The 1,153,433-nt window shown below is 41.2% G+C and overlaps 11 protein-coding genes and 3 non-coding genes across 41 annotated transcripts; 4 read left to right on the forward strand and 10 right to left on the reverse strand.

Annotated features, from left to right (window-relative positions):
• Positions 1-7,714: 7,714 nt before the first annotated feature.
• Positions 7,715-9,292, reverse strand: NUDT16 (nudix hydrolase 16). The gene is made up of 3 exons (XM_055413761.2): positions 9,122-9,292; positions 8,758-9,027; positions 7,715-8,039 (listed from the first exon to the last, which is right to left on the reverse strand). The coding sequence occupies exons 1-3, from the start codon at positions 9,257-9,259 to the stop codon at positions 7,860-7,862; spliced, it is 588 nt and encodes a 195-aa protein (XP_055269736.2). The 5' UTR covers positions 9,260-9,292; the 3' UTR covers positions 7,715-7,859.
• Positions 9,293-21,552: 12,260 nt separating this feature from the next.
• On the reverse strand, positions 21,553-312,555 carry NEK11 (NIMA related kinase 11). Of its 15 annotated transcripts, none has more exons than XM_088840700.1 (17): positions 312,322-312,555; positions 309,234-309,504; positions 253,212-253,377; positions 241,506-241,624; positions 224,556-224,620; positions 223,488-223,614; positions 202,098-202,247; positions 201,926-202,004; positions 198,183-198,268; positions 185,574-185,693; positions 181,995-182,088; positions 177,280-177,439; positions 115,360-115,523; positions 93,908-93,968; positions 73,768-73,864; positions 27,530-27,615; positions 21,553-25,065 (listed from the first exon to the last, which is right to left on the reverse strand). In XM_088840700.1, the coding sequence occupies exons 2-17, from the start codon at positions 309,401-309,403 to the stop codon at positions 24,887-24,889; spliced, it is 1,923 nt and encodes a 640-aa protein (XP_088696826.1). In that variant the 5' UTR covers positions 309,404-309,504; positions 312,322-312,555; the 3' UTR covers positions 21,553-24,886. The 15 variants fall into 15 exon arrangements, with proteins under 15 accessions (XP_088696826.1, XP_088696832.1, XP_088696835.1 ...); XM_088840706.1 differs by lacking the exon at positions 27,530-27,615 and adding an exon at positions 310,974-311,080 and having other exon boundaries at positions 253,212-253,373; XM_088840697.1 differs by lacking the exon at positions 27,530-27,615 and adding an exon at positions 310,974-311,076 and having other exon boundaries at positions 23,186-25,065.
• On the forward strand, positions 45,250-45,356 carry LOC129553554 (U6 spliceosomal RNA). Its single transcript, XR_008685492.2, has one exon. It is a non-coding gene; the product is annotated as a U6 spliceosomal RNA (small nuclear RNA).
• Positions 312,556-312,647: 92 nt separating the features above from the next.
• On the forward strand, positions 312,648-340,187 carry ASTE1 (asteroid structure-specific endonuclease 1). 4 transcript variants are annotated; one of them, XM_088840672.1, is made up of 8 exons: positions 312,648-313,148; positions 313,647-313,818; positions 313,963-315,285; positions 322,672-322,882; positions 324,619-324,808; positions 327,389-327,585; positions 334,395-334,481; positions 334,676-340,187. In XM_088840672.1, the coding sequence occupies exons 3-7, from the start codon at positions 313,981-313,983 to the stop codon at positions 334,406-334,408; spliced, it is 1,917 nt and encodes a 638-aa protein (XP_088696798.1). In that variant the 5' UTR covers positions 312,648-313,148; positions 313,647-313,818; positions 313,963-313,980; the 3' UTR covers positions 334,409-334,481; positions 334,676-340,187. The 4 variants fall into 4 exon arrangements, with proteins under 4 accessions (XP_088696798.1, XP_088696801.1, XP_055269864.2 ...); XM_088840675.1 differs by having other exon boundaries at positions 327,389-327,546; XM_055413889.2 differs by lacking the exon at positions 327,389-327,585.
• Positions 340,188-341,539: 1,352 nt separating this feature from the next.
• On the reverse strand, positions 341,540-498,385 carry ATP2C1 (ATPase secretory pathway Ca2+ transporting 1). Of its 6 annotated transcripts, XM_088840641.1 has the most exons (29): positions 470,000-470,137; positions 469,552-469,730; positions 420,776-420,839; positions 419,485-419,595; positions 417,842-417,958; positions 414,085-414,174; positions 411,856-411,891; positions 408,434-408,495; positions 407,973-408,081; positions 385,309-385,464; positions 384,191-384,259; positions 383,189-383,264; positions 381,734-381,800; positions 376,161-376,285; positions 371,341-371,438; positions 368,519-368,614; positions 368,341-368,430; positions 366,342-366,446; positions 360,698-360,854; positions 357,868-358,038; positions 356,456-356,553; positions 349,828-349,878; positions 348,772-348,938; positions 347,501-347,569; positions 346,740-346,856; positions 345,808-345,955; positions 345,185-345,280; positions 343,834-343,975; positions 341,540-342,328 (listed from the first exon to the last, which is right to left on the reverse strand). In XM_088840641.1, the coding sequence occupies exons 3-29, from the start codon at positions 420,785-420,787 to the stop codon at positions 342,198-342,200; spliced, it is 2,766 nt and encodes a 921-aa protein (XP_088696767.1). In that variant the 5' UTR covers positions 420,788-420,839; positions 469,552-469,730; positions 470,000-470,137; the 3' UTR covers positions 341,540-342,197. The 6 variants fall into 6 exon arrangements, with proteins under 6 accessions (XP_088696767.1, XP_088696773.1, XP_088696771.1 ...); XM_088840647.1 differs by lacking the exons at positions 420,776-420,839; positions 469,552-469,730; positions 470,000-470,137 and adding exons at positions 495,705-495,869; positions 497,953-498,368; XM_088840645.1 differs by lacking the exon at positions 420,776-420,839.
• A 205,579-nt stretch (positions 498,386-703,964) lies between these two features.
• On the reverse strand, positions 703,965-716,302 carry PSMG1 (proteasome assembly chaperone 1). 2 transcript variants are annotated; one of them, XM_055414069.2, is made up of 7 exons: positions 716,068-716,302; positions 714,609-714,715; positions 713,591-713,742; positions 711,337-711,399; positions 708,687-708,885; positions 707,511-707,647; positions 703,965-704,170 (listed from the first exon to the last, which is right to left on the reverse strand). In XM_055414069.2, exons 1-7 carry the CDS (start codon positions 716,295-716,297, stop codon positions 704,096-704,098), a joined length of 963 nt encoding a protein of 320 aa, XP_055270044.1. In that variant the 5' UTR covers positions 716,298-716,302; the 3' UTR covers positions 703,965-704,095. The 2 variants fall into 2 exon arrangements, with proteins under 2 accessions (XP_055270044.1, XP_088696880.1); XM_088840754.1 differs by lacking the exon at positions 716,068-716,302 and adding an exon at positions 715,804-715,954.
• Positions 716,303-716,435: 133 nt separating this feature from the next.
• Positions 716,436-836,313, reverse strand: BRWD1 (bromodomain and WD repeat domain containing 1). 2 transcript variants are annotated; one of them, XM_055414053.2, is made up of 42 exons: positions 836,138-836,313; positions 835,965-836,023; positions 835,800-835,829; positions 835,590-835,649; positions 816,814-816,964; positions 814,680-814,778; positions 814,184-814,344; positions 812,981-813,202; positions 807,844-807,944; positions 801,327-801,397; positions 799,517-799,617; positions 798,661-798,701; positions 797,550-797,648; positions 794,527-794,677; positions 794,168-794,302; positions 790,468-790,596; positions 790,067-790,292; positions 787,744-787,929; positions 781,931-782,114; positions 778,433-778,526; positions 773,875-774,006; positions 769,635-769,729; positions 765,540-765,729; positions 763,778-763,903; positions 763,578-763,685; positions 761,010-761,134; positions 760,277-760,359; positions 758,792-758,903; positions 757,776-757,837; positions 755,295-755,450; positions 754,955-755,075; positions 753,369-753,494; positions 750,890-750,962; positions 749,788-749,829; positions 747,910-748,056; positions 746,495-746,647; positions 740,542-740,708; positions 735,706-735,932; positions 734,175-734,342; positions 731,513-732,391; positions 729,631-730,554; positions 716,436-716,812 (listed from the first exon to the last, which is right to left on the reverse strand). In XM_055414053.2, the coding sequence occupies exons 1-42, from the start codon at positions 836,184-836,186 to the stop codon at positions 716,772-716,774; spliced, it is 6,606 nt and encodes a 2,201-aa protein (XP_055270028.2). In that variant the 5' UTR covers positions 836,187-836,313; the 3' UTR covers positions 716,436-716,771. The 2 variants fall into 2 exon arrangements, with proteins under 2 accessions (XP_055270028.2, XP_055270020.2); XM_055414045.2 differs by lacking the exon at positions 716,436-716,812 and adding an exon at positions 718,013-719,934.
• Positions 836,314-869,617: 33,304 nt separating this feature from the next.
• Positions 869,618-875,437, reverse strand: HMGN1 (high mobility group nucleosome binding domain 1). 2 transcript variants are annotated; one of them, XM_055414080.2, is made up of 6 exons: positions 875,276-875,437; positions 874,911-874,943; positions 874,796-874,825; positions 874,663-874,713; positions 871,547-871,675; positions 869,618-869,812 (listed from the first exon to the last, which is right to left on the reverse strand). In XM_055414080.2, exons 1-6 carry the CDS (start codon positions 875,288-875,290, stop codon positions 869,765-869,767), a joined length of 306 nt encoding a protein of 101 aa, XP_055270055.1. In that variant the 5' UTR covers positions 875,291-875,437; the 3' UTR covers positions 869,618-869,764. The 2 variants fall into 2 exon arrangements, with proteins under 2 accessions (XP_055270055.1, XP_088696888.1); XM_088840762.1 differs by lacking the exon at positions 874,796-874,825.
• Positions 875,438-883,951: 8,514 nt separating this feature from the next.
• On the reverse strand, positions 883,952-899,798 carry LOC129547936 (histone-lysine N-methyltransferase SETMAR-like). The gene is made up of 4 exons (XM_088834585.1): positions 899,762-899,798; positions 896,292-896,716; positions 896,038-896,070; positions 883,952-885,080 (listed from the first exon to the last, which is right to left on the reverse strand). Exons 1-4 carry the CDS (start codon positions 899,796-899,798, stop codon positions 884,064-884,066), a joined length of 1,512 nt encoding a protein of 503 aa, XP_088690711.1. The 3' UTR covers positions 883,952-884,063.
• A 5,996-nt stretch (positions 899,799-905,794) lies between these two features.
• GET1 (guided entry of tail-anchored proteins factor 1) lies at positions 905,795-921,744 on the forward strand. The gene is made up of 5 exons (XM_055414143.2): positions 905,795-905,965; positions 914,540-914,705; positions 915,703-915,770; positions 918,719-918,833; positions 920,843-921,744. The coding sequence occupies exons 1-5, from the start codon at positions 905,864-905,866 to the stop codon at positions 920,914-920,916; spliced, it is 525 nt and encodes a 174-aa protein (XP_055270118.1). The 5' UTR covers positions 905,795-905,863; the 3' UTR covers positions 920,917-921,744.
• Positions 921,745-934,400: 12,656 nt separating this feature from the next.
• LCA5L (lebercilin LCA5 like) lies at positions 934,401-957,746 on the reverse strand. Of its 2 annotated transcripts, XM_088828235.1 has the most exons (8): positions 957,426-957,746; positions 957,081-957,227; positions 949,307-949,821; positions 945,716-945,853; positions 941,971-942,055; positions 939,213-939,319; positions 938,941-939,058; positions 934,401-935,283 (listed from the first exon to the last, which is right to left on the reverse strand). In XM_088828235.1, the coding sequence occupies exons 1-8, from the start codon at positions 957,742-957,744 to the stop codon at positions 934,553-934,555; spliced, it is 2,160 nt and encodes a 719-aa protein (XP_088684361.1). In that variant the 5' UTR covers positions 957,745-957,746; the 3' UTR covers positions 934,401-934,552. The 2 variants fall into 2 exon arrangements, with proteins under 2 accessions (XP_088684361.1, XP_055270082.2); XM_055414107.2 differs by lacking the exon at positions 957,081-957,227.
• LOC129553787 (small nucleolar RNA U2-30) lies at positions 952,476-952,545 on the reverse strand. The gene has a single exon (XR_008685519.1). It is a non-coding gene; the product is annotated as a small nucleolar RNA U2-30 (small nucleolar RNA).
• LOC129553794 (small nucleolar RNA U2-19) lies at positions 952,675-952,754 on the reverse strand. Its single transcript, XR_008685521.2, has one exon. It is a non-coding gene; the product is annotated as a small nucleolar RNA U2-19 (small nucleolar RNA).
• A 34,115-nt stretch (positions 957,747-991,861) lies between the features above and the next one.
• SH3BGR (SH3 domain binding glutamate rich protein) lies at positions 991,862-1,063,117 on the forward strand. 2 transcript variants are annotated; one of them, XM_055414121.2, is made up of 8 exons: positions 991,862-992,046; positions 1,001,453-1,001,638; positions 1,013,011-1,013,091; positions 1,038,196-1,038,270; positions 1,038,880-1,038,972; positions 1,052,210-1,052,239; positions 1,058,924-1,059,073; positions 1,062,683-1,063,117. In XM_055414121.2, the coding sequence occupies exons 1-7, from the start codon at positions 992,002-992,004 to the stop codon at positions 1,059,038-1,059,040; spliced, it is 627 nt and encodes a 208-aa protein (XP_055270096.2). In that variant the 5' UTR covers positions 991,862-992,001; the 3' UTR covers positions 1,059,041-1,059,073; positions 1,062,683-1,063,117. The 2 variants fall into 2 exon arrangements, with proteins under 2 accessions (XP_055270096.2, XP_055270105.2); XM_055414130.2 differs by lacking the exon at positions 1,052,210-1,052,239 and having other exon boundaries at positions 991,866-992,046.
• Positions 1,063,118-1,153,433: the final 90,316 nt, after the last annotated feature.

Below are 1,153,433 nucleotides of genomic sequence, written 5' to 3' on the forward strand. Positions count from 1 at the left end.
CACAAAACGGTACTGTGGTCTGTGGCCTGGGGTTGGGGACCCCTGGCCTAAGCTGTGACTGGTTTTTCCTGGCAGCCTCATTCCTATCATGCCCACCCCAGATGGAGAAGAATGAGCTTCAGAACTGGCACCACAGCAGTTGGTGCCAGAGTTCCCAGAGTTCTGGGATCAAGAACTCTGATCTCAATCCTGTCAACTTCACACCTGGATCCCTCTGAAGAGTTCCTGGAGCTGCATGCTGAATAGGGTAGGCCTACAAGGAGAGTTCTCCCACCCAATATCCTTTTTTCATAATCAACACTTCTAGATGCCAAAGATGGCTGCAAAGCTATCTGCCCCACATGATCTTCTAGAGATTGTTCACTCTTTTACCCAGAGATGGAGTCAGCCTCCCCACCACTCAAATCTATGTGAGTTTTGTCTTATTTGTGACAAGTAGATCATGGCTTTTGAGGCTAATTCAGACAAGGTTGTGTGACTTCCATTTGGCTTGCTAGAGCCCTGATGGCCAGGTAAGCAATCCAACCACCCTGAGGTGACCACAGAGGAGCCCAAGACAGTTGCCATAAAAATGCCTGAGACTATGTGGGCGAAGAGAGGCCTGGCCAGCCCCTGTTGCTCAAATTCAGACTGGAATTGACTCCAGCCATGAAACACAAAGCAACTGCTGTTCCTCTAAGCCACTGCATTTGGGGATGATTTGTTGCATGACTGTAAGAAATGGAGCCACCCTTTGAGAATGGAGTGTCATTGCCACAGGGGAGTGACTGGCCTACAGCCATCAAGGCTTCCACATGATCACCACAGTTGCCAACAAAGGTCTGTCTAGTCAAAGCTATGGTTTTTCCAGTAGTCATGTTTGGATGTGAGAGTTGGACTATAAAGAAAGCTGAGCACCGAAGAATTGATGCCTTTGAACTGTGGTGTTGGATTCTTGAGAGTCCCTTGGACTGCAAGGAGATCAAACCAGTCCATCCTAAAGGAAATCAGTCCTGAATATTCACTGGAAGGACTTATGCTAAAGCTGAAACTCCAATACTTTGGCCACCTGAATCAAAGAACTGACTCTTTGGAAAGACCCTGATTCTGGGAAAGATTAAAGGTGGGTGGACAAGGGGACGACAGAGGATGAGATGGCTGGATGGCATCACTGACTCAATGGACATGAGTTTGAACAAGCTCCAGGAGTTGGTGATGCACAGGGAAGCCTGAGTGCTGCAGTCCATGGGGTCGCAAAAAGTCAGACATGACTGATTGACTGAACTGAGCTGAACTGAACCGATGACCACCAAGAACAATGACATCAGGGAAAGACTTGGAGCTCAGTGACCACTATTTTCAGCTACTTCCTGCTCACAGAGCTTCAGTGACCCTCTCCATTCCTTCTCTTCATCACTCCTAAGTCCCAGGATGGAAAATTTAGATAACTTGTCATCTATTGCATAAAAAGGGAATAATTTGAACTATCGCTAGAAGCTTAAAAATGTCAAACAGATGACAACTCATTCTGCGATTGGGGGTTTCGAGAGGTATGAGGCGGTGACAGGCCCTGCCTGGCCTCCACCACTAAAATAGCAAGAATGTCCAGACAGCAACACAAGGCAGGGCCAGGCCTCTTGGGATCTGAAGTTTATGCAACTTGGGGAATGTTCTTTAGGTAAAAAAAGAAACCATAAATTATAAAAAGGAAACCAAAGGCGATATTGATATAGGATGTAAAAGCACAAGCAATTATAACTTTAAAAAGCTAAAAAATATCACAAACATGACAAAATCCAGGAAAAAATTTATGACTTAATTACCTGACATGCTTTTATTGTATTCTTTCCTATTTATAGGAGGGTGGATATCCCTTTATTCCATTTTATACTATCATTTTCTACACAGGATAAGGTAGATTCACATAGTCCAGAAGAGCAAGACTAGAGACTGCTTCCATTAGGAAGTGACATTAAAAATAAGAAAGGATTGGAAGTACTGAAGCAAAAGGTGCAGGTGGGAGGTGGAGCTGGGGCGGGGTGGTGGGGTGGGAAGGGGCATGGCCCGGGAAAGTGGGTGAGTGTCCCATTGCAAGAAGCCTGAGGTGGAAATGGCTTTCTCATCTGGTGGGTCAGAGGATGAGAAACAAGAGAGGAGGTGATCAAAATGCAGGGCAAATACCTCCATGGAACATTATGCAGCCATTAAAAGGGATTCTGTGGGGTTTATGCAGCAACAAGGAGCAAAGCCTTGGCGGAAAATCGCAGGCATGAATTTCTACTCGAAAGTACAGCCTCGTGAAGAATTATGGAATCTCACCGACAAGGTCCCTAGTGGAACAAAGAGTAAGTTTGAGTCCCTAGTCCTTTTTCCCACCTGTGGGGGACGTGGACTGTTTGTGCTGTGAACCCTCCCCCAGCCACTGCGAAGGCCAAGGAGCCAGGCGGCCGCCAGGGAGGGGCCAGGTGAGCACGTGACTTTCTCATGTGGGGCTGAAGAGCTTCCGTCTTCCTGGGATGGGTCCTGTGCCCGCCCTCAATTGTTTCCTTGTTTCTTTAGATTTATTTGGGCCCCTGGTGGCTCAGATGGTAAAGCGTCTGCCTGCAATGCGGGAGACCCGGGTTCGATCCCTGGGTTGGGAAGATCCCCTGGAGAAGGAAACAGCAACCCACTCCAGTACTCTTGCCTGGAGAATCCCACGGACGGAGGAGCCTGGTAGGCTACAGTCCATGGGGTCGCAAAGAGTCGGACACAACTGAGCGACTTCACTTTCACTTTTCCGTAAGCTCACAAGAGAAAAAGCAGTTTCGCTCTTATTACTTTAACTGGTCACTTTATAAACAAACTACATACACACTGTAGAAGGTTCAGGCAACATGAAAAACCATAAAGAAGAAAGGCTCAGAGGGTTGCTCTCTGTCGTTTACTCCCGCTTTATCACGTTGTGCTCAGAGAACGTGATGTGTACTCGGTCATTTCAGAGGTGGTACAGACTGGAGAGGATTTCCTGAGGTTTTTAAGGCCCAGTCAATGAGTAATTTGGTAAATGTTTAAAGGTAGACTCTCTCCTTCAGTCAACAGAGTTCAGGATTTATCTTTTAGGCAAAGTATATTATTCTGTTGGACTTTGTGCCAAAGTTTTTTATCTGGAATATGGAGATAACATCATAGTGTCTCTGTCTGATGTGGCTGGGCTAAGTTACACATGTTAATACATGGAAAGAGCTGAGAATAGTGTCCACAGCACAGTAAGTGCTTACACAGTAAGCATGCTTCATTGTTGCCATCATCGTCACTATTTTTATATCCTAGATTCTGTACTTAAATGGAATTTTGTCTGCCAAGGATTAAGGAACTGGGTTTGTGGCTTCCCAATTGTTTTCTGTTTTTTTCACCTGGTATTTACCATAGATATGCTGTATACAATCTGAAATTCATGTGATCATAGTGGACAAACTCTTAAAGAATCCTTGTGTAATTTTAAGCTGATAGAAATCTAGCTCCTTAATCCCTTGCCTCCATGCTGCCAGCTGTTTGTGTCTTACCCCATCTTTCCTCTTAGTCCATGTTTTCCTCAAATTTTCTGAGCGAAACCGCTTCTGTGGGTTGCAATCAGTTTTCTAGAGCAGGCTGTTTATCATTTACTGCTGGTGTTCGTGTGCCTTCATGAATAGATGCATGTTATCTCCTGTTTCCTTCGGTGAATTGGAGGTGATTTTTCCACTCATTTGCCCTCAAAAGGCACAGGTTCACTCATCTGCTCTCCCCTCCCTGTTAATCCCAACTCTTGCCTACATCCTTACCTAGAACAAGTCCTGGGCAACTGGAGGTTGTGAACTGATCAGTCTGTCCTTCAGCAGCCAGAAGAGGCGGGGGGTCCAGGGCTGTGGGTAAGTTGCGCTCCCTGGAATTTTTCCAAAGGTTGTTTTTTTTTTTTTACTGAAAACCCCACCAAAGTCATCTGAGTGGAAGAAGAGAAATCCCTGCCACTGTATCTGCTAGGAATGCCTGTGGAGGGTAACAGGACCTGGTGGGGAGTGGGTGAGAACCCCAAAAGACAGCCTCCTTTCTCTGCTTTCAGGCCTCTGCCAGGCTGCCTTTACCTGGAGGGAATCTGAACTTTCCCTTTCCTGCATCCGCCTCCCTCAGAGTCAGATAGAAGTGGGGAAATGGAGGGTGGTGGGGAAGGGACATGGCCATGTGGTTTCTCTTCCTGGGAGATTTCTGTGGCCTTCAGGCCATGGTGGATGTTTCTCTATGCCATATCCTTCCTCCTCAGAAGTGAACATATTTTAGGTATAATCTCCCACCTTCTGCTCTCTGCCCATCTCTAAGGCGGGTCAAAGTCCAGCGTTTATTAATTGGGCTCAAATTCTGTTGCCTTTCACTAATTTCATCAGTTTCTCTAGGTTTTTTTTTTTTTTTTTTTTTTCTCCTGTTCATTCTTCTGTGTGGAGGAAAGCATTTGGGGAAAAAAATTACCCTGTGCAATAAAACTAAAATCACAGGTACCTCTTCCCACATCTGCATGTCTGCCCTGGTCTGGTTTGCTCAGAAGCCTTTGGGCCGAGCAACCAGGAAGGTGGCGGGCACTCTCCTCAAACGTTTCTGAGCAAAGCAGCAGCTCTACCAGAAACTTGATCACACCATGCTTCTACAAATGACTCAAATTTAGGTCTGAACACATCCAAAATGACCTTGATTCCACCCCCTCCAAAAGCTCATGTGATTCCCTTTCTGCTCTGCCGGGCTTTTCCTTCATCCATAATTTGAACCGTACAAAGCTATAGCTTTTCCAGTGTCATGTACAGATGTGAGAGTTGGACCATAAAGAAGTGTGTGTGCTTAGTCATTCAGTCTTGTCTGACTTTTTGCAAACCCATAGACCACCATGCTCCTCTGTCCATGTGGATCCTCCAAGTAATAATACTGGAGTAGGTTGCCATGTCCTCCTCCAGGGGATCTTCCCAACCCAAGGATTGAACCCAGGTCTCCTGAATTGCAGGCGAATTCTTTACCATCTGAGCCATCAGGAAAGCCCAGGAATACTGGAGTGGGTAGCCTATTCCTTCTCCAGGGGATTTTCCCAACTCAGGAATCAAATCGGGTCTCCTGCATTGCAGGTGGATTCTTTGGCTGAGTCCCAAATAATTGATGCTTTGGAACTGTGGTGCTGGATAAGATTGTTGAGAGTCCTTTAGACAGCAAGGTCAAACCAGTCAATCCTAAAAGAAATCAACCTGAATATTCATTGGAAGGACTGATGCTGAAGCTGAAGCTTCAATACTTTGACCACCTGATGTGAAGAGCTGACTCACTGGAAAAGACCCTGATGCTGGGAAAGATTAAGGGCAAGAAGAGACGGTGGTGACAGAGGATAAGATGGTTGAATGGAATCACTGACTCAAAGGACGTGAGTTTGAGCAAACTCAGGAAGACAGTGAAGGACAGGAAAGCCTGACACGCTGTAGTTCATGAGGTCGCAAAGTCAGACACGACTTGGTGACTGAACAATAAGTTGAACAACTTAAGACACCAACTGAAAAGTCACCCCTGAGTCCTCTCTCCATCCTCCAGCCAGCCCATCAAGGGCTTGTCAGTGCTGCTGCCACCTCTCAAGCATCCCCACTCCTCCACCTCTCTGCCATCCAGGCCCAGACCAGCAGCACTTCCCACATCCCTCCTACCCTCTCCAGGCCTCGTTCCACACTCCTCACCCCTAACCATGGCCTGTGGGCCTCTGAACGTCTGGTTCCTGCTTTACTTTCCCTTGCTTACTTTATTTCTTTATTTTTAAAGTATTTATTTGGCTGTGTCAGTTCTTAGTTGCAGCATGTGGGATCTTTCATTGTGGCACTTGGGCTTAGCTTCCACGCAGCATGTGGGATCTTCCTGGACCAGGGATCAAACTTGAGTCCCCTGCATTGACAGGTGATTCCCAACCACTGGACCACCAGGGAGGCCCCTCCCCTTGCTTACTTTAGTCTAATTATACTGGTCCTTTCAATTCCCCAGACCATGCTCCAGTAAAGAAGGCTGCAAATTCTTGGCGTCACCCCCTGCCAACCTCAATTGAGAAGTACAGTCCAAAGGGGTCATGGACTACCTTTGTTTTGGGATAATTTGCCAAGATTCCTCCTCAGGGCCTTAATACCCAGAATCCTCTCCCCACACTCCTCTCTGGCTCCATCCTTCAACCTATATGCTCTTTAGAGGCCCTTCCAGACCACTAAAGACTTTCAACTAAAAGTGAAAATAACAAGGTAGAACCTGCAGCTGTCCTTTCAGTTCAGTTCAGTCGCTCAGTCACGTCATTTCCTTTTTAATGTTATTCAGTTGCTCAGTCATGTCAGACTCTTTGTGACCCCGTGGACTGCAACACGCCAGGCCTCCCTGTCCCTCCCATCTCCCAAAGTTTGCCCAATTTCATGTCTACTGCATCAGTGATGCCATCCAGCCATCTCATCCTCTGATGCCCTCAATCTTTCCCAGCATCAGGGACATTTCCAATGAGACAGCTGTGCCTATCAGATGACCAAAAGACTGGAGCTTCAGCATCAGTCCTTCTGAGTATTCAGGGTTGAGTTCCCTTAAGATTGACTGGTTTGATACAGATATATAGACATAAATAAAACAAGCAAATAAGCATCATAATTTATTGTATCTTCCTCTCTAGAGCAGGGGTTGGCAAACCGTGGCCCACACCTTTTTAAATGGTTTTACTGGAACAGTCACACCCATGTCCATTGCTACTTCTGCATTGGCAGTTATGCAGTTCCTACAAATGCCATGTGTCCCACCCAGCCTCAGATACCTACCATTTGGCTCTTTAAATATCCTGGTTGCACAGAGAGTAAACTCTGTGGCTCTTTCATCCTGAGATCAACAGTACCTAATACAATTAACTGGTTGAAGGGACTGAAGAGCTCTGAAGCCTGGCTATAAGCCCTTCTTCACTAGGGAGCTCTTTGTGTTGCAGCAGGGCACGGCCAGCTCCCTTCAGTCCTCAGAGTCTAAGGGGTCCCAAATGAAAACCCTGGAGGAGATGCACCAGAACCCAGGAGTCTTAAGTCCAAGGTCAGTCCAAGGAGACCAAACACTTTCCTCATCCCTTCTGCTCAGTTTCAGAAGAGGACAGGGGGTAGGTTAGGGCCCTCTACCACCTTTCGGGGGATACTGCTCTGACCAACCCCTTAGGCAAGGATGAGACCATACTTTCAGGGGAAAAACGGGTCCCTCTGCTTCTCTGCTTTCTCTGACAAGTGTGGGCTGGGCTAGACCCTGGGAACAGCCATGTAGGAATGTGGAGACTCTCCCTGGTTCAGAAGTTCCTCCCCGGCAAGGAAGTAGGTATGCTGATATGCCACTTCCTGCTTAAACTGGACATCACAAGGGATGGGGGGAGGCATCAGTTTATGTGTGTGCTTAGTTGCTCAGCTGTGTCCAATGCTTTGTGACCCTATGAACTGTAGCCCGCCAGGCTCCTCTGTCCATGGGGATTCTCCAGCCAAGAATACTAGAGTGGGTTGCCATGCCCTCCTCCAGGGGATCCTACCAACCCAAGGATAGAACCCAGGTATCCTGCATTGCAGGTGGATTTTCTACTGTCTGAGCCACCAGGGAAGCGTGTGCACAAATATAAAGAAAAGAGGCAGGCTCTGAGAATCTGCCAGGTCCCCAGGATAAGCTGCAGATTTTTGCCATTGATGCCATGAGTCACCACGGGGTCCTCTGCTAAGAACACATTACATACTCTTTTAATCTGTTATCATCTGTCAAGCCCAGGCCCAGAAGAGAAAACAGTCCCTTTTTCCTCCCTGCCTCCCCAGTACAAAGGCCCTGATCTCATGCAGGTTTCATGGGTCCATGGAGAGGTGCCTCTAGGGAGGAGTTGAAATCTTAAGGCGTGCAAAAGAGCCAGGTTCCAGCAGTCCCAGGTTCTGGACGGCTTCCAGCAGCTGTTCCCGTGCATTTCCAATAAAGGTATTCTCCAGGAAGGCAGGCAGGCCTCCCACACCATCCCGCAGAGTATACAGGGGCACCCGCACCAAGCCCAGCACCTGGGAAAGGAAGGAGACAGGAGACTCTGGAAATTCAGGGAGCTCATCCCAGCCAGATCTTTTTAGATCAGAGGTCTCACCCCTTATCAGTTCAACAGAAGCAGGCCTGAGCATGCACACCTCTGGGGAAGTAGAGGGCACAGGTCTTTGCTATACAATAACAATAACCCAGGTCATGCTATACATCTCACAAATGCCAACACTTCCCACACCATCTTAGTGGCTCCCACCTTCAAAACGCATGCTACACCAGTAGTTCTCAAAATTTGGTACCCAAAGCAGCCACATTAGCACTATTTAGGAACTTCTGAAAAATTTAAATCCTCATGTCTTTCTCCCCTCCCCAGCTGAGCAATTATGGAAGTGGGGTCAGTAATCACTGTTTTAATAAGCCTCTTAGTTGATAATGATTAGCATACACAATCTATCCCTCTCTCCCCTGGCCTAAGTGCCAAAGTTTTCCAAAAAATATCAAGCAAGAGAATATAGGGCCTAAAGTGCCAAGTCTGCCATTATAAAGTGGTAGCAGAAGAGTGACTTGGGTGGCTGAGTTTTAGAAAGACAATGCAGAGGCCCGTAAAGAGGGGAGAGGGCAAGATCTTTGCAGGAAGGCCAGGTTGGCTGTAACTAATCACCCAGACCCCAACTACACGAGGAAACAGCGGGGACAGGCCTGCGGGGCTGGAGGAGGTGGGGTGGGGTCCTGGGCTGGCCCCACCTCCAGCCCGTGGTCTCGGGCGCGCGGCGCGCCCATCTCCACCGCAGTCAGCTGCTCCAGGGTCAGGAGCTTGGTGTAGAAGTGCGCCACGACGTGCGGCCGGGACCCAGCGTGGGAGCTGCGGTAGTCAGCGCGCTCCACGCGAAAGGCGGCCGCAGCCTCGCCCAGCTCCTCGCCCAACTCGCGATTCAGCCCGTCCTCCAAACTGCCGTCGCGCAAGTCCACGAAACCACCAGGGAAGCCCAGGCGCCCATCAAAGCGCATCTGCATCTGTGGGAGAGGGAAGCTGGGATGGCCGGAGACGCCCATGGCGGCGTGGCCGCAGGGCGGGAGCGGGCGGAGGCCGGGAGCGCCCCCTCCTCACCAGCACGGCGTAGCGTAGCGGAATGCGACCAAAGAGCAGCCCTGGGTCCGGTGCGTAGAGCAGCGCGTGGCACGCGTGCCGCCAGCCCGGCCCCAGATGCAGGGCCTCCCCCAGCTCAAGCCTACGCATGCCAGCCATGGCCTGCCTTCCCCAACTCTGAGGTGCAGAAGGCCCTGGTGGGCAGGCGTGGGCCACCAGAACCAATCCCTGCAGGGCCCGGGGCGGGGCGCGGTGGCACGGACCAATCTCTGCAGGGCCCGGCGGCCAGGGCCAATCCCTGCGGGGCTCGGGCGGGACGCGGCAGCGGCGGCAGCCAATCAGACCGGGACCTGCGGGGAAGGCGAAGGCCCGGGGGGCACCTGCAAAGTGGCCCTGGGCCGGGGCGGGGGCTGAAGGAGTGGCGGGATCCTGGACTCGGAAGGAGTCCCGTGACAGTGCTGCAGGCACAGTCTAGCTTCAGGGTACTTCACCAGTGCTGGGACTGCTGAGTCTTGCGCAGAGGTTTTCTGCCTGAGTAGAGTTTAAGTATCTAATTAGGGACAGGGATGCGTCCTGGGAGCCACACCTGGTTAGTGTAGATGGTTCCCCGGGCCTGCGGTGGGAAGGGAAAAGAGCAGAATTGGCTCAGAGCCTCGACCTCTCCTGTACAGTGGGGACAGAGATGGATTTAAGAGCCTTGGAAGGAAAGTTATGACCAACCTTGATAGTATATTAAAAAGCAGAGACATTACTTTGCCAACAAAGGTCCGCCTAGTCAAGGCTATGGTTTTTCCCGTGGTCATGTATGGATGTGAGAGTTGGACTGTGAAGAAAGCTGATCACCGAAGAATTGATGCTTTTGAACTGTGGTGTTGGAGAAGACTCTTGAGAGTCCCTTGGACTGCAAGGAGATCCAACCAGTCCATTCTAAAGGAGATCGATCCTGGGTGTTCATTGGAAGGACTGATGCTAAAGCTGAAACTGCAATACTTTGGCCACCTCATGCGACGAGTTGACTCACTGGAAAAGACTCTGATGCTGGGAAAGGTTGGGGGCGGGAGGAGAAGGGGACGACAGAGAATGAGATGGCTGGATGGCATCACCGACTCTGTGGACATGAGTTTGAGTGAACTCCGGGAGTTAGTGATGGACAGGGAGGCCTGGCGTGCTGTGATTCAAGGGGTCGCGGAGAGTCGGACACGACTGAGCGACTGAACTGAACTGAACTGAGGGTGGTACTGCAGGGCCTCAGTAGCTGATTGAGTGGATGGGGAGGGATACTTTGCCAGGGCGATGGCAGGGTTTCCAGCCTGGATGGATGGCGCTGTCAATTTATGGGATGGGTGTTATAGGATGGGGTGTGGGGGTGTAGTCTGGTCAGGACTTGGGGGTGGCGCTAAGTGGTGGATAGAACGGACAGGACCCCAAGATTTTCCCGGAAAGGGCTGTGCTTGAAACCCTGTGGGCGCAGGAAGGAGAGAGAGCAAGAGTCATAGGTGGAAGTGTCCAAGGCTTCCTAGGCTCCAACCACTGAAGGAAGGAAGGTGGGGAACAGACCACCCCCAGAACTGGGGGCTCCTCAGGGCCTGAGGCTGAGTGAGGAGCAGGGGTTCAGGATCCCTCATCCTAAGCCTCCGCACCTTTTTTCAGGCCCTGCATTCTGTGTAGGTTCTCTCTTCATCAGCAGTCAGTATTTATTACACAAAGGATAGGAGGAGTCAGCTTCTTGAGAGAGGCTGGGCTTGGAGTCACTGCCTGTAAATGACAGCATGTGGTAAGAAAAAGCCCAGGAACCCTCCCAGACACAGGCTGGCTTTAGCAAGTCAGTCAACTCTCTCTGGTAAGTAGAGCATATACCAACCTATTGCACTTCCTAGATGGCTCAGCGATAAAGAATCTGCCTGCCAATGCAGGGGACGCAGGAGATGCAGGTTTGATCCCTGGGTGGGGAAGAACCCATGGAGGAGGGCATGGTAACCCATGCCAGTATTCTTGCCAGGATAATCCCATGGACAGAGGAGCCTGACACACTGCAGTCCAAGGGGTTGCAAAGGCACAGCAAACATAGCTATCTTTGGAGTTCAGGGTGGGCCAGAGAGCTGTGTAAAGGCCTGCACTTGGAACTTACCAGGCCTCAGCATGGGGTCAGGTGGGGTAGGGGATGGGGGTGGAGTGAGGGATCATCTTTCCTAGGTTCAGGTCAGGTCAGTTCATTTCAGTTGCTCAGTTGTGTCCAACTCTTTGCCACCCCATGAATCACAGCACACCAGGCCTCCCTGTCCATCACCAACTCCCGGAGTTCACTCACATTCATGTCCATCCAGTTGGTGATGCCATCCAGCCATCTCATTCTCTGTCGTCCCCATCTCCTCCTGCCCCCAATCCCTCCCAGCATCAGAGTCTTTTCCAGTGAGTCAACTCTTCGCACGAGGTGGCCAAAGTATTGGAGCTTCAGCTTTAGCATCAGTCCTTCCAATGAATATCCAGGACTGATCTCCTTTAGAATGGACTGGTTGGATCTCCTTGCAGTCCAAGGGACTCTCAAGAGTCTTCTCCAACACCACAGTTCAAAAGCATCAATTCTTCGGCGATCAGCTTTCTTCACAGTCCAACTATCACATCCATTCATGACCACGGGAAAAACCATAGCCTTGACTAGACAGACCTTTGTTGACAAAGTAATGTCTCTGCTTTTTAATATGCTATCTAGGCTGGTCATAACTTTCCTTCCAAGAGTAAGCGTCTTTTAACTTCATGGCTGCAATCAGCATCCGCAGTGATTTTGGAGCCCAAAAAAATAATGTCTGACACTGTTTCCACTGTTTCCCCATCTATTTCCCATGAAGTGATGGGACCAGACACCATGATCTTTGTTTTCTGAATGTTGAGCCTCAAGCCAACCTTTTCACTCTCCTCTTTCACTTTCATCAAGAGGCTTTTGAGTTCCTCTTCACTTTCTGCCATAAGGGTGGTGTCATCTGCATATCTGAGGTTATTGATATTTCTCCCAGCAATCTTGATTCCAGCTTGTGCTTCTTCCAGCCCAGCGTTCCTCATGATATACTCTGCATAGAAGTTAAATAAGCAGGGTGACAATATACAACCTTGACGGACTCCTTTTCCTATTTGGAACCAGTCTGTTGTTCCATGTCCAGTTCTAACTGTTGCTTCCTGACCTGCATACAGGTTTCTCAAGAGGCAGGTCAGGTGGTCTGGTATTCCCATCTCTTTCAGAATTTTCCACAGTTTATTGTGATCCTCACAGTCAAAGGCTTTGGCGTAGTCAAAGAAGTAGAAAAAGATGTTTTTCTGGAACTCTCTTGCTTTTTCCATGATCCAGTGGATGTTGGCAATTTGATCTCTGGTTCCTCTGCCTTTTCTAAAACCAGCTTGAACATCTGGAAGTTCACAGTTCACATATTGCTGAAGCCTGGCTTGGAGAATTTTGAGCATGACTTTACTAGCGTGTGAGATGAGTGCAATTGTGCGGTAGTTTGAGCATTCTTTGGCATTGCCTTTCTTTGGGATTGGAATGAAGACTGACCTTGTTCAGTCCCGTGGCCACTGCTGAGTTTTCCAAATTTGCTGGCATATTGAGTGCAGCACTTTCACAGCATCAGCTTTCAGGATTTGAAATAGCTCAACTGGAATTCCATCACCTCCACTAGCTTTCTTTGTCGTGATGCTTTCTAAGGCCCACTTGACTTCACATTCCAAGATGTCTGGCTCTAGGTCAGTGATCACACCATCATGATTATCTTGGTCGTGAAGATCTCTTTTGTACAGTTCCTCTGTGTATTCTTGCCACCTCTTCTTAATATCTTCTGCTTCTGTTAGGTCCATACCATTTCTGTCCTTTATGGAGCCCATCTTTGCATGAAATATTCCCTTGGTATCTCTAATTTTCTTGAAGAGATCTCTTGTCTTTCCTATTCTGTTGTTTTCCTCTATTTCTTTGCATTGATCGCTGAAGAAGGCTTTTTTTTCTCTCCTTGCTGTTCTTTGGAACTCTGCATTCAGATGTTTATATCTTTCCTTTTCTCCTTTGCTTTTCGCTTCTCTTCCTAGCTTAGTCTTCTTAATAATTGGCAGCGATGGCATCTACTGACAGAGGCAATTGAATCAAAGTGATGAAACTGTATGTGTGATATAAGTCATTCCCCTCCTAAAGTTCTAGAAAATCTAAGAAATTTCCAGGGATCTGGAAATTGCCAAGGTTAAATGATCAAACTGCAAAAAGCTTATAAAAACTGCCAATTCCAGAATGTAAATCGGTGCAGCCACTGAGGAAAACAGTACGATGTTTTCTCAACTGAAAATAGAGCTACCATGTGACCCAACAATTCCATTCCTGGGTATATATCCAAAAACAAGACAAAGATAAACAAAAAAACACTTACTGAAACTGATAAAGATACATGCACTCCAATGTTTGTGGAAGCATTATTTATAATTGCTGAGCAACCAGAATGTCCACTGACGGCCAAATGAATAAGGAAGATGTGGTATAAATACAATGGGATACTGCTCAGCCATAAAAAAGAATGACTTGGAGGGCGTTGTGTTAAGTGAAATGAGTCAGAGACAAATACTGTATGATACCACATATATAGAATCTAAAAAAATACCATCAACTAGTGAATATAACAAAAAAGAGGCAGACTCACCAATTTAGAGAACAAACTGGTGGTTACCAGTGGGGAGAGGGAAAAGGAAGTGGCAATATAGGAGCAGGGGACTATGAGATACAAACATTAGGTATAAAGTAAACTACAAGTATATACTGTACAACATGGAGAACATAGCAAACATTTTATAATAACTAAATGGAGTATAACCTGTAAAACTTAAGAATCACTGTATTGTATACCTGCAATTTATATAATATTACTTGTCAACTACACCCCAACAACAAAAATATAAGAAAAAACCCTGCCAATTCCAAGGTTCCACCCCAGACAAAGGAATTCAGAATCTCTGGAAGCGGCACTGAGGCATAAGTGGGATTTTTTTTTTAACTATTTGTTTCTTTCTGGCTGTGCTGGGTCTTCACTGCTGCACTGGGGCTTTCTTTAGGTGCAGTGAGTGGAGACTGCTCTGGTGGTGGTTTCTCTTGTCACAGTGCATGGGCTCCAGAGCACAGGCTAGGCCTTGTGACACACAGGCTCAGTTGTCCCATGGCATGTAGGATCTTCCTGGACCAGGGACTGAACCACGTCCCCAGCACTGGCAGGCAGACTCTTGACCACTAGACCACCAGGAAAGTCCCATAAGTGGTTTTTATGTGTGTTTGAGGTGACTCTGATAAGGAACCAGGGCTGAGAACTGTGCCCTAAACTTAACCCTTACCCCTAACACTCTAAAGGTGACTTGGTTTCTCTCTAGAAGGGCTTCCTTGGGGATTTAGGGTCGAACATGCCTTTTCCAGAGCTTTGAGAGATTGTATCCTCTAATGGTTGCTTGAAAGAGACTTTTAATTCAGCTATTTCTATGGCAACGTGAACAACTATGAAACCAAGATAATAGCTCTTCAAGAAAATGACTGGAGACCAGAGCTTTTTCAGGATGGATAAATATGGAAGCCATCGAGACCCTCCAGCCAGGCCCGCCTTTCCAAACTGCTCCCTGCTTTGGCTGGGGGAGCCCAGCCTCTGCCCCCACCTCTCCTCTTCCACCTCCTGAGGCGGATTGCTCAGCAGTTGGGGGCTAAAGGTCGAGAGCTGAGCCACAGGCCTCCAGAGATGCTCCCAGTTCAAGAGCAAAAATAGCTCAGTGTTCAGCCTCAGAGACTGCTTAGGGAACTTATTCATGATTTTTAAATAAATGAGAAAAGAGCTCCATCTCAGGCAACCAAATAGTTGATGTTGTTGTTGTTCAGTTGCCCCGTTGTGTCCGACTCTTTGCATGGACTGCAGCATGTCAGGCTTCTCTGTCCTTCACTGTCTCCCAGCGTTTTCTCAGACTCATATCCATTAAGTTGGTGATGGCCATCCAACCATCTCATCTTCTGTAGTCCCCTTCTCCTCCTGCCTTCAATCTTTCCCAGCATCAGGGTCTTTTCTAATGAGTCAGCTCTTCCCATCAGGTGGCCACAGTATTGGAGCTTCAGCTTCAGCATCAGTCCTTCCAATGAATATTCAGGACTGATTTCCTTTAAGATTGAATAACTTGATCTCTTTGCAGTCCAAGGGATTCTCAACAGTCTTCTCCAACACCACAGTTAAAAAGCAATCAATTCTTCAGCGCTTAGCCTTCTTTATGGTCCAACTCTCACATTGGTACATGGCTACTGGAAAAACTAGGTTTTTCTTTCTATAGAGAATTCCAGTTATTCAAAGAAGAAAAATGAAGTCAATCAAAACTTTGCTGTTTTTTAAACTTTAAAGAATAAAGAGATCCTAGGAAATGATCGTCAGTGGCTGCCAACATCATTAAAATGATAGAAAAATGTCCCACCTATGAAATATTCTTGTCCCAAAACTGAATTTGAATCTAGCTACCATATAATAAGAAATTAAAAAAAAATATTTTTCAAATATCAGGAAGAAGCTAGGGTGATCCAGGTAGTAGTGGATTAGAGTTGGAGACATCAGTTAAGAATTTGTTTATTTTAGATATTGAGGGTTATATGCAGAAACATTTTTGGATAAGTGTGTATTCAAGGGACATTTTGTGTACATACAAATGTCCTTGCTCTGTCAGCTGGGAGGGCCTAAATGAAGTGATTCCTAGGGAGCAACAAGCACACCCAGTGCCCAGATCTTGATTTCTGTCACCATATCCCAGTAAAAGGAACCAGGGCTCCTTGGAGAAACGCTGATTCAAGCACTGGGCCAGGAAATATACACAGTGGATAGATAATGAGCTCCACGAAATATACACAGTGGATAGATAATGAGCTCAGAGCATCTTGTGACACCGGAAAGTTAGGAAATACACTGAAAATTCATCAATCAATAATGGAAAAAAAAAACATATTGATGGGAGTTTGTCAAAGTAGCAGGGACACAGGAGCGAACTGAAAGAACTCCCTACAGCCAAAGTTGAAAGAGTCTGGGCAAGAAAATAAAGCTCTATTGGGTTATAACCCAAAGATGAAATAAATCTCCACAGGTCTACACTGATATAAATTATGAAAAAGTACATAAATAGAAAGGAAACAAATCTCTACTCAGTAGTAGTTAAAATAATTTATCTAGAGGCTCTGCCCCGAAGGGGTGAGTAAAACTGTCGCCTCTCCAGTGTGGGCTATGAGAACATAGGGGCCTAACAGAATGGGGTGGGGTGAGGGCTCTAACTGTGGGGAAACCCGACATTGTTACCTCTGCACCTCTGCCAGGTGACCCAGAGCAGCATCCCGTGGGTGCCGTGCACTCATGGTATGATGGTGATTATAGGGGTGACTGCGTGAACAATCTGGGATCTCTGTACTGTCTTCACAATTTTTCTGTAAATCTAATACTTCTAAAAATAAAGTTTTGGGTTTTTTTGTTTTTTTTTTTCAATTCAGTATGATGCAATCTAGACTGAAGGTGTTGTAGCCACGTGTTCCGGGAAACAAATTCAGAAGGACAATGCAGGTGGTGGAGTGCAGTTTATTACACTGGCGGGCCCAAGGCAGAGTCTCCTCTCAGCCAAGGACCCCGACCAACATTTGTGAAAATCTTTTATACCCTATGTGTATGTGTCTGAACCCACCACCCCAAATTCCTTGAGACTTACATAAACCAAGGAAGATACAACCCCAGTAACCCCATCATTCACGTGCTATGCGCTCATGTGCTCAAGCAGTCAAACAGTTAGCCAGTAATCAATAAGCCCGAGGTTACAATCCGATAGATACAGAAAAATTACGGCCTGTCTGGAGGAAGGGGTGATTAGTGTATGTTTTCTCTTAGGTGATGAGTAACCTAGATACGATCTTCAAGGTTCCCCTGTCTGGAGGGGGTCTTATCCTTCTGTTGTTTTCATAGGCACTAAACACAGAGTTCAGAGTCCATTGGAAAGGTGGCCGAGCATTATCAGCATAAACAGGCCTAAGATGGAGTTCAGGCCGTATGAATTCCTTCTTCAAAGGAAACTTTACAAAAGAAATGAGCTGGTTTCTTCAGTAAATTAATTACAAGGGAAGAGGCGGTGGGGGCAGAATCCATACATTAAAAGAGATTGAGGAGACATCTAGGGAAGGGATTATTTAGATCCCAGTCTGAAGAAACAAAGATTGTGGGGAGATGTGAATCCTGAGTGGATATTTGATATATAGGACTTGTTGATCATGTTTTAGGTGTAATTGGATAAGGAAATGGCAACCCACTCCAGTACTCTTGCCTGGAGAATTCCATGGACACAGGAGCCTGGTGGGCTACAGTCCCTGGGGTCACAAAGAGTCAGACACGACTGAGAGACTAATACTTTTAAGTGTAATAATAGCAGTGTGGCATTCTACAAAAAAAAAGAGTCTTTATCTTTTAGAGATACACGCTGAAATATTTATGAATGATAAAAAAAATTCACCAGCGAGGGAGTAATGGTGAGACTATAAATAAAATCAAGATTGGCCACAAACTGATCATTTCTGAAGCTGACGGATAGTCCCCCAACAAAGGCACACTATATTATTCTCTTTACTTTGTATATAGTTTGATGTTTTTCATAGTAAAAAGTTAAAAAGCTCTTTGACTTCTCATGAAGTTAAAGGTTATAATTTACATTTGAATAAAGCTTTGCAATTTCACAAAACCCTTTCACAGAGAGGATCTCCTTTGGTCCAGGAGAGTGGGAGAGAGGGGAGAGTTTGGTTTTACTTTTTAGGCAAAAGAAGACTGCAGGCATCCCCCATTTGTCAGAAAATCTTACACCATCCCATTTAATCCTCATAAAAGTTGCCAGGCATTTCAAATGCAGAACCAAGATTAAAAACCGCTGATTTTGAAGACTATAGGACGGGAGGAGGAGGGAGGGAGAGGAGGTGCCACCTGCAGAGAGCTGCCAGCAGGAGTTTATCCAGCCGTACTTACTGAAAGGGCTAGATGCTGCTGCTGTTATTATTAATTTTTAGGCATTCACATACCTGCAGTTACATCCAAGCCTTCAAGGAGGTGGCATTCTACAGAAGCCAGCTCTCTTCTTGATTATTTGCAGGCACAGCATCAAAAATATCCACTGCTGTGGATACAGATGTGTTGTCTGGGGCTCATCAGGTGGGTCCATTTCAGTTAGAGGACAGAACTTTTCAGATACTTCCAGCTTCATACCTGGACTTCTCCCTGCTGCATACCCCACAAATGCCTCAAATCCAGCCTACCCAGGAATGAGCTACTTCTCCCCCACCTGCGTCTCTTATACCCCGACCTCTGTGAATGCCTATCCAGCCCGCCTTCTGGAAACCTAAGAGCCTCCCTGACATCCTACATCAGCCTAATACTGCTTTATCTCAGATATTTTCAAACCTGCCCTCCACACAGTCTCAAGTTACAGCTCAAAGCCATGTCCTCCTCAGGGAATGGCAACCCACTCCAGTGTTCTTGCCTGGAGAATCCCAGGGACGGGGGGGCCTGGTGCTGCCGTCTGTGGGGTCACATAGAGTCAGACACGACTGAAGTGACTTAGCAGCAGCAGCAGCAAGTAAACTCAACAGCTCACGTGTGGAGTTCTGTGGTGCCTAGTGGTTAGGGTTCTGGCCATTCACTGCTGTGGCCAGGGTTCAGTCCCTCCTTGGAGAGCTGAGATTCCGCAAGATGTGTGACATGCCCAAAAAATAGAGTAATGTTTAGGAACCTACTTCCTTGGTGGAGCAGAGATTAAGATTCTGTGCTTCCAATGAAGGGGGCATGGGTTTGATCAGGTCAGGGAACTAAGATCCCACATGTTGTGCTGTATGGTCAAAAATAAAAATAAATGAACTAAAAAAACAGCTCACATGTGAACTTTGCCTTCTGTATTAGTGATCTGTTGCTGAAATGTACTGTAAAGGTAGTGACTTAACAGTAAACACATCTCACAGTAGCTGATGCTCAGGAATTACAGAATGGCTCCCTAGATGGTTCTGGCTCAGAGTTTCTCATGCTGTTTTAGTCCAGCAATCAGCATGGGCTGCATCAGATGAAGGCTTGACTAGGGCAGAAGAATTTGCTTCCCAGGTGGCTCACTGTTATGACTGGAAGTTACAGCTTGTGGCAGAAGCCTCAGTTTCATGCCACATAGATCTTGCCGTGGGGTTGCTCGAGTGCCCTCATGATGCAATGGCTGGCTTCTTTCAGAGTGCGGCACCCAAGGGAAAGCAACACGGGATCCATATCTTTTATGACTAGTGTCAGAAGTCATACATGACTTCTACAGGATCCTCCTGACCACAAGGCCATCCCTGATGCCACATGATAGGGAGCTGCACAGACAGAGCAGGATACCTACTAGAGGTGAGGGACCACTGGGGGTGTCTTGGAGACCAGCCACCCACCTTCCACTCAAACCTGCCATGGTCACCCTCACACTTGATGAACTAGTAGTACGTAAAGATGGCATGTTCTTCATGCCTGTAAGATCTTTGTCTCCTTGCCTGAATTTTGCCCCAGCTTTCAGTTCAGTTCAATTCAGTCACTCAGTCATGTCCTCAGCTTTATTGAGGGATAATTAACCAAGGAAAATTGTATATGTTTGAGGGGTACAACAAGACGATTTGCTATATTTGCTAGACATATACATTGTGAAATTACCACAATCAGGCTAATTATCACCTCACATAGTTACTATTTTATGTGTGTGTGTGGTGAGAACACTTAAGATTTATTTCTTGGCAAATTGTAAGTCTACAATAATACAGTATTATTAACTACAGTCCTTATGTACATAAAATCTCTAGAAGTTATTTACTGCATATAACTGAAACATCGTGCCCTTTAACCAACTGTCCCTGTAAGTTTCCTGCTCCTGAGTGATAATACAGCCAGAACAATTCTGTGGCCAAACTCAGAGTCTGGGGGTAGGAAAATACCCCCCTCCTATGACAGTGGGAATAACTAAGAAGTGAAAGAGCAGTCAAGGGTCCAGGGAGGGGTGAACTGGAGCCAAAAATTCAATCTTTAAGAGCAGGAAAAAGCGTAATATTTTGGGAGAAAAAATTCTAGCTGCTGAATGATTATCTCCCAACTAAACTTACAAATCTGTTTTGCAAATACTCTATTAGTGTTAAGCTTTGTTTTCTTCGTAAATCTTAATGCTCCAGGAGAATCCCCATGGACAGAGGAGCCTGGTGGGCTGCAGTCCATAGAATCACAAAGAGTTGGACACCACTGAGCAACTAAGCGCAGCACAGCACTCCTAAATGAGTATTTACAGATATATTATTTCATAAGATATATCTGTTGGACTAAATTTCTGAATTTCCTTCTGAAGTTGGGGGAGAGCTGAGTATACTGAGGCCACTGGGGATGCAGCTCATGTTATGGGTTCCTGCATGTGACGTGTGTTGAGGCCTGGGCAGGACATGGAACTGGTCCTTGGCATCACTCAAAGGCCTTCCCAGAGCTACTTTCTTCACAGCCTCTCAGCTCCCAACTGACCGTAAGCAAAGAGCTGGCTGAAAATGGCTTAAAGTGTTGACTTTTGAGGTGTGTTTGGATGTCAGTACTAGAATCTTAACCACCTAAGGAGGCCTTCAGGGATGAATCTCGAATGATGGGAGATCAGGCAGCCTGATAATAAAATTAATAATTCCTCCTCCAAAGTCGAGAGCATCTTAACAGCATTTAAAGCATGTGCACACGAGCCCCATGAGCAATTCCCCAGGATTCAACATGTGACATTATCTTGCTTATTTTTTATGGCAATCTTCAGGCAAAGGCAGGAAACTGAGCTTCCAACGAAATGACTTGTGCTTGATCTCACAGTACATGGTGAGAGTGAGCCCAGAGTCCTAGTCATCTGGGTGGTGGTTGGTGGTTTAGTCGCTTAGTCGTGTCTGACTCTTTGCGACCCCATGGACTGTAGCCTGCCAGGCTCCTCTGCCCCTGGGATTCTTCAGCCAAGAATACTGGAGTGGGTTGCTATTTCCTTCTCCAGGGGATCTTTCCAACCCATGAATTGAACCCAGGTCTCCTGCATTGTAGGCAGATTCTTTACCAGCTGAACTATGAAGGAAATCATCTGGGAGCAAATTCAGTTGTTTTCCTTATGCAAACAAAGATCACTATTTTTTAATGTGGACCATTTTTAAAGTCTATTGAATTTGTTGCAGTACTGTTTCTGTTTCATATTTTAGTGTTTTTGCCACAAAGCATGTGAGATCTTAGCTCCCCAACCAAGGATTGAACTTGCACCCCCTGTATTGGAAGGCAGATTCTGAACCACTAGACTGCCAGGGAAGTCCCAGGAAGATCATTTTAAAATACTCTTTGCTGTGTGGTCACTCCCGTCCCTCTCCCCTCCCCTCTCTGTCTCTGCCTCTGTCTCACCCCTTTCTTCTCTTCCATTTTTCATTTTTCCTCCTTTATCATGTTGGTGGCCTGGCCCCCTTTCCTTCTGACACATAGTTAAGGCACATGAGTTGCCCCACTATCTTGAAAGAGGAGTGGAGTATCTTCCCTCCTTGAGCTGCTGTCTAATTTGCCTGTCTCCTTTATCCTGAGCCCATATAATGGACTGAGAGCTTTGACTTTGGCCCCAGGCCCAAATACATTAAATAATTAATTCCCATCACTCTCCTTTGTGTGCCTTATTTCTATATCACCCAGAATAGCTGGTGGCATTTCCCCTTGCATAAAGAGAAAGCAGAGAGGTCAGTTGGCACTTCTGAAATATATATGTATTTTACAAAGCCACACACTAGCAGGGCTTCTTTATTCCTTCATTCCTGTGACTGATTCATAACAAGCAGCTTCCTAGCTCTCCAATTGCTCAGCCAATTTCCACTCACCATCTTGCAATCTGGTCAGTGATTAATGCCCACACTGAGTATGGCTGAGGGACAAAGCATTTTCCCAATGGTAAAATCCAAAAGGAACTTTCTAGTCATTTTAACTCTGTGCTGCCGCTCCCAGTAAACCAGCTGGAAAGTAACCAAAGTGATCTTCTTTTGTAAGACATGGAGCTCTGATCCAAGATGGTATTTCTTCCTAGCTTTCCTTTCTGTGATGGCTGATACAGTGCACAGCATAATTCCTGGGGGATAACATGTTTTCCTTCTGCACCTGTCTTCTAGACATTGTAGGAGACAAGAATAGGCCACCTCCAAATATGCCACTTTGGCGTAAGGATTATTTTGAGCTGAAAGTAATTAAGAAACAGCAGATGCAGGAAGAGCTCTGTTAAAAGCATCATTTCCCATGAGAAAAGCACCCTTCCTGGACTGGGGAAAGGATAACATTTTTATCATTGGAGATGGGGTACCGATGCCCAGACCGATCTGCACAGACTCCTAACTCACCTCTTATCTGCCACCAGTTCCATGTGTCTCCTTGTCACGGCCCCACAGTTCACCCCCCTTGGAGCTCAAATCTCTTTTCCCTCTGTTTTGTCACATCTCTACTACTGATCCCTGCTCTTTCGTCAAAATAGTGTTTAAGTTGTCAGGACTGTTTCTTTGGCAGCTTCACTTCTTTCTAAAAAGCATCCCCCCACACACACATATGCCATGTAAAAACATTAAATCAAATAAAATGTGTATCCTTTTTCTTCTGCTGTCTATGGTCAGTTTACTTTGAAGACTCCAGCTGCAGAACCTAAGAGGGTAAGTTCAGTTCAGTCCCTCAGTCCTGTCCAACTCTTTGTGACCCCATGGACCGCAGCATACCAGGCCTCCTGTTCATCACCAACTCTTGGAGTTTACTGAAACTCATGTCCATTGAGTCCATGATGCCATCCAATCATCTCACCCTCTGTTGTCCCCTTCTCCCGCCACCCTCAATCTTTCCCAGCATCAGGGTCTTTTCAAATGAGTCAGCTCTTCGCATCATGTGGCCAAAGTATTGGAGTTTCAGTTTCAATATCAGTCCTTCCAATGAACACTCAGGGCTGATTTCCCTTAGGATGGACTGGTTTGATCTCTTTGCAGTCCAAGGGACTCTCAAGAGTCTTCTCCAACACCACAGTTCAAAGGCATCAATTCTTCGGCGCTCAACTTTCTTTATGGTTCTACTCTCACATCCATACGTGACTACTGGAAAAACCATAGCCTTGACTAGACAGACCTTTGTTGGCAAAGTAATGTCTTTGCTTTTAAATATGCTGTCTAGGTTGGTCTTAACTTTCCTTCCAAGGAGTAACTGTCTTTTAATTTCATGGCTTCAGTCACCATCTGCAGTGATTTTAGAGCCTCCAAAAATAAAGTCAGCCACTGTTTCCCCATCATACTGTTCATGGGGTTCTCAAGGCAAGAATACTGAAGTGGTTTGTCATTCCTCCCTCCGGTGGACCACATTCTGTCAGAACTCTCCACCATGACCCATCCATCTTGGGTGGCCCCACATGGCATGGCTTAGTTTCATTGAGTTAGACAAGGCTGTGGTCCATGTGATCAGATTGGCTAGTTTTCTGTGATTGTGGTTTCAGTCTGTCTGCCCTCTGATGCCCTCTCTCTCTCAGTGCCTACTGTCTTACTGGGGTTTCTCTTACCTTAGACATGGGGATATGTCTTCACGGCTGCTCCAGCAAAGTGCAGCCATTGCTCCTGACCTTGGACGTGGGGTATCTCCTGTCAGCCGCTCCAGCACCGTGCAGCCGCCGCTCACCATTCCAGCTGTTAAGAGGGTAAAGGCAGTCTTTCCCCCCTCCAGTATGTTCTTAAATGCAGGGTGATGTTCCCTGGACATGTTTTACTTGTGAAATAGTTGAAAATCTTCCTATTTCCTCTTCTGACCCAAAAACTCACCCAAGGGTCAGGGAGGAGGAAATTTCCCCTCTGCCCCTCTTGAGTTCTTGTGACTGGACTAAAAATTGACACCAGACAGAGTAACAGGGACTTGAACGTAGCCCAAATCCAGTTTAGGACTCCAACCCATGTGGCCAGGACTCTCTCCATCTCTCCTTCTCTCCCTCTCTGGTGAAAAGATCTGATGAAGTAAGATTTTTATAGTAATGAGCACAGCACTGGACAATAATAGGCAACGAGCAAAGTCTTAGCTCCTCTAAGTAGTAATTATCGTTAGATGGATGTGCTACGTTCAACAAGATACTTCTGGATAGGACAAGAAAAAATAGGTGATTTATTTTATAGCCACGAATAAAAGTCTTTAATACTCCTTGGATGAGTTTGGGTAATACATCACAGAAAGGATGCGCTCTGTCCTTACACATGTTCTCTTCTTGCTTGTTAGGCATTCAAGCGTAAAGTGGGCCAAAAGCAGGTGACCTGAGACAGGTACATCTGGCCCCTGAGAAGCAGCTCAGCATGTCAGAGGCTGGGGACCAACCCCCTTCAGGAGCAGGGTGCCCACAGTCCCTGGAGACAAATGTGAAGAGCACATGCCTTCTCCCAGGCCAAGGCCAGGGTGAGCCAACCCTGCTGGAGACACAAAGGCACTAGAGGAGGACTACTCTTCAGGAAGACAACCTGATCCATGTGCCTGTCTCACAGTATAGACCTGACAACACTAAGGCCCACGTTGACTACTCTCTGAAGGAGATTGACAAGGGATTGAAGGTAGAGACCGCTGCTCTGCACCACGTCCCAGAACAGAGGTCAGCGACAGTGCTGATGGATTTTCACAGGCGCCTTGTCCACTGGGACCCGCTTGCTTCTGACAGTTGCTTCGTGATGGTTCTGGGGAAGAGTGACCCCTTCTGCCCTGGTGATCAGCAACTGCTCCTCAAAGTAGAGTAGTTGGTCAACCTCAAAACAGTCGCTGGCTCGAGGCACCACTGTTTCCAGAGCTGCCCAGACCTCTGCCTCGCTGGCTCCCTGCTGCCTTGCTCTCTTGAGGTAACTGTAGACCTCCTCAAACACCTCCGTTCCCAGCTTCTGCACAGCGGATCTGCCAGGCAAGCCAGGAAAGAGCAAGAAAAGTTACACACTGAGAAACCGTACAGTCAGCCCTGTGTGTCCACAGGTGGTTGAATCTAGGGGTGTGGAACCTGTGGATACCAAGGGTGACTGCACTGCCATTTTATACAAGGGACTTGAGCACCCATGGATTTTGGTATCTGCAGAGGGCAGGCGCATTTCCTGGAACCAGTCCTCCATGGATACCATGTTTGTGTTTTTTTGGATATCATTCTTTTTAAAATCATTAATTAGCAACATTCCTGGTGGTCCTGGTGGCTGAGACTCTGTGCTCACAAGGCAGGGGACTCAGGTTTAATCCCTCCACAGGGAACTATATCCCACACACTGTGCTCTCAGTGAAGGAGGACTGGTTGATCCATGGTGAAACAACTAGATCCCATACGATGCAACTAAGACCCGGAGCAGCCAGATAAATATATAAGTATAAAATTTCTTTTTTAATGAAACTTTGTGCAATGAATTAGGTTGATGATTATACAGTCGTCCCTTTGGCAGGGCATTCGTTCAGGACCCCTTGCAAATACCAAAACCATGGATGCTCAAGTCCCTTTTATAAAATGGTATAAAAGGTATTATAAATGGTATAAAGGTATATAACCTATGCACATATCACGGAGAAGGCAATGGCAACCCACTCTAGTACTCTTGCCTGGAAAATCCCATGGGTGGAGGAGCCTGGTAGGCTGCAGCCATGGGGTTGCGAAGAGTCGGACACGACTGAGCGACTTCACTTTCACTTTTCACTTTCACTCTTTGGAGAAGGAAATGGCAACCCACTCCAGTGTTCTTGCCTGGAGAATCCCAGGGATGGGGGAGCCTGGTGGGCTGATGTCTATGGGGTCGCACAGAGTCACACAGGACTGAAGTGACTTAGCAGCAGCAGCATGCACATACCATCTCTAGATTACTTACAATAAATAATACAATGTAAATGATATGTAAATACATGTAAATACAATGTAAATGATATGTAAATTGTTGCTGGCTTGCAGCAAATTCAAGTTTTGCTTTTTGGAACTTTCTAGAATTTCTTTTTCAAATATTTTTGATCCCCAGTTGGTTGAAGACACAGATGCAGAGCCCAAGGATACTAAGGGGCAAGTATAAATGTTTTTATAACTTTAACTGTGAAGAAATGTTTCTTTACTCTTTATTTTAATGAATTTGGTGAAAAGAAAAATCAGAGTTTTTTTTCCCCCAGAATCTTAAATGCATTACTGCTAGACAATAATGATAGTAATGCTAGTAGTAACTGAAGGCATTAATCACAAATGGTTTCATTGATTTTTTTAAGCTTTTATTGTACAGTATTGTACAACCGTACAACCTGGTAATCCCTAGAACACATAGAACTGGGTTAGGTATTATGGCAGATAAAAAGAAGTAACTGATCCTGATCTAGTTTATAGGCTTGTAATTACAATGCAAGATATATGCACCTTAAATTTTAAGTTACATTTTTATATTAAGTCAGAATTTACAAAATGCTTTTACATTTATTCTCTCAAATGACCCTTGTAAAGTAAGCAACACATTGAATGCTCATCTCCATTTTACAGATGACAATAAATATGTTGGCGTTCACAAACTCACACAGCTAGTGGTTGATGGAACTTGAACTCAAACACAAGTCTTGGAACTTCAGGTGCTAGAGAGATTGGCAGCCCTAGGGCCCCACATCCTCCAGCTTGTGTAGGCTTCCCACCTTTGCTGAGAGATGATCAGAACCGAACCCAAGATACTTCACGTCTGTAGTCACCTCAACCACTCCCAGAAATTCATCCTTTCCTTGCTGACATGTACCAAACCACAGTCAGATCCTATCGCTTCACTGTCTCAGACTCCTATAACATTAGGGTCTGGTCCCTTCTCTACTCTCATTTACCAGGCTGTGCAGAATCTGTCTGCTGCCTTCCTCCACCAACCTGCTCTGACTTACCCACAGTCTGCCTTAGCTATTAGGATCCAGTCACGCCTGCCTCCTTTCTGTTCCTTAAAAACAACCCAAGCTTATTCCTACCTCTGGGTCTGTGCACAAGCTGTACCCTCTTCCCTAAAATGCTTCTCCCTTTGATCTTTATATTGCTGCCTCCTTCTTGCCATTCAGATCTCAGCTTAAGTATCACCTTCTTGGAGAAACCATCCTTCGCCACTGAGTCTAAGAGATCCATCCAGTCGTTCCACAGGATCACACCACCTGAACTATTTGCACAGCACATATTACTTTGGGTATTTTTCTCCCACCTTTTTGCGTGTATCTGTTTGCTGTTGGCCTCTCCCTACTTCCCTAATTAGCATACAAGTCCCATAAAGGAACCAGGCATTCAGTAGGTGCTCAGGAAAGACTTGGGGAGAAGGAATGACCTAGACGGCCACTAAGTGCCATCAAATAGTGTCTCATGAAAGTTCATGGTTGGGAAAATCAGGGATACCTTGTGGAAGAGGAGGAGGCACCATCTCACTTGAGCTGTAACCGCTGGCGGACATGTGTGGGAGTGGCGGGAGACCAGTGAGGTGCCTGGCAGGTGTGGAGGATGCGCAAAGAAGTGGGTGAGAACCACATGAACACAACATTAAAGAAACCTTCAGTTCAGTCGCTCAGTCGTGTCCGACTCTTTGCGACCCCATGAATCACAGCACGCCAGGCCTCCCTGTCCATCACCAACTCCCGGAGTTCACTCAAACTCATGTCCATCAAGTCGGTGATGCCATCCAGCCATCTCATTCTCTGTGGTCCCCTTCTTCTCCCACCCCCAATCCTTCCCAGCATCAGAGTCTTTTCCAGGGGGTTTAGAATGTGATTATTATTTTTTTTTAGTGTGATTATTAATATTAACCGTTGATGATGAAGAAGCCCCAAATGTCCCCTGAAACCATACTAACAGTTCTTCACTTTCTCTGTGTGCCAAGCTCCATTCTGAGCATCATCTCAGATCATCCCTTTAAATCTTCATAATAACAGTGTAGATAGACATTATTATAATTCCCATTTTACAGATGAAGAAACTGAGATACTAAATGTATATATATATATATAGGGAGAGGGTATTATGTAACCTGCCCACCAGCACCTAACTTTTAGGTGGTGAAGCTGGAATGTGAGTCCCACTAGTTTCACTCCAGTACTCATTCTTTTCATCACTAGGATACAGACTTTGGATTCAGAGAGATCAGAGCTGGATCCTGGCTCTCCCTTTCACAGGCTGCACGACCTCGTGCCAGTTCCTTAACCTCTCTGAGCTTTGGGCTTTTCATACTTCAGTGGTATTTACACACACACAGGTGGCTCAGTGGTGAAGAATCTGCCTGCCAATTTAGGAAACGGGTGATGGCAGGTTTGATCCCTGGGTTGGGAAGATCCCCTGGAGTAGGAAATGGCAACCCACTCCACTATTCTTGCCTGGAAAAATTCCATGGACAGAGGAGCCTGGCAGGCTACAGTCCTGGGGTCACAAAGAGTTGGACATGAGTGAACGACTGAGCGCGCACACACACACACACACACACACACGCGCACACACACACACACACACACACACACATTTAAGCAGAGTGCCTCTTGCCTACCAGGAACTGACAACCATTGTTTTACTCTCATGGACATTATTGTTGCTTCCCCAGTGGTGAATTACACAGTAATCCTACTTCAGCTCAACTGGGAGCTTCAAGTAATTTTGTTGTTCTGCCGCCAGCTGAGACACTATTTTAAATACTTTTATCTTTTCTAGCTGAATTTGGGGGGAAAAATGACATAAAAAGACTGGTGGCACAGTGGGACTTAAGAAAAAGTAATTTTGTAGAGAGAAAACCGAGTTTAACAGAAAGCATTAAGAAACAGTTTATTCTTTAGACACAATTTAAGGAAACCTTGAAAAATGATTTTAGAGAACATAAGAAATTCCTGCACATTAAATATGTATGAGGCAGCAGAGGAAGAGAAGTGTGCCCTGAGCTCTCCCTTTAATCCCACTGTCTTAATGGTCACTGGTGCTAACAAGTACCAGGAACCTTTATGAAAGGTGGATTTTGTACCACTTCTTTCCATGTCTAGTGTTTCCAATGTCTGCCTCTGAATCTGGTGGGCCGAGACAGGCGACCACTTCCCATGCTTGGGCAACACGTGACACCCCTACATGGGATGTGTGACTTTCAGGCCCTTTCTGAAAATGGTGGTGCAATAGGTTCTTGTTGGGCACCTGGTTACAGCTAACCATTCCTGGAAGGGCTATTTTATTTGTGATCTAAACATCCTCCAGCAAATGTTGATGAATAAACTCACTGTCTAAAAAGAAAAATCCATCTACGTATAATTTATGAAACATACCTAAAATATAAGGGCATTGAAAGGTTGAGAGTAAGCAAACCTAAAAATAAAAGATATGCCAGGCAAATAAAAACCAAAAAAAAAAAAAAATCTGCATTAGTATATATGTTTTATGAGACAAAATAGATTTCAAGGGGAAAAAAAAAGCCTTAAAAGAATAAAGAATGCCACTAGATAATGAAAATAGTTCAATCCACCAGGAAGAAATGAAAATTCTAAATCTGCATGCATCTCATAAAGTAGAATAAAAATACATCAAGTGCAGGACTTCCTAGATGCTCCAGTGGTTAAGAATCTGCCTTGCAATGTAGGGGACTCGGTTCGATCCCTGGTTGAGGAATTAAGATCCCATGTGTCTAGAGAGTCTACACGCTGCAAAACAAACCAAAACCAAAAAAAGAAAAAAAAATCATCAAACACTACAGGGAGAAATTGTTAGATACATTCTCATAATGTAGGATTTCAGTTATTGATATAGGAAAGCATTGGAAAAAATTAGTAACAGAAAATCTGAATATACTTATTAAGGTAGATTTAATAGATATATATAGGACCCTCTCCCATCTGTGATTATAGCTCCCAGACTCTCATGTAACATTTACAAAAAACTGACCATATATTACACAACAATTCAAGTTACTACACTTTTCAAATACTAATTTTTATACGAGATCTTGTTATCTGACCACAGTACAATTGTTAGAAACTTGTAACAAAAATATTCGGTAAACATTTCTGTGTTTGTAAATTTATTTATTCCAAATAAACTGTGGGTCAATAACGAAATCAGGCATGCCATAAACAAGTTCATTTTAAGCCAAAAGAAAAGTGACAGGTGCTTTAAGATTTACATGTTGTAAGATTGCAGCATAAATCTACTCTGACACTCAGAAAACAGGCTGTAATATGCCTGCAATGATGTGTTCTAGTATTTTAAGAATCACGAAACAGAAAATTCTATTTCATGGGTCTTTCCTGCTGTTATCTAAGATTTGAAAAGGGAAGGGAGTGTTTCCTGTGTTGTTTAAGGGAGAAAGGGGGTTAGTTTTATCAAAAGGAGGAACTATGCGTTTAGTTAGGTGGATACCTCAAGTAAAAAGAGCTTACATTCTCAAATGAAAAAAAGTGTATTTTAATTCTTTTTCATCTATTTTGTCCCATGCTTCATATCCTTAATCAATGTTATCCTCTCGTTCAAAGTATTTTAAGTGTTTCAGAGATCCTAAATATCATCTCAGTCCAGATGCTTCGCTTGCAGGCGGGTGCCCTTTGGGTGGATCACCATCCTGCTGAGACAGTGGCAGACTCGGGGAGTTGAAGGAAGCCTCCCATGGTTCTAAAGAAGCTCCAGCTGCCTGGAGAAACTCCCAGTATGTATTTGGCTGATTTTCCAGCAGAAAGACTCCATTAAAGAGCCGGGAAGCACTATACTTAATCTCTCTCCTGTTTCCTCCAAGTCCTGTTTCTCATCCTCCAAACTCCTTCACTAGCCTCTTCTCATGTTTAATTGTTATTTGTAAACAATTTATCACATCTATTTACTTTCCCATCAACTACTGATTGCTCTGTGTGCCCTCTCTCCCAGGGCTATAAAGAAGAGGGTTATGTCAATGTAGTTCTTTAGTGTCAGTCCCTCAGTCATGTCCGACTCTTTGCAACCCCATGGACTATAGCCCACCAGGCTCCACTGTCTATGGGGATTCTCCAGGCAAGAATACTGAAGTGGGTTGCCATTCCTTCTCCAGGGGATCTTCCCAATGCAGGGATCGAACCCTGGTCTCCAGCACTGAAGGCAGATTCTTTAGCAACCACCTGAGCCACCAGAAAATCAGCTCAAGGACGGCACACAAAAATGTGCTCACATTCTAAATATTATTTTAGTTGGAAGCAAGCTCAAACTTACAGAAGAGTTACAGGTATAGTTCAAAGAACCATTTTTTGGACTCTAGCCTTTTTGCTGACCTGATGTTCCTTTCTCCTGTATTTTGTGTGTATTCTTTACAAATAAAGACTGTGAGTGTATTCCTTACAAATAAAGACACTCTCTTACATAATCACAGACCAACCATAAAAATCACGAAATCACCACTGATACATTACTGTCATCTAATTCTCCAGTCCATTTAAGCTTCCCCAGTTGTCCAAGTTCACTTCATTCGGTTGCTCAGTCGTGTCTGTATCCTTTTGACCCCAGGGATTGCAGCATGCCAGCCTTGCCTGTCCATCACCAACTCCCAGAGCTTGCTCAAACTCATGTCCATCAAGTTGGTGATGCCTTATCCTCTGTCATCCACTTCTCCTCCTGCCTTCAATCTTTCCCAGCATCAGGGTCTTTTCCAATGAGTCAGTTCTTCACATCAGGTAGCCAAAGTACTGAAGTTTCAGCTTCAGCATCAGTCCTTCCAATGAATATTCAGGACTTATTCCTTTAGGATGGACTGGTTTGATCTCCTTGCAGTCCAAGAGACTCTCAAGAGTGTTCTCCAACACCACATTTCAAAAGCATCAATTCTTCAGCGCTCAGCTTTCTTTACGATCCAACTCTCACATCCATACATGACTACTGGAAAAACCATAGCCTTGACTAGATGGACCTTTGCCGGCAAAGTCAAGTCTCTGCTTTTTAATATGCTGTCTAGAAAAGCTGATCACAGCTTTTCTTCCAAGGAGTTAGCGTCTTTTAATTTCATGGCTGCAGTTACCATCTGCAATGCTTTTGGAGCCCAAAAAAATTAAGTCTCTCACTGTTTCCATTTTTCCCCATCTATTTGCCATGAAGTGTTGGGACCAGATGCCATGATCTTCACTTTCTGAATGTTGAGTTTTAAGGCAACTTTTTCACTCTCCTCTTTCACTTTCATCAAGAGGCTCTTCAGTTCCTCTTCACTTTCTGCCTTAAGGGTGCTATCATCTGCATATCTGAGATTATTGATATTTTTCCCGGCAATTTTGATTCCAGCTTGTGCTTCATACAACCTGGCATTTCACATGATGTACTTTGCATATAAGTTAAATAAGCAGAAGCAGGGTGACAATATACAGCCTTGACGTACTCCTTTCCCCATTTGGAACTAGTCCATTGTTCCTTGTCCGGGACTAACTATTGCCTCTTGACCTGCATATAGATTTCTCAGGAGGCAGGTAAGGTGGTCTGGTATTCCCATCTCTTTATGAATTTTCCACAGTTTGTTGTGATTTACACAGTCAAAGATTTTAGCATAGTCAATAAAGCAGAAGTAGATGTTTTTCTGGAACTCTATTTTTCGATGATCCATCAGATGTTGGCAATTTGATCTCTGGTGCCTCTGCCTTTTTTAAACCCAACTTGCACATCTGGAAGTTCTCAGTTCACGTACTATTGAAGCCTGACTTGGAGAATTTTGAGCATTATTTGCTAGTGTGTGAGATGAGTGAAATTGTGTGGTAGTTTGAACATCCTTGGCATTGCCTTTCTTTGGGACTGAAATGAAAACTGACCTTTTCCAGTCATATGACCACTGTTGAGTTTTCCAAATTTGCTGGCATATTAAGTGCAACACTTTCACAGCATCATCTTTTAGAACTTAAAATAGCTCAACTGTAATTCCATCACCTCACTAGCTTTGTTTGGAGTGATGCTTCCTAAGGTCCACTTAACTTTGCATTCCAAGATGTCTGGCTCTAGGTGAGTGATCACACGATCGTGGTTATCTGGGTCATGAAGATCGTTTTTGTGTAGTTCTTCTGTGTATTCTTGCCACCTCTTCTTAATATCTTCTGCTTCTGTTAGGTCCATACCATTCCAGTCATTTACTATGCCCATCTTTGCATGAAATGTTTCTTGGTATCTCTAATTTTCTTGAGATCTCCAGTCTTTCCCATTCTATTGTTTTCCTCTATTTCTTTGCATTGATCTCTGAGGAAGGCTTTCTAATCTCTCCTTGTTATTCGTTGGAACTCTGCATTCAAATGGGTATATCTTTCCTTTTCTCCTTAGCCTTTAGATTCTCTTCGTTTCTCAGCTATTTGTAAGGCCTCCTCAGACAACCATTTTGCCTTTTTGCATTTCTTTTTCTTGGGGATGGTCTTGATCACTGCCTCCTGTACAATCATGAACCTCTGTCCATAGTTCTTCAGGCACTCTGTCTATCAGATCTAATCCCTTGAATGTGTTTGTCACTTCCATTGTATAATCGTAAGGGATTTGATGTAGGTCATACCTGAATGGCCTAGTGGTTTTCCCTACTTTCTTCAATTTAAGTCTGAATTTGGCATAAAGAGTAGTTTTGAGTATTTCCTATTTTACTTTCATCCCCATTTCAAGTGGATTGGCTTTATCATCTTTGGGTAAAAATGACCTCATATTTCTTTGAGTGAAAAGGAAGGAACCTTGTTCTTTAAAAAAAACAATTCTATGTGTGAGTGGCTGTGTCTGTTTCATACATTCACACTGGGGCATCTAGAGAGTGCTGAGAGCCAGCCTGCTCCACCAGGAGGCCTTGGTGAAGGATGGAGGGAGTGAGCAGCCGAGGCTGCTCTGCAGCTGTCACTCTCTGCCATGGGAGTGAAATAAGGCAGAGAGCAGCATCCAGGGGATTTTTACCTCTGTTCTGAACAGTATTTTTAGCTTAACAGCAGAAAATATTTGACACCATCCCCTTCCTAGAAAGACCACAGGCAATCTCTCTTCAGGGAGAAGGAATGAGTTCCCACCGGGTCTGCTGCATCATCAGGTTTCCACACTCCCTTAGCCCTGTCCTGTCTCTCAGGTCTAACAGGAAATTCTCCCTCTTGCCTAGCGCTGATTTGGTTTGCAAACTATTTCTGTCCCAGTAGAAATCCCGCAATAATGGCTACCTTCACATTTCCTGTTTCCAGATTAATCAGCCTCTTAAGGAATATGAAACTGAAAGCAAAGGACTTTTGTCTCTTTTCTGGTCTGCTCCCTTTCCTGGCTTGGGGCCCACTGGGGATACAGGGCCTTTCTTAGTCATCTTTGTACCCAGCATTGTCCAGCCACAAAACTGCCCCAATATAACTCATTCAGCACATTTTTAATAAGCAACTGGTGCTTGCCAAGTTCTAAGATGCAGCCATAAGCCCATGACCTCACAGAACTCATACTTTAGTGGGAAAATGACAAATATAAAACAAATAAAGAAATAAGGTAATTTCCGATTTTGGCCTTTTGCTGCAAATGAAATAAACAGGGAAAGAGAAGAGTGAGAGCATGGCTGCCTAGAAGAGGGCTTGAATCCCCCAGCAAGGAGGAGGCAGAAAAGGTGCTTCTAGGGGGGCTGTGACCGCCAGGCCCTGTCAGTTAAACCAGCTCCCGCATCTTCCTGACAGACCTTCAGGTAGAGGAAGCAAGGCCCACCTCTAACATTTGTGGAGATGTAGCAAGAAGACCAATGGATGCCCATACATGTCAAAATATTTATAAGTTGTGAACCAAGCTCACAAAGTGTTAAATAAAATCTGACTGACCTTCTTACCCTGACAAATTAACTTCATAGAGACCTAGAAGGCCAGCTTCAGTACTCTCAGACTTCTGAAGTCTGCACTGGAACACGCAGGGCTGGGTGAGCCAACCCCAACCCTCATCGCTAGATGCACACCCTGCCCCTGCCCCCTCTCCCCCAAGCCTGGCTCCAACTCCTACTCTGAGGGGTCTCTGCACTCATGCTTGACACCTCAGCCCCTATGTCCAAGAGCCGTTGATGCCTTTTGCAGACGGCCAGCCACCCTGCGGCCCCCTCAGCCTTAGGGCAGTGCGAACTGGTAGCACAGACCACCCATGGGAGGCGGGCCTAAGGCAGAGGCCCACAGATTCTAGAAATGAACTTAGGTCATTTGGGCAGAGAATTGCAGGGTCCCAGGTGACCAGGGCACAGTCTAGAAAAGGAGACCCAGGCTCTGAGGATGCCAGTCCCCTTGCCCCAATGGGCTACTGGGAGGATGACCAGAGGGGCACCCTCGACAGACAAGTCCGGTCCTGGCCTTTTTGCCTGAGGCCTAGGGATGAGACTAGGAGGGAGGCTGCCTTTGTCAATGTGATTAAGAAAAGCCTTTCTGGGGGTCGGTGGTAGGAATGGCATTTGAATGGAGACTTGGATGGCCAGGTTCACTGGGGAGCAGGGCATTCCCAACTGAGGGAAGAGGTGGCCAGGCAGGTTAAGCTCTGTGTGGGAGGAAAGCAGACTGGGGTGATGGGGCCTGACTCAGAGCAGCAGAATGACAGGCAGTGAGGGCAGACGCTCAGGCAAGGCAGAGAACTTGGAGGATGAGGAAGGGGTCCTGCCTTGAGCTGTATGCAGTGGGGCCTTTGAAGGGCCTCCAGGATCTGAGCCTGTTATAACCAGATCACTCTGGTCCTGTGTGAAGTGAGTGAATCACAAGGAGCCACTGTCAAGGGCATATCAAGAGATTTGAGCACTACGCAAAAGGCTTCATACCCTTGATGTAAAGATCCCTGTGACTAGTTCTTCCCCAAATTTTAGTACCAAGAAAACTCTCCTACTAAGCTGGTTCTTGTTGACTCAGTGGGTTTCTCCTCTTGTCCAGGCCACCTGGAAGCTCAGAGCTGAGTTGATGCTTATTTGCAGGGTAAACTGTTCAATTTATCATCCGGCATCCAATCTCATTTTTTTTTGCCATTCCATGCCTCATACAGAACTTCCCTGCCCACCTGGGAATGGAACCCATGCCCCCTGCATTGTAATGGAGTCTTAACCACTGAACCACCAGGAAAGTCCTCTAATCTCAATTTTATACATCACTTCCCATATATGTTTTTACAAACTTTTCTCAAAACACGAAAAAGTATATGTAAATAGCAATACTAGTTAGAAATGTAAGAAGCTGGGACTCAAGACACTGGTACCTGACTAGTAAGTAGTTCCTTTGGCAACGTGTACACCTGAAGTTGTTTGTGTGTTTTGTTTTTGATTGTTTGGTGTATTGCAATTGAGGGGCGGGTAGCAAGGAGCTTTTAAATGTCTGTTAACCTTTGATACATGGGAAATAGATGGAAAAACAGTGGAAACAGTGTCAGACTTTGTTTTTTTGGGCTCCAAAATCACTGCAGACGCTGATTGCAGCCATGAAATTAAAAGACGCTTGCTCCTTGGAAGGAAAGTTATGACCAACCTTGATAGTATATTAAAAAGCAGAGACATTACTTTGCCAACCAAGGTCCGTCTAGTCAAGGCAATGGTTTTTCCCGTGGTCATGTATGGATGTGAGAGTTGGACTGTGAAGAAGGCTGATCGCCGAAGAATTGATGCTTTTGAACTGTGGTGTTGGAGAAGACTCTTGAGAGTCCCTTATACTGCAAGGAGATCCAACAAGTCCATTCTAAAGGAGATCAATCCTGGATGTTCATTGGAGGGACTGATGCTAAAGCTGAAACTCCAATACTTTGGCCACCTCATGCGACGAGTTGACTCACTGGAAAAGACTCTGATGCTGGGAAAGGTTGGGGGCGGGAGGAGAAGGGGACGACGGAGAATGAGATGGCTGGATGGCATCACCGACTCTGTGGACATGAGTTTGAGTGTACTCCGGGAGTTGGTGATGGACAGGGAGGCCTGGCGTGCTGTGATTCATGGGGTCGCGGAGAGTCGGACACGACTGAGCGACTGAACTGAACTGAACTGAACTGAACCTTTGATACTAAAAAATTGTAGCAACTTGTTGACATTCAGTTTCTAATCTTTACAAACAAATGAAAGCCATGGCTTTTCATGACCCTCCTAACATTATTACAAGGATGTCATAAAACATTTTAAGATATACAAAAAAGTGTAAAATATAATACAATGAACAAGCATATCCAACTCCCAGTTTATGGATTCAAGCATTAGCAAATGCAGCTGAGGCTCTGAATTCTCTAATTATAAACCATTCCCAATCACCAGAGGTAACCACTATTCTGAATCTGGTGTTTTATCATCAACAAGCATTTAAAGAATACTTTTATTACATATTTAAGTATGTATCCCTCAAAAATAAGTAGCACTGTTTTGTGTGTTTTTACACTTTCAGTAAGTGGTATCATACTTGGGTTTTTTCTTGCCTTTTTTTTGCTAAAATTGTTGATATTTACCCCCTTTGCTGCCGGAGTGTGCTGATTTTCTGTTTGTGCCAGTCCATGACTATTCTGAATTTGTTATCCTGATGAAGTACATTTCAGGTTGTTTCTTCCACCCCCACCCCGTCACTACCACTTTCACTAACAGAGCTGCTAGGAACATTTGTGAAAACCCTTTTTGGATTGTTTCTACTTCAAACTACAATATATATGCATATGTGTGTGTGTGTGGAAAACCAATCCTTTCAGAGACAGTTCCTACATAATGTAATTATTTTCAGAATGACTTACCGTCATTCATATCCTATCTTTTATAATGGATCCAAGATGGATATTTTATAAGAAAATACAATCTAGAGACGGATAGAATTATAGAACTTTGAAAAAGTCCTGCAAAGTAACAAGGAGTCATCTAATCAAATGCCTTCTTTTTACAGATGAGGAAAGTGACTCCAGGATGGGGGAGGGGCCTCCCCAGTGGTGAGCACTGAGCTTCAAGAATGGACTCCACACTGGCCTCTGCGAAGATGGACATACATGTGAGATAAAGATAAAATAAACAAATCTTCAGTAGACAAGGCACCATGAAACATGGACCACTTGGTGAAGTCCTTCCTGGCTGAATTATGACTGTGCTTCTCTTGGTCAATTCAAATCACTTTCTTAATTTTTCAAAAGTCAGTTTCATACTAGCTTTGCTGGAGTCAAAGCAAAGAGCAGGCGATTAAACAGATTTTCTAATCAAACACAAGAATAATTGGATTTGCAAAGGAAAATGAAAAGAAATCACAAAGGAAAACAAATGAGAACATAAATGGGAGAATTCCTCAGAACAGGAGCGAGTTGTTATAGGTGGGAAACTAGAAGAACGAATTTTAAAGGCTGCCTTTCATTTGATTAGATTCCGTAAGAACTCTCTCCTTGACTAAACTTTAGTTCGGCTTCTCTGTGTCCATCTTCTGCTCAAGGAGGCCTCGGGCTTGGCTGCAGTCTCTGTCCCACTGGGCCCAGTTTAGCAAGGATTCCCATGCCCTTCATACCTAAGCAACTCCCCTTAGTAATCGTCTGTCCACTGACTTCCTTCCTGCTCGCTGGCTACACATCCCAGCCGGCACTGTTGTACTCAAGCAGAGGTCAGTCTCTCTCCCTTATCACAGTAGTCTTGAGTAAAGTCTTCCTCGCCTGTTTGATTTCTGTCTGGAGCAATTTTTCTGAGACAGATTCACGTCTGAGTGCCAGAAAGTCACTGGGTCCAGGGCAGAAACTGCCCATAATGAGAAGGGCTGTGTCTTGGTTAACCTGAGACAGTCTCAGTGCCTGCCTGACATAGAAGCACAATCACCAGTGGTGCCCATTCCATTGTCAAAGGGTCCTGGTTTGGATAATAAATTACATGGTCACCCACATGTGATGTGAAATTTACTGGCTAAATTGTCATTGAGGACCTTAATGACAGGAGGACCTACTGGACTTCAAAATGGTGCTACAGCAACTACAGAGGACAAAAGAGAGCAGACTCTTTAGATGAGAACATCTCCTTTTAGTCCTGACTCCCCTTCCCCCCTCCCCCACTCCGAGACATACAGTTACATTTGATTTGTATCATTTTACGTCCCCAATTAAAATGGTTCTCCATGAATAAAACATGATTTTCATCACTTTGTAGCTCAACATGTTCACTCGTCGCCTTTATTGTACCTCTCCCTTGATGACTACAGATTGGTTTATCACAGTACATTTACCATCAACGAGACATGCATTCCAGAGAGGGAAGGAGGGAGGAGACAGCCCGGGAAGGCCAACGAGCTACAGGCCCGAGCAAAAACAGCTGAGATTAGGGCATCACACTTCATTCTCTGCTGAGTGCCAGTAAAGGACTGAAATGAATTTGCAAAACAATAACTGAAGCTGACACCTGCTCTTGACAGGTGGGGGCAGACCAAGATGCCCTGTGCTTTCACCTACTGTGGAAAGAGGGACAGGCGGGAGGGATTCCCCTACAGCCTCCCGCCAGGAAACACTGGGTTTCTTGTCTTCTGCCCTAACCGCAAAGAGGGAGACCCTTCATTAAGGTGAGGTTTGTGAGTAATTTTAAGCAATGGCTTTTATAGTTACTTTCACTGATTTGAAACTATCTGCCAGAGGCCCTTATCCTGCAGAGCGCTCCCAGGTCCGATGGGATTGCTGCAAACTCTGTCAGCAAGATCTCAGGCTCTGGCTTTAAGGTAGAGATGGGCTGGGGGCTGGAGGGAAAAGGTTGAATTAGGATACTCTCCAAATTTCCTCCTACTGGGAAAGTCAAAGATTCTATCCTCAGGTAGGTTTGTTAGTCCCTGTTTTATAGGCAGGAAGATTTGAAAGAAGAGAGAGCAAGGCCACTGAGGGGGACCGGAGCCTCTGGACTTCAGCACTCCGTGTGTGACCCGCAGGAGGAGATGGACAATTTAGAAAGAGGAACCAAGGCTGTCAGAAGGGTACTTTACCCTGGAAGCAGGATCCTGCCTGCAGCATCACCCCTCACTGGAGCTGGTTGGAAATGCAGGCTCTCAGGACCCACCCAGACCTACTGGATCAGATTTTTCTTTTCAGAAGACTCCAGTGATTCATGTGCACTTTAGAGTCTGAGAACACTGGCTGGAGCTGTGGGTTACATTTTGAATAGGAGGACTCCATAGAGCATTTCAAACTATGATGAAGTTTTGAAGAAAATTCTGATGTTTTTATGGGATCAGGCCAGCTTTCCAAGCTCTGAGGCATCATTTCCCTCTACAGAATTACTGAACTTAAATTTCTTACAATATGAGTTTAAATCTGGTAAGAGTAATACTTCCATTGATGGGGGTCTTCATCAATTTCAGGCTGACTCTCTCTTTCTCATATCTTCTTTCTCTCCTTCTCCCTAAATCTCTGATGTGCAGCTTTACACTAGTAATAATCTTGGATTCATAACACTCTCTCAGCATCGTGTTTGTCTTAAGAGGAGGACACCAGCCTTGTCTGGGTTGGAGACTAGAAACTATAGTCTGTTTGGTAGTTTGCTGGGTTTGCTTGCTCATGTTTGCCTAACTCCTAATTCTGCATCGGCTAGAAGCCCAGGTCAGTCTTCATTCCAATCCCAAAGAAAGGCAATGCCAAAGAATGCTCAAACTACCGCACACTGCACTCATCTCACACGCTAGTAAAGTCATGCTCAAAATTCTCCAAGCCAGACTTCAGCAATATGTGAACCGTGAACTCCCAGATGTTCAAGCAGGTTTTAGAAAAGGCAGAGGCACCAGAGATCAAATTGCCAACATCCGCTGGATCATGGAGAAAGCAAGAGAGTTCCAGAAAAATATCTATTTCTGCTTCATTGACTATGCCAAAGCCTTTGACTGTGTCGATCACAATAAACTGTGGAAAATTCTGAAAGAGATGGGAATACCAGACCACCTGGCCTGCCTCTTGAGAAACCTGTACGCAGCTCAGGAAGCAACAGTCAGAACTGTACATGGAACAACAGACTGGTTCCAAATACGAAAAGGAGTACGTCAAGGCTGTATATTGCCACCTTGCTTATTTAACTTATATGCAGAGTACATCATGAGGAACGCTGGGCTGGAAGAAGCACAAGCTGGAATCAAGATTGCTGGGAGAAATATCAATAACCTCAGATATGCAGATGACACTACCCTTATGGCAGAAAGTGAAGAGGAACTCAAAAGCCTCTTGATGAAAGCGAAAGAGGAGAGTGAAAAGGTTGGCTTGAAGCTCAACATTCAGAAAACTAAGATCATGGCATCTGGTCCCATCACTTCATGGGAAATAGATGGAAAAACAGTGGAAATGGTGTCAGACTTTATTTTTTTGGGCTCCAAAATCACTGCAGATGCTGATTGCAGCCATGAAATTAAAAGACGCTTACTCCTTGGAAGGAAAGTTATGACCAACCTTGATAATATATTAAAAAGCAGAGACATTACTTTGCCAACCAAGGTCCGTCTAGTCAAGGTAATGGTTTTTCCCGTGGTCATGTATGGATGTGAGAGTTGGACTGTGAAGAAAGCTGATCGCCGAAGAATTGATGCTTTTGAACTGTGGTGCTGGAGAAGACTCTTGAGAGTCCCTTGGGCTGCAAGGAGATCCAACCAGTCCATTCTAAAGGAGATCAATCCTGGGTGTTCATTGGAAGGACTGATGCTAAAGCTGAAACTGCAATACTTTGGCCACCTCATGCGATGAGTTGACTCACTGGAAAAGACTCTGATGCTGGGAAAGGTTGGGGGCGGGAGGAGAAGGGGACGACTGAGAATGAGATGGCTGGATGGCATCACCGACTCTGTGGACATGAGTTTGAGTGTACTCCGGGAGTTGGTGATGGACAGGGAGGCCTGGCGTGCTGTGATTCATGGGGTCGCGGAGAGTCGGACTCAACTGAGCAACTGAACTGAACTAGAAGCCCCTCTGCTTAAATAAGCAGGAAACCTCTTTCCCTTCAATTTGGGAAATATTGTATTCTAGTTTTATCTTTCTGATGATCTAAGAAGTGACAAACAAGCATAAACCTATATTAATAATTTTCCCACCTTTTCTTTGCATCTGGGACAGATATTGCAGAAATCATTTGGTGTGAAATGAAGTTTCGATTAGTTCTAAAATGTATTAGTTGTGTATAATAAGTAGTCTTGGGAAGAAACAGGAAGAATTATTATTTTTGTGTGTGTGTATCGCTTGCTTTATTTTTTTTTCTAAATTTAATAAATGGTACAAAGCACAATGCCATAAACATTAACAGTTAAAATATCACCAAATGAAAAAAATACTATAAAATACTATAGTATTTTAAAAATTATAGTAAAAAAATACTATAGAATACACAGTTGCAAAAAGCTACATTAAGAAACAGGAAGAATTAAATTGCAAGTTTTAGTTGAACTATATGAAACTGCCAGTTTTACAGGTTAAAAAAGTCAAATATTGGCAATTTCATTTAGTCAACCTAGTTAGGATGTTTCAATTAAGATTTTCTTGATATAAGAAACATTAAGAGGTTTGACGGTGCCTTATTTGTGGAGGCTGAGTTGTCTCTTAAAAAAATTTTTTTTAATTAATTTATTTTTGGCTGTGCTGGGTTTCTTTGCTGCTTGGGCTTTTCTCTAGTTGCAGCAAGTGGGCCCTACTCTCGAGTTGCAATGCTTGGGCTTCTCACTGCAGTGGCCTCCCTTGTTGCAGAGCACGGGTTCTAGGGTGAGTGGACTCAGTAGTTGCAGCTTCTGGGCTCTAGAGCACAGACTCAATAGTTGTGGCACATGGGTTTAGTTGCTCTGAGGCATGTAGGATCTTCTTGGATCAGGGATTGAACTCATGTCTCCTGCTTTGGCTGGTGGATTCTTTACCACTGAGCCACCACAGAAGCCCTGAGTTGTTTCTCTTATTTGGGGATATTTTTTGGAAGTTGGGGCAAATGCTTTGAAGACTAGACCACCACCTTTCTATTCTTAGCAGGCAGGGGAACATGGGCTGTGGGAAGGTGAAGTTTGGTTACAGATCTAGGATGACTGTATGTGTCCTTGAAGGAGGCTTATAACCTGCTGAATCTGTGAAATCCATAAATGGTGACACAGGAATATAGATAGTTGATGCACAAACTAGAGTAAGTTTCTTTCCGACTTTCTTTCTACAGTCAGGTATAGTTAATACTTGAACTCTGATAGGAGTAAGAAAAGAAAACTTTCCCCCTTCCCTACGTCAGCATCACTCTTTAGTCAGAATGAGAAGAGTGAAGTCAAAGTGAAGGGTATGAATCTCTTCCCTTTCTTGGTTAATTGTCACAGTCACACCTTAGGCCTGCTGTATTCCATGGCATGGTGGGCATAATTCTATGATAGGCCAAACTGCATCACGCTCTAATTATGTATTCAAGTGTGCTGGTTCAAGGGTCACACTTTGACTTGAAGGTAGGGAGTGCATGCTAAGTTGCTTCACTGTGTGACTCTTTGTGACCCTATGGACCATAGCCTGTCAGGCTCCTCTGTCTGTAGGCAAAACTGGAGTGGGGTGCCATTTTCTTCTCCAGGGGATCTCCCCAGCCCATGTCTCTTGCATCTCCTGCATTGGCAGGCAGGTTCTTTACCACTAGCGCCACCTGGGAAGCCCTGACTCGAAGGTAGAGACCATGTCTTAATTGTGATGTCGTGCCCAGTGTCTTCAAGGCAGCTTGGCAGACAGTAGGTGTCAGTAACTGCTATATGGCAAAATTTAAAATTTGTAGAACAAATGATGGCTTTTAGTAACTAATCACATTAACAAAAGTTGAAAATATTACATTAAAAATCTTTGTGGATTATGGAAACTAATTTGGCAACAAATATCAAGGGCCACATTCCATGAGCCAATAATTATAACAAAATATACCCTATGAACTGGTAATTATATTTATCTTCAGAAAGGCTTTGAAATTCAAAAACAGCATTTGGTAAAAAAAAAAAAATGTTTATGTCAACATTACGTACAAGTTGGAAAAACTGAAAACAACTTAAAAATCCAAGAGTAGGAAAATATTTTTTTGGAATATTTAATAACATTGGAAAATGCTCAAGGAAGGAAGGGGAGAAAAATCATGACATATGTCCTGTTTTTGTTTTAAACTTAAAAAAAACCTTTAAACTTAGCATCAGGTTACAAAGATGTCCCAAGTATTAAAAATTCTGCCAAAGCAGTGTTTGTAATGGCTATAGAAGTCAATTGGATATAAATACAATAAGTTATTAATTGTGTTTTATAAATGTACAAAAGCTTCCCTGGTGGCTCAGCAGTAAAGACTCTACCTACAATGCAGGAGATGGAGGAGATGCAGGTTTGATCCCTGGGTCAAGAAGATTCCTTAGAGGAGGCATGGCAACCCACTCCAGTATTCTCGCCTGGAGAATCCCATGCACAGAGGAGCCTGGCAGGCTACAGTCCATGGGGTCGCAAAGAGTCAACATGACCGAAGTGCATGCATAAATGTACACATGCACACACACGCTAAAAATCACACATAGATGGGATAATATGCATATTGTCTGGCACCTTCTTTTTCTCAGCTAACAACATTATCTAGAGAGCTCACCACAGAAGCACATGCAAAACTTCCTCAATTCGTTTTTTGTGCCGGGATATTATTCCATTGCAGAGACATGCACTGATTTTTTCAAAACAACTTGTATTGATACTTGCAGCTATTTCTAGCCTTTTGCTATTAAATAGTCCTGTGACAGACACTTCAGACATATATTTCTGTGCATTTATGCAATTATATCTATGGGATAAATTCTGATACTGCTGGATCAAAGAAAATGTTCTTTTTAAGAATTCCAGTAGACATTGGCAAGTTGTGCTCCAAACTGTTACACCGATGAACGCTGTCTTGAACATTGCATAAGGGCACTTCTTCATTTAAAATAGAAATAATGGATGGGATATATTTGCATGGGTGTATTTGAAACAGAGTCCATGAGCTCCAGCAATGCACAGTGCCAGGAAAACTGGGTCTCCCTCCTTTCTCCCCTACATCCTTCCCACTCTGCCTTCCCTTCTTCTTGCTTTTTTTTTCTTTCTTCCTTCCTTCTCCTTCTCTCCTTTCCCTCCATCTTTCTTCCTTTCTTCCCTCCCTCCTGCCCTTCCTTTCTTCCTTCCCACCTTGTTAGGGGAGGAGAGACATGCGGGAAATTAGAGTGAAGGTCATGTTCCAGTTAGAGAATTAGAAGAAAACAGGGAATGGGCTTAGCTGGAGCAGAGTGCTCCCTCTGGCAGGACAGATGCTGAAACTGGACCCATACAGAGGAGGTCAGCATGGCCCCTGCCTGAGGATGATATACAATTTCGTGAAGTATTCCGTATGTTTCAGTAACTGTGCTGTGACGATGTGCTCACTAACCTTACTGTGGTGTGCTGGGATAAGTTGCTTCAGTTGTGTCCGACTCTTTGTGACCGAATGGACGGTAGCCTGCCAGGCTCCTCTGTCCATAGGATTCTCCAGGCAAGGATTGCCATTTCCTGCTCCAGGGATCTTCCTGACCCAGGGATCAAACCCATGTCTCTTGCATCTCCTACACTGACAGGTGGGTTCTTTACCACTTGCGCCACCTGGGAAGCCTAATCTTATTGTGGTAACTGTGTCAAATCACGATGTACAAACATCAGTGTACATGTTAAAAGATGAACTGAGGCATATTAAAAAATTTAAGAGTTTACTGAGCAAAAGTAGATTTGAATGGAGTGGTGGTAAATCACAAGTGGTGAGGCCCCTCCACAGATGGGAGTTCAGGGAGAGACTCTAGAGAAAAGGTGAAAGCAAAGTGAGGAAATGATTGATGATTGGCTTCAGCCTCAAGCCTGATGGGTGGCTTGTGCTCAGCTGTCCTTGAGTTTCAATTTCATAACCTTGAGGCATATACAAATTCAGATTTTGGCTTGCTGATGTCGGCCACAATAGCATTAGAGCCACATTGAACTCATGACCTACCAGTTTAATTAACTTAGTGTACACCTTAACCTTAACAACACCGCATGTCAAATATATCTTGAGAAAGCAGGAATGAAACTTGGAAGCAGACTGTTTATGGGGAATACAGTACATAGAAATAACTCTGCAGTATGGGCAAGCTGGGCGGGACAATTTGGATGTGTCTCATCTTCCTGGGCACAAAAAGGATTCATGGAGGATCCTTTTTAAGATGCAGATTCTGATTCTGCACGTCTAGGGTGAGGCCTGAGGTTCTGCATTTCTAATGGGCTTGCCGGTGACACTTATGCGACTGGTCTGGGATCACACTTGGAGGAACAGCACTTATTTGACAAAGCCTCCTGCCAGAAACCACAGGCAGCAGCAGCAGTCAGTGGGGAGGGGGTGAGCATTAGAGTCAGGAACGCCCCTGCAAATGTTACAAGGCGACGACAGGCTCAGCCTGTCACTGCCACTTCATCCACCAGCTCCAGTCGGGCCCACCGCAGCAAGGGGACCAAACAAATGCTGCTTGAAACCTATGCTTATTTCCCCCATGCCTACAGGAACCCTTACCTTTAAATCAGATCATATTCCATTTGCTTCATCTCCAGAAGTCAGTAATAACTTCTGTCACACAGAGCCCTTCAGTATTTCCTTGATTCAAGGAATACCTGGTGTTGCTGACTCTGTCCAGGGTTTAAGCGACAATCACTTGCCTTTGGTTCAGTCTGCCCACAGCCTGCAGCTGGAGGGACAGAGGCCCTGGCCTGTTACTTTCTTTATGGGATGAGATGAACACAGTAAACTACTGCCCTAAGGCCCAGAATTAACATGTGGCCTTACAGCACTGCAACTTCCCCTGGATTGGGCTACTTGAAAGCTTCTCTGCAACCTCCCCATATTCCACCAGGATATTTTCTGAAGTGTAACATTCGGCAAAGCTAAGGGTGCTAATCTATGTTTAGGAACCAGGATACTGCTATATTTAAGTCTTCCTGTGTGATTGTTTCCTTGCCATCAATCCTTGTAAATCAAGAGGAGTTTAAATGCTAACTTCAAAAATTCACAAGCTGCAGTTGACAGGAACATTTTTCGCCTCCCTGATCCAAGCAGACAATGTGTGATGCTGGCGGGCTAGCTGTTACCTCTCTCAGCTTCTGTGCAAGGATAGGGAGCCCAGATGATACCTGAGAACACACACGCACACACACACTATATATAAACAAGAGCTCTGGTATGAAGCCTTAGGGAAACTAGCTAATGTTTGCTCTCCTTTTCAAAACATAATCAAGAGGACAAGACTCGAACAAGCACAGGTCTTAAGAACTTTGTCACCTCATGAAGCTGTTCAATGTATCCTCTGTGTTTATTTATACTCAGAAAAGTATTTGCATCTAAGAAATAGGTTCTGTGTGAGTGAATGGTATATTCTTCTAAAGCCTGGTGGATATTCAGGGTCAGCTTTCTGAGTAATAGTCACAAATTAAGGATCCATGAGAAAAATTTCTAATATGCTTGTATTCACTTTAAATTTTGCTCTAATTAAGGATCATTAAAATATATGATGGTTAGCAATTAGGTTGTTTTTATGCTTGATTCATGATTTCGTTTGCATTTAAAAGTTTTGAGTAGAAAACCAGAGAGGCATAATGTTTCTTTCCTTTTTCAAGAAATTAGGATGTATAAACTGTATGTTTATAACAACCACAAAACGATTCTCTACCTGGTGTACAAAAGAAAACAGACAACTTTTTGAGAGTTATCTTTACATATAAACACATCAAAAGTCATACAGATCTTTATGCATTTATATGGATGATTTAAAAGAAATATGAAATGGGAACTTGGAGAAAGGCTTGTTTCAGGACCAATGAATGTCAAGACTATTTTCCACCAAGGATGCTGAAGGAACTGCTCAGGTTTCATGGAGGAACAAGAAGTGTATAACCCTGGTCTGCTCCAAGGACACCTTTGTCATGGGTGTGCTGGCAGGCTGCACTGGTTCCAAACCTATTACCTCTGTTTCAAACCCACTCTTGCCCACTTGCATTGGGATGCTGAGCCCATGTCTCTGCTGACCATATTTTCCCTTTGCCAGCAGCTTTCTACTAGGCTCCGCCAGAAGGGGGTGCCAGAGGGAGACAGGTGAACGGGAGAACTTCCCTCCCATCCCTGTGAATGTCAGGCTGACCGGCTCCCCACCAGCAGCCAGTGAATTCACTTCGGGTTTCTCCGACCTATCCAACCTTCCTGTAACCCCTCAGAGACCCCAGCACAAGAGGCTGGCACCCTCTTTTCCTGCAACCTGGGTACCACACTATGGGGCCCCTCTGCAAGCTCAGAGCCATCAGCACAAGTGACCCAGCAGTCCCCTCCTGAATGTCTGAGTCTCTGTGCCCAGGGCCCCTCCTCCAGGCTTCTGAGTTTTCATATCCCAATCTCTTCCTCTTACTCTTTCAACCTTGGTGGCCACCATTTCCTGCACTTGCTCCTCTGAGATATTCTGGTGTCCCTCTGTCTTCTTGGCTCCCTAATACATGGTTAACAGCTCAGTATTACACTCCCTCCACTAGAGCAACTGGCATGTACCTTCTTCCACCAGCCCTGCCTATGAACAAGCTGGTGGAGAGGCTGGGCAGGGGTCCTTCCCAAGATGTGTTCTCTGAACACAGAAGAAGTCCTTATGAGATCTGTTGTGTGATTTGATAAAAAATCAGCTGTAGGTCAAGCTACCTGGCCCTTACCAAGGCATCAGAGATGAGCACAAGAAAAAGTTGTTCTGTGATCTTCCACCTCCATCCACTGCTACCCATATTCTAACAGGAAATGGGAATGAATAGGCTGTGAGATGGTAATTACAGAATTCTACAACAACTTCCTCAGCATACACACACTCACAAGCAGGTTTACACATTCATGAACATACACGCACACACCACATCATACACACGTTTTCACCATTTCTTCAGCGAGAAATTAAAGCAATGAGAGGGATTTCCAGAGAGGAATCTGGAGAGCCACAACCAGAACACCAGGTGTGGTTTGTTGTTTTAGTTGCCAAGTCGTGTCCAACTCTTTATGACCCCAAGAACTGTAGCCAGACAGGCTCCTCTGTTCATGTGGTTAGATGAAGAGAATTCTATGTCGTTAGCAGAATAAATGCCAGCAATGTTGGGGTTGCAGTTGACATTTATTTCCCTATACAGTGGACTTTTAAAAAGTAAACGCATCTTGATTTGAAATACTTTTAAATGAGTGGGAAAATTCCCAGTAATTCATTTACTTTTCGGAAAAGCATAATGCTAAAGTGCTGCCTGTTCAGATGCCAACCCAGGAGGCAACACTCTAACCGGAACAAACACTCCTGTTCTTGCGGGAGGCAGTCGTGTGCTGCGCGAGTCTTGCTCAGGCAAGTTCCCAAGAACCCTTTGTTCGTGCTTCTTTAACACAGCAGGATTGCACACACGGAAACACTGTGTGAAAGATGTCAGGGGTGTTGCTTTGTCTACAACAGTGAGGACTGGAAATAACTCCTGAATCTTGTCTATTTCTCTTGCCTCTCATTTTTTGTCTTCCTATTTGAACCATCCTGGAACAGGCATGCATGAGCACCATAGGGACCCTGAGACTATTGGCTGAATCATCTTTGCCCCTAGTCGAGGTTGGAAGTGATCAACTTGAGTTAGTGGTGCTTGTTACAGATGTAGGAGTTACAGTTATAGGTTGAATTGGCTGAACATTCATTTGAAAAATATTCAGTGTCTTCTAGACAGAGCGTGGCAGGCTATGAGCAGATTCTTCAGAGGAAGGATCCCTGCAGCCCATACCTGCCCGGATCCCACACTACCTGGAAGTTGCCTGGATCAGTCCTCAGGATCCCTGGATTCTCTGTCTGCTCTGTCCACAAGCTGAAGTTTAGAGGACATTCCTGTCATCTTTAGAACGAACTCAAAGCTATACTGCAAGTCTGCTGCTGCTGCTGCTAAGTCACTTCAGTCGTGTCCGACTCTGTGTGACCCCATAGACGGCAGCCCATCAGGCTCCCCCGTCCCTGGGATTCTCCAGGCAAGAAGGGTTGCCATTTCCTTCTCCAATGTGTGAAAGTGAAAAGGGAAAGTGAAGTCGCTCAGTCATGTCTGACTCGTAGCGACCGCATGGACTGCAGCCCACCAGGCTCCTCCGTCCATGGGATTTTCTAGGCAAGAGTACTGGAGTGGCTTGCCGTTGCCTTCTCCGATACTGCAAGTACTCCAGGCTAAAATCAACAGGTTACAGAGATGCTACATCGTCTTGATGGCATGAGAACCATTTCAGTTTTCACAGTCTGGAGATGGCACAAGCCCACACAGTCCATTCTGGTCAACACAGTGGTTGGACACAGGCATCAGTGTGGCAGGCGGTGCTGCTGACGTGGGGTGGGGGAGGAGACCCCGGATGCTGGTCATAGACATGGCTGCAATTAACCTGTGTCCCAGGCCCTGGACCTAATTACCTCAGGTAATAACAGGCGTTGTTATCCACATTCACAGATGATGAGGTTAAATCTCAAAGAGGTAAAGCTTTGGCTCAAGATCATAGAGCTGTTTCAATGCAAAAAGTCAGAGTTTATACCCAGGTCTCCTTCTCAGGGCAATCACAAAGCCCCGTCTGACTCCCTCTCTCCCCACTCAATTTTAGGCTTTAGGAGCCTTTTCTCAGGTGATTACAATGAGTTTTACACTCATAACTCCTTGGGTGACAGTGACCTGGTTATCATATTATGACAGGTTAGTATTTTCCTAATATTAACCAGCCAGTTCTTTAAAATAAAAAGTAAGTTTAAAGTCTCTCCAGTTTTTGAATTGAATTGAATTGGCCAGTGGTTTACAACTGTTGCTACGTCCTCCTCTTCTCCATTACATCTATCCCTGGACCTTACTGATCTGCACGCACCAAACGTTTGCAAGAACTGTACTCGTCATGTTGGCCTCCAGTGTTCCTTCTAAGTGACAATCATCTGCCACCTTAGCACACTCTTTAATACTTCTGTTCTTGCATAATAGTGCATTTTTCTAAACAGGATTTACTCATCACTATTCAGCCAACAACTTGGAGCGCTACGGTGGGCTTCTACGTGCTTGATCGAATTTAGGTCAAAAGTCATAAGAAACAAATGAGCGTAAGCAACATTATCTTTCCCATTTTATGAAGCAGGAAGGGGAGGCTCAGAAAACTCAGCAAGTCACTCAAAACTACAGAGCAGGTAAGTCACAGAGTTGATCTGGAAGTTCCAGCCAAATTTCTAGGGCTGACACAGTTCCCAACACATACAAACAGAGCTTGAGGGATCCCCAGAACCCCACTGTACACAGCAGAATTTGTGGAAGAAGGAAAATAGTTAACAGGGCTAGTGGTATTTCCTTCCCTCCAACTTTGGTATAGGAAGAAGCTCTGTGGTCCTCAGGCTGTGGAGCTAGATGCAACGGCTGGGCTGTCAGTATTTACAGACATTCCATCAGGGGTGCTGACAAAAGCAGCTTAAAGAAATGAAACATCATTCTCAAGCACAGTTTGGAAGATACAAACTGCTTGAGATGCCCCATTATGTTGTTACACAACTCCTGTATTTTCTGCATTCATCATTTTTTTCCTGCACAGATACAGACTGTACTTCCTTCTACTGATGTGCAGAAGCAGCCAAGAAACATCCTGCTGCAGTTGACACTCAAAAGGTGCAAATATGCCAGAGCCTCTGACATTGCTTTTCACTTTAAGTTTGAAAGAATATGTGTCATATACAAAGTAAAAGTTAAAAATTAAAAACAATGAGATGCAAGAGATAAAAAACAATACAATGTGTAGAATGTAATAGCAAGATGTTCATCAGTGAATCTATGAAATTTCTCCACATCTAGTCCCGAGAAGTCATCTTTGAGGCCCCACTGTCTCCTATGAACACCTCACATCAAGCGTCACATGAAAGCCCTGCTCCTTACGGCAGCCCTACATGCTATCCAGAGAAAACAGACCTCTGATTGTCTGAAAACTGTCTTTAGAGCCCATTTTCCTTAAGTCTAATCACAGTCCACCCAAGGGATTGTTATAGATGAGTGAGTGATCTTTCAGAGACCTGGGGACACCAGAGGAAGAAACTCATTTGTTTATGTCCCCATATTTCATTCATTCAACCACTCACTCATCCTTTTGTACTCATTGAATACCTAATCTTTGTGCCAAGGAATCAAAGTATCCTGTTTAAATCATCTCCGTATCTTTTTTCCATGGACAAAGGCAATAAGGAAGTCTTACAAATGTAATAATCATATCTGCCTTTCAAAACACACTGTTTCACCCTCACATTTCTCAACATGAGGGCGTTTCCTTTATAATGCTCTTCAGGCTGTCTGGCAAAGTTAATTTACTCACCACCTTCCACTTAGGCAGAAAATTGTGTCATACAAACACACACATAAATTACAGAGCACTTGTCTTATACCCAAATAACCTAGAATCTTGGTATGATTTGAGGGGTATTGAAACCTCACTGTCTGGAAGCTGTGTTTAATGAGGACTCTTTCCTGGTCTTCCTTTCTTGTTTGATGGGGTCTCATAACAAGCATCATGGTATCCATGCTTCTGATTGTGGGAGATCAATGTTAGCCTGTATCTCAACTAGGAAATGATTCTTTTATGAATTTTTAAAGTGATCCAAGTAGCAATTTCAGAGACTAACTTTGTGTTGCTTTGGTTTCCCCAAAAAATTCAATTAGGAAAGAATGTATACCAGTGAATTTTAAAATGTTTTTCCCAATTCCATGGCAGGTAAAATATTCACAGAGACCAAGGGTCCTAATATTCCAGAAAACTACAGGTCAAGCAAACAGGAAAAGCATTCTGGAGGAATTAAATAGCACCTAGCAAGGAAATGGCAACCTACTCCAGTGTTCTTGCCTGGAGAATCCCAGGGACGGGGGAGCCTGGTGGGCTGCCGTCTATGGGGTCACACAGAGTTGGACATGACTGAAGTGACTTAGTAGCAGCAGTAGCAGCAAGGAAATGGCAACCCACTCCAGTGTTCTTGCCTGGAGAATCCCAGGGACGGGGGAGCCTGGTGGGCTGCCATCTATGGGGTCGCACAGAGTCAGACATGACTGAAGCGACTTAGCAGCAGCAGCAGCAGCATTTTACAAAAGCAGCAGCAGCATTTTACCGAATACATAGAGGAAGTATGAATTACAAAAACTAGCCAATAGTGACTGTACTTAAGCTGAATCTTACCAATCATTAGCAGCTAATATAATTAAGTTTTACAAATTGTTAAAGGGTTCTGATACAAAGAATAGGTCATCTCAGTCCAGAGTAGAGTGGGACATGCAGAAGACTACCAGCAAAATATGTGCCATACAAGGAGGAGAAAAAGCTGGACCAGACTGGACAAGTCATGCTGCAGAAGGGTAGTTGCCATGTCCCAGGGAAGGAGGTGGAAATTTGTCGTGCTCACTCTGTCTTGTCCTCTGCACCCCTGCATTTAGCCATCAGATTTCTTCATTCATACTGTTCACATGCCATAAAGTAAAGTTGATCACACTCCACAAATACTTGAAAGACCTTTAGACAATTCTGTGTTAAGAAACACTCCATGCTTTAATATGTCAAGACTTTCTTAGCTATTACAGATACATAATATAATAAGGCTTATACAGAAAAGGCCTGACCATGGGCAAACCATCCCAGCAGAATCCCTTCCTGAAGTCTGAAGAGGCTCCACGTTGAGCTACTGTTGGGTAGCCTGCTTTTCTTAGAACATCTAAACTAGTGATTGTACTTCAACACTTCTTTATTAGGAGTTGACCATAAAAGTCAAACACAGTTAATTAATGCATGGCAGTAGGGAAGCACACTCATCAAATCAGCCAAGGGCATCCCTGTCATTTATTCCTCAGAGACTTCAAATCAAAATCTGTCTTCAGTTTTGCTCTTAACTCTTCTTCAAGGGTCACGTATTTTTAATTTAAAAAAAATGTAAGAAGGACACATTTAATTCTAATTAAAATCAACAGATTGTAAATTTTCTCTAAGTACTTCTAGTCTTACTTTTAAATAGAGTTAAACCCCCTAGAAGACTATGTGGTCTAGTTCATCATAGACCATCACCATAAGAAGCCACCTCTATGAACTTCTCATCTTCATTTCCTGCAAAAAGATTGTTGAGGATGTGACATCCCTCCATATGTGCTATATGAAACTAAACACAAAATCTATGTCTCCCCTAAGGAACCAGTAACAGTCACATTCTTGCTAACGAGAACTAGTAACTATATCACGTCTCTCTGTTTTGACTTGGTTTCCTAGAAGCTCAGGACCACACTTCACACTCTGCCATAGCAAAAATAGTCACACTTTGACTACCCCTCACTTATCTCTGATCTTCATTTTCTGTATATATTATTTTATTAGGTTTATTGCATATTTCATTTAATGTAAAAATGAATTAAATAAACTTCTCTCAGGAGTTAGAGGTAAGCTCTGATCAGTACAACATGCTATTCATACACGTCAACTGGTAGTCTGATTTTCAGATCCCTTTAACAGAGAGTTAGAGAATAAATTTTTAAGTAAAATTTCAGTCTCTCAAAGACAAAGACTGTGGCTCATTTCTCTCTTCACTCCACCATTCTCTGCAAACATCAGGGGCTACTGAAGGCAATAAGGACTAACACTGCTTATTGAGGGCTGGGTTCATTCTCTTCGAATTTGATGTAAACCAGGACTGGAACCTGGCTCCAAAGTAGGAGTTGAAGGATAGAAGATAAGTAGAGAAGGTTTTAATTTCCATGGTGAGAAGTCCTCTGATCTCATAGAGTTGGGGAGACTTGTGGAAATCTGGTGTATGATTACAAGCTGTCCTGAGGCTCCTGATCAAGGGCCTGGTGGAGTTCCAGAGAGTCTGGCAGCATTGCAGCAGCAGGGGACAACCATGGCCTAATGGAAAATTGTCCAAGACCAATGACTTGAACAAGAGAAAAGGGAAACAGAGCCCTGTGCCCAGGCAGCAACCTAAGCCTCTGTAAGCTGCTTTCTCTCACCTGCCCCGCTCTCCTCAAATCTCAGCTGGTTCTCTGCTTTTCTCTGTGATGTACATCATAATTTCCTGGGATTGGAACACTGCTGTTGAAAGATACATCAGAAAATAATCCTTTCTTCCCTCCTCTTGTGAGATGACATGAAGGCAGAGGCACCCTGCCTTTTCTGAAATCTCTTTTGTCAGTTTCATATCTGCCCTGATTTGATGAGAATGCACAGTTTGACAAGAGTGAGACGGGAATACATGAGCTCAGCTTCCTGCCTGTACTGTCATCCAGGCTGGGTCTGTAACTGAGCAGGGCTCCAAAGCCATGGCAAATCAGAACAGCAAAACAGGCTTAGAAGTCTCTGATGTGCTTGAGAAAATCTATTCCTATGTCCAGCATGATTAGTCTGTGGAGAGACCTGGCTGATGAGCAGAAAATATAACTGTGCTTATAGATCATAAGAATTAATATTAAAATACTCTACCCAAGGCAATTTAGAGATTCGATGCAATTCCTATTGCATTCCAATGGCATTTTTCATATAACTAGAACAAATAATATAGACAATGTGTATGGAAACACAAAAGATCCCAAAAAGGCAAAAAAGACAAAGCTGGAGGTATCATGCTCTCTGATTTCAAACTACACTACAAAGTTGCAGTAATCAAAACAGTATGGTATTGGCATGAAAACAGACACATTGATCAATGAAATAGAATAGAGAGCCCAGAACCTATACTTATGTGGTCAATTAATCTACAACAAACATGGCAAGAATACAGAATGGAGAAAAGACATCCTCTTCAGTAAACGGTGTTGGGGAAACTCAGTAGCTAAATTTAAAAGAATCAAACTGAACTGCATTCTCATACTATATACAAAAATAAACTCCAAATTGACTAAAGACTTAAATGTGAGACATGAAATCATAAAACTTCTAGAAGAAAACATAGGCAGCTTTTCTTTGACATTGATCTTAGCAATTTTTTTTTGGATTTGTGTCCTCAGGCAAGGGAAACAAAAGCAAAATTAGTCAAATGGGATAACCACAAACCAAAAAGCTTTTGCCCAGTGAAGGAAACTACCTACAAAATGAAAAGATACATACTGAATGGAGAAGATATTTGCAAATCACATATACAATAAGGCTGAAAGTGAAAGTGTTAGTTGCTCAGCCATATCCAACTATTTGTGACCCCGTGAACTGAAGGCCACCAGGTTCTTCTGTCGGAATTTTCCAGGCAAGGATGCTTGAGTGGGTAGGTATTCCTTTCTCCAGGAGATCTTCCTGACCCAAGGATTGAACCCAGGTCTCCCATAGTACAGGCAGATTCTTTACCCTGAGCCACCAGGGAAGCCCAAAGTGAAAGTGTTAGTCACTCAGTCTTGTCTAACTCTTTGTGACCCCATGGACTGTAGTCTTTTAGTCTCCTTATGTTCATGGAATTCTCCAGGCAAGAATATTGGAGTATGTAGCCATTCCCTTATCCAGGGGATCTTCTCAGTCCAGGGATCAAACCCAGGTCTCCCTCATTGCAGGCAGAGTCTTTACTATCAGAGCCACCAGGGCCTGGTGGTTAATAATATTATTAAGAGGTTAATATCCAAAATATACAAATAACTCATCCAACTCAATATCAAAAACAAACAACTTGATTAAGATATGGGCAGAGAACCTGAATAGACATTTTTCTAAAGAAGACATACAGCTGGCCAACAGACACATGAAAAAGATGCTCAATATCACTAATCATCAGGGAAAACGCAATTCAAAACCACAATGAGACATCACCTCACACTCAAAATGGCTATTACCAAAAAGATATAACAAGTGTTGGTGAGGATGTGGAGAAAAGGGATCCCTCGTACAGTTTTGGTGGGACTACAACTATGAATAGCAGTATGAGGTTCCTCATAAAACTGAAAATAGAATTACCATATGATCTAGCTATTTTACTACTGGGTATTTACCTGAAGAAAACAAAATACTAATTCTAGAAGATATATGCATCTATGTTTTCTGCACCATTATTTACAAATCAAGATATGAAAGCAACCTAAGGATGAGTGGATAGATGAATGGATAAAGAACATGTTTATACATATATATATATAAACATACATATATTATATGCATTTTCCACATATATATATATATAATGAAACATTACCCAGCCATAGAAAAGAAGGATATCTTATCATTTGCAATAACATGGATAGAATTTCCTTGAGGATATTATGCAAAATGAAATAAATCAGAGGAAGAAAGACAAGTAACATTTTATTTCACTTATATGTGGAATCTAAAAAACAAAACAAGTGAAGAAATGTTACTAAACAGAAACAGACTTATGGATACAGGGAATAAGCAGGTGGCTGCTGGGTGGGAGAGGGTAGGGGGAATGAGTGAAATAGGTGAGGGAGGTTAAGAGGTACAAACTTTCAGTTACAAGAGAAATGAATCACAGGGATAAAATGTACAGCACTGGGAATATAGTCAGTAACTATGTAATAACTTTGGTGACAGATGGTAACTAGACTTATCACTGTGATCACATTGCAATGTATAGAAATATCAAATCACTATGCTGTGCATCTGGAACAGAGTGTTACAGGTCAATTATACTTCAACAAACTCATAGAAAAAGAGCTCAGATTTGTGATTATCCAAGATGGGGGAAGAGGGAACTGGATGAAGGCAGTCAAAAGGTACAAACTACCAGTTATAATATAAATAAGTATGGGGATATAAGGTACAACATGAGAAATATAATTAACACTACTGTATGTTGTTATGAAAGTTGTTAAGAATTCTTATTATAGGGAAATAAAATTTCTTTTTCTTTTTTGTATCTGTTAGAAATGATGGATGCTCACTAAACATATTATAGTCATCATTTCATGATGTATGTAAGTCAAATCTTTATTCTGTACACCTTAAATTTATACAGTGCTGTATGTAGGTCAATTATGGAACTTCCCTGGTGGCTTAGGGGTAAAGAATCTGCCTGCCAATGCAGGAGACACAAGTTTGATCCCTGGGTCGGGAAGATCCCCTGGAGAAGGAAATAGCAACCCACTCTAGTATTTTTGGCTGGAAAATCCCATGGACAGAGGAGCCTGGCAGGCCACAGTCCATGGGGTTGCAAAGAGTAGGACACGACTTAGCGACTAAATAATGACAACAATAATGCAGGTCAATTCCAATTCAATAAAACTGGAAAAAAAAAACACCTTTTATTTAAAAAAGAATTTAATTACATAAATGTACAGAGTTTTGAAGGCATTCAAGAGTCTAAGTAATAACTCACTGTCTATTCAAATGTTTTAAACTGATATATAGCCAATTGAAATTTAAATGGGGTCTTTTGAATGAAAAAAGTGATGAGTATCAAAACTCAACAAGTACAGCAATAAATGTAAGACTTTCTCCTTAACCTGTGGTTTCCGGTGGTACCTAGGATCTTTAGCACTGAACAAACTGTAGATATTTCAAAATAATATACGAACAGCTGTGTTAATTCACTCAATTTTATCACAAACATGCTTAATTGTTTCAAGATAATGCCTATTGCCTCCAGCTAGGAGAAATATATGTTTACTATAATTCAGGCATGGTCTTAATGGGAATCAAAGATATGGAACATATTTGATTTATGGTACAAAGAAGAAAAAAATCTTAGAGTAACCAGGAGACACCAGGAGGACTGTAAAAGCCTCGGCTCATGAACACAAACATTGCCCCTGAAGTCCTTGAATTTGTGCCTCCTGCCCTGCAACCATGGACATATGTTCTGTGGTTGACAATAGCTAAAGGGCCTCTTTAGGATCATTTGCTTGGATGCAAGATTTCAAATCTGTAAAAAAACATTTGTGAAAAACTTAAAAGAACAATTGTTTTCATAGTCAATTAAAAACCAACTCATAAGTCAGGGCAACTGGAATGTCAGGAAAGAGGTGTGAGCAGGGAGGCTCCTAGCCTTTGCTGGGTGTCTACTGAGTACTAAGCAGAGTGCTGTTGATACCCATGCTAATTATGCCCCCATTTCACAGGTGCAGAAACTGAGGCTGGAGGCAAAGGAACTCATCTGAGACCACAGAGTAAGAAGCAGAGCCAAGTTGTGAACTCAGATTATTCAGATTCTAAAAACCACTTTTGGTTCATTTCAGCAGTTTACCTCTGATGTCGCCCACTGTTAGTGAAATAGGACAGGTGGAAACTTTAGTAGGTACACACACACACACACACACACACATCCAAAAAAAACAAGTACAGAAGACTTCTGGGAGTAAGATAAGATCCTGAGGACACAGAAGTGAGAAGAAGCCCAAGAGCCAAAGGAAAGGATACAGCCCTGGCCTGAGAATGTTTTTTGCTCCCAAGAAAGGAAGGAAAGCAACAGATGCCAGAAAATGGGGAGGAATGTGGAACTGGAGATGCCTGGGGGGTGCAGTGGTCACTGGTCTGTACCTCAGGATCCCTTGTCAGGAGTGAAGTCTGGTTCCCCAGCGGTGGGGAGCATCCCTTCCACCCACCAACAACATTGAAGGCAGGGCCACCCCAGCTTGAGCATACTCCATTCCCAGGTAAGGCCTTGATGAGTGGTACCCCATCCTGGTTTATCCCTCTGCCCAGCTTCCTGGCCTCCCCCACATGTGTGGATCCAGGGAGCTGCCACACCCATCCCCCACCAGGAAAGCTTTCTGCAGGAAAATCATCTCAGAGCAGGAAAGTTATCTCACTGCTTTCCAGTGAGTCTACCTGCAACAGGAAGTGAAAGAACATTTTAACAACAGGGATGCCTAATGGATATTTGAAGTTGCATAAGTCCTTGTGACATGAAGCCTTTACCACTAGCCTCCAAATAGTGAGCAAAGGTCCAATGCCTTCATAGATGATTTGGCGAGTAAGGACGTGAAGGAAAAAGAATAAAGAACATAGATTTTCAGTCTAAGCCAACATGGCATAGAATGGAGGCACAGAGAAGAAGATATTCAGGATACCGAAGACTTGTGGTTATCTTGGAAAGAGTGTGAACTACCACACGGGCTGAGGACTTGAGCCAGAACTTCCCAGGCCCTCGCGGGGCAGGACAAACTGGCTGACATGTGGGTTATAGCTATAAGGCTGAACCGTGCCTTCAGAGAGAAGGGAAAGTCATTCCTGGTGCAGGCAACAGATGTAACAGGTCCACCTGAGGGAGGAGGCACCATCTGGGCAGTTCCAGGGCCTCTCCATCCCTGTGGAGGAGATGAGCTGCTCTTCTGAATGTCCTGGTTGTTGGCCCCACTTGGGCAGCACTTGGCGTTTATTCCTGTCTTGTGAGTCACACCCAGGTGTCCAATCTCCCTGGCTAGGGTGTGAGGCTTCTCCCTCACACCTTCCATCTCACAGACTCTCAAGAAAAGCACAATCAATTGATGGCAAACCTCAAGGCAGCTGAGCAGGAAGAAGCCTGGCTAGCTCTTTAAAGAATCTCTTAAACCTACATGTATATTTGGAAAGGCTGCTCTGTAGGGAAGGAGTCCTCGTTTGCCAGTCACTAAGCCTTCCTTACACACAAGCTTTTATTTGTTGTTTTGAAATTGAAATGTTGGTTTCAATCAGCAGTTCCTTCAGAAGTGCTGCCTGATAATGACCTTTTATTAAAGAAACAGAATGTTGGAGGCATAACTAACCCCTCTTCAATGAGATTTGAAAAGTGGAGGAGAAATGAAGCAATGCTTCTTCTATTTCTCCGCTGAAAGGTTATTTCAGTCAGTCAGACAGAATGAGCTTTATTCATAAAGCACTTGGAAAGCCTCAAATAGTAAGCTTTTTGTATTAAATATCTACAATTGACAAGGAGAAGCCTGAGTTCAGGAAATAAGATGCTGTTGAAACACAAATGCCCACCGGCTCAGAAAAGCCTGTGACAGGCAGAGAGTTTGACAGGAGCAGACAAGCCTGGACAGTAGCTGCGGCCTGGGTTACAAACTCTTCATCTTTTGCGGGTTGGCACATATACTAATGTGGAGAAAGAAATGGCAACCCACTCCATTATTCTTGCCTAGAAAATCCCATGGACAGAGGAGCTTGCTGGGCTACAGTCCATGAGGTCACAGAGTCAGACGTGACTGACTGAGCACACGCGCACGTTCATACTGATGACCACCAAATGAGAACAAACAGGTTCCAAAGCATGACGCCAGCTTGTGGTAACTAAGGGTCTCTGATGGGTCCTGGGCTCGGGTTACTCACTCCCACTGTCACCACCTCACCTTGGTAGTGTGTCCCAGCACTGGTTTTAGAATTAATCAGGCATCTATTTGAAATGTGGCTTTGCATTTACTAGCTGTATGACAGTATGAACATTTCTCAACCTCTTTCTTACAAGATGGAGAGTCTTGCCCCCTCTTACAGTTACGTGGTAAGACCTGCACGTAGTGGGGTGTTCACTCCCTGGCACAGAGGAAGCAAGCTTCCCTCCACATAAACATTGCTGTAACTTTGGTACAGTTCAGAACCTGAGCTAAGAATACTACAAACCTCATACCACTCCATCTTGGAAACATTTTTAGCGAGCTTAACGCTCCAACATCACTTTTGCGAGTGATTGGTACTGTGCCATGAACTATATATAAGGTTAATGAGAAGAACAATGAACCTTGTAGGCTTCTCATCTTCAGTTTGACCTTCCTCAGATCAAAGTCAAAGTATGATTGAAAGTGAAAGAAAAATTTTAAGAACTTCTGAGAAGCTGCCCGCGACAGAACCCATTATTTTGTTTGACCTTGGTCTTACTTACAGAATCTCCCTGTGCCTTCTACAGCCGCTTAAGAGTTGACTTCAGCCCTCATCACAGCACTCCATCAGGTCTGTGCTCTGACCTTAATAAGATCTTTCCAAACAGCTGACATGAGCGTTCAGCAATGAAACAGCCAGGAAACTTTTCACAGCCCCAAGGCTCTCAAGGAAGGCTCTGCATCCATAGCAGCTGACACACCAGCTAGTGCCATCTGGCCTGGACAGGCCTCTGTGACACACACAAATACACAAGTTGGTTTTGAGCATTGGAAGGGCATGCACTTTTGGGGGCATGCACAGATAAGCCATGGGAGCAGCCCACACACCAGGGCATGGGACAGGTCCCTGAGGACCACATTTCTTTTCCTATTCCTCAGTAAGGACTGCATGCTAAATGCCTCCTTAGAGGAGAAGCAGTGCCCATGTGAGCGTGACACCACATCACTACACCCCATCTCACAACACCACAGTCAGTGTCCTGCAGAGGTGATTTCTCCTACATGTTAGAGACTTACAGCTCAATTAATCCCTTCACCTCATTAAGATAAATTACACAAAAATCACTTGCTAAATGAAAAAAAAAAAGATGCATCACTTTTTTCTGTGTGTGACCACACTATTTTACTCACAATAAGCAGTGTTCCTGATAAACCAACTTTCTTAGTTGAAACCTGAGGCTAAACATGGCTTCCTCCCTTCTACTCCAAATCTAGACTTTGAGACATTTCGTGTGCTTGACTCTCAAGTGTGTTTGCTGAGAGACATGAAAACTCAGCTTCCTAAATTCCAAGAATACACCAAAAGCAAGTAAAATAGACCCCACAGTGAAAGACTACATTCACAAAAAAAGATAGACAAAGAAAGATAATATAAAATACAAAAGTTTGATAATTATTAAGTGGGGGAAACTGCAGAAAAGGCATTCTCATACATTACTGGTAGGAATGAAAATTACATTTGGAAATGTCTACCAAAATAATATTATGCATCTTTCTTTTGACCAGGTAATACCACTTACAGAAATTTCTCTCAAAGATAAAAAAAAGGAAACAAAACAAAAAAAGCTGAATGCACAGATTATTCATTATATAACTATTTGTAACAACAAAGTTTTGGGAAACTCATTGGGATAGGGTGAGTCCATTCACACCAAGGAAACACTATAAGCTATGACAAGGAATGAAGTATACTGCTATACACTACCACAAAGCAATTGCCAGGATACGCTGTAGTGTGTATAATGTGCTACCAATTTCTTCAGAATATAAATATCTGAATATAATTAAAACATGAAAGAGTGAATGGAAATAAAAACAAAAATAAACAAATGGAACTTAATTAAACTTAAAAGTTTTTGCATAGCAAAGGAAACCATAAATAGGATGAAAAGACAACCCTCAGAATGGGAAAAAAATAGCTGTAAATGAAGCAATGACAAAGGATTAATCTCCAAAATATATACAAGCAGTTCATGCAGCTCAATATCAGAAAAACAAACACAATAAAAAAAAATGGGCAGAAGACCTAAATAGATGTTTCTCCAAAGAAGACATCAGTTCAGTTCAGTTCAGTAGCTCAGTCGTGTCCGACTCTTTGCAACCCCATGAATCACAGCACACCAGGTCTCCCTGTCCATCACCAACTCCCGGAGTTCACTCAAACTCATGTCCATCGAGTTGGTGATGCCATCCAGCCATCTCATTCTCTGTCATCCCCGTCTCCTCCCACCCCCAATCCCTCCCAGCATCAGACTCTTTTTCCAGTGAGTCAACTCGTCGCATGAGGTGGCCAAAGTATTGGAGTTTCAGCTTTAGCATCAGTCCTTCCAATGAACACCCAGGATTGATCTCCTTTAGAATGGACTGGTTGGATCTCCTTGCAGTCCAAGGGACTCTCAAGAGTCTTCTCCAACACCACAGTTCAAAGGCATCAATTCTTTGGCGATCAGCTTTCTTCACAGTCCAACTCTCACATCCATACATGACCACGGGAAAAACCATAGCCTTGATTAGGCGGACCTTGGTTGGCAAAGTAATGTCTCTGCTTTTTAATATGCTACCTAGGTTGGTCATAACTTTCCTTCCAAGGAGTAAGCATCTTTTAATTCATACAGATGACTAAAAAATACATGAAAAACTGTTCAATATCACCTATCATTAGAGAAATGCAAATCAAAATCACAATGAGGTTTTAATCTTACACAGGTCAGAATAGCCATCATCAAAAAATCTACAAACAAAATAAATTCTGGAGAGGATGTGGAGAAAATGGAACCTTTTTGCACAGTTGGTGGCAATTGGTACAACCACTATGGAGAACAGTATGGAGATGTCTCAAAAAACTAGAAATAAAATTACCATATGACCCAACAATCCCATTACTGGGCATATACCCTGAGAAAAACCACAGTTCTAAAAGACACATGTAACCCAACGTTCACTCAGTTCAGTTCAGTTCAGTTCTGACTCTTTGCGACCCCATGGACTGCAGCACACCAGGCTTCCCTGTCCATCACCAACTCCTGGAGCTTACTTAAACTCATGTCCATCGAGTCAGTGATGCCATCCAATCATCTCATCCTCTGTCGTCCCCTTCTCTTCCCACCTTCAATATTTCCCAGCATCAGGGTCTTTTCCAATGAGTCAGTTCTTCACATCAGGTGGCCAAAGGATTGGAGTTTCAGCTTCAACATCAGTCCTTCCAATGAACACCCAGGACTGGTCTCCTTTAAGATGGACTGGTTGGATCTCCTTGCAGTCCCAGAGACTCTCAAGAGTCTCTGACACCACAGTTCAAAAGCATCAATTCCTCGATGCTCAGCTTTCTTTATAGTCCAACTCTCATATCCATACATGACTACTGGAAAAACCATAGCTTTGACTAGATGGACCTTTGTTTGCAAAGTAATATCTCTGCTTTGTAATATGCTGCTGGGTTGGTTATAACTTTTCTTCCAAGGAGTAAGCATCTTTTAAATTCATGGCTGTAGTCACTATCTGCAGTGATTTGGGAGCCCAAAAAAATATAAAGTCTCTCACTGTTTCCATTGTTTCTCCATCTATTTGCCATGAAGTGATGGGACCGGATGCCATGATCTTCATCTTTTGAATGTTGAATTTTAAGCCAACTTTTTCACTCTCCTCTTTCACTTTCATCAAGAGGCTCTCTAGTTCTTCTTCACTTTCTGCCATAAGGGTTGTATCATCTGCATATCTGAAGTTATTGATATTTCTCCTGGCAATCTTGATTCCAGCTTGTGCTTCATCCAGCCTGGCATTTCACATGATGTCCTCTGCATATAAGTTAAATAAGCAGGGTGACAATATACAGCCTTGACATACTCCTTTCCCGATTTGGAACCAGTCTGTTGTTCCATGTCCAGTTCTAACTGTTGCTTCCTGAGCTGCATACATATTTCTCAGGAGGCAGCTCAGGTGGACCCATCTCTTTAAGAATTTTCCACAGTTTGTTGTGATCCACACAGTCAAAAGCTTTGGCATAGTCAATAAAGTAGAAACAGATGTTTTTCTGGAACTCTCTTGCTTTTTTGATGATCTAGCGGATGTTGGCAATTTGATATCTGGTTCCTCTGCCTTTTCTAAATCCAGTTTGAACATCTGGAATTTCACAGTTCATGTATTGTTGAAGCCTGGCTTGGAGAATTTTCAGCATTACTTTGCTAGCGTGTGAGATGAGTTCAGTGTTTACTGCAGCACTATTTACAATAGCTAAGACATGGAAGCAAGCTAGAAGTCCATCAACAGATGAATGGATAAAGAAGTTGTGGTATATATGTGTATATATACAATGGAATATTGGTCAGCCATAAAAGGAAGGAATCTGAGTCAGTACTAGGTGAGGTAGATGAACCTAGAGCATGTCATAAGAATGAAGTGAATCAGAAAAAGAAAAACAAATATCGTATATTAACACATATATACGGAATCTAGAAAAATGGTGCTGATGAACCTATTTGCAGGAGAGCAATGGAAACACAGACATAGAGAACAGACTTGTGGACACAGCGGGGGAAGAAGAGGGCGGGACAAACTGAGAGAGGAACACTGAAGCACATACATTACCATATGTAAAACAGCCAGGAGGAATTTGCTGTATGATGTAGGGAGCTCATCCCAGTGCTCTGTGACAACCTAGGGGGGTGGGATGGGGTGGGAGTTGGGAAGGAGTCACCAGAGGGTGGGGACATATTGCTGATACATGTTGACGTATGGCAGAAACCAATACAACATTGTAAACCAATTATTCTCCAGTTAAATATAAATAAAATTTTTAAAAAAGAAAGAGTAAGCCATAAAAATTTAAAAATGATTCCCTTTTGAGAAAGGAGGCCATTAGGGTAAGGCATCAGGATAGAAATTAGTCTTTGTTAAATATGTCTTTTTGTGAGTTTGATTTTGGACTCATGGAAACACTTTACATAATCAAGAAACAAAAGTTAAAAAAAAGCGGTTTCTAAAAATTTAAAACAAACAAGCCTCTGTATAACCACACAGAAACTAACGATGTGGCTCAGCACAGGAAGTACATGTGCATGAGGGAATTACCGAGGGGAAGGAGAGAACAGGGTGAGTTAGAGAGGACGGTGCTTGGAGCTCACTCAGGACCAGGCCAGGGCATCTTCATACCTGCCAAGCCAACCTGATAATCCACTGGCCCCTGGGTGGAGCACACAGAAGGGTCTTTCCTCAGTCATGGGCAATAATCAGGGATGGTTTAATTGCTGCTCTGGTCTCACATGACAAAACTGAATCAAACTGTTTCTAAGCAGCTTAAGTGAATCCTAAAATAAAGGTTAAGATGTTTAGTGGAACACAGAAACAACCAGGACCCAACAAGGAAAAATTCACAATGCCTGACATTCAGTAAAAGATGACCAGGCAGACTGAGAGGCAGAAAAATGTGATCTATAGTAAGGAGATAAATAAATCCATCAAAACCAACCCAGAAATGATACTAATGTTAAAATTAGTAGACATGGACATTAAAATAGTTATTACAATTCTACTCTACTTCTTCAAATAGAGGGACTATTGAACATGTTAATCAGATACATGGAACATATTTTTCAAAAAGACCCAAATTAAACTTCTAGAGATGAAAACTACAATGTCTGAGATTAAAAAATACACTGGATAGGATTAATAGCAGTTTAATAGCAGTTTAGTCATTGCAGTAAAAAAGATTGAATTGAAGTCAAAGCCATAGAAACTGTGCAAAATGAAACAGATGGCGGGTGGGGGAGGATGCCTAAAAAAAAAAAAAAAATTGACCAGAGCATCCGTGAGCTGTAGGACAACATCAAAAAGCCTGACACCTGTGTCACTGTAGTTCCCACAGTGAGGACAAACATACATGCAGACAGTGGTTTGTTTTCCTGTGGCCTTTGCATGAACTGGCATTGCAGAGGAGATTCAGGGTTGGGGCCACCACAAAAGGATCTTACCCCTCCAGGTCCAGATGTTTCTCAGGGCACCAGCATCCAGTGGGAGAAACAGGCTCAGAAGCTCCCTAGATCTTCAGGTGTTCTCCATGGCTTCTTCTCAGGCTGGGCTTCATGAGGTGGATTCCAGCCCGTAAACTTGGTTTCCCTGAGCACGATGGTGGAGGCCACTCCTATGCACATTGTCCACAGGCACTAAGACAAGCACCTGACAGGTTCCCCATAGCAAAGTTCAGTCTCAGAACTTCCCAGGTAGTGAGTCTCTAACACTAGGCTTCATGGATCCAGAAACCTTAGGACAACTGCTGAGCGGCCTGAAACTTAACCCCAAACCTGGGTCTCTTTGTGACAATTCTGTGGGCATGAAGGGATTCAGAACTACAAAGGTCTAAAACATGACTCTTCAGTGATCTGCATCCGTATCCACAGCTACTACCCAGTTAGGTGTGGGGTCTGTGATGCTAAGTGATGCATCCACTTATGTGATATCCGCAAAAGGCAACACCATGAGCACAGAAAACAGATATGTGGTCCCCAAGGGCAGGTTAACAGGAGAGACACACACAAAGGAAGAACACAAGGAAAGTTTTAGAAGCGAGAAAACCATCTTTCAGTCTTGATGGCGTTGATGTTTATGTAACTCTATGTACTTATCAAAATTGACAGAACTGTATATTGAAAAAGTAGACTTTATTGTATGCAAATAAAAAAGTGATGCACTTGTCAAATCTCATAGAACCATACTCTAAGTAGGGTGAGTTTTACTATTAATAGATATAAATAACCTCTTCCTTAATAAAATAAATAAAAAATGAGTAAACAAAAAAGTCTAAAAATCGAGGCTTTAAAAGCATACATATATAAATATATTTTTATATGATATTTAGCTTTTATTGAACCCAACTCATATTCTGCTAGTAAACTTCTCCCAGGGTGAAACCTCCTGAATAGGTATTTCTCAAATTTTAATATGTACATGAATCTCCAGAGAGCTTGTTAAAATGCAGATTCTGATTCTGCATTTCTCACAAGCTTCCTGGTGATGCCCAGGCTGCCGGTCTGCTGGCCACACTTTAAACAGCAAGGTCAAGGGCACAGTGAGATCACCTGATATATAAAGGCCAAAAGAACCTGTCACTCAGATTGAACAAGGCCTCCTTGCGTGACCCACTGCCTTGGCCTGTGTGAGTTATAGGATCTGTCCCTCAGCAATAGTGTCACTTACTCACTGCTGAAAGGTGACCCACTGTCATTCCATAGTTCCTCCTCTTTGGTCTCCAGTGGAAGCCTGGAGCCAGGTGTGGAACTGAATGCAGGAGATGATTGTGAAGAACGCTTAACAGAAAGCCAGAAACTCCCGTCCTGAAGGCAGAGATTTCAGGAGGTCCATGAAGCCATAAAGGCCCATCCATTCACCCGCCCATCCAGCCAGCCACGCACCCATCCCTCCATCTAACCATCCACCCATCCATCTATCCATCCATCCGTCTGTCTATACATGCATACATCCATCTACGTATGAATAGCAACATCTCTTGAAACGTCAATGGAGATTACTCAGCCAGAAAGGAAGTCCACACTTATTCCTTGTGATTCTCCAGATTCTCAATGACTTTGAGTGGTATCACCTAAGAACTGCTCAAAGTGAGTGCTTCCCAGGACCCAGCAGGGCATTCCATTTGTGGATGGTCTCCCAGCAGGAGTAAGAAGAGGCCTCTACTGGAAGCTAAGTGTTGGAGGATGGTAAATGGCTGGCTTTTATATTCAACAACTTCCTGACATTTCCCCAGTGAATTGACACTTCTTCGTGCATGCGAAAAAAAAATGCTATATAAATGCCTTCACTGACAGCTTCTCTGCCCACAGATGTCCACAGGTATAAAACATCACATAGCAGGCTAACACATGACAACACCTTCAGATATTTGCTTAGGGATTTTCAGAAGGAAGCAACCACATGTATATCCAGAGTCTATTTTAAGTCATTAACTTTTATGGAGCACTTACTATGTGCCATAAAGTACCCTAAGTGCATTTCATATATAGGTAACCCCAACTAACCCTCAGAGCAACCCCACAAGGCGGGAACCATCACATTTTACAGACGTGAATTCTCAGGCACAAGGAGGTTGGGTAACTTGTCCAAGGACACAAGCTAGTGATGAGAAACAGGGACATAAATCCCAGCAGTTGCTGTCCCCAGACTCAGGCCTTCCCTCCTGACTGCTGTGCTAGGGTTACCCTTTGCCTGACACTGCATGTATTAATGCTTACTGAGCCCCGGAGAACCCAGCTGGGGGAACTGAAGGAACACTGCACGATGAACAATCATCACTTGTTCCTCCCCACCTCCCTACAGAGCTTCCCTCTCTCACAGTAGGACAGGATGAGGCCTGGTACCCGAAGTCATATACACAGAAAGGTTCATTTTTACCTAGGTCCTACCTTTCTTACGTGAAGATGGGGAAAGCTACGGAGGAAGCAAACTTGGTTAAGGAAATCAGGGGTTCAGTTTGAACATCCTGAGTTTGAAATGCTTCCAAGGGAAGATGTCAGAGAGTAAGTTAAAAGCCACATGTTCAGTTCAGTTCAGATGTTACTGAAAGTCATATGTTCCTGAAAGATTAAAGATGAAAATATCTGATGGATAGTGCGTACATGCGTGCATGCTAAGTTGCTTCAGTCGTGTCTGACTCTTTGCAATGCTATGGACTATAGCCCACCAGGCTCCTCTGTCCATGGGATTCTCCAGGCAAGAATACTGGAATGGGTTTCCATGTCCTCCTCCAGGGGATCTTCCCGACCAAGGGATCAAAAGGATCAAACCGCATCTCTCACGTCTCTTGCATTGGCAGGTGGGTTCTTTACCACTAATGTGCCACCTGGGAAACCCCTGAAGGATGGTACGTTCTTTACCAGCTGAGCCACAAGGGAAGCCCTGGATGGCACGTTCTTAAAAGCGACACGGAAGAATAGATGGTAGTGGAGACAAAGCAAGGTTTGCCCTGAGCTGTTGATTGCTGAATTGGTTGATGAGTCTGTTGGGATTAATTATACTACTCTGATGACTTTCATATATGTCTACAACTTCCAAAAATTAAGTTTTAAAAAATTCAGAAGGGCATAGAATCACTTATATAGGATACCATAAAAAAATCAGTAACTTGGATCTAACTGCTAGGAAATACCAGACAAATACAAACTGAGGGACATTCTATACAACAACTGGCTGTACTCCTCAAAAATGTCAATATCATGAAAGATGACAAGTAACTGAAGATTTGTTCCACAATAAATAACACCAAAAGGGCGTAACAATCTGTGGTCCTGGTTTGTATCCTGGATAACAACAACACAAAAAAAAATGCTGTAAAAGCCACTATTGGGGCAATTGGTAAAATTTAGATCTGGATTGGTGTATCAAATAGTGTATCAATGTGAAATTTCTTAAATTTAGCCATTTATTGTGATTATATAAAAGACTGTCCTTGTTCTTAGGAGCTGTACTTTTAAATATTTAAAAGTGGAGAATCATGATGAATGAAACTTATTCTCAAATTGCCCTGTAATAATAATACTTTACATGTATAGATAAAGAAGAAATTATGTAATTGTGGCAAAATGATAATTAGTGACTCTAGATGAAGCAGATATAGGGGTTTATTATGCTATTCTTACAACTTTTCTTAGGCTTGACAGTTCTCAAAAAAAAAAGAATACAATCACCTGATGTAATTAGTATCCCTATAATACATTCTTCGTGTTCCCTTCCTTATAGTCCTTGAAATAAAAAGCTATCTTTTTGACCCTTTAGAGATTGGTACCAGATACTTGATTTTTCTTTAAGAACCTCTTTTATGTATCAGTTTTACACGCATTAAGCTACAGACTCATCACAGCAGGCCCTGCATGCACTCCCTAGCTGCTGGGGATGTCCCCGAGGTTCTGCCCTCAGCTGTCAGCCCCTCTTGGGATTGCCTTGACTAAATAACACCTCGTCTTAGTCCCTTTCCAGGGTGGCCACATCCAGTGCTTGGTTAACCTGGGTTGCATGGGCCTAACCCTCTCACCTCTACCCAGTGGAGCCCTGCAGGGCAGGGCCAGCTTCAGAGCTCTCTGCCAAAGCAGTGGAGATCTCCACCAAGACTGTCTGCTTCCTTTGCCCTCCTTCCTACAGGTGTTGGCCTCCAGGACACCCTACACTTACCTCCTGCACAGAAATCCCCATCCCTGAGTCTACTTACCAGGGAATCAGCTATGGCAATAATATGATGACCATTTTGCAGATAAGAAAATTGAGCCTTGGAAAAAAACCGCTTGCCTGAGCTCAGAAAGCCATCTCCTGGTGAAACTAAAACTCAAACGCCAAATCTGCTAGCCTCCAGCTCCCTCCTTCTCTTTACCCTTTAAATCCTGTCTCTGTTAAGGCTGAGGCCAAGTCTTACGTCCCCCAGAGACATCCTCAAATTCCCTTTCTCATCTTGACACTCTCACCATCTGCTCTGTTTGGCATATGGCTATGGTCCCAGTTGGGGACTTTTCTTAACCATCACCTCTGATTACATAACCACTGTGCTGTTATTTAGCTTTTAAGTTTGAAGTCCAGTGCTTTCCCTGCATTATAATCTCCCTGGGGACAAATGTCATTTATTATTCTTTGAGTTCCAACAGTTGCTGTCTGTATGTTGAGGATGAAGCCAGTACATTACCATGTAGGGAAAGAACCCACGATTCCCATTTTTTTCTGGCTGTGGAAACAAACATCCTCAGAAGATCCTTAGCTCTACAGCCTCAATTTCCTCTTGGCCTTTTCTGGAATGGTGTGGGGCTTTGTGATGTGGACTATAAGGGGATAACACATTATTCTGCCAGAGGAGCAGTACCATCCATGGGGGAATAGCTCAAACTGTATCAGTGAGTCAGGAAGCAGTTGGTCAAATTCAATCAAGCATAAAGAAGTGAACAACACACCAGGGATAAAATCACTGGAATGCAGCTTGGTTACTTTTTTGGGCAAAACTACTTTTATTTTAATTATTTAAAGTATTTCATAATGTGCTAGGAAATGAGATAGTGTGTCCTCTGCAAAAGTGATGAAGTCTTTGGTCAAAACTCTGACACTACCACATTATTAAATTGTAAGGGTGAAATAAGTGAGTTGCTTTTCTTGCCTTTGAAGATTATTGACTGGGAGATTAGCAAGCCTTCTCCATAATCTCCTCCCAGAAAGAATGAGTGGAAGGAAGGGCAGATGGGAGAGTTTCATCCAAACTCCCTCACTTCCAGATCCTGGGAATCTTTGGTGCCATGGTAACTGTGTTACTAGGTGACCACTCAGGTACAGGCAAGACCTGAAAACAACATGCATCTAGATATATTATCAGCTCAAGGTTTGGAAACAATTTTCAGTACTTTTTTTCTCTTTTGTTTCCAAATATCAGCCTGGAGGATAATGTGTTGTACTGCAAGAACAACATAAATGAAAATCAACTGAAAATAATTTTTATCAAACTTCCAAACTATTCAACCAGCATGAGAGAAGTTTCTGAGTTGGAACATCTATAGGAGTGGTACACAAACCATACAGCCCACAGGCCAAAGCTAACCTGCTGTTTATTTCTGTATATCTCATGAGTTAAGAATTGTTTGAACATTTAAAAATGGTTGAAAAAATTAAAGGAAGAATAATACCTTGTGATACCTAAAAATTATATCAAATTCAGACTGCAGTTTGAAAACAATATTTTACTAAAGTATAGCCATACTCATTAATTCATATTGTCCATAGCTGCTTTTGTGTTACAAGAGCAGAGTTGTAATGGTAACAGAGATAACTGGCCCATGAAACCTAAAATATTCACCATGTCGCAGCCCTTTCAAAGAGAGTTTCCCACCCTTGATCTGGAGATATAAGTTGCAGAGAAGTTAGATTAGGAGGCTGGGTCCCTTCCCTGCCAAGAAATTTATAACAGGGGTGCTGTCATAGTTTGTTTAGTCTGCTACAACAAAGTAGCACATGCTCAGTGGCTTGTAAACAACAGACTTTTTTCCCTCACAGTTCTGGAGGCTGGGAAGTCCTAGAACAAGGGGCCAATGTGGCTCCCTTTTGGTGGAGGCCCTCTTCTGGGTCACAGCTAGGGCCATGTCACATGGCAGAAGGGGCTGGGGTCAATCTGGAGCCTCTTTTATAGTATGTCACTAATACCACACCTGAGGGCCCCACCCTCATGATTGAAGTACCTCCCCAAACCCCCACCTACTAATACCATCTCCTTTTGGGCTTAGGATTTCAACATATGAGTTTGGGGGAAAACATGTTCAGACCACAGCTAGTGCCTTCCATGCAGATTCAGGCCTCTTCAGCTGAGCTATGTACATTCCATTCACTGCTGCTTCTATAACAGAAAAGCACGGCTGTGATCTCTGCAGCGGCCAAACAGGACAGCATCACATAAGTGATATGTTCTCACACACTGCACTCTCTGAGGGGTCAGGCCATAGGCTACTTACTCCCGCATGTGTTTCATCCTGGTCCTGGCCATTGAATTGTTGAAAATTGTTCGTTCTGAGGGTGTGTCTGGAGCTGAGCTGGTGACAGTCCTTGTGCCTGAAAATCAATGCACAGTCCTTACTGACTCCATCAGCACTTCAGCAACTTTAAGGCAACAGTCAAGGACAATCAGAAAACAAGCTATTTCACCTCTGCCACAAGGTAATGCCACATTAATTAGAGGTAAATTCAATTATGACATGCCTTTTAAAGAATTTATTCCAAATGACAAGATTATTTACAGTTTTAATATGTACAAGGAATTCCGGGACAAAGCCTCTTTCAGGAAGGATTGTTTAAACAAATACCATTATTTTAAAGATGGCCTTTTTATATGGGGGGAAACCAATAGCCTTTGGCCACAGTCTTTCAGTAGCTATGGAAATTGTTTTGATGACTGAGGAATTTTTTCTAATAAGCTTAGTTTTCCCTTTATTTTAACCTCACATCTGAGTATTAGCTTTTTTGCAGTGGAAAGTAAGATGCTGACCAGGGAGTAATCTGCAGCTTTGAACTTCAGCAGGATGGAGCAGAAGGCCAAAGTTGGGTTCAGGAGGTAAAGAGCTGTTAATGAAAGCTGCAGAGTTAGGAAATCTGTTGAGAGCCACAGTTTTTTTTTTTTTTTTTACCAAGATACCTTGGAGGCTCTTACAGAACAGGTGAGAACTGATAGGGAGAAATACTCCACCCACTGAAACAACATTGCTTCCATTAAGAAGCTAAGGCTGCCCCTAAGTGAGGGACTGGGTCATCAAAAGTCAGATCTTCATGTGGCCTGGGAGGGTGGGCAGAGTCCTCTCTGTGTCTTCATCCCTCAGAGTCCCCACAAGGCGCCTCATCTCATCAGGAGAAAACTCTTGAGTCCTAAGATTCATTTAGGAACTATATCCATGCAGTGACTTTGTTAGAGCAGGTACCCATGCTGTGAAACTCCTGCTTTCCCCTCATAACACAATAGACTGTCTGCTTTTTGGACCAAAAATAAAGTGAGGGCCAACTCCCATTTTGTGGGAGCAAAATTAGTACAGCTTTTCCCTCTATTTTTAAATGTAAAAGACCAAATGCAAATTCTATTATTTTTTACCCCCGCCTTCTTTGTATACTCCTTTGGGGGCACACAGCTCCACTTTGAACTTTGTGTTTTTACAGACACCATCAAGATGAATATAATCTTGCTTCACTTTGTCAGAATCTCTGGTCTTTCCTCAGGCTCCATCCCTAGATACCGAGTCACTGGTGAGAACTTTGTAAAGGGCACAGTACAATTAGCTAAGTAAACTGCATGTCCTGCCTGGTACTTCATAGGTAGGTACTAGGGCCTGATGGCTCCCTTCGCTCTCACTCAGGAGGCTACCCTCCAACTCCGAGAGAAACCCATCTCAGTCTCTGTTGCCAGAGATGGCTTCACAGCAGCGTCCTCTCCCAACGGCTGCTTCTTCCCAGAAAAGGCTCTTGTGAGGGGGTGATGGGGGAGGCAGAGCGGTGCACTTCATATTCATGTTGGTTGCTTTTTATAACCATCTTTTCTAGAACCTAAGAAGTTACGAAAACAACAAGCACACCATGCCAAGTAACATGCAAGCTCAAAACCCAGTTCTGCCAAGGTGGAAAGGAAGGCTGTGTTTCCCATCTCACCCGGAGCAAGCTGGCAATTCTTAGGGCTTGTGCAAGGAAAGGTCAGAGCAATTTCCCCAGAGCTGCAGCTTATTTTAATCTGGTTACTGCTCCCTTCAATAAGACCCTCAGCATCACGGGGAAAGATCCTAAGCCTTGAGCCCAAGGGTAGAGGTTGGGGCAAAGAGAATTTCAAGCAACAGTCTTGGCGAAGCTTGTGATCAGAGCAACTCTTCTCTCAGTGTTTCCCATTCACCAGCCTTTTTCCTTCCACTTTCCAACATGAATAGCAGTTGCTTTATGTCTAAGAAAAGGACAACACGTTCAGCAACCACAATAAAGAACAACTGGGCCAAGTCACAGGCTTCCTCTAACAGGTGGTCACTGAGTCTTGGAGTACATTCTAGACCACTGCTTCTCAAACTCAAATGTGATTTGAATCAGCTAGGGATCCTGTTAAAATGCAAATTCTGACTTAGTCTGTGTGGGTAGGGCCTGAGATTCTGCTAGGCCCTCCCCACACGTTTCTAATATGCTCTCGGGTGGTACCAGTACTGCTGGATGTGGGACCACATTTTGAGTAGCAAATGTGACAAGCTAGCTCTTTATTCATGGGGTCCAGTGTTATCTGACAATGCAGGACTCTTTGTTTAAAAAGCAGGAAAAAAGCTGGTTTCTTTTCCTGCATTTATATAGGGACCTGTCCTGGTGTTTTTTACTGGATATTTATTTCATGTCATCTTCCCTTGGGAACTGGGCTAGTTACTCTCAAGAAGAGTGAAAACCTTCACAAAGACCCAAAGGCCCCCCTGATTCCAGCCCTCCAGAAGTCATGTCTGGCCTCTCTTTCCCCCACCCCAGCAGAGGTGGCAGCGGTGGGGGAGAGCAGCGTTGAGGAGGAGGTGTTGTTCAGAGGACTCTCTCCAGGAAGGAGGCCCCAGAGGAGGCTTCAAGACCCTGCCATATGTCCCACTGTCTCAGCAGACTTTATTCATAAAACATAAATTCAAAAATAAGATTATTAGGAATTCACTAAAACCCCTCCTGAGCCTGGAGCCCTGTGTTTGTTGCAAGCTCATAAAGTTCTGGTTCCAAAGGTCTGCTGTCTTGATGTTTTATAAAAAAACAGTGAATCCTCAATCCCTAGGTTGATTTTTAAAATTATTCTTCTTTGTTAATTTCAACAGCATTTTCATGCACTTGCACACAGCATGTCCATGTGAAATGCCCACACCATGTCAGAGGCACCAATGGCAGCACGGATTGGGAACTCTATACTCTCACCTCTCCCAGGGCTCTGGGAGCCACAGCCTGGGGGCTCAGCCTCTACTGAGTTTGTCCCTTTCTGATCTACCTTTGATGGGTCCTCACCTTTGATTCATCTTCAGCTTTTTCTGAAAACAGTAGATCCTGACAAGGAGCATGGCTTAGACATCACTCTTCTCCTTTCAGGGTTTCTAAGACTGAAGAATGGACACCAAACAGAGCTTATACCTATGGTGATTTTTTTCAAAGAGGATATGTGCACAGTGAGGGTAGATTTTAGAGAAAACTCCAACCACTCTATCCTTCCTGTGGGAAGTTCTGAAGGTACTTGGTCCCATGTACTCTGAGAAAAGTCCTGAGGGGTGTGCTACATGGCTGAGACCCAGGAGGTCTCCGAGATTGCAGCCAGGGAGCGGCAGCAGGTCAGTCGGCATCCGTGCCCTGCCTCTTCCACCCACTCCCTGCCTGGGCTGGGTGCCCCGGAGGAGGGACTGAAGAAACTGAAAATGTTAGTCATTCAGTCGCGTCCGACTCTATGTGACCCCATGGACTGTAGCCTGCCAGGCTCTTTTGTCCGTGGGATTTCCTAGGCAAGAATACTGGAGTGGGTTGCCATTCCTCCTCCAGGGGAATCTTCCCGACACGGGGATCAAACCTGCGCCTGCTACATTGCAGGCAGATTCTTTACCACTGGGCCACCTGGGAAGCCCTTCATTCAGTACAACAAAGAGCCAAATGTGCAATGATTTCTTTGGGCCCTTTTACAGAAGGGAGTATTTTCTGGCTGTCCTAAGTAAACCAGAATACTGTCCTGAATTCAGTCTGCTCTTCTCTAAACAGAAAATTCAAATAATTCTATGCAAATTCATTCCAATTCATCATGGACAACAATAGCACCGAAAATAATGACCAAACCTCTTTTGGTGAGTAAGTGCCATGCCCTGGGCATCATCTCATGGGAGGTTCCCAGGAAGTAGGGACATTTTTCAATGAGGAAATCAAGGTTTAAGATATTCAGTTCACACAATGAATACCCTGTGCAGCTGGGGCTTGACACCAGGCCTAGATTCTGGTCACCCACGTTTAAAAGTCCCAGAGGAAATACCCACTTCATGGTGACCACTGTGCTGGGAGTCAGCCAAGGTGCTCCTTGCCATGTTTTACTTTCTAATACTCTTCACTCCTTCTCCATTCCCCTACCCTTTTCAACTAGTTACTAACTCCTTGACCACAGAGATCATATCCTGTTCATCTTTTTTTGAAATTCTTATTCTAAGTGTACAACTCAATTGTGTTAGTACATTCATGATGTGCAACCATTACTACTATCTCCAAAACTTTTTCATCACTCCAAACAGAAACTCTGTAACCATTAAACAATAACTCACTATTCTTCCCCTCCCCAATCCCTTGGTGATATCTAAAGTACTTTCTGTGTCTGTGAATTTTCAGTTCAGTTCAGTTCAGTCACTCAGTCGTGTCTGACTCTTTGCGACCCCATGAATCGCAGCACACCAGGCCTCCCTGTCCATCACCAATTCCCAGAGTTCACCCAAACTCGTGTGCTTAGAGTCGGTGATGCCATCCAGCCATCTCATTCTCTGTCATCCCCTTCTCCTCCTGCCCCTAATCCCTCCAAACATCAGGGTCTTTTCCAATGAGTCAACTCTTCGCATGAAAGTGACTTTGGAGCCCCCCAAAAATAAGTTTTACTGCTCTAAATAACTCATATAAGTGGCACTCAATATGTGTCCTTTTGTGCCTGGCTTATTTCACTGAGCATCATGTTTTCAAGTTCATCCACATTGTAGCCTGTGTCAGGACCTCCTTTTTATGGATGAATGATATTCCATTGTGTGTGTGTATATATATATATATATATATTCCATTGTATATATATATATATATATATACACATAATTTTTGCTTATTCATTCAACGGTTGGATAGTTGGGTTGTTTCCCCAACAAAAGATAAATGGACAAACAAAATGAGCGTTATGACTAATAGTGCTGTAGGTAGCTTTACAGAGGTCCTTTGTCAGGTTTAGGAAATTCCTTTGTATTCCTAGTTTGGTGACTGTTTTTATCAAGAAAGGGTGTTAGATTCTGTCAAATGCTTTTTTGCATCTATTGAGATGGTCATATAATTTTTGTCCTTTAGTCTATGACCTTGGTGTATTACATTAATTGATTTTCTGATGTAGAACTATCCTTGCAGTCCTGAGATAAATCTCACTTGGCCATTCTATATAATCCTTAAAATCATTTTTTTAAAATTGCTGTGTTTGGTTTGCTAGTATTTTGTTGATGATTTTTACATATATAGCCATAATGAATATTGGTCCAGTTGTTATTTTTTCTTATGATGTCTTTGGTTTTAGTATCAAACAACAGCCTCACAGAATGAGTTGGACAATGTTCTATTGTATTCTGTTTTTTGACGAGTTTGTGAAACTGGTATTAATTCTTCTTTGAATGTTTAGTGTAAATTCACCAGTGAAGCAGTATGGGCCTGGTGTTTTCTTTGTTGGAAGTCTTAAAATGACTAATTTGACTTACTTGTTATAGGCCTATTCAGATTTTTTTCTCTTCTTGAGTCAGTTTCAGTAACTTGCATCTTTCTAGAAATTTGTTCTTTCATCTGATTTATCTAATTTTTTGCCCCTTGTAATTTATCCTTGTAATTTCTTTAAAGTTGGTAGCAATGTCTCCTTTTTCATTCCTGATTTCTTAACTGTCTTTCTTAAAGATTGATCGATGTTTTAAACCTTTTCAAAGAAACAATTTTTTGGTCTCTTTGAGGTCTCCTATTGTTTTTCTCTTCTTTATTTCATTTATTTCCACTGCAGCCTTTACTATTTCCTCCCTTCTGCTCGCTTTGGGTTTCATTTGCTCAAGTTTTTAAGTTCCATAAGGCAAAGCATTCATTTCAGAGGTTCAATAGGTAGGAATTAAAATCAAAGAATCAGCCTTCAGGTTTGGGGACCACAGTCATCATTCTGTTTCTAACAGCACAAGCAGCATGGTCCTCCAGTCATCTCCCTGGGCTTCCGTTTCCTCACTGTATATTTGAGTATTTTATTAGACTGAGGGCCTTCTTTCAATTCAAGCATTCTGTGATCTGTAAGACATATCCCCAGACCTCTAGGGTTATAGACTTTCCTTGTGAAGGTAACACACAAACAAAGATGAAGATCAATCAAAGGGACCAAATGTGAAGAGACAGATGGCTGGGACCAACAACGAAAGGTACAGGCATTACTGAGCATCAGGCGCCATCATTCCGGAGTCACTCCCCACCTGGGAAATGTCAGCTGGTGAGGCTTGATACCACCCCATGGGAGTGTTTTGACAATGAGATGAAAACAAAATGATCTGAAGAGACATCAAGCAACTAGAAGCTGTGTTTTTTCAAGAATTCAAAGTGCTGCTCATGATAGTAATATTGTCAGGATCCCTCCTACTTCTATGGTCTCTTTTAAATAGCAAAGCTATTTTCCCTGCAGAAGTGACAGCTTGATGATCCTGACATTTCACCAGCAGAGAGTCTTCTCTCATTTCTTCCAAAGTTTCCCTTTATTCATTCCAGTTGCTGGATGAATGACCTCATTTATAAAACAAAAACCTGCATTTGCACTTCCTGAAGAACACCCTACCACATGGGTGATGAGCTGATGCAGGCACCGCAGGGCTGGATATTTTGGCAAATGAGCTCTCCCTTAAGTTCCTGGGACACTGCTTAGTCAGGAATCCTCACAGATGCTGTCCTTGGTGCTCAGCATGTTTAGAATGCTTCTCACCTCATCTCCTTCAACCCCTCTCTTTCTGTCAGTTGCCCACAGAATACTCAGGGTGTCCTTGACAGACACCCCTCTCTGCCCAGATTATTGCAAAGGTACAGCTTTGTGGTCCACAATTTCTTCCTCCTCCAGGACACTGTGAGAGCAGTTCCACTTACTGAGAAGCTTAGCTGTCCACAAAGATGTGGACACCTTTCCTTGAATATCTCCCATGATGATACTGAACCTCAGACTGTCCATACAATGAGCTAAGAATCTTTGAAGCAGGTTGGTCTCCGCCCTCACCATGTTATCCCAATACCCAGAGGTGGAGTTGTAGCACCCAAATTTCCTTTCAAGGAAAGACATGTTACCCAGCTAGTGGGAGTGGTGGCCACAGACAGACTGCAACCACCATCCCTGCAGAAGCAGCCTCAGTGGCAGAGCCACATTGCCCAAAGTTATGCCCTTCCCCTGTGCCCCTGACATGAAACAAGTCATCATGGTTGAGGTAGAACTGTCTTGCACAGACAACCTGAGTTCTGACCCCCACAAGGGTTCAAGTAAGGCCTGTCTGGCCTGCATCACTCTGCAGCTTCTCCTCCGCCTCATCCTGCTTCCCTTCCTGCCTGTCCACAGAGGCCCATCCTGAATAATGTCCTCCCACCCATCTCCATGTCAGAGGTTTCTTCCCAAAGAACCCATGACATGTGGAGATGGGGGCTGGCAGACAGGGGGCATGCAGGTGGTGTCTTGAAGCCCTCAACACAGTGAGTATTTGATGAGTGATAATAAAAATGACAATGTAACCTCCCACAACCCCACCACCATCCCCAGCTCTCTCAGAGAACTGTTTCTATAGGAACAGGGCAGAAGTCAGCAGCTAAGGAAGTTGTTGCCAACCGTGCAGCAGCAGCTGAATCCCAGCCAAAGCCCATGAGGAGGCTTGAGAAGAAAGCAGACAGGCAGAAGAGAAGAAAATGGCCCAAGAGAGAACCACCTCCAGAGGTTTCCAGTAGGAAAGGAGCCGGGATGCATAAGGATGAGTGCGTGAGCTGCCTTAGGGAACTGCGGTCTGGGTCCTGACTCTGTGATGTTTGATCAGTTACAAAACTTCTGTGACTCAGTTTCCTCACCTGTACCAAAAAAAAAAAAAAAATCTGCATTTTAGGGCTTTAGCAAAGCCGAAATGCAATGATCTATATAAAAGTATGTTGCTGTCAGTACATGTATGCTGTCTCCCTGGCCCCCAGGGTCCTCACCCCACTGCTTTGCACAGGGCAGTTTCTCAATAAATAAATAGCACCTCACCGCCTCTACCAAAATTAATTAGTTGGGAAAAAAGTGGGCCAGCTTGGAGAGGAAACCTGCTACTCACAGGGGAGATGATAAATACTAGAAGAAAGGAAATAAACTTTCTATTTTTATTACATAGTTATTTCACACAACAAATATTCAACAGAATTGCATGGAAGATTAAAAACAACAGGAGTTCAGGGGGTTGCAAATGGTCATTTTCTTTTGATAACATCAGAAGAGGCCTCTAAGAATAGTGCCTTTCAACCTAAAAAAAAAAAAGAGGGAGTGTCTATTTTAGGATTGAGGCAGAGCAATTAAATGTGCCCTAGGAGATCAGTCCTGGGTGTTCATTGGAAGGACTGATGCTAAAACTGAAACTCTAGTACTTTGGCCACCTCATTCGATGAGTTGACTCACTGGAAAAGACTCCGATGCTGGGAGGGATTGGGGGCAGGAGGAGATGGGGACTACAGAGAATGAGATGGATGGATGGCATCACCAACTTGATGGCCATGAGTTTGAGTGAACTCCTGGAGTTGGTGATGGACAGGGAGGCCTGGCGTGCTGTGATTCATGGGGTCGCGAAGAGTCGGACACGACTGAGCAACTGAACTGAACTGAACTGAACTCAGGGTAAGAGACGTGCGGAGGCCAGACCCTAACTTTTCAGCTGTGCTTACCTTGAGGAGACAGTAGCTAGCCTTTGGGAGTTTCATTATTCTGGGGTGCTTATATGGAGAACCAGTTTTAGAAACAAAATCTGTTTTTCTGTAACAGAAGATTGGGCTGGCTTCCAAACTGACTGAAATGTTTAAGGTAAGTACATCGGCACTCCCCTCTTCTTTCAACAGAAAAGAATGGAAGGGGAAAGTCCCTCAGAGAACCATTAGTATCACTGCAGTATTTCTGGTGTGTGCATGTGTGTGTATAAACTAGAGTTTATTTCTTAATAACACTTCTCATACCAATGAATATGTAACTATGTCATCATTTTTAATAAACTGAGAAGAACTTCTTTATTCTAGAAGACATATTAGCCCTTACTGCTAGGCATTTATTTTGATTCTCAATTTTTACTAGTGTAAACCACACTGCCCTGAGAATATTTGTATATATTTCTCTTTACACACAACTCTGATTATTCCTTTAAGATAAATTCCTAGATTCAGACTTGCTGGGTCAAAAAATATTTTAATCTTTCAGGTTAGTCTAACCTAGATGTTGAAAGTCAAACTTATTCTAGGTTGTAATTAACACTGTTTTCAAGGGAGTCACAAAAAAATTAAAGATGCAATGTGAGGCACCTTTAGTAAAAACTTGATTCAATTTATGAAAATATAAAAATCGAATATAAGCATTTTCTTTATAAAGCCTTAGCTGGAAGTGAGAGTCCAGCGGTTCTCAAAGTCTCTGAACCAGCAGCATCAGTATCATGTGGGAACACGTTAGAGATGCAGATTTCTGGGGCCCACACAAACCTATTGAATCAGAATCTCTAGGGGTGGTACCCAGCAATCAGGTTCTCATGCAGAGTTCATCACTTCCTGCCTGGAGTTCTAGTCATCTGGCCTACAGATAATGATAAACCCAGAAGTTCCCTGAAAACATGAAGTGTGTCTGATATTGCTCTGTGAGCCCTATGATGGTTTATGTCGGAAAATACTTGATAGATGTGCCATCATTTGTAATGCAGGCTTACATTTCCAACTTTTCACACAAATAAACCAATAGAACTTTTAAATGAACTGGATAAGAAATATTCTACCCTGAAAAATGGGTGGACAGTCTTCTGTCAGTGACACAGCTTTACTGACCCAACCAGTGTGGCCTCAAAAAGCAACTGGTCTGGTGCATAATCACTGCTGATAGAATAGCTTGACACTGCCCCTTTGAGAATGAGCTGTGTCTAAAGTTCAAATGGCCAGGATGACTTGTCATTCACTGGGCCTCTAACACCCACCTCTCTCTGGAAGGCACTTCAACGGCCATCTGTGCTGCCTGCACACACACCCAGGAGCATCACTGAGCCTCTTCTGGGGCCAAGATGGATGACAGGAGACCGTGTCCCTTTCACCCCTTCTAAGCTGATGGTGTGGAATTCAAGTCTCAGCTGAGACTTAGCTGAGCAGATTCAGGACCAGGTTTTCTGCTTCTGCAGGTAGGCATTTCATGGAGTCTATCACCAGCTGGCACTGCTGTTGGCGTCTCTTCAGGAAAGCACACAGGACAGCTTCTTACCTTTCCATACAGCATCAATCCTGACAATTGCTGCCAAAGCAAACGGCTTCCTCTGCAGTCAGCAGCACAGAAAAGAACTGAAGAATATCCCACCTGCCCCACTTGCTGATCACCTACTCCTGTGAAAGACAAAAGCGGGGCTGTATCCCCGGGACACTGCCCGGGCCATCTCTCCTCCACGTATCTAGGCACTTTTAAGATCTATCCTTATCGTTACTGCAGTACACAGTCATTATTATTCTAGACTTCACATTCCCCCTTCCTGTGTAGGAGAATCCTCTTCTTCATGAGACAGAGTCCAGCACCCACAAAACCAGCTATAGATGCCAGAAGGTCACTTCCAAGCCTCTGTACCATCAGGGAGCAGGCACACGGCCAGCCTCTGAGGTGTTCCCCAGATTTACTATCAGAAGTTGCAGGGAGGAGGAGTGGAGCTTGAGGAGTCCATGCAGCCAGGGGCAGCCTGGCAGCCACGCTCCACGGCCATCATTTGTAGCCTTGAGGATGCTCAAGCTGCCCTAAGGAGCCGCATGTGGAAGGGAGCTGAGGCCCCAGGCAACTTGCAGCGCGAGTGAGTCAGTGAGTTGCCAAGAGGTGTCCTCCAGCTCCGGTCAAGTCTTCCCATGATCACTGTCATAAGGACATCTGACTGCAACCTTGAGGAAGACCCTGAACCAGCACTCCACAGCCAAGTGGCCCCTGGATTCATGACCTACAGAAACCACGAGAGGTACCGAGGACTATTGCTGTTTTCTGCCAGTGTGTTTCTGAGTAGTTGTTAATGCAGCCACAGTTTAAGCACCAAGTTTTTACAGATAGTCAGGATAAGAAACTACTATATGAAGAATGTTTCTGTTTCATGTTTGCTGTAGAACTGTCTTGCTAAGTTTTGGTAAAGACCTTAATAGACATCTACATTCTGTAGATGTCCTTTGGAGATGGATAAAAAAATCTTAAAATTCATGTGAGAAAACGCATGTCAGAGGATAGGAATATTTGAAAAAATATGAAAATTAGAAGATGAATGTATTATCAGGCATTAAAACATTCCATAAAGGCAGTGTAATGAGAACACTCTGGTATTGATAGAGAATTAAGAAGATAGATCAGTAGGCCAAAAACAGAGGTAGAAATAAATAATATCCAGGAGTTGGAATACAAAAAATAATTTAAATGGAAAAAATAGATTTTATTGGTGTAAAATCCTCAAGTGTGTAAAATAAGACAATAGCAATTCTAGAATGAAATTTAGGAGGCTATATAGAAAACACTCTTAAAAAACAGTGGAGGAGGAATGAATTAGGAATTTGAGATTAACACATACACACTACTATATATAAAATAGATAACCAACAAGGACCTACTGAATAGCACAGAGAACTACACTCAATATAGCCTACAAGAAAAGAATTTGAAATCTAAATCCCTGTGCTGTGCACCTGAAATTAACATAATAAACTGTAAATCAACTATACTTCAATAAAAAAGAAGGGAATAAATAAAAATACTGAATCACTATGTTGTACACCTGAAAAAAATTTTATGGTGATAACTTTTAGATTATATTTATATTGTTTTGGTCAATTGTACACTAACAATATTTCAAAAAATTAAGCTGAAAAATTAAAAAAAAAACAGAAAAGCTAGAATATATGAAAGTCAAGTCACATTTGCCTACTTAAAAAAATAAAAAATTCCCCCACCAAAAATCCAAAAGAGACAATAAACAGAATTAATAGATATAAAACAGACTAGGGAAATTTTGCTACACATATGATAAAAAAGGTGGTATTAATATTTTTATGATAATTCAGCTTAATAAGTTGAACACTAAGTCAAGTACAACGGCACTGACTATTTCCACACAAAAGAGCATGGGATATTAAAGATCCTAATAAATACCTTTTACAAAGAAAAGACTTTGTTTAGGAAAAATAATAAAAGTTAGCTACCAAGACAGCTCATGCCATATTCGCCAGTGTGATGATCTGAATTGCTCACCATTCTTAATCAGCCTGTTCCTTCTACCTGTTCCTGTCTCTGTTTCTCCCTGTCCTGTCCTTTCCACCTGCAGGGCCTTCCTCTCCATCTTTCCATGGCCATATCTATCCTCACATCACGGACAATCTCAGATGCTGCCTTCTCCTTGAAACATCCTTGGTGGCTCCATCCCCACTAAAAGCCATCCCCCACTTTCTGAATCCTTATTCTCTTGTTACACAGTTATTTAGGCCCTTGTCTTGGTTCTTCTTTGAAATCTTAAGCCTTAAGTAGCAGGATCCAGGCCTAACACATCATTGCCATCTACTACCATTCCTCTACAAAGTATATGAACTTTGATGAAATCCTAGTGTGCAAGTTATAAAGGAATAAACGACTGCTGAGTTTCTTTCTTAGATAGGTAAACTGGACTCCTGGAACCTTTTTGTAGACAATAGGGAAATATAGAAAGTTCTTTCTAAGAATCAGTTCTAATGAGGTGGATGAAACTGGAGTCTATTATACAGAGTGAAGTAAGCCAGAAAGAAAAATACCAATACAGTATACTAATGCATATATATGGAATTTAGAAAAATGATAACGATAACCCTGTATACGAGACAGCAAAAGAGACACAGATGTATAGAACAGTCTTTTGGACTCTGTGGGAGAGGGCGAGGGTGGGATGATTTGGGAGAATGGCATTGAAACATGTATATTATCATATGTGAAACGAATTGCCAGTCCAGGTCCGATGCATGATACAGGATGCTCGGGGCTGGTGTACTGGGATGAACCAGAGGGATGGATGGGGAGGGAGTTGGGAGCAGGGTTCAAGATGGGGAATACATGTACACCCGGGGCGGATTCATGTCAATGTATGGCAAAACCAATACAATATTGTAAAGTAATTAGCCTCCAATTAAATAAATTAAAAAAAAGAAGACACTAGTAAGAGTACTGTTTTAGGAATTTATTTAAATTACAAAGCCTTTCTCTACCTCCTCCCCATCACCACACACCTGCCAAATGAATGTGCCTGGCATGGTAGCAGACAAAAAGCAGTTTCTCTGTAAATTGCCACTAATTCTGAATCTATTTTAATCTTTCAAGTTTCAAAGAACTTCTAGAAACTGTTAAATTTTTATCAGATATAAATCTATAAAGACAGGAGGGATAGTGGCAAGTTTTGTGCATGCACATCAAAATGATCCAAGTGGTTTTTAATCCAAAAGCAGAGACATTACTTTTCCAACAAAGGTCCATCTAGTCAAGGCTATGGTTTTTCCAGTGGTCATGTATGGATGTGAGAGTTGGACTGTGAAGAAAGCTGATTGCCGAAGAACTGATGCTTTTGAACTGTGGTGTTGGAGAAGACTCTTGAGAGTCCCTTGGACTGCAAGGAGATCCAACCAGTCCATCCTACAGGAGATCAGTCCTGGGTGTTCATTGTAAGGACTGATGCTGAGGCTGAAACTCCAATACTTTGGCCACCTCATGCGAAGACTTGACTCATTGGAAAAGACCCTGATTCTGGGAGGGATTGGTGGCAGGAGGAGAAGGGGATGCCAGAGGATGACATGGCTAGGTGGCATCACCGACTCGATGGGACATGAGTTTGGGTAAACTTCGGGAGTTGGTGATGGACAGGGAAGCCTGGCGTGCTGGGATTCATGGGGTCACAAAGAGTAGGACACGACTGAGTGACTGAACTGAACTCCTCTCCTCCAAATGCAGTAGTTTCAAAGTGTCAGTAACCAAAGATAAAACACTATGTTGAAATCACTCTAATTATTACATGAAATTCTTTTCTGTCAAGGTGAAAAGCACAATAATGCAAGGTTAAATGTTTGTCAGTCATCCCTACATTTAATGGCTTAGAGTCTGAAGAGCTTAAGCAAAGGAAGTTTTGAAGGGATTCCAAAGCTCTGATGTCTTCTCTGGTCTCTATCAGTCATATTGTTTAGTGGAGATTAAACAGTAATTACCAGTGTTCAATGGGAGAACTGAAGGGTAACAAATTTCAAAAAGCCAAACTGATCAGACATGTTAACACACTAAAGAAATCATAATGGGCAGAGAGGTTTGGAAGCATCTCTTGTGTTCTAATGACTTCGGTGACAACATCCTGCTTGGAGATACAAAACAAGCCTTTTTATAAATAGTTCACCCAGCTTGTATCATTCTGCTGATGACTTCTCTACAGAAGTACAGCTAATTTCCCAGTGGTTAAAAGAGCTAAACTTAATTTGTTGCCTTGGTTCCTAATCTGGTTACTAAGAAACACAGAGACAGAATTTTTCTTTTTAAAGGAAAACAGAGGTCATCTTTGGCCTTTACTGGCTAGTGATGGGCCTGAACAGTTACTATAGCAACACCATGTGTTGTCTGTGGAATGAGAGCCCATAATCAGTCCCCCATCTCAAGTCACTTCTTTCAAAACATCTTCCTTATTGTTTGTTAAAGCTGACTTTTTCCTGACCATGCTTAAGAACCAGGGGTACCCTAGTCCACACAATAAAGTTCAAGATCCTTAACCTGGCACCAAGGTTCCCCATGGGCTTGATCCTGTGCATCCAGATTTGCTGATCCCTTCCTCACACCTTACACTGAAGCAGCACCAGCCTTCTTTACAGTTCCATGGATACACCCAATTGTTTCATACTTCTGAGCCCTCTACTGCTTGATCCTTTCTAGAGAACACTTCCTCTTTCTGACCACTTGGCCACTCTACTTACCTTTCCATTCATTCATCTAACGACTATTGAAAATTACTGTGTGCCAGGCTATGTGCCAGACTCTGAAAACACCGGTGTGAATAGGATCTTGTCCTGTCCTCACGGACCCGGGCAATCATAAGCCTTCTCCTCCTCTGTAGGGCTTTGCTCCAGCTGCATATCCACCTCCCTTGTTCCCAGTATGTGTTGTCCTCCTCACAATGCCTGTAATTACCTGCTCCCTGATTAGACTGGGAGCTCATCAAGGGAGGGACCTTGTTTTCTCCATCATTCTGTGATACCTGGCTCATCATATGTGTGTTATAAACATAATAGGGAAGAAAGAAGGGGTGGGGAGATAGGTTGCACATTTCAACCATCGAAGCTTCATGTTTTGAAGCATCTGCCCTCAGTGACATGGCTGTTGCCTGCATCTCTGGCTATCCCCCAGACACCCCAGGCATTTCTGGCCTTTCCTATTCCCTTAAAAAGTGTTTTGTTCTCCTTTCCTCACCTAATTCTACCTAGGATCCCTCAGCATTCTTTTCATGACTGGCCTTGCCTTCTTCTACTCTGTGGAGAACTTTGAGGGGAATTTAGGGCTTCAGAAATGAGGTGCCTCCATTTGGGAGGGTATGTCCTCCATGCATAAAAGAAGCACCAAGTGGGTGACACTGTTACAAAGCTTTGTGTTGGTCTATCCAGGATCACACTTGGTGGCTGGGACCATGTTGCAAATAGGTCTTCTTCACTGTAAGAATCTTCATACAGTGCCTCGAACCCACCTAAATGTCTGACACAGATGCTAAGGATGATGAAAAAATACAATATTGGTTCCAACAAAGCTCAGTAACTCTTGTATACAGTGCCAGATAGCCCAGCAGACACTGACATCACTATAAAAAGAAGAAAATTCCTAGAAGCTGTTTTCATTTTGGCTTATAATGAAGTTCTCTGTAATTTTAAGAAATATATATATATATATATATATTTAGTTTTAGTAGCATTTTGTTTGAATTATAAATCAGGGTGGATGTGCAGGATAAGAATTTCAGGGCTTAAGGGCATTAAATCCATGGCTCTCAAAGTATAGTCTGGATCCAGTATATCAGCATCACCTGGGAACTTGTTAGAAACAAATTCTAAGGCACACAGTGCACCTGCATCTTCCCAAGACCTTTAAGTGATTCGGATGCCTGTTCAAGTGTGAGAACTACCAGTCTAAAGGCTGTAACCTGACCTTGATATATTCAGGAGATTCAGATACTGAACCTGGAATTCAAAAAGCCCACTTCTAATTGGGGATCCCTTGAAGCTCCACAAATGTTTTCTCATCCACCTTCTCTACTCTCCAGGGACACAGGAAGGGGAGGCATCCCTGCCCCTGTTTCACATGGCAGCCAAACAGTCTGGGGTAAACCACTGCCAGCAGTATCTTCAGGGCAACAGTTACAACATACTTGGTCCAAAGAACCAGAAGGATATTTGCGTCTGTTGTTCCTCCTCTCTTGTCCAGGGTTGTCAGAAGCTCTTGAAAATGTTTGTGGAAGATAATGAAGACCTGGCAAGCTCAGTGGGCAACTGGATATTGCCATTGCATAGGCTGATGCTGCCTGTGAGTGAAGTGTGTCAATCATCAGTTCAGGTCAGTCCAGTCGCTCAGTCATGTCCGATTCTTTGTGACCCCATGGAGTGCAGCACACCAGACCTCCCTGTCCATCACCAACTCCCGGGGCTTGCTCAAACTGATGTCCATCCAGTCAGTGATGCCATCCAACCATCTCATCCTTTGTCATCCCCTTCTCCTCCGGCCTTAAATCTTTCCCAGCATCAAGGTATTTTCCAATGAGTTAGTTCTTCGCATCAGGTGGCCAAAGTATTGGAGTTCCAGCTTCAGCATCAGTCCTTCCAATGAACACCCAGGACTGATCTACTTTAGGAAGGACTGGCTGGATCTCCTTGCAGTCCAAGGGACTCTCAAGAGTCTTCTCCAGCACCACAGTTCAAAAGCATCGATTCTTCAGCACTCAGCTTTCATCGTCCTACTCTCACATGCATACCTGACCACTGGAAAAACCATAGCTTTGACTAGACGGACCTTTGTCGGCAAAGTAATGTCTCTGCTTTTTAGTATGCTGTCTAGGTTGGTCATAACTTTTCTTCCAAGGAGCAAGCATCTTTTAATTTCATGGTTGCTGTCACCATCTGCAGTGATTTGGGAGCCCAAGAAAAAGTCTCTCACTGTTTTCATTGTTTTCCCATCTATTTGCAATTAAGTGTCGGGATCAGATGCCATGATCTTCATTTTCTGAATGTTGAGTTTCAAACCAGCTTTTTCACTCTCCTCTTTCACTTTAATCAAGAGGCTCTTCAGTTCCTCTTCACTTTCTGCCATAAAGGATGGTGTCATCTGCACATCTGAGGTTATTGATATTTCTCCCCTAAGTCTTGATCCCAACTTGTGCTTCATCCAGTCTGGTATTTCGCATGATGTACTCTGCATATAAGTTAAATAAGCAGGGTGACAATATACAGCCTTGAAGTACTCCTTTCCCGATTTGGAACCAGTCCATTGTTTCAAGTCTGGTTCTAATTGTTGCTTCTTGACCTGCATACAGATTTCTCAAGAGGCAGGTCAGGTGGTCTGATATTCGCATCTATTGAAGAATTTTCCACAGTTTGCTGTGATCCACACAGTCAAAGACTTTGGCGTAGTCAATAAAGCAGAAGTAGATGTTTTCTGGAACTCTCTTGCTTTCTCTGATCCAATGGATGTTGGCAACTTAATCTCTGGTTCCTCTGACTTTTCTAAATCCAACTTGAACGTCTGGAAGTTCTTAGTTGATGTACTGTTGAAGCCTGGCTCAGAGAACTTTGAGCATTTCTTTGCTAGTGTGTGAAAGTGAAGTGAAAGTGAAAGTGAAGTCGCTCAGTCGTGTCCGACCCTTAGCGACCCCACGGACTGCAGTCTACAAGGCTCCTCCATCCATGGGATTTTCCAGGCAAGAGTACTGGAGTGGCTTGCCATTGCCTTCTCCGAGAAGACAAGAAGTGTGTGAGAAGAGTGCAATTGTGTGGTAGTCTGAAAACTATAGAACAAATTACCGCACAACTGCATTCAGTGTCAGCCATGGAGGGCTCCTGTTTAAGTGACGGGGCTTCCACTATGACACACCGAAGCTTCTATTGTCCCTTGGATCCTGTTAACATTCAGACATATATCAAAACCATCACCGTTAATAAGCTTTAACTGTGACTGTAGTTGACAAATCTCCCAAAGTGCAGTTAGAGCAAAGCAACTACTGTCTACCTGAGCAATCTCATGCCCAATGAGACCACACGAAGGGATGTCTTCACGGCTCCTGTGTAATGGCTCCTGGAATCCAGAAAGCCATCATACTCTCATCTGCAATGACCACCTCCCCAGACAGGTGTTTCTGAGGCTTGCTGCCCATCTTATCTGTGTCTGGCAGGCCATTCCTACCTGTCCGCCTTCCGACACACACTTAGGAGTTTAGCCTTCCCCTTTCTCTGTTCCTAAATCACTTACCACTCACCCATCTGCTTTCTGTCTTCTCTAAGTCACTAACAGCCCTCATCTGCTCCCACCTCTTCTCTGGTTCCCTTTAGTTCTGGAGGTTTATATCAGCTTTATTCCATCGCCGTCATTTCAGTGGCACTCCTGGCAGAGATGAATGTGTATTTTTATTTCAAGTTCTAATGCTCACTTATAAAATCATACAGTCTTGAAGGGAATTTAGATATCATCTATCCAATCCAGCATTTTATTTTTTTGCAGTGAAATCTTTTTTTAAGACACAATCTTATGTTGAAATCTAATTTATAAAACAGATAAGAGTGAAACTATTTTGGTTGAAGCTGGGAAAGGAGCAGAGTCTGCATCTAATTTCTCTTAAAATATTTAAAAATATTTGTTAAGGGCCTCTTCTGTATCAAGGTCTATGTTAGACAGGGCTTCTGTCCCTGTGCTTCTCAGGGTCCCCCTCCCCATTGCTAGCTTCTGCAGATCCCCAAGGAACCCAATTTGAAAATTACTGAGCTAGTCTAACTGAGGTCCAGAGAGACAGAGAGTGCTTCACCAAAGGCCAGCCTTCCTGGTCTGCTAATTTGAAACTTGGGATAAATGCACCTCATAGTGTTACTGATGGACAACTAAACAGGTCACCGGGTGATGACCAGGAGGAAAAACCAGGGATCTGTGTTATGAGTGAGGCTTCTCACATACAGATGTGGAAGAAGCTAGAAAAAGGCTATAAATTGTGCATACACGCCTAACAAAATATTGGTGAATGCTGGCACGCATGAAAACTTCATCTTTATTCCTGTGATTGCCTTTGAAGGGACTGCTTTTGGTCACACAATTTAAAATTTTAAAATAAAAATTCACCATCAAATTTCAAAGAAAAAAGATCTCACCCCTTTCCACTCAGGACCTATAAAAATTATCCCTTGGCATCTCTGAGGGACTGAGACCTTCTGAATACCAAAACCTGGGGCCCCTCAACCCCTGCACACATAGGCCTGGTACGGTGAATACAAGTGGCCCTCAGGGCTGAAGGCACTTCCATCCAGGGCAGGTTCCATCTGGGGAAGCGAAACCTACAGATGACAGACTGTATCCTCTGATATTCTGTCAGGTGACAATTTATCATCAGTGCTGGAAGTGATCCCGGTTGGGTTTGTTGGGTTAAAAGAGGAAGAAAATAAGAAATAGGGTTTTATCTTTGAAGCACAGCAATCCCATTCATCAAGACTAACAACGCTAAAGAAATTTTAGCTCTGTTTTTCAGACCAAATCTCTTCCAATGACTGACTGACCTTCAGAATGATGATACTTTCAGCTTGAATGAACGTAGTGTTTCTACAGGACCGGTGAGGTAGAAAGATTCCTCTCTCAGAAAACCTATAAAACCTATTATCGCATCCTCCTAGACCACCACTGGATCACAGTTGACCACTGAATTTAACGATTTCATCTTTGGACACCCAGGGCCACTGAACAACAAGGATAAACAATTATTCTTTGCATTTCCTGGCCCATGGGCCAGACATTCAACCTCTATGGCCTGTCTCATCTGTCAAATGAGGATGTGAGACTAAAATATCTCAGCTTTCTACTTGTTGGATATTCCAGTAGATTCAGTAGGTATCAATATATTTTGGAATCTGAAGAGACTTACTCACCTAGAGTGGTGCAGCCCAGCACATGCTCCAAACACCTGGCCAGAGCTTCAATATCACTGTCCTGTCAGAACAAGAGAGATTTATTTCTCAGGGTGGTAAATGTGGAAAAATGTTCTTGCTACACATAGGCAAGAGAAAACACATAAAAATCTAGTTGCAAATTTATTGTATGATTGCATTTTTTTGAAGAGAAAGCTCTATATATGTAGCCACATCTTCTGCCTCATGGCAATCATATATTAATGTCTGTTGTCTATCTCTCTGACAGGAAGACGATACACTAAAAATGCTAACAGCAGTGCGACTGTACGGTGCGGTTAAGGGGATGTGTTTATTTTCTCCTTTGTGTGCTTCTGTCTTTTGTAAATTTTTATAATAAATATTATTTATTTAAACTATAAAAATGATAAATACTTTTAGAATGAAGAGAAAAAGGTTTCATTCAATCTATACTTAATACCACAGGAATCAAGTGAACTTTTTTTTCTAGACAGCATCTCTACCATTCTTCTTTGGAAATTCATGGTCTTCAAGGAGTCATAAGTCTAAGAATTGTATTTTTTATTTAACTCTCAATAAGAGTCAAGCACCCCCATGAGGATTTTGAGGGGGCGAATGCCAGTGCTGTACTTGATAACAAATCTTATCTTTAATGCAAAATAAAAATCTAAGGCTGGAAATATCCAAAGCAGCATCATAGTGATCAGGGGAATGTAAGGTCTTAATTATTTTCAGGTTTGTTATATTGACAGAAATTAATAATTTATGGCTCACCTACTCTATTTCAAAACAAGCTACACATTTCATATTGTAGTAATTGTGGATTTTAGAAAAATGCACTGTAGTATAATACATTACCCTAAAACATTATGTAAATGTGTTGGATTTCATTTTATAACATGTGGTGGGGGTTGGGCAGCCACTTTTTATGCATGTGGTAAAACCCTGCATTGCTTTATTTTCCCAAATGAAAGAAGAGGAGTGATGAAGAAGGTATCCCTGGTGAGTGTTGGTCAGCAAGGCCAAAGCACTAATTGAACACCCCAGTGTGCAGCCCAGGAACAGGGAGGCAGGTATCAGGCACAGAAATAGAAGTAAGAAAAATAGGTCCCTCCCTTCTTCTATACTCTTGTGGTCTCCAAACTTAACAGGGGCAGCCTTGAGACAGGAACTTGGCAGAGATATCCTCTGCAGGAAGCAAAGCAAAGCAAACATCTGCACATGCAAGTAATGGTGCCAACCAGACAAGCTGGATCCAAGCCTGGCTGCTCCACTGACTGTGCTGGTCAAGGCCAAGTAGCTTGACTTCCCAGGTTGTAGTTTCTGCATCTGTGATTATTGTTGTTTAGGTGCTAAGTTGTGTCTGAGTCTTTGTGACCCCATTGACTGCAGTATACCAAGCTTCCCTCTACTTCACCATCTCCTGGAATTTGCTCAAACTCATGTCTGTTGAGTCGGTGATATAATCTAACCATCTCATCCTCTGCCTCTCCTTTCTCCGTTTGCCCTCAAACATTCCCAGCATGAAGGTCTTTTCTAATGAGTCAGCTCTTTGCATCAGGTGGCCAAAAGTACTGGAGCTTCAGCTTCAGCATCAGTCCTTCCAATGAATATTCAGGGTTGGTTTCCTTTAGGATTGACTAGTTTGATCTCCGTGCTGTCCCAGGGACTCTCAAGAGTCTTCTCCAGCACCACAATTCAAAAGCATCAATTCTTCAACACTCAGCCTTCTTTATGATCCAACTCTCACATCCATACATGACTACTGGAAAAACTACAGCTTTGACTCTACAGATCTTTGTTGGCAAACTGATGTCTCTGCTTTTTAATACGCTGGCTACATTTGTCATGGCTTTCCTTCCAAGAGCAAGCATCTTTGAATTTCATGGCTGCAGTCAACATCCACAGTGATTTTGGGGCCCAAGAAAATAAAATCTGCCATTGTTTCCACTTTTCCCCCATCTATTTGCCATAAAGTGATGGGACTGGATGCTGTGATCTTAGTTTTTAGAATGTTGAGTTTTAAGCCAGGGTTTTCACTCTCCTCTCTCGCCCTCATCAAGAGGCTCTTTAGTTCCTCTTCACTTTCTGCCATTAGAGTGGCGTGTCTGAGGGTACTGATATTTCTCTGTGGAATCTTGATTCCAGCTTGTGATATTAGAGGCTAAATCAGATGATGGTTAAGGAGCCTTCCAGCTCTCAAACCCTATTTTCCTGTGTGTCTGAGCCATATGCACAGAAAAGCATGGTAGATTGCTTTCAAAGTGGCTGCAGAGAAAACAAAAGATATAAAGAACAGGCAGACGCGAGAGACGCCCGGCTCCGGCGGCGCAGACGCGAGAGACGCCCGGCTCCGGCGCAACCGACCACGTGCAGAATCGTGGCTGAGAGGAGCTGCCCCGCACCCAGGGTTAGGGCGGTGGCCGAGAGGAGCTGTACCACGTCCAGGAGGCGGTGGCTGCTTGGGCACCGGAGGGCCGAGAGGAGCTGATCCACATTCAAAGCAGGAGGGGCGGCCTTGAGGAGATACCCCTCGTCCAAGGTAAGGTACAGTGGCTGCGCCTTGCTGGAGCAGCTGGGAAGAGATACTCCACGACCAAGTGGAATATAAGAATCCAGTGTTCTGGGGAGGAAGGAACAAGATGGCGGAGGGATAAGACAGCGAGACCACTTTCTCCCCCGCAAATTCATCAAAAGAACATTTGAACGCGGAGTAAAGTCCACAAAACAACTTCTGAATACTGGCAGAGGACATCAGGCTCCCAGAAAAGCAGCCCATTGTCTTCTAAAGGAGAGAGAAGAAATCCAGCTCCAAACACCAGAACACCGACACATGCTTCCCTAACCAGGGAACCCGGACAAGTCACCCGTCCAACCCCACACACAGCGAAGAAACTACGTAATAAAGAGAACTCCACAAACTGCAAGAAGAAGGAAAGGCCACCCCAAGCAAAGCAATATAAGCAAGATGAAGAGGCAGAGAAATACCCAGCAAGTAAAGGAACAAGATAATTGCCCACCAACACACACAAAAGAGGAAGATATAGGGAATCTACCTGATAAAGAATTTCAAATTTTGATGGTGAAAATGATTCAAAATCTTGAAAGCAAAATGGAGTTACAGATAAATAACCTGGAGAAAAGGATTGAGAAGATGGAAGAAAGATTTAATAAGGACTTACAAGAAATAAAAAAGAGTCAATATACAATGAATAATGCAATAGATGAGATCAGAAACACTCTGGAGGGAACAAACAGTAGAATAACAGAGGCAGAAGACAGGATAAGCGAACTAGAAGATAGAATTGTAGAAATAAATGAAACAGAGAGGAAAAAAGAAAAACGAATTAAAAGAAATGAGGACAATATTAGAGACCTCTGGGACAATGTTAAACGCTCCAACATTCGAATCATAGGAGTCCCAGAAGAAGAAGACAAAAAGAAAGACCATGAGAGAATACTTGAGGAGATAATAGTTGAAAACTTCCCTAAAATAGGGAAAGAAATAATCACCCAAGTCCAAGAAACCCAGAGAGTCCCCAGCAGGATAAACCCAAGGCGAAATACTCCAAGACACATATTAATCAAATTAACAAAGATCAAACACAAAGAACAAATATTAAAAGCAGCAAGGGAAAAGCAGCAAATAACACATAAGGGGATTCCCATAAGGATAACAGCTGATCTTTCAACAGAAACTCTTCAGGCCAGAAGGGAGTGGCAAGACATACTTAAAGTGATGAAAGAAAATACCCTACAGCCTAGATTACTATACCCAGCAAGGATCTCATTCAAATATGAAGGAGAAATCAAAAGCTTTACAGACAAGCAAAAGCTGAGGGAATTCAGCATCACCAAACCAGCTCTCCAACAAATGCTAAAGGATCTTCTATAGACAGGAAACACAGAAAGAGTGTATAAACTTGAACCCAAAGCAATAAAGACAATGGCTACGGGATCGTACTTATCAATAATTACCTTAAACGTAAATGGGTTGAAATTTTCAAAAAGGCTAGGAAACAATTCTCATAGCCATCAATAGTTCAGTGTTGAGTTCATGAATAGTTTTTAAAGTTTGGGACAAACTGTAGTATTTGCTATCTGAAGTTCTATTTGTAATTGGCATATTACGATGTAACATTGGTCTTCATTTCCAACTTAAAACGCCTAAAAATGCCTAACAGGTTTTTAGATTTGTGAATTTTAGTTGAAATGTATTTTACGATGTTACTAAACCTGCAGAAATATTGAAATATTTCAGAGAACTTATTCACTGTACATTTAATTTATTTTATTTATAAAAGTTATGAACTGTAGAAAGTTTTACTTGTTGGGTCAAATGCTTGTTGCTTCAAATGCTTGTTGCATTTGAAGTGCTAGTTACAAGAAAATCAAATACCTTCAATGTATAAATGCTATTAAGTTTTTAAAGGAAAAAACAAAACAAAGTGGCTGCAACCACCCTCCCATGCCTGTGCTTCTATGCCATTCCTCACATCAAGAGGGGGCGATCTTCTGTCACCCCTGTGGCTGGGCCTGTAGCTTGCTTTTGGGCCACAGAAAGATGAAGAAGTAATGTGTGACTTCTACAACTAGGCTTCATGAGGCATGTAGCTTCTGTTTTGTACTCTTGGCAGCCACCAATCACATAAAGAAGTCCAGGTTCTCTTCCTGGAGAGATCCCCTGGGGAGAGCCCTTGGACCATGAGAAGCCACAGGAGGAAAACAGAGGTCCCCCAGCCAACAGCCAGTACCACCGTTGGCCGTGGGAGTGAGGCCACTGTGGACCCCCAAGACAAGTTCTCAGCTACATGCAGCCTCAGGAGGCACTCAGCATCACGTGGAGCAGAAGAGCTGTCACATGCAGCCCTGGAAACACAGAGTCATTAGAAACAAGAAATCATATTTTAAGCCACTAAGTTTCAGCGCATTTTGTTGTACAGTGAAAGATAACTGAAGTAGGACTTTGAGGTCATTGACCAAGAACTGTATTTTCTACATTTATATCCCAGCACCAGCACAGACCCTGGCATACAACAAACACTAAGTCTCATCTGTTTGGGTCACCTCAACTTCTGTGATTTGCAAGGAAGGAAAATAGAAGAATGGCCTGAACTCTGGGTTCGCCCCTACTCAAAGTACTTCATTCCTGGGGACATGGAGGTTTTCGAAAGCATGCTGCTTCTTAATCCTGTGGCCTGGTCAAGTTAACCCCTCCAAGCCTCAGTTTCCTTAATTAAAGTGATGAGAATTACAGTTTCCATCTCAGGGCTCTTATGAGTCACGTGAAGTAATACAAAGCCTTTACTATAGTATATGGCTCACTGGAAATACACAGTCAAAAAGAGAGTTCAGTAGAAGAGGACAGGATGGACACAGGACAGAGATACACTCACTGTGCTGGCCACACAGCATGAAAAGTCTTAGGAAGCACCTGAGTTGAACCAATGTAACAGAAACAGCAAGAACCAGAGACAGGACTGCAGGAAGCACCCAACTGACTGGACACATCAATCACATCTTCCCAACACAGAAGTTAGGAGCACTGCTCATGGGGGCAGGGAGGGCAGAAAGAAATAACTCTAATACTATAGATGGATGAACGAATACTAACTTTAATTAAGGTATTAATATCTGCCATTGTTATGCCAGTTTAATTAACTAAACTCTAATTAAATTAATTAATTTAAACTCTACCAGGTTTGCTATTTTTCTCCCCATTTAACAGTTGAGAAAACTGAGGCACAAACCTGGTTCCATAATAGCATTAAGTTCATGCAACTCGTTAGATGTGCAACAGGCAGTATTTCCAGGGCCTGACCTCCTAACCACTCCATTACATGTGCACAGAGTAGAAACTGAGGTGCTTAACCCAGAGCAGCTCATGATGTTGTTGGAGAAACTAGGGTATTGACTCAAGAGAAGACCTAAGAACAATTCCTTGGGATATATATATATATATACACACACACATATATAAATAAAATAGGGTGTAGCCTGGAAATGAGATGCAGCTAAAGAGGGGGAGTGGGAGGGGTGGGCTCTCCATTAGCAGCTTCTGACTCCAGGTGGAAAGAGCAGTTTAAGCAGAACAGCAATGCTTATCTAAATATGGCCTCAACACGAGGGGCATGCTGTCTCATAGAAGAGTAAGCAAATCCAGGCATGATCCCTGTGGGCACTTGGGACATTTGCTGACTTCCCTTCCTGCCCCTGGAGACTGCAACGTCAGAGGTCATGGGCAATGACCAAGCTGAACCTTCATTCTCAACAAGGGACACATCATTTTCTATCTCTAGGTTGCAGAACAGGGTATTACAGTTTAAGGTGCCAATACCTACGAAAACTTTGTAAAATTTTGAAATATTTTCAGACTTACAGAAAACTTGCAAAAATAGTGTGAAAACTCCTACTTACCAGTTTCCCTGATGTCACTGCTATACCATATTTATGTTATCACTCCATCTATCCACATACATCAAAGTTTCTCAACCAGGCACTACTCATATTTGAGCTGGACAATTCTGGCTAGTGCACTGAGAGATGTTTAGTTTTAGCAACACCCCTCCCCTTGACCACCAGATGCCAGTAAGACACTCCCATCAGCCCTTCCTTTGATCCTGAAATTGGAAAACCAAAAATGTCCCTGGACATTGCCAAATGCCTAGAAGGTGCACATCTCCCCTGGTTGAGACAAACCAACCCATGTCCATCTCTGTCTCCACATACATATTTTCTCTACTGGTCAAATCTGGAAAAGCCTAAGGATCAACATAAACAATACTAATGGTTATAAATGGCTTCCCTGGAGGCTCATATGGTAAAGAATCTGCCTGCAATGCAGGAGACCTGGGTTCAATTCCTGGGTCAGAAAGAGCCCCTGGTGAAAGGAATGGCAACCCACTCCAATATTCTTGCCTGGAGAATCCCATGGACAGAGGAGCCTGGCAGGCTACAGTCCATGGCAAAGAGTTGGACACGACTGAGCAACTAACACTTACACCTATTAACATTTGAATGCAATTTTGTCTATTTTGACAAAGACAATTTATAACAAAGATCAGGTTCTGCATATTTCACATAGTAGTTTAAGAAAGGCGTTAAAAAGCTTGTTTTACTGTGGTATGACTTAATGTGGCAATCAGCTTGTTCCTAGTGTTCTGGAAATTATCATTTAATGAACACAAATGATCTCAATAGAAATACACTCACCCCATGAGAAAAAGGGGGAAATGGAAATGAACTCCATGTTTCTTGGGTCTGTACCGTGTTTGCGCTCAGCAAGATTTTCAGTCATGAAAAAGACCTTTTGGGACTATATCATGGCTGGTGCAATGCAGGAATTATGCTGCTGATTGGAACTTCTGCAATCTTCTTGCTTCACAGTTTAAATTGATCTCTGCCTGAGCTCAGTGGCCCGTGGAGCACTCATGTCTCCCTAGGAGCCACATCATGGTGTCACCAGCTAAGTGCTAGGAATCTCATTTTCAAATGCTGTTAAAAAAACCTAATTGCTCCTTGCTGACGAATGTCTCCTTAGATATTTTTCAAGTTGCCTTCCCTCCTAACCATCAACTTCTCTAATGAGATCATACCTTAGAGGCTCGAGGAACATCTTTTAAGATTCAGCTCTGAAAAACTGTCCCACAGATTCAAGTTTGGTCAAACACCCAGATTTGTTTCAGAAACAGATGCAGTAATTTGGTTAATAAATTAGAAATTTCTTCTAAGCAGAAGTAAAAGTGTGTTAGTCGTGTCCAACTCTTGTGACCCCATGGACTCTAGCCCACCAGGCTCTTCTGTCCATGGAATTCTCCAGACAAGAATACTGGAGTGGGTAGCCATTCCCTTCTCCAGGGGATCTTCCCAACCAAGGGATCAAACCCAGGTCTCCTGCATTGCAGGCAGATTCTTCACCAGCTGAGCCTCTAGGGAGATACCATCTAAGTGGAAAGGGTAGTTGTTATATTCTCTAATAATTCATATTTATTTTTAATCTGGAAAAACAGAAAATTATTAAAAGAAAATAAACACCCCAAATTCCATAATGTAAACATACACATCACAAAAATATATACACGGTATTTTCTAGGTAGATTTATTAGGTATTTGAGATTATACTATATATGTATGGTATACATAGAATACACCGACACATATATACCTTTGTTTGGATTTTCATCCTATGTTATTAAAAATTCTTCAGAAACATAATTTTAATAGCTACACACTAAAGCCATATGAATTTGTTTCTCTATGCCCTATTATTGTACACCTAGATTGCTTTCATTTTTTTCATAAAATTGCAATGGCTATCTTTGCTCCATGTTTGCTGTTATTGCTTTAGGTTACCATTCAGAAATGAAATTACTGAGTCAAAGAGTGTGAATGTTAGGAAACCCCTCTTTCTCTGCTCTGGCCCTTTTCTTCACATTCCAGCCATTCCAAGCAGTTTATTTTCTCCACAATAAGTTTTAATGTCTTCATACTTTTTTCAACTTCCTTCCTATTAAAATGTCCTTTCCTTCAAGAAAAGATATGATAGATTCATTAAGGCAAAGATGATTCATTAATGCAAAGATGATTGATTAAGGCTTATAAATTATCTCAGGATACTTGTGCTTCAGCAGAGGAATTCATTTCTAATAGCAGGCATACCAGAGGAGGAAATCAGGTGATATTGTCACAGGGCTGGAAAAATCACAATTTCCCATTTAACTATCAGCCAATTCTGTCTGACTAACTAATCCAGAGTATCTCCTCACTTTAGAGCTTTCACTTGAGTTGTGGTAATTTAGTTCACAAACACGTGCATGTATACACTCACACAAAGCCATTTCATTATTCAGCTTTGTTCAATTCAGGTGCTGTGTATTAAATGCCAACTATGTTCTGATGGGTACAAAGTTGAGGGAGACAGATATGGCCTCAACCCCCATTTCAGATAGGTAATCCATTCCACACCCCAGGGGTATTCCTGCCAGTACCTTAGAGACGCATTGCTCTTTCAGCAGTATATTTCCCCATCAAATCCTTTGATCAATGTTCTCCATGCTGGTTGGATTACACAAGCCAGGTTGAGAAACACATTAAAATCAAACAAATAAAAACCCAACAACTACCCGAGCTCAAGCCCACTTCTTGCCTGGACCCTGCAAGGCCTCCTTAATTTTCTCTCTGCCTCCTCTGTAGTGTTGCTTTAATCCATTTCCTTCACAATAGCCACGACTTCTCACTGTGTACAGAATAAAACCCCATCACAGCTGGCCACACCCCACATAACTTAGCTCCTGCTCATTTCTCCAGTATCTTCTCTTTCCACTTCTCTGACAGTGCTCCAGCCATGTACGATCTTTCCCACTTTGAGGCCTTCTCATTGGCTGACAGTGCTCTTGCCTCACATATGACATGATTGTCCTTCTCATCCCTCAGATCTCAACTGTGGGTCACCTGCTCGGAGATCCCCCTATTTGAATTGAGTTTGCTTCTGCCACCACTCCAGTCAACATATCACAGTGCCTGTTTGTTTTGAGGCACTTACCCAAGGACACAATTAAAGCTTTGTTTGTTAGTATTTGCTCCATGAGGGAAGGGACCATGCCTGTTGAGTCATTATTAGCTCAGAGATGGCAACCAATAAACCCTCTGCGAATATGCTGATGAGAGAAAAGCCAACATCAAGGCAATGTAGTCAAATAAAATATTCCTCTGTTTCTACCTCACCAGTAGATTTTACCTAAATTCATAGCTTCTCAACCCTGTCAAAACTTTGGACACATTTCTCCCACTGAATTCTTTCAGAGGTGTTTATTTGCAAAGTTCCATTTCAGGCCAGTGGACTGTGTATCTTCTGCTTCCATCTGCCTTTTCTTCTTGGCTCCCAGCTGTTCTATGAGAAGGCTATTTTCTGTCTGCCTCTGAGGTAACCCCAGAGACAGATATGACCTCACAGGTTCCCTCCCCACAATCTAGAACTTCCTTTGGCAAAATCCCTGTCATGAGCCTTCTGGGAAAATTTCTGTTGCAGCCTCCCAAATGGCTCCAAATGAAGAACATCACCTTTCAGATGATGGCCCCTCTGTAGGTTGAAGCCATTGCTACAAGCTTTTCTTCCCTGTGGCCACCATGGGGTGATATACCCTCAGGCAGTGGGGCAACACAAAGCTTTCAAGAGGTGAAAGCCACATGTGGGATACATGAACGGCAGGCTGCTTTCTCCGCGCAATTCAGGCTTGTGCTTGCTGGTCTCCCAGGCTTTCCTGGCTTCATGGCTCATTCTCTCTGGAGTAGGTTCACTAATCCTCCCAGTTTCACATTCTAGCAGAACCCACGTTATTTTTTTCTACAGATTCTGTGATCCTATAGATTCCTATAGACCCAGGAACTTGACCCCTTATCATCTGAGTAACAGATTTATCCACCTGGGCCACAACTATATATGTATGTACACATACAGTGAGAGGATTCTGCTTCCTGGAAAACAAAAATCTCGTAAAGCAAGCCAGGAAGCTTTCCTCTGAGCAATAGTTTGTTGGAATCTGATACCTGGATAGGCACAATGGACCAGATTCTTAAAAATATTCTCATCTGGATGATCTTAACAGAACATGATAGTAAAAATATAGTTAACAAGGTTTATACTAAACTAGAGTGACACAGCATCTTACATTTTTATCTTTAGTTTTAGAGGCAACCCCAAATACTGTAGTTTGTATAGAGCCACCTCTGCAAAGCTCAAACTGCAAAGAACCACCCCCTCCGCAACCAGCTCCTGAAACATGGGGTGCCTCTGTCACTGCATTGGGGACAGCTGGACATGACTGTCAGGGTGTCCACGTTTCACGTGTTCCCTCCACATCACCAAAGCCTCCTAACTGCACTGCTGCTTGTCAGTGTCAGGTCTGTGGCAACTCAGCATCTGCGGTTGCTTTAGGGTTTCACAGACACTCATGGGAATTCATTACAGGACTACTCTTCAGATATTCTGGGTTACAGTTGGAAATGTAAAGAGTGGAGAGAAGAAAAAAGAAAACAGGACTGACAGAGCGGTGCCACGAAGCCTACCAAGACCATGGGCAGTGGGGTTTTAAGGAGCTGGTTAGGAGGGTGCTCCCTTACTGCCTTGTTTCCAGTTCCAGCAGCTGGAGGAGGGACTGCCCCCACCACTTCCCTCCCTCCCAACAGCTCATGAGCTTTGTCTCTTTACACGTCACAGCCCCGAGTCCATGGGAGAAAGTCCTGCAGTTAGAGGAGGTTTACTGGAGCAGAAAGAGAAAGAATATTCATGTTCCAAAAGGGGCCTCGAGGCACACACTCCCTCATTGCAGCTTCCTGTTTCCGACTCTGGTTCTAGCTTTCTTCCTATATAAACCCCACAGAGGAAGTGGGAACTTGGCCCTGTGTTTTGAGCATAATTTTAAATCATCAGATGCTCCATTTTCACACATCCAAAGCTGGGTCCCCAGCATTTCCTCATCGTCTCCTTTGCCAGCTTCTCCAGTAAGTGCTGTGCTCACCCAGAATGTCTAGTGGACACAGGGTGCTTGCTGGTTTGAATTCCAGCTCTCTAATACACTGAGTGACCTAGGAAACTGGTTATTCTTTTTACTTTAAGTTTCCTCATTTGGCAGATGGGATGAAGGATATAACTCCTAGAACGTTCTGGTGAATACCACAGGGGACAAAGCACATCAAGGACTGAGGGCGGTGCCAGGTAAGCTGAGGTGGCTGTTTATTACTCACTAAGACTTGTCGCTTCCTCTGGTACGACGTGGACCCACGAGCTCCCGGATCAGCAGGTTAATGGAAGGACAGCACCTCCAACAACATCCCAGATGTGCCACACCCATTTCCTCCCAGACTGAACACCCAGATTCTTTCCAGATGTAGAAACTTATTGAGAAAATAAAATCAAATTTCTCTGTGTAATTCAATCACAAAATAGTGGGATGGACCTTTTGTTTGCAAGGGCGGTTTAGGAGGATTTTCATATTCTTTGCAGATTCTCTTATGGTCAGGGCCCCCCAGCTCCGACGGCAGAGAGGGACAGGAATTGGTGTGTGTGCAGGGGTGTGGGGAGTGGGTGGAGAGAAAAGCCCTGAAAGCGCCACTTCAAGTCAGTCAGCTCTGTGCAAGCCAGCATGCAGCTCTAGAGCACTCTCACCCTGGCCTCAGGAACACGCGGCAGCCAGGTACCATGCAGGCCTCTGTGCCCTCACCCCCTACCCGCCTGTGCACCTCAGGGACCATCAACAAGGAGGTGGCAGCGGTCGCCAGCACCCTGGAAGGACCACACAGATCTGCCCTTCTGCCTGGGTGCTCTGTCCTAACCCATCTATCACCTCCCTTTGCCCTCTGTGCTTTAGTGTCAGGGCTAGAAGGGTAGGTATGACCTTGAACACAAAAGTGGATCTAATTAAAAAGATGGAGGGACTACAGCCTTCTGCAAAGCCTGCTGTGCTGTGTCCCGACAAGAGCAAGGTTTTGCTGGCCCCCATCTGACCATCAATGTGTTGTGCTTTACCCAGAAGTGGCAGAGAGGGAAGGGGGAATGACTGCTGATGAGGGCTGGAATGGTGTTGGGGTGGAAACTATAACATCAAAGTCACTGCTTTCAGCAACATGAGCTGGGTCTACAGAGGCTTGTTACCTGGAAGGAATAACACCTAAACTGTGATTTCACTAGCCTTCAGCAAGGCTGGCTGCTATACCACCTGGGCCACAGGCCGGGGGATATTGATGGAGAGATGACTCAGCAGCAGGGCTGGCTGCTTCTCAGAACTGACTCCGACTGACACAATTCAAGACAAAAAGTGACGGCTCCCATGCAGACAGCTTGATTAAGGAGCTCTGACTATGCAAAACAGAAGGCAAATCAGTCTTCCCATTTGGACTCAAGAGTTCTAGCACCTTCTATAAAAAATTAAAAAAGAGTAGGAGGAGAGAAATCTGTATCCTACAACAGATGTGGGAAGCAGGTTCATTTTAGGTTTAATTTTCATAACTCAGCACTTTTCCTCAAACTGGGACAAACTTTGCCTCGTACACACATCACTAATTCTGTTCAGTAAAGCAGCTCTCTGCAGAGGACCCTCTGCAGCAGCCCCTCGGCTATCCTCTCCTCACGGGGAGGAGCAGTAACTGCCATGCAGGAGACTGTCTAAGGAAGGGCTACAGACAGGGGCAGAGAGTCTGCCTCTGCTACTTACTAGCTGTGTGGCCCTGAAGAAGTTCCTTCACCTCATCAGGCCTCAGTTTCCTCTTCTGCAAAGTGAGGAGAGCCCAACAATCTCATCTTCCAAGGGACCTGAGTTTTAAAGACAGTGCTTCATACAATAATCAATTATAGACAAAATACTTCCCAAAGGACCTAAACAGACATAGTACATCAAGTACTAGACATAGAGTAAAGGTTCTGGGAACATTAGCTCTTATTATTATAATAATTATGCCTTGATTAAACAAATGAATCCACTAGCAGACGACACTCTGAGAGGCACCTTCTCCAATAACGACCTGCTCCAGGAATCCTCGGTTCATTCTTGCTTTTCCTAATGTTTCACTGTGCAGAGCATTTCAAAATCAGTGGAGGATTTGGTGGAAAAGTATTGATTCGGAAGTAGCTGAGAAATGGGCCTCTACAGATTTCCATCTTAGCAAGAACAAACATTATGGTCCTAACAGCTTTCCTCAAACAAGTGTCGATGAAAGCCAGCCACTAAACAGCAGGATCTTTCCTGAGGGAGTTCTGTGTCATGTCATCATGGCCCACCTCGTGTCTGCATTACAGGGGGATTCAGGATACCGATTAGTGGTGGAGAGGGAAGCACTGGTCATGCCAGTAAAGGGAAGACAAGAGTCTACAGAAACACCATCAGTCCGCAGCCCTAAAACATGTCCATCAGGGCACATGAAACACTTTTCAGTGACAGGTCCCACAAATAGTGTTGAGAACCTTGTTACGATGACAGCTATAAACTCCATTCTCTTGAGATCTGAGAGGCCGGTTCCAATTCAGTGACCACAGACTTCACAGAGGAGCCATCAACAGCATGATAAGGGCGTGTGATAAAGGGGTTACTGATGCTCTGCTTATTGATGCAGAGAAACAACTGACAAATAGGTGCTTCACAAAATTGCTCTGGAGAAACTGCTGCTGAAAAGATTGTCATGGGTGGCACAGGGGAAACTGCAATCAATCCCAGTGAAGCCTGTGGCTGTCTTTATTTTTTAAAGCACTTCTTCCATCAAAATAGAAACCATGTGACTTCTGTTCCATCTGAAGGAAGAGAATATCAACTCTGACCTGATGACTCAAGTAAAAGACACAGGTAAGATAATCACCTAAGCAGACCCTGGGTGCTCAGGTCAATGGCAAGACTAGGGAGCAGGGGAAGAGGTGGCTGGAAGCAGCATCCAGTTCACAAAGCCAACAGTGACTAGGTCTCAGCCCAGGGTTCTAAAGCTTCAGATTGTGTGCTGCCGATAAAATAACCTAAAAGGAGAAGGGTAAGTACTCACCACAACCCCACGCTCACAACCTTTGGGGAAGGGGAAACTATACTGAAGAACAAATGGGGCTATTATTACCTGTCTCTAATACAAACTACTCAGTTAACACGTCTGCTCCTGCCAAGTCCATTCTGTTCTATTATGACAAGTCCATTCTAGGATGATATACTTTGGGTCCTAGAAAAAACAGCTGGAAAATGTGATGAAACATGGTTCCAACGCTTCTCCAGCTGCATAGCCTTAGAAATTCAGTTTCCTCATCTGGAAAATCGGGGTAAGAATAACTACCCAACAGGGCTTTGTGAGACAAAACACCAACATGTATGTGAGCAGCCTTACAGAAGACAATAATTATTTACAATCAGTCACAATCTATCATACCACATGCTATGGAGGCATAGCCTAGAGAGCAAAATTACTGCCCAGTATTAATCACTGGCCCTAAAGGGCTCAATAAAGGACAGAAATGGTATGGACCTAACAGAAGCAGAAGATATTAAGAAGAGGTGGCAAGAATACACAGAAGAACTGTAAAAAAAGATCTTCACGATCCAGATAATCACGATGGTGTGATCACTCACCTAGAGCCAAACATCCTGGAATGCGAAGTCAAGTGGCCCTTAGGAAGCATCACTACAAACAAAGCTAGTAGAAGGGATGGAATTCCAGCTGAGCTATTTCAAATCCTGAAAGATGATGCTGTGAAAGTGCTGCACTCAATATGCCAGCAAATTTGGAAAACTCAGCAGTGGCCACAGGACTGGAAAAGGTCAGTTTTCATTCCAATCCCAAAGAAAGACAATGCCAAAGAATGCTCAAAGTACCACACAATTGCACTCACCTCACACACTAGCAAAGTAATGCTCAAAATTCTCCAAGCCAGCCTTCAACAATATGTGAACCATGAACTTCCAGATGTTCAAGCTGGTTTGAGAAAAGGCAGAAGAACCAGAGATCAAATTGCCAACATTCATTGTATCATCAAAAAAGCAAAAGAGTTCCAGAAAACCATCTATTTCTGCTTTATTGACTATGCCAAAGTCTTTGACTGTGTGGATCATCACAAACTGTGGAAAATTCTGAAAGAGATGGGAATACCAGACCACCTGACCTTCCTCTTGAGAAATCTGTATGTAGGTCAGTAAGCAACAGTTAGAACTGGACATGGAACAACAGACTGGTTCCAAAATGGGAAAGGAGCATGTCAAGGCCATATATTGTCACCCTGCTTATTTAACTTATATTAAGAAAACATCATGAGAAATGCTGGGCTGGATGAAGCACGAGCTGGAATCAAGAATGCCGGAAAAAATATCAACAACCTCAGATTTCCAGATGACGTCACCCTTATGGCAGAAAGCGAAGAACTAAAGAGCCTCTTGATGAAGATGAAAGAGGAGAGTGAAAAAGTTGACTTAAAACTCAACATTCAGAAAACAAAGATCATGGCATCCAGTCCCATCACTTCATGGCAAATAGATGGAAAAACAGTGGAAACAGTAGCAGACTTTATTTTTGGGCTCCAAAATCACTGCAGATGGTGACTGCAGCCATGAAATTAAAAGACACTTACTCTTTGGAAGAAATGTTATGACCAACCTAGACAGCATTAAAAATCAAAGACATTACTTAGCCAACAAAGGTCCTTCTAGTCAAGGCTATGGTTTTTCCAGTAGTTATGTATGGATCTGAGAGTTGGACTATAAAGAAAACTGAGTGCTGAAGAATTGATACTTTTATCAATTCTGATAAATACAATGATATTAGGTGAGTAATAGTTACATAATCACAATAGTAAAAGATGCTTGTCAATTTTCAAAATAAGTTCAGTTCAGTCCCTCAATCATGTCCGACTCTTTGCAACTCCATGGACGGCAGTTCGCCAAGCTTCTCTGTCCATCACCAACTCCCAGAGCTTGCTCAAACTCATGTCCATCGAGTCAGTGATGCCAACTAATCATCTCATCCTCTGTTGCCCTTTCTCCTCCTGCCTTCAGTCTTTCCCAGCATCAGGGTCTTTTCCAATGGGTCAGTTCTTTGCATCAGGTGGCCAAAGTATTGGGGTTTCAGCTTCAGCATCAGTCCTTCCAATGAATATTCAGGACTGATTTCCTTTAGGATGGACTGTTTGGATATCCTTGCAGTCCAGGGGACTCTCAAGAGTCTTCTCCAACACCACAGTTCAAAAGCATTAATACTTTGGCACTCAGCTTTCTTTATGGTCCAACTCTCACATCCATACATGACTACTGGAAAAGCCATAGCCTTGACTAGATGGTCCTTTGTTGGCAAAGTAATGTCTCTGCGTTTTAATATGCTGTCTAGGTTGGTCATAGCTTTTCTTCCAAGGAGCAAGCATCTTTTAATTTCATGGCTGCAGTCACCATCTGCAGATTTTGGAGCCCAAAAGATAAAGCCTGTCACTGTTTCCATTATTCCCCATCTATTTGCCATGGAGTGACGGGACTGCATGCCATGATCTTTGTTTTCTGAATGTTGAGTTTTAAATCAAGTTTATCACTCTCCTCTTTCACTTCCATCAAGAGTCTCTTTAGTTCTTCTTCACTTTCAGGCATAAGAGTGGTGTCATCTGCATATCTAAGTTTATTGATATTTCTCCTGGCAATCTTGATTCCAGCTTGTGCTTCATCTAGCCCAGCATTTCACACAATGTAATCTGCATATAAGCAGGGTGACAATATACAGCCTTGATGTACTCCTTTCCTGATTTGGAACCAGTCTGTTGTTCCATGTCCGGTTCTACTGTTGCTTCTTGACCTGAATACAGATTTCTCAGGAGGCAGGTAAGGTAGTAGGTATTCCCATCTCTTTGAGAATATTCTACAGTCTGTTGTGATCCAAACAGACTCTGATCCACACAGACTGTGATTTCACAATCAACTGGGAGACAAACAATAAAAAATAATTACAATTGCAAGCCATAATGGGAACATGATTAACCAAACAATATAAAATAATTACATTCGATTTGGGGGTATCAAGCAGAGTGACGTGGTAAGTGGAAGCGAATATATGCACATGTTTTCATCCACCCAGCCAGTCTATGCCTTTTGGTAGGTGCATTTAATCCATTTACATTTAAGGCAATTATCCATATATATGATCCTACTACCATTTTCTTAATTGTTTTGAGTTTATTTTCTGTATGGCTTTCCCTTCTCTTGTGTTTCTTGCCTAGAGAAGTTCGTTTAGCATTTGTTGTACAGCTGATTTGGTGGTGCTGAATTCTCTTAAATTTTGCTTGTCTGGAAAGCTTTTGATGTCTCCATCAGATCTGAAGGAGAGTCTTACTGGGTAGAGTATTCTTGGTTGTAGGTTCTTCCCTTTAATCACTTTAAAGGTATTATGCCATTCCTTTCTGGTTTGCAGAGTTTCTGTTGAGAAATCAGCTGATAGCCTGATGGGAGTTCCCTTGCATGTATTTGTCATTTTTCCCTTGTTGCTTTTAATATTTTATCTCTTTTTTTCAGTTTTATTACTGTGTCTTGGTGTGTTCCTCCTTGGGTTTATCCTGCCTGAGATTCTCTGAGCTTCCTGCACTTGGTTGACTATTTCCTTTCCCATATTCAGGAGTTTTTCAGCTATTATCTCTTCAAATATTTTCTCAGGTCCTTGCTCTCTTCCTTCTCCTTCTGGGACCCCGAAAATGTGAATGTTGGTGTGTTTAATGTTGGCCCAGAGGTCTTTTAGGCTGTCTTCATTTTTTTTCATTCTTTCTTCTACACTCTGTTCTGTGGCAGTGATTTCCACCCTTTTGTCCTCCAGGTTATTTACCCTTTCTTCTGCCTCAGTTATTCTGCTATGGAGTCCTTCTAGTGGATTATTCATCTCTGTTCTTTAGTTCTTCTAGATCTTCTGTAAACATTTCTTGCATGTTCTCAATCTTTGCTTCCATTCTTTCTTTTTTTTTAAGTAATTTATTTTTTATTGGAGGCAAATTATTTTACAATATTATATTGGTTGGTTTGCCATACATTGACATGAATTCGCCCCGGGTTTACATAAGTTCCCCCTCCTGAACCGCCCTCCACCTCCCTCCTCCCTTTATCCTCCCTCTGGGTCATCCCCGCACGCCAGCCCCGAGCATCCTATAACATGCATCAACCCTGGACTAGTGATTCGTTTCACATATGACAACATACGTGTTTCAATGCCATTCTCCCAAATCATCCCACCCTCACCCTCTCCCACAGAGTCCCAAAGACTGTTCTATACATTTCCTGAGATCCTGGATCATCTTCACTATCATTATCTGAATTCTTTTTCTGAAAGGTTGTCTATCTCCACTTCACTTAGTTGTTTTTCTGGGGTTTTATCTTGTTCCTTCATCTGGGACATAACTTTCTGCTTTTTCATCATGATTAACTTTCTGTGATATGGTTTTTGTTTTAACCACTGTGAGACTGTGCTTCTTCTTGCTTCTTCTATCTGCTATCTGATGGATGAGGCTAAGAGGCTGTGTATTTTTCTTGATGGGAGGGGCTGGTGATGGGAAAACTGGGTCTTGCTCTGGTGTGCAGGGCTTTGCTGAGTTAAGCTTTAATCCAAATATCTACTGATGGGTGGGGCTGTACTCCCTCCTTAGTAGTTGTTTGACCTGAGGTGACCCAGCCCTGGGGTCTACAGGCTGTATGATAGGATTAATGGTGAATTCCAAGAGAGTTTATGCCAAGGGGGACCTTCCAGTGCCCCCATCCCTTTGGTGTGCCCCCATCCCTGTGGTGTGCCCCCATCCCTGTGGTGTGCTCCCATCCCTGTGGTGTGCCCATACCAACCCACGTCTCCACAGGAAGCCCTCTAACACTAGCAGGTAGTTTTGGTTCAGTCTCCTGCGGGGTCACTGCTCCTCTTTTCTGGGTCTTGGTGCATGCAAAATTTTGTTTGTGCCTTCCAAGACTGGAGTCTCTGTTTCCCTCAGTCCTCTGGAAGGCCTATAATCAAGTCCCACTGGGATTCAAGGGAATCCCAGATTCCCTAGGGATTCCCAGTCCCTTTGTATTATCCCCAGGCTGGGAAGCCTGACGTGGGGTTCAGAACTTTCACAATAGTGGGAGAACTTCTTTGGTATTATTGTTCTCCAGTTTGTGGGTCACCCAACAAATGGGCACGGGATTTGATTTTATTGTGATAGAGCACTTCCTGCCTTGCTGTCTCGCTGCAGCTTCTTCTTTGTCTTTGAACATGGGGTATCTTTTTTTGTTGGATTCTAGTGTCCTCCTGCTGATGGTTGTTCAACAGCTAGTTGCAATTTTGATGCTCTCTCAGGAAGAGATGAGCGCACGTCCTTCTACTCCACCATCTTTAACTGGACTCTGGAAGGCAACCACTGGACCATGAGGGAAGTACCATAAACTCTCACTTTAGAATTAAGGAGTTTTGGAAGTACCACAAAAAAGCCACAAAATGGCTGTATAACTTTATCTTAATAATTGCTAATATCTCATTATTAGTTACTTCATTAGATTGGGAAACCAAGGCACAGTGGGGTTTAGTGACTCACACAAGGTCACATGATCTGCAAGTGATTCCTCTGGTTTTCTGAAATCGATTTTATTGAAAATATTTTAAAGTAATAATGTGAGTATCTAAACTTTTACCACTTGGTGCTTTGGACAGAAACAGATGTGCTTTTCATGTTGTGTGCTTTGCAACCAGAGGCAAAGAATGCAGTTTCTGTAATAAGGCAACAAAGTTAGTCTCTGCTGTTGAGGACAGAGGAACAGAAATGGAGATTATATTTTCAGTTTGTGGTAGGAGGTGCTTCTGTTTACAAGCCCACTGGAGAAAATAGGGAAATGGTGTAAGGGAAGTGTTTTATTTTGGTATGCTGAATCCTCACTGTCTGGACTCTGTTTTTCTCAATATTTATTTGTCTCTCTCTTCATGTTTTTATCTCTCATCTTCTCTCTCATCCTTTCTCTCTTTCTCATCCCTTTCTCTACTCATCTCTGTACCAGTCCTTCCATCCCCTTCTCCCTGCCTCTTTCTTTTTCTTATGGAGAACTTGAGAACATTTCTTACTGGATTTATTCATTGAGTATTATGCTGAATTGCCTGATCTTCATTCAAGAGGACTGAATGGACTGTGGACAACCTTCAGTTAATCCTCCTGAATTAAGTCTCCATTAACACAGATGCCCTTTGATTGACTGCTATCTTACTAGTTTCATGTTTCCAGTTAGTAAAAACTTCTGTACCTTATGAAAGCTTAGGACTAGGAAGATTATCAGATTATGGCCTAAGAAGAAAATCAAGTATAAATTGAATAAATTGCCCAGAGTTATCTGCTTTTTCTTCACACAGCTCTTTCTTTTCCTCTCTCCTGCAGGCAACCAACAGTGAAATCACATGCAGGGCTGTTTCTTGGTGTATGACCCAGATGAAGCTAGTATTGTTATTGCTACAGAATCTATGGCAAGGTCGTGGACTCACTGTATGTAAGGGGGGAGCTTCAAGGACCGGAGTGTCCAGGAAGACTATCTCCTAAGCCCAAGATCTCTGGACCTCAACCCCAGAACTAATTAATGCACTGGAACATGACTCACAAATCTGATACAAGGCAGAACAGTATAATTTTAAATATCCTCTTCTGTCTTCTAAAGAGACACATGAAATGCTTATTCGGCAGCTATATGTGGGGTGCTCCTCAGTGTATAAACAGTGCAGTGTGTTTCATCCTCTCTCCTGAATCAGTACTGGGTGCTCCAGCCCTTTCCTCATCAACATATCCAGATTCACCCAATCCCATGGGGCACTGTCTGCCCCTTGGCCTTGGAAATTAAGACACATCATGTAGAGCCTGTATAACAAACCTTAGTTCTCCTACTTGATTTCTAAGACTCCTTTGACTCTTCCTGGGAAGGCACAGCCTGGTCAGCACCTTGGACAGCTCCACTGCTTCTGCTGGCAGTAACGTTTACCTGTTGGTTTGTCCTGTAAACAGGCTGGGGTCCTTCATCCTCAACCTCTTCATCCTTGACTGAGAATACTGTTTTTTCTTCCTCCCTCTCCTCACTTTCTTCAGAACAGGAATCAAATACATCAGCATAATACTCTTCAGCTACAAGTGGGTCTTCTGGGATCTCTGAAATAAAGAATAAGCAAAAATCAGGTCCTGTTGGTCATTAAAATTATAATGAGTTTAAGACCCCCATATCCCAGAGATATGTATTCTGTTAACACTAACAAAGCTTGCACGGAGTGCAGAGTGGAATCTTAGCTTCCTGAATGCACCTAGTAGAATGTAATAAATACTCAGCAGTTAAACCAGTGGAGGAAAGGAGGGATGGCTCTATTTGCAACCACTTTTTGAAACTGTAAGAATAAAACCATGAAACAAGAAGAAATGACCTCTTCTAAAGTCTTTATATTCAGAAGCATGAATCATTATTACAAATAAGGGGATTTAGGACGAAAAGCAAAGTAAGATGCATTAGTCACCAGACTCTACTATCCACATAAAGTTTTTGTGGACACAGTGGAGGGGACAAATATAAGCATTCTTCCTGGGAATTTCTTCTTTTAAAGAAAATACTAGTAGGGAGATCAGGCAAGAGGGATAGAATATATAGAAATGGCATTATTGGCAAGCTGAGGGAAATGTTAAAATTCTAAGTCTATGAAGGTTTTTGAGATGTAGATCACACTAAGGTTCTACTTACTCACATGAATATGAGTCATTTCTTAATAAAACAAAACAAACAAACAAAAACCACAAGGAAAGGCCACCCAGTTAAGCTGCTGCCAGGAAGTGCTACCTAAGTTACTTGATGCAATATTATTACCAACTAGAAATACTGTTGTCACTGTTCAGTTGGTAAGTCGTGTTTGACTCTTTGCAACCCAATGGACTGCAGCCCGCCTGGTGCCTCTGTCCATGGGATTTTCCAGGCAAGAAAACTGGAGTGGGTTGCCATTTCCTTCTCCAGGGGATCTTCGTGATCCAAGGATCGAACCTGTGTCTCCTGCATTGGTAGGTGGATTCTTTACCACTGAGCCACCAGGAAAGTCTGGTTGGTGCTTGTAATAGTCTTCAACCAAGAAAGGCTAAGAATGGATCTGTGGGTCCATTCAAAATCCAAGATCCAAAAAAAGCACAGTGATATCAATTCCAATTTGCTAATGGGAACCTAGAAATAAGAAATATCCTTGGGGAAGGGAGAAAGTTAAATAATGGTACTCTCTCTACCTTATTAAAACCATGGGCATTTAAGCTTTTACACATTAGTTGTTGTTGTTCAGTCACTCAGCTGTGTCTGCCTCTTTGTTACCCCTTGGACTGCAGCACACCAGGCTCCTCTGTCCATCACCAACTCCCCGACCTGCCTAAAACTCGTGTCCATCGAGTCGGTGATGCCATTCAACCATCTCATCCTTTGTCATCCCCTTCTTCTCCTGCCCTCAATCTTTCCCAGCATCAGAGTCTTTTCCAGTGGGTCAGTTCTTCACATCAGGTGGCCAAAATATTGGAGTTTCAGCTTCTGCATCAGTCCTTCCAATGAATATTCAGGACTGATTTCCTTTAGGATGGACTGGCTGGATCTCCTTGCAGTCCAGGCGACTCTCAAGAATCTTCTCCAACACCACAGTTCAAAAGCAACAATTCTTTGATGCTCAGCCTTGTTTATGGTCCAACTCTCACATCCATACCTGACTACTGGAAAAACCAAAGCTTTGACTAGACAGACCTTTGTCAGTAAAGTAATGTCTCTGCTATTTAATATGCTGTCTAGACTGGTCATAACTTTTCTTCCAAGGAGCAAGCATCTTTGAATTTCATGACTGCAGTCACCATCTTCAGTGATTCTGGAGCCCAGGAAAATAGACTGTCACTATTTCCATTGTTTCCCCTTCTATTTGCCATGAAGTGGTGGGATCAGATGCCATGATCTTAGGTTTTAGAATGCTGAATTTTAGACCAGCTTTTTCACTCTCCTCTTTCACCTCCATCAAGAGGTTCTTTAGTTCCTCTTCACTTTCTACCATAAGGAGGAGAGTGAAAAAGTTCATTTAAAACTCAACATTCAAAAGATGAAGATCATGGCATCCAGTCCCAGAACTTCATGGCAAATAGATGGGGAAACAATGAAAACAAATACTTTATTTTTGGGGGGGGGGGCTCAAAAATCACTGCAGGTGGTGACTACAGCCATGAAATTAAAAGATGCTTACTCCTTGGAAGAAAAGTTATGACCAACCTAGACAGCATATTAAAAAGCAGAGACATTACTTTGCCGACAAAAGTCCATTTAGTCAAAGCTATGGTTTTTCCAGTAGTCAAGTATGGATATGAGAGTTGGACTATCAGGAAAGCTGAGTGCCAGAGAACTGATGCTTTTAAACTGTGGTGTTGGAAAAGACTCTTGAGAGTCCTTTGGACTGCAAAGAGATCCAACCAGTCCATCCTAAAGGAAATCAGTCCTGAATATTCATTGGAAGGACTGATGCTGAAACTGAAACTCCAATATTTTGGCCAACTGATGCGAAGAACTGACCCATTGGAAAAGACCCTGATGTTGGGAAAGATTGAAGGCAGGAGGAGAAGGGAACAACAGAGGATGAGATGGTTGGATGGCATCACCAACTCGATGGACATGAGTTTTAGCAAGGTCGGGGAGTTGGTGATGGACAGAGAAGCCTGGTGTGCTGCAGTCCATGGGGTTGCAAGAGTCAGACATGACTGTGTGACTGAACTGACTGACTTATAAACAAAATTATCCTTCTAAACTGTAACACCAAGCACTGGTTTTCATCACTTTGTTGCTATTTTATGTCTAGTGCAAGTGTGCTCAGTCATGTCCAACTCTCTGAGACCCCATGGACTGCAGCCTGCCAGTCTCCTCTGTCCATGGAATTTTCCCGGTAAGAATACTGGAGTGCATTGTCATTTCCTACTCCAGGGGATCTTCTCAGCCCAGTGAACGAAACAGCATCTCTCGTGTCTCCTGCATTGGCAGATGAATTCTTTAACACTGGTGCCACCTGAGCCTATTATTTTATGTCTAGTGGGGAAAATATGGAATTTTGGGTTAGAGAATCAAGGTTTGAATCTAGGTCTGCCACCTCTTAAGTGAGAAACTTGAGTGAGAGATTTGAATTTACTGAGGTGTATTTTTTTCTAGTGAAGCAGACAAAAGGTAATCTAACAGGGTAGCTATGAAGATTAAATAATATGATTCTTATGAAAGCATCTGTGTATAGGGAAACTTTATCAAGTGTTCCGTCAATTTCCGCATCTGTAAAAATGAACTTTTCATTAACTGATTCCAGAATCCCTCGAAAGTAAAATACTTAGTGGATGTAGAAAGCCCTGACAATTGAATGCTTTAAAATCTTTGCTATATATGATTTTGCATAGAACACAAGAGGCAGTACCATGGAATTAAAACTGGCCAGCTCAAAAACAAGAATTATTAATACACATATTCAAAAATGTCTTTGCCAATTCTCTAGGAAACTCACACTTTCTCTCAGTAACTCCAACAGTCTGTTTTCCCCTCTGATCACCTATTATCAGTTGAGCAGCAGATGAAACAGAGCATTTGTACATAGGGGCCATTTTTTATAAAAATCTTTATTTGACTCACACTCAGAATGACAAAAGTATCACAGCAAGAGAAGTATATGAAAACCAGAATCTACCAAGTCTCCAGTTCGTCTTCAAGCAGGGGCATGCACTCGCTGAGTGGACTTCCCGCCTCTCTTCCCCACCGTCCTCGGCCTCCCCCTGGGTCTCTGTGTCTCTTCATCAGAGATGTCCATTCTCTGTCATCCCACTTCCTCCATGTCCTCTCCATGAGTCTGTCTCTCTTAGACACTTATTCATTCACTGACTCACTCATATTTTCTTCCTCTGTTTCTCTATCCCCCACACCCCACTTTCAGGAAAGAATATTTGCTTTCAAGATTGACTCTGAAAGAGTAAGACATATCATTTACATTGTTGCCCAGGGTACAGAAATGTGTTTGGATTTGGGTTTATAGAAAAACATCTTTACAATTGAAACAAAAGCTTCATGCATCAAGATTTACCATACCACAAATGACACACTCTGGCATTTTGCATACGATTCAATGATTTCTCTTTTTTTTTTTTCTTTTAATGCTAGCTGCAACTTGCTATCTGCTGGATCATCGAAAAAGCAAGAGACTTCCAGAAAAACATCTATTTCTGCTTTATTGACTATGCCAAAGCCTTTGATTGTGTGGATCACAATAAAATGTGGAAAATTCTAAAAGAGATGGGAATACCAGACCACCTGACCCACCTCTTGAGAAACCTATATGCAGGTCAGGAAGCAACAGTTAGAACTGGACATGGAACAACAGCCTGGTTCCAAATAGGAAAAGGAGTACGTCAAGGCTGGGTATTGTCATCCTGCTTATTTAACTTATATTTAGAGTACATCATGAGAAACACTGGGCTGGAAGAAGCACAAGCTGGAATCAAGACTGCTGGGAGAAACATCAATAACCTCAGATATGCAGATGACACCACCCTTATGGCAGAAAGTGAAGAGGAACTCAAAAGCCTATTGATGAAAGTAAAAGAGGAGAGTGAAAAAGTTGGCTTAAAGCTCAACATTCAGAAAACTAAGATCATGGCATCTGGTCCCATCACTTCATGGCAAATAGATGGGGAAACAGTGGAAACAGTGTCAAACTTTATTTTTTTGGGCTCCAAAATCACTGCACATGCTGATTGCAGCCATGAAATTAAAAGACGCTTACTCCTTGGAAGAAAAGTTATGACCAACCTAGATAGCATATTAAAAAACAGAGACATTACTTTGCCAAAAAAGGTCTGTCTAGTCAAGGCTATGGTTTTTCCATTGGTCATGTATGGATGTGAGAGTTGGACTGTGAAGAAAGCTGATTGCCGAAGAATTGATGCTTTTGAACTGTGGTGTTGGAGAAGACTCTTGAGAGTCCCTTGGACTGCAAGGAGATCCAACCAGTCCATTCTACAGGAGACCAGTCCTGGGTGTTCATTGGAAGGACTAATGCTAAAGCTGAAACTCCAATACTTTGGCCACCTCATGCGACGAGTTGACTCACTGGAAAAGACTCTGATGCTGGGAGAGATTGGGGGCAGGGGAAGAAGGGGACGACAGAGGATGAGATGGCTGGATGGCATCACCGACTCGATGCACATGAGTTTTAGTGAACTCCGGGAGTTGGTGATGGACAGGGAGGCCTGGTGTGCTGCTATTCATGGGGTCGCAAAGAGTTGGACACAACTGAGCTACTGAACTGAACTGAACGGAAACTGATTTCTCAACCCAGAATTTGAAAAACACTGGTTTAGAATGCTGACTTTGGCATCAAAAAGACCCACATTTAAATGGAAGCTCTTCATGCTGGGTGTAAACTTTCTGCCCTTCAGTTTTCTCACCTGTAGAGTGGGGATGGTAGCACTCATCTCACTGAATCTTGGTGAACATTACACAGTATGACAATGCAGCTATGTGCACATGGTGTGTGTCCAGGAAATGCAAGCTGCTAACACTTAACATAAAACTCTGTAGTTTTGTCTGTAATGCTCAACACCAGGAAGGAAATAAATATCAGGCAATCACAAATGGATGCCAAGTTAAAATTTTTAACAATATTTTAAATAGAATCACTTCTCAAAATCCAAAGGCAGTAAGGAGTGGCTCCTCCCACTGCCCTTCTGACTGCTGGACTCCAGAGGGACTCCGGGCATTTTACACCCTCTTTTCCTCCCATCACCTTCCTGTCTCTGGTTCCATCCTGGCTCCTGCAGGCAGCTCAGAGGGAACCTCTATGACAGGGGTGAACAAACTTGCTCTTTTAAGGGCTTGACAGAAAAAGTGTTAGGTTTTGCTGGGTATACAGTCCCTATCACAACTACCCAACTCTTTGCAGTGTGAAAGCAGACATAGACAATACATAAGTGCATGAGCATGGCTGTGTTCCATTGGCTGTGAACTTTATTTAGAAAAGCAGGTGGCAGCTGGATCACACCACAGCTGTACCCCACAGACAAGTGTTTCTCTTACTAAATATTGAGCCCTTCCCATAACATGACTCCCTATGCAGTCAGTCCCTTTCTCTCTCCTTCAACCATTCCCTCCCAGGGAGAAGAGGAGGGAAGAAATGGACAGGTGTGCAAGTCATGAAATAGACCAGGATGAACCCATCGCCAGTGTTTCTTACTCAAATACCACTTACTTGGTGAGGCTCAGAAAAGGGTGTGTTTTCAACTGGAAAAATCAGAAGTCAGCTCATGCTGTTTGTCAAATTGTGTGTTTTTCAGACACTGGTCCAGTGTGAAGCCTTGTTAGGCGAAGGCTCATTTCTGCTGTCACAGAAGGGAAAATGGTCTGAGATAAATAGCTTTCATTTTCTCATACCCTAAAATCAGCCTCGTGTCAGATGCTTGGGAGCAGCATCCTGATCTCCACTACACTGGGCGGTGGTGACAGATATATTTATGCAGGAATCTAACAATGGCTGCCCGAGCTTGGACATAGTTGTTGCATATCCATGCTGGAGAAAAAGAGAGACAGTTACCCTGTCCTGGGAAAAGGTTGCTCTTTGTCAGACCCTTCAACAGAGACCCTAATAAAGCCCTTCCTCTAAGACTTAAGTGAGCAGCAGGATCACCTGCAGGGGTTGTTAAATCATGGATCACTGGGACCCACATAGGGCCCTGATCCAGCAGGTCAGGAGGGAGGCCTAGAAACATGCATTTCTGACACGTTCCCGGGGGATGCTGGTGCTGCTGGCCTGAGGGCCATGATGTGAAAATTTCTGCTCCAGGATGTGACTAGTTCAAACAAAAGTATTAGCATATACTATTATAGAAGCATTATAATAAAATGCATGAGACTTTATAATATCTCCACACCTTACAACATTTACATGTTACAGACAATAAATGAAGAAATAAACTTTACTTTTGTTGTTGCTATTTTTCAACCACTAAGTTGTGTCTGATTCTTTTGCAACACCATGGACTATGGCTCCGCTGTCCATGGGATTTCCCAGGCAAGAATACTGGAGTGGGTTGCCATTTCCTTCTCCGGGGGATCTGAGCTCAAATCGTTGTGGTATTAGTTGTCTCACCACTCACAATCTCTATAGAGTTATAGGGGCCTATTCCCATTTTAGTGATGGGGAATAACAAAACCATGAATTAGCAGGCCAGAGGGCTGCACTTTATAGATTGTTTTTAAATGCACATTCGTATCCATTATTCTACTTTATCACTGCAACAGTGATTCAACTTAGACCAGGACAACCTTTTTATCTCAATTTTTAGATGAAGTGAGAGGCAGGCTAATAACCAGCCACATGTCACGCAGCTGAATACATGGCAGACTGGAATGTAAATTACCTGAATCCTATCTTTATTCCCCTGCATTAGTGCTATTTTATGGTTGCTGTCGTTCACTCAGTCATGCTCGATTGTCTGTGAACCCATGGACTGCAGCATATCAGCCTTCCCAGTCTTTCACTATCTCCAGGAGTTTCCTCAAACTCATGTCCATTGAGTAGATGATGCCATCCAACCATCTCATCCTCTCCCATTCCCTTCTCATGTCCTCAGTCTTTCCCAGCATCAGGGTCTTTTCCAATGAGTCAGCTCTCTGCATCAGGTGGCCAAAGTATTGGAGTTTCAGCTTCAACATCAGTCCTTGCAAAGAACACCCAGGACTGATCTCCTTTAGGATGGACTGGTTGGATCTCCTTGCAGTCCAAGGGACTCTCAAGTCTTCTCCAACACCACAGTTCAAAAGCATCAATTCTCAGCCTTTTTTATGGTCTAACTCTCACATCCAAACATGACTACTGGAAAAACCATAGCTTTGACTAGACGGACGTTTGCCAGCAAAGTGATGTCTCTAGGCTGTTATAGCTTTTCTTCCAAAGACTAAGCGTCTTTTAATTTCATGGCTGCAGTCACCACCCATGGTGATTTTATAGCCCAAGAAAATAAAGTCTGTCACTGTTTCCCTTGTTTCCCCATCTATTTGCCATGAAGTTATGGGACCAGATGCCATGGTATTTGTTTTTTGAATGTTGGGTTTTAAGCCAGCTTGTTCACTTTCTTCTTTCATCTTCATCAAGAAGCTTTTTAGTTCCTCTTAACTTTCTGCCATTAAGGCGGTTTCATCTGCATATCTGAGGTTATCAGTATTTCTCCCAGCAGTCTTGATACCAGTTTGTGATTCATCCAGCTCAGCATTTCACATGATGTACTCTGCATATAAGTTAAATAAGCAGGGTGACAATATACAGCCTTGACGTGCTCCTTTCTCAATTTTGAGCCAGTCCATTGTTCCATATCCAGTTTTAACTGTTGTTTCTCGATCTGCCACAGGTTTCTCAGGAGGCAGGCAAGGTAGTCTGGTATTCCCAACTTTTTAAGAATTTTCCAGTTTGTTGTGATCCACACAATCAAAAGCTTTAGTGTAGTTAATGAAGCAGAAGTAGATGTTTTTCTGGAATTCACTTGCTTTATCTATGAGCCAATGGATGTTGGCAATTTGATCTCTTGTTCCTCTGCCTTTTCTAAATCCAGCTTGTACATCTAGAATTTCTTGGATCTTGTATTGTTGAAGCCTAGCTTGAAGGATTTTGAGCATTACCTTGTTAGCATGTGAAATGAGCACAGTTGTGTGGTAGTTAGAACATTCTTTGGCATTGCCTTTCTTTGGGATTGGAATGAAAACTGACCTTTTCCAGTCCTGTGGCCACTGCTGAGTTTTCCAAATTGCTGTCATATCACATTTAGCACTTTAACAGCATCATCTTCCAGGATCTGAAATAGCTCAGTTTGAATTCCATCACCTCCACTAGCTTTGTTCATGGTAAGGCTTCCTAAGGCCCACTTGATTTCACACTCCAAAATGTCTGGCTCTAGGTGAGTGACACCACCATTATGGTTATCCACTCATTAAGGCCTTTTTGTACAGTTCTTCTGTGTATTCTTGCCACCTCTTCTTAATCTCTTTTGTTTCTGCTAGGTCCTTACCATTTCTGTCCTTTATTGTGCCCACCTTTGCATGAAATATTCCCTTGGTATCTCTAATGTTCTTGAAGAGATCTCTAGTCTTTCCCATTCTATTGTTTTCCTTTATTTCTTTGCATTGAAAAATGAAGAAACCCTATGCAGTAAGCAAAAACAAGACCAGGAGCTGACTGTGGCTCAAATCATGATCTCCTTATTGCAAAATTAAACTTAACTTGAAGAAAGTAGGGAAAACTATGAAGACATTCAGGTATGAACTAAATCAAATCCCTTATTAAACAGTGGAAATGACAAATAGATTCAAGGGCTTAGATCTGATAGACAGCGTGCCTGAAGAACTATGGACGAAGGCTTATAACATCGTACAGGAGGTGTACAAACCAAAATCATCCCAAGAAAAAAGAAATACAAGAAGGCAAATGGTTGTCTGAGGAAGCCTTACAAATAGCTGAGAAAAGAAGAGAAGCAAAAGGCAAAGGAAAAAGGAAAAGATATACCTAATTGAATGCAGAGTTCCAAATAGCAAGGAGAGATAAGAAAGCCTTCTTAAGTGAACAAGACAAAGAAATTTTATTAGCTAGGAATTTTCATCTACTTATGACATTATTTTCATCATTATTTATGAAATTTAAATGTCATAAATAATAATTGTAATTATCTTCCTCATAACTCTGAAAGATGTCATACAACAAGGGACAGACCTTTGACTTAATGAGATAGAAAAACCAAAGCACAGTCATCCTGGTAACTTAGCTGAAGGGAGCTGGGGGCCTTGAACACCAGGGGCCCTCACTCAGTCTGTCCCACAGTTACTCGGTCCAACTCGGTCTCAGATATGCTCAAGGTGGACTGTGGGTCAGGATCACCTGGAGGCCTTTGTAAAACAGGTTCTTGGCCCCAAAGCCCACTGATTCAGACTTAACTGCTCTGAGGTGGGGCCTGAACTCTACACCAAGATGCTGCAACATACTATGAGGACTACTGCTCTATCTTTTGGACCTTCAAGGAGAAAATGACATACAACTGTCTAAAGATAAATTCTCCAATACTTTGTCCCTTATTGCATCAGCACTTTAAATTTCTAAAATGATCAGGAATGTATTAAAGAATTTTGTAACGAGCCAATAAGGTAAGAACTTTGCTTAAAGGCAAAACCAAATTTCCTTTAAAGAAACTTAGTTATGTGGGAGGAATTTCTCAGCCTGTGAGCTCACCACTACCCTAAATGATTCTAGCCATCCAATATATATGCTTTAAGCAAATGCAGGGAGCAAGCTTAGCACAATGGTTCTCAAAAGCATGTCCCAGAAGAGAAATAACAGCAGCATCGCCCAGGATCTTATTAAAAACGCAGATTCTCGGACCTCCCAGACCTACTGGATCAGAAACTGCAGTGAAAGTCCAGCAATTCACACTTTAACAAGTCCTCCAGAGGATCCTGACACACATTTAAATTTAAGAACCACTAATTTAGCACAATGTAGACAGTTCAAGCAGGTTTTAGAAAAGGCAGAGGCACCAGAGATCAAATTGCCAACATCCGCTGGATCATGGAGAAAGCAAGAGAGTTTCAGAAAAACATCTATTTCTGCTTCACTGACTATGCCAAAGCCTTTGACTGTGTCGATCACAATAAACTGTGGAACATTCTGAAAGAGATGGGAATCCCAGACCACCTGACCTGCCTCTTGAGAAACCTGTATGCAGGTCAGGAAGCAACAGTTAGAACTGGACATGCAAAAACAGACTGGTTCCAAATAGGAAAAGGAGTACGTCAAGGTTGTATATTGTCACCTTGCTTATTTAACTTATATGCAGAGTACATCATGAGGAACGCTGGGCTGGAAGAAGCACAAGCTGGAATCAAGATTGCTGGGAGAAATATCAATAACCTCAGATATGCAGATGACACCACCCTTATGGCAGAAAGTGAAGAGGAACTCAAAAGTCTCTTGATGAAAGTGAAAGAGGAGAGTGAAAAGGTTGGCTTGAAGCTCAACATTCAGAAAACTAAGATCATGGCATCTGGTCCCATCACTTCATGGCAAATAGATGGAAAAACAGTGGAAACAGTGTCAGACTTTATTTTTTTGGGCTCCAAAATCACTGCGGATGCTGATTGCAGCCATGAAATTAAAAGACGCTTGCTCCTTGGAAGGAAAGTTATGACCAACCTTGATAGTATATTAAAAAGCAGAGACATTACTTTGCCAACCAAGGTCCGTCTAGTCAAGGCAATGGTTTTTCCCGTGGTCATGTATGGATGTGAGAGTTGGACTGTGAAGAAAGCTGATCGCCGAAGAATCGATGCTTTTGAACTGTGGTGTTGGAGAAGACTCTTGAGAGTCCCTTATACTGCAAGGAGATCCAACCAGTCCATTCTAAAGGAGATCAATCCTGGATGTTCATTGGAGGGACTGATGCTAAAGCTGAAACTCCAATACTTTGGCCACCTCATGCGACGAGTTGACTCACTCGAAAAGACTCTGATGCTGGGAAAGGTTGGGGGCGGGAGGAGAAGGGGACGATGGAGAATGAGATGGCTGGATGGCATCACCGACTCTGTGGACATGAGTTTGAGTGTACTCCGGGAGTTGGTGATGGACAGGGAGGCCTTGCGTGCTGAGATTCATGGGGTCGCGGAGAGTCGGACACGACTGAGCGACTGAACTGAACTGAACTGAACTGAGACAGTAAGCTCACACAGGGCAGGAGTTGTGCTCATCTTCTTCATGGCATCTCAAATCCATGTTTCAAAGCAGACACTCAAACTTCTTGTTGAAGAAGGGAATGCCTACATCTCTAAGAGATGAGAACTTTCAAACTATCACACAGTATCTCCTGCAAAGAATTTTCCGATGTCTATTTTAGGGAGGGTCAGAAGAGAGGAGGAAGACCAGTAAAAGATAAGGAATTTTTTTCCCATAAAGACCTACTCTCTCCCAGTTTCTCACATCTTCTGACCTTATTTATCTCAGATGGAGTCATAACTCCAAACAGTAAACTGGTCTTCCTCATACTACCATCTCCAGCTATATTCCACAGGCCTGCAAGTTTGAGGACTCAGTTTAATACTGCCCAGCCTGTGATGGCACTCACATTAGACAGTGGCTTCTGTCAGGTGTCCCAGACTCTACTCCAGCTGCAAGAACACTCTGACTCTCTCTGCATGTCTAACAATACTGTCGGAATTGATTAATGTCTGAGGACCAAATGGCTTGTGATTTGGGAAATCCAACATTTAAAATGCATTTTTAATTGCACTTTTCTGCCTCTTCTCTAAGGAAGTCAACAATATCCACAAGACACTTTTAAAGATGTTTTTGCTATATCCTGTATACAGGGCATATGTGTGGTGGGGGAAAATCTCTTCTTAAAGAGAGGATTATCTGTATTTTAGCTACAGTGAGGCAAGTTGGAGTCTTGGTAGCAGGCACCTGCCCAGAGATACCCTTCTTTATTTTTTCCTTTCCTCATTTTCTTTTTTTTTTTAAGTTTTAGAATCAGCTTCTCAATTTCTTTTTTTTTTTCCTGTGATATTGCTTTTATTTTATTTTTTTACAGTTCATAACTTCTATAAATAAAATAAATTAAATGTACAGTGAATAAGTTCTCTGAAATATTTCAATATTTCTGCAGGTTTAGTAACATCGTAAAATACATTTCAACTAAAATTCACAAATCTAAAAAACTGTTAGGCATTTTTAGGCGTTTTAAGATGGAAATGAAGACCAATGTTACATCGTAATATGCCAATTACAAATAGTACTTCAAATAGCAAATACTACAGTTTGTCCCAAACTTTAAAAACTATTCATGAACTCAACACTGAACTATTGATGGCTATGAGAATTGTTTCCTAGCCTTTTTGAAAATTTCAACCCATTTACGTTTAAGGTAATTATTGATAAGTACGATCCCGTAGCCATTGTCTTTATTGCTTTGGGTTCAAGTTTATACACTCTTTCTGTGTTTCCTGTCTATAGAAGATCCTTTAGCATTTGTTGGAGAGCTGGTTTGGTGATGCTGAATTCCCTCAGCTTTTGCTTGTCTGTAAAGCTTTTGATTTCTCCTTCATATTTGAATGAGATCCTTGCTGGGTATAGTAATCTGGGCTGTAGGGTATTTTCTTTCATCACTTTAAGTATGTCTTGCCACTCCCTTCTGGCCTGAAGAGTTTCTGTTGAAAGATCAGCTGTTATCCTTATGGGAATCCCCTTATGTGTTATTTGCTGCTTTTCCCTTGCTGCTTTTAATATTTGTTCTTTGTGTTTGATCTTTGTTAATTTGATTAATATGTGTCTTGGAGTATTTCGCCTTGGGTTTATCCTGCTGGGGACTCTCTGGGTTTCTTGGACTTGGGTGATTATTTCTTTCCCCATTTTAGGGAAGTTTTCAACTATTATCTCCTCAAGTATTCTCTCATGGTCTTTCTTTTTGTCTTCTTCTTCTGGGACTCGTATGATTCGAATGTTAGAGCATTTAACATTGTCCCAGAGGTCTCTAATATTGTCCTCCTTTCTTTTAATTCGTTTTTCTTTTTTCCTCTCTGTTTCATTTATTTCTACAATTCTATCTTCTAGTTCGCTTATCCTGTCTTCTGCCTCTGTTATTCTACTGTTTGTTCCCTCCAGAGTGTTTCTGATCTCATCTATTGCATTATTCATCGTATATTGACTCTTTTTTATTTCTTCTAAGTCCTTATTAAATCTTTCTTCCATCTTCTCAATCCTTTTCTCCAGGTTATTTATCTGTAAGTCCATTTTGCTTTCAAGATTTTGAATCATTTTCACCATCAAAATTTGAAATTCTTTATCAGGTAAATTCCCTATATCTTCTTCTTTTGTTTGTGTTGGTGGGCAATTATCTTGTTCCTTTACTTGCTGGGTATTTCTCTGCCTCTTCATCTTGCTTATATTGCTTTGCTTGGGGTGGCCTTTCCCTCTTCTGGCCGTTTGTGGAGTTCTCTTTATTACGTAGTTTCTTCGCTGTGTGTGGGGTTGGACGGGTGACTTGTCCTGGTTCCCTGGTTAGGGAAGCATGTGTCGGTGTTCTGGTGGATGGAGCTGGATTTCTTCTCTCTCCTTTAGAAGACAATGGGCTGCTTTTCTGGGAGCCTGATGTCCTCTGCCAGTATTCAGAAGTTGTTTTGTGGACTTTACTCCGCGTTCAAATGTTCTTTTGATGAATTTGTGGGGGAGAAAGTGGTCTTGCCAGCTTATCCCTCCGCCATCTTGTTCCTTCCTCCCCAGAACACTGGATTCTTATATTCCACTTGGTCGTGGAGTATCTCTTCCCAGCTGCTCCAGCAAGGCGCAGCTGCTGTACCTTACCTTGGACGAGGGGTATCTCCTCAAGGCCGCGCCTCCTGCTTTGAATGTAGATCAGCTCCTCTCAGCCCTCCGGTGCCCAAGCCGCCACCGCCTCCTGAACGTGGTACAGCTCCTCTCAGCCATCGCCCTAACCCTGGGCGCGGGGCAGCTCATCTCAGCCACGATTCTGCACGTGGTCGGTTGTGCCAGAGCTGCGCGTCTGCGCCGCCGGAGCCGGGCGTCTCCCGCGTCTGCGCCTGCGCCGCCAGAGCCGGGCGTCTCCCACGTCTGCGCCTGCGCCGCCGGAGCCGGGCGTCCCTTTCCTCATTTTCTGATGGAGGCGATGGCTTTATTACATTGAGTCAGAAAATACTGAGCCAAGTTATAATAAATACAAACCATGATCTACTGTTAGATCATGATGTGACCTCTCCAAAGACCATGTTCAGTGCCAGTGCTCAGAATGACATCATAATTACACTGACAAGGCAGATCTCAGAATTTCTTATTTCCCTAAAACAGCATGTGTGGATATGAAAAAGATTGCCCTAATTCATTTTTAATAAAAACATTTTAAATAAAGACATCATCTCATATGTAGAGAAAAAGTGAGGCTAATATGCTACAACAGTCTCAAACAACAGGATAAAAGACAATGCTTTTCAGTTCAGTTCAGTCGCTCAGTCGTGTTCGACTCTCTGTGACCCCATGAACCACAGCACGCCAGGCCTCCCTGTCCATCACCAACTCCCGGAGTTCACCCAAACTCATGTCCATAGAGTCGGTGATGCCATCCAGCCATCTCATTCTCTGTCGTCCCCTTCTCCTCCCACCCCTAACCTTTCCCAGCATCAGAGTCTTTTCCAGTGAGTCAACTCGTCGCATGAGGCGGCCAAAGTATTGCAGTTTCAGCTTTAGCATCAGTCCCTCCAATGAACACCCAGGATTGATCTCCTCTAGAATGGACTGGTTGGATCTCCTTGCAGTACAATGCTTTTAGAAGGCACTTAAATACAGACATTGTCTATGCTGAGCTGGCTAGGTTTCCCCAAGGAGCTCCATCTCATGTAAGATGGGCACAAATTAGGGTAAAAAAGACAGAATGGAGCCCAAGTTAATGGGTAATATCTGCTGCTTCTGAGAAAGACTGCAGAATAGTGATTAGGAGGATCAGCTACAGAGACTCAAGTTCACCTCTGTTGTTTATTGACTGTATCACCTTGGGCACCCACTTCACCCCTGTGGCCACGGTTTCCTGATTTGTAAGTGGGTGTGGTGAATGTTATTGATGTTCCACCCAAAGCTCCTTAACAAACACACTCCACCTGCGACAGTTGGCCTGCTCATCCTCCAGATGCTGAGTTATGGTCTGCTAGTTTAAATAACAGAAATGTATTTTCTCATAGTTCTGGAGGCTAGAAGTCCAAGACCAGGGTTCTGGCAACTTTGGTTTCTCCTTGGCTTGCAAGGGTGCTGGCGTCTCTTGTGTCCAAGTCTCCTCTTCCTATAAGGACATTAGTCAGAATGGATTTGGGCCTTGCCCTAACAGTCTCATTTCAACTTCATTGCCTCTTTAAAGGCCCAGTCTCCAAACACATTCACATTTTGAGGTCTGGGGGTTAGGGCTTCAACATCTAAATTTTAGGGAACACAGTTCTGTCCATACCAACCTCTAACAGGGCACAGATGCCTCCTTCTCTAGACAACTGCTCTTAGATCAAAGAATTACCTTATCAAAGGGGTTACATCTCACCTCCATCCAGGAACAGTTCTGGCCAATGGTTGACTAACTCAAGATGGAACCAACTCTGAGGTGTCCTCATGTTTGAGCTACTGTGGGGTCAGGCATGGCTAGTCTGTAGCTGGACCACATTTTTGCTCAGCAACCTCCACTGCCCTGCCCTGACACAACCCTCACCCTATTCTACCCAAGAAGACACACACTACAGAATAACCATCTCAGCCTCTGCTTCTAAGCAACCCAACCAAAGATTTGGGGTATTAAAATAATATTAAGAATACCTTAAATCATAGATACAATGTAAAATTTTATAAAAGCTAGTAATGTAAACACTCCTTAAAGGAAAACAACCAGATGCCAGCAAGATTATATTCTTTTATATTATACATTTAATCCTTAGATTTTCTAGAAAACAATAGAGCCCATATCTATGGATACTGCGAAAGGAAGTCCTTTTCTGGCTATCAATTATATTTCAGACAGCTGTATCTTTTATCTCTTGAGGTCTAGTCTACTTGTCCTGCTTAAGATCTTCTTAAAATGTTCTATACAGCATAATGTCCTGCACCTAGTAGGTACTAATAAATGACCATTATTATTACCGTTTGTTGCTGTTTAGGTGCTAAGTTGTGTCCAACTCTTTGTGACCCCATGGACTACTGCATGCCAGGCTCCTCTGTCCTCCACTATCTCCCAGAGTTTGCTCACATTCCTGTCCATTTACTCAGTGATGTTATCTAAACATCTCATCCTCTGCCTCTATTTCTCCTTTTGCCTTCAGTCTTTCCCAGCATCAGGATCTTTTCCAATGAGTCGGCTCTTCACATCAGGTGGCCAATGTAGTAGAGCTTCAGCTCCAGCATCACTCTTCCAGTGAATATTCAGGGCTGATTTCCTTTAGAATTGACTGGTTTGATGTCCCTGCAGACGAAGAGAATCTCAAGAGTTTTCTCCAGCATCACAGTTTGAAAGCATCAAGTCTTCAGTACCAAGCCTTCTTTATGGTCAGCTCTCACATCCGTACATGACTACTGGAAAAACAATAGCTTTAACAATATGGACCTTTGTCAGCAAAGTGATATCTCTGCTTTATAACATGCTGTCTAGGCTTGTCACAGCTTTCCTTCCACGGAGCAAGCACCTTTGAATTTCATGGCTGTAGTCACCATCCACAGTGATTTTGGAGCCCAAGAAAAGGAAATCTGTCACTGCTTCCACATTTTCCCCTTCTATTTGCCATGAAGTGATGGGACTGGATGCCATGATCTTAGTTTATTTTAATGTTGAGTTTCAAGCCAGCTTTTTCACTCTCCTCTTTCACCCTCATCAAGGGGCTTAAAGGTTCTCTTCACTGTCTGCCACAAGATTGGTATCACCTGTATATCTGAGGTTGTTGATATTTCTAACAGCAATTTTATAAAAGCAGCATTAATACAAAAAGGGCCAACTGCAGAGCTAGTGAAACTACTCCTTGGGCAGAGGCAGCTTAACTCCATCAAGTAAACAAGGATCATTCTAAACCCCAGGCTCCCACCCTCCCAGGAGCTAGTAAAGACACCCATCTCTCACCTCTAGGCACATCTTCCCTGCACTATTAGAAGGAAAGAACTGACCCTGAAATTTTGCTCTTTTGGAAAAGGCATTCTGTTAATTTCTAAACCTCAACTTAAATTGGATTTTATTTTTCCTTTCCAATTTTTAAAAGCTTTCTCCACCCCCACAGTGGACCGGTTTATCAGAATTATGAGGTGAGTCATCAGCTGCGCCTAGAACACAGTTTCCATCAGCAGCTACTAAGACTGGTCATTGGAGATTGTAAGTTACAGGGGAGAAGGGTGTAGCCTAAGACCAGTGATCACTGCTTCCCTGTGGCAAGTCATCCCCTTTTATGGGGACCAGAGGCCCCAGCTGGAGGTCCTGGGGAGGCCATATGCCATACGCCAAGGGGCTGCTGCAGAAGCAGCATTTCATTATGCAGCCCCCTTATGGCCCATGGGAGATAACTGTAATATTCAGTCACAATTTAGTGGGACTGGAGGCTTCCAGCAGCATATTTGCTAAAGAATATTTTGAACCAGTGCTCAGCCCAGGGAAGCATGTAGACAGCCCCTGGTGAAACAAGCACTCTGGAACCTCAGGGAGAAATGAATAATCAGCTCTGTGACCGCCTCGGTCTTATTCAGGCTGCCACAAATGTTACCTAAAACACTCACTACATCACTCTTCCTTACCAAGGATGCCTTCACTGCCAATAAAGTTGAGTACAGAATCTTCAGCTTGGCATCAAGGCCTTTTATAATCTGGTTGCAACCCGGTTTCCTAGACCTACCTTCTCTTGCTGATGGATGTGGTAGCTCTAGGTTAAAGGTGGCACCAAAAGGGATTCCGATTGGGAGGCCCTGGGTGAGGTCTAGGCAGCTTCATTTTTCTGATGCTTCCCAGATGGTTCTCAAATATACCTTTAGATCAGGACCTTGGCTTTTGTACCTGGACTCTACATTTTCCCCTGAACTTCCTCGTGCTTTCCATCTTCTACACTTTTACAAACTCTCCTTCTAGAACTGCCTTGTCCAATATGGTAGCCATTAGAAACGTGTGCCTTTTAAATTAAAATTAAAAGGAAACAAATGACAAATTCAGTCCCCTAGTCACACTGGCCACATCTCGAGAGCTTGAAAGTCTCCTGAGACAAGAATACAGAACATTCTGTCCTCACAAGGCACCTGCTGGATGGCCCACAGTCCCCAGTTGGAATTTGGCCAGATTTCTTGAAAACCTAGGATGTGTGTCCCTTCACCTCTCGGGCCCTCTGTCCCTCCGCTGACAGGGGACAGCTCCACCAGCATGCTCTGTGAAAGGAAGGGTGAAACCACAGGCCCTGTAGTGCCTCCAGCCCTCGCAGTCCTGGCCTCAGCAGAGACAGGCAGTGACCCCATCCAACTCTAGCCTCGGCCTCCTTCACCTGCCCCTGAGACCATGTCAAAGGATCCATCAGACTGAGACTTCTCACCTGTGCAAACCTTCTTTATACAGTTTCTGCAAATAGGACTTTCATAGATGTCCAGCCCCCACCCTTCCACCCTAGAGAAAGGCAGCTCACGGATCCCCAGCTCCCCACAGCAGGCACTGACACAGCAGGGATTAAGTCCACTTTACTAATCACATCACTAACTCTGCTGTGCTGTGCTTAGTCGCTCAGTCGTGTCCGACTCTTTGCAACTTCACAGACTATAGCATACCAGGATCCTCTATCCATGGAGATTCTCCAGGCAAGACTACTACTGGAGTAGTAGTAGTACTACTATGCCATGCCCTCCTCCAGGGTATCTTCCCAATCCAGATATTGAACCCAGATGTCCCACATTGCAGGCAGATTCTTTACTGTTTGAGCCACCAGGGAAGCCCAAGAATACTGGAGTGGGTAGCCTATCCTTTCTCCAGGGGAACTTTCCAAGCCAGGAATCAAATCAGGGTCACCTGCATTGCAAGTGGATTCTTTACCAGCTGAGCTACCCTGTAAGTCCCACTAACTCTAAGCAGAACTAAATCTCAAATACAACAATACATTTATATTCTTGGGAGCAGGAGTGCAGCAGTTGCTTGGTTGTACAGCTTTTTGATGCTTCCTTCTCTCACACAATAAGCTAAAAGTTAGCACCATTACTGTGACCTTTTCTAAAATAAACCCTCAAACTAAGGCTAAAATTAGCTATGTTAATTAGCTTAGCCTGCACCATCACACATGAGGCTGTGAAAAGAAATAATTTTCTTAGGCAAAATGCATATTCATGACCCTTTCTGTATGGAAAGCTAAATTAAGTACAGCACAATGCCATATATATACAGATTTAACAGCAGCTTCTGCTGTTAAGTTTTTCTTAGAGAGACTTATATCTTGCATCTATAAGATCAAGTGCACCACAGGGGCTCCCTGCTACTCACGCACACACATACACACAGAACAGGAAGAAGCTCCATGATCCATTTAGAAGTAGGTCTCCCTTAAGCTCTTAAGTCTCAATGCCTTGATTCTGTGTGTCAGGATTGATTCTCCCTTAGGCAAAATCATAACATTTCTCTGAAACATTTCTTCTGGTTTGAAGAGCAAAAGCCAAAATAAGTAGGTAAAGTCTATCTTTTCTCCAGAAATGAATATAGGCCAAGAAATCTATTCTCTCAAAGGGAAATACGGGCAGACTGAACAGAACCTGAAAAAGCTGGTATGTATGACTGGATACTGTGTTTGTGGCAGAAGACATCATGTTCTGTGACTTTAGGCAACTAGCTTATGCTACCTGGGTTTTAGAAGTCTCATCTGTAACACGCAGATAGTAATAATTTGGCAGCCTAAGAGCAGGAGCTCAAACTAGATGATTCCAGGTTGCTTCCTGCTCTAAGGGTTGCAAAAGTATAATATGGAGTAATGAACCAGACAGGTGTACATATGAATTGTGGGGGTTCTTGATGAAATACTATTTTGATCAGTGGGTCTGTGCATGGGCCAAGAGTCTGTACTGCTGACATGCTCCTCGAACCACACTTTGAAGAGGCCCCAAATATTTGTCAAGAAGTGAGATTACAACTAAGATTTTCATGAAATGGAAGAATTTAAAGTGCTGTCAAAACGAAGCCTCTGCCTTTTCTCTGGTTTTCCTTTCCTCTTTAACAAGAGACTTGAATACATCAGAACGCATTTAGCAATTTGTTTGTTGGCAGAGAGAACACCTTGAGAGCCAAGTAGGATCTCTTCTCTGATGAAATCTTGGAGTGATAATTTCTCTTTTTCCATCTCATTGCTCCTGGCAAATATTTGTTTCCCATTGGCAGCATCCCTCTGTTAACTGTCCAGCTGGAGGCAGTCAGGAAGCTGCCAGAAGCTGCTTGCTTATGCTAAGATGTTCTAAGTTTGCCAGTGTGAACAGGCAAGCTGAATGTGGCAACATGGCCTAATGATCACAAACACAAGGGAAATCTACTGCATTGATAATATGGACATGGATTCATTTAAATGCTTTTAATTAAAGGAAGTGTATATCATACACATCAGTTTAGACAAATGTTCATAATTCTACTCAGGTGCTCGTCCAACCCATGCTGGATTTTCCTGTATGATCAGGGACTTCCTGTTGGATGTGATATGGTCTTGTAGAGCAAGGTTTAAAAGGAACTCTTTCATAACGTTGACATAGATACACTATCATGTGTAAAATAGTGTAAAATGTAAAATATCATGTGTAAAAAGCTAGTGGGAAGCTGCTATATAGCACATGTAGTTCAGCTCAGTGCTCTGTGATGGTCTAGAGGGGTGGGGTATGGGGTGGTGGGAGGGAGGCTCAAGAGAGAGGGGTTAAATGTACACAAATGGCTGATTCATGATGCTGTACAGCGGAAACTAACACAACATTGTAAAGCAATTATAATTCAATTAAAAAAAAAGGAACCCTTTCATGGCCTGTAAAATCTGGCAACGCTTCTATTTACATGTTCCCAAAGTAAGTAATAATTACTTCCCTTTATATGACCCTTCATGATTCACAAACTGATTTCAAACGTATCCCCTCACCTAAGGCTCCCTCACTATGTGGTGTGAGATGGACGGCAATATCCCCTTGAGTCTACACAGGAACACAAAAGTTAGGGTTCCCTCACCTTTTCAATTTAATTTGAAAGTGGCAGACCCCAAACCATGTCTTCAAATTCCAAATCTAGTGCTCATTTGTTTAAAATCATATTGATTACATAATTCTGCTTGGCTGATCTCTGAAGGTTATCACTCGGTTTGGTCACATACTCACAAAGGTAACCACATCTGCAGAAGGTTCAGAATTCATTGCAGGGCTTCCCTGGTGATCCAGTGGTTAAGAATCCACCTGGCAATGCAGGGGACACTGGTTCCATCTCTGGTCCAGGAAGATCCCACAAGCTGTGGGGCAACTGAACGTGTGTGCCACAACTACTGAGCCAGCACTCTAGAGCCTGAGACTCAGAGCTTCTGAAGCCCGCACACCCTAGAGCCTGTGCTCCACAGCAAGATGAGCCACAGTGAGAAGTGCTCACAGCTAGGGAGTAACCTCCACTTGCTGCAACTAAAGAATGCCCTTGTGCGGCAACGAAGACCCAGCACAGCCATAAATAAACATATTTTTTAAAAAGAATTATACTTCAGGGTTTCTCTTGGTTCTTCCTTTTATCTTCCTTGAAGATAAATGCTACAAGATTTATCTGTGTTGTCACAAACAGTTGAAGTCTGCTTATTTCTATTGTTGTACAACATCCTACTGTATAAATACACAACAATTTATTAGTTATACTATTAACAAATATTTGCAGTTTCTAGCTTGGGGGCATTACAGCATTCTTGTGTATGTCCATGCATCTGGCTTTCCATGGAACAGCCCAGGAATGAAATTGCTGAGCCATATAGTGTGCGTATTTTCATCTTTACTAGATGATGCATACTCCCAAGAGTGGAAGTGTCATTTGTCCTTGCAGTTTCACTTCCTCAACACGTGGTACTGTCAAACTTGAAAATTTTTGTCCATCTGAATAGTATTTAGTGGTATCTCAGAGTGGATTTTAGTTTTCATTTTCTGATTTACTCTGTATAGAATTGGAAGTTGGAAGTTATTTTATTTTAGCACATGGAAGATGTCAATGACATGCCTTGCTTTACTGCTGTTGGGCTTCCCTGGTGGCTCAGTTGATGAAGAATCTGCCTACAATGAAGGAGACCTGGGTTCCATTCCTGGGTTGGGAAGATCCCCTGAAGAAGAGAACGGCTACCCACTCCAGTATTCTGGCCTAGAGAATTCCATGGACGGAGGAGCCTGGCAGGCTACAGTCCATGGGGTCGCAAAGAGTCAGACACGACTGAGGCCACTTTCACTTACTGCTATTAACTCTGCACTTAGTTAATTATCACTCCCTTGAAGAAGGATAATTTCTTTGTTTTTCTTGGGACTAAATATCTGCACTTTTGGTTATCTGAGGTTTAATATAGTGCATCAAGCTGCAGATTTCTTTTTGTTTTCCTACTTGGCATTGGTGGATCTCTTGAATCTAATGAATGATTCCCATAATCAATTCTGGAAAATTCTCACTTATTATTCCTTGAAATATGTTTATGTTTCTTTCTGAAGCTCCAGTTAAATGGTTTGAAATCTCACTGTATTATCCATGTCCTTTCCCCTTTCTTCTGTAATTTTCATGTCTTATCTGTCCATGTTGTAATGTCTCCAAATTTCCTTTCTATTCATTAATTTCTACTTTGGTAATTTAGTCACTCAGTCGTGTCTGATTCTTTGTGACCCAATGGACTGTAGCCCACCAAGTTCCTCTGTCCATGAGATTTCCCAGGCAAGAATACTGAAGCAGGTAGCCATTTCCTTCTCTAGAGAATCTTCCCAACCCAGGAATCAAACCTAGGTCTCCTGCATTGCAGGTGGTCTCTTTGCTGACTGAGCTACTAGGAAAGACCACAATTTCTGCTTTAGCTGTGTCTAATCTGAGATTTGGAGAAGGAAATGGCAACCCACTCCAGTATTCTTGCCTGGAGAATCCTGTGGACAGAGGAGCCTGGTGGGCTGCTGTCCATAGGGTCACACAGAGTTGGACACAACTGAAGTGACAGCGTGCATGCATGCAATGGAGAAAGAAATGGCAACCCACGCCAGTATTCTTGCCTGGAGAATACCAGGGGTGGAGGAGCCTGGTGGGCTGCTGTCTATGGGGTTGCACAGAGTCAGACATGATTGAAGCAACGTAGCTGCAGCAGCAGCAGCAGCAATCTAAGATTAAACTCATTCATTGATCTCTTAATGTAATACAATTTTAGTTTATAGCTTTATTATATTATAGTTTTCATTTCTAGAAATTCTCTTTAATTCTTTTTCCAAAAGGCTATATGATTTTTATAGTTTCTTATTTCTAGAAAATATATTCAAGTTTTTGTTTGCTTGCTTGCTTAAACATAGGAAGCAGTATTGCTTTATAGCCTATGTCTGGTAATTCCAATACCTCAAGTCTTTGGATGTATATGGCATATGTATGTCTAGTCTAGTGAACAGTTGTTCACTAGATTAGCAAGCCTGCTTTATCCAAAGCAGAAATTTGATGTGTTTTAAAACTTTTATTTTTATTTTTTAAATTCATTTTCTAACTTCTCTTCTAGAATGTTACATTCTGTAAGTTACGTTTTTTAAATCACTGTATCCTCAACACAGGTTTAGAAAAGGCAGAGGAACCAGAGATCAAATTGCCAACATCCGCTGGATCATCGAAAAAGCGATAGAGTTCCAGAAAAACATCTACTTTTGATTTATTGACTACACCAAAGCCTTTGACTGTGTGGATCACAAAAAACTGTGGAAAATTCTTAAAGAGCTGGGAATACCAAACCACCTGACCTGCCTCTTGAGAAATCTGTATGCAGGTCAGGAAGCAACAGTTAGAACTGGACATGGAACAACAGACTGGTTCCAAATAGGAAAAGGTGTACGTCAAGTATTGTCACCCTGCTTATTTAACTTATATGCAGAGTACATCATGCAAAATGCCAAGCTGGATGAAGTGCAAGCTGGAATCAAGATTGCCAGGAGAAATATCAATAACCTTAGATATGCAGATGACACAACCCTTATGGCAGAAAGTGAAGAACTAAAGAGCCTCTTGATGAAAGTGAAAGAGGAGAGTGGAAAAGCTGGCTTAAAATTCAACATTCAGAAAACTAAGATCACGGCATCCGGTCCCATCACTTCATGGGAAATAGATGGGGAAACAATGGAAACAGTGACAGACTATTTTGGGGGGCTCCAAAATCACTGCAGATGGTGACTGCAGCCATGAAATTAAAAGACGCTTGCTCCTTGGAAGAAAAGTTATGACCAACCTAGACAGTATATTAGAAAGCAGAGACATTACTTTACCAATAAAGGTCCATCTTGTCAAAGCTATAGTTTTTCCAGTAGTCATGTATGGATGTGAAAGTTGGTTGGACTATAAAGAAAGCTGAGCACCCGAAGAATTGATGCTTTTCAACTGTGGTGTTGGAAAAGACTCTTGAGAGTCCCTTGGACTGCAAGGAGATCCAACCAGTCCATTCTAAAGGAAATCAGTCCTGAATATTCATCGAAAGGACTGATGCTGAAGCTGAAACTCCAATACTTTGGCCACCTGATAGGAAGAACTGACTCATTGGAAAAGATCCTGATGCTGGGAAAGATTGAGGGCAGGAGGAGAAGGAGACAACAGAGGATGAGATGGTTGGATGGCATCACTGATGTGATGGACATGAGTTTGAGTAGGCTCTGGGAGTTGATGATGGACAGGGAAGCCTGTCGTGCTGCAGTCCATGGGGTTGCAAGGAGTCAGACTGAGAAATTGATCTGAACTAATCCTCAACATCTAGAATATTAGTTTGCATGGAAATTTTAAATTGTTAAATAAAAATATTAATTATTTAAAAATACTATGTTTCTTCAAAACTATTATACCATGTCACCAACAATGGATTAGAAAATCCTGGCTTTTCCCCACACTTTTGCTAACATTGTATATTCTCAATCTTGTAAATCTTTGCCTGTTTCACAAAAAGTAATATTATTAATTTTTATTTATTTAATAATCAATGAGGTAGAATCCCTCTTATTAACCATTTGTAGCAGGTCTTCATGAAATCAGTTGTTTCTCTTGTTCATTTTTCTTTTTTGACTGAGGTATAGTTGATTTACAAATTTGTGTTTCATATGTGCAACAAAGTGATTCAGTTATACATTTATATATTTTTTCAGATTATTTTTCATTTTAAGTTATTACAAAATACTGAATAGTTTCCTGCATTATAGAGTAAATTCTTGTTTATTTTACATATAGCAGTTTGTATTTGTTAATCCCATACCCCTGGTTTATACCTCCCTTTTCCCCCTTAGGTAACCTTAAGTTTGCTTTCTATGTCTGTAAGTTTGTTTCTGTTTCATATATATTCAATCGTATCGTATTTTAGATTCCACATATAAGTGATATCATATACTCTTTCTCTGTCTAACTTAATTTCTCCAGGGCCATCCATGTTTCTGCAAATGGTAATATTTCATTTTTTTAATGACTGGGTTAATATTACATTCTATATATATATATATATATATATATGTATATATGGTGGTGGTGACCTAGTTAGTAAGACATGTCAGACTCTTGCGACCACATGGACTATAGCCCAGCCAGACTCCTCTGTCCATGGGATTTCCCAGGAAAGATACTGGAGTGGGTTGCCATTTCCCTCCCACATTAAACAAATCATCTGTTGATGGACTTATAGGCTGTTTTCACGTATTCAGTTCAGTTCATTTCAGTCCCTCAGTCGTGTCCGACTCTTTGCGACCCTATGAATCACAGCATGCCAGGCCTCCCTGTCCATCACCAACTCCCGGAGTTCACTCAAACTCATGTCCATCCAGTCGGTGATGCTATCCAGCCATCTCATTCTCTGTCGTCCCCTTCTCCTCCTGCCTCCAATCCCTCCCAGCATCAGAGTCTTTTCAAGTGAGTCAACTCTTCGCATGAGGTGGCCAAAGTAATGGAGTTTCAGCTTTAGCATAAGTCCTTCCAATGAACACTCAGTACTGATCTCCTTTAGAATGGACTGGTTGGATCTCCTCGCAGTCCAAGGGACTCTCAAGAGTCTTCTCCAGCACCACAGTTCAAAAGCATCATTCTCTGGCGATCAGCTTTCTTCACAGTCCAACTCTTACATACATTCATGACCACTGGAAAAACCATAGCCTTGACTAGATGGACCTTGGTTCGCAAAGTAATGTCTCTGCTTTTTAATATGCTATCTAGGTTGGTCATAACTTTCCTTCCAAGGAGCAAGCGTCTTTTAATTTCATGGCTGCAATCAGCATCCACAGTGATTTTGGAGGCCAAAAAATTGTCTGACACTGTTTCCACTGTTTCCCCATCTATTGTCAGAGATCAAATCACCAGCATCCGATGGATCTGGAGAAAGCAAGAGAGCTCCAGAAAAACATCTATTTCTGCTTCATTGACTATGCCAAAGCCTTTGACTGTGTGGATCACAATAAACTGTGGAAAATTCAGAAAGAGATGGGAATACCAGACCACCTGACCTGCCTCTTGAGAAACCTGTATGCAGGTCAGGAAGCAACAGTTAGAACTGGACATGGAACAACAGACTGGTTCCAAACTGGGAAAGGAGTACGTCAAGGTTGTATATTGTCACCCTGCTTATTTAACTTCTATGCAGAGTACATCATGAGGAACGCTGGGCTGGAAGAAGCACAAGCTAGAATCAAGATTGCCGGGAGAAATATCAATAACCTCAGATATGCAGATGACACCACCCTTATGGCAGAAAGTGAAGAGGAACTAAAAAGCCTCTTGATGAAAGTGAAAGAGAAGAGTGAAAAGGTTGGCTTGAAGCTCAACATTCAGAAAACTAAGATCGTGGCATCTGGTCCCATCACTTCATGGGAAATAGATGGGGAAACAGTGGAAACAGCGTCAGATTTTATTTTGGGGGGCTCCAAAATCACTGTGGATGCCGATTGCAGCCATGAAATTAAAAGATGCTTACTCCTTGGAAGGAAAGTTATAACCAACCTAGATAGTATATTAAAAAACAGAGACATTACTTTGCCAACCAAGGTCCAGCTAGTCAAGGCTATGGTTTTTCCAGTGGTCATATATGGATGTGAGAGTTGGACTGTGAAGAAGGCTGATCGCCGAAGAATCGATGCTTTTGAACTGTGGTGCTGGAGAAGACTCTTGAGAGTCCCTTGGACTGCAAGGAGATCCAACCAGTCCATTCTAAAGGAGATCAATCCTGGGTGTTCATTGGAAGGACTGATGCTAAGGCTGAAACTGCAATACTTTGGCCACCTCATGCAACGAGTGACTCACTGGAAAAGACTCTGATGCTGGGAAGGATTGGGGGTGGGAGGAGAAGGGGACGACAGAGAGTGAGATGGCTGGATAGCATCACCGACTGGATGGACATGAGTTTGAGTGAAGTCCAGGAGTTGGTGATGGACAGGGAGGCCTGGTGTGCTGTGATTCATGGGGTTGCAAAGAGTCGGACACAACTGAGCAACTGAACTGAACTGAACTTATTGTCTTAGCCATTGTAAATGGTGCTGTTATGAACATTGGAGTGTGTGTACTGTTTCAAATTAGAGTTTTTGTTTTTACTGGATATTTGCCCAGAAATGGGATTGCTGGATCATGTAGTAGCTCTATGTTTATTTTTTTAAGGAATTCCATACTGTTCTCCAGACAATTCTACAACTGGAGGGTTATGCCTCCAGCTTTGGTCTTCTTGCCCAGAATTGCTTTGATAATTCTGGGTCTTTTGTGGTTCCATAGATATATTAGGATTATTTATTCTCACTCGTAGAAAATTGTCATGGGTAATTTTATAGAGATTACTTTAAATCTGTAGACTGCTTTGAGTACAGCCATTTTAATATTAATTCTTCTGATCCAAAAGCATGGGATATCTTTCCATTTCTTTGTATCATTTTCAGTTTCCTTTATCAACACTTTGTAGTTTTCAGTGTGTAGGTCTTTCATCTCCCTGGTTAGGTTTATTCCTAGTTATTTTTTTTATACCATTTTAAATGGGATTTTTTTCTCTTTTTGATATTTCAGTGTTAGTGTAAAGAAATGCAACAAATTTCTATATAGTAATCTTGCATAGTGTTACCTTGCTGAATTCATTTGATAGCTCTAATATTTTTTGTGTGGAATATTTAGGGCTTTCTATATAGAGTATCAAGTCGCCTGCATGTCACTATTGTGTCATTATAATGACAATTTTACCTCTTCCCTTCTGATTTAGATAACTTTTGTTTTTTCTTGTCGGGTTGTTATAACTAGAACTTTTAATATTATATTGAATAGAAGTAGTTCTCTAGGGCTGATGTCTATGGGGTCGCACAGAGTCGGACACGACTGAAATGACTAAGCAGCAGCAGCAGTCTTATTCATTTTATTTATAATATTGTTGCCTGTACTTCCTATGAGGACAGGACTTTTTTTGGACCTGGAAGAATTCCTGGCATGTAGGCAGTGAATAATTTTTAATTAGGTAGAGCCCAGCAGAGGAAAGTATTATAGGAAGGAAGAATTCAACTCTATTGACTACTGCTGAGAGATCGGTTAAGATGCTATCATTTTACTTGGTAAGATAGTTGCCATTGATGACCTTGATGGAAGTCCTTTCATTGAGAGGTGAAGATAGAAACCTGCTGAAACCTGTTGAAGTTTGCTGAAGAGAAACAGGAGGGGAAGAAAAGGATAATCTGAATTTACACAAAATTTTAAAGTAGTTTTGCTTTTGGTTTCAGCAGAGAATAAGTAGTGGCTAAAGAGGTATGGACCTAACAGAAGCAGAAGATATTAAGAAGAGGTGGCAAGAATACACAAAAGAACTGTACAAAAAAGAGCTTCACGACGAAGATAATCACGATGGCGTGATCACTCACCTGGAACCAGACATCTTGGAATGTGAAGTCAAGTGGGCCTTAGAGAGCATCACTACGAACAAAGCTAGTGGAGGTGATGGAATTCCAATTGAGCTATTTCAAATCCTGAAAGATGATGCTGTGAAAGTGCTACACTCAATATGCCAGCAAATTTGGAAAACTCAGCAATGGCCACAGGACTGGAAAAGGTCAGTCTTCATTCCAATCCCAAAGAAAGGGAACGCCAAAGAATGCTCAAACTACCTCACAATTGCACTCATCTCACACGCTAGTAAAGTCATGCTCAAAATTCTCCAAGCTAGGCTTCAGCAATATGTGAATCGTGAACTCCCAGATGTTCAAGCAGGTTTTAGAGAAGGCAGAGGCACCAGAGATCAAATTGCCAACATCCGCTGGGTCATGGAGAAAACAAGAGAGTTCCAGAAAAACATCTATTTCTGCTTCATTGACTATGCCAAAGCCTTTGACTGTGTGGATCACAATAAACTGTGGAACATTCTGAAAGAGATGGGAATCCCAGACCACCTGACCTGCCTCTTGAGAAACCTGTCCATTCTAAAAGAGATCAATCCTGGGTGTTCATTGGAAGGACTTATGCTAAAGCTGAAACTCCAATACTTTGGCCACCTCATGCAACGAGTTGACTCACTGGAAAAGAGTCTGATGCTAGGAGGGATTGGGGGTAGGAGGAGACGGGGACGGCAGAGAATGAGATGGCTGGATGGCATCACCGACTCGATGGACATGAGTTTGAGTGAACTCTGGGAGTTGGTGATAGACAGGGAGGCCTGGTGTGCTGTGGTTCATGGGGTCGCAAAGAGTCGGACACGACTAAGCGACTGAACTGAACTGAACTGAACTGAGTGAGGGGGGTATCCTTATCTTATTCCAGAATTTAGTGGGAAGGCTTTTAGCTTTTCACCATCGGGTATTATATCGACTGTGAGTCTGTCATAAATGGCTTTTATTATGTTGAGAATTGTTCCCTCTATGCCCAGTTTGGTGATAGTTTTTATCATGAGTGGATGTTGAATTCTATCAAATGTTTTTTTCTGCATATATTGAGATGATTTTGTGGCTTTGGTCTTCTTCTGTTGACGTGGTGTATCACATTGATTTATTTGCATATGTTAAGCTGTCCTTGCAATCCTGAAATAAAGTCAACTTGATCATAATGTGGTTTATGATCCATTTTATGTATTGTTGGGTTTGGTTTGCTAATATTTTGTTGAGGATTTTTGCATTTACATCCATCAAAGATGCGAGTGTGAGTGCATGCATGTTCAGTCGCTCAGTTATGTCCGACTCTTTGTGACCCCATGGACTGTAGCCCACTAGGCTTCTCTGTCCATGGGGTTCTCCAGGCAAGAATACTGGAGTGGGTTTTCATGCCCTCCTCATCTATCAAAGATATTGGGCTGTGATTTTCTATTTTTAAATGTTTTGGTCTGGTTTTGGTATCAGGGTAAGAGTGGCTTCATAGAACGACTTTGGGAGTATTCCCTCTTCAGTCTTTTGCAATAGTTTGATAAGAATAATAAGTTCTTTCTTATAGTTTTAGTAAAATACACCAGAGAATTTATCCAATCCATGACTTTTGCTTGTAGGGAATTTTGTTTTGTTTTGAATTTTGTCAGCCGGTCTGTAGGATGGGATCTCAGTTCCCTGAACAGGGATTGAACCCAGGCCATAGTATTAAAAACCTAGAATCCTAACCACTAAGCCACCAGAGAACTCCCTTTTCAGGGAGTTTTGTTTTGTTTTTTTACAGATTCTATTTTACCTCTAGTGACTGGTCTGTTCAAATTAGCCGTTGCTTCTTGACTCAGTTTTGGTGGGCTGTAGTTTCCTTGAAACTTTTCCATTCCTTTTAGGTTATCCAATTTGTTGGCAAAAACTATTTAAAGTATTTTCTTACAATTTTTAAAATTTCTGCAGTACTGGTTGTCTTCCTCCTTTCATTGCTTACTTTCTTTATTTAGGTCCTCTCTCTCTTCTTCTTGTTGAGCCTGTTTAGAGGTCTGCTGATTTTGTTTATCCTTTCAAAAAGGCAGTTCTTGGTTTTATTGATCTTTTCTATTTTTTATCTCTATTTTATTTACTTCCTCTCTGATCTTTATTATTTCCTTCTTCCTTCTGATTTTGTTCTTTTACTAATTTTTTTAGGTGGTGGGTTAGGTTGTTTGTTGCAGATACCTCTTACTTATGAGGAGGGCCTGTCTTGCTATGAACTTCCCTCTTAGAGGATTGCTTTTGCTGCAACCCTAGTGGCTCAGACGGTAAAGCGTCTGCCCACAATGTGGGAGACCTGGGTTTAATCCCTGGGTCAGGAAAATCCCCTGTAGAAGGAAATGGCAACACAGTCCAATACTCTTGCCTGGAAAATCTCATGGACAGAGGATCCTGATAGGCTACGGTTCATGGGGTCACAGAGAGTCGGACATGACTGAGTGACTTCACTTTCACTTTCATAGATGTAATGAGTTGCATTTTCTTTGTTGTAAAGTATTTTCTGCTTTCCTTTTTTATTTGTTGACGCACTGATTTTTTGAGTGAGTGAAAGTCACTCAGTCTTGTACGACTTTTTGTGACCCCATGGACTAGAGCCAACCAGGCTTCTCTGTCTATGGAGTTCTCCAGGCAAGAATACTGGAGTGGGTTGCTGTCTCCTTCTCCACGGTGTCTTCCTAACTCAGGGATCGAAACTGGTCTCCCACATTGCAAGCAGAGTCTTTATGGACTGAGTCACCAAAGAACCTTGGTTTTTTAGTAGCATGTTATTTAGTCCCTATGTGATTTTTCTCCCCCATTTTACTTTCTGCGGTTGAGTTCTAGTTTCATACCATTATGGTCAGAAAAGATGATTGAAATCAGTGCACTGTGAAAGTCTCCTACTATTATTGTTTTCTGTCAATGTTTCCCTTTATGTCTGTTAGCATTTGTTTTATTTATTTAGGTGCTCATACCTTGCTCATTTTTCTTTTGGGTTATTTTTCTTTTTATTATTGATTTATAAATTGAAACACAGATATCATATATATTATAGATTATAGATTATAAACATTATAAGAATTATAAATACTTTAATTTGTTATTTCTCACTTGCCTTTTAATTTTATTACAGCTTTTGTTACTTAGAATTTTTTTTGTTTGTTTTTATATAGGTAAATCTGTATGTTTTTTATACCTTCTGGGTTTATTTTATAATTATCAGAAATGTCTTACTCCAAGATTATGAACTGATTCTTCAATATTTTTTTTTTGATTAATGTTATGATCAACCTAGACAGCATATTAAAAAGCAGAGAGACATTACTTTGTCAACAAAGGTCTGTCTAGTCAAAGCTATGGTTTTTCCAGTAGTCATGTATGGATGTGAGAGTTGGACTATAAAGAAAACTGAGCGCTGAAGAATTGATGCTTCTGAACTGTGGTATTGGAGAAGACTCTTGAGAGTCCCTTGGACTGCAAGGAGATCCAACCAGTCCATCCTAAGGAAATCAGTCCTGAATATTCATTGGAAGGACTGATGTTGAAGCTGATACTCCAATACTTTGTGAAGTATTGACCACCTGATGTGAAGAACTGACTCATTTGAAAAGACCCTGATGCTGGGAAAGATTGAAAGTGGGAGGAGAAGAGGACAACAGAGGATGAGATGGTTGGATGGCAACACCAACTCAATGGACATAAGTTTTAGTAAACTCCTGGAGTTGATGATGGACAGGGAGGCCTGGCATGCTGCAGTCATGGGGTCACAAAGAGTTGGACACGACTGAGCAACTGAACTGAACTGAATGTTTTATACCTTTAAAATCTGAATCCACCATAACTCATTTTTGTGTTATTATATAATACAGGAATCTAATTTTGTTATCAAACATGCAACTGTTTTAGATCACTTACTGAAATATATTTTTTTCTTCACTAAATAAAGCAATGCCATTTTCGTATATTAAATTCACATCATTTCAACTTACAAAAGGCCTTCAATATATTACTTCACATAATAGTCATTATATGAAATGTGTTCCCATTCATTAAGAAAAGATTTACTAAGCACATTTTACACGTGTAGGGAAACACACCAGTTTATTGTAAAAGGATATGATATATGATAGAGATGAACATCCAGATGGAAGAGATTGTAGGGCAAGGAATATGGGAAGGGACATGGAGCTTCCATGTCCTCTCCAGGTACCCCACTCTCCCAGCACCTCTGTGTGTTCACCAACTAAAAAGCTCTCTGAACCACATACTTATGAGATTTTTGGCAGGGAAGGGATTAACTCTGTATTTCCAGTCTTTTTTCCCTCTCTGGACAATGAGAGGTGGAGTTGAAAGTTCTAAGCTTCTAGTCATGGCTTGGTCTTTCCAGTGACCCATGCAGGACTCCACCAAGATTCACCTCATTAGAGCAAAAGACATTTCTATCTGCCAGGAAATTCCAGGGGATTTAGGAGTTTGGTGGCAGGAACCAGTGTCAAAGAGAAAATATTGGAACAAAAGATATTCCTAGTGTTCTTGTCACTTAGGAAATTGAAAGGGTTTTAGGAGCTCTGTGTCAGAAATCGGAGGCAGAACAATCAATCCATATGTTCTATTCTTTGTGTTTATCTTATAAAGACAAACTTGAGAGGATGCATCCAACTGCATGACTCTAAGTAGGATGAAATTTTCTTAGAGAAACAAAAAGGGAAAGTATATTTTATATTTTATAAATCATCGTGGTCTCTCCTACATAAATATTTAAAACATAAGCAAAATTCACAGTTAAAATGGTGGAATAGTACCAAAATATTTAACTAGAAAAGACAATTTATACAATGTTTCACAATGCAAATAGCATAAGCATTATATTGCTTCACTCAATAAATGAAAATGATTATTTTAAATAAAGGGGAAGGGTAAAATGATCAGTGTTAAAGTGAAAAAACACTATGTATTTCTGATTTAGAATCTGAATAGGGTCCTACTGAAAAGCCCCAAGGAAACTTATAGGATCTAATAAATCTTGACAATGGATGAGGTGCATATATAGAAATGCAAATTTTGAACCCAGCAGAGCCTTTGCTGTGCATCCAACTAGAAAACTAGAATTGTATTTATTCCATCAGTACATTAAGTACCTTTGTCAAACTCTCCTCATTGTATCACAAGCCATTTAACTAAAAATAATTTTATATCTTCCTGAAGGTAAAACAAAATAGAAATGTATTCACTTAAGAATATAGCTAGATAAATTAAAACAGATCACTATACATGTAATTTATCAACAGTGACATAGAAAAATTCATCAAAAGACAAGCTGTAAAAATCCATGCCACCAGGGAAAGAGCATGCTTTACCATCACCATAACTCCCTGTGTCTAAGGTTTTATCTCCATGACGATGAGAGCCAGAAATCAACCTGCTCTAAAGCATTGACTGCATTATGCTGATGCTACAGCTCTCTAAGGACTATTGTTCTGAAAAGTTGAAGAGCAATACAAAATAATTAATCAGATGATTTGCATCATATTTGGAATTCTTCAGTGATGACAAACTGTTTGCATAGAGACTGCAGGAGCCCAGAGTTTGGGTGACTGATTTAGAAATTCCCAGGCTCTTTGGAGGAAATACGTAGTGAGTGAATGTGTTACACAATTAACCCTGCAGGAGGCCCCTCAAACAGCTTCAAGATCTTGCATCCACTTAGTACATAAAATGATGTCAATTAAAGCATAAAAGTGCATCATCTCAGTAAGACTGCAGATTTTTACGACTATTACAATAACACTGGCAGCATTACTTTTGCTTATTAATGATCTCACACCCATGAAATTCAAATAGAGCTTTTACCTTAGAGCACCTTATTCATGAAAAGGGCTCCTGCTGCTTAACTATCTTTTTTTTCTAGCTTATTAAAAATTTATTTAACAGGGCAGTACAACTGGAGAAATTATTCAAGAGATCCAGGAATATATATATATATATATAATTGGAGGCTAATTATTTTACAATATTATATTGGTTGGTTTTGCCATACATTGACATGAATCCGCCCCGGGTGTACATGAGTTCCCCTTCCTGAACCCCCCTCCCACCTCCCTCCTCCCCTTATCCTCCCTCTGGGTCATCCCCGTGCACCAGCCCCGAGCATCCTGTTCAAGAGATCCAGGAATATTTAATGCTGGCTCTATCAGTGTCTCCTCCCATGCCCAAAGGAACAGTTCTCAGAGTGGTCCAGGGACTCTGGGAGTAACTTAGACACTTTCAAGGGATTCCAGAACTAACTTAATAACAATACCAAGATGTGATTTTCCTTCTTCACTCTAATTCATTCAGGTGTACACAGTGGAGTCTTCTAGACACTATGTGACATGTAACATCACAACAGTCTAAATGCAAAACAGATATGAGAATCCAGCAAAGGTTCATATATATAGTCAAAGCTATGGTTTTTCCAGTAGTCATGTATGGATGTGAGAATTGGACCAAAAAAAGACTGAGCACCAAATGGAGGCATTGATTCTTTTGAACTGTGGTGCTGGAGAAGACTCTTGAGAGTCCCTTGGACTGCAAGGAGATAAAACCAGTCAATCCTAAAAGTAATCAACCCTGAATATTCATTGGAAGGACTGATGCTGAAGCATAAAGTCCAATACTTTGGCCACCTGATGCGAAGAGCCAACTCATTAGAAAAGACCCTGATGCTGGGAAAGATTGAAGGCAGGAAGAGAAGGGGATGACAGGGGATGAGATTGTTGGATGGTATCACCAACTCAATGGACATGATGAGTTTAAGCAAGCTCCAGGAGATGGTTAAGGATAGGGAAGGCATGCTGCAGTCCATGGGGTTGCAAAGAATCAGACACGACTGAGCAACTGAACAACAAAAATACTCTAATTCATAAAATCAGAGAATGCAATGGTGGTTGCCAAGGGTTTGGGAGAGAAGGATATGGGAGCTACTCATCTCTGGGCATAGAGTTTTACTCTATGTGTTTTACTCTACTCTATTTACCCATCCAGTAAGATGAGTAAGTTCTAGAGACCTGTTGTATGACACTATCTTTGATCAATATTAGTATACTGTACACTGAAAAAATTCGGTTAATTGTTATTCTCCCAATAAAATAAAATGTAAACAAGTAAGTATTCTTAAAAAATTCAGTATTCCTGCCTGGAGAAACCCATGGACAGAGGAACCTGGGGGGTTACAGTCCAGGGGCTCTAAAAGAGTCTGACATGACTGAGTGACTAACATTTTCAAAGTAGCAAAAACACTGATAAACAAACAAACAAATCAATAAGTAAAAGTAATGAAGGAGTGTTCAGTTCAGTTCAGTTCAGTCGCTCAGTCGTGTCCGACTCTCCGTGACCCCATGAATCACAGCACGCCAGGCCTCCCTGTCTATCACCAACTCCCGGAGTTCACTCAAACTCATGTCCACAGAGTCGGTGATGCCATCCAGCCATCTCATTCTCCGTCGTCCCCTTCTCCTCCCGCCCCCAACCTTTCCCAGCATCAGAGTCTTTTCCAGTGAGTCAACTCGTCGCATAAGGTGGCCAAAGTATTGCAGTTTCAGCTTTAGCATCAGTCCTTCCAATGAACACCCAGGATTGATCTCCTTTAGAATGGACTGGTTGGATCTCCTTGCAGTATAAGAGACTCTCAAGAGTCTTCTCCAACACCACAGTTCAAAAGCATCCATTCTTCGGCGATCAGCTTTCTTTACAGTCCAACTCTCACATCCATACATGACCACGGGAAAAACCATTGCCTTGACTAGACGGACCTTGGTTGGCAAAGTAATGTCTCTGCTTTTTAATATACTATCAAGGTTGGTCATAACTTTCCTTCCAAGGAGCAAGCGTCTTTTAATTTCATGGCTGCAATCAGTATCTGCAGTGATTTTGGAGCCCAAAAAAATAAAGTCTGACACTGTTTCCACTGTTTTTCCATCTATTTGCCATGAAGTGATGGGACCAGATGCCATGATCTTTGTTTTCTGAATGTTGAGCTTCAAGCCAACCTTTTCACTCTCCTCTTTCACTTTCATCAAGAGGCTTTTGAGTTCCTCTTCACTTTCTGCCATAAGGGTGGTGTCATCTGCATATCTGAGGTTATTGATATTTCTCCCAGCAATCTTGATTCCAGCTTGTGCTTCTTCCAGCCCAGCGTTCCTCATGATGTACTCTGCATAGAAGTTAAATAAGCAGGGTGACAATAGACAACCTTGACGTACACCTTTTCCTATTTGGAACCAGTCTGTTGTTCCATGACCGGTTCTAACTGTTGCTTCCTGACCTGCATACAGGTTTCTCAAGAGGCAGGTCAGGTGGTCTGGGATTCCCATCTCTTTCAGAATGTTCCACAGTTTATTGTGATCCACACAGTCAAAGGCTTTGGCATAGTCAATGAAGCAGAAATAGATGTTTTTCTGGAACTCTCTTGCTTTCTCCATGATCCAGCAGATGTTGGCAATTTGATCTCTGGTGCCTCTGCCTTTTCTAAAACCTGCTTGAACATCTGGGAGTTCACGGTTTACATACTGCTGAAGCCTGGCTTGGAGAATTTTGAGCATGACTTTAGTAGCGTGTGAGATGAGTGCAATTGTGCGGTAGTTTGAGCATTCTTTGGCATTGCCTTTCTTTGGGATTGGAATGAAGACTGACCTCTTCCAGTCCTGTGGCCACTGCTGAGTTTTCCAAATCTGCTGGCATATTGAGTGCAGCACTTTCACAGCATCATCTTTCAAGACTTGAAATAGCTCAACTGGAATTCCATCACCTCCACTAGCTTTGTTAGTAGTGATGCTTTCTAAGGCCCACTTGACTTCACATTCCAAGATGTCTGGCTCTAGGTCAGTGATCATGTTATCGTGACTATCTTGGTCGTGAAGATCTTTTTTGTACAGTTCTTCTGTGTATTCTTGCCACCTCTTCTTAATATCTTCTGCTTCTGTTAGGTCCATACCATTTCTGTCCTTTATCAAGCCCATCTTTGCATGAAATGTTCCCTTGGAATCTCTAATTTTCTTGAAGAGGTCTCTTGTTTTTCCTATTCTGTTGTTTTCCTCTATTTCTTTGCATTGATCACTGAGGAAGTCTTTCTTATCTCTCCTTGCTATTCTTTGGAACTCTGCATTCAGATGCTTATATCTTTCCTTTCCTCCTTTGCTTTTCACCTCTCTTCTTTTCACAGCTATTTGTAAGGCCTCCTCAGACAGCCATTTACACTCTGAAGGAGTGTAGGTCCTACCAAATACTTAAACATATTTTGATACTATAATCCAAACAATTTTTTTAGTACGGGAATAAAGCCCAGCATTAATGCAAATACCTATGCAGGGATTTGATGTACAAAACTGATGTATATTTCAATTATATGTGAAGAAAAAAATCACTTATCAAACTGAAATATAATTTCAAGAATATGATATTTCTGTCGACATGTAGGGTTTATTATTGCGATTTTTAAATGGCTATTGTTTAAATTCTCATAGATATAACCACATAAACACTTTGGTGTCCTGAATAATATTTTAAGAATGTAATGTGCCTTGAGATCAAAAAGTCTGAAAACTGTGAGCCAAGGGTAGTCATGTATGGATGTGAGAGTTGGACCATAAAGAAAGCTGAGCACTGAAGAATTGATGCTTTTGAAATGTGGTGGTGGAGAAGACTCTTGAGAGTCCCTTAGACTACAAGGAGATCAAACCAGTCAACTGACAGTCAAACCAATCAATCTGATCAAACCAGATCAAATCAGTCCTGAATATTCATTGGAAGGACTGATGCTGAAGCCGATACTCCAATACTTTGGCCACCTGATGTGAAGAGCCAACTCATTAGAAAAGACCTTGATGCTGGGAAAGATTGAAGGCAGGAAGAGAAGGGGATGACAGAGGATGAGATGGTTGGATAGCATTGCCGACTCAATGGACATGAGTTTGAGTAAGCTCCGGGAGTTAGTGATGGACAGGGAAGCTTGGTGAGCTGGTGAGCTGCAGTCCATGGGGTTGCAAAGAGTTGGAATGAACTGAGCGGAGGGTTTATTAAATAGCTGACTGTGCCTACTCTTTTGTTTATCATCACGGAGAACAAACTCCCAGAACAGGTGATGGGAAGAAAGTGGGTTTCTGCATCAGGCAAAACTAATGTCAAATTCTGGTTTTCTTATTACTGGCTGTGTGATTTCATGTGACTCTTTTAACTTCTCTGAACATTAATCACCTCATCTAAAAGAGAGGTGATATTATCAAACTATTTCCCTCAAGAAATTTGGTAATTACAAAATAAAAATATTGTATATTTACAGGGAGACACCACCTCTGCAAGAAAGGTGGCACCTAATTCAAGTGATCAGGGTGACACATATCACATACTCTCAGTTCTGTTCAGTTGCTCAGTCATGTCCGACTCTGCGACCCCATGGACTGCAGCATGCCATGCTTCCCTGTCCTTCACCATCTGCCAACCTTGCTCAAACTCATGTCCATCAAGTTGGTAACGCCATCCAACCATCTCATCCTCTGTTGTCCCCTTCTCCTCCTGCCTTCAAACTTTCCCAGCATCAGAGTCTTTTCCAGTGAGTCAGTTCTTCACATCAGGCAGCCAAAGGTATTGGAGTTTCAGCTTCAACATCAGTCCTTCCAATGAATATTCAGGACTGATTTCCTTTAGGATGGACTGGTTGGATCTCCTTGCAGTCCAAGGGACTCTCAAGAGTCTTCTCCAACACCACAGTTCAAAAGCACCAATTCTTTGGCACTCAGCTTTCTTTATAGTTCAACTCTCACATCCATACACGACTACTGGAAAAACCATAGCTTTGACTAGATGGACCTTTGTCGGCAAAGTAATATCTCTGCTTTTTAATATGCTGTCTAGGTCGGTCATAGCTTTTCCTCCAAGCAGCAAGCGTCTTTTAATTTCATGGCTGCTGTCACCATCTGCAGTGAAAAATTTTGGAGTCCCCCAAAATAAAGTCTGTCACTGTTTCCATTGTTTCCCCATCTATTTGCCATGAAGTGATGGGACCAGATGCCATGATCTACATTTTCTGAATGTTGAGTTTTAAGCCCACTTTTTCAGTGTCCTTTCAGTTTCATCAAGAGGCTCTTTAGTTCTTTGCTTTCTGCCATAAGGGTGGTATCATTTCTGTATCTGCATCATTGATATTATTATCATATTGATATACTATTTTATTGATATATTATTGATATAATATACATGTTATATATATATATATATATAATTGATATTTCTCCCCGCACTCTCCCATACTCTACTTGACGTGATATAGTGAGGACATATCACTTCTGTGCCAATCTTGACTAGAATGAGTAACCTCTATCTAACTCAGAAGTATCAGACAAACCCACAGTAACAGACATGCTACAAAGTAAGTGAACATTACTTACAAAAGCGCCAAGATCAGGAAAGAGGATGATGAACTCAGGGCTGTCACAGATAGGGGAGCATGAAGGAGACACAACAATAAACACAGTGTGGATGCTGGACCAGACCTTGAAATGGCAAAGGGACCTTTGGGAAGGGGACTGACAAACTAGAATAAGATTTGTATTTAGTTAACAGTGTCATTACTTTTGGGGGCTTTGATTACTGTACTTTGGTTAAGATGTTAACATCTTAAGAAGCTAAGTGAAGGGTAGATAGAAACTCGCTGTACTATTTTTTGAAAGTTTCCTGTATGTCTAAAATTATTTGAAAATAAAAATTTAAAAAGTAAATTAATCAAATGGAGGCAATCATGTCTTCCATTCAGCACTATATGAGGTTTAGAGGTAACCTGTGTAAAATGTTTTCTGCCAAAAATTCAGTTCAGTAAGTTCAGTCGCTCTGTTGTGACCAACTCTTTGCAACCCCATGATTTATAGCACGCCAGGCCTCCCTGTCCAACACCAACTCCCGGACTTCACTCAAACTCATGTCCATCGAGTCGGTGATGCCATCCAGCCATCTCATTCTCTGTTGTCCCCGTCTCCTCAGCCCCCAATCCTTCCCAGCATCAGAGTCTTTTCCAGTGAGTCAACTCATCGCATGAGATGGCCAAAGTATTGGAGTTTCAGCTTTAGCATCAGCCCTTCCAATGAACACCCAGGATCAATTTCCTTTAGAATGGACTGGTTGGATCTCTTTGCAGTCCAAGGGACTCTCAAGAGTCTTCTCCAGCACCACAGTTCAAAAGTATCAATTCTTAGGTGATCAGCTTTCTTCACAGTCCAACTCTCACATCCATACATGACCACTGGAAAAACCATAGCCTTGACTAGATGGACCTTTGTTGGCAAAGTAATGTCTCTGCTTTTTAATATACTATCTAGGTTGGTTATAACTTTCCTTCCAAGGAGTAAGCGTCTTTTAATTTCATGGCTACAATCAGCATCCACAGTGATTTTGGAGCCCCAAAAAATAAAGTCTGATGCTGTTTCCACTGTTTCCCCATCTACTTGCCATGAAGTGATGGGACCAGATGCCATGATCTTAGTTTTCTGAATGTTGAGCTTCAAGCCAACTTTTTCACTCTCCTCTTTCACTTTCATCAGGAGGCTTTTTAGTTCCTCTTCACTTTCTGCCATAAGGGTGGTGTCATCTGCATAGCTGAGGTTACTGATATTTCTCCCGGCAATCTTGATTCCAGCTTGTGCTTCTTCCAGTCCAGCGTTCCTCATGATGTACTCTGCATACTTTGCTTATAAATGCAGGCTTCTGTTTTCATTCTTTTTGTTGTATACGCTTTATTTTTTTCCCCATGACAATTCATCTTTATTTTTTTAGGCTTTTTGCAAGCTGGTCGGGTGGTACTGAATTCACTTAGCTTTTGCTTCTCTGTAAAGCTTTTGATTTGTCCATCAAATGTGAATGAGAGCCTCACTGGGTATCTTGGTTGTAGGTTCTTCACTTTCATCACTTTAAATATATTGTGCCATGCCATTCTGCCTGCAGAGTTTTTGCTGAGAAATCAGCTGATAAACTTATGGGAGTTCCCTTTCATGTTGTTTCTTTTCCCTTGTTGCTTTTAATATTTTTCTTCATCTTTAATTTTTGTCAATTTGATTACCACCTGTCTTGATGTGTTCCTCCTTGGGTTTATCTGCCTGGGACTCTCTTTTGCTTCTTGGACTTGGGTGACTGTTTCCTTCCCCATGTTGGTGAAGTTTTCAGCAATTATCTCTTCTAATATTTTCTCAGGTCCTTTCTCTCTCTTCTCCTTCTCAGTTCAGTTCAGTTCAGTCACTCAGTCGTGTCTGACTCTTTGCGATCCCATGAATCACAGCATGCCAGGCCTCCCTGTCCATCACCAACTCCCGGACTTCACTCAAACTCATGTCCATTGAGTCGGTGATGCCATCCAGCCATCTTTCTCTGTCGTCCCTGTCTCCTCCCACCCCCAATCCCTCCTAGCATCAGACTCTTTTCCAGTGAGTCAACTCATCGCATGAGGTGGCCAAAGTATTGCAGTTTCAGCTTTAGCATCAGTCCTTCCAATGAACACCCAGGATTGATCTCCTTTAGAATGGACTGGTTGGATCTCCTTGCAGTCCAAGGGACTCTCAAGAGTCTTCTCCAACACCACAGTTCAAAAGCATCAATTCTTCGGCACTCAGCTTTCTTCACAGTCCAACTCTCACATCCATACATGACCACGGGAAAAACCATAGCCTTGACTAGACGGACCTTAGTAAGCAAAGTAATGTCTCTGCTTTTTAATATGCTATCTAGGTTGGTCATAACTTTCCTTCCAAGGAGTAAGAATCTTTTAATTTCCTGGCTGCAATCAGCATCTGAAGTGATTTTGGAGCCCCAAAAAATAAAGTCTGACACTGTTTCCCCATCTATTTGCCATGAAGTGATGGGACTAGATGCCATGATCTTCTTTTTCTGAATGTTGAGCTTCAAGCCAACCTTTTCATTCTCCTCTTTTACTTTCATCAAGAGGCTTTTGAGTTCCTCTTCACTTTCTGCCATAAGGGTGGTGTCATCCGCATATCTGAGGTTATTGATATTTCTCCCGGCAATCTTGATTCTAGGAATGCTCTAATGTGAATGTGGGTGCATTTAATGTTGTCCCAGAGGTCCCTTAGACTATCTTCATTTCTTGTCATTCCTTTTTTTTTTTTTTTCTGTTCTGCAGCTGTGATTTCCACCATTCTGTCTTCTAGGTCACTTATCCATTCTTCTCCCTCGGTTATTCTGCTATTGATTCCTTCCAGTGTATTCTTCATTTCAGTTATTCTATTGTTAATCTCTGTTAGTTCTCTAGTTCTAGGTCTCTGTTAAACATTTCTTGTATCTTCTAAATCTGTGCCTCCATTCTTTTCCCAAGATGTTCGATCATCTTCACTATCATTATTCTGAATTCTTTCTTTTATTTTTTTGGTAGGTTGCCTAGTCTCACTTCATTTAGTTGTTTTTTTGGGGTTTTATCTACTTCATTTATTTGGGACATTTTCTTCTGGAATCTCATTTTGTCTAACTTTCTGTGACTATGTTTTCTGTTCCACCGGCTGAAGGATCATAGGTCTTCTTGCTTTTGCTGTCTGCCCTCTAATGGATGAGGCTCTCTAAGAGGCTTGTGCAGGCTTCCTAATGCGAGTGGCTGGTTCCTGCCTGCTGCTGCTGCTGCTGCTATGTCACTTCAGTCCTAGTCATGGGTAAAGATGAGTCTTGTGCCTTTGTAGGTAGGGCTGTGTTCAGGAAGATTTTAAGCAGCCTGTCTGCTGATGGGTGGGGCTGTGTTCCTGCCTTGTTGGTTGCTTGGCCTGAGGCATCCCAGTACTGGAGCCTACAGGCTGTTCAGTTCAGTTCAGTTCAGTCACTCAGTCATGTCCGACTCTTTGTGACCCCATGAATCACAGCACGCCAGGCCTCCCTGTCCATCACCAACTCCCGGAGTTCACTCAAACTCATGTCCATCGAGTCGGTGATGCCATCCAGCCATCTCATTCTCTGTCGTCCCCTTCTCCTCCCGCCCCCAATCCTTCCCAGCATCAGAGTCTTTTCCAGTGAGTCAACTCGTTGCATGAGGTGGCCAAAGTATTGCAGTTTTAGCTTTATAATCAGTCCTTCCAATGAACACCCAGGATTGATCTCCTTTAGAATGCACTGGTTGGTCTCCTTGCAGTCCAAGGGACTCTCAAGAGTCTTCTCCAGCACCACAGTTCAAAAGTATCAATTCTTCAGCGATCAGCTTTCTTCAAAGTCCAACTATCACATCCATACACGACTACTGGAAAAACCATAGACTTGACTAGACGAACCTTTGTTGGCAAAGTAATGTCTGTGCTTTTTAATATGCTATCTAGGTTGGTCATAACTTTCCTTCCAAGGAGTAAGCGTCTTTTAATTTCATGGCTGCAATCAGCATCCACAGTGATTTTGGAGCCCAAAAAAAATAAAGTCTGACACTGTTTCCACTGTTTCCCCATCTATTTCCCATGAAGTGATGGGACCAGATGCCACGATCTTTGTTTTCTGAATGTTGAGCTTCAAGCCAATCTTTTCACTCTCCTCTCACTTTCATCAAGAGGCTTTTGAGTTCCTCTTCACTTTCTGCCATAAGGGTGGTGTCATCTGCATATCTGAGGTTATTGATATTTCTCCCAGCAATCTTGATTCCAGCTTGTGCTTCTTCCAGCCCAGCGTTCCTCATGATGTACTCTGCATAGAAGTTAAATAAGCAGGGTGACAATATACAACCTTGACGTACTCCTTTCCCTATTTGGAACCAGTCTGTTGTTCCATGTCCAGTTCTAACTGTTGCTTCCTGACCTGCATACAGGTTTCTCAAGAGGCAGGTCAGGTGGTCTGGTATTCCCATCTCTTTCAGAATGTTCCACAGTTGATTGTGATCCACACAGTCAAAGGCTTTGGCATAGTCAATGAAGAAGAAATAGATGTTTTTCTGGAACTCTCTTGTTTTCTCCATGATCCAGCGGATGTTGGCAATTTGATCTCTGGTGCCTCTGCCTTTTCTAAAACCTGCTTGAACATCTGGAAGTTCACGGTTCACATATTGCTGAAGTGTTGCCTGGAGAATTTTGAGCATGACTTTACTAGCGTGTGAGATGAGTGCAATTGTGCGGTAGTTTGAGCATTCTTTGGCATTGCCTTTCTTTGGGGTTGGAATGAAGACTGACCTTTTCCAGCCCTGTGGCCACTGTTGAGTTTTCCAAATTTGCTGGCATACTGAGTGCAGCACTTTCACAGCATCATCTTTCAGGATTTGAAATAGCTTAACTGGAATTCCAACACTTCCACTAGCTTTGTTTCCAAGGCAAACCATTAAATATTACTGTAATCCAAGCCTATGCCTCAACCAGTAACACTGAAGAAGCCAAAGTTGAACGGTTCTATGAAGACCTACAAGACCTTTTAGAACTAACACCCAAAAAAGATGTCCTTTTCATTATAGGGGACTGGAATGCAAAAGTAGGAAGTCAAGAAACACCTGGAGGAACAGGCAAATTTGGCCTTGGAGCACGAAATGAAGCAGGGCAAAGGCTAATAGAGTTTTGCCAAGAGAAAGCACTGGTCATAGCAAACACCCTCTTTCCACAACACAAGAGAAGACTCTACACATGGACATCACCAGATGGTCAACACTGAAATTATATTGATTATATTCTTTGCAGCCAAAGATGGAGAAGCTCTATACAGATAGCAAAAACAAGACCAGGAGCTGACTGTGGCTCAGATCATGAACTCCTTATTGCGAAATTCAGACTTAAATTGAAGAAAGTAGGGAAAACCACTAGACCATTTGGATATGACCTAAATCAAATCCCTTATGACTCTACAGTGGAAGTGAGAAATAGATTTAAGGGACTAGATCTGATAGATAGAGTGCCTGATGAACTCTGGACGGAGGTTCGTGACATTGTAGAGAAGACAGGGACCAAGACCATCCCCATGGAAAAGAAATGCAAAAGAGCGAAATGGCTGTCTGAGGAGGCCTTACAAATAGCTGTGAAAAGAAGAGAAGTGAAAAGCAAAGGAGAAAAGGAAAGATATAAGCATCTGAATGCAGAGTTCCAAAGAATAGCAAGGAGAGATAAAAAGCCTTCCTCTGCGATCAATGCAAAGAAATAGAGGGAAACAACAGAATAGGAAAGACAAGAGATTTCTTCAAGAAAATCAGAGATACCAAGGGAACATTTTATGCAAAGATGGGCTCGATAAAGGACAGAAATGGTATGGACCTAACAGAAGCAGAAGATATGAAGAAGAGGTGGCAAGAATACACAGAAGAACTGTACAAAAAAGATCTTTACAACCAAGATAATCATGATGGCGTGATCACTCACCTAGAGCCAGACATCCTGGAATGTGAAGTCAAGTGGACCTTAGAAAGCATCACTACAGGCTGTAGGGTAGAGCTAATGGCAGCCTCTGGGTGGGCTCATGCCAACAAGTACTCCCAGATCTGCTGCTGCTATTGTCTTTGTCCCTGCAGTAAGCCACAGCTGCATCCCCCACCTTGGCAGGAGACCCTCCAATACCAGCAGGTAGGTCTTCCTCAGGCTCTTATGTGGTCACTACTTTTTACCCTGAGTCTTGGCGCACACAAGACCTTGTATGCACCCTCAAAGAGTTGAGTTTCTGCTTTCCCCAGCCCTGTGGAATTCCTGGGCTCAAACTCCACTGTTCTTTAAACCTAGATTCTCTAGGGCTCCTCCACCTATTGCTGGGAAGCCCTATGTGGGGCTCAGAACTTTCACTCCTATGGCAGAACTTCTGTGGTATAATTGTTTTCCAGTTTGTGGGTCACCCATCTGAGTATGGGATTTGTTTTTATCATGACTGTGCCCCTTCTACCATAAAGTGGCTTCTTCTTTGCCTTTGCATGTAGGGTATCTTTTTGGGTAGGTTCCAGAAACTTTTTGTCAATGGTTTTTCAGTGATTTGTTGTGCTTTTTGTGTTTATATAACAAGGGATGAGTTCATACCCTTCTACTCTGCCATCTTAAGCTAATCCCCTTTATTTTTTAAATTTATTTTATATTAGAGTACGGTTAATGTACAGTATTGCATTTATTTTATATTGGAGTATAGTTAATGTTCAGGTATACAGCAAAATGATTTAGTCACACACACATAATACATATAGATTTATATATATCAATTCTTTTTCAGATTATTTTCTTATATAGATTATTACAGACTGTTGAGTAGAGTTCCCTGTGCTATTAAGACCTACTGGTCCTTCTTGATTATCTACTTTATATGTAATAGTGTGTATATGTGAATTCCAACCTCCTAATTTATCTCCCCCAACTCCTTTCCTCTCTGGTAAGATTGTTTTCTAAGCCCGTGAGTCTGTTTCTATTATGTAAATAAATTCATTTGTATCAACTTTTTAGATTCCACATATATATGATATTATAAATATCATGACATTTGTCTTTACTATAATAGTATGCTGCTGCTGCTGCTGCTGCTAAGTCGCTTCAGTGGTGTCCGACTCTGTGCGACCCCATAGACGGCAGTCGACCAGGCACCGCCGTCCCTGGGATTCTCCAGGCAAGAACACTGGAGTGGGTTGCCATTTCCTTAGTATAATAATCTATAATTTACTATAATAGTATAGTAATCTCTAGGTTTATCTATGTTGCTACAAATGGCATTGTTTCTTTTTCATGGCTGAGTAAAGTTCCATTGCATATATATACCACATCTTCTTTATCCATTTATCTGTTCATGAATATTCATGTTGCTTCCATGTCTTGGCTACTGTAAATAGTGCTGCAATAAACATTGGGGTGCACGTATCTGTTCAAAGTATAGTTTTCACAGATATATGCCCAGGAGTAGGGTTGCTATATCATATGGTAACTCTGTTTTTAAAGAGTCGGACACAACTGAGCGACTGAAATGAACTGAAGGAACCTCCATGCTATTCTCCATAGTGGCTGCACCCATTTACATTCCCTCCAACAGGATAGGAGGGTTCCCTTTTCTCTACAGTGCTTACTGCTTATAGATTTTTCAGTGGTGGCCATTCTGACTTGAATGAGTGATACTTCACTATAGTTTTGATCTGCATTTCTCTAATAATTTGAGCATGAGCATCTTTTCATGTGATTTTTTTTGGCCATTTGGATGTCTTCTTTTGAGAACTGTCTGTTTAGATCATCTGCCCTTTTTTGGATTGGGTTGTTTTCTTTTATATTGAGCTGCATGAGCAGCCCATTTGGAAAGTCTGGACTCAGAACACACGTGAGGAAGTGCACCTTGACTTGAGGAGCAAGGTGGCCTCCTCAGCCTCCTGTGCATGAGGTAGCCTGATAGAGATATTAAGACCTGCTCCCTCCTGAGCATGGACAAGCCTCAGTCTCAGCCTCTCAGATGGACGGTCAGAGTCAGCCTGCCTTCCCTTCCCTTCAAGTCGCCATTCCAAACCTCCCACTCTCTGAGATGATAAACAACATCACAGGTGTAGCCAGCTCTAGGGCAGGCCCTAGGTGTAAGCAACCCTGGCCCTCTAATCACAGTTCCTGCTTTACTCTCACACTTAAAAAGAGAATTGTAACTCTTGTAACCCAGTCATTCGTGTGCCTCCTTCATGAGGATTCAGTGCGGCTGTGGTGCTGTTATCCCTCTGATAGGAACTCTAACTCAGTGTAAAGCCCCAAAGATCTGTCACTTATTTTTCTTTTATATTGTACTATATTTTATTTACAGTGTTGTGTTTGTTTCAGGTGTATAGCAAAGTGATACAATCATATATATATATATGAATTAACAAAAGCAGTTCCTGTCTTTTGATGGGGAGCTCGTGGTTTATAATATAAATGGCATTAAAATTTTATTTAAAAAAAGAGAATTATATTATTACTAGGACAATCTAGAATTTTTATTTTAAGAAAATATAAAAATTTCAGAAAGTTTCTGAAGATATTTTTGAATTTATATCTGAATTTAAAATTTCTGAAGATATATTCTGAAAATTTCTGAAGATACAGTTGTTTATGACATACAATAGGCAAAAAATACTGTTTTGAACAAGCTACTATGTCACTTCTAGGACATACACGCCCTTCTTTAAAATAATTATGACTTGCCCATCTCACCAGATTTGTGGTAAGAATCAAACGATTAAACCAAGTGATTTAACCAGCACATAAAGGGCTTCCCTGGTGGTTCAGTCAGTAAAAAATCCTACTGCCATGCAGGAGACTGTCTGAAATGCAAGAGACCTGGGTTCAATCCCTAGGTCAGGAAGATCCCCTGGAGAAGGAAATGGCAACCCACTCCAGTATTTTTGCCTGGGATATCTCACGGACAGAAGAGCCTGGCGAGCTACAGTCCATGGGATTGAGTCGGACACGACCTAGCAACAAAACCACCACCACGACCACCATGAACGTAAAATCATATCAGGAATATTCTGATTCCACTGCAGCCCTAGGAGAGGCAAAATCATACATTCGTTTGAAATAAGCATAGACTTTCCCCTAACTTAGCAATCTATGCTTTGGAAAAGGGGCCTGCTGAAATTCCTTTATATCCTAACTAAAGGAGAAAATAACAGAATTCGGGGCAACTTGTCTACAACCAGGAGGTCACTCATACATACAGCCTCTGAGGTAAAGTACAGAACAAATCCCTGTGATTCAGAAAAGCTCCCTCATTTCATTATAAACCAGAGCAGAAAGTTCTATTAAAATAATTGCAAGCATTACTTGAATATTTCCATTGCAAAAGTCATAGTTATGCCTGCCGAGTTCTTTAATCTACCGAGTTTGGCCTAAACCCCAAATGGGACTACAGTGGAAAAATGAATGCATATTCTTGCCCTTATTGCGCTCCTTAGCACAAAATGTTTTTACATTTATAATGTTTTTAGAGAAAATAGCTGGATATTTTAGCTGCTACTTTACAGGCTGAGGATGGCTGGCAAAGAAGTATGTTTTAAAGCAGTAACTTTGCCCCAGGTTCTGCTTCTGGGTATAATAATGGTACCCCTGACTCAAAAACCGAACATGTATATCTGCAGAGATTCGGCTTTGGTTCTGGGAGCTGGTTCTGGTTCTTGTCGATGGTATTGACAAATAAGGCAATTTTTCTTGGTGCTAAAATAATTGGCCCAGATGAGCATAATTAAGACCATAATTGGACAGGGGGAACTAATGAGCCTAAGTGATTTTACATTTCCCATATGCAAAAACTAGAGCAAAAAAAGTAATATATTCCAAATCATACTTAATTTATAGAGTGAAGGTGCTTATAAAACTATAATCAGAAGGTCTCCTGGGTGGTTAAAAACTATGAGATATAGTTGGTTATCTCATTACCAACTGTAAAGTTTTTATGTGGAAGTTGAGAAAATACTGCAACTTGCTTTGACACTGTATTTTTTCAGTAAGAGATTGTTGTATGTTTTCTGTTTTGTGTACTATGCTAAAAGTTCTTTGTATATCATCTAATTTATTCCTCATTAACCCCAGAAATTTGGGTGTTACTATTACACCCATTACATGGATGAGAAAACCGAGGCTTGGAAATATAAATTTTTTGCCCAGGTTCACACAGCTGGTAAATGGAAGAATTGGACAAAAGATAAATTCTGGCGCCAAACCTCTTTTAACTCATGGCTTCCAGTCTAATAGAGTTTTGCGAAATGTCTGTGGTTATTCCAGAAGTTTCAGTCATTCTTACTTTTAACATACTGGAGATAAGGTTACTTGAAATTAGAGAAAAATATTGAATTACAGACTGTCCCAATCTGCTTTTTTTCATCAAGCAAATGGGTGACTCAGATGAACCATGTGGCATCTACAGAGGGTGCCTTCCAGCTCTCCTCCCACAAACTTCCTGCTGAGCTGCAGGGCATGCAGGGAGCTGCCAGTTTTCAACTGCAGCATCCTACAGACCTGCTGAGCATTGGAGCTAGAGGCGATTGTGGGACAGGGTCTTCAGGGAAGCAGACACTGAGACTGAGAAGTACAAGAGATGTACTGAGGGAAATCAAAGATGTCCCATAGAGGAATCTTTTGTTGGGCAGGAATGCTGTGCCCCACTATGGTCCACAGACCATGCTTTAAATAGCAAGGGACCAGTTTACTGGCTCTCAGCTGTGGGGCTGTGACACACTCCTGTATGCGAATGCCTCTCAGGGATATCATCACATGTGAATCAATGAATACCGTCAATACAGTGGGAAACATATATACTCTCACAAGGATACCTACTAGGTAGAATCTGGAGCAGAAATCAACAAAATGAAAATGGGACTGATCAAGTTAAAAGCAGGAGGTGTGGTATCGAATGATACCAGGATTGCCGCTCCCAGGAGCATAGATGTGGGCCTGTGAACATGCCTGCACACCCAGGGCACTGGCTCCTCAGAAATGACACAAAGCTACATTTTAGGCATTTAAAATTTTCCCCAGATCTGCTTTTTCTTAACCAGAAGTCACCTTCTCGGAAAAGGCAATAGCACCCCACTCCAGTACTCTTGCCTGGAGAATCCCATGGACGGAGGAGCCTGGTGAGCTGCGGTCTATGGGGTCGCTAGGAGTCAGACACGACTGACCGACTTCACTTTTCACTTTCATGCATTGGAGAAGGAAATGGCAACCCACTCCAGTGTTCTTGCCTGGAGAATCCCAGGGATGGGGGAGCCTGGTGGGCTTCCGTCTATGGGGTCGCACAGTCAGACACGACTGAAGCGACTTAACAGCAGCAGCAGCAGCAGTCACCTTCTAGCCCTCTCAAGTACATCACTAAAATCTCTCATTCAGGGGACCAAAAACCCACAAAAGTTAGTTTTGTTCAAAATGTCTAATTCCACAAACAAAGGGAGGCCTCTACAACAAGAGGTCATATGTTCACAAGCAATTGCTTATGCAAACTGTCAAATTACACCTTAAAATGGGGTTGGGGAGGTGGAAGTATAGAGAAAGAGGGGGTTAATTTAATTCTAAGCTGCTTTAAGCCAGGAAAACAGGCCATGTGGAGTTAAGCTGGGGAGAGGAGTTGGGTTTGCTCATTATTCCTAGAGTCAAAAGAAAAAATTAACCTGAGATATAAGAGAGTAAAGTCACTTTGATCTCTACAACCCCAAATGTCCAGGTGCAAAATATATTGAAAGATAACAGGCATCTTACACTCATCTACAACTCTGTACTTAGCCAGCTAATCTTTAATAGTCAAAAGAAATGTCCATTAATAATTTAAAGGAGTGATGCCAGAAAAAGAAACCCAAAATAAGTCCAGAATCAGCAGGAAAGGATGGTCGAGGTCAGCTGTAAAGTGGGGCATGTAGGATCACACTACACCTTCATGATTCGTATGAAATGCATTCTGACATGTGGATGCCAAAGCACAGATTGGCAAGAGGAATTCATGAAGACTCCATCCTGCAGCCTCAGAGACGATCCCAGCTGAGAAGGTGTAAATGCTGACTATAACACAAACATTCTGAAGGCAAACAGAAAAATTGATTTTTTAAAAATAAGTCAAATTCATATTATTGTTTACACATAGACATACTACTCTGAAACAAAACAAACATTTTGGATATTTTTTATAGGTTTCTTATTTTTCTATTTTGAAATTTTTAGAAGCAAGAGGAAAAGAGAAGTCAGTGGAAAATTCTGTTAGTCATGAGTGACAGAAGGAATTACTACTGCAGTTCCTTGACAGAAAGGTTTTGTTATTACTGGGTTGTTTTTTTTTTTTTTTTCTGGGAAATATGTTATTTCCCTTGAAAAAAGTGCAGGTTTGACAAGTAAAGCTAGAGCTGATACTGAGGAGGCTCTCACTGCCACACAACAGGACAGAGTCCCTTTACAAAGCTCAAAGAGGACAAATTTCAATGCCTAATTACAAATATCTAAATTAAAGTCTGGCCTAAACACCAAAGCAGAAGACTTCAACAAAAACATTAGTGAGTCAAAGATGCTCATGAGACTGGAAGTAAGCACTGTCCAATACTGCTAGGTTCGTTTTCTATGGCCTCTTAGCTTCCTTTCATCATCACGATGATGCTCTCCAGGGTATAGGAGTCCTAAGCACAACTGTGAAATTGCGTATAAGAAAAACGATTTCATTTACAAAAGGAAAACCATACCATAGTATGTCCAAAATGCTATCTGAAGCACACATTATACAAGGTTTTAGTCTATAATATTTTGTTTCTATTCTACCTTAAAGCTATGATGTATGCTTAATTTTCTGCTTAATTGATTCATTCCAAACCTGAACCATGCTACAGGAAATGAGGTCACTTAAAGATGCTCTCTGCCTGGGAATTCCCTGGCAGTCCAGTGACTAAGAGGTTGTGCTTCCACTGCAGCGGGGTATGGGTTCAATCTCAGGTCAGTACTAGGATAAAAAAAAAAAAACCTCTTTGCTCTACCAGCAGAGCCCTTAGTTTAATAACTACTGGGCTTCTCTGGTGACTTAGTTAGTAAAGAATCTGCCTGTAATGCAGGAGACCAAGGTTCAACGCTTGGGTCAGGAAGATCCCCCAGAGAAGGAAATGGCTACCCATTTCAGTATTCTTGCCTGGGAAATCCCACTGACAGAGAAGTATGGTGGGCTACAGTCCATCAGATCACAAACAGTCAGACACGAATGAGTGACTAACACACAATTTATGCTTAGCTAGGGGGTTCAGTTCAGTTCAGTTTCTTAGTCGTGGCCGACTCTTTGTGACCCCATGGACTGCAGCACGCCAGGCTCCCCTGTCCATCACCAACTCCCAGAGCTTGCTCAAACACATGTCCATCGAGTTGGTGATGACATCCAATAATCTCATCCTTTGTTGTCCCCTTCTCCTTCCACTTTCAATCTTTCCCAGCATCAGGGTCTTTTCCAAGGAGTAAGTTTTTTGCATCAGGTGGCCAAAGTATTGGAGTATCAGCTTCAACATCAGTTCTTTCAATGAATATTCAGCACTGATTTCCTTTGGGATGGACTGGTTGGATCTCCTTGCAGTCCAAGGGACTCTCAAGAGTTTTCTCCAACACCACAGTTCAAAAGCATCAATTCTTCGGCACTCAGCTTTCTTTATGGTTCAACTCTCACATCCATACGTGACTACTGGAAAAATCATAGCTTTGACTAGATGAACCTTTGTTGGCAAAGTAATGTCTCTGTTTTTTAATATGCTGTCTGCTGCTGCTGCTGCTGCTAAGTGGCTTCAGTCATGTCTCACTCTGTGCGACCCCATAGACGGCAGCCCACCAGGCTCCCCCGTCCCTGGGATTCTCCAGGCAAGAACACTGGAGTGAGTTGCCATTTCCTTCTCCAAATATGCTGTCTAGGTAGGTCATAACTTTTCTTCCAAGGAGCAAGCGTCTTACTTAATTTCATGGCTGCAGTCACCATCTGCCGTGATTTTAGAGCCCAAGAAAATAAAGTCTGACACTGTTTCCATCATTTCCCCATCTTTTCGCCGTGAAGTGATGGGACTGGATGCCATGATCTTCATTTTTTGAATGTTGAGTTTTAAACTAACATTTTCACTCTCCTCTTTCATCGAGACTCTTTAATTCCTCTTCTCTTTCTACCATAAGGGTGGTGTCATCTGCATATCTGAGATTATTGATATTTCCCCCAGCAATCTTGATCCCAGCTTGTGCTTCATTCAGCCCTAAATTTTGTATGATGTACTCTGCATCTAAGTCAAATAAGCAGGGTGACAATATACAGCCTTGACATACTCCTTTCCAGATTTGGAACCAGTCTGTTGTTCCATGTCCATGTTGCTCCTTGACCTGCATACAGATTTCTCAGGAGGCAAGTAAGGTGGTCTGGTATTCCTATCTCTTGAAGAATTTTCCAGTTTGTTGTGATACACACAGTCAAAGACTTTGGTGTAATCAATAAAGCAGAAGTAGATGTTTTTCTGGTATTCTCTTGCTTCTCGATGATCCAATGGATGTTGGCAATTTGATCTCTGGTGCCTCTGCCTTTTCTAAAACGAGCTTGAACATCTGGAAGATCTTGGTTTATGTACTGTTGAAGCCTGGCTTGGAGAATTTTGAGCATTACTTTGCTAGGATGTGAAGTGAGTGCAATTGTGAAGTAGTTTGAGCATTCTTTGGCATTGCCTTTCTTTGGGATTGGAATGAAAACTGACCTTTTCCAGTCCTGTGGCCACTGCTGAGTTTTCCAAATTTGCTGGCATATTGAGTATAGCACTTTTACTGCATCATCTTTTAGGATTTGAAATAGCTCAACTGGAATTCCATCACCTCCACCAGCTTTGTTCGTAGTGATGCTTCCTAAGGCCCACTTGACTTTGCATTCCAGGAGGTCCACTCTGGTTATCTGGGTCATGAAGATTTTTTTTGCGTAGTTCTTCCGTATATTCTTGCCACCTCTTCTTAATCTCTTCTTCTGTTTGGACCATACCATTTCTGTCCTTTATAGTGCCCATCTTTGCATGAAATGTTTCCTTGGTATCCCTAATTTTCTTGAAGATATCACTAGTCTTTCCCATTCTATTGCTTTCCTCTATTTCTTTTAATTGATCACCTCGGAAGGCTTTCTTATATCTCCTTGCTACTCTTTGGAACTCTGCATTCAGATGGGCATATCTTTCCTTTTCTCCCTTGCCTTTAGCATCTCTTCTTTTCTCGGCTATTTGTAAACATTCCTCAGACAGCCATTTTGCCCTTTTGCATTTCTTTTTCTGGGGATGGTCTTGGTCACTGTCTCCTGTACAATGCCACGAACCTCCATTCATAGTTCTTCAGGCAGTCTGTCTATCAGATCTAATCCCTTGAATCTATTTCTCACTTCCACTGAATAATCTTAAGGAATTTTATTAGGTCATACCTGAATGGTCTAGTGGTTTTCCCTACTTTCTTCAATTTAAGTCTGAATTTGGGAATAAAGAGTTCATGATATGATCCACAGTCAACTCTCAGTCTTGTTTTTGCTGACTGTATAGAGCTTCTCCAATTTTGGCTGCAAAGAATATAATCAGTCTGATTTCATCATCACCATCTGATGTCCATGTGTAGAGTTAGTTCTAGAGGGTCTTGTTGATCTTCATAGAACCATTCAACTTCAGCTTCTTCAGTGTTACTGGTTGGGACACAGACTTGGATTACTGTGATACTGAATGGTTTGCCTTGGAAACAAACAGAGATCATTTTATTGTTTTTTAGATTGCACCCAAGTACCGCATTTCAAACTCCTTTGTTGACTATGAGGGCTACTCCATTTCTTCTAAGGTATTCTTGCCCACAGTAGTAAATATAATAGTTATCTGAATTAAATTCACCAATTCTAGCCCATTTTAGTTCACCGATTCCTGAAATGTTGAGGTTCACTCTTGCCATCTCCTATTTGACCACTTCCAATTTACCTTGATTCATGGATCTAACCTTCACGGTTCCTATGCAATATTGTTTGTTATAGCATCAGACTTTACTTCCATCACCAGTTACATCCACAGCTGGGCACTGCTTTTGCTTTGGGTCCATCTCTTCATTGTTTCTGGAGTTATTTCTCTACTCTTCCTCAGTAGTTAAGGGGTAGATCATGGAATCACGTACAGCTTTCTCAGGCAAGGGTATTACTTTGAGAGACCTAAAGGTGCTGATTTTCTTTGTAAATAACTGATGTTCTGGGGCTGCATTTTCCTCTTATCTCTATCATGCCTCCTTTGGACACACCAGTGAAGTAGCTAATGGGGCAAGTGTTATTCTGTATCCACTTCAGTTTTTCAAATTTGTATATAATCTTTCAAATTTCAGCCAGAGGTACCTACCCAGCTCATCATGCAGAAGAAACACTCTGAATTATTAAATATGCCTCAAAGTGGGGAGTCAGTACATCTTCATTTGATATTAGATTCATTCTAATTATCCTCTAGAGCTCAGAAAATTAGGGAGTGACTGCAGGTGCCTATTCCTCAGAGTAAATGTGAGAGTCAGTAGCAAACACAAGTGTAACTCAGCAGAATACACGACAAATATGAAGCAGAAGCACCATCAATTTATATTCATCAATCAAGTCTCTAAGACAGAGCTCTGAAAGTGAGAGGACATCTGGGAATGTGGACATGACCTCCAGCACATGGTCATCTTTTCTGAGGGCTGACAAGGCAGGTTTTTGGATACATTTGAAGTCTGGACTATTACATTTTGTCCTATGATGCTCAGGCTGCTTTTGTAGGTCCCAGTTCCTCTTAGATCTACTGGTATGGGTCCCCAACCTCACAACATGAGCCCTGCAATCAAAAAGACTGAGAGAGGAGCCAAAGGATTCCAGCCCTCATCTTCTTGCCTCCTGACAGAAGACTACAAACTCTATTAACATTCCTCGTGGAAGACAATGTTGCTTGGTTAACATTAGAAGAAAACCCTACAATCATTTTTTTGGACCAAGGACCCTGTGTCCCAAATAACATCCAGAGATCCTCTTGGATGCCTTCTAGCTCCATGATTTCATGCCAGTCTCTCTCAGCTATTCATTAGCTAAAACACAAGCTAAAAGGCATTACTCACGTATTATTTTCTGGATATTTTATCATTTCTAAAAAATGTATCAGTTTTATTGAGGTATAATTTATGGACAATAAAATGCACTCATTTAAATTATAGAGTTCAATGGCAGGGTGGATAGGAGAGGAGTTTCATGGAGAATGGATACATATATATCCATTGGTTGAATCCCTTTTCTGTCCAGCTGAAACTACCACAACATTGTTAATGGGCTATATTCCAATACAAAATTAAAACTTAAAAAAAAATAGAGTTTAATAAGTATTGACAAATATATACATCTGGGTTACCATCACAAGAGGTTCCTTGGGTACTTTTGGAGTCAATTTCTAATACCTTGATCCCCAGGCAACCAGTGGCCTCATTTCTGTCACTGGAGGTAAGAGCTGCTAGTTCTGGACTTCATAGAAATGGAATTATTCAATAGGAATTCTTTCCTCTTTATCTTCTTTTATTCAGCTCAGTGCTTAGATATGCACCCAAACTAGGGTACATTGATAGTTTACTTCTTTTCATTGATGAGTATTACATTGTATGGATTAACTACAAGTTAGTTTATCCATTCATCTGTTGATTGACACTTGCTTCTACTTTTTGGTACTATAAATACAATTGCTAAGAACATCTGTGTTCATCCTTATGGACATGCTTGCATTTCTCTTGGCAACATCTAGAAGTGCAGTTGCAATAAGTAAACATTTTCTTTTTAAAAATAAAAACAAATTAAAAATATCATTGTCAATCACCTTATTTCCAGTTAGACATTTAAAGGGAAGAAATGGCACCATAAATCATAGGTCAACCTGCAACTAAAAAAAGGACATGTAGGCTTCCTCTGGGCAGCAAAGTATGAAACTCTTGAGGTCCAAGCCTTCTCTGAGCACAGGGAAAGAGCTCAGAACTGGCTCAAGGAGTGGCAGGAAATTAAGTGGCAGCTGGTCAGGCTCTAGATAGGCAGCCAAGGTGGACAACTGTGCAGTCTCTGCATCATGAGAGCCATGCTCTGGGTGGGTCTGGGGCCCCTAAGTTCCAGGATATTCCAGCTTTGCAAGAAATTCTACTCTGAAATTCAGCCTTTGGTTGCTAAAAATAAGGCTAGAGTGTAATAATGTTTCTGGCAAGAATTAATGTGCAAGAAATCATCAGTATTACATACAAGGAGTTAAATGAGGATAATTTCTTCAATGCTCCAGTCATGCTTTTTCATTTGATTATAATGGTTACTCATGACTTCAGCTAGATTAAATCCACCGTAGTCAACTAAACACATATCAGAGGTAAATAATGCATCACCCTGTCCTATTTCTCTGCAACAAACTCCTCAATTCCAGAAGGAATTTCCTAATTCAACATCAAAGACTGATTAAACATTTGGTAAAGGAGCTTAAAAAATGACTGTGTGATTTTATTTTACATATACAAACCAGATAAAAATAAATTAAAACTTCCTCTGGGTGCTTAAAGTTTGTAGTCAAATCTTCTAAAAGGCAGAGAATGGGAGAAATAATGAACCACTTTAGAGTTCATGAAAAAATTAAAATCTGTCTCAAAATTTCACAATTAAGCTATGAGGTCACTAATCATCCTGCAGTTACTGACCCATCATCGAACCAAGCGCTACATGTTCATAGTCCTTCACAGTCTCCCTTTTCAATTCAATATTTAAGAAAGAACAGAAATTAGAAAATACAAATTTACAGAGAAGAAAAAATAAGGGAAATTTTATAAGTATTTTCTAAGGCATTTGGCCAAACTAAAACTACTATGTGTTTTTGGCTCTCACAGCTTATAATGGGGACTTAAATAGTGTTTCCTTACAGCATGGACAAGGTGGGCAAAGGAGTGAATTGGCCTATTTTCAGTTTGGTTGGTAACTTAACACGTGGTCTGCCATAGCAGAACCTCCTGACAGAGGACAAAGCGTGAGGTACGGAGGCCGCCAGCCCAGAGTCCTGGCAGCTCTGTGGTCTGAGCTAGCTTAGAAGTAACGTGCACTGGAAGCAGGAACTCTGGAGTCCTTGAGCAAATTAATTACTGTCTTTGGTTTCTCGTTTGTGAAATGAATAACAGGTACCTTTCCTACCTGAAATCCGGAGGCTGGGCCCAGGCCTCTCACTCCTGGACCACCTGCTCAACACACCGTCCTGGGGCTTCCTCTCTCTAGATGGTGATGGCCCTTTAGCAACACACAGGCTGTCAGAATTGGTGCTACTTGGTGGCTGTCTGGTCCTTAGTTTTATAGTCTTGGAAAGAAAGGCCCAGGGGATAGTTCCATGCTTCCAAATTTTACCTTTGGAAAATAACAAATAATGTACTAAAGAAACACCTGCGAAGAACCTAGATGAAAATCCATTTGATACACATATTTGTCTGCCAACAACTCCCATTACCAGGTGGCTTCCAAAACATCCTTTCGAAAGTTGGCAGATAGTACCTGAAGACATTCAGGTCCTGGTCTCCTCACAGCTGAAGGAGGCAGTACCAGCTCTAACAGCTCCAACAGGAAGACATCAGATGCACGCTTGGGCTGAAATACCAGCCAATCCAAGTGCCACTACCTCCATTTTTTTTTTTTTTTTTTGAAAAGAGAATTCAGCTCCTGCCAAAGAGAGTTTCAGCCACAAGGATGCACCTGGAGACCTTCGACCACAAGACGTGTGAGGCTCCCATGCCCCCACCCCCATCCCAGGACCTCTGCAGCAGGCACACTAAGGCCTATGACAGAAGTCTCCTGAAGCACCTCCTGACGTCCCGGCTGCCTTTGCCTGCCTTGCAGACTGGTGCTCACCCAGGAACCTCTCTGCACTTGGACTGAAACTTGAATCATAGTCTGACATTCTCTCAACCTTTCTTGGGTCCTTCCCCAACTCTCCTGATAACATTTTGTACTTTTAACCCCATCTTGGCACCTGCCTCTCAGAGGTCCATACAACATATCATTCATTCACTTGAGGAATGTTAATTGAGTGCCTTCAATGGTCCTGGGCTTCCCAGGTGGCACTAGTGGTAAAACTCACCTGCTAGTGCAGGACACATAGAGACGTGGGTTCAATCCCTGGGTCAAGAAGATCCCCTGGAGGAGAGCAACGCAACCCACTCCAGTATTCTTTCCTGGAGAATTCCATGGACAGAGGAGCCTGGTGGGCTACACAGTCCATGGGATTGCCAAGAGTTGGACATGACTGAAGTGACTATGCACGCACACACAATGTTTCTGGCACTGGTCCATAGCCCTGGGGAGAAGGGCACAGGACTGCAAGGCCACACATTCCTAGCCCTCCCTCTCGGGGTCATGAACTGCTTCTTCTCTTTGGCTTTCACCATGTGCTGAGAGCACATAACAGCCTCAGCTCATTCACTTTACTAATGGATTGCTTCATGGTTAAGAAAACTGTTGCCAGGGGCTTCCCCCACTGCGCCAGTCTTTTTACTCTAAAACTCATGGTTCTTCACCATTAGGCTATGATAACCCAGTTTGGCTGACAGCTCTGAGCACTTTCTTTTTTGACTCATGAAGGCCAGGAAAACCAGTTAGAGAGGGAAACTGTATTTCAGAGAATTCATAGTCCTACACAGGTTAGTGGTGATGCTGTTTAACTCATACAGAAGGGGAGGTCCTTTGTCCAGTGTGGATTTCTAGCTCATCTTCACCATGTCAAGAAGATAGAGAGGATAGACAAAGCCTCAGCTTCCTTCTCTATACCACCTCAGCTCAGCTCTGGCAAACTGATAGGTGGCTGAATACATCCAAAGCTTTCCCCAGAGGCCGCCAGGCCCACTGGACAGTCAGCCACACCAGCCCACCTGTTATCCAAGAGCAGCCTTCTGAACACTGATGCAAATTCATACCATGATCTCCAAGGTCAGCTATGGTGTCCTCCACATTTGACCCAAGTGTGCGGAGATCCAGGGAAGGAATGGGCTGAGACTCAGGAAGGCTGTCTGAAGCGGGGTCATCAAATTCCTTGCAAAAAGTAATGAACAATTCATGAGAAGCTGATCAGAGGAAACAGCATTACCACAAATGAAACAATATTCTTGTTTAGAAAATTATTTGGAAACAAAAGCCTACCTAATCCTCTCCCTTAAACATGATAACATTTCAAATCTTAGGAAGGCAGCTTGGAATGAGAGAAACAGCTTTGAATTAACTTGGTAGGTGACCTTGGGCAAAGCATGTAACCTCCCTTGGCCTGAGTGTCAGGTGAGGGTGAGGCAGGCGGGATGCCCAGGGCGCACACGGAAGGAGGTACTGACTTGCAGCATCGGCTGCTGAGAATGAAGATCTCCTTCCACTGTGCACCCAGGCCTCACGCTCCCCACAGCCTAGTCCAGCCCTGCTCAGCTTCCTCATCTCAAGACTACAGGTGCTGGCTTCAATAATGTTCAAGCTCTCTTTCAGCTTTTACAGCTCTGTGATTTTATGAATTTCAATTCCCTAAAAGAAAAGAGATCTAAGAGGTGACATAAGAGATTATACTTAAAAAAAAATGTTAAGTTAAACTTCTCAAATATATCAACAGGCATTTCAGCTAATCACTGTGTCTATGTGTGTGTGTGTGTGTGTGTGTGTGTGTGTGTGTTTGCCACCCAGACCTAATGCTGAATTGACCTGTTTTCCAGGATAAATGGTTTTCATGGAGAACTAGTCCAAGAGCACCTTATCAAAAGGAGAAAGTTCAAACTAATCCTAAATAAATAAGTAAAACACAGCTGTGCTACACTGTGATGCGGCATCTGTGGAAATACAGTCATAAATATTTTTAAGAAAAATAGTCCATTTTTTATACTGTATAATAATTGTTGCAGGAGGTGAAACTGGGGCTCCAAATTTCAAAGGATCACCAATAATGCGAAAAAACAAAGATTGTGTGAAATGTGCCTTTGCGTCTATTTCAGAAATTTTTTGAAAACAAGTATTTGAATTCTCAATCGACTTCGATTTTCTGAGCTTCTCTTTGAAGAGAACTGTTATAATAGTCTTAGAAGGAGCAGGACATGACCTGCTCTTTGATCCCCAAGACTATTTCACATTTGCAATCCTGACCTGCCACACTCTTCACAAAAACCTTCACACCTGCATATACCCCAGGATAAAAGAAAGACTGGGCTTAGTGTGTGCATCATGGTATCTAGTTGTTTTAAGCTACCATCCTTTAAGAAGAGGTGCCAACATGATTCCACAGTCAACAACACTTCAAGATTTCAAAGCCCAAATCCAGCAGAGCAGAAAATGCCTGCCAGAGAAAAAGGCTCCGTCAGTCAAGATCTGAAAAACAAAGCAAGCCACTCTCCTAAACGCCTCAAAGAAATTTTATAATGTTTAAGGGGTGACACAACCAGCCTGTCTCTCTCTGAACTCTGATTCTATCTCCAGCTGCTGCTTCTGAAATATAATGAGGCTTGCTTCAGCTCGCCAGACAGAAGCAAGAGGACTAGAGAACAGAGCCCAGTGAGAGGGGGAAGAAATTCAACCACAAATGCGCATTTGGGGAAAGAAAAGAGTGTGTGCCTGTTCATTCCTTCTGTCCTTTTTAATGATGTTTTTCTTTAGCTTCTTGCACCTGAATGATCCAACTTATTTCTCACACTATACTTCCTAGCTTTCAGCTCACTGATGCCTCTCCGCAAGATGTCTAGACCCTTCAGTCCATCTGCAAAGTGTTCAGCTCTCTGTCCTTGGTTCTCTGAATATGTTACACCTGCCTCACTCCTGGGCTTCCCTACTGCTTCCGTCAGTAAAAGAATCTGCCTGAAATGCTGGAGACTGTGAATGTGATCAGACTGGTCTCCACTCTGCCTGGCCTCCTCTCTCCATCCTCCTCCAGGGGGAACAAGAACCTTTGCTCAGGCTGCCTCTCCTTTTCTTCCATTCCCATTAAATGTTCTATTTTTCCTAAAGAGATAATAAGAAGGTCTGCTCATCATGGCTTTCCCAGATCCTCCTCCATCTGAAGCTGCTTTCGAGAACCCAATTTCTGTTCATTACTAAATCAATGTGATCCTGGCCCAGCAGTGTCAGAATCACCAGGGCGTTTGTTAGAAATGCAGTATCTCAGGCCCCACTCCAGACCAGGCAAGTCAGAATCTGCATTTCAACAAGACCAACCAGTGATTCAGGTGCATTTTGAAGTTTGAGAAGTGCTGACAAAAGCCATAAGAATTTGGAATAGCGCCAGCTGACTGTGGTGCTGAGTGGTCAAAGATGGTTCTCCTGAAGAGGAGGTGACATTTGAAAGAGGGAGAGTGGGATGGTACCAACGGGCCAGAGAGAAGCAGCTGACTGGCACAAAGGAAGGTGAGAGACCTGGGGTGCTGAGCAACACCATGCGTTGGGCACAGTCAGCGCTTCCTGTCCTCATCAGTATGCAGCTGGGGAAAGCTGCTTCTGAAAAGCTCAGGACCAAAGACCTTGTTGAACTGAATCCTAACAACCAAAGAATGAACCACCACCGTCTCTGACCAAGACAGCCGCAGGCACCTCCCTCCTGCCTCTGCTCCTTGTTGATGGATGGGGATGGAACTGGGAGAAACTAGGCAGACACTGTGCAGGTTATGAGCTGGGACTCCATAAAATCTGAAATCCTCACGTTCCTCATCTGAACTGAGCAGACACTGTGGAGGTTATGAGCTGGGACTCCATAAAATCTGTGAAATCCTCACGTTCCTCATCTGAACTGAGCCAAGATCTGGAATCCTAGGTTCTGTAGGATAATATAGAGTTAATAAAATCTTAAGTGACTTTACAATCCTCCAAGGGCCTGATTTTTATAGGATGAACAGGACCTCATATAGTGCAGTTGCTTCACACTGATAATAATATCAGAAATTAAAAACAACACAAAAATGGTGATTTTGAAGGCCCATGAAGTAAAGAAGAAGTTGTCAGACACTAAAATGTAAGATTATACTTGAAACTATGCTTTTATTTACCATATGCTGACTGACTGAACTTCAATATGGTTAGAATAAAGTTATTTAGGCTTTATAATACAAAATATTGCCACATCTGCACTTCTCAATTTCCAGCCTCTGGGGGAAAATTCCCTTAGAGGCAGGGGACTCTGAGCATTCCAGGAAAAAAAAAAACCCTCCCAACCCCCACATCTCTGTGGCCAGCTTCCCTGAGAACGGTGGTTGGGATGGAGCAGCGCCAGTGCCCTCACGTTGTCTGCTGAGGGTTCAGTTGACAGAGACTCCTAAGGTCAGAGAAGGCTGGGCCCCCATCTGCTCTAGCTTTGGGTTTTCAGAACTCGAGAGGACTCACAAACACTAAGTCATCGAGAAAGGTGACTCCTCAGTCAGAGAGCAGCAGAAAACAATGTTCCCAGGCTCTGCTTTGTCTGCAAGTAAGCTCCACTAGAGGAGAAGGCAATGGCAAGCCACTCAGTACTCTTGCCTAGAAAATCTCATGGATGGAGGAGCCTGGTAGGCTGCAGTCCATGGGGTCGCTAAGGGTCAGACACGACTGAGTGACTTCACTTTCACTTTTCACTTTCACACATTGGAGAAGGAAATGGCAACCCACTCCAGTGTCCCTGGAGAATCCCAGGGAAGGGGGAGCCTGATGGGCTTCCATCTATGGGGTCACACAGAGTCGGACACGACTGAAGTCTTAGCAGCAGCAGCAGCAGCAGCAGCAAGCTCCACTAGGGGCTCCTGCACAGCCCAGATTCAGAGCCCTCTGCTGACCGACTACAGTGGTAGAAAGAGTGTCTGCAGGCCTAGGGATCACCCCCATAACTTCAGGGGGCCTGGCCCTTCCTGCTAAAGGAAAGACTCTCCCTCAGATGCAGGACTCGCCAATGGAAAAATAACCAGAATTTGAAACAGTAAACTTCTCCAAAAAAGTGACTCCTCCCCAAGTTGCTTTTACCAAAAGAGCTGCAAGGTTGGTGTTGATGTCCATTATCCAAATACAACCCTGAAGAAAAACTACATTAAGTATCAAAGCCCACATCAAGGTCAATGAAGATATTTTAAACCATTAGGGAATGGTATTTGCTATTCAGGTGCTTGGGATGCAGAGGACATGCATTTGGGGTGCACTTCACGTGTGTTTCCTACCTTATTTATTATTGGATATCTAGAGTAATTCGCCAAAGGAGTTATTAAACACAATGTATGATGATAAGGATGGGAGACAGAAAATAAAGAGGGAAAGAACGAAAAATAAAGACAAAAAGAACAACGGACTAGAGAGGTAAAGCATGGCTGAAATTCAAAATTAGATAGACACATATCTGTTCTGCAAAGTCATACCTTTAACTCAGCTATTCATTCCATCCTGATGAAGTCACCCTTAAACATCAGGCACTTGGTACAGCTGCTCTGCAATAGTGTTGTCTCTAATTTTTGGCCTACAGTTAGCACTCTAAACAAATCTCAGTACATCCTGGAGTTGGGCAAAGTTGGTCTGGATGTTTGCTTTCCCTACCTGTCCCTTTTGGCCCTATGAATCTGAAGAATCCGAGGCAAGAAAAGGTCTTTTGTAAAATTTAAAACAGAAGCGCACTCACGTGGAGCTCATCCACAGTCTGCTGCTGGAAGTTCCGAGATCTCAGTTCCTGCATTCGTTTGTTGTTTTCTTCATATTTCTCTTCCACAAGCTTTCTGCATAAAGTGAACATAGGCAAAGACCTGAAATTTGCTAAGACAACATCTATGTTTCATAAGTAAATGTGACCCCTGTTTCAAAAGGCAGACCAGGGTGTTGGGCAGCCAGCCTGCGGTCTCTCTCTTAATGGATGAGCGTGGCACAGCCTCAGTGGGTTCTCCTTTAAAGCATGCAGGATGCCAGCTCCTTGTTCCCCCAGGACTCAGCATAGGAGGGCAGTGCCATCCCTGTGTGCTCTGGCCTGTGCTGATAGGGGTATGTCTCAGATGCCCGAGTGAGAGCCCAACACATACCAATAACTAGATAACAAACCCACAGACATGGAAAATAGACCCACATTTCAAAGAATTTATGGATAAGAATATGAGAGCCACTGTGAAGAGGAATTTTTCTTGGACATTTCCAGTTTCCTCTACAACAGGAATTGAATTTACTAGACCTGTTGTTAAACTGGAGGAAAGATTTGACTTCTTGTGATTACTTGTGCCCTAATTTATACTTAGATTTCTTGAAAAATCACTGAACATCCCTGTCATCAAATTTTCTTGTCTTTAAAGTGGGTGGGTACATTATAATCCTCATGACAATGAAGTTATTTTCAAGCTAACACCCATCCTTTCTTGAATCCTAGAAACAAAAATCAAAACAACTAAAATGCAGTTCATTCATAAAATCAAGAACAAACTTTATTTAACAAACTATTGCCTTTAATAACAAAAATATTAAATGTCACGAGGAAGATCAATGACTTTTTTGCGTATTAAAGAAGTTTTAACCTTAGAAACAATTTATAATGTGCAAGTTATTAAATTGTTTTTTTAATCTGCTACTGTCAGAGATTTAATTTTCCTTTCACTCTCAACAATGACACAAACCACGGTACCCTGGAAATATCTGCATTCCTGAGGTGTTAGATTTGGGGCTATGAGTTGATACAACTGTTCAAACAACATTCATGAATACATTTTCTCAACCAAATCCACACTTAGTGGTATACTGGATTGTACATATCTTCCAGCTGAACACTGAATAATATCACATTGGTACCTTGAAAGGGCATTGCTGGAACATTTACATCATAGAATCAGCAAACAAATTATTAAGGCAATGGCAAGCCACTCCAGTACTCTTGCCTAGAAAATCCCATGGATGGAGGAGCCTGGTAGGCTGCAGTCCATGGGGTCGCTAAGGGTCGGACACAACTGAGCGACTTCACTTTCACACATTGGAGAAGGAAATGGCAACCCACTCCAGTGTTCTTGCCTGGAGAATCCCAGGGACGGGGGAGCCTGGTGGGCTGCCGTCAGTGGGGTCACACAGAGTCGGACACGACTGAAGTGACTTAGCAGCAGCAGCAGCTACTGCTCTAGCCACCACAGACACAGAAGCTTCATCAGCACACTACTGCCCATGAAGCACTGTGACAGAAATCTTTTCCCATATTTATTAAAGAAAACATTTGATAAGAGGAAGTCGTCTCTCAAGTTCTTACATGGTTCATCACGATAGACATTTTAAGTACAAGGACACCTTGAATCATTTTTCCAATACAGTGTTGTTGCTGTTGTTCTGTTGGTAAGTCATGTCAGACTCTTTCCAGACTGAAGTATGCCAGGCTCCCTTGTCCTTCACTGTCTCCCAGAGTTTGCTCAAATTCATGTCTACTGAGTCAGTGATGTGATCTAACCATCTCATCCTCTGCAGCTATCTTCTCTTTCTGCCTTCAATCTTTCCCAGCATCAGAGTCAACACTTTGCATCAGGTGGCCAAAATATTGGAGGTTCAGCATAAGTCTTTCCAATGAATATTCAGGCTTGATTTCCTTTCCGTTCCGTTCCGTTCTGTCGCTCAGTCGTGTCTGACTCTTTGCGACCCCGTGGACTGTAGCCTACTAGGCTTCGCCGTCCATGGGATTCTCCAGGCAAGAATACTGGAGTGGGTTACCGTTTCCTTCTCCAGGGGATCTTCCCGACCCAGGGATCGAACCCGGGTCTCCCGCATTGGAGGCAGACGCTTTAACCTCTGAGCCACCAGGGAAGCCCTTAGGATTGACTAATTTGGTCTCCTTGCAGTCAAAGGGACTCTCAAGAGTCTTCTCCAGCACTACAACGCAAAAGCCTCAGTTCTTCAGTGCTCAGCCTTCGTTATGGTCCAACTCTCACATCCATACATGATTACTAGAAAAACCACTGCTTTGACTATATGGACTTTTGGCAACAAACTAAAGTCTCTGCTTTTTAATATTCTGTCTAAATTTGTTATAGCTTTCCTTCCAAGGAACAACCTTCTTTGAATTTCATGGCTGCAGTAACCATCTGCAGTGATTTTGAAAGCCAAGAAAATAAAATTTGTCACAGGTTCCACTTTTTCCCATCTATTTGCCATGAAGTGTTTGGACCAGATGCCATGATATTGTTTCTTTATGTTGAGTTTTAAGTCAGCTCTTTCACTCTCCTCTTTTCCCCTCATTAAGAGGTAAGATACATTAACAAGGTCATAAAATGGACAGATTTTATTTTCAGGCCTTTTTGTCTCTCTGGTTCTTGGTTGGGGCTTTTAAGCTACCAAAAAAAAAAAAAATGACAGAGGAAGAAAGAACAAAAATCAGTCAGTTGGGTCACTTACCAGCTGAAAAATCAGTCATTGAGAAATTGGGAGTCTGGGGTTCTTTGGAAGCACCCTTTCATATGTAAACTCTGAACACTAGTGATCTCATACAAGCAGCACTGACCCCAGGCTGCGGAGGGCTTCACTTCACAGAACAGAGCTGCTTCCAGTCTTCTCTCTCAATTCAGTCGCTCAGTTGTGTCGGACTTTTTGCAACTCCATGGACTGCAGCACGCCATCACCAACTGTCCATCACCAACTCCCGGAGCCTCCTCAAACTCACGTCCATTGAGTTGGTGATGCCATCCAACCATCTCATCCTCTGTCGTGCCCTTCATCCCCTTCTCCTCCTGCATTCAATCTTTCCCAGCATCAGGGTCTTTTCCAATGGGTCAGTTCTTCGCATCAGGTGGTCAAAGTATTGGAGCGTCAGCATCAATCTTCAGTCTTGTCTCTACAGACAACAATTTCCTGCAGGCACATTCTTCTCCCTACAGAGAAGCCAGGACTCCAGGAAGAGGGGGTTTAGCAAACACCTGGGGAGTATGGATAGAATAGTGAGGGTACCTTATCACCCCTCACAGGGCTATGTAAAGAATGTACCAGCAAAAAGGAGGTTTTGTCTGGAGGTTGTCTCTGTATTTTCATTCCTAATAATCTCCCTGATAGTGAACCGTTCTTTTCACATAAGACCGAAAGCCTGATATTAATAGTGTCTGACATCTAATCACCGTATTTTGAGAGAATGAGTGAAAGGAAAAACTGATAAATATATAAGAACGCACATTTTAATTTTCTCTTATGGTTTCTGCTTTTCTTGAGCACATTCTTTTCGAGCCCCGAGAGGAGCCTTCACTCAGGGAAGGTCACTTACCTCAGCTTCCCGGTCTCCTCATCAGCAGCCTGGGTCTTCCTCACCCGCATCCTCTCTCTTGGTGTCATCTTCTGCACCGCAGACAGCGCCCGCAGGGTCTGCAAGTGAATCTTTGTTTGCCTGTAAGAATAGAGATATCCACGTGCAACCCATCCCAAACATGCTCAGAAAAATTAAGCAAGTATTTTACACAAGTATCACTACACTACTGAGAAGGGAAAAAGATCTCAAGGCTTGCCAAGCAAAAACTAATAAACTCTGGGGAGGTAATTAGCCAAGCAGGACTGTGGTTAATTGGAAATATTTTTTAAATTAGATTTCTGTTTAAAAGCAAATCCTGTACTTTGCTAATTTCTGCTCATTTCACTGCCTATGACTGGTTTTCATACCGTAAGATAAATTAGGATCTTGACTGTTAAGGAGTAAAAAACGATGTGGATAGGACACAAATTTAGAATTAGACAGCCAGGGCTGGAATCCCATCTCTCCCATTCATTAGCTCTGCATCCTTGAGCAAGTTACCGAACCTCTCTGAACCTCAGTTTTCCCATCTATAAAGTGAAGTGAAGGTGCTCAGTAGTGTCTGACTCTTTGCAACCCCATGGACTGTAGCCCACCACGCTCCTCCATCCATGGGATTTTCCAGGCAAGAGTACTGGAGTGGGTTGCCATTTCCTTCTCCAGGGGATCTTCCCAACCCAGGGATCGAACCTGGATCTCCCACATTGTAGGCAGATGCTTTACTACCTGAGCCACCAATGGGCTATCATGAGTATTATATGAGATAGTGTATATGTAGTGCCTGACACATAAAAGTATCCCAAAATGATGCTATTATAATGTGCATGCTCAGTTACATTCAACTCTTTGCAACCCCATGGACTGTAGCTTGCCAGGCTCCTCTGTCCATGGGATTCTCCAGGCAAAAATACTGGAGTGGGTTGCCATTTCCTCTTCCAGGAGATCTTCCCAACCCAGGGACTGTACCTGTGTCTCCTGCAGCTTCTGCATTGGCAGGCAGATTCTTTACCACTGAGCCACCTGGGAAGCCTCAGTACTATAATAGCTAAATGTTATTGAATATGCCCTGTCTTCTAGGCTTCACACAGTAGATATTTTTTAATATTTTATTTATTTTTTAATTGGAAGAAAATTGCTTTACAACGTTGTGTTGGTTTCTGCCATTCAGTTCAGTTCAGTTCAGTCGCTCAGTCGAGAGTGACTCTTTGCGGCCCCATGAATCACAGCACGCCAGGCCTCCCTGGCCATCACCAGCTCCCGGAGTTCACTCAAATTCATGTCCATCCATCCATCTCATCCTCTGTCATCCCCTTCTCCTCCTGCCCCCAATCCCTCCCAGCATCAGAGTTTTTTCCAGTGAGTCAACTCTTCCCATGAGGTGGCCAAAGTATTGGAGTTTCAGCTTTAGCATCAGTCCTTCCAATGAACACCCAGGGCTGATCATCAGAATGGACTGGTTGGATCTCCTTGCAGTCTAAGGGACTCTCAAGAGTCTTCTCCAACATCACAGTTCAAAAGCATCGTACAGCAATGCAAATCAGTCATATATATATATACGTATATATATCTCCTCCCTCATAAGCCTCCCTCCCCTCCCCCACCGACCCCTCTAGGTAATCACAGAGTGACAGACTGGGCATCCTATGTTATATAGTGGCAGCTTCCCACTAGATATTTATTTTACACATGATAGTGTTGTATATATGTTAATGTGACCTTCTCAATTCGTCCCACCCTCTCTTTCCCTTGCTGTGTCCACAACTCCATTCTCTCTGTTTGTGTCTCCTCTCCTTCCCTGCAAAAAGGTTCATCAATACAATTTTTCCCAAGTCCATATATATGTGTTAATATACAATATTTGTTTTTCTCTTTCTGACTTACTTCACTCTATATAACAAGTTCTAGGTTCATCCACCTCACTAGAACGGACTCAAATTCCTTCTTTTTTATGGCTGAGTAAAATATATATGTACCACATCTTCTTTATCCATTCATCTGTCAGTAGACATCTAACCTGCTTCCTTGTCCTGGCTATTGTAAATAGTGCTGCAATGAACATTGTGGTACATGTGTCTTTTTGAATTGTGGTTTTCTCAGGGTATATGCTCAATAGTGGGGTTGCTGCGTCATATGGTAGATTTATTACTAGTTTTTTTCTTTTTTTAATTTTAAAGAACCTTCACACTGTTCTCCATAATGGCCGTAGCAGTTTACATTCCTTCCAATAGTGTAGAGGGTTCCCTTTTCTCCACAAACTCCCCAGCATTTGTTGTTTGTAGATTTTTGATGATGGCCATTCTGGTTGGTGTGAGATGATACTTCATTGTGATTTTGATTTGCATTTCTCTAATAATGAGTGATGTTGAGCATCTTTTCATGTGTTTATTGGCCATCTTTATGTCTTCTTTGGAAAAAACCTGTTCAGGTCTTCTACTCATTTTTTTATTGCATTGTTTGTTTTTCTGATTTTGAGCTGTATGAACTACTTATATATTTTGGAAACTAATTCTTTGTCAGTTGTTTCATTTGCAATTACTTTCCCCCCTTCTGAGGGTTGTCTTTTCATCTTGTTTATTGTTTTCTTTTCCATGCAAAAGCTTTTAAGTTTAATTGGGTTCCACTTGCTTATTTTTGTTTTTATTTTCATTACTCAAGATGGTGATTGAGAGATCTTGCTGCAATTTATGTCAGTGTTTTGACACTATGGTTTCTTATAAGAGCCTATGTTTCTTCTCAGAGCCTATGTTTTCTAATACACTATGCTTCTTCTAAGAGCCTATGTTTTCTTCTAAGAGCTTTATAGTTTCTGAGCTTACATTTAAGTCTTTATTCCATTTTGAGTTTATTTTTGTATATGGTGTTAGGAAGTATTCTAATTTATGTATAGCTATCCAGTTTTCACAGCATTTTTTGAAGAGGCTATCTTTTCTCCATTGTATAATCTTGCCTTGTCAAGGATAATGTGTCCGTATGTGTGAGGGTTTATCTCTGCGATTTCTATCTTGTTCCATTGTTTTTTATTTCTGTTTTTGTGCCAGTACCACACTGTACTGATGACTGTGGCTTTGGAGTACAGTCTGAGTCAGGAAGGTTGATTCCTCCAGCTCCACTTTTCTTTCTCAAGAATTGCTTTGGCTATTTGGTGTCTTTTCTGTTCCCATACAAACTATAACATTTTTTCTTCTAGATCTGTGGGAAATGCCCTTGGTAATTTGATAGAAATTGCACTGAATCTGTAAGTTGCTTTGGGTCCTATAGTTATTTTCACAATATTGATTCTTCCAATCCAAGAACATAGTATACCTCTCCATTGTGTCATCATTGATTTTGTTCATCAGTGTCTTACAGTTTTCTGCAAACAGGTCTTTTGTCTCTATAGGTAGGCTTATTCCTAGGCATTTTATTTGAATGCAAGGGATTTCTTTGTATTAATTTTGTACCCTGCAACTCTACTAAATTCATTGGGTAGCTCTAGTAATTTTCTGGTGGCATCTTTAGGATTTTCTATGTATAGCATCATGTCATCTGCAAACAGTGAGAGTTTTATTTCTTCTTTTCCAATATGGATTCCTTTTATTTCTTTTTCTTTTCTAATTGCTGTGGCTAGGACTTTCAAAACTATATTGAATAACAGTGAGGATCATGGGCATCCATGTCTTTTTCCTGATCTAGAGGAAATTCTTTCAATTTTTCACCATTGAGAATAATGTTTGCTGTGGGTTTGATGTATACGGCCCTTATTATGCTGAGGTTAAATTCCTTCTATGCCAATTTTCTGGAGAGATTTTTTTTTTTTTTTGTTATCATTAAGGTGTGTTGGATTTTGTCTAAACGTTTCTCTGCATCTATTGAGATGATCATATGGTTTTTATCTTTCAATTTGTTAGTATGGTGTATCACCTTGATTGATTTATGTGTACTGAAGAATCCTCGCATCTCTGAGATAAACCCCACTTGATCATGGTGTATGAATACTTTTAAAGTGTTGTTGGATTCTGTTTGCCAGAACTTGGTTCAGGATTTTGCATCTATGTTCATCAGAGATTTTGGCCTGTGATTTCTTTTTTTTTGTTGTGACATCTTTGTCTGATTTTGGTACTAGAGTGATGGTGGCACTGTAGAATGAGTTTGGGAATTTTCCCCCCTCTGCAATTTCTTGAAAGAGTTTGAGCAGGATATGTGTTCAGTTCAGTTCAGTCGCTCAGTCGTGTCCGACTCTCCGCGACCCCATGAATCACAGCACACCAGGCCTCCCTGTCCATCACCAACTCCCGGAGTTCACTCAAACTCTTGTGCATTGAGTCAGTGATGCCATCCAGCCATCTCATTCTCTGTCATCCCCATCTCCTCCCGCCCCCAATCCCTCCCAGCATCAGAGTCTTTTCCAGTGAGTCAACTCGTCGCATAAGGTGGCCAAAGTATTGGAGTTTCAGCCTTAGCATCAGTCCTTCCAATGAACACCCAGGACCGATCTCCTTTAGAAAACCGGTTGGATCTCCTGATATGTGTTAGCTCTTCTCTAAACATTTAATAAAATTTGCCTTCAAGCCATCTGGCCCAGGAATTTTGCTTGTTAGATTTTTTTTTTTAATCAGAGTTTTTATTTCAATGCTTATGATTGGTCTGTTCATGTTTTCTATTTCTTCCTGGTTCAGTCTTGGAAGGTTATACTTCTCTCAGAATTTGTCCATTTCTTCCAGGTTGTCCATTTTATTGGCATACAGTTGCTCAGAGTAGGCTCTTAGGATCCTTTGTGTTTCTATGTTTTCTGCTGTAAACTCTTTTTCATTTCTCACTGTATTGATTTGAGTCTTCTCCCTCTTTTACTGGTGAGTCTGGCTAATGGTTTGTCAATTTTGTTTATCTTCGGGATGAACCAGCTTTTAGCTTTACTGACCTTTGCTATTACTTTCTTCATTTCTTTTTCATGTATTTCTGCTCTTCTTGCTGTTGTTCACTCAGTCATGTCTGACTCTTTGTGACCCCATGGACTGCAGCATGCCAGGATTCCTGGCCCTTCACCGTCTCCCAGAGTTTGCTCAAACTCATGTCCATTGAGTCCAAGATGCCCCCTTCTCCTCCTGCCCTCTATCTCTCCCTGCCCTTAATATGTCTGCTCTGATGTTTATTTCTTTCCCTCTACTAAATTTGGGGGGGTTTTAGTTCTTATGTTTCTTGTTGCTTTAGGTGTAAGGCCAGGTTGTTTATTTGATGCTTTTCTTGTTTTCTGATGTAGGTTTGTATTGCTACAAACATCCCTTTTAGCATTGCTTTTACTGTATCCCATAAATTTTGAGTTGTTCTGTTCTTATTGTCGTTTGTTTCTAGGTATTTTTTAAATTTCCTCTTTGATTTCTTCAGTGACCTCTTGGTTATTTAGAAGTGTATTGTTTAGCTTCCATGTGTTTGTGTTTTTTACATTTTCCCCCCTGTAGCTGATATGTAATCTTATAGCACTGTGGTTAGAAAAAATGCCTGATATAGTATTAGTTTTCTTAAATTTACCAAGGCGTGATTTGTGACCCAAGAAATAATTTACCCCAGAGAATGTTCCAGATAAAAAATGTATTCTACTGCTTTTGGATGGAATGTCCTATAAGATACCAGTTAGGTCAACTGTCCAATGTGTCATTTAAGGCTTGTGTTTCCTTATTAATTTTCTGTTTTAATAATCTGTCCATTGGTGTTAGTGGAGTGTTAAAGTCCCCCACTATTACTGTGTTACTGATTACTTCCTTTTTTATAATTGCTACCATTTGCCTTATGTATTGACGTGCTCCTATGTTGGGTGCATATATATTTATAATTGTTATAATGTCTTTTTGGATTGATCTCTTGATCCCTTTATTATTATGTAGTGTCCTTCTTTGTCTCTTCTTTGTTTCTTGCTTTTGATTTCCATTTGCATGGACTATCTTTTTCCAGCCCCTCACTTTCAGTATGTATGTGTCCCTAGGTTTGAAATTGGTCTCTTGTAGACAGGATATACAGGGGTCTTGTTTTTGTATCCATTCAGCTAGTCTATGTCATTTGGTTGGAGCATTTAATCCATTTACAATGTAAATGAATTAATTATTGATATATATGATACTATTACCATTTACTTTATTGTTTTGAGGGTTTTTTTTTCCTTGGTAGGTCTTTTCTTTCTCTTGTGTTTCCCATCAAGAGAATTTCCTTTAGCATTTGTTGTAAAGCTGGTTTGCTGGTGCTGAATTCTCTTAACTTTTGCTTATCTGTAAAGCTTTTGACTTCTGCATCAAATCTAAATGAGACTCTTGCTGTGTAGAGAAATATTGGTTGTAGGTTTTTTCCTTTCATCACTTTAAGTATATCCTGCCACTCCCTTCTGGCCTGTAGAGTTTCTGCTTAAAGATCAGCTGTTACCCTTACATACAAACATACCCTTGTATGTCATTTGTTGCTTTTCCCTTGCTGTTTTTAATATTTCTTTGTGTTTAATTTTTGTTAGTTTGATTAATATGTGTCTTGGCATGTTTCTCTTTGGGCTTATCCTATATGGGACTTTCTGAGCTTCTTGTACTTGGGTGGCTATTTCCTTTCCCATGTTAGGGAAATTTTCAACTGTGATCTCCTCGAATATTTTCTCATACCCTTTCTTTAATCTTCCCCTTCTGGGACCCCTTAATTTGAATGTTGGTACACTTAATGTTTTCCCAGAGGTCTCTGAGATTGTCCTCATTTCTTTTCATTCTTTTTTCTTTATTCTACTCTGCTTCAGTTATTTCCACCATTCTTTCAGTTCAGTTATCCACTCTCTGCCTCAGTTATTCTGCTATTGGTTCCCTCTTGCATATTTTGTATTTCAGTCATTATGGTGTTCATCGTTGATTGTAGGTCACTGCCCACACTTTCCTGGGAGCCTGTGCAGTCTGGCATTGCCAAGGAACCCACGAACTGGGGCCAGTTCCCCTGGAAGAACGCATGACCTGCCTCAGGCTGCGGCAAATCCCCGCAGGCCTCTGCCACTACAGGCACCCCCCACACATCCCAGTTGTGTCTGCCGCACGTCTCCTATTCCCCAGCCGGACTGAGCAAGTGAGCCCTGCGCTTTCTTCCTCCTTTATTTCTTACAGGTCCCTGTGTCTTCTCAGTCTGCGCCTCCATTCTGTTTATCTGTGCCTCCACTTCAGCTCTGGGACCCTGGGTCACCTTTACTGTCGTTACTCTGAGTTCTTTTTCAGGCAGACTGCCTATTTCCTCTCATTTCTTTGGTCTTTTTCATTTTTAGCATCCTCCCTCATCTGCCGCATATTTCTCTTTTAATTTTGCTTAATTTACTGTGTTTGGAGTCTTCTTTCCATGAGCTGCAAGGTTGTAGTTCCCCTTACTTCTGCCACCATTGGGTGGGGACAGATCAGTGCCTTGTGAAGGTTTCCTGTTGGCAGGGGACTGGTGCCTGTGTTCTGGTAGGTGGAGCTGGATCTTGTCTCTCTGAAGGGCAATTCCATGTCCAGTGGTATGTTCTGGGGAGTCTGTGAGCTCAGTATGCCTTTAGGCAGCCTGTCGGTGAACAGGTAGTGTTGTGCTCTTGTTTTGCTAGTTGTTTGTGATCGTCTGGCACTGGAGCTTGCTGGTCTTTGTGTGGGGTCAGGTCTTAGCACTGAGATGGACACCTTTGGGAGAGCTCTTGTTGATTAATATTCCTTGGGGTCAGGAGTTTGTTGTCGTCCAATGTTTCAGACTCAGTCCTCCACCTTGGAAATTCAGGCTCAAACCCTGGCTGGAGCACAAAGACTCCACAAGCCACACAGCACAGAAGAGAAAAAGAAAGAAAGAAATAGAATAAATATCAAGCAAACACACAAACAAACAAAAAGAATGGAAGGACAAAACCCCACGACAAATGGTAAAAGCAACACTAAACATACAGGAAAACACAATGAAACTCACACAAAGAAAAAAGAAGAAAGAATAAAAAGAGGAACCAACAAAGAAGAGGCAATCGAACCAATAAACAAACATATGAATGAAAACAAACACTGAAAAATAGAGTAGCAAAAATACAAAACCAAAAACACGGGGGAAAATACTACATAATGAAAAACTACTGCAGAAAAAGGGAAAAAGACAATAAAATATTTTTTAAAATAAGCATTAAAAAAGGAAAAAGTAAAAACAAAAAATTAAAGAACTAATTAAAAAAGAACAATAGAGTGAAATGAAAAATAAAAAAGAGAGAGTGGTAGTAAGAAGAATATTTTCCTGTGGCCTCACTTGTCCTTGCCACATTGTGAGCTCCAGACAATCTGTCTACTCAGAAAGTCCTCTAATATTTCTAGGAAGGTCTCTGGACCTGCTGGCACTGTGGAGTCAGCTCAGACTTGGATCTGGTCTTACTCCAGCTTGTACTTGCTTCCAAAGTCCACAATTGCCCCCAAAGTCCACAGCCTCAAGCTAATTGTGGGGATTTAACCTGCTGGGAGAAATATCAATAATCTCAGATATGCAGATGACACCACCCTTATGGCAGAAAGTGAAGAGGAACTCAAAAGCCTCTTGATGAAAGTGAAAGAGGAGAGTGAAAAGGTTGGCTTGAAGCTCAACATTCAGAAAACAAAGATCATGGCATCTGGTCCCATCACTTCATGGGAACTAGATGGAAAAACAGTGGAAACAGTGTCAGACTTTATTTTTTTGGGCTCCAAAATCACTGCAGATGCTGATTGCAGCCATGAAATTAAAAGACGCTTACTCCTTGGAAGGAAAGTTATGATCAACCTAGATAGCATATTAAAAAGCAGAGACATTACTTTGCCAACCAAGGTCCGTCTAGTCAAGTCTATGGTTTTTCCCGTGGTCATGTATGGATGTGAGAGTTGGACTGTGAAGAAAGCTGATTGCCGAATTGATGCTTTTGAACTGTGGTGCTGGAGAAGACTCTTGAGAGTCCCTTGGACTGCAAGGAAATCCAACCAGTCCATTCTAAAGGAGATCAATCCTGGGTGTTCATTGGAAGGACTGATGCTAAAGCTGAAACTGCAATACTTTGGCCACCTCATGCGACGAGTTGACTCACTGGAAAAGACTCTGATGCTGGGAAGGATTGCGGGCGGGAGGAGAAGGGGACGACCGAGAATGAGATGGCTGGATGGCATCACTGACTCTGTGGACATGAGCTTGAGTGAACTCCGGGAGTTAGTGATGGACAGGGACACCTGGTGTGCTGTGATTCATGGGGTCGCGGAGAGTCGGACACGACTGAGCGACTGAACTGAACTGAACTGAGCTGAACTTAACTGAACCTGCTGCACCTGCAGTTACAGAAGTGAATTCCCTTCCTCTTCTTCGGTCACACAGCTCCTAGTGTTCAGCATTGGTTTTGGCCCCACCTCTGTTTGTAGGCCGCATTCCCTTGTTTGTTCCCAGCCCAGACAGTGAACATCGCTCAGTCATGTCCGACTCTTTGTGACCCCATAGACTGTACAGTCCATGGAACTCTCAAGGCCAGAATACTGAAGTGGGTAGCCCGTTCCCTTCTCCAGAGGATTTTCCCAACCCAGGGGTCAAACCCATGTCTCTTGCATTGCAGGCAGATTCTTTACCAGCTGAGCCACCAGGGAAGCAAATGCAGCAGCTGCACAGGGCTCACTTGCTCAGTCGGGCCGGGGAGCAGCAGAGGTACAGCAGACTCAATTGGGATGTGTGAGGAGTGTCTGCGGTAGCAGAGGCCTGCAGGGATTTGCTACAGCCTGAGGCAAGTAATATGCTCTCCCAGGGGAATTGGCCCCAGCTTGTGGGTCCCTCGGCAGTGCCAGACTGCACAGGCTCCCAGGAAGGTATGGGCAGTAACCTGCCTGCTCCCAGCTTGGTGGCAGCTGCAGCAGCCTTCACACCCACTCCTGGAGTCACGGACTACAGCAGTGGCCCATCCTGCCTCTGGCATTTATAAAGGTGGTGTCCTGCCATCTGCAAGCATTCAGAGTTAGAAAGTCCCTTGTCTCTCTGGCTGGCCCAGGCTTTCCCCTGGACTCCCTCAACTGTGTTGTAGTAGCCCCCTCAGTCTGTCTTCATGGCAGTTAAACCTGTCCTCTTCCTGGGGCCTGACTCCAAAGACTGAGCCTCAGCATCCAGCCCCTACTCTCCATGGCAGGCATGCAAACAAGCATCTCAGGTTGGGAAGTGCTGGTCGGCACTGATCTCTCTCTGCTTTGCCTTCTGCTCACCTGTTGCTGTGCTCCCCTCTGAGGTTCTGAAGCTGCCCCCATTTCCCTCCATGAGGGGGTTTCCACATGTGTGGAAACTTTTCCTTCTTTATAGGTACGTCCCTGAAGCACAGGTGCTGTCCTGATCTCTCTGGCTCTTTTTTTCTGATTTCTTTTGCTCTACCCTGTTACATGGAGATTAGCTTAGAGGTCTTCTGCCAGTGTTTAGTAGATGTTCTGTAGGAGCTGTTCCACATGCAGACGTATTTTTTAGTTATTTATGGGGAGGAAGATGATCTCCATGTCTCTCTCCTCCGCCATCTTGAAAGTCTGCCCCCACCCAGTAGGCATTTTCACAGCATAGTGATTAGTTGCGTGGTTAAACACATTCACTGGGTTCAAATCCTAGCTCTTAAAGTGAAAGTGAAAGTCACTCAGTCATGTCTGATTCTTTGCAACCCCATGGAATGTACCGTCCATAGAATTCTCCAGGCTAGAATACTGGAGTGGGTAGCCTTTCCCTTCTCCAGAGGATCTTCCCAACCCGGGAATAGAACCCAGGTCTCCCGCATTGCAGGTGGATTCTTTACCATCTGAGCCACCAGGTAAGTCCAAGAATACTGCAGTGGGTAGCCTATCCCTTCTCCAGTGGACCTTCCCAACACAGGAATTGAACCAGGGTTCCTTGTGTTAGGCTACATACTATATGCCTTTAGACAAGTTACTTAACCTCTCTATGATCATTTAAATAATAATAGTACCTATTTCATAGGGTCACTTTGAGGTTAAATGAGCTCATTCAGGCAAAGAGCTTATAACAGAGCAAAGCATATGGTCATTACCCTGAAAATGTTAGCCAATATCACTCAAGAGCCTCTTTCTTCAGTTAAAGCAATGTGCGTATATTGAATGTACTGAAAGGCCTGCAGCCACGTTCTCAATGGCCTTTGGCTTGATTATGGCCCAATAGTGGGATGCCTTTTGCTCTCAACTTCCTCCTGAAGAAACACTGTGAGGAAATTTTAATGATTGCTAGGCAGTTCTCATTCTTCTGGAATATAGTTCCGACCAGAACCTCCAGGGGCCATGCAGTTTTCAGGAATACATATGCCCTTAGTCTTTGTAAGATCAAAAAGAACCCTCAAAACATATATGTTGAAAATAACAGTGACAATTTGAAATCAATATCTCATAATGTGAAAGACCACCCAAAGAACTGGATTCGAGCACACTAAAACTGTAAGCACAGTCAGGCAGACTGTTTCACAATTACAGTACAAATTGATAGCTAAAGTAAGTCCATTATTTTAAAAATAAGGTATTTACTATTCTCACGTATCCTGTTAACAAAATAAAATGAGAAGTTCCAAGCATTCTTGAAAAATTAGGTAGTAACCCAAGAAAACTAGGTTATAGGAGCATGCCTAAAGATCTATCTCTTAAGGTACAGGGTATTTTAACTGGAAATCATGCATTAAAAAATGACTGAATACCTTTGGTGGACCAGTTCCCTCAGTTTGAATGTGGATATGGAAGACAAACAGCACAGTTGAGAAACCACTGGACTGGGAGATAGAGAAGCATATTTGTGTAATTTGGGCTTGAAGATCAAGCTGATAATGGCTAATGTTCTTACTTCACAGCCTTGCACAGCTCTGGGAGAGACTGTCACTCTCATTGGGTCCTCACAAAATTAAATACAGTTCCGTTAGCAAAATGATAGATTTGGTCTTATCAGTGGTGCCCTCTGGAGTTGTGTAGTAACAGCCTGCACAGCTGCACATGGCTAGTCTGACATAAGCTAGTATTCTGGGCTCTTGTAAGTTATGGCATAGGAACTCTGAATCAGGCAGGAGAGAGAAATATGAAACACACATTCTCTAGTTCTTATGTACATCTCAAGAAGGTAAATTTAGGCTTATTTTCAATTGTCCCAAGACTCCACAATGTCGACTTTTCAATAGACACTCTGCCAATTCCTGTTAAACAAACAATATGTGACAGCCATTTATGCTTAATCTGAATGTTCATAAGCAAAAATGTCACTAAATGCTTGAAGATAAATTTCTTTATATACTTACAGTGCAACTGCAGAGCTACCCTGCAGGTCTGTAAGCTTTGTAGCTTTGCAGAGGGTTAAACTTTTATGGTTTGTAGAGGTTTAAACTTTTATGGTTTGTAGAGGTTTGAAGAGGTTTAAACTTTTATGGTTTCAATTTGCTACCACCTGGGGCAAAGGGATTTGAAACATCAAGTTACTGAACCTCCTTAATTTCTTGGCAAGACTTAAGTGAATTCTAGGATACTCCATGCAGTCAGCTTACCACTAATAGATTTTTTTAAGATAAATGCATTTTACATTTATACTCAGTGGGCTTTTTTTAAATAAAGCAATTATTTTTAAATTAGCAATTAAACTTACACAGCATTAATTATATAAGCTGCCTCCTCCTGACTATTCAAATTCTTGTCTTCCAGGGCCATTTCTGAATATCGACACATCAGGTCCTAAAAAAAGAACAGTCATAACATGCCTTAAATAATCCTCTTCAGGGATGAAGAGGCATAAAATGACCAGGGGCCTTTTCTGATGTGTAATACTATTGACCATGTCTGAGGCTTGAAATCAAACCCACCAGTAACATTTTTCCTTCTGTAAAGGGTTTAAAACATTACACAGTAGCTCCTGTGGGGTCAGGCCCCTGCCCACCTCTCTAACCTCATACTGCTCTGCCTGCTCTCTCATTTCCAGTCACCCAAACACATATAGGCCTTTTCTCAGCTCCAAGAGCACACAGCTTTCTCCCACCTCAGGGCTGTTAGTGGACAGTGTGTTCACTCTCAGTGAAATCAAGCAGAAGCCTGTTGGGCTCCTGGGCAAGAAAGTCTTTCTGTGTCACCTGTTTCTTGTTTACAGGGAATAGACTTAGCCTCCATGACCTTCCATGATTCCCAAGGGCAGGTTCAAATAGTTGTTAATCAGGGAAGGTAGGGGATGTAGAGACAAGGGAGGAATAGGCAAAAAACAACAATGCAGCCTTGGGGCAGAGTCCTGGTTCCCCCTCGAAGGATACGAGGGATACGTATAACAGTATCTCTGAGCTCTTCTGCAGAACTAAAACCCTGAATAAATAGAAGATGTTAACAAGGAAGCATTCCTCATTCCACAGGGAAGGTCACAGTTTGATAATCTCAGGGACCACAGAAGCTCATCAGGAGATCACTTGAGACCATACTAAAGGAGTGAAGGCCCTGTACACACCCTGACCCTTATCAGTAACCCCACCCTTGAACCATTGCTATAAAGTGAAAAGTTAAAGTGAAGTTGCTCCATTGTGTCCAACTCTTTGCAACCCCATTGACTGTAGCCTACCAGGCTCCTCCAACCATGGGATTTTCCAGGCAAGAATACTGGAGTGGGTTGCTATTTCCTTCTCCAGATCTTCCCAACCCAGGAATTGAACCCAGGTCTTCCACACTGTAGGCAGACGCTTTACTGTCTGAGCCACCAGGACTCCTGGGTTGGAACACACAGTTTTGAGGGCATGAGCCCACTGTGTCCCCCTTTGTCTGACAAAGCAATAAAGCTATTTTTTTCTACCTCACCCAAAACTCTTATCTCCAACATTTGACTCAGCACTGGTGCACAGAGGCCAAGTTTCAGCATCACCAGGGCCAGGACTAGGGTGAGAGGGCACTTACCTCTCAGGTGCAAATTTAAGGGGCACAAGAAACTCAGTAACAAAGATAAAGAATATTTTAAGACGATAGTATTTTTAAAATTAATGACAAAAAGCCTTGGAGAATACAATATCAAAGCCAGTCCTGAACTTGTACCATTCCAGCTCACTTTCTTTTCAAGCTGACCTTAGGTCTACTTGCCAGCAAAACCAATTGACTGACACCAGATTGTGGTGCAGGAAAGTACAGTGTTTATTGCAGGATGCCAAGAAAAGAGAATGGGCACCTAATATTCAAAAGACCCAAAATCCCTGATAGCTTTCAGGGAAGGGTTTGTTTTTTCTTTCCAAACTTTAAATTTGTGTATTGGCGTATAGCTGACTAACAATGCTGTGGTAGTTTCAGGTGAACAGTGAAGGGACTCAGTCATACACATGCATGTATCCATTCTCCCCCAAACCCTACCCCCATCCACTCTGGCACATAACTTTGAGTAGAGTTCCATGTGATAAACAATAGATCCTTGTTACTTATCCGTTTCGAATATAGCAGTGTGTACATGACATTAGGGAAGGTTTTTTAAAGGCAACATTTGGGGTGAGGGTTGCAGCTCACAGACTTTCTTAGGACTGGTAGGTGGTGAGATGGCAGGTAGGGTGGTGTTTTGGAAATCTTAATCATCAACCAGTCTGAGGTCTACGTACTGGTGGTTATCATATAGTCACCACCTGGGTAGGGGGTCTTAGTTTCTACAGAACAACTCAAAGGTATGCAACAGATCATTATATATATCCCTTGGGGGAAGACCTAGGACTCATGGAACTATTGTTTAGGCTATCCTACTTTTCTTGTTTGACTGCTTTTCTTTTTTTTCTGCGTTCCCTCATTTCTCTAATTAGAAACAGTTTGAGTCTGGATTTTGTAACTCAGGGAAGAACTAGGAGACTAAAAAAGCCTTTTTCTACAGTAGCAGTGGACATGGAGGGACTTTCATCCCTGGGAAAGCTCTGCAGTGTTCTGCTTCGTTTTAGCTTCACCTTAATCCTAGCCTTGTTGGATCCTGTCCTTGAACTTTTGGTCCTTTGCTACTATGGATTTTTTATTAGCATCACTTTGGATTTTTTAAATATTGCATCACAACACAGTTTATCTTGATTATTGAGTTTTTGGCACCCTCTTTAATTTTGCACCAGGGCAAATGCCTCACTTGTCTCACCCTATTCCCAGGGAATTCATTGGAAACCTTGTGAATTATTTGTTTGTTGGCTCACATACCCTTCATTGTGGTTTTGATCACAATAACAAGCCTCTTCTCAGAAGTCTGCCCTCAGACAAGAGGATAGCTATGTTCAGGGAGAGCTACAAGCAGCAGGGAGCTCCTTCCACCTACCCTTCCTGTCATGCTCATCCCACATCTTTAGGGGTTCCTCCTCCAGGGAATATCACCTAAGTCAGAGCTTTGTAGCACCCACTCCATGTGATCCCAACATTCTCATTCAGGCTTCTGTAGGGCTGGCTGCTTCTCACTGTCTCATTGATGTTACAGTGTCAACCTGCTTCTTCTCTGACCAACAAAACCCTCCCTTTACTGTATTTCACAGCATCCTGTTTTCTTTCTTCCTAGTGCTTCTGATAGTTTACAATTATTTTATTTACTTGCTTACTTTTACTCGGTTATTGGATCCTCTTACTAGCAGTCAAGCTTCAAAGGACAGAAGCCATATCTGTACCTGTCATTTAACCAACCTCCCCCCAGCCCTGGAATGTCAGCACAGTGCTGGGTGCTCAACTAAAAACTGCACATCAAGTCAGCATCCCTGCTTCCTGTGGACTGAGAACTGGATACTGATGAAAAAGTGTGCCCATTTGTGAAGGTGAATGACTGCTTTGTGGGTCCACTTAAAATTATTCATAAAATTAAAGGAAATCTGCCTGAGAGATTTGGATTGTAAAGCCTATAAAATCCAAAATAAACAAACAAAAACAAAACCTCCTGCAAGGATATCATTTTCTCTTTTCTTACCATTGAAGGCAGATTCTCTGAATCAGAATGCCTAATCTACAGGAAAACAAAATAAACTCAGCTAAGCAATATAAAATATTATTAGGATACAAAATAAAGGAGTAGAATAATAAAGGCCTAATGAAACCTCAAAGTTTTGCATCATTAGTAGTACACTGTTATACTAGCAGGAATACACTTACGATGTATCAAGGAAAGATTTGTGAGTCAAGAGTTCTAAGGGCGGATGTTCCCCTTAGGGAGAAAATTACAAGTCTAACTTCTCATACCTGGGGCACCAGGAAACTGGAGTTCATACCCCTTCTTTGGCAAAGAGACTGACTACTAACAATTTCCCCCAGCTTTTAAAAAATTTCTTGTTTCTCCTTTCTGACTGATTCTTTAATGCAGCACATCTTCAAGTCCTAGAAGATATATAAATGCTAATATGTACTTCCCAGTATCCCTTTCATTTTAAATACCTTTAGTTGTTCATCAATGTAAGGAAGTTTTAGAATTTCTATTGCAGATGGTCTCAATGAAGGATTCTTGTTCAACATGCTGTAATGTTTAAAAAGAAGATTATTTTTCAAATGAACTAAAATGTAAGTACAATTTAAAATTGTTTATGCAGCAATACATTTCTTTCCGTACCTTTCCATAATGGCATTCAGCTGTCTTGGGTATCTCTCAGGGAGAGAAGGAGTGTCTCCTTCAACAATTTTTAAAACAATGGATAAGAAATTGGAGCCAGTGAATGCATGATTCATGCAGCACATCTCATACAAAATGCATGCCAGGGACCTGAAGACACAGTCAAAGAATCTGAATGAGGAATAAATGTCCTCTTTTAAATTTGATCATCATACAAAATACAAAACGTCAGATAAGCTAGGGCACTGGATGCGAGGCACTAACATACACTTTGTTTTCTACTTAAATACATGTTTATTAAAAAAAAAGGAAAAAATGAAAGAAGAAAGCACAAAATGCAAGTCAGAATGAACACCTTTTGTCAGAGAAAAGCAAACAATCCAACAGGAATATGCCTACACAGAGTAGGGACTCAATAAATATTTGATAAAGGTAGTAAGGAATCTTTGAATTAACCGCTTTGAAGGAAAAATAAAATGCAGATAAATACTGTCTTCCTGAGGCAGTTCAGTTAGTGTTATATATGCAAAATGAAATTTAAATTTATTAGCCTAGCTTTCCCTCTAATGTGTGCCCAAGAATTTTGAAAAGGAAGCTGGCATCTTTATTAGTTTTCTAAATAGAATCCATTTGCAAATAGGGTGGGAGAGTGGTTGCCTGCAGCTCATATTAATGTGCATAAATTCTCCCTTCAGGAGTATGAAACAGAATATTAAGGTTCTAGATCAGTCCAACACTAATTTGTAATAACTATGCAAATCACTCATCTCTAAACCAGTAGAAAAATATTTTGAATAATCTACATCATTAGGAAAACTAAGGGGAAATTTCTGCCTGAACTTAGTGCTACGAAAGAAATTTTCTCCTGAATAATGGGTTAATTTTACCTTCTGGGTATTTTGAATTATATAACTAGCCAGGTCTCCCATTTCTTATTAGTTGTTTGAAAGATCAGAAATAAATTTGCCACTGATCTTGTGTAAGCTGTGTTTCATGTAACTTCAAACATAAAAGACAAAGTATATATCAATATATATATACATGAATACCGTATTTTTAACCATTTTGTGGGTGTTCAACAAAATGTACATTTGTAAGAAAATCCTGGATGCATACATTGAAAATGTTTCTGTTCCAGTAAATAACAACACTAAAAATTTTTAAATGATTGGTACTTTACATATTCAGTTCAGTTCAGTTCAGTTGCTTAGTCGTGTCCGACTCTTTGCGACCCCATGGATCACAGCACGCCTGGCCTCCCTGTCCATTACCAACTCCTGGAGTTCACTCAAACTCATGTCCATCGAGTCGGTGATGCCATCCAGCCATCTCATTCTCTGTCGTCCCCTTCTCCTCCCAACCCCAATCCTTCCCAGCATCAGAGTCTCTTCCAGTGAGTCAACTCGTCGCATGAGGTGGCCAAAGTATTACAAAGCGCTTTCATATAGATCTCAACAGAGAGTCATAATTTCCCAGTGAAATAGAGCCAATAATATATTTTCCCCCTTTTTGACATGATGAAACTGGCTCAGAGAAGTTAAATGACTTGGTTTAAGTTAAACTGACTCTTGAGTTAATTATTTTTCTTTTCAAATCTGAGACTATTCCCATTATAGAATACTAGAAATAAGGGGATGTTAGGAGAAATTACATGATATTGACTAGAACAGCAAGCTCAATGTCAACTTTATAAATTATGAAAATTATTTGAAGCGCAATAAATTTTCATCTATCTGTAAGACTATTAAATGGTATTTGGTATAGATGCACATATTTCAATTTCTATACCCAGAAAAACAATTTCTTTCAAATAAAGGTGAAACAAACACATTTTTAGACAAAGAAAAATTGAGAGAATTCATGGCAACAGGAAAGCACTAAAATCCTAAAAGGGAGTTCTTCCAACAGATGGACAATGATCCCAGACAGAAATAAGAAATGAAAGAAGGAATGAAGAACACTGGAAAAAGTAACTTTTGAATACGTTTAATCAACACGAACTCGATAAAACAATATTAACTATCTTGTGGGATTTAAAATTACATAGAGTAATGCTTTTGAAAAAATAATGCAAAATACAGAAGAGGGTAAATAGAGTTAAAGTATGGAAAGTGGTAAAAGTAGTAATTTTTGTTGTCGTTTAGTCACTAAGTCATGTCTGACTCTTTGTGACCCTATGAATTGTAGCCCGACAGCCTCCTCTGTCCATGGGATTTTCCTGGCAAAAATACTGGAGAAGGTTGCCATTTCCTTCTCCAGGGGATCTTCCCAACTCAGGGATCAAACCCATGTCTCCCATATTAGTAGGCAAATTCTTTACCACTGAACCATCAGGGAAGCCCTGGTAACTTTTACTAGACTATAGTAAATCAAGATTCTCTATCGTCTGAGCCACCAGGAAAGCCAAGTCAAGAATACATATGGTAACTGCTAGAGTTACCACCAGAAGAATGGTAAAACAATGTATAACTGACAAGTGTAAAACTAACCAGTTACTAGAGGGAAAAAAAAATCAAACAATAAAAATTCAAATTAAAACTAAAAAAGCAAGAAAGGACAAAAGAACATAAAACAAGTGAGATGTAAAGATTAAAAAGAAGACAAACTATCATTAAGCATTTCAACATGATTATGTATATCAAAAAGGTCCAAAGACACTACAAACTACTAGAATTAACAATTGAATTTAGCAAGGTTGTTGGATACAAAGGTCATTTCTATAAGCCTGCAACAAATTTTAAAAACAAAATTTTAAATGTCATTTACATTAACATCACAAAATGTCAAATATGTAGGAATAAATTAAACACAACATGTGCAAGACCCTACACTATAGCGTTAATACTCTGCTGAGAGAAATTAAAGAAGATCTTAAAAAAAAAGGGGGGGGGAGAGGTGGGAGGGATAGATTCACACTCTTGGATTGGGACATTCAATATTCTGAAGATATCAATTTTTCCCAGAATGATCTATAGATCTTATGCAATATAAATCCAAATCCTAGCAGACTTTTTGTGTAGCTGACTGTAAAGTTTACATGGATTTACAAAAGGAAAAGGGTAGCCAAGGCAACTGAAGATGAACAAGTTTGGAGGTCCTGTATTACCAAACAGCAAGATTACTATGAAGTTGCATTTCTTATGAAAGTATGATACTGGCGAGGAAGACAAAAATATAGCAGTGGAACTAAATACAGATCAAAAACAGATCTGCACATAGTCAACTAGTTGACTAATGCAAAGATAAACTGCACTGTGGTAGAGGGAAAGATGATCTTTTTAATAAATTATGCTAGGACAACTGAACATCCATATGGAAAATATTACATACAAATGCCACTCTCACATCATATTCAAGCACAAAATCCAATTAAAGATGGGTCTAAATGAAAACAAAGTCATGAAATTTAAAGAGAAAACAGGTAAATATCTGCCTGATCTTGGTGTAAGCAAAGATTTGTTTTAAGTAAAATGCAAAAAGCATGAACAATAAAGTTAAGGACTGATAAATGGACTTCATTAAAATTATAAACATCTATTCACAAAGTCCACTGGAAAAGAGTCTGATGCTACAAAGGATTGGGGGTGGGAGGAGATGGGGACAACAGAGAATGAGATGGCTGGATGGCATCACCGACTCGATGGACATGAGTTTGAGTGAACTCCGGGAGTTGGTGATGAACAGGGAGGCCTGGCGTGCTGTGGTTCATGGGGTCGCAAAGAGTGGGACACAACTGAGCGACTGAACTGAACTGAACTGAATGATTCATCTGATGCAAAGAACTTACTCACTTGAAAAGATCCTGATGCTGGGAAAGATTGAAGGCAGGAGGAGAATGGGACGACAGAGGATGAGACGGTTGGATGGCATCACCAACTCAGTGGACATGAGCTTGAGTACATGAGCATGAGCACATGGAGAAGACCTCATTTATCAGCCCGTAACTTGTGGAAAGGGACCTGCTATGGTCCCAGTGCACCGATCTGGCATGGGAGCCAGTAAATGAAATATAAGACAATATGATTGTAGAAACTTTGATGACATTTGGGGCAAAAGATTTTTTGATTATCCTGTACCAGTTTTACAATATATCTACCATGTATATTTTTTATTCTAATAACTATACATATATGTAGCTATATGTCTATGTTTTAATTTTCTCCAGTTTCCAACCAGGCATATCTACATAGGAATAATTACATTATCTCAAACTTAGCACTTCTATCCTTTTTGAAGACTTTTCTCTTATTTGACTTCCAGGTCTTAAATATGGCAATGCAACAGCAGGGAAGGGTCAGGGGCCAGGAGATGAGTTGAGAAAAACAAGAGATATATTTTACTTAGAAGTTTGCAACTTGCATTCCTTCCCCCACCCCCATCCCCTGCAAAATACAGCCAACTGTGAAGAAGTAAACAAATAAATCCCTGAGGGGGTGAATGTGGCACTGAAAGGGAAGAGTGGGATCAGGTGTATGAAGCAAATTATACCTGAATTCCATAAACTTGCCATCTGTCCAAATCGACCAGAACTGCCCAGAGGATTTCTTAAGCACAGATTGAAAATGAATTGCAAATGTAACTCTGACTTTGTCTTGTCTCGAGATGAATAAATTTTACTCTTTGAAATTTGCCCTGATTCTGCAAAGAGGAGCCTACCCCACAGTGGTGCATGACTTTAGTGATGGAAATTTTATTTATCTTCTAGATAATATGTTTACTTGGTATAAGCAAGGACTACCCTAACATATCCATCTGGAAAAATGTATACATAATTTAAACAGCTGAATAAGTAGAGTAATAGAAATTTAATACAAGCATAGCAGGTTTTGCTTTAATATGTTACCCTAAGGTCTTTAGTGTAGTAATGTTGAAAATCAACATAAACTCAGTCAATATGATGAATGACTCTGGGGCTGCTTGAACAAATTTTAAGAAGTATATGTTAATAACTATTATCTATTAAGGGCCAATCATATCCCAGAATCTGTAGCGGTTCTTCCCAAGCTTTAATATGCATACAAATCTCCCAAGGAATTTGTTAGAATGCTAGTTCTGAGTATTTGGGGGAGAAATGGTGGTTACTTTGGGAGCATAGTTTCTGTATCTTCCTTGAATCCTCATGTAATAACAGAGCAGCTAGATAGCAAAACTAAAAACCAGGGCCAACATTTTCAACAAAGTTAGGTGACAGTTTCTCCTTGAGCCTCAAGGTACAAGTATATGGAGACAAATCACAATTGCCACGACCTGCATAATGTCGGCATCTGTGTGAGAAGAAGCAGTCAGTGGAGTAAGTGACTGAGAGACAAAACAAAAGACCCTCAAAACAGTCAACAGGCACTCACTGGAAAGCACAGGGGGCCAATCTAAGAACAGCAGCTAAAACTCATAGGGGTTCTGCCCAATCCAAAATTACAGTGAATGCAAGAAAACCCCAGGGTAAGGCCTGGCAAGATCACAGGGGCAGAGGGGAAATAAATGGGAAAGATTTTTTGATCTTTAGCTCTTCTTGGGGTCATGGTCATAGACTCCACACAAACCGTAAAGTCTGGGAAATAAACATGGATAGCGTTCAAGGCTGGGTCGAGAGGTGGGCTGGCAACAATGATGAAAGCATCTTTCCAATGCCAACTGTTACTCAGCCCCTCGCTGCACAGAGGCTGCTTGTGGCAGCAGCATGCATTGCTCGGGTGACATAAGAGACTTCACATATTGGAATCTAAAGACGGGTACAAATGAACTTATTTACAAGACAGAAATAAAATTACAGATGTAGAAAACAAACTTACAGTTACCAGCGGGTAAGGGGAGGAGGGATAAATTGGGATTTGGGGATTGACATATACACGCTGCTATATATAAAACAGATAATAATAAGAACCTGCTGTATAACACAGGAAACTCTGCCCAATGCTCTGTAATGACCCATATGGGAAAAGAATCTTAAAAAGAGTACGTATATGTATAACCTAGACAGTGTATTAAAAAGCAGAAACATCCCTTTGCTGACAAAAGTCTATATAGTCAAAGCTATGGTTTTTCCAGTGGTCAAGTATGGATGTGAAAGTTGGACCATAAAGAAAGCTGAGTGCCGAAGAATTGATTCTTTTGAATTGTGGTGCTGGAAAAGACTCTTGAGAGTCCTTTGGACTGCAAGGAGATCAAACCAGTCAACACTAAAGGAAATCAACCCTGAATATTCATTGGAAGGACTGATGCTGAAGCTGAAGTTCTAATACCTTGGTCACCTGATGTGGAAGAGCTGACTCATTGGAAAAGACCCTGATGCTAGGAAAAATTGAAGACAACAGGAGGATGGGGGTGGCAGAGGATGATATAATTAGATAGCATCACTGACTCAATGGACATGAATCTGAGCAATTTCCAGGAGATGGTGAAGGACAGAGGAGCCTGGCATGCTACAGTCCATGGGGTCGCTAAGAATCAGACATGACTTAGCAACTGAACAACAATAACAAAAATAATGATTCACTTTGCTGTACACAAGAAACTAACATAACATTGTAAATCAACCACACTCTAATAAAATTCTTTTTTAAAAAACATACTTTACACTTTGAGTGAATGGTTGTATTCCAATGGCTTTCATCATCTTTGATAGTCTCCGGAGGCTCTTTTAAGATGGCCTTAGCCTTAGGACTTCCTGGAGGTTCAGTGGTTAAGAATCTGCCTTGCAATGCAGGTGGGATGCAGGTTCCATCCTTGGTCAGGGAACTCAAACCCCACATGTCACACAGCAACCAAGTCCTCCTGCCACAACTGAAGAATAATCCACACACAGAAATCAAAGATCTTGCATGTCCCTGCTCTTTCTCTAAGCACGAGACAGGCTCATTTCAGACCAGGACACAGCCTGGGTCCTGGACCTGGGACACTGGAGCAGAAGCAGAGCAGGCTTGCAACCTGGAGCAGAGACTCAGGTCACCTGCAGTTCTCATGTAATGTGAAGAAATACATTTTATAAATACCTCAGAGATTTTTGGAGCTCTTTGTTATTTCAGCAAAACCAACTTGTACACCATCCCCTCATGTAACAGTCTTCGGCAGAATCTCATCCCACAGAAGGTAAAATCCAAGGTCCTCCCTATGGTCATTCACCACATGAACCCTAACTGCCGCCTCAGCCACGTGGATTTATTGCACATCCCCTCACACACACACACACACACACACACTCACACTTTGTCCTCAGCTAGCGGGAGGACACTGAGCAGAGCTTCCCTTTGGAAGGATTATACTTCCATGTCCTTATAGTGTTCCCAGGGGCTTTCAGGAGTCAGAGAAGGCCCAGGTCACTTGCAACTACTTTCTAATTCTCAGTATATTTTGAAAATGAAAAAACACCAAAATGGAGTTTGAAAAATTAGATTTTGAAAATTTTACATCTAATAAATTAACACTGCAGCCTACTTCCATGTACATCCACCCCTCCTCCCACAGTGGACAGTGCTCTCCTTCAGTCGTGGGCACTGGATCTTTCTGCCTAAAAGGCATTTTGTCAGACTTTTCTCTATCCTTCCCATCCTAAGCACCATCATCCACTCTCTGAGACTGCAGCTGATGCTCTGCACCCTCACCCTGGCTCACCCCTTTTACATCAGAGACTTGTGCATATGGCAATTTATGTCTGCCAACCTTTTGAAGACAAAGTCTAGAACTTTCATGTTTATCTTGATCTTTCTTTCTTTCTGTGAACACCTCATGGGCAAGAGAGAGTAAGGCTAAGGGAGCTGGACATCTTTGTAAACTGACTTCTGGACAGACAGGGAAGCCCTAACTTGAAGCATTTATTGGTTTCTGTGAGGTTGAGAAGAGACGTGGATAGTGGAGTCTTGTGAGCTGATCTGAGCTGGCTCCTGCACACCACTGAATTATGGGAGGGATGGCAAGATGGTGCTGGAGTGAGAAGGTGGTCCAAGGCTGGGACGAGCAGGAGAAGAGAGGTCAGGAAGAATGGAGGGACGGTCTGAGGCACACAAAGAAGCTGCCGATCCAATTTCTCAGCTGAGGCCCAGGTTCTTGGGCTCCATCCATCAATGCTCCTGCAAGCAGAGTACCAGACTGCTATGCTGTCACAAGCCACTTCTGTTAAGTCATTTCTTAAACTTCTTAAATAAAGAAAATGAACAGTGTCAGCTTGTTATAATGGAGACCCTGACCAGAAGTTGAGTCTCAACTCTGCTTTACTGTCCTCTTGACAAAGCCTATTCTAGTCACCACTAAAAAAAATAATAAAGCACTTCATAACCAAGTGCCTTCAAATAACAATAGTAATTCTGCTCATGAATCTATTCTCTCAGAAACTGACAAAGACAGTTTGAATCTTCTTTCCACAGCATTTTCTGGGCAAGCTAGTTGAGGTTGGAAGATCCATTTCCAAGTCACATGATTGGCTAATAGGTGTTGGCCCTCATTTAGAAGCTCGGCCAGGGCTAAAGACCAGAGGCCTTCATACCTTACAGTAGACTCCCAGTGTGCTATACACAGGCTTTCTCACAGCACAGCAGCTGAATTCCAAGAGCAAGGATCTCAAGAGAATCAGACAGAAGCAGTGTCATCTTCTGTGACCCAGACTCAGAAGTCACATAATACCAGTTCTTCCATAATCACAGTCAATAAATCCCTTGATTCACTTAGCGAATAAACAAGCAAATGACAAGCCCCAGAGAAGGGGGGAGCGGAGCAGGCAATGGCACCCCACTCCAGTACTCTTGCCTGGAAAATCCCATGAACAGAGGAGCCTGGTGGGCTGCAGTCCATGGGGTCGCTAAGAGTCGGACACCACTGAGCGACTTCACTTTCACTTTTCACTTTTATGCATTGGAGAAGGAAATGGCAACCCACTCCAGTGTTCTTGCCTGGAGAATCCCAGGGACAGGGGAGCCTGGTGGGCTGCCGTCTATGGGGTCACACAGAGTCGGACACGACTGAAGTGATGCAGCAGCAGCAGCAGCAGAGAAGGGGGAGTGAGAAGAGTTGCTACAATATATTATCTAAAACATCCAGTTTTCCTAAAGAATTTCCTGTGTATCCACTTCCATCCCCTTTAAACTCTTGGTGGCAAGATCTGCCATAACACAGCAATGGGCAGAGATGTGTTCAGTGATTCTTATATGCCTTGATGACAGGAGAAACTGTGCTTTGGATAACTATATTTTCCTGTAGCTTCCACTCATGTAGTCCTTGGCCAGCTCAAACAAGCTAAGGTGCATGCTGATGAGTGGATTAAGAAACCACAAGCAAGGGAAACCACTGATGTCTCTGAATATTTTAGGCTAAGAATTTAAAGTTGTCGCTCTAAATGGAAAACTCTGATACTTCACTTGTTTTTACAAATGAATTCCAGTCATTCTGAAGCATTTTTCAGGGTAGGCTATTGGAACCATTCCAACTTGTGTGTCAACAATCTTCTTGAAGTTGAGCTAGAACAGAAGTTTCACATCCATGTTGTAACTCACGTCCTTAAGAGTGACTGGCATGAATCCTTGTATCTCATTGCTTTAATTCACACTTCTTGGTTTACTAGTAAATTGAACTTCTCTTCACCAAATGGAGTTTTACAGTCCTTTTCTGGCAACTTCCCAGCCACATCCTTTGTTGATTTTAAAGTAGGAACTCCTTAGCTTTGCCACGTTGCTGTTGCTGTTGTCTAAGTAGTTCATTGGTAAGAATTTTTGGCTATGCTAGACTTTGACATTGCTTTACAGATATGTCTCAAAAACTTACTGCATGCTTCAAACATATTGGAATATATGTCTGAAAGTTATTTCTTTCACTAGGAGGTGAAGCTTAACTCCCCTCCTGTTATGTGTGGGCTGGACTTAGTGACTCTCTTCTAATAAATAGAGAATAGAAAGTAGAATAGCACTGGAAAAGCAATAACTTTATGGTAGAGAAAACTGGCAGACATCAATTAACCTAGTGACCAAAGCTTATGTAACCAGTATTAAGTCATGCTGACATCATACATCTCCTGATAAATTGTGATGAGACAGACACATCACTTTTATGGTATTCTTACAAAAATTGGTTTGTCCCCCAATTTTCCCCCAAACCCTGTTGAATCAAGAGAAAACACTGGCAAAATCCAAACTGAATAACTTTTTACAAAATACCTGACCAGTATTCTTCAAAACATTCAGGAGTAACAAGGACATGTCTGATAAACTTAAAAATTTGATAAACTTAGGAAATGACTGCAGTGTGGAATCTTTGGACATCAGTGAAAAAACGACTTACATTCAAATGAAGTTTAGTTGATAGTAATACATCAAAGTTAACTTCTTAGTATTGATAAATGCACAATGATTATGTAAGATAACACTGTCTGTATGTGTGTGATCTGTCATGTCTGACTCTTTGCAATCCCATGGATGGTATCCCACGAGGCTCCTCTGTCCATGGATGTTACAGGCAAGAATACTACTGTTGCCATTTCCTTCTTCAGGGGATCTTCCTGACCCAGGGATTGAACCCATGTCTCTTGCATCTCCTGTATCGGCAGGTGGATTCTTTACCACCATACTACCTGGGAAGCCCCAAGATAACACTAGAAAATACAAATTTTAGAATTTTTGTTCTATCTTGTGAAAAATACCATCGAAATTTTGATAGCAATTGCACTGAATCTATAGATTGCTTTGAGTAGGATGGACATTTTAAGAATATTATTTTTTTCCAACCCATAAGCACAAAATATCTATTTCTTTTCAACTTCTTTCATTAACATCATAGTTCTCAGTGTACAGGTCTTTCACTTCTTGGTTAATAAAAGTGTGGGCATCTTTGACTTGTTCCTGATTGTAAAGGAAAATCTTTCAGTTTTCCACGATTGTGTATGGACATGATGTTAGCTGTGGACCTGTCATATAAGCCCTTTATTATGTTGAAGTATGGTCCCTCTATACTCATTGTGTTGAGTGACTTTATCAGAAATGAATGTTGAATTTTGTCAAGTGCATTTTCCTGCATCTATGGAGATGATTATATGATTTCTATCCTTATTTTGGAAATGCAGTGTTTCACATTGACTGATTTGTGGATGTTGAACTATTTTTGCAAACCTAGAATAAATCCCAGTTGACCATGAATAAAAATAAATTTTAAAAATTAAAATGTCCAATTTTCACCAGTTATGAAACATGCAGAGAAATAGGAAAAAATGATTCATACAGGAGGAAAACAGCAGGCCAGATGAACTACCCACAGAGCCCAGATGTCAGACTTAACACACAGGCATTTCCAAGTAGCCATTTCAAATATGGTCAATGAACTAAAGGAAACAGTATATAAAGGAATAAAGTATGATAAAATGTCATATTAAATGAAGATTAACAGTTCAGTTCAGTTGCTCAGTTACGTCCAACTCTTGGCAACCTCATGGACCACAGCACATCAGGCTTCCTTGTCCATCACCAACTCCCGGAGTTTGCTCAAACTCAGGTCCATCAAGTCAGTGATGCCATCCAACCATCTCATCCTCTGTCGTCCCCTTCTCTTCCTGCCTTCAATCTTTCCCAGAATCAGGGACTTTTCTAATAAGTCAGCTCTTTGCATCAGGTGGCCAAAGTATTGGAGCTTCAGCTTCAGCATCAGTCCTTCCAATGAATATTCAGGACTGATTTCGTTTAGGATTGACTGGTTGGATCTCCTTGCAGTCCAAGGGACTCTCAAGAGTCTTCTCCAACACCACAGTTCAAAAGCATCAATTCTTCGGCACTCAACTTTCTTTATGGTCCAACTATCACATGCGTATATGACTACTGGAAAAACCTTAGCTTTGACTAGACGAACCATTGTCGGCAAAGTAATGTCTCTGCTTTTTAATATGCTGTCTAGGTTAGTCACAGGTCTTCTTCCAAGGAGCAAGTGTCTTTTAATTTCATGGTTGCAGTCACCATCTGCCATGATTTTGGAGACCAAAAAAATAAAGTCTCTCACTGTTGCCACTGTTTCCCCAATCTGTTTGCCATGAAATGATGGGACCGGAGGCCATGATCTTCATTTCTGACTGTTGAGTTTTAAGCCAGCTTTTTCACTCCCCTCTTTCATGTTCTTCAAGAAGCTCTTTAGTTCTTCCTTCTTCCATAAAGGTGGTGTCATTTGCATATCTGAGGTTATTGGTATTTCTCCTGGCAATCTTGATGCTAGCTTGTGGTTCATCCAGTCCGGCATTTTGCATAGTCTACTCTGTATAGAAGTTAAATTAAAAAGGTGACAATATACAGCCTTGATGTACTCCTTTCCTGATTTGGAACCAGTCCATTGTTCCATGTCCAGTTCTAACTGTTGCTTCTTGACCTGCATACAGATTTCTCAAGAGGCAGGTAAGGTGGTCTGGTAATCCCATCTCTTTAAGAATTTTCCATAGTTTGTTGTGGTCTATACAATCAAAGGCTTTGGTGTAGTCAATAAAGTAGAAATAGATGATTTTCTAGAACTCTTTTGCTTTTTCAGTGATCCAACAAATGTTGGCAATTTGATCTCTGGTTCCTCTGCCTTTTCTAAATCCAGCTTGAACATCTGGAAGTTCTCAGTTCATGTACTGTTGAAGCCTGGCTTGGAGAATTTTGAGCATTATTTTGCTAGCATGTGAAATAAGTGCAATTGTGTGGTAGTTTGAACATTCTTTGGCATTGCATTTCTTTGGGATTGGAATGAAAACTGACCTTTTCCAGTCCTGTGGCCACTGCTGAGTTTTCCAAAGTTGCTGGCATAATGAGTGCAGCACTTTCACACCATCATCTTTCAGGATTTGAAATAGCTCAACTGGAATTCCATCACCTCCACTACCTTTGTTCGCAATGATGCTTTAAGGCCCACTTGACTTCCTACTCTTGGATGTCTGACGCTAAATAAGTGATCACACCATCGTGGTTATCTGGGTCATGAAGATCTTTTCTGTATAGTTCTTCTGTGTATTCTTGCCACCTCTTAATATCTTCTGCTTCTGTTAGGTCCATACCATTTCTGTCCTTTATTGTTCCCATCTTTGCATGAAATGTTCCCTTGGTATCTCTAATATTCTTGAAGAGACCTCTAGTCTTTCCCATTCTAGTGTTTTCCTCTATTTCTGTTTTTTTTTTTTTTTTGCCTTTTTTTTTTTTTTAATTTTTTATTGGAGACTAAATACTTTACAATAATACATTGGTTGGTTTTGCCATACATTGATATGAATCCGCCCCGGGTGTACATGTGTTCCCCTTCTTGAACCCCCCTGCCACCTCCCTCCTCCCCATATCCTCCATCCAGGTCATCCCAGTGCACCAGTCCTGAGCATCCTGTATCATGCGTCGAACCTGGACTGGTGATTCATTTCACATATGATAATATACAAGTTTCAATGCCATTCTCCCAAATCATCCCATCTTCACCCTCTCCCACAGAGTCCCAAAGACTGTTCTATACACGTATGTCTCTTTTGCTGTCGTCGGACACGACTGAAGTGACTTAGCAGCAGCAGCAGCAGCATACAGGGTTAAGGTTACCATCTTTCTAAATTCCATATATATGCATTAGTATCCTGTATTGATGTTTTTCTTTCTGGCTTACTTCACTCTGTATAATAGGCTCCAGTTTCATCCACCTCATTAGAACTGATTCAAATGCATTCTTTTTGATGGCTGAAAAATACTCTATTGTGTATATGTACCAAAGCTTTCTTATCCATTCATCTGCAGATGGACATCTAAGTTGCTTCCATGTCCTGGCTATTATAAACAGTGCTGTAATGAACATTGGAGTACATGTGTTTCTTTCAATTCTGGTTTCCTTGGTGTGTACGCCCAGGAGTGCGATTGCTGGATCATATGGCAGTTCTATTTCCAGTTTTTTAAGGAATCTCCACACTGTTCTCCATAGTGGCTGTACTAGTTTGCATTCCAACCAACAGTGTAAGAGGGTTCCCTTTTCTCCACACCCTCTCCAGCATTTATTGCATGTAGACTTTTGGATAGCAGCCATTCTGACTGGCGTGAAATGGTATCTCATTGTGGTTTTGATTTGCATTTCTCGGATTATGAGGGATGTTGAGCATTTTTTCATGTGTTAGCCATCTTTATGTCTTCTTTGGAGAAATGTCTGTTTAGTTCTTTGACCCATTTTTTGATTGGGTCATTTATTTTTCTGGAATTGAGCTGCAGGAGCTGCTTGTATATTTTGGAGATTAATTCTTTGTCAGTTGTTTAATTTGTTATTATTTTCTCCCATTCTGAAGGCTGTCTTTTCACCTTGTTTATAGTTTCCTTTGCTGTGCAGAAGCTTTTGATTTTAATTAGGTCCCATTTGTTTATTTTTGCTTTTATTTCCAATATTCTTGGAGGTGAGTCTTGAAGGATCCTGCTGTGATTTATGTCGGAGAATGTTTTGCCTATGTTCTCCTCTAGGAGTTTTATAGTTTCTGGTCTTACATTTAGTTCTCTAATCCATTTTGAGTTTATTTTTGTGTATGGTGTTAGGAAGTGTTCTAGTTTCATTCTTTTACAAGTGGCTGACCAGTTTTCCCAGCACCACTTGTTATCCTCTATTTCTTTGTATTGATCACCGAGGAAGTTTTTCTTATCTCTCCTTGCTATTCCTTGGAAATTTGCATTCAGATGAGCATATCTTTCCTTTCTCCTTTGCCCAGCTATTTATAAGGCCTCCTCAGAAAACCATTTTGCCTTTTTGCATTTCTTTTTCTGGGGATGATCTTGATCACTGCCTCTTATAAAAAGTCACGAGTCTCTGTCCATAATTCTTCAGGCATTCTATCAAATCTAATCCCTTGAATCTATTTGTCACTTCCACTGTATAATCATAAGGGATTTGATGTAGGTCACACCTGAATGGTCTAGTGGTCTTCCCTACTTTCTTCAATTTAAGTCTGAATTTTGCAATAAGGAGTTCATGATCTGAGCCACAGTCAGCTCCTGGTCTTTCTTTTGCTGACTGTATAGAGCTTCTCCATCTTTGGCTGCAAAGAATATAATCAATCTGATTTCATTGTTGACCATGTGGTGACGTCCATGTGTATAGTCATCTCATGTTGTTGGAAGAGGGTATTTTCTATGACTAGTGCATTCTCTTGGCAAAACTCTGTCAATCTTTTCCCTGCTTCATTTTGTACTCTAAGGCCAAACTTGTTACTCCAGGTATCTCTTGACTTCCTACTTTTGCATTCCAGTCCCCTATGATGAAAAGGACATCTTTTTTTGGTGTTAGTTCTAGAAGGTCTTGTCGGTCTTCAGAGAACCATTCAACTTTAGCTTCTTCAGCATTACTGGTTGGGGCATAGACTTGGATTACTGTGATACTGAGTGGTTTGCCTTGGAAACGAACAGAGATCATTCTGTCACTTTTGAGACTGCACCCAAGTACTGCATTTCAGACTCTTGTTGACTACGATGGCTACTCCATTTCTTCTAAGGGAAACTTGCCCACAGTAGTAGATATAATGGTCATCTGAATAAAATTCACCAATTCCATCCATTTTAGTTCACTGATTCCTAAAATGTCAATATTCACTCTTGCCATCTCCTGGTTAACCACTTCCAATTTACCTTGATTCATGGACCTGACATTCCAGGTTCTACCTATACAATACTGTTGTTTACAGCATCAGACTTGACTTCTATCACCAGTCACATTTACAACTGTGCGTTGTTTTCACTTTGGCTCTGTCTCTTCATTCTTCCTGGAGTTATTTCTCCACCCTTCTCCAGTAACATATATAGGGCACATACTGACCTGGGGAGTTCATCTTTCAGTATCATATCATTTTGCCTTTTCATACTGTTCATGGGGTTCTCAAGGCAAGAATACTAAAGTGGTTTGCCATTCCCTTCTCCACTGGACCATGTTTTATCACTAAAGAGAGAGAAATTACTTTAAAAATCAAATAGAAATTCTGGAGTTGAAAAATATAATAACTAAAACAAAAAATTGTCCAGAGGGGCTCAACAGTAGATTTTAAGTCACAAAAGAAAGAATCAAGATAGACTGAAAAATATTATGCAATGTGAAGAATAGAGAGCAAAATGAAGAAAAATTATCGTTGCATCAGAGGAGAAAGGAAACCCAGAAACACACCAGCATACACACAGTGGGAAGAACAGAAAGACAGCTAAGAGGGAAAGGAGGAGAAAAAGTATTCAAAAAAAGAAGAGCCAAAAGCTTCCTTTTCCAAATCTGATGACGTTTGATGAAATATGTTTTTTGTTTGTTTGTTTTATATCCAGTAACAATGTTGTGATATTTTCAGGTGAATAGCAAAGGGACTCATCCATACATATGCATCCATCCATTCTGAAATAAGTTCATTTACATGTCCAAGAATCTCAACTAACCCTAGGTAGGATAAATGCAAAGCCTCACTGAGATTCAGCAGGGTAAAAATGCAGAAAGAAAAAGAAAAAGTCTTCAGAGAAATCATTAAGGCCTTGATTGAAAAAACTATTGTATTCAGGGATAGAATATTATGAAAACATCTAGATGATACATAGATATATTTTGTTGATACAGAGCAACAATTTACTGAGTGAGAAAAAGCAGTTTATAAAATTATACATAGTGTGATTATTTTTTTTGTAGGAACAAATACACTTACATAGGTACTACATGAAGCATTAGGACATTAAATGTCAATCATAGAGAAAGCACTCTACAGAGGGTAGCTATTCCTGGTTCTTTTGTTGCTGTTGTATTAAGCTCTTTAAAAAATCCACCAGGCTAGACTGACATTACATGCAGAGTTTGTATCAGTCATTGCATGCTCATCATTGAAAAAATATTAATACTCAAATTTACTGCCTCTAACTGAAGTGTTCCCCTACTCAGCTTCTGCCAAGTGAACCACATGGTGTACTCACTCCCCAAGAAGGATCATTCCCCAAGAAGGTGAAGCTGTACAGCAACCTGCTCTGAACCCAAACAAGAAGTGACCAGACCATAGCAGGTGAGCGAAATGGGCTCTCTGCCCCAGAGCTTCCTCCCGGAGAGGCAGTTGACGGTGCTGCTGGCTGCCAGTCACTTAGAGGCCCCACATCAGCTACAGAATGTGCTGTCAGTTTTGCCTATTTCTCCCTTTCCTAAATCTTCCCTCCCCACTTCCCCTGTTCACTATAGGAATGCTCTTCTGGGAAGATACTTAGTCTTGGCAGGGCAGACAGGTGTTGGTTCCTCTCTATCATCTTCCATCTGAAGCTAAGTCTTGTCTGACATTTCTGTCCAAGATCACTACCTCCTGACTCTAATGTTGAGTGTGAACTAGACTCCTCCAGTGTCCTCCACCCAGCCAACTATCAGATCAGATCCCCTGAACAAAACTCTAATAGTACCCCATTATGCTCTGATACCCCTACACCCCTACAATCATAACCTCCATTTAAATTACCCAAAGAATGTATGGCTATCTGGTTGACCTCTCACAACATGCCAAATAAGACCAACAATAGATAGTCTGTTTCCTTTCTGCTTAATTATAGTACCCTATTCCAATAGTATGATCATTATCCTTCATGTGTTTCTCCTACTAAAACAACACATTCTAATGGCTTCCCTGGTGACTCAGCAGTAAAGAATTTGCCTGTAATGCAGGAGATGTGGGTTCAATCCTGGGTCAGGAAGATCCCCTGGAAAAGGAAAATCAGCCCATTCTAGTATTCTTGCCTGGAAAATCCCATGGGCAGAGGAGTCTAATGGGCTATATAGTTCATGGGGGCTGCAAGAGTTGGACACAATTTAGTGACTAAACTGCTACCACTATCCATAGTTTAAACAAATTTTAAGAGCTAGTCTTGGAACCCAACTCATATATATTTTTCCTGTAGGGAAAAAATGTTTAGCAATAGCTTATACAAATCAGTCATGTTCAAAGTATTGCCCTCAGTGAACCTAATTATCCTAACTTTCTAAATAACTGTTCATAAACTTTTGTAACCTGACTCACTTTTAAGAAAGAGACTTTTTGTACTTGATGGCTGTAAATAAATGAATCCCAAAAGGTTTAGGCAGATTGCAAAAGAAGGATAATGTTACATATGGGCAAACATTAACAAAAGAAAATAATACCATTATATTAATAACAATTCTTTAAGCATTATAAATAAATATGTACAGTCATTAGCACTGAATCTAAACACCTGTCAATTATTCATAAGTGTTTCCAATCCTAAGAAAATATCCCACAGTAACCAGATGCTACAAACTGAGATTCAGTGGAAAAATTCTCAAACTCATTCAATCTAAATTTTCTAGGAGTGTCTCCCAAAGATTACTCATCACACTTATATATCCTTCACTATAATTTATAATTCTATTATTCTTTCCACTTTGCTGCTGCTGCTTCAGGTTTAGCAATAGACATTTCATTACTAGATAAGCCCATTTGATTCAGATATAACCAAGGTAATTAATAAATTCATAATATGGTGGCTATTTGAGGTCAGGATGATGACGAATCCTTAGCTAGAATTTGATGAGTACTTAGTAATCTTTGTAAGGAGAGCTGACCTTCTCCTACATTTCTATATTTGGGAGGTGTTAGCTTTTTAAAGTTTTGCCTGAGTCAGATATCATCTTTGTAAGCCTAAGATATTATAGCAATACTGTCTGATATTCCTATGATTTTTTATACAACATGAGGAGCAATTTTTTCAAAAAAGTTTAATGCAGACACAACTGAAACAAAACTGGGTTCCATAGATTCGGTTTTCTAGGTGACATCATCTGATCTGGCAACCAAATAGAGATTCTTGTCAAAAGGAGTCAAAAATTACATACAGTTTTCCTGTTATATGTAATTCTAAAGACAAATGGGCTTCCCTGGTGGCTCAGAGGTTAAAGCGTCTGCCTCCAATGCGGGAGACCCGGGTTCGATCCCTGGGTCGGGAAGATCCCCTGGAGAAGGAAACGGTAACCCACTCCAGTATTCTTGCCTGGAGAATCCCATGGACGGAGAAGTCTGGTAGGCTACACTCCACGGGGTCGCATAGAGTGGGACACGACTGAGCGACGGAATGGAACGGAAAGACTTAAATAATGAGCTTCATAAAACAAATCTATTCTTCATTGAAATGGCATGATGTAATATCTTCCTGAGATACCATGTAACTCTAATCATGAAGAAATTTTATATTTGTCTATTTTTAACTGACCATAATAATAATAAATGTGAAGAGAAAATTTAAATATCTATCTTGAACTCATTCCAAAGCTCAAGATTGATTTTTCTCTAACTGGAGAAAATTACACCAAAAAGAGCAAGAAAATTTCTCCTGAGGAGCAGGAATCCTATCATCTTTGATTTTACACCCTAAGGGCTATTACACAGTCATGGGCAAAGAGATGTTCAATAAAGCAAAATTTTTAAAAAATTAATTCATAACATATCTTTGTGGGTTTTGTCTGGTATTGGTTTTTGGAGGGAATCAGGGAAGGAGGTGACTGAGGAAAGGTAATAGGTGAATTGGGAAAGACCACCAGGGCAGAAAACAGTGAACAATGAAAAAAAAAAAAAACCCACTGAAGAACCTAGAAATGTATAATCTCAAGAGTGACTAAAACGGCAGGATGGATGGGAATCTGCCCTAGGTAGATCTAACTGTAACAGTGTTCTCCCCCATTTGGGAGAGATAAGAACAAAAAAGAAGTAATAACCCTGATGAAAATCCCAACACATAATCCCTATTGTGCTTACTTTTCCCTAGCAGAGAAAAGGTAACTTTCTACTTTATCTTCTTTAGAAGAATGAAGCAGGCACAATCTTTTAACACTGCTGATAGCTCTGAACTACTTTAGTTGATTTGCATACAATAATTATTTACTTAATTAACAAGCTCTCAGCTAAATTGTCCTTTCAACCCTTAACAAGTTGAAAATTATATAAGGTTCCTCTTCAAAGGAAAGGAAATTTTCCCAAATAGGATCTATTGCTAACAACAGAACACAATTTTCCACTTGGTTTCTTGTACCGAGATTTAAACTGGTTCCATGATGAGGGAGGAGAAATTCTTTTGCAACAGAGCTCAAAGAAGCTGAGAAATCTCAGATGTAGCGATCACTGAAAACCCAGAATTTTTAAAATGTAAGTATCCTTAAAGCTAATACTTTTAGTAAAAATTCTTAAAGGCAATAAGAAGACAAAAAGTAAAAGAAAGCTATAAATTCCCCACAGAGGTGGAAGCTAACCTTAAAAAAAATAAATAAAGCACAGTGATTAGAATTCCAAATGCTTTATGTAATAGGCTAGCAGAAATGTATCAAAATTTAATGTTTATGATACATCAGGAACTTTCCCTTGTGGTTCAAGAAGAAAAAATCTAAATCAACCACTTAATCTATGAATAAAGAGAATTTTTGAAATCAATTTAATGAATGTATCACATTTCCAACCTAAAAGATCTTCTTTACACTATTCACAGAATAGCTAACATTTAGAAGAATTGATGCTTTTGAACTGTGGTGCTGGAGAAGACTCTTGAGAGTCCCTTGGACTGCGAGGAGATCCAACCAGTCCATTCTAAAGGAGATCAATCCTGGGTGTTCATTGGAAGGACTGATGCTAAAGCTGAAACTCCAATACTTTGGCCACCTCATGCGACGAGTTAACTCACTGGAAAAGACTCTGATGCTAGGAAGGATTGGGGGTGGGAGGAAGCAGGGATGATAGAGAATGAGATGGCTAGATGGCATCACCGACTTGATGGACATGAGTTTGAGTGAACTCCGGGAGTTGGTGATGGACAGGGAGGCCTGGCGTGCTGTGATTCATGGGGTCGCAAAGAGTCAGACACGACTGAGCAACTGAACTGAAAAAGGATAAATGAGTGGATGTAGTAAGTTCAGTTCAGTTCAGTTCAGTCGCTCAGTCGTGTCCGACTCTCCGCGACCCCATGAATCACAGCACGCCAGGCCTCCCTGTCCATCACCAACTCCCGGAGTACACTCAAACTCATGTCCACAGAGTCGGTGATGCCATCAAGCCATCTCATTCTCCGTCGTCCCCTTCTCCTCCCGCCCCCAACCTTTCCCAGCATCAGAGTCTTTTCCAGTGAGTCAACTCGTCTCATTAGGTGGCCAAAGTATTGGAGTTTCAGCTTTAGCATCAGTCCCTCCAATGAACATCCAGGATTGATCTCCTTTAGAATGGACTGGTTGGATCTCCTTGCAGTATAAGGGACTCTCAAGAGTCTTCTCCAACACCACAGTTCAAAAGCATCGATTCTTCGGCGATCAGCTTTCTTCACAGTCCAACTCTCACATCCATACATGACCACGGGAAAAACCATTGCCTTGACTAGATGTAGTAAGTAAATGAGCCTAAAAACAAAATGCACCGTATCTCAAGTTAGCAAAATGAATAAGGTGCTGGACTGGCCCGTGCCCACTCACCAGATATCCGACTTTGTGTCGTAGCCTTGGTGTTTCAGAACCTCCGGGCTCATATAATGAGGAGTTCCAGTTAGAGTGGTGGCTAGATCACAGGATCCCATTAGGAGTCGAGAAACTCCAAAATCCCCTTGAAATAATAATTAACTTCTATGAATACTTAAAACATGAAAACCAGTACTGCACTGGAAATTAACAACAGTGTGTCTAATTTGACAATTTTAATACACAATCATTCATACCATGTTGAAGAAAAAGTTATACATTTTAAATTATATAATATTGGTGACAAGCTTTAAAAATAAAAGCCTTATAGGAGAAAGAAGAGTTTGATGATAGGAAAGTCAATTATGTAAGCTAAAACTGCTTTTTTTTCCTGGTAACAACTTGAAACAAAAAGATAGTTCAAGTCTGAGTAACAACAAACAATGATTCTGGAAGTACTGAATATATGATTTGCAATTTCATCTGAGTGAGGGGGGAATTTGTTCATTTACAATAAAGAAATTTTAAATAAAAAAAACTGAGACTTTTCAAGAACATGATTATAAAAACTTGAATCCACCAGTTTCAGTATAATTGCCTAATTTGTTGATGGTTTTATATCTTCCCCTCGAAGAACATATTACATGAAAATCAAACAGTTTTGTAACTGTTAGGAGTATAGGCAAACTCGCTATATCACCACTTTAATAATCTGTGATAACTTCTAATTGCTTATGATAAAATAAATTCAGGAGTAGGAAACCTATAGTAATCAAATTAGTAAAACAAATCTAATCATTTGTTAATGGTTAGTGCTTGGCATGGAATAGGAACTCAAAAGACATTTGTTGGATTTACTAATAAATAGCAAATGTTTTATACCTCAGTTTCTATCAGATAATCAGAAACAATTGGTCTTTTTGCTGTTGTTGTTGCTGGGCACAACCAATCAAGCTCAAAAATTTAAGAAGTTTGAATAAACCAATGATTATTCTACCACTTTTAGTTACTTTATATTGCAATTTGATATATAATAATAAAATCTAGAATACACTCTTTCACGGAATACATATTTTAAAATCTTACCAATTTTAAGTTTATTATTTTTAAGAAATATATTCTTTGATTTCAAATCTCGATGAAGTATCTTCCTACAGAAGGAATAAAAGGATATTCAAATTAATGCAAATATAAAATTTTAAAATCCAAATATAAGTAACATATATGAATGAATGTGAAGTGATTCACACATAAATATACATTCCCAGAGATATATCTTTCAATGTTTGAAAGCTTCAAAGCCACAACATTGTTTAATCTCACTGAGAAAATCAAAGTTTCAAAACAGATACAGGGAAACATGTAGTTGAAAGAAGTGTGATGTACTTCCAACTATTTCAATAGGCCAGATTTTATCATGCTTTTATACCCAGTTCACAGAGCAGTTATCATAAAGCTTTATAATCTATTATATACTATATATAATGTATTACATGGTATATATATCTTATATATTCCTAATATACTATATATATTAATTATTATAATCCAATTGTTCACATTTTATATACACGTAGGAAAAATGTTGATGATGGTATTTAATAATAGATAACATTTAAGTAAACAAGCAATGTAAATTATGTCAGTGAAAATTTCATTTCTGAAATTATGAAAACTGGGCAACTAGAAAACCTTTGTCTAAAAAAAACACCTAAAAATGCTGAATAAAGTATATGAGTGTCTTCAAATATAAACAGCTGAGTCCACATGAAAATGAGGCAAATCCTTGGGGATTATGCACAAAGAAAACTGAAAATCAGAGTAAGCAATAGGTGCTGATTTCTCAGCAGCCCAAGGAACTCAGAAGCCACAGGAGCCAAGACCTTGAGCCCATGTAATGTGGAGAGTTGGAACTAACAGAAATGTATAAAGTCAGAATCCCATATGTGGTCCATATCTTAAGAGAAAATATAATCCAAGAAACATTCATTCACAAGTAAACAAAATCATAAGCTTATCTGTACAGATCTGAACTTTGAGTGGAGGAAAAAAATATCTCCCTTCATATTTTTTAACCATGGTCTGCTCACTTACATTTCGAATTCAAATATGCTCTATGGCGCTATGGCTTTAAGACATCCCAACCCAAGAAATTAACATAAAAGTTGGTTCTCTGCTGTTAATAATCTCTTGGGGCACCTGGCAAAAGCAAATGCAAACTGAGTCAGCAGATAATATATAATTAAACCCCTGAGAATTTCAGATAACTTAATAGGATACAATCTATTAAATGAATGTATTTCAAATGATTAAAACAATAAAGAATAGAAAACACAAAACAGAAACAGAATACTATCCAAAAAAAGAGATGATACTGATTTGAAAAACAACCAAATAGAATATCTAGGGGGAAAATGTGACATAAAAACTCAAGACTGAGACCTCAGCTTTCAACTGTGATGGGATTTCCTGGTGGCTCAGGCGGCAAAGCGTTTGCCTGCAATGTGGGAGACTGGGGTTCGATCTCTGGGTCAGGAAGATCCCCTGGAGAAGGAAATGGCAACCAACTCCAGTATTCTTGCCTGAAAATCCCATGGATGGAGGAGCCTGGCGGGCTACAGTTCATGAGGTTGCAAAGAGTCGGATATGACTGAGAAACTAACACACACTTTCAACTGTGATGAAGTAAGTTTATACCACACTAAATTACCCACCTTCAACAGTTGTAAAGAGAACACTGCAAAATTTAAGTCTGAGTACGTTTTTAAAAACAACTCGCTGAAGATACCAGAGATCAGCCAAGGTGAACAAAGGTAGGCATCACTTGAGGGGCCAGAACCTAAGAGAAGGGAAATACATGGAGGTGGGCATTTCCCACTGCATTCTCCTCTGGGGCACTGGCAGAAGCAGTGTCGTGGCCAGAGCCTGCAACAGTTTCACTGGGTTTGGAAAGCAAAAACCTAGAGCTACAAAGGAAGCCAGGACTCAAGGGGCAAATTCTCCAGAGAAAAGGGAACAAAAGAAAACTAAGTCTGACAATCTGAATGGGTTTTAACCTGAGGCACTTGCTGAATCCTAAGAAGCTCAGGGGCGACACGCAGGAGAAAGTAGCTGCTAAGAAGCAGAGCTTTCAGCAGATTCACAAAGCTGAGGAGGGGTCTAGGTAAATAACTAAAGTCTTCAGCTGAATACCGTGAACACTGGAAATAAAAGCAAATGAAACAGACCAGTCCTCAGAAACCTGGCCTTAACTATCTCACTCCTAACTGTATTAAGGTGATCTGCAACTACTACCAGCCAGAAAAACAATCATATCCTAGCGAGAGAAACATAATATCATCCAACATGTCTGGACTATTTTACATATATCGATTGTCGAGTATTCCCTAAAAAATGACCAGCTATGCCAAGAGACAAGACCAAATGACCAAAAACAAACAACAACAAAAAGAAACAAATCCATATGTGATCCACCTATTGGAATTATTGGACATGTATTTTAAAGTAACTATGATATGCTTTATGGCAGAAACTGAAGAGGAACTAAAAAGACTCTTAATGAAAGTGAAAGAGGAGAGTGAAAAGGTTGGCTTGAAGCTCAACATTCAAAAAACTAAGATCATGGCATCTGGTCCCATCACTTCATGGGAAATAGATGGAGAAATAGTGGAAACAGTGTCAGACTTTATTTTTTTGGGCTCCAAAATCACTGCAGATGCTGATTGCAGCCATGAAATTAAAAGATGCCTACTCCTTGGAAGTAAGTTTATGACCAGCCTCAGTTCAGTTCAGTTCAGTCGCTCAGTCATGTCCGACTCTTTGTGACCCCATGAATCACAGCACGCCAAGCCTCCCTGTCCATCACCAACTCCAGGAGTTCACTCAAACTCATGTCCATCAAGTCAGTGATGCCATCCAGCCATCTCATTCTCTGTCGTCCCCTTCCCCTCCTGTCCCCAATCCCTCCCAGCATCAGAGTCTTCCAATGAGTCAACCCTTCGCATGAGATGGCCAAAGTATTGTAGTTTCAGCTTTAGCATCAGTCCTTCCAGTGAACACGCACGACTGATCTCGCTTAGAATGGACTGGTTGGATCTCCTTGCAGTCCAAGGGACTCACAAGAGTCTTCTCCAACACCACAGTTCAAAAGCATCAATTCTTCGGCTCTCAGCTTTCTTCACAGTCCAACTCTCACATCCATACATGACCACGGGAAAAACCATTGCCTTGACTAGACGGACCTTGGTTGGCAAAGTAATGTCTCTGCTTTCTAATATGCTGTCTAGGTTGGTCATAACTTTGCTTCCAAGGAGTAAGCGTCTTGTAATTTCATGGCTGCAATCAGCATCTGCAGTGATTTTGGAGCCAAAAAAATAAAGTCTGACACTGTTTCCACTGTTTCCCCATCTATTTTCCATGAAGTGATGGGACCAGATGCCATGATCTTTGTTTTCTGAATGTTGAGTTTCAAGCCAACCTTTTCACTCTCCTCTTTCACTTTCATCAAGAGGCTTTTTAGTTCCTCTTCACTTTCTGCCATAAGGGTGGTGTCATCTGCATATCTGAGGTTATTGATATTTCTCCCAGCAATCTTGATTCCAGCTTGTGCTTCTTCCAGCCCAGCGTTCCTCCTGATGTACTCTGCATATAAGTTAAATAAGCAGGGTGACAATATACAACCTTGACATACTCCTTTTCCTATGTGGAACCAGTCTGCTGTTCCATTTACAGTTCTGACTGTTGCTTCCTGACCAGCCTAGATAGCATATTAAAAAGCAGAGACATTACTTTGCCAACAAAGGTCCGTCTAGTCAAGGCTGTGGGTTTTCCAGTGGTCATGTATGGATGTGAGAGTTGGACTGTGAAGAAAGCTGATCGCCGAAGAATTGATGCTTTTGAACTATGGTGTTGGAGAAGACTCTTGTGAGTCCCTTGGACTGCAAGGAGATCCAACCAGTCCACTCGAAGCGAGATCAGTCCTGAGTGTTCACTGGAAGGACTGATGCTAAAGCTGAAACTACAATACTTTGGCCACCTCATGCGAAGGGTTGACTCACTGGAAGACTCTGATGCTGGGAGGGATTGGGGACAGGAAGGGAAGGGGACGACAGAGAATGAGATGGCTGGATGGCATCACCGACTCGATGGATATGAGTTTGAGTGAACTCCTGGAGTTGGTGATGGACAGGGAGGCCTGGCGTGCTGTGATTCATGGGGTTGCAAAGAGTCATACACGACTGAGCAATTGAACTGAACTGAACTGATGATATGTTCAAGTAAATAAATGACACAATGAGAGAACTAAATTCTATAAAGAGCTGAATGTCAATTAAAAAAAATAAAGCTGAAACAAATATAATTACCAAAATTAAGAATTCAGTACGTATGTTTGAAAACAGATAAGACATAGCAAAAAAGAAGATTTAGAAACTGGAATAATAGTGAAAAATTTAGTTCAAGTATTGAAAAGGTGACCACACAACCACCTCCAAAAGGACTTATGCCAGCATGCCATGCCTTCCCAGGATGGCTGCTGTCAGTGTCCCTGACCCCGCAGCAGGCCACTGTTGACCCACACCTCTGCCAGAGACTCCAAAAACACTCATAGGAGAGGATGAGGGCACATCCTTCTACTACACCATCTTTGGAAAGGTAGAGATTTCTGACAAAATGTGGTCCACTTGGGAAGGAAATGGCAAACCATTTCAGCCTTCTTTCCTTGAGAACCCTATGAACAATATGAAAAGCCAAAAAGATATGAAACTGAAAGATGAACGTCCTAGGTCAGTACATATCCAATATGTTACTGGAGAAGAGCAGAGAAATAGCTACAGAAGGAACAAAGAGGCTGAGCCAAAGAGGAAATGACACCCAGTTGTGGATGTATCTGGTGGTGAATGTAAAATCCAATGCTGTAAAGAACAATATTGCATAGGACTGGAATGTTAGGTCCATGAATCAAGGCAAATTGGAAGTGGTCAACCAGGCCCACTGTCAATCACCCCAAGTGTGAATGTGACATACTAGAAATCAATGAACTAAAATGGATGAAAATATGCAAATTTAATTCACATGACCATTATATCTATCATTAAGATATAAGTAATAAGATCTATTACTAAGATATGTCTAAGGCAAGACTCCCTTAGACAAAACAGAGTAGCGCTCTTGTCAACAAAAGAGTCCAAAAGGTAGTACTTGGGTGCAATCTCAAGAAAAACAGAACGATCTTGGTTCATTTCCAAGGCAAACCATTCAGTGTCACAGTAATCCAAGTCTATGCGCCAACCACTAATGCCGAGAAGATGAAGTTGAACGGTTCTATGAAAACCTACAAGACCTTCTAGAACTAACACCAAAAAAAGAAGCCCTTTTCATCATAGGGGACTGGAATGCAAAAGTAGGAAGTCAAGAAACACCTGGAGTAACAAGTTTGGCCTTGGAGTACAGAATGAAGCAGGGCAAAGGCTAGCAGAGTTTTACCAAGAGCATGCACTGGTTATAGCAAACACCCTCTTCAAGAACACAAGAGAAGACTCTACACATGGACATCATCAGATAATAAATACTGAAATCAGATTGATCATACCCTTTGCAGTCAAAGATGGAGAAGCTCTATACAGGCAGCAAAAACAAGATGGGGAGCTGACTGTGGCTCAGATCATGAACTCCTTATTGCCAAATTCAGACTTAAATTGAAGAAAGTAGGGAAAACCACTAGGCCATTCGGGTATGACCTACATCAAATCCCTTATGATTATACAGTGGAAGTGAGAAATGGATTCAAGGGACTAGATTTATAGACAGAGCGCCTGAAGTACTATGGGTGGAGGTTCATCACATTGAACATGAGGCAGTGATCAAAATCATCCCCTAGAAAAGAAATGCAAAAAGGCAAAATGGTTGTCTGAGGAAGCCTTACAAATAGTTGAAGAAAAGAAGAGAAGTGAAAAGCAAAGGAGAAAAGGAAAGATATACGCAATGAATGCAGAGTTCCAAAGAACAGCAAGAGATAAAAAAGCCTTTCTAAGTGAAAAATGTAAAGAAAAAGAGAAAAACAACAGAATGGGAAAAACTAGAGATATCTTCAAGAAAATTAGAGATAAAAGGGAACATTTCATGCAAAGATGGGCTCGATAAAGGACAGAAATGGTATGGACCTAACAGAAGCAGAAGATATTAAGAAAAGGTGGCAAGAATACACAGAAGAACTGTACAAAAAAGAGCTTCACGACCAAGATAATCATGATGGTGTGATCACTCACCTAGAACCAGACATCTTGGAATGCGAAGTCAAGTGGGCCTTAGGAAGCATCACTACGAACAAAGCTAATGGAGGTGATGGAATTCCAGTTGAGCTATTTCAAATCCTGAAAGCTGATGCTGTGAAAGTGCTGCACTCAATATGCCAGCAAATTTGGAAAACTCAGCAGTGGCCACAGGACTGGAAAAGGTCAGTTTTGATTCCAAAAACAAAGAAAGGCAATGCCAAAGAATGCTCAAACTACCGCACAATTGCACTCATCTGACACGCTAGAAAAGTCATGTTCTAAGTTCTCCAAGCCAGGCTTCGGCAATACGTGAACCATTCAAGCTGGTTTTAGGAAAGGCAGAGGAACCAGAGATCAAATTGCCAACATCCGCTGGATCATAGAGAAAGCAAGAGAGTTCCAGAAAAACATCTATTTCTGCTTCATTGACTATGCCAAAGTGTTTGTGTGGATCACAATCAATTGTGTAAAATTCTGAAAGATATGGGAATACCAGACCACCTGACCTGCCTCTTGAGAAACCTATATGCAGGTCAGGGAGCAACAATCAGAACCGGACATGGAACAACAGACTGGTTCCAAATAGGAAAAGGAGTACGTCAAGGTTGTATATTGTCACCCTGCTTATTTAACTTCTATGCAAGTACATCATGAGGAACACTGGGCTGGAAGAAGCACAAGGTGGAATCAAGATTGCTGGGAGAAATATCAATAACCTCAGATATGCAGATGATACCACCCTTATGGCAGAAAGTGAAGAGGAACTAAAAAGCCTCTTGATGAAAGTGAAAGAGGAGAGTGAAAAAGTTGGCTTGAAGCTCAACACTCAGAAACAAAGATCATGGCATCTGGTCCCATCACTTCATGGGAAATAGATGGGGAAACAGTGGAAACAGTGTCAGACTTTGTTTTTTTTTTTTTTTGGCTCCAAAATCACTGCAGATGCTGACTGCAGCCATGAAATTAAAAGACGCTTACTCCTTGGAAGGAAAGTTATGACCAACCTAGACAGCACCCTGTATAAGACTGCAAAAGAGACATAGGCATTTAGAACAGTCTTTGGGACTCTGTGGGAGAGGGTGAAGGTGGAATGATTGGGGAGAATGGAATTGTAGCATGTATATTATCATAAGTGACCAGTCCAGGTTCGACGCATAATTTTTCCTCTGTTCATTTCTTTGCATTTGTGCTTTTTTAATAAAAATACTTTTAACTGTAAAGAAAAAAAATTATAAAAAATAAATAAATAAATAAATAAATTTTGAGAAAGTCACAAAAAAATAAATAAAATAAAATAAAATAACTAAAAAAAAAAAAAAAGAAAGCAGAGACATTACTTTGCCAACAAGTTTCCATCTAGTCAAGGCTATGGTTTTTCCCGTGGTCATGTATGGATGTGAAAGTTGGACTGTGAAGAAAGCTGATTGCCGAAGAATTGATGCTTTTGAACTGTGGTGTTGGAGAAGACTCTTGAGAGTCCCTTGGACTGCAAGGAGATCCAACCAGTCCATTCTAAAGGAGATCAGTCCTGGGTGTTCATTGGAAGGACTGATGCTAAAGCTGAAACTCCAATACTTTGGCCACCTCATGCGAAGAGTTGACTCACTGGAAAAGACTCTGATGCTGGGAGAGATTGGCGGCAGGAGGAGAAGGGGACGACAGAGAATGAGATGGCTGGATGACATCATCAACTCCATGGAAATGAGTTTGAGTGAACTCCTGGAGTTGGTGATGGACAGGGAGGCCTGGCATGCTGTGATTCATGGGGTCGCAAAGAGTAGGACACGACTGAGTGACTGAACTGAACAGGGTGGCCTGCAGATTCTTCTTGCTAAAGGTGCTGGCACAAGCAATGGCTCTGTGGCGATGCATGGGCCAGGCAACCCCTATTGCTGGTCTCTGCCACATGGCCACTGTCCTAGATACTGAGGCTCATGCCTGGCTTCCTCATCAGTGTCCTGGGCCCCCAGAACCACGATGTGTCTCTGTGCTGTAAGCCAGGGGTGATGTCAGGTCCTTCTCGAATGCAGCTACAAAGCAGGAATTGCTGACACCTGGCAATGGAGTGGGGTTTCCTTGGAAAAAGTGACCTAAGGACATTCTCAAGAAGTTGGAGCCAAGAGAAAGCAGGAATCCTCCACAACGCCACACACACAACTTCTACTTTCCCATCTCTAGACCTGGGAAAGCACGTCTCCATCCCTCGTCACATTTCAGTTCAGTTCAGTTCAGTTCAGTCGCTCAGTCATGTCAGACTCTCCGCGACCCCATGAATCACAGCACACCAGGCCTTCCTGTCCATCACCAACTCCCGGAGTTCACTCAAACTCATGTCCACAGAGTCGGCGATGCCATCCAGCCATCTCATTCTCGGTCGTCCCCTTCTCCTCCCGCCCCCAACCTTTCCCAGCATCAGAGTCTTTTCCACTGAGTCAACTCGTCGCATGAGGTGGCCAAAGTATTGTAGTTTCAGCTTTAGCATCAGTCCTTCCAGTGAACACCCAGGATCGATCTCCCTCAGAATGGACTGGTTGGATCTCCTTGCGGTACAAGGGACTCTCAAGAGTCTTCTCCAACACCACAGTTCAAAAGCATCAATTCTTCGGCAATCAGCTTTCTTCACAGTCCAACTCTCACATACTGACCTGGATTCCCAAGTAGGTCCTTTCCCTAGGAGCCTCACTATTTTAAAAATTAATTCTTCACATGATCTTTTGGGAAACAGCTTCCCAGGTGGAGAATCCACCTGCTAATACAGGGGACATAGGAGACACAGGTTTGATCTCTGGGTCAGGAAGATCCCTTGGAGAAGGGCATGGCAACCCACTCCAGTATTCTTGCCTGGAGAATCCCATGGACAGAGGAGCCTGGCAGGCTACAGTCTGTAGGGTCGCAGAGTTGGACACACTAAAGTGACTTGGCATGCACCAAGTTGGCTGGGGAAAGGTGTGAACTGCTAGGTGAGGAGGCACTCCTCTTAGGGAAAGTGCCCCAAACTTGTTCTCTCCTCCACTGTGAAAGCACAAATGATGTCAGCAAATGAGCTCTCTTCAGAGAGGCTGCTCTGTACTTCATCTTACAAAATCTAGGCTAATTGAACAGAATCACTTCAATAGAAATGAGTTGGGGTGGGGGGAGTTTGTTTTGTTTTGTGGTTTCTGTGTTATCTCTGGGGCAAAAAAGGAGAAGCAAGACATCGTCTCTGTCCCCAAGGAATTCCTTCACGCCCAGTTCTGCTGTGGTGTCCAGACAAGATGACATTTCAAAGACTGGCCATTTAACTGAACCGAACAGAAGAAAGGCTTTCAGTCCCTCATATACTGGTCCAGCTTATGGAGCATTGTGGGAGTTGGTGACAAGCCTCACAGGATACAAATACCTTTAACAAACTTAGCTCTCTCTATGTGCCAGAGGTTCAGGATCAGGGGAGGAAGGACTTTTAGTGTTACATTCTCAAGATAGCTTTCAGTGAACTGTGAATATTTTCAGCTTTTAATATCACTATTTATAACTGTGTATGCCATAGATTCAGAATATTACAAATGTATAAATAAACCAAATTAAATTAAGCATAGGAAAGCTCCAAAATCTTCGTTTCTTCTGTAACCTCATTCTTCCTAGTTTTTCCAAGGTCTTCTTTATATCTTCTGCCCTGTACTGTGTTAGTCAGAGTTCTCCAGAGAAACAGAACCAACAGGAGGTATAGAAATGGATATAGATACAAATGGAGATTTATTACAAGGAACTGACTCATACAAAGATGGAGGCTGAGAAGTCCCACGATTTGCTCTCAACAGGCTGAAGACCCAGGAAGTTGTCCAGTCTCTAAGTCATGTCCAGTTCTTTGCATGGACTGCATCATTCCAGGCTTCCCTGTCCTTCACCATCTCCCAGAGTTTGCTCAAACTCATGTCCGTTGAGTTGGTGATGTCATCCAACCAGCTCATCCTCTGTTGCTCCCTTCTCCTCCTTCCTTCCATCTTTCCCAGGATCAGATGAGTTTGATGAGTCGGCTCTTCATATCAGGTGGCCAAAGTACTGCAGCTTCAGCTTCAGCACCAGTCCTTCCAGTGAATATTCAGGGTTGATTTCCTTAAGATTGACTGGTTTGATCTCCGTGCAGTCCAAGAGACTCTCAAGAGTCTTCTCCAGCACCACAGTTCAAAAGCATCAGTTCTTCAGTCTCAGCCTTCTTTATGGTCCAACTTTCAAATTCGTACACGACTACTGGAAAAACCACAGCTTTGACTATGTGGACATTTGCTGGCAAAATGATGTCTCAGCTTTTTAATATACTGTCTAGGTTTGTCCTAGCTTTTCTTCTAAGGAGCAAGTGTCTTTTAATTTCATGGCTGCAGTCACTGTCCATAGTGACTTTGGAGCCCCAAAAAACAAAATATGTCACTGTTTCCATTTTTTCCCCATCTGTTTGCCAGGAAGTGATGGAACCAGATGCCATGATCTTAGTTTTTCGACTGTTGAGTTTTAAGCTAAGTTTTTCACTCTCCTCTTTCACCTTCATTCAGAGGCTCTTTAGTTCCTCTTCACTTTCTGCCATTAGAGTGGCATCATCTGCATATCTGAGGTTGTTGACACTTCTCCTGGCAATCTTGATTCCAGCTTGTGATTCATTCAGTCGAGCACTTCGCATGATGGTGGATTCCAACATCCCCCTATCAATGGCAGATCCCCCTATCAGCAGATAGTTGTGATTTTGATATTCTCGCAGGAGAAGATGAGTGCGTATTTTTCTACTCCACCATCTTTTTTGCTTGATGAAGACCCAGGAAAGCTGATGGTATAATTCAGTCCTAGTCTGAAGGCCTGAGACCAGATGAGTCAATGGACTAAGTCTCTCAACCCAAGGGCAGAAGACAGGGTGAGACATCCCAGCTCCTCAATGAGGCAGGAAAATGGGGGCAAATTCCTTCTTTCTCTGTCTTTTGTCTGTTTGGACTTTCAAAGGACTGGATATGTCCAACCATACTGGAGAGGACAGATTCCACCAACTCAAATGCTAATCCCATCTTACAGACACACCCAGAAGCAATGTTTAATCTGGGCATCTCACAGCCCTCTCAAACTGACACATAAAATTAACTATCACATGCACTAAAGTATTTCTCAAGGCACTGGCAACATAGAAGCCTAATTCACCTTCTTCTTGTTCCAAAGTAATCTTCCAAACTTATTTGTAAGCAGAATTTTCAAAATACATTTGAATATGTGCTCTAGGCCATAGGAGGAAAAGGCTGGAATAATGCTTGTTGCTGCTACTGCAAAGTCACTTCAGTCGTGTCCGACCCTGTGTGACCCCATTGACGCAAGCCCACCAGGCTCCCCCGTCCCTGAGATTCTCCAGGCAAGAACACTGGAGTGGGTTGCCATTTCCTTCTCCAATGTGTGAAAGTGAAAAGTGAAAGTGAAGTCGCTCAGTCATGTCCGACCCATAGTGACCCCATGGACTGCAGCCTACCAGGCTCCTCCATCCATGGGATTTTCTAGGCAATAGTACTGGAGTGGCTTGCCATTGCCTTCTCCAGTGCTTGTAATAGATCTTTTATTGGCTATAGTTGAAAGATTTAAGTAGAAGGTTGAGGAAACACTGTGATAGGCTGTATTCTTGTTCCCAAATATTTGCATCTCTTGTGCCTGGCAGTGTGTGTCCCCCTTGGAGAAATAGGCACCTCCACTGGACTTGGTCATTTGACTTCCTTGGATCCATGGCATGCAAACAGACCAGGCAAATATTATGTCTGAGCAGAGCCTTAAAGAACCACTGAGTGTTTCCCTTAACTTTCTTGCTTTTTCTCTGCCAACAGAAAGCATGAGCTGCACCTTCAGTGCAGACAGTGAGACGGGAAGACTCAAAGTGGATCTGCAGCTGCCAAGAGGCAACAAAAGCAAGAACTGACTGTCCTAAGTCACTGAGGTTGGGTTTTGTGTTAACACAGCATAAGGAAGGAGTTTCAGGGCTATAGCCTCAAGGTAGCTTTGAGTGAACTGTGAATACTCTTAAGCTTCACACATCATTATTCATAAGTGTCCATGCCATGTGCTAAAAGAATCATTCTTTTGGATTTAAATTCTTTTTTAATATTTTATTTTTGTCTTCAATTTTTGTCAGTTTGATGACTATGTCTCTTGATGTGTTCCTCCTTGAGTTTATCCTGCCTGAGAGTCTCTGTGCTTCCTGGACTTGATTGACTATTTTCTTTCCCAAGTTCGGCAAGTTTTCAGCTATTATCTCTTCAAATAGTTTTCAGGTTCCTTTCTCTCTTTCTTCTCCTTCTGGGACCCCTATAATACAAATGTTGATAGATTTAATGTTGTGGTCTCTTAGGCTGTCTTCACTTTTTTTTTTCTTTCATTCTTTTTCTATATTCTGTTCTGTGGCAATGATTTCCACCATTCTGTCCTCCAGGTCATTTGTCTGTTCTTCTGCCTCAGTTATCCTGCTATTGATTCCTTCTAGCATATTATTCATCTCTGTTTGCTCTTTAGTTCTTCTAGGTCTTTGGCAAACATTGCTTGCATCTTTCCATTGTTCTCCTGAGATCCTAGATCATCTGCACTATCATTATTCTGAATTCTTTAGTTGTTTTTCCGGGGTTTTATGTTATGCCTTCATCTGGGACATAACTTTCTGCTTTTTCATCCTGATTAACTATCTGTAATGTATTTTTTCTAGCTGCTGTGGGATTGTGGTTCTTCTTACTTCTGTCTGCCCTCTGATTTGTCGTTGTTCAGTCACTCAGTTGTGTCCGACTCTTTGCAGCCTTCTCTGTCCTTCACCATCTCCCAAAGCTTGCTCAAACTCATGTCCATTGAGTCGGTGATACCATCCAACCATCTTATCCTCTGTTGCCCCCTTCTCCTCCTGCCTTCCAACTTTCCCAGCATCAGGGTCTTTTCCAATTAGTCAGGTCTTTTCCAATGAGGTGGCTCTTTGCATCAGGTGGCCAAAGTATTGGAGCTTCAGCTTCAGCATCAGTCCTTCCAATGAATATTTAGGGTTGATTTCCTTTACAATTGACTGGTTTGATTTCCTTGCTGTCCAAAGGACTGTCAAGAGTCTTCTCCAGTACCATAGTTTGAAGGTGTCAATTCTTTGTCATTCAGCCTTTTTTATTGTCCAGCTCTCACATCCATACATGACTACTAGAAAAACCATCAGTTCAGTTCAGTTCAGTCGCTCAGTCGTGTCCGACTCTTCGCGACCCCATGAATCACAGCACGCCAGGCCTCCCTGTCCATCATCAACTCCTGGAGTTCACTCAAACTCATGTCCACAGAGTCGGTGATGCCATCCAGCCATCTCATTCTCTGTCGTCCCCTTCTCCTCCCGCCCCCAACCTTTCCCAGCATCAGAGTCTTTTCCAGTGAGTCAACTCGTCACATGAGGTGACCAAAGTATTGCAGCTTCAGCTTTAGCATCAGCCCCTCCAATGGACACCCAGGATTGATCTCCTTTAGAATGCACTGGTTGGATCTCCTTGCGGTATAAGGGACTCTCAAGAGTCTTCTCCAACACTACAGTTCAAAAGCATCGATTCTTCGGTGATCAGCTTTCTTCACAGTCCAACTCTCACATCCATACATGACCACGGGAAAAACCATTGCCTTGACTAGACGGACCTTGGTTGGCAAAGTAATGTCTCTGCTTTTTAATATACTATCAAGGTTGGTCATAACTTTCCTTCCAAGGAGCAAGCGTCTTTTAATTTCATGGCTGCAATCAGCATCTGCAGTGATTTTGGAGCCCAAAAAAACAAAGTCTGACACTGTTTCCACTGTTTTTCCATCTATTTGCCATGAAGTGATGGGACCAGATGCCATGATCTTTGTTTTCTGAATGTTGAGCTTCAAGCCAACCTTTTCACTCTCCTCTTTCACTTTCATCAAGAGGCTTTTGAGTTCCTCTTCACTTTCTGCCATAAGGGTAGTGTCATCTGCATATCTGAGGTTATTGATATTTCTCCCAGCAATCTTGATTCCAGCTTGTGCTTCTTCCAGCCCAGCGTTCCTCATGATGTACTCTGCATATAAGTTAAATAAGCAAGGTGACAATAGACAACCTTAACGTACACCTTTTCCTATTTGGAACCAGTCTGTTGTTCCATGTCCAGTTCTAACTGTTGCTTCCTGACCTGCATACAGGTTTCTCAAGAGGCAGGTCAGGTGGTCTGGGATTCCCATCTCTTTCAGAATGTTCCACAGTTTATTGTGATCAACACAGTCAAAGGCTTTGACTATATGGACCTTTGTAGGAAAAGTCATGTTTCTGCCCTCTGAGGCTAAGAGGCTTGTGTAAGCTTCCTGATGGACTGGTGGTGGGAAAAGCTGGGTCTTGCTCTGGTGGGCAGGGTCTTGTTCAGTAAAGCTTTAATCCAATTTTCTGCTGATGGGTGGGTTTACACTCCCTCCCTGGTAGTTGTCTGGCCTGAGGCGACCCAGCCCTGGGGTCTGCAGGCTCTTTGGTAGAGCTAATGGCTACCTTCACAAGGGCTTACACCAAAGGGGACCTTCAAGGACTGCTTCAGCCAGTGCCCCCATCCCTGTAGTATGTCCGTGCCGACCCACACCTCCACAGGAGACCCTCCAACACTAGTAGGTAGCTTTGGTTCAGTCTCCTGTGGGGTCACTGCTCCTTTCCTCTGGGTCTTGGTGAAGGCAAGATTTTGTTGTGCCCTCCAAGGCTGGAATCTCTGTTTCCCCCAGTCCTGTGGAAGTCCTGTAATCAAATCCTACTGGCCTTCAAGGTCAGTCCCTTTGTTAGATTCCCCAGGCTGTGAAGCCTGATGTGGGATTCAGAACCTTCACAACAGTGGGAGGAGTTCTTTGGCATTATTGGTCTCCAGTTTGTGGGTCATCCACCCAGTAGGTATAGGATTTGATTTTATCATGATCGCACCCTTCCTACCATCTGGCTGTGGCTTCCTGTTTGTCTTTGGAAGTGGGATATCTTTTTTTGCTGGGTTCCAGCATTCTCCTGCAGATGGCTGTTCAACAGCTAGCTGTGATTTTGGTGCTCTTGCAGGAAGAGATGAGTGCATACCCTTCTACTCTGCCATCTTGAACCAGAAGAAGTTAGGCTTTATTTTCTGTTTTACGTTGTTGTTTAGTCACTAAGTCATGTCCAACTGTTTTGCAACCCTGTGGACTGTAGCCCACCAGGCTCCTCTGTCCATGGGATTTCCCAGGCAAGAATGGGTTGTCATTTCCTTCTCCCGGGGATCTTCCCGACTCTTAACACCATTTAATAAGTGAATGAATAAATTTAAGTATAAAATTGAAATTTCTCCATCTGTAGAGAAAAACTTTGCAATAATTGGTTACAATAACATAATGAAAGGTGCATCATTTATTATCTGAATCACAAAGTATGGTATTTCAGATCTACATATCCACAAATACCCAAATATTTAGCCCTATTTAATGACTTTCTTAGAATGCTGAAGGGTTAAAAACAAATTTAAATCCTCTCTTTAAAGGATTATTTTAAACTCATTTATTTTAACTATTACTAAGCCAACCCAAAATACATCAAAAATGTTTGGGTTTCTAAATCAACCAGATTTCACTTTTGTATTTTGTACACTGAAGACCAAAGTTGACATCTTTATAGGTGTTGTTTTCCCTATGTCTAAGTTAACAAATATGCCAAGGAACAGTAGAGAAAATAAAAGGAATACAAATATAACTGTATGTACACAGAAGTCTTATATTCAGCAGTTTATTAAAAGATTGTTTCATATTTTTTTATCATTGTCTCTTAGGATAGTTTGACACCATTCAAAAGATTGTTGTGAACTGTCAGTAAGTCAGTGGCTGTCTCATCAAGCATGTGTTTCAGAAGAGATACAGAATCAGCAGAAGAAGAAGCATCAAATAATCAGATTACTTTTTATGCCATCAGAAAGCACAGATGACACATTTAAACTATTTGACATTCATGGATTGCCCGGCCTTGGTGTACCCTACAAACTTCCACTTCTGTTCAAGAAGAATGTTACCACTCCTAAGTTGAAAGCTAACATGGATCCCTCAAAGCATCTACTTATATTTGTCTATGTATGTTCATCTTTCCAAATGCATTCTTATCATATTATGGGTCTATAAAACATTTAACATCTAAAATATCTTGTTTTTGACATGTAGGAAAAATAGTAAAACATTAAAAAAAATAAAACATTTGAGGCCAATATTGCAAAGGCAAATTATAAATAGTTGAACCCATATAGCATACTTTGACCTTTTTTATCAGATACTTAATGTCAAAACTGACTTTTGGTCTGAACACTTATATCTTCTGCCTTAATTCCTTAACTTGTCTTGGGATGTGAGCATATTTAGATGTGCACTGACACACTTCAAAGTAACCCCACAATCTATCTGCAGCATGCTAGGGTATTCACAGCTCAAGCCTGCTGGAAGATGTAATGAATTCACTGATGCTAAAGGTACCGGAGAAATGCTTATGGCTCACAGGATAGGATCAGATATAGAGAAATATGTTTAATACAAGTTTCTGTTTTGTATTTAAAGTCAGTGCTATTTTTAGAACAACATAAAAGGTAATCAAGTAAATCCTCTAGGTATAATCATTCGACAGTTTCTTCATAAAAAAGCATATCATAGATGTCTAAGTATAGTCATTTACATTTGGATTTGCTTCCTTTTCATTCTACCTCCCAAATTTCATTTTTCATGTTCAGACATGACTGTGAAAAAAACCCTGTGCCTCAGTAATAAATGAACATACCTTTCATGCATGTAGTCAACTCCCAGCAACAGCTGGATAAACCATTCTATTATCTGACTCTCTGGAAAGGTTTTCCCAACTTCTTTATATTCTTGTATTTTACAGTCCAGATCTCGACCCTGAAACAAAACAGTATTTATATATATATGTTTCCTTCAGTTATAATACTATCACAGCAAGACCTCTCAACTTGGCCAAAAGTTGCCAGCCTTTGGAGCCTTCTTCTCAACTAGGCATCCCCTTTGGTCAAAAGAGACTTGAACAAATGCTAACATATTTCTAACAGCTCAAAGTCACATTCCTAGGATGACCCTAGTTCCCCTTAACGTGCCTGTTTGAGAAAACTCAAGGCTGCCAAAAAAAATTGTTCCAGCCACACCTCAAGATGGAGCCCTTGTCCCCTACCCACTGGGGAAGGCAGGAGCCCAAATTCAATAAGTGCTAGCTAGCAAAATCAGATGGTTCAGAGGAACCAACTGCCTTCCCACTTTCTGTCATATTTCAGCTCCCTGACTGCTCAGGCCCCTGCCTGCATTGCCTCCTCTGCCTCCACTCCATTGTTGTTTAGTCGCTACGACATGTCCAACACTTTGTGACCCTATGGACTGCAGCATACCAGACTTCCCTGTCCTTCACTGTCTCCCAGAGTTTGCTCAAATTCATGCCCATTGAGGTGATGCCATCCAACCATCTCATCCTTTGCCACCACCTTCTCCTCCCGCCCTCAATCTTACGGTCAGCACTAGGATCTTTTCCAGTGAGTCGGCTCTTTACATCAGGTGGCCAAAGTACTGGAGCTTCAGCTTCAGCATCAGTCCTTCCAATGAATATTTAGGGTTGACTGGTTTGATCTCCTTGCAGTCCAAGGGACTCTCAAGAGTCTCCTCTAGCACCAGATTGAAAAGCATCAGTTCTTCAGCGCTCAGCCTTCTTTATGGTCCAACTTTCAAATTTGTACATGACTACTATAAAACTACAGCTTTGACTATAGGGACCTTTGTCAGCACTGTGTCCACTTTATGTGGACTTTATCCATTCCGTTACTCTCCCTTTAAATTGCCCAGTCACTTCGTCCACAGCACAGTGGAGCTCAGTTCTTTCTACTCCCATTAGTGTTTACTGAAGAAACTCTGTCTTCAGCACTTCAACTATTGGCTAGCTGTGTTTATCTCATGTAAGAACAAAATTCTTCTAAAGGGTATTAACTTTTATTACATTACCTAAATATTACCTAAAAATTGTCTTTATTATATTACATATTAATATGTACCCACATAAAATTAGGAATGATTTCCCTTATGTTTAGAATTTTACATAACTATAAAACCCTAACATGTATACAAATTAAAAACAGAGACAATAAAAGTTAAATTAGTGATGGCAATTTAATATAAAATGATGCTGTTTTGGTGCTTACACTGTGCATACAGTACTAGTCCTGGAGTATAGATTCTTTTTGGTTTGGTAAGCCCTGACTACCACTTTCCTGAGATGGCTTACCTCTCATCTTCTCTGTTTAACTATAGCAACACTCAGGAATACAGCACCTGCCGACTCCTGAGGGGCCCAAACATATCATTTAAACATTAGTAATCTCTGTTCTACTACTCACTGCTGTTCAGTTAAGAATAACACTTGGTGCCAAAAGCTAATTCAGATCACAAATGACAAACACTTAAAACTGCCTGGTGGTGTTTGATACAAAACTCTTTCTGATTATGCTGATATTAATGTATTTCAACTACTATAGAAATGAAGACACAAGATGTCAAATTCTCTTAGAGAACCCCCATACCTTATCTGTTTTACCTTAAAACACTGAAAATTAGAAAAAATTCAAGAAGCTTTCCTTTGAAGAAAAGGATGGGTTAAATGTGACTGTGGTCTTTGGAGGATGCCAACAATGCAGGCCCACAAAAAGGAGAGGTACTTGCTCCCCTCGCAAGGAGCATCAGAAACAAACATTAAGCCACTCAGACTATTCCTGATAGTTATCATCATTAGATGCAAAGGAAAAGCATTCATCACCAATGAAACAAAGACAAATTGCTTCTAATCAAACAACACAAGGTTGACTAACTAACTCATGTGTGATGCACTTTTATTTTCTTTCAGTGCAATGTGCAAACATTTGCCTAGAATTTTCTGTCCTTCTACACAGGGCATGACAAGTCATAAGTGACATATTAAGCAACTCACATCCTCACTCAAACTCAACATCCTATTGGATTTTCTGGGCCGAGGAGATCAAAGTTTATGATATGAATTGAGTATTTGACTTTTTGTCAAACAAACCTTTGTTTCCTTCTCATCCTCCAAACCTGCCTTTATATATTCTCTTTTTAATCCTTTTTCTCCTCCTTTTTGTGCTCAGTCATGTCTGACTCTTTGTGATCCAACAGACTGTAGCTCACTAAGCTTCTCTGTCCATGTAATTTCCCAGGCAAGAGTACTAGAGTGGGTTGCCACTTCCTTCTCCAGAGGATCTTCCCAACCCAGGGATTGAACTTCTGTCTCCTGTATTGGCAGGTAGATTCTTAACAACTACACCACCTAGGAAGCCCCTCTTTTAATCCTGCTGCTAAGTCACTTCAGTCGTGTCCGACCCTGTGTGACCCCATAGACGGAAGCCCACCAGGCTCCCCCATCCCTGGGATTCTCCAGGCAAGAACACTGGAGTGGGTTGCCATTTCCTTCTCCAATGTGTGAAAGTGAAGTCGCTCAGTCATGTCCGACCCTTAGCGACCCCACGGACTGCAGCCTACCAGGTTCCTCCATCCATGGGATTTTCTAGGCAAGAGTACTGGAGTGGCTTGCCATTGCCTTCTCCGCTTTTAATCCTAGTGCATACCGAAATCCTATTGACCATACTTTCACAGTGTCATAATGTTTCTATAAGTTTCACAAAACATTTTTTGACATTAGATCATTACAGAAAGGTGAATTGAAAAAATATATAATTTTTCCAAACACAGATTTCCTTATTTATCCAAGAGGACTCTAGTAAAGCTTTCTCTCACACAACAAAAAAAAAACTTTATTAAAAAAACAAGATCTCCTTTCAATATCCCATTTAGAGTCTCTAAATATGATAAAACACCCGCTTCCTGAATAGCTTCAGTTAGGAGTGATAGAAGGAAAGTGAAGAAAGCAGAGAGGAGGGAGGAACAAGGAGGAAGGAAGGAAAGAAAGAAGGAAGAAAGGAAGGGAGGAAGGGAAGAAGAGGGAAGGAAGAATGAAGAGGGAGGGAAGAAAGAAATGAAAAGAAAAGCTGGTCTTAAATATCAGTGAAGATAGCTTCAAACCAATATTTCTTACTTTAGGAAAGTCATATAGAAGTACAGTCACCCGTATGAAAAATGGCCTTTGTGTATGTATTTTTGCCTGCCTCAGAAAATACTGAAATTTAGAGAAATATATCTGCATGTTCAAATAACACTTCTTTCAGGAATTTGTCTCCAAACTGCAACACTGTTTTTCATTCCTATGATCATTCTAAAACTATATTAGCTAAAGAAATATAAATTTCTACACATTTGTGTCAGCTTCAGTATTGATCTCCTTGTGAGTCATCTTGGCCATAGAGGAGCACGCTTCCTGGGTGACATTTATTCTTCATCTATTATCTCCTTAGCTCCACCCTCAAGTAGTAAGTGGCTGCTTGTCTGTTTCTTGCACTGATGTTATTAAGTGTGTGCACATTTCCTGTAACTAAAGAAATATATACTTAGACTGTTCTGTTCTGTTCCGTTGCTCAGTCGTGTCCGACTCTTTGTGACCCCGTGGACTGTAGCCTACCAGGCTTCTCCATCCATGGGATTCTCCAGGCAAGAATACTGGAGTGGGTTACCGTTTCCTTCTCCAGGGGATCTTCCCGACCCAGGGATCGAACCCGGGTCTCCCGCATTGGCGGCAGACGCTTTAACCTCTGAAGCCCATACTTAGACTACTGGGGAATAAAAAGATGAGGGTCTTCAATACTAGGCCTCAAAGTGAAATGTCAAAAGAAGGGTGTGTGTACAGAAGCACTCTTCTCAGGTAGAGACATAAGAATAACAAATGTACTAGTTTTTAGCATTAAGCAAAGGACATATTCTACTGACAAGAGATCAGAATGCCAAAAAATTAAATTAATCAGAGAGCTGGGTCTTATTCTCCTTAAGATATTCCCCACCCTGAAGTTTTCATTCTGTATGTTTATCTGTAAGACAAGCTATTTGTCTTGAATTTACTTTGTTCTTTAATAAACACTCTGTAGATTTTCTTAGGATTTAATTAAGGTGGTCAAATCACTCACAAATTAAGACACAATGAATTTCATACAAAAAGAAAGAAACAATTTTTTTGTGAAGTAGTCTGATTTTAATTGAGCAATATGAAAAGCATTTATTTCTTTTGTTAAGCCATCATCAAAGTAAAAATCAAATGTTTTGGATGAAATGTCACAGTTTGGTTTCACAAGTTCTTATCACAGTATCTGTAATAAGTTCTGTTTCCTTGACTTTGTATTTGAGAAATATTTAATGATGACTTTTATTGCTAAAGCAACTCTAATGAGAAGGTTCAAGAAGACTTTAACTTGAGCCAACATTAATGTTGTTCTGACAGAAAATGTTTTCCTTCACTAACATCATCCCCTTGAAAGTTGCAATAAAAGCCCTGATGTTAAATTCTAAGGTTTCAAAAATCTGTAACCCAAAATGTGCCATTTGATGGATTAATGATCTTGCTTCCTTCCACCATCCAAGTTAACCAACATGAGATTGAAATGCCAAAACCTTAAAGAAATGAAGAGCAACCCAAATACAGTGTCTGAACTCCATCTTTGATTGCCATTAAAAAGTTTTAAATCTTAAAAGGACTTCATTTTAAAAATTAATCTGTTTTTTAAGTCATCAATAGAAGCACTTATCTCCAGTTTAAAGGAGGGAGGAGAGCCTTCTCAGAGCCCGAGTACAACGCAACTGCAACGTTCAGAGCACACGCAAAGGGCAAAATAATCTCTGAATTTCAGGGCTAGAAGCAGATTGAAAAACTGTTCTGCCCTACTTCTTCATTCTAAAATGAAAGAGCTGCGCCTGATTAATTCTCTGGGCTGACATCTTAAGATTCAGCTCCCTCACCTCTGCATCTCCTTTAAATGATGTTCTGACACATCCTTCCAGTAGACCTCAAAATTTTGCACATGTCAGACACACCCAAGTAGAGTGTTTAAAATGTATATTCCTGGGCTGTATCAACAGAGGCTCTGATTTGGTAAATTAGAAGAGGACCAAAGAATTCTGTATTTTTAACAAGCATCCTAAGTGACTTTGGGACAGGTTATAGACCACACTTTAAGAAAATGATGTTAGATAATAACACAGATGGGCCAAATATCTCACCTACTAACGGGAACATTTTGTCAAATAGTTTGAAAAATTTCAAAGGCGAAAGATGTATTTGAGAAAGTCAAGGTTGAGTAAGATTTTATAATGACATGTTTCTAACTTTGTAAATGGAGTTCATAAAAAGTGGGGAAAATGTCAAATCATGTTATGTTCTTAAACACAAAATAAGAAGACCCAGTTTCTAAATGGTTACTAAAGAATACCATGTAGTATCGTGCTATTTATGTCTGATAATATAACTGAGCACTCGGGTTTAGTTGCCAATTTTCTTCCAAATCCTTTTAGTGTAAGTTTCTTCCTGCTGAGGTAAATGTACATGAATTAGAATAAAATGGTACAACTTACTTTTTCTTAAGAAGTGACATGAAATAATGCTTTCATCTATAAATGTGATGCTAAAGTCCACATACTTTCTACTTTCAAACCCTATCTAGTCTCCTATTGATAGAAAATACAATAATCAATTAAATCATCATTACATTAAGACATATTTGTGTACTCAAATTGATACACATATATTTCTGTGTCTGTGGATATGCATGTATTATATAAATAGAGGTAGATAAAGACACAAAACAAAAGTGAGAATAAGCCAAGGGAAGGAGCAGCTTTCATGTGCAACATGATGATCTGGTGAGCACGTGCACTGTGAGCTGACTACCAGTCAAGTTGATTGACACATCCAATATCTGACATGGTTCCTGTGTGCATGCATCTGTGTGTGTGTGTGTATGCGCAGGCATGTGTGTTGAGAGCACTTAAGATCTACTCTCTTGACAAATTTCAGGTGTACACTATGGTATTGCTACCCATGGTCATGCTGTACATCAGATTCCCCAGAACTTGTTCATCTTGTAAGTTAAAGTGTTATTTTCATATTTTGCATTATTCACAAAGACAGGCTTGATTAGTGTGGCTGTATTAAAATCTATCTTTAGTTTAGGGCCACATCTGAAACATGTTTGGTTAGCACTGCTGATATGAACAATAAAACAATCCAACTATATTAATTCATGTCCAGGTAGAAAGAGATAATTTCATGTTTGAGAAGATAGGAACCATGAACTATTTGGTTGACTCCATTAAATATTAAAGGAGGAAAGAGTAAGCCAAGTAAGAAAAAAAAGAGCAGTTTTCCCTGTTCCCCTGTGACCCTGGTCCTGCCCTGGATGAAATCCAACATTCCAGACATGAGATTGCCAGAAAATCACTCCACCTCTCCAGAGTTCCATTTCCTCATCTACAAAATATAACTAAGAAATAAGAATCTACTTCTCTTTTAAAAAAATGGGGGCATGGTTAGAGGACACAGGAGCCAATTTGAAGAAGCCCCACCCGCCAAAGCTGTGCCAAATTAAGAAACAAAATAATAATGACAGCATTGGGCAATAACCCATAGAATAAAATAAACATCCATGATTCCATACTGATACAAATAATTGAATAAAGACATCAACGGAGGGGAAGGAAGGATGGCATAGCTCTAACAGAAGAACCCTAATTAGTAAATGTAGAAAGAATGAGGAAAATTCTTAGTCACAATTAGACAAACATAACAGTAAAGCAACTCCAGGCAACTACTACTAAAAAAATGCAAACATCAGGGTATGAAAGTTTGAAAAGAAATAGGACAGAAAGTTGCTCAGGGAACCAGGAGAACAAGACAGGGTAATTTTCATGAATAATAGCACCCAGCTAATGGCCTGAGTAGAAAACCACACCAACCAGCAGGGCCCGCCAGATTCCCCTCCACCAGCTCCCCTCTCCCCCACCCCGCCCTGTTCACAGCTGAGCCTCATCTTTGCTCAGTGCTCCATAAACGCTGACTCAGTTTTCATCTATGACTCTATCTTTCTATTTCTACACTGGCCATCCTCCTTTTTTTTCAGTTCTCTGCCCTGGCAGCCCATTAGATCACCTGGAAAGCTTTCAAAAGTCCTTCTGGGTCATACTCCAGACCAATTAAATCAGACTTTCTGGAGGAGGGCTTTAGCCCTCAGGAGTTTTGAAAGCTTTCCAGATGACTCCAGAGTGCAGCCAAGGTTAAGCACTACCACTATATTGATACAATTTTTATTTAGCCATGTTAATATCATAGTGCGGGAAAAAGACAAGTCCAACCTTCTCTGCTTTCTGGCAAAGTGATTTCAACATATATGACAGATAGAATGATGCAACATTTAATCTTTTACACATCGGCACTTGACAGAAATAAGGTGGGAAGCAGCTGGAAGCAAATGGTAAAGAATTCATCAAAAGGAAAGAAATTTCCTGAGTACTAACTTTTTTGTGGCTCACTACACGGGCTCATGATGCGACACAAAAATGAATCCGAAAAAGATCAGTCCCACACGCTGAGAGTCTGAGATGGATTATACTATGTATAATGTGCTGACTGTCACCTAGCTGAAACGCTATGAGAGTCAGGGATTGAGTGAGGGGTGATTTTCAGCCAGGAGATAACAGGAGTCTTTGTAGAGGGGGCGGCATTTCACAGGGCCTGGGAGGATGGGAAGGATGTTCTGAAAGGGCACAGATGAAGAGGTATGAGACTGTGGAGAGCCGGCAGGGGACAGCTGGTAGTCCCATTTCCCAGGCTGGAAGAGAATAAAGACACCAATATTTGAAATATTCTGTCACTTTTGTAGTTTGGGGACTATTACTCATTGAAGATTTGGTTACATCTTGACAGGAAGTTGTGAGAATCAGGTTATTTGCTTTTTACATTCATAACTGGTCTTCCCTGGTGGTTCCGTGATAAAGAATCTGCCTGCAATGTAGGAGACTCGGGCTCAATCCCTAGGCCAGGAAGATCCCCTAGAAAAGGAAATGGCAACCCACCCCAGTATTCTTACGTGGGAAATTCCATGGACAGAGAAACCTGGTAGGTTACAGTCCCTGGGGTCCCAAAGAGCCAGACACCATGTTGAACTAAACAACACAACACTCATAACATAATGTAATGAGTCCAAAGCGTTGGGTGGTGAATATAAGGGGCCTTGTGAATGCATTTATATGTATTTCAATCTTGAAAGACCTCAGGTTAAATTACAGAGGAGGAAACTTGGAGATTAAAAAACACCAGCTATTTCAATGGTGATAACATTTCCTATGAGGTGCAAGTCTGGCCATCTGCCATTTCCAATATTATTATTTTACCTCAATAAAAAGAGGATAATACCAGACTTCTGTGAGTTAAGATGAAGTTTGGGTGGGAAGATGAGAAAAATTTCTGTTAGCAAGGAAAAATAGCGACCCACACGTCGTCATCCCTCCGAGTCAGGAAAGTGCGTGCTGACAGCTCAGCAGGTGGAGCCAGGAAGCCCCGCAGCTGTTCCCTGGCTGCCAGCCAAAGCCATTACCATGGCAACGCCCTTGGGGTGGGAGGAGCAGCTTAGCCTGCGGAAACCACCAGCATTTAAAAAGTAACACACATGATCCTGGATTGGATCCTACGGGAGAAAAATATTCCTATAGAAATGTCCTTTTTCAAGATATAATTGGGACAGATGGGCTCAATTTGAGTGTGAATTGTGGGTTAGATGGGTGTTTCCCAAATTTCAGTGTGCTTCAGCCTCACCTGGTGGGCTTGGCAAAACACAGATGGCCAGACCCCACCCCCAGAGTTTCCAGATTCATTATGGCTGAGGTGGAAGCTAACAATCTGTGTTTCTCACTGAAGATTCCAAATGATGCTGATGCTGATGCTGCTGGCATGGGGTCGCACACTGAGAATCACTGTATGACACACTAGCATTGCATCAATGTTCATTTCCTGAGTTTGATCTTTTTACTGTAGTTATGTTAAGGAAATATCCTTAGCTCGTAGAAAACACTCACAGGAGGACTTAGGACAAAGGGGCAACGGGTCTGCAACTTACTCTCAAGTGATTCAGGAAAAAAGTAGATAGACAGATAAACAGAATAATAAAGCAAATGTGGGTAAACCTGGATGAAATTAAAAGACAGTTACTCCTTGGAAAAAAAGTTATGACCTACCTAGACAGCATATGAAAAAGCAGATACATTACTTTGCCAACAAAGGTCCATCTAGTCAAGGCTATGGTTTTTCCAGTAGTCATGTATGGATATGAGAGTTGGACTGTGAAGAAAGCTGAGAGCCGAAGAATCGATGCTTCTGAACTGTGGTGTTGGAGAAGACTCTTGAGAGTCCCTTGGACTGCAAGGAGATCCAACCAGTCCATCCTAAAGGAAATCAGTCCTGAATATTCATTGGAAGGGGTGAAGCTGAATGCAATACTTTGGCCACCTGATGCAAAAAACTGACTTATTTGAAAAGACCCTGCTAGGAAAGACTGAAGGTGGGAGGAGAAGGGGACGACAGAGGATGAGATGGTTGGATGGCATCACCTACTTAATGGACATGAGTTTGAGTAAACTCCAGGAGTTGGTGATGGACAGGGAGGCCTGGCGTGCTGCAGTCCATGGAGTCGCAAAGAGTCAGACATGACTGAGAGACTGAACTGAACTGAACTGAAATCTGGATGGAGGATATATGGGAGTTCACTGTGTTTTGTAACTTTTCTAGTAGATCCAAATTACATTTAAATTAATAATTAAAAATTAATATAAGGAAAGAAAGTTATAGTTTATCATCAAGATCTGTTCAATATGGTAGCCACTAGCTACACATGGTTATTTACATTTAAATTAATTTAAATTAAATAAAGTTTAACATTCAGCTCCTCAACCACACTAGCCACACTTCATCAGGTGCTAAAGAGTCATATGTGACCAGCAACTACCATATTGGACAGCACAAATATTGAGCGTTACCATCATCACACAAAGTTCCACTGAACAGTTCTCACTACAGTGAAAAATAGTTTACAACTGAGAAAGTCTCTGTGGAAAATTCAGTGTGCTGAAAGCAGCAGCAGAGGTAGCAGTAACAGTAAAAGCAATAGGAGTCAGTTGTTTCCCACAGTAAATAGTTTATTAACTGAATGGGGCAAAAAGAAAAAATGATTAACAGTGTAGCTAAATTTGTAAATCCCTGGATTTTGCATGGATCAGTGACATAATTGCTGGAGTAGGTGTTCTTAGCCACATTCTGTACATCTCATCATTTTACTGATTTTCTTAACAATCTGTTGGATGAAGGAGAAATAATCACTCAAATGTTCTGGTTATTTTTCTTTTTTTCCCCTCCTTCTCCTTCAAGTAGAGTTGATGGGCAAACTCCCAGCAAGGCTGTGCCAGGGAGACTGTCCTGAAGGGGAAGAGCTAAGACCTGGACAGTATCAAATTTTCAAATATTCTAACTTGGCTACTGGTTTCATTTCACATGACACAGCAGCTACTGTGTAAAGCAAATCCAGGCTGAGTTTCGTAACTATCTTTACTCCTTCCGAGGTGCTTCTCCTTCCTCTTCTTTTCTGCATCTCAAATACCCAGCACTCTCTGAGCCAAATAGGCCTGCCACCCACTCTAAAGAGCATCTTCTTTCTTCCTAGCATCATTTCCCTTGGGCTCCAGCAACACCCAGATGATGAACTGAACACATTCTAAACACAAGATTCTTTAAAGCTGCATTTGACTTACGCTAGCTCTCGGAATGTTCTGAGAGATACTTCCTGAGCAGGGTCAAGTTTGGATATTCTCTTTCTGACACAACTCCTGTAACTCTCCTCTCTCTAGCCTCTCAGGAGTGAACACACAGACCCACATTACGCTGCACCTTGCCAGCCCCACCCCTGGCACCTTTCTCAGCAACTTCATATTCACTTGAGGCTCAGTAAAATGCACAACTATTATCACTTGGGGGGAACATGGAATGGCAGGGAAAACTGCAAATACCTGAAGCTATGAATCACAAGTCAGTTAACATCAAGACTTTTCATGGGGAGAGTGAGCTGTATTCCCACTTCCAATTTTCCATTTGGGAAAACAAACCACAGAGCTAGAATCCAGGACTCAGGCGGTGTTCCTCTGCTCTGCCCAGGCCTCTGTTATGGCTTTAAATGTCCATCTAATAATCGAACCATTGTAAGAGGCTTAAGGATGCATCCCCCAACCCACACACACCAAAAAAATGCTGGATCATTTTTAAGCAGCAATTCCTCCTTAAAATACATTGATTCTGAGTTTTCCCCCAAAAAGAAACCCTTGGTCAGAAACAGTTTGCCAGTTACCTAGAGATGATCACTCTTAGCAGCAAGACACAATATCCCAGGTAATATTTATATTCACTTTGTGGCTGGCTCATTCAACTTCTGAGATATCTCTTTACAGACACCTTTTCACTATGAAACAGATTTTTGTTAAGATTTCAAAAGCAGAAGGAGAGTCTCACCTCACAGTACTCTGTGATAATGCAGAAGTTATCCTGCTCCACAAAGTTTGCATGGAACTTGACAATAGCTGGGTGATTCAGCTTGGAAAGGAGCTGGGCTTCCAAAGTGGCCTGCACAGTCTCATTTGGATTGAGTTCTCCAATACAGATCTCCTTCAGTACCTTTCTGCAGGAAAAAAAAAAAAATTTTTAATACATTTAGATCTAAAATAAAGCTGAGCACCAAAGAATTGATGCTCTTGAACTGTGGTGTTGAAGAAAACTCTTTTTCTTGTTTCTTTTTTTCACTTTGCAATTTTTAATTTATTTATTTTAATTGGAGGCTAATTACTTTACATTATTGTATTGATTTTGTCATACATTGACATGAATCTGCCCCGGGTGTACATGTGTTCCTCATCTTGAACCCCGCTCCCACCTCCCTCCCCACCCCATCCCTCTGGTTCATCCCAGTGCACCAGCCCCGAGCATCCTGTATCATGCATTGAACCTGGACTGGCGATTCGTTTCACATATGATAATATACATGCTTCAATGCCATTCTCCCAAATCATCCCACCCTCGCCCTCTCCCACAGAGTCCAAAAGACTGTTCTATACATCTGTGTCTCTTTTGCTGTCTCGTATACAGGGTTATCGTTATCATCTTTCTAAATTCCATATATATGCGTTAGTATACTGTATTGGTGTTTTTCTTTCTGGCTTACTTCACTCTGTATAATAGGCTCCAGTTTGATCCACCTCATTAGAACTGACTCAAATGCATTCTTTTTAATTGCTGAGTAATACTCCATTGTGTATATGTACCAAAGCTTTCTTATCCATTCGTCTGCTGATGGCCATCTAGGTTGCTTCCATGTCCTGGCTATTATAAACAGTGCTGCAATGAACATTGGAGTACATGTGTCTCTTTCAATTCTGGTTTCCTTGGTGTTTATGCCCAGCAGTGGGATTGCTGGGTCATATGGCAGCTCTATTTCCATTTTTTTAAGGAATCTCCACACTGTTTTCCATAGTGGCTGTACTAGTTTGCATTCCCACCAACAGTGTAAGAGGGTTCCCTTTACTCCACAACCTCTCCAGCATTTATTGCTTGTAGACTTTTGGATAGCAGCCATTCTGACTGGTGTGAAATGGTACCTCGTGGTTTTGATTTGCATTTCTCTGATTATGAGTGATGTTGAACATCTTCTCATGTGTTTGTTAGCCATCTGTATGTCTTCTCTGGAGAAATGTCTGTTTAGTTCTTTGGCCCATTTTTTGATTGGGTCGTTTATTTTTCTGTGGAGAAGACTCTTGAGAGTCCCTTGGACTGCAAGGAGATCCAACCAGTCTATCCTAAAGGAGATCAGTCCTGGGTGTTCATTGGAAGGACTGATGTTGAAGCTGAAACTCCAATACTTTGGCCATCTGATGCGAAGAGCTGACTCATTTGAAAAGACCCTGATGCTGGGAGGGATTGGGGGCAGGAGGAGAAGGGGACAACAGAGGATGAGATGGCTGGATAGCATCACCGACTCGATGGACATGGGTTTGCGTGAACTCCGGGAGTTGGTGATGGACAGGGAGGCCTGGCGTGCTGTGATTCATGGAGTTGCAAAGAGTCGGACACAACTGAGCGACTGAACTGAACTAAGAACTAAAATACACATTTAATAGATATGAACAGTGGTACAGGACCATCTAATTAAAGCCCATGCCATAACCTACTCAGAGGTCTGCTCCGGCCTGTGACTCCTGGGGACCTGGCCTGCCTCTGTCCTGGCGGGGCCCTCTGCACCTGCCGCCCTCCCCTCTGCTCAAACCAGTGGAGACAGAGCTAAGCTTGAGTGGCCATGGCCGAGATGGCTCTCCCTCAGCCGCTAGGTGTCTCCATTTCTCCTTGCCTCTCAGGTCATCTCTATTTCTGTCTTTCTCTGCCTCTTTGCGTATTACTTGCATCTCCTTATCTACTTTCCTGTTTCTGTCTGCTCTTCTATTTCTCTCGCTATTCCTATCCTGGTGTTTCTCTTTCTCTCTCACTCACTGTATATTAATACATATATATATGTGTGTGTGTGAATATAATTATAAAATCTGTCACTGTATCTCTGCATCTGATTCTCTTTCTGACTCTCTCCTTTCCTCTCTGACTCTGCGTATAAATACACATGCTTCTCTGTCTCTCATCTCTAAAATTTTCCAAATCAACTCAATATAAGCAGAATCAATATCTATTTATTTTCTTTTTAAAACTACCCTTAAGCATATCATACTTTATTTAGGAGTATTTAGGAGCTACCAGTATTTAGGAGAAGAAAAAAATATATAAAAACATTGACAGAGGTATTCAAGCATGTATAAATGGAACAAGAGCTCATCATCTCTCCAATTTATTAATTTAAAATTTGTGATAACTAATGAGGAGTGGACCAAAACATTATCTCTTCCCATCTACCAAAAGAAAGACTGATGAACAGCCCAATTACAGTGCCACGGTGTAAACCGACTGCCAGGGAGAAGCACTTTAGCACACCAATTATGTGTGCAGACAGATTTCACTGATTAGAAGTGAGCCTTAGCTGTTCATTAAGATAAGTTCTGCAGGACCTGTACTAGAATACATTTTGTAGTAATGTTATTTAAGAGTTTCTACCTATGCATATTAATGAAAATGTATTTATAGTAGAAACTCTTAATTAAAGGCCCTATAACCAAATCCTAGATTAACCAGAGCTCTGCAGTCCTTTCTAACAGATGCCCAGGGCTGCCTTTGTTTGTACTGGGGATGCTGCAGCCAGCAGGCACTCTCTGGACCACCTTCCAGTGGAGATATGTGTTTAGCCAAGTCACAGCTTCTATTCCCAAACCTGTTTGTACCACTTGTACCCAGTATTAGAAATCTGTAACTTAAATGTGACAAACTGATGAAGGGTGAGTAAGTACTGTCTCTGCTAGAAAAACTAGGTCAAATGTTTACCACAATGGTTAATGATGACAAGTTGCAAAAAAATTGCTGTTAAGTAACTGTTAAGGCAGTTTTAAAACATTCATTTAAAAATGTAAAAATCTAGCATTCTGAACTGAGACTGCTAAATTTTCATTTCATTTTAAAGAAGGTAAACTTAGAAACGGAGAAGGCAATGGCAAGCCACTCCAGTACTCTTGCCTAGAAAATCCCATGGATGGAGGAGCCTGGTAGGCTGCAGTCCGTGGGGTTGCTAAGGGTCGGACACGACTGAGCGACTTCACTTTCACTTTTCACTTTCACACATTGGAGAAGGAAATGGCAACCCACTCCAGTGTTCTTGCCTGGAGAATCCCAGGGACGGGGGAGCCTGGTGGCCTTCCGTCTATGGGGTCACACAGAGTCGGACACGACTGAAGTGACTTAGCAGCAGCAGCAGCAAACTTAGAAAACTTAATCAAGTTTATGCAAAAAAGATGAAGAGACCTCTCATGAAAGGACATTAGACATTGGCTGTACATCAAAAAATGAGAGAAAATGTACAATAATATTTTCCTTAAATTGGGTATAAATGTTTTAGTTATGCTGTTTCATCATTTTAAAGCTGTTCGCTTATATAACCAAGGATCACCTCCAGTCACATCAGACAGGGGCTATCACATGGGTTTTGTTAGGTCTTGAACACCCTACCGGACCCCTACTTGATAATGGAGTGGATTCCAGAGAAATTCTTGCTTGGTATCGTGTTCTACAGAGAGACTGTTCTAGCAAGAATTTGGTTTAAAATGATTTCATGTGATTAAGAGTGACATCTCAAACTGTTGGTATAATAAAGGGGCTTGAAATGACGGATGCAGCTCTTCTCCTGTAATTCCTGAAGATGACAAAGCTGCAGCCAAATGACATCTTCATGGTGTTTTTCCAGTACTCACCATGTCCCAGCCAACTTGCAGTTGTAAAAGTCACAGTGGTTAACATGCATGGCGATACAAAGTCACACACAAACCTGCAGTATTCTCTTACTGGGAAGGAACAAATGCTATCAAAAGCTTTAAGATACTTACTTTTTCCTTGCAAACATCAACTACTGTGCAACAGAGCATGGGATTTTACATACAGTTATCTGAGCCCCATCTGACAGCCTGATGATAAAGCATCAAATCTCATTTGTCCACAGCTTTGTGGATGAAGGAAGGGCTATCACGGCAGGTAATATCTAATACAATCATCTTTAGCAGAAGCAAAGATATTTGACCTTTCTTACCTAAAACTGGTGGAGGAAACTCACTGCATGTCACATAGTGTGGGAGTCATATCAGCTGAGAAGAGCAAAGAAACTTACCAAGTCAAGAAGCGTGTCCCTGCTCAGTGACACTCAGTCTGTCAACCACTGCTAAGTAACATGACAGATATTTATTTTATTAGAACTTCAGTTATTTGGGAGAAGCTTTTTAGCAGCTGCAAAGACAGGCACCCCCTCAGACTCACTAATTTTGCAAAGTTTCTGTTCTCTTTCCTGAGCAGCAATGTTTCTTTCCAGAATCACTAGTGAACTGACAAACTTTGGAGAGTGACTGGAAATCTGGATAACTATAGCTAATTTCACTCCCGTCAAATTGGCCCACCTTCCATATAAATGATGTCTTTGAGATGTTCAGGGTTGTTTTCCCCCAAATTTCCCTGTAGTCTTTCACATATTTCCCACTGAACAAGCAGCATAGGCTGTGTCAGGAAAAAGATGACACCACAAACTACAGAGAACATGAGTCAAATTCCCAGCTTTTGATTCTTCAAGGAGAGACCAAGGCCAAAGAAAAAAGATCTGAAGGAGCCCCTGACCAATGGGATGAGGATCCTCTCCCTGCCTGAAGTGAGAAAGAGACCCTCAGAACAAGTTGGAGCAGGAGCAAGAACATTAGGTACACTGAACCCTTGAAAATAGTTCATGTTCCCCAAACTAGGTCCAGAGGACGGGGTGGGAAACAGAACTCCCCAGATGGGGAGGGGAACCCCAGAGCAGAAGTCATGGCTGTCTTTCCAAAGCAGGAACTGCACACTTCCTTGTGTCCAGCAAGGAATAGGAGTGCAGGAAAGATCTTCAAGGGGCAAGTAAGCCAAACGGCCTAAGAACTCTGGAACCTCAGTGAGGAGTGCAGAAGCACCTGCTGCAGGTCTGTGGTATAGTGAGCTCTGAGGATTCCTGACCCTTGCCCTTGGGTCTCTTGGAGAAGCCAACAGATCAGTGTGCACTAATGTGTGTCTGTGTTTGTATTTTCTAAAACTTCAAACAGAGATGGGTGCTATAAAGTTAGGGTGAGTGATGCTTGAGGCCCTCCTGATTTAAGCTGCCATGACTCTCTAATTTGATCAGCAGCCACTGCACCCACTGAGGGTAAAGTCACAGGAAATAGATTTTAACCTCAGCTTAAATAAGAGAGTAACTTTTTGCTTTTTGAAAAAATTTAAATATTCACCTATTTAACAGGTTATTCAGTCTGCTCAGGACTTCCAAGAGTTTTCATCCATCTAGTAAGGCAGCAATTATTTTAACTAATCCTTTCTTTAATGGTCAGGTCTTATTTTTCTAGTTTATAAGAAAATATAGCTTTATTATAGAAAAATCTGAAAACAAAACATAGACCACAATCCACCACAGATATAATCAACATTAACAATTTTGTATATTTCCTTCTCATCTTTTTGCTACACATTTTTTTTAACACTAGAGGCCAAGCAATTTAGACAATTTGCCTGCTATTTTCATGAGATGTTATTGTAGCAGACATCTGTCCTGTTAGCTGCACAGCATCTTAGACAGCCTCCCTACATTGTAGTAGATCCCTGGGCTGTGGTTCCTGCCTTCCCTAGATAAAAGCAAACAGACAGCAAACAATTCCTCCATCTCCCGCCTGCCTTGAGTTGGGATGCCAATGTAGGACATAGGTTCTGCCAGTCAATTGGACCAACCTGGGACCCTGCCTTGGGGGTGAGCTTGTGGAGGGACAGGGTGGGCACAGGAGCCCCACACACACACCATCCTAAGAAATGGCGTGGGCCTGGGGGCAGTGGTAGTGGGCCACTTCCATGGCATGGTTCCAGCTGACGTCCCTGGATATTTGGCCTTCACTGACCCCACAGCCCCCTCAGCTGTAAGAGCCATCTGTGTTCAGCACGCATCCCCTTCTGCCTCCACTGTGTAGCGGGTGACTGCTCATATCTGCATCTGGAGTCCTGACTCACGTGATTATGTGTCACAGAAGCACCGTGAGCTAGTCCCATGAAGCTCTTATTTTGAGATAATTAAAACTGAACCTCCAAAACTCTGACCCATTTAGGTTTATTTTTGTTCCCTTGTTTGTGTCTTAAAACTTAGAATCTTCTGAGGGATTCAGGGCCATTTATGGGTAGAAGGATTGTAAGAGTGAACAAACCTCCTTTTAAAAGTTATTTAATCCCCTTTAAAATCTAAAGGGACATGAAAAATGGCAGAGTGATATTTATTCAAAAACATGGCACATTAATAAAAAATGGAAAAGCCAGGAACTAAACATACCTAAAGAAGTAGCTGAAAAAAATTGTAGGTGTTAGTGAAGACTATATACTACAGGTGGAATTTTATTTCATTTCAGCTGTTTTTCCTTTCAGCAATTCAGAAACATTTTTAATATCTATGGTCAGAGAGAAGAATAAAATTATTTTACAGATCATCATCACACGCTATAATCTATGAGCCACCTTTGTTTTTAACAATTAAATTCCTGACTCCAGTTTGTTTCAGAGCAAAAACTCTGATTCATCTGGTCTTTTCCTCCCCACCCCTGATCACAGGCATGTTGTAGGTTTTGGACACAGAAGGGACTCAAATGACATCACCATACAGTGCAGGGACAGGTGCCCGCAGCAGACACCAGCAACGAGGGAGCAAAGTTCTTCTGAGCTTGACTTCAGGGTCCACACAAGGCACAAGGCAGCCACTGCCAAATACCCGCCCCCCACATCAAAAGTTTCATGTTTCTGTTATTTCACCATCTATTGACTGCTATCAATATGCCAAACACAATGCCATATCCTGGGGACACAAAAATGAAAAGGATAAAACAAAGATACAAAGACAGAAAGGACAAAACTCCTGCCCTCCAAGAAAGCTCAGAATCATGGGGAATGCCAACAAATGTAAAAATACTTGAACAACTTCATGATAGATGCAATAATAGAGCCAGGGATTGGGGTGAGGACCTCTAACCCTCCTTTGAGAAAAGAAAAAAGACAAAATCAATAGACTGGAGCCCCAGGACATTCCACTTTTGCACACAGAAACTACTTTGTAGTTAGCTGAATTGCCTTCTCCCCAAGTGGATTCCAAGTAGCATAAGACATGAATTTATCATTCTTTACTACTTGCCCTCTACAAAAATTGCCTGGAAAATCCCATGGACAGATGAGCCTGCAGTCCATGGGGTCACAAAGAGTCGGGCACGACTGAGCGACTAACACACACTATTTGCCCTCTATAAACCAATAGTCTGCAGAAGGAGGTCTATGTTTGCATTACCTGAATAGGCTATGAGAGTTAATAAGCATGTGATTTTTCAAAAAAAGAAAACTACTTGAGAATTTCAGCATCTATATATCATTCTCTACAGTAATGCATACACAGACACACACACACACACACACACAACTACAGTATACATTATGGGATGTGGAATAAAAATGTTACAGGAAAGGGTGTTTCTTAAAAGATCTAAAAAGCTGGCAGATTCATAAACTACTCCTTCCTCCTTTCCCCCTGCCATTCATCTATCCCAATTTTTATCCCCTCAAAAGCATTTGAGCTTTATATAACTAGATTTTAAAAGATAACGTGGGTATTGAGCCATGCTCTGTTCTAGAGAACTCTCTCAGTTCGGTGTCCCCAGGAAGCAAACACTGAGACAGGACATGAAGCAGGAAATCAATCCAGGCAGTAACAGGGGGTAGGAAAGTGAAGTCAAGGGAGGGGAGCCATTCGAGGGTCTGTTATCAAGCCAGTTATCACTGTGGACGACTGGGGCTTAACTCTGTGGAAGAACCCTGGGGGCAGGCATAGTACACACCTCTGGTCTCCTCTGCCCAAGGGCAGGGACCAACTCCCTTCACCTACTGGCTCAGGCTGCTCCTGTGAGTATCAATTCTCCGGCTGGAGCACAGAGGCCCTGACAGCCAGGGATGCCTCAGGCAGAACTGCCTGTGAGGCAGGTGGACGTTGGGTCCATGTCCAGGAAATGCTGATCAGCCAGGGGATAGGTGGGGCCCCAACAATATCTTCCACAAGGATGAATAAAGGAAACTTCCTGCACTTTAAATGCTGCTCTATTTTATCTGTACGCCTGAAGAGAGCTAGGATATAGTGATCCTGAGGGTTTCCCAGGTGGCAGTAGTGTTAAAGAACATGCCTGCCAATGCAGGAGGCATAAGAGACGGGGTGTGATCCTGAGGTCGGGAAGGTCCCCTGGAGGAGGGCATGGCAAACCACTCTAGTACTCTTGCCTGGAAAATCCCATGGACAGAGGAGCCTGAAGGGCTACAGTCCATGGGATCGCAAAGAGTCAGACATGACTTAGCAACTAAACAACAACAATGCTTTTCAAGAGTTAGTTTACAAACACATTAGCAGCATATAAGCGTATAGATAATAAAAAAAAATAATAACAATACAGATAAAAATGAAGAACAAATAAGAGTAGAAGTGTTTCAGATATTTTTGTTTGGCAAATATGCTATTCCTGGCCCCTGTTTAGATTATATTTTCATTTGTGGTGACAGGTTCCACGCAGTGTTTCAATGCTGGTATCCTAACAAATTAGGCAAGTTGCCTTTTATTTTTAAGGAACAGAAAAGAGTAAATGGAAACTTTCGAAGTAGGAGTTTTGAAGGTAAATATTGCCTGAATAAAAAGTATCTAATGATCATGTGAATTCAATGACTTTTCCTATTCGTGCAAATTTAAAAAACAGAAATGGCTTTAACACACATCTCAGGGCTAGAAACGGCACTGGTGCTCAATGGAGGTTGTCCACAGGGAACCTCTGGTGTCAATGCAAGAACAGAGTTGGATTTTGGACAGACCCCAACCAGCCTTTTCCCAGGGGGCTTCTTGGAAGTCACATGGGGAAGAGACAATGTAACTGCTCTGCTGTGCAAAGCCCCCCTCCAACGGTTTGACAGAGAGTCCATGGCTGAGCCCAGGAATCCGTGAGTAAGCGTGAATTGATGGGGGTTGAGAGGCTGTGTATCTGCACCTTCATGGCCAGATAGCCATCTCCTCCCTGCATCTAAGTCACAGTCTTCACCAAGGCTGCTGGGACTGTATCCTGAGAGTTTACTAAGAACAAACAGCCCTTTCCTCTCATTTCAGCCAAAAAATGAATGGGTTCCCTTCATGATGAGCAGTGTCCTGGAGCTCCTTTCCACAGCCTGGCAAATTTATCTTTACCACCGGGGATGTAATACAATCAATTCTAATTCTCTTCGGAAGCAGTGAGGACTCTTTCACCCTCTCCTTCTCCCACACACCTCCCAACAATGGTCAGACAGTTCTGTCTTTCTTATTCACACAGTTGAGCAAAGTCATTAAACACTGTGGCTTAATTAAGAGACACCGGTGGCTCTCGCCCAGTCCCTGGGTGATTTGTAACTGATCTAAGCCCACCATGTAATCCCTTGCCAGTGATCAGTCTAGACATGTGGTGTAATTCTGACCTGAGAGATATGGGGAGAAGTCTCATGATGGTTTTCTGGGACAGATGCTCCTCACTGATAAAAAAAGAGAAGCATGGGAGGAAAGTCCCATTTCTTCCTTCTCTGCACTGCTATCATTTGCCTGTGAGTCCTTCAGCCTTGGCAGCCAGCTGGCATCCTGAAGGAACTGCCCTGAGATAGCAGGCTGGGTGATGGGGTGGCACCAACACCCCTGCTGACTCCATCACCAGTAACTACTCTCCCTCTGGACTTCCTGCTAGGGAGATAGGTCTTTCTTATTTTTAAGCCATCCTGGTGGCCAAAGATAGCCTCATACCAACACTTTGCTACAAGAAGAAAGAGGATACTTTTTAAAAAGAGATTAGAAGCAGAGTGGAGAGTGTGGTGAACATTCCACTCATCTATACAAACTTCAGGCTGTGAAAACTCAAAGGACGGAAGTTAGGTTTAGCTGTGCTGTACATAAAGATTAGAACAGAGAGAAGCCCCTTGAGAACAGGGGCTATGTGTTATTTCCTTAGAAAGTGCTAAGTCTCCCATTTTAAACTAGAAAAGATAACCTGGCTCTTTTTTTAGACATTGGTATGGGAAATAGATGGAAAAACAGTGGAAACGGTGTCAGACTTTGTTTTTTTGGGCTCCAAAATCACTGCAGATGCTGATTGCAGCCATGAAATTAAAAGACGCTTGCTCCTTGGAAGGAAAGTTATGACCAACCTTGATAGTATATTAAAAAGCAGAGACATTACTTTGCCGACCAAGGTCCGTCTAGTCAAGGCAATGGTTTTTCCCGTGGTCATGTATGGATGTGAGAGTTGGACTGTGAAGAAAGCTGATCGCCGAAGAATCGATGCTTTTGAACTGTGGTGTTGGAGAAGACTCTTGAGAGTCCCTTATACTGCAAGGAGATCCAACCAGTCCATTCTAAAGGAGATCAATCCTGGATGTTCATTGGAGGGACTGATGCTAAAGCTGAAACTCCAATACTTTGGCCACCTCATGAGACGAGTTGACTCACTGGAAAAGACTCTGATGCTGGGAAAGGTTGGGGGCGGGAGGAGAAGGGGACGACGGAGAATGAGATGGCTGGATGGCATCACCGACTCTGTGGACATGAGTTTGAGTGTACTCCGGGAGTTGGTGATGGACAGGGAGGCCTGGCGTGCTGTGATTCATGGGGTCGCGGAGAGTCGGACACGACTGAGCGACTGAACTGAACTGAACTGACAAATCTTCAAAAAAAAATCTAAGTAAACTATAATGAACTATACAAAAATGGATCTATTGTGAGAAAAAAGTATTTGAATAAAGGACTAGAAATTATCTGTTGCTAGTTAATCTGGAAACTAAGATCACATGGGATTTCTTTAAATAATTTGAAAACAATTTTATTTACTGATTCAAAATTCTCATATGTCAAAATCTTAGCAGTTATCAAAATGTATCAGGACTCAGAAAAATTAAAATTTCACGACTGTTTCTTTCCTTCCCTTGGGTAGAGACATTGGAGTTGTGATAGCAAATAGGAAATTTCTAAAATAAAGGACAACGAGGAAAAGAGGGAAGTAAAGGGCATGGACATGGATAGTCCAGCAATCAAAAAATAAAAATGAGACAAATATACAAATAAAAAAATATGAGATGAAAATAACTGAGGGAAACAAAAAACAATTTCTAAAATATTTGGTCTCTTTTCCACTCCTGCTCCCCAACCACAAATTAAGAAAACATATTTTAATAAATAAAAATATATATATTTTTTTCTATAATTCTGTGGAGATAGAAAAAGTTGCTAATGTAAGGAATTGTTTTGTTTTTCATAGTCTGAAGCCTCAAACTTAAGAAATTATGGATGATATTATTAGGTGTTAGAGGCACAAGGCTGATCGTTATAATTTTTAGAAGAAGGTAGGACAAAGTTTCAAGAAATGCAAGTGATTTTTATTCACGTGGTGGCATTATGAGAAGCATCTATGCAAGAGAAATCTCTCTTGACCCCTCAGGGCTAGGTCCTGGGACAAAGTCTATGAGCTCCCATACGGGCCTGCAGGCATCCAAAGTCAGCTCAGAGTCCATTCAGTGGGATTTCCAGCACCTGGCAGACTTGATATCTCTGAATGGAACCAAGTTTATGCACTCCCCATGCTTCAAAATTCAGCTCATTCATTACCTCCACCATAGTGACTACCACTCTGACAACTATGTATTTTTATATTTATTTCTTGGTCTCCAACTCCAGACTGAGAACATTTACATTTTGCTCCTTTCTACAGTCTCAGTGTCTAGCACAACTCTTAGCACATAGTAGATGCTCCATCAATTTTCATTGACTAGTAAATGATCTAAATTAACACCACACTAAGCACTGTTTCGGAGAAGGCGATGGCACCCCACTCCAGTACTCTTGCCTGAAAAATCCCATGGACAGAGGAGCCTGGTGGGCTGCCGTCCATGGGGTTGCGAAGAGTCAGACACGACTGAGCGACTTCACTTTCACTTTTCACTCTCATGCACTGGAGAAGGAAATGACAACCCACTCCAGTGTTCTTGCCTGGAGAATCCCAGGGAAGGGGGAGCCTGGTGGGCTGCCATCTATGGGGTCACACAGAGTCGGACACGACTGAAGTGACTTTGCAGCAGAAGCAGCAGCAGCAAAGTGGTAACCAGTACTCTTGCCTGGAAAATCCCAAGGGCGGAGGAGCCTGGTAGGCTGCAGTCCCTGGGGTCGCGAAGAGTCAGGCATGACTGAGCGACTTCACTTTCACTTTTCACTTTCATGCATTGGAGAAGGAAATGGCAACCCACTCCAGTATTCTTCCCTGGAGAATCCCAGGGACGGGGGAGCCTGGTGGGCTGCCGTCTATGGGGTTGCACAGAGTCGGACACGACTGATGCGACTTGGCGGCAGCAGCAACAGCAACAGCAAAGTGGTAAAATTACATTTCTGAGGTTGTCCTAGGTACAAAAAACCTGCAAGTGTGACACTGTGTGTGTGAGGGCCAGTTTTTAAAGCTCAATTGTGTAAAACTCATTTGATTCAAAACTATTCAACAATGCAGTAACATGTCTTGAGAACAAAAATAAATACCAATAGCATAAGATTCAGAGACATTTCACCCAACTACTGCTTAAGATGTTTGCTGGTCCATTCAGGCCATGATGAAAGTTTAGAAATAACTAGTGTAACTAATAAATCCTCATCTGTGTGGATCACAACAAACTGGAAAATTCTTCAAGAGATGGGAATACCAGGCCACCTGACCTGCCTCCTGAGAAATCTGTATGCAGGTCAAGAAGCAACAGTTAGAACAACAGGCTGGTTCCAAATCAGGAAAGGAGTACATCAAGGCTGTATACTGTCACCCTGCTTATTTAACTTACATGCAGAGTAAGTAAGTGTTAGTCACTCAGTCATGCCCGACTCTTTGCGACCCCATGGACTGCAGCCCACCAGGCTCCTCTGTCCATGAGACTTTCCAGGCAAGAATACTGGAGTGGGTTGCCATTGAGAAACGCCAGGCTGGATGAAGCACAAGCTGGAATCAAGATTGCCGGGAGAAATGCCAATAACCTCAGATATGCAGATGACACCACCCTTATGGCAGAAAATGAGGAACTAAAGAGCCTCTTGCTGATAGTGAAAGAGGAGAGTGAAAAAGTTGGCTTAAAGCTCAACATTAAGAAAACTAAGATCATGGCATCCAGTCCCATCACGTCATGGCAAATAGATGGGGAAATAATGGAAACAGTGAGAGATTTTATTTTCTTGGGCTCCAAAATCACTGCAGATGGTGACTGCAGCCATGAAATTAAAAGACACTTCCTCCTTGGAAGAAAAGTTATGACCGACCTGGACAGCATATTAAAAAGCAGAGACATTACTTTGCCAACAAAGGTCCGTCTAGTCAAAGCTATGGTTTTCCCAGGAGTCATGTATGGAAGTGAGAGTTGGACTGTGAAGAAAGCTGAGCACCAAAGAATTGCTGCTTTTGAACTGTGGTGCTGGAGAAGACTCTTGAGAGTCCCTTGGACGGCAAGGAGATCCAACCAGTCCATCCTAAAGGAAATCAGTCTTGAATATTCATTGGAAGGACTGATGTTGAAGCTGAAACTCCAATACTTTGGCCACCTGATGCTAAGAACTGACTCATTTGAAAAGACCATGATGCTCGGAAAGACTGAAGGTGGGAGGAGAAGGTGACAACAGAGGATGAGATGGTTGGATGCCATCACTGACTCAATGGACATGAGTCTGAGTAAACTCCGGGAGTTGGTGATGGACAGAGAGGCCTATTGTGCTGTAGTCAACGGGGTCGCAAAGAGTCAGACATGACTGAACAACTGAACTGAACATAAGATTCAATGCAATGAGCCACTCATTCGCTCCATCACACTTTGAAAGGTACTGATCTTAGAGCAAACAAAGATCCTGTTTAGTCAGCAACGAAATTAAGGATGACAATGTCAGTAGGATGTGAAAGAATAATTTACCACAGATAATCAGGTTAGCTCTTGTTACGACTGTTCTATGCTCCAAATTTACAATTACTGTTAGGTCAATATTCAAAATGCAAAATTCTAATGCATAATTCATGCCAGGTTTTATTTTGAATATTACAAATATCCTAGAACTGAAGATTTCAATGAGATAATCAGATGTGATGCAAAGCCTACCATGAAATCAAGACATAACAACAAATTGAGTTTTAAGAAGCAACAAAAACTGATTAGCTCCATTTCCCAGACTAGGTAAAGCCAACAAAGGATAAACCGTAAAGTAAAATTAAATTAGGATCCAAGCAAGAAGAAAGTTGGTGCTCCAAAAATAATACCAAAAAAAAAAAAATCTAGGGTTTCAGTGAAATAGTCATCTGATTATATTTGTTCAGGCGCTGGCTGGCCTCAGGGTAACATGAAGACAGCCAAATGGAAAAAAATTTGTATTTTTAAAAAGCTCAACTGTGTAAAATGCATTTGATTCTCTATTTCATCATCACAGTACTTATAAAGATTTAAGCTAAAACTCTCTTTGAGTATAGCATAAACAGTTTGTTACTGCATTTAGTTTTGAGAGAGAAAGGAAGGGAAACAAAGCTCTGGATCAGCATGCTCCCATTAGAGGATTTAAGCAACGGGGTTTTTAGGTCTTACTTTTTTGATGAGTTTTGCCAATGCTAAAAAAAAATCTGTTTTTATGACCAGAAAGATACAGCTCAATCTACTGACAAAGCTCCAATAAGAATCTGCTACTAGGAAGGAGCCAGTTTCCCTGAACGACAGCTTATGGGTTTAGTCATTGATCTGTAACACACAAAAAAGTCACAATGGGCTGTGTAAGGAGAGGAAGGGATGGAGGAATTGGGGCTGGCCCAACCCTGATCAACACAAGGTTTCATTATCCAGAGTCAGGAGGCTGAGGGGAGCCGGACGGAGACACATGCCCTGGAAACACATGTCTGTTGCATCTCACAGAGTATCTGTGTCAAGCTTTCCCATCTGCCCAAGGAGTCTGCAGGAGCCCAGCAGGGAAGCCAGCTTCTCAGGCTACCATGTTGAACAAAGCACACTGAAAAAGAGTATTAAGCATGGTTTTCCACCAGCACTGTTTCTAAAGAGTATGGAATTTATTCAAGGATCAATCAAAGTGTTTTCATGTTCATATAGTGAAAGAGAAAAGAACCCTTAGACTCATAAAGCGTGATATCTGAAGAAGCTTCAGTTCAGTTCAGTTCAGTCACTTATAATCGTGTCCGACTCTTTGAGACCCCATGAATCACAGCACGCCAGGCCTCCCTGTCCATTACCAACTCCTGGAGTTCACTCAAACTCATGTCCATTGAGTCGGTGAGGCCATCCAGCCATCTCATCCTCTGTCGTTCCCTTCTTCTCCTGCCCCCAATCCCTCCCAGCATCAGGGTCTTTTCCAATGAGTCAACTCTTCACATGAGGTGGCCAAAGTATTGGAGTTTCAGCTTTAGCATCAGTCCTTCCAAAGAACACCCAGGACAGATCTCCTTTAGGATGGACTGGTTGGACCTCCTTGCAGTCCAAGGGACTCTCAAGAGGCTTCTCCAGCACCACAGTTCAAAAACATCAATTCTTCGGCACTCAGCTTTCTTCATAGTCCAACTCTCACATCCATACATGACCACGGGAAAAACCATAGCCTTGACCAGACGGACCTTGGTTGGCAAAGTAACGTCTCTGTTTTTTAATATGCTATCTAGGTTGGGCATAACTTTCCTTCCAGGGAGTAAGCGTCTTAAATTTCATGGCACAATCAGCATCCGCAGTGACTTTGGAGCCCCTCCAAAAAAAGTCTGACACTGTTTCCACTGTTTCTCCATCTATTTCCCATGAAGTGATGGAAACAGAAGCCATGATCTTAGTTTTCTGATTGTTGAGCTTTAAGCCAACTTTTTCACTCTCCTCTTTCACTTTCATCAAGAGGCTCTTTAGTTCTTCTTCACTTTCTGCCGTAAGGGTGGTGTCATCTGCATATCTGAGGTTATTGATATTTCTCCTGGCAATCTTGACTCCAGCTTGTGCTTCTTCTAGCCCAGCGTTTCTCATGATGTACTCTGCATAGAAGTTAAATAAGCAGGGTGACAATATACAACCTTGACGTACTCCTTTTCTTATTTGGAACCAGTCTGTTGTTCCATGTCCAGTTCTAACTGGTGCTTCATGACCTGCACATAGGTTTCTCAAGAAGCAGGTCAGGTGGTCTGGAATTCCCATCTCTTTCAGAATTTTCCACAGTTTATTGTGATCCACACAGTCAAAGGCTTTGGTATAGTCAATGAAGCAGAAATAGATGTTTTTCTGGAACTCTCTTGCTTTTTCCATGATCCAGCGGATGCTGGCAATTTGATCTCTGGTTTCTCTGCCTTTTCCAAAACCAGTTTGAACATCTGGAAGTTCACGGTTCATGTATGCTGAAGCCTGGCTTGGAGAATTTTGAGCATGACTTTACTAGCGTGTGAGATGAGTGCAATTGTGCGGTCAGTACTTCTCAAATTGTGCTGTGCACAGGGAAGGAAAGGATGCTTATGGCTGAGATCTAAGAAAAACATTTATTAATATTCTTATATTTTGATTCATTCTGTAGGTGGTTCTGATTTTTTCTTTCTTTTTCGCTGTTGCTATGGTTGTTGATTTTATTATTCAGTTCAGTTCAGTCGCTCAGTCGTGTCCGACTCTTTGAGACCCCATGAATCACAGCACGCCAGGCCTCCTTGTCCATCACCAACTCTCGGAGTTCACTCAAACTCATGTCCATCAAGTTGGTGATGCCATCCAGCCATCTCATTCTCTGTCGTCCCCGTCTCCTCCCACCCCCAATCCCTCCTAGCATCAGACTCTTTTCCAGTGAGTCAACTCGTCGCATGAGGTGGCCAAAGTACTGGAATTTCAGCTTTAGCATCAGTCCTTCCAATGAACACCCAGGATTGATCTCCTTTAGAATGGACTGGTTGGATCTCCTTGCAGTTATTATTATTAATTTCAAGCTTTTGAGAACTTTTTTACAATCCCACTATCTATTTCCTTATATACTTCTACCTCTATGTTGGCTTTTTGTGATTCTCAAAAAGGGTTTTTTCGTTTTTCTTTTTTTGTTTTTCTTATTGTTCTTTTCCTATTGCAGTTATTCTTTAATATATATAATGTTTTTACATACTTCTATTTAATTTTTCCTTTTTTTTTCCTTTCTTCCTTTCTTTCTTTATCTCACCATGCTTGTTAGTTTGTTTTGTTTTCTTTCCTTTAATCCCCAGTTGGCATTCTGCTTTGATCTTGTCTTCTGATTTGTGCTTTAGTTAGTTTTGTTTTTAATTTGTCAATATCATTTTTGGTTTCCTTTGCTTCCTGGGTCACTCCCTTGTACTTTTTTTCCTTTGGACTATTTGGTTTGGTTTATGTGTATGTGTGTGTTCCTTTGTTTTTGTTATTATTTCTCTGATTTTATATTTACCATTTGTCTAGGGTTTGGTTCCAAGAAGGCAATGGCACCCCACTCCAGTACTCTTGCCTGGAAAATCCCATGGACAGAGGATCCTGGTAGGCTGCAGTCCATGGGGTTGCTAAGAGTCAGACACGACTGAGTGACTTCACTTTCACTTTTCACTTTCATGCATTGGAGAAGGAAATGGCAACCCACTCCAGTGTTCTTGCCTGGAGAATCCCAGGGACGGGGGAGCCTGGTGGGCTTCCGTCTATGGGGTCACACAGAGTCAGACACGACTGAAGTGACGCAGCAGCAGCAGCAGGGTTTGGTTGTTGTTTCTTGTTTGGTTTTGTTTTAATTCCCAAAGGGAATTAAAAACCATAACAAACATAACATAAAAGCCATAACAAACAGCTTGTGAATCTTGGTTCCCCAGCCAGAGATCAGGCCTGAGCCTTTGGACAGTAGACTGTCAGAGAAGTGATCCCAGGAAGTATTAACTAGTGAGAACTCCCACAAAGCCCTTCACCTGTATCCAACACCAAGCATCACACAACTGCTGGCAGCACTCAACGCAAGATGCCTCACCTAAACAACAAGCAAGACAAAAACACAAATCCAGTCATCAGCAGACAGGCATCCACTTTCTACAGACATCATAAAACATTCCACCTCACACAGGCCCTTCCCATCAGAGGGAAAAAAATCACCTTTTCCACCAGAACACAGACATAAGCCACTCCCAGCACAAACTCTACATAAACCACTGGACCAACCCACACACTGAGAGCAGGAACCAAAAGGAAGAAGGAATACAGTCCTAAAGCTTGGGAAAAGGAGACCTCAAACACAGTAAGTTACAAGAAAAATGAAAAGACAGAAATACGGTGCAAATGCAGGAACAAGGTAAAAACTCACAAGACCAAACAAATAAAAAGGAAATGGGCAAACTACTTGAAAAAGAATTCAGAATAACAATAGTAAAGACTATCCAAAACCTTGAAAATAGAATGGAAAAATATGCATCAATTAACACATTTAACAAGGACCTAGAAGAAATAAAGAATAAATAAACAGAAATGAATAACACAATTACTGAAAGTAAATATACTCTAGAAGGACTCAGTAGTAGAATAACTGAGACAGAAGAATGAATAAGTGAGCTGGAATGAACAAGAATGGTGGAAATAATTGTGGAAGAGCAGAAAAAAGGAAAAAGAATGAAAAGAATTGAGGATATACTCAGAAACCTCTGGGACAATATTAAATACACCGATATTCAAATTATAGGGGTCCCAGAAGTAGAAAAGAAAAAGTAAGGGTCAGAAAATTTTTGAAGAGATTATAGTTGAAAACTTCCTTAACATGGGAAAGGAAATAATCAAGTCCAAGAAGCACAGAGAGTCCCATACAGAATAAACCCAAGGAAAAATGCTTCAAGACACATACTAATTAACCTAACAAATATTATACACAAGGAAAGAATAATAAAAGCAGCAAGGGAAAAGCAACAAATAACATATAAAGGAAACCCCATACAATTAACAACTGATCTTTCACAAGAATCTCTGCAGGCCAGAAGAGAATGGCAGGATATATTTAAAGTACTGAAAGGGAAAAATCTAAAACCAAGATTACCTGGCAAGGGTCTCATTCAAAATTGATAGAGAAATCTAAAGCTTTATGACAAGCAAAAGTTAAGAGAATTTAGCACCACAAAGCCAGCTTTACAATAAATGTTAAAGGGACTTCTATAGTTAGGAAACACAAGAGAAGGAAAAGACCTACAAAAACAAACCTAAAGCAATTAAGAAAATGCCAATAGGACCACACATAATTACCTTAAATGGAAATGGATTAAACACTCCAATCAAAAGACACAGACTGACTGAATAGATAGAAAAACAGGACCCATATATATGCTGTCTATAACAGACCCACTTCACACCTCAAGACTCATACAGACTGAAAGTGAGAGGATGGAAAAATATATTCCTCAAAAGAAAGTCAGGTAGCAATGCACACATCAGAAAAAAACAGATCTTAAAGAATATTACAAGAGATAAGGAAAAACACTAAATAATGATCAAGGGATCAATCCAAGAAGAAGATCTAACAACTGTAAATATTTACACACCCAACATAGGAGCACCTCAATACATAAGGCAAACACTAACTGACATAAAAGGGGAAGTTGACAGTAACATAATAATAGTACTAATGCCTATCCTTCTTGCTAAGTCACTTCAGTCATGTCTGACTCTGTGATCCAACAGATCATAGCCTTCCAGGCTCCTCTGTCCATGGGATCCTCCAGGCAAGTATCTTGGAGTGAGTTGCCATGCCTTCCTCCAGGAGGTTTTCCTGACCCAGGGATCAAACCCATGTCTCTTTTCTCCAAAAAATTCCAGAGGAAGGAAAACTTCCAAATTCCAAACTCATTCTATGAGGCTACCATCACCCTGATACCAAAACAAGATAAAGACATCACACAAAAAAGAAAATTACAGGCCAATATCACTGATGAACATAGATGCAAAAATCCTCAACAGAATTCTAGCAAACAGAATCCAACAACACATTAAAAATATAAGACACCATGATCAAGCTGAGTTTATCCCAGGGATGCAACGATTCTTCAATATATGCAAATCAATCAATGTGATACACCATATTAACAAACTGAAAAAGTAAAACCATATGACCATCTCAATAGATGCAGAGAAAGCTTTCAACAAAATTCAGCACCCATTTATGATAAAAACTTTTCAAAAAATGGGCACAGAAGGAACGTACATCAACATGATAAAGGCCATATATGATAAACCCACAGCAAACATTATTCTTAATGGTGAAAAACTGAAAGCATTTCCTCCAAGATCAGGAACAAGACAAGGGTGCCCACTCTTACCACTATTATTCAACATAGTTTTTGAAGTCATAGCCATAGCAATCAGAGAAGAAAAAGAAATAAAAGGAATACAGATCAGAAAAGAAGATGTAAAACTCTCACTCCTTGCAGATGACATGATACTATACATAGAAAACCCTAAAGATATGATCAGAAAATTACTAGAGCTAATCAATGAATTCAGTAAAGTTGCAGGATACAAAATCAATACATAGAAATAACTTACATCCCTATACACTAACAATGAAAAATCAGAAAGAGAAATTAAAGAAGCAATCTCATTTTCTATTCCAACAACAACAGCAGCAAAAAATACCTAGGAATAAACCTACCTAAGGAGACAAAAGAGCTATATGCAGAAAACTGTTTAAGACACTGAAAGAAATCAAAGACAACACAAACACACTGAGAGATATTCTATGCTCCTGGGTTGGAAGAATCAATACTATGAAAATCACTATATTACCAAAAGCAATCTACAGATTCAATGCAACCCCTATCAAATTACCAATGGCATTTTTCACAAAACTGGAACAATAACTTTCACAATTCGTGTGTAAACACAAAAGACCATGAACAGTCAAAGTAATCTTGAGAAAGAAGAATGGAGCTGGAGGAATCAACCTTCCTGATTTCAGACTATACTACAAAGCTACAATCATCAAGCTTTTGTGGTGCTACCACAAAAATAGAAATATAGGCCAATGGAACAAGATAGAAAGCCCAGAGATAAACTCAGGCAACTATGGACACTTTATCTTTGACAAAGGAGGCAAGAATATACAATGGAGAAAAGGTGGTCTCTTCAGTAAGTGGTGCTGGGAAAACTGGACAACTACATGAAAAAGAATGAAATTAGAACACTTCCTAACACCATACACAAACACAAACTCAAAATGGATTAAAGACCTAAATGTAAGGCCAGAATCTATAAAACTCCTAGAGGATAATATAGGCAGCATACTTATTAACATAAATCACAGCAAGATTTTTATGACCCACTTCCTAGAATAATAGAAATAAAAACAAAAATAAGCAACTGGTACCCAATTAAACTTAAAAGTTTTTGCACAGCAAAGGAAACTGTAGACCAGGTAAAAAGACAACCCTCAGAATGGAAGAAAATAATTAGCAAATGAAACAAATGACACAGGCTTAATCTTCAAAACATATAAGCAGCTCATGCAACTGAAAAACAGAAAAACAAACAACCCAAGAGTGGGCAGAAGACCCAAACAGACATTTCTCCAAAAAGACATACAAATGGCTAATAAACACATGAAAAGATGCTCAACATCGCTCATTATTAGAGAAACACAAATCACAACTACAGAGATATCACCTCACACTGGTCAGAATGGCCATCATCAAAATAGCTACAAACAATAAATGCTGAGAGGGTTGGAGAAAAGGGAACCCTCTTGCTTTGTTGGTGGGAACGTAAATTGATACAGCCACTATGGAAGACTGTATGGAGATTTCTTAAAAATCTAGGAATAAAACTACCATATGACCCAACAATCCCACTACTGGGCATATACCCTGAGAAAACCATAACTGAAAAATACACATGTACCCCAATGTTCATTGAAACACTACTTATAATAGCTAGGACATGGAAGCAACCTAGATGTCCATCAGCAGATGAATGGATAAAGAAGCTGTGATACATACACATAATGGAGTATTACTCAGCCATAGAAAGGAATGCATTTGAGTCAGTACTAATGAGATGGATGAACCTAGAGTTTCTTATACAGAGTGAAGCTAAGTCAGATAAACAAATATTGTATATTGACACATATATATGGAATCTAGAAAAATGGCACTGATGAACCTATCTGCAGGGCAGCAGTGGAGACACAGAAAACAGACATGTGGACACAGTGGGGGAAGGAGCGGGTGGGAAGAATGGAGGAAGAACCAGGGAAACATATAGACCATCATTCGTAAAATAGATAGCCAGTGGGAATTTGCTATATGACTCAGGGAACTCAAACTGGTGCTCTGTGACAACCTGCGGAGGGCGGGGATTGCGTGGGAGGTGGGAGGGAGGTTTAAGAGGGAAGGGACAAATGTATACTTATGTCTGATTCATGATGATGCATGGCAGAAACCAACACAATATTGTAAGGCAATTATCCTTCAATTAAAAATAAATAAGAATCTATCCCAATATAGTCCAGGGTGGGCACAGGACCCCACGTTTCTAACAAGGTCCTAGGTGGCACCCTGAGCAGCTAGTCTAGGGAGCACACTTTGAACGGCAAACCTAGGAACAGAATTGGGTCATGGGGCTGCTGGGGCCACAAATGTCGAAGGGTCCCAGCACTCTCAAGAAGCTGCAGGGCTGTGGGGTAGGGGGATGGTCTGAAGAGCAGACCAAGCCTGTGTCCCCTTACCACTACAGGAAGCACAAGTTCTCCTCTGGCATAAAGTTTGGAACCCACTGCTGGTCCAGCCCCCTCCATTTCCAGATGAAGACCCTGGAAGCAGAGAGGCCATGAGACTCAACCATGTGGTCTCCTGAGACTATTTCACAGTCAACACCCACAGGACACTGAAACTCCAGTTAGGTTTAAAAGATCACAAGGAAAATCTCCCTTGCAATTTTGGCCCATGTCCTAAATCTGGTTTGCATGGGTTACCTCTCATTCTGTTCCCAGCAGGGATAAAGTACAGCTTCCCACTGACCCTCTGAACATGTCTTCTACATAATTTACTACTTTAATGTATTTGTACTCAGCCTCATTCCACAGAGGATTTGACACAACTTATAACAAAACAGAAAACTGAGACCAGCAAGAGTAGGTAGAAATAAAAATGAGGAAAAGAAAAACAGGTGTGTGCTGACCAAAATTTATTACTATGGTTGAGCACCAAATTCAATTCCCAACTTTTCAGATGGAATGTATGATGATGATAATGACTATTACTGTTGTTGATGGTTGTTATGTCATAGATGTTCAGTTCAGTTCAGTTCAGTAGCTCAATCTTGTCCGACTTTGTAATTCTTGCCTATTACAAGAGATGATCTCACTATCTGGATCCTTTTTGACATAAAGCAGCTTTCACTTTAGTCACATAACAGTGGAGGTGTCCCCAACAGACATCAGTAATTCTTTGTAAAGAGAACTCATTCAGAAACAGAATTCCAATTACACATGGAATAATGCACTTTGATGCTAAACTTATGAGAAAAGCTTCTCAATTCTTACCTTAATCCTAGTCTCTAAACTAAGTACCCATGTACAGAGCACCTGAGCTGTGTGCAAGACACTCTCTTTGTCCAAGACATGGCCTCTGTCCATGAGGGCTTTGCAATCCAGTGGGAGGGCAGGAAAAAAGCATAGCAAGTTATTAGAAAGTGTCATGGACCTTAAAGGGATGAAATGAATATCCTAAAAAGAGAACCAAAGACCAAGATATTAGCCCAACCTAAGAAAACATCCAGCACTAAAATAGTGACACTGATATTAACTATGACAAAGGCAGGTGCTATATAAGGAACAGTTACTTGACACCACATCCACTGTGCAAAGAGATTGCTACAATTCTCATTTTTGAAATGAAGAAACTGAGATACAGTTGAACGTCCCTGGTGGCTCAGATGGTCAAGAGTCTGCCTGCAATGCAGGAAAACTGGGTTCGATCACTGGGTCAGGAAGATCCCCTGGAGAAGGAAATGGCAACCCACTCCAGTATTCTGAAAAATCCATGGATGGAGGACCCTGGTGGGTTGCAAAGAGTTGGACACAACCGAGCGACTAACACTTTTTATGACCCTCACTTAAAGGTACATAGTCGGATGAGTGACAAACCACACCTGGTAATAATGAAACTGAGACCCCCACTTCTGAACTCTGGACTCCTCACCACCCTGGGATCCTGCCTTCCAAGTTTATGGAGTCAGACCCAGCCGAGCTGCGTGCCAAGAACACAACTTGAAGATACATTCTCTGCATTAATGTTGATAATCTGAATAATCAGAAAAAAAAGGGAGAGACACTCTCCTGCCTCACCTAACAAAAAAATAGTGTTCCAAATTTCAGGAAAAGTGTCTTACAGAAATTGTAGAGCAATAAGCCTGATACCAATCTCTGGCCAAGTTGAAGGACTGACAATTAAAAAGGTGGCTTGTAAGCATTTAGAACACAAACTAGTAGTCAGCATAGGCTCACATGGGCTTACAGAGAATAAGCCATACTAAATTAACCTAATTCCTTTCCGTGAGAGAGCTATTTGATTGGAAGATCAGAGAGAAGCAATTAGACCTGAGATATGATTCCACCCATCTGATGAAGGCATGGAAACAACTGTCCGTGAAAAGAGTCTTGAGACATCCTTTAATGCGGGAGAGACACAATCTCCATGTGAACTCATGGCCAACTGAACAAGCAGCCCAGACGTCCTGGAACCTTAGGCCTCAGACTGTTTTGCAGGTGCACCCTCTTGTAAGACCCTCAGTTCCATCCCTAGTGACATCTACGCCAACATTTTACTAATGACTCAGACACAGATCCCAAAGGACATATTAGCCAAGTTTGCAGAAAATGCAGAGCCAGGCAGCAGCATCAGTAGACACAGGCTGAGTCAATTCTCCAGAGTGATGCAAGACGCTGAAACATGATCTGGAAGCCACCCAAGTTAGACCTGCAAGGCTAAGCCTGAAGTTCTCCAGTCACAGGTGGGAAAATCAAATCCTCAAATCGAAGATGAGTGAAATGTGGCTGACGAGTAGATTGTCTCATCTATAAACATTCTGGAAGTAATGCATGGGGAGAAGAGTAGCCGCCCTCCAAAATTCAATAGGGGACCACAATACAATGTGACCACTAAAAGAGCTCTTGAGACTCTAAACTGATTTTGAAATGTGTGAAAGATTTTAGCATCAATATACTTTGTTCCATCCAGCAGCCTGTGTTCAGGCCTGGGAACCTCATTTCAAAGGGTATATTGTCACTAAATAATGACAATTAAGATGCTCAGTTCAATTCAGTCGTTCAGTTGTGTCCGACTCTTTGCAACCCCATGGACTGAAGCACGCCAGGCTTCCCTGTCCTTCACCATCTGCTGGAGCTTGCTCAAACTCATGTACATTAAATGAGTGATGTCATCCAACCATCTCATCCTCTGTTGTCCCCTTCTCCTCCTGCCTTCAATTTTTCCCAGCACTAGGGTCTTTTCTAAGAGAGTTGAAGAGAGTCAACTCTTCACATCAGGTGTCCAAAGTACTGGAGATTCAGCTTAAGCATCAGTCCTTCCAATGAATATTCAGGGCTGATTTCCTTTAGGATGGACTGGTTGGATCTCCTTGCAGTCCAAGGGACTCTCAAAAGAGTTTTCTCCAACACCACAGCTCAAAAGCATCAATTCTTTGATGTTAAGCCTTCTTTATGGTCCAACTCTCACATCCATACATGACTACTGGAAAAACCAAAGCCTTGACTAGACATTTGTCAGTAAAATAATGTCTCTGCTTTTTAATACACTGTCTAGCTTTGTCATAGCTTTTCTTCCAAGGAGCAAGCGTCTTTTAATTTAGTGACTGCAGTCACATTTCTGCAGTGATTTTGGAGCCCCAGAAAATAAAGTCTGTCACTGTTTCCATCATTTCCCCACCTATCTGTAATGAAGTTAGGGGACCAGATGCCATGACGTTCCTTTTTTGAATGTTGCATTTTAAGCCAGCTTTTTCACTTTCCTCTTTCACTTTCATCAAGAGGGTCTTAGTTCCTCTTTGCTTTCTGCCATAAGGGTGGTGTCATCTACATATCTGAGGTTATTGATATTTCTCCCGGCAATCTTGATTCCAGCTTGTGCTTCATCCAGCCCTGCATTTCACATGATGCACTCTGCAAATAAGTTAAATAAACAGGGTGACAATATACAGCCTTGACACACTCCTTTTCCAATTTTGAACTAGTCCATTGTTCCATGTTCGGTTCTAACTGCTACCTCTTGACCTACATATAGCTTTCTCAGGAGGCAGTTAAGGTGGTCTGGTATTCCCATCTCTTGAAGAAATTTCCACAGTTTGTTGTGATCCACACAGTCAAAGGTTTCAGTGTAAGCCATCAAGCAGAAGATAGTTTTCTGAAATGCTCTTGCTTTTTCTATGATCCAACAGATGTTGGCGATTTGATCACTGGTTCCTTTTTCTAAATCCAGCTTGAACATCTGGAAGTTCTCAGTTCATATACTGTTGAAACCTGGGCTTGGAGAATTTTGAGCATTACTTTGCTAGCATGTGAAGTGAGTGCAATTGTGCAGTAGTCTGAGTATTCTTTGGCATTGCCTTTCTTTGGGATTGGAATGAAGACTGACCTTTTCCAGTCCTGTGGCCACTGCTGAGTTTTGCAAATTTGCTGGCATATTAAGTGCAATACTTTCACAGCATCATCTTTTAGGATTTGAAATAGCTCAGCTGGAATTCCATCACCTCCACTACCTTTGTTCGTAGTGCTTCTTAAGGCCCACTTGACTTCACACTCCAGGATGTCTGGCTCTAGGTGAGTGATCACACCATCGTGGTTATCTGGGTCATGAAGATCTTTCCTTTAGAGTTCTGTGTATTCTTGCCACTTCTTAATATCTTCTGCTTCTGTTAGGTCCATACCATTTCTGTCCTTTATTGTGCCTGTTTTGCATGAAATGTTCCCTTGGTATCTCTAATTTTCTTGAAGAGATCTCCAGTCTTTCTATTGTTTTAATTCTTTGCATTGTTCACTGAGGAAGGCTTTCTTATCTCTCCTTGCTTTCTTTGGAACTCTGCATTCAGATGGGTATCTCTTTCCCTTTCTCCTTTGCCTTTCACTTGTCTTCTTTTCTCGGCTATTTGTAAGGCTTCCTCAGACAGCCATTTTGCTTTTATGCATTTCTTTTTCTTGGGAGTGGTTTTGATCACCGCCTCCTGTACAATGTCACAAATCTCCGTCTATAGTTCTTCAAGCATTCTGTCTATCAGATCTAATCCCTTGAATCTATTTGTCACTTCCACTGTATAATCATAAGGGATTTGATTTAGGTCTTGCCTTAATGACCTAGTGGTTTTCCATACTTTCCTCAATTTAAGTCCGAATTAGGCAACAAGGAGTTCATGATCTGAGCCACAGTCAGCTCCTGGTCTTTCTTTTGCTGACTGTATAGAGCTTCTCCATCTTCAGCTGCAAAGAATACAATCAATCTGATTTCTGTATGGACCATCTGGTGATGTCCATGTATAGAGTCTTCTCTTGTGTTGTTGGAAGAGGGTGTTTGCTATGACCAGTGCATTCTCTTGGCAAAACTCTGTTTTTCTTTGCCCTGCTTCATTTTGCACTCTACGGCCAAACTTGCCTGTTACTCCAGGTATCTCCTGACTTCCTACTTTTTCAATCCAGTTCCCTATGATGAAAAGGACATCTTTTTTGGTGCTAGTTCTAGAATGTCTTGTAGGTCTTCATAGAACCATACAACTTCATCTTCTCAGCATTAGTGGTTGGGTCATATCTTACTGTGATATTGAACAGTTTGCCTTGGAAACAAACAGAGATCATTCTGTCATTTTTGAGACTGCACCCAAGTACTCCATTTTGGACCCTTTTGTTGACTATGATGGCTACTCCATTTCTTCTAAGGGATTCTCGCCCACAGTAGTAGATATAATGGTCATCTGAATTAAATTCGCCCATTCCCGTCCATTTTAGTTCACTGATTCCTAAAATGTTAATATTCACTCTTGCCATTTCCTGTTTGACCACTTCCAATTTACCTTGATTCATGGACCTAACATTCCAGGTTCCTATGCAATATTGTTCTCTACAGCACTGGACTTTACTTGACCACTTGACTCATCCACAACTGGGCTTTATTTCTGCTTTGGTTCAGTCTCTTCATTCCTTCTGGAACTATTTCTCCACTCTTCACCAGTAGCATATTGGGCACCTATCGACCTGGGGAGTTCACCTTGCAGTGTCATATCGTTTTGCCTTTTCATACCACTCATGGGGTTCTCACTGGGTGCCATGAGGCATGCAAAAAGCAAAATGAAAAAAAAAAAAAAAACACAAACCTCAAAGGCTCAATTCATGTCTTCTAGAAACTTAGATTTTTATTTTTTAATTTTATTTATTTTTGGCTGTGCTAGGTCTTCACTGCTGTGTGGGCTTTCTCTAGTTGTAGCAAGCAATGGCTTCTCTTATTGCAGAGCATGGGGTCAGGGTCTAGGTACGTGGGCTTCCGTAGTTTTGGCTTCTGAGCTCTAGAGCATGGGCTCAGTAATTGTGGTGCACGCACTTAGTTGCCCTGAAGAATTTGGAATCTTCCCAGACCAGGGATTGAACCCCGGTTCACTGCACAGGCAGGTGGATTCTTAACCACCGGACCACCAGGGAAGTCCTAGGAGCTTAGATTTTACGTGAAGAGCTGCAGTGTACAAAAATCATTGTTAGGAAACAATTACAAGGTTCTGCATAACTGCTGAACAGAATTCAAGGTGACAGAACATGTGTGTAGCAGTATACCTGCAGTGCTATGGGGCAGTCTGTACATCACCATATAACCAAAGAGTAGATGGCACTTGGCAGCTTGCCATTGGTCTTGGGGCTCTCTGGTCAGCAAAAAGGCCATTTTTAACCTTGCAATATGAACCAGAAAAACTTTCCAGGTTAAAGGCTAAAATGCCTTTGCACATACTCTCTCCTAGGAGCATGGGGAGGGGAAGTGAACTGGTCATGTTGGGGAATAATTGCTGATACAGTTCAGACAGAGAGACGGGAGATCCAGCTGACAGAATGTCTTGAACAAGAGGTTTAATTTACATTTTGTCTGACAGAAGGGATTCAAGAGCTGTAAGATCTTTAGCAAGAGAGTGACATTACAAAAATAGTATTTTGAAAAACAGTTACCTTTGAGCTTGAGGCAAAAGTAGTCACCCACCAGCCAGGAAGCAACTACAGATGTAAAAATCACAAAGGCTTATAGTGAGATCACAGTGGAGAATAAAGGCAAATTTGAAAGATTCTTAAGGAAGAACTGGCAGGTAACTGAATATGTGGTGGGCAGAGAAGGCAGTCACATGTGGGACTTTTTTAACATTATTCAGAATTGGTAATGGTAACTACCAGAAAAGAAGGATCCTTTCCACTTGATTTGCTAAATTTCAGACACTGCCTAGATATTCAAGTGGAGATTTCCTTTGGACTCTAGAAATGTAAAACTGCATAACAGGTGAAGGAGCAAAGCTAGGGCCACTTGCCCTCAGGTAACAGGGAAAATGAGGCAAGTAAATGGAGTGACTGTGGAACACCGCCCATGATTAACCGATCGTCCTTCACCCCAGAGAACACTGTACAGATACACTTCAACTCAACCATCAGAAGGCTAGACAAATTGCCTCAATGAGGAAAGCAATGAAAGTCCACTGACAAAGGACAAAACAGAGCATATTTCCTCCTGTTAAACATGGCCTCCCAGGCCTTTATGTTAAGATTTCCGGTGAGGTTATAAAGATCTGTTCAAACAAGATTACTTCACCCTTGCGAATTATCTTTAGACCCCTGGAACCAAAACAGTAACTATTTTGAAGCTACTCAACTTTGCCATTGGTCTGTCATGTGGGGGAGACTCTCTGCTGGTCCCCCTCCTCCACAGCCATTGCCATGGCTAAGCTGTGCTCAGGGCTGGCTTCCTGGGCAGGGGGCCTACGCAGGTACACATGACCTGATGACTGGAAGGGACCCACACTTGATTTAAGCTGTTATCACAAGCTTAAAATTCTTAATTTGTAACAAGGGGCTCTGCATTTTCATTTTTTACTGCACCCCAAAAAGTTTATAGACAGTCCCACCTATCATATTCAAACATAAAAGCTGTTTATACTTGACTCTTGTTAAATGGACCAAACTCGTTCTTGGTCACTGGATCAATTTTGCTTTTACACGTTTGATAAAGTAAGGCAGGGCTCAAATCAGTCAGTTAACTATGTGTCTATTGCTGCTGTAAATGTTCTTAACAGGAAGGGCTGTGAGACCATGGTCACAAGTGAGGAAGTCAGGAGGCCATAGAAACATTTACAGAAACTGAAATGTCTTTATCTGCCCACGCAAATCAGGTACTCAGAGCAATGCTACCACCAGTGGGCTCACTTAAAAACTGACTTTCTAAAGTCAGTAGAAAAGGTCAAACAGGAATCAGCTATGTGCAAACTCTAATTCAAGTGCCATTAAATACATATACCTCACACCGTGTGGAGAGATCTTAATTTGGTTCAGTTCCTGAAGGAACTATATGGAAGGATTAAGTAAATTGACAAAGCTCCCATGAAGGACGAGCCTCTCTGATGGGATTTTTATTACATTTTACAATTAGGCTTTATTTCTTGTGGGTTGCACCTCTATAATTCTAAATTATGCCAGGGAAATATGACTATAAAGTTAGAAAAGCTATACCCTAGCTCTTCAGGAATACAGATTAAAAAGCAAAATTGACATATATAATAAAACTTCCTCTTTATTTGTATCTCCAGCTTCAGAAAAAATACCCTGAAATAAAACTGATGCAATTCATAGTAGTTTCAATGAACTAAACTCTATTTTCATGAGACCCAAGAAGAATAATGCTTCTCCTTAAAATAATCTGAAAATGTATTTTGAGTATTACAGGTTCTCCTGAACTAGAGATCAGTAATACCTTTTAGTTTACCTAGAATTTTTTTAAAAGTTTTTACTTGAAGCATCCTCATTGAATTACTGAAAACTCAAATGAAATGATACTGTTGAAGTACTTTGTTTTTTCAAACGAAAAAGTTATACTATAATTAATGGAAAACAATATAAAAAAATTTCTGGGATTTTCAGGATAAACTTTGATGACTTTTATATTCATAGAAAGTTAAAACAAAAGAAAATAAAATACTTCATCCTTAATCAATTACAGAGTTTATTTTCAAAGTGAAACTTTGAAGTATTTCAAAGTTATGATACAGGACATCTTATGTTTATTCTCGGCTCTCTAGCACCCCCTAGAGCTACGCCCATCACCTCGCCACAGTGACCACTGCTACAGAAAGGGAACTGTGACGGAGGCTTCCCGACATGAGATGGAGATGAGTCCATGTGTTTCATTTATACAGACTACAATGACAAGCAATATCCAGCTTGTCAGCTTGTCATCAGCAGCTTTCAGCCCTCAGCCTGAAGAGGAGATTCTTCAGTGTCTAAATAAATAGCCTTGACTCAGAGTCGGTTTGGCTTTCTCTGAGACTGGGAGCTAAGGACAGAAGGAGGTGCCCACCCGTGGAAGGCACTGGCTCTGTTGGGCTATCCTTTTTCAAGGCAAGAAAGCAGGCCCACATCTGGAAGCGCAGTGATGAGGCCAGGACCATGGACAGCACACTGGCCTGCTTTCCCACCATGAGGGGCTCTGCTCAGAGATTCCGTCAAATGCTGCATGCTTTCCTCACTGCAGTGCACAGTCCATCTTTCAGAAGGGAGGCACCTATATCTCAGGGTGACGATTAAAAATAACAAAGTAGTCACTGAGCATTAGACCCATGTACTCCCTGAGAGAAATCATTAATGAAGGTGTCTGGAGGCTTTCAGATCCCACATGGAGGACTTCCTGAGGGCCCCCATCACTGATCCTGATCATGAGAAAACAGTGTGCAGCTGGCTGCTGATGGAGGCACTACGTGAAGCTGAATGCCCCTCTAGAAACACTTGGTTCCTAACAGCGGGGAGCTATCCTGTTTGAGATCTCGCTCAACCCAACACCACAGCATCATTCATTCTGGAGTAAAATCTCTCCAGCAGAGAAGGACACACAATGAGGTAGAGACGATGTGAACCAGTCAGAGACATCACAGAAGTCTCCACTGAACCTCAAGGCAGTGAAACGAGGTTAAACCCTTCAGAGGAAAACTCAAGGGCCATCTTCCCAGCCCACAGTCATCTTTTTTCCCCTGTAACCTGGTTCCCACCTACAGAAAAAAGGAACTGAAAAACACACATTAGAAACATAAACATATGCAAAAATGTTCTGTCCCTCTGCTGTTAGGAAAACAAGAGCTTCAGTAACATGTTTTACTCCAAAATGCCTTCTGATGGTCCTTTATCTCAGCTGTTTTTGTTGGAGTCACTATTGATTACCATTCTAATACCAAACATAACATGAACCATGGACAAGCATGGATCAGATACACACCCCGCATTCCCATCGTCTTTCTACATCTTATTCTTTCCACAGCACTTAATCACATTTCAATGCATTACATGACCTGACTTCTTCATCGTCTCTCTCCTCAGCTCCACCAGAATGCTCCCCCACCTGCACTGAGAACTGACTTTGCTGTGTTCACCGCGCTATCCCAGGCCTAGAGCAGCACCTGACAGTGAGCAACCCACCCACTCACACTGTGGGTTACTTAAGGTACACACTGCTTCCTAATTGCCACTGACTGAATGACTGTGGCCTCGGGCATTTGGCTGATATAAACTGGGTCTCTTTATTTTTCCCTGTGGGACTCAGAGAGATAGATCCTCAAGAGTGACCCCGCTCCTCACCCGGGAACAGCGAGGCATCATAGCCCTCCTGTCCCTGGGGTGGGATATGGTCTAGCTAGTTAATGAGGACATCAGCCCTACTCTGCTACATCAAGAGAGGCAAAGCTAGCTCAGCCTTGGAGTGAGGAGGAGGGAGGAACAGAAGGAAAGGCCGCCCAGCTGCACTTCTGGAGGGTCATCAGACTGGTCCTACACATCAAGAGACACCCATCAACCTAAGCTATAACCACTCCCCAGGCCACGGCACCCAACTCCAGTACTCTTGCCTGGAAAATCCCATGGATGGAGGAACCTGGTAGGCTGCAGTCCATGGGGTCACAAAGAGTCGGACACGACTGAGCGACTTCACTTTGACTTTTCACTTTCCTGCACTGGAGAAGGAAATGGCAACCCACTCTAGTGTTCTTGCCTGGAGAATCCCAGGGACGGGGGAGCCTGGTGGGCTGCTGTCTATGGGGTCGCACAGAGTCGGACACAACTGAAGCGACTTAGCAGCAGCAGCAGCAGCAGGCCATCCCAGCAATGCCACACCCATTAGGTAACCAGGTGCCCTTCCCTGGAAGAGCCTCTCCTCCTTGCAGCTCCTCTGGGTTTATCATCTGCATCAGTGCTTCTCACCAAAATGATTAAAATGTCCTTCTGCTCAGGGTTTCAGATTCCTCAAGGGCTTTGAACATTGTCTCTTGATCAGAGATCTAAGCCCAATGGCACCCTCTGTCACACATATACACTGGCAGCTCCGAACTATGTCCCTACCCAACTTTAAATATATTTCCCATTTCTGGGCCACTCCAGCTATAACACACTATGAATTATAATTTACAGTAATTCTATAATTATCTTGTGAGCAATACAGTCACACTGCATCACATTTTTGCATTTTGAATTTTTTCTGTTTAAATTTAAACTAAAAATATACCCCATTTTTGCTACCCTGCTTTACAAGGTCTCAAAGAATAGAAGTGGCCCAAAGCTCTCTCAACCTTAAAGAGACCCTGATCCCTCCCACCCCATGGCCCTTCTGATAGAGCTATTTGCATTCAAATCCTATTTTCAGCCCAACGCAAGCTCCTGGAGGACAGTGGCCATAGCCATTAGCTGGATGCTTGTTAGATGAAGCTGCTCTTGGCCATGTTGAAGGACAGTGTAGAGTGAAGTTTAGTCAAATTTATGGCTTTTTCTTTCAGTATAGACTGAAACTAGGAAATGTCCATCCAATACAGGATGGCAAGAAAAAACAAACCTATTTCATGTCAGTTAAAATAGTCTGTAAAGATAAAAAGTTTTGTTTCAGCCTACTTTTCCTTTCCTAGGGAGAAATTAAAAGTACATTAATGATCCATTTTTAGCCTCTTATTTATTTAACCAGTGAAGTTAAAATATGGGTAGACTCTAACCAAGTTAAGATGGCGTGAGGACTTGAACTGACCCTACAGGTAGAGACGCTGCCCTGTCAGTAGCTGGTCCGCATGTCGCTCTACCGCCACCTGCTGGTCATGACGGTCAGCGTCAAAACAATGACTTTCATTCCTATTCCTCTTTCTGAAACTCTTGTGAACTTAGATACCACAGATCCTTGTGACCAACAACTTCCACTTGGTACCACTGTGTTCAACATGGGTAGTAACTCCTGAGCTGGCTCCTCAGAACACCAGTGCTAGTCAGAGGGGCTGGGGAAGGGAGTTCAGTGGCTGAACACTCAGTAAAAGCTCTGGAAGGATCACAGTGTAGCAAGCAGATTTCAGGCTCTGAAGAGTTCCTTAGCAAACTGTCTGAACTCTGTGGAATCCAGCGTTTTCCAAACTAATTTAATCATGTAACCACTTTTTACACAGAATACCTATCCACATTTTCAGGTACTCTAAAGGCTTAAAGTCAGAGGGCACTAAGCTAGTTCCCAAAAATCACAGCTGTAAATGTTTCATGGTATCGAATGCTTGCCTAACCCACAAACTAGACAATTTCACAACATGATTTTCGTTTATAAATGACTTGCCACCAGATTTACACCCTTTCTTATATCACCTCCAAGGCACACAGGATGGCAAAGTAATATTGTTGTCACTATCACGTCACAGCCAAGTTATTTCAAAAAGTGAAAAAAATCATCTTACCATGAGACCTCTATAAGAAGTTTCCAGCAGTGCTTCTCAAATTTTTCCAGCAAAATACCTCTAGTATCAAAGAAGGATAAACTTATACCCTGGAACAGAACTGCCAAAAGCAGAACATGTCTGAAATCTCATGCTTTACTTTAAAAATTCATGTATGAAACCGACGTGTTTGTGAAAAGATAAATGTTCAGGGTTAGTCACTGCAGCAGTGTTTTTAATACCAAAAGATTCAGAACAACCCAAATGTACAGCAAGAGGAAAGTAGCTAAATCATACTGCAGTCAAACAGTGGAAAGTAATAACTATACAGTCGTTAAAGAACAGACACATTCTCTATGTTGTCGTTGCTTAGTCAAGTTGTGCTCAACTTTTCACAACCCCACGGACTGCAGCACACCAGGTTCTCTGTCCCTCACTATCTCCTGCAGTCTGCCAAGTTCATATCCACTGATCAGTGATTCCATCCATTCTCCATATAGTGACATGCAAAGCTCTCCCAGATATCTTGGCATATGAAAAAAAAGCATGAAACAGAAGTGTATAATATGCTAGTTTTTATCAGAAGGGGACAAAAATAAGAATCTGTATTCCAGAGTTGCCTATAGATGCACAAAGCATCTATGGAAGGATCCACAGGAAACAAACCCATTATATCTTGGGGAAGAGAATGGGAACTCAGAAAAAGGGGTACAAGGATGAGAGGAGATTTTCACAGCACAGCTTTTTATATTTTTTGAGCTATATAAATGTACAATCTATTAAAATCATATTAAAATTTCAAAATTATGCAAATTTTTATTCTACTCCATGACATAGTCATATTTGCCCTAAATTTTTTTAAATTACACATATATTTTCACATTGTAAAATGAAATCCATATTTAAAGTCCTGCTTCGTGGGTCATCTGGGACATCATATGTATGGTTGTGTGAAATGGGTTCAGGCCATTTAAATCTTGCTTAACTATTTAGCCTTCATTTCATTTGGAGAACCAACATCAGCACACAAAAAATCTGAGAATGCTACTAAAAAATGCTTTCTCAACAGTTTGCAATTTTTATCTATAGGCTGGGGTTTTTAATCGGGGAAAGATTAACCCCAGCATCTTAGAACTCTTATGCTCAAAAGCAATACCAATCTATCTTTGGTAATTAAGAAAGGGCCACCACACTGAGATGGCTCCCAGAGTGCGAAGCTCACAGACTTCTGCCCATTCTTCAACACTAGTGAATCCAGCGGCAGCCAAACCCCAAAAGCAAACCTCTGCTTCATGGCCAAAGTAACTGAACTTCAAACCCTCCAACTATTTTCTACACGTATTTAAAAGATTGGTGATTAGTTTTTAAATTAATCAGTCTGGCTTAAGTCAAACAATTTCCTATTTCCTTAATAGAAAAAAAATAATTAGGCTTCTTTGGTTATACTTCCACACTTTTATTAGAATGCTTTTTATATATTATATGTGAAAAAACATAGCATTTCTTTATATGAAAGACATGGGCTAAAAAATAAATAAAATACAACTCAGATATAACTGATGGAACAAGCAAATGCAGCATGAATAATGTCAATAAAAGGTACTATACGTACCTAGTGCATTTTGTCCCAGAAAAGATATTCTAAGGACAAGTTTTGCATCGTTGTTTGCCTCCCAGGAGTAGTTTAATAAACCAACAGTGCTATAAATGTCTCCTAAATTCTCCCAAACTGAAATTTTATTTCTAGGTGTAAATAAGGCCAGAATTAAAAGGACAAACAGCGTGAAGAGATGAAGCAGTGCAGCATGACCAGCAGGGAGTCATCGGCTGCTGCTTTCATCCTCTCTGGTTCCATTTCAGAAGGCTTTTCTCTCTGGGATCCCTTCAGACAAACAAACAGGCGGTGGGGACCATGAGGACTTAAAACTCTACTGCAATCTCCTGATGGTCTGTTGGATATTCATGAGGGGCAGAATGACTCCACCTTTAGGTTTTATATCAGTTGTAATAATGAGTTATGAATAATTGATCTCTAGGTAGTAAATTATTCAGGCAGGCACACAGTTTCCAAGGAATCCTGGAGAGAGTCTAGCTAATGGCATGAGATGAGTCAGAGGCAGCTGCCGAAGGGACACCCCACATCACTCCCTGCAGCAGTGGCAGGGGAGTCAGGGATCCCAGCAGGTGCTTTTCAGTGAGGGGGCCATATTAACGCCTTTTGAATTAGTATAAAGTGGAAGGCTCCCCACAGGGCACTCCAGTGTCTCTCCAATATATGAAACACTGAGCCCTGTCCACTTCATCCATCAGACCAGGATATTTGTTATCAGCTGAGTACAACCTCTGCTGCTGAAACTAGCACTGAACTGAAAAACTATGAAATCAAGAATGCACACGTGTGAATACACACACATACATACATACCTGTGTGTTTATGTGTATGTATATGTGCACACACACATATATACATATTCACAGTTTTTGTGTTTATGTACATATATACAAAGACACACACACACACGAAGTTTTTATCATTGTGCAGAGAGCAAAATAATGCTAAAATAAGCTTCACCTGGAGGAAATTATCTACTGCTCTTGGTTTTCAAAACCTGTTGAATACACCTTACCACTTCTGAGTTCAAAGTTCAACCTTTTTAAAGAGAGTAAGGCTTACTTAAGGTATGTGTCGAGTCCCATCCATATCAAACACCCATTCCTAAGCAATGTTAAACTTCATACAACATCTGTCATTGAACCTTCTTATAATTTTCATTTCTAAAACAATTCTGAAAATAATGGAAATTATTAATAGTTATAGTTAAAGCTCAATAATCACTGTACTGAAATATCTTTCAAAGAGCACACGAAATAAAAGCAGCTGATCAACAAATAGCAAATCCATTACTGTAAAAACTGCATTGTCTGATCTTGCCTCCAAACCCACAGTATCTGTACTTGTGTGAGGCCCATGAGAAGGAAGATGAAGGAGAAAGGAAATGAAGGGCTGCCAGGCTACAACTTCCCTCAAATGTCTCCTGAGGGAAGGCAGGTGTAGCTACGTGATTAGGTTTCTAGAGGTTTCTCCAAACTCAAACTATTAGGGAAGTGGAAATATCATCATTCAAACTAAAACGCTGAGTGCCAACTACATGTAGGAATTTGAGGAAACTGACACCCAGACACATTCTAATCAAGGCTTCGAATATTCCAAATTTTCTATTAGTAATTTGGAAACTTAGAACATATGTATTTAACCTTCCTTCCTCACTTGCTCAATAAAGGTCCTGAAAAACAAAGCCTTTAATTTTTCTCTGATCTAAACACAAGATTGATTGGTCTGAACTCAAAGATTAAGAAAGCTACATTAAGCTTAAGCTATCAAATTTCACAATGATTATCACTAGCAACTGCAAAATCAACCACCTTAACAACCTCAGAGGTTTCATGTACCATGGTACAAGGTTTGCATTTTTTTTAATTTATTTAATTGGAGGCTAATTACTTTACAATATTGTAGTGGTTTTTGCCATATATTGACATGAATCAGCCATGGGTATACATATGTCCCCCATCCTGAACCCCCCTCCCAACTCCCTCCCCATCCCATCCCTCAGGGTCGTCCCAGTGCACCAGCCCTGATCACTCTGTCTCATGCATCGTGAGATGCATGATCTATTTCACATATGGTAATATACATGTTTCACAATGATATTCTCTCAAATCATCCCTCCCTCACCTTCTCCCAGAGTCCAACAGTCTGTTCTTTACATCTGTGTCTCTTTTGCTATCTCACATATAGGGTCATCGTTCTCATCTTTCTAAATTCCATATATATGCGTTAATATAGTGTATAGGTGTTTTTCTTTCTGACTTACTTCACTCTGTATAATAGGCTCCAGTTTCACCCACCTCATTAGAACTGACTCAAATGCATTCTTTTTAATAGCTGAGTAATACTCCATTGTGTATCTGTACCACAGCTTTCTTATCCATTCATCTACTGATGGACACCTAGGTTGCTTTCATGTCCTGGCTATTATAAACAGTGCTGCGATGAACACTGGAGTACATGTGTCTCTTTCAACTCTGGTTTCCTCGGTATGTATGCCCAGGAGTGGGATTGATGGGTCATATAGCAGTTCTATTTCCAGTTTTTTAAGGAATCTCCACACTGTTCTCCATAGTGGCTGTACTAGTTTGCATTCCCACCAACAATGTAAGAGGGTTCCCTTTTCTCCACATCCTCTCCAGCATTTATTGCTTGTAGACGTTTGGATAGCAGCCATTCTGACTGGCGTGAGATGGTACCTCATTGTGGTTTTGATTTGCATTTCTCTGATTATGAGTGATGTTGAGCATCTTTTCATGTGTTTGTTAGCCATCTGTATATCTTCTTTGGAGAAATGTCTGTTTAGTTCTTTGGCCCATTTTTTTGACTGGGTCGTTTATTTTTCTGGTATTGAGCTGCATAAGCTGCTTGTATATTTTTGAGACTAATTCTTTGTCAGTTGCTTTGTTTTCTAATATTCTTTCCCATTCTGAAAGCTGTCTTTTCACAAGGTTTTATTTTCTAAACACACCTGTGCTTTGTGCTTAGTCGCTCAGTCGTGTCTGACTCTTTGTGACCCCATGGACTGTAGACTGCCAGGCTCCTCTGTCCACAGGGATTCTCCAGGCAAGAATACTGGAGTTGGTTTCCATGCCCTCCTCCAGGAGATCTTCCAAACCCAGGGATCAAACCTAGGTCTCTCTTATTGCAGGCTGATTATTTACTGTCTGAGCCACCAGGGAAGTCCAAGAATACTGGAGTGGGGTAGCCTATCCCTTCCCCAGGGGATCTTCCTGACCCAGGAATAGAACCGGGGTTTCCTGCATTGCAGGTGAATTCTTTACCAGCTGAGTTACCAGGAAAGCCCTATACACACGTATGAAGGTATAACTGGCATATGACACACTGCACATATTTAAGGTATATAATTTGATAAATTTTGACATCTGGATATGCCCACAAAACCATCTCCACAATCATGACAACAAGGATGCCCATCAGCTCCAAAAGTTTCCTCATGCTCAGGGTTTGCTTTTTAAATAACTAAAACTTTGGGTAGATTTTTCACATGATTACTAAATAGCAATGCTGTCCTAATTAGTAGGTTCTACATGTCAAAGGATTCATAATTGTTCATTCATACTTACAATTATTAGGTAAAGGGGGCTATGAGAGCAGCTGAGAAATAAAAAGTTATTTTATCCCTGTTAAGGCTGGATGGCATCACCAACTCGATGGACAGAGTTTGAGTGAACTCCAGGAGTTGGTGATGGACAGGGAGGCCTGGCGTCCTGTGATTCATGGGATCACAAAGAGTTGGACATGACTGAGCAACTGAACTGAACTGAACCGAAGACTATGAAACAGAAATTCAATTTCATAGTATTTTAAAGCAATGAGTCACATAAGATTAACTGCACATTTTTAAACTACATGAAATTATTTATATAATACACAATTAATATAGTACAAAAGCTACTTTTAGAAATCTTTGGTGTTAACTGTATATATTTCCCATGTAAATATAAACTTACAAATCATTGGTTCTAAAAGTGAAGCTTAGGAATAACTGACCAAGAAGCTTATAGTAACATACAGGTTGTTGTTTTTCTCCCTTGCTGACTTTCAAGTCATATAGGTCAATCTAAGTTTGGAGATCCAACCAGTCCATTCTAAAGGAGATCAATCCTGGGTGTTCATTGGAAAGACTGATGCTAAAGCTGAAACTCCAACACTTTGGCCACCTCATGTGAACAGCTGACTCACTGGAAAAGATTCCGATGCTGGGAAGGAGTCGGGGCGGGAGGAGAAGGGGACGGCAGAGAATGAGATGGCTGGATGGCATCACCGACTCGATGGACATGAGTTCGAGTGAACTCCGGGAGTTGGTGATGGACAGGGAGGCCTGGCGTGCTGTGATTCATGGGGTTGCAAAGAGTCGGACACAACTGAGCGACTGAACGGAACGGAACGGAAGTTTACTATTTAGACATGAATGTCATGGCAACCAAACTTTTTCCCCAGGAAAATCTGCTCAGGAGTAATAACGTAAGCTAAAACTAATTTTAACCTGAGTTTTATGCTTTCTCATTTCTTTGATGATTAAGTTATACATGAATCTCATTTTCCAAGTTATTTAAAGGTGGATGGTAGCACAACTCAAATTTTCAGCTCAAAATGTTATAGAGGTGGGTACTGGTCAAAACTGCCCATACCTACTTCCAGGTCAATGCATGTGTCAAAAAAGGAAGCAGATCAGCTCAGAAGGGAAAGGACTGGGAAAACAAGATACCCTCTCAGATGATCCTGCAGGAGCAAGTGACAGTACAGGGAACTGCCAGCTGTGTGCCAGGCCCAGTGCTAGCTGGCTTGTTCCAACAAATGCTGCTAGAGGAAAGGTTCTCTCAAGAAGGAAGGCTGCTTGAATAGAATCAAGAACAAGAAGGGCTAGTTACAGATTGTTCTGGCATCAGGAAACTACAAAGTTAGCCTGAAGAATATGTGACATCAACCGTTAAAAACCTTGGATTTGGAATATATCAAAACTCATCTCAGTCTTTGCTGTAACACATCTTGCAGAAAAAAAATTCCTTTATTTGTTAGGGGATAAAAACTTGAACTGTCCTATACATATAAAGTTTTTCTCGTATACTGTACATTCATTCTCAAAGCATGTTATTGTATTTACTGAACGCTAAGTGCTAAGTTACTTCAGTCGCATCCGACTCTTTGCGACCCTATGGACTGTGGCCCACCAGGCTCCTCTGTCCAAGGAATTCTCCAGGCAAGAATACTGGAGTGGATTGCCATTTCCATCTCCAATTTATTGAATAAATTAGACAAAAATCACATTTAAAATAATAGGCTTACACAAATCTTGTGTTTTTAAAACTTGAAGTTGTCAGCAATGACAACGGTAAAGGGACCAGCACATCCAAAGTATTATTTATTAAAATAGCTTAGATGTCCCTACCCCCATTCTCATACATTTATAAATAATAATATTCTCTATTTCCTGGGGGTATTATTCAGTGTTAGCAAAACCATTAGCTTCTCTACGCACAAATCCACCAAAGAAATACACTGGAAGAACAGAGTGGTATAAGGAAAGAATTTAAATAGTCTGAAAATGTAATAAATATACTAATTTACCTATACTCTTCTCCTGTCAACATATTTTAAATAAACCACTTTTTTTTTTCTTTCAAACAATAGTAATGTAAGAAAAAAAGGATTTTTAAAAAAGACTCTTTGTGTGTTGATGTCTTCCTTCTGAATGCTTCTTGGTGGTTCAGTCTTCAAGGCAGGCTTGTTTGGCCTCTGAAGTGGACAGTTTCCTTGCACCCTACTCATCCTAAGGTATTCTATTTATTAGTCATCCCTCATTCCTAAGTATTACATCCGAGATAAAAAGCTCATGGCTTCTTTCCTGCTAATACATGCAGTCTCAGGAAGACGTGAATCACTTACCCCAGAATGTCAACTTCATTACCACAGTTGGGGTAAACCAGTGTGCACCCACCTTCTCGTCTCCCTTTTCCCTTCCAGCTCCCAAAGCCTAATGCTAGAAGATGGCCAGAATCTCAGAGGCCCTGAATTACTGCAGACCAAGTGGCAAAGCTCAAAGTGAAGTCTAAGTTCAAACTTACCCTGTCCAGATTTACCTAGATTTACCTACACACAACATGTTCCAGAACATGAACTACTTTAAAAGAGATTTTAAGATGCACTCATATTATAATCTCTATTAAAAGACTGGAGATTTTAAGGGGAAAAGACCTGATAACTACAATAAAAAAACAGAAGAAAACTACATTTTCTGGCAGGGCAAAATGGAAAGAAATCATTAGTTTCCTCCAAATTGCTTTTGTAACTCTCCACTGCATAAACCATTGAATCCTATTAAATTAACTCAGCTCACTCAACAATCCAATTCCATCATCACAGATACCTGCTGGGGAGAACTCCTGGTCATAATATAGAAATAATAGCTTTAATAAGAGTACAGAGAAGAGGCTCAAAGCAAGACTCATTAAATCTACTGTTTTATTTAGAATGACTCAAAACTGAAAGTAAAGATATGCTCAAATAATTAAATAAATCAGACAGAAAATCCATAAATAGGTGCTACTGCTGCTGCTAAGTCGCTTCAGTCGTGTCTGACTCTGTGCGACCCCACAGACGGCAGCCCACCAGGCTCCCCCGTCCCTGGGATTCTCCTGGCAAGAACACTGGAGTGGGTTGCCATTTCCTTCTCCAATGTGTGAAAGTGAAAAGTGAAAGTGAAGTCGCTCAGTCATGTCTGACTCGTAGCAACCCCATGCTGAAGGCTATCTGCTATTAAATAGCAGAAATTACTGTAATTCTGAGTCACTGAAAGCTGTTTCAAATATTATAATATCTATACATTCTGATAAAGAACTATTATGCATTTTTAATTATTTTTGACACCGGCAGCCTACTAAAATCAGTTTATTAATTCTCTAAGAGGAAATAATGTCCTTTTCCATAAACAGTGAAAACATATACCCAGAATTGGAGGCTTTTTAGTTCATTCCTTATAATAAGAAAACTGATTTCTCCATGTCTCAATGTGTTGGAAACAAACTTGAAAATGGATGAAGTCCTTTTTTTCTAATTACACTGAGCATCTCAGCAAAAGTGGCTATAATCCATTGAAAGTGAAAGTGAACGTCGCTCAGACATGTCCGACTCTTTGCGACCCCATGGACTGTATAATCCATGGAATTCTCCAGGCCAGAATATTGGAGTGGGTAGCCCTTCCTTTCTCCAGGGGATCTTTCCAACCCAGGGATCGAAGCCAGGTCTCCCGCATTGCAGGCGGATTCTTTACCAGCTGAGCCACAAGGGAAGTCCAAGAATACTGGAGTGGGTAGCCTATCCCTTCTCCAGCGGATCTTCCTAACCCAGGAATCGAGCCAGGGTCTCCTGCGTTGCAGGCGGATTCTTTACCAACTGAACTGGTTCAAACATTCTTCAACCGAGGCACAGAATGCCCATCACTTCTCAGTGACTGAAGCTTGGTTATTCATTAGGGTTCCAGACTTATACCACTGACAGAAATAATACACTGAAATAGTCATTATATAATATCTCTGAGGATACAAAAAGGCACAACAGTTTTTCACTTCTACTTCAAAGAGAGTACCAGAATCTGGTCACCAGATCTGTTGAATGAATATCGAGTTTCTTCTATTTATTATGAGGATCTTTTCAAGCTTGCACATGGTACAAAACTCCAAATGTACAAAAATGGTTCAGTGGAAAGTCTCCTTCACTCCGCGTCCTCGATCTTTTGGCAACTACCATGACCAACGCCATGTTTCCTTGAAGACTGAATAAATGTCTGTCAGTGGATACAGTAAACACCAGATGTTGGATGGCAGGATTACAGCAGTTTCCTGCTTTATGCACACATGTATTTTTGTAAAATGTATGCATGTTACCTTCAATACTGGAAAAGAAGGTAGCCAAGGGTAAACTGTAAGTACGTGCCTCTGGAGTGTTCAGGAGACATACGCTGGCTCTGACGGTTCCCAGGAAAACAGTCACTGGGAACAATGTTCCCTATTATGAAGAAGAGGCTTCATCTGATTAAATCAAATAACTGTCTAATTCTTCCACCTATTTCATTTTTAGTTATACTTTCACTTCTGATTAGACATTCAGCTTCTCCAGACTCACCCCAGAAAATAGTGGGGAGGTACATGAAAGGAGATGCTTATTTTATTCTAAGCCTAGAATTAAGAAGTTGCATCATGATTTATAGAGTCATCTTATCTGAATTTGTTCCTCACCTAGACTTATCATTTCTAGGTGTATTAAGATGAAAGCTGAGGAATGGATCTTAATGTGATGGCTTTAGCATGGTTCTGTCCTTCAAAAGCCCTGAGCCCCTTGGCCCTACCCCTGTTGGTAGTTACAACTCAACACAACACTTTGGAACTGGGCTATAGACCCGAGATATTCTCAGGAGGGACTGGGCTAAGGACAGCCATTTTTTTTAGCTTTACAATAAAGGACCTGGACTGTTCTGGGTTTCTTTTTATTGTCTCTTTATAACTTTTCACCTCCTTTATTCTCAAGGTCTAAGACCAACCTGCTCTTGCTGTCAATATGACTAATTCTATCAGCAGCCCCCAGCCTCCATCTCTCCCATATTGTTTCCATGGCTGGGAGGGAAATCTGCTGGTTAAGGCTTTTAAAAATCCACTGTAATACAGGCCCCAGAGCTTTCTTGGGAAGCAAGGTCCTGGGCCTCACTGTGTGGGCTTGGGGACATTTCTCTAAGGATTTGGTGGCCTTTCATATTTAGGATCCTCATCTCATACTAAACAGACTTGATAACTGGGGGGGAAAATATCCTGTGGAGAGAAAAGGCATTCCCATGTTAACCATGTTGAGCATATTCAGGCAAAGACCAAAGTGTAGGTTCACAGTTAAGGAGGGAAATATTTAGATATTTTCATGGATAGAACCAAAGGGGGAGAAAATGAAAGCTCTGAGATAAAGCACAGAAACTAGTAAAATAATGATCTCATGTAGCTAAGAGGAAGCTGGGCAATGGCCATTCCCACATCTCTAAGAGCAACCTGCCACGCAAAGACTGAATAACTGCACTAGCTGCTGGTTGTTTTATGTCTCTTCTAGAAAGGAAGTTCCTAAGAGACAAACCTTGTATCCTATTGCTTCAGTTTCCTTCCTGGTTCTTAGTCTAAACTTCTTAGTCTAAACCAAAGATTTATTACATAAATTGTATTACACGCTTGAGTTGACAAACTAAAAGACTAGAGCAGAAAATCAACTCTACATAATAATGTCACTGAATCTTAAATATGATAAAAGTTCTTTTTAAAAACCAGGATTCTATGCTGATAAGATTAATGTTTAAATTCACCAACTGTGGCCCATGATTCCTATTAAATTACACATACTATTCTAAGTATCAAAGTAACTTCCTAACTTATCAAAACCTTTGGTTTGCATAATAAAAAATTGACAACAAAAAATATAATATTATGAGCCAGAATTAGAATAAACTTTAGGAATATACATTAACTTTATCACACCTTCACATTATCATTAGACCAGAGTTTCTATAATTTATTATGAAAGAAAATATTCCCAAATATTGTTTTATGAATTTAATGACACAGAGTACAATAAAGTAAAATCCCCTATCTCATTCACTAATCATTTTAAGCTTAATTTTATTCTACTGTGATAACTAAAAAAGATTGCCAGATATTTCTATGGCAAAAAAAACCTCCCTCTCTCCAAACATTTATTAATCAAGTATAATGCCCATAGTCTTTTTAAAAATTTAATAGTAAATGCAGAAAGTCAATAAAAATGTAAAGGAATGTGATATTTACATTGTAATTCAAATTCACAGATTCATAGTATATGAATAATGTAGATGGTAAAGTGATGCCCTCAAGAGGCACAGTAACAAATTGCAACTGTCTAAGAAAGTTCTTTAATTAAATCTAAAGTGCATATTTCGGGAACCTAGAGTTCACAGGAACTGTTAACAGTGACCTACAGACCAGCTGAGGCTCATGGACTGTCAACTAACTCCTTTAACACGGGTGCCAAGGCAGTAGTCTGGCATGTGAAGGTACTATGCATGCGTGTGTGCGTGCGTGCTGACGCTAAGTCACGTCTGACTCTTTGTGACCCCGTGGACTGCAGCCCATCAGGCTCCACTGTCCATGGGATTTTCCAGGCAAGAATACTGGAGGAGTATCTCCTGCATTGGAGACAGATTCTTTACTGAGACAGATTCTTTACCTCCGTCTCAGTAAAGAACCCAAAGATAAAACACCCTCTCCTTATCATCTCAAAAAGTTAGGAGTGTATCTGAAAACATGAAGAAAGTCAGATCTACTCTGATCTGTTAAGGGAACAGCATTCATAACATTACAGAAATCTTTTCAGGAGGTATTTTCTATCCATTTCTAAACCAATTTCCTATGTTTATGACCCAGTATGTAAAGCAGAATAAAAAACATAATCTAACAAAACTGCTTGGAGAATGGGCGGTGCTTGTTAATGTGGTTTGATCACAAACCAAAGGTACAACTGTCAACACTCCCGGGAAAGGATGCTAAAAATATGAGTTTAGTCTCCTGCCTCTATGTGTGCATTAAAAACAACAATCAATGGTCAGCTGCTGCCCTACACAGCTAAAAGGTCAGCAGTCTGAGGACCAGTTTCTTTCAGACAGCCATAGAGACAGGAAAGAATAGATGACAACAGAAGCATTATGATCTCAAGAAAGATACTAGAAGTTTCTAACATCACATACCTAATATCAAATAGCTGTGCTTGGAGACTTTTCTGTCTTAAAAGTGGAATGCAAGGGCTTCCCTGATGGTCCAGTGGTTAAGAATCCACCTGCCAATGCAGGGGACATGGGTTTGATCCTAGTCCAGGAATATGCCACATGCTGAGGAGCAACTAAAGCCTGTGTGCCACAATCTACAGCCTGCAAGCCGCAACTATTGAGGCCTGCGCGCCTAGAGCCCATGCTCCACAACAAGAGAAGGCACCACAATGAGAGATCAAGGCACTGCAACAAAGAACAGCTTCTGCTCTCCACAACAGAAAAAGCCTGCATGTAGCAATGAAGACCAAAGCCCAGCAACAAAGACACAGCCAGAGAGAAAGAGAGAAAGAGGAATGCAAAAGAAAAGCTTCTACTTAGAGAGTTCCAGCTGCAGTTTATGCAGACAGGCTTGTTGCTAATCAGGACTTCTTGGGTTCGGGCCGGTCGATGTCCCCCTGAGAAGGTGCGCCAGTTGTACACCCAGAAAACTGAGTGGCGGGGACTGGGGAGGCGATAAGTCGCAGAGACCGCGCTCGCCAAACACCTGGTCCCCTGAGCTGCTCGGACCAGGGAAGGCACAAAACGCAGGTCCAACCAAGTCTGCGCCTTTGTGGAGTACCTGAGAACCTGAACTTGAGCCGCTCAGACCTGGGAAGTGCATACAACCTGGCGCCGGCCTCGGACAGTTCCCGGCAGAGCAACCTAGAGCCTGTGCAGTGTAGACTGGGACAGCATACGTGCTGTGAGCGGGGGCAAACCCAGTGTGGCCGAGACGCTGCGAGCACTCCCCACAGACGCCAGAGATATTCGTCTGCAGCGTTCCTCCCTTCCCAGAACAGGACTGAACAACTGAGCCTTAAAAAGTGTCCACCCACCCCCTAGTATCAGGGCGGAAATTAGACACTGAAGAGACCAGCAAACAGAAGCTAAAACAGAGGGAACCACCTTGGAAATGACAGATAGAGACGTCTAGAGGCTACTCCAAGAATAAGACCAAAAACCAGAGGCAAGAGGCTTAAGGCCGAATCCTGAGAACACCAGAGAACTCCTGACTCCAGGGAACATTAATCGATAGGAGCTCATCAAATGTCTCCATACCTACACTAAAACCAAGCACCACCCAAGGGTCAACAAGTTCCAGAGCAAGACATACCACGCAAATTCTCCAGTAACACAGGAAACTAGCCCTGAGCTTCAATATACAGGCTGCCCAAAGTCACTCCAAACCCACTGACATCTCATAACTCATTACTGGACACTTCATTGCACTCCAGAGAGAACAAATCCAGCTGCACCCACCAGAACACAGACACAAGCTTCCATAACCAGGGAACCTTGACAAGTCACCTGTCCAACCCCACACACAGAGAGGAAACTACATAATAAAGAGAACTCCACAAACGGCCAGAAGAGGGAAAGGCCACCCCAAGCAAAGCAATATAAGCAAGATGAAGAGGCAGAGAAATACCCAGCAAGGAAAGGAACAAGATAAATGCCCACCAACACAAACAAAAGAGGAAGATATAGGGAATCTACCTGATAAAGAATTTCGAATTTTGGTGGTGAAAATGATTCAAAATCTTGAAAGCAAAATGGAGTTACAGATAAATAACCTGGACAAAAGGATTGAGAAGATGGAAGAAAGGTTTAAGAAGGACTTAGAGGAAATAAAAAAGAGTCAATATACAATGAATAATGCAATAGATGAGATCAGAAACACTCTGGAGGGAACAAACAGTAGAATAACAGAGGCAGAAGACAGGATAAGCAAGCTAGAAGATAGAATTGTAGAAATAAATGAAACAGAGAGGAAAAAAGAAAAACAAATTAAAAGAAATGAGAACAATATTAGAGACCTCTGGGACAATGTTAAATGCTCCAACATTCGAATCATAGGAGTCCCAGAAGAAGAAGACAAAAAGAAAGACCATGAAAGAATACTTGAGGAGATAATAGTTGAAAACTTCCCTAAAATAGGGAAAGAAATAATCACCCAAGTCCAAGAAACCCAGAGAGTCCCCAACAGGATAAACCCAAGGCAAAATACTCCAAGACACATATTAATCAAATTAACAAAGATCAAACACAAAGAACAAATATTAAAAGCAGCAAGGGAAAAACAGTAAATAACACACAAGGGGATTCCCATAAGGATAACAGCCGATCTTTCAACAGAAACTCTTCAGGCCAGAAGGGAATGGCAAGACATACTTAAAGTGATGAAAGAAAATAACCTACAGCCCAGACGACTGTACCCAGCAAGGATCTCATTCAAATATGAAGGAGAAATCAAAAGCTTTACAGACAAGCAAAAGCTGAGAGAATTCAGCATTACCAAACCAGCTCTCCAACAAATGCTAAAGGATCTTTTCTAGACAGGAAACACAGAAAGGGTGTATAAACTCGAACCCAAGGCAATAAAGAAAATGGATACGGGATCGTACTTATCAATAATTACCTTAAACGTAAATGGGTTGAATGCCCCAACCAAAAGACAAAGGCTGGCTGAATGGATACAAAAACAAGACCCCCATATATGTTGTCTGCAAGAGACCCACCTCAAAACGAGGGACACATACAGACTGAAAGTGAAGGGCTGGAAAAAGATATTCCATGCAAATAGAGACCAAAAGAAAGCAGGAGTAGCAATACTCATATCAGATAAAATAGACTTTAAAACAAAGGCTGTGAAAAGAGACAAAGAAGGAAACTACATAATGATCAAAGGATCAATCCAAGATGAAGATATAACAATTATAAATATTTATGCACCCAACATAGGAGCACCGCAATATGTAAGACAATTACTAACAAGTATGAAAGGGGAAATTAACAATAATGCAATAATAGTGGGAGATTTTAATACCCCATTTACATCTATGGATAGATCAACTAAACAGAAAATTAACAAGGAAACACAAACTTTAAATGATACAATAGACCAGTTTGACCTAATAGATATCTATAGAACATTTCACCCCAAAACAATGAATTTCACCTTTTTCTCAAGCGCACACGGAATCTTTTCCAGGATAGATCACATCCTGGACCATAAATCTAGCCTTGGTAAATTCAAAAAAGTTGAAATCATTCCATGCATCTTTTCTGACCACAATGCAGTAAGATTAGATCTCAATTATGGGAGAAAAACTATTAAAAAGGCCAACATATGGAGGCTGAACAAAACGCTGCTGAATAATGAACAAATCATAGAAGAAATCAAAAGAGAAATCAAAATATGCCTAGAAATGAATGAAAATGAAAACACAACAACCCAAAACCTCTGGGACACTGTAAAAGCAGTGCTAAGGGGGAAGTTCATAGCAATACAGGCACACATCAAGAAACAAGAAAAAAGTCAACTAAATAACCTAACTCTACATCTAAAGCAACTAGTAAAGGAAGAAATGAAGAACCCCAGGGTCAGTAGAAGGAAAGAAATCGTAAAAATTAGGGCAGAGATAAATGCAAAAGAAACAAAAGAGACCATAGCAAAAATCAACAAAGCCAAAAGCTGGTTCTTTGAGAAGGTAAATAAAATTGACAAACCACTAGCCAGACTTATCAAGAAACAAAGGGAGAAGAACCAAATCAATAAAATTAGAAATGAAAATGGAGAGATCACAACTGACAACACAGAAATACAAAGGATTATTAGAGAATACTATCAGCAATTATATGGCAATAAAATGAATAACCTGGAAGAAATGGACAAATTCCTAGAAAAGTACAACTTTCCAAAACTGAACCAGGAAGAAATAGAAAATCTGAACAGACCCATCACAAGCACGGAACTAGAGGCTGTAATCAGGAATCTTCCAGCAAACAAAAGCCCAGGTCCAGACGGCTTTACAGCCAAATTCTACCAAAAATTTAGAGAAGAGCTAACACCTATTCTACTCAAACTCTTCCAGAAAATTGCTGAGGAAGGGAAACTTCCAAACTCATTCTATGAGGCCACCATCACCCTAATCCCAAAACCTGGTAAAGACCCCACAAAAAAAGAAAACTACAGGCCAATATCACTGATGAACATGGATGCAAAAATCCTTAACAAAATTCTAGCAATCAGAATCCAACAACATATTAAGAAGATCATACATCATGACCAAGTGGGCTTTATCCCAGGAATGCAAGGATTCTTCAATATCCGCAAATCAATCAACGTAATACACCACATTAACAAACTGAAAAATAAAAATCATATGATTATCTCAATAGATGCAGAGAAAGCCTTCGACAAAATTCAACATCCATTTATGATAAAAACCCTCCAGAAAGTGGGAATAGAAGGGACATACCTCAACATAATAAAAGCTATATATGACAAACCCACAGCAAACATTATCCTCAATGGTGAAAAACTGAAAGCATTTCCCCTAAAGTCAGGAACAAGACAAGGGTGCCCACTCTCCCCACTACTATTCAACATAGTTCTGGAAGTTTTGGCCACAGCTGCAGTTGAGCTTCCCTGGTGGCTCAGATGGTAAAGAATCTGCCTGAAATACAGGAGACTGGGTTTGATCCCTGGGTCAGGAAGATTCCTGGAGAAGGAAATGGCAACCCACTCCAGTATTCTTGCCTGGGAAATCCCAGGACAGAGGAGCCCGGTGGGCTACAGTCTATGGGGTCGCAAAGAGTTGGACACGATTAAGTGACTAACACTTTTTTTTCACTTCCAGTTGCAGTTACCAGGTGGTGTCTAAGAAAACTGAAGCTCAGGTTAGGAACCTGTATAATCTTAATCTCAGTTAAGAACAAGACTGGCTTTACTTACTGATCTGTTCACCTTCAAGGCCTGTGGTCTTAACCACGACACTGCACTGCCTTTCTTTGAGCATTCTAAGACTCCATGAGCAGCCATATTCACAATCCTTCGTGATTTCAGCAGCTCTAAAGTCAAACGTCTACAAAAGCAGGCAAGTAGTGGAAAGTGTAAGAGACAGTAAGAAGGGGCAAGAATGCAGCTAATTGGAGAGGACTCTGCTGCTGCTGCTGCTGCTGGTAAGTCGCTTCAGTCGTGTCAGATTGTGTGACCCCATAGACTGCAGCCTACCAGGCTTCCCTGTCCCTCGGATTCTCCAGGCAAGAACACTGGAGTGGGTTGCCATTTCCTTCTCCAATGCATGAAAGTGAAAAGTGAAAGTGAAGTCACTCAGTCGTGTCTGTGTCCGACTCTTAGCGAACCCATAGACTGAAGCCTACCAGGCTCCTCTGCCCATGGGATTTTCCAGGCAAGAGTACCGGAGTGGGTTGCTTGCCTTCTCCAGGAGAGGATTCTAGGATCTGCCTAAAGAAGGCCACTGCCTGCAGCTTCAGTCTGCACTGGCTACACAGGCAGCAGCATTAGCAAATATGATCAAATCTAATTTTTTTTAAGAGAAGATGAAAAGCTCAACTTTAGGAGAGTTGTTAGGAGAGCTGCCCATTTTTAAATACTGGCAGCTAATTTAGATTTTAAAAGAAACAACTCTGCAGGCCAAACCAAACGTATCTGAAGTGATTATGACCAGTATATAATATGTTGTAGAGATTCTGATGATGAATGATTCCTGTCTGAGAGATTCTAGACTAGACCTTTCCTATTAAATGATTTGTCAATTATCCTCACTGTTGAATTCATTCTACGCATCCAGGCTTTCTTCAGCTCAAATCATAATTCTTAAGTTCAGGTACTGCAAAGGTCATTAACAAATCACTTCCCACCCAATCGTCCCCAGCCCCCTCCTCTCTCCCAATCTCCTCTCTGCTTCCCTACACACTTACACACATACACAGACCCATTATCACCCATTATCTCAAGTTTGAAATTTTCAAGTTTAGTCTTCATACAACTTTTTAGGCCTCCTGTTAGCTCCAAAATTCTTCACATTTCTCATTAGCTGAAGAAACCAAAATTGTATACATTCTTTACACTGTGATTTTTATAAATCTTGGGTCAGATTTAGGTCTACTCTTAATGTCTCCATAAAGAGTCTCTAATAATTTTCATAAATTTATCATCCTGTTCTAAATGTCTTGAGTATTTCTAGTATTTAAGGCAAAAAAATTATTTTTTGGAGTCATAAAGCATGTTCTAAGGACACCAGAAAAGTGCCAGCACTGTTCCCATTCTTCACATAGGAGTTCATCAAAAATTATTAAGTCTAGATACTTACTTTTAAAAATTCTGGACACAGAGACCATTTTAAAGGTTGATTTTTTAAAAAAAATAAAATAGCATCAGTTTAACAATTACTTTTATAGCTTTTATGGCATATTAAGAAGTAGAGAGAAGCTTATCACACTGATTTTAAACCAATGGGCAAAAGCTGGAAGAATCCAGAGTAGCATCAAAACCTTTAAGACAGAGTAGATTACGGGATAGAAATTTGTTCTTCTCAAGTTAAGGGCTAATTTCTCGGATCACTCTTCCTTCTCCTTTCTTTTCCTCCTGTGTTTCTGATGTACACGTTTCTTATTTTCAGTTCGAACTAAGCTCTCACTGCAGCAAATTCAAACAACTTTAAGCTAAAAATGAAGAGTCATCCTTATTTGTAAGAGATGTACTCTCCAGTAGCATTAAGAGGTTTTCTCTATCGTGAAAGTTTATAGGGTTCAATTAAAATCAAAAGGAAAAAAGTAACATGTGCATCATAAACACAAGATAACTTGAGATGGGAACCTCTGTTTGGTTTAAATGTCTACTTTGAGGGCTGTATGACTACAGACTTTGAACAACTCCTCCATGGAAAAAAGCCCAAAAAAATCAATGTCATATTTCCTTCACTTGTGGTTCAGATGGTAAAGAATCCACCTGCAGTGCAGAAGATCTGGGTTCTATCCCTGGGTTGGGAAGACGCCCTGAAGAGAAAGGCTACCCACTCCAGTATTCTGGCCTGGAGAATTCCACGGACTAGTCCATGGGGTCGCAAAGAGCTGGACACAACTGAGTGACTTTCACTCATTTTAAGTACACTCTATTTACCACAAATGTGAATTACCATCCATTTGCATTTCATAACATTACTACATTTTCTTCAGGATTGACTGGTTTGATCTCCAAAAGACTCTCAAGAGTCTTCTCCAGCATCATAGTTGGAAAGCATCAATTCTTCAGTACTCAGCCTTCTCAGCCTTCTAAAAATGCAATCTTTATAAACAATTTTTATTTTCTCATTCAAATCCCAATCAAGTTAAGCAGAAGCAAGTCTGTTACTGAGACTTTGGTGTGCATAAAAATCTTACTTTCATATAATCTACCCCATACCAGACCACCTAACCTGTCTCTTGAGAAATCTGTATGCAGGTCAGAAAGCAACAGTTAGAACTGGACATGGAACAATAGACTGGTTCCAAATAGGAAAAGGAGTACTCAAGGCTGTATATTGTCACCCTGCTTATTTAACTTATATGCAGAGTACATCATGAGAAATGCTATGCTGGATTAAGCACAAGCTGGAATCAAGGTTGCCAGGAGAAATATCAATAACCTCAGATATGCATATGATACCACACTTATGGCTGAAAGTGAAGAACTAAAGAGCCTCTTGATGAAAGTGAAAGAGGAGAGTGAAAAGGTTGGCTTAAAGCTCAACATTCAGAAAACTAAGATCATAGCATCTGGTCCCATCACTTCATGGCAAATAGATGGGGAAACAGTGGAAACAGTGGCTGACTTTATTTTGGGGGGCTCCAAAGTCACTGCAGATGGTGACTGTAGTCATGAAATTAAAAGACGCTTACTCCTTGGAAGGAAAGTTATGACCAACCTAGACAGCATGTTAAAAAGCAGAGACATTATTTTGCCGACAAAGGTCCATCTAGTCAAGGTTATGGTTTTTCCAGTGGTCATGTATGGATGTGAGAGTTGGACTATAAAGAAAGCTGAGCGCCGAAGAATTGCTGCTTTTGAAATGTGGTGTTGAAGACTCTTGAGAGTCCCTTGAACTGCAAGGAGATCAAACCAGTCCAACCTAAAGGAGATCGGTCCTGAGTGTTCACTGGAAGGACTAATGTTGAAGCTGAAACTCCAATACTTTGGCCACCTGATGCAAAGAACTGACTCCTTGGAAAAGACCCTGATGCTGAGAAAGATTGAAGGCAGGAGGAGAAGAGGATGACAGAGGAGGGGATGGTTGGATGGCATCACTGATTCAATGGACATGAGTTTGAGTAAACTCCAGTAGTTGGTGATGGACAGGGAGGCCTGGCGTGCTGTGGTCCATGGGTTCACAAAGAGTCAGACACGACTGAGCAACTGAACTGAACTGAACCCCATTATATAATACTCACCGCTGAAGTGCCTTTAACAATCTCATCTGAAGACACCATTCAAGGAGCTTTACTATCTCTTACTAAATTCTTATTTTAATGCAAAGAGCAAAGTAAACGGTACTTCATAAGAGCTGCACATACACAATAGCCAACTCAAGATTTGCATCAAGTATTTTTTACTTACAATTCTTCTCCTTGTTTGGCTTTCTTGTCTGACACCAGATAGACAGTTCCAAAACTTCCGCTGCCAAGTTTCTGTTGAAGCATGTATCTTCTCGCGATCAAGGGCTTTGGACATGTGGAAACAGCTATTGATCCACTCACACACTTAGCAGCCTCTCGGAATTTCAGCATTGCTCCAAACAAGAGAACTGTTTCTTTGCTTATAGAAATTCCACGTCTCTTTCAAGTCTCCTAGGAGATGGTCAAATGCATCCAAGTAGTACTGTCAATGCCTTAAAGAGGAAAGATCCAGAGGTCAGATCTAATAGGTGCTGAACTATTCCTAACAAAAAATGTAAGTTTCTGATAGTGATACTGATTCCTTGATTAGTGGATTGAATGACCCAACGTTGGTTAACTTTAACTACTTGAGAAAATGTTGAAAGGTAGAGATACTGCAGATTCCAATATAAGACAGTCTTTCACAAAAACAGAGCCTTCTCTCAGATAGCTAAATTTGAGTAAAACTGAGTAACAGTCAAATTTCCCCAAAGTTCTGAGATGTATATGTTTTCCAATCAACAATTTGCTTAAGATTTTATACTACTTTTCAAAAAACAAATAAAAGAACTTTATATTTCCCTAAAATATACACATCTGCATCAAGTTTTATGTAATTCTTTCTTTACACCTTATGTCTATATTTTTTTTAATATGGGCCATTTTTAAAGTCTTTATTGAATTTGTTACAATATTACTTCTGTTTATGTTTTCAGCTTTTTGGCACAAGGCATGTGGGATCTTAGCTACTGCAGCAAGGATTAAACCTGCAGCTCCTGCGTTGGAAGGAGAAGGTTGAACCACTTGACCACATGGGAAGTTCCTTATGTCTATTTTGACTAACAAATGGTGCTGCTGCTGCTGCTGCTAAGTCACTTCAGTCATGTCCTACTCTGTGCAACCCCATAGACGGTAGCCCCCCAGGCTCCCCCGTCCCTGGGATTCTCCAGGCAAGAATACTGGAGTGGGTTGCCATTTCCTTCTCCAATGCATGAAAGTGAAAAGTGAAAGTGAAGTCGCTCAGTCGTGTCTGACTCTTAGCGACCCCACGGACTGCAGCCTACCAGGCTCCTCCGTCCATGGGATTTTCCAGGAAAGGGTACGGGAGTGGGGTTGCCATTGCATTCTCCGAACAAATGGTGAGTTAGGATCAAACCAGAAATTAGCATGACACTGGTTTGATTTTTTTTTTCCTGTAGATTTTAAACCAGGATATTTGCATTTGTTTTCATAGATGTGAAGAGGGATATGGATTTGAAATGAATTTTTTCCCATCCCAAGCAAATTCTGATCCAGTTTCTGAAGTTTTTTTATTATACACACTGTGTATAGAATAATCTCCCTGGATTGAAAACAAGAAGTTTCACAAATGCAGTTCAAATCTAAAATTGTATTTTTATTAGCTGAATATAAATTTGTTATAGGTAAAGCTGTAATTCCTCCAGAAACTATATATGCATAGCAGAATTATGAAAAGCAGGACTGTTTCATATGAGTATGTGCATGGTAAAAATCACTATTATTTCATCAAAATGAAAAATGTTTTGCTAGTAATTATGAAAAATGAGTTTTATTTTAAATTGCTAAGAAAGCATGATTTTAAATTGAATACTGGGCCTTGGAGTCAGATCAGTCCATATTCAACAATTCCAAAGCTATAAAACAAAAACCTATTGTGCATAATGAGAAAACAAAATGTTACCTGTGTAGTTTGAGGTTTATGGCCAATGGGCTTCATCATGGTGGTGGCCAATTACAAACATTCTTGGAATCCAACATAAACAAGGAAATGTCTATTTACACCACTTCCTTTCATGAAATAATGTATTAATCAGTTAAGTTTTTCCTAATGCCGGTGAGAAGGAAAACTAGTAACCAGCAAAGGATGAAAAGAAGGCAGGAAGCAAAGAAGGGAGAGAGGGAGGGAAGCAGCAGGCAAACCACCTAAGTGGTTAGGTCATCATACAATACTAAAACACATTGGACTGGAACTTCAAAGCTGGGGCCCATTCCTGGAAACCCTATATTACGTATATATATTATCAAGACCACAGAAAATATTAGTGAAATCTACTGATAAAAAGACAACTGGAGAACAGGACTCCCAATGTATCTTTGTTTGCTTCTGATCCCATAAAAGTGATGCTTTCTGGTCAAATGAAGCTGTTAAGAAAAGTGCATGGACTCATAACCTTTTCAACTGAAAAGACTCTTTCAGTAATCCTCCTTATTGGAAAGATGAGATAAAGGTCCCGGCCTAGGGAAGGTCAGAATAGTTCTGAGGAAGTCCAGTTTCCCAGGGGCTCTCATTTGTAAATAAGCATTTAAGCCCAGCAGTGTCTAAGCAATGCGGCCAGCACTACAGAGGACTCCAGACTAAGCTCCCTCCAGCCCAGCCTCTCAGTCACAATCCGCCGCCAGCTCCCCAGTCCCACGGTGGGCCGCTGATTTCATCAGTCTCCTCTGTGCGACTGCACAGCCACCTGAGAATTGATCAGTGTCCCCTTGCCCCCACGTTACAGAGGCTATGAAGGAACCTGAGCGCAAGGAGCACACCTTCTTTCTGTGTCCTCGGCGACTGGCACAGAGTAGGTGTTCAATAAACTCTGTCAGAGCAGATAAACGTCCAGCAAACCAGCTGCTACCCAAAGTGTGTTTGGTGGGATAAGAGAGATAAGAGTCTGAGAGCTGCACATTGACTCTTGGGGGTGGAACTGTGTGGCTGGCAGTTATACCAATCTCGGGTCACCAACAACAATGGAGAAGAAGCAGATCTGACACCAGATTCTGCTAAAGCAGGAATCTAACCTTAAGGGAAACTTTAACCCTAAGGTCAAACGAATAATTCCTTGACTTAAAGTTTTTTAATTTACATTTTCGCAAAGCATCTTAACACAAACGGAGGAGGCACGAGCCACACATCCTCTCAGGGCTGGAGCAGGTCCAGAAGATTAAGAGCCAAGAGAAGTGAGGAGGCGCGGATTCGGAGCCCCGAAGAGGTGGCCCTGAAACCATTCCTTTCCCGCGCGCCCTGAGGAGTCTCCCCGTACCTTTCCGGGTGGAGGGCGAGGGTGCGTCGCGCACTCCCAGGGTCCCTCCAGTAACCCGGAGTCCGGAGGTACCGCCTCACACCTCGATTGCCAAGCCGGCCGAGCTAGAGACCCAGGCTGCGGGGGCCGTTGCCAAGGAGACAGCGCGGGCCGTACCAGGAAGTCGGGCGCGGCTGCTGGGCGCCGTTGCCAGGAAGCAGGCGCGGGGCATACCGGGAAGTCGCGGAGGCGGCCCCTGGAGGGTCATTTAAGCGGAAGTGTGCGCAGACCCAGGTGGGCGGGGAAAAGGCAGCCGGTCCTGCGGGCCTTGCCGCCCTAACCTAACGGCAGCCATTCGGAGCGTGATTCCTGAATGACCTCGCGCGAGGCTTGGGCACCCCTAACACCCCGCGGAGTCTGCGCCACTGACTTCCGGTTACTGGGCTCTCCGTGACGTCAAACGCGGAGACTACCGCTTCCGCTCGGGAGGTCTGGCTTAGTTGCTAGATCCCCCAGTTCTCGCCGGCTTCCCGCGGGTCCTCCCAAAGGACCAAGCAGGTGGCCGCTGCCGGCCTGGGGACCGGGTGTGAAGGCCTGTGTTTGAGGACTTGGAGCAGACCTTTGGTGCGCCCTCCTATCCAGCACTAATCTGTTGAACATCTACTCTGCAAGCTGTAACTAGTCTGGGATGAGTTGATGTGGTCTCTCCTTTCATTTGCTTTAGAAGACAGACGTGCAGAGAAGTAGGTACCCTGTAGGGTAAGGTGTTGAGACACACAGGGCCAATACTGAGGTGAAGTGAGGTGGGCGCTGAATGCAAGAAGAAGTCCCAAAACTCTGTAATCAAGGTAAATTCTAACATAATTTCTTTAAAAATCAAAACTAATGCAAAAGAAAGAATCCAAGTTTGACAAAATCTCACAGTTTTAAATAAACACAGCATTAGTAACCGTGCATTGCTAAGCCATATTGGAGCCTGAGGCCAAAGGAGAAACTAGCAATTCTTATCCTGGGACTTAGCTGGTTGGGGAAGGATATGTTCAGTAATCTGGCAGATATGCAGAGACAGATGAGAAGAGTCCCTTGTTAGGGTGAAACTGGAGAATTCAGTTCCTTCCGGCTTGAAACTTGGAACTATGCTAATTAAGACAGGCCCTTGAGACAGGGCCTCAAAGAAATTCTCAGACTCTGACTATCAAAGTAGAAAAACTGGATCCATATCAGGGAGCCTGCACACTAGTTAACTGAAGCCTATGTTTTCTGATTTATTAAGTGATCGAGGATATCATTTTTATAGCTTAGGACCTTTTACTTTGACCTTACAAAACAAATATTCTGTGTTGTAGGATGATGACTGTCTCAATATTAAAGTCTGCAGAAGTTCTGTACGTCGGCAGCCTCTATCCCTGTCCAAAGAACAGATTCCACGAAACCATTGAATTTGTGCCTTGCAACACTTGGGGAAATCGAGAGAGAATGAAAAAGAACTCAGCTAGGTGGTGTTGGTTCAGAATCTAGGTAAGAGCCAAGGTGCTGACACCTAATGTGTTCTATTTAAAGATTTCTTCATAACCTTTGCTGTTCATTTGATGGTGCTGGAAACAGTAACTTTGTTCCCCATCTGTGACATCAATTAAAAATGTGTTCTCTTGTTTTAAACAGGCAATTCTTCAGACGATCATGGGTATCCGAGGTCTAATGAGTTTTGTAGAAGATCATAGTAATGAGTTCTTCACTGATGTTAAGTTGCGAGACACAAAAATTATCGTTGACGGCTATGCCCTCTTCCACCGGCTTTACTTCAATTCAAACTTGGAGCTGCGGTATGGAGGGGACTATGATTCTTTTACAGATGTTGTACAAAAATTCTTTGAGTCACTATTTGCTTGTAAAATCTGTCCATATGTTGTCTTAGATGGAGGGTGTGACATTTCAGATAAGAAGCTTAACACTTTAAAGGATCGAGCTAGGGAGAAGATCCAGATGGCCCATTCCCTTTCTGTTGGCGGGGGTGGGTATGTGTGCCCCTTACTCATCCGAGAGGTGTTCATACAGGTTCTGATCAAGCTGCAGGTATGTTTCGTCCAGTGCTTTTCGGAAGCAGATCGGGACATTATGACCCTTGCTAATCACTGGAATTGCCCCGTGTTATCGTCTGATAGTGACTTTTGCATATTTGACCTGAAAAGTGGGTTTTGCCCATTGAATAGCTTTCAGTGGAAAAATGTGAACACCATCAAGGGCACTCGAGACTGCTACATCCCTGCCAAGTGCTTTTTCCTCGATGCGCTGTGCTGTCACTTTGGCAATATGAACAAAACGCTGCTGCCTCTTTTCGCGGTGCTGTGTGGAAATGACCACGTTAATCTGCCTGTCATGGAGACGTTCTTGAGTAAAGTACGACTCCCTCTTGGGGCTGCCAGTTCTAAGGGTAGGAGACATCACCGGGTGCTGGGACTTCTGAATTGGTTGTCTCGTTTCACTGACCCTACCGAAGCATTAGACAGCGTTCTGAACCATCTCCCCAAAAAGAGACGAGGAACCGTGAGGGAACTTCTGTGCAGCTCCATGGAGGAGTACCTGCAGGCGCAGGGAAGGCTTCAGGACTTCTTCCAGCATGGTGCTTACACCTGCCCAGACACCTGGAATCCCAGTTTACCACCGTGGGTGCTTGCGGCCTTAGCCAGGGGCCAGCTGTCCCCTTTCATCAGCGATGCTCTGGTGCTGAGACGGACCATTCTCCACACACAGGTGGAAAACATGCAGCGACCAAACGCCCACAGAATCTCTCTGCCCATCCGGCAAGTCATCTATGGGCTCCTCGTGAATGCTCCTCCACATGTGCGTACTGTGGCCTGGGATGCACTGCCTCCTCAGCCTCCAACTTTCAGCGAAGTGGAAAGGATTAATAAAAATATCAAAACATCAATTGTTAATGCAGTAGAACTACCCAAGGATCATTCTGACTTAAGCAAATTGACTGAGGTAAGTGTTTGTAATACCACCACAATTTCTGTAAATTACAGATTACAAAGTGCTTTCATAATGTATTCAGTTCAGTTCAGTCGCTCAGTCGTGTCTGACTCTTTGCAACCCCATGAATCACAGCACACCAGGCCTCCCTGTCCATCACCAACTCCCGGAGTTCACTCAAACTCATGTCCATCGAGCTGGTGATGCCATCCAGCCATCTCATTCTCTTTCGTCCCCGTCTCCTCCTGCCCCCAATCCCTCCCAGCATCAGGGTCTTTTCCAGTGAGTTAGCTCTTCACATGAGGTGGCCAAAGTATTGGAGTTTCAGCTTTAGCATCAGTCCTTCCAATGAACACCCAGAATCGATCTCCTTTAGGATGGACTGGTTGGATCTCGTTGCAGTCGAAGGCACTCTCAAGAGTCTTCTCCAGCACCACAGTTCTCTCAATATAACAAGCTGAGGTCGGTTGCTATATTGCCCCTATTTCGAAGCTGAGAAAACTAGGACTCTAAGTAAGTAACTATGCGAATCATCAGCCAGGGAGTTATCCATGCTAGGCCTCAAACCTAGATCCTTTAGTGCCAAATTTACCATTTCCACTGTACTTCAGTAGCATGTGTTATCTTTGTGGTTATTACTACTGGTGTGGTGTTAACTAGCTAGTAATAGAACGGAGTTAGTGACTAAAAATAAAAGGAAAAGGAAAAAAATTCTGAGCTGCAGAAAAAGGAAAGTTTGCCTTCAGGCCTTGACCAAAGACATAACTAATATCTCAGACTGCACTGAATTGCAATTAACAAAATTGATACGGGTGCTTGGGCCTAATTTTTCATGTTTATTGATGAGAACTTTTTTTTAGACCTGAGGTTTATGGCATCAGGATGATTTGCTTAGTTTGGTACTGAAAACATGAGTCTTAACCTAACTCATTCTTGCTTAAACCTGAATAGCAGGCCAACCCCCTTTTCAAGTATAAAGAAAGTCTCATGGATCTCAGTCTTTACTTTGTTTTTTAGTAATATTATATAAATATATTAAAAACTGCAAATAGGTATGAAGCTGCTTATCTTTACAAATTAAATGCAGATAAATTCACAGTTCCAGTTTCAATACTTATTTGGGGGGTGGGGTTGGATCCCTGGTGGCTCAGATGGTAAAGAATCTGCCTATAATTCAGGAGATATAGATTCAATTTCTGGGTTGGGAAGATCCCACGGAGATGGGAATGGCCACCCACTCCAGTATTCTTGCCTGGAGAACCCCATGGACAGAGGAGCCTGGCTGGCTACAGTCCATGGGGTCCCACAGAGTCAGACATGACTGAGCAACTAAGCACATTAGATCCAACTCAGTATTCAGACTCAGAAGTCTCCCAGGCCACTCCACGTGCTCGTCAGCTCCAGGATATAGGACCTCATGACAGCATCCCCGGGGGTTTGAATCAGGGGCTGGAGTCCTCCAAAGGTTATACACCATTGATTCTCCATGGGGGTGATTTTGCCCCCAGGTGACACTTGGCAGTGTCAGGGGACACTTTTAATTGGTGGTACTTGGGGAAGAGGCCTGTTGCTACTGCCATCTAGTTAGGAGAGGCCAAGTATGTTGCTGAACATCTTATATTTAGCAGAACAGCACCCTCAACCAAAAATCATCCAGCGCAGAATGCCTACACAGGTGACCAGGAACTAGCCCTTTTAGCCTCCCCATTGGTAACAGCTCTGGCAGGATGAATAGGATTCACATCAGTGGGTCCAGGAGCCTTCTTGGCAATGATGAATGACTGCTAATAGGAAAAGTTTTCTTTCTGGGGTGATGAAATGTTCAGGAATTAGTGATGGTTGCACATGCTTATTGCTAGTGGTAGAAAACCCAACTGCCAGTGCAAAAGGCTTAAGAGACCCAGGTTCGATCTCTGGGTCAGGAAGATTCCCAGGAGGAGGGCATGACAACCCACTCCAGTATTCTTGCTTGGAGAATGCCATGGACAGAGGAGCCTGGCAGGCTGTGTCCATAGAGTCGCACAGAGTCGGACATGACTGAAGTGACTTAGCATGACATGGCACGGCACAGGCATTAGTTCACTTCAGTTCAGTTGCTCAGTTGTGTCTGACTCTGCGACCCCATGGACTGCAGCATGCCAGGCCTCCCTGTCTATCACCAACTCCCGGAGTTTACTCAAACTCATGTCCATTGAGTCAGTGATGCCATCCAATCGTCTCATCCTCTGTTGTCCCCTTCTCCTCCTACCTTCAATCTTTCCCAGCATCAGGGTCTTTTCAAGTAAGTCAGTTCTTCACATCAGGTGGCCAAAATATTGGAGTTTCAGCTTCAGCATCAGTCCTTCCAATGACTATTCAGGACTGATTTCCTTTAGGATGGACTGGTTGGATCTCCTTGCAGTCCAAGGGACTCGCAAGAGTCTTTTCCAACACCACAGTTCAAAAGCATCAATTCTTCGGTGCTCAGCTTTCTTTACAGTCCAAGTCTCACATCCATACATGACTACTGAAGAAACCATAGCCTTGACTAGACGGACCTTTGTCGGCAAAGTAATGTCTCTGCTTTTTAATATGCTGTCTAGGTTGGTCATAGCTTTTCTTCCAAGGAGCAATTTCTTTTAATTTCATGGCTACAGTCACCATCTGCAGTGATTTTGGAGCCCAAAAAAATAAAGTCTGTCACTGTTTCCACTGTTTACCTATCTATTTGCCATGAAGTGATGGGACCAGATTCCATGATCTTAGTTTTCTGAACGTTGAGTTTTAAAGCCAACTTTTTCACTCTCCTCTTTCAAGGCATGGCATGGCACAAATAAACTAAAACCATTTTAAAGGGGTGAATTTTATGACGTGGGAATTATATCTCAATTAAAGAAGGAAAAAGTCCCATTGGCCTGCTTCCCCATAGGATCTAATCTTTCAACAATTCCATATACATAACTTCTGAGGCCCCTGCAAGGGACATGCCTGATTACAAGTCACCATGCTCAGGGAAGCCCAAGATTGGACATTCACATCTGGTGTGTACAATTCATTTATCATTTAATTCTAGAGGCAACTTTACAAGAGACATTCTTATCACGTTAAGTAGCACAACTGACCAGAGTTGAGCATAGGTCAGATTCCAAACATGGATTTATTAATACTTTACCCATACCAATAAAAAAAAGTGCAGTTAGCACCAGTGTGGCTGTTAGCATGACTGATGGTGTCCTGAATCCTTATAGCTCTTCCTGTTCTTCCACTGACCCTTCCCAGGAGTGTACTGGAGGGCCATCAGTCACTCCTCTGTCATAAGGGGTCTGTGGTTAATAGAGACTTTTTAAGAATCATTAGGACCAGGTGGCCTCTATGCTCTGCTAGTTACAAACAATGGAAATCTTTTCTGAAGCAGTCTATGCCCATGAGACCAGTTACCCATTCATGAATTTTGACTTAGGAATGCATACCCTGTTTCCAAGCACCCACCCCCAGGTTAACTATAAATTGTCCCAATGGCCCCTGCAAATGCTTCTGATCGATTATTGTCCCCAGATCCTGATCCCACCCTGAGTTACCCAATAATAAACCATCCACTGATTATATGGAGCCACTTGCCTCATTTTTCAGTCTCATGATGCCTTCTCATTCCCTCCATCCTCCAACAGCAGCATTTTAAAGGATGTGTTGCTAAAATTACATTTCTACTCACAAATGGTGCAACATTGGAGGCCTTTTTTTCTATTTTAATCTATGGTCTTATTGAGAAGTAACTGATGTACAATGAAATGTCTGTTTTAAGTGTGCATACTCTGATGAGTTTTGATGTACATTTACATCCGTGAATCCATCCTACAGTTAAGCTAATGAGTGCATCCATCCATCAGCCCTAAATATTTCCTTTGCCTCTTTGCCCTTCACCCTTCCCTGCGTGTGTCCACATAGCAAAGTGCACAGATAATTTATACCTTGATGAGTTCTGACCAGCTTGACAGTTCCACATAAGGAGAACCCGATGAAGACTCATCAGCACCCCTGCTTGCCCCACCCCTTGTTCCAGTCACCCTCTCCCTCACCTCTTGTAATCATTGTCTTGGTCTCTAACAACATTGAACAGTTACTTTTTACACTTTATAAATCATCTGTCTTCTTTTATTCAACACGATCATGAGATTAATGAGATTCATTCATATCACTGTGTGTAGTTGCAGATCATTCATTTCTCATTGCGGTGTATTTTTACATTGAGGGAATATGCCACAATAGATTTTTCCAGCTATTTTTTTTTTAACAGATGATGGGCATTTGGGCAGTTTGCAGTTTAGGCTGTTATGAATAGTGCTATGAACATCTGAGTGTACAGCATTTAGTAAAATTATGGTCACATTTCAACAGAACGTGACAGTTGCACATTGTCATACGTCCCAGCTACTCCATTCCTAGTCATACGTCAACTCGGAGTGGAGTAGCTGGGACGTAAGACACACATATGTTCAGGAGATTGCCAAGTGCTCTTGCACAGTGGTTTCACCAATAAATATTCCCACCAGCAGTTAATGGGCATTCCTCTGACTCTACACCGTTAATGTTACTTGGTGTCTTCTATCCTTTTAAAAAATTTTAGCTATTCTTTGGTTGCCATCATTTTAGCCAATTTAATGGGTGTTAATTTGCATTTCTCTGATGACTTATTTGAACACCTTTTCATGTGTTCACTGGCCGTGTGCATATTCTGTTAAGCTTCTATTCAAAGTCTTTTCCTGTATTCCTATTTTTTGGTTATTCCTCTATACAGGTTCTTTATCAAATAACATGCATTGTGGGGAGTATACTGTGGATTGTCTTTTCACTCTAGTATGTTTTCATGAACAGAAGTTCTTAATACACTTTAAAATTTCATTATTTATGCCTATCACTTTTGTGACCTACTTATCGCCTGCTCAAAGTCATGAAAAAAATTTTTGCCTTTCACATTTAGATCTGAAATCTATCTGGAACTGATTTTGTGTGTGTATATGGTATGACACAGGGGTTGGGACACTTTTCCTGCCTGAAAACCAAGTTGAGTCAATGAGTGCAGTGTGATAATACTCCTGGCTCAATGGATGTGACAGGTATTCTCATCATTCAAAGTGTATTCATGTATTCAAAGTGAGGGGAGATTTTAGTTGTATCTGCAGTGATGTCATTTGGGTTTCCATTGGCACAGTCAATTCTGTATTCTAATTCAATGCTGTTAGCTCTGATTAGCCCACGGTAATTCTAAAGGGTATCGGTGCAGATGTGATTCCAAAGATGTGAAGTTCACATGTGGAAATTTTGTGATAGTATCTGTTCATTTTGTTTGCTTAACACGATGTGGCAATAGTACTTCACCTGGGATTTACCTGGTAGCCCAGTGGTAGGGAATCCGCCTTGCAGTGCAAGGGATGCAGGTTTGATCTCTGGTCCGGGAAGATTCCACATGCTGCAGTTAAGCCTGCATGCCACAACTGAGACTCGATGCAGCCAAATTAATAAATTTTAGTTTAGTTTAAAACATAATGATACTTCATCTGCTCTGTGCCAGCTCTTGTAATAGAAACTTTATACAATCTCTTATTTAGTTCCCATAGTAACCACATAGGATAGAATTTCCATTTTCGCTGTGTTACTTGTGGTGGACGGAGCACCATTCAAGTGAACCCTCGTGAGGCTATCTGTAAGGAGAGATGGAAGGGGTCATTCTTGGAGAGTAAGGCAGTGTGCCAAGACCAACCTCTCTCCTCTGCCTCTGTGGCAGCAGCTTCTGCAGATTTGTCAACATGGGGTGAACCCTCACTAGATTTAAGGGCTGTGAGCAGAGCAGTTCCCCTTTGGGAAGGGAACATGGATGAGTTAGTCTTATGAAACATCTTGTGTAAACTCATCCTCGTGTCCATTATACAGATGATCAGACATGCCTGTAGAAAAGCTCAGAAACTTGCTTACGGCTGCAGAGTTAGTGAGGGGAGAAACTGTCTGAAGTCAAAGCCCAGACTCTACTTGGTTCATAAAAGTTGTAACTTGGCTAGAGAATGCAATAATTTAAGCATTATGTCAGAAAAGAATTCATGTATTTTCTTAGCTTTGCTTGGTATGTCCTTTTATCAGTTTAGGAGATTATAAGGAATATATTTAAATTTAAGTAATTAATGCTACTTCCTAAAGGGGTGGTTGACTGTACTGTAAACCACTTTGTGTATTTCTAATTTTAAAAATTTCATCAGAGTATTCAGTTATTAAAACAAGTACCTATAAATCATTGTACTAAAGCTGTCATACGTTGACAATGAAACTTGTTTTGTCAGTTACAATATGTTTTACTTCAAGGTAACATCTCCATTTTCAGCTGTCAACATACTTAATGGCGAGGCGTTACATGCCAAGAAATGTGCCAGGCAGTCTCATCTTTCCAGAAAATTAAGAAGGAAGTCTTTTCTGGCTTTGTGCAGACACCACTAATACAAACTATGATTTTTCCTCTCAGAGTTTGATGGTGAAGTCACCCTGAGGTGCTCTTTTAATAGTCCTAATTTCCTTATCTGTGAAACTCTGTGACCTGCAAGGTCCCTTATGTTTCTTAAATCTTAAGAAAACTATCCTTCAATTAAAAAAGAATAAAAATTGAAAAGAAAGAAGAAAAGATATTCATTAAGTTAAAATTATTTCAACCAGAAGCCTGAAGCTCTTATAGCTTGTTACTTCCTTTTATGTGAAACCTGGAGTGAAAGTTGGTGAGTTACTAGCACAACGCAGGCAGCCCTTAAATATTCCTGTTCCCCTGGAATATACCTGCCACTAGAAGTGGCCATCCTGGGGCAATTCTCTTGTGGAAGAAAACAGACAGTAAGACATACATTTGAGTCAGGACCCAGACAAGCAGAAGGCTGCGTGGGATGCTGCAGACGGTGCATGTCATCCCAGTCTGCCTTCCGGAGGTGATCAGTGATGCCCTCATGGAGGAGGGGGCCGGCACAGTCACTGGCAGGTAAGGGTAGGGTTGAATGTAGATCTTTGTTTCTTAAAGCAGAAGTGTTAAAATGCAGATTTTTGGGCTCCCTTCAGATTTACTGAATCAGTTCTAAGGGATGGGGCCTGAGGATAGTTTTTACTAGCTTCCCAGGTGACAGGCACACTGAAGATAACCAGCAGCCCACACAGGTTGTGGACTGGGGCGTGGACTGATGCAAATAAGGACAACAGCATGTCCAGCCAGTCACCAAACTTATGGTACCCCTTACGAAGTTTCTAAATGCTTTAAGTGGGGCTGATTTTTTTCCACAGGAAGATAAGAAACTGACCTAGTTTCATTTGCATGAAAGTATCTTCATACTAGAAAAAAAAAAAAAAAAGACATTTCCCAAAGTAACTTACAGAATGTCTGGTGTGTATTTTCAGCTCTCCTTGGCTAGCCGGCAAATGCTTCTGTTAGAAACGCTGAAGGTGAAACAGAGCCTCCTGGACCCAGTCCCTGCCGCGCTGAAGCTGCCTGTCGCCGTCAGCTGCTACTGGGTGCAGCGCACAGAGGCCACGCTGCAGCTGCACCACCTACAGGCCCTGCTGCTGGGGATGCTGCTGGGGCCCTTGCGTGCCATGGTCAGCAGCCCTGGTAGGTACCTGCACGTTCCGGGAGTGTGTCTTCATGAGCTACATGCATATAATCAACAGTTAAACAAAAGTTCCCAGATTATTTACTTCCATCAGTTGTATCAGAACTTAGAAGTGGGGCACCCAGACATCTGATTCCTTGACCAATCTTTCTGAGCACCACGCGTGCCTTGACCGCAAGGGCACAGCAGTGCAGATGTGCTGATGCTGCCTCACCCGCCTGCCCCTTGGCACCTGCGGCTGAGTCTTGAAAGCACGACTGTCGTGTGCACTTTGTGCTCCGTGTTCCCTGTCCCTTCTCCAGTGCAGCAGCAGCATCTCCCCTGGAGACTTATGTCAAATTGCCCATTAGTGGAACTTCTGAGCATCTACAGTAACAGTAAACGTTAATGCTTGTGCTGCTGTTTTTTTGTTTTTTCCACTGCAAGTTTCTGTTAGTAGATAAGTTAATGATGGTAGAAATAGTAATTTCTCTTTCTATTAGAGAAATACACTTTGAGGCACTTTCATCTTCATTTAAATACCAGGTGAAATAAATATTGAAGCATTGGAGCCTGTTAATCCTCTAATGAAATTACTCTTTGTACAAGATTATGAGCTTTATCCAGCAGGTATAACAGTTGTCACACTCTAGAACAGCACTATCTAACACGATAGCTGTGAGCCACATGTGGCTATTTAAAGTTGAACATTCAGCTTCTCAAGGAACTCACATTTCAAATGCCCTGGAGCCACAAGGGGCTAGAGGCTGCTGTACTGGACAGCACAGATATAGAACATTCCTATCACTACAGGAAGTTCTGGACAGCACTACTCCAACATTTGATGTTTAAATTAAGTTCATGAAATGATGAGCCAACACAGACTCCAGGACACCCCAGTGTGAGAGCCTCTGTCAGAAGGGACTATTGCAAAGCAAGTAAGTTCCAGCCTGCTACCAATTAGGACAGAAGTTAGGGTGTTTCCCCCCATTGAATATAAACATAGTTTAAGAAGATTGTCAGAGCACCAGCCTATTAGGTTTTTACCTGAGTCCAACAGAAGGGGCATGTCAAGAGTCTGTTTGTTTTCTTTTAGGAATGTGGACCCTCCACCCCCACCCAGGCAGGCTCAGTGCCTTGCTGCTCGCTCATGGGTAAAAGGTGGGCCTCCTTTTCCCTTCCTTCCAAGTTGGTCTGGAAGGCAGGCTGCGAGTGGACCTGGGTACAGGCAGGTCTCCTGGGGTGGTTGCTGCTTTTCCTTCAACATTGAGCAGGTGGATGACTTGCCAGATTTTCTGAGTGTCTTACTTTTGTTTTTTCCCCATAAAACAGAAGTTAAAGCGTGTTTTGAACACACGACTGTTTCTTTGAGGAAGTTTAGCTAAAGAGAATGGGATTTTTCATAGTAATTGGTATTTTTCAGAGACAGATTTAGGGTTTGGAGGTTCAAATGCAGATGTGTTTAAGGTCAGGTAGTAGATCAGAGGAAGAGATATTATTTTAAGGAAAAGTAAAGAATTTGGGGTTGAATAAACTTAGGTTGTCACTAAAAAGGCACCTCAGTATAAATAGTTTATATGTCAAAAGGCTTTTACAAATTGACATGAAGACAGCTAAGAGCCAGAAAAGAAAAGTATTTTGGTTGTTTAAACTATTTTTTTTCTTTATGGAATCTGAAGTTTTACGTATGGGAAAATATTACAAGATGATACAGTGTTTTTGGAAATGCTGCCCTTTGGCTGTGTCTCTTATCCAGAGGAGGAAGCGGTGCGGGGCGGCGGGGCGGAGACGCTGTATGAAGAGCTTCAGAGAGTGAAGGCCCCGCCTGGCACGCGGCTGGACTTAGACACAGCTCACGTCTTCTGTCAGTGGCAATGCTGCCTGCAGATGGGGCTGTATCTCAACCAGCTGCTGTCCACGCCTCTTCCGGAGCCAGACCTAACTCGGTAAGAACCACGTTCCAGGTGGCCACATGTCAAAGTTCTATTTACATTTAAAGCAAAGATTTTTTTTAACGAAATCGAATTTAGTATAATTGGTCTTGTTATACCTGAAGAACTATAATGCTCAGTTTAAAAGATATTAAATTACTTCCGTATTTCCAAAGAAATTTCCATGATTTTTTAAAGCTTTCCAAATTAAAAAAAAAAAAAGATTCCTTGAAGTAAAGGTAAGAGGCAGCTGTTGGCAGAATATAGCTCTTCCCCTCATTTCTTTTTCCCAATATGAAGGGTTTTTCTGATGATCTGACTGAAATATTCTCTACTTCCAGTCTCTGTAGCCCTGCTGCTCTTCTGTCTTTGTACTTGCATTTCTTACCACTTGGCGTATTATTATTCATTCATTCATTCAGATAGTAAATATTTACTCTGTGCTAGGGTGTGGTGAGCAAAACATCTAAAAAGTCTGTTGTCACAGAGTTTTTAGTGATGTGACTATTAGATGCTTATGTGGATTTTTTTTTGTCTGGGGCTTTTGTTTTGCCAGACAAGTACGAAGAAGGGAGACACAGCCTGCGTGCTAGGAAGTGGGCTAACGTTTGACTATGGAGTGTAAAATGTGTAAGGAAAGGCTAGCAGTAGGGTATGGGCCAGTAAAAAGGGTGGTAGGATCACAGACTGGACATCTGAGTGATTTGTATATTTGAGGGCGTGAGTGAGAAAGATAAAAGGGAGATGGTTAGAAAATAGACTTGCAGTTAAATATATCTCTGCACTTCATTATAGGCCCTGGGAGGGCTAAGGACTTGCTTGCTGTGTTTACTATTATAGGCGCAGAGCCTCGCATTCAGTAAGTACTCACATATTTGTTGAATAAATGAGTTTTATATGGAGGCATTCCATGTGTGCTGGTATGACTTGAAATGTTTCAAGTTCAAAGCTTCCTAGCAGTAAATAATGTTATTGAAGGTAAGTCTGTGTGCCTGACACACAGTGAGGCCAAACAATACCAGAATATTGGAGTTTGGAGCAGAGAAAGGTTTATTGCAGGGCCATGCAAGGAAATGGGTGGCTTGTGCCTTAAAAACCCAAAATTCCCCCAAATCTTTCAGCAAGGCCCTTTTATAGGAAAAGTGAGGGAGGGCATGGTTAGTTGTTGCAAACTTCTTGGTGTCAGATCCTTTGTTCTTGGTCAGGTCCTGATATTCCTGTACACTTGTAACAAAACAGTTGTTATTCTCTGTTTTGAGAAAGGGAAGGAGAGGCATTAAATTCTCTTTCCTTGCTTCCTTGCGGCTTTTAACACCTAATTCCTTAAGCAAAGCGATGGCATTACCCCTCATTTTACTTGTTCAAAGTCCCAAGGCTTGACTTTCATCCTCTGAGGTCCAGGCTCTGGCTCAGAGCAGAGGGTCCTCGTGTGGGCCAGTCCCCTGCCCAGGAGCGCTCGTCCAGCACCCAGTCAGTCCTCCTACCCAGGCCTGGCTCAAGAGGCAGATCTCAGCTGCCAGTGCAGTCAAGACCAGGTTCCCCAGACCCTGCCCAGCCAGTCCTCAGCCTGGGACTCAGAGAACACTGCGATCTGCCTGTCCCCACATTGTCCTGGCACCCCCGCAACCCTGACTGTTGACAGAGCAGGACCTCTAACCACCTGGCTACCTCTCCTGTGCTGAGGGCCGGGCGCCTGCCCCTCCCGTTTCATGAGTGCAGTGCCCGAAGCTCTTGCTGCCAGCACGTCGGCCCATCAGGCCTGCCAGCTTGACAGCACCTGGACCTCAGCTGCCCCCACGGACCCCCAGCAATCTCAGGTGGCCACACAAACCTGCCAACCCAGCCAGGCCCCTATTACATTAATACACCCTGGAACTTTCTACCAAATAAGATTAATTGTCCTTTTACCTATGGATTCTTTATTCCTTTCCTTTAATAATTTTGGCCATCCTTGACTGGATCCTCTCTAGTGACCATGGATCCATTTGAAAGAAAACAGCAGAAACAGTTCCCTTAATAGTGATTTCAGCAGGAGAGTTGTTCCTGCATCTCAGCATCAAAGACTCTTTAAGTGAAGATTTATACTAAATAAGTGGTGGTTCTCCATCAGTTGCTAAGGTACCAATTAACCCTGGCAGTAAGTTATATATTAATATTAAATCTGTGGCTTCCAGTTCATCTCAGCTTGTATTTGTGGAGTTTTTAATCCAAGTGAACCAATGACCTTACAAATGATGCAATTAAATTTTCTTGTATTTGAACGGCCTACCTGTTTGTTTAATCAGAAGCATTTTAACTCCTTTTCTTTGAAGTGTTAAGTAAGAGGCCTGCTCAAGTTGGGGCCAGTTGCAGAACCAGCAAGCACCGATCATTTACTTTGTAGATATAAAGTTCTAAGTATTACCAGCCAAGAAGTAATCTTTGTAACAATTCAGTTCCTTCTTTCAAGAAACAGATTATCCTTGAGTAAGTAATAATGCTTTTATAGAAGCAGTGCTCTCAGTATTTGATGCATCTCTTGAAGCCACGTTAGTGACAGCTGTCCCGGTGCAGGAGCCTTGGCTGTAATGATACCCTCTCCTCTTCCCTGAGCAGACTGTACAATGGGAGCCTGGTGCACGGTCTGTGCCAACAACTGACATCAGCCTCGGTGGAGAGCCTCCTGCGCTTGTGTCCTGAGGCCCAGCAACTCTACGAACATCTGTTCAATGCCACAAGATCCTGTGCCCCTGCTGAACTATTCCTACCAAAGGGTAAATTAAATTCAAAAAGAAGAAAGCAGAAGAAATCAGGTATCAGCTGGTCAGAGAACAGAGTGGGAACCACCCTGAACGCTAGGAGTTGGCATGAAGGAAGCAATCGTTTTGAGCTGTTGATGGTGGAGACCTTGGAGAACAAGGAGGCCCCGGAGCTCGAATAAACTCAGTTTATAATTCTTATCAAGAATTTGTGTTACCTCCCTTGAAATGATGAGTTTTTTACAATTAATCTGTGTGAGGATAAACATTGCAGTACTTTGAATTGCAAAGTATTTTGTATTCTGCTTTTGATAGTGATTTAAGTAAACTTTTTGTATTTCTTAAACACATGTGAAAACATGTCTGTACTTGCCACATCCCACTTCAGTAAGTTAATAATAGTCTACAGCCTTCAAATTGCAGCAACTCAGTCCAGGCTATGTTTTTTCAAAAAGAACAGAAGTCCTATGTCAGTTACTTCCTATAAGCTGAAGCTGACTTACCATCATTTAAAACAACTGTGTCTTCTTCATTCTTTATGAGGAAAGGCCTAGGCCTGGAAGATAGAAGCAGCCAGACAGAAAATGAGACTCTTAAGTACTTTGACAAGAGTCCATGGCAGGGCTGATGAGCACTTTTAGAACAGAAACTGAAACTGTTAATGGTCCCAACAATAGAAGAAACAGCATCCTGGTAATGGGATGTGCAAGTAATTTGATGTCATAGCCAGCATTTTTAAATGGAATTATCAGATACACATATCATGGATTGTGCAACTTCTTACTGTGGACTGCAGTCAAGGCTTTGAAAGGCACTGCTCTGGAACACACTAGAGGCTACCAACATTAGAAACACCTACAGAATGGTGAAGACATGGCCAGTTCTAAATAAAGAATTGAAACTAGAAAAGCAAGTGGAATGAATATATTTGGGCAAGTTCTGAGAGTGTACTCCAACCTTCATTTTTTATGTATTCATGCAAACGGTGTTCCTGCTGTCTTACTGTCTCGTTGCTATATTCCATCAGCAGCTAAATGTGGTTTCAGCTATTTTTTGAGCAGGCCTATCTTCAGTTATTTTTGTACTATTCATGGGGTTCTCACGGCAAGAATACTGGAGTGGTTTGCCATTCCCTCCTCCAGTGGACCATGTTTTGCCAGAACTCTCCACTATGACCCATCCATCTTGGGTGGCCCTGCACAGTATGGCTCATAGTTTCATTGAGTTACGCAAGCATGTAAGATCTTTGTCATATCAAAATTCTCTTCCTTCATTCTTGGAGCTGGGGGCCAGTCGAGAAATCATACTAGTAGCAGTGTCTTATTTCCCAGCTTATCATAACACTTTTTTTTAAAAATGTTTAATTAGAAAATAACTGCTTTACAATATTGTGCTGCTTTTTAAAACCACCAACCTTGCATGAAAAACCATTCTTTCCCAGTTCTGCTTTGGCAAGTGTACTGATTTGATAGGCACCAAACTGAAGAGTGTAGGGCTACAATTCAAAATTGAATTGTATCATTTACCTTTCATTAACAGGAATTTTTCAATCGAAGGGGCCTTCCTTCTTTTAGTAGACATAAGAAAACAGGTTCCTTTCTTTCACTGTTGGAATTTGGGCCATTCACTTGAAACTATCTAGCCTTGCAGTAAAGTTAAAATCTAATAATGTCCATTAACTCTTACTCTGAGAATTCAGGAAAGTTACCTACTCTGGTATGTATCTTCTCCTGTGTATATTAAGCAAGAGGTCCCAAGTGCTCCACAGTACATCCGAGGGGGGTTACCAAAGAAATATGACATAGTACCTGACCCCAATGTCATACTTGTGTAAGCTGCAAGGGGAGTGAAATAAGGAGAACATTTTATGATGCAGTTCTTCAGATGCAAAATGGCACAGTACAGACTGAAGGCTACAGTCAGGAGAGATCAGCCATCAGGACAAGAAGGCGAAACCTGAGGATTCTCAGACGTGGCTTTCGAGCTTGGCTGTGAGATAGATGATTCGGAGGAAGTGCGGGTGGGGATGGGAGCACATGTAGAACGTCACATACTCCACTTCGAAAACCTGTTTCCTGTGTTTTTTAATCAAGTCTTTGGACCTTGCTTTCTGATTCAGTTCTAGCTACTGAAATTTCACTTGAGTCTTTGGGGATGTTCAGTCTTCAATTAGCAATTTAAGTAATAAAGAGAACTTTAGACAGCTAAGATCAATAAATTTTAGGAATAAAGCTGGAGAGAGAGAAACACTATAATGTGATGTTCTGTGTTTGGCTGTGATTAAACTTTTATTTGTACAAGTCCTTTTTAAGATACCTGGACGTGGAAAGCTGAATATGTATATCCTATAAATTTAAAGGCCTTTCTTAATAATTATGACAAAAAAGGAATTCAAATTAATTTCATATTTGAATTCCTAATTCAAACCAATTAGTTTTAGAAGCTAGAAAGATCTTACAATTATCTTTTCCTCCTTTGTGCATAAAATAAATGAACCAATGACTATGCCTCAGTTAACCCTATCTGCTAGAGTAGGAAATGGCAACCCACTCCAGTATTCTAGCCTGGAAAATTCCAGAGACAGAGGAGCCTAATGGGCTACAGTTCCTGGGGCTGCAAACAGTTGGACACAACTGAACATACACACACACCCTATCTGTAAAACTGGAATCAGAATAGTTCACATTGTTATCCAAGGGATAAAAAGATGTGTACTTTTAAGTTCGTTAGCACAGTGGCCCGCACTAAAAACATGCCACAAATGACAGCTATTATTAAATCCACACCTGAGCGCCAAGAGCAAAGCAAGGGCTCTGGGAGAAATGAGGGTACTGGCCAGGAACATAAGGCATCATGAAACCAGTGGCTGCCAGAGCTCATGGCAGACTCCTGCAGAGGCAAAGCAGGTCAACATTGTTAAATATGGCCGAGTTGAGAAGGGCAAGAACGTGAGAACATTAGCACAGCTTTAGCAGAGCTGCCAGGCTGAAGCCACACTGGAAAGTGGAGAAGTGCTGGGAGGGTGCGAAATAGCAGCCAAGCTCAACTCCAGGAAACAATGAATAAAGACCAGAAGGAACAGGCCCTGTGTGAGCATTTTGCTGCTTCTGTCCTTTTTTTCTTGTTATCAAGGAATTTTCTGTAGTGTTTTTTAAACCCAATTTGAGACTTCAGAACGTGTTTAGAGACAAAAGAGAAAATTAGGAGCAAGTGTTACCTTTTCGTGCAGCTGCAAGGGTTATATCCTGGCCCTATCCCATAATCCTAAGGAGACCAGTCTCCCACATAGTGAGGCTTCCAGAGTTCACGGAACACTGCTCTCTAGCACATGCTATTTGGCCGGTTTGCACACCACAAACCCGGCAGCACCCAGCAGCACCCAGCAAGCAGTCACTCGCAAGACCAGGAGAAATAATTCCACTTCTGTAAAAGGACAAACTCTCACTATGACTCCAGACCCAGTGACCCTGGATTCTTAGTGTGGTGTTAGTGGAATACTCAATATTTATCTCATAATGTCTTTCATTGATGTATTTCAGTCAGGGCAGCTAGAAATGATTCTGTACTTATACCAATTTAAAATGAAATACTCTTTTGGAGAGATGTCTATTAAAAAGATGGCTCTCCACTTTTAGCAACAGCTTTCTGAGCCATACAGGATACCTTGCTTTAGCATTTCTTCCCAGGTCTCAATAATGCTATAATTCAAGCCCATCCAGCTATAATAATCCTAAGATGAGAACTTCCTGCTGAGGAAGAGCATTTTAAATTTCAAAGGCATGGACTGCCCCCAGGCAGTGTACCAGTCTGTTAAAATGGGTGAAAGAAATGAAGAGGTAAAACATGAAGAATTGTTCCAGCTAGTTTCACTGGATTTGGTGTTCGGGGAGAGAAATTCCATGTTACATATGCACATGCACTTTTTTTTTTTTTGGCCTCACCATGTGGCTTGTGGGATCTTAGTTCCCCAACTAGGGACTGAACTTGGGCAACACCAGTGAAAGTGCCAAGTCCTAACCACTGGACCACCCGGGAATCCCCCCACGTGCAATCACTTTTATTCCTAACTAGTATAGGTAACATTTTAGGTATTTGGTTAATATAGCCAAAGTTTTTATTAAAATAGCTGAATTGTACATATTTTAAGAAATTTTCCCATTATCGCTTTAGGAGATACTTGGAGATTTCTATGTACAATATAACCCACTATCATCAGGATCAAGGAATACCTAGGAATGTTTTTGCAAAAAACAAAATTAAACAATAAAAATGTATCAGTGCTGGATTTTTGATAATTTGTAAGACTGAATCATTTGACTCTGAAAACATTATAACCATCACATGAGCTAGCATACAAGATTGGGAAAACTTTTCAGGCATGTTGATATATATAATTGGGGCTTTATGGAGGATTAACTGAAGTGCTTGTTGTTCTTGAAAAACTGCTGTGTGTGTATCCAGCCATCACCCACCTCCCCATCTTCCTGTGTCTGGTTTATGTGTGGGTCCTTTTAACGAGGGAATAAATCAAAGGATTTTGACAGGAAAAACAAGTCTACTCTGCAGTGTCTCAATGCGTGCTGTCATGGATGCAGAGTAATGAGCTCTATTTCAAAATAGGTGGATTAACCTACTTATTAAAAGTGAACCTGTTCTGCTATGGTTTGAAACCTTTGAGTAAATACATATTAATATTACTTTAAAAAATGGAGTTAATAAACATAACCAATGAGAATAGCTATAAATCACTGTTGAAACTGCCATAACAACACAGCATTTTTATGTTTTCATTAAAAAGAAAAAACCTTATTTTCAGATTTCCTATTCAGCTGTCATTCAACATTTCTATAGGATGGGGTGTAGTTGAAAATGAGGGAACGGGGGGTTCTGTTGTGGACTGTTGCCGTTTTTTAGTCTCTTAAGTCGTGTCCAACTCTTTTGCAACCCCAAGGACTATAACCCACCAGGCTCCTCTGTCCATGGGACTTCCCAAGCAAGAATACTGAAGTGGGTTGCCATTTCCTCCTCCAGGGGATGTTCCCAACCCAGGGATTGACTCTGTGCCTTCTGCATTAGCAGGTGGATTCTTTACCACTGAGGCACCAGGGAAACCTTGGTGGATATGTTAAGTTAAACATAGGTTTCAGGTGCTTAAGTAAAGAGAAGCCTAAATTAAATAAAGTCTTTGAGTGTTGAGATTATGAAGTGTTTTCCTCCTCCTCTGTTTACAAATATCTCCAATAAGTATATTGTACTATTGTAATCCTTTAAAAAAGAAAGAGGAACTAGACATCAAATTGCCAACATTTGCTGGATTGTAGAAAAAGCAAGGAAATTTCATAAAAATCTGTTTCATTGACTACGCTAAAGGCTTTGTCTGTGTAGATCATGACAAACTGTGGAAAGCGCTTAAAAAGATGGGAATACCAGATCATCTTACCTGTCTCCTGAGAAACCTATGTGCAGGTCAAGAAGCAAGTTAGAACCCTCTATGGAACAACAGATTGGCTCAAGATCAAAAAAGGAGTACAACAGTGCTGTCTGCTGTCACCCTGTTTGTTTAACCTATATGCTGAACACATCATGTGAAATGCCAGGCTGGATAAGTTACAAACTGAAATCAAGATAGGTGAGAGAAACATCAACAACCTCAGATATGCAGATGATACCACTCTAATGGGAAAGCAAAGAGGAACGAAAGCAACTCCTGATGAGAGTGAAGGAGGAGAATGAAAAGAGCTGGCTTAAGACTAAGTATTAAAAAACTAAGATCATGGCATCCGGCCCTATTACTGCATGGCAAAAAGAAGGGGAAAAGGTGGAAGTAGTGACAGATTTCATTTCCTTGGGCTTCAGAATCACTGTGGATGGTGACTGCAGCCATGAAATCAGATGATTGCTTCTTGGCAAGAAAGCGATGACAGACCTAGACAGCATATTGAAAAGCAGACACGTTACTCTGCCAACAAAGGTCCGTATAGTCAAGGCTATGGTCTTCCCAGTGGTCACCTATGGTTGTGAGACTTGGATCATAAAGAAGGCAGAACGCCAAAGAACTGATGCCTTCGAACTGTGGTGCTGGAGAAGACTCCCAAGAGTCCCTTGGAGGGATCAAACCAGTCAGTATTAAGGGAGATCAAGACAGAATATACACTGGAAGGACTGATACTGAAGCTCCAGTATTTTGATCACCTGATGCGAACAGACAACTCACTGGAAAAGTCCCTGATGATGGGAAAGTTCAGGGGCAGAAGGAGAAGAGGCCATCAAAGGGTGAGCTGGCTGAATGGCATCACGGGCCCAACGGGCATGAGTTGGAGCAAGCTCTGGGAGATGGTGAAAGGAAAGCCTGGCATGCTGCAGTCCATGGAGTCGGAAAGAGTCGGACATGACTGGGTGACTGAACAACAACAACGATTATAATCAAAGGTCTGTAATAGTTAAGATTCTAGGAAGGATGCCAATAAGCAAGCTTCTGACAGTCCCTGTCTAGCCCCCCAAAACTGAGGGAAACAGGCCAAAATGGTGGCAGGGGGCTTTTGGTACCGAAACCTGGGAATGGTGACATTCACAAATCCAAGTCCCCAATCAAAGCACTATAGTTCTGTAAGCTCCCAGATTCATGCAAGTTTTTTTTAAAGACACTGACCCTATTATGATCATCATAAATTATTTTGCAAAGCTATTTTGGAAAGTCGAACAGTCAAAGAGAATTCACTAAGAAATCCTGTCATAACTTTACTGTAGAAATATACTGTGCAAATATGTTGGTTTAGAATGTTCCTTCTCTGTAAGACTGGACTGATAGTGTATTTTACTTCAGCCTGCTCAAACAATGATGCCTGTTTTTGTGTTTGTGTTAGGAGGAAGCAGCTGACAAGAAGGAAGTCCATCCAAGGGGGTGAGGAGGACAGGTAAACAGAGGAGCAGACTCTGCAATAGTAGCTTCGGTGAGTGGAGTGTGTGTGTCGGGGGGAGGGGGCCGTGTGTGTGTTGAAAAGCATAACTGATGGGACAACAGATCAGAACACCCCAGCCCATTGTAAGAGGGAGCCTTGGTGATGAGGTGGACCAGTAACAGCTGCCATGTCCTTCCTGTTGATGATGTTCTGAGAACAGACTGAGTCTCTGGCTTCTTCCACAGACAGGAGCCTTGATGGAGACACCCAGGAGTCACTGACAGCAAATCTGGTATCAGCTGCATCCATTTCAGACAGAATACCTTGTTGAGAGACTGGAGGATAGAGAAAATTGATGCCACCTCTTTTCTGGTCCACTGAACACACGGCAGAGGCCTGCTCTTTGTGAACAGCTACATCAGAGGCAGCCTTCTATGAAAGACCAGCATGAATGCAGTGGTAAACAGTATGGAAGTGAATGGAGTACATGTGCGCCAGTAAAATTTGTGGGCCATGGTCTGTCATCCCCTAGATTAAATTAACAGCCCTATGTGGGTGAGTTAGGAAGATATTAAACAGTTTCTCTTCATTTTTAACACCTCTAATTCATGGGCTATCTATCTAGACCTACTCCATGAAGAAAGATGCTTATAAATTCCAATGCAGTCGTATTATGCAACTATATGGATGAATATGATAAAGGACCATGAAGACACACTCATAATTTCCTAAAATCCATCTAGCAATTCTTCCATATGAAATCTGCCGTGTCCTTTTTATCAAGCATACATTTTTCTGCCATTTGGCTAGGGCCTGCTATGTATTGCTCAAAGATAATATTTTGTGAGACTCACATAACCAGTTGTTTCATATTGGCTTTTAAGGTGCAGACTTGATGAAAAAGAGCAAATAGTCAAGGCTTTATGGTATTTTACAACCACAGATGACACCAAATTGTCACTTCTGTTTAACAGGGAAGGCCTCAATAGAAAACTAATATAGCTGAGTGAATTGGTATTAAAAAGAAAAAAACCTGTATCAAAGACCGTATTTCTTTTTAATTCAAAGGCTGAAAATACTCAGAAAACAAAAATAGATCTTTAGGGTCATGTAGAACAGTGTGCCCAATTTCCCACACTGTGTGCTCTTAATACTGTGAGATATGATTTCTACCCTTATCTGAGTAGTAAGAATGCAATTACTGCTGAAGAAATAATGGTGATGGGGCAACTGAGACTGATGTATGAAGGCAGTTCAGCCAGGCCAGTAGCCATGGGGCCACTGTAGACGTATGGGCCTTTGCCAGGATATCTGCCAATTTGGCTAGACTCAAACACAAAGGGAACAGAATGGCAGAGCCAGGTACGTCCTGTGATCCGCACAGGAAACACTGCCTACTTGGAGCAGTGCAGACACAGGCAGGCCCCACACTCTCATGTACATGGGAGTGCTGGCAGGTCTACATCAGAGAGGAATAAGGATCAAAACTAAAGCCTCAAAATGTTTTTCCTACCCAAACTTCCACCACCTAAATTTACTCTGAATAAAAAGAGAAGATTATAGCAAATTTCTATCTGCATCTATCACTTAAGTGGCTTGTACTTAAAATTTTAATGCTTTCTAAAAAATAAAATCCCACAAATGTATACCCAAACTTTAGCTGCATTTATTCTAACCAGTATTTACCCCTCACACACACATACATACACATACCTTTAGAGCCATCTGGAAAGGCCATTCTGGTTGGCTCTTCAACTGGGCTTTGAAGAACAGGTAAAATCTCTGATTCTCAAATTAAAACAGAGCAAAAAGGATTTCAAGTTGAAGAACTACTGTCCTAAAAGACCAGTAAGTGGACTGTGTTGGAACACTGTGTGTGAGATATGAGGTTAGAGAGACCCAAAGAAGAACTATGAGTGAGATGCAAACAAAAAATGAGCACTATTTTTTACTCTCTTACCATAATTCTTAATAACTAAAGAAATTACTTTCAAAAAGTATCTTACTCTGTCAAAGCTGAGTTTACATTCATTTACTTGTTTAAAATGTATTTTTAATTGGAGAATAACTGCTTTACAACGTTGTATTAGTTTCTGCTGTACAACAGTGTGAATCAGTCACATGTATACATATACCCCCTCTGCTTGAGCCGCCCTCTCAACTCCCCATATGCCACCCCTTTAGGTCATCACCGAGCTTAGCTTCCTGTGCTTTATAGCAGGTACTCACCAGTCAGTTTTACACATTGTAGTGTGTCTATGTCAATATTACTCTCTCACTTCATCCCAGCTCTCCTTCCTCCACTGTGTCCACAAGTCCATTCTCTATGGATGTATTTATAAATCCATACCATTATTTATTTTCTATTCCTGCCTTGCAAATAGGTTCATCACTACATTTTTCTAGATTCCTATCGCTTTACTTCAGTTCAGTTATAAAGTCATGTCTGACTCTGTGGCCCCATAGACTGCAGCATGCCAGGCTCCCTGTCCATCACCAACTCCCAGAGCTTGCTCAAATTCATATCCATCAAGTCGGTGATGCCATCCAATGATCTCGGCCTCTGTTGTCCCCTTCTTTTCCTGCCTTCAATCTTTCCCAGCATCAGTGTCTTTTCAAATGAGTAAGTTCTTCACATCAGGTGGCCAAAATATTGGAGCTTCAGCTTCAGTATCAGTCCTTCCAATGAATATTCAGGACTGATTTCCTTTAGGATGGACTGGTTTGATCTCCTTGCAGCCCAAGGGACTCTTAGGAGTCTTCTTCAACACCACAGTTCAAAAGCATCAATTCTCAGCTATCCTTATGGTCCAACTCTCACATCCATACATGACCACTGGAAAAACCATAGCTTTAACTATATGGACCTTTGTCAGCAAAGTAATGTCTCTGCTTTTTAATATGCTGTCTAGGTTGGTCATAGCTTCTCTTCCAAGGAGCAAGTGTCTTTTAGTGACTGCAGTCACCATCTGCAGTGATTTTGGAGCCCAAGAAAATAAAATCTGTCACTGTTCCCGTTGCTTCCCCATTTATTTGCCATAGTGATGGGAACAGATGCCATGATCTAAGTTTTTTGAATGTTGGGTTTTAAGTCAGCTTTTTCACTCTCCTCTTTCACCTTCATCAAGAGGCTCTTTCGTGTTTCTTCACTTTCTGCCATAAGGGTGGTGTCATCTGCATATCTGAGGTTATTGGTATTTCTCCCAGTAATCTTGATTGCAGCTTGTGCTTCACCCAGCCCAGCATTTCACATGATGTACTCTGCATATAAGTTAAATAAGCAGGGTGACAATATACAGCCTTGACATATTCCTTTCCCAATTTTGAACCAATCCATTGTTCCATGTCCAGTTCTAACTGTTGCTTCTTGAGCTACATACAGGTTTCTCAGGAGGCAGGTAAGGTGGTCTGGTATTTCCATCTCTTGAAGAATTTTCCACAGTTTGTTGTGTTCCACAAAGTCAAAGGCTTTAGCATAGTCAATGAAGCAGATGTTTTTCTGAAATTCTCTTGCTTTTTCTATGATCCAAAGAATGTTGGCAATTTGATCCCCGATTCCTCTGCCTTTTCTAAATCCAGCTTGAACATCTGGAAATTGTGTTCACATACTTGTTGAGGACTAGCTTGGAGAATTTTGAGCATTACTTTGCTAATGTGTAAGATGAGTGCAACTGTGTGGTAGTTTGAACACTCTTTGACTTTGCCTTTCTTTAGGATTGGAATGAAATCATTTTACTTATACATACATATATATATATGTATGTGTGTGTATGTATAATATCAATGTGTGTAACAAGAAATTATTTTCCTATTACCTATAATTAGTCAGCCATGGTTTTAATTCATCCCAGGCTAGAAACTTCATCTAATATGAAAAAGAACATCCAAACTTCACACTTCCATCAGCCTGTGTCCCACTAAAAGCTGCTCAGCTCTGGAAATTTTTCCAACACTCTAGTACCCAAGCCAAAAAGCCAGAAGATGGAGTATCTTCTTGTCCTCCCATTGGGTCATGTCAATGCTCTTAGAAGGCAGAAATTACATGTTCTCCTCTCCACACTAATTGCCACATCTCAGCTGGTCCCTCTAACCCTTAAGCGCCTACAGTTCTCTAATCAGTCTCTGTTTTGTCTTTACCCTCTGAACTCACCTCAGCATGTTAGAAGACAAAAACCACAACTCCACACTGGAAATCTTCCAGCAGGCTGTAAGTCAGAAGTCTTCTCCTTCACCATAAGGCTCCAGCCTGTCTGTCCAGCCCTCAAATCAGGCTAGGCCTCCTGCCGTGGCCCTAAACTCCTGTGACTTTCACCTGTCCCTTCCAGACTCCACCAACACTGCAGAGGTTATGCCTTCTGGTTGCCACATCCTGCTGTCCTTGACTGGAGTTTCTCAACTTACGGTGTGATTCAGATGCCACTAGTTCTAGGAAATTTCCTTGATCACATCTTCCAATGAAGCTATTTCTCTCCTTTCGCTACTGTAGCACTTGGGGCAGCACTTAACCACTGTACTTAATGTATTTCACTTTCTTCTCCAAGTTAAGACTGAGAACTTCCCAAATAGAAACCTGCCAAACTATTTGAAGACTATTATACCTACATTAATATCAAGGACTGGTTAACCATTATCCATTATTAATAATAACCAACTCTGAAAACCAAACCCCCAAACCCAACAAGAGTTTACAGTCATTCCAAGTACTAACTGAGCTCAAGGGAGCTTAATTATCAGGATAATCTGTCTACCCATATACCAGTCCACACCATGTTTTAGTATGCAAGTCAGCTACTATTTAGGTCGCAGCTTACTCTAAAAAGGCATTTCAAAGATTTCCAAAAGTCAATGTCTAGGGAAACTTCCAGTAAAATGTGCACCTTATTCATTTTTAATGTATGTGTATTTTTAAAATAAACATGCAAATACCACCACGAACTTTCATCAGACAGCCTGTTAATGTATATCCTCAGCTAACCTGTTCCATCAACTCTTGAAGGGCAGAGATCCCACCACCTTTCTATTCCAAGTACATCTAAGTACTAAAGAAAAGTTTTCTCAAATGACAGTCAATTCATCCATGTAAGTTCAGGGTGAGTCATAGGTAGAAATAAAATGCACACAAATGGCCAAGTGACAGAGACAGAAAGCAAGGTAAAGTTAATTGAGGTTCTTAGATCTTATATTTATTCTTTGCCACCAAACCAGTTCCTGTCACTGAGAATATGTTGTGAGTATGGCCAGTGTTCACTTTACTTAGGTACTACATGAAAGAGATCAAAATGTGCTATGATTCAGAAAGACTCAGTGTAACAGATATGCCTTGCTAGGGTATGAGACATAAAAATGTGTTTTATTCTTGTCAGTGAAGTTACCGCTATTAAAAGAAGTCTGTGTGTCCTGAGGGGGGAGGTTGTTTAGTTTGCCTTGTCTCACACTGTTTCATCTCTGGGTCATGCAATGCTCAGCACAAATCTGAGAGAACATGCTAGGTCTTGTTCCTCTGCAGTCAATTTGAATCATTTGAGAACTGTCTACCTACATGGTGAATTAAAGTTCCTTTTCTTCCCTGACATTTAATCACTTTGAGGACAAAAAACTTCATGAGGTAGTCTAACATGGAAAAATCAAGTTAGTATTGTTAGGGGCTACATCTAGCAAGTCTTAGTGCCAGGAAATGGGGAAAAATTAAAAATTTAGATACTAGTGCATGTGGATTATCCATGCTAATTCAGATAATATGCTATATGAAATACACACAGAGACAGACTCTAATTTGTTGTTTTACTGTGGAAAACCTGTTATACGGATGGTATCTGTACTATACATTTCACTTCTTTTTAAATCACAGATTCAATGTACTATGAGTACTGTGTATTTTCTGTATCTTCAACATCCATATGATTTTAACATTAACAGTCCCAACTGGAAGAACCTTAACTTTTGAAAATAAATCATCCTGGGGGAAGTTTAAAATCTTAAATATAGGAATAGGCACATTTATTTCATATGAACCTAAAATGCAAAGCAAAAGATTGACGTGCACTTAATACGTATCTGAAGTCTTTGTAACAGAGAAGAAAACTTATTACAAAATTTAGATATGAAACATCACCATCAGTAAAGAAAAAGTTGATTAGACAATGGCTTCCATGTACATTTGACTATCGAGCCTTAAAAACTAAAGGAGAATAAACTGCAGACATCTCAGGTCCTTATACTAAATTGTTTCAGTTATATCCCCAGACTCACAGAACAGGTATCTTTCCTATCATTAACAAAAGTACTGTGGTGCTAACACTGCAGTTTAATACTGGAGATAAAAACTGGAGAGTATAATTATAAAATACAAAATTCAGTAAACTGTAGGAAGAATTAAACATGTAAGAAGTTGAGACCCGTTTCTGTTTCAGAGAGAAATACTCAACAGAAAATGTATTTCTAATTCTGAATTTCTGGCCCAAATTTGCCACACACTCAAAACAAATTACCTACACATCATCTGGCTATTACAAAACCTGATGGCATTCCAAGAGCAAATTTATCTATCTCTTTAGCTTGCCCAGTGAAGCAGAAAGAAGACAGAAGATCCTGGTGGGAGCAGGAGAGGGACAGACTCCGGGCTGTGCTCCACCTAGGCCCCAAAGCTGCAGATTCACAGAGACCAAGGTCAGCACAGAATCTTCCACTTACACTCTGGTCCATAAACTGTCTGTTTAGTTAAGTTTGGGGCTTTTTCATTCTTGAAGTTTACCACTCTACACTTTCTAGAAAAGATTCTTTAAAGTACACATAAAAAGACATTAAAAATAATACAATTCAGATGAGGTACTTGGATTTATATTTAGGAGGTGACTTTGTCAAGATGATACTTGACAAAATATGTATTTACATTAACTCTAAAAAAAGGCATAACAAGTTAATATAAATCTGCTATCAATTTCAGCCCAAACAGTCTTAAATATTTTTGACTCCATGACTAAATGTTAATTACTACCCTACCTAGCTACCCTACCTAGAAAGCCACTCAACGGCTCTGTATTTATTAATTTTGCTAGACCAAAGACTCATACCAAAAATAAAAAAAGAAAGAAAAAAGGCAACCATTTACACTTACTAAGAAAAGCAAACATTTACTTCAAATTGCAGTATAGGCTTTTCAATCACAAAAAGAAAGAAAAGAACAGTGATCTGACAGTGGTCACATCCTGTGCAAAAAACATGAGATACAAAAATGATAACACAAGGTAGCTGAACTGCTTACACTGCAGGGAAAAGGACATACAGTAGCTGAAATATGGCACTCCTGGGAATTAACTTCCTAAACCAAACAGAATGCCTTTGAAATGATTAAATTTATTTGTGTATTAGTAAGAAAGCCCCACCACCATAAATAGTACAATATTTAAAAATTAAAAAAAATCATATCTATCTAGAATAGATAGTGTATTTGAACTGTTAGACCTCTTTAAGTGCAGAAGGTGGTTCAGGTTTTACCTTTTTTTTTTTTTTAATTAAATAACTGCCCATACACTTTATGAAGTTCCATTCAATCGCAAAAGCCAATTTATATCAAGGAAAATGTTACCAAAGTTGCATAATTTCATTTGGGACTGTCAGCAGGTTAAAGTCTCAAGTCTTTAACACTCATTTTTAGTCAATAAAAAGTTCAGAAGTTCTCAAATCTTCATTTTATCCTCTTGAACTTGCCCTTCTAAACGATCCTCAGACTGCAATTCCTAGTTTGCAAATAAAAGAATGCAATATGCATCATACTTCAAGAAAAGACGACGATGTCGAGCTAACAGGCTTCTGGATCTTCTCTCTGCTCCTTTCGACCTTCTTGATAATTTCTGCCACGATGCACACTGACGAGGTGAGACCCAGAAGAAACAGTAAATCTGCAAGAGAAAACAGAGTTTACAATTCTTTGAACTTATAATTTCAGAGGTTAATAGCTTATGTTTTTCTAGCATTTTACCACAGCTTTTTAAAATACATTATTTCTCAACCATTCCTTGAGTAGCCACAATTAGCCTCAGTTTAAAAATAAGGAAAGTAAAGCTCAAATGCACCAAGTGACTTACCCAAAGTCACACAGCAAGGACAAGCAGCACCACAGAACTAGAACCCGGAGAACAAGTCCTCTGACTGCCTTCCCTGAACAGTAACCTGAGAATCACAGACTTTACCAGCAACACGACCAAGAGATTTCTGTTTTTCAAAGGCTGTTCAAGCAGTGGTGAATAACTGGATTGAAATCTGCATCTATTCCACTTGCAAGTTACTGTTAAAAGACCATGTCTTTACAATGGTGGTCACACTATCTCATTCTTATTTACTGCTTCAAAAAATTTGTCTTCTTAAAACTCCATTTTTTTTTAAAGAGGAAAGAATATGAGTATGAAATTAAAATCCTGAAATTAAACTAGTTCGACATTGATTAACTTACAGCAAAAAACAGTGATTACAAATATCCAAATTAACTTTAAAAACCCAAGAGTGAGAACTAGAATTATCATAAAATGCATCCATCCTCACATTTACACAGGAAGATTAACTTTTAAATGTACTATATGATGATACATTTCATGCACAGTGTATGAAAAAATAATGTCTGTTTTCCACATCAGGCTTCCCTGATAGCTCAGTTGGTAAAGAATCCGCCTTCAATGCAGGAGACCCCAGTTCAATTCCTGGGTCAGTAAGATCCGCTAGAGAAGGGATAGGTTACTCACTCCAGTATTCTTGGGCTTCCCTTATGGCTCAGCTGGTTAATAATCCACCAACAATGCGGGAGATCTAGGTTCAATCCCTGGGTTGGGAAGATCCCCTGGAGAAGGGAAAAGCTACCCACTCCAGTATCTGGCCTGGAGAATTCCATGGACACAGTCCACGGGGTCACAAAGAGTTGGACATGACGGAGTGACTTTCACTTTCACTTTCCACATTAACTTAGTGAAACTCTGTTTTTAGGGCTGTTATTTCATAAAATAAGATGCGCAAATTAGCAAATAAGAATAGGAAAATGTCAGCTTAATAACCAAAATGGTAATTTTAAAGACAAGCTATCTGGTTTTTAGTGAGCTTAAATCTAATTTTTTTCTTCACACAAAATTAAAAAGTTATCAACTACAATTACTCTTTCAGAATCACCAAATATGATTTGATAAGTGATAACCTATAAAAAAAATTAACAAGAAAAAAATTACCAGAAAAGTTTAAAACCAGATTTGGGAGAATGACTCCCCTAAATGTGATTCCAAATAGAAACAGAGCACACACATTTTTCAAAGCAAGCCACTTATTTCACTTTTTAAAAGAAGTTTTCTTAGAACAAATACATTAGAAAATATTTACAACTCACTTATAATATATAAATTATAAAACATAACATTTCTTTTACCCAGTATACTTAGGCTCTCAGTCTGAAAAACTTTCTGAAGTGGAGGAAAGTAAATAACTAATAACTGTCCCATGATGGATCCAAGAACTGCATAGCAAAACATTTTATTACTGCAGAGTCCAATCTCAAACACAGATTTGGTCTGTTGGCAGAGCAGAGAGTTCAGTTATTACTCCTTGGTCATAGAAACAACTTCTTTACTATTATATTCACCTCTAATTTTTAGTAAGCTGGACTGAATTCTACAATAGTAGTACATGAAATCTCTTAATTAACTATATTTTGGAATAATTCACACGGAGTAGGGTAAATTTTAAAGCAGCTTTTCTTTATCAAGGACTTTCTTTAAAAGTGATACGAGGTCTTTTCTGGCTGCCCAGCGGTTAAGACTCTATGCTCCCAAAGCAGGGGTCCTGTGTTTGAGCCCTTGTTGGGGAACTAAAAATCCCACATGCCACACAGCACGGCCAAAAAAAAGCAATTCTATTAAAAAATAAAGGCCACAGAAACTTCCTTTAGCATTCCAGAGCATAAGAAACTTTTTTTGTATATGATTATTTTCTAAATCGTTTCATTAAGGTACATAATCTAAGAAACTTTCTTGAAGATTGAACTTAGTTACATGTATACTGAAAAAGTAAAAATGCTTTTCATAGAACAAAAACCAAATACTATAGCTTCTTTAAAAATTAGTCTAAATTAATAACAATGCATTGTACTTGGAAAGTTCAAGCATGGTGAATGGTAATAAACAGTTAAGGATTCCTAAGATGCTCTAAAGTTGAAATGAACAGTCAGGCAGCAAATATAACTAGTTTCCAAGAACAACATGCTCTGAAAAAGTACCTAAACTAGCTCACTAATTTCTATCAAAGCACTTCAATCAAGAGAAGACCATCCACCTTAAGATACAGCATGGGAAGAAAAGAAAATTTTAAATGTCCTAAGTTTTGACACACTGATGGAGACAGTAAGAAAATGTTAATATGCACAAAACTTCTAACAGTACTTTCTTCTATAATGAGAAGAAAGTACACCATCTTAACAGAAGCCATGAACTTTGTCCTATGCTCAGATAACGTTAACTTGAACCTATCACGTAGCTACAGATAATAAGAAAATGAAAGAAGGAAAAATCAGGTGATGACATCTGTGATTTACTTTAATCTTCTGGCCAAAGTTAAGGCTTATCTCCCCAAATCTCCCATCCCTGTTAGAACACACATCTGTAGGAAGGCTATATCTGGACCTGTAACCAAGGCTACAAAAGCAAGCAAAGCTAAAAACCTTGTCCACTTACAGAGAGTACTCTACCCAATTGAATTAGCCAGCTACACTCACTCAAGCATACCTGAGATCTGGAACTCAGTGCATTGAACATGTCAAAAAACACAAAGCACGTGAAAGTCATTGTTGTATCCCGAGGTGTTATCACATTGTCTCGCAGCTGTTGAGAGGAGAAAAAGATTTTCAGTTGGCTGAATTTAATGGACAAATACTACATGCTTTTAAAGGGCTAGTATTTTCTTTCTCTTAAAAAAGCTGTAGTATAAGATTCATATAAGCAACTTAAATTTCCCATACACCCTTTAAATAAGTCACCTAAAGAATAGCTGTAGTCTATATAAAGAAAAAAGTCTTCTCCCAAACTGTAAACTGGATATTAAAACACCTTTCTTTTTTAATGACATTAAAATAGCTATACTAAAGGCTCAGATTGTCTAACTTCTACCCAAATATTCATGTTAATTTTTATCGTATTTGATATTTCTCTGCATATTTAAATAACTCTAAAATATGAATCAGGAAGTCTATTAATCCATAAAAATACTGAAATCAAACTATTTTTAAATGTTTTATTCTATTTTTGAAGGTTATCCTAACTTCCAGCCTTCTGTTATTTAATATATAAAAATAATGGAATCCTGTCATACAGAATGAATATTAATAAAACAGCTTATCCAATGAGTATACCTCCCGCCAGAAGACAAACAAAGTCCCACAAACAATGATTATTGAGGAAACAAGTATTTTAAGTATCAGGTTTTTGGTCAAAATGCTGTCTTTCCAGTTGCGTGGAGGTTTACGAATGACATCTTTATCCACTGGTTCTACTCCAAGGCTTCAAAACAAACAGAAAAATGAATTAAAGTTTTAAGTAAAATTTGGATTTATTACTTTCACAATTTCACTGACCTCAATTATCCCAGAAACTAAATGGAAACAAAATGTTGAATTATGAAGAAAATCTTGGCTTTGATCACTCAAAAATAACCATAAATTTTATCATTCTTTGCTATTTTATTTGCCACAGTTTGGTAGGGGACTGATAATCAAATTTCAAAAAACTGCTCCATTTCATTTATATATAACTTATTTCAAAGATGGCCTGAAATACATGACTAACCAACTGGACTTTGAAATATCTTTCATGCAAGGAAATTTCAACAAGGATAATTTGTTATACATTGATACATATTAATTACTCTGTTAAGAAAGCTGTATCTAGGGCCCCGTTATCATAAAAGAAAACATTAGATGCTCAATACTACAGTACTGAAGTAGTCCTTCAATACTTTCCCGAAGTCTCTGAGACTGACAGTGGAATCTTGGTAGTAGCCCTAAAGCCAGAGAGATTTCTCCGTTACATTCTATTCTAAGAAACAAACAGCTTACTTCAAGGACAGGGACTATACCTGTTCCTGCTCTGATCTCAGTGTAAAAGCTCAGATCATAATGTATGAATGAGCACCCCAGAATAAATGATATGCTCACATCACACAACTTATAACAAACATGATGCTGCAGAGATTTCCGATGCTACCTGGGAATGAAGTCTTAGAGCTTAACTATCAGGATATAAGGCTATCCTTGTCCTTCTAGTTTACAAATGAGGAAACTCTTACCTCTGAGCTGGAGGTCCATCCATAATAATATTGATCCACAAAATCTGCATGGCATTGAGAGGATTGGGAAAGTTCATTAATGTAGCCAGTGAGATTAAAGTTAATGCTGCTATACTCCTATCGAAAGAAAGAGTTATTTTTAAAAAAGGATCAGCATTGCATAATTCTTGCTAATTTTATGAAATCACTTTCTTAGCATTTAAAACTCTCATGTTACTACTGTTCTTTTAAAGGAAGCCTATATTTCCAAATAAACTGCTGCTTCATTAGTGTGAATATTTCAAAGAGTTAGCCCTTATGATCCACAGCAATTTAATAAAGGATCTGCAACGTGTTTAGATAACAACAACAAACAAGAGGAAGATTTTTTTTAAACTGAGTCCAGATAACAGTCAACAGTTTCAATGATATTTTTATAATTGTGTTTTGTAATAGACTATAATAAAAGCCCTTCTGCTTTTGGAAAAAGATACCAAGAAGAAAAATTAAACTTTGACACCCCTTTCTTAGTTATTTCAGAAGCTATTAAATAAGCCACAACAATTAATATATTTTGATGATGATATACACAAGTAATTATATTTAGAACCTCTTTATCATGCCATGTTTAGTTTTAGGACAGAATTCAGTTTTCACACTGGAAAACTTACATACGAGAAATAGAGCCAAGAAGCTTAATATAGGCATCCTGTTTCAATTCTACTTTTTGAATAATTTATCTATAAGACCCATAAGTTTGTCACAATTTCTTACAAACTTACGTGCTCAGCTGGAATCTAACAAAATTTTTAATGTTATTATAAATCCCTTTACCCTCTTCAATTGCAGACCTGAAAGTTAAAAAGAAAATCAGGTGAGAAAATATAATCACAAAAAAAATAAGGATACAGCAATACTGTGGAACTAATTTTGAAAACAAGTTCCCAACTGATAAAACCCATACATTAATAAAACAATTTTACCTACATAATTAAAACTAGAAAAAATACAGAAACACTATCTGGCAAGGCATTAAAGTCAAGCCTCCTGCTATACCTGAACTAATTTCATAATACAATAATTTTTATTCTTAAAGGCATTTCAACATTAAAATCATATACTGTGTTTCTATATAAGACAATAATACACATTCATAATACTAAAATAATGATCTACTTTACCCCTCTCAAGTTTATTTTTCTTAAAGGTACAGATGTATGTACGGTAAGGGGTTAAGTTAATGCAGGTCAGAAATTAAATGGCCATGACATACATAAGAATTACAGAAATTAACTCATCTGTTATTCCTAGATACAATAGCTATATGTCATACCAGAATTATAAAAAGAATATATTTTACAAAGATTCATGAAAATCCTCTCATTCATTTTGCTCAGTCTAGGAAAACATGTATTTTATAAACAAACTATCCTATCTTCTGAGATTTTCATACAATTCTAAGAATGGAAATTAAGTATCTTCTATCCTTAGAAGAACCTTTCAATTCTGGGTCCTGAGGGCCCACATGTTCCACTTGTGGCCATAGGGGTTAATGACACCAGCAGGTTATTATGGAAGAATCTTAAATCAATTAGAAACTATGGATGAAACAAATCCATTCAAATGATAAACTGCATCATTGGCAACATGAAGAATTCCTGACATAAGGAAACAGATATGGATGGGATCTTTATTTATAACCCTTGTCGTAAAGCAGGCACACATGCTTATTCCTGAGAGCCGGAATTTAACTTGAATAAAGCCACATGAAGGTCGACTGCTGTACCACCACACTAGTGGCAAGGAAATGTGAAACTTGGCTGGTACTCAGTAATATTTCTTAAATGAATAGCCCTGCCATTTTTTATGTCCATTCCATACAAATAATTTCCCCCAAAACTACACACTAGGACACAAAAAACGAGACTGTTTAGTTTAGTAAAATAGTTTAGCTCATCCAACGTCTAAAACTGCTGAACACTTTTCTGCACATGAGGTGCAGAAAAGGATAGGAAGAAACTCTCTGATGTGCATTCACTGAAGGAAAACTTACATGATGGTTTGGAAATCATCATCCACCAGGATCATGTCGGCTGCCTCTTTGCAAACATCTGTGCCAGTCTGACCCATAGCAACTCCAATGTCTGCAGCCTTCAGAGCAACTGCATCATTTACTCCATCTCCTGTCATGGCCACAACCGACCCGTTCTTCTGCAGAGACTGGGGGTAGGAGGGGTGAAGTGGGAGGGAGGCATTCTGATTAGAATGCTGCTTTCACACAGATAAGGAGGTATACAAATCCTCTCTTTTTCTTTCCCATGTAATCAAAGACTGGAAATAATACAGACCATCACTTTTTCAAAAAAATTTCCGTATATGGAGGTCTTAGGATAAAGCTTGGAAAAAGCTGTCATTAATATTCCCATGTGTGAGAACTCTATGTGTAAAGCCTGGTGTAGTCAATTACACAGTGATTCTCAGGGCAATTGTGTCTCCCAGGCAATGTCTGGAGACATTTTTGAGTGTCATGACTTTGTGGACACTAACTGGCATCTAGAGGACAGGCACCAAGGGTGCTGCTAAACTTAAAACACATAGAACAGCCTCTTGCAATGAAGAATTATCCAGCCTGCAAGTGTCACAATGCCAAGGCTGAGAAACCCTGACCTCACTACAACGGAGCACTATTATGATTAATAAGCCAATGAATTGATGGATACCATGTCAGCTGCTTTGTATATATTTGACTAATATAAATATCATAGCCCTTTAAAATTGTTCACAATCTCAAAACATTTTTTTCTTGTTGTATTTAGAGTAATTATTCCTATTCACACTGGAATGACCCGGCTGTAGACTCCTATCAGAAAAGACTTACACTATTCAAATGTTAAAAGAAGACTATATTTGCAGATATTTCCTTAAAGCTTTCTCCTACATCTTCCTTTGCTAACGAAATTCTGTTAATGTTTCCATCTCAAGCTTTAAAAAGCACCTGTTTTGCTTCACAACACTTATGACTTTAGTGTTCTAAGAATACTTCCAGTAGTAATGCAGACAGAAGCATTTTAGATACAGAGATGAAACAGTGTGATTCTTAAAGACCCACCTTGATAATTTTCATCTTGTGCCTTGGGCTAGCTCTGTAAAATACCGCAACCTGTTAAAACACAAGATATACTAAAAATCTTCAACATTAAGAATTATCAGAATAACCTATGTACGTGTAACTAAGAAAATTTTTTTAAATCACCAATTTGAACTGTCTGTTTTGCCATAGAGATCAAGCTCAAGAAAATGCCATACACTTGTTAGGACACTCATTCAAGAGGGCCATTTCAAACTTTTAGGTACTAAAGGAAATACACAATCTAAACAATTCACCCAGTTTATCCCAACCATGTTTAAGCTCTGAAAAGAAAATAGCCTTATTCTTGAAACACTGCAGAAACAAAGGCAAAGCTCTCTTGCATGTTTCCTCAACACTGACACTCAAATAAAATAGCCTTTTCCCTTCTTCTGTCTTCATGAGATTTAAAGAACAGCTGCTTCTCAATGTCTGTTGAGCCCTTTTTTCTGTTAAACAGTATGAAGTGACTGCTTATGCTCTTATACCTAGTTTGATTCATTAGGCTGTCTTCCTTTGTGTCTCCACTTGCTTATATGATCTTCCCTCTCCAAAGAATATACTTAATCCCTTTTCCTCATGACAACTTCTGGTCTCCTAAAATGCTCCCAACTGTGTCCCAGCTAGTCATCCACAAATCACCTGTACCCCCACTGCCTCCCACACTGCTCTAACTTGCTTATCCACAAAACATGGGCTGTTCCCCAGTCCTCCCCAATAGCACTATGAGCAGAGGAGAGGGGTAGGTGTCTTCCATTCCCTTCTTTAGTGACAAATCTTACCTGCGGCCAGTGCTGCTCTGGGGGCTACCTGCCATGGTTCACAGGATTTTTAACCACTGCCTCCCCATCACTCTTTCCAACACACCCAAGCCAGGTGACTTGGGTCACCTACAGGACTCACCATCCTCTTTCCCACTCTCCCAGAGGACAGGTCCACACTAGCTTTCTCTCCTCTTATCCCTTTCCTAGCCTCACTCTCAGTTAACAACCTCATTTCCTACTTCAAAGCAACAGAGTCAAGAGAAAGCCTCCACAACTCCCACCAGCAACATAATATATACATCTACTTATCTTAAGACTAAAAGCTCCATGAGGCAGAGATTTGGCCCTCCAGTGCTCAATAAACACGTGTGAAATTAATGAATAAGTGACTGAATCTTAGGATCACCAATAAAGACAATTCCCAGGTTCTCTCTGAATTTTAATAAAGGTCTAAAACTTTCTCAGGGGTTAACTATACTATCACATTATTGATTACCCTTATATCCTCTAGGTACCATGAATCACATAACATGTGGAAAGCATTCTTCCTTTAAAAAGGTTCAAAATCCATTTGGAAATTCTTTAGTGTGTCTTTAAAAAGTACTATACACACAGATGGTCAAAAAGCACATGAAAAGATGCTCAACACTGCTACTTATTAGAAAAATGCAAATAAAAACTGCCATGAGGTATCACCTCACACCAGTCAGAATGGCCATCACTAAAAGGTCTACAAATAATAAAATGATGGAAAAGGTGTGGAAAAATGGGAACCCTCCCTACACTGTTGGTGGGAATGTAAACTAATACAGTCACTATGGAGAACAGTATGAAAGTTCCCTAAAAAAACCAAAACACATCTAACATATGATCTTTTAATCCCACTCCTGGGCAACTGTACCCTAATATTCACTGCAGCACTATTAATAATAGCCAGAATATGGAATCAACCTAAATGTCCATCAATAGTTGAATGGATAAAGAAGATATAGTATATATAAATATGTGCCACTTGGGGCATATATATATATATATACACACACACACACACACACACATATATATATGGGACTTCCCAGGTGGTGTAATGGTAAAGAATCTACCTGCAAATTCAAGAGACACGTGTTTGATCCCTAGGTTGGGAAGATTCCTGGAGAAGTGAACAACAACCCACTCCAGTATTCTCACCTATAAAATACCATGGACAGAGGAGCCTGGCAGGGTACAGTTCATGAGGTTGCAAAGAGTCAGACATGAATGAGTGCATATATACATATATATATATATACACACACATATATACATATATATATGTGTGTGTATATATGTATGTGCATATATATATATATATATATTCACACACAGACACACAAAGGAATACACACTCAGTCATAAAAAAGAATGAAATAACACCATCTGCAGCAAAATGGATGGACCTAGAGATGATCCTACTAAGTGAAGTAAGCTAGACAAAGACAAGTATCTCATTATATTGCTTTCATGTGGAATCTAAAACAAAAAAATGATACAAATGAACTTATATGAAAAGAACTTATATGCAAAACAGAAATAGACCCAACAACATAAAAAATAAACTTGTTACCAAAGGGGAAGGGTGCTGATGTGTGTGTGCTCAGTCGTGTCCAACTCTTTGTGACCCCATGGACTGTAGCCCACCAGGCTCCTCTGTCCATGGAATTTTCCAGGCAAGAATACTGGAGTGGGTTGCCATTTCCTCCTCCAGTGGATCGTCCCGACCCAGGGATCAAACCCACATCTCCTGTGTCTCCTGCACTGGCAGGTGAGTTCTGTACCACTAGCGCCACCTGGAAAAGGGAAGGAGAGTAAATTAGGAGTTTGGGATTAACAAATACACACAGAAATATACAAAATAGATAAACAAGGACCTACTTCTACAGCACAGGGAACTATACTCTGTATTTTCTAATAACCTATAAGGGAAAATAATCTTACACACACACACACACACACGTATAAAATGAATCACTCTGCTGTACACCTGAAACTTTACACTGCAAATCAACTATACTTCAATTAAAAACAATTTTTAATAAAACAAAAAGGACTCAGCTGCATATGTATTTAAAACGTACCAGTTACCTTCTAAGTGAAAATTATACATTATTGAAGAAATTTAATCATGTAGCACACAGCACGGAGTACAAGAACATTTAGCAAAGACTACAGATTTTACAGAATTTTTAAATAAAAGGCTAATGACTAATTACAAACACTCAGGTCATACAGAGTAAAAATTTGCCTTTGTTTCACAGCAAATCATTCAAAACATTCAAATCACCCCTTCACAGCCACTACAGGTTATCACTAACAATGGCAGTGAGGATAGAAGATCAACTGTTGGGCTGAAAACATACTTCTTTTGTATAGTCACAAATTACTTCGGCAAACATCCAGTATACCTATTGCTTGATAAAGATATTTCAGTATTTCAAAGCTTTGATGGCAACTCAAAAACAAAAGCAGCTTCTTTTGGACTAAGCAGATCTCCAATACAAAGCTGAAGACTTACATGGAATATAATGCTGCACAGAGTAAAGTCTCCTTAAAGCACCAAGATCAGCACATCAGTCTTTTTGGTTGAGTAAAAATATATAATTTAGTGACACAAAATTATGGCCTGAAGAAATTAGGTATTAAAAAGAAACTAGAAGTGAGTAAAAACTGAACTACTTATCACAGCGCTGGGACTGAACTGGGGGGTAACTGAAATTCCTCTATTATAATCTTTTTAACCTTTATGTCTGTTTCTCTACCTAAAAGGGGGCGAATAAGCACAGAATACAGTCACTTAGTATAGGAGCAGGAAGGGCGAATCAGAATGAGCACAGTAGACCAGAACAAGGACAACAGGAAAGAAGCAGAACTCTGTCAGCAGAAGGTTCAGGGAATACTATGGAGGGAAATGGAGAAAGGCTATGTACTTTCAAACGAACCCACAAAAGGGTTTTTCTCTTCTCATGGATCTGTCTTTTCAGTGTCATAATTGTGGTCCGAACTCACAGTTCTTTTGATCAACATTAACAGAAATGGAAGTTATAAAGAAAAGAAAGTAGGTAAATACAAATAAGAGAGGCTAATGAAAGAAATATTATTCTTGGCATTAAAACAAGCTCCCAAAGGTCTCCAAATCTTCCAGTATAGATTAAAAAATACCTGATGTGTCGAAATAAGTATTGACAATGTACCAAAAATTAAGCAGTACATAAACTGGGATTTTATTATAGGGACCTGGTTAATTAGTTTAGTAAAAATACAAATGGAGGCAGCGCTATAAAACACAAACGAGAAAAGAGAATGTCCATTTTTACCAATAGCAAACACACTCAGGAAATCATAAATAAAAAAACGGAGAATTCCCAAATGGAAATTCCATTTCCATACTATTTTTTATTTGTCCTAGATCAAAAGGGACAGAGAAATGTTAAGGGATTGGGAATATGTGATTGAATTATGGGAAAGGAGAGCCAAAAAACCTTTTATAAAGGAAAAGAGTCCGTTAATATGATTTTAGTACATGTAGTAAAACCTCACTGAGCTGGCAATTTACAAAAAAGTTTTGTTTTGCTTCTAACATTAATAAATGAAAAGCTTTTCAAATTGCTCTAAAGTAAAAGCCTAAGACCAAGATTTAAGAGTGACATGAACACACAATAAAAATGGGGAAAAAGGCCAAGTAGGGTTGAGGGCATGGGGGGGTCTCGGGGGGAAGTCCAGCTCAGCTCAGCTGAAACAACTGAAATAATTCATTGACGGTATTTAAAGAAAAGACTTGGGTTTTCAAAAGACATGTTAAACCTGAAAGAAGCTCTGGTATTTATGGAATAGGATGACTCTAAGCAATTCAATGAGCTTCTCTCTTTGGAATCAGAGCATCTGCCACAACTGATGCAAAAAAACTCTTATTTGGAAATGACCAATGATGTAATCTGTCATGCTAATAATGCAATTTATAACTTATTTCTCTAACTGCCTTTCTTTAACTGCCTTTAGGTTGGTTTTCAGAGTTCATTAGCATTTTTATCAGAAAGCCAGACAGTGAACTGAAGAAAGCAAATAAAATGAAACTTCCAGTCTGTCTGATGTCACTACTTGTTAGCATCTCTGGGAAAAGGCTAAACAAAGATCTAATGGGAAAATGTTTAATTAACCACAGATTTCATATATATTTGCTAATGTACATTCTGTCTCAATACCCTGAGCAAACTTAATACAGGATTTATTCTTTTAGAAATAAATGTAGGGAAAAACTATCAGGGGAGGACACACATATCCATACTGCTCCCAGATGCTCTAAAAAGGCATTTCAATGAAAAAAGCACTGTCTTTCCAACAAATGGTTAAAATGACCAAATACCCATACATTAAAAAAATGAACCTTAACCCACTTCTCACAGACAAAAATAATTCAAAATGCATCAGAAACATCAGTATAAAATCTAAAAGTATGAGACTTTTATTTCAAAAATAGGAAAAAATCTTTGTGACCTTGGGTTAGAGTCCTTAGATAACACATCAAAAGCATGATCCATAAAAGAAAAAAACGATAAACTAGATTTCACCAAAATTGAAAACCACTGTTTTTTAAAGTAAAATGGTAAATAGACTAAAAGGATAAACCACAATGGAAAAAACTTTTTTCAATCAAATATCTGGTAAGACTTTTATCCACAATATATCCACAAAATAACTTCCAAAATCCAAAAATAAAACATTTTTTAAAAACAGGATGGTTAGTTCACTAAAGAAAATATATGAATGGCAAATAAGCACATGAAAAGGTACACAAAATCATTAATTGTGAGAGAAATGCAAATTGAAACCACAATAAGACACCATGATATACCTATTAGAATGGGCATAGGGAAACTAACAATGCCATGTGCTGATAACCACTTTTAAAACATTGCTGATGGGAATGCAAAACAATAAAGCCACGAAGTAAAACAATCTGGCATTTTCTTACAAAGTTAAACATACAATAACCATATGACCCAGCACTCTCATGTATTTATCTAAGAGAAATGAATATTTATTTTCTTACAAAGCTTATATGCAAATGTTTTTAGTAGTTTTAACCATCATCAGCAAAAATGGAAAATAATTCAAATGTCTTTAAACTGGTGCATTGGTAACATACACTCAGTGCAATGGAATCCTACTCAGCAATTAAAAATGCATTATGCTAAATCAAAAAAAGCAGATTCAAAGGCCTCATGCTGTATGATTCCATTTTCAGCATTCTGAAAAGGGAAAACTACAGGGACAGAAAACAAAATCCATGGTTGTTGCCAAGTACTGGAAGCAGAGGGAGGAGCTGACCACAAGAGGATCTGGGATGGGAGGAACCTGTGTGGCAGTTACAAGGACCACAGGCATCCATCAAAACTTAAGAGCTGTACATTAACAAGGAAAAAGTTTACCGTGCAAATGACAGCTCTTTTTTTAAAAAATCATACCCACATCCAATTAAAACAGAACACAAGGATAAAAAGTATCAAGTAATGATCTGTCTCCATTCCGTAATAAATACAAGCACCACTGTTAATTTTCCACAGTATCTTTCTCAGAGGAAACAGCTCTTGCTGAAGTTAACAAATTTGCACTGATATTCATAATGATCACCTCACAGACACTCTCAACGGTAAGACGGATCTCAATGATAAGATTTTGCCTCATGATTTAGACCAACAAATGTGGTGGCCATATCCCAACTGTTTTCAAACGAATAACTTCATTAACACTGCAGGAGAAGAGGTAATGCCTACAATAAAGCCTTAGTCTGAAAGGCTCTGGTTTACGCCTACCTTTGGCACTATTTGTGAAAGCTGCTGGACATCCATTGCATCTATTTCTTCTCCTGAGACTGACTGGGAGGTTTTGGAATATAATCCCAGACGACTAGCTAAAGTGAAATGGGAAAGAAAACATAATTAACCAAACCGCTTTTGCTTGATAGGCTAATCAACATAATGCTCACTTAATGATGTTATTAACTCACTTTCTCTTTAAAGTATAAAACGTCCTTATATCAAGGGATTACAAGACAAGACTACGGTAAGACAGATCAAAGTGAATTAGTAAAAAGTCTTGAGTTTTCTGTTTGATTATTTTTGCTTAAATTCAAGAATAGAGTGTTTTCTCAATTCAACCCTAAGAATTTATACTTAGGTACCATACCTAAGAATTTAAACAAGGCCATGTGGGTTCTGCTTAGGAGCTCAATTTTAATGAAAGTCAAGAGTGCTTTTGAACTAAAACCCAGGAAAGATGTTGGCTCATCTGAGGTATTATGTGCATGTCAGCTCAGTCGCTCAGTCATATCCAACTCTTTGTGACCTCAAAGACTGAGGCCCATCAGGCCGCTCTGTCCATGGGATTTTCCTGGCAAGAATACTGGAGTGGGTTGCCATTTCCTCCTCCAGGGGCTCTTTCCAACCCAGGGATGGAACCCACCTCTCCTGCAATGACAGGCAGATTCTTTACCACTGTGCCACCTGGGAATCCCATGAGGTATCATGTAGTTTTATGTACATGAAAATAAACATTGAGAAATACTCTAGAAATAATCTTCCCAACAATGTTTTCAGTGACATATTCTTCTTAAAGTGTGAAATTCTTGTCTCAGTCTCTTTCCATATTAGTAAAAATTAATGAACTTTAGCACATTTTAAATTTATCAGTATGAATTATAGTTTACAGGTTCTAGAAGATTAACTTCCATGTCCATTTTTTCCCCTTATATTTGGTAAAGTAATCTTAAATGGTATTCAAACAACATAGGCATATATGTGATCAGACGATGGAAATATAGACACAAGCTATTTTCTTTCAAGTTAGGTACAAAGTCTGCTTTTAAAAAATTATATTCAAGTTGAAAGAAAAACTAAATATTATAATTTCATGCATTCTTTCACATTCATGATCTAGTGCTTTTAGTCATCAGCATGGTGGACCATGAGACTAAAAATAATCAACTATCCTTTTATGAATATAATAATGTGATTTCACAATGCTTTAGTTATCTTCAACTAAAAGTATTATTTTTTTAACTAAAATAAAATTTCGCCTACAATTTTATAGTGTATGAGCAAACAAAAGCATCAGTTTTAACTGTATAGCTCAATATTTTGTAAACACACTTCATGTCTAATGCTCCACTATGCACTGCAGTAATTTAGAAAAACTAACAAAAACAAAGGAAGCAGCCTAGTTATACCGATGGCAACTGCAGTCTCCTGTGAGTCTCCAGTAATCATTTTTATTGACACTCCCGAGGCAATGAGTGTTGTAACAGCTTCTTTCACACCAGTTCTAGGAGGATCAATGATTCCCACCAGGCCAAGGAACGTCAGTTGGCCCAATTCAGGACCAGAAGCCAAAGCAAGAACTTGGGAGATAAAATCCAAACAGAAAATGTGAATCACAAAAACATTAGAATTTACTTTACAAAATCTGGAGGCCATAACACTTCTCACTCAGATAAATCACTTAGGACTAAAATGTCATTGCAGTAATAATAGAAATTTTAAAAATCAAAAATTATTACATGCGAAAATACTACAGTTTAATGATTCTTGATATGGGATTGCTTTAAATTGTTAAAAATTAAAAGGAATAAGACTACAGAACAGTTAAGTAGAGAAAGCAGGAGAGGAGCAAATAGGAATGTTTTCACATAGCAAAACTTGCAGCTCCTTTCAGTAGAAACTACTGACTCTTAAGAAAATACAATTAATTATTTGGAATACTATAGGTTTGTTGAGCTTTAAAGTCAATTTTAAACAGACATCTTTGAAGGTGATTTCTACTATTGTATCTTCATCTTTCCATCTTACAGGCCTCCAGAATAATTCAATAGCTCGAAGTTCTAGAAGGCTATATTAATTAGACAACATGTAACAATTTTGTACACAACAAACTCTGGGAGGTACAGTTAATCTGTAAAGTAATTGTAAAACCACTAATACCAACAAGAGTTTATATTCTTTCATCCTTTCCATAATATTAACAGGTATTTCTTATTCGTACCTTTGGTTCTCTTAAAACTACATAAATAATACTACCATACCACCCTTTAGTTTCCTATCATCCTTAGGAACTTAAGATACAGGACTAAGCACTATTCATTTCCAAATATCATTTAGCTTATTCTCAGAATTCCAGAACTTTGGCAGTAGCTACCTTATAAGCCAGAGGGATGTGTCTACATCTGGGATTATTACACTAAAAGACTGAAAAAACGAACACACACACACAAACACACACAAAGCGCACAAACTAAACAAATGTATCTCGTGGGGTAACTGAAAAGCCCCAGAGAGACCACAGGAAGTATCCATTCTTACTTAAGCAGAAGATATGAAAGATAAGATACATGTGGAAAATCACAGTTAGAGGCAAATGACTTCTTTTTCCAACACAGAATCTATGGGCATATGACCGCACCAAAAGCTTTCACTCTGAGGGAATGAGCCACGTGACAGTTCCTGTGTTGGAACCGAGGAAGATGGCAATAGAAAGGGGAAGTGAGTATCAACCCATGTGTCAGCAAATTCTAAGCAACGGACACCAGTTCCTGGCACCCTCAGTGGACGAGTGGTATCAGCCCAGAGGTCAACATTTTGTATTTATTTGTTTGCTTCTTTAGCATAAATGAAGATCTAATGCTACTGTATGGGACAAAGGCAGGTAGACCTTTTCATGTGAAGGATCTCCAACTCTATCCTTTATATTTAAAACATAAAAACAAAATATATTCCAATTTTAAAATTAACAACCACATGTATTTTAAGAAACTCAGGTTTTATAAGGTGCAAGATAAGTTCATATCAAGTTAAACTTAAAATCTTTGTTCATTTATTCTTTACTCTTCATCATGGCAATTTCAGCAGGGGGAGGGAAGGGAAGCATAAGAAGAGGAAGAGATGTGAAGCAAGAGACAGGTGCCCAGAATGTTTCCCAGAGCCTGTGAGACAAAGATGTGCTCCACAGCATGTCTGGGCTATTTCACAAAGTTACCACACCAAACCACACATACACAAAGTTCCACAATCTTTCAGATTAAGAGAACAAGGCCAAAAAAAAAAGTGTGAAGCTTCTGTTAAAAAAATTAAGGAAAACAGGGAGCACATATCATACTTTTAAGACTCTATAAATGCAAGTCAACTCAAAACCCTCTAGCTGTGAGCTAAGAATAACAAAACACTGTCCTCAAAGTAAGCCACAAGAATATCTTTCTAAACCTACATTATAAGAACAGAAGTCCTGTAAATCTATGGTTCACCTTGCTTAAGTGAACCATGAATAAGAATAGTTTTTACATACTTGTTTCCTGCTCCCAGAATTGTGGTCCTTGACTTTCATTTTGTAAATAATAATAAAATTAAGGAAGCCAACTCTTCTAATTTCCGTGAGAAAGATTACAGAAGTGCATGCAGGTATGTGTGCATGCGCCCATGGGCGCACATTCCCCACAAGCCAGAACGTAAAGACCAGGTATGGCCCTGACCCCTGATCTTCAACCCTGCCCACGCTGATGTGTGTATGCCCAGCTGACCCCCTCTCCCTATCACTGTCCAGTCAGCAGCATTTCACAAAGCCAAGTCTGGACACCTCTTTCCTCTCTGGTGATAGGCAGGAAGGAGTCAGCAACTACCTCAGTTTAAAGAATGAGACTTAAGGCTCTTAATATTTAGTAAGGCATTTCAGATTAATAAACAAGACCAAATGATGACATAAGGAAGGAGGAACATCACTTTACTTCCATTCATTACCCTTCTCACAAGATAAACTTGTCTAAAATAAAATTTCTGTCAGCTGTTCAGAGGCCACTGCCTATCTCTAAGAACTAGAAGTTTCACATTTAGCTATGTTTCCAACTTTCTATGTTCTGGGGGCCAATTAGTCAACTAAAACCTAGCATTTCAGAAATGGCAGGGCTCTACAACGCCTGGGTAGAGCTGGGCAGTTCAGATGTGAAGCACGAATTCATCGGCAATTAGCAGCTCTGCCTCGCCACCGAGGTGACTGTGTGGACATGGCCTTACCTCGAAGCCCTGCAGAACCCATCTGGGCCTTCTCTTGCTGGTACAGATCTCTCTGCTGCTGGGTGAGTGTCAAGGTCTGCCCTTTGCTGTGGTATGTAGTACAATATTTAATCACCTGTTCATAAGCACCCTTCATAAAACAAATCTCTGGTCTGTCCTAAGAAAAAACAAAGCAAATAAATTCAAGTTAGTTTTAATTCATATACATCAGCCACTGGGGTCAAAAACAATCAGCACGAATTCCCATAATACACAGAGAAGTAACTCAAGCCTAAGGCTTTGAATAGCACCTGAACTCTGATGATTAAAAGCTCACGAGAGAGCTTTCTGCATCCTTTTTAGAACACAGCATCTACTCTGCCCCTTCAACCTCCATACTGAAGGTACGTCTACACTCAGCTCCATACTCTGAGATCTGAGCTCATGACATAAAAGGAAAAGGAAAGAGGTCTAACATCAGCCCACAAACAATGGTTCGGACTTTCTACAATGCTGTTACATGCATATATGTGAATCCATTTAATGCTCACAACCAGCTTGCAATTGTGGGTACTAGCAGACTTTTTATCCTGGTTAATATTCAAAAGCTTACAATGAAAACCCGCAGTCCCCTGCTCAACCTCCTCACCTCCAGTCCTATGCTCCACAGAGGCAAACCAATTTTAACTCTTCTGGTTGTTTTCCTTGGTACTTATCGTCATGTTTTTAATTACATTTTTACAGCTACTTTTCTATTTGTCAATTTTACACTGACTGCTGTGACAAGTGATAAGTCTGGCCACCCCCACTCCCTATTCCTTCACTCTCCACTGTTCTAATACACACAGAACAAGAGTCACCAGAGTTCTCCTCACTTTCTAACTCCTCACTGCCGAGTCAACTGACCACCAGAACAGTTCACAAATGTCTCAGCTCTCCTTGGAGGCACATGGCAGAAGTGGATTTCCTTGCCCCTCTGTACCATTCTAAAGTCTGATGTGATTTGCTTTGGCCAATAAACATCAGCAGTACTTGTGTGTCTTCCAAGTGGTGATTTATGAACCAGTCCATAACGTGGCCCTCCTCTGTCCCTGGTACAACAGTGTGAGCTCACATTGCGAGGAGCATCCATCTCCCTGGTCCCCAGGTAAGCAGATGCAGCAGAGGCGGCAGAAAGGTATAATGTTCTTTCCATGGCCTATATAAGCCAAACACACTTCTTCCTGTTCAAGTTTTGTCTTTTATACAGTTAATAATTGCCTCTTTTTTTATTTGCTTAGTTTCCTTTATACTTATTACTAATTAATTCCAAGCTCTTCCATGTCATATTGTAAAGCACCTCTCAACGTATTCTGCACATGATCCAATGAGCAGGTAAGCTATTACTCCTCCTGTATGATGTCTGAGGACCTCCTGCCTTTCCTTTTCTAGCTCATTCCCAGGCTTGCTACACAACTGGCATCCTGGAGCTTCCCTTCACCTCTCCGTTGGTCAGAACTCACTGGGTTCTAAGTCTCCCTTTTCCTTACTGTATACTCTTACCTTGGAATAACTTATCCAGGTACATGCGCTATGCATTTTGAGACTTGTGTGAAAACATTTTTATTTTGCCCCCACATATGGAAGTCCAGCTGGGAAGAGACCTCCTCTCTCAATTGAAGGCTCTATCACCTTCCAGCCTCTAGTGTATAGAGTTGCATCTGGAAAGCCTAAGAAGCCACCTAACTCCTAATCTTTGTGTACACTCCCTTCCCCTTGCCCTTCCTCCCCACCCTAACAACCTCTGAAATTGTTTAGAATTCTCTCTCAGTGCCCTCAAATTACTTGAATCAGGAGCTTTGGTGTGTTTATTTCCTCACCCCCACCCCTCTGTAACCTACTCACTGTGCAAAGCAGCCAGTGGGCAATTTTATTCTAGAAGCTGAAGTTCTTCCTCTAGAAAATCTCCTCATGTTGTTAAACTCTTGTCGTTTTCTGTCACCACTATTATGTGGATGTTGGAACACCTACATTTATTTTCTGATTTTCACACTTTATCTTTTATATTGTCCACCTTTTTGACTTCTCTACTTTCTGATAAGACTCCTTGACTTTATTTGAAAAACAATCTATTTAAAGTATTTTGTTGTCATTTTTCATGGTCTCTGGAAATCTTTAAAACCCAGCACTTTGTTTCTCTGAGATCCCTTTCTCTGTTGGCGTGGTCTGCATCTTTTATACTGAAGACTCTCCCCAAGGCTCTCACAACCCCTGTCTGTCTGTTTACAATCAAGACCGAAGCAAATAAAGGTCTAGGAACTCCAGGGTACTGCAGGGTTTATCAACTGATGGCCCTCACAGTAGAGTGATGAGACGAAGGCCAGGAGCAGGGAAACTCTTCTGGTGAACGAAGAGCTTACGCAGGACCGCTCCATACTGTAGGGATCTCCCCAGAACCAGTCAGCTTCTCTGAAACTTTTCCATCTCTGACACAGAGAATGAGGATGTGGGGAGACCTGCCCCTCCAGGCATTCTGAGAAAATAGAGTTAGTAGCCAGGACAACAACTTTCCCTTAATCATCCTGTGTTTAGTCTTAAAGCTTAATTCTGCCTTCCATGCTTGTGCCCTGGATAAGATTTCTGGTCTGGCCTCAAAAAATAGAAAAGGTACGTGGAACATTTCTATGGACTCCTTATGAAGAATTTCAACCTGATCTCCTGTTTTGAGCTCTGTACTTTAGGCCCCACCTTTAAAAGATAAACTAATAAAAGAGGAAGTATAGGAAAGTCTTATCTTTTATTCACTGGTTGTCATTTTGGTAGGTTCCAGGGAGAGAGCAGAGATAAATACAGATTGATTGTTGTTCAGTCACTAAGTCGTGGCCAACTCTTTGTGACCCTCTGAACTATACCATGCCAGGTTTCCCTGTCCTTCACTATCTCCCAGAGTTTGTTCAAATTCATGGCCACTGAGTCAGTAATGCTATGTAACCATCTCAATGTCTGTCACCTTCTTCTCCATTTGCCTTCAATCTTTCCCATCATCATCTTTTTCAATGAGTCTGCTCTTCGCATCACATGGCCAAAAGTACCGGAGCTTCAGCTTCAGTATCAGTCCTTCTAATGAATATTCAGAGTTTATTTCCTTCAGGATTGACTGGTTTGACCTCTTTTACAGTCCAAGGGACTCTCAAACATATTCTCTAGCACTACAATTCAAAAGCATCAATTCTTCAGCACTCAGACTTCTTTATGGTTCTACTTTCACATCAGTAAATGACTGCCGGAAAAACCATAGCTCTGACTATATAGACCTTTGTAAGCAAAGTAATGTCTCTGCTTTTTAATATGCTGTCTAGGTTTATCAGAGTTTTGCTTCTAAGGAGCAAGCATATTTTAATTTCATGGCAGCAGTCACTGTCCTCAGTGATTTTAGAGCCCAAGAAAAGAAAATCTGTCACTGTTTCTACTTTTCCCCAACTATTTGCCCTAAAGTGATGGGTCAGGATGCCATGATCTTAGTTTTTTTGAATGCTAGGTTTTAAGACAGTTTTTTCACTCTCCTCTTTCACCCTCATCAAGAGGTTCTTTAGTTCCTCTTCTCTTTCAGAATTTTTCAGTTTGTTGTGACCCACACGGTCAAAGGCTTTAGCATATGCAGTCAATGAAGCAGACATAGATGTTTTTCTGGAACTCTCTTGCTTTTTTGATGATCCAATGGATGTTGGCAATTTGATCTCTCGTTCCTCTGCCTTTTCTAAATCTAGCTTGAACATCTGGAAGTTCTTGATTCATGTACTGCTTAGAGAATTTTGAGCATTACTTTCTTAGTGTGTGAGATGAGTACAACTGTGCAGTAGTCTGAATATTCTTTGGCATTTGGGACTGGAATGAAAAGTGATCTTTTCCATTCCTGTGGCCACTGCTGAGTTTTCCAAATTTGCTGACATACTGGGTGCAGCACTTTAATGACACTATCTTTTAGGATTTTAAATAGCTCAGTTGGAATTGTACTCTGCCTTTCCCCGGTAGCCTATTGGACACCTTCCCACCTAGGGAGGCGGGGCGGGGGCTGCGTGGCTCATCTTTCACTGTAATATCTTTTTGCCTTTTCATACTGTTCATGGGGTTCTTGCACAAGAACACTGGAGTGGTTTCCATTTCTTCCTCCAGTGGACCATGTTTTGACAGAACTCTTCACTATGACTCGTCCATCATGGGTGGCTCTGCAAAGCATGGCTCATAGCTTCTTTGACTTATGCAAGCCCCTTCACCACGACAAGGCTGTGATCTATGACGGGGAAATGCAGGCTGTTGAATTCAAGTGAAAGTCCTCTAAAGACAAACTACTTGTTCCTGGGCAGCTTTTAACTTGGTAAGTTTCTCCTATCTGTGCCAAGCTGACCTCTTCTAGATCCTCAGTCAGGTCAACATGGATTTGGGTTCTGTTAGTTACACTGGTTGATTTTGTTTTGTAGGGAAAACTCATCAACAAATAGGAAGAAAAGTCAAGCAATCTTTCCAGATTTATTACCTGCCACTCCATACTCCTACCCTCCGACTGAAAATATTTAATATACAAGTGAGGCTAGTATATTTTAAATTGCTGAAGTCAAATCTTAAAACTTCACATGGGCCACATTACCTTGAAGTAGTGTGTGATCATATATAAAATATAAAAAACAGACCCTCCAAATAAACTCATATTCTTTCTATATCACTATATGGACAAGGGACATCAACTGAAAATTATCTAATTCTGATGCAATTTTTGAAAGCTTTAGATTACAAAACTTAAAGTAACAGGCATTTTATTTTTTATAGTTTTGTTTCCAATTGTCCCCCTTCTCTGAGGTTCATAAAAGTTCCTTTAAACACTAAACAGAAATTTATTCTTCCCCTCATCATCAGCTTCTGGCACAAGTTTAGAGTTGGGCAATTTAAAACCAATGTTTCCTACTTATTATAAGAGGGAATCTTCTCCCTAATTCCCATCTACAGAGATGCAACTGGTTTCAAATGTTGCTCACAGATAGAAACACATAACCAATTACTAATTCCTAATAAAGAAAATGTAAAAATAACAACTATATATTTTTCAGGGCAAAGTAAGCTTTACACATCAAGCTGGTAATAGCAACTATAAGTAATATGATTATACACTGTAGATTTCACGACTCAATATATTGTGTAGAAATTTCTAAAGCACCTAGAAATATGGCAGAATTTTGATATATCAGTGTATTTCATTTTGCCAGTTTGTAAGCTGGACCAACTAACATGAATCATACACATTTGGTAACCACTTTTCCACAAGAGAATGTGGTTCTGTTCAGTCAGAAGACAAGACATTCTTCAATGGAAGAACACAGACAACAGGCAGTCAGCAGAAACCTGTCACCAAGAATAAAAAATGTGTCAAAAGACTACGTCACAAGCTCCAGGACACTGAGACCAGGCTCCAGCTCATTTCAGTTGTTTGCTCACGTAGCAAAACCGACATGTTTGTGCATAAATTCAAAGAGAACACAAAACAACTGGGGCTGAGTCTACTATGAATGACACACACTTCAGAGCTGGTCTGTGTTATGGTCTATGACAGCTTAAATCTAAAGGTGCATAGTAAATGAAAAATAGTAGTCTAGTTAAACAATACAGAGTAAGTTTTCTTTAAATGGAAGCATACCTGCTGTGTTCGGTGCACACACTTAACAGCCATCCACTTCTGCTCAGAGCTAAAAGGGTATTCAGCTTTTCTGATATAATCCTGTTGAAGTCCATCAAGACCCATCTATAATCGCACAAAAGAAAAGTTAATTCTCACCAACTTTTTTCCTTTAACAAAGAAATGGAGTCACAACTTGCAGGGAAGCGGGTTAGATACCCGGATTATTTTCAAACAGCAGCACTCCACCTAAACATACTATACTTCTCTGAAAAGCAGTACACATGTTCAATGTGAAAGCCTGTATAATATAGATAGCACAGGGCACACTGAACTATATGCAGAGCAAAACTTCAACCCTGACTATATCAAAATCTCAACTGGCTCAAACTCTGGGAGGAAGTAGAGTAAGAAATAAAGGTGTCCAGTCAATACATACTGTATAATTAATAGAAGTTTCAAACTCAACTCCTCGATTCTGAAATAGGGTAGATACTCAAATCTACCCTGCCTGCTGCTGCCATCCTACACCCTCTCACCCTACCACTGACACGCTGACTACTACTAATGCCATGCAGTAGTATGGCATTAATATTACTCAAAAATATTCCTCAAATTATTCAAAAGTCAAGTTTACTGCTCCTTTCTGGCTTTTAAATGTCCTCCAGTAACCCACCACACAGCCAACTCAACAAGCCTCTAGGCCACTCAAACTGTTCATTTCACCTAGGCTAACCAATTCAAAAGTCACAATCCTTTCAAAGTTCAGGTTCCAAGTCTTGAAAGTGCACTCTTCTTATACATGGCTCAGTGTTAAGACTGTCTGCTACCTTGATCTGCCTTTTATTTGTTCCAGTCTGTCACTGTTGACTTCCTACCTAAACTGTGAAGTCCCCACCCATAAAGAGGTGGTTTCATGTTCTTTATTTCTCAAAAAGAGAAAGTTAAACACAATAAATACTCATTATTTAACTTTTCAATATTTTTTAAAAAGTGAGACTATGCTATTTTTAGTTACAAGGAAAACAAATGGTAAAGGAAAAAGGAAAGTGACTTCTCGTTAAGGAAGTATATACATTATAAAACCACCAATTTGACTTTATCAAATTAATACTATAACAACCTACATTTCTATACTGAATCTCAACAGAAGCAACCTCACTCAGAGGCATCCTATTTTATATACATTTCCTAAAACTGCTCTTAAAAGCAGTTTTATTTTTGTTATGGAGTGACAGGTTGGACTTTCAGGTTTCTCATTTAATCAACTGTAGGACTTAGAAAAGGAGATCAACTGGGGTAGAGTCACTGAGATTAGCACCCTATCTTCCCAACAGAAACGCTATCTCTACATTCATTTTAAGAAATTAATAATGGAAGGAAAGGGAAGACTGAAAAAAGAAAAGCTGACTTCTCATGTTGCCCTTAATATCTTTACATGGGAAGAATGTTGTATTATATTTCATGTTTGAAAATTGGCACTTATCAGCAATTACACATATTTATAAAACTTTTCATACAACTACTCTGAATATTACGAAAAGCAAGAACATTTCTTTGTAAGACTAAACCCATCACTGGTCATTAGTTTGTATGCTGCATGTAGGAGATAGAAAGTTATAGTGAAAACCCTCATGCTCTGTATTTCCAGAAAGACTACAACTGGTTCCCAAAAGGCAGTTCCGTTCCGTTCCGTTCCGTCGCTCAGTCGTGTCTGACTCTATGCGACCCCGTGGACTGTAGCCTACCAGGCTTCTCCGTCCATGGGATTCCCCAGCCAAGAATACTGCAGTGGGTTACCGTTTCCTTCTCCAGGGCATCTTCCCGACCCAGGGATCGAACCCGGGTCTCCCGCACTGGAGGCAGACGCTTTAACCTCTGAGCCACCAGGGAACTATGAAATCCTGTGCATCTTCTTCACTCCACACCTAAAAGCCAGCAATACTCAATTCCATGGCTTCATATTCTCTTGTGAGAGTGACGTTTTGACATGTCAAAGAAGAGAGGACCAGGCACATACCTTCATTGCAAGAGCAATTAAGGCTCCTTCCGTTGGTTTCCCCATTAGAGTGTTATTTCTAATTACAGCATCATTGCACACACAGCCAGCCTAAGGGAAATACACAACTATGAACTCATCACTGCATCCTAAGTCATTATGAAGAAAGCCATTTTCTTATAAAGAAAGCAGTATTTACCTCAACAATTCTGCTAACAGATGGGTTATAGAATCCATGAACAACATCACCATCAACAATCACTTCCCCAAATGGATTGTAGCCAACTCCAGTAACCTATGGAACATAGAGTCAATAATACGCTAGAGTAGGCAGTGACGATACTTATGAAAACAGAAAACTGATGAGCTGTGTTCATCATGACTCTATTAAAAGTAGAAAAGCATTTAAATTTATCTAAAAGAACATTTACTAGTAAAAGGAACAGACAGTAATTTTCACTACAATGATAAACCTACAGTTAATTCCATACAAATAATTTATTATGCTAATTAATTATAATACATAGAACACTGTAAGTAAACAATATAATTGCTAATATAATTAATATAACCTTCTACTGCTTCTACTTAAAACATACTATAAAAAGGGAAAATAAACCATGAAAATCTCTCTATATAAGTGAGTTTAAATTTACATAACAGATGCTAAAGCTGAAACTCCAATACTCTGGTCACCTCATGTGACGAGTTGACTCATTGGAAAAGACTCTGATGCTGGGAGGGATTGGGGGCAGGAGGGGAAGGGGACGACAGAGAATGAGATGGCTGGATGGCATCACCGACTCGATGGACATGAGTCTGAGTGAACTCCGGGAGTTGGTGATGGACAGGGAGGCCTGGCGTGCTGTGATTCATGGGGTCGCACAGAGTCGGACACGACTAAGCGACTGAACTGAACATTACTACTACTACTACTACTAAGTCACTTCAGTCGTCTCCGACTCTGTGCGACCCCATAGACGGAAGCCCACCAGGCTCCCCCGTCCCCGGGATTCTCCAGGCAAGAACACTGGAGTGGGTTGCCATTTCCTTCTCCAATGTGTGAAAGTGAAAAGTGAAAGTGAAGTCGCTCAGTCGTGTCCGACCCTTAGCGACCCCACGGACTGCAGCCCACCAGGTTCCTCCATCCATGGGATTTTCTAGGCAAGAGTACTGGAGTGGCTTGCCATTGCCTTCTCGGGAACTGAACATTACCTTACATTTATTATTTTTATTTATTTATTTTTATTTAATTTATTTTTTTTATTTTACAATATTATATTGGTTGGTTTTGCCATACATTGACATGAATTTGCCCCAGGTGTTTTTACATTTATAGGTGTGTGTGTGTTAGTCGATCAGTCGTGTCCAACTCTTTGTCACTCATGAACTGTAGCCCATCAGGCTCCTCTGTCTATGGAATTCTCCAGGCAAGAATACTGGAGTGGGTTGCCATTCCCTTCTCTAGGAGAGCTTCCCGACCCAAGGATTGAACTCAGGTCTCCTGCATTGTAGAAAGATTCTTTACCAGCTGAACCACCAGGAAAGTCCTACATTTATATAACACTACAATTTGCAAAGAATTCCAATCTATTACATTTAACATTCGTGACAAACCTTATGACCTAGACAAAAACAGAGTTCATTTTGTAAATATGCAAGGCTCAGAGATAAGTGATTTAGCCTAGCACTTACCAAGTACTTTAACATAGTATGCTACATAACAATTTTAAAAATCTGATACAGAGACAAGTCAGATACTTATATATGGCGACAACAAGCCAAGCCAAATACAAGCTAAATTTCACGATAAAAATAAGGCAGTTTAAGGGAATTAACAGTTAATGCTTGACATACAAAATTCTAGGCTTAGAACAAAAGATAAAATTTATACCCTACTTTCATACTTGGACCATATAAGCACATGTAAACCCAATGACCCTTCTGAATCATCCAGAAAAGACACATCCAACAACACAGCACTGGGTATCCTAACCAAATCTAACACCCTACAGTCTCACTTTAAGGCCTAGTAAAATAAGGTTAAACAGACCCAAGTACAACTTCTGTTAATTTGTTAAATTCTTCCTTTGCTCACAGAACTGGCTATTAATACATTTTAAAATACTGTTCCCATAACAAGTAGTATTAATGAAAATTCCAGTCAGAGATTCTGCCACAACTAGCTGAGATTAAAACTTGTCCTCATACAGTTTTAAAATTAACCAATGCACATACACTAACATGCACTTTAGGGGCCATTCATATATAATTTTTAAAGTAGAATAATTCATGCATTCATTTATTCTTTCAACAAGTATTACTAGTACAAAGCAGACCCTGTGGTGGGCACCAGAATTTCTGCTCTATTATTCTCAGGGTATCATGGGAAGAGAGACAGAGGATTTCACCTAAACAAAGAGGTAGGGAGCTATGAAAACATATAACACAGGATGAGTTCTAGGTGATCAGCAAAGCTTTTCTGAAGAAAAGGTTAGAAATGAGGTGCAAAGGATAAAGAAGCATTAAACTATCCTAAACAGTGAGAAGAGCACCAAAGGTCCTTAAGTAGAAGGAATTCTGTCACACTGCAAGAACCATAAAGTCAGCGTACTTGGTCGATGGAAAGCCAAGGGGAGATATAGACTGAGGAAGGAAGTACAGGACAGAACCCACAGAGCCGTGAGCAGCCCCACTTCAGGACCCTGGTCCTAATGGGAAGCCACTAAAGCATCTTCATTTAGGGAATTCTGAGAGGTTCCCTTGCTGCAGATAGAGCAAGGGTCCAGAGTCTGGTAACAGATGGATGCAGAGACAGACAGAAAGGTGTTGAGAGAGGTCAACACTTCTGCACTGCACAGCTGGAGCAGGATCAAGACTTGGGAGAATCATATGGGATGGAAAAATACTCAGCTGTCAACTAACTTGTACCCTTGTGAAGACACTGCAATGGTTAGTAATTCTAAACACCAAGACTCCTAAAAAGGAATTCTGCTGTTAAAAAAAACATCTACAGAGTACCTCAGCACGCAGGCCATCCGAAGTAAATATGTGGGTAACAGTCATTTCATTCTTGGTCAGGGTTCCAGTCTTATCCGAACAAATCACATTACAGCAACCTGAAGAATAAATGACTATAAGTTACCAAGAGTCATTAAAAAAAATGAAAGTTTACATTGAAAACAAATTAAATACTCTAGAAAATTGCCTTGCTTCTCTGAATATTGTAAAACTCAAACTCATGAATAATTTAGGTTGTTTTCTCTAATAGTGTCTACTGTAGCATAAGGTAGTTTCTGGAATTAAAAAGATACTGATAAATGCTGAATTTTTTTTAATTTAGTTGAATTTCTACAAAGCTACTTGATATCAACTTTATATAGCAACTTTATATACTATATTTTCTAGAAAGTTTCAAGGTTATCTAAATACAAACTCATGTAATTTTTTCAGCAAGTATTTTAAGGAATTTTTGCCTTGTCAATATTAAACTACAAACTAGAAGCTAAATTTAACATTTTTTAATTCCTAAATAAAAAGAAGCTTCATAATATACATAAAGTTACCAAAATTTTCATATCATATATAAAATTACATTATAGCAATAGAACTACTGTATACTTACTGTCCTTAATAAATTCAAGAATGACAGTTTAGGATCTATCACTATCAATTATTTTTTTGAGATGTCAAAAAAGAATAATTCCCTCTAATTCTACAGTTGCATGTTACTTCATTTTAATATATATATATTATTGTAGTATAGTTGACTTACAATGTTTCAAGTACACAGCAAGTTAGTTCAGTTATACAAATACACATTTATTATTTTTGAAATTATTGTCCACCATAGGTTATTATATTGACTATGGTTCCTTATGCTATATAGTACACCTTTGCTGCTTGTTGTACAACTATTTTTTAATTAGAAATCTAGCATTCTATTCATAATAAGTCAAATAAGCAGAACCAAAATATTGTAATTTTTTAACCAAGCAAAAATTCATGTTATGCTCAAAAAACTATAAAGCATATATATATTATGTATACCAAAGCTTTTCTACAATGCTTGATAAAGACTTGAAAAAGAACATCCATAAAATACTGGAGATATTGGAGAACATAATGAACTAAATGAAATGGGAGCACTGAATGTGAAACAGAAAAAGTGAAACAAACTAGGTAAGATCATCATACAGTCCAGTTGTTTTTACACATGACTGCTCATTTGAAATTCATCTCGAGCTCTGGAGAAAAAAATCAATACCAGAGCATTTGGATTTTTTCAAAAAATCTCAATACTTCTGACATACATCTGGAGTTTAAAAAGTGATCATAGGTTTTTCTAATAGAGCCTAATGTTGGTGATATAGAGTTCTACTATTCTTCTGTTGACCAATCATGATACAAAGGTACTAAGAAATAGTTACATAATCACAAGGTTTATCAGTTTTCACACTCAATAGCCAGACAAAAAATAAAAGATAACTACAACTGCAAGCCATAATGGGAACATGATTAATTAAACAATATAAAATAACTACATACAATTTGGGGGTGGGGGGTCAAGCAGAGTGATGTGGTAAGTGGAAGTGCATACATGCACATTTTCATCAGTCTATGTCTTTTGGTGTGTTTAATCCATTTACATTTAAGGTAATTACTGATTTGTATACACCTATTACCATTTTCTTAATTGTTTTGGATTTATTTTCTGTAGGTATTTTCCTTCTCTTGTGTTTCCTGCCTAGAGAAATTCCTTTAGTATTTGTCGTAAAGTTGGATTGGTGGTGCTGAATTATTTTAACTTTTGTCTGTCTGGGAAAGCTTTTCATTTCACCTTCAAATCTGAAGGGGAAACTTGCTGGGTATTCTTGGTTGCAAGTTCTTTCCTTTCATTATTTTAAATATGGTGCCATTCCCTTCTGGCTTGAGAAATTTCGAGAATTTCAGCTGATGCCTGATGGGAGTTCCCTTATGTGATATTTGGCATTTTTCCCTTGTTGCTTTTAATATATTTTATCTATGTCTTTAACTTTTGTCTGTCTTGGTGTGTTCCTTCTTGGCTTTATCCTGTCTGGGACTCTGTGCTTCTTGGAATTGGTTGACTATTTCATTTCCCACATTAGTGAAGTTTTCAGCTATTATCTCTTCAAATATTTTCTCAGGTCCTTTGTCTCTTCCTTCTCCCTCTAGGACCCCTGTAATGAGAATGTTGGTGCATTTAAGTTGTCCCAGAGGTCTCTTAGACGGTCTTTATTTCTTTTCATTCTTTTTTCTGTATTCTGTTCTGTGGCAGTGATTTCCATCATTCTATCCTCCAGGTCATTTATCCATTCTTCTGCCTCAGTTATTCTACTGATTCCTTATAGTGTATTATTCATCTCGGTTTGCTAGTTCTCTAGTTCTTCCAGGTCTTTGGTAAATATTTCTTGCATCTTCTCCTTTGTTTGCCCGAGATCCTGGATCATCTTCACTATCATTATTCTGAATTCTTTTTCTGGAAGACTGCCTATCTCCACTTCATTTAGTTGTTTTTCGGGGATTTTATCTTGTCCCTTCATCTGGGACATAACTTTCTACTTTCTCATCCTAACTTTCTCTAAAGCGGTTTTTGTTTTAGCTGCTGTGGGACTGTGGTTGTTCTTGCTTCTGTCTGCCTACAGATGGAAGAGGCTAAGAGGCTTGAGTAAGCTTCCTGATGGGAGGGACTGGCAGTGGGAAAAATTGGGTCTTGCTCTGGTAGGCAGGGCCTTGTTCAGTAAAACATTAATCCAACTATCTGCTGGGGTTACCGCCCTTCCTGGTAGTTATCTGGCCTGAGGTGACCCAGCCCTAGGATCTAAGGGTTCTATAGTACGGTTAATAGTGACCTCCAAGAGGAATTAGCCCAAGGGGGGACCTTCCCGGACTGCTACCACCAGTGCCTCCATCCCTGTGGTGAGCCCCCACCCACACCTCCACAGGAGACCCTCCAACACTAGTGGGTATTTTTGGTTCAGTCTCCTGAGGGGTCACTGCTCCTTTCCTCTGGGTCTTGGTGCAGGCAAGATTTTCTTCATGCCCTCCAAAACTGGAGTCTCTCTTCCCCTAAGTCCTGTGAAAGTCCTATAATCAATCACTCGGGCCTTCAAGGTCAGATTACCTGGGGATTCTGAAAGAGCTAATTCATAGGTAGGTTGATCAGGAGTCCAGGGCCCTCAAGAAGGAGAAAGGAACAAACTTTTTTCCTCTACATTCCTTCATCCTTGTCACGTTTTTTTCTTAAGCTCTGAGTGGTTATGGCAACAATCTAGTTCTTCTAAGACTAACGTTTTTAAGCCCAGAGCTAATGATTACACAAGAAAACAACTCATCTTACTCAAGGGTATGTTTTTCCTTAAAAGGTGTACTAATGATTATATAATAACAGTGCATCTTGCTCCAGAACATGTTTCTCTTTCTTAAGACCCTTCTGACTAATCCTGTTATCTTAAGATGTATGTTGTCGGAGTGGGTCTAGTAAGACCTTTCTATTATTGGTTGTTCAGTCAGTTCAGTTCAGTTCAGTCACTCAGTCATGTCCGACTCTTTGCGACCCCATGAATCACAGCACGCCAGGCCTCCCTGTCCATCACCAACTCCCAGAGTTTACCCAAACTCATGTCCATTGAGTTGGTGATGCCATCCAGCCATCTCATCCTCTGTCTTCCACTTCTCCTGCCCTAAATCTCTCCCAGCATCAGAGTCTTTTCCAGTGAGTCAACTCATCGCATGAGGTGGCCAAAGTATTGGAGTTTCAGCTTTAGCATCAGTCCTTCCAATGAATACCCAGGACTGATCTCCTTTAGAATGGAATGGTTGGATCTCCTTGCAGTCCAAGGGACTCTCAAGAGTCTTCTCCAGCACCACAGTTCAAAAGCATCAATTCTTCGGCACTCAGCTTTCTTCACAGTCCAACTCTCACATCCATACATGACCACTGGAAAAACCATAGCCTTGACTAGACGGACCTTTGTTGGCAAAGTAATGTCTCTGCTTTTTAATACACTATCTAGGTTGGTCATAACATAACTAACAAAAAAAGTAACCAGAAAGTATGTAAGGCCTTGATAAGATTAGCCTGTGAGGCACTCTCTGCCCACTTCTGATGTCTGTGCCAGAAGCGTTCTCAGTCCCTTTCTTACTGTAATAAATCTTTTGCCATAGCAAGTTTTGAGTGACTGAAGCCAAGTCTCTGGTCCCGAAGCAAAACTGTCTCCTTCAGAGATCACAAATCTGAACCGTTCACCATAAGTTATTAATTCCCATCCCTTTGTCGGATCCCCAGGGTCAGAAGCCTGATGTGGGGTTCAGAACCTTTACAATAGTGCAAGAACTTCTTTGGTATTATTGTTCTCCAGACTGTGCATCACTCACCCAGCAGGTATGGGCTTTGGTTTTTATCGTGATTGTGTTATCCCACCATCTCACTGTGACTTCTTGTTTGTCTCTGAATATGGGATATCTTTTTTTGGTGGGTTCCAGTGTTCTCCTTCAACAGCTAGTTGCAGTTTTGGTGCTCACACAGATTAGCATGCGCATTTCCTTCTACTCTGCCATCTTGAACTGAAAGTCACTTTATTTTTTTAAAACATGATTAAAGCTTTAGAATACTCCATGATGCAGAAAGATTTAAAGTTCCCTTACCTGAGTGATATGAATTTTTAATGACCTTTTTTGGTTAGTAAAACCATACTCAACATTGCTATATGTCCACCACCAAAATGTAAACCTCTAAGACAAAAGTTATAAAACGCTAAGATCTCTGCTAATGTAAACTAACATGTCAATGGACAAGTATGCCCTAACCAGAGACTTACCCAGAGTTTCAACAATAGGTAGTTTTTTCACAATCGCCCTCTTCTTCACCATTCTCATAACACCAAGGGCTAGAGTCACTGTGACCACAATGGGAAGACCTTCAGGAATTGCTGCTACAGCCAAACTGTAGCCAATAAAGACACAGCATTTAAGTATAAATTCAGTAGTACCCACAACAATAATTTCAATTAGCTACTACTTAGAGACTAAATAATGTAAAATCAATGCTGTCAAACCCACAAAAGACCTTAGTATGAGGAAAAGTTGATTAACATTTATTGGCCACCTACAAGCTACCAGATTAAGCACAGTGATTAAAGAATATACATTCTTACATCACACTGCCTAGATTTCTACTCCAAGCTTCAATTTTTACCTGTGTGACCTTAAGCTATTATGCCTCCACCCCTGTAGTTCAGTTTCCTCATCCAGTGAGATGGTGGGATAACACAATCACGATAAAAACAAAATATAGTGACAGGTGTTCACACAAAAACTTGTACATGAATGTTCACAGCAGCATTATTCACAATACTCAAAAGATGGGAAGAGCCGAAATGTTCATCAACTGATGAATGGTAAATTGTGGTGTGTGCCCATACAAGGGAGCACATAAAAAAAGAAGAGAGTACTGATTCATACTACAAATGGAAAAACCTTGAGAACACCATGCTAAGGAAAGCAGCAGGACATATGTTGCAAGATTTCACTTATATGAGATGCCAGGAATAAGCCAATCCAAAAAGACAGAAATCTGTTTAGTGGCTCCCAGCAGGCAAAGAGAGGGCAGAATGGGGAATAAACAGGCACAGGGTTTTCTTTCAGGGGTGATTTAAAAGTTCCAACACTAGATGTTGGTGATGGTGGTAACAATATGAATGTACTTAACACCACTGAACTGCATACTTTAAGGGGGGGAATATTTTATTGGTATGTGCATTTTATCACAACAAAAAATTAATTACTTCATTATTTCTCTTCATAACATTAAAAAGAAAACCTTCAAGATAAAACTCTACTTGTCCCATTCCAGGTATTATTCCCTGACTCTGGGACAGATGAGGACTGATACACATCCATCCTTCATTCTAACACTGCTCCCTGCACTCCCCTCTACTGCTCAATTTCTATTACCAACTTTTTCTTTAGCATGCTCTAACTTGTTTCTGCCCCCTTCTGATGTCTGTGTCAGAAGCTTTCTCTGTCTCTTTTATACTCTAATAAAACTTTATTACACAAAAGCTCTGAGCAATCAACCTTGGTCACTGGACCCAGATTGAATTCTTCTCCTCCGGAGGCCAAGAATCCCGGTGTCTTTTGTGGTTCAGCAGCAACCTTTCATCTTGAGGGCTCATCTGAGATTCTTCAGGACAAGGTAGAAGGCTTGGAGCTCTAGTTCTTTATTCTCCTAACAAACATGTTTTCTGCTGTATTTTACTAACTCTATAGTGTGCCTGTGTGAATGAACAACACACTCTGCTCAAAGCAAATGAGGAGCCCTGCTCAGTGGTTCTGCGGTGACCTCATACAGCTTATGGCAGAAACCTTGTCGGGGGTTTATACCAACCTGCCAATGGACTTCCCTGGTGGCTCAGATGGTAAAATGTCTGCCTAATGTGGGAGACCCAGGTTCTATCCCTGGTCGGGAAGAAGGAAATGGCAACCCACTCCAGTATTCTTTCCTGAAAAATCCCATGGACAGAGGAACCTGGTAGGCTACAGTCCATGGGGTCACAAAGAGTCAGACACGACTGAGCGACTTCATTTTCACACTTTTAACTTGCCTATCATTACACCGTGTTCTACAACCATCATCAATTTTTTATAGGTTGATTCTAAAAGCTAAAATAAATAATATTTATAATTACTGGCTGAATAGTACATATACTGTATAACCAAGAAATATGTGTTATCATTAACACTTCGTTTTCTCTTTTGAACCTCTAAGTACAAATAGAATCTTCTTTACTTATGTTTCTATTAACTCTCACTGTATCAACAAAGACAGCTATCATCATTTATAACTTAGATCCAATGGGCCTTCTCATTCTTTTGTATTTAAATCGTTTTATAAATAACTTACAAAGGAACAGAATGGATTATGAAAAACTTCATAAATTTTTATTTGAATTTTAACCCCAAACTATACTCTTGGATTTGAAAGTATATATATCTGAACTGGATAATGTCCTTTGAATGCAACTGCTCATGAACTGTCATGAATAAACCGAGAACATACTTACCTTACAAAATAGTGATTTCAAATTAAAAAACCATTTTTAACAGGTTGTAGGTTTATCAATTCTGGTTCCTCTGTTTGCATCTCTCTCTAAAATATAACACTTCTGAAAATGCTGATAATTCATAACTTTTAGGATAGTCATCTTCGTTGTAACACAATACTACACGACAAATTCCTTGCTATAGAATGATTACCTGTAAGAGAATGCCTGTCCCTCTCCTTTTATCCTTAAAAATAAAGCAGTTCAGTGAATTCCCTGGTGGTCCAGTGGTTAGGACACAGTGTTTTCACTGCAATGGCCCAGGTTTAATCTCTGGTCAGGGAACTAAGCAAGCCATACAGTGCAGGTTAAAAAAACAAAAAAAAGTTTAGTCATTAATTCAGGAGTTTGAGAAAATCTAGAGTATCATCATCCAAGGGTTCGGTACTGAGATTTCACTTATATAATGATTCAATTTCACCTTCACCATTATAGCCTAGAGTGGTTGCTGCTTTGCATTCATCTTCTGGTTTGTGTAATAACTATGAAAAATCTTCTGTCAATTCTTATTTGTCATTATGGTTTAAAAAAAAAAAACTCAATGTCTCAATTTTGTTTAATGAATGCAAAAAAAAAAAAAAAACCCAAAATTTTATCCCCAGACTCCTTTTATACCTTTTTAAATGATCATGTAATACTTTGGGCAAAATAACAAGAAAATTAGAAGATAAAAGAATAATGATTTATTTATTATTAGAGAAGAGACAGGCTACCCACTCCAGTATTCCAGGGCTTCCCTTGTGGTTCAGCTGGTAAAGAATCCACCTGTAATGCGGGAGACCTACGTTAGATCCCTGGGTTGGGAAGATCCCTTGAAGAAGGAAAAGGCTACCCACTCCAGTATTCTGACTTGGACATACAGTCCATGGGGTCACAAAGATTTGGACAGTAGTTTTAAAAGCTATTTATTCTTCTGCTTCCTCATTGTTTTACTCATTTTTAGCACAGCTGGAAATATTTGTTAAAATTACTGTTAGGGTAATAAGAAAGCAAGATATTTCAAGGCATAACAAAAATAAGGTCACTAAAGATCCCATGTGTATTTTAAAATTTATAAAAATGCAATAGACCCATATGGTCATGGTGAAATAGAATGAGTTTTATTCTATTAAAAAACTGTTCAAATGTTTGCTCTCTTGGAGGACCCTGAGAATAAAAGTAGGAATAAAAGTCATGATGTGTTAATCTTCATGAAGTACTCTTTAAAAAATACTCTAAAAAAATGAGTCCAATAGATGATATACCAATGATTAATAAAATTCATGCCCAATTTTAAATTCATTTCATATTTAACCCAATGTTTCTTTACATATATTGAAGCTAAGAATTTCAAGTTGCATTTTTGCTCCTCCAAGGAAAAACTATACTCCTTCACTCAATCACAAATATCTTTTAACTTCTTATTCATCCTAGTTATTCCTTGTACTCCATTTGATTTTTTTTTAATCCACTGGTTTTTATTCTAAAAGTTGAACTATTACTTGCTAGACCTATCACAGAGCTGTCATCCAGAATTTCTCCATGGAGGACTGAGTGAGTCCCACTTTTTCTCACAGCCTATACAACATTGTCTTCCTTTCTTTCACTCTTGATTGGCTAGAATTCATACAAGAGTAGGTAAAGAATATATTTTCTGACTACTTGCTTACCCATTTATAATCACCTGAATTAATACTTTGGCTAGTCCTAGATTTACAGATTTAAAATCACTTCCCTCCATGTTTTAATTGTACTGCCCCACTGTCTTCTAATTTAATTCAAAGTGGCTGTGGATGAAGGTTTTAAAAAATCCTTTTTCCCCTTCTCTATTTGGTTAAATCTCTAGCTTTGCTCCCTTAGTGGTAACACTATAGCAACTATGTTGCTAGGCAATACTGCTTATGATAAAAGTTATCTCCTGACCAATAAATTATCTATGGATTGGAAGAATTATAATTATCTTATAGGAAGCCATAGCTTTGGGTTTCCTGACTGTGGTGACTCTCATAACTGACATGGTCCTATCAGGCATCCTGGAAAGTATATGTTTCCAGAGATGTTGACTCCTACAGAATATGAGGCATTTTAACCCAGGACAGCTCCTGCCCTCACATGGTCATCTCATCTGCTTGTTTGAACTGCTGCAGGGACTGCTGCAGGAACACTCAGAAGAGGAAGTTGCCCTGGGGTGTTCAGGACACAGGTACCAGGTATGACCCAGGAAAGTCTTGTGAGCTGAAATTTTAGTGGAGATTAAAAACACCCTGTGATGGAAAATGCAGTTGCTAATGAGAAGTATGATACCAGTCAAATTTTCCTCCCTTTACACATGACCTGGACTGTTTTCTTGACTTTCACAATGATGTATTTAGGCTGGAGTTTTGGTCCTCCTGCTTGGCATCTGGAGGATCCCTTCAATCTATAAAGATTCATGTCTTGCTTCATTTCTTATATAATTTCTTCTTATCTCTTTTTAAAACTCCTTTTAATGAGATATGGCATTTATTGAATTATTCTCTTTGATATGTTTATCTCCTCTGTTTTGGACATTTTATTCTCTTTTGGGAGACCATTTTGACTTACAATTTTTAAGTTGAATTTTTAATTTCAGTAATCATCTTTTTCTAAGATTTTTTTTTTTTGATGTAGACCATTTCTAAAGTCTTTACTGAATTTGTTCTATATTGCTTCTATTGTTTATGTTCTGGTTTTTTGGCCACAAGGCATGTGGGATCTTAGCCACCCAACCAGGGATCGAACTCATACCTCCTGCATTGGAAGGCAAAATCTTAACGACTGGACCACCAGGGATGTCTCTTAAAAATCATAAACTTAATAACTGAAAAAGAAAAAAAAATGTGGGTCCTGTGATCCTTTTCTACAGCAATTTGTCTGTCATGAATACAATCTCTTCTAAAATCTCTAAAAATATGAACACTTTTCTGTTCATTTTCAATTTTTCTTCTATTCTGGCACATTTGGTTTTCCTCTGAGTTGATCATTCAGTTTCCATACTGTGGTCTTTCTTTCTCATTCTCCTAGTTTTCAGTTTGGTGATCCTTAATTGTCTAAACATAAAAACGCAATATTTGGTTGGTAATACCAGATATGTAGTGTGCAGTTTCTACACGGCACACATGTAGGTTTTCATTTTCCTAGAGCTCATTTCAATATATGAATTCTGAACTATTTAAGTACAGTTAATATACTCTTCTGTGCTTGTATAAAACCTATAATGAAACATAAGCTATGCCAAACAAAAAAATGAGAGGCAAAAGACTTCAAATTATAAACAAATCATTAGAACTTACCTTACACTAATAGTAAACATTTCCAGTATGTCTTTTCCTAGTAACCAGCCAACCAACATGATGATACCTATAACAGAATCAAACAGCTATTTTCCCCTTTTATATAAAATCACCTGAGCATACAAGGAATAGAACAACAAGCTGAGGGCAGCAAAAGTTCCTTGATATAAAAGGGAAAGTTCATCAGATCACAGTTGCAAGATTTTACAAAACTCCATTAAGGAGGGAAGATTAAATTAATATTAAGGTTAAAGCTGTGTATGCATGCACACACCTAGTTTTACCTTTTGCTGCCACCGCTGCCACCCATCCTTTAAAGTAATAATATCTGAAAGTTCCCAATATAAGAGAACATTACCAGTATTTTTGTACAATGGGGGAAAAAAAGAAGACGGCACATACATGCAGGTTTTCTATTAACTGTCAGGTTTGCAAAAATAAACCCTAGAACTTTACTTCTCATAACTCAATACCCAGATACTACACATAAAATTTGTACTGCAAACCAAGAAGTATTTAGGACTTAGCCCAAAGATGATGTAAGACAACTAAAACAGCAATTAACATTTAAAAATTACTACCTTTGCAGCATTTGAAAGTTAAAAAGCAATATAAACCAAACAACTGATTCTTTACTCTCTTCTTTAATCTTTATCTTTGAAAAAGAAGGTGAGGGGAAGGGATGTACCACTGGTTTCTTGAGGAAAATCACAGCATCAGAGTTTTAATAAAACAAAGTAACTTTGTATTCTAGATCAACATGTACATTTAAAACAAGATGTCCTTCATCTTTCTGCAATTACAAAATAATGATCCAGATTGTGATCTTCTCAGATACCATCCCAAATACTACCCTGATAAAAGGAATTATGTCTGATTAATTATACCAGGGTCAAACAAACTACAATCTGTGCCCCTCCTATGTGTTTTTGTAAATAGTTTTTGTTCCGAACACAGCCATATTCATTTGTGTTGTGGTTGCTTTTGTATTGACAAAAGAGCTGAGTATTTCCATCATTGAAAGTATGAACTAAAGGCTAAAATATTTACAATCTGTTGAACCTTGATTTTTATCTTGACCCCTCTCCTATTCCATCCTAACAAGAAAAAATATGTCCAATGCATTATATTAGAACCATGGAATCAAAAAGCTGAAAAATTTATTTCAAAAAATTTGAGGTGGTTTCATGGTAAAGTGTTACTATAAACTGGAAAGGTTTAATTGGCTAAACTGCCTTTCAATTTATCAAACTGACTATAGGAAATACAGATTTCTATCTTTGTAGAAAAGGACAATGTCCAGCGATTAGTTTAATAGTTTAAAAAAAGTAATAGCAGCTTAACACATGAATGAATTAATGGATTTTTGTAAGTATGTACCTAACTCCCACTTCCCACTCAAAAAAGAAAACCTAAGTAAATATTATGAGATATACATACTCACTCTTCTCTTACCTATTATACCAAAGGAGTAAAAGGAAAGTTGTTTTCCTAAGAGGTCCATGCTCTTCTGCAGAGGGGTTTTTGGTGCCTTGACAAATTGGAGAAGAGTGTCACCACAATTACCTAAATTTAGTCGGCTTTACTACGTGCCAGGGACTCTAAGTGCTTAACACACTCATGACATGCACAACTCCTTCAGCAAGAAACTAGGAGGCCTAGAGGTCTAGACTTTTAAAAACCTGTTTATTTGAAAAGGTCTGTGCTCTCTATGCCTCTTTGGAGAAAAATCTGTTCTCCCTAGCAACTTCCCCAGGATTTCAATATCATCAGCTGCTCCTCACTTTTCTACTCTTTCTCCTTTCTAGATCCACAAACATGCTTGTAACCCATCTTTTTATCCTGTTGGCTCCCTGGTCTCTGGCAATCCTTCTATTGCCAACATTGAGATGATCTTACACACTGTATCACATCCGGGAATCTCAGAAGGTTACCTGAGAAAATGATATTGTAGAATGCACTTTCTTTTTTATATATAAGGAGGTATTTTAAATGAGAGAACTGATTTTCAATAACCTTAAACAAGGATATTGTACAAGTTACTTATTTCACTTTGCAATCATTTTTTTCTCCAGATACCTGGAATTATGTCAAGCTGGGAATTTTGGTAGAAGATATATTGTAAAGCACAACTATACTATTTAGTAATCTTTAAAATTAATATGATAAAAGTAATTTCTAAAAATAATAAGCCTTATAAATAACTGGCCATAAAATAAATCTTTTTCTCATGTAAACAATGAATAAATATCAGAATGTTTCAGAATATTAACAATATTAATTCAAGCCCTTCCAATTACAGGCTTTCCAATTATGCTTTTAAGCAACAGACAACTGATATTCTGAATAAAATATTACTTTTGAAAGCAATAAAATAATCCTCCAATGTTCTCTTTTCCCCTACTTAAAATGGAGAATATTTCAGATTTGAAACCAAAACATCAACAAACTACTCACTTCTTCTGCTTGCATCATTTTAAAAACTTCTCCAAATTCAGAATTTTCTCCTGTTCCAATGACAATACCCTAAAGAAAAAAACAAGAAATCATATTTACATTCAGATGGAATCACTGTCCTCAAATGAAAACAAAACCCCTTCGTTTCTTTTCTCCAAAGCTACCCATAGTCAACATGTCTGACATAATATATTCAGGATTCCCTTCGGAAATTTACTTCCAAAGTTACTACAGATCCCTAAAAACTAATACCTCATTAAATTCATCAATGACTCAGTTCTGAAGCCCATTTTCTGGTCTATATTAATATTTCTGAAATTTGAACCTTTCTTATTACTCAGACCTTTAATGTAGTTTCCCCTCCAAATACTACTGAATAATGCCTTTTATATTTGTGTAATATTAGAATCCAGTAAGGGCTTCCCTGGTAGCTCAGCTGGTAAAAAGTCTGCCTTTAACAGAGGAGACCCCAGTTAGAGTCCTGGGTTGGGAAGATTCCCTGGAGAAGGGATAGACTACCCATTCCAGTATTCTTGGGCTTCCCTGGTGGCTCAGATGGTAAAGAATCTGACTGCAGTACAATAGACCTGGGTTCAATCCCTGGGTTGGGAAGATCCCGCAGAAGAGCGCATGGCAACCAACTCCAGTATTCCTGCCTGGAGAATCCCCATTGGCAGAGGAGCCTGGCTGGTTATAGTCCACGGGGTCACAAAGAGTCAGACACAACTGAGCAACTAAGCACAGCACAACACAGAATCCAGTAAATAAAATATTTGAAATCAATCAGTAACTGAGTGATATACAGTCAGAATATTATAGCTAGTACCATATCAACTAAATTGAAATTTTATTCAACCAATGGTGAACATATCCACAAGCCACTGTTTCTATCTAAAAAAAAAAAACTGCCTGGTAAATGAAAGAACTATGGTTGTATTTTATCTCAGGGACACAGCTTACCCTTAGGTGCACAAAGAGCTGCCAAGGACTATGTTCAATTCTGCCATTTCTTCCTCATATATTTTTTAAAGATCCATGTAAAATTAGCCAAAAAAAGAACTGAGAAAATGGTTGAAAACAAAGGAACTGTTATCTTCAAAACATGAACGAAAATTTACCTTTGCTTTGCCACATCTGACCAGTGTTCCCATGAAGGCAATGTTACTTCTTGATGCAAGATCTCCATTAGTAGCAGCCGGCTGAGGAGCTGTCACCTTAGAACAAGGTGTTGTCTCTCCTGTCAAGCTGGACTCATCAACAGAAAGATCAACAGCCTTGGGGAACATAAAGCACTCTAGTCAGTTCAAGTCTGAAAACTCTTCCTGCTAAAATCAAAATCTAAGGAGTCTGTAATCACCATTTCTTCTGCCAATATCCTCCCCATTACAAATTAGCCAAAACTTTTGCCATATCCATTATTCAATGATCATATTTAAAAATGAAGCTAAGTCAAAAAAATCTGACTTGCAAGGTTGACAGACCTATGAGACAAAATCAGCCTGAACTTCAAAATACAAGTGGGGATAAGGAGACACTAGATAAAACAATCTCTATCTAGAGAAGACTCAACCCTCATCAGTTTTCTAAAATTATTTCCTAATTTTGCCATATCCTAAAGTCCTGAAAATGGATTTGACAGGTTTAAACCAACTGTAACAGAAGAGAAATATAACTAAAAAGGTATAAAAGGTACTAAGAAATAAATATTTTCATAATTTGGGTTTAATTTTCATGAATTCTTGATATACATCCCTAACATTTATTTGAAATCTATGTCAGCAAGAATCAAAAATGCACATAAATGTTTCCATACAGATCATGAATATCATATCATCATCCAACTCTGCAATAGGGTTCAATACTGAGGGCTGTACTTCTAACACAATTAAGAATTCACCTACCCAAGCATGAAAAAAACAAACATCATTTTATATGTGGAAAATACTGCAGATGTGACCTGGCTCTGTTTATGAGTATGGCCCACAGAACAATAATTCCAAGGATGTTAATAGACATTGTGCATAATGTTATAGACAGATGATCATTGATTAAACCAACACACATATATTTACATATACACACAAGGGAGGAGTACTATGGTTAAGTAAGTTTTAGAAACACTGTATTAAGAGGTAAACAGCTTCCCCTATGGTACTGTTTCTCAAAACTTGTGATGCATCAGTGTCAATCACCTCAAAAGGAATACAGATATAGCAGGGATTGTGGAAGAGTGGCCTTAGCAGAACCAGCAACACCTCTAACACCTCAGAGCTTGTTAAGACATTTACTGCCCTACCACAGAGAGTTGGGAGAGTGAACCTAACAGACTGCCTTGCAAGCCCTCCATGTAATTCTGATGCAAGCTCAAGCTTGAGACTCAATAGAATAATGTTTCCCAAACATCTCTGATGGAGGCGGACATGGCAACCCACTCCAGTATTCTTGCCTGGAGAATTCCAGGGGCAGAGGAGCCTGGTGGGCTGCCGTCTATGGGGTCACACATTGTTGGACACGACTGAAGCGACTTAGCAGCAGCAAACATCTCTGATCTATTTTCCAGAAGCTCTTGTTCAAGGATCAGTAGGACAATCTCCGGAAAACTACAACCTGGTTCATGATTTTACTCATTCATTCACCCAACCAACATTTACCTTAACTATGTACCAGACACTGAGTTAGATCCAAGAAAGAAAACAAGATAAAATAAATCCAGAGCAATTAAATGATTGTGCAGTCTCACTGTTATTATCAACTGAGCTGGTGTTCTGAATCAGGCCTCCTGATTGACAATTCATACTATGTACCAAGTACTCTAAATTTGTGTACTCAATCGTGTCCGACTCTCTGTGATCCTATAGACTACGGTCTGCCAGGCTCCTCTGTCCATAAAATTTTCCCAGTTGTTATTTCCTACTCCAGGGGATCTTCCCAATCCAGGGATCAAACCTATGTCTCTTTCAACTCCTGCACTGGCACACAGATTCTTTACCACTGAGTCCCCTGGGAAGCCCATTCTAATGTGTTTTTCTTTTCTCAGAGGTTGGGGAAGGGGAATAAATCTCATCTTTTTAAATGAGTCATTTTGTTATGAGCATAAATACCTTAAAAAATCTCATGGAAAATAATTATGAAAAATTGAGTTAATGGATTCTTTCCCCCCACCTACATAATAAAACTTTGACTTACTCATTTAAAAAGTTATTTACTAATGCTTATAATGTCCCAGGCCCTGTACTATATCACATCCAATGGGAATCAGGAGTAAACAAAACAAAGGTCCTGTTTTCAGCTTTTAATCTAATGGGAAAATGATTTGAAAAAATAAATAAGTGTATATAATATAATGTCTGATAGTGGGGGGGAAATAACATGGTAAAAATGGAGCGTGACACTTAGATAGAGAAAAGCTCTCAAAGCTGACGAGCCTTTTGCAGAGCCCTAATTTCCTTCTCCAGGGGATCTTCCTGACCCAGGGATCAAACTCAGGTCGCTTGAATTGCAGGCATATTCTTTACCATCTGAGCCACCAAAGAAGCCCCAAATTTGGATTCATTACTTCACCTCAACTACAAATAAAAAAAACACCTGCCATGCTAAAAGGTAATGGATTTTTTTATTTCTATTTTCCTAAATTAAAAGAACACATTTGACTTTTCTTTCCAAATTAATCTTAGGACTGTCTGATTTTTCATACTTTATTAATAAGTAAGAAAAAAATAGGGCTTCCCAGGTGGCACTAATGGTAAAGAACCCGCCTCCCAATGCAGGAGAAGTAAGAGACATGAGTTCAATCCCCAGGTATGGAAGATCTACTGGAGGAGGGCATGGGAGCCCACTCCAGAATTCATTCTTGGCTGGAGAATCCCATGGACAAAGGAGCCTGGCAGGTTAAAGTCCACAGGGTCAGAGTCAGACACAACTGAGTGACTAAGACACTAAGAAAAAAGTTAGGTCTTTTTCTTCAAAGATGATATTAACACTAAAAATAGTCAGCTGACACTTTGTTACTCACTATCTGGTAGGCACCAAGCAACATACTTATACGAAGTTAACTACAAACAGTTACTTAGCTACTAGCAACTCCAATGAGGCAAGCACTAGTAGTTCAGTTCAGTTGCTCAGTTGTGTCCAACTCTTTGCGACCCCACGGACTGCAGCACACCAGGCTTCCCTGTCCGTCACCAACTCCCAGAGCCTACTCAAACTCATGTCCATCGTGTCAGTGATGCCATCCAACCATCTCATCCTCTGCCATCCCCTTCTCCTCCCTCTTTCAGTCTTTCCCAGCATCAGGGTCCTTTCCAATGGGTTGGTTCTTCGCATCAGGTGGCCAAAGTATTGGAGTTTCAGCTTCAGCATCAGTCCTTCCAATGCAGTAGTATCACTATTTTTCAGACTAGCTGAAGGATTAAGGTCTCCTCCAACATCATACAGTTAGTAAGCTGTGGAGATGAAACTTAAAGTTGACAAATTAACTCCTATATTATTCAAAATAAAAAAGTTTTGTTTAGCAAGCTTCTCATTAATGCTTGTTACTAAAATCATTAATGCTTGTAATTTTCTGATCTTTTAATTAGAAAAACCTAATACTTAATAAGAACCAGAAACTTGTATACAAGTTATAGAAAGAACTCCTTTCTCTGTAAGAAAAGTGAAATTTACGTTTTTCCACTAAAGACTTCTTACTTTAAATGTAAATCTTAAACAAGAATAAATGCCAGCATTAGGTGGGTGTCTGTAGGGACAAGGAATATAAAAATAATTTGTATTTTTAAAGAGGCAGGAAGCATGGCTTTACTGACTATGTCAGGGACCCAGCTCTTCTGTGTCAGCCTTAGCAGTGCAATCATCATTTAAGAGAGTAAGAATTTTAATTCAAATCAGATTCTTCTACAGAAAACAGGCCATGTAATTTTTTATACAACAGCCCTGTCTTAGTAAACAAACTAATGTGGAAGAGAAGGGAGCTCTGGGCCCTTATCTTTTTTCTTATATAATTATAAATTTGTAAAACTTAAAACATTAACAATACATTATCAATGAAATTTGTCTAAATCATACGATATAGCATAACTCTCAACTGTCTGCTGAACAAGAATATTAATTTTAAGTGACAAGGTAGTTTTTCTTAATGGTGACTGTGAGTCACCAATAAGTCTCTCAACTGCTTTTCACAGAAAGCAGCTGTGAAACAATGAGGGGAAGGCAATCATTTCTAAGAAGGGTAGTACTTAATAAGGCAGGCAAGCCCAATTACAGTTTAACAAAGTCACAATTCATCTGAAAAGAAAGATATCAGAGTCATTTATCCAATGCACTCATGAGAGAAAGTTAAGATAAAATGAAATCAAAGAAATAGCCAGCTCCAAACATAAAACCTTCAGAAGAGTTGTTAAAAAGGAAACTGATTATGCTTCCTCAGGCACTATGGTGGAGATGTAAATAAGACCCAACACAGTTCAAAAGGCAGACTGTAAAAAAGAACAAGGTGCATATATAATCCACAATTTGAATATTTAACATCTACCAAATTAAAATGGTTGATAAAAATATCAAGATTATTTCTATAAAACATTAGGAAGAAAGAAGGTAAATGCTAACTAAAGTCACAAAGATTTCCTGGAAAGCAAAAAGTGACTGCTTAAAAAAAAATCAGTTAATACAGTACAACTGCTAGCCACAAATAAGTTCTTAAACTAAAGAACATCTGGGTGTCCTGTATATTGCTAGGTTAATCACTTCGAGTCCAGAATTAAAAGCTATTGGAAATGGGCTTCTTTCCTCAGAAATGTATTTTTCAAAATAGTCATCTACAACTGCCTGATCATGATAAAATTTCTTATGCTGTCAAAAATTAAGATTCCTCTTACTGTTTATTCAAATGAAGGAAATATAATTAAAAATTCTTCATGAGCTCGAGCTTATTAATCAAAGTCCACCCAAGAAATGAATTTGATCCTATGGTAAATGCTTGCAAACTTTGACTTAAGAGTACAGATTCAACTTGCTCAAGTTGCCAATAATTTAAAGGCAATAATTTAAATTCAGTTAACAATGATTTACAGGATATTTCACTAAGACTATTAAAAAGAATAAAATTTTAAAAGGGAACCTATTTTTGCAACAGTCCTTTCCCACCAACGTAAAATGAGAATCTTAAAACAAGGACACTAAGTCTCACTTCTAACCCACCCATATCATCTTTTTAAATTCTAGTGACTTAATGAGAGGTCACAAAGAGTCAGACATGACTGAGCAACTGAACTGAACTGAATGAGGAAAAAAGAAGCTCCTTCTCTTCAGCACTTTAAAATGAACAGCATTCTTCAGCTCACTATGCTATTTAACAACTGAACTATAAAAAGACAACACCACCACACTAAGCAGAGCTTCAGTTTAAATAATAAGTCTCAGAGAACCAACACTCTTTATTGCTCTAGACTGGTTTTCTCAGCTGTATGATAATACTATTAAAGAAAAATGCATCTTTTCCAAACTCAAACACACATGATTACATCAAACAGCTTTTAGTGAATATGCATGTTTCCATATTCCACAAATAAACCATATACCTTTTCCAACATTCTAACTTAACTTCTTTTGACAGCTAGTTTAAAATCTCTTAATATGTTTGTAAACTGCTCTTTTTTACAAGTGTGCATGTAAGTTTAATAATTCAGAAATTTAAAAGCAAAGTTTCAGTGACAAATCACAATAAGGAAAGGCAACATGCTGAAATCAATTTATCAAAACACCTGCCAAAAAAATACACTGAAGTCAATATAAATACTTATAATTCATGAATAACATCATAGAAAATAGTAGAGCAGGGCACTCAAACAATCGGTCCCTCCACTAAAACAATCATAAGCTGGCAAAAATTGACAGAACAAACTCTAGAATAAAAAACAAATCAATTAGGGAAATGCTTAAGAAGAAACAGGCATTTTTATTTTTCTACCTGCCCGTCCCCATTCCCAAGAGAAGCAGCAACAGCAGTGGGGATGGAAGCTTCTTTCCTGGACCCTATTCCTAAAATAATGTAAGTGTGTGTTCTGACCTGTCTGGCAGTTCCCTAAAGGACTGGTACAGGGGCTGATCTTTATTTCACATCCTAACTCCAGCTAGAGTGGCTTTCCAGGTATTTGACAAAAGATTAAACATACATACTAGCAGGCAAAGGACAGAACACGGCAAAGCAGCAGACACACCCAAAGACTGAAAAGGAAAAGAGTAAGGTGGAAGTTCTTTGAAGAAATATAGGCTTGGAAGTGCCACCACGTATACCAGGGAAGACAGAGTGTAATGTCCAGAATCAGAAGCAAGTTCAGAAAAGACCTGAGAGGACCCTACAGATCTGAGTCTGGCACAAGAAGAAGGTGAAGGCGTGTGAAGGCAGAATGGTAGGCAGCCTAGCTCCGTGATGAAGAAGTGGCCCAACTCAGAGAAAAGCTGGAAAGAGCAGGAGAGTGGCACTCCCCTCCCCCACTCCCAGTTTTCTGGCTTCAGATGGATAAGGCTGACTCTGAAGATAATGAAACAGAAACTTCAGGGCCACAAACAACAAGGAATCTTGTCTTTGTAAAAACAATTTGTAAAAGTCACTAAACAAAATGGACTGCTGCAGCCCTCAACAACCAAAAACAACCCCTAAGGAAGGAGCAAATCGGATGTACATAATACCCCAAATATCTACTTCAACAAATAATTATAAATACAAAGAAATAGGAAAGTATGGCCCTTTCACAGGAAAAACTAAATTGACAGAAACTATCCCTGAGGAAGACCAGACATTGGACTTACTAGAAAAACCTTAAGTCAACTGTCTTAAATGTGCTCAAAAAGGAAACCATGGGTGAAGAATTAAAAGAAATCAGAAAAGCAATTAATGAACAAAAAGAGAGTATCAATAGAGAAAGAAAGTTAAAACTGTAAAAAAAAAAAAAAAGAAATCTAGGAATTTCCTGGTGACCTTATGGTTAGGACTTTGCACTTCCACTGCCAGGGGCCTGGGTTTGATCCCTGGTCAGGGAACTAAGATCCCACAAGCGGTGTGGTGTGGTAAAATAAGAAATCCTGATGCTGAAAAGTATAATAAATGAAAATTGCACTAGGGGGGCTCAGCAGCAGATCTGAAGCGGGGGGGGGGGGGGCGGCGGAATAAGGAAAATGATCACAGCGTAAGTATCTGTGGAACATGATCAAACATACCAATTTCAGCATTATAAGAGTCCCAGAAGAAGGGGGGAAAAGAAAACCTAGAAGTGGGCAGAAAGAATATCTGAAGAAATATTAGATGAAAACTTCCTAAATGGAATGAAAAACAGGAATTTACACATCAAAGAAGACAAATACACACCAAACCGGATAAGCTCAAAGACATCTACACTGAGAGATACTATAACCAAACTGATACAAGACAAAGACAGAATCCTGAAAACAGCAACAACAAAGCAATTCAACACGTACAATGAACTCTCAATAAGATTAACATCCCATCTCTTATCAGAAACCATGGAGGCTAGGACCAGTAGAATGACATATTTAATAAAAGCACCGAGGGGAAAAAAAAATCAAACAGAATTACATATCCAGCAAAATTATCTTTCAAAAATTAAAAATTAAGACATTCCTATTTTTTAAATAGCTACGACAATTCATCACTAATAGAAATGTCAACAAGAAATACTGAATCCTTCCATACAAAATGAAAGGAAAGAATTTATAAAAGTTTAAAGCCATGTGAAGAAATAAAGATTTCAGTAAAAATAATAACAACAAAAATAAAAAATAAATGAACAAAGGTAACAACAAAAATAAAAAATAAGTGAACAAAGGCTCTGAATACACAATCTCCCAAAGAAGATATACTGATGGCCAATAAGGCACATGAAAAGATCATCATCTCTAACTGCTGCTGCTGTTCAGTCACTAAGTCCAGTCTGACTCTTTGCAACCCCATGAACTGCAGCACACCAGGCTTCCCTGTCCTTCACTCTCCCAGAGTTTGCTCAAACTCATGGCCATAGAGTCGGTGATGCTAACTAACCATCTCATCCTCTGGCACCCCCTTCTCCATTTGCCTTCAATCTTTCCCAGTATCGGTATTTTCCAGTAAGTCAACTCTTTGCATCTGGTGGCCAAAGTATCAGAGCTTCAGCTTCAGTCCTTCCAATGAATATTAAGGGCTGATTGCCTTTAGGATTGGCTGGTTTGATCTTCTTGCAGTCCAAGGGACTCTCAAGAGTTTTCTCCAGCACCATAGTTCAAAGGCATCAGTTCTTCAGTGCTCAGCCTTCTTTATGGTCCAACTCTTGTATCCATACATGACTACTAAAAAAAAAAATTCACAGCTTTGACTATATGGACCTTCATCAGCAAAGTGAGTTCTCTGCTTTTTAATAAGCTGTTTAGGTTTGTCATAGCTTTCCTTTCAAGGAGCAAGCATCTTTTAATTTTATAGCTGTAGTCACTGTCTGCAGTGATTTTGGAGCCCAAGGAAATAAAATCTGTCACTGTTTCCACTTTTTCCCCTTCTATTTGCCAGGAATTGATGAGACTGGATGCCATGATCTTAGTTTTTTAATGCTGAGTTTCAAGCCAGCTTTTTCAATAATTGTTAGGGAAATGCAAATCAAAACCTCAATAAGATTTGATCTCACACCTATAAGAATGCCTATTATCAAAAGGACAAGAAATAACAAGCCTTGACAAGGATATGGGAGAAAAAGGAACCCTTATACACTATTGGTGGGAATGTAAATTGGTGCAGGCAGTATGGAAAACAGTATTAAGATTTCTCAAAAATTCAGAATAGAATTACCATATAACTCAACTATTCCGTATTTGGTATTTATCCAAAGAATACAAAAGACATTAATTTGAAAAGATATATGCACCTATATGTGTTCCCTACATCATTATTTACAATAGCCAAGGTATGAAAACAAAATTAAGCGTCCACTGATAGATAAGTGGATAAAGATGATCACATATATACATATACACACAAAATGGAATACTACTCAGCCATAAAAATAAATGAAATTTGCCATTTGCAACAACGCATATCATCTCTGAGTATTATGTTAAGTGAAATGACAGAGATAGACAAATAGCATATGATTTCACTCATACATGAAATCTAACACACACACACACTAAAATAAATCAATAAATTCAAACTCATAGAGAACAGACTGGTGGTCAACAGAAGGAAAGGTTTGAGAGTGGGCAAAAGGGATGAAGGGGTCAACTGTATGGTAATAGACCTTTTGTGGTGATCATTTTGTAGTATATACAGATATCAAATTATAATGATACACAGCTGAAACATAAAAAACATTATATATAAATTTTAGTTCAATTAGTTCAGTTCAGTTCAGTCGCTCAGTCGTGTCCGACTCTTTGCGACCCCATGAATCACAGCACGCCAGGCCTCCCTGTCCATCACCAGCTCCCGGAGTTCACTCAAACTCATGTCCATCGAGTTGGTGATGCCATCCAGCCATCTCATTCTCTGTCATCCCCGTCTCCTCCCGCCCCCAATCCCTCCCAGCATCAGAGTCTTTCCTAGTGAGTCAACTCGTTGCATGAGGTGGCCAAAGTATTGGAGTTAAGACCCCCCCAAAAATCAACGAAAACCAATTTGCTATTTGAAATTTACAATAAAGAATGCTGTGTGTTTAAGTAAAATAAATGAATGAATGAAATGAATCAGTGAATCAGAGACTTTCCTGGTGGTCCAGTGGTAAAGAATCTGCCTTCCAATGCATGGGGCATGGGTTCAATCCCTGGTAAGGGAACTAAGTCCACACACTGCAACTAGTGAGTGGCCCACAGTAAATACTGAGCCCACATGCTCTGGGGCTGAAACGCCACAACTAGAGAGAAGCCGCCATGCTGCAATGCAACTAAGACCTGATGCAGCTAAATAAATATATAAAATTTTTTTAAGTGAATCAAGCATTTTAAAAATGGGAGACTGGAGGAAATCAGAAACATAAAAAATAAAACACACAGAAAACAAATAGCAAAATGGCACAAAAAAGTCTTTCTCTACCAGTAATTCTTTAAATGTAAATAGATTCACAATAGTGTAATACAGTCATATAACAGAATACTATTATTTGACAATAAAAAGCAGTGATGTACTGATACATGCTACAACATAATGAACCACGAAAACATTATGTTAATTGAAAGAGGCAAGACACACAAGAATACACAGTGTATAGTTCCATTTATATGAAATGTCCATAATAGGCACGTTTATTCAAGCAGAACAAGCAGATTGGTAGCTACCAGGCTCTGGGGCAAGGAGACAAAGTTGGTGAAGGCTAAAAGGTAAGGGTTTTCTTTTGGAAATGATGAGAATGTTATATCAGTCAGTCAGTCAGTCAGTTCAGTCGCTCAGTCGTGTCCGACTCTCCGCGACCCCATGAATCACAGCACGCCAGGCCTCCCTGTCCATCACCAACCCCCGGAGTACACTCAAATTCATGTCCACAGAGTCGGTGATGCCATCCAGCCATCTCATTCTCCGTCGTCCCCTTCTCCTCCCGCCCCCAACCTTTCCCAGCATCACAGTCTTTTCCAGTGAGTCAACTCGTCGCATGAGGTGGCCAAAGTATTGCAGTTTCAGCTTTAGCATCAGTCCCTCCAATGAACATCCAGGGTTGATCTCCTTTAGAATGGACTGGTTGGATCTCCTTGCAGTATAAGGGACTCTCAAGAGTCTTCTCCAACACCACAGTTCAAAAGCATCGATTCTTCGGCGATCAGCCTTCTTCACAGTCCAACTCTCACATCCATACATGACCACGGGAAAAACCATTGCCTTGACTAGACGGACCTTGGTTGGCAAAGTAATGTCTCTGCTTTTTAATATACTATCAAGGTTGGTCATAACTTTCCTTCCAAGGAGCAAGCGTCTTTTAATTTCATGGCTGCAATCAGCATCTGCAGTAATTTTGGAGCCCAAAAAAATAAAGTCTGACACTGTTTCCACTGTTTTTCCATCTATTTCCCATGAAGTGATGGGACCAGATGCCATGATCTTTGTTTTCTGAAGGTTGAGCTTCAAGCCAACCTTTTCACTCTCCTCTTTCACTTTCATCAAGAGGTTTTTGAATGTTATATACTTTGTGGTAATGGCTGTACAACTCTGAAAACTACTGAACTGTACATTTCAAATGTGTTAATTGTTTGGTATGTGAACTATATATCTCAATAAAGCTGTTTTTTAAAAATATATATTTTTACATGTGGTGGATTACCAGTACTTTTGGCACAGATTAAGAGCTAGTTATGAATGCCCCATCTCAGATCTGCCAAAACAGAACCCAGATGAGTCCTGAGCATATTAAAAGTTAGGATGCACTCCCCTAGGGCCACTCTATGTTACAGAAAGAAAACAGCCCTGAAAGCCCAAGGAGTTAATTCATTACATAAGAAGACACATTTTATTCTTTTAATTACTTTGCTTGCAAGTTGCTGTCTCCCAGTAGAAAGGGCACAAAACTGTCTTTTGCATTTCTTAGCTTTGAAACCTGGTATAGCAGTCTATACACAGTACTCAACTATTGGTTGAATGGCTAAAAAAATGACTTCATAACACAGACTGATTTCTAAAGAGAGGACATTTTGCCTAAATATGCTAGCAAATGTTAGAAAAAATTCTCTTTTGAAAAAGAATAGCAAATTAAAGCAGAATCTTTAATTTGTCAAAATATGAAGTTTTCCACTGAGTAAATGGAGAATTTACTTAGTAACTCAGAAAGTCAGAATGCTCTGACACAGAAAGATAGCCCCACTAACGAAGTTACCCAACACAGAGGAACCTGCTTGCTAGTGGTTATTAACAAAAGAACGGGCAAGAACGTGAGCCTTACAGAAAGGGACATAATGCGTTAACTGAGGTTTCAGTTAGAGACTACTTCCGACTGTAGCCAAGGGAGGTCTGTGCTTATTCAATCATGCTCATTGTCTTTGGTTTTTACTTGCCCTGGGTACTAAGGAACAACCCTAAAGACACCAGAATCTACTCAGTGAGCCAAACTATTGTCCTATAACAAACTGCGTGGATTCCTGAAGTAAAAAGGTTCTCTATGCAATGCCAACTGGCTGGTTCTACACTTAGACTTGCAAGCCTGGCCCAAGTCGATCTTGACTCCTAGCGGAAATAGCCTTTCTGCGCAGATTTGAAAGGTCTGATCTAGAGTCATAAAAATGGCTTCCTGGCTCTCAACCACATAAGTGGTAGCTGTCTAACAGAAGTTTGATACATTTAGAAAAACATCCTATCAAAAATTGGGATTGGGAAAAAAAGAAGTAGCAACTGTACCCTGTGTGTAGATTATGAGGACAGTTTCAAAGAATGATATGTGGCACATGAGCCACAAAAGAAAGTGTCAACAGAATTAATCTTTCAGAACTCCAAGTAAAGAAAAATCTTGGTATATTTCAGTCAACATTTTGGGTTTAGTTAGAAATTTTCAGCTAAGGGATAAAATATTTTCAAAAGTCAAAAGAAACCTGCCTTTCCTCTATTACACTGTTTTCTCTTACAAAGAATTCCTTATTCAAATACTGATAAAGACTTTACCTGGAAGATTATGGAAAATATTTTATGCTTCCAAAAAGGCAAAATGTACTACTGTACAAGTACATGCAGTCTATAAGATTATTTTATCTAAAGTTGCTATCTGACCAATCCCTCGAAAGTGTTGGTTGCTCAGCTGTGTCTGATTCTCTGTGACCTTATGGATTATAGACTGTCAGGTTCCTCTGTCCATGGAATTCTCCAGGTAAGAATACTGGAGTGGGTAGCCATTCCCTTCTCCAGAGGATATTCTCTACTGAGGGATCAAACCAAAATCTCCTGCATTGCAGGCAAATTCTTTACCATCTGAGTAACCAGGGAAGCCCAATTCTTTGGCAGCCACCAATTAACTGGTCAGGGTGCCTCTTTTCAACTACTATTTAAAAATTAAAATAAAAATCCTTCGGTAAAAAGCTAGAAAACATCCCCATAACTCAATTCCTCTAAGTTTTACTATCCAAGCTCCATAAATAATTCTAAGGTTCCTATGTGGGCAAGGTTACTGCCACCAACACATATTCGCTCTTTCCTTGGCTGTGAAAACTGACTCAGGCAAGAAAACACAATACAAAAATCTTTTAGGCTCAGCCTGCTATGGACAGAATTCTATCCCCCTGAAATTCATGTTGAAGCCCTAAACTCCAATGTGAAGTGATGGTAACTGGAAATGAGGCCTTGGGAGGTGATCAGGGTTGGAGAAGGTCATGTGGGTGAGGCCCACATAATGGGATCAGTGGCACTGTCACATGAATGGAGATCACTGTTTTACCATATGAAGATATAGCAGAAAGGCTGAAAGACAAAGAGAGCCCTCACCACAACCCAATTCTGCCAGACCTTGGCTGTGGACTTCCCATTGCCCAGAAACAAACAAAATAAATGTCTATTGTACAAGCCACCAAGTATATCATATTTACTACAGCAGTCTAAACTGACTTAAGATACAGCCAAAACACACCGGAAAAAAAGTTATATAGCAGTCAGGTCACTGAACATACTGACAAGATGCTACTGCAGGCCCACATAAGAATTACAGCTAAAATGTGAACCAAAGAAATTATGACAGGAACCCCCGAGTTGCAGCAGTGACAATGCTGAAGTGGCAACCTTGGCCACAGGTCATGTCCACAAGAAAAAAATTATACAGCAGAAGCCCTGGGCTTGCTTTTCCTAAGTGAAATCCAAGTTCTTTATTGTAAGAAATTAATAATATCCCAAGGCTGAGGAGTCTTCTGTTTCCTTTACACTCTAATGAAGAGTTTGTTTCATATATAAAGTTGGTGCAAAAGTAATTGTGGTTTTTGTACTGTTCTAATTTGTCATTTGCTATTGGAATACATTCTTAATAAAAGTGATTGTTATACATTATTTTAATGCACATTTCTTGCTTTATGCTTTCTTGTTAGTGACATTATTTGGTGTATATTTTATATCTTAAACTAGGGATTTGTGTTAAGACAAAAAGCAAATTCAAGTGATTTTCTTATTTGAGTTCAAAATGGGTCATAAAGCAACATCAACAATGGCATTTGGCCCAGGAATTGCTAATGAACATACAGTACAGTGGTAATTCAAGAAGTTCTGCTAAGGAGACGAGAGCCTTGAAGATGAGGAGGAGCTTACTGGCTGGCCATCGGAAGTTGAAAGTGACCAACTGAGAGGATCATAGAAGCTGATCCTCTTACAACTACATGAGAAGTTGCTAAAGAACTCAATGCCAACCATTTGACAGTCATTTGGAATGTGAAGAAAACTGGAATCTGAAAAAAATCTGATAAAAGTGCATGGGTGCTTCTTGAGCTAACCACAAATCAAATAAAAAATAGTTTTCAAATGTCATCTTCTCTTATTCTACACAACAACGATTCATTTCTCTATTGGATTGTGACATGCAACAAAAAGTGGATTTTACATAACAACTGGCAAGGACCAACTCAGTGGTCAGACCCAGAAGAAGCTCCAAAGCACTTCTCAAAGCCCAACTTCCTCAAAAAAGGTCACAGTCACTGTCTAATAGTCTGCTGCCTGTATGATCCTCTACAGCTTTCTGAATCCCAGTGAAACCATTACATCTGAGAAGTATGCTCAGTAAATCCATGAGATGCAAAGAAAACTCCAAGGCCAGCAGCTGGGACCGGTCAACAGAAAGGACCCAATTCTCCACAATAATGCCCGAGCACGTGTGGTACAACCAACACTTCAAAAACTGAATGAACTGGGCTACAAAGTTTTGCCTCATCCGCCACATTCACCTGACCTCTCGCCAACCGACGACCACATCTTCGAGCATCTAGACAACTTATTGCAGAGAAAATGCTTCCACAACCAGCAGGAGACAGAAAGTGCTTTCTAAGAGTTCGTCAAATCCTGAAGCACGGATTTTTATGCAAAGGAACATTTTCATTTTTCTTATTCAGTCGCTAAGTCCTGTCTGACTCTCTGCAACTCAAACTGCAGCATGCCACATCTCCCTGGCCTTCACTATTTCCCAGAGTTTGCTCAAATTCATGGCCATTGAGTCAGTGATACTACCTAAACATCTCATCCTCTGCCACCCCCTTCTCCTCGTGCTCTCAATTTTTCTCAGCATCAGGGTCTTTTCTAAAGTGTCAGCTCTTTGCATCAGGTGACCAAAGTACTGGAGGTTCAGCACATCAGTCCTTCCAATGAGTATTCAGGGTTGATTTCCTTTAGGATTGACCAGTTTGACCTCCTTTCAGTCCAAGGGACTCTCAACAGTTTTCTCCAACACCACAATTTAAAAGAATCAATTCTTCAGTGCTCAGCCTTCTTTATGGTCCAACTCTCACATCCATACATGACTACTGGAAAAACATAGCTTTGACTACATGAATGTCTGTTGGCAGAGTGATATCTCTGCTTTTTAATACACTGTCTAGGTTTGTCACAGCTTTTCTACCAAGGAGCAAGCGTCTTTTAATGGCTGCAATCATAGTCCGCAGTGATTTTGGAACCCAAGAAAAGAAAATTTGTCATTGTTTCCACCTTCTCCCCCATCTATTTGCCATGAAGTGATGGGACTGGATGCCATGATCTTAGTTCCCTGAATGGTGAATCTTAAACCAGCTTTTTACTCTCCTCTTTCACCCTCATCAAGAGGCTCTTTAGTTCCTCTTCACTTGCTGCCATTAAAATAGTATTATCTGCATACCTGAGACTGCTGATATCTCTCCTGGCAATTTTGATTTCAGCTTGTGAGTCATCCAGCCTAGCCATTTCTCAGTCCAACATTTTGCAACAGGAATAAACAAACTTATTTCTCCTTGGCAAAAATGTGCTGATTGTAATGGTTCCTATTTTGATTAATAAAGATGTATTTGAGTCTAGTTACAAGGATTTAAAATTCATGGTCCAAAACCGCAATTACGTTTGCACCAACCAGCTAGCCTTAGATAATCATTCACCACAACCAAATTCAGCAAACAACACAACACTCCAATAAGCCAATTTAATTACATCAAAGGTAGTAACCTGTGTCCAGAAAAGAAACGTACCTCATTAGCTTTCTTATATCTTCACTCAATACATTTAAGTCTAGAAAAAAAGAAGGCTCAACTCTTTCAGTAAAGTTGCCTCAATCTACTGTCAAAGTAGTTGCAAAAACCTGCCTGTGGTACCAAGTAGTAGGTAAAATGAATAGGAGACAGAAGTTAACAGAAGGAATTAAAGATGGTCAACTATACATGTAAAATGGATTAACTGAAACAAAATCAACCTAAGCACAGCACTGCCAAATAAAACATGTGCTGATGAAGTGCTGAGAAGCTAACAGATAGGGGAGAAACAATCACAACTAATCAATTACTCCACAAAGCATATATTGCTAAATTTTACAGCATCAAGCGTTAAAATGTAGAAAATATTCTCCTATTAAATTCACATTGTATCTTTAAAATATATATGCTAAATGGATAAAACAGGTACTAATCCATATTCTGACAATTTTTTTCTACATGCATGAGATAATTTTAGTTATTTGAGATAATTCTCAAGTGCTGCTGCCCTTGTGTGCTCAGTTGTGTCTGACTCTTCTCAACACCATGAGCTGTAGCTCACCAGGCTCTTCTGTCCATGGAATTTTCCAGGAAAGAAAACCTGAGTGGGTTTCCATTTCCCACGCAAAGGGAATCTTCCGAATTCAGGGATTGAACCTGCATCCCTTGTGTCTCCTGCATTGGCAGGTGGATTCTTCACCATTGCACCACCCTTGTGGAAATGAAAGCCCTTAAATACTTTACCAAATCAAATGGTGTTTTGAAGTTTCTATGTCATTATACTGTAATGGGGAAACATTTTCTTCTAACTATCCCAGTGAGGAAATCTGCTTCTTAATTAGAAAAGAAGCACTCCAGAATAAATGGTAACAAAAACTTCCCAGATTCAAATAAGGGTTCTGAGGCAGAGGGGAAGACGATTTATATTAAGTGATAGGCCTACTATATCTCTAAGGAAAAATAATTCAAGGTCTTGTCTTTAACTAAATATCTGGGATAGGAGGAAGGGACAAGAATGAGTAAGAAAGATATAGAAAGACCTACTAAGGGGAGAAAGAAGGTAATACAGTAAAATTAACATTTCCAATACTTACTGTACTGTATTATTTCCACTCAACAATTAAAGCAATCTGGTATCTTTCAAATGATAAATTTTTAAGTATTTGGAAAAAAGACTTCTCTCTATTCCAAGATTAAATGAAGCTTGTACTTATTATAATTCCAAATGTCCTTCAGGCTTTCCATAACCTCCATATGAGAACACTCATGTTTTGGGACACATTAGGCCTTCAAAGAATGAAAGCTCCAAACATGTCAATTCCTACAGATGAGACTGGCGTGGCTCAGCGACTATGAGGTCTCCTTTAACTAGGTGCCTAGTTCTGTCCCTTCAATATATCCTACACCTAGTGGCAAGATTAAAGGTAACATCGTTACCAGCTGGTTATGACCTTCAAAGACAAATCCCAACCAATAAAATCTGATGCAGAGCTTGGTATCCAAGACTCCACTGGATTCTGATTCCACCAGACATGTTCTATCTACTCCTAACTACTCCAGGTCTGGATCACATACCAGAACACTCACAGTGATTCTGAAGATTCTGAATTCTGCAGCTGCTCCGTCTCTACCCAGTACTACCCTTTGATTGGGCTTCCCCAGTGGCCCTGGCTCAATGGTAAAGAATTCGTCTGTAGCACAGGTGACTTGCAGGAGACTCAGGTTCAATTCCTGGGTTGGGAAGGTCCCCTTGAGAAGAAAATGGCAACCCGTTCCAGTATTCTTGCCTGGAAATCCCCATGGACAGAGTAGCCTATTGAGCTACAGTCCATGCATGGGGTTGCTAAGAATTTGACACGACTGAGCAACTAAACAACCACCACCACCTATCAGTTATCACCACCAGGCCAATCGCTGTCGTGAGGCATTCTCTCATTGCACTTCAATCAGAAGGAACCCCTCCCTTACCAAAATTTTCCACTCCATTTTTTGTATTTCTGTTTACCCAGGTTTAAATCTTATCTTACGGTGATCTGTGAGGGTAAGAATTCTATCACACCATCTCACAATATACATAATTTCCCACAAAATACATAATACTCCCATAAAGATCTACCAATTCGCATCATGGACACCTCAAAAGACTCTATGAGAAAGACGTACATTTAAGGGAAAAAATTTTTTATACATGTTTAGATATGTCATCTTTTTATATCTACTTTGATAATCTCAGTGTTTTCAGTGAATATTTAATACATTTACAATTAAAATAAGCACTGATACAGTGGGATTCTATACATCCTCCTCCTATTTGTTCTCCACTTGAGCCAACTACTTATTCTATACTCCTATTTCTGTTCTCTTACTTTTTGCCTTCACTTAAATTTTAAAAAGTTGTTTCTCACACATTTTAAAAAATTTTAAGTATAGTTGATTTCAAATTATAGTATAGTTGGTTTCAAAGAACAGTTACGATCAAACCAGTCAATCCTAAAGGAAATCAACCCTGAATGTTCATTAGAAAGACTGATGCTGAAGCTGAAGCTCCAATACTTTGGCCAACTTAGGTGAAGAGCAACTCATTGAAAAAGACTCTGATGCTGGGAATGATTGGGGCAAGAGGTGAAGGTAGAGATGGCTGGATGGCATCACCAACTCAATAGACATGAGTTTCAGCAAACTCTAAGAGACAGAGAAGGACAGGGAAGCCTGAGATGCTGCAGTCCATGGCGTCACAAAAAGTCAGACACGACTTAGTGACTAAACAACAACACAGTTGATTTTAATGTTGTTGATTTAATGTTGTTGATTTCTGCTATAACACAGTGATTCAGTTATACATTCTATTGTTTTTCATATTCTTTTCCATTTTGATTTATCACAGGGTAATAAATACAGTTCCCTATGCTATACAATAAGACCTTGTTGTTTACCCAAACTGTATATCAAATTTTACATCTGCTAACCCCAACCTCCTGTTCCATCTCTTCCCTAATCCCAATGCCCTTGGCAAATACAAGTATGTTTTCTATGTTTGAATCTGTTTATTTCAAAGATAGGTTCATTTGTGTCATATTTTAGATTCCACATACGAGCAATATCACAGGTGGTTATTTGCCTTTCTTTTTGCGACAAATGGCATTATTTCATTCTTTTTCATGGCTGAGTAGTAGTTTATTTTATACATGTACCTTCATTGTAAACAAATATCTTCTTTATCCATTCCTGTCAATGGACATTTAGGTTGATTCCATGTCTTGGCCATTGTGAATAGTGCTGCTATGAACACAGGGGTGCATGTATCTTTTTGAATTATACGTGTGTCTGGATATATTTTTTAGCCCCTTCCACCATATGAGGCTGCAAAGAATATAATCAATCTGATTTCGGTGTTGACCATCTGGTGATGTCCATGTGTAGAGTCTTCTCTTGTGTTGTTGGAAGAGGGTGTTTGCTATGACCAGTGCGTTCTCTTGGCAAAACTCCATCAGCCTTTGCCCTGCTTCATTCCGTGCTCCAAGGCTGAATTTGCCTGTTACTCCAGGTGTTTCTCGATTTCCTACTTTTGCATTTCAGTCCCCTATAACGAAAAGGACATCTTTTTTGGGTGTTAGTTCTAAAACGTCTTGTAGGTCTTCACAGAACCATTCAATTTCAGCTTGTTCAGCATTACTTGTTGAGGCATAGGCCTGGATTACTGTGATATTGAATGGTTTGCCCTGGAAACGAACAGAGATCATTCCGTCGTTTTTGATATTTCATTCAAATACTGCATTTCGGACTCTTTTGTTGACCATGATGGTTATTCCATTTCTTCTAAGGGATTCCTGCCCTCAGTAGTAGATATAACGGTCATCTGAGTTAAATTCACCCATTCCAGTCCATTTTAGTTCGCTGATTCCTAAAATGTCAATGTTCACCCTTGCCATCTCCTGTTTGACCACTTCCAATTTGCCTTGATTCATTGACCTGACATTCCAGACACATATGCAACATTGCTCTTTACAGCATCGGACCTTGCTTCTATCACCAGTCCCATCCACAACTGGGTATTGTTTTTGCTTTGGCTCCATCCCTTCATTCTTTCTGGAGTTATTTCTCCACTGATTTCCAGTAGAATACTGGGCACCTACAGACCTGGGGAGTTCCTCTTTCAGTAACCTATCATTTTGCCTTTTCATACTGTTCGTTGGGTTCTCAAGGCAAGAATACTGAAGTGGTTTCCATGGCCTTCTCCAGTGGACCACACTCTGTCAGATGGTCAACACCGAAATCAGATTGATTATATCCTTTGCAGCCAAAGATGGAGAAGCTCTATACAGTCAGCAAAAACAAGACCAGGAGCTGACTGTGGCTCAGATCATGAACTCCTTATTGCCAAATTCAGACTTAAATTGAAGAAAGTAGGGAAAACCAGTAGACCATTCAGGTATGACCTAAATCAAATCCCTTATGATTATACAGTGGAAGTGAGAAATGGATTCAAGGGATTAGATCTGATAGAGTGCCTAATGAACTATGGACGGAAGTTCGTAACATTGTACAGGAGACAGAGATCAAGACCATTCCCATGGAAAAGAAATGCAAAAAAGCAAAATGGCTGTCTGAGGAGGCCTTACAAATAGCTGTGAAAAGAAGAGAAGCGAAAAGCAAAGAAGAAAAGGAAAGATACAAGCATCTGAATGCAGAGTTCCAAAGAATAGCAAGGAGAGAAAAGAAAGCCTTCCTCAGTGATCAATGCAAAGAAATAGAGGAAAACAACAGAATGGGAAAGACTAGGGATCTCTTCAAGATAATTAGAGATACCAAGGGAACATTTCAAGCAAAGGTGGGCTCTATAAAGGACAGAAATGGTATGGACCTAACAGAAGCAGAAGATATTAAAAAGAGGGAGCAAGAATACACAGAAGAACTGTACAAAAAAGAGCTTCAAGACCCAGATAATCACAATGGTGTGATCACTGACCTAGAGCCAGACACCTTGGAATGTGAAGTCAACTGGGCCTTAGAAAGCATCACAATGAACAAAGCCAGTGGAGGTGATGGAATTCCAGTTGAGCTATTTCAAATCCTGAAAGCTGATGCTGTGAAAGTGCTGCACTCAATATGCCAGCAAATTTGGAAAACTCAGCAGTGGCCACAGGACTGGAAAACGGCAGTTTTCATTCCAATCCCAAAGAAAGGCAATGCCAAACAATGCTAAAACTACTGAATAATTGCACTCATCTCACACGCTAGTAAACTAATGCTCAAAATTCTCCAAGCCAGGCTTCAGCAATACGTGAACTGTGAACTTCCAGATGTTCAAGCTGGTTTTAGAAAAGGCAGAGGAACCAGAGATCAAATTGCCAACATCTGCTGGATCATCGAAAAAGCAAGAGAGTTCCAGAAAAACATCTATTTCTGCTTTATTGACTACGTCAAAGCCTTTGACTGTGTGGATCACAATCAACTGTGGAAAATTCTGAAAGAGATGGGAATACCAGACCACCTGACCTGCCTCTTGAGAAACCTGTATGCAGGTCAGGAAGCAACAGTTAGAACTGGACATGGAACAACAGACTGGTTCCAAATAGGAAAAGGAGTACGTCAAGGCTGTATACTGTCACCCTGCTTATTTAACTTATACGCAGAGTACACTATGAGGAACATTGGGCTAGAAGAAGCACAAGCTGGAATCAAGATTGCCGGGAGAAATATCAATAACCTCAGATATACAGATGACACCACCCTTATGGCAGAAAGTGAAGAGGAACTCAAAAGCCTCTTGATGAAAGTGAAAGAGGAGAGTGAAAAAGTTGGTTTAAAGCTCAACATTCAGAAAACTAAGATGGTGGCATCTGGTCCCATCACTTCATGGGAAATAGATGGGGAAACAGTGGAAACAGTGTCAGACTTTATTGTTGGGGGCTCCCAAATCACTGCAGATGGTGATTGCAGCCATGAAATTAAAAGACGCTTACTCCTTGGAAGGAAAGTTATGACCAACCTAGATAGTATATTAAAAATCAAATACGTTACTTTGCCAACCAAGGTCCGTCTAGTCAAGGCTATGGTTTTTCCCGTGGTCATATATGGATGTGAGAGTTGGACTATGAAGAAAGCTGATTGCCGAAGAATTGATGCTTTTGAACTGTGGTGCTGGAGAAGACTCTTGAGAGTCCCTTGGACCGCAAGGAGATCCAACCAGTCCATTCTAAAGGAGATCAGTCCAGGGTGTTCATTGGAAGGACTGATGTTAAAGCTGAAACTCCAATACTTTGGCCACCTCATGCGACGAGCTGACTCACTAGAAAAGACTCTGATGCTGTGAGGGATTAGGGGCAGGAGGAGAAGGGGACGACAGAGGATGAGATGGCTGGATGACATCACCGACTCGATGGACGTGAGTTTGAGTGAACTCCTGGACAGGGAGGCCTGGCGTGCTGCAATTCATGGGGTCTCAAAGAGTCGGACACGACTGAGCAACTGAACTGAACCAAACTTAACCATATGGGGACATAGCAAGAAGGCACCAGCAATGAACTACAAAGAGAGTCCTCACCAGGATGTAACCATGCTGGTCCCCTTGAATTTGGACTCCAGGTGCCAGAACTGTAAGAAGTAAATTAATCTCTGTGGTAGTTTGTTAGAGCTGCTCAACAGACTAAGATATCAAACTCACCTCAAACAAGCGCAAGTCAGCAGGAACCCTGTCCCCAACTGAAAGGCAAACTGTATCACCTGGAACTAAGTCTCGTGCAAGTGTATGCTCCAATTTTCCTTCACGCACACTGTAAATAAAACAGAGATAGCCACAGCTGAAGAAAGCAAGCAAGACCACTTACTTTAAGAAATTCCTTCCAGTGGGCTTGCCTGGGAAAGATATATTGCTTTATCACACATTCACATACAAAAGGTATCTGCTGAATAAATCCATTTCTCAATAATCTCAATAAAATTAGAAGTAACAAAAATTTTAATAGTACAACATGGTATAATGAATAGAGAATGAATTTTTAATGTCAGATTAATGGTTTCTAACTTATGTTCAGACAAATCTTGGGCCACAAGGTATATTGTACTAGTCACATTTAATTTCTACTTTTAAGAGTAGAAATCCATTATCAGAAACAAGGATCATACCAATGGCATTCTGGTGGCATAAGTTTACTTAGTTCTTCAAGAGATTTTTCTGAACGATATTCCTATTTAAAATAAAAAGAATATTAGGAAAAAATATTTATAAAGAAACGCAATAAGCACATTCTTAAGAACATATGCTATGTTAGACTTAAACATTTACCTAATTTCTCCAAATTTTTATCTTTTTATTTACTTATACTCCCATGCAAAAATGCTTGTCCTTTATTAAATGATGCTAAATTATAGTGACCAAACAATCTTTTATAATCAAATATTCTCAATTCTATATTTCAATATTCAGAGTACAAACCTAAGGTCAAGTTACTGATAAGAAAGTGAAGAAAACTAATATTAGTGTAACTAAAGAGTATATAATTTTCAGTCATTAAAAGTTAAAAATTACTGAGCCTCATAATTAAGATAATTTTACTTTCAGTGTTTAATGACCAAGGAAGTCAGACAATTAAATGCAAATAACACTGGCACTGAAGATTCACACCCATGGCAACTGCAAAGGTTTGTGAAGTAAGTCTGTGTGGGAGAAACATGAATTAAACAAGCAGTGAGACATGGCTGCCCTACCCCAAGAGACATGTTTCCCACGACTCTGAATCACCCAAAGGGGAAATTCTCAGGAGCCCTAACTCTGTGAGGCTCAGTGTTCCTCCATCCATATGATCATAGCTGAGAGTCAGAGACATCCTTCAACACACTATACTACTTAGTCCAACTTCCAAGGACTGTCTCACTTCACGCAACATCACTGCTCTTTTTGTCTCATTCTGCACTAAGTACACCAACCTTTTGATCGAAGGTTAAAAAGGGAGAAGAAGGAGTAGGGAGAGTAATAGAAGTGAAAGTTGAGGTGGGGGTAGTTCTGAAATGACTGCAGTGCTAGCACTAATCAAACTGCACATCCATTACAAACATTTTCAAATAGAATATGCAAAGCTATACAAGAATAACTTAGAAATAAATCTGTCTTTACTACTAAGGCAAGAGGAAAAAATGTGAGAGTAAGGTAAATCTGTAAATATAAAAATCACAAGACACCCAGTGCAATATACAGCATAAGGAACATTATAATTTTGTATGGGGACAGATGGTTACTAGACTTATCATGGTGATCACTTCATAAGGCATACAAATATCAAATCACTATGTAGAGCACCTGAAACTAACAATATTGTATGTTAACTATACCTCAATTAAAAAAAAATTACAGACACCCCTCCCCTAACTATACCAAGGATATTAACGAGTTTAGAGGTTTTCCCAAAATTCTGTAACAGGCTAGAAAATAATCACCAGTCCTAGATCCTAGTCATGTAAGACATAAAAGCTGCCCAACCTTTACCTCCCTCTTTAAACTTCTTAGCCTTTACTCCCTACAACTACAAAGATACCTCTGTATCAAAATGATCCTTCAACATACCACCAAAAACTTGACAGCCATCTCAAACGAACACCTAAAAGTTAAATTTTAAATTTACTGTAAAGGTAGCATCAATATCTAATTATACGGAACAATTAGCTATTTTTATGGCTGCAAGGAGGTGTAATAGGGATGGGAAATGGAGATTAGAAAGGATAGTGGGGTCAGATATAAACATTAAAAGACTATAAAAAGCACTCTTTTAAAATACAGGTAAAAACACAAATATAAATAATACTAAAAAATGAAGACTTTCTGAAAGATCTCTGACAGTTTTCTGACAATGCATTAATGTAAGTCCAACAGAGAGTAAATAAGACCCTTGTACAGAGGATTTTTAATTGTCATTTGTAGAATATTTTGTTCTGTCATAAGCACATTTGGGGAAAAGGCTCACATCTGTATAAAAAAATCAGAACTATCAATCTGAAACTGGGCTTTTCATAAATGTTTCAATTTGTTCTTGAGTTTCCCTTCAAACGGACCTATCATAAAGATATTTGGCAGATGGTTTCAGCCATTAAGATTTAAGGTGTGTAACACCATTTTTGGTAAAAGTCCATACAATGTTAAAATCATCATTTTGTGGAACTTTTTTTGAGGGTAGGAGTTATTTACCAAGCTACTAAGGTCTTCAATGTTGTTGTTGTTTAGTCACTAAGTCATGTCCAACTCTTCTGCAATCCCATGGACTGTAGCCTGCCAGGATCCTCCATGGGATTTCTCAGGCAAGACTACTGGAGTGGGTTGTCATTTCCTTCTCCAGGGGATCTTCCCGACCCAGAGATCAAACCCTGCATCTCCTGCATTGGCAGGCACATTCTCTACCAGTGAGTCACCAGGTAAGTCCATAAGGTCTTCCATACAAAATGATAATTCTGTAAGAATTCTTATGAAGCAAGCCACTCCACACATCTGTAGCACTACTGGTGATGCAAAAGCGTTCCAGTTACTGGTCCAATGGGTCGGTCATTCCATGCAAATGACCATCAATGAGACTCAGCCTGGAATGACCTCTGCTAAACCAGCCTCAACCTGCCTTAAGGTAATTTTTACGTTAAAACATAAAAGAGCATTTCCTAGATACAGGATCCCTGATGGTGTACTAATGCAACTCACAAAGTTGTTGCAGATAATCTGATTCCAACCGGCTTTTTTATACTGGGTGGCTATAAAACAAATTACTAAATTAGAGATTATCACAGGACACCTGGAAGATGACAGGAAACATCCAAGGAATATATCACAGATGTGAAAATAACCACAGCCACTTAAAATATGCTCTTTCGATTATAAACATAAACTTCAAATGACATATTACAGTTTTCCTTAAACTAGAATAATTCTTCTAGTCTTATTAACGATGCTTCAAATTTTTAACCATCAATGACACCTGCCAACATTGTTCTAAAACCTGCAGAAGTTATCAGATATTTAAAGAAACATAAAACTAAGCCCATGTTTTTTATTTATGTCTACACTAGTCAACAGAAATTCAGACATTATCTCTACATTATTCACATTAATTTTTTTAACCAGGGTTCCTTTTCATATATTTTCTTTACTGTCTCAGTGCCTGAGCTGAATGGGGGAGTTCAATCCAGATCAGAACATCCCTTCCATGGATGAACGAGGAGTCTGAACCCTGACCCAATTTTTTAACTGGAAAAAATTTAAAAGTCTATTGCTGGATTTTATTTCTATCTCTGTACTTTTTGTTTCCATCTGCTTCAGTTAACTTTAAATAGAAACACCATCAAATAGCAAGCTAGATTTTCTTCATGCCACTGCCTAAATCAAAGCAGTCATGTTGGTTCCACAAACTTCCTTGAAGAGTTATTGTTTCTGAAATTATTTCAAAAACAAAGAGCAAATTATTCTGACCAACATACCCATCCCCCAATAATTACATATTTTAACATAAACCAACTTGATTTTTTTAAGCAATTAACTAAAATACCATTTTATGTTATAAAAATAGACTTACCTGAACGAAGGCGACTGTAACAACGATAAGTATTGCCTAAACAAAACAAAGAAACAACTTTTTTAAATCAGACACTGCAACTTCTGAAATAATTATTAAATTGTATTTTATTTTTCTGACTCTATCTGCAGCCCCAAGACACCAGACACTAAGCACAGGACAGCCAGGGAATGAATCACAATTCTGCCTTGAGGCCTAGAGGTGGAAAAACTCACAGCTGACAGAAGTCTTCCTCCCCAGGATGGTTTCTTAAACTCTTTGATCTCAGGATCCCTTTACAAACTGAGGACCAGCTTTTGTTTATGTGACTAATAGCTACTGATATTTACCATATTAAATATTTCTTTAATTACTGGGTTTTAACTTCTACTTTCATCTAAAAAACAGAAGCCCATTATGTTAACACATACAATATTTTTCATGAAAAACTCTTTTGCAACCCCACAGACTGTAGCCAATCAGGCTCCTCTGTCCCATGGAACTTCCCAGCAAGAATACTGGAGTGGGTTACCATTTCCTTCTCCAGAGGATCTTCCCGACTCAGGGATCAAACTCATGTCTCCTGAACTGGCAGGCGGATTCCTTACCACTGAGCTACCAGGGAAGCCCTATGAAAAATATATCCCTCCCCAAAATTGTGAGAAAAGTGGCAGTGTTTTCAATTTTTCTATCTTTGGTGTCCGCTTTAATACTGGGTTGGCCAAAAAATTCATTTGGGTTTTTCATTCTCCTATCTGCTTCTGCATTTAATTTATTGACATATGTTAATTTGGCTGAAGTATATGAAAAAAATTCAACCTCATACAGATACTGTTGGAAAGGGAGGAGTTTATTTTAAAAGGCTTTTCAAATAATTGTGGTTTTTATTCTTAGCTACTACACCAAAATTAGACAACTGCTAGTAACTTTAAAAGTAATTTGCAATGTAGAATCTAAAACTAGATCAGTGAACTTTTCATAGTCTGTTATATTAAAATCAGTCTCCTTACTATTGTGAATGAATATTTTGTATCATCATGCACAGGTCATTTAGAAAAGATTGATTACACTGGGTTATTCAAATCTTCCAAGTGTTGACACACTTTATAATTGTTAAAAAAAATCACATTCACTGAAATCACTACTGATCTCATTAGAATAAGGTCTTAAAATAGGGGAGCTATCTAGCATAAAATTTTTGCAAAGTTCTAGTTACTACTGAAAGCTTGAATTTTACCATTGGTAACAAATTCTGTCAGTCGTTTCTCTTGCAGTGAAAGGTTATTTCACTCACTTTCAAAAAAGAAATATGCCAATTATTCAAGTCTTAATAACCACAGTTTGTATATCAGTCATTCTTTGGAGTAAAAGGCTAGTTCACTTCGGCACACAACCTTTCCTTGGGATAATCACCATACCTCAATGAATACTTCCTATTTCATCACACAGAACAGTAAAAAGGTATATACTTAAGGGTCAAAATTTAGTAAAATTAATTTTTACTGTTTTAACAAAAACATTACTAAGAGAAACACTGAAAGAAAACAGTAAGTAGGAGACAGTTTATTAGATAGGTGCCGCTATCTTGACTGAGACCAAAGCTCTAACGGTTTTACCCATATCACTTTTGCTCCATTAATGCAAATGTCTACGAAAGCAGTTTTGGCCTCACATGCTCCCTAAAGGAATCTCACAGACTCCCAGGAGTACACAAGCAAAAGCTGGAGACTTCGAAGCTCTGTGTTCATTTCTCCTGTGCAGTTAGGCATAACACACTTGTGTTAATCAATGCTTAGACTTTACTATAAATTTTTATACTACAATGACACAGAGGGGCAAGGGAAAAAAGATGAAAACTAGAATAACCTAGCTGGAGAGAACAAAATCTTACATAGTAAATATACAGTACACTGTTAAATATTTTTAATTTCAAAAATGTCAGGCTTCAGTTCACCATTAGTCAAACATATTCTCAACTGGAAAGTAAAAGAAATTAAATATTTAACTGGAAAATTATTATAAAATGTTTCACATCTGTGAAATTATCAGGTTGTTAAATAATTCCCAAGGGTGCCAATCACAGACCCTTGAACATTACTTGAGATCACTGCAACTAAAACCAGAATCTAAAAAAAAAAAAAAAAACCTGAAGAAAACAATAAGGCAGCCCTCAATTCATTTTCTAAAATAAAAGCCAATCCTAATTTACACAATTAACTAACAATTTAAAAATACATATATTTTCCTTACCACAGTGATACTGACAGCATCATCAAACTGATGCATTAAAACACTGATGACTGCAGAAGCCAGAAGCAGCATAATAAGGGGATTTTTAAACTGAAAGTGAAAACAAACAGCAATTCAACAGTTTTGCATGAATGATAGTTGTATACCATCACAACAAAAGCCTTAAAAGAAGAAAACAACTATCAGGCATTATTATGTAAAACTAAGAATTGACCAATTCTTAGAATACACGTGTATTTTTAGTACATATTAATTTAACCATTAAGCTGTTCTAAATTTCTACTGGGTCTAGAATAAATGGAAAATTACTTTTAAGCTAAAGATTTATATTAAGCACTGGTTAGAATACCTAAATTATGAACTTCAAACACTCTCATCATTCCTGTATTTTAAGTAAATGGGCATAGATTACAATTCTGTAGTTGACCCACCCACCACAGGAACAACCAGATCCCACCAACCAGTGCAACCAAGAGCATAGAGTAAGATCCTCACCACAGAAGAAGCTGAATATTTTCCCAACACTGGTTTCCCTGACATTTAGCTAGCAGAGACAACAGGATCTAAAGAAATAAAACCCACAGCACCAACTCAGTCAAGAAGCTCTTAAAACAAACAAGCATCAGAACAACCCCAAATCCTTCCAGTTGGATATCCCAGCTAAACGTCAGAGCTTCGTTGCTGGAGTGCCTTCCTCTGATGAAACACTGCCAATAGCTGTCAAAGCTGCAAGATCACTTTGCGAAGAATCCATCACAGAGGACAGCCTCAGCCTCTGGATATCATTAACTCTGAAATTAGACACCACCTCCTCCTCCTTCCTTTGTGGTTCTATTCCCTGGCACAGTGTCCACAACTCTGCTTCACATCAGAATCTTGTGAAGGACTTCCAACAAATGTCCACATACACACCAGAGCAATCAAATCACAATCTCTGGGCACAGGACCCAGGCTTTAGCATTTTTAAAGCATTCCCCCAAGTGACTCTAATGCAGAGGACTGAAAATCACTGCTCTAACAAAATAAAACTACAACTGCAGTGTGGTTCAGGGTGGACAAACCACACACAAAAACTGAGTCAGAATACCTGTGTTTGAATCCAATTCCTTAATTTTTTAAGCCCCAGAGGTGCTTCATCTACTAAAATATACCTTGTATTAAAAACTGTGTAAGGATTAACCAAGAATGTATATTAAAGCACTGTGTATACTATAAAACCCGCCAACATTAGCTGTTGTTATCACACTCTGAAAGCAAGGTCCATGATCATTTTATTTGCCCCTAAAAAAGCTGTGCCGTGATGGCAGGCTCTAGACAAATGTCTGTAGAACAACAAAGATGCTGTTCTCTGTAGAGGAGTGAAGAGTCGCTCAGTGCTTTATGATTAACAACTGATATTTAATGCTAATTATTGCTTAGCAATAATTAATAGCATTAATAATTAATGCTAATTATTACTTAACTATATTACAGGCACTATTTCATTTCATTCTCACAGCAATACCATGATGCAAGTACTCCGGCTTTGAAACAGGATCAAGAAAGTAAAACATTAAATCATACTCCCCAGTGATAAGTCAAATCACTGTAATTTATAAATCTAAAATAAACTTCCTGAAGTCCTGGATGATGTGGAAATATGGTAAAGGTGAGAATACAAAAATACATATAAAAAATATTCCATTAAAAACAAGATGGACACAAAGTTCGTCCCTAAAAATTCAGTTTTCCTACTTTAGACAAATTCATTTAACAACATGGTAAATTTTGGTTCATTAACAGGCAAGGCCCCTTAGAAAAGTTAAACATAGATCTTTTTAAAAAAAGAATCTAAAGATTAGAAGGCATTACAAAGTTTCTTTACTAAAAAGAACCTGTGTGACAAACTAACTCTACTAGCTAAAAACTGGCCACAGGAAGTTTGTAAATTTTCACTAACATGCTTGTTATCAAGATAAGAAAAATCCTACAGCAAATCTTTCTGAAAAGATTAAGATATTAATAAAATATAATAGGTTGGTGCAAAAGTAGCTGCGGTTTTGCACTGTTTAACTTTGCCATTTGATACTGGAATACATTCTTAAATAAACGTGGTCATGTCAGACATCATTTTAATGCACATTCCCCACTTTCTTTTTTTGCTCATGACTTATTACTTGCCGTTTGTTTAGACTAGGGAAATGATGTTAGACAAAAAGCAAACGCGAGCAATTTTCTTGAGTTCAAAATGTAAAGCAGCGGAGACAGCTCACAACATCAATGATGCATTTGACCCAAGAACTGCTAATGAATGTACAGTGCAGTGGGGGATCAAGAAGTTTTGCAAAGGAGACAAGAGCCTTGAAGGTGACGAGCACACAGATTGGTCATCAGAAGTTAACAGCGACCAATTGAGAGGATCAGTGAAGGAGGTGATCCTACACAAGAAACTGCCAAAGAACTCAACACTGACCATTCTATGGTCATTCAGCATTTGAAGCAAATTGGAAAGGTGAAAAAACTCCATAAGTGGGTGCCTCATGAGCTGACGGCAAATCAAAAAATCATCATTTTGAAGTGTCGTCTTCTCTTTTTTATGCAATGAAAACAAACCATTTCTTGATCCGACTGTGATGTGTAACAAAAAGCAGATTTTATATGACAACTGGCAACAATCAGCTCAGTGGATGGACCAAGAAGAAACCACCAGGGAAGCCACAAGAAACTCCAAAGCACTTCCCAAAGCCAAACTCTGACCAAAAAAAGGTCAAGGTCACTGTTTGTTGGTCTGCTAAAGGTATGATTCACTACAGCTTTCTGAATCCTGGAGAAACCATTACATCTGAGAAGTATGCTCAGCAAATCCATGAGCCACACCAAAAACTGCTACAACTAAAGCCAGCATCTGTCAAAAGAAAGGGCCCAATTTTTCTGCACAACAACACCCAACCTCACAGTGCACAACCAACACTTCAAAAGTTGAACAAAGTAGGCTACAAAATTTTGCCTCATCCACCATATTCACCCGACCACTCATCAACTGACAACAACTTCTTCAAGCATCTCAACAAGCTTTTGAAGGACAAATGCTTCCACAATCAGCAGAAAGGATAAAATGCTTTCCAAGAGTTTGTCAAATCCCAAAGTATAGATTTTTATGTTACAAGATTAAACAAACTTATTTCTCATTGAAAAAAATGTGTTGATTGCAATAGTTCCTATTTTGAGTAACAAAGATGTGTTTGAGCCTACTTATAATGATTTGATATTCACCGTCTGAAACCGCAATTACTTTTTCACCAACCTAATAATTAAAAATAGCTAGTTTCTATTGATAGCTACTATCTCCTAAGATTATTATCTCCATTTTCTAGTTAAGACTCAGCAGATAATAAGGGACACACAAACTATTAATAGTAATAAAGAAAGGTGGAATTTGTAACCAGGCAGGCTGGATTCAAATGACCTTTTGTTAATTTTCTAAACTAGTCATATCACTTTAAAAAATACTAGCATTTCTATAATAAAAAAAAATATATAAGACACTTCCAAAGGAAACTACTACTATCACCTCCATGTGATACAAGCCCTTAAAGATTTACACACTAAAAATTATAGAAATTCCAACCTAATAGTAAACTCTAACAAATGAAATAAATTATGTAAAAAAAAATTTTTTAATATTATTTCCTTTCTCCATAAATAACTTCACAAAAGTAAAAAATTACATTAACAAAAATACATGTAAACTGCACAGCATGAGAAAATAAAAATATACCTGAGAAATATATTTCTTCCATAGTGGCTCATCTTCACTGATATCAAACTCATTCCAGCCATGGAAGGCTCTCCTATGACTTACTTCACATTTGTTTAAACCATTCTGAAGATCAGCCTATGAGATTTTATATATAAAAGTTACTGAAAATATTAGCAGAAAACACAAAAAAGTACTTACGTATGGTCATATTTATAGAAACTTCTGTGACAGTCAAAATTAATCTATGGGGACAAAGCATATCAGTGATTGCCTGGGGCCAGAAGCAATGGAAGGATTAGCTACAAAAAAACACGTGGAATCTATTTAGAGTGATGAAAATTTTCTACATCTTCATTGTGATGATGGCTGTATTTGCCAAAATGCAAATTGTATATTTAATGAGTACGTTGTATTCTATATAAGTTATACCTCAATAAAAAATATTAATGTAAGCAACTAGATTAATAAAAAAATTTGATTTTTATGTGGAAAGAGGAATAACACAAAGCAGTGACAATGTAGAGAAAGCAAATTGTAAGTACATTTTAACTAGTTTTCTTGGTTCCCACTGTTGTCTTACTGTCTTCTAAAATTAGTTTCTCCAAAAGATTATGCATCCTTCTTGTTCTCTGAGCCTATCAAAACTGAGGTTGGTATTAAATTTTGTTCTTAGACTGAACATTTATTCCAAGCAGAAAATCTGTGGTTCCTAAATTACTGAAAATAATGAAGTTAAGTGCTACAAACACCACCTGCATTCTTCAGTCACTACCTCTCATGACTTGTTATTTGAAACTATCATTAAAGAATGAAATTACTTGCATCTCTGAAGTAGTTTCTCTGACCAAAAGCTTTATAACAGAGGTTAATAACAGAGTCTTGTGATACCTAAATATATTTAGAGTAAGTGGCTTTAAAACAGAGTATAAATACAACCCGCCCAAAAAAAAACTCAAAAAAAAGGGGGGGGGTATGCAATGCTTTTAATGCCATCATTAAAATATGTGAATTCTGAAGAGAAAATTTTAAATATTCTTTTCCTCATGTTTCATTAGACTGTGCTTTTTAAAACTAGGAAGAGATTGAATTACATAAGCAAAATTTATTTGCAGTTCTGAACTTATACTTAGTTTTTACAGTTCAGTTCAGTCGCTCAGTCGTGTCCGACTCTCCGAGACCCCATGAATCACAGCATGCCAGGCCTCCCTGTCCATCACCAACTCCCGGAGTTCACTCAAACTCATGTCCACAGAGTCGGTGATGCCATCCAGCCATCTAATTCTCGGTCGTCCCCTTCTCCTCCCGCCCCCAACCCTTCCCAGCATCAGAGTCTTTTCCAGTGAGTCAACTCGTCACATGAGGTGGCCAAAGTATTGCAGTTTCAGCTTTAGCATCAGTAGAAAACATAAAAAAGGATAAAACTCCTAACTCCACTTATGTTAATAATTAAATTATTTCCCTAATCCCACTAATCCTCACACAGCACTAACAGTTTCCAGCAACATGAATGATCCAGAGCTGCACCGTCCTATCAGGCAACCACTAGCCACACACACCTGCAGAAGAGAAAATTTTCTCCAGAACAGAAAATTTTACTGGACAGCACTTAACTAAGTGGCTCATTCTACTATGCACTCCCTTCCTCCCCACCAAGAACTTACTTGGAGAATGCTTGCAACTTCACTGACTGGTAATTCACTTGCTTTTTTTGATGTCAGTACCGGAATCATTGTCTCATTTTCAGCATTAGGAATTTTTTGAAAACGTGCAACCTAGGAAACAAAACCAAAGGAAAAATATTTGCATATAATAAACAATTCTAATGCTGTCCAGGATAAATGAAAGTTCAAATGTTCCCAGAAACTTTTATCACAGTTAGAAAACAAATATTTTCAGACTAATAAAGAGTATCCAGTTCTATTAAGTTAATTTTATACTAACATGCTATTCTAAAAAGCACATTTCCGAAAATAAGCTACCAGTGAAAGCTAGAACACAAAATAATTTTCATACTACAAAAAAAGATGCTATTTCTACACCAAATTAATCAGTAAAAAGTAAAACAGATGTCCTGTCTAGCAGATTCCAATCGTTACACAGAGTCATAATCCTCTAAACTCATTATGTTTAACATGAGGTACAAGGAACAGCTAAGCTTGTTCCATTTTAACTACTACTGTTGATCAGCTCATTTCTGAACTATCCGGACACCAGGCTACTCTGCCAAAGCACCATCACAGAACATGAGACTTACAGATCGATTCCCAAATAGAGGAAATGGAAAGCAGGGAGATCAGACAAGCAAAGGACACACAGGTGGAGTGAAGGGATGAGCAGAATGAATCTTAGAGATGAGGGTAACCATGACACCTACATGATGTAGCTTCATAAACAAATATCTACAGACGGTGTTTTAACACAGTTCTAGAAATAAATCCCCAGACAAAGCTTTGACAAAGTATGTGAAAGAGAGACAAAAGCTACACACTGAAACTTCAGAGAGAAAACAATTAAGCTGCCTGCCCCACATCCACTGATTTAAACAATACTGAAAATGAAGCGATCATCTTAATACCAAGACACGAATCTTGAAGCTATCAGGTGAAATGTTTTCAATCTTGAATAATCAACAAACTTAGGCTAAAATATTTTCCTAAAAACAATTTTAAGACAACATAAAAGGTCAAAGAATAATAATTTGTTTCTATTATCATAAAGGGTCACTATAGAGGCCTCTATTCATTAAAAAAAAAAAAAAGTTGTACTCCAAAAAATAGTAAATAGCAATAGCAATGTAAATAACCAACTTTTGGAACAATCATATGCATGTTTTCTAATCCCACCTATTACAAAGGTAATAAATATTTAAGTATTTTAAAGAAAAAAGCAAAACAATTTTTCCTTTAATGATATCAGTGACCAAAAATTCTTAAGAAATTGAAAACAGATTACCTTTCTCAACATGGTTATTTTATCTTGTGAAATAATTAAGATGGATCAAATATGTTTCCATTGCCTGCAGTGACAACGAGACTAAGAAAATTTTTATTTCTAAGGTTCATATATATCAGTTTCTTCATATGTGAGGATAAATAGTACCTAAACTAAAGTCATGCTCAAAATTCTCCAAGCCAGGCTTCAGCAATATATGAACCGTGAACTCCCAGATGTTCAAGCAGGTTTTAGAAAAGGCAGAGGCACCAGAGATCAAATTGCCAACATCCGCTGGATCATGGAGAAAGCAATAGAGTTCCAGAAAAACATCTATTTCTGCTTCATTGACTATGCCAAACCCTTTGACTGTGTGGATCACAATCCACTGTGGAACATTCTGAAAGAGATGGGAATACCAGACCACCTGACCTGCCTCTTGGGAAACCTGTATGCAGGTCAGGAAGCAACAGTCAGAACTAGACATGGAACAACAGACTGGTTCCAAATAGGAAAAGGAGTACTTCAAGGTTGTACATTGTCACATTGTCATAATTATTTAAATTATATGCAGAGTACATCATGAGGAACGCTGGGCTGGAAGAAGCACAAGCTGGAATCAAGATTGCTGGGAGAAATATCAATAACCTCAGATATGCAGATGACACCACCCTTATGGCAGAAAGTGAAGAGGAACTCAAAAGCCTCTTGATGAAAGTGAAAGAGGAGAGTGAAAAGGTTGGCTTGAAGCTCAACATTCAGAAAATCACTTCATGGGAAATAAATGGGGAAACAGTGGAAACAGTGTCAGACTTTATTTTTGGGGGCTCCAAAATCACTGCGGATGCTGATTGCATCCATGAAATTAAAAGACGCTTACTCCTTGGAAGGAAAGTTATGACCAACCTAGATAGCATATTAAAAAGCAGAGACATTACTTTGCCAACCAAGGTCCATCTAGTCAAGGCTATGGTTTTTCCAGTGGTCATATATGGATGTGAGAGTTGGACTGTGAAGAAAGCTGATCGCTGAAGAATTGATGCTTTTGAACTGTGGTGCTGGAGAAGACTCTTGAGAGTCCCGTGGACTGCAAGGAGATCCAACCAGTTCATTCTAGAGGAGATCAATCCTGGGTGTTCATTGGAAGGACTGATGCTAAAGTTGAAACTCCAATACTTTGGCCACCTCAGGTGACGAGTCGACTCACTGGAAAAGACTCTGATGCTGGGAGGGATTGGGGGCGGGAGGAGACGGGGACAACAGAGAATGAGATGGCTGGATGGCATCACCAGCTCGATGGACATGAGTTTGAGTGAACTCCGGGAGTTGGTGATGGACAGGGAGGCCTGGCGTGCTGTGATTCATGGGGTCGCGGAGAGTCGGACACGACTGAGCGACTGAACTGAACTGAACTGAAAGTTGTTTGAGGATTACATCCATTAATGGAGCATTCACCCAACTAGTAATAAGCACTGAAATAGCTGTTTTTCCCAAAACTAATATTTATATGTACATTCTCAATAATATAATGAGCTCAGTGAAGAAGCAAATTATTAAGGTTAACAAAGCTAGATTTGCAACAGTTCTTCTATTAAACATATCACTACTCATAAAAACACTTTTTAAAAAGTTATCCTTTGGCAGTTGATACATAAATAGGGTCTATGTTGGAATACACTACATAAAATCCCTCAGGAGCATTACATGGGCCCAAAAGAGGTCAAAAGAAAGAAGAGAGACTATTTCATTTCATAAAGGATAAGATAACTCTCTAAACATAAGAAAGGAAGAGGGCAACCCAAAACCAAAGGGTGACTTTACAGAAGACCAACACCAGGACTTAGAATGAAGAGTGCCCGATGCTAGGGATGGTGGCAGAGCTGGATGGCCATCCACGGTAAGAACCACTTTCCACAACATAGCGGGCACACAGCACAGAAAATTCTTGGTCAAAGGCAGTGATGCTAACTGTATTTATGCTCCCTAGACTCCATGTCAACTTAAAACTATGAAATCATTAAGTTTAAACCTGTTATCTTTTTAAGCAAATGTTACTGACATTGACCAACTTTGATGGGTTTTAGCTATATAGATCATAGGAATATTTTATCAAATCAAGATCCTCTATGACCCACGTCCTAGAGTAATGGAAATAAAAACAAAAGTAAACAAGTTGAACCTGAATAAATTCAAAAGCTTTTGCACAGCAAAGGAAACTATAAGCAAGGTGAAAAGACAACCCTCAGAATGGGAGAGAATAATAGCAAATGAAACAACTGACAAAGGATTAATTCCCAAAATATACAAGCAGCTCATACAACTCAATACCAGAAAAACAAACAGCCCAATCAAAACGTGGGAAAAAGAACTAAACAGACATTTCTTCAAAGAAGTCATACAGATGACTAACAAACACATGAAAACATATTCAACATTGCTCATTATTACAGAAATGCAAATCAAAACTACAATGAGGTATCACCTCACACCAGTCAGAATGGCGATCATCAAAAAGTCTACAAACAATAAATGCTGGAGAGGGTGTGGAGAAAAGGGAACGCTCTTGCACTGTTGGTGGGAATGTAAATTGATACAGTCACTATGGAAGACGGTATGGAGATTCCCTAAAAAACTAGGAATAAAACCACCATATGACCCAGCAATCCCACTCCTAGGCATGTACCCTGAGGAAATCAAAACTGAAAAAGACACATGTATCCCACTGTTCACTGCAGCACTATTTACAATAGCTGGAACATGGAAGCAACCTAGATGTCCATCAACAGATGAATGGATAAAGAAGTTGTGGTACATACACACAATGGAATATTACTCAGCCATAAAAAGGAATGCCTTTGAGTCAGTTCTGATGGGGTGGATGAACCTAGAACCTATTGTACAGAGTGAAGTGAGTCAGAAAGAGAAAGATAAGTATCGTACCCTAACGCATAAAAATGGAATCTAGAAAAACAGTACTGAGGAGTTTATTTGTGGGGCAGCAGTGCAGAGACAGACATGGAGAACAGACTTACAGAAATGGGGAGATGGGAGGAGAGGGTGAGATGTAAGGAAAGCATAACATGGAAACTTACATTGTATATGTAAAATAGGCAGCGGATGGGAATTTGCTGTATGGCTCAGGAACTCAAACAGGGGCTCTGTGTCAACCTAGAGGGTTGGGATGGGGAGGGAGATGGGAGGGAGGTTCAAAAGGGAGGGGACATAGGTATACCTATGGTTGATTCATGTTGAGGTCTGACAGAAAATAACAAAATTCTGTAAAGCAATTATTCTTCAATTAAAAAAAAGAATATTTTAATTTGTTCATTGCTCTTTCAACAAACACCTGCATTTATTGAGAATCTGACTCTGCGCTCAGCCCTTAGAACTTAACAAAGAGCAAAATGAGGAGGAGGACAGCTGGAGGGAAGACAGACACTAACAAGAATAGCACAAAGGAAGAGAAACTGAAATAGTCACTAAGGCAGAGCCAAAGCCGGAATGACACACAGCCATGGATGTGTCTGCAGGTGAAAGTGAAGGCTGATGCTGTAGAAAAACAATACCGCATAGGAACATGGAATGTTAGGTCCATCAGTCAAGGTAAATCAGAAGCGGTCAAACAGGAGATAGAAAACGTGAACATCAACATTTTAGAATCACTGAACTAAACTGGATGGGAAAGGGTGAATTTAACTCAGATAACCATTATGGCAAGCCACTCCAGTACTATTGCCTAGAAAATCCCATGGATGGAGGAGCCTGGTAGGCTGCAGTCCGTGGGGTCGCTAAGGGTCGGACACGACTGAGCGACTTCACTTTCACTTTTCACTTTCCACTTTCACACGTTGGAGAAGGAAATGGCAACCCACTCCAGTGTTCTTGCCTGGAGAATCCCAGGGACGGGGGAGCCTGGTGGGCTTCCATCTATGGGGTCACACAGAGTCGGACACGACTGAAGTGACTTAGCAGCAGCAGCAGCAGCAGCAACCATTATATCTACTACTGTGGGAAAGAATCTCTTAGAAGAAATGGAGTAGCCCTCATAGTCAACAAAAGAGTCTGAAATGCAGTACTTGGGAGCAATCTCAAAAATGACAGAATGATCTCTGTTAGTTTCCAAGGTAAAACATTCACTATCACAGTAATCCAAGTCTATGCCCAAACACTAACATCAAAGAAGCTTATATTGAATGGTTCTATGAAGATTTACAAGACCTTCCAGAACTAACATCACAAAATAGATATCCTTTTCATCATAGGGGACTGGAATGCAAAAGAAGGAAGTCAGGAGATACCTGGAGTAACAGGCAAGTTTGGCCTCGGAGTACAAAATGAACAGGCAAAGATTAACAGAGTTTTGCCAAGAAAGCACACTGATCATAGCAAACATCCTCTTCCAATGACGTGAGGCAACTCATGGACAACACCAGATGGTTAACACTGAAATCAGATTGATCATATTCTTTGGAGACAAAGATGGAGAAGCTCTAAACAGTCAGCAAAAACAAGACTGAGAGCTGACTGTGGCTCAGATCATGACTTACGGCAAAATTCAGACTTGGATTTGAAGAAAGTAGGGAAAACCACTAGGTCATTCAGGTATGACCTAAATCAAACCCCCGAAGAGGTGGCAAGAATACACAGAAGAACTGTACAAAAAAGATCTTCATGACGAAGATAATCACGATGGCGTGATCACTCACCTGGAGCCAGACATCTTGGAATGTGAAGTCAAGTGGGCCTTAGAGAGCATCACTACGAACAAAGCTAGTGGAGGTGATGGAATTCCAATTGAGCTATTTCAAATCCTGAAAGATGATGCTGTGAAAGTGCTGCACTCAATATGCCAGCAAATTTGGAAAACTCAGCAGTGGCCACAGGACTGGAAAAGGTCAGTCTTCATTCCAATCCCAAAGAAAGGCAATGCCAAAGAATGCTCCAACTACCACACAATTGCACTCATCTCACACGCTAGTAAAGTCATGCTCAAAATTCTCCAAGCCAGGCTTCAGCAATATGTGAACCGTGAACTCCCAGATGTTCAAGCAGGTTTTAGAAAAGGCAGAGGCACCAGAGATCAAATTGCCAACATCCGCTGGATTATGGAGAAAGCAAGAGAGTTCCAGAAAAGCATCTATTTCTGCTTCATTGACTATGCCAAAGCCTTTGACTGTGTGGATCACAATAAACTGTGGAACATTCTGAAAGAGATGGGAATCCCAGACCACCTGACCTGCCTCTTGAGAAACCTGTATGCAGGTCAGGAAGCAACAATTAGAACCATACATGGAACAACAGACTGGTTCCAAATAGGAAAAGGAGTACGTCAAAGTTGTATATTGTCACCCTGCTTATTTAACTTCTATGCAGAGTACATCATGAGGAACACTGGGCTGGAAGAAGCACAAGCTGGAATCAAGATTGCTGGGAGAAATATCAATAACCTCAGATATGCAGATGACACCACCCTTATGGCAGAAAGTGAAGAGGAACTCAAAAGCCTCTTGATGAAAGTGAACGAGGAGAGTGAAAAGTTTGGCTTGAAGCTCAACATTCAGAAAACGAAGATTATGGCATCTGGTCCCATCACTTCATGGGAAATAGATGGGAAAACAGTGGAAACCGTGTCAGACTTTATTTTTTTGGGCTCCAAAATCATTGCAGATGCTGATTGCAGCCATGAAATTAAAAGATGCTTACTCCTTGGAAGGAAAGTTATGACCAACCTTGATAGCATATTAAAAAGCAGAGACATTACTTTGCCAACCAAGGTCCATCTAGTCAAGGCTATGGTTTTTCCCGTGGTCATGTATGGATGTGAGAGTTGGACTGTGAAGAAAGCTGATTGCCGAAGAATTGATGCTTTTGAACTGTGGTGTTGGAGAAGACTCCTGAGAGTCCCGTGGACTGCAAGGAGATCCAACCAGTCCATTCTAAAGGAGATCAACCCTGGGTGTTCATTGGAAGGACTGATGCTAAAGCTGAAACTCCAATACTTCGGCCACCTCATGCGACGAGTTGACTCACTGGAAAAGAGTCTGATGCTGGGAGGGATTGGGAGCGGGAGGAGACGGGGACGGCAGAGAATGAGATGGCTGGATGGCATCACCGACTCGATGGTCATGAGTTTGAGTGAACTCCGGGAGTTGGTGATGGACAGGGAGGCCTGGCGTGCTGTGATTCATGGGGTCGCAAAGAGTCGGACACGACTGAGTGACTGAACTGAACTGATGATTATACAGGGAAAGTGACAAATAAAATCAAGGGATTATATCTGACAAAATGCCTGAAGAACTATGGACGGAGGTTCCAAACATTGTACAGGAAGCAGTGACCAAAACCATTCCCAAGAAAAAGAAATGCAAGAAGGCAAAAGTTGTCTGATGAGGCCTTACAAATAGTTGAGAAAAGAAGAGAAGCAAAGGGCAAAGGAGAACACAAAGGAGAAAGGGAAAGATACACCCATCTGAATGCAGAGTTCCAAAGAACACAAAGATAGGTAAGAAAGCCTTCTTAAGTGATCAATGCAAAGAAATAGAGGAAAACGATAGAATGGGAAAGACCAAAGATCTCGTCAAGAAAACTGGAGATACCAAGGGAACATTTCATGCAAAGATGGACACAAGAAAGGAGAGAAATGCGTACCTAACAAAAGTAGAAGAGATTAAGAAGAGGTATGATTACAAAGAAGAACTGTACAAAAAAGGTCTTAATGACCTGGAAAACCACACGCTGTGATCACTCACCTAGATCCAGACATCTTGGAGTGTGAACTGAAGTGGGCCTTAGGAAGTACTACTACAAACAAAGCTAGTGGAGGTGATGAAATTCCAGCTGAACTGTTTCAAGTCCTAAAAGATGATGCTATGAAACTGTTGTACTCAATATGCCAGCAAATTTGGAAAACTCAGCAGTGGCCACAACCCTGGAAAAGGTCAGTTTTCATTCCAATCCCAAAGAAGGGTAATGCCAAAGAATCTTCAGACGACTGTACAATTGTACTCGTTTCACGTGCTAGCAAGGATCAAAATCCTTCAAGCTAGGCTTCAACAGTACATGAACCATGAAATTTCAAATGTTCAAGCTGGATTTAGAAAAGGCAGAGGAACAAGAGAACAAATTGCCAACATGTGCTGAAGCACAGAAAAAGCAAAGGAATTCCTGAAAAACACCTACTTCTGCTTCACTGACTATGCCAAAGCCTTTGACACTGTGGATCACAACAAACTGTGGAAAATGTCTTCAAGAATGGAAATACCAGATCACCTTATTTGCCCCCCTGAGAAACCTGTATGCAAGGTCAAGAAGCAACAGTTAGAACTGGACATGGAACAATAGACTGGTTCCAAATCAGGAAAGGAGTACGTCAAGGCTGTATATTGTCACCCTGCTTATTTAACTTTTATGCAGAGTACATCATGAGAAATGCCAGGCTGGATAAATCACAAACTGAAATCAAAATTGCCAGGATAAGTATCAATAACCTCAGATATGCAGATGACACCACCCTTATGGCAGAAAGTGAAGAGGAACTAAAGAACCTCTTGATGAAGATGAAAGAACAGAGCGAAAAAGCAGGCTTAAAACTCAACATTCAAAAAACTAAGGTAATGGCAACTGGTCCTACCACTTCATGGCAAACAGATGTGGAAAAAATGGAAACAGTGACAGAGTTTACTTTCTTCAGCTCCAAAATCAAGGTAGACGGTGACTGTAGCCATAAAATTAAAAGATGCTTGCTCCTTGGAAGAAAAGCTATGACAAACCTAAACAGTGTATTAATAAAAAGCAGAGACATCACTTTGCCTACACAGGTCTGTATAGTTAAAGCTATGGTTTTTCCAGTAGTCATGTATGGATGTGAGAGTTGGACCTATAAGGACAGCTGAAGGCCACAGAATTGATGCTTTCAAAATGTGATGCTGGACAAGACTCTTGAGAGTCCCTTGGACAGCAAGGAGATCAAACCAGTCAATCCTAAAGGAAATCAACTCTGAATATTCACTGGAAGGACTGATGCTGAAGCTCCAATACTTTGGCCACCTGATGGGAAGAGCTTACTCACTGGAAAAGACCCTAAGGCCAGGCAAGACTGAAGGCAGCAGAGAGACGAATCAGAGGATAAGATGGCTGGTTGGCATCACAAACTCAATGGACTTAAGTCTGAACAAACTCCAGTGGACAGTAAAGGACAGGGAAGCCTGCAAATTGCAGTGCATGGGGTCACAAAGAGTCAGACACAAGAGAGTGACCAAAAAACAACAAGAAAGAAGGCTTCCCTGGTGGCTCACATGGTAATGAGTCTCCCTACAATGCAGGGAGTTCAACCCCTGGGTCAGGAAGATCCCCAGAGAAGGGAATGGCTACGCACTTCAGTATTCCTGCCTGGAGAAATCCACAGATGGAGTAGCCTGGCAGGCTATAGTCCATGGAGTCACAAAAAGTGAGACACGACTGAGTGATTAACACACGCACATGAAGGAGAAGTCCACAGCTAAGGGCACTTACAGTCAGAGACATAAGGAACTACAACCAAGGCAGGTAAGGTCTGATGAGGAAGTGATGCTTCTGGACCTGAAAGGCAAGAAGCTGCCTGAGGCCGGGGATGGTAAGAACGAAGGAACTAAGCACGTGAGGGAGGGGGAGCACTGTGAGAGTGAGGCACTGAAGAAGGCCAGCATTCATCCACTCAATCAATTCAGATCCTTGGCACATAATCAGTGCTTATTCTTCTTGGTACCAGCGACACAAAAGTGACTGAAGAGCTAAGAACTCTGGCCTCATGAAGCCACATACCAATAGGGAGCAAAGGACCGTGAATGATACGTTACACAATAAATGTTCTAGTGAACAAAAAAAGGATAAGCAGGGGAGTTGTTTCACTTTACATGAGGGGAGGTGGGACATGGCAGGGCAAGAAGAACGTTCCCGTAAGGTGATGTTTGAGCAGGAACCTGAAAGAAGCAAGGGAACCACCTACTGGACATCTAGGTAGAAATGTTCAGGAAGAAGGTATACATGCATCCAGGAGACGTCCAGGCTGAAACAAACATGTACTGTCACAAGAATACAAATGGTATTAAATCTGAGAATAAACATGCACATGAGCACAAAAAAAAGCATGAGGCTGATCCGAGGGAATCTTCCCAAAAGACAGAAATGAATTAAGAGGAGAACCAAAAGAGAAGTATTTAAAGGGGAGTGTAAAGGACTGGGCCAAATGTTACTGAAAAGATAAGAACTGAGAACGAACCACAGGACTTGGTGACAAGGAGACAGAGAGATGAGTTTCAATGCAGAGAATCATAGAGCCCAAAAATCAGACAGGAGTGGGTTCAGAGGAAATAGCAGAGAGAAATTAAGGACAGCAAGTGTAAATAATTCTTTCCCACTTTGATGCAAAAGAGGAGCAGGGAAATGGGATTATAGATGGAATGAAATGGAGGGTCAAGAGTTGTTTGTTTGTTTTTTAATTGGAAGAAATAACATCATGTTTGTATGTTGATTACAATGACAACTGATAACAAAGAAGAGAGATAGGACAGAGTTAGCTGATAAACTCACCTTCTGAACTACATGACAGGGGCTAGCCTTGGATAAGGGGGTAGACACAATTCATTCCGTTACAAGCAGGAAGACAGAGTAACACAGGTAACATGCAGGCACACTGGCAGCTATGGTGGACAGAATATATTAAAATACTCCTCTGAGAAGTATCTGGATCGAAGAAATCAAGACAACACATTGGGTTGGCCAAAAAGTTCCTTTGGTTTTAAAGTAAAAATAAAAGACACATTTTCACCAAGAACTTTACAGAACATGTATTTACCATTTTGTTCCACTACCCTCTGCCATTTTTCAGACAACTTCAGAATTCCATTTTCCCAAAATTTTTTATCTTTTCAGAAAATGGAACTGAAATTTTTTCCATTAAGAGAATTTTGTAAAGACTGAAATAAATAGAAATCTGATCTGAAGGTGCAACATCTGGTGAATACCATGGATGAATCAGAACGTCCCAGCCAAGATGTAACATTTCTCCCTGGTCATCAAAGAAACATGCTATTTTGCACTATCCTGATAGAAGATCATGCATTTCTGTTCACTAATTTCAGACATGTTTCATTCAGTGCTGTTGTCAGGTGGTCTAATTGGGAACAGTACTTGTTGGAATGAATCACTTGGTTTTCCAGGAGTTCATAACAGAGGACTCCCTTCCAATCCCATCACATACGACATCACCTTCTTTGGATGAAGACTGGCCTTTGGTGTGGTTGGTCGTGGTTCATTTCATTTGCCCCATGGTCTCTTCTGTTAACCATGATCATACAATATTCACTTTTCCTCACCCATCACAATTTATTGTAAAAATGAAACATTTTCATTACAGTAGAGAACTGCATGAGGAAATAGGAAGGCTTTTTCCGCTTGTGTGGAAACCAAACATGAAAGCAATTAACAAATTAACAAGCTGGACTTCCGGTTCAAGATGGCAGAGTAGAAGGACATGAGCTCATCCCCTCCTGCAAGAGCACGAGAAGTGCGACTAGATACTGAACAACTATCAACAGGTGGACACTGGAGCCCACCAAAAAAAGATACTCCATGTCCAAAGACAAAGAAGAAGCTGCAGCGAGACAGTGGGAGGAGTAAAATCACAATAAAATCAAATACCATACTTGCTGGAGAAGTGACCCAAACCCTAGAGAACAATAATATCAAAGAAGTTCTCATACTGTTATGAAGGTTCTGAACCCCATGTCAGGCTTCCAAGCCTGTGCATCTGACAAAGAGACTGGCAATTCCCAGGGAATCTGGCCTTGAGTGTCAGCAGGATTTGATTACAGGACTTCCCGGGGACTGGGGAAAAAGAGACTCCAGTCTTGGAAGGCACAAACAAAATTTTGCATGAACCAAGACCCAGAAAAAATGAGCAGTGACCCCACAGAAGACTGAGCCAAAACTAACTGCTAGTGTTGGACGGCCTGCTGTGGAGACGTGGGTCGGGAGGGGCTCACCACAGGGACAGGGGTCACTGCAAGGTCCCCCTTGGTGTAAAACCTCTTGGCAGTTCACCACTAAGCCTACCATAGAGACAACTCTACACATGGACATCACCATATGGTTAACACTGAAATCAGACTGATTATATTCTTTGCAGCCGAAGATGGAGAAGCTCTATACAGTCAGCAAAAACAAGACCAGGAGCTGACTGTGGCTCAGATCATGAACTCCTTATTGCCAAATTCAGACTTAAATTGAAGAAAGTAGGGAAAACCAATAGACCATTGAATTATGACCTAAATCAAATCCCCTACGATTATACAGTGGAAGCTACAAATAGATTCAAGGGATCAGATTTGACAAAGTACCTGAAGAACTATGGAAGGAGGTTCGTGATACTGTACAGGAGGAAGTGATCAAGACCATCCCCATGAAAAACAAATGCAAAATGGCAAAATGGTTGTCTGAGGAGGCCTTACAAATAGCTGAGAAAAGAAGAGAAGCTAAAGACAAAGGAGAAAAGGAAAGATACACCCGTCTGAAAGGAGAGTTCAAAAGACTTGCAAGGAGAGGTAAGAAAGCCTTCCTCAAGGATGAGTGCAAACAAACAGAGGAAAACAACAGAATGGGAAAAATCACAGATCTCTTCAAGAAAATTAGAGATACCAAGGAAATATTTCATGCAAACATAGGCACAATAAAGGAAAGAAACGTATGGACCTAACAGAAGCAGAGGATATTAAGAAAAGGTGGCAAGAATACACAGAAGAACTATACAAAAAAGATCTTAATGACCAGATAACCACAATGGTGAGATCACTCACCTACAGCCAGACATCCTGGAATATGAAGTCAAGTGGGCCTTAGGAAGCATCACTATTAACAAACCTAGTGGAGGTGATGGAATTCCAGCTGAGCTATTTCAAATCCTAAAGGATGATGCTGTGGAAGTGCTGCACTCAATATGCCAGCAAATTTGGAAAACTCAGCAGTGGCCACAAGAAAAGGTCAGTTTTCATTCCACTCCCAAAGAAGGGTAATGGCAAAGAATGTTCAAACTACCGCAAAATTGCACTCATTTCACATGCTAGCAAAGTAATGCTCACAATTCTCCAAGCGAGGTTTCAACACTATGTGAACCAAGAACTCCCAGATGTTCAAGAGGATTTAGAAAAGGCAGAGGAACCAAATCAAATTGCCAACATCCACTGGATCATAGAAAAAGCAAGAGTTCCAGAAAACCATCTACTTCTCCTTACTGACTAGGCCAAAGACTCTGACTGTGTCGATTACAACAAACTGTGGAAAATTCTTCAAGAGTTGGGAATACCAGACCACCCCATGATGATGAACTAGATTTCTATTTTGTCTTATATGCTAAATAGTAACACTATTCACCCTGTTAAAGAATAATAAGAGACTCGTTATAACAAATGGTGCTGGGACAACTGTTTAACCATACAAAAAAATAAAATAATGCTGTACCCCTCCTCACACCACATATAAAAATTAACTCAAATTGGTCAAAGACTTAACGTAAGAGCTTAAACTATAAAACTCTTAGAAGACAAAGACTTAAATCTTCTTGATCATGATGCCCTAGGCATAACACAAAAAGAAATTTAAAAAAAAATTTGATCATTAAAATTGCAAAATTTGTACTGCAAAGGACATCATCAAGAAAGTTATTTATAAAGCTAATTCACAGAATGAGGGAAAATACCTGTAGGTCACTCATCTGTTCGGGGGCTTATATCTCAATAAATAAACTCTTCAGTTCACTTCAGCTCAGTCGCTCAGTCATGTCCAACTCTTTGCAACCCCATGAACTGCAACACACCAAGCCTCCCTGTCCATCACCAACTCCCAGAGTTCACCCAAATCCATGTCCATTGAGTCGGTGATGCCATCCAACCATTTTGTCCTCTGTCATCCCCTTCTCCTCCTGCCCTCAATCTTTCCCAGCATCAGGGTCTTTGCAAATGAGTCAGCTCTTCGCATCAGGTGGCCAAAGGATTGGAGTTTCAGCTTCAGCATCAGTCCTTCCAATGAACACCCAGGACTGATCTCCTTTAGGATGGCCTGGCTGGATCTCCTTGCAGTCCAAGGCACTCTCAAGAGTCTTCTCCAACACCACAGTTCAAAAGCATCAATTCTTCGGCGCTCAGCTTTCTTTATAGTCCAACTCTCACATCTGTACTTGACCACTGGAGAAACTATAGCCTTGACTAGATGAACTTTTGTTGGCAAAGCAATGTCACTGCTTTTTAATATGCTGTCTAGGTGGTCATAACTTTTCTTCCAAGGAGCAAGCATCTTTTACTTTCATGGCTGCAGTCACCATCTGCAGTGATTTTGGAGCCCAGAAAAATAAAGTCAGCCACTGTTTCTACTGTTTCCCCGTCTACTTGCCATGAAGCAATGGGACCGGATGCCATGATCTTAGTTTTCTGAATGTTGAGCTTTAAGCCAACTTTTTCACTCTCCTCTTTTACTTTCATCAAGAGGCTCTTTAGTTCTTCTTCACTTTCTGCCATAAGGGTGGTGTCATCTGCATATCTGAGGTTATTGATATTTCTCCCGGCAATCTTGACTCCAGCTTGTGCTTCATCCACCCCAGCGTTCCTCATGATGTACTCTGCATATAAGTTAAATAAACAGGGTGACAATATACACCCTTGATGTACTCCTTTTCCTATTTGGAACCAACCTGTTGTTCCATGTCCAGTTCTAACTGTTGCTTCCTGACCTGCATACAGGTTTCTCAAGAGGCAGGTCAGGTGGTCTGGCATTCTCATCTCTTTCAGAATTTTCCAAAGCGTATTATGATCCACACAGTCAAAGGCTTTGGCGTAGTCAATAAAGCAGAAATAGATGTTTTTCTAGATCTCTCTTGCTTTTTCAATGATCCAACAGATGTTGGCTATTTGATCTCTGGTTCCTCTGCCTTTTCTAAAACCAGCTTGAACATCTGGAAGTTCATGGTTCACATATTGCTGAAGCCTGGCTTGGAGAATTTTGAGCATTACTTTACTAGCGTGTGAGGTGAGTGCAATTGTGTGGTAGTTTCAGCATTCTTTGGCATTGTCTTTCTTTGGGATTGGAATGAAAACCGAACTTTTTCCAGTCCTGTGGCCACTGCTGAGTTTTCCAAATTTGCTGGCATATTGAGTGCAGCACTTTCACAGCATCATCTTTCAGGATTTGAAATAGCTCAACTGGAATTCCATCACCTCCACTAGCTTTCTTCATAGTGATGCTTCCTAAAGCCCACTTGACTTCACATTCCAGGATGTCTGGCTCTAGGTGAGTGATCACACCATCATGATTATCTGAGTTGTGAAGATCTTTTTTGTACAGTTCTTCTGTGTATTCTTGCCACCTCTTCTTAATATCTTCTACTTCTGTTAGGTCCATACCATTTCTGTCCTTTACTGAGCCCATCTTTGCATGAAATGTCCCCTTGGTATCTCTAATTTTCTTGAAGAGGTCTCTAGTCTTTCCCAGTCTATTGTTTTCCTCTATTTCTTTGCATTGATCACTGAGGAAGGCTTCCTTATCTCTCCGTGCTATTCTTTGGAACTCTGCACTCAAACGGGTATATCTTTCCTTTTCTTCTTTGCTTTTTGGTTGTCTTCTTTTCACAGCTGTATGTAAGGCCTCCTCAGACAGCCATTTTGCATTTTTGCATTTCTTTTTCTTGGGGATGGTCTTGATCCCTGTCTCCTGTACATTGTCACGGACCTCCGTCCAGAGTTCATCAGGCACTCTATTAGATCTAGTCCCTTAAATCTATTTCTCACTTCCATTGTATAATCATAAGGGATTTGATTTAGGTCATATCTGAATGGTCTATTGGTATTCCCTACTTTCTTCAATTTAAGTCTGAATTTGGCAATAAGGAGTTCATGATCTGAGCCACAGTCAGCTCCTGGTCTTGTTTTTGCTGACTCTATAGAGCTTCTCCATCTTTGACTGCAAAGAATATAATCAATCTGATTTCAGTGTTGACCATCTGATGATGTCCATTAGTATGGACACCAACATCATTAGTCATGAGGCAAATAGATATCAGAACCACAATGAGGTAACATCACACCCACTAGGATAGTTACACTTAAAAAGACAAAAATAAGAAATGCTGGAGAGAATGCATAAAACCTGGAGCCCCCATATACTGCTGGTGAACTGCTAAAAGGTACAACCACAGAGGAAAAGTTTGGCACCTGCTACTTACTTATTATGTTATTATGCAAACATTTCAGCTTAAAAACTTTTGAGCCACTTAATAATGCTTCAATTCTGACAATTATAAAATGCAAATAAGTTCAGAGAAGTTTAGTCGAATGTAACCTTCTTAACCATCCAAAAGTAAACCATTTTAAGAGATACTATGTCTTTCACATGTTATTTAGAAATTCACGTCTACATACTCAGGTTTCAAGGAAAACTTTCCTGAGTTAAGCCATGAAGAATAGATGGCAGAGAATGGCTAAGACATGCCAAGGAAGTATTCCCAACAAGAGATGAACACTACCTACAGGTCACAGCAATGGTAATTTAATTTGTATGTAACAACTTCCAGATGTACAAGCTGTATTTAGAAAAGGCAGAGGAATCAGAGATCAAATTGCCAATATTCACTGGATCATTGAAAAAGCTAGAGAATTCAAAAAAAAACATCTACTTCTGCTTCACTGACTACTCTAAAGCCTTTGAGTGTGGAACACAACAAACTGTGGAAAATGCTTAAAGAGATGGGAATACCAGATCACCTTACCTGCCTCCCGAGAAATGTCTAAGCAGGTGAAGATGCAACAGTTAAAACCAGACATGGGACAACGGACTAGTTCAAAATTGGGAAAGGAGTATGTCAAGGTTGTATATTGACACCCTGCTTATTTAACTTCTATGCACAGCACATCATGCAAAATCCCAGGCTGGATGAACCACAAGCTGGAATCAAGATGGCTGGGAGAAATAGCAACAACTTCAGATATGCAGATAATATCACTCTAATGGCAGAAAGCGAAGAGGAACTAAAAAGCTTCTTGATGAAGATTAAAGAGGAGAGCAAAAAAGCTGGCTTTCAACATTCAAAAAACTAATTACATGGCATCTGGTCCCATCATTTCATGGCAAACAGATGGGAGAAAAGTGGTAACAGTGACAGATTTTATCTTCTTGGGCTCCGAAATCACTGTGGACAGTGACTGTAGCCATAAAATTAAAAGACACTTGCTTCTTGGAAGAAAAGCTATGACAAACCTAGACAACTTAAAAAGCAGAGACGTCACTTTGCTGACAAATGTCCGCATACTCAAAGGTATGGTTTTTTTCAGTAGCCATGTATGGATGTGAGAACTAGACCATGAAAAAGGCTGAGCGCCAAAGATTTGATGCTTTCGAACTGTGATGCTGGTCAAGACTCTTAAGAGTCCCCCAGAGAGCAAGGAGATCAAACCAGTCAATCTTCAAAGAAAACCAGCACCAGAAGTACTATTCAAAAAAAGAAAACACTGACATTTTGCTTTAACAGATAATTACATAACAACAGAACAGTGTTATCATAAGACATACCTATGCCTCTAAAATGATCTTTCACTGAAAGTACAAAAAGGTGACAGAACTGATCAGAAAGAAAGTTTATGTAATCATCCACAAATTCAGTCTACAATACAGGACGAGGCAAGTCCATGTATTTCACCTTTGAAAGTGTTGAGAGCAAGGTTTCCAATTGCCAGGCGCTGTATTTTATTGTCAAATGTAGCAGCCATCAAGCAGGAAACATCAGTCCGTCCCTGATAAAGCTCTACAAAGACTGCTGGCATGGGGCAGAGCTGAAGCTGGCAAGTACCTCCAGGAAAACAAGCCTCATTAATAAGTGAAAATGTTTATCAAGAATACAGGTTCTACAAAGTATTCTTGGCAAAAAAATTAAACCTGCACCTGACCAGTGGTAACAGTCTAGAATCTAGATTCTCAACCCCAACTGTATGTTAAAATCACCTGGGGATCTTTGGAAAACTCCTGCAGCCAGTAACTCAAGACCAATTAATCCAGAAGAATCCAGAAGAATGGTGGGTCCCAGAATGGGAGAGTATTAGAAATAGTTCTTTTTTAAAAATCTCCTGAAGTGATAAAGTACAGTCAGTGCTCTTAATCCGTCCATCAATTTACAAGAAATACAGGAGATAAAGAAACACATTAAGTTACCTCAAAAGAATGTACTCAGCAAATTCCAGGTTGCGGGAAATGCAACAGAAAAAAACATCCTGATTTTGTAAATTACAAGGAAAAGAAAAGAGGGAACGTTTTTAGGCTAAGAGATATTTAAGAGTTATGTCAACCAGTCTCAGTGTGTGGGTCTTATTTCCATCTTGATTCCAACAAATAAACTTAGGGAAAAAAACATCCATCCAAGATCACAGTTGCATTTAACTATTGTATCTCCTTCAGTTCAGTTCAGTCACTCAGTCGTGTCCGACTCTCCGCGACCCCATGAATCACAGCACGCCAGGCCTCCCTGTCCATCACCAACTCCCGGAGTTCACTCAAACTCATGTCCATCAAGTCGGTGATGCCATCCAGCCATCTCATTCTCTGTCGTCCCCGTCTCCTCCCGCCCCCAATCCCTCCCAGCATCAGACTCTTTTCCAGTGAGTCAACTCGTCACATGAGGTGGCCAAAGTATTGGAGTTTCAGCTTTAGCATCAGTCCTTCCAATGAACACCCAGGCTCGATCTCCCTTAGAATGGACTGGTTGTATTTCCTTGCAGTAGCCTCCTTAAATCTGGAACAGTTCCTCACTCTTTTTGTCTTTCATGACCTTGACACTTGGCAAAAGTACAAGCAGGGAGTACTATATAGGGATATTCTACAAACTATAACTTTGGTTTGTTTGATTTTTCTAATTGGATACAAGTGATGCATTTTGGGAGAAAGGGAAACACCACAGATGTAATGTTGTATCTGCCTCAAAACATCCTATCAAGAGGCATATGATGTTTGTGAGAAATGGAGTATTTCTTGCTGTATCAGTAAACAAAGGATGTCACAGTCGTCAATGATTTCACCACCAGCCAAAGTGAGCTGGTGAGCCCTGAGGGAACTCCGAATATGAAAACACAGTATACTGGCCCCAGAAAGCTGAGGTGCGTATCAGAGGAATGATTTCAGTGAATTCAGACTTTTGCATCTTCCCCTACAAAGAAAAGCACTAAATTCCTCAAGATACCTGCCTTTTTAAATTAATAATAATCTTTGGACATTCAGACTACCTGTTGCAAAACTCCTCTATATTCTGGTTTCTTCCCCTCTTACCTTCTCAGAGCAGTTCTCCCAGGGTTACCTGAGAAATCGTCTCCCAGGCTTGAAGTTCTAAAACTTCTCCCCAAATAAAACGTAAGGCTCAACTTTTAGGTTGTGAATAAACCTGTCTCCCCAGAATTCTCATGTTGAAACCTGATACCAGGGGGCCGCACCAGAGACTGGAACCGAACCAAGTTCCAGTCTCAGGATTTGTGAGAGAATGAATTTCTCTTAAGCCACCTAGTCTGTGGTGGGTGTGTGTGTGCTCAGTAGCTCAGTCATATCCAACTATTTGCGACTCCACGGACTGTAGCCCACCAGGCTCCTCGGCCCATGGAATTTTCCAGGCAAGAATACTGGAGTAGGCTGCCATTTCCTATTCCAGGGAATCTTCCCGACCCAGCGATCGACTAGCATCTCTTGCATCTCCTGCATTAGCGGACAGATTCTTTACCACTGCACCCCTTGGGAAGCCCAGTCTGTGGTATATTTGAGTACTTCTAACTTTCTGGGCTTCCCTGGTGGCATCTTTTGTGCATCAAAAGATATTATCAAAAGAGAAGACTTATTATTCTCTTATCAATGAAAAGAGAATCAACAAAAATACAAAAGCCCAATCAGAATATGGTCAAAGGACCTGAATAGACATTCCTCCATTTGTATATGTACAAATGGCCAACAAGCACATAAAAAGATCTTCAACATCATTAGTCAAAAAGGAATGCAAATCAAAACCATAATGACATCATTCTGCAGCAAGTAGAAACTGAAACTCTTGTTTATTGCTGGTGGGACTGTAAAATAACTGTAAAATAATGCAGCTACTGTGGATAAGTTTTATAGTTCCTCAAAAGCTAATAAAGAATCATCATATGACCCAGCAATTTGACTCTTAGGTATATACCCAATATAATTAAAAACAGACACTCAAATATTTGTAGGCCAATGTCTACTGCAATATTATTCACAACAGCCAAAAGGTGGAAACAACGCAAGAATCAATCCACAGATATAAACAAAATGTGGTATAAACATACAATGGATTATTCTTCAGCCGCAAAATGAAATGAAATTCTGATACATATACAACACAGATAAAGTCTGAGAATATGCTAACTGAAATAAGCGAGAAACAAAAGTACAAATACTGTATGAGTCGTCTTAGGTGAAATGGAACAGGCAAATTCAAAGAGGAAGAAGCAGATCAGCGGTGACCACGGGCAGAAATAAAGACAAAATGGGTAGATTTATTATCTAATGAATATACAGTTTCCATTTAAGGAAAAAGTTTTGGAAATACACAGTGGTAATGGTTGTAAAATGCTGTGAATGGGATTAATGCCACTGTATTGTAGACTTAAAAATGGTTAAAACAGCAAATTTTATATTAAATATATTTAACAATTTTAAAAATGCTTCATACATAAATATATTTCAATGTTACCATCCCTTCCAATCTAAAGTACTAGGTTATGACATTTACAAATTAACCAAGTAAATATAGTTTATTACTCTGGAACACACTGCCACAAACGTTTCAAATTATTACTCTGGAACACACTGCCACAAACGTTTCAAGTCAGGATTACCACTATACAAGCCAACAGAGAAGGATGGTTTGGTCAACTCCCTGAAGCTGAAACCTGCAATGCAGACTGATGATCACTGTACCAAGAGCCAAAAGGTAAAGGTTTGCTCCTCATATATTCCTAGTACTGAGTGAAAATGCAAAGGTGAAGGTTGTTCTTCAAAACAAAAGCACTGTCTGAAACAGTTTCCATCAAAGTCCTGGTATTTCCTTCCCTAATCCTATTCCTTACAATTAAGTGTTTTATTGATAATTTAAATCTATATTCTCAATCTGTTTTTGCCCCAAATATTACAACTTTCTCCCTCTCCCAAGGAAAACATTTTCATTGTCATGCTTATCTACTAATTCATGCTTAGGTGTGTGTGTTAGCCACTCAGTCTGTCCAACTCTTTGCGGCCCCATGACTACAGGCTACCAGGCTCCTCTGTCCACAGGATTTCCCAGGCAAGAATAGTGGAATAGGTTGCCATTCCCTTCTCCTGGGGATCTTCCAGACCCAGGCATATTCTTTACCACCTGAGCCACCAGGGAAGCCAAGGTCAGACAGAAACAGCAGACCCGAGGGTCGAGAAGGTTTCACAACAGGCCATCCAGCTCTAACTTACAAGGGCGGGCTAGGACTACCAAATAATTTCTTAAAATAAAAATGTAAGATAAATCCACACACCTATGGACACCTTATCTTTGACAAAGGAGGCAAAAATATAAAATGGAGAAAAGACAGTCTCTTTAACAAGTGGTGCTGGGAAAACTGGTCAACCACTTGTAAAAGAATGAAACTAGAACACTCCTTAACACCATACACCAAAATAAACTCAAAATGGATTAGAGAGCTAAATGTAAGACCAGAAACTATAAAACTCCTAGAGGAGAACGTAGGCAAAACACTCTCCAACATAAATCACAGCAGGATCCTCCATGACCCACCTCCCAGAATATTGGAAATAAAAGCAAAAATAAACAAATGGGACCTAATTAAAATTAAAAGCTTCTGAACAGCAAAGGAAACTATAAGCAATGTGAAAAGACAGCCTTCAGAATGGGAGAAAATAATAGCAAATGAAACAACTGACAAAGAATTAATCTCCAAAACACACAAGCAGTTCCTGCAGCTCAATTCCAGAAAAATAAATGACCCAATCAAAAAAATGGGCCAAAGAACTAAACAGACATTTCTCCAAAGAAGACATACAGATGGCTAACAAACACATGAGAAGATGTTCAGCATCACTCATAATCAGAGAAATGCAAATCAAAACCACGAGGTACCATTTAACACCAGAATGGCTGCTATCCAAAAGTCTACAAGCAATAAATGCTGGAGAGGGTGTGGAGTAAAGGGAACCCTCTTACACTGTTGGTGGGAATGCAAACTAGTACAGCCACTATGGAGAACACTGTGGAGATTCCTCAAAAAACTGGAAATAGAACTGCCATATGATCCAGCAATCGCACTCCTGGGCATACACACCGAGGAAACCAGAATTGAAAGAGACACATGTACCCCAATGTTCATTGCAGCACTGTTTATAATAGCAAGGACATGGAAGCAACCTAGATATCCATCTGCAGACGAAAAGATAAGAAAGTTTTGGTACATATACACAATGGAGTATTACTCAGCCATTAAAAAGAGTACATTTGAATCAGTTCTAATGAGTTGGATGAAACTGGAGCCTATTATACAAAGTGAAGTAAGCCAGAAAGAAAAACACCAATACAGTATACTAACGCATATATATGGAATTTAGAAAGATGGTAATGATAACCCTGTATACGAGACAGCAAAAGAGACACAGGTGGATAGAACAGTCTTTGGGACTCTGTGGGAGAGGGTGAGGGTGGGATGATTTGGGAGAATGGCATTGAAACATGTATATTATCATATGTGAAACGAATCGCCAGTCCAGGTTCGACGCATGATACAGGATGCTCGGGGCTGGTACATGGGGATGACCCAGAGGGAGGATAAGGGGAGATGGCAGGGGTTTCAAGAAGGGGAACACATGTACACCCGGGGCAGATTCATGTCAATGTATGGCAAAACCAACCAATATAATATTGTAAAGTAATTAGCCTCCAATAAAAAATAAATAATAAAAAATGTAAAAACAGTAAAGAATATGACAGCTACAATCCCACCTACCAACCTTTCTATATGTCTAATTATACATTCAATAATGTTTTACAACTTGGCATTCTTTTGGGGGGCCATTTAGTCAATGTTTAACTTTGGTATTAATGCTGGCAGCCTTCTGGAATTCCTCTGACCCACCAGACAGAATTCTTCTTGGTTCTTCCCTCTTTTCTTTGGCAAATATTTCTTATTCTATAGTTACACACAGGGGTAAAGAACAGGATCACTGACCCTTTTCAAGTTTATATTAGCCATATTACTTTCAACTTGAAAAAACTCCAATATACATACTTCTTTGAACAAAAGTCCTTCTTCAAGTGCTTTATAAAGTATACATGTAGCTTTTTTTCTGCAACAATGCCATTAAAAAAACAATAATCACACGGATTCTCTTGCCAAATTTCATCCATCTGATCCAAGTTTCAGCACTTTTTACATATTCAAGTAAAATAAAGCAGAAGTATTTCATTTTAATTTTCAGCACATAGAACTCTTTAAGCAAGATACAGAAATACACTCTGGCATTCATTCCCAACTGTTGTCTGTTGAATACAGTTGTATACCATCTGTAATCCAACTGAGACTAAAGTATTACACAAAATGAACAATCCAAAAAAGCTCACAGTTTTAATATGCCACCTTTAAAAAAAAAAAAACCCTCTTTTCAAGTTAGTTAGGTTTATTTTTTGTAAAATCCACTGCTCAATACTTTGTTTCTGCTAACGACCTCAGCTGCTTTCTACCACCACAATTAGGGGGAATGAATTCATAATCAGTATACACTAACAAAAGCCATGTTTCGAAAAACCAATCCCCAACATCAATGAAAAGAGCAGGCAAAAAAATACCACTTTTGTATACAGACAATCAAAACATAAAGAGAACCAGGGGATTAAGTTACACCAAAAGCTAAGTTATCATAGACTCAGCCTCCCACTTCATTAGCTAGACAACTTGAATTCTGCACTGGTATCAGCTACTTCCTTTTCCAAGCCAAAAGAAACTGGTACTCAAGTAATACACAATGGTTTGAAAAGCAAAGAAAAATAATAATACAAGTCTAAGCTCTGACTAACTCTATTAAACACTCACATTCTAATCCAACCCCCAAGGAAATCATAGTTCCTACCTCACTTTAAACACTCACAACCCATAAGTATCTCTAAAAGGAATGTTACCCAATAGGACTGTAAGAATACTATTAGCTATTCTTAAATATTTCACTGCTTGAGAAATAAGTAAGTTTTCTTTACTTGTCCTAATAATCCTGCCCCATACAGGAATCGTGTATCCTCGATTATCGATTTATTTAGTGACAAACTTTAATTACACAAGACCACAGAATATTTAGATGATTCTTAAGTTTATGAATGAATAGGCTTCTTTCAGGTATGACCTAAATCAAATCCCTTACGATTATAAAGTGGAAGTGAGAAATAGATTCAAGGGATTAGATCTGACAGAGTGCCTGAAAAACTATGGACAGAGGTTCCACCATCCCCAAGAAAAAGAAATGAAAAAAACACCAAAATGGTTATCTGAGGAGGCCTTACAAATAACTATGTAAAGAAGAGAAGCCAAAAGCAAAGGAGAAAAGGAAAGATATACCCATTTGAATGTAGAGTTCCAAAGAATAGCAAGGAGAGACAAGAAAGCCTGCCCCAGGCAGTGATCAATGCAAAGAAACAGAGGAAAACAATAGAATGGGAAAGACTAGAGATCTCTTCAAGAAAATCAGATACCAAGGGAACATTTCATGCAAAGATGGTAAGAATAAAGGGCAGAAATGGTATGCACCTAACAGAAGCAGAAGATATTAAGAAGAGGTGGCAAGAATACACAGAAGAACTGTACAAAAAAGATCTTCATGACCAAGATAATCATGATGGCATGATCACTCACCTAGAGCCAGATATTCTGAAATGCAAAGTTAAATGGGCCTTAGGATGCATCACTATGAACAAATATAGTGGAGGTGATGGAATTCCAGTTGAGCTATTTCAAATCCTGAAAGATGATGCTGTGAAAGTGCTGCACTCAATATGCCAGCAAATTTGGAAAACTCAGCAGTGGCCACAGGACTGGAAAACGGCAGTTTTCATTCCAATCCCAAGGAAAGGCATTGCCAAAGAATGCTCAAACTACCGCACAATTGCACTCAACTCACACGCTAGTGAAGTAATGCTCAAAATTCTCCAAGCCAGGCTTCAACAGCACGTGAACTGTGAACGTTCAGATGTTCAAGCTGGATTTAGAAAAGGCAGAGGAACCAGAGATCAAATCTGTTGGATCATCGAAAAAGCAAGAGAATTCCAGAAAAACATCTACTTCTGCTTTACTGACTATGCCCAAGCCTTTGACTGTGTGGATCACAACAAACTGTGGAAAATTCTTAAAGAGATGAGAATACCAGACCAACTGACCTGCCTCTTGAGAAACCTGTATGCAGGTCAAGAAGCAACAGTTAGAACTAGACAAGGAACAACAGACTGGTTCCAAATAGGGAAAGAGGTACATCAAGGCTGTATACTGTCACCCTGCTTATTTAACTTATATGAAGAGTACATCATGAGAAATGCTGGGCTGGAAGAAGCACAAGCTGGAATCAAGATTGCCAGGAAAAATATCAATAACCTCAGATATGCAGATGACACCACCCTTATGGCAGAAAGTGAAGAGGAACTAAAAAGCCTCTTGATGAAAGTGAAAGAGGAGAGTGAAAAAGTTGGCTTAAAACTCAACATTCAGAAAACTAAGATGGTGGCATCTGGTCCCATCACTTCATGGCAAACAGATGGGGAAACAGTGACAGACTTTATTTTTGAGGGCTCCAAAATCACTGCAGATGGTGACTGCAGCCATGAAAGTAAAAGATGCTTGCTCCTTGGAAGAAAAGTTATGACCAACCTAGACAGCGTATTAAAAAGCAGAGACATTACTTTGCCAACAAAGGTCAGTCTAGTCAAAGGTTAGGTTTTCCAATATTCGTGTATGGATGTGAGAGCTGGACTATACAGAAAGCTGAGCGCCAAAGAATTGATGCTTTTGAACTGTGATTCAAGAGTCTTGGAAAAGACTCTTGAGATTCCCTTGGACTGCAAGGAGATACAACCAGTCCATCCTAAAGGAAATCAGTCCTGAATATTCATTGGAAGGACTGATGCTGAAGCTGAAACTCTAATCCTTTGGCCACCTGATGTGAAGAGCTGACTCATTTGAAAAGACCCTGATGCTGGGAAAGATTGAAGGCGGGAGGAGAAGGGGACAACAGAGGATGAGATGGTTGGATGGCATCACCAACTCAGTGGACATGAGTTTGAGTGAACTCCAGCAGTTGGTGATGGACAGGGAGGCCTGGCATACTGCAGTCCATGGGGTCGCAAAGAGTCAGACACGACTGAGCGACTGAACTGAACTGAAGCTTCTACTGAAATACATGTCCCCATGCTAAAAGTATGCCCTGGAAAAGAAAGGTGAAAGATAAAAGAGCAATGAAAAGTCTCTGAAGTATTCATTCCTCAGCATCTACTTGTATAAAACTTTTATAACTTCATCAGTAACTCACAGGTATGTTTTTAACTCATTCAATTTCCAATTCTTTTATTAAAGTATAATCAAAGACATTTCAAAATGATACCACTGAACCCAATGTGGCAAAAAGTAACTTGGCATGTATCACTAACTTGAATGAATTTTCAGTTGTAACCTAACGCCTTTCAGTTCAGTTCGGTTCAGTTCAGTCGTGTCCGACTCTTTGCAACCCCATGGACTGCAGCACTAATATGGGATCAGCAATAATATAATCAGATTTCTCATCACAAAGTATGGAGGCCAAACAAAAGCAGACATGTATTTAAAGTGTTAAAAGAAAAAACTAAACTAAGAATCCAATATCTGGAAAACCTGTCCTTCAAAAGTGAGGAAGAAATTAAGATATTCCCAGATAAACAAAAGTGGATGGATGGAGTTCTTTACCACTAGACTTGCCTGACAAGAAATGCTAGAGATTCCTGCAGGTTAAAATAAAACGACACTTGACAGTAACCTGAAGTCATATGAAGAAATAAAGATCTGAGTAAAAATAAATATACAGAAAACAGTAAAACCTAGCATTGTTAAAACCTTGGTTTGTAACTCCACATGTAAATCTACGTGATTTAAGACACTAATGTATTTTTTTAATTAGGCCTGTGGACACACAATGTATAAAAACGTGACTTGGGTACCGAACAACTAAAAGGAATGAGGGTAGAGATACAGAAGAACAGTTTCTATGTTATTGAAGTTAGCTACAAATCCAAATCACAGTGCAGTACTTCAGAAAGTCAAATGCAATGGTGATGATAACCACGAAGAAAAGAGCCAAAAAAATACAAAAAAATCAGTAAGACAGGAACTTAAATGCTTCATTACAAAACAAAGAAACAAACAAATTAAATAAACACAGGAAGTAATGACATACAGAAAACAAACATGAAAAGAACAGAAGTCTCTCATCAGTCAGGCTTGAAAAAGAAGCTCGAAAGTATGCTGTAAAATGGATGAACTCTGAGGACAGACGTTACGTTACGTGGACCAAGCCAGTCACAATAAATGATTCCACTTATAAAAGTGAGAATAAAGTTGCTCAGTTGTGTCCGACTCTTTGCGACCCCATGGACTTTAGCCTACCAGGCTTCTCTGTCCATGGGATTTTCCAGACAAGAGTACTGGAGTGGGTTGCCATTTCCTTCTCCAGGGGATCGAACCTGAGTCTCCTGCACTGTAGGCAGATGCTTTACCCTCTGGACCATCAGGGAAGCCCTTTCCACTTATATGATATACCTAAATTAAGTTAATTCATAGTGAGTCTCCCGCATTGAGGGCAGACGCTTTACCCTCTGGACCATCAGGGAAGCCCTTTCCACTTATATGATATACCTACATTAAGTACATTCATAGTGAGTCTCCTGCACTGGAGGCAGATGCTTTACCCTCTGGACCATCAGGGAAGCCCTTTCCACTTATATGATATACCTAAATTAAGTAAATTCATAGTGAAAGCAGACCAGAGGTTATTTGTTGTTGTTCAGTCGCCCAGTCATGTCCGATTCTTTGTGACCCCATGGACTGCAGCACCTCAGGCCTCGCTGTCCCTCACCATCCCCCGAAGTTTGCCCAAGTTCATGTCCACTGCATCAGTGATGCTATCCAGCCATCTCATCCTCTTGACGCCCTCTTCTAGAACCTACTGCCCCCAATCTTTCCCAGCATCAGGGATTTTCCAATGAGTCAGCTGTTTGCATCAGATGATCAAAATACTGGAGCTTCAACTTCAGGATCAGTCCTTCCAACGAGTACTCAGGGTTGATTTCCCTTAAGATTGACTGGTTTGATTTCCATGGCATCCAAGGGACTCTCAGGAGTCTTCTCCAGCACCACGGTTCGAAGACCTCAATCTTCGGGCGCTCTGTCTTCTTTACTGTCCAGCTCTCACAACCATACGTGACCACTGGGAAGACCAAAGCCTTGACTATATGGACCTTTGTTGGCAGGGTAATGACTCTGCTTTTCAGCACATTGTCTAGTTTTGCCATAGCTTTCCTGCCAAGAAGCAAACGTCTTTTGATTTCATGGCTGCAGTCACCATCCACAGTGATTTTAGAGCCCAAGAAGAGGAAACCTGTCACTGCTTCCACCTTTTCCCCTCTTATTTTCCATGAAGTAATGAGGCCAGATACCATGATCTTAGTTTTTTTAGTATTTAGTTTTAAGCCAGCTCTTTCACTCTCCTCCTTCACCCTCATCAAGAGGCTCTTCAGTTCCTCTTAGCTTTCTGCCATTAGAGTGGTATCATCCGTGTATCTGAGGTTGTTGGTGTTTCTCCTGCCTATCTTGATTTCAGCTTGTAACTCATTCAGCCTGGTATTTCTCACCATGTGCTCTGCATATAGGTTAAACAAACAGGGTGACAAGCAGACAGCCCTGTCATCCTCCTTTCTCAATTTTGAACCAATCAGCTGTTTCATACAGGGTTCTAACTATTGCTTCTTGACCTGCATACAGCTTTCTCAGGAGACAGGTAAGATGGTTTGGTATTCAAATCTCTTTAAGAGCTTTCCACAATTTATTATGATCCACACAGTCAAAGGCTTTGGCAGAGTCAATGAAACAGAAGTAGATGTTTTCCTGAAATTCCCTAGCTTTCTCTATGATCCAGCCAATGTTTGGCAATTTAATCTCTGTTTCCTCTTCCTTTTCTAAACCCAGCTTGGACCTCTGGAAGTTCCTGGTTCACTTAATGCTGAAGCCTAGTATGCAAGATTTTAAGTATGAACTCACTAGCATGGGAGATGAGTGCAACTGCCTCATGGTTAGCATGTTCTTTACTACCCTTCTTGAGAACTGGCATGAGGATTGACCTTTTCTAGTCCTGTGGCCACTGCTGGGTCTTCCAGATTTGCTGACGTATTGAATGCAACACCTTGATGGCATCCTCCTTTAAGGTTTTGAATAGTTGTACTGGAATTCCATCACATCCACTAGCAGCAGTGCTTCCTAAGGCCCACTGACTTCATTCTCCAGAATGCCTGGCACTGAGTGACTGACCACACCACCGTAGTGATCTGGTTCATTAAAGTCTTTTTTGTACAGTTCTTCCGTGTATCCTTTCCATCTCTTCTTGATCTTTTCAGTGTCTACTAGGTCTCTACAGTTTCTGTCCTTTACTATGCCCGTATTTGGGCAAAATGTTCCCTTGATATCTCTAATTTTCCTGATGAGATCTCTAGTCTTTTCCCTTCTGTTGTTTTCTTCTAGTTTTATATACTGTTCATTGAAGAAGGCCTGGTCTCACCATGCTGTTCTTTGGAACTCTGTGTTTAGCTGGATAAACCTTTCCCTTCCTACCTTGCTTTTCACTTCTCTTCTTTAACTATTTGTAAGGCTTCCCCAGATAACCACTTCACCTTCTTGCTCCTCTTTTTCTTTGAGATGGCTTTATTCACGGCCTCCTGTACAGTATTACAGACCTTTGTCCATAGTTCTTCAGCCACAGTTTACTAGATCTAATCCCTTGCATCTATTTGTACCTCCACTGCATATTCATAGGGGATTAAAGTCGTACCTGACTGGCCTAGTGGTTTTCCCAGCTTTCTTTAGGTTAAGACTGAATTTTGCTATGAGAAGCTGATGACTGGAGCCACTGTCAGCTCCAGGTCTTGTTTTTGCTGACTATATACAGCTTCTCCACTGGCTACAAAGAATGTAATCATTTTGATTTTGGTATTGACCATTTGGTGATGTCCATGTGTAAAGTCATCTCTTGTGTTGTTGAAAAAGGGTATTTGCTGTGACAAATTCTCTTGGCAGAATTCAATTAACTTTTGCCCTGCTTCATTTTGTTCTTCAAGGCCAAACTTGCCTGTTACTCCAGGTATCTCTTGACTTCTTCTTTTGCATTCCAAATACCCCATGATGAATATAACAATTTTTTTTTTTGATGTTACTTCTAGGAGGTATTTTAAGTCTTCCCAGAACTGATCAACTTCGGCTTCTTTGGCATCGGCAGTAGGGGCATAGACTTGAATTATTGTGGTGCTGAATGGCTTGCCTTGGAAACAAACCGAGCTCGTTTTGTCATTTTTGAGGTTGCACCCAAGTACTGCATTTTGGAATCTTTTGTTGATCATGAGGGCTACTACATTTCTTCTATAGAATTCTTATCCACAATGTAGAAATAATGGTCATCTGAATTAAATTTGCCCATTCCCATCCATTTTAGTCCACTGATTCCTAAGACGTTGATGATTATTCTTACCATCTCCTGCGTGACCAGGTCCAATTTATCTTGATTCATGGACCTAACCTTCCAGGTTCCTATGCAATATTGTTCTTTGTAGCATCAGATTTTACTTTCGTCACCATTCTTAAAAGCAGAAGTTCTAAAGTATGCTACAAGATAGCTGAACTCTGTAGATGTTGCTAAGCAGAGCAACCCAGTCACAATAAATGATTCCACTTATATGATGTACCTAAGTAAATTTATAGTGAAAGTAGATTAGAGGTTATACCAGTGGCTGGAAGAAGGGAGGGAACAGGAAATTACTGTTTCACTGATACAAGTTTCATTCTGGAGTGATGAAGAAATTTTGGAAATAGACAGTGGTGATGGTTGCCCAACACTGCAAACATTCTTAATGCCACTGAACTGCACACTTCAAGTAGTCAAAATAACAAATTTTCTAATTACTTGTCTTATAATTTTTTAAAAAATGTAGTAATAATACCAATAACAACTTTAAATGGGTGAATTTGTATCTGAACTCACGGCTCAGTAAAGCCGTTTTTAAAAAATCTAACAAAGCTTCTTTTTAACTAAAAACAATCTAGGTGCAAAGAAGCTTTTCATCCTCCCCCTCCCAACACATGCTCAAAAAAATCTTGAAAAGATAAGAGACAATTTTGAAAATAGTGCAAAAAAGAAAACAATGACCAGTGTCTACCTGAATATTTCTTACAAGGAATGCTAAGATCGTACAATCTCCTGACGCCAGAAGACAGGATTTAAATTCTGTCACATGACAAAAACAGAAAACACATGGGCATAACCTGGGCAGACTCCTGGCTAGGTGGGCTCAGTGCCACCAGGTGTGCCACTAGGCTCTCTCCTGTTTAATAGTGTATCAGCAACTCAGATACCTAAATAACACGCGTATCCAAGATGACACCAATGCAAAGCCAGAGAGGGTCAGCCACTCTGCCTTATAATTCAAACAAGCTTATCAGGCTAATAAACCAATATGTAGAGACAACATACCACCACCTTCACATTTACACATACAAATATATACTTTATTAGAGATAAATGCAAAACCCAAAACTCAAAATCCAACTACTTAAGTGCCAGATGCTAAGGCTCTATACTGCTGAAAAGGTAAACAACATCTCAAACTGCATCATGAGAAATACAACTTTTAAGCCAAGGGAGTAAGGACCCCAGAGTACTATCTGATCCAACCACACCCTAACAACTCTACATGCAGTTACAGCATCATTAGGGTCTGCCCCAAAGTGTGGCGTACTGTGGTGACATACAATGGAAATTAGGTCTTGAAACAATTGGTGGAATAAGTTAAGAATATTTGGCCTAGAGAAGAAAACTATGAAGGAGCAGTGCATGACATTAACTGGACTTCAATAAAAGTTTCTAAATATTAATAAAGGATATGATGGGCACCTTCGAATATTTTAAGGCTGTTACACAAAATACAACATTCTGCTGAGATTAAGGAAAGAACTAGTACCAACAGACAAAAGTGTAGTTTCCGAACATCAAAACTTTCTAGTAGAGAACATTGGTGATTTTTATACGGGGTGGGAAGTTGGTCCCCTCAGTGCAGGGAGATACCACTGGCTCTTAATGCCTGTGGAACTAAGGTTTCCTACAATGAACAGGTAAACTCAGTTAACGAAAATACTGTGAAATGGTTATCTCCCACACTAAGTTTTAAGTTCCAGAACATGGACCCAAAGAACAGAGCATAATCGGGCTCCAAAGTAGATCAACACTTAAATATTCTTCATTTGACAAAAACTAGTACAACTGCAAATCCTGTTTTTCTCCCATACTTAGAATACTTGGGGAATGAAACAGTAGGTTCTAAATGCTATTAAATATTTGCATCCAAAAGCTAATTCTAATCCATTTTGAGTAAAGCAATATAAATTACACACACACAAATCCATTTACCTCTGCAGACCCAACAGGGATCATACACAAAATAATCAACTTGAGAGAAAAAAACAAATCTTTTGTTACTAGCATAGTATGAATTCCTAATTATATTACTAAGTCATTTTTAATGATTTAAAAAAAAACCTGCTCATTGTTTTTTAAGAGTCAAGTAATAAGAAAGGGTTTAATGTAACTAGTACATCTCCCCAATCCCATTGCCCAGGAGTAACCTGTTAACTCTGTGTACACTGCCAGCCATTTCTATGCCCATGTTACAAGTTTTGTTTTGTTTAAATTACAAATGAAATCACTTAACTACATTAACCCAATATATCCTGGACCTCTTTCTATTTTACCACACATACTGGTCTGCCCCAAGTGACGCTAGTGGTAAAGAACCTGCCTGCCAATGCACAAGACTTAAGGTACGCGGGTTCGACCCCCTGGGTCAGGAAGATCCCCTGGAGAAGGAAATGGCAACCCACTCCAGTATTCTTGCTGGAGCACCCCATGGACAGAGGTACGGTCCACAGGGTAGCAAAGAGTAGGACTCGACTAATATGAACACACACACACACACACACACACACACACACACACTGATCCGCTGACACACACACACTGATCCGGTGGCAAAGAGTAGGACTCGACTAATGTGAACACACACACACACACACACACACTGATCCGCTTGGGTCATTACACACACACACACACTGATCCACTTGAGTCATTATACACACACACTGATCCGCTTGGGTCATTACACACACACACAGATCCGCTTGGGTCATTCCCACCTTTTGCTATTATAAATGCTACTATTATATTTATACGATATCTTTACACAAATCTCTTTATATGTTTATGCAAGTACAAATACAAGATAAATCACAAATCTCTTTATATGTTTATGCAAGTACAAATACAAGATAAATTCCTGAATGTGAAACTGCTGGGTATATTTTTCATTCTGACAACTATCACTAAGTTGCTCTCCAAAGGAATTTTGTCAAATGAACTCCCAACATCTGTCAGGAGCTTCTATTTCCCCTGAAATCTAGCCAAGATTAAGCATAACCACATTTTGGAATCTTTGTCAGTTTGATGAGTGGAAAACATTATTTTAATTTGCATTTCTTCATTACTGAAGTTGGGGACCTTTTCACATATCTATTGGCCTTCTCCAGTGAAACACTTGTTCATATCCTTTGGCCACTTTCTCCTAAAAGTTACTGCCTATTTCTTATAGATTTAAAGAGCAATCTGCACAAAGTAAACTTTTGTCATTTGTTTCAGGTGTTTTTATCACTGGTTTACAGTGTATTTACTTTTTTTATTTCTTTTTAAAATTGTATATGATCTCTCTTTTGCACTATGGTTTTGATATTTTATCTCATGCTTAGTTTTTTATAAAAAGTCTTTCTTATTCCAGCTTTACTGTTTTATTTTTTGCCAAAAGTAAGCTAACAGCCCCAACACCATTTACTGAATAATACAGCTTCCCTCACTGCTCCCCAACCACTAAGTTATTCTCTGGAGAGAAGGGCAAAGAAAGTAAGAATAAAATATTACTAACTCAAACTTTTAAAGCCACTTTGTAATGTCAACTAGAATAAAATGATACCAAATGTTCAAAAAAATCTTATTATGTTTGCACCTATGAAAGAACATTATATCTTCAAAGTAAAGGACAATTCAGGGCAATGCCTATGACAATTCTAACTCTTTTTTACAGCAATGGACAAACTGATTCTAAAATTCACATGGGAATGCAAGGGGCTAAAGATAAACAAAAGAATCTCAAAAAAGAGGACCAGGACTTCCCTGGTAGTCCAGTGGTTAAGAATCTGCTGCCAATGTAAGGGACACTGGTTCCATCCCTGGTTCAGGAAGATTCCACATGCCACAAAACAACCAAGCCCATGCACCACACCTACTGAACCTGCACTCTGGAGCCCAGGAGCCAAAACTACTGAACCCCAAGCACCCTTGAGCACATGCTCCACAATCAGAGAGCAATTGCTAGCCACAACTAGAGAAAGCCTGTGCACAACCATGAAGATTCAGTGCAGCCAAAATATAAATAATAATAATAATTTTTTTAAAGTTGACAGATTCACAATCCCTTTCAAAACTTAGTACAAAAGCTACAAAAATCCAAACAGTGTGGTACAGGTATCAAAATAGACATATGGATCAATGCCACAGGACTGAGAATCTAGAAATAAATTCATACATTCATGGTCAAATGATTTTTAACAAGGGTACCAGGGCAATTCAAAGGAGAAAAAAATAGTCTTCAACAAACAGTGCTGGGTAACTGGATATTCCATGCAAAAGAATGAAGCAGGACCCTCACCTAACACACATATGAAAATTAACTCAAAACAGATCAAGACTGAAAGCTATAAGCTATAAAACTCCTAGAAGAAAACACAGATCTTTGTCACCTTGAAGCAGGCAGTGGTTTCTTAGATATAACATCTAAAGCACAAACAAAAAAAAAAACAGATAAACTAGACTTCATCAAAATTTTAAACGCTTGTGCTACAAAACACCAAAGACCCCAAAGAAAGTGAAAAGACAATCTAAAATGAGAGAAATATTTGAAAATCCTCTTAAAAGGGGCTTATAAATCCTGCAATAAACACTTTCATATAAACCTGTTTGTATGATTGTGCAATTTGAGGCATAGTACATATTGTTATGAAGGATCCAAAATACAGACAGAATCTTAAAACTCAACAATAAAAAACCAAAAAACAAAATCATGAGGCAAAAGATGTGAATAAACATGTCTCCAAAGGTATGCAAATAGTCAAAAAGCACATGAAAGGATGCTTGATATCACTAGTCATTAGGAAAATAGAAATCAAAACCAAACAATACCATTTCATAACCCACAAGATGGCAATTTTTTAAAAAAGAAAGAAAATAACAAGTGTTGGAGAGGAGGAGGAGAAATTAATAACTTTCTTGTATAAGAAAGTTCACAGCATTATTATTCATATTAGCAAAAAAAAAAAAATCAGAAACAACCCAAATGTCCCTCAGTTGATATATGGATAAACAAAACATGGCATATGCATACAACAACCAAAAAAAAAGAATGAAATGACATATTCTATAGCATGGCTGAATACTGGAAACATCCTAAAACGAAAAAAGTCAGACACAAAACGTCACATTTATCCATTTACATGCAATATTCAGAACAGGCAAACCCAGAGACAAAAAGTGGTCTAACAGCTGCCAGAGGGTGGGGAAAGGAGAGAACAGAAGTGATTACTAATGGGAAAGGAGTTTCTTTTGGAAGTGATGGAAATGTTCTGGAATTAAGATTAATGTATGACCTTGTGACTATGCTAAAAAACACTTAATTGTGTACTTTAAAATGGCAAATTCTATAGTATATGAATTATATCTCAAAAAAGAAAAAAAAAAGGACAGGATCTGCTAAATAATTTGTCATGATTTACCCCAGCAATAAGAGAGTTAGTATTCCGCTTCTAGGTGATTTTATGTTTAAAACTACACAACCTGAATAAAGATTAGTTGGGGGACTTACTTCAAGCATTTATAGTCATGGGACCATAGACAGTACAATTTCCCAAGTGTAGAAGATACAGAAATGAGAGTTGTAACTAAGAAACCAGATGAGCAAGCACAAGGTAATTATTTCCAGAGCACAGTTCCTTTCAAATAAACTGCTATGAGCCAAAGCACACTATAGCTGTACCTAACTTTAATCAAATCCAGTCCTTTTTATGAACGTATCTTCATTACAGATAAAGAGGGATAAAATCACCATTTACTTCAAAAGATTTTAAAAAATTAAAAATCAAACAAGATGTAAAAAGAAACTAAAAGAGAATACAAACAGTTAATAAACGAACTGAATTTTATGTGTAACACAACTGCACAAAAGTATGTAGGGAAGAAAAGAACTTGCCTAAGGAACTTTGGAAAACAGATTTAGACTGTGTACTGTAAACCTAAGAAAAACGCTATACTGTAGTTTAAAAATGTATTTCTCAGACATCAGAGTGAAATGCTACCTTTGCCTCTCCTCTTCAAACTACAACCACTAGACAGTTACACAATGCAACAAAAGGTGATTCCGCCCAACCCACCAACAAGCTACGAGAAAAATCAAAGCAGTTCAGTGACCTCAAGAATAAAATTAACGAACAGAAGGAACACTTTACCAAAGAGACTAAAACTCTAAACAGGAACCAAACAGAAATTCTGGAGCTGAAGAACAACTCAATAAACAAGATGAAGAATGAATTATAAAACACTGGAAATAGAGCAGACCATATGGAATTAGCAGACCATATGGAATTAACCAACTTGAAGACAGAAACCTAGAAATGATACAAGCAGAAGAAAGAGAAATAAGGTACTTTAAAAAAAGGAAATTCTGTAAGAGCTCTCAGAATCTTTTGGGAAGGGCAACATTAGGATAATAGGTATCCCACGAGAAGAGAAGGAGAAAGGGACAGAGCTTATTTAAAGAAATAATAGCTGAGAACTTCCCAAGCCTGGAGAAGGAACCAGATATATATAAGTCCATGAAACTAAAAGAACACCTAATTAACTCAATGCAAAAAGACCTTCTCCAAGACACTTTATATTAAAACTGCCAAAAGCCAGGAATAAAAGGATGCTAACCGACTCGATGGAGGTGGGTTTGAGTGAACTCTGGGAGTTGGTGATGGACAGGGAGGCCTGGCATGCTGTGATTCATGGGGTCGCAGAGAGTCGGACACGACTGAGCGACTGAACTGAACTGAACCTACTCAAAAAACCCCTAAGGCTTCCTGCAGATTTCTCAGCAGAAACAGGTCAGGAGGGAGTAGAATAACATTCTCAAAATACTGAAAGATAAAACCTGTCACTCAGGAGTATTCTAGCCAGCAAAGTTATCATTCACATATGAAGGAGAAATACTTCCCCAGACAAACAAAAGTTGAGGGAGTTCATCTACACTAGACCTGCATCTACCAGAAGAAAAAAAGGCATAAATACACAGAACTTTGAGTAAGGCCACAAACTCAGAAAACTGCAACTCTTCATGAGCATACGTTCTTAAAACACTTCATTATATCATAAAGGTTAAAGGGGAAAAAAAAGTAGAAAAAATAACTACAGAAACTTCAATTTGCTAACAAACGCAACACAGAGAAAATTTGAGACAACAAAAACACAAAAGAAAAAAAGGGATGAAAACTATATAGGTAATTATTTCATCTCACCAGGAAAAAAAAGATTTAATGTTTCTCACAGGGGAAAAGGTGAGCAATTCTGAAACTACTTTTGTGGGCGTGCACAAAGACTGAACAGAGAAGTAAACATACTGTGGATCAGAGTCAGGGTTCTTACCTTCGGAGAAGGACGTGAAAGGGGAAAAGCTGGCCAGGGGGTGGGGGAACTAAATGAGTCTTGAGGTATGGGGTGGGAAGTGGCAGCATCAGTAAGAACTCGTGATTTTTATTTACATATTGATGGATGAGGAAATAAAAATGTATGTTTATTACAAACATGTATTACTATACATATATGTGCTAGCTCTGTCTACTGAGAGGACCTAGAAACAGTAACATCCCAACAGTACTGAGCACACCTGGCACCCAGATCTTGGTTTCTAGATACCAATCTCCAATAAAATGAATCTGCCTTCTTTGAAAAAATGGTTTGATTCCATGGCTGTTACAAACAGGGAAAAACATGAGATGTACCGAGAACATACTGTGGTATCAGAAAGTGAATTAGTACTCACAAAATTATGGATGCACTGTAAAAAGGACACAGCAGGCAAATTTGTAACTGTTCTCAATAATCAAAGCTGGAATGATTTGAGCAACAAAGCATTATGTTTTAACTCATATGGTAAAAATAAATATCCACAGATCCATGTTAATAAATAATTGGGCAATGAGTAAATGGAGGGAAAAGATCAATTCTTCCTTAACACAGAACTGCAATTAACAAATATAGAAGGAATCAGAGTACAGGAGTTCAGAACAGGTCTCCCCAAGATATACCACTTTGGATGTGGGTTTTTTTGAGCTAAAGGCAAAAGAGATCCGGTATGCTCAAAGGAAACTACTGCTCACCCCTTGACAACCTACTACAGAATCTGAACTAGCGATTTTACCCAGAAAAAGAGTTACAACCAGAGATTAAGTAGCTCTATCAATACGGCAAAGCAAATATCTAATTACCAAACATGATCCTCTTGTCCTTGGAAGCCCCAGGCCCCTAACCCCATTCCTTAGCTCAGAATGGCATACTCATCTCATTTTACCTTCCAGTCTTTGAACCTCTCATATATATGCAGTCTCTGACTCTCATCAATGTGGGGTTCCTGTACATAAAAATTAAAATTTTATTTTCTCCTGTTAATCTGTCTCATGCCATTCTAATTCTTAGACCAGCCATAAAAACCTAGAAGGGCAAAGTTTTCTTCCTCTCTGACAAAAGAAACAGAAAATCATCATTAAGTAATCACCACAGTATTAACTGCTGCCAGCAAGAGCCTCCAACAAAGGCAAAAACTGGCCTGTGAAAAGTATGATGAGATGCAGCATGCTTGCAGTTTCAAAGTACCTCCTCACACGAGGAAGGTATGAATTACAATTGAATTATTATATTACGAAGAAAAGTTACATATTATTAAACATCCAACTACCGTTTTTTAAAGCCTTCAGCTAACAACAATTATTTTACCAGTAATAACAGAGTTTAAAAAAAGACTGTGGTCCTCTTTTGTTAAAGGAATCACTTTCCTTGAAATCTACAGATTAGCCATACAAACAACCATACAAATTCCTTGTAATCTACAGATTAGCCATACAAACAACCATACAAACAAATGGTAGATTCCTTCTCCTCCTTCCTCCTATGCCAATGACATTCATTTCACACAGTAGTTAATTGATAGACTTAATTTTACAGGCTATGGCAAACCAATCACTTATGAAATCAAAGACATGACTGTAGCCTTCTTCACACTCTGTATTTACCTGACTTAAATGGCTATAGGTACAGCAGGGAGCTGTAAAAGCCCTTACGGCAATTTGTGGTCAGATACAATAGCATCAAAAGCTACCAACTTTGAATCTTAAGATTTAAGCTGAATGAGAATTACTTTGCTACCACAAAGTCACCTTTACTTTATTAATCTCTTGTGACAGATGGGGAAATTAATGTACAGGAAAATAAAACTGTTTTTCTCTACAGAGATACCAGTAAAAGATTCCTCAAAAACGACAATGCCACACAACTATATTCATGTAAAGAAACATTAAACACAGTGAGAATATTAGAATGGCCCAATGCATCAGAACTGAAAATACATGTTTCCTGTCCCAAACATGTATGGACGAGCTGGTGGTAATGTCCACACTTAACAAAAGAGGATAAAAAGATACTTGACAAACAAATGAAAGTCACCTATCCAAACCTAAATAAGCAAATCTGAAAGAAATCATTGACTTCTAAGAGGAGGCTACTTGAAATTTTGTAACTGGATAAAAAGGAAAAAGACATCACGAACAGGAGGCCTGGAATTTTCTGAAACAAATAAATCACAACACTTCAATCTTAATTTCAAAGAACAGTAATACTGCTTTCAAACAGTAGAATTTCTGAAAGCTAGTGAAATAATTAATTTAACCTAGATGAATTTAAAACTTTTAATCCTGATTTTAACATTTTTGCCTACTAATAAAAACAAATCATGAAATACTCAAACCCCAAGCCAACAGAGTCAAAAACAACATAATTTGAAGAAACTATGAGAAAAGCACTAAGATAATAAAAGCTGCTATAGTTTGCTAGGCATCCCACTTATCTTACAGAAAAATATGTGAAGCCTTGAAATTAGAAGAAAGATCAATGCCAAAAGTAATGTCCTCAAATTTATTTACCAACCAGGTAAAGGAAATCTGTTTTTCTTGAGCAGCTTTTTCATGCCAGGGACTTACACATCTGGCCCTACTGGATCCCAACAAGCCTGAGGTAGAGTCATCATTCTCCCTTCACAAGTGAGGATATCAAAGCTTAGAGGAGTTAACTTCCTTGCCTTTGGCTAGAACAATGTTTCTCAATCTCAGCAGCACTGACATTTGGGGCCAGGTAATCATTTGTTCTTGTAGGGACAGGGGGACTGTCTTGTAAATCACAGGATGTGTACCAGAATCACTGGCTTCTATCCACTGCATGGCAAAAGCATCCTCCCAGTTGTGATCAATGAAAACCTCTCTAAATGCTGCCAAATGTCCCATGGAGGCCAAAACTGCCCCAGCTGAGCACTACTGAGTTAGAATACAGAAGCCAAAAAAAAAATAAATAAGTGCAGAAGCCAGTATTTTCATTCAATGGACAAGGGCTATATGCCAGACCCTGTTCAAAATGAATGAGGGACAGCTGAGGATCTTTGCCCTTAGGAGCTTGCTTTGAACGCTGGTCTTCTAGCCCAGTTCAGTTCAGTCACTCAGTCGTGTCCGACTCTTTGCGACCCCTTGAACCACAGCACACCAGGCCTCCCTGTCCATCACCAACTCCCAGAGTTTACTCAAACTCACGTCCCTCGAGTCAGCGATGCCATCCAGCCATCTCATCCTCTGTCGTCCCCTTCTCCTCCTGCCCTGAATCTTTCTCAGCATCAGGGTCTTTTCAAATGAGTCAACTCTTCACATGAGGTGGCCAAAGGATTGGAGTTTCAGCTTTAGCATCAGTCCTTCCAAAGAACACCCAGGACTGATCTCCTTTAGGATGGACCGGTTGGATCTCCTTACAGTCCAAGGGACTCTCAAGAATCTTCTCTAACACCACAGTTCAAAAGCATCAATTCTTCGGCGATCAGCTTCCTTCACAGTCCAACTCTCACATCCATACATGACCACTGGAAAAACCATAGCCTTGACTAGACGGACCTTTGTCGGCAAAGTAATGTCTCTGCTTTTTAATATACCATCTAGGTTGGTCATAACTTTCCTTCCAAGGAGTAAGCATCTTTTAATTTCATGGCTGCAATCAGCATCTGCAGTGATTTTGGAGCCCAAAAAAATAAAGTCTGACACTGTTTCCCCACCTATTTCCCATGAAGTGATGGGACCAGATGCCATGATCTTTGTTTTCTGAATGTTGAGCTTTAAGCCAACTTTTTCACTCTCCTCTTTCACTTTCATCAAGAGGCTCTTTAATTCCTCTTCACTTTCTGCCATAAGGGTGGTGTCATCTGCATATCTGAGGTTATTGATATTTCTCCCAGCAATCTTGATTCCAGCTTGTGCTTCTTCCAGCCCAGCGTTTCTCATGATGTACTCTGCATATAAGTTAAATAAGCAGGGTAACAATATACAACCTTACCTTTTCCTATTTGGAACCAGTCTGTTGTTCCATGTCCAGTTCTAACTGTTGCTTCCTGACCTGCATATAGGTTTCTCAAGAGGCAGATCAGTTGGTCTGGGATTCCCATCTCTTTCAGAATTTTCCACAGTTTATTGTGATCCACACAAAGCTTTGGCATAGTCAATACAGCAGAAATAGATGTTTTTCTGGAACTCTCTTGCTTTATCGATGACTTCTAGCCCAAGCGATGTTCAATTTTAAAACAAACTTCTCTCCACGTACAATGTGACCTTCAACACCGTCCCTCTGGCCAGCCCCCGCATCAGCCAACTCCTCCAGCCAGTCAGCAGCACCTCTACTCTCCCACTTGCACTGGGTCTACAGCTGTAATCACTTCTGACTCAACCCTCCCCAGCATTCCTATTATTGAGATACTCTCCAAGTTCTGCTAGTTTTCTGGAGGAGTAAAATGTCTCTCTCATCCATCCCTACCCCCTATTTCCATCATTCCAATGTAGATACACGGTTAATTCCCCTCCTTTCTACCACCGGTAGAAATCGGAAGAAACTCACCTCTTACTCCTTCAAATGAATTAAGGATACACATCAAGGTATCATAACAGACTACCAACCTCTAGGGTCGGGGGCTGGCAGATATTAAAGAGTGGTCAGCAAACACAATATCCTCTTTTTTTGGAGTGGGAAAGGTAACTGAAATTTAACATCCCATCACAGTAAACAGCAGCCCTGATAAGCATTAAGAAAAGGACACCGAGAGATTAGTTCACCTGCCATTAAAAAGCGGCTCGCATGCTATTCCTGGCACTTGTGCCATGAATCACTTTTGTCTGTTCCAAGCGAATGTAGAACTGACACTCAAGAGAGAAGTGAGGTAAGATTCCCAAAGAAAGCCTGAACCAACTAGCATTTCTGCCCCTCCCAATGTATATATGCAGAGGTAGGTGCAGCAAACATTCCACTAGGAAAACTCTAAAACAATCAATCAAACAAATCTAGTGAAATAACTGCATACATGGGTGGACTCCGGGAGCTGGTGATGGACAGGAAGGCCTGGCGTGCTGCAGTTCATGGGGTCACAAAGAGCCGGACACGACTGAGCGACTAAACTGAACTGAAGTGAATTCAATAAAGACATATATAACACATTCATAACATGATATACAGCACCAAAATGTTAATTTATTTATACTGCAAATGAAAGGCTCTGAGGTGATATAAAAATCCGGGATCTGTTTTAAAGTTGATCTCTATTCTATGCTGACAATAGAACTTGATTACATTAATGGTTCTTCAGTTCAGTTCAGTCGCTCAGTCGTGTCCGACTCTGCACGACCCCATGAATCAAAGCACACCAGGCCTCCCTGTCCACCACCAACTCCCGGAGTTCACTCAAACTCATGTCCACAGAGTCGGTGATGCCATCCAGCCATCTCATTCTCGGTCGTCCCCTTCTCCTCCCGCCCCCAACCTTTTCCAGCATCAGAGTCTTTTCCAGTGAGTCAACTCATCGCACGAGGTGGCCAAAGTATTGCAGTTTCAGCAGGAAATGCTTTACTTGTTGTGACTTTAAGACATCACAATCAAGATAACTTTAAATTCAGTACCTGAAATTCACAACCTAATCAAAAGTTTTAATTTATAATTCAGTTAAAAAAACAAAACAATGATCAAGAAAAGTATTATGGGTAACATCCTAAATACTTTTGCCTTATTATTCTGAGTTTTCCTGTAAACGGTTGAACATTAAACACCAGTACAAGGTAGCAAATATATTCAGTGTCAGGGTCCCACTGCTATTCCAACTTTATCAGATTATTTGTTTTATGTAAGTAAATAAACAAATCAAAATAATTTCTACAAGGATCCTTCAATGTCTCAGAGTTTTCTGAATGAATAAAGAAATGCATTGTGCTAAATTGCTATTATTTCCTCGTGAGGGATACAAGTTTAAGTCCGTGTCATCATGAAATGATCAAAAGCCAAGGCAAAAGATCTCCCTTAAGAAATTACCACTAACAGGAATATTAAAGACATAATCTTATTCAGACATTCTCTAATACCAGATACAGAAAGACTGAAGTTGCATTAGATGCCCAGTTAGGAACCATCTTAAAGTGACGCTTCGGACCCCTGCTGTTACCGTCTTCCTCTTTCCCTAACCTACTATATGTAGCCTTGTAACATTTCATTCCACTTTTCCCTAAATGTATCCAATAAGCCTAACCCAAACTAACCTAATTTGAGTAATTGCCTTGTACAGTCAACTCGCCTTATCCACAGGTTCTGTATGGCAGATTCAACCTCTGCAGATCAAAAAAAAAAACAAATTCCAGAAAGTTTCACAAAGCAAAACTTGAATTTGTTGCATGCTAGCAACTATTTGCATTGTTTCTACAGGTACTGACATAACATTTAGATTGCACTGGGTATTATAAGCAATCTAGAGATAAAGTGTAAGGCAGCATGTACACAGGCTATATGTAAATTATGACACCACTCTGGATCGTGGACTTGAGCATCCTCAGATTTTGATATCTGTTGGGTTCCTGGAACCAATCCCCAGATACTAAGAAAAGACTAGTTCTAAGATGTATACCTTTGTCAATATTAACTTAAAACCTTAAAGCTGGAAGACATATTAACCAATGCATATAAATACCAGCCATATAAATTCAAGAGAAAATTGCACTGAGGCTTTTTTTTTTTTTTTGAGAAATCTTTTCCTGCAGGAAACGATGGCATTAACCAAGAGTTCACCCAACAAGTTTTTACTTTACTATCTTTTACCAACACTTGTCTTCATGAAAACTGTAAAAATAATCTTGTCACAACTGATGTCTGAAATTACTGTAAAGAAAATCTTTTAACAAAGTAAAGATGGGAAGAACTTTTGAACGTATAAACAGATCCTTAAGATATTACATGTAACAATGGTGTAATTTAAAATTATCCCAGCTAATTTTACCATCAAGCTAAGGTGTTCTTAGAGCTTCCCGTGTAGCTCAGTTGGTAAAGAATCTGCCTGCAATGAAGGAGACCTGGGTTTAATTCCTGGGTTGGGAAGATCCTCTGGAGAAGGAAATGGCAACCCACTCCAGTATTCTTGCCTGGAAAATCCCATGGACAGAGGAGCCTGGCAGACCACAGTCCATGGGGTCACAAAGAGTCAAACACGACTTAGCGACTAAATCACCACCAAGGTGTTCCTTCCTACATTAAAACAAAATTTAAACTTAATTATGAAATTTAAACAGACTATGGTTAACCAAGATCACAAAAGAAAATCAGCCTTGAGGTTCAAGGGGGTTGTTCCCTAGACTATTTTGATTGATACTGCTTCAGTTAACAGAGTTGAATTCTGCTGACATTAAATGAATAATAAAAACATTAAGACAAATCATGTCTTTGGGCTGAATTGTCAGAAGACTACATTTTACCAATATTCTCTGCAGCATCCTAACTCTGGGTTAAATTACTACAGTTTATAAAATGCTACCACATAATCTCTTTTAGTTTCAACTCTTTTCTAGAAATACTAATTATTTTATTAACAAAACAACAAACATAATAAATTATTTTCCACAGCTAAAGATATAAAGTATTTTTACAACTTGATTTCCAATTATTTCCTGTTAAAAATACAATTAACATGGCTTCTCATCCGTTTTTCCTTACAGTTCCTCCAACTATCCTAACACAATCTTTTCTTAACACATTTCCAGTGATTAACAATTTGAAGTTGAAAAACAAACTATTTTAAAAAGTGCAAAGAAACATACTATCATTTTCAAATGCTATCCAAAAAAATCGAGTGAATTTATTCTAGGTGGACTAGCCCATCCTCTAACCTTAAATTAAGCATGTCCTAAAATCTTGAAGGTTATTAATCTCTATATTTAAGGTTACATTAAATATTTTCATGTGTATTAAATTTATAGTGGTTTTTCTATGGAAAAGATGAGATTTGGGAAGGATCTGCAAAATTATCCAGCTAGAAATAGCTTTTCTAATAAATCATCCTTTTAAACAGTCAAATGATAAATTTTTTAAAAATCAAAAAAAGAGCCATTTATTTCTGCATCTTCAATTCCTACATGCTATCTGCTTTGATCTAGGATGTGGATAAAATCCTAACCCACGAATGGAAGGGTAGGACCAGTCCCTGAAATTCCAGGAAACTAACACTTCAGATACTTCCAGTGACTGACTGGAGTATTCACCCTGGAGGATAAGGCTAAAAACTGGTCAAGGTTTGCCAATAAAGAGGGAGAAAGGTCCAAAAGAATCAAAACTGAAGTACAGAAAGAAATGAGCACCGTGGCTGAAAGGAGTCATACAGATGAAGTTGTAGACATGGCACACGCCCTAGGACCTCCAGGCTCCTGCTCGTGGGGCCACTGGCAATTCCATTCTGCGCACACCTCGAGGTAGGGGGAACTTACCTACACAGCAACCAGAGGAGTCTCCGTTTCTGGGAAACAGCAGCAAGCACTCACTCAGACACTCACCAGGCTACGTATCAGCCATCCTCCCGGGCACTTTACATACCAGGCTTCATTCTCTCCTTACACTCACCTTCCAAAAGAAGGCATTTAGCCCATTTACAGATGGAAAAACTTAGCAGCTAAGGAAGTTTTAGAAACTGAGTAACTTGTGAGACTTTTAGAAGAGGGAAAAAAAGTACCTGACAGAATTCAAATCAAGCCTGTCTCTTTTTACACTGTCCCCTGGTTTGTTGGCAGAGCTCCAATTTTTCTCTATGGGCTAAGGCCTTAACACTAAAGAAAATTCTGCCCTTAACTCTACCCATTCCGTAACTAACGATGACAACTTCATACAGAGCATTCCGACCACTACTGTACCCCCTTTCAATATTCAATGTTATAACAACATTACTATGTAAACACTAGGCAAGGCTACTTACAATTAACATTTACTGAGCACTGCTGTATGCCACCAGAGAAGGCAATGGCAAGCCACTCCAGTACTCTTGCCTAGGAAATCCCATGGATGGAGCAGCCTGGTAGGCTGCAGTCCATGGGGTCGCTAAGGGTCGGACACAACTGAGCGACTTCACTTTCACACATTGGGGAAGGAAATGGCAACCCACTCCAGTGTTCTTGCCTGGAGAATCCCAGGGATGGGGGAGCCTGGTGGGCTTCCGTCTATGGGGTCACAAAGAGTCGGACACGACTGAAGTGACTTAGCAGCAGCTATATGCCACATACTTTTTCTAAACACTAGCAACCTAAATGCTACTGACATGGCGTGTGTGTGTATGCTCATTTGCTTAGTCATGTTCGACTCTTTGAGACCCCATGAACTGTAGCCTACCAGGTTCCTCTGTCCATGGGATTTTCCAGGAAAGAACCCCAGAGTGGGTTGCCATTTCCTACTCCACAGCATCTACCCTACCAGGGATCACACCGGCGTCTCCTGCATCTTCTGCACTGGCAGGAGGATTCTTTACCTCTGCATCACCTGGGTAAACTCTATCAATATTTTTATTTCACAGATAAAGAAACTGAAACAAAACCAGCTTTATTAATGTGCACAAGGCCACATGATGGTAAGTGGGGATCCAGCATTCATATCAAGTTGTCTGGTTCCACAGTGCGTATCTTCAATGCTAGCCTTTCTCTCTCCCAAGAGAATTTATGCAGGGTTTCTCACTTAACTCTCCTAAATATGTAAGCTAAATATTATCAATCCCATTTATAGATCTTTCCAGAGGGGCTCAGAAAGATGAATTTACTTAAAAGTCACACAACTTTTAGTGGTTAAGGTATAATTCCAATCCATTTGGTTCACACCCATAAGATGCTAATATATCTTATCTGAAAGAGAACACTGTGTATAAAAAGGAAAGCGATTTATGTATTTCAAAACGGCCAATCGGTTTCGAAAATTTCTAGGCTACATACAAGTTCTTAAAAATGTTTAAGAAAAAGGAAAAAACAGTGTTATAGGAATGAAAAACTGACAAAAATGGCCTCGATTATTATGAGGCAGAAACCCCCACCAGTTTTTAAGAATTGAATAACCTTTTACTATGACGCCAAATCATTATTTAACCATAAAGTACTAAGACTCAGTCAGCCACAAGTGTACACCAAGCTTCCAACTCACAACCACTCCCTCCCACCTCATCCCATCTCACAACCACTCCCTCCCACCCCAACAGACAATGAGAATCAGCTTTATTAGTCATACTCCTTTTCATGAAAGAGCAAGAAACAGAAAAGCAACATGTAACAATCCACTGACTTTAGGCTACACTCTTAAATCTGGTAAGTTCTAAAAGCAGAAACTCAAATTTCACATATTATTTAAGATGCAACTACCAACAAACAGGTATACAAATGCATTTAATATTGTCTCTTGTGAGGAAAAGATCTGCCCCTTCCTTAAACCTATTAATACAGACAAGGCAGAAAAAAATTTAGAAAAGTGATTTTCCATACTACCAGCAAAAATCACTGCTTTCAAATGCTGTTTCTAAAGATCCAATTAGACAGTAAAAATCCTCTGCAGTTATTTACATTAGTATTTCAGAAAATGTCTTCCACCAATTATCCATCCAGAGTAAAATTAAGCAAAATAATCATGCCTTTTGTCATATTTCCCTCACATCCCAGGGGTCTCAGACAACAAAACAGATTATCACATATAAGAAACGTCTATTTTAAAATAACTAGTCCTACCTGTACAATCAACCTTCCGTTTTCAACAACGGAAAAACAAATTACAAAGCAGCCAGAAAGCCCAATTGCAGCTCCTCTGTACCGGGTGCAGATTTTAAAAACCAAAGATACATGAGGACAAAATGTGATCTGTAAACATCTTTCATAGCATCTTGCAGCCCCACTTTAAAAAAAAAAAAGGAATAAATTAAAAAAGATGATCACACACAAGTCAGTCCAAAGAATGGTGCGGTTCTTTCAAGAGGGAAAAAAAGACGACATTTGTTCAGATTAAAAAACAACAAAAAACAGTGCTGTGTATGAAAGCATTAAATATTTTATAAGGTCAAAGGAATCGAGTAACATGTAAATGACAATCCGGTGTATTTGCAGCGTCCAGTGGACGAACAGGTTCCGCTGTCAACCTCCTAAGCCATGTTTTGAAACGAGGAACTTTTAAGAAAGGAAATCACCTCATAATATTTAGCTAAAGTCAGAGTTGATTTTTGTGAACTGAAAAACACTGATTTTTTTCCCCCAAAACTGAACTTAGTAAAAAAATTGTTTTCTTTCTTATAAAGGAATCCAGTTAAATGAAATAAAGGCAAATACAGAGGGATGCAGTGCAGAGCCTTCCCTTCCCATCTCCACCTCCCCTGGAGTGATTCCTCTCTGAGAGCTATGGAAACAGCAGAGATGCCATCTGAAATGAAAACTTCCCTTCCAAACCCCAAGCTAAGCTAAAGAAAGCAGGTTCCTCCGGAAAGCATTATCAAGCTCAGTCACCCTACAGAACTCCCTATGTTACGAAAATACAAGCTAGATATCTCAGGAAAGCAATTCCTTGGACACTTCACAATCGAAGGAAAAAAATAAAATCAGAACCAAAAACGTGGAGAAAGACAACTTAAAAGCCAACCACCACACCCTCAACTCCGCGCTGCAACCCGCCTGCCGGGGGGCCTTTACCTTCATCTTCCATCGAAACTGCACTTGGGTTGATGGCTACAAAGTCTTTAGTGTCAGCCACGGCCACACTGGGAAGAAGGAGAGGAGGAGAACAAGAGAAGCCCCCGGAATCCCAGGCCGTCACCCCCGCTCCCGGCCACGCGGCCCGCGGCTGCGCCCACCACCCCTAGCAGCAGCATCTGCAAGAGAAACCGGAGAAGCCGCGCTGACGGGGGCGGGGAGGGACCGCCGCCCACCGCCCCAGGAGCTCCAGGCCCCGCGCCCGCGCCCTGGCCGCCCGCGCCCCCCAACTCACGCCGGCCGGGCAGCGCCCCGGAGGCGCCCCCAGCCGGGTACTCTGGACGCCCCGCCGGAGCTAGAAGTTTCTGGAAACGGGGGGACAGTGGGTGATCCGGGCGCCCCCCGCCCTCAAAGCCCCAGACCCCTCTCTGGGCTGCGGGGGACTCACCCGCAAGCTCGCGGCAGCGGCTCGCCAAGCGGCGGCGCCGTACGGGCGCCTCTCCCGGCGTGAGGGCGGTGACCGGGAGGGCGGGCGGGGCGGGCAGGGGAGCAGGTGAGGAGACCGGGCTCGAGCCGGCCCGGGCTCGCTGCGGCCGCGCTGGTCTGCTCCCGCCTCCGCCTCCTGGGCTCCGCCCTCCCCGCCGCCCGCCGGCCCGGCGCGCCCCGCACCCCGGGCCCGCCCCGCACTCCCGGGCGCCCGCGGACCGCGCTTTGTCGCCACCACTTCCGCCGCGAGGGGCGCTGGCGCAGGCGCGCTGGCACGCCGGGGCGGGGACGGCGGAAGTGAGCGGAGGCCGGGTTGCCGGTCCGGAGCGGGCTGCGGCCAGGGGCGCCCGGTCCGGTCCGGTCTGCCCTGCCGGCACACCTGCCCTACCCCGGAGACGCGCTCGGCCTTTCCACGCACCTGCCGGGCGCAAGTGCGGGAGAGCCGTCCGCTCCCCCGCGCCTGCCGCGCCTCCTCGGGAGGCAGCCGCGGGGTCGGCCCCAGCGGGCAGGCGCAGCCATGTTCGCGGCCCACGAGATGTTGGAGCGCCCGGACGGTGAGGCGGGGAGCCCCTCCCGCCGGGCGGCCGTCACAATCTGGGCGGGCGACGCGGGGACCCGCAGCCTCGCTTGCAGGCCTGTCGCGGCTGCTCTGCGCTGACAGTGAGGCAGGTCCCCGCGGGGCCACGTCTCAGAGTTCCATCCCGATGCGATGGAGTTCAGCCTCAGCGCACTCGGGCAGAAGAGCCGAGATCACGACGGTTCCACTGTGCAACCGGAGAGGCTAGAATAGCCAAGAGCCTCGCGCCCAGATGGAAGCTGAGGAACCGGCGTTACCTCCAGCCTCTTTTGGCATTGAAATTTCCCCTTGCTCAGCATCTAACCTAGACCCCCATTAAGTCAGTTTTGATGGACGGTTGAGTTTAATAATCCTTGTCAAGTCTGACATAGCAAAGGTTGAACCTAAATCCTCTCGCCCCGAAATCCACTAGAGGGCAGGTCTATACCTGCTGAGTTCCAGCGCATCCTGCAAAGAACTCAGGAGATGGCAAAAGAAATGTCTTTCCTTATATGCTTAGAGGTGTTTTTCTTCATCTACACTTGGGCCTGTTGAAAATTTTGCCCCTTACGCCTCAGGTCCTGTAACATATCGTAATGTGCTCTTACCACATGTTCAGCATCAAAATAAACAAAGGGACTGCTGCTGCTGCTGCTAAGTCGCTTCAGTCGTGTCCGACTCTGTGCGACCCCATAGACGGCAGCCCACCAGGCTCCGCCGTCCCTGGGATTCTCCAGGCAAGAACACGAGTGGGTTGCCATTTCCTTCTCCAATGTGTGAAAGTGAAAAGTGAAAGTGAAGTCGCTCAGTCGTGTCCGACTAGTAGCGACCCCATGGACTGCAACCTACCAGGCTCTTCTGTCCATGCGATTTTCTAGGCAAGAGTACTGGAGTGGCTTGCCATTGCCTTCTCCGAAACAAAGGGACAGGGTTACCTATTCTATTTGGCCCCAGGATAAGTGGAACTAGTCTAGGATCAAAAATCCTGAACAGCTTTATAGAGTGGAGAAACATCGCGATTTTATTCCGTGAGGTCACTTTAAAATTTAAAAAGTGAAACCCTAAAATCACACTATATATATAGCCATCTTTGGCTTGTCTGTTTAATGATTTTTGTTTGTTTAGGGCTGATAAATATAAGATTATGATTGCTACAACAATGAAAGTTCTATGTCTTGCTCAATGTTTTAATCAATTTGGAATGATTGTTTCTGTGGATCTTGACAGCACAGCATTACATTAAAAACAAAATATCTAAAGTAGGAAATGCACAGGTTTAGACCTTATTTGTTATTAACATATGATCTTACAAAATAGACGGTAATTCTCCATTAAATTGCTTTGATGAGCTGGAAAATTTTTTCTAAGGCAACTTTTCACAGTTACCTGTTGTAAACTGCAATACTCCTGCGTTGATACTGAATTCCTAGTTAATACCTCCCCCATAGATTTATCACTCCATGGTTTATATCTAAAGTAACTTGCAATGGAATTTTACTCTTTGGTTGCCTCAATTGTGAAAGTTATCATCCGTATTGCCAAGACAAAAAACCTGATTAACACCAGTGTTGTCCAGAAAAATTGTTACATACTTCATTCTTAACCCACTGGCAGTTATCTCACAAATTCCAGGGCATGGCAGTAGCAAAAACCTGTCAAGGGCAGCTTTCAACCGCTTAGATGATTCTTAAGCTTGATCAACATATCTCAACAGTCAGTCAGTTCAGCCGCTTAGTCATGTCCAGCTCTTTGCGACCTCATGAACCACAGCATGCCAGACCTCCCTGTCCATCACCAACTCTGGGAGTTTACCCAAACTCATGTCCATTGAGTTGGTGATGCCATCTAACCATCTCATCCTCTCTCGTCCCCTTTTCCTCCTGCCTTCAATCTTTCCCAACGTCAAGGTCTTTTCAAATGAGTCAGCTCTTTACATCAGGTGACCAAAATATTGGAGTTTCAGCTTCAACATCAGTCCTTCCGATCCTCTATTCTGTGCCCGTACACCACCTCCACCAAGCTGACCAATATTAGTAACACCAACTTTGACTTCCTGTGTATATGAAAAGTATCATTTGTTAACAATATTCAAGTAGGAGCAATGGGGAATGCTTTGGCTATAAGCTTCAGCAATCTCCCTTCTCTCAGCATCTCCTCTGATAAGTTAACCTGCATGAAACTTTGATGTAGCAGTCTCCACCTCCTCATCTCTGCGGGAAGGGGACTAAAATGTAGGAACACTGCATTACCTACATTTATGTGTGTATATATACACAACATGCATATATATTATGAGACTTTATATATAGATCTAGACATAATAACCACCCTTTTTTCCCTCAAAAGATCATTGTGATGATCTGATACAGATGAAGACAGGTTGTGAATTATAAGCTATGAAAGTTTATCATACAGAAAAACCAGCTAAAGTATGGACTATTATTAGGAGCTAAAATAAGATTGATGGCAACAAAAGGTATTATGTTCAAGTTTCCTCTTAATTCTTCTTTAGAAATAAATGCTCTAAAAATCTTTACCCTCATTTTGTTAAAATATTTAACCTATAAAATTAAATATGTCTAATGCAAAAGGTGGTCACACATGAGCAATAGAGGGGAAATTTGTCAGACATCTCTTCTTTGGGGAATATTACAAAGAGGGATTATTGAGGAAGGACAGACATGAAGTTCTAATTTTATTTACACTGTGCCTTATTACACAAAGGTTGTGAGGTATCCTGTTTTTAGTATCAAATTTGATAGCTGGCATTTTTCTAAACCTGGATTATAAAGATATATGTGGCCTTTAGGATTTAAAATTAACTTAGGAAAGGTTATTTTTAAATCTCTCCTCAATGTCTTGACTTTTAACTTGTTTAAACTACTCAAAGTTAGTAATTAAGAAATTTTACATAGCTGCTAGAAGAAAAAGCTGTCATATTTGAAATTGAATCTTTTAAAAGCATATAAAAACAATACTTTATTTTTATAAGTTGACCCACTCCAATAGAACAAGAGAAGTATTTTTCTTCTTACAGGATAAAGGACATGCTAAGGGTCACATTTGGGGAAATACAATCTTATTCCAAGAAATGTCCTATGAAATGAGTGTCGTAACAACAACCTCCTGGTATTGCTATAGATCTCCTCAGTCTATGTTTTAGCAGTAGTGGAAGTGTAAAGGCTGGAAGCAAGAATAAAAATCAAATGGGCTTAAAAATGAGCAGTAGAAACAAGGGAATTTAAAGTATATTCCTTTAATTTTTAAAGCAGTTTATTCCAAATACGACTCAGGTCCCCCGTTCAAGGGTTCTGAGCATGCCATGATATTTGGGATCTTTGGTACATAGTACTACCAATCGTCTGGGCAGGTCGGGGTGCAGATGAATGAGGAAAGAAAGAGAAGGAGGAAAATTGAGTGTGACTTCATGTCCAAGAACCAACTCTGCACTTGATTATTTCCATGGAAAATATCCATAGAATATTCCACATTACATATACAAAGTAAGATTTGAGATTCAAATGTACCCATTTAAAAGCCACTGTGTCCAGTTTTCAAGCTGGACATAATTCATCTCTAGTCCCATCTCTTCTCCCCGGAGAAGGCAATGGCAAGCTACTCCAGTACTCTTGCCTGGAAAATCCCATGAACGGAGGAGCCTGGTAGGCTGCAGTCCATGGGGTCGCTACGAGTCAGACATGACTGAGCGACTTCACTTTCACTTTTCACTTTCACACATTGGAGAAGGAAATGGCAACCCACTCCAGTGTTCTTGCCTGGAGAATCCCAGGGACGGGGGAGCCTGGTGGGCTGCCATCAGTGGGGTCACACAGAGTCGGACACGACTGAAGTGACTTAGCAGTCCCAAAATATATTGTCTATGGTAAATGTATAATAAAAGACCTATTGAATAAATGGGTAATCCGAAAAATTTTGTTGTTGTTCAGTCACTCAGGTATGTCCAACTCTTTGCAACCCCATGGACTGCAGCACCCCAGGCTTCCCTGTCCTTCACCATCTCCCTGAGCTTGCTCAAATTCACGCCCATTGAGTTGGTGATATCATCCAACCATCTCAATCTCTGTCATCCCCTTCTCCTCCTGCCTTCAGTCTTTCCCAACTTGAGGGTCTTTTCCAATGAGTCAGTTCTTTGCATCAGGTGGCCAAAGTATTGAAGCTTCAGCTACAGCATTAGTTCTTCCAATGAATATTCAGGGTTGATTTCATTTAGGACTGACTAGTTTGATCTCCTTGCAGTCCAGAGGACTCTCAAGAGCCTTCTCCAAAACCACAGTTCAAAAGCATCAGTTCTTTGGTGCTCAGCCTTTTTTACGGTCCAACTCTCACATCCATACATGACTACTGAAAAAACCATAGCTTTGACCAAATAGACCTTTGTCAGCAAAGTAATGTCTTTGCTCTTTAACATGCTATCTAGTTTTGTCATAGCTTTTCTTCCAAGGAACAAACGTCTTTTAATTTCATGGCTGCAGTCACCATCTGCAGTGATTTGGGAGCCCCGAAAAATAAAGTCAGTCACTGTTTCTATTGTTTCCCCATCTATTTGCCATGAAGTAGTGGGACCGGATCCCTTGATCTCAGTTTTTTGAATGTTGAGTTTTAGCTAACTTTTTCAGTCTCTCTCCTCTTTCACCTTCATCAAGAGGCTCTTTAGTTCCTCTTCACTTTCTGCCATAAGAGTGATGTCATCTGCATATCTCCCAGCAATCTTGTTTCCAGCTTGTGCTTCATTCAGCCTGGCATTTTGCATGATGTATCTTCATATAAGTTAAATAAGCAGGGTGACAATATACAGCCTTGATGTACTCCTTTCCCAATTTGGAACCAATCCGTTGTTCCACGTCCAATTCTAACTATTGCTTCTTGACGTGCATACAGGTTTCTCAGGAGACAGGTAAGGTGGTCTGGTATGCCCATCTGTTTAAGAATTTTCCACACTATGAACAAGGCTAGTGGAGGTGATGGAATTCCAGTTGAGCTATTTCAAATCCTAAAAGATGATGCTGTGAAAGTGCTGTGCTCAATATGCCAGCAAATTTGGAGAACTCAGCAGTGGCCGCAGGACTAGAAAAGGTCACTTTTCATTCCAATCCCAAAGAAGGGCAATGCCAAAGAATGTTCAAACTAATGCACAATTGCACTCATTTCACAAGCTAGCAAGGTAATGCTCAAAATTCTCCAAGTTAGGCCTCAACAGTACGTGAACCAAGAACTAGCAAATGTTAAAGCTGGATTTAGAAAAGGCAGAGGAACCAGAGATCAAATTGCCAATAACCACTGGATCATAGAAAAAGCAAGAGAATTCCAGAAAAACATCTACTTCTACTTCACTGACTATGCTAAAGCCTTTGATTGTGTGGAACGCAACAAACTGTGAATACCTGGAAAAGAGTCGTCATAAAAATTTTCATTGTTGAATGAATAAACATAATCCCACTGTTGCTTTGTTTCTTGTTTTCTATGAACAAACAAAAATATGAGTCTCTGCTTTCCTTTAAAGAAAAAAAAAAAAACATGCATTTTCAAAGGTTTAAAAATGAACTCACAACTCCAAACCACAAAAGGGTTAGCTAGGACAACTTGATCTGAATGAAATAGGTACTAATCATTGACATGGGTATTAAGTACTGAGTAAGGCCCAGAACAGATGAAATTTCACACTTGGGTTTTGAACTCAGGTAACGTGACTTAGCAGCAGCAGCAGCAACCATTTGAAATTTAAAACTATCAATGTTGAGGTGGCTTCTTCTGTGCAAGTAGGAAATTTCAGTTGAGCTTGTGCTTTGGATTTTAATGGCATGCATATCAGTGCCTGACAAAGCCAAAAACACTCTAATTCTCAGTACAGTCTTCAGTTAATTCCTTAGAGACATCTACTCTTCAGTTATTTCCTTAGATCCATGGCATCTACTCTTAATTCTTGGAAAAGATGACTCAGAGATGAGGTGTAAGCCATAGGACATAGAAAAACCAAGAAATTTAAATTGCTATTGGCCAATACCTCCTACTAACTTTGAATGCCTTGCTTATGAGTTGGATGTCATAAGTAGTTGAAATTTTGGACAGATTCCATAGTATGTCTCCCAGCCCCCTGCTGTGTTGGCAGTAATAGCCTAGGCCTCCCCCCTCCATTTAAAAGCTTTCTCAATTTCACTTCAGTAACACCTTGAATCTCTTTACTCTGTTGCACACTGGGATCTGAGAAAGCCTTGGGAAAGGCTGCATTTCTTAGGACCTCCAAAATGATTCATTTTACACATAAAGTTTTCTACCCAACCATTTTCTAGAAGTGAAATATTTTTGCAAAGCTTGCATCTTTGCCTGAACTTGTCCCCTGTCTTTCCAGGCCACCCACAGAAATTATTTCCCTCCCCTGTGCTTCCCATTGGGATAACAAATGAGAAAAAAGGCACCAATATGCCATTATGATAATAAATGAAAGCAAAATCTACAGCCCAGAAATTTCCCAAATCTTTATGAAGATGCTGAAGGTTAGCCCAGGACAATCAAGCAAACAGACCATGTTTCTGTTGAGCATCCTACATGCAATGGAGAACCCACACCAAAGGGATGGTGCAAGATAGGTGATCAGTCAGTTCAGTTCAGTTCAGTCGCACAGTCGTGTCCAACTCTTCGTGACCCCATGAATCACAGCACGCCAGGCCTCCCTGTCCATCACCAACTCCCAGAGTTCACTCAAACTCATGTCCACAGAGTCGGTGATGCCATCCAGCCACCTCATTCTCTGTCGTCCCCTTCTCCTCCTGCCCCCAACCTTTCCCAGCATCAGAGTCTTTTCCAGTGAATCAACTCATCGCATGAGGTGGCCAAAGTATTGCAGTTTCGAGGAGGATAATTGCCAACTGGCAGGAAGAAGCTTTAACAACACAAGCAAACTTTCAAAGTGTAAAAACTTCAGGTTAGAAAATCCATCACTACAAATAAAGACCAGGGACTTTCCTGGTAGTCCAATGGCTAAGAACCTTCATGGGTTAGATCCCTGGACGGGGAATGAAGATCCCATATGCCATGCTGCAACTACTTAGCCCACGTGCTCTGGAGCCTGGGCAATGCAACGAAATATCCGATATGAGGCAACCAAGATCCCGTGTGCCACAACTAATGCAGTAAAATTAATATTTAAATATTAAAAAAATAAAGATCAGATGGAAAATTAGATTAACAGCACTTACAGTATAAGCACAGACAACTTTATTTTTGCTTTTTTTCATTATAAAAGACAATGATCACGGAGCCTCTTTCAGAAGGTATTTAAAATAATTTAATATTGCCAAATTATCCCCCTTTATTTGGGGGATTAGGAAAATGTGGATTCTAGAAAGAAAAAGAGCCTTCTACGAGACAGGAACAAGTAAACTGAAGTGCAAAGTGGTGGCTTGAACCAATCCTACCAGTCCTCAGTTCAAAAAGTTGAGACCCAAACTATTTTCTGAGAAACATACTTCACAACTACTGGGAATACTAGGCAGTGGTCCACTCTACTAGGTTGGTGCAGAGTAATTGAGGTTTTTGCATTGTTGAACTTTGCCATTTGATATTGAAATACATTCTTGAATAAATGTGGCTTTGTTATACATCATTTTAATGCACATTTCTCACTTTGTGGGTTTTTTTTCTCATTTCCTCATTATTATTTGCTGTTTACTTTATATTTATTTTAGACTGGGGGAAAGGATGTTACACAAAAAGCAAATTTGAGTGATTTTCTTATTCAGGTTCAAAATGGGTCGTAAAGCAGCAGAGACAACTCACAACATCAACAGTGCCTTTGGCCCAGGAACTGCTAATGAACATACAGTGCAGTGGTGGTTTAACTTTTGCAAAGGAGACAAAAGCCTTGAAGATGACGAGTGCAGCAGTGGTGGGTGATTGGAAGTTGACAACAACCAACTGAGAGTATCATCGAAGCTGATCCCCTTACAGCTACACAAGAACCTGCCTAAGAACTCGATGTCAACCATTCTATGGTCATTCAGTATTTGAAGCAAATTAGAAAGGTGAAAAAGCTCAGTAAGTGGGTGCCTCATGAGCTGACTGCAAATCAAAAAAATCGTCTACACAACAACAATGAACCATTTCTCAATCAGATCTAGATGTGTGATGAAAAGTGGATTTTATACAGCAACTGGTTATGAACAGCTCAGTGGCTGACTAGAAGAAACTTCAAATCACTTCCCAAAGCCAAACATGCACCCAAAAAAGGTCATGGTCTCTCTTTACTGGTCTGCTGCCGGTCTGATCCACTACAGCTTTCTGAATCCTGGTGAAACCATTATATCTGAGACGTATGCTCAGCAAATCAATGGAAAGAAAAAGTTAGTCGCTCAGACATGTCCAACTCTGTGCGACCCCATGGACTGAAGCCCACCAGGCTCCTCTATCCATGGGGATTCTCCAAGAAAGACTACTGGAGTGGGTGGCCATTCCCTTCTCCAGGGATCTTCCCGACCCCAGGATCGAAACTGAGTCTCCTGTCTTTGCAGGCAGATTCTTTACCACCTGAGTCACCAGGGAAGCCAAGCAAATCAATGAGATGCACTGAAAACTGCAACACCTGCAGCTGGCATTTGTCAACAGAAAGTGCCCAATTCTCCATGACAAAGCCTGACTGCCTATTGCACAGCCAACGCTTCGAAAGTTGAAGGAATTGGGATATGAAGTTTGGCCTCATCTGCCATATTCACCAGACCTCTTGCCAACCGACTACCACTTCTTCAATCATCTTGACAACTTCTTGCAGCGAAGATTCTTCCAGAACCATCAGGAGGCAGAAAATGCTTTCCAAGAGTTTGTCAAATTCCAAAGCACAGTTTTTATGCTCTGGGAATAAACAAACTTATTTTGTCTGGCAGAAATTTGTGAATTATAATTATTCCTATTTTGACTAATAAAGATGCATTTGAGACTAGTTTAAATGATTTAAAATTCACAGTCTGAAACTCCAATTACGTTTGTACCAAACTAACAAAATATTTTACAGTGAGCTGACAAACTAGAAATGGCATCAGGCACTGTGAGGAGAGTAAAAAGAGCTGTGTTCTACTCCATATGATAAAGTACATCTTGTAATGAGTGATACAGTGATCCTCAAACATCCACCTACCGGCAGTTTCAGGATCACTTGTAGAACTATAAGAAATGCAGACTCTTAGGTCCTACCCAGACCTACTACTACTGCTGCTAAGTCACGTTAGTCGTGTTCAACTCTGTGCGACTCCATAGACAGCAGCCCAACAGGCTCCTCTGTCCCTGGGATTCTCCAGGCAAGAATACTGGAGTGGGTTGCCATTTCCTTCTCCAGTGCATGAAAGTGAAAAGTGAAAGAGAAGTCGCTCAGTCGTGTCCAACTCTTAGCGACCCCATGGACTGTAGCCTACCAGGCTCCTCCGCCTATGGGATTCTCCAGGCAAGAGTACTGAAGTGGGGTGCCATTGCCTTCTCCCCAGACCTACTAGTCATGCTCAAAATTCTCCAAGCCAGGCTTCAACAATACATGAAACATGAAATTCCAGATGTTCAAGCTAGATTTAGAAAAGGCAGAAGAACCAGAGATCAAATTGCCAACATCCATTGGATCTTTGAAGACTTTAGAGAGTTCCAGAAAAACATCTACTTCTGCTTTATCGACTATGTCAAAGCCTTTGACTGTGTGGATCACAACAAACTGTGGAAAATTCTTCAAGAGATGGGTATACCAGACCACCTGACCTGCCTCCTGAGAAATCTATATTCAGCTCAAGAAGTAACAGTTAAAACTGGACATGGAACAACAGATTGGTTCCAAATCGGGAAAGGAGTACATCAAGGCTGTATGTTGTCACCCTGCTTATTTAACTTATATGCAGAGTACATCATGAGAAATGCTGGGCTGGATGAAGCACGAGCTGGAATCAAGATTGCTGAGAGAAATACCAATAACCTCAGATATGCAGATGAAACCACCCTTATGGCAGAAAGTGAAGAAGAACTAAAGAGCCTCTTGGTGAAAGTGAAAGAAGAGAGTGAAAAAGTTAGCTTAAAACTCATCATTCAGAAAACTAAGATCATGGCATATGATCTCATCACTTCACGGGAGATAGATAGGGAAACAGTGGAAACAGCAACAGACTTTATATTTTTGGGCTCCAAAATCACTGCAGATGGTGACTGCAGCCATAAAATTAAAAGATGCTTGCTCCTGGGAAGAAAAGTTCTGACCAACCCAGACAGCATATTAAAAAGCAGAGACATTACTTTGCCAACAAAGGTCCATCAAGTCAAGGCTATGGTTTTTCCAGTGGTGAAGAAAAGCTGAACACCAAAGAATTTATGCTTTTCAACTGTGGTGTTGGAGAAGACTCTTGAGAGTCCCTTGGACTGCAAGGAGATCCACTCAGTCCACCCTACAGGAAATCAGTCCTAAATATTCATTGGAAGGACTGATGCTGAAGCTGAAACTCCAATCCTTTGGCCACCTGATGCTAAGAACTGACTCATTTGAAAAGACCCTGATGCTGGGAAAGATTGAAGGCAGGAGGAGAAGGGGAGGACAGAGGATGAGATGGTTGGATGGTATCACTGACTCAGTGGACGTGAGTTTGAGTAAACTCCAGGAGTTGATGATAAACAGGGAGGCCTGGTGTGCTGCAGTTCATGGGGTCGCAAAGAGTCGAACATGACTAAGCAACTGAACTGAGACCTACTGGATCAGAAATTCTGGGGGTTTGGCCCAGTAATAAATGACTTAACAAGCCTTCCTGTTTTCCCCATGATTCTGAATGCTTGGAAGTACTATAGCCTTCTTATTGCCACTCTTCTTCATGGAAAAACCAATACCAAGGAAGTCAAGACCTTTAATGCATAATCAAGCTATCAATCAACCAACCCTGGAGCCTGTCCTACCAAAAGACTTCCATTACTTCAAGATAATAAACATTTTCAACTACTTTCAGCTAGAAACATCCTAATTGATAGAATCTTAAATGAGAAAAAATAGTTTACCTCATAAGTTAAAAGATAGTCAGTTGATACTTGTGCAAGCTAAGTCACTTCAGTACTGTACAACTCTTTGCAATATTATGGACTGTAGCCAGCCAGGCTCCTCTATCCATGGGATTCTCCAAGCAAGAATACTGGAGTGGGTAGCCATGCCCTCCTCCAGAGGATCTTCCCAGACCAGGGATCAAACCCATGTCTCTTACATCTCCTGCTTTGCCAGGTGGATTCTTTACCACTAGCGCCACCTGGGAAGCTAAATGAGAAAACACACTTTAAATAAGTAGGTTAAAAGTTGGTTGATGCTTAGACTGCTCCTATACAAGTTTTTAAAAATTCAATATCATATGACATATTTAAATGATAAAATGTTAAATAAATTACTTAAAATGCTAAAGGCAATGTTAATTAATAGGAAGTTACAGAATAAGATATAAGTAAAAACCACTGAACAAGAGAGTGATATCTGTTTTTTGAACAGATTTCCATATTAGTATAGAAACTTTTAAAATAGCTATTGATTGCAGAAACTGCTTTGGGAAGTTTTTCTTATTACTGGTTAGGAGTATTTTAAAATTATGCAGCTACACATTATATTTGGAAACATTATATCTTCGAATTTTTATTTTTTTAATGTAGTCGTGTGTCCTATCATAGACTTTTTCCTGTTTAATTCTTCAACTAATGGCTACTAAGTGAGAGATTCTACTAGGAAATTCTTAAAAATTAAGTTTACACCTTCTTAAAGTATGACAATCATTTTTTTCACACACTTAAAAAAAATCTTGAAAAAGATATTTATTACTTTAAGGTTTGGACACCATTTTTTTTCCATTTTCTGACTCAAAGTATAAAATTAAAAGTTAAAAAGCTGTGACATTTTAAAAAATCTATTTTTATTTTTCTCTACTTTAAAAAGCCCTCTTCCAACAACACAAGAGAAGACTCTACACATGGACATCACCAGATGGTCTATACTGAAATCGGATTGATTATATATTCTTTGCAGCCAAGGATAGAGAAGCTCTATACAATTAGCAAAAACAAGACCAGAAGCTGACTGTGGCTCAGATCCTGAACTCCTTGTTGCAGAATTCAGACTTAAAGTTAAAAATGTAGGGAAAACCACTAGACCATTCAGGTATGACTTAAATCAAATCCCTTATGATTATCAAGTGGAAGTGACAAACAGATTCAAAGGATTAGATCTGATAATGCTTGAAGAACTATGGACAGAGCTTCGTGACATGGTAGAGGAGGCAGTGATCAAGACCATCCCCAAGAAAAAGAAATGCAAAATGGCAAAATGGTTGTCTGAGGAGGACTTACAAATAGCTGAGAAAAGAAGAGAAGCAACAGGCAAAGGAGAAATGGAAAGAAATACCCATTTGAATTCAGAGTCCCCAAGAATAGCAAGGAGACATAAGAAAGCCTTCCTCAGTGATCAATGCAAAGAAATACAGGAAAACAATAGAATGGGAAAGACTAGAGATTTCTTCAAGAAAATTAGAGATACCAAGGGAACATTTCATGCAAAGATGGGAACAATAAAGGACTGAAATGGTGTGTACCTAACAGAAGCAGAACATATTAATAAGTGTCAAGAATACACAGAAAAACTAACAAAAAAGTTCTTCATGACCCAGATAACCATGAGGGTGTGATCCTTCACCTAGAGCCAGACATCCTGGAATGCAAAGTCAAGTGGGCCTTAGGAAGCATCACTGTGAACAAAGCTAGTGGAGGTGATGGAATTCCGGTTGAGCTATTTCAAATCCTGAAAGATGATGCAGTGGAAGTGCTGCACTCAATATGCCAGCAAATTTGGAAAACTCAGCAGTGGACACAGGACTGGAAAAGATCAGGTTTCATTCCAATCCCAAAGAAAGGCAATGCCAAAGAATATTCAAACTACCACACAATGCACTCATTTCACACGCTAGCAAAGTAATGCTCAACATTCTACAAGTCCGGCTTCAACAATACGTGAACCATGAACTTCCAGATGTTCAAGCTGGATTTAGAAAAGGCAGAGGAACCAGAGATCAAATTGCCAACATCTACTAGATCATCAAAAAAGCAGGAGAGTTCCAGAAAAACATCTATTTCTGCTTTATTGACTATGCCAAAGCCTTTGACTGTGTGGATCACAACAAACTGTGGAAAATTCTGAAAGAGATGAGAATACCAGTCTACCTGACCTGCCTCTTGAGACATCTGTATGCAGGTCAGGAAGCAACAGTTAGAACTGGACATGGAACAACAGACAGGTTCCAAATAGGGAAAGGAGTACATCAAGGCTGTATATTGTCACCCTGTTTATTTAACTTACATGCAGAGTACATCATGAGAAATGCAGGGCTGGATGAAGCACAAGCTGGAATCAAGATTGCCGGGAGAAATACCAATAACCTCAAATATGCAGATGACACCACCCTTATGGCAGAAAGTGAAGAAGAACTAAAAAGTCTCTTGATGAAAGTAAAAGAGGAGAGTGAAAAAGTTGGCTTAAAACTCAACATTCAGAAAAATAAAATCATGGAATCTGGTCCCATAACTTCATGGTAAATAGATGGGGAAACAATGGAAATGGTGAGAGACTTTATTTTGGGGGGGCTCCAAAATCACTGCAGATGGTGACTGCAGCCATAAAATTAAAAGGAGCTTGCTCCTTGGAAGAAAAGCTATGACCAACATAGACAGCATATTAAAAAGCAGAGACATTACTTTGCCAACAAAGGTCTGTCTAGTCAAAGTGTAGGTTTTTCCAGTAGTCATGTATGGATGTGAGAGTTGGACTATAAAGAAAGCTGAACACCAAAGAATTGATGCTTTTGAACTGTGGTGTTGGAGAATACTCTTGAGAGTCCCTTGGACCACAAGGAGATCCAACCAGTCCATCCTAAAGGAGATCAGTCCTTGGTGTTCATTGGAAGGACTGATGCTGAAGCTGAAACTCCAATCCTTTGGCCACCTGATGCTAAGAACTGACTCATTTGAAAAGACCCTAACGCTGGGAAAGATTGAAGGTGTGAGAAGAAGGGGAGGACAGAGCATGAGATGGTTGGATGGCATCACTGACTCGATGGACCTGGGTTTGATTTAACTCTGGGAGTTGGTGGTGGACAGGGAAGCCTGGTGTGCTACAGTCCATGGGGTTGCAAAGAGTCAGATACTGCTGAGCAACTGAACTGAATTGAACTAATTTACATGATTAAACTGCTCATTTGAATCCTGGAAAAGCGCTGCCAAGGTAAAGATGCCAACATTGCACATTTGATTAGAGAATTGAAATTACTTTTAAGAAAATGAGAATTAATTTTCGCTGAACAGCCACCAAAACTACACATCTGTTTTGTGTTTTTTAGTCGACATAACACTTCCATGTACATAATTAAATTTAATCCTTACAACCCTACGATGTTAGCAGACTAGCTCTATTGTTTTTTATAGCTGACAAATCTGAGACTCATAGGTGAAGCTCCTTGTATAAAGAATTTCTCACTATTTGATGTCAAAGCCAGGAGCCAAATATCCATCTTGGCTTCAATTTCCTTAAAAATTCCACAGTGACCATTAGAAATACAAAAGAAGGTATCCTCTTTATTGAAAAATTAAATATATCTTTTATAGTTTATCATTTTATTTCATTAAATTATTGGCATCTTTCAAGCCCATTAATCCTGAGCCTAGAATATCTGCACCAGGGGCTTCCCTGGTGGCTCAGACAGTAAAGAATCTGCCTGCAATGCAGGAGACTCAGATTCGATCCCTAGGTTGGGAAGATCCTCTGAAGGGCATGGCAACCCACTCCAGTATTCTTGTTGGAGAATCCCCATGAACAGAGGAGCCTGGCAGAGTACAGTCCATGGGGTTGCAAAGAGTCGGACATGACTGAGCGGCTAACGCTTTCACTTTCATAGCTCATTTGGTGACATTCAAGAATGCATTAGTTAATAGGGACTTGATTCTAGAACACCGACTCAATGGACATGGGTTTGGGTGGACTCCAGCAGTTGGTGATAGATAGAGAGGCCTGGCATGCTATGTTTCATGGGGTCGCAAAGAGTTGGACACGACTGAGCAACTGAACTGAATTGAACTGATTCTAGAACATTCTTGGTCGTTGTCTACATTTATTCATTTGTTCTTATTTAACCTTCAGACACCATCAATGGGAAAATCATGCTCCAAGTAGAAGATGTTTTAGAATTCCTTGGATTTATCTTCTCAGAGTTGAAAATTACTATTAAAATGAGAATGTAATCTTATAAGTAAATAATCACAGACAGGCATTTTAGAGAGATTATTCAATAAGTAATTAAAGCATGTTCATTAACATACTTTATTGGAAAATCAACAGAATACATTTTAAGCCTGTGTTCTAAGGATCTAAACAAGAGGCACTAAATACTATTAGGAATACTAATTTCATCTTTCCAACTTGTAAAATGTTCCTTTGTCCTTAGTATTTATAATTATATTTACATATTTACCAGAGTAGGGGCAACGAAAAAACTGAGATGTATTTTTAAATGCTAAGACCTCATAATGGCTTTAGATAGCATGGAGGACATAACAACTATTACACCTTTTCAATATTCTGCAATTTAAACCAACGATTAAAGTTGTCAGTTGCTGTATCAGTTCAGTCAGTAAACAGCTACAAAAGAACTAAAGATAAAGTGTATTGTCAATTATATTCTTATAAGAATAAGACAAAGACACTGTTTGATGATTTCTTGCATTAAAGTATCATATCATACTAGTAGGGCTGGGACAACTGTAGCTGGAAATGTTCAACAGGAACCTGTGAAGCTCTCAGTCATAATCACTGTCCCCCTGGCTTTAGCAATGACTCTCCATCTTCTAAAGGGCACATGTGCTGTTCTTGAAAAAGTAGAGCAACCCCTGTCAACCTTGATTTTGGAAATACATGTCATCAAATGATCTAGATCAGTAGTTCTCAAACTATGGTCCTTGTCACCTTAGAACCTCTCAGAAATGCAGATTTGGGGCTCTGCCTCAGACCTGCAGAATTAGCAACTGTGCGGGTAGGGCCCTGCAGTCTGTATTACAGTACTTCAGGTTGAAGCACTGATATACAAGAAATATAAAACTTTTGTGTAAAAAAGTCCTCAATTCCAAAGAACAGCTGAGAAGGTATATCTGAATTTTAAACCTCCTCCAGCATTCTTTTTTTTTGGCCATGTGGCATGCAGGACCTTAGTACCCCAACCAGGGATCAAAACTGAGCCCCCTTCATTGGAAGCTCAGAATCTTAACCACTAGACCACCAGGGAAATCTGTAAACCTCCTCCAGCATTCTTAAATCATATATGGCTTTGAGCTTTGAGTAGTTATCTGTTGGCTTAAGACCAATTATTTTAAAAGACTAAGGAAAAGGGCACTAAGGCCATGCAGAGATTATTCTCCTCCCTCTTAAGTAGCGCTGAGCGTTGCATCTGGTAGCGATGGAACTTTCACATGGAAGAGAACAAAAGCGCAGCGCAGTGGCAGTGGAGCTATGGTTGTGTTCTCGGCTATGAAGTCAGCCTTTGTTCTCCTATTTCAGGTTTGAAGACCTCTGGAACAATGCTTCTTTGACCAGGTGTATCAGGCTTTAGCACCACCGGTTAAATGAAAGAAGTGGGGGAAGCTTCATAAATAAAAAATGCCATTACTCTTGAAATGGTGTGTTCATCAGAGAAATAGTTTCATCCCTCAAAAACAAAACAACAGCAACAAAAAACTATGTAGCATTTCACAGGTTATAAAAAAAATTTAAGTACATTACGCAGAAATTATATGGTGGGTACAGAGCAAAAGTGTAATTTTTCAGCTTTGGTGAAATAGGACTTTACGCTAATCAATCACTTTAAACAATTTGATTATAAACTATGTACTCGTTATATAAGACCAAAATACTTCAATAATACGATCTATTAATAATATTGTTCACAATGGATTACCAAAATCATTCTGATAAAAACAAAGATTATATTGGCAGTAAAAAAAAATTGATAATATACTTATTTTAAGGTGTACTTATAGGCCATACTCTAGTTTACTCTAGTTTAGTGGTAAATATTATAATAAGCTTAATGGTACAGGACACAATTATAAGAACAGTTACTCATTTAGAACAAAGGAAAAGGAGTTAAGATGAGTCAAGAGTTTCCACTAAAAGGAAAACATACCCAAGAAAGCTAGGTGTTCAAATACATTACCGGTGAGAACAATTCTGTAAAGAGACCCAACATAAAGGTGATTTTATCCAGACACAAATTAGAGTAATTATGTTATAACTGCATATAACAGTGAGTTTGCAAAAGCTTGATTACATCTCAATGAAATCTTAAAGTCTTTCTTTAGTGTTGCTATAATTTTTCTACTGTGTCATCTATTAACAGCAATAACATGTTCTTTCTCTATGTGTATTAACTGGACTGCTTGGAAGGATAGCAAATGGTGTATTTAATATTAATTATACCAATTTGGGAGTTTTGAAATCTATTGCATTTGCAAATAACCCCATTACAAATAATGTCTTTTGCAAATATAAATGGGGGTGGGGGTGAGGAAATCTTTGAGTTTGAGCAGTACCAGAACATCTTCATCTCCGTGGTACTATTTACTATAGTACAAAATACACTGAAAGAATATTCTTTGCCTCATTAATGGTTTTGGGAGCTCAGGCTATTCAGAACAGGACCTCATTCATTAATTTGGGAGCCACCCTATGGCATGTACTCTTGCATATTGTAGCAAACACTATTTTGTTTGTCTTTTGCCTGTTTGTTATGCCATCCTTCCAGAGCTGGATTTTCTTGGAAACCAAGAAAAAAAATAAGTTTGAGGGCCCCTCACTTGCAGATGTACCTTTTAAGGTCCTGAAAGATATGCTAGGTCTCATGGTTTGGTAAAATTTACTAAAGATATTTTAACTGCAAATGACTTCAGACCACTCGTTTTGCTGATTTTTCTTCCTTCACATGTCTCCTATCATATCACTGGAGCAGCCAAGGGCAAAACTCTGAATCTGGCTTAAAGGAAGTTGAGATGAGGAGACATTTAGATTGTATTTGGATTTCAGTTCAGTTCAGTTCAGTCGCTCAGTCGTGTCCGACTCTTTGCGACCCCATGAATAGCAGCACACCAGGCCTACCTGTCCATCACCAACTCCCGGAGTTCACTCAAACTCATGTCCATCGAGTCGGTGATGCCATCCAGCCATCTCATTCTCTATCGTCCCCTTCTCCTCCTGCCCCTAATCCCTCCCAGCATCAGGGTCTTTTCCAATGAGTCAAATCTTCGCATGAGGTGGCCAACGTATTGGAGTTTCAGCTTCAGCATCAGTCCTTCCAATGAACACCCAGGACTGATCTCCTTTAGGATGGACTGGTTGGACATCCTTGCAGTCCAAGGGACTCTCAAGAGTCTTCTCCAACACCACAGTTCAAAAGCATCAATTCTTTGGCGCTCAGCTTTCTTTATAGTCCAACTCTCACATCCATACATGACTACTGGAAAAACCATAGCCTTGACTAGACGGACCTTTGTTGGCAAAGTAATGTCTCTGCTTTTTAATATGCTGTCTAGGTTGGTCATAGCTTTTCTTCCAAGGAGCAAGCGTCTTTTAATTTCATGGCTGCAGTCACCATCTGCAGTGATTTTGGAGCCCCAAAAAATAAAGTCTGACACTGTTTCCACTGTTTCCCCATCTATTTGCCATGAAGTGATGGGACCACTTCATGGTATTTGGATTTAGTGCATACAAATGTGGTTTGTAGTCATGTCTCTGTATGGTTAAGTCATTACTAGCTGTCCTGGTAGGATGTCTAGGAATATTCCCACTACCTATAATCCTAAATCACAAGACCTGAAATCTTTGCCTAAGTGTTTCCAGTGGTGCCCAGCACCTGAAGTGTATAGGTGGTAAGGAGAAACAGAGCCAGAAACTAGTCACTAGAACTTTTCTAGACTCTAATAAAAAAGAAATATAAATTAACCGTGTTAAGAGTATCTGAATTATCTTTTGATGATCTCTTTAGAAAATATTAGAAAATCATTTTCACAAGAAGTGGTGATCAAAGACTCTGTAGTCCAAAGATGTAGTAACAAAACACCTTAGGATGCATCCATGAATTAGCAAAAATGCATATTTTTTTTAGATTTTGTGATGTTTCTTGTATTTGTCACCCAAATCTGTAATTCATTGAGGTTTCTTATTCCATTCTAAGTCTTCACTTTATATCCAATTTGATACTATAATTTTGTGGTTTTTTTTTAAAAGAAGTTTCCCCAAACTGACTAACCTTCAAACCTTTCAAAAACATAGATCTCTACCTAAAGGGATTTAATGTGTCTTTCCTACACAGTAGCTATGATGGTTGTATTTTTAACTCCTTTATTCTCAATTAATGAGAGAAAACACCAGGAGAAAAAGGACAAAAAGAAAGGAAGAGAGAAGGGACAGAAGGGGAGAAAGGGACCTTACTGATGGAGGTATCGCAGTATGAGACAGTGAACCAGACTGTGGAGTCAAACAGGCAAACCAGGAGCTGAAATCTTACTGCCATCATGTGTAAGCTATGTGCCAAGCTATATGCTAACACTAACCTCACCTCTTGAAACCTCAGTTTTCTCACTCATAAAGTGGGGATAATACCACCAATTTTATAAGGTTATTATGAAGATTAAATGACAACATATATAAAGTATATTGCTAAGTGCCTGGCACATAAGACATTTAGTAAAAAGTTTAAATTTCTTTTTTTTTTTTTAACTTTTTGGCTGTACCACAGGGAAAGCTGGATCTTAGTTCCCTGACCAGGCATGGAACCTGGACACCCTGCAGTGGAAACCTGGAATCTTAGCCACTGGACCACCAAGGACATCCCTAAATTCCTTATTCTTGAATGAATAATCCAAGTTGTATTTCTTGAAATAATCTTACTAATATGCTACCTTTAGGATGCACAGAAAAGAGATAATTTTAACATTTTTCCTGCTCTCTTCACAGTACACTATGAGCAGTACAACATACGTGGGAAACTCATTTCTTTTTCTGCTAAGGCATGAAACTATTTGTACAAGGTGAGAAAATATGTCATCTTCCATTCTGAACAAAAGTTAGCAAATAAAATGCTACAAACTGTCTGAGAAGTGGGATAGGATAGCAAATTTAAGAATCTGCATAAAAAAGCTACATTGTAGTTTAAAAAAGGGTTTCATATTTGAGTTAATGTGATTTTTTTCAAAAGCAAAGGATTTGGTGTTTATCCATTTCATCCTATGGTTCAAAGACATCTGAGCACAGTAGATTAGGAAAGTTTAGAAGCAGATAACAAGATTAGAAGTAGCTCAGAAGTTAACTCAGGGTCCAGGTGTCTCCCAGGCATGTCTAAAACTTCACAGCTATGGCAATATGGACAAGAAGAGGGAAACACCTTCCAAAGAGACCATAATAAGCAACTGATTGTCAGCACTAAATGCTAAAAAAAGAAGGTAAAAGAGGCTTGATATCAAGGTGGGAAAGTGGTTAAAATGTCACACAATAACCTAAAATCTTTCCATGTACCTATTCATCAATGACTGCAGAAATATACTTAGTTATTTATCATTATACTTAAGAGGTTATAAAACCTGTAAAGTTATGGGTGCAGGTAGTTCAGTGGTGGATCAGGTTCAGAAAAGCTAGTCACTGGTGCATAAACTTTTCACCTAAGGTGTTTTCTGGATGTAGCTGTATTTCCCTTCCTTAATGGAGGATTACAAGCTACATGAATCTCCAAAGATGTTGGATTCTGTTTTCTTCGGCTTTTGATTCCAGAGTGACATGCTCAGACTGTGGAGTATTTGCCACTGAATTAAACAAATGACTCTAGTTTGTGTACCTGCGTCTTCTTTGTTCCTTGCTGTTGTTCGGTAGCTCAGTCGTGTCCAACCCTTTGCAGCCCCATGGACTGCACCATGCCAGGCTTCCCTGTCCTCCACCATCTCCTGGAGTCTGCCGAAACTCATGTCCACTGAGTCAGTGATGCCATCCAACTATCTCATCCTCTATCGCCCTCTTCTCCTCCTGCCTTTTGTCTTTCCCAGCATCAGGTCTTTTCCAGTGAGTCGGCTCTTCATATCAGGTGGCCAAAGTATTGGAGCTTTAGCTTCAGCATCAGTCCTTCCAATGAATATTCAGGGTTGATTTCCTTTAGGATTGACTGGTTTGAGCTCCTTGCAGTCCAAGGGACTCTCTTGAGTCCAAGGGTCTTCTCCAAAACCACAGTTTGAAAGCATCAGTTCTTCAGTACTCAGTCTTCTTTATGAACCAACTCTCACATCCATACACAACTACTGGAAAAACCATACCTTGGACAATTTGGACCTTTGTTGGCAAAGGTCTCTGCTTTTTAATATGCTGTCTAGGTTTGTTACAGCTTTTCTTCCAAGGAGCAAGGGTTTTTTAATTTCATGGCTGCAGTCACCATCTGCAGTGATTTTGGAGCCCAAGAAAATAAAGTCTGTCACTGTTTCCATTTCTCCCATCTATTTCCCATGAAGTGATGGGACCAGATGCCATGATCTAGGTTTTTTAAATGTTGAGTTTTAGGCCAGCTTTTTCACTCTCCTCTTTTCACCTTCATCAAGAGATTCTTTAGTTCCTCTTCGCTTTCTGCCATTAGGGTGGTGTCATCTGCATATCTGAGGTTATTGATATTTCTCCCGGCAAAGCTGGATTCCAGCATTTTGCATGAGTCACCTTCATTCCTAAGGGGTCTGAATCATCTTTCTATTCACTGTATCAGAATATTGGGGCTGAAATGGGCCTCATGTATCATTCAATCTTCTCATTCATGATGCAGAAAGCATCACTACACCATCTCTCAAGGAGGGTCACACACCCTGCACTCCGCAAAAGGTGGCCCATTTTTTTTCCTCACTTTTTAGAAAGTTCATCCTTATTATTGTATCCCAACTCTCCCTACAGTTCTACTCATTAATTATGGTTATTTTCTCTGGGACCTCCCAAATACCACCTCCATTTTTCTCCACAAATTGACCCTATGTGTCTTGTGAAACACACAAGGAACAAGTAGATACACAAAACAATCACCCCTTAAATTTCTTCCTCACGGAGCCTGACATTCAGGATTCCTTCAAACACCTCAGAATAGCATTCATTATCTGCCTGGACCCCTCCCCACTGCCACCCTCACCACCCAATCCCTGAGAACCAATTCCACAAACGAGTTCTTACTGCCTTCCATGCAACAGACACTTTATTTGCCCTCCAGGACATACAGGGAAGCAAGTGGTCCCCAAAATAGGTGCTCAGTTGTTACTGGGATGAGCACAGCAACAGAGAGTTATAAGGTGCCTCCAAAGTAGTCCATGCTGAGCAGAGGGGACAAGGGAAGAGAGTCAGAAAAGGCTGCGTTCAGGGAGCTCATATTGAATTAACACCTGAAGAAAGAGTAGGTATTAACTGTGGGAGGACAGGGAGTGGCAGTTGGGACACAGGGCTAACCAGGACGTGACAGGGATGCAGAGAGAGGAGAAGGAGACTGGAGTTGGGGTGCAGAGGCCAAAGGAAGGCACACAGCAGGAAAGCACGTGGGGGCTGGCAGCATGGTGAGGCTGGGAGTATCGCGGTCAGCTTGTCTCTGGAAGACCCCAGTGAGAAGAACCCATTAGACAGGAGAGCAGTGGCTGGAGGGAGACCAATGAGACGGCTGTTGCAATATTTCAGATAAGAAGGGAGCAGGCCTCCTGGGCTAGAGTGGCAAGAGGGAGAAGTAGATTGAATAATTGGGGGCATACTTGGGGATAAAACTGAAAGGATTTGCTGATAAATTAGATATTGACTGAGGGAGCAGAAAGTGCTGGAGATGACTCCTAGGTCTCTGCCTGAGTAGCAGGATGGATGGTGGTACATTCTCTCAGAGAAGACAGGTTTGGGAAAGAGATAGAGTAAGAGAGTGTGTGCCATGACCAGAAGAACATTCATCTTCAAACAAGCCATCAGTTACAGTCCTTGGGTGTTTATAGGCTAGGAAGTGCTGCAGACACACTTGTTTGTGTCCCCCAAGTCTGTATGCTGAAATCCTAACCCCAATGTGATGGCATTAGGAGAGGGGCCTTTGGTAGGTGACAGGTAATGAGAAGAGAGCCCACATGAGTGGCATTAGTGACCTTATAAAAGAGAAGCTGGAAAGCTCCCTCCTCCCCTCCTGCTATGTGAGGACACAGCCTAGAAATCAGCATCTGAATGCGGGAAGTGGGTCTCACCAGATACCAGATTGACTGGCACCTGGATCTTGTACTTTCAGCCTCCAGAACTGTGAGAAATAAACTTCTGCTCTTTATAAGTGTATGATATTTTGTTACAGCAGCCCAAACAGACTGAGACATGAAGAAAACCATTGGAGACTTTTTATTTGGTGAATAAACAGCTCTTTTTAAATTTCTCCCTTCAGATAGAGACTGTTGAATTTGCCATGATAAACTAGTTCAACTTTTAATGTCATATTTAATAGTCCCAAATATTAAGGTTCAGCTTTATATTATCACAGCAATTTAACAGTCAATGTTGCTTACTTTAACTATCAGTGTTGCTTTGTGTACAATCATGCAAATTCCTCTAAAGAAATGGGGTAGAGTCTCTGCCCTCTACCTTAAATTCTACAAGGATCATCTTTTCTTCCTGCTTCTAAAGCATTAAAGCTTTTTCTCCACCCAAGCACAAGGACAAGGGGCAAATGGCTTTAGTTTTCCCCTGAGATGTCATTTGAAGTACCAATAGCATTTCATGAATTTTTTTTGGAGGCTTTTAAAAATGGATAACTTTGGTATACTGGGTTTCCCTCGTGGCTCAAAGGTTAAAGCTTTTGCCTGCAATGCAGGAGACCTGGGTTTGATCCCTGGGTTGGGAAGATTCCCTGGAGAAGGAAATGGCAACCCACTCCAGTATTCTTGCCTGGAGAATCTCATGGACTGAAGAGCCTCGTGGGCTACAGTCCACGGGGTCACAAAGAGTCAGACATTACTGAGCGACTTCACTTTCACTTTCTTTGGTATACTATCAAAATATAATAATACACTTACTTAAGGAGCTAAAAATTCTTAATATTTCTTAAACCAAGCTGTAGTAAAGTTTCTACCATTTTACCTAGAGAGGAAAGCCTGCCTCAGCAACCCAACACCCTATGCGGTGTTCCAAATCTCAACATAGCTTTTTGGGGGCATCTGGATTCATGGGGTCGCAAAGAGTCGGACACAACTGAGCGACTGAACTGAACTGAACTGAACTTGAGGGGACTCCTTAATTTTTATACTGTCATTCAGAGCAGACATAAGAGCCAAAATGAAGAACTAAGTTTCTACGGTTCAAATTAAATCCAAATATTTATTTAACAACCCACCACTGAGGTTGGTATTTACTAAGAAACAAAGCAAGAAATAAAACTTCAGTGATCCTGTTTAACTGGAAAACTTTCCTTAAGCCACTGAAGAGAAACTTTAGAACAGCCTTCAAAACAAAATCTGGTTCTAATCTGTAAGCACAGTATAGATATTGTGCATAACCCCTGACCCCTAGAGACCATTCTCCTCATTTTAAACAAACTAATCAGGGCAGGTCTTGAGCCACAAAATACTTGCTATGACAGCAATGTATGGTTTTTGCCTCATATTATAAACACTTGAGAACAGCTCTTTCTACTAATTAAGACTGTAAACATCACAGAGGGGGTATACTACACCTGATCCTCGTCACCTATTGTGCTCCACACACAATATATATGAAAAACTTGCCTAATCATCAAAGGAATTCCACAAAACAAGATGACAAAGCAGAGCTCTGTTAGCACAACGCTCAGTCCTTGCTAGGTCAGCATTTGTATTCATATTTATATATGAGGACATCATTGGTAACATGGTTGCTTTTTCAGATAAAAGAATATGGAGAGATAGCAAAAAAAATTATGTGTATTAATTTTATTGAAAGATGATATTACACTAGTTCAAGGGCCTAAATCCAAAAAGCATATTTATTTATAGCTATTGTACATGCCCTCTGGCCCCCAAGATCACTCACCTTCTCCTAAGCAAATTTACCATTAAATAGACAAGACATGTCAGGTCAGCTCTTAGATCTTATTTCTTGTTCAGAAAGAAGTCTTTCTGTTCAAGAGACAGGAAGACACCAGGTCATCCCCCAAGTTCTTGTCTATTAGTCATCCTGTATTTTCTGATCCCTCATCTGTAGGATACATGGAAGAAGAGATTTAAGTTGATGAAGTCACCTCAGGGCAGTATAAGCTGTGTTGCTGTCACTAGATCATTAAGAGATCAAGCATGGTAAAATGGATCCAGTTTAAAGCCAAGCGGACGCAAGTTCCAATTTGCCTTCAGCACTTGCTGGCTGGTGGCCTTGGGCAAGGCCTCTTACAGTCTGAAAGTCTGCCTTCCCTCACCTTTGTATTGAGGATCCATCCTATGGGAATATAAGGATTAGAGATAGCTAATGCAGGTCCTAAAACTATACAAATTAGCAACCTCCTTTCTAACTTTCCAGTGAGCTTTCCAAGGTTAGCCATGACTGACTTTGACCTCATTTCTCTAATTCTGTGAGACCTTATGCTGCAGAGCTGTTTATCGGTTTCAGAAAGGAACTGAATATGTTATTTTTCCTACTGTCTCCACTAGTTTACATAGTGAGTTAAGAAATCAGCACAGTGCTCGTCGCTATTCCAGGTCATCCCAAATGGTTGTCAACTGGGGAGGGGACCATCCACTCAGCCCAAGACAGAGGATCCTATTAAATTCTAATAGTCCTCTGAATGTCTTTTGTAGCATTTAAAAAATAAACTTAAAAAAATAAAATGTACAAGCAATATAGCCACATCTCTGAAAATTTACAAATACTGAGAAAAGGGAGGGGCAATTACCTAATCCACATTCCACAGTTCCAGCCCCATCCTTTTAGCCTCCTCTCCCTCCCCTCCACCCTTCATGAGGCCTGAAGAAGCCTGTGGGTGTGGACTTGGCCAATGTGGCCGACACAGAAACAGCACTTGTGTCTCTGGCTTTCCACTTAAAAAGCAAGCATATACTGCGACTTGGAAACCAAGAGATCTCCTTGTAATGCCAACACCTTGCCTAAATAAGAGATAATCTAGACCAGCCTAACCCCCTTAGTTAGCACAGTCTGAATTTCCAGCACTTGTAAAATCATTAAAGGAACTACAGAAGAGCAGTTTCCCCTCAAACAGTAATAATAATTCTTATTTTTCTGAATTATGCATCAACTTTTGGGGAAACCTGTCATTAGAGGATTTTCTGTCTGCTGACCTTAGCTTTCTTGTCTTGGAAGTGTTTTATTAAGTAGGGCATCTTGTTCAAATATAGGACACTGCTCCTGTCTCCCATGAGGTTTTGCAGTTCTAGTTACTTGCATGATACACACACAATTTATGACTTTCTTGGGTCTTCGATGTGGCTACACATTTGTCCTTTACCACTACCATACTTTTTCCTAAACTAGATTTAAGTGGATCAAACACAGCTATTTCTTCTTACAATTTGGTATGATTCCGAAAAATAGTTTTAGGAAATGCCTTTTCACAGATTATAAGGGATAGAATGATATAAATCTCAAAACAGTAAAATGAATGCATGGTTTTTAAAAAGAAATGATCAAACATTTTAGCAGTTGTTTTTTTTTGTTTGTTTGTTTAAACTCCCACATGCTAGAGTCTACTGCTAGAAGTACTTTCAATTGGCTAAAAAGACTAAAATCAGCAGTGCTCTGTCCCGTAACTTCCACCAAAAAAGTGACTAATTACTCTGAAAGATCCTCACAATTAGTGATCTGTTTAAGGCTATCATACTTACAGTCTATGAAATGTTTCTTTGTTTGGCAAATCCTGGTGATATTAACCTAGACATAAATATATACAAAAAGCCAAGTATATTTCTGGGGCCTGATATTATTGTCTGTCAAAATATTAACAGTTTTAAAATTTGTATTCGAGGCCCTTAGAAAATTATCAAGGAATCCACACAATTTAACTCAGAGTAGTTTCGTCTAGCTTTTCTGAAAAAAGAAAGCACAAGGTTTTATTACAGAACTTGAGCTTAATCTCGGGATCCAAATGTTCCAAGTTCAAATAAATCCCTCACATGCCTGTTTGCTCCTCTGCCAAGTCTGAACGGCTGAAAGCAAATGCCGACTTGTGCCTACAAACAGGTAAATCAGCAGAAACTAAACCACCAAGTGACATAAAAGCAACACCCAGAAGCAACCCCCATTAACCTTAAAGGAAAAATAAACAAAATGGTACCTGTTCTTCTTCTCTTTGGTTTCTCAGCATCGATAAGTATTTTCTAATTGCATGGAGAGGATATTTTTTGAAATAAGAGAATCTTGACTGAGGCAACAGATTATCCATGGTGAGGAGAGCACGAAGATCCTTATTTGCCCCTCCCTGTCAGCAACCACATGAAATCTAGAAGCTTCACAATTCCTCAGATGCCTAGAGATTTGCTTGTAGCTTGACCACTTTCCTGCAAACAAAGCAGATGTTCTTCTCCTTGCTGCTTCCTCTTTCAGGTAGAATTCATGGTGAAAGCAGACAGCCACGTCCTAAGGCCGCCTGAAAGCTTCCAGAAATGCAATACCCAGAGGGCAGCAGGAGCCAGGAGGAATCCAGGGGCTGGTCTGCCGGATGCAAATTGCTTAGTGGTAGTGATGTGACTGTCCTATTTCTAGCAACAGCATTCTGTTGCAAGCTATGTTAATATTAGGTAGCTGGTGACTTTCCACACCCACAGACTCTCATGAGGTTTAATCTTAATTCTTCTGACAGCTTTTCTAGCTCTTAAAGAGGACATGACATGGTTTTTTCCTGTTTCCTTCCAGAATTCTTATCAGCATGAGCAAACACACACACACACACCCCCCCTCAGCGGCATCTCCGTTCTAAAGTGTTGAATCACTCAGCCTTGAGAAGCATTGTTTCAGAAGATTTCTAAAAAAAAAATTAACAAATTACTTCAGTCTTCATCCTTATCAAGGAGTTCAGTGTTAGCACTTAAAACGGTTGGTTTACACTATCATGTATTATGCAACATGCCCAGTAACCAGATACTTTATATGTCAGATGAACAATAGCTGCAAACAGATTTTGTTTTGAGTTAAAAGACTTCTCTCCATGAATCCTTATCACATACTCACAGGCTGAATCCTGAACATTAAATTTCCCCAGACTTCATTCTGAGCTTAAGGAAGAAAAATGTTATACATTTACTTTCTAACTCTTATGAAAAGGATTCATGCTTAAAAAAGAGAACACAGTAAGAGCTCTGTGGTCATAAAGGACATGAAATCATAAAATTTGAAAGTTCAATATTTTCTTAATTTTCTATAGAAGTCACAGGGTTTCTGAACAAAGTTCCATAGTAGGCTTTGCTATTTTATTACCCTTTTTGACTTTGCAGTAGCTGGTTTATTTGATGAAACATTTGGCCACTTTTCTGAGGGGCTGTCATATATAGTCCAGGGTATACATCAGCCAGTGATTTGCTTTCAGGTGAAAGAGGAGAGCTGGTCTTTTCCCCTTCAGAGAGAGCGCTGAAGGCCGGAGTGCAGAGGTCAAGCAGAGCTTGGGGAACCCATTTTACAGCCTGCGCCTTTCCCCTGGATAGCCTCCCTGACATCCTGGTTAGGCTACATGCCTTCAGGGAACACACTCAATCAGCTAACGTGGGCTGTGCTGTGAGCTGCCCAGGCCATCTGTCAGGCTGGCGTCAGCCCACTTGCAAGGTGATCTTCTAATCTCGCCAGGGCCAGGCCGGCAATTCCAAGAGGTCCCTTGCATAATACTGCTAGGGCTGGCTCCTCGGAGGAGGCCCTGCCCTCATGAACCCCCTCCAGGTGCACTGCTACACACTCACGGAGGCTCTTGCAGCCCTCTTCCTCCACAGGCTGGGGGCAGCCCACTCTAATAGGAGTCGCAGAGAAGCACCATGCTTTTGAGCTGCCAGAATGCTAAGGGCATGTGTGTGGTGCCCTCCCAGCCTGCTCTGGCCCCGGGAAGAGGGGTGGCCCTCAGGGCACTGGGCACAGGCACAGGTCCATTTATACACATGCTCCAGGAAGCCACAAGCTGCCCTTTGGTTTCTCTTTTTGAAACTATCAAAAGCTTCACAGATGCCTCTAATGCGGGCAGGGCCACACCCCCACAGCACGGCTGGTGATCAAAGCCTCTTCCCAATGGAGCAGCGCAAAGCAGACCTCATTTCAAATGGTTGTTTCACGGTCATCTTTTCCTGGGTTGAGGAGAGTGATAAAAAGAGATGGAGAGGGAGGAAAAAACCTCCAAACCAAAAACTATCCTGACTAGATTGAGCATGAAAAGAAAAACTGGTGAAGCAAATGCAATTAAAATTCCCTTAGGTGTTTAGTTGGTAATAAATACAAATTGTGCCTAATATTTACTAGGCCTTTGGGCTAGGTACTGTGCTAGATTCCTTACATGTACCATCTCATATAATCCTATAGCCCTCTATGGGGTAACTGAAGTTCAGAGAGGGTAAACAACTTGCTGAGGTCACACAGCTACAAAGTAGAGAAGAGATTCCAATCAAATAGGCTGACCCCAGAATCTCAGTTCCCAATTAGTACAATGCACAGCCTCTCAGCCCTTTACAGAAATGGATTCTGAGGACCCCTCCAAGGATTAACTGAAAAAGGGAAGGTGTGGAGATGCCTTGTAAAAGGAAAACACAAATGCCGATGATGGGAATTTACAGACCAAGATGGCAAGGTTTGAGGCCAGGTGCACCTTCATGAAGAATCATACACCTTCCTACCCTGGAGTCTCTATAAATAAAAGAGAATTATTATTTACCTCTTCCAGACTTCTTTGTGAAATGATTCTAGTGATCTTAAAGAGTTTGTATCCATGGATACAGGTTTTCTGCTTTGCAAACGTTGAAAACTGCTATTATCTCAGTTTCTGTCTGACATAGGTTGCAGTGGTCCATTTCTCTGAATATTTAACACAAACATGTTATGGGATTTGACACACCCAGTTTCTCAGGTAAATGTTATCATCCCATTTTATTCACAGTGGCCACCCCTGGCATCTCAGCCTGGAGGGGTTCCATGTTGATCATGACCATGACTCAGCTGCCTTGGTGAAAGGCAGTCAGCCAGAGTGCTGGTGTCTGCAGTGTGTCTGCAAGGACCAGAAGAACTCTGTGTAGCTGCTTCAAGTGATTAGAGGTTTATTTCACTCCCTGCAAAGAACACACAAAGAGCAGAATGATGACCTGTTATTTGGACTCCCTCCCACCCCTTGTCCTCTATTCAACAGAAAAATAACCAGCAGAAATCACAAATCAGGAAAGGCATTGATGGAGGCTGCAGCCTCACTAGGAAAGGATATTCGTGTACTCTCTTTAATTTCTAAGAATTACCTGCTTTTTCACAAGTAGCTTAAAATATGGGGAATCTCAGTCTCTTCACTTGAAGAGCAATATAAAGAGGCAAAACCAAAGCCAGAAAAAATAGTGACAAGGTGGTGAAGAGAAAGATTTTAGTTTATTCCTTTTCAAAGGTTGGAGAAGATGAGATAAAAATGTGGGTTTGTGAAGCCAGCTAGCACCACACATTGCAAACAGTAGGTATTTCATTAATGCATGCCAATGTAATTTGTTAAAGGGGAAAGGCAAAGAGGAAAGAATGGGACCCAAGTGTTAAATTTTTGATGAGAAACAGGAAAGGAAAACAGAAAACATGTCTCCAGGATACCTTTAAGTGGGCAGAGTTTCCCAGTTGCATCAGGACAAAACTAAAACCGCATCAATTTCTTTCTCTTTTTCTTTTAAAACCATCAGAGTTGAGAGTTTCATTCTCTGGGAGCTACTCCAGCCCAGATACCAAGTGACGGGCAGGCAGTTTGGATGATGGAGAAGCAGCTAGCCCTAGAAACAGAAACCATTTTTCATAATGAATACCACTGAGAAATCACTCTTCCAACTAGGTCTGTGGAAACTGGCCCAGCCTCCTGATCCCCCAACAGTTTTAAATGAAATCAGGAGAGAGTGAAGGGAGGCATTCACCACTGGCCGTCAGGACAAGTTCACGCAGGACTAAAGTCTGCTTTTCTGTGCAATTAAAGCACTTGTGCCACTTCCTCTGGCATTTTCTCGGTGCCCCCACCAAGATCATGGCATCTGGTCCCATCACTTCATGGGAAATAGATAGAAAAACAGTGGAAACAGTGTCAGACTTTGTTTTTTTGGAGCTCCAAAATCACTGCAGATGCTGATTGCAGCCATGAAATTAAATGACGCTTACTCCTTGGAAGGAAAGTTATGACCAACCTTGATAGTATATTAAAAAGCAGAGACATTACTTTGCCAACCAAGGTCCGTCTAGTCAAGGCTATGGTTTTTCCCTTGGTCATGTATGGATGTGAGAGTTGGACTGTGAAGAAAGCTGATCGCCGAAGAATTGATGCTTTTGAACTGTGGTGTTGGACAAGACTCTTGAGAGTCCCTTGGACTGCAAGGAGATCCAACCAGTCCATTCTAAAGGAGATCAATCCTGGGTGTTCATTGGAAGGACTGATGCTAAAGCTGAAACTCCAATACTTTGGCCACCTCATGCGGTGAGTTGACTCACTGGAAAAGACTCTGATGCTGGGAAAGGTTGGGGGCAGGAGGAGAAGGGGACGACAGAGAATGAGATGGCTGGATGGCATCACAGACTCTGTGGACATGAGTTTGAGTGAACTCCGGGAGTTGGTGATGGACAGGGAGGCCTGGCGTGCTGTGATTCATGGGGTCGCGGAGAGTCGGACACAACTGAGCGACTGAACTGAACTGAACTGAATGATTCATCTGATGCAAAGAACTTACTCACTTGAAAAGATCCTGATGCTGGGAAAGATTGAAGGCAGGAGGAGAATGGGACGACAGAGGATGAGACGGTTGGATGGCATCACCAACTCAGTGGACATGAGCTTGAGTAAACTCTGGGAGTTTGTGACGGCCAGGGAGGCCTGAGGCACTGCAATCCATGGGGTCGCAAAGAGTTGGACATGACTGAGCGACTGAACTGAACTGAATGGTGCATTTGAGGGCTTCCCCAGTGGCTCAGCAGTAAAAAATCTGCCTGTAATGCAAGAGCTGCATGTCACACAGGTTCGATCTCTGGGTCGGGAAGATCCCCTGGAAGAAGGCATGGCAACTCCAGTATTCTTGCCTGGAGAATCCCATGGTTAGAGGAGCCTGAAAGGCTACAGTCCATAACAACTTAGCACACACGCCTGATGGTGAATTTTTACTTTCCCAGAATGCATGTTCAACTCCTACCCAAGTTCCTATTATAACCACAGTTCAACCAATGCAGAAGACCTGGGTTCAATACCTGGGTCCAGACGATCCCCTGGAGAAGGGTATGGCTACCCACTCCAGTATTCTTGCCTGGGGAATTCCATGGACAGAGGAGCCTGGCGGGTTACAGTCCACAGGGTTGCAAAAAGTCAGACGTGACTGAGCAAATAACACTTTCACATATGTACTTTTTTATAGGCGCTAATCTTTTATCAATATATCCTTTGTCAATTATTGCAAATATGTTCTCCTAGTTTGTGACTACCACTTCACTCTTGGCTTGATGTTTGTTTTTCAGAGGGAGATGGAGTTTTTTATTTGTTTGTTTTGATGAACAGAAGTTCTTAATTTTAATTTTGTTACGTACCAGTCTTTTCCTGTATGAATTACCTCAGGGTTTTGCGAACGAGGGTGCATGGTTCAAAGCAGACTTACTGCCTATTTTTGTAAATAAAGTTTTATCAGAATATAGATATGCCCATTCTTTCACGTGTTGTCTGTGCTCATTTTCCTGCTGCAGCAGCAGGGCTCAGAACTCCTAAAATATATACTCTCTGGTCCTTTACCCCAAGGTCATAAAGATCATCTACTTTTTCTATGAGAGTTGTTCCCTAATTTCTACCAAATGGAAATGGAGTGCTTTTTCTTTTTTTAGTATTTATTTTTATTTATTTAATTTTGGCTGTGCTGGGTCTAAGTTGTAGAACGTGGGGTCTTTGATCTTCATTGCAGCAAGCAGGATCTTTAGCTGCAGCATGTGGGATCTAGTTCTCTGACCTGGGATTGAACCCAGGTCCCCTGCACTGGGAGTTTGTAGTCTTAGCTAATGGACCACCTGGGAAGTCCCAGGAGCCTCTTCTTTGCAACTTTAATATTTCTCTCTCTGTTGGTAAACTTTCTCATGGGTTTCATTTTCCAGATTAGCAAAGAGTTGCAAACTAGCCATCACAGGCTAATTTTGTTTATAAAACAATTTGGTTGGTAACATTTTTAAAAAGTAAATGCAAGCATTGAAAGTCAGATTAGACATAAATATTTGAGTTTCTGATTTCTTTTGAAAAATTAAAAGTTTGAAGAGTCTTGGCCTGCCTTCCACGGTGGTGACACTCTCTTATGATAGAATAGTAGGTCTGCTGCCTCCTGCAGTTGGGCTGGCCTCCCTGATGACACTGATGCTGTTGGCCTGTGGACCTCATCTTGGCCAAACCTTGGTCAGCTCCTTTGAGTTTTCTCTTTAACTATGTCCCAAGATGGCCTGCTTAGTTTTGGCAAAAGTCCTTCTGGGTCAGTTTAGATTAAATCTTTCACCTTCATATCTGATCACCACGGCTTGTCTTCAGGAAGAATCCTGTTGAGTTGGTCTAGTAAGAATCTCCTAGCCTTGATCTTTCCTCTTGGTAATTTTCCATCCATTGACCCCCAACCCTGCTCTTTGGCTGTTATTGGGCTGCACCCTGAGGGCCTGCAAGCCTTCTCATTGCTCAGCCTTCAGATCAAAGAAAGAGCCCAGGGTCAGTGACAAAGATATCAATAGTTTATTGGATAGGGGATCTTATGAATCTGAAACAAAAGGTCCTGGGGCAACACCCCATCGTGTATGGTAGATGGGAGGCAAGACATGACAACAATCTTCATGATTGGGGTAGGAGGCTACCATTCTTAGGGGCAGTTGATGTTAGGTTAACTCATCAGTTACCAGGGAAATCAACAGACAGGGCAGGGGACAAGCACATAGGCAAATACCCTATAATTAAGAGGCTTTGGATAGTCATTTGAGTGGAGCAGGGCTTGGTCAAGCAGGGGATTACAGAGAGCAAGAGAATTGCCATCTTGTGTGACCTGACCATACTGCGGTCTCCGCTTGTCCTTGGTATTTTCAGAGTTGAGTGAAATCTCTCTCCCCCACTGTCAGGCCTCCCTTGCTGTAGTCCTCTTGAGTAAAGTCTCCTTTATCATCTTTAACAAGTCATGAATAATTTTTTTCTTTAACATAGTGTAGGTGAGAGGTACAAGAGAGTTGTAACACATGTTTGAGTTTATGTCTTCCAAACTTTTTACATGATTCTAGTGCAATGTTTTTCAATCTTTCATATGCATATGAACACTTGGTAGACCTGGCATGAGCACAAGATTCTACACTTCTAACAAGTTCCAGGGTGATTCCAATGTTCCATACCGCTCCATTCTGACTAGCAAGAGTCCAGCACCTGTGCTGGAATACACAACCAACACTATCTCAGAGCCTCCATTGGAAACTTCCATTCTGATGTCCTGTCAGGTGAGTTTCCCCCATTATGTTCATCACAATTTGCTATTTTTCTATTCGTTTCTTTTATTATTATCTCCTCCTTTGCAATGTAAGTTCCATGAGGATAAGAAACACACCCACATATCGGTCATTTCTAACACCCAGAACAAACAGCAACAAATTGGAAGCCAGAGCACAGAACAAGCGGCCTCTGACTTAAGAGAACAGAGGAGCTAAAGCCTGAGGCAAACACAGAAAACTGAGAAGAAATCCAACATGGTCTGCAGAATTCCCCAGAGGTTCAGGAACTGGCAGAGTGAGTAACTTTGGAAGTAGGAGTAGACACAGGAAGGTGAGTTGGAAAGCTTTAAGAAGCATTTGGGGGCTTCCCTGGTGGTCTAGTGGTTAAGAATCTGCCTGCCAATGCAGGGAACACAGGTTTGATCCCTGGTCCGGGGAGAACCAAGCCTGTGCAACACACTACTGAGCCAAAGCTCTGGAGCCCATGTTCAACCACGAGAAGTCTGCAACAAGAAACCCAAGAACTGCAACGAAGAGAAGCCCCACTCGCCACAACTAGAGAAAACCCTGCTTGCAGCAGCAAAAACCCAGCACAGCCATAAATAAATAAATAATAGATCTTTTAAAAGAAGAAGAGGCAGCATTTGGACCAGACCACGCTTCACTCCCTTAAGGAGGGGACTGAAATCTCCTTTCAGAAGATTGGTGTTTATCTACTCTCCAGTTCATGTGGTTCTTTGGGTTTGTGCCCCTCCACATTTTTTTTTTAAAGACATTGACTGTTATTTGGGAAGACACAAAGGTGAAGACCAATTCTCCCTGTGTGCAGCTGCCACCTTTTTCGTTCATTACGTCTCAGCTTAAATAACACCTCCCTAGAGAGGGTTTTCATTGGAGAAGGAAATGGCAACCCACTCCAGTATTCTGGCCTGGAGAATCCCAGGGAAGGGGGAGCCTGGTGGGCTGCCGTCTATGGGGTCGCACAGAGTCGGACACGACTGAAGTGACTTAGCAGCAGCAGAGAGGGTTTTCAAAGAGAATCTATATTCTATGGACTATCTAGACTAAGTTTCCCCTGACTTTTCTCACTAACTGAGTCCTTTCTGGTGTAACTGGTTCACTGAACACAGTGAACTCATCAGTTCAGTTCAGTTAAGTTCATTCGCTCAGTCGTGTCCGACTCTTTGCGACCCCATGACTCACAGCACGCCAGGCCTCCCTGTCCATCACCAACTCCCGGAGTTCACTCAAACTCATGTCCACAGAGTCGGTGATGCCATCCAGCCATCTCATTCTCTGTCGTCCCCTTCTCCGCCCTCCCCCAACCTTTCCCAGCATCAGTCTTTTCCAGTGAGTCAATTCGTCGCATGAGGTGGCCGAAGTATTGCAGTTTCAGCTTTAGCATCAGTCCTTCCAATGAACACCCAGGATTGATCTCCTTTAGAATGGACTGGTTGGATATCCTTGCAGTCCAAGGGACTCTCAAGAGTCTTCTCCAACACCACAGTTCAAAAGCATCAATTCTTCGGCGATCAGCTTTCTTCACAGTCCAACTCTCACATCCATACATGACCAAGGGAAAAACCATAGCCTTGACTAGACAGACCTTTGTTGGCAAAGTAATGTCTCTGCTTTTTAATATACTATCCAGGTTGGTCATAACTTTCCTTCCAAGGAGTAAGCGTCTTTTAATTTCATGGCTGCAATCAGCATCTGCAGTGATTTTGGAGCCCCCAAAAAATAAAGTCTGACACTGTTTCCACTGTTTTTCCATCTATTTCCCATGAAGTGATGAGACCAGATGCCATGATCTTTGTTTTCTGAATGTTGAGCTTCAAGCCAACCTTTTCACTCTCCTCTTTCACTTTCATCAAGAGGCTCTTTAGTTTTTCTTCACTTTCTGCCATAAGGGTGGTGTCATCTGCATATCTGAGGTTATTGATATTTCTCCCAGCAATCTTGATTCCAGCTTGTGCTTCTTCCAGCCCAGCATTCCTCATGATGTACTCTGCATATAAGTTAAATAAACCAGGTGACAATATACAGCCTTGACGTACTCCTTTTCCTATTTGGAACCAGTCTGTTGTTCCATGTATGGTTCTAACTGTTGCTTCTTGACCTGCATACAGGTTTCTCAAGAGGCAGGTCAGGTGGTCTGGTATTCCCATCTCTTTCAGAATTTTCCACAGTTTATTGTGATCCACACAGTCAAAGGCTTTGGCATAGTCAATGAAGCAGAAATAGATGTTTTTCTGGAACTCTCTTGCTTTCTGCATGATTCATCGGATGTTGACAATTTGATCTCTGGTGCCTCTGCCTTTTCTAAAACCTGCTTGAACATCTGGGAGTTCATGGTTCACATATTGCTCATAGGGTGACATAAAAAGAAACATTATTTAGATGCCTACTGTCTCTTTAAGTGTGCCCTGTGAGGAGTGTGTGTGTGTGTGTGCGTGCACAAGTGCCTCACCTTCCTCTATACAGGAGTAAACTTTTGGGCCCTCCCCAGGACGTTTTTAGGAACTGGAAAACCCTACAGTAACTTTAAGTCACAGTTCAGTTCAGTCGCTCAGTCGTGTCTGACTCTTTGCAACCCCATGAACCGCAGTACGCCAGGCCTCCCTGTCCATCACCAACTCCCGGAGTTTACCCACACCCATGTCCATTGAGTCGGTGATGCCATGCAACCATCTCATCTTCTGTCATCCCCTTCTCCTCCTGCCCTCAATCTTGCCCAGCATCAGGGTCTTTTCCAATGAGTCAGCTCTTTGCATCAGGTGGCCAAAGGACTGGAGTTTCAGCTTCAACATTAGTCCTTCCAGTGAACACCCAGGATTGATCTCCTTTAGGATGGACTGGTTGGATCTCCTTGCAGTACAAGGGACTCTCAAGAGTCTTCTCCAACACCACAGTTCAAAAGCATCAATTCTTTGGTGCTCAGCTTTCTTTATAGTCCAACTCTCACATCCATACATGACCACTGGAAAAACCATAGCCTTGATTAGACGGACGTTTGTTGGCAAAGTAATGTCTCTGCTTTTCAATGTGCTGTCTAGTTTGGTCAGAACTTTCCTTCCAAGGAGTAAGCATCTTTTAATTTCATGGGTGCAATCACCATCTGCAGTGATTTTGGAGCCCAGAAAAATAGTCAGCCACTGTTTCCACTGTTTCCCCATTTACTTGCCATGAAGTGATGGGACCGGATGCCACGATCTTAGTTTTCTAAATGTCGAGTTTCAAGCCAACTTTTTCACTCTCCTCTTTCACTTTCACCAAGAGGCTCTTTAGTTCTTCTTCACTTTCTGCCATAAGGGTGGTGTCATCTGCATATCTGAGGTTATTGATATTTCTCTTGATTCCAGCTTGTGCTTCTTCCAGCCCAGCGTTTCTCATGATATACTCTGCATATAAGTTAAACAAGCAGGGTGACAAGATACAGCTTTGACGTACTTCTTTTCCTATTTGGAACCAACCTATTGTTCCATGTCCATTTCTAACTGTTGCATCCTGGGCTGCATAAGCACAGTTTCAAGTTGATACTGCCTCATATCAGGAAAAAATTTTCAAACTGATTTACCTGTGAGTCTTCTCCCTTCCTTCCAGCTGAGACCTGCTAAGCACTGACTATTTGCAGTAGAAGAGAGAGGAGTGGTCCTCCTACTCTTGTTCCCAGTCTAGCATTTCTCCTCATCCCTCAGATTTTTGAGATTTGTGGATCTGCCAGTGCAAAGGCAGGGGATAGAAAGAGAAGTAATGTGGGTGGAAAGTTCTGTCTTGGCTGATGCTCCTGTAAGGTTTCCTCATCTCTCTGGGCCTGGCCGTTGTGTAGAGCTTAATCTTCCGCTGATGGTTTTTCACTCACTAAAGCCTTTAGCACCAGCTCAAGTTCTCCTCTCTACCCTAGGCCTGCCACCATCTTGTAACACATGTCAAGACTTACTGAATTGCTTAATAAGACTTCTCTGGCCCTTTTTAGATACATAAAAGTATTTCTATATCTTTTCTAATGTGCTTTAATTTTTACATTTAGATACTTAATACCTTTTAAATTTTATTTTGTACAGTCATCCCTTGGCATCTATGAGGGACTGGTTCCAGAAGCCCCCTCAGATACCAAAATTTGTGAATGCCCAATTCCCTTATATATTTACAATGGTATAGTACCATCAGCCCTACACATCCATGCACTCCTTATCTGCATTTTCAACCAACCATGGTTATGTTATTTTGTATATTACAATTTTATAAAATCTGCAGATTTTGGTGTCTTCAGGGACCCGGAAACAACCTCCTGTGGATCCTGAGGGACAGCTGTATTCAGTTCTAATTTATGCTGTTTATTAGTTTACTAGGTCTGCCACAATGAAGTACCACAGACCAGGTGCCTTAAACAACAGAAAAGTATTTTCTTACAGCTCTGGAGGCTAGAAGTTTGGGATCAAAGTGTCAGCAGGGGTGGTTTCTTTGAAGCCTTTCTCTTTGGCTTATAGATGGCCATCATCACTCTGTCCACATGGGGTTCCTTCTATACATGATCTGTGTCCAAATTTCCTCTTTTATAAAGACCCCAGTCATAGTATATTAGTACCCACCCTAATGATCTCATTGTAAACTAACTACCACTTACATGTACTTACCTCCAAATATAAACACATTCTGAGGGACAAGGGATTAGGACTCTAACAAATGAACTTGGGGAGGTCTGGGTGAGGGTGGAGGCATAATTCAGTCAGTAACAACTTGGATCTATTTTCAGATGCTCTATGTATCCATTTCTGTGTTATCACCGGTACAAACAACATACTACTAGAAATTAACTTTTCTTTTTTAAAAATTTATTTATTTTTTAATCAAACGATAATTGTTTTACAGAATTTTGTTGTTTTCTGTCAAACCTCAGCATGAATCAGCCATAGGTATACACATATCCCCTCCCTTTTGAACCTCCCTCCCATCTCCTTCCCACCCCACCACTCTAGGTTGATACAGAGCCCCTGTTTGTGTTTCCTGAGTCAGACAGCAAATTCCTGTTGACTATCTGTTTTACACAAAAAGTAAATTTACTTAATGGTTTAGTTGTTACAGCATTCCTAAAACTTTCTCCGATCTCTTTTTTCTCCTGCTAGAATCAAATATCTCCCACTGGATTTTATTTGAATACATGTGATAACAATACTCCCTTCATAAAGAGATGTGTCCACTTCTAGCTTCAAACTTGTGGGAAGAGAACAAATTAGCCAAGATGGCGTGTTCAGATTCTCTTGTCCCATGTAAATAATGACTATGTAATAACTGAGATTATTTTATAGCACTGAGCATGTGCGTCATGAAGTACTCATGACAGCTACCTGTGACGGCTATGATCATGGGCTACTTTGTGCTGCATGGATATATAAGCTTCCACCTAGAAAGCAGGGGCATTACTGCTGCGTCGTCTATGGCCACTGTGCCAGCCAGAAGAGAGGTTGTGCTGGGTTAGGTTATGCTATGGTTGCTGCTACGGCTGCTGCTTCAGCCAGGAGAGAATAAACATGTCTGCAGTTCCTGTGGCTCCTCAACTCTTCTTCCAGACTCTTAACTTGTGCCTTGCCTACCCTGGGTTGAGCCGACAGTGTGAACAGCAAGACAACTGGCATCACGAACGGGGTCAACAATACAAAATTCAACTGCAAACTCCTAGGGCTCAAATAGTTAACACCTAAAAATTGTCATTTGAAAATTCGTATATGACGTTATTAACAGTTTGTTAATGACTTACAATACTTCAAACACTGTGTTGTGAATTTTGTTTGCAACGTCTCATAAGTACCCTGTAGAGTAGGACACAATATCACAGTAATCCAAGTCTATGCCCAACCACTAATGCCAAAGAAGATGAAGTTGAATGGTTCTATGAAGACCTACAAGATCTTCTAGAACTATCATCAAAAAAAGATGTCCTTTTCATCATAGGGGACTGGAATGAAGAAGTAGAAAGTCAAGAGACACCTGGAGTAACAGGCAAGTTTGGCCCTGGAGTACAAAATAAAGCAGAGCAAAGGCTAATAGCATTTTGCCAAGAGAACGCACTGGTCATAGCAAACACCGTCTTCCAACAACACATGGGACGACTCTACACAAGACATCACCAGATGATCAACACCGAAATCAGATTGATTACATTCTTTGCAGCTGAAGATGAAGAAGCTCTATACAGTCTGCAAAAGCAAGACAGGGAGCTGACTGTGGCCCAGATCATGAACTCCTTATTGCAAATCAGACTTAAATTGAAGGAAGTAGGGAAAGCCACTAGACCATTCAGGTATGACCTAAATCAAATCCCTTATGATTATACAGTGAAGTGACATACAGATTCAAGGGATTAGATCTGACAGACAGAGTGCCTGATGAACTATGGATGGAGGTTTGTAACGTTGTAGAGGAGGCAGTGATCAAGACCATCCCAAAGAAAAAGAAATGCAAAAAGGCAAAATGGTTGTCTGAAGAGGCCTTATAAATAGCTGAGAAAAGAAGAGAATCTAAAACGGCAACGGAGAAGAAGAAAGATATACCCATTTGAATGTAGAGTTACAAAGAATAGCAAGGAGAGATAAGATAGCCTTCCTCAATGATCAATGCAAAAAAATAGAGGAAAGCAATAAATGGGAAAGACTAGAGATCTCTTCAAAAAAATTAGAGATACCAAGGGAACATTTCATGCAAAGATGGGCTCAATAAAGGACAGAAACTGTATGGACTTAAGAGAAACAGAAGATATTAAGAAGAGGTGGCAAGAATACACAGAAGTACTATACAAAAAAGATTTTCATGACCCAGATAACCATGATGGTATGATCACTCACCTAAAGCCAGACATCCTGGAATGCAAAGTCAACTGGGCTTTAGGAATCATCACTATGAACAAAGCTAGTGGAGGTGATGGAATTCCAGTTAAGCTATTTCAAACCCTAAAAGATGATGTTGTGAAAGTGCTGCACTCAATATGCCAGTAAATTTGGAAACTCAGCAGTGGCCACAGGACTGGAAAAGGTCGGTTTTCATTCCAATCCCAAAAAAAGACAATGCCAAAGAATGCTCAAACTACCACACAATTGCACTCATCTCACATGCTAGCAAAGTAATGCTCAAAATTCTCCAAGCCAGGCTTCATCTGTACACGAACAGAGAATTTCCAGATGTTCAAGCTGGATTTAGGAAAGGTAGAGGAACCAGAGCTCAAATGACCAACATCTGCTGGATCATAGGAAAAGCAAGAGAGTTCCAGAAAAGCACCTACTTCTGCTTTGTTGACTATGCCAAAGCCTTTGGCTGTGTGGATCACAACAAACTGTGGAAAATTCTGAAAGAGATGGGAATACCAGACCACCTGACCTGCCTCCTAAGAAATCTGTATGCAGGTCAAGAAGCAACAGTTAGAACTGGACATGGAACAACAGACTAGTTGCAAATTGGGAAAAGACTAATTCCAGGCTGTATATTGTCACCCTGTTTATTTAACTTATATGCAGAGGACATCATGTGAAATGCCTGGCTGGATGAAGCACAAGCTGGAATCAAGATTGCTGGAAAAAATATCAATAACCTCAGATATGCAGATGACACCACCTTTATGGCAGAAAGCAAAGAGGAACTGAAGAGCCTCTTGATGAAAGTGAAAGAGGAGAGTGAAAAAGCTGGCTTAAAACTCAACATTCAGAAAACTAAAATCATGGCATCCAGTCCCATCACTTCATGGCATCCAGTCCCATCTCTTCATGGCATCCAGTCCCATCACTTAATGGCCAATAGATGGGGAAAAAATGGAAACAGTTACAGACTTTATTTTCTTGGGCTCAAAAATCAGTGCAGATGCTGACTGCAGCCATGAAATTAAAAGACACTTGTTCTCTGGAAGAAAAGTTATGACCAACCTAGATAGCATATTAAAAAGCAGAGACATTACTTTGCCAACAAAGGTCCGTCTAACCAAAGCTATGCTTTTTGCAGTAGTCATGTATGGATGTGAGAGTTGAACTATAAGAAAGCTGAGCACTGAAGAATTGATGCTTTTGAACTTTGGTGTTGGAGAAGACTCTTGAGAGTCCCTGGACTGCAAGGAGATCCAACCAGTCCATCCTAAAGGAAATCAGTCCTGAATATTCATTGGAAACACTGATGCTGAAGCTGAAACTCCAATACTTTGGCCACCTAGTGCAAAGAACTGACTCATTTGAAAAGACCCTGATGTTGGGAAAGACTGAAGGTGGGAGGAGAAGGAGAGGACAGAGGATGAGATGGTTGGATGGCATCACCAACTTGATAGACATGGGTTTGAGCAAGCTCCAGGAGTTGGTAATGGACAGGGAAGTGTGACGTGCTGCAGTACATGGGGTCGCAAAGAGTCAGACACAACTGAGTGACTGAACTGAACTGAACTGAGAGTAGGAATAGAGCTCAAAGAAGTAAAGTTACTTGACTGAGGGAATATAGCATTTAAGTGACCAGTTGACAATTCCAGCCCAGTTCTATTTAACTCCAAATCCCGAACTCTTAACTATTATACAGTATTGCCTTCATAGCTATTTAGTATCCTCCTCCATCTGCAAGCAGAATGCCTGGTGCACAGAATGTGCTTATAGAATGAACTAAACTGAAGAGCACACCAATCAACATTTATGTTGTTGTCATCCATTCCATGTAAAGCCCTGTGACTAGTGAGCTGTTTCAGGTCTGGATTATGGTGGTTGAAGTAACAGATATGTGGTCAGAGATCTCTCCATTCCCATTACACATGGAGCCTGTACTTCCATATAAAGACAGTCACCTTTTCCAGCCTGTGTACTCCTGGTCTTTAACATAACTCTTGGCTCAAACCAAGCTCCATTATAGCTGTTCACTTATTGCTACCATTTCTTAGAACATCAAGCTCCTGCTATAAAACATTCTCACTGAAAGATCAAAAATAAAACAACTGTTGTGAAGATTATCACACAGGCAGTCAACAAATGATAATTTTCCATTATGACTAGAGAATTTATGCACTGGTTTATCTATGAGCTTCCCTGGAGGCTGTGATGGTAAAGAATCCACCTGCAATGCAGAAGACCCGGTTTGGGTTCAATCCCTGGATTTGTAAGATCCCCTAGAGGAGGGCACGGCAACCCACTCCAGTATTCCTCCCTAGAGAATTCCATGGACAGAGGAGCCTGGCAGGCTACAGTCCATGGGGTCATAAAGAGTCAGACACGACTGAGCGACTAACACTTTCACTTTACCTATGAGTAGTGTACTGCATAATGATGTATATGATTTGGTGGATATCTTAGTCAGCTTGGGCTGCTGTAACAAAATAACCACAGATTGGGTAGTTTAAACAACAGATCTTTGTATTCTCACAGATCTGCAGGCTGGGAGATCCAAGATCAAAGGGATAACAAATCTGGTTTCTGGTCAAAGTTCTCTCCCTGGCTTGCACACTGCCACCTTCTCACTAAGTCCTCACATGGTCCTTCCTTGGCTGGTGCACACAGAGACAGAAAGACACTGAGAGCACTCTGGGGTCTCTTCTTCAGTTCAGTTCAGTTCAGTCACTCAGTCGTGTCCGACTCTCCGCGACCCCATGAATCACAGCATGCCAGGCCTCCCTGTCCATCACCAACTCCCCGAGTTCACCCAAACTCATGTCCATCGAGTCGGTGATGCCATCCAGCCATCTCATTCTCTGTCGTCCCCGTCTCCTCCCGCCCCCAATCCCTCCCAGCATCAGAGTCTTTTCCAGTGAGTCAACTCGTCGCATGAGGTCTCTTCTTAGAAGAACACTAACCTTGTTGGATTTGGGCCCCACACTTTTGACCTCATCAAAACTTTAAGACCCCATCTTAAGGCTAGGCTTTCAACATTTTAATGTAGTCGGGACAGAGGAAATATTCAGCCCATAACGATGAGTCAAGTTGCCTCAGGATAGAAACAGGCCATTGAGGATCTCAGCACATTGTTGGGCACAGGATGTATGATCAGAGAACAATGCCTGTTGCTACCTAAACTGTTTCCTCTTTTCTACATGTGAGGACCTACAGCTCTACAAAGTTTGGAACAATATTGCCTACTCAGAGTTTATTTGCAATGCTTGAGTTTTCTGGATGAAAGATCTCTGTATTATTTAATGCTGTAAAAATGTAATCAAAATGGATAGTCTCCATTATTATTTTAGCATTAAAACAAAATTCTCATCCTCATTCACAGTTGCTTTATTTAAAATTGTTATTTTGGATTATTTCCTTGAACTATCCCAAACAATTGAAACAGACTGGGACCCGAACCCTTTGCTGAAGTGCTTGCACCTGGATAAATATTTCTTGAAGCAACAGAATACAAAAAAACTATAAGGGATTAAAAATAGCCATGTGCATGCATAACTGGGGCAGATTATGAACATCAAGATACAAAAAGCCCGACAGAAACAGGGTTTCAGGAGCAAAAACAGAGTACTGCACATGCCCCCTGCAAACAGCACCACCAAGGGGTGGGGAAACCACCTAAGCCACCCTTCCAGCCTGAACCCTGGACACGTCCCTATCCTCTCTCTATGTAAGGAACTAGCTCAGATCCCCTCAGGGGCAAGCAAGGGAAGCTGTTACTTGCTTTCATACTCCCTGCTGCAGCAGCAGCCCCAATAAAGCCTTGCCTACATTTCTTGTCTGGCTTCTTATCAATTTCTCTTGATTAAAGAGACCAAGAACCTTCCTTGGTAACACAATCTCATTCCTTCCTTAATATCAGTTTTCAGACACTTACATATAGCTCTATCTCCCCAGAAGCCTTTGTTTACAGTTATAAAATCTTTATTGCTACAGAATTCCTTTTGGCTCTTTATGATTTCTCTTGCTGAGGTCCTGTCTGGATCTGACATCCTACAATTCTGAGATGCTCCATGATGAAAGCAGTGTTTTAAACTCTAGACTTGTTGAGTGCAAAAAGAATATAAGGATGAAGCAATGAAGAGAGCAACAGAAGTGTTGTTATTGTTACTGTTCTGTAAAATTGTAAAAGTAGCTCAAAATGACAGCACAGTTGAGTCATCTTCCTTCACGTAGCTGTAAATTCAAAAACAAGTTGTTTCCCAAGAGCATGCTAAGGTTTTCTCCTACCCAAGAATTTTCCCCCAAGTGTTTTGGATGGCTTTCTACCTTGCATATCTTATCTGTAGAAAGTGACTCTCCAACCCCTTAACAGCAGGTGCTCAACTCTCCACCTCCGTCTGCACAGTTTCTTACACTTCTTTCCTTGTAGGAGTGTCTTTTCTGTTTTCCAGAGAGCTAAACTTGTAACAAGTGCCCTCACTCTACAGCTTGAGATCGCCAGAGCTACTGAGTCCCCAGAAGCTTGTGTCTGGGTTTCTTGCTATGGTGGAAGCAGATGCAATGCTGAAACTACCATTTGAAATTCAATATGCACTGGACTGGATATAACGTCTGCAAGAAGAATTTCATTCTGCTAATTTTAATCATTTAAGAGTTCAATAACGCAATTAAATTTTTTACTGGACAACATCCTTTCAGGATAGCTGAGGTCTTCTCTCCCTCTGTCTCCAGAAATATTCAGAGTTCACCTCATCCCTAGAAGAGGAGGAATCATTGTAACAGAGTCTACATTCTGCCTATTTTTCTGCAAGTTTTACCAAACCAAACCTACTTCACTTGCTTGTGCTCAGTAAAGTCAATCTATTAACACCAGGTTGTGGTGCAGGAAAGTGGAGCGTTTATCGCAGGTGCCAAGTAGGAGTCCAGGTAGTTAGTGCTTAAAAGGCCCGAACTCCCCAAAGACTTTCAAGGAAAGGTTTTTAGAGACAGAGTGAGAAAGAGGGGTGTTGTGGGACATGTGGTCAGCTCATGGACATTTTCCTGGTTATTTGATGGTGAGATAATCCGTAGTCAACATCATCAACCTTCTGGTTCCAAACTATCTGGGGTCTATGTGCTTGTGGGCAGCAGACACTTAACTTTTTCCACTTGGTAGGAGTTTCAGTCGGAGAAGGCAATGGCAACCCACTCCAGTACTCTTGCCTGGAAAATCCCATGGACGGAGGAGCCTGGTAGGCTGCAGTCCATGGGGTCGCTGAGAGTCAGACACAACTGAGTGACTTCCCTTTCACTTTTCACTTTCATGCATTGGAGAAGGAAATGGCAACCCACTCCAGTACTCTTGCCTGGAGAATCCCAGGGACGGCGGAGCCTGATCGGCTTCCGTCTATGAGGTCGCACAGAGTCGGACACCTCTGAAGTGACTTAGCAGCAGCAGCAGCAGGGGTTTCAGTATCTGCAAAACAACTCAAAGGACATGGCTCAGAACATGACCTAGGAGGAACTAGGGTCCTTGACTTTGTCTAATGGCTAAATTGTTATTATTTTAGCTTGCCTGACTTTTTTCCCATCTTTCTGCATTTTCTCACTTCTATGATTAAATCTACTGTTTGGAACTCAGGAAAAGCCTAGGAGGCTAAAGTTTTTCTACAGGCAAGAGGTAGGCAGAGGACATGGGGGTGGGGGTCTATTCCAGGAAGGTCCCATAGAGTCCTGCTCAGTCACAAAAGCACAACCAGCTCCATAATATCACTAGGCAAAAATTAAGACAACCATTCCTTGGAACCACAGTTTCTAACAGAGTCACAGGAAAAGAGCAATCAGACTCCCCCTCCCACCTAGGCAGAGTGTGTTAGTTATTATGTAATTGTCTCTCAACTCCAAACACATCATTCTGTACCCTCTTCAGTGATGCTTGGTTTCTACAAACCATTTACCACCTTGCCAGCTACTCCTTCTTTAGGCCCTTCAAGTAGAGGACGACTGCGAGGTTGAAGAAATGAAAAGGGACTTGCCCCTTTCCGTTTCAGTTTTGCTTCCTGTTCTTGAGAATCACACCAGGGATGCTCCCTCACCCTGGCAGCGGCATTTATTTCTATTATTTCTATGGTGGAGGTTGAATCCAGCTTGCAGATTTCCATCACTCTCAGAGCCAGCATTATTTGCCCTCTCAGTGGTACCAGCACATCCAGTCAGTGCCCTGTCCTCCAAGGTCGGAGTCCCAGCCCCCAGGACCTTCCTCTAAGCCCAAAGACAAGAGAACCAGCTGGCTGGGTTCCAGCCTCTTTCCTCACGTGGTACTAAGAATGTTTAGTGGGCCCAGACTCCTTGCATTTGCATGCATGGAATTGAAATTCAGGTCATTTTATTTGAATGTTAAGGGTAAAGGCACCACAAGAAGATTGGAGGATTTGGAACTTTCAGATTACTTGTTAATATCTCACAAAACTGTATCTGTAGGCCAGACATTTTCCTCAGGTTTAAGCGGAGAGCCCATACGTGCCTCAAACTCAGAATGTCTACAGTTAAATTATTGTCTTCTCCCTTAACTCGGTGAATGTTGTCAGCATCTACCACTTACCACCAAGAACTACTTTTTATTTTCTCAGTCTCCAAACACTGTCAATCTTGGGCTTCCCAGGCGGTGCTAGTGGTAAAGAACCCACCTGTCAATGAAGGAGATTTAAGAGATGCAGATTTGATCCCTGGGTTGGGAAGATCCCTTGGAGGAGGACATGGCAACCCACTCCAGTATTCTTGCCTGGAGAATCCCATGGACAGAGGAACCTGGTGGGCTAGGGTCCATAGCATCGCAAAGAGTCAGACATGACTGAAGTGACTTAGCATTTTATTTCCCAAAATGTTTTCTACTCTCCGTACGTACTTCATGACCCTGTTTCAGGTCCACTGATCTCATTGCGTTACTATAAAACCCTCCTATTGTCTCTTTGCTTCCAAGTCTTTACCTCTCAATACAATCTTTCTCGAGTGTATTTGGCCCTCTTAAAAAAGCTAAAAGGATAATTAAAACATGTCATTTTTAGGACATAATCCCAGATCTATCCAGCAATTCTGAAAGACTCTCCTACAACTCTTAATCATTTAAGATTTTTCTTTTTATCACTGGTTTTAATCAAGGCAAATTGGAAGCTGTCAAACAGGAGATGGCAAGACTGAATGTTAACATTTTAGGAATCAGTCAACTAAAATGGACTGGATTGGGTGAATTTAACTCAGATGAGCATTATATCTACTACTGTGGGCAAGAATCCCTTGGAAGAAATGGAGTAGCCATCATGTTCAACTAAAGAATCTGAAATGCAGTACTTGGATGCACTCTCAAAAATTACAAAATGATCTCGTTTCGTTTCCAAAGTAAACCATTCAATATCACAGTAATCCAAGTTTATGCCCCAAACAGTAATGCTGAAAAAGCTGAAATTGAATGGTTCTAGGAAGACCTCCACCTGACCTGCCTCTTGAGAAACCTGTATGCAGGTCAGGAAGCAACAGTTAGAACTGGACATGGAACAACAGACTGGTTCCAAATAGGAAAAGGAGTACGTCAAGTTTGTATATTGTCACCCTACTTATTTAACTTCTATGCAGAGTACATCATGAGGAACGCTGGGCTGCAAGAAGCACAAGCTGGAATCAAGATTGCGGGGAGAAATATCAATAACCTCAGATATGCAGATGACACCACCCTTATGGCAGAAAGTGAAGAGGAACTCAAAAGCCTCCTGTTGAAAGTGAAAGAGGAGAGTGAAAAGGTTGGCTTAAAGCTCAACATTCAGAAAACAAAGATCATGGCATCTGGTCCCATCACTTCATGGGAAATAGATGGAAAAACAGTGGAAACAGTGTCAGACTTTATTTTTTGGGCTCCAAAATCACTGCAGATGCTGATTGAGGCTATGAAATTAAAAGACGCTTACTCCTTGGAAGGAAAGTTATGACCAACCTTGATAGTATATTAAAAAGCAGAGACATTACTTTGCCAACCAAGGTCCGTCTAGTCAAGGCTATGGTTTTTCCCATGGTCATGTATGGATGTGAGAGTTGGACTGTGAAGAAAGCTGATCGCTGAAGAATTGATGCTTTTGAACTGTGGTGCTGGAAAAGACTCTTGAGAGTCCCTTGGACTGCAAGGAGATCCAACCAGTCCATTCTAAAGGAGATCAATCCTGGGTGTTCATTGGAAGGACTGATGCTAAAGCTGAAACTCCAATACTTTGGCCACCTCATGCGAAGAGTTGACTCACTGGAAAAGACTCTGATGCTGGGAGGGATTGGGGGTAGGAGGAGACGGGGACGACAGAGAATGAGATGGCTGGATGGCAATACCGACTGTATGTACGTGAGTTTGAGTGAACTCCGGGAGTTGGTGATGGACAGGGAGGCCTGGGGTGCTGTGATTCAGGGGGTCGCGGAGAGTCAGACACGACTGAGTGACTGAACTGACTGAACTGAGGAAGACCTACAAGACCTTTTAGAACTAACACTCAAAAAGAATGTCCTTTTCATTACAGGGGGCTGGAATGCAAAAGTAGGAAGTCAAGAAACACCTGGAGTAACAGGAAAATTTGGCCTTGGAGTACAGAATGAAGCAAGGCAAAGGCTAACAGAGTTTTGCCAAGAGAATGCACGGGTCGTAGCAAACACACTCTTCCAACAACACAAGAAAAGACTCTACATACGGACATCACCAAATGGTCAATACTGAAATCAGATAGATTATATTCTTTGCAGCCAAAGATGGAGAAACTCTATACAGTCAGCAAAAACAAGATCAGGAGCTGACTGTGGCTCAGATCATGAATACCTTATTGCCAAATTCAGACTTAAATTGAAGAAAGTAAGGAAAACCACCAGACTAAAAGGTATGACCTAAATCAAATCCCTAACGATTACACAGTGGAAGTGAGAAATAGATTTAAGGGACTAGATCTGATAGAGTGCCTGAAGAACTATGGACAGAGGTTCATGACATTGTACAGGAGACAGGGATCAAGACCATCCCCAAGAAAAAGAAATGCAAAAAAAGCAAAATGGCTGTCTGAGGAGGCCTTACAAATAGCTGTGAAAAGAAGAGATGCGAAAAGCAGAGGAGAAAAGGAAAGATATACCCATTTGAATGCAGAGTTCCAAAGAATAGCAAGGAGAGATAAGAAAGCCTTCCTCAGTGATCAGTGTAAAGAAATAGAGGAAAACAATAGGCAGACGCGGGAGACGCCCGGCTCCGGCGGCGCAGACGCGGGAGACGCCTGGCTCCGGCGCAACCGACCACGTGCAGAATCGTGGCTGAGATGAGCTACCCCGTGCCCAGGGTTGGGGCAGTGGCCGAGAGGAGCTGTACCACATCCAGGAGGCGGTGGCTGCTTGGGCACCGGAGGGCCGAGAGGAGCTGATCTACATTCAAAGCAGGAGGCGCGGCCTTGAGGAGATACCCCTCGTCCAAGGTAAGGTACAGCGGCTGCGCCTTGCTGGAGCAGCTGGGAAGAGATACTCCACGACCAAGTGGAATATAAGAATCCAGTGTTCTGGGGAGGAAGGAACAAGATGGCGGAGGGATAAGATGGCAAGACCACTTTCTCTCCCACAAATTCATCAAAAGAACATTTGAACGCGGAGTAAAGTCCACAAAACAACTTCTGAATACTGGCAGAGGACATCAGGCTCCCAGAAAAGCAGCCCATTGTCTTCTAAAGGAGAGAGAAGAAATCCAGCTCCACCCACCAGAACACCGACACATGCTTCCCTAACCAGGGAACCTTGACAAGTCACCCGTCCAACCCCACACACAGCGAAGAAACTACGTAATAAAGAGAACTCCACAAACTGCAAGAAGAGGGAAAGGCCACCCCAAGCAAAGCAATATAAGCAAGATGAAGAGGCAGAGAAATACCCAGCAAGTTAAGGAACAAGATAATTGCCCACCAACACAAACAAAAGAAGAAGATATAGGGAATTTACCTGATAAAGAATTTCAAATTTTGATGGTGAAAATGATTCAAAATCTTGAAAGCAAAATGGAGTTACAGATAAATAACCTGGAGAAAAGGATTGAGAAGATGGAAGAAAGATTTAATAAGGACTTAGAAGAAATAAAAAAGAGTCAATATACAATGAATAATGCAATAGATGAGATCAGAAACACTCTGGAGGGAACAACCAGTAGAATAACAGAGGCAGAAGACAGGATAAGCGAACTAGAAGATAGAATTGTAGAAATAAATGAAACAGAGAGGAAAAAAGAAAAACGAATTAAAAGAAATGAGGACAATATTAGAGACCTCTGGGACAATGTTAAACGCTCCAACACTCGAATCATAGGAGTCCCAGAAGAAGAAGACAAAAAGAAAGACCATGAGAGAATACTTGAGGAGATAATAGTTGAAAACTTCCCTAAAATAGGGAAAGAAATAATCACCCAAGTCCAAGAAACCCAGAGAGTCCCCAGCAGGATAAACCCAAGGCGAAATACTCCAAGACACATATTAATCAAATTAACAAAAATCAAACACAAAGAACAAATATTAAAAGCAGCAAGGGAAAAGCAGCAAATAACACATAAGGGGATTCCCATAAGGATAACAGCTGATCTTTCAACAGAAACTCTTCAGGCCAGAAGGGAGTGGCAAGACATACTTAAAGTGATGAAAGAAAATACCCTACAGCCCAGATTACTATACCCAGCAAGGATCTCATTCAAATATGAAGGAGAAATCAAAAGCTTTACAGACAAGCAAAAGCTGAGGGAATTCAGCATCACCAAACCAGCTCTCCAACAAATGCTAAAGGATCTTCTATAGACAGGATACACAGAAGAGTGTATAAACTTGAACCCAAAGCAATAAAGAAAATGGCTACGGGATCGTACTTATCAATAATTACCTTAAACGTAAATGGGTTGAAATTTTCAAAAAGGCTAGGAAACAATTCTCATAGCCATCAATAGTTCAGTGTTGAGTTCATGAATAGTTTTTAAGTTTGGGACAAACTGTAGTATTTGCTATTTGAAGTACTATTTGTAACTGGCATATTACGATGTAACATTGGTCTTCATTTCCATCTTAAAACGCCTAAAAATGCCTAACAGGTTTTTAGATTTGTGAATTTTAGTTGAAATGTATTTTACGATGTTACTAAACCTGCAGAAATATTGAAATATTTCAGAGAACTTAAAAAAAACAACAACAATAGAATGGGAAAGACTAGAGATCTCTTCAAGAAAATCAGAGATACCAAGCGAACATTTCATGCAAAGGTGGGCTCAAAAATGGACAGAAATGGTATGGACCTAACAGAAGCAGAAGATATTAAGAAGAGGTGACAAAAATACACAGAAGAACTATGAAGAAAAGATTTTCACGACCCAGATAATCACAACCGTGTGATCACTTACCTAGGGCCAGACATCCTTGAATGCGAAGTCAAGTGAGCCTTAGGAACCCTCACTATGAACAAAGCTAGTGGAGGTGATGGAATTCCAGTTATTTCAAACCCTAAAAAATGATGCTGTGAAAGTGCTGCACTCAACACACCAGCAAATTTGGAAGACTCAGCAGTGGCCACAGGACTGGAAAAGGTCAGTTTTCATTCCAATCCCAAAGAAAGGCAATGCCAAAGAGTGCTCAAACTACCACACAATTGCACTCATCTCACACGCTAGTAAAGTCATGCTCAAAATTCTCCAAGCCAGGCTTCAGCAATACGTGAACTGTGAACTTCCAGATATTCAAGCTGGTTTTAGAAAAGGCAGAGGAACCAGATCAAATTGCCAACATTTGCTGGATCATAAGAAAAGCAATAGAGTTCCAGAGAAACATCTACTTCAGCTTTATTGGCTATGCCAAAGCCTTTGACTGTGTGGATTACAATAAACTGTGGCAAATTCTTAAAGAGATGGATATACCAGACCACTTGACCTGCTGCTGCTGCTGCTGCTAAGTCACTTCAGTCGTGACCGACTCCTGGGAAATCTGTATGCAGGTCAGGAAGCAACAGTTAGAACTGGACATGGAACAACAGACCAGTTCCAAATAGGGAAAGGAGTACATCAAGGCTGTATATTGTCACTCTGCTTATTTAATTTACATGCAGAGTACATCATGAAAAATGCTGGGCTGGATGAATCAAAAGCTGGAATCAAGACTGCCAGGAGAAATATCAATAACCTCAGATATGCAGATGACACCACCTTTATGGCAGAAAGTGAAGAGGAGCTAAAAAACATCTTGATGAAAGTGAAAGAGGAGAGTGAAAAAGTTGGCTTAAAGCTCAACATTCAGAAAACTAAGATCATGGCATCTGGTCCCATCACTTCATAGCAAATAGATGGGGAAACAGTGGAAACAGTGGAAACAGTGGCTGACTTTATTTTCTTGAGCTCCAAAATCACTGTAGATGGTGACTGCAACCATGAAATTAAAAGATTCTTGCTCCTTGGAAGAAAGGTTCTGACCAAGCTAAACAGCATATTAGAAAGCAGAGACATTACTATGCCAACAAAAGTCCATCTAGTCAAGGCTATGGTTTGTCCAGTAGTCATGTATCGATGTGAGAGTTGGACTATAAAGAATGCTGAGTGCTGAAAAATTGATGCTTTTAAAGTTTGGTATTGGAGAAGACTCTTGAGAGATGCTTGGACTACAAGGAGATCCAACCAGTCCATCCTAAAGGAGATCAGTCCTGAGTGTTCATTTGAAGGACTAATGCTGAAGTTGAAACTCCAGTCCTTTGGCCACCTGATGGGAAGAATTGATTCATTTGAAATGACCCTGATTCTGGGAAAGATTGAAGGCAGGAGGACAAGGGGATGACAGAGGATGAGATGGCTGGATGGCATCACTGACTCAGTGGACATGAGTTTGAGTATGCTCCGGGAGTTGGTAATGGACAGGGAAGCCTGGTGTGCTGCAGTCCATGGGGTCGCAAACAGTCAGACATGACTGAACGACTGAACTGAACTGAACTGATGAGCAACTTGATGGTGTGTTTTGTGCTGTTTACCTCATGTTTCTTATGCCTATTGTTCACTTAGCTTGCATATATGGATTTATAGTTTTTTTAGTTTGGAAATTTGTGGGCCCACATTTCTTCTAATATATCTTCTGCATCTACTTTCAGGGACCCCAAGATATATTGGGGTGGTTGCTCAGAGGTTAAAGCGTCTGCCTCCAATGCGGGAGACGCGGGTTCGATCCCTGGGTCGGGAAGATCCCCTGGAGAAGGAAACGGTAACCCACTCCAGTATTCTTGCCTGGAGAATCCCATGGACGGAGAAGCCTGGTAGGCTACAGTCCACGGGGTCGCATAGAGTCGGACACGACTGAGTGACTGAACAGAACGGATATATATGAGACATCAAGCCACTTGTTGTCTCACGGCACACTGATTCACCATTTTTACATTCTCTTTCTCCCAGAGTTTCACTTTGTACACCTTCTAATGCTATTTTTTAAATATTTATTTATTTATTTGGTTTTGAGGAGTCTTTAGTTGCAACATGTGGGTTTAAACCAGGGATCCCTGACCAGGGATCAAAGTGGGCCTCCTGCATTGGGAGCATAGAGGCTGAGTCCCAATTGTTATGTTTTAAATTCAGTAGTCTTTCCTTTTGTCATATTTAATCGTTCGTTAATACTAAAATGTATTTTTCATCTCAGTCGTTATAGTTTTCTTCTCAAGAAGTTCTACTTTTATTATATTTTTAGATTTTCTATGTCTTTTAGATTTTGAGCATGTGGAATATAGTTAAAACAATTGTTTAAATGTCCTCATCTGGTAATTCTTGGGTCTATGTCAGTTCTGAGTCAGTTTCATTTAATTGATTATTTTCCGTATTATGGATCATGCTTTCCTACTTCTTTGCCTGGTGATCTTTGTTTGGATACAAGACACTGTAAAGTTTACCTTGTGGATGCTGAATATTTTTATATTCACAGTTATTCTTTTGACCCCCCAGCTCTGCCTTCTAATGAGGCAGAGTTTGTATCCCATCATAGAAACTAAAAGTGCCAGACACATTTTTTTCTAACATTCTTTCAGTGTGGAGGAAAGGCCATGACCTAGCCATGACGATGACCCATACCCCTACCTGTTCTATACTTTAAAGAAGAAGCAGGTTCAGTGAAGAACCACACTTCTCATACTTCTCATAGGGACAGGAAGCAGCAGCAGCAATGGGAGCAACTACAGGCAGTCTTCAGAGGTAGCATTCCTAGTGGTCATAGTAACAATGCAGTTGGCCATCTGGGACCCAGCAGCATAGCAGTGGGGTTTTCACTAAACCTGCTCTGTGGTGAGATTTTGGGCTCTTTTCCAACTGTGTAGTCTGCCAACCTGGTTGTCCAGTTTTTCTAAAGATGCTACATGCCATCCAACATTCTTTAACATTTTAAATCATTACATGGACAAGGAGTGAGCGAAAGTTGCTTAGTTGTGTCCGACTCTTTGTGACCCCATGAACTGTAGCCTACCAGGCTTCTCTGTCCATGGAATTCTTCAGGCCAGAATACGGGAGTAGGTTGCCATCTCCTTCTCCAGGGGATCTTCCCAACCCAGGGATCATGTGGACAAAGAATGTCTTTTGTGTAACATGTTTTAATTTCTCTCACTAACAATAATTTTTTGGTGTTCTGACTACCTGCTTTTTGTTTGCTTGTTTTGTTTTGTAAAAACTCATATGTAGACTGGCTCCTCTCTATCTCTTCAGAGCAGTCCCTCAGAGCAATCTGAGAGATTGCCTCCTGGGATTAAGTCCTTTGCAAGTCTACCAAATAAAACGTAATTCTCAACTTTTAGGTTATTCGTTTTATTTAGTTGACAGTTGAAGTATATGTGTGTGGTGTGCATTACATATTTGTGTTTATAAATATATGTGCGTATATATATCTCTCTCACATAAGTGATGATTTTTCACAAACTGAATTTTCATCAACCAAACACAAGTACCCAAGTCAAGAAACAGAATATTAGCAACATCCTACAAACTTCCTTCTCCACTGATCTCCAAGGCATACTGGGCACCTACCGACCTGGGGAATTCCTCATTCAGTATCCTATCATTTTGCCCTTTGATACTGTTCATGGGGTTCAAGAGAATTAGAGATTCCAAGGGAACACTTCATGCAAAGATGGGCTCGATAAAGGACAGAAATGGTATGGACCTAACAGAAGCAGAAGATATTAAGAAGAGGTGGCAAGAATACACAGAAGAACTGTACAAAAAAGATCTTCATGACCAAGATAATCACGATGGTGTGATCACTAACCTAGAGCCAGACATCTTGGAATGTGAAGTCAAGTGGGCCTTAGAAAGCATCACTATGAACAAAGCTAGTGGAGGTGATGGAATTCCAGTGCAGCTATTTCAAATCCTGAAAGATGATGCTGTGAAAGGGCTGCACTCAATATGCCAGCAAATTTGGAAAACTCAGCAGTGGCCACAGGACTGGAAAAGGTCAGTCTTCATTCCAATCCCAAAGAAAGGCAATGCCAAAGAATGCTCAAACTACCGCACAATTGCACTCATCTCACATGCCAGTAAAGTCATGCTCAAAATTCTCCAAGCCATGCTTCAGCAATATGTGAACCATGAACTCCCAGATGTTCAAGCAGGTCTTAGAAAAGGCAGAGGAACCAGAGATCAAATTGCCAACATCCACTGGATCATGGAGAAAGCAAGAGAGTTCCAGAAAAACATCTATTTCTGCTTCATTGACTATGCCAAAGCCTTTGACTGTGTGGATCACAATAAACTGTGGAATATTCTGAAAGAGATGGGAATAACAGATCACCTGACCTGCCTCTTGAGAAACCTGTATGCAGGTCAGGAAGCAACAGTCAGAACTGTACATGGAACAACAGCCTGGTTCCATATAAGAAAAGGAGTATGCCAAGGCTGTATATTGTCACTTTGCTTATTTAACTTATATGCAGAGTACATCATGAGGAACGCTGGGCTGCAAGAAGCACAAGCTGGAATCAAGACTGCCGGGAGAAATATCAATAACCTCAGATATGCAGATGACAGCACCCTTATGGCAGAAAGTGAAGAGGAACTCAAAAGCCTCTTGATGAAAGTGAAAGAGGAGAGTATAAGGTTAGCTTGAAGCTCAACATTCAGAAAACAAAGATCATGGCATCTGGCCTCATCACTTCATGGGAAATAGATGGAAAAACAGTGGAAACAGTGTCAGACTTTATTTTTGGGGGCTCCAAAATCACTGCAGATGCTGATTGCAGCCATGAAATTAAAAGACACTTACTCCTTGGAAGGAAAGTTATGACCAACCTAGATAGTATATTAAAAAGCAGAGACATTACTTTGCCAACAAAGGTCCGTCTAGTAAAGTCTATGGTTTTTCCAGTGGTCGTGTATGGATGTGAGAGTTGGACTGTGAAGAAAGCTGAGCACCGAAGAATTGATGCTTTTGAACTGTGGTGCTGGAAAAGACTCTTGAGAGTCCCTTGGACTGCAAGGAGATCCAACCAGTCCATTCTAAAGAGATCAATCCTGGGTGTTCATTGGAAGGACTGATGCTAAAGCTGAAACTCCAATACTTTGGCCACCTCATGCAAGGAGTTGACTCCCTGTGCCGGGAGCCAGCGAGGGAAATCCTACCCATGGCAAAGGTCAACTGGGGAAGAGGCCTGACGGGCAAAGGCTAATCAGGGCTCGAGGAACCCCCTGGACTTACCTGAGCATCTACCCCAAAGAAAACTGGAGTCTGACTGCTTTACTATCTTACGCCTCTTACCAAGTCCTCTAATACTTACGGGGGCTTCCCCCCAACCACCTTTCTCTGAAAACATTAATTCAGAGCTGTAGTTTAAAAGTTCTCTTCGGCTTAATAGGAGTGTTCCAATCCAAGCCCCTCTGATAGCTTTCTAACTTGCATGACAAGTTTGTCCGGGCTCTTACAACTATGAGTGTGACTGTTTATAGCCTCCCAGCCATGCAAGGACAGAAAGCCTAATATTCTAAAATACAGGAATCTGTTGAAGAATTAAAATCATTAGAGTAGTACTAAAAAAGATTTCATTGTTGAATCAATGCTTGCTGCAAAGTTTCCTCTATCTATTGTATCCTTGGAAATATATTAATCACATATAGAGAATATAAGTAGTAGCCTTTGATTTAACCACATCAGATCTTAAGTTAATAAATTCCTTTCTTGCAGCTCACTGCACCGGTGCCTTATAGGAATGTAACTTTGTTATGTGTCTAGCACCTGACTCTAGGAAAGTCACCTTAAAAGAATATAAGCCTTTTACTTGCTAACTAACCTATTGTTAGGAGAGAGGGCCATAAACTGTTAGCAGGCCCCCTGGCCAGAAGAGGATGTAAACCACCTAAAACTTTTATCACAAGACACACAAAAATAAGCCCTGATCCTGATAAGGGTCAAGACTGCTGACCCCACGTGATTTTGGCGTGACTCTATACCTCCCTTTCTCTGTTTCTTATGCGCATAACTTAGGGTATAAAAGCAGCACTGGAAAATAAAGTTTTGGGCCTTGCTCACTGAAGCTTGGTCTCCCCGTGTCGTTCTTTCTCTTTTTCCATCCTTTTCTCTATTCTCCTTTTTCTGGTTGAGATCCTTGGAGCGCTGGGCCCTCTGAGTTTACTTATCTGCCTGGGCTTCTAAGACCCACTCGAGGGGGTGCGCTGGTGGGGTGCCTCCAGTGATTCGAGAGGGCGCCTGAGGCCTACGTAAACAGAGCAAGCCCAGTGCTGGGGTTTTATTGGTTTCCAGCGTAAACCAAGGAATCATCAGCCCCTGTCTCTCTCTTCTTTCTCTCTCTCTCTCTCTGAAGCCGACGCCGTTCATCCCGAGGATACCCTGGGTCATATCGAGGCTGGTCCCCAATATCCCTGGAAAAGACTCTGATGCTGGGAAGGATTGGGGGTGGGAGAAGAAGGGGACGACAGAGTATGAGATGGCTGGATGGCATCACCGACTCTGTGGACATGAGTTTGAGTGAACTCCGGGAGTTGGTGATGGACAGGGAGGCCTGTCATGCTGTGATTCATGGGGTCGCAAAGAGTCAGACACGACTGAGTGACTGAACTGAACAAACTACCTTATTTCCCTGCCAGTCATTACCCTCTGCCATCCAAGGATAGCTATAATCATGACTCCTAACATCAAAGACTAGCTGTGCCAGTTTTTTTAACTTTGTAAAAATTGAAGCATACCACATATTCTTTTGTGTCAGTTCAGTCCAGTCACTCAGTCATGTCCAACTCTTTGAGACCAACTCCCAGAGTTTACCAAAACTCATGTCCATTGAGTCAGTGATGCCATCCAGCCATCTCATCCTCTGTCATCCCCTTCTCCTCCCACCTTCAATCTTTCCCAGCATCAGGGTCTTTACAAATGAGTCAGTTCTTCCCATCAGGTGGCCAAAGGACTGAAGTTTCAGAATCAGCATTAGTCTTTCCAATGAACACTCAGAACTGATCTCCTTTAGGATGAACTGGTTGGATCTCCTTGCTATCCAAAGGACTCTCAAGAGTCTTCTCCAACACCACATTTCAGTCCAGTTCAGTTCAGTTCAGTCGCTCAGTCGTGTCCGACTCTCCGGGACCCCATGAATCACAGCACGCCAGGCCTCCCTTTCCATCACCAACTCCCGGAGTCCACCCAAATCCATGTCCATCGAGTCAGTGATGCCATCCAACCATATTGTCCTCTGTCATCCCCTTCTCCTCCTGCCCTCAATCTTTTCCAGCATCAGGGTCTTTGCAAATGAGTCAGCTCTTCGCATCAGGTGGCCAAAGGATTAGAGTTCCAGCTTCAGCATCAGTCCTTCCAATGAACACCCAGGATCGATCTCCCTCAGAATGGACTGGTTGGATCTCCTTGTGGTACAACGGATTCTCGAGTCTTCTCCAACACCACAGTTCAAAAGCATCAATTCTTCGGTGCTCAGCTTTCTTCACAGTCCAACTCTCACATCCATACATGACCACGGGAAAAACCATAGCCTTGACTAGACGGACCTTGGTTGGCAAAGTAATGTCTCTGCTTTTTAATATACTATCTAGGTTGGTCATAACTTTCCTTCCAAGGAGTAAGCGTCTTTTAATTTCATGGCTGCAATCAGCATCTGCAGTGATTTTGGAGCCCCAAAAAATAAAATCTGACACTGTTTCCTCTGTTTTTCCATCTATTTCCCATGAAGTGATGAGGCCAGATGCCATGATCTTTGTTTTCTGAATGTTGAGCTTCAAGCCAACATTTTCACTCTCCTCTTTCACTTTCATCAAGAGGCTTTTGAGTTCCTCTTCACTTTCTGCCATAAGGGTAGTGTCATCAGCATATCTGAGATTATTGATACTTCTCCCAGCAATCTTGATTCCAGCTTGTGCTTCTTCCAGCCCAGCGGTCCTCATGATGTACTCTGCATATAAGTTAAATAAGCAAGGTGACAATATACAGCCTTGATGCACTCCTTTTCCTATTTGGAACCAGTCTGTTGTTCCATGTACAGTTCTGACTGTTGCTGTTACAGGTTTCTCAAGAGGCAGGTCAGGTGGTCTGGGATTCCCATCTCTTTCAGAATGTTCCACAGTTTATTGTGATCCACACAGTCAAAGGCTTTGGCATAGTCAATGAAGCAGAAATAGATGCTCTTCTGGAACTCTCTTGCTTTCTCCATGATCCAGTGGATGTTGGCAACACCACATTTAAAAAGCATCAATTCTTTGGCACTCAGCTTTCTTTATAGTCCAACTCTCACATCCATATATGACTACTGGAAAAACAATAGTCTTGACTGGACAGACCTGTGTTGCAAAGAAATGTCTCTGCTTTTTAATATCCTGTCTAGGTTGGTCCCACATGATGGACCTCAGCTATTCAGTCTCACTCTCACTCATGGGTCAAACTGATACCTCATGATCTAAAGACACAGGCATACAGAAGCAGGCATTCATATGAGTCATATTATTGACTTAAGCTAACTGGCATAGCCCATGGCTTTGGTAACACAAAGATACTCTTTTCTGGCAGAATATTCCATAGACTCAGAGATCGTCTCCTAGAATACAAGCCAAAGGCTAGTTCTGAGGACTTTGGGATTGTCCAGGGTTTGATTAGTCTAGGTTTACAGAATTAGTCCTTTCTGCATACTATCATACTGTTGATGGGCATTTAGGCAGTTTACTTTTTTTAAACATGAATAATGAGTGAAAAGGGTGGCTTGAAGCTCAACATTCAGAAAACAAAGATCATGGCATCTGGTCCCATCACTTCATGGGAAATAGATGGAAAAACAGTGGAAACAGTGTCAGACTTTATTTTTTTGGGCTCCAAAAATCACTGCAGATGCTGATTGCAGCCATGAAATTAAAAGACGCTTACTCCTTGGAAGGAAAGTTATGACCAACCTTGATAATATATTAAAAAGCAGAGACATTACTTTGCCAACCAAGGTCCGTCTAGTCAAGGCTATGGTTTTTCCAGTGGTCGTGTATGGATGTGAGAGTTGGACTGTGAAGAAAGCTGATCGCCGAACAATTGATGCTTTTGAACTGTGGTGTTGGAGAAGACTCTTGAGAGTCCCTTGTACCGCAAGGAGATCCAACCAGTCCATTCTAAGGGAGATCAATCCTGGGTGTTCATTGGAAGGACTGATGCTAAAGCTGAAACTCCAATACTTTGGCCACCTCATGTGAGTAGTTAACTTACTGGAAAAGTCTCTGATGCTGGGAAAGGCTGGGGGCAGGAGGAGAAGGGGACGACCAAGAATGAGATGGCTGGATGGCATCACCGACTCTGTGGACATGAGTTTGAGTGAACTCCAGAGTTGGTGATGGACAGGGAGGCCTGGCGTGCTGTGATTCATGGGGTCGCAGAGAGTCGGACACGACTGAGCAACTGAACTGAACTGACTGAATGCTGCTATGAACATTCTTGTACACATTTTTGGTGAAGATTTGGGTGCATTTATATTGGATGGCTCCTCAGTAGTGAAAATAAAGGTCATAGAATACATTTTCAGTTTCCATGTGAAGTGTAAAGTGAAAGTCACTCAGTCATGTCCCACTCTTTGTGACATCATGGAATTCTCCAGGCCGGAATTCTCCAGGCCAGAATCCTGGAGTGGATAGCCTTTCCCTTCTCCAGGGATCGAACCCAGGTCTCCTACATTGCAGGAAGATTCTTTACCAGCTGAGCCACAAGGGTTAGTCTTCATAGACACTGCCAAATCATTTTCCAAATTGATTATGTCAATTTAAACTCCCACCATAAGTGTATGAAAGTTTTCAATATCCTTTTTTCTGGGGGTGGGGTGGTGCCACTGCATGGTTTGTGGGATGTTAGTTTTCCAACCAAGGATTGAACCTGGGCCATGACAGTGAAACCAGAGTCATAACCACTGTACCATCAGGGAACTTCCACAATATCCTTTTTTCAGAAACAGTTTTAGTGAGGTACAACTGACATACAAGAAAATGAATACTAAAGTGAACAATTTGATAACTTTGACATATGTATACATCTGTAAAACCATCACCAAAAACAAGATAGTGAATCTATTCAGTTCAGTTCAGTTTGGTCGCTCAGTCGTGTCCAACTCTTTGCGACCCCATGAACCACAGCACGCCAGGCCTCCCTGTTCATCACCAACTCCCGGAGTTCACTCAAACACATGTCCATCGAGTTGGTGATGCCATCCAGTCATCTCATTCTCTGTCGTCCCCGTCTCCTCCTACCCCCAATCCCTCCCAACATCAGACTCTTTTCCAGTGCGTCACCCTCAAATGCTTCCTTGCAATTCTAAATTTCTCTTTTTTAGAAATCACTTAAATTTTGTTGTTGTTGAAATACAGTTGATTTACAATGTTATTTTATTAATAGATTCAGGTATCACCACCATTATCAATATGGTGCTGGTTAGTGGTCTAGTTGCTAAGTTGTATCTGACTATTGTGACCCCATGGACTGCAGCCCTCCAGGCTCCTCTGTCCATGGTATTTCCCAGGCAAGAATACGGGAGTGGGAAGAAATTTCCTTCTCCAGGGGATCTTCCCGACCCATGAATTGAATCCTGGTCTCCTGCATTGCAGACAGATTCTTTACTCACTGAGCCACTAGGGAAGCCCCAGTGATATACATATTCTTTAAGATTCTTTCCCATTATGGGTTATTACGAGATAGTGAGAATAGTTCCCTGTGTTATACAGTAAATCTTTGTTGGTTATTGATTTTATATATGGTAATACGCTAAGGGTCAGACACGACTGAGCGACTTCATTTTCACTTTTCACTTTCACACATTGGAGAAGGAAATGGCAACCCACTCCAGTGTTCTTGCCTGGAGAATCCCAGGGACGGGGGAGCCTGGTGGGCTTCTGTCTAAGGGGTCATCCAGAGTCGGACATGACTGAAGTGACTTAGCAGCAGCAGCAGCAATACATATACTTTAATCTCAAACTCCTAGTTTATCCCTCCCCAACCCTTTCCCCTCTGGTAACAAAATTGTTTTCTGTCTGTGAGTCTACTTCTATTTTGTAAATAAGTTCATTTATATCAGTTTTTTCCATTTCCTTATATAAGTGATAGCATATGATATTTGTCTTTCTCTGTCTGACTTACTTCACTTAGTATGATCATCTCTAGGTCCCAAATTCTCTTAATGAATCTGTTTTCTATTTAAATTAGCCAGAGTTAGTTTCTATTGTTTATGAATGAGACTTCCTAGTTGATATAATTCCATTTTACATTTTTTGTCTTTGTGTCCAGCTTGGTCTTTTGCATTTCTTTTTATTTTGATAGATGCTTGCTAGGTATCTACAGTGTGTGCTAGGAACGTAGACCCTGACCTTTGCCTGTGTGAGCCAGTTCAGCTCGACTCCAGGTCCTCTGATTGCAGCTTTGTCCTCAGAACTCTTGATAATTCCACATTTCCTTTTATCCCCTATTCTCTGAACACTCTTTTTCTTGAACTTCTATAGTTCTGGTCCTAGTCCTTCCTGATTGGTGGAACCGAACTCCCTGAGGCCCAATTCCAACAGAGGGCTTCCTAGTGTTAAGAGAAAGGGACTCTCCCTTAGATCTTAAGTTGCATAGACCACTATTATGGGTTGAATTGTGTCCTCTCCCCAAAAAAAATATGTTGGAGTCCTAACCTCTAGTTCCTTAGAATGTGAATATATTTGGAAATAGGGCCTTTATGGAGGTAATCAAGTTAAAATGTCATCCTTAAGAGCTGGCCCTAATCCAATAAAATTATGGCCTTATAAAAGGGGAGGACTTCCTTGGTGGTCCAGTGGTTGGGACTCTGGGCTCTTAACGCAGGGGGAGCGGGTACAATCCCTGGTCAGGGAACTAGGATCCCATATGCTGCGCAGTGCAACCATAAAGTAAAAAATAAAAGAGCAGATATTTTTTAAAAAGGGGCAGGGGAAATTTGGACTGCTGCTGCTGCTGCTAAGTCACTTCAGTCGTGTCCGACTCTGTGTGACCCCATAGACGGAAGCCCACCAGGTTCCCCATCCCTGGGATTCTCCAGGCAAGAACACCGGAACGGGCTGCCATTTCCTTCTCCGATGTGTGAAAGTGAAAGAGAAGTCTCTCAGTCGTGTCCGACCCTTAGCGACCCCACGGACTGCAGCCCACCAGGCTCCTCCATCCTCCATAGTTTGCGCTACTTTGTTAGGGCAGCCCTCACAAACTAACAACCAGGTGGGGTACATCAGCTTTTCAGACCACATGGAGTATGACAGCAGATCAGAGCATAGCGGCTGCCCTTTTGGAAACACTGCAGCAAAAACAGAGGTTGGGGAGAGAAGAACCGGAGAACAACAAACTGTCTCCAGATTATCTGGCCATTCGTGAGACCTTGAACAAGACCTGGCTACGCAGTGGAGTTCTACTCTCCTTGTTCTTTCTGTTTTCACAAATTGATAAGCCTGATCCACTTCTTAACAGCCATCTGTGGGAGCACATGAACTGCTTCACTTAGTGGCTATTAAGGTCTCTTCCACAGTCTTGGTGGGGGGCGGCATTTGGGAATGTTTTTCTCTCAGGCCCTTTTCTTGGGAACTTTTCCAAAACCAGAAGATTAATACAATTTTGACAGAGGTGGTACAGCATGTCTTGAAACCTCCCTGAAGTATACTCATCACCATTAATCGGATAACCCAGCAGGTAACCTTCAAAGAACCAACTTCAAGCTGAGTCCTTGTGAGAACTGCTTTTTGCTTTATTTGCAAAATGCTGTGAAGTTTCAGAACTCCTATTTGTCTTGATGGTCAAACTTTTGATTAAAGAGGGGAAAACAGGAAGAAAGAGAATGATATAAACAGAAAGTACATTGGGAATCTTAAATGGATTCAGAGCCCATGATTTATTGCTCTTCCAGCTGAACCTGGCAATAAAGAATATAGTAAATGTGTCCCATGAGGAACTTCTTTTCTATTTCAAGTCCCTCCTTTGGCTATTTTCATGCTTAAATTCTTCCCCCCAAGTTTTTGGACTTTTAAGTCTGGATTTGAATATATTTCAACAAATCTGCATTAATGATTAAGCGCTCAACCCACTTGGTTGAACCTCAGAAGTCAGATTCTGCCTGGAGGTGAACATAGTGACACTCCCTCAGGGACTTGCTCTGGTGACATTAAAAAGCATTTTGGCTTGCTGGTGGTCGAGAGACCCTTTTGCCTCTTTGGTTCACTTCCTTTTGCTTCCAGGGACTAGTGACACTGCTCTGACCACCTTTAAAAGAGGTTGCTCTTTTAAAATTGAAATGAAATTCACATAACTAAAAATTCATAATTTTAATGTTTTTACAGCATACTCTTCAGTGGGTTTTAACATGTTCACAATGTTGTGCAGTTATTATAACTAATTCCTGAACATTCCATCACTGTGAATGAAAACTTGTAACCATCATCTGTCACCTCCCAACTCCTCCATCTTCTCCAGGCCACTAGTGTGTTTTTGTCTGCGTGCATTTGCCTACTTTGCATTTGCCTATTCATGTAAATGGAATCATATAATAAATGAACAATGTGACTGGCTTTTTAACATGTTTTCAAAGTTCATTCGTGTTGTAGCATGTATCGGGATTCCATTCCTTTATCTAACTGAATATTACTGCATCATATGGATAGACCACATTTTGTTTACCCATTCATCAGTTAATGGACGTTTGGATTATTTCCATTTTTTTCTTTTATGAATAATACTGCTATGAATACTCATGTACAAGTTTTTGTTTGGATATGCTTTCAGTTCTCTTGGCTATATACCCAAGAGTAGAATTGCAGGATCATATGGTATCTCTATGTTTAACTTTTTAAGGAACTGCCAAATGTTTCCCAGAGTTTTTTCCAAGAGTAGGATGGTAAGATTGCTCTCAGACATACTGTTGTTGAGAGGCAGCTGAATCATCAGAGAGAAATGCCCACCATAAAGCTGAAGGTGCAGGAGGAGTGCCCAGACGAGATGCCAAAGTTAGATATTTCCACTTGGCCATCATCCAAATGCAGTGACTGTTAACGTTGCTGGGAGATGAGTTTCTGAGGGTGACAACAGATGGAAAGAAGGGAATACAAGAGGCATATCATAGGCCAAACACTGTCTAGAATTGTGTGTTAGCTATGCTGCCAATTTAATCACCACCACACAGTTGAGTGGTTGCCGTTAGCCCCATTTTGTAGATGGGGCTATTGAGGCCCACCAAGGTTAAGCATGTGAACTGGTTTGCATTGTTTGTGTATAACAGGGCCAGGACTTAATGCTGGCTTAAGACCACCTTAATACAACCTTAATACAAACTGAGAAAAATGTAAGTGATTAGAGGTAGATTTTAAAAAAGAGAGTACTATTAATTTTATCAGGATGGGATAGATAACACATAGTGTTCCAGAATAAGAGAGAGCTTTCTGTTTGTTCTTTGTTTTAGGAGGTTGTCAAATATGCCAACTGTCACAAAGGGGTCAATTAAATGCAAAGCATATGTGCATAAGAATATCCAATTATCTCATTTCTGATCCGTTACATTCCTCGGGATGTTTCCTATTCAGACTTTAATGTGGCCTGGGCTACATGCTGCTGGCCTGCATGCATTTCCCTCTGCAGAGGACCAAGGACACAACTGAATCTCTATTATAGACAAGTGCATTTCGGAAGGAGTAAGAAAACCCATTATTTATAGAGAAAACAATTTCACAAAAGCTGGAATTTCAAAGCAAAGTGAGACTTTCTCACATTAAGCCATGAATCAAAGTTCGAGTGCATAAGACTAAGTAACTCAGTACTAGAAGAGAAAAAAAATTACATTGTAGTGTTGAAATAAGACCATATTTTATTGCAAAGAGGCAGCACCTTAAACTTTCCTGAGTATTTTATATCTTTTGCATTATTTTTCTTCTTCAGATGGTGATGAGTGAACCTGAAATTAAAATACCATTATTTCAGAGCGCTGAAGCACAACCATGTAATGACGACTCCAGAATCTATGGCAGTTTCAGTCAGCAATCTCTTTTTTATTAACAATCTCGACATTGTTGGGGCTAGAATCTTTCCCGACTTTAGATTGTTGGTTTACTTGACACTTGAGAGTGTTTTCAAGGATAAAACAAGTTTGGAGCCAGGTCCATGTAAAGCCAGTCATGAAGCACTTCTGTGAAAAATTTCCATGGAAAAGTCAGGAGCAGTGCTTCTTTGAAGAAAAGGCAAAAACAAGGTGAAGTTGATGCCATAGTAAGTCTATATTACTCACAAATCAATGGATGAATTGATTCCAGTAGTTGTTTGTTTAGCTTTCTTCTCAGGTTAAAAACAACTTCCTTTTTTAAAGCATGGTTTTTTCCTTCGAAGTATGTTGACTTATAATGTTAATTTCTGCTGCACAGCAGAGTGATTCAGTTATGCATATACATTCATTCTTTTTTAAAATATTCTTTTCCATTATGGTTTATCACAGCATATTGACTATCATTCCCTGTACTATACAGCTGGATCTTGTTGTTTATCCACCCTATGTATAATCGTTTACATTTGCCTACCCGAAATTCCCAGTCCTTCCCTCCTCCACCCACTGTCTCCCTTGCCAACCACGGATCTATTCTCTATGTCTGTGGGTCTAAAATAGCTTAGCTTTTATGGATTCTGCTACTTACACACTTTCAAATACAGGGATAAAGGAAGCCTCTTTGGTCCTTCTCTGTAGTGACCTAGTATCTGCTAAGATGCCATCCAGAGGTTGATTTGTTTGCTACAGCTACTGTAATTGCAGGTACTGATGTCTAAGAAAGTGAATCCTTTCCAAGTTGAACTATAGAAATACAGATCACAAAGGTATTGGAGAAGAGCAGTCATTGCTTGGGGTTCATGCCATCAGATGACCCTACTTAACTCCTGAGAAGAATATACATCCTTTCAGAAGATCTCAATATTTAGTAGTTGAGTATTTACTGTGCAGACAGAGTCTAAGATGGCCCTCCATGATTTAGATCTCCTGACGTTCACAACCTTGTGTAATCTTCTCCCCTTGAGTGAAAACGAGACCGGGGATATGCTTCTAATCAATATGGTAATAGCAATGACATGTCACTCTCATGATTATGTTATGTTGGATAAGCCTCTGTTTTGCAAGCAGATTTGCTCTAGAGATGTTCCTTGCTGGCTTGATGAAGTAAATGGCCATATTGGGAAATCCACATGATAAAGATCTGCAGGTAACAGCCTCTAGGATTGAGAATGTCCTCCACTCAATAGCCAGCAAAAAACCAGGATCATCTTTCCTAACAATCACAAGTAGATGAATTCTGTCAATGTCTGATTGGAAAAGGATTCTTTCCCAGTTGAACCTCCAGATGAGAACACAGCCTTACCCAACACCTTGAGTGAAGCTTTGTAACATCCTGAACAGAGGACCTAGCTCAGCTATGCCAGGAATCCTGACCCACAGAAACTATAAGAAATGTGTGCCACAAGTCACTGATCTTGTGGCAATTTGTCACACAACAACAGAAAATTAATGTATTCACATATTCTACCTACTAATCCATAAGCTTAATTGTAAGTTTAACAGACAATTCTATTTTTAAATAACAGCACTGAATGAGACCCATAGTTGACTGCTTTGAGTAAGCACCATAACATTTCAGAATGAGCAGATTCTGTCAAAGTGGGTTTCTTCTTCCTATGATTTGTTCATGACCATGAAAAGGCTAAGGTAATGGGACATTGAAGTGAAGTGAAAGCTGCTCAGTCATGTCTGACTCTTTGCAACCCCATGGACTGTAGCCTGCCAGGCTCCTCTGTCCATGGAATTCTCCAGGCAAGAATACTGGAGTGGGTAGCTGTTCCCTTCTCCGGGGGAATCTTCCCAACCCAGAGATTGAACCCAGGTCTCCCGAATTGCAGATGGGTTCTTTACTGTCTGAGCCACCAGGGAAGTGCTCTATTGTATATAGGAAAGGGATTTCTTTAAATAAATTAAACTAAAGTGGATGCTGTAGGAAAGAGAACAAGTTCATTGAAGCCTTCCCGTTTGTTGCCACTTCCTAATGTTAATGGCACCCCTGTTGATTACTGCTTGTTGGTTATTCAAATTCATTCTTTCTATTTGGTTATCTATAGATGGATTCCAGCTCTTACCCAAAGGGATTTAGGGAAGAAAAAAGGTCTAGAACCAAGTTTATGTGAACAACAGTAAAAGCTCTTCATGCCCCAGTCAATAGGAAATTGGGCAGCAAAGTTCCTGATTAATACAAGAACTCTCAGAGAAAACTGTGTTCACTCTTCATTTCTTCTGCAGTCATCTTTTTCTTCAAAGATAATGTCTGTCTTCCTTGTCACTGGTGCTTTTTGGTCTGTGATATATTTAATCTCTTCTCTAAGGTTTCAGTTAATCCTAAAGGAAATCAGTCCTGAATATTCATTGGAAGGACTGATGCTGAAGCTGAAACTCCAATACTTTGGCCACCTGATGTGAAGAAATGACTCATTGGAAAATATTCTGATGCTGGGAAAGATTGAAGGCGGGAGGACAAGGGGACGACAGAGGATGAGATGGTCAGATAGCATCACCGACGTGATGGACATAAGATTGAGTAGGCTCCAGGTGTTGGTGATGGACAGGGAAGCCTGGCATCCTGCAGTCATGAGGTTGCAAAGAGTCGAACACGACTGAGCAACTGAACCAACTAAAGTTTCATTAGAGTTTAGACATTGACATTTGCTATTTTAAACATTTTGATATCTCTTCAACTTTTACATATTTGATTAGACAATTCTCTAGAATTACATAAGCATATACAGTTCTTTGAGTAATTATTGAGTAACTGCACATTCATATTAGTAGAATATTCTTATAAACACTACCTTAAGTTCAGAAGAGAAGACACATTTTGAAGTGTAGCTCACAGAAAGTTCAGAACTCATTTTTTAAAGATTAAGTAAAGGAATGTGCAGGAACTCATTTATTTCACATCTGTCACCCACCAGTGCCTACAGTTATTAATGACCTAGTATGATTTGCATTGCATTTGCATGCCTGTGCATGTATAGATCAGAATATAAAACTACTCCACCTTTGGGAGAAATCATGCCTGGATTTCAGAAAGAGAAGTGACCAGCCTAGGGAGATAGTCAACCATGTTTTTGAATCTTTATAAAAAATATTTACTGGGGGAGTTCCCTGGTGTTCAAGTGGCTAGGATTTGGTGCTTTCACAGCAGTGACCTGGTTTTAATCCCTGTTTGAAAACTGAAATCTTGCAAGCCACACAGCAATGCCAAAAAAAAAAGTTACTACCTGTAACCATAGGCAAACTGGTATGACCTAGGGCACCTAGACACACCTCTTACCATGAGAACTTCTTGGCGTTCAAGAAGACTCAAGATGGATATCTGCTCTCTTCTCCTTTAGAAGTGCTAATGAGGCCTCAGCTATGACTCAGAAAAGGGAAAAATCTTTATCATCAGTGGAAAAATCTATCTGTAATCATCCCTGAATTTTTCAGCTACTGGGACCACTATGACATCTCCCTGAAGCCCTTGCATCTAGTCCAGAATCTTGTTTGTACATCATAACAATGACATTGTTCCACTCTAAGTCCACAAATAAGTATGTTTTAGCCACAATTTTTCCAGTAGTCATGCATGGATGTGAGAGTTGGACCATAAAGAATGCTGAGCATTGAAGAATTGATGCTTTCAAATTGTGGTGCTGAAGAACACTCTTGAGAATCCTTTGGACATCAAGGAGATCAAACCAGTCAATCCTAAAGGAAATTAGTCCTGAATATTCATTGGAAGGACCGATGCTAAAGCTTCAATACTTTAGCCACCTGATGCAAAGAACTGACTCATTGGAAAAGCCCCTGATGCTGGGAAAGATTGAAGGCATGAAGAGAAGGGGATGACTGAGTCTGAGATGGTTGGATGGCATCACCCACACCAATTCAATGGACGATTCTGAGCAAACTTTGGGAGATAGTGAAAGACAGGGTATCCTGACTACTGCAGTCCATGGGGTCGCAAAGAGTTGAACACAACTTAGCGACTGAACAATAACAACTAGTCAGATTTTCCTGTATTAACCAGAGTGTCTCTGCTGTCCAAATTTATGTACCTTACCTCTGCAGGAGGATGGGACACCAACAACTTTAAGGATTGCTCACCCAACCTTGATTCCAAGTATTTTCCTTCCTAAATGCTTTTTGGGTAAAAGCTACTGCTGCTGCTAAGTCACTTCAGTTGTGTCCGACTCTGTGTGACCCCATAGACGGAAGCCCACCAGGCTCCCTCTTCCCTGGGATTCTCCAGGCAAGAACACTGGAGTGGGTTGCCATTTCCTTCTCCAGGGTAAAAGCTAGAAGCCAGCTGTTGTTTTGGTGCCTTTCATCTCCACAATCAACCAGTTCATTATTCCTTTTCCACCTCTACTCTTAGCCCTCCTTCAATTCCAAGCACTTTTCTCTCCTCTGAGAAATGGTCACCTTTGCCCTTCCATAATGACTCCCTTTACCAGAGGGAAATTTGACCTCAGAGCACATAGTGGCTAATGCTCCATCCTCCTACCTGTTTAGAATCAGGTGACAGCCAAATCCTTGCCTTTTACAACAAAGTGGGGAATGAGATTAGAGTTCAACACTCAGGCTGTTATTTCATAAAGAGTTCAGTGCTTCAGCACAATTATCTGATCTTTATTGTTACAATTCAATTTTCAGGATGCAGTGGAGAGAGAAAACATGTTCACGTTATCAGCCTTCTGGTACAGGAACGTCTAACAAGAGCCTCTTATTCTTCCTAATTCCCAGGAGAAAACGGCATCCCTGAAAGCTGCTGCACGCCATCAGAAACATGGAGATGAATCCCTTCAGTTTTGGGACTTGATGGCCTTGTGCTTTTTCAGTCACAGAGAGTTGGCCTGACTGCTTCTTCTGAAGGGCCTTGAAGAATAACTTTGGCTTTGATTACCCGGTGGTTTTCATCCCTTCTCATTTGCTTCTCATATCTTGTTTTTCTGGGGTTCATGGAGCTCCCTCTTACCCTGTTGCCTCAAAGCAGCTTGCCTTATCATCTTTCAGAAGTCCAAGATCCATTCTCTTTGATCCTTCTGATTCTCCTGAATATCCTTCCTCTTTCTTTTCCTTTCTTCCTAGCATCAGTGTTTTCATCATAGGGTCATTTTTTATGAACACAGACACTCTAATTCTAATACTAATTCTTTAATAGGGAAAGGAAATAGCATTCTCTGATTTGTCTAGTTAGGCATCTGCAATTGTTCTTGCAGACTACAGAGCTTTGTGGTGAGTCACTTCAATATTCCTGGTATGTCTGTAAAGTAGTGTGCCAACATTCATACATAGAGACACAGATTGAGTGCACACAGTTTATTTGCAGTCTTGGGAGATGTGGGCAGAAGAATGTGTGTATTAATAGTAATATAAGTAAGGGAATGCAGCCTGTAAGGGGTACACTATTAAGGGAGCTACCATAGTGTGCAACTAAACTGAAATCCTTTGAAGAAGGAGTGATTGAATAATGATTGATTGAAGAATGATTACATCATTTTGGGATATGATGTAAAATGCATACTCCATTATGAGCCTATTCAAGGGTCAAGGGAGCTGAAGTATTTTTACATTCAAACCCTATAAATTATTGGTTAAGGGATGGCTCTGTGGGTTAAAATTACTCAGGCACCTTGAGTTGGCCTTCCATGCAGGCAGGATGAGTTCCAGGCTGTCCCAAGGACAACCCTCTGACAAAGTTGTAGGTTCTGGCTGTTAGAAATCAGTCTGATATGCACAGGAGTGAGGCCATTGTGAAAACCGCCATAAGGGACCAAAGATGAGAGCTCAGAGGACTTAGTTCATCCCATCGACTACCTGATGAGCAACCACTTTGAAATTCACAGTAGTAGTAGCCCATGTTGTGATCCAAAAATTCCCCACAAACTAGTAACTGAGGTTAGTGGATGATCAGTATAGTGGACATTTGCCATTCTTCTGGTTGTCCATTCCCCCAAGTCTTTCTTATTTGGAGGGCCCTGTCATTAAGGGACTTGGTAAAGTGCTTTCATTCCAGAAGTCAAAATGTCTTGTCTCCTTCTAGCCAGGGTATTGGCAGAGATCAGCCATTCAGAGATTCCTGCCTGGGATTTCTTCTTAGTCAGTTTGGGGTTGCCATAATGAAGAACCATAGCCTGGGTGGCTTATCAACAATAAATTTTTATTTCTCATAATTCTGGACACTGAAACTCCAAGATCAGAGTGCCAGATGGCTGGGTTCTGGTTAGAATCCTCTTCTGAATGTCAGATTGTGGTCTTCCTCTTATATCCTCACATGGTGGGAAAAGTGGGGGAAGCTCTCAGGGTCCCTTTTATAAGGGCACTAATCCTATTCATTGAGGCTCCACTCTCATGATCTAATCACCCCAAAGACCTCAACTAATACCATCACATTTGGGGGTTAGAATTTCAACATATGAATTTGGGAGGACGTAAACATTCAGTTCATGACAGACTGCTAATCTTCTGGAGATGCAGAAACTGTGGGTAATTGTTCTTGATGGTGCAGTTCAGGAGCAGAGGAGTCCATGTACAGATGTAGCCTGGATCCCTGCCTTGCTCCAGCCTAACTCCCCTGGTTTGTACTTGTTTCTCCAACAAATGCATTTTCTTTCACTTAGCAAGTGCTGGTTCCTATTGTCTGCAACTAAGAACAATTGATCTTCACAGAATTACCAGAGTTTGAATGCAGACAATGCCCTGCTTTGTGCAGAGGACTTTTCTAGGATCTAGAGAGGAGGCTGAGAAAAACAAAGGAAGCAGATGACAAGCGTTCAGCCTTCAACAAACTCACAATCAAGTTGGACAGAGAAGAAGTAAACTCATGTGAAAATACCTTAAATAAACCCACTTACTTCACCTTGTTTACATATATTACATCTTTTACCCACTTATCTCTTATATAATTGCGATCTTTTATCCTCAATAACCCTGTATGGGAGGTACTATTCTGTAGGTTTTGCAGAAGAAGCTGCTGAGGCATGGAGAAAGTAAATCATATTTCCAGAATGATAAAATGGAGACTCAAGTGTCATTGTGTCCAACTCTGTCATGTGCCCTTGCTTTCAGAGTTCTGTTTAGGAATACCTCATTGCACATGGGCAAGAGCTGCAGCAGGAGTTGACAAATTATGGCTCAAGTCCAGTCAGCCAATTCTTTTTGTAGATAACATTTAATTGGATCACAGCCACATCTATTTGCATATGTATTGTCCTAGATAGCATATTAAAAAGCAGAGACATTACTTTGCCAACCAAGGTCTGTCTAGTCAAGGCTATGGTTTTTCCTGTGGTCATGTATGGATGTGAGAATTGTACTGTGAAGAAAGCTGAGCGCCGAAGAATTGATGCTTTTGAACTGTGGTGCTGGAGAAGACCCTTAAGAGTCCCTTGGATTGCAAGGAGATCCAACCAGTCCATTCTAGAGGAGATCAATCCTGGTTGTTCATTGAAAGGACTGATGCTAAAGCTGAAACTCCAATACTTTGGCCACCTCATGCGACGAGTTGACTCACTGGAAAAGAGTCTGATGCTGGGAGGGATTGGGGGCGGGAGGAGACGGGGATGACAGAGAATGAGATGGCTGGATGGCATCACCAACTCGATGGACATGAGTTTGAGTGAACTCTGGGAGCTGGTGATGGACAGGGAGGCCTGGTGTGCTGTGATTCATGGGGTCGCAAAGAGTTGGACACGACTGAGCGACTGAACTGAACTGAACTGATGGTTGTTTTTGAACTGTGACCATAGAGCTGAGTAGTTGTAACACAGACCATATGGTCTCTAAGCCTAAAATATTTACTATTTGGCCTTTTATAGAGAAAGTTTGTAAACCCCTGGGCTAGGGCATAGTTATAAAAAATTTCACTTCATGGAATCAAGCTTCTGAGAGGCCTCTATCTGGTGTCACTTGGTCTACACTGTCTTGGAACCATTAATGATTACACAGTAAACAAATCTAAGTACAAAGCAATAGTCATTTTAATGATAATTATAACAGCAACTGTCATTAATGAAGAATCTCTATATTCATGTGATGAATGCTTTACTTCTACTAGCCTGATGCCAAATTCAGAGAGGTTACATCAACCCATGTAGACACAGAGGACTGGTCATGATAGAGCTAGATTTATCCTGCACGCCATCTCTAGAGTCCAGGCTCTTATCCCCCACATGTCACAGCCTTCATATCTACCATGAAGAAGTCAGGCAAAAGATAAATTTTCCATGGCTCTGTGGAGACAGACAGATAACCAAGAACATCTCAAGAAGTTGGTGTTAATGAGACAGGAGATGTCGGCTCACCCAGAGCAGGAGGATCTGGTTGTGATGGGCACTTCTGTCTCTCAAGTTGTCAAGATTCCACTTGTAATTATGTGCTGCTTTCCATTTTTTCCATGAAATGTGTTGACAACTCTCAAGATTTATTGTAGACACCTCACGAAACTGCTAGTCCCATACCCACTAACATTTGATTTTCAAGAGTTTCTGGCTTTTTCTATTTTGTGATATTTTGAATGACCAACCTCTCAAGCCCTTACAACTCCAGTAGGGGCTCAGATGGTAAAGAATATGCCTGCTATATGGGAGACCTGGTTTCGATCCCTGGGTCAGGAAGACCACCTGCAGGAGGAAATGGCAACCCACTCCAGTATTCTTGCCTAGACAATTCCATGTAGCCTGACAGACTACAGTCCATGGGATTACAAACAGTCAGGCATGACTGAGTGAATAACACTTTCACTTTCAAATGAAGAGTACACCTGCTCTTTGCCCCAGAGCGCAGCAAAGAAGTAGGTGGTGAGTCCTCTTAAAGAGGGTTTAAAACACACCTGCCTTGTCTTGGAATATCATTTACACAGTTCCCGCCTTCGTTGGGAGATTCCAGCTGATAAGAAGTCCTACCAAGGTACCACCTGATCCCCTTGGCTTTATCCCTGACCTGCTCCTTCCAGGAAGGTCACTCATGTTCTACTAGGAAGCTCAGCCTTACGTATTCCAAGTGTCAGACAGCCAAGGGTGGAAGCAGCCTGAAAACCTCTGCTGCAACCCAAATATGCTGGAGCGTTGGTTGCCTGCAGATTTTGGCCTCCCAGCCCTGAGCACAGAACTGCAATGTTAGTCTTGGAATCTAACTTGTGTCCACCAGCCTGGGCCCTCTCCAGCAGGGGAGATCCTCCCCCTCCTCTCCGTGTGGTCTGTGCTTAGCACACTGCTGGGCATACAATAGGTGGTCAGAAAAAGATTTTGGAGACTGCCTCATCAGCCTTAAAGGGAGTTGAATCTGAAGGACAGCTGGCTGTATCTCCCTTAGCTCATCATGGTTTTCCCTGGGCACCTGAGGACTAGGACCCAGGGCAGACTTCACTTCCTGATACCCAGCCTGGTGCTCTGGGCCTCATTATTCTGCCCTGGTCTGGCCACAGCTCACCTAACTGCCTGTGGTCAGATTTTTCAGCATCACCCATTTGGAATTCTGTTCTGACTCTGTTTCATCCACCTGTCATGCCTCAGCCCTTGCCTTTCCAATCTTCAGCATTGCCCATTGGGTGTATTGCCCCCGTGCTTTGCCTCTTGCCCAACTTTTTCGATTGGCCCAGGAGTTGGGTCATTTCCACTAATGCCTATCCAGCTGTATGGTATGTCTAATAGGGTCATGTACCCCGAAAACAGAAAATTGGATTAAAGATTTACTGAACATGGCCCCGCCCATCAGAACAAGACCCAGTTTCCCCCACAGTCAGTCTCTCCTATCAGGAAGATTCCATAAGCCTCTTATCTTTCTCCATCAGAGGGTAGACAAACTGAAAACCACAATCACAGAAGACTAATCAATCTAATCACATGGACTACAGCCTTGTCTAACTCAATGAAATTATGAGCCATGCCGTGTAGGGCCACCCAAGACAGACGGGTCATTGTGGAGAGTTCTAACAAAACGTGGTGCACTGGAGAAGGGAATGCAAACCGCTTCAGTCTTCTTGCCTTGAGAACTCCATGAACAGTATGAAAAGGCAAAAAGATATGACACTGCAAGATGAACTCCCCCCTTGGTAGGTGCCCAATATGCTACAGGAGATCAGTGGAAAATAACTGTAGAAAGAATGAAGAGACAGAGCCAAAACAAAAACAACACCCAGCTGTGAATATGATTGATGATGGAAGTAAAGTCCGATGCTGTAAAGAGCAATATTACATAGGAACCTGAATGTTAGGTCCATGAATCAGGGCAAATTGAAAGTGGTCAAAGAAGGGATGACAAGAGTGAACATTGATATTTTAGGAATCAGCGAACTAAAATGGACTGGAATAGGTGTATTTACTTCAGATGACCATTATATCTACTACTGTGGGCAGGAATCCATTTGAAGAAATGGAGTTGCCCTATAGTCACCAAAACAGTCTGAAATGCAGTATTTGAATGCAATCTCAAAAATTACAAAATGATCTCTGTTCATTTATGAGGCAAACCATTCAAAATCACAGTAATCCAAGTCTAATTCCCAACCAGTAATGCTGAAGAAGCTGAGGTTGAGTGGTTCTATGAAGACTGACAAGACCTTCTAGAACTAACAACCAAAAAAGACGTCCTTTTCATTATAGGGTACTAGAATGCAAAAGTGGGAAGTCAAGAAACACCTGGGGTAACAGGTAATTTTGGCCTTGGAGTACAGAATGAAGCAGGGCAAAGGCTAACAAGAGTTCTGCCAAGAGAACTCACTGGCCATAGAAAACACGCTCTTCCAACAACCCAAGAGAAGACTCTACATATGGACATTACTAGATGGTCAATACTGAAATCAGATTGACTATATTCTTTGCAACCAAAGATGGAGAAGCTCTATACAGTCAGCAAAAAGAAGACCAGGAGCTGAGTGTGGCTTAGATCATGAACTCCTTATTGCCAAATTCAGGCTTAAAATGAAGAAAGTAGAGAAAACCACTAGACCATTCAGTATGAACAAAATCAAATCCCTTGTGATTATACAGTAGAAGTGAGAAATAGATTTAAGGGACTAGATCTGATAGAGTGCCTGAAGAACTATGGACAGAAGTTCATGACATTATACAGGAGACAGGGATCAAGACCATCCCCATGGAAAAGAAATGCAAAAAGGCAAAATGGCTGTCTGAGGAGGCCTTATAAATAGCTGTGAAGAGAAGAGAAGCAAAAGGCAAAGGAGAAAAGGAAAGATATTCCCATTTGAAACCAGAGTTCCAAAGAATAGCAAGGAGAGATAAGAAAACCTTCCTCAGCGATCAGTGCAAAGAAATAGAGGAAAACAATAGAATGGGAAAGACTAGAGATCTCTTCAAGAATATTAGGGATACCAAGGGAACATTTCATGCAAAGATGGGCTCGATAAAGGACAGAAATGGTATGGATCTAACAGAAGCAGAAGATACAAGAAGAGGTGGCAAGGATACACAGAAGAACTATAAAGGAAAGATCTTCATGACCCAGATAATCACGATGGTGTGATCACTCACCTAGAGCCAGACATCCTGGAATGTGACGTCAAGTGGGCCTTAGGAAGCATCACTATGAAGAAAGCTAGTGGAGGTGATGGAAATCCAGTTAAACTAGTTCAAATCCTAAAAGACGATACTGTGAAAGTGCTGCACTCAATATGCCAGAAAATTTGGAAAACTCAACAGTGGCCACAGGGCTGGAAAAGGTCAGTTTTCATTCCAATCCCAAAAAAAGGCAATGCCAATGAATGCTCAAACTACTGCACAATTGCACTCATTTCACATGCTAGCAAAGTAATGCTCAAAATTCTCCAAGCCAGGCTTCCTCAGTATGTGAACCGTGAACTTCCAGATGTTCAAACTGGGTTTAGAAAAGGCAGAGGAACCAGAGATCAAATTGCCAACATCCACTGGATCATCGAAAAAGAAAGAGAGTTCCGGAGAAACATCTACTTCTGCTTTATTGACTGTGCCAAAGCCTTTGACTGTGTGGATCACAATAAGCTGTGGAAAATTCTGAAAGAGATGGGAATTCCAGACCACCTGACCTGCCTCCGAGAAATCTGTATGCAGGTCAGGAAGTGACAGTTAGAACTGGACATGGAACAACAGACTGGTTCCAAATAGGAAAAGGAGTATGTCAAGGCTGTATATTGTCACTCTGCTTATTTAACTTACATACACAGTACATCATGAGAAATGCTGGGCTAGATGAAGCACAAATTGGAATCAAGTTTGCCAGGAGAAATATTAATAACCTCAGATATGCAGATGACACTACTCTTATGGCAGAAGGCAAAGAAGAACTAAAGAGCCTCTTGATGAAAGTGAAAGAGGAGAGTGAAAAAGTTGACTTAAAACTCAACATTGAGAAAACTAAAGATCATGGTATCTGGTCTCATTACTTCATGGGAAATAGATGGGGAAACAGTGGAAACAGTGACAGATTTTTTGGGGGGGACTCCAAAATCAGTGCAGATGGTGACTGCAGCCATGAAATTAAAAGATGCTTGCTCCTTGGAAGAAAAGCTATGACAAACCTAGACAATTTATTAAAAGGCAGAGACATCATTTTGCCAAAAAAGGTCCCTATAGTCAAAGCTATGGTTTTTCCAATAGTCATGTACAGATGTGAGAGTTGGACTATAAAGAAGGCTGAGCACCAAAGAACTGATGCTTTCCAGCTGTGGTCCTGGAGAAGACTCTTGAGAGTCCCTGGACTGCAAGGAGATCAAACCAGTCAATCTAAAGGAAATCAATCCTGAATATTCATTGGAAGAACTGATGCTGATGCTGAAGCTACAATACTTTGGCCACCTGAAAGATTGAAGGCAAAGGTAGAAGAGGGTGGCAGAGGATGAGATGGTTCTATAACATCAGTGATTCAATGGACATGTATTTGAGCAAACTCTGGGAGACAGTGAAGGACAGAGGAGTCTGGCGTGCTACAGTCCACGGGGTCACAAAGAGCCAAGCACGACTTAGCAACTGAACAAAAACGACAGCAGCAATCTTTCAGTTTCCAGTACAAACCATCTTGAAGCGTGTTTAAAGCAGACCTGCTTGTTTTGAAATGCCATTTACACAATATTCAGTCTTGTTGGGCGATTCTAGATGGTTTATGACAGTAAAAAACAAAAAAAGCCAGCAGAGCCGGCGGAGCAGACCTTGTATTAACTCAGTACAGTGGTACATGGTGCTGAATTCTGCTTCTCCTAAGGATAGCTTCTCTACATGCAAACAAAGATTTAACAAATATCCAAAGCAGAACAAAAAGATGTAATGCTGTTTTACAATTTTAATCAATTCAGAAATACTAAATCTGAATAGAACTTAAATTCCTTTCTTGGTGAAATGCAAAGGAGACAGATCAGATCTTCTGGGTGCATTAAGAAAATTGTCAACACATCAGACACTTTTCTGTCACAGTGTCACATCATCCTTTTATTTCTGAGGAAACAGGCCCTGTTATCAATCTCACAGAACAACTTCATCACAGAGGCAGCCATGTGTTCACGGCTGCACCTGATTTCTTGGTCCTCCTTTAATTCCAATTACCAATACAGTAGAGATCTGATATGGTGAGCAGATACCACAGAGTTTTGTCCACTCTTTTTCTGTTTGTGATGAATCACAACTCTGCAGAAACATAAAGTATGTTCTCCTCCTGAGTCTAAGATAGACTCTAAATGCAGGCAAATGCATTTTTAAAAAACTCAAGAAAGCAATAGCAACATAAGCCAGCTGTGTCAGAGTTGAATTGCTTTAGTAGACATACTGTGTTTTTTTTTTTTAAATCAGAGTAAATTATGCTTTCCAAATACATTTTTTAAAATATACCAGCACATTGCTGGGTGCTTCCATCAATCACAGCAGAATAATGTCACCATAAAGAAAGAGCTTGGAGGAAGCACGGACTTCAGCTGGACTGAATTTAGCAAAAGCTGTGGAAGCAGATATCAGCTGTGCATGCAAAGCTCTAGCCTCCAAAACACATGCATGCAAGAGAAGACAAGATATTTATATTTTGCCACCCAACTAAAAAATATATATATTCCATTGACAAAAATGTATTGCTTTTTTATTTTTATTTTTTGAACAGGGAAAATATTTAAACAGGTTAAACTAAGGAAATAAATGACAAAAGTATCTACAGTATTTTATAAAACTAGAAACTGGATTCAGTTCCATAAAGAAGGAAAATTAGTGACTGATGGTGGTGATGGTGGTGGTGAGGTTACCATCACAGTGACCTCAGGTCACATTGGGAAAATGTACTGTTATTTTGGAAAGTGGTTCCTGATTCTTACAGGGTTCTTTATTTTCTGAGCTCTGGAGGGCAGGGCTTGATTGCTCGAGGACAGTGAGATCAAGGGAATTCAGATGTAGAGAAACTTGCAATTGAGCAATGCGCTCTTGTGCCTGAGACAAGAAGGAAAGAGGCAGGGTGCAACCTTTAAAAGAATGACATAGCCATTGAGGATACGACATGAACTGGTTAGAATTGACTAGTCCCAAGATGGCAGAAGAATCAACTTCCAGGAGAACTTGAGCCTCATTATATGTTCACTGTAATACATCAGCTAAATGACATGTCCATAGGCTCCATGATAGTTCCAAGACTGATCATAAAAGAGCAGTTAGTTGGGCTGTAGCCCAATTCCTGGAAATCACCTCCCCTCTCCAAAATAGTTGGAATTATCTTCCCAGACACATAAGCCTATAAGATAACCTTGACCATAAAACTAATCACCTCATATTTTGAGATGGCCCACATTCTGTGCAGTGTGTTTCTCCCAAGGCCTTTCGCCCACTGAGACAGACTGCATTCTGTCTATGGAGTGTGTATTTTTTTCAGTAAACTTGCTATCCCACTTAGTTCTTGGGACAGAACTCCCTTGCTAGCCTGCTTGTATCCCTCACAAGTGTCCTATATTAATAAATTTACTTCTTGCTTATCATTTTGCCTCTTGCTGAATTCCTTCTGCACTGAGACATACAGGAACTGAGTTTCATTAAGTCCTGAGATCAGATGTCCATGCAACTTCAGCTGGGAGATTGTGGGTTTGAGTCCCCTTCTAGGCTAGAGATTGGGGTTCAAGTTCCATCTAATTGGGTGTAATTGGGTTTGAGTCTCAATCTGATGTCTGCAGTTTCATGTCCACAGTATAGAAAGTCCAACTCTTGACAGCAGGTGTTTGCGGCAAAGTGAGGGTTTGTTGTAGGAGGTTAAGCAAGAGAATGGGAGACAAGCCAGATCCACTCAGACTTAGTCTTTGAGTTTGCAGGTTTTTAAAGGGGAAGAACAAAGTAGCTGGGGTTAATCATCATCTTGTGACATTTCTTAATCTTGGTTTTGAGAATGAGGATGTCTCAGTTCAGGATTCTCTGGCCAGGTGGTCCATGGCTCTAGGGTCTGTTAGCTTGTCTGGCTTGGAGAAACAAGCTTTGAGTTTGAATTAAAATTGGATAATTACAACAGTACTTTTACTCATTAGACTGTAATTAGTGTTCAGTCAGCACAGGATTGAGATTAGAGAGGTCAAGAAAAGGAATAAAGTTTTGGATAGAGGAATCAATCTTAAACTCAATAAGGGAACTTGGTTTCAGACCCACTGCAGCTGGCTACCAGGTCAACTGGAGGTAAAACCATCATTATTTTCATCCCACCCCTTCCCTAGCCCAACACCAGGGAAAAGAAAGAAAGGAGGTGAAGTTGTTAATTACTTAATCCCTGAAGATACCTTCTTATCTAGTAGAAAGCTAAATTGAAGCAGTGAAATAATTGAAGCATCTGGGAACTTTCCTGATGGTCCAGTGGCTAAGACTCTGCACTTCCAATGCAGGGGGTCCAGGTTCAATCCCTCATCAGGAAATTAGATCCTGCATGCAACTAAGAGTTAGCATGCTGCAGTTAAATGATCCCACGTGCTGCAACTAAGAGCTAGCACAGCAAAATAAGTAAATACAAATAAATATTTTAAAAATATTAAAAAAAAATAATAAATATCTCATATAAGTGTAGAGGAAGGAGGTCAGGTTTCTTCTTGGCTTTCCCCTCCAGCTGCAAAATGGCACCTGCTACCCTGGGCATGGGGGAAGGGATACAGAGAAATGGTAACAGAGATGAGTCTCACATGACCAAGAGGAGCTGAAACACAGAGCAGAATTGGAAATGGAGTATTCCTTTTCAAGTGGAGGGAGTATGGATGAGACTCAAAGAGGAGGAGGGAAAAAGGAGGAGAGGAAGGGGGAGCAATGTACAGATTCTGGTGAAATGCTCTGATTTCTCTTTGGTAGACCATTGTTTACAGGAAGCAAAAGAGAAAACAATCACACGCAATTTCCTTCCAATTCAAAAATTTGGATTTATAGAAAACTTGGACATGGGCCAGCCTGGAGCCAGAATGAGCTGACAGGATTACAGTTAAGGTATGTCATCAGAGCAAGTAGTAAGAGCCAGAGTGAGCTGACAGGATTGTAGTTAAGGTATGTCATCAGAGCAAATAGTAAGAGCTACACAATGTCTCAACTCAAACAGCTTTAAAAAGTGAAAAGGATTTCACTCCCATTATCTAGGCTTTTAGTAGAACCAAAACTTCTGATTCACAAAGGCTCACAGTTTAATTTTAAATTGTGTTACTTGTCAGTTTCTCTTTCCACGACTTTTATTTTCTTATTCCTTGTTAGCGCACTGCCTATTTTTCAACATTTTTTTAAATTCTAATTTTAGACCTCAGTTCTTTTCCTGCCTAGTTTAGTAGTGATGCTGGTTCATTTTTCATGGAAAAAAAAATATTTCCATATAGGTGGTGCTAATGATAAAGAACCCCTCTGCCAGAGCAGGAGACATAAGAGATGCCAGTTTTATCCCTGGCTCGGGTAGATCCCCTGGAGGAGGGCATGGCAATCCACTCCAGTATTCTAGCGCCGAAGAATTGTTGCTTTCGAACTGTGGTGTTGGAGAAGACTCTTGAGAGTCCCTTAGACTGCAAGGAGATAAAACCAGTCAATCCTGAAGAAATCAGCCCTGAATATTCATTGGAAAAACTGATGCTGAAGCTCCAGTACTTTGGCCACCTGATATGAAGAGCCAACTCATTCGAAAAGACCCTGATTCTGGGAAGGATGGAAGGAAGGAGGAGAAGCAGGCAACAGAGGATGCGATGGTTGGATGGCGTCACTTACTCAATGGACATGAGTTTGACCAAACTCTGGGAGATGGTGAAGGACAGGGAAACCTCACATACTGCAGTCCCCAGAATCACAAAGACACAACTGAGCAACTGAACAAATTCTTGCCCGGAGAATCCCATGGACAAAGAAGCCTGGCAGGCTATAGTACATACGGTCACACAGAGTTGGACACAACTGAAGTGACTTGACTTAGCACACAGGCACTAAGTTGTTAGACCAAGCCCCAGGAACACTGACCATCATAGGAAAGAAAGTCTAGCATGCAGCTGTGGCCTTCATGCCTTTAAAATTTTCCGTATTTTCACATACAGGAACTGAGAAGCACAGGTGACAATAGATGAGCTATCAGAGGGAAAGAATAGGGTGATGAAAAAGCACAGACTTCAGACCCAGACTGCCTGGGTTTAGCTCCCAGTTTTACCAATTATTCCTTACTTGCCATTGGAAGCTATGAAATTACAGTGTCTCAGTTTCCTCATCAGAAAAGTAGGCATGATGTTATTAGATATCTCCTAGGGTAAAATTCTGAAAGAGATGGGAATACCAGACCACCTGACCTGCCTCTTGAGAAACCTATATACAGGTCAGGAAGCAACAGTTAGAACTGGACATGGAACAACAGACTGGTTCCAAATAGGAAAAGGAGTACGTCAAGGCTGTATATTGTCACTCTGCTTATTTAACTTATATGCAGAGTACATCATGAGGAATGCTGGGCTGGAAGAAGCACAAGCTGGAATCAAGACTGCCGCGAGAAATATCAACAACCTCAGATATGCAGATGACACCACCCTTATGGCAGAAAGTGAAGAGGAACTAAAGAGCCTCTTGATGAAAGTGAAAGAGAGTGAAAAAGTTGGCTTAAAGCTCAACATTCAGAAAACAAAGATCATGGCATCTGGTCCCATCACTTCATGGGAAATGGACAAACAGTGGAAACAGCGTCAGACTTTATTTTTTTGGGCTCCAAAATCACTGAGGATGCTGATTGCAGCCATGAAATTAAAAGACGCTTACTCCTTGGAAAGAAAGTTATGACCAACCTAGATAGCATGTTAAAAAGCAGAGACACTACTTTGCCAACAAAGGTCCATCTAGTCAAGGCTCTGGTTTTTCCCGTGTTCATGTATGGATGTGAGAGTTGGACTGTGAAGAAAGCTGATGGCCAAAGAATTGATGCTTTTGAACTGTGGTGTTGGAGAAGACTCTTGAGAGTCCCTTGGACTGCAAGGAGATCCAACCAGTCCATTCTAAAGGAGATCAATCCTGGGTGTTCATTGGAAGGACTGATGTTAAAGCTGAAACTCCAATACTTTGGCCACCTCATGCGACGAGTTGACTCACTGGAAAAGACTCTGATGCTGGGAGGGATTGGGGGCGGGAGGAGAAGGGGACGACAGAGAATGAGATTGCTGGATGGCATCACCGACTATATGGACATGAGTTTGAGTGAAGTCCAGGAGTTGGTGATGGACAGGGAGGCCTGGCGTGCTGTGATTCATGGGGTCGCAAAGAGTCGGACACGACTGAGGGACTGAACTGAATTAACTGAACTGAGGGTTATTGTGAGGATTAAATGAATTAATATTTCCAGAATCCAACTACTTACTATCTCCATTACTGTCTATCAACAATGCCTAAGTTCACCATCATCTTATCAGGGAAGAAAAAATGTTCCTTTACCCTTCTAGGTTCTTCTAGCTGCTCTATGAATTAAACTGGCACATATAATACATATCTATATTAACAAGAAAAAAATAAATAGAAGTTGAATAACATGTATACAAGGGAGAGACCCAGAAAAACTTTGTAGCTTGCCAAAACAGCCAAAGCCCTCACCTTAAATACCATCCTCAGCTAAAGACAGATGAGGATGTTGAGAGTGGGCATAGTCATTTAGGAGAGGTGACTAGGAAAAGCACAGTAAACAAGAGTAAAATTGTTATTCAGATTTAAGTCAATGCCTTCTCTATTAAGAGTTTCTAGAGATTTATCATCCTCCTCTTCCTGATACAGCAAGACAGACTCTTACAAATGGAGGTTTCCCTTACAAATGTGAGAGTTTCTCACAAAAAGGTAACTCCTATTTGGTTTCCAGAGTTTTCCCCATGTCTGTTGCTTCTTAGACAATAACCGGCTTAAAATAATAATGATAACCACCTTAAAATATGTCATTCCAAACAGATACATTTTGGAGTTGGCAAATTCTGCTCCCCTACAATCTCTTTATGGTTTACAGTCTCCCAACCAGACTCTGTCTCTCAGCTTTTGCCCTGCCAGGCCATGGTTTATTTCCCAGTACAGCATATGTTCTGAAACTGGGTTTCCTTCCTGATGGGTGTTGAGTCAAAAGAAATACCCGAGCCAAAGAGGGGGAGAAGGAATGGTTTATTTCTTGCAGCAAGTAAGGAGAACACCTGGGATTTTTCCCAAAGCAGTGTCTCCCTGAACAGCAAACTTGGGGAAGTTTTAGGCTAGGACTATATGCATATTCATGAAAGGGCTTGAGCAGAGGAGAATTCAGCATAGAATTTGGACAAAGGTGGACAGAAACCAAGTGTTAGTTCATTGAAGTCAGGGTCAGGAAAAAGAGAAACGGAATCAGGCACAGCTTTCTCGACATAAAAGAAGCCATTTTTGGCCTAAACCATTTTGGAATCTAAGCCTGGCCACGGTGCTAGCCCTTGAACAAGGCTCAGTAATTAACGATCCTAAAGGAACAAAACAAAGAAACGACTGTTATTAGGAAAGACAAGTAACAATAGCAAAGATACGAATCAACTGTAAAGACTCTCAGTTCTGTTTTAATGGTAAAGACTAGTCTGAAGCGCTTTCCTGAGCCATTTTGCAGAATTTAAACCCTCCTCCAGCAGCTCCACAACCAGCTATACTGGAACCTAAGGGATGATGCTGCTGACATTTTCTGAGCCTTGTGACTTCGATCAACTAAGGCTTGGACTCTTTTGACTTTTGTCCCAGTTTTATGCTGAATTCTCTTCAGCTCAAGCCCCTTCAAGAATATGTATATACCACCCAAGGCTTTTCATGAATATGCATATACCTTTAGCTTAAAACTTCCCCAATTTTGCTGCTGTGAGAAAGATCCCTGGTGTTTTCCTAACTTGCTGCAAATAATAAATCCTTCCTTTTCCTGCTCTTTGGCTTGGTTGTGTCTTTTGACTTGACACACACCCAGGCAAATTCGGTTTGAGAGTAGAAAATGTTCTTCCTTTAGATACCTGCCCTGTTCAATTCATCACCCCTTCTCTTTTTTTTTTTTTTGTAATTAATTTATTTTTTATTGGAGGCAAATTATTTTACAATATTATATTGGTTGGTTTTGCCATATATTGACATGAATTCGCCCCGGGTTTACATAAGTTCCCCCTCCTGAACCCCCCTCCCCCCTCCCTCCTCCCTCCTCCCTTTATCCTCCCTCTGGGTCATACAGTGTACATAAGTATTTGGAGAATGTCACCTGCCATGTCAGTAAATAAAGGATGTTACAGCTATCATGCCATCATCCATTGCACCCAAACCCAACTGTGCACCCTAAGGAGATTCAGGGTGTCAAAGAGTAGGATACTGTTAAGGTGCATATCAAAGGAATGATTTCAATGGACCCAGACTCTAGCATCTTCCCACATATAGAAAAGTGCTAAATCAATTAACTTGAGCTGTCTGGTTTTCTTTAATTAACAGTAATCTCTTATCTCTGCTGTTGATTTTTTTTTTGCAAAACCTCCTATATATCCTGGTTCCTCCTTTGTCTCTTCAGAGCAGTCCCTCAGAGTCTCTGAGAATCTGTCTTTTGGGCTCAAGTCCTCAGTATGTCCACCAAATAAAACAAAAATCTCAATATTTAGGTTGTGCATTATTTTTTCCAGTTGACAGTTTTGGAGACTGGGAAGGGGCATAGAGCAGTCTTCTCTTCTTTGCATATGAGGATCCAGAGTGTGGTACCAAAAGAGACCTCTTGTGTCCTTCTGCCTCTTCCGAGAGTCCAGACAAATTTCAGTGAGTCTTTCCTGGTTCTTGGATCTCCCATTACTGGCTGCTGATCCAAAGTTTTATGTGGTGATGTTAAACTTCTCTCTGGAGAAATAGGTTAACATTGAAACTTAGTTTCAGAAAGAGGTACCTGAGCCTCAATTGAAAGACACTAGGGAGATTTTGCTCATTTTTGACAGTGAGTAGGTTATCCTCAGTTAACTGGGAATTTAAGGAAATCTTGCCCTGAAAATGAGCCTAAGATGAGGCTCTTTTATTGCATATGCAGTTAAGTTAGAGAAACCTAGCTTGATTAAAACATCTTTTCAAAATTCTGACCTTAAAGAAACAAAAGCCCTTATAGGTGGGGATTCTCATTTCTCTCCCTGTGCCTTTGAGATATAAAAGTTCTGCCTGATTTTCATAGGTGTTGTGTGTGCGTGTGTTGACAACTTGATCTCTGTCATCTGGAAGATATATATATAGTATACACTTGGCAGTCAACTGATTCTGAGCAGGCTTTTGTCTCACTTGCCAACTCTCAAGAAAGATGATGGATCCTTTAAATTGGAAAACCATTTTATATATATATATATATATACATATATAATTGCTAATCTAAGAAGTCCTTTAGTTTAATACCAGTTACTATAGAGAACATATGGAGGTTACTTTAAAAACTAAAAATAGAGATACCATATGATCCAGCAATCCCACTCCTGCACATATATCTGAAGAAAAACACAATATGGAAGGATGAATGTACCCCAATGTTCACTGCAGCACTGTTTACAATAGCCAAGACACGGAAACAACCTAAATATCCATTGACAGAGGAATGGATAAAGATATGGTACATAGACACAACAGAATACTCCTCAGCCATGAAAAAAGAAATGAAATGATACTATTTGCAGTAATGTGAATGGACCTAGAGATTGTCATACTGAATGAAGTTAAGTCACACAGAGAAAAAGAAATATCATATGACATTCCTTATATGTGGAATCTAAAAAGAAATGATACAAATGAACTTAGAAAACAGAAAGAGAAACACAGACTTAGAGAATGAACTTATGGTTGCCAGGGGGAAAGGGTAGTTAGGGAGTTTGGGATGGACAGGTACACACAGCTATATTTAAAATGGATAACCAGCAAGGGCCTACTATACAGCACATGGAACTCTCCTCAATGTTATGTGGGAGCCTGCATGGGAGAGGAGTTTGGGGGAGAAAGGTTACATGTATATGTATGGCTGAGTCCTTTGCTGATCACTTGAAAATATCACAATGTTGTTTGTTAATCAGCTATACCCCAATACAAAATAAAAAGTTAAAAAATAAAGCAATCAAATTATATTTAGAAGGCTGAAAGAAATACCTGAACAACAATTACTTGAAGCAACAGGCCAATTATTCAAGTTAAAAGATTGACAGAAGGGTTTGAGTTCCTTGGCTCAACCCCTCAATGGGGCCCCCAGAGCCTTTGATACAACACAGATTCAATGATTGGGTGATAAAAAGTAAGGAAAGCTTCCAGGACTCCTTATAAGACCAAGACTTGTTGATTGGTTCTTAAGGGAAACTAGAGGTAAAGCTATAAACGTTGATAGAATTGAGATGAAAGTTTATAAAAATTTAAATAAGCTTTACACAAGATGGTTACAACTCTTTTGCTTACTTATATTATAGGATAGACGTGTTTCACTGGGGAATGCTTCACCTGCTTGGTGTTATAAAACAGGTCATTTGAATCTACCCCTCACGAAATTTAACTAAACATGCTAAAGAAAGCCAATAGAGTTACCCAAACCTGTGAAGTAAAACTGAGAGCTAACATTCAAGGGCTAATACAAAAATTAATAGAGAATTTACTCCGTGTCTAACCTGTGCACTCAGAAAGACGGCCTTTGTTGAATGGCCCTCTTATACAAGCCTTTGAAGGCATGATAAATTAAATCCTAAAATTCTAGAACATGGAACTTTTAATTTTCTATTTAGTTGGAAATATTCTCACCAATATAAAAAGCAAATTAAAGAAAGTAGAATTGAGCCAATCAATCTTTTAATATCATTTAGGTAGCAGACCAATCCTTTGGGGAATTAAAGGCAACTATCTGTCTTGCAAATCTCAACAAATTAGAAATGTAAATACAGCCCACTTTAATCTGTCAGAGCCTAATTAGGTGGATCAAATAAAACTTGAAATTCGGGGAGAAAAAAATGGGGAGTGTGGAAGAGGGAGGGGAGGGCAGATCTTTTTTAAACTCAAACCACTGGAAAGGCTCCCTCACCCAAACAAGGCTATCTCTTTCACTACCCACTGGGGCCAGGACTTTAGCAAAATTAATAATGGCTAAAAGTCTTGAGGCAGTTGATCATATAACTCTTAACATGTAATTCTTAACGTCTTCTGCATTGGCAGGTGGATTCTTTACTACTAGTGCCACCTGGGAAGCCCCCTAATTGTAATAGTGCAACCCTAAATATGGGAAAAAGCAACAAGGGAGAACATTTCCTAGATCATAATAAAATAGTAAGACAGGTGACCCAGAGAATTTTAGATTTCAAAAAGATCTGATTCAAAGAATTAGCACCTTGAGCATCCTATTAACAGAATCTTTACCTAATCTGGGAATGAACCTTCCTAGCAGAATGGGACAAAATGCCCAAATGCCCATAAACTGCCTCCCAAATGTTGGTCAAATGTATGACCAAGAGGAGGCACTGTGAACTAGGGGTGTCACCTGCCATATCAGTAACAATAGGTGTTGTAACCAAGTTATCAGCCACCATAACTATATCTCGTGATCTACTTTGAAGGAATTCATGATTTGGAAAAGTGGGTTACTGGCCTTGGAAAGTGCTAAATTCATTAACTTGAGATAGACGATTTTTTTTTTTTTTAATTTAACAGTAATGTTTGAATGTTCCAACTAACTTTTTCCTATTTGTTTGTTTGTTTTCTTTTGCAAAAGCTCCTATATATCCTGGATCCTCCCTTATCTCTTCACAGCAATCTTTGAGAGCTATCTGAGAGGTTGTGTTCTGGGCCTAAATCCTCAGTGTCTGCCAAATAAAACAGAATTCTCAGCTTTAACTTGTATAATTTTTCAGTTGACACATGCCATAAAATTTACCTGTTTTACACACTTCAGTGGCTTATAGCAGTGGTCCCCAACCTTTTAGGCACCAGGGACTGGTTTCATAGATGACAATTTTTCCATGAGCAGGGGTAAGGGGGAAGTGTTTTCAGGATGATTCAAATCCATTACATTTATTCAGCACTTTATTTCTATTATTATTTTATCAACTCCACTTCAGATCATCAGACATTAGATCCTGGAGACTGGGGGATCCCTGGCTTATAGTATATTTACAGAGTTGTGCAGCCATCACTCTGTCGGGACCCAGGGCCCCAAAATGTGCCTTAATGGTATGTGGATTATTTTAAGTAAAGTACTTAAGAAATGGCCAAGAGGGACACTCTAACCCTTCTTGCTGTCTCTGTGAAAGCAGGAAATAAATCTCTCATGTGAAAAGTGCCCTCCTGTTATTGAACCAGGTCCATTTACCCAATGCACAACAAGCCTAACGCTGAGACAACAAGGTTGCCATCGAGAAAGTGTTTGTTCCTGAGGCAGGCGAGAGATGAGACAGGGGAACAAGTCCGCCTCCCTGAAGGCAAGTGGGTTGGGATGGTTATAGGACAAACGTGGGGAAGGGTGAGGTAATCAGTGTTTTGTGTGCTACGTCTGCATTACATGCTTCTGCACATTCAGAAGTGGAGGCACTTAGCATGACCTGAGGGTGAAGGTTCCTGGCCCTCTGATTCAAAAGGCCATTGTTCAGACACCTATGCAGGTCCAGTTTGGGGGCTGGTAGTCCCAGTCAGTCTTACCTGGCTTGCCCTGGACAAGAGCTGAATCCAGTTCCTATAAACAACTGGGCAAGGTGAAGCTGGTAAGATACCCAGTTAAAGAGAGGGGAAAAAAGGAAGAAAGAGAAAATAACTACAGCAAGTTTTCATCAATAAGGCAGTTTACAAGCAGAGGGATTTTTTAAAAAAAGTATTTATTTGACTGCTTCGGGTCTTAGTTGCGGCACTTGAGATCTTCACTGCATCATGTGGAATCCTTTGCTGTGGCCCATAGATTCTGTAATCGTGGCCCTTGTGCTTGCTCCACAGCACGTGGAATCTTAGTTCCCTGAGTAGGGATTGACCAGGGATTGAACCAGTGTCCCCTGCATTTCAAGGCAGATTCTTAATTACTGGATGCATACCAAAAATCTGTGTCATTGTCCAGTCAATTCTTCACAAATGTATTGTTTCTTTGTCTAAAAAGTATAAAAGCTGCATGCTTTGGCCACTTCTGAGCTCCCTTTTCTATTAGACCTCCACACATGGAGTAAAAGTTGTTTCTTTTTCTCCTGTTAGCCTGTCTTGTATAAATTTTATTGTTAAGAACTCATGAGGAGAGGGGAAATTTCCCTTCCCTGCCAACTTTGATCCATTTTAAAATATATTCATCAACTCTAAAGGAACACTGTACATTTTAGAGATCATTCTTCTATTTCCTCATCCGTCCCATCCCCATACAATTTTTAATCCACTTTCTGCATATATATGTACATGTATAGAATGTATGTGTGTGTCTGTGTGTTTGTATATATATATATATATATATGCCTATTCTGGACATGTTATGTAAATGAAGTCATACAAAAATATGGCTTAGCATGTTTTCAGGGTTCATTTATGTTGTAGTATGTATCAGTACTTCATTCCTTTTCATTGCTAAACAATATTTCATTATATGGATATACCACAATTTATTCATTAATCAGTTCATTTGACTGTTATTGCTAATGCTATTATAGATTTTGTGCATATGTATGCACAGATATTTTCAGTTGTGCAGGGAATATAACTAGGGAAGGAACTGTTGGGTCACATGGTAGTTCTATATTTAACCTTTTGAGGAAGTGCCCCGTTATTAGGTTGGTGAAAAAGGAATTGCAGTTTTGGACTGTGAATTTTAACTCATTATAGCTAGACTCAAACACATCTTTATTAGACAAAATAAGAACCATTATAATCAACATATTTTGCCAATGAGAAATAATGTTTGTTCAATTCTGTAGCATATAAATCCATGCTTCAGAAATTGACGAATTCTTGGAAGGAATAATCTGTCTCCTGCTGGTTGTAGAAGCATTTTCTCTGCAAAAAGTTGTTGAGATGCCTGAAGAAGTGGTAGTCAGTTAGCGAGAGGTCAAGTGAATATGGCAGATGAGGCAAAACTTTGTAGCCCAATTCCTTCAGCTTTTGAAGCATTGATTGTGCCACTTTGAGCCAGGTGTTGTCATGCAGAAGAACTGGGCACTCTCTGTTGACCAATTCCAGCTGTGGTCATTGAAGTTTATAGTGCATCCCATGGATTTGCTGAGCATACTTCTCAGATGTAATGGTTTAGCTGGGATTCAGAAAGTTGTAGTGGATCAGAAGGGCAACAGACCACATTTTCTCGACCATGACCTTTTCTTGGTGCAAGTTTGGCTTTGGGAAGTGCTTTGGAGTTTCTCCTCGGTCCACCTACTAAGCTGGTCATCACTAGTTGTCATATAAAATCCACTTTTCATTGCATGTCACAATCCAATCAAGAAATGGTTTGTTCAGCTTATGAGGCACCCACGTATAGAGATTTTTCACATTTCCAATTTGTTTCAAATACCAAGCAACCATAGGATGGTCAATGTTGAGTTCTTCATCAACTTTTCGTGTAGTCATAAGAGGATCAGCTCCATTGATCCTCTCAATTTGTCATTGTCAACTTCCGATGGCCAACCACTCCACTCCTCATCTTCAAGGCTCTTGTCTCCTTTGCAAAACTTCTTAAACCACCACTGCACTGTACATTCTTAGCAGTTCCTGGGCCAAATGCATTGTTGATGTTGCAAGTTGTCTCTGCTGCTCTACGTCCCATTTTGAACTCAAGTAAGAAAATTGCTCAAATTTGCTTTTGTCTAACATCATTTCTCTAGTCTAAAATAAATATAAAATACACAGCAAGTAATGAGTCATTAGCAAAAAATAAAGCAAGAAATGCACATTAAAATGATGCATAACATTACCACATTTATTTAAGAATGTGTTCCAATATCAAACAGCAAAATTCACAATGCAAAACTGCAATTACTTTTGCACCAACCTAATATTACCCAACCAGTCCATTCCAGAGGAGATCAATCCTGGGTGTTCATGGAAGGACTGATACTAAAGCTGAAACTCCAATACTTTGGCCACCTCATGCGACGAGTTGACTCACTGGAAAAGAGTCTGATGCTAGGAGGGATTGGGGGTGGGAGGAGACGGGGATGGCAGAGAATGAAATGGCCTGATGGCATCACCAACACAATGGACATGAGTTTGAGTGAACTCCGGGAGTTGGTGATGGACAGGGAGGCCTGGCGTGCTGTGATTCATGGGGTCGCAAAGAGTCGGACACGACTGAGCGACTGAACTGAACTGAACTGAATATTACCCAGACTGGAGGCACCATTTACATTCCCAGCAGCAGAGTATGATGGTTCCAATTTCTCTACATTATCTCCAGCGTTTATTCTTGTCTGACTTTTTGATTCGAGTCATACTAGTGGGAAGTAGTCTCTTACTGTGGTTTTGAATTGCCTGTTTCTAATGACCTGTGACGTTAGACATCTTTTACACCTACGTGCTTGTTGGCTATTTGTGTTCCTTCTTGGGAGTAATGTCTATTCAGCTTGTTCAGTCTTCTCCAGCATCACAGCTCAAAAGCATCAATTCTTCGGTGCTCAGCTTTCTTTATGATCCAACTCTCACATCCACACATGACTACTGGAAAAACCATAGCTTTGACTAAACAGACCTTTGTTGCAAAGTAATATCTCTGCTTTTTAATATTCTGCCTAGGTTGGTCATAACTTTTCTTTCAAGGAGCAAGTGTCTTTTCATTTCATGGCTGCAGTCACCATCTGCAGTGATTTTGGAGCCTAAAAAAATAAAGTCTGTCACTGTTTCCACTGCTTCCCCATCTACTTGCCATGAAGTGATGAGACCAGATGCCATGATCTTAGTTTTCTCAATGTTGAGTTTTAAGCCAACTTTTTCATTCTTCTCTTTCACTTTTATCAGGAGGCTCTTTAGTTCTTCACTTTCTGCCATAATGTTGGTGCCACCTGCATATCTGAGGTTATTGATATTTCTCCCGGCAATCTTGATCCCAGCTTGTGCTTCATCAGTCCAGTATTTCCCATGATGTACTCTGCATAGAAGTTAAATAAGCAGGGTGACAATATACAGCCTTGACGTACTCCTTTCCCAGTTTGAAACCAATATGCTGTTCCATGTCCAGTTCTAATTGTCGCTTCCTGACCTGCATACAGATTTCTCAGGAGGCAGGTAAGGTGGTCTGGTATTCCCATCTCTTGAATAATTTCCCACAATTTATTGTGATCCACACAGTCAAAGGCTTTGGCATAGTCAATAAAGCAGAAATAGATATTTCTCTGGAACTCTTTTGCTTTTTCAATGATCCAGCAGATGTTGGTAATATGATCTCTGGTTCCTTTGCCTTTTCTAAATCTAGCTTGAACATCTGGAAGTTCATGGTTCACGTACTGGTGAAGCCTAGCTTGAAGAATTTTGAATGTTACTTTGCTAGCGTGTGAGATGAGTGCAATTGTGTGGTAGTTTGCGCATTCTTTGGCATTTATTTATATATGTATTAATAAATATCTGTGAATAAATGAAACTTGAACTTTTAAGGTAAAAGTGAGACATTTACCTTTAATGGGGAAATGGAGAAGAGCACAGCAAAAGTGATTGAATAGGAGTGTGGAGAAATGAGGGAAATGAGGGAAAAAGAGTGCTCTAGAAATCCAGACCAACTGCTTCAGAGAGCTGGAAGCTGGGTCCTGGGTCTTGGCACTGAGGTCATTCATGACCTTAACAAGAGCAGCATCGGGTAGTAGAGACCAGACTGTGGTGGACTGAAAAGTGAAAGTGGGGAGAGAAGAAAAGAAGAGAGAGAGGGAAGAAGGAAGGGAGGGAAGAAGGGAAGATGAAAGTGAGTGAGGGGGGAAGGAAAGATGAGTATGGTGTGTGTGCAAAGAAGTCATTTAGAAAGAAATATATAGGGACTTCCCTGGAGAGTCCCTTGGACTGCAAGAAGATCCAACCAGTCCATTCTAAAGGAGATCAGTCCTGGGTGTTCATTGGAAAGACTGATGCTAAAGCTGAAACTCCAATACTTTGGCCACCTCATGCGAAGAGTTGACTCACTGGAAAAGACTCTGATGCTGGGAAGGATTGGGGGCAGGAGGAGAAGGGGACGACAGAGGATGAGATGGCTGGATGGCATCACCGACTCGATGTTCATGAGTTTGAGTGAACTCCAGGAGTTGGTGATGGACAGGGAGGCCTGGCGTGCTGTAATTCATGGGGTTGCAAAGATTCAGACACGACTGAGTGACTGAACTGAACTGAACTGGTGGTCTGGGATTCTCAGGTGGCTCAGTGGCAGAGAATCTGCCTGCCAATGTCGGAGATGTGGGTTTGATCTCTGGTTCAGGAAGATACCCTGAAAGAGGGAACGGCAACCCTCTCCAGTGGCTCCAGAGGAGCCTGGCAGGCTATAGTCGATGGGGTTACAAAGAGTCAAACATGACTCAGTGACTGAGCATGCATGTCCCTGGTAGTCCAGTGGCTAAGATTCCACACTCCCAATGCAGGTGGCCTGGATTTGATCCCTGGTCAGGGAAACAGATTCTACATACTGCAACTAAGAGTTCGCATGCCACAACTAAAGATTTGCAAGCTGCAACTAAGCCCTGGTGCAGCCAAAGAAATAATAAAGAAATACATAGTGTTGAATGACAAGTTTCCCATCTAAAATGTCAATTAAGAACATAACAGTCACCTAACCACTACTTCATCTAGTAGTTGTGAATATCAATACTCTAATATACTATGAAATACTTATAATAGTATCTAAGGCATAGTAAACATTTAAAAATGAAATATCTTGAAATTAAATAGAAGCTTAATTATTATTCTTAGCATTATGTAACTATCGCAAATGCCTCACTCTTACTAGACAGGAAGTGAGCCTGGACTTGAAAAAGATTTTTTAAAAATCTCATTAGGTAACACACACACACACAAAAAGACATAGACAAAGATTAGAGGAGAGTCACAGGGGTGAGAATTTGTGTCTTTATTACACGTGGTTCTTTGTCATCCTAATTACCATCAATATTGTCTAACAGGTAGTCTGATTTCCTAGGGAATCAGGGTGACTGAGTTTCTGACCAGAAGTGAAATAAATGTTCACTCCTGGGAGGTGTTATTTCTTCCTGCTCCAAAAAGCCAGCTGGTGCTATGAAAACAGTTAATTGAATTTTTCCACCTCCCTCAGAAAAAGCTTCTAAAAGAGCCCATTTTCTTCTCAAATGGGAACATTTTATTCACAAAAATCTTAGTGACTATCCATCTAGTCAATTCATTAAGCAGAGTTTGGTATTCCACTTATTGGAGCCATTTTGATTGAAATGAATGCAAATGATTGAGTGATTTTTCTTTTTGAGAGAGAGGGGAAATGCTTTTGAGAAAGTCAATACGAATTTTTTTTTCTAAGAAGAAATAAATATTACTGATTGGTTATACTATAGACCTTATTCAGAAAAGCCATGGGTTATAAGGCCTCTGTCTACATCATGCTGTCCAACGAAATATGGCTAGTGCAAAAGGACTGCATTTTCTATTGTATTTAATAATCATTAATTTAAATTTAAAGAACTCTTAAGTAAGTTTAGAACAACTAGGGTAGGTAAATTTACTTTTTTTAACTGTAAGTTTAATCTGTAATATAAATACAGATCAAGAATTTTTTATGAAAATTAGCATCTGAATTAAGAGGTGTTGTAAGTATAAGATAAACAATGGGTTTTGAAGACTTGTTATGAAAAAAAGAATGTATAATATCTCATTAATGGTATTTCATACTCACTACATGTCAAAATGATAATCATTTGAATATATGGGGTTAAGTAATATATATTATTAAAATTAATTTCACCTATTTCTTTTTGGCTTTTTTAAGGCAGCTATCGGAAATATTTTAATTACACTTGTAGTGTGCATTATGTTTTTATATTTACATTGCAAGATTCATTGAAATCTATCAAAACTACTATGTAAAGCGATAAAAAAGCAAGACGGCTATTATTTTATGTCAAGATAGTGAAATTTAAAGTCATTATGCTAATTTTGAAGACATTTTGGCAGTGACTACCTGAATCAGACACATTTAAAATAAATTATAGTGGAACATTTGGGAATTTGTTGTAAGAAAATCTCAAAATACAGAAAGTTTTATGCTAGATGAAATTCATGGCAATTTAATTTATAATTAGGAAAACATTTAAAATAATTTGCATATAGAATAACAGAAAATGCTTGAAAAAGTGAAAGAATAGTCTTAATTGAATGTCACGATATTATTAAAAATACTAATGATGCTCACATAAAAATATGTAAACTGTTTGCCACCCAATATTAAATGAATAAAGCAGTATACAAAATGATGTTAATATACATTTAGAACAAATTTTAAATTATATATACATATAGAAATGAACTGAAAATGAACATAAAAAAAAGAAAAATAGTTTATTTGTTAAACTAGTGGAAATGTAAGTGTGTTTACTTAACAAAAGGGGGACATTATTTTGTGTAATTATTCTATAACGCTGCTAAGTCCCTTCAGTCGTGTCCGACTCCGTGCGACCCCATAGACGGCAGCCCACCAGGCTCCCCCGTCCCTGGGATTCTCCGGGCAAGAACACTGGAGTGGGTTGCCATTTCCTTCTCCAGTGCATGAAAGTGAAAAGTGAAAGTGAAGTGTGTCTGACTCTTAGCGACCCCATGGACTGCAGCCCACCAGGGTCCTCCATCCATGAGACTTTCCAGGCAAGAGTACTGGAGTGGGGTGCCATTGCCTTTTCTGATTCTATAATGAACAGTTATTATATTATGAGTATTATGATTTATTATGTTTGTATGATAAATAAATATACAGTGAACTGGAAAAGCATGTTAGAGTGAGTGGAAACATTTTAAAATTTCTTTTAGTGAATGAAAATGTTTTCAGTAAATTACAATACTTGGATTGAATTAACTGGGTATCCATGTAATATAGGATAAAACTTCTTTCCTTCTAAAATTGTACCAAGGCCAAGTGTTTTTCTTAGGGTCATATATCCTACTTACTCTATATTCTGCTGGTGGTTTTAGGAAAAAAGAGATCAGAAAGGCATTTGGAAATGAAATGAGTGCTCTGATTGTTGGAAGAAAGACCGGGTTAAGACTGTCAGAAACATTTGCAAATGTGTGAATGCATTGCACCCAAAGAGAAAAGAAAAAGTGTCACCAAGAGAATAATTTTGTGCTAATGTTGGGTGACAACACCGTGGCACTTCCCTCTTTTTTCCTGACCAGATTTTTCATTTTTCTTGTTACAGTTCATTCTGATAATGATGTGCAGCCTAATTACTTTTTTGAGCATGGCTTTAATTTGAGGCCCTTTGTGCTAAACTCAACCTTACATAATTGCTTGCATTTTTTCCCTTTTAACTCCTTCCAAGATTGCTTTAGTCAGTGAATTTCTACTCACTTTAAAACCAAAAGGTATTCATTTTTCTATATTTTGAAATCTACACAACCTTATCTGAGATTAGTTAATAAACAAGGTTTGAAGTGGAGTTATAAACATGTTATTAGAATATGCAAATCATTAACAATTTGTGTATTGTAATACATTTGACCTGTATCAGTTTTTAAACTTGGCTATAGAAGAAAACTAAGTGATTTGGGTGGAATATAAGCTGAATACTGAAGAAGGATAGTTTGTTGTCTTAATATGTTAACCTTGGAATAATTTTCAAGTGATAGACTCACTAGTGCTGGTGCTGACATTTATACTGACTTTATAGTTACATAATGTGTAGAATAACTTTTATTCACCAAATATACTCAGCATTGCTCAAGCTAGACTATTGGTGTTTTAGAGACTGTTTGACTTCATAAAAAGAAAGCAGGCCTTGCAATCATAGAATTTTGGGTTCTAATCCAGTCCCTGCTATGCCATGCTTTATAGTAAATTACTTAACCTCTTTGAACTCCAGTTTCCTAAACTTTAAAAGTAACATCACATATCCATATCTCATTGCATTGTTGTTATCAATTAGCTAAAGAATGAAAAGAATGAAAACTTAGCTGAAGAATTAGCTAATCAGCTAAAGAATGGAAAACACATATACCCTAAGTCAGTTCAGTCGCTCAGTCGTGTCCGAATCTTTGCAACCCCATGAACCGCAGCACACCAGACCTCCCTGTCCATCCCAACTCCTGGAGTTCACTCAAACTCATGTCCATTGAGTCGGTGATGCCATCCAGCCATCTCATCCTCTGTCGTCCCCTTCTCCTCCTGCCCCCAATCCTTCCCAGCATCAGAGTCTTTTCCAGTGAGTCAACTCTTTGCATGAGGTGGCCAAAGTATTGGAGTTTCAGCTTTAGCATCAGTCCTTCCAATGAACACCCAGGATTGATCTCCTTTAGAATGGACTGATTGGATCTCCTTGCAGTCCAAGGGACTCTCAAGAGTCTTATCCAACACCACATTTCAAAAGCATCAATTCTTCGGCGATCAGCTTTCTTTATAGTCCAACTGTCACATCCATACATGACCACTGGAAAAACCATAGTCTTGACTAGACGGACCTTGGTTGGCAAAGTAATGTCTCTGCTTTTTAATATGCTGTCTAGGTTGGTCATAACTTTCCTTCCAAGGAGTAAGTGTCTTTTAATTTCCTGGCTGCAATCAGCATCTGCAGTGATTTTGGAGCCCAATAAAATAAAGTCTGACACTGTTTCCATTGTTTTTCCATCTATTTCCCATGAAGTGATGGGACCAGATGCCATGATCTTTGTTTTCTGAATGCTGAGCTTTAAGTCAACTTTTTCACTCTCCTCTTTCACTTTCATCAAGAGGCTTTTGAGTTCCTCTTCACTTTCTGCCATAAGGGTAGTGTCATCTGCATATCTGAGGTTATTGATATTTCTCCCGGCAATCTTGATTCCAGCTTGTGCTTCTTCCAGCCCAGCATTCCTCATGATGTACTCTGCATATAAGTTAAATAAGCAGGGTGACAATATACACCTTGACGTACTCCTTTTCCTATTTGGAACCAGTCTGTTCCATGTCCAGTTCTAACTGTTGTTTGCTGACCTGCATACAGGTTTCTCAAGAGGCAGGTCAGGTGGTCTGGTATGCCCATCTGTTTCAGAATTTTCCACAGTTTATTGTGATCCACACAGTCAAAGGCTTTGGCATAGTCAATAAAGCAGAAATAGATGTTTTTCTGGAACTCTCTTGCTTTTTCAATGATCCATCGGATGTTGGCAATTTGTACTCTGGTTTCTCTGCCTCTTCTAAAACCAGCTTGAACATCTGGAAGTTCACAGTTCATGTATTTCTGAAGCCTACTGGCACATAATAGGCTCTTGCTTCTGCTTTAACAAGATATTCTGAAACACTGATGAGCATCCAGAGAACAGAAATAAAAATACTGAAGTAGAAAAATAGGTAATTCTCAAGCAGGTTTTAAGAAATAAGAGGAACTCAAATTATTTGAAAAGTGTGTGTGACAATTGCATTTTGTCATAGCCCTCTTCAGATACATGAGGGTGTCAAAGAAGGAAAAAAAGAAATTCGTGTCTTTACAGATAGATTTTTCAGAAAAATAAATTAGTTTAATTTCAACAAGTGATTTGGCATCAATAAAACGGTCAGTCTACCATCTTAACTGTGAAGTGTTAGAACTAATTTTTTAAAAAAATAAAAGTATAGTTGATTTACAATGTGCCAGTTTCAGGCGTACAGCAAATTAATTCAGTCATATATATATGCTGCTGCTACGTCACTTCAGTCATGTCCAACTCTGTGTGACCCCATAGACGGAAGCCCACCAGGCTCCCCCGTCCCTGGGATTCTCCAGGCAAGAACACTGGAGTGGGTTGCCATTTCCTTCTCCCATATATATATATATATATATATATATGTATATATATATATAACTTTTAGAATTCTTTTCCATTATAAGTTTTTTTTAATTAATTAATTAATTAATTTTTGGCCGCACTGGATCTTTCTTGCTACGCACAGGTTCTGTCTAGTTGCCGCAAGCAGGGGCTACTCTGTTGCATTGTGCGGGCTTCTCACTGTGGTGACTTCTCTTGTTCCTAGAATGTGGGCCCAGGTGCCCTGCAGCAAATGGGATCTTCCTGGACCAGGGACTGAACCCGTTTCCCCCGCATTGGCAGGTGGATTCTTAACACTGGGCCACCAAGGAAGTCCTTCCATTATAAGTTATCGTAAGATATTGAATGTAGTTGTCTGTGCTATACAGTAGATCCTTGTGTTAGAATCAGTTTTAAGAGAGGTTTCAGAATTTCCTGGGTGGATATGAGCAGTTGCCTACATGATGTCCACTTCCCCTCCCTGTTTCTTAACAGTGTCCAGGTTCTCTTCTGCTTTTCTAACTCTCCTTCATGCAACCTGAAAGTTTTGGGAAGAGAAGCTCCCTCTTCCCCATTTCTAAAGGTAGATTTGCAATTGTCTTCTGATAATGGACATATCTATCACCCAGGCAGTCATGGGAGTTAAGATGCCTAAAAGTGAAGTTTAGAACTCTACTTAAACTGCTGGGAAATAAATTCTTTCTTCAAGAATAGTCATTGCATACCCTACCATATAATAGATATATATATGCAATATATAAAACATATATATATATATATCACTGAATCACTATACTGTAATCCCAAAATTAATATGGCATTTTATATCAATAATACTTCAATAAAAATTATTTTAATAATTGCAATATATAGTGGAACTATATGTAACTTTGTTCTGTATTTTCTAAGTTTCCTGTAAATGTGTTATTTATACTTTCATATTTAAAAAAAATTTTTTTTAATTAACAGTCATTTTGACATTCAGATGAGAAGCCTGGAACTGTGGCAACCATCTCAGGATTATGAGAGAGGACAGCCTAAGAGAGGAAGAGTGGGGAGAGGTTAGAAGAAATTAGGACCTTGATGACATTGCAGTGCTGACCAGCCAAATCAGTGGTAGCCCCAAAGACCTTCAGACTTGGCAGGTACATGACCCCAAATTCCCTTGACTACGCTAGTGGTTTTTGTCTTACAGCAGCACAGGATGTCCTAAAAGTGGCATGGTGGCATCCTTTCTGAAGGTTTATCTCATTCTCAAGTGTGTTTCTTCGTCTCCAAATGGGCTACAGGCATCCTCCAGAATAGCAATTATGAGTTATTTTGGATTTCCTATCATATCTAATATCCTGCCCTTTGTGCCATAGACCCTCTGGAAATGTTTGTTTACTGAGGATTGTGGCTGACTGGCCTATCTTCAGATCTTATTGTGTCCTACAAATCTCAGCAGGAGCACAGATTCGTTTTTAGCTTATCTTCAAACCCTCTTCCCACCTTGGGCTCTCAATGTCATTATCTTTCTGATGGGAAAATGGTTTCAGCAAATGAGTTTCGGCCTTGTTGAGCTCTCTGCTCCTCCAGTGTTAGCCAGAACTTGGACTGTCTGGAAAAAACAAAATTTTTTTAGGAGAATTCTACTAAAGCCATCACCACAGTCACAGCTCCTTTTCAGAATGTGCTAAATATCTATAGAAACGAAATTTACAATTCCCAGAACTCTTGGAAAATTAGTATTTTAATTCAACTTTATGCATGGCTTGCTATTGCCATATTATATATAAATAGGAAAGCTGAGCCATTAATTCTCCTTCAAATGGCTTGTGACATGAGCGTTTAAAATGTCTATGATAGAAGAAATTATGTGTGGCATATGTGTGATTAGCATAGTTTATCACATACCGTGGGCTCCAAAAAGCAGTATTGGTTGAATGTCAGATACTAATCCTATCTGGTTCCTATGTGTGTGCGTGCATGCTAAGATGTCCAACTCTTTGTGACCCCATGGACTGTAGCTTGCCAGGCTCCTCTGTCCTTGGGATTCTCCAGGCAAGAATACAGGAGTGGACTCCCATGCATAGCTCCAGGGATCTTCCCAACCCAGGGATCAAACCCACTTCTCTTATGTTTCCTGAATTGGAAGGTGGGTTCTTTACCTCTAGTGCCGCCTGGGAAGCCCAATGTGGTTCCTAAAATGTCCTGCTATTGCTGGATGTCCCATTCATGTAGAAGGCTTTCTTCTCTCCTTCCATGAAAGTTCATGACCAAAAGCTTTTGTAATTAATTCATGCACATATGTAATAATAATTTAGCTAACTCTTTTCATTTATCTAAAGCTACCTTGACATAGCAAAAACCGTCTCCATCATTTCCCCATGAAACTAACAAACACCACTGACACTGGGAGCACATTTCCATTCTTTCCCAAACGAGAGGCTTCTCTAGTTCCAGGCGGGAGCTTGTAGGACTCAGGACAGGTTATAGAAAATGTCCTGGTTTGCAGGACTCATGATATTAATAGGATTAAAGTTCTTTGTGTTTATGTAGAATAAAGAGCCAGGGCTGACAGAGTTCAGGCTCATGGCCACGTTTCTGATTTTTTTAAGACTTAAAAAGATGAGACCATGTTCTCAAACAGTGGAATCGAGGTCACAAAGAAGAATAAAACTATCAAATCTGACTGATTTTTCATCACAGTGTCCACAATACTCTTCTGAAGCCATCTAACAAACTTTGGTAAGATACCAGATTAATTCTGCGCTTAAGCATTTTTCCTAACTCCTCACTTGAAATAACTCACTTGATTTCCCGGCCATGTTGCCCCTCTCCCATGCTATTATGTTGGCCAAAAAGCTTGTTCATAAGATGCTACAGAAAAATCTGAATGAACTCTTTGGCCAACCCAATAGCTTCAGCCTCCACCCTAAATAACACTTACATAATCCTTACCATGGGCTTCCCCAGTGGCTCAGTGGTAAAGACCCTGCCTGCAATGCAGGAGATGCAGAAGACAGGTTAGACCCCTGGGCCAGAAAGACCCCCTAGAGGAAGGAGTGGCAAGCAATTTTCCAGTATTCTTGCCCGGAAAATCCCATGGACAGAGGAGCCTGGCTGGCTACAGTCCATAGGATTGTAAACAGTTGGACTAAGCAAATTCTATTATATATGAACCACTCTAGACACTTTGCATTTATTAATTCAATTCTCCTAATAAACCTGAGAAGTAAATACTACTTTACTAGCCTCAGTTCACAGATAGGGAAACTGTTGGGTTTGTCTGAGATCATACAGCTAGCAAGTGGTAGGATCAGGGTTTGAAGACTAGCTCTAGGAGTTTATACTTAAATCACCATGTTCCACTGTCTCACAGCTGACCTCAGATTTGAGACTCAAACTGACCAGCAAATAGGAACAATTCTAAGGCCAGATCAGCAATCTGTCAAGGCTGCAGTTTTGCCTTGGAGCTCAGTTTCTGTTATCAGGTCAGTACTTCAACATCATTGCTTTCTTTCCCAAGCCATGGTCTTTGCCCAATATTTCCAATCCTTTAGAAATAATGTTTGGGATAAAATCCCCAAGACTTGACATGGGAGCTGCCTGACCCTAGCCTGCTGAGCACTTTTTACCTCCTTACCACTGTCAACTACAAATTGGCACTTGCCATCCACCTCTGCAAGAACTAAATCATGTGCTGCTGCAGCTGCTGACATTCAACATCCCCTGAAAGGAGTTCAGGGTGAAGAGCAGGCATGAGGGACTCTGCTCTGGAAAAACTGGCAAAACAGGTCGTCAGTTAGTTAGATATTTTCAGGAGCTGATTTTATGAGCCCAATTTTTTTATCTCCTCATATCTAGAAAAACACTAAAATCCTTCATGGTGACATCTGTTCCTTGTGACTAGCAGAAACCTTCTGCAAAACAATATGTGCATGATTGCATGTACTCCCCCTTCCCCCAAATCACAAATAGTCTGGCTTTCCTCCCTGCCTCTTGGGAGCGGTTTCTCAGAGCTATCTGAGGTGCTGTCTCCCGCGTTGCATATTCACTTTGCCCCAGAAACAACGTGACTCACCTTGTGCCTTTTATAAGTTGACACCCCTTTGCCGACTCTTCTGCTTACTTCTGTCTGTGGCCCATCACCAGGCCTCTCTGTGCCTGCTTTGCCCAATTTGTTAGCATCCATCATTCTCAGGGATGGAAGATAACTCTCTGGGACTCTTTCAGGTTATGCTGGGAAATTCTTGATGACTCTCTGCCTAACTGTAAGCAGAAAGAGTAGAGAGTCTCCAGAAAAAGAGAACCATGAATGGCTTTATTGACAATAGAGAAGCCACTTTTGGCCTAAACCTTTTTGGGATCTAAACCTGGCCACAGTACTTGCCCTTGAACAGGTCTCAGTAAGCAATGAACTTAGGGAACAAGGAATGTGTAAACAAAGGACAAAATCAAGCCAGAGAAGTAATAATAGCAAAGATAACAGATCAAGTATAAAGGCTTCCAGTTCTATTTCAAAGAAAAAGATTTGTCTGAGCTCAACCATCCAGATCCACTGAAACCTAAGGGATGGTAATGATAATATTTTCTTAGCCTTGTAACTTCAATCAACCACAGCTTGGACTCTGTTGAAATTTGCCCTAATTCTAAACTGAATTCTGCTCTGCTCAAGCCCCCTCCTGAATATGCATATACCACCCAAACCCTCTCCTTCATGGATCATCACAGCCATGTCATGGTGAAGGGACTTGCATAACTCTAAGAAGCAAAGAGCCATGATGTGCAGGGACACCCAAGATGAAAGGGTCATAGTGGAGAGTTCTGGCAAAACGTGGTCCACTGCAGAAGGAAATGGCAAAACATTCCAGGATTCTTGCCACAAGAACCCCATTAACAGTATGAAAAGGCACAAAGATTTGACACTGAAAGATGAGTACCGCCCAGGTCAGAAGGTATCCAATATATTAATATAGAAGTTCAGTTCAGTCGCTCAGTCGTGTCCGACTCTCCGCAACCCCATGAATCACAGCACACCAGGCCTTCCTGTCCATCACCAACTCCCGGAGTTCACTCAAACTCATGTCCACAGAGTCGGTGATGCCATCCAGCCATCTCATTCTCCGTCGTCCCCTTCTCCTCCCGCCCCCAACCTTACTCAGCATCAGAGTCTTTTCCAGTGATTCAACTCCTCGCATGAGGTGGCCAAAGTATTTCAGTTTCAGCTTTAGCATCAGTCCTTCCAATGAACACCCAGGATCGATCTCCCTTAGAATGGACTGGTTAGATCTCCTTGCAGTACAAGGGACTCTCAAGAGTCTTCTCCAACACCACAGTTCAAAAGGATCAATTCTTCGGCGATCAGCTTTCTTCACAGTCCAACTCTCACATCCATACATGACCACGGGAAAAACCATAGCCTTGACTAGACGGACCTTTGTTGGCAAAGTAATGTCTCTGCTTTTTAATATATTATCAAGGTTGGTCATAACTTTCCTTCCAAGGAGTAAGCGTCTTTTAATTTCATGGCTGCAATCAGTATCTGCAGTGATTTTGGAGCCCAAAAGCATAGTCTGACACTGTTTCCACTGTTTTTCCATCTATTTCCCATGAAGTAATGGGACCAGATGCCATGATCTTTGTTTTCTGAATGTTGAGCTTCAAGCCAACCTTTTCACTCTCCTCTTTCACTTTCATCAAGAGGCTTTTGAGTTCCTCTTCACTTTCTGCCATAAGGGTGGTGTCATCTGCATATCTGAGATTATTGATATTTCTCCCAGCAATCTTGATTCCAGTTTGTGCTTCCTCCAGCCCAGCGTTCCTCATGATGTACTCTGTATATAAGTTAAATAAGCAAGGTGACAATATACAGCCTTGACGCACTCCTTTTCCTATTTGGAACCAGTCTGTTGCTTCCTGACCTGCATACAGGTTTCTCAAGAGGCAGGTCAGGTGCTCTGGTATTCCCATCTCTTTCAGAATGTTCCACAGTTTATTGTGATCCACACAGTCAAAGGCTTTGGCATAGTCAATGAAGCAGAAATAGATGTTTTTCTGGATCTCTCTTGCTTTCTCCATGATCCAGCAGATGTTGGCAATTTGATCTCTGGTGCCTCTGCCTTTTCTAAAACCTGCTTGAACATCTGGAAGTTCACGGTTCACGTATTGCTGAAGCCTGGCTGGGAGAATTTTGAGCATGACTTTACTAGCGTGTGAGATGAGTGCACTTGTGCGGTAGTTTGAGCATTCTTTGGCATTCCCTTTCTTTGGGATTGGAATGAAGACTGACCTTTTCCAGTCCTGTGGCCACTGCTGAGTGTTCCAAATTTGCTGGCATATTGAGTGCAACACTTTCACAGCATCATCTTTGAAGATTTGAAATAGCTCAACTGGAATTCCATCACCACCACTAGCTTTGTTCGTAGTGATGCTTTCTAAGGCCCACTTGACTTCACATTCCAAGATGTCTGGCTCTAGGTCAGTGATCACATTATCATGACTATCTTGGTCATAACAGCATAATAATAATAGCTCCCAGAAAGGAAGGAGACTGGGCCAAAGCAGAAATGACACTCAGTTGTGGATGTGACTGGTGGTGAAAATAAAAACTGATGCCATAAAAAACTATATTGCATAGGAAGTTGGAAAGTTAAATCCATGAATCAAGGTAAATTGGATGTGGTCAGGCAGGAGATGTCAAGAGTAAACACTAACATCTTAGGAATCAGTGACCTATAATGAACTGGAATAGGCGAACTTAATTCAGATGACCACTATGTCTATTACAGTGGGCAAGAACCTTTTAGAAGAAATGGAGTAACCCTGATAGTCAACAAAAGAGTCTGAAACACAGGACTTGGGTGCAAATCTCAAAAATGTCAGAATGATCTCAGATCGTTTCCAAGGCAAACCATTCGACATCACAGTAATCCAAGTCTATGCCCCAACCACTGAAACTGAAGAAGATGAAGCTGACCAGTTCTGTGAAGACCTACAAGTCCTTCTAGAACTAACACCAAAAAAAGATGTTCTTTTCATCGTAGGGTACTGGAATGCAAAAGGAGGAAGTCAAAAGATACCAAGTTTGGCCCTGGGGTACAAAATGAAGCAGGGCAAAGGCTAACAGGGTTTTGCCAAGAGAACATACTGGTCATAGCAAACACTCTCTCCCAGTAACACAAGAGGTGACTCTACACATGGACATCACCAGATGGTCAATACATAAATCAGATTGATTATATTCTTTGCAGGCAAAGATGGAGAAACTCTACAAAGTCAGTAAAAACAAGACTGTGAGCTGACTGTGGCTCAAATCATGAACTCCTTATTGCAAAATTCAGGCTTAAATTGAAGAAAGTAGAAGCGACTCAGCAGCAGCAGCAGCAGGGAAAACCACTAGGCCATTTAGGCAAGACCTAAATCAAATACCTTGTGATTATTTAGTAGAGGTGATGAGTAGATTCAAGGGATTAGATCTGGTAGACAGAGTCGGAGAAGGCAATGGCAAGCCACTCCAGTACTATTGTCTAGAAAATCCCATGGACGGAGGAGCCTGGTAGGCTGCAGTCAGTGGGGTCGCTAAGGGTCGGACACGACTGAGCGACTTCACTTTCACTTTTCACTTTCCACTTTCACACATTGGAGAAGGAAATGGCAACTCACTCCAGTGTTCTTGCCTGGAGAATCCCAGGGACGGGGGAGCCTGGTGGGCTTCCGTCTATGGGGTCACACAGAGTCGGACACGACTGAAGTGACTTAGCAGACAGAGTAGCTGAAGAACTACGGATGGAGGTCTGTAACATTGTACAGGAGGTGGTGACCAAAACCATCCCAAAAGAAAAATAAATGCAATAAGGCAAAGTGGTTGTCTGAAGAGCCTTGACAAAAAGCTGAGGAAGAAGAGAAGCAAAAGGTAAGGGAGAAAGGGAAAGATAAATCCAACTGAATGCAGATTTCCAGAGAATGGCAAACAGAGATAAGAAGGCCTTCTTACACGAACAGTGAAAAGAAACAGAGGAAAACAGTAGAATGAGAGAGAATAGAGAGCTATCAAGAAAATTAGAGATATCAAGGAAACATTGCATACAAGATTAAGCATGATAAAGGACAGAAATGATAAGGACCTAACAGAAGCAGAAGAGATTAATAAGAGGTGGCAAGAATGCACAGAACTATACAAAAAAGATCAGTTCATTTCAGTCTCTCAGTGTGTCCAACTCTTTGTGACCCCATGGACTGCAGCACACCAGGTTTCCCTGCCCGTCACCAACTCCCAGAGTCTGTTCAAACTCATGTCCATCACACCCGTGATGCCATCCAACCATCTCATCCTCCGTCCTCCCCTTCTCCTCCCGCCTTCAATCTTTCCCAGCATCAGGGTCTTTTCCAAGGAGTCAGTTCTTTGCATCAGATGGCCAAAGTATTGGAGTTTCAGCTTTAGCATCAGTCCTTCCAATGAACACCCAGGATTGATCTCCTTTAGGATGGACTGGTTGGATCTCCTTGTAGTGCAAGAGACTCTCAAGAGTCTTATCCAACACCACAGTTAAAAAGCATCAATCCTTCAGCACTCAGCTTTCTTTATGGTCCAACATTCACAACCATACATGACTACTAGAAAAACCATAGCCTTGACTATATGGCCCTTTGTCGGCAAAGTAATATCTCTGCTTTTTAATATGCTGTCCAGGTTGGTCATAGCTTTTCTTCCAAGGAGGAAGTGATTTTTAGTTTCACGGCTGCAGTCACCATCTGCAGTGATTTTGGAGCCCAAAAAAATAAAGAATGTCATGGTTTCCATTGTTTTGTCATCTATTTGCCATGAAGTGATGGGACTAGATGCGATGATCTTCATCTTTTGAAAGATGAGTTTTAAGCCAACTTTTTCACTGTGCTCTTTCACTTTCATCAAGAGGCTCTTTAGTTCCTCTTTGCTTTCTGCCATAAGGGTGGTGTCATCTGCATATCTGAGGTTATTGATACTTCTCCCAGCAATCTTGATTCCAGCTTGTGCTTCTTCCAGCCCAGCGTTCCTCATGATGTACTCTGCATATAAGTTAAATAAGCAGGGTGACAATATACAGCCTTGACGTACTCCTTTTCCTATTTGGAACCAGTCTGTTGTTCCATGTACAGTTCTAACTGGTGCTTCCTGACCTGCATACATGTTTCTCAAGAGGCAGGTCAGGTGGTCTGGTATTCCCATCTCTTTCAGAATGTTCCACAGTTTATTGTGATCCACACAGTCAAAGGCTTTGGCATAGTCAATGAAGCAGAAGTAGATGTTTTTCTGGAACTCTCTTGCTTTCTCCATGATCCAGCAGATGTTGGCAATTTGATCTCTGGTGCCTCTGCCTTTTCTAAAACCTGCTGGAAGTTCACAGTTCACATATTGCTGAAGCCTAGCTTGGAGAATTTTGAGCATGACTTTACTAGCGTGTGAGATGAGTGCAATTGTGCAGTAGTTTGAGCATTCTTTGGCATTGCCTTTCTTTGGGATTGGAATGAAACTGACCTTTTCCAGTCCTGTGGCCACTACTGAGTTTTCCAAATATACTGGCATATTGAGTGCAGCACTTTCACAGCATCATCTTTTAGGATTTGAAATGGCTCAACTGGAGTTCTTTCACCTCCACTAGCTTTGTTTGTAATGATGCTTCCTAAGGCCCACTTGACTCCACACTCCAGGATGTCTGGCTTTAGATGAGTGATCACACCATTGTGATTATCTGCATCATGAAGATCTTTTCTTTATGGTTCTTCTGTGCATTCTTGCCACCTCTTCTTAATATCCTCTCCTTCTGTTAGGTCCATACCATTTCTGTCCTTTATTGAGCCCATTTTTGCATGAAATTTTCCCTTGTTATCTCTAATTTTCTTGAAGAGGTCTCTAGTCTTTCCCATTCTATTGTTTTCCTCTGTTTGCACTGATCACCTTGGAAGACTTTCTCATGTCTCCTTGCTATTCTTTGGAACTCTGCTTTCAGATGGGTATATCTCTCCTTTTCTCCTCTGCTTTTTGCTTCTCTTCTTTTCCCAGCTTTTTGTAAGGGCTCATCAGACAACCATTTTACCTTTTTGAATTTCTTTTTCTTTGGAATGGTCTTGATCACTGCCTCCTGTACAATGTCATGAACCTCTGTCCATAGTTCTTCAGGCACTCTATCTATCAGATCTTATGTGCTCATCTTCTCCTGCGAGAACGCCAACGTTGCAACTCGCTGCTGAACAACCATCAACAAGAGAATGTTGGATCCTACCAAAAAAGGTACCTCACATCCAAGGGCAAAGGAGAAGCCCCAGCAAGCTGGTCAGAGGAACAAAATCATGTTTAGAATCAAACCCCATGCCTGCCAGAGACACTCGGAGGGCTCAAGCAAAACCTGGTCTGCACCAGGACCTAAACACCCCTCAGAGACTGAGCCAGACCTGCCTTTGAGTGTTTGAGTGTCTCCTGTGGAGGCACAGGTCAGCAGTGGCCTGTTGCAGGGGCAGGGGCTCTTGGTGCAGCAGACCTGGGTCACACAGTGTGTTGCATAAGCCCTCTTGGAGGAGATCACCATTACCATTAACCCCACCATAAAGCCACTGAGCAGGCGGCCCACAAACTGCAGAACAATTATACCAAATAAATTCTCTCACTGTTAAGAAAGTTTTAGGACCCACAACATATTTCCCAACTTAAATATCTGTTAAACCGGGGGGGTTTAATTACAGAATTTACACGGGACTGGGGAAACTCTTGGGGAGCACAAACAAAACCTTGTGCACACAAGGACCCAGGGAAAGGAGCAGTGACCCCACAAGGGACTGACCCAGACTTGCCTGTGAGTGTCCAGGAGTCTCTGGTGGAGGTGTGAGTCTACAGTGGCAAGGTCAGGGGCACTGAACACAATAGTGCAGGCACAAGACCTTTTGAAGGAGGTCGCCATTATCTTCATTACCCCCACCATAGTTTACTCTCAGGTCAAACAACAGGGAGGGAACACAGCCTCGCCCATCAACAAAAAATTGGATTAAAGATTTACTGAGCATGGCCCTGTGCATCAGAACAAGACCCAGTTTCCCCTCAGTCAGTCTTTCCCATCAGGAAGCTTCCATAAGCCTCTTATCCTTCTCCATCAGAGGACAGACAGAAGGAAAACCACCATCATCGAAAGCTAATCAAAAAGATCACATGGATCACAGCCTTGTCTAACTCAATGAAACTATGAGCATGCCATGTAGGGTCACCCAAGACGGACAGGTCATGGTGGACAGTTCTGACAAAACGTGGTCCTCTGGAGAAGAGAATGGCAACCCACTTCAGTATTCTTGCCTTGAGAACCCCATGAACAGTATGAAAAGGCAAAAAGATAGGACACTGAAAGATGAACTCCCCAGACAGGTAGGTGCCCAATATGCTACTGGAGAACAGTGGAGAAATAATTCCAGAAAGAATGAAGAAATGGAGCTAAAGCAACAACAACACCCAGTTATGGATGTGACTTTTGATGGAAGTAAAGTCCAATGCTGTAAAGAACAATATTGCATAGGAACCTGGAATGTTAGATCCATGATTCAAAGTAAATTGGAAGTGGTCAAACAGGAGATAGCAAGAGTGAACATCAACATTTTAGGAATCAGTGAACTAAAATGGACTGGAATGGGCAAATTTAATTCTCATGACCATTATATCTACGACTGTGGGCGAGAATTCCTTAGATGAAATGGAGTAGCCCTCATAGTCAACAAGAGTCTGAAATGCAGTACTTGGTTGCAATCTCAAAAATGACAAAATGATCGCTGTTCATTTCCAAGGCAAACCATTCAGTATCACAGTAATCCAAGTCTATGCCCCAACCGGTAATGCTGAAGAAGCTGAAGTTGAACAGTTCTATGAAGACTGACAAGACCTTTTAGAGCTAACGCACCAAAAATATGTCCATTTCATCATAGGGCACTAGAATGCAAAAGTAGAAGTCAAGAGATACCTGTAACAGACAAATTTGGCCTTGGAGTGGAAAATGAAGCAGGGTAAAGGCTAACAGAGTTTTGCCAAGAGAACACACTGGTCATAGCAAACACTCTCTTCCAGCAACACAAGAGATGACTCTACATATGGACGTTAATACAAAAATCTGATTGATTCAGATTTTTTGCAGCTGAAGATGGAGAAGCTCTATACAGTCAGCAAAAACAAGACTGGGACCTGACTGTGACTCAAATCCTGAACTCCTTATTGCTAAATTTAAGCTTAAATTGAAGAAATTAGGGAAAACCACTAGACCATTCAAGTATGACCTAAATCAAATTCCTTATGATTGTACAATGGAAGAAAAAAGATCTTAATGACCCAGGTAACCACAATGATGTGGTCACTACTCACCTAGAACCAGATATCCTGGAATGTGAAATCAAGTGGGACTAAGGGAGCATTACTATAAACATAGCTGGTGGAAGTGATGGATTTCCAGCTGAGTTATTTCAAATCCTAAAAGATGATGCTCTTAAAGTGCTGAACTCAAGACGTCAGCAAACTTGGAAAACTTATCAGTGGCCACAAAACTGGAAAAGGTCAGTTTTCATTCCAATCCAGAGAAGGGCAATGCCAGAGAATGTTCAAACTGCTGTACAATTGTGCACATTTCGCATGTTAGTAAATTTATGTTCAAAATTCTTCAAGCTGGACTTCAGCAGTATGTGAACTGAGAACTTCCAGATGAGCAAGCTGAGTTTAGAAAAGGCAGAGGAATTAGAGACCAGATTGCCAACATCCGTTGGATCAATAGAGAAAGCAAGAGAATTCCAGAGGAACATATACTTCTGTTTCACTGACTATACTACAGCTTTGACTGTGTGGATCACAACACACTGAAAAATTCTTCAAGAGATGGGAACACTAGACCACCTTACCTGTCTCCTGAGAAACCTGTATGTGGGTCAAAAAACAAGTTAGAACCAGACATGGAAAAATTGACTAGTTCAAAATTGGGAAAGGAGTACAACAAGGTTGTATATTGTCCCCCTGTTTATTTAACTTTTATGCAGAGTACGTCATGCAAAATGCCAACTGGATGAATCACAAGCTTGAATCAAGATTGTGGGGAGAAATACCAACAACCTCATATATGCAGATAATACCACTCAAATGGCAGAAAGTGAAGAGGATCTAAAGAGCTTTCTTGAAAAGTTGAAAGAGGAGGGTTAAATAGCTGGCTTAAAACTTAACATTCAAAAAATTAAGATCATGGCATCCAGTCCCATCACATCATGGCAAATAGAAGGGGAAAAAGTAGAAGCAGTGACAGATTTTCTTTCAGCCATGAAATATAAAGATCCTTGCACCTTGGAAGGAAAGCTATGACAAAACTAGACAATGTATTAAAAACCAGAGACATCACTTTCCCAGCAAATGTCCATATAGTCAAAACTATAGTTTTTCCAGTAGTCATATAAGGATGTGAGAGTTGGACCATAAAGAATGCCGAGGGCTGAAGAATCAATACTTTTCAATTGTGGTACTGGAGAAGACTCCTGAGAGTCCCTCAGACTGCAAGGATTTCAAACCAATCAATCCAAAATGAAATCAATCCTGAATATTCATTGGGAGGACTGATGCTGAAGCTGAAGCTCCAATACTTTGGCCACCTGATGCAAAGAGCTGGATTATTGGAAAAGACCTTTATTCTGGGAAAGATTGAAGGCAAAAAGAGAAGCGGGGGCACAAAGGATGAGATGGTTAGATAGCATCACTAACTCAATGGTCATGAATTTGAGCAAACTCTGGGGATAGTGAAGAAGAAGATGGTCAGATGTACTGCAGTCCATGGGATCACAAAGAGTTGGACATGACTTAGAACTAAATAACCAGGACCCAAGCTCCTTCATGAATATGCTTGTACCCTTAGCTTAACACTTCCCCAATTTCACTGTTCATATAGACACTGCTTTGGGAAAGATCTTAAGTGTAGTCTCCTTATTTGCTGAAAGTAATTAATCCTTCTTTCTTCTGTTCTTTGTCTTGGTTGTATCTTTTAGCTCAGTACCCAACAAAAGGCAAACCCAGTTTTCAGGTAACATAATGAGTCTGCTTTGATTATTGCCTTTTGTCATTCTCAAAACTAACCCACCAGGTATTTCCCTTGTGGTCCAGTGGCTCAGATTCTGTGCTCAACGCAGGGGGCCCAGGTTCCATCCCTGGTCAGGGAACTAGATCCCACATACTGCAACTAAGAGTTTGCATGCCACAACTAAAGATCACACACACCACAGTGAAGACTGAAGATCCCAAGTGCCACAACTCAGACCTAGCACAGCCAAATAAATAAATAAAATTTAAAGAAAAAAAGGACCCACAAGCCTTACTTCTGACCCTTCTCCTTGCTGAGTCTTTATCTCTCTCCACGAAATTTTCCTCTCTCCACTTTTCAATCTTTCTTTGAACCACATCATTTTCTGTCATTTTGCTTATTTTCCCAACTCTTCATGACTTCCACTAGTTTGGTTTCCCCTATAAAAATCCTATTTTCTCTTTGCATATACTTTTCTGACTTTCTCTATTTATCTCAATTTTTACACGCTTTTCTCCTGTTACTATCTGGTTTGGAATTACCAATTTTCTAAGATAAAAGAACTCTCTATACACTAGAAAAACATCCACATTTTAGAGTTATGTTTGATTTGGAACTTTCAGAATTTCGGTTTCCTCATCTGTGAAATAAGGACAGTAACAGTCATATAAGATTATGCATTGGTAAGTACTTTAAAGACTATCTGACACTAAACAAATGTTAGGCATTATTAGTACAGAGAACACTAGGGCGTCTTTAAAATATGGGAAGAATAAGTGAGTTCCACTGTGCATCATAAACCAGCCCAAGAATTAGCCACTTTGTTCCTGTTCTTTAATCTTTATAGCCAGTGTTGATATATAGAGCAGAAAGAAGCAAGAACATTAGGAAAACAGAGCATATAATAGCTGCAGGCATTATACACATAGGTCTCTGCACTTTTTCAGCATTTTTGTCAAAAGCCTTTGCACTCTCTTCAAGTCCCTGCTGTTTTTACTAGACTGGGAATAAAAGATTAAACCATAGATTGCAAACCAGTGGTTTACTGGCTAGCTCTGGTATTCTAATATATTTTGTTTGGCAGAAAAATGACCTTTTAAAAAATTGCATGTGAATGCATTTAGATAATATTGTAGGTTGGATTTTTCCAGAAGCAGTATCTTAGCCACAGATTTGGGTTATTGTCATTGTTTAGTTGGTATCATGTCCGACTCTTTTGTGACCCCATGGAATGTAGCCTACCAGGCTCCTCTTTCCATGGGATCTCCCAGGCAGGAATACTGGAGAGGGTTGCCATTTTCTTTTCCAGGGGATCTTCCTGACCCAGGGATCCAACCTGCGTCTCCTATACTGGCAGGTGGATTCTTTACCACTGAGCAACCTGGGAAGTCCCAAGGGTTTGGGTACAGGTAAATTATTAAGAACATGCTTCTAACAGAAACCAGTGGGGTCAGGAAGCAGAAGAAGGGAATAGAAGAAGTCAAGTTAGGTGTGATTTCAGGTGGCACCCCATGTTCAGCCTGACCCCACAGGGCACAGTAGAGCAGAACTGATGTTTTTCTCATCTAAAGTTTACACCTCCTAGAGGTAAAGGAGGTGGGCTTTTATATACTCACCCCATTGACTATGGATGACCAGAAAGAGGAGAGGCCATCACCTCTAGGCACTTCTATCCTTATCAGGGATTAACCTTAAGGCCCAAGAACAAATCTCTCAAGGTCACAGAGGTGAAACTCTAGTAGCAAATCATGTAGGAGCTGGGAGATGGGCACACAGAGCTGGTAAAAGTGATCTGGGGGTTCCTGTTACAGCGTCAGCAAGAGTCCATTACAAATAGGATACATGCTCTCCAGTTTGCCAAAGTCCAATACTTGTCCTTGGCTAGCTGCAGCACCAAGGTTTCTATAATAGAGAGGCTGGGTATGGAACTGTGTTTGGAAGTGGGGTGCTTGAGTCATGACCCCAACCTGAGGCTCTACTTGCTTAGCATGACAATACAAGTTATCAGTTCAGTTCAGTCGCTCAGTCGTGTCCGACACTTTGTGACCCCATGAATCACAACACGCCAGGCCTCCCTGTCCATCACCAACTCCCGGAGTTCACTCAAACTCATGTCCACAGAGTCGGTGATGCCATCCAGCCATCTCATTCTCGGTCGTCCCCGTCTCCTCCTACCCCCAACCTTTCCCAGCATCAGAGTCTTTTCCAGTGAGTCAACTCGTCGCATGAGGTGGCCAAAGTATTGCAGTTTCAGCTTTAGCATCAATCCTTCCAATGAACACCCAGGATTGATCTCCCTTAGAATGGACTGGTTAGATCTCCTTGCAGTCCACTCTCAAGAGTCTTCTCCAACACCACAGTTCAAAAGCATCAATTCTTCGGCGATCAGCTTTCTTCACAGTCCAACTCTCACATCCATACATGACCACGGGAAAAACCATCGCCTTGACTAGACAGACCTTTGTTGGCAAAGTAATGTCTCTGCTTTTTAATATACTATCAAGGTTGGTCATAACTTTCCTTCCAAGGAGTAAGCGTCTTTTAATTTCATGGCTGCGAACTGAATCAGTATCTGCAGTGATTTTGGAGCCCCAAAAAATAAAGTCTGACACTGTTTCCACTGTTTTTCCATCTATTTCCCATGAAGTGATGGGACCAGATGCCATGATCTTTGTTTTCTGAATGTTGAGCTTTAAGCCAACCTTTTCACTCTCCTCTTTCACTATCATCAAGAGGCTTTTGAGTTTCTCTTCACTTTCTGCCATAAGGGTAGTGTCATCTGCCTATCTGAGGTTATTGATACTTCTCCCAGCAATCTTGATTCCAGCTTGTGCTTCTTCCAGCCCAGCGTTCCTCATGATGTACTCTGCATATAAGTTAAATAAGCAAGGTGACAATATACAGTCTTGACATACTCCTTTTCCTATTTGGAACCAGTCTGTTGTTCCATGTACAGTTCTGACTGTTGCTTCCTGACCTGCATACAGGTTTCTCAAGAAGCAGGTCAGGTGGTCTGGTATTCCCATCTCTTTCAGAATGTTCCACAGTTTATTGTGATCCACACAGTCAAAGGCTTTGGCATAGTCAATGAAGCAGAAATAGATGTTTTTCTGGAACTCTCTTACTTTCTCCATGATCCAGCGAATCCCTTAGAAGAAATGGAGTAGCCATCATGGTCAACAAAAGAGTCCGAAATGCAGTACTTGGATACAGAATACAAGTTATGCAACATTACATTACAAGATGAAAAAAACATCAGCTGTTCATGTAATGGAGATCATGGGAGTTGGGATTAAAGTACTCTCTTCACAAGACTCTCCCTTCTCTTTACCATTTTGTTTGGCACTTCATTTATTTGGCCTGACCCCTACAGCCATTTCAGTTTGGCAACTTCATAATTGTATGATGGAAGATTAATGGCACCATGAAACGTCAGATCTAAAAAGATTTAAAAGAGTTTTGGCCCCGTCACTTAACTTCACAGATTTTGAAAGGATGTTCCAAGCAGTTAGGACTTTCTTAAGATCTCAGAGCTAGTCATGAAAGAGAGCAGGTAGCACCCAAGTCTCTTGTCTCTATGGGTTGCTTAGTCTGGGAAGCTGCTTCATCCAGCACCTCAACTTGTGGGTCAGTAGGCTGACTCCACAGGGAGACGAGAGGTGTGAACTTATTAAATTGCAGAGCACAATGTAAATGTTTAAGTGTGATTATGACCTCGAGAATTATCAGGTCCTGCTGAAACTGATGAGTTTTGAGGGGCAGAAGCTACAGATTATTACACAGAAAATGAAGGACATTAAACCTAATTCTCTCTATGATGCCTTCTAATCTCTCCTAAATGTGTTTTGTATTCTTCACATTTCCCACAAACTCATCTGTAAAGGCCTTGTTTGATTTTAGTCCACTAGAGATGATGACTGAGGTAGCTTAGGAAATTGGCTTATTCTTCACATTTAAAAAATGTAAGTAAGTCCCTTATGGTAAACATCTCAACTATTCCAAGCATTAGTTTTTGGAGAATTTGTGCTATGCCTGTGTACTAAATAGCTTCAGTCGTGTCCGATTCTTTGCAACCCTATGGACTGTAGCCTGCCAGGCTCCTGTCCATGGGATTTCCCAGGTAAGAACCCTGGAGTGGGTTGCCATGCCCCCTTCTAGGGCATCTTCCCAACTCAGAGATCAAACCCTTATCTCTTATGTCTCCTGCATTGACAGGCAGGTTCTTTACCACTAGCACCTCCTGGGAAACCCTCTATGATATCTACATTAGTAACATTTACCATATAATATAACCTAACCTAACCTAAGAAAGTTTATTACTCATTTGACACTACTTCCCTTGTAATTCAACATACCAAATGAAATGAATCTCAAAGTTAGCTAGAGATCAAAGGACTTTATTAAATTTTGATTTAGAAAGTTTTGTCAATAAATTTCAAAAGGGTTTAGAACACTCAGTCAAGCAGGATCATGTTGTTCAGTTGCTCAGTCATGTCCGACTCTTTTGAGACCCTATGGACTGCAGCACTCCAGTCTCCTCTTTCCTTGGATTTCCCAGGCAAGAATACTGTAGTGCATTGAGAATACATCCCTAGAAACATGGAAATGTCAATTCAATGAGATAATGCCCAAACCAACATTTAGTCCTGCACTTGGTGTAAAAGAAAGCAGCCAATAAAGTTTTTAAGCATTAGCAAAAACCATATAAACGATCATAGACTTCTGATTTAGGTTGGAGGTGCTGTTCATTTAAAATTTTTCCTGCTACATGGGAAGCAGGAAGCTTGATTTGGCTGCCGATTTAAGATAATTCTCAAGAGGAGATCCAAGGAGGTCAAGCTGACAGGTAGACATCTTGGAACGTGAACCCATGATAAAAGAGATGGTAATGCTCTAGAAGACATCTGTGAGCTGAAACATGAGGGTCCAGTTTGACTGAAGAGCTGAAGTTGGAGGTTGGATTGGCACAGCAGAAACCTGGGAAGACACTGCTGGGGACTAGAAAAAGAAGCAGATTCTTTACCATCTGAGATACCAACATGAATACTACTCAGCAATAAAAATGAGTAAATGACTTCTACATGGGAAAGAAGGCAGATGCAGAAGAGAATATATTGTATGATATGTTTAAGAGCATATTAAAAGTTCAAGAACAGGCACAACTAAGCTATAGAGAAAACTAGCCCCTCTGGGAGAGGAGCAGCTGATAGTCATAGTCTCATCTGGGAATGTTTCTTATAGGTTGTTGGAAACATCCTATGTCTGGATGGTGACTAGATGGAGATCCATTGGCTCCACACCTAAGGTTAGTATTCAGTTCAGTTCAGTATACTTTTTCATTTAATTTATATGTTTTAACGTCAATTTTAAAACATATGAACACATTCAAAGATAAAATATGCAGTATATACATGAAAACAGTTGTCCATGGTGCAGGTAAGAAAGGAATAGGAGTGAAGTAGGTGGATAGAAGGAAAACATGGAAACAATAAAAAGGCCTGTAAGAATCAAAGACAACAATTCATCCAGAACTACAGGAGCATAATGATCCACTCAACTGTCTCTTCTTGAGATCCAAAATTATATACTTTCAAAAGATAAATTTTAAGAAAAAGTAAAATTGTGAGGAAGAGGAGCAGATAAGGAAGAGGAGCAGAAAAAGAAAGAGGTTGACATGCAGCAGAATAAAGAACCAGTTCAGGATGACTCTGACCTGGATTATAAACACCGAGAGTCAGAGGCCCTGCTACAAAGAATCGGGGTCTGACTGGAGCCCTCTCTAGTCTGAATTGCTGTGTCTGTTTCCTTGAAATCACTGAACACTCCTAGTGAAGCTGGAAGACAAGATTCAGGAGAACTGGAACCATCAACAAGAAGCTATTTTAAAATATATGTGTGTGGACTCTGGTTCAAGATGGTGGAGATAGAAGGATGTGTGCTCATCTCCTGTGAAAGCATCAAAATTGTAACCAGCTGTGGAGCAACCATTGACAGGAGGACGCTGGAATCCACCAAAAAAAGATAGCCCAAGTCCAAAGACAAAAAAAGAAACTGCAGCAGAACGGAAGGAGGGGAGCAATCACGACAAAATCAAATCCCATACCTGCCAGGTGAGTGACCCACGAACTGGAGAACAATAATACCAAAGGCATTCTCCCATTGTTGTGAAGGTTCTGAACACCATGTCAGGCTTCCCAGCCTGGCAATCTGACAAAGAGACTGGGAATCCCCAGTGAATCTGACCTTGAAGGCCAGAGGGATTTGATTATAGGACTTCCACAGGGCTGGGGGAAAGAGAGACTCCAGTTTTGGAGGGCGCAAAGGAAATCTTGCCTGTACCAAGACCCAGAGGAAAGGAGCAGTGGACCCCACAGGAGACTGAACCAAAAATACCCACTAGTGTTGGAGGGTCTCCTGTGGAGGTGTGGGTGGGGGCTCACCACAGGGATGGGGGCACTGGTAGTAGCAGTCCAGGAAAGTCCCCCCTTGGGCTAATCCCTCTTGGAGGTCACTATTAACCCTACCATAGAGTCCTTAGACCCTAGGACTGGGTCACTTCAGGCCAAACAACTACCAGGAAGGGAGATAATCCCACCCATCAGCAGATAATTGGATTAATGCTTTACTGAGCAAGGCCCTGCCCACCAGAGCAAGACCCAGTTTTTCCCACTGCCAGTCCCTCCCATCAGGAAGCTTACACAAGCCTCTTAGCCTCTTCCATCAGAAGGCATGCAGAAGAAGCAAGAAGAACCCCAGTCCCACAGTGGCTAAAACAAAAGCCATTTTAGATAAAGTTAGAATGAAAAAGTAGAAAGTTATGTCCCAGATGAAGGGACAAGATAAAATCCCCGGAAAACAACTAAATGAAGTGCAGATAGGCAATCTTCCAGAAAAATAATTCAGAATAATGATAGTGAAAATGATCCAGGATCTCGGGAAAACAATGGAGAAGATGCAAGATATGCTTACCAAAGACCTGGAAGAACTAAAGAACAAGCAAACTGAGATGAATAATACACCAGAAGGAATCAATAGCAGAATAACTGAGGCAGAAGAATGGATAAATGATCTGGAGGACAGAATGGTGGGAATCTCTGCCACAGAACAGAATACAGAAAAAAGAATGAAAAGAAATAAAGACAGCCTAAGAAACCTCTTCAGTTCAGTTCAGTCGCTCAATCGTGTCTGACTCTCCGCGACCTCATGAATCACAGCACGCCAGGCCTCCCTGTCCATCACCAACTCCAGGAGTTCACTCAAACTCATGTCCATAGAGTCGGTGATGCCATCCAGCCATCTCATTCTCTGTCGTCCCCTTCTCCTCCCGCCCCCAACCTTTCCCAGCATCAGAGTCTTTTCCAGTGAGTCAACTCACCGCATGAGGTGGCCAAAGTATTGCAGTTTCAGCTTTAGCATCAGTCCTTCCAGTGAACACACAGGATCACTCTCCCTTAGAATGGACTGGTTGGATCTCCTGCAGTCCAAGGGACTCTCAAGAGTCTTCTCCAACACCACAGTTCAAAAGCATCAATTCTTCGGCGATCAGTTTCTTCACAGTCCAACTCTCACATCCATACATGACTACGGGAAAAACCATAGCCTTGACTAGACGGACCTTTGTTGGCAAAGTGATGTCTCTGCTTTTTAATATATTATCAAGGTTGGTCATAACTTTCCTTCGAAGGAGCAAGCGTCTTTTAATTTCATGGCTGCAATCAGCATCTGCAGTGATTTTGGAGCCCAAAAAAATAAAGTCTGACACTGTTTCCACTGTTTTTCCATCTATTTCCCATGAAGTGATGGGACTAGATGCCATGATCTTTGTTTTCTGAATGTTGAGCTTCAAGCCAACCTTTTCACTCTCCTCTTTCACTTTCATCAAGAGGCTTTTGAGTTCCTCTTCACTTTCTGCCATAAGGGTAGTGTCATCTGCATATCTGAGATTATTGATATTTCTCCCAGCAATCTTGATTCCAGCTTGTGGGACAACTTAAACACACCAACATTCTCATTACAGGGGTCCCAAAAGGAGAAGGAAGAGAGAAAGGACCTGAGAAAATATTTGAAGAGATAATAGCTGAAAACTTCACTAACATGGGAAAGGAGATATTCAACCAAATCCAGGAAGTACAGAGAGTCCAGGCAGGATAAACCCAAGGAGGAACACACAGAGACCCATAGTAATCAAACTGACAAAAATTAAAGACAGATATAAAATATTAAAAGCAACATAGGGAAAATGACAACATAAAAGAGAACTCCCATGGAGCTATCAACTGATTTCTCAACAGAAACTCTACAAGCCAGAAGGGAATGGCACCATATTTAAAATGATGAAAGGGAAGAACCTACAACCAAGAATACTCTACCTAGCAAGATTCTCCTTCAGATTTGATGGAGAAATCAAAAGCTTTCAGACAAGCAAAAATTCAGAGAATTCAGCACCATCAACCCAGCTTTACAACAAATGCTAAAGGAATTTCCTAGGCAGGAAATACAAGAGAAGAAAAAGACTTACAGAAAAGAAACCCAAAACAATTAAGAAAATGGTAATAGGATCATACATAGCAATAATTACCTTATAAATGGATTAAATGCGCCAACCAAAAACACAGACTGGCTAGGTGGATGAAAACATGTGCATGGATGCTCTTCCACTTACCACATCACTCTGCTTGACCACCCTCCAAAATTGTATGCAATTATTTTATATTGTTAGGTTACTTATGTTCCCATAATGGCTTGCAATTGTAATGATCTTTTATTTTTTGTCTGGCTATTGATTGTGAAAACTATTCTTTTTTTATTTTGATTGTGAAAACTATTCTTTTTTATTTTGATTGTGAAAACTGATAAACATATTTTACTATTGTGATTATGTAACTACTCACTTAATACCATTATATCATGATTGGTCACCAGAAAAGTAATAGAACTCTATATCACCAAAACTACGATTTAATAGAAAAACCTGCAATCATTTTCTAAAATTCAGAGGCATATCAGAATTATCTTGGAATTTTTTTGAAAAATACAAATGTCCAGGTATTGCTTTTTTTTACCTCCAGAGCAAGAATCCTGGAGTGGGTTGCCATTTCTTTCTCCAGGGTATCTTCCCAACCCAGGAATCAAACCCAGGTCTCCTGCATTGCAGCCAGATTCTTTACCGACTGAGTTATTAGGGAAGCCCATAATGGAAAATAATTAAAAAATAATATAAGTGTATATATGTAACTGAATCACCTTGCTGTATACCTGAAACATTGTAGGTCAACTATACGTCAACAAAATACATATATTGAGAAGAAATAAAAAGATAATGTAAAAAAAAAAGCCGTCAAGTACTACTTCATTGAGCTCATTAATGAGGTACCCGGTAAGAATTACAAGCAGTTTGAAGGTCAATTTAAAAAGTAGAGACCTATAGGGAATAAAGAACTCTGCAATGAATTTCCAAGTTAATACAATATAGTTCTATCCACAGAATGGGTGTATCTATTCATCTATGTAGTAATCAGTGCATTTCACTGGACACAATTATTTTGCCTTTCTCTAGACAAGAATCATTTATATTATAAGTTTTCTACTAACAATTATTTTTAAAACTAAACAAATATAGTGAAAGGATGAGTTAACCTGGATGGGTGAGCTACAGAAGACACCACTGTTTAACAAACTTTTTCTGAGTATACACACACACACACACACACACACACACACACACACATATTTATCTATAAAAAATACATACATACACACACATATAAACTTAACACTAGGAAGCCTGAATAAAACATAGATACAGTCCTGTTTTAGTCTATGAACCTTTAGTTTTCAAGTGCTGATTTAGAATAATTAAGGCACCTCAAAGATCATCTAGCTAAAAAATCTCTCAAGCTACAGGAATAGCACTTTCTTGTAGATTCTTGGCCACCACTCAGCAGGAATACATTTTTAAGAGACAGCCTGTTCTTCCAAATGTCCAGAAATCACCCCATCTCAGCCACCTCTCTTCCTACTGGTGCGGTTGGCCCTGATTCTGGAATCTGGTTTCATTGTATAATTTTTAAAAATCTCAAATGAGAGGTGCTAGTGTAACTTTCTGATAGAAGATTATCAGATGCCATTTTCATGGTCATTTGTTTTACTCGGTTTCTGTCTCAGGTGGTGAGAGAAGATGCAGCTCAATTCTTGATCGCAGGCCAGAAGAAAACGCAGAGTGCACTCAATTTCACAAAAGGAACAAAGCTCATTTACAGTACAGCCCTGCGCACAATAGAATTTCATGAGTCAGTCGATAAGGATAATTAAACAGTGTAGGTCAAGGACTAGACACAATCATTCAACTTCCTGCAAATCCATTAGGCAAAATCTTGAGAAACATTATTTAAAAGCTGCAATATTTAATCATTGGTACATTTTAAAACGTGCTATATTGCTGCTAAATAATGTTGAAAAAATAATAAAAGTCAAATCCTTAGCAACATTACTTTGTCAAAAAAATTAGCTTCAAAATATAGTGATGAGCTTTCTTTTTTCTCAATATGTGAATTCCCCACTCTTCTGCTTTGCTCCTGGGTTTCTTCTCCCTGAGCTGCCTTTTCTCCTCTCAAAATACTTGTTTCAGGAAACCCTCTCTGGAGATCAGAGCATGCCAACTCCATGCCTGCCACGCACTCCCACCGTCCCGCCTCCCCCTGCACCCACTGGCCTCATAAATCCTAAATCCTTTTAGCATTTTTAATACGTAGTTTCTGCTGGTACATTTAAAATATTGACTTCCCTGAACTATAATTCATGTATAATAAAAATGCACCCACACTGAATGTAAGCTTGGCGTGTTTGACAAATGTATCCATCACTACATCTACCATAGTAATTAAAGTAGAGAATATTTCCATCACCTCAGAAAGTCCCCTTATGATCTGTTTTCTGTCACTATAAATGAGTTTTCCCTTTTTCCAAGTTTCACATAAATGGAAGCATGTAGTACATACTTCCGTATCCAGTTCATGTGGCTTAGCATAATATTCCCGAGATTTATCTATGTCTTTGTGTGTGTAGGTATTTCGTTCCTTTTGATGGCTAAGTTGTATTCCATTGTACAAATATACACAATTAGTTGTTCCATTCACCTGTTGTTGGAGATTTGAGCTGGTACCATTTTTCTGCTATTGGAAATAAAGTTCACATGAACATTTGTGTGGATATATATTTTCATTTCTCTTTGGTATATACACATGTACACAGACACAAAAATATGATTGTATGGTAACCATATGTTCAATTTTGTAAGAAAACTGCTGAAAGAAGTGGTTGTACCATTTTCAGTTCCACCAGTTGTGGACAAGATATTCCTTTCACATCCTCAACACTTGGTTTTATCAGATATTTAAATTTTTGTTATCCTGTCCTGTGTTGTACTTAGTCGATCAGTCGTGTCTAACTCTTTGCGACCTCATGGACTAGGGATATTTTATTGTGGTCTTAATTTGATTTGCCTGAAAGCTAAGGTGGGCATGTTTTCATATGAATATACCTTCTTTTTCTAGCTCCAGCACTGTTTTGTTTTGCAGCTCAGGGCCTTTTTTCTATTTTTTAAACACTCCTGATTGGTTCCTCCTCACTCTCATTGCCTTGCAATGCATTTGCTTTGAAGTTCTTTCCCCAGATTGTCACAGACTGGCTCCTTCTCATCAGTGAGACCATGAATGTCACCTCCTCTGAGAAGCCATCAACTACTCTTCAGCATCTTACCCTGTCTGGCTGCCTTCATCACATTTATATAACTTCGGTCTGAAATTATTTTATTTACACATTTACCTATCATCTTCAAAAATATTTTATTATTCTTATTGTTATTTTATTTATTTTTATTTTCTGACAGTGTCATGCACCTTATGGGATATTAGTCTCTTGACCAGGGATTGAGCCCAGCCTCCCCTGCACTGGTATCATGGAGTCTTAACCACTGGACCACCAGGGAAGTCCCTGCTTATCTTCTTATCATTTGTTCATCTCTGTTGGGATATAGACTCTGAAGAGGTATCTTTTGTTTGTTTGGTTCATGGTCAATACAAACAATTTAACAGTAAAATCAAGGGCTAGACACAATCATTTGATCTCCTGAAAACCCATTAGTCAAAAACCTAGGAAATAATATTTAAAAGCTGCATATTAGATTATTGATACATATGTAAAAGAGCTTTGTTGCTACTACTAGTAAAGTGTGTGGAACACTGTAGGTTCTTAGTGGGTATTTGCTGAGCAAACAGCAGTATAGATTTTACAAAGTGCTCTCAAGGAGTTTCACTTCCGTCATTCACTTATTCAATGCACATTTACTAGAAACTATGAAAATATTCCAAGCTTTGTGAGGATATAAAGAAGAATAATTATTCCTACACTCAAGTTGTTTATGATCATCTCGAAATATGGACTTTTATCACAAAATTAATACATGTTAATGACAGAAAGTTAAACAGTAAAGAAGAGAAAGTCACTGCTTCTCCAAGACCAAGACTTCTTAGGAATAACTATTATTAGTAGCTTTTTTGTATCCTTCCAGAATTTAGACAGTCATACACACATACAAACACATACACACACACACACACAAATGACATCATAGAAAACATACACTTTTAAGTTGCTTATGGTCTCATGGTAGAGAGTAAGATTGCCAGGTTTAGTAAATAAAAATGCAGAGTCCAGTTAAATATGAATTTCAAATAAACAAGTAAAAGATTTTAGTGTAAATGTGCCCAAATATTGCATGAATATACTTCTAAACATTTATTTGCTTCTCTAGACGTCATATTTAACTGGGTACCCTGTGTGTTTTCTGCCAGCCCTGCGTGAAGGCAGACATTCAGAATGATGTGCTACAATCCTGTGCTGTGTCTGCAGTCATGGAAGCCAGGGCACAGGTCAAGGGACTACAGAGCAGAAACTGAGTTTACCAGGCAGGATCAGGAAAAGCTTACAAAGCAGACATCTGTACAGGGACTCAGTGTATGAATAGGAGTTTGACAGTTGGAATTAGAGAAAATGGCAGGAAAGGGGGTATACAAAGGATAGAATTGTGGAAAGATTTGGGTGGGTTTGGAAAATAGGATGACCTTTAGTGTCGTGGAGGCTTTGGTGCCCGAGAACTCTGTGGGGACACAATATCCGGAGCAGGAAGAAGTGAGACCACAGGCACTGCCAGACAAAGAAGGATCCTGCACACAGGCTGCCAAGAGGAGTTTTTACCCAGGAGACCAATATTTGCCAGTCTCTTCCTACCTCAGCGTTTTAAAAAGAAACTCTGGAATCCCTTTCACAGAAGTGTATAAACTTGCCAGTCTTTTTGGGATTCATTTTTAAAATCGTTTTTATGGTATAATGTAACTGAATGAGCAAAAACAAAAATATATAACTATTGTGTTATAAAGTTTATTTTAAATGCACCCCTTAACAACAGTAATATGCAAAGATGAATCTTGGCTGTCTCCCATGCTGTTTAATTTACTTCTAATTCTACAATAAGTGTGATTTATCACCTAATAAATTAGGATTTTGAGACAGGCTGGGATCTAGGACCTTTTGCTGTGGTGCTGCAATGCTTGTTTCAGGACAAACATCTTGAGCAGTAAAATTCAAAGAAACTACAAAGGACTAAAAGCAACTGGGTACACACACAGTTGGGGCAAATTCTGGACAAAAGAAACAAAAGACCAAAAAGCCTAACTGCAATTTCTGAAGAGCCTGGAGCAAAACAGAGTATCTGGAGCAAAAGGGTATGCAGTGCACAGACTTTATACTCAGTTCCACCAAATGGGTGTGCAAACATCTAATTCACCCCTCAGGCCAACCCCTGGACACACCCCTGCCCTAATACCATGTAAGGAAACAGCTCACACCCCCACTTAAGAAGAGAGCCAGCTAAGGAATCTTGCTTTTGCTCTCCCCTGCTGCAGTAGGGGCCCCAGTAAAGTCTTGCCTGAATTTCTTGTCTGGTCTCTGATCAGGTTCTATTGATTGGAGAAGGCCAAGAACCCTGGCTGGTACCAATATAACTTATTATACTGTGTTTGAGGACACTAAAATGTGGAAATGAAATTTTGTTCTATAGCATCAGAAAGACTTAAAATTCTTCTCATGATCTGATGTTTAGAATTCTTGCTTTTTTACAGTTTAAAATATCAACAGGTTTGTGTTTATCTTTTTACGTTTGACTTTTTAAATGATATAAGAGACAAGGTTTCAGATTTTTCTTAGTACATAACACATACGCATGCTGTTTATATCTAGCAAATTAAAAGCCAGATGGAATATAATTGCCACTATATTCCCACTTTTAATACTATTTTTGTAATTATTTGACATGATGTTAAATTTTTGATGAGAATCAGGCAATTTACAGACCTACTGAAGTTCCACTTGAGGGGAATTAGTAGCAGTTTTATTTTCCCCTCTTATCACCTTACTGTATTTCAAGACTTATGTTCTGTAGGCTTTCTGTCTTTAACCAGTGGTCATTGTAACTTGATGAATTATAATGGGGCAAGTATCTTTGAAACCACCATTTATGTCCGAAGACTTTCCAACATATGTCCTGTTCAACCTCAGCTCATGCTTAACTCAAGAGTAAGCACCTTCCCTGGTAGCTCAGTTGATAAAGAATCTACCTGCAAGGCAGGAAACCCAGGTTTGATCCCTGGGTTTGGAAGACCCCCTGGAGAAGGGAATGGCAACCCACTCCAGTAGTCTTGCCTGGAGAATTCCATGGACTGAGGGGCCTGGCAGGCTACAGTCCATGGGGTCACAAAGATTTGGGCACAACTGAATGACTAATACTTATACCAAGCACTATATCAAACTTATAACACATATACCAAACTTGTAGAACTTAAATCAAGCAAATATCTTGATCTTATGATATTTACTTAATTATTTTTTTTGGACAGTTTCATAGCCCATTGGTGCTGAAATAAACTCTTTGGTTTGGCCTACTTTTTTTTTTTTTTTAAGATTTGTCTTTGAGATTTTTTGTTAAGATTTGTGCTGTGTTAGAAATTCCAAGTCCAATGAAGTGAAAAATTCATGAGAATATTATCCATGCAACTATTTCCCTTGATCAACCACAATGCTAATTCTATGTTCTAATTCTCAGTTCTAACAATTCTATCTCGTTAATTTTTAGCTTTTTTTTTATTCTTATAAGTTCCTCTTGTACTAATTTCTTGAATGTCTATGTATAGTTGCTGAACTCAGCTGTGGATGACTACAGAACTGACCAGTAGATCCCTGAAACCAGTCTCTCAGTTCTAAAGGACAATTAACTGATCAGTGTGTGAGGTGAATCACTCATCACTACCATAAAATATCTTCTTTAATTTCCTTTAACAATACTTCCTTTAAGCACTCCTTCATGCATTTTTTAATTTCTTGCTCCAACTGTAAACTCCCCTTTCGGTATGGCTTCCTCGCCCCAAAAGATACCTGCGGTCCTGCAGAGGATTAGGATGCCCAGGTCACCTCGTCATCACAGATGCGAAATATACTGGGCACCCGAATTTAAGGACTCACAGAATACAGACATGGGAAAGACCCCGAAGGGCCACGAAAGCCATCCAAGACTTTCAGACTCTGGAACTGGGGCCCAGCAGTGAGGTGAGCTGCTGGGGTCAAAGCCAGCAACAGCCTCCAGTCCTGAGGGCTCTTCTCATTCCTCCGGCTGAACAGATGGCAGAGCCTCTCATTCCAGCAAAAGGGCGCCCAGACGGCCAGACATGTGTACAGTTCAAGTTCTCTTACACCCATACTCTTTAGAAATTCGTATGTGTTTAATTTTAGTAGTATATTTTAAGTGAACGTTTCCATTTTCTCTTGCTGTTTAATCACACAGTATTATGGCCTAAGAAAATAAATGCCATTTCAAAGCTAAAAAAAAAAGATTTGTCTTTGAGCCTCTTAATTTACAGATTTCCTCTTCAACTCTTTATCCCCTTCGTAAGTATTTATTGTAGAAACATGCTGACTTCTCCCATAGTTTCCACAGCCTGAATTTTCTGGATATATTTCCCTCCTAGCATGTTCCTCTGCCCTCTGTGTCCCTGTGCATAGGTGTTGGATCTTGAGGCTTAAATTCTGGTTAGATTGTGTTCACAGTGCTGCAGCCAGTGCAGCACGTAGGGATGGAAAGTGGTCGACAGCACAGTTTGGGAAAATGAAACTAGAGACAGAATTAAAGTTTTAAAGATGGGACCGGTGGACTCAAGATCTCTTGGATCAAGAGCCCTGTTCCTCGGAGCCATATCACTTTTATACAGTGTCTTTCTGCAAGCAGAGAGTATCTGTTGTGCTACAGTGAAGTCAGCCTCCTGTGTCTCCAGTTACATCTCCCATTTTATTGATTATTTTTTAAACTATCTTTGTTAATTTCTTGCACAAGGGGTATCACCTAGCTGGAGGCCATAGACCTGCATATGCCTTGGGAAAGCATCTTGGTGTGTGCACAAGCAGCATTCTGAACCTGCGCTGACCTGGCGTTCCAAGGTCCACACTATGTTTTTCCTTAGCTTAGCAGGGCATGACGACCCCAACTAATCAACCCGATGTACTTTTATTTGGGTTATGCTGTATTGCTATATTTTGCTTTTAGTCTTTTCCTGTGGTGATTTTCTCATGACTTAGCCAGAGCAATAGGTGGCTGACTATTATATTAACTCCTGCATATCCCCCTTTTGGTTTTTGTAGTAGAAGATATGTTGATCTAGCAACTTCTTTCTTCATTAGTTCTCAGAGGATTTTTCGTGTGCATCTGAGGACTAAACAGAAGATTATAGTGAAACAGCAAAACATAGCTAGTGTTCCAATGAGACTACCTCCGATGCCTTTGATCCACTCAGGAAGGCTCAATGAGTTAAGGCCCTCTGCTATTCCTTGAAGTTTATCTGTACCTGGTAATAGGCTAAGAGAAGCATGCTGCATGCCAATGATTTTTGCTTGTAGCTTTTTAGTATCTAGAGTAAGGTTGTTGGCTGTATGGCCCTGCAAGTGCCATCTAACTTTTTTCCAGGAGTGTTCAGTTTGGTCATATTCCTGGGGTCATAGTCACACAAAAAGTAGTAATGTTCCAGTCACACTTTAAATGTATTTGTCATTTAAGATTTTGTACTTCTTCTCCTAAGAGTAGCACTGCAGGATGTAGGTTCCTTTCTACATCCACCAACCTGCTGTTAATCTCCTCATCTATATGAGTTTGGGCTCCCCAAGTAGAACTGTCATTTTTATGCCACTTCTTCACAAATGTGGTGATTTGTGCCTCCTGATGGAGAGCTATTCCCGCCACTGCTGCTGTGGTGGTGACAGCAATTATGCCCATTATGGTGGCAATATGGAGCCCAATAAAACATTTGGATCTTTTCAAAATAGTATTTAGTACTGTGAGCAAAGTATGCACGTCAGGGGAGAATTCCCAAGGCCTGTTTTGAGTTTAGTTCAGTTCAGTTGCTCAGTCTTGTCCAACTCTTTGTGACTCCATGGACTTCCAGGGCCCCCTGTCCATCACCAACTCCTTGAGTTTACTCAAACTCATGTCCATTGAGTCGGGGATGCCATCCAAGCAACTCAGCCATTGTCCCCTTCTCCTCCTGCCTTCAATCTTTCCCAGCATCAGGGTCTTTTCCAAGGAATCAGTTCTTAGCATCAGATGGCCAAAGTATTGGAGTTTCAGCTTCAGCATTAGTCCTTCCAATGAATATTCAGAACTGATTTCCTTTTGGATGAACTGGTTGGATCTCACTGATGCCCAAGGGACTCTCGAGAGTCTTTTCCAACACCACAGTTCAAAAGCATCAATTCTTCAGCGCTCAGCTTTCTTTATAGTCCAACTCTGACATCCATACGTGACTACTAGAAAAACCATAGCTTTGACTAGACGGACTTTTGTTGGTACAGTAATGTCTCTGCTCTTCAATAAGCTATCTAGGTTAGTCATAGCTTTTCTTCCAAGGAGCAAACGTCTTTTAATTTCATGGCTGCAGTCACCATCTGCAGTGATTTTGGAGCCCCAAAAAATAAAGTTAGTCACTGTTTCCACTGTTTACCCATCTATTTGCCATGAAGTGATGGGACCAGATGCCATGATCTTAGTTTTCTGAATGTTGAGTTTTAAGCTAACTTTTTCACTCTCCTGAAAGAGGAGAAAGACTTTCATCAAGAGGCTCTTTAGTTCCTCTTCACTTTCTGCCATAAGGGTGGTGTTATCTGCATATGTGAGGTTATTCATATTTCTCCCAGCAATTTTGATTCCAACTTGTGCTTCATCCAGTCCAGCATTTCTCATGATTTACTCTGCACATAAGTTAAAAAAGCAAGGTGACAATATACAGCCTTGACGTTCTCCTTTCCCAATTTGGAACCAGTTCCATGTCCTGTTATAACTATTGCTTCCTGACCTGCATACAGATTTCTCAGGAGGCAGGTAAGGTGGTCTAGTATTCCCATCTCTTGAAGAATTTTCCACAGTTTATTGTGATCCACAGTCAAAGGCTTTGGTGTAGTCAATAAAGCAAAAATAGATGTTTTTCTGGAACACTTGTTTTATCGATGATACAGCGGATGTTGGCGATTTGATCTCTGTTTTCTCTGCCTTTTCTAAACCCAGCTTAAACATCTGGAAGTTCACAGTTCACGTATTGTTGAAGCCTTGCTTGGAGAATTTTGAGCACCACTTTGCTAGCATGTGAGATGAGTGAAATTGTGCGGTAGTTTGAACATCTTTTGGCATTGCCTTTCTTTGGGATTGGAATGAAAACTGGACCTTTTCAAGTCCTGTACTATAATCCAGTCATCTGTTCTCTAATCCCTAGTACAGAGTTTAAACTGAGTTGCTTGTTGTGTAATCATCAGTTCCGGGCTTAAAGAAAAAAACCATTTTATGTGACTAAGACTAAGGAATGTAAAGGAAAAAAAGGCATTTGTCCTTTCCTTCTCGGTAAAGCGTCTGCCTACAATGCGGGAGAACAGGGTTCAACCCCTGGGTCAGGAAGATCCCCTGGAGAAGAAAATGCAACCCACTCCAGTATTCTTGCCTGGAAAATCCCATGGATGGAGGTACCTGGTAGGCTACAGTCAGTCTGTGGGGTCGCAAAGAGTCAGACACAACTGAGCGACTTCACTTTCATTTTCACCTTCTCCTTGAGAGCCTCAGACCCTTTTCACCTTCTCAGGGGCCCCAGACTTCTTATCGACCTGCCTAAGAATTGACTCTCTCAATAGTTAGAGGTAAATAATGAACTGTTCAAGCAGGTATATAGTTTGCAATCCTGGCAGGTCAGGTTCCTTTCTGTTTGATTAATGGTTATAGTGCCAAACATAATCACATATGGATCCCTAACACAAGCTTGAATATAAAATGTCCAATCTGTTGATGTATTGAATGACAAAGGATAATTCGTGGAATGAGAATAATTTCCATCCCAAATTTGATATTTTTTCAGATTTATGGCCAACTTCCACATTTATGTTTGAGCCCTACCTGATTTGACCTGTGGCTGTGGCAGAGACACGCCTCTGCCGTGACAGATAATGAATGTGCCGTGACTGAATGTGCAGTAATATTAGCGTGATTGTATGCAGACACATGTCAATGCAACTTCTTATAAGGATTGCAGGATGAGTTATGGTGTGAGCAATTAGAGACTGCATATCCCTTAGGAGACCAGTCCCAGACAATTCCATAGGAACCATTAAGTAAGATCACCCCCTCAATCCTGCAACAATTATCCCAGTGTATTTGATCTTGTCGGTTGGCCCATATGGGTCTGCTGTCACACAAGGGTCTATCTGGCTTGGTTAGATTAATTTGATCAGTCTCTTGATATCCAGAGCTCAATCCAGAAAGCAAATGCAGCTGAGCCTTAGTGTGATTTCTGTTCAAAGAATTTACAGAAAGCCACGCCTGCACTGATAGATTAAGACAGTCCTGGTCAGCACTCAGGCAAACAGGCCAAGTGTCAAATCCAAAGTACTATTAAAGGGGGTCCCCTCTTCCTGGGCAAACACTTGTCTTCTGGATCAGGGATCCAGGAGGCGTCATTAACATAAACAGGGATAGATCCTTCACCCCAATTAACAGGCTTTAGCAACAGGGGATTAGGTACATAGTCCCAATAGGTATAATTCTTTGCTTCTGCCAAAGTCAGGGATATACTCACTGCAATGGTTATCAGCGCAAACATAGCCATGCTCAGGTTGCCTGGAGTCACTGGTTGTTTCTGCTCGGTTTTACTCTACAAGCTGGAATCCACACAGGTTTTAGACCTTCTCCTGGGGAGATACAAGCAAACCCTCTTCCCCATGTAATTAACTTCCCCGGTGACCAAGCATTTATTAGTGGGTCTTGCCACCAAATCACAGGCTTAGTTGTATTTGTGGATGTAGCCTGAAAATGTCGCTCAGCTGCAGTTTCCATAGTTTGTGCTGAAATATTCAAAAATTGAGAGTAAATAAAGCTTTATTCAATATTGTTTATTGTCCTATGGCATCTCCCCCTTTTTGTTTTTGTATCGTATGTTTAAGTGATTGATTAACCCTCTCCACTATGGCCTGTCCTTGTGGATTATAGCAAATGTCAGTAGAATATTTTATAGACCAAATATTAGGAAATTGTTGGAATGCTCTACTGGTATAAACAGGGCTGCTATCAGTATTTATAGTTTTTGGTAGTTTTATAACAGCAAAACAAGCATATAAATGCCTTTGTACATGTTTTGTAGGCTCACTGGAGTGAGCAGTGACCCACATAAATTGAGAGAATGTATCAATAGTCACATGTACATAAGAGAGCTTACCAAAGGAAGATATATGAGTTACATCCATTATAACTATGGGTTTCATATGGAACTGTATACCATCATTATATCAGTCACACATTTGATAATGTAAGGGACAACGTTTCTTGAAACAGGCAATATAGGAAACAATATAGTTTAGCAGTACTAGTAAAATCATAAGTAAAAACTTAAGTAAGAACTTTTTTATTATGTATAGCCCAGTGACATCTTTAAGTCATCTGACTTAGTTTGTTAAATGACTATAGCTTGTTGTTAATTTCCTGGTTGTAGATCCTGGAGCATCTGATCTTTATTTAGACAAGTTACTGAGATAAGCTTTAGAAACAAACTTAGAGAGTCTTTTTAATTTAATTTAATGAAACCTCTTATCAATGTAACATAAGCACAAGGAACTATCTTAGAATTGAGTCTTAGTAAATACAGACCTTAATTAAAAAAACTAGAACTTAATATTCAGTGAAACAAAATAGATACGATAGGCCTGACAACAGTTGGGTGGATATTTCTTTTAGAGCTCCCCAGTATACTCTGAGATTTGTGTATATGTCTGGAGACAGTCTTTTTTACCTTGATGAGGCTGTTCAGAACCCAAATGTCTCCAATTTCTTGAAGGATGAAGCAAAGAGAAAAGAAAGAGGTTTTAATTTTACCCACAGGTATAAATCACTAAATTGTTTTAAACCATCAGTGACTTGAGGAGAGGAGTTTTTTAATATCTGAAAACAAAGATTAAAAGCCAGTAATATGTCAGACAAAAAGTCATGAAAATTGTAGTCATATTTAGCAACCTGTTCAATCCCATGCAATAGATCCCTTTGTTTTGTGGTCCTTGCCTGTCGACTGAGGAGATCAGTAAAAACGATAGTCTCCAAGAAGTTTCTGAAGCTTTTTGCCAATATCTCTATGACCACTTGGGCAAAGTGGGTGCCCTGATCACTGGAGACTGTAGAAAACACATTTTAACCTTTTTTTTTTTTATTGTGAGATATTAACCCTACAGCCAGGAAAGGCTTTAGCCTTTCAAATAAAAGTGAGGGTTGTCAGGGAGCTGGGAAAAGCCAAGTGGCTGTCTTGGACTTCCCATAGCTCTGACTGTTTGGTTTAGAGCCATTATTTATCCATTTTAAATTTCCTGATGAGGGGTTAATTTTGTAGAAGCAGAATGAGTTTTGTCTATGTGTATCATAGTCTCCATAGATCATTGTGATAAACATTCATTTTATCAAAGTAACAAAAGATTTTAAAAGCAAATATGAATTACTTAAAGACAAAGAGATTTATACAGTCTGTTATCAAAAGCCATACTCCAAGAAGACTTTGTTTTTTTAACAGGAAGAGAAAACCAAATTCCAGATTGGTATCAGCTTATATTCATTGTGAAACAATTGTCATTTACTTAGTCAAAGTAACAATAAAACTTAAAAGGCAGTTTAATGTCTTAAGAAACTTGTATCATGTACAAAACTATTTTTTCATTTGTATCATGTACAAAACTATTTTTTCATTTGTCATAAATTGTTTTTTACATTTTCTGTAGTCATCACTTCATTTATCTATTTAGAGAAGAGCCTCCTGTAAGTTTAGATTTGATTTCCTTTTTCTTTTCTTAATAAACTGTAATTTAATTTTTTTATCTTTTTTATTAAAAACATAAATCTTATTTTCCTTAAGCAACCATGAATTGTCTTGTATATCAGCATTTTATAGATTGGTGAACATAAATACCAGTTTTAAGCTTTTAAAAAACATTTGCTTTTTCTTATTATTATAGAGAACATCTCAGGATGGCACCAAACATATTAATGGTCCAAAATCACTTTAGTTTTTCTGTAAAAGAAAGTTAGTGTTCAGTAACTAATGTTTCAAAATCTTATTTTATTTGGAAATTAGATAGCTATTTAATAAACATTTATCACTTAGTTTAGTACAACCCTAGAAATTTAAGTTACCCCAATCCTCAGAGATTACTTTAGATAGACATTTCCAAACTATAATTATTTTTAATAGAGTTTATCTAAAAGTTTTTGTCTCAAATATACTCATATATATAAAGAGTTACATTTTTTTGTTGACAAATTTAGTTTACATTAAATTTAGGCACAACAAAAGTATTACACAATGTTGATGACTTAATTAGATTAGCAAACATTAATTTTAGATATTTAATACTGAATATTTTTCAGTTTACGTGAACCTGAATTTAAATAGAGCTCATTTATAAATTAACCTCATATTATCCAAAAACTGAGACACAGATAAATTTAGACAGACAGACAGACACCTCATAGTTTTCCGCTCAAAATTTAAAATGTTTCTTTGCCCCTTCTTTCTTATTCTTGGTTTCAGTTCTACAAATTTGTTCATGGCTGGAGTCCCAGATAGAGGGGGCTGTGTATCCTAAGGACATGATAAGAGTTAACTTCAGGTTTTTTCCTGGGGTTGTTTTTGTTTCTCAGGCAGAATTGGAGCTCAAAAAGAGTATTTTAACAAGTCAACTTTTTCCTTTTGTACATGCAAGAAGAACCAGTTTTGCACTTTCAAAAGGATTTTATTTTAGCCAGTTTTCTCCAAAGTCTAAAGAATATCATGGCCATACAGTATCAAAAATGTCATCTCTCTTTTTAGTAGTCATAGTTTCATAGTTAAAAATTAAACCAGAGAATGTTCAAATTGGATCTGATGACAGGGGTAGCCTGACCGATGCGATGTTGTCCCAGCAGGGATTGTCTCTCTGGGGAGGTGAGGTCTTTTCTTAAAGTGAAAAAAAAGCCTGTCTTTTAACCTCTATTTTCTCTCAGGCTCTTAAGCAGTATCACCTCACCTGTTTTATAGCCTGATCTTTCATAAGCACTTGATCTTGAATTTTCCCCCAATTTCCACTGCCTATCAATTGATCTAACGAGATGGGGATTTGTCTGGCTAGGTTATGAGCCGCCATAAACAAATGGGGACTCTCAGCTATCCCTGCACTATTCCCAAGGTAAAAGGAGAATTTACTCCATAATTTTGAACAGCTTGCTTAAGTTCCTTTAGTATTTTGAAGGGAATCTGTTTGTGTACAGCCTCATACACCCCATTAGGATTATTAGGATCTGTCCCTGGAGCTATCCATTCATGTATTGTCACTGGAAATGTCATAGTCATAGCCTTCAAGTCACCCTCCCATCAAGCCTGCCAAATACCTTTCTGGAGTGACAGAATTGCCATCTGTTGTAAGAAAGGAAAAGTTTGAAATGCTCCAGCAGTTAAGACAGGAGAGGGAGGAAGACAAGTAGAGGAGACTTGACTTCCCTAAATAAAGGTGTAGAAGGAAGTGCAGCTTTAAGAGCCTCCAGCATTTTATGCTCTATCCCCTCAGTTCAGTTCAGTCTCTCAGTCGTGTCCGACTCTTTGCGACCCCATGGATGCCAGGTTTCCCCGCCCATCACCAACTCCTGGAGCCTACTCTAACTCATGTCCATCGGGTCCGTGATGCCATCCAACCATCTCATCCTCTGTCGTCCCCTTCTCCACCCACCTTCAATCTTTCCCAGCATCAGGGTCTTTTCCAATGAGTCAGTTCTTTGCATCAGGTGGCCAAAATATTGGAGTTTTGGCCTCAGCACCAGTTCTTCCAATGAATATTCAGGACTGATTTCCTTTAGGATGGACTGGTGGATCTCCTTGCAATCCAAGGAACTCTCGAGCGTCTTCTCCAACATCACAGTTCAAAAGCATCAATTCTTTGGCACTCAGCTTTCTTTTCAGTCCAACTCTGACATCCATACATGACTACTAGAAAAACCATAGCTTTGACTAGATGGACTTTTGTTGGTAAAACAATCTCTCTGCTTTTTAATATGCTGTCTAGGTTGGTCATAGCTTTTCTTCCAAGGAGCAAACGTCTTTTAATTTCATGGCTGCAGTCACCATGAATCTGCAGTGATTTTGGAGCCCCCAAAAATAAAGTCAGTCACTGTTTCCCCATCTATTTGCCGTGAAGTGATGGGACCAGATGCCATGATCTTAGTTTTCTGAATGTTGAGTTTTAAGCTAACTTTTCACACTCCTCTTTCACTTTCATCTAGAGGCTCTTTAGTTCTTTGCTTTCTGCCATAAGGGTGGTGTCATCTGCATATCTGAGGTTATTGATGTTTCTCCTGGCAGTCTTGATTCCAGCTTGTGCTTCATCCAGTCCAGCATTTCTCATGAGGAACTCTGCATATAAGTTAAATAAGCAGGGTGACAATATACAGCCTTGACGTACTCCTTTCCTGATTTGGAACCAGTCTATTGTTCCATGTCCAGTTCTAACTGTTGCTTCTTGACCTGCTTCTATCCCCTCGGGCTCTGCATATTCAGATTCTCCCTTTGATGGGGTTTCACATTCACCCTCACTCCATCCTGAGCTTTCTGGGGTCTGAAGAGGATCTAAAATGGATTTTATCAGTGCCCAAGTTGACCAGATAGACACAGGCAAAGGCACTCCATTGCAAAGAAGTTTCTCTAATTCAGTACCTACCTTCTCCCATGTTCCTAAATCTAAAGTACTGAGAGACGGGAACCACGAGCAAGGCTTCTCAATGGTTTGTAAAAGCTCCAATAACCGGCCCTCACTTGTTTTTGTTCCCCCTGCTTTCAAAGGCCGCCGTCCGAGGCATATATATGACCGGTGTTGTTCTGAGCTTTCTGAATTTCCCATGCTTCACACCGGGTTCAGTGCCTAAGAGAGTATCACTTACCACAAAGGGGGATTTTCAGAGGCCTCGCCCCACTCTTTTCCAGGACTGTGCGCCGATATTTCAGCTCCAGTTTCATTTGATATTTCAGTTTCAGTTTTGCTTGATATTTCAACTTCAGTTTGGCTCTTAGCGATCCTTCACTTTTGAGCCCCACGTTGGGCGCTGCTTGCTGCGGCCAGTGAAGCAGGTAGGGATGGAAAGTGGTCGACAGCACAGTTTGGGAAAAAGAAACTAGAGACAGAATTAAAGTTTTAAAGATGAGACTGGTGGACTCAAGATCTCTTGGATCAAGAGCCCTGTTCCTCGGAGCCATACCATTTTTATTTAGTGTCTTGGCAAGCAGAAAGTATCTGTTGTGCTACAGTGAAGTCAGCCTCCTGTGTCTCCTGTCACATCTCCCATTTTATTGATTATTTTTTAACTATCTTTTTTATTTTCTTGCACAAGGGGTATCACCTAGCTGGAGGCCATAGACCTGCATATGCCTTGGGATACATCTTGGTGTGTGCACAAGCAGCATTCTGAACCTGCGCTGACCTGGCGTTCCAAGGTCCACACTATTTTTTTCCTTAGCTTAGCAGGGCGTGACGACCCCAACTAATCAACCTGATGTACTTTTATTTGGGTTACGCTGTATTGATATATTTTGCTTTTATTCTTTCCCTATGGTGATTTTCTCATGACTTAGCCAGAGTAACAGGTGGCTGACTATTATATTAACCCCTGCAACGCAGGACTGTTTCACTTGCTTTCCTCAGGAAGCACATATGTCTGATTGTCCCTTTCTGGTGCCCTGAGAAGTTATGGATGTTTAATGCCTGGCTAATTCAATTCTTAGGGCTTGCAAAATGACAATATTCCTCTTCTCATTTTACTTCTCCATTTACTTGCTGTAAATCATTTATAAAGAGAAATTTTGCCATATCACACATAGCAAACACCCTTTTCCAACAGCACAAGAGACAACTCTACACATGGACCTCACCAAATGGCCAAAGAACTGATGCTTTCTAATTGTGGTGCTGGAAGAGAGTTGAGAGTCCCTTGGACTGCAAAGAGATCAAACTGGTCAGTCCTAAAGGAAATCAACCCTGAATATTCATTGGAAGGACGGATGCTGAAGCTGAAGCTCCAATAACTTTGGTCATCTGTTGCAAAGAGCTGACTCATTGGAAAAGACCCTTATGCTGGGAAAGTTTGAAGGCAAAAGAAGAGGGTGGCAGAGGATGAGATGGTTAAACAGCATCACTGACTCAATGAACATGAGTTTGAGCAAGCTCCAGAAGATGGTGAAGGATAGAGGAGCCTGACGTGCTGCAGTCCATGGTGTTACAAAGAGTCAGACAGGACTTAGTGACTGAACAACAAGTAGTTCACACAGGAAAAGCAGAATAACTAATTATTTCCTTTTATTTATCAATTTTCAAATGAATAGCATCTCCAACATGACCAACTAGCTGTGTGTGTGTGTGTGGTAATTAACTTATAGATTTAGACATATTTGATGTGTTTGGACTTCTGCCAGCTAAAGAATGTCCCTCACTATATGGGTCTACAAGGACTAAGTCATAAGCCATCGCAGTTGCCGACCTTTAACACACCCTGAAAGGAGTTCAGGGTGAGATAAGGAAGGAGACACTCTGTGCTCTGGGAAAAGTGGCAGAAAAGGCCTTCAGACAGTCAGATATTTTCAAAAGGAAATTTTATGAACCCCAAACCCTTGCATCTTCCCATACTTAGAAAAGCACTAAAACTATTAAGTAAGACATCTGTTCCTTATGACTAGCAGCAACCTTCTACTGAGATGTGTGCTTAGTTTTGCATGTACCCACTTCACCAAAATACAAATATTTGGCCTCCCCGCTTACCTCTTCTGAGCTGTTCCTCAGAGCTCTCTGGGAAGTTGTCGCCCAGGATACAGTCCCCACATAAAACTGAAATTCACAGCTCTCACATTGTGCATTTTTATTTTAGTTGACACCCCTTACAGATACTTGGGCTTCCCAGGTGGCGCTAGCTTCCTGGTAGGAAAAGAAACTGCCTACCATTGCAGGAGACATAAGAGAACTGGGTTCAATCCCTGGGTTAGGAAGATCCCCTGGTCAAGGGCATGGCAACCCACTCCGGTATTCTTGCTTGGAGAATCCCACAGAAGAGGAATCTGGTGGACTACAATCCATAGGGTCACAAAAAGTCGAATACAACCGAAGGCACTTAGCATGCACGTGCACAGATACTACCCTTATTCATATGAAAATTGTCTGATCTTTGGGACGACTCTTCCAGCTGGTTCCCAAGTCCTCAAAGATAAATTTTTATGTCATTTAACAGCAAGAATCTGGGTGTAAGAAAGGACCACAAGGAAAATAAGAATTTTGTATCAAAGATATTTGGTTTGGATCAGTTCAGGCAGATTTTGAAGTCTATGCCTACCATATTTTATTGGAAATTGAATATTCTTTAATGTTGTCAGTTTCATGCCTGTGTGGGTGGCAACATTTACTAAAGACGAGTGACATTAGAATGTGAGTTACAGAAACTCTACCTGACTTTAAGAGAAATCAGAAGGTTGTTTGACAGATCGTCACTATCTTTCTTGCTGGGAAATGACCATGGCTGGTCTGAGGAACTGCCATCTGCCCTAGGGGATTAACAGCCAGGCCTTGACAATAATTTGCAGTCTCTGGAGCATTGGAGCTGTCTGAGTCCATTTATGTTCAAATCTCTTTGCCCTTAATTGCAGCTTCTCTGACTCTGTGTGCATGCTAAATTGCTTCAGTGACTAGACCCTGGATTTAACTGTTTTGAAGCTGTTTTTTGTAGGGAAATAGATTTTACTGAAATATTTTAAACATACAGAGAAAAAGAAAAGCTAACATTATAAACAATGGAACACTGGATCTCTAGACTTCACAAATTTTGTTATTTTGTTATATTTGCTTCAGAATATTTTTAAAAATTTATTTTATTGAAGTATAGTTGATTCATAATGTTGTGTTAATTTCTGCTGTACAGAAGAATATGTATACATATATATGTATTTATGTATGTGTATATATATGTGTGTATTTATACATATATATACATTTTTTTTCATATTCTTTTCCATCATGGTTTTCATCTTTTCCATCACAAGATGTTGAATATAGGTCCCTGTGCTGTACAATACATCATTGTTGTTTATCCATCCTATATGTAATAGTTTGCATCTGCTAATCCCAAACGCCCACTTCATCCCTCCCCTCCCCTCTCTCCCTTTTGGTAACCACAAGTCTGTTCTCTGAAAGTGAGTATATTTCTGTCTCATAGATAAGCTGTTTGCATCATATTTCAGATTTCACACATAAGCAATATCATATGGTATTTGGCTTTCTCTTTCTGATTTACTTTGCTTAATGTGATCATCTCTAGGTCCACACATGTTGTTGCAAATGGCATTATTTCATTCTTTTTTATGGTTGAGTGGTATTTCATTGCATATATGTACCACATCTTCATCATTCATCTGTCAATGAACATTTAGGTCGTTTCCATGGTTTCAGACCATTTTTTAAAAGAAACGGTCATTAAGCATGTGGTCACCTTTGTTCTCTACACTAATCCTGGTTTCCTCTCTCATTGTAGAGATGGATACTATACCAGTGTTGGTGGATATGTCTTATGCTTGTTGTTATGCTTATGTTTACATGTACACATCTATGAATAATGCTGAGAACTGTGTGTGTTTTCAAAGTTTATAGAAATGTTACTATACTGTTTGACACCTCCTCCACTAAGTAGCTTTCCTCAGTGAGCATTTTGTTTTGGGGCTCTATCTATGTTGATATATCACGTCTATTTATTTCTCTGCTACATTGTATTCTATCATCTGATTACATGTGAATTTACTCATTCTGTTATTAATGTACACTTATGTTTCTAATTTTTTTCTATTACAACACAATGCTTCAAATAACATCCTTGAATACGCATGTGACGGAGTTTCTCTAGGTATTTGTGTAGAGCAGAATTTCTGGGACACAGAGTATCATACATATTTAACTTCAATAGCTACTGCCAAATTACTCTCTGATGTGTTTTTCCCTGGTGGTTCAGATGGTAAAGAATCTTCCTGCAATGCAGAAGACCCAGGTTCAATTCCTGGGCCAGGAAGATCCCCTGGAGAAGGGAATGGCAACCCACTCCAGTATTCTTGCCTGGAGAATCCCATGGACAGTGGAACTTGGCAGGCTACAGCCCAAAGGGTCGCAAAGAGTCAGACACAACTGAGCGACTAATGTATACACACACTCTTTGATGTGGTTACATTAATTTACATGCCCACCAGCAGGAGCTGAAATCCCTTATTTCCCCCTATTTAGTGTTATCAGACTTAAAAAGTTTTGTCAGCCTACTAGTTATGAAATGGTACCTCATTGATGTTTTAATTTTTATTTCCCTAAGTACTGTTGAAGTTGAATTTTTTATTTATTGGCTGTTTTTTCTTCTAGAGGTTGTAGGGCAGGGGTCTTCAAATTGCTGGAGCGTGATGGCTGTGATGGGGTGTACCTAGACTTGGAGTCCTCATAGCTTCCTCTCTGACTTACATCTTTAAATCGCTTTGACTCTAAGTGTCTCTGCACTCTTCTGTACATTTCTTGTATCAGGGATCTGACAGAATAATAGAAGAGGAAAGATAAGAAAATAAATGCGTGGTTCCCAAAAGAAGAAAGATAATAGAGACAGTGAAGTCTATTTGGATGTAAGAATTATAAGGTTTTCTAACTCTCTGTTTTGTCCATTGGATTGAGTAGCCCACTAGTACAATATTTCACTAAAGAACTGGCAAGGGAATCAAAGAAGTTAGATTTTAAGCTTTGACCATATAGTCCAAAGTTTTGCTTTCTGGGGTCCCCACTTTCCTCTTTATCTTAATTGAAGGTACAGCTTCACTGCTTGTGTTTTTGGTAGAGGAACAGATTTTTCTCTGAGGTGTGCTGTGTAGTAGATAAGATGGGGCTCTGGAATCAGGTACTAGGTCCATTGCTGGTTCTCTCACTGACTAGCTTTGTCAACCTGGAAAAGTTTCTCAACCATCCTACATTTATTTTCTTCATGGTAACATTACTGCCTACTTCATAGCGTTATAGTAATGATTCATGGATATAATAAATGTAAATACTAAGCCTATGACACAGTAAGCCCTTAAGGTTAGTGATAATTAATCACCTAAATAAATAAGGCATGAGTGAAAATATACTATAGAAATTCAATATTCTTGTCTTAATGAAGAACCTGAACGTTTGTAAATTTCCTAGAAGTAGATGTGGTACTTTCTGTGATTGATAGACACACCAGTAACTTCAGGGTGATTTAAGTGGATTGATTCAATTGATAATAGAATTTCCACCTAGTGTTGGGGAAAAGATGAGCACATTATGAAAGCAATTATTCATTCACTCATTCATCAAGCATTTATTGAAGACTTGTGACGTGCCACGAACACTCTATACAAGACAATGGAGAAATTAAAAAGCTAAATGATACTTCAGTTCAGTTCAGTCACTCAGTCTTGTCTGACTCTTTGCCACCCCAGGGACTGCATCCTTGTCCATCTCCAACTCCCAGAGCTTGCTCAAACTCATGTCCATAGACTTGGTGATGCCGTCCAACAAAGGCATCATCTGTGTGCTCTTCTCCTTTTGGCTTCAATCTTCCCCAGCATCAGGGTCTTTTCCAAAGAGTCAGTTCTTTGCATGAAGTGGCCAAAGTATTGGAGCTTCAACTTCAGCATCAGTCCTTCCAAAGAATACTCAGGATTGATTTCCTTTAGGATTGCCTGGCTTGATCTCCTTGCAGTCAAGAGTCTTCCCCAACATCACAGTACAAATGCATCAATTCTTTGGTGCTCAGCTTTCTTTATGGTCTAACTCTCACATCCATACATGACTCCTGGAAAAACCATAGCTTTGACTATATGAGCCTTTGTTGGTAAAGTATGTGTCTGCTTTTTGTATGCTGTCTAGGTTTGTCATAGCTTTTCTTCCAAAGAGCAAGCATCTTTAAATTTCATGGCTGCAGTCATCATCTGCAGTGATTTTGAACCCCAAGAAGATAAAGTCTGTCACTGTTTCCATTGTTTCCCCATCTATTTGCCATGAAGTGAAGGGACTGGATGCCATGATCTTCATTTTTGAATGTTGATTTTAAGCCAGCTTTTTCTCTCTGCTCTTTCTCTTTCATCAAGAGGTACTTTAGTTTCTCTTTGCTTTATGCCATAAGGGTGGTGTCATCTGCATATCTGAGGTTATTGATATTTTTTCCTTCAAACTTGATTCCAGCTTGTGCTTCATCCAGCCTGGCATTTCACGTGATGTACTCGGCATATAAGTTAAATAAGCAGGGTGACAATATACAGCCTTGAAATGCTCCTTTGCAATTTGGAACCAGTCTGTTGTTCCAGTTTTAACTGTTGCTTCTTGACCTACATATAGATTTCTCAAGAGGCAAGTAAGATAGTCTGGTATTCCCATCTCTTGACAAATTTTCCACAGTTTGTGATCCACATAGTCAAAGGCTTTATAGTCAATGAAGCAGAAGTAGATGTTCTTCTAGAATTCTCTTGCTTTTTCTATGATCCAACAGATGTTGGCTATTTGATCTCTGGTTCCTCTGCCTTTTCTAAATCCAGCTTGAACATCTGGAAGTTCTCAGTTCACATACTGTTGAAGCCTCGCTTGTAGAATTTTGAGCACTATTTTGCTAGTGTGTGAGATGAGTTCAATCGTGTGGTAGTCTGAACATTCTTTCCCATTGCCCTTCTTTGAGATTGGAATGAAAACTCACCTTTTCCAGTCCTGTGGCCACTGCTGAGTTTTCCAAATTTACTGGCATATTGAGTGCAGCACTTTCACAGCATCATCTTTTAAGATTTTATATAGCTCACCTGGAATTCCATCACCTCAACTAGCTTTGTTCATAGTGATCCTTCCTAAGGCCCACTTGACTTCACATTCCAGGATGTCTGGCTCTAGATGAGTGATCACACCATTGTGGTTATCTGGGTCATTAAGATCTTTTCTGTATAGTTTGTCTGTATATTCTTGCCACCTCCTCTTAATATCTTCTGCTTCTATTAAGTCCATACTGTTTCTGTCCTTTATTGTGCCCATCTTTGCATGAAATGTTTTCTTGGTATCTCTAATTTTCTTGAAGAGGTCTCTAGTCTTTCCCGTTCTATTGTTTGCCTATATTCCTTTGCATTGATCACTGAGGAAGGCTTTCTTGTCTCTCCTTGCTATTCTTTGGAACTCTGCATTCAGATGGGTATATCTTTCCTTTTCTCCTTTGCCTTTCAATTCTCTTCTTTCTCAGCTACTGGTAAGGCCTCCTCAGACAACCATTTTGCCATTTTGAATTTCTTCTTCTTGGGGATGATTTTATTTACCGCCTCCTCTACAATGTTACAAACCTCTGTCCATAGATCTTCAGGCACTCTATCAGATCTAATCCCCTGAATCTATTTGTCACTTCCACTGTATAATCATAAGGGATTTGATGTAGGTCATATCTGAATGGTCTAGTGGTCTTCCCCACTTTCTTCAATTTAAGTCTGAATTTGGCAATAAGGAGTTCATGATCTGAGCCACAGTCAGCTCCTGGTCTTGCTTTTGCTGACTGTATAGAGCTTCTCCATCTTTGGCTACAAAGAATATAATCAATCTGATTTTGGTATTGACTATCTGGTGATTCCCATGTGTAGAGTCATCATTTGTGTTGTTGGAAGAAGGCATTTGCTATGACCAATGCATTCTTTTGGCAAAGCTCTGTTAGCCATTGCCTTACCTCTTTTTGTGCTCCAAAGCCAAACTTGCCTGTGACTCCAGGTATCCCTTGACTTCCTACTTTAGCATTCCAGTCCTGTATGATGAAAAGGACAGCTTTTATTAGTGTTATTTCTAGGAGGTCTTGTAGGTCTTCATAGAACCATTCAGTTTCAGCTTCTTTAGTATTACTGGTTGGGGCATAGATTTGGATTACTGTAATATTGAATGGTTTGCCTTGGAAACGAATAGAGATCATTTTATCATTTTTGAGACTGCATCCAAGTTCTGCATTTTGGACTTTTTTGTTGACTATGATGGCTACTCCATTTCTTCTAAGGGATTCTTGCCCACAGTTCAGTTCAGTTGCTCAGTCGTGTCCGACTTTTTGCAACCCTGTGAACTGCAGCACACCAGGCCTCCCTGTCCAACACCAGCTCCCAGAGTTTACCCAAACTCATGTCCATTGAGTCGGTGATGCCATCCAACCATCTCATCCTCTGTCGTCCTTTTCTCCTCCTGCCTTCAATCTTTCCCAACATCAGGGTCTTTTCAAATGAATCAGCTCTTTGCATCAGGTGGCCAAAATACTGGAGTTTCAGCTTCAACATCAGGCCTTCCAATGAACAACCAGGACTGATTTCCTTTAGGATGGACTGGTTGGATCTCCTTGCAGTCCAAGGACTCTCAAGAGTCTTCTCCAACACCACAGTTCAAAAGCATCAATTCTTCAGCGTTCAGCTTTCTTCATAGTCCAACTCTCACATCCATACATGACCACTGGAAAAACCATAGCCAAGACTAGACGGACTTTTGCGGACAAAGGGATGTCTCTGCTTTTTAACATGCTGTCTAGATTGGTCAGAACTTTCCTTCCAAGGAGTAAGCATATTTTAATTTCCTGGCTGCAATCAGCATCTGCAGTGATTTTTGAGCCCCCCAAAATAAAGTCAGCCACTGTTTCCCCATCTATTTGCCATGAAGTGATGGGACCAGATGCCATGATCTTTGTTTTCTGAATGTTGAGCTTCAAGCCAATCTTTTCACTCTCCTCCTTCACTTTCATCAAGACGTTCCTTAGTTCTTCTTCACTTTCTGTCATAGGGGTGGTGTCATCTGCATATCTGAGGTTACTGATATTTCTCCCTGCAATCTTGATGCCAGTTTGTACTTCATCCATCCCGACATTTCACATGATGTGCAGGGTGACAATATACAGCCTTGACATACTCCTTGTCTTATTTGGAACCAGTCTGTTGTTCCATGCCCAGTTCTAACTGTTGCTTCCTGACCTGCATACAGGTTTCTTGACCAGAGTAGTTGATATAATGGTCATGTGAATTAAATTCATCCATTCTAATCCATTTTAGTTCACTGATTCTTAAAATGTTGATGTTCACTCTTGTCTTCTCCTGTTTGACTACTTCCAGTTTACCTGGATTCACGGACCTTCCAGGTTCCTATGCAATATTGTTCTTTATAGCATCAGATTTTACTTCCATCACCAGTCATATCCACAACTGGGCATTGTTTTTACTTTGGCTCAGCCTCTTCATTCTTTCAGGAGCTATTTTTCTACTCTTTACCAGTAGCATATTGGGCGCTTACTTATCTGGGGAGTTCATCTCTCAGTGTCCTATCTTTTTGCCTTTTCATACTGTTCATGGGATTCTCAAGGCAAGAATACTGATATTTCATATTTGCCATTAAGAAATTGAATAGGGGAAATAGCCACAAAAGTAAATTAATGAATTCAACAAATTTTACAACAAAGGTCCTGTGTGACCACAAAGAGGGAGTTTTCAATTCTCTTTTAATGTGTTAGGAAAACATTCATAGAGAAGCATGTCATAAGGATGGAAATCTCCCTACCACCTTTCAACTTCCAAGAGGTGGATGCTGTTGGGCAGAGCCAGGGGAGAGCATCATGGTGAAGAGTAGCATTGGGAGGACAAGTCAAGCTATGAGGGTGCCTGAACCACACAATCCATGGGCTCATTGCCAGGCCAAAGATACAAGGTAGTGATTGCTGCTGCTGCTGCTGCTAAGTCACTTCAGTCGTGTCCGACTCCGTGTGACCCCACAGATGGAAGCCCACCAGGCTCCCCCATCCCTGGGATTCTCCAGGCAAGAACACTGGAGTGGGTTGCCATTTCCTTCTCCAATGTGTGAAAGTGAAAAGTGAAAGTGAATTCGCTCAGTCGTGTCCGACCCTTAGCGACCCCACGGACTGCAGCCCACCAGGCTCCTCCATCCATGGGATTCTCCAAGCAAGAGTACTGGAGTGGCTTGCCATTGCCTTCTCCCAAGATAGTGATTAAGAGGAATCAAAGTCACAGCCAGGAATGCAGAAGTATGGTCAAGTCAAAGACAGGGCCATGCCCTCTCTGGAAATGATAGTTGGAGGTCCAGTTTAGAGAAACAAGAGGAGGTTTGTGGTCCAGATGTAGATGCAGATTCAGGCTTGTTAATCAATGAGCCCCTTTGGCTGTGCCAAGCACAATCCTTGGAATGGTGTGAAATTATTTCAAGAAGCCATGCCAAGTTGAACAGATGCTGCCTAATTTGCCATCTCAGAAGTCTGGTTTTTTGGCTGTTATTCCTCTTTATTCTAGTTCATGTAGGTGCTATCATCCTAAGCATAATTTTTGCTAACAGGTCCTGAAATGTTAAAAATCCTGCTTTTAAAAGTCTCATTTCTATTGGGCCACATTCAGGTAGTAAAACACATGATTTATGTATATTCTGTGAAAGATGTCCAATAGAAATTGTGTTTAATGTGTTAGATATGAAATTACAGTATCCTATTTAAGGCTACATGAGAGATTCCAGGAGAAGAGGACCAAAATGTGATGATTCAGTGTGGAGAGTGGCCCCAAAGAAAGAGTTGCTTGATGTTCCAGCTACTGAATTCTGAAGCCAGATTTAAATGGTACAAACATGTCCAGTACTGATGCTGCTGCTGCTGCTGCTAAGTCACTTCAGTCGTGTCCGACTCTGTGTGACCCCATAGACGGAAGCCCACCAGGCTCCCCCATCCCTGGGATTCTCCAGGCAAGAACACTGAAGTGGGTTGCCATTTCCTTCTCCAATGTGTGAAAGTGGAAAGTGAAAATTGAAAGTGAAGTCGCTCAGTCGTGTCCGACCCTTAGCGACCCCACGGACTGCAGCCTACCAGGCTCCTCCATCCATGGGATTTTCTAGGCAATAGTACTGGAGTGGCTTGCCATTGCCTTCTCCGATACTTATTACCAAATGCATACCAGACGGTGGCCCACTTGGCAAATAACAGACATAGTGTGACTTTCCTTCCTTTTGTTGTTGTTTAGTCACTTGGTCATGTCTAACTCCTCACAGCCCCATGGCCTGCATCATGCCAGGCTTCCCTGTCTTTTACTATCTCCCAGAGTTTGCTAAACTTGTGTCCAGTGAGCCAATGATGCCATCCAACCATCTCATCCTCTGTTGCCCCCTTCTCCTCCAGCCCTCAATCTTTCCCAGCATCAGCGTTTTTCCAGTGAGTCGGCTTTTAGCATCAAGTGGCCAAATTATTGGAGCTTCAGCTTCAGCATCAGTCCTTCCAATGATTACTGAGAGTTGATCTCCTGTAGGATTGACTGGTTTCGTCTCCTTGCTATCGAAGGGACATTCAAGAGTCTTCTCCAGCATCACATTTCAAAAGCATCAATTCTTCGACTTGCCTTCCTCCTTGAGTTATTAACTTGCTCTTTTAGAACTGACACCCAAAAAAGATGTCCTTTTCATTATAGGGGACTGGAATGCAAAAGTAGGAAGTCAAGAAACACCTGGAGTAACAGGCAAATTTGGCCTTGGAGTACAGAATGAAGCAGGGCAAAGGCTAATAGAGTTTTGGCAAGAGGACACACTGGTCATAGCAAACACCCTCTTTCAACAACACAAGAGAAAACTCTACACATGGACATCACCAGATGGTCAACACTGAAATCAGATTGATTATATTCTTTGCACCCAAAGATGGAAAAGCTCTATACAGTCAGCAAAAACAAGACCAGGCGCTGACTGTGGTTCAGATGATGAATTCCTTATTGCCAAATTCAGACTTAAATTGAAGAAAGTAGGGAAGACCACTAGACCATTCAGATATGACCTACATCAAATCCCTTATGATTATACAGTGGAAGTGACAAATAGATTCAGGGGATTAGATCTGATAGACAGAGTGCCTGATGAACTATGGATGGAGGTTTGTGACATTGTACACGAGACAGGATCTTTTCCATCCTCATGGAAAAGAAATGCAAAAAAGCAAAATGGCTGTCTGGGAAGGCCTTACAAATAGCTGTGAAAAGAAGAGAAGTGAAAAACAAAGGAGAAAAGGGAAGATATAAGCATCTGAATGCAGAGTTCCAAAGAATAGCAAGGAGAGACAAGAAAGTCTTCCTCAGTGATCAATGCAAAGAAATAGAGGAAAACAATAGAATGGGAAAGACTAGAGACGTCTTCAAGAAAATTAGAGATACCAAGGGAACATTTCATGCAAAGATGGGCTCGATAAAGGACAAAAATGGTATGGACCTAACAGAAGCAGAAGATATTAAGAAGAGGTGGCAAGAATACACAGAAGAACTGTACAAAAAAGAGCTTCACGATCCAGATAATTACGATGGTGTGATCACTCACCTAGAGTCAGACATCCTGGAATGTTCACCTAGAGTCAGACATCCTGGAATGTGAAGTCAAATGGGCCTAGAAAGCATCACTATGAACAAAGCTAATGGAGGTGATGGAATTCCAGTTGAGCTATTTCAAATCCTGAAAGATAATGCTGTGAAAGTGCTGCACTCAGTATGCCAGCAAATTTGGAAAACTCAGCAGTGGCCACAGGACTGGAAAAGGTCAGTTTTCATTCCAATCCCAAAGAAAGGCAACACCAAAAAATGCTCAAACTACCACACAATTGCACTCATCTCACACTCTAGTAAAGAAATGCTCAAAATTCTCCAAGCCAGACTTCAGCAATTTGTGAACCGTGAATTTCCAGATGTTCAAGCTGGGTTTAGAAAAGGCAGAGGAACCAGAGATCAAATTGCCAACATCCACTGGATCATCAAAAAAGCAAGAGCATCATAAAGCACCTATTTCTGCTTTATTGACTATGCCAAAGCCTTTGACTGTGTGGATCACAATAAACTGTGGAAAATTCTTCAAGAGATGGGAATCCTAGACCACCTGACCTGCCTCTTGAGAAACCTGTATGCAGGTCAGGAAGCAACAGTTAGAACTGGACATGGAACAACAGACTGGTTCCGAATAAGAAAAGGAGTAGGTCAAGGCTGTATATTGTCACCCTGCTTATTTAACTTATATGTAGAGTACATCATGAGGAATGCTGGGCTGGAAGAAGCACAAGCTGGAATCAAGATTGCTGCGAGAAATATCAATAACCTCAGATATGCAGATGACATCACCCTTATGGCAGAAAGTGAAGAGGAACTAAAAAGTGAAAGAGGAGAGTGAAAAAGTTGGCTTAAAGTTCAACATTCAGAAAGCTAAGGTCATGGCATCTGGTCCCATCACTTCATGGGAAATAGATGGGGAAACAGTGGAAACAGTGTCAGACTTTATTTTTGGGGGGCTCCAAAATCACTGCAGATGGTGATTGCAGCCATGAAATTAAAAGACGCTTGCTCCTTGGAAGGAAAGTTATGACCAACCCAGATAGCATACTAAAAAGCAGAGACATTACTTTGCAGCAAACGTCCATCTAGTCAAGGCTATGGTTTTTCCAGTGGTCATGTGTGGATATGAGAGTTGGACTGTGAAGAAAGCTGGGCACCGAAGAATTGATGCTTTTGAACTGTGGTGTTGGAGAAGACTCTTGAGAGTCCCTTGGACTGCAAGGAGCTCAAACCAGTCCATTCTAAAGGAGATCAGTCCTGGGTGTTCATTGGAAGGACCGATGCTAAAGCTGAAACTCCAATACTTTGGCCACCTCATGTGAAGAGTTGACTCATTAGAAAGGACCCTGATGCTGGGAGGGATTGGGTGCAGGAGGAGAAGGGGACGACAGAGAATGAGATGGCTGGATGGCATCACCAACTCGATGGACATGAGTTTGAGTGAACTCCTGGAGTTGGTGATGGACAGGGAGGCCTGGTGTGCTGTGATTCATGGGCTCGCAAAAAGTCGGACATGACTGAGCGACTCAACTGAACTGAACTGATGGATGGTAGTCATGTCCATCTTGTTTAAATCTGTCCAACTTGTTTAAATCTATATGATCGCAAAGTTGATGGGAATTCTGGTCAGATCAAAAATGATTTATCAGTCTCTACAGGAATGGGCAGCTTGCTGGCAGGCCAGTAGCACTTCTGTCATTTTGCCAAAGTTCACAACTGGGGAGAAATTATTAAACCTAGGCATGAAGCTCAGAAGTGTTTGAAAGTTTCCTGTAACGTTACCTTCTGCTTCAGAATTTGAGGCTGAATTCAAAGGTCAGTCTCTGAAAACCCAAGAACCATCCAAATCAGCATATCACTTTAAAATAATGCTACTAATAAAAGCCCCACACAGCTTTCTTATCATTAATTCAAAGAACACCTGTCTCTCTTCATATCTTAATAAATTACTTTTGCCCCTGGACAAATATATCCTCTGTCACTTTGCCAAGTCCTCACTTACATGCTGAGTACACATTAGTAGAAGAACACAGATGATGTTAGTTGCCACCATAAGAGAGTTCAGCCTTCCTGAATATGAGAAAATTAGTTTTTTTCATGGTTTGGACCTTCCCAGAATCCAGTCAGACGTAGTACAGAGCTACACTGAATCTAAGGTATTAAACTGAACAAGAAGTACCTTGCTCAAATACTAAGCATAGTCTTAAAATTCTATGTTCTCAACTTCCTATTCATAGTGGAAAAGTTTAGGACAGTGAGGCCAGCCCAACTTGTTTAAATCTGTATGACCTGACAGACAAAAGCCAATGGGGTTGGTGTTGGGGGATCGATGGAAGGACAGGGTGGTATTCAAAATAATTGAATGAGAATCCCAAACCAAAGAGGAGGATCTAATGAAATACAAGCAGGTACGTGAGGGGACCTTACGGGGAAATCTTAGGATAGGCTGTGGGCACTCATGTGTTTCCCTTTACTCTCTGTGGGGCAATACATAGGTGAGTCAGGTCCACTGAAATGGCTGTGCGGGATGTGTTTCCTTTTTCTTTTTTTTTTTAAGTGCTGTGGAGCTGGTTGGGTTTTACTTCCCCAACCAAGGATTGAACTCCTGGCCCTTAGCAGTAAAAGCACAGAGTCCTAACTTCTGGACCACCAGGGAATTCCTGATGTATTTCCTTTGATTCTCTCTGTTCATGTGGCTTTACATGGTCTGTTGTATTCATTCCATTTCAAAGGTGAAAGGCAAAATTTTGTGATTTCTGGCACCTACTCCTTTCCTAGTTATCCAAGCACTGGATCAGGCTTTGATTTTCTTGGGAGCCCCCTGCATCTTCTCAGTCTTGATTCAGTGGGGCTTGGTACTGGGGTATGAAGTAGAAGTGTGGAATTTCTGTGGAGGCAAGTGGGAGGAGGATGCTGGGATACAGATGACAGGCAGACTACTCCTGTTACCCAGGAGCGTTCCTAGCAGAGGTCCTCTGGTCTTTGGCAGAGGTGAGGGAATAATTAGGAATGGGAGGAGAGTCAGATGGAAGCTTTGAGTTTCTCTATGCCTCTCAGGCATGCAGGCCTTCTTGAACTGTAAGTATCACAGCTTGGTAGAGACTGGCTCCTAATTACTGCGGCAAGTCATATTCTGGGTGGAAAATTGTATCCAAATGTCATGGTAACTCAATCAGCCTTTAACTCCAGGAGTGCTGTCTCAGCAGCTGTAGAAATGGAGGAACTCTGAGCCCAAATGTGTTCTATTAGGTAAATGGTTCAAAGAAGCTGGGAAGTTGGGAAGACGGATGAAAGTTTTCAGATTTTTGAGTAGCATCCTACAAAATAAAAAGGTTGCTAGAGTCAGCGATGGTGTGGTTGGCTCTTCCACGGAGAAGGACAATTTCCTTGCTGATCAAAGATGCAGTAGGTGGAATATGTGAAGAAGGAAGACAGTTTGGAGGAGGGGACAGAGTCATTCTTTTTGAAGATACAAGGAGGAATGTCTTTGTATGGGGATGGGAGCAGTCTTAAATGGAGTTTGTTGCCAGTGCATCCTCACTTAGATTTAGAACTGGTAAAGCAGATCCCAGATTCTAATACCACCTTGGCCTTTTCCTTTTATGATTTTTAAAAACTGAAGTGTAGTTGATTTACAAAGTTATGTTAGTTTCTGGTATACAACAAAGTGATTCAGTTATATATATGTGTGTATATATATATATATGGTTTATGCTTTGTCACAGGATATTGAACATGGTTCTCTTTGCTATACAGTAGGACCTTGTTGTTTACCCATTCTCTACGTAATAGTTTGCATCTGCAAATCCCAAACTCCCAGTCTCTCTCTCCTCCACTCCCCTCCCCCTTGGCAACCACAAGTCTGTTCTCTATGCTTGGGAGTCTGTTTCTGTTTCATAGATGTTCATTTGTATCATATTTTAGATTCCACATATAAATGAAAATGATATCCCAGGGTATTTGTCTTTCTCTCTCTGACTTACTTCACTTAGTTTGATAATCTCTAGGTCTATCCATGTTACTGCAAATGACATATTTCATTCTTTTTTAAGGCCGAGGAGTATTCCATTGTATCTATGTACCACATCTTTATCCATTTATCTGTCCATGGACATTTAGGTTGTTTCCATGAATTGATTATTGTGAATTGTGCTACTATGAACACAGAGGTACACGTATCCTTTTTAATTACACTTTTGTTTGGATATACAACTTGGCCTACTCCTAACTCCCCAAATCTTTGGCCATTATGTTAAGACTTTAAATGGAGTCATTCAGGGTAATTTCTGGGTGAGACACTTTCAGGCTGTGAAACAGAACTTCTCATCCTACTAGATTAGAGGCCTTTGAGGTCCTTGACCCCTGGGGCTCCTCTGCATAGTTCTGGAGCTCCAATAATAGCTACTGCATCTTCTTGGTCAGCTAAAACCTGGGGCTGGATGGTCAAAGATTTCTCACACCAACAATTTCCCAAGGCCTGCTGACATCCCGTTATAATCTTTTGTAGATAGAATTCTCTGCCTGGTGGGTCCAGAACTGGGCAAGGAAAAGCCAGGGGTTCCACTTCAGGCTCTCAGGCACCTATTTCCTGATCTGGCCCTACATGTGTTCTATTGTCAAAGAATACTCAGATCGGGGAGTTTTGTAATGCCAGGATTGATGAAGAACTGAAACTGCCTTCTATATACTATGGTACTCAAGCATAGAGAATCATCAGAATCACCTGAAGGAGTCCTTAAATGATAGAATCCCAAATTTCTAGAGCTCGTTTAATAGAAACAAAAACTAGCCTTCATCAAGGGGTTCTTTTTATTAGCCAGGTTTAGGAAACTGTATGCAATATCTTTTAGATTGAGAATATTGAACCGTCTTGTAATTCAGCAAATTGTTGTTCTTGCTTCTGTGGTCAAGACCACTGGTGTCCTGGGTGCCCAGCTTCAGGTCAGGACCACCAGAAGAGCAGAGATAAGAAGGTAATTAAGTTGAAGCTGCTGTCATGTTTTAATTACACTGTTTCTTTGTCTCCTTGATATCATGGAGGCCCTTGTTTTCTGGAGTGCACCCTGGTGCTGAGAACTTTCCTTGGGATCCATCACAGTACATTTGTGATAGCCAAATACGTTGGAGACCTCTTCAAATTCCTGGTCTGATGCTGTTCCCTAGTTGGCATTAGGAGCCTGATGTTCCAAGACTCCATCCTGGATATGGAGGTCATATCCTCAGTTTCATAAGAATGAAATCCTCAGTTTCATAAGAATATATCAAGGCTTTCCTGGGAGCTCAGTGGTAAAGAATCCTCCTGCCAATGCAGGAGACACAGGTTTGATCCCTGATCCAGGAAAATCTGACATGCTGCTGAGCATCTAAGCCCAATGCACCACAACTATTGAGCCTGTGCTCTAGAGCCCAGGAACCTCAACTATTAAGCCCATGTGACACAACTACTGAATCCTGCCTGCCTAGAGACTGTGCTCTGCAACAAGAGAAGCTACTGCAATGAGAAACTTGCACACCACAACCAGAAAAAAGCCCATGCAGCAACAAAGAGCCAGCATAGCCATAAATAAGTAAAATAAAGAATATATTGTAATTTAAACCTGAGATTAGAATACAACAATGTACAGGAAACCTCTACCCAATTTCCTTCCTTTCTAGTAACAAAACATACAAGGTCAATAAGTAGGGAGATTTTAAAAAGTGAATAATGAATCAGTCAAGGCAGAGGAAGTGATCATGATGATGGAGATGTTGGTGATGGTGCTGATGTTGGTGATGGGGAGATGGCAGTCATCTTGGTGACCCTGGTGATAGACATGATGTAGGAATAGTGGTTGCTGCTGCTGCTGCTGCTAACTCACTTCAGTCGTGTCCGACTCTGTGTGACCCCATAGACGGAAGCCCACCAGGCTCCCCTGTCCCTGGGATTCTCCAGGCAAGGAATAGTGCTTACAATCTAGTAAATGTCTGAGATGGCAACTGTTGCTTGGGGCTAACTTTTATTTGATCATTTTCATATGATAAGTGCTGGTGAGTCAGCTACTTTTAAAAGGCTAGGAACAGTGAACAATACATAAATCAAAGTTTAATAAATTAAATATTTCCAGTATGACTCATTATAAATTTCAGAAGCACTAAATCTTTATTTCTGAATGACCTTTCATTGTCAGTGATGGAATAGTTTAGCGTTTAGCCTTAAGTGACCCCGCCCTATTCACCTCCATAACATATAGTTACTTTGTAAAGAAACTGCTAAATGATTCTTGGAACTCATATTTGAAGAATCATTTTGTAATGAGTAGTTGGCATATGTATAATTTATTAAATATTTTTGTTTCCCATCAGATAAAAAATTTTACACTGAAAATTCTAAGAGAAATATGCTGTACCATCCCTAAGGCTACATAGCTCATGAGGAATAATATTAAAAAGACCTAAAAGACAAATTATCTGTGTATTCCATTTTCTTCCTTTTTGGGAGAGATGATTCAGTTAGGAATTTTTAAAAAATAGCAAAAATGTGATAATGATATTCCAGACATTAAAATGACTAAAATAACACTTTGTAGCAATATGAAAAATTTTTCTCTGACGTTTAAAAATGCTGAAGATAGGATATTAGAAAAAACAGAATGTTTATCTAAGAGAATTTCACTTAAAATAAAAATATATTTCACCACAAACTTTCTAATATAAATCTCAATAAGATAAAGCAATTCAACTAACCTATGAACAACTTTAGTCCAATAACTAAAATTATTTTAATTTTCTTATGCTCCTTTTTAGTAGTTTTTGTCATTATCATCATCAACCTGCTATTTTTGTTGAGCAACATTGTATGCTTGACACCATGCTGGACATTTTACATATATGATCCCTTTGAACGCTCAAAGCAGTAGTAGGTGGTATCTGTGATTGTTTCCATTATCAGATGAGGAAACTGAGACTCAAGGACTTTTAAGCAACCTACCCAAAGACACATGGCTTGTAAGTGAAGACAGGAATGATTCTGAAAAAGGTCAAGATTAAGCTCTTAACTACTATGAGATGCTTATCCACAAGCATGCATAATTCTTATAGAGCATTTGAATTCAATTTTTTTTTCACTTAACATTATATCGCAAACATCTGCTCTATTTGCTGGTCTTATACCCCCAGGACTCATAGGCTGGGATCCTCTCTGGGGTGCACTGCCCTCTAATGGAATTCAGTTCACAGAGTACTGTTGTCCCCCTCCCCAGCCCCTGGGATAAAGAAGGGTTTTCTACTAAATTACTGTCTCTTGTTGCTGTTATTATCTCAAATATGGTGAAATGTTAAAAGGTCTTTTTTCTAGCTCCTTTAATGTAGAGAAAGATGATTATGTCCAGTTTTCTGGGTTGAGGGGTTGGAAAATAAAGTGAACCCCAAAGAAGTTCTGAAATGCCCTTCAGGGAATGAAGTAAATACTAGTTGTTCTTGGTGTTGAAAGCTATATGACTGCTCTGTTCCCTGAAGTAATCGGATATTTCAAGCATCTCCCTTCAAATTACATGGAAAGGCTTGAGAATGTGTCAAACTGTGTTAAGACCAGCACTGGAGGACAAAGTAAGACTTTACTGGGATCCAGTAAAATAAAAAAATTGGAAATATATTTAAAACACAGGAAATTCAAACAGGTCAGGAGTTGTTTTCCTCTGAGCTCACATAACTTTCTCAGTTTTCATATTTTTCTAAAGAATCTTTCAGTTTGATATTGCTAAAAATCCTCATTGGAATTAAATGAATAATTAGATGGCCTTGGTTTAATTAGAAAGGACTTGGGTTAATACCGCATTGTTTTGTAGACTCAGACACAAACTTGTGTGGTTGTCAAGGGGGAAGGTCAGTGGGGGATGGGTGGAATGGGAGTTTGAGATTAGCAGATGCAAACTGTTACATACAGAATGGATAAACAGCAAGGTCTTACTGTACAGCATTGGGAATCATAGTCAACATCCTATGACAAGCCATAATGGAAAAGAATATGAAAAATAATGCATGTATGTGTATAACTGAATCAATCTGCTAAACAGCAGAAATTAACACAACATTGTAAATCAACTATATGTTGATAAAAAAATATTGCGTTGTTTTGGCCAAAGTGACAGGAATGGGCTCTTATTTTTCTTTGTAGTGAATTAGGCCATTATTTCTGCTACTGTTCATCAAAAAAAAGAAGCCCTGAGCAAAATTGCTGATGCTATCACACGGAAAAGGGCTGACTGGTGAGTTGTAATTGCTTTGTGTGCAGTCTGTGGGGCACACTATAGAGAGGAGGGGGGAAACCTGCCAGTTTTATCTTTATTAGCAAGCTGGCTCTTAAATATTAGATGTCTTTTATGCTTAGTGAAGACCAATATGAAAAAGGAGAAGCAGCAAAGACAGGCTTAGAGGTATTTAATAAAAAAGAGTTTTCCAAGGATTCTTACGGAAATCATATTTCTTCATGGCCTCCACTAAAATTATTTCCTCTGAGCTTAGATTTCAGGACAGGTATTGTAAAAAACTTAATAAAAAACAATTTTAAAGACAAATACTTCTCCAACTAACATATAGATAAATTACACAAAGGGTAAAAAAATGTCCATGACAAAAACACTCTTTAAGGATAGAAATGTACATGAGAGGCATGGAATATGCATTTAGTAGATTCATTTTGTTCATTGAGAGTCTTCTTTCCCAGCTTTTTTTTTTAATTGAAGGATAATTGCTTTACAGAATTTTGTTGTTTTCTGTCAAACCTCAACATGAATCAGCCATCAGTTCAGTTCAGTTCAGTCGCTCAGTCGTGTCCGACTCTTTGCGACCCCATGAATCACAGCACACCAGGCCTCCCTGTCTATCACCAACTCCCGAAGTTCACTCAAACTCATGTGCATTGAGTCGGTGATGCCATCCAGCCATCTCATCCTCTGTCGTCCCCTTCTCCTCCCGCCCCCAATCCTTCCCAGCATCAGAGTCCTTTCCAGTGAGTCAACTCATTGCATGAGGTGGCCAAAGTATTGGAGTTTCAACTTTAGCATCAGTCCTTCCAATGAACACCCAGGACTGATCTCTTTTAGAATGGACTGGTTGGATCTCCTTGCAGTCCAAGGGACTCTCAAAAGTCTTCTCCAGCACCACAGTTCAAAAGCATCAATTCTTCAGCGATCAGCTTTCTTCACAGACCAACTCTCACATCCATACATGACCACTGGAAAAACCATAGCCTTGACTAGACGGACCTTGGTTGGCAAAGTAATGTCTCTGCTTTTTAATATGCTATCTAGGTTGGTCATAACTTTCCTTCCAAGGAGTAAGCGTCTTTTAATTTCATGGCTGCAATCAGCATCCGCAGTGATTTTGGAGCCCAGAAAAATAAAGTCTGACACTGTTTCCACTGTTTTCCCATCTATTTCCCATGAAGTGATGGGACCAGATGCCATGATCTTCGTTTTCTGAATGTTGAGCTTCAAGCCAACCTTTTCACTCTCCTCTTTCACTTTCATCAAGAGGCTTTTGAGTTCCTCTTCACTTTCTGCCATAAGGGTGGTGTCATCTGTATATCTGAGGTTATTGATATTTCTCCCAGCAATCTTGATTCCAGCTTGTGCTTCTTCCAGCCCAGCGTTCCTCATGATGTACTCTGCATATAAGTTAAATAAGCAAGGTGACAATATACAGCCTTGACGTACTCCTTTTCCTATTTGGAACCAGTCTATTGTTCCATGTCCAGTTCTAACTGTTGCTTCCTGACCTGCATACAGGTTTCTCAAGAGGCAGGTCAGGTGGTCTGGTATTCCCGTCTCTTTCAGAATTTTCCACAGTTTATTGTGATCCACACAGTCAAAGCTTTGGCATAGTCAATAAAGGAGAAATAGATGTTTTTCTGGAACTCTCTTGTTTTTTCCACGATCCAGCAGATGTTGGCAATTTGATATCTGCTTAATTGGTGTCTTTTGTGTTTCCATATGAATTGTGAAATTTTTTGTTCTAGTTCTATGAAAAATGCCATTGGTAATTTGATAGGGATAACATTGACTCTGTAGATTGTATTTGGTAGTATAGTAATTTTCATAATATTGGCTCTTCCCACCTAGGAACATTGAATATCTCTCCATCTTCGCTTATGTCATCTTTGATTTCTTTCATCAGTGTCTTATAATTTTCTGTGTATGGTTCTTTTGTCTCCTTAGGTAAGTTTATTCTTAGATATTTAATTCCTTTTGTTGCAGTGGTGAATGGGATTGATTCCTTAATTTCTCTTTCTGATTTTTCATTGTTAGTATATAGAAATGCAAGTGATGTCTGTGTATTGATTTTGTATCCTGCAACTTTGCTAAATTCACTGATTAGCTCTAGTAATTTTCTGATATCTTTATCTGTATCTTTAGGGTTTTCTATGTATAGTATCATGTCATCTGCAAACAGTGAGAGTTTTACTTCTTCTTTTCCAATCTGGATTCCTTTTCTTTCTTTTTCTTCTCTGATTGCTGTAACTAGGACTTCCAGAACTATGTTGAATAATTGTTGTGAAAGTGGACACCCTAATCTTGTTTCTGATCTTAGGGGGAATGCTTTCTGTTTCTCACCATTGAGAATAATGTTTGCTACAGGCGTATCATATATGCCCTTTTCTATGTTGAGATAGGTTCCTTCTATGCCCATTTTTTGAAGAGTTTTAATCATAAATGGGTGCTGAATTTTGTCAAAGGCTTTTTCTGCATCTATTGAGATTATCATATGGTTTTTATCTTTCAATTTGTTAATATGGTATATCACATTGATTGATTTGCATATATTAAAGAATCCTTGCATTCCTGGAATAAGCCCAACTTGATCATGGTGTATGAGCTTTCTGATGTGTTGCTGAATTCTGTTTGCTAAAATTTTGTTGAGGATTTCTGCATCTGTGTCCATCAGTGATATTGGCCTGTAGCTTTCTTTTTTTTGTTGTCTTTTTCTGGTTTTGGTATCAGAGTGATGGTGGCCTCATAGAATCAGTTTGGAAGTGTTCCTTCCACTGCAAATTTTTGAAAGAGTTTTAGAAGGATAGGCATTTGCTGTTGTCTAAATGTTTGCTAGAATTCTCCTGTGAAGCCATCTGATCCTGAGCTTTTGTTTTGGGGGAGATTTTTGATCACAGCTTCAATTTCAGTGCTTGTAATTGGGTTGTTCATAATTTCTATTTCTTCCTGGTTCAGTCTTGGAAGATTGAACTTTTCTAAGAAACTGTCCATTTCTTCCAGGTTATCCATTTTATTGCCATATAGTTGATCATAATAGTCATTTATAATCCTTTGTATTTCTGCATTGTCTATTGTAACCTCTCCTTTTTCATTTCTAACTTGGTTTATTTGATTCTTCTTTTTTTCTTGATGAGTGTGGCTAAAGGTTTGTCAATTTTGTTTATCTTCTCAAAGAATCAGCTTTAATTTTATTATTCTTTACTATTGTTTCTTTCATTTCTTTTTCATTTATTTCTGCTTGGATATTTATTATTTCTTTCCTTCTACTAATTTTGGAGTTTTTGGTTCTTCTTTTTCCAGTTGTTTCAGGTGTAAAGTTAGGTTGTCTATGCGATATTTTTCTTGTTTCTTGAGGTAGGATTGTATTACTATAAACTTCCCTCTTAGGACTGCTTTTGCTGCATCCAATAGGTTTTGCGTTGTCATGCTTTCATTGTCATTTGTTTCTAGAAAGTTTTTTATTTCTCTTTTGATTTCTTCAGTAACCTGATGGTTATTTAGAAATGTGTTGTTTAATCTCCACGTGTTTGTGTTTCTTACAGGTTTTTTTCGTGTAATTGATATCTAGTCTCATAGCATTGTTATCAGAGAATATGCTTGATATGATTTCAATTTTTTAAAATTTAATGAGGTTTGACTTGTGACCCAAGATGTGGCCTATCCTGCAGAATGTTCCATGAGAAGACGGCACTTGAGAAGAAGGTGTATTCTTCTGCATTTGGATGGAATGTCCTGAAGATATCAATGAGATCCATCTCATCTAATGTATCATTTAAGACTTATGTTTCCTTATTAATTTTCTATTTTGATGATCTGTCCTTTGGTGTGAGTGGGGTGTTAAAGTCTCCTACTATTATTGTGTTACTGTCCATTTCTCCTTTTATGTTTGTTAGTGTTTGTCTTATGTATTGAAGCCCTCTTACGTTGGGTGCATAGATATTTACAATTGTTATGTCTTCCTCTTGGACTGATCCCTTGATCATTATGTGGTGTCCTTCCTTATCTCTTGTAATCTTTAAGGTTTATTTTGTCTGATATGAGGATTGCTACTCCAGCTTTCTTTTGTTTCCCATTTGTTTGGAATATATTTTTCCATCCACTTACTTTCAGTCTATATGTGTCTTTAGGTCTAAAGTGGGTTTCTTGTAGACATCCTATATATGGGTTTTGTTTTTGCATCCATTCAGCCAGTCTGTGTCTTTTGGTTGGAGCATTGAATCCATTTACAATTAAAGTAATTACTGATACATATGTTCCTATTGCCATTTTGTTAATTGTTTGGTGTTGATTTTGTAAGATCTTTTTTATTCTCTTGTATTTTTGACTATTTAAATGCGTTTAACATTTGTTGTAAAGCTGGTTTGGTGGTACTGAATTCTCTTAACTTTTGGTTGTCTGGAAAGCTTTTTATTTCCCCATCAATTTTGAATGAGATCTTTGCCAAGTACAGTAATCTTGGCTGTAGATTTTTCCCTTTCAATACTTTACATATATCCTGCCATTCCCTGCTGGCCTGCGGAGTTTCTGCTGAAATATCAGCTGTTAAGCAATGGAGTTTCCCTTGTATGCCCTTGCTGCTTTTAATATTCTTTCTTTGTGTTTAGTCTTTGTTAGCTTGATTAGTACGTGTCTTGGTATTTTCTCCTTGGGTTTATCCTGTATGGGACTCTTTGTGCCTCTTGGACTTGATTGACTATTTTCTTTTCTTGGGGAACTTTTCAACTATAATCTCTTCAAAAAGTTTACCTCATACCCTTTATTTTTCTCTTCTTCTTCTGGGACTCCTATTATTCAAATGTTAGTGTGTTTGATATTACCCCAGAGGTCTTTGAGACTATATTCAGTTCTTTTCCTTCTTTTTACTTTATTCTGCTCTTCAGAAGTTATTTCCACCATTTTATCTTCCAGCTCACTGATTCATTCTTCTGCTTCAGATATTCTGCTATTGATTCCTTCTAGAGTATTTTTAATTTCAGTAATTGTGTTGTTTCTCTCTGCATGTTTATTTAATTCTTCTAGATCTTTGTTAATTGATTCTTGCATTTTCTCCATTTTGCTTTCAAGGTTTTTGATCATCTTTACTATCATTATTCTGAATTCTTTTTCAGGTAGTTTGCTTATTTCCTCTTCATTTATTTGGAGTTCTGTGTTTCTAGTTTACTCCTTCAATTGTGTACTATTTATCTGCCTTTTCATTATTTTTTTTAACTTACTGTGTTTGGGGTCTCCTTTTCCCAGGCTGCAAGGTTGAATTATTTCTTCCTTTTGGTTTCTGCCCTCTAATGTTGGTCCACTGGTTTATGTAAGCTTCTTAAAGGGTGAGATTTGTGCTGAGTTTTTGTTTGTTTTTCCTCTGATGGGCAAGGCTGACTGAGGGGGTAATCCTGTCTGCTGATGATTGGATTTGTATTTTTGTTTTGTTTGCTGTTTAGATGAGGCATCTTGCACAGGGTAATACTGATGGTTGGGTGATGCTGGGTCTTGTATTCTAGTGGTTTCCTTTGTGGGAGTTCTCATTATTTGATACTCACTAGGGTTAGTTCTCTGGTAATCTAGGGTCTTGGAGTCAGTTCTCCCAATCCAGGACTTGATCTCTGGTCAGGAACGAAGATTCCACAAGTGGTTTGTTATGGCATTAAGTGAGATTAAAACAAATATCCAAAAATGAGAAACCAAAGATGAACCCCAGACAAATGGCAGTTACAAAACCAGGCAAATAATAATTAAAATAATGGAATATACAAATATACATATACACCCATGAGCAAACTCAGAACAGTCCAACTAAAATAATGTACAATAGATTGACCTAGTGAACAAAGGAAATCAAAAATTACATTTACCAGTCAAGAACCAAACTAACTAAAGCACAAACTGGAAAACAAAACTAAAGCAAGGTGCCAAGTAGGGAATGCTGCTACTGCTGCTAAGTCACTTCAGTCATGTCTGACTCTGTGTGACCCCATAGATGGAAGCCCACCAGGCTCCCCCATCCCTGGGATTCGCCAGGCAAGAACACTGGAGTGGGTTGCCATTTCCTTCTCCAACGTGTGAAAGTGAAAAGTGAAAGTGAAGTCGCTCAGTCGTGTCCGACCCTTAGCGACCCCATGGACTGCAGCCTACCAGGCTCCTCCATCCATGGGATTTTCTAGGCAAGAGTACTGGAGTGGCAAAGCAATGAAAATAAAACTAACAAATATGTTAAGAGGAAAGAAAAGGAAGAATAGCTATGCAAAATTAAATAGAGGTAGATAAAGAAGATTTATATACACTGAAGATTAAGTGCAAGGGGAAAAGAACAGTAGGAAAGGCAAACAAAGGAATAAATGTAGAAAAAATATAATAGGTTTTAAAAAATTAAAAGTTAAAATTATAAAAAAGAGAAAAGATTTAAAAAAAAAAAAAAAAGAAGAAAGAAAAAAGGGGAAAAAAAGGAAAAATCCACAGAACTGCAAGTGCCCAATGTAGAAGCAGAGGTTTATAAAAACAATAAAAAGTGTGATGAATATGCACATATACATATATACCGATAAGCAAAATCAAAACAGACCAACAAAAATAAAGTACTATAGATTGACCTGGCAAACAAAAGGAACCAAAAATTATGTCTAAGTTCAGTTCAGTTGCCACCCTACGGATTGCAGCATGCCAGGCCTCCCTGTCCATCACCAACTCCTGGAGTTCACTCAAACTCATGTCCATCGAGTCGGTGATGCCATCCAGCCATCTCATTCTCTGTCGTCCCCTTCTCCTCCCGCCCCCAATCCTTCCCAGCATCAGAGTCTTTTCCAATGAGTCAACTCGTCACATGAGGTGGCCAAGTATTGGAGTTTCAGCTTTAGCATCAGTCCTTCCAATGAACACCCAGGATTGATCTCCTTTAGAATGGACTGGTTGGATCTCCTTGCAGTCCAAGGGACTCTCAAGAGTCTTATCCAACACCACAATTCAAAAGCATCAATTCTTCGGCGATCAGCTTTCTTCAGAGTCCAACTCTCACATCCATACATAACCATTGGAAAAACCATAGCCTTGACTAGACGGACCTTGGTTGGCAAAGTAATGTCTCTGCTTTTTAATATGCTATCTAGGTTGGTCATAACTTTCCTTCCAAGGAGTAAGCGTCTTTTAATTTCATGGCTGCAATCAGCATCCGCAGTGATTTTGGAGCCCAGAAAAATAAAGTCTGACACTGTTTCCACTGTTTTCCCATCTATTTCCCATGAAGTGATGGGACCAGATGCCATGATCTTCGTTTTCTGAATGTTGAGCTTCAAGCCAACCTTTTCACTCTCCTCTTTCACTTTCATCAAGAGGCTTTTGAGTTCCTCTTCACTTTCTGCCATAAGGGTGGTGTCATCTGCATATCTGAGGTTATTGATATTTCTCCCGGCAGTCTTGATTCCAGCTTGTGCTTCTTCCAGCCCAGCGTTCCTCATGATGTACTCTGCATATAAGTTAAATAAGCAGGGTGACAATATACAGCCTTGACGTACTCCTTTTCATATTTGGAACCAGTGTATTGTTCCATGTCCAGTTCTAACTGTTGCTTCCTGACCTGCATACAGGTTTCTCAAGAGGCAGGTCAGCTGGTCTGGTATTCCCATCTCTTTCAGAATGTTCCACAGTTTATAGTGATCCACACAGTCAAAGGTTTTGGAATAGTCAATGAAGCAGAAATAGATGTTTTTCTGGAACTCTCTTGTTTTCTCCATGATCCAGCGGATGTTGGCAATTTGATCTCTGGTGCCTTTTCTAAAACCAGCTTGAACATCTGGAAGTTCACAATTCACATATTGCTGAAGCCTAGTTTGGAGAATTTTGAGCATGACTTTACTAGCGTGTGAGATGAGTGCAACTGTGTGGTAGTTTGAGCATTCTTTGGCATTGCCTTTCTTTGGGATTGGAATGAAGACTGACCTTTTCCAGTCCTGTGGCCATTGCTGAGTTTTCCAAATTTGCTGGCATATTGAGTGCAGCACTTTCATAGCATCATCTTTCAGGATTTGAAATAGCTCAATTGGAATTCTATCACCTCCACTAGCTTTGTTCGTAGTGATGCTCTCTAAGGCCCACTTGACTTCACATTCCAAGATGTCTGGTTCCAGGTGAGTGATCACACCATCGTGGTTATCTTCGTCATGAAGATCTTTTTTGTACAGTTCTTCTGTGTATTCTTGCTACCTCTTCTTAATATCTTCTGCTTCTGTTAGGTCCATACCATTTCTGTCCTTTATCGAGCCCATCTTTGCATGTAATGTTCCCTTGATATCTTTAATTTTCTTGAAAAGATCTCTTGTTTTTCCTATTCTGTTGTTTTCCTCTATTTCTTTGCATTGATCACTGAGGAAGGCTTTCTTATCTCTCCTTGCTATTCTTTGGAACTTTGCATTCAGATGCTTATATCTTTCCTTTTCTCCTTTGCTTTTCACTTCTCTTCTTTTCACAGCTATTTGTAAGGCCTCCTCAGACAGCCATTTTGCTTTTTTGCATTTCTTTTCCATGGGGATGGTCTTGGTCCCTGTCTCCTGTACAATGTCACGAACCTCTGTCCAGAGTTCATCAGGTACTCTATCTATCAGATCTAGACCCTTAAATCTATTTCTTACTTCCACTGTATAATCATAGATTTCATATTGCCAATAAAATTGACAACTACAACAGAGGGGGAAAAATCCAATAGCATCTACAGGACAAGTCAAAACATAAGAATAATAAATGTTTTTCTTGAGTCACTGCTGTCAGAGTACTTTCCCTTGCTGGGAGTCACAGTCCACTTCACCTCCCTAGGATGCCATCTAATGCTGTGCTTATATCTGGACCTGCTGTGAGGGCAGCTCAGATTCTGATCTATTCCTTCTCCTCTGTGTTCTTATCTCCAATGTCCACAGCTATCAGAACTAGTGCATTTTCTTTTGTGGGGGCTGTCAATGACATTTTATATATTCCACAGACACAGAGTCTGCCTAGCTGATCGTGTGGATTTAATTTGCAACTTGTACAACTGGTGGGAGGGTTTTGGTCTTCTTCCTTAGTCACACTGCGCCTGGGTTTCAATTGTGGTTTTATTTCCACCTCTGGATATGGGCACTTAAAGGGGCACCCTGGGTGGGGTCATACTCTGTAGTTCAGTGCATTAGGTGTTTGATGGGCCAGCCTCTCTATTGTTTAGCTGCCAGAGGCTGGTGTGTAGGGGAAGAGAGGCTATGGGGATGGCTCCACCCCCACACGTGACTCAGCAGTATCGCCTTGCTTCCGTGGATGCCCAGCTTTCCTCCACAGGCATTTCCCACCATAATCTCCTCCCTCATAGCCCATCGATCTGTCTCTGCAGTCAACAACAGCCCTCGCCCTGTGATTGCTCCACAATCCCTAAACTCCAGCTCCCAGCCATTGTGCCATCTAGGGTACATATGGCTGCAGCAAGGATTGTCTGATCTCATTCCATTTAGGCTGCCACAGATCAGCTGTTTCCCTCTCAGCCTTAAATGTTTCTCCTTTGACTTAGATGCCCCAATGTGGGGATTGGACCCCTGCTTCAGTTCCCCCAACCCGTCGAAGACAGGTCCAGTCCTACTAACCCTCTAGTTTTCTCCCTAGTTCCTTCATCCTACCGAGTTTTGTGTGGGTCTTTATATTCCTTTCTGCTGGTGAGGTACTCCTGTCCACTCTCAACTGGTGTTCTCCATGCACTTCTGTGTCTGAAGGTGTATTCTTGATGTATCGTAGAGAAAGATGTATTCCACATCCACCTACTCCTCTGCCATCTCGTTCCTCTTCTTTCCCAGCTTTATTGAGACGTACCTGTCACATAACATTGTATAAGATGCACAACATGTTGATTTGCTGCACACATATTGCAAAATGGTTACTTCCACAGTGCTAGCTAATTCTTCCACCACCTTACATAAATTACAATTTCTTTATTTGGTACTTTAATGGTGGGAACATTTAAGATCTACTCTCTTAGCAATTTTCAGGTATATAATACAATATCACTAACTATAATCACCATACTATACATTAGGCCCCCTAAATATACTCATAACCAGAATTTTGTATACTTGATCAACACTTCCCTGTTGTCCCTGCATTTGAGATCCTGGTAACCACCACTCTATTCCCTTTCTTTTTTTTCGTAAGTTTGACTTTTCTGATTCATGTATAAGTGATATCATGCAGTATTTATCTTTCTCCGTCTGATACAGCACTATGTTCTCAAGGCCCATCAGTGTTATCACAAATGGTCGGATTTCCTTCTTCTTGTGACTGAACAATATTCCATTGTATATTTCTACCACATCATCTTTATCCATTCATCCCTTGATGGAAACTTGGGTTGTTTTTATATCTTGGCTGTTGTGAATAATGTTGCCATGAATTTGGGAGAGTAGATGTCTTTTTGAGATCCTAATTTCATTTCCTTTGGATATATACACATAAGTGGGATTGCTGGATCATATGGTAGTTTTTTGTTGTTGTTTTTGAGGAACCCCTATACTCCCTATACATAGAGAACACTGTGAAATGGAAAATCTCCTGCCATCTCAATAAAAAAAGATGTCACAGCTATCCGAGATTGCAGCCCTTTAATATGAATTTCTGAGCCATGCCAGCAAGCAGCAGCCATGAATTCCTGAGCCAGGCTGACAAGCAACGCCACTCCCTGCTCAAGGAACTTAAGGATGTCACAGTCATCAGCAATTAACAGCCCTCAGATGTGAGCCAGAAGGCCCTAAGGGAACTCAAAAAAGAGAAAAATTTATCTGTAAATATACTAGATGCTGGCCCCAGATAGCTGAGATGCATATGAAGGGAATGACTAAATAATCCCAGACTCTTGCATCTTCCCATACAAAGAAAAACACTAAATTTAACTTGATAACTGGTTTTCCTTACTTAACAACAATCTTTGATGTTCAGACTGCCTGCCTGCTTTGTTGAAGATTTGTGTATTGTTTGATTCCCCCTCCTGTCTCCTTGGAGCAGTCTCTCAGGGTAACTGAGATGCTCCCTCACAGGCTTGGAGTCCTAAACGTTCCCACCAAATAAAATAAGTCTAGACTTTCAGGTTGTGACTATATTTTTAGTCAACAACCCATATACATATTTCATACTACTTGCTCTTCTTATGGGCTTCCCTGGTGGCTCAGATGGTAAAGACTCTGCCTGTAATTCAGGAGACCCCTGAATATGATCCCTGGATCGGGAAGATCCCTAGAGGAGAGCATAGCAACCCACTCCAGTATTCTTGCATTGAGGATTCCATGGACAGAGGAGCCTGGTGGACTACAGGCATGGAGTCACAAAGAGTTGGACACCACTGAGCTCTTTTTATAATGGGAGCTCGACCTGCCTCCATTGAGAGGTGTATAGGCAAAGAAGGGAGGAGGTGTACGTCCCTTTCTCTTGAATCTAAGTGGACCTTTATAATTGTCTCACTCAACATAAGGTAGAAGATGTGACACTGTGTCACTCTGAGGATAGACTATAAAAGGCAATGCAGCTTCCCTCTGACTCTCTCCCTCTCTGGATGCCCACTCTGGGAACATATCCCCCATGTTATAAGGAAACCCAGGTCACATGCAGAGACTCTGTGAGGATTTGCAGGTGACAACCCCAGCTAGGCCTCCTCCATGGACAGCAACAACCTCCAGACATGTGAGTAAAAGAACCTTCAGATGATTTCAACCCCCAGAATTTAAGTCTTCAGCTGAGGCCCCAGACTGTAGAGCTGAGACAAGCTGTCCCCACCTGGATTCCAGATCCACAGAAACCATGAGAGACAGTAAATTCTTTTTATTTTAAACCACTATGTTCTGAGGTAATTTCTTACATAGCAATAGAAAACTAAAACAGGTTAAATTAGATCACTTCCATATATACACAAGGGTCTCATTCAAGAGAAAGGAGTCTCAATCTTTCTGAATTCTATTAAATACAAAGAAAACAAAACAACCACACCTATCCAATAACTACCAGATCCTTCCCTATACCAACATTTTTATTAATAGTTCACAAAAACATCATGGTATTGGTTTTACTATGTGGCAAGTACTGTCAAACTGAATCAATTAACATTTCTGGAAAAAAAAAAAACATTTCTGGGAAATTTTCATTTCTACAAGCAAACCACATTCAGCTGCTAGAAACACATGAACTAAAGGTCATGGGTTTACTTTTATTTTTCAAGCCACATGGGAATCCCCACCTGCTACAAGCGAGATCTATAAAGATCAGATTGTAATATAAAAGTCACCTCCATCATAATTGAAAACCTGAACAGTGATGTCCCCTGGAATTAAGTGACTTTAAAAGTTCTAGAGCAAGAAAATATATTCACTTTTTACAGTAATTTATCAGTTAAGGGAGCTATTTTGTCAAAAGAGCAGAAAATCCAACCAACATCGGCTTAAACAAATGTCTTTTTTTCTCATCTAATGAGAAATTTGGAGATTGGGGCTGTTGACATTGATTCAGAGGCTTGAGCATTATTAGGGCCAGAATTTCTGTGATTCTGTTTTTTTTTTTTTTTTTCTTCTTATGGTCTAAAGTTATGGTCACATTATAGCTGCTGGAGCTCTAGACAATCTGTGGATGGGGTCTGGAAGAAGGTCAAAGGAGAAAAGGTGGTGCCAGCAAATTTTTCCTTGCATGTCAGTGGGCGAAACACACCGAAGTCACTCCAAGTGTAAGGGAAACTGGATAAAAACAGTATTCAGCTTTCATATCCTCTATAGTAGAGGCACCAAGGGAAATAGCTAGAAGTTGAATGAACATGCAGTGTCTGAAATTAATATTGAAAATGGCACTTTTTTTTGGTAAAATATTCATGAAAACATTGACCAATAGAATGTATAGATATATCAGGCCTTCTTTTCACTCATGAATTCATCCTTCTGATTACAACCTATATGCATATACATCTCAGGTTCCAAAACTGCATGAATTTTTAATCAATTAGTGTGCACAATGTAGTCCTATTTTTGTGAAAAATAAACATGAACAAATAGGCATTCAAAATAATGTAGAAGATTTGTTGTTGTTGAGTCCCTAAGTTATGTCCAACTCTTTGTGACCCCATGAGCACACCAGGCTCCTCTGTCCATGGGGTTCTTCAGGCCATTTCCCTTTCCAAATACAGGAGAAGAGACACACACTAAAATATTGAGAGAATTATGCATCTTTCCCCTTTTATGCCACCTGAAGTGAAGAGCCAACTCATTGAAAAAGACCCTGATGCTGGGAAAGATTGAAGGCAGGAGGAGAAGGTGATGACAGAGAACTAGATGGTTGGATGACATCACTGACTCAATGGACATGAGTTTGAGCAAGCTCCGGGAGATGGTAAAGAACAGGGAAGCCTAGGGTGCTGCAGTCTATGGGGTTACAGAGTTGGACGTGATCGAGGAACAATAACCCCTTTTATACTGCTTCACTTTTTGTTTTACAATAAAACATATTAACTATGGAAACCCACTCCACTATTCTTGCTTGTATAATCCTCATGGACAGAGGAGCCAGGTGGGCTACAGTCCATAGGGTTGCAAAGAATTGAATATGGTGCTGGAGAAGGCTCTGAAGAGTCCCTTGGACTGCAAGGAGATCCAACCAGTCCATTCTAAAGGAGATCAATCCTGGGTGTTCATTGGAAGGACTGATGCTAAAGCTGAAACTCCAATACTTTGGCCACCTCATGCGAAAAGTTGACTTACTGGAAAAGACTCTGATGCTGGGAGGGATTGGGGGCAGGAGGAGAAGGGGATGACAGAGAATGAGGTGGCTGGATGGCATCACCGACTCGGTGGACATGAGTCTGAGTGAACTCCAGGAGTTGGTGATGGACAGGGAGGCCTGGCGTGCTGTGATTCGTGGGGTCGCAAAGAGTCGGACAAGACTGAGCAACTGAACTGAACTGAACTGAAGTGACTGAGCATGCACACAAGAAAAAAAAAATAATATATGTAGAAAATTAGCATTGAAAATGTCAACTTCTATGAAAAAGGATATATATATGTATAACTGAATTACTACTTTTCTGTACACCTGAAACTAACATAACTTTGTAAATTATATTTCAATTTAAAAAAGAAAATGAAAAAAAGTTAACTTTTAAAAATATAAACCAGTGAGAAATAATCTCTGTTAACATTGGTATCAGTTCAGTTTGGTTGCTCAGTGGTGTCCAACTCTTTGCGACCCCATGGACTGCAGCACGCCAGGCTCCCCTGTCCATCATCAACTCCCAGAGTTTACTCAAACTCATGTCCATTGAGTCAGTGATGCCACCCAACCATCTCATCCTCTGTCGTCCCCTTCTCCTCCTGCCCTCAATCTTTCCCAGCATCAGGGTCTTTTCCATGAGTCAGTTCTTCTCATCAGGTGGACAAAGTATTGGAGTTTCAGCTTCAGTATCAGTCCTTCCAAGGAACACCCAGGACTGACTTCCTTTAGGATGGACTGGTTGGATCTCCTTGCAGTCCAAGGGACTCTCAAGAGTCTTCTCCAGCACCACAGTTCAGAAACATCAATTCTTTGGCACTCAGCTTTCTTTATAGTCCAACTCTCACATCCATACATGACCTACTTGAAAAACCATAGCTTTGACTAAACATTGGTATAGAGCCTTTCAAATGGATACACACACACACTCACACATTTAACATATACTATATGTCAAAATCCTAATATATGTTAGTGTTATCTCATGTAATCCAAACAATTATGTGATAAAGTTACTATAGAGAACCTTCATTTCCCATATATTTATTATCTAATCCCAAAATTAACAATGAACATAAAAATAATGGTCATTAAAAAATCACTAATGAACACATCACCAATAAACCCACTGCCTACTTGGATATTGTCCTCCACTCAAAAACTAGCATGTTTTTGTCCAGCACATCAATATCTTAGTGTTTATTTACTACTTTTGACTTACTAAGAATGTGATCTTAAGTAAGTTACTAACTCTCTGTGCCTTCGTTTTATCATTTGATAGTTGCGGATGTAGCGGTATCTGCTTCATGGAATATAAATTTAAATGGACAAATATCGGGCACATATTAAGCCCTGTCCAAGGGATAGCTTTAAAAATTATGACATGCTTGAATGTAATAAGGTTAAATAGACATTGGATACATGAACTCGGGCTAGGTAAGTGTTTGAGAGGGAAAAAAAATAGGATTGTCAGCATACTGATGATGTTTAAAGTCACAGAACTGAAGAGAGGGAGCTTCTTTTTTTTCTTTTCCATTATGGTTTATTACAGAATATTGAATATAGTTTCCTGTGCTATACAGTAGGACCTTGCTATTTATCCATTCTATGTATAATAGTTTGCATCTGCTAATCCCAAACTCCCAATCTATCTCTCCTCCATTCCCCTCCTCCTTTGCAACCACAATTCTGTTCCCTCTGTCTGTGAGTCTGTTTCTGTTTCATAGATAAGTTCATTTGTGTCATATTTTAGATTCCACATATAAGTTATAAGGCGTTTTTCTTTCTTTGTTTAGTATGATAGTGTCTAGGTCCATCGATGTTGCTGCAAATGACATTATTTCATTCTTTTTTATTACTGAATAGTATTCCATTGTATACATGTATCACATTTTCTTTATTCATTCATCTCTGGATGGACATTTGTTTCCATGTCTTGGTTACTGTAAATAGTGCTGCTGTGAGCACTGGGATGCATGTACCATTTTTAATTATAGTTTTGTCTGGATATGTACCCAGGTGTGGGATTGCTGGATCATATAGCAACTCTACTTTTAGTTTCTTAAGGAATCTCCATATTGTTTTCCATAGTGGCTGCTCTGGTTGATTGATATTTTTTCCACCAACAGTGTAAGAGAGTTCCCCTTTCTCAATACCCTCTCTAACATTTGTTATTTGTAGATATTTTAATGTTGCCCATTCTGACTGATATATGATATGTTGGATCATAGAAAAAGCAAGGGAATTCCAGAAAAATATGCTTCTGACTACACTAAAGTCCTTGACTGTGTGGATCACAACAAACTGTGAAAAACTCTTAAAGAGGTGGGAATACCAGACTACCTTACCTGTCTCCTGAGAAACCTGTATGCAGGTCAAGAAGCAACAGTTAAAACCGGACATAGAACAACAGACTGGTTCCAAATTGGAAAGGAGTACGATAAAGCTGTATATTGTGACTCTAAATATTTAACTTCTATGCATGGTACATCATGGGAAATGCTGGACTGGATGAATCACAAACTGGAATCAAGATTGACAGGAGAAATATCACCAACCTCAGATATGGAGATGATCCCGATGAGAAACCTAGACAGCATGTTAAAAAGCAAAGATATCTCTTTGCTGACAAAGGTGCATGGTTTTTCAAAAATCATGTGCAGATGTGAGAGCTGGACCATAAACAATGCTGAGCACCAAATAATTGATGCTTTCAAGCTGTGGTGCTGGAGAAGACTCTTGAGAGTCCCTTGGACTGCAAGGAGATCCAACCAGTCAATCCTAAAGGAGATCAACCCTGAATATTCACTGGAGGGACTGATACTGACCTGAAGCTCCAATAATTTGGCCACCTGATGCGAAGAGCCAACTCACTAGGAAAAACTCTGATGCTGAGAAAGACTGAGGGCAGGAGAAGAAGGAGACAACAGGATGAAATGGTTGGATGGCACCACTGATTCAATGGACATGAGTTTGATAAAACTGCAGGAGATGGTGAAGGACAGGGAATCCTGGTGTGCTGCAGTCCATGGGATTATAAAGAGTCAGACGTCTATGACTGAGCAACTGAACAACATTGTGACCGGTGTAAGGTGGTATCTCATTGTAGTTTTGATTTGCATTTCAAGAGGAAGTTTAGATGGAGATCAAGTGCCTAGAAAGACAGAAGATTCTTTAAGCATATTGGTCCCAAGTGGTAAGCACCGTATTTACTGAAACACTTAGTTAACTCTGTAGAACATCTTTGCTCCTGATGTTTACTTAACATGTTAACTCATATCTTTTCTATAAAGATTCAAGGGGAAAAAATCCCACCTTGAAGCTGTTCTAGGGAAAAGTTTCCTTTCCCTATGCATGAATTTATTTCCCTTTCCTGGACAATGGCAACTCTGTAAACCACAAATTTGGTTTTAGGGATAAGTTCCCACAGTTTCAAAGCTCAACTGAAAATTCATCTGCAGTTCAATTCACTGATTCTAAGTACTAATAGTTCTTTACTCTTTTTAATGAATATTTATTGTTTCTGTTTTCACTGTCTGATTTGATTTTGTAAGGTCACTCCAGATCCTTTGTGGCAAAGCGTTGGTGGAGGAACAGAAGTGGAAGAGCATTGCTGGAGTAGAAGGATGGCACTGATGAGTGATGCCCACCCCCCTCACTGCAGCTGGCTTCACTCACTGTCCTTCCCCACCCCCTACACTGGCCTTCTCCTGTGTCTTCAGTTCAAAATTCTCACACCATCAGGCTCCTGGGTCATAATTTGAAGAACCACCAAATGGGTGGGGAGTTTACCTTTTTTTTTCCCCACCAGAGGCCTGAACTCAGTTCAGTTCAGTTCAGCCGTTCAGTCTTGTCTGACCCTTTGTGACCCCATGGACTGCAGCAAGCCAAGCTTCCTTGTCCATTGCCAACTCCTGGATATTACTCAAACTCATGTCCATCGAGTCAGTGATGTCATCCAGCCATCTCATCCTCTGTCGTCCCCTTGTCCTCCTGCCTTCAATCTTTCCCCGCATCAGGGTCTTTTCCAAGGAGTCAGTTTTTCGCATCAGGTGACCAAAGGATTGGAGTTTCAGCCTCAGCATCAGTCCTTCCAGTGGACACCCAGGATTGATCTCCTTTAGAATGGACTGGTTGGATCTCCTTGCAGTCCAAGGAACTCTCAAGAGTCTTCTCCAACACCACAGTTCAAAAGCATCAATTCTTTGGCGCCCAGCTTTCTTTATAATCCAACTCTCACATCCAAGCATGACTACTGGAAAAACCATAGCCTTGACTAGATGGACCTTTGTTGGCAAAGTAATGTCTCTGCTTTTTAGTATGCTATCTAGGTTAGTCATAGCTTTTATTCCAAGGAGCAAGTGTCTTTTAATTTCATGGCTGCAGTCACCATCTGCAGTGATTTGGGAGCCAAAAAAATTAAGTCTGTCATTGTTTCCATTGTTTCCCCATCTATTCGCCATGAAGTGATGGGACAGGATGCCATGATCTTAGTTTTCTGAATGTTGAGTTCTAGCCAGCCTTTTCGCTCTCTCTTTCATTTTTATCAGAGGCTCTTTAGTTCCTCTTTGCTTTCTGCCATAAGGGTGGTGTCATCTGCATATCTGAGGTTATTCATATTTCTCCTGGAAATCTTGATTCCAGCTTGTGCTTCATCCAGACCGACATTTCACATGATGTACTCTGCATATAAGTTAAATAAGCAGGGTGAGAATATACAGCCTTGACGTACTCCTTTCCCAATTTGGAACCAGTCTGTTGTTCCATGTCCAGTTTTAACTGTTGCTTCTTGAACTGCATACAGATTTCTCAGGAGGCAGGTCAGGTGGTCTGGTATTCCCATCTCTGAAGAATTTTCCACAGTTTTTTGTGATCCACACAGTCAAAGGCTTTGGCCTAGTCAATAAAGCAGAAGTAGATGTTTTTCTGGAACTCTTGCTTTTTCGATGATCCAACAGATGTTTGCAATTTGATCTCTGGTTCCTCTGCCTTTTCTAAATCCAGCTTGAACATCTGGAACTTCACAGTTCACGTACTATTAGAGCCTGACTTGGAGAATTTTGAGCATTACTTTGCTAGTGTGTGAAATGAGTGTAATTGTGTAGTAGTATGAACATTCTTTGGTATTGCCTTTCTTTGGGATTGGAATGAAAACTGACCTTTTCCAGTCCTGTGTCCACTGGTGAGCTTTCCAAATTTGCTGGTATATTGAGTATAGCACTTTTACAGCATCATCTTTTAGGATTTGAAATAGCTCAGCTGGAATTCCATCACCTCCACTAGCTTAACTCAACTAGCTCCCAAACCAAGGGGGTCATGAGTGTGAACAGGAAGCCCTCCAGGATTGGGGGATGGGGCTTTCCTAAGGCTTTGATTGCAAGAGAAAGCTCTGTGAGCTTTTTAAAATTAATATTGTAAAGAAGGCTAAGTGCCAAAGAGTTGATGCTTTCAAACTGTGGTGCCAGAGAAGACTTTTGAGAATCTTGTGGACCGCAAGGAGATCAAACCAGTTAATCCTGAAGGAGATCAACACTGAGTATTCATGGGAACCACTGGTGCTGAAGCTGAGCTCCAATACTTCGGCCACCTATTGGGAAAGGCCAATTCATTGGAAAAGACCCTGATGCTGGGAAAGATTAAGGGCAGGAGGAGAAGGGGGCAACAGACGATGAGATGGTTGGATGGCATCACCAACTTGATGCACGTGAGTTTGAGCAAGCTCTGGGAGATGGTAAAGGACAGGGAGACCTGGCATGCTGCAGTCCATAAGGTCACAAAAAGTCAGACAAAACTTAGTGACTGAACAATAACAAGAGCAAAATAATTGCTTTTTTGACTTCCCTGGTGGCTCAGTGGTAGAGAACCCACCTGCCAGTGCAGTAGATGCAGGTTCGATCCCTAGGTCGGGAAGATCCCTTGGAGAAGGAAATGGCCCACCCACTCCAGTAGTCTTGCCTGGGAAATCCCACGGAGAGAGGGGCCCGGCCAGCTACAGTCCATGGGGTCACAAAGAGTTGGCTGTGACTTAGCAACTAAACAACAACAACATAACCGTTTCACAATGCTGTGTTAATTTCTGTGGTACAGTGCAGTGAATCAGCTGTACACATACATATATCCCCTCCCTCTTGAGCCTCCTTCCCCTGCACACCCCCATCCCACCCTTCTGGGTCATCACAGAGCACTGGGCTGAGCTCCCTGCATACACAGCAGCTTCCTACTATCTATCTATTTTATGGTAATGTATATATAACAGTCTCCCAGTTTCTCCCATCCTTCCCTTCCCACCATGTCCACTTGTGTATTCTCGACATCTGGTCTCTATTTCTGCCCTGCAAATAGGCTCATCTGTACCATTTTTTTCTAGATTCCACACATATCCATTAATATACGATAACTGTTTTTCTCTTTCTGACTTCACTCTGCATGACAAACTCTAGGCCCATCCATATCTCTACAAATGACCCAGTTTTGTTCCTTTTTGTGGTTGGGCAATATTTCATTGTATACATGTACATCTTCTTTATCCATGCTTCTGTCGAGGGACATTTCGGTTGCTTCCATATCCTGGTTATTGTGAACAGTGCTGCCATGAATACTGGAGTGCATGTGTCTTTTTGAATTATGGTTTTCTCTCTGTATGTTCACAGGAGTGGGATGCTGGCTCATATGGTAGTTCTAGTTTTAGGTTTTTAAGGAATCTCCATACTGTTCTCCATAGTGGCGGTACCAAACATTCCCACCAATGGTGTAGGAGGGTTCCCTTTCCTCTACACCCCTCCAGCATATATTGTTTGTAAGTTTTTAGTTTTTAGTCTCTAAATCATGTCTGACTCTTTTGAGACCCCGTGGACTATAGCCCTCCAGGCTCCTCTGTCCATGGGATTTCCCAGGCAAGAATACTGGAGTGGATTGCCATCTCCTTCTTTAGGGGATCTTCCCGACCCAAGGATCAAACCTGTGTCTCCTGCATTGCTGTGGCTGCTGCTGCTAAGTTGCTTCAGTTGTGTCCAACTCTGTGCGACCCCATAGACGGCAGCACACCAGACTCCCCCGTCCCTGGGATTCTCCGGGCAAGAACACTGGAGTGGGTTGCCATTTCTTTCTCCAATGCATGAAAATGAAAAGTGAAAGTGAAGTCACTCAGTAGTGTCCAACTCTTAGTGACCCCATGGACTGCGGGATTTTCCAGGCAAGAGTACTGCAGTGGGTTGCCATTACCTTCTCCCTCCTGCATTGCAGGCAGATTCTTTACCACTGAGTCACCAGGGAAGCCCTGTTTTTAAGTTTTTTGATGATGGCCATTCTGACCAGCTTATAGGCTAGTCCCCAAGCAATTCTGTGTCCATGATAGTGAAGGAGGCACAGGAGCCTAACACTCAGGATGGTAACCGGAAAACCATGCCTGCCTGGGAGCTTTGCCAAGGCTGTTCTACCTGCCTGTGTGCCCTTCCCTGGTGTGCCAATGGCTCCCCCCAACTCGCCTGAGCAAATGCACTAAACTGGAGAGGACTTCCCCTTGCCTAAAACCAAAACCACTTCCCTACTCCCACCTGTCCACCTGGAGACTCTCAATTCTGGACGGACTGAGTACCTGGGAGCTTTCACATCCCCAAATCTGGGTGTTGATTCAGCTGATCCCCAGTGGGACCCTGGATGTTTCTGAAGGTCCACAGGGCATGGGAGGTCTAATCTATACTCAGGTGGCAAACCACAGGTCTACCCCCTCACCCCTCACCCCTGAGCACTTACCAATAGATTCCACATCTTAAAATTGCTTGTTTGTTCATCATCTGTCCTCCCTGCCCAAATAAGAGCTCCTTGGAGACAATAAGCCATGGCCATCTGGTTCCCCTCTATAGTCCCAGGGCTGGAAGGGGTCTGGGACCCAGCATGCACTTTAATAAACTGGTGTTCAATGAATAAATACAGGGATTGTTGGAGGTCTTAATATGTATTCATTGCTTTGATGATTAAAAGTTATTCTAAAGTAAAGTCTTTAATCTCAAGCTAGGAAAAATAATTAAATCCAATATTATGGGGTCTTTGGGAGGCAAACACATTTCTCCATTCTGATAGTGCTACACATGTAACCTGGTGTCCAGCAAAGTGGCAATGGGTAATGAGAATTACAAAAGCATTCATCCCTTTGCTAGAAAAGCAATGAAATAATGACTTATTTTTTTTTTTTTGGCTGCACCTCCCAGCATGTGGGATCTCAGTTCCCCAACCAGAAATCTAACACAAGGCCACTGCTTTTGGAACTCAGAGTATTAACTGTTGGATCACCAGAAGTCCCAAATGATATGACTCTTTTTTTTAACAATGAAGTAATGAATAACCAAATTAACTGCAGAGAGGTTATACAAAAATGCTACATCAGGGGATTTATAAGGCAGTGAAGCTATTCTGTATAATACTGAAATGGTCAATACATGTCACTGTACATTTGTTAAGATCTACAGGAAAAATGGACCAGAAGACCTAAATAGACATTTCTCCAGAGCAGACATACACATGGCCAATAGGCATAAGAAAAGATGCTCATCATCATTAATTATTAGAGAAATGCAAGTCAAAACTACAATGAGGTACACCTCACACAAGTCAGAATGGCCATCATTAAAAAGTCTAGAAATAATAAATGCTGGAGAGGTGTGAGGAAAGGGAATCCTCTTACACCATTGGTGGTGGTAATGTAAATTGGTGTAGCCACTATGGAGGTTCCTCAAAAAACTAAAACTAGAATTGCCATATTGATCCTGCAGTCCCCCTCCTGGGTATACACCTGGACAAAATCAGAACTCAAAAATATACATGCACCCCGGTGTTCACAGTAGCATGTTCACAATAGCAAAGACATGGAAACAACCTAAGTTCCCATCAACAGATAAATAAATAAAGAAGATGTGGTATATATATTCAATGGAATATTAGTCATTAAGAAGAATGAAATACTGGCATTTGCAACAACATGGCTGGATCTGGAGATAATTAAACTAAACAAAGTAAATCAAAAAGAGAAATACTATAAAATATCACATACACGTGGAATCTAAAATATCACATAAATGAACATATCAATGAAACAGAAACAGACTCACAGACATAGAGAAGGGACATGTGGTTGCCTAGGGGGCAGGAGCTGGGGTGGAGGAGGGAAGTATTGGCAGTTTGGGATTAGCAGATGAAAACTGTTATTAATATACACGGAATGAATAAACAACAAGGTCCTACTATATAGCACAGGGAACTATATTCAATATTCTGTGATAAACCATAAGGGAAAAGAATATGAAAAAGAATATATATATAAATGTATAACTGAGTCACTATATATGTGTGTATAACTGAATCACTTTGCTATACAACATAAATTATCACAACACTGTAAATCAACTATATGTCAATAAAATTTTAAACCTATAGAAAGTGAACCCCGATGAAAACTATGGACTTTACTTAATAATAAAGTGTCAATATTGGCTCATCAATTGTAGCAAATTAGCACCTGCATGCATGGTGATAACAGAAGGAACTATCAGTTCAGTTCAGTTCAGTTCAGTCGCTCAGTCGTGTCCGACTCTCCGCGACCCCATGAACCACAGCACGCCAGGCCTCCCTGTCCATCACCAACTCCTGGAGTTCACTCAAACTCATGTCCACAGAGTTGGTGATGCCATCCAGCCACCTCATTCTCTGTCATCCCCGTCTCCTCCCACCCCCAATCCCTCCTAGCATTAGACTCTTTTCCAGTGAGTCAACTCGTCGCATGAGATGGCCAAAGTATTGCAGTTTCAGCTTCAGCATCAGTCCTTCCAATGAACACTCAGGATCGATCTCCTTTAGAATGGACTGGTTGGATCTCCTTGCAGTCCAAGGGACTCTCAAGAGTCTTCTCCAGCACCACAGTTCAAAAGCATAAGTTCTTCAGCGATCAGCTTTCTTCACAGTCCAACTCTCACATCCATACATGACCACGGGAAAAACCATAGCCTTGACTAGGCAGACCTTGGTTGGCAAAGTAATGTCTCTGCTTTTTAATATGCTATCTAGGTTGGTCATAACTTTCCTTCCAAGGAGTAAGCGTCTTTTAATTTCATGGCTGCAGTCAGCATCTGCAGTGATTTTGGAGCCCAGAAAAATAAAGTCTGACACTGTTTCCACTGTTTCCCCATCTATTTCCCATGAAGTGAAGGGACCAAATGCCATGATCTTCGTTTTCTGAATGTTGAGCTTCAAGCCAAACTTTTCACTCTCCTGTTTCACTTTCATCAAGAGGCCTTTGAGTTCCTCTTCACTTTCTGCCATAAGGGTGGTGTCATCTGCATATCTGAGGTTATTGATATTTCTCCCGGCAATCTTGATTCCAGCTTGTGCTTCTTCCAGCCCAGCATTCCTCATGGAGAGGGAATAAAGCGGTATATGGAAACCTTGAAGTTTCTGCTCACTTTTCTGGAAACCTAAAATTACACTTAAGAAGTCAATTAGTAATAAATAAAAACTTTAAGCTACAGCACAGTTTTTAAGCATGACCAGCTGGAAACAACTTGAGAACCTAGTGATACAGAAATGATGAGGGAACTACTAAGATGGAGCCACAGTGTGAGCTTTTCGGGATACACAACAGTTTGTTTTTTTTAATCTCACGCACATTGATTTTATTTTAGACTCCATAGCCCTAAAGAAGGTAGGGTTATCATCCATCACTCCCAAAAGAGACAGCAGGGTCAGGTGGAGAGATGGGAGGGCCACCTGCTAGTCCCTGAAGCCTCAGGGGGCTTGGACCTGGTATCCTGACTCTAAGTCCACGATCCTTTCCACCCAATTCTATCACACACAGAAAAGGGACACCAAAGAGGATTGTCCCACTGAAAGGAAAGCAAGACAGTCTTGAACTTGATATATGAGAAGTGCATAAAGCAGGACTCAAGGAGAAAATCTAAACTAACGCTGGAACAGATTTTGAAGTTAAAGAGTGGTTAATACAGTTCATGGTAAATAGATGGAGGGGGGCGAGTGGAAACTGTGACAGATTTTCTTTCCCTGGGCTCCAAAATCACTGTGGACAGTGACTGCAGCCACAAAATTAAAAGAGGCTTGCTCCTTGAAAAAAAAGCCATGACAAAGCTAGAAAGTATATTCAAAAGCAGAAATATTACTTTGCTGACAAAGGTCTGTCCTATGGTTTTTCCAGTAGTCATGTATGGATATGAGAGCTGGATCATAAAAGAAGGCTGAACATGAAGAATTGATGGTTTCAAACTGTGGTGCTGGAGAAGACTTTCGAGAGTTCCTTGAACTGCAAGAAGATCAAACCAGATATTCACTGAAAGGACTGATGCTGAAACTGAGGCTCCAGTACTTCGGCCACCTGATGTGAAAAGCCGACTTCACATCAGGAAAAGACCCTGATGCTGAGAAAGATTCAGAGCAGGAGAAGGGGTCAACAGAGGATGAGATGGTTGGATGGCATCACCGACTCAATGGACATGAGTTTGAGCAAACTCGGGGAGATGTTGAAGGACAGGAAAGCCTGGTGTGCTGCAGTCCATGGAGTCAGAAAGAGTCAGACACGACTTAGCAACTGAACAAATACAGTTGAATGTTTGTCACCTGGTTGTTCAGGTTTTATGAACTTGGCCAAGTTTATAATGATCATGTTTTAAAGAGACCCAAGCAACAGTTAGAACTGGACATGGAACAACAGACTGGTCAAGGCTGTATATTGTCACCCTGCTTATTTAACTTATATGCACAGTACATCATGAGGAACGCTGGGCTGGAAGAAGCACAAGCTGGAATCAAGATTGCCGGGAGAAATATCAATAACCTCAGATATGCAGATGACACCACCCTTATGGCAGAAAGTGAAGAGAAGCTAAAAAGCCTGAAAATGAAAGAGGAGAGTGAAAAAGTTGGCCTAAAGCTCAACATTCAGAAAACTAAGATCATGGCATCTGGTCCCATCACTTCATGGCAAATAGATGGAGAAAGAGTGGAAACAGTTTAAACAGACTTTATTTTGGGGGGCTCCAAAATCACTGCAGATGCTGATTGCAGCCATGAAATTAAAAGACGTTTGCTCCTTGGAAGGAAAGTTTTAACCAACCTAGATAGCATATTAAAAAGCAAAAGACATTACTTTGCCAACAAAGGTCGGTCTGGTCAAGGCTATGGTTTTTCCCGTGGTCATGTATGGATGTGAGGGTTGGACTGTGAGGAAAGCTGATCGCCAAAGAATTGATGCTTTTGAACTGTGGTGTTGGAGAAGACTCTTGAGAGTCCCTTATACTGCAAGGAGATCCAACCAGTCCATTCTAAAGGAGATCAATCCTGGGTGCTCACTGGAAGGACTGATGCTAAAGCTGAAACTCCAATACTTTGGCCACCTCATGCAAAGAGTTGACTCATTGGAAAAGACCCTGATGCTGGGAGGGATTGGGGGCAGGAGGAGAAGGGGACAACAGAGGATGAGATGGCTGGATGGTGTCACCAACTCAATGGACATGAGTTTGGGTGGACTCTGGGAGTTGGTGATGGACAGGGGGGCCTGGTGTGCTGCAATTCATGGGGTTGCAAAGAGTCGGACATGACTGAGCGACTGAACTGAACTGAACTGAAAACTCAGGGTCCCAGAAGGCACTTTTTTTTTAATTGGAGGAAAGTTGCTTTACCGTGTTGTGGTGGTTTCTGCCGTACAATGCCAATCAACCATACCAGAAGGCACTCTTGCTGATGCTGAGACACCCTGACTGCCCCCGAACTTCTCTGCCCTCTCGTCTTCCTGATGAGCACACCCTGTGGGCCTGGCCCTCAGGCATAGTCAGGATGCTAACTGGGGGATTCCTCCACAGCACCACCCCTCCCTCAGCCTGTGTGCCTCCCCCCACCCCCAGGCTGGCGCTGCTGTACCTGCAGACTCAGGTGAATCTCCAATGATGGCAGCAGTCTGCCAGTCATAAGGGCTTGTGAAGGATGATGACTCAGTACCAGCTGCAGAAGTGGCCTCATGATTCAGGTGGGCCTGGCTCCTTGCACAGTCATCAGAGGGGGGTCAGTGTTGTTGGGGATCCCCAGGTGATCTGGGAGAAAGAAGCTGAGGGTGGGTGGCTCCTGGCAGCGGCCATGTCACTGTTTCCTGCCACCCACTGCTACTCACTAGAGGGACAGGGAAGGAGCATTATGAAGGGGTGGCCACAATGACATCAAGGGTCACCACCACCACCATTTTAAAGAAGAGACTCAAGGGACTTTCCTGGTGGTCCAAAATTTATTTACAGGGCAGCAATGGAGAAACAGACATAGAGAAGAGACTTATGGACATGGGGAGAGGGGAGGAGAGGGTGAGATGTATGGAGAGAGTCACATGGAAACTTACATTACCATATGCAAAATAAATAGCCAACGGGAATTTGCTGTATGGCTCAGGAATCTCAAACAGGGGCTCTGTATCAACCTAGTGGGTGGGATGGGGAGGGAGGTGGGAGGGAGGTTCAAAAGGGAGGGGATACCGTCTAGTCAAGGCAATGGTTTTTCCCGTGGTCATGTATGGATGTGAGAGTTGGACTGTGAAGAAGGCTGATCGCCGAAGAATTGATGCTTTTGAACTGTAGTGTTGGAGAAGACTCTTGAGAGTCCCTTATACTGCAAGGAGATCCAACCAGTCCATTCTAAGGGAGATCAATCCTGGATGTTCATTGGAGGGACTGATGCTAAAGCTGAAACTGCAATACTTTGGCCACCTCATGCGACGAGTTGACTCACTGGAAAAGACTCTGATGCTGGGAAAGGTTGGGGGCGGGAGGAGAAGGGGACGATGGAGAATGAGATGGCTGGATGGCATCACCAACTCTGTGGACATGAGTTTGAGTGTACTCCGGGAGTTGGTGATGGACAGGGAGGCCTGGCGTGCTGTGATTCATGGGGTCACGGAGAGTCGGACACGACTGAGCGACTGAACTGAACTGAACTGATGGCTGATTCATGTTGAGGTTGGACAGAAAACAACAAAATTCTGTAAAACAATTATCCTTCAATAAAAAAAACTAATTAATTTAAAAAAAAGTCCACCTCCCAATGCAGGGGATGCCAAGTTCTATCCCTGGTCAGGGAATTAAGATCCCACAGTCCTCGGAGCAACTAAGCCCATGCACCTCAACTTGAGAAGCCCCAACAAAGCCCCAGTGCAGTCAAAAAAATAATTTAATTTTTAAAAATAAATTAAAGAAATAAAGAAAACATGCCTGAGACTTCCCTGGTGATCCAATGGTTAAGAATCCACCTTCCAATGCAGGGTACACAGGTTCCGTTCTTGGTCAGGGAACTAAGAGCCCACATTGCTTGGGGCATCTAAGCATACAAGCCACAACTAGCGAGAAGCCCCAACCTAGACCCAGCACAGTCAAAAAATTAATTCAATTTAAAAATAAAGAAATAAAGAAGAGGTGCAGGGCAGTTCAGTGAGTCACTATGGAGCAGAGGCTCTCAGATCCCAGACCCCCCTCAGCTCTGCGGCCTGAGATGACCACCCTCCCCTAGAAGCAGTTCACCCCTTGCTTTGATGCCAGTCCTGGGTTTGAGGGACTTGTGAGACCCAACCCCCAGATTCCTTAGAGCCAATACCACACTCAAAAGGTCATCATCAGAAGTCGTCAGTCTTGCTGGAGGAGGTCTGGGGTGCTGCCCGGGCAAGCAGGGGGTCTCACTGTGGATGAGAGGAGACAACCATCTTCAAAGACGCTCACCTATTTCATTTTAAGAAAACACAACAAACTTGTTCCTGGCAAATTGAGCACACGTGGACATTTTTCCACGAACTCCAGTCGGCCAGTCTGCCAAAGTTAAAGACATCAGAGGGAGGGTGGGATGTATGGAGAGAGTAACCTGGAAACATACATTGCCATACGTAAAATGGATAGCCAATGGGAATTTGCTGTATGACTCAGGGAACTCAAACCTGGGCTTGGTGACAACCTAGAGTAGTGAGATGGGGTGGGAGGTGGGAGGGATGTTCAAGTGGGAAATGACATGGGTAAACCCATGGCTGATTCATGGTGATGTTTGGTAGAAACCAATGCAATACTGTAAAGCAATTATCCTTCAATTAAAATAAATAAATTTAAATATATATACAACTTCAACTCAAAAAAAAAAAAGATGTCAGAGAAACTGAAGATTCGCCCACACTCACAGCCAAAGATGTCATAAACCTAGGAGAAACACAGGGAGGGTTCGACCAGCATGGGTCAGCCTCTGGTCAAGAACCGAGGGGGTTTCTTTCCCACGCTAAGTGGTAATGACTGCTTTGCCCTGTATTGTCCCTCCAGAAAGGTATCAGACTTCTCAAATCTGCACACACACACACACGCACATGCACACACACCGGTCTGTGTTCCAGGGGAGTGTGTCCAGCAAGAGGCGGCCACGCCCACACAGCTGTGAGTCCAGACCCAGGCTGGTGGGGGCTGCATGCTTGGGTCCCGCACCTGCCCTGCTGGGAGCAGGCAGAGGCAGGGAAAAGACTAAACTGGGGATTCTAATTAAAGAAAGCTGATCTTCTGTTCCTCAAAGCATGACACTTTTCCTGAATGTATTTATGGCATTTTTCCATTTGAAAAAGCATCCGCAAAAACAAAAAAGGAAACAATGCTGAGAAACATTGTCGCCATTTTCAAGGGGTGGAGAATCGCTGTGGAGGGTGGGGGTGGGGGTTGCCCAAATCTGTAAATAGCCAACCTTGGAAGGAACTGCAAAGGAAACCACGTTTGTGTCTCGGCGGGGAGGGGGGAAGGACCTTCCAGAACTTCCCCATCCCTTGTGATGGCAGGAAGCCCTCTATAAGATGAAGGCTGCAGACCCCACAGGGACCCAGCTAGAAGGAGCTGCTCCCGTGGTCCAGGTAAGTGCCCTTCCACCACTACCGTGCACTTGTGGGCGCACACACACACACACACACACACACATTATATATGTGTTTCACTGTGCTTATTTCCACTGCAGAAAAGGGAGGCGCAGAGGCTTTACCCTATGTCTTTGTGTTTGTTGAGTTTGGAACTTGAGAGTGTGTGTGTGTGTGTGTGTGTGTGTGTGTGTGTGTGTGTGTGTGTCTGAGACCTCCCGAGAGAGAGAGAGACAGAGAGAGACAGAGAGAGAAAGTGTGAGACCTCCCGATTAACTGTTGTCTCCTAAGAGATTCTGGCATCACTCCCTAATCTTCAGCAACAACCCACTCTCCTTCTGGGATGCAGCACGCCGTCCCCTCCCCGCCACCCCGACACACACTCCACACACAGCATACACATCACCCTCACACCACGCACCACACGTGCGCATCACACACCCCTGGCCCTTAGGACACCTCCTGCAACATCTGGTGCCGGGCGGGGCTCAGCTTGCAAAGCAGGTTGAAGTCAGGTCACGATGCGCCCCCTGACGGACGGGACTGGAAGGGCCCTGCCGTGGAAACCCCAGGATGCAGCGCCACCTAGAGGCTGCTCGGTGACACTGTTTCCCAACTCGGGTAGAACAGAACACCAGGCGCATGGCATCTTGAAGAGTGTGGGAGAGCCTGGGATGAGCTAGGAAGGCACCGTTTCTTGGGAGGATTGGGGAGCTGGAGCTGCCCCTTCGAGGTGCTGGCTGGGCCACCACGGAAGCCGGACATGCTCCACACCCTGCGATTTTGTTACTCCCTCTTTTGTATATTTATAATTCCTTCAGAGCACATAAGAATTGATGCCTTCCAACTATGGTGCTTGAGAAGACTCCTGAGATTCCCTTGGATAGCAAGGAGATCAAACCAGTCACTCCTAAAGGAAATCAACCCTGAATACTCACTGGAAGGATGGATGCTGAAGCTCCAGTATTTTGGCCATCTGATGTGAAGAGCTGATTCATTGGAAAAGTCCCTGATGCTGGGAAAGATTGAGAGCAGAAGAAGAGGGCATCAGAGGATGAGATGGCTGGATGGCGTCACCAAAGCAGCAGACATGAACTTGAGCAAACTCCAGGAGATGGTGAAGGACCAAGAACCCCGGTGTGCTGCAGTCCTGGGGTTGCAGAGAGACACAACTGGGCGACTGACCAACAACAAAAACTCCTTTTCCACATGTATACACATATTTAATTTTTTCTAATTATAAAGTACAGTTCTTGGAAAGATGCCAGATGTCTTTAGTCATCAGAAAGTGCAACCTGTGCCAGGGGGAGGATGGGAGGAGGGATAGTTAGGGAGTTTGGGATGGACATGTACACACTGCTATATTTCAAATAGATAACCAAGGACCTACTCTCTAAGAGCCAACTCCTTAGAAAAGACTCTGATGCTGGGAAAGATTGAAGGCAAAAGGAGAAGAGGGCGGCAGAGGATGAGAGGGTTAGATGGCATCACTGACTCAATGGACATGAATTTGAGCAAACTTGAGGACATAGCGAAGGACGGGAAAGTCTGGCATGCTACAGTCCGTGGGATCACAGAGTCCGACACAACCTAGCAACTGAACAACAACAAACCAGCTAGGACCTATTGTATAGCACAGGGAACGCTGCTCAGTGTTATGTGGCAGCCTGGATGGGAGGGGAGCTTAGGGGAGAATGGATACATGTATATGTATGGCTGAGTCCCTTTGCTGTCCACCTGAAATTATCACAACATTGTTAATCAGGCCTACCCCAATACAAAATAAAAAGTTTAATTAAAAAAAATAAATAATGCAAACTAAAATCATATGCAGCCTCCTGAATGCTCATATGGGGAACACCAAGTATTGGTGAGACTGTGAAGCAGCTGGACTCTTGTACCCCACACATGGGGGCATAAACCCAGTAGCGGGGGGAAACTGTGTAGGGCTTATCTGTGGAAGTCCAGCCCAGGCAGCCCTGGGCACCGTGGTCGCACTCATGCTATACACCCAACACACACGTGGGCACACAGACCCACTGCTCCCCCTCCAGGTGCATAAAATGAGGACTGGAGGACCTCAGCTCCCTCGCTGGGCCCTTCACTCCTGCAGTGGAAGATCCCCCCAGGCGCAGTGGCATCACAGGTGTGGCTGGCCCTTTCCTCATGCCCTCTCTCCCCCTCTCTCAAGGCAGCAGGGACAGTTTGGCCCCAGGAGACTCTGGGCATCTGGAGACATTTCTGGTTGGCAGCACCGGGGAGGCGGGGTGCTGTGGCATCCAGTAGGTGGAAGCCGAAGGTACTGCTCAACATCTTCAAGGGCATAGCACAGCCCCTGCCAGAGCAGGGCCATCTGGCCAAAAATGCCAATAGCAGGTTGAGAAACAACCTTAAACACCCAACTTTGGAGAAGTGGTGTGTAAATTATTACTGATTTTAAATAAATGGATGTTTTTTATCTAAAATTTTAGAATAAAAAATTCTAAATATAATTTAGCAGATGAGATGGTTAGACAGCATCACTGACTCGATGGACAAGAATTTGAGCAAACTCCAGGGGACAGCGAAGGAAAGAGGAGCCTGGCATGCTGCAAAGAGTTGGACATGACTTGGAGACTGAACAACAAAAGAATCAAGCAGAACATGGTTATGAGTGCATCCAGCCTGTGTTGAAAGGGACAAAACTTCAGAAGGAAAAAGGGAATTAGAGCACTTGTTTCCCAGGGTGGATGTACAGATTTTAATACTTTTTATCAACAGTGGGGTCACTTTGTTCTCCAGCTAACATTTTGTTTTCTTACTTAACAACTGTTACGACTTTGGACTTGGGAGGGCACTCACATCCACGTGCTCCTATATGGAACCATTCAAGAAATACATTTCTGCACACTTTTCTCCCTAAGGGGAGTGTCTTGTGCAGCATTCCTTTTGCCTAATCGGATAATTTGACTAATTTAATTATGTTACCTATGAGATTGATGATTCAAAGGTCCACATAGTCAAAGTAATTAGCCTCCAATTAAAATAAATTAAAAATAAAAATAAATAAATAAAATGACGTTCACATTGAAAAAAAATGAAACAGTCATATGATCTATTATCATCGGCATTAGCCGTGAAAATTGTTTCCACTCACCATGGATTTATTAGGCTTTTAACTTAATATTGCATAGAATTTACTGGATGCCATGGGAGGCACCCAAAAAAATAGCAGACACGGTCTCTACAAATGAGGAATTCTGTGTGTTCGATTTTTGCCAAATATTTTCTAGATTGTGGCTCTATCTGGTGTTTTAGAGACACTGAGGTCTCTTTCAGTACTTTTATTTGTTGATCTACATCATTTAGATACAATCCAACGAAGTTTCAAAATTTATTCTGGCTGTTCTGCTTTTGAAGAATTAAGTATTTTTCTTTGGAAAACAGTTTTGTAGAAGAAACAAAAACCCCAACAGCTCAAAGCATCTCAGCAGAAACCAACACAAGGAATCAATATAATCTTCAAGGGCTGGTCCCAGGGTAATTTAAGGAATCAATGTAGGAGAAAGTCCAATCTACTCATTACTAACTTGTTATAAATTTTAGAAGTCAAACATGCACATCATAAATTAAAATTCCAAACAGCATCATAAAGTATACAGAGAAAAAGTAGGTATCCACTTCATATGATTTCCCAGACTCCTTATTTGTCAGTTTTTTTGTGTGTGTGTTCTTTCATAAATTCTTCAGGCCTCCCTGGTGGCTCAGATGGTAACAGATCCACCTGCAATGCAGGAGACCAGGGGTCAATCACTGAGTCAGGAAGATCCCCTGGAAGAAGGAATGGCAACCCACTCCAGTATTCTTGCCTGGAAAATTCCATGGTCAGAGGAGCCTGGCGGGCTACTGTCCATGGGGTCACAAAGAATCAGACATGACTGAGCAACTATACTTTCACTTTCTTTATGCATACAACAAGCAAGAATACATACTTTTATAAATGGGGGTTGTGCTACATACTCAATGAAACAATGAGCCATGCCATGTAGGGCCACCCAATATCGACGGGTCATGGTGGAGAGATCTGACAAAACATGGTCCACGGAGAAGAGAACGGCAAACCACTTCAGTATCCTTGTCTTGAGAACCCCATGAGGAGTATGAAAAACATATGACACTGAAAGATGAACTCCCCAGGTAGGTAGGTGTCCATATCCTACTGGAGATCAGTGGAGAAATAACTCCAGAAAGAATGAAGAGGTGGAGCCAAGAAAAAACAACACCCAGTTGTGGATGTGACTGGTGATGGAAGTAAAGTCCGATGCTGTAAAGAGCAAAATTGCATAGGAATCTGGAATGTTAGGTCTATGAATCAAGGCAAATTGGAAGTGGTCAAACAGGAGATGGCAAGAGTGTACACCGACATTTTAGGACTCAGTGAACTAAAATGGACTGGAATGTGTGGATTTAACTCAGATGACCATTATATCTACAATTGTGGGCAAGAATCCCTTAGAAGAAATGGAGTAGCCCACATAATCAACAAAAATGTCTGAAATGCAGTACTTGGATGCAGTCTCAAAAATGACAAAATGATCTCTGTTCATTTTCAAGGCAAACCATTCACTATCACAGTAATCCAAGTCTATGCCCCAACCAGTAATGCTGAAGAAGCTGAAGTTGAATGGTTCTATGAAGACCTACAAGACCTTCTAGAACTAACACCAGAAAAAAATTCCTTTTCATTATAGGGGACTAGAATGCAAAAGTAGGAAGTCAAGAGATTCCTGCAGTATCTTCAAATTTGGCCTCAAAGTAGAAAATGAAGCAGGGCAAGGCTAACAGAGTTTTACCAAGAGAACGCACTGGTCATAGCAGACACTCTCTTCCAACAACACAAGAGACAGCTCTACACATGACATCACCAGATGGTCAACACCAAAATCAGATTGATTATATTATTTGTAGCCGAAGATGGAGAAGCTCTATACAGTTAGCAAAAACAAGACTGGGAGCTGCTTGTGGCTCAGATCATAAACTCCTTATTGCAAAATTCAGGGTTAAATTGAAGAAAGTAGGGAAAACCACCAGACCATTCAGGTATGACCTAAATCATATCCCTTACGATTATGCGGTGGTAGTGACAAATAGATTCAATGGATTAGATCTGATAGAGTGCCTGAAGAACTATGGATGAAGGTTTGTGACATTGTACTTGAGGCAATGATCAAGACCATCCCCAAGAAAAAGAAATGCAAAAAGGCAAAATGGTTGTCTGAGGAGGCCTTACAAATAGCTGAGAAAAGAAAACATATACCCATCTGAAAGCAGAGTTCCAAAGAATAGCAAGGAGAGATAAGAAAGCCTTCCCCGATCAATGCAAAGAAATAGACGGAAATAACAGAGTGGGAAAGACTAGAGATCTCTTCAAGAAAATTAGAGATACCAAGGGAATATTTCATGCAAAAATTGGCACAATAAATGACAGAAACGGTATGGACCTAACAGAAGCAGAAGATAATAAGTGGCAAGAATACACAGAAGAATTATACAAAAAAGATCTTAATGACTCAGATAACCACGATGGTGTGATCCCTCACCTAAAGCCAGACATCCTGGAGTGTGAAGTTAAGTGGTCCTTAGGAAGCATCACTATGAACAAAGCTGGTGGAGGTGATGGAATTCCAGCTGAGCTATTTCAAATCCTAAAAGATGATACTGCTAAAGTGCTGCATCAATGTGCCAGCAAATTTGGAAAACTCAGCAGTGGCCACAGGACTGGAAAATGTCAGTTTTCATTCCAATCCCAAAGAAAGGCAATGCCAAAGAATGTTCAAACCAGCATATAATTACACTAATCTCACACGCTAGCAAAGTAATGCTCAAAATTCTCCAAGCCAGTCTTCAACAGTATGTGGACCATGAACTTTCAGATGTTCAAGCAGGTTTTAGAAAAGGCAGAGGCACCAGAGATCAAATTGCCAACATCCGCTGGATCATGGAGAAAGCAAGAGAGTTCCAGAAAAACATCTACTTCTGCTTTACTGACTAGGCCAAAGCCTTTGAATGTGTGTATCACAACTAACTGTGGAAAATTCTTCAAGAGATAGGAATACCAGACCACCTGAGCTGCCTCCTGAGAAATCTGTATGCAGTTCAAGAAGCAACAGTTAGAAGTGGACATGGAACAACAGATTGGTTGCAAATTGGGAAGGGAGTACATCAAGACTATATATTCTCACCCTGCTTATTAAACTTATATACAGAATACATCATGCAAAATGCCAGGCTGGATGAAGCACAATCTGGAATTAAGATTTCCAGGAGAAACATGAATAATCTCAGATAAGCAGATGATACCACCCTTATGGCAGAAAGCGAAGAGGAACTAAAGAGCCTCTTGATGAAAGTGGAAAAGTATAGTGAAAAAGTTGGCTTAAAACTCAGCATTCAGTAAACTAAGATCATGGCATCTGGTCCCATCACTTCATGGCAAATAGATGGGGAAACAATGGAAACAGTGACAGACTTTACTTTGGGGGGCTCCAAAATCCCTGCAGATGGTGACTGAAGCCATGAAATTAAAAGATACTTGCTCCTTGGAAGAAAAGCTATGACCAACATAGACATCATATTAAAAAACAGAGACATTACTTTGCTAGCAAAGGTCCGTCTGGTCAAGGCTATGGTTTTTCCAGTGGTCATGTATGGATGTGAGAGATGGACTCAAAAGAAAGCTGAGCGCCGAAGAATTGATGCTTTGTTTTTAATTTATATTTTTTATTGGAGGCTAATTATTTTACAATATTATATTGGTTGGTTTTGCCGTACATTGACATGAATCCGCCCCAGGTGTACATGAGTTCCCCCTCCTGAACCCCCCTCCCACTTCCCTCCTCCCTTTATCCTCCCTCTGGGTCATCCCCGCACACCAGCCCCGAGCATCCTGTATCATGCATCAACCCTGAACTGGTGATTCGTTTCACATATGACAACATACATGTTTCAATGCCATTCTCCCAAATCATCCCACCCTCACCCTCTCCCACAGAGTCCCAAAGACTGTTCTATACATCTGTGTCTCTTTTGCTGTCTCATATACAGGGTTATCATTTGCATCTTTCTAAATTCCATATATATGCGTTAGTATACTGTATTGGTGTTTTTCTTTCTGGCTTACTTCACTCTGTATAATAGGCTCCAGTTTCATCCACTTCATTAGAACTGATTCAAATGCATTCTTTTAATGGCTGAATAATACTCCATTGTGTATATGTACCAAAGATTTTTTATCCATTCATCTGCAGATGGACATCTAGGTTGCTTCCATGTCCTGGCTATTATAAACAGTGCTGCGATGAACTTTGGAGTACATGTGTCTCTTTCAATTCTGGTTTCCTCGGTGTGTATGCCCAGGAGTGCGATTGCAGGATCATATGGCAGTTCTATTTCCAGTTTTTTGAGGAATCTCCACACTGTTCTCCATAGTGGCTATACTAGTTTGCATTCCCACCAACAGTGTAAGAGGGTTCCCTTTTCTCCACACCCTCTCCAGCATTTATTGCATGTAGACTTTTGGATAGCAGCCATTCTGACTGGTGTGAAATGGTATCTCATTGTGGTTTTGATTTGCATTTCTCGGATTATGAAGGATGTTTTTTAGCCATCTTTATGTCTTCTTTGGAGAAATGTCTGTTTAGTTCTTTGGCCCATTTTTTGATTGGGTCACTTATTTTTCTGGAATTGAGCTGCAGGAGCTGCTTGTACATTTTGGAGATTAATCCTTTATCAGTTGCTTCATTTGCTATTATTTTCTCCCATTCTGAAGGCTGTGTTTTCACATTGCTTGGAGTTTCCTTTGCTGTGCAGAAGCTTTTGATTTTAATTAGGTCCCATTTGTTTATTTTTGCTTTTATGTGGGTCTTGGAGGATCCTGCTGTGATTTAGGTCAGAGAGTGTTTTGCCTACATTCTCCTCTAGGAGTTTTATAGAATCTGGTCTTACATTTAGCTCTCTAATCCATTTTGAGTTGATTTTGGTGTATGGTGTTAGGAAGTGTTCTAGTTTCATTCTTTTACAAGTGGCTGACCAGTTTTCCCAGCACCACTTGTTAAAGAGACTGTCTTTTCTCCATTTTATATTCTTGCCTCCTTTGTCAAAGATAAGGTGTCCATAGGTGCGTGGATTTATCTCTGGGCTTTCTATTTTGTTCCATTGATCTATATTTCTGTCTTTATGCCAGTACCATACTGTCTTGATGACTGTGGCTTTGTAGTAGAACCTGAAGTCTGGGAGGTTAATTCCCCCAGTTCCATTCTTCTTCCTCAAGATTGCTTTGGCTATTCGAGGTTTTTTGTATTTCCATACAAATTGTGAGATTATTTGTTCTAGTTCTGTGAAAAATATCGTTGGTTGCTTGATAGGGATTGCATTGAATGTATAAATTACTTTGGGTAGTATACTCATTTTTACAATATTTATTCTTCCAATCCACAAACACGGTATATTTCTCCATCTATTAGTGTCCTCTCTGATTAGTTTCACTAGTGTTTTATAGTTTTCTATGTACAAGTCTTTTGTCTCCTTAGGTAGATATATTCCTAAGTATTTAATTCTTTTCGTTGCAACAGTGAATGGAATAGTTTCCTTAATTTCTCTATTTTCTCATTATTAGTGTATAGGAATGCAAGGGATTTCTGTGTGTTGATTTTATATCTTGCAACTTTACTGTAATCATTGATTAGCTCTAGTAGTTTTCTGGTAGAGTCTTTAGGGTTTTCTGTGTAGAGGATCATGTCATCAGCGAACAGTAAAAGTTTTACTTCTTTTTTTCAAATTCGTATTCCTTTTATGTCTTTTTCTGCTCTGATTGCTATAGCCAAAACTTCCAGAACTATGTTGAATAGTAGTGGTGAGAGTGGGCACCCTTGTCTTGTTCCTGACTTTAGGGGAAATGCTTTCAGTTTTTCACCATTGAGGATAATGTTTGCTGTGGGTTTGTCATATATAGCTTTTATTATGTTGAGGTATGTCCCTTCTATTCCCACTTTCTGGAGGGTTTTTATCATAAATGGATGTTGAATTTTGTCAAATGCTTTCTCTGCATCTATAGAGATAATCATATGATTTTTATTTTTCAGTTTGTTAATGTGGTGTATTACGTTGATTGATTTGTGGATATTGAAGAATCCTTGCATTCCTGGGATAAAGCCCACTTGGTCATGATGTATGATCTTCTTAATGTGTTGTTGGATTCTGATTGCTAGAATTTTGTTAAGGATTTTTGCATCTATGTTCATCAGTGATATTGGCCTGTAGTTTTCTTTTTTTGTGGGGTCTTTACCAGGTTTTGGGATTAGGGTCATGGTGGCCTCATAGAATGAGTTTGGAAGTTTCCCTTCCTCAGCAATTTTCTGGAAGAGTTTGAGTAGAATAGGTGTTAGCTCTTCTCTAAATTTTTGGTAGAATTCAGCTGTGAAGCCGTCTGGACCTGGGCTTTTGTTTGCTGGAAGATTTCTGATTACAGCCTCTAGTTCTGTGCTTGTGATGCGTCTGTTCAGATTTTCTATTTCTTCCTGGTTCAGTTTTGGAAAGTTGTACTTTTCTAGGAATTTGTCCATTTCTTCCAGGTTATTCATTTTATTGCCATATAATTGTTGATAGTATTCTCTAATCATCCTTTGTATTTCTGTGTTGTCAGTTGTGATCTCTCCATTTTCATTTCTAATTTTATTGATTTGGTTCTTCTCCCTTTGTTTCTTGATGAGTCTGGCTAGTGGTTTGTCAATTTTATTTACCTTCTCAAAGAACCAGCTTTTGGCTTTGTTGATTTTTGCTATGGTCTCTTTTTTTTCTTTTGCATTTATCTCTGCCCTAATTTTTACGATTTCTTTCCTTCTACTGACCCTGGGGTTCTTCATTTCTTCCTTTTCTAGTTGCTTTAGATGTAGAGTTAGGTTATTTAGTTGACTTTTTTCTTGTTTCTTGAGGTGTGCCTGTATTGCTATGAACTTCCCCCTTAGCACTGCTTTTACAGTGTCCCGGAGGTTTTGGGTTGTTGTGTTTTCATTTTCATTCATTTCTATGCATATTTTGATTTCTCTTTTGATTTCTTCTATGACTTCTTCATTATTCAGCAGTGTGTTGTTCAGCCTCTATATGTTGGCATTTTTAATAGTTTTTCTCCCGTAATTGAGATCTAATCTTACTGCATTGTCGTCAGAAAAGATGCTTGGAATTATTTCAATTTTTTTGAATTTACCAAGGCTAGATTTATGGCCCAGGATGTGATCTTTCCTGGAAAAGGTTCCGTGTGCACTTGAGAAAAAGGTGAAATTCATTGCTTTGGGGTGAAATGTCCTATAGATATCTATTAGGTCTAACTGGTCTATTGTATCATTTAAAGTTTGTGTTTCCTTGTTAATTTTCTGTTTAGTTGATCTATCCATAGATGTAAGTGGGGTATTAAAATCTCCTACTATTATTGCATTGTTGTTACTTTCCCCTTTCATACTTGTTAGTAATTGTCTTACATATTGCGGTGCTCCTATGTTGGGTGCATAAATATTTGTAATTGTTATATCTTCTTCTTGGATTGATCCTTTGATCATTATGTAGTTTCCTTCTTTGTCTCTTTTCACAGCCTTTGTTTTAAAGTCTATTTTATCTGATATGAGTATTGCTACTCCTGCTTTCTTTTGGTCTCTATTTGCATGGAATATCTTTTTCCAGCCCTTCACTTTCAGTCTGTATGTGTCCCTCATTTTGAGGTGGGTCTCTTGTAGACAACATATATGGGGGTCTTGTTTTTGTATCCATTCAGCCAGCCTTTGTCTCTTGGTTGGGGCATTCAACCCATTTACGTTTAAGGTAATTATTGATAAGTATGATCCCGTAGCCATTTTCTTTATTGCTTTGGGTTCGAGTTTATACACCCTTTCTGTGTTTCCTGTCTAGAGAAGATCCTTTAGCATTTGTTGGAGAGCTGGTTTGGTGATGCTGAATTCCCTCAGCTTTTGCTTGTCTGTAAAGCTTTTGATTTCTCCTTCATATTTGAATGAGATCCTTGCTGGGTACAGTAATCTGGGCTGTAGGTTATTTTCTTTCATCACTTTAAGTATGTCTTGCCATTCCCTCCTGGCCTGAAGAGATTCTGTTGAAAGATCAGCTGTTTTCCTTATGGGAATCCCCTTGTGTGTTATTTGTTGCTTTTCCCTTGCTGCTTTTAATATTTGTTCTTTGTGTTTGATCTTTGTTAATTTGATTAATATGTGTCTTGGAGTATTTCACCTTGGGTTTATCCTTTTGGGGACTCTCTGGGTTTCTTGGACTTGGGTGATTATTTCTTTCCCCATTTTAGGGAAGTTTTCAACTATTATCTCCTCAAGTATTCTCTCATGGTCTTTCTTTTTGTCTTCTTCTTCTGGGACTCCTATGATTCGAATGTTGGAGCATTTAACATTGTCCCAGAGGTCTCTAATATTGTCCTCATTTCTTTTAATAATTTTTCTTTTTTTCCTCTCTGTTTCATTTATTTCTACAATTCTATCTTCTAGCTCGCTTATCCTGTCTTCTGCCTCTGTTATTCTACTGTTTGTTCTCTCCAGAGTGCTTTTGATCTCATCTATTGCATTATTCATTGTATATTGACTCTTTTTTATTTTCTCTAAGTCCTTATTAAACCTTTCTTCCATCTTCTCAATCCTTTTCTCCAGGTTATTTATCTGTAACTCCATTTTGCTTTCAAGATTTTGAATCATTTTCACCACCAAAATTTGAAATTTTTTATCAGGTAGATTCCCTATATCTTCCTCTTTTGTTTGTGTTGGTGGGCATTTATCTTGTTCCTTTCCTTGCTGGGTATTTCTCTGCCTCTTCATCTTGCTTATATTGCTTTGCTTGGGCTGGCTTTTCCCTCTTCTGGCAGTTTGTGGAGTTCTCTTTATTACATAGTTTCCTCCCTGTGTGGGGTTGGACGGGTGACTTGTCAAGGTTCCCTGGTTAGGGAAGCTTGTGTCGGTGTTCTGGTGGGTGGAGCTGGATTTCTTTTCTCTGGAGTGCAATGAAGTGTCCAGTAATGAGTTATGCAATGTCAGTGGGTTTGGAGTGACTTTGGGCAGCCTGTATATTGAAGCTCAGGGCTATTTTCCTGTGTTGCTGGAGAATTTGCATGGTATGTCTTGCTCTGGAACTTGTTGACCCTTGGGTGGTGCTTGGTTTTAGTGTAGGTATAGAGACGTTTGATGAGCCCCTATCGATTAATGTTCCCTGGAGTCAGGAGTTCTCTGGTGTTCTCAGGATTCAGCCTTAAGCCTCTTGCCTCTGGTTTTTGGTCTTATTGTTGGAGTAGCCTCTAGACTATCTGTCATTTCCAAGGTGGTTCCCTCTGTTTTAGCTTCTGTTTGCTGGTCTCTTCAGTGTCTAATTTCCATCCTGATATTAGGAGGCGGGTGGACACTTTTTAAAGGCTCACTTTTAAAGGACACTTATTTCAGTCCTGTTCTGGGAAGGGAGGAACACTGCAGACAAATATCTCTGGCGTCTGTGGGGAGTGCTCGCAGCGTCTTGGCCACACTGGGTTTGCCCCCACTCACAGCGCGTGTGCTGTCCCAGTCTACACTGCACAGGCTCTGGGTTGCTCTGCCGGGAACTGTCTGAGGTCGGCGCTGGGTTGTATGCACTTCCCAGGTCTGAGTGGCTCAAGTTCAGGTTCTCGGGTACTCCACAAAGGCACAGACTTGGTTGGGCCTGCGTTTTGTGCCTTCCCCGTTCCGAGCAGCTCAGGTGACCAGGTGTTTGGCGAGCGCAGTCACTGCGACTTATCGCCTCTCCAGTCCCTGCCACTCGGTTTTCTGGGTGTACAACCAGCACACCTTCTTAGGCAGCTATTGACCCGCCCAAGCCCAAGAAGTCTTGATTAGCAATGAAGCCTGCCCGCAGTTTGGTATCAGATGCCTTTCTGGGGCTGCGGTTGCCCCCTCGGGCTCTGGCTGCCCTCCCTGCCTGTCTCGGTGGGGGATGGGGGATGGGCCACCCGCAGCCGGCTCGCTTTGCTCAGTCCTTTGTTCTGTGAGCTGGGCTGGCGGAGTCTTAGGTTAGAGCTTTCCGCCTTTTCATGGGGAAGCTATCCTAGTCTGCTTTGCTATCCCCTGTTAGATCTCAGATTATTCTTGCAGCATTCAAGCCCATTCCTCTCTCTAAGCAGTTCAGCCGGCTCCTCCCTGCCCTGCCCCCGCTTACTAATGGCGTATGCAGGCGTCTGAGCTGCTTCTCCACTGGGAATTACTGTTTGGCGGGTGATCTGTGGGTTTTAAAAAAATCTTAAAAAAAAAAAAGAGGGTTATGTGGCCCTCTGAGGTTCCAAGGCTCGCCACAGATTCACCAGTGAGAGTGTTTCCTGGTGTTTGGAAACCTCTCTTTTTAAAGCCTCCCTTCCCGGGACGGAGCTCCGTCCTTACCTCTTTTGTCTCTCTTTTTATCTTTTATGTTTTTTCCTGCCTCCTTTCGAAGACAATGGGCTGCTTTTCTGGGTGCCTGATGTCCTCTGCCAGCATTCAGAAGTTGTTTTGTGGACTTTACTCCGTGTTCAAATGTTCTTTTGATGAATTTGTGGGGGAGAGTGGTCTCGCCGTCCTATTCCTCCACCATCTTGTTCCTTCCGAGAATTGATACTTTTGAACTGTGGAGATGGAGAAGACTCTTGAGAGTTCCTTGGACTGTAAGGAGTTCAAACTAGTCCATCCTGAAGGAAATCAGTCCTGAATATTCATTGGAAGGACTGATGCTGAAGCTGAAACTCCAATCCTTTGGTCACCTGATGCAAAGAACTGACTCCTTGGAAAAGACCCTGATGCTGGGAAAGATTGAAGGCGTGAGAACAGGGGACAACAGAGGATGAGATGGTTGGATGGCATCACGGACTTGACGGACATGAGTTTGAGCAAGCTCTGGTTGTTGGTGATGGACAGGGAGGCCTGGCGTGCTGCACTCCCCGGGGTCGTAAAGAGTCGGACACAACTGAGCGACTGAATTGAACTGAACTGAACTGTGCTACATACGCATTGTTTTTGCAAGTTGCTCTTTTTTTCAATTTTTATTGTGGTGAAATACACATAAAATTTACCATCTTGGACTTCGCTGGTAGTCCATTCATTAAGAATCCACCTGTCAATGCAGGGTACACATGTTCCGTCCCTCTTCCAGGAAGATTCCACATGTTGAGGAGCAACCAAACCCTTGCACCTAAACCCATGCTCCACAACGAGAGACCCCTCCACAGTGAGAAGTCCTTGCACTGCAACTAGAGAGTAGCCCTTGCTCTCTGCAACTAGAGAAAGCCCAAGCACAGTAACAAAGGTACAGCATGGCCAAAAATAAATAAACGAAGTAATTATTTTTTAAAAAAGAAAAAAATTTACCATCTTAACCATTTTTAAGTATACAGTTCAGTGGCTTTAAGTACTTTCATATTGTGCAGCTATCACCACCATTTATTTCCAGAACTCTTTCATCCTGTGAAACTGAAACCGTCCCCATTAAACAACTATTTCTCATTCCTCCCCTGGCAAGCACCATTCTACTCTACACTGTCTGTCTCTATGAATTTAACTACTTTAGGTGCCTCATATAAGTGGAATCATACACTATTTGTCTTCTTTGTGACTGGCTTGATTCCCTTCACATAATGTCATCGAGGTTGTAGCATGTGTCGAAATTTCCTTCCTTCCCTTTTAAAGCTGAGTAACATTTCCTTGTATGCATACACCATAATTTGTTTATCCATTCATCTGTCATTGGATACTTGGGTTGATTCCACGCTGTAGCTATTGTGAATAACACTGCTATGAACATGAATGTACAAATCTCTCTTCAAGACCCTGCCTTCGATTCTTTCAGGTTTATACTTAGAAATGGAATTGTTGGATAATACGGTTGTTATTTAGTCCCTAGGTCGTGTCTGACTCTTTTGTGACCCCACGGACTGTGGCCCGCCAGGCTTCTCTGTCCATGGGATTTCCCAGGCAAGAATACTAGAGTGGGTTGCCATTTCCTTTTCCTTCTCCAGGGGATCTTCCCAACCCAGGGAAGATAAGTGTACAAATTTCTCTTCAAGACTCTGCCTTCACTTCTTTCAGGTATATATTCAGAATTGCTGGATCGTAGTTGGTGATGGACAGGGAGGCCTGGCATGCTGTGATTCATGGGGTCGCGGAGAGTCAGACAAGACTGAGCGACTGAACTGAACTGATGGTAACTCTGTCTTTAATTTTTGGAGGAGCTGCAAACTGCTTTTCGTAGAGGCTATACCACTTTACGTTCTCACCAGCATTATACAAGGGTTCCAGTTTCTCCATATCCTTGCTAACACTGATTTCTTTTTTTTTCTTTGTAACAGACATCCTAACGGGTACAAGGTGGTTTCTCATTGTGATTTTAGTTTGCATTTCCCTGATGCCCTAAGGATTCATGATGTTTGGCATCTTTTCATGGGCTTGTTGGCCATCTGCATACACTCTGTTCACTTTCTATGGTTAGAACTGAGTCATAAGCAACAGGTAACTACAAGGAAGCCTGAGAGATGCAGTCTAGTTGGGCTATGCATTAGCTATCTGTTATGCCTAATAACGTTACCACTAATCTACTATCTTAAAACTAAACATTTCTTATGTCACAGTTCCTGTAGTCAGAAGCCTGGGCACAGCTCAGCTGGGTGCTTTGCAAGGCTGCAATTAAGGTGTTGGCTAGGCCTGCAGTCTTCTCTGAGTCTCAACTGAGGAAGGATCTGCTTTTGGTTGTTGGCAGAATTCGGTTCCTTGCTGCTGTAGGACTGAAGACTTCAGTTTCTTGCTAACTACCCATCAGAAGCTTCCCTCAACTCCTTGGAGCCACCTTCAGTTCCTTGTCATACGGGATTTCCTCCAAGCCAAGGAAAGAGAGAGAGACCCCAGTAAGATGGGTGCTGCAATCTTACACACACACACAAGTCTGTGTCCTACGACCATATTCTATGGTTCAAACAAGTCTCAGGCTCTGCACACTCAAGGGCACAGATACCAGGGATTGTGGGCAGCACCCAAGAGTCCTACAGAGGCCCGCCTAGGATTCCAGGACAATGGAGGAAAGAATACAGATTTCAGAGGACAACCGGCTTTCAGCCTCCACCACATTATGCTGCAGTGGAAAATTGCTATGTGGAAGATTGACTTTACATTTTAATTTGATGGTTACTTTATGGTTGAGATTTTATTTTAAAAAAAATGTTTATTTATCTATTTTATTTGGCTGTACCAAGTCTTAATTGCAGCACCTGAGATCTTTTTTCTTCCCAGTTGCAGCAGCTCAGACAATAAAGAATTTGCCTGCAATGCAGGAGAGATGAATTTTATCCCTGAGTTGAGAAAATCCCCTGGAGAAGGAAACGGCAACCCACTCCAGTATTCTTGCCTGGGAAATCCCATGGACAGTACAGTACATGGGGTCACAAAGAATCGGAGACAACTGCCTCTTTCTTTCATGCAGAATCTTTAGTTGCAGCATGTGAGACCTAGTTCCCCAACTAGGGATCGAACCCAGGCCCCCTGGACTGGGAGTGTGGAGTCTTAGGCACTGGATCACCAGGACAATCCCTTGACTGATATTTTAAATACTCATGACATAGAGCAGCTTTACAATTAGATGAAGTCAAATTCATCAATATTTTCCTTCAAATACCTTCTGAATTTTGCCATGATATATGTCATGTCATATAAGATCTAACCCCCAAAAGTTACATAAAATCTTGTCCATTTTGTCTCCTAAAACAACTCATTATTATAGCCAAGCATCTCATTTGGGGGAAATTTTTCTTCACTGGCAGAGTAATTTGTTTATATAAACTATTTTGCTGCTGACTTGCTTAAAAAGCAATTTGTTCAAAATTTTGCTAATCAGTGACTTTTTAAGGGGACAAAGTGGTATTTCAGCAAATTATTTTCACCCTTTAATATACAATTCTTAGTATGGTTCTAAGATAAGCAATAAAATTTCATGGAAAGCTCTTTTTGGGTGCAAAATCATCATTAGTTCCATACAGTCCCTGGTACTGTTTATTTCATTTCTGAATTCTTAGCCTTTCTTGAGCAGGGCACAACTTCATGTTTCTAAGTGTTTACTTCCAACAGAAAATTATGATTGTGCCAATGGTATTCATCCACTTAAAGTCACCTGCCTCTCAAACAGAGGTTGAATCATTTAGTAAATCATAAACAGACACAGTTTCCTTCTTTGAGCAAATATTTAGTGCACCCCCTACTCTGGGCAAAGGAACCCATTTGAAATGGGTAGCTGCTAGCAAAAAAAAAAATTTTTTTTGAAAAATTGTCACCAACTTAGGAACCCCATAATTTAATTCTACAGATTCTACACTTTTGGTAATAGTATAACACTCCAGCATTCTTCATATGTCCAAGTAGCACGAGACCTTCAAGCATGGCCACCTGTGGTCCTGGTGGCTCGCATAGGGATAAAAGAATAAAAGAGCAGACCAGTGTGTCATGAGTCTGTATCTGTGACCGTTTTTGCATCTGCGTACTCATTATTCTGCCAGGCCCAGAGCTGGTGTCCATAGCGTCTTGTGTGGTAGATACAGGTCTCTGCTGGCAAGTACGGGTGTAACCCTGTTCATTTCTCCGTGCTGCTGCTCAGTCACATTCCACTCTTTGCATCCCCAAGGACTGTAGCCCACGAGGCTCCTCCGTCCATGGGATTTCCCTGGCAAGAATACTAGAGCAGGTTTCTGTTTCCTCCTCCCGGGGATCTTCTCTTCTCAGGGATCAAATCCATATGTCCTACATTGGCAAGCGATTCCTTACCACTGAACCACTAGAGAAGCTTGAAAATATTCTACATGATTGTATGACGGTGGATACATGTCACTATACATCGGTCCAAACCCATGGAACACACAGCGCCCAGAGTGAACCCTAACATAAACTATGGACTCTGGGCAACGATGCGGTACTGGTTCATGGATTGTAACCTGTGACCCTCTGGTAGGGTTGGTGGTAGTGGGGGAGGCCTGCGTGTGTGGGATCAGAGGGTAGATGGAGATCTCTCTGCTGCTGCTGCTAAGTCACTTCAGTCGTTTCCGACTCTGTGTGACCCCATAGACGGAAGCCCATCAGGCTCCCCCGTCCCTGGGATTCTCCAGGCAAGAACACTGGAGTGGGTTGCCATTTCCTTCTCCAATGTGTGAAAGTGAAAGTGAAGTCGCTTAGTCATGTCCGACCCTTAGCGACCCCACGGACTGCAGCCTACCAGGCTCCTCCATCCATGGGATTTTCTAGGCAAGAGTACTGGAGTGGCTTGCCATTGCCTTCTCCAGGAGATCTCTCTACCTGCTGCTAAATTTTGCTGTGAACCTAAATTTCCTCAAAAGAATAAACTCTATTCATTTCAGATTAATGTATGTGATTATTCATCCTTGTTTGCGTCCACCTCTGCTGACTGATGTTCTGATACAAGCAGCCAAGTGAGCTTCCATCAGATACAAGCTGCAGTCTGCCTTCTCTCCACGCTAAACTCACAGAACCTGCTGGTCCCCTCCCCTCTCCAGGCAGAAGGGATGGGAACCAACCCACCTGAGTCCACCAGCACCTCCCACCCACTTGGAGGCCAGGTGGCCGGGGATGTCCCTGGGTTTCGTGGACAAAAGCTGGGATCCAGGCTGAAGCAGACCCAAGAAACTAGACAGCTCTCTGACCGGTGCTTCCCCAGGTCTCATGGCCACGAGAGTCCAAGGTGACCAGAACTCCCTTTGTAGGGAATCTGAACTCTCCAGTTGCTCCATGCTGGTCTTAGTTCTGGGATGGGACAGATCAGCCCACTGGGCTACAGGTTCCAGGAGGGTGAACGAGACACCTGCGGGTCCCCAGGGCTGCACTGGGCATCATGTCATTCGTGCTCTGTGCCAAGTCGCTTCAGTCGTGTCCAGTTCTTTGTGACCCCATGGACTGTAACCCACCAGGCTCCTCTGCCCATGGGATTCTCCAGGCAAGAACACTGGAGTGGGTTGCCATTTCCTCCTCCAGGGGATCTTCCTGACCCAGGGATCGAGCCCGGGTCTCCTATGTCTCCTGCACTGGCAGGCGGGTTCTTTACCACTAGCACCACGCCAGTGTCCATTAAACAATATTAAGCTCCCATTGAAATCCTGCCGTGGCCTCAGGCAAGGATAAGAGGTCCCGGCAGGCTGAATGGCAGCCACCAGAGAGAACACGGCCAGTGTCACCTTTCATGTCACCTTGGATCCAGCCTCTTGAGTCAGCAGAGGCTCCAAAGAAAACCCCCTTTGAAGACTTGAAATCAGGGCCCTCCCTGGGGCCACAGAGCTGCCTGGAAGGAAGCCCAGCAGACAATTTATGGTTCCCGAGGGGGTATCCAGGGGCCAGCTCTTCAGAGGTGGCTGTGCGAGCACGTGGGGTCACATATAGAAACCGTCTCGGAAAGGAAGGGCGGGCATCTGGAGCGGGGACCAGGCAGGGCTGCACAGTTAACCAAAGCAGGAAGCCTTGTTAACAGGCCTGCAAAGCTGCACACGAAGCCCTAGGGCTCCTGGAAGGAGGAGAATGCTCACATTCCAGCAACTTCTAGGTCAGATGCCTCAGAAAGCGACAGTACAGAAATCCATGAACTTTAATAAATGTCACTGTCTAATAGTGTGTGCTATGTCGCTTAGTCGTGTCTAGCTCTTTGTGACCCCAGGGACTGTAACCCATCAGGCTCCTCTGTCCATGGGATTTCCCAGGCAAGAAGACTGAAGTGGGCTGCCATTTCCTACTCCAGGGGATCCTCCCAACTTGGGGGTTGAACCCGCATCTCTTCTGTCTCCTGCACTGGCAAGTGGGAGCCACTTTTATTTGAGCCACCAAGAAAGTCCCACCATCTAACAGACCCTTGCAAGAGTGGTGTGACAGGGCTTAATTTGGAGCAGGCGACAGTAGAAGAAGACACTGTGACCTGGGAGACCCCTCGACTGTCCCTTTCACGAGGAACCCTCTCCCCTCATAAGAAACTGAGGCAGCAACTGGAGCATTCAAAGTAACACAATCTTGCATTCCTCAACCAATAGGCTTCCCCAGCGGTCACTTTCTCCTTGGGAACAAAAACTCCTGAATCTTAAGAATATCAGTGTCTCCAGGACCGGATGTTCCAGCTCTGCTGACACAGGACAGCATCTTCCAGGAGAGGATCGCTTTTTCATCCTTGGTAATAATGAAAATTTCACGGGAAAAAAAATCCTTAAAATATATTTAACAGTCAATGGACACTTTTAAAGGTCCGATGCGTACATATTTGGGGGGCATGTTTTAAACTGCTTCTGGGTCCTTGAAAAAAGAACAAAGGGTATTATTGAATAGTGAAAGTGAAGTCGTTCAGTCATGTCCGACTCTTTGTGACCCCGTGGACTGTAGCCTACCAGGTTCCTCCGTCCATGGGATTCTCCAGGCAAGAGTACTGGAGTGGGTTGCCATTTCCTTCTCCAGGGGAGTCTTCCCAACCCAGGGATCGAACCTGGGTCTCCCGCATTGAAGGTAGACACTTTAACCTCTGAGCCACAACGTAGGAGACTATTATTGAATAGACGTATCTAGAAAGAGAAGATTACCAGCTCCAGGTTCAGCAACCTAAATGAAGACACTGTGGGGCAATACTGCCCCCTGGTGACCAACTTTTACTTTATTTCAGGACCATCCATCTAGAAACCAATGCCGCTAACTTGCATCAATATAATCTGCAGAACAAGACATGAAACAACGGACTGGTTCCAAATTGAGAAAGGATTACATCAAGGCTATATATTGTCATCCTGCTTATTTAACTTATATGCAGAGTACATCATGCAAAATGCCAGGCTGAATGAAGCAAAGCTGTGATTTTTCCCATAGTCATATACAGATGTGAGACTGTAAAGAAGGACCATAAAGACCATATGTTGGACCATAAGTAAGGTTGAGTGCCAAAGAATTGATGCTTTAAAACTGTGGTGCTGGAGAAGACTCTTGAAAGTCCCTTGGACAGCAAGGAGATCAAATGTTCTCACTACCAAAAAAAAAAAAAATGTGTCAGGACTTCCCTGGTGGTCCAGTGGCCAAGACTTCATGCTCCCACTTCAGAGGGCCGAGGTTCCATCCATGGACAGAGAACTAGATGCCACATGCCACAGCTAAGACTTGGCACAGTCAGATAGACAATTTTTTAAAAAGTTTTTTAAGTGTAAGGGGGTCTTCCCTGGTGGTCCAGGGGTTAGTGATCTACCTTCTAGTGTAGGGGAAGCGGGTTCAGTCCCTAATCGGGGACCTAAGATCCCACATGACTCAAGGCCAAAAAACCAAAACATAAAACAGAAGCGATGTAACAAATTCAATAAAGACTTTAAAAATGGTCCACGTCAAAAAAAAAATCTTTTAAAAATCGTGTAAGGGAAAAGAGGGACCCTTTTATAAAAAGGTATAATAAGTGAGGGGATAGATGGGTTAGCTAACCACTTTTGTGTTGATCATTTATAATATCTACATGTATAAATCACATTGCAACCTTGAACTTACACATGTTGTATGTCAATGATACCTCAGTAAAGCTGAAGGAAAATAAAAGTAGTGGAAGAAAGCTTAAAAGAATATTAAATAAAACATAATTTTAGTCCAAGGCATTTTTAAAGTCAGATAAGATTGCTAGGGGGCCTCTTGGGGCAGCATTCACGGTTTGACTGAGGTGTTCACGAGAACGTGTCCACTTGGGGCTGTAGGTTTAGGGTTTGTGTACTTTCTTTTTTATTATTATTTTTTATCGGAGGCTAATTATTTTACAATGTTATATTGGTTGGTTTTGCCATACATTGACATGAATCCGCCCCAGGTGTACATGAGTTCCCCTTCCTGAACCCCCCTCCCACCTCCCTCCTCCCCTTATTCTCCCTCTGGGTCATCCCCATTCACCAGCCCCGAGCATCCTGTATCATGCGTCGAACCTGGACTGGTGATTCGTTTCACATATGATAATATACATGTTTCAATGCCATTCTCCCAAATCATCCCACCCTCGTCCTCTCCCACAGAGTCCAAAAGACTGTTCTATACACCTGTGTCTCTTTTGCTGTCTCGTATACAGGGTTATCATTACCATCTTTCTAAATTCCATATATATGCGTTAGTATACTGTATTGGTGTTTTTCTTTCTGGCTTACTTCTGTACAGAGGAAGTGGGGGCTGCTCTGGCCACTCAGGCTTCAAGTCTCATTCCTTCCCCCCAGTGGTAGAAAAAGGAGTTTAACTTCAGACTTGGTGAAAAGGCAGCGTCAGTTCTGTCTAAGGCCTGAGGTTTTGGATCCATGACTCTCCCCCTGTGTGTCCCTGATATGCCTTCATTATGACTTCTCTGGTGGATCAGATGGTAATGAATTTGCCTGCAATGCAGGAGACCAGGGTTTGATCCCCTGGGAAAGTGAATGGCTATCCACCCCAGTATTCTTGCCTGGAGAATTCCATGGACAGAAGAAACTGGCAAGCTACAGTCCACGGGGTCGCAAAGAGTTGGACTCGACTAAGGGACTTATACACACACCACTTGTCTGGCTTTGCTTAATTAAAACTTCTCTCTAATTAAACAGCTGGATTTGTGTGCCAGCTGCATGTGACAATTAAGGACAAACCCCTCCCCCAGGAAAAAAAAAAAAACACTAAAAGTGAAAAATGGAAGGGAAATTCGCTCAGTCGTGTCCAACTCTTTGTGACCCCATAGATTATACGGTCCATGGAATTTTCCAGGCCAGACTACTGGAGTGGGTAGCCTTTCCCTTCTCCAGGAGATCTTCCCAACCCAGGAATCGAACCGGAGTCTTCTGCATTGCAGAGTGGATTCTTTACCAACTGACATCTCAGGGAAGTCCAAAAGTGAAAAATAGACTTTTCTAATAATGTCAGACTTTAAATCCCTATCTATACAAAAATCTTTTTAATGAGATATACATACAAAAAAAAAAAAAACATTCTAACCCATTGACTTTGTAAAGTGATTGAAAAGTACATAATTTGTGGATTGGGCAGCTGTGTGCCTTGGTTCTCCTCTCATTTCATGAGCAGGAAAAATGAGGTTAGGAAATCCAGAGCCTGAACTCTACCTGGGAAGGCCTCAGCATCACAGGTGAGCCCCTGGCTGGCTGTCGGCCTACTGGCTTCCTCTGTCATCAGCCAGTAGGAAAAAGACCTGCTTTAATTGTCTACAATGAGCCGAGCTCCTAGTACTCCATGTATTGAATGCTCGTAACAATTCTCTAAGGTGAGTGTTATGCTTACCTTTGCGATGCCCAGCTCCCAGCATCTAAGAGTAGTACTGAAGGTGCCCCAGGGAGAATGGTCCTCCCTCTGTAGAAACTACATTATCAACACATTTTATTAACACCAGCATCAATTGTGCTGTAGGTGACTGTCTCCAGGTACCTGTCTGAAGATACAGGAAAATGCCCAGACAACATGACAAGTATCCTCAGGGAAACAACATGGATGCTTCAGAGCCTGCTGGTTTCAACTAGCTAGGAGGGAGACCTGGATGGAGGTGGTGGAGCCCAGAGAGAGAGCACAAGCACCCTCTTTGTCCTCTGTGTCCTGCCGGAGCCCAGGTTTCCGAAAAAGCAGAAAGATACCCAGAAAAAGGCTTTTGCACAGGACTAACTAATATTTTGGACGCCATGGACCACCAGGCTCCTCTGTTTCTGGGATTTCCCAGGCAGGAATACTGGAGTGGTTGCCATTTTCTTCTCCAGATCTTCCTGACTCAGGAATTGAACCCACGTGTCTTGCGTCTCCTGCATTCGCAGGTGGAGTCTTTACCACTGAGCAACCAGGGAAGCTCAACTAAACCCAAGTGTAGATCCTGACTCTGGCACATGCTAGTTGATGATAGACAGCTTACTTCTCTGATCTTCACTTTTCTCAATCATAAAAATGAGGAAACGCTTACCTTATGAGCATTCAATACATCTGGAATACCAGGAGCTCAGCTCATTGTAGACAGTTAAAGCAGGTCTTTCTCCTACTGGATTCCTACAGAGGAAGCCAAAAGACAGACAGACAACCAACCAGCTTTCCTGAGGGTCCCAACACCCCCGTGGGGATTTTTCCAGTCTGGAGACCGCTCCCCTCCAAAGCCAGTCCGTGTCCCCAGAGCGATTCCTGCCCGCCTGCCTGCTTTCTGAAATCCTGGAAATGTTCTGTATTTCCACCGTGCAAAAACCACGTGGAGCCACTGAGCCCAGGGGATGTGACCAGAGCGATGGAGGGACTGAACTCTCCATTCCCTTCATTTCACAGTGAAGAGCCACATATGACCAGTGGCTTCTGTGCAGAACGCTGAGTCTTTACAAGCTCCAAGAGACCCACTTAGTTGCTGGAATGGTCAGATGAACTCCAAGGAAGGACACCCCAGCATTGATTAAGCAGCTCTTCCATCTGACGTCTGCATGAATTGCTGTATTCCAGGACTGGGATTACAAACATCAGATAAATATTTATTTTTGCACTTTCATAAAGCAAGCCATCCTGATTGGACATAAAACCCAAGCCCTAGTGGAGCCGTTTTGATTCATTGGGTAATTATGTCTAAAATATGTTTTGTTTCTCTCTTCATTGTTCCATACCCGACATGTCCACCACACATTTGCACACATGTGCATGCAAAACCTCACACACTTAGCACTTTGATATCCCAGCCTCCTTCTCCTTCTGTTGTTCAGCTGGTGGCCAAGGCTGTTGAAAGGGCAGGGAGCTGGTGTCCTGAAAGCTCCAACTGGGCTCCCCAAGAAAAGTTGGGGAGGGTGTGTTTGCTCTGCCTCCTGCTTCAACCCCAGCACCTGCACCACCTTCCAAGACTGGCCTGGGGCAGAAGGTGCTTCCTGGGAATCAGAATAACTACAATAAATAGATTTCTAACTTATTTCCATTGTCATCAAAGAAAATGCTATTGTTTAGTTGCTAAGTTGTGTCTTTGTGACCCCATGGACTGTAGCCCACCAGAATTCTCTGTCCGTGGTATTTCCCAGGCATGACTGCTGGAGTGGGTTGGTATTTCCTTCTCCAGGCAATCTTCCTGACCCAGTTATCAAACCTACATCTCCTGCTTGACAGGTTTTACCACTGAGTCATCTGGGAAGCCCATGATAGTAATCATTTATTTTGTAAACATCCCCTGTACATTTGAAAACAAAGAGTATTCTGCTGTTGTTGGACGAAGGGTTCTACAGATATCAATTAGGTCAAGTTTTTTGAGAGTTGTTCACGTTTTCTATTCCTGCTGATTTTACGCCTACTTGTTCTATTACTGAGAGAAGAGTATTAAAATTTTCAACTCTACTTATTGGTATTTCTATTTCTCATTTCAATTCTGTCAGTTGTTACTTTATGTATTTTGGAGCTCTCTTAGGTACAAATAGATTAATAATATTTCATTTATTCCTGCTGCATGACACTTTCATCATTATGAAATAGTCCTTTTTGTCTCTAGTAATACACATTTTCTTAGACTCTTTTATCTGGCATTAATAAAAATCACTCATCTTCCTTATGATTATTGTTTATACGTTTGCGTCAAATATATTTTGTTATCCTCTTACTTCAACCTTTTGGTGTCTGTGAACTTAAAGTGATCTCTTGCAGACAGCATATCTCTCTTTTTCCCAGTTTGACAATTTCTGTCTTTTGCCTGGAATTTTTAGTTCATTCCCATGGTTATGTTTGCCTTTTGCTATTTTTCTTTTCCCCTATTTGTCTCATCTTTCTCTCTCTCTCTCCTTTATTTATTTATTTGGCTGTGCTAGGTTTTAGTTGAGGCTCGTGGGATCTTTGATCCTTGTTTCACCGTGCAGGTTCTTTAGTTTCGGCATGTGGGCTCCAGTTCTCCAACCAGGGATCAAACTTGGGTTCCCTGCATTGGGAGCATGGAGCCTCCGCCACTGGGGAAGTCACTTCTCTCATTTTAATGCCTGTTACTGTTGCACTACTAAGTTAAACAAGTATGTGTCAGTATTTTGTTTTACTTCTTATACTGACTTTTTTAGCTGTATTTCTTTGCATTGTTTTGTATTTTATGTAACTTTTACGGTATACCTTTTTTATTATCACAATCTATTTCAAGTTAATACTGACTTACTTCAAATACCATACATATAGAAACTACATTTTTGTAGCCCCGTTCCTTTTGTGATGTTTCTGTGCTACAGAGTGTATATGTGTGTGTGTCTTTATATGTTAAAGCCCAACAAAGTGGAATTAGAGTTTTTGCTTCAGATATTTCTTAAAGTGAGAGGGAAAAAAGGAACATTTTACATATACATATATTCTCCACATTTACATTTTGAGTATTCTGTCCTTCTCGTTTCTAAGTTACTATCCAGGTTACCATCTGATATCTCCCTTTAGCAGTTATTTTGGCACAGGTCTGCTAACAACAAATTCTCTCAGTTTTAATTTTAAAGTTTTTTTCTCTCTCTCTTAATCTATAAATGACTTTATTTTTTGTCTTCAGTCTTGAAAGATAGTTTTGTTGGTTAGAGCTTTTTATTTTCTTTTAGCACTTTGAAAATGCCATTAAATGGAATAGGAAACCATTGAAAAGACTAGGGAGCCACTGTTCTTTCACAGAAAATGCAGTAAGTCCACAAAGTATCTTAGGCTTTCAGTATCTTCTGGCTTTTATTATTTCTATGAAAAGTCAACAATAAATCATATTGTTGTTCCCCATGTATAATGTAAACTTTTCTTTTCCTCTCTTAAAAATTACTTTTTTACTTCTGGCTTTTGGCAGTTTGATCATGAAGTGTTTTCTTTTGTTATTTGGATCAAATCATTTCTATCATTCTATCAAATTCAGGGATTCTTTCTTCTCACATTTCAAATAAACTCATGCCATGAATTTTTCATTTCAATTTAGGGGCTTCCCAGGTGGCACTAGTGGTAAAGAACCTGTGTGCCAAAGCAGAAGACACAAGAGATGAGGGTTCAATCCCTAGGTCAGGAAGATTCCTTGGAAGTGGGCATGGCAGCCCACTGCAGTATTCGTGCCTGGAGAATCCGATGGACAGAGGAACCTGGCAGACTACAGTTCATCGGGTCACAAAGAGTTAGACTTGACCAAAGCAACTTAGCACAGCGCACAGTGAATTTTTAAGTTCTAGAATTTGCATTTTCTTCTTTTTTCCATTTCTCTGTTGAGATTCCTCATTTGTTTATCCATTGTTAGCACAGTTGAATGTATTTTTAATATGTTGAATATATTTTTAATAGCTTCCTTGAACACTTTATCTGCTAGACGTACTGTCCAAGCTGACTCCAAGTCAGTTTCGATTAAATTATTTCCCTCCTTCCTTCTCTTTCTGGGGATGCAAACAATTTTACTGTTTCTATGCACATCAAGTGCATCTTTATTTAAGACCAGATGTCACAGGCAATATGTCACAGCAATTCTGGATTCTGTTTCGCTCCTCTGAGGACTCATGGTTTTAGTTGACAAGCAACTTGCCTGGATTCAACCTGCAAGTCTATCTCACTTTCAATGGACAGCCACTGATATCTCTGCTCATTTCTCTTTTTGAAGGGAGGCAGGCTCTGATTCTTAGGGGTTTCCCTTTCCCCTGCATAATTTTGTAGCCAGGCAATGATTTAGTCAGAGATTATGCGCAAACACCTCAAGCCAATAAGTCACCTCCTCTGATACCTAAGCTGTGTGTGGACTGAGGGATGTTCTCAAAAGTGCAGTAAATTCACACATCTCTCAGGCTTTCAATTTTTGCCAGACCCCCTGAATTTCCTGAGTGCCTGCGTAGTTGAGCAGTCAACCAGGGATCTGCAGAAAGATTTCTATCTGCTCTTCCTTGGCTCTCTCACTCCCAAATCTCACCCTTTAATTTTTAGCTGCTCTGTCAACTTCCTGAATCAAATCTGCCAAACCTAGCTGACAAAAGTTGCAAGTTTTCACCACCCAAGTTGGGTGAGATGGGAAAGCCTCCAGAAAAGAAGGCCACAGACTTACCATTCTTACCCAGTGCTGTAGCAATTTTCATGGGTAAATTCTGCTTAACTTATTGCCTATCGGAGATCAATCCTGGGTGTTCATTGGAAGGACTGATGCTAAAGCTGAAACTCCAATACTTTGGCCACCTCATGCAACGAGCTGACTTACTGGAAAAGATTCTAATGCTGGGAAGGATTGGGGGCAGGAGAAGAAGGGGACGACAGAGAATGAGATGGCTGGATGGCATCACTGACTCGATGGACATGAGTTTGAGTGAACTCCGGGATTTGGTGATGGACAGGGAGGCCTGGCGTGCTGTGATTCATGGGGTCGCAAAGAGTCGGACACGACTGAGAGGCTGAACTGAACTGAACTGAATCAATTTCCAGTGACCTGAAATGATTGTCTTTAATAATCTTGCCAGTTTTGTATTTATTTTCTACAGAGGAAAGTCACTTGATTTTCTTTCACCATCATTACCAGAAATAGCCCCGAGATTTTATCTTAAACGGAACAGAAAGTTACTAAAAGGACTCAAGCTATAAAACAACAGAAATCAGCTTTGGATTCTTAAGTGCACATTCTGACTCTTGTATGGGAAATTCGCTGATGGAAGCGAGTTCCAATTAGAATATATTTAGGGACAAGTCACAAGAAACACAACACATTCAGCTAAAACAGTGAAAGTAATTTTGTTGTTATTGTTCAGTCGCTAAGTTGTATCGAACTCTTTGCGACCCCATGGGCTGTAGCAAGTCAGCTTTCCTGTCCTTCACCATATCCTGGATTTAGCTCAAATTCATGTCCATTGAGTCGGTGATGCCATCCAGATATCTCATCCTCTCACCTCCTCCTCCTGCTTTCATCTTTCCCAACATCAGGGTGTGTTCCAGTGCGTCATCTCTTCGCATCAGGTGGCCAAAGTATTGGAGCTTCAGCATCAGTCCTTTCAATGAATATTCAGCGTTGATTTTTCTTTAGGATTGACTGGTTTGGTCTCCTTGCAGTCCAAGGGACTCTCAAGAGTCTTCTCCAGCACCACCGTTCAGAAGCATCAGTTGTTCGACACTCAGCCTTCGTTATGGTCCAGCTCTCACATCCGTACATGACTACTGGCAAAACCACAGCTTTGACTACACAGAACTTTGTTGGCAACAAAGTGATTTGTTGGCACATAACCAGAAGTAGGACAATGCAGTTGGAGTCAGATATTCACGATGTCTTTAGAATGGTAGTTCTGTTTCTCTGGGATGCCCCCCTGGTCTGTCTCAAGCAGTCACGGTAGTGAGGTGTGTGTCAGGAGCCTCCAGGTTCACGTTTCTCCATTTTTATTCAAGAAGAAGAATCTCTTTCCTTGGTCATTGAGCCAGAGCACTGGGCTTTTCTCTGGTTGGGTCCATATGCTCACTGCTTGACTAATGACCGTGACCAAAGAATTCAATGTGCACATGGCTCTGACTGATCAGGATTGATCCCACCCAGACCACAAACCTGGGAATTTCTGGATCTTACTAGAAAGAGGGGAGGGTTAAGTGGAGGCTGAGGAGGCTCCAGGGTACCAGAGGGGAGAAGCCCTGACCCTGCTCTTCATTACCAGTGTACCAGTCAGTGTTGTACCAGTGTTGCTGTTGTTCAGTCACAGTTATGCAGAGTCTGACTGTTTGCGACCCCATGGACCATAGCCCACCAGGCTCCTCTGTCCATGAGATTATCTTGACAGGAATACTGGAGTGGGTTGCCACTTCCTTCTCCAGGGGATCTTCCTGACCCAGAGATCAAACTCCAATTACAAAATCCTGCACTACAGGCAGATTCTTTACCACTGAACCACCAAGGAAGCCCCATTAGTCAGCTTGGGCAGTTATAACAAAATACCACAGACTGGGAGAGTTAATAAAAAGTTTATTTTCTCACACCTCTGGAGACCAGAAGTCCAAGACCAGGGCTTCAGCAGGGTGGGTTTCTGTGTGATGAGTCTCCTCAGCTTGTAGACGGCCACCTTCTTCCTGTGTTTGTACACAGCATTTTTCTGGGCTTCCATGGTGGCTCAGATGGTAAAGCATCTGCCTGCAATACGGGAGACCCAAGTTCAATCCCTGGGTTCGGAAGATCCCCTGGAGAAGGAAATGGCAACCCACTCCAGTACTCTTGCCTAAAAAATTCCATGGACAGAGGAACTGGTGGGCTACAGTCCATGGGGTCACGAAGAGTCAGACGTGACTGAGTGACTTCACACTCACACTCACTCATTTGGAAAAAAAGAGAGACCTCTAGTGTCTCTTCTTCTCCCAAGGATACCAGTCTTTGTGGGTTAGAGCCCACCTCCATGACGTCATTTAACCTTAATTATCTTCAGAAACTCAGTCTTCAGATACAGTCACATTGAGGGTTAGGGCTTGTGGGGCGGGCGGGGACACAATTCAGTTGATAACATCAGACCAGGAGCAAGGCTTTGGGCCCCCACTGCTCTCCTCTGTTCTGGCCAGTATCACTGCAGAAGATTCCACACGCCATGGGGCAACTGCTGAAGCCACGGAGTCACAAAGAAGGGATATAATAGCGCTTGCATCCGCTCTCTCTGCCATACAAGGATTCAAGGAGCAGATGGCCATCTCAAGCCAGAAAAAGAGTCTCACCAAAAACCGAGTCAACCAGCAACACGACCTCAGACTTCCCAGACTCCAGAACTTTAAGAAACAAATGTGTGGGTTTTGCTACCATATGACCTAGCAATATCACCTCTAGGCATACACCATGAGGAAACCAAAACTAAAAAAGACTCATGAACCCAAAAATTCATTCCAGCACTATTTACAACATCTATGACAGGGAAGCAACCTAGATGTTCATCAACAGATGAATGGATAAAGAAGCTGTGATACATATATACTACTCAGCCATAAAAATGCATTTGAGTCAGCTCATTAGATGAACCCAGAGCCTGGTGTACAGAGTGAAGTCAGAAAGAGAAAAGCAAACATCACGTATTAAAGCATATATATGGGATGGAGAGAGATGGTGCTGACGGACCTGTCTGCAGGGCAGCAGTGGAGATACAGACCTAGACAGCAGATGTGTGGACAAGGAGGGTCGGGGTCGGGAGGGAGGAGGGGTGAGATGAACGGAGAGAGTAGCCTGGATGCATGTACAGCAACACATGTAAATAGAGAGCCAGTGGAGATTTGCTGTGTCACTTGGGGAACTCAGACTGGGGCTCTGTAAGATTTCCAGGAGAAATATCAATAACCTCAGATATGCAGATGACACCACCCTTATGACAGAAAGCGAAGAAGAGCTAAAGAGCCACTTGATGAAAGTGAAAGAGGAGAGTGAAAAAGTTGGCTTAAAGCTCAACATTAAGAAAACTAAGATCATGGCATCTGGTCACATCACTTCATGGCAAATGGATGGGGAGACAGTGGCAACAGTGACAGATTTTATTTTCTTGAGTCAGATGGTGACTGCAGCCATGAAATTAAAAGATGCTTGCTCCTTGGAAGAAAGGCTATGAAGAACATAGACAGCATATTAAAAAGCAGAGACATTACTTTGTCAACAAAGGTCCATCTAGTCAAAGCTATGGTCTTTCCAGTAGTCATGTATGGATGTGAGAACTGAGCCATAAAGAAGGCTGAACGCTGAAGAATTGATGCTTTTGAACTGTGGTGTTGGAGAAGACTCTTGAGAGTCCCTTGGATTTCAAGGAGATCAAACCAGTCCATCCTAAAGGAAATCAATCCTGAATATTCTTTGGAAGGAGTGATGCTGAAGCTAAAACTCCAACACTTTGGCCACCTGATACAAAGAAATGACTCGTTGGAAAAGACCCTAATGCTGGGAAAGATTGAAGGCAGGGGAGAAGGGAACAGAGAACTAGATGGTTGGATGGCATCACTGAGTTTGAGCAAGCTCTGGGAGATGGTAAAGGACAGGGAAGCCAGGCGTGCTGCAGTCCACGGGGTCACAAAGAGTCGGACATGACTGAGGGACTGAACAACAACAAGCTATATAAATAGATAAATATTCTTTAAAAAACATCTAAGCAGGGACTTCCTTGGTGGTTCAGTGGCATCTCCCAAAGGTGGAGGCATCCTGGGACCCCCTCCACCTCTCCATGGACAAGCCCAGAAGCCAGCCTGGCTGGGCAGCCCTGAAGGCAGGCTTGGTCTTGGCTGGCCAGCTGGCACACAGCACTAGCGGTCAGGTCTACGGCCTGGCCTAGTGGGTGATGCTGTCTGGATCAGAAGTCGAGGCAGCAGGTGAACGAGCTCTGTGACAGTCCCCATGGCACTTCAGCAGTACCTGGCTGGGCCCCACCAGACTTGTTGGAGGAACTGAGTGCCCACCAGACAGACTTCCAAATCCTGCGTTGCCGTCCACAGCCCAGTTCAACTGCCAGGTCTCTGGCTGGCCATGAAGCTTATAGTTTGCCCTTCACTAAACACCTGCAGACATCCTCAGCATGACTGTCTCTGAGCCATGGCCCACATGGCCTCTAATTCCCTTTCCTCCAGTACTTGAGTCTCGGACCCTTGCTCTGTCAGCCCAGCTGCCAATCCATGGTTTCCAAACCTGCCCAGCAGGAAGCGGGTGCCTACAGAGACTGCCAAGTTCAGATCTTGGAGGAGCATCAGGGGAACCAGGTCCAGAGCTAAGAGGCATGGCACATGACAGCCTGTGATGGAAGCCCGGGGGCAGAGCTAAGAGAGACCAGGACTCAACAGCCTGGCCCCAGGTCACCCTGGCCTGGCCAAAGCCTGCCACTCCGTGTCCAGGTGCCCCAGCTGTGGCCAAGATAGAGCCGTTGAGGCCAGGAACTTGATTCTTCTGGACCGTTTCCCTCCCAACGAGGCTGAATCCACTCTCCAGTGGGCGCAAGTTTCCCTGTTTGCTGGTGGTTCCAGCCGTGAGGCCCAGAACCTTGTATCCTCAGTCCCGGGCAGGGCAGGATGGGCAGGACTAAATCTGCTCCTTAGCAGAGGAAAGTTCTACTCAACTCATCTGTATTGTAAAACAGGCTCTCCCTAGGCCTGCTTCAAGAATATGAAATCAGGGAGGGATGAATTACAGGTTTGATTAACATATGCTCTTGTTGTTCAGTCGCTAAGTCCTGTCTGACTCTTTGTAACTCTAAGGACTGCAGCGCGCCAGGGTCCCCTGTCCTTAACCATCTCCCGGAGCTTGCTCAAACTCACGTCCATTGAGTTGAAAATGACATCCAGCCATTTCATCCTCTGTTGCCCCTTCTGCCCTCAATCTTTCCCAGCATCAGAGTCTTCTCCAATGAGTCAGCTCCTTCAGGTGGCCAAAATATTGGAGTTTCCCCTTCAGCATCAGTCCTTCCAATGAGTATTCAGGGTTGATTTCCCTTAGGATGGACTGGTTTGATCTCCTTGCAGTCCAAGGGACTCTCAAGAGTCTTCTCCAGTACCACACTTAAAAAGCATCAATTCTTCAGGGCTTAGCCTTCTTTATGTAGACACTACTATCTATAAAATAGACAACCAACAAGACCTTCCTGTATAGCACAGGGAACCAACTCAATATAATAACATATATTGGAAAAGAACCTGGAAAAGAAAGGATATATGTATACATGTAATTGAATCACTCTGCTGTACACCTGAAACTAACACAACAGTTGTAAATCAGCTATATTTCAATTTAAAAAATAAAACAAAGCAGGGACTTCCCTGGTGGTCCAGGGGTTAAGAATCCACCTTCCAATGCAGGGGCCTGGGTTCGATCGCTGGTAGGGGAACTAAGGTCCCCTACGCTGTGGGCTGTGTCCAAAAATTTAAAAATAAAAAGGAGACACACATAAAACAAAAGGGACATGAAATGACAAATATGACCCTGTCTGGGCAGTGTCATGTGCACTATGAGGATTCAAGAAGCATTTGTCCCTGCTCCTCTGGTTAATCACAGGAGCTTCTTTTTAGGGTGGAATTCAGGTGAAAGGAGAGTGAACACATTTCCAACGGCCCTGAGGATGGAGAAAGGAGAGGGAGGTTTTAGTTCATTTTGTTTTCTTTTTCCTAAATAAGCAAGTCTGACATTCCTGGCTGGAAGTTATCTTTTCCCGGAAGAAACAACCCTGACCTGGCTTCTTCAGAACCCGTCCCTTCCCTCCCTCTCTCTCGGCTCTGCTGGTGTGAAAGCCAGGAGGACTCAGATCAACCGGCAGAGATGTGTTAACAGTAGTCAGTCAGCTTGCCTTTCATCTCCCTTCCTTTGCTTTTCAGAGGCACTAGTGAAGAGCGACATTACCATGGGGTTTCACGAATTATAAAGTGTCACTTGCAGATTATGCTGAAACAAGGCTTCTATTTGCGGTCATACCGGAGATTATTTAAGCAGCGTCAGATAGTGCTTTATTAAATAGGTCACCAGTTAGGGGCTGGAGATGGTTTTCATGTTCCAAAATCGTGGCGGCTGTATTTAACCGGAGGGGTTGGACCACAGACCGGATCACCAGCAACGAGACAGACTGACGTCAGATGATTATTTCAAAGAACTGCACAGACGTGAGTGACGTGTGTGTGTGTGTGTGTGTGTGTGTGTGTGTGTGTGTGTGTCTGCACAAGCGTGCTCATCATGTCTCTTTCCAATTCTGCAGACTGTAGCCTGCCAGGCTCCTCTGTCCTTGGGATTTCCCAGGCAAGAATACTGGAGGGTTGACATTTCCTTCTCCAGGGGATCTTCCTGACCCAGGGATTGAACCCGAGTCTCCTACATCTCTTGCATTAGCAGGCAGATTCTTTACCACTGAGCCACATGAGTGGCAAATGAGTTCCTTCTCTCATCGGAGGCTCTCGGCCAAACTGAATTCAATCTGAGTTTTTCTTGAATTCTGATTTATCTGGAGAGTCCCAAGGGGAATCCAAGCTGCATCATGCATCCCACTTCCCTAAAAAAACAGGAATACCAGGCTGCTCTGGAGGCAGTCAGTACCCCTCTCTATTTTCATCTTTCTCACACTTTCTCCTCTCTGCCCCCTCCAAGGCCCAAATGAAGCTCATGAGATTTGACTGTAATTCTGAGAAAGGTTTCCATTGCATTGGAAAAAGAGAAATCAGAAGGAGAAGTCATCTGTGTGCATTATGCTATTTACTTTTCTCCAAAAACCACCACCATACACATTCGTGATCCACTGGCATGAATAAAATCACAAATCCTAAACCTTGAAATAATTACTGATCTGTTGTGTGCATGCTTTAATTGCTTCAGTCATGTCTGACTCTTTGGACCCTATAGACTCTAGCCTGCCAGGCTCTTCTGTCCATGGGGATTCTCCAGACAAGAATACTGGAGTGGGTTGCCATGCCCTCCTCCAGGGGATCCTCCTGACCCAGGGATTGAACCTTCGTTTCTTATGTCTCTTGCATGGCAGGTGGCGTCTTTACCACTAGCGCCAACTGGGAAGTCCCACTGATCAGTTACTTTTTATTAATCTCTGTGCAAAGTGAAGGAATTCAACCAACCACCACACTGAGAAATCCAACCTCGTTTTCCTTGACATGTCAGCAGCATGAAACTCAAATAATCCTTCCTGCTTCAAGCACCTTCTTGGCAGGTTTGCAGGAAACCATGGTCTCCCAGCTCCTTCCTACTTTACTGGGGGCCCTTCTGGGTCTCCTGGGGTTTCCCTGACTGGAGATATTGCAGGGCCCCAGGGATTGTCCCTTGGTCCCTCGTAACTCATTGCTTGGTGATCTCACCCCACCCCAAAGCACTAAAATGGTCTCTTTGCAGACAATTCCCACCTTTAGCTGCCAGCCAGGACCTGTCTTCCAAGCCCCAGACTGTGTGTCCAATTAAACATCTCCACCTGAGCATCTAGTTAACACCTCAGACTGACACCCAGAACCACCCTGGACTTCTCTCCTTAACCTACAGGCTCTCCGCCTTGACTGACATCCCTCTGTTTAACTGTTCACAACACAGACCTGTGGTGCATCCTGGCTTCTATAGCCAAGCTGTTAGCAAATACTATTGGTCAGATTGCTCAGTGGCTGGTGGGGCAGTGTAGATACAAGGAGTGAATTTTACTGGGAGAGAAGTGTCACATTTCTCCACTTGTTAAGAGCAGAGACACTAATTCAAGGCTGTTTGTGGGGCAAATGATCTTGGAAAATGGAGATTGGGTCTCCTGGAGCAAAGTAAAAATCTGCTTCTTGTCCACTGAAATAACATTTCCTACAGAGAAAAGGCAGGGCTTCCCCAGTGGCTCCGAGGGTAAAGAATATGTCTGTAATGCAGGAGATACAGGAGACGTGGGTTCCGTCCCTGGATTGGGAAGATCCCCTGGAGGAGGAAATGGCAACACACTCCAATATTCTTGCCTGAAAAATACCATGGCCTGAGAAGCCTGGTGGGCTACAGCCCAAAGTGTCGCAAAGAGTCGAACACGGCTGAGCGACAAAGCATGCACAGGGAGAAAAGGTAGGTTTGCTTATCATTTGTCATGAAAGTTCCAGGTTCCTTAAATCCAAGGGTCTCCAGCTGTGATGCAGACCCACTGCAAGCAAGTATCTACCTGGATAGTTCTGCCTCAGCCTATTGGGACTTGGGGGACGGAGGGCAGGTGAAACCAACACAAACATGAAGCGCAGGCTCCTTGCTGTGCTGCAATGAAGTTCTTTGTCTCTAGCCTGAAGTCTCATGTCTATACCAGGCCTAGGGAGATAGTGGCAGACTTACCTGTAAATTTGCAAGTCAGCAAAATTCCTGACCCTTCACTGTTCTTGACACTGTGATGTTTCACAGAGTGGGCTATGATTAGATATATAGAAAGAACACAATGTTTTTAAGGGTGTTGTATTTCAGGCCATCATCTTTCTACTAATCAGAAAGCTACAAAGTTGCTAACAAAGGTCATTTCTTTGAGAGTATGCAAGGAAGCAATGAGAAAGAATGCCTTAGGAAAGGACGGTGAATGAGGTGGGAGAAGTTCTGCCAGAGAAGAGAAACGGCCTTGTCATGGAACCCTTCCCTTGAGTAGGGGGCGGACGCTAATTGCAGGCACTAATCTCAGGACTGGTACAACCAGTATCTACTGTCTGTTCAGTTTCCCAGTGGCACCAGTGGTAAAGAACCCACCTGCCAATGCAGGCGACACAAGAGACACAGGTTTGAGATCAAATCTCCTGGAGGAGAGCACGGCAACCACTGCAGTATTCTTGCCTGGAGAATCCCATGGACAGAGGAGCCTAGCAAGCTGCAGCCCACAGGGTTGCACAGAGTAGGACACAACGCATTATCTGTGTTCTTGTCTTTGTGTTTTCAAATAGAAGCCTTTCTTGTATATGGGCTGTCCCTGTCTCACCCTTGTGCAGCAGGTGTGCTGAGAACAGACAACTCGTCTTTTTAGTTTGTTGGTGTCTGTAGAAGGTGCATCTTGACCTGATCTAGGTCACAAGATTCTGGACTTTGAGCCCGATACAGTAACGGGACGAAACAGTGGGTGTCCAAGGACTGGGAAGAACGTGTGTCGCACGTGGGAGAGGCACGAGTGAGTGATCACAGGGCTGACCCAGGCACATAGACTCTATTGATGACCCGTTTTTCACACTCCCCTGGCCCTGCCCCATCTACACCTCTTGGTGGCCTCCCCTCCCACATACTATCTCTGGATGTGACCAGGGGGATTACAGCAAACTTGATACAGTGACTTGAAAAAGCCCTTGCTAGTTTCTGTCCCCTCTCTTGCTCCTCCGTCATCAGTGAGAAATGCTGAGGTAGGTCTCAGCACATATCCTGGCTCCTACTGAGAGTCAGTTCCTAGGCAGGTTGATAAGAAGTCCAGGGTCCCTGAGGAGAATGGGGTCTGGGGCCCTCAAGGAAGAGATATGGGTCTGGAATTCTCAAGGAGGAAAGGACAAACATGTTTTTTTCTACATTCCTTAGGAAGGATTATATAATAATATATCCTGCTTGAGGACGTTTCTTCTTCCTGAAAACCTTCTGACTAATCATTATCTTAAAATGTATATTATGGGAATAGGTCTAATAAGATCTTTACAACCTTGAGACATTCTTCTGATTTATTGTAATAACCAATTAAAAAGTATATAATTCCCTTGCTAAGAATAGGTACTGGGGCACTCTCCACCCCCATCTGATGTCTGTATCACCTTTCTCTGTCCCTTTTTATACTTTAATAAAACTCTGCTACACAAAAGCTCTTGAGTGATCAAGACTGGTCCTTGGTCCCGAGGCTAAATCTTCTTCGGAGATCATGAACTGGACACCATTCACCGTAAGCTATCACTATGCTGGGGGATCAGGAGTGATGGGTGGAAGAAAGCTAAACCACACCAATCGAGGCCGTCGCAGGATTAGCCAGGCCCCGGCACATACCCGACTATGGATGTTGTGGCCGAGACCAGCCGGTCAGGGACACTCGCCCAACCTGCGGACTTGAGATTGACAGAGAATGCATTAGGTCTCCAAGTTCAAGTGTGGGTATTAGGCTGTAGTATTATAGCTAGTAAACAGGGTAAGTTACCATTTTGTTCTCAACTGCATGGCATTTCAGCTTAAAATTCAATAATCTAGCTTTTTATGTCTTCATTCTTAGCATTGATGGGGCTTTTTCAATTTACAGGAAGTCTTTCAAAGTCTGTCTTCATACTGGAAGAAACTGTTGTCATTAATTACTGTCTCTGGTCTGGTCCCTTCTCCATGAACAGGCTGTCTTGCATCATCTTTCCACTCCTGTCCATCTGCATCTAAGGACACCATCTCAGCTTAATTCCCAACGTAACAGCTTTGTTTGATTAAATACTGTAATATACATGCAATAAATAGTATATGTACTTACGTGACATACTGCCTACTACTGCCACACAATCCCGACTTTAATTCTAAGGGTAAATTTTGGTTTCTTTCCACATCTGTTACACAGTTCTTAAATTTTCCTTTCAGCTAACTTCTTTAGCTCATACATTCTCAATCTCTCAGAAAAATCCAAAGTCCCTGAATTTAAAAACAGCCTGACAGGCATGGTTCTGTCAACTCCACCATTAAAAAATTTTTCTTTGTGGATGCAGGTTACAGTTTAATGAGGGGTTCTGTGCAGCAGTGCCAGTGTGGCTCCTTGGAGCTCATCACCTCCTTACATTCTAATGAGAACACTCTCCCGCAGCCAAGTACAATGGCAACATTGCAACATTAGCAACAATAGCAACATTGCAAATAGCCCAGAAAGTCTGGGTAAAGAAGATACCATAAGAGATTACTGAAAGTCATGAAATACAAATATTCTGGTTTCATTCTGAGCAAGTATTTAACTTTGTTTTTTATCCATAAAACAAAAAAACTGAAGAATTCACAATATAGATCCTTTCCACATATTAAGACTCACCAATACCAGATCATCAGCTTTCAGGTATCACATAGAATTTTTGCACCAAAGTATATATTTTGCCATATTAGTTAACACTTGTTCAGTTCAGTTGCTCAGTCATGTCCGACTCTTTGCTCTCATTCTCTGTCGTCCCCTTCTCCTCCTGCCCCCAATCCCTCCCAGCATCAGAGTCTTTTCCAGTGAGTCAACTCGTCGCATGAGTGGCCAAAGTATTGCAGCTTCAGCTTTAGCATCAGTCCTTCCAATGAACATCCAGGACTGATCTCCTTTAGAATGGACTGGTTGGATCTCCTTGCAGTCCAAGGGACTCTCAAGAGTCTTCTCCAGCACCACAGTTCAAAAGCATTAATTCTTCGGCGATCAGCTTTCTTCACAGTCCAGCTCTCACATCCATACATGACCACTGGAAAAACCATAGCCTTGACTAGACCAACCTTTGTTGGCAAAGTAATGTCTCTGCTTTTTAATATGCTATCTAGGTTGGTCATAACTTTCCTTCCAAGGAGTAAGCGTCTTTTAATTTCATGGCTGCAATCAGCATCCACAGTGATTTTGGAGCCCAAAAAAATAAAGTCTGACACTGTTTCGGATAGTCAAATAAGACAAAACCCCCACCTTGTGGATAAAGAGAACCATCTGGCTTATTTCAGGTGTGAATAGAACCACCATAAACAAGAAACGAAACTACAATGAATGCAAAATAAGTTTATTCTGTTAACACCCTCATAATACCCCTGTGGAAAAAAGTAACTACAAAACAGTTACGCTGCTGCCCTTGAAGGAATGGATGGGTGATACACTGTACAAAACGATCTTGGGAATCACGTGTAAATGTTACTCTGAATCTCATTTGCTGTCATCAATTTCTTCAGTATCTCTGTGCTCTGGGGAATATTCTGGAGGGAGAGAAGAAGTTGTTAACACAGTGAGAATTCAGTCAGACAAGGCACACGTGCCCAGCCCTACTGCTGACACAGAAGCAGAGAGAACACTGAAAAGGACAGGCCCCGCCTCTCACCTCCTCAACCAATGGACGGGACACCTGAGTGGGTCCTCTTCAACCCTGCCCCAAGCTCTCTGACAGGACCCCAGGCCTCCAGAGGAGTCTCGAGCCCTTGGACGGACAGGACACTCTCCTCGGTCACCTCCCCGTGTGCTCAGTCCTCTCTGCACCCCGACCAACGGTCCTCCCAGTCTCCTCAAACGCACCTGAGCCTGCCCACTTCATACCACACTGCCTCCCTGGGCATGTCCCCTCCGCCAGGACCCGCCTATCCCTTGGGTCCAGCTGAAGGGCCCCTTGCCGTGGAGCCTCTCCCTGGTTGACCTCACCCCCCACCCACCCTGGCTGATGGCTGGCACCTGGCACAGCAACCACCTGTGCCACCTGAAGGCCATGGACCACCCAGCACATGGGGTCCACACAGCAGGGACACAAGAGAATTCCATCTTGTTCCCAACTTGAACTCCATCTTGTTGACCAAATACCACTTCAAGAAGCACAGGAGCTCTGACCTAAGCCAGGACGACTATTCGGTCACCAAGGGGCTTCAAAAAGCCCCTTCACCTTCCCACAAGTCACCACGTTTACAGCAGGACATGAAAAGGTAAAGAGAAGTTAACTACAATTCCCCTACAAAGGATGGTTTTAGACACTAAAAACTGACATAAACTCTACATGACAAACGGTTTACAAGTCTCAGAACAAGTACAGAATATTCTGGGTCTCTGGTGCCCTGAGCACTGACCAAACCATCAACAGAGCCCGTGAAGCCCTTTCATGGAAGCATCCGGACGGCTCTGCTTCCGGCCCATCACCACTCTCACCGCAGAGCTGACGGCTGAGAGGCAATGTGCTATAAAAGATGAAATAACTGGCTGGCAGTCTGGACTTTGCTGCCGATGAAGGATTCTCATTTCTTTGTCACTTAAGTCTCAGCCCTCACAATGGTATGCATGGTGACAAGGAGACCTGGTGTCTTAAAACAGGGGACTAGACAACTACGGACACCAATAATAGAAAACACAGTGACAAAACTCAGGGGACCAAATGTAAAACAGACAGCCAACAGGAATTTGCTGTATGGCTCAGGAAACTCACACAGGGGCTCTGTATCAACCTATAGGGGTGGGATGTGAAGGAAAATGGGAGGCAGATTCAAAAAGGAGGAGATATATATATGTATACCTACGGCTGATCCATGTTGAGGTTTGACAGAAAACAAAATTCTATAAAGCAATTATCCTTCAATAAAAAATAATAATTAATTAAAAAAAAAAACCCAGGGGAAGTGTGAAACATGGGAGCATGAAGCCAGACTGCGTGCTATAAGGAAAAGAGCACATCAGTACAAAGCCTTCGGTGATCTGCAGGTGCAGAGTCGGGTCCACGTTCCCCACAGACTTTAGAATGCCCACCAACGGACATGTGAGAATGGGCCAAGAACAGACAGCGCAGAACAGGCTTCACAAGGTAATAGCAGGCTCAGGTCACACATCCACATCCCAGGCTTGGAAACTGACACCTGTCTTAATAAAGGGAGAAATTCTGGTGAAAACAACAAGGTGTGATGCTGAAAAGGGAGAAACATCAATAAGCCTATATGTCTATACATACCTACACACACGTATGTTCACGTGGACCTACAACCGAGCAGACTAGTGCTTAAGTACAACCCACAGTACCTGTTCTTTGCACAGCACTGCCAGGATGTATATACATTTTAAATGGATTCAAATATTTTGTGCTTCACAATAAAATCTAAGTTTGTTATTCATTTCTCGTTTCACTATGTCCTTTTTAATGTCCCTCTTTTATTTTTTCATTATTTTATCTCTCATGGCAAAACTGCCTCTCAGACAATTAGCTACGTGGTGACAACGTCTGCAGTGAAAGAGCTCATGGCCATGATGTCTGTGGTGAAGATGCTCAGGTGGCAGTGCTCAGAGTGAAGACAGCGGCCACAGCCCCTGCTCTTGAGGAGGTGGGAAGAGTCGATCAGGTAATCACAGACACAGGCAATGCTACTAGTTACCACATCCTCAGAAAGGGATGCTAGATACAAAACAACTTGCCTGAGAGGTTATCCATGACTGCAGGTAAGCTGAAAGATATACTTGAATTATACCACGTTAGGACTTCACTCTTACTAATTCAGTAAATGCCTGAGGGCCTTTGACATATCAGACTCATGACGTTCTGGGGCTACCACAACAGAAAACACTCCCACGTAGGTGACAGCCTAATTTACGAAACTTATGAAATTAGCTGATGCCAACAGAAATTACAAGGAAAGGTGCCCTACTACTAATGGCCATCCTAGAATAAAACAAGGCTTCCAACCTGGAACAATACTGTTATAATCTCATCCCCTTTAAAGAAGAAGTTCTTCAACCAGGAGTCCATACTGTCAGCGAATCTCTTAGGGAGAAGAGGGGAGTCCCTCAACTACCTGAAATCACTGGCAAAGCCTTTCTGTACATGCTCTGATATGTATTTTTCTGGGAAAATAGCCGACAGGTACATCCAGACTGAGAACAGGCAACAGATTTAGCCCATCTAGTCCCAATGCAAAATAAAGTCAATAAACATTATGATAATTTGACCCATACTATGTTCAAAAATGCCTTCTCAAAAACTGTACTTTCTAGGAACTTCCCTGGTGGCACAGTGGATAAAAATCTACCTGTTAACACATGGGACACGAGTTCAATTCCTGGTCGGGGAAGACCCAACACGCCACAGAGCAAGGAAGCCTGTGCACCACAGCCATGGAGCCTGCACTCTGGAGCCCCTGCTCCACGACAAGAGAAGCCTCCGCAGTGAGAAGGCCAGGCACTGGAGCAAATCGCAGTCCCCAGTAGCCGCAAGCAGACAAAGCCCACGAACAGCAACAAAGACTCAGTGCAGCCGAAAACTAATTAATTCATGTAAAAAATTACACCTCCAAATTAACGAGTTACAGAAGCTTCTTGAAGAGTGAAACCATCTTCCCACACAGACATCTGGGATTTAAAGCACTGGCCTATCCTGACAAACATGAGCAAAATATTCTCCGAGTTTCAGAAGTGTATCTAGAAGAACATGTGACAATCATATGGAAACTGCCAGACCAGCAGCTTTCTCTTTACTTGGGGTGAAAAGGACTTCTATTTGCTACTTAGGTTTCACATTCAATACCACATGTTTATGTTCGCTGCCAAGTTCATTATTAAGTCAATAAAATAAAGCCTTACCTTAACCAAACACTTTAAGCTTCTGGAAGAAAGTACAGGCTTAAAAGCTTCGACTGTGATCAGGTCTAATTTCATCACATCAGTGTAACACAAGTATAGAACTGCAGGGATTCTCCATACTTGACAGTAACTCAGAACTATGAATAGACAAGAACAAAATCACTTAGGTTTTCTGTTATACAATTTTAAAGTGCAACACCTCTACCTCATAAAGGCTGTTTTTAAAAATAGTCATCTCTGTTGCCTCTTTTAATCATTTACAGCCATTTTGAATCAATTATAATGCATATTTTCTTTCAAAGACAATTTACTTTCCTAAGTTATCTTTTTTTTGCTTTACATATAAGACACAAGATTATAATTTTGTTGACTGCACTGAAGTAAATTAAATGCAAATAATAAATATGTAATGCATGGTATAAAACATTTAGCCATTTGTTCTAAAACTTAACATTTAAAGTTTAAAAAAAACTTTTATTTATGAACAAATAGGTGAATTATATAACATATTAATCACTAAAAAGTGAGAATCAAAATTTGATATGTTAGGGTATAATTGGTAATATGAATAAACTATTAAAGTAACTACCAAAATTCAGTATCTGAAACTTCTATTCTGACAATTAAAACACACTTTGCCAACTTTTCAAGCATGAACAAATGACATCTAACACTGGCTTGCATGATAAGTTATCAATGCTAGAAAGAAATGGCAGCTCTGAGCTAAGAGCTAAGAACTCTGAGTTGCTCTCATACAATGAATGTGTGTCTGCAAAGTTTAAACACTCAGATCAAATATAACATGCATGCATGCTCAGCTGCTCAGTCATATCCGACTCTTTGTGACCCCATAAGCAGTCCGCCAGGGTCCTGTGTCCATGGGGATTCTAAATGCAAGAATACTGGAGTGGGCTGCGATGCCCTCCTCCAGAGGATCTTCCCCACCCAGGGATCAAACCCACTTCTCCTGCATTGGCAGGCAGGTTCTTTACTGCTGAGCCATCAGGGAAGCTACAAAATATAACACACCATCAACTACGGGTACTGAGGACTAACACCAACACACTGGTATCAATCACCATTGACAAACACCTCAAAAAGATCTCTACTTGTCCCTGCAACAACTGTGAAAAAAGTAGTAACAAGAATAGTCAATGTCATGAATCATAATACTACCTGCTGCAGGAAGGTCGTGGACAATATTTGGTTGTTCTAGCAGTGAACAGAAAGGAGGCTCTTTGAAATTCTGAGTTTTTAGAGCTTTCAGGAAAGGAGTATGAAGGCTGCTGGTAGACTCTGAAGTTTTATAGTCAGTAACATGGCGACATGTGAGAATAGTGACTTGCATATTCTTCCTTGGACAAGAGCCAAAAACCTAACACAAAATTGATTTCAAATTAAAATAGATACATATTTTGTGACAGAATAGAAACATCCCTCAAGCTATTTACCTAACACCATTCATATAATAGTGTATACATATGCTCTGAAGGTCTGGACGTGTCAATGGAAAACAGAGCCACCGTTCTGCTGTCCCCTCACTGGGGTGGGACTGATCTTAATTCTGTCACTTTCTAGCCAGGTGACCTTCTCCAAGTCACTTCCCCGACCTGTGAACTAAGGACAGAGGGAGGTGTGATCTGAAGTCAGAGAAGTCAGGAACGAAGGAGGCAGAGCAGCTGCTGTAACAGCCAGGGACACCATCACAGGTAAGGGAGTCACTCAACTACAAGCACCTGTTCATTTACTCCCTCCCCACCATCTGTCGTTGATGCCTGTAGGTGATTCTTTTTACTTTGTTCCAGCGTTTGTTCAGTTTCTAAGAGCACTACTTGCCAGCAGTGTTGAGAACGGTGTTACAATGAATGGAAGTGACGCCCGTTCTTTACTGGAGAAAGTGGCATAATTAAGATCCTACCTCTAAGAACGCTCCATTGAGACTAGTGTTGTATTAGCAACAGGAAGTGGTCCTCTCCTTAATGCATTGAGTGATGGGTTCAAGAGCACTGTACTGAGGATGCTTCTAAGAACATCACTTGCAAGTTGCACTCATAACAGTGTTACATTAGTGCCAATGACTCTTAAATTCACTTTTAAGTGTATTTCCTCTATAAATCAAGTTTCAACTGCTCAAGGCCTCAATGTCCAAATAAGTTGGTATTTCATGGATTTCTAAGGACTCTTCCAGCTTTTAAAATCTTTGATGACATAATAAAAAGGAAGAAGCTATCTTCAAGGAAAAATAAAGAGTAGACTTTAGATCTCTGCACCTCTTCTGAAAATATTTTATGAAGAAAAGAAAGAAAATGGCTATTTCAAATAGCAAGAGAACTGAAGATTTTAGATTATGTGCTGTAAGTGATTTGTAAGACTATTGTAATTACAGCATAGCTTTATAAATAAACACAGAACTTAACATCATATACATTTATAAGCAATGTTCCATTTAAGAGATATAACATTATTCACAAGACCTGATTTATCAACCTCCCTGAAAACTTATGTTTTGGAATACTTTGTTTTGGAAATGCATAACTTTACATTTTCTCAAGTCAGAGAGAGAAAAGCTATTCCACAGCACAAAACATCATACATAAATTAATAATACAAATTAATATAGCAGTTTTTTATTCTTCTGAGATCTATTCGAAGTTATGGACTCTCTCCCTACAAAATACACATAGGGACATAAAGCAAAATCACATATACAGCCATCAGAACATTCATAGACCTTATCAGAGAATCCCTCCTTTAATCAAAACAGCTACCAAAAATTATAAAGTGCATTTTAAGTATGCCAATCTGGTTTAAAACAGGTGTGCACGAAACTTATTTCTAATGAACTTAATTATATCTGTATTTAACTGACATTAAATATATGTAAGTTAATTACAGAAATATATATATATATATATATTTAGCCTAACATTTAAACTGAAACATTATAAGATGTATTGAAAAGGTTTATTTCATTAAAAAATAATACACAACTAAGAAAATTATGATTATTCCCCAAAATTGTTCAGCTCAGTTCAGTCGCTCAGTTGTGTCTGACTCTTTGCAACGCCATGGACTGCAGCACGCCAGGCCTCCCTGTCCATCACCAACTCCCGGAGTTTATTCAAACTCACGTCCATTGAGTCAGTGACGCCATCCAACCATCCCATCCTCTGTCAGCCCCTTCTCCTTCTGCCTTCAATCTTTCCCAGCATCAGGGTCTTTTCCAATGAGTCAGTTTTTTGCATCAGGTGGCCAAAGTATTGGAGTTTCAGCTTCAGCATCAGTCCTTCCAATGAACACTCAAGACTAATTTCCTTTAGGATGGACTGGTTGGATCTTCTGGTTAAATTCTTCACTGAAAAATTTTTTACTGGGCACATACAATTGCTCTATTCTCCTGCAAAATGAAGATTCAATCGATCCGTCCTAATGCTGAGAAACATGGCTGCAGCTCTGGTGTGAGTGGCAGCTTTGCGCCAACCCCTGAACCCAGGCTGTGAGACTAGGTCACAGAGGCTTCCCACCTCACAGCCCCGCATTTCCAGGCAGCCTGGGCACCATGGCCGGTTCCCACCCGCGGCTGTGCCCAGATCTGCCTCACGTGGGTCACTTGTTCGAAAACGTGCTAGATTTTCATGACCCACGATCTTCAACACATGCTGGTTACATTTGCCCGTGTTCTTTTATTCTTTATGTTCTAAAACTCCTATAATATTTCTAAGGGAAAAAGCAAATACTTGCCCTACGTCAACATCTGACTACGCAGGCTTACGTGTAAAGACGCTGAACCCTGATATGGCAGCAACCCCAGATGAGACTCTCTCACCTTTTCCAGCCACTGATACTGCTGATCTTCAGCCACGTAGCAACTGCACTGGCAAAGCATGACCTGAAATCAAATTCCGTGTTTCCAGTCAGGTCAAGCAAGTGTTACACAACCCCCACGCTGTCATCACATACGTATCATGTGAATCTCAACACAACCCTTGGATAACATTTGGTTTGCTTAATCTGCTACTGGCTTATTCATTTTTCTTTCAAGTTTACAATTTTGACAGTCAAGCCACTACTGGCAAGTAGTATCAGAACAAAGTGCACGCTGACAGCACAACCATGAGGGCTGGCATAGGAGATGCCAAAGATGCTGTCAGTAAACACTACCAGAGTCCTCTCTACAAAACAGGGGTTAACACCATGCCCGCTGCCCTTCTCAGGGTCACACGCTGTGAGGACCAAACTCAAAAAAAAAATATCACAAAAACATCAAGTGCTATGAGAGTCAAGGGCAACCGTCCAGCCATGTCTCAGGCCAGCAGTACCCAAGGATGGGGTTGATGTCTGGAAGGTGGTGGTAGTCTAGAAGCCACGTGCTCAAACTGAAAACCTGCCACACAGAGGTGTCGGAGGGTAAGATGCCTGATCATCAATGCTCGTGGGATGACAGTATACATAAAAATCACATGTCCAAATATCGCCAGAAACATTAACACCCAACGATGCAAGTGGGAAAACATGAAGCACAGGGACTTTCCCAGCAGCCCAGTGGTTAACACCCTGCAGTTCGACTGCAGGGGCCATGGGTTCGATCCCTGGCTGGGGAACTGAGATCCCACATGTAGCATGACACAGCCAAAAAAAAAAAATTAAGCACAAGAGGAAAAAAAGGGACCCAGGGTTAGGGAGAAGAACAAGACTAGATATATAATTAGTTACACACACAGGGTCTGAATAGTCAAGACATCCAACAAACCAATGGTAAACCTCAACACAGTAACAGAAAGTTCTCCTGCCTGACCTCCCAGACGTATTCTACAGCGAAAACTTTCCACTAAGGAAAAGAACATGCTTAGCTCCCTTACTATTTATCCCCCATAAATAGTGGGTGCTTACAAAAATCTTTATGTAAATTTTAATAATGTTGGATTACATGTTATAGAAACAAACTGTAAATATTATAAAATCAAATTTTATCATTTTCAAGGCTAACCTTACAGTATTATGGAGTTATTGATGTCTTCCACTATCTGAGCCCCTGCCCCTGGCCTCTGTTCAAGCGTCCAGCAGCAGTGGAAGAGCACTCTTGTCAACAAGCAGGTGGGCAGACAGGCATCACCTGCGGGGCTGCCTCACCAGCTTAACGTGTCTCCCCAACTGTGCTGCTTTCTGTGAATGGTCCCAAGGACAGAAGATGTGCTCAGCTGCTCAGTCATGTCCGACTCTCCGCAATCCTATGAACTGCAGCCCGCCAGGCTCCTCTATCCATGGGATTTCCCAAACAAGAAGAGACTGGTAGCCATTTCCTCCTCCAGGGCATCTTCCTGACTCAGGGGTCAAACCTGCATCTCCTGCCTTGTTTACTATGGAGCCATCTGGGAAGCCCAGGATCCAAGAACAGGGCTAGGACAAATGCGATCCAATGGAATCACTAGGCGTCAGTTGCAGAGCATGTTTTACAGCTTAACGAATCAGGATGAATTAGGAATTCCCTAAGGGTCCAGCAGTCAAGACTTCACACTTCCACTGCAGGGGGACCAGGTTCCATCCCTGGTCAGGGGGAACCAAGATCTCTCAGGCCATGCAGCAGCACAGCCAAAAAAAATCAGGATGAATTAGGTAAGGATGAAAGCTCAGTGTCAACAGAATTGCATTCAGAGTGCATAAAGCACTCATCTGCTCAGTCAGTGTTAAACTGAGTGTCCAGTCTACAGGAATGGGTTTAGAGCTGAATGCCAGGTGGGTTTAGGGCAACAAAGCAGAACCCCTGCTTCCACACAATGTACACATTTTCCCACATTTAGATCTGCCAGCTTAAATCATTTTCTGAATGAGGGCAAGGTTTAAGTATCTAATGTTATGGTTTGCTTCTAAAAAAATTACTTCAGAATTTCTTCAGAAGTTTACCAACACACCATATTTGCTACATTGATATTATATAAGCAGAAAAATGATTACTACCACTGCCAACAGGCAGAATCCCTCAGCCCAAAAGTAGATATAAAGGAGGGTGGAATTCAAATCGACACTACATAAATGATGCCTAAACAACTCCCACTTATACACACAAGCCAGGCCCCACATACCGAGGGATTTGATTTCAGGTGATAAAACACACAAAAAGCCTCTGCGGGGGACAGGTGTGCAGTGTCCGTAGTCCTACACCATTCATTCCAGAGTTTAGCACAACCGACTTCTTCCCAAGCTCCTGAATTCATGACAAATGATGACAAAAATGCTGTGAAAAACAAGGCATATCAGTTAGTGTTGGGCTCCACAGGTTGTATTTTCTACTCAATAAAAAACAAATTCAGTATCTACAGCTGATTTACATTGTTGTTTGGCAGAAAACAGCACAACACTGTAAAGCATTTATCCTCCAATGTAAAATAAACGAATTTTTAAAAATCATAAAAAATACATTCAAGTTGAGAATCCTAGTGCTAAAAGCGCCATTGAGAGCATCAACCTTACACACATCATCACTGTGCAGAAAAAGAAACTGAGGCCTCAAGAAGTTAGAGGCCATGCCCTGAGTTTAGACGATACTGGAGCCAGGAATCAGGAAGACAGGTTTACTGACAGATCTCACCAAACTCTCACACTGTAATAACCTGGAAAATTTTAGGCCAGGAAAACTGTAAATAAATGAGTCAGCAATTATTCACCATGTACTGTTCTACAGGCACTAGGGGTACCTTACAGGGCACGGAATCTTCAGTGGAATTCCCCAAGGTTCTCTTCTGAGCCTGTGAACTCCCTAAAATAATATAGGTTTGTGTACTTTTGTGTGTGTTGTTCCAGTGGAACTCTGTCCTGTTCTGACTTTATCAAATGAACTCATATATGTATAAAAACCTACTAGAAACGGTGTTTCCTTGACTTCATAAGATCCCGAAGCCAAGAATATTTCCCCTAAATCTTATTTTTCAACTTTCTCAAAAAGCGCCACATGAGCAGGGACAGATTTCATTCAGACACAGTTATTCTGCTATGACTTCTTCGAAAAAATTAATACACATCTGAAATCTGTTATGATGCAAAGAAGTAACTTCAGCTTCTGCTCTTTCAACAAAGCATGTAATCTAATGCACTTCCTCTTACCTACTGCATTATTTCCTATTGCGATTATAAACTTGGAGCAAGGATGTTTTTCCAGCAGAGAAACTTCCAACGTTGTTTTTGTCTGTCTTCGAAAGAGCCGCACCTCCCTAATAAGAGAAACAAAAAAATGAAAGAAAAGCAATTTAAATGTTGTTGTTCAGTCGCTCAGTTGAGTCTGACTCTTTGTGACCCTATGAACTGTAGCACCCCAGGCTTTCCTGTACTCCACACAATTTAAATGTAATTAGTACCATACTGTGACAAAAAGGTTACCACAGGTATGATTTTGTATTAAGTAGAATGCAAACTTTATTTCTATAAAGAACATAAATATCATTTAAGGAAGCAACGGATTCAGGCAACAATAATTCATAGGTAAAACCATTTGTTGCCCAGTTCATGGAGAACTGTATGAGAGAGATCAGGCTGTCCAGTTGATCCACAGATCAATCTATCTGAGCAACCCAAACAGTGGACAACTAGGCATAGTGTGCGGTGAGAAATGGCAAGCACCACCTCTGAGGCTTTCTTGCAGCACAACACTGACCAAGCCTCTCAGAAGGAACTTCCCTTTACAGGAAACGCATGTGACAGACACACACCTGAATAAAGGACATCAAAAGGAAGCAATCAGGCCAGTCCAGAGGGTGGGACATCCTACAGGACAGTCGGTCTCTCAAAGGGCGTGAGAAAGTTGGGGGGCGGGGGAACTGCTCTAAATGCATGGAAGTTCAAAAGATAAAACGTCTAAATCTAAGGTGTGTGCCTTGCCAGGGTTCTGACTTCCTCAAACCCACGTAAAATGTCGTGTCTGAGACAACTGGATAAATGTGACCATGGACTAGCTATATTACACAGGATCCAAAAAGTAGTATCAATTGCTAATACGTAAGAAAATATCTGTATCGTCTAATACGCATTCTGAAAGCTGTAGAGGTGAAAGGCCACGGAGACTGGGACCCACCGAAGGGCGGACAGAGATAAAATGTAGCAAAATCTTCCTAACTGTTGAATTTATGTGACTAGAGGGGCTTAACGTGCCATTTTACTGTTTTCTCTAATGTCTGTGTGTTTAGAAATAACACTTTTTAAAAAATGGACATAGCCATCCGCTGCTGACACACGATGGTAACCAATAAGTGCGGCGGAGAATACAGTTTTAAAGAGTTGTCTTACATCCATGAACCAAACGCACCACAAACTTGCGGGAGGAAGACAGCCCCGCAGCGCTGGAAAACGGATCACGCCCGCCCGCAGGAAACCACCGGCACCAACGCTGAAGGAAGACTTTAAAGACTGCAGGAGCCGACGCCCCACCAAGCCGTCAGCAGGGCCCGCGGGCCGCCTCCACCCGGCACCCCCTCAGCCGTCTTGCTCCCCAAGGCCGGAGGCCCGGAGAAGGGCGGAGTAGCCCCAACCACAGGGCCGGCGCGTCCGCTCCGACGCCGCAGGACCTCACCTCTTCCGCGCCAGCTGTCGCCGGACCTCCTTGTCCTCGGGCGTCTCCCTCCTCCCCTCCTCTTGCTCCTCCTCGTCCTCCGTACCGGCTCGGCACGGCGTCCTCACCACCTCCCCGAAGAACGTGGCCGCCATGCCGTCCGTCACACTCGCCCAGCCTAACTGCGGTGCCACTGAACCGCGCACGCGCCCGCGAGCGCCGCCACCACGCCCCACAGTGCCGCCACGCATGCGCCCCGAGTCCTTGCTGCTGCTGCTGCTGCTAAGTCGCTTCAGTCGTGTCCGACTCTGTGCGACCCCACAGACCTTGCAGCGGTGCAAACCCAGGTCGCAGCCCGAGCCCGGTGGGACCGCCGAAAGATCGGGCGACTGCGGGCTAGAGAAACGAGGCGAGCCGGGGGGCGGGGCCTCCCGTCCCCGCAGGTAACGGACCGGGCCGACAAGGGGCTCAACCGCCCCCGGCCCAGTCCGTACAGCTCCGGGAAGAGGCCAGCCCGGTTACCTTTCCTTCCTTAACTCCGTTTCCGTTTTCTTCTCCGTTAGGAGTGACAGGGTGAGCTTTGGTTTATTAAGCACCCGGCTTCAAACCGCGACCGCCCCAGGTAGGTGCCGGCCCGGCCCGGCGCGTCCTCGGGACAGTGGACAGAGGGCGGATGGACGGGCAGGAAAAAATACAGTGCTTCGCGGTGTTGTAAAAATGAGCCTTTACTCTGGCAATAGGAATTCACATTTCAAAAGCTGATGATCTGAAAGAGTTCATGAGAATGCAAAAATATAGTTGCTTCTTTTTTAAAACTTGGCCATCTCTGGTACAAAATTTCGTTTTAAATAGCCTTTCGTTAATAAGAAACGTATGTAATTATTTTTGAATTGGTTCTCTTCTTTCATTATTTAACAGAGCACTAATCCATGCAGGAGAAAAAAGTGACACTATACCATAGCTTAAGTGAAAATATACAATATTGCAACGGAAAAAAAATCCATTTACCTACATTCAGTTGTGCTGAAACTAGAGGGCATTTGCTTACATTCTGGAACCCTATCAATAAATAGTCACATAGTTAAGTACTAATATGGGATCGGGGGAGCCTCTTAAGATTAGAAAAAATCGCAAATCTGTTGTTAAAAACATCTTGCTTTCAGATGTGGAGAAACTGTCAACAAAAGCATTTCCATAAGATCAGTTATTTAGCAATTTTACACATTTCTGCAAAATAATATATTGGGTTTTGAAGCAAAATATGAACATTATAAACAATAAGACTAGCTATCTAGTTCACGCTTAGGAAACTCTGGCTATCGTTAGCAAGCTAGAATAGACAACATTACCAGTGTAATATTTTAAAATTGCATTAACACTCCTGGGCTACAGTTTGGGCACCACTTTGTCTTAGTCCTTTTGTTGAATAAAACAACATCACTTTTACCAGTAAGATCTTCAGTTTGATTTGTTACACTATAAAGCAGTCACTTGTGGAAAGCTGATTAAAAATCATAAATAGGGTGATAGTACATTTAGTCATGATTAAAATTCTGCATACATTTCAAGAGAGATTTTTACAAGAATATTAAATTTTAAACAAATGCTTATTTCATGCAGTTACAATAAATTTAGGTCAAGCACTTAAAGGCAAGTATATGTTCAAATCAAATACTCAACCAGAAAAGGGATTCCATTATGAAAGAAGGCTGATGGTACAATCTCAAGTGCTAACAGAAATTAACCCCACCACAGAAATAACTTCAAAATGAAATGTTCACGACACTAAAACGGTCAAAAAACTGCATAAAATACTCTTAACTGAGATTTTCAACATTTTCATTGTATGGCATTTGTTGAGGACATAGCATATCCCAGTAAGAAATTTCTGTGAAATTAAGTGCAAATATGGGACTGGAAATAGGTTTAAACATTTCATTAAAGATCAAAAATCAGACCCCATGCATCTAAAAATATTTGCAGTTTATTAGGAATTCTTCCCTTTCTCACCTGTACTAGTAACAAGTAACTGGTATCAGTATTTCAAATGAAAATATACTACAAACAGAGCAAATACAGACTCTGGCTTATGCTAAGAAAAACAAAGTGACAACAAAAAGCCTTTTTTTAAAGCAGACATGCAACCACAAGTAAATTTCTCAGTAAGACACTTAAGTTGATCTGTGTAACCAAAAAAAAAAAATGCATTGCATTGTCTTTTAATGAAAAACAGAAACCCTTAGATTGCTGTCTTTTGTTTAGATTTACACATGCAAATCATATATTAATATTCACAGATACTTTTAAATGGGAAAACAACTTGCTTGTAACAGTTCATTTTTGCAATAGCATGTTACTATGTTAAAAAGATTTGACAGTGCGTTCATTTTATCTGATTTTAATTTCAACAAATACCTACTCACAAACCTCATTGCAAATAAATTCTTTATAGTATCAAGACCAGATTTTCTAATCCTTATGAAGGATTGATACAGCCCAGATATGCTGCCTTGAAAGTCTGTTGTGACGAGACTCTAATAAATTTGCTCAAAATATTCATAAAGTTCTAACTTTTAAGGTGCTATAAAGAAACATAAGATGTGACAGTATCATCTAAAAATATGACTTTCAATCTTTATACTTTTTATTTTCTAACTCATTAAGACTAAGACCTGCCTCATAGTGAGGCACATTTTTGGTATTTCTATAAATGCTGCTACATGAAAGTAAAAATGAGAAAAAGTTGTGATAGTCACATTCATTTCTTTCATATAAAAATATATATTCCCTGAATTCATCATATCAAGTGGTCATCATTCTGTATGAATTGCAGTATTATAAACAATAACATTAATGGACTTTTTCTATTCCAACACTATTTCAGAACTCATTTATCAACATTCCCGTCATGGAATCCCCAGGCCCAAAAGTTTATGACTTTTGGGGTTGTGAATTATAGGGCGTGTATCTTAGTAAAGTATTTGCTTCACTCAAATGTCAAATAGGCTCAGTGGCACTCCCTCTTGAAATGTGCCTGTTTTTTCCCTTATTTCAGTAATGACAATACTCTTAACATAGAACCCTGAAAATTAGCATCGGGTTTGAGATTTTGAAATGTTTTCAGTCTTAAGCTTTTGCTACCGACCCTGTACACTTCCCATTTTCTTCCTCTAAAGAATCAAGAAATTTCCAAGGCCCTTCCTTTCAGAAAAGGAATAAATCTCATGACAGGGCCATTTGTCTTTTCTTTTCACCTCTCCAACTACAGGCTCCACAATCTATTTCCTCCTCAGAATTCTCTTGTCATATGCATCTGTACAAGGGCTGACTAGGCGGAAGCCCTCCTCCCACTTTGCCCCACTGGGTTATGGCTTTTAGAAAATCCCTCAGAAGGTGCCAACAAGGGATTAACAACATTAGAGCTAGGAGCGGAATGCAACTGCCAGTTTACTTGTGACCCCTGGTTTTCATTTCCACTTCTACATTTTCATAGTCACTACTGTGCTTTTTCTTTCCAGGATCTGAACCGCCTTAAAAGGGGCATTTTTCTATTAATATCTTCTAGCTCCTTTTCACTTTCAGAATTTATGGTTGTATCATCCTCTTTATAAACATTGAGTAATTTTTTCTTAGCCGCAGCAGAAGCATTTCGATGGGGCAGTTTTCTGCTGCTCTTCCTAATCCACACATTTTCTGGTCCTGAAATGGTTTCCTTTAGATTACTCATTATCTTTATTTTATTTGCAGCAACAGTAGCACATCTGCGGGGAACTTTCTCAGGTACCATTTTTGCTTTCAGAGTCTCACTAGGCATTGGCACTGCATCCTTCTGATTATGCACACATGTTCTCATTTTTGTATTGGGTTCTCTGTCTCTAGGAACAGATTCTGAAAAATGAAAGTTCATGTAAATGCAAAAATCTTGTACCACAAGATTTTACTACTACTTACATTCCTCAACAATACATTCCTCAAGTGTTACAACTACTCACATTGCTAAATGAAAAGCCAATGATCATCATCAATGACACCACACGTTTTCGACGTTGATATAACCTTCCACTTGTCTACAAATCAAAGTCTTGGACAGAAGTTACAGCCCCTTGCACACTTCACTGTCTCTAAGGATAACTGTCCCTTAAAGCAGCAGACTTTGTAAGAATAGGGTTAACTACTCTCAGGGTCATGAAGTGAAGTCACTCAGTCGTGTCCAACTCTTTGCGACCCCCCTGGACTATAGCCTGACAGGCTCCTCCGTCATAAAGCCACTCACCAAAAAGCACTTTGTAAAAATCTTAATTTTTACAGTAGAACTTTGTCAGTTTTAAATTTTTGGTGTCATTTCTAATACTCTATGTTGAATCACTTTAAAATATTCAACAGGATTTTTGAAATAATTTTCCTAGAACCTGAACAAGGAAATGCCATCATGACTATGACGACACAGCATCAGCCCTACTTCAAGATCCTTAAGGTTTTAGTTCCAACAGATATTTCCTTTAGTCAAAAAAAGTTACATGGGTAACTAATAGATAAAAAGGAACCGTATATTGGTTTTATACAACCGAAATGTGGTTTTAATCCTAGATTTGTCTTTCTCAATTTCAGGATTTTATATAACTGAAATGATTAAATCCTAGTTTCACTGCTATTCAGATAGTTTCTGAGCTGGTGTGTGTGGGGCACAAAGAGGATCAGGCTAAAACTTCTGAAAGAAACGAACTCTACACACACAAGCGTAGTTGCTGTAAGGAACTAAGGAAGTAGCGCAGGCTGCTGTCAGAACTTGTTCAAGAAACTGAACCTCCTAAGAGGCAAAGGAGAACTTCTTTCAAGGAAGTGTTATTGTAGCTGAGAACCAGAAACGGGGACAGAATCCAGCAGCGAAAAGGTAGGACAGAAAGTACTATGCAGAGGCTAGTCCTTCATTCGGTCTGAGTCAGCCAAGGCAGTTTCGATGGAGCATAATGGGGTCGTGCAGAGCTGTCACATGGTGCTTGCTTCCATTCCGTTCAGTCGCTCAGTCGTGTCCGACTCTTTGCGACCCCGTGGACTGTAGCCTACCAGGCTTCTCCGTCCATGGGATTCTCCAGGCAAGAATACTGGAGTGGGTTACCATTTCCTTCTCCAGGGGATCTTCCCGACCCAGGGATCGAACCCGGGTCTCCCGCATTGGAGGCAGACGCTTTAACCTCTGAGCCACCAGGGTGCTTGCTTAGATGGGCTCAAATCATTTTCATTTTTGCCAACATCTGAAAGCCAGATTTTCAAATTTCAAATACAAACTTAACTAGCACTGTTCTCGGGCATTTCTTGATAAAAATGCACCTGAAGTTCATCAGCCCCTGAATGTCAGGCCTTATCTGTTGGCAATCTAGTCTTGCTGCCATTAAGAGCCAATCTAAGACTGTCTTCAAGGTGCAGCACAAGTCTTGCTGGGGGTGAGCATGTAGGATGCTGCCTCAGGTTTCCAGACACTCAGCATTTGCTAAGGACAGTCTACAGCCACTGAAATAACCACACATCATCTGGGACTCACTTCCTTTTCACTGCTAAGGACAGAAATAAGGGTTTTCCCAGCCGTCAGCACAGTTACTCTGTAGCAGTGAAACTACAAACTACCAGCCTTCTTCGTTTTTCCTTTTGTGAAGGGAGACATCTACCTGTGATCAAGGGCAAATGAGTACAGGTGAAAATTACTTCTGTGGATTGACAAGTTTGTTAACAGAGAGGGTGATGAGCAAAGCCTTAAAAACTCAAAATTAACTCTTCAGAGTTTACCTTAAATCTATGACACGCATTTCAAAGATGTGCTTGTGTTTTCTCCAAGACCCACGCAAGTTCTCCCATAGTTGGCTAGGAACTACTTTGCTAAAAGCAATTCCCCACAAATGCTTCAGTCCTTTACCAAAATTACATGATTCACTTATTTTTCCAGTGAAAATTCCATTTCTAAAGACGTTTTGCTCAGTGTAAGTCAAAAGGCATTGCAAAAATGGCATTTTAGCGGGCTTAGCTGCTCAGCAGGGCCCTCCATCAGGTGCCCCCAACCTTGCCTTGGTTGGGCTCTGGAGTTGCTGCACAGGAAGTTGGGGAGTGAACAGAGGAGAGGCTTAAAAGTGGTGTTATTACCATTTCAAAAAATGTTTTCTTAGGAATTTTTAAATTATAAACTACCGTCTGCAAATCAATCCTAGATTCAGAGTGCATCTTCAGCACATTAAATCAGTGTTAAGCAAATGCTAAAATATAAATATGCAACAACAGACGAATAGTTTTTAAAAATACATGGTAAAATTGAGGTGAAATTTGTACTGTACGGTAAATGAAGATATGCTATTATCAGTCAACAAACTGCATTCATTTGCATGTTGGAAAAATATTAAAATATACAATTGGTTCATTCCCAACATATCCAATGGATTTGTATATATAAAATACTACTACACTAAATTTCTGTGAGACAAAATGACTGAAGTTGCAGCAACTAAATCCTTTTCAGTGTTGTGATGAAAGTACTTATACTGACACCTTAGAAACCTAGAAAAGATTCTACAGAAGAAACTGTAACTAGTCTTTTTAAAATGCTTTAAGGAAATATGAACTATTTAGAGGGGAGAGGATACAGGATTAAGTTATACTGTATAAGGTATCTCCAACTTGATTAAGCTGAATCGCTAAAGGGTTAAACCATAACATGGGAATATCATCAAGATAAAAACAATCTGAGGAACACAGAATGACAGTGTGGGGAATTTTTAAAACTGTAAAACATTTAAGTCAGTGTCACTTTTATTACTGAGAACTTGGTAAATTATCAAGTGCTTTATTCTGAGAAAACTAGTTTTTAGAAATATTATACACAGACTAATTCAGGGTTAGAAGTTCAATACATATATTAGGGTATAAGCTTAAAATTTTTGAAGGATCCTGCTCTAACAGTAATTTATCAGAGTGCCATTTAATACTAACTAACCAGCACAACCCCACAAGTCCTACTATCCCAGGTGGTCTTTGGTCAGCCATGGGTGTTGGAATGGTCACTGAGTGCTTGAGGCATTGCTGCTTTTCATTAAATGACTCCTTATCTGGGTATAATAAAAACTTCATTAGTAGAGTGACAATTTACATCTGATGACCACTTTAAAATATAACTCACAGATCACTATGTATTCTAATATGGTCTGTAGTGAATAGAAATCTGGATGTAGACATTCTAGTTTTGATTCAAAGCAACAATCTCTAGTTTCTGAAGGATTATTCATATTCCAATTATGATACTTCGTAACACAAAACTGTATTCCTAAATCTGAAGTAAACATCACATCATTGCTATAGAAGCACAAATAATTGTATTCGTATCAGCATTTAAACTGAGAGAATTAGAAACAAGTTTGAGAATGGAAAAATATAAGAAAATGTCTGAGTCAAAGTAAAAATAATATACTGGCCTATTTCATATACTTTAAGTACAGACAACTATTGGTCACTATGATTGCGGGTAAATCAAACTCCTATAAAGGGAAAACATTTTAGTTGCAAATCGTAACCTCTCTCCAGCAAGCCTCTTATCAAAGCAGAGTTTGAGATGGCCTTTCTTTTCTTCATCGTCTGACATTCACTGATAGGCGTTGGGCAAAACTCTGGAAGCAAATAGCATTTACTGATATTCCCAAATATCCCACACTACCTGAAAGTCTCACTAGAGATGGGCTGTAGAAGAGGGTTTTCTGTAACTCGCAGGGCTTAACATTTTTCTCAGGGGAGCTGGTAACACAGAAGTCAATGGTATGGCAGTGTCAGGTCAAGAGACTGTTAAATAATCCTGTAACCTAGGGTTGTTCTCCCGTAGTTTGATCACTTTACTGAGAAGTCAATGGTATGGCAGTGTCAAGTCAAGAGACTGTTAAATAATCCTGTAACCTAGGGTTGTTCTCCTGTAGTTTGATCACTTCTGTGGTTGAATAAATGGCCTTAAGTCTTCAATTCACTCAGTGATGGGTACACAGAACCTTCATGTGTTTTGCATCTACAGTTAATCTAGCTCCCTATAATTTTATCTCTAGAAACAAGTAATCGATAACAATCATTTTTAATGATTCTCACAAGAGTTGTGATGGATAGTGCAACTTTTTCTAAAACTCTAATTTAAAAAAAACTATGAAGTATGAATTCAGGGATCTTAATCTGCTTAACAAATTTGTTAGGAGATGGATCATTTCCGACTAATGCAGGCAGGATAAGATGATATCATCAGAAGTAAATACTGAGTTTTTCAATCTGCTTTATTAGTTTACAGATGAAAAGCAATAGGGCCACCGACAGCTGGAAGGCAGCCCCCTTTCAAGCACGTCTCTCTCCAGGCTCTGACTCACACCAAATGTGGGAGTCCTGCATTCTGCCTGCAGGAGAAGAGATCACAGATGGACACAGGGTGGAGAGCTGCTTAAATCCAGAGATGAAAGAGTTGCAGGGGGAACTGGATGGTACAGACCTCACAGAATCAACCAGCTAGAAGGCTTGTAGTAGTTTAAAAAAAAAAAAAAAAGCCTTTACTTGTAATTATAATGACTATTAAATTTGTTATATTTTACTACTTCAGTTAGTTGAATAAAAAACTGGTTCCTAGTTGACAATGCAGATTCTGACATGGTAATGAGCTAAGTTAAAAAGTTAAAAGTACAGATCTCATATGGAATTAGAAAACTAAAGATTTGCCTTTTTGACAAGCTCCAGTTAAATGGTTAGAATTTTACAGGTGAAACAAACAAGTATGGATCAAAACTTAGAAAATAATCTATTAAAAATTAAAGATTTCTTTAACATGTAATCACTAATCGAAAAAGGTTAACAATTTCTAAATAATTTCCCTTGTGGAACCAAGGGTAGGCTGGCTGCTGCAGTCCACATAGTCTGTGCCATCTCATTTCAATTGTCAGACTGCCTCTTTCTCTTTACAGTCTGAATTTCCATTGAAGATTTTAATAAACAATAAAACTTACCTTAAAATTAACTTAAAAAACTAAAGTATGACCAGACAATATGCTGTAGCACTGATAACTCAATTCAGTGAAACCATCAGTCTTTACAAACAGTCTGAAGTTACTTACATGCTGCCAGAGACAGAGCCTGCAGTCTGCAGGACTCCAACGCCGAGCACCCCTGCCCGCCTCCCTCCATCAAATCCACACACGCAATCCTTGAACAGACACCAAGTAAGAGCCTTGATATTTTTTTTAACCAAATTAGCAGTGTATTAGAAACCAGTTTGGCTTATGAGTGATTGGTAAAAATTTCTCTTAAATTTGAGAATTCCCATGTATCCTTAGGCAACATCTATAATTTTTTAAAAGTTATAAGATTTTCCTTAAACTGTGAGAAAAGACAACACAGCCCTCATCATTATACTTTTTACATTTCAATCCTTTCTATTAAATTCACAATTTGATAATACTACTATAAGTAGTACTTACTAATCTAGTTGGACTAGATTTTTCCACAATGCTTCATTTTCTCCCTAGCTTTGACAAATATATTTGACCTGGTCTGTATGTTCCCAAATACTAGAATAAGAGACAGTCTTATTCTGTTAGGTTGCAATTTTCTTAGGGTTTCTGCTTTATTATTCCCTGATACCCACAGCAGAAGTTGAGAGATATAACTTAAATAATTAACAGACAAAAAGTTCTTCTACAATGAAGGTGCTTTGTTACACTCCATCATACTAGAATAATTGAACTGTAATTTCCATACAATGTATGAACTAAAGAATTTGGTAACAACTATAAGATACCTGATTAAGTATACTGACTTAATACCAATGAGAAGAATGGAGATGGCATTTCAGCTATAAAAAGGCAAGGCAAAAAGACCTTTTCTAGCCATTTAAATATTACTCAGAAAACAAATACAATTGAGTAGAAAGGAAAACCAAAAATACTGTATGTACCTTTAACAATGTTCTTGCAATCTGATATACAAAACCTCTCATTTTTGCCCCCCAGGTAACACAAATTAAATTTGTACTGACAGAAGAGATTAATAAAGTCCTTCCATTTCAGTTCTTAATACCATACAGTGAACTTAATAAATTCTGTGTTCTGATTATTCTAAAGAAAAAAGGCTAGAAGAGGGACAAGGGAACATAGTATGGACCCAGCATTACGCTAAACAAGAATTTTACTTAAGAGATCATCAGCCAATGGAGAGTGAAGGATTTAGTGATGTATTTTATTCTTATTTTTGGACAGTAGTACCTTCAGGTGGTTAGGTTTATTGGTTTATGTCTCCTTTTTCCATTTACCTAAAACATAAGTTCTTTCACCCCATTTCTTATTATAAAACTTATTTTCTTTTTAGGTACAACTCTTAACTATTCTTGGAAGAAACTTTTATGTTGTAACATAGAGGTTGTGAGTAAATAAATGCTTTGTCATTCTTTTGAGGATTACTAAACTGACAAAGGATCCAATCCCCTAAAATTAAAAAAAAAAGGGGGGGGGGCAAAAGAGAATGATTACCCTAGGAATTATCTGAAAAAGGGATCAAATTTTCCTTTTATTCAGAAGTTACTATACATTGTCAATATACCCTTTTTAAATAAGGAGGAAATGGGTGGCGGAAGCTTTTTAAACTTCACCTATTTTTATGTTAGAAATCTTTTTTGTCTTAATATGCTTGGCAAAATTAGTCTTATTTAAAAGGAATCAAAACTCCAATCTAAATAACCTCAAACCTTTTTTTAAACCATAAATGAATAAAATCATAGGACTCTGGACATGCACAACCACAGTAGTCTTTTCTTCTTCATACACATCATTCAGTTACTTCAAGTGCAATGGAAAGCTCTAGCACTTACTTCTGGATCAGTTCACATTCCACTTTTAACCTTTTGTCTTTTTTCACAGGAAAAATACAAACTGATCCCAAACTTATTAAAGTACATCTGTGCATTAAATCCCTGCTCATTTTGCATAAAGAGAAATAGAAAAAAAAGTCAAACATGTTCTAGTGCTCAATGTAAACATTTTGAACTATTAATTATTTATTAATTTTCCTTAAGGGTACTTAGAAATGTGTGTCACATATTCAAAGTTAACCTTAGGAATAGCACCGTGACCAAAAAAATCCATAAAAATGATTCTGTCTATAATCCCTTAGTTTTACTTCAGAACTTGAGAAGCTACCATTGTCAACCATGTTTTCAAAGTCACCAGGCCAATTCTTACTTGTGTTTTTGTTTCAGATGAAACCAAAATACTGCTTCTACACACAAGGGTCTAACCATTTTGGACAAAATGAAAAATTAGGAACTGGCTGACCCGCCAATCAATTCAGTCCAAAAATTAAGAACAGTTTTACTGATGAAGCCTAGATGGTTTAAGTATCGTTTTTCCAAAAGAACTGATATATTTATGAATATATTCCGTATTTGTTTATGGATTTTTTCGGTACCTTTTTGCAGATGATGGTAAACATGGAGTTATAACCCTGAGAATAGATATAAAACAGAGAAGTTTAAGAAGAGTTAAAATAAATTAATGGATATGACATCTATCACCATTTCTCAAAATCAAGGAAGTAAAGAGCATTCCATTAATTTTTTTCGGGTCACTAGTCAAGGACAATTATCCTAACTCAATCTGTCAACAACACAGTTAACACGAACTTTGAGAAGGAAAGCATCATAGTTTTGAAGTGGTGATAGCTCTCTCAACAACCAAAGGAGAGGCAGGCAGACCACCTATCTCACTTGGTAATGTCTAAGAATATCCTTCCCCTTACACCAGAGTAGAAAGAGAAAGAACCTTCTACCATGTCAACTGGAATAGAGAACCAAGAAATACCAACACCTGAGAACATTCTAACACTGATATCAGAGTCTGATGCTTTTCCATGTCTGCCACCTTAAGGATACACAGGAGAAAAGGGTTAATTTTGTCTGAAACCAAACACAATTAGGGCCAATAAATAACAAAGGGTGGGGGTACTATAACACACCCTTTAGCTACAAAATATGTAAACCACTTGAGTCAAGTCCATCTTCAGGCACAAACAAGCTAGGAATGGCCACCTACACTGTTTGGAGTAGCACAGCCTATCAAGTAAAAATATTTGGCTCGAAAATAAGTGTACTATGGTATCTGAAGATGTGGCAAAAGTCACGCTTTAAGTGAATTTCAAAATTATTTTCCCACAACAGTTTCTGAGATTTATACTAGAGGTCACTAATAAAGATACTTAGTTGCACCAGCAAAGAATGCTTGGGATTGCACATGGCAGCAGTAGACTAAAAAGAGATGGAGAATGACAACTATTTTTCTATATAAATGAGATTTGCAATTGCACTCTTATCAAAACTCAACTCTACAATTTAAGAGATGGGGGAAAACTACATATAATTTAAATACTCTTTTAGCCCTGTACACTCTATTAAAGAACACACTTTATCTAAATCTAAGGCACACAAACTCTATTTCACAGAGTAAGACTATGGAAGACCAAGATTTTGGTTAAATTCCATAAATGGAAAACAGGAGATCTTGGAAAGACAAATTATATAATATTTTGTTAGTGCACAATTTAAAAGAAAATGCTAGCTATGGTCTGGCCTTAGAGGTTTAAAATATACAATCAAACATTAAAAAAAAAAAATTTACCAGCACTTTATGAATTCAAGTTTATAAAATAAAGTGGATGATATTCTCCTTAAAAATAAAGAGAAAAAGAAGACCCAACAGGACTTGGAAAGAAAAATTTGAAACCATTTCAATGAAAATGATAAAATCTGGTAAAATGTAATCTACTCAAGTAGCGAGGGAAAGAAAAAAAGTGGCAGGTACCTTGCCTACTAATCATGGTTACCGCCCCCTCCCCAATTGTTACCTCAGTATGAACATAATATTTACGAAGAATCTGTAAACAAAGGTCATGTGAAATTTATACTACAATAAGACTGGAATTAGAAACTACCACTTCTTGACGAATTCTGAAAATAACTGTATGACACTTGCTACCATAAAAGTAATGCTTATTGGTTCTGATAACCAGAATGTCTAGTGTTTAACATATTTCAAACTCTTGCTATGTGTAGTTAAATACTGTCAAAAGTAGATTAGATCTGCCCCCAAAATGAAGCATATTTTGGCACCTGTGCTGAATGCTGCTACAAAGGCAAGCAAGTGCAAATAAAAATAACAGTCATGATTTAGTCACATTCATAACTTTTCATAGAAAAATATAAATATATTCCCTGAATTGTAGGACAAAAAATAATTTCAACAGCCAGCTTTCACTATAAATTCCAGTCCATTCCCTCTTTAAGTGAACTGGTTTTCCCTCAAGGTCATAAGGTGCAATCATCAAAATCTAACACATTTTCTAAACTCCTATCATCATCCCCATCATGGTATCTCACGGTCCTTCTACCCTGATTTCTCGTCTTTATTTTTGAACGTCGAAGAACTCTTTTAGATTTTGCATAGTCCACATCCTCCCAGTCATTATCATCCACATTTAACCTAGGACGTTTGCTCTGTCTTGGTCGTCTCATGGTTTTAGATACATTAGCTGTAAAAGTTTTACCTTTTCTAACTACTTTTGCTTTCCCTTTCGTTTTCCTCTTTTTGGTTTTTGAATCATCCGTACAGTCAGCATCTGATTCAGAGGCAGATCCCAAATCTGAGTCAGATTTGGGGCTAATGTCTGGTCCACACTTTGATCTCCCTGTTGTTTCAGAAGCTTTCACATTTTCCAATTCAGTTTGCAGTCTCTTCCTTTTTACTTCTGTCTCGGCAGCTTCCTGCGAATCCCGCACCACTTTTGTCTTACTGAAAGGAGCCTTCCCATAGGTCCGGAGCCTCCTGCCGTTCCACCTACGTAACCCATAGTTCAGTTCCTCTTCAAAGTTATTCTCTGCAGTAGCTTTGTGCACCAAAGTTGACTCAGAAGAACATTTTCTACCTATCTCACCCCCTGGAATATGGCTTTTTGAATCTTCCTCCAAAGACCCAATCAAGGCATTCCTTGTTTTAGAAGGTGCAACACTGGTTTTGAGACTCCTGGTACGCCTGTTCTTGTGTCCTGAATTCAACACGCCTTCAGAGTCTGAATCTTCATTTAAAGACTGACTGATACTTTTTGTACTACCTTCTGAGTCGGCTTCAGGTGGCTGCCCTTCACAGCCTCTCTGGTCGTTCGGCACTTCACAGTTTGCATCCCCCTCAAACTCGCTGTCTGTCTTCTGGGCTGTGGCACGTGCAGCATGGAGGGGCTTTTTCCTCACATTTCTGCTCCCAGTGCACACGTGGTCTACCCGGCCATCTTCCGCGTCACTCATCAGCTTGATCCGACTGGCAGCAGTGGTGGCACACCTCCGAGGCACTCTCAGAAGGCCTGGTCTGGCTCTGGATGCTTTCTTAACCACCTTCGAATTGCTGTCTGAGTCACTGGAACAGACCCTTTTCCTGGCAGCTTTCCTGCTCTGTCCATGATTTTGTGATGCGGAATCTAAAAATCAAGCATACTCTTTTAATCTTTACTAGAAGAGTTAAGTCTAAAGGAATTAAATGTTCAACGTTTTAAACAACTTAAGTCTGGGATTTCTTCTAACTTCAAAGGAGGATGGCAGTGAATGGGTTCGGCTTTTACTACTTTTGAAGTGACTTTTTCAGCCTCAGCACCATTCACAAGTTAACATACGCCCATCAATAACACCCCATGCCTATCTCTATACACAAGACACTCAACACTACAGTATTTTATTTACCTGAATACAAACTAAAGTCTCTTCACCACTGTACTAAGGTACACAAACTAACCACTCTCAGCCTCTTTGAAACTTAACAAGTTCCATCACACACTACGTTTAATCTTAGTTTTACATGGCTCCCGATCTAGTATTTTTCTCCATTTACCAGGATAATCTCAGTTCAGTGATTTATCTTAACTCTTCATACTCCAGAGTTATTATCAATAAAATGGACCTAATAATAATAGTTCTTATCTCATGAAAGATATGAAGACTAAACTGGTTCATAAATAAATGTAAAGCATTTAGAAAAAAATCCTGATGACAAATAGTTTGGGAACTGTTCTGTGAGCTGCTATTATTATTACTACCTACCACATTCCTTTCAATCACCCTTTTCTTTCCTCTTCTTAAACTATTATCACCAACAGCTTATAAATGCTGGTCTCTGCTTTTCTTGAACCCATAGCCAATACAATATCCCCATTATCAATATAAGAAGTGAAATCTCTATTAAAAATAGCTATGGTCAAGGCTGCCTGTCACATGAGCAAAACTAAATGTACTCAACAACCAGTAACAGTATTCACAGAGAAAAGATGAGTGGAGAATGCACGGCATGGAAAGAAAGCAGGTAGCAAAGTAAAATTTCATGGGGAAAAAAAATGCTATAAAAAAAAAGACAGCAGTGAACCAAGGTTAAATGTTTTGAATTACCTTTTATAAAACTATTTGGTTTTTCTTTTGCTTTCTTGTCATTATCTGAATCCAAATCAGTTTCAGATACATGATCTGAAAAACACTGGGATCTGGCAATAGGTTCACACTTCACGTTCCCTGAACTCGGGTTCATTTCCATCTTATGACATCGGTCTTGTTCATCTTCTTTGTCAGACTCAGAGTCCTCTGAATCACTGAAGAGCTTTGCTTTTTTAAGGAAAGGAGCATTCTTGCGACCTGTGCTGTATTTCCTTGTTTCAGAATTTGCTTTTTCCTCTTCCTCTGAGAGGCTTTCTGCCTTAAGTTTCAGCAAAGATGTTGATGGGCCAGCAGTTCTGTTATGTCCATTATCTGAATCATGACTTTTAGAGTCTTCCTCAGAAGACGCTATTTTAAGGAATTTTGTTTTAGAAGTTGCTGGAATTTGAGACTTGTAACCATTAGCATGCCAATTTTTCCGGGCTACCCGTAAATCACTTTCTGACTCTGAATCTCCATTTTCAGTATTCTGGGCAGCAAGAGAGTTGGACAATGGTGATAGTTGATCTTTTAGCTCCTCTTCTTCAACTTCTGACTTCAAGCTCTGGTCATCCTCAGAATTATGTAATAATTTTTTCCTAGCTACAGCAGAAGCATTGCGGTGGGGCAGCTTACGACCAGAACAGACACTTTCAGAAGTAGAATTCTCCTCTACGTCACTCATTAACTTGATTTTATTGGCAGCCACAGCAGCACACTTTCGTAGCACTTTCCGGTTATTTCCAGGTCTCGCTTTTACACTTCCACCAGTCGCCAAAGAATTGTTATCTGAGTCACTTAAATAGACTCTCTTTCTAGTGGCTTTTCTGCCACATCCATTTTCTAGAGAAACTGGACCTAAAAATAAAGTGACAGTAAGATTAGGAAGGTCTTCCTTATTCCAACATTTTTAAATGACTTCATTATTTTAGTACTTATGTTCCTTATTCTTTTAATGTCAAAACAGATTACACCTTTCTAAATTTAAAAAGTTTAAAGGGTAGAACAGAACAGAGAAGCCAGAAATAACCCAAGCACAGATGGTCAATTAATTTATGACAAAGGAGCCAAGAATATAAAATGGAAAAGGACAATCTTCTCAATAAGTAGTGTTGGGAAACTAGACAGTCACATGCAAAAGAATGAACTAGACTATCTTATACTGTAAGATATACTATATCTTATTTTATATCTTATAATACACAAAATTAACTCAAAGTGGATTGAAGTATATAAGACCTGAAACCACAAAACTAGAAGAAAATATAGGCAGAAAGATTCTTGACACTGGTCTTGGCAATGATTTTTTAGATCTGACTCCAAAACCAAAAGCAATGAAAACAAAAATAAACAAGCAGGACTACATCAAACTAAAGAGCTTCTGCACAATAAAGAAAATCATCAACAAAATGAAATGGCAACCCACTGAAAAGGAGAAAATATTTGCAAAAAGATATATCTGATCGGGGTTAATATCCAGAATATATAGAGAACTCATTCAACTCAACACCCCCCAAAAAAAAATCAATTTAAAAAGGGGCAGAGAATCTGAATAGGCATTTTTCCATAGAAGACATACAGATGGCCAACAGGTACATGAAAAGACACTCAACATCACTGATCATCAGGAAAATCCAAGCCAAAACCAGAATGAGGTACCACTTCACATCTGTTAGAACAGCTCTTATCAGAAAGACAAGAAATAACAAGTGTTGGTGAATATTTGAAAGAAAAAACCCTTATGCACTGTTGTTGGGAAAACTGGTGTAGCCACTATAGAAAACAGTATGGTTGGTCCTCAAAAAATTATATGATTCAACAATTCCAATTCTGGCTGTTTACCCAAAGAAAACAAAAACATGAATTTGAAAAGATATTGAGCATGCAACTCCCATGCTCACTGCAGCATTATTTACAACAGCCAAAACATGGAAGCAACACTTAGGCTGTTAAAGTTAGGTTGTTGAATGGATAAAGAAGATAACAAACCCACATCTACACAAACAGGAATACTATTCAGACACAAAAAAGAATGGATTCTTGCCATTTGCGACAACATAGACAGACCTTGAGGGCACTATGCAAAGTGAAATAAGTGAGACAGAAAAACAAATACCCTATGTTTAAGTGGAATCTATACTTATATGTGGAATCTACAAAAACAAAACAAAACATGCTCCACCAGAAAACAGACTGGTGGTTGCCAGGGGAGGGCAGATAGGGAGTGGGTAAAATGGGTGAATGGAGTCTAAAGGTACAAACTTCCAGTTATGAAATAATCGTGGCAACACAATGTACAACATGGCAAGCAGAGTTAATATGGCACTGCATATTTGAAAGTTGCTAAGAGTATATCTTAAAAAGTCTTCATCACAAGAAAAAAGAAAATTTTCTGACTATGTATGGTGACACATGGTAACTAAACATACTGTGGTAATCATTCTGTCAAGTACACAAATGTACAAGTTACACTGTACACCAGAAATTAATATATTTTATGTCAATTATGTCTCAAGGGGAAAAAAGCACAAAGGACATGTAGTCATGTGCAGATGCGTCAGGTGAATAAGGCATTCACTGTTTATTTAGGTTTGGGTTCTCCTGACACACATTTCGCCCAGTACATTGAGCCTCTTCTCACCAGTTTTTCTCTGTGCAGCTCTGGTCCTGGTCACCCTGAAGTTGCTGCTCCTGGCTAGCCCACTACGGGAGGAGGAGTCTCGAGCTCTTGGACTCTCCTTGCTTTCCTCAGAACTATTTGAAGCTGAAGATGATGAAGAGGTACCTAAAGAATCTTCCATTTCACTTTCTAAAAAAAATAAAGCATCAACAGTTCATTACATATACACTCCTATCTTTACACAGTAAGCAGTTATTTTATAACAACAGACTGAAGGCAGATTCTTAAAATACTTTTAGAAGCTAGTATATTTTTAAAAACTGTTTCGAAGAATAGCTGATAATACTAAAAGGTACATAATCAGCATTTGAAATCAAGTTTGTTCATTTCTGAAAGTAACATATTAATACTGATTTAGATTCAGAAAATAAGAGTTTATATACTGATATTTTATAAACAAGCTTTCATTAAAATTTTAACAAGCCCCGCTTCTTCCTGCTTCTGTTTTGAAACAAGTACTTCCTATAGAAAAAACAGTCACTTCAAGTCCAACATTTTAGCAGGCTTTCAGGTCTCTCTCTAGCAATTGTTCCTAACAGCATCTTTGTACCACACATGTTTTCAAGCTCAAGAAAGAGCATTTCAACATGCGACACACACACACGTAGAAAATGTGTGAGATGAGTAAGATAGGAAACCAAATTTCCTGTTCCTTCACCCAAGTATGTCTATCACAAAAGGAATATTCCATCAAAATGAGTGGGAACATATTATTGAAGGACAAAATCGTGCTCCATAATACAACCTAATTATATGTCAAAGAAGTGGCTGATAGAGGAATGTGTATGTGCCAACTCCTGCATTCCATGTCCCATCATGCTGTGTTTCCAGATTCTTCTCCTTTCCCATGTATCACTGTCAAACTGATTCATCCTCCTGAGACAGAATTCATCATGTGATTCCATCAAAACAAGGGACCCCTATTAAGTAATCCAAACTTCTCTGTAAGGCTTGCCAGTCTCTAAACTGAGGCTGCATTCTACCTGTCTGATCCTACTGTTTTAAATCACAACAGTAATCACTATACTATCATGACAAGTCACCAAAATCACTCAGAACAAACTCAAGTATGTACATAACACAACCTCATTCAAAGGATGTTCACAGTCTGTGTAAGCTAGTTATACTACCAAATGGTAATAAAATAAACAGTATTTTTTAATTTTCCAGGTCATCAAGCCTTAAACTTATATGATTTAAAGAAATTTGTCCATGTCAAATTTTGCACACAAAGTGTGATATTTATACCACATTATTTAAAACCTGAAGGATTCAAATTTGCTTAAAATGTGGCTACACCATTTGCAAAGAACAGCATTTATCAAATATAATTAATTATTCCATGTGTTACTTATGTCTCTTCTGTTAAATTTTACGTTCCTTGAAATATCAAGACCGTATCTTCTTTATTCTTTCCTCAAAATCCATAGTAACTATCAGTGTCATAAACTTCAGTGTTCAACAGGTGAACACACGACATTCCATTTCTCACCAGATAATGTAGAACCATTTGTCAGAGTGACAGGTCTATTTCTTCTCGTTCTTTCTGATGATGCTGCTGAATCTGAAGAGTCACCAGAAGTAACACCTGAAGAGACGCTAGCAGTTGTCTTGCGGCTTGCAGAATAAGTTGCCCTACTTGAGGTAGGCTGGATAGGAGAACCTACAAACTCAGAAATTACTTTTGTCTGAGATTTTAAACGCTTCTGCTTGGTATTTCTGGTCAAAGATAGGAAAAATAAAACAACATTGAGCAAAACAGAGGATGTCTAAAGAACAGTGTATTATTAAAGAATAATTTTATGATCGAGACCCTGAAATATTCATTATTAACATCTTACTCTAGCTTGGGTTACTACTCTTTTACTTTAAATTTGACATTGTTTTATTCCAAATTTGAGTAATAAACATGATCTAAGTAACAGTATTATAGAAAATCATACTGAATATCCTAGTTTCTTTGGATTAAATGCTAAGAGCCAACATTTATGTAATACAGGCATTCATTCATATTATAAATTTTTTAAAGTTGTATGTGTAATGAAATTTGTGATTTTTTATTTATTATTTTTGGCCACATCACTGCCTGTGGGATCTCAGTGTCCTTACTAGTGACTGAACCCAGACCATGGCAGTGAAAGCCTGGAGTCCTAACCACCTGGCCACCAGGGAATCCCCTATATTAAGAATGAGATTCTGAATATGACAATATTCCCTCTAGGCTCATTTTTTAATGTTCCTAAAGACAGTATAGACTTCCCTGTAGCTCAACAGTAAAGAATCTGCCTATGATGCAGGAGACCAGGGTTTGATCCCTGGGTTGGGAAGTTTCTCTGGAGAAGGGAATGGCAATCCACTCCAGTACTCTTGCCTGGAGAATTCCATGGGCAGAGAAGCCTGGCAGGCTACAGTCCATGGGGTCACAAAGAGTTGGAGACGACTGAGTGACTAACACACACACAAAGACAGTATCAAATCAGGAGAAATCAACAAAACCTGAACAGAAAGAACAGAGAGGCAAAAAACAGATCAAGCTAGTTTTTTTCTGAGACCAATATGTTTACATCTAAATGCCAATTCACCATATGATTCCTGAGCCATGTATTATGGTGAAAAAAAGATGAAAGTTTAAGACAATCTGAGTTTAAATTACAGATCTGACTAATATTCATGTTTTTTAAAGATAATCCTTTAAAACAAAAGGATTTGGTTTTGTTTTCCCTTAAAACAAAAAGATAAAGGTGCTTTTACTTTTAGGAGTATCTAATATCAATAACCTCAGATATGCAGATGACACTACCCTTATGGCAGAAAGTGAAGAGGAACTCAAAAGCCTCTTGGTGAAAGTGAAAGAGGAGAGTGAACAGGTTGGCTTGAAGCTCAACATTCAGAAAACAAAGATCATGGCATCATGGGAAATAGATGGGGAAACAGTGGAAACAGTGTCAGACTCTATTTTTTTGGGCTCCAAAATCACTGCAGATGCTGATTGCAGCCATGAAATTAAAAGACGCTTACTCCTTGGAAGGAAAGTTATGACCAACCTAGACAACATATTAAAAAGCAGAGACATTACTTTGCCAACAAAGGTCCGTCTAGTCAAGGCTTTGGTTTTTCCCGTGGTCATGTATGGATGTGAGAGTTGGACTGTGAAGAAAGCTAATCGCCGAAGAATTGATGCTTTTGAACTGTGGTGTTGGAGAAGACTCTTGAGAGTCCCTTGGACTGTGAGGAGATCCAACCAGTCCATTCTAAAGGAGATCAATCCTGGGTGTTCATCGGAAGGACTGATGCTAAAGCTGAAACTCCAATACTTTGGCCACCTCGTGTGACGAGTTGACTCACTGGAAAAGACTCTGATGCTGGGAAGGGTTGGGGGCGGGAGGAGAAGGGGACGACAGAGAATGAGATGGCCAGATGGCCTCACCGACTCTGTGGACATGAGTTTGAGTGAACTCCGGGAGTTGGTGATGGACAGGGAGGCCTGGCGTGCTGTGATTCATGGGGTCGCGGAGAGTCGGACACGACTGAGCGACTGAACTGAAGGCATCTGAGCTTATAGATAACCACACTCAACTATACTTCAATTTTTTGAAGAAAAAGAAACCCCAATAATTCTTTTAAGCAGTAACTATCATAATCAAGTAAATTCAAGTTTTCAAATGGAAACAGACCATTTTTAAAGGCAAGCAGTTTTCCAGTTTCCATGTGTTAAATGCAATCTGTCAGTTACAAATGGGAGAAGGACAGATGGCTGCAAAATGTAGTATCTTTATTTCCTTCATTAAAAAAACAAAAGGATTTAAAAAGAAAACTCAAGTTCATTATGTCAAAAATTTAACTTCCATTAATATCAACCATGGGCTTCCCCAGAGGCTCAATGGTAAACAGTCTGTCTACCAATGCAGGATGCATGGGTTAGATTCCTGGGTTGGAAAGATCCCCTGGAGAAGGAAATGGCAACCCACTCCAGTATTTTTGCCTGGGAAATCCCAGTGATAGAAGAGCCTGGCAGGCTACAATCCAAGGGGTTGCAAAGAGTCAGACACGACTGAATAACTAAACAAAAATATCAACTAGAGATTAATATAAGAAGAAATATTTACATGCTTATACCTATCATAAATGACTTTTAATAGGAGACAAGGTGTAGTAGCTCAAGAATGAACACATTCTCTTTGTATCCTATCCTTTATGAATAAAAAATGAAGGAAGCCATAGAAACCACTGGGAGACCATTAAACACACCAGCCTATGTATAATGGAAGCCCCAAAGGGCTTCCCTTGTGGTTCAGTTGGTAAAGAATCCACCTACAATGCAGGAGGACCTGGGTTTGATCCCTGGATTGGGAAGATTCCCTGGAGAAGGGAAAGGCTACCCACTCCAGTATTCTGGCCTGGAGAATTCCACGGACTATATAGTCCATGGGGTCATCAAAAGTCGGACACGACTGAGCAACTTTCACCTTCACAGGAGACAAAAGGAGCAGAACAAAAATATTTGAAAATATAATGGCTGAAAACCACCCAAATCTGATGAAAACAGTACACATCCACAAAGTTGTACAAATTTCAAGAAGGATAAATTCAAATCCACACCTACAGTCAGCTGCAAGATGAAGGGAAAAAAAAAGTCTTGAAAGCAGCAAGAGAAAAACTGCCTGTGTACAATGGAAGGAACCTCAATAAGATTAATAGCTGACTTCTCATCAGAAACACTGGAAGTCAGCAGGCAGTAAGATGACATAGTCAAACTGCTAAAAGAGAAACACTGCCAACTGAGAATTCTATATATAGCAAAACTAGTTTTGATAAAAGTGAAATTAAGACATTCCCAGATAAACAAAGATTAAGGGAATTCACTGCTAGCATGTCTGCCTTACAAGAAATAGGAAAGGACTTCATAGACTTCCCTGGTGGTCTGGTGGTTAAGAATCTGCCTGCCAATGCAGGGGACATGGGTTCAATCCCTAGTCCCAGGGAAGATCCCAACATGCCTCAGAGCAGCTAAGTCCACGTACCACAACTACTGAGCCCACATGCTGCCCATACGCTGCAACTACTGAAGCCCACATGCTCAAGGGCCTATGCTGCACAACACGAAGCCACGGCTGTGAGAGGCCGTGAACCTCACACGGCCCATGAGCTGTGAGAAGCCCGTGAACCAGAAAAGAGTAGCCACCCCTTGCTGCAACTAGAGGAAGCCCACATGCAACAGTGAAGACACAGCACAGCTCAAAAAATAAACAGGGAAGCCCCTGCTGATCCAGTGGCTAAGACTCCATGATCCCTGGTCAGAGAACTAGATCCCAAGTGCCTCAATTAGAACCCAAACTAGCACAGCCAAATAAAGAAACATAAATAAGTAATTTTTAAAAGAAATATTAAAAGATTTTAGTTTGAAAAGAAATAAAACCAGAGGGTAATTCAACTCCACAAAAAGAAATAAACGACCACTGGGAAAGGTAATTATATAGGTAATATATTGGGTTGACCAAAAAGTTTGTTCTGGTTTATCCATTAAGATGTTACAGAAAATCCTGAATGCATCTTTTGGCCAACCCAATAGAACAGTACAAATAATTTGTTTATTTTCTTAACTGATTTAAAAGACAACTGCATAAAACAACATATAAAAGTATAAATTGTGTGAGAGTTAAGGGCACAAATAAGAAAGGGAAAAGGGCTAAACAAAATTCTTAAATCTGTGGGAATGAAATAGTATTAACCTGAAGTAGACGGTTTTCAATTTAGATGCATGATGTAATCCCAAAAACAACCAAGAGGAAATCCATCAAGGTTAACAGTGCACATTCTAAATGTACATGAAAACAACTAAACACTGAAAAACTCAATTTCCACATTTCAACACTTTAAAATATCTATAAATTTGATATTAATGCAAGCTATAGTCATAAATGACAGAATAATTTACTATAAAGAGAGTAACTCCTGCATTTTATATTTCTTCTCTACAAATAATCTCCAGTGAAAACATATACATTACATCAAACTGGCACTTTCCCTTACAATGCACAATAGCATATCGAGTAATCATTTTACTCTCTGCATTAAAAAAAATTCTTATGCGAAAGATAAATAATATTTTGAATAATTCTTAATAAGACTTAATTGATATTTCATTAAACAACTACAAATTTATGTAATTAAAAGTCACCGCAATAGCTCTATATTCAGAGAATGCTTTCAACCTATAAAAAGTGACTATTCTGTTCTCTAAAATGATTACACATTTCTAGCATAATAAAAATCAAGTATCACAACCTGATTTAAAAACTGTATACAGAGACTACAATAACCAATTCACCTGATACTTCTGTTAGCCTGATTGACACGGTTACAATTTTGCCGTCTCTTAAACCTCTGGCTTCTTCGAAGTTTTTCATTGAATTTTTGACCAATTTTAAAATCAGAGGAGATTTTCTTCATTTTTTCTTCAAATAAGGCAGACAATCTCAATGTCATACTGTAAATCTGCAAGGACATGAAAGCAAAACTAGAACTATAAAATCTTATACTTTTACAAATAAATTTGTAATAATCATTGAGGTACTTATAATCTATTATATCACTGTTCTAGATAATGGCTGGTTCTTAGTTTATCTATTTCCCATTCCTTCCCTTCAAGGACACTGAAGTACCAAATACACACCTCTCTGATAAAAAGAAAGTAATTTTAAATCAATCAACCCTCTAGAATCTTGGGTTTAGATCTGTATGTCAGTGGTTCTCAGTTGATTTTTCCCACATCTACATGTACAAACCTCCAAAATGCCTCCTTCTCCTAAAGTTATATAGGAAGTTGATTGGTTTTAAGGTTGCTATTTAGGCAGCAAAAGGGCAGTGTCTCCTTGGGACAAGGCAACAAAAGCACTACCACACCAGTCTCTACTTGAAATATGAATGCCTCTTATGCCACTTAAGGTCTAAATTATTGTTAGAAAAAGAGATGGCTTGTATCCAGAAGAAGATATTATGCCCTATAACCTTAATTATATAAGAAAGATTATGTTATAATAACTTTTATAATTAAAAACATCAAATTTTTAAAAGGACAACACTGCTACTATAAATAACTTTTGGCACAGCTACTATTTACAGGAAGTACTATGCATTCATTTACAATCATTCCTGAAAATAAAATGTAAAAATATTTAACAAAGTTAAATATTAATCACCCTGGTCCATGGTGGAGGAAAATGGAAGAGACTAACACTGGAGAACCTTTAAAAAGTATGTGAAACATGTGACTTTCTCATATTTATATACACACACATATACAGGTATCCCCCACTTTTAAGAAAGGTTTACTTTCTGCCACTTCATTTTTATAAAAGACCTACTTTATTAGTGCCTGTTTTCACTAACTTAAAGAAATCCAAAGATTTTCCCTTTTATGAAAAAAGCTGAAAAGGAGAGTTCAGCATCTGTTTGCAACATGTCACCACAGAGGCACAGGGAACCACAAACAGCAACAGCAGTGCCACCAAGCTTCTTCCCCAGCAACTACTCTCACCATCTCAGTAATGTGTCACCACAGTTGTGATTTTAGTTTTTAAAGTGACATCCCAAACCAGAGAGATACATTTATTGTGGTTGCTGAGCCTGCACTGACACATCATCACCCATAGTCCATTGACAACATTAGGGTTCATTCTTGGTGCTAAATATTCTATGGACTTTGACAAATTTTCCCTTTCAACAGCCTTCTAGTTGGCAAAGTTTTGGCAGGCAGATCAGCTGACAGCCCTTTATGGGGGATCTCTCACTTATGAGTCTGTCTCTCTCTTGCTGTCTTTAAAATGCTCTCTCTATGCTTGCCTTTCACCATTTCAACTGTGCTGTGTCTTGGTGTGCATCTATTTGTTTGTGATTCATTCTGTTTAGGCAAGTCGCCACAGTTCTGAACCGTGTCTGTGGGCATCTGAGTTTTTATCTTGGTGTATTCTGTGCATCTGTCATTAAGATGTGTCCTAAGGTAATTGGTTCTTCACCTCACACCATTTCACCTTAAAAAAGATTTCATAGGAATGTTCTACCTTTAAATACAGGAGGAAACCTATACACACACACACATAATGAGTATGTGTGAAATCTGTAATCCCTCTTATCTTTGAAATGATCTTTAACAGTTATTTCTAGTATTTTGTATATATATTCAATTTATTCTTTTCCTTCAAACCTGAACTCTAGAGTAAGTCACCAATTTTAACAAAAGTGATTTTGTTCCTCAATCGTATTGTTTGAAACCTCTGAGAATCTTGAGTATCAATTTTTCATATATCTGAAAAATTCAGTAATACATTTTTAATATAAAATAAAATCATCTAACAAAACAAGTGCTAAAATTATCAGTTCAACATGAATATGGGTATGTCTCGAAAACCCCCAGTTATCACTATGCACAGTGGTAAATAATAAAAGACTTGTCAGGAATGTACAAGGAGTGGTTTCAGCACTGCTACTCAACATTGTATTTTAAATTTTACCAGAGCAATTAGAAAAGAAATAAAAATAACTCAGGTTGGAAAGGTAGAAGTAAAACTATATCTATTTGCAGAAGAAGTAATCCTATGTATAGAAACAATGCAAGATTCTACAAGAAAGCTATCAGGGCTAATAAATTAATCCAACAAAATTACAAGGTATGAGAACAACACACAAGAATCTGCCACCAATAATGAACAAGTACAAAAGGAAATTAAGAAAGCAACTGCATTTCAAATAGCATCTAAAACAATAAAATATCTGGGAATACATTTCACCAAGGATTGGGAAGACGCTCCACTGAAAATTACAAAACCGTGCTGGAAGAAATTAGACCTAAATAAATGGAAAGGCATCTGGCATTAAGAGACAGAAAGACTTAATTGTAGTGTAGTGTCAAGACACCAATACAGTTCAAAGCCATCTACACACTGAATGCAATCCCTATCAAAAATTCAACTTTTTTAAACAGAAATGGAAAAAGTCAATCCTCACATTAATAATGAATTGCACCCATGAATTGCCAAAATGATCCTGAAAGAGATCAAAGTAAGAGGACCAAAATTTCCTTTGTTCCAAAACACACTACTAAAGGTACAGTAAACAAAACATTTTAGTACTGACATACAAGACAGAGATAAGAGACAGAAACTCATACGTACAAACCAATGAACAGTACGGAGCTCAGATACAAACCAATCTATCTAGCAAACTGATTTTCAAAAAGGGTACTAGGTCATTTAATAGGGAAAGAACAGTCTCTTCAACAGATTGTGCTGTAATACCCAGATTTCTACACACAGAATAAACTGAACCTCAGACACAAACAGTAACTCAAAATGGATCAACAGCTTAAATATAAGAACTAAACCATAAGAATACATGAGGTCAATCTTTATGACACTCAACTTGGCAATGCATTTATTTTTTTAACTATTTTGACCACTATTTCCAAACATTTACCTCTATAAATTACTCCTTAATATACATGTATTCTGCAAGTATTCTTTTCCAGTTAATTCTGCCTATAAAAAATAATTAAAATTGGAATTAATGAGTCAAATGACACTTATTTTTCAAACTGCTCCATAACAGTGTCACATACCTACAGGCTGTGTGACCCTAAGCAGCAATGGATTCTTAAATATGAAACCAAAAGCACAGAAATCGAAGGGAAAAAAAAGTTGATTAATAATTTTATCAAAATTAAAAACTTCTGTGCATCAAAGGACATTATCAACAAGTAAAAAGACAACCTACAGAATGAGAGAAAATAACTGGAAAACACTGATAAGGACTTAATATCCAAAATGTATTTTAAAATTCTCACAACAAAAAATAAATAAAATTCTTACAACAACAAAAAGACAAAATTCAAATTAAAAACTGGGAAAAGCACTTGGAATATATATTTTGCCAAAGAAGATAAACAACTGGTCAATACGCACATGAAAAGATCGTCAACATCGTCAGTGTAGTGACTATACTTTGTTTTCCGTATTCTTGATGCTCTGGCATTTGAAGCCTTGATCCTGGAGAGACTGCCCCTCCCAGGGATAACTGATAGCAAACGACTCTTTCACAGACAGGTACACCTCTGATACAGAAATCAATCAATCGAGAGCTCACATACCTAACTATCTTCTTTATAAAATTCTCATACACCAAGCGAATAATATTCCCCCTACCCAAATCACCCCAGACCGAGTCAGACATCTAGAGACCACACCTACAAACCAAAGCTCCAATTATTGGTATCAGCCAGTACTAGACTGTTTGCTCTGTTCTGTCTTGCCTTCCTGTGAAAATCCCAACGTAGGCTCTGTCATGCTCTTCCCAACCCTTCCCTCTCTGCCAACTCTGCCTACTGATCAACTTTGGTCCATCCCCACGTGGCCTGAATGTTCTATCACACTTCTGTTCCTAGGGATCTGTGAGCATAAACTTCTTTCTTCATGACAATTCATATCTGATAAAAATAAATTCCAGGTACAATTTTTAATAAGTCATAAGAAATACAAATCAAAACTACAATGAGATAATACTTCACTCTCACTATGATCCTTTAATTTTTTTAACAAACACAGAAAATAACAAATTTTGGCAAGTACGTGGAGAAACTGGAATCCTTGTACATTGCCAGTGGGAATACAAAATGGTCTAGTCATTATGGAATACAGTTTGGTGGTTCCTGAAAAACATACAATTACCCTGTGAACCAGAAATTCCACTCTCAGATATATACCTAAGAAAATTGAGGACAAGAACTCTTACAGATTCTTATATTCCCATATTCACTGCAGAATCAGTTACAACCACCAAAAAGTAGAAAACAATTCAAGTGTCCAACAACAGATTAATGAGCCAAATGTCATACACCCATATGGTGGCATATTATTCACCCCACAAAATGGAACAAAGTTCCAAAACAGGAAACAATATGGATGAACCTTTAAGATGATATGCTAAGTGGAATAAGCCAGACACCAAAGACAAATTCTGTATGTTCAGTTTGTATGTAATATCTAGAAAAGGCAAGTTCATAGAGATACAAAATGAATGAGAAGCTATCAAGGGCTGAGGAAAGGGAAGAATGTGGAGTTGGTTGCTTACTGGTTACAGAGTTTCTGTTTGGGGTTATGAAAGAGTTTTGAAAATAACAATGATGGCTGATCAACATTAATTTATGTCACTGAATTGTATACTTAAAAGTGGTTAAAATTATAAATTTAATGTTATGTATATGTAACCATAATTTTGAAAATCTGGTCACATAATACACCAAAACTCATTAATTGTGCACTTTAAATGGGTGAGCTATATGATGAATCCTCAAACATGTATTTTAAACAAAAGGGAAAAAAAGACATGAATGAAATTTATTTTCTTTCTGGAAGGAAATCTTGCAAATGGTGAATATTGATAAAAACACAAACTGAGAAAAATGTTAAGACTTGAATGTCAAATTGATTCAATAAGCAACCTGGATATTGAATGTGAAGGTTCTTAAGAATCAATAATATGGGTGGAGTTTGATACCAAGTAATGAAGGGGAAGTGAAATTAAAACAATTAATTAGCAGTAACAGTCACTGATGACGGAGCTATAGCATCAAGCAAGTACTTTAATTTTAAAATCTTACTCTCAAATTATTGCTGTTTTTTTTTAATGATCCAGCACACTGACTACAAGGGTCTATGAACATTCACTGAGAATATATATACAACTTTGTATATTTATTATGCTTCAACAAGTTTTGAAAAACTATCCAACATGTAACCTTTTAACAAAAATTTAGGAGTGTCCACAATGCTGTTCTTAACTAATAAGACGCTCACATGTTTCTTCTTCAGATCCAAATTATTAGCATGCATCAGTAGTCCCATCCCCACCTCAGATTTTCCTTTTCTTACTTGTAATATTCGTCCAACCTCTATAAGTTCCCAAAGTTCCCAATCCACTTTTCAAGATTCCTGTATGTAAGAGAACAGACGTTTCTCACTACACATCCAATACAAATCTGTTCATTTTTCACAGGTCTCCTCACTGGTACCAATCTTCTTTTGCTTATAAAACTTTAGGAAAGATAAACACTGTCACCAGGAAACAATGTTTCCACAGCAGATACTTGGGCTGCGGTGAAAGCTCTATTTTTAAGAGCAGTCTTACTATACTCACTGTTCTTTCAGGTTTCCACCTCTACCAAACAATAGAAAATCATCATCTATACAGATCACACATACTTTTTTTATATAAACCACTTTTAAAATTACCTTTGATCTTTTGTTTGGTGTATATGCTTTTGCATTGCTAAATATCAAACGGATGTCTTTGCAAAATTCCAAAGGGCTGTCATAGTTTCCAGCTTCTAAAGTTTCCCTTACTGTTCCAAAATCCATTGGAGTATCTATAATGTCTCGGTAATCCTAGATTTTAAAAACAATAGTTAGTTCAAAGATTCAATTCCTGTTTTTAGAAATGTGAAAGTGCATCAAATCTCGAAAACATTCAAAATGACAGAAGAGAAAAAGGTTAAAAGATCTTAAAAATCATTAATTAATAACTTTTAAAAAGACATTCAAACATACAGACAAGAAATGTAACAAATTATATATTTGGAATCAGGATATGAAATTGTTTTTATTTCCTTCTGTATACTCCACTATATTATTTCTAAGCTTCCTACAGCAAATTTGTGATTTCCATCTTTTAAAAAGGTCATTTTTTTATTTCCTTGTTAGAAAGTGGAGAGTAACATTAAAAAAAAAAAAAAAATCTTTATTTGGCTGAGCCAGGTCTTAGTTGCAGCATGCTGGATCTAGTTCCCTGACCCCCAGGGATTGAACCCAGACCTGGGAACAGGGAGTATTAGCCACTGCACCACCAGGGAGGTCCCAAAGAGAGACTTTCAACCAATTCATAGTTTTCCCAGGGTTGGGCCTACTACCCCTCTGATAATGAGAGATAACATTGGTAACTAAGTCTTACCCAAGGTACAAGGCACAATTTCTTGAATTCTATTAATTCAAGAAACTGTAAAACAACTCTTCCACCGCTGACTTAGTGGTAAGAGACAAAGTTAACATGAAGCCTAGACATCTCACTTTTTGGTTGCTGGGTTGCAACGGGTGAAAGCGGGGGGAGGTGGGAGTGGGGGTGCTGCCGGTTGTTTACTTCTTCTTTGTTTGTGGCTATGCCTTGAGGCTTGTGAGATCTCTCTCAGTATCCCAACCAGGGACTAACCTGGGCCACAGCAGTGAAAGCCTGGAATTCTAAGCATTAGGCCACCAGGGAATTCTAGACATCTTACTTTTTCATTTAAACCTCTCTACCCTATATCTCAATCCTGGGTGTTCATTGGAAGGACTGATGCTAAAGCTGAAACGCCAATACTTTGGCCACCTCATGCGACGAGTTGACTCACTGGAAAAGACTCTGATGCTGGGAAGGATTGGGGGCGGGAGAAGAAGGGGATGACAGAGAATGAGATGGCTGGATGGCATCACCGACTCGATGGACATGAGTTTGAGTGAACTCCAGGAGTTGGTGATGGACAGGGAGGCCTGGCGTGCTGTGTGATTCATGGGGTCGCAAAGAGTCAGACATGACTGAGCGACTGAACTGAACTGAACCCTATATCTCTACACCAATAAGAAAAGCACCAAACATTCAAATGATGACAACTTACTGGATATTCAACCAAATCAACAGGTTGTCTAAATGGTTCAGAATCTTCACATTGAAAAATTAAGTTCACTAGTTCCTTACACTGTTTCTTCCAGTTGTTTTCAATATAATTGGTTGTTTTGATGCTCCTTTTTTTCCAATCATGAACCTAAAAATACATTTACAATATTAAAAGTTTTCTCAGCCTTGGAAAAGCTGCACTATGGTATGGTATGGTATAGTAATGGTAAAAATCTAACTGAACTGTTGTCTTCTGTATTATGTCAAAATATGTCATTATATGATTTTCTATCTACTTAGGAGAAAGTCCACTTCAAAAAAAACAAACCAATAATGTCATTTCTGTTATTCCAAAAGCACATTTTCATTCTACCACTTATCTCCTAAGTTTAAGAAATGTTTTCACAGAATATGAAGTACCCACACTGGATAACATAGTAGGCAGAATGATATCTACATACTGTGGCCAAAGGAACTCCACAGATATGATTAAAAGAGTAGATTTTGAGATAGGGAGGTGGTCCTGGATTATCAGGGTGGGCCCAGTGTAATCACAAGGATCCTCATACAAGGGAGGCAGAATGGTGGAAGGCACACTGGGAGACACTATTCTGCTGACTTGGAAGATTAAAGAAGGGGTCCATGAGACTCCAGAAGCTGGAAAATGCAAGGAAATTACTTCTACCCTAGTTTTCAGAAAGGAACACAGCTATGCTGACACCCTGACTTCAGTCCAGTGAGACCCATGCCAAACTTTTAATCTACAAAACTATAAGCTACTTTTATTGCTTAAGCCACTAGATTTGTAATTTGCTATAGCAATCATAACAAACACTAAACAGGTTAACTAAATCCTTAAGTCTGTTTAAAAGTGAAATTATATGAAAACGACAATAATTCAAGTCTTAACTTTTCAATGTTATTTGAAGCAATAGATTATGAAAACTGATGTGGCAGAAAGCTTAAATTTAAGCAGTGTTCGAATGAAATTTAAAATAAGTTAACATTATTAAGCATTTTCAATTAATAACCTTTACTTTTAATTATCATGTTACATTAGAACTTTTTAAGAACTCTGATGACACAATTTTAACTTATCCAAAACTTATTTCTCACTTTATTCTCCCCTATCCCTTCAATAAAGTCTCATTTTTTAAAAGTCACCAAATCCTAGTTTTTCCATTAAAAAGTTTCATCTTCTTCCCTTCCCCTCTGTTCCTGGCCAGCACTATCCTTTTTTTTCAAATGGCCACACAGCACGGTGGCTTCTGGCATCTTGGTTCTCTAACCACTGATTGAATCTGAGCCCTCAGCAGTGAAAGCAGAGTCCTAACCACTGGACCACCAAAACCAGCCAGAACTACTCCTGACTAGGTTTCCCAACTTTTACTTAAGGTTCTTGCAATGAACTCCTAACTTTAATATATTTAGTACCTATTCTCTTATCCTTCAAAATCTACCGTTTTGGCTATGAAAGTGACTCTACTATAAATTTAAATGAAATCCTTGGTTTTTAATATCATCATAATCTGCTCCCAACATAAAGGCTAGATAAAACCACTTGGCTTGCTCCAAAATTCAACCCCTACAGCAGCCAGGCCAGTGTCTTCAGTACCCACTGACATGCCATAATTTCCTACTTTCTTAAACCCTATACTAATTGAATTTCCTCTTCTTACTCTCTCATTCTGAGAACACAGTGCAAATCCCAACTCTTCCACTAACCTTATCTAGCCATCCACCTTCCAGTGATTTCTCCCATTTCTCTTATAATATTCAGTATCAATGTACTTTTTCAAAGACAACACCTAAAATCTTACATTGATATTAAATCAGAGAATAAGTCAATAACTAAGGTTAATCACACAGATTAACTTACTCTCCTTCTTCCAGAAGATGTTTTAGGAAGATCACTATCATCCTAGGAATAAAAATCAGAGCACTTTAAGTGGTAAGATTGTCATTAGACATGCAATAATCTTAACATAAAGGAAATCAAAGACTTTTAAGTCCTACAAGGGTTATAACTTGATAACAGAATCTCAAAAGACAGACGATCACATGATCTTCATGGCACTCAATTCAAGAAACCGACTCTTATTCTTAACAATCCTTTACATTCCCTAATATAAATATGAACTAATTCCAAAATATAGCTATAACAAGTTGCTCTGTGCACGTCCACAGAGGACATGCACAGGATAAAACTTAGAAACACAGTCTCCCACAGATGCTCACATTATGTAAGCTACACGTTTTACCGCCTAAATCATGTATTAGCACACTCATTTATATTCCAATATTAAATTAGCATGAAAATCAGTGAATCATGATAATAGTTTGTGTGGAAACTGACACCACAGAGAATCCTTCCTTCAACTACATACAATAACCTGATTTTGTATGAAGTGAAATTACACAATACCATGGATATCTGCTTTGTACTTACACTTCAACACCATCCTAAGTGAAGGACTTTAGGGTACTTAAAACATAGTAATGTTTATTTATTTTTAATTACTATTAAATCCAACTCTCATATACTTTCTTTTTTGGCTGCATTATGTGGTTTGCAGGATCTGAACCCAACCAGGGACTGAACCCAGGCCACGGCAGTAGAAGTGCACAGCCCAACCACTGGACGGCCAGTAAATTTGCTGAAATACTGACTTTACCAAAAATATTTCCAAGGTACTTCTTATACTACATCTTTCTCTACCAAAACGTTGGAAAGAGAACATGTTCCAAACCTAAATTACTTCCCTAGACATTACCTATTTATTTAGTATCAATTATTGTCTATTACCTCATTGACCATCTAGATAATTTTAAACTGTAGTTTTATCAAGTGCCCTATTTTCATAGTTCACTGAACTATAGGAAGAAATCATACAGGTAACAAATGTTTTCTACTTCACTCTTCATTCTAAGTAGTCATTTGAAATAAACAGAAGACATTATAAAATTCACAAACTTCATACCAAATCCTCGGCATTTTGCTCATCATTTTCAGAAGTGTTAGAAAGTTCTGAGATATTTATACAGTCTTGATTCCTAAAAGACAATTTTTTACTTTAATAGTATGCAAATATAGTTCTTCTTTCTGAATATTTAAACTACTTTAAGATGCAGATCCCCAACTATGCACACCCAATTAAAAGCAGCAGAATATCAGGTTTTCACTCTATCCTCTGTGGAAACAATCATACTAGAATATTGAAAGTAATTTTTTTCAATTAAGTATGTATGAAAATTAAGCTGGTAATCCAGAAGTACTGTAAGTATGGCCTCAACTGGATGAATACACAGATGAGTTTTTCTAAGTTTTCACCACTGGTAATATTTGTACAGTGAGTATCAGAAAAATGGCTGATTTGAGATAAAAGAGAATAGAAACAAAAAGGAAGTAGAAACTGAAGCAAATTACGTCTTGACCTCACAGTAATCACAGCAGAAGAAAGAATGTTAAAATACGGAATTCTAGACATGACAGGGATGAAAATGGGCATGTGGTCTCCCTGAGTAGAAACGAATTTGAGGGAAAAGGCAACAAGCTTGAGTCCTCCAGACAATGGACAGATTCAGCCCAGGAGGGTGAAACAGACGGGAATCATTTATTCACCAGTTTGGAGCCAGATGTTTAAAATAATGTCAAAATTCAAAAATTATCTTCTCTAATATATAATTCTTTCAAAGAATTTTTATAACTGTGGGGGAAAGGCATATAAGATCATACAGCAAAATCATATGACATTTTAAAGGAAAGAGGCTGCGTAATGTATCCAAAGTCATCCAGAAAGTTGACTAGAACAGACTAGGTTGGGACTAGGATCTCAATTTGAGGGTCAGTTTTAATCCTACTATTTGAAACTGATTTCCAAATGCCAGAGAGTGTTGACTATTCATACATACACACTTTCACAGGATACAATCCAAAACAGATTGCAACTCAATCTAATCATGAGAAAATATCAGACAACCCAAATTAAACTACATGCTACACCTGACCTGCCTCTTGAGAAACCTGTATGCAGGCCAGCAAACAACAGTTAGAACTGGACATGGAACAACAGACTGGTTCCAAGTAGGAAAAGGAGTACGTCAAGGCAGTGTATTGTCACCCTGCTTATTTAACTTATATGCAGAGTCCATCATGAGGAATGCTGGGCTGGAGGAAGCATAAGTTGGAATCAAGATTGCCGGGAGAAATATCAATAACCTCAGATATGCAGATGACACCACCCTTATGGCAGAAAGTGAAGAAGAACTAAAGAGCCTCTTGATGAAAGTGAAAGAGGAGAGTGAAAAAGTTGGCTTAAAGCTCAACATTCAGAAAACTAATCATGGCATCTGGTCCCATCACTTCATGGGAAATAGATGGGGAAACAGTGGAAACAGTGGCTGACTTTATTTTTCTGGACTCTAAAATCACTGCAGATGGTGATTGCAGTCATGAAATTAAAATACACTTAATCCTTGGAAGGAAAGTTATGACCAAACTAGACAGCATATTAAAAAGCAGAGACATTACATTGCCAACAAAGGTCTGTCTAGTCAAGGCTATGGTTTTTCCAGTGGACATGTATGGATGTGACAGTTGGACTATAAAGAAAGCTGAGCGCCAAAGAACTGCTGCTTTTGAACTGTGGTGTTGGATAAGACTCTTGAGAGTCCCTTGGACTGCAAGGAGATCCAACCAGTCCATCCTAAAAGAGATTAGTCCTGGGTGTTCATTGGAAGGACTGATGTTGAAACTCCAATACTTTGGCCACCTGATGCTAAGAGCTGACTCACTGGAAAAGACCCTGATGCTGGGAAAGATTGAGGGCAGGAGAAGGGGACGACAGAGGATAAGATGGTTGGGATGGCATCACCGACTCGATGGACATGGGTTTGGGTAGACTCCAGGAGTTGGTGATGGACAGGGAAGCCTGGCGTGCTGCGGTTCATGGGGTCGCAAAGTGTCGGACATGACTGAGCGACTGAACTGAACTAAATAAGTGTACAACATTCATTAAAAAATGATGAGGTAATTAAAGAAAGAAAAGACTAGATTAAAGGAGACTATGAAAAAAAGAGCGAATGCAGTGGGAATTCTGGATTGGATCCCGCACCAGAAAAAGATGTAAAAACTGATGAAATCTAGATAAATTCTGTACTTTAGTCAATAGTATTGTACCAAGGATAATTTCTTAACACTTCATAAGGACACCACAGCTGTGTAAGAGGTCAACCTAAGGGGAAAACAGGGCAACTCTCTGTAGTATAAAATTATTTCAAAATTTTAAAGAAACAGAAAAACTTTGGCTGTTCAACTTTTTATTCCTTTACCTAAATTATAACCACAGAAAGAGAAATTTAAAGAAATGCCCTTTAATGTAACACATTAAAATGCAACAAATTAAAAACTCAATATGCAAAGTAACTTTTCCACAACATCTATAACATGAGGTCACTTACTTGATAAATTTTAAAAGCTGGTCTGTTATCTTCTTAGCTGATCTTGCAATTACACTCTCAGGTTCATTAAATGTTCTGGCATTGTGTTCTATATATCTGACTTCCCAAACTAATGCAGATAGCCTCCTTCAAAGTAAAAAACAAGGAAGTTAGGGTTTAAAAAATGAAAATACATAAACAAAGTTAAAAAATCCTGCATGTTAAGCCAGTATGATACAGTAAAATGATGCTGTCAACTTCATCACAGTCATAGCAATTATATTAGAAGCTGAACTGCAGAGAATAGATTTAAGGACTGAAAGTCTTAACAGATCACTTAATCACATCCAGGAAACCAAAAAAGCAACTTTCCCTTTTCACACTGCCTTTAGGCATGTTTGAAGCTATAGACTCAATGAACAAAATGTGTTAAATACCACCAATCCTAAGAAATTCAATCTGACTACAGACTGACAAATTAGTTTCTGACTAAACCCACGTTTGCAACACTACAAAGGTAAATTAACAATATGAACTCAAGAAGTCAATATTTTGTGAAGATAATTTCTCAAAGTTGCTGAACTGTACAGAAAATACCATAACCTGCTTTAAAAAAATGAGAATGGGAAATTTTATAGTTTTCAACACTCTAAAAGCCAGAGACAAAAAGTTGATGATTCCAGGAAATTAATTTTCAAAGGTCAAAGTCCAATTATTAACTCAGTTCACTTGCTCAGTCGTGTCTGACTCTGTGACCCCCATGGACTGTAGCATGCCAGGCTTTCCTGTCCATCACCAACTCCCAGAGCTTGCGCAAACTCATGTCCATCGAGTCGGCAATGCCATCCAACCATCTCACCCTCTGTCGTCCCCTTCTCCTCCTATCTTCAATCTTTCCCAGCAGCAGGGTCTTTTCCAAGGAGTCAGTTCTTCACATCAGGTGGCCAAAGAATTGGAGTTTCAGCTTCAACATCAGTCCTTCCAATGAATGTTCAGGACTGATTTCCTTTAGGATTGACTGGTTTGATCTCCTTGCATTCAAAGGAACTCTCAAGAGTGTTCTCCAACAACACAGTTCAAAAGCAACAATTCTTTGACGCTCAGCTTTCTTTATGGTCCAATTCTCACATCCATACATGATTACTGGAAAAACCATACTTTTGACTGGTATGGTTTGCCAACAAAGTAATGAATGTCTCTGCTTTTCAATATGCTGTCAAGGTTGGTCACAGCTTTTCTTCCAAGGAGCAAGCGTTCTTTAATTTCATGGCTGAAGTCACTATCTGCAGTGATTTTGGAGCCCAAGAAAAATTATTAACTGAATTTTATATTTAAATGGAGCAGCTTTTCTAAGAAAAACAGAATACTAAAGACTAAGGAATGAAATGTGTTACTTTTCCTTGTCCAGGTTCTCTCCATGCCTACCCATAGGCATCTAACCCTATCTTACACACAAGGCCAAGAAATGACTATAATGAAAGAAGAGAATGAAATGGAAAATAATGTTAATCAGCCCCCACTCCAGCACTGTCACTGTCAGCCACTACTACCTCTTTTCACTCTAACTGGTATGGCCCAAATTATCTTTAAAGTAGGTTTCTACTCACCTGTAAAATCGATTCACAAGTCTCATTCGAATGGTGTACAGATCAGTTGGGTAAGCCACTACAGTACAGTACTTCGGGTATGTACACAGATCAACAGGACCTGCAAAAGCTGCTGCGATATCTGTAACAGCAAAAGGAAGAACCTTCATCTAAGTTCACGACCTCTATGGGATATTTCTTGACAAATCAATCATAAAACAGACCTACAATCAACACTGCAGGCTTACCCCAAAAGTAACAAATGGAAATTCTAATAAAAGAACACAATCACATTACTGTTCCAAAATACCTCTGTGGAAAAGAAATCATGAAAATCAAACCTTTCACCATAAAAACTTACCAAGATTCAAAAGTTGATCTATACCACTAATAATTCGTTCACATTCTTCATCTCTTGATTTCTGACCCCATTCACCATCTTGGGGTTTGTAGAGCAATTTCTCTAGCTCATCTGAAGTGACAGAAATACTAGCGCCTAATTCTTCAGGTGGATCAACTATGATTTCATCAAAAAAAAAAAGAAAAGAAAAAAATCAAACCAGAAATCAAATATACACTATATTTTAAATTCAGTTGCCCAAGTTCATAAACAGGATACTAACCAAGGGAAAAAGAAGCTACTTTGTAGCAGACAAACCTGGCCAACTCCACCTAAATCAAATGATTAAAGTTAACATTCCCAGTAATAGGACAAAATGCTATCAGATGCCTCCTATAGGATGTACTGGGAAAGTCACAACATCACTTCTCTGACACTCCTGCCAAACATGCAAACTCCAGGATTAATCATGGGGGATATCAGACAAATCCAAACTGAGGGAGATTCTACAAAGTGGCCGGTGCTCTTCAAAGGTATCATGACTGTGAAAGATAATGGGAAAATTCAGGGATCGCAGATGAAAGGAAATGGAGAAGACATGGCGATGAAACCCAAGCTGTGAAACAACATTAGGACTATGGTAAAAACCTGGAAAAGGCCGGGAGGATTAGAACCGTTATAAGGGTATTTCCTGATTTTGATGACTGCACTGCACTTACGGAAGATGCTAACATTTAAGAAACATTAAGAAATTCTCTTTACTTTCCATTGTCAATTTTTACTGTACTTTTTAAACATTTCATTTTGAAATAATTTCAGGTTCAAGAATATTACAAAATATTCTTTTAAAAGTGTGCGCATTTTAAAAAAGAACAAGAGGCAATGTAAATATTCAGAGAATAGTTTCTTAAAAATTATTTAAAAAAGAGAAAAATGTCAACAAGCCTGGAAGACAAATGTATCACTCTAACAATCTGATAGGTAAAACAACACTTTATTATTACTTAATGCACGTTTCCAAGACTGATAATGCAAATGAGCCTTTCTTCATACACTTCCAAATTTATCTTTCTGCCTATTCATGTTGTTTGACAACTCTTCCAAAGGCTTCTTGGCCTCATGAACACGTAAAATCTTTCTATGTGAGTGCTTTCACTAATCTGGCACTGTTTACAAAGAAGTATCTACAACTGGTTGTTAAAAACACGGGCTGATGCCAACAGCTTAGAATCCTAACTCCTATCCTTTACAGAGCTGTGCAACTCAGAACCAGTTACTGGAGACTCTCTTGAGTGTGCATTCCTTCACCTGTGAAACTAATAACAGAGCATCACCTCAGAGAAAGATTAAATGAAATGATACACATGAAGTTCTTAGCAACAGAGTAAGACCTCAAAAAAGTGTTGATTTTCACTTATCTATATATGCATTATACAGTGAAAAATTTCATTTCACATTGCTAAGTATTATTTGTTTTTTTCTTCTTCTTTTTTTTTTTTATTGGAGGCTAATTATTTTACAATATTATATTGGTTGGTTTTGCCATACATTGCCCCGGGTGTACATGAGTTCCCCTTATATTATTTGTTAAGATACTAAGCTCAAAAGAAAATTTAATGAAGAAGTCACTGGTGACTTTCAAGACTAGTAGTTATTTTTTCAAATTTTTCTGGAAAAACTCCTAATTTCCAAAGAAAAGCAAGACAACAGTTGATGGAGATATGTCAGTGAATAAAACACGAAGGAAAAGGGCTTGACCCCTAAGGCGAACATAAGAACAACACAGAGCAAAAGTTTCTCGTGTCAACAAGTGGAGGTAGAAAGACAAAAGTTTTTGCATGTCTTTATGTTCAATCAACACCAATATAAAAGAAAAGCCTGATAGAGGAGAGATGGAGACAAGAGATAAACAGGGCACCCCTTCAAAAAGTTTAATAGGAGTGAAGTTATTTCAGTAGCTAAAATGTTCAAGAAAATGTAATGAGAGCTGTTTTAAGGTACAAGACACAAATTCAAACTCAAATGGAGACAGGAAAGTTTCACCGTTGGGGGCAATGAACTCAGTGTCAATACCGGGTCTGAGAAGAGCTCAAAGCAGGGGACAGCAGGCACTGCAGAAGAGGCTGCTGTTGGAACAGACACTTACAGGAAACGAACAGACAAACCTTAGTAAGACAGGCAAGCTGACATAACGCAATTTAAACAGGGTACTAAAATAAGGATGAGGAAAAGGAAATGGAGGGTTCATGAATCCTCGGGTCTAGAAGAGAGAAATACATAGTTACATGAGAACTGAAAGCTGGTGACTAAGATACAGTCAGAAACAGGCTGGAAACAGGGTAAGAAATAAGGAGCCAGGATACACATAATTCTGTTCACTTTACTAAAGCTCACAGTTACCATAATAATTTTAATGCTTCTCAAAGACCACAAATGCACTCTATGTACATGAATAAGATAAAAATACTGAAAACATATTTTCATCATTTAAAAACTACATACCATTGTCAGGTATTGGTTCCATATCCCATGGGCTAAGTTTTTCAATTTCAGTATTGTCCCACCTGTTAAGACCAAAAAAGTTTGGTTAGCCTTTCAAAGACAATTTCTGGCTAATAACTAGATATCCACTATTAGAATAAACAAAAGATAGAAAATGCAAAAATTAACCTCACTGTAGCAATGAAAGTTTAAGTGTTAACAGTGAGTGTTTTTCAGGATACAGTATAACGCATGCATGCATGCTAAGTCGCTTCAGTTGTGTCTGACTCTATGCGACCCTATGGACAGCAGCCCACCAGGCTCCTCCATCCACAGGATTCTCCAAGCAAGAATACTGGAGCGGGCTGCCATTTCATTCTCCATATAAAGACGTATAAAAATGTATGGCAGGTTCAAAAACAGAACCAAAAATCCTGTGTGGCCTGTACCCAGGATAAGTGAAGAAACACAGTGTGAAAGCCTTGAATGCCATGCTTCAGAATGTGGACTTTGTTTCCACAGCCAACAGAAAGACAGCAAAGACTTTTACTGAACAAGGGAAATGGAGCAGTATGTGCTCCTGAACAGTGAAATGGTCCTGCAACACTGAGCTGAGGAAATAACTGCTCAGTCACTCAGTCATGTCCGACTCTTTGCAATCCCATGGACTGTAGTCTGCCAGGCTCCTCTATCCACAGGGATTCTCCAGGCAACAATACTAGAGTGGACTGCCATGACCTTTTCCAGGGGATCTTCCCAACCTAGGGATCAAACCCACATCTATGTCTCCTGCACTGGCAGGTGGATTTTTTTACACTGAGTCAGAGCTACACAAAAGGCCCCTGGGAAGCAAGGAGAACCTGTACCGATGAAGGCACTAGCAACAGAGGCATGCTAGAAAGACTCTACAAATGTGAGACTGACATAACAAATTCGATGGTGTTATTTTTATTAACCTGAAACACATCAGTGATTTATATCACAACTTGTCACAGTGAACAAATGTTGGCAGAGGATATTTTCATTGGCACACAGACCTCACAATATAACACTGGAAATGACTATCAGGATACTGTGGCTGATATGGCTCTTGACGTAGCACCGTTCCAAACCACCAAGCATCATCAATGATAGAACGGAACCTGTCACCTGTAAGAGACAACCAAATCTGAGATATCAATTTGCTAGTAACATTAACAATTTTAATTTATACAACATCTATGACACAGATAAATCAAATAATATTCTTATCTCAAAATTAATCATTCTTCTTGTAGAGAATCAAGGTTAAAATTTTTTTTTTAATGGGCATGTTATTGAAACAGAATGAGAACTTATAATTTACACATTACAGGGGTTGAAAAACAGGAATAGCTAGGAAACTATCAAATTCTTTGGGACTTGGCTGTACAATGTTAACTTCCATGTATTCTAGTTGTCTGGTTTTTGGCTTTTGGTGGCTAGATGTTCAAGAAAACTTTCATCTCCTCAGTCCCCAGTCCCCAATAACCCTGACTACCTGAGTGGACGTTACCATTAAACTAGTCTACCAAAAGAAGTCATATTCTCTGATAAGATTTCATTTCAAATAGGGACTCAGGGAATTTTTCTAAAATTTACCTATTTGTATTGCCTGTAGAAAAAGGTAACGAAATTAGAAAAATTAATGAGGTCTTAGCATCATTTATGAATGTGTACATGAGCTGACACAGTGGAGGTAGAACAGAGCATTTCACTAAAACTGATAAATGGAGAATGAGCTGTTCTAGATGCCTGAAGTCAACTTAATACATGAGTTCACAGATAGCATTGCATACTGAACAGCAATACATGCAAAACTGTGAAACAGCTATGACATGTGCTGGCCTAATGACAGTCATCAATTACATCCTAAGGAGATTAATAACCACATAAGTCTAAGCAAGCAAGCCCACTGGCCTGCTTTAAATGGTCACCACAAAAGCAACATTCAAACCACATTCAAATACCCGCATTAAAGGTTAGTGCCTACATTTAAGTGATTTTTTCTGTCCACCTATATAATTCATGGTTATAAAATATCAATTTTATACAAATTTTTATTTTAAAGGAATAGTTTTCTCAAGTCAATCTATTTAAGTCTAGGTTGATATAGTATCAAAGGCAAGATATTCTGGTATACCAGAACACTATTAGTGTAACATCTGCATCACTTTTCAACTTTCTGATTGTTTTATATCAGAGGTAATTTTATGGATTATACCAGTGTCACATAATAGATGGAGATAATGCAGTGTAGACCAGTCTGAAAGGAAATAAAAGTTCTACTCTAGCCTATAATCAAGGAGTAAGAAATCATTCTTCCAAAATGTCACATATCATACTAAGCCCTAAGCAAAATATACTTAGCAGTCACTTATATTTCTTTCCAGAATTCACATGTTTCCATCCTCCTTAATAAGCAGCACCACAACCAAAAAATTCATATCAGTGAGAGATTAATTTCTCAGGGTATACATAAAATCCAATAAGAATAGACTTACAAGACTGCCAAATCCTCTGTCTTGCTTCATCATAAAACTGACGCAAGACAAGAAAGTCAATAACATCTGGCATGTCATGGTATCTAAACAAAAATAAAAGACTGTTAACTTTCCTTCATAGCAGGTTATAGTCCAGAACAACAATGTCCAAAGAAAATACAACGGGGCCCATATACGTAGCTTTTAATTTTCGACTAGCCTTATTAAAGTAAAAAGAAACCAGTGAAATTAATTTTAAATGTATTTTATTTAACCCAATATATCCTAAATATTGTTTTACCAAATAATTAATACAAAATAATGAAATATTTTACATTCTCCAAGCCTTCAAAATCCAGTGTGTAAACTTACATCACACTCAATTCAAATTAGCAACAGTTCAAGTTCCCAGCAGTTACATCTGGCTGACAGCTACCATATTGGACAGCACAGGTTTAGAAAATTATTCTAACATTTTCTGAAAAACAAATGTCGATGCCATCTCCACTATAGGCCAGAATTCTCTACACATTTAAGTGGAATGGAAAATGCAATCGACACACTCCCTCCTAGTTGCCACTGCAGACCCAGGATTTTTACTTCTATGGTTCCCCTCTATCAGAACTGCAGCTCACACCTGTGCTGTCCACAGTGCTCTACTATTTACCCTGCAGCTGAATGGAAAGGACATACTAGCCAGGCAGGAGGGAAAATCTAAATTTAAGTAACTCCATTTTAAAAATGTAACACGTACCTAATAGAGAAAGATTTGTCCATAAGTTTTCCAGTTGCAGGATCTATAAATGCTAGTTTGAGGCAACAAAGTGTAGGGGGTCCAACCTCATATCGTATTCCAACTATTTTGACCAATTCTTGATCCTGTAACAGATATTTTAAAAAGGATATATGGTTAAAATAAAGTAATTCCTCAAGATGATAATTCTTCACATATTCCCAAATTAAGTCAGCTCATAATTCAGGATTTCAAACCAGACGAGGGATTTATCATTCAGTTCAGTCGCTCAGTCATGTCCGACTCTCTGCAACCCCATGAATCACAGCACGCCAGGCCTCCCTGTCCATCACCAACTCCCGGAGTTCACTCAAACTCATGTCCATCGAGTCGGTGATGCCATCCAGTCATTTAATTACAGTCATTTTTGGCTAAATCTTCACATCTTTTTGAAAGTGTAGTTAAACATTTTTTAATGTAAGCAATATGCTAACTTTAGTAAACAACACAACAAAAGTATAAGGAGAAGGACACAGCTCAGTATCTAAAGATAACCACTGTATACAATCAGAACTTCCTTCTGACTTTCTTCTCTTTCTAGAGACACATTTTCATTTATATCATTTTATATTATGCAAATGAAAATATATAAGCATTTGGCTTACTATTCTTCAAAAATTTGATATTAAATTTCAACCTGATACACTGTCATAAATACTTGTTTATATGAAGATCTACTGTGTGTTGTGACCTGCTCCAGGCAGTTGGGGTAAGACAGGCAACAGGAGAGGTTCCTGAGAGAGGATCCTACTCATTAATGAGCCTTCTCCCAATATCTGGTTCCTTAATGTTAACAGTATGAGATCATTCATCCACTTATTCACTGCACAAAATGTTATAATATGCCAAACAAAGTGCTAAAAGTATAGTTGATTCTCATTATCTGCCACATTCTTATTATTCTACAGGGAATCAGTGAGTTCACAGTGAACACTGAACCACTGCTCCTGAAGGAAAAACAAGCTCAGGTTGATGGAAGTCACAACATTTCAGTCACCTAATTAATATAGGATCTTGTGTAATGTGAATCTCAGTGTTAAAAAACCTCCTTTAATATATGTGCTGAGTCACTGACTCACGGCCAACAGCACTATGCCTCATGTCTCAGTGAAGCTAATCTAACACAGACCTTCTACATAAGGTACATCATCACTTTCTTGTGCTTAGTAACACAAGACAGTACTTGAGCACTATGTTTGGGGACCATTTTAAACAGCAAGTCACCAACAAAAAAGTACAAAAACGTGAAAAAAATTTAATGTGGCAATGAATAAAATGAAAAGAACACTTATTTACAACATGAGAACTCAAAAGCAGCTCATCTAGTTCAACCTCAGCCAAGAAACACGTTAGGTGGGCAAATAAAATTTTTTGCCAAGCTATGAATGTCTGCAAATGACTAGAAAGCATCTTGAATATTGATTCTGGTGTTACAAATAGTATACAGTGAATAGGCAAGTTGCAAATAAAAAATGAGAATCAACTATCCTCAGGTACACAGTAATAAGTAAAACAGACATACATCTCAATGTATCTAAAGCCAACTGCACAGAAGCGGAGTTTGTTTACCTTCCACAGTTAGTCAAAGTATGCAAAAATACAAAGTATAAAAAATAGAAATTACCTATAATACTATTCTACATTTAATCACCACTGACATTTGTATTCATTTTGGTTGACCCCATGTCTGTAAAAATTTTTTGTAACTAAAACTGTAATTTCACATCCCATTTTTCCTCTTACTGGTACATTATGAAAATGTAACATTCATTTAACAAATACCTTACAACTTTCAGTTACATGGTGGACTCTACATAGTAGCCAAATATAGAAACATACCGTGATTTGGTTCATTCAGTATTGTGGGATATTTGGATTTTTTACTAATTTTTGGCTTTTATAAACAGTGATACGCAATTACCTTGCTCATAAATTTGTATGCACTTTTGGTTTCCTAAATTACCAAAAGTAAAATCACTGATTTTAAAGGTGTAAATATTTTCAGTTTTAATTCTAATTACCAAGATACCTTCTAGGGAGCCTGGACTTGTTTCTCGCACCTTTATCACCAAGTTGAATAACTATTAATAAACAAAAACCTTTGCTGCTACTTGTTAGAACATGGTATTTTTCTTTAAATGTTAAAAATATGTATATAAAGTACAGGGAAGCTGAAGTTTTTCCTGTACTTTATTATGCATGCCATTGAAACTTTTTTACCAATTTTTTTGTTTGTTTGCTTTTTGGAGACTTGCATTTCTTTTAAAAATCTGTCCTGGGTACAAGCATTTTAAGATTAATGGTAATATAGTCAAGATGTATACAGCAGTATACAGAGTGTCCACCAATAAGCATGTCTTCTGACTAGACCTTAATGCTTAGCAGGTTAACAGCAAAAATGTTTTTAAGGTGGAAATTAATGGAAAGATAGTAATATGGTATGCCTCCAGAGTGTTTCTTAAATGGACTTACAAGTAACTACATATGTATGTGCTAAATGTTTAAGACTTCATAATGCCATCATCTTACCCTAAGATCCATTTTTCTCCATGGTTCCTTGTTAGGGTTCAGTTCATAAATGTTATTTCTTCTGACAGCCTCAATATAAGCTTCATGACCCTGTCGAAAATATATTACCTACAAAAGCGAAATAGACATTTAAAAATAAAAAACTAAGAGTAATATTAATTTTATGATCCATATTCATATTTTTGAACTCTAACTCTCACCTCATCACCCATTTGAGGAACAAAAGGAGATTTTCGAAGTGTGGTGTCAGTTATCCAAACTGGAGGATGAAATTCATATAAATGTTCCACATCTGCAAGCTCTGCCTGAGTCATCCTCTGCAAATTCTGCCAAGGGGAAGAGTATAAAGTTTAATAGGATAGAAACTGGCAGCATGCACTGTTTAATTGAAAACAAAAGACTCTGGCTGTTTTATAAGCATGCCACCTAAATATTAGTTCCTAACAGCATACATATTTTGTTCATACATACACAGTAACATTATCAGTTGTATAAGCATTGTAGATCTATCGAGTACTTTCTCCTGAATTTCTAACAGATTCTTCACACCACTCACATTACATCCCATGAAATGGGGCTAATTTCCAACTAGGCCCTCTTCAACACACTAAGCCTGTTTTGCCAAGACTCCACAGTGAATTTTACCACAGACTCACTATCTCAGGCAGTCTCCTCTAGATTTGAGGTTTTGAGACTGGTAATTTTACACATGATTTCACTTACATGTGGAATTTAAAAGATGACACAAATGCACTTTTATAAAACAGAAAGATTCACAGGCAGATAACAGACTTGTAGCTGTCAAGGAGAAGAGAGGTGGTAGAGGGATGGGTTGGGAGTCTGGAGTTAGTAGAGGCAAGCTATTATGTATACGATGGATAAACAACAGGTCTACTGTATAGCACAGAGGAAGGACTATATTCAATATTCTGTGATAAACCATAATGGAAGAAAAGTTTTTTAAAAAAGGGACTGGTAATTTTAAAACAGAACCACAAATTCTGATACTCTTCCTTTCCTCTTTAACAAGTGGAGCCCAAGTCTCCTCCACTGGAATGTGGGCTCCAACTCCTTTTAACAAAGGGAAAAAAGCATAAGTAACAATGGGCAACTTCTAAGCCTAGGTCATAAAAGGTTTAGCCCTGTTTAATTTTTGTTCCACTTGCTTTGGGGACAATCTGCTACCAAGTTAAGAAGATACTGAAGCAGCCCTATGGAGAGACCCATGTGGTGAGGAACTGAGGCCACCGGCCAACTACTCCATGAACAAGCTTCAAAGATCCACCTCTAGTCAAAACTTAACAACACTGTGACCCACGCCAATTCAATGACTGCAACCTCATGAGTCAAAAATCAGCTAATCAGTTTCCAAATTCCTGATTCATTAAAACATGAAATAATACAGGCTTGTTGTTTTTAAGGTAAGTTCCAACATAATCTGTTATACAGCAAGAGATAACTAATACAAAGACATAGCATCTTTAAATATTCAACAGGAGCACGTGCACTATATGTATAACAAGGTACAGGGATGTTACAATTAGGAAAAAAGTACTAAGACGGAACACGTCAAATGAAAACGGAAAACATGACAATAGCAGACAAAACAAGAAGGCCCTAAAAATGCCTTGAAGTATATTTCTGGTGTTGAAATTGACAGGAGGAAATAAGAGTTATGGTGGGGTTCTGAGCAAAATAGATTTTTCCCTCTGAAGTTATAAATTCAAAAAGGTGATAAGTGCCAAGTTCAATTCAGAGCAGATTAGAGAGTTTTAATAATAAAGCAGCTTTTCCAAAAGTAAGTTTGTTTGTATTTTACATTTGACTCCTGATGATACAACGTTATCAATCAAAATAATAATAATGAAGCCTCCAAATTCCCAAAGATATCCAATTTCTAAATATGGACAGAAACTATGAAAGTGTAGATAGATGTTATTTTTAAGGGTATACTTTTCGTACCTCTTTTTTAGGCTTATTTTCTTTCTTTCTCTTTCGTCTCCTTTTTGGAGGAGATAAATTCTCAGCAGACATCTCATCCTCTGAACTGCTGCAAAATCGAGTAATTCGTCGACGAGATGATGTTCGTAAAGGAGGCTGCAGGTGGATGCCTGCGTCAGCTGTCCAATCAGAATACCTAGAGGAAGAGTCACTGGAAAAGGAAAAGTTGTTAAGTTGTATGGAATCAGAATCTAAGCCTGAATAGCAAATTAATCCTACAACCTTAAGAAAGATGGAGACAACAAGGAGGAAAGAAAAGATCCTAGGAAGATTCAACCACCCTCACTATCAACAAAAACTGACATGACCAAAGATCATGAGAAGAGAAAAATTCTTCACTGACGCTGGAAATTAGAAAAGGATGTAAGCCTGAGTAAATGTTAAGTAAAATTTGGATGAGACCTCACGGAAGACAACATCAAAAGCCAACTAATAATTCCCCCTTTCAAAAATGAAGTGTAGTTATGACAACAGTTGAGACCCCGCAGAAGAGCAGCACTTCCCCTAAACTGCAGAAAGCTCAGAAATGGACTAGAAATGCTAACTGGAATGACAGACCCGTCAGTGAGTATACTGAGAAGAACAAGGAAAGCAGAGCCACACCAAATAGAAAGCTATAGGTGGCCACAGCTTCTTGCCAAGAAGGGGATTCTCCCTGATATGAGAAAAGATCCCAGAGAGGGACTAGTCTCGGCCTACTCTGGAGCAAAAGCAGAGTCAAATAGGAAACTCAATCTAGAAAACTAGCCCCTGCCATACTGCCAGCTTTAGCAAACACAGAAGAAGATAAAGACCTCCTACTGGGGCCATCATTACCCAACCACATACCTCCCAGGCTCCATAAAACCCATATCCAAAAGCTATTTACTATAAATGTTATTTCTGCATTATCTTTTATGCTATAAAAAGAGCTGTTTTAAAAATCTTAAAAGCATGTGCTTTGTATAATAAAATTCAAGATAAGTTGAATTCAAACATAATGAATACAGAGACAGAAAGGCAAGGGTGGTGGTTGCCAGGGTAGGTGGGGTGGAGTGATTAATTGCTGTTCAGTGGGTATGTCTCAGTATTGCAAAATGAAATGAGCTCTGGAGACTGGGTGCACAACACTGTGAATGTACTTAACACTACTGAACTGTACAGTTAAAAACAGTTACGATGATCAATTTCATGTTCTGTATATTTCCAATTAAAATTAAACAAAAAAGACTGAGCACCAAAAATAATTGATGCCTCCAAACTGTGGTGCTAGAGAAGACTCTTTTGAGAGTCCCTTGGACAGCAAGGAGATCAAACCAGTCAATCCTAAAGGAAATCAACCCTGAATACTGACTGGAAGGACTGATTCCAATACGTCGGCCACCTGATGTGAAGAGCTGACTCACTGGAGAAGAGCCTGATGCTGGGAAAGATTGAAGGCAGCAGAAGAAGCGGGTGACAGAGGATGAGATGGCTGGATGGCATCACTGACTCGATGGACATGAGTTTGAGCAAACTCCGGGATGTCCTTCACTATCGAAGGACAGGGAAGCTTGGGGTACTACAGTCCATGTGGTCACAAAAAGTTGGACACAACTGAGCGACTAAAACAAACAAAACTGAACAAGTATTCTAGAAATCCCTCCAGCTCCTAAGCATAATGGAATAAAAGAAGACAAGAAAAGAAGCCAGGAGTATGATATAATAGTCTGTAAAGCAAAGTATCAATGGAAATTAAAATACTGAGTTGTATTTATGAGAGAAAATTTTCCAGACGTGATAAAATAATTACAAAGAGAGAATGACGTCTGGGTTTCTGGTTTGAGCATCTGCCAAGAAAGTTGACATTTATCAAGATGAGGAACAGATACTAACACCTTAAGTCCCATGAATTTGGATACCAAAACTAAACAAAAGCTAGTATGTATGATAAAATAATGTTTATATTTTAAGACAGGACAAGGAAAATTCAACATAAATTTATCTCTGGGTGTCCATTTGGGCCTCGCTCCCTAATGAGCACAGGGCATCAGCATTATATGTTAGCCAGAGCTGCTCAAAGACGGGAGTGCCTGCTCAATAGTAACGATCATTTTTTCTCCTTTCTTCTGACATTAGCAATTTAATTTATTTAAAGAATAACCTGCTTTCCCAGCTCTGGAGAGGGTCACAGTACTTAGTGCTCACTTTGTACAAGTTGACCTAGACTATGTATCCTTGGTGAGATTTACATAAAAGAGCAGAATGTCATCCTGATGTACCATCTGTTATCCTGAAAACGCACATGATTGTGCGTTCAGCTTCCAACAGTTCTCAGAGCTTCCTTCGAATCTGCCTCCTGGTTATAATCCTTAGTTTGGCTTGATTGATTCAGTTCAGTTCAGTCACTCAGTCGTGTCCGACTCTTTGCGACCTCGTGAATCACAACACTCCAGGCCTCCCTGTTAATCACCAACTCCCAGAGTTCACTCAAACTCATGTCCATCGAGTCAGTGATGCCATCCAGCCATCTCATTCTCTGTCGTCCCCTTCTCCTCCCTCCCCCAAACCCCCCCAGCATCAGTCTTTTCCAGTGAGTCAACTCGTCGCATGAGGTGGCCAAAGTATTGGAGTTTCAGCTTTAGCATCAGTCCTTCCAGTGAACACCCAGGATTGATCTCCTTTAGAATGGACTGGGTGGATCTCCTTGCAGTCCAAGGGACTCTCAAGAGTCTTCTCCAGCACCACAGTTCAAAAGCATCAATCCTTGATTGATCAGAATTCCCTTTTTCTTCTTCTTGATAAATTAACTGAATTTCCATCAGCATATTAAAAAGCAGAGACATTACTTTGCCAACCAAGGTCTGTCTAGTCAAGGCTATGGTTTTTCCCGTGGTCATGTATGGATGTGAGAGTTGGACTGTGAAGAAAGCTGATGGCCGAAGAATTGATGCTTTTGAACTGTGGTGTTGGAGAAGACTCGAGAGTCCCTTGGACTGCAAGGAGATCCAATCAGTCCATTCTACAGGAGATCAATCCTGGGTGTTCACTGGAAGGACTGATGCTAAAGCTGAAACTCCAATACTTTGGCCACCTCATGCGACGAGTTGACTCATTGGAAAAGAGTCTAATGCTGGGAGGCATTGGGGGCGGGAGGAGACGGGGACGACAGAGAATGAAATGGCTGGATGGCATCACCAACTCGATGGACATGAGTTTGAGTGAACTCTAGGAGTTGGTGATGGACAGGGAGGCCTGGCGTGCTGTGATTCACGGGGTCGCAGAGAGTCGGACACGACTGAGCGACTGAACTGAACTGATGCAATAACTAATAATAAATTTAACTGATTTTACCATACAGACTTTGGATATTCCTCTTTATGAATGTAGCCCAAGGTTAAATTGATATTCTGAGTACACATATTTACACTTTAGCTCACTTTTTTTTTTCTACTTTACAATATTGTATTGGTTTTGCCGTACATTGACATGAATCTGCCCCGGGTGTACATGTGTTCCCCATCTTGAACCCCCCTCCCATCTCCCTCCCCATATCATCCCTCTGGGTCATCCCAGTGCACCAACCCCGAGCATCCTGTATCATGCATCGAACCTGGACTGGCGATTCGTTTCACATATGATAATATACATGATTCAATGTCATTCTCCCAAATGATCCCACCCTCGCCCTCTCCCACAGAGTCCAAAAGACTGTTCAATACATCTGTGCCTCTTTTGCTGTCTCGCATACGGGATTATCGTTACCATCTTTCTAAATTCCCTATACATGCGCTAGTATACTGTATTGGTGTTTTTCTTTCTGGCTGACTTCACTCTGTATAATAGGCTCCAGTTTCATCCACCTCATTAGAACTGATTCAAACGTATTCTTTTTAATGGCTGACATGATTTATAGTTAAATAAAATACCCAAAATATTTTCTATAGAAACAGCTGTTAATCCAGGTTTTTTCTCCTTTTAAATGTATTAAAAACCTGATAGATGGAAGCTCTTACATCTTGAATGTCACTCAAGTATGATTCCATTCAAGGTTATGACTAAAACGCTTAAAAGTTTAAAACAAGTGAAAACAGGTACCTTGAACTTTCACTGTCACTTTCACTTCTTCTATCACTTTTCCATTCTTCTTCTTCAGAAGAACAAGAACCTTCACTTTGATCACAAGAAGTCTCCTGATTTGTGGAAGGGAGAAAAATAAAAATCTTGATCTCAGATTTTAAATAACACAAGTCAAGAGAAACCACACAGTCCTTCTAACCAGGTAATAAAATATAATTAGGTAAACTTAAAAAGCAAGTGTCTTTACTACATCCCTTTTCTTATCAAATAACTAAGCAAGAGAAAATATCTGTGAGACTTAACACTACTGCTATTAACAAATAAAAACCTGATATAAGAGACCATTCTCTGAGCAAAGTTAATAAGAAGATAATGTAAACGTTATCAGTGTTTCGGGCTCAAGCCAGTGTTAAGACGTGGGCAGTAGAATCTCGTGCACTTTCAGTTCTCTAATGACATATGATGCTGAGCACCTTTTAGAATGCTTATGTGCTATCTGTATATCTTCTTTAACAAAGTGCCTGTGAGATCTTTTGTTGATTCTTAAATTCGATTATCTTTTTATTGAATTTTAAGAATGCAAGTCCTTCATCAGGTATGAGTTTTACAAACATCTTCTCCCAGTCTGTGGCTTGTCTTTTCATTCTCCTAACAGTATTTTTCATGCTTTTCTATTGTCAGGTTTTTCTTTCATGGATCACGGCACTGGAACTGTATCTAAAATTCATCACACCCAAGGTCATCTAGATTTTTATTATATGTTATCTTTTAGAAATTTTATAATTTTGTATTACATTTACATTAAGTTTATGATAGTTTGGAGTTAATTTTGGTGAAACTGTGTCTAGATTTTTTTTTTCTTTTCCATGTGGCTATCCAGTTGTTCCATACCACTTGTTGAAAAGACTATGCTTTGTCCATTGAGTGGTCTTTGCTCCTCTGTCAAATGCTAATTGAGTCTATTTGTAATTGAGTCTATTTGTACTGGTCTATTTCTGGGTTTTTTATTCTGTTCCATTGATCTATTTGTCTATTCTTTTCACCAGTACCATGCAGTCTTAAAAACTGTAGATTATTTATACTAAGTCTTAAAGTCAGGTAGTAGCTATCCATCCTGTCCTTTTGTCGCTCTTCAGTATTCTGTTAGTTATTCTAGGTCTTTTTTCTTCCCTCCAAACAAACTTCAGAATCTCTTTGCCAATATCCATAAAATTAACTTGCTGGGACTTTGACTGGGACTGTGTTCATCTATAGATGAAGTTGGGAAGAAATAATATCTTAACAAAGATGTAGAGCACAGGAACTTTCATTCACTGGTGATCAGAATATAAAATGTAACACAGCCACTATGGGTGACAGTTTGGCAATTTCTTACAGAGCTAAGAAGAAACTGACCATAGAGGAAAATTAAACTCACATTACTAAAAATGGGTCAATGTGAAAAGGCCACATACTTTTTGATCCAACTATATAACATTTTAGAAAAGTCAAAACTATGGAAATGGTAAAAAGATCAATGGTGCCCATGGCTCAAGAAGACAGAGAAAGTGATGATTAATTATAGCAGAGCAGGGTTTAAGCCAACGGAACTATTCTATATCTTATGGTAGATACCAAACATTATGAATCTGTCACACCCCATATAGCACAGTGATCCCTAATGTAAACTACAGAATTTAGTTAATGACAATGTATAAAACTGGTTCATCAGTTGTAGCAAGTGTACTTACTATACTAAATCAAGATGTCATTAACAGGAAAGAGACACCATATATGGGAACTATGTAATTTTTTTAAAACCTGAAACTACTCTAACATATAGTCTTTAAAGGAAGAGAGGGGAACAACTGACTAATTTCCACAACCCTAATAGCTGCAGTCTACTTTAACTGCTGGTCTTTGCTACTAAGCAGGTATTTTTTGTTTTGTTTTGTGTTGAGCTGCACTGGGTCTTTGTTGCAAGGGCTGCAAGCGGGCTTTCTCTAGTTGTGGCGAGCAGAGGCTACTCTCCAGTCGCAGCATACAGGTTTTTCATTGTGGTGGCTTCTCTTGTTGCAGACCATGGGATATCGGCACTCACGCTTCAGCAGTTATAGTTCATAGGCTTAGCTGCCCCAAGGCATGTGGGATCTTAGTTCCCAGACCAGGGATCAAACCCATGTCCCCTGCACTAGGTAGTCATGTTCTTCATCACTGGACTACCAGGGAAGTCCCCTGAAGCAGGTACTTTTAAACTGAGACACAACATTTTCCTGTAACAGCCATTAACTGCATCATAACAGATAATGAAAATGCCAAGGAGAAACAAAACTAAAAGAAAATATCTACTTTGTTCACTTCATTTGAAAATGCAAAGTAAACATATTCTAAAAAAAAAAAAAGCTTCTCAAAATGGGAGCCCAATGCCATTCAAGGAGTACAGATTCCTAGGCCTATCAATCTAGATCAACTGAACAGAAGTCTGCTTTTTAGGTTCAAAACAAACTTCTAAAAAAAAAATCACAGTAATAATAAGCTATTAAAATCTACTACCTGGAAACCACACAATGTGTGAAAAAATTTTACATGTTTTATCTCAGTTAATTCTCAAAACACTTCTGTAAACAAAGGCAGGGTTAAGACAAAGCTAATGAAACCCAAGTTTCAGAGGCTTTCAATTTAACTTGCCTATCAAGGCCTTGTGTCTACTTGTAACTCCCAAGTTCTTTTTCTAAAAGATGTCCCTAAATTAAACAAGGTTCAAACCCCAAAAATCCTGGACCTATCCTGCCTGTGAGTTTTATACTGTCAAGTCACTACCTGCTCACTAACTAAATAACAACTGTGGACAAGACATGAAGAAACTGGAAACTGCATACATCACTGACTGGGCATATAAAATGCAGCCACTTTGGAAAACAGTCTGGCATTCCTCAAAAGGTTAACTACAAAGTTACTATATGATCCAGCAAATTGACTACTAGATATACACAAAAACGTAAATTTATGTCCTAACAAAACCCTGTACCTAAATGTTGATAAGCAGCAATATTTACCACAGTCAAAAAGTAGAAGCAGAACTTCCCTGGTGGTCCAGTGGTTAAGTATTTGAAGGGGATACCAGTTCAATCCCTGGTGCAGGAAGATTGCACATGCCATGGGGCAACTAAGACATGCACCTAGAGCTTGTGCTCCATAACAAGAGAAGCCACCGCAACGAGAATCCCTCACACCACAATGAGAGAAGACCTGTGCACAGCAGCAAAGAACCAGTGCAGCCAAAACTTAATTTGTTTTTTAAAGTATAAATAACACAAATGCCCACTAGCTGATGAGTGGGTAAACAAACTGCAGTCTATTCCTATAATAGAATATAGGGCAATGAAAAAGAAGGAAGTTCTAATCCTGCTATACATGGAATCAGCCCTGAAAGCATTAAGTGAAAAAAACCCATTTCAAGATCATACTGTATGTGTCTATTAAATGAAATGTCCAGAATACAAAAATTAACAGGAATAGAAAGATTAGTGGCTGCCAGGGGCAGCCATCCATGGAAGTACTTGGAAATGGGTATAAGGTTTCTTCTTAGGTGATTAAAATATTTTGAAATTAAACAGTGGTGGTGACAGTTGCTGCTGCTGCCAAGTCACTTCAGTCGTGTCCAACTCTGTGCGACCCCATAGACGGCAGCCCACCAGGCTCCCCTGTCCCTGGGATTCTCCAGGCAAGAACACTGGAGTGGGGTGCCATTTCCTTCTCCAATGCAGGAAAGTGAAAAGTGAAAGTGAAGTCGCTCAGTCATGTCCAACTCTTAGCGACCCCAGGGACTGCAGTCTAGCAGGCTCCTCTGTCCATGGGATTTTCCAGGCAAGAGTACTGCAGTGGGGTGCCACTGCCTTCTCCAGTGGTGACAGCACAATTTTGTTAATATTCTAAAACCAATGGACACTGTACATGGTATGGTACAAAGCTGCTCAAAATTGTTAGAGAAATTCAAATGTGAAATTTCATCTTAATCTCTAAAGAATACTATTGTTGTTAGTTTAGTCGCTAAGTCAAGTCAGACTTTTTGCGACCCCATGAACTGTAGTCATTTCCCAGACAAGAATACTGAACTCCACGGGATCTGCCTGAACCAGGGCTCAAACCCACAAGAAATAAAAAAAATAAAAAATAGAATACTGTATTTTTACATAATTTCAAGGTAGATTCAAAGGGAAGAATTAAGACAAATTATTCTTCAATATAATTTTGTATGTTTTAAAGTTATGAAACTCACATGTCTTATGGAGCTTGAAGATTCATTTCCAGAAGATAACTCAAGCCGTCCAAGATTTCTTCTACCATAATTTGGATATTTACGCCTACATGTCCTCTGTCTAGGCTGTGACATCAAAGTCACCGCATCAGACTGAAATACAAAAGTGCAGATGAGAATAAACACTTAAATAAGGACAACCTTCAATAAAATATCAATCATCCTATCAAGTCTCTAAAGGACTGAAGGCAAAAATAGTAACAGTAAGTTCAAAAAATAAAATATTCTTGAATGGGTATTTTTGCCACATATTGTTAATCAAGATTGGTTGTTTTTTGCTTTTTTGTTTTTCTTTTTAACTTTTAACATATTTAGATGACACAGCTAAATTTAATAAGCACATTAGATCAGCATCTTCCAAACTGCATCATATTAATGGGTTTACCATAAAATAACTATAATCCAAAAAAGAAATCACTTTAAAATATTTATCTTAGAAGTGAAAGTATATATTCCTATATTATGATGCAGTAACCAATCTTAAGAAACCAATCTTAAGGAATACATCACTGTGTGAATATACAGAGAGAAATATCTGAAATGATCCTTAAATAACAATACAACTTATTTTCAGGTTTTAACTTTTTGGATGATTTGTTGTCAGTACTTTTCAGCTGTGCTTGAATTTTTTTAAATACTTTTTAATTAACAAAATAATTAAATAATCTTTTAAAATCAGCCAAATAAAATAGCTAGATTGAAAGGGCAGCAGTGAGGGGTGACACGGAGAGGAGCATGCTATTCCTTAAACACCAAAGTCACGTATGTGAAAGTACTCCATGAAAGTATATATTCCCAGAACTAATACACAAATCAATTTTCATGTTAGTGCCATCTGTTTATAACCATGAGGGTGTTTTATCAACATATCCTGGCTGATTTTAAAACAACTCCTTTCCTTAATCTCCCAGTACTTTTTTTTGGTTAAAGCAACAATTTAATTCTGTTAATGAATTTCATGACTAATACGTAAATCAGATGGACCAAAAAACTACCACTAAGAACAAGAAAGTCTGTCAAAATACAATTTTTAAAAAAAGTTTGAGGGCACTATATACCTAACAAGTCTATGAAGATTTACAAGACTAATACACACAAAAAAGTTATCAGCAATGTAAAAGAACCCTAGATTTTCACTCTGGAAGAGGAAGCTGAAAGATTTAGCAGGCAAGCAAAAAACTAACAGACTAAATTCTTGAGTTAAGCTAACAAAAATTGCAATCCAGAGTCTCCTATATATAGGTGAGCACCTCAAGCTTCGGCTGTCAGCCCAAAGGACTACAATCTATACTATAAGTAAACTACAGATCAACAGTAATCCCAAGGAACTAAAAATCCATCCTTGTCTGGGTTAAAGTGATACAAGCTTGCAAGTGGCCCAAGTAGCCTACGAGAAGCAAATCATACGTGCTCTGGGGAGTAAAAACCATCCAAGGCTTCAAATCATCTCTAACCTCTAACATTCAATGAAAAAACACAGGGAACAGGATTTCCCTGGTGGTCCAGAGTTTAAGAAACCCCCTGCCAATGAAGGGGACACAGGTTCAATCATTGGTCCAGGAAGATTCCACATACTGCAGGGCAACTAAGGCCGTGCACCAGCTACTTGGAGCGCACACGAGAGCCTGAGCTCTGCCACAAGGGGAACAAGCACACTGAGAAGCCTGCACCGCAGCCAAAGAGCAGCTCCCACTCACCGCAACCAGAGAAAGCCCAGTGCAGCAGTGAGGACCCAGAGCGGTCATAAACAAACAAACAAAACACAGGCAACAGAGAAAACACAACTGTGAAAAATGAGAAAAAAATCAATACCGGATGGAAATGCATCAACAGGGGAGGAAGATACTGAAATAATCAAACAGGTTTTTTAAATAACCAGGGCTGATTTTCAAGGAAATAAATGAGAACTTCAGAAAATGGAAAATTCTGAACTGAAAAAAATACTATAACTAAAACTAAGAACACAAATTTAATAGCAGATTACACACAGCTGCAGAGAACTAACTAAATGGAATATATTCAGTCAGAAAAAAAATTCAGAACAGCAAGAAACAGCCTAGAAACAAAACAGATAGTAACAGCAAGTAAAGGATAAAAACATACTATGCAAACACTAGCTAAAAGAAGGCTAGCACAGCTACATTCCTATAAAAGAATCTGAAGAATAAAGCACTGCTACAGATAAATTCATAATGGTAAAAGGTTCAATTCAGTAGGAAAAAGGAAAATTCTAAATATGTACACACCATATGACATAGCTTCAAACTACATAAAAAACAAGCAGAATCAAAGACATCTACAAACACAGTGATATTTTAACACACATCTCTCCTTATAGTGGTATTTTAACACACATCTCACCCTCCTTATAGAAGAGTTCAATCATCAAACCACAAGTAGCATTAACTACTACAGCTGAATAAACGTGTATTATATGCTCCAATAATTTTGCTCCAGTACATATACTCAAAAGAAATACATACACGGATACCAAGAAATATGTACAAAATGTTCAGAGCAGTATTCCTAAGTTATTATTCGTAATATGAAAACAACCCAAATGTCCTTTAAGAACAAATTAAACAGCAACATGCTCATTGTGTGAATACTATCCAGTAATGAAAACAACTGAACTGCAACTACTCACAACAAAGATAAATCTCACAAGGTCAAATGCAAGCCAGATAAAAAATATTACATATACATACTGCGTGATTCCATTTAGATCAGTGTTTCTTATCCTTTTTCACATTATCATGACCCTATAAGAAACTTGACTTTCTCATTTTCCCCCTCAAAATTGTTATTACCACAGTTACTACATAAGTATTTATGTACTATATATGTATCCATGATTTGTATATAGATAGATTAAGGTTTAAAGTGTTAGCCTTCTTATCCAATACAGGGTTTAAAATAGCTAGAAACAAAAACTTAATTGAAAACTTTAAAGCTCTCTGCATTTAACTTTGTAACTGTTTCTTGAATAAATTTTTGATGTAATTTAATAAGACTGTAAAATATCAAAACACATACCCAAATTAGAAAATTATGAACATATATGCTATGCTTGGTCATTCAGTTGTGTCTGACTCTTTGCGACCCCATGAACTGTAGCCTGCCAGGCTCCTCAGTCCATGGGGATTCTCCAGGCAAGAATACTGGAGTGGGTTGACATGACCTCCTCCCAGGGGATTTTCTCAACCTAGGGATCAAACTCATGTATCCCGCATTGCAGGTGGATTCTTTACCATCTGAGCCAGCAGGGAAGCCCAAGAATACTGGAGTGGATAGCTTATTCCTTCTCCAGGGGATCCTCCCGACCCAGGAATCGCACCAGGGTCTCCTGGATTACAGGCAGATTCTTTAACAGCTGAGCTACCAGGGAAGTTCTCTATGAATATATAATAGCACTGTAATCAAATTTTTAAAAATATTTTATAACTTATTTCTTCAGCAAAAACAACCGAAAAAAATTGATTTCTTAAAAACTGTAGTTAAATTTAACTTTAAAGTTTTTTCAAGAGGAAATACCCTAACTAAAGCTGAAGATATACTCATTCAGATAGTCAACATTTTCTTCTTTTCAGTACTTTACATAGTAATGACTTGAATTACTTTTAAATAATAAGATAGAAACGGTTTTTATTGAATTCTCAAAGCCCAAGTCATAAACAAAGGCACCATTTATGTGGCATCAAGACAGTGAATGTGGCAGCCAGGCACGCAGAGGCCATTTCTCATGATACAAGACTAAATGATCAACTGAAAGAGAATATCTTGCAAACACAACCATTTTTCAACACCGTTTTGTAGCACTTATCTTGCATATATTTTGTATAAATTCCACTAATTTGCTAAGGCTTCATATATGATAGTTACAAAAATCTAAAATGAGCAATTGAACACTAAGGAATAAGATTTTTCTCAAATGGGTTTGGGCTTTGCATGGTCACATACCTAAGAATTTTTATAGGTGTGACATCTAAGATTTTTAATAAATGCATGATCTGGAAAACATCAGAAACAAACAAAGCTAACCAGCATCTTTAGAAGTCAAATAGTTGATTACCTTCAGAAGAAAGGAGAAGTGATTGAGAATGGAAACAAAATGCTTTTGATGGGGTCATAATGTTCTAGTGATTATTAAAAGCATCATCATTTTTTCTTTTTTCTTCTTAGGCCACACCATGAGGCATGCAGGATCTTAGTTCCCCGACCAAGGATTGAACCCAGGCCTCCCAGGTCCTCCACATTGGGAATGGGGAATCTTAACCACTTAACTACCAGGGAAGTCCTGAAAATAATTTTTTAGAATCCTTCAGCACTCTCAGGCATTAGGCTACTTCCTGCAAGTTTCAAGCCACTTTTCCTAACAGCTGTACAACTTTATGTCTACCATTTAAAATCCCAAACAGAAGACTAATATTACTAATATTCACATTGATCAAAAAGAAAACTGTGAATTTCAGTTCAATTTCTAATTTGTTTATTCCTAAGAAAATGGAATTTAGGTTACCTTTTGTGAAAACTGGAGAGTCTTCCTCTTTCTTCCAATTATATAAAGATTTCTTTCTTGTTCACCTTTCTCTATTCTGAAGTCTTCCAACTTCCTACAAATTTAAGCACCCAGTTATATTAGTTACAGATAAATAAAGGATATATAGAGAAAAAAAAATCATTACGATTCTAGGAATCATAAATTATTTTTAATTAATAAGAAATAGTTTTCAAGGAACTTAATATAAACAATATCTTACAGGCAACTAGGAGGTCCTATTTTTTGTATCTAACACAGAAATATTCATTTATGTTCTGCTTGGCCCTATGAGGACCAATTTGAACAGGATCTCTCACATTAGCTACTCAAAATGTACCTATGATTTTTCAAAATTGCAATTCTAGTCTCTAAAGAAAAAATAAGAGCAGAATCCTTCTCCAAACTTAACATTTCTCATTTTATAATTTCTGGAAACCAGAACAGCAATGTTGCTGGTTCTTCTAATCACCCTATTTCACTCACATGACACAAAAGAAAATTTATAATGTTGCTGTGACCAATTTCAGAGCAAGGGGTCTTTGGCAATGAATATCATTTTCCTTCTTCACAACTAGAGAGTTCAAGTAACTAAATGTCTTTTTTCTCAAATACGAACGTTGTTGAAAACATGGCTTTGTGCTTTGTGTGCTCACTTTAAAATTCCACTAGAAAAGTTTCAAAACTGACTTTTTACCCACGCTTTAAGATATAAGTGAACACTGAAATGAGTATAAGCATAAATGATATAAAGACAAAGACTGATTTCCAAGCAAACCACTTTTTTCTCAAGATACATCTGCAGCCCACACTCACAGGACAGCCAAACATCATCCACAGGGGAGTTCTAAATCAGACTCCCCTTCACAAGTAATCAATTTCACCAGCAGTATATGTATTTAAGGAACTACCATGAGGTTTTTCGCTTGTAGCCAAATGAAACTTCTACCCTATACCTGTACATCTCCCTTTGTTTTGACAGTGAACCACTACACACAATTTATTTTCAAGCAATAATAAAGCAAAGGAACATTCTAGATCTTCAAAAGTACCATGTTCAACTGTGCATGATTCCACACCTATGTGAGGTGGTCAGCTAAGAAAAATAACATTATGAAAGATCACAATATATATATGTGATTCACTCACTCATTTAGAATGAACATAATTTCTATTTATTGGATTAAGACAAACTATACACCTGAACTTTAGCCCCAAACAGAACCATGCCATGCCATGCTAAGTCACTACAGTCATGTCCGACTCTTTGTGACCCCATAGACTGTAGCCCGCCAGGCTCCTCTGTCCATGGGATTCTCCAGCCAAGAATACTGGAGTGGGTTGCCATGCCCTCCTTCAGGGGATCTTTCCAACCCAGAGACTTCCCTGGTGGCACAATGGATAGGAATCTGCCTGCCAGTGCAGGGGCCAATGCAGGATTCAACCTCTGGTCCAGGAGGATCCCACCTCTGGTCCAGGAGGATCCCACATGCCTTGGAGCAACTAAGCCCATGCACCAAAACTATGGAGCCTGTGCCCTAGAGCCTGTGGTCTGCAATAAGAGGAGCCACTGCAATGAGAAGCCTGCACACCACAACAAGTAGCCCCAACGTGCCCCAGCTAGAGAAAGCCTGCACACAGCAAGGAAGATACAGCACCACCAAAAAAAAAAAGAAATGCTTGTTTAAGGAACTACTCTTCAGGACTTTCATTTCTGATAACTGTTTGCTTCCCATGATTTTGACAACAAAAAGTAAAGCAAAATGACACTTTCAGTTCCAATGATCATGCCAGTCAAGACAAATTTTAAGGCTTAATTATAGCATACTACATACATGGTGGTGATTTTCTGTATTTCTTATCCCAATTTCAAATTTTGCTTTTCACCAGTTTATTGTATATTTATAAACGTTCTTAAATTCACTGCATAAAACAGAAGTATCATAAAATACTAATCACTGACTATTCTGGCTAAACACATGAAAACTTACACAAAATTATCTTCACTGTATTAGCTATTACGAGACACAAACGTGACAGAATGCTGAAAGGTTTTAGACATCAACAAAAGCAGTACTTGCTGCCTCCATTTTGGTAACCTGAAAACCAGCACGGGACAGTTCAGTACAAGGAAAATTCCACCATCATCCACAGTACACTTAGGAGGCATCATTTCTCCCTAAAGCACAATAGGGCTACTTAAGAGGAAAGACAGATCCTAGGTCCAGGTAAAGCAATTTACAAAATGAACCTGTAACCTTGTCATGCTGGACATCAAAGACGACATGCAAGGCTACTATGTCATTTCAAAAGGACTCCAGGGCCAACGTGCAGAAGCTCCTCCTGGCCAGAGATGGAAAAACTTAAACATTAATAAGGACATTAAAAATACCTATATCACAGCAGTGTGATTAATACAGTGAAAACACAAAACACACACAAACTGGCCACTCTAGGATCAGTTCAGTTCAGTCGCTCAGTCGTGTCAGACTCTCCGCGACCCCATGAATCACAGCACGCCAGGCCTCCCTGTCCATCACCAACTCCCGAAGTTCACTCAAACTCGTGTCCACAGAGTCGGTGATGCCATCCAGCCATCTCATTCTCCGTCGTCCTCTTCTCCTCCCGCCCCCAACCTTTCCCAGCATCAGAGTCTTTTCCAGTGAGTCAACTCGTCGCATGAGGTGGCCAAAGTATTGCAGTTTCAGCTTTAGCATCAGTCCCTCCAATGAATACCCAGGAAAGGAATAAATTTTTATTTTGACGGTAAATAAAGCAAAATCAGCAAGCATCTATCCTGTTTTTTGTATACAAACCTTACTACTGGATGATCAAATACTAGAAGTGGGTAAATTTTTGTTTAGAAGTATCCAAGATAATAATAAACAACTCAGAGCTAAAATATCACTCTTTTATAATCTCTAAAGAATTAATGCATCTAGGGTAGTCAGCATCAACACCTGCTACCACCACAAAAAAAAAAAAAAAAAGGAAATTATGTGCCTTCTGATGGAATTTTACCACTTAAGAAATAATCTCACAAAAACTAAAAATACAACATTTGGAACAACTGGAAATTTGAACACTGGCTATTTGGTCCTATTGAGGAGTTGTTTGCTTGCTTTTAAGATATGACAATGACACTATGGTTTTAAGATAAGGAAGTATCTTTATAAATTACATACTGATAAACTTTTGGACAAAATGGTAAGTTCGAAACACCCTTCAAAATAATACTGAAGGAAGAAAAGGCAGGTGTTTATGTAGATGAAACAAGATGAGTTATGAAAAAATTTACCACAGTAAAAAGTTAGAGAACAATTTTGACATTTTTCTACCACAATTAAAATACATCCCAACGCATTATTAAAATATATGTATATGATTATTTATACCACTAAAAGTTTAACTCTGTGTAAATAACCATATAGATACATTTTCATAGATATAAACAATATTAATAGATATCCTAAAACAAACCTAAATATGCCTAGTGGTACCTCTGGGACAACCACTCTTCGCTTCCAAGCCTGCAGGTCACGCTCCGTAGCCATCTGACTGCGCGGAGCATTCTGGTGCATCTGACGGACACCTTCCACTTGTCCACTACGACGCAGACCAATATTTGGAGGAGACTGGATGTCTAAGCTTAGTCTTCTAAAACCTAGGAAAAAATTGTAAAGAATGACTGCAAAACAAACTTCAATCTAATATGCATACACATTCCTCCTAATATGATACAAACCAAAATAAAAGATCTACTGAAAAAACTCTGGAAAAAAGAATTTTTAATGTGACTGAGATCAAAATGTAGAATACAGAACATGACTATTAACGTCATTTTCCATTTTTACTAGACTTTCTGAATTTTATGTTATAAGCATTTTCTATAATAATGTTATACTTGCAGTCCTAAAAACCTTGTCTTCCTCAAAACTGCAAGCTAAAACATTTATCTTTCTGGAAAAATCAGCAATGCAAATAGATGTCTCAAACTGCACTGGCTTGATAATAAGAGATCTAGTAACAAACATTATTTATGACCTAAAGAGATAATCTAAGCCACTCAGGCAGGCAGCCTGCCAGAGACCATTACTAAAAATTCACAAAAATGTGAAGTGGGGAAATGCTGGCAGCACCTGAAGTGGAGCTAGGGGAGTGGGTAACAGGGCAATGCAGACAACACTGAGCCCTGAGCCTGGGCAGGCAGACACAGGCAGGGTAACCTCCCGGGAGCTGGAAGTCACAAAGGATGGAGACTACCCTGAGGAGTTGTGGGGGGAAGCCCAGGCAAGTACTTGTTTCCTTAAAATACAGGGTAATCACAGGGAATTCTACTCAATGCTCTGTGGTGACCTACATGGAAAGAAATTCCAAAGAAGAGGGGATATATCTATATGTACAGCTAATATTCATTTTGCTGCACAGGAGAAATTAACACAACGTTGTATAGCAACTATATACTCAAATAAAAAAAAATTTTTTTAAGAAAGTTAAAACAAGAGTGAAGAGGACCCTGCTACTAACTGGGGGCTATATACTTTTTGGCCACCTGTAAAAAAGAGACATTACTTTGCCAACAAAGGTCCGTCTAGGTAAGGCTATGGGTTTTCCAGTGGTCACGTATGGATGTGAGAGTTGGACTGTGAAGAAAGCTGATCGCCGAAGAATTGATGCTTTTGAACTGTGGTGTTGGAGAAGACTCTTGAGAGTCCCTCGGACTGCAGGGAGATCCAACCAGTCCATCCTAAAGGAGATCAGTCCTGGGTGTTCATTGGAAGGACTGATGCTGAAACTCCAATCCTTTGGCCACCTGATGCAAAGAGCTGACTCACTGGAAAAGACCCTGATGCTGGGAAAGATTGAGGGCAGGAGGAGAAAGGGACGACAGAGGATGAGATGGTTGGATGGCATCATCGGCTCAATAAGACATGGGTTTGGGTGGACTCTGGGAGTCGGTGATGGACAGGGAGGCCTGGCGAGCTGAGGTTCATGGAGTCGCAAAGAGTCGGACATAACTGAGCGACTGAACTGAACTGATGCGAAGAGCTGACTCATTTAGACCCTGATGCTGGGAAAGATTGAAGGCAGGAGGAGGATAAAGTGAGGAGGGAGGTGAGAGGGGGGTTCAGGAGGGGGAACTCATGTACACCTGGGGCGAATTCACGTCAATGTATGGCAGAACCAACCAATATAATATTGTTAAATTAAAAAAAAAAAATTAAAAATAAATAAACTAAAAAATAAAAATAAAAAAAAAAAGAAGGCAGGAGGAGAAGGGGATGACAGAGGATGAAGTGGTTGGATGGCATCACCGACACCATGGAGATGAGTTTGAGTAAACTCCAGGAGTTGGTGATGGACAGGCAGGCCTGGCGTGCTGTGGTCCATGGGGTTGCAAAGAGTCGGACACGACTGAGCAACTGAACTGAACTGAAGGAAATACAAATTTACTTCAAATAAACCAGCTCTCCCTGCCTGGGATAAAATTCAAATATGAGTGAATGCAACTTCTGCACTCTTCTACATACAACATTCTGTTTACCAATCAAATGTGAACCAGTTTGTACTGCACAACATACTATACTTCATCTATTAAAAATGACATTAAGTGAGCCTGCTATTAATCCAAAATTTATATTAAAACACACTGACGTTTAAGAAACACTTCTTGCATTTAGAACTAAAAATAAATTCTAAATTTAACTGCCCAAGTCACAGCATTATTCTCCAACAATTTGAAGAAAACATATGAATAGGTTACTTATCTCAGGTTACTTTTCATACTTGCTGTTCAAAGTATGAAAAGTAACATGAGTGACCATAAACAGATTAATTACAAAGAATGGCTATTCCACACAGTGGAATACTATGAAGCTATAAAAAGGAATGAAGAGTTCTATGAATGGATAGGAGTAATTTCTAGAATATACTGTAAAAGAAAAAAGCAAGGTATGCAGAGAAATGCATACATATCTTGGGTCACTTGCTCTGATGCACTGAGATAAACACAGCAGCAACTATGCAGTGTGTGTGTGTGTTAATTGTGTACTCGTGTCAGACTCTTTGCAACCCCATAGACTTTAGCCCACCAGGACCCTCTGCCCATGGAATTCTCAAGGCGATAACATTGGAGTGGGTTGCCATTTCCTTCTCCAAAAGCCACTATAGAAAGAAAGAAAGTGAAGTAGCTCAGTTGTGTCTGACTCTTTGTGACCCCATGGACTGTAGCCTACCAGGCTCCTCCATCCATGGAGTTTTCCAGGCAAGAGTACTGGAGTGGGTTGCTATTTCCTTCTCCAGTATTCTTGCCTAAAATGTTGAACCTGAATCCAATTATGAGATAATGAGACACATTCAGGGAATTGAGGGAAAATTGAGGGAAAATCTGTGAAAAAACAGGCCTGAACTCTCCTAAGTACCAGCGCCATGAGAGAACTGTTCTAAATTAGAAGAAGTAATGATTAAGCACAATAACCAAGGCTTGATTAAATCCTAAAATTTTAAAAAGCCCTGAAGGACAATTTTGGAACAAGTGAGCAAACAGGAAGATTGTACATTAGGTAGCAGTATTTTATAGTTTGTATACTGTATAGTATTATAAAGTTGGCTGACCTATGATCACTATGTTATGAACATGTAAAAATGTTTCCGGTTCTTAGAAGATACAGAATCATGTCTGAAGGGACAAAGTTCACAGTATCTCCAACTTGCTCTAAAATTTAGGAAAAAAATACCAGAGATAGAAATTATTTCAGGTGTATATGAGAACCATACAAGACTGTTAATATCATTTCTGTTTGAGATTAGCAAACTCTCAAAAGTACCCAAAAATCCATCAAGAGAATGAATGAATAAAATCAGATATAGGCATACAATAGAGTACATAACCGGAGAAGGCAATGGCAAGCCACTCCAGTACTCTTGCCTGGAGAATCCCATGGATGGAGAAGCCTGGTAGGCTGCAGTCCGTAGGGTCACTAAGGGTCGGACACGACTGAGCGACTTCACTTTCACACATTGGAGAAGGAAATGGCAACCCACTCCAGTGTTCTTGCCTGGAGAATCCCAGGGATGGGGGAGCCTGGTGGGCTTCCGTCTATGGGGTCACACACAGTCGGACACGACTGAAGTGACTTAGCAGCAGCAGTAGCAGAGTACATAACAGTCAAAATTAACCCAATGCAATAACTGATCAATCTTAAAAATATAGTATTCTAATGGCAGAAAGTGAAGAGGAACTAAAGAGCCTCTTGATGAGGGTGAAAGAGGAGAGTGAAAAAGCTGGCTTAAAACTCAACATTCAAAAAACTAAGATCATGGCATCCAGTCCCATCACTTCATGGCAAATAGATAGGAAAATAGTGGAAGCAGTGACAGATTTTTTTTACTTGGGCTCCAAAATCACTACAGAATGTGACTGCAGCCATGAGATTAAAAGATGCTTCCTCCCTGGAAGAAAAGCCTGACAAACCAATATAGCATATTAAAAAGCAGAGACATCAGTTTGCTAACAAAGGTCCATCTAGTCAAAGCATATAGTTTTTCCAGTAGTCAGGTATGAATATGGTTTTTCCAAAGCATATGGTTTTTCCAGTAGTCAGGTATGAATGTGAGAGTTGGATCACAGAGGCGGAGCGCCAAAGAATTGATGCTTTCAAATTGTGGTCCTGGAGAAGATTCTTGAGAGTCCCTTGGACAGCAAGGAGATCAAACCAGTCAATCCTAAAGGAAATCAATATCAATGAATATTCATTGGAAGGACTGTTCCTGAAGCTGAAGTCCCAATACTTTGGCTACCTGATGCAAAGAGCCAACTCACTGGAAAAGACCCTGATGCTGGGAAAGATTGAGGGCAGGTGGAGAAGGTGACAACAGAGAATGAGATGGTTGGATGGCATCACCAACTCAATGGACATGAATCTGAGCAAACTCTGGCAGACAGAGGAGGATAGAGAAGCCTGGAGTGCTGCAGTCCCTGGGGTCACAAAGAATCAGACACAAAGTTCCCTTTATAAACCTTTTTATAAAGTTTAAAAACAAAAGCTTTTTATTAATACATTCAAGAATGTCAAGTCTATTTTTAGAATGCAAAGGAAGGATCAACAGAATTGTCATCTTGGGAGAGGGAAATAGGGCAGGACCACATAAAGGTATGTATTATTATCATGATTTAAAAAAAAATAAAAAGAAGAGCATCTGTGAACCAAAGTTAAGACTATGTCAATAACAAAATTTGAGAGTTTTGTTGCTGTTGTTAAGTACTTACTTATTTACTTGGCTATAACTGGTCTTAGCTGATCCTGCATGCAGGATCTAATTCCCTGACCAGGGCTCAAACTCAGGCACCCTGCACTAACAGCATGGAGTCTCAGTCACTCAACTACCAGGGGTTCCAAGAACAAAGTTTTGACAGACCCGATTCTGTGCTGCTAGAAACCAAAACAACTAAATATATAAAAGAAGTAAAACTTAAAGTATAACGCACTAATTTTAAAGAGAATTAATGAAACTTCTAGACCTAACAGTCATTTCAAATAAAAATCTAAAGCTCTCCAAGTTTCCTGGAGTCCAGTGGTTACAACTCTGTGCTTTCACTGCCAAGGACCTGGGTTTGATTCCTGGCCAGGACTAGATCCCATCTGTCACGTGGCCAAAATAAAAAAAAATAATAAAAAATCTAAAGTCTAGACAAACTAGATGAAAGACAGCAAGAGTGAAAGGGCAGAAAGAGCTGAAGAAACTGTTCAGAACAGAGCACGGAGCAATAGAGAGGAAATTCTACAGCATTTTATGGACTCAAAAAGTTCTTATCTTCCACAAGGTTTTAACTTTCCCAGAGTTCAGTTGCATAATAATCACATACCTCTTCTAGATTATTTCCATTAGTATAATTATTACCACATTCCAGTATTAAGTACTCTGCCCTGAAATTCACTGCAAGCTTTCTAAGATTATATAAAAAAGAAACCTAATGTTTCTTTAGAAAACACTTTGTTCTCTACTCTTTATAACTCAATTTAATTTTGTAAATACTCTTATTTTAGAGCAAAAAGACTTCAACAGCCTTTCAAAGTACCTGAAATTCAAACACTCATTTGTTAGTCTATCAACCTTATATGTCATAAAGCTATCCTCCAGACTTCTGCTCAAAGTTGTAAACATACACTGCTTAGTACACTGCTTTTATACTGAAAAGTTTTTCACACTGCATGCAGGGGACAATGACTTCATTTATTCTTCAATTTCAATCTAGCCATGTTAAGGCAAAATACCTCTGCCATATTTCTTACCTCTTCGGGGTGTTTCTTCCCCATTTGAAAGTCCACTTGGAACAGCCTCCTGACCTGCTCCCATTCTCTGATCTTGCTGCTGCTGCAACTGTCTTATCATTCCATCCAGGACACTGCGCTCTGGGCTTCGTTCACCATTATCATTGGTTTGAAGGCTTATAATTTGTTCTATTACCTCTCCATCACCTGAAAATTCATTGAATGAATATCACATCATAATATATACAAAGACAGAACAAAAATTTTCAACAAGTTACAATTAAAATTACGTTAGCAATTGTAAGACTTGTTTTTCAAAAATAATTATTAAAGGTAGCCTTTATTTTCACAACTAATTAAGTTAGAGAAAAGATTCAAAACAAACTTTACAGTACTAAGTTCCACAAAAACCTCAACAGAGCTTCTGAAATCCGTCGAAGTAAGTAGAAGAAAACACATTTCAGCGAAAATCTTGTTTTTCTGTTTCAGATCAATGCTTCTTATTTATACAATATTTCCCAAGATCTCTGACTATAATAGAGCAACAAAGAATCAACTGGACTTCACTGTATACCTCTGAGTTTTCTATGCAACTCAGTCTCTTGATGTAGAGAAAAGCACTGGCATTTCTTTAGTCTTAAATAAAAAAGAGTGAATAAAACCTTTTTGGCCTTCAGCAAATGACCAATCCGAACTCCAGCTATAATTCTTCAGGTATAAAATCAGATTTTTTTAAAGTGTCTTTGCTTCTTTATTTTTTAAATAATATATTTTCAGAGATATTTAATACAGTCATACTTAGTGTAAATGGAGAAAAAGTGCTGGACAGTTGTGGGGTCTTGAAATGTACTTAAGACACTAACATTTTCATACAAAAACAATTCCTTACTTGTCCTCCCACCATAAAATACATCTTCTTTGAACACAGAACATAGACCTTACAACCTACACATTGGATTGTGGTGGTGGCTTATATGACTGTCTTAACATTTCTTAACTCATTTGAATTGCACACTTAAAAGTTGTGAATTTTGTTGTACGTAAAGTATACTTCAATCAAACTAATAAAAAGAATTTGGAAGAGTAAACATACGGTGATTTAGAGTAATCTTTAACCTTAAAGTTTTAGCAAATCAATTCTCATCCAAAGTATCTTTTTTAAATTTATTTTTAATTGGAGGATAATTGCTTTACAATGTTGTGTTGTTTTCTGCCATACATCAACATGAATCAAGTCACAGGTATACATGCCCCCTCCCTCTTGTACCCCACTACCACCTCCCAGATGTATCTTTTTTTCTTTGCTTAGTACAAGAAACAAGAATATTAGAGAAAAACACTACACTGCTATGAACAAAAACAAACAAAACAAAGCAAAACACCTCTGCCCTTGGCTGGGACAGGCAAAGGACAAGATGGAACTGGAACCTCCTCTGCCAGAAAGTTAAGAGTGTTCAAGGAACGATGGGGACTTGGGAAAGGACACAATACTCAGCCTAAAGGGTTTTCACAGCCAAGTCCAAGGATAACATGAGCAACTAAGTAACGACAGTACTGGATTTTAACTCACTATATAACAACCTGGAAGTCCAGACTAAAAATAAATGAGAGAGTAGCAGATGGTCAGCTAATGATAAAATGAAAAAGCAATGATAAAAGAGTTGGAAAACCACTTCACAACCTTCAGAACAACAATTGATTCAGGCAAGAATTACCAATGGATCCTCAAACTTACAGGTAAAGTTAGAAAAGGAACAGGTTATTTACACAAGTTACTAAATAATTACAAAGAGGAAATAATCTTCAGAGTGGAGAACTTCAGCAGATACCCAGTGTTCAAAGTCAACACCACCAATAATTGGATGAAACACAACCACAGGCATCCTGACATGATCCTCCAAGAAGACTACATCATTTATGTTGTGCTCTTCAAAATTGCACGACCTGAACTTAATGACTGCTAGATTTAATGTTCAGTCCCAAATTAAAATCTACACCAGGGAGGGAAAACAAGATGGTACAGGCATTATTAGAATAACAAAATTTGATTACAGGCTATAATAGTATAAATGTTAAATGTTCTATTTTTGATAACTGTACATGATTATATAAGAAAACATATTTTTCTTAGAAAATACATACTTAAGTATTTAGGGGTAAATGGACATGAGGCCCAGAACTTAAGTCTCAAGTGGTTCACAACAATAAGTATCTAGAGATAGAATAACAAAACAAACGTTGCAAAATATTAAGGACTGCTAAATCTGAAAGTACAGGAGTTCTCTGTATTATTACTTACATTTTTCAAATAAAAAAAAATTTTTTTAAAAGGTTTAGCACTTACTTGTTGCCACATAGCCTAGTTGTGGAACCAAATGTTCATCTGCAGAATTTTCTCGGCCAGGCACTAATCGCTGATACTTAGTTGGATGAGGGTTTCCATCTACATCTACCAAGAATGGTGGAGGCATAAGGTGAGGGGCCTGCTGAGTCTGCTCATCTAAGACGTAATTATTAGAATCCCTAATCAGTGGTCGATAGTCAGTATGGAAGAACATCTGGTCAGGAATCTAGAAATGGAAAGTTTACAGACTGAAATTTTCAGGATTAAACGTGTTAAAGAACATAAATATTAACCAGTTAATTTTATTTGAAAGGATAAAAAAAACAAATCAATACATCTAACCTATTTTAAAAACATCCTTCTTAACTATTTACATGCTCTAAGAAAGTATGTAAAATGACCTTTTCATATGGCTTGCTGCATCCAAAACCAAATATCAGAAGGTGACCGTGAGAATCTGTACAGGCAAAATGCTGTCCATCCTGTGAAAACTTACAATCAAAGACAGCTCCATGTCCTTGTCCTTCAATCTAAGAAACAAAGATGGAAAATTTTATAACCATTTCTATGTAACACCTTTAGTTATATAAACGTCTGAAAAAAATATTTTAAAATGAATTTTTCATTAAGCATATCAATATTTTCAAAAAGTAAAATTCACTTTAGATATCACTGGCCTAGAAAAAACCTTGATGGATCTTCTGAAAATTAGTTCTCAAAATGATCAAATGAAGGATCACAAACCAACCCAAACTGAAGGCTTTATTTATGTCTTACAAGAGAATGAAACCTCCATAAACTTTCTAATATGTAACAAAAATCTATTGATTAATAACTTACAAGGGAAATGATTAAACATTAATAAAGTTTGTTATTCATGAAATAAAATCAATACTTTTATGGAGTTTAAGCTTTCCACTTAGACGACTAACCACCATGCAAAATTTGTAATGCTGCAAGTGTCTCAAGGGTGTATATGTAAATTCTTACACTGAGCGACTGAACTGAACTGAACTGAACAACTACCTTACTTCAGACTGCCACAAATTTCTAAGTGCGTCATCAATGTTGGGGTTCCCTCACAGCTCAGTTGGTAGAGAATCCACCTGCAACGCAGGAGACCTTGGTTCAATTCCTGGGTCAGGAAGGTCCCCTGTAAGAGGGAAAGGCTACCCACTCCAGTATTCTGGCCTGGAGAATTCCATGGACTATATATAGTCCATGGGATGGCAGAGTCAGACATGACTGAACAACTTTCACTTTCATGAATGTTGCCTTAAATAACTTCTAAACTGCTTTATTCTTGGTTATTTTAACTCTAAATTCGATTACTTTAGTATTAAAAATTTATAGTTAAATGAGATGTTTCATTAACTCATTAGTACATAGCTATGCATACTTGTCTCAGCCTACAAATAATAATTAAAATTTAGGACAAGTTAACCTAAATCAGTACTGGAAAAAAGAATCCTCCACCCACACAAAACAGAAGTATTTATTTTCGTTGCCAGAACAAACTCTCATACATACCTAAATACCCACTTGAAAAACAATTCACTTCTGCTATACCACACATTAAAGAGTGCCTTTAACAAAATGGGGGTGAAAAATTAAGGTATTAGGATACTTAGGGACCTGTTGAATAAGATAATGCCCCCCTGACCTGAGACTCTCAGTCCAAGTAAAACAGAGGCAGGTGGGGAGGCAAGAGCCCTGGGCTGGTCAGGCAAAGTGGGTGGCAGTTACTTTGCTACCACACATGTGCAACTAACCTCACCAAAAGCTCTGCTAAGGGTACCTACTGAGAAGGAAGTTTCCCAAGTGGGCAAACCTACCTAAGCAGAGCAAGACACACGCTGCTTTTTATCTGCTGTCTGAAGAGTCCTACACAATCATTCCTGATAAAACAAAAATAACCTGCAACTGTGTCCAGAGAACACTTCAATGTCACACTATGTTCACTACTTTTTTAATGAAATACTGTCTCATTAGTAGCTTAAAACCCAAAAATTAGGAGACTCTCAAGTGATCAGTAAAGGTAAGAATTATTCAGCCTACAAGGCCAATTTCTGGTGTCTGACTAGAAATAAAATCATCATTGTCCATTTGAGACTTTTCAGGTTACTTTGGCTTAGTGGTTATTTTAGATTATATTCTGTTTAAAGCCTGAATTAATGTAGTCTTCTGTTTTAACAGATTAAATTTAGGATGTTCCTATTGAGTTTTAAAGGACAATTAAGAAAATGAATGTACCTATGAATTTTAAGGCCACAGAAAAACTAAAGAAGGCTTATTTATTTTCCAAGGATTCCGAACAGAAATGCAATATTCAGAGATGCCTAACGATGTACTTTATGCTATTTGAATTTAGTGCATTTAATGTTAGTAAATAAAACACTTTATTTTAGATAGTTAAACTGTCCATTGTATGCATACTGAAATTAAATTTAAAGGTCCAAAAAAAAAAAAAACAGCAATAAAATGGAACATATGGACGAAGATAGTTTTCAATCAAAAGGTCTAAGAAACACTTATCTGTAGGATGCTACTGTACTGCCTCGAAAATTAATGAGCCTTTGAACTGGGTCTCAATATAAAGAATAATTTTAGAAAACCTATCATGTCTGTGTCTCAAAAGTCTTAACAATGTATAAGCCCTTTTATATATTCCCCTCAGAATTTATCCCAAGGAAATAATCAGAGATCTACATAAATAGACATGTATATTCAAACTGTTGCTGCTGTGCATGTTTTAGAAACGACTTAAATACTCAACAACAGCAAATTAACTACATAAGTAACATTCTTCTAAGAAAGGCTGAATTTACCATCAAACATACATTTACAAATTCTTAAAAAATATTTAAGGACTTGAAAAGCATTCTTTACATAAAATGAGAAGGGATTACAAAACTGTGTGCAAAAGAGTAAAAACAAACAAAAAACTACATGTAAGAATGCCAACTAATAATTCCATAAAGAATAATGCCATCAGAAAATCTTCAGTGGATATTGATACCTGTGAAAGTTTAATAAGGAACCAGACATTTACACAGTCTCTGGAAAAAAATCAGTTTAAAAATTACAAAGAAAAGAAAACATTTAAAAACTTAGTGTGAATAACTTGGCAGATGTCACCTTAACTAAATACTTATAATTATTACCATATTAACAGTGGAACATATGAACATCCTTAGCCTCCTAATATAATGCATGGAGGGCACATTATCATTTATTTTTTTTAATCAAAAAATATATAATAGTATTACATCATGAGGAAATATCAGACAAAACAAATATCCTATAATATTACTTGTTTGTAAAAAGGCAAGATATGCAGGGTGAAGGATTTTTACAAAAGTGGGAATACATAAGTACTTAATATGATGCATGATCCTGAATTAGGCCAAGAGGTAAAACTATAAAGGCATTATTAGGACAATTGACAAATTTTGAATGTAAACCAGATTAGGTAATGCTACCTTATCAATGTTAAATTTGCTGATTTTGGGTGACTATAGTGCAGCTATGTATAAGAAATTCTAAAAATATGCAATAAGATCATAATCTGGTTTTCAAACATTTGTGTGCAAGAAGAAAAAAGCTGAGGAAACAAAAAAATGATGTTTGACTCCTGAGAGGACTTTACTGAGTATTATTTTTTATTACCAGGTATTTTAATAAATTTAAATACTGAAAAAGTGTGAATTACCATAATTTTGCCAATTTAAACACAGACAGGGACTTGCCTGGAGAATCCCAGGGACGGGGAAGCCTGGTGGGCTTCTGTCTATGGGGTCGCACAGAGTCGGTCACGACTGAAGCGACTCAGCAGCAGCAGCAGGGACACATTCACAGATACAAAGCTAAATAAATAAATTCTGAAAACCTTCCCCTCATGTGAATTAGTTATACAGATTTCACTTACATATGTACGTTTGTACGTATGACTATCAGATATTTATCAGCCTTAAAGTAGCACCCTGATCTCTAGAAATACAAACTGCCAAAAACATGCAGATTGGTTTCAGCTACATCTCCTTATCCAAACATCTGAAACAAGTGCAAACAGGCATAGACACACACACTCCCCCCACTTACCATATTGAAATAATGTTTCATCTTGGTGCCTTTTGTTATATCCCATATGAATATGCTGCCGTCATGTCCTGCAGATAACATAATTCTGGAATCAAAGGGATGTGTCTCCAAAACAAATACTTCATCAGCATGTCCCTTTATTCAACAAAGTCATATAGTTAAGGAGGGTCTGCAAGTTATAAGTTTAAAATTAAAAGCCCATGTTGTCACAGTATCTAAGGGCTTTTAAAAATGCATTAATGACAGTAATTTATAATTAGTATATATACAAATTTCTATTCATTTGATAACATAAATGAAACAGTATTTTTTTAATTTGTTAAAAAAAAAAATTTGTTGTATGTTATAAAACTACCTACCAACAGGTTATGAAGCAGCTGTCCAGTATAAGAATTCCACACTTTGAGGACATGATCATTCACAGCTGTGACAACAATGCTATCGTTCTGATTCCAAGCTATCATTGTTACTTTGGGTTTCATAAACCTTTCCTCTTCCAAAGATAAATCTCTAAGAAAAAAAATACAACATGTGCAGTGCTATATGTGTAGAAGGTTACACAATCTCTCATAGATACAAAAATAGTAAATAATCTAGCTCATGTCCACACTTTATCCACTTCACAGAGTTTATCACATCTGACCCACAAGAGGTTATCTACAAACAGATGAGGACAAGATCCCAAAGGGGAAGGGATGATCCAGAAACAGTTTAGAGGCTGAACATAGGCAGATTCCAGAACACCACCATTATTCATAAAAGCAAAGCTTTTCTCTACACGTAGGATTCCTTTCTCTTGACTGCAAGGCCTATCAGTAATATTTTCAACTACTTGGAAGACAGAAAGAAGGTAATTCACCTTCATGCCCCCAATGTCTAGAAAAGTGCCCAACAGATTTTCAGTGTGCTGAACTACCTCTTTACACTTCCCTACAGACTGTTCCTATGTCTCCCTTGGCAAGAAGGGTCTTATACACACATGTCTGCAATGTTTTTCTGCCTTCATGAAAGCAGTATGCAGTTTCTGTGTAAAATACAGCAGTCAATAATATGGGCGGGGGGGCGCGGAGAACCGAGCTGCTTCTCAAGTCATAGAGCACATTCTAAGAAATTATAAACATAAAATAAACATGTATTTTAAAGAAAACAGCTACAAGAAGGAGTGCTATGTAACATCTACCTGTATAAGCACAACGGAACACAAATGACTGAATAATTCTAACTAGAATGGTCAGAGGAAGTGTAACAAAAGAGACAAAATGGAATGCAAGCTAAGATGCCACGCTTCACCTGAATTTACTAACAGACGTGTTGCATTTCATCAAACTGATCAGCCAAGATCAGAACACTAGAACAAATATATCCATCAATTCATACACACAGAAAACACTGCTTTTCAAGATTCGAAAGAGGTAAAACTTTAAATGAGAAAAGAATATTTCTACCAGGAGGGGAAATACAGGGAAAGTTCTCTCCATGAAGAGAGTATAGCAACAAGAAAACTAAACAGTTCTCAATCTCATTTAAACAAATTCTGGACCTTCCTGGTGACCCAGTGATAAGGAATTCTCCTGTCAGTTGTAGGACTTGGGTTCAATCCGAGTCCAGGAAGATTCCACATGGCAAAAGGTAGCTAAGGCCTGAAGCAGCCAAATAAAATATTTAAAAAATTTTATTCAAGTTTTCACAATGATGTTCCTATTTTGCCGAATAAAGTAACTGTGCATAACACAAATACGGTTTCAAATTTTCTTCACTGTTATTCATTCATTCATTATCATTCACTTTCACACTAAAATGCTGAATATCCAGATGTAACATTTTTAATTGTAAAAATTTGTTTGTGAATAGGGATTATCAGATTTCTAGTATGTATTCTTTCCATTCTCTACCGCAGGTCATTCCACAAAAATATTAATATCAAATTTATTTTGAAATCCAATACAACTGTTTGAGTCACAGTGGAAAATGAGTTATTTCTCCTAATATTACTAAAAATAAAGCAGACATGAAGATTTCTAAACAACAGAATGTGTAACATTTCTCAGAAAAAACGATAAAAGCAGTGATATGCCTACTCTACACCAAGTAGACTGGGCTTCCCTCGCAGCTCACTCAGTAAAGAATCTGCCTGCAATGCTAGAGACCCAGGTTTAACTCCTCGGTCGGGAAGATCCCCTGGAGAAAGAAATGGCAACCCACTCCAGTATTCTTGCTTGGGAGATCCCAAGGACAGAGGAGCCTAGCAGGCTAGTCCATGGGGTCACAAGAGTCAGACACAACTTAGCAATTATACCACCACCACCACCACACCAAGTTCTGCTAGAAATCTGAGTATGATTTTCAATTGTCAATAGTACTTAAAGGCTGGTAGTTTCATCTTCCAGATGATGAAACAGATTGTGATGGTCTCAAAATGATATAGCTATAAAAAGTGTAAGTGGTATTTGAGCAAAGTTCTGACTCCAAAATACATATTCTTCTCACCACCTATACAGTCTTCCAGTATGTACAAATCCAAAAACATAATGTATTTGAAATTTATAATAGCTATCTTGGGAAATATTGAAATTATCTCAAAGCTGTTCAAAATATATTTGAGACTCTGGAGTGTTGGGGGAGGGGCACAGTAAGACGAATTTGCCTTCAATACCATTTTACAAACCAAAATTTTACCATGTAAAACAAAAATATCACTCCCAACGGAGACCAGTTTTTAAAAACTGAAACAATAACATGCATTTGCTTACTTTTTTTTTTAAAACCAGATATAGCTTTTTAAAATATAACTTTTTAAAGATTCATGTCAGTGTGTAGCAAAACCACAATATTCTAATTAGCCTCCAATTAAAATAAATAAATTTTAAAAATTAAAAAAATTAGAAATTCTAGATCTTTACATAATTAAAAAAAATTTTTTTAAATAGAAATTCCAAAAATCGTATCTTCATTTTTATTTTCCCGGCTTGTAGGATCTTAGTTCCCTGATCAGGGATTGAACCGACGGCCCCTGCAGTGGAAACCTGGGAGTCTTAAAACACTGGACTGCCAGGGAGGTCCCATCCTATCTTCAGAAAAATAGAACTTTCTGAAAATCTCCACGTTTGACATACTTGAGTTATTTATACATTTAAAACAGTAGGTGGTTTTACATGCAACACCTCAGAGGAAGTCAATGCTTTGAACAATGGAATAAATACAGTGTTCTTTTCTACATAAATCTAAGATTGTAACATATTTAAGTATCAGTCAGAAATGCAGGAGGGAGCCATTCACTTAGATCGGAGGTGGCTCTAGTTCCTGAACAAAGCAAAAAACCAACCAGAGAGACAGACCAAGTACTCAGAATGCACCTACTTAGAAACAAACCATCTCAACTTACCCTGAGATTCTAGTGGACATATCTAGTAAGATGCTTCTCCATTCTAACTGTTCAAATCTCCAAATTCGTGCTGTTCCATCTCTGCTACCACTTAAGAACCTTAAAATAAAAGAAATACACCTACTTACATACATGCTACCAAAGGCTACAGTTAAAACCACAAGCAAAAAAATTTTTCAAGTAGCTATCTTGACTGCAGGTAAATCTACAGGTGTTAATTCCAAAAAGACATGGATTTAGGGCCTACCTAAAAGGAGAAAATCTGGTTGGCTCTGATTAGACTGGCCCTACTGTAAAGCACATTTCAAACCCAATAACTACCTAGTCAAATAGTTTTGGAAAGAAATGTACATAAGTAACAGGGGGCAGGGAAGGACAATTAAAGATGAATGGAAGAATTAGTAAGAGCAAAAGTGCCATTATAAGCATTTAAACTCTAAACTCAATTTCACGCAGTAACTATGTATAAATAAACCCATCACTTAGTTAAGTGTTAAAAAGAAGAGGTAGAGGTACCAGAAAAGACACTGGGGACCACAGAAAAGGATATAATTTAAGGGATAATTTTGTTGCAGATTACATCACAGTAATTGATTAGAAAAGATTTAACTATTCAAATGGGCATCCCTGGTGGCTCAGTTGGTAAAGAATCTGCCTGCAATGTGGGAGACCTGGGTTCGATCCCTGGGTTGAGAAGACGCCCTGGAGAAGCTAACAGCTACCCATTACAGAATTCTGGTCTGGAGAATTCCGTGGACTGTACAGCCCATGGGGTTGCAAAGAGTCAGACACAACTGAGCGACTTTCACCTTCACACAACTACTCAAACATAAGAAATTTCATTATCCTTACACATAATTTTCCTATAAATCAGCCAGCAGTGAGCTAAAGAACTACTTCTGATACAGGAGGTTGCAGAAACTACAATTCTAAAAGCTTAATTTAAATGTTTCCTCCCTGTCACAGACACTTTTCCTTCAATTACTACAGTTACTAACAAGGGCCTGCCATATGATATATACCTGAAAAGTGACATACAAGCTACACTAATAGGAAGCATAACACATTTACCTAAAAACACATTCACCAATACAAACTCACACTTACTTACCGATCACCATTGTTACAAAATTGGATACTATCAACTTTATCCTAAAGAGAGGAAAAAACCAAACAAAAGTAATCATCTACATAGTTTATAAACGAAGAAAGAGCCCACCCAGTTTTAGTTAGAAGCACATTTGGTTTAAAGCAAGAGATCTACACTTTTGCTGCTTAATCCTGCCATTCAAACATATAGTGTATGTTTAAGAGCAAAGAACCTAACTACGTATCAAACCAGACTAAGACACAGCTTTTATCTCAGAGATAGACACGTAGGGTTTAGAAAGAAAAAACAGCCCGCTTCTAAAATTAAACCTGTATTTACAATTAATTACATCTACAAAATTAATATGGATAGAAAGTGATAAAAGTTTAAGTAGCTGAAAACAAGTCACATTCACTTTGATGATTATGTGTGAAACAAACAAAAATTTCCTTTAAAGGGATTCTGGTTTTTATCAAATAACTTCACAGAACTTCCTTAAGGAGAAAAAAATGACCTGACCGCTGACCAGTACTCCAGAACACTGAGAGTCATCTATCTTATAGTGCACGTTAATAAAACAGCATTCTAATTCCATGAGCTTGGTTAAGATAAACAGGACCAATTCGAACCTAATCCACCTCAATCAATTGTCATAATCAAATGGACCTGAAGCAGAAATACCATTGTAAAGCATTTGCACAGTAAGGTGCTGAGCTTGTCAGTATCATCTTTCATCTTTAAATGCAATTCCTCCTCCATTTAAGTTGAAAGTAAAATCAATAACAATCTCTAAAATCAATAACAATCTCTGTTATTGAGACTATATACCAACAGGAATATCATAAGTAAATCTTAATTTTAACACATGAAGACTTACAGTGTGACTTTCAAGTTCTGCGATTTTTTCAGGTGCTTCAAAACCCAAAAAATACATTCTGATTACATGATCAGTACTACCTGTGGCTAGAAACATACCACCTGAAACAAAAATTTTAAGTTTTAAAAATTCAATTTGTAACAAATGTCTTAACCAAAGTTCTATATTAAGTAAGCCAAAAGTAAATTCATCTCAATAGATCCATTTCATTATATAAAGAACTTTTAAAAATTAACATAATATATTGTGATATGATTTTTAGGAAGAAATCTGTATTTGGTCTTCATCCCTGTTTCTGGCTGAACTCCTAAAAACCCTTAGAAATTCCTAAGTAAAATGATGCTGGTGTCTTGATTTTCATATAACAAACCCATTTCAATCACACCAGAGTTTATGTTAATGAGGTAACTTTTGGAAAGCATCTATGGAAGAGGAACCAACCATGTGATAGAGGTTGGGAGAGGGCTGGGAGAGAGCTGAATCCATCCTTATGACCAATGAGCTAATCAACTATGCCTGTGTGATGAAGACTCATAAAAAACCCAAAGGGCAAGACTCGGAGAGGTTCCAGGTGGATGAACAGGAGATTAGAGAAGAATAGCAGGACTGGAGAGTCCTCCTTTCCAAAGACTTTATCCTAAGCCTCTCCTCCATCTAGCTATTCCTGAATTATGTTCTTTCATAATAAACCAAAAATCCACTGAGTAAAAGGACTTCTGTCAGCTGCTCCAGCAAATTAACTAAATCCAAGGAAGAAGTTGTGGGAGCCTCTGACCTACAGCCCGTCAGCAAAAGCAAGGTGACAACTGGGTCTGAGGCTGGGGGTGGGCCAGGACTCTTGTAGGACTGAGCCCTTAACCTGGGCAGTCTCACACTATTCTCTAGGTAGGCAGTGTCAGAACGGAGTTGAATTGTAAGATGCCAAGCTAGTATCAGAGAACTGTTTGGTGGTATTATAGCGGGGTGGGGGGGTACACATCAGATGAGGCTCAATTTTAACAAGTTAATTCAATCTGGAAATGTTCACTATCTCCCTCTGTCATACTGGTTGTGACAAGGACTAAGATGCTGCCACTCCAAAAATGCATGAAAACAGGTTCTGCTTTCTAAATACCTTTACACTCCTAGGGGGTTCCTGGTGACTTGGATGGTAAAGAATCTGCCTGCAATATGGGAGACCTGGGGTCAATCCCTGGGTCCTCTGGAGAAGGAAATGGCAACCCATTCCAGTACTCTTGCTTGGAAAATCCAATGGACAGAAGACCCTGGTGGGCTACAGTCCACGGGATCACAGAGAGCCAGACACAACTAAGTGACTAACACTTATACACCTAAACAAAGCTATGGTATATGAAGTTCACTTGTTCACATGTTCAGACTTCTATGGAGGAAAATCTTTGACCTCCCCCCAAAACAAAATTACCACACAAGTCCACTGTACCAAAAAAGAAAAAGAGGAATAATTTCACAAGTTGTGTGCAAAACAAACTTAAACTACCAAAAACCAGCCATTCAAAGAAAATCACAATCTTGGCTTATCATACACATGGGGCATATGGCACAGGAATTGCTCATTTGGACACCTTAAGCATCCTTTTTGCAGTTCTCTTATATCCCTGGCTCTGATTACTATGAAAAATCCAAGAAAGTCAGAATGGGGAAGATAAGAAAAAGGCTAATTAACATCACAGGTTAAATCTAATGAAATGAATGTAAGACGTTCACCATCTACCTGATAAAGGCCATTAGCTATGTGGTTGCTGAAAAAAACTAAAACAAAACTAAGAAAAAAACACTAAAGGTATCTTACCAACACTAAATGAAGAACACAGCATTTGAACACCTGGTCTAGGCTTTTCAGTGAACTTCAGAGGACGTGGACTAGAAAAGAAGAACATGTTGTTTTAAAATACACGTTAACATAGTTTAACATACTGGAAGTTTCCATAATAAGCCTCTTATCCTTATTTCATTAGAAGGCAGACAGAATGAAAACCACAATCACAGAAAATCAACCAAACTATCACATGGACCACAGCCTTGTCTAGTTCAATGAAACTATTAGCCATGCCATGTAGGGCCACCCAAGACGGACAGGTCATGGTGGACAGTTCTAACAAAATGTGATCCACTGGAGAAGGGAATGGCAAACCACTTCAGTATTCTTGCCTTGAGAATGCCAAGAACAGTAAGAAAAGGCAAAAAGATGAGACACTGAAAGATGAAGGCCCCAGGTCGGTAGGTGCCCAATATGCTGCTGGAAAAGAGTGGAGAAATAACTACAAAAAGAATGAAGACACAGAGTCAAAGCAAAAACAACACGCAGTTGTGGATGTGACTGGTGATGGACATAAAGTCCAATGCTGTAAAGAACAATATTGCATAGGAACCTGAAATGTTGGGTCCATGAATCAAGGTAAACTGCTGCTGCTGCTGCTAAGTCGCTTCAGTCATGTCTGACTCTGTGCGACCCCATAGATGGCAGCCCACTAGGCTCACCCATCCCTGGGATTCTCCAGGCAAGAACACTGGAGTGGGGTGCCGTTTCCTTCTCCAATGTGTGAAAGTGAAAAGTGAAGTCACTCAGTCGTGCCTGACTCTTAGTGACCCCATGGACTGCAGCCTACCAGGCTCCTCTGTCCATGGGATTGTCTAGGCAAGAGTACTGGAGTGGCTTGCCATTGCCTTCTCCCAAGGTAAACTAGAAGTGGTCAAATAGGAGATGGCAAGAGTAAACATCAACATTTTAGCAATCAGTTAACTAAAATGGACTGGAATGGGCAAATTTAATTCAGATGACCATTTTTATCTACTACTGTGTGCAAGAATCCCTTAGAAGAAATGGAGTAGCACTCACAGTCACAACTGAAATGTCTGAAATGTAGTACCTAGTTGCAATCTCAAAAATAACAGAATGATCTCTGTTTCCAAGGCAAACCATTCAATATCACAGTAATCCAAGTCTATGTCCCAATCATTAATGTTGAAGAAGCTGAAATTGAATGATTCTACGACGACTTACAAGATCTTCTAAAACTAACACCAAAAGAAGTCCTTTTCATTATAGGGGACTGGAATGCAAAAGTAGGAAGTCAAGAGATACCTGCAGTAATAGGCAAATTTGGTCTAGGAGTACAAAATGAAGCAGGGCAAAGCAAATATCCTTTTCCAACAACACAAGAGACAACTCTACACATGGACATCACCAGATGGTTAATACCGAAATTAGACTGATTATATTCTTTGCAGCCAAAGATGGAGAAGCTCTATCGCTTCTCAGTCTTTTGACTAAGATCAAGTGCAAAGATGGAGAAACTTTATCCAGTCAGCAAAAACCAGACCGGGAGCTGACAGTGGCTCAGATAATGAACTCCTTATCGCAAAATTCAGACTGAAATTGAAGAACAGAAAACCACCAGACCATTCAGGTATGACCTAAATCAAATCCCTTACAATTATGCAATGTGATAAGTGACGAATTGATTCAAGGGATTAGATCTGATAGACAGAGCACCAAGTACTATGGATGGAGGTTCGTGACACTGTACAGGAGGAAGGGATCAAAACGACCTCCAAGAAAAAGAAATGCAAAAAAGGCAAAATGGTTGTCTGAGGAGGCCTTACAACTTGCTGAGAGAAGAAGAAAAGCTAAAGGCAAAGGAGCAAAGGAAAGATACACCCATTTGAATGCAAAGTTCCAAGAACAGCAAGGAGAGAGAAGAAAACCTTCCCCAGTGATCAATGCAAAGAAATAGAGGAAAACTACAGAATGGGAAAGACTAGAGATCTCAAGAAAATTAGAGATACCAAGGGAACATTTCATGCAAAGATGGACACAATAAAGGACAGAAATGGTATGGACCTAACAAAAGCAGAAGATATTAAGAAGTGACAAGAATACACAGAAGAACTATATGAAAAAGATCTTAATGATCCCAATAACCACAATGGTGTGATCACTCACCTAGAGCCAGACATCCTGGAGTCCAAAGTCAAGTGGGCCTTAGGAAGCATCACTATCAACAAAGCTAATGGAGATGATAGAATTCCAGCTGAGCTATTTCAAGTCCTAAAAGATGATGCTGTGAAAGTGCTGTACTCAATATGCCAGCAAATTTGGAAAACTCAGCAGTGGCCACAGGACTGGAAAAGGTCAGTTTTCATTCCAATCTCAAAGAAGGGCAATGCCAAAGAATGCTCAAACTACCGCGCAACTGCACTCATCTCACACACTAGCAAAGTAATGCTCAAAATTCTCCAAACGAGGCTTCAACAGTAAGTGAACCAAGAACTTCCAGGTGTTCAAACTGTTTTTAGTAAAGGCAGAGGAACTAGTAATCAAATTGCCAACATCCACTGGATCACAGAAAAAGCAAGAGTTCCAGAAAAACATCTACTTCTGCTTTACTGACTATGCCAAAGCCTTTAACTCTTTGGATCACAACATATGAGTCTGTGGATCACAACAAACTCTGGAAAATTCTTAAAGAGACTGGAATACCAGACCACCTTTCCTGCCTCCTGAGAAATCTGTATGTAGGTCAAGAAACAACAGTTAGAACTGGGCGTGAAACAACAGAGTGGTTCCAAACTGGGAAAGGAGTATGTCAAGGCTGTATATTGTCACTCTGCTTACTTAACTTCCAAGGAGAGGACATCACACGAAATGGCGGGCTGGATGAAGCACAAGCGAGAATCAGGATTGCCGGGAGAAACATCAATAATCTCAGATATGCACAGGCCACCACCCTTAGGGCAGAAAGTGAAGAACTAAAGAGCCTCTTGATGAAAGTCAAAGAGGAGAGTGAAAAAGTTGACTTAAAACTCAACATTCAGAAAACAAAGATCATGGCATCCTGTCCCATCACTTCATGGCAAACAGATGGGGAGACAATGGAAACAGTGACAGACTTTATTTTCTCGGGCTCCAAAATCACTAAGGATGGTGACTGCAGCCATGAAATTAAAAGACGCTTGCTCCTTGGAAGAAAAGCTATGACCACCCTAGACAGCATTATAAAAAGTAGAGACATTACTTTGCCAACAAAGGTCCACCTAGTCAAAGCTATGGTTGCTCCCATAGTCATGTATGGATGGGAGAGTTGGATCACAAAGAAAGCTGAGTGCCGAAGAATTGATGCTTTTAAACTGTGGTGTTGGAGAAGACTCTTGAGAGTCCCTTTGACTGCAAGGAGATCCAACCAGTCCATTCTAAAGATCAGTCCTGGGTGTTCACTGGAAGGACTGATGCTAAAGCTGAAACTCTAATACTTTGGCCACCTCACGTGAGAGTTGACTCACCGGAGAAGACTCTTGATGCTGGGAGAGATTGCGGGCAAGACGAGAAGGGGACAACAGAGAATGAGATGGCTGGATGGCATCACCGACTCGATGGACGTGAGTTTGAGTGAACTCTGGGAGTTGATCATAGACAGGGAGGCCTGGCGTGCTGTGATTCATGGGGTCGCAAAGAGTAGGACACGACTGAGTGACTGAACTGAACTGAAATGAGGCTGAAAAAATCAGTACTGTGAAAATTACTGTACTATCAAATGCAATGTATAGATTCAGTGCAATCCCTATCACGTTATCAAAGGCATCTGTCACAGAATTAGGACAAAAGATTTCACAATTCGTATGAAAAGACAAAAGACCCCAAATAGCCAAAGCAATCTTGAGAAAGAACAATGGAGATGGATATATCAATCTTCCTGACTTCAGACTATACTACAAAGCTACAGTCATCTGGACAGTATGATAAAAAACAGAAATATAGGCCAATGGAACAAGATAGAAAGCCCAGAGATCAACCCGCGCACCTATGGGCACCTTTTGACAAAGGAAGCAAGAATATACAGTGGGGCAAAGATAGTCTCTTCAATAAGTGGTGCTGGGAGAAATGGAGAATGAAGAATTGAAAAATGAAATTAAAACACTTCTTAACACCATACACAAAGAAACTCAAAATGGATTAAAGACCTAAATGTAACATCAGAAACCATAAAACTCTTAGAGGAAAACATAGGCAGAACACTGTATGACATAAATCACAGCAAGATCCTCTATGACTCACCTCCTACAGTAATGGAAATAAAAACAAAAATAAGTGGGACCTAGTTAAAAGCTTCTGCACAGCAAAGAAAACTATTAACAAGGTGAAAAAGACAACCCTCAAAATGGGAGAAAATAATAGCAAATGAAACAACTGACAAGGGATTAATTTCCAAAACACAAAAGCAGCTCATTCAACTCAATATCAGATAAAACAATCCAATCACAAAGTGGGAAAAAGACCTAAACAAACGTTTCTCCAAAGACGACATGAAAAGCACATGAAAAGATGCTCAACTTCACTCTTAAATTATTAGAGAAATCCAAATCAAAACTACAATGAGATATCACCTCACACCAGTCAGAATGGCCACCACCAAAAAATCCATAAACAATAAATGCTGGAGAGGGTGTGGAGCAAAGGGAACCCTCTGATGTTGTTGGTGGGAATGTCAATTGATACAGCCACTGCGGAAGACAATATGGAGATTCCTTAAAAAAAAAAAAAAAAACCAGGAATAAAACTACCATATTGTCCCAGCAATTCCACTACTAGGCATATACCCTGAGGAAACCAAAATTGAAAAAGACACATGTACCCCAATGTTCACTGCAGCACCATTTACAATAGCTAGGTCATGGAAGTTACAACATAGACTGTCCATCAACAGATGAATGGATAAAGCAGCTGTGCTACATACATACAATGGAGTATTACTCAGCCATAAAAAGAAACGCATTTGAATGAGTTCTAACAAGGCAGATGAACCTAGATCCTATTATACATGAGTGAAGTATGTCAGAAAGAGAAAAACAAATATCGCATATTAATGCATGTAATATGCAATCTAAAAAGATGGTGCTGATGAACCTATATGCAGGGCAGCAATGGAGACACAGACACATAGAACAGAATTATTGACACAGACTGGGGAGGGGGTAAGAAGAAGAGGGTGGGATGAATGGAGAGAGTAGCATGGAAACATATACACTACCATATGTAAAACAGATAGTCAATGGGAATTTGCTGCATGACTCAGGGAACTCAAACCAGGGCTCTGTAAAACCCAGAGGGGTGAGAAGGGATGGGAGGTAGTAGGGCGGTTCAAGAGGGAGGGGACACATATATATCTAGGGAAGGCTGATTCATGCTGATATATGGCAGAAAGTTAAAACAATATTATAAAGCAATTATTCTTCAATTAAGAATAAATTTTTTAAAAAGATAACAGCTTTAATCTAGCATACATAAATGTTGCCATCTTACTTCTATAGTACCTCTTCGTACACCAAATATTTCCACAAACGATAGGTGGGTGGATGTAAGAGTACTGTCTAACCCCCAAACTTACACAGATCCTAGTACACAGAAGGAGCAAGCCCACTAACCACTGTTCTGTAACGGAGGTGATTAAAGTTCAGAGAATGTAAGAGAACCCATTACAAAGGCCGCAGAACAGGCTGTAAAACCACCAGATGATAGCATGCTTCAACAGAAAGAGAATGCAAGCTGCATATCTAACATTAAATTTTTAGTAGCCACACCATAAGTAAAAAGATAAAATTAGTTCTAATCCATTTGATACAATATATCCAAAATACCACAACAATGTTAATAATATTTTAATGAGAACTTTAATTGCTTTCATAGTATATCCTTTAACTCTTCATAGCATATTGGACACTTATAATACATCTCAATTTGAAAAATTTTCATCAAAAATACTTGATCTTTACTGAGATTTCATGAAACTTCTAATTGAAAAACTAATTCACATACTCAAGTTGTTTAAAATATGCTTAAAAGTTCTATAATTATTGAATCATATCTGTTAAAAATTTAATCATTCGATTATTCAATTGCACCAGCCACAACCAAAGTGCTCAATATAGACATGTGGCTGGGGGCACCATGTTGGGCAGTGCAGGGCTATAATCCAGGTCTGATTCTTAAATAATTCCTGCCTAAATTTCTACCTATGCATATAATTGTATCTATTTCTAACATTTTTCAAAATGTTTCACATACTATCACTTTTTCAAAAACATGTGACCACTAAGAGAGAACAGCTCTGCCCCTTTAACATACCCAAATATCTAAATGGTACAATGTAAACAGCAGTCAGTATGGCACATGCACTGCATGTATCAAAAATTAAGTTCAAAAGTAAAAAGGCATCACAGTACATAATTTTTCTTTATAATCAGATTTCATTTTCAGACTAAACTGTAACATCATGAAAAAAGAAAAAAACTACACAATTAAAGTCACTTACCTGAATTTCAGGGATTCTAAATCCCACTGCCAAAAACAAACAGTCCCATCAGCACCAGTGGAGACCATGTATCTTTGCGAGCCTTTGGCCATAGGGCTAAACTAAAAAGGAATAAAAACATTTACACATCAGTTTCCTGAGCTGCCACTAATGTTACAGTTTAAGTTTTTCAAAGTTAATTTCAATTGACACTTTGAGTAACGAAATCCAAAATACAGGTGATACTACAGTGAGAACTCATAACCAATAAAATAAAACAAAAACGAAAGTCTATCTCTAATTTATAAATGTAATGTGATCTCAATAAAAGTTTATTTTGGAAACTAATAAGATCGGTCAGAAAAACTTTCATTAAGAGAAAGTAAAGATCTAGTCCTGTTGATGTGAGACCTACCACAAAGCCTCAATAATTAAAACTATGGGGCACAGTACGTACATTATGACAGAAAGACCAATGGCAAACTGTGAAGTCCAAACTGGACCCTAATACACAAGACATACAACAAAGAAGTCATCTCAGTCAGATGGGGAAACAATGGACCATAAATGCATAAATGGTAACGGGACAACTATGCAACAATCTGGGGAAAAATGGATCCATTCTTCAGACTATAAAGCAGGATAAATTCCAAGTGATCAACATTTTAAATATTTAAATAAAAAAACCATAAAATATTATAACAAAACAATTATATTGTAACTTCAGAATAGGGTTAACACTTGTGTTTAATAAAGTACCAACTGTGCTACACAAACAAGCTAGAGAAAGGAAGATCCACTTGGTCCAGAAACATCCAAGGCAGCTTAAAAAACAGAGAGGGAATTATAAGGAAAACAAGAAAAACACACTCAGCAAAGGAGTAAGATGAACAAAACTACCAAAGTGAGAGGGAATGTGGTATGTGATAGTAACAGAAAAATCTATACTGATACTGAAGTTATTTCTGAAAACATTAGCTCTTATTACTGTCAGTTTAATTCTATATATAATCTAAAACCCTAAGAAATTATATTTGTTGCAGGTAGTCAATGTTTATTTCCATTTACCCATACACATTTTAATTCTTCATTCCTTCTTATTACTCCAAGCCTGGGATCACATTCCTTCTCTGCCTAAAGAGTACTATTTCAAATTCCCCTCAGTGCTGTCCCTTCACCAAGAAAACTCTGCGTCTGTCTGAAAACATGTTTATTGCACTTCAGTGGATTTTCAGTAGGTTCAGAATTCTTGACCTGCAGGCATCTCCTATCAGCACTCTCAGAAAAGCACTCCTTTGTCTATGAACCTCCACAGGTTCTACTGAGAAGCTGGCCATCAGTCTTGCTCCCTCTGATTACTTTACAATTTCTCTTTGTCTTTGGTTTTAAAACAAAATGTCATGTTCGACAGTTGCAATTTTCTGTGCATTTACTGTATATTTACTCTGTTCAGGAACCTTAGTGTTTCTTCAATCTGTGGCTTTATTTCTTTAGTGTTTTTGCAAACTTCTCAGCTATTATCACTACAAACACAGCTTTTGATTCATTCTCTCCTTCAGGAATTCCAGTTACACATATGGTACGTATGTGTATATGTATGTATACACATGTGGAATCTTTTCAGCATTTCCTCTTATTAACCTCTTTTGGTACACTCTAAACTCTTCACTCTGTGCTTCCATTTGTTTATTTTCTCTGGCCTCACTGCCAACTCATTAATTCTCTCTTTGATTTCCTTAGTAGAATCTAGTCTGCTGTTAAAACCATCTACTGAAATACTAAATTCAGTTGTACACTTCAGTTCTCAAATTTCCTTTCTGCTAATTCTAATTACTAATTAAAATTTCATCAATAGCTGAATTTACTATGCACGGATATTTCCAAGATATATATCCTCCCCAACCCTACAAATATGTCAAAATTTCTGCTAAGCTTCTCAGTCACCTATGAAACTGCTAAATGCCTTCAAATTCAAGGTTCCTCACTCTGGGCTTTCCATATCTTGGCTACATAATTTCTCACTATGTTAGTACTTTGTGAAATAGAAAGGAAATGGAAACAGTGACAGACTTTACTTTCTTGGGCTCCAAAATCACTGCAGATGGTGACTGCAGTCATGAAATTAAAAGACGCTTGCTCCCTGGAAGAAAAGCTATGACCACCCTAGACAACATATTAAAAAGCAGAGACATTACTTTGCCAACAAAGGTCCATCTAGTCAAAGCTATGGTTTTTCCCATAGTCATGTATGGATGTGCAAGTTGGACCACAAAGAAAGCTGAGCGCCGAAGAATTGATGCTTTTGAACTGTGGTGGTAAAGAAGACTCTTGAGAGTCCCTTGGACTGCAAGGAGATCACACCAGTCAATCCTAAAGCAAATCAGTCCTGAATATTCACTGGAAGGACTGATGCTGAAGCTGAAACTCCAATCCTTTGGCCACCTGAGGCGAAGAACTGACTCCTTAGAAAAGATTCTGATGCTGGGAAAGATTGAAGGCAGGAGGAGAAGGGGACGACAGAGGATGAGATGGTTGGACGGCATCACCGACTTGACGAACATGACTTTAAGCAAACTCTGGGATTTGGTGATGGACAGAGAAGCATGGCGTGCTGCAGTCCATGAGGTCGCAAGGAGTCGGACACAACTGAGCGACTGAACTGATTAGTACTCTGGATACTTTTTCACCTTCATCCAACTTCTCTATTAATAATTTCCATCTATGCATTGTCTCTTACTCCTCAAGAATGTTACTTGCTGCTGCTGCTAAGTCGCGTCAGTTGTGCCCGACTCTGTGCGACACCATAGAAGCAGCCCACCAGGCTCCTCCATCCCTGGGATTCTCCAGGCAAGAACACTGGAGTGGGTTGCCATTTCCTCCTCCAATTGTTACTTGATAATCTTAGACAAAAGGTTCTAACTGTAACCCAATTAGTCTAATACTAACACTACTGAGAATGTAAATTATAACTGATATTGTATACTGCTACCTATGAGAAAGGTTATGTACTGAAATACTGACAGTGATTATTCTAAATGGAAGTTTTAAATATTATTTGCTATTAGCTACTGTCAAATTTTTTTGGCAAACAATATTACTTATCTTTTTTTAATAAAAAAAGAAGGCCGTTACTACAATTAGGATGGTTTATATGTGCCAGTTAACAACAGGGCAAAGAACATGAAAAAGATTAATATATCATGCATTTGCTTGTGTTTGAACTTCAAAGTAACCACTAGCAAGCACAGATAAGCCTTCTGATGTATAAAAACTTACTACCACACAAGTAAATTTTCTGATGTATTTGGTAGGTGATAAATACAGGTGGGCCCCTATTATCAAAACAATGAGGCTTTCATTGAAGACCAGAGCTTCACTCTCACACTGAACAATTCCGTAACGGTTTTAAAATAGATACGCTCACAAACTACTTACTATAAATGTTGCTGTGATACTGTCTATAAATTCATAACAAACTTTAAAATTTTAAAATCTGTGGAACACAGCTGGGATTTGAATTAATTTTTAACCTATAAAGTCCTCTAGAGAACAATATACTCACTGTCAAAAAGTAAATAAGCAAACCAAAGATTTTCCTCCAATATTCAAAGTAAAACTCAATCCCAATTTTAGCTGTCATCCTTAAAAAATAAGCTTGCAGTCTCTGTTCTTTTAAGAATATTGACCACAGGAGTTGAGAAAAGTCACTTTTATCACAGAACTTCACACCAAATCTATTTATAGACCACTCAACATATAGCCTGAAGTGACGCAGCAGCAGCAGCAGCAACATATAGCCTGGGTAAATTCACATATGAAAATGAAACCACTCTCCTTGTTTTACTCAAACTCAAATCAGAGGCACCAACATGCCTTAAAAGGCCTTATAAATCATTACCTACTAACAAAATGTAATTTCTAAAAAGTGACTGAATATCACCATTCTTGAAACTAATGGATCTAAGGCAACTACACAGAGACCACCTGAAAGAGCATATACATTAAGGTAACCAAGCCTCTTTTAATTTCAATCAATGATCCTCACCTACCTCCAATATTCTGAATCAAACAAAATCTTAAGCAGTGGGGCCTAGCAATCTGTGTTTTAAACAAAGCCTCCATGTGACTCTCATATGCATTAAATAAAACTACTACCCGGATCCAACAACCAACTTAAAAGAAACACAAAGAAACATGTTAATCTACTCTACAAGGAAGCAAATGGTACCCAAACTGTGGGAACTCTATAAACCCAATTTCCTCAAAGAAACTGCAAAAAAACTGGACAAGATGGTGCAACTTGTTGTAAAATTCTTTTAATGTATAGCAACCAATTGTAAGGTATTGACTTTGGTTCCTAATTCAAACAAACTAAATAAAATAATGTTATTTATGAAAGAGTCATGTCTGACTCTTTGCAATGCCACAGACTATATAGTCCATGGAATTCTCCAGGCCAGAATACCCTAGTGGGTAACCTTTCCCTTCTCTGGGGATCCTCCCAACCCAGGGATTGAACCCAGGTCTCCCACACCGCAGGCAGATTCTTTACCAGCTGAGCCACCAGGGAAGTCCATTTATGAAACTATTTGAAATTTGAACATCAACAAACAAGTGTTTGGTTTTGTTTTTAATAAAACACAGTAGACATACTGAAGACATTTACAGATGAAATGATACGAAATCTAGCATTTGCTTTAGGTACAAGGTGAAATAGATGGAGAAGAACTTGCCAGGGATGATGGACACATAAACGCTCATCGTACTATTTTGTCTACCATTTATACAGTTCAAAAAATTAATGTCCACAATAAAAAAAAATATATAGTTCAGCCAATTTAATCAACTTATCAAAATCCACAAATTTTAAAGGAGAAAAATTATTAACCTGTCTCCATCAGTGTATAATTGCCACTCACTCAGTTCAACTGTAAATCTAAAGGAAATAGTAAGTCATCCCAGTAAACTACATTAGGTATCTATTACATCACCCTTCCAAGATTCATGGAACTATGATTGACTATATTTTTCCTGATTACTAAATTTAAAATAGATCATGTAATTACTAAACATCTTACTATTTCTCATCTCCAAAGATAATGACCATTTAAATGAAAAGGAGACAGTACACAAATGTGCACACTAAAGGGGGTTTTACCTGTAACGATGTAATTGACCCCGTGTGTCCTTGGAGCACAGCAACTGGAGCGCAGGTTCTCAAGCACCACACTCTAATTATTTTATCACAGCTCCCTGCAGCAATCATTGTATTCTCATAGTTTACTGCCATATCTGAAATTTCTGCAGAATGACCTCTTAATGTGGACAATAGGCGGCCATTGTGTGTTGACCAAATCTTCACCAAACAATCATCAGAACCCTAAGAAAAAATATACCCCAAGATAAAATGTTAATACAGCAAGTCTTAGATTTCATTTAAAAATATACCATTCACTTGTCACAGAAATTAAATGTCTGTATCTCCTCCTCTCTTTCCAACTGTAGAATACTCTGTAAATTATGAATCTGATGGCCAAGAACACTTACAATGTTTTTTTTTCTTCAAATCAAATAATAAAAAAGATACATTCTTCAAGTTTTCATTTCTGTGGCTTAGACCTATTATAAATACTATTTTCTCCAAATTCTCTGCCATGTAATAAGTCCAACTAAAAGTCCAAGGCTCACCCATTTCAGTTAACAAAGTTAAATGTTTCTTTAGTTCACATTAAGCTAAATAACTTGGTTAAATATTAGTTAGGACAGTTCTGTTTCACAAGTTGAGTAAGTGGTAATTCCGAAAATAAAAAATGAGACTAAAGCCCTCATTTAAAATAACTAAGCAATAGAGTCTCAAATTTACAGTACCATCCAGTATCCACCATCCAGAAAATATCTGAATATCAACTGTAAATCTCAACAACAGAAAAATGAAATCTAAACTTCTTATCCATCCTAACTTTCCCTTAAAACACTGAAATGGTAAGTTAAATTCCAAAAATTTACATGTAGTTTTACAATAATTATAAAATAATCTTTCAGTGTTAATCAATTTCCCCAGATCAGGAGTAATCAATGTGAATATGAATCAACTGTAGACATTTGGATTTTGAGGGGAGAGGGTCTTTCTGATTAATGTAGGGGGATTTTTTGGATTGTTTTTGGTTAATACACACTAGAACCTAATTCAGTAAGTCTGGAGGTGATCCACAAACACCATACAAGGACGGATCCCACACCAAACCAAGTCAAAATTTCTGAGAAAGGGAAAAGACATATTTAATTAAGCTTTCCTAGATAATCGTGAGGCACACTAAAGTGCTCCAGATGATACCAAATTGACTTTAAAATGGTAACTCACTGTAAAGATTCTATGTCCTGTCCTATCAAATGCTACACAGTAAACAGCAGACAGATGTCCGAGAATCCTCCTGTGCATTTTTATGTGCTGATACATAGCTCCTGGAAATGCTGTGCTAAAAGTGGAACACCCTGTGAGCTGTTTTCCTCGATGGATCTCCACTAGGAAATAAAAACATGAAAATGGTTAAGGGGAAGCCGGTATGTGAAAAACTAAGAAAAACTCCAAAACAATTTCTAGAGGGCCACAAAAATTAACATTTGAGAAATCCTAACGATGAAGTTTCTTCCCAATCCTGTTCTACTATAAGCACTAGTACAGATTTATTAAGTAAGATTGTTTTTCATTACCTTTCATTACTTTTAGTAATAATTTTAGGAAAGCAATTATCCAAAACATTACCAGCACCTCCTTTAAAGTTTTAATACAGCAGTTACAAAGTTGGTCAAGAAATTAAAAAATTATTTTGGACAACTGAAAAGTCAACCTCACTTACCAAGATTTGGTGGGGAACCATAATTCACCGGCATTTCAGGAGGTCTTCCTCTATGAAGAGCAGCAAAGGCAGAGCCCTTCCAAACTGTGTGCCTGCAGTCTTTAAAATGAATTTTAGATACACATAAAATCTTGAAAGTTAACCCCAAGAAAGATTTTATAGAATACTTACGTATATTGTAATAAACTGTTTATTAAAAGGTTTACCAACTAATATACTTTAACAGAAAAGCCCTAGAGGTTTATTAGACTATTTCTGAAGGAAAAAAAAATTTTAAGACATCTCAGATACAACAACAACAACTAACATTTGTGTAGCACTTTACAATTTACAAAGTGCTTTCCACATACATTATCTCATTGAATCCTCACAACAACCCTGTGAGGTAGGTATTATCGCCAATTACAAGTGAGGTAACTGAGGCTCAAAGGTTCCAGGACCTTTAAAGAGATCCACTGCAAATGACTTGTCAAGATGGACCCTAAAACCAGATCTTTTGACTCCAAGTCCTACTCAATGCCAAATGGATTTTTATTTTTCATCACAGAATTACACCATACAATCATTAGTGACAAAGGTCTTAATCGCAACTGATCCAATTTTCCCAAAATGGACATTTTTTTTTAATTTTATTTTTTTAATTTATATGAAAATCCTTGACTTAATTATTTAAATGTTACTGAGTTTAAAATTAATGCTGGCCAGTATTACCATGACTTTAATCTCCTTAGTACTGACAAATGGCTTTCCTCTTGTTTTAGGATCAAAGACAATCCTTTACACAAGAGAACATGTAGGACCTGTGAGTCTGAACACTTAATTCTGAAGTCCTATCCCTCTTAGCAAATATACAAAGAAAACTGTCTAACCCCCCTCTAGAGGAGACAGCAGCAGAGCAGAGTATGCTGTGCTAGAAATTAGCTTCTGCGGAACTAAAGGAGGAAGGGAAGAAACACATTATATAAACCTCCACTGAGCCTCGGGTGCCCCAAACTAACAGGCATATCATGTTTTACAGGAATGAATTCATTACCACTATCATTATCAGTTACAAGGCATCCTCTCGTGTCACTAGTACAAACAAACAGAGAAATATAATCCCTACCCTAGAACAGCTTGATGAAGAGCTTCTTCTACAGTCTGCCAGTTCTAAAGCAGTGCTCATCACAAAACAACATTGAGCTTGACACAAGTAAAGAAAACAGAAGAAAACAGGCTACCCAAGCAACTACTATATAACAACCTAAAATAGAATAATTACAAGGTGAGTAGAACACAGAAAAAGGAGGAATATGAACAGTTTCCTGATTCGAGCCATAGTGTGGCGTGACTACAGAGCACTGAAAAACAACTAAAGCTGACAAACCAGTCTGGCATGGAACCAAGAGGAAGGGTTGTTCTTTCTCAGTCAAACTTTATACTGGTGGAGCATCTAAGAGGCAGCATCACAACAGCAACAGATCTTAAAAAGAATCGTGAGGGATGAACGTGACGGATACTCAGGATCAGCATTCTTGCCCATTAGCAGTTAAGCCACGTTGTATACATAGATCGTATCACATACATATACTCAGTCTAAGTGATTTATACCAAGCTAACAGAAAAACAGCAATTCCAAACATTTTGCTACCACACAATTTTGCAAAAAATTAAATTGGTGGAAAAAGAACCATGCAATTGTACATTTTTGGTGCTCATTTTCAAAATGCTACCAAATTTAGAAAATCACTTCCCCTTATAACAAAGGGCTTGCAGAATCTAAATATCAAATGAAATACTTCTAGCATTTAAAGAGTTTATTAGACACATACAATTACATTCAATGAAGTTATAAGTGAGCTACAAAAATGGAAAATTAAGAACTCACATTGATAAAACCTCAAACATATCTCAGAATAAATTCAAGCTTTTGAGCTTAACATCTATACCTTTATCATTTTTTAAATGCAGAAGGACCCATTAAACACTGACGTAATAGAATTCATTGCCTAGGCTAAATGCAGAGAATTTTATAGTCCACAGCATGGATATTAGTTACATATCACCTTTCTTCCACAATGCTTACATTACTTCACAATTATAGTAATTATTAAGCTAGTAATACAAAGCAGAACACTTCTTCAAATTAAGGTACCTTTTGCTGTACGTAGCAAAGACTGCCTTCCTGCCCCAAGTAAAGAAGTGACTCTTGAAATGCTGGGTGGGATCTCTTTATCCAGCATGGGACCGATGCGTTGGCAGATTTGCAACAGATGGTCAGGAGCCACATGCTTATTGGACAAGACCTGATTGGAGAGCAAGTTTTGAAAACAACATTTTTTATAGGAGTTTCAAAAAACAAATACTTAGGGACAAGTTTGACAAAACGTGAGAAACCTATACAAAGAAAATTACAAAATGCTGCTGAGAGAAATTAAAAAACAAAATAAGCAGTAAATTAATCTACAGATTCAAAGCCATCCCAACCAAAATCCCAGCAGGCTTTTTTCGTTGTTAGGAATTGAAAATTTTATTCTAAAATGTATATGCAAACAGCTTAGAAAAGCCAAAGCAGCTTTGAAAAAGAGCAAAGTTGAGAACTAACCACCTGATTTTGGGACCTGTTATATAAGAACTGATTTTTAGCAAAGGTGCAAAAAAGAAAAATCTTTTCAAAATTGGTGTCAAAACAAGGGAATATCCATTTGTCAAAATAATTATATTAATCAAAGTGTTAGTTGCTCAGTCATGTCCAACTCTTTCCTACCCCACAGTTTGTAGCCCACCATGCTCCACTGTTCATGGAATTCTCCAAGCAAGAATACTATGGGTAGCCATTCCTTTCTCCAGGGGATCTTCCCAAACCAGGGATCAAACCTGGATCTTCACATTGGAGGCAGATTCTTTATCATCTGAGCCATGAGGTAACTAACTTTAATATGTACATGACACCATAAACAAAAATTATCTCAAGATACATCATAGATCTAAATGTATCATCTAAAACTTTAAGATCTATAAAAGAGAACTTTAGAGAAAAATCTTTGTGACCTGACATTAGGCAAAGATTTCAAAAATGACACCAAAAACAAAATCCACAAAAGAATAGATCAATGAAGTATACTACACCAAAACAACTTCTGGTTTTTCAATAGGTATTATTAAGAGGATGAAAAGACAACCACAGGCTGAAAGAAAATATTGGCAAAGTATGTACCTGATAAAGGACTCATATCCAGAATACATAAAGAACTATCAAGACAATAAATTTTAAGAATGATTTGACTAGATACCTCACCAAAGAAGACATACAGATGGCAAACACACACATGAAAAAATGCTCAACATCACTGGTAACAGATGAAATACAAATTAAAACCATAATGAGATATCACTACACATCTACTAAAAAAGCTAAAATTTAAAAAACTGACCAGACCAAGATCACAAGGATGTAGAGAAACTGCTGGTGGAAAGGGAGAACAGTACAATCACCTTGGAAAACAGTGAGGTAGTGTCTTTAATAGTAGCACATACATAACCATTTTATCCAGCTATAATACTTGTAGCTGTTTACACAAGAAAAAAGGAAGCGTATGTTCACATAAAGGTTTACACATGAATGTTCTTGAACAGCTTTCTTCTCAAGAGCCCTGAAATGAACACAATTCAAATGTCCATTAACAGGTGAATGACTAGACACATTACTGTGTCTGTACAATGGAATACTAAGCAATAAGGAAATTTAGTAACACAAATTAATGGGTGAATCTCAAAATAACTGTGGAAAGAAGCCAGAAAAAGAGCACATGCTATATGATTCCATTTATATAAAACTCCAGAAAATGCAAAATAACTTATAGTTACAGGAAACAGGTCACAGGTTACTGGGGGCTGGGAGAGAAGCAGGAGTTATTATGAAGAAGAAACCTTTGAGTGTAAGAGGTATGTTCACCAGCTTCACTGTGGTGATAGGCTCATGGTATAACACATCTAAATGTATCACTCAAATGTTTTATATGCAGTTTACTGTCAATTATATCTACAAAAAAAAAAAAAACACCTAATTTTACCAGAAGGCAATGGCAACCCACTCCAGTACTCTTGCCTGGAAAATCCCATGGATGGAGGAGCCTGGTAGGCTGCAGTCCATGGGGTAGCTAAGAGTCGGACATGACTGAGCGACTTCACTTTCACTTTTCACTTTCATGCATTGGAGAAGGAAATGGCACCCCACTCCAGTGTTCTTGCCTGGAGAATCCCAGGGACAGGAGAGCCTGGTGGGCTTCCGTCTATGGGGTCGCACAGAGTCAGACACGACTGAAGCGACATAGCAGCAGCAGCAGTAGCAATGTTACCTGATATGATTTGGCATAAAATTTAACACTTCATCCCAAGGGTTCCTCAATCACATTGAGGAAGTTCTGACAAAACATCACTGTCAGGACTGTCCCCACATTCAAGACACACAGTATCTCTGCTCCCTTCCATTAATGCCAAAAATATTCCCCATGCCATTCTGATACCAACAATGCTCCACATTATTTCCAAATTCCTTGAGAAACACCATTCCAAAAAAATCTGAAACCAAATTCTATTAATAAATCTCTTTTGGCTCTGAATCATGAGTTCAAATGTAAAATAAATTTGGATTCAATATAAAGTTTTTGTTCATAAACCCTGGAGACATCTTTCATTTTCCAACCTGACTTAACGTTTCCCACAGTGATAGATAGTCCAAGGCAAAACTCAAAAGATATTATCAGAGCTCAGACAGACCTCAAAAAAGCATTCGATATCACTTAGTAGTCTGCTGTGAAGTGTCAGTATAAAAGTTCAAGAACTGTTGCAGATAACTAGCTCATCATAAGAGTGGAGAGGAAGACAGGAGGAACTAGAAGGTAATTCCAACAGGATCAAGAAAATCAAAGATCTAAGACCTTGTCAGTAAAGAAAACCTGAAAACAAAAACCCTATTAAAGCAATTGTACTGAGTGACCTGAACAACGTAAGGATTAAATATCCTATGGATTAAATATCCAAGATAAAATGACTATGGGAAATGGCAACACGACTTCCTTAACGTGGAAAATCACACTTCTCTCACTTCTTGAGTTTTCCACTATTTAGGTGGATGTGTGTGTTAGTCTCTCAGGTCCATCCAGCTACTTGTGACCCTATGGTCTGCAGACCGTCAGGCTCCTCTGTCCATGGGATTTTCCAGGCAAGAATACTGGAGTGGGTTGCCATTTCCTTCCCCAGGGAATCTTCCTGACCTAAGAATCAAACCCAGTCTTCTGCATTGCAAGCAGATTCTTTACCTTCTGAGCCACCAGGGTAGCCCATTAGGTGCACAGAGAACTCTTAACTATATATACACAACCAACTCTGTCTGAGTTGAATGGAGACTTGTTTTTGAAGATCAGTTATAAAAGCTATGGATAAAAAAAAAAATTCTCCAGAGAGAAAAGGTATGGAGAGAAAATTTAAAACAGATTGTTTCCCAGTGGTAGAATCTTATTTTCTCTCAAGTGATATGGAAAGCTTTACAAACATGCAGTAAAAGACTGCCTGTATTAAAGAAGCAATAAAACTGATCATTAAAATAATAGGAATCTTCAACACAGGCAAGTGGATCTAGATAAAGTCCTTATAAGAATATGGACTCCATATGGCAGCTAATAATTCCCATGAAGAGAATTACAGATTCTCTGCACTTTTTCTGAGGATTCTAACGTAACCAAATCTAAATAATAATAATAATAAAAATCAGAGATCTGGGATGGGGGGGGACATCCTATTCTTGTACAAAATAATCGGAAAAACAATACGTCCTAGTCCCAATATAGACAAAAAAAGAAAAAGAAAACCACTCCTGAATTTTAAAAACTATCATACTGACAAAAATTAATATAATAAGCAATAGCTAATTTTCCTTTAATATTTTCAAGTCTTAGATAGGAGCGTTAGTAACAGTTTCCAACAAGAGCTTCAATCAGTAAATCAGTTATACAAGGTTCTCAGGAGTCAGACCAGAAACTAAGTCCCTCCAATGGTCAAACAGCCAATCCCTCTACCATCTTGTTCACTGTAGCCATATTCAGTTTCAGGAAATTTATCAGCCACAACCCTAGAAATACTGTGTTATTATCATCAAGTTCTGGTCATAGTGATCATGAGCCCCTTCAAGCCCTGGGTAGCAGTTACAGAAAGTCGGAATAGAGTCTAGATAACCTAATTGGAAAATTATGGGGGAAAGTAGCTTGTTCTATAAAGTTTGGGATGCTGTAATCTAACCAGGATCTAAAATGAATATTTAATATCTCAAAGATATATCTGTCTGACCTTCACCTTTCCTTCAAAGTATCTTAAGCTACATCCAGAAATTCTGCAATGGAAAATGTGTAAGTAAACTACCATAACTCCTGTAACAATGAAAATTACAGTACAACAATGAAACACAAGAAGTGACAGAAAGCACTGCCTTTTACACAAAATACAAAATTTGGTGTCTTCCTTGCTTAAGAAATTCTCCTCAGCTTCTGATGACAGACGTTCTTTATTTAAAGTGCAAACTTAGTATCAATGGCAGAATATTCCCACAGAAATGAGAGGAAGAGTTTAACTACTAGACAAAAGGACCCCCACAGAGAAATGTTCTAGTGCTGATGTGAGATCTTCATGTAAAAGCACTTTAATGTATTTTAATTACAGAAAGTTAACTAGCTCTAGCTTCTCAGAGCAGTGACTGCTTGCTTACCCAACAGCCATCACCTCTCCACTTCAGCATTACCTCACTTTTCCAGATTCTTTCATAACCAAACCAAGAGAGCACATGATCTAGTTCTGGCCAATGCAACTGAGAAGAAATCTCCTGAGGCAAGGAACATTCCTGGAAAAATTCTCTCCTCCTTAATAAAATAGTCACAGGAAGAAAGAATTCTTCCCTCCCAGCATTTCTAGGGTATGATGGCAAGAACTGAAAAAAACCATCCAGCAACATAAAAACTAAGAATCTGAGGTAAAAAGACCAAAATGGCAAGGTTGCCAAAGAAGAAAGGCAAAGACTGACTCTAGTGATGCCACTAGACCCCTGCATCAATTCTATTTATAGACATGTAAGAAACCATTAAAGACCTTATTGTTACTAAGCCACTGCTTCTCAGCAAATGCATTCGATAAGTCTATTGTGCCACATGGATCTCACCAATCCTAACAGCATGTTTACCAATCTGAGTATCTGTAACAAAGTAACCTGCCAACCATCTCAATCAAGCCAGGCTTGCCTGCTGCTGCTGCTGCTAAGTCACTTCAGTCGTGTCCGACTCTGTGTGACCCCATAGACGGAAGCCCACCAGGCTCCCCCATCCCTGGGATTCTCCAGGCAAGAACACTGGAGTGGGTTGCCATTTCCTTCTCCAATGTGTGAAAGTAAAAAGTGAAAGTGAAGTCGCTCAGTTGTGTCCGACCCTTAGCGACCTCATAGACTGCAGCCTACCAAGGCTCCTCCATCCATAAATGCTATTAATGCTGACTGCTATGTTAAACAGAGATACAGCCTTAGCTAGCATTTCTATGCAATTCTATTAAAACCATTTTCATCCTCCCTTAGCAAAACAATGACCCCTCTTTAGACCATTTCAGCTTTTCCAAATTACAAACTATTCAGGAAAAAAAAAAATCTAACATTTCTGATACTGTCTGCTTGTTTGGGATCGAACCCTGGCCCTGGCAGTGAAAGTCCAACCACTGGACCACCAGGGAATTTCCATTAAGATTTCTGATTTTCTTGATAAGAGAGCTCTCGTGCTGTTTCTAGACCTATCATCAGATCATCTGACAAGAGTAAAATACAGAAAGCAAAATTCTCAGGGACTTTATCCATAAATCGGCTGACTTCTGAAGCATCCTGAGATTTGTGTGCATCAGTCTTCTCTGACTCTGTGCGACCCCATGAACTGTAGCCTGCCAGGCCCCTCTGTCCACGGGATTCTCCAGGCAAGAATACTGGAGCGAGTAGCCATGCCCTCCTCCCGGAGATCTTCCCAACCCAGGGACTGAACTAGCGTCTCTTAAGTCTCCTGCATTAGCAAGTGGGTTCTTTTAACACTAGTGTCAGCACCGTCTGGGAAGCCCCATCTTGAGATTTCTGCTGTATCAAATCAACAGAATTTTCCAAGCTGAGTCTGAATCCTATATGGAACTTAATGAAGAGATAAACATTTGCACCCCCCAAAAAAACTTCATTTTTAAAAAATGTTTAACAAGATGTATCATTGGGTTGGCCAAAAAGTTCACTCGTCTTCCCAGTTACGATGGCTCTAGTAGCACTTAGTTGTCCTAATTTCATTAGAAGTAATTTTGTTAGATTGTCTTGTGACAGTTGTCATATCAGCATGCATTAAAAAAAAAAAACTTACTGAAATTGGTGAATTTTTGTGTAGCCACTTTAAAACTGAAGATAGGGAGAAAAAAGCAACATTTTCAGCATATTATGTTTTATTATTTCAAGAAAAGTAAAAACCCAACACAAAAGACTTGTGCAGTGTATGGAGAAGGTGCTGTGCCTGATCCCAAACATGTCAAAAGTGGTTTGTGAAGTTTTGTGCTGGAGGTTTCTAACTGGATGATGCCCCATGGTCAGACAGACCAGCTGAAGTTGATAGTGATCAAAGTGAGACACTGAGAATAATTATACCATTAGGGAGTCAGCCAACATACTCAAAATAACCAAATCAAGACTTCCCCGGTAGCACAGTGGATAAGAATCTGCCTGCCAATGCAGGGGACATGGCTTTGATCCCTGGTCCAGGAAGATTTCACATGCTGTGGAGCAAGTAAACCCATGAGTGACAACTTCTGAGCCTGCGCTCTAGAGCCTCAACTACTGAGCCTGGGTGCCACAACTACTGAAGCCCAAGCACCTAGATCCTGTGCTTTGCAACAATAAAAAGCCTGCATACCACAGTGAAGAACAGCCCCCACTCACCACAACTAGAGAAAGTCCTCGAGTAGCAATGAAGACCCAGTACAACCAAAATTAAATAAATAAAAATTTTAAATATCCAAATCAAGTGCTGAAAATCATTTGCACCCAGTTGGTCACATTCATTGCTTTGACATTTGGGTGCCACATAAACTAAGCAAAGAAAACCTTCTTGACTGCATTTGAATCTCTACTTAAACATAATGAAAACACTTGTTTTTTAAAGCAAATTGTAACAAGCGATGAAAAGTGGATATTTTGCAATCACGTGAAATGGAAGATTATGGGGCAAGCAAAATGAACCACCACCAACCATATCAAAGGCTGCTCTTCATCCAAAGAAGGTGATGCTGTGTACATGGTGAGACTGGAAGGGAATCCTCTATTATGAGCTGCATTCAGAAAACCTAATGATTAGTTCTGATTAGACCAACTGAAAGCAGTATTCAATGAAAAGCGTCTGGAATTATACAACAAAAAAATGCATAATCTTCCATCACGATTAACACAAGACCCATGTTTCTTTGATGACCAGACAAAAACTGTTACAGCTTGGCTGGGAAGCTCTGATTCATCTGCTATATTCAGACACTGCACCTTTGGATGGTCTTTTCAAAATTCTCTTAATGAAAAAAATATTCAATTCCCTGGAGGACTATAAAAGGCCCCTGGAATAGTTCTTTTCTCAAAAAGATTAAAGAAAAAAAAAATCAAGGAAGATGGAATTATGAAGTTGCCTGAAAAAAGGCAGAAGGTAGTGGAACAAAATGGTGACAATGCTCAATAAATTTCCCAGTGAAAATGAAAAACCGTGTCTTATTTTCCTTAAAAACCAAAGGAAATTTTTGGCCAAACCAATAAAACAGAAGACATCAGCACACCTTTTTTTTTTTTGGCCATACAGCTTGTGGAACCTTAGTCCCCCAACCAGAGATCCAACCTGTGACCCTTGCAGTGGAAGTGCAGAGTCCTAATCACTGGACAACCAGGGAATTCCCAATACAGGTGCACTTTTAAACGCATGAATTTTACAAAAGCTACAGCCTACAGAAGATATGAAATAATAAAAAGTTCTTGGTCAAATAATTTCAGTCACATGTACACAGTAAAGACCATAGATTTCGACATTAAGGCAAAACATCTCCTAATCAGTCTGAGCTCATTATTTCACCCAGAAGTCTGTACCTATTTCAAATGATCAAAAGAAATAAAACATATTCATATTAGCTATATCTTTAAAACAAATTCATAGAATACAATACAAACATAAATCAAGAGTTTACAGAATCATATAAAAGAAATGTAGTTGATGGAAATTCAAAGGTTCAGCTGCTAAGCCCAGAAATGTCTCAAATACTAGGTAAATGCAATTAGACACTCAAAACAGAAATATTTATTTCCAAATAAAAAGCCAGAAAGGACCCATGGCTTCACAGCTATCGGTTAAGTTACAGTTCAGAGCCAACTCCCTAGTATGTAATGATCACCTTCATTAAAACAGTACAGAATGTCACAGGAACACAAAGTGGTCATGGAGGAAAGTTAGAAAGAACTTAGAAAATGATGATGACTGTTCTCAGAGAAAGAGGACTCAGGTGGTACTCGTTAACTGTCACACTGGAAAAGGCAAGACTCAAATATATCATATTAACCAAATGCTAAAATACATTCTACAGAAAGACATTAAAAAGAAATTATAAATGGCATAGGAAAAAATATAAATGGATAGATATACAATATTGCCTTTACAATTTTATTGTACAGAAAGGCTTTAAGGACAACCAGATGCAAAATATTAAAAATCTTGAACCACCAAAAAAAAAAAAGAAAAACCCCCAAAGAAAACTAAAAAGCAACCTGCAAACTGGAAAAAGGAATTCAGAACAAGTGACAGACTGAAGAATAACATACATATATATATATATATATATATATGGAGAATACTTACAAAACAGTAAGACAGTAGTAGAAAAGCAGATAAAAGATATAAAAAGGCAATTCAAAAAAGATGATTACCAACAGCCAATAAACTCACTTCCTTTAAAAAAATCCTAGACATTTAACTACTGGGTCAGAGGTTATGCAGGTTTTTAAGGCTGATGGTGACCATACTTTCTTCTGATCTTCACATAGCTGCCTCCTTTTCATCCTTCAGGTCAAATGTTATCCCATCAAAAAAAGCTTTCCCTCACCATTCCTTAAATATCAGGTATCTCCTTTCACCCCCCCTTCCCAATCCCCATCACCAGTCTGAATTTGTATTACAGTAACTGGTCTGCTGCTCCTGGTCAGTTACACCCCAAGGGGCCAGCTCCATGAACGTAGGAGCCTTGCCCATCTCCTCCAGACTGGCACCCCTGGAACTCTGAACATGGCAGATACTTATTTATTGCATAAATGCACCACGCATTACTGAATGAATAGTCAACATACAAAGTGCGGCACACAACCCAGATAAACATGTAAGGTAATAAGGTTGCTGAGAAAACTAAAAAAGAAAATACAAAGGTTAAAGCTCTTCAGCGCAGTACTTGGCAAAAAATGCCTCAAACCTTAGCCATGAATACTATTTTATCCATCAAATTAACAGAGATTAAAAAGGCTATGTGGGTATGAAACCAGTGTATTATTGCATACAGTAGTCGTAAGTTTAAACAGGAAGAAACCTAAGGAGAACAAATCAAACATTATAAAATGTAAACCCTTTTGTGAAGTGAAAGTCACTCAGTCATATCTGACTCCTTGTGATCCCATGGACTATACAGTCCATGGAATTCTCCAGGCCAGAATACTGGAGTGGGTTGCTGTACCCTTCTCCAGGGGATCTTCCCAACCCAGGGATCAAACCCAGGTTTCCCATATTGCAGGCGGACTCTATCAGCTGAGCCACCAGGGAAGTCAGTAAACCATTTTACTCAATGATTAAATTTCTAGAAATTCATTACAAGGGACAATTATGTACAGAGATAAATAAATACATAGATACATAGATCTCATTTTGATATTCACAGAATCACTAATAGAAAAACCTGGAAACTAACCAAACGTCCAAGAAGCAAATAGTTGGGTAAAATTTTCCAAAGAAATGGCAAGGAATTAATTTTTTTACCCCAGTTTTGTTAGATTATATGCATAAAGAAAAATAAACACTTCTCATTTTAGTGATTTTTTTCATTTTCTCTTTGCTTTTGAATTTTCTAAATATTCTACAATGAACGAAAGCAAGCTTTAACATTAGGCCAATTTTTAATCACAGTTCACACGGAAAAGCTAATGAACTAATTACATACCAGTTTTTAAATACCTACAGAAAGGTCACTACCAATATCTTCAAATATTTACATAAAAATAAGGGCAAATGTTAAGGCTTTAAATTGAGGTTCTACCACAATGTCTTTCTCAGGCAAAGGTCTCTCCATCTAGAACCCGGCCTCAAGTAAACCAATGAAAATTTAACTAACAGATACCAGAAAAAAGGGGGTCAGGGACTCCAGATCCACAGGAATTACGGTTAACAGTTCTAACTCTACATCTAACTAGTTATGGGAAAGCTGGACAAAGTACTCACTAGGACTTCAGATTCCACATTAACAAAAATAACAAGAGATAATAATGTATATTTACAATGTACATGTCTAAGTATTTAAAGGTTTTGACTAATTCATTACATGAATAATAGCTAATACTTACATAGTGATTATTATCTGACACTGTTTAAGAACTTTGTATACACTAGCTTACTACACCTCCCAACTAAGTCTCACCTTAAAAATGAGAATACGCTGGGACTTCCCTGGTGGTCCAGAGTTTAAGAATCCGCCTACCAATGCAGGGGACATGGGTTTGATCCCTGGTCTGGGAATATTCCACATGCTTCCAAACAATGAAGCCTGTGCACAACAACTACTGAGCCTGCATGCCTAGAACTCATGTCCTGCAACAAGAGAAGCCACCTCAATGAGAAGCCCAAGAACCACACTAAAGCCCTCATTCAGCAACGAAGACCCAGTGCAACCAAAAATAATTTTTTTTGAGCGAGAACAAGCTGGATTATCTTTAAAATAACTTTTATCAGTACCTCCCCTTCACAAAGCTAAGGAAACAAATCTAAGTTAACTACACCCCAGAAACTGATAAGCCCTTCTGTGAACAGAAAACAAAACTTCAGCTGTTTTCATCCCAAGCAGACAGGCAGGAAGAACTGACAGACGAGAAAAAGAAAAAATCTGCCAAACCTTTAAACAGCCGCCTGCAGACTCGCACAAGTGATGAGAATGCTAAGGAACTTCCTCAAGAGTAAGTGGCGCCCACTCCCATTCCCTTCCATAGGCCTTCACGAACTACACAGGGCCAAAAACTGGATGCAGAGCAGCTGGGAGAGACACCTCCTAAGGGTAGGGATAGTTCAAGGTAGAAAGCCAGTGGTTGGACTGGAGAGCAAAGGGAACTCTTCATCAAACAAAAAGGAGGCAGCTGGACTACACAACAGTACACAATCTTACAAAGTCTGTCTGGAAAGCTGGCAACTGGGCCATAAAGTATGACCTCCCAAGAATCTCACAAGGGCCCAAATTTCAAAATCGGCTGAAAAAGAAAGTCTTAATCCCACCCTCAAAACACACAAGCCAGTTATTAAATGAATGCAGTTAAAGTCACACAAAAACGTCAGAGATGATCAGATATAAATTAGATTGACCCAACCCCACACTAATAGTTTGGGGCCAGCGAGGGGGGGCGGGTGGGTGACAGGTACATCTTTTTTTTTTTTTTTGACCGCATCTGAAAGCATGTGGGATCTTAGTTCCCCAACCAGGGATCAAACTCTTGCCCTATGCAATGGAAACACAGACTCTTTTAATCACTGGACCACCAGGAAAGTCCAAGTACCTTCTTTATGGAGACTGACTTAACTACTCTTTTAATGTAAAAAGGGCCAGTATACTTCAAAAGATGATGAAAAACACAACAAAACAAAACAAGAGACCCAGGGTCAAGAGAGGGAGTGGCCAACAGCAGCAGACCTAGAGCTGACCAAGATGTTGGAAAATGTTCAGCCATTATCTCCTCAAAATAGTTATTCTGCCCCATGCTTCCATCCTTTCTACATGGGACTTTTAAGTTACTCATTGAACTACTTGATATCCTACAGGTTTAAGACGCTTCACTGAACCTTAAAGTGCCAAAAAAAATCCACCTAGGCACATGTGGTAGGCAGTTTCTAAAATGGACTCCAATATCTCCACCTTCTGGTACTCACAGACTTCTGAGTCCCCTCTCCCCATGAGTAGCTTATTTTTAACCAACAGAGCACTAACACTGGGTAATATCCATTACTGGGTTACAAAAGAGTGTGACTTCTGTCTTGCCTTCAGGCTACCGCCTTGTCAGCTTTCATCCTTGGACAATACAAGTTGCTAGGTTGGAGATTAAGTTAGTAGGGAGCTGAGGGCAGCCAAGAGCCAACCAGGAATCGAGTCAAGGCTCTCAGCCCAACAGTCCACTCCAGGGACTGAAGGCAGCCAAAAACCATGTGAATGTGGAAGCAGCTCCTTCTAGTCAAGCTTTCAGTGGAAATGCCAGCTCTGGCCAACACTTTGAGTGCAACCTTGAGAGACTGAGACAGAGGATTCAGCTCAGCTGTGCCTGGACTTCTGACAAACTGCAGACAGTAAATCTGTGGGAATTCCCTGGTAGTCCAATGGTTAAGACTCAGTGCTTCCAATGCAGGGGGCACAGGTTCCTTCCCTGGTCAGGCAAATAAGATCCCACATTCTGTGTGGCATGGCCAAATAGAAATAAATAAACAGATAAATAAATTTGTGCTGTTTTAATTCACTAAATTTCAGATAATTTGTTATACAGTGATAATGACTACAGTATATCACATAAACCTTCTGAAAATTAAAGGCAAAATGAGTATCTTGAAAATCAATCAGAGGGAAAAACATCATATTGGGACTTCCCTGGTGGTCCGGTGGTTTAAGAATTCACCTTACAATGCAGGGGACACCTGCTCAAATGCCTCAAAGCAACTAAGCCCAGGTGTCACAACTAAGACTTAACACAGCCAAATTAATTAAACACACACACATCTTTAAAAAAGAAATAGACTGTTGGCTTTTCAATACTAATGTGCTGAAAGAAAAAAAAAACAGAACCTACCAACCAGAATTTCACAGCTTAAAAAAAAAATGTATTTAATAAAATCAAAACAAGTTGTGGAGACCAAAGAAAAAAGTTGCACAGCCTAGGCTAAGTGGCTCAGACAGCAACACCACTACCATAATTCGGCACTATGCTAGAGAGACTGCCATTCTCCATCCTACTTTGTGGTCATCCACAAGGGTAAAAACCAGGGATCATGCGCCCACGTATTAGAGCTCACATAGACTGTATTTTGTTATTTCACCAGACACTACAAATATAAATTAGATGAAGGGGAAGTCTATCTACTCATTATGACTTAACTGTCCTATCAATGTTATCACTCATAAATACTACTGATTACTACTGTGTGCCCAGCACAGCAAAATCATTTTTTTCAGTATGTTTACAACACTTTTTATTGTTATACAGATCAAAGAACTAAGGCAGAGATTAAATAATTTGCCTGAGATTACATGTGTCAAAGCTATATTTTCCCAGTAGTCGCGTATGGATGTGAAAGTTGGACCTTAAAGAAAGCTGAGCACCAAAGAATTAATGCTTTCGAACTGTGGTGCTAAAGAAGACTCTTGAGAGTCCCTTGGACTGCAAGGAGACCAAGCCAGTCAATCCTAAAGAAAATCAACCCTGAACATTCATTGGAAGGACCGGTGCTGAAGCTGAAACTCCAATACTTTGGCCACCTGATGCAAAGAGCCTACTCATTGGAAAAGATCATGATGCTGGCAAAGACTGAGGGCAGGAGAAAAAGCAGGCAACAGAGGATGAGATGGTTGGATAGCATCATTCACTCAGTGGACAAGAACTTGAGCAAACTCCAGGAGACACTGGAGGACAGGGAAGCCTGGCATGTTGCAGTTCATGGGGTCACAAAGAGTCAGACACAACTTAGCAAATGAACAAGAAAATGTAGTAAGCAACTAGAAAGGCAGGATTACAGCCCAAATTTCTAACTTAACACTGTCCTATTGCTAGACTGCGGCTTATCACACTATTATGATCATTAAGAGTTCCCAAGTGGTATCAATGAAACGTCTACAGAAGGACAGATCTCTACAGTCAAGTACAAAGAAAATGCAGAATCCATAAGAGGGGGAAAAAAAAAAGGCTGTACTCAGGATAAAGGGTCTTTAGAATCTACAATGAACAAAAAAAAATGGTAACGTGACTAGCTGCAATACAGATTTGGAATACATAGTTGTATCATTTTATTCATTTTTTGGCTGTTTGGCACAGCATACAGGATCTCAGTTCCCTGACCAGGGATGGAACCCCTAACCCCTGCAGTGGAAGCACAGAGTCTTAACCACTGCCAAGGAAGTCCTGGGAGTTTTGTTTCAAAGGAGTAAATAGCCTTGCTATAAAAAAAAGGAAAAAAGTTTCAACTTTTTTTCAGCTCTGTTCAACAGAGTCTATCTGGCAGTGCACCTGAATTTCATATCTTGGGTTAGAATTTTCTAACATAACCGGAGTCCTCAATCCAGTAAGAAGCTCAAGATGGTTATACCACTCTCCCCTTGAAGAGTGAATTCGTAAACTGAGGAAGGTTGACAAATAAGTAGAAGTGAAGAAAAGCAGCAGAGATATACCTGTACAAGTCAGTTATTCTGATATACTAACAAACGTTGTACTTACCGAACTATTTTTAACGTTTGAAAGGGTAAAACATAATAATCTACTATGATAAATTTAAAATATATTTACAACACTTAAATTATTAGAAAGATTATGCTTAGATCTAAATGTGCCATATAGAGGCTTCTACAGATTAAAACCATCATTGTAAATATGGTGTGGAAACCCCTAAAGAAATTTAATTAAGTGGTATTAGTATTTTTTAAGTGGTGTTACATATTTTAAGATTAATTTCTCATGACAAATCAAACACTAATCAAAATGTAAAAATAAATATACTGGTTTCTACATGTTACTAGATTTATAAGATTTGTAAACGAACTTAAAGGTTTAAGAAAAATGACTACTTACAATTCTAATAAACCAAACACTGATTTCAATACAAATAACTCTGAAGTGTTCTCCTTACACAAAAGGTCTACTCAAACATGACCAAATAAAAAAAAGTTAATGACAATAAACCCCCTAATGATAGTCTACAATTTAAGAATCTTTTTTTTCTCTGCTTAAGGAAGAGACTGGCCTACAAAAATTGATCTATCATATCACTCAATTACAAAGTATACCAAATCTCTCTCCCCTTTTCAAATACACCCCTCCTTTACAAACCTGTCCAATTCTCATGCCCCGTTCTATACTTCTATTTGATTCTTCCCCTTTCTTTACCACCTATAACTCATAAAAATTACATAAAAATTCACAGGCTCAACTGCTAATGCAGAGTTGGTATTGAGAGATAACTAGTTTCAATTTTTCTAAGAAAATACCAAAAATATTCTTGCTTCCAAAGCACAAGCTGGACTAATAGCAGTCACAAGTCGAAGAAAAACTGCAGCTGTGCAGACTGTGATACTGGAATCATTTGAAAGGCTTTAAAATAATAGTGATGTTCAGTCCCACCACAAAGATTCTGATTTAAGTGGTCTGGGGCACAGCCTGGGCAGATTTATAAAGCCTTCCAGATGGTTCTGATCCAAGAATCCGAACTACTGAGAAAAAGGAATAAACAACATACAGAAACAAACAACATTATAAGAAATCAGACAAAACCAAAATGTGAAATATTCTACAGAATAACTCAACTATATTCAGTAAATCTACAGCACAGGGGGAAAGAAAAAAAAGTATGCACAATAGAAAGATTTAAGATCATTTTGGTGTGATGCATGAACCTTGTCTGAAGCCCAATTCAGGGCAAATATTGAAAAATATAGCAAACGGGTAACGAATTTATGATATGGAGACCCTTTACATTGTTCTCATTTGTGTACATTTGAATGTGTCCCTGCCAAGTCGCTTCAGTCATGTCTGACTCTTTCCGAACCATAAGGACCGTAGCCTGGCAGGCTCCTCTGTCTGTGGGATTCTCCAGGCAAGAACACTGGAGCGGGTCGCCATGCCCTCCTCCAGGGGATCTTCCTGACCCCAGGGTTCAAACCCACATTGGCAAGAGTGTTCTTCACCACTAGTGTCACCTGGAATACTTTTTAAAAAATATTTTTAAAGAGAAAAAGAGTTTTGAGAACTAGAAGTTACTCACATACCCCTGACAAAAGAATAATTCTTTACACAGAAAGTTCACTGTCTACCATTTAGTGCTGGGAAAAGAGGCTGGAGGAAGGTAAAGGAGGCAGAGGATCCTCACCAGACAAATCATCCAGGCAATGAGAAAACATATGTCATAGCCACATCACAGGGATACATCACAGAGCAAGATCCCGAATAATTTAAAGCAGAATTTTAATTATTTTTTTGGCCACACTGTGCAGCATATGAAGGATCTCAGTTGAAGCACAGAGTTTTAACCACTGGACCACCAGGGAAGTCCTTAAAGCAGAATTTTAAGTTTTAAGCAGTACTAACGGGAAAAGCCAAAAAATATATTAATCTATTTTTAGTGTAACTTTCCCAGTAATTATAGCATCATGCTTATTTCAAAATGTAAACAACTTTATCCTCAGTAACATAGCTGCACATCTGATCAATAATGCTTTGCTGGGGAGAGGCGGTGGGAGAGGGTTAGATTGGAAGTTTGGGGTTAGCAGATGCAAACTGGTACATATAGAATGGATAAACAAGGTCCTACTGTATAGCACAGGGAACTATCTATATTCTGCAATAAGCCATAACGGAAAAGAACATGAAAACGAACGTATATATGTGTGTAAACGAGTCACTTTGCTGTACAGCAGTAATTAACACATTGTAATTCAACTATACTTCAATAAAAAAAATATTTTCAAAAATTATGCTTTTCTGCTTCACGGACACACTGTCTGCACCTAGTAACAGGAGTAAAACATCCTTTAAATATTCCCTTAAGGTTCAAAATGTCAAACTCAAGAAAACATTAAAAACTCTGCCATGATGAAGAATTGTGACAATTCCCTTTCTTAAAAAGGTTTGCTTCAAAAAACTCTAGGAAGGGAAATATTAAAACTGGCAAGAGACTGCAAAAGAGACACAGGCATTTAGAACAGTCTTTGGGACTCTGTGGGAGAGGGTGAAGGTGGAATGACTGGAGAGAATGGAATTGTAGCATGTATATTATCATAAGTGACCAGTCCAGGTTCGACGCATAAATTTTCCTCTGTTCAAAAAATAAAAAAAATAAAACTGGCAATTAAAATAGAATCTTTTGTTACATTCACCCAGCTTTAAGTGTCAACACTTAACTGCTCAGTATCTACCAAGCATGCTGCTGCTGCTGCTGCTAAGTCACTTCAGTCGTGTCCGACTCTGTGTGACCCCATAGACGGAAGCCCACCAGGCTCCCCCGTCCCTGGGATTCAGGCAAGAACACTGGAGTGGGTTCTACCAAGCATAAAGACTCACAAACACGGAGAACAGGCTTACGGTTGCAAAGAGGAGGAGGGAGTGGGGGAAGGACAGACAGGGAATTCGGGATTCACAGACGCAAACTGTTATATCTAGGATGGACAAACAACAAGGCACTTCTGTACAGCATAAGGAACTGTAATTAATATCCTGTGACAAATCGTAATGGAAAAGAATAAGTATGTACGTTATGTGTAACAATCACTTTGCCGTACAGCAGAAATTATCACAACACAGTAAATTATGTCATAAATTAACTATACTTCAACAAAGGTTTAAAAAAACTTTTCATGTATAGATAACAAATCCTTCTATTTTTCTTTTATATAATTTAAGAATGGTGATGTTATTCTATATTAACACCTATTTCTACTTGCAGTTGTTAGAACTGCGGTAAAAGATCACTCAGCTCTTTTTCTCTCAGCTGTTTTGCACGTACAAGACGCTGAATATGCAACTAAAGAAAATCCTTTGTCCTAATACACAAGTCGGAAAAAAATTTTCCTGAAAAATGTTTTATTTCACTAAAGACTAACAAGTGGCTCAAATCAAATCACATACTGTGAGAGCAACTAAAAAAGATGACAAAGTGCAACGAAAAGAGAACTGTAATCCATGTTACTGGTGCTCCAGCAAGAAAAACTGCATCGTTACGGCCTACATTCAGTTGTATATAGCAAAGAGCAATATTAAAAATTCATCAAAATAAGTTTCCCAAGGCACTCAACAAGTGTAGCACAGTTTAGAGCGGCAAAAGTACTGGAGGAGTGGCAGAGTCTCACAGCAGCAAGATTTGTATTACTTTGCTGAGAGAAAAAGAAAAATGTTCCGAGAGAGGAACATCCCTCCACCTTTCCAGACAGGGATGCTTCTATTCCTAGGAACAAGTGGTTGGAGGATCTGGGAGGCAAATGGAGGAAGGCCAATCAGAGATCGAGTTACAAGTCGGGATCCGAACAAACACAGATGAGAGCAGCTCGCGGATTGGCTGGCGCGTCCCCGGCTCTCACCAGACGCACCGCACCTGGGGACCCACCCGGCCACAAACCGCGGCACAGGGTCGCCCCCACCTACCCCCGCCGCCCCCGGGGCCGTTTCCTGTCCAAACAAACCAGCCACCCCAAAACAAAACAAAACCGACGAGGGGAAGTCCCGCCGTCCCCGTGCCTCCCCGCGCGCCTGCCCGCCCCCTCCGGGCGCCGCTCCGTCACTTCGTCCCTCCAGCGGGAGCCCCGAAAAGGGGGCAGGGGGGACGGAGGCGGGGCGGGCGCTGGGAAACATCAGGATGGAAATGTCAAAAGTCTCACCAATTCCTCGTAGCTCCTGTTGTGCTCGTTGCCCTCCCAGTCCAACCTCTTCGGCAGCAACTGCAAAGACCCGAGACGCACAAGACTGACCACCGCGCGGGGCAGGAGGGGTGTGGGGGCGGGGGGCGGCGGGGCAGGGGCGGGGGAGCCGGGCGAGCGGCCCCCGGGCAGGGCCGGCGGGGGACTCGCAGGACGCCGCCAAGCACAGACCTGATACTGCTCCAGCTCCTGCACCAACACCTGCAGCCGAAGAAACGCGCAGTTAGGGGGCGGGGGCCGCACCCCGGTCCACCCGGCGCCCTCCTCCCGCGACCCCGGGCGGCGGCGGGGCCGGGGCTCCCGGAGCGCGGCCACCGCCCGCGGGCCCGCACTCACCTGGGCGGCTCTCCGACATGGGCCGGCCGATAGGTACCGGGCGATGAGGAAGTACAGCTCTGCGGAGAAACGGGGAGACAAGTCAGGAGACGGGGAGACCGCGGCGGCTGCGGGGAGGGGGCCGGGGCCCGGGCGGGGGCGCCGGGGGAGGGCGCGGGCGCCGCACGTCTTACCCGACTCGATGAGAGGCACCGGGCGTCGGGCGGGCGAGGGCTCCGCCATGGCCGGGCGGGGGCCGGGGCGGGAGCGGGCGAGCAAAGCGTGTAGGCCGCGCCGAGGCCTGACCGGGCCGGCGTCCCTCTACCTCAGGCGCGCCGCCGCCGCTGCCACCGCCATGCCGAGCGCTCCGCCCGCGCTGATGCCTCCGCGAAGTAGTCCCCCCGCGGGAGAAAAAGTAGTTCCTCCATGGGAGCCGCCTGCGACAGAGGACGAACGACGTTTGGGCCCCTCCCGGAAGAGTGAGCCTCGTCTCCTTCTCTGCCTCAGGGGACGCAGAGAGGAGGCTGTATGCGCCAGGAGTCGGGCCCTGGGGAGGCGGCGGGTGGGGGAGGGGAGCGCGCGTGGCTGGGATCCCTGCGCGCGGTGAAGCGGCGGCCGGCCATTGTGAGGCGGCGTCCGGGCTGCGCGGCTGGGCTGGCGCCGGGGGCGGAGGTCGGGCGGGGGCAGCGGCGGGGGCTAGGGTGGGGGTGGGGACAGGGTCCCGCTTTTCCAGCCAGAAGCGAGACGCGGGGCCGCAGGGGCCCAGGAGGCGCGGCGGAGTCTCCGGCTTCGGGCTGTCAGAAGAACATCATAGACGGTCGACTGGGGCTAGTGCGTTTGCCCCCCACGAAAGAACGCTGGCTCTGAGGACACGAAACCCTTAAAACTGAAAATCGTGCCAGCTGCAGAGTAGAACGCCGGCCCGAGAAGCTTTGCCCGGAGACGGGAGGAGGAATGCGGGGAAGTCACAGGATGGGAGAACCGGGGGCGGCCTCGGACACTAACCCTCTGCGGTTCGGAGGGTACTGCAAACGTTACGGGGAGTCCACGTTGCTCAGTGCAGTAGGAAGATAGAATCGTGAGACCCCCGCCGCAGTCCTGGGGAAACCCAGAAGGGCGAAAGAAAACGCACTGCATGGCAGAGGAGGTCGACCTGGCTAGTTGGGGGAGGCAGTCCAGGCCGGCGATGACTTAGCCGGATAGGAAGGGGGGTGGGAGGAAGCGGGCCGTAGATACGCAGCAGCCCACTCCCTTAGACGACACCTGGGGGAGGGGGAGGATCCGGAAATTTTCCTTCAGGCTGTGCTAGGCTGCGGATTCATTCACTCCGCCTAGCCAAGGCCCTGTTCTGAATCCTAAAGAAGAACAGCGGGAAGCAAAACACTGCCCTCAACGAGTTGTTTATTCTGCAGTCGCTCAGTCGTGTCCGACTCTGCGACCCTATGGACTGCAGCAAACCAGACTCCCCTGTCCTATGCTGTCTCCTGGAGTTTGCTCAAATTCATACCCATTGAGTCCGTGTTGCTATCTAACCATCAAAGAGCGGACACTGAAAATTCCAGTTCCTGCGCAGTAGAGTGACCTTCACAGCATGGAGAAGTTAGGGTAGTGGTTTAGATCAGACCCTGGAGTGGGACTAACTCTGGTCCTTGCCGGGCTATTCAGTTTGTGACTTTAAGTAGATCACAACCTCTGAGGCCAGTTTTCTTCACAAGTAAACTGCAGGTATTTGTCCCTACTTTATAGGGTTGTGAGGATAAAATGGGTTAACCTGTGTTCTTAGCACGTTCAGTTCAGTTCAGTTGCTCAGTCGTGTCCGACTCTTTGCGACCCCATGAATCACAGCACGCTAGGCCTCTCTGTCCACCAACTCCCGGAGTTCACTCAAACTCATGTAGCAGGCTCCACATAGGTGCCAGCTTTTATTCACACCACGTGGCAAAAGTTTTTATACATGTTTGTCAGGGAATAGTCCAAACGTGTTTTAGCAGGTGGGTCTTGTATCTGTTGTTTCAGCAAACACTATCAAGTGATGGGGATAAAGATGAATAAGCTACAGATTTGCCATCCCAGATTTCAGTGTCTGTCAGGAGAAAGGGTGCAAACAATGACTGAGATTTAGGGCAGGGATAGAAGGGAGGTTAACCCACCTGTGGGAGGGGAAGGAAAGTGAAACTGTTAGTCACTCAATCGTGTCCGACTCTTTGTGATCCCACGGACTGTAACCCAGTAGGCTCCTCTGCCCTTGGAATTCTCCAGGCAAGAATACTGGGGTGGGTTGCCATTCCAATCTGCACAGGATCCTCCCAACCCAGGGACTGATCCCAGGTCTCCTGCATTGTTACCCAGATTCTTTACCCTCTGAGCCACCAAGAGGGGGAGATTTTGGAAGAGTCTTAAGTGTGTGACGGGCCAAGATGTGAATAACATTCCAAGTTTAGGAACTTAAGTTTAGTAAGACTTTAGTAAGGGTGAGTTTGGAGGTGGGATGGGACTCATTAAATCAAAGTTAAAATTAGGGCATGGGGAGTTGAAACTGGGAGCAAGTGAAGGGTTCTAAAGGAGATAGGATTCTTTTTCATCTAGAATAGATTTGAGATTGTTAACACAGGAAACCACTTAGACCCCTAAAATAGGAAACAGTTGAAGTGCAGTTATTATAAGGATAGAGAGAAAGAGATGGCTTCAGAAATACCTAAGAGGTTCAGTCATAAGATGAGATTGAAGGGGAATGAGAGGAAACATCATAAAAATCTCAAGTTTGAGGCTTAGTAGGGTCAAGGTTGTGCCACCAACTGAGATAGGACACCCAGGTGGTAGCTGTTGTTAAGATGGATAACTACTTGGAACAGTGTGATTATTTGAAGTTACAGTGCATATATCCCTGTAGGACAGTATGCTCTGATGCGCCAAGATAACCAAAGTTAGCAAATAACAAAAACATGAAGAATCTCACCTTTCAGAGATGGGCAGGCAGTTGCATATTTTATTTTGTAGCAGTCTCATAAAAGTAAAAGATAGCCCCCAAAACGTGTTACAAGTATTTATATCCCGAACACTGGTCACTGTCCAAAACTGCAATTCTGGTGTGGGCAACTTGGTAACCGTTATAAGAGGTCAGAAGAGATGGCAGGAGTTGGCCTTTGCACAAGCCCTACTGGTTCCTTTACAATTCACTCTGAGTCTGTGACAAACACCATTCCTAGATTTGAAGTAGAAACGCAAGATTGCTGACAGAAGGCAGAATATCTTCCCCCGCTCCAGCTCTCAAGTGACAGAGACCCAGATTTGACTCCCACTTATGCCAGAGAAGTGGAGGAAAGGGGGAAATACTGTCCATCAGCAACTCCATAGTAGCGACTTGCTGGAAATGGTCTCCAAACGAGGCACGAATCATGTCTGTCTCTCACACAACTGAATCCACACCAATCCAAATGTACACACTAAGGTTTGCTTTGGGTTAAATGGAAAGAACTTCTGAATGTCAAAGTAGTCTAAGGAAAGCAATTATTGAAGAAGGGCTTGGTAAGCAAGGGTTGGAAGATCTCAATGGCTGGTAACATCAGCTGTAACGCTGTCACCCGTCTCCACTAAAAGGAAACTACTACAACGTTTCAGTCCTTGGATGTTATCCTCCTGAATAAGCATCACTGATCTTCACAAAGGTCAGGTGCTACTAGTACTCTCACTTCACAGTGACCTTAGCTGAGAAAACTGCGGCCCAGAGACACTGAGGAGGGCCCAAGGGCCCATAGCTGCGAGCCTGGTGGGACAGTACTACCTTAGACAGCGTAGAGGCCCCTGCAAGATGCTTTCTACCCTGGCCTCATTGCATGAAGGAGGAAGCCAGGGCCAGAGAGCTTGGACAAAAGCACACAGCTAGTAGGTAAGAGCTGAAACTTGAAAATGCATAATACATGCCTGATCTCACCACAGACAAGTCTGAGCCAAACTCTTATTATTCTCATTTTAAGGATGAGGAAACCGAGGCTTAGAAACTTTAAGGATTTGCCTAAAGGGTCTTCCCTAGTGATCCAGTAGTTAAGACCCCGGGCCACCAATGCAGGGGGTGTGGGTTTGATCATTAATTGGGGGAAGAGGAGTACTAAGATCCCAGATGCCATGAGGTGTGGCCAAAAGATTAAAAGGACTTTTAAAAAGAAAGAACTAATTTGTCTTAAAAAATAAAATGTGATGGGGCCTTCCAAGTCACTGCTTAGGAGCCACAAAGGCATGAAGTATGAAAAGCACATCTGGAATATGGTGAGCAAAGCAGCCTGTTTCCAACATCTCCCATAGGAGAGTGGTCCAAAATGAGCGTCAGAGTAGGTTTCAGTCACTTTTAAAAGAGTAAAAAGGAGGTCAGTCTGTGAGCAGTGGAGATTATACAAAGAAAATTATTTACATTCTAATTTTAATTTCAATGTGTTAATGCAAATATCTGCGGTTAACTGAATTTAGTTTCAGCTTGTTGTTTGTCGCTCAGTTGTGTCCGACTTTTTGCAATCCCATGGACTGTAGTCCGCCAGGCTCCTCTGTCCATGGGATTTCCCAGGCAAGAACACTGGAGTGGGTTGGCATTTGCTTCTCCAGGGGGTCTTTCTGACCCAGGGATTGAACTGTCATCTGCCTGAACATTGGCAGGCAGATTCTTTAACACTGAGCCACCTGGGAAACCCTTTGTTTCAACTAGCAGGAACCAATACTGCAGGCACTGTGTCAGCATAGTTCTGAGGGATGTAAAGAGAGCAGAGAACACTGGACCTATGGAAGAACAATACCACAAAAGTCCATCAGTACATGGAAGTAAATTCAAGTGCACACAAAACCCGGCATCATTTCATTCATTCGACAAAAATCGAATTTCCCTACGGGAGGCCACATAGGGTGAACACTGGCTTCTGGGTTTCTAAAAGATAACTTCCCCAGAAGTAGAAGGGTTATCATCGTGATAGATTTCCAGGGACCTTTGAAAGAAAAAAAAAAAACGAGTAACTTTGGGATCAGGCCCTGGTCACTAGCAGACCTTGCATCTAATTCCCAAGGCCCCTCCTCCACCTCAGGGCAGTGTCGCCTTTCTCTCAGGACCTCTTCTTCCCTCTTAGTCTAGCCCAGTCAGCTGTCCCCTGAATGCAACCAGTCCCTGCCTCCCTCAGCAAATTGTTTCCACATATATCTCTTCCCTTTCAGTTCTGCCTCTCCCTCGTCGTTGGCTTCTGCCCCTCATGTTCCCACACTGCAGGCACTGGCCCGTGTCCATCTACAAGATGTACCAGTTCTTCCTTTGAAGTGTCTCTCAGGGCACTGCGGAAAACAGTGAGGTTGGGCATGACCTTGGGAACGTGAGCCAGCATCAGAATGTCCCTGTGGTTGAACATGGCTTATGCGTTGAGCAGCCTCTCTGTGGCCCAGCATTTGTTTTTTATTTTTAAATCATCTTTATAATGGGGGTGCCAGCTAATAGATCACACCTGTTGAATGTTTCTGTCTCCTGGGCGCTGTGGTAAACCATTGACTGTAATGTTTACACTCACGTGTTAATTGACGCTACTTATGAGCACTGCCTGATACCCGCGGAGCTCTTTGAGCAATGCCTCTCTCTCAATGTGATGCTATCACATAAAAATGAGTATTCTCTGCTCCATTCCCTCTATCACCAAAGAGGCTCTTCCTTGACTCCCCCACCCAATTTCCCAAAGCACAACTCTGCATATTCTCTATTCAAGCCTTTCTTGATCCCTATCACCTAAAGTTAAACTCGTGGCATGTTCTGAAAGCTGGGTGGGTTACCTGGCGCTCTACCCTCTCCCTCCCCACACCCCCACCCCCTGCATCCTCAGGCCAGCTGACTACACTAACAGTAAAGGGCTCTCTTGCCCTCAGGCTTCATCCAGTAGGAGGCCCCCGAGGAAGGTGGGTGAGGTGGGTTTCTATTTTCCCAGCTACCTTCCTGTCAGGCCATAGGTTGGTGGTGGCTGCTGTTCCTCAACTGGAGGCCACAGTTCTTGAGGAATAGCCCTGTGTCCACACAGCAGCTGTCCTGGGGTTTTGATAACCCTGGCCCTTTAGGACTTGGGCTTGTCTTCCCATTAAGACAGAAGTCCCTGAAGGTGCTTCACCATCCCTTGTGCTAAGTCGCTTCATTCATGTCTGACTCTTCGCAACCACATGGACCATAGCCTGCTAGGCTCCTCTGTCCATAGGATTCTCTAGGCAAGAATACTGGAGTGGATTGCCATGTCCTCCTCCAGGGGATCTTCCTATCCCAATGTGTTATGCGTTCTGTATTCTTCCAGAACTCTGATAGGTGCTTATTCTCTCCACCATGACTGCTACCCTCAACTGTATCCCCTGGGACTGTCCAGAGCACCCCCTGTCCAGCTCTCTCTCCCCTCTGCTCCCAGATTTCTTACTTGTCTGTACACATCTGTCCTCTAGCCTGAAATTATCCACCTAGACCCCTAAACCAGAGAAGGCAATGGCAAGCCACTCCAGTACTATTGCCTAGAAAATCCCATAGATGGAGGAGCCTGGTAGGCTGCAGTCCGTGGCTTCGCTAAGGGTCGGACACGACTGAGCGACTTCACTTTCACTTTTCACTTTCACACATTGGAGAAGGAAATGGCATCCCACTCCAGTGTTCTTGCCTGGAGAATCCCAGGGACGGGGGAGCCTGATGGGCTTCTGTCTATGGGTCACACAGAATCGGACACGACTGAAGTAACTTAGCAGCAGCAGCAGCAGACCCCTAAACTCCTTCCTTCCAAAACGTTTCTTAAGTCATTCTGGTTCTGGTTAATCTCTTTTCAGAAATCTTAGAATCATCTGTCTTTTCTACCTCACGTGCTCATCAGTAAGCCCTGACGAGCCAACCTTCAGGGTAGATCTCTAATCTGAGCACTTCTTGCCCAAATGAGCACAGCAATCTCCTAAATGTCTTCCTCCTTCTGTCTTCGTCCTGTTACTGCCCATTCTCAACAAGCCACTGACAGATCCTTAAAACCGGTCAGATGTGTCCTCTAAAAATGCTTCAGTGGTTCCCATCTGACTCAAAGGAAAAGGCCAAGGCCCAAGGGCCCAGAGGAGCTGATCTCCCCGGTCTTTTTCTGACCTCTTGGCCCACTGTGCTCCCCTCCTTTCACTCTGCTCTGACCACAGTGGCCACCTTGTCATGCCAGGCATGCTGCTGCCCCAGGGCGTTTGAACATGCTGTTCCTTCTGCCAAGAACCCTTTTCCCTTAGAAAACCTCATGGCTCCCTTCCTACCCTCCTTTAAGTTTTGGCTTTAGTGTGCGTGCTAAGTTGCTTCAGTCATGTACGACTCTACGACACTATGGACTGTAGCCCGCCAGGCTCCTCTCCAGGCAAGAATACTGGAGTGGGTTGCCGGGCCCTCCTCCAGGGGATCTTCCCTACCTAGGGATCAAACCCACATCTCTTACATCTCCTGCATTGGCAAACGAGTGCCACCTGTTAGTTTTTCTTTAAATCCATTGATTAAGTCTTGGCTCAGATGTTACCTTTTCAATGAGACCTTCCCTGACTGCCCTACAAAAAAAAGTAAAACCTACCCTCACTCTGCATGTCCATTTCCCTTTCTTTCCTCCCTGCATTCTTTTTTTTTCTTAGTACTTTTGACCTTCTAACCTACTGTGAAATTTGCTCATCTCTTTTGTTTATTGCCTGTCTCTTCTCACTCTGAGGGCAGGCAGAGATATATGCTGTCTTGCTCTCTGAAATCTCTCTAGAGCTACAACAAAGCCTAACACACGGTAAGCACACAATAAATAGCTGTTGGATGTTTAATGAAAAATTCCTTGAGCAGACAGTTCCTAAAATATGAGATAGTTATGCTCTCAACACTCACTCATAAAGCTTCTGGACGGTGTGGTAGTTAGACCTGGCGACAGCCCACAACAACCTGTTAGCCCTTAACAGACCTGGAGACCTGCCCCCGACTGCCGCCTCCCCGCCCCCCCGCCTCGCCTGACCACAGTGCTGCCGCAAAGACAAGGCCAGCAGAAGTCAAGGCTGGGCGTGCCCTGTCCCTCTCCAGAACTACCCCCCACAGTGAGCCCACAGGAGAAGGACTTCCTGGCTTCTCTCAAAGGCAGGAGGGAAGCCTTTTTGAGAGACCAAGGTGAGTGGAAAGAACATTATCGAGAGCAGGAACAGAGGCTGCTTTAGGGAGAGGATCAGAGCGCTCTGTGGGTGGAGGTTCTGTCCTGCCTTTCTCATGGGCATGGTGTGGCCTCAGCCTCCTCCCTGGTCGCACAGTGCGCTGCACCCACCGTACCGCCCGGAGACCAGCTGGCTTCACCACAGCTGGTCCACAGCCTCTGGCCTGAGCGCTGACAGCGGGATGCCCACCCACAGGACCCTCCCCAGCCCCTCCCCCAAGCAGGCACTGCCTTCTGGGGTTTCCTCCAGGTTTCACTCTGGCAAAGAGGAGGAGAGAAAGGAAACTGGCCTCAGGGCTTGCCCAAGGTGTGAGCCACCAGAGCTGCCCTGAGGGAGGGGAGGGAGGGGGAGCCCAGCAGGCTCAAGAGGAAGTTTGTACAGAGGAAAGGACAAAGGGTGGAGTCACGGGAAGAAAGGAGAGCAAGGTCCCTGGGTCGCCTGGCTGGGGAACCCTCCCCTCCCAACTAGGGCTGTTGGTTGGTGTTCAGTCGCTAAGTCGATTCGACTCTTTGCGACCCCATCAACTGCAGCCCACCAGACTGCATGGCATTCTCCAGGCAAGAATACTGGAGTGGATTGCCATGCCCTCCTCCAGGGGGTCTTCCCGACCCAGGGATTGAACCCCTGCTATCTCCTGGATTTTGCTCAAATTCATGTCCTTTGAGTCGGTGATGCCATCTAACCATCTCATCTTCATCTGCCCCCTTCTCCTTTTGCCTTCAGTCTTTACCAGCATCAGAATCTCTTCCCAAAAGTTGGCTCTTTGCATTCAATGACCAAAGTATTAGAATTTCAGCTTCAACAGGAGTCCTTCCAATGAATATTCAGTGTTGATTTTCTTTAGAATTGACTGGTTTGATCTCCTAGCAGGCAATGGCATGTGTAAGCTAGGTGCCCCGGGCAAGACTGCAGATTTTCTGTGATGAGGTTTGACACCTAATTGCAGTGATAACATTCCTGTTTACAACCTGGAGGAAGTTTCCTGGTCCCCCCTTTTCACTTATGAGTAAGTCTGGCCTAGAGAAGGGTCCAGAAGCCCAGAGTCTAACACAAAATAATCTTAATTTTTAGTATATGTGCTGCCGAAGTGAGCACAAAGTAATCTTAATTTTTAAAAATTACCTGAAAAAAAAAAGGAAAAAAAAATTAAAATTACCTGGAGAGGGAAATGGCAACCTACTCCAGTATTCTTGCCTGGAGAATTCCATGGACAGAGGAGCCTTGGGGGTGGGCTACAGTCCATGGGGTTGCAAACAGTCGGACTTGACTGAGCACATATGCAGAGACTGTACATATATAATTAATAAGAACCTGCTGTATAACACAGGGAACTCTACTCAATACTCTGTAATGGCCTATGTGGGAAAAGAATCTTTAAAAAAGTGGATATATGTACGTGCATAACTGATTCACTTTGCCATACACCTGAAACTAACACAGCATTGTAAATCAACTACTCTCCAATAAAAATTTTTAAAAAGAAAATAATAATTAAAGCCACCAAAGGTTTAAGACAGGAATGTTGGCAGTGAGATGAGGGGAATTCCCAGGTGGAGCTAGTGGTAAAGAACCCATCTACCAATGCAGGAGACCTAAGAGACACAGGTTTGATCCCTAGGTCGGGAAGATCCCCTGAAGGAGGTCATGGCGACCCACCCCAGTATTCTTGCCTAGAGAACCCCATGGACAGAGGAGCCTGGTGGGCTGCACTCCATAGGGTCACAAAGAGTCAGACACAACTGAAGTGACTTAGCACACACGCAGTGAGATGAGGTGAAGAAAATGTTTGAGTTAAGAATCCAGAACCTCAAATCTTGTCCTTCAGCCACTTCCTTCCTCAAAGTCTCCAGGGAAAGTCCATGCATGATGGACACTGCTGCAGGGGTTGCTTTATGAACCCTGAGCCCACCACCTGGTGATCTAGGCTAGATGGCACATAGAATTATTTGTTCAGGCCAAGCAGTCTCAGGAGACTAAGACAGAGCAGCCCCAAAGGGCCCGAGTAGGCACAGTGGTTCCCCATAATCGGAGTCTGCAGGTGCACCTCGCCTCGAGAGGCCCATCCCCCCAATACTAGGACTTGTGGGCGTGGCTCCTGCACCTCCCCCTAGGCAGATCCTTCTAGCTACTTGAGAGGGAAGACTTGATCAACCTACTCCCCATAGGACCCAGCCTGATCTCTGGAAGAACTGGGCTCTGTAAGGGGTTAGGGCTTCCTTGGTGGCTCAGGGGTAAAGAATCCAGCTACCAATGCAAGGGACGAAGTTTCCATCCCTGGGTCAGGAAGATACCCTGGAGAAGGAAATGGCAACTCACTGTAGTATGCTTGCCTGGAGAATTCCAGGGACAGAGGAGCCTGGAGGGTTACAGTCCAAAGAGTCAGACATGACTGAGCATCTCTCTCTCACACACACACACACACACACACACACAAGCATTGGTGTGTTTCCTAGGCCTTTAAGAGGGCAGAGACCAGCACACCGACCAGCTAATGGATTCGTGCAAAAGGAGCTAACAAAATTAACGCAGTCATAAGTAGTGCTAGAATTATCACAGTGTATATGTTCATTATAATCTTGTGAGTAGATTCACTTTCCATAACAGCAACTAGAAAATATAATTTTTCTACAATGAACCTATTAGACAAACTTTGCCAAAAATCTAACTCACCAAGGTTAAACATTCCACAGAATTTAATTACACATTCCACAGAATTTAATTATAAAGCTCTTACTGAGTTCAATCCCTGTGTTGGGAAGATCCCTTGGAGATGGGAACGGCTACCTACTCCAGTATTCTGGACTGGAGAATTCCATGGACTGTATAGTCCATGGGGTTGCAAAGAGTCAGACACAACTGAATAACTTTCACTTTACAAAGAGCAGAATGTTACAGAACATCTTGCTTTTTACAGTAAATAATTAACTCAATTTCATGACAAGATCTACTATAAAACATATGTTTTCCTTGTACTAGAACTTGGTCCCACATGGCTAATGCTTTGGAATAATTAAGATATAAGTTCTTCAGCTTTCTCTTTTTTCTTTATAAAAAAGAGTAATGGTCAGCCCAGTACTTTGAATTCTCTACAATCTTAAAACTTTTCAAGGATTCTAACTGCATGATTGTCTCATTAAGATGATGGGGATGGATTGACCTGTAGGTATAGTTTCCCCAGCAGCCAAGAACACAGATCTAAAGTTTGCCAGTTACACAAAGCAGGAGACACATAACCTGCCTGCTTGCTCCCAGCCAAGCATACCTTTCCAGACCTTTTGTGTTCCCCAAAAGAACCCACAACTAGCAAAGATTCCGGTGGGTGGTTGAAGCTCTCTTTTTTTTTGTCATTCTCCTGATTTTTTTTTTTAAACTTCTGGATCTGCTTTCCCACCTGACACTTTTTGAGGCTTAAGTGTCCTGCCACCAAGGACAAAACGCCGCAGTATTTTTCTGAGTGCATTCCGTGCATTTTAACACACCATTGGTGTGCACCTTAACACGCCATTTAACCCAAGGGATGTATGTCACAGCCTAAAATAAATAGACCGTCAACAATTGCATCATTTTTAAAGTAAACCAAGACACACATGAAACAGATACTTTCGTCTGATCTCCAAGCTTCATTCCACAGCTGAACTTTACCCCATTGCCAGTTCCTGGGGCCCACGGTGTTGGGAGGCTGGGTAAGAGGGGCTGCAGAATGACAGGGAAGTCAGGGATGGGGAAGGGGCAGGCTCAGGAATGGGAAGGATACAAATGAAGCCAAACAGTGGTTTCTCCAGTACCCCCTGGGGGAGCGGGGTGTATGCACACCCTATGACCCAGTAGTCTCACGTCTCAGATTACACACAGCAGAGATGTATGTTTGTGTTCATCAGAAGACACATGCAAATAAGTTCTTGGCAGAACTTATTATCCTCCCCAACTGGAAACATCCAAATGTCCATCAGCTGTGGAATTGATAAGAAACTGACATTTATTCAAAATACTGTGGGACTTCCCTGATAGTCCAGTGGTTAGGACTCAACCATTCCACTGCAGGGGGCATCGATTCGATCCCTGGTTGGGGAACTAAGCTGCCATATGCCATGAGGTGTGGCCAACAACAACAACAAAAACAACATACAAACAAAATATGGGTAAACTATACAGATGTGAGTTTACCAGTATTTTGTGACTTCCCTGGTAGCTCAGCTGGTAAAGAATCCGCCTGCAATGCAGGAGGCGCCGGTTCGATTCCTGGGTCAGGAAGATCCCCTGGAGAAGGGATAGACTACCCACTCCAGTATTCTTGGGCTTCCCTGGTGACTTAGACAGTAGAGAATCCACCTGCAATGTGGGAGACCTGGGTTCGATCCCTGGGTTGGGAAGATCTCCCAGAGGAGGGGATGCAACTCACTCCAGTTTTCTTGCCTGGATAATCCAATGGAGAGAGGAGCCTGGCAGGCTGCAGTCCACAGGGTTGCAGAGAGTTGGACACGATTGAGTGACTAAGCACACACATACAGATGTGAAAATAGATGTTCAACATAAATGATTTATAAGGATTAAGCGAAAGAAATCAGACACAAAAGAGTACATACTATATAATTCTGTCAATGTGCAGTTCCAAGCCAGGCAAAACAAGTCTGTGGCATTAAAAGTTAGGGTAGTGGTTGCTTTTGGGGGTGGGGTATGTGAGTGACAGGGGAACACATGCACATTTCTGTGTGCTCTGTTTCTTTTTCTTTTTTTTTCTTAATATATATATTTTATTCAAGTATAGTGGATTTAGTGCTCTGTTTCTTAATCTATTATGTATTATTCACTTGGTGAAAAATTCATTCAGCCATAGGCTTTTGACTTCTCCACTTTTCTAAACATGTTACCCTTGATTAACAGCTTATATTAGAAGAAAAGAAACAAGAAAAAAATTCCATGGTGCCTGTGGTAGTTGGATTAATGACACTCCACAGTATCCACATCCTAACCCCCAGAATTTGTGACTACATTGGGATGACCAAAAATCTCATTCAGGTTTTCTGTAACATTTTATGGAAAAATTCGACTGAACTTTTTGGCCAACCCAATATTATGTTACATGGCAAAAGGGACTTTGCAGATGTGATGTGGTTAAGGATGTCGTGACTCAGAACCTAACCTAGATTATCCAGGAGGGCCGATGCCATCACAAGGGTCCCTGAACAAAAAAAGCAAGAATCAGAGTCCAAGAGGAGGGACCCAGAGGTTAGAGATGGGCTTTGAAGTTGGAAGCAGGAGCCACAGGCCAAGAAAATGTGAGCAGCCTCTGGAAGATAGGAAAGCCCAGGAGACTTGTTTCCCCCCAGCCCTGAGCCTCCTTGGGGAGCACAGCCACCCCCAATACCTTGGTTCTGACCCACTAAAACTCATTTTGATGTCTGACCTCCACAGCTGTAAAATAATAAATAAATAATAATCTGCTAAGTTTGTAGTCGTTTGTTACAATAGCAGTAGATGCCAGAAGCAACTCCTTTTTTGGCTGTGCTGGCTCTTTGTTGCTACACCTGCGCTTTCTGTAGTTGGCACTGAGAGAGCTCATTGCAGTGACTTCTTGTGTTTCGGAGCAAGGGCTCTAGGGTGCTCAGGCTTAGTTGCTTGTGGCACGTGGGATCTTAGTTCCCTGACCAGGGATCAACCTGCATTGCAAGGCAGGTTTTTAACCACTGGGCCAACAGAGAAGTCCCAGAAGCAACTTTTAAGATCCTAATAACCAATACCAGTAATATAATTAACAATTTGCCAAGTTACATGAAACTAGTTATCATTCAAAAATTCCAGACTCTAGAAAAGATACCTCTCTCTTTCCTCTCAGCTTAATTAGATAATTCTGAAAAGTAGGTTCAGATGTGACTCCAAGCTATTTAAAGATGAGTAATCAAATTATTTACATTTGGCCATTTACTTTTTCTTTTTTTTAAGTTTGGGCTTCTATCAATAGTCAGGATTCCACCAAAGAAAGCAAACCACTGGTTATATAGCAAGCATCTGTTGTTGCTGTTGTTCAGTCATTCAGTCGTATCCAACTCTCTGCCTCCCCATGGACTGCAACACACCAGGCTTCCCTGTCCTGCACCATCTCCTGGAGTTTGCTCAAACTCATGCCCACTGAGTCGATGATGCCATCCAACCATCTCATCCTCTGTCACCCCCTTCTCCTCCTGCCCTTGACCTTTCCCAGCATCAGGGTCTTTTCCAATGAGTTGGCACTTCTCGTCAGGTGGCCAAAGTATTGGAGCTTCAGCTTCAGCATCAGTCCTTCCAATGAATATTCAGGGTTGATTTCCTTTAGGATTGACTGGTTTGATCTCCTTGCTGTCCAAGAGAACTCTCAAGAGTCTTCTCTAGCACCACAATTCGAAAGCATCAATCTTTTGATGCTCAGCCTTCTTTATGGTCCAACTCTCACATCTATACATGACTACTGGAAAAATCATAGCTTTGACTATTGGGACCTTTGTGGGCAAAGTGATGTCTGTTTTTTAACACACTGTCTAGGTTTGTCATAGCTTTTTTCCCAGTGAACAAAGTATTTTACTTTCATGGCTTCAGTCATCATCCGCAGTGATATTGGAGCCAAAGAAAGTAAAGCTTCTGCAATTGCAGAAGCTGGTTAATCACTCTCTGAAACTATCGTCTTTCTTACTTAAGTTGGCGCCTGGTGTCCACAGGGCAGGCAGTCAAGAAGAGAAAAAAATGGACATAAAGGGTGTGAAAGGAGGACAAACAAACCCACAGAGGCAGAAGCCTGTGTCAGGTCAGAGCTAGCCTCCAACTCCACATCCTCCAACTCCAACAGGATGTGTGTCCTGTTAGAGAAGGTAAAGCATGCTTTGTCACACCTGGAGAATCCAGAGGGAAAAAAAAAGTAGCTTGGGAGAGGCTGGGCCAGCAGGTAACCTGTGCATGTGAACTTCAACAGCACCTTGGTACCCTGCATGGGTCTGCTGGGCATAAGAGTCCACCAGGCTCTGGCTCCACCCCTCCGTTCCCACTTGGATGCAAAATGTCTTTTATAACCCCACAAAGAACTAAAGAGCCTCTTGATGAAGGTGAAAGAGGATAGTGAAAAAGCTGGCATGAAACTCAACATTCAAAAAACTATCATGGTATCCGGTCCCATAACTTCATTGCAAATAGAAGGGGGAAAAGTAGAAGCAGTGACAGATTTTATTTTCTTGGGCTCCAAAATCACTGCAGATGGTGACTGCAGCCATGAATTTAAAAGACGCTTGCTCCTTGAAAGAAAAGCTATGACAAACCTAGACAGTGTCTTAAAAAGCAAAGACCTCACTTTGCCCACAAAGGTCCCAATAGTCAAAGCTATGGTTTTTCCAGTAGTAATGTACAGATGTGAGAGCTGGACCATAAAGAAGGCTGAACATCAAAAGATTGATGCTTTCGAATTGTGGTGCTAGAGAAGATTCTTGAGAGTTCCCTTGGACAGCAAGGAGATCAAACCAGTCAATCTTAAAGGAAATCAACCCTGAATATTCATTGAAAGGACTAATGCTGAAGCTGAAACTTCAGTACTTTGACCACCTGATGTGAAGGGTCAACTCACTGGAAAAGATGATGATGCTGGGGAAGACTGGAGGCAAAAGAAGGGGAGCAGCAGAGGATGAGCTAGTTGGATGGCAAACTCTGGGAGATGGTGAAGGACAGAGAAGCCTGGCGTGCTGCTGTCCGTGGGGTCTCCAAGAGTTGAACATGACTGAGCAACTGAAAAACAACAACCACCCATCCAAGTGACACACAGAGAGGAGAATTCTGGAAATGCAGTTTTGCTCCTTGAGCTGGCCCATTAAAAACTACCATATGGCTGTGCTCTTACAGCCAGCATCCTTGCAGAAAATTCCTTCACTTCATCTGAAAAGTGGAAGCTGTTGTAACTTCACATGGACTTTCATAAGACTTAAAAGACTCTATATTCTAAGTACTCTGCCTAGAATATGACACTCAGATTTCTGTTGAATGAATTCATTGATCCTGTTGTGAACTTTGATGCTCAAAGAGTGTGCTTTCGGTCTAAATGGGTTACTCATAAAGACAATTAGCCCCTTGAAATTGTAAAACAGAATTATCACATGCAAATTTAAGATGAATGATAACATCATAAAACTTTCATCCATTTCTTTACGACAAAAGCCCAAAATCATAAACAACAGTTCTGCGGTCAGACAATTTGGATTTGACCCTGGACTCCACCTTGTACTTGTCATGTTAGCAAGTTAGGTGAACATGATGACTGTGGTGTTAGTAACAGAGGAAAGTGGTAGTTCTAACCTCTTGCAGTTGTGATATTAACTTAGAAAGTGTGAGTGCCTGCTTAAAATAGTACCTCATACATGCAAGTGTAAAATAAACTCTTAACCCACTCCAGTGTTCTTGCCTGGAGAATCCCAGGGACGGGGGAGCCTGGTGGGCTGCTGTCTATGGGGTCGCACAGAGTCGGACATGACTGAAGTGACTTAGCAGCAGCAGCCCCACCCCCATTGAATAATAAAAGACTGTTTCTGTGGGATTGAAAGCAAAATGATGTGAAAACATTATTTGATCTAGTGTTTTGTGTTTTTTAAATATTATTGAGGCTGTAATTGGGGTTATAATGTATTGCAAGTATACAGCAAAGTGATTCAGTTATGCATATATATTCATCCTTTTTTAGATTCTTTTCTCATATAGGTTATCACAGAATATTGAGTAAAGTTCCCTGTGTTTTTTTTCTTTAAGTATAATTCAATTACATTATTTTATTATTTTCAGAGGTACAGCATAGTGATTTGATATTTTTATGCATTACAAGATGATCACCATGATAAGTCTAGTTGCCATTTGTCACCATACTAAGATTTTACAATATGATCGAGTATATTTCCTATGTCATACATTTGTTATACGTTTATTCTGTAACTGGAAGCTTGTACCTCTTAATCTCCCTCACCTATTTCACTCATCCCCCAGCCCCCTAGTCTCTGGCAACCAACTGTTTGTTCTCTGTGAGTCTGTTTTCTTATGTGTGTTTGTTTGGTTTGTTTTTTTTTCTTTGAGTTCCACAATAAACATTTGCTCATTGTCATCATCACTTTTTCTAGTGTGTAGAAAACAGCCTGGAAGCTCCTAAATACTACCCTCCATGATGGAATGTCGGTGGTTTTGTTTTATTCTTTGTGCTTTTTTTTTTGTCTTCATAATCATCTACAATAAATGTACAGGTTATGTTTGAAACAATTCCCCACCCCCACATGAAAACCGTTGCCAGTTTTTTGTCCCACCCTCTCCTTCCACTCCTTGCCTTTCTCTCAGAAGCCCTTTCCTTTGATTCCGTTTACACACTCCTCTCTACGTTCTACCTTCTGCTCTTCCACGTAGGAAAAAATACATAAAATTGATCCTTTCTGTGTTCCCAAGATCAACCATGCATCTCACCTTCTCCATATAGTTTTCTATCATTATCCCATCTGTTAGAATTCTCTTGTTCCTCCTTAGGTGAAGAGTGACAATTTCTGTCTTAATTCCTAACTATTAGGTAAATATTAAATGTATCTTGTGAATAGTTGTACTGTAAAATTCAAAGATGATTAGCATAGGGAGAACAATTTCTTCTAGCCAGTAGGAGAGGCATACCCTGCCAAAATCAACTCTACCTTGTCAACTTTTAATTCAAAGAGCAAATATTTCTCCATGACTACCCTGTAATCTAAACATAGATTGTCTCAGCAAAAGTATCTGCATTTTAAAAATATTTATTTCAAGATTCCAAATAAATATAATGCCAAGTTTAACAACATCAAAGTGTAACAGTGTTTATTAACCAAGTGATGCTCTTCTTTTACTGCTGTTTTGCATTTTTCCCTTCAAATTTTTATTTTGACAATTACAAGCCTATAGAAAGTTGAGAGAATGGTACCAAAAATATCATATATATCCTTCGTGTAGTTCATCAGTTGTTAACTTTTTGCCATATTTGCTTATATTTGTTTAACCTGACCCATGTGAAACAAGGTATACACATCATGACTTTTCATCTCAAATAACTTCTTGTGTATCTACTAAGAATAAGGACATTATTCCACGTGATCACAGTACATGATGATACCCAAGTAAATGAACAAGAATCTTTCAAGGTTATCTACTATGCAGTGTATATTCAAATTTCTCCAATTGTCTAAAATTGTCAAGTACAACAATTTTTTTTTTTTATGGATGCAAGTTCCAGTCAAGTTTTAGATACTGTATTTGGTTTTATTTCTTTGGTCTCTAGAATTGTTCCTTCCCTAGCCTTCTCCTTTGAGTATTTTTTACTGAAGAAAAGTTGGGAGACCTGGGTTCAATTCCTGCATCAGAAAGATCCCCTGGAGAAGGGAATGGCTATACACTCCAGTATTCTGGCCTGGAGAATTACACGGGCAGAGGAGCTTGGCAGGCTATTGTCCATTGTTGCAAAGAATCGGACATGACTGAGCGACTTTCACTTTCATAGTTGATTTAAATATCATGTTAGTTTCAGGTGTACAATACAGTATTATATATATATAGCTGTGATTCATGGGGTCGCAAAGAGTCGGACATGACTGAGCAACTGAACTGAACTGAACTGATATATATACACACACATACATTGTATATTCCTTTTCAGATTCTTTCCATTTTTTCCATTATAGATTGTATTACAAGATATTGAGGGCTTCCCAGATGGCACAGCAAGAAAGAATCCTCCTGACAATGCAGGGGACACAAGGGACACAGGTTTGATCCCCAGGTCAGGAAGATCCCCAGGTCAGGAAGATCCCCTGGAGGAGGAAATGGCAACCCACTCCAGTGTTCTTGCCTGGGAAATTGCATGTAGAGGAGCCTGGCAGGCTACAGTTCATGGGGTAGAAAAGGGTAGGAAATGAGTGATATTGAATATAGTTCCCTGTGCTAAACAGTAGGTCCTTCTTGGTTATCTATTGTCCCTCACTTTTTTTTTAAGACATTGATTTTTTTTTACAACAGTCCAGGACATTTGTCTTAGAAATTGTTTCGTTTCACTTTCTGAATTTGTCTTACTATTCCTCGTGATTAGATTCCAGCCAAACATTTTGGACAAGACTGTCTCATAGGTGATACCATTTATAGTAATTTTTGTTTGTTTTTTGGCCATGCCACTCGGCATTTGGAGTCTTAGTTCCCCAACCCCTGCCACCTGCAGTGGAAGTGCATAGTCTTAACCACTGGACCGCTGGGGAAGTCCTATCATTTAGTTTTCAGTGCTTCGTATTAAGAGAGGCACAATATCAGTTTGGAGGATGTGGGGTAATGCCAAATTTGATTACTTGTTTTTTTCACATAAATCGTGCAATGATTAATTTGCTTGAGATTAAATGTAATTTAAGCTCAGTCATGTCCGACTCTTTGCGACCCCATGGACTGTAGAGTCAGTGGAATTCTCCAGGCCAGAATACTTGGGTGGGTAGCCGTTCCCTTCTCCAGGGGATCTTCCCAACCCAGGGATTAACCCAGGACTCCCACACTGCAGGCAGATTCTTTACCAGCTGAGCTACCAGGGAAGCCCATTAACATAAATCATGCAATGATTAGTTTGAGATTAAATGTAATTTAATTATTAAATTATTTTGCTTGTCTTATGCAATACTTTGAAAATCTTTGTTTTAGCACGCAATACTTTGAAAATCTTTGTTTTAGCAGATCCACACTGTTTTTCATTTTTTTCAACTGTTACTACTCTTTCATAGGGTGGTATATTCAACAAGAATATTTCACAAGATCTGGGATATCTACTAATATAGACTGAATGTTTGTGTCCCCCCTGCCCAACATTCCTATGTTGAAACTCCACCCTCATGTAATGGCCATAGGCTGTGTGGCCTTTGAGGGTCAGAGGCCTAAAAGGGTGGAGCCCTTATGAGTGGGAATAGTGTCCTTATACAAGAGACCCCAGAGAGCTCCCTTGCCCCTTCTGCCACCTGAGAAGACAACTAAGAGATAGCTATGAACCAGGCATTGGACTCTCACCAGACACCAAACCTGCTAGCACTTTCAACTGGACTTTCAGCCTCCAGAACTCTGCTAAATAATTTTGCTGTGTAAGCCAACAGCCCAAATGAACTAAGACAACTGGCCCAAATTTTTAACATCTGCAAATCATGTATCTGATAAGGGATTACTATGCAGAATATGTAGAGAACTCCTAAAACCTAACATCAAATAATCTTGTGATTAGTCCTAGGGTTTTTTTTCTTCCTGCCTCTGGGCTATCCAAATAGGTTATTACATAATGTTATATTATGACATTTGTTTCAGTCCCCTGTGAGAGTGTTTCTCTTTTTCTTATGTTTTATCAGATCTATCCCTGCCCCATATTTTAGCTTTCCAGTTTGATTCATGTAAAATAATTTATGTATTAAGTGATAAATCCAGCCCAATATTAAAAGGAACTTCCTGGAACACACCATCCAACTAAAGAGCTTTTCAATTGGATATTTAGAACATGTTGGGACTGCCTTGGCAATTCAATGATTAGGACTCTACTTTCACTGGCTTGACCTGGGTTCCATCCCTGGTCAGGAAACTAAGATCCTGCAAGTCATGTGGTGCAGTCAAAAAAAAGATTAAAAACTAAACAACAACAAAAAAATCAACATGGTCAAAGTTACCCTCCCAATTTTATTTCGTGTGTGGCCCCCAGAGGAACCTGTTGGCCTAAACTGTAAGTTTATCCGGCACTGCTTTGGTTTTTAGTTCTAAATAGTTTTACCAGGTACATAGGATTCCTTCCATAGCATACTGTTCAGCTTCCTTGGTTTCAAGCTTTGTAAAAATGCGATCGTATCATCTGTATCAGCTGGGATACAAGAAAACGAGCGTCATGGATCAAGGAAAAGATTGTACTGAAGGAGCTACAAGTTGTGGCCTAAGTTGAAGGAGCCAAGAAAGAACATGGTACACAATGCAGCCAAAAAAAAAAAAAGGGTAGAGAATGGGTGGATGGAAGCAAATCAATGAAAACCTGTCTATACTTGGTGGAGATTTTTCTCACTCCATACAGTATTGCTTCTTAGGTTCAGCCTTGCTGTGTGTGATGGTGGTTCATTCATTTTTAGGAACTGTTTAATATGCTGTTGGATGGATATACCGCCACTTATTAACCCATTCTCTTGTGGATGGACGTCTGGGCTGTTTCTGGAGTTTTATGCCTATGGACAATGCAGGCAGCCATGAAGGTTACTGGGATGGCGGGGTGGGCGGGGCGTTGCCTACAACCAAGAGTCTCATAGAGCTGGGAAGAATCCTGGGCTTTTCATAACCTTTTCTGGAGCAGACATGACCCAGTCACCTCAACTCACTCCAGGAAGGATTCATCAGCAAGATGACGGTTTTGGTTTTTCATTGTGTTAAAATACACACAACACAGAACTACCACCTTAACCATTTTTAGTGTATGACCCAGTGGCATTAAGTACAGGGCTGTTGTTCATAAAAGGAGTAAAGTTGAACAGCTATCTGGCATGATCTTTATGCCAAGATTTCTCCCACGAATTTTACATACATAATATGTTCAATTTTTCACATTTCTTGATTTATTTGTAAGAAAGGTACACACAGTTCTGGGTGGAATTTAGTTGAAAAGACAATACAAGTCTGGGGGGCTATTTATTTATTTATATTTATTTTTGGCTGCAATAGGTCTTTGTTGCAACATGAAGGCTGCTCTCCAGTTGCCATGTACAGGTTTCTCATTGCGGTGGCTTCTCTTGTTGCAGAGCAAGGGCTCTAACGCACAGGCTCTGTAGTCATGGCACACAGGCTTAGTTACCTCGACATGTGGGATCTTCCTGGATCAGAGATCCAACCCGTATCCCCTGCATTGGCAGGTGGATTCTTCATCACCGCACCAGGGAATCCTATATATTCATTGATAACCGAATCACTTTGCTGTACACCTGAAACTAACACAACATAGTAAATCAACTATGCTTCAGTTAAAAAACAGGAATGGACAATCCACACATGCAATAATATGGATGAATGTCAGAAACATTCCTCTGAGTGAAAGCATGAAAGATGTTATAAGAGTACATGTCACAGGGTCACATTTCCATGACGTTCTAGAATTGTTGTTCAGTTGCTAAGTCATGTCTGACTTGGACTGCAGCATGCCAGGTTTCCCTGTCCTTCACTATCTCCCAGAATTTGCTCAAACTCATGTCCATTGAGTCAGTGATGCCATCCAAACATCTCATCCTCTGTTTTCCCCTTCTCCTCCTGTCCTCAATCTTTCCCAGCATCAGGGTCTTTTCCAATGAGTTGACTGTTTGCATCAGGTGACCAAAGTATTGGAGCTTCAGCTTCAGCATCAGTCCTTCCAATGAATATCCAGAGTTGATTTCCTTTAGGATGGACTGGATTGTTCTCCTTGTTGTTCAAGGGACTCTCAAGAGTCTTCTCCAACACCACAACTCAAAAGCATTGGGCTAATCTATGGTGGATAAGGTAAGGCTGGGGTGGGAAAAGGGTGGAACAGGAAAACCCATGAGGGGACTTCTGAGTGATGATGATTTTCTGTATCTTCACAGGAGTTTGGGTTACACAGGTGGTTCTCATCAACAGTACACTTGAGAGTTGTACATTTCAGCAGATGAAAATCTAACCTCAAAAGGAAAAAATAGAATCATAAACAAATGTTGAACTCTAATTAAATAATATGCCTGCTGAAGTATTAGGGGGAAGTGTGCTGATGTCTGCAACTGACTGTGAAATAAATGAAAAACACAAGATGAAATTTTGGATGGAGGGAGAAAGAATGGGTACATGGACAGGAAGTGTGTTAGTTGCTCAGTCATGTCCAACTCTTTGTGACCGCATGGACTGTAGCCTGTCAAGTTCCTCTGTTCATGGAATTCTCCAGTCAAGAATACTGGAGTGGGTTGTCATTTCCTCCTCCAGGGAATTTTGCCAACCCAGGGACTGAACCCTGGTCTCCTGCTTTGCAGGCAGGTTCTTTACCATCTGAGCCACCAGGAAAACCCCATGGACAGAAATATATGGAATAAAGCAATTGTAATCAAAACATCAATGTTACATGAGTGTCCTCTAAAAATAGTCAACTTTTCTGTATATCTGAAACCATTAATAACATAATAAAGTGTTAGGACAAAAACTGTACTACAAATTGTGGCAACAACTAAACTTTTATTGGAAGGTTAATACTGAGCCAGACAAAACTGGATTCAAACCCTAGCCACGCAAGTTTCTAGCTAGTTGCTTAATCTGTGTAACTTCAGTTTTCTCACATATCATGTGGTCATGATTCTTCTTTTGAGGGTTTTGTGAGAATGAAATCAGATAATATACTTAAAGTATATTAAAGACATAGCAGGTAAACAATGAGTGGGCACTTTTATATTCCTGTTAGTGACTATGATGTAAGAGTTCAAAGAAGATGACCCGCAGTGTGGACTAGAAATATCTGGGAAGGGTTCTTAGGAGGTGAGATTTTAAAAGAAGAGTAGAATTTAGATGGAGCAAATCAAGGGCTTTCCTCATGGGAGAAAAAGCTTGAGGATGGGCCTAGAAATAGAAATGAGTTCAAGAGGGCAAATCTGGTGAGGGGAGAAGACCCTCTATATTTTTTTTTCCAAATAAAATTAAAATATCTGCATATAAGAATCTCCAGATAAACAAGGACTTGTTGAGCAATTTACTATGTGTTCATGAACACTTTGGGGCTTCCCTTGTGACTCAGCTGATAAAGAATTCACCTGCAATGCGCGAGACCTGTGTTTGCTCCCTGAGTCGGGAAGATACCTTGGAGAAGGGAAAGGCTACCCACTCCAGTATTCTGGCCTAGTGAATTCTAGGGACACAGTCCATAGGGTTGCAAAGAGTGGGACACGACTGAGCAACTTTCACTTCACTTCATGAACACTTTCAGGGCAGGGTTTTTCAATCCTGAAGTGAAGACAATTTTCAATTCCATTGTTTGAAAGTAGAATTTTACTGTCTACTGTTTTACAACAGTAAGCAAAATTCATTCCTTTTACCCTCCTTACCAAAGGATGAGCTGGTAAACAGGACTTGATAAGAACTGAAGCTGTCAACAAGAGTCCTTTCTCTGCGGGGGCAAAGACTCTTCCAAGGCAACCTCATCCTAAAGGTGTGGACTAAGGAAATGCCCTCTAGGGACTTCCCTGATGGTCCAGTGGCTAAGATTCCACACTCCCAGTCCAGGAGGCCTGGGTTCAATCCCCAGTCAGGGAACTAGATTTCTCGTGCTGCAACTAAGAAATAAATAAATATTAAAGAAGGGCCCTCCAAGGTGCAAACCATCTCTCCTGTCTGTCTCCTGTGCTGTCTTGCTTCCATTCTTGTCCTGTGTGGTAGGCAGAACAGTGGCTCTCCTACACAGGTGTCTAAATCCTGGAACCTGTCACTTTGTTACCTTACATGCATGGCACATGGATTTTGAAGATGAGATTAAATGAAGAATTTGAGACGGGGAGATTCTTCTGGATTATGCAGGTGGGCCCAATGTCCTTGTAAGTGAAAGTGAGGCAGGAGGGTGATAGGCAGAGAAAGAGATGTGACGACCGAAGCAGTGGACAGAGTGATGCAATTGCCAGAGTGAGTGGTACACAAGCCAAGGAACGCAGGCAGCCTCCAGAAACTGGAAAAGACAAGGAGACAGTCTTCCCCCAGAAGAAATGCTGTCCTGCTGGCACCTTGATGTTTAGGCCATTGAGATGCATTGCAGACTTCCGAACTCCAGGACTGTGAGATGATTAACTTGTGTTGTTGTAAGCTACCAGTGTTGTGGCAGCTTGTTCCAGCAGCCAGAGTTAGCTTTTAAAAGTAAAAACTGGAGCACATTGATCATAAAGCTTTCCCATCACACTTAGACTAAGACCCAAACTCTTTCTGTGATCTGGTTCCTATGTACCTATTTCTCCTCAACCCCTACTGCTCTTCCTAACAATGATGAAGCCTGCCTTTACTTCCTTGGCTAAACCCAGCTCATGTCGACCTCAGGGCCTTTGCACTTGCTGTTTACAGAAAGGTGAAGGACGGAAGGGTGAAGGACAGAGGGTGTGCCCAGGACTCAAAGAGATGGGCATAGATTCGAGTGACCTTCTTCTCCTTGAGTGCTCCAATTTGTCTTTTATAGTAATTTATGGACATTCCCTGGTGGCTCAGATGGTAAAGAATCTGCCTGTGATGTAGGATACCTGGGTTCAACCTCTGGGTCAGGAAGATCTCCTGGAGAAGAAAATGACTACCTATTTCAGCTTTCTTGCCTGGGAAATCCCATGGACAGAGGGGCCTGGCAGGCTACAGTCCATAGGTCGCAAAGAGTCCAATATGACTGAGTGATCAACACTATGGATACTTGAAGATGTCTTTTCAGAGCTTTCATCTGAAAGAAACTGACAGAGCAGAAGCTGGAGATGTCTGGATTGAAATGCAGAGAGCACACTGCTGTTTAATGATAAACTGTCATGAGGTATACTGTTCCTCCTTCCTGCCAAGGCTGTCTCACCAAGATCAAACTGCAAGATCTTTCAGAAATGTCTTCAACTTATTAGTAAATTGGTGATGATGCTGGAATCTATAACTGCCTATTAGCTGCCACTCAGTGGCAGATATTTTACAGAGATGGGAGCAACCCCAATGTCCATAAATGGATTTAAAAAATATGTTATTTACCTAAATGGAATCGCTCAGTTGTGCCTGACTCTGTGACCCTGGACTGCAGCCCACCAGGTTCCTCTGTCCATGAGATTTTCCAGGCAAGGATACTGGAGTGGGTTGCCATTTCCTTCTCCATGGAAGTGGAATATTATTCGGCCTTAAAAAGGCAATTCTGACATATGCCAGAACATGGATGAACTCTGAAGATACTATGCTAAGTGAAGAAAGCCCATCACAAAATGACAAACACTGCGTGAATCCACTTACACAAGGTACTTAGTCAATCCATAGGGACAGTGTTTAATGGATACAGAGTTTTAATGATGGATGGTGGTGGTGGCTGTATAACAATGAATGCACTTAATGCCAGAAAATGGTACACTTAAAAATGTTTGAAATACCTATGTCTGATTTATGTTGATATTTGACATAAAACAGCAAAATTATGTAAATCAATTATCTTGCAATTAAAAAATAATTAAAAAAATTTTAAATGATTGAAACAGTAAATGTTGTTATGCATATTTTACAATTTAAAATATGACTTTTTAAAATTGTATTTCTTTTGTGAATTGTCTTTAAATATTGGTATTATTTCTATTGATATTTTTCTTTTTCATAGTAACCAAAGAAATTCTTTCTATGCTTTGGATTTTAATCCTTTGTTTTTAATATTTTCTCTCAATCTAACATTTCTCAGATATTTGTTTTAAAAAAATCATATAAAAGCCTGAAATGTTATAAGATCAAATATTTAGCATTTTCCTTTATGGCTTCAGATTTATTACTTTACAGAGAAAAGCAGGCCTTTGCCCTTTCATAATTATAAAACTATTTTATACTTTCATAGTTTTTCTATAGATTTTAAATCTATCGGAATTTGTGTGTGTGTGTGTGGTGCAAGGTAGAGAATCTAATTTACTAATTTATTGTACCATAAACTAACCTAATTTATAGTTTCCTAAAGGAATGGAAAATCTTTTCTGAATGGTCTTTTCCTGACTGATTTGAAAGGCTACCTTTATCATGTATTAAATCTGTTTTGACCTATTCTGTTTCATTGACTTTTTCTCTATTTCTGCTCCAAAATCATATTGCTTTTATTACTGTAGTTTTATAGAAGCTTGTGATATCTGGTAGAGCAAGGCTTCTCTTATTTATATTTATTATCAAAAAAATTCTTTGCTAGTCTCACAATTTTATCTTTTAGATGAACTTTAGAATCAGCTTTCCAATTCCTAATGGAAAATCTACCAATATTCTAATTGGAATTGCATCACATTTTTAGATAGAAAGAAATGCCACCCTTAAATATTGACTCTTTGCAGGAACATTGTGTTCCCCATTTATTCAGATCTTTTACATTATTCAGTCAAGTCTTTTATTTCTCTTCATAGAGAAAAATGCCCAGTTTTAATGCTGGCCAAGACCCATTTTGAATTCCAAAGTTCAGAAGAGCAGTGTGCTCCTTGTCAATGTCAAGTATCTAGGCTTTGTTTATCCGGATATCTAAAGAAAAGTATTTATTCATACTAGCTCAGGTAAATTAGTTGAATGGCATAGTGGTAAAGAATCCACCTGTCAATGCAGGAAACCCAAGGGACCCAAGTTTCCATCCCTGCATTGGGAAGATCCCCTGGAGTAGGAAATGGCAACTGGTTCCAGTATTCTTGCCTGGAAAATTCCATGAACAGAGGAACCTGGCAGGCTACAGTCAGTCCATGGGGTCACAAAGAGTCAGACATGACTGAGCACACACACATCTCACTCAATATTTAGTTCACTTTGGCTTCAAAAATAAATAAGAAGTGAAGCAAGGGGACTTCCAGATGGTCCAGGGAACTCAGGTTTGATCCCTGTGGGGGAACTAAGATCCCACATGCCGAGAAGCAACTAAGCCCGTGGGCCACAACTTGAGAGTCCAGGAGCCACAATGGAAGATTCCACGTGATGTGACAAAGATCCTCATGCTGCAACTAAGACCCAAAGCAGCCAAATAAATAAGAAGTGAAGCAGAAAGTGAGAAATCATGCTACAACAGCTAAGACTGTCTTTAAATACATTTCTTGTGAAAGCCCCAGTCAGCACTGGTGGAAATTTTAATCTTGCATATTTTGATAAACAGCCATCACCTTATACAGACACATCCAAGCATGCAAGACTTTCAGCTTTTCCTCTCTATAAATCATGCGTAACAGATACCTTCAAAATTTTTCATACATTATTTGAATGTATCATTTGCTTTCATACATTTTTCAGCTTGAATTTTCAATGGGTAACAAAGTGCTTTCCATAAAAACACAAACAAAAAAAACAAAAAAAACTGCTGAGATAAAATGTAATAGCAGAATTTACAGTTATGAATTACACCTAAAATGCAACATTAGCCTTTACAGTAAGTTTAAGATATAAGCGAACACTACTGAGCTTAACCAATGCCGCATTCTAGAGAGTAAGCACAGCCAGAGCTTATAAGCCGGCATTCTCATTTATAGCACTCAACTTAAAGTTGGTTCAATCAAATATATTGTCTAAGGTTTTACACCCAAAACACGTATTGGTGTAAAGGGGAATAAATCTAACAAGAATCTAGGTACTGTAATCTCTGAGAATCACTGAGGAATAACAACATCAGATATTTTATTGGGCAGGCTTCTCTGGTAGCTCAGCAGTGAAGAACTGGGTCGCCAAAGCAGGAGACGTGGGATCTATCCCTGGGTCAGGAAGATACCCTAGAGAAGGAAATGGCGACTCACTCCAGTATTTTTGCCTGAAAAATCCCATGGACAGAGGGGCCTGGTGGGAAACAGTCCATGGGGTGATAAGGAGTAGGAGACGACTTTGCGACTACTAAACAACAATTTTATCGCGTGCTCTGTGCCAGCACTGCTTTACCTTGGACCGTCTGAAAAAGGCATTAATATCACTCCAGTTAAGTCCTATTACCAGTCCTTCTTCCCTTCCCTGGTGGGGTCACAGGCTTCTGCCAAGGTAGAAAGCTGCTATAACCACCCTTGACTCAGACCTGCATTTGCACCGTGTTGTCCAGACTACCTCTTGCATCCCTGCACTGTGGTTTCCCTTCTCCCTAGCAAGTTTCTTACCAATCATGTTCCATTTCTACACCCTCCAAAAATTTCCAAACACCTTCTTATTTAGAAAAAAAAAAATCAAAGTGGAATCAGCGTCTGATGATGTTATAGGTGGGACTAACCACACCAAAAATTTTTTTTTCTTTTTTAAATAGCAGATTCTTGTTAAATTGAATCTGACCAAACATGTAAAACTTCAAAGATAAATGAACAATTTTTACCGCCTATGTAAATATCCACTTCCTGTACATTCTGTTCGTTTCCTATTTATAGGTATTTTTTAAACATCCATCTTTATTTGCTTCAGAATAATAAGGATGGACTAGATTTGTCATGGTTGGATGGCTTTGGGGACTGGTTGACTGGAACACGGGGGTTTAGTATACTGTACTTCTTCTGAGTAAAATCATCCCTAATTAAAAAAAAAACTGTAATGGCCAAATTATGGAACAGCCATACAGGGAACTATTAAGCCAATATTAAAACATTTTACAAATAAAGAAAAACCCAGAGCTTCCCTGGTGGCTTGATGGCAAAGAATCTGCCTGCCAATTCAAGAGATATGGGTTCAGTCCTGATCTGAGAATTTCCACGTGTCGTGGAGCAACCAAGCCCACAGGCCACAACTACTGAGCCTATGCTTTGCAGCCTGGGAGCTGCAACTACTGAAGCCTGGGTACCCTGGAGCCTGTGCTCCGCAACAAGAGAAGTCACAATGAGAGGCCCGAGAACCACAGTAGCCCCTGCTCACCACAGTTAGAGAAAAGCCTGAGCAGCAACAAGGACCCAGTACAGCCAAAAATAAATCTAAAAAATTTTAAAGAAAACCCCAAACACATATGAAGAAAATTCAACATGTTGAAAACAATTATTTTTAGCTTCCAGGATTAAATGATTTGTATTTTTCAGTTTTTTTTTAAATGTAATCCTAAACATTTATGATCTGAAAACCAATTTGTTACTTTCTGAGCTGCTTCCCATCATCTATTTAAGATTCTTTATTACCTATTTAAGGTTAATGTTTTGAAACTCTCAGCTGCCTTGCAATTAAGTGATGGAACAACTCTGGATTGGAATAGGCAGATATACACTTAGAATTTATATGTAGAGATTAATAGAAATCACCCATATTTCAGTTTCACAATGCCTGTTTTAACGGGGAAAATGTCTAAATGTCTGACAAATTACATTCTTGAAATAAAATACTACGTGCTTACACATGCTATGGAAGAATACTCATTAACCTAGGGAAAAAGTTCACAGTATGGGAGAGACTACAAAACTGGATGCAGAGGGAATTCCCTGGCGGTCCAGTGGTCAGGGCTCTGTGTTTTCACTGCCAGGGCCCAGGTTTCATTCCTGGTTGGGGAAATAAGATCTGTAAGCTGTGTAGCTCAGCCAAAAGCAAAAAATAAAAATGGAAAAAAGGACTTCCCTAGTAGTACTGTGGATAAGAATCACTTGGCCAATGCACGGGACAGTGGTTTGTTATTTGGCCCAGGAAGGTCCCACATGCCTCAGAGCAACTAAGGAGGTGCGTCACAGCTACCAAACCTGTGCCCCTTCAGCCTGTGTTCCGCAACGAGAGAAGCTACCACAATGAGAAGCCAAAGCTCCACAGCTAGAGTATCCTTTGCTTTCTGTAACTAGAGAAATCCCTGCTCCCAGCAATGAAGAACTAGCACAACCAAAAAAAGAAAAAAACCAGAATGTATGACACCAATTTTGTAAATTCATATAAGCACAGAAAAGGATCTGAGAAAAACGCATCTTTAAATAGTTGCCTAAAGAGTGAATTATAATTTCAGGTGTTTTTAGCTTGTCTGCTTCCTGCAGTTTTCCCTCCAGTGAGCATGGATTGCCCCTGTATTCAAATTAGACACACATACATACATACGTATTTCGCCTCCCTGTAACTGCGAAATCCCCTAATTCCTGTCCCCAACTGCACACTTTTGTGCATGCTCCCCAACACCCCTACAACTCTTTTCTGGGGCCTCTGTGATTATCATGCATCTCTGCATCACGCACCAGGCTTCCTGCTTTAAATCCTCTAATTGGACTCATCTGAAGGTCAAATCCAACCCCAGACAAGCCCAAATACAGGGCTCTTGCTGACTTCCCTAGCTAACAAATGAGACTGTAAGATTTGTCAGTGAAGTGAGTCACTCAGTCATGTCCGACTATTTGTGACCCCATGGACTATACAGTCCATGGAATTCTCCAGGCCAGAATACTGGAGTGGGTAGCCATTCCCTTCTCCAGTTGGGATTTTCCCAACCCAGGGATCGAACCCAGGTCTCCCACACTGCAGGTGGATTCTTTACTAGCTGAGCCACCAGGGAAGCCCTAGTTCTATATATGTCAGCATTATTACTAAACAGTTCTCTTCCTTGTCCTTCTGGACTGCTGAACTGATATCCACTCAACCATTCCTACCACTCGGTTCTCGTTCAGAACTAGTTGTTCAAAGTGTAGGAGATGAAACTTTTCCTAAGTACTGATCCCAGAAAAGAAAAAGTGGTTTTCTTTTTCCTGTTTTTAAATTCAAGGACAGTTGCTTTACAGAATTGGTTTCTGTCAAACATCAACATGAATGAGCCATAGGTATACATACCTAAGATGTAGTTGTTTTTCGACAGCTGAGGGGAACAGCCACTTGAGTTCAATTTATCATTAAAAAAAAAATTATGAAAGGATAATGCTTAAAGGCCAAGGATTTAGAAGTACTTCATTCCCATTTTCTACAGGAAAGGCAATTCCTTTTAGGTATCAACCTATAAGTCAAAAAACCTTAACTGTCATAATATTTTTTAGAAATTAATGTCTCTTTAAACATAGTATTATAGCAATTAGTTCAGAATAAGAAAATACTTGTGACTGTAAACATGTATCACTTTCTTAGGGGTGGGATGGTTGGGTAGTACAATAAACACTGCCAGATGGGTTACAGGGTTAAAACTATTTTCCCATTGGTTTTTTATATACCCCTTAACCTGTGAGAAATAGCTAGGAATTCTGGTACCCAAAAACTTCATGAAGTAGCCATTCACAGCAAAATGTTTCAGCTCCTTTAATTTGCATATGCACACTCTGACCTATTCTATCAAAACTTATAAACTGTCTGAAGAAGGGAATGGCTATTCACTCCAGTATTTTTGCCTAAATACCCCATGGACAGAGGAGCCTGGTGGGCTACAGTCCATAGGGTCCCAGAGTCAGACATGACTGAGCAACCAAGTTTTATTGGTGTCAGGATCAAGAATTTTCCCAAAGGTTGCCAAAACCCTTTTGGGTACCAGTTCAACCCAAATCAATGTCCTCTGAAATTTTTTCCTGTAGTTTCACTTTTTAAGATGCCACATCTTATCTTCTGGGGCCATTTAAATGGCACACGGCCTTCACAGAGTTCTATGACCCAGTAGGACTTGTTTCTAAAGCTCTCTTGCATCCTACTCATCAAATCCACATATGATGTAACATCAAGTGTAGAGAGCTCTAAACTCTCTTCCATGGCTTCTCCCTCTTCCTTGCAAAGTGCTATCTCTGGTCCCACTTCTGCATTTATCAAATCAGCACAGGTGTCCAGTATTATCTCTGAAAACTATTTAAATGGGAAAACAGGACAATACACGTGAAAACAAGTCTTGAAAATATGCAAACACACACCTAGTTCTAGCTTACTCAGTATTTAAAGCTTACTTTATAAGGTAAGTAATCATGTATTTATTTTGCTTCAGAGGACAAGTGGCTCATTTCCCAATAAGTCAATTTAGTCACAAAAATATCTGCAAGGTACACTGTAGAAGTATTGTAGGAAAAAGAAAGTATTTCACTCTTCCAAAATTTTACTAAGATTATAAGAACAAATGTGGCAATTCTTTAAAATCGAGGGAACTCCCTGGCGGTCCAAAGGTCACGACACTTCAGGCTTTCACTGCTGAGGGGGAATGAAGATCCTGCAAGTCACGGAGCCAAAGATATGTATATATAAAATTTAAACCAGAACTTAATACATGCATTTCAAGAAACTCTTTTATAACTGAGATTTTATTGGTTGTTTTGAGGATCACTACACAGACATTTCAATTTGTACACAATTCTTCACATACGTACCAGAAATCTAAAATATTATGTAGTTGTGATTCTTAACACTTATTCCAGTGACTTTCCAGCTTAAAATTTGGAGCAAACTTTCCTTAACAGGATATCAAGTACCAATATCTTCAAATATTGATATGTTGTTACATCATAAGTCCCACCGATTCACAATTTAATATCATATACACTACATACCCAAACTGTCAATCGTTCACAGCACATTAACCAAGTTACTAGGAAAACTGGACTACCACGACCAAAGATGTTATAGTATAGTGCACAAAATTCTGACCAGGAGAGCCAAGATCAAAAAGTGGTTTGCTGTAGGAAATAATTCTACCAAAACAATATGGGAAGAGAAGTAATTTAAAGTGTTCAAGACATGAAATGCACAACTGACTCCAAACTGCCATTTAGTATGCTTTTGTATTATAGGATATAAAAGCTAACCCCCATCTATGGAATGTTAAGCTGACACCCAAGACAATCAAAGCCTCCCATATCCAATATCCCACTATTTTCTGGTTGTACCAAAAAATAAACAACCAGCAAATGATTTCACCTCTTAAAAAAAAGCATTTACACTTAAAAAATGGGATGAGGTGGGATTCCCTCCTTTTTAAAAATGTTTCTAGAGCTACTAAAAAACTTGCATTTACAAAATAGTTGATAAAAATATTCCTCTGGATTGTACAAGAAGGGAAACAGGGACCACTGACAGGACTGGGTGTGTGGTTATTAATCAGACTTGGCTTCTTTCTCTTCTGCTTCATCAGAGGCTGGGCTCTGCAAATCAAATGAAAAAAAGTGATCAAACATTTGACTCCTGCGTCACTGCTATGACGTCACCAATATTTAGCATTTGTTACAATGTAAGTTTTCCTCACTGTACTTCAGTTCAGTCGCTCAGTCGTGACCAACTCTTTGCCTCACTGTACTATTAAGTCTTAAAAAATACATTCAATCCTCAATGTTTGTAGATTCTGTACTGGTGAATTCACCAACTCACTAAAAGTTATTTGTAAACTCAAAATCAATACTGATGGCATTTCCATGGTCTAGTGCAAATACACAGCAGTAAAAACCATGAGTCACCTGACATGCAGTCTCAGCTAACCCTTGTTTCAGTGCTAACACTGTAAACAAGCATGTATTTCACAGACTATTTAGTGCTACACATATCAATTTTTTTTTGTTCTCATGGTGAAGAAAATGTTGACTAGACAAGTCCAGTGTTATCCAAGACTATGTGCAACAAAGTTGTGGTGTGCTATATGGAGTAAACTGACAACAGTTTCACTGAAGCACAAGTTATAATGCTGCTTCTCTTGGCCCTGCGCTCTATATAATTTCTCAAAAACACGTGTTAAGCAGGAATACACATAAGGTTGGGGGCTTTCCTGTGGCTCAGTGGTAAAGAAGCCACGTGCAAGGCAGAAGATGCAGGAGACTCAGGTTTGACCCTGGGTCAGGAAGATCCCCTGGAGAAAAACTTGGCAACCCACTCCAGTATTCTTTCCTGGAGAATCCCATGGATAGAGAAGCCTGGGCAGGTACAGTCCATGGGGCTGCAAAGAGATGGACATGACTGAAGCGACTAAGCACACACACATTTAAGGTTACGGTCTGATCTGTTGATGGAAATGTTGCAATGAGTATAGTTTGAGAATCTAACCCTTGTATTTCCACTATGTACAACTATCCAGTACTTGGAGTAACCTTATAGAATACAACCATCACAGATAATGAGAATCAATTATAATTTGATAAAAGGGATTAGAAGGTGACATTCTCCCCTTATAATTGTATTAGTTATTTACCGTAACATTGAAACCCACTTATTTTTATTGGTAAAATCTTTTCTTTAGAGCTTAAAAGGATAGATTGAGGACATCAACCCTTTTAATTGACTGAAGTTACTACTTAAATCTAGACAAGTGGCTACTTTTAAGAAAAACTTCATTATACAGAAGTGAGAAAAATGTGAAAAACTAAGGGAATGGATTAAAAAAATTTTTTAAGGAACATCCAGAATATTAGAAACTAACAAAGGGAATGTATGTATGCCTATGGTTGATTCATGTTGAGGTTTGACAGAAAACAATTCTGTAAAGCAATTATCCTTCAATTAAAAAATAAATTTATGTTAAAAAAGAAACTAACGAGGTTATTAACAGATCTACAGATGGCAATTTGGATAAAAAAAAGACTAGAATGTTTAAACAAAATTTCTACATTATGTAAAGAAATATCATTTAGTAAATGAAATTTAAAAAAAATCTCACTAGCAATTAATAAGCATATATACAATAAAAATGGTGAATCTCAATGTAAAATTCTGTGTACGATTTCTTATTTACAGTAAAAAAAAAAAACCCATTTACAGGTAAAATTATCTAAATTCATAAAAAATATTCTGCCCATTTGGAGAATACAAAATGTTCAATATAATAAAGACTGTCTTATCTGCTGCATTATCCACTGTTCAGAGTCAAAATTAATCACACACACACGCCTGACCTCCTCGTTTTTAGTCTCTCCGTTTTCTGCAGGTAAGTCTTCTTTAGTCTCTTGGTTGGCCACTTCCGCCTGCTTTCCCTTTGCTCCTCTTTTCCCTTTTGTTTGCACTTTTTTGTCTGAAGATTTATCCTGTGATAAGAGTAAGAGTATATTTAAGTATCAACTCTGCACTTACCGACATTTTCTGACTTGCTAGAAATTGTCCTCACCATAGTTGCAATGTTAGTGCTGCTGCTTGTCAGTCTGAGTTACAGGACACACTTCAAGGTCAGTCCCCAGCAAACAGGACCACATAGCATGCTGAGGTCCTAACAGCACCTGTATACCAATCCTCACCAGATTCAAGACAATTACATCTAAAGCCTCAGCAACTCCCCTTCTCCACTATTCTCTGAAGTTCCACAGGAGAGAACAGACGAATTCAAGAATGGTTGGAGGGCTCTCTCCCCGCTCCTGTAACTGTACCCACCCCCAAACTTCTTTTAAGTGGGAACAACAATCAGATTGTCAAATAACCACTGTCCCGAAGATTCACCTGAGAAAAGCACCATGTTGTAAGGTCAGATTGACTATCCTGCTACAGTTAGTCCCCTGATATATACTCAATAGCTAAAAAGATCAACTTTGAGTTTATCATTTCATTTAGCTGTATGAAGTATCTGAAAACGCACAGGTGTATGATGATAAAAGACCTTCAAAGGTTATGCCACTTTAAAATAATATACAACAGTATTTCTGGATACCATCCACCAATGGGGAAGGAGAAATCTAATAAATATTTATTTCCTGTGAGAACATAGTTAACAGCCAAATTAAGTCACCAGTGAGTTGCATAATACTGACCAATACTTGCATTAAACAGCCACAAAGATACAAAAGACCTTACAACTTTAATGCTAAGGGGGTGGGGGATCAGTGGAATGGATTCTGTGCCAGAAGTGGCATTCCATACATGAAAGCAAGTCAAACATTAGCAATTGAGTTTCTTTAGAATAAACAATAAATTATCTAATAACAAACACATTTGGGGCAACACTGCTACATACAGACACAACATAAAGTGTCACAATACTTTCTGCATTTAAAAATAATTCTTTAACAATCTGATTGCTTTAGATTTCTCAATTTCATAACTGCTATCAGAGCAACATAAAAATATAAAACCTTAAATGGATAACAGCCTAGACTGAACTATCACTTTTAACTACTAACAGCTGAAAATCGAGATGAAACAAAATAAATCTACTTGTCTGTAGCATGGTAATCAATACACCAAAAGCGTTACCTTCTGTTTAAGGCTTTAAAGTGGATCAATTATGAAGACAATACTACTTTTTTTTTTTAAGACAATACTACTTTATTAATGAGAAAAAAACTCCTCCCTTTCCCCATCACTTTTCCTTTAGGAGAAGGAGGTTTGTTTCTCAAGGAACACGCAAAAACTTACCTGCTGGCCTCTGAAAGGGAAGAAGAAAAACGTTAATTACATCCAATGGCCCCAAACGCAACTGATAGTAAAATTTGACTTTTTTTCTTTTGGCAGCACTGTGCACGGTGCGGAATTTCAGTTCCCTGACCAGGGATCGATCTGGGGTCCCCTGCATTGGGAACTCAAGAGTCTTAACAAACTTACCACCGGGGAAGTTCCTGAACTATTTTCATTAAAGAAAAAAAAAAACAACAACAACCAAACTTTTAGGACAGATCAAAACAGAGACAGGTAAATAAAAAAGATGTAAGAGAAAACAGGCACAGCATTTTAGCCAATGGTTTATTGAAAAAGTAAATAATAAAAGACCAGTAGTAATAGTATACTTTACATGCAGATATTTTCCCAACAAGATCCACTATTTCCCCTGCATTCGTGAAGTTTCCCTTTATTGATTTTTCGTATGGAATTCTTCATTTTCAGGTCTGAGAAATTCCAAGTTGGCCTACTACACCTATACTTTCTTTAAATCCACTTAAAAAAGATCACAAAACAGAAGTTTCTATGGGAAAAACGCTGAAATTTTTACACTCAGCTCTCTCTGTACAACGTTTAAATAAAGACATGGGAAAATTTTTTGGTATTATTCAGTATTTAGCTTTCACCTATACTCTTAGGAAAGGGGAGAGGACAATGAAGACTGAGAGGACAGGAGGCTTCTAATAGCAAACTTTCACCTAAGTTTTGAGTTAACAGAAGTTAATCACACCATGAAATTCCCCTGAAGAACAAAGAGCTTTAGAGGGTGGTATCAATGCTAGATCCAGAGTCACAAATGATGTACACATATTTTGCTGTTCCAACTTAGGTTTTCAAAATACAAATATCCAACAACTACCCAAACACTCACCATGTGAATAAAGCAATCAGGAATCTATTCCAGAGGAACACTATTTCCGATCATCTCAAAGAATGTCAGGATAAAACAATTTAGAGAACTTTCACATAAACTATACAAAATAATCTTAGAAGAATGTTCTCAGAGAACATAATTTTTGATCTCCCCCTGCCATAAGGTACAATCCCCTACCTTGCCTTGCGAACCTCACATACAAACACTTACACAGTCCCTATCTCCTGGCCTCAGTCCTAGCTTTTCTGATACTCAGAAGAGGAAGGCCAAGCATGCAACAGAGAACCACCAACAGGGAACCATTAACCAAAACATACACAACACAAAGAATGGATTTCCCTGGTGAGTGAAAGTTACTCTTCAATATTTTCAGTCGTCTTAAATTTCCCAAATTCTGGAGCAGCACTAATGTGATACGTTATATTCCCGTAAGCCAGGATGATGACTACATTCACTGAATTTTACTCATACTAAAAAAGGCAGTTGGTGATAGGACAGTGAAGCCTGGCGTGCTGCAGTCCATGGGGTCGCAAAGAGTCGGACACCACTGAGCCACTGAACTGAAAAAAGGCACTGTATACTGTAATTATTATAACAAAAAACTAAAGTGGTAAATAAAATAACCCTCTGACGACTTTTCAGCAGACTATGACACTAAACTGTGGTTGATTTGCAGAGTCTCAGAGTTAAGACCTCCGTTGCCAGCAGTGATCGTTAGAGACCTGCAACAATTCAAAGACACCATGATCTCTAAAGGCTGAGTCTGAAACCTACCTTTCCCGCCGCCTTTTTTGGCTTCGTTTCCACTTTTGCAGGAGCCGGTTTCTGAAAGACAAAGGTAACACTGAGCTTCTTCCCTAGGTTCGAACCCACGGAAAAGAAAGGTTAGGGAGCTCGTTTTACTTACAGCTGACAACCTCGCCGATCTCCTCTTGGGCTTTGGGAGAAAAAAGGAAAACGAGCAAGGAATGAGCGGTGCGGAGCAAACCTATCCCACCCCCCGGAACGGATCGTGGTCTTACCTCCTCCTTCGCCGCCCCCTCGGCGGAGCTGACCTGCGGGAGAAAGAAGAGAGCGAGTGGGCACAGACAGTGAACAAAAGTGCCCGCGCGCCCCGGGCCCGTCTGCGCGCGAGAACAATGCCCGGCCGCGTGACGTCAGCGGATTCCCGCCGCCGCGTTCGAATCTCACACCCGGCTCCTCGGGCTGCCGAACGTTCCAGAACGCGGCACCGAGGCAGCCGCTCGCCAGCCCTCCCGGCCGCCGCTCAAGTCCGGCCGCCTCCCTGGCCCAGCGCTGCAGAGGAAGTGGCGGGCCTGGGCCTCGCGGGGCTCTGGGGACAGCCGGGCGGTGGAGTGGGCGTGTGCGGGACGCGGCCACTGCTCACCTTCCTCTTGGGCATCGTGGCGGCGGGGCGGGCGAGAGCCGGGTGCCTGAGGGCCGCGGCGCGCCGAGAGCCTTCGCGAAGCTGAGTAGCCTGACCGCTGCCGCTCCTCCCGCCGCCCGAGCTGCTGGGACCCGCGGCGGGGGTGGTGGGAGAACCGGATGGAACCGGATTGGGAGCCCGCCCCCTCCTCCCCCCGCGTCCCCCGACCGCGGGCTCCCCCTCCCCGCCGGCCGGGCCGCCCCCCGCCCTCGCCCCCGCCCATTGGCTGCGGGGTCCACTGCTCCGCGGCCCGCACCCCGAATAGGTGAGGCCGGCCGTCACTCGACCACTGCGCCCCGCCCCCGCTCTCGGCGCCCCCACCCGCCCGCCGTCTCGCGGGGCCCCAGACCCAGGCGAGGGGGCGGGGCCCCACAGGCTGTTCTCGCCTCACGGTAGTTTGTTTGAAGCCGAGCCGCAAAGTGCGGTCTGCACGCTGATTGGCGGACGCCCGCCACGTGGTCTCCGGGTGCGCCCACCCACAACCCCCGGGCTACCTGGTCGTCAGCCAGCGCCAGGGAAGCCCCCGAGGATAGAGTCCCTTCTCTGTATTGGCAGTTGGGTTGGAAGGTTTATAGTTCACAGAATGGGAAGGGAGAGACAACGGGTTTAACTGCGAACCAATTTCCCCCACCTTAGTCGGCATGACAAGCTATCAACTAGGTTTACAGTCTTGCTGGCCTGTAGGGAGCTGGTCTTAATGCGCAGGCGCGGGATGGAAGGTCGTGGGAAGGAAAGTCGGCGCGGGGCGACACTGCGCAGGCGCGGATCTTTGCGACGGCGCTGGATTCCCAACCGGATTCTCCTGGTCGGGTCTTTTCGTATAGCTTTTTAAAAAAGTTGTCCGTTCCTTGAGGGGCAGGGGTTGCTGGCGGTTCGTCTCAGGAGCTCAGTGGGCGTCTGAGTCCCGACACCCACCAAACCGAGGACGCGCGGACCCATTCTCAGATCCCTTGACCGGCCGATCCTCTCCTGCGCTGAAGTGAAAGGGCAAGAACGCCCACCCACTTCTTGCTTGTATTTTAATCACTTCCTGACCCAACTCCCTTTCTGAGGTTTGTAAAAAAGAGCTTCACGCTGGGAGTCTCCAGTTTCTTTACTGAATAAGAAAATTTTGCTTGTAAGGACCACTTGAGTTACTACTGCAGAAGGAGTTTTTAATCAGAACAGTGTTAACTGAAATTCATGGAGAGGAAGAAACAGACCGAAAGTCCACCACTGAAGAGCTCCAGATAAACCATGACACTTTCACACAGTGGAATAATGAGCTAGTGCGAAAAAGAATGAGGCTGCTCTTTGTAGAAGTGAATTTTCGAAACAACTAGTCAGACTCTAACTCCTGATCAATAAATAGTGCCTTCCCATCTCATTCAAGAAAGTCGTGGACTGCTCTTGCGGTCCAGTGGTTAAGACTGGGATTCCACTACAGGGCTTGTGGGTTTGATTCTTGGTCCGGAAACTAAGGGGCTTACCAAATGGTGCAGTGGTAAAGAATCATGCCTGCCACTTCAGGAGGTGGGGTTCCTTCCCTGAGTGGGGAAGAGGAAATGGCAACCCACTCCAGTATTTTTACCTGGAGAATCGCATGGACAGAGGAGCCTGGTGAGCTATAGTCTATAGGGTCCCAAAGAGTTGGACACCACTGAGCACACACGCATGCACTGGGAACTAACATTCCCAGATGCCTCCTGGCTTGGCCAAAAAAATAGTCTTAAGTTCTTAGAGTGGCTTATATGGTTCTCTGCCAATGGGCCCACTTCAAAGGGTTTTTCCCCTTGGTTCTCATTACCAGTCTCAAGTAGGCTGGGCGTCACTGCTTCAGGCCTTGTCACCTGCTGTTCCCTCTGCCTGGAATGCTTCCTGCGCTGCCTCAGACCAGTGCCATGTCTGCCTCACCTCCTGTGTGTCTTTCCACAAATGTCGCAGTCTCGTCGAGACCATTCCTGACCTGTCAGTTTAGGATTGCACCTCCCAGTCTCCAGTTCTTGCCACATCTGTTGACTGACTAGCTATGCTGGGTGTAAAGTTATGTTTGTTGTATATTTCAGCAAGATACCCAGAGAGGTGGTGCGATTGCTTGCCTATGAGAACAATTGGGGGAGTAGGGGAAAATGAAAATTTATCTTTTTCTTCTTTTGGACAAAAACCCTAATTTTTTCTTTTCTTCTTGAGATCTATTCTGGCAATCCTGTCTCTCTTTAATATAATTTCCCTCTTTCCAGTTCCTTCCACGTCACCTTGCGGTATTTCTTTTATGATTGATCACATTCTATAATTGCTTTATGTGTTTAGTTATTTGCTGCCTGTCTCCCTCAGGAGAGTGGGAGTTCTGTAAGGGTAGGAACCCTGTTAATCTTAACAGCACTTCCTCCCCAGAACCTTAGATGTTTGTTCAATTAGTAATTCTTTGAGAATTGAAGTATATTTGATTTACAAGGTTGTGTTCATTTCAGGTGTATAGAATAGTGATTCAACTATACACACACACACATATGTAGTCTTTTTCATAGTCTTTTCCCTCACAGGTTGTTACTCGCCCCCACCCCCTGCTCCTATTTACATTAAAAAATAATAGCGTTGGGATTTCTGGTGGTCCAGTGGCTAACACTCCTGTTCCCAGTGCATGGGGCCCCAGTTCAGTTCCGTGTCAGGGAACTAGATCCCACATGCTACAACTAAGACCTGGTGCAGGCAAATGAATATTTATTCTAAAGAATAGCATCAGAGAGTCTCCAAGTTTGTGGCACAAACATGTACTGAGCCCCTACTCTCTGCCAGTGGTTGTGATAATCTCTAGATTCCGTTCCGTCGCGTCCGACTCTATGCGACCCCGTGGACTGTAGCCTACCAGGCTTCTCTGTCCATGGGATTCTCCAGGCAAGAATACTGGAGTGGGTTACCGTTTCCTTCTCCAGGGGATCTTCCTGATCCAGGGATCGAACCCAGGTCTCCCGCATTGGAGGCAGACGCTTTAACCTCTGAGCCACCAGGGAAGCCCAATCCCTAGGTTAGAGGAACTTAATTCCAAAAACGTGGGTGGTACTTCAGTGGAGAGAAAATTATTAATACACAAATTGGCCTGAATTACTAAGTAGAAGAGGAAGCCAAGTGACAGAACATCCCAAGGCATATGTTCTTAGCAGAATGAGACAGCTATGCAGAACCCTTAGAGTGGCATGGATGGACACACTGACACTAGGAAGGGAAGATTAGTGAAAAGAGGCAGAAAAAAAGAAGGGCATACTGCAGAGAGCACTTGACGCCAGGCTAAGGGATCTGGCTGTTAGAGTGGGAGACGTTGCAAGATTTTTTTCTTTTTTCCCCCCTGCTGTCCATTTGTGGGATTTTGGTTCCCTGACCAGGGACTGAACCTGGGCCCTTAGCAGTGACAGCTCAGGATTCCTAACCACTGGACCACTAGGGAATCCCACAAGGTCTTAAGGGAATGATGTGCTGAGAGCTCAGCCTCATGAAAGTCTTTCTCCCGTGAGGACTGACGATGCAGTGGGCCAGAGGTGACAGATGGGTGGCTCGTAGATGTTTGCTTTACTTGGGATTTTTCTTAAAGTTGCCAAGACAAGGATGTGGAGCAACTGGAACACAGTAGGAAAACTCTTAATATTTTTTTAAAAAGTAAACAGATACTCTGTGACTCAGTAACTCCACTGCAAAAACATACCCCCCCAAAAAAGCTTACATCTGTTCACAAGAAGACATGAATTAGAATATTCATAACTGAACTATTTTATAAGCTCAACTGGCAGCAACTTAGATACCCACCAAAAAGAGAATGGATAAGTGGAAAAGTAAGAGCAATGAGAAACGGCTGCCTGCAACTCCACCCAAGATGAGGCCAAGCACAGTACTGAGAGGCAGGCCTGAGACAGTACTGTGTGATCCTGTTCATATAGTACAGAAAGGCAGGCAAAACAAATCCAGTGTCAGCAGTCAGGATGGTAATTGACGTGGGTGGGGTGTTAGTGACTGGAAGAGAGCAATGGAGGGCTTCAGGGAGCTGGCCATCTTCTATTTAAAAAAAGGTTTTTTAAAGTTTTTTTGTATCTTGGACCAACTTAGTTTTTTAATTTTTGGTCGACTGGCATGTGGGATATTAGTTCCTTGACCAGGAATTGAACCCAGGCCCCATGCAGTGGAAGCTTGGAGTCTTAACCACTGGACCATCAGGGAAGTCCCATCTTGTATTTATTTTTTTAATGCTACACATTTATTTCGGAGAAGGCAATGGCAAGCCACTCCAGTACTATTGCCTAGAAAATCCCATGGATGGAGGAGCCTGGTAGGCTGCAGTCCGTGGGGTCGCTAAGGGTCGGACACGACTGAGCGACTTCACTTTCACTTTTCACTTTCACACGTTGGAGAAGGAAATGGCAACCCACTCCAGTGTTCTTGCCTGGGGAATCCCAGGGACGGGGGAGCCTGGTGGGCTTCCGTCTATGGGGTCGCACAGAGTTGGACACGACTAAAGTGACTTAGCAGCAGCAGCAGCACACATTTATTTAAAACGTCAAAAGTTTAAAAAGACCAAACGTATTGTCAAGGATATAGAAGAACTGGAAGTCCCAAACTCTTTTGGTAAGAATACAACAGGGAACAACCATTTAAGATTACAGTATGTGCTGATGTGCTCAGTAGTGGCTGGCTCTTTGCGACCCTATGGACTGTAGCACGCCAGGTTCCTCTGTCCATGGAATTTTCCAGGCAAGAATACTGGAGTGGGTTGCCATTTCCTTCTCCACCATCTTGTATTTCTTGATCTGTATGTTACTTGTACTGTTGTGTTTGCTTTGTGAATATTCATTGAGCTGTGTATTTCTGGAGAGACGTCAGCAGTAAAGTTTGTAAAACTTTTTTTTTTTTTTTTGGTAACATGCCAAAATCAGGTAACTTCACTTACTAATAAGGCGCTTCAACTTCTCCTGGTCTCCTTGTGATTCCACAGCGCACTTGACCTTCTAACTTGTGAGAAGGCTTCCTTTTCCTAGTGTGTCAGGGTCCCAGCCCTGGTGATTTTTTCTCACCTGTGTCTTCTACAAAGCCTCTGAAGGCATTTTAGTTTGACCTGTCTGTATGTAAGCATACATAAGTATAGATGCCACTTGTTATATTTATTTTTGGAAGAAATATTTATGTGGCTCAAAATTCCAGAAGAGCAAAATGCTTTCCAGAGACTTCTGCATTCTGCTTCAGTTCCCCCAGAGGTCTGGCTGTCTCAAGGAGGAGCCAGTGCTGCTGCTGCTTGTGGATCCTTTCAGCATACTTTATGCAAATATAAGTGAATATATAATATATACTTATTTTTCACAGTTTGGCACCTTGCATTTTTCAGTTAATGGAGTTTGTTTCCTATGAGTACTTGATAAGATTCCGCCTTTTTATTGCTGCATTGAAGTGCACTGTATAGATGTACCAAATATTTATTATTTTTTGGCCATGCCATATGGCATACGGAATCTTAGTTCCCCAACCAGGGATAACCCTTGCCCCCTGCATTGGAAGCTCAGAGACTTAACCAGTGGATGGCCAGGGAAATCCTTGTACCAAAGATTTAAAAACCAAATTCTCCATTGACTGAACTTTACAAATTGTGCCCAGTGTTTCGTCCTCACAAAGGATGTTGCAATGAATAACCATGTACATACACATCTTTTGCATACTGTATAAAACCAATGTCCTTACAAGCCCCAGTACTGGCTGAAATGATTGCTATTATAAAGTCCACTTATGCCTTTGCAAACTTAAGGTTGAAATGTTTAACACTTAGCGGTTTTAAGTAATTATAAAGCTAGAACTAACTTTTGAGCCTCCCAAAATCTCTACAAAATCAGTAAAATTTAAATCAGTAACATTAACATGAATGAGTTTTGCTAAAAGCAAATTGCTGCATGCATATTTGGCCCATATGATCTCTGCAGAGATTGTTCTGTCACCTTGTGTGTGTAATTGACAAGCCATCCTTCATTTGGCCTTCTGTGGTATGACTTGGGTTTCATGTCATACACACTATTTATGAATTAAAATCATTTCTACAGTTTTATTATTTTCCATAAACTAGAAAGCTGGTCGCCCTTGATGCCAAATATAAACACACACCCCAAACAGGCACAAAAATAGGTAATGCTTGGTCAAAAGTGGTAATCTGTGCTGGGTGACGCAGAATGTCAGATGATCACCTGAACACACAAATGTCTTAACATTCCCCAAGAACACACAAGACTTTTGTATACATTCACGAAAGTATCCTCACCACCACTCTACCCAGGGTCCACGTGACCCACTTTGGAAAATCATTCGTTGATTCAGGCTAGTCAGGACGTGCTTGCACGAATTTTAGAAGAATTATAAGCGTATTGTAGGGCAGAAATGGTGGTGACACAGAAGGTTCTGAGGGGAACTGAGAAAGAACGGATAAGAGGCAACAGTTTGCCTATCCCTTGCAAGTACTGTCCTCAACTTAGGGATAGTGACCTAGGGATAGATAGGCACAAGAGTTAAGTGCCTGTCCTCCTGGGGCTTCTGCTCCAGTAGGAATACCAATAAAGAAAGTAACGAGATTCTTTCCCATGGTGACAGCACCTTGAAGGAAGCAGTGTCCTAATATAGAATGTGCTGGAGGCACGCAGAAGGGGGCTGCTGTACATGGGATCGTTCGGGAAGGTCCCAAGGGAGAGAAGGGAAGGGTGAGATGACCTGTACTCTGGGGGATCTGAGGGAGAAGCCTCTGGACGAGGAAACAGCTCCCACAAAGATCCTGAGGCAGGACTAAGCTTGGTGTCCAGGAAGGAGGCAAATGTGTTGTGTTTAGGGAAGGCAGCAGCCAGGGTGTGAGAGCAGTGGCGGAGCTCTGAGGGGGTCTGAAGTCATCGATCTGGACTCCCAAGTGGAGGCTGGACTGAGGCTGGGCTGTGAAGTGTGATCACTGGGAGGAGGCACAGGAGACCAGGAGAGGTTTTTAAAGTTGCCTAGAGGAGACTTCTCTGGTGGTTCAGTGCAGCTCCCAACTCAAGAGGCCCTGGGTTAGATCCCTGGTCAGGGAACCAGATCCCACACCCTGCAACTAAAAATCCTGCCTGCCACAACTGAGACCCGATGCAGCCAAATAAGTATTTTAAAATGTTAAAGTTATCTAGACAACAAATGACTAGGATGCTGGTTATGGGGATGGAAATGAGTGGAGGGAGGGTCTGGGACATATTTTGGTGGGGGTAGCTGACAGGACTCTTCAGTGGATTGGGTGGGTGAGAGTTTTAGTTAGGAGTTACAGAAACCCAGATCAACATTAACAATAAGCAAATAGATTAAACAAGCAAAACCATGACAGTGTTGCAGACTGGGGGATTCAGTGGCTTACCGTATTATCACAGATTCTTTTCTACCGTCCGTCATGCTCTTGACTCCTCCCTCCTGAGCCGGCTTCCCCTTTGGTTCAGAAGTGCAGCTCCAGATGTTACATGCAGATTTACAGCATCCAGGAAAAGCATGTCTCTTTTATCCTAAGCCCTGACTAGTTGCCTTTATTACTGGTTGGAACTGTCACATGGAAGGGAGATGGGATATCCTTAGAGAAAATCAAGCCAATCCTGGATTTGGGCATAGGGCCAAGAATGGGAGTGGATGCCTGAACAAAAGAAGGGTCCCGAGAGGAAGGACAAAGAGGGGAACGGGCTGATCATCACCTGTGTCTAGTAGGCTGTGTGGTTAGAGAGCCACTCGCCAGATAGGGACCTAGAGAATTTTGGGGGAAGCAGGTGGGCTTGGTGTTGACACACTGAGTGTAAAGGGCTTGGGAAACATCCAGAGTCTGGCAGGCAGTTGGATCTGCAGGTTTGGAGCTCTGGGGAAGGACAGAACTGAAAGAAGTGATGTGCTCTGGGGGCTGAAACCAAACGGATGTGAACAGTCAACCAGGGATTGGAAAGTGTCACCACACTGAGAACTAAGCATGTCACCAACTGTCCTGATGGATCCGTTTCAGCAAGTGGTAGGGAGGAACCAGACTCAAGTTAGAGAGTAGAAAGGAAGGTAAGAAACAGAGTGAGTTCCAAACCCTACTGTGTTGGACTGTACTGTACTCATGCCAAGAAGCCCAGTCTCTGGGCCAGTTTGTTCATGTGGTGAAGACTGAATATAAACAAGGGCAGGTGTGAGCCAGCATGCAAAAGGTGAGAGGGGAGACGATGGTCAGAGACTCAAATGCCTCTGTTCACTACTATGCTGGATATCCTAGCTGCAGAAGGATGAGATGGAAGGAATGCAGAGAATAAAGATATGGGCCCTGATATGGGAGCTCTTGAGGACCACTCTGCTCAATAAGTTGGCCCGAAATGCTGCAACACAAAGAGCCCAAGGATGAACAACAGATACAGATCTTACCAAGCAGTGCTTGTTACTAGCCTGCTTGCAAACTTTATGGATACGTGACTGTATAAATAATTGTTAGTAGACAAGATCACTGGCATTATTATTGTTACAAGCTTTCCTTTCCAGCAGTCCAATGTACTTACTGTTATTTTAAAAAGAACATTAAGCCAGGAGGAACCTAGTCACATTATTCTTTCCTGCTTCCAGTGAAGTATGCCTTTCCAAATATGGAAAGGCACTGTTTTAATATGATGGGGCTGCTATAACAAAAATGCTATAGACTGGGTGGCTTATAAACAATTTGGTGCAAAAGTAATTGCAGTTTTGGACCGTGAATTTTAAATTATTATAACTAGGCTCAAAAACATCTTTATTAGTCAAAATAGGAACCATTACAATCAACACATTTTTGCCAACGAGAAGTAAGTTCGTTTATTCCTGTAGCATAAAAACCTGTGCTTCGGGATTCGACAAACTCTTGGAAAGCATTTTTTGCATCCTGCTGGTTGTGGAAGTGTTTACCCTGCAAAAAGTTGTCAAGATGCTTGAAGAAGTGGTAGGCTGTTGGTAAGAGGTCAGGTGAATATGGTGGATGAGGCAAAACTTCGTAGCCCAATTCATTAAACTTCTGAAGGGCTGGTTGTGCGATATGTGGTCGGGTGTTGTCGTGGAGAAGAACTGGGCCCTTTCTGTTGACCAATGCTGGCTGTAGGTGTTGTAGTTTTTGGTGCATCTCATTGATCTGTTGAGCATACTTCTCGGCTGTAATGGTTTCGCCAGGATTCAGAAAGCTATAGTGGATAAGACCGGCAGCAGACCACCAAACAGTGACCATGATCTTTTTTTGGTACAAGTTCAGAGTTTGCCCTCGATCCAACCTCTGAGCTGGTTGTTGCCGGTTATCAGATAAAATCCACTTTTCGTGGCATGTCACAATCCGATCGAGAAATGGTTCATTGTTGTTGCGTAGAATAAGAGAAGATGACACTTCAAAACGACGATTTTTTTGACTTTCAGTCAGCTCATGATGCACCCACTTATTGAGCTTTTTCACCTTTCCAATTTGCTTCAAATGCCGAACGACTGTAGAATGGTTGACCTTGAGTTCTTCGGCAATTTTTCGTGTAGTTTTAAGAGGATCGGCGTCAATGATTTCTCTTAGTTGGTCGTTGTCAACTTCTGATGGCCGTGCACTACGCTCGTCATCTTCAAGGCTCTCATCTCCTTTGCGAAACTTCTTAAACCACCACTGCACCGTACGTTCCTTAGCAGTTCCTGGGCCAAATGCGTTGTTGATGTTGCGAGTTGTCTCTGCTGCTTTACGACCCATTTTGAACTCGAATAAGAAAATTGCTCGAATTTGCTTTTTCTCTAACATCATTTCCATAGTCTAAAATCAACATAAACAGCAAATAGTCATTAGGAATAAAACATAAATCAAGAAATGCCCATTAAAGTGATATATAACAAAACCACATTTAAGAATATATTCCAATATCAAATGGAAAATTTGAACAATGCAAAAACCACAATAACTTTTGCACCAATCAATACAACAGTATTTTTGGATACCATCCACCAATGCGGAAGGAGAAATGTAACAAATATTTATTTCCTTTAAGTAGAGAAGGTAGTTAACAGCCAAATTAAGTCACTAATGAGTTTTACAACACTGACCAATACCTGCATTAAACAGCTACAAAAGCAGGATCTCACAACTTCAATGCTAAGATGGGGAAAAAAATCAGTGGGATGGATTCTGGGCCAAAAGTGGCATTTCATACAAGACAGCGTGACAACCACTAGCAATTCAGTATCTTTAGAATAAATAACAAATTACCTAATAACAAATAGATTTGGGACAACACTGCTACACACACTGACACCACGAAGTGTCACAATTGTTTCTGTATTTAAAAACATTCTTAAACAATCTGATTTCTTTTCAATTTCTCATTAATTTTATAACCACTATCACAGTAACATACAAATGTGAAACCTTAAAACTGAAAATATCCTGCACTGAAATAATACCACTTTTAACTAATAGCTAGAGAGCAAGAGGAAATAAAATAAATCTGCATGTCTGCATCAGGGTATTAAAGACACCAAAAGCTTTACCTTCTGTTTAAGCCTTCAAAATGGATCAATTATAGAGATAACTAAAGGGAAAGAAGTGCCTTCCTTTCCCCATCATTTTTCCTTTGGGGAAACTAAACCAACAGGTTTGTTTCTCAAGGAACATGCAAAAACTTACCTGTTGGCCTCTCCATGGGAGGAAGAAAAACATTATTTACATCTGATGTCCAAAGCCGAACTGGAAGTAAAATCTTTACTTCTCCCCACCCTCTTTTGGTGGCTCAGATCAGCATGTGGGATCTTAGTTCCCTAACCAGGGGAGGAATCTGGGCTCCCTGCATTGGGAACTTGGAGCCTTAACCACTGGACCACAGGAAGTCCCTGAACTCTTTTTATTAACAACAACAACAAAAAACTTTTAGGGCAGATCAAAATAAAGCCAGGTAAATAAGAAAGATGTAACAGAAAATAGGCATACTATTTCAGCCAACTGGTTTACTGGAAAAGCAAATAAAGATACGTAGTAATAGTAAACGTTTCATGCAGATATTTTGCAACAAGATCCACTATTTTTTCCCCACCTTCATGAAATTTCCCTTTACTGAATTTTCGTACGGAATTCTTCCAATTTTTCTGGTCTGAGAAATTCCAAGTTGACATACTATGCCTATACCTTCTCTGAATCCTTTTATAAAAGATCATAAAACAGAACCTTCTATTGGAAAAATGCTAAAAATTTTACACTCCACTCTGTATGTGTATTTGGTTGCCAAGTTGTGTCCAACTCTGTGACCCCATGGACTGCAGCATGCCAGGCCTCCCTGTCCCTCACCATATCCTGGAGTTTGCCCAAGTTCACGTCCATTGAATTAGTAATGCCATACAATCATCTCATCCTATGTCATCCCCTTCTCCTTCTATCTTTCTCAGCATCAGGGTCTTTCCCAGAGAGTAGGCTATTCACATCTGGTGGCGAAAGTATTGAAGCTTCAGCTTCAGTCTTTACAATGAGTATTCAGGGTTGATTTCCTTTAGGATTGACTGGTTTGATCTCCTTGCTGTCCAAGGGACTCTCGACATTCTTCTCCAGCACTAGAGTTCAAAAGCATCATTTCTTTGATGCTCTGCCTTTTATGGTCCAACTATCAGATCCATAAATGACTACTGGTTTGACTATACAAACCTTTGTCAGCCAAGCAATGTCTTTGCTTTTTAATACACTGTCTAGGTTTGTCATAGCCTTCCTGCCAAGAAACAGTCGTCTTTTAATTTCATGGCTGCAGTTACCATCCACAGTGATTTCAAAGCCCAAGAAGAGGAAATCTGTCACTGTTTGCACCTTTTCCCCTTCTATTTGCCATGAAGTGATGGGACCAGATGCCATGAACTTAGATTTTTAACACTGAATTTAAAGCCAGCTTTTTCACTCTCCTCTTTTCACCCCCATCAACAGGCTCTTTAGTTCCTCTTCACTTTCTATTATTAGAATGGTATCATCTGTGTATCTGAGGTTGTTGATATTTCTCCCAACAATCTTGATCCCAGCTTGTAACTCATTTAGCCCAGCATATCCCATGATGTCCTCTGCATATAAATTAAAAAAGCAGGGTGACAATAAACAGCCTTGTCATACTCCTCTCTCAATCCTGAACCAGTCAGTTGTTCCATAAAGGATTCTAACTGTTGCTTCTTGATCTGCATACAGATTTCTCAGGAGACGGGTAAGATGGTCTCGTATTCCCATCTCTTTTAAGTTTTCCACAGTTTGTTATGATACACAGTCAAGGTCTTAATGGTAGTCAATGACACAGAAATAGATGTTTTTCTGGAATCACCTTGATTTCTCTATGATCCAGTGAATCCTGGCAATTTGATCTCTGGTTCCTCTACCTTTTCTAAACCCAGCGTGAGTATCTGGAAGTTTTAGTTTATGTACTGCTGAAGCCTAGCTTAAAGGCTTCTGAGCATAACCTTATTAACATGGGAAATGAGTGCAACTGGCCAGTAGTTTGAACATTTTTTTACTAATGCCCTTCTTGGGAATTGGGATGAATTGACCTTTTCCAGTCCTGTGGCAACTGCTGGGTTTTCCAAATTTGCTAATATAGTGAGTCTAGAACTTAAATAGCATCATCATTTAGGATTTTAAATAGCTCTTCCTAAGGCCAACTTTTCTAAAACCAGCTTGAATATCTGGAAGTTCACGGTTCACATATTGCTGAAGCCTGGCTTGGAGAATTTTGAGCATGACTTTACTAGCGTGTGAGATGAGTGCAACTGTGTGGTAGTTTGAGCATTCTTTGGCATTGCCTTTCTTTGGGATTGGGATGAAGACTGACCTTTTCCAGTCCTGTGGCCACTGCTGAGTCTTCCAAATTTGCTGGCATATTGAGTGCAGCACTTTCACGGCATCATCCTTCAGGATTTGAAATAGCTCAACTGGAATTCCATCACCTCCACTAGCTTTGTTCGCAGTGATGCTTTCTAAGGCCCACTTGACTTTACATTCCAAGATGTCTGGCTCTAGGTGAGTGATCACACCATCGTGATTATCTTCGTTGTGAAGATCTTTTTTGTACAGTTCTTCTGTGTATTCTTGCCACCTCTTCTTAATATCTTATGCTTCTGTTAGGTCCATACCATTTCTGTCCTTTATTGAGCCCATCTTTGCATGAAATGTTACCTTAGTATCTAATTTCCTTGAAGAGATCTCTTGTCTTTCCTATTCTGTTGTTTTCCTCTATTTCTTTGCATTGATCGCTGAGGAAGGCTTTCTTATCTCTCCTTGCTATTCTTTGGAACTCTGCATACAGATGCTTATATCTTTCCTTTTTGCTTCTCTTCTTCTCACAGGTATTTGTAAGGCCTCCTCAGACAGCCATTTTGCTTTTTGGCATTTCTTTTCCATGGGGATGGTCTTGGTCCCTGTCTCCTGTACAATGTCACGAACCTCCGTCTATAGTTCATCAGGCACTCTATCAGATCTAGTCCCTTAAATCTATTTCTCACTTCCACTGTATAATCATAAGGGATTTGATTTAGGTCATATCTGAATGGTCTAGTGGTTTTCCCTACTTTCTTCAATTTAAGTCTGAATTTGGCAATAAGGAGTTCATGATCTGAGCCACAGTCAAAGGCAGAGGAAGCACAGATCAAATTGCCAACATCCGCTGGATCATAGAAAAAGCAAAAGAGTTCCAGAAAAACATCTATTTCTGCTTCACTGACTATGCCAAAGCCTTTGTGTGGATCACAATAAACTGGAACATTCTGAAAGAGATGGGAATACCAAACCACCTGACCTGCCTCTTGAGAAACCTGTATGCAGGTCAGGAAGCAACAGTTAGAACTGGACATGGAACAACAGACTGGTTCCAAATAGGAAAAGGAGTACATCAAGGCTGTATATTGTCACCCTGCTTATTTAACTTATATGCAGAGTACATCATGAGGAATGCTGGGCTGGCATAAGCACAAGCTGGAATCAAGATTGCCAGGAGAAATATCAATAACCTCAGATATGCAGATGACACCACCCTTATGGCAGAAAGTGAAGAGGAACTAAAAAGCCTCTTGATGAAAGTGAAACAAGAGAGTGAAAAAGTTGGCTTGAAGCTCAACGTTCAGAAAACTAAGATCGTGGCATCTGGTCCCATCACCTCATGGGAAATAGATGGGGAAACAGTGGAAACAGTGTCAGACTTTATTTTTCTGGGCTCCAAAATCACTGTGGATGCTGACTGCAGCCATGAAATTAAAAGACGCTTGCTCCTTGGAAGGAAAGTTATGACCAACCTAGACAGCATATTAAAATGCAGAGACATTACTTTGCCAACCAAGGTCCATCTAGTCAAGGCTATGGTTTTTCCCGTGGTCATGTATGGATGTGAGAGTTGGACTGTGAAGAAAGCTGATCGCCGAAGAATTGATGCTTTTGAACTGTGGTGTTGGAGAAGACTCTTGAGAGTCCCTTGGACTGCGAGGAGATCCAACAATCCATTCTAAAGGAGATCAATCCTGGGTGTTCATTGGAAGGACTTATGCTAAAGCTGAAACTCCAATACTTTGGCCACCTCATGCGAAGAGTTAACTCACTGGAAAAGACTCTGATGCTGGGAGGGATTGGGGGCGGGAGGAGAAGGGGATGACAGAGAATGAGATGGCTGGATGGCATCACCGACTCTGTGGACATGAGTCTGAGTGAACTCCGGGAGTTGGTGATGGACAGGGAGGCCTGGCCTGCTGTGATTCATCGGGTCACAGAGTCGGACACGACTGAGAGACTGAACTGAAGGCCCACCTGACTTTACACTCCGGAATGTCTGGCTCTGAGTGAGTGACCACACTATCGTGGTTATCTGTGTCATTGAGATCTTTGTTGTATAGTTTTTCTGTGTATTCTTGACATCTCTTCTTGATCTCTTCTGCATCTATTAGTTCTTTACAGTTTCTGTCCTTTATTGTGCCCTTCTCTGCATGAAATGTTTCTTTGATATCTCTAATTTTCTTGAAGAGATTTCTAGTCTTTCCCTTTCTGCTGTTTTCCTCTATTTTTTTTTCACTGAAGAAGGCCTTCATGTTGCTCTGGAACTTTGAATTCAGCGGGGTAAACCTTTCCCTTTCTGCCTTGCTTTTCGCTTCTCTTCTTTCCTTCAGAGGTCAGCCTTGTCGTGGAGAAGGAGCTTGCGTAACTCAATGAAGCTGAGCCATGCCACGCAGGGCCACCCAAGGACGGATCACAGTGGAGAATTCTGACAAAACATGATCTACTGGAGAAAAGAATGGCAAACCACTCCAGTATTCTGGCTGTGAGAACTCCATGAACTGTGTAAAAATGCAAACAAGATATGACACTGAAAGATGAGCTCCCCATGTTGGAAGGTGTCCAATATACTACTGGGGAAGAGCGGAGGACAATTACTAATAGCTCCAGAAAGAATGAAGAGGCTCAGCCAAAGCAGAAAGAATACTCAGTTTTGGACGTATCTGGTGAAGAAAGTAAAATCCAGTGCTGTAAAGAACAGTACTGCATAGGAACATGAAATGTTAAGTCCATGAATCAAGGTAAATTGGATGTGGTCAAGCAGATGGCAAGAGAAAACATCATCTTAGGAATCAGTGAACTAAAATGGATGGCAATGGGCAAATTTAATTCAGGTGACCATTATATCTACTACTGTGGGTAAGAATCCCTTAGAAGAAATGGAGTAGCCCTCACAGTCAACAGAAGAATCAGAAATGCAGTACTTGTGTGCAACCCCAAAAATGACAGAATGATCTCATTTCCTTTCCAAGAAAAACCATTCAACATCACAGTAATCCAAGTCTATGCCCCAACCACAGATGCTGAAGAAGCTGAAGTTGACCGGTTCTATGAAGACCTACAAAACCTTCTCAGTACAGTTCAGTTCAGTCGCTCAGTCGTGTGCGACTCTTTGCGACCCCATGAATCACAGCACGCCAGGCCTCCCTATCCATCACCAACTCCCGGAGTTCACTCAAATTCATGTCGTTCGAGTCAATGACAAAACCTTCTAGAACACCAAAAAATATCCTTTTCATCACTGGATTGAAATGCAAAGCTAAGGAAGGCAACAGACACCTGGAGTAATTGGCAAGTTTGACCTTGCAGTACAAAATGAAGTAGGGCAAAGGCTAACAGAGTTTTGTCAAGAGAATACACAGGTCATAGCAAACACCCTTTTCCAATAACACAAGAGACGACTCTACATGTGGATATCACCAGATGGTTAATATTGAAATCAATTGATTATATTCTTTGCCATGAAGGATGGAAACACTCTATACAGTCAGCAAAAACAAGACCGAGTTAACTATGGCTCAGATCATGAGTTCCTTATTGCAAAATTCAGTCTTAAATTGAAGAAAGAAGGGAAAACCAGTAGGCCACTCAGGTAGGACCTAAATCAAATCCCTATGATTATACAGTGGAGATGATAAATAGATTCAAGGGAACAGACTGGTAGACAGAGTGCCTGAGGAACTTTGGATAGAAGTTTGTAAGAGTGTACAGGAGGTGGTCACCAAAACCATCCCAAAGAGAGGAAAACAATAGAATGGGAAAGACTAGGGATCTCTTCAAGAAATTAGAGATATCAAGGAAACATTTCATCCAAGGATGGACACGATAAAGGACAGAAACAGTAAGGATCTAAAAAGCAGAAGACATTAAAAACAGGTGGCAAGAATACACAGAAAACTATGCAAAAAGGTCTTAATAATCCAGATAACCACAATGGTGTGGTCACTCACCTAGAGCCAGATATGCTGGAGTGTGAAGTCAAGTCAGGGTTAGGAAGGCTTACTGCAAAGAAAAGTAGAGGAGGTGACGGAATTGCAGCTGAGCTATTTCAAATCCTAAAAGATGATGCTGTTAAAGTGTTGCACCCAGTATGTCATCAAATTTGGAAAACTCAGCAGTGGCCACAGGACTGAAAAAGGTCAGTTTTCATTCCAATCCCAAAGAAGGGCAATGCCAAAGAATGTTCAAACTACCACACAACTGTGCTCATTTCACATGCAAGCAAGGTAACAATCAAAATCCTTCAAACTAGGCTTCAGCAGTATGTGAACTGAGAACTTCCAAATGCACAAGGCGGGTTCTAAAAGGCAGAGGAACCAGAGATCAAATTGCCAATTTCTGGATCACAGAAAAACAAGGGAATTCCAGAAAAACATCTACTTCTGCTTCATTGACTACACTAAAGCCTTTGACTATGTGGATCACAACAAATTGTGGAAAATTCTTAAAACAAATGGACAGACCAACATATTTGTCTCCTGAGAAATCTGTATGCAGGTCAAGCAGCAACAGATAGAACCAGACATGGACCAACCCAGTGGTTCAAATTTGGGAAAGAAATATGTCAAAACTGTATACTGTCTCCTTGCTTAACTTCTATGCAGTATATATCATGTGAAATCCTGGGCTGGATGAATCACAAGCTGGAATCAAGATTGCCAGGAGAAATATCAACAACCTCAGACACGCAGATGACACCACTCTAATGGCAGAAAGTGAAGAGAAACTAAAGAGCTCTTGATGAGGACTAAAGAGAGGCCTGAAGAAGCTGGATTAAAATTCAATATTCAAAAGACTAAGATTATAGCAGCTGGTGCCATTTCTTCATGATAACTAGAAGGAAGAAAAGTGGAACAGTGACAGATTTTATTTTCTTGGGTTCCAAAATCACTGTGGACAGTGAGTGCAGCCATGAAACTAAAAGACGCTTGCTCCTTGGAAGAAATGCTATTACAAACCTAGACAGAGTATGAAAAAACAGAGACATCACTTTGCTGACAAGGTCCCAAGAGTCAAAGTCATGGTTTTTCCGGTAGTCACATGCAGATGTCACAGTTAGACCTTAAAGGCTGCTGAGTGCCTGATCCTTTCAAATTGTGGTCCTGGAGAAGACTCTTGAGAGAGTCCCTTGGACAGCTTCAAACCAGTCAATTCTAAAGGAAATTAACCCTGAACATTCATTGGAAGGACTGATGCTGAAGGGGAAGCTCCAATATTTTGGCTATGTCAGGTGAAAAGGCAGCTCACTGGAAAAGACCTTGATGCTGGGAAAGATCAAGGGCGAAGGAGAAGGGGGAAACAGAGCATGAGATGGTTGGTTAGCATTACCGACTCAATGGACTTAAGTTTGAGCAGATCCAGGAGATAGTGAAGGATGGGGAAGCCTGGTATGCTGCAGTCCACGGGGCCACAAAAAGCAACATGATTTAGCAACAATATATATTGCTGTACATAAAATAATTTTAGAATATTGTTGGTCATGTTCTCAAAGAACACACCTCTTGATCTCCCCCAGAACGTAAGGTATGACCCCCTATCTTGCCCTGGGAACCTTACTTGCAAAAAGTTACACATTCCCCATTTCCTGGCCTCAGCCCTAGCTTTGCTGATATTGTCACATGAAGAAGTACAAGCATGTAAGCAACAGATACACTAACCAAAATGCACACAATGGAAAGAATGGATTTCCCTGGTAAGCAAGGTTATTCTTCAGTATTTTCAGCTGTCTTAAATTTCCCAAATTCTGCAGGAGCATTAATCTGATACATTATATTAATATTACCATAAGCCAGGTAAATGACTGTGCCAAGTTGCTTCAGTCATGTCTGACTTATTGTGACCTTATGGACTGTAGCCCACCAGGCTCCTCTGTCCATGGGGTTCTCCAGGAAAGAATACTGGAGTTGGTTGCCATTCCCTTTTCCAGGGGATCTTCCTGACCCAGGGACAGAACCCACATCTCCTGAGGCTTCTGCACTGCAGGGGGACTTTTTTACCCCTGAGCCACTAGGGAAGCCACAGGACAATGACTACATCTCCTGTATTTTACCCAGGCCAGAAACAACGTTGTTGAGTGAACCTATTATAACACAAACTTAAAAAGTGGTAAATAAGATAAAACTCCTACTTTTCAAGAGGCTATGACACCAAACTCTTGTTGATTTTGAGATATACATAGTCAAGATGTCAGTGGCCAGCAGTATGCATTAGCAGCCTGGAACATTTTGAAGACATCATGGTCTTTAAAGGTGAGTTTGAAATCTACCTTTCCTGCTGCCATTTTGGCTTCGTTTCCAGTTTTGAAGGAGCAGATTTCTAAAAGGTAAAGTTATTAGGCTGGTGCAAAAGTAACTGTGGTTTTGCATTGTTGAACTTTGCTGTCTGGTATAGGGATACGTTCTAAAATTAATGAGAGGTTATGCTATATATGAATGTAAATGTGAATTTATCGCTTTTTAAACTTTTGTATGGTTTATGACTTGCTATTTATATTTATTTTAGACTACAAAAATGATGTTAGAGAAAAAGCAAATTAGAGTGACTTTCTTATTCGAGTTCAAAATGAATTTGCACACACATTTGGCCCAGGTACTGAGGAGGGTACAGTGCAGTAGTGGTTCAGGAAGTTTCAAAAAAGAGACAAGGGACTTGAAGATGAGGAGCATAGTGGCTGGCCATCAGAAGTTGACAGCTATCAACTGAGGTGATCCTCTTACAACTACACAAAAAATTGCCCAAGAATTCAACATCAACCATTCTACCGTCATTTGGCATTTGAAGCAAATTGGAAAGGTGAAAAAGCTTGATAAGTGCGTGCCTAATGAACTGACTTCAGATCAAGAGAATCGTGATTTGAAGTGTTGTCTTCTCTCATTCAATGCAACAACACTGAACCATATCTCAATCCAATTGTGATGAGCCACAAAAACTAGATTTTTATCCGACAACCGGCAGTGTCCAGCTCAATGGCTGGATCAAGAGGAATCCCTGAACTTGTACCAAAAAAATGTCATGGTCACTGTTCGGTGGTCTGCTGCCAGTCTGATCCACTACAGTTTTCTGAATCCAAGTGCAAGCATTACATCTGAGAAGTATGCTCACCAGATCAATGAGATGCACCAAAAACTGCAGCACCTGCTGCTACTGCTAAGTCACTTCAGTCATGTCCGACTCTGTGTAACCCTACAGACGGCAGCCCACCAGGTTCTGCCGTCTCTGGGATTCTCCAGGCAAGAACACTGGAGTGGGTTGCCATATCCTTCTTCAATGCATGAAAGTGAAAAGTGAAAGTGAAGTCGCTCAGTCGTATCCGACTCTTTGCAACCCCATTGACTACAGCCTACCAGGCTCCTCCACCCATGGGATTTTCCAGGCAAGAGTACTGGAGTGGGTTGCCACTGCAGCGGTCAACAAAAAGGGCCCAATTCTCCATGACGCCAGACCATTGGTCGCACAACCATGCTTCAGAAGTTTTATGCATTGGGCTACAAAGTTTTGCCTAATTTGCTGCCATAGTACCCTCTTGCCAACCACTTCTTCAAGCTTCTTGACAACTATTTGCACAAAAGCTGTTTCCACAACCAGTTCATGGAATCCCAAATCAGGGTTTTATACAATAAAGGAATAAACAAACTTATTTCTCATTGGCAACAATGTGTTGATTGTAATGGTTCCTACTTTGATTAGTAAAGATGTTTGAGCCTAGTTATGATTCAAAATTCACCTTCTGAAGCCACAGTTACTGTCTGCAAAGACCTAACAACACTGAATTTCTTCCCTGGGTTGAACCCCAAGAAAAAGAGAGGTTAGGGGCCTTGCTTTTCTTACAGCTGATAGCTTTGCCAATCTCCTCTTGAGCTTTGGAAGTACACAAAATGAGCAAGGAACGCATGGTACGGTGCAAACCGAGACCAGCCCCGGGGAACCGAGGGGGATGGCGTCTTACCTCCTCCTTTACTGACCCCTCCGCGGAGATGACCTGCAGGAGGAAAGAGACAACCAGTGGGCGCAGCTCGCGAACAATACTGCTCTGACGCCTAGCGGCCACGGGCGCGTGACATCAGCGGCCTTCACTACACCGTTCGAATCGCCCACCCAAGCTCCTCCGACAGCCTCCCCGGCCCAGCGCGGCGTGGGTCTCGCGGGACTCTGGGGACGGCAGGGTGGAGTGGGCGTGTGCGGGACGCGGCCACTGCTCACCTTCCTCTTGGGCATCGTGGCGGCGGGGCAGGCGAGAGCCGGATGCCTGAGGGCCGCGGCGCGCCGAGAGCCTTCGCGAAGCTGAGTAGCCTGACCGCTGCCGCTCCTCCCGCCGCCCGAGCTGCTGGGACCCGCGGCGGGGGTGGTGGGAGAACCGGATGGAACCGGATTGGGAGCCCGCCCCCTCCTCCCCCCGCGTCCCCCGACCGCGGGCTCCCCCTCCCCGCCGGCCGGGCCGCCCCCCGCCCTCGCCCCCACCCTTTGGCTGCGGGGTCCACTGCTCCGCGGCCCGCACCCCGAATAGGTGAGGCCGGCCGTCACTCGACCACTGCGCCCCGCCCCCGCTCTCGGCGCCCCCACCCGCCCACCGTCTCGCGGGGCCCCAGACCCAGGCGAGGGGGCGGGGCTCCACGGGTTGTTCTCGCCTCACGGTAGTTTGTTTGAAGCCGAGCCGCAAAGTGCGGTCTGCACGCTGATTGGCGGACGCCCGCCACCTGGTCTCCGGGTGCGCCCACCCACAACCCTCCGGGCTACCGAGTCGGCAGCCCGCGGGGAAGCCCCGAGGACAGAGTCCCTTTTCTGTAGGGCTGGAGGGTTTATAGTTCACAGAATGGGAAGGGAGAGACAACGGGTTTAACTACGAACCAGTTTCTCGCCTCACTCAGTTGTTCAGTCGCTCAGTTGTGTTCCACCCTTTGTGACCTCATGGACAGCAGCACTCAAGAAAAGGTATGACTCAATGGACATGAGTTTGAACAAACTCCCGGAGATGTGGACAGGGCAGCTTGGCTTGCTGCAGTCCATGGGTTCGTCAAGAGTCGGACACGACTGAGGGACTGAAGAACAAAAGGTCTCCAGGGTCGGTGGTCTGCGGGAAACGGGTCTTAGTGCGCAGGCGCAAGATGCGGGGTTCTTGGGAAGAAAAGTTGGTGCAGGGCGCCACTGCGCAAGCTCGGGTCCTGGCCGGGCTTCCCTGCTAGGTTTCTGAGGTGGGGTCTTTCTGCGTAGCTTCTTTAAGTCATGCATTGAGAGTTCAAGAGTGCTGGCAGTTCGTCTCAGGAGTTTAGTGGGCGTCTGAGTCTCCCCCCACCCCCTCCCACACAGCAGGCCCAGGACGCACACCCTCTCTCAGACCCCACCTGGACCACCGATCCCCTTCTGTGCAGAAGGGAAAGCACATCCACCCAGCTCCTGCCTGTTTTTTTTTAAGCCACTTGCTGACCTAAGCACCTTTCTGAGGTGGAAAAGAGCTTCAGGCTGGTTAGAGCTGGAATTCCGTGACTGGTGAGATCACGTTACCGTTTCTTTTCTTACTGTTGTTCACTCGCTGAGTCGTGTCCAGTTCTTTGGGACCTCATGGACTGCAGCATGGCCAGCCAGGCTTCCCTGCCCTACGAGTTTGGTCAAACACATGTCCTTTGAGTTGATGCCATACAACGCTTTCATCCTGTCTCCCCCTTTTACCCTCAGCCTTTCCCAGCATCAGGGTATTTTCTAGTAAGTGGCTCTTTTCAGCAGGTGGCCAAAGTATTGGAGCTTCAGCTTTAGCATCAGTCCTTCCAATGAATATCCAGGATTGATTTCCTTTGGGATTGACTGGTTTGCTCTCCTTGCTGTCCAAGGGTCTCTGAAGAGTCTTCTCCAGCACCACAGCTTGAAAGCATCAATTCTTTGGTGCTCAGCCTTCTTCATGGTCCAACTCTCACATCTGTACATAACTACTGGAAAGCCCATAGCTTTGTCTATATGGATCTTTGTTGGCAAAGTGATGCCTCTGCTTTTTAATATGCTGTCTAGGTTTGTCATAGCTTTTCTTCCAAGAAGCCAGGGTCTTTTAATTTCATGGATGCAGTCATCGTCTGTAGATTCTTTGCTGAAAAAGAAAATTTTGTTTAAAAGTACCGCTTGAGAACACACTGGAAATAGAGGAAACACCCTCTTTCAACAACACAAACCTTTCTACACATGGCCATCACCAGATGGTCAATACCAAAATCAGATTGATTATATTCTTTGCAGTCAAGAATGGAGAAGCTCTATACAGTCAGCAAACACAAGACCTGGAGCTGACTGTGGCTCAGATCATGAGCTCCTTATTGCAAATTTTAGACTTAAATTGAAGAAAGTAGGGAAAACCAGTAGGCCATTCCAGTATGACCTAAATTAAATCCCTTAAGATTATACAGTGGAGGTGATGAATAGAGTCAAGGGATTAGACCTGGTAGACAGAATGCCTGAAGAACGTGGACAGATTTTTTTGTAACATTGTATAGGAGGTGGTGATCAAAACCACCCCAAAGGAAGAGATAGGCAGGAAAGTAAAAGGGTTGTTTGAGAAAGTTTTAGAAATAGCTGAGAGAAGAAGAGAAGTAAAAGACAAGGAAGAAAGGGAAAGGTACACCTAACTGAATGCAGAATTCCAGAAAATAATAAGGAGAGATAAGAAAGCCTGTAGTGAAGAATGCAAAGAAGTAGAGGAAAACAATAGAATGGGAAAGATGAGATCTCTTCAAAAAAATTGAAAATATAAAGGGAACATTTGTGCAAAGATGGGCATGATAAAGGATGAAGGACATAATGGAAGCAGAATAGTTTAAGAAGAGTTGGCAAGGATACACAGAACTGTACAAAAAACTCTTAATGTCCCGGATAACCATGATGATGTGGCCACTCACCCAGAGCCAGACATCCTAGAGTGTGAAGTCAAGTGGGGCTTAGGAAGCATTACTGGGAACAAAGGTATAGGAAGTGAGAGAATTCCAGCTGAGCTATTTCAAATCCTAAAAGATGATGCTGTGAAAGTGCTCCACTCAATATGCTGCAAATTTAGAAAACTAAGCAATGGCCAAGGACTGAAAAAGTTCAGTTTTCATTCTATCTCCAAAGAAGGGCAATCCCAAAGAATTTTCACACTACCATATAATTCGGCTCCTTCCACATTAACAAGGCGTACAGGAGTACTTCAAATAGAAAAAAATGATCAAATAAATAAGCTGTGGGCTCTTTAAAAAAAAAAAAAATATATATATATATAAAATGTTGGACCGTGCACCAGATCTTGTACTGGAGGGAAGATGTTACACAGGATGTTATTGGGTTAACTGGCAAAACTGGAACACAAATGGCAGATTAGATAAAATATTGGATCAACGTTTACTTCACCGTAGTTGATAAATGTACAGTGATTATATAAGGGAATATTCTTAGTGGTTTATTGGAAGATACAAAGTAAATGAGAAAACATAGGGTAAAATGTTAAATGTTAAAGTGGGTGAATATAAAAAAAAGGATACTGGGTTTTTTGGACACCATTTATATATTTATGTTTAAAATGATTCTTTTACTTATTTTGCTGCATTGGGTCTTAGTTGTGGCATGTAGCACCCATCTTTCCTTACAGTGCAGGGGCTCTTTAGTTGTGGCATTCAGACTTAGTTGGTCTGAAGCATGAGGGGTCTTAATTCCCTTACCAGGGATGGAACTGGAGTCTCCTGCATGCTTAGGCATATTCCTAACCACAGTACCACAAGGGAAGCCCCTGCTATTATTTTAAAATAATTTTTTAGAAGAAAAATCTCATAACAGTTTTATTTAAAGATGCGTTTCTGGACATAGTAAGAGCCTATGAAAATTTGAGGTCTAAATGAGATTTACTGCACTAACAACAGTAAGAAGATTAATTTTTACCCTACTGACTTTTGCATATTCAGAACGGCTTAGCATAACAAAGAGAATAGTTCTAGCAATATTTTTCTTAAACAGGTGAAATTCACATGACATGAATTAATGCTTTTAAAGCATACAGTCCTACTCAGCCATTACAAAATATCAAAATAATGCCATTTGCAGTAACATTGATGGGCCTAGAGATAGTCATATTGAGTGAGATGAGTCAGACAGAGAGATACAAATATATGATATTGCTTATATGTGGAATCTAAAAAAGAGTACAAGTGAACTTATCTACAAAACAGAGTTACAGATGTAGAAAATAAACTTATGGTTACTGGGGGTAAGAGGGGAAGGGACAAATCAGAAGATTGGGATGGACATATACACATTCGTATTAATATTTATAAAATATCTAACTAATAAGATCTCCTGTATAATACAGGGAACGCTACTTAACCCACTATAATGGCCTATGTGATAAAAGAATCTAAAAATTTAGGTATCAGTAGAAATAGATCTTGACACAAATTGGAAAAAAAAAGTATACAGTCCATGTCATTTAGTACATTCATTATGTTGTTCAACCACTATCTAGCAATAACCTCTCTGCCTTGAAAGATATTTAACATTTACACTTTAAAATTTTGCACAAATGCTTTTTTTAAAAACTAAGAGTCAACAGTTAAGAAAAAACAACAAAACAGCTCAAATTACAATCTGCTATACTTTCCTTTCTAATTAGCTCCTTATACACACATGTGCAGGCACATGCATACACACACACAAGAATGCTTGAATATTCAACTATCATAGAATGCAGTTTTCCAAGAGATCCTAATACTTCATTCATCGTTAGCCATCTTGACCTAGGACTGGCTGCCAATATACAGACAAGTCGAACCCTCTGACAGCCACTGAGCAAGATGATGACTGTAAGATTTGTGTAAGCCACGTACCTGCCTGCACTTCATTTGTGCCAGTCAATTACTGAAACAAACACTACAGATTTTACTTAACTTACTCTGAATATCGATGTACTCCTCAGTTCAGTTCAGTTTCTCAGTCGTGTCCGACTCTTTGCAACCCCATGAATCACAGCACGTCAGGCCTCCCTGTCCATCACCAACTCCTGCAGTTCACTCAAACTCATGTCCGTCGAGTCGGTGATGCCATCCAGCCATCTCATTCTCTGTTGTCCCCTTCTCCTCCTGCCCCCAATCCTTCCCAGCATCAGTCTTTTCCAGTGAATCAGCTCGTCGCATGAGGTGGCCAAAGTATTGGAGTTTCAGCTTTAGCATCAGTCCTTCCAATGAACACCCAGGAATGATCTCCTTTAGAATGGACTGGTTGGATCTCCTTGCAGTCCAAGGGACTCTCAAGAGTCTTCCAGGATCACAATTCAAAAGCATCAATTCTTCGGTGATCAGCTTTCTTCACAGTCCAACTCTCACATCCATACATGACCACGGGAAAAACCATAGCCTTGACTAGATGGACCCCCAGTGGAAAGATTGTGGGTCATTTCCTTGGTTCAGCCTTGTATGTGATCATCGTCGTTATTTACATTTAGTACAACCTAGTGGGCAAAGCTAAGAAGAGGTAAATTCAGTTCCTACTAAACTGCTTCTTCTCTTTATCGCTTCTGTTTTCCCTGATTTGGGAATCGTTGAAGCGATCTCATTTTCAGTTGCAGTTCGTTTCGTGTTGCCTTCCGGGTGTGCCTGTCTTGAGAAGGCTCCACATGTGGGCTACCCTCAGTCACTGACCCTAAATCACTCAGCTCTGGGCGTGTCTCTGGTTCCTGCTGAAGTTCCTCCAAGTATCTGACCAAAATTTGCTCTCTATTAGAAAACTCATTTCTCCAATAGTTGCTGGCCAAAAAATCTTGGCTTTCTCTCTACCCACCAAAGCCAAATAAAAAATACTGAGAGAGAGTTTGGAGGAAATAGAAAGGGGGCTTTAATCCTCAGCTGGCGGAGTGGGGAACACAGTAGGCTTATGCCTCAAGAACTATGCCCCCCAATTTCTATGAGGAGTCTTGATGTCGTTCAGTCACTAAGCCATGTCCAGCTCTTTGTGGTCCCATGGACTGCAGCATGACTGTGTTTCCCTGTCCTTCACTATCTCTTGGAGCTTGCTCAAACTCATGACATTGAGTCAGTGATGCCATCCAACCATCTCATCCTCTGTCGTCCCCTTCTCCTCCTGCCCTCCATCTTTCCCAGCATCAGGGCCTTTTCCAATGAGTCAGTCTTTGAATCAGGTGGCCAAAGTATTGGAGCTTCAGCTTTGGCATCATTCCTTAGAATGAATATTCAGGGTTTATTTCCTTTAGGATTGACTGGTTTGATCTCCCTGCTGTCCAAGGGCACTCTTTAAGAGTCTTCTCCAGCACCACAGTTTGAAAGCATCAATTCTTCACCAGTCAGACTTCTTTATGGTCAGACTCTCATGTCATCCCATCCTGTATGGTCCATCCTGTATAGTCATCCAAGACTACTGAAAAAACCATAGCTTTGACTCTAGGGATCTTTGTCTGCAAAGTGATGTTTCTGCTTTTTGAGAGCTGCCAAAATAGAGCAATAGGAGAGAGCTGAGTTACTCGAATTGGGTTGCCTTTGAAGACCAGGTACTGCTGGTCTTCTCTCACCACTGTTGTACTATCCTAGACTTGACACTCTCCAGTTTTTTGTTTTTTAACCAAATCCTGGGGAGCTGGCAATACTCTCCTCTTCCTCCTGAAAAGCAGAGACTGGCTGCCGGGAAATAGACGCAGGAGGACCTGCCATCACTTTTCACAAGGTTGTTGCTGCTTCCAATTCTTCTAAACCTTTAGTGGGTAGAGGTAGCCAGGGTGCAGCTTTGGCTGGTCTGGCTTCAGGGTAAGGCTATGGAGGAGAAGCAGGCTCCAAGCCTGTGTTTTGGTAAGCTTAGCATCACCTTTCCATGAAAATAATTCACTCTCTCTCTATTGAACAGTTACATCTCACATGTCTTCTTTAACCAGAAATTTGTAGAAACACAGCTCCTAGATTCATTTTGATTGGAAATTAGTTCTCAGACTCCAGCCAGGCAGAAGAGACAGCTAATCATCTTTTGCCTATCTACTATACATAAATGGGATTCAGTTCAGTCGCTCAGTCATGTCCGACTCTTTGCGACCCCATGAATCACAGCACGTCAGGCCTCCCTGTCCATCACCAACTCCCGGACTTCACTCAAACTCATGTCCATCGAGTCAGTGAATCCATCTAGCCATCTCATTCTCTGTCGTCCCCGTCTCCTCCCACCCCCAATCCCTCCCAGCATCAGACTCTTTTCCAGTGAGTCAACTCGTCGCATGAGGTGGCCAAAGTATTGGAGTTTCAGCTTTAACGTCAGTCCTTCCAATGAACACCCAGGATTGATCTCCTTTAGAATGGACTGGTTGGATCTCCTTGCAGTCCAAGGGACTCTCAAGAGTCTTCTCCAGCACCACAGTTCAAAAGCATCAATTCTTCGGTGATCAGCTTTCTTCACAGTCCAACTCTCACATCCATACATGACCACGGGAAAAACCATAGCCTTGACTAGACGGACCTTGGTTGGCAAAGTAATATCTCTGCTTTTTAATATGCTATCTAGGTGGGTCATAACTTTCCTTCCAAGGAGTAAGCGTCTTTTAATTTCCTGGCTGCAATCAGCATCTGCAGTGATTTTGGAGCCCAAAAAAATAAAGTCTGACACTGTTTCCCCATCTATTTCCCATGAAGTGATGGGACCAGATGCCATGATCTTTGTTTTCTGAATGTTGAGCTTCAAGCCAACCTTTTCACTCTCCTCTTTCACTTTCATCAAGAGGCCTTTGAGTTCCTCTTCACTTTCTGCCATAAGGGTGGTGTCATCTGCATATCTGAGGTTATTGATATTTCTCCCGGCAATCTTGATTCCAGCTTGTGCTTCTTCCAGTCCAGCGTTCCTCATGATGTACTCTGCGTATAAGTTAAATAAGCAGGGTGACAATATACAACCTTGACGTACTCCTTTCCCTATTTGGAACCAGTTTGTTGTTCCATGTACAGTTCTAACAGTTGCTTCCTGACCTGCATACAGGTTTCTCAAGAGGCAGGTCAGGTGGTCTGGTATTCCCATCTCTTTCAGAATGTTCCACAGTTTATTGTGATCCACACAGTCAAAGGCTTTGGCATAGACAATGAAGCAGAAATTGATGTTTTTCTGAAACTCTCTTGCTTTCTCCATGATCCAGCGGATGTTGGCAATTTGATCTCTGGTTCCTCTGCCTTTTCTAAAACCTGCTTGAACATCTGGAAGTTCATGGTTCACATATTGCTGAAGCCTGGCTTGGAGAATTTTGAGCATGACTTTACTAGCGTGTGAGATGAGTGCAATTGTGCGGAAGTTTGAGCATTCTTTGGCATTCTCTTTCTTTGGGATTGGAATGAAGACTGACCTTTTCCAGTCCTGTGGCCATTGCTGAGTTTTCCAAATTTGCTGGCATATTGAGTGCAGCACTTTCACAGCATCATCTTTCAGGATCTGAAAGAGCTCAACTGGAATTCCATCACCTCCACTAGCTTTGTTTGTAGTGATGCTCTCTAAGGCCCACGACTACACATTCCAAGATGTCTGGTTCCAGGTGAGTGATCATGCCATCGTGATTATCTTCGTTGTGAAGATCTTTTTTGTACAGTTCTTCTGTGTATTCTTGCCACCTCTTCTTAATATCTTCTGCTTCTGTTAGGTCCATACTATTTCTGTCCTTTATCAAGCCCATCTTTGCATGAAATGGTCCCTTGATATCTCTAATTTTCTTGAAAATATCTCTTGTTTTTCCTATTCTGTTGTTTTCCTCTATTTCTTTGCACTGATCGCTGAGGAAGGCTTTCTTATCTCTCCTTGCTATTCTTTGGAACTCTATTACGATCCTTTTACTGCAAAAGTGTCATCTTCACCTACAAGTGCGTTTGTGCTCAGTCGCTTCAGTTCTGTCTGACTCTTTGTGACCCCATGGATTGTAGCCCACCAGGCTCCTCTGTCCATGGGATTCTCCAGGCAAGAATACTGGAGTGGGTTGCCATGCGAGGATGGAACCCTGCGTCTCTTGTCTCTTGCATTGTCAGGTGGGTTCTTTACCACCAGCGCCACCTGGGAAGCCCTTTATTACCGGTTGAATGTAACCATGGCCTTTTATGATAATACTTATTTTTCAGGTATGCAGTTTTGTAAACTACTTAGATTTATGGACTTCCCTGGTGGCTCAGACGGTAAAGCGTCTGCCTACAGTGCGGGAGACCTGGGGTCGATCCCTGGGTCAGGAAGATCCTCTGGAGAAGGAAATGGCAACCCACTCCAGTACTCTTGCCTGGACAATCCCATGGACTGAGAAGCGTAGTAGGCTACAGTCCATGGGGTCGCTAAGAGTCGGACACGACTGAGTGACTTCACTTCACTTAGTTTTGAAATGTAAAGACTGCTTACTGAACTCTACTTGCAAAACGTTTTTCTTTTTTCGTTTCCTTGCTACTGTAATGACGGTCACTATTTACGGAACGGTGTCTTTAAAAATACAGTTACTTAGGAATAAAGCTGAGTCAACTTAAAGAAAGTATTAATTACATAACACAAGTGTTTTGCTGATAAAACAAAACTAAAGACAAGTTGGAGGCCGAATTTGGAAACTATGTTCGGCAGGGATGAAGGAACCGGAGCGAGAAGGCTACTGAAGCCGGGAATGTCAAGAAATTAGAAGAAAAGATGGCCCCGCCTCTCGAGGCGCGGCGCAGTGCGCAGGCGCGGCGGCGCCCCTCTGCGGCGCGCAGCTCTCACTGCGCACGCGCGGCCGTCGGCGTGGTCCCCATGGAGCCGCTTTAGCCGACCCGGCGACGCCACTTGCTTCCGAGATGAGCGCTGCCGAGGCCGACCGCTGGGCGTGGCTGCTGGTGCTCAGCTTCGTGTTTGGGTGCAACGTGCTCAGGATCCTCCTCCCGTCCTTCTCCTTCTTCGTAAGTGGCTACCTGGCCCTCCAGGGACCGGTGGGGTCGCAGCTTCGGTCCTCGGCCGACCTGCGGTAGACATAGAGGTCTCTAGTTGGCCGCCTGAGGGCCGGATTCGGCCTGCTGAGGCGTCTCGGTTGGGCTGTTCTGTGTTCTAAGATGTTTTTGAGTGTGCTAGCGTTTGGGTACAAAGCTTTACCCCTAAATTTGGATTTCTGGATTCTCTGTGAGAAAAACAAAACATAATAACCTGCTCACACTTGGCCACGTTTTCACGTGGCAGCAGCCCTAAGCCTGGAGTGCTCAGTGCCTTTCTGCCCGCCTCCCCCCTCATTTCCGTTATCCTCTGGCCCCTGGGTGGCGGAGAGCAGCCTTCGGGTGCTGAGGGCCAGTGCCCGTAGCTCGGCAGCCGGGGCTCCGGGAGGTCCCGCCTTGTGTGCGGTGTCCATCGTGCCAGGTCCCAAGGGATGGGTCTCAGGGTGCAGGGTCCCCCATTCTTGGGGCGGGAGGGGTTGCAGACAGCATAGACAGAGAATCTCAGTGCTCTTCGTGTTGTTTCCTGTGCCCAGAGGGGCCACGGCCACCTCGGAGTACTTTGCGGGGCGTTTTGCCTTCATGAGTACAGTTCTTCGTGTTCAGTCGCCAGGACTGCTGTCACTGTCATCCCATCTTCCTATACCTCCCAGAGGAGGTGTCTGGCCCAGAGTCTGGTAGTTGTACTAAGTCATCCAGCTGGTGACTGATGGCTGGAGATTTGATCTTTGGTTTGTGATCCTCCAAGGTCTGCCCTTCTGGAGCATGAATATGGATGGGGTTGGCTGGTACATTTGATGGGAGGTGTGTGTGGAAAACGTAGGGAGCTGTTACCTGGGGAAGGGCGCCCTCTGTATGTCCACAGTGGGACTGAGGAGCTGTCTGTCTCAGACCCAGACTTCAAAGGTGGGGTGCACCACACTGTAGAAGAATCCTGGGAACTCAGTTTTGCTATGCTCTCCTGATACAAATCTCGGCGGTGGTGATGGTCGGGTATTTAAAGCTAGACAAGATTTCTACTTCTTTTCCTTTCACTCTACCCTGGAAAAGACCCTGATGCTGGGAAAGATTGAGGGCTGGAGGAGAAGGGGGCGACAGAGGATGAGATGGTTGGATGGCATCACCGATTCGATGGACATGAGTTTGAGCAAGCTCCAAGAGATAGTGAAGGACAGGGAAGTCTGGCGTGCTGCAGTCCATGGGATCAGAAAGAATCGGTCACGACTGAGCAACTGAACAACAACTGGTATCCACCGAGTGCCTGTTTTATGTAAAACTCTATTCTAGGACCTTCCCACCCAGATTCCCCTGTGTGTGTGCTAAGTAGCTTCAGTCGTGTCTGTCTTTTTGTGACCCCGTGGACTGTAGCCCACCAAGCTTCTCTGTCCATGGGATTCTCCAGGCAAGAATACTGGAGTGGTGGTAGCCATTTCCTCCTCCAGGGCATCTTCCTGACCCAGGGAACGAACCCACATCTTTTATGTCTCTTGCTTTGCCAGGTGGGTTCTTTGTCACTACCACCACCTTGCCCTGAGGCATGGGGAATTCTGTCTTAATCCCATTCCCTGTTCAGAATTTTTCCTGATGCTGCCTTGTCTTTAAGACGATATCCCAAGTACTTAGCATTGCATAAAATACCCTTGAAGAGCAGGCTCTTGCCCACTTTTCTTTCATTTTATTAAAAAAAAAATTGTGGTAGAATATATATAGCATGAAACTGACCACTTTAACTGTTTTTAGGTATATAGTTCAGTGGCATTGAGTCTGTTCACATCGTTGTGCAGCTGTCACCACCATCCATCTCCAGAACATCTGCAGCTTCCTAAACAGAGACTCTCTCCCCACTGAACAGGGGGAGTTAGCCCCGTGCCGCTTCCCCCAGTGCCTGGCAACCACCAGTTTACTTTCTGTCTCTCTGAATTTGACTCTTCTAGGCACCTCGTATAAGTGAAATCATATTTTTCTCCCTTATATTTCATGTCCTTTTCTGTCTGGCTTATTTCTTCACTCAGCTTAATGTCTTTAGGGTTCATTCCTGTTGTAGCTTGTGTTAGGATTTTCTTCTTTTTTAAGGCCAAATAATATTCCATTGTATGTGGAGTAGGAAATGGCAACTCACTCCAGTATTCCTTCATGGAAAATACCATGGACAGAGAAACCTGGTGGGCTATAGTCCATAGGGTTGAAAAGAGTTGGACACAACAGAGCGACTGAGCATGCACTTACGTATATATTGCATTTTGTTTTTTGCTCATCTTTTGATGGACATTTGGGTTGTTTCCACCTCTTGGTTGTTGTGAGTAATGCTGTTGGAACGTTGGTGTATAAGTGTTTATTTGAATCTGCTTTCACTTCTCTTGGGTAAATAGCCAGAAATAGAATTGCTGGATCATACAGTAATTCTATTTTTTTTTTTTTTTTTTGAGAAACTGCCATACTGTTTTCCACAGCAGCTACATCATTTAAATTCTCATCATTTCAATTTCTCCACATTCTCCATCACTTGTTATTTTTAGGTTATTATTTTTTTCTTTTTGGATAATAGCCATTTAATGGATGCTGAGTGACTTATCTTCATTTCCCTAATGATAAGTGATGTTGAATACCATCTCATGTGTTTATTGGCTGTCAGTATATGGAAAATGTCTATTCTGATCTGTGGCCTTTTTTTTGGCCATGCCACATGGCTTGTGGGATTTTGGTTCCCTGACTAGGGACTGAACCTAGACCCTCAACCCTCTCAGTTAGAGCTAGGGAGTGGAGTGCCAACTGCTGGACCTTCAGGATTCCCTGTGGGCCGTTGTTTAATGGGGCTTCAGGAGCTGTCCCTAGGAGAAGGGCGCCCTCTGCCGGTGCACCTCCAGAGTAAGGGGCTGTGTTTTTACAGTTGAGTTGGGAGGTGGCTCAGACAGGGCTTCCCTCCTAGTTCAGTCAGTTAAGAATCTGCCTGCAGTGCAGGAGACCCGGGTTCAATCCCTGGGTCGGGAAAATCCCCTGGAGAAAGCAGGGCTACCCACTGCAGTATTCTTGCCTGGAAAATCCCATGGACAGAGGAGCCTGGTGGGCTATAGTCCACAGGGTTGCGAAGAGTTGGGCATGACTGAGGGACTTACACTTCACTTCTTCACTCAGACGGTAAAGAATCTGCCTGCAAAGCAGGAGTCTTGGGTTTGATCCCTGGGTCAGGAAGATCCCCTCGAGAAAGAAATGTCTACCCACTCCAGTATTCTTGCCTGGAGAATTCCATGGACAGAGGAGCCTGGCAAGCTACAGTCCATGGGGTCACAAAGAGTTGGACACAACTGAGAGACTAACACTTTCACTGAGAGCTCTTTATATAGTCTGGATATTAACTCCTTATTAAATATATGACTTGTAGGTTTTCCTCCCATTTTGTGTGTTGCCTGGCATACCTATAGAATCACCTAGATTCTTCCGATGTACCCCCATCTCTCTCTGCCTCGTGTTGGCTGCTGCTGCTTAGTCGCTTCAGTTGTGTTTGACTCTGTACGACCCTATGGACTGTAGCCAGCTAGGCTCCTGTGTCCATGGGATTCTCCAGGCAAGCATACTGGAGAGGGTTGCAGTGCCCTCCTCCAGGGGATCTCCCCCACCCAGGGATCAAACCTCATGTTAGAAGCACATACAAAACTAATCTCAGTTGTTCAAAGAGGCTGTTGGTTTTGTATTCCTCAGTGAATTGTTCCTGGGCTTCCCAGGTGGCTCAGTGGTAAGGAATCCACGTGCAATGCAGGAGATGCGAGTATTTTTTTTAATTAATTTATTTTTTAATTGAAGGATAATTGCTTTACAGAATTTTGTTGTTTTCTGTCAAATGTCAACATGAATTGGCCATAGGTATATATATATCCCCTCCCTTTTGAACTTCCCTTCCATCTCCCTCCCCATCCCACCCCTCTAGGTTGATACAGAGCCCCTCTTTGAGTTATCTGAGATGTACAGCAAATTCCTATTGGCTCTCTATTTTACATCCATGGAAATGTAAGTTTCCATGTTACTCTCTCCATACATATCACCCTCTCCTCCCCCTCCCCATGTCCATAAGTCTGTTTTCTATTTCTGTTTATTCATTGCTGTCCTGCAAATAAATTCTTCAGTACCATTTTTCTAGATTCTGTATATATGCATTCAGTTCAATTCAGTTCAGTTGCTCAGTCGTGTCCGACTCTCTGCGACCCCATGAATCACAGCACGCCAGGCCTCCCTGTCCATCACCAACTCCCGGAGTTCACTCAAACCCACCTCCATCGAGTCGGTGATGCCATCCAGCCATCTCATTCTCTGTTGTCCCCTTCTCCTCCTGCCCCCAATCCTTCCCAGCATCAGAGTCTTTTCCAGTGAGTCAGCTCTTAGCATCAGGTGGCCAAAGTATTGGAGTTTCAACATCAGTCCTTCCAATGAACACCCAGGATTGATCTCCTTTAGGATGGACTGGTTGGATCTCCTTGCAGTCCAAGGGACTCTCAAGAGTCTTCTCCAGTACCACAGTTCAAAAGCATCAATTCTTCGGCGATCAGCTTTCTTCACAGTCCAACTCTCACATCCATACATGACCACGGGAAAAACCATAGCCTTGACTAGACAGACCTTTGTTGGCAAAGTAATGTCTCTGCTTTTTAATATGCTATCTAGGTTGGTCATAACTTTCCTTCCAAGGAGTAAGCGTCTTTTAATTTCCTGGCTGCAGTCAGCATCGCAGTGATTTTGGAGCCCAAACAAATAAAGTCTGACACTGTTTCCACTGTTTCCCCATCTATTTCCCATGAAGTGATGGGACCAGATGCCATGATCTTCGTTTTCTGAATGTTGAGCTTATATGTATTAGTATACAATATTTATCTTTCTCTTTCTGACTCACTTCACTCCGTATAATAGGCTCTAGGTTCATCCACCTCATTAGAACTGACTCAAATGCATTCCTTTTTATGGCTGAGTAATATTCCATTGTGTATATGTACCACAACTTGGACATCTAGGTGGATTCCATGTCCTAGCTATTGTAAATAGTGCTGCAGTGAACAATGGGATACATGTGTCTCTTTCAATTTTGGTTTTCTCAGGGTATATGCCTAGGAGTGGGATTGCTGGGACATGACTGAGCGACTGACCTGAACTGAACTGATGGTGGTTTTATTCCTAGTTTTTTAAGGAATCTCCATACAGTCTTCCATAGTGGCTATATCAATTTACATTCCCAACAGTGCAGGAGCGCTCCCTTTTCTCCACACCCACTCCAACTTTTATTATTTGTGGACTTTTTGATGATGGCCATTCTGACCTATGTGAGGTAATATCTCATTGTAGTTTTGATCTGCATTTCTCTAATAGTGAGTGATGTTGAGCATCTTTTCATGTGTTTGTTAGCCATCTGTATGTCTTCTTTGGAGAAATGTCTGTTTAGGTCTTTTCCCCACTTTTTGTTTGGGTTGTTTGTCTTTCAGGAGATGCAAGTTTGATCCCTGAGTCAGGAAGGTACCCTGGAGATGGAAATGGCAACCCACTCCAGTCTTCTTGCCTGGGAAATCCCATAGATAGAGGAGCCTGGAGGGTTACAGTCCATGGGGTCGAAAAAGAGTAGGACACAACTTAGTGACTAAACAAACACAAAAATAACAGCTGTAAATAAGACCTGTCATTATCTGCAGCTCCTTCCCCAACTTTACACCAAACCTAAGCCCTGCAGCTACCACATTCTCATAAGAAATTATTGCTGCAGTCTGCACATGCTTGAGGCTTGTGCGTTATTACATGGCTGTCTGTCATTCAGGTGAAAGATCCTGCGTGTGTCCTTGGACCCGGGTCGTAGCCTTTTGCTGCATCCTACTGCTGTGTAGCCTCTCTAATCTCAAGTCAGTTGTTGTCGTTCAGTCGCTAAGTTGTGTCTGACTGTTTTCAACCCCGTGAACTGCAGCACACCAGGCTTCTCTGTCCTTCACCGTCTCCTGGAGTTTGCTCAAGCTCATGTCCATTGAGTTGATGATGTCATCCAACCATCTCATCCTGTGTTGCTTCCTTCTCCTGCCCTCAGTCTCTTCAGTCTTTTCCAGTGAGTTGGCTCTTCGCATCAGGTGCCGGAAGTATTGGAGCTTCAGCATCAGCATCAGTCCTTCCAATGAATATACAAGGTTGATTTCCTTTAGGATTGCAGTCCAAGGGACTCTCAAGAGTCTTCTCCAATACCACAGTTCAAAAGCGTCAGTTCTTTGGTGTTCAGCCTTCTTTATGGTCCACTTCTGACATCCATATATGACTCCTGGAAAAGCCATAGCTTGACTGTGAGGATCGTTGTCGGCAAAGTGATGTCTCTGCTTTTGAATGTGCCTGTCTAGGTTTGTCATAGTTTTCCTTCCGGGGGCAGCGTCTTGATTTCATGGCTGCAGTTACCATCGGTAGTGATTTTGGAGCCCAAGAGAATGAAATCTGTCACTGCTTCTTCTTTTCCCCCTTGTTTGCCCTAAAGTGGTGAATCAGTAGGATAACCTCCACAACTATCAAGATAAAGAATATCCCTGTGGCCTCTGAAAGCCCTTTCCCCACCCGGCAGTTTCTTGATTTACAAAGTTTAAGCAGCATCTATGAACTCCTTCCTGTTAAGGTGATTCTGTGGTTTTTAGAGCTAGTTGGGCACATTTCCTGTGTTCTTCTCTAGGGTGGCTCTGGCCGGAGTGTATGTCCTTTAGTTAGAGTGTAGGGCAGTGGTCAGTCCAGGGCAGAGAGGACCAGATGAGCAGAGTGGAGCCCCAGCTGCAGGCTCGAGGCCTGCAGGAGGCTATGCAGCACTGTGTGCTGCGGTGCAGGCGCCCTCTGGCCACCGACGGGCCTCGTTGCTCGGGTGCCAGAAAAGGCCCTGGTGGGGTTAGGGGAGGGGCGCGTCTGCACACCTGGACCTGAAGAGTCACCATGCTGTGTGCCAGGCAGCGGGCATCGGGGCCAGAGGAACACACTCAATTATTGTGCACCTGCTGTGTACTAGTACACTGAAATATGTTAATATATTTTTTAAACAAACACAGATGTGCAGAAAAGTTCAGTAGAAAGAACTGGTTTTGTTTCCTGAGCCATTTGAAAGTAAGTTGTCAACCTGAACACCCTCTTTCTCTTTCCCCGATGCTTTAGTGTATAAACAGCGGCATTGTCCAAAGCCCAAATGTTAGGTACAATCCTCCTGTCCCGTTCAGGGTTCTCTGTCCTGACGAGGTCCTTGCGAGCAGATGGACACTAGTCAGTATCGTGTGTAATGCATACTTGTCGCGCCCCTCTAGTCTGGAGGGAGTCGTGGTCCTTCCCTGACTTGTGTGGCTGACATTCCCGAGGATCGCAGGGCAGTGGCGTTCTGTGGATGTCTCCTGATGTTGGCAGGTTTGTCACATGAAGGATGCTGTGTTTCATTTCATCTCATCAGGTGCTGTGGGCATGGACCTGGGGATGTACACACATCATTCGGGGCCAGTCCCAAGGGATTCTCAGTCCCCTATGAGGTCGCCCGTGGACCTCTGTACACCAGTGTGAGAGTGGTCACCTCTCTCTCCCCTCACTCTCCTGGGACCCTCACTTGTCCTGGTGGCTTTGGCACCACCTGGCAGCCACTGCCATCTGGAGTCCGGGCCACTGGCATTCCCGGCAGGTGTGTGTGTGTGTGTTGGGGGGTGGTGCCTGGGAAGGGTGTCAGGGGTGACGAGAGTGGGTCCCCTCCACTATCTGGGCGCTAGGAACACCCTGGGGAGGGTGCCTGGGCCAGCTGCTTCCCCTGGGGGCCCTGGCTGTGCAGGCGTATCCTTTGCAAACATTTATGTCTGTTATTTCCTCTGTCTGTGTATCTGGAAAGTCATGTGTCTCCAATTTTTAATCTACCCCTGCAGGACTCATTCTAGTTCTTTGCAGATTTGTATTTCTCACTCCCTTTTCTAACAGTGAGAACACTGCTACCATTATCCTCAGTAGGTTTACTTGACTAGCTCAATGCTTTGTAAATGATCCTCGGTCTCCGGCACTGCCCCATCCCTCTCTGGGGCTCTGACGCCATGATAGGCTGGGTTCCTTCTTCCTGTCATGTATGCTTATGTATGCCCCCTCACCTGCTGGGACTCTGACTCTCATGCCAGGCAACTCCTCTGTAGGATCGCTGTCTTCACCAGCTACCACTTCATCCCTAACACCCAGCATCCACTTCTGCCCTAATTGAGGACAGAATTGAATTCTTAAGGGCGGGAAGAGGATGCAGGATCCTTGCTGCCTGAGTGCAGCTCTGGGGGTGGAGTCAGTGTTCACGCTATAATCACAGTTTTACAGTAAAATTGAAGGCTACATACATTTGTGCTGTAGCAGCCAAAGGAAAGGCATAGTAGACAGGAGACTCGCCTGCAAGGAGTCTTTATCTGTGCAGTGATTGTGGGCAGCATGCCTAGGACATTCAGCAGAGCCAGGCTGTGGCGGTGAAGGGCAGCTCGCCCAGGGGCAGGAGGCAGCAAACCCATAGGACGGAGGAGGAGGCAGGAGACAAGGCCCTGACGCCGCTGTTTCCTCCCCCAGATGTCCCGGGTGCTGCAGAAGGACGCAGAGCAGGAGTCCCAGATGCGAGCCGAGATCCAGGGCATGAAGCAGGAGCTCTCCACCGTCAACATGATGGACGAGTTCGCCAGATATGCCAGGCTGGAGAGGAAGATCAACAAGATGACAGATAAGCTCAAAACTCATGGTACTGTACTCAGCTGTAGCCTGGAAAGCTTTGTAAGAGCTGATTCACAGAGAAGCCTTTATACGAAGATGCATAGCACACACCCTTTGAGCTTCAATGCTCTAATGTTGATGGAGAGTTTTAAGTTGTCTGGAAGAGACCCAACAATAATTATTTCTTTCTCCTTAGTTTGCTGGTGAACCTTTGCTTTCTAAACACAGAAACCTGGGAATTGCCTGGTGGCCCAGTGGTTAGGACTCTGCGCTTTCACTGCCAGGGGCCCAGGTTCCATCCCTGGTCTGGAAACGAAGATCATGCAAGCCTTGGGGTGTGGCCCAAAAAATTTTTTTTCAACTCAATAAATAAAAAAACCCACACAGAAAGCTCTAACATTCTCTTAGATTTTCTTCATTCTCTGTAGGCTGATATTCTCAAATTAAACACTTTTCTGAGACAAGCCCAGGAAAATCTTACAGTGAATTTTCAAGGGCTTTTGTGAAAACTGTATAGAAATTGTCCAGGAGTCTCCTTATCTGAATGTTGACTTCAGGGTGGGGATCAGGTCTTACTCAGCCACTGTTCCTAACTCTCTCATGGGACAGAGAGGAGGTCACCCTGCGTGCCAAGAGTGTGTGTGGCTAGTAAAACATGCTGAGGGGGCCTCCCCAGGCCTGAGACAGACTACACCATGGATTAGTGTCCTGTGTGGGCTGCGAAGTCTGGAAAGAAACTATAGTTCTGTTGGTTAAGTGCATTGTAAAATGAATCTCTGATTTAGATGAATAGTTTTAAGAGTTTTTAAAATTAAAGCTTCAGATCTCATAATCTGCGTGTGATTCTATTTTAAGTAATGGCATAGTGGATGATTTTTAAATTCCATTTTATATTTTCTAAGCATTTTGAGGAAATGTTGCATACATAGTTAGAAAATATTTATGAGAGGAAAAAACATTTCTGTGTTCTTGAATATTTTCTTCATTTCTTTTTTAGGACTGATATCATTTGTTTTTCCTTTCAGTGAAAGCACGGACAGCTCAACTGGCCAAGATAAAATGGGTTATAAGTGTTGTCTTCTACATATTGCAAGTAAGTGTCCTGTTGTGCCACCTGGGGTTGTTGAAGTCCTCCAAAACCGTGTGATCCAGAATCCAGGCCTGGGAATTCAGGCTTTCCCACTTTTAGCTGCTGGCTGGTCTTGCTAGTGTGTGACTGAACACTGTGAATTTCTAAGTTAGACTTGAAGAAAAAGCCTTTCTTTCTCTTAAGTCTCTTTTAGCTTTTCTCTTTGTTGGTGGTGTTCAGTCACTAAGTCGTGTCTGACTCTTGCAGCCCCATGGACTGCGGCACGCCAGGCTTCCCTGTCCTTTACTGTTTTCCAGAGTTTGCTCAAACTCACGTCCACTGAGTCAGTGATGCCATCCAACTGTCTTATCCTCTTCCGTCTTCCTCCTGCCTTCAGTCTTTTCCAGCGTCAGGGTCTTTTCCAGTGAGTCAGCTCTTCACATCAGGTGACCCAAGTATCAGAGTTTCAGCTTCAGTATCAGTCCTTCTGGTGATATTCAGGGTTGTTTTCCTTTAACGTTGACTGGTGGTTTGATCTCCTTGCTGTCCAAGGGACTCTCAAGAGTCTTCTCCAGCACTGCAATTAGAAAACATCAATTCTTCAGCACTCCACCTTCTTTATGGTCCAGCTTTCACATCTGTACCTGACTGCTGGAAAACCATAGCTTTAATTATAGAGGCCTTTGTCAGCAAAGTGATGCCTCTGCTTTTTAGTATGCTGTCTAGGTTTGTCATAGCTTTTCTTTCCAGGAGCAAGCATCTTTTAATTTCATAGCTGCAGTCACTGTCTGCAGTGATTTTGGAGCCCAAGAAAATAAAATCTGTCACTCTTTCTACCTTTTCTGCATGTATTTGCCATGAAGTGATGGGACAAGATGCCATAATCTTAGTTTTTTGAATGTTGAGTTTCAAGCTAGCTTTTTCACTCTCCTCTTTCACCCTCATCAAGAAGCTCTTTAGTTCCTTTTTGCTTTTTGCCATTAGAGTGGTGTCATCTGCATATCAGAGGTTGTTCACATTTCTCCTGGCTACCCCCTCTAGTATTCTTGCCCCAGAGAATTCCATGGACAGAGGAGCCTGGAGGGCTCCAGTTCATGGGATCTGTAGTCAGACGTGATTGAGCTTTTCTCTTTAAGAGTTGTTTAACGTTGGAATTTTTTTAGCACATGAGCTTCTCTGGAGTTCTTTCATGTTGCAGTGTTGAGCCTGGGGGATCAAGTCAGAGAGCTTATTATTATTTATTCATGTTCCTATTTGCTTTTATTTATTTTTTTATTGGCGGAAAATTACTTTACAGTGTTGTGGTGGTCTCTGCCATACATCAGTGCAAATCACTCATAATTATATAAATATACCTTCTTCCTCTTGAGCCTCCCTTCTGCCTCCATCCCACCCCCTAGGTCATCACAGAGTGCCACGCTGGGCTCCTTGTGCTACACAGCAGCTTTTCACCAGCTCTCTGTTTTACACATGATAGTGTATCTATGTCAGGGATGCTATTTTCCACTCTCTTCTTCCCCTGCTGTGTCTACCAGTCCTTTCTCTGTGTCTGAATCTTTCTTTTCTGTAATAGGTTCATCAGTACTGTTTTTCTAGATTCCACATACATGCATTAATATCTGATATTTATTTTTCTCTTTCTGACTTACTTTGTATAACAGGCTCTAGGTTCATCCACCTCACTACAACTGACTCAAATTCGTTCCTTTTTATGGCTGAATAATATTTCATTGTGTATATGTACCATAGCTTCTTTATCCATTCATCTGTTGATCGACATCTAGGTTGCTTCTTCGTCCTGGCTATTGTAAATAGTACTGCAGTGAACACTGGAGTGTGTGTGTGTGTCTTTCTGAATTGTGGTTTCTCCGGGTATATGCCCAGCAGTGGGATTGCTGAGTCATGGTAGTTTTATTCCTCTCCAGCATTTATTGTCTGTTGCTACTGTTGTTTAGTCGCCAAGTCGTGTTTAGTGCCAAGTCTTTTGTGACCCCATAGACGGGAGCCTACCAGACTCCTCTGTCCATTGAATTTTCCAGCCAGGAACACTGGAGTGGGTAGCCATTTCCTTCTCCAGGGATCTTCTGACTGAGGGATCAAACTTGCACCTCCTGCCTTGACTGGCAGATTCTTTACCATCTGAGCCACCCAGGGAGGCCCTTTATTGTTTGTAGTTGATAGCTTATTTAGACATTATATTTTCTAAGGTGGTCAGTGATGTGGCAGTTGCTTGTCACCCGTGTAGATGACGAGTAGCTGTCTATTCCAGTCAGGGGACACATTATTCTCACCCAAGTCCAGCACCATTGCTTCCCAACTTTATCATCTGGTGGATTTTTCCTTGTTTCATTTCTCGCCCCTGCTCCTCTCCCTTCACCCTGAGGTTGTGGATGGGCTGCACAAGAGGCTAGAAGCTGCTTTAAATGATCTTCGAGTGTCAGTGCTGGGAACCCTGCTCCCCACAGTTCCAGTGGTCTGGGGTGTGTGAGGACTTTGATCCTGGGCACTGTCACTTTGCTACATTGAGAGGTTTCACAGGGACAGGAGTTGCGAGAGCCGTGCTCTTAGGTCTGGTCACCTGGGTGGCATTTTCAAGACCATGGAGAAGACGGAAGACAGCTGATAGAACACTGCTGGGAAAGGAGAAGCTGCTGCGGTTGAGGATGGGAGGAGAAGCTAGTTTTCTCAAGGGTCTGAGAGATATCACTTTTGTCACAAACGAGCTATATTTAGCATAAGCTGGCCACTTCGAGGAGTTGCTTAATGGGAAGAGAACACATCCACTGTGGGAGACCTTGGATAATGTATCAGCTGATTCAATCGTGTGTGTGGATGGTGAGGACTGGATTGGCTGGGAGTGAGGTCATTGATTGGGAGAGTTTCCTTAGTTTGTCTTTCTGTTTACTTGTCTTCTGTGGTGGTGGGTTGTGTGATGGGCAGGGTGTCTCCTCTCACCAGCCGTGTCTCTGCAGGCAGCCCTGATGGTCTCACTCATCTGGAAGTATTACTCTGTCCCTGTGGCTGTGGTGCCAAGCAAGTGGATAACTCCCCTGGACCGCCTGGTAGCATTTCCTACGAGAGTCGCAGGTGAGAGGGTTCTGGCAAGCGTGGTTGGGGAGCAAGGCTAAGGCTGATGTGGGGTGTGTGCGGTCAGGTGACCTCCCCCTGCCGCCTGGGGTGGATAGTGCTTGTGTCCACGCCTCCCACGAGGCTTGCAGCGAAGAAATCAACACCAGGAGAATTTACTTAACTAGTCAGGCATGACCTAACTGTGAACTGGCAGAGCTGTAATTCAACCCAAGCCTGCCTCTGCAGTCCAAGGCCAATACCATGGTCTGATATCCGTTTTTTGAAACACCACTTCTAATTCCCATATTCAGTGGCTCCTTTTGAATTCACACTATGCTTAGTCCCTCAGCAGCATTTCCTGCTGTTGGCCATTCTTTCACTTTTGAAAGAATTTTTTTCAGATGTTAAAATCAGTCCATGTCATGGGAATTCCCTGGCAGTCCAGTGACTAGGAATCTGTGCTTCCACTGCATGGGGCTCGGGTTCAATCCCTGGCTGGGAAACTAAGATCCTACATGCCACCTGGCATGGCCAAAAAAAGAAAAATTAGTGCATGTGTTTGTAGAATGAATAGAAATATCGGAGAAGTTTTTTAAAAAGACTCATTAGCTATGGATATCCCTCTTAACATTGTGGTGTATTTTTTCCAGTCTTCTTTGCTATATATATTTATACAGTAAAGGTTATCTGGCACATACAATTTTTACCCTTCCTCTTATTTAAGCCTTTTCCCACATCAGGCTTCCCTGGTGGCTCAGATAGTAAAGAATCTGCCTGCAATGCGGGAGATCTGGGTTCGATCCCTGGGTTGGGAAGATCCCCTGGAGAAGGGAATGGCCACTCACTCCAGTATTCTGGCCTGGAGAATTCCGTGGACTGTATAGTCCATGGGATCACAAAGGGTTGGATACGCCTGAGTGACATTCATTTTCCCATATCATTAAGTTTCTTCACATTCAGTTCAGTTCAGTCGCTCAGTCGTGACCGACTCTTTGTGACCCCATGAATTACAGCACGCCAGGCCTCCCTGTCCACCACCAACTCCCGGAGTTCACTCAAACTCATGTCCATCGAGTTGGTGATGCCATCCAGCCATCTCATCCTCTGTCGTCCCCGTCTCCTCCCGCCCCCAATCCCTCCCTGCATCAGAGTCTTTTCCAGTGAGTCAACTTGTCGCATGAGGTGGCCAGAGTAATGGAGTTTCAGTTTTAGCATCAGTCCTTCCAATGAACAGCCAGGATTAATCTCCTCTAGAATGGACTGGTTGGATCTCCTTCTTCACATTAGGAGATTGAAATGCTGCTGGCTGTGCTGAGAGGGCAGCTTACAAAGTTTGTTTATGAAGGAACTTTGAGTAGCTGTCCTTCACTTAGGTGTGTTACTGTTTCCTAATTTCCCTGCTAAAGGACGTTTGTTTCAGTCCCGAGTTGTTGCTGTGGAGTGGGTGCTGTAGTACATGTGCTGCTCGGCCAGTCTGGCTATGCGTTGTGGTCACTCTGGAGGTGAATTACTGCATCAGCGTAGCCAGCCCCCTCCCTTCCCCTCCTCTTCCTCCTTTCTGATTCAACCAGGAGGGCGCAGCCGGTGCTTCTCAGTGGGCCTGAGCTAAGGACCTAAGAGACCACCCTTCCAGGCATCTTGTGGCCTGCTGTCCTGTCTCTCAGCCATCACTGGGGCAGGGAAGGCCTGGGTGAACATTGCTCCATGTTTGTAGTGTTTTTGTGAGAAGGGAAAGACAAGTGGTCTGAGAGGGTGGTCCTTCAGTCAGTTAATATCATAAATAATGATGCACAGCTCTCAGGAAAGAGAAATTCAAATCATTGTTTATTGTTCTGAGTAATTCCTGCAGGTCCGTGAATCGGTAGAAAGCATGAACAGTTTGAACCCACAGAACACAAACTTAGACCTAGCCCAGCATGACTCAGAGAGGACTGGCGTGCTCCATTTCCCAGAAGTCAAAGGCAGCAGGGGCAGGAAATGTGGGTGGCACTCCTGCATGCTCTCATGTTGAATTTCTTTGTTTTTAGGTGGTGTTGGAATTACCTGTTGGATTTTAGTCTGTAACAAAGTCGTGGCTATTGTGCTTCACCCTTTCAGCTGAAAACGAAGATGAATTCGACTACAGCACTTTGAAAAACAAATTTTCACTTAGGAGGTTGCAAGTCTGATTTATACTTTTTTTTTCTAAAAAGAAACACAAGCCACAGGTTAGTTGTTGTTGAACATGTTTGTTCTTGGACTTCATGTTGAGATTCTTAAAAGAATCACCATTTTCTGTACTTGTCATGGGCTGCGAAGGTCAGTCTCACATGTGTGCACTGGCCACCATGGCACCAGATCTGTGATGAGAAGTGTGTGACATTATGGGCTACACGTTGTTACTTGTGATCTGCACTCGTGACATGTTTTAAAGGTCATCTTGCCATCTGGAAAGTCAGACTTTTCTAATAACGTAAGTGCTTTAAAGAGTTGGAGCTATTTTTAATCCCGATTACCAAGTAGCTTAATTTTAATACCACTACTAGAATTTGAAAACGTGTGTTTTAATTTCATGCAATAGTACCGGGAGAGTAACACTAATTGACAGTGCTCTTTTCTTCATCTGTTTCAAATGTCATTTGTTGGGCAAACCTTCAGATATTGTCTACTTATTTGAAGCGAATGTTTCATTGCTGTGTTTTATAAATGTATTCATGAACCCATAATGCATTGTTTTATGCTTAAACTGTGTGTTTTATAAAGTATTTCCAATGAAGGGTATTTTTTAAAGCATATAATTTTTATGCTCTGTAGAATGGAACAAAATTATAAAACAAGCTAGGAACCCTGATTAAATTACTTTAAATGACTGTCTGTTTGCCCCATCAAGTACAATTCTGCTAAGTATTTTTTAAAACACTTTTTTCTAATTAAACTTTTTGCAAGCGCTTGCGTGACTTCGTTCCTTATGGTCACTGTTTGCTATGACTGGTCTGTGGTGGGAGCTTGCACTGATCACTAAGTGGGACTCAGCCCTGTAAAGCCAAATTCTAGCGTGAGTTTTTGTTTTGTTTTTAAATTATTTTTATTTGAATTGAAGTATAATCGCTTTACGATGTTGTGTTAGTTTCTGCTGTACGACAGCATGAGTCAACCGTATGTAGGCATGTATCCCTTGCTCGAGCCTCCCTCCCACCCTCCTGTCGCAGCCCTCGAGGTTATCGCAGAGCCCCGAGCTGAGCTCCCTGTGCGATCCAGCAGCTTCCCACCAGCTGTTCTACACACACCGTGTGCGTCATCGCGACTCTCAGTCCTCCCGCGCTCCTTCCCCTGCTGTGTCCACAGGTCCATTCTCTACACATGTGTCTCTGTTCCTTCCCTGTGGATAGGTTCATCGGGACCATTTTTCTGGATTCTGTATATATGTGTTAATATGTGATCTTTGTTTTTCTTCTTCTCACTTCACGCTGTATGACAGACTCTAGGTCCATTCGCATCACTGCAAATGACCCAGTTTTTTTCCTTTTTATGGCTGAATACTCCATTATATATATGTACCACATCTTCTCTAAGCTTCCTCTGTCGATGGACTTCTCGGTTGTTTTCACGGAGCACAAGTTTTAAAAAGTCATGTGTGTATCCTTGTACTCCTGATGCTCTGATAAGTAAGCTCATTATTATTTCTCCTGATCATGCTATGAAGGGACCAAGCACTGTGTCGCTTCAGTTGGGCATCACCAGAGTGGGTTTTGGTTCCTCTCACACTCACTTAGCCCCAGGCTGCCCCAGCTCTGGGAGACGATGCAGAACGGACAAGACAATTGTGCTTATGGCCAGCGCCAATGTCCACCATCCGGTCACCTCACAGGGTATGTTTCAGCCGCAGGGGATGAGCCACTGACCTCGTCCTCATCAATGGAGGAGATTACAGCAGCACGAGGAAGCTGCGGGGTCTCGGGCCCCTTGGAAGCCACATGCCCAGTGTGATTTTACGAGCTGCAGGCATAAATGGCAGGTGACACAGTCCATAGTCGGGTGGCCAGGTACCCACCCCCAGGTCCATCCTGGGATCACTAATCCATGAAAGTCTCCTGGGCCAGACCCTCATTTCTCTCCTAAGGATATAATCTTTCTGCACGCATTTTGACAATTTTCACTGAGGCTAGAAGGAAAGGTTTCTAATTCACAGCTTTTCAAAGCTTTTTCCACATACATTAATAGTTTGTGAAGATTAAATAGGGGGCATTTAAATGTCATGTTTCACATCGTTGTGGTTTTTGAAAAGTGGTTTGTTTGTTTGTTTTAAAATATTAATAGTAAGTATGGGACTGAATTCAAAAGATACAAAAAGATGTGATAAAATTACATCTTCTAAGCTTCTGCTGTCAGGTCACTCAATTTTCCAGAGTTGTCACTGCTACCAGTTTCTTCCAGTGATATTTCATGCCTTTATAAAAATTGATACATGTACTTTTAAAATAACTTTTTAAAAGTTCAGTTCAGTCGCTCAGTTGTGTCTGACTCTCTGCGACCCCATGAATCACAGCACGCCAGGCCTCCCTATCACCTAAAAAACTCTCCACAAAAAGTTTTATTTATTTTTTAAAAATCCTAGCTGGAAAGTACAGAAAAGGAACTAGGAAGCCAAGTCTCCTGAGATTCCACAGAACTGGGACTGTGGTGTTATCGTTTGAGCTTTTCCTTTCTTTCTAAAATTTTACGGATAGCTTTATGTTTTGTGCTCCTATTAAAAATCACTGGATATGGTTTATAGCTTCATATGAAAATAGACATGTTTGATTTAAAATACATCTAAAGTGGGAATTCCCTGGCGATCCAGTGGTTAGGATTCTGTGCTTTCACTGCCAGGCCAGGGTTTGTTCCCTGGTGGGCGAACAAAGATCCCACAAGCTGCAGAGCGCAGCCAAAAAAATTCTAAAGTTCTCTTCATACCAGTTTGGTTTGCTCTCAATTTATGATAAATCAAGCAGGGAAATCTTTTTATATACAAATCCACAACCATTTTTCTATGTGGTTAATACAGTCTGTTACTGGCACAGGTGGATGGAATGCTGACTCAGCTAGTTTACTCTTCCTTGACATGGCCAGACTGTTTGACCTCCCATGAGTTTTCTTCTGCACAGGTCTGTGGGGGCAGAGTGTGTGTGTGTGTGTGTGTGTGTGTGTGTGTGTGTGTGTGTGTTTTCTTATGCACAGGTCTGTGGGGGCAGAGTGTGTGTGTGTGTGTGTGTTTTCTTATGCACAGGTCTGTGGGGGCAGAGTGTGTGTGTGTGTGTGTGTTTTCTTATGCACAGGTCTGTGGGGGCAGAGTGTGTGTGTGTGTGTGTGTATGCAAGTATGTGTGATGCCTCTTCTGTCCAATCTATATTTTGTATGCTAAGTCACTTCAGTCGTGTCTGACTCTTTTGCAACCCTATGGACTGTAACCACCAGGCTCCTCTGTCCATGGGATTCTCCGGGCAAGAATACTGGAGAGGGTTGCCATGCCTTCCTCCAGGGGATCTTCTGAACCCTAGGATCGAACCTGCTGTCTCTTAAGTCTCCTGTTTATATTTTCTTGGACCTTTAGATGATAATGATTTTTCTTCCCCTCCTCGTCTGAACATCTGAAGTAGTGTCAGTATGACTCATCTGTCAACAAATTTTGTATTGACTTGTGATATCTGCTATTGTGTGTTTTTATTCCTAACATTCGGTGGTGGTTTAGTCCATAAGTCCTGTCTGACTCTTTTGCGACCCTGTGGACTGTAGCCCGCCAGGCTCCTCTATCCATGGGATTTTCCAGGTAAGAATACTGGAGTGGGTTGCCATTTCCTTCTCCAGGGGATCTTCCTAACCCAGGGATCGGATCCCAGTCTCTTGCATTGCAGGCAGATTCTTTACCATCTGAGTCACCAGGGAAGTCAGATTCCTGATGTTTAGATACTTCTTTTGTGATAAAGGGTTTTCCTTCTGTTAATGCTGTAAGTGCCTTTAGGGCCAGAGACTCTTCCTTAGGCTTTTTTATATCCCTCCCAGCATGTTGTAAGTCAAAACCCACGAATATTTACCTTAAAAAAAAAACTCCCAAATAATGGTTTTCACCTAAAGGCCGTGTACACCTTTTCAGTGAGTGTATCTTCACAGTTGAGCTGTTACCAATTAGCAGTTAGGGGAACTTCCTTGGGTGCTGTTCTCTTCCAAGTTCATGGCAGAGCCTTTTGGTGGTGTCACCAGATCCACAGCTCTGTGTGTTTGCACCCCATGTGGATCCTGGGACACATGGCTCATTTTCTCTCTGGGTTCACTATTCTTTTCCTTTCGGGGGTGGGGGGTGGTGTGCGCACCATGCTGCTTGTTGGGCCAGGGGTCAAACCTCTGGTCCCTGCAGTGGAAGTGTGGAGTCTTACCACTGGCCCTCCAGGGAAGTCCCAGGTTCACCATTCTTGTTTGTGTGTGTCAGTTTTGCTGCCTGTGTTTTGGAACACGCATCCCTCTTTCAGTATGGAGAGTACCAACTCTTGCTGTTGAGTCCAACCTTAAGTTGAATGAATGCTGTGTATTCTGCTGATGCTTTAGTTGTTGCTTGTGCTTTGGGTGTCATTCCTAAGAATCCATTGCTAGATCCAAGTTCAAAGGTTGATGCCTGTGTTTTCTTTTCAGAGTTTTATAGTTTTAGCTTTTACGTTTAGGTCTTTGGTTCATTTTAATTTTATATACAGAGTGAGGTAAGGATTCAGTTTTATTCTTTTACATGTGGGTATCATGTTGTCCAGGCTTCCCTGATGGCTCAGTGGTAAAGAATACACCTGCCAACATGGGAGACCTGGGTATGATCCTAGGTCAGGAAGATCCCCTGGAGGAGGAAACAGCAACCCACTTCAGTATATTTGCCTGGAAAATTCCACGGACAGAGGAGCCCGGTGGTCTACAGTCCATGGGGCCACAAAGAGTTGGACATCACTTAGCAACTGAGAATGCACGCATGCATCCTGTTGTCCAAGCACCATTTGTTAAAGAGACTTATTCCCCATTGAGTGGTCTTGTAACCTTTTCAAAAATCTGTGGACTATAAATACGTGGATTTGTTTTTTGGAGTCAGTTCTGTTCCGTTCATCTACATGTCATTCTCATACCAATTCCAAAGTGTTTTGATTACTGTTGCTTGGTAGTAAGTTTTGAAATTAGGAAGTGTTAAGCCTCCAGTATTGTTCTTTTTAAAGATTTTTTTGGCTGTTCTAGGTCCCTTGTGTTTCCATCTGAATTTTAGAATCGGCTTTTCAGCTTCTTCAATGACGTGAGCTGGGATTGTGTTGCCATCTTGACATTATCTTTCAGGCCTTGTGCACAGGGTGTCTTTCAGTTATTTGGACCTTTAATTTCTTTCAACAATGTTCTGTAGTTTTCAAATGAGAGATGTTGCATATCTTTTGTTAAATTTATGCATTAGTATTTTATTCTTTTAATGCCATTATACATGGAATTGTTTTAAAATTTCATTTCAGATTTTTTGTTTCAGGTATATAGAAATAGATTTTTGCACATTGATCTTGTTTTATTGCTCCTCCCCTTGCCTCCTTTGAGCAATTCTCTCAGGGCTACTTGAGGTGCTGCCTCCTGGGCTTAAAGTCCTAAAAATTCTCAATGAATAAAACATAACTCTCAACTTCTAGGCTGTGAATATTTTTTAAGTTCAGACGCCATAACAGGCAACTCTATGGGACACCAACTTGGTGTCCAACAAGTTAACTCAGTCTGACAAACTTTACCTGGAGATGGTGTCAGATACCACAGGTGAAGGTCTCAGTACCATAACACTGCCCCCCCACCTTCCCCCACTTCAGATGCCAATCCCAAGTTCAGGTTGTCACCAGTGCTTCTGACCATCCAGTTAAATATCAGAGGTTCCCACAGCCCTCTCCTCAGCAATTGCAATTTGATTAATTTGCTAGAGCTGCTCACAGAACTTAGGAAAACCACATACTTAACTGTTTCGCTGTTCAGTTGCTTAGTCATGTCTGACTCTTTGTGACTCCATGGATTGCAGCACACTAGGCTTCCCTGTCCTTCACTGTCTCCCAGAGTGTGCTCAAACTCATGTCCATTGAGTCGGTGATGCCATCCAACCGTCTCATCCTCTGTCATCTTCTCCCACCTTCTATCTTTGCAGGGACTTTTCCAGTGAGTCGGCTCTTGGCATCAATTGGCCAAAGTGTTGGAGCTTCAGCTGCAGCATCAGTCCTTGCAATGAGTATTCAGGGTTGATTTCCTTTAGGATTGACTGGTTGGATCTTCTTGCAGTCCAAGGGACTCTCAAGAGACTTCTCCAGCACCACAGTTTGAAGGCATCAGTTTTTCAGCACTCTGCCTTCTTTATGGTCCAGCTCTTACATCCGTACATGACTACTGGAAAATATATAGCTTTGACTATACAGACCTTTGTCTGCAAAATGGTGTACATTTACTAGTTTATTACCAGTTTTATTATAAAGGATGGGATAAAGAACCCCAATGAACATGAAGAGGAATGAGTTCATAGGGCAGGGGCTTCATGCCTTCTCTGGGCATGCCATTCTCCCCAAATCTTCATGGGGTCACCAACCCAGAAGCTCCCCAGCCCTGTACTGTTGTGATTTTATGGAGGCTTCATCATGTAGGCATGATTGTCATTAACTCCATTTCAGCCCCTCCCCACTCAAGACTGGAATGCACGACTGACAGGTCCAAGCTTCCAACCATGGCTCCGTCTTCGTGGTGATCAGCCCCCATTCAGGAGCCATTCAGGAGCCACCCAGAGTCAATTCATAGAACAAAAGACCCTCCCATCACCCAGGAAATGGCAAGGGCTTTTGGAGCTCAGTGCCAGAAGCTGGAGTCAAGGACCAAATACCAGAATAAAAGCTGCCCATGGTGGTCTCATTATTGGAATCCCCAGGGTTTCAGGAGCCTTGTGCCCAGAACCAGGGGCAGAGACCATTACACGTTCTCTGTTTTATCTCATGATTACCTTTTGTTTTTCACATCTGTCTCTCCCATATGTTTTGAAGTTATTTGACTTTTGCTTTAGTTCTTACACTAGAAAATTTATCAGTGCTTAAAGTTAATTTTTTACTCTCCTCCTTAGCAGTGTGAGACTCACAACACTTTAACTCCAGTCCTTTCCTCCCAGTGTGTATGCTATGCTTGTCATAAACTTGTGTGATAGTTGCAGGATACTTCAGCTGTTTCTTTTTTGCAAGTCCACGAGGGATCAATTCTATAAAACTAAATTCCTTAACTTGTTCATCCTACTGTGTGTAGCACAGGTAACTGTGCTCAATGTTATGTGGCAACCTGGATGGGAGGGGAGCTTGGGGGAGAATGGATACATGTACATGTATGGCTGAGTCCCTTTGCTGCCCACCTGAAACTGTCACAACATGGTTAACTGGCTCTATCCCAATACAAAATAAAAAATTAAAAAACAGTAATGTTGGGGTTTCCGTGGAGGCTTGGCAAATAATCCATCTACAAATGCAAGAGATATGGTTCTGGGAAGAACCCACATGCTGCGGAGCAACTAAACCTGTGCCATAACCACTGAGCCTGTGCTCTGGAGCCCAGGAACTGCAACTTCTGGGCCTACATGCCCTGGAACCTGTGCTCAGCAGCAAAAGAAGCCACTGAAGTGAGAAACCCATGAGCTGCAACTGGAGAGTAAGTAGTTCCCACTCAACGCAACTAAAGGCCTTCTCAGCAGTGAAGACCCAGCACAGCTGAAAATAAATACAAAATTTTTAAAAGCAGTAAGTCACTTAAAATTACACATTTACTACTCTCTTGCGTATGAGACCTTTCAAACATCTCAAGTCACTTTTCACCTGCCTGAAGTTTTATCTGTTTGGACAAGGTTCATAGAACACTATTTGCAAAATCAGGCAGCAGCTGGACTTGGCCTATAGGCTGAGTGTGTTTACTTTTTTGGAACGCAGCCATGCCCTGAGATGTCTGGGCTTACTGAAATAATTCCTTTGATATACATGTTTGCTATCCAGGGCCTGTATCCTGTTTTTCTCCATTCTGAATCTCCCTTGGCCGTCAGGGGCAGCTGCAGTGGCTGATGGTTTTCTGGCCCCAGCATTCTTTGTTTACTGAAATGGCAGATGACATTCTTTGTCCACAGTGGTAATAACACTAACATGTTACTAACTTGCAGAGCTGACCCCAGTATCTATTGTTCCTGTTGGTTCTCTTAGCACTTTGTTTTCTTGTGTCTTTCTCTTACCTCTCTTGGGAATTTCTTGAGGGCTTGATCAAAGCTAGTTTCTTCCAGAGAGGGTTTGCATCTCTACTACCCTGAGGATACCACTTGCCTCGATCACTTTAAACTTTAGATTATAAATACCGGGTAACCATACAGTTAAGGCTATGGTCTTTCTATTAGCCATGTATGGATGTGAGAGTTGAACAATAAAGAAGGCAGAGTGCTGAAGAATTGATGCTTTTGAACTGTGGTGCTGGAGAAGACTCTTGAGAGTCCGTTGGACTACCAGGAGATCCAACCAGTCCATCCTAGAGGAAATCAGTCCTGAATACTCTTAGGAAGGGCTGATGCTGAAGCTGAAGCTCCAGTACTTTGGCCACCTGGTGGGAGAAGCTGACTCATCAGAAAAGACCCTGATGCTGGGAAAGATTGAGGGCAGAAGAAGGAGGGCAACAGGCAATGAGTGAGATGGTTGGATGGCGTCACCGATTCACTGGACATGAACTTGGGCAAACTCTGGGAGATGGGGAGGGACAGAGAAGCCTGCATGCTACAGTCCATGGGGTTGCAAAGATTAGGACACGAGTTGGTGACTGAACAACAACAACCCAATTCAGGCTCTCCTGAGAATGAATGCTGGTTATGGTTACAAAGTTTCAAAGTTTAAGACAGTTTGGGAGCTCATGGAGGCTGGATGTCTCCTTAGGTGGGAGGGAACTCCTCTCAGGCTCCTACTTGGGCTGGTTTTGTTCTCTGGGTTTTATCCTGGAGGCTTTTTGGATACTTATCAAATGCCGGGTGAACTAGAAATGTGCCTGCCATATCAATTAACAGAGGATGCTGCAGCCCTGGTGTTTCAGCCTCCCCAAGGTGAGCGCCAGAGGAACAGGATGCCCGCCATCTAGTGGTCAACTGCTGCAGCTGCCCTGACAGTGCACCCTGAGGAGACTCAGCATGTGAAAAAACAGGATCCTGGCCTCAGAACAAGTGTGCATCAAAGGAACGATTTCAGTGAGCCCAGACTCTTGCATCTTCACATATGTAGGTGCACTGAATTCCTTAACTTGAGATGCCTGGTTTTCTTTAAGTCATCTTTTGATGTTCTGACGACCTGGTGTTTGTTGTGAAAACTCCTGTATATCCTGGCTTCCCACCTTGCTTGCCTCTTCAGAGCAGTCTCTCAGAGTGACCTGAGATGATGAATCCCAGGCTCAGGTCCTCAGTTTTGTCTGTGGAATAAAGCATAACTCTCAACTCTTACGTTGTGCTTTTTTTTTTTTCAGTTGACAACCTGTTAGGCGGAAACTGACTTCAGAGCCCTCCTTCCTGCCTCCCTGGTGCCCACTTTCCTGAGTGTTTACCTGCTCAACAACTGATCAAGAAACATGTGGCTCAGACAGTAAAGTGTCTGCCTACAATGCGGGAGACCCGGGTTCAATCTCTGGGTTTGGAAGATTCCCTGGAGAAGGAAATGGCAACCCACTCCAGTACTCTTGCCTGGAAAATTCCATGGATGGAGAATCCTGGTAGGCTACAGTTCATGGGGTCGCAAAGAGTCGGACACGACTGAGCGACTTCACTTCACTTCACTTCATGGCATTTTTAGCCTTTTTACAACAGGAGAGCCAGAGGACCTTGTATACCAGACTACAGGAAATGGCTCTCTTGTTTTTATTTTGAAACCTTTTTTCCTCCTGTTGACAAAATTGTGTTCATTACAGAAAGTCACAGTAAAACAAAAAGCCAAGAATAAATTTAAAAATTGGCCAAAATATCATTCCTCAGAAATAAAAATTTAGCATTTTACTTTATTACTCTAACTTCCTACACCTGTAATTTTTAAAACAAGATGACCAGAAAATAACCATCTTAGTTTATATTAGATTATATTTTATTTTATTTATTTTTTTATATTAGATTATATTTTAAAATATTCCCTACAGAAGCTCTTTTAGATTGCTCTGATTTAATGTTACAATTTGTGCTGTTGTGGGCAGGCATAAGAAAAGATCCCCTGAAATTCTCCATCTGCTAAAAAGCAGGAATAGGTGTTGGAATATTGTAATATTACTATATCAATAACCTCAGATATGCAGATGACACCACCCTTATGGCAGAAAGTGAAGAGGAACTAAAAAGCCTCTTGATAAAAGTGAAAGAGGAGAGTGAAAAGGTTGGCTTGAAGCTCAACATTCAGAAAACAAAGATCATGGCATCTGGTCCCATCACTTCATGGGAAATAGATGGGAAAACAGTGGAAACAGTGTCAGACTTTATTTTTTTGGGCTCCAAAATCACTGCGGATGCTGATTGCAGCCATGAAATTAAAAGACGCTTACTCCTTGGAAGGAAAGTTATGACTCACCTAGATAGCATATTAAAAACCAGAGACATTACTTTGCCAACCAAGGTCCGTCTAGTCAAGGCTATGGTTTTTCCCGTGGTCATGTATGGATGTGAGAGTTGGACTGTGAAGAAAGCTGATCGCCGAAGAATTGATGCTTTTGAACTGTGGTGCTGGAGAAGACTCTTGAGAGTCCCTTGTACTGCAAGGAGATCCAACCAGTCCATTCTAAAGGAGATCAGTCCTGGGTGTTCATTGGAAGTACTGATGCTAAAGCTGAAACTCCAATACTTTGGCCACCTCATGCGATGAGTTGACTCATTGGAAAAGATTCTGATGCTGGGAGGGATTGGGGGCAGGGTGAGAAAGGGACGACAGAGAATGAGATGGCTGGATGGCATCACCGACTCGATGGACGTGAGTCTGAGTGAACTCCGGGAGTTGGTGATGGACAGGGAGGCCTGGCGTGCTGTGCTTCATGGGGTCGCAAAGAGTCGGACACGACTGAGTGAATGAACTGAACTGAACTGAACACCATTTCATTCAGTCCTGCATATTCATTGGAAGGACTGATGCTGAAGCGGAAGCTTGAATACTTAGGCCACCTGATTCAAAGAGCTGACTCACTGGAAAAGACCCTGATGCTGGGAAAGATTGAAGGCAGGAGGAGAAGGGAATGACATTATCAACTCAATGGACATGAGTTTGAGCAAACTTCGGGAGATGGTGAAGGACAGGGAAGCCTGGTGTGCTGCAGTCCTTGGGGTTGTAGAGAGTTGGATACAACTTAGCGAATGAACACCACCACCACCTCAACCATTTCTAAGAATGCTTTTAGTACATTTCTCCAGAGTGTAGAGCTGAGCAGTTGTATTACGTCTTGTGCATTAGTGTGTCTCCCCCTCTAGAAGCCTCTGAGAATTCTGACTCTCCTCCCTCCCTCTCTCCCCTTATCTGTTTCGTTATTTACCACTATGATTTTCATAAAGATCAAAGCTTATGCCAATTCTAGTATTTATCTCATCTTTGGTTTTAAATATAGTTCTTTTCCAACCATGACTTCTGTTTCCTTTGGAAAATTTATTTGACTATTCCCAGTTTTCAAAAGGGTGTTGCTATCAATGAAATAAAACTCATATTTTACGGTGAGACTTTAAAGGTAAACATTTCCTCTGCCAAACTGGGCCTTCTCTCTCCCCTTTGCTGTGTGCTGTGCATCTGCAGTAACCAGACCTCCTTAGGAGATAACATTCCTTCTTAATCTCAGGATCACCACTGCTCAGGAAAATAACCTCCCTTCTTGATGTTACAAGGTCATGGTGATTCACTGTTTGTACGTGTAGATCTGGATTGTGTAAACTAGCAACAGTAGATAACCTTTTGATAGATAACCCTTTGTCTCAAAAACTTACATAATTTACATAACTGCACAAAACTTACATAACTGCACTTTGACCTTTAGTGGACAGAACAGTCCTAGAGCTTTCTGAAAGGTTGTCTCCAGGTTATAATCCTCAGCTTGGCTTGAATGAAGTTTAACATTTCTTAGGCTGACTATCAGAGAAGGCAATGGCAAGCCACTCCAGTACTCTTGCCTAGAAAATCCCATGGACGGAGGAGCCTGGTAGGCTGCAGTCCATGGGGTCGCTACGAGTCAGACATGACTGAGCGACTTCACTTTCACTTTTCACTTTCACACATTGGAGAAGGAAATGGCAACCCACTCCAGTGTTCTTGCCTGGAGAATCCCAGGGATGGGGGAGCCTGGTGGGCTGCCGTCTAGGGGTCACACAGAGTCGGACACGACTGAAGTGACTTAGAAGCAGCAGCAGGTTGACTATTATAGTCTTAGATCAACAATATTACACACCAACCCATAAACATATTTGGAAATAATATGGTCTAAATTATAAATAAGTTACCTTTATACATACATTACTTTGCCAACAAAGGTCTGTATAGTCAAGGCTATGGTTTTTCCAGTAGTCATTTTTGGATATGAGAGTTGGACTATAAAAGCTGAGTGCTGAAGAACTGATGCTTTTGAATTGTGGTGCTGGAGAAGACTCTTGAGAGTCCCTTGGACTGCAAGGAGATCTAACCAGTCCATCCTAAAGGAAATCAGTCCTGACTATTCATTGGAAGGACTGATGTTGAAGCTGAAACTCCAATCCCTTGGACACCTGATGCAAAGAACTGACTCACTGGAAAAGACCCTGATGCTGGGAAAGATTGAAGGCGGGAGGAGAAGGAGATAACAGAGGATGAGATGGTTGGATGGCATCACTGACTCAATGGACATGAGTTTGAGTAAACTCCGGGAGTTGGTGATGGACAGGGAGGCTGGCGTGCTGCAGTCCATGGGGTCACAAAGAGTTGGACATGACTGAGCAACTGAACTGAACTGACTGATACATAAATGAAGGTAAGTTAATTGATTAACATTGGGAGTACAGTCTCCTCTGTACAGTCCTAACGTAAAATATTCTAAGTATAATGAATATATTCATTAGGACTGAGCAGCTAACCCAGTGGACACTAATTATAACAATATACTGTTTTTAAACAAGATTGATAGAAAAAGGGTCAAGTTACAGGTATTCAACACATACAAATAAAAAATATGGACTCTTGGGTGTACTTGAGGAAAGTGTTAACAACCAGGACAGGATATTGGATACCCAGTTTACCTGAATAAGAGATGCTCAAAAATTTCATAAAACCAAGCTTGGTAATCAATGTACTTTTTTGTCTTTTCTTTAAATAAAAAAAAAAAAAGAGAGACTTCTTATATTCTCTTTCAGAGCTGCTTCCATGTTTTTAAGTTACAGTGTAGTCTGATTCCTGATAAGGTTCTGACAGGTATGAGATGTGTATGTTTTGGGTTGACTAATTTAGACTTATTAGCTATGGAGCCCCATAGAATATTGAAATAATATAATGAATCAGTCTTCCAAAGGATAGTGGACATGTTTCAGTTGTAGGAAAAAAGATGTAATTTTGTATTTGAAATGTTGTCATTGGCTAATATACAATGGACTTTTAAAATTAGATTAGCAATACAACAAAACCTTAATTTTTAAAAATCAGTTTAAGTATTGAAGACATACACATTAAAATTACAAGACTAAAGGCACATAAAGCCAGAGTGGGTTAGGATACTGATTATATTTAAATAATTATCTTTCTCTTTCCTTCTGTGGGTGAAGATGACTTAATAGAATTTACTACAGTGACTCTGGAATCTCCAAAAGCATTGCTGGCGGATGCCTGGCTAGCAGGTAGATGATGTATCTTCGTACTCTGCAAAGTCTCCTCAGACTCTTTCATAACAGTAGTACTTGTTTGGTTGTTTTTTAAGACATAGCCTGATCCAAAGAGTTCCTCCAATAGATTGCTTTTCTTCTCCCTGAAAGTTGTGTCTTTTGCCTTTGTTCTGGAAGATTTAGCAAAGGAGGGTTCGTAGGCGATGGCAGGATGCTCCAGTTTCATTTCTTCCAAGTGACTGTGGTGCTTGCCTGTGCTTTGAGTGTACCTCGTGCTGCCTGCATTGGCCAGTCCGCCTGAGGTGGGAAGCCCGTGATGCAGGTTTTCGATTGCTTCTGTGAATGAATAATGCTTTCTTTGTCTGAAGGGTATTTTGATATTTGGAGCAGTATTTTTATCTGGCATATCACCCATGTCACTGATTTCTGGACTTCTTTTAAACTTGTCTTTTTCTGTATCATCTTCCTGACCACCTTCCCCTTCGGGATGGATTACTTGAATTCTTTTTGGTGGTAGTTCCTGTTCTTCTTTCACTAAAGTGGTCTTCTTTTCTTGATTTTCTGTTCTCTCTCTCTGTTGTCCAGTATTCTTCGGAGATGGTTGCACTTCCAAATGTTGTTCTTCCTTGGATAAATCTGTAGTAGAAAAATAGTCAATTTATTGATCTTTAAAATGAACAGATTTCTGTTTCAAGATGGCATGTTGAGCACACTTATTTACACCTCCTGAAAAGCACATTAAAATGACAAAAAGGAAAGAAAAGTAATGCATACAACCCTAGAATACAGGGAAAGGTGCTATTAGCAAGTCTAATACGTTATACTTTTGTGGAACACACCAGATAAGTGAAAATTATGAAGCCAAATGAAAATGATATTCATAAACTTTGCCAATATATTATTAACAGATGTTCAATATCACCAGCTAGGTTGTGCCAATTAAAAAACAATGAGAGTATTTTTCACTCATCCAATTGGCAAGTAATTTTCAGAACTGGTGAGAATATGGGGAAATGGAAACTTTTGTTCCCCATTGGTGGGTGAGTAAGCCGGTAGGTAGTTTGGATGGTGATTTGGAAATATCTATCAAAATTTTAGGTGAGCATGCCCTTAGACCCAACAACTTCCCCTTTAGAACCAAACCCTACCAAAATATACCAAAGTGTGTCTAAGGATGTTCACTGTAGCCTGATTTAGTAGGAGTGAAACATCCTGAATATCCCTGGAAGGAGTCCTGGTTGAATCAATTAGAGCAAGTGCATGCATGCTAAGTTGCTTGAGTCATGTCTTTAGGACCCCATGAACTGTAGCCCCCAGGCTCCTCCATCCATGGGATTTTCCAGGCAAGAATGCTGAAGTGGGTTGCCATTGCCTCCTCAAGGGGATGGTCCTGATCCAGGGACCAAACCCAGTCTCTTGTGTTTCCTGTGTTGACATTGGCAGACAGGTTCTTTACCATTAGTGCCACCTGGGAAGCCCCCAAGAACGCGTGGGGCTGTGCAGTCTGGGCAGTAATTACAGAGAATGAGAAGGTAGTGTGTGCTGCCAGAAGAGACAACTGCAGAACACCGTCGGGTGTAGAGATGCTCTTTCCTCTGCTGCTGCTTCCCCAGGTACCCAGGAAACCCTGTGTGCAGCCCTCTGCTCATCCCAGGACCAGACCCGCATGGGTTCTCGGGAAACAGCCTCACTCCCTGCCAGCCACTCAGCGAAGCCATTGTTTGTGAGGGAGAATGGGGACACAGTCGGGTATGCAGAGAGTTGAAACGTTTTCTCATGTGAATAAATTCTTGAATAAAATAATATACCTGCACTCTAGGAAAATGAAAAAAAAAATACTAGGAGGAGAAAGTAGTATGTTTCAAGAATTAATGGTGAGCCTAGAAGCTAGTCAAACATATAATGACTTCTAAATAACTGTTAATATTTTGCCCTATAACACTTGATGAGAATGTTAACATTTGAGGACCATGGTGGGAATGTGCTTGTTTTCCACTGCCTCCCCTGCCCCTGCTTGGCCTCCCTGGCCCCAGAAGTGGGTCTGCTCCCTCCTCTGCTCCAGCTGGTTCCAGCTCCTGGGGACCTCCCTGGAGGCCACAGCCCTTGTACGACTCCTCGTCTGGCCCCGGCGTCCCTAGGACATCCTGTGCCAGGAGTAGGTCATGTCCTTACTGGTTTCTCCTAAGCTGTCTGGACTCAACCTCGTCCCTCCCTCCACCCCCAGCCCCTCAACCCCCTCCTTAGTCTGGACCCTCTTTTTTGTACCCATCATCCTCCCTCACTACAGATCTCCCCAAGGGCACAGGATCCCGAGGGCGTGGCATTTTCCCCCAGTGTTTGGAGCAGTCCCAGACACACAGTATATACTCAGAAAATATTTGTCAAGCAAATGAAGAAACTTTCTGGGACAATATGTGTGTGTGTGTTAGTTGTTCAGTGGTGTCTGACTCTTTGCGACCCCATGGACTGTAGCCCACCAGGCTGGTCTGTCCATGGGTTTCTCCAGGCAATAATACTGGAGTGGGTTACCATTTCCTTCTCCAGGCGATCTTCCAAACCCAGAGATTGAACTCAGGTCTCCTGCATTACAGGCAGATACTTTATCTTCTGAGCCATTACCAAAATGGACTAAAAAACAGGTGGAAAACGTAAACAGAACCAGTATTTACTGCATTGGATCAGTGGCTTTCCAGGGGGTGCAGCCCGACCTGGAGGTTGTTTAAGCTTCATTCTAAGGCCATTTGGGGACTTCCCAGGTGGTCCAGTGGCTAAGACTTTGCACTCCCAATGCAGGGGGCCTGGGTTTGATTCCTGGTCAGGAAACTAGATCCTACATGCTGCAACTAAGAGCTGGCCCAGCCAAATAAATAAACATTGCAAAAAGAAAATAAAGGTTTCCTGGTGGTCAGAATCTGCTTGCAAAGCAGGAGGCCGAGGTTTGATCCTTGGGTCAGAAAGATCCCCTGGAGAAGGAAATGGCAACCCACTGCAGTATTCTTGCCTGGAGAATCCTATGGACAGAGGAGCCTGGTGGGCTTCAGTCCATTAGGGTCGCAAAGAGTTGGACATACTGCAGCTAAGACCAGGCATGGCCAAATAAATAAATATTACAGAAAGAAAATAAAGCCACGTGGGCCCCACAGCTAAGATGTGGCCTCTCCAGGTCCACTGCCTGAGGCCCTGAGGGCCCCCTGAGGGCTCTTTCCCATGGCTGCTTTTTCCACGGGGTTGTGCTTGCCCAGCTGGGTGGAGGGTCACCCAGATGCCCCTATATCAATAATTTAATGTGGAAACAATGGGGGAGTGTCTTCAACATTCTGAGGGAGAATGATCTTCAGCCTAGAATTTTCTTTCCAGTTCATTACTAACCAAGTCTAGGGTAGAGCTGTGACATCCCCAGGGAAGGTGCACAGATTTGCCTTATGTGCACCTGTTTCTCAAGAAGCCAGTAGAGGTTGTGCTCCTAGTCCAGGATGGCATTCATTACAGGAGGACACAGGGTAGTAAACAGATACCTGGTGGAGAAGTGGGGCAGGAACTAGCAGGAAGGGTGATGGGAGCCCCTGGACCACAGAGGCAAACGGCACCAGATCTGAGGCCAACGACTTAAGCCTTAAGGGCTGGCGTCACCAAGACTCTGCTAGCTAACCCCCCAACCTCTAGCGTCCTTGGTCCATCCTGACTGGCCGCAGCCTGGTGGGGGTGTCCCTCCCACTGTGGTGTCTGCAGCCTGGGTGGGCTGAGAATGCTCCAGAGCCCAGTGCACGGGGCCTCTCCCTGCACCAGCAGAGCAACCCTGCCACGCATCTGGCTCTTATGGGTCCCCATCCCCCAGGACGGTGAGTGACCCTGACCCTGGCCAGGCCCTGTGCCCTCAGGGAAGCTGCAGCCAATCTGTGTCCAGTCTGCCTGCTCTGGAATCTTCTTCAGGGACGGTGCTTCCCTTAATTCAGCTGGGTTTGGCTTTGAGACGCAGTTTTTCAAAACTGAATACGTTGTTTAGGATACACACAGGTTTGGGAGCTGTGGCAGAAAATGGAATCTCGAGGTTGCTTTTGGTGGTAGTAATGGGGCAGGGCAAGAGTGATGGTTATGAAGGGCCCACAGGGCGTCCCAGGGGATGCTCATGTTCTGTTTCTTAATCAAGGTAGTGGCTATGCAGGTGTTTATTTTATAACAGTTCTCTCAACTGAACACATCTGTTTTATGTATACTTTTAAACACACACACAGTGAGTAATTCACAACTTAAAAAAACAGTGAAAAGGAGACTTTTACCAGTTGTTAAAATTACCTTCATATTTTCTCTTGGAATCCTCTTGGTTTGGTAGTTTGCTGATACAGGGAGGAACTGCATGGATTATGTCAATAGATTTTTCTTTATGACCATTGTTTCCTGTTGTCTTTTTGCTCTATAATTTAGAAAAGTGGCAAAAAATATTTTTTGGTGTTAATTTTAAATTGTGTTTTATTTAATGAATACTTTTTGTATAGAACAAGTGTGTAAAGCCTATGTTTGCAAAAGTATGTTTAATTAGACACTGCAAGAATTCAAATTTGCTGTACCTTAGTTGTCCAAGATGGAACATCTTCTGATTTTTGGGTTTCCTGGTGTCGCATACTTGTAAATGGAAAACTTTTCTTGTCTGCTTGTACTGACTTTGTTGAAGAAACTACAGAACAGTTACATTCATTATATGTAAGAAGCATAACTTACATTTGGAAGCAATGCTGATTTTAAATAGAAAATAGCAACTGAAGTTGGTAATGTAATAATAAAACAAAGTATACTAGACATTTTCTAAAGATGTTCAGTAAATATCAAACATTTGCCAGTTTCACTTTCTCTTCTACCACGTCAGCACTTTTGTCCTGTTTTGGGCCACAGAGGTTATGGGTATCACAGTGGTACCCATACAAGCAGGCATGAGGATGGGTGGGCATTGCTCTGGGAGAACACAGCGGCCCCTGCTGGCAGAAGGGGTTCAGAAGTAGAGTTCTGCAGTTGTGAGAGGGGCGCCACCATGTCTCCTGCGTCAGGGCTCTTGGTTATCAAAGGTTAGATCACGCATGCTAAAGTTCACGACTTCTAAATCTGGTAGCCACTTTCCCAGGAGGTTTTATCCTATTTAAATAACCCCATTTTGATTTTATCATCTCTGCTGGCTGTTATTCTGGATTATAAACCAAAAGCAAAGAGATTGTTGCCTTGAAAAGTAAACACATAGTTACTTCTAGCAAAATAAGAGGTAAGTGTTTCTGTTGTTCCTCTTCTTTTCAGAATCTTGCTAGAAAGTCTTGTCTGTCGGGGGTGGGGTGGGGAGTGAGTAAGTACATCCCGTCTTGAAGGAAAAGGTGCTGCTGATCCCCTGGAGAAAGGAATGGCAACCCACTCTAGTATTCTTGCCTGGGAAATCTCATGGACAGAGGAGCCTGGCGGGCTACATACAGTCCATGGGGTCACAAAGGGTCGGACACGACTGAATGACTAAACACAAACACAACACAGCAATAGAAAGGTACAAACTAATGATAATAGTACAGCATAAATGAGTCTCAAACACACTATGCTGAACAAGAGAAGACAGATACAGAAGAGGACCTGCTGTATAATCCCACTTGTGAATCTGTAGAACAGGCAAACTGAGCAGTTGTGACTGAAGGGAGGTCAGAGGTGGCTTTGGGCTGGGGCTGGAGGATCCCTGACCTGACTGCCAGGGACAAGGGCACCTCCTGAGGAGGTGGCCATAATCTACATCTAGACAGAGGTGGTGGTTCCATGGGTATAGGCACGTGTCAAAACCCACTGGACTGCACACTTAAAATGGGTGCACTGCATTGAGGTTTATGCATACTCAATTGTGTCTGACTCTTAGTGACCCCATGGACTGTAGCCTGCCAGGCTCCTCTGTCCATGGGATTTTCCCGTCAAGAATACTGGAGTGGGTTTGCCAATCCCTTCTCCAGGGGATCTTCCTGACCCAGGGATCGAACCTGCCCCTCCTTTGTCTCCTGCATTGGCAGGTGGATTTACCACTGATCAACCCAGGAAACCCACTGTATTGAGGTGAGAGTGTTAGTTGCTCAATCATGTCCGACTCTTTGCAACCCAAGGGCGGTACCTGCCAGGCTCCTCTGTCCATGAAATTTTCCAGGCAAGAATACTGGAGTGGGTTGCCATTCCCAACCCAGGGATCGAACTCTGGTCTCCTGCATTGCAGGCAGATTCTTTACCATCTGAGCCAAAGGTACCTAAATAAAGTTAACCTTAAAAATCTACACAGGGTCTTCCCTGGTGGTCCAGTGACTGGTTAAGACTTGGTGCTTCTACTGCAGGGGATGTGGGTTCCATTCCTGGTCTGGGAACCAGGATCTTGCATGCCATGAGGCTCCGCCAAAAAATAAAACCCCAAACAAAAAACAAAACAAAAAATCCACACACTGGATGACAGACATACCTAGAAAGTTCAGTATTTGGCAGATATTGTGCATCAAACTGAAAGTTATCCCCTCATTCACCCAAGTGAGGACATAAAGGACTGAGCCAATGATGGGGAGAAGGAATGCATTTCTCTTTTCTTCTAGCTGTTTCAACCATGTGGCGGTGTCATTATTTTATGTTTCAGTGCCTAATAAAATGATTTTTTAAAAAATAGACTTTTGGACTCTGTGGGAGAAGGTGAGGGTGGGATGATCTGAGAGAATAGCATTGAAACATGTATATTCAGTTCAGTTCAGTCACTCAGTCGTGTCCGACTCTCCGTGACCCCATGAATCACAGCACGCCAGGCCTCCCTGTCCATCACCAACTCCTGGAGTTCACTCAAACTCAAGTCCATCGAGTCGGTGATGCCATCCAGCCATCTCATTCTCTGTCGTCCCCTTCTCCTCCCGCCCCCAACCTTTCCCAGCATCAGAGTCTTTTCCAGTGAGTCAACTCGTCGCATGAGGTGGCCAAAGTATTGCAGTTTCAGCTTTAGCATCAGTCCTTCCAGTGAACACGCAGGATTGATCTACCATATATGAAATAGATCACCAGTCCAGGTTCGATGCATGAGACGGGGTGCTCAGGGCCGGTGCACTGGGATGACCCTGAGGGATGGGATGGGGAGGGAGGTGGGAGGGGGGCTCAAGATGGGGAATATATGTACACCCATGGCTGATTCATATCAGTGTATGGCAAAAATCACTATAATATAATGAGCCTCCAATTAAAATAAATTATTTTTAAAAAATATCCATCATCTTGATGATATTAGTTAGGAAAAATTGACTACATACTTTAAAACAGATTTCAAGCAAAAATAATTGAAACACACTTTACCTTTTGGGTAATCTTCTTTGTCGTGTAAATTTCTGAGTATCCGGTTAGTATAGATATTTCTAATTTTGAGCTCTCTCTCTTTCTCCTATAAAGAACCACAATACCAATATTTCTATAAGTGTTTACTTCTATCAACCTTCATTTCCTGTTAAAAAAACTATATAATATGAGGAGCTTGGTAAGCTCCAGCAGAAACAGAAATTGGCCATATCATCATATATCATTCCCAACATAAAAAAATTAGTTCTTTTAAAAAATATTTATTTATTTTGGCCACAGTGGGTCTTAGTTGTGGCATGTGGGATCTTGTTCCCTGACTGGGGATTGAACCTGGGTCCCTTGCTTTGGGGAGTCTTAGCCACTGGACCACCAGGGAAGTCCCAAAAAAGCACTAGCTTTTAAACAGAGTGATAAACCATTGTGACTCAGACAATATTTTGAAGAGTTTGCAAGCCAAATTCTTTCACAGTATTTTTTCTGTTCCCTGAGTCTGTGCCAAGAAGTTAACTGTTCTTTGTGGTGCAATGCAGTGGCCACTAGCCATGTTGTTCCTTGGATTAAGTAGAATTAAAAATATTCAGTTCTCAGAGTCACATGACTGTATTGTGGCTGCTCAGTCCTGCTTGTGAGTGGTGACCACAGGGTTGGACAGTGAGAAAGAACACTGTTCTCATCACAGAAAGTTTTGTCTGCACAGCCAGTGCAGGGTGGGTGGGACCTGGAACAAAAACATTGCTCTTTAGCTTGAGATTTCAGTGCTGACTTTTTAAGTCTTGGCAAAACAAAAGGTTTGACACCCTGGTCTGCTGAGAAAAATTAAAGTATGGTTGATGTATAGTATTATATAAGTTACAGGTGTAGTTTAGTGATCACAAGTTTTAAAGGTTATACTCCTTATTGTAAAATATTAGCTATATTCCCTGTATTGTACTGTATTTCCCTGTAGCTCAGTTTATACCTGATAGTTCAGGCCTTTTACTTTCCTGCCCCTGTAGTACCCTCCGCCTCTCCCATTGTTAACCACAAGTTTGTTCTCTGTACTCATGAGTCTGCTTCTTTTTTGTTATATTCACTAGGTTGTTGTATTTTTTAGACTCCATATTTAAGTGATATCACACAGTATTTGTCTTTCTCTGTTTGACTTATTTCACTTGATATAATACCTTCCAAGTTAGGCCATACTTTAAAAGTCAGTTTTGTAAGAAGCAAGTGAGACTTTAAAATGAATTTATATGTAGAACTGTGGTGCTGGAGAAGACTCTTGAGAGTCCCTTGGACTGCAAGGAGATCAAACCAGTCCATTTAAAAGGAGATCAATCCTTGGGTGTTCATTGGAAGGACTGATGCTAAAGCTGAAACTCCAATACTTTGGCCACCTCATGCGATGAGTTGACTCACTGGAAAAGACTCTGATGCTGGGAGGGATTGGGGGCGGGAGGAGAAGGAGACGGCAGAGGATGAGGTGACTGGATGGCATCACCAACTCAATGGACATGAGTTTGAGTGAACTCCGGGAGTTGGTGATGGACAGGGAGGCCTAGCGTGCTGTGATTCATGGAGTCTCAAAGAGTCAGACACGACTGAGCGACTGAACTGAACTGAACTGAAAGTAGATTAGCTAGAAGGATTTACTGTATAACTCAGGCAATAATATTCAAGATCTTTTAATATCCTACAGTGGAAAATAACATGAAAAAATATAACTGAACCACTTTCTACCTGAAACTAACATAATATTGTAAATCAACTATCCTTCAAAAAAACAAATAAAATGAATTTATGGGCCACTGAAATTATTCTAAATATTTTAATGTTATAAATTAATTCTTTAATCCAAAAATTTATTTTGGGTTCCAGTAAAGTGTTAACAAGGTACAATAATATTACTTCATGTGATGAAATAAAAAAATGATAACAGAAGTCTTGTAAATAGAGATTTAATTTTTCTAATTATAGTGCATATTCATCAGGCTGTTAACTCATTCTAATAATTTCTGTTCCCAGGGGAAAAACTTAATTTGAGAAAGCTATTCTTTAAGTAATTTAAAGATATATTAGGCAGTGGCCACAGAACTGGAAAAGGTCAGTTTTCATTCCAGTTCCCATAAGGGCAATGACAAAGAATGTAAAAACTATGGTATATCTGCGCTTATTTCACAAGCTAGCAAGGTAATGCTCAAGATCCTTAAAGCCAGGCTTCAACAGTACATGAACCAAGAATTTCCAGATGTACAAGCTGGATTTAGGAAAGGCAGAAGTACCAGAGATCAGTTGATTGCCAACATCTGTTGGATCATAGAAAAAGCAAGGGAATTCCAGAAAAACATCTACTTCTGCTTCATTGACTATGCTAAAGCATTTGAATGTGTGGATCACAACAAACTGTGGAAAATTCTTAAAGAGATGGGAATATCAGACCACCTTACCTGTCTCCTGTGAAACCTATATGCAGGTCAGGAAGAAACAGTAGAACCAGATATGGAACAATAGACTGGTTCAAAATTGGGAAAGGAGTATGTGTGTCAAGGCTGTATATTGTCCCCTGCTTATTTAACTTATATTCACAGAACGTAATGTGAAATGCCAGACTGGACGGAGCTCAAGCTAGAATCAAGGTTGCTGGGAGAAATATCAATAACCTCAGATATGCAGATGACACCACCCTTATGGCAGAAAGCAAAGAGGAACTAAAGAGCCTTTTGATGAAAGTGAAAGAGGAAAGTGAAAAAGTTGGCTTAAAACTCAACATTCAAAAAACTAGGATCATGGCATCTGGTTCCATCACCTCATGGCAAATAGACAGGGAAACAATGGAAATAGTGACAGACTTTATTTTCTTGGGCTCCAAAATCATTAAGGATGGTGACTGCAGCCATGAAATTAAAAGACCCTTGCTTCTTGGAAGAAAAGCTATGACAAACCTAGACAGTGTATTAAAAAGCAGAGACATCACTTTGCTGACAGAGGCTGATGTTAAGCTGAAACTCCAATACTTTGGCCACCTGATGGCAAAGAACTGACTCATCTGAAAAGACCCTGATGCTGGAAAAGATAGAAGACAGGAGGAGAAGGGGACGACAGAGGATGAGATGGTTGGATGGCATCACCAACTCAATGGACATGAGTTTGAGCAAACTCCAGGAGTTGGTGATGGACAGGGAGGCCTGGTGTGCTGCAGTCCATGGGATCACAGAGTCGGACATGACTGAGCAACTGAACTGAACTGAATTGTCCATATAGTCAAAGCTATGGTTTTTCTGGTAGTCATGTACAGATGTGAGAGTTGTATCATAAAGAAGCTTGAGCACAAAAGAATTGATGCTTCCGAATTGTCGTGTTGGAGAAAACTCTTGAGAATCTCTTGGAGTGCAAGGAGATCAAACCAGTCAATCCTAAAGGAAATCAGTCCTGAATATTCATTGAAAGGACTGATGCTGAAGCTGAAACTCCAATACTTTGGCCACCTGATGGGAAAAGCCGACTCATTGGAAAAGACCCTGATGCTGGAAAAGATGAGTGCAAGAAAAGAATGGAGCAACAGAGGATGAGATTGTGGGTTGGCATCATCAACCCAATGGACATGAGTTTGAACATACTTCGGGAGATAGTGAAGGACAAGGAAGCCTGGTGTGCTGCAGTTCATGGGGTCACAAAGAGTCGGACATGACTGAACAACAACAGCTCTGATGTTTTTGGAAGCTGAATTTCACAAGTTTTGGTACATTTTGCTTTTGAAAAAAAGTACCTTAAGTTTTTGTTGAAGGTGTTTTATTTCCATCTGCAGATTCTTTGTGGCAGTCTGAGCTGCTAAGGTCTTCCGGTTCTCAAAGGTCAGTTGCCGAGTAAAGGCTTTATTGTTCAGCCTCAATTGCTTCTCCAAGGCCTGAAAACAGTACATATGTCAGCTATTTGTGACCAGTGTAGTATTATACAAAACTTCAACTGTAATGAAGCTAATTACATTTATGAAAAGTTCAAGATTTTAATATAATTTTAGTGGGGAGAACACATATTAGAACTAAAAATTATCATACACACACAGAGAGGCACGAAGCCCAAAAATCTCAGATCCCAACTCTAGAGAATAAATATCATGTTTACAGTCTGATATTTTTTACACTCTGGAATTTGATTAAAAAATTTTTTTTGGAACAGAGCCTGAAAATCAATAAGTATAATCAGTGTTACACTTTCAGACTGCTGCTGCTAAGTCGCTTCAGTCGTGTCCGACTCTGTGCGACCCCAGAGATGGCAGCCCACCAGGCTCCCCATCCCTGGGATTCTCCAGGCAAGAACACTGGAGTGGGTTGCCATTTCCTTCTCCAATGTGTGAAAGTGAAAAGTGAAAGTGAAGTTGCTCAGTCTTGTCCAACTAGTAGCGACCCCATGGACTGTAGCCCACCAGGCTCCTCTGTCCATGGGATTTTCTAGGCAAGAGTACTGGAGTGGCTACACTTTCAAACTAAACCTAAGCAATTGTGTTGAAGTATTACGCTAACTTGGCACAGTGCACTCTGAAAATCTTTCAAGCATCTCTTGCTGAAAGGTTTACCAGCAGATCATGATTCAGGGACTGTGATTCTGGGATAACCGAGACTGGAAATTATGTTGGGGCCTCACGAGCCACACCCGTGTGAATGGGTTATATGTGAGACAGTGAAATGACTGACTTATTAGCACAATAACCTTCTATAAAAATGCAGGATTTACTATTGCATATTCACCTTTCTGGAATGAGACCTGTTTTACTGGAGAACTGTTTGAGCAGGACTTTAACAGGAGATTGGCCTAAAGACCTTTCCTTTTTTACCATAAAGTTTCCCTTTATGGATTCCCTCATTATAACATTAACACTTTCTCATTAAAGTGTAAAATATGGTAAACTAATGGGACTGAAATGAAATAAACTTTAAAATCACACTTTCTAAAATATTAACATTAAAAAAATACCTACATGTTTTGTCTCACAAATGTTTTCCCCCCACCAAATGCCCTAAAATCAAATGTAATCTCCTATATGACCAAGTGCTCCTGATAAGAAAATAGCCAAGTAGTTCTTGAATTCTTTTCGGTTTTGTTTGTAGTATAGAGACATGAGCTACTTAAACATATGTGTAAAAATATGTAGATGAGATACAAATACATGTACTTTCACATGACAGACAGATGCTAAGACGGATTCAATGCTACCTGAAAGGCCAAACATTAGAACCTTGGTACACTATTTACATCAGTAAAAAAGGAGGTTCCTCATTATGTCCTGTAGCTCACAAATCCATTTTATGTGAGAAAATTCTCTTTGAAAATAGAGGAGGTTTTTTACCAAAAAAGAAAGAACTGAGAAATGGCTGAAATGAACTTAATGTCATATTATTTCAAGTAAATACTTGTCTACTTCATGAATGATTTCTATTTCATAGAAAATATTTGTCTCTCACCATTAAGGAATGAAAGAGTAAGTTAATTCCATTTGTGTCCATTCCATTTTGTGTTCATAGAGACCAAAACTACCTAATGTAAAACAGGCAGAATTCTCAGTGTAATCAGTGCTCTCCCAAATCACCCCTTGTAATTCCAAGCTTTTGACCACCATGCACCCTTGAGGAATACCAACCTATCCATTCCTTCAGTGATTTACATTCCTTTCCCCTATCTGTCTCCAGGAATATTACCTGGAAAACTTTTCTGTTTCCAGGACATGGGTCTTTGTGGTAATGACTGGACAGATGGATGAGGGAGAGAACAAGGAAGGGGGTGAGGAGATGCACTTACAGTTTAGGGAAGTGATAGTTTCAGAAGCAATTTGGAGCAGAGGCTCACTTTCTAAGAGAGGTTTCCCACAGCATAGCACAACACAACACAGCACGACACAGCATGACACAGCAGGATACACAGCCCTTCAGCATATGAACAGACTCCCCTAACCCTGGTAGCCAGACTGCCTCAGAGAATGGTCATTTCCAGATAAATGAGTCCAACTATAACCGAGCAGGACACTATGGGGCTTTTCTGGAACAGGGACCCCTCCCTACCACATGTCTCCATCTGCCTCCTGTCTTTAGAAAAACTTTAGCCTCCTACAACTTGCCTAAGTTCCAAAGAGCAAATTTAATCAGAGAAGTGAGAAGATGCAGAAAGAAATGAAAATAGTAAAGTAAGACAATTTGTTTCCCTGGTGGCTCAGATGGTAAAGAAGCTGCCTGAAATGCAGAAGACCCAGGTTTGATCCCTAGGTCAGGAAGATACCTTGGAGAAGGGAATGGCTACCCACTCCAGTATTCTTGCCTGGAAGATCCCATAGACAGAGGAGCCTGGTGGGGTACAGTCCATGGGGTAGCAAAGAGTTGGACATGCTGCTGCTGCTGCTAAGTCGCTTTAGTTGTGTCCGACTCTGTGCGACCCCATAGATGGAAGACCACCAGGCTCCCCTGTCCCTGGGATTATCCAGGCAAGAACTGGAGTGGGTTGCCATTTCCTTCTCCAATGCATGAAAGTGAAAAGTGAAAGTGAAGTTGCTCAGTCATGTCTGACTCTTAGCAACCCCATGGACTGCAGCCTACCAGGCTCCTCCATCCATGGGATTCTCCAGGCAAGAGTACTAGAGTGGGGTGCCATTGCCTTTTCTAGAGTTGGACATGATTGAGTGACTAAACACAGCACAGGACAAAACAATAATGGTTTAGCTATTAAAGTTAAAAACTTTTAGTTTCTCCTCAAGGGCTAGAGGTAATATTCTGAGCCATGTCCTATGAGCTGTTTTGCAGATACTGAATCCCCACCAGGTGGAAGAAGTTTAACTGCATACTGCCCACAAGCACATAGACTCCAGACTGGTTGGAACCAGAAGGTTGATGATGTTGACGCCTGATTACCTCACCACCAACCAATCAGAGGAATGTCCATGAACTGATCACATAGCACACCTCCCCCGACCGTGTCTTTAAAAATTTTCTCCTGAAAGCCACTGGGGGAGTTCAGGCGTTTTGATCACTAACTACCTGGACTCCTTGCTTGGCATTTGCAATGAACATTGTGCTTTCCCTTTAGCACTTCAGCAGTGTCAGCAGACTGGCTTTGCTGCCCATGGACGAGTGGACCCGAGTTAGGCTGGGTGACACAGACACAGAAGGAGCCCTGGCTCAGTCCACAACAAGAGGGGCTGTGTCCGTCTGTCCTGTGCACCTGCCCTTCCCTGCCCCCACCCCGTCCCCACCGGACACCACCATCTGTGTGCTCAGCCCAGCAGTGCTCCATTCCTCAGGCAAGTATGATGAATGCGCACCCTCTCCAGATTGATCTTGGAACCTTAACATTTCTAGCCCTCTGAAGTACAGACCTGTATCTTTTTGTCGTTTGCCTCCATCTTTGCTGTAAGAATGGACAACCTCTGAGTGAGCTCTTCCCTCTCTGCAAGACTCTTGTCTTCAGAAATCTTCTGCAGTGCCTGCAAGGCATCTTTCGTCCTCAGCAGCTCACCCTCCGTCTCTCTCAGCTTCCTCGACACGGCTCTTTCCTTTCCCTGGGATTTCCTGAGGAGCTGCCTTAAATTTTTCACTTCGTTCTGATGTTTGGCCATAATTTGAGGTAGATTATTTTGTGAATTCTCGTATTTTCCTATAGCTTTCAAGTGCTTAAGCTGGACTTGTTTCAGAAATTGGTTTTCTATGACTGTGGCCTCCACTTTGTGGTGCAGATCAGCTAACTCATTCTTCAGTTCTTTGATCTTATGAAGCCTTGCTGACAGGATGCGGTGGGCCATGGCATCACGTCGCTGGGCAGCCACAGTGATCTGAGAGTTGAGAAATGGTACATTCCAGCTGTGCTTTTTTTCAACTGAGATTTCCTTCTGGCCTGTGTAAGAAGATAATCCAGTTTGTTACTATAGTCATATGTATGTGCTTAGTTGCTCAGTCATGTGTGCCTCTTTGTGATAATATGGACTGTAGCCTGGCAGGCTCCTCTATCCATGGGGCTTCTCCAGGCAAGAATATTGGAGTAGGTAGTCTATCCCTTCTCCAGAGGCTCTTCCTGACCCAGGAATCAAACCAGGGTCTCCTGCATTGCAGGTGGATTCTTTACAAGCTGAGTTACCAGGGAAGCCCTATCATATGCATATAGATCTGTAAGTATGCAGGTATCTGTAATACCCATGCCCCCCCTCCCGACTCCCACACACATATACACATTCACACGCAAGGCGGAAGGGGAAGGAACTAACACTGAATGGATACTCATGCTTTAGGCTAGGTACTTTATTGTCTAGCTATCTCATTCAATGCAGTCCTTTAAGGTCAGTAGTAGGCCATTTCATAGCTGGAGATTGGTAAGTCATTTGTCCATGGTTACATAACCACAAGGTGACATAAAAGGAATTGAAATCAGGTCTTCTCTGACTCTAAAACCCATACTTACTTCTATTATAAAAGGTAAACTAAAAACCATAAGAATAAATAACATTTACCAAGCATTTCCCATATGTGAAGCATTGAATTAAATGCTTTATGTAATATATAATTCTCCCAACAAAATGTTATGAGGCAATTAGAGGGTAACATTAGAGCCAAGAGTTATATATGAAGGTCTCATAGATTTAAAAAGATGTTTAAAGAGTCATTAAATTACTTAGAGAATTCAAATATGCATTCTATCTCTCAATATATCTAACAGGCAGTTTTACCTTTGTTGCTTTTGGCTGGGCACTCAATTAATCAGTTAGATGGTTCATGCTCAGGAAACTATTTTGATCAAAAAGCATCTAAATGATATTACACCAAGCTCATATAACTGAATTTGCGTATGTCAACTGTATGTGTAATGTCATTGTATTATTATCCCATTTTATTTTTTAAATTAATTTTCATTGGCGTTTAGTTGCTTTACAATGCTGTGTTAGTTTCTGCTGTACAGCAAAATGAATCAGCTGTATGTGTACATACATCCCTTCTTCCTTGGATTTCCTTCTTATTTAGGTCACCACAGAGCACTGAGTAGAATTCCCTATATAGCATGTTCTCATTCAGTTCAGTTCAGTTCAGTCAGTCCTGTCCAACTCTTTGCGACCCCATGTTATCTATTTTATATATGGTATCAATAGTGCCTATTGTCCCATTGTAATGATGATGCTTATCAATGGGCACACAGCTAGTAAGTAGTGAGACAGATCCAGGTCTGTGTGCCTTTGCTACTGCCCCACAGGTATGTGCATTTATATGATATTCATATGTGCATCTGTCTATGTACACATGTGTGTGCCTGTATACATATCAGTATACCTATATTCTGAGAAAGAGCGGTTGGAACTGGATTCTAGAATTTAAAAATGTATGATCCTCATCCTGCAGAGAGAAAGGCTCTTGGTGGCCAGCGTCACTGGGGTCTTAGCCCTGAGCTATTGGCCCAAGTCAGGACACATTGTTTGAGACACGGCTCAGTATGTTTGGTCTAGAGGTGGGAAAGGCAATTCTGCCTGTGATGGAAACAATGAGCCAGCAGAGATAGAGGACACTTTCTGGGGATAAAGCATGTGGATCTTGGGTATGACAGACTACACGGATTTCACAGTGACCACACCATCTGTTTCCCAGGAGGTTCAGTGGTAAAGAATCTGCCTGCCAATGCAGGAGATACAAGAGACATGGGTTTGATCACGAGGTTGGGAAGATCCCCTGGAGGAGGAAATGGCAACTCTTTCCAATATTCTTGCCTGGAGAATCCTCATGGACAGAGGAGCCTGGCAGGCTATAGTCCATGGAGCTGCAAGGAGTCAAACACGACTGAGCGACTAGTACTTTCCTTTTTTTTTAAAAGCTGAATGGTTAAACTACTCTTAAGATACCTAGTTGTTAAACCACTAAGCTAAAACATTAATTCACCAAAAACATGTACATCTAGGTCCATAGTTAGTCAAAAAGGGACTTTTACTACTCAAGACTAGTCATGTCTTCCCAGTACAAATGGTGAAATAGGCTCTTTGAACAGACCTAAGCCCAGCCCCCGCTTCACCGGCTCCAGCCTCTCCTCCTTGCTCAGCAGTCTCCCCAGGTGCGCCCTCACCCCATCCTCCTTCTCAGAGCACCTCTGTCCTCCTGCCACACTGCTGAGCCCACCCTCCCTGACCCCGCTGTGGTCCTGTCTCCATGTCATCTTCCTCCTCCTGTCACAGGCCGTCTGCACCCTCAGTCTGATTCAGCTCCTCATCCTGAGCCAGGTCCCCGCTGGCGCTGGCTCTACCCTCTGCTGGGTCCTCTGTCTCTTCCAAGTCACCTTAAAGGAGGTGGCCCCTCTTCCAAGGACCAGGGTAGGAAGAGGTTCAGAAGCAGGCCTTTCCCCTTCCTGTTCTCCACAACTCCAGCATCAGTTGCAAAGCATACCTCCTCAACCCTACCTTAGGGTTTCCACCCACCTCTGCCCAAAGACAGTAGGGTGAAAAGTGTCCCAAGCAACTGAACGCAGTAAAATAACTTTTCTTTTTTGGTATACCATTTTTTCCCCCCTTTTAAAAATTCTGAGCTCAGAGCAAGTGTAGAAGCCTTCATAGTTTTAAAGGTCCACAGTAAAACCTTTTCATCATTACTCAGAAATGATCAGTCTTTCATACACATACACCCACAGCCAGCTCTCACTCATCCACCAGTAAGTCCTCAGTTATCCACCGTCACCTTTACACAAACACACACACATCTTATTTTAAATTATTCTCTTGCTTCTCAGAACTACAGAGATCATGCATCAGGTAGACTGGGAGCTCTGCTGAGGCTCAGATTTGGCTCTTTTCTTCATTGATCCACTTCAGTGAGAGTGGATCTCAGAGAAGGTATACCAGTTTTTTGAATGAGTATCACAAAACGTCTTGGTGGGCTTCCCAGGTGGTACTAGTGGTAAAGAACCTATTTGCCAGTACAGGAGACATAAGGAGTCTCAGGTTTGATCCCTGGGTCAGGAAGATCCCCTGGAGTAGGGCATGACAACCCCATCCAGTATTCCACTAATGAACCAAACTTGCTTAGAAAATCCCATGGACAGAGGAGCCTGGCAGGCTACAGTCCATGGGGTCACAGAGAGTCAGACATGACTGAAGCGACTAAGCATGCATCCACGTGTACACATGTTTTGGCACTGTATTGACAAATCACAGCAAGGAAGGGTATAATTGAAGGAATTCTGAAAGTAAATTTTTCTACAAAAGAAATAAATAACCACATTTTTGAAAATCAAATTATAGAAATATATTGCTTGCTATTTACATTAATCTAAAGAAAGGCAATGCTAAAGAATGCTCAAACTACCGCACAATTGCACTCATCTCACACACTAGTAAAGTCACGCTTAAAAGTCTCCAAGCCAGGCTTCAGCAATTCGTGCACTGTGAACTTCCAGATGTTCAAGCTGGTTTTAGAAAAGGCAGAGGAACCAGAGATCAAATTGCTAACATCCCCTGGATCATGGAAAAAGCAAGAGAGTTCCAGAAAAACATCTATTTCTGCTTTATTGACTATGCCAAAGCCTTTGACTGTGTGGATCACAATAAACTGTGAAAAATGGTGAAAGAGATGGGAATTCCAGACCACCTGACCTGCCTCTTGAGAAACCTGTATGCAGGACAGGAAGCAACAGTTAGAACTGGACATGGAACAACAGACTGGTTCCAAATAGGAAAAGGAGTACGTCAAGGTTGTATATTGTCACCCTGCTTATTTAACTTCTATGCAGAGTACATCATGAGAAATGCCAGGCTGGAGGAAGCACAAGCTGGAATCAAGATTATGCAGATGACACCACCCTTATGGCAGAAAGTGAAGAAGAACTAAAGAGCCTCTTGATGAAAGTGAAAGAGGAGAGTGAAAGTTGGCTTAAAGCTCAACATTCAGAAAACTAAGATCATGGCATCTGGCTCCATCACTTCATGGCAAATAGATGGGGAAACAGTGGAAACAGTCAGACTTTATTTTCTTGGGCTCCAAAATCACTGCAGATGGTGACAGCAGCCATGAAATTAAAAAATGCTTACTCCTTGGAAGGAAAGTTATGACCAACCTAGACAGCATATTAAAAAGCAGAGATATTACTCTGTTAACAAAGGTCCATCTAGTCAAAGCTATGGTTTTTAAAGTGGTCATGTATGGATGTGAGAGTTGGACTATAAAGAAAGCTGAGCACCAAAGAATTGATGCTTTTGAACTGTGGTGTTGGAGAAGACTCTTGAGAGTCCCTTGGACTGCAAGGAGATCCAACCAGTCCATCCTAAAGGAAATCAGTCTTGAATATTCATTGGAAGGACTGATGTTGAAGCTGAAACTCCAATCCTTTGGCCATCTGATGCGAAGAGCTGACTCATTGGAAAAGACCCTGATGCTGGGAAAGATTGAGGGTAGGAAGAAAAGGGGATGACAGAGGATGAGATGGTTGGATGGCATCACTGACTCAATGGACATGGGTTTGGGTGGATTCCGGGAGTTGGTGATGGACAGGGAGGCCTGGTGTGCTGCAGTTCATGGGGTCGCAAAGAGTCGGACGTGACTGAGCAACTGAACTGAACTGAACTGAAGTATATAAATCTCTATGACTATATCGGAGAAGGCAATAGCAAGCCACTCCAGTACTATTGCCTAGAAAATCCATGGATGGAGGAGCCTGGTAGGCTGCAGTCCATGGGGTCGCTAAGGGTCGGACACGACTGAGCGACTTCACTTTCACTTTTCACTTTCACGCATTGGAGAAGGAAATGGCAACCCACTCCAGTGTTCTTGCCTGGAGAATCCCAGGGACGGGGGACCCTGGTGGGCTTCTGTTTATGGGGTCACACAGAGTCGGACACGACTGAAGTGATGCAGCAGCAGCAGCATTATCTAACCAGAGCAAAAAGTCTGTCAAATTGAAGTTCTCATTTTATCCTTATAATTTTTCCCTATGAGATGTTCTTCTGCTATAAAATTTGCTTTTCTAAGATGAGAATTGAAAATAATCTCTGATGTTATTATCCTTGAGTGAATTCTGGGTCTCTATTGGTGGTTTCTGATTCAGTGTTACCAGCCCCTGAGGGTCAGAGGTCTCCTTTTATATATCAGAAAGCTGAACAGAAATTGAACCTTCACTCAAGAAGGGACTGCACTGGCTAGTCATTCTGCCTTATTGGTTGAGGTTACATTCACGTGTGCCTACTTAGTTGCTAAGTTTTGTCCCACTCTTTTTGACCCTATGGACTGCAGCCTGCCAGGCTCCTCTGTCCATGGAATTCTCCAGGCAAGAATCCTGGAATGGGTTGCCATTTTCTTCTCCAGGGGATCTTCCTGATGCAGGATTGAACCTGCATCTCCTGCATTGGCAGGCAGATTCTTTACCACAAAGCCACCAGGGAACCCCAAGAATTACATTACCCGAGCACTGATTCTTTAATTACTTGCCGATTGAATTTTTTTGGGAAACACTTACCCAAAATGGGCTGTGAGGGAACAAAAGAATAAAAGGATACACCAAGAATATTTTTTATCATTCTGTGACAAAGCTTACAAGTGTTTGAAGGTCATTATACACTGGGGTACAGGGATCTTCAGGGGCATAAAATTTGGGTTAAAGAAGCAGCCAAGATTTACTTAAAATAAGAGTATTCATACACAAAAGAGTACCCAAGGGAGAGCAAGCCCTCACTAGGATCATGGAATTTAGGTTCTGCGTGCTCAGTCACTTCAGCAGTGTCCAACTCTTTGTGACCCCATGGCCTGTAGCCCTCTAGGCTCCTCTGTCCATGGGATTCTCCAGGCAAGGATACTGGGGTGGGTTGCATGCCGTCCTCCAGGGGATCTTCCAGACCTAAGGATTGAAGTCTTCTGCATTGGCAGGCAGATTCTTTACCACCTTGTCATCTGGGGAAACCCTCACTTGGATCATGGAATTTAGGTTATAGTCCACTGTGAAGTGACAGTTCATTTGGGCTGCTGCCAATTTATGAACAAGTATCTTGCATAAAGGACACAATAAACATTTGTGGAATAAATAAATGAGGAATCAGTTTTAAAAATCTGTATTGTAAGGCTCTTAGAACTCAACATGCAGTTTGTTTCTTGTAGAAATAATTTTATAAACATTGGTGATGGACAGGGAGGCCTGGCGTGCTGTGATTCATGGGGTCGCAAAGAGTCGGACACGACTGAGTGACTGAACTGAACTGAACTGCCTTCTTACACAGTTCTGTGAAATTCTAGACTCAATGTAAGATGTAGTATATTGTTTGATGATTTCTTATCATAAACCCATGGGGGCCAGACTACTTCTGAATTTTGGGGGGTTTATTCTTTGTGATGGGCTTTCCTGGTGGCTCAGCCTTTTCCTGGCAGGGTCTTCTGCCCTGGCCTTGCCAGTTGGTGCAGGACTCCCACCTCTCCAGAGAAAGGGCTGTGAAACCTTTCGAGAACCTGAAGGAAAACTATGGGTCCTTCTCCCTAGAAAGTTCACAAACACAAATAGATGCACACACATACCACACTCACACACAAAATGCAAAGGATTACCTAAGGCTCCCAGAGTCAGGTCTTAGATGAAGAGTCCCTGCTCTGAAGCTGGGAGGAAGGGCAACTGAAGACTAGCTCTTCACAGGGTCCCAGGCAGGCTGGGTGTGGGAGGCAGGCACTGGGTGAATGTGGCACTGGACGTGCTCCACATTCAACAGGCTCTTAATTGTTTTTCGGCCACTTACTGACATCAGTTCTGATGGTCACAGCCGGAAAAGAGTGGCAGCGGTTTCTACACAGGGAATATTTATAAGCCCAGTATTGCATGCCTGGGAATAACCACAGTTTAGGCAAGGGGGCCAGAGAAGGCAATGGCACCCCACTCCAGTACTCTTGCCTGGAAAATCCCAGGCACAGAGAAGCCTGGTAGGCTGCAGTCCATGGGGCAGCAAAGAGTCAGACATGACTGAAGTGACTTAGCAGCAGCAGCAGCAGCAGCAGGCAATGGGGCAGGAAGTAAGGAGGTCGAGGATGGTGCAGAGCTACTCCCAGTTTGGACAGTTAGAAGCTGATGCTGTTGCTACTCTTAAAATCCACAAGGAAATGATATTAACAGCCTTTTGACCAGTCCTGTTCCTAAAGAGCATCTTTGCCAATATGCCTCACCAGACTTGAAGACCGTCTTCCTGGGGTGCTGAGACAGATAGTTACATTTCATTGGAGATTGAAACCTTGCTTCTTCAGCAGAGATGAAAGGCAAGAAACCCGTGAAATCCAAGTACTGTGGTGCTCTGTAACAGGGCCACCTGTTAACTAAAAACGGAACTAACCTCACTCATGGGTTCCAGGAGGGTAAGCTGGGCAAGAGGGCTTTCTGTCATTTTTTTTATAAGTACTGGTACAATCTGGAAAAACAATAAAACTGAATATGGGCCACTCCAGGTTACTGGTGCATTAAATGATAATGTCATTATAACCCGAAATTTGGTCTTGGGAGATTTTGCTTCTTACCTTTAGGTTGGGAGATTTTAGAAACTTTATACTTCTTCTTCTCCTTTTTTTCTTTTACTGTAGGCTTCTCTAAGCAGTTGTTTCTAGCTGTGGTTTCTGAGCACTCAGACAGAAAGTCTTCTGAATAATCACAGTGGGAGCTTGGGCTTCTGCAGGAACACCGAGATCTGCTGTAGTCAACGCTCTTGTCAGAAGCGTCGCTGTTCCTGGGAAAACCTGGGCTGCTGCTCTGCCATTTTGAGGAACTCCCACCATTTTCGAAGGCCGTGCCGGAGAAATGTCCACCTAGATTTGCTTCTGTTGGACCAGGCAATGACATAGTAAACAACCTAATAGAAGAAAAGTATTTTTAGATTTAGAGCTATAGCCCTTAAAACGAACCTATGCTTTATTATATGTGCATGTTCAGTTGTGTCCGACTCTTTGTACCATGGACTATATCCCGCCAGGCTCCTCTGTCCACGGGATTCTCCAGGCAAGAGTACTGGAGTGGGATGCCATTTCCTCCTCCAGGGGATCTTCCTGATCTAGGGACTGGACCAGTGTCTCTTATGTCTCCTGCACTGGCAGGTGGGTTCTTTACCACTTGATCCACCTGGGAAACCCATGCTTTATTATAGCTAACTAACTATAAATGCACAATTAAGGGTGCAAAAAAACACATTATTTTCGAAGTATGTTCCAGAAAAAAGTTTCAATTTAGTTTTTATATTTTTTTCTACCTAAAATATGACTCCTGAGACTGGACTTTGGGGAGACTATACTGACAGGAATTATAAAGTTCACAGCAGATAGCAACAACAGGGACAATTTATAAGTTAGTGAATTAGATTCTCATTCTCTAAGGCTGGCTGTTTGTTGGGATTTTAAAAAATTGGAATATAGTTGATTTACAATCTTGTGTTATTTCAAGTGTACAGCAAAGTGATTCAGTTATACAAATATATATATATATATGTACACACACACACACACACACGCTAGGACACAGAATGCTTTAAATTTCCGAACCAGTTCTGAATCTTTCTGTAAGAACCACTTTGAGCTTCCTTAGACTCAGTCTGAACTGTGTTTGATTTTGGGAAATGGTGATCAGGCGCTGTCTGGAAGATTACAAGGCCTTCCTGCTGATTATCAAGACGGATAAATGGCACCTCACTGTTGTTTACTGGATGGTGAGGATCACCTAACTGCATTCATTCATTCACCTGGGAAAACAACCAGGTGACTCCTCCATGTGTAGTCACTGTTCTTCCCCAGAGAGTGATCAAGAGAAGAACTACATTTACCCTTCACAGGTTGACTTTGGAATGCACACAGGTGGTGGGCAGCATCTAAGATGGCCTGCACTGATTCCTGCTTTCTGGTGTAATACCCTCCAATCCGGTGTGACTCAGAGGTGGCTTCTAAGGTGAGGTAACTAAAGGAGTCTGACTTCCACCTTTTAAAAAAAATTTATCTATTTATTTTTTAATACTACATTTATTATTTGTAATAAATAAATTAATATTATTTGTTTATAATAGATGGTCTCCCCTGGTGGCTCAGATGGTAAAGAATTTGCATGCAATGTGGGAGCCCTGGGTTCAATCACTGGGGCAGGAAGATCCCCTGGAGGAGGGAATGGCAACCCATTCCAGTATTCTTTCCTGGAGAATCCCATGGACAGGGGAGCTTGGCGAGCTATAGTCCGTGGGGTTGCAAAGAGTTAGGCATGACTGAGTGACTAACACTTTCACTTGCACTTATAATAAATAAATTATATTTACATTATATATACAATATTTATATAATAACTAATATTATCTATCTATAATAATATATTAATATTATTAATATAATTTATATTAATGTACATAATATTATATATACATACACACAGGTCTCCGTTACTGCCTGTGGGCTTTCTCTGGTTGCAGCCAGCAGGGTCTACTCTTAAGTTCTGGAGTGCGGGCTTCTCATCGTAGTAACTTCTCTTGTTGCTGACCATGGGCTCCAGGGGGCAAAGGTTCAGTAGTTGTGACACATGGTCCCATGGCAAGTGTGATTTTCTTGGACCAGCAATTGAACCCATGTTCCCTGCATTGGCACACAGATTCTTAACCTCTGGATCATGGGGAACATTCAGCGTCCTAAGTCTCGATATATCCAATTTATGATAGTGTACAGATCAGATTGACTTTCAGTAGCATTTACATTTTGAACAATCAGTGTTTACAGTATAATGATGCCCGTTTTATTGCACTTGAAGCATGATTTCACTATGTTTCTATCATTATAAAGTTTACAGTATTAGTAGTCTCTTTGCTGTTACATATGACTCGGGAATTGCAGGTCAAGAAGAAACAGAACCTGACATGGAACAGCTGACTGGTTCAGATTTGAGAGAGGAGAATGACAAGGCTATGTATTGTCACCCTGCTTATTTAACTTATATGCAGAGTACATCATGTGAAATACCAGGCTGGATGAAGCACAAGCTGGAATCAAGATTGCTGGGAGAAATATCAATAGCCTCAGATATGCAGATGACACCACCCTTATGGCAGAAAATGAAGAGGAACTAAAGAGCCTCTTGATGCAAGTGAAAGAGGAGAATGAAAAAGTTGGCTTAAAACTCCACATGATAAAAACTAAAATCATGGCATCTGGTCCCATCATTTCATGGCAAATAGAAAGGGAAAAAGTGGAAGCAGTAACAGATTTTCTCTTCTTGGTCTCCAAAATCACTACAAATGGTGACTGTAGTCATGAAATTAGAAGACACTTACTTCTTAGAAGGAAGGCTATGACATATGACAATCTGAGTGTTTTAAAAAGCAAAGACATCAGTTTACCGACAAAGGTCCGTATAGTCAAAGCTATGGTCTTTCCAGTAGTCGTGTATAGATGTGAGAGTTGGACTATAAAGAAGACTGAACACCAAAGAATTGATGCTTTCAAATTGTGGTGCTGGAGAGTTACTTGGAATGCAAGGAGGTCAAACCAGCCAATCCTAAGGGAATCAACCCTGAATACTCATTGGAAGGACTGATGCTGAAACTGAAGTTCCAGTACTTTGGCCACCTGATGCAAAGAGCTAACTCATTGGAAAAGACCCTGATGCTGGGAAAGACTGATGACAAAAGGAAAAGAGAGTGGCAGAGAATGAGATGGTTGGATGGCATCACGGATTCAATGGACATGAACTTGGGCAAACTCTGGGATATGGGGAGGGAAAGGGAGGCTTCACATGGTACAGTCCATGGGGTCCCAAAGACTTGGACACAACTTAGCAACTGAACAACAGGAATATAACCCGCAATTAAAAAGACTAATGGAAAATTGTGAATCTTTTGATGATATGATTTTTCTGGAATGCACTGTGGTGAAAAGGGGTGTCTGCTTATATATACAATAAATTTGTAAATCACGTTCATTTAATTATAGAATGAGAAGATTGCTGAAGAGCAAGATTTATACCTGAATAATTCTGAATACTACAGTGTTGTATAGTTGCTCAATTCTGCTTTTACAACAAGGCCAACCAAAAAATAAACACAAGCAAAAATGTTTTAAAATGAATAAATGTGGACTTCCTTGTGGTGCAGTGGATAAGACTCTGTCTGCCAAGGCAGGGGACATGGGTTCAGTCTTTGGTCTGGGAAGATTCCACATGCTGAAGGGCAACTAAGCCCCTGAGTCACAACTACTGAGCCCACGTGTTGCAACTACTGAAGCCCATGCGCCTAGAGCCTCTGCTCCACAAGAGAAGCCACTCCAGTGAGAAGTCTGTGCACCACAAAAAAGAATAGCCCCAACTCGCAGCAACTAGAGAAAGCCTGCACACAGCAATGTAGACCCAGTGCAGCCAAAAAATAAAAATAATAAAATTTAAAATAAAGATAAAATGAATTAATGCATACCTGCTGTTCTTTACCAGATGTTCCTAAGATGTACGAAAAATCAACTTTATGTCCTGAGCGGAGGGGTCTTCACACTGTAGTATTTATGAAGTTTTCAGGATAGTGTCTTTTTGACATGTTTTGATTTCTTTTTAAGAAAATAATATATTTCAAAAAACCTAGAATGATATTACAGAAGGAAAATGTTAGGGGCCCATAAACAAACATTTATAAAAGAAGTTAAAAGTTTTGAACCAGTATTAATTAATATTCATTCATGTGCATATGAATTGCTTTATACTTCGCACACTATAAGGCTTTTTCTCTATCAAAGTGATTATTATATGTTTCGTGATGGTAGTATTTTTGATGGTTTTTTCTATGCCATATCCTCTGTGCCTAGAAGAGTTCCTTGGAAATAATGTGTTCAATAAATATTGATTAAATAAATTAATGTTCAGGGTGCTTGTATGCTTAATTCCTGTCTCCATATCCATTACTCCTGACAAACTTCTCACTACTGTGACCCGAATCAAAGCCCTAAATTAATGCTTCCCAATATAATAAAGAAATACATATCTCAAACTAAAAGATAACCTCATGCTTAACAGTGAAACATTAATTTATATTGTTGTAAAAATTAAGATAAAGGTGCCAATGATCACTTCTGTTGATTAATCATTGTTCTGTAGGCACTGCTGCTGCTGCTGCTAAGTCAATTCAGTCGTGTCTGACTCTGTGTGACCCCATAGACGGAAGCCCACCAGGCTCCCCCGTCCCTGGGATTCTCCAGGCAAGAACACTGGAGTGGGTTGCCATTTCCTTCTCCAATGCATGAAAGTGAAAAGTGAAAGTGAAGTCGCTCAGTCGTGTCCGACCCTTAGCGACCCCACGGACTGCAGCCTACCAGGCTCCTCCATCCATGGGATTTTCTAGGCAATAGTACTGGAGTGGCTTGCCATTGCCTTCTCCGTCTGTAGGCACTAGCCACTGAAATTAGACATGAGAAAAAATAGCAGGTATAAATGTTGGGAAAAAAGGCAAATTATTTATTACGTGTAGATAATATAATTTTAAACTTAGAACACCTCATAAAACATTATAAAATAATGAGAATTCAATAAAGCCATAGGTTATTAAATGCGTATAAAAGCAATGTTTTCTATATGTTAATTAAAATGACTTAGAAAACAGATGAAAAGATCTCACTTACTATATCAACTAAAAAATCAAAAACATCTGATACAAGTATAATACAAATAATATGAAGAAAACTTTAAAACTACTGAAATAAAAGATTTATATATGTGGAAACACATACTGTGCCCTTATATAAGAAGGACCTTGGTGATAAAGATGTAAATTCTTCCTAATTTAATTTACATAATCAAAGTACTCCTAGTAAAAATGTTGAGTAATTTTTTAGAAATTTAACAAAATGATACTAAATTCACATAGTTATAAATATGAAAAATGAGAACAAAAATATTTTGAAAAAAATGATGAGAAAGGACCATCTCTATCAAATATTAAGATATAAAACTACAGTCAGTAAAAGAGTTTGATTCTAGTGTTTGAATAGACAGAGCAATATAATGAAATAAAGACTTCAGAAACAGAAACATATGAAAACTTAGCATAAAATAAAGGTGGAGAAGAGTAGACATTCAAGAAATGATGGGGTGGGGGCAATAGACTAGACTTCCGTCTGGAAATCAAAACAAAAGTAAATTCTTATTACCTTTCTTACACTGAAATAAACACTAGGTGAATTGAAAATGTAAATGTTAAAACAAATGTTAAAAGAAAACATGGAGGGTGGAAAGAAATAAAGCCCACAAACCACAAAGGAAACAATTAGAAAAACTGCACAAAATTTTAAAAAGTTTTTTTATTGAGGTATAGTTGATTTATAATATATGTTTCAGGGGTACAACAAAGTGATTCTCACAATTTAAAAATATTATACTCCATTTATAGTTATTATAAAATTCTGGCCATATTTCCTTGTAGCTTATTTATTATATATATAATAATTTATACTTCTTAATCCCTTACCCCATCTTGCCCTTTCCCTACTTCCTCTCCTCACTGATAACAATTAGTTTCTTCTCTATATCTGTCTCTTTTCTTTTTTGTTATATTCACTAGTTTGTTTTACTTTTCCTTCCTCTGCAATTTTTTGGAATCATTTGAGAAGGACAGATGTTAACTCTCCTCTATGTTTTGTAGAATTCACCTGTGAAGCCATCTTGTCCTGAACTTTTGTTAGTTGGAAGTTTTTTTAAAATTACTGATTCAATTTAATTACTAGTAATTGCCTGTTCATTATTTTCTATTTTTTCCTGGTTCAGTCTTGGGAGATTTTACATTTCTATGATAATTTGTCCATTTCTTCTAGGTTTTACATTTTATTGGCATACGACTGGTTGTAGTCATCTCATGATCCTTTGTATTTCTGTGGTATTGGTTGTAACTTCTTTTTCATTTCTAATTTCATTGATTTGGACCGTCTTTTTTTTTCTTGGTGAGTCTGGTAAAGATTTAACAATTTTGTGTATATTTTCAAAGAACCAGCTCTCAGTTTAACTGATCTTTTCTATTCTTCAAAAAAAAATTTTTCGTCTCTATTTCATTTCTGCTCTGATCTTTTTGATTTCTTTCCTTCTACCAACTTTGGGTTTCATTTGTTCTTTTCCTTGTTCTTTAGTTGTATGGTTAAGTTTTTTAATTTGAGAATTGTTTTTGTTTGTTTCCTGAGGTAAGCTTGTACCACTATAAGCTTCCCTCTCAGAACTGCTTTTGCTGCTTTTGGATCCTTGTGTTTTCAATTTCATTTGTCTCCAGGTATTTTTTTATATCCTGATTCCTTCAGTGACCCTTTGGTTATTTAGTAGTAGATAGCCTCCGTATGTTTGTGTTTTTGCCTTTTTTTTCCCTTGTAGGTATTTCTAGTTTCATAGCATTGTGGTCAGAAAAAATGCTTGATACATTTCAATCTTCTTAAATTTACTGAGACTTGCTTCATAGACTAGCATTTGATCTATCCTGAAGAGTATTCCATGTTTACTTGAAAAGAACGTGTATTCTGCTGCTTTAGATGTTTTATATATATATAACATATCTAACATATGTTAGATATGTTATATATATATAAAGTCTATCTGTTCTAAGGGCTTCCTGAAGCTCTAGTGATTAAGAGTTCACTTGCCAGTGAAGGGGACACAGGTTCGATTCCTGGTCTGGGAAGATCCCACATGCTGCTGAGCAACTAAACCCATGCACTACAACTACTGAGCCAGTGTTCTAGAGCCTATGAGCTGCAACTACTAAGCCCATGAACCTAGAGTCCATGCTTCACAGCAACAGAAGCCACCCATACACTGCAACTAGAGATTAGCCACCACTCACTGCAACTAGAGAAAGCAACAAAGACCCAGGACAGCCATAAATAAATAAATAAATCTTTAAAAAACAAAAGTCTATCTGTTTTAATGTGTCATTTAAAACCACAATTTCTTTATTGATTTCTGCCTTGATGATCTGTCCACTGATGTTCAGTTCAGTTCAGTTCAGTCACTCAGTCCTGTCCGACTCTTTGCTATCCCATGGACTGCCGCACGCCAGGCCTCCCTGTCCATCACCAACTCTTGGAGTTTACTCAAACTCATGTCCACTGAGTCGGTGATGCCATCTAACCATCTCATCCTCCGTTACCATCCACTGATGTTAGTGGGGTGTTAATATCCCCTGTTGTTATCGTGTTGCTGTCTTCTTCTCCCTTTGTGTCTGTTATGTATTTGGAAGGAAAGTTATGACCAACCTTGATAGTATATTAAAAAGCAGAGACATTACTTTGCCAACCAAGGTCCGTCTAGTCAAGGCAATGGTTTTTCCCGTGGTCATGTATGGATGTGAGAGTTGGACTGTGAAGAAAGCTGATCGCCGAAGAATCGATGCTTTTGAACTGTGGTGTTGGAGAAGACTCTTGAGAGTCCCTTATACTGCAAGGAGATCCAACCAGTCCATTCTAAAGGAGATCAATCCTGGATGTTCATTGGAGGGACTGATGCTAAAGCTGAAACTCCAATACTTTGGCCACCTCATGCGACGAGTTGACTCACTGGAAAAGACTCTGATGCTGGGAAAGGTTGGGGGCGGGAGGAGAAGGGGACGACAGAGAATGAGATGGCTGGATGGCATCACTGACTCTGTGGACATGAGTTTGAGTGTACTCCGGGAGTTGGTGATGGACAGGGAGGCCTGGCGTGCTGTGATTCATGGGGTCGCGGAGAGTCAGACACGACTGAGCGACTGAACTGAACTGACTGATGTTGGGTGCATCGGAGAAGGCAATGGCACCCCACTCCAGTACTCTTGCCTGGAAAATCCCATGAACAGAGGAGCCTGGTGGGCTGCAGTCCATGGGGTCGCCAAGAGTCGGACACGACTGAGCGAATTCACTTTCACTTTTCACTTTCTTGCATCGGAGAAGGAAATGGCAACCCACTCCAGTGTTCTTGCCTGGAGAATCCCAGGGACGGGGGAGCCTTGTGGGCTGCTGTCTTTGGGGTCGCACAGAGTCGGACACGACTGAAGCGACTTAGCAGTAGCAGCAGCATGATGGGTGCATATGTAAAATTTTTAAAACTTCTCTATAACAAAAAAAAATCACAAACTTATAAGGCACATCAGAAACTGGGAAGACTACTATCAACATATATGACAGAGAGCTAACTTAAGTCCTTAATTTATAAAGAACTCATGATAATCCATGAGTAAAATGGGCGAAGGGTATGAACACATTATATACCAAGCACATTACAGCAACAGAGACAACCATAAATATATAACAAGTTTTTTAGGACGTCCCTGGTGATAAAGTGGATAAGAATCTGCCTGCCAATGCAGGGGACACAGGTTTGATCCGGTCCAGGAATATTCCACATGCCACAGAGCAATTGAGCCTGTGTGCATAGCTACGGAAGCTAGTGCACCTGCAGCCTGTGCTCCTCAATAAGAGAAGCCACTGCAATGAGAAGCCTGTGCACTGCAATGAAGAATAATCCCCATTTGTTTTTATGCTGACTTTGAAGATGGAGGAAGGGGTCACAGGCCAAATACAGTCTTTTCTCGAAGCTGTAAGAGGCAAGGGAATGGATTCTTCCCTGAGGTCCTGGAAGGAACCAGCCCTGCTGATATCTTAATTTTTAGCCTCATGAGACTCATTTCAGACTGCCGACCTCCAGAGCAGATTTGTATCAAGTCACTGGGCTTGTGGTATTTGTTACAGCAATGACAGGAAACTAATAGAGATTGTCTTGAAAATCATTATGAATCAAAATGAGATTAAAATAGGCTATTAAAATGTAAAATAAATGTACTATTATACAGTTTAAAGTCAAAGAAGAGGGTGACTTCAAGTGCTTTGGGGAAGTAACTTAATGTTCTCAAAAGTAGTTGTCTATACCTTGTCCAGACTACATCTAGAAAAAAGATCACCAACTCTGGAGAGCTGGTGGATTGTTTTCTTCAGAAAAACTAGCTAGAGAAACTAGCCAGCTCTCGCATCAAACACTTAGGGTGGAGAGTCTAAAAACCAAGAAGACTGTCTGGTGCAAAGGCACTGGTAGAGTGGTGGCATGGCTGGAGGCTGAGAAAGCTGGGTAGGGAGGAGATGATGTGTGTGTGTGTGTTGGGGGTGGGTGGGTGACAAAAGGTGACAACAAGATCAGGAGATTATCTATACAAAGCAAATAATATCATTAAGGAAATCAAGTTGCTTTCTGCCTTAGAGAGTTTTACTTACATAGAGAGGGGGAAGGCTCAAAATAACCCTGAAGTGTTAGGTTTTATACATACGTGTATATATATATATATATACACATTTTATACACACAGGGACAGATATAGAAATACAGATGCGTGTGTGTGTGTGTGTGTATTTTTCCTAACTCTGCTGAGGGCTTAGAAGCAATGATACCCCAGTAACAATGAGCATATGGAGCTCCATTCTTCACTAAATACCATTCTTCACAAAAGGAAATCAACAATCTGAAATTGGAATATTCATTGGAAGGACTGATGCGGAAGCTAAAGCTAAAGCTCCAATATTTTGGCCATCTGATGCAAAGAGCTGACTTCCCAGATCCCGATGCTGGGAAGCATTGAGGGTGGGAGAAGGGGGTGACAGAGGATGAGATGGTTGGGTGGCATCACTGACTCGATGAACATGAGTTTGAGAAAACTCCGGGAGATGGTGAAGGACAAGGAAGCCTGGTGTGCTGCAGTCCACAGGGTCACAAAGAATTGGACACTTCAGAGACTGAACAACAACTACTAAGTTGATTCAGAGTCCCTTGGAGAAACAGATAATTCCAGGCATGGATCAGGGAAAGTTCAAGATAAAGTTGGTATGTGTTTAAAGGACACGGAAGCCAACTTGAAGGATTCTCTGATCAAATCTAGGACAGTCTGAACATCAAAATAAGTAAGGATAAAATAAGATGACAACCTATTAAATAAGATAGGAACCTATGAGTCCATACTAATACAAATGAATAAATAAGGAAATAGAGAAAGGAAGAGAAAGCTCTTCCTTATGGCATAATGACGGCTAATAAATGTAGAAGGAACAGAGGAAAGAAACAATGACTGATGCCGATCACAGAGTTAGTTGAAACAGGCAGGACCTGTCATTGAAGGCTAAGTGCCAGTGAGTGTAAGTCTGATAAGGAACAGGACTGAGCATAATACTAACCAAAAACATGGAAAGAGGGTGGCTTTGTGCAGAAACCTGGCAGACACCTTGATCGTCACCCGGTCAGCAAGACCTGAACCACCAGGAGGACAGGTGGATCTCATACACCCTCTGGAGACTGCTAAGGGGAAAGGTTCATTCCTGAAGTCTCCCTGCCAGGAACTGGCCTGAGTCGGGTCACAGGGAGACACCAGCTGGACCCAGGTTGAGGGTCATCCTGCAGAAGGAAAAGCCTGAACTCTTTGACACAAAGTTCAGCAGAATGTAAAATGAATACAGAACCTCTTCCTTTAGCTTACAAAATCCGTGTTACATAGGTAAGATAATCACATATTTTAGGGTTTTCAAGAACACGATTTTGAACACTGTATCCACCTTTAAAATAATGCATCCCTAGTGGGGGAAGGAAAGGGTGGGATGAATTGGCAGAGTAGGATTGATTATACATTGCCATGGGTAAAACAGATAGTCAGTGGGAAGTTGCTGTATATCCCAGGGAGCTCAACCCAGTGCTCTGCAATGACATGGAGGGGTGGCAGGTGGGAGGGAGGTTCAAGAGGGAGGGGATGTATGTACACATATGGCTGATTCATGTTGCTGTATGACAGAAACCAGAACTTCCAGGTGGCTCAGTGGTGAAGAATCTGCCTCCTGGGTTCTATCTCAGGGTCAAGAAGATCCCCTGGAGCAGGAAATGGCAACCCACTCCAGTATTCTTGGGAAATCCTATGGACAGAGGGGCCTAGTGGGTTACAGTCTGTGGGGCTGCGAGAGTCAGACACAACTTAGTGACTGAACAACGACAGTAATGGCACAAACCAACACAGCACTACAAAGCAGTTATCCTCCAATTAGACATAAATAAGACGATGTGTCTCAACTTTTGGCTTCAGAAGTGTGATCTCTCCAACAGTGAAGAAAGGCAGTTTAAGAGTGAACACAGGGTTGAGAAGAAAGAGACCATGCTATAGAAGGAAAAAGGCTTGTGTGGCATGGCATCTGAGTTGCAACATCAGCTCTTGCCAGTACATCTAGCTGTCTGGTCTCAATGGTTTAATGTATGAAAATTTCTGCTTTCAATGATGTCTAAGGTTTCAGTTCAGTTCAGTTCAGTCGCTCAGTCGTGTCCGACTCTCCGCGACCCCGTGAATCACAGCACGCCAGGCCTCCCTGTCCATCACCAACTCCCGGAGTTCACTCAAACTCACGTCCACAGAGTCAGTGATGCCATCCAGCCATCTCATTCTCTGTCGTCCCCTTCTCCTCCCGCCCCCAATCGTTCCCAGCATCAGAGTCTTTTCCAGTGAGTCAACTCGTCGCATGAGGTGGCCAAAGTATTGCAGTTTCAGCTTTAGCATCAGTCCTTCCAATGAACACCCAGGATTGATCTCCTTTAGAATGGACTGGTTGGATCTCCTTGCAGTCCAAGGGACTCTCAAGAGTCTTCTCCAGCACCACAGTTCAAAAGCATCAATTCTTCGGCGATCAGCTTTCTTCACAGTCCAGCTTTCACATCCATACATGACCACAAGAAAAACCATAGCCTTGACTAGATGGACCTTGGTTGGCAAAGTAATGTCTCTGCTTTTAAATATGCTATCTAGGTTGGTCATAATTTTCCTTCCAAGAAGTAAGTGTCTTTTAATTTCATGGCTGCAATCAGCATCCACAGTGATTTTGGAGCCCAAAAAATAAAGTCAGCCACTGTTTCCACTGTTTCCCCATCTATTTCCCATGAAGTGATGGGACCAGATGCCATGATCTTAGTTTTCTGAATGTTGAGCTTCAAGCCAACCTTTTCACTCTCCTAGTCCAGCACAAAAATCCATATATTAAATATATCTATATACATCAGAAGTTGCAAGCTTTCTTGGATAACATAGAATTGTGCTGTGTTCAAGGTTTGAATGGTTATAAACAAGTTATGTAGGTTTTGGGTATTTAACAATTTTATGTATTTTATTTATTTTTGACAAAAAGTTCAAATCCATTACCAGACCAGGCCTCCCAAAGAAGCACCTTCAGGGTTAGAAGCTCTACTCCCACCAAGCAGTGGCAAATGCAACTACTGCACTTGTGTGTGCTCACACTTGCTCAGTCATGTGGGATTCTTTTTGACCCCATGGACTGTAGCCTGCCAGGCTTTTCTGTCTGTGGAATTCTCCAGGCAAGAATACTGGAGTGGGTAGCCATTTCCTTCTGCAGGGGATCTTCCTGACACTGGGTCTCCTGCATTGGAGGCAGGTTCTTTACTGTCTTGAGCCACCAGGGAAGCCCAACTACTGCATGGGCTACAGAAAAATTCAACATTCTAGGGCTAAATTTATGGATGTGTAAACTTTTAGCTCCTCCTCCCAGCCACTGCCACATATCTTTTTAATTTCTAGTGTTGACCTCTTTTTCACTATAATGTTTATTTTAATAAAATTCCATGAAAATATCCCAAATTTGATCTTACACACTTGGATGTTCATTCATTCACGCTTTCAACACACAGGTGAGTGCTTACCACGTGCCAGGAGCTGTGTGAGGTGTGGAGGGTACAGTGAACACAGAAATGTGTCTGTTTTCGTGGAGCTAGTATATCAGTAATAAAATAATCACAATAGTGACTGTTCTACGTGTTTTAAAGCAAAGAGCAACAAATCTGTGAGGACACACGACAAAAAATCTGATCCGGCCAGTGACCTGGGAAGCTTCTCCAGAGCAGTGCCAGCTGACTGAGATACGAGGGGTCAGTGGGAACCGCCTGAGCAGAGAGGAACGTGGGGTAGGAGGGAAGAACGGTGTGGACAGAGGCCAGTCAGTGGACAAGGGCCCCATGTCTGGGGCCCAGTGAGAAACTCCAGTGGGTGCAGATGGGTCTCCGGAGGTCCAAGAGGTAAGCAAGCTGCAGAGTCATCAGAAGGCACATTTATGATATGCCTCATTCATCCAAGAGGAACGGACATCTAGCAGTAAGAAGAGAGAAAGAGAGGCTGGGGAAAGGGGATATGATGAGCGCTGCCTTCTGAAGAGGTGACTCTGGCTGCAGGATGGAGAAGAGATGAAGGAAATGTCAGAGAGCAGTGGATGCAGAAGGTGGTACTAAGGAAGGCGGGAGCTTGGACCGAGGTGCCTGCAGTGATCTGGAAGATGCATGGGGGACAATGTCACCGGGGCTTGGAGGCCCACTGGATGCTGGCAGGAGGGAAAATGTCAAGGAGGAATCCTGGTTTCTGGTGCAGGGGTCCCAGTGGGGTAGGTGGGGGAGACTTTCAGGGCTTGTGTGTGCTAAGTTGCAGGGGGTCTGAGAGGTATTAAGTTGTGTTGCCATCCAACAGCTGGACCTATGGGTTGAACTCAGAAGAAGTCAAGTGGAGAGATCAAGCTGGGGGGCGAAGAGCATAGAGATGGTGGGCATGGATTTGTGCCCAGTGTTGGAATCTGGGGGCCTGAGGAGAGGACACTGCACTCTGAGGAACTGCAATGCTAAGAAGCCAGGAGAGGACAGCAGCTGGGATGGGAGCAGGAAGTGTGGAGGCTGAGGGCACAGGAGCTGAGGGAAGGCAGCCCTTTGCTGTGGGGTCAGACTTAAATGCTGCTGGGAGACTGAGCAAGACTGAGTGGCCAGGGCTGTCTGATTAGCGGTTCTTGTTTTAGTGCAGAGGCGAGAGTGGAGGGCAGACTGGAGCGGGCTGAGGAATGAGAGACGAGGAATGGATACACTGAACACGGCGATTCTTTACCAAAGTTTGCCTGTCGAGGGGGATGAGAAATTGGGCATGTCAACTACAAAATGGCGCTTGCCAAGAGCATTTGGCAGCAACTGAACAACAACAGGTGGCGCTAGTGGTGGAGAATCTGCTGCCAATGCAGGAGATGTAAGAGACGTGAGTTCAATTCCTGGGTTGGGAAGATCTCCTGGAGGAGGGAATGGCAACCCACTCCAGTATTCTTGCCTGGAGAATCCCATGAACAGAGGAGCCTGGTGGGCTACAGTCCATGGGGTTGCAAAGAGTCAGACATGACTGAAATGATTTAGCACACACGTACGAACAACAAGAAGAAGGACATTTGCCATCTGCCTGTGCTGTTGCAGCTGCTGACCTTCAAAACTCCCTGAAGGGGACGTAGGGTGGAGAGTGAGGCACTCTGTGCTCCAAGGAAACTGGTGGGACAAGTCTTTAGATAGTTATTTTCAGGAACTGACTGCATGATCTCAATCTTTGCATCTCCTTATATCTAGAAAAGCACTAAATCCCTTCATGGTGACATCAGCTCCTTGTGACTAGCAGAAAACCTTTCGTAAAGTTAGTGCTTGATTGCTTTGGCTCCCTCTTCACCAAAATCTTATATATTGATCTTCCCTCACTGCCTTTTCGGGCTTCCCTGGTGGCTCAGGTGGTAAAGAATCCACCTGCGACGCAAGACACCTGGATCCCTGACTCAGGAAGCGCCCCTGGAGAAGGGAATGGCTACCAACTCCAGTATTCTTGCCTGGGAAATCTCCTGGCCAGAGGAGCCTGACGGGCTGCAATCCACAGGGTCACAAAGAGTTGGACACAACTGGGTGACTAAGCACAGAGCTGCCTCTTTAGAGCAGTCTCTCAGAGCTATCTGAGGTGCTGCCTCCCCCGGCTGCAGTCCTCATTTTGCCCCAAATAAAACTTAACTTGCAGCTCTCACGTTGTGCATATTTTTTTTAGTCAACAGTTAATAACTAGAAAATGAAGAGGACCACAGGTCAGGGAGTTTGTTTCTCTTTCTTTTGTGATGGGAGGTCTTAAGCACGTTTAAAAGCCAAGGGAAAGAGCCAGCAGAGATGGGAGAGGTTGATGACACGGGTGAAAGAATGGGCAGCTAAAAGTAACAGCAAGCAGGAGCGGGTAAGACCCAACGCGCAGGGGAGCTTGCTGTGGTGGCGGCTGGGGCTGGAGGAGAGTCCCTTCGTGGCTTTAAGAGGCTCTGGGAAGTGAAAGCATGCGGGATGAGGAGGAGCCGCGGGAGAGTGGAACATCCCACAGACCCTCTGCAAATCGCAGTTGTCCTGCTGCTGCTGCTAAGTCACTTCAGTCGTGTCCGACTCTGTGTGACCCCATTGACGGCAGGCCACCAGGCTCCCCCGTCCCTGGGATTCTCCAGGCAAGAACACTGGAGTGGGTTGCCATTTCCTTCTCCAATGTGTGAAAGTGAAAAGTGAGAGTGAAGTCGCTCAGTCATGTCTGACTCGTAGCGACCCCATGGACTGCAGCCTACCAGGCTCCTCCGTGGGATTTTTCAGGCAAGAGTACTGGAGTAGCTTGCCATTGCCTTCTCCGCGCAGTTGTCCTACTGTTGTTCTTTTCCTCAGCCAGGGTTTCACGGGATGCAAAAAAAAGAAAACGGAGGCCGGCGTTTGCGATTGGCCAGGGCACAGGTGGGCGGGGCCATCTGCTCCCAGAGAGGAGCGGACAAGTCTTGTCAATCACTGCATCACTCTGTGACTGACAGGACTATCAGCACCCAGGTACTTGCTATCAAAGGGATCAGCACAGGAATGCTCCTGTGTCCCCATTTCAATTTGCCTCTCTTGGTGCTTCTCTAAAACACCAAACAAGAAAGACTACTCAACAGATAGAGTGTAAATTCCTCCACGATTTCTTTTTCTCACCGGGAAGAAGTTTACAGATTCTTTCATTCTTCCCTAAAGTCAGTTTTAATGTTCTTGCCATAGCTCTATACAGAGACACTGTCCTAAACCTCAGAAAACTAAAAGGCATCTTTTGATTTTTAGCTTAATACTAAGGCACTTAAGAGGAGAGTGAAAAGGTTGGCTTGAAGCTCAACATTCAGAAAATGAAGATCATGGCATCTGGTCCCATCACTTCATGGCAAATAGATGGGGAAACAGTGGAAACAGTGTCAGACTTTATTTTTTTGGGCTCCAAAATCACTGCGGATGCTGATTGCAGCCATGAAATTAGAAGACGCTTACTCCTTGGAAGGAAAGTTATGACCAGCCTACATAGCATATTAAAAAGCAGAGACATTACTTTGCCAACCAAGGTCCGTCTAGTCAAGGCTATGGTTTTTCCTGTGGTCATGTATGGATGTGAGAGTTGGACTGTGAAGAAAGCTGATCGCTGAAGAATTGATGCTTTTGAACTGTGGTGCTGGAGAAGACTCTTGAGAGTCCCTTGGACTGCAAGGAGATCCAACCAGTCCATTCTAAAGGAGATCAATCCTGGGTGTTCATTGGAAGGACTTATGCTAAAGCTGAAACTGCAATACTTTGGCTACCTCATGCGACGAGTTGACTCACTGGAAAAGAGTCTGATGCTAGGAGGGATTGGGGGTAGGAGGAGACGGGGACGACAGAGAATGAGATGGCTGGATGCATGACCGACTCGATGGACGTGAGTTTGAGTGAACTCCGGGAGTTGGTGATGGACAGGGAGGCCTGGCGTGCTGTGGTTCATGGGGTCACAGAGAGTCAGACACGACTAAGCGACTGAATTGAACTGAAGGCAATTACGGAGCTTTGTCTACTTGGTTTAAAGGTCACAATTCTCAAAATACATAATAAAAATGTTGTATCCTTATCTATAAACTATAAAATTCAAATCCTTAAAAAAAACCCCACCTAACTTACATGAAATAACAGAGAAAGGGAAAATAGCACAAGACTGTCTCTACTCAATGCAGGGAGACCAATTAGGAGGCTTCTGACATAATCCAGGCCTGGAACAGGGTGGTGACAGTGGGGCTGGGAGAAATGGTAGGACTGTACATCTATTCTGGGTACATTCTGAAGGATGTGTTGACAGACTGAAGGTGCAGATGGAGGAAGAAAAGCAGTCCAGGAGGAACCCCAAGGCCCAGACAACTGACAATGGCTTCTGGTAACTGGGATGGGTAAATGCAGGGGAGAAGCAGGTTTGGGAGAAATGTTTTGGACTTGCTGTGTAGGCGATGGTTAGTCATCTATGGAGAGATGTGGGCAGAAGACACGAGTCTGTAGCTTAGAGGAGGCTCAGGACAGGAGACATGCAGTTGGGGTTCACCGGCATTGAGATCGGTTTTGAGCCTATGACGCTGGATTAAGAAAGTGAGTGTAGACTAAAAAAAAGAAAGACTCAAGGTCATGTTCCGCAATGAAAATCTGGTCTGAAAAAAGTTACCTGTTGGCACAAGTGTGGCAAGGAAAATTGCGGACAGAGCTCCGAGCCTGAGTTCAGCGGGGCAGGGGCAAACATACAGGCTCTGTTGCAAAGGGTTCAGACTTCCAAGGGATGGGATTAGGGGAACGTCAGCGCTGAGATTAGAAGAAAAAGCAAAGCAAAAGCAAGCAGGTAGATGCATAAATGAAGCCGTCAGATTTAAAAGGGAAATAGTGAAAGCGAGTAAGTTGGGGAAGGGGTGAAATTTGCCCCAGGGTGATGGGCCAGGAGGTTGGGGTGGGGTGACTGGGGCCGGCCGCCCCCTGCCCGTCAGCCTCTGGCGGCCAGTCCGCGTGCGGGCGGGTCCGCGGCCCGCCACCCAGCCCGGGACAGTGTTGGCTTGTGAGTGCGCTGTGTGGGCTCAGTCACCGTGTCTGAACCAGGAAAGAGGACGCCGAGGGCCGCTCCTCACCAGACCGCGTTTGCAGGAGGAAGCGGCCTAACGACCCGGCTACGTTACCAACTCCAGAGCCAGGCAGCGAAGCCCGAGTTGGGCAGGGGCGGGACTGAGTGATCGGGAGACACCGGAGGGCTCAGAAAGGTTAGCAGCAGATTCGGCTGGGGAGCGGCGGCGGCGGCGGCTGAGCCGTTACCTGCTCCGCGCTACTCCCGCGGCAGCGCCAACCCCCCGACCTCCCGGCTCTGACGCGTCGCCCTGGAAACCGGCGCGCGGGGCCTCCTGGGACTGGCCGGCCAGCCAGAAGGGGCTGGGGAACCGGCCAGCGAAGCCTGCGCGCACGCGCACTCGAGACCACGTCTGTGCGGCCTGGGCGCGGAAGTGAGTTCCGTCCCCCTTGACTGTGAGGGTGAAGTCAGCTGGTTGCGAAGACGTTAAAAACAAGCCTCCCACCACTCCTCTTCGGCTCCTAGGACCACGGCTGCGTCCTGGCGCGCCCGCAGCGAGGGAGACGGCCCCGCGGCGTCCCTGTGGGCGCGGAGTTCCCAAGGATCCTTCACGCGTCGGGTCCCTCGCGCCCGCGCACACGTGTGTTGAATCCAGGTCCGATGTGTATGTCCGCTTCCCAGCCTGGTAGGGCAGTGGACCTAGATCAGAGCGCCCGTGTTAACCTCTATAAAGATGGATTTCTCGGTAGCAGAAAATCTGATCCCAAAGCAATGCATGTTTGCTGTAGACAAGTTACCATGTACAGAAAAGTACAAAGGAAAAGTAAAAAAAATTAGTGATTGATTAGGAGTTTTTAGTGATACAATAAATGTCTCCAAACCTTAATCCACATTTGAGGGTAATCGTATTTCTTTAAAAAAATGTATGCCCATGTTATAGTCGCAGTGACACCTTGGAACTTCTCTGGTGGTCCAGTGGTTAAGATTATACTCCCAATGCAGGGCCCTGGGTTTGATTTCTAGTGGGGAACTAGAATGAAAGAATGAAAACCACAATCAGAGAAAACTAATCAAACTGAACGAAAATGAAAAAGAAATGAAGAGCCTCTTGATGAAAGTGAAAGAGTGAAAAAGTTGGCTTAAAGCTCAACATTCAGAAAACTAAGATCATGGCATCCGGTCCCATCACTTCATGGCAAATAGATGGGGAACAGTGGAAACAGTGGCTTTATTTTGGGGGGGCTCCAAATTCACTGCAGGTGGTGATTGCAGCCATGAAATTAAAAGATGCTTACTCCTTGGAAGGAAAGAAATGACCAACTTAGCATATTAAAAAGCAGAGACATTGCTTTGTCAACAAAGGTCTATCTAGCCAAGGCTATGGTTTTTCCAGTAGTCATGTATGGATGTGAGAGTTGGACTATAATGAAAGTTGAGTGCAAAATTGTTGCTTTTGAACTGTGGTGTTGGAGAAGACTCTTGAGAGTCCCTTGGACTGCAAGGAGATCCAACCAGTCCATCCTAAAGGAGATCAGTCCTGGGTGTTCATTGGAAGGACTGATGTTGACCTCATGCAAAGAGCTGACTCATTTGAAAAGACCCTGATGCTGGGAAAGATTGAGGGCAGGAAGAGAAGGGGACGACAGAGGATGAGATGGTTGGATGGCATCACTGACTCAATGGGCATGAGTTTGGGTAAACTCCAGGAGTTGGTCATGGACAGGGAGGCCTGGCATACTGTGGTTCATGGGGTCGCAAAGAGTCAGACATGACTGAGTGACTGAACTGAACTGAATCAAACTAATCCCGTGGACCACAGCCTTGTCTAACTTAATGAAACTATGAGCCATACTGTGCAGGGCCACCCAAGACTGATGGTCATGGTAGCGAGTTCTGACAAAACATGGTCCGCTGGAGAAGGGAATGTCAAACCGTTTCAGTATTCTTGCCTTGAGAACCCCATGAACAGTATGAAGAGGCAAAAAGATAGGACACTGAAAGATGAACTCCACAGGTCGGTAGGTGCCCAATATGCTACTGGAGAACAGTGGAGAAATAACTCCAGAAAAAAGGAAGAGATGGAGCCAAAGCAAAAACAACACCCAGTTGTGGATGTAACTGGTCCGATGCTGTAAAGAACAATATTGCATAGGAACCTGGAATGTTAGGTCCATGAATCAAGGTAAATTGAAAGTGGTCAAATAGGAGATGGCAAGAGTGAACATCCACATTTTAGGAATCAGTGAATTAAAATGGACTGGAATGGGCAAATTTAACTCAGTTCAGTTCAGTCGCTCAGTCGTGTTCGACTCTTTGCGACCCCATGAATCACAGCATGCCAGGCCTCCCTGTCCATCACCAACTCCCGGAGTTCACCCAAACTCATGTCCATCGAGTCAGTGATGCCATCCAGTCATCTCATTTTCTGTCGTCCCCGTCTCCTCCCACCCAAAGAATGCTCAAACTACTGCACAATTGCACTCATCTCACACGCTAGTAAAGTCGTGCTCAAAATTCTCCAAGCCAGGCTTCTGTGAACTTCCAGATGTTCAAGCAGGTTTTAGAAAAGGCAGAGGAACCAGAGATCAAATTGCCAACATCCGCTGGATCATGGAGAAAGCAAGAGAGTTCCAGAAAAACATCTATTTCTGCTTCATTGACTATGCCAAAGTCTTTGGATCACAATAAACTGTGGAAAATTCTGAAAGAGGTGGGAATACCAGACCACCTGACCTGCCTCTTGAGAAACCTGTATGCAGGTCAGGAAGCAACAGTTAGAACTGTACATGGAACAACAGACTGGTTCCAAATAGGAAAAGGAGTACGTCAAGGGTGTATATTATTACCCTGCTTATTTAACTTGTATGTAGAGTACAAGTGAGGAACACTGGGTTGGAAGAAGCACAAGCTGGAATCAAGATTGCTGGGAGAAATATCAATAACCTCAGATATGCAGATAACACCACCCTTATGGCAGAAAGTGAAGAGGAACTCAAAAGCCTCTTGATGAAAGTGAAAGAGGAGAGTGAAAAGGTTGGCTTGAAGCTCAACATTCAGAAAACAAAGATCATGGCATCTGGTCCCATCACTTCATGGGAAATAGATGGGGAAACAGTGGAAACAGTGTCAGACTTTATTTTTTGGGGCTCCAAAATCACTGCAGATGCTGATTGCAGCCATGAAATTAAAAGACGCTTACTCCTTGGAAGGAAAATTATGACCAACCTAGACAGCATATTGAAAAGCAGAGACATTACTTTGCCAACAAAGGTTCGTCTAGTCAAGGCTATGGTTTTTCCAGTGGTCATGTGTGGATGTGAGAGTTGGACTGTGAAGAAAGCTGATCGCCAAAGAATTGATGCTTTTTAACTGTGGTTCTACTTTGGCCACCTCATGCGACGAGTTGACTCACTGGAAGACTCTGATGCTGGGAAAGGTTGGGGGTGGGAGGAGAAGGGGATGACAGAGAATGAGATGGCTGGATGGCATCACCGACTCTGTGGAGATGAGTTTGAGTGAACTCCTGGAGTTGGTGATGGACAGGGAGGCCTGGCGTGCTGTGATTCATGGGGTCGCAGAGAGTCAGACACGACTGAGCGACTGAACTGAAGTGAACTGAACTGTGGTCCTGGAGAAGACTCTTGAGAATCTCTTGGACTGCAAGGAGATCCAACCAGTCCATTCTAAAGGAGATCAATCCTGGGTGTTCATTGGAAGGACTGATGCTAAAGCTGAAACTCTAATACTTTGGCCACCTCATGCAAAGAGTTGACTCACTGGAAATTTAACTCTGATGACCATACTGTGGGCAAGAATCCCTTAGAAGAAATGGAGTAGCCCTCCTAGTCAACAAAAGAGTCCAAAATGCATTACTTGGATGCAATCTCAAAATGACAGAATGATCTCTGTTTGTTTCCAAGGCAAACCTATTCAATATCACAGTATTCCAAGTCTATGCCCCAACCAGTAATGCTGAAGAAGCTGAAGTTGAACGGTTCTATGAAGACCTATAAGACCTTCTAGAACTAACACCCCCAAAAAATGTCCTTTTCATTATAGGGGACTGGAATGTAAAAGCAGGACATCAAGAAATACCGGGAGTAACAGGCAAATTTGGCCTTGGAGTACAAAACGAAGTAGGTCAAAGGCTAACAGAGTTTTGCCAAGAGAATGCATTGGTCACAGCAAACAGCCTCTTCCAACAACACAAGAGAAGACTCTACACATGGAGATCACCAGATGTTCAATACCGAAATCAGATTGATTATATTCTTTGCAGCCTAAGATGGAGAAGCTCAATCATTTCAGTTCAGTCGCTCAGTTGCGTCCAACTCTTTGCAACCCCATGGACTCCAGCACGCCAGGCCTCCCTATCCATTGCCAACTCCCGGAGTTTACCCAAACTCATGTCCATTGAGTAGATGATGACATCCAACCATCTCATCCTCTGTCCTCCCCTTCTCTTCCTGCTTTCAATCTTTCCCAGCATCAGGGTCTTTTCTGATGAGTGAGTTCTTCACATCAGGTGGCCAAAGTATTAGAGTTTCAGCTTCAACATCAGTCCTTCCAATTAATATTCCGGATTGATTTCCTTTAGGATGGACTGGTTGGATCTCCTTGCAGTCCAAGGGACTCTCAAGAGTCTTCTCCAACACCACAATTCAAAAGCATCAATTCTTCAGTGCTCAGCTTTCTTTATAGTCCAACTCTCACATCCATACATGACCACTGGAAAAACCTTAGCCTTGACTAGACGGACCTTTGTTGGCAAAGTAACGTCTCTGCTTTTTAATATGCTGTCTAGATTGGTCATACCTTTTCTTCCAAGGAGTAAGCGTTTTAATTTCATGGCTGCAATCACCATCTGCAGTGATTTTGGAGCCCCCCCCAAATAAGGTCAGCCATTGTTTCCACTGTTTCCCTATCTATTTGCCATGATGTGATGGGACTGGATGCTACAATCTTAGTTTTCTGAATGTTGAGCTTTAAGCCAACTTTGTCACTGTCCTCTTTCACTTTCATCAAGAGTCTCTTTAGTTCTCTTTCACTTTCTGCCATAAGGGTGGTGTCATCTGCATATCTGAGGTTATTGATATTTCTCCCGGTAATCTTGATTCCAGCTTGTGCTTCATCTAACCCAGCATTTCTCATGATATACTCTGCATATAAGTTAAATAAACAGGGTGACAATATACAGCCTATACAGTCAGCAAAAATGAGACCGGGAGCCGACTGTGGCACAGATCATGAGCTCATTATTGCAAAATTCAGACTTAAATCGAAGAAAGTAGGGAAAACCACTAGACAATTCAAGTATGACTTAAATCAAATCTCTTACAATTATACAGTGGAAATGACAAACAGATTCAAGGGTTTAGATCTGATAGACAGAGTGCCTGAAGAACTATGGATGGAAGTTCATGATATTGTACAGGAGGCAGTGATCAAGACCTTCCCCAAGAAAAAGAAATGCAAAAAGGCAAAATGGTTGTCTTAGGAGGCCTTCCAAATAGCTGAGAAAAGAAGAGAAGCTAAAGGCAAAAGAGAAAAGGGAAGATACTCCCATCTGAATGCAGAGTTTCAAAGAATAACAAGGAGAGATGAGAAAGCTTTCTTCAGTGATCAATGCAAAGAAACAGAGGAAAACAATGGAATGGGAAAGACTAGATCTCTTCAAGAAAATTGGAGACACTAAGGGAACATTTCATGCAAAGATGGGCACAAAAAGCACAGAAACGGTACGGACTTAACAGAATCAGAAGATATTAAGAAGAGGTGGCAAGAATACACAGAAGAACTATACAGAAAAGATTTTAATGACCCAGATAGCCACGATGGTGTAATCACTCACCTAGAGCCAGACATCCTGGAATGCGAAGTCACGTGGGCCTTAGGAAACATCACTACAAAGAAAGCTAGTGGAGGTGATGGAATTCCAGTTGACTATTTCAAATCCTAAAAGATGATGCTGTGAAAGTGCTGCACTCAATATGCCAGCAAATTTGGAAAACGTAGCAGTGGCCACAGGACTGGAAAAATCAGTTTTTTCCAATCCTGAAGAAAGGCAATGCCAAGGAATGTTCAAACTACTGCACAATTGCACTCATTCACACGCTGGTGAAGTAATGCTCAAAATTCTCCAAGCCAGGCTTCAACGGTATGTAAACCGTGAACTTCCAGATGTTCAAGCTGGATTTAGAAAAAACGGAAGAACCAGAGATCAAATTGCCAACATCTGTTGGATCATTGGAAAAGCAAGAGAATTCCAGAAAAAACATCTATTTCTGCTTTATTGACTGTGCCAAAGCCTTTGACTGTGTGGATCACAGCAAACTGGAAAATTCTTACAGAGATGTGAATACCAGATTCCCTGACCTGCCTCCTGAGAAATCTGTATGCGGGTCAAGAAGCAACAGTTAGAACTGGACATGGAACAACAGATTGGTTCCAAATTGGGAAAGGAGTCCATCAAGGCTGAATATTTTCACCCTGCTTATATAACTTATATACAGAGTACATCATGTGAAATGCCAGGCTGGATGAAGCACAGGCTGGAATCAAGATTGCTGGGAGAAATATCAATAACCTCAGATATGCAGATGAGGAACTAAAGAGCCTCTTGATGAAAGTGAAAGAGGACAGTGTAAAGTTGGCTTAAAACTCAACATTCAGAAAACTAAGATCATGGCATCTGGTTCCATCACTTCATGGCAAATAGATGGGGAAACAATGGAAACAGTGACAGACTTTATTTTTTTGGACTTTAGAATTACTACAGATGGTGACTGCAGCCGTGAAATGAAAAGACACTTGCTCATTGGAAGAAAAGCTATGATCAACTTAGACAACGTATTAGAAAGCAGAGATCTTTGCCAGCAAAGGTCCATCTAGTAAAAGCTGTGGTTTTTGTAGTAGTCATGTATGGATGTGAGAGCTGGATGATAAAGAAAGCTGAGCGCTGAAGAATAGATGCTTTTGAACTGTGGTGTTGGAGAAGACTCTTGAGAGTCCTTTGGACAGCAAGGAGATCAAACCAGTCAGTCCTAAAGGAAATCAGTCTGGAGTATTCACTGGAAGGATTGATGTTGAAGCTCAAACTCCAATCCTTTGACCACCTGATATGAAGAACTGACTCATTGGTATAGACCCTATGCTGGAAAGGATTGAAGGCAGGAGGAAAAGGGGTTGACAGAGTACGATATGGTTGGATGGCATCACCGACTCAATGGACATGAGTTTGAGTAAGCTCCGGGAGTTGGTGATGGACAGGGAGGCCTGCCATGCTGCAGTCCATGGGGTTGGGAAAGTCAGACACAACTGAGCAACTGAACTGGGAACTAGATCCACAGAGCAAGCAATACTCGAAACAGTCAAATAAATAAAAACAAATGGTAACTACATATATATATATATATATATATTAAAGTGGCACCTTACTTTGATTTTATTCACAACTTTGGTTACTAGGAGGGATAGGCATTTTTGCTGTATTTTTAGTGACTATTTGTACTTATTTTGTGATTTGCCTTTTTCTTCCTTTTGCCAACTTTTTCACTTGGTGTTAATCTTTGTAAAAATTGATTTGTTAGAACTTTTGATTATAGTATATGTTGCAAGTATCTCCTTTAGTTTGTCAATTACCTTTTAATTTTGTTTACAGTGTATTTTGTGTTTGTGTAGTTTAGTTCAGTTCAGTTGATATTTGTGTTCTATTCAGTTATTTTCTGTTCAGTTCAGTCGATATATGACATACTGATATTTTTTCATCTGTGGTTGTTGATATTGTGGACCTTCAGTTCAGTTCAGTTCAGTCGCTCAGTCGTGTCCGACTCTCCACGACCCCATGAATCACAGCATTCCAAGCCTCCCTGTCCATCACCAACTCCCGGAGTTCACTCAAACTAACGTCCACAGAGTCGGTGATGCCATCCAGCCATCTCATTCTCTGTCGTCCCCTTTTCCTCCCGCCCCCAACCTTTCCTAGCATCAGAGTCTTTTCCAGGGAGTCAACTCGTCACATGAGGTGGCCAAAGTATTGCAGTTTCAGCTTTAGCATCAGTCCTTCCAATGAACACCCAGGATCGATCTCCCTTAGAATGGACTGGTTGGATCTCCTTGCGGTACAAGGGACTCTCAAGAGTCTTCTCCAACACCACAGTTCAAAAGCATCAATTCTTCGGCGATCAGCTTTCTTCACAGTCCAACTCTCACATCCATACATGACCATGGGAAAAACCATAGCCTTGACTAGACGGACCTTTGTTGGCAAAATCTATCCATTTCCCTTTTTTTTTTTGTGTGTGTGTTTGGTTTTATGTAATAGGGACAGTGGGCATTTCCAAGCAGACTCTTTTTTTTTTAAATTTTATTCTTGTTATTGTTCAGTTGCTAAGTCGTGTCTGACTCTTTGTGACCTCATGGACTGCAGTACGGCCAGGATTCTCTGTCCTTCACTATCTGCCGGAGCTTGATCAAACTCACGTCCATTTCAGTGATGCCATCTAGCAATCTTGTTCTCTGTTGCCCCCTTCTCCTCCTGCCCTCAATATTTCCCAGCATCAGGGTCTTTTCTAATGAGTCAGCTCTTCACATCAGGTGCTGGAGTTTCAGCTTCAGTAATTTTATTGAAATATAGTTGATGGTTGGATGGCATAACCCACTTAACGGACATGAGTTTGAACAAGCTCTGGGAGTTGGTAATGGACAGGGAAACCTGGCGTGCTGCAGTCCATGGGGTCGCAAAGAGTCAGACATGATTGAGCAACTGGCCTAAACTGATTAAATATAGTTCCCTGTGCTATACAGTAGGTCTCTATGTGTTTCTACAATCTTGGATGATGAGTTATTCATATAGAGTGAGTGGTGGTTTTTGTTATGGGTCAGCTGGGCACCATCTCCAGACAGACAAACATTAGACAAGCATTGCCCTAGACTTGTTCATGGAACAATGGCTGCTTCATGGCTGGTGGCACTCCCAAGATAGCTACAAAAGTGACTGCTTATTATTAAGGGAACATTCCAATTACTTGCTTCTCAGGATTGGAGGACCCTGAAAGATGGAGGATCCTCAGAATGTCCTTTCCCATCTGAATGGTCTTTATCTCTCTTTTTTTGCTAGCTCTTTGCAGTCTATAGTCTTTGCTTCTGCCTTGGAAAGAGGTGCTCCTTTTCTGTTTGTGTGTTATGGAAGTGGGAGAAGCCCTTAGTAATTATGGTGATCACCTCCATCATTATTAACCGAGGCCTTCATTGCTCTAAGGGCTGCTGTAACAAATTACTACAGAGCTGGTAGCAGAGATTTATTCTCTCATGGGTTTGGAGGTCAAAAATACAAAATCAAGGTGTCAGCAGGGCTGTGCCCCCTCTGAAGTTGGGAGAATCCTTCCAGCCTCTTCCACCTCCTGGTGGCTCCTGGTGTTCTTTGGCTGTGGCCACATCACTCCAGTCTCTGCCTCTGTCTTTCTGTCTCACTATGTTTTCTCCTCTTCTTATAAGGACATTAGTTATTGGATTTAGGGCCCACCTCTTGTCACCTTGCTTATTTAACTTATATGCAGAGTACATCATGAGGAACGCTGGGCTGGAAGAAGCACAAGTTGGAATCAAGATTGCTGGGAGAAATATCAATAACCTCAGATATGCAGATGACACTACCCTTATGGCAGAAAGTGAAGAGGAACTAAAAAGCCTCTTGATGAAAGTGAAAGAGGAGAGTGAAAAGGTTGGCTTGAAGCTCAACATTCAGAAAACAAAGATCATGGCATCTGGTCCCATCACTTCATGGGAAATAGATGGAAAAACAGTGGAAACAGTGTCAGAATTTATTTTTTTGGGCTCCAAAACCACTGTGGATGCTGATTGCAGCCATGAAATTAAAAGACGCTTACTCCTTGGAAGGAAAGTTATGACCAACCTTGATAGTGTATTAAAAAGCAGAGACATTACTTTGCCAACAAAGGTCCATCTAGTCAAGGCTATGTTTTTTCCCGTGGTCATGTATGGATGTGAGAGTTGGACTGTGAAGAAAGCTGATCACCGAAGAATTGATGCTTTTGAACTGTGGTGTTGGAGAAGACTCTTGAGAGTCCCTTGGACTGCAAGGAGATCCAGCCAGTCCATTCTAAAGGAGATCAATCCTGGGTGTTCATTGGAAGGACTGATGCTAAAGCTGAAACTGCAATACTTTGGCCACCTAATGCGGCGAGTTGACTCACTGGAAAAGACTCTGATGCTGGGAAGGATTGGGGGCGGGAAGAGAAGGGGACGACAGAGAATGAGATGGCTGGATGGCATCACCGACTCTGTGGACATGAGTTTGAGTGAACTCGGGAGTTGGTGATGGACAGGGAGGCCTGGCGTGCTGTGATTCATGGGGTCGCGGAGAGTCGGACATGACTGAGCGAGTGAACTGAACTGAGCTGAAATCCTGGATGATTTCATCTCAAGATCCTTAGCTGGGCTTCCCTGGTGGCTCAGTGGTAAAGAATCCACCTGCCAATGCAGCAGACACGGGTTCCGTTCCTGGTCTACGAAGATCCCACATGGCATGCAGCAGCTGAGCCTGTGCACCATGACTATCGAGCCTGTGCTTTAAAGTCTGGGAACCACAACTACTGAAGCCCACATGCCCTAGAGCTTGTGCTCTGCGACAAGAGGAGTCACCACAGTGAGCAGCCTGTGCACTACAGCTAGAGAGTAGCCCCCAAATACTGCAACTAGAGAAAAGCATGAAGACTCAGCACAGCCATAAATAAATAAATAAATAAAGCTTTTATTAAAAGAAAAGGTCCTTAACCAACTTCATCTGCAAAAACTCTGCTTCCAAATAAGGTCATATCCTGAGGTTTTGGGGAAATACGAAATTTTTTTGGGGGGGGACAATATTCCACCCACTACTTTTGCTATTACCAACCTAGACAGCATATTAAAAAGCAGAGACATTATTTGCCAACAAAGATACGTCTAATCAAAGCTATGGCTTTTCCAGTAGTCATGTATGGATGTGAGAGATTATAAAGAAAGCTGAGTGCTGAAGAATTGATGCTTTTGAATTGTGGTGTTGGAGAAAACTCTTGAGAGTCCCTTGGACTGCAAGGAGATCCAACCAGTCCATCCTAAAGGAGATCAGTCCTGACTATTCATTGGAAGAACTGATGCTGAAGCTGAAACTCTGCTCATTTGGCCAACTGATGTGAAGAACTGACTCATTGGAAAAGACCCTGATGCTGGGAAAGATTGAAGGCAGGAGGAGAAGGGAACGACAGAGGATGAGATGGTTGGATGGCATCACCAACTTGATGGACAATGAGTGTGAGTAAGCTCTGGGAGTTGGTGAAGGACAGGGAAACCTGGTGTTTTGCAGTCCATGGGGTTGCAAAGAGTTGGATATAACTGAGAGACTGAACTGAACTAAACTCTACTGTGACAGTCACCACTGTTATTCTGCATAATAAAATCAGCCTTTACTTTTCATTTTATTTTACCTGTAAAGTTATATAATTAAACTAAGCATAGCATCAGGTATTATTTATTGTAAGATCATCTGAGAAGCTCTGCTAAGTTTGGAGCCAATATGTCATACTTCTATAAATTAAAATTATATGAAATTGTCTTTCACAGTGTACACATCTATCAATCATCATGATTTACACTTTAAATATCTTACAGTTTTATTTGTGAACTGTAACTCAATAAAGCTCGAAAACAGTGAAAATTCTGTTAAAAATTAGGTCAGATCTAAAACTATTGTTATTTGACTTTAACATCAAGAACTACACATCTGAAATAATTAGGCTCTTACATCTTCACTCGATCATGCAACTTATTTATGAAGTGAAACTTCAAAGTCAGAGATTCACTGAGCTTTCTTTTAAGACTCATTTGGAATGTTTGGTATTTGTATTAATTATCTTGAAGCTCATGAGTGTCATTTTAACAAAAGATCTTTCAGTTAGAGTTTTCGAATTTCTGATTTGTACATTTGCATGGTTATAATTAAAAGGATAAGCTTCTAAGGATAATTCATAGTGAAATAAAGGAGCACTACAAATTTGAAGGCAGGAAATCAGCAGTTTTTCTGGTGTGGAATGGATATAAATGGGGTTGAGTTCAATTCCTGGATACACTGTTTACCTTTCCCATCATCTCCCATTCTTTCTTTTTTTCTGCCATGTCTCAAGGTTTCTGGGATCTTAATTCCCTAATTAAGAATTGAACCTGGACCCTTGGCAGTGAAAATAGTGAGTCCTAGCCACTGGACAGTCAGGGAATTCCCCCATCTCTCATTCTAAGTCCTCATCCCTGAGGATGGATAGTAATAGAACCCGAATTTATAGCTGTTGTTCAGATTGCGGGAGTGGTTTGCGCAGAGCCCTTAGATCAGGTCTGGCATGGCAAACTGCTCAAAATTGTTAGCTATTATTTTAAGTAGGAAATTTGTTTATCCCTGTGGCAAGCAGCTCAAGGGGATGTCAAGACTGATGTCAGTTTTACCTTACTGTTACCAAACCAAACTTGGGTTCTCTGGCTTTGTGCACAATAATGTCAGTCTACTGACATGGAGTTGTGAAGGAAAGCACAGGGTTTGTTGTAGGTGCCAAAACAAGGACTGTGGGGAGCTGATGGTAAAAAAAAACAAACCCTGAGCTTCCTGATGGGCTTCAGGGAAGTGTTTTTATGGGTAAAGTGAGGGACAGTGAGGCTGCAGGGTGGGTGATCAGCTTGTGCACAATTATTTGATTGGTTGGTGGTGAGGATACCAGTTACCAGGGTGGTGTTACAGGAGTTAACATCATCAGGCTCCAGTAAGTATGAGGGCCCTGTGCTCATGGACATCATGCAGTTAGCCTCTTCCATTGGTGGGGGCTTTAGTATCTGTAAAACAACTCAGGAATGGCCATGAGATACATTACCCACGTACTTCAAGGAGGAACTAAAGATTCTGTGACTGCCATATGGCGGATTTACTGTTTAAATTGTTACCAGTTCTCTTGGCTCAACTGCTACTTTTCTCACTACATGTTCACATACTTTTAATCAATAATTCTTTTTTAAAAAATAGTTTTACTTTTTTATATATTTTTGGCTGTGTTGCTTCCTAAGGTTTTTACTAATTGCAGTGAGCAGGGGCAACTGCAATGCCTGGGCTTCTCACTGTGGTGGTTTCTCCTGTTTGTAGAGCACAGGCTCTGGGGCGACAGGGCTTCAGTAGCTGTGGCATGTGGGCTCAGTAGTTTTGGCTCTCGGGCCCTAGAGCACAGGCTCAATATCTGTGGCATACAGGCTTAGTTGGTTTGTGGCATATGGGATTTTCCCAGGCCAGGGACTGGACCCATTTTTCCTGCATTGGCAGGCAGATTCTTACCACTGAGTCACCAGGGACGCCCAATTAGTAATTCTTGAGCTGGGCTTTTGTTACTCAGGGAAGGCCTGGGAGACTATAGCTTTTCTACAAAAGAGAGGCAGGCAGAGGATATGGAGGGAGAGGTTTGTTCCAGGAAGCCCCCATAGGGGACCCCATAGACTTAGGTCTTATACACAATGAAAAATAGAGTCATATTTAACCTTTCTAGAATTTGACCCAATTTTATATCTGAAGTTTCTTGCCAGACTTTTACAATTTAATAAGCCAGAGTAAGCTGTGGCTATGCAGAATCAGTATATATACATGATCAGTAAATGTATATTTTCTAGGCACGTGAGCCACACTGTGTATTATGTTTTACAAAGACATTAAGAAATATTCAGAGCTTATTATTTTTAATATTTGGAGCAAAATAATATGCTTATGTGGTGGACTTAGGACTAAGGTGTTGAAAAAATGTTTTATAAGACAAAATAGTATATACTCACTGTAGAATTTTTAAAATCTGTTTATTTATTTTGGTTATGTGACTTGCAGGATCTTAGTTCCCCAAGTAGGGATGGAACTTGTGGCCTCTGCAGTGGGAGTTCAGAGTCCTAACCACTGGACCACCAGGGAATTTTGAAAATACAGAAAAAAAGAAAAGACAAAACGACTTATAATCTTTAGTTAGTGTTAGTTACTCAGTCATGTCCGACTCTTTGCAACACCATGGACTGTAGCCTGCCAGACTCCTCTGTCCATGGAATTCTCTAAGAAAGAATACTGGAGTGGGTTGCCATTCCCTTCTCCAGGGGATCTTCCTGATCCAGGGATTGAACCCTGGTCTCCTGCACTGCAGGCAGACTCTTTACCATCTGAACCACCAGGTACAATGAGTTGGTGGGGTTTAAAACAAAAAGATTGTAACTTAAATTTGGGGAAGCATTAATCATCTTCACCTAATTTGGGGAGTAAACTTTGCATGTTGAGGCTGTAAGTTAAATTATGGTGGGTTCATCTTGACCATTCATTCTGATGTAAATGAACTGAGCTATATTCTGGGCTCAGGGTAGCCTTCTCTTTCAAGGAACTTACCTGAGGGGGAGCGGAGGAGGCCTCTGGACCTCCTGGCTCTGGTGAAGGGGTTGGATTAAAAAACCTGACAGGTTCCTCCCTTCTCTGGGATCCCACAGCCATGTCCCCCATGAGTAGCAAGGGATTGAAAATAAGAGAGTGACTTGGTTATTTCTCATTTTTTTAAAAAAAGAAGAGAACTTTGTTCACATAAATGCCCCATCACTATATTTTCATATTTTGGCCATGCTATAGGGCATGTTGGATCTAACCCTCATTCCCTGCAGTGGGAGTGAACGCAGAGCCTTAACCACTGAACCACCAGGGAAGTCCTAAGACTATTAAGAAGACTAAATAAAGCCTTCCATCTTTGCCCCAAATGCCTTTGATCTTGACTTTGAAACCCATCAGGAGAGTTAGATGGCTACTATCTGGGCTTCTTACTAGAATTTTAATGCTAATGTTTAACAGAATTCAAATTTTCTGTACAAATAAGACACAGAGAGAGAGCCTGTTACAAACAGATCCCCCTTCCCCCAATGGCTCCAAAATAGTGGAGACAACTTGCTTGTTGATGTCACTGGTGCTGACAAGCAGGCCGCCACCTCCCTGCCTGCTCTAGGGTGTCAGTGAAACCTGATACGGGCCTCAACTTGTCAGCTTCTGTTCTTTAGGAGAAACAGGTGGTAAAGGGAGAAAACTGGAGACAGGCTACTCCTAAAGGAATCTATTGTGTGGCAGCTTATTGCGTTTTTTTTTTTTTCAATGAAAAAACCATCATTAGTTTTACTTTTTAACTGTATCCATTGGAATTGTATTGGAAGGTTTCATTAAGGTATTCCTCAGAGTAGACTTGAATGTGGGAAAGATGAGTATTCATAAATGATAATGAACAACGATTAAGTATTAATTAGCAAATACAGGTTTTTGGGACTTCTCTGGCACTACAGTGGTTGAAATACCTCTCTGCTAACGCTGGGAGCACTGGTTCCAGCCCTGGTTGGGGAACCAAGATCACACGTGCCATGCGGTGTGGTCAAAAGATTAAAAAAAACCCAAACATACTTTATACATTAGGTGCCACTGCTGAATGGCTTAATAATAAAAATCACGCACCCTTTAAAAACATTATTTAATAACCAACCGCTACTGATGATCCAGAAGGGATACTCTTTCTTGTTAATGACAAACATACTTTCTTGAGTAAACTTTCATCACTTGTTTCTTCTTTATTTTTTTCACTCAGTGAAATTTATCTGACGCAAAAATATAATAAAGCAAGACCCATGTAATGCGGAATTAAAGTGGAGATTCATTAAAGCGGACTTCAGTTGAAGGTCATTTAATTTTTTAATCTGTCATAAAATTTTAAATTAAGGAAGTCCGTCTTTATTTATTTAAAGTCTTCTGTGGCTGTTCTGACCCTTCCTTGTGAGTTTGCCAAAAGCCCTGTAAACAAAGCCTCCTCTGAGACAGAGGTGGTTATCTGGGCTTCTCCAGCTTCTTCCCTTCTCTCCGCCTCCCGCCGCCCCGGGCCCCGCCTCCCGCCGCCCCGGGCCCCGCCTCCCGCCGCCCCGGGCCCCGCCTCCCGCCGCCCCGGGCCCCGCCTCCCGCCGCCCCGGGCCCCGCCTCCCGCCGCCCCGGGCATCTCCGCGTAGGCCTCTGATTGGTGCAGAGCGCAGCCTTGCCTTTTAGGGACAGTTGTCGGGCTTTTAAAGTGGTAAGGGAAAGGGTGCAGTGGCTGCTTTTATCAACCAATCAACTGTTTTCTTGCCAGATCCCCAAATATTCCCGGGCCAATGGAGGGGAGAGCCCAGGATGCCCGGGAGAGGCCGGGCTTAAGTTGAGCCGAGAGGCAGGCGCTCAGACAGCCCTGGGGCCCCGCCAGCCCCAATCTGGCACTTGTCTGGGTCGCTGTCAGAATCTGTCTAGCTCCGCGTTCCCTCGCAGGGGTGTGTTGGGGGGAGTCCTTATTCCGACTCTCAAAATGGTTATCAAAGTGTTTGTTGCCACATCATCTGGGTCCATAGCGGTAGGTGTCTGATGGAATTCGGGGGCTTTCTTCTCGTCCTCTTTTCTGAAAAACTCAGACTTGGAAGTAGAAGCAGCGGGTATGGCCCAGAGCTGGGCTTACATTTCTTTTTGAGGCGTGTGTAAGTAAGCCTGTGAGCCCTTTGCTCTCTGCCTTGATCTGAATGGTGTAGAAGTGTGTAAAACGCGTGATCTGGGGCAGTTGGGTGTGGAAGGGGATTCGAGGAAGGAGGGTGTGTTGGATGCTAGGACTTTTAATGTGTGATTTGTGTCTGTTGTGTCGCATCTTTGGTAGAATCAGAGGCTTTTTTTGTTTTTAGTGGAATGTTTCTGCCATTCATCCTGTGAGACTTAGACAATTCTAAAATTGCAAGTAAATGACATTTTATGTAACAACATTTTTAGAGTATGATGGGCCAGATTACTAAAATGACCCCTGGCTGTAAAGACTTGTGTGTGTGGTGTAATCCTAAGAAAAGTGTTAAGTTAGCATGTGTAATACTATTATTTGAGGGTAATGATGTCACAGTGAAAAAAAAAAAAACATCTCTGAGGCTACAGATTTAAATGCTCTAGGAATCCAAACAGACCAAAAATAGGTGCTTTATTTAATTTCCTTGGGACAAGGCTGGGAATCATCCAGCCATCTCTCTAAGTCCAGCCTTCATTTTGTGCCTTAAGAAATAGGGGTAAGGGAGGGACTCATTTTATCCTTGGAAATGATTCAGGCTTTGATATTAGACTTGAACCTGCAGTGTCTATCTGGGACTGATATTTGGACCAGCATTTTAGCATCTGGGAGGCTGTGGAGAGAAAACAGTTTTATTAGTCCTGAGAGGTGAAGACCAGCACAGGGGCTGTTTCCTTTTATATCTGATTCCTGGAACTTCTCGGGTTGCAGCTTGGATTTCAGCGGTCCCTCAGCCAGGATGACACCCTAGGCGAGTGACTGACCCAGGGAACAATCCTAACAGCAGCTACTGAATGCCATCCCCCCTCCCCTACCACCCACCTCCAGCCCTGAAAGTTCACACTGTTTCCAGAAAGGACAAGAGGAAAACCTGAAAAAAAGAGCCTGGTCCTTCCTTCTGACACAACTGTTTCATGATCTGCTGAGCATCTTTCATGATGTTCCAATTTTATGAAAAAATTCCAAATGTAAAACTGCAAAGTCTTTTGCTGCTGTTGATGACCTCAGAAACTTTGATCTACAAAAAGCACATTTTTGGATTGCTTAGATTAAAAAAAAATTTTTTTTTTTTTTTAAAGAAAATGGCTTTCATCATGGAAAAATGGCTTTCACTGTGGGCTTCACATAAGCTGTTGACACACTCATTGCTGGAAACTTTTACTGCTAACCTGTCAATCTTCTACATATTCCATAGATCAGGTCTGAGTGACCCTAGACATCCTTAACAAAGACAATGAACAAACAGGTCCTTTCTTAGGATTTTCTGATTTCTTGAAATTTGGGAACAGTAAACATTAACATTAAACAGTAAACAGTAACAGTAAACATTAAATCATGTTTAATTAGCCTGGGAGGTTCTGGAGGGGTACTGTTTATTCCAGGATCTTGAAAATCCAAGTTCATTTTGCTCCTGTAAGCAAATGTTTTGGTGCCACGTGGGGCGATGTGACCTTGAGAAAGTTATTTCACCTTGCTAAGCCTCAATTTCCTTGTCTGTAAAATGAGGAAGAATAGAACTCATCTCATAGCATTGTCACAAGGACTTAGGAAGTAAGTTAAGAGTGAGGGTCAGTAAGGGTCAGTAAGCCAAGAGTGCCTAGCATGGTGTCAAGTGCTTAATAAATATTATCATTATTAGTTAATGCTATAATTATCAGCTATTAATATTATAATTGTTATAGCTATTGGATATTGTTATTAGTTAATGTTAAATGTTAATAATATTATTAGTAATTGTTAATCAATATTATTGTCATTGTTATAATTATTAGTTAATATTAGAAGGTCTTCATCTATGATGATGTTCAAAATAATTATCTCAAGCCACATAAATTGAAGAATTTCTGTCTTATCATATAGAATAAGAACAGATTATTCCTCCAGTGTCTGTGCTAATGATTTTTCCTGGTTGAGGGAATTTCACCGGGAAGTTTCTTTGCAGGACAACCCAGAGCAGCTGCCAGCACTTATCCTGTGTGGATGGTGGTTGGTCTACAAAACTTTTACTCCTTATTTTTTCAGTCTGTATGTTTTAAAAATAGGTTCTTGTCTGTGACATCATCAGAGAACATTATGACTTCTGTTGGATGAATGAAATAAATGAAAAAGGAAAATACTGATTGTAATCTTTTGATGAAGATTACACATGCAGTTGTGTATTACATCTCTGTTTTAACAGTTGATGCCAAACTGTGGTTCCATGTTTTACTACTTTAGAGATAGATGTGGGTGAAGAGACCCTGGGAGCAGGAAAAGGTTGTGTCTTCGTGTCTAACCATCCCCTCATCCTGAAGGCCATTGCTGCAAGGGTCTGAAGACAAAGGGAGAGAGATCAGTCCTCCCTGTTTTCAAGATGCACAGCCCCTGAGCCACCATCATTAAGGACAGACTAACGGTGGCTCCTGGATTTCTTAGTCCTTTTTCCAGTCTTGGGCTTTCCTGGTGGCTCAGATAGTAAAGAATCTGCCCACAATGCAGGAGACCCAGATTCTCTCCCTGGGTCAGAAGATCCCCTGGTGAAGGGAATGGCTATCCATTCCAGTATTCTTGCCTATAGAATTTCATGGACAGAGGAGCCTGGTGGGCTACAGCCCACGGGGTTGCAAAAGAGTCAGACACAGTTGAGTGACTAACCTTATCACTTCATAGAGGGAAAAACATAGCTCTTGAATTGATGACTCTGGGTGTGACCCCTGGAAGATTCTTTAATTCACTGCACCTCAGTTTTGTTATCTTAAGATGGGGGATCAGAATTCTTTCCTGGTGTGGCAGTCAGGACGAGACAATGAGGTAACAGTGTGCTGGGTGCCTGACTGTGCAGACAATTCAATTTGCACTCGAATTGTGGTGCAAAATGCTTTTCCATGCATTCCTCAGTTCTCACCAGCCCTGGGAGAAAGGCAGCATTCTATCTATTTTGCAGATAAGGTGATGGACAAGCAGAGCTTCTGCTCAGATAACAACCTTCCCGGCCAGGATGGACTCGCAGGTCACCTGTCACTTAGATGCAACATGCTTTATATTATAGTGCTGTCACCTCTTTTGGAGAGGTTTCTAACTGTACAAGACGATAAGCAGGAGGTGCCAAGCGAGTGACCCAAAGATCACTCTGACGCATTACAGTCACCAACAGTGGCTGGTGACTTCAGGATCCCGAATGACACTTTCTTTTTATTTTTTGATTTAGTTTATTGAGGTATAGTTGATTTACCGTGTTGTGTTAATTTTTGCTGTATAGCAAAGTGATTCAGTTGTATATTCATATACGCTCTTTTTCAGATCCGTTTCCAGTATGATTTATCACAGGATATTGACTATGGCTCTCTGTGCTACATTGTCAGGCCTTGTTTATCCATCCTATATACAATCGTTTGCATTTGTTAATCCCAGATTCCCACTCCATCTCTCCCACATCCTCCTCCCCTTTGGCAACCACAAGACTGTTCTTTTTGAGAATGACACTTTCTTATGAGTCATTTTAACAGGATAGGAAAACAGAGCTTTCTGAGCTTCCACTGAAGTCCCGAAGGCTCCAAGTGACACAGACCCTGAGGACCCCAGATCCTCCACAGGGGCTGCTCAGAAGGATGAGGCAGCCTTGGCCATGGCACCCTGGAGAGGGGAGAAGGGGTGAGGCATGCAGGGAGAAGTGTGTCTGCGGTGAGGACTGTTGGGGGGCTCTGCACCACCCCTCCCCTTGAAGCCATGAAGGGGAGGTCCCCTCTGGGGGCTGATGTTGTGTCCCTGGGGTCAGCTTGGGAGGCCGTGTGGAGAAAAGCTGTACATCAACTGCAAGGAGTGGGGAGTGTGTAGTGGGGTTCCTTGAACAAGGGTCCACGAAGGGGGTGTTGCAGGAGAGTGCACCCGCACTCAAATGGGTATCAGAGTGTGGGCAAAGGCCACGTGCCAGCCAGGTGAAGTCACGTGCTCACCCCTCCCTCTGGATTCATCCTAAGACCTTTCTCCAGCTCCCAGCAGAAGTCAAGTGCTCCAGACAGCTAGGAGAGCAATGCTTTTGACCCATTTTAAGTGATTGGTGTTTGGGAAGCCCAGGATGGCAGATTTTATTTTTCTTCTCTTTTTTTGAATAAGGTGCTGAGAGATAAACTTTAATGCAATATCATGCTCCCAACAGTCAGTCAACTTTCTGTAGATGTAATTGCTTGTCTTGAGAGGGATAATAGTCAACAGATCTTCCCCTCCTGATTTCTCCATTTTTCTTTGACCTTCCAGAAGAGAAAAAATAAGTCAGGTCTTGGGAAAATGTTCTCCATCTATTTAGAAATTGTGGAATAAAATGAAATCTTTTTCCATCCCACCTCAAGTCCTGAGGCATGATTTTTTTTAAGTTCTTCTTTTTTATAATTGACACGTAGTTAATTTACAATGTTGTGTTAGTTTCAAGTGTGTTGTATAGTGATTCAGTTAAGTCCTGAGGTGTGATTAATAGAGATGGGAATCTCGTCTGTGGGGAACTGGACTTCAGCCAGGCTGAAAGTATTTGAGGAGCAAGGAAGAGAGGGGTTTGAACAGAATAAAGAATGTTGCCTTCTTAGTATTTAACTAAAAGCAAATCTACCTGAAATGAAGACATCTCTACTCTTTGAAACAGCAAAGTTATCTCCGAAAATAACTAAAGGAGTAAGTAATTTATAAAGTGACATAAGAAATTATGAACAGGTTGGAGAGTATGTAGAGAAAACATGATTAATTAAAGTAGTAATTTAGTCCAACAACCTGTCATCATGTCTGGTGGGATTTTCTGATATTCAGAAACTCCACTGTGAGGCCCGGGAATATGGAGTCCAGTTTCCACTAGAAGGACCAGGAGGTCTGGGCTTCTCCTAGTGTAGCCTTGGGGAAGCTCACCCTGGTGGGGAGGTAAGCAGTCTGTCCATTGGTTCTGAGAGATGTGACAGTCAGGAAATTTGCCCAAGTGCTTATGCCAGATTCTTAAGGGACCTTCCATCATTCTATTCCTTTCTGTATGACTTCTGTTTTTATTTTTTGTCTACGCTTGCCCCAAGCTGAAATAGATCCCTTGCCCTGAGTCTTATGGATTAAATGTTGTATTGTAGCTAAGAGCAGCCTTTAATTTATTGACCTAATGGTTTTAGTTGCTTTATCTTTGTTATGTTGATGGTACAAATGTTAATTAAGAAAATGTATGATTATCATTTATATATGGGTATATGTAATTTATATCGAAAAATTTATATATAATTTATATTTAGGTAAGTATTAGATGCTCAGTCATGTCCAGCTCTTTGTGACTCCATGGACTGTAGCCTGCCAGGCTCCTCTGCCCTTGGGATTCTCTGGGCAAGAATACTAGAGTGGGTCGCCATTTCCCTCTCCAGGGGACCTTCCTGACCTAGGGATGGAACCCAGGTCTCCTGCATTGCAGGCAGATTATTTACCATCTAAGCCACTAGGGAAGCCCATAATTTATATTCACTGTACATTAATTAACGGAGAAGGCAATGGCAAGCCACTCCAGTACTCTTGCCTAGAAAATCCCATGGATGGAGGAACCTGGTAGGCTGCAGTCCATGGGGTCGCTAAGGGTCGGCGACTGAGCGATTTCACTTTCACTTTTCACTTTCACACATTGGAAAAGGAAATGGCACCCCACTCCAGTGTTCTTGCCTGGAGAATCCCAGGGACGGGGGAGCCTAGTGGGCTTCCGTCTATGGGGTCACACAGAGTCGGACACGACTGAAGTGACTTAGCAGCAGCAGCAGCAGCAGTACATTAATTAAAATTATAAAACAGTAATTTATATTAATTAAATATTAAGCAGTAACATTATACTTATAATTAATATGCTATATCTATATGTACATGCAAGAATACTGGAATGGGTTGCCTATTCCTTCTCCAGAGGATCTTCCTGACCCAGAGATCGAATCCGCATTTACTGCGTTCCATGCAGATTCTTTACCGATGAGCTGTTGGGGAAGCCCTGGTCACTGCTTTATTTTTAAAGGTTTTTGCAATATGTTACCTAAGTGCCTTCCAAATATGTTTTACCAACATAGATTAGTTCCAGTGACATAGGAGAGTTCCATGAATGGCATTCGTGCAATATGTACAGGTGTGTAAGTGACTGATTGGATTTTTTTTTTTTTTTTACCTTCTAGGATGGGTTATTTTTTCTTAAGTCTTGAATATTCTGTGTAAGATCTTGTTCAACCTGTTAAGCCTATTAGTGATTCTATACAGATAAATTAATAGTCATCATGTATCCATGCTTGTTTGAACAGAATGCTCAAGCATCCAAAATATGAGTAGCCAGTCTTGCAGCATTCATGAGTGACTCACTTGTTTGTTTGAAATGCAAATTGATGGGAAGAGGCAAGTCAAAAGACTATGAGTCTTTAAAGGAACCATAATATAGTATGAAGACTAATGAACTATCCCCAACCCCAATCCTGGCGAATAAAGTATAGCACATCAAATCATGTTATATTGTCATAAAATTCCAAACAATTACAAATGATATAACCATCAGTTAAAAATAACGGTTTCCCAAGAACCAGGATCACATCTCAGTATCTTAATTCATCTCTGATAAGAAATATTGAAAGAGTACTACTGTAGTCTCAAATTGAATTTTTCTCATGGATTACAACTAAGCTATACTTGTAATATTACTTCATGATAATTCAGAAAACTTTAGGACAGAAAAAATTATGAAAGTTATGGTAGTTCTGGTTTTGTCATTGTTCAAAAAGCTACTTTCATTTAATGTAAAGGACCATAATTTATTCTAAGATCATTTTTTTGAAAAACAGTTTTATTTAAGCAATAAATTTGTTTTCTCTTTGAAATTATTCAAGACTCATTTTCTTACTTAGATTTAATTTTTTCTCCATGAAGCTTAGGGACATTCTAGAAACTTCAGATTTCTAGCCAGAAAATCAAGGCATAGTTTCATAAGATCAGTCCTGATATATCTTATCTCTTTACTGCAGTTGATAATGGAGAAGGCAATGGCAAGCCACTCCAGTACTCTCGCCTAGAAAATCCCATGGGTGGAGGAGCCTGGTAGGCTGCAGTCCGTGGGGTCGCTAAGGGTCGGACACGACTGAGCGACTTCACTTTCACTTTTCACTTTCACACATTGGAGAAGGAAATGGCAACCCACTCCAGTATTCTTGCCTGGAGAATCCCAGGGACGGGGGAGCCTGGTGGGCTTCCATCTATGGGGTAACACAGAGTCGGACACGACTGAAGTGACTTAGCAGCAGCATATGTAATCAAGTCACCACCCAAACCAAATTACATACGGTTTGTTTTTGGTGGTGATTTGATTCTAGGGCATAAGCATCCATGTGTGTCTTTCTTTACCTTACCTTAGGAAAGAACCTCTACACAAAAGTCATTGATATAATCAATCATTTTGGCAAAAATGAATAAAATAAGAATTTTGGGGAGGTGTATAAATCTCTGAAAGCTCAGTTGGTAAAGAATCCGCCTGCAGTGTGGGAGACCCTGGTTCAATTCCTGGGTCGGGAAGATCTACTGGCGAAGGGATAGGCTACCCATTACAGTATTCTTGGGCTTCCCTGGTGGCTCAGCTGGTAAAGAATCCGCCTGCAAAGTGGGAGACCTGGGTTCGCTCCCTGGGTTGGAAAGATCCCCTGGAGAAGGGAAAGACTACCTATTCCAGTATTCTGGCCTGGAGAATTCCATGGACTATATAGTCCATGGGCTTGCAAAAAGTCGGACAAGACTGAGTGACTTCCAGTGATTTTATAAATCGATAAAGATATATATTGAATGAATTGGGTTTAAACAAAAGAGGATTTGAATCTAGATGTTGGGTTTAGGATTGGCATGTACCTTTTCAGGGTTTGGAATCCTCAGAATCTAGTCCTTCTGCTGATAAACGAGTTACATGAAAATGACAAGGGGACTCATATCCTAGAAAACATTCTTAATGACTAGTTTCGTTGTGAGGCAATATTCCATTCAAAGGACTTAAAATTAAGATATTGGATATTTTTACATCAAATAAGATACTAATTTAAACTTTCAGTTTTAAGAAAGGACCATATTGTGCCTCTTTATCATCTGTACAAATGAGTACATTTTTTTTTTTAACCCAAATAGCATCTTATGAATCTATTCATGTGAAGAGCTTGGCACCATGTCTTGTGCAGAGTAGGGAATCAATAAATGAGTATTGATTTGTTTATGCTATTGATCATTCTGAAGTTTTTCCCAGAGTTCTTACAATGTGGTCCACAGTCTGCTGTAAGTTGTTTACCAGCGTTTATAAAAAAGACTGGTGGTCCAGTGGGTAAGACTTCATGCTTCCAATGCAGCAGGTGCAGGTTTGATCCCTGGTCAGGGAACTAAGATCCTACATGCTCTCGGTCAAAAAAAAATTAAAAAAAAAGGCATCATGCATTCTGAGACTGAATTCCTTGACTGAAGAGAGAAAAATTCTGACTGAAGAGAGAAAATTGTAATTGTTTCTGGGGAAGGGGTGCTAAGATTTCAAGATGGCCACATTCACAAAGAAATGACATTGGTAGCATACTGTCCTTACTTGTGAACCACGCGTAGAGAAAAGGGCACCTGGGTTTTCTCTTAGGTGTGGCTGCACTTTGATTTTCCTTAAAGAGTTGGATGTGAGTAGAGAACAGTCATTTTACTGCATTACTCTTTCAGGTGCCAGGAGAAATACCCACCAGCTTCTTTAGTTTTTTCCTGCTCTTCCTGTTCCAATAATCTCCATGTGGACCTTTCAGTTTCCTGTGTTATTTCTAAAGCTACTTTTATTCAGCGTGACTCATGTTCCCATTTTCATAACTGTGAATAGTGCCTTTTAGTGTGGGTGTACTTGGTATTTGAGTTTCATAGTAAATTGTGTTTTTTTTCTTCTATCATCTTGTTCTTTGTAACCAACCCCTATTTTGGCTTTAAAACTTAGTAGAGAATTAAAAATATTTTGAAGACCTCAAATAAAATGATAATGATAGTATCTCTATTCCTATTCGGTTTACTATATCATGATTTAAACATTGATGAGATTAAAATTTCAGAATTTAAATGATTGCTCTGTTGATCCTATGGAATTAAGAAGTGTGATTTTATGATTTTTCTTGTTTGAATACTTAGCAAAGTTATTTGTAGTGTATGGTATAGTTGGAGAAAGGGTTTTTACAAAACAGTCTAACAGTAATCTTTTTCTTCTCATGACTAGATTAGGAAGAAACAGCAAGAAGTTGTGGGCTTTTTGGAAGCTAATAAAATCGATTTTAAGGAGTTCGATATTGCTGGAGATGAAGACAACAGAAAGTGGATGAGAGAAAATGTTCCTGGAGAGAAGAAACCTCAGAATGGGATTCCGCTGCCTCCTCAGATCTTTAATGAGGAGCAGTATTGTGGGGTGAGATTTAGTTTCTCTGAAAATTCTTCTGCATGTGTGTTTATCAGAAATTGTTTAAAGTAGATAAGCTTTGAGGTAGTGTTTACATTTGTTGACATTTTTCAGCTTGTGATCTATTTCTACCATTTGATACCTGGATGGTTAGATCCATGGTGAAGAATAAATAGTTAAGATTTAAAAAATGATAGAAACAATAAAATGATGATTCAGAAGTTCTTGGGATTCCTTTAGGTTTTTAATTTTATTTTGAAGAGAGGAGGCCACTTGGTCAGGTGAAATAAGCGTTTAGTTGAAAAGACGTTCTGTTCAACCTGGTAGAGTACACATACCTGCATCCACTGGGTACACTTTCACCTTTGTAAAGAATGATTTGCAGAAGTAAAGTTTTATGTGAAAGTGAAAGCGTTAGTTCCTCAGTCAGATTCAACTCTTGTGATCCTATGGCCCGTAGCCTGCCAGGCTCCTTTGTCTATGGAATTCTCCAGGCAAGATTACTGGAGTGGGTTTCCATTTCCTTCTCCAGGGGGTCTTCCCAACCTAAGATCGAGCCTGGGTCTCCTGCATTGCAGGCAGAAAGTTTTGTGTAAATGCATCTAAATGGCTAAAAAACTGTTCTGGACACCCTTCCTCCTTGTGAGGACACAAGAAGATGGCCATTTATGAACCAGAGATGGGGTCCTCACCAGACACTGAATCTGCTGGCACCTTCATCTTGGACTTCCAGCCTCCAGATCTGTGAGAAATAAATGTCTGTTGTTCGTAAACCACCAAAACCAAAACCAAACCAACAAAAACTCTTCTGGGCATTTATTATAACAGCAATTTTATTTTATACATTTAGTCATTCATTTTACCACAAAATCACTTTTTCCTCAGGGTTTATAGATTCTGCTTAGTGAATCGAATTGTTGAAAAGAAACATTTAAAACCTCAAAGGATTTTGGATCATGAGAACCAGAGTTAGCTTTGGGGGGTCATCTAAGTCTTCCAGGCTATTTTTCAGACTTGGCCATCATGCTTCTGGAAGGCAGAGGGAACTAATTACCCAGAGCCATGCTGTTTCTGGAGGTTGGATCCTGGTATAGGATTTTTTCACTCACTTCTTCTTTTTTATAAAAATTTAATTGCTGGGAAAGGTTGGGGGCGGGAGGAGAAGGGGACGACAGAGAATGAGATGGCTGGATGGCATCACCGACTCTGTGGACATGAGTTTGAGTGTACTCCGGGAGTTGGTGTTGGACAGGGAGGCCTGGCGTGCTGTGATTCATGGGGTCGCGGAGAGTCGGACACGACTGAGCAACTGAACTGAACTGAACTGAACTGAATTATTTATTAAAAAATTATAAGCAATTTTAATTATTTTTGGCTTCACCACATGGCGTGTGGGATCGTAATTCTTCAACCAGGAATCAAACCTTTGCCCTTTGCCTTGGAAGCATGGAGTCTTAACCACTAGACTGCCAGGGAAGTCACCACTTTTCTCCTTGCTGTAGAAAACTGCTGGTCCTTTAGCTCAACTTCTCTTTGTTATTATATTTCTCACCTAAAGCAAGTGTCATCAAACTACAGCCCGAGTGCCAAGGCCTGCAGCTATCTGTTTTGGTGAAATTTTATTGGACATGCCTGCACTAATTCACCACCTAGTGCCTATGGCTAATTTTGCATGACGGCAGAGCTGAGCAGTTGCAACAGAGACCATCTGACCCGCAAAGCCAGAAACATTGAGATTTACTATCTTTTCTGGTGGTTCAGATAGTAAAGAATCTGCCTGTAAAGTAGGAGATCCAGGTTTGATCCCTGAGTCAGGAAGGTCCCCTGAAGAAGGAACTGGCAACCTACTACAGTATTCTTGCCTGGAGAATCCCATGGACAGAGGAGCCTGGCAGGCTATAGTCCATGTGGTCTCAGATTCAGACATGACTGAGTGACTAGATGACATGACATGACATTTACAGAAAAGCTTTCAGACCTTTCATTTGAAGCATGAATTGTTCTGCTGTTGGGGGTTTATATTACTTTCTTAGGGCTGATATAACAAAATACCACAAACCTGGTGATTCTTATAGACTGTATGTTTGTGTAAATTCGTATGTTGAAGTTCTAAGGCCCAGGGTGATGGTATTTGAAGAAGGAATCTTTGGGAGGTGATTAGGATCAGATGAAGTCCTGTGGGTGGGGCCTTCATGGTGAGATTAGTTCCCTTATGGGAGGAGGAAGAGAAAGAAACCCCTTTCTCTTCACCCTGTGATCACACAGCCAGAGGCAACCGTGTATGAGCCAGGAAGAGAGCAGCACTCAATGATGCTTCACCCAGAACACATTTCTGTTAGTAAGCCACCCAGCGTATGGTATTTTGTTATGGCATCCCTAGCTGATGGTTATAGTGCTTTAAAACAACAAAAATTTATTCTTTCACAGTTCTGGAGGCCAGAAGTTTTAAATCAAGGTGTCAGTAGTGTTGCTTTGTGCTGCAGACTCTAAGCAAAAATCTGTTTGATGCGTCTCTCCTGGCTTCTGGTGGCCACCAGCTATCTCTGACATTCCTCCACTTGTTGACACATCATGTCCATCTCTGCCTCCATCTTTACATGGCCTTCTTCTTGGGGTCTCTCTGTGTCTTCACATGGCTTTCATATAAGGACAGAGGTCATTGGAATAGGGTCCACCCTTGTCCAGCATGGCCTCATCATAAGTAACTACATCTGTGAAAGAAAAAAGAGAAAGTGTTAGTTGCTAAGTCATGTCTGACTCTTTTCAACCCCAGGGATTATGGCCCACCAGGTTCCTCTGTCCATGGGATTCTCCAGGCAAGAATATGGAGTGGGTAGTCATTCCCTTCTCCATGGGATCTTCCTGACCCAGGGATTGAACCCAGGTCTCCTGCATTGCAGGTGGCTTCTTTACCATCTGAGCCACCAGGAAAGCCAATATCCCAATTTCCAAATTAGGTCATTTTCTGAGATTCTGGCTGGACATGGCTTTTGAGGGGGAAGTACAGGCTGTGTGAATTTACATGGCTGTGTTAGGCTTCTTCAGAGGCTTAACTTAAAGTCCTGTGGATGTAAGAGTGTTTTCAAACAGGTTTAAGGTGTTGAGCAGTTATTTAGTGGAACTTATGGCCAGTCCCTTGGACTGCAATGAGATCAAACCAGTCAATCCTAAAAGAAATTAACCCTAAATATTCACTGGAAAGACTGATGCTGAAGCTGAAGCTCCAATACTTTGGCCACCTGATGCAAAGAGCTGACAAATATGGAAAAGACTCTGATGCTGGGAGAGACTGAAGGCAATAGGAGTAGGGGGTGGCAGAGGATGAGAGGTTAGATAGCACCACTGACTCTGTGGGCATGAATTTGTGCAAACTCCAGGAGATAGTGGAGGATAGGGGAGCCTGGTGTGCTGCAGTGCATGTGGTCACAAGGAGTTGGACATGATTTGGTGACTAAACAAGGAAAAATGGTCCAGTCAAACTCTCTTGTGATTGAAGCTGGGGCTTCCCAGAGTGAGGAAAGTATTTCCTTGGTACGGGAGAGTCCCTACCCTGTAAACCACACTCCTCTCCCCACACCCTCCAGACTGCTTGGCTTCTGGACATCTCTACAACCTGACCTGAATTTCTAAGAATTGTGGCTCTTATTAGATAAGGAAAGGGATAAAAAGGCTTCTTGGGGCGGGGGACAATGGTGATGGTCAAGTTTTATTTTTTAGAAATTAAAAATTTCTTTATTTGTCTGCACTGGGTCTTAGTTGCAGCATGGGGATCTTTGTTGAGGCATGAGGGATCTTTCGTTGTGGCACACGGGCTCTCTAGTTGTGGTGTGAGGGCTCAGGAGTTGAAGTGTGTGGGCTCAGTTACCTCGTGGCATGTGGGATCTTAATTCCCCAACCAGGGGTCCAACCCACAGTCCCTGCATTGCAAGGTGGATTCTTAACTACTGGGCCACCAGAAAAATCTGTAGAAAATTTTTTTAATAATTGAAAAATGAGTCTGTGTGCACACAGAAAAATTAAAATGGTTCCAGAGTTGTCCACAGTGGAGATGATTCTTCCTCCCATTTTAGACCCCTCTAGTTCCTTTTTCTGAGGTGGGCCGGCTTTATGAGCCCACCACCTGGGAAGTTACACCTGGCCCCACTCAAGAGAGCACTCTGCTTGTTTTAACATCATCATCTCATAATGATTTTTGAAAAAGGGTTGCCTTGTTTTTATCACTTTATTTGCACTGGGCCCTGCAAATTATATAGTCGTCCTGCTTTGACCCACCAATGTTGGCAATTTCTTGTTTGGCCTTCCACGAATTTTGTATGTGTATTAACCATTGTTAATCACTTAAAAAAATGGGAATAAACTCTATACACTTTGTTCTTTTCACTTAATAACTGTATCTCAGAGGTTATTGCAGAGCTGCACATATTCTTTTTAAAAAGCTTTTTAAAATTTTATATTGGAGTATATAGTGTGTTAGTTGCTCAGTTATGCGCGACTCTTTGCGACCTCATGGCCTGTAGCCTGCCAGGCTCCTTTGTCCATGGGATTCTCCAGGGAAGAATACTGGAGTGGGTTGCCATTTCCTTCTCCAGGGGATCTTCCTGACCCAGGAATCGAACCCATGTCTTCCGCTTTTCAGGCAGATTTTTTTTTTTTTTAACCACTGAGCCACCATGGAAGCTCAGAAGTGGGATTGGTGGGTCACATATTCTTTATTTCAATGGCTGCAAAACATTCCATGGGATATGACATAATTAATTGGCACAGTTCTCTAACGGGAAACACTCACGTTGTTTTCAGTTTCCCTCTGGCTCAGCCTGCAATGCAGAAGACCTGCATTCGACCCCTGGGTTGGAAAGATCCCCTGGAGAAGGAAAGGGTAACCCACTCCAGTATTCTTTCCTGGAAAATCCCATGGACAGAGGAACCTGGCAGGCTACAGTTCGTGGGGTTGCAAAGAGTCGGACAGGACAGAGCGACTTCACGTCTCTTCTCTGCTACAGACGATGCTGCAGAAGTCTCTTTACAGAACTTTGTGTTCTGTCTGAGTGTATATATAAGATAAATTCCTAGAAAATGTGCTGAGTTACAGCATATACGCATCTCACATTTCAGTAGATATTAAATCTGGACTGTAGTTGCACCAGTTTATATTTGGGTGTGACTGGTTTCCTGTGCCTTTGACAATACTCTATATGCAAACTTAATCAATTTGTTAGATGAAAAATGTGTTCTCACTGCTTTGACTTGGATTTCTGTCTTTGTAGCAGAGGCTGAATATCTTTTCCTCTGTTTATAAGCTTTCTGTATTTTTTCCTATGACTTTCTACTTTTTCTCTTTGGTTCCAGGTAATGTTTATTGGTTTGTGAGAATCTTTACTTATGATGGAAAGTAGCCCTTTCACTACCATAGATGTTGCAAATATTTCCCTATGTTTCTTATTTATCTTTTGACTTTTTGGAGTGTTTTTTTTGGGAATGCAGGGCTTAACATTTATTTTCTGTAGACAGTTTATTAATATATTTTATAGTTCCTGCACTCTGTCTTGTTTAGAAAATCATTCAACACTCTAATATCATTAAAGGAATCATCTCGTTTTCTTCTAGTACTTTTCTAGTGAAAGTAGATTTTTAAATCTCTTACTTTTTCTTATTTTCACTGTCCTTTTCAATTAAGACTAGTTACAGTGGAGACAATACTGAAGTATTTTCTTTCAACCTATGTTTATCCCAGAGTAAAAATTCTGTAGTTATTTTCTGCTATAGAAATAGAATTTCAAAGGCATTTCTTATCTCATTTTACTGTCATCTAGCAATGCTTTCTGTATTAACTGTGGAAGAATAAAAAATTTCCCAACTAAGTAAAAACACTTCTATTTTTAAGAAGTGTTTTCCTATTATAAATATGGCTCTAATGAGATAAGCATACAAATGATTTTCTGTTTAGCTGTTTTGAATTCTTTCTGCATTCAGAGAGGTATTAGTAGTTTTTCTTACTAGCAGCTTTGCTAAACTTGCTTTTCTGCAGTCTGTGGATATTCCCAACAAAAGGGCATTAATGAGGCAGAGGACTTTGTTTTCAGAAAGTAGGTAAAATGACTATTTGTATTGCAGATTCCAATTTTAAAAAGTGACTCAAAGTTCTGAAGGACATGTCAGGTTTAAAATGGCATTGTTAGGGTGCTTAGTCGTCTCTGACTCTTTGCATGCAACCCCATGGATGCAGCACGCCAAGCTTCCCTGTCCTTCACTGTCTCCTGGAATTTGCTCAAACTCATGTCCATTGTGTCAAGGATACCAGCATAAATCTACTCAATATTCTGTAATAGCCTAGATGAGAAAAGAATCTGAAAAAGAATGGATATATGTTTATGTATAACTGAATCCCTTTGCTATGCACCTAAAACTAACACAGCATTGTGAACCAAATATCCTCCAATATAAAATGAAAATTAAAAAAATAAAGTAATAAACCTGCTTTAAAAAAATAAAATGGCATAAATCTGGATGATTAACATATCTTTCCACATGATAGAAATGTGGACCATCAGAATAAGGCTATCATTTAAGTTGATTCAATGGCTTCTGTGAATTCTCAAATGATGATGGCAGCAGCTGGAAGGGACCTCAAGGGCAAGCAGTGGCTTTCTCTGCACCACGTCAGTGCAAGGGCTGGTGTCATGGGTGGTTCTGTGTACCACTGTGTCCCTGCCAGCCTGAACTCCTGCTGCTCTGGGCAGAACAGATGAAGATGTTATCTCGAGGGCATGGCAGACAACCTCTAGCTACAGAAAGGGGACACCACCAGGAAGCCAGGCCCAGTGGAGGCCAGGTCACCCGCTTGGCAGAAAAATACTAACGGGAAGTAGCAGACTTGTCTGTTGATGCCAAGTTGGAGTCTGTGCATTTTAACCAATGTGAGGGCTGGGGTGCCTGCCCGGTCCTGGGCACAGCTAAAAGGGTCTTCGATCATGCAGCAGAGAGGCAAATAAGTCTGGGGACTCAGGGCTGCAAGAGGGGACAAGATGCCCGCTTGATTAGGGCAGGGGGAGGGTGTTTTCAACACACTGATGTTACTGAACACGCTGTTTTATTTTTTAATTTTTTCAGTATGATGGCAATTTTATTATATCTTACATATTACTTCGATAGTGTACATATCAACATGTTAATAAAAATTATCTTTTGTCTTGCCATTATGGTCAAGTTTTGCTTTTTAAATTAATTAATTTGTCTGTTTTTGACCAAGCTCAGTCTTCATTGCTGTGCATGGGCTTTCTCTAGTTGCGGCAAGCAGGGGCTACTGTCTAGTTGTGGTTCATGGGCTTCTCATTGCGGTAGCTTCTCTTGTTTCTGAGCACAGTCTCTAGGCATGTGGGCTTCAGTAGTTGGTGGCACATGGGCTTAGTGGCTCTGCGGCATGTGGGATCTTCCCAACTAGGAACAGGGATCCAACTGGTGTTCCCTGATTGGCAGGCAGATTTTCAAATACTGGACCACCAGGGAAGTCCTTCTTTGTTTTTTTAAAAAATTTTATTGAAGTGTAGTAGAGTTACAATGTTGTGTTAGTTTCTGGCATATAACAAAGTGATTCAGTTATACATATATTTGTTTTCATATTCCTTTCCAATATGGTTTATCACGGGATATTGATTATAGTTCCCTGTGCTGTAACTACTACTTGACTACTTGTTAGTTACTCAGTCATCTCCAATTCTTTGCAACCCTATGGACTGTTGCCCACCAGGCTCCTCTGTCCATGAGATTCTTCAGGCAAGAATACTGGAGTGGGTTGCTATTCCCTTCTCCAGGGTATCATCCTGACTGAGGAATCAAACCCGGGTCTCCTGTACTGCAGGGGAAATTCTTAACAGTTGTGTCACCAGGGAAGCCTGAGAGATGGCATCATGGATATTTGAAGCACTGGGTGACATCACCCCCCCTATCTCTGGTCCCTCTAAGAAGGTTTTAATATTTGTTTTTATCTGACCTCCCTCAAGGGCCTGGGAGTCAGGGCTGGGGTCAAGTGAAGTGGAACCTTTGTGAGTTATAAATTCTTATCACTTTTATATTGGTAAATGTATTTTTCAATTTTATGGAAAAAAAATGATGACCACAGCAGACAATTAAAATTTTTTTCCTACTTAACAAAGTAGACCACCAGCTCTACTTCAACCCCTCTGGTATTTAAAAATTGTTCTAAACCATCCACCGTGACTCCCTGTGGCAGTTCCCTGGAGGCACACAGAAGGCATCCTTTGACTGTGGCCATTCGGAAAGAGATTGTGTAGCTCTTTATGTTTGTGTGTCTTCTTCTGTATATCTTTTGAATATTCTTCTATTGAGTTTTTGCCTTTTCCTTCTGATGGAAGAGGGAAAAGCATAATATATATACTAGTGTTATACATTTGTTTAATATATAAATATATATTATCTATGTATATATGTGTTATATATATGTTATATATATATATACATAGATACAGGCTTATACATATATAGATATAAACACACACACACATATATATATGTTGTTAAGAAGAGCAAAAAATTATGAAATCCCTCCAAAATTTAGTAAGAGATGTCTGGAGAAAATTTGCATGTTAGTGAGAGACTTTATTTTCTTGGGCTCCAAAATCACTGTGGATGGTGACTGCAGCCATGAAATTAAAAGACGCTTGCTCCTTGGAAGAAAAGGTATGACAAACCTAGACAGCGTATTAAAAAGCAGAGACATTACTTTGCAACAAAGGTCCATCTAGTCAAAGCTATGGTTTTTCCAGTAGTCATGTAGAGGTGTGAGAGCTGGACTATAAAGAAAGCTGAGTGCCGAAGAATTCATGTTTTTGAACTGTGGTGTTGGAGAAGACTTTGGAAAGTCCCTTGGACTGCAAGGAGATCAACCCAGTCCATCCTAAAGGAAATCAGTCCTGGATATTCATTGGTAGGACCGATGCTGAAGCTGAAGCTCTAATATTTTGGCCTCCTGATGTGAAGAACTGATTCACTAGAAAAGACCCTGATGCTGGGAAAGATTGAAGGCAAAAGGAGAAGGGGATTGGCAGAGGATGAGATGGTTGAATAGCATCACGGACATGAATTTGAGCAAATTCCAGGAGATAGTGTAGGACAGAGGAGCCTGGCATGCTGCAGTGACTCCGTGGGGTCACAAAGAGGCAGACATGACTTAGCAACTGAACAATGACAACTTACTATTACTACTATTACTAATGCATCCTATCATGTAATCTTTAGCAACAGCTAGTAAGTGGGTGTTCTGGGAATCAATGAGTATTTCTAATATCAAAGACTCACTCACAGTATGTGATATTTCCCTTAAGATATGAGGCAACTTACAAAAATACAATCAGTACAAAAGAAGAAAATAATCACAGAGAATCAGGGTGACAGGTAGGAAAAAAGCAAAGCTTTGGATAAGATGAACACACAGGAATTACATAAGATTTTCTTCTTAACATAGGTGGTCTGTCTTTGGTTTTAAGCTCTTAACACACGTCAGAGGAGGGTAGGCAGTAGCATGACCACATGTTTGCGAGTCCTGTTCAGTTCAGGCCAGACTAACCCTGTACTGGTTGAGCCTATGGCAACATTGTTGAAACTGCATTATAGGCCCAGAGATAAAGACTGGCAACAGGAAAGTGGACTGGAGGAGGATCTTTTATGTTTTAATGCTAAAAAATCAAACTCTTCCGAGCTATTGACTAACACACTGCTGGAGAGTTGGCTTAGGGCAGGACCCACCTGGTGAAGGACTGACTTGAGTGTGGCCTGGCCCGGGTTGGGGTGGGGGGAAGGGTGGATCTCAAGATTGCTGGGAGAAATATCAATAATCTCAGATATGCTGATGACACCACCCTTATGGCAGAAAGTGAAGAGGAACTCAAAAGCCTCTTGATGAAAGTGAAAGAGGAGAGTGAAAAGGTTGGCTTGAAGATCAACATTCAGAAAACAAAGATCATGGCATTTGGTCCCATCACTTCATGGGAAATAGATGGAAAAACAGTGGAAACAGTGTCAGACTTTATTTTTTTGGGCTCCAAAATCACTGCGGATGCTGATTGCAGCCATGAAATTAAAAGACGCTTACTCCTTGGAAGGAAAGTTATGATCAACCTAGATAGCATATTTAAAAGCAGAGACATTACTTTGCCAACCAAGGTCCGTCTAGTCAAGGCTATGGTTTTTCCCGTGGTCATGTATGGATGTGAGAGTTGGACTGTGAAGAAAGCTGATCGCTGAAGAATTGATGCTTTTGAACTGTGATTCTGGAGAAGACTCTTGAGAGTCCCTTGTACTGCAAGGAGATCCAACCAGTCCATTCTAAGGGAGATCGATCCTGGGTGTTCATTGGAAGGACTGATGCTAAAGCTGAAAATGCAATACTTTGGCCACCTCATGCGACGAGTTGACTCACTGGAAAAGACTCTGATGCTGGGAAAGGTTGGGGGCGGGAGGAGAAGGGGACGACCGAGAATGAGATGGCTGGATGGCATCACCGACTTTGTGGACATGAGTTTGAGTGAACTCCGGGAGTTGGTGATGGACAGGGAGGCTTGGTATGCTGTGATTCATGGGGTCGCGGAGAGTCGGACACGACTGAGTGACTGAACTGAACTGAACTGAACTGATTTCCATCTGCTGCCAGGTTTCTAATCATTCTACAGTTTTTCCTCTTTGGGCAAAATGAGCATGTTTCTAAACCCTCTATAATCTTGCAGCTCCTGGTATTGGAAGAGCCTTAGACAAGTCTAGCCCCTTGGTGGTGATTTAGTCATTAAGTTGTATCTGACTCTTTGCAACTCTATGTACTGTAGCCCACCAGACTCCTCTGTTGTTGGGATTTCCCAGGCAGGGATACTGGAGTGGGTCACCATTTCCTCCTCCAGGGGATCTTTCTGACCCAGGGATAGAACCTGGGTCTTCTGCCTTGAAGGTGGCTTCTTTACTGACTAGAAGCTACTATAATAACAGCACAGAAATCTTGTTTTAGTCCTGCGTTGTTTGGACCCTAATCAGGGTCTGAACCGATAGGACCAAATTATAAGGAAACCAGCTAAAGATGTGAAACTTTTAGAGAAGACTTTCCCTATGTATGTTTGAGTCTTGTCAGTAATTCCTGAGCCGGAATACTCAGTGTGTGTGTTCTCACTATACTATAACAGGCACAATGAAGGTGTGTAAAAACAAATGTAAACTTCATGGTTCAATTTCCCAAATTTTGAGATTGATATCTTTGGCAAAGTGAATAAATTTTTGTGTTAGCTCCTCACTTTATGACTAATAAATAAGAAAGATTAACTTAAGTCAATGTACTGGCTCACAAGTGTGCATTGGGTTTAATCATTCTTTTTCTTTGCTTCAAGGATTTTGACTCTTTCTTTTCTGCAAAAGAAGAGAATATTATTTATTCCTTCCTTGGCTTGGCTCCCCCTCCAGGCTCAAAGGTAAGCTTGAGAACCCCCATGGGGTTCGATTTAGGCCATAAGTGAGGATAAGATCAGCATCCGAGACTGTTAAATAAGTAATGATCTTTAAATTAGCATGATTGTAATATACTTCTTTTTCTTATGCAGAGATATCATGCATGGGTTCTACTAAAACATATTTCAGAACTATACTTTTATTATTTTTGAGGTTTACACCCTGTTGTAATAAGTTTTACAATACCTAAGAAATATTGCATTCAATAATTTTAAGTGTGTTAATTGAATATGTAAAAATATAAATTCTCAGGTTATATCTATGAAATTATTTTGTTATGAATTTTTCGTAACAGCTTATGTTAGTTAATTTTATAGTGATATATATACTCCTGTATTATTTCTGTTTAAAATAAATTGAATTTGCCTTTTTGCATCTGGTAAGGAGGGAAAAAGTATGATCTAGTCTCATAAATAAATTTCATAAGGTTTTTTTCCCCCCTTTGGTGTTGTTTCATCTTTAATTATGTATTATTATACCATTGAAATAAAGAATTATGCTAACACAAGTACCATGAATTTGAATGTTTGATGGAGATCATCTGGCTTTAATCTCTACTTTCATTGGAATCCTTACATCTACCAAGCATCTCATACATGACTCTCCATAGATCAAGACAAGCACACATTTATCTAATTCATTTCTTTCTTAGTTAATTTGCTTGTGCCCTGCTTCATTTCAAAAGAGATTTTCGTGAAAGTTAATTCTCACACAATTAAATTCTGAGTTCCCTACAAAGGCTTACCTTACAGAGATGGGTGTGTCTCAGAGGCATGTGGGTGTGCTGTCTTCCATGTGTCTTCATCTTCAGGTAAAAATACCTGAAGTCTCTTTTATGAAGATTAACAGATTCTGTCTCCAAATGGTAAAATGTAGATTTCCCAGGTGGCTAATGGTTCTATAGGAGGATAAAGCCTCCTATTAAGATAATGAAACACCTTTCTGGCTTTGGTCAACTTAAATGCAACATATTTCATACATTTTATTAACAGCTGAAAAAAGTAAGGTGATTACACACAATTTAATCCTTTTTATTTGATGAAAGAGCTTGTTAACTGAGTCACATTAGTTTAGCTATTATGTTTAAGAGATGGTGCCTTAGTTTAGGGTATATTTCTTGGTGGGGACACTCAAGTCCCTGGTATCTTGAAAAGGAAAGGAAGGGTGGAGGGAAGAGTGTTTCAGGGAAAGGTAAGAGCAAGTGCAAAGGCCCTGAGGCAGCATAGAGCTTGGAGAAGATCTGCTTGATGGCCATGAGGCCTGAGTCTCTGGAATGAGGGGAACAGATACATGGGATGCAGGGGTGGCAAGTGTGCAGCCTGTGGCTTACAGGGGTGCTCTGGAGTCTATCTTAGGTGTGTGAAGACATAAGGGTTTTTAAGCAGAGGAATAAAGTGATCTGATTTCCTTCTTAGAACTCTTGACTACAATAGGATGAATGGATTGAAGTGGGATGAATGACTATAGATGTCATGGTGGCTTGGATTAGGGTGGTGGGGATAGAATGGTACAGAAGTGGATGACTTTAGTGCCTGTTCTGAAGGAAGAATGCTGGTAAGAATTGCTGATGGACTGAATCAGCGATAAGCATGTTGAACAGCAAAGAGATGTTTTGCAGGCAAATTCTTTACCATCTGAGCAACCACAAAGGGATCTCACTGTTTGCAGCACAGTCTGGGCTAGAACCTTTGTTGCTGTCACTATTGCTCAGTGTTTATATGTGTGCACTCTGGCAAAGTCCTTCAAGTCTCCTTTGGGAAGACAGACACTTGATGATTTATGGAAATGATATTATTTGTCACAGTATCATTTTGTAGTAAACAACATCGTGGAGAAGTGTCAGCAAGGAAATCAATCTTGCTCAAGCTAAAAATAGACTTTCTTGACTATTGTGGAGAAAATGTATACTTATAAAATGATATTCAGCATTATAAGCAGCATTATTGCTTGAAGAACCGGTTTTTTGTCTTAGGCAGGCTGTTCCAGGCCAAGTACCGGGCTGGTTTTCCTAAGAGAACTTTGTGAATAAGCACTGTCTCTGTAAAGTCAACCTTAGTTCTTCACAGGCATCTGGTCATATCTGATTTAATGAGGATCATTCTTCTATTTTATTTTTAATTGAAGTATAGTCAATTTACAATGTTGTGCCAATCTCTGCTGCAAAGTGACCTAGGTATATACACACCTACATTCTTTTAAAATGTTCCTTTCCATTATGGTTTATCCCCAGAGATTGGATATAGTTCCTGTGCTATACAGTAGGACCTTGCTGTTTTTCCATTCTAAATGTAATAGCTTGCATCAACCAGCCCCAAACTCCCAGTCCCTCCCTTTCATCCCTCTCTCTCTGCCTTGGTAACCACAACTCTGATCTCTAGGTCTTTGAGTCTATTTCTGTTTTGTAGGTAGGTTCATTCTTTTTTATGACCTAGTAGTATTCCACCTTATATATGTAGCACATTATTATCCGTTCATCTATCGAGGGACATTTAGGTTGTTTCCATGTCTTGATTATTGTGAATAGTGCTGCTATAAACATAGGGGTGCATGTATCTTTTTGAATTATAGTTTTGTCCGAGTATATGCCCAGAAGTGGGATCATATGATAATTCTATTTTTGGTTTTCTGAGGAACCTCCATACTGTTTGCTGTAGTGGTCACACCAACTTGCATCCCCACTAACAGTGTGGGAGAGTGCCCTTTTCTCCAGACCATCTCCAGCATTTCTAATTTGTAGACTTTTTAGTCGTGGCCATTTTGACCCGTGTGAGGTGGTACCTTGCAGTTTTGATTTGCATCTCTGATAATTAGTAATGTTGAGCATCTTTTCATGTGCCTATTGGTCATCTGTACATCTTCTTTGGAGAATGTCTATTAAGGTCTTCTCATCTTGGAATGTGAACTCAAGTGGGCCTTAGAAAGCATCACTACAAACAAAGCTAGTGGAGGTGATGGAATTCCAGTTGAGCTTTCTCAAATCTTGAAAGATGATGCTGTGAAAGTGCTGCACTCAATATGCCAGCAAGTTTGGAAAACTCAGCAGTGGCCACAGGACTGGAAAAGGTCAGTCTTCATTCCAATCCCAGAGAAAGGCAATGCCAAAGAATGTTCAAACTACCACACAATTGCACTCATCTCACACACTAGTAAAGTCATGCTCAAAATTCTCCAAGCCAGGCTTCAGCAATATGCGAACCGTGATCTCCCAGATGTTCAAGCAGGTTTTAGAAAAGGCAGAGGCACCAGAGATCAAATTGCCAACATCCGCTGGATCATGGAGAAAGCAAGAGAGTTCCAGAAAAACATCTATTTCTGCTTCATTGACTATGCCAAAGCCTTTGACTGTGTGGATCACAATAAACTGTGGAACATTCTGAAAGAGATGGGAATCCCAGATCACCTGACCTGCCTCTTGAGAAACCTGTATGCAGGTCAGGAAGCAACAGTCAGAATTGGACATGGAACAACAGACTGGTTCCAAATAGGAAAAGGAGTACATCAAGGCTGTATATTGTCACCTTGCTTATTTAACTTCTATGCAGAGTACATCATGAGGAACGCTGGGCTGGAAGAAGCACAAGCTGGAATCAAGATTGCTGGGAGAAATATCAATAACCTCAGATATGCAGATGACACCACCCTTACGGCAGAAAGTGAAGAGGGACTCAAAAGCCTCTTGATGAAAGTGAAAGAAGAGAGTGAAAAGGTTGGCTTGAAGCTCAACATTCAGAAAACAAAGATCATGGCATCTGGTCCCATCACTTCATGGGAAATAGATGGGAAAACAGTGGAAACAGTGTCAGACTTTATTTTTTTTGGGCTCCAAAATCACTGCGGATGTTGATTGCAGCCATGAAATTAAAAGACGCTTACTCCTTGGAAGGAAAGTTATGACCAACCTAGATAGTATATTAAAAAGCAGAGACATTACTTTGCCAACCAAGGTCCGTCTAATCAAGACTATGGTTTTTCCCGTGGTCATGTATGGATGTGAGAGCTGGACTGTGAAGAAAGCTGATCCCTGAAGAATTGATGCTTTTGAACTGTGATCCTGGAGAAGACTCTTGAGAGTCCCTTGTATTGCAAGGAGATCCAACCAGTCCATTCTAAGGGAGATCAATCCTGGGTGTTCATTGGAAGGACTGATGCTAAAGCTGAAAATGCAATACTTTGGCCACCTCATGCGACGAGTTGACTCACTGGAAAAGACTCTGATGTTGGGAAAGATTGGGGGCAGGAGGAGACAGGGATGACAGAGAATGAGATGGCTGGATGGCATCACCGACTTGATGGACATGAGTTTGAGTGAACTCCGGGAGTTGGTGATGGACAGGGAGGCCTGGCGTGCTGTGACTCATGGGGTCGCAAAGAGTCGGACACCAGTGAGCGACTGAACTGAACTGAACCCAATTTTCAATTAAGTTGTCTGTATACTTTGGAGATTAAGCCCTTGTTAGCTGTATCATTTGCAAATACTTTCTCCCATTTTGTAGGTTGTCTTTTTTCTTGTTTTTAATTTCCTTTCCTGAGAAAATGATTGTAAGTTTGTTTAGGTTCCATTTGTTTATTTTTGTCTTATTTCTATTGCCTTGGGAGACCAACCTAAGACATTTGTATGATTTGCGTCAGAGAATGTTTTGCCTATGCTCAGTGAGCCTCATTCTTAATAACACACAAGCAAGGCTTTGGTTGCATAACCAGTTTCCAATTATGCTTTGGTAACAAGGAATATAGATTCTTACTGAACCTAGGCAAATATCATCACAAAAAATAAAAATATTCAATTAGAATTTTTGAATTCTGGAGGAATCAGGTAGAGAGAATGTTATTTACAAATGTTTGATTTCAGTGTACAAAAGTAGCGTCTACTACCATGTCAAAATTTATAAAATACTTAAGAGCAAAAACAGAGGGCTTCCTTACGTATCCAGAAAATAAAACATTAAAAAACATCAACAATATTCCAAACAAAAACTACAATCATCCCTCATTGATTCATTCTTTTCTATGTAGTTGACTCTTAACTCCACTGGATCTGAGTTTAGAAGTCTCAGGAGTCCATCTACATCTCAACTAGAATTTTGGAAATTCTGACTCAGTCCAGTCATATGGTCTCTAACTGATGCTCTCAGAAGCCTATACTCTACAGCACTCAACGTATAATCCTTTTCTGTGGCACTCTGAACAGTCATTCTACATAGTAGATTAAGCATGATGGCTTGTAGCTGATTACAAAGGCTTTCAGGGAAGCTAAGAAAAATATCTGTGTGTGACAAAATACTTAAAATGATTGTGGTTAATTCATTATTGTTAATTTTCAAATTTGAAAGACTTGATGAGAATTATGACAAGAATAATTCCCCTGGCAAGAAATTTGGTTATATATGCTAACAAAGAGCTAGCAGAAAAAGAAGTTAAGAAAACAGTTCCATTGCAATTGCAGCAAAAAGTAAAATACCTAAGAATAAATCTGATCAAAGAGGTGAAATACCTATGCACTGTGAAAGAGGAGAGTGAAAAGGTTGGCTTGAAGCTCAACATTCAGAAAACAAAGATCATGGCATCTGGTCCCATCACTTCATGGGAAATAGATGGAAAAACAGTGGAAACAGTGTCAGACTTTGTTTTTTTGGGCTCCAAAATCACTGCAGATGCTGATTGCAGCCATGAAATTAAAAGACGCTTGCTCCTTGGAAGGAAAGTTATGACCAACCTTGATAGTATATTAAAAAGCAGAGACATTACTTTGCCAACCAAGGTCCGTCTAGTCAAGGCAATGGTTTTTCCCGTGGTCATGTATGGATGTGAGAGTTGGACTGTGAAGAAGGCTGACCGCCGAAGAATCGATGCTTTTGAACTGTGGTGTTGGAGAAGACTCTTGAGAGTCCCTTATACTGCAAGGAGATCCAACCAGTCCATTCTAGAGGAGATCAATCCTGGATGTTCATTGGAGGGACTGATGCTAAAGCTGAAACTGCAATACTTTGGCCACCTCATGCGACGAGTTGACTCACTGGAAAAGACTCTGATGCTGGGAAAGGTTGGGGGCGGGAGGAGAAGGGGACGACGGAGAATGAGATGGCTGGATGGCATCACCGACTCTGTGGACACGAGTTTGAGTGAACTTCGGGAGTTGGTGATGGACAGGGAGGCCTGGCGTGCTGTGATTCATGGGGTCGCGGAGAGTCGGACACGACTGAGCGACTGAACTGACTGACTGACTGACTGAGAACTGTAAGACATTGTTGGAAGAAACTGAATAAGATACAAATAAATGGAAAGATATTCTGTGTTCATGGATTGGAAGAATTAATGTGGAATTTATAAATTCTTTGACCAAATTTAGGAAGTTTTTAGCCATTATAGTTTCAAATATTATTTCTTCCCCTTTCTCATCTCCCCTTCTGACAGTCTAACTTCATATATGTTAAGTCTTTTGTCATCCTATATTTCCTTGAAGCTTTTTTTTTTTAACCTTGTTTCTCTCTAGTCTTCAAATTGTATAATTTCTGTTTGTCTACATTTAAGTTTAGTTACTTTTTCCTCTGTCATCTTTATTTTGTATTCAGTCTAGTGACACTTAAATTTCAGATATTGTATTTTTTTTTTTTACATTCTACAATGTCCCATTTGTTTGCTATTTACAGTTTTTATTTCTCTGCAGATATTTCCAATTGTTTCATCATTGTAAGAATATCTTCCTTCATATCTTTGAGTATAGTCTTAATAGCTGCTTTAAAAATTCCTTGTCTGCTAATTCCAATATCTGGCTTCTTTCTGGATTCAGTCTCTATTTATTGTTTTTTCTTTTGGGAGATGGGTCACATTTTCCTTGTTCTTTATACTTCAAGGGTTTTGGATACTTGGACATAGTGAATATTGTGTTGTGAAGACTGTATTTTGTTACATTCCTCTGAAAAACGTTGATTTTTTTTGGCTTCAGTAGGGCGTTTACTTTGTTGTACTCAAACTGCAAACACTATGTTTCTAGTAGCAGCTTAAATCTGAGCTGAGTTCTTTCTTCTTTAGCTGAAACCAGTCACATGCACACATTGTTCTGGGCTCAGCTGAAGATTTTGGCAGAGTTTATAAACAGAATTTGGGGCTCTCTCCATTTGCCTCGCTCCTGTCCAAGATTCTGTCTTGATTTTCCAGGCTCTGTGGTTGCCCCAAATTCAGGTTTTTTGATTTTTCAGACAAGAAAAAAACCCTGTGAATTTGCTGTTGTGTTTTTATGTCTCTCACAAGATTTGCTTACTTTCAGGTTTAAGCCCTGAGAATGGCAACTCATTCAGTGCTATTCCTACTTTCTTAAAAAATATTTTTTACAAAATTACTGCTCAGTAGTGTTAACTATATTTACATTGCAGTGCAAAAGATCTCCAGAACTTTTCATTTTGTAAGAATGAAAGTCTTATATTCATAAAAATCCCCATTTCTCCTTATTCTCAGTCCTTACTAACCACCATTTTTCTTGTTGTTTCTACGAATTTTTCCATTTTAGATTCCTCATATGAGTGAAATCAAATGGTAGTTGTATTTTTGTGACTGGCTTGTGCCAGGATTTCCTTTCCTTCTTTTATTTTTAAGGCTGAATAACATTCCATTATATATTCCATTCACCCACTGACGGTATTTGGATTGTCTCCACTTCTTAGCTTTTGTTAATAATGTGGCTGTGAGCATGAGGGTATAAATCATTCTCATCTTTCAAGTGTCAACTTACTCTTGAATCATCTAGCTTTTGTTCATTCTGTTGTTTTCCCTTTACTTATGTCTTATAGAGAATTTATTTTTTAAATTTCACCTAGATTTTATAGTCAGTGTCTGTTAGAGTGTCTGTAGAAGATTGCTTTGCTATACCAGAATTAGAGTTGTCAGTGAAATTAGATTTTAGTGAAGATTGAAACATGTTATATATAACAATAAAACAATAATTCAAAGAAAACTTAAAATGAAGGGCATAAACAAAAAGAAAGCTGAAATATCAGTTTTCAGAGGAATTAAAGCTACAGAGGAATTAAAGACCAAAAGCGTTAATGAAGTAAAAGAGGTATTATATAAAGAAAAATGGTAAAAATATATGAAGAAAATATAGTAGTCTTGGATATTTGTGGATTACAGTACATGGCAGTCAAATACATAAACTGGAAAGCCCTAGAGAAAACTTGTTAAAAACGTACTTTCAATATATACATTGCATTTCTTACATACTGGGTACTCTTTTAAGCATACAAACAAATGTGATTAGCAAAATTAATTTTTAAAAATCTTAAAATTAAAAAAAAATTTCTTTCAGTTTTACTGGGGTATAATTGACATATAGCCCTAGAATTTAATGCTGTATGCATAATGACTTAAATGCATCATGAAATGAACCACAGTAAGTTTAGTGAACATCCATTATCATGTATAGATACCAAATTGAAGAACTAGAAAAAAAATTGTTTTCCTTATGTGAGAATTCTTAGGATTTACTCTTAACATTTTTCATATATAACATACAGCTATGTTAATTATATTATCATGTTGTATAGTATAGTACAGCTCTAGTTCTTATTTATCTTGTCACTGGAAACTTGTACCTTTTGTCCGTCATCATCCAGTTCACTTCTCCCCAACCCCTGCCTCTGGTAAACACATTTTTTCCCCCATGAGTTTGTTTGTTTTTGAAGTATAATTAACCAACAACACTACGCTAGTTCCCATTGTACAACATGAACTGAAGGGAAGTTGCTCAGTCGTGTCCGACTCTTTGCGACCCCTTGGACTGTAGCCCACCAGGCTCCTCCGTCCATGGGATTTTCCAGGCAAGAATACTGGAGTGGGTTGCCATTTCCTTCTCCAGGAGATCTTCCCGACCCAGGGATTGAACCCGGGTCTCCTGCATTGTAGGCTGACCCTTTACCGTCTGAGCCACCAGGGAAGTCAGAGGTTAAAGCATCTGCCTGCAATGTGGGAGACCTGGGTTCGATATCTGGGTTGGGAAGATCCCCTGGAGAAGGAAATGGCAACCCACTCCAGTATTCTTGCCTGGAGAATCCCGTGGACGGAGGAGCCTCGTGGGCTACAGTCCACGGGGTCGCAAAGAGTCGGTAAACACATTTTTTAGACTCTTAAGCGACTTAACTATTGTACAACATAGTGATTCATTATTTCGGGATGTTTCAAAATGATCACCATAATAAATCTAGTTACTATACAAAGATATTACATAATTGTTGACTATATTCCCTCATAACAGTGATTCATTTATTTTGTAACTTAAAGTTTGTATGTCTTAATCTCCCTCAGTTATTGATTTCCTCCCTCCATCCTTCTCCTCTCTGGCAACCACTATGTATTTATGACTCTGTTTCTGTTTGGTTATGTTTGTTCATTTGCTTTGCTTTTTAGATTCCATATATGAATGATACCATACAGTACTTATCTTTTTCTGTCTGGTTTATTTCAGTTAGCATAATACCCTCTAGGTCCATCCATGTACTTGCAAATCCTATTCTTTTATATGTGTGTGTTGTGTGTTAGTTGCTCAGTCATGTCCAACTCTTTGTGACCCCATGGACTTCTCTGTCCATGGGATTCTCTGTCCATGAGATTCTCCAGGCAAGAATACTGGAGTAGATCACCATTCCCTTCTCCAGAGGATCTTCTTGACCCAGGGACCAAACATGGTCAGAGAAGGCAGATTCTTTACCATTTGGGCTACAGGGAAGTCCTAATTCTTTTTATGTGACTGTGTAATATTCCACACATATATGGAATATATATATATATATATATATATATATAAAATATCTTCTTTATTTACTTATCTATTTAAGGGCACTTAGGTTGCTTTGTTATCTTGGCTATTGTAAATAATGCTGCAATGAACATTGAAGTGCATATATTTTTTTCAGATTACTGTTTTCATGTTCTTTAGATAAATACCCAGGAGTACCACTGATGGATAGTGTGGCTGTTCTATCTTTAATTTTTTGAGGACTCTCCATACTTTCTTCCCTAGTAGCTGTAATAATTTGCATTTTTATCAATGGTGCATGAGGGTTCTCTTTTCTCCATATTCTCACCAATACTTGTTATATGTTGTCTTTTTTGTTTTATTACTTTACAATATCGTGGTGGTTTTTGCCATACATTCACATGAATCAGCCATGGGTGTACATGTGTTCCCCATCCTGAACCTCCCTCCCCATCCCATCCCTCAGGGTCATCCCAGTGCACCAGCCCTGAGAACTCTGTCTCATGCATCGAACCTGGACTGGCAATCTGTTGCACATATGATAATATACATGTTTCAATGCTATTCTCTCAGATCATCCCACCCTCACCTTCTCCCACAGAGTCCAAAATTGTTCTTTACATCTGTGACTCTTTTGCTCTCTCCCACATACAGTCATCGTTACCATTTTTCTAAATTCTATGCTGTTGCTGCTGCTAAGTTGCTTCAGTTGTGTCCGACTCTGTGCGACCCCATAGACGGCAGCCCACCAAGCTCCCCCATCCCTGGGATTCTCCAGGGAAGAACATTGGAGTTGGTTGCCAAAGTGAAGCCGCTCAGTCGTGTCCGACTTCTAGAGACCCCATGGACTGCAGCATACCAGGCTCCTCCATCCATGGGATATTCCAGGCAAGAGTACTGGAGTGGCTTGCCATTACCTTCTCTGCTAAATTCCATATATATGCATTAATATAATGTACTGGCGTTTTTCTTTCTGACTTACTTCACTGTATAATAGGCTCCAGTTTCATCCACCTCATTAGAACTGATTCAGATGTATTCTTTTTAATGGCTGAGTAATATTCCATTGTGTATATGTACCACAGCTTTCTTATTCATTCGTCTGCTGATGGACATCTAGGTTGCTTCCATGTCCTGGCTATTATAAACAGTGCTGTGATGAACATTGGGGTACATGTGTCTCTTTCAATTCTGATTTCCTCAGTGTGTATGCCCAGCAGTGGGATTGCTGGGTCTTATGGTAGCTCTATTTCCAGTTTTTTAAGGAATCTCCACACTGTTCTGCATAGTGGCTGTACTAATTTGCATTCCCACCAACAGTGTTAGAGGGTTCCTTTTTCTCTGCACCCTCTCCAGCATTTATTGCTTGTAAACTTTTTGATAGCAGCCATTCTGACCAGTGTGAGATGATACCTCATTGTGGTTTTGATTTGCATTTCTCTGATTATAAGTGATGTTGAACATCTTTTCATGTGTTTGTTAGTCATCTGTATGTCTTCTTTGGAGAAATGTCTGTTTAGTTCTTTGCCCCAGTTTTTGATTGGGTCATTTATTTTTCTGGAATTGAGCTGCAGAAACTGCTTGTATATTTTTGAGATTAATTCTTTGTCACTTGCTTCATTTGCTATTATTTTCTCCCATTCTGAAGGCTGTCTTTTCACCTTGCTTATAATTTCCTTCATTGTGCAAAAGTTTTCAAGTTTAATTAGGTCCCATTTGTTTATTTTTGCTTTTATTTCCATTACTCTGGGAGGTGGGCCATAGGGGATCCTGCTGTGATTTATGTCAGAGAGTGTTTTGCCTATGTTTTCCTCTAGGAGTTTTTATAGTTTCTGGTCTTACATTTAGATCTTTATTCCATTTTGAGTTTATTTTTGTGTATGGTGTTAGAAAGTGTTCTAGTTTCATTCTTTTACAAGTGGTTGACCAGTTTTCCCAGCACCATTTGTTAAAGAGATTGTCTTTTCTCCATTGTATATTCTTGCCTCCTTTGTCAAAGGTAAGGTGTCCATAGGTGAGTGGATTTATCTTTGGGCTTTCTATTTTGTTCCATTGATCTATATTTCTGTCTTTGTGCCAGTACCATACTGTCCTGATGACTGTAGCTTTGTAGAATAGACTGAAGTCAGGGGGGTTGATTCCTCCAGTTCCATTATTCTTTCTCAAGATTGCTTTGGTTATTTGACGTTTTTTGTTTACAATGGCTTTTTTCCATACAAATTGTGAAATTTTTTGTTCTAGTTCTGTGAAAAATACCGTTGGTAACTTGATATGGATTGCATTGAATCTATAGATTATTTTGGGAAGTATATTTTCAATATATTGATTCTTCCGATCCATGAACATGGTGTATTTCTCCATCTGTTTTGTCATCTTTGATTTCTTTCATCAGTGTTTTATATTTTTCTATATATAGGTCTTTTGTTTCTTTAGGTAGACATATTCTTAAGTATTTTATTCTTTTTGTTGCAATGGTGAATGGAATTGTTTCCTCAATTTCTCTTTCTGTTTTCTCACTGTTAGTGTATAGGAATGCAAGGGATTTCTGTGTGTTAATTTTATATCCTGAAACTTTACTATATTCATTGATTAGCTCCAGTAATTTTCTGGTGGAGTCTTTAGGGTTTTCTATGTAGAGGATCATGTCATCTGCAAACAGTGAGAGTTTTACTTCTTTTCCAATCTGGATTCCTTTTATTTCTTTTTCTTCTCTGATTGCTGTGGCTAAAACGTCCAAAACTATGTTGAATAGTAATGGTGAGAGTGGGCACCCTTGTCTTGTTCCTGACTTTAGGGGAAATGCTTCCAGTTTTTCACCATTGAAGATAATGTTTGCTGTGGATTTATCATATATGGCTTTTATTATGTTGAGGTATGTTCCTTCTATGCCTGCTTTCTGGAGGGTTTTTTATCATAAATGGATGTTGAATTTTGTCAAAGACTTTCTCTGCATCTATTGAGATAATCATATGGTTTTTATCTTTCAATTTAATGTGATGTATCACATTGATTGATTTGCAAATATTGAAGAATCCTTGCATCCCTGGGATAAAGCTTACCTGGTCATGATGTATGATCTTTTTAATATGTTGTTGGATTCTATTTGCTAGAATTTTGTTGAGAGTTTTTGCATCTATGTTCATCAGTGATATTGGCCTGTAGTTTTCTTTTTTTGTGGCATCTTTGTCTGGCTTTGGTGTTAGGGTGATGGTGGCCTCATAGAATGAGTTTGGAACTTTACCTTCCTCTGCAATTTTCTGGAAGAGTTTGAGTAGGATGGGTGTTAGTTTGTCTCTAAATTTTTGGTAGAATTCAGCTGTGAAGCCATCTGGTCCTGGGAGTTTGTTTATTGGAAGACTTCTGATTACACTTTCGATTTCTGTGCTTGTGATGGGTCTGTTAAGATTTTCTTTTCTTCCTGGTTCAGTTTTAGAAAGTTATACTTTTCTAAGAATTTTTCCATTTCTTCCAAGTTGTCTATTTTATTGGTATTTAGTTGCTGATAGTAGTCTCTTATGATCCTTTGTATTTCTGCATTGTCTGTTGTGATTTCTCTATTTTAATTTAGAATTTTGTTGATTTGATTCTTCTCCCTTTTTTTCTTGATGAGTCTGGCTAATGATTTGTCTATTTTATTTATCTTCTCAAAGAACCAGCTTTTAGCTTTGTTGATTTTTGCTATGGTCTCCTTTCTTTTTCATTTATTTCTGCCCTAATTTTTATGATTTCTTTCCTTCTACTAACCCTGGGGTTCATTTCTTCTTTTCTAGTTTCTTTAGGTGTAGAGTTAGGATATTTATTTGATTTTTCTCCTGTTTCTTGAGGTAAGCTTGTATTGCTATGAACCTTCCCCTTAGCACTGCTTTTACTGAATCCCATAGATTTTAGATTGTTGTGTTTTCATTTTCATTCATTTTGATGCATATTTTGATTTCTTCTGTGGTTTGTTGGTTATTCAGAAGCGTGTTGTTTAGCCTCCATATGTTTGCATTTTTAATAGTATTTTTTCCTGTAGTTGACATCTAATCTTACCCCATTGTGATCAGAAAAGATGCTTGAGATGATTTCAGTTTTTAAAAATTTACTAAGGCTACATTTATGGCCCAGGTTGTGATCTATCCTGGAGAAGGTTCCGTGTGCATTTGAGAAAAAGGTGAAATTCATTGTTTTGGGGTGAAATGTCCTATAGATATCAATTAGGTCTAACCGGTCCATTGTATCACTTAAAGTTTGTTTTTCCTTGCTAATTTTCTGTTTAGTTGATCTATCCATAGGTGTGAAGGGGTATTAAAGTCCCCCACTATTAATGTGCTATTAATTTCCCCTTTCATACTTGTTAGCATTTGTCTTACATATTGTGGTGCTCTTATGTTGGGTGCTTATATATTTATAATTGCTATATCTTCTTCTAGGACTGATCCTTTGATCGTTATGTAATGTCCTTCTTTGTCTCTTTTCATGGCGTTTATTTCAAAGTCTATTTTATCTGATATGAGTATTGCTACTCCTGCTTTCATTTGGTCTCCATTTGCATGAAATATCTTTTTCCAGCCCTTCATTTTCAGTCAGTATGTGTCCCTTGTTTTGAGGTGGATCTCTTGTAGACAGCATATATAGGGGTCTGTTTTTGTATCCATTACGCCGCTCTTTGTCTTTTGGTTGGGGCGTTCAACCCATTTACATTTAAGGTAATTATTGATAAGTATGATCCCATTGCTATTTACTTTGTTGTTTTGGCTTCGAGTTTATAAACCTTTTCTGTGTTTCCCGTCTAGAGAAGATCCTTTAGCATTTGTTGAAGAGCTGATTTGGTGGTGCTGAATTCTCTCAGCTTTTGCTTATCTGTAAAACTTTTGATTTCTCTTTCATATTTAAGTGAGATCCTTGCTGGGTACAGTAATCTGGGTTATAGGTTTTTCTCTTTCATCACTTTAAGTATCTCCTACAATTCCCTTCTGGCCTGAAGAGTTTCTATTGAAAGATCAGCTCTTATCCTTATGGGAATCCCCTTGTGTTATTTGTTGTTTTTCCCTTGCTGCTTTTAATATTTGTTCTTTGTGTTTGATCTTCGTTAATTTGATTAATATGTGTCTTGGGGTGTTTTTCCTTGGGTTTATCCTGTTTGGAACTCTCTGGGTTTCTTGGACTTGGGTGGCTATTTCCTTCCCCATTTTAGGGAAGTTTTCAACTGTTATCTCCTCAAGTATTTTCTCATGGCCTTTCTTTTTGTCTTCTTCTGGGACTCCTATGATTCGAATGTTGGGGCATTTAGCATTGTCCCAGAGGTCTCTGAGGTTGTCCTCATTTCTTTTAATTTTCTTTCTTTCTTTTTTTTTTTTTATCTCTCTGCTTCATTTATTTCCACCAGTCTATCTTCCACCTCAATTATCCTATCTTCTGCCTCAGTTATTCTACTGTTGGTTCCCCCCAGTGCTTTTGATCTCAGTTATTGCATTAATCATTATTGATTGACTCTTTTTTATTTCTTCTAGGTCCTCATTAAACATTTCTTGCATCTTCTCAATCCTTGTCTCCAGACTATTTATCTGTAACTCCATTTTGTTTTCAAGATTTTGGATCATTTTTACTATCATTATTCTGAATTCTTTTTCAGGTAGATCCCCTATCTCCTCCTCTTTTGTTTGGTTTGGTGGGCATTTATCGTGTTCCTTTACCTGCTGAATATTTCTCTGCCTTTTCATCTTGTTTAGATTGCTGAGTTTGGGGTGGCCTTTCTGTATGCTGGAAGATTGTGGTTCCTCTTTATTGTGGAGGTTCCTCACTGTGGGTGGGGTTGGATGAGTGGCTTGTCGAGGTTTCCTGGTTAAGGAAGCTTGTGTCAGTGTTCTGGTGGGTGGAGCTGGATATCTTCTCTTGGAGTGCAATGAAGTGTCCAGTAGTGAGTTTTGAGGTGTCTATGAGTTTGGTGTGACTTTTGGCCTCCTGTATTTTAATGCTCAGGGTTATGATTTTGCATTGTAGGAGAATTAGCTTGATATATCTTGCTCTGAAACTTGTTGGCTCCTGGGTGGAGATTGGTTTCAGCATATGTATGGAGGCTTTTGGATGAACTCTTGTCAATTAATGTTCCCTGGAGTCAGAAGTTTTCTGGTGTTCTCAAGTTTTGGATTTAAGCCTCCTGCCTCTGACTTTCAATCTTATTCTTACCGTAGCCTCAAGACTTCTCCATATAGCACCAATGATAAAACATCTAGGTTAATGTTGAAAAGATTCTCCACAGTGAGGGACACCCAGAGAGGTTCACAGAGTTACATGAAGAAGAGAAGAGGGAGGAGGGAGATAGAGGTGACCAGGAGGAGAAGAGGGGGAATCAAAAGGGGAGAGAGCAAGCTAGCCAGTAATCAGTTCCCTAAGTGTTCTCCACAGCCTGGAACACCCAAAGAGGTTTCACAGAGTTAAGTAGAGAAAAGAAGGGGGAGGGAGGAGATAGAGGTGACCTGGGGGAGAAAAAGGAGAGTCAAAATGGGAGAGTGAAATCAAGCTAGTACTCACACTCCTAAGTAGGAATGGGCACTGAAGATTGGATCCGTAAAGGTACAAAATTGATAACAAATACCAAAAAGCAAAGATTAAAAATCTAGAGTAGAGGTTAGACTCTCAAAAATACAATATTAAGAAAACAAAACAAAATCACAAAAATTATAAAAATATATATATGAAATTTGCTTTAAAAATAGGGTCTTTTCTTTTTTTGCAAGGTAATAGTCTTTTCCAGTGAGTCAACTCTTTGCATGAGGTGGCCAAAGTATTGGAGTTTCAGCTTTAGCATCAGTCCTTCCAATGAACACCCAGGGCTGATCTCCTTTAGAATGGACTGGTTGGATCTCCTCGCAGTCCAAGGGACTCTCAAGAGTCTTCTCCAACACCACAGTTCAAAAGCATCAATTCTTCGGCGATCCACTTTCTTCACAGTCCAACTCTCACATCCATACATGACCACTGGAAAAACCATAGCCTTGACTAGACGGACCTTGGTTGGCAAAGTAATGTCTCTGCTTTTTAATATTCTATCTAGGTTGGTCATAACTTTCCTTCCAAGGAGTGAGCGTCTTTTAATTTCATGGCTGCAATCAGCATCTGCAGTGATTTTGGAGCTCCAGAAAATAAAGTCTGACACTGTTTCCACTGTTTCCCCATCGAACTCCAATACTTTGGCCACTTCATGCGAAGAGCTGACTCACTGGAAAAGACTCTGATGCTGGGAGGGATTGGGGGCAGGAGGAGAAGGGGACGACAGAGAATGAGATGGCTGGATGGCATCACCGACTCGATGGACATGAGTTTGAGTGAATTCCAGGAGTTGGTGATGGACAGGGAGGCCTGGCATGCTGTGATTCATACGGTCAGCTGGACATGACTGAGGGACTGAACTGACTGACTGAATAGGTTTTTAAAATGAAAATTAACGGAGTAATAACTTAAAAATAAAAAAATTAAAAAAATATTTTTTTCACTATGGGATTTTTATTTTTAATCAACTTTTATCTCAACACTGAACATTTTAAAAATTAAAAATATTAAAAAATGATAACAGTAAAATATATCTAGGAATTTTCTCTGGAGCTGTTGAGGGCAGTGTGGGGTCAGTTCAGTTTCAGATAGTTCCTTGTTCCAGCTTATATTTCTTCTCAAGGTCTATAGGCCCCTTCCAATGTAGCCAATGCTAACTACAGGGTTTTAATCTTTTGTATCTGTCACTTCCAAAGCAGTTCCCTCTTCTTTGTTTATTTTGGCTTCCTCTGTTTGCAAGTCTCTTCAGTGTCTAATTTCCACCCTGACACAAGGGGGCGAAGGTGGTCATTTATTTAGGCTCACTTGTTCAATTGTGCTGTGGGGAGGGAGGAACACTGCAAACAAATATCACTGGTATGTGTGGGGAGTGCCCACAGTGTCTGGGCCACACTGGGTTTGCCCCTTCTCACAGCATGTGTGCTTTTTGGGTCTACATTGCTCAGGCTCCAGTTTGCTCTGCAAGGGAACTGTCTAAAGTGGGCCCTGGGTAGCGTGCACTTCCCAGGTCTAAGTCACTCAGGTTCAGGTTCTCGGGTACTCCACAAAGGCACAGACTTGGTTGGGCCTGTGTTTTGTGCCCTTCCCAGGTCCGAGCAGCTCAGATGACCAGGTGCTTGGTGAGTGCACTCTCCCCAGTTGGGCGGTGTGTTGCCCACACACCTCCCCGGTCCCAGTCGCTTGGTTTCCTGGGTGTACCACAAGAGCACCGTCTCAGGTGTGCTGTGTGTCTCCTCTGGTGAGCTGATCTCTTACTGCGACCCTCCTGGTGGATGTCAACTGTCCAGGATCCCAGGAAGACTTGGTTAGGAACTGGGAGCCTGCTAACATTTTGGTAGAGGATGCCGTCTCTGGGGCCAAGATTGCCTCTGGCCTTCTGGCTCTGGCTGTTGCCTGCTGGTCTCTCTGCCTCCTGTAGGGGTAGGGGCCAGTCCACAGCCAGCTAGCTCTCCTCTGGCATTTGCTTTGTCCTTTGTTCTGTGAGCGGGCCAGGTTTTGCCTTAGAGCTTCTTGAGGGAAAGTTCTCTCTCTCTCTCTCTATCCCACAGTTTGGCTTGCTATCTCACGTTAGCACCCTCAGATTGTCCTCAGGGCATTCAGCCCTGCCCCTTACCCTAAGCAATGCAGCCCGCACCTCCCTGTTCAGCCCCCACTCCTGCTGGCAGACGGGAGTGTCTGGGCTGCTTCTCTGCTGGAAGTTGCTGTTAGGTGCGTAATCTGTGTTTTTTTTTCCCCTCCGCGTTATGTTGCCCTCTGAGATTCCAAAACTCCCCACCGACCCGCCAGTGAGAGGGTTTCATGGTGTGGTGTTTGGAAACTTCTCCTCCTTCGTGGCTCCCTCCCTGACGGGTCTCCATCTCTAACTCTTTTGTCTCTCTCTTTTCTTTTATATTTTGTTCTACCTCCTTTTGAAGAGAATGGGTTGTCTTTCTGGGTGCCTGGTGTCCTCCTCCAGCATTCATAAGTTGTTTTGTGGAATTTGTTCAGCGTTCAAATGATCTTTCGATGAATTTGTGGGGGAGAAAGTGATCCCATCCTATTCCTTCACCATTGTAGGACCACTGTCTTTTTGATAATGGCCATTCTGACAGGTATGTGGTGATATCTCATTGTGTTTGATTTTCACTTCCCTGATGATTAGTGATGTTGAGCATCTTTCATGTGCCTGTTGGCGATCTGTATATCTTCTTTGGCAAAGTGTCTGTTTAGGTCCTCTGACCATTAAAATTTTTGTGTGTGTTGAGTTGTATGAGTTCTTTGTATATTTTGGATATTAATACCTCCTGAAATGTATACAAATATCTTCTTCCATTCAGTAAGCAGCCTTTTTGTTTTTTGATATTTTCTTTCACTGTGCAAAAGCCTTTTAGTTTGATGTAGTTCAGTTTATTTATTTTTGCTTTTGTTTCTTTTCTCTGTGGAGACATCCAAAAATACATTGCTAAGACTGATGTTAAAGAGTGTACTGCTTATGACTTTCTTCTAGAAGTTTTATGGTTTTAGGTCTTACATTTAAATGTTTAATTTATTTCGAGTTCATTTTTGTATGTGGTATGAGAAAGTAGTCCAGTTTGATTCTTTAGCATGTAGCTGTCCAGTTTTCCCAACTCCATTTATTGAAGAGATTGTCTTCTCCTTATTGTATATTCTTGCCTACTTTGTCATAAATTAAGTAACCATAAATGTGTGGGTTTATTTCTGGGCTCCCTATTCTGTTCCATCAATCTGTATGTCTGTTTTTGTGCCAATACCATACTGTTTTGATTTTGTAGCTTTGTAGCATAATTTGAAGTCAGAAAACATAATACCTCCAGTTTTATCTCTCTTTCTTAAGATTATTTTGGTATCTTGGGGTCTTCTGTGACAGCAAACAATTTAATAGATATGTGTAGACATATGTGTGGAAATATAAGAATAAGAATATATTAGGTAGAATGTATTTTTCTTGTATACTTATTGCACAATTTCTAAATCTATTATATTCTTGGTCACAAAGGAAACCTTCACAGACTTCAAAAAGGGATGCTTTTATAGGATACATTTTTATTCCAAGTATAGAATTACCATATGAAAGAGAAATACCATAAAAATTAAGAAATAAATATATTTCAAATAACTCCGTATCCAAAGGAAAACAAAACTGATATTGCAAATCATAAAATAATAAGCAAAAGATATTACTGCATATTCTGTACAGAGGAAAATTGTTAGCTTTAAATATTTTTGGGTTTCCCTCATGGCTCAGTGGTAGGGAATCCACCTGCCAATGAAGGAGATGTGGGTTTGATCCCTGGTCCAGGAAGATCCCCTGGAAAAGGAAATGGCAATGCACTCCAGTATCTTTCCCTGGGAAATCTCATGGACAGAAGAGCCTCATGGGCTACGAGTCCAGAGCCTGCAAAGAGTCGTGGGCTACGAGTCCAGAGGCTGCAAAGAGTCAGACACAACTTAACGACTAAACAACAACCAAAAATAACAGAAAAATAAAAACCTAGTAAAATGAATACTCAACTTTTAAAATTTGGAAAATAGAAAAACAGAATAATCCATATGCAGTGAATGAATAAAAGGAAAAACCAAGATTAATACAAAATAGAAAGTGTGTTTCTGTGTATGTTTATGTGTGTGTATATATATATATTCAATTTATATTTCATTTGAATATAAATCGATGGGGAAACAGTGGAAACAGTGAGAGACTTTATTTTCTTGGGCTCCCAAATCACTGCAGATGGTGACTGCAGCCATGAAATTAAATTTTCTTCAGAGAAAAGCTATGACCAACCTAGACAGCATATTAAAAAACAAAGACATTACTTTGCCGACAAAGGTCTATAGAGTCAAATCTATGGTTTTTCCAGTAGTCATGTATGGATGTGAGAATTGGGCCATAAAGAAAGTTGAGCATCGAAGAATTGATGCTTTTGAACTATGGTGTTGGAGAAGACTCTTGAGAGTCCCTTGGACTGCAAGGAAATCAAAGCAGTCAATCCTAAAGGAAATCAGTCCTGAATATTCATTAGAAGGACTGATGCTGAAGCTCCAATCCTTTGGTGACCTGATGCAAAGAGCTGAGAAACTGGAAAAGACCCTGATGCTGGGAAAGATTGAGGGCAAGAGGAGAAGGGGAGGACAGAGGATGCAATAGTTGGATGTTATCACCAGCTCCATGGACATGAGTTTGAGCAAGCTCTGCAAGTTGATGATGGATAGGGAAACCTGGCATACTGCAGTCCATGGGGTCGCAAAGAGTCGGACACAATGAGTGACTGAACTTGAATACATTTATATGAATTAAAAATATTTCTTTGTTTTATTATTATTTACTTGGCTGCTTGGGGTCTTAGTTTCATCATACAGGATCTTTGGTTATGGTGTGTGGACTCTCATGGAGCATGGGCTCTGTGGTATGTGGGCTCAGTAGTTGCAGTGCATCCAGGCTTAGTTGCTCCACAGCATGTGGGATCTTAGTTCCTTGACCAGGAATCGAACTTGCATTCCCAGCATTGCAAGGAAGATTCTTAACCATTGGACCATCAGGGAAGTCTCCCGTTTATATATAATTTGGCTATATATAATTTGAACAAATAAAATAGATAAAATCCCTGATCAGTTGAGGCATTACATTACTTAGAAAACTTTCAGTTATACCTAGATCAATTTCTGTTACAAATTTGGATGGTAAAAGCCTAAATAATGTATTAGTAAACTGTATCTAGCAGTGGATTAAGTGAAGAGGTGAAGTGAAGTGAAGTCGCTCAGTCATGTCTGACTCTTTGCGACCCCATGGACTGTAGCCTACCAGGCTTCTCTGTCCATGGGATTCTCCAGGCAAGAATACTGGAGTGGGTTACAGGTAATTAATTAAAGCAGAATTTTTTCTATTGACATAATTCATTACATGTACTTATTAATAGAGGAAAACTGTAAGATTCTGTCTATAAGTACCAAAAAGATATTTGATATTCCTAGTTAAAAATAAACACGGATTAAAATATAAGCAGAAGGAAACATTAAATATGGTAAAAACCAGTTGTCAAGAGGAAACTATCATAATGAACCATCAAATACTGAAGCATTTCTATTAAAATCAAAAGACAATAGGAATGCCTGTCATCACCATATTATTAAACACTGTTTTAGAAACTGTGGCTATTGGGCTTCCCTGATAGCTCAGATGGTAAAGAATCTGTCTGCAATGCAGGAGACCCTGGTTTTAATTCCTGGGTCAGTAAGATCTTCTAGAGAAAGGATAGGCTACTCACTCCAGTATTCTTGGGCTTCACTGGTGGCTCAGATGCTAAAGAATCCACCTGCAATGTAGGAGACCTGGGTTTGATCCCTTGGTTGGGAAGATCCCCTGGAGAAGGGAACAGATACCCACCCTAGTATTCTTGCCTGGAGAATCACATGAACATATTATTAAACATTGTTTTAGAAGCTGTAATTATTACAATAAAGTAAGAAAATGAAATATCTCATATATATGTAGTGTATGATATATAAAAAAAAATCTTCATTTGTGTATGATGTAAATGTATACTTAGAAATTTCAACAGACTCCAGTAAAATTCATTAGAATTAATAACATAGAGTTTCTGGATTAAAGAATGGAAAAATTTGTAGCTTTTACTTATATCAACTATAACGGATGAGAAGTTAAAATGTAAAAAACAAATCCCATTCACAATGGTGATAAAAATCTTTAAAATGTTTAGGAGTAAATTTATCTGAAGGACACCAAAAAGTACTAAAGTTATGGGGAGAATATGATGCCCTGGATGAGATGACTTAACAATAAGAAGTGAAAATTTCTAAACTAAAAAATACCTTTAGTGTTATTTCAAAGAAAAGCCTATTTAAAAATTGTTGGCACTGGGAAAAATGATCTTAAAATGTATTGGAATAATACATGTCTGAGAAGAGCCAAAATTTTTTGAAAAAGGAGATTTTGTAGCAGCTTGCCTTTCTGAATATTAAAATTTATGTTAAAACTACAGTGATAAAAGCTATACATTGGCATGGGGATGTATAAATACATCCAAGGGAAAAAATAAATACATCCATGGATATGTTTATATATTTATATATAGACCAGTGTGTTAACAGATCCAAATGTATACATAGAATTTTACAAATGACAAAAATAATATCTTAATTGAAAGGACAATGGTGGTATATAAATATTACAGGCATAATTTGTCATCTATCTGGAAGAAAACAGAGACCTACTTTATATTATACACAAGATTAGATTTCACGTTGATTAAATTACTAGATGTTAATAATTAATATAAAATAACTACATGTCAGAAAATAAAAGTTAGATGCATGCACGTTAAGTTGCTTCAGTCGTGTCTGACTCTTTGCGACCCCATGGTCTATAGCTTGCCAGGCTCCTCTGTCCATGGGATTCTCCAGGCAAGTATACTGGAGTTAGTTGCCATGCCCTCTTCCCTGGCCCAGGGATCAAATCCTCTCTCTTAGGTCTCCTGCATTTGCAGGCAGGTTCTTTACCATTCCCCTGGAGAAGTAAACGGCAACGCATTCCAGTACTATTCCTTGGAAAATTCCATGGATGGAGGAGCCTAGTAGGCTACAGTCCATGGGGATGAAAAGAGTTGGACATGACTGAGCGACTTCACTCTCTCTCTCTGTTTACCACTAGTGCCCCCTAGGAAGCCCCCCAAATTAGATAAATTTGTGTATATAAAAGGCTATAAAACAAAACATTTCTTTTTTAAAAGAGTGATTTAGCATGCATTTATTCAGTTTAGCATAGTGTTGTTAGTAGACACACAAACGTGAACTTTCTGAATAGCCATCAGTTGGGAAATATATGAATAAGTTATTATATTTTTAACATTAAGCAAATGTTAATAGGAATGAGTTACAACCATATGAATTAATCTGGACAAATGCCCATGATATACTAAGTTATAGAATCAAATTGTGCACAGTATGCACCTATTTATTGTTTTTAAAAAGCACAAGAATGAACCAAAAATAGCCTATGTATATGTTAAGATAGAGTTGAATACATATAAAGATTTTAATATTGAGTACTGTAGGAGCGTGGGACTGGAGGGTGTGTTTATGGCCCAATTTATTCCCATGAACTTGAAGTGCTTTCGGAATAAAAATCACCAAATATTTATGCATTGTTATACATTTGTTTCTCTCTTTCCGACTTACGTTACTCTGTAAGTCAGTCTCTAGGTCCATCCACATCTCGCATGTCGATGTGGAATCTAGGAAAATGGTATAGATGAACCTATTTGTAAAGCAGAACTAGAGACAGATGTAGAGAACAAACACATGGACGCTGGAGGAAGGGGAGTGGAATGAATTGGGAGGCTGGAACTGACACATACACATGCAGGCGATGTGTAAAATAGATAACTAACGAGATCTTGGGCTTCCCTGGGGGCTCAGATGGTAAAGAACCTGCCTGCAAAGCAGGAGACCTGGGTTCAGTCTCTGGGTTGGGAAGATCCCCTGGAGAAAGGGATGGCTACCCACTCCAGTATTCTTGCCTGGAGAATTCCATGGACAGAGAATCCTGGTGTCAGGCTACTGTCCTTGGGATCATAAAGAGTCGGACATGACTGAGTGGCTAACACACACTCACAGACGTGCACAATGAGAACCTACTGTACAGCACAGGGAACTCTGCTCAATGTTATGCAGCAGCCTGGATGGGATGGGAGTTTGGGAGAGAACGGATACATGTATATGTGTGGCTGAGTCACTCTGCTGTGCACCTGAACCTATCACAACATTGTTCATTGGCTCTACTCCAATACAAAATAAAAAGTTTAAAAAAATCACCGAATTCTACCCTCACCCCACTTTACTAAGATATAATTGAAATATAACATTGTATGAATTTAAGGAGTGCAACACAATGATTTGATATATGTAGATATGTGAAATAATCACCACAGTAAGTTTATTGAACATCTGTTACCTCACATAGTTGCAATTTACTTCTGATGAGGAAAATAAACTAGCACTTTAAAAGACTGGAAACCGCTGGATAGGTCAGGAAAACATAAAGTAGAAAGTGTATCCTAGCCCGGCCCCTAACTTGCAGTGTGACAATTTTTGCCTTATTTTCTTGTTTCTTAAGTGTGAGTGGTGGTGAATATCTATTGACTTAGGTTACAGCTTCATAGTGGAGATAAAATGAGGGGTGAAGACAAACATAGTTTGGAGACTTAAAAGGTGTTGAAACACAAGCCATTATCCTCAAGAAAACTCTCAAACAGTCTCAATTTCTGTGATGCAGGTGACAAAGTCGCCTGAGGAAGCGTCTTCCCTTCCTGACGGTGATGGGGCAGGAGAGGCTCAGAGCACCACAGAGGTAAGAGTTGGTGTCTTGAACCATCTTCCGGGAAACCTGTTTTACATAGAATGTCTACTGGGCTCTAGTTTTTCCATATCTGTTTGTCTGTCTACCTCATCCATCCATCCATCCCTCCATCTATCTATCCATCCATCCATCCGTCCATCTGTCACATCTATCTGTTTATTTATCCATCCATCCATCACATCTATCTATCATTTCTCTATGTATCTATCAATCATCTATCATTTATCTCTATCATCTATCTTTTTTAATCTCTAAAATTATAATGCCTCTCTCCACATAAGCAATAATAAACAAATACTCCCTAAATATGGAATCCTTTGAAATTCTCTTCACAAGTCTTAAATGGATGAATTAACTCCTATTAGGGTCTTTATGACTCTACCATGCTTGTGAGTCGGGTCTGTTCACTGACACTGATAGATCCAATTAGCAATGTTGAGGGTTGGTGATCCTATACTCTAGGAGTTAAGTGACTAGTAAATAGAGGTCTACCTTTGCTTCATTTATATACTGTATCTACATAAGGAAACCATAGCAGTTATGGCCTGTCTTGGACGCTTATCCAAGGTTGGTGATACCATGGGTTTCCTTTGTGACCAGGGAACAGAGAAGGCTGAAGAAAGTGGAGAACACAAGGCACAAAAAGAGGGTGATGAAGATACGGGTGACCTTGCCGGATCCCAAGAGAAGAATGTGAGTGTTTGCTTTTCTCACTGTAGTTTCACTGGATTCAGTTCTATTCATAACCATTTATTGAGCTCTGACCAGATGCTGAGAATCTTTCTGGGCGCACAATAGTGAGCTCAAAAGTGAGGAACTGAGGGATTAGCCAGGAGGCAGCAGGTAATTTTCACATAACGTGTTAACTGCTGTGTGTGAAGTGGGTGAAGGCTGAAAGGAAGCCAGAGGAAGGGCCTGAACTCAGGCCTGGAGTGACAGGCTGCACAAGGCTTGTCATTGTGTTGTTAGGGTTAGGTTGGGTTCATGTTCTTTCAGAAACAAGGGACCTTACACCTTGTTCATAAGTATTGATGAACTCCTATCATACTTGTTGACTTAAAAAAAATGCACAATGTGAGAGCTGTGAATTAAGCTTTATTTGAGGCAAAATGAGGACTATAGCCTGGGAGACAGCATTTCACTTACCTCTGAGAAACCGCTTCAAAAAGGTAGGGGGAAGGTCAGTATATATGATTTTTGTGAAGGAGGGGAACATGCAATCAAGCTTATATATTTTGCAGAAGGTTTCTGGTAGTCTTGAGGAGCAGTCATCACCATGAAGGATTTTGGTGCTTTTCTAGACACGAGAAGGTGCAAGAGTTGGGCTCATAAAATCTAGTCCTGAAAATATCTCTCTGAGGACTTGTTCTGCCAATTCCTCCCAGGCCACAGAGGGCCTGGTTCCTGAACTCCTTTCTGGGGGTGTTGAAGGTCAGCAGCTGCAGTGGGTCATGGTTTAATCCTTGTAGAGGTACATGGCAAGTGACGATTTGTAGTTGACATACTCCACCAAGAGGATTTGTGGGAAGCCAACAGGAGCTGAGGATAAGAGGGGCTGTGGGGGAGGGATTTGAGGCGTCCAATTTGAGGCCAATCAGAGGAACTGCAGGACCCAGCTGATGCAAGGCTACTTCTAAAAGGTTCCAATGCAGGGGCTGCAGGGTAAAGGGCTAAGTGGAGATTGTGGTTTTGGAAGTGCCAGACTAAGATAATGGGTGATCAGATGGGCTACTTATTCAAGGAATTCTGAAAATGTGGCTGGGAAGCCAGGCAAAGGAGAGACCCTGGCACCAAGGGCACCCTGGCACCTGAATGGGCAGGGTAGAAATCAGGAGGATTTCAGTGGGTTTCTGCTTTGGGCCAGTTGTAGAAAAGATTATTTACCAAAGCCCAGTGGTTTGCATTTGTCCCTATTTATTGATTCCGGGAGAGGTGTGAGCAGCTCTTAAGATCACTGGAACCTTGTTCCCAGCAGAGAGACTGTGCCTGGGAAAGGGGCCAAGACTGACAGCCTTGCTATGGAAAATGTGCGATGGCATCAGTTTATCTTTATCTCAAGGAATTTAAATTTGGAAGGAACCAGGGCAGTAAATTCCCTTATGTTTGAACACTGCTATTTCAGTGTTGATAATTTAAGACCCTTTGACATTTCTGTTTTGAAGAAAGACCAAATCTTCTTCAAGTCTTTGCTTAGAAGCTAGGTGGGGTTTCATGGTAGCCTGTATAATTCATAATCAATTTAACATGAAATGGAGTGACCACTTAACTATCTTGGAGATTATAAAAATCTTTAAAAACATTTTATAATCTGACTTTGCATGGATTGCCTAATACACTGGTACAGAATTATTGATTTATACATTGAAATTCAATTTGCTCTTTATAAGGCAGAGAAACAAAGGAAAGAAATGTTACACCCCACTCCCTTTCTCTCATGAGATCTAAGAGGAAGACAGCATCTTGAGGCCAGAGCCTGCGGGCTTCAGCTTCCCAGCTTTTCAGTTGCTGGGCCAGTTAATTCAATGAAGTGATAAGACATTCAGCCTGGGGATTCTCTTGTTAATATTTTCTAAAGTTGTGAGCACTTTTCAAAATAAATTACAATCTTGTGGCTCCCCATTGGAATTAAAAACATTGTGTTGGTATTTTTGTGTGGGTTGTGGTGAAGGAATGACTAAGTTTAGAAGACATTTTTATTTTAGATGAGTTAATGTTAATAATTAGTTAACATCAATGTTAATTATAAATTCTTTAATAATATTTATTCTACCCTAGTGGCTAAGATGGTAAAAAATCAGCCTGCAATGCAAGAGACCTGCGTTCAATGTTAATTATAAATTCTTTAATAATATTTATTCTACCCTAGTGGCTAAGATGGTAAAAAATCAGCCTGCAATGCAAGAGACCTGGGTTCAATCCCTGGGACGGGAAGATCCCCTGGAGAAGTGAATGGCAACCCACTCCAGTATTCTTGCCTGGAGAATTCCAAGGACAGAGGAGCCTGGTGGGCTACAGTCCATGGGGTCGCAAAGAACTGGACATGATTGAGTGACTAACAATTTTTCATTCTACATGAAGAAAGATTTTGACTTTTTCTCATTTAACAAGCAATGCATGCCCTATGACTTACTGTAATTCAGTTAAATAAGGGAGAAACCATGATCTGTCAGAGAACATTAAAAATGACATAATATCATGGTCAGCTTTGGAAATGAATATATAGAAAACCTGATTAAAATTTTAAACAGAGACAAAAGCAATCTGATATTTAGAATGATTGCATTTTGTGCTTCAAGAACCTTTTGTCTGCTTTTCTGGTTTGGGGTTGTTTTTCAAGGTTGAGATGGCTGTCTCAGCTCTTAGTCATCATGTCTTTCCTAACTGTGCACCCAGGCTTACACAGGCTTATCTGCGATGAGCAGAAAGGCCAATTGGGTCACTGTGTTCTACCTTTGTAGCATGGATTTTTGAAGTATCAGTCACATGTAGTAGGTTCTTCTAGATATCACAGTTCAGATAAATCCAGGACTTTTAGGTACAAACCCTGGCTCTGTTGAGACCATCTTGGGGAGATCTCATGGATTCTTAGCTTTCGCTTCTCCGGTCTGTTGTAACTAAACAGCAGCTCCCTGCACTTCCTTTTCTAACCAACTCTCTGTGAGGGATTTAAATAACATTGGATTTGTGGGGCTAGATTTAGTTTTTAAAACTTGTGTTCGTGGACCATCAGCTTCATTGATTTCTCTAGACATCATATTATCTGCTTCATGCCTCCACCTCTGGCTGGCAGGAAACTCAATCTAGGTGAAGCATTTCAGAGACCTACTCCTCTCTAGGGACTTAAGTGTCATCCTGGGGTCTTCAGGGGTGAGTGAAGGCAAGAGGGCCCTGGTTCTTCATGGTGGTCCTGCTCTGATGTGGGTTTCCTGATGCCCATTGGAAACTGTTAATGCTGGTCCCTCAGCATGGGTTAGGCCCTCTGCCCTGGCTGACCGTGGCCATGCCTCTCACAGTGACTAGCCCTCTGACCACAGTCGATGCTTCCCCGAGCATCGTGTCTAGGTGCTGCCCTGATGCCCCAGGGGTCCCTGGCTCAGCTTTTGCATCAGGTAGGTCCTGGCACCACCTGGAACATCCACCTCCTTCTCTCTTGAATCTGGCTGCTTCCATCTTCTCAGCTCCAAGTCCTAAACTCAAGGTCTTTTTTCCCAGGGATTATCTAGCCTCCTCACCTCTCTCAGCCCAGGGTTTTGAAAAGCAGTCAGTAACTTCTTCCCAGCAGTCGGGGAACCAGAACAAGTATGTGGCTGTCTCCTTGGAGTTTGTGTGTGGGGAAGACACACTGCGTAGTAGGGAGAACAAGATGAGAATTCATATCCTGGTATGTACCATTGCTTCCCAGGTAGCACAGTGGTAAAATATCCACCTGTAATTCAGGAGACGAGGATTCGAGCCTGGGATGGGAAAGATCCCCGGAGAAGGAAATGGAAACCCACTCCAGTGTTCATGCATGGAAAACTCCACGGACAGAGGAGCCTAGCGGGCTACAGTCCATGGTGTTGCAAAGAGTTGGACACAACTCAGCGATTGAGCACATGTATACAGCCACACTGTTCATGACAAGGAATACAAACATATTTTAACCTTTTATTCTGAAAGAATTACAGACTCACAGGGATCTAGTACTGAGTCCTGTGTGCTCTTTGCCTGGCTTCCCCTAGTGGTGACATCTCAGCTGGCTGCAGTAGGAGGTAGAAACCAAGAGTATGACCCTGGTGCACCTCTGTTAAGTAGACTTATAGACTGTATTCAGGGTTGACCATTTTCCCCAAACCTTTCATTTGTGTATTAGCACCATTCCTGTGTGTCCAGTAGTCATGTATGGATGTGAGAGTTGGACTATAAAAAAGGCTGAGTGCCAAAGAATTGATGCTTTTGAACTGTGGTGTTGGAGAAGACTCTTGAGAGTCCCTTGGACTGCAAGGAAATCCAACAAGTCCATCCTAAAGGAAATCAGTCCTGAATATTCATTGAAAGGGCTGATGTTGAAGCTGAAACTCCAGTACTTTGGCCACTTGATTCGAAGAACTGACTCATTGGAAAAGACCCTGATGTTGGGAAAAATTGAAGGCGGGAGGAGAAGGGGATGACAGAGGATGAGATAGTTGGATGGTATCACTGACTCAATGGACATGAGTTTGAGCAAACTCCGGAAGTTGGTGAAGGACAGGGAGGCCTGGCATACTGCAGTCCATGGGGTCGACATGACTGAGCAACTGAACTGAACTGAGCTGTGTGTTCAGAACCATTTTCAAGTGGGCAGTGGTTAATAGCTCCCTCCACTGTCTGGGAGCGTTAAAACCAGTGATAGACCAGCTGAGTGTCTAAAGCTCACCTGATTTCAACTACTGCACATGCTTATTCAGTACACACTTCTAAACGCTCAGATGATGCCAGCTTCATGGGGAAGATATTTATCAAAGAATATCACATTGATTTAAAAATCAGAATTATTCCTTTTAATGATGTGGGCTTTTCCTGACCACCAACCCAAACCTTGGGTGTTCTTACACATAAGATGCCGAAGTGTGTGTTACCTACTTGTTGACAGGTTGGGGCAGTGTTTGGGAGGCAAAATGGTGCACCATGAAAACGGCTTTCATTCCTGCCTAAGATGTAATCACCTGTAGCTTCAGATCTACAGAGAGGGGACTTCATGGTTCCCTTCCCTGATGACCAGGGAGGGATGAGGGGCTAAGGAGGAGAGGGGAGGCTTGTGAATGCTTCCAGAGGAGGAAAGAAGGCAAGCAGGTCACCTCAGCTTCTGGGAACACTGAGAAGGGGGTGTCATGAGAACTTTATGAAACCCTGGAAATAAAAGATGCAACTTGTTCATCTTTGTTTGGTTTTCATTGAGGCCAAAATATTTTACATTGTCTTCTTTGCCAATTCAGTGATCCTCTCCAAAACCTTCTAACACCTTGGCTTGACTGACTACATGATTACGGTCTATACATATTCCCTACTCTGCTTCCTCCAAAATTAATCTTGAGGATAGTTCCTACATCAAGAGGCTGGTGTTGGTTTAGGTTCAGCATGAACTCGTGAGCCTAAGGCTGAGCCCCCATACTGTCTGACAGTGGAGAGAACCCTGCTCTTTTTCCTGACCTCCAGCCTGGTCACCCTCTTCAGATCCCTCTGGGCTGGCCCCTGCCTTCCTTCCACACCGGCCACTTGTCCTAACCAGCCACTGCCTGACACTCACCACGGCTGACACCTGTCCTTAATCCTGGCCACATGCCATGTCAGCAGCTTGCCTCCCTGGTCAAGTTCCAAGAGAAACAGGTGCTATAAATTCTAAGGCTTCTCACTTTGGAGGCGTCCTCTGACTAGATTTCTTTTTAAAAGGTTTATTTATTTATTTTTAATTGAGGGATAATTGCTCTACAATGTTTTATTGGTTTCTGCTGAACATCAACATGAATTAGCCATATTTTTGCCCATGTCCCCTCCCTCTTGAGCCTCCCTCCCACCTCCCTCCCCATCCCACCTCTCTATGTTGTTACAGAGCCCTGGTTTGAGTACCCTAGTCACACAGCAAATTCCTATTGGCTATCTATTTTGCACATGGTAGTATATGTTTCTATGTTACTTTCTTCATGCATTCCACTCTCTCCTTCCCCACCCCCCTTTTCTTAAGTGTGTTCTCTATGTCTGTGTCTCCACTGAGGGACTAGCTTTCTTAGAAGAACAACAATGATTTTAAGTTGTAGCTTTGTTCAGTGCATGGTTCAAACCTATCCTGTTGTTGTTGTTTAGTTGCTCAGTCGTGTCTGACTCTTTGTGATGCCATGGACTGTAGTCCACCAGGCTCTTCTATCCATGGGATTTCCCAGGCAAGAATACTGGAGTGGTAGCCTTGTCCTCCTCCAGGGGATGTTACACAGCATTGAACCCGTGTTTCCTGCATTGCAGGCAGATTCTTTACTGTCTGAGCCTCCAGAGGACATTTAAGGATCTGCGTAATTCTGATGCTTTAAAATTTCGTGAGCTAAGTGACCATTATATCTAATACTGTGGGCAAGAATCCCTTAGAAGAAATGGAGTAGCCCTCATAGTCAACAAAAGAGTCCAAAATGCAGTACTTGGATGCAGTCTCACAAAAACGACAGAATGATCTCTTTCGTTTCCAAGGCAAACCATTCAATATCACAATAATCCAAGTCTATGCCCCGACCAGTAATGCTGAAGAAGCTGAAGTTGAACAGTTCTGTGAAGACCTATAAGACTTTCTAGAACTAAGACACAAAAAAGATTTCCTTTTCAGTATGGGGGACTAGAATGCAAAAGTAGGAAATCGAGAGATACCTGGAGTAACAGGCAAGTTTGGCCTTGGAGTACAAAATGAAGCAGGGCAAAGGCTAACAGAGTTTTGCCAAGAGAACGCACTGGTCATAGAAAACACCCTCTTCCAACAACACAAAAGAAGACTCTACACGTGGACATCACCAAGTGGTCAATACCGAAATCAGATTGATTATATTCTTCACAGTTGAAAATGGAGAAGCTCTGTACAGTCAGCAAAAACAAGACTGGGAGCTGACTGTGGCTCAGATCATGAACTCCTTATTACAAAATTCAGACTTAAATTGAAGAAAGTAGGGAAAACCACTGGACCATTCAGGTATGACCTAAATCAAATCCCTTACAATTATACAGTGGAAGTGACAAATAGACTCAAGGGATGAGATCTAATAGACAGAGTGCCTGAAGAACTGTTGATGGAGGTTCATGACATTGTACAGGAGGCAGTGATCAAGACCATCCCCAAGAAAAAGAAATGCACAAAGGTAAAATGGTTGTCTGAGGAGGCTTTACAAATAGCTGAGACAAGAAGAGAAGTGAAAGGCAAAGGAGAAAAGGAAAGATATAAGCATCTGAATGCAGAGTTCCAAAGAATAGCAAGGTGAGATTAGAAAGCCTTTCTCAGTGATCGATGCAAAGAAATAGAGGAAAACAATGGAATGGGAAAGACTAGAGATCTCTTCAAGAAAATTAGATACCAAGGGAACATTTCATGCAAAATGGGCACAATAAAGGACAGAAATGGTATGGACCTAACAGAATCAGAAGATATTCAGAAGAGGTGGCAAGAATACACAGAAGAACTATACAAAAAAGATCTTCATGACCCAGATATCCACAATGGTGTGATCACTCACCTAGAGCCAGATATCCTGGAATGAGAGGTCAAGTGGGCCTTAGGAAGTATCACTATGAACAAAGCTAGTGGAGGTAATGGAATTCAGCTGAGCTATTTCAAGTCCTAAAAGATGGTGCCGTGAAAGTGCTGCACTCAATATGCCAGCAAGTTTGGAAAACAACAGTGGCCACAGGACTGGAAAACGTCGGTTTTCATTCCAATTCCAAAGAAGGACAATGCCAAAGAATGTTCAAACTACTGCATAATTGCACTAATCTCACATGCTAACAAAGAAATGCTCAAAATTCTCCAAGTGAGGCTTCAAAAGTACATGAACCAAGAATTTCCAGATGTTCAGGCTGGTTTTAGAAATGGCAGAGGAACCAGAGATCAAATTGCCCACATCCGTTGGATCATAGAAAAAGCAAGAGAGTTCCACAAAAACATTGACTTCTGCTTTATTAACTACACAAAAGCCTTCAACTGTGTGGATCACAATTCAGTTCAGTCAGTTCAGTCGCTCAGTCGTGTCCGACTCTCCATGACCCCATGAATCACAATAAACTGTGGAAAATTCTTAAAGAGATGAGAATACCAGACCACCTGATCTGACTCCTGAGAAATCTGTATGCAGGTCAAGAAGCAACAGTTAGAACTGGACATGGAACAACAGACTGGTTCTGAATAGGAAAAGGAGTACGTCAAGGCTATATACTGTCACCCTGCTTATTTAACTTATATACAGAGTACATCATGAGAAATGCCAGGCTGCATGAAGTACAAGCTAGAATCAAGATGACTGGGAGAAATATCAGTGTCATCTCAGGTATGCAGATGACACCATCCTTATGGCAGAAAGCGAAGAGGAACTGAAGAGCCTCTTGATGAAAATGAAAGAAGAGAGTGAAAAACCTGGCTTAAAACTCAGCATTCAAAAAAACCAATAGTATGGCATCTGGTCCCATCACTTCAAGGGAAGTAGATGGGGAAACAATGGAAACAGTGACAGACTTTATTTTTTGGGCTCCAAAATCACTGCACATGGTGACTGCAGCCATGAAATAAAAAGACACTTGCTCCTTGGAAGAAAAGCTATGACCAACTTAGACAGCATGTTAAAACACAGAGATATTACTCTTCCAACAAAGGTCCATCTAATCAAAACTATGGCTTTTCCAGTAGTCATGTATGGATGTGAGAGTTGGATCATAAAGAAAGCCGAGTGTCAAAGAATTGATGCTTTTGAACTGTGGTGTTGGAGAAGACTCTTGGGAGTCCCTTGGACTGCAAGGAGATCAACCCAATCAAACTTAAAGGAAATCAGTCCTGAATACTCATTGAAAGGACTGATGCTGAAGCTGAAACTCCAATCCTTTGGCCACTTGATGCAAAGAACTGACTCATTGGAAAAGATCCTGATGCTGGAAAAGATTGAATGCGGGAGGAGAAGGGGATGACAGAGGATGAAATGATTTGATGGCATCACTGACACGATGCACATGAGTTTGAGCAAGCTCTGGGAGTTGGTGATGGACAGGGAAGCTGGGTATGCTGCAGTCCTTGGGGTTGCAAAGAGTCGGACATGAATGAGCAACTGAACTGTAGGATGGGCATTGAAGTTTTTATTTAATTAATATCCCATCTCCTCCTAAGAAAGATTTGAAATAGGAATGGCATACATAAATACCTTAATTCAACATTTTATTGACAGGTTGAATGCTGCCTCATGCCAGGCAGTCCAGGGATCAGGCATGGAGTCGTGAAAATGAGCTTCTGTTCGGGTAGAGCTGATGATGGTCTTAGCCAAGTTTCTTCATAGCTTCAGTTCAGTTCAGTTCAGTTGCTCAGTTGTGTCTGACTCCTTGCTACCCCATGAATCACAGCACACCAGGCCTCCCTGGCCATCACCAACTCCCGGAGTTCACTCAAACTCATGTCCACTGAGTTGGTGATGCCATCCAGCCATCTCATTCTCTGTCGTCCCCTTCTCCTCCTGCCCCCAATCCCTCCCAGCCTCAGAGTTTTTTCCAGTGAGTCAGCTCATCGCATGAGGTGGCCAAAGTATTGGAGTTTTAGCTTCAAAGCTTACATGGCCTTTAAAACTTTTTTAAATTTGAGTATAATTGCTTTACAATATGTGTTAGTTTCTATGTTACAGCAAAGTAAATCAGCTATATGTATACATATATCCCCTCCCTTCTGGACTTCCTTCCCATTCAGGTCACCACAGAGCATTGAGTAGAGTTCCCTGTACTATACAATAGGTTTTTATTAGTTACCTATTTTATACACAGAAGTGTATATACGTCAATTCCTGTCTCCCAATTCATCCCACCCCTCCTTCCTCTCTTGGTGTCCATACATTTATTCTCTATGTCAATGTCTCTACTTCTGATTTGCAAACAGATTCACCTGTACCATTTGTTTACATCCCATGTATATGTGTTAATATACAGTATTTGTTTTTCTTCACTTGACCTTTTGAGGCTAAGTATCTCTAGAAATTTTCTGAGCAATTGCTTTTTCTATTTAATGTCTCTTTCAAGAAATCAGGGCTTCCCTGGTGGCTCAGAGGTTAAAGCGTCTGCCTCCAATGCGGGAGACCTGGGTTCGATCCCTGGGTCAGGAAGATCCCCTGGAGAAGGAAATGGTACCCCACTCCAGTATTCTGACCTGGAGAATCCCATGGATGGAGAAGCCTGGTAGGCTACAGTCCATGGGGTCGCAAAGAGTTGGACACGACTGAGTGACTTCACTTCACTTCAAGAAATCAAGGTCAATTCAGATATTGATAAAAGCCCTAGGTTCCTTGGTAATTGTTGCTGGCTAACCTCTAAAAGTTGAGATGACCACTTATTCCTATAAGAACTCTTAGTGCCCTCCAGCCTAGCTCTAAGGATAACCCCATTTTTAATAGTGTATTATTGTTAACTCATTTGTTTCAGCTGTACACAATTAATAAAAATAATTGGATTTAGAAAAGTGTAAAACTCTACATAGCTGATAGTTCTGTGTTGCATAGTGTGAATTCTAATTTGATTGCATGTGGATAAGAAGAAAATGAATGTTCTTTGAGATCTAAAGGGTTAATAGATTGAAAAGAGTTACAGGTTCATTTATTTAGTCACTTAACACATTTATTGACTTTATTCCAGACAGTAGCTGGGTCCTGGAAATCCAAAAATGAACAAGGAAACATGTTGTGCCCCCAAGAGCACACTGACTAGTCGGGGAGACCGATAAATGATGATTGTGGGAGCAAATAAGGGGATTCTTTAACTCAGCCCTTGTTGTTGTTGGTTAGTCGCTAAGTGGGGTTTGACTCTGCCACCCCATGAACTGTAACCTGCCAGGCTTCTCTGTCCATGGGATTTCCCAGGCAAGAAAACTGGAATGGGCTGCCATTTCCTTCTCCAGGGGATCTTCCCCACCTAGGGATCAAACTTGATTCTGCTGCATTGGCAGGCAAATTCTTCACTACTGAGCCACCAGGGAAGCCCCTAGGGGTCAGGAAAGTCTTCCTTGAAAATATCATTGTATGCAGTGTCCTGGCAGGTGTGGCCGATGTGAGAAAGTTACATGTGATCATTAGCTGAAGTAAAACATGATGTGACTAGAAAGGTGAGCAGGAGCCAGATCATGACGGCCTATCAACCATTCTAACGATTATGGATTTATCATGAGAAGATGGAAGGCTTTACACGAGGGCAGCATGGTAAGGTGGAGTGTCTTTTTTAAATTAATTAATTATTTTTTGACTGCACTACATCTTCGTGCTGTGTGTGGGCTTTCTCTAGCTTTAGTTAGCGGGGACTACTCTCTAATTGCAGTGCACGGGGTTCTCATTGTAGTGGCTTCTCTTGTTGCTCAGCTCAGGCTCTAGAGCCCAGGCTCAGTAGTTGTGGTGCATGGGTTTAGTTTCCCTGAAGCATGTGGGAGCTTCCAGAACCAGGGATGGAACCTGTGTCCCCTGCTTTAGCAGGCAGATTCCCAACCATTGGTCCAGGTAGAGGCAGACAATATCAAAGACATTTCATATTCAACACATTGCTGAAAAACCAATACTTGGATTCTGCAACAAGTGCAGGACTCTCTTTTCCTGAACTTTATAAGACTTGCTGTGTTGCCAGCTTCAGTTGAGAGATTCTCCGCACTGGGACACTCTTGGGTTGACTCAGCTTAAGCCGGCTGGATCAGGATTTCTGTATTTTCTTTGCCAGCATCAGAAATCTGAGAGGATTGTTCTGGAGCTGGCCGAGAACTTGAGGCTGGGCCAGAGAAGGTGGCCCTATGGCAGGCCCTCCATGACTTGTCTTCTGTGATAATCTTGAGAGGTAGCATGGTGGAGTAGGAAGAACACTAAATTAGGAACCAGGAGAAGGGGTGACAAAGGATGAGATGGTTGGAAGGCATCACCGACTCAATGGACATGAGTTTGAGCAAACTCTGGGAGACAGTGAAGGACAGGGAAGCCTGGTGTGCTGAGTCCATTGGGCCACAAAGAGTTGGACACGCTGAGCGACTGAACGACAACAGCAGAGTCTCAGAGTAAGTCCTGATTGTGTTACTTGGCTTCTGACTTTTGTCTAATTACTTAGCTCTGTGGTCTTTGTGTCCTCATTTGTCCAAAGAAAAGACTGAGTAAGAGGATACAGGTAATTATTGGGTTGCTTTCAACTCCTTGTGAACTCCGGGAGTTGGTGATGGACATGGAGGCCTGGCATGCTGTGATTCATGGGGTCGCAAAGAGTCGGACACAACTGAGCGACTGAACTGAACTGAACTTTCAACTCCTTTGGTCCAGAATTCCATGAACTCACTGCCTGCTTTGAAAGGCATTAGGAATGTTTAGGGACTGTTCTTTAGAACCAGATCTATTTGCCCAATTAAAGCCATTGTAATATTCTGGCCCTAGAAAGGCTCATCAGAGGGCCATTCTGGGAAAGGATGTGAATGTTCTTATTTCTTTGCAATTTTAGGAGGTATTGCCTGGTTTTCCTACTTTGATCCCAGGGAAATAGAAACTTCAATGTGTTGGCAGAGTGGAGACCTGTTTGAGCCTGGAAATGGCTTTATCATTTCTTAACTTTAAGTTTCTTTCTTTAACCAGGACTTAGTGTTTAAAGGTTTAGAAATGTTATTTGTTCTGATGGAGGAAAAGTTTTTGATCTACTTTTATTAACTGATTCAGAACTGAAGTAAGGCATAGTTATAAGACCATAAAAGCAGAAAAGACATAATTTTGTTCAAATTTTCTAGTTGCTTACATATATAGTCTTAATTTTCCTTGATAGCTCTATAGGTTTGTGATATGCTTTGGATATAGAGCAGTATTAAACATATAATTAAGCAGTATTATTAATTAGTTGTATTTTCTTAGGAGTAAGAGTGATGAAAATATGTCTTTAATTTTATAATATTCCAAGGACTCAAAATAAAATGAATGAAATAAGTAGGCATTGCTCAGTTATCATATCTTTGCTATTGATGTTTTCTCAATAGATTGATATTCTTTGTTTTGGTAAACATGCATTTATTATAGCTTGCTTAATCTCTATTTTTTTAATTAAAATTTTTTATAGTTTTAAATTTTTATACAACTTTAAAAGTTGCTTTCCATTTATAGTTATTACCAAATATTGGCTATATAGTTTGCTTAATTTTTAGATACACCTTAAAACTTATGTCAATTTATGTTTTTATTTAATTTCTGTGTGTGGATTTAAGGAAGAAGAGGGAGAGACAGCAGCGGAAGAGGTACAGTAGTGTATTTCACAGTTGTGTTGTGCTTAACAGAAGCATCTTTTAGGTGAGAGAATTGCAGTTTTCCCAACGTTTCTCCATGCTCATGATACAGAGAAGCTGACTCAACCCGCACTCCCAGAAAGTCCTCCGTTAGCCTGCCGAGAAGAGAAATAAAATAAGTTGGAGATACATTTGGAGGTGAATGGAGAAATAGGGGCTCTGAACACTTCACCTCTTGTGGTGAAGGTGTCATCAATGAAGTCAGGTCAGGCTGGACCAAGCCCTTCAGTGGTGACGTCTTCTCCCTTCTTCCTTCCCACCCCATTGAATAGTGTACCATTTATGCTGCTTGTGTGGTTCTTACTGGTGTTACTTGATGGCCTCCTATTTACCTTGTTGGTGAGTGAGGAATTCCCTCCCGCTGGTTATGGGAATGGCAGACACACAACTGGACACACTCACTGGACAAGTGAGATGGACAGGGTTTATTTTATTTTCTTAATTAATTTATGTATTTTAAGTGGAGGGTAATGACTTTACAATATTGTGGTGGTTTTTGCCATACATTGACATCAATTAGCCACACGTATGGACAGGGTTTATTATTCATATGTTCTCCAAGCCCAGGGGATGAGGTCATCCACACAGTGCAGGGCCACACAGGGTAGGGTCATTTGGGAACAGTGTGAACACCCAGAGCTGTGGGAGGCAGGTTGTGTAGAATCAAGAGGGTGGGGTGTCCCTGAGTCCACACGGGGGACATGGTTGGCCTGACTGAGTAATTCTGGGGTGAAAATAGGCACTGCATCTGGTCCCTTGATAATGAGGGCGGCTTGGGTGGGAGACCTAATCTGTGGGAGCAGAGGGGGAGGGGAGCCAGTGGTCAGGCCATTGTAAGTCTTCCCGATTTTACCAATGTTAAGGCAGCGGATAATACTGAGTCTGAATTGTAGTCTTGCACCATGGTATGTACCTTAGACACCAGGAGGTTTAAACATGCAGCTCATCATTTAGTGTCTGGAAGACATGTGACGTAGGTAAGTAACCACATGGTTCCAGGATTTCTAGTGCTGATCTATCCAGGGGGAGCATTACTCTTTGTGTGTGTGTGTTTTTTTGGAATATAGTTGATTTACAGTGTTATGTTAGTTTCAGATGTGTAACAAAGTGATTCATGTGTGATTCTTTTCGCTTACATGTTATTATAAAATATTGAATAGAATTCCCTGTGCTATGCAATAATTACTGAGCCCGGGCACCACAGCTGAGACCCAGAGCAGGCAAATAAAATAATAATAAGAAGAAAAGAGTTGCACAAAGTAAGAAGTATTAAATAATTGAGTACTGAGGATACAAGTACACTTAAAACAGTGAAAGAAAAATTATAAAACAATATTAGTGATATTAAGGATAAAATTCAAAGGAATAAAATATATCCTTTGTAACAAATAATTGAAACTATTATTGGGCTGGCCAACATGTTTGTTTACAGGATTTATGCTCAAATAATAAACAGCATTCCTAGGGAGACCTCGTATCTCATATTTGGAGCTGGGAGTTATTTGAACAAATGAAGAATTTAATTAAAATGTTAAATCACAAAAATGTAGAGACCTTAGACATTTATTTTAACTTGAAATATACAGATGTGTATTTAATGCCAATTTTTTGGACGCAGGACAAAAACCGCTTCTTTAAATAATAGTCCAGTGACTAGAACTACCCGCTGTCTTTCTAACATAAACATAATCAGTGGTCTGTCTAGAAATTCCAGTTTTGGTTTCTTTCCCTTTGGATTTCATGAGTCTTCCTTGCCACCCAAGGTTTTCGACACTTCATTTGATGACAGACATGTGTTGGTCTTTTCAAAGTACTCTATTAACTTTATATGGGAAAAAAGTTCTTTTCATGTTCATATTTCACTGGATTCCATGGTGCTTATTTTTTTTTTTAAAGCTTTTTTGATGTGTACCATTTTTTAAATCTTTATTGAATTTGTTACAATATTGCTTTTGTCTTATGTTTTGGTTTTTTGGCGTCAAGGCACATGTGATCTTGGCTTCTCAACTAGTAATTGAACCTGTACCCCGTGCATTGGAAAGCAAAGTTTTAACCACTGCACCACCAGGAAAGTCCCTATGATATTTATTTAAGTTGTGTAATTACAATAAGACTGACTTGGATATACCAGCATGGGAACAAACATAACCCACCCTAGTAAATGAAGACTTTGGCGGGTGGTGATGCCAAACCTACTACTTGTAAGCACTCACCATGCCTTCATCAACCAGTTTGATTTAAGAGAGAGAACGCAGGCTCCTGCATTGCAGTCAGACTCTTTACCATCTGAGCCACCAGGGAAGTCCAGGCTTCAACAGAGGTTCTCAAAGTGGGTTTCCAGAGCAGAAGCAGCTGCCTCACTTGGGAACCTCTACAAATACAGGTTTTCAGACCTGGCCCCAGATCTATAGGTTCAGAAGCCCTGAATTGGAGCCCAGCAGATTGTTTTGAGAAGCTCATCAGGTGCTTCTGATGCTCTATCAAGGCTGAGGACACAGGTTCTAAGTGACCCAAGGGTTGCCAAGTGGAGGTCAAGGGCAAGAACTCCTACTGTTTGGATGCTCGGAATTGCTGATGTTGCTCAGTCGCTTAGTTGTGTCCGGCTGTTTTCGACCCCAGGGACTGTAGCAGGCCAGGCTTTCCTGTCCTTCATTATCTCCCAGAGTTTGCTCAGACTCATGTCCATTGAGTCGATGATACATCTTCATTGTGGGGATTCAGGATTGAAAGGAATGAGGGATCACTCAGAGGTAATAACAGCTGATCAGAGCCTCCAATTGTGTGGGGCAGTGCCTTTCTCTCTGCTGTCCTTCCTGTACCCATAAAGGAAAACACCAACAATGGGAAAGGAAAAGAAATAGCAGCTATATTCCAATAAAAATTAATTTAAAAGTACAAATGTTAATCAGAGAGCTAAATTAAAATTGAAAACTCAAGGAAAGACAGAATATTTACCAAAAGTCACATGTATTGTCTAGGTATTTCAGTGGAGGGTCATTCACATTAAAGAAGGTTCCAAGTGTCGTAAGAAACTCCCCCTCCAAAACTTTCGCTGATTTTTAAAATTGCAAATAATTCATAAAGTATATTGTTTATAATGCTTCTCAGTTCAGTTAAGTTCAATCGCTAAGTGGTGTCTGACTCTCTGAGACCCCATGGACTGCAGCACAGCCAGGCCTCCCTGTCCATCACCAACTTCTGGAGCTTACTCAAACTCATGTCCATCGAGTTGGTGATGCCATCCAACCATCTCACCCTCTGTCGTCCCCTTCTCCTCCTGTCTTCAATCTTTCCCAGCATCAGGGTCTTTCCTGATGCTCTTTGCATCAGGTTGCCAAAGTATTGGAGCTTCAGCTTCAGCAACAGTCCTTCTAATGAATATTCAGGATTTATTTCCTTTAGGGTTGATTGGTTTGATCTCGTCGTAGTCCAAGGGACTCTCAAGAGTTGTCTCCAGCAACACAACTTGAAAGTATCAGTTTTTCAGTGCTCAGCCTTCTTTAGCTCAGCTTGTAATAAAAGGTCCGTTTAATTTCAAACACAATATTTATTTTACATGAAGAACTTGTGTTTGGTGGAAAAAACAAAACTTTTCTTTGGTGACTGGAATGAGTAATGAAAATGAGTAGAGAAAGGGAAGGTATTTAAGGGTGAGGAAGGTCTCTAACTCAATCTAAGCTTTCAGAGATAATCCTCTCCTTTCCTGTTCTTTCCCTGCTTGTTGAAACATTTGGATCCTATCAGTTTTGCTCCTTCACGGGCACTGGGAGGAGGACTCCGTGATAAGGAGCTTTATGATAATTTTCACTAGCTGAGCTTGGCAAGGTCAGCATGCTGTTTCTCTGTTGCTGACAACGGGGAAGAGGTGTTGCGTGTCAAAGTGAAGTGGAACTCAGACTCTTACTGAACTACTTGCCTGTTGAACCTGCGCTTTGTTAGCCGAATGTTGGGGAGTTTTAACTTTAACTCCTAACGGGGATGGAATCTTGTCAACCGGTGGATGAGCCTGTTCTGAGGATGTTAGTGGATTCTGAGGGTGGGTCCACAGGGACACTCTTGGATTCTCCCTACTTCTATTCATCTTCTCAGGTTAGCTAGACCTGCACTATAATCAAAACTTTTAAGAATATTGTTTGTGAACATTTTTGGGCTCATCATTTAAAACTGATAATCATCAAACTGAATCAGTTATATATATCCCCACTTTCTTGAATGTCCTTCCCATTTAGGTCACCACAGAGCATTGATTTGAGTTCCCTGTGCTCTACTGCAGGTTCTCATTAGCTTTCTATTTTATATATAGTATCAATAGTGTGTATATGTCAAAGCAACTGTTGTCGTTCAGTTGCTGAGGCGTGTCTGACTGTTTGTGACCCCATGGACTGCAGCACACCGGCTTCCCTGTCCTCCATTTTCTCCTGGAGTTAGTTCAAATTCATGTCCGTTGAGTGGGTGATGCTATCCAACTATCTCATCCCCTGGCGCCCTCTTCTCTTTTTTCCTTCAGTCTTGCCCAGCATCAGGGTGTTTTCCAGTGAGTCAGCTCTTCACATCAGGTGACCAAAGTATTGGTAGAAAAGTGGTTCTTAACTGCTGGTGCACATCAGAATCACCCATGGTGTTTTGGAACCTTCAGAAGCCTGCCTCTCTCCGTCAATGAATAAGACGCTCCAGGGCAGCGGTTCTTAACCTATATGGCACAAGGGACGGGTCTCGTGGAAGACAATATTTCCATAGACCAGGGTTGGGGGGTGGTTCAGGTTGTAATGTGAGTGACGGAGGGGATGGAAAATGGCAGATGAAGCTTTTGCTTGCCCACCGCCCTGTTCAGGGCCCCGGAGTTGGGGATCCTTGCTCCAGGGCTTAGTGTGCAGTCAGTTTGTTTGTGAGAGCTGAGGTGGAGCATCTTCGTTGTGGGGATTCAGGATTGAAAGGAATGAGGAATCACTCAGAGGTAAAAACAGCTGATCAGAGCCTCCAACTGTTTGGGGCAGAGCCTTCCTCTCTGCCGTCCTTCCTGTGCCCATAAAGGAAAACACCAACAACGGGAAAGGAAAAGAAATAGCAGCTATATTCCAATAAAAATTAATTTAAAAGTACAAATGCTAATCAGAGAGCTAAATTAAAATTGAAAACTCAAGGAAAGACAGAATATTTACCAAAAGTCACATGTATTGTCTAGGTATTTCAGTGGAAGGTCATTCACATTAAAGAAGGTCCCAACTGTCGTAAGAAACTCCTCCCCAAAACTTTTGCTGATTTTTAAAATTGCAAATAATTCATGACATTTATAGAAAGTTTAGGTAATACAGATAAAAACAGAAACTAAAAATAGTTTATAACCCCATTACCCGGAGAGACCCACTAGTTACACACTCATACACATACATACACATGTTTATCAAACCTTCATGAATACTCTTCTGTAATCTACTTTTATTCATGTAATTAAGCTATATATTTTGTGGGGATGGTAAAAATAGGCCTGTTTCATTATTTTAATATTATTTTATCAAACTCATCCCTATTATTAGACCTAAAAGTTATTTTTAGCCTATCCTATACAGTGACTTTTCATTACCGGTATGTTGTATCTTTCCAATAATAAATTTTCATTTCTCTCTTGCTAAGCAAGCTTCCATTAAAAAAAATCCCATTTTTATGTATAAAAATAAGACAAACATTAATTTGCAAGTAGTTTCAGATTATATATGTAGGTTGCTGATAACTTTGGGTTCAAGAAATTACTTTGTATAACAAAATATAGCCAGCTTACATGTTTAAAAGCTTCATCAACATTCTGACAAAATTCTGTTTGCTGAGATTCTTTTTATATTTTATTCTTCCAACTGCTTTCTGAATTTTTAAAGGTAATTGTATTAGAACAATCTGTTAATACAAGTAAAGACTATACGCTTGAGAGGAATCATGAAACTCATTAGAATTAATGTATTGCCAGCAGAACCATCCCAGGGTGATGGGTCTCTGTTTAGGAAGATGATGTCTGTCTGTGTGTGTGTATGTGGGGGGTGTGTGTGTGTGTGTGGGTATGTATGTGGGTGTGTGGTGTGTGTTGGGTATGTATGTGGGTGTGTGGTGTGTGTGTGTGTGTGTGGTGTGTTGGGAGGGTATGTGTGTGTTATGTGTTGAGTGTGTGGTGGTTTGTGTATGTTGGGTGTGTGTGGTAGGTGTGTGTGTGGGGTGTGTTGGAAGGGTATGTGTGTGTTATGTGTTGAGTGTGTGGTGGTTTGTGTATGTTGGGTGTGTGTGTGGTGGGTGTATGTGTGTGGTGAGTGTGTGTATGAGGTGTGTATGTGTTCTGTGTGTGTGGTGGGTGTGTATGTGTGTGTGGTAGGTGTATGTGCAGGGAGTGTGTGTGTGGTATGTATGTGATATGTTTGTGGGGTGTGTGTGTGGTGTGTGTATATGTTGGGCTTGTATGTGTGTGTGGTGGGTATATATGTGGGGTGTGTATGTGTGGCGGGCACGTGTGTTGTGTGTGTGGTGTGGGTGTGTTGTGTGTGTGTGTTGGATGGGGTGTGGGAGGCTCTGACCTCTCGTCTGATATTTTACACTCTTCCTCAGTGTATCTGTTGACCCTTACACGTCTCCATAACGATGTAATTTTTGTTAAAGACAAAAGAAGCAGCCGCAGAGGGAGCAGAAGGGGAAGCAGAAGGAGAGGAAGCTGAAGAAGGAGAAGAGGAACCAGGAGAAGAAGAAGGAGAAGGAGACGAGGAGGAAGAGTCTTAGGCCTTTTCATGCTCTATTTTTCCGCTTGTCCAGGTAGCCACATTGTTCCGGGTTGGAAGGCTTGTTTGTTATTGTCTGCCATCTAGACCGCATTTCACTTACTGACAGACGTGGATTCCAATTCGACCTGTTTGTCTGTCTTCCCAAGGCCCTGGGCTGCCCCTTCTTGGAGCTGCAGGGCTGGTTAACTCTCCTGGACCCATTTCTTGGGCACCAGGGCAAGGAGGGCTGCGGTTGATACGATTTCTAGTAAAAAGTGTGACTTTCAGGAGGGGAAGTTTGTGCTGCATCTGCTGCTGCTTCTTCCTGTTTATTTAAGTGAAAGCACAGGAAGTATTCTGTTCTCAGCGTCTATCACATGAACTCCTTTACGTATTTACAACTGATTTTCATAACAATGGTGATAAATTATCAATACAACCTAAAAAAACCGCAAGGCTGGCTGCCCCATGGGGAAAAAAAATTGCCAGATTCAGTGATAAGTGCTTGATATTACTATTCATTGATTTATATCAAAACATCCGTTTATGCAATATTAGCCAGAACACTCATGTAGAAACAGTTGGGAATATGGTGAAATCACTTTAGGTATCTTTGACAAGTATGCTTGCTACCTTGTAATTTTAAACTTCTATTGACAATGAAAAAGAATTACGTGGTTCTTAACAGTTCGGTGAGTTAACCCTTTTGTTGCTGTTCAGCCGCTCAGTTGTGTCCAGCTGTTTGCGACCCCATGGACTGCAGCACCCCAGGCTTCCCTGTCCATCACTCCTGGAGCTTGCTCAAACTCATGTCCATTGAGTCGGTGACGCCATCCAACCATCTCATCCTCTGTCGTCCCCTTCTCCTCCTGCCCTCAATCTTTCCCAGCATCAGGGTCTTTTTCAATGAGTTGGTTCTTGGCATCAGGTGGTCAAAGTATTGGAGCTTCAGCTTCAGCAGGGAACCCTAAATGTATTACATTAGTAAGGTACTGAAAGTGGATATTGCGGACACAGAGAAAATACTCAAATGTTGTGGCCTGTACAGAAAAGATGATAAGGTCATTAAGAGCTATGGTAGTATCTGGTATAACAGACTTTTAGCAAATACCCATGTGAACATTATGTTTCTATTGACATGATTTGACCTTGCCAACAGATTTGAGGGCAACTATTTATTCTCTAGGGCAGTGAGGCTCACAATTTGCTCTGGTACCCTAAGGATTCTTGTTCATTAAAAATAAACATTGTAGTCTCCTTTCTGTCTGTACCATGCCTCCACTGAAGCAGGTAAGACTGATTGAGATCAGGGAAGCAGGAAGAAGTAGAGGATGAGAGAGTGAGCACTGGACACACAACAAGTCTTCAGTTAAGGTCTGCAGTCACACTTGGAGCCTGTCTAGTGAAGGGCAGCCAAAAGGGTCCCACTGTAGACAGGAAGAGAAACTCCAGTGTTTATAAATATCAGCTAACAGAAGGCTCCGCTCTGTGCACCAAAGACCAATTTGAATAGTATATATCTCCCCTTTTAATATACTTATACATTAAATGCTGATATTAAAAAAAATGGATGTATTTTTAGGAAATCTTGGAGCTGGTGGGAGCAACCATCACACTGTATTATTGGGACTATGGAAGTTTCACCACTCCTGTATTCAAATTACAAAGCAAATCAAAAGTGAAAGTGTTAGTCACTCAGTTCAGTTCAGTTCAGTTGCTCAGTTGTGTCTGACTCTTTGCGACCCCATGAGCCACAGCATGCCAGGCCTCCCTGTCCATCACCAACTCGCGGAGTTCACCCAAACCCATGTCCATTGAGTCGGTGACGCCATCCAACCACCTTATCCTCTGTCGTCCCCTTCTCCTCCTGCCCTCAATCTTTCCTAGCATCAGGGTCTTTTCCAATGAGTCAGCTCTTCGCATCAGGTGGCCAAAGTATTGTCCAACTCTTTGCCACCCCATAGACTGTAGCCCTCCAGGCTCCTCTGTCCATGGCAAGAATACTGGAGTGGGTTGCCATTCCCTTTTCCAGGGGATCTTCCTGACCCAGGGATCGAATCCAGGTTTCCCATGTTGCAGACGGATTCTTCACTGTCTGAGCCAGGGAAGCAAATGTAGCCCATCATTTGCTGCTTTCCCAGGTGCTTTCTTCCATTTTGTGACTACGCAGACCTCCACTTTAGGGCCAAACGATGATCAATTTGGAAGCGATCTCATTTCTTTATTTTTAATGTTCTTCCAAACAGAAGAAAAAAGTTACAATTGAGAAGTCTGTTGTCAGTCTGATTAGTGTCCCTCATCCCATTTCTTCGGAATGGATTGAGACTCAATTTTGAAAAAATTGAAGACTGCAAGTTTACTTTTAGAATTCTATCTGAAGAATGATAGAAAAGGAAAATATGCTGACATTTATAGCAAACTTCCCCCCAACAATAAAAGACTCATAAATACAGTTAAATTCATTTCTATTCACTCTGCTTGTAAAGTCTTTTAAAATTATGCAATTTAATGTGATAATTATAAAAAATATTGAATATGAAATATCACAGCTGAGAGAGAATCCTTCAGTTGCCAGATGGCTCTATAGACTGATTAAAAAAAAAACCCATGGCAAGGCCATTTTACCTGTTTCTCTGATGATGAGATGGTTGGATGGCATCACCAACTCAATGGACATGAGTCTGAGAAAGCTTTGGGAGTTGGTGAAGGACAGGGAAGCCTGACATGCTGCAGTCCATGGGGCTGCAAACAGTTGGACGTGACTTAGTGACTGAACAACAACAACCAATGACTTCTAGTTTGGAATTTAGTTCATAGCAGTTTGTCATGAGGTCAAAATGCCTGGCAGTGAAGGCATGAATCGCTTTCCTAAATCATATGCCCGACCCCCAGCGAGATCCTATGTCCTTGAAAATGCAACATGAAATGCGTGGCATCGTGCATTTCACTGGGCAAACCATTCAGTGTCTAAAAACAAACCATCTCATAGCTCATGGATATGCCAGGCATTTTACTTGAAGAAATGGTCCTAGGGAAAATATGGCCTTGAATGGAACTACGAAAGATTTCTCATTTCTTATATTTGAAATCGATGCTAAATTGATGCCCCAGGAGAAACAGTTTATAGTCTGAGACTGAGTTCTGTCTCCTAATGGGGTGCTGCTCCATACTGTCTCTAGTCTAGCTGTGGACCATTTCAATTATCCCTGCTTGCTCCTCCCCTGCTTCCCCCCCACCCCCAGGACTAAGCTGTAAATTCAGTCTCTCCATTTTTCATGAAAATGCATTGGTTAAACTGTAATTGAAGATGCCAACTTCCTTCTGATGTTTGATAGGTTAGTATGGAAAAACGATATAAACCTCGGCTAGTTTTCCACGAGAAAAATTTAATTTCATTTCTTTGCCCTTGATGAGTAGTAGTTTCTAGAATAAAACGCAGTTTGACTCTTGATTGAGAGGGAAATGGCAACTGATTCCAGTATTCTGGCCTGGAGAATTCCATGGACAGACAGGAGCCTGGCAGGCTGCAGTCCATGGGGTTGCAGAGTTAGACATGACTGAGCGACTTTCACTTCACTTCTCTTGATAAATAATTAAGTTTGTGGTAAACATTCTGTCTCTCTTTAATTTTCATCTCCCTAATATCTTCCCTTTCTTTTAGGAAGCCCAAACCACAAAGCACTGTTTCATCTGTCTCCGCACAAACCGAATTCAACGAAACACTTTGTCCTGAAGCTAGCACACCTCTGTCAGGATGTCCAGGGTTCACCGGGGAATTGTATGATCTGATGGGATTAGATCTCCATGCATGTATTTACTTAATCATATCGACATGAAATCAAATGTGAATTCAGCGCACACATACCTTCATGGGCCTGACATTTGTGGCCTCTGCTTAATTTTTTTTTTGCTTTGCATGAATAGTCCTTCTCGCTAATACCCTGAAAAAAAAAAAGATTACAAAATATAGAACTTCTCTTTGTGATAAGACAAAGTACTCCTTTGTATGTGCCTTACGCTACTTTTCTCAGAATTAACTTTGAAGATGAAGAACTTTCCAGAGAACAACCATACAAATAAAGTTGAATAACAAATATCTTGTCCCAAGGAGTGGATTTCTTCATTTCTAGTCTCTCTATGTACAGGCTGGCTCAGTCTGTCTGTAGCAGGGGGCGGGGGGGATGGTCCTGGATCCTTGGCAGAACTTTCCTGTGCCTGCTGGGATGGATGCTTTTTGTTGCATCGATGGTTTGGTCCGCGTTTTCAAATGACACTGATTGTCTCGTTATGTCCTATTTTGTATTATTTGCACCACTGTGTGTACCTTGTCTCCCAAGCCTTGTTTAAATGTCGCTGCTGTCCACATGTGTAGGGATCTCAATGCAGACAAATAAATTCGCCACCTCAGTGCCCTCTGCACGTTTCTACGCTGGAGGGAGTGGCTGCTTCTGCTTCTCCTGAACTGATTGATTCGCAGCCATGACTGCTACGTGCAAAGCCTGTGACTGTAATCTTGCCTCCTGATGCTGAGTGTCTGTTCTCCAAGAGCTGGTCCAGCCCCTTGACTTGTTCACCAGGTAGGTTTGAAGCGTTTCTCCGCTCACCTGCCCCATCTCAGTGTCTGTCTGATAGCAATTTTTTTTTTCTCTTTCTCGTAAGGTTTTGCTGACATCTCTCCCCTCTCTGCGTATGTGCTGCTCTATGTATTTTCCTTGCAGCCAGTATTGCTTCTGTACCATCAGAAGGGCCCTTCTCTGTGCTGTTTTCTTAATTAAGGATGATGCTGGCTGTCAACTTGGAGTAGCCCTTAACTTTTCCTCCTCCTAAGTCTGGCTATTGATTTTGCGGCTAAGCCTGTTGGTGTCACTGGGGAATGTAGTCTCTGGTGGCAGAAGTCGTGTGGCTCACGGGAACTCTGGCAGACAGCTCTTTTCTGGTTACCCTGGTAACAAAAAGAGGCAGTTTGAAGAGAATTAACATTATTTTGTTCCAAACTGTTGAAGTAGACTCCTCTGAGGAAATTTCTCTCCTTGTTAAAAATAAGGTGAGAGACTGCAGTGGGATGGAGATCCGTATGCTTCAAATTTAGTTTCAACCTTGTAATCTCTTTCATTAGATTATGTCCTATGTAAAAAGCATCACTATTTTATAGCTGCTCCACATGCAAATAGGCCTTAAGCATTTGCTGTTGCTGGGGCTGACTTATAGCTCTTGTGGTAGAGAAGGCTGGAGACAGATTTATTCATCTAGATACCAATTTTCCTCCTACTCTTTTGTATTTTTGAATGAGGATAAATATCTGTGCTAATAATAAGCAGAGTAAATCACTTATTTAAATTAATTAATAAATCACTTAACTGAATTATATTTTATTGTGTTGTCTTTTGTAGTCAAGAAATTAATATTCTCATATATATTGTTTATTCACTCACATTTCACTTTTTACAAGGTATTATTAAAATGCAAAAATCATTTTGATCAATAGTGCCATGTAACTAGTACCAGTTCTCGTCCAGATTTGGCTTCACCCATCAGTCTAACCTCCAATGGCTAGTGGGTCCAGGGGCACAATGACAAATGTAGACGATGAGATATCAAAATATAGTTTAAAAATCCACATGCTTTGTCAATATATGAAGTTTCTAGAAACTAAACAGCATTATAAATATGTAAAAAAAAAAACAACTCAAAAGAAACACCCAGGTTAATAAGCAAAATCCTTCTGCAAAAAAAAAAAAGAGAGAGAGAGAGAAGACCAGAGACATGGAATAATTCTATGATGATCTCAACTAACAGAGGTTCAAAGAGTTGATTTTGATTAGTTAACACAGAGCTTGAACATTGAAAGTAACTGTTCCTTTTTAATTTTTTTAAAATTGAGTTTTAGGCTCCACTGGGTCTTTGTTGCTGAGTCTTTTTCAGAGTTGCAGGGAGGCAGGGCTACTCTCTAGCAGTGGTGGGCAGGCTTCTCATTGCAGTGGGTTCTCTTGTGGGGCGCAGGCTCTAGAACACAGGCCCAGTAGTTGTGGTGCATGGGTTTAGTTACCCTGCAGCCTGCAGAATCTTCCTGGCCCAGGGATCGAACTTGTGTCCCCTGCAGGTCGGCAGGCAGATTCTTAACCACTGGACTGCCAGGGAAATCCTGCTTTTTTATTTTTTAACTTAAAAACCAGGTACACAAAAATTCAAGTGCATTTTTCTAACCATAGAACAGTAAATGCTTCCTCTTCCACTTTTTACTTTTGGGTTTTTTTTTTTTTTTCATTTCTTTGGTTTGAAATCTTCCTCTGGTGCAGGGATCCAAGATAAGAGATAAAGAGGGTTTATTTCTGTCATCAAGTTTTCTAGATTAAACGTGAGAGGTGTAGAAAGGGAATGGAATGTATTGCCTACAAAGTTCCTTGAGGGATTTTAGAAACGCTTCTTTAAAAAAGTGTCAAACCTGTGCAAAAGTAGTGAGTGTAGGGTGACCGTTTTGCTGTCGTGCCCGACTCTTTTGAGACCCCCACGGATTGGGATTATCCAGGCAAGAATACTGGAGCGGGTTGCCATTTCCTTCTCCGGGGGATCTTCCCTACCCAGGGATGGAACCAACATCTACATTGCAGGTGGATTCGTTACCGCTGGGCCATTGAGAGCCGGTGGGGTGTAGTAATACAGAAGAGCCACTAGATGGCGATAAAACACAAGCTTCTTGATAACAGCATTGCTGTCCGCGGAGCCCCACTGCCTATGTGTGCAGGTACTGTGGAGATCAGAAGGTAAGCATAAAGCATTTGTCCACCAAACAGAGGAAAAGCAAACAAACCCTCTTCCACATCCATTGGTCAGTTAATTAGTATATTGTTTATAATGCTTTTCAGTTCGGTTAAGTTCAGTCGCTAAGTGGTGTGGACTCTCTGCGACCCCAATGGACTGCAGCACGCCAGGCCTCCCTGTCCATCACCAACTGCCGGAGGTTACTCAAACTCATGTCCAACGAATTGGTGATGCCATCCAACCATCTCACCCTCTGTCGGCCCCTTCTCCTCCTGTCTTCAATCTTTCCCAGCATCAGGGTCTTTTCCAATGAGTCAGTTCGTCTCATCAGGTGGCCAAACGATTGGAGTTACAGCTTCAGCATCAGTCCTTCCAAAGAATATTCAGGACTGATTTCCTCTAGGATTGACTGGTTTGATCTCCTTGCAGTCCAAGGGACTCTCAAGAGTCTTCTCCAACACTACAGTTCAAAAGCATCAAATCTTTGATGCTCAGCTTTCTTTATAGGTCAGCTCTCACATCCGTACATGACTTTGGGAAAAACCAAAGCTTTGACAGATGGACCTTTGCTGGCAAAGTAATGTCTCTGCTTTTTAATATGCTGTCTAGGTTGGTCATAGCCTTTCTCTGAAGGAGCAAGTGTCTTTTAATTTCATGGATGCTGTCACCATCTGCAGTGAATTTGGAGCCCTCCAAATAAAGTCTCTCACTGTTTCCGTTGTTTCCCCATTTGCCATGAAATGATAGGACCGGATGCCATGATCTTAGTTTTTTGAATGTGAAGTTTTAAGCCAACTTTTTCACTGTCCTCTTTCACGTTCATCAAGAGACTCTAGTTCTTCTTAGCTTTCTGCCATAAGGGTGTCATATGCATATCTGAGATGACATTGATATTTCTTCCGGCAATCTTGATTCCAGCTTGTGCTTCAACCAGCCCAGCAACTGGCATGATGTACTGTGCATATAAGTTAAATAAGCAGGGTGACAATATACAGCCTTGATGTACTCCTTTTCCAATTTGGAACCAGTCTGTTGTTCCATGACCTGTTCTAACTGTTGCTTCTTGACCTGCATACATCTCAGGAGGCAGGTCAGGTGGTCTGGTATTCCCATCTCTTTAAGAATTTTCCAATTTGTTGTGATCCACACAGTCAAAGGCTCTGGTGTAGTCAGTAAAGCAGAAGTAGATGCTTTTGTGGAACTCTCTTGCTTTTTCTATGATCCAATGGATGTTGGCAATTTAATCTCTGGTTCTTCTGACTTTTCTAAATCCAGCTTGAATTATCTGGAAGTTCATGGTTCACATACTGTTGAAGCCTGGTTTGTAGAATTTTGAGCATTACTTTGCTAGTGTATGAGATGAGTGCAATTGTGCAGTTGTGTAGTTTGGCATTGCCTTTCTTTGGGATTGGAATGAAGACTGACATTTTCCAGTTCTGTGGCCACTGCTGAGTTTTCTAAATTTGCTGACATGATGAGTGCAGCACTTTCACAGCATCATCTTTTAGGATTTGAAATAGCTCACTGGAATTCCATCACCTCCACTAGCTTTGTTTGAAGTGATGCTTCCTAAGGCCCACTTGACTTAACATTCCAGGATGTCTGGCTCTAGGTGAGTGATCACACCATCAAGGTTATCTGGGTCATTAACATCTTTTTTGTATAGTTTTCCTGTGTATTCTTGCCACTTCTTCTGAATATCTTCTTCTTCTGTTAGGTCCATACCATTACTGTCCTTTATTGTGTCTATCTTTGCATAAAATGTTCCCTTGGTATCTTTAATTTTCTTGTAGAGATCTCTAGTCTTTCCCATTCCATTGTTTTCCTCTATTTCTTTGCATTGATCACTGAGGAAGGCTTTCTTATCTCACCTTGCTATTCTTTGGAACTCTGCATTCAAATGAGTATAGCTTTCCTTTTCTCCTTTGCCTTTAGCTTCTCTTTTCTCAGCTATTTGTAAGCCTTCCTCAGAAAACCGGTTTGCCTTTTTGTATTTCTTTTTCTTGGGGATGGTCTTGATCACTGCCTCCTGTACAATGTCATGATCTCTGTCCATAGCTCTTCAGGCACTCTGTCTATCAGATCTAATCCCTTGAATCTATTTGTCACTTCCACTGTATAATCATAAGGGATTTGATTTAGGTCATACCTGAATGGTCTAGTGGGTTTCCCCACTTTCTTCAATTTAAGTCTGAATGTGGCAGTAAAGAGTTCATGATCTGTGCCACAGTCATCTCCCAGTCTCATTTTTTCTGACTGTATAGAGCTTCTCCATCTTTGGCTGTAAAGAATTTAATCAATCTGCTTTTGGTATTGACCATCTGGTGATGTCCATGCATAGAGTCTTTTCTTATGTTGTTGGAAGAGGCTGTTTGCTATGACCAGTGCATTCTCTTGGCAAAACTCTGTTAGCCTTTGCCCTGCTTCGTTTTGTAATCCAAGACCAAATTTGCCTGTTACTCCAAGTATCTCTTGACTTCCTACTTTTGCATTCTAGTCCCCTAGAAGAAAAGGAAATCTTTTTAGGTCTTAGTTCTAGAAGGTCTTGTAGGTCTTCATGAACTGTTCCACTTCAATTTCTTCAGCATTACTGGTCTGGGCATAGACTTGGATTACTGTGATATTGAATAGTTTCCCTTGGAAATGAATAGAGATCATTCTGTCATTTTTGAGATTGCATCCAGATACTGCATTTCAGAATCTTTTGTTGAATATGAGGGCTATTCCATTTCTTCTAAGGGATTCTTGCCCACAGTAGTAGATATAATGGTCATCTGAGTTAAATTCACCCATTCCAGTCCATTTTAGTTCACTGATTCCTAAAATGTCAATGTTCACTCTTGCCATCTCCTGTTTGATCACTTCCAATTTGCCTTGATTCATGGACCTAACATTTCAGGTTCCTATGCAATATTGCTCTTTACAGCATCAGACTTTACTTCTATCACCAGTCACATCTACAACTGGGTGTTGCTTTTTCTTTGGCTCCACCTCTTCATTCTTTCTGGAGTTATTTCTCCACTGATGTCCAGTAGCTTACTGGGCACCTACTGACCTGGTGAGTTCACCTTTCAGTGTCATATCTTTTTGCCTTTTCATACTGTTTATGGGGTTCTCAAGGCAAGAATACTGAAGTGGTTTGCCATTCCCTTCTCCAGTGGACCACATTTTGTCAGAACTCTCCATCATGACCCATCTGTCTTGGATGGCCCTACACATCATGGCTTATAGTTTCATTGAGTTAGACAAGGCTGTGGTCCATGTGATCAGTGTGGTTAGTTTTCTGCAGTTGTGGTTTTCATTCTGTCTGCCCTCTGATGGTTAAGGACAAGAGGCTTATGGAAGCTTCCCGATGGAGAGATTGACTGAGGGGGAGACTGGGTCTTGTTCTGATGGGTGGGGCCATGCTCAGCAAATCTTTAGTCCAATTTTCTATTGATGGGCTGGGCTGTATTCTCTCCCTGTTGTTTGACCTGAGTGCCTGGTGGAGATAATGAAGATAAAAGGGACTTCTTCAAAAGGTGTGGTGCACTGCTGTACTCAGTGCCCCCCAACGCTGCAGCTGGCCGCTGCCAACCCATGCCTCTGCTGGAGACTCCTGGACACTCATGGGGAAGTCGGTCAGTCTCTTGTGGGGTCACTGCTCCTTTCTCCTGGGTCCTGGTGTGCACAAGGTTTTATTTGTGCCCTCCAAGAGTCTGCTTCCCCAGTCCTGTGTAAGTTCTGGTAGCTCTATGGTGGGGTTAATGGCAACCTCCTTTAAGAGGGCTTATGCCACACCCAGGTCTGGTGCATCCAGAGCCCCCAACTTTGTGGCAGGCCACTGCTGACCTGTGCCTCTGCAGGAAACACTGAAATACAGTTCTGGCTCAGTTTCTGTGGGGTCTCTGGGCCCTGGTATGCACAACGTTTGTTTGAGCTCTCTGAGCATCTCTGACGGGTATGGGGTTTGATTCTAAATGTGATTTTGCCCCTCCTACCATCTTGCTGGGGCTTCTCCTTTGCCCTTGGACATGGGGTGTCTTTTTTTGGTGGGATCCAACATTCTCCTGTTGATGGTTGCTCAGCAGCAATTTGTAATTTTGACTGAGTTCTGGTAGAAGATGAGCCCACATCCTTCTACTCCACCATCTTGGGCTTTTGTAATTTTGTAACAATGCTTTTACCCAGGCCAATTAATTTTGGGCAAAATGTGGTGCATTCTTAAAAGACATGGAAACCAGTCTTTGACTGAATTTCACATGCTGGGTTACCTAGGGGGGTTTCCCTGGTAGCTCAGCTGGTAAAGAATTCACGGGCAATCCAGGAGACCCTGGTTATAGGCTATCCACTCCAATATTCTTGGGCTTGTGTGGTGGCTCAGCTGGTACAGAATCCGCCTACAATATGGGAGACCTGGGTTCAATCCCTGGGCTGGGAAGATCCCCTTAAGAAGGGAAAGGCTACCTACTCCAGTATTCTGGCCTGGAGAATTCCATGGACTGTATAGTCTATGGGGTTGATAGGAGTCTAAAGTTGTCAACAACTGATAGCCTACTACAATTTTGATCAAGATACAGAATCTTCTTTTACCCTGTAAATAGCTCCTCATGGAAGGGTAAACAGAACCCCCATGGGCCAAGTGGCTGACTGCCCTTCTTTCAAGCCTTTTAGCCTAGTATGACATGTTTCCAAATGTTTGGAAATAGACTCATTATCCTCGCAGAAGCCTTCTTTTCACAGGTGCCTGAGCTGCTCGGCATTTTGACGATTTGTTTTGGAAAGAGTTTCAGGTAAGTAGGAAAAAAATAAGTTGTGAAATCTCTAAAACACACTAGTAGAATGACTTTAATGAGGTAAAATATGCCTTAGTCCCAGGACAAGAATTGTAATTTGCTTGTTTTGTAGCAGGTCACTTTTCTCTGTGGTCTGTTACATAAAATATTTGTTTTTGTCTATCCCTCAAAAGAAGCAAAAGTTATCTAGGGATGAAAGTAAAGCTCCCACAGGAAAACATCACACTCATATACTAATTTCTCCTCAGGGTCTGCGAAAATAAAGCAGAGAAATGCAGCCTGGCTTTATTTTTCTCTAGAGATCACTCTCTAGATATTAATAGATTTCTCTATAGATAACTTTGGACTTCCCTGGTGGCTCAGACAGTAAAGAACCTGCCTGCCATTCCAGGAGACATAAGAGATGCAGGTTCGATCCCTGGGTCGGGAAGATTCCCCTAGAAAAGGGAATGGTTACACACTCCAGTATTTTTGCCTGGAGAATTCCATGGACAGAGGAGCCTCGCGGGCTACAGTCCATGAGGTTGCAAAGAGCTGGACACCTCTTAGTAACTGAACAACAAAAATTATAGATAACTTTCTCCAGCCTTTGACTAGATTCATAGATTTTAAACTGAAATGTTGGTAGGTCAAATTCACTAAAAAAGTGCACCTTGATGTGTGTCAGAGTGGCTACAGGGGATTTGCTTGAAATGTCGAGACTGCAAAATATCTAGGTAGAGAATGGGAGTTTCGCATGGTTCCTGAATTCACCTGTTGATAGTTCTCCTCCTGGCTTGAATTTCTGGGATAGTTTTAGAACAATAATGTCACCTTTGACTCACTATGAAATTCTTGTTGGGGCTCATGAGCCAAAGTATTTTTAGAAGCTCCTCAGATAATTGAGCTGTGAAACTGGGTTTAAGAAACACTATTTGACACAGGAAGCTCAATCCAGTGCTCTGTGACCATTTATGGGGTGGGATGGGGTGGGAGGTAGGTTCAGGAGGGAGGAGACATATGTACATGTGGCTGATTTATGTTGTTGCATGGCAGAAAGCAACACAATGTAAAGCAATTATCCTTCAGTTAAAAAAAAAAAATTGCTGGCCAGGAGGAATTTAGACCCTGGAAAATATCCAATTTGTTCTCCCTCAAGGGGAGCTTCCCAGGTGGCACTAGTGGTAAAGAACCTACCTGCCAATGCAGGAGATATTAGAGATGCAGATTCAATCCCTGGGTCAGGAAATCCCCTAGAGGAGAGAATGGCAACCCACTCCAGTATTCTTGCCTGGAGAATCCCATGGACAGAGGAGCCTGGTGGGTTATAGTCTGTAGGGTCTCAAAGAATCGGGCATGACTGAATCTACTTAGCACGCATGTGCGCACCTGTATGGGACAATAAGGATCCAGTTGTTTTCAAATACATATATATATTTGTTTTAGGCCATGGAACTCTTTGTTTAAATGGGTCTGCATATAAGAATCAGATGGATGAAGAGCTGCTCTGAGTATAGCTACAGAGACTTCAACCCCCATCGGGACTCAATTCAGAGCACAGCTTGAAGACTCTTTGCTTGGTTGTAGATTTTAAAAGTTAACCTCATTGAAGTTAGGTTGTTTTTCAGTGCAGAATTGTTCTGCAGTGACTTTGGAGCCCAAGAAAATAAAGTCTGTCACTATTTCCATTGTTTCCCCATAAACATCCACTTCTGCTTCATTGACTATGCTAAAGCCTTTGACTGTGTGGATCACAACAAACTGGAAAATTCTTGAAGAGATTGGAATATCAGACCACCTTACTTGCTACCTGAGAAATCTGTATACAGGTCAAGAAGCAACAGTTAGAACTGGACATGGAACAACAGACTGGTTCCAAATTGGGAAAGGAGTATGTCAAGGCTGTGTATTGTCACCCTGCTTATTTAACTTACATGCAGAGTAAATCAAGCGAAATGCTGGGCTGGATGAAGCACAAACTGGAATCAAGATTGCAGGGAGAAATACCAATAACCTCACATATGCAGATGACACCATCCTGATGGCAGAAAGCAAAGAGGAACTAAAGAGCCTCTTGATGAAGGTGAAAGATGAGAGTGAGAAAGCTGGCTTAAAGCTCAACATTCAAAAACCAAGCTTGGGGAACCTAATTTTTCTTTTAATATTTTAGTTTTTTTTAATGTACCAGGTTTGATGTCTGCAGCTGTCTGCTCAGTGTTCTTATCAACAAGGCCTGCTGTGGCCACTCCATTTAAAATGAACCTCTCTCCCCCAAATTAAACATAGAGTTACCATTGTTGTTGTCCAGTCACTCAGTTGTGTCTTCTCTTTTCAACCCCATGGGCTGCAGCACACCAGGATTCCCTGTCTTTCGCCATCTTCTGGAACTTGCTCAAACTCATGTCCACTGAATTGGTGATGCCACTCAACCATTTCATCTTCTGTCACCCCCTTCTCCTCCTGTGTTCAGTCTTTCCCAGCATCAGGGTCTTTTCCAATGAGTCAGCTCTTCGCATCAGGTGACCAAAGTATTGGAACTTCAGCTTCAGCATCAGTCCTTCCAATGAATATTCAGGATTGATTTCCTTTAGAATTGACTGGTTTGATCTCCTTGCTGTCAAAGGGACTCTCAAGAATCCTCTTCAAAACCACAATTCAAAGTATGACCCAGGAATTCCACTCATAGGTCTATACCCAAGAGATAGGAAAACATATGTCCACTCAAGAACGTGTACATGAATGTTCATAGCAACATTATCCACAATGACCACAAAGTGGAAACAGCCAGATGTTCAATCAACTGGTGAATAAATAAGCAGACGGTGGTCTCTCCATCAGTTCAGTTCAGTTCAGTTGCTCAGTCGTGTCTGACTCTTTGCGACCCCATGAACTGCAGTACACCAGGCCTCCCTGTCTATCACCAACTCCCAGAGTTAACTCAAACTCACCTCCATCGAGTCAGTGATGCCATCCAGCCATCTCATTCTCTGTCGTCCCCTTCTCCTCCTGCCCCTAATCCCTCCCAGCATCAGAGTCTTTTCAGTGAGTCAACTCTTTGTATGAGGTGGCCAAAGTATTGGAGTTTCAGCTTTAGCATCAGTCCTTCTAGTGAACACTCAGGACTGATCTCCTTTAGAATGGACTGGTTGTATCTCCTTGTGGAATGTTACTCATCCACAACAAGGAATGGAATGTTGACATAGATGGCAACATGGATGAATTTTAAAGACATTATGTGATTGAAAGAAGTCAGACACAGAAGGCCACATATTGTTCAGTTCAGTTCAGTTCAGTCGCTCAGTCGTGTCTGACTCTCTGTGACCCCATGAATCACAGCACGCCAGGCCTCCCTGTCCATCACCAACTCCTGGAGTTCACTGAAACTCATGTCCACAGAGTTGGTGATGCCATCCAGCCATCTCATTCTCTGTCATCCCCTTCTCCTCCCGCCGGATCCCATTTATATGAATTGTCCAGAACAGGCAAGTCTGTACACAGAAAGGAGATCTGTGACCACTATGGGCTGAGGAGAGGAAGCAATGGGGAGTGGCTGCTACTGGGTATGTTTTTTTTGATGGGAGGTCAGTGCTGGGTGATGAAAATGTCCTGAAAGTAGGTAGTGGATTCGGTTGCACAACTCTGTGAATACACTAGAGTCATAGAACTGGGCAGTTTTAAAGGGTGACCTATATCCTAAAAACCATCTTTGCATCTTCATGCAAAGGTGGGCACAATAAAGGACAGAAACAGTACGGACTTAACAGAAGCAGAAGATATTAAGAAGAGGTGACAAGAATACACAGAAGAACTGTACAAAACAGATCTTAATGACCCAGATAACCATGATGGTGTGATTGCCACCTAGTACCAGACATCCTGGCGTCCTGTTGGCCCAAAGTCAAGTGGGCCTTAGGAATCATCACTAGGAACAAAGCTAGTGGAGGTGATGGAATTCCAGTGAGCTATTTCAAATCCTAAAAGATAATGCTGTGCTGCACTCAATATGCCAGCAAATTTGGAAAACTCAGCAGTGGTCACAGGACTGGAAAATGTCAGTCTTCATTCCAATCCTGAAGAAAGGCAATGCCAAAGAATGGTCAAGCTACACAATTGCACAATTGCACTCATCTCACATGCTAGCAAAGTAATGCTCAAAATTCTACAAGCTAGGCTTCAACAGTACATGAAATGAGAATTTCCAGATGTTCAAGCTGTATTGAGAAAAGGCAAAGGAACCAGAGATCAAATTTCTATGTTGGATCATAGAAAAAACAAGAGAATTCCAGAAAAACATCGACTTCTGTTTCATTGACTATGCTAAAGCCTTTGACTGTGTGTATCACAACAAACTGTGGAAAATTCTTCAAGAAATGAAAATAACAGACCTCCTAACTTGCCTCTGAGAAATCTGTATGCAGATCAAAAAGCAACAGTTAGAACAAGACATGGAACAATGGACTGGTTCCAAATTGGGAAAGGAGTACATCAAGGCTATATATTGTCACCCTGCTTATTTAACTTCTATGCAGAGTACATCATGTGAAATGCCAGGCTGGATGAAACACAAGCTGGAATCAAGGTTGCCGGGAGAAATATCAATAATCTCAGATATGCAGATGACACCACCCTTATAGCAGAAAGTGAAGAGGAGCTAAAGAGCCTCTTGATGAAGACAGACAGTTCAGAGAGAATGGGAAACTATTAGATGTCATAACTAGGTGAGGGGTGTGTGGAACAGGGAGCTCTCTCTGTGTGTGTGTGTGTGCCTGAGTAAGGAGTGGGGGACACAGGGTTTCTGGGTAAATCTTGCCTCACTCCAGTAGGATTGAGAGCTGTGGTCAGGCAAGTGAAATACCATGTTAGTCGGGTAGTCCACCCTGGCCAGCATTTCTGCCTTGAGTGCAGATATCTACCACCTCTCATCTGGTTGGCTAGGTTTTCCTGGCTGGCCCCACCGGGATCTGCATGCTCTCTCAATTCCACTGCATGCTGGTGTAACTACCAGCACAGGTCCACATTCATCTTCACACCTATGCCTCCCGGAAAGCGAAGAAGAACTAAAGAGCTTCTTGATGAAAGTGAAAGAGGAGAGTGAAAAAGTTGGCTTAAAACTCAATGTTCAAAAAACTAAGATCATGGCATCCAGTCCCATCAGTTCATGACAAATAGAATAGGAAACAATGGAAACCATGAGAAACTTTATTTTTAGGGGCTCCAAAATCACTGCAAACAGTGACTGCGGCCTTGAAATTAAAAGACGCTTGCTCCTTCAGAGAAAAGCTATGACAAACCTAGACAGCATATTAAAAAGCAGAGGCATTACTCTGACAACAAAGGTCCGTCTAGTCAAAGTTATGGTTTTTCCGGTAGTCATGTATGGATATGAGAGTTGGACTATAAAGAAAACTGAGGGCCAAAGAATTGATGCTTTTGAACTGTGGTGTTGGAGAAAACTCTTGAGAGTCCCTTGGACTGCAAGGAGATCAAACCGGTCACTCCTAGTGGAAATCACTCCTGAATTGGAATGCTTTGGAAGGACTGATGCTGAAGCTGAAACTCCAATCATTTGGCCACCTGATGAGATGAACTGACTCATTGGAAAAGACCCTGAAGCTGGGAAAGATTGAGGGCAGGAGGAGAAAGGGACAATAGGGGATGAGATAGTTGGATGGCATCACTGACTCAATGGACATGAGTTTGAGCAAGCTCTGGGATTTGTTGATGGACAGGGAAGCCTGGCATGCTGCTGTCCATGAGGTTGCAAAGAGTCAGACGTGACTGAGCGACTGAACTGAACTTAACTGATATCCCAATAAAACTGATATCCCAATAAAAAATGTGAACTCCCTGTCTGGCTAGTACTCATTATCTCCCTTTCCTGCTTTATTTTCCTGCTAATTCCAACCTGCGTGCGGGCATGCTCAGTCACTTCAGTTGTGTCAGACTCTTTGCGAGCCCATGGACTGTAGCCCACCAGGCTCCTCTTGTCCGTGGGATTCTCCAGGCAAGAATACTGAAGTGGGTTGCCATGCCATCCTCCAGGGGATCGTCCCAACCCAGGAATGAAACCCATGTCTCCTGCATTGCAGACAGACTCTTTACCCACTGAGGCCCCTGGGAAGCCCTAGTCCCATCCTACTATATACCATTTATTCTGTGTAGTGTCTGTCTTACTTCACTAGGCTATAAGCTCCTTGTAATTAGAGATTTTTTGCTGTATTGTTCACAGTTATGTCCTATGAACCCAAATAGTGCATACTACATGCCCAGTAAATCTGTGTTGTCTAATTGATTGAATAAATGTGACTATACAGTAGACCCTTGAACAATGTGGAGGTTGGGATGATGACCTCCACGCAGTTGAGAATCTGACTGTAGCTTATAGCTGTCCTCTATATCTGGGGTTCCGTATCTGCAGATTCAACCACCCCAGGTCGAGTAGTACTATAGTATTTACTTTTTTTTAAAAATTTATTTTATTGGAGGCAAATTACCTTACATTAATATATTGGTTGGTTTTGCCATACATTGACATGAATCCACCCCGGGTGTACATGTGTTCTCTTTCTTGAACCCCCCTCCCACCTCCCTCTTCCCCACATCCTCCCTCCATGTCATCCCCGTGCACCAGCCCCAAGCATCCTGTATCATGCGTCGATCCTGGACTGGTCACTTATGATAATATACATGCTACAATGCCGTTCTCCCCAATCATCCCACCTTCACCCTCTCCCACAGAGTCCCAAAGACTGTTCTATATACCTATGTCTCTTTTGCAGTCTTGTATACAGGGTTCAGGTTACCATCTTTCTAAATTCCATATATATACGTTAGTATACTGTATTGATGTTTTTCTTTCTGGCTTACTTCACTCTGACTAATAGGCTCCAATTTCACCCACCTCATTAAAACTGATTCAAATGCATTCTTTTTGATGGCTGAAAAATAATCCATTGTGTATATGTACTAAAGCTTTCTTATCCATTCATCTGCAGATGGACATCTAGGTTGCTTCCATGTCCTGGCTATTATAAACAGTGCTGCAATGAACATTGGAGTACATGTGTCTCTTTCAATTCTGGTTTCCTCGGTGTGTATGCCCAGGAGTGCGATTGCTGGATCATATGGCAGTTCTATTTCCAGTTTTTTGAGGAATCTCCACACTGTTCTCCATAGTGGCTGTACTAGTTTGCATTCCCACCAACAGTGTAAGAGGGTTCCCTTTTCTCCACACCCTCTCCAGCATTTATTGCATGTAGACTTTTGGATAGCAGCCATTCTGACTGGTGTGAAATGGTATCTCATTGTGGTTTTGATTTGCATTTCTCGGATTATGAAGAATGTTTGTTAGCCATCTTTATGTCTTCTTTGGAGAAATGTCTGTTTAGTTCTTTGGCCCATTTTTTGATTGGGTCACTTAGTTTTCTGGAATTGAGCTGCAGGAGCTGCTTGTATATTTTGGAGATTAATCCTTTATCAGTTGCTTCATTTGCTATTATTTTCTCCCATTCTGAAGGCTGTCTTTTCACCTTGCTTAGAGTTTCCTTTGCTGTGCAGAAGCTTTTGATTTTAATTAGGTCCCATTTGTTTATTTTTGCTTTTATTTCCAATATTCTGGGAGGTGGGTCTTGGAGGATCCTGCTGTGATTTATGTCAGAGAGTGTTTTGCCTACGTTCTCCTCTAGGAGTTTATAGTTTCTGGTCTTACATTTAGCTCTCTAATCCATTTTGAGTTTATTTTGGTGTATGGTGTTAGGAAGTGTTCTAGTTTCATTCTCTTACAAGTGGCTGACCAGTTTTCCCAGCACCACTTATAAAGAGACTGTCTTTTGTCCATTTTATATTCTTGCCTCCTTTGTTGAAGATGAGGTGCCCATAGGTGCGTGGATTTATCTCTGGGCTTTCTATTTTGTTCCATTGATCTATATTTCTGTCTTTATGCCAGTACCATACTGTCTTGATGACTGTGGCTTTGTAGTAGAGCCTGAAGTCTGGCAGGTTAATTCCTCCAGTTCCATTCTTCTTCTTCAAGATTGCTTTGGCTATTCGAGGTTTTTTGTATTTCCATACAAATTGTGAGATTATTTGTTCTAGTTCTGTGAAAAATATCGTTGGTAGCTTGATAGGGGTTGCATTGAATGTATAAATTACTTTGGGTAGTATACTCATTTTCACAATATTTATTCTTCCAATCCACAAACACGGTATATTTCTCCATCTATTAGTGTCCTCTTTGATTACTTTCAGTAATGTTTTATAGTTTTCTATGTACAAGTCTTTTGTTTCCTTAGGTAGATATATTCCTAAGTATTTAATTCTTTTCATTGCAACAGTGAATGGAATAGTTTCCTTAATTTCTCTTTCTATTTTCTCATTATTAGTGTATAGGAATGCAAGGGATTTCTGCGTGTTGATTTTATATCCTGCAACTTTACTGTATTCATTGATTAGCTCTAGTAGTTTTCTGGTAGAGTCTTTAGGGTTTTCTGTGTAGAGGATCATGTCATCAGCGAACAGTGAAAGTTTTACTTCTTCTTTTCCAATTTGTATTCCTTTTATGTCTTTTTCTGCTCTGATTGCTGTAGCCAAAACTTCCAGAACTATGTTGAATAGTAGTGGTGAGAGTGGGCACCCTTGTCTTGTTCCTGACTTTAGGGGAAATGCTTTCAATTTTTCACCATTGAGGATAATGTTTGCTGTGGGTTTGTCATATATAGCTTTTATTATGTTGAGATATGTCCCTTCTATTCCCACTTTCTGGAGGGTTTTTATCATAAATGGATGTTGTATTTTGTAGTATTTACTATTGAAAAAAATCCATGTGGGACTTCCCTGGTGTTCCACCGGTTAGGACTCTGTGCTTCCACTGCAGGGGACATGGGTTTGATCCCTGGTTGGGGAACTAAGATCCCTCAACTCATGTGGTGAAACCGAAAAAAGAAAAAAAAAAGAAACCCAAGTATAAGTGGATCCAGCAGTTTCAACCTGTGTTATTTGAGGGTCCACTGCCTATACACTGAAGCTGGCACAAGGATATCCTCTCAAAAAAAAAAAAGATAAAAAAAAGATAGTTGCTCAGATAAGGAAAAGAGAATGAATATGTTTGTGTTAGGTTACTAGGTTTGGGTTGAAAATGTCAGTACAGACTTTTGACTTTGTAAGATGTAGGACTCTCTTCTCTCCTTGAGTAACTGAAGACCCTTTTTTTGGGTCACTTTGCCTACAACTGTGGGGATCCTGCAACTAACATTCAGTTTTTCACTCTTTTCCCCCAGGAAAGGGCTTCCCAAGTATTTCAGTGGCAAAGAATCTGCTTGCCAATGCCAGAAACACTGGAGTTCCAATCCCTGGGTTGGTAGGATCCCCTGGAGAAGTATCCCCACTCCAGTATTCTTGCCTGGGAGATCCCATGGACAGAGGAGCCTGTTGGACTACAGTCCATGGGGTCATAAAGAGTTGGACACACTGAGTAACCGAGAATGCATCCTTCCCAGGAAAACTTAGTGTATTAATAGAAAATTTGAGGCTCATTAAGGTCAACTGACCTGATTGCTGTTGAAATGACAGCTTGTTACTCATAGCTCCCAAATGAGAGGGCACTCCGTGCCATGGAGGAACACATTAAAGCACCAGAGTGGATCAGGAAGCAGATGGAATGGGAGAAAGGTGGGCAAGAGGCTTGACCGTGATTGCTTTGGGAAGGAAGAGCCTAGACAGGCAAGCAGGTTTAGGATGGGCTAGTTTGGATAATTCCAGTGCACTTTGGGGCCTGGGGACTGACTAATTGTCTGGGACCTGAGGCCTGGAATATGAAAAGGTAGTCAGAGAGTGGGTTCTAGATTGGTTGGTTTGTATCTAGAGAGTGTGTGAGTTGTTGGAGCTGTCACTAGGAATTGGCCAGCCCTGGGAGGGGCAGTCTTTTGAGTGTAAGCAAGACCCCAGATGCCTAAGCATCAGAACACAGAAACTAAGTCATGGTTAATACATCTGAAGAGTAAGTGGCACTAGGTCTTAGAACTTGGAAACCAAGATAATCCTGAGATGTTTTGAGAATACAGAAGGGTTTGAGGGTCAAGTACATGCTGGAATAGGCTTACCAGGTGGCACTAGTAGTAAAGAATCTGCTTGCAATGCAAGAGATGTGGGTTCCATCCCTAGGTTGGGAAGATTCCCTGGAGGCGGGCATGGCACCCTACTCCAGTACTCTTGCCTGGAAAATCCCATGGATGGAGGAGCCTGGTGGACTGCAGTCCATGGGGTCTTGAAGAGTCAGACACAACTGAGCGACTTCACTTTCACTTTTCACTTTCATGCATTGGAGAAGGAAATGGCAACCCACTCCAGTGTTCTTGCCTGGAGAATCCCAGGGACCGGGGAGCCTGGTGGGCTGCTGTCTATGGGGTCGTACAGAGTTGGACACGACTGAAGCGACTTAGCAGCAGCAGCAGCACACACCTTTGCATGCATGCACACACAGACAATTGTATCTGCTACTCCAAATTCCTAAAAGGGCTCAGCTACCCTGTTCTTGGAACCAGGAGAATATTAGGGGGAAATATGCAGGGGAAACTTCACAGCAAAAGATGAAAATCAGGTCAGCATTTTTCCCCTAAGCCTTGTTTCTTTGGTAATCTTTACTTCTTCCCTCCCAGGCCCAGTTCTGAAGCCAATAAATGTTGCAAAGAGCAGCAGATGACCTCATATATTTCCTGCTCCTTGAAGTCCAGCCAATACTTGATTTTACTGCCTCTTGTTGAGTGGTGGCACTTGGAGGGGCCAGTTTTATGACGGTGGTTGTGAAGTGGCCCCAGTGAATTCTGAATCACAGTCTCCAAGCCCTCCTCCTTGGCCATGCTCTGGAGAATGGACATTGGGACAGAGTGAATAGTCTGCAGAGAAAGTGGGTGAAACTGAGAATTTCTTAAAACCAAATCCTTGTTTTATCTTCTAAATGATGTTCCTGTTTAAGATGGGAGTGTTTGGGTGGATTTTTTCCTTTAGTTAAACTATAAGCAGAAAAGTGAACTTACATGGTCTGAAGGGAAAGTGAAAATAATGAAGATGTTCAAAGGTCGTGAATACCTACACGTCAGAGTCAAAATTTGAACCCAGGTCTCTCTGTATGTCAAGGTCATGCCTTACCATTTCTATCCCAGTTTATACATGCATGTGTGGGTGCTAAGTCGCTTCCATCATGTCCGACTCTTTGGGACCCTATGAACTGTAGCCCGCCAGGCTCCTCTGTCCGTGGGATTCTCCAGGCAAGACTACTGGAGTGGGTTGCCATTATACATGATATCTTGTAAACATTGTAAATACTCCTTTTCTGAATCTTCTTCCTCTTTCTCTCTTCTTCTTCCTGCTCAGGGCTCCTCCTGCCACTGTCCTTTCCCCCTCCTTTTCCACATCTCCTCTTTCTTCTCATGATGATTATTATAGCCACCACTTATCAAATATTGAGTGTTTTGAGTGTTGTGTCAAGCAATGTGCATGCATGCTAAGTCACTTCAGTCAAGTCGGATTCTTTGTGGCCCCATGAACTGTAGCCTGCCAGGCTCTTCTGTCTATGGGATTTTCCAGGCAAGAATATTGGAGTGGGTTGCCATGCCCTCCTCCAGGGGATCTTCCTGACCCACATCTCCTGCAGCTCCTGCATTACAGGCAGATTCTTTACCATCTGAGCCACAGGGGAAAACCTACAGTATTTCATTGTTATTTTGTACAACTGGTGTCATCATTCTCATTCTGCCATGAGGAAATTGACACCCAGAAACATTGCATGGCTCGCCTAAGTTCTCAGCAAGGGGTTGGGCTTTGACCTCAGACTGACCTGATTTCAAAGCTGGTTCTCTGAACTATCATGGAGCATGGAGCCTTGACATCCACTTATCTATAAATCTTAATTGTGCAAAATATGCCCTCCAAAACCATATAGCTTTCTCTCTTGGCATGGGTTCAACAGTGCTCAGACCTTCTTGTAGGTTTTCTAAAATTCCTTGGTCAGTAGTGACACCCCTGGTGTTGTTGTTTTATACTTGTATAGTTCACATTGACTTAACTTCATAATGACAGTGGGGGTTGGGTACCCACATGGGTGTGTGCTACCCTCACCTTGGTTGATGTGGGGGCTGCCTTCTGGCAGGTTCTCTGAGAGACCCCTCCTGAAGCTGGGGCTGCTGAAGTGATGCTGACAACCCCCCTGAGATCTCTGATTTCCTCTAGGGCCCTGATGACTGATCTGTGCTTCACCTTGAGTAATTCTGATCACTGGGAAAGAATTCATCACTGGCAAGACATCAGCTGTGGTTTTTAGTTGGTCACTGCAATTTTTACTTTATCATATCAGTAACATATATTTGAAAAGGAGTGTTTTTCTCTTTTACTTTTGCTTATTGAAGCAATTCATCACAGGATTCCCTGAATGGAAGTCCCACCCAGACCTGAAATTAGACATAATGTAAAGACATTAATGTAAAGGTATAAAATCCATTTGTCAAACCAAGTGGTCTGCAATATGGTTGAAAAGACCATGCCATGCTCACAGGGCTCTTGAATACCAGAACTGAGATGTATTCTTCAGTATCAGAGGCTCTCTCATGTTGATTTTTAACTCAAGAATAAAACAGTGGAAAGAGTGTGAATGGAAGCCAAGGAACTGGTTTGTTTTCAAACAATATCTGTAATCTGGAAAGCACCCTAGAAGGGCCTGGTAACTATGGCAATAGCTGGCACTCAGAGCTTATGGTCCTCAGGCTGCTAGGTAGGCTAATTCCTACAACAAGGTCTTTTCTGTGTTCAAGTGGACCCAGGGAAGCTGCAGGCTGGAACAGTGGCAACAAACCTGAGGACCCTTGAGTGAAATATGTGTCTTAATTGTTCATTGTTAACTATTTTATGAAAAGATGAATGAAAATGCTAGCAAACCCGATAAGGTCCCCATATGATTTGGGCTCCTCTCCTAAAAGGTGCTTTTGCTTTATTCGAAATGTTACCACAAGAGTGCATTGGATGGTCCACAGAGTCTGGACATGGTCTTTAAGGATTTCTCATTTTATGTCCAAATTTCACAGTAGCCAAAGCCATCTCAAGTGTCTAGAAGGGATTGGAAAATCCACCTTCTCTACGGAGTTTGTTTTAGAAGAACCCCCACTATTAGAATATTATGCTTCCATTAGATGCTGCTTCAGTGGTGTTGCCACCAGTTCCCCACTCAAAAATGCAATGGGATTTTTTCACGAAGTGTGATTTCCAGAATTTTCTATTTCAGCCCCATTGTTTAGGGAGTTTATTGTCAACTTATAGATAATCAATCAAATTCAAGAGAAAGTAGACCCCAAGTTAATAAAATGATTGGGATGGGAAGTATTAAACCTGAAAAGAGGTTTAATTTTGGATTTTAAAGAAAGAAGTTGTCTTCTGTGGGGTCACTTCTCCTTTCCCTTGGGTCTTGGTGTGCACAAGATTATGTGCATGCCCTTCAAGAGTGGAGTCTCTGTTTCCCCTGGTCCTGTGGAAGTCCTTAATCAAATCCTGCTGGCCTTCAAAGTAAAATTCCCTGGGGATTCCCAGTCCCATTGCTGGAATCCCAGACTGGGAGCCTGACATGGGGCTCAGAACCTTCACAACAGTGGGAGAACTTCTTTGGCATTATTGTTCTCCAGCTTGTAGTTGCCCACCAGCAGGTATGGGATTTGATTTTATTGTGACTGCGCCCCTCCTACCATCTTGTTTCTGCTTTTCTTTTGTCTTTGGATGTGGGGTATCTTTTTTTTAGTGGATTCCTGTGTCCTCTGGTTGTTCAACAGATAGTTGTGGTTTTGGTGCTCTCACAAGAGTAGGGAAGTGCATGTCCTTCTCTAAACAGGTTTCATTAGAGACTCATTTTTTTTTAATGATGGTACTTATGAGTAAAATTATATGGTATCTGTCTTTCTCCAGCTCACATATTTCACTTAATGTAATAGCCTCAAGGTCCATCTATGTTGTGACAGATGGCAAGATTTTATTCCTTTTTATGGCTGTATAATTTTTCGCTATACATACCACATCTTCTTTACCCATTCATCCATCAGTCAACCCTTAGGTTGTTTTCAGATCTTGGTTACTGTAAATAATGCTGCCATGAACATTGGGGTGCATATGTTTTTTCAAATTAGTGTTTTTGTTTTCTTTGAGTATACTGCCAGAAGAGGAACAGACAGGTCAATTCCTAATTTTTTGAGTAATCTCCCTAATGGCTTCCATAGTGACTGCATCAATTTACACTCCAAGCAACAGTGCAGGGTTCCCTTTTATCCACATCTTCACCAACACTTGTTACTTGTTGTCTTTTTGATGATAATTACTGTGACTTATGTGAGGTGACACTACATTTTGGTTTTGATATGCATTTGTTTAATCATCAGTGGTGTTGAGTACCTTTTCATGTGCCTATTGTATGTCTTCTTTGGAAAAATGTCTATTCAGATCCTTTGGCCATTTCTAAATTGTGTTGTTTGGTTTTATGGTTTTTGAATTGTAGGAGTTCTTTATATACCTTAGATTCTTGAGCTTTAAAATGTGGATAAAAACAATGGGGGATACCACTCTTCAGAATATTGTGAGCATTAAATGAGATTAAATTTAAATTACATTAAATAGTCTATGTGATGTGTTTAGCTCTGTGACAGCAAAAGTTCAATACTGCTTTATAAAATTGGTACAGGCTTAATGGATCAGTTGTGGCTACATTCACCAGATCATATGTACATTTCTTTGAAACTATTATGCAGTAGAGAATGTGGTGGTGGAAAGGTACAGTAAAAGTTAGCCTATCTCTTGGCTTGTGTTCCCAGGTGGTGCAGTGGTAAAAAATCTGCCTGCCAATGCAAAAGAAGCTGGACATGCAGGCTTGATCTCTGGGTTGGGAAGATCCCCTGGAGAAAGGAAATGGCAACCCACTCCATCATTCTTGCCTGGAAAATTCTATGGACAGAGAATTGGGGCTGGATACAGTCTATGGGGTTGCATGCAAAGAGTCAGACACGACTAAGTGACTGAGCATACACACATGGTGGTTAGGGTCAGAAGTTATTCAAGATGTTAGCTTCAACTTCTGGACTTGACAGCTTACCACTGGATTCACTATGGAATTGGAAAACCATTCTGTTCCTTACAGAGCATCCTGCCCTGGCAATGGGAAGAAAGCTCTTTTTCCAACAGAGGAGAATCAGCAATGCATGGTGCTCCTTGGGCAACTGCCTACCTGGAGTCTAGAGCAAGGGAAAGGGGGCACAAATGTTACTGAGTCTAAGCTTGGTCTGCTTGCCAAATAACAGGCCAATTAACTGAGAGATGAAGTGTTGAGGCAAGGAATATGACTTTATTTGGAAAGCCAGCTGACTGAGAAGATGGCAGATTAATGTCTCAAAATAACCACCTTGGCAGGGTCTGGATGCCAGGTTCTTTTATAGGACAGAGACGGGGAAATAAAGATCATTACCTTACAAATATTTCCTGGCATGGTCAACCTAAGGGAGGGATTGTGTTAATCTCTTCATGTAGAGAGGCAGGGTCAAGAAACAACAGTTAGAACCTCACATGGAAAAACTGACTGGTTCAAAATTGGGAAAGGAGTATGACAAGGCTGTATATTTTCACCCTGCTTATTTAAGTTACAGGCAAAGTATATCATGTGAAATGCCTGGCTTGATGACTCACAAGCTTTTCATCAAGATTTCCAGGAGAAATATCAACAATCTCAGATATGCAGATGATACCTCTTTAATGGGAGAAAGTGAAGAGGAACTAAAGAGCCTCTTGATGAAGGTGAAACAGGAGAGTGAAAAAACTGACTTGAAGCTCAACATTCAAAAACTAAGATCATGGCATCCAATCCCATCACTTTACGGCAAATAGAAGGGGGGAAAGTGGAAACAGTAACAGACTTCATTTTCTTGGGTTCCAGAATCACTGCAGTCATGGGACTGCAGCCATGAAACTAAAAGATGCTTGCTCCTTGGAAGAAAAGCTGTGACAAACCTAGACAGCATATTAAAAAGCAGAGGCATCATTTTGCTGACAAAGTCCATACAGTCAAAGCTATGGTTTTTCCAGTAGTCATGTATGAATATGAGAGTTGGACCATAAAGAAGACTGAAGGCTGAAGAATTGATGCTTTTGAGTTGTAGTGCTTGAGAAGACTCTTGCGAGCCCCTTGGACAGCAAGGAGATCAAACTAGTCAATCCTCAAGGAAATCAACCCTGAATATTCATTGCAAGGACTGATGCTGAAGTTAAACGTTCCAATATTTTGGTCACCTGATGCATAGTGTCAACCACTGGAAAAGACCCTGATGGTGGGAAAGACTGAAGGCAAAAGCAGAAGAAGGTGACAGAGGATGAGACAGTTGGATAACACCAGAGACTCAAAGGACATGAATTTAAGCAAATTTTGGGGGATATTGCAGGAGAGGGGAGCCTGGTGTGCTGCAGTTCATGGTGTCACAAGGAGTGGGACATGACTGAGTGACTAAACAACAACTGAGGGCCAGGGTTCCCTGAGACAGGTTATTATTTATGATTATAATAACAAAAGCAATGAAAAACAAAGGTTAAAATCAAAGAAACAGCTCCATCATGGAGTCAGAATTGGCTCTTTACCTGCAACATGAAGAATTCCAAGGACAGGGGATCACAGACCAGGGTCCAGGCCCATCTGCACCTCTGGAGGCTTGAGTTGCAAGTACAAATCCCTGACAGCAGAGTATCCTGTGGCTTTTAAATTCAAGCATGAAAACAGAAGTCTGACTGTGTCTTCCAGTAGATGGCTTGAGTTTCGGTTCCTCAAGTCATAAGGTCATAAGGATCTGCTAGGGGCCCCTGTGTGAAGTCATGAATCTGGCTCTGGGGTAGAAAGGGCAGGCCTCCTGGCTCTTCTACTTTGTGGTTGTGTGGCTCCTCTGTTGTCCTCCACTATCTCCTTGAATTTGCTCAGATTCTTGTCCATGGAGTTGGTGATGTCTTCCAACAATCTCATCCTCTGCTGCTCCCTTCTTCTTTGGCCTTCAATCTTTCCCAGCATCAGGGTCTTTTCCAATGAGTCAGCTCTTTTCATCAGGTGACCAAAGTATTGGAGCTTCAGCATCAGTCCTTCCAATGAATATTCAGGGTTGATTTCCTTTAGGACTGACTGGTTTGATCTCCTTGCTGTCCAAGGGTCTCTCAAGAGTCTTTTCCAGCACCACAGTTTGAAGTCATCAATTCTTCAGTGTTCAGCCTTTTTTATAGTCCAATTTTCACATCTGTACATGACTACTGGAACAACCACAGTTTTGACTATACAGACCTTTGTTGGTAGAGTGATGTCTCTGCTTTTGAATATGCTGTCTAGGTTTGTCATAGCTTTTCTTCCAAGGAGCAAGTGTCTTTTATTTCATAGCTGCAGTCACTATCCACAGTGATTTTGGAGCCAAAGAAAATAAAATGTCACTGCTTCCACTTTTTCCATTCTATTTGTCATGAAGTGATGGGACCAGATGGCATGATCTTAGTATTTTGAATGTTGAGTTTTAAGACAGCTTTTTCACTCTCCTCTTACGCCCTCATCAAGAGGCTCTTTAGTTCCTCCTCATTGTTTGCCATTAGAGTGGTGTCATCTGCATATCTGAGGTTTTGATCTTGATTCCAGCTTGTGATTCCTTCAGCCCAGCATTTTGCATGATGTACTCTGCACATAAGTTAAATAAACAGGGTGACAATATACACCCTTGTCATACTCATTTCCCAATTTTGAACCAGTCCATTGTTCCATGTTCAGTTCTAACTGTTGCTTCTTGACCTGCACATAGGTTTTCTTAGCAGATAGGTAAGGTGGTCTGGTACTTCCATCTCGCTAAGAATTTTCCAGTTTGTTGTGTTCCACACAGTCAAAGGTTTTAGCATAGTCAAAGAAGCAGCAGTAAAAGTTTTTCTGGAATTCCTTTGCTTTCTCCATGATCAACGAATGTTACCTGGGAATAAAGAGACGCTTTTAGTTCTCTCTGTCTCCATCTGTCTCTGCCTCTTTTAGTAATGCAGCAACAGAAGTCAGAGGGCAGGGGAAAATTGTACCATGCTGCAGAAGACCCAATTAAGTGTGCACATGTGTAATATCAATCCATGGAAAGTCAAGAACTTTCTTGAAGGGTTAAAGTCCCCATAAAGTGTGAGTGTAAATTATGTTGGAATATGAGTAAACAAGGACTCACATGAACAAAGCCTCTAAGTTTGCACCAAATGCCCTTGAGCTATTACGTGGGCCGTCCACCACTGGGGTCCCTTCAACATTAGAGTCACTCTAAAGAAATGATCAATATAATACTTGTTCACGGTAAAACAAAAGAGTCAAACAGATGAGAGAGTCAAAATTCACTTTCTTTTGCCAATTCTTTCCCTAGTCTTTAGAAGTAACTATTTAATAATGGCTGACGTCTAGTCAAGGCAATGGTTTTTCCCATGGTCATGTATGGATGTGAGAGTTGGACTGTGAAGAAGGCTGATCGCCGAAGAATCGATGCTTTTGAACTGTGGTGTTGGAGAAGACTCTTGAGAGTCCCTTATACTGCAAGGAGATCCAACCAGTCCATTCTAAAGGAGATCAATCCCGGATGTTCATTGGAGGGACTGATGCTAAAGCTGAAACTTCAATACTTTGGCCACCTCATGCGACGAGTTGACTCACTGGAAAAGACTCTGATGCTGGGAAAGGTTGGGGGCGGGAGGAGAAGGGGACGACGGAGAATGAGATGGCTGGATGGCATCACCGACTCTGTGAACATGAGTTTGAGTGTACTCCGGGAGTTGGTGATGGACAGGGAGGCCTGGCGTGCTGTGATTCATGGGGTCGCGGAGAGTCGGACACGACTGAGCGACTGAACTGAACTGAACTGAACTGAATATTAGTAAATTATTCATAATTAATAAAAACTATTAAAATAGATTTTGTATATTTTTCTGGAATTCAGATATATATATATAGTGTATAAATGAAAAATCAAATTGTAAAATGTTTAAGAAGACTATGTACAGTGCAGTAAATATAGTATAATATGGAATTTATTTTCTACTCTTTTTTTCTTTCTACTTAAAATATCCAGGCAATCTTTCCATATCAGCACATATAAATCTTTTGGATTTTTTGGGAAAAAAACAGCATAGTATCATTACTATGTTGACTTAACCAGGCTTATACTGTAGACTTTGGGGGCAGCTTCTACTTATTTGCTATAACAAATAGTGTGACTATAAACATTTTTGAGCAGTCATTTTATATATTTATGCAAATATCTATATGCTAAATTTTTAAAATTAAAAAATTTTGATTGATATGTAGTTGATTTACAATATTCTGCTAGTTTCTAGTGAACAGCACCATGATTCAGTTATACATATATACACATATTCTTTTCTATTATGGTTTATTATGGGATATTGAATATAGTTCCCTGTGCTATTCAGAAGGACCTTATTGTTTATATATTTTATATTATATTATGTTTTAATTTTGATTGGAATATATTTGGTTTACAATGTTGTGTTAGTTTCAGGTGTACAGCAAAGTGAATCAGTTATATATATACATTGTTGTTGTTTAAACACTAAGTCATGTCCCACTCTTTTGGGACACCATGAATTGTAGCCCACCAGGCTCCTCTGTCCATAGGATTTCCCAAGCAAGAATACTGGAGTGGATTATCATTTCCTTCTCCAAAGGATTTTCCAGACCTAGAGATCAAACCTGTGTCTCCTACATTGGCAGGCAGATTCTTTACCACTGAGCCACCAGGGAAGTCCATATGTATTCATATATCCACTCTTTTTGTTTAAATATTATTTTTCCATATAGGTCATTGCAGAATATTGAGTAGAGTTCCCTACTATACAGTAGGTCTTTATTAGTTGTCTATTTTATATATAGTATTGTGTATATGTCAATCCCTATTTCCCAATTTATCCCTCCTTTCCTTCTCTTTCCCCTGGTAATCATACACTTGTTTTCTACATCTGTGACTTTATTTCTGTTTTGTAAATAAGTTCATTTATACTGTTTTTTTTTTTTTAGATTCCACATGTAAGTGATATGATACCTATCTTTCTCTGTCTGACTTACTTCACTTAGTATGATGGTCTCTAGGTCCATCCATGGTTGCTGCAAATGGCATTATTTTGTCCTTTTATGGTTGAATGATAGTCTTTTGTATGTATGTACCACATATACTTTATCCATTTATCTGTCAGTGGACATTTAGATTGCTTCCATGTCTTAGTTATTGTAACTAGTGCCGAAATGAACGTTGGAGTTCATGTAACATAGTTTTCTCCATATATATGCCCAGGAGTGGGGCTGCTGGATCACCTGGTAACTCTACTTTTAACCTTTTTGTTTTTTTAATTTTTGGCTGTATTGCCTGGCATGTGAGATCTTAGTTTCCCAACCAGGGATCAAACCTGTGCCCCCTGAATTGGAAGCAAGGAGTCATAATCACTGGACTGCCAGGGAGTCCTCTATTTTTAACCTTCTAAGGAACCTTCATACTGCTTTTCACAGTGACTGTACCTGCTTACATTCCAACCAACAGTGTAGGAGGGTTCCCTTTTCTCTACACCCTCTCCAGCAATATATTTGTAGACTTTTTGGTGGTGGCCATTCTGACTGGTGTGAGACGGTACCTCATTGTAGTTTTGATTTGCATTTCTCGGATGATTAGTAATGTTGAGCATCTTTCTATGTTCCCATTGGCCATCTATATGTCTTCTTTGCATAGAATAAATTCTTAAGGAATATTTTAAGAATTTAAACTGTGCTAGTTTGTACATTTTAAATATATGTTGCCAAATTTTCCCAGACATTATACTTACACTGCAGCCCACACTGTATGAGAATGCTTGTTTCTCATATTTAAACTTTAAATTTTTGCCAACATTGAAAAGAAAGCATTTTTATTATTTTTATCTTAGTTTCTGTAATTATGAGCCAGCTTGAGACTATTTTGCTATGCTTTCATGTCAACTACCTATTTAAATCCTGTTTTTTCCTCCAACTATTGGGTGGCTCCTTACTGATTTTTAAGAGCTCTTTTTATAGTGAAAAATAAGCTCTTGTATACATTGTTGTTCATGTATGTCATGTCTGACTTTGTGACCCCATGAACTGTAGCACGCCAGGCTTTCCTGTCCTTCACCATATCCCAGAGTTTGCTCAAACTCATGTCCATTGAGTTGGTGATGCCATCCAACCATCTCATCCTCTGCTGCCCCTTTCTCCTTTGGCCTTCAGTCTTTCTCAGCATCAGGGTCTTTTCCAATGAGTTGGCTCTTCCCATCAGGTGGCCAAAGTATTGGAGCTTCATCTTCAGTATCTGTCCTTCCAATGAATATTCAGGGTAGATTTTCTTTAGGATTGAATTGTTTGATCTTTCTGTTCAAGAAACTCTCAAGAGTTTCCAGCACCACAATTGGAAACCATCAATTCTTTGGTGTTAGCCTTCTTTATGGTCTCACATCCATACATGTCTATTGGAAAAACCATAGCTTTGACATCAGCAAAGTGATATCTTTGCTTTTTAATATTGTGTCTAGGTTTGTCATAGCTTTTCTTCCAAGGAACAAGTGTCTTTTTATTTCATGGCTTCAGTCACTGTCGACAGTGATTTTGGACCCCAGGGATAGAAAATCTGCCATTGTTTTTACTTTATCCCCATCTATTTGCCATGAAGTGATGGGACTGGATGCCATGATCTTAGTTGTTTGAATGTTGAGTTTTAAGCCGCCTTTTCACTGTCCTCTTTCACCCTCATCAAGAGGCTCTTTAGTTCCTCTTCATTTCCTGCCATTAGAGTGGTACAAACAGCATGCTTATGGAGAATAACTTAATCCTGACTTTAGTTAGGATTTTTTTTCCCTCACACAGAAGTTGAAAAGAGTCACAGAGTTAAATTACCAGCATGTTTTATGGCTGCTGTGATCAGGCAGGGAGGACCCTTTCTTGAGGTTGACCTTGTGCTTTGGTGGTGGGTGTAGAAAGTCATGTGGTTGGAAAAGCAACTGAGTTATTATAGAATAATGACTTCTTTCCTTATCTTATGACTCTGGGGAAATTTTAGGAAGTCTAGCCAAAATATCTCCACCATTTTGTCCCAGAAATGCTTCTGGGTCTGTGGTTATCAGCTCACTGCAGGAGCACACCCATGTAGGTATCTCTTTTGGGAATGACATCTTGCTCTGCCTCACTTACTGAATGTTATGGGATGTGGGTTTTTGGTCCTAATTAATAGGACAAGCTCTGCTTGACCCAGCTTCTGAGTTTTCTGCTGAGATAGCTGCTTGGGTAAAAATCCCAAAGAATAGGTGTAGGGTGTGTGGCACTGAAAATGTCTTCCTTTTCCCTGTAAGCTCTGGGGACAACCCAAAGGATGCCAATGGAGACAAATCCAGAGACACTGTTCCAATTAGTGACTCAGCTGTCTCTTGCTAGATAAGAAATGATGGGTTAACAAACCATAATCTCCAAAATTTTCCAACCTTGTATTACTTTGTATGATTCATTCAGATTGCTTGTTTATGAAATATTTCTGTTGCTGTTCAGTTGCTTAATTGGGTCCTACTCTTTGAAACCCCATGGACTGCAGCACTCCAGGCTTCTCTGTTCTTCACAATCTCCTGAAGTTTGCTCAAACTCATGCTCATTGGGTTGGTGATGCCATCCAGCCATCTTATCCTGTTGCCCTCTTCTCCCCCTACCTTCAATCTTTCCCAGCATCAAGGTCTTTCCCAGTGAGTCAGCTCTTTGCATCAGGTGGCCAAAGTATTTGAACTCCTTCTGGGTCATCCAGAAATATACAACTCTGGGCTTACTGTCATGTGAATAACCACAATCGTCTGTTGCTGGGGATGTGACCTCTTGTAACTTCCTGGAGTGAAGCAATCAGGGATTAATGGATTAGTTCCTGGCTCATTGAGAAGTATCTGTTTCACTGGGTGGTAACTGGGCAGTACTGGTTCATCTCAGCTTCCTGCATTCCAGCCCTTGCTCAACCCCTATTAACCTACAGTATGGATGTAGTACTTGGATGCAATCTCAAAAATGACAGAATGATCTCTGTTCGTTTCCAAGGCAAACCATTCAATATCGTGGTAATCCAAGTAATGCTGAAGAAGCTGAAGTTGAACAGTTCTATGAAGACCTACAAAACCTTCTAGAAATAACACCCCCAAAAGATGTTCTTTTCATTATAGGGGACTGGAACGCAAAAGTAGGAAATCAAGAAACACCTGGAGTAACAGGAAATTCGGCCTTGGAGTACAGAATGAAGCAGGGCAAAGGCTAATAGAGTTCTGCCAAGAGAATCCACTGGTCATAGCAAACACTCTCTTCCAATAACACAAGAGAAGACTCTACACATGGACATCACCAGATGGTCAACATCAAAATCAGATTGATTATATTCTTTGCAGCCAAAGATGGAGAAGCTTTATACAGTCAGCAAAAACAAGACCAGGAGCTGACTGTGGCTCAGATCATGAACTCTTTATTGCCAAATTCAGACTGAAATTGAAGAAAGTGGAGAAAACCACTAGACCATTCAGGTATGACCTAAATCAAATCCCTTATGACTATATAGTGGAAGTGAGAAATAGATTTAAGGGACTAGATCTGACAGAGTGCCTGATGAACTATGGACGGAGGTTCATGACATTGTACAGGAGACAGGAATCAAAACCATCCCCAAGAAAAAGAAATGCAAAAAGGCAAAATGGCTGTCTGAGGAGGCCTTAAAGAGTTGTGAAAAGAAGGGAAGTGAAAAGCAAAGAAGAAAAGAAAAGATATACCCATTTGAATGCAGAGTTCCAAAGAATAGCAAGGAGAGATAAGAAAGCCTTCCTCAGTGATCAATGCAAAGAAATAGAGGAAAACAACAGAATAAGAAAGACAAGAGATCTCGTCAAGAAAATTAGAGAGTCTAGGGAAATATTTCATGCAAAGATGAGCTCGATAAAGGACAGAAATGGTATGGACCTAACAGAAGCAGAAGATATTAGGAGGAGGTGGCAAGAATACACAGAAGAACTGTACAAAAAAGATCTTCACGACCAAGATAATCACGATGGTGTGATCACTGACGTAGAGCCAGACATCTTGGAATGTGAAGTCAAGTGGGCCTTAGAAAGCACCACTACGAACAAAGCTAGGGGAGGTGATGGAATTCCAGTTGAGCTATTTCAAATCTTGAAAGATGATGCTGTGAAAGTGCTGCACTCAATATGCCAGCAAATTTGGAAAACTCAGCAGTGGCCACAGGACTGGAAAAGGTCGGTTTTCATCCCAATCCCAAAGAAAGGCAATGCCAAAGAATGCTCAAACTACCACACAATTGCACTCATCTCATACTTTAGTAAAGTCATGCTCAAAATTCTCCAAGCCAGGCTTCAGCAATACGTGAACCGTGAAATTCCAGATGTTCAAGCTGGTTTTAGAAAAGGCAGAGGCACCAGAGATCAAATTGCCAACATCTGCTGGATCATCAAAAAAGCAAGAGTTCCAGAAAAACATCTATCTCTTCTTTATTGACTATGCCAAAGCCTTTGACTGTGTGGATCACAATAAACTGTGGAAAATTCTGAAAGAGATTGGAATCCCAGACCACCTGATCTGCCTCTTGAGAAATCTGTATGCAGGTCAGGAGCAACAGTTAGAACTGGACATGGAACAATAGACTGGTTCCAAATAGGAAAAGGAGTATGTCAAGGCTGTATATTGTCACCCTGCTTATTTAACTTACATGCAGAGTACATCATGAAAAACGCTGGGCTGGAGGAAGCACAAGCTGAAATCAAGATTGCTGGGAGAAATATCAATAACCTCAGATAAGCAGACGACACCACCCTTATGGCAGAAAGTGAAGCAGAACTCAAAAGCCTCTTGATGAAAGTGAAAGAGGAGAGTGAAAAAGTTGGCTTAAAGCTCAACATTCAGAAAATTAAGATCATGGCATCTGGTCTTATCATTTCATGGCGAATAGGTGGGGAAACAGTCGCTGACTTTATTATTTTGGGGGGCTCCAAAATCACTGCAGATGGTTATTACAGCCGTGAAATTAAGATGCTTACTCCTTGGAAGGAAAGTTATGACCAACCTAGATAGTATATTAAAAAGCAGAGACATTACTTTGTCAGCAAAGGTCCATCTAGTCAAGGCTATGGTTTTTCCATGTATGGATATGACAGTTGGACTATAATAGTGCTCAACTGAAAGCTGAGCACTAAAGAATTGATACTTTTGAATTGTGGTGTTGGAGAAGACTCTTGAGAGTCCCCTGGACTGCAAGGAGATCCAACCAGAACATCCTAAAGGAGATCAATCCAGGGTGTTCATTGGTAGGACTGATGCTAAAGCTGAAACTCCAATACTTTGGCCACCTGATGTGAAGAACTGACTCATTTGAAAAGAGCCTGACGCTGGGAAAGATTGAGGGCAGGAGGAGAAGGGGACGACAGACGATGAGATGGTTGGATGGCATCACTGACTCAATGGACATGGGTTTGGGTGGACTCTGGGAGCTGATGCTGGACAGGGAGGCCTGGCATGCTGTGGTTCATGGGGTTGCAAAGAGTCGAACACAACTGAGTGACTGAACTGAACTGATGGATTGATCTGGGCTTGGATTCAATACCACTTGATTCTTTTCTGTGTAAGTTTAATGTTAATATTCCCACCCATTTCTTTACTCAAGTGTTTTCAGGTGTGGTGGCTCAGCAGAAACTCTGCAAAGCAAGGTAGCGGGTGATTCAAGTTCAACATCTTGAGTTGTGGAAGTTTGGGGTATCACCATTGAGCACTCCTCAATCCCAGTGATCCAGGCCACTTCTAGTTCCAGTGTAAGCTCTTCCTTGATCCATCCTCTTTTATAAAAATATTTTTATTGGAGTACAGTTGATTTACAGTGTTGTGTTAGTTTCTGCTGCACAGAAAAGTGAATCAGTTACACATATAGATATATCCATTCCTTTCTAGGGCTTCCCAGGTGACTCAGATGCTAAAGAATCTTCCTGCAATACAGGAGGCCCAGATTCTATCCCTGGTCAGGAAGATCCCCTGGAGAAGGGAATGGCAACCTACTCCAATATTCTTCCCTGAGAATCCCATGGACAGAGGAGCCTGCTGGGCTACAGTCCATGGGGAGCAAAGAGTTGGGCATGACTGAGCGACTAAAACACACACACACACTCCTTTCTAGATTATTTTCCCGTGCTTTCTTTTATTTGGGGGGGTGGCTGCACCATGGGACACACCGGATCTTAGTTCCCTGACCAGAGATTGAACCCATGACCCCTGAAGTGGAAGTGTGGAGTCTTAACCACTGGACCACTAGGGCAGTTCCATGGGTCCATCCTTTTGAAGTTAGACTGCACCTCCAGTGTGTCCACCTTAGACCCTAGGGGGCTGGAAGGCTGTGGGTGTTACTGCAGGCAGGTAGCTACGTCTGAGCAAAGAAAAGGGACTGGGGCCAGGCAGCAGGAAATCACACAATTTGTAAACAGTGAGGGTCCATGGGCAGAGATAGGGAAGCAGGAACCTTCAGACTGACAGGAAGCTGCATATTTTGGGTGATAAAGGTCCAAGTAGCAAAAAAGGAAAGGTAGGGGAAAGGTGGGAATCTTCTGTGTCTAAATGTAACCTTTTGCTCACTGTGCTCTCATTATAGTAAGATTTGCGTGCTCAGTCTCTAAGTCATGTCTGACTCTCTGCAGCATCATGGACTGTAGCCCGCCAGGCTCACTGTCCATGGAATTCTCCAGGCAAGAATACTGGAGTGGGTTGCCATTCCCTTCTCCAGGGGACCTTCCCAACCCAGGGATCAAACCCATGCCTCCTGCATTTCCTGCATTGGCAGGCGGGTTCCTTATCACTGAGCCACTTAAAGAAGCCTTTGCTCAAATAAGCTTTCAATTTACTTTCTCAACCTCTTTGCTTTGTCTGCGAATTCTTTCTCAATGAAGAACCTCAAATTCACCTGCAATACTAGAACCTGGGGGCTGAAAAGGGGTGGAGCTACAAGGAGAAGGGAAGGGGTGCAGGTTGTGAGCCTGGTGTCCACCTGCTCCCTTTTCTGGTCCTCAGTGTTAGGGGCCATCTACCTTGATGACATCTTGCTCCCTCCATCCCTCTCTGCACACTTCTACCAACCCTGCACTGTATTGTTCTAAAACCTTACTGACCTGGCTTCAGAGATCAAGTTCAAACCCTCAATCTAGTCCTAACCTGTGCCCCTGATTTATCTCCCCTCTGGACCAACACAGACTTTCTCCTTGAGCCTGGATATTCAAGTGACAACCCGCCACCACAAGCATACCTGCTCAGGTGCACACACCCATACCCACTTGTTCACCATCATCTGTCTCCAGAACTTCCCCAGGTGAAACTCTGTCCCCATTAAATACTAACTCTCCATTTCCCCTACCCCAGCCCCTGGCAACCACCCTTCTACTTCCTGTCTAGATGAATTTGACTGCTCTAGGTACCATATAGAAGTGGGATCAAGCAGTATTTATCCTTTTGTGAGCTAGCTTATTGCAGTAAACATTTTAAAATACCTCTCCACCATGGACTGGGTAAGAATTCCCACACCTGGGATCAGAATTGCTGGGTCATTGGGGTGATTCGAGAATTCATCTGCAATGCATAAGACATAGGAGACTTGGGTTCAATCCCTGGGTCAGGAAGATTCTCTGGAGGAGGAAATGGCAACCTACTCCAGTATTTTTGCCTGGAGAATCCCACAGACAGAGGAGCCTGGCGGACTAATCCATGGGGTGGCGAAGAGTCCGACACAACTCAGGAGCTAAACAACAACAATGGAGTGATTTGGCTTAATTTGCCTAAACCAGGAACAGCCTGTGCCCCAGAAAGTGCCCCTGCCATTACTCCCACCAGCAGAGCCAGCACAAGGTCCAGGGAGCCCCACACCCTTGCCAGTTCTTGGTATCAGTCATCTTTTGAATTAATTCCAGGCTGAGAGGTGTAAAGTGATTTTCAGTGGTATTAATTTGCATTTCTCTGCTTACTAAGGATTTTGAGCACTCCTTCCAGTGCAGGGGAATTCCACAGCTTCCTGCCTGTAAGTTGTTTTTAATCCTTTTTCTATCAGGGTTGTTAAGATTTTTCTTTTGCTTGCAGACATTTCTTGTTCCACATTTTTGATACCTTGTTGATTTATTTCTTTAAAAATCTTCTCTCACTTTGTTACCTATTATCTTAGTCTATGATGATCTTCCTTGAGCAAAAGTCCTTCATTTTCTTTCTTTGTTTTTGGCCGTGACATTTGGCTTATGGGATCTTAACTCCCTGACCAGGGATCAAATTCATGCCCCCTGCACTGGAAATGCAAAGTCCTAACCACTGAACCAACAGGGAAGTCCCCAAAGTCCTTCATTTTCATGTCATCAAACTTACCAGCTTTTCTGTGCACCTGAAGTTCTGCTTAAGAAGTCCTACCTTACGGGTCAATCATTAAGATACTCTCTTATCTTTCTCTACTAACTTCATAATTTTACCTTTCTCATGTCAGTGTTAAATCAATCTAGAGCTCACCATTATTTGTATATGAGATAGAAATTCGATTTTGTTTTGCTTGATACACTTATAATTTCCACAGTACTATCAACTAAACAATCTGCTCTTTCCTAATTGGTTTTCTCCACCACTGGAACTGAGCACACACAGCGAAAGGAAAAAAAAAGAATTCCCATATAGACCCAGGTTTTACTTCGGTCTCTCTATTCTGTCCCTTTTGATTCATTTTTTATTTTTGTGCTTCAGTTCAGTTTCAGTTCAGTCACTCAATTGTGTCCGACTCTTTGCTTGCCTGTCCATCACCAACTCCTGGAGCTTGTTTAAACTCATGTCCATCAAGTTGGTGATGCCATCCAACCATTCCATCCTCTGCCGTTCCCTTCTCCTCCTGCCTTCAGTCTTTCCTAGAAAAGAATGTCAGCTCTTCACATCAGGTGGCCAAAGTATTGGAGCTTCAGCTTTAGCATGAGTCCTTCCAATGAATATTCAGGACTGGTTTCCTTCAGGATGGACTGATTTGATCTCCTTGCAGCCCAAGGGACTCTCAAGAGTCTTCTCCAGCATCACAGTTCAAACACACCAGTTCTTTGCACTCAGCTTTCTTTAGGGTCCAACACTCACATCCATACATGACTACTGGAAAAACATTAGCTTTGACATCAGCAAAGTGATATCTTTGCTTTTTGGTCATAGCTATTCTAGAGGCAAGCGTCCTTTAACTTCATGGCTGCAGTCACCATCTACAGTGATTTTGGAGACCAGGAAAATAAACTCTGTCACTGTTTCCATTGTTCCCCCGTCTATTTGCCATGTGGACCAGGTGCCATGATCTCAGTTTTTTGAATGTTGAGTTTTAAGCCAACTTTTCCACTCTCCTCTTTCACTTTCTTCAAGAGGTTCTTTAGTTCCTCTTCACTTTCTGCCATAAGGGTGGTGTCATCTGCATATCTGAGGTTATTGATATTTCTCCCAGCAATCTTGATTCCAGCTTGTGCTTCTTCCAGCCCAGCGTTCCTCATGATGTCCTCTGCATAGAATTTAAATAAGCAGGGTGACAATATACAGCCTTGACATATTCCCTTTGCAATTTGGAACCAGCCTGTTGTTCCATGTCCAGTTCAAACTGTTGCTTCTTGACCTGCATACATATTTCTCAGGAGGGAGGTAAGGTGGTCTGGTATTCCCATCTCTTGAAGAATTTTCCACAGTTTGTTGTGATTCAAACAGCTTTGGCATGGTCAATAAAGCAGAAGTTGATGTTTTTCTGGAACTCTCTTGCTATGATCCAGCAGATGTTGGCAATTTGATCTCTGGTTCCTCTGCCTTTTCTAAATCCAGCTTGAACATCTGGAAGTTCTTGGTTCATGTACTGTTGAAGACTTACTTGAAGAATTTTGAGCATTACTTTGCTAGCGTGTGAGATGAGTGCAATTTGTAGAAGTCTGAACATTCTTTGGCATTGCCTTTCTTTGGGATTGGAATGAAAACTGACCTTTTCCAGTCCTGTGGCCACTGCTGAGTTTTCCAAATTAGTTGGTATATTGAATGCAGCACTTTCACAGCATCATCTTCCAGGATTTGAAATAGCTCAACTGGATTTCCATCACCTCCACTAGCTTTGTTCATAGTGATGCTTTCTAAGGCCCATTTGACTTCTCATTCCAGGATGTGTGGTTTTAGGTGAGCAATCATACCATCGTGGTTATTTGGGTCATGAAGATTTTTTTGTATAGTTCTTCTGTGTATTCTTGCCACCTCTTCTTAATATCTTCAGCTTCTGTTTGGTCCATGCTGTTTCTATCCATTATTGTGCCCATCTTTGTGTGAAATCTCTCCTTGCTATTCTTTGGCACTCTGCATTCAGATGGGTATATCTTTCCTTTTTTCCTTTGCCTTTAACTTCTCTTCTTTTCTCAGCTATTTGTAAGGCCTCCTCAATCATTTTGCCTTTTTGCATTTCTTTTTCTTGGGGATCACTGCCTCCTATACAGTGTCATGAACCTCAGGCCATAGTTCTTCAGGCACTCTATCAGATCTAATCCTTTGAATTTGTCACTTCCTCTGTATGATGTAAGGGATTTGATTAGGTCATACCTGAATGGTATAGTGATTTCCCCTAATTTCTTCAATTTAAGTCTGAATTTGGCAATAAGGAGTTCATGATCTGAACCACAGTCAGCTCCTGGTCTTGTTTTTGCTGACTGTATGGATCTTCTCCATCTGCGGCTGCAAAGAATGTAATCAGTCTGCTTTTGGTGTTGACCATCTGGTGATGTCCATGCGTAGAGTTGTCTCTTGTGTTATTGGGAGAGGGTGTTTGCTAAGACCAGTGTGTTCTCTTGGTAAAACTATTCTGTACTCTGAGACCAAACCTGCCTGTTACTGCAGGTATCTCTTGACTTCCTGCTTTTGCATTCTGGTCCCTTATGATGGTGTTAGTTCTAGAAGGTCTTGTAGGTCATCATAGAACCATTCAACTTCAGCTTCTTTAGCATTTGTGGTTGGGGCATAGACTTGGATTACTCTGATATTGAATGGCTTGCCTTGGAAACAAACAGAGATTATTCTGTCATTTTTGAGACTGCACCCAAGTACTGCATTTCAGACTCTTTCATTGACTATGATGGCTATTCCATTTCTTCTAAAGGATTCTTGCCCACACTAGTAGATATAATGGTCATCTGAGTTAAATTCACCCATTCCAGTCCATTTTAGTTCACTGATTCCTAGAATGTGGATGTTCACTCTTGCCCTCTCCTGTTTGACCACTTCCAATTTACCTTGATTCATGGAGCTAACATTCCAGGTTCCTATGCAGTATTGTTCTTTACAGCACCGGACTTTACTTCCATTACCAGTCACACTCACAGTTGGGTGTTGCTATTGCTTTGGCTCCATCTCTTCATTCTTTCTGGATTTATTTCTTCACTCTTCTCCAGTGGCATATTGGGCACCTACTTACCTGAGGAGTTCATTTTTCAGTATCCTATCTTTTTGCCTTTTCGTACTGTTCATGGGGTTCTCAAGGTAAGAATACTGAAGTGGTTTGCCATTCCATTCTCCAGTGGACCAACCACATTTTATCAGAACTCTCTACCATGACCCATCCGTCTTGGGTGCCTATGGCACACTTTTTTTATTGCTCTAACTTTGAGGTATGTATTTGTATCTACTTGGCCAAGCCCACTATTTTACTGACTTTTTCAAAGTTGACTTAGCATTTACAAACCTTTCTTCCTCCATATAAATCTTCAAATGGTTGTTGAGTTCTTCAAACACCTGACTGGAATTTTCATTCACTTTGCACTGCATTTACAGGTTAAGGCAAGGAGAAAGACACTCCCCCCCCCCCCACCCAGGGTTTTCCCATCTGAGTTATCTTTCATGGCTTCTTGATCCCTTCACACCCAGTGATAAGGTAGAGAGTGAAGCCAGAGGGCATTCTTGCCCCAGAAGGGAGCATGGCTCTCTTGGTCTGAATAATCCATCAGAATGGGTTTCCAGAGGCCCCAAAGGGAAATTTGGATGCTGTTTTCTCCCAGGATCCCTGCCTCCATCTGAGGGAGGTGGGGGTTGGAGGTATGTTATAGAAAGCTCGGCTTCTCTGTACATCAGTGTTGAATCAAATTATTGGAGACAGAGTTTTGGGTGTAGTAGAAAGGAGAATCTAGACAGCATATTAAAAAGCAGAGACATTACTGTGCTGACCAAGGTCTGTCTAGTCAAAGCTATGGTTTTTCCAGTAGTTGTGTGTAGATGTGAGAGTTGGATCATAAAGAAAACTGAGCACCAAAGAATTAACACTTTTGAACTGTGGTATTGGAGAAGACTCTTGAGAGTCCCTTGGACTACAAGAAGATCAAACCAGTCAATCCTAAAGGAGATCAGTCCTGAATACTCATTGGAAGGACTGATGCTGAAGCTGATGCTCCAATACTTTGGCCACCTGATGTGAAAAGATGATTCATTAGAAAAGACCCTAATGCTTGGACACGGCTGAGCAACTGAACTGATTACTTTGGCAGACCAAGGGGGAAACAGTGGGCTTCTGCCTCAAAAAACTATGTGTCCCAACCTGGGAGTATATGATGAAGGGCTTTATAACAAAGATTCAAATGTGGGGTCAATAGGGTCTCAGGTGGTTGGTCTCCTAATCTTGATGAGTTCTATGGTTCGTGGCTCAAACAGTAAAGTGTCTGTCTGCAATGCAGGAGACCCGGGTTCGATTCCTGGGTTGGGAAGATGCCCTGGAGAAGGAAATGGCAGCCCACTCCAGTATTCTTGCCTGAGAAATCCCATGGACCGTGGAGCCTGGTAGGCTACCATCCATGGGGTCGGAAAGAGTCGGACATGACTGAGCGACTTCACTTCATGGTTCCTTTAATTTCATCTCAGATGGTTTCTTGGCTGCTCCTCCTTTGACTGTTGTTGCTGTTAAGTCACTATGTCATGTCCGACTCTGAAACTTCATAGACTGCGGCAAGCCATGCTCCCGGTCCTTCACTACCTCCTGAAGTTTGCGCACATTCATGTCCAGTGAGTCAGAGATGCTATCCAACCATCTCATCTTCTGTTGCCCCCTTCTCTTCCTGCCCATAATCTTTCCCAGCCTCAGGGTCTTTTCCAGTAAGTCAGCTCTTCACATCAGGTAGCCAAAGGATTGGACCCTCAACTGTTTAAATCTGCCCTTTGGAACACAGGAAAGGCCATGGAAGCTGGAGTCTTGCCAAAGGAAATGAGGAACAAAAAAGAGACCTACGTGCCTGGGAGCCACACAGGACCCTGCTCCGTTTCAGGTGGAGGGGACTTGGATCCTGTTCCTCTTTCACCTCCAGCACCCTCAGCCTCAGCACATACCGGTCTGTGTTCCCTGAGACTCATCTTCATGTGGTGAGTTCATTGAGGTCAGTCACTGCCAGGTGCCTTGGAACCCCAAGTCATTCCTGGCTCCCTCATTCCAAGCACCCTGCAGAAGACAAGTAAAACTCTGGACCAAGAACACACAAACAATACAGGAAAATGAGGAAAAGCAAGTGATTCAGTGTTGACCCTTGAAAAATGAGAAGAGTCTGAAAAGAGCTGTTTTCATGCCCTTGAGCCTGACAGCATGCCAAGACCCATGGAAAAGATAAAACTCCTGTAAAAACCTTGATTCTTTCTTTCCTTAATGGTCAGAGGACAGAGGCAGGTGAAACCACAGGCACTGGAGAGTGATGGGTGATCTTGGGAAGGAAGGAACCAGAGGGGGAGTGTCCCCAGTTCTCAGCGGAAGCTTCACTATCCTGCCTGATCCCTGAACCGAGCAGAGAGGGATAAAGCCCAGCTAAGGGAAAGGACATCAGCTGAGGAAATCAGCACCTGCTGGAGACAGAGTGCAGTCTGAGTCCAAAGACATGAATTACCGACACCACAGACAGCCATCCACATCCATCAGAAGACTCAGTCTCCAAAACACAAGGCTAACAATGTCCAGGATATCATACACAGTCCTTTGTTTGTTTTTAATATTTATTTATTTGGCTGCATCAGATCTTAGTTGTGGCAAGCGGGATCCTCCTTGCGTCATGCAGGATCTTTCATTGCAGCTCATAGACTCTCTGGTTGAGGTGCTTGGGCTCAATAGTTGTGGTGCATGGGCTTAGATGCACTCTGGCAAGTCAGATCTTAGTTCTCTAACCAAGGATTGAACTCATGTCTGTCCCCTGTATTGCAAGGTAAACTCTCAACCACTGGACCACTAGGGAAGTCCCAACACACATCCTTTGGAGTTTATTTCCTTGAGTCTATTTTCACACACTCCTCCCCATAATACCTGAGTTTTTCTGAGATTATTTAAGATTTCTGGATGTCAGTATTTTGCCAAGTTTTCCTTTATATAAGTGATTCTCAGTGTCAGGACCACATTTCAGTCCCCTGGGACTATCCCCCCCCGCCCCGAGATTTCTGGTCAGTCCTTCTTGGCTGCAGCCCCGGCATCTCCTGGTTCTAACACCTCCTGTGGTGCTTCTGCTGTGCATCTCAGGCCAGAGTCTCCCCTCCTCCCAGTTCCTGGGAGGCCTGCCCCACCCAGCTCAACCACTGCTCCCAGGGAAGGCCCTTGTTCTGGTCCCTGACCACTGTTGAGACCAAAAAATTCTCTTTAGATTCAGGGTGCTTGTCAAGATTTCTGACTAAAAATGAATGTACAGTACTAAACGTGTCCATCAGACATGCCAGTGTATAGGGAAAAAAGCAAAGTGATGTTCCTTTTCCAGTAAAGAAAGTAGCGCAGTCACCTGAGTCACTTTGCTTGCCCCTTCCCAGCCCTTGCTGAGGTTCTTCTGCTCAGCCTCTCCCAACACCAAAAGGGAAAGGTGATCAGGAGAGACGACAGGTGTCTGCCAGGCTACCAGCATCCAGTGAGAGCCTCTCTTGAGACTGAAGGAAAAGAACGTACCTGGTCAGACAGAGGTGAGGCCATATCTGTAAGGCTGAGTGGCCCCGGGGCTGGTAACTGTTGGGAGCTCTGTGTGTGCTGGTAAACCAACACTGAGGCTGGGGAGCAAGTGAGGAAAGGAGCATAGGCCAGAATCCCTGGGGCCACAGAAAGGGAGTGGCTCCTGACAACTCCTCAGCTCCTGGGACTCCCAGTCACATTCCTAATCCATTTTTTCACTGGATCTGATGTTTCTTCCAACCAAACTGGTCCTGCCCGATTCGAGCAAAAAGACAAACAAAACTGAAAACAATAAATGCTGTTTACAATGCTTAGAATCATATAATGAATGTAAATGTTCTATTATTTTTAAAAGCTGACTTCTTTTATGGTAAATATTTTTAAACATACATTCCTGCTGATTTAAAAAGATGAAACTGGAGCCTATTATACAGAGTGAAGTAAGCCAGAAAGAAAAATACCGATACAGTATGCTAACACATATATATGGAATTCAGAAAGATGGTAACGATAACCCTGTATATGAGACAGCAAAAGAGTCACAGATGTATAGAACAGTCTTTTGGACTCTGTGGGAGAGGGCAAGGGTGGGATGATTTGGGAGAATGGCATTGAAACATGTATATTATCATATGTGAAACAAATCGCCAGTCCAGGTTCGATGCATGATACAGGATGCTCGGGGTTGGTGCACTTGGATGACCCAGAGGGATGATATGGGGAGGGAGGTGGGAGGGGGGTTTAGGATGGGGAACACAGGTACACCCTGGGCAGATTCATGTCAATGTATGGCAAAACCAATACAATATTGTAAAGTAATTAGCCTCCAATTAAAATAAATAAATTAAAAAAAGATGTATCTCTTTTGAGTTTTTCCTTTGGTTGAGTTAAGGATCATAATATGACTTAATTATCATAAGCCACTTCAGACTAATATTAACTTAATTCTGGTAAAATGTAGAAATTTGTTCCCTTCTCCTTAAAAAAAAAATTTTTTTTTGTCCGTACTGGGCCTTAGTTGTACCAAGTGGGACTTTGATCCTCGTAGAGGCTTCCTAGGTGGCTCAGTGGTAAAGAATCTGCCTGCCAACGCAGGAGCTGCAGGAGATGTGGGTTTAATTCCTTGGTTGGGAAGATATACTGGAGAAGAAACTGGCAACCCACTCCAGTATTCTTGCCTGGGAAATCCCATGCACAGAGGTCCATGGGGTTGCAAAGAGTTGGATATGACTGAGCACACACACACAGACACAGACACAGACACACACACACACAGGAATCTTTAGGTCCTTCACGCAGGATCTAGTTTCCTGATCAGAGATTGAACCCAGGCCTTATGTGTGTCCCTGCCTTCTTTTTTTTAATCCCTATTCCAATTGTCTCAGATGGTAAAATGTTTGCCTGCAATTCGGGAGACCTGGGTTTGATCCCTGGGTTGGGAAGATCCCCTAGAGAAGGAAATAGCAACCCACTCCAGTATTCCTGCCTGGGAATTTCCATGAACAGAGGAGCCTGGTGGGCTACAGTCCATGCAGTCACAAAGAGTCGGACATGACTGAGTGACTTTACTTTCCCTTCCAATTGTACTGTTGTTGTCTTACATATTAAATTTATAGATGTTAGAAATCCAACAATACAGTGTTAGAGTGATGGTTTTGTAGAATGTGTGTCTATTGAAGAAGATAAGAGGCTAAATGAGAAAAAATATGTTTATAGACTTTAAGCTCCATATTTGCCATTTTGTGAGCTATTAATTTCTTTCCCTGGATTGTTTACCAGCTGATGCCATCTTCTTTCAGCCTGAAGAACTTTCTTTAGTATTTCCTGTAATGTAGCCTGCTAGCAATGGATTCTTTTATTCTTCGTTCATCTGGAAATATCTTTATTTTACTTTCATTTTCCAAGGAGAGATTTGTTGGATATAGAATTCTCCCCCCCCCCCACCCCCACCAGTTTTACTGAGATACAGTTCACATCTAACAGTTGTATTAGTTTTAGGTGTACATGCTGATTTGATGTATGTATATATTGCAAAGTGGTTACCGCAATAGAATTCTTGATTGATAGGTTTTTTTTGTTTGTTTGTTTTAAGCACATTGAATATGTCATTCTCCAGCTTTCTGGTTTTCTCTTGTTAGATGAAGATGCCCATCAATCATGTTGATGCTCTTCTGTTCATGAATTATTTTTCTCTTTTTTTATTATTTTGTTTTATTTATTTGTTCTTGCCCTGGGTCGTAACAGCGTGCAGGAGTCACTCTTCGTTGTGGTGCATGGGCTTCTCTTGTTACTGAGCACAGTTTCTAGGTGCTCTGGCTTCAGAAATTGCAGCCCAGGGACTCAACAGTTTTGCTGTGTGGCTCTAGGGTGCATGGGCTTCAGTAGTTGAGGCATATAGACTTAATTGCTCCGTGGCACGTAGATTCTTCCCAGACCTGGGATTGAATCCATGTCCCCTGCATTGGCAGGTGAATTTCTATCCACTGCACTACCAGAGATGTCCTCTCTTGATACTTTCAAGATTTTCTCTTTGCCTTTCTACAATTCAACTATGCAGTGTTTGAATTTATCCTACATGGTATTCATCGGACTTCTTGGATATGTAGATGCTATTGACTGAATATTTGTTGAATATTGACTGAATTCATATATTGAAATCTAATTTCCTATGTGATGGTATTTGGAGGTGGGGCCTTTGGGAGGTAATTAGGTGATTGGTGCCTTCATCAGAAGAGGCCAGAGCACTAGTTTTCCCTTTTTCTGCCACCTGAGGATACAACAGGAAGTTCTATCTCATCAGAACCCAGTGGTTCTGGCACCCTGATTTGGATGCCATGTTCCAGAATTGTGAAAAATAAATGCATGATAATAAGTTGCCCAGTTCATGGTAATTGCTTCAGCACACTGAATTAAGATGGTGGATTAATGCTTTTCTCATAAATTCTGGAAAATATTGGTCATTGTTCCTTCAATTTTTTTCTGCTTCTTTTTCCTTTTTTTTTTTTTTAACCCTTTCTGTGATTCTCACTGAGTTTAGATGTTATGCTTGATGGTTACTCACAGGTCTCTGAGGATCTGTTAATTTTTACTTAATCTTTTTTTTCTCTATTCTTCAAATTGGAAATTTCTATTCTTCTATCTTCAAGTCCACAGAAACTTTTTCTTCCATCTCAAATTTGTTATTGAGTCCTCTCGGTGAAAGTTTCATTTCAGTTATTAGATTTTTCACCTCCAGAACTTTGTCGTTTTTTATTTATAATTTCTACTTCTTATTGAAAATGCCCATTTGTTGGTTCATTGTCATAATTTCCTTTACATTTTTACACCAGGCTTTCTTTAGTTCCTTGAATGTATTTATAATAGTTACTTTTGAGTCTTTGTCAGCTAAACACGGCCACCACTACCACTAATAAGTAGCTATAAAAAACAAAAAAAGACAACAGATCAAGTCCCTTGGAATCAAGAAACAAAAGAATAATAGAACATTTAATTCTTCAGGCTTCCCTGGTGGCTCAGATGGTAAAGAATCTGCCTGCAATGCAGGAGATCTGGGTTTGATCCCTGGGTCAGGAAGATCCCTTGGAGAAGGGAATGGCTACCTACTCCAGTATTCTTGCCTGGAGAATTCCAAGGAAAGAGGAGCTTGATGAGCTACAGTCCATTGGGTCACAAAGAGCTGGACACTACTGAGTGACTAGCACCATCACCAGTGACAGTTTTTATTAAATATTTTTCTTCTGGAGTATGGGTCACTGTTTTATTTACTTTTTGTAATTTTGTGTTGAAAACTTGGCTTCTGAGATTGTGTACCGTATCAACTCTGAATTCTGATTTTCTCCCTAAATGTTTTTATTGGTCTTTTCCCCTTGTTTCTTTCTTTATGACTTATTTGGGCTAACTCCACGAATGAACTCCTGCCCCCCGCCCTGCCCCACCCTGTGGTATCCAGCTGCTATTGAATATACCTTCTTAAAAATTTTTTTCTTTTTGGATTTGTTTTAAAGCCCAGATTCCTAGGGCTCACCGCTCCATCTATGCAGCTTAGTAGTCAGTCAATGAAGTTGCACAAATACTGAACTATATTCATGGTAGAGTGGGTCTTGTCTGAACACAAGGATTCTGTCTCAAACTGTGTGTGTGTGTGTGTGTTTGTGTGTGTGTGTGTGTCCAACTCTGTGCTACCCTATGGACTGTAGCCCACAAAACTCCTCTGTCCATGGGATTCTCTAGGCAAGAATACTGTGTTGTAGTTCAAATGTGAGGGAAAAAAGCAGGAAATGGACCAACAAGGCACACATTTTAAAAACTTATTGACATACATAGGTCAGTTTTCATTCCAATCTCAATGAAAGGCAATGCCAAAGAATGCCCAAACTACTGCACGATTGCAATCATCTCACATGCTAGCAAAGTAATGCTCAAAATTCTACAAGCCAGGCTTCAATAGTATGTGAACCAAGAACTTCCAGATGTTCAAGCTGAATTTAGAAAAGGCAGAGGAACCAGAGATCAAATTGCTAACATCTGTTGGATCATCGAAAAAGCAAGAGAGTTCCAAAAAAAATCGACTTCTGCTTTATTGACTATGCCAAATCTTTTGACTGTGTGGATCACAACAAACTGTGGAAAATTCTTAAAGGGATGGGAATACCAAACCACCTTACCTCTCTCCTGAGAAATCTGTATGCAGGTCAAGAAGCAACAGTTGGAACTGGACATGGAACAACAGACTGGTTCTTAATGGGAAAAGGAGTACGTCAAGGCTGTGTATTGTCACCCTGCTTATTTAACTTATATGCAGAGTACATCATGAGAAATGCTGGACTGGATGAAGCATAAGCTGGAATCAAGATTGCCAGGAGAAATATCAATAACCTCAGATATGCAGATGACACCACCCTTATGGCAGAAAGTGAAGAGGAACTAAAGAACCTCTTGATGAAAGTGAAAGAGGAGAGTGAAAAAGTTGGCTTAAAACTCAACATTCAGAAAATTAAGATCATGGCATCTGGTCCAATCACTTCATGGCAAATAGATGGGGGAACAATGGAAATAGTGAAAGACTTTATTTTTGGGGGCTCCCAAATCACTGAGGATGGTGACTGCAGCCATGAAATTAAAAGACGCTTGCTCCTTGGAAGAAAAGCTATGACCAACCTAGACAATATATTAAAAAGCAGAGACATTACTTTGCCAACAAAGGACCATCTAGTCAAAGCTTTGGTTTTTCCCATAGTCATGTACAGATGTGAGAGTTGGACTATAAAGAAAGCTGATAATACCAAATAATTGATGCTTTTGAACTGTGGTGTTGGAGAAGAATCTTTAGAGTCCCTTGGACTGCAGGGAGATCCAACCGGTCCATCCTAAAGGAAACCAGTCCTGAATATTCATTCTAAGGACTGATGCTGAAGCTGAAACTCCAGTACTCTGGCCACCCTATGCGAAGAGCTGACTCATTTGAAAAGACCTGATGCTGGGAAAGATTGAAGGTGGGAGGAGAAGGGGATGATAGAGGATGAGATGGTTGGATGACATCATAGACTCAATGGATGTGAGTTTGAGTAAGCTTGGGAGTTGGTGATGGACAGGGAGGCCTGGCATGCTGCAGTCCATGGGGTCACAAAGATTCTGACATGACTGAGTGACTGAACTGAACTTACTTCAGAAAAGAACACGTTTCTGTGTACCCAGCTCAACAAATTTTCATAGAGCACACCTATGCATGAGAACTCAGATTAAGATTCAGAACATAAGAAACCCAGGTGTCCCCCTAAGACCCCTTCCATTCACTCCCATGCCACCAGGATGACCACTCTCCTGACCTCTAACACTGGAGATTAATATTGCCTGTTTTTGAATTTTGTGTCATTAGAACTTATTGTAGGTCATCTTTGCTGTCTGGCTTTTCTTAACATTTTGTTTGTGAGGTTTCATCTACATTTCTGCATGTTGTTGTAGATAGTTCATTCCTCTTGCTGTATGGGCCTTCATTGCTTAAATCTGTTTCAGTTTCCTAAGTACTCAATTTCCTAAGCACTCCTAAGTTTTACAATAGTAGTATATACAATTTTGCTCCTTGGAACTAAATAATTTTCAGATTTTGGTAATAGGCACATCAAAATATGCCCAATGTCACTAGTCATCAGGGAAATGCAAATCAAGACCAGAATGGCCATTATCAAGGAGACAAATCAACAACAGTGTTATCAATAACAATTGTTGGCAAGGATGTGTAGAAAAGGGGTTGCTTGGGACTTCCCTGGTGGTCCAGTGGTTAGGACTTTGCCTTCCAATGCAGGAGGGCGAGTTCAAACCCTGGTCAGGGAACTAAGATCCCACAAGCCTCAGGGCTGAGAAACCAAAACATAAAGCAGAAGTGATATTGTAACACATTTAAGAAAGACTTTAAAAATGGTCCACATCAAAAAATCTTTAAAATAAAGGAAAGAAAAGGGAATCCTTGTGCACTTTGATGGTAATGTAAATTGGTGAAGCCACTATGGAAAACAGTATGGCAATTCTTCAAAAAATTAAAAATAAAACTCTCATATGTTCCAGCAATTCCACTCTTGGGTATTTATCCAAAAAAATAAATGAAAACACTAATTCAAAAAGATATATGCACCACTATGTTCATTGCAACATTATTTACACTGGCAAGATATGGAAGAAACCTAAATGCCCATCAATAAGTGAATGGATAAAGATGTGATATATGCAATATATGTCTATATGCCATAAAAATGAACTCTTGACATTTGCAACAACATGGATGTATTTAGAGTGTTTTATGCTAAGTGAGATAAGTCAGAGATGGACAAATACTGTGTGATTTCACTTGTATTGGGAATCTAGAAACAAAAGAACAAACATAACACATGAACATAACATAACAAGCAAAACAAGTGAACAAATTAACAAAACAGAGTTATAGATACAGGGAACAGGTGGTTGCCAGAGGTAAGAGTGAGGTGAGAAGAGAAATAGGTGCTGGAGATTAAGAGGTACAAAATAAATAAACGAGTCATAAGCATGAAATGTACAGTGTGGAGAATGCAATCAATCATTTAATATCTTTGTATGGTGATATATCGTAACTAGACTTATTGTGGTAGTCATTTTTAAATGTGTATGTGTAAGTGTATGAAGTCACATCAGTCGTGTTTGATTTTTTTGTGACCCTATGGGACATACCTTGCCAACCTCCTCTGTCCATGGAATTCTCCAGGAAAGAAAACTGGAGTGGGTTGCCATTTCCTTCTCCAGGTGATCTTCCTGACCCAGGGATCAAACTGGCCTCTTTTAAGTCTTGTGCATTGATGGGTGGGTTCTTTACCACTAGGGCCACCTGGGAAGCCCCAAATGTGCATAGAAATATCAAATCACTGTGTTGCATAACAGGAACTAACATAGTGTTGTAGGTTAATTGTATTTTAAAAACAAACAAATGCATTAAAAAAGAGATCAGATTGTAGCTATTAGAGGCAGGGATGAGTTGGAGCGGGGAGAACTGGTTGAAGGTGGTCAAAAGGTACAAACTTTGAGTTATAAGTAAGTACTAGGGGTGTAATGTCCAACATGATAAATATGACCAACAGTGCTGCCCTCTACAAACAAAAGTTGTTTAGAGAGTAAATCCCAAGAGTTCTTACACAAGGAAAAAAATTCAGTATCTTTAATTTTGCATCCGTATGAGAGGATAAATCTTCACTAAACTTACTGTGATCGTCATTTCATGATGTATGTAAGTCAAATCATTACGTTATACACCTTAAATTTATACAGTGCTGTATATAAGTTATATCTCCATAAAGCTGGAAGAGGGGAAAAAAACACTAAGGAAGCCATAGAAAGAATAAATGCATTCTCCTTACAGAGAACATCTCACAGCTCTAATTAGGGATTCAGAGAAAAAGAGTGCACTCGGAATTTGACAAAAGATGAAGATAAGTGGGGAAAATGCTCCTTGAGTGCATTGCTCCAATTTCCTTTCAAGCAATTTCATTCTCTCAGAGTCCCTCCAAATCTGGGTACCGTAGGTGCACGTTCTGTAGGGAGAGGAGCTAAAGCAGATAACGCACCTCTCCTCCCAGCACATTTTGCTCTCTATTTCTATCCTGGGAATGCTGCAGGCCAGGTGGAGATGATGGAGAGGAGCGAGGTGGAGTGAGAGAAACGCAGACGGGGAGAAGAAACCGCAATATTGTGAAAAATAAAGGAAAGGTGACTTTGGCTATAATTTACAATTGTTGGAAGTATGGTTTATATGGCTTGAAGCTCAACATTCAGAAAACAAAGATCATGGCATCTGGTCCCATCACTTCATGGGAAACAGATGGAAAAACAGTGGAAACAGTGTCAGACTTTATTTTTTTGGGCTCCAAAATCACTGCAGATGCTGATTGCAGCCATGAAATTAAAAGACGCTTGCTCCTTGGAAGGAAAGTTATGACCAACCTTGATAGTATATTAAAAAGCAGAGACATTACTTTGCCAACCAAGGTCCGTCTAGTCAAGGCAATGGTTTTTCCCGTGGTCATGTATGGATGTGAGAGTTGGACTGTGAAGAAGGCTGATTGCCGAAGAAATGATGCTTTTGAACTGTGGTGTTGGAGAAGACTCTTGAGAGTCCCTTATACTGCAAGGAGATCCAACCAGTCCATTCTAAAGGAGATCAATCCTGGATGTTCATTGGAGGGACTGATGCTAAAGCTGAAGCTGTAATACTTTGGCCACCTCATGCGACGAGTTGACTCACTGGAAAAGACTCTGATGCTGGGAAAGGTTGGGGGCGGGAGGAGAAGGGGACGACAGAGAATGAGATGGCTGGATGGCATCACCGACTCTGTGGACATGAGTTTGAGTGTACTCTGGGAGTTGGTGATGGACAGGGAGGCCTGGCGTGCTGTGATTCATGGGGTCGTGGAGAGTCGGACACGACTGAGCGACTGAACTGAACTGAACTGAAGTATATCCTAAAAATATGCACAGGCTTAAAAAACAATTTTATTTATTTATATAGTTATAAGTGAGTTAGTGAAAGTGAGTGAAAGTTGCATCTGGCTCTTTGTGACCCCATGGACAATACAGTCGTTGGAATTCTCCAGGCCAGGATACAGTCCCTTCCCTTCAGAATACTAGCCTTTCCCCTCTCCAGGGGATCTTCCCAACCCAGGGACTGAACCCAGGTCTCCCACATTGCAGGTGGATTCTTTACCAGCTGAGCCACAAGGCAAGCCCAAGAATACTGGAGTGGGTAGCCTATCCTTTTTCCAGTGGGTCTTCCTGACCCAGGAATCAAATGGGGGTGTCCTGCATTGCAGGAGGATTCTTTACCAACTGAGCTATCAGGGAAACCCTGTGTATAGTTATAAATATAAAAAAGGAAAAGACTGTGATGCTGGGAAAGATTGAGGGCAAGAGGAGAAGGTGGCAAAGGATGAGATGGTTAGATGGCATCACTGACTAAATGGACATGAGTTTGAGCAAATTCCTGGAGATAGTAAAGGACAAGAAAGCCTGGTGTGCTGCAGTCCATGGGGTCACAAAGGGTCGGACATGACTTGGCAACTGAACAACAACAAGGACACAAACTTATTTATTTTTGACTGTGCTGGGTCTTTTTAACTATGAGGGGACTTTCCCTAGTTGTGATGAGCAGTGGGGTTACTCTCTATTTGTGGTGTGGGCTTCTCTTGTTGTGGAGCACGGGCTCTAGGGCACTGGGCTTCAGTAGTTACGGTGCATGGGCTTAGTTTCCCCACATCATGTGGAATCTTCTGGACTAGAGGTTGAACCCATGTCCCCTGCATTGACAGGCAGATTCTTAAACCACTGGACCACCAGGGAAGTCCTCCTACACAGGTTTTAAAACCAGTTGATGGCCATGTTTAATTGCTGGGTGGAAGGTCAGAAGAACTCTCCAAGGTTCTTAGCTGGAAGCACACAGAAATAATCCTTGGGTGAGTGGCTGGCCCATCTGCACAGAGCATCAGTCCACTAACAAAGAAAGCCCTGAGTTGAAACTACAGGAAATTGAATTATGAACAGTTCTGGAACCAAGTAAATGAATTATAAAATGACTGTTTTATGCCCTGAGCCAAACTTCTCTATATTTGGGCAGCTCCCTGGCTCTTGTTGGCATGAGGGTGGGTGGGTTTCCCTCACACTTAGACAGGTTTCTACATTTGCATGGTAACATATGCATTTTGTATATTGATTTAATTCACTTGGCAAGTTTATACAAATCATAACAGAAGCTTTTATATGCTGGCAGAATAAAGAGAACCATAAACTACTGCTTGAGAAATTATACTTTGTGAAATAGCCTTCTTCTTGGAGAAAAAAAGCAAAATTAAACAATTAGTAACCTTATTGGAATAATGCACAGAAGACAATAGGGTGTTTTTAAGCCTGAAATACACTTGCAGGTTGCAAGCTCGGAGTCTATCATGACTATTTAAGTGGAATGGAAATGGATTTTTAAAATGTGGTGAGGCAAACTCTAAAACATTATTGTGAATATTAATACCAAACAGCATTTAATATGCTTTCTTTTATAATTTAGCGGTTTCTTCCTAAAGAGATGTGGTTATACACTTTCAAATGGCATCACTGAGAAACTGTCCCAGTGTCCTGACTCAGCATGGAGATGCCTCTTTTGTTAATGGCTACCTCAGTAACTTAGGAACGATGTGATTCAATAATTCAGTTTGTTAAATCAAAACATGTGCAGTTAGTTCTGACATGTGCATGTCAGAACTCTGTTATCAGAAACAAAATACTTTGGGGATAGAAAAGAAAAACTAGTTCAGAAAATACTGCAAAATAAATCACTGACCCAAGTCTGGGAGCATTTGCAATTTTAGAAGATCCTAAGGGAAGAGCAGGGCTGATCTGCTGACCTTCTAAAGCCACCACTGGATGAGGCTACATGGTCCACACAGGAACCAGGAAAAACTTGTACCTGAGCCCAAAGTCAGAAAGTCTTAATCAAAACATTCCCTTTGCCTTTGCCTTACAACCGAAGGAGACTCTGGGGAGGGACTGAGTCCCCCACATCCTCCTACAAAGTTCCTTAGTTCCCTCCAAACCTCTTCCCCAGTCCCCAAGCACCATCTCTTATTTCCTCCTTTAACTCCAATGGTACTCCCCAGTCACCCCTATAAGCTTATGAAAATGGACGCCTGAGTAGAATGGAAGGAACCACAGTCCTACACCCCACATGCACTCCATCTCCACTTAGACTCTCAACTACATTGAAGCACAATATTTAGCACAGTGCCCTGCCCAGAGTAGGAGCTCAATAAATATATAGAGGCACACAGTGGACAAACCTTGGGTTCCATGGAGCCTCATTCCTATATCCTGGGACACCCTCACCCACACCTATAGTATGGAAGGCATCTCAGTGACAGTGAATGACCTACACAACAATCTAGTAGGTAAGTTACATCGGTGACCTTGCAGGTGTGAAACGTGGAACCTAAACATCCTGGGTTTAGGGATGTTTAGATTGGACAAAACTGGTTAGCCCATGTGCAGACTTCCTCTTGTCTGCTGTGAGGGCCCTGGGCTTCCAACCATGGGCATGACTGACTTTGTTTCCCAGAGTGGAACTGTGTGGATGGGCTAAACAAACAGACACTCAACAGCTCCCTCTGCAGCTTTCACCCGGCTTACGGGACTTTGCTGTGCTTTTCTTTTTATTTTTTTTCCTTCTCATAACTCCTGCGTTTGTTTGTTTGTTTGTTTTTTTTTTTCTTTTAAATATTTATTTGGCTGCATTGAATCTTAGTTGTGGCATATGGGGAAATCCTCCTTGCATCATGTGGGCTCTTTCATTGTGGTGCAGGGACTCTCTAGTTGTGGTACATAGGGCTCAGTAGTTGTGGATTGTGGGATCTTAGTTCCCAGACCAGAGATTGTCCCCTGCATTGCAAGGCAGATCCTTAAATACTGGACCACCAGGGAAGTCCCTTCCTGTGTTTCTTACTTTCCTGGGAAAGGCTGTTTTTCCATAGATACTTAACCAGCTGGAACACAGATTTCTATAAGAACTGGACATAGACTTTGGAGCCTTGGTTCTTCTCAGTTGATTTTGTGGTTTGATGCTAAAGAGCTTCTTCTTTCAGAATAAAGTGACTTATGGGGAAGAGGCTGGAGGTTGGGGTGCATTATGGGGTGAATTATGTAACTTCCCAAGTCATATGGTGATATCCTGATCCCTAATCCCTCAGAGAGGCTGTTTCTGGAGATGGGTTTTTACCAAGTTAAAATGAGGTTATTATGGTGGCCCCTAATCCAATATGATTGGAGTCGTTATAAAAGGGGGAAATTTGGAGACAGACTTGCAGATGGGGATAGGACCATGAAAGCATGAACAGATCTGTGGACAAGCCAAGGAGAGGGCCTGGAGCAGATCTTTTCCTCACAGCCCTCAGAGGGAAACAGCCTTGCCAGCAAACGCCTTGATTTCATATCCCTTGTCTCCAGGAATGTGGCAATGCATTTCTGTTGGATAAGCCACCCAGTCTTGGATACCTTGTTACAGCAGCCCAAGAACATTGAAACAGGGGGACTGACAGATCCAGGACTAGTGAGGAAACCTCGTGGTCAAAACAAGTATGATGGCAAGAAATAGGGATGTGTACGTATGTATATTGGCTCAGACAAACAATTCACTTGAAATGCAGGAAACCCGGGTTTGATCCCTGGGTCAGGAAGATCCGTGGGAGAAAGGAATGGCAACCCACTGCAGTATTCTTGCCTGATTAACACTTTCATACTTTCATTTTATATATGTATATTTGCTGTGCTAAGTCACTTCAGGCGTGTCTGACTCTGTGACCTATGGACTGTAGCCTGCCAGGCTCCTCTGTCCATGGGATTCTTCATGCAAGAATACTGGAGTGGGTTGTCATGCCCTCCTCAGGGGATCGTCCCAACCCGGGAACTGAACCCGGATCTCCTGTGGCTCCTGCATTAGCAGGCAGGTTCTTTACCACTAGAGCCACCTGGGAAGCCCATTTATATGTATAAAATATGTATATGTATATATACATATCTATAATATATACAAGTATATAGACATGGGGCTTCCCAGGTGGCATACTCGTAAAGAATCTGCCTGACAATGCAGGAGACAGGGGTTCAATCCCTGGTTTGGGAAGATCCCCTGGAGAAAGAAATGACAACACACTTCAGTATTCTTGCCTGGGAAATCCCATGGACAAAGGAGCCTGGCAGGCAAAGAGTCTGAGTAAAGCGACTAAACAGCAACAGCAATAGATATGCAGATATATATATATAAACATTTATATAGTCTCATTTTACTTATGTATGAGGAATGGAGCATCCTTTTAAATGGCAAAATATGCAAGTCCCTCAGTAGTTGTATTTGGCTGGGGGCTCAGTTCCAGCCTCTGTCCTCCAGGGAGGGGGAGTTCTAAAGCAATGTTAGGAGAGGCTACTTTAGAACTTCACCTTGGGTGGGTGCCCTGAAGGCTGAATGACTTACTTAGAAAGGATTCTGTCAAGTTTTGTTTAGAACATCCTGTTTGCCAGGCATTACCAAGTTTGAAGCTTCTGATCTCTGTGCCATGAAACTCCATTTGAATCTTCAGATTCAATAAAGCCTGTCTCAAAGAAATCCTCACGCCTTAGGAAAAGACATACAGCATTGTTCACTGTGGTTTGTCTCTGGGCAGTGGTCATGGCCTTCGTAAAACTTGGTGAAGCTCTGGAATGTTTGGATTCTTCCACAGCAAGTGTGTGTACTCTTGATGTTTGTAGTGTAAGTATGGGAAAAATCATGTGCTTCTTTGCTTCTATTCCCAAGTATCCCCATTATGTTTCTATAATGGAGGTGCCTTTCTACTTTTGATATTCGTGTATTAGAAATTTTGAAAGTAATCTCTTTTCATTGGCTACAAACTTCTCTAATTATTTTCTTGGCATCTTCTGTATTTAATGTCTTGCTTCTACCCAACTTCCCTTACTTCCTGAATTTTTCTATTCTTTTTATTTTAAAAAGATGTTAAAGTTTAGCAGTCTGATGTTGTTCAGTGGCTAAGTCATGTTCAACTTTTTGCAATCCCATGGACTTCAGCACACCAGGCTTCCCTGTCCTTCACTATTTCCTGGGGTTTGCTCAAACTCATGTTCATTGAGTCATTGATGTTAGCTATCTAACCATCTCATTCTCTGCCACCCTCTTCTCCTTTTGCCTTCAATCTTTCCCAGCATCAGGGTCTTTTCCGATGAGTCGATTTTATGTATCAGTTGGCCAAAATATTGGAGTTCAACTTCAGCATCAGTCCTTCCAATGAATATTCAGCCCCTAAAGGGTTGATTTCCTTTAGGATTGACAGGTTTGATCTCCATGCTGTCCAAGGAACTCTCGTCTTCTCCACCACCGCAATTGAAAAGCACCAATCTTTCAGTGCTCAGCCTTCTGTATGATCCAGCTCTCACATCCGTACATGACTACTGGAAAAGCCATAGCTTTGACTATTTAGATCTTTGTTGGCAAAATGATGTCTTTGATTTTTAATATGCTGTCTAGATTTGTCACAGCTTTCCTTCCAAGGAGCAAGCGTCTTTTAATCCCATGGTTGCACTCACTGCCTACAGTGATTTTGGAGCCCAAGAAAATAAAAATCTTTCACCGTTTCCCCGTTTCTCCATCTGTTTGCCATGAAGCGTTGGGACTGGATGCCGTGATCTTTGTATCAACGTTCTGATACAGAAGCTTAAAAGGGATATTTACTCATGAGAATAGAAGCTTTGAAAAAATAAGATGACTTAGAGTTCACAAATAATACTAAAGGAAAAGGCATCTAGAGAAGATGGAAAGCTGTGTAAAAAGGTCTTTGAGCTCAGCTTTATGAAATAATGTAAAAAGATGGAGAGGGAGGAACTCTATGTAAATAGAATAAAGTTCTTTGTTAGTGACCTGTAAGAAGAGGTGACTGAGAAATGTAAGAACCTTTCTCTGAGGAAGACGCTTTAGTGCCTGAGATAGAAGGAAGCCAACAGACTCATTATGGTCCTCCAAAGAGGGTCTTCTGGTTTGAAAAATTAAAATAATATATAAAGAGAGGTAGACTGAGGGCCTGATGTGAAGAGCCAACTCATTGGAAAAGACCCTGAGGCAGGAGAAGGGGACGACAAGGATGAGAAGGTTAGATGGCATTGTTGTAGCTACACGTTCCAGGAAACAAACTCACTCAGAAGGACAATGCAGATAGTGGAGTGCAGTTTATCACACCGGCAGGCCCAAGGCAGAGTCTCCCTTAGCCAAGGACCCTGACCAGTTTTTGTAAAAACCTTATATACCCCAAGTGTACGAACTCAAACCCACCTCCTCAAATTCTCTGAAACTAGTCTGATCAAAGGAAAAGAAAGATACAATCAAAGTTAACCCGTGATTTGTATGCCTTAAGCCTAGACAGTTAACAGTGGACAACTATTAATAGGCCTGTGGTCATACCCCAATAAGCATAGTAGAATTTATGATTCTGTTTGGTTTCACAGATAATTAGGGTATTCTTTTAGGCGATGGAGAGTCTAGGTACGAGCCCTGGGGCTCTTCCTTCCGGGGCCTGGTTTTCTGTTGGTATGTCGTTTCCATAGATACTGGGCATAGAGCTCAAAGTCCACAGTCCGGCCCAAGATGGAGTCCTGCTTTCAAGATGGAGCCTGTTCTGTTTCCTCCTTCAGCTTCACCTGCAATGGACATGAATTTGAGCAAACTCCAGGAGATAGTGGAGGACAGAGGAGCCTGATGTGCTGCAGTCCACGGGGTCACAAAGAGTCGGACACAACTTAGTGATTGAACAACAATCACAGAGACTCAGGAGAGGTGAAAGGAGAATCAGAAAACTGGTCCAGCATTTGGCAAGTGGACCCTTCAGCTCCAGACCAGTCACACTACAGAGTATTTCTCAGAGCTCCTGCCAGGCACCTTTGAGGAGTCCTGGGGAGGGACAATAGACACTGGACTTGTGTGAGTTCCTTTCAGAAAAAGGGGAAAAATGAAGACTCAGGACTGATGAACTTCAAGTCAGTTCCTGGTAGCCTCGGGAATGCCACATGAAACAGATGGTGTTGGAACATTTACAAGAGGAGATAATGAACAGCTGAGGTTCCTGACGAACAAATCCATCACCAATCAGCTTCATTTCTTCTTGTTTTTAATTAGTGGACTTAGGAATACTGTCTGAATGTTTCCATCTCATAAAAATACTTCATGAGGTTTCTCATAGAAATGTTCTTGGATACGTTGCAGCCACGTGTTCTGGGAAACAAACTCACTCAGAAGGACAATGCAGATGGTGGAGTGCAGTGTATTACACCAGCGGGCCCAAGGCAGGGTCTCCTCTTAGCCAAGGACCCCGACCAACATTTGTGAAAATCTTTTATACCCCATGTATACCTGTCTGAACCCACCACCCAAAATTCCTTGAGACTTACATAAACCAAGGAAAATACAGTCCCAGTAACCCCATCATTCACGTGCTATGTGCTCATGTGCTCAAACAGTCAAACAGTTAGCCAATAATCAATAAGCCCGAGGTTACACTCCAATAGATACAGAAAACTTTACGGCCTGTCTGGAGGAAGGGGTGATTAGTGTATGTTTTCTCTTAGGCGATGAGTAACCTAGATACAATCTTCAAGGTTCCCTTGTCTGGAGGGGATCTTATCCTTCTGTTGTCTTTTTCACAGGCACTAAACACAGAGTTCAGAGTCCATTGGAAAGGTGGCCAAGCATGATCAGCATGAACAGGCCTAAGATGGAGTCCAGGCCCTATGAATTCCTTCTTCAGATACGGCGAAGAAATGAGGAAATGTGGGTTGAGGTTCCAGGAGGTGGATTCTGCCCTGATGAAGGACTGTCTTCAAATAGTGTTGACTGAGGACATGGTCTAGAGGTCTCTGCCTTGGGGTGGCCTTTGTTGTCAGTCATACAAATGAAAACTTAACAGATGTGCCTGTGAGAGTGCAGGGTCCCTGCAAACAGTTGTTGTGTTTGAAGAACACAGAAAAGAAACAGGGATATTTGATTTTGAGGGTGAATTTAGGCAAAAAGGAAAAAAAAAGTTGGTAAGTATATAAAATGCTATCAAGTTTTCTGAAAAAATATAAACAACTTAGTGTTGAGAAAGAAATGGCAACCCACTCCAGTAATCTTGCCTGGGAAATCCCATGGACAAAGGAGCCTGCCTGGTGGGCTACAGTCCATGGGGTCCCAAAGAGTCAGACATGACCTTGTGACTAAGTGACAACAGCAAATGTAGTGTTAATATATTTAATGGAATGAAATCATGATGCTTAACTAGTCTACAGACAAGAGAATAATGATGGGCAGTTTGGTGATTTTAAAAAAGAAACACATGGTGTAGCTTCTTGCACTTGTTGGCCATGGTAAGGGATGTCTGCAGGCAGGCAAGTTTTGGGAGGAAGGATGTTGACTCAATAAAGTTTTAGAGCATCCTTTGAGTGTCAGTCAGGAAATTTAAGTTCAAACATTCCCCTGCTTTCTTGTTCAGCTTAACATTGTTATAAGAATAATGTCATTGTATGCAACATATTCAAATTGTGTGATTTAAATAAGTAATTTGGGGCTTGAAAGAGTTCTTTTGTATTACATTTGGATTTAATGCTAAAATCAGAGAACTTTAAAAATGCACAGATTAGGACTTTTATTTCTGTCAGTGGGGAGGTCCACATTCACTACTATCAAATAAAACTCTAGGAATACTGGATGACATAAAGAAAGATCCTTCCAAGTGCAAGACTGAGCTTGCAAGAGATAGAGGCAACATTCAAAGAAATAATGGCTGAGAATTTTCCGGTCTCAAGGAAGAAAACAAGTTCTTAGATTCAGGAAGCTCGGTGAGGCCTAGATAAATAAAAATAAACAACAGCTAGATACAATGGAACAAAATTGCAAAACACCTAAAACAAAGATCCTGTATGGAAACAGGGAGCAAAGTCCAGGTTGCCTAAAACAGAACAAAAATGAAACATCATTATCTTCTCAACAGCATCAGTAAAGTGGTAAAGAACTCAAATACAGGAGATGTAAGGGATGTAGGTTCAATCCGTGGGTCAGGAAGATCCCCTGGAGGAGGGTATGGCAACCCACTCTAGTATTCTTGCCTGGAGAATCCCATGGACCGAGGAGTCTGGCCACAGTCTACGGGGTTGCAGAGTCGGACATGACTGAAGAGACTTAGGATGCACACACACACACAGCCATGCACCCAAAGAATAGAAAGGGAAAGCATAACTTCCAAGTGTATACACACAAAACTCAATTTATCAAATAACTGCTTTGATACAAAATATTCAAAAGCATGTAGATCCTCTTCTCTTGGGGTTTTATTATTGGACGTGAGTTTAAAGGTGACTCCCCTGTTGAGAGAAAGGACACAGACTATTGTTGAGTGCCTACTGTATGCCAGCTGTTTGCCTTACGTTGTTTGAGTTCATTGTAAAAGGACACCTACAAGGGGATGAGTATTATCCCCCATTTCCAGATACTCAGAGTTTTTGTAACATGTTCATGATCACACAGCTTTTTAAGGCAGGATATAATTTTAAAGGGGGCTTCCCAGGCGGCTCAGTGGTAAAGAATCTGCCTGCCAATGCAGGTGATTCAGGTTTGATCCCTGGATTGGAAAGATTCCCTTGAAGAATTAAATGGCAACCCATTGTAGTATTCCAGAAATCCCATGGACAGAGGAGCCTAATGGGCTACAGTCTATGGCGTTGCAAAGAATAAGACACAGCTGAGCTGCTAAACAACAGCAATATAACTTTAAATATATCACTGTGATGCAGAGGCCAGGATATTTTACCCTCATTAGGGTTTCCAAACTCCTGAGGAGCAGAGAACTTCGTAAAGTGGCATTCAGCCTGTGTGTGTACCCTTAGCATCATGCATGGCTGGGTTAAAGAGTTTTGTTCCTGCGTGTTCTCAGTTGTTCAAATATGTGCAGAAGCACTTGTGAAACAGAAGGAACAAAGTCATTGAAAATTTATGAGGCTTTTTCAACAGTGTTTACCTTCTGCAACAGAAGTTAGGGTGGAACACAGGATATCATTTTTTTTATGTCAAGAAGGAAAAGAAAAGAGAAGGAAAAAAGAGAAGCATGCAGTTCTCTTACTAAATATGTGAGAATCTCTGAACTCAGCTTTCTATGCAAGATGAACCAAGATCTCAGAACACTGCACCATAATGGGAGCATTCCACATCCATGTTGATCTTGCTGTCAGGGATGTGGAGACTTCTCTGCTTTCCTGCCAGAAAAGCATGTCCTCCCTCTGGTTTAACTCTGCAGGCCATTTTGGTTAGTTTTCTGTAATTGTAGTTGGACCATAAAGAAGGCTGAGCACTGAAGAATTAATGCTTTCAAACTGTGGGGCTGGAGAATACTCTTGAGAGTCTCTTGGACTGCAAGGAGATCAAACCAGTCAATCCTAAAGGAAATCAACCCTGAATATTCATTGGAAGGATTGATTCTAAAGCTGGAGCTCCCATAATTTGGCCACCTGATGAAAAGAACTGACCCATTGGAAAAGACCCTGATGCTGGGGAAGATTGAGGGCAGGAGAAGTGGGTGACAGAGGTTGAGATGGTTGGATAGCATCAGCGACTCAATGGACATGAGTTTGAGCAAATTCCAGGAGACAGTGGACAGGGAAGCCTGGTATGCTGCAGTCCATGGGGTTGCAAAGAGTTGGACATGATTGAGTTACTAAACAATGGCAACTACAGACCACGGCCAATCTTCACATGATTGTTGTTAGCAATAAAAGATTTAAACAAAATTTTGTTGTGTTCAGTTGTTCAACTGTGTCCGACTCTTGTGACCCCATAGATGGTAGCCTGCCAGGCTCCTCTGTCCATGGGATTTCCCAGCAAGAATACTGGAGTGGGTTGCCATTTCCTTCTCCAGGGGATCTTCCTGACCTGGAGATCAAACCTGCATCTCCTGCATTGGCAGGTGGATTTTTTTTTACCACTGAACCACCTGGGAAGCAATTAAATAAAAGTTTACCTATTTTTAAAAACGCTTTTTGCTCTGAATCTCAGCCCATCCTGCACTCAATCATTCATTCACTCACTCACTTATTCATCCATCACTTGCTGAAGGTCACTGGGTTCCAGGCTCCCTTCTTTCTGAATCTGAAGAGCCCTGAGGTCTGACAATGTGTAAGTGACTCACCCAAAGTTATGAGCTTGTATAGGGAAGGACCTTGTCTTTATTTTCATTATATAGGGCGGTCTCATTTTATTTGTATATATTTCTATTTAATCTCCTTTCTCTACTCAACAGATCTTTATCTGAATTGCTGCTTGTCCAGTATTTCCTGTACTTTATCAGAAGAGTGGCATAATTTGCTTTTCTGTAACTTTTTTTCCCCCCAGAGGCAACGTGGTCCACTCTGTTTCTGGCCGAGCACTACATGGATTAAGTCAGTCAGGGCTGGGGACAGGTGGGGTGCCCAGACCCCACCAATGTGGGGGGATGGAGAGCTCAGGCTGGCTTCTAGCCCTGGCAGGACATAACTGTAAGGAAGTCCTTGAGGACAGAGGGTCATGCCAGGGCTGGAAAGGTAACTAGGCTCGGCCACTGGACAGTCTGAAGGCTGTGTCTGAGAGAAGCCGCTGAATGGATGCCCCTGAGTCAGAATAGAAGTTTTAGCTTCAGACCTGATGGTCATCCACTGGGTGACAAGACCTGGAAGTGGGGTCCAAATGTCCTAGTGTTACTAGTTCAGCTATGATTTATGCCTGTTGTCTCAATGTCCTGTCTAATGGAGCATCTGCATGCTCTATGATACAGTAGAATTTGAAAGATGACCAGCAATAAACTCTGTCCATGGGATTTCCTAGGCAAGAATACTGGAATGGGTTGCCATTTCCTTCTCCAATGAATCTTCCTGACCCAGCGATTGAACCCTAGTCTCCAGTATTGCAGGCAGTCTTCTGCATTACAGGGAGATTTTTTAAATTTTTATTGGAGGCTAAAGAGTCGGACACGACTGAGCGACTGAACTGAGCTGAACTGAATTACTTTACAATATTATATTGGTTGGTTTTGCCATACATTGACATGAATCCGCCCCGGGTGTACATGAGTTCCCCTTCCTGAACCCCCCTCCCACCTCCCTCGTCCCCTTATCCTCCCTCTGGGTCATCCCCATGCACCAGCCCCAAGCATCCTGTATCATGCGTCAAACCTGGACTGGTGATTCATTTCACATATGATAATATACATGTTTCAATGCCATTCTCCCAAATCATTCCACCCTCACCCTCTCCCACAGAGTCCAAAAGACTGTTCTATACACCTGTGTCTCTTTTGCTGTCTCGTATACAGGGTTATCATTACCATCTTCCTGAATTCCATATATATGCATTAGTATACTGTATACCTAAATCAAATCCCTTATGATTATACAGTGGAAGTGAGAAATAGATTTAAGGGGCTAGATCTGATAGACAGAGTGCCTGATGAACTCTGGACGGAGTTCGTGACATTGTACAGGAGACAGGGACCAAGACCATCCCCATGGAAAAGAAATGCAAAAAAGCAAAATGGCTGTCTGAGGAGGTCTTACAAATAGCTGTGAAAAGAAGAGAAGTGAAAAGCAAAGGAGGAAAGGAAAGATATAAGCATCTGAATGCAGATTTCCAAAGAATAGCAAGGAGAGATAAGAAAGCCTTCCTCAGTGATCAATGCAAAGAAACAGAGGAAAACAACAGAATAGGAAAAACAAGAGATCTCTTCAAGAAAATTAGAGAATCCAAGGGAACATTTCATGCAAAGATGGGCTCGATAAAGGACAGAAATGGTATGGACCTAACCGAAGAGGAAGATATTAGGAGGAGGTGGCAAGAATACACAGAAGAACTGTACAAAAAAGATCTTCACGACCAAGATAGTCACGATAACGTGATCACTGACCTAGAGCCAGACATCTTGGAATGTGAAGTCAAATGGGCCTTAGAAAGCATCACTATGAACAAAGCTAGTGGAGGTGATAGAATTCCAGTTGAGCTATTTCAAATCCTGAAAGATGATGCTGTGAAAGTGCTGCACTCAATATGCCAGCAAATTTGGAAAACTCAGCAGTGGCCACAGGACTGGAAAAGGTCAGTCTTCATTCCAATCCCAAAGAAAGGCAATGCCAAAGAATGCTCAAACTACCGCACAATTGCACGCATCTCACATGCTAATAAAGTCATGCTCAAAATTCTCTAAGCCAGGCTTCAGTAGTATGCAAACCGTGAACTCCCAGATGTTCAAGCAGGTTTTAGAAAAGGCGGAGGCACCAGAGATCAAATTGCCAACATCCACTGGATCATGGAGAAAGCAAGAGAGTTCCAGAAAACCATCTATTTCTGCTTCATTGACTATGCCAAAGCCTTTGACTGTGTGGATCACAATAAACTGTGGAACATTCTGAAAGAGATGGGAATCCCAGACCACCTGACCTGCCTCTTGAGAAACCTGTATGCAGGTCAGAACTGGACATGGAACAGCAGACTAGTTCCAAATAGGAAAAGGAGTACGTCAAGGTTGTATATTGTCACCCTGCTTATTTAACTTCTATGCAGAGTACATCATGAGGAACGCTGGGCTGGAAGAAGCACAAGCTGGAATCAAGATTGCTGGGAGAAATATCAATAACCTCAGATATGCAGATGACACCACCCTTATGGCAGAAAGTGAAGAGGAACTAAAAAGCCTCTTGATGAAAGTGAAAGATGAGAGTGAAAGGGTTGGCTTGAAGCTCAACATTCAGAAAACAAAGATCATGGCATCTGGTCCCATCACGTCATGGGAAGTAGATGGGGTAACAGTGGAAACAGTGTCAGACTTTATTTTTTTGGGCTCCAAAATCACTGCGGATGCTGATTGCAGCCATGAAATTAAAAGACGCTTACTCCTTGGTAAGAAAGTTATGACCAACCTTGATAGTATATTAAAAATCAGAGACATTATTTTGCCAACAAAGGTCCATCTAATCAAGGCAATGGTTTTTCCCGTGGTCATGTATGGATGTGAGAGTTGGACTGTGAAGAAAGCTGATCGCCGAAGAACTGATGCTTTTGGACTGTGGTGCTGGAGAAGACTCTTGAGAGTCCCTTGTACTGCAAGGAGATCCAACCAGTCTGTTCTAAAGGAGATCAATCCTGGGTGTTCATTGGAAAGACTGATGCTAAAGCTGAAACTCCAATACTTTGGCCACCTCATGCGATGAGCTGACTCACTGGAAAAGACTCTCTTGCTGGGAAGGATTGGGGGCAGGAGGAGAAGGGGACAACCGAGAATGAGATGGCTGGATGTCATCACCGACTTGATGGACATGAGTTTGAGTGAACTCCGGGAGTTGGTGATGGACAGGGAGGCCTGGCGTGCTGTGATTCATGGGGTCGCAAAGAGTCGGACATGACTGAGTGACTGAACTGAACTGAACTGATACTGTTTTGGTGATTTTCTTTCTGGCGTAATTCACGCTGTATAATAGGCTCCAGTTTCATCCACCTCATTAGAATTGATTCCAATGCGTTCTTTTTAATGGCTGAGTAATACTCCATTGTGTATATGTACCGAAGCTTTCTTATCCATTTGTCTTCAGATGGACATTTAGGTTTCTTCCATGTCCTTGCTATTATAAACAGTGCTGCAATGAACATTGGAGTACATGTGTCTCTTTCAATTCTGGTTACCTCGGTGTGCATGTATAGGCAGATTCAGATTCTTTACTGACTGAGCCACCAGGGATGAAATCCCATGGACAGAGGAGCCTGGTGGGCTACAGTCCATGGGGTCACAAGAGTTGGACATGACTTAGTGACTAAACTACCACCAGCAATAAGCTCTGCCTTTCGTTCTGACCTTTCTTTTGAATGACAGCCTAAAAGCAAATGGGCAGGGGTTCTAGGGATTGGGAATCACCTCTTGGAATGTGCTGGTAGAGATGTTTGATGCTGCTGCCCCTGCTGGTCTCTTAGTATATTAGCCAGTTGACCAAGGTCCCAACCAAGATCTGTTAATGGATGAATGGGGCTCTTATGCACAAGCTAGAGGGCTCCCTGGAACAATGTCATGAGTTAGGTCTGCATGAGGGTAATATTTTCTCTAGTCCACAGTTTTTATGTGAGCTAAATGGGAAACGTACATATCAGAGAGTGAAGAAGTGAAGTGTTAGTCACTCAGTCATGTCTGACTCTTTGTGACCCCATGGACTGTGGCCCACCAGGCTCCTCTGTCCATGGGATTTTCCAGGCCAGAATACTGGAGTGGGTTGCCATGCCTTTCTCCAAGGGATCTTCCTGACCCATAATAAATAAATAAATAAACCACCAAAGTAAAACGTTACAAAACAGAGTCTACTCTTTGCAGGTGAGAAAGTGAGGAATTTTTAACTGCTAAAAAGGAGTTCAGTTCATAGTTAAGTATGAAAGTTGCCCTCTAGATAGGATGAGATGAGCCTCTAAGTGTGTACCCAGTGGGTCAGAAGAATGTTAGGAAACAAGGGTTGATTTTGACAATTCCTAGACGAGAATCTACAAATGGGATGGATCCTTTATAATCCCTCCTTCTGGTACTCTTACTTTCTGAGATGATAGGAAGACCACATAAGGGAAGGCAAATTACCACACTTTTGCATCTACACTATCATCTAGATTTCAGTTTGTCATAGATTGAGGGGGAGTGGTCAGAAAAGTTACAAAAACTTCATAACTAGGTGAAAAATTAAATGTAAGTCATGTCTATTTATAGTAATTGTAATAATAATATCAGAGCAAAAGAAGATACTATTCTTTAAGGCATAATATATATGTATATAAATTTATAAGGGTATTTTCAATAATTACCTTAGGGTAGGAACATATTATAGATAACGAGGGTATTGACAGATTTCCAGCACTTTATTCTAAAACAGAAAATGTATTATGATTATCCGCAACTGAAAAAGTTATTAAAATGTAGGTAGAAACAAAATATTTTCTAAAATAAATCAACTGGTAGACAGTTATGTCAGTTTTATACACAAACATGAATAAAGACACAGTTCACATTAACAACAAATTACTTCGATAAAAACAAGCTTTTGCTGTTTTTGTCCACTTGCTCTTTGTGACCCCATGGACTGCAGCATGCCAGGCCTCTCTGTCCTTCACTGTCTCCTGGAACTTGCTCAAACTCAAGTCCATTGAATTGGTGATGCCATCCAACCATTTCACCCTCTGTTGCCCCCTTCTCCTCCTGCCATCAATCTTTCCCAGGATCATGTTCTTTTCCAATGAGTCAGCTCTTTGCATCAGGTGGCCAGAGTACTGAAAATTCAGCTTCAGCATCAATCCTTCCAATATTTAGGGTTGATTTCCTTATAAATCAATGAATATTCAGGCTGTTTTTCCAGTCAGCAAAAACAAGACTGGGAGCTGACTGAGGCTCAGATCATGAACTCCTTATTGCCAAATTCAGACTTAATAGAAGAAGTTAGGGAAAACCACTGGACTATTAGGATGTGATCTAAATAAAATCCCTTATGATTATACAGTGGAAGTGACAAATAGATTCAAGGGATTAGATCTGATGGACAGAGTGCCTGAAGAACTATGGGTGGAGGTTTGTGACATTGGTCAGGAGGCAGTGATCAAGACCATCCCCAAGAAAAAGAAATGCAAAAAGGCAAAATGTTTGTCTGAGGAGGCCTTACAAATAGCTGAGAAAAGAAGAGAAGTGAAAGGTAAAGGAGAAAAGGAAAGATATACCCATTTGAATGCAGAGTTCCAAAGAATAGCAAGGAGAGAAAAGGAAGCCATCCTCAGTGATCAATGCAAAGAAACTGAGGAAAACAATGGAATGGGAAAGACTAGAGATCTCTTCAAGAATTTAGAGATACCAAAGGAATTTTCATGCAAAGATGGGCAAAAAAATGGACAGAAATGGTATGGACCTAACAGAAGCAGAAGATATTAAGAAGAGGTGGCAAGGATACACAGAAGAACTGTACAAAAAAGATCTTCATGACCCAGATAACCACGATGGTGTGATCACTCACCTAGAGCGAGACATCCTGGAATGTGATGTGAAGTGGGCCTTAGAAAGCATCACTACGAACAAAGCTAGTGGAGGTGATGGAATTCCAGTTGAACTATTTCAAATACTAAAAGATGATGCTGTGAAAGTGCTGCACTCAATATGCCAGCAAATTTGGAAAACTCAGCAGTGGCCACAGGACTGGAAAAGGTCAGTCTTCATTATAATCCCAAAGAAAGGCAATGCCAAAGAATGTTCAAACTACTGCACACTGCACTCATTTACACGCTAGCAAAGTAATGCTCAAAATTCTCCAAGTGAAGCCTTGACAGTATGTGAACTGTGAACTTTCAGATGTTCAAACAGGATTTAGAAAATTCAGAAGAACCAGAGATTAAATTTCCAACATCTGTTGAATTGTTGAAAAAGCAAGAGAGTTCCAGAAAAACATCTACTTCTGCTTTATTGACTAACTTAAAGCCTTTGACTGTATGGATCACAATAAACTGGAAAATTCTTAAAGAGATGGAAATACCAGACCACCTGACCTGCCTCCTGAGAAATCTGTATGCAGCTCAAGAAGCAACAGTTGGAACTGGACATGCAACAACAGACTGGTTCCAAATTGGGAAAGGAGTACATCAAGGCTGTATATTGTCACCCTGCTTATTTAACTTATAAACAGTGTACATCATGTGAAATGCCAGGCTGGATGAAATACAAAGTGGAATCAAGATTGCAGGGAGAAATATCAATAACCTCAGATAAGTAGATGACACCACCCTTATGAGAGAAAGTGAAGAGGACGTAACGAGCCTCTTGATGAAGGTGAAAGAGGAGAGTGAAAAAGCTGGCTTGAAACTCAGCATTCAAAAAAACAAGCTTGGGAAGCCAAATATTTGTTTGAATTTTGAAGGTTTTTCTTATGTACTATGTTTAATAAACAGGTCTCCTGAGAGTTTTGAATGAATTAAAATCTGAAGGACACCAAACAAACTCAATTATTTTTGTTATTTCTTGTTTTACAAGGTGAAAGGGTCAACATTCATGTTTACTTAGTGGCTGTCCAGGAAACTCAAAAGATATTTTAGGGGTCAAGGATGTCTTAATAGCTTCATGTTTCTAAATTTGGGGCCTGAATTTGGGGAAACAATATTAAAATGAGATGTCAGAAGAGACTGGTCACAGAACAGGAAATAGTTGTTCTCGTGACATCCTTATGAGAAAAAGTGAAAATATGGCATTTAAAATGAATACCACAGAAGCTAACATAAAAATTATCAAGAATATTAATTCCTACTAAGGAAGGATTTGTACTGCTTTATCTAAAATGGCCTAAGGAACTTCCCTGGTGGTCCAGCAGCTAAGCCTCTACAATCCCAATGCAGGTGGCCTGGGTTTGATCCTTGGTCAGGGAACTAGATCCTGCTTGAGGCAACTAAAGATCTTGCGTGCCATAGCTAAGATCCAGTGCAGCCAAATAAATAGATAAATATTAAAAAAAAAACCAGAAATCTATTTTTTGAATATTAATACATTTTTAAAGTTTTACATTGTTATTTTTTTCACCAGAAGATTTATACCAGAACTCTGTTTAAAAATAAAATAAAATGGCCTTAGATACCTGCTTTGGAGCTGGAACATGGAATAAGCTTTTCTGTACCACAGATCAAAGCAAAAATCTCTAGACAAAACGCAGATAGCAATGACCTAATGACTTTGAAAAGTAAAGCTAGCAGGCAGATTCAGAGAGGGGCCAGAGCTTGAGGAAGTTGACTCACGTAAGGTGAATTTTCCTTATTATTATTATTTTTTATCTTTTCATCATTCCACTCTGACCTGTGGGTTGTCCTAGTTGTGCACGGAGTGTGAATAGTAAAAGATTGAAGATAACCCCTTCCCCGCTTTTTTTTCTCTCCTGGCCGGAGTGCCCAGAAAAGAGCTTGCTTCAAAGCTGAGAGTGTGGTTTGCAGAGGCCTCCCCATATGCCTCTCCTGCTTGCCCATGTCCCAAGTAACAGCGCTAGCATAGAACTGTCTGAGGATCACATCGGCAGCTTAAGCTGAGAGAGAAACCCCATCTTTCTGGCAGGCAGGAGTAATTGGAGAAAGAAGCTCTTATGTTCCAAAGGGTTGCTTTTTCCTCTCTCCGTTTTCTCACTGCTTTGTCCCGAGTAGGACTCCAATTGTATAGAACAGCAACGCCAACAACTAAAACTCTTTCAGAAATTAATTTTTCTGAACAAAAGAACAGGAAAGGAGTCACCAGAAGCTGGAGAAAGTAGAGATAATTCTGACTTTGAAAGCCATCTGCAGATTTTAACATAACCTAGAGTCTCAGAAGAGAATATTCAAACCATCTAGAATGTACTGCATATTTACTCAACATAGCAAGAACCAGGAAAATGTGAACAATTCTCAAGAGAAAACACAATCAACAGAGGCCAAGTCCAAGATTATCCAAATGTTGGAATTATCAGACAAAGCCATTAAAAACAGTTATTTTAAGTTAGAAATTCTCAGTAGAGAAATAGAAAGTATAAAAAGTAATATGAAAACTTTAGAACTGAAAAAATTTATCTGAAATACAAAACATTCAGAATATATATTAGAATATATATGTAATATATATATTTCATATTATAATCCCTGGAGCAACCAAGAAATATTATATATATATAAACTATAGCCAAAAAGTCTATAGATAAAGTGAAATGGAAACTAAAAATGGTTGAAATAATCCAGAAAAAGACTAGAAGGGGAAAAACTGGAATAATAAACAAGGAATTAAAAAATACTTAATAAAATGGCACCTAAACATATTAATAATTATATGAAATGTAAATGATCTAAAAATACCAGTTAAAAGTTAGAGATGTCTGGCTGGCTAATAAAACCTAACTCAACACTGGCCACAAAAAGCCAATTAAAAAAAAATTGAACTATTATTGATTTACAAAGTTGTGTTAATTTCTGCTGTACAGCAAAAATTCAGTTATATACATATACATAATTCTTTTTCATATTCTTTTCCATTATGGTTTATCATGGGATATTGAATATATTTCCCTGTACTATACAGAAGGACTTTGTTGTTTATCCATTTTATACATAATAGTTTGCATCTGCTAATCCCAACCTCTCAATCCATCCTGTCCCCACCCCCATATCCCCTTGGCAACCACCAGTCTGTTGTCTATGTTTGTAAGTCTGTTTCTATTTAGTAGATAAGTTCATTTGTGCCATATTTTAGATTCCACATGTAAATGATATCATATGATATCTGTCTTAGAAAACCAATTTTTAAATATAATGACATAAGTTAAAAAGATGAAAAAGATATATCATAAAAGTTCTAATCAATAGAAATATGGAATGGATGTACTAATATCACACAAAGTAGACTTTAGAGCAAAGAAGCTTACCAGGGATAAAGAGGGGCATTATACATTGATAATGGAGAAGGAAATGGCAACCCGCTTCAGTATTCTTGCTGGGAGAACTCCATGGGCAGAGGAGCCTGGTGTGCTACAGTCCTTGGGGCTGCAAAAGGTCAGACTGCCTCAATGAGAGAACACACACACTTACACGTTGATAAATGGTCGATCACCAAGAATAACAACAATCCTAATGTGTATTTCGGAGAAGGCAATGGCACCCCACTCCAGTACTCTTGCCTGGAAAATCCCATGGACTGTGGAGCCTGGTAGGCTGCAGTCCATGGGGTCGCGAAGAGTTGGACACGACTGAGTGCCTTCACTTTCACTTTTCACTTTCATGCGTTGGAGAAGGAAATGGCAACCCACTCCAGTGTTCTGGCCTGGAGAATCCCAGGGGTGGGGGAGCCTGGTGGGCTTCCGTCTATGGGGTCGTACAGAGTCGGATACGATTGAAGCGACTTAGCAGCAGCAATGTGTATTTGGCCACCTGCTACAAAGAGCCAACTTTTGGAATAGACCCTGATGCTGGGAAAGATTTAAGGCAGGAGAAGAGGACAACAGGGGATGAGATGGTTGGATGCTGCAGTCCATGGGGTTGCAGGGTCAGACACGACTACTGTGTGGCAAGTACTGCGTAGTACTCACGTCAGACATGAACTACTGAACAGCAAGAACAAATGTGTATACATCTAAACTTGAAATATGTGAAGCAAAATTGACAAGAATTAAAAGTATAAGTAGATAAATCCATAGTTATACTCGGACACTTCAACATTCCTTTCTCAGTAATTGATAGGACAGATGAATCAGCAAGGATATAGAGGACCTGAATAACACTGTGAACCAATCTGACATAATTTATAGAACATTCCACCAAAATACACACTGTTTTCAAATGCACAGAGAACACTGACTAAGATATACCACATTCTAAGGGACAGAGCAAACCTTAATACATTTAAAAGAGTTGAAATAATTAAAAGTATATCCTCTCTTCATAATAGAAATAAACTAAAAATCAATGGTAAAAAGATATTTGGAAAACTCCCAAATACTTGGAAATTATAAGTAAACCATAGGTCTTACTGAAGTGACAAGGGAAATTAGAGCAAATTTAGGGCCGAGAGAAAAGGAAAACATGATCTATCAAAACTGGTGAAATTCAGCTAACACTGCATAGAGGAACTTCTCTGGAATTACACAGTACAAAATTTAATGCTTTTAATAGGAATAAAAAGTTCTCAATTCAATAATTTAAGCTTCCACCTTAAGAAACTAAACAAAGCTAAAAGTACATGTAAAAAATAATTTAGATTATTCTAAAATTTATATGAAAAGGCAAAAGACCTAGAATATCTAAGACAATTTTGAAAAAAAAAAAAAGTGGAAAGAGACAGTCTACCCCATTTCAAGATTTATTATAAAGGTCAGTCTTCATTCCAATCCCAAAGAAAGGCAATGCCAAAGAATGCTCAAACTACCGCACAATTGCACTCATCTCACACGCTAGTAAAGTCATTCTCAAAATTCTCCAAGCCAGGCTTCAGCAATACGTGAATCGTGAACTCCCAGATGTTCAAGCAGGTTTTAGAAAAGGCAGAGGCACCAGAGATCAAGCTGCCAACATCCGCTGGATCATGGAGAAAGCAAGAGAGTTCCAGAAAAACATCTATTTCTGCTTCATTGACTATGCCAAAGCCTTTGACTGTGTGGATCACAATAAACTGTGGAAAATTCTGAAAGAAATGGGAATCTCAGATCACCTGACCTGCCTGTTGAGGAACCGGTATGCAGGTCAGGAAGCAACAGTCAGAACTGTACATGGAACAACCGACTGGTTCCAAATAGGAAAAGGAGTACGTCAAGGCTGTATATTGTCACTTTGCTTATTTAACTTCTATGCAGAGTACATCATGAGGAACGCTGGGCTGGAAGAAGCACAAGTTGGAATCAAGATTGCTGGGAGAAATATCAATAATCTCAGATATGCAGATGACACTACCCTTATGGCAGAAAGTGAAGAGGAACTAAGAAGCCTCTTGATGAAAGTGAAAGAGGAGAGTGAAAAGGTTGGCTTGAAGTTCAACATTCAGAAAACAAAGATCATGGCATCTGGTCCCATCACTTCATGGGAAATAGATGGAAAAACAGTGGAAACAGTGTCAGACTTTATTTTTTTGGGCTCCAAAATCACTGTGGATGCTGATTGCAGCCATGAAATTAAAAGACGCTTACTCCTTGGAAGGAAAGTTATGACCAACCTTGATAATATATTAAAAAGCAGAGACATTACTTTGCCAACCAAGGTCCGTCTAGTCAAGGCTATGGTTTTTCCCGTGGTCATGTATGGATGTGAGAGTTGGACTGTGAAGAAAGCTGATCGCCGAAGAAATGATGCTTTTGAACTGTGGTGTTGGAGAAGACTCTTGAGAGTCCCTTGGACTGCAAGGAGATCCAACCAGTCCATTCTAAGGGAGATCGATCCTGGGTGTTCATTGGAAGGACTGATGCTAAAGCTGAAACTGAAATACTTTGGCCATCTCATGCGACGAGTTGACTAACTGGAAAAGACTCTGATGCTGGGAAAGGTTGGGGGCGGGAGGAGAAGGGGACGACTGAGAATGAGATGGCTGGATGGCATCACCGACTCTGTGGACATGAGTTTGAGTGAACTCCGGGAGTTGGTGATGGACAGGGAGGCCTGGCGTGCTGTGATTCATGGGGTCGCGGAGAGTCGGACACGACTGAGCGACTGAACTGAACTGAACTGAACTGAACGTGGTACTGGCAGAAGGGTGGGCCCATAGATAAATTGTACAGAACAGAACCTGGAAATAGACTCACACAAGTTAAGCCTGACTGCTCTGCCCAAAGGCAGAGCAATTCAATGGAAGAAAGGTAGCCTTTTTCAAAAAATGGTTCAGGGACAATTGTACATTCATAGGCAGAAAAGTGATTCTTCAAAAGTTTCCCACATTATAAAAAAATGAACTCAAAAGGGATCTTGTAATTACATGTAAAAGAATACAACTTTTAGAAAGAAATATAGGAGAAAGCCTTTGGGATCTGGGCCAAGGCAAAGAGTTCTTGCTGCTGCTGCTGCTGCTGCTGCTGCTAAGTCACTTCAGTCGTGTCCGACTCTGTGTGACTCCATGACGGAAGCCCACCAGGCTCCCCCGTCCCTGGGATTTTCCAGGCAAGAACACTAGAGTGGGTTGCCATTTCCTTCTCCAATGTGTGAAAGTGAAAAGTGAAAGTGAAGTCGCTCAGTCGTGTCCAACCCTTAGCGACCCCACGGACTGCAGCCTACCAGTTCTTCAGTTCAGTTCAGTTCAGTAGTTCAGTCGTGTCCGACTCTCCACGACCCCATGAATCACAGCACGCCAGGCCTCCCTGTCCCTCACCAACTCCCGGAGTACACTCAAACTCATGTCCACAGAGTCGGTGATGCCATCCAGCCATCTCATTCTCTGTCGTCCCCTTCTCCTCCCGCCCCCAACCTTTCCCAGCATCAGAGTCTTTTCCAGTGAGTCAACTCGCCGCATGAAGTGGCCAAAGTATTGCAGTTTCAGCCTCAGCATCAGTCCCTCCAATGAACATCCAGGATTGATCTCCTTTAGAATGGACTGGTTGGATCTCCTTGCAGTATAAGGGACTCTCAAGAGTCTTCTCCAGCACCACAGTTCAAAAGCATCAATTCTTCGGCGATCAGCTTTCTTCACAGTCCAACTCTCACATCCATACATGACCACGGGAAAAACCATAGCCTTGACTAGACGGACCTTGGTTGGCAAAGTAATGTCTCTGCTTTTTAATATACTATCAAGGTTGGTCATAACTTTCCTTCCAAGGAGCAAGCGTCTTTTAATTTCATGGCTGCAATCAGCATCTGCAGTGATTTTGGAGCCCAAAAAAATAAAGTCTGACACTGTTTCCACTGTTTTTCCATCTATTTCCCATGAAGTGATGGGACCAGATGCCATGATCTTTGTTTTCTGAACGTTGAGCTTCAAGCCTTTTCACTCTCCTCTTTCACTTTCATCAAGAGGCTTTTGAGTTCCTCTTCACTTTCTGCCATAAGGGTAGTGTCATCTGCATATCTGAGGTTATTGATATTTCTCCCAGCAATGTTGATTCCAGCTTGTGCTTCTTCCAGCCCAGCGTTCCTCATGATGTACTCTGCATATAAGTTAAATAAGCAAGGTGACAATATACAACCTTGACGTACACCTTTTCCTATTTGGAACCAGTCTGTTGTTCCATGTCCAGTTCTAACTGTTGCTTCCTGACCTGCATACAGGTTTCTCAAGAGGCAGGTCAGGTGGTCTGGGATTCCCATCTCTTTCAGAATGTTCTTAGACTGCATCAAAAGCAGAATCCCTAAGAGGAAGAATTGATAGACTGGACTTCATTGAAATGGAAAACTTTAGCTCCATGAGAGACCCTGTTAAGAGGTTGAAAAGACAAACTACAGACAGGGAAAGAATATTTTAAAACCACACATCTGACAAAGGACTGCTGCTGCTGCTGCCAAGTCACTTCAGTCGTGTCCGACTCTGTGTGACCCCATAGACGGAAGCCCACCAGGCTCCCCCGTCCCTGGGATTCTCCAGGCAAGAACATCGGAGTGGGTTGCCATTTCCTTCTCCAATGTGTGAAAGTGAAAAGTGAAAGTGAAGTCACTCAGTCGTGTCCAACCCTTAGCGACCCCACGGACTGCAGCCTACCAGGCTCCTCCATCCATGGGATTTTCTAGGCAAGAGTACTGGAGTGGCTTGCCATTGCCTTCTCCGGACAAAGGACTACTGTATATAAAACAAAAATGCTAGTAAATTAGTTGGCATGATGATAAAGAATACACCTGCCTATTCAACCGACACAGGAGATGCCAGTTCGATCCCTGGGTCGGGAAGATCCCCTGGAAAAGGAAATGGAAACCCACTCCAGTATTCTTGCCTGGAAAACTCTATGGACAGAAGAGCCTGGCAGGCTACAGTCCAGGGGATGGCAAAGAGTCAGACATGACTGAGCACCGAGCACACTAGTAAATTATATACATATACATACACATGTATAAAGAATTCTCAAAACTCAACTGTAACTGTGAATGTATTTTTATATGGGGTTAACATTTAAATCCGGAGAAGGCAATGGCAAGCCACTCCAGTACTATTGCCTAGAAAATCCCATGGATGGAGGAGCCTGGTAAGCTGCAGTCCATGGGGTCGCTAAGGGTCCAACACGACTGAGCGAATTAACTTTCACTTTTCACTTTCACACATTGGAGAAGGAAATGGCAACACTCCAGTGTTCTTTCCTGGAGAATCCCAGGGACGGGGGAACCTGGTGGGCTTCCGTCTATGGGGTCACACAGAGTCGGACACGACTGAAGTGACTTAGCAGCAGCAGCAGCAGCAACATTTAAATCAGTAGACTCTGAGTGAGGCTGATTTCCCTTTGTAACATGGGTGGGCCTCATTTAATCAGTTAAAGAACTGCCAGCCCATCTTGCAGATTTTGGACTTCCAACCTTCAAAACTGTGTGAAACAATTCCTTGAAAATTTCTTTCTGTTTCTCTCTGTCCACTTCCTACTGATTCTGTTCCTTTGGAGAACCCTGGCCAATACAAGTAGTTGCTTGAAGGGAAAATTCCAAGGTTTTTTAATGCCAGGAAGGGGAAGATCATGGTGATTATGCTAATGAATCTTGTCTTCTGGAAAGGCTGAAATGACGCCATAGCTCTGTATGTGCGTGTGTGCTAAGTCACTTCAGTCATATCCAACTCTTTGCAGTGCCATGAACTATAGGCGCTGGACTTCTCTGTCCATGGGATTCTCCAGGCAAGAATATTAAAGTGGGTTGCCATGCCTTCCTCCAGGGGATCTTTCCAACCTAGGGTGAAGCCAAGTCTCTTATGCCTCCTGCACTGGCAGGCAGTGTCTTTTACTGCTAGGGCCACCTGGGAAGCCCCATAGCTCTGTACACAGGTGGTCAAAAGAAGACCCACTGCTCATCTTCGATTAAGCCCAATGGTTTTTGACATCTCAGGTCCCTTCAGCTCATTGGAGCCAGTTGAGATGAAACAACATTTATCAGTGTTTACTTACCAACTGTTGCTGTAAAGTGGGAAGATCTTCTTTACATATGTATGAAACCCAGTGAATAGTGTACATTAATTCTCAATAAAAGTTACATCCAATTTTCCTTTAAGCTTCAAGCCATAAAATTGCACACCAGGAAAAGACTAGGTCAAAAGGAAGGCAAGAAATAAATATCAAAGAAATTGAAGACTTTTTACTCTCTCCGCTTGGTATGCTGATGTTAACCTTGGTCAGAAACAAGGACTTCACACCTCTAACTGATTCTGCCAACAGCCTAAGTGAGCCTGAACATGGATTCACCCCCTGAGCCAGGGCTCAGTTCTGGCTACACTTAGATTTTCACCTTGAGAGACTCAAAGCAAAGAAACCAGATGAGCCCACTGGACTTCTGACCTGCAGGATAATTAATGTGTGTGATGTGAAGACCCTGAGATTGTAGTGATTTGTTTTAGCCTCAATAGAAAACCATATCCCATCCATTTCCGCATGTGTGGGCCTTTGCTGGTGCTTACACTGCTGCCAGGAACACATTTTCCCTATTTCTCCACTTTGTATGAAGTGTATGTCCTGAGGTGGGGGGCTGGGAAAGAGTGGGGAAAGTCCAGTTTTCCTGGCTGTTCCTCTCAGCGACACTTCTCTCATCCCACTGGTGGAGCAGAGTCATTCTCATCTTCATCTTTGTGCCATAGAACTCGGCTCCTGCCTTGGTCCAGTACACACGGTCACTTGTTTGCTTAATGGCCACTCCTTGCCCCCTCTGACTTTTAATGACTGGTGCCCTTGTTCCTGGGCTTCCCTGGTGGCTAAGATGGTAAAGAGTCTGCCTGCAATGCAGGAGACCCAGGTTCTATCCCTGGGTCGGGAAGATCCCATGGAGAAGGAAATGGCAACCCACTCCAGTATTCTTGCTGGGAGAATCCCATGGACTGAGGAGCCTGGCAGGCTACAGTCCATGGGGTCACATAGAGTCCTTAGCCTAGTGGCTGACAGTCTGTCTATCAGATATTATTGAGGGATTGTTGTATTGGGCAGATGTGTCTCAGGTGGGCAGATACAGTGATGCATATATCAAGCCTGAGCCCTATCCTCGTGGAGTTTGCAAGCTACACACAGTCAGGACCCAGCAACATTTGCCAAGTGGACTGAACCAGTGCATACTGGGAAAAGGAAGCCACAGTCCCCAGGAAGCAGGCTTGGCTGGGTCTCTCTGTCACGGCAGCCACATGCATGCACCAGTGAGCCTTCCTCCTGCTCTGTGAGCCTTCCTCCTGCTCTGCACCCTGACTGCGGGGCTGGTGTGGGACTGGATGCTCACTTTGGGGTTTTGCAGAAATTGGTCTAACCAGGACATAGTAATCAGAGCAATGCTTTTCTTTCTTTCTTCTTTTCCATTTCCTTTTTCATAAAGGGACTGAAATGAGAATTTTATGCATATATGTTTTAGTTTCCTAAAAACTTTTCCACCTTTACCTTGAATCCTCATGAAAAACCTAGGGTTATATGAATCCCATTATTACAGGTAAGAATTCTGATTCTTCAAGAGAACTTCTGGATGGACCTGGAGGGAATTACGCTTAGTGAAATAACTCAGGCAAAGACAAACACTGCATGTTATCACTTATAAGTGGAATCTAAAAAATACAACAAACTAGTGAACAAAACAAAACAGACTCAGGAATATAGAGAATAAACTAGTGGTTACCAGTGGGGAGAGGGAAGTGGGGAGGGGCAAGATAGGGGTATAGGATTTAAAGGTACATATCACTGTGTAGAAAACAGATAAACTACAGGGACATTTCATAGAGCACAGGGACTATTTCCAGTATTTTATAATAACTTTAAGTGGTATATAACCTATGAAAAATTTAATAACTATATTGTACACCTGAATCTAGTTTTCAAAATTTTTATAGGTTATACACCTTTAAAAATGATTATAAAATACTGACTATAGTTACTGTGCTGTATGATATGTCAAGATGCAGGTTCCATATCTGTGTTGAGAAGATCCCCTGGAAGAGGAAGTGGCAACCCACTCCAGTATTCTTGCCTGGAGAATGCCATGGACAGAGGAGCCTCGCAGGCTACAGTCCAAGGAGTTGCAAAAGAGTCGGACACGACTGAACACACATGCATGCACATTTCAGTCTAATATATATTGTAAATCAAATAGATTTCAATAAAAAATTAAAAATGAAATTAAAAAAAGATTTCTGATGTTTAGCCTTCCACATAGCATTTTAAGACTTCCTTCACTAAAGCAAAGCAAAGCAAAATAAACAAACCTAGGTCCTTTGATGGAGACTGCTGGAGGACTGGCCCAAGCCAAAGGAACAGAGGACCAAAAAGGGTGACCAAGGGAAAGGAGAGCTTTGGGACAATCAAGGGAAGAGAGAGGAAGGAGGAGTTCACACTGTGGAGTGAGCCCATGATTAATATCATAACTGATCTTAAGGGTAAGGATGGACAACCTCCAGAATCAATCAGAGGTGAGTGGTGATTAAACTGATGGCAAGATTTTGGGACGTAAGAATGAGGAGGTACTCTGCTTGACGTCTCTTGTTGTGGAGCATGGGCTCTTGAGTACAGGCTCATTAGTTTGTTGCACACGGGCTTAGTTGCCCAAGATATGTGGAATCTACAGGCTTTGTAGGTGGCTCAGTGGTAAAGAATCCACCTGCCAATGCAAGAGATGTTTGATTCCTGAGCCAGGAAGATCCCCTGGAGAAGGGAATAGCAATGCACTCCAGCATTTTTGCCTGGAAAATCCATGGACAGAGGAGCCTGGAGGGCTACAGTCTATGGGGTTGCAAAAGAGTTGAACACGACTTACCGACTAAACAATAACAGCAAACATGTGGAATCTTCCTGGACCAGGGATCAAATTCATGTTCCCTGAATTGGCAGGGGAATTCTTAACCACTGGACCACCATGGAAGTCTTGTTGTCTTTACTTTTTAACATACATTTCTTTCGGTTCATGTTTTCACCCTTCGCTTCATTATTGTAACGGGCAACAGGAAGCTTTGATGTGAGTCTTAAGCAGAAGTGCTATCTCAGACATACAGTCCTTTGGCCTTACTGTGCCCAGGGTCTCTCCATCCTGGATGCTCAGCTTCTTTCTGGCTACAGGGAAGCCCTGAGATGGGTGAACGCTCCAGACCTAAGACCTTGGTTTCTGACAACCTGGTAGAGCATCTGGGAAAGTTCTTCCCTTCAGAGAGCATCAAGCCAGCCCCAAAGAGAGCTCAGGAGGGTGTCAGGGCCCCTGGTTCCTGTATGAAGACACATTTAGCTCTTAGAGGGACCCCAGCTCTCCTCCATTATTATTACACTCCCAGGAGGAAAGAGGTGGTGATTTATACCTGAGGGAGGGTCTTCCGAGGTTCTATAACATGGCCTTGTTGTCTGTGGGAATTGAAGGTGATTTCTGAGGATATCTGACAAAGATGTTCTTGCTTCCAATGTTTTCAGGAGCTCCTGAGGAAGGTCAAGTGCAAAGACTGTGAGAGGGATGGTTCTGTCCTTGTTTGTCCTGTGGAACTCTACCAGGAGGATCTGGCTCTGTAAATTATCAAATAGCAACTTCTTTCACCAAGGGGGGACTTTTACCAATTTCAGAACAGCTATTATTATCTCTAAAAATATAGATGTCATGAAATTTATAGTGTTCCCTTTTGAGGCTGGAAAATCTAGGTATCAAACACTTAAATCATTTTCTTACACTATAAAAGAAGATTAATGATGTGCTTCTTTAATGATTTTTTTCTAAGATTAAAACCTTATATGTGGAAAAATACTGGTTACTGTTCCTATTTTGAGCCCCAGTTGAATTACTTTAATGTCTCTGTCCATGACAGATGGTCCCTGTCCACTGAAAATTCTACTCTCCCTTTGTTTAAATAAATAAAATTGATTATACAGTTTTCTAAGTTTTCTAAATTTGTTGATTTAATTCCAGTGGTTCAGTTCATTCCAGAATTTTATTCACTAATGGCATGACACCGCACTTTCTTGCGTGAAGAGGTTCTTTTATGGTTGGCAGTAATTCTATTGATAGGAACACAAGAAAATGCCCTATTTATAGTTCTGTAGGTGGAACTTGGCTGACATAAGGTGTTCTGATTAGTTTGTATGCAGCTTCCAATAGGATGCAAAGTTGAAATATTAATTGTACAATTGTGTTGCTTTTGAGCAGATAAGCAGAAAGGAATAGTTCATAGGATCAGATAATTTCCAGAAGTCCTTTTGGTGTGACCAGGGCTTAAAGTACGTGGCAAGATGAACAAAAACTTCATTCCATGAATATGGACCGTGACCAGAGTCAAAATGATGAAGCAAGATGTCCCTGCTGGGCCCCACCACTGGTATTCCCTTCCCTCTGCTGTCCCAGTCCAGCAGCCCCAGGCACCCCAGGGACTTCACCGTGGCCAAGGCTGTCATCCCCCATAGTGCCAGGCATGGCTTGAGCACCCGTCTCCTATTGAAGTATACATGCCTGGAGTCATACTACACGTCCTAATGTGCTGCCCCTTCTGCAAACAACACTTTACTTTTCAGCATAGATCTTCCATATTTTAGCCCGAATAACTGATAACTGGCTGTATTCAGTGATGTGGGATGAGAAACCAAGAACAAAGAGATGCCATCTCTTCCTCCTCTTTGGTCTGCATGATGCTAGGTCACAGCAAGGCAGGCAGGGGTATCCTTAGGGTCTACAGGTCGTGATTTAATACTTACCTGGCAATGCCATGTGAGCTTTGCAGGCTTTAAAACAAACGATATGAGGTTTCTGTTCCCAAGTGATGAGGTGACAAACATGTGAGCCAAGAGCCAGCAGCCCCAGCAGAGCAGTGCAGCAAGTGGTGCTGCAGAGGCAGGGACAGATGTGGCAAAGCTTAAATCACTAACTCTGAGTCAAGCAGAGACGGGGGCATTTGATGTGGGTTTTTATGGCTAAATAGGAGTTTTCTCGGGATCCAGGGAAGGGAAGAGTGTGCAGGAAAGTAATAAGGAATGCCAGAATATTATGTCACAGTGGCAGATGGTCAGCATGGTTGGTAAGAGGGGCTGGCCAGTGCCTGGCTTGTATTGAGACTGGCTGGGCAGTTGGGGTCAAATTAAGAATGGTCTTTTTTTTTTTTTTTAACCAATGGCCTATCAATGTGGGCATGCACCTGCCTGGAAGCAAGCACTGTTTTCAATCAAAGGCCTGATTAATTAGGTAAGATTCTTCCAACAGTGGAACTCAAGGGGAGGCCAAGCATTGAGTGGTTGTAAACACCAGCTAGAGATGTGGAGGCCCAGACTGGGGTGGAATCAAGAGCATAGGTAACATGGATGGACCTGGAGGTTATCATAGTATGTGGACTAAGTCAGACAAAAACAAATATCATGTGATATCACTTATATATGGAATCTCAAATATGACAAATGAATTTATTTACAAAACAGAAACAGACTCACAAGACTTAGAAAACAAACAGAATTAACCAAGGGTAAAGAGGGTGAGGGATAAATTAGGAGTTTGATATTAACATATGATGGTGGTGGTTTAGTGAATTAAATTATGTCCAACTCTTTGTGACCCCTGAACTGTAGCCCAGCAGGCCCCTCTGTCCATGGGATTTTCCAGGCAAGAATACTGGAGTAGATTGCTATTTCCTTCTTCAAGGGATCTTCCCAACCCAGGGATCGAAACTGAGTCTCCTGCATGGCAGGTGGTCTCCTGCATTGCAGGTGGATTCTTTATCAACTGAGCCATCAGGGAAGTCCATTAACATATACATACTACTATAAAATAGATAACTAATAAGGACTTACTGTACAGAACAGGAACTCTACTCTGTAATAACCTATATGGTAAAAGAATCTGAAAAAGAATGGATATATATTTATGCATAACATATTCACTTTGCTGTACATCTGAAACTAACACGAAAGTGCAAATCAACTATATTCCAGTATGAAATAAAAATTAAATTAAAAAATAAAAATAATTAAAAAGGGGGAAAAAGACCAGCTTAAGGAAAATGGATTGGATTTTGTGAGGGGTGAGAAGAGGGGCCTCAGGCATCCCATTGGGGTGTTGGGCTGGATGATGACATTGTACATCCAGGAAGGAGGTTGCAGGTTCTGCTGGCTGGTGGGGAAGCTTGTGAGCTCTGTAATGACGTCTGCTCTGATGGGTCCTCCCCTTTCAGATGAAAAGGCTCTCAAAGGTATTGGTCTACCCTCTGCCTCTTACCCCTGCTGTGCCTACTTCACAGTCCCGAGAGCCTGGGCAATTGTCACAGAACAGACGGACGGTAGAACCTTATGGAGAGATGGAGCCAGGGTCCCAGCCCTTCCCAGCATGCCCGGTTTCTAAAGAGACCTGGCAGAGGGAGGTACACTATGGCTTGGAGAAGCCTGCCCACAGATGTCTGTTGGTGGCACGATTTTGGCTTGAGTTGGCGTTTTCATGCCTGGGCATTCTATAATGGGAGCCGGTCCATTGAGGGACTGGGTCTCATCCAAATGGGTGGGTCTGGAGCTTCCTGCATTATCACTCGTTTTTTTTTCTAGGACTAAGCATACAGGAGCTCTATGTGTCCTTGGTTGCACTGGGGGAGGTGGGGGGGAGGCAAGGCAGAAAGTGCTGAGAAAAGCATGTTCTCCTGGTTCCACAGAGAGAAGGATCCAGTACTTGGGAAAAACTTACACACCCACTTGGCTTGCATAATACTCAACAACCCTGTTTCCAAGAGTAGCCACTGCTTTCTTCCCTGTGGACTTTGGGGACAGTGCCATCCACACATGAGTGTCAAAAACCAAGTTCATGTCTCAAGTGCCTCAACAAGCTTCCTTTCACCTGTGTTCATGAACTTAGATGTCATGTTACCAAATGGATATAATGTAATAGCAGAAATAACAGACGTATCACACCATTATTCATTTCCTTTGATTCATTTTGCTTTAGAATATCATTCTCCAAAGTGAGGACCTTGAAACAATAGTCCTACAGCATGTTCTTTGAAAAGTGGGTTGTATGTATGTGTTAGTTGCTCAGTCTTGTCTGACTCTGTGATCCTATGGACTATAGCTTGACAGGTTGCTCTATTCATAAAATTATCTGGGCAAGAATACTGGAGTGGGTTGCCTTTCCCTTCCCCAGGGCATCTTCCCAACCCAGGGATTGAACCTGGATCTCCTGCATTGCAGACAGATTCTTTACCATCAGAGCCACTAGGTTACATTATTGGACATGTTTGGAAAAGACTGTCATCCTCATGCCCCTCTTGATCATTCATAATACAGGCTCTGAGAAGGTCTGTGCTAAAAAACCATATGGACTAGATCTCCCAAAGTTGTTAGTATCTGAGACTCCAGACACTGTTTTAAATATGTTTAAATACATTTTTAATGCCCAAGGGACAGACTTGGGCAAATGCTGCCCTAGCATACACAAACCACAAAGACCTTAAATGTCATGTTCTTAAGTTCAAAAAAAAGGAAGAAGAGTTGAAAAACCATGGGTAATGGACTGCATTGGTTTTGCTTTTGCTCCATCCCTTCATTCCTTCTAGAGTTATTTCTCCACTGAGCTCCAGTAGCATACTGGGCACCTACCGACCTGGGGAATTCCTCATTCAGTAGCCTATCATTTTGCCCTTTGATACTGTTCATGGGGTTCTCAAGGCAAGTATACTGAAGTGGTTTGCCATTCCCTTCACCAGTGGACCACATTCGGCTGTGGTCCGTGTGATCAGATCAGCTAGTTTCCTGTGATTATGATTTGTTTGTCTGCCCTCTGATGCCCCCTCGCAATACCTACCGTCTTATTTGGGTTTCTCTTACCTTGGGCGTGGGATATCTCTTCACAGCTGCTCCAAGAAAGTGCAGCCGCTGCACCTTACCTTGGATGAGGGGTATCTCCTCAAGGCTGCCCCCCTGACCTTGAAAGTGGAGCAGCTCCTCTGGCCCCCCTGCACCCGCGCAGCCACCGCCTATTGAACGTGGGGTAGCTCCTCTCGGCCAGTGGCCCTGGCCTCAGGTGTGGGGTAGCTCCTCACGGTCGCGCCTCTTTGCCTGGTTCGTTGTGCCACGGCCGGCGTCTCCCGCGTCTGCGCCGCCGGGGTGGCAAGAAGAGGTGGCAAGAATACACAGAAGAACTGTACAAAAAAGATCTTCACGACCAAGATAGTCACGATAACGTGATCACTGACCTAGAGCCAGACATCTTGGAATGTGAAGTCAAGTGGGCCTTAGAAAGCATCACTACGAACAAAGCTAGTGGAGGTGATGGAATTCCAGCTGAGCTATTTCAAGTCTTGAAAGATGATGCTTTGAAAGTGCTGCACTAAATATGCCAGCAGATTTGGAAAACTCAGCAGTGGCCACAGGAATGGAAGAGGTCAGTCTTCATTCCAATCCCAAAGAAAGGCAATGCCAAAGAATGCTCAAACTACCGCACAATTGCACTCATGTCACACGCTAGTAAAGTCATTCTCAAAATTCTCCAAGCCAGGCTTCAGCAGTATGTGAATCGTGAACTCCCAGATGTTCAAGCAGGTTTTAGAAAAGGCAGAGGCACCAGAGATCAAATTGCCAACATCCGCTGGATCATGGAGAAAGCAAGAGAGTTCCAGAAAACCATCTATTTCTGCTTCATTGACTATGCCAAAGCCTTTGACTGTGTGGATCACAATAAACTGTGGAACATTCTGAAAGAGATGGGAATCCCCGACCACCTGATCTGCCTCTTGAGAAACCTGTATGCAGGTCAGGAAGCAACAGTCAGAACTGGACATGGAACAACAGACTGGTTCCAAATAGGAAAAGGTGTACATCAAGGTTGTATATTGTCACCTTGCTTATTTAACTTCTATGCAGAGTACATCATGAGGAACGCTGGGCTGGAAGAAGCACAAGCTGGAATCAAGATTGCTGGGAGAAATATCAATAATCTCATATATGCAGATGACACTACCCTTATGGCAGAAAGTGAAGAGGAACTAAGAAGCCTCTTGATGAAAGTGAAAGAGGAGAGTGAAAAGGTTGGCTTGAAGCTCAACATTCAGAAGACAAAGATCATGGCATCTGGTCCCATCACTTCATGGGAAATAGATGGAAAAACAGTGGAAACAGTGTCAGACTTTATTTTTTGGGGCTCCAAAATCACTGCAGATGCTGATTGCAGCCATGAAATTAAAAGATGTTTGCTCCTTGGAAGGAAAGTTATGACCAACCTTGATAGTATATTAAAAAGCAGAGACATTACTCTGCCAACCAAGGTCCGTCTAGTCAAGGCAATGGTTTTTCCCGTGGTCATGTATGGATGTGAGAGTTGGACTGCAAAGAAAGCTGATCACCGAAGAATTGATGCTTTTGAACTGTGGTGTGGGAGAAGACTCTTGAGAGTCCCTTATACTGCAAGGAGATCCAACCAGTCCATTCTAAAGGAGATCAATCCTGGGTGTTCATTGGAAGGACTGATGCTAAAGCTGAAACTGCAATACTTTGGCTACCTCATGCGACGAGTTGACTCACTGGAAAAGACTCTGATGCTGGGAAGGGTTGGGGGCGGGAGGAGAAGGGGACGACCGAGAATGAGATGGCTGGATGGCATCACCGACTCTGTGGACATGAGTTTGAATATACTCCGGGAGTTGGTGATGGACAGGGAGGCCTGGCGTGCTGTGATTCATGGGGTCGTGGAGAGTCGGACACGACTGAGTGACTGAACTGAACTGAACTGAACTGAATGGACTGCAGGGCTGGTCCTGCACCTCTAAAGATGATCTTACTTTTTTCCACTCTGTGGAAGGGAGCTGGCACACCACTGATTAACACCGGTTTTCCTTGATCCACCCCAGCACAAACACCAGGGGCTAAAGGGAAGAAGTGTTTGAAAGGTCGGAGCTGGAGGGGAAGCAGAGGACCCCAGTTTACAGCTTTGGAAGCAAGTGGTGCCCTCAATTCCTTAACCCCCTCCCTGTTCTGTACATCACTCCCCTAACCAACATGATGGTTAGAATTGGAAGGAAATGTCCCTATGTTCAGGTCTAGAGAACCTGAGTGCTTGGGCAAAGTCCTAGGGCTGTAAGATGGGATCTCTGGGACAATGGAAGGAAGGGGATGTTGGCTGGGCTGGGGGTCCCCTAACCTCCTACAGAACAACTTCTGACCCTGCTCGTTTTGGGGTATTGGAGGGCCACACATACTCCATTTGTAAAGTGAGTGTCTAATGTTAAAGTGTTAGTCGCTCATTCATGTTCAATTCTTTTCGATACCGTAGTCTGTAGCCCACAAGCCTACTCTATCCATGGGATTCTCCAGGCAAGAATACTGGAGTGGGGTGCCATGACCTGCTCCAGGGGATCTTCCTGATCAAGGGATTGAATGTGGGTCTCCTGCATTGCAGGCAAATTCCTTATCATCTGGGCCACCAGGGAAGCCCCTTCTAATATTAAAAAAATCATTGAAAACAATGATGAAGTCTAAACGATGAAGTCTTGGCTCTCAATGGTGAATGATGTTGGGTGACTGTTAAGAGTTTACTAGCTCTCCATACACCTTCTTTGGGGAAGTGACTGTTTAAGTCTTTTGTACATATTTATGTTCAGCTGTTTGTTTTCTTACTATTGAGTTTTGAAAGTTCTTTGTTTTTTTAAACCTCACCTTTTATTGTATGCAATTCGGAAGTTTTCAGTATATTCATGGAATTCTGCATCCATTACCACTAACTGTATAACATTTTCGTCATTTCCAAAGAAACCACACATGTAGTAACTAACGGGTTTCCCTGGTGGTTCAGCTGGTAAAGAATCTACCTGCAAGGCAGAAGACTCTGGTTTGATTCCTGGGTTGGGAAGATCCTCTGGGGAAGGAATAGGCTAGCCACTCCAGTATTCACGGGCTTTCCTGGTGGCTCAGTTGGTAATGAATCCACCTGCAGTGCGGGACACCTGGCTTCGATCCCTGGGTTGAGAAGACCCCCTGGAGGAGGAAATGGCAAGCCACTCCAGTATTCTTGCCTGGAGAATCCCCATGGACAGAGCCTGGTGGACTACAGTCCATGGGGTCACAAAGAGTCAGACGTGACTTAGTGACTCAGCACAGCATAGCACATGTAGTAACAGACACTCTCTATTGAGTTTCTTAAAAAATATTTATTTATTTTTGGCTGTGCTGGGTCTACGTTGCTGCATGGGCTTTTCTCTAATTGCAGAGAGCAGGGGCTACTCTTCTAGTTGTGGTGCACAGTTTTCTCTCTGTGGTGGCTTTTCTTATTGCAGAGCATGGACTCTAGGCACGCAGGCTCCAGTAGTTGCAGCGAGTGGGATCAGTAGTTGGGGCTCCCAGGCTCCAAAGTGTGGGCTCAGTAGTTGTGGTGCACTGGCTTATTTGCTCTGCAGCATGTAGAATCTTCCCAAACTAGGGATAGAACCTGTGTCCCCTGCATTAGCAAGTGTATTCTTTACCACTGAGCCAGCAGGGAAGCCCTCTATTGTGTTTTGAAAGTTCTTCACATATACTGGATACAAGTTCTTCCTCATCCCCCCACTTACAATGAAGTGATTCTTCCTCATCCTCCCATTACATTCTGTTAAACTTCATTCACATCCAGATTCAACTCTTGCAATGAACAGTTATTGATGAGTTCATCTCTCTTCTGCCACTGGGGCTCCTGAAGGAGAAAGATAATGACTTTTATCTTCTTCTGTGCCCTCCTCAAAGGATGAGCAATGGGTGAAAACACTCCAGGGTTTATACTTTTGAAGTGAAAGTCTGCCCTTGCAAATGGCCCTCAGGAGTCGATTCTCTACAATGACTCTCTAGGAGCAAAACTCAGGACATGTGTTAAGTCTCAATTGTAAAAGAATATTTGAGTGTGAGGTTGATTTCAACACCCCCAAAAATAGTTTCGAGGTAGGTAGACAGCCTCTCTGACAATGATATGCATACCTCCAAAGAATGGCTTTCCTGAGAGGACGGCAAATTCTTCTGAAGGCAATGCTGACATAAGTGTTGGGGACTCTCATATAACCCTCCATCCTGTTGTCCACTGTTCAGATGAGGATACTGGAGAAGCCAACTTCCAAAGTCAGCATCTTGCAGAATCAGAATGACCGGACTCTGAGTGACCCCACCTTTCTGTCACCTCCCTGACTTGGAACTTCTATCCTTAAGATGCAAGGGAAACATCTGTTTGTAGACTTCAGAATCTGGTTAGGTTTAGATGTTCCAGCATTCACTGGAGATGTCAAGG

This window comes from Moschus berezovskii, chromosome 1, assembly GCF_049115385.1.
Source record: "Moschus berezovskii isolate FMDL1 chromosome 1, NW_MosBer_1.0, whole genome shotgun sequence".
NCBI classification, from domain to species: domain Eukaryota; kingdom Metazoa; phylum Chordata; class Mammalia; order Artiodactyla; family Moschidae; genus Moschus; species Moschus berezovskii.

Coding starts and splice junctions, on each gene's coding strand:
- NUDT16 (XM_055413761.2), bottom strand. CDS start 9,259: ATGGCTGGCATGCGTAGGCTTGAGCTGGGGGAGGCCCTGCATCTGGGG. Junction 9,028..9,121: donor CGCTACGCTACGCCGTGCTG/GTGAGGAGGGGG, acceptor CCTCTCCCACAG/ATGCAGATGCGCTTTGATGG. Junction 8,040..8,757: donor CCCGAGACCACGGGCTGGAG/GTGGGGCCAGCC, acceptor TTCCTTTCCCAG/GTGCTGGGCTTGGTGCGGGT.
- NEK11 (XM_088840697.1), bottom strand. CDS start 309,403: ATGCTGAAATTCCGAGAGGCTGCTAAGTGTGTGAGTGGATCAATAGCT. Junction 241,625..253,211: donor TTATCACAGAGTACTGTGAG/GTGAGACTCTCC, acceptor GTTTTGTTTCAG/GGTCGAGATCTGGACTGTAA. Junction 224,621..241,505: donor GTTGACTACATGCATGAAAG/GTATGTTCATTT, acceptor TTCCTTCTGTAG/GAAGATACTTCATCGAGATT.
- ASTE1 (XM_088840671.1), top strand. CDS start 313,981: ATGGGTATCCGAGGTCTAATGAGTTTTGTAGAAGATCATAGTAATGAG. Junction 322,883..324,618: donor TGCCATGGTCAGCAGCCCTG/GTAGGTACCTGC, acceptor TCTCTTATCCAG/AGGAGGAAGCGGTGCGGGGC. Junction 324,809..327,388: donor CCGGAGCCAGACCTAACTCG/GTAAGAACCACG, acceptor TTCCCTGAGCAG/ACTGTACAATGGGAGCCTGG.
- ATP2C1 (XM_055413781.2), bottom strand. CDS start 498,060: ATGGATAATCTGTTGCCTCAGTCAAGATTCTCTTATTTCAAAAAATAT. Junction 381,801..383,188: donor TTACTCCTTTGGTATAATAG/GTAAGAGAAGAG, acceptor ATTCTGTTATAG/GTATCATCATGTTGGTTGGC. Junction 356,554..357,867: donor GGAGACTGCAGTTGCCATCG/GTATAACTAGGC, acceptor ATTTCACTTTAG/CTAGTCGTCTGGGATTATAT.
- PSMG1 (XM_055414069.2), bottom strand. CDS start 716,297: ATGCGTGGCGGCACTGTGGGGCGTGGTGGCGGCGCTCGCGGGCGCGTG. Junction 713,743..714,608: donor AATAGGAAATAATGCAGTAG/GTAAGAGGAAGT, acceptor TGTTTTTCACAG/CATTTTTGTCATCATTTGTC. Junction 704,171..707,510: donor GCTTAAAGTGTTTGGTTAAG/GTAAGGCTTTAT, acceptor CTCTCCCTCCAG/AATATTCCCCAGAGCACAGA.
- BRWD1 (XM_055414045.2), bottom strand. CDS start 836,186: ATGGCGGAGCCCTCGCCCGCCCGACGCCCGGTGCCTCTCATCGAGTCG. Junction 746,648..747,909: donor TTGATTTGGTTGAATATCCA/GTAAGTTGTCAT, acceptor TTTAAAATCTAG/GATTACCGAGACATTATAGA. Junction 719,935..729,630: donor AGCAAAAGTAGTTAGAAAAG/GTAAAACTTTTA, acceptor TTCATTTTTCAG/AATCTGTTCCTAGAGACAGA.
- HMGN1 (XM_055414080.2), bottom strand. Junction 874,714..874,795: donor GATCGGCGAGGTTGTCAGCT/GTAAGTAAAACG, acceptor TTTGTCTTTCAG/AAACCGGCTCCTGCAAAAGT. Junction 869,813..871,546: donor GAGAGACTAAAAACGAGGAG/GTCAGGCGTGTG, acceptor TTTGATTTGCAG/AGCCCAGCCTCTGATGAAGC.
- LOC129547936 (XM_088834585.1), bottom strand. CDS start 899,798: ATGCCTAAGCATGCAGGAGACTCCAGTTCCATCCCTG. Junction 896,717..899,761: donor AGACTCCAGTTCCATCCCTG/GTAAGGGAATTA, acceptor AACTACCGTGAG/GCGAGAACAACCCGTGGAGC. Junction 885,081..896,037: donor AGGGGTCAGTAAAGGAGGAG/GTAAGACGCCAT, acceptor TGTTGATTTTAG/ACTATGGAAATGATGTTAGA.
- GET1 (XM_055414143.2), top strand. CDS start 905,864: ATGAGCGCTGCCGAGGCCGACCGCTGGGCGTGGCTGCTGGTGCTCAGC. Junction 915,771..918,718: donor TTGTCTTCTACATATTGCAA/GTAAGTGTCCTG, acceptor GTGTCTCTGCAG/GCAGCCCTGATGGTCTCACT. Junction 918,834..920,842: donor ATTTCCTACGAGAGTCGCAG/GTGAGAGGGTTC, acceptor CTTTGTTTTTAG/GTGGTGTTGGAATTACCTGT.
- LCA5L (XM_088828235.1), bottom strand. CDS start 957,744: ATGTCATTGCCTGGTCCAACAGAAGCAAATCTAGGTGGACATTTCTCC. Junction 942,056..945,715: donor ACCTTCAACAAAAACTTAAG/GTACTTTTTTTC, acceptor GGTTCTTTATAG/GAGAAAGAGAGAGAGCTCAA. Junction 939,059..939,212: donor TTCCATCTTGGACAACTAAG/GTACAGCAAATT, acceptor TCTAAATTATAG/AGCAAAAAGACAACAGGAAA.
- SH3BGR (XM_055414121.2), top strand. CDS start 992,002: ATGGTTATCAAAGTGTTTGTTGCCACATCATCTGGGTCCATAGCG. Junction 1,013,092..1,038,195: donor CTCCCCCTCCAGGCTCAAAG/GTAAGCTTGAGA, acceptor TCTGTGATGCAG/GTGACAAAGTCGCCTGAGGA. Junction 1,052,240..1,058,923: donor GAGAGACAGCAGCGGAAGAG/GTACAGTAGTGT, acceptor TTTTTGTTAAAG/ACAAAAGAAGCAGCCGCAGA.